The 929,584-nt window shown below is 46.2% G+C and overlaps 2 protein-coding genes and 1 long non-coding RNA gene across 4 annotated transcripts in view; 2 read left to right on the plus strand and 1 right to left on the minus strand.

The window, feature by feature from the left end:
* The first annotated feature begins 52,046 nt into the window (after positions 1 to 52,046).
* Positions 52,047 to 757,122, plus strand: ANKS6 (ankyrin repeat and sterile alpha motif domain containing 6). Its single transcript, XM_029589918.1, is given in 17 exon segments — positions 52,047 to 52,622; positions 72,403 to 72,908; positions 98,337 to 98,377; positions 99,522 to 99,730; positions 142,409 to 142,461; positions 142,464 to 142,514; positions 188,705 to 188,853; positions 302,062 to 302,272; positions 314,732 to 314,781; positions 434,616 to 434,816; positions 454,124 to 454,289; positions 455,201 to 455,370; positions 539,047 to 539,239; positions 611,500 to 611,567; positions 653,721 to 653,837; positions 728,059 to 728,152; positions 756,497 to 757,122. Coding segments are annotated over 17 exon segments (2,700 nt in total). The 5' UTR covers positions 52,047 to 52,236; the 3' UTR covers positions 756,532 to 757,122.
* A 64,022-nt stretch (positions 757,123 to 821,144) lies between these two features.
* LOC115084700 lies at positions 821,145 to 835,764 on the minus strand. The gene is made up of 3 exons (XR_003854636.1): positions 835,630 to 835,764; positions 832,453 to 832,516; positions 821,145 to 822,067 (listed from the first exon to the last, which is right to left on the minus strand). It is a non-coding gene; the product is annotated as an uncharacterized LOC115084700 (long non-coding RNA).
* Positions 835,765 to 835,835: 71 nt separating this feature from the next.
* Positions 835,836 to 929,584, plus strand: part of PDCD6 (programmed cell death 6) — a 257,393-nt gene continuing 163,644 nt past the window's right edge. Inside the window, exons 1-2 of one of the 2 annotated variants that reach the window (XM_029589920.1) lie at positions 835,836 to 836,227; positions 876,517 to 876,578. In XM_029589920.1, the coding sequence (XP_029445780.1) occupies positions 836,139 to 836,227; positions 876,517 to 876,578 (151 nt within the window). In that variant the 5' untranslated portion in view covers positions 835,836 to 836,138. The remainder of the gene's footprint in view (positions 836,228 to 876,516; positions 876,579 to 929,584) is intronic. The other variant, XM_029589921.1, reaches the window with a different exon arrangement.

The following is a 929,584-nucleotide window of genomic DNA, read 5'->3' on the forward strand; positions in this document are numbered from 1 at the left end:
GATAAAATTACTATTCAAACGCAAAGGGAAACATCTATTGAAAGGTTTTTCTTCATACAAGATATTTCAATTCCCCTGACATTCCTTATGCCTCAGGCACAAACGTAGGTCTTCATTTACTAAGACTTTTCTCCCATTCTGCATCTATGGGAAAAATGCGTAGTAATTGGTGCCGTAGATTGTAAACTCTCATAGAAGAGGAGAATACCTACAGTACCTGAATGTAACTCACTTTGGGCTTACCGCTGATAAGAAGAGAGCTAAATACAAATAAATAAATACACTACCCACAGAAAAAATTGAAGAACATATATAGACAAATGGTAACATACTGAAAAAATGGTTACATTAACAACAAGAGTCAAGGCTTCAACCTAGCTACTGATTGTACTGCCTGTGAATCAGCATACCTAGGAAAGTGAGTTCTCCACCCTGAAATTGATATAGATTAAACAGGGGGGAACATGCCAGTGTTTACTTTCTCTTCCTCTCTCTGTGGGTACTAGTGACACAGGAAGTGCAGGAGGGAGATTCAGGGAGCTAAATTTAGGCTCTTGAAATCCAGAACATCCAGGGTTGCATTCTCTGAAATGCTCTCCATTCCATGCATAGGACCCAGGCCCTGCGCAATCTGGAGTGCATTCCATACAGTTGCAGCGAGTGGAGTTGAGGCATCATCATCTTCCCAAGTTCCTGTGAACTAGTGCAGTACCAACTGGTGCAGGAACTATAGATTTGGAGAGAGCGCATGCAGCAGAAGGGAAGAAAAGTAGGAGCAGCAGTAGAAGCTCTGGTTCACACAGAAAGCCCAGTAAGAAGAGGAATGGAAACAGTGTTCGGCCAGAGTGTGTGTGTCTATGTGTGTAGAACGTTTAAGCCGCCCCCACTAATCCAGGACAAGCTCAGGGTGACTAGAAAGAAAAAGTTTTCAGGTATGGGGAGCAGGGAATTTTTCCATCCTTATTGCTTTTTGTAAAATGATTTAATTTTTTATGTGTTCTTAATTATTGAATGTTGTTCTGTTCATCAGCTCTTTGGCAATATTCCTTTTATTAGTATGGTTTATTATGATTGTAAGAAACAAATTCCTCTCTGGGAATGATTAGTTAGTGAACATACAAATAGTCAGTGAAATGTTTCTTAGTTTATTTTCACAAGCTTGCACCTTGTCATACAGGTGTAGGCACATCTTTATATCATTCTGCAGTTGATTATATATCTTTTAGTCCCTGTTTCACTTCCCCATCTCAGTTCCCCTGCAGTAAGCTCCTTACTCTATTCCCTTTTTTTTTGTTCCCTGTTTCTTGCCATCTCTGGCAGGTCTGTTTGCTTGCTGTTACTAGATTGCGGTTTTCTCTGTTTATCTGTATTTTGCAAAAAGCTTGTGCAAAAGCTGGGGAGGGGGTATGGGGAGATGAACTCTTGACACAAAGCAAGGGGAAGGGGAGAGGGGTGACTGGATTTGCAGCAAGGCCTTCTAAGGACTTTTATTTTGCAAAAGGTTTGCGTAAAAGCAGGTTGAGGAAGGGGTGAGAGGGTCTACTATCCACCTGTGCTCTGCCAGGATGAGATAAGTGACCCTTCCTCTTTGGCTCTAACAATCTATTCCTAGCAGAGGCATTCTGTGGTTTACTAAAGGAAAAAGGGAAAGGGAGGGAATGGCTCAGTCTGTCACTGTTTTATACTCTCTTTTTAGGATCGGCTTAATAGAATAGCAGCATGAATAAAATCATTAAGATTATATTTTAATCTCCCATTATATTACTGAAATAGCAGCACCTGGAGTCATTTATTTATTTAGTGCTTTTTTTATACCATCATTCATGATACCAATCATATCATATCGGTTTACAAGAAACAATGGTGCGATAACATTAACATCAACATGAACAATAGGCGAAAAGTGCAAAAGTTACAATAAAACAGGGGCACTCGAACTGGGAGGAGGAAGAGCCAGCGGCATGGGTAACACAGAAATAAATAATATCTGATCATATACTCAGGACTATAATAATAACATGAACTCAGGACTGAGTACTATCAAATATATAAATAATATCATATGCTCAGGACTGTAATAATATCGTATATTCATGACTAAATAGTATCTGGTCATAAAACTCGGAACTAACTAATATAGAGTTAGAAGCCATGTCAGGGTTGGGGTACATTGACTGGAGGACCATGGCGAGTTATTGTAGTTGGGGAGGTCATAAATCAGGGAAGGCTTGTAGAAATAGCCAAGTCTTGAGTTTCTTTCTGAATGTCAGAGTGCAAGGTTCTTGTCTAAGGTCAGGGGGCATGGCGTTCCAGATGGTTGGCGCCACTGTCGAGAAGGCTCGATCTTTGGTGGAAGAGAGGTGTGTGGATTTGGCTGGGGGGGTGTGTAGTGAGCCCTTGTTGTTGCGGAGCGCTCGGAGAGCGATCCCACTTCCTGAGAGAGGTGTGTCCTTGGGCCGCGGCTCGACCCACAGGATTCCGAAGAGGGCCGCGGGAGGCGTGGCATGCCCGAGCATGGGTAGGACGGAAGCAAGACTGGAGTGATGACCAGGCGACAGGCCCTCCTCCGAACCTGCACGCTTCGGAAGACCCAACAATGCAATGTTGGTCTTGTGAACAGTCCTCCGACCGTTCCCAGCCCTTTCAGACCTGCCGCAGGGTACGGCACAAAGCAGCAGGCCGGACGGAGGCAGGACAGCGAAGACTGGAACATAGATTCAGACGAGACTCAGAAGCAGGGTACTGGGAGTGCAGACGTAGACTCAGAAGCAAGGTACTGGACGTGCAGACGAAGACTCAGAGACAAGATACTGGGCATGCTAACGTAGACTCAGAAGCAAGGTACTGAAGGTGCAGAGGTAGATTCAGAAGCGAGGTACTGAAGGTGCAGGGGTAGACTCAGGAACAAGGGCTGAAGGAAGACATGAGCACTGTCCCTCAGGGCACCCCGCTCAGACCACTCCTGGGACTGAGTCAAGGGCCACCCTGTCCCACGCGTCCCCAACACTGCCTTGGAGGGCAGGGCACGGACCACGCTGAGAACAGGAAAATGCAGGAGAGATCCAGGCGAAGCAAACTCCGATGCTGGGATACTGACATCCGAAGCCCCGTCGGCTGGCAGGAAGGGAAGCTCCAAAGCACAGGGACGAATCCCACCTGTTGGCCACTCCAGGGCCCAACAGGCCAGAAGGCTCAGGAGCCAGACGAAGACAAAGGGCAGAACATCTGGGACTGGATTAGGAGCTGGATCAGGCACCGACATCAAGGCAACAGGGAAGAAGCAGGTTGCTGCACACCGGCAGCCAAAGCAGAATTGCTGCACACCGGCAGCCAAGGTAGGATTGCTGCACACCGGCAGCCAAGGCAGGTAACAGGGTCAGGAACAAGGACTTCTGAGAGACTTAGAAACGAGGTACATGGCTTGCATCACAGATGGCCCTAATCAGCCCACCCCGAGGGCTGGTCACGGACCATGGCGTGGCTTGCCGCGAGGTACCAGGACATTGGAAGACACAGGATCAAGGTGCTAGCTTTCAGGAGATTCAAGAGCAAGGTACTTAGCTTTCAGGCGAGTTTCAGGATCAAGGTACAATAGAATCTTATTCCATTTGAGCTCAGGTCTTTGGATGATGCAAAAAAGTTCAGACAGTTATTGAAAGAGCACCTTATCCATCGTGCATACAACATATTCTAGATGGCTACTAGCAGAATAAATACCTCTACAGATGTGAGAAGCCTGTTACATTTTGTGGGTGATTGATTATTTCCTTTGTTTATATGAGACTGGTTATTTTTGTCTATGTGAATTATATGTAATTTGTGTGGTATTGTATTTATTATTTTATATTTTATTATGTATGTTATTGTTGTAAATCGCCTAGGCCTCTCTGTGGTAGGCGATCAATAAATTTTAATAAATGAAAAAAAATGAAAAAAAGGCTTGTATATTTGGGCTGGACCATGGATACCGGATTAGAAATCAGACCTCAAGGCAGGAACAGGAACAAGCAAACATCAGGACTGGAACAACTGGAAACATCAGGACTGGAACAACTGGACAAGAAGCTCCGACGGAAAACATGGAACACTGGACCTTGCAGAAGGCTGGAACACAAGGCAGCTCCTGGAACGAGGATCTCAGGAGTGACCAACTCCTTGCGAAGGCAAAGACAGACTGAACGCTGAGCCCTTTAGTAGCGCTGAGGTGGACAACGCCCAGGGAGGGGTCAGCAGGGGGCCACACCTGGCTGACCCTTGAAGAGGAGCGGAAAGGCGCGCGCCCGCGCCTAAGGAAGCTGGAGAGCTGGTGCTGGAAGCTGGTGGCGTCCTCAGCCACGTGGAGGACCCATGGAAGCCAGGCAAGCATGGGGGCAGCCCTGCCCTGAAGCTGGAGAAGTGGCAGGCTGCTGGAGCGGCTTCCAGCCGCGAAGTCAGAAGCAGGAGAAAAGGTAAGGCTGGCTGCAGGGGCTGTAGAGCCTGAGTAGGCTGCAGGCACCGGCAGGGACGGCCTCCCTGCCGGGCGAGGACCCGGACTGCAGCACGGGCACCGGCAGGGACGCCCTCCCTGCCGGCTGAGGACCCCGGGAAGGCAGAGGCACGTCAGGGAGAGCCCGGAAGGACAGCGGGGTTCCCGGCCGCGAGGGAGAGCTCGCGGTGGGTTGGCCCCGCTGCATGGGGGAGAAGGTAGCCGGGGAGGAGCCCGGACACCACGGAGTGACCGTGGCAGTGGCAGCAGTGTCGGCGGCTCGACTAGCCGCGTGAAGGTGAGGGCCTGCCCGCGCTCCTCACGGGCAGGATCGTAACACTTGTAGGCTTCTCTCATGGGTCTAGAAGAGAAGTGCATCATGAGTGGGTAATGTATATCGATGGGTGCTCTGTTATAAATAGCTTTATGGATGATGGTGAGACATTTGTGTAGAATTCTAAAGTTTACAGGGAGCCAGTGCAGATTTTTCAGGATGGGTGTGATGTGGTCTCTTCTGTTGGAGTTTGTTAAAATTCTGGCGGCGGAATTTTGTAGCATCTGAAGCGATTTAGTGGAAGAAGCGGGAAGGCCTAGCAGAATGGAATTACAGTAGTCTAATTTGGAGAATATAATGACCAGGAGTACCGATCTGAAGTCTTGAAAGTACAGGAGCGGTTTGAGTCTTTTTAGTACCTGAAGTTTGAAGTAGCAGTCTTTGGTTGTGTTGGTGATGAACTTTTTTAGATTTAGCTGGTTATCAATTATAACTCCGAGGTCTTTTGCTTGGCTGACCAGGGTGTTGGTGTGAATTGAATGTAGGTTATCGTTGTGGTTGAGAGATATAAAGAGCATTTCTGTCTTAGACGTGTTAAGAACAAGGTTTAAGGTAGTAAGTGTTATGAACAGCGCTGCCCGTGGGTCCCCCTGCGAGCAGGCCACTTACCCCACACTGCTGACTTCGCCGACGCGGCAGGACACCGCCTTCGGCCTGCCCACGCGGCCCGGAGGCCGCCCTGGAATCTCCTCTTCGCCGCGGTCAGAGCCGCGGCCTTTGCTGCCTTCTTCGGGGCTGGGAGTGCCCCCAATGTTGTCCTCTTCTTCGCGGCATTAGGCCGCAAGCCCCAGTGCCATCCGGCGGCTGGAGCCGCCCCCGGGGCTCCCCGCAGTGGCTGGAGCTGCTGCCGACGTCAGGGCCTGCTCCTCAGGCCCTGCCCTGCATCTGACGTACAGACGCTGTGCAGGCCGCTGGCCATGGTCCTGCACAGCTTCCTGCACTTTCCTTCTAGACGCACGGCCGCGTCTTCTCTCTGCATTTAAAGGGCCAGACACAGGAAGTGTCTGGGGGCCCCCCCCTTGATGACTGTTTCCTGCTCAGCCCTATAAAGGGCTGCTCCGTCCATTGTTCCTGGCCTTGCATCTACGTCGTCTCTTCACTCTGGAGGCTCCTGCCTGCCAGAGTCCGTGTAAGGTCTTCTTCTCATGGAGCTCCTCATCATGATGTCTTCTTGTTCTTCCATGTCATGTCTTCGTGCCTGGGGTCCTCGTCCAGGTGTCTTCATCCTCTGCGTCCTGGTGTTCCTGCCTTCCTTGATGTTCCTTCCTACGCCATGCCTCGTCTTTGCTCTCGAGCCTTCTGGTACCGGTAGGCGAGGGGTCCCTCAGATGCAGTACTCCTGAGTGGACTGGCCTGCCGGTGGATGGTTGTCCTGTGCTCCTGAGCCGTCAAGTCCTGATGTGTGTTCCTGTGCTGTCCCACTCCCGTCGTGGCCCGTGACCGGTCTGCAAGGGCTGTGTGGGGCGCGTAACGGACGGGGTGGTCCGCGGCTCAGTCCCGCGGGTGGCCTGAGTGGGGCACCCTGAGAGACAGTGCCAATGTCCATGCCTCGTGTTGCCTTTGTGGATGTCAAGAGTCTCGTCTGGATGCCGTCCGCATCGATCCCAAGTGTCTACGTCATGGATGCCGTTGCATCAGCCTTGTGTCCTCGCCATGGATGCCGTTGCATCAACCCCGAGTCTTCGTGCCTTGTGATGCCGTCGCATCGATCCACAGTCATGTCTTCATGTCGGGGCCCATCTGCCCTCGGCCTCCGGCCGGGCCTGCTGCTCGCGGCGGGTCCGGGGGGGCCCGGAATGGTCGGGGGACCATTCATCTTCCAACATCTTCGGATGTTTGGCCATGGGAGCTTGCCGGCCTGGCGGAGGGCAGACCGTCAGCCATGCGGGGCCACCGTCAACCCTTGGCTCGGTTCAGAGGGTCTGGGTTGGGCTGAGGCCCACGGGCACACGAAACCACCCAAAGACAACAGAATGCAAGGCCATGTGCCCGACAGTGGTTTTCGCCGATGGATCCGCCTTATTCCTTGTCTTATCTTGTTCCTGGACTGTGATGGGACTGGAAAAACCTTTTCAGGACTTTATGTGTACGACCTACTGGAGGCGCCAGTTTTGCAATAGTCACGACCTGCTGGAGGCGCCAGCTGTCTGGATTCTTTTTTTAACGACCTGCAGGAGGCGCCTGCTCCAGACTTTTTGTCATCTTGCTGCCAGATTGGGGTTTTACGACCTGCAGGAGGCGCCTGCACCCCCACTGGTTTTGCTGGTTTTCTTTTGCCCACCCTGGGTTCCCTCCCCCAGGTCTTCTTGGTGTTTCTTGGTGCTTCTTGTCTTGGTCCTTGCTTGTTGCTCATTTATCTGTCTTGTATGGTTCGTGCTGTGTGTGTTGGTTGCTTGTGTGTTTGTTTTCCTCTTGTTTTCTTTCCTGCTTGTTGGGTTCCGCTTGTGTGTTCCCCGTTGTAAGGAATGAGGTAAGCGACAATAAGGTAAAAGTAAAATAATATGTTTATTGATATACAGTCTTAACAATTCTAAGCATTAAGATATACAGTTCTAAGCATTAAAAATACTGCTAAGCATATACATCTGTATCCGTGCACTGTATTTCAGCCAATACTCACAACACCCTTTTAATCATCCGCCTGGCAGGGAGAGAGCACATCACAGGCAAAAGGGGTCCCGTCACTTTGTACGTCTACAAAGGACAAACGCATCACTTTGCATGCCAGCAAAGTAAGAGCAAGTTTCTCGCTCTCTCAGTTTTTCAGCCATAGCTGTTTGTCTTTTATAGCCTAATGTAAACAAGTGTGCGTGCCAAACTAGACTGTGTGTATGTGGGACAGGATTACTCACTATCCTAGCAACAGTCCCAGTCTAAACTATGCATTCCAGACTCAAGGATGGATGGTCAGGTCTCTGGGCCGAATGTCAGTGCTGCAGCTGATTCTGCAGTTTCCCTTACACTCCACCCCTTGAGTAATCATGTCCTGAAATCCACAGCAGTGGAAGAGGCTATATAGTAAGAGGGTATGGTCGACTTAATTGATGAACATGATAGGTGAGATAACAGGTACAGAGGTAACACAGGATACAAATAAACATGACAAGTATGATAGGGTGTAGGAGCCAATTTAACATAGCGGAGCGACCGGTCGTCAGTGATTTTGTGACTCAAAGAATGAAGATGTTCAGCTACAAATAGAGTTTTAAGTGACACAATATCTATAGACTTATTTAAGCAGGCTAATATGTGCTGTAATTAATGAGAGGCAGTGTGCTAATCTATATTTACATTGGTCAGAACAATGTGTAAACATGCATTAAACACTGGTCCTTTTAGGACTAGCAAATATAGAAAAACAAGGGCTACTACCAGATTTGCAAGAAAAAGCTCCCTCTGTGTAATGGGTCAGAATATCCTCATCAATACCTAAGCCCCATCTAAACTGCATGGCCCTGGAGTTTAACTGTCACAGAGATCTGCCCAATTGAAAACAGTAGCAAGGCGTGCCTGTGGCCTGCCAGAAGTGTCCACAGTGATTGGTCTCAGTATCTTCTGTCATCCATTGCGATCTCCATTCTTGTTGTATGTGGTTGGCCTCTCTGATTTCTGGGGGACACCCAGCTCATCAGGATATATATATAGGCCACCTTTCATTGATTATCCAGCATCAGGCCTACTGCGCTCAGTATAGCCTGCATCCATATGTGCAGTTATTTGGGTGCCTCTCCACCCCTCGATGAAGTATCGTCTTAGGTCCTTGCTCAACAGCATCTCCCACTGGTAGCATGCAGCCTGCTAATCTCCTTATCTTTTAGGTATCTGGAACAGTTAAACTCAGGTGTAGTACATACTCTCCCACCCCCTGGTGGTGCCAAAAAAAAAAAAAAACAACAACAAAAATTCCTGTTTCAAAAATCTATTCTAGGGCTTTCTAAAAAAAAATTACTGTCTGAACCATTAACACAGAGAAGAGCAACTACAGAGCAATAAAACTGCATCAATTCAGTATCATTCAAAATAGTAATAATTGCAAGTAACAGTGTGACTAGGTATTACTGAGTGTATCACAATCATACTTCATCATGATAATCAGTTATTATATTTCAAAGAGATATACATATTACTTAAAAACATTGTCTAAGTAAGGCCACCCCCATGGAACAAGGAAATTCTGAGCACTTCAGTCCATAAAATGAAAGATTCAAGGTATCTTCTGTGGCAAAGGGTGGGATAACTTCAAGCTATGAGGTCAATGACAAATGATGTGAATATGTCTCGCAGCACAGCACTCTGGAAGCTGTCCTCGAAGTACAGCCTCTGCACTCTCATCACTAATTAAGATGAATAAAAACTGAAATTAAGTAAATAAGAAACTCTACAATAAACATCAATAACTTCTGGTATGCAATAATCCCTATATACACTATTCATATGGATATCCAATATTATTTTATCATAAGTCAAAGAAACAGCTACATAATATCTAATCCCTTCTTTGTTTCCCCACTTTCCTATAAAGTAACACAATATTCAGACAAAAGCAACCCAGATGCTTAGACATCCTTTCACTCAAACTGTCACACATCTATTCATTGCACAAAAGACAAAACAACAATTAACACATATTGTGAGCTCAAAAATTAAATCAAAAAGTGGCCAGGGTAAAACAAAAATCAGAATTCTGTTTAAAATTGAAAAAGAAAATAAAATCTAGCATACAACAAAATTATTAGAGTGAAAAATCTTTTCTTTTTAACCTTGGAGAATAAATTCCGTATCTCTGCCATCAGTGATGGGGAAAAAACCTCGTTCACTTCTGGGAAACAGCAAAACTGTTAATAAAAGCAATTGGAATTTGCAAGGAAAAGCTTGTGGGGTTGTTTTACTGGCTAGATCCACCTTCAAGCCTGCTCAGCTTCTTAAAAGTTTGTTGACAGGGTCTACGGGATGGCCCCCCTGCTTGGAGTGGAGAATTACTGACAGCATCACTTGAACCTTTACCTAAACTAATGATGGGAAAGTACTGTTATCTGGTATACTAGGTCTTGAGCTAGAGACAGCTCGCTTACACAAACTGCGGCTGCGCTGACTCAGAATTGTGTTTTCGTAGTAGGGAAGACAAATACATTCCGTTCTGTTGGGTAAAACTGTACTTGCAAGTAAACAAAAGTCACCCCTTAGCATAATATACTCTAAAACATTATTAAAACATTTTGTCCATAAAACTTTAGCAGTGACTGCTTCACTTAAATGACGTCAGAAGCTATTGTGTATTCAATGCACTTTTCTAAAGCCAGTAAACTCTGTCTTCATCTATACACAATGGAACATGTACAACACATAATGACATAGAAACAGAACACATAGGGGCGGATTTTAAGAGCCCTGCTCGCCTAAATCCGCCCTGCGCGCCTAAATCCGCCCAAATCCGGGCGGATTTAGGCGAGCAGGGCCCTGCGCGCCGGTGAGCCTATTTTACATAGGCCTACCGGCGCGCGCAGAGCCCCGGGACTCGCGTAAGTCCCGGGGTTTTCTGAGGGGGGCGGGCCCGAACCGCGCAGCGTTTTTGGGGCGTGTCGGGAGCATTCCGGGGGCGGGCCCGGGGGCATGGCTACAGCCCGGGGCGGTCCGGGGGTGTGGCCACGCCCTCCGGACCCGCCCCCAGGTCGCGTCCCGGCGCGCTAGCGGCCCGCTGGCGCGCGGGGATTTACGTCTCCCTCCGGGAGGCGTAAATCCCCAACAAAGGTAAGGGGGGGGGGTTTAGACAGGGCCGGGCGGGTAGGTTAGGTAGGGGAAGGGAGAGGAAGGTGAGGGGAGGGCAAAAGAAAGTTCCCTCCGAGGCCGCTCCGATTTCGGAGCGGCCTCGGAGGGAACGGGGGTAGGCTGCATGGCTCGGCACGCGCCGGCTATACGGAATTGATAGCCTTGTGCGCGCCGATCCAGGATTTTAACGGATACGCGCGGCTACGTGCGTATCTACTAAAATCCCACGTACTTTTGCTTGCGCCTGATGCGCCAGCAAAAGTACGCCAAATCGCGCGGTTTGAAAATCTACCCCATAATGACAGAGAACCACAGACAGAAAACAATTATCGAACATTAGAGCTCAAAAAGTAGGCCTTTTTAAAAGTAAAAACAAAAATCTTTGGATCCAAAATTAAGCAAAAATCAGAATTTTTAAAACAGATCTGTTCAGAAAAAAAAAAAATCTAGGAGAAAGAAAAATCCGCAGCTTCCTATACAGCAGCTTTTATTCTTGTAAATCTGTAAAAGAAAAATCTCACATACAAAGAGAGGTTAATTGTAATCTTTTAAATCACAGTACAAAGTATTAAATGGCGAGCTATAAGTAACTGAGCAGCACCATTAAGGTTAAAAATCACTACTTTGATTATCTTCTAACTAAAAGATTTTAATTGCTTAATCACGGAAACCAGAATTGTTTACATTCCTTCAAGTTTAGTCATGTGGGATAGATGGGAGAAAGGGGAAATGAAAAAAAGTTTATGAGACAAATCTCTCCCTGCTTCTGTAAAATCGTTTTGCTCAACCTATAGCTGCCCAATTAAAATATTACAAGCTTTTCATTAGGTTATCAGCTGAGGCCACATACCCCATTGTTTAAGTAAGTATTGGGTGTGCCACATAGTAGAAGGACTGGGGTCAGCCACCCCCAACTTAATCTGCGGGCCTGCTGGGAAGGGAAGGTAAATACTGAATGTAAAATCCAGGGGTTTGTACAATTTTTTGCTGTATGTCCTTTTCTCCTGCATCAATAACAAATGCCACGAAACTTTTAACTAAATACAGGCCTTCCCTTTAACATCCTGTCACAGATGCATGCAGTGGCGAAATTCTCACTCCCCCCTCTTCTGGATCATTTGCTCCTCTGTTCGCAGTGGTGTTTATATTACCTTCTTTTTCATTCTTATAATCAGAGGAGGATTTGGGTTTACGGTGTTCCCAAAGGATTTCTAATTCTTCTTCTTCAAGTAACTATTAGAACAGGGTAATTTCAGACTTTAAAATTTCATTCTGAGTACTAGCAATTTTTAGCTTCTCATTTAAATCAGTCTCACACTGCTCATAGCATTGTCTATCTTCTGCCAAAAAAAAAAATAATTCTCCAGTTTTAGCCATTTACAGTTTTCTTGTCTCAACCTATCTGTCAATATCTTAAGGCGTTGTGACCAAGCATTTAATAGTCATATTAAGGCTATGCTCTGCTTATTCTTATTTTCTATATCATGAAAAGAATTTAATTCTGCTAAGACATTAGAATGCTTTTTCTTAGTTTCTGCTTTTAATTCACGATTCGTTGCTACATTCCGCCAAGTGTTCGATGAACCTGGAAGACTGGCTACCGCTTCATCTGAACTACTAAATCTACGCCAAGGTTCCCGTACGTTGGCAGATTTTGCCATTGAATTTCGGACACTGGCCTCCGAGGTAGGATGGCAATCGGACTGCCTGAGGGGCATTTTTCTTGAAGGCTTATCTCCCCGCATCAAGGACGAACTTGTGGGTAGAGATCTTCCTGAGGATCTAGATTCGTTGATCGACCTGGCAGGCCGTATTGATCGACGAATCCAACAGAGGGCCAAAGAAACAAGATCCTCTCATCGAATGTTTTCCTTGGCTCCCAATTTCTCCCGTCCTTTGGTGACTCCCGGCACGGCTGAAGTTCCAACGGAGACAAAAGAAGAACCTATGCAGTTGGGAAGAAGTCGGCTGACGGTAGAGGAGAAACAACGTTGAAGGAGGCTGGGGCTGTGTCTATACTGCGGCAACCGAGGACACCTTCTTGCTCAGTGTCCCGAGCGCCCGGGAAACTACCGGTCCTAGGTGTCTCAGAGGGGCAGACCCTAGGGAGTAATCTTGCTCCTCAATTTGTAGTACCTGTGATGCTTCAATGTGATGCGGGGCCTTTCACCACCCAGGCCCTGGTTGATTCCGGAGCCGGAGGAAACTTCATTCTGGCAGAACTGGTCCATCAATTACAGATTCCGACTTGCCCTCGTAAGACACCACTATTTATTTCTTCCATCCGTAGCAAGAACCTTCCTGGACGGATTACCTCCTGCACTGCGCCTTTACTCCTCCTCACCAGAGTGTTGCACCACGAGAAAATTTCTTTTTTTGTCCTGGAAAAAGCCATCCACCCAGTGGTACTGGGTCTGCCCTGGTTACAACGACATTCCCCTACCATTGATTGGGGTACTCTCCAAATTGCGGCATGGGGTCCAGACTGCCATGGGACTTGTATCCAATGGACACATCAACCTGCAATTCCAGTAACCACCACTAAGATGGCTATACCACCTCAATACTCCGAGTTTGTGGATGTTTTTTCTAAAGAGAAGGCAGAGATCCTACCCTGTCATCGAAGGTTCGATTGTGCGATCGACTTACTCCCTGACGCCATTCCTCCTAGGGGGCGGATTTATCCACAATCGGGTACAGAGTCTCAGGCCATGTCAGATTACATTAAGGAGAACCTCGCACGAGGATTCATTCGTCCTTCCACGTCCCCGGCAGGAGCGGGGTTTTTCTTCGTACCCAAGAAAGACGGGTCGTTAAGACCATGTATAGACTACAGGGGTCTTAACACCATCACTCACAAGGACCGTTACCCCCTTCCTCTGATACCTGAATTACTAGACCAATTGCACGATGCTAAAGTCTTCTCGAAACTGGACTTGCGTGGAGCATATAACTTGGTTCGAATCAAACCTGGGGATGAGTGGAAGACCGCTTTTAATACTCGTAATGGCCACTATGAATACCTCGTTATGCCTTTTGGATTGTAACGCACCTGCGGTTTTTCAGAACCTTATGAACGAAGTTTTTCGGGACATGCTATATAAACAAGTGATCGTTTACCTTGATGATATCCTCGTTTACTCTAAGGATCTGAACACGCATCGCAAAGATGTTAAACTAGTCCTACAACGTCTAAGGGAGAATCAGCTGTTTGTAAAACTAGAGAAATGTCTCTTCGAGAAACAAGCTATACCTTTCTTAGGTTTATTATATCCACCACAGTGTTTCAGATGGACCCGGAGAAGGTGGCCAGTATTCGAGACTGGCCACAGCCCAGGGGACTTTGAGCCAGACAGCGGTTTCTTGGATTTTCCAATTTTTACCGGAACTTTATCCCACATTATTCACACATTATAGCTCCGATTACCACTTTGACCAGAAAGGGGGCTGATACCAAGAAATGGTCTCAGGAGGCAATACAAGCATTTAAGGATATCAAGATGGCCTTTTTACAAGAACCGTGTCTCCGTCATCCGAACCCCAATCGTCCGTTTATCGTTGAGGTGGACGCATCCAAGGTAGCAGTTGGTGCAATCCTCAGTCAGTATTCAGATCGAGGGGCATTAATTCCCTGTTCTTTTTTCTCTCGTAAGTTTTCACCTGCAGAGAAGAACTATGGAATCGGTGATAAGGAATTGCTGGCTATCAAGATGGCTTTGGAAGAATGGAGACAGAGGCTGGAAAGGGCGCAACACACCTTCACAGTTTTCACCGACCACAAGAATTTGGAATATCTTAACAGAGCTCAGCATCTCAACCCTCGCCAAGCCCGCTGGTCATTATTCTTCTCGCGTTTTGACTTCATCCTCCGGTATCGTCCAGCGGCTAAGAATGGGCAGGCGGATACCTTTTCCAGATCCTTCGAGGTCGAAGATTCACCAGAGACTCTTAACCACATTATTGACCCCCACCAAACTTATGCTAGCGGTCACTGAGACGGTACCCCCCGGGAAAACTGTAGTACCTCTCAAACTACGCCCCAAAGTACTTTCATGGGCACATGACTCGCTGTCTGCAGGACATCCCGGGAGAGCACGAACCTGGGAACTACTTGCCTGCTACTACTGGTGGCCCCAGATGAAGGGGGATGTACGAGTTTATGTTTCCTCTTGTCCTAAGTGTGCTCAGCAGAAGCCATTACCTGGTCGACCCTGGGGCATCCTCCAACCCCTTCCACCTCCTCAAGAGCCATGGACCCACATTTCCACGGACTTCGTAGTCGACTTGCCTACTTCTGGGGGGAATCAGGTAATTGGGTCGTTGTCGACCGTTTCTCAAAGATGGTCCACTTTATGCCCTTACCCAAATTGCCTTCTGCTCCTGAATTGGCGGACCTCTTCGCCTCGCATATTTTTTGGCTCCACGGTCTTCCTCTTCACATCACTTCTGACAGAGGACTTCAGTTCACAGCTAAATTCTGGAACGCGCTTTGTAAGAAGTTCGGCATCCAATTGGACTTTACCACTGCTTTCCATCCGCAGGGGAATGGTCAGGCAGAACGGGTCAATAGAGGGTTAAAATTATTCTTACCCCTTTTTGTGAACCATTGTCAGGATGATTGGGCCAGTCTTCTACCCTGGGCCGAATTCTCACATAACTCTCATGTACATTCTGCCACTGGGCAATCTCCTTTCCAAATTGTTTTTGGTAAACAACCTCGACCTCCACTACCTCTATCACTTACAGTAGCTTCACCAGCAGCTCAACATTTGGCTCAGCGACTCCATGAACTTTGGGAAGCCACCAACGCTCGCCTTCGCAGGGCAGTCGAGGCCGCGAAATGGATGTCAGACAAGCATTGCCGTCCCGCTCCGCAATTTCTTACGGGAGATCGGGTTTGGCTTTCCACCCGTCATCTGCGCCTCCGGGTTCCGTCCATGCGACTGGCTCCCAGATACATCGGACCCTTCCTTATCAGTAGACGTCTGGGTCCGGTAACCTATCAACTACGACTTCCTACTAGTCTTCGCATCCACAATTCTTTTCACGTTTCTCTACTTAAGCCTCTGACTTCCTCTCCTTTCCATAAGACTCCGTGTCAGACCCCTACCGTCGAGTCAGCTGAGGATGCCATCTATCAAGTACGAGAGATTCTGGACATTCGGCGCCACCATAGATGATGGGAGTACTTGATCGCTTGGGAGGGCTTTGGTCCTGAGGAAAACTCATGGGAACCAGCAGCAAATATATTGGATAAATCTTTGCTTCATCTCTTTCATCTTACGCATCCTGAGAAACCAGGCCCGTCCAGGAGGGGGCGTAAGAGGGGGGGTACTGTTGTGAACCCCGGTCGCGTGCAAACGCGATCGGGCTCCCCTACCTCCTCCAGCCAGGCCGGCTCGGGTCCCCTTCCCAGCGGTCCGCGGCGCACGGGCCTCGGCATCAAGATGGCCTCCCTCCGAGGAGCAGCGTCGTCAGGCCTGCGGTTAGCCCCGCCTCTTAAAGGGGCCGGGACACAGAGTAGGGGCCAGTCCCGGAAGAAGACGTCAGCAAGGAGGGATATTTAAGTCGCCTGCAGTGAAGGACTGATTGCCTTCACAACAGGTCTGGTGGTTGTTTTGTTCTGGTGCTGCGGTTTTCCTGTTTTGACTCCTGCTTGCCTTGACCCTGCCTTGCCTGCTGCCTGCCCGGACCTCGGATTGGACTCTGACTTTGCCTTGCCTGCCACCTGCCTAGACCTCGGATTGGACTCTGACTTTGCCTTGCCTGCCGCCTGCCTGGACCTCGGATTGGACTCTGACTTTGCCTTGCCTGCCGCCTGCCTGGACCTCGGATTGGACTCTGACTTTGCCTTGCCTGCCGCCTCCCTGGACCTCGGATTGGACTCTGACTTTGCCTTGCCTGCCACCTACCTGGACCTCGGATCGGACTCTGACTTTGCCTTGCCTGCTGCCTGCCCGGACCTCGGATTGGACTCTGACCTTGCCTTGCCTGCTGCCTGCCCGGACCTCAGATTGGACTCTGACTTTGCTTAGCCTGCCGCCTGCCTGGACCTCAGATTGGACACTGATCCCTGCCTGGAACCAGGACGCTGTATCTGGTTGTCTTTGGCCTGTACCCGGTTCACGCTGAGGCCTAGCATAGGGTACTGAGGGGTTTCGGTACCGGGACTTCCACCTTCCAGAGACGAAAGGCACCTAGTTTCCTCAGGTGGGTGACTTTTACTCTGGGTCAAGGGTCCACAAACATAACACTTATTGGTTCTACCAGAATAAGTCTAAACCTCCCTACCGGGTTATTGATTGAATATGTAAACCGTAAAGATAGATCCTTGTGTTCTGAATCACGGTATATAAGAAATGCATAAATAAATAAAATAAATAAATACCGGGTCCTTCCCTGTTACATATGCTCCCAGTCCATACGTTCTATCTACTATGATGTTAGAGTACTCGGGCCCATTCTCTTCCAGATTTCTGGTTTCACTGTTACGGAAGTGCTAGGAGAACGGTTCCACTTTCCAGGGGATTGTGTGTCCTTGGACCACGGCTCAACCCCAGAGGAACTCCGAAGAGGTGCCGAGGCAGGTGAGGAATGCCCGAGCATGGGCTGGACAGGAGTGAGGCTGGAGTGAAGACAGACAATGGAATCCGGAGCAGGGACAGGGCTGGAGCGAAGACAAGGATGACTAAAGGTACTGACCCTCCACCAGACTTGCACGCTTCAGGAAGACCAACAACGCAATGGTGATCTTTGAACAGTCCTCCGACCATTCCAAGCCCTTTCGGACCTGCCGCTGGGTAACGGCAAGAAGCGGCAGGCCGGACGGAGGTCAGGGCAAACGGAGACCAAAACATGAAGATTCAGACGAAGACTCAGGCAAAGGCGCAGGTACTTGGACGAAGACTGAAGACAAGGTACGGTAGACGAGGAGACAGGAGCGAGGTTCTGTAGACAAGGAATCAGGATCAAGAGCTGGGTTGAGACTGCGATGCAGCGCACTCTACACAGCCCACCCACGGGGCTGGTCGCAACCACGCTGGAACCAACAAAGATTCCAGACGAAATAGTGGAATAACTGAGAAGAGCATGTTGCAGAAACTGTAGTGGCCTGCACCAGAGCGTGCCCTACACAGCCGCCAGCAGCTGGCCGTGGACCATGCTGGTATGGTACAGGTTCTGGCAGAGCCTTTAATATGGACGGAGCAGGCACATGGAATCCAAGGGCCAGCAAAGTTCAAGACACAGGACCAAGACAGGACTTGGCTTCAAGCAAGGATTACCCTCTGGAGGCTTGAGCTGTGGTAGTGAGGAAGGCATTGTACCACGAAGCACCCTACTCAGTCCACCCAATGGGTTGTCGAGGACCATGACATGGCACACCAGGAAAGGTGGCGAAGAGAAACCAGGAGTTCAGGACAACTGGACTGGATCACGGACATCAAGATCAGGAGACTGATATCAGGACTGGATCACAGACATCAGGAACGGAGGACGGACATCTGAACTGGATCATGAACATCAGGAACTGGAAGACAGGCATCAGGACTGACCATGGACATCAGGAGTAGAGGTCGGACATCAGGAACGGATCACGGACTTCAGGACGAGACATGGAGCTCCAACAGGAAACAAAGAATACAGGACCTTGAAGAAGAGCTGGAACAGAGAAGACTCCTGGAGCAACAGACAGGAACATCCAGGAGCAACTAATTCCTTGTGAAGGCAAAGCTGGACTGAATGCTGAGCCCTTTTGTAGGGCTGAAGAGGACTACGCCCAGGGAGGAGCTTGCAGGGGCCACACCTGGCTGGCCCTTTAAATGCAGAGTAGAGGCGCAAGCCCACGCCTAAGGAGAACTGGAGAAGAGAGCAGGGATGTGGTGGCGTCCCCTGCCACGTGGAAGGCCCGAAGAAGAGAAGAACAAGCTGCAGGAGCGGCTCCTTGCCGTGAAGAAGGAAGGCAGGCTGCAGGCACCGACAGGGACGGCTTCCCTGCCGGCTGAAGACCCTGGAAGTGGCGAGGATGGTTCCCTGCTGTCTGAGGGCCTCAGGAGTGGCTCCAGCCACGAAGACTGAAGAGAAAACACAGGCAGGTTGCAGGCACCGGCAGGGACAACCTCCCTGCCGGGCAAGGACCTCGGGAGCGGCTCCAGCCGCGAAGACTGAAGCGTCGGGGAGCAGGAGCGGCATCGGCCGTGAAAGGAGGCTCCCGGCGGGGCTCAGCCCTGCCACGTAGGGCAGAAGATGGCCGCAGCCTCTGGGCAACGTGGGACAGCGGTGGCGGCGGACTGCCGCGCTTCGGCTGCAATCAGCTGAGAGGCAGGTAGGGGGCCTGCTCACGCTCGTCGCAGGCAGTTTCATAACATTCACTGTTAATATTAGAGGGTTGCACTTTAAGTTCTCACATTCATGACTGACTCTCCCCCTTATTAGACTTATTGCCTTTCTTAAGGGTTTGTCTCGTGCAAATCCAGGCATCCAATCATTAAATCCTGTTGCCCACCATACATTTCTCCAGCCTGGGCATGGTGCTTCCCCGAACATAAGGGTTGAGGCCCCCGAACTTGCTGATTCTGGGCACATATCTATATCAGAACTACTCATTCTCCTCTGGGCGTCTAAGGACCCACAATCCAATATCAAGCAGGCATCAAAGATTAGGGTGTATGGATCATCTGCCATGGTCCCATTGAACCACCGTTTTACTGGGTACCCACCACTCTCAAGCCACTTGTCCTGGCTCTGCAGCCAGTTGCTCTGGGCCCGTTTGGGTATCCATCAAAACAATAGAACAAGTATCCATATCATCATCATCCCCTTTTTCCTGTTTACACCACCCCTGTTTACACACACACCAGAGGACGGCTGTTAATAAAGCTAGCACCCCTATTTCCAGCCCTTCCTCCCACATAGAGCTAGAAATTGTCAGTGGATTTTCTTAAGAAAAAGGTCGCCCAATTGCCCCTATAATAGCAAACAATTTGTCCACATAATTCAGCTCAAAGAATTCAACAGCCCCCTCCCCCTTTTTCTTAGAAAATACCACAGGTGCCTTCTACCTTCTGGGTTCTCATAAGTGATGTATCAGAATGTTACCAGTTCCCCAGTGTTAGGTCTAATCAATGACACTTCCCCTTGTTCTATTCTTAATCTTTCCACTTCACAAAACTCCCCCTCCCACAATATAAATGTCCCTGGCCCAGTTGTCCATGTATCAATTAAGGGTACACACAGAATATCAAACCTCGTCACTGGGTCCCAGGCAGGATCATCTGGGCCTGGATCCCAGCCCCAAGGAACATTCGGCTGATTTGTTGCGGTCTCTGCCGCTTCCCCTTCGCGAGGTCTGAACAGTGCCTACCTCCACTGCTGGAAACGCCGCATCCCGCGGTGCTGGGACTCCGACAACTCTGCCAGTTCCACGTGGCGGCCGCCATTGCTTGCCCGTCTCCCCGCTGCCTCGCGCGCGCGTGAGGACGCCCACTTTGTGCGCACAGCTCCCGGAAGTCTGGCTCCACCTGTGCTAATGACGCCACGCCCTAAGCCTGATATAACCGGCGTCCGGACTCCTTCTCCTTGCCTTGCAACGAGGTTCACTACTGCCTAGTAGTTCTGAGTTGTGCTTCGTCTGTTCCTCGTTCCTGACTTGACCTTTGGATTACCTTTGACTTCGCTTCAGCCTGCCGCCTGCCTCCGACCTTGGTCCGTTCCCGACTTCGCTTCAGCCTGCCGCCTGCCTCAGACCTTGGTCCGTTCCTGACTTCGCTTCAGCCTGCCGCCTGCCTCAGACCTTGGTCTGTTCCTGACTTCGCTTCAGCCTGCTGCCTGCCTCAGACCTTGGTCCGTTTCCGACTTCGCTACAACCTGCTTCAGCCTACTTCCAGCTACAGACTCCGTTCCAGTCTACAGCCTGCTTCAGTCCACAGCCTGCGGCAGACTCCGTTCCAGTCTACAGCCTGTTCCAGTCCACAGTCTGCTTCCGATTCTATCTAAGTCTTCAGCCTGCTCCAGGCCCAACGTTCTACAGACCCTGCCTCACTGTCCGGTTTGCTACATGTATCGCTGCCGCCCGCTGCCCTGTCATCAGCTGGCCTTTGACCTGTACTGCCGGTACACGGACTACCTTTCACTCTGGACTTTCCATACTACACTCCCAGCCCAGGCTTTATCTCCTATTGGACTTTGAGCATATACCCCAAGTCCCAAGGTTCCAGGACCCTACGGGCTCCTCCTGGGGGGTTCCTGGTTCCCGGGTGAACACCGCCAGCCTGTGGCTCCGCCTCCCGGCCTACCCTGTCATCCTAGGTGGGCCGTCCCAAGGGTCCACTACCCTGCCTGCAGTACCCAACTGCAACAGTTTGCAAGGCCATGGACTCGGCGGACGTACCTGAAGACCAGGGCTATAGCACACTTGCCCTGCTTGGTTCCTTGCGACGGGCCGTGGACCTCATCGACACCAGTCCCTTCCCTATGGATGTTCCTGGTTCTTCCGGACCCCAGTACGATCTGGAACTACGCTTCCAGCAGCTACAGCACTGTATCGACACGCTTACTGCTACTGTGGAACAGCTGGTGTCCCGTCTAGAGGTCTCTCCTTCTGAACCGTCCCCAGCCTCTGTGACTCTGTTGCCCATGCCTACCCGGTATGCCGGAGATCCCAAGACTTGCTGTGGCTTTTTAACTCAGTGCTACGTGCACTTTGCTCTCCAGCCCGCACAGTTTCCCTCAGACGCAGTTAAAGTAGCCTTCATCATCTCGTTACTGGATGGTAAGGTCCTTGACTGGGCTTCTCCCATGTGGGAGCGTCAGGATCCGTTACTACAGAATCTACAGGAATTTGCTCTTAACTTCCGTCTTGCTTTCGATGACCCTGCGCACCTAACCACCGCTGCTTCAGAGCTCTTGCATCTCAGGCAAGGGACACGCCCGGTGGCTGACTACACCATAGACTTCCGTACGCTAGCCATGAAAGTTGGCTGGCAAGATGACTGCCTACAGGGGATTTTCCTCGAGGGGCTTGCTAGTCGCATCAAGGATGAGTTGGCAGGTCAGGACCTCCCGGAAAGCTTAAATGATCTGATCGACGTCGCTGGCCGGGTGGATCGTTGCCTTCAGCAGCGGGACAAAGAGACCCGCACCTATCGGAAGGCGTCACCACAGTCATCCTCTGCCTCCAGAACCCTGGCTCCCAAGGCTCCTTCGGCTTTTGTAGACAGTGAGGAACCCATGCAGTTGGGTAGATCTCCATTGACGCATGAAGAAAGGAGAAAACGCCGCTCGTTAGGCCTTTGTCTCTATTGCGGAGACAAAGGTCACTTCCTCGCCTCATGCCCGGAACGTCCGGGACAACGACCGTGCCTAGGCTATACCGAGGAGCGACACCTAGGTGCTATAGGATCCGCTCCTCTAAGTACTCTACCCGTGACTCTGAAATACCCCGGTGGGGAACTCCAGGTCCGTGCCTTCATTGACTCTGGCGCTGAGGGGAATTTTATTGTGGCCGATCTGGTGACTCAGCTTTCCCTTCCGACCCTACAGAAGGTCCCTCCGCTGCGGATCTCCTCAATCCGAGGCACCCTGCTTCCTGGGGTCATTACCTGCTCCATGGCCCCCTTGACACTGCAAACAGGCATGTTTCACTCGGAGGAGATCTCCCTGCTTGTCTTGGAGCGAGCCGTGCACCCGTTGGTTTTGGGACTACCCTGGTTACGTCAGCACTCGCCTGTAATACAGTGGGAGGATTTTCAACTGACCCGTTGGAGTCCCTTCTGCTTCGAGCACTGCCTACATCTCCCACGACCACCTAAACCCTTGCACCTCTGCTCCTCGCATCTGCTGCCCGAGACTACTGCCAAGTCCCAATACGTGACAGAGAACCTTGTCAAGGACTTCAGTCTCCCTTCTCACTCACCTGCCGGAGCCGGTCTTGTCTTTGGGGCCAAAGATCTCCGCGCCAATGCTCTCCCCAGAACTTTTTTTCCCGAGAGGGACCAAGAACCTCCGCACTATATTCCTAATCCCAGTAAGGTTCGCCGGTCCACCTTGACGGTCCTCTCTCGTTATCACCGTTCGCCCCCGGACCCTACTTCAACAGCCATCGACGATGACCCCACCTACCAGGTGCGTCAGGTCTTGGACGTCCGCTTCCACAACCGTAGATGGGAATATCTACTGGCGTGGGAGGGCTGCGGTGATGAAGATAACACCTGGGAACCCAGCCGCAATATCCTTGACAAGAACTTATTGCAGCAGTTCCATCAGGACCACCCAGGAAAACCGTGGCCTCTCAAGAGGGACCGTAAAGGGGGGGTACTGTTGCGGTCTCTGCTGCTTCCCCTTTGCGATGTCTGAACAGTGCCTACCTCTGCTGCTGAAAACGCCGCGTCCCGTGGTGCCGGGACTCCGACAACTCTGCCAGTTCCACGTGGCGGCCGCCATTGCTTGCCCGTCTCCCCGCTGCCTCGCGCGCGCGTGAGGACGCCCACTTTGTGCGCACAGCTCCCGGATGTCTGGCTCCACCTGTGCTAATGACGCCACGCCCTAAGCCTGATATAACCGGCGTCCGGACTCCTTCTCCTTGCCTTGCAACGAGGTTCACTACTGCCTAGTAGTTCTGAGTTGCGCTTCGTCTGTTCCTCGTTCCTGACTTGACCTTTGGATTACCTTTGACTTCGCTTCAGCCTGCCGCCTGCCTCCGACCTTGGTCCGTTCCCGACTTCGCTTCAGCCTGCTGCCTGCCTCAGACCTTGGTCCGTTCCTGACTTCGCTTCAGCCTGCCGCCTGCCTCAGACCTTGGTCAGTTCCTGACTTCGCTTCAGCCTGCCGCCTGCCTCAGACCTTGGTCTGTTCCTGACTTCGCTTCAGCCTGCTGCCTGCCTCAGACCTTGGTCCGTTTCCGACTTCGCTACAACCTGCTTCAGCCTACTTCCAGCTACAGACTCCGTTCCAGTCTACAGCCTGCTTCAGTCCACAGCCTGCTTCCGTCCATAGCCAGCGGCAGACTCCGTTCCAGTCTACAGCCTGCTTCAGTCCACAGCCTGCTTCCATCCACAGCCAGCGACAGACTCCGTTCCAGTCTACAGCCTGTTCCAGTCCACAGTCTGCTTCCGATTCTATCTAAGTCTTCAGCCTGCTCCAGGCCCAGCGTTCTACAGACCCTGCCTCACTGTCCGGTTTGCTACAGGTATCGCTGCCGCCCGCTGCCCTGTCATCAGCTGGCCCTCGACCTGTACTGCCGGTACACGGACTATCTTTCACTCTGGACTTTCCATACTACACTCCCAGCCCAGGCTTTATCTCCTATTGGACTTTGAGCATATACCCCAAGTCCCAAGGTTCCAGGACCCTACGGGCTCCTCCTGGGGGGGTTCCTGGTTCCCGGGTGAACACCGCCAGCCTGTGGCTCCACCTCCCGGCCTACCCTGTCATCCTAGGTGGGCCGGCCCAAGGGTCCACTACCCTGCCTGCAGTACCCAACTGCAACATGATTATTGTTTATGTAAAACTCTTTAGTCTTTTCTAGTAATCTTTATTTTGAGTGGATCGTCTGTATTTGTTACTGTCCACTGGGGAGGGCTTGCAGGCAGTTCCATGGGTCCCTTGACTCGAGAATGGCGGGTCCACTCTCTCTCAGCTGTCCGCACAGCAGTTTCCGTGGTCAAGAGGACCTGGTATATGAACAACGACCACCTCCTTTGGTAACATCAAATGCTCCAATAACTGGGTGACCAGTTCCTCATGTACCAATTCCTTGCCTCTGCTGTTTATTAACTCCCTTTCTTTCCAAAATTTTCCAAAAGTGTGTACCTCTCCAAAGGCATACTGTGAGTCTGTGTATATCGTTCCTTCACCCAGTCATCAGCTGTAGTGCTCGATATAAGGCATACAGCTCACAGGTTTGAGCTGACCATGCACTAGATAGTCTCCCTGATTCTACTACCTCTAAGGTCTCCCCATCTACCACGGCATACCCATTATGTCGTTTCCCTTGAAGGCACCTGGATGACCCATCTACAAACAACCTTCTTCCCTTATGTAAGAGTTTATCAGCCAGGTCCATTCTAACTCTAGTCTGATATTCAATTATATCCAGACAATCATGTCTTATGTCTGTTTCTCCCCCTTCTCCTTTTGAGAGGAAAGCTGCTGGGTTTACACACAAATCTGTAGTAAGGATTAAGTCATCTTTCTCCATCAAAATGGCCTCATACTTCAATATCCTAGAATCTTTGAGCCAACTGTGGGCCCACTGTGTTAAAATGGACCTGACTGAGTGTGGGGTAGTCACAACTAACGCTCCCCCAAAGGTCAGCTTCCTACTCTCTTCTACTAGCAAGGCCATTGCAGCCACAGCTTGCATACAAGAGGGCCACCCTCGGGATACTGGGTCCAGTAACTTAGAAAGAAATGCTACCGGATGTTTCTTCCCTCCCCAAGTCTGTGTAAGAACCCCTAGGGCTGCTCCATCATCTACTGTTACAAACAAATAAAAAGGTTTATCTAAGAAGGGCAAGGCTAATACTGGGGCAGAGATTAAATCTTTCTTTAGATTTTCTAGTATCTACTCTCCTATTAATTTAGCATAAAGGGGCTTGGTTTTCTGGGCATATGAATCTATCCACAACCTACAGTATCCTATTAGTCCTAGGAATCGTCTCAATCCTTTCTTTGTCTTTGGTACTGGATGTTCTATTATTCCCTGTATCCGTTCAGGGTTTATTCTCCTCTTTCCTGCATTGATTAAATGTCCTTATTAGGAATTGTGGACCTTTGGCCCAAGGTGGGGGTGTTGCTACCTGAAGGGTTGGTCCCACAGGTCCCCACCGTCGGGAGGCAAGGCTGGCCGGGAACAGAGGCAAGCTGGAACTTCACCTGTGCCGACCCTCGTTCCCCACAGGTTGAGCCCTTGGGTGCCGGAGCCAGAAGGACTTAGGAGTGCCCCTGTATGGTTGGTCCCGGAGAGGGTAGGCGAGTGAGTGCAGTGAGTGTCGGAAAGGTTGGGCACTGTTCGAGACAGGAGCACTCAGAGAGAGGAGGAGAAAGAGTCCCAGGGAGTGCAGGGCTACTGCAGCTCTGAAGGGAGTAGAGCAGGACCACATGGGCGTGGCTTCAAGGAGAGGAGGTGCAGATATAGAGACATGAACTGTAGTACGCTGGATAAGGGCTAGAGCGGGGAACCTGCTGTAGCCGGTGCCTGGAGAGTAGCAGCGCCGGGGTACTGCCTGGGACACGGCAAGCCAGTGACAAGACCTTCTGTAGTAGCAGCGTGAAGGGCTACCCCGAGGAGCGGGGTACCGAGACCCAGTCTGAAGGTGTGCTGCACTGAGCCAACTCCCGGAGAGAGAAGGCACTGTAGCAAAAGTCCTCAAGGAGGAGTACCATGGGGATTCCCAGGAGCAGCAGGCACTGCAGTTGGAACTCACAAGTAGACTGGCGATGAGCCTGGCCCCAAGGAGCGGGAAGTGCTGGGAGAGAGTCCAGGTTAAGTTGTGCTGTGCCAGGGCCCACAGAGCGGGAAGCGCTGAGAGAGAGAGTCTGGGTAAGGTTGCGCTGAGCCTGTCCCCGAGGAGCGGGAAGCGCTGAGAAAGAGTCCAGTTGAGTTGCACTGAGCCAGGGCCCGCGGAGCTGGAGATGCAGAGAGGGAGTCCAGGTATGGTTGTGCTGAGCCTGGCCCCGAGGAAGCTCTGAGAAAGAGTCCAGTTGGGTTGCACTGAGCCATGACCCACGGAGCAGGAAGCGCTGAGAGAGAAACCCGGAAGGAGAAGCGCAGAGGTCCAACGACAGGAACAATCGGTCCTTGGAGAGAGTATGGCACCAATAGGAACCATGGAACTCATTGCTAAATCTGTTAGTGAAGGCTACAGGTGAGGCTTAAATATCCTGGGTCAATGATGTCATCAGGCGGGGACGAACCCGGAATTCCCGCCATGGTCCCTTTAAAGGTAGGGCTGATAGCGCGCGCGCACGCCTGTAAAGGCCCAGGATTGGAGCGCTGGTCGGCGGCGTCCTGGCCGCCACATGGAGTGCAGAGAGCCGGGAGAAACGGGGCAGTGGTGTCTGGCCACTGCTGTGAGAACACCAGAGTTGGAGGGCCAGGCAAGACATGAGGTGAGTTGAGCCTGCTGCGAATGGCCGCCGCTGATGGTCATAACAGTACCTCCCCACCCAAGGCCCCCTCCCGGGGGTTTCGGTTTCGAAGGATGAGTAGCATGAAATTTCTTGATGAGAGTTTTGTGAACAATATTGGTGGCAGGTTCCCAACATTCTCTTCTGGTCCAAAGCCTTCTCAAGAGAGAAGGCACTCCCATTTTTTCCCACGTTTTCGTACATCAAGGACATCTCGCACTTGGTACACTACGTCAGCATCGGAAGATAGTGGTTGTGATTCAGACGGCTTCTTTGAGAACCTGGATAGTACCAAGGACTTTGAGAACAATACATGAAAGGCATTGTGGATCTTGAGAGAAGGTGGAAGCCGGAGCTTGTAAGTAACAGAGCCCAACCGATGGAGCACCGGAAAAGGCCTGATGTATCTGGGTGCGAAACGTGAAGATGGGAGCTTGAGGCGGATAAATTGGGAAGCCACACCTTGTCACCTGGTTTGAACAGAGGACCTGCATGATGATGGGCGTCAAAGCACTTTTTGGCCCTTTGGGCGGCCCTTTGGAGTAGTTGTTGAGTGCTCTTCCAGAGTTAGTGTAACTCTTGGGTGAAAGCCTGGGCCTCAGGAGAAGGCACGGATAATGGTAATAGTAGCGGAGGAAGAGTTAGTCATCCATAGACTACCTGAAAGGGTGAAGAACCTGTGGAAGAAGAGGAATGAGAATTCAATGCAAACTCCAGCCAGGGAAGGAGCTCTGCCCAATCGTTTTGCTGGAGGTTGACATAGGTTTGTAGGAACTGTTTGAGCATTCTATTAGTTCTCTCCGCCTGTCCATTGGCCTGAGGGTGGTAAGCAGATGTGAAGTCCAGGGAGATGTTGAATTTCTTACAGAGGGACCTCCAAAAATGGGCTGTAATCTGAACTCCGCAGTCAGACAGGATGTGCTTAGGAAGGCCATGGAGCCGTAACACATGGCGGATGAAAAGCTGAGCAAGTTGTGGAGCTGATGGAAGGCCAGGCAGAGCAACAAAGTGAGCCATTTTTGAAAAGTGGTCCACAATGACCCAGGTGGTGTTGTTGCCTACAGAGAGTGGAAGGTCAACAATAAAATCTGTCACAATGTGGATCCAAGGCTCGCTAGGAACTGGTAAAGGTTGTATGAGACCCACCGGGCGTCCTTCAGGAGGTTTATGGTGAGCGCAAGTGGGGCAGAACTCCACATAAGCTTGTACATCCCTCCTTATGGTGGGCCACCAATAAAATCACTGAAGGGTGGCCAGGGTTCTGGACTGCTCGGGGTGCCCTGCGGTGAGGGAGTCATGGCCCCAGCAAAACACTTTCTGGCGAAGCTGGCGCGGGACCACCGTTTTACCAGGTGGGACCGGATAAGTAGCAGCCAGAATGATCATAGCAGGGTCTATGATGTGGCGAGGAGGGTCTGGCACATCTTCAGGGATCGAAGGACCTGGAGAGGGCATCAGACCGGCAGTTCTTGTTAGCTGGACTGTATCGAAGCAAAAGAAAATCGGATTTAAAAGAGGGCCCAACGGGCCTGTCGGTGATTCAAGCATTGAGCCCAGTGCAAGTACTTGAGGTTCTGGTGATCAGTGTACACCGCGATCTGGTGCTGAGCTCCCTCAAGCAAGGGACGCCACTCCTCGAAGGCTAATTTGATAGCCAGAAGCTCATTATCTCCTATTGCTTAGTTGCGTTGTGCAGGGGAAAAATGTCTAGAGAAAAAGGAGCATGGGTGTAAGGTTTGATTGGCAGAGTACTGACTTAAGACCGCCCCAACTCCCTCATTGGAGGCATCAATCTCAACAATAAAGGGACGTCTGGGATCAGGATGTCGAAGGCAAAGCTCATGGAGGAAGGCAGTTTTAAGGTCTTGAAAAGCTGTAATGGCCTCGGGCGACCAACAAAAGGGATTGGAGCCCTTGCGGGTCATAGCCGTGAGAGGTGCGGTCAGTGTGGAGTAGTGGTGGATGAAGGAGCGATAATAATTGGCAAAGCCAAGGAACCTTTGTAGAGAGTGGAGACCCGTCAATCCCGAATACCTTTTAGCTTCTGAGGGTTCATACGGAAGCCTTGGCTCGAGACGCTGTATCCAAGGAAGGATATGGTCTCCTGCTCAAAGGAACATTTTTTGAGTTTGGCGTAGAGCTGGTTTTCTCGGAGATATTGGAGAAAGCAGGTGACGTCCTGACGGTGGCTTTGCAGGTCTTTGGAAAAAATTAGAATATCGTCGAGATACAATACGACACATTGGTACAGCATATCTCTGAAGATCTCGTTCATTAAATTCTGAAAGACAGCTGGGGCATTGCAAAGGCCAAATGGCATCACGAGGTATTCATAGTGACCATCTTTCATATTAAAAGCTGTCTTCCATTTGTCTCCCTCGCGGATATGAACCAGGTTATATTCTCCTCTGAGGTCATGTTTGGAGAATATCTTTATGCCTTGGAGCCTGTCGAAGAGCTCGGAAATGAGAGGAAGAGGGTAAAGGTCCTTCAGAGTGATCTCATTCAATCCCCGGTAGTCAATGCAAAGGACAGAGTGAATCGTCTTTCTTCCCAACAAAAAATCCCTGCTCCGGCGGGAGACTTGGAGGGTCGGATGAAACCTTAAGAACATAAGAACATAAGAACATAAGAAATTGCCATGCTGGGACAGACCAAGGGTCCATCAAGCCCAGCATCCTGTTTCCAACAGAGGCCAAAAACCAGGCCACAAGAACCTGAGATGCACAAACACAGAGATAGTTTTATTATACAGCTTGTAGAGACTACCAGAGGTGGCAGTAGTGAGCAGATTCCTGCAGCAGCAGTCTTGGGTCCTTGGCTGAGGAGACCCGTCCCACTATGGTGGTGTAGGGAGCTCCAATGCAGGTTTTCAATGAGGAGCTGTAGGTGAGACAGACTGGTAGATGTTAGTTTACTTACAACTCTTGTAGCTGTACTAGTAGAGTTCCCAGCAGATAGAAGTAATGGTAGCAGGCACCAAGGTAGACAACTCAGGCCCTCGAGAAGCGAGTACCTGGATACTGGATAGGCACCTGGAAAGAAGCATAGGGCCCCCGAGGAGCAGGTACCCAAGTTAGTAGAAACCTGGATGGTAGAGAGCTTCTAGCAGCAGCAAGAAGCGGCAGAGCAGCTTAGACTGGACGAATCCAATCCTTGATAACTCAGAGTCAGTCAGCAAATGGGCAGGCTAAATACCCAGATGGTGTGACGTCACTCGAGGGGCACGCCCCCGAGGTTCGCGCCAATGCTGGAATAAAGACGTGGATAGCGCGCGTGCACTCTAGGAGGCCCTCAGGTGAATCATGGCAGAATGCCTTGCCATAGCCACTCTGGGGACGCCGGGGAGTGCGGCAAGCAGACGTGGTGGTCACCATTTTCCCGAGGCTGGTGGAGAAAGCGAATATTGAGGTGAGGCATGTGGGACGAAGCCGTCTCAGTCCGATGGATGCAACAGTGCCCTCCTTCAAAGGACCTCCTCCAGGCCTCCTACCTGGTATTGGTTTCCGAGGATGCGATCGATGATACTGATACAGCATCTTTGTCCATGATATTAGCCATAGGTTCTCACGAGTTATTTTCTGGTCCATAGCCCTCCCACGACAGGAGGTATTCCCAAACTCTGCCTCTCTTCTTTATATCAAGAATTGCAACCACTTTGTATTCAATGTCCTCTTCTGTGTCAAGAGGAGGGGGATCTGGTGTCTTGGTGCTGAATTTGTTGAGAATGATCGGTTTCAACAGAGAGACGTGAAACGCGTTATGGATCTTCATTGCTGGGGGAAGTCTGAGACTGTAGGATAAGTTGCCCAGATGTTGGAGGATGGGAAAGGGGCCGACATAGTGTGGAGTGAAGCGAGCTGATGGGAGCTTGAGTCTAAGGTGTTTTGTAGACAGCCAGATTATATCACCAGGTTTGAAGTCAGGAGCCTTACAGTGATGAGCGTCATAGCCCCTTTTAGCTCAGATTCTAGCTTTAATGAGCATCTCTTTGGTCTTCTTCCAAAGTTGTTGAATCTCATTGGCAGTAGCTTGAGCTGCCGGGGACGACACTGACAGCGAAAGTGGCAAAGGTGGTGAAGGTAGTCATCCATATACCACTTTGAATGGTGTTGATCCAGTAGATGTTGCTGGATGTGAGTTGATGGCGAACTCGGCCCATGGTAACAGTTCAGCCCAGTCATTCTGACGTGAACCAACGTAGGCATGGAGGAACTGCTTGAGGGTACAGTTCATCCTCTCAGTTTGACCATTTGATTGAGGATGGTAAGATGAAATGAAGTAGAGAGTGATATCAAACTTCTTGCAGAGAGCCTTCCAGAATTTGGCTGTGAATTGTACACTTCTATCTGAGACAATGTGTTTTGGCATGCCGTGCAGGCGGAAAATGTGGCTGATGAAAAGCTTTGTAAGTTCACTAGCAGTTGGTAAGCCAGGAAGAGCCACAAAGTAAGCCATCTTTGAGAAACGATCCACTGTTACCCAGATGGTATTGTTGCCTCCAGAGAGTGGTAAGTCCACCACAAAGTCCGTGGTGATGTGAGTCCAGGGCTCGCCTGGCACTGGCAGTGGTTGAAGCTGGCCCCAAGGATGTCCGGGTGGAGGTTTCTGTCTGGCACAGTTGGCACAGGCCGCGACGTAAGCAAATGTGTCCTCTTTCATCGACGGCAACCAGTAGTATTTCTGTAGCTTCACCAGAGTTCTCCATTGACCAGGATGTCCAGCCAACTTAGAGTCATGAGCCCACGCTAGTAGTTTCTTCTGGAAGTTGTTAGGTACAATACGTTTTGCCCGAAGGCACTGGGTGAGTAGCAGAAAGAATGACTCCCTCTGGGTCAATGATGTGTTGCGGAGCATCAGGTAAGTCTTCAGAAATGAAGGAGCGAGATAGGGCATCTGCTCTGATATTTTTATCTCCAGGTCGGTATTTCAAGACAAAATCAAATCTGTTAAAGAACAGGGACCATCTTGCCTGTCTATGATTGAGGCGCTGGGCATGGCGAAGATATTCTAGGTTTTTATGGTATGTAAAAACTGTGATTTGATGTTGAGCGCCTTCAAGCCAGGGATGCCACTCCTTGAACGCCATCTTTATCACCAGTAGTTCTTTATCTCCAATACCGTAATTCCTTTCTGCCAGCGTGAAGCTTCTGGATAAAAAGGAACATGGATGCAGGATCTTGGAGTCACTGGTCTGACTTAGCACAGCCCCTACGCCAACATCTGAGGTGTCAACCTCCACGATTAAGAGGCGTGCGGGATCCAGATGATGGAGACATGGCTTCAGCTTTTGAAATGCGGTGACAGCCTCTATAGACTAATTGGCAACATTGGCACCTTTCTTTATCAGAGCTGTTAATGGCACAGTTAATGAGGAGTAATTCTTAATGAAGGTTCTGTAGTAATTAGTAAATTCCAGAAATATTCTTTTAGACCAGTGGGTTGAGTCCATTTCTGAATACTCACAAGCTTTTGAGGATCCATCTGGAACCCTTTGTTAGACACTATGTACCCTAAGAAAGGTACAGATTCCTTGTGGAATTCGCATTTGGACAGCTTTGCGTATAGATGGTTCTCCCGCAGTCTTTGTAAAACTCTCTTAATATCTTCCTTGTGGGTATTCAGATCTTGAGAGAATATCAAGATGTCTTCTAGGTATACAACGACACATTTGTAAAGTAGGTCACGCAGGAGGGGGATCTGGTGTCTTGGTTCTGAATTTGTTGAGAATGAGCGGTTTCAATAGAGAGACATGAAACACATTATAGATCTTCATTGCTGGGGCAAGTTTCAGACTGTAGGAGAGGTTGCCCAGATGTCGGAGGATGGGAAAGGGTCCAACATAGCGTGGTGCAAAGCGAGCTGATGTTTTGGAAGTCAGACGGGGCGTTGCACAAGCCAAAGGGCATCACTAAGTACTCAAAGTGTCCATCCCGGGTATTAAATGCTGTCTTCCATTTGTCGCCTGAACGAATACGAACAAGGTTATATGCTCCTTTAAGATCAAGCTTAGAGAATATCTTGGCTCCCTGTAGTCTGTCAAATAGCTCCGAGATGATTGATAAGGGATAGTGTGTTGCGGTCTCCACCGCTTCCCCCTCTTTAGCTCTGAACAGGGCTCACCTCTGCTGCTGGAAACGCCGCGTTCCGCATGCCCGGGATGCCTACGGCTCTGCTGGTTCCTCGTGGCGGCCGCCATTGCTTGCCTGTCTCCCCGCTGCCTCGCGCGCGCATGAGGACGCACAGTTCCCGGAAGTCTGGCCACGCCTGAGCTAATTACACCACGCCCGAAGCCTGATATAACCGGCGTCCGGACGCCTTCTCTTTGCCTTGCAACGAGGTTCACTACTGCCTAGTAGTTCTGAGTTGCGCTTCGTCTGTTCCTCGTTCCTGACTGACCTTTGGATTGCCTTTGACTTCGCTTCTGCCTGCTGCCTGCCTCCGACCTTGGTCCGTTCCTGACTTCGCTTCTGCCTGCCGCCTGCCTTGGTCCGTTCCTGACTTCGCTTCAGCCTGCCGCCTGCCTCCAACTTTGGAGGTAAGGTTCCATTCTTCTTCCCCACAAAGAAAAAGCCTGCCCCAGCAGGAGTCTTGGATGGCCTTATGAAACCCTTTTGAAGATTTTCTTGGATGTAGTCAGACATCGCTTTATTTTCTACCATAGAGAGGGGGGTAGACCCTTCCCTTGGGTAGTTTGGTATTCGGTTTCAAGTTGATGGCGTAGTCATAGGATCTGTGTGGAGGTAATACATCAGCGGCTTCTTGAAAAGATGCATATTGAGGTGGCAGCCCAGGCAACAACGGGGTTGTTGGCATGCAGGGTATTGGAGAGACTTCCTTCAGGCACTTGCCATGACAATCTGGACCCCAACGTGAAAGCTCCAGAGTAGTCCAGTTGAATTGAGGAACGTGCTTTTGCAGCCATGGTAATCCCAGTACTAAGGGGTGCATAGCCTTCTCTAGCACAAAGAAAGAAATAGTCTCTATATGAAGAGCGCCTGTCCTTAAACTTACTGGTTCAGTAAGTAGGGTTACTTCACCCAGTAAAGGCTCTCCATGGATAGAGGATAGAGGATAGAGGATAGCAGAAGCTGAGTAGATGTGACTCGGTTATTTACACTTTCGAATAATAGAAGGACTAGGGGGCATTCCATGAAGTTAGCAAGTAACACATTTAAGACTAATCGGAGAAAATTCTTTTTCACTCAGCGCACAATTAAACTCTGGAATTAGTTGCCAGAGAATGTGGTTAATGCAGTTAGTGTAGCTGGGTTCAAAAAAGGTTTGGATAAGTTCTTGGAGGAGAAGTCCATTAATGGCTATTAATCAATTATACTTAGGGAATAGCCACTGCTATTAATTGCATCAGTAGCATGGGTGCTTCTTAGTGTTTGGGTAATTGCCAGGTTCTTGTGGCCTGGTTTTTGGCCTCGGTTGGAAACAGGATGCTAGGCTTGATGGACCCTTGGTCTGTCCCAGCATGGCAATTTCTTATGTTCTTATGTTCTTATGACATCATGGTAGTGGTGGGGATCCGCAGATGTTCCACTAGACGTTTTAGTATAAAATTCCCTCCTGCCCTGGAGTCCACTAGGGCAAGAGTCTGGTATTCAAGCGGTCCACATATCAAGGAGACTGGAAGAGAGAGTGGAGGAGAGGGTGCAGTTAGACCTAAGAAGAGTCCTCCCACAGGACTTAGGTCTGCTAGTTTCCCGGACAGATAGGGCATGTTTGTACAGCATGGCCAGCTTGTCCACAATACATGCAGAGGCCCAATCTTTTTCGTGTTCTTCTCTCTTTGGAAGTCAAGTGACTGCGACCTAGTTGCATTGGCTCTTCTTCCTCAGCAACAGGATTGGACTGAATAGGCTTACATATGGTTTTGACTTGGTTTACTCCCTGGCTAGGTCTCCTGGAACTCTTGACCTCTTGAATCTTATCCTGAAGTTGATGGTCAATCCTTGTGGCCCACTTCATCAGGTCCTCCAAGGTCTCAGGCATTTGTCGAGCCACCAGTTTGTCTTTTAGCTAGGAGTTCAAGCTTTCAAAGAAGAATGTCTTCAGGCATCTTGAATCCTAATTTAACTCTGAACCCAAAGTCTTGAATTCTATGGCGAAGTCCAGTAAAGGTTTATTACCTTGCTTCAGATGAACCAATGTAGATCCTGTTGTCGTGTACCAGGCAGGGTCATCAAATACAGATTTGAACAGTTCCAAAAACCCGGTAAGATCCTTCAGGATGGGATCATCGCGCTCCCACAGTGGAGAAGCCCAAGCCAGTGCTCTTCCGTCTAGATAAGACAGGATGTATGTGGTCTTGGCATAAGCTGTGGGAAAATGGTTAGGTTGCAGGGCAAAATGCATGCAGCATTGTTTGATAAATCCTTTACATCTCCAAGCTTCCCCTGAGAAGCATGTAGGAGCGGAGAGAGGTACAACAGTCTTAAACATTACTTCTGGCGGTGTTTCTTCTTTACCTGTGGTAGTAGAGGCGTTCATCTGTGAGTGCAGTAGATTAAAGGCCACACGGCAGGGGAGAAGAAAAACTGATACTTCACGCATATCCAGCATAGCTCTCTGCTTCAACGGCAGGGGAGAAGAAAAACTGATACTTCACGCATATCCAGCATAGCTCTCTGCTTCAACGGCAGGGGAGAAGAAAAACTGATACTTCACGCATATCCAGCATAGCTCTCTGCTTCAACAGCAGGGGAGAAGAAAAAAGGATTCGCACTCACAAAGCGGGGAGTAGCTGGCTTGTTACGGCGGTTACTACCCCAAACCAAATAAGCCTGATACTTCACTTTCAATGCATATCCTGCTTCAACGGCAGGGGAGAAGAAAAACTGATACTTCACGCATATCCAGCATAGCTCTCTGCTTCAACGGCAGGGGAGAAGAAAAACTGATACTACACGCATATCCAGCATAGCTCCCTGCTTCAATGGCAGGGGAGAAGAAAAACAACCAATAAGGGCTGAATAACACAGTCTGGGTAAAACAAATAAGCATGGGTGTAGCTTGCTTATTGCGGCGGTTACTTCCCCTACTACCCATAACTAATCAAGCTTGATATTTCACTTGGTTGCAGCTCCATCACTGCTCTCTACATAAATGGTGGGGGTGGAAGGGAAATAGAACCAAAGAGCTAAGAGAAACAGATAAGTATGAGAAAAAAAAATGTGAAGCTTGCTGGGCAGACTGGATGGGCCGTTTGGTCTTCTTCTGCCGTCATTTCTATGTTTCTATGTTTCTATGTTTCAGTGAAGCTATCCAGCAAGTTCTGTTTGGAGATTCGCTGGGCCAGGCCTGGAATGGCCTGCAATGCGGTGAGCTGAGCCGAATTCATGGAGTTAGCAATCTGTTATGGTTTTGAGGTGTATGGTAGATTCTTAGGTGCTGCAGTGATGGCCACTCCCACGGGGAGGTGCCCCACGGAGAACTGCAGTACCAGGCTAGACTCAGATGCACAAACACAGAGATAGTTTTATTATACAGCTTGTAGAGACTACCAGAAGTGGCAGTAGTGAGCAGATTCCTGCAGCAGCAGTCTTGGGTCCTTGGCTGAGGAGACCCGTCCCACTATGGTGGTGTAGGGAGCTCCGATGCAGGTTTTCAATGAGGAGCTGAGGTGAGACAGACTGGTAGATGTTAGTTTACTCACAACTCTTGTAGCTGTACTAGTAGAGTTCCCAGCAGATAGAAGTAATGGTAGCAGGCACCAAGGTAGACAACTCAGGCCCTCGAGGAGCGAGTACCTGGATACTGGATAGGCACCTGGAAAGAAGCATAGGGACCCCGAGGAGCGGGTACCCAAGTTAGTAGAACCCCAGAGGGTAGATAGAGCTTCTAGCAGCAGCAAGAAGCAGCAGAGCAGCTTAGACCGGATGAATCCAATCCTTGCTAACTCAAAGTCAGTCAGTAAATGGGCAGGCTAAATACACAGATGGTGTGACATCACTCGAGGGGGACGCCCCCGAGGTTCGCGCCAACGCTGGAATAAAGATGTGGGTAGCACGTGCGCACGCACCCTAGGAGGCCCTCAGGTGAATCATGGCGGAATGCCTTGCCATAGCCGTTCTGGGGACGCCGGGGAGTGCAGCAAGCAGTCGTGGTGGTCACCATTTTCAGGGTTTTCAGTAACTTGTTCCCTGCTGGCTGATATGGGCTGTGGCCTTGATGTGACAGAGCCCTCCTTAATCCTTGGGTTCCCTGTAAATGGAAGTGGCTTATGTACCAGTTGTTCCCCACCCAGTTGTGGAGAAGAGACCAAGGATGCCTATTTTCTGAATTCTTCCATCAGGAGACTTGATGGAAGTAATTGTTTTAAATGTATTTTCAAAATATTTTGTCAGAGAGGGAGTGGGACCTGATTATGTATGCTTGAGAGAGAGGGAGCCAGCATATGTGTGCGTGAATGCCTCAGAGAGAGGGAGCCTGTGTGTGTGTGTGCGTGCGTGCACCTGAGAGCAAAGGAGTCAGCATGTGTGTTACGTTTAGGTTGGTCACGGGGAGGCCTGTGACCAGCCCCACTTACTCCCAACGCATCCAGACCCAGAAGATGCCACCAGCATCCCAGTGGTGGTGTCTGTATATTGACTGTGATGTGGACGCCGCCATCTTGCTCCTCCTGCAATATTTCTTGAAGTTATTAATTTTTTTTTCTATTGTTGCACTACATACAGACTCTGGCTGGTTGTGGTTTACAGTTTTTGTCTTTTTTATTTATACTTTATGATTCCTTTATGCTGTATTTAGTATGTGTCCTGTATGTGTGACTGAGGTGAGCATAGGCATCAGAATGGGAGGGCCATGCAGGGCCCATTGTCCCTCAAACTTTCAGGTATCCCTGGCATCTGCTGCCACTACTATTTTTGCGCCAATCCCCCTCACTCTTCCTCAGTGCCTGGGCGGTTTTATGATGAAGTGGTAACATTTGAGGAGCGGAAGAAACTGTTCCTCTCTCTGCCAGCAAGTGGAAGGCCCTGCAGTGGCGTAGGACAATGATGTGCTGGTGTTAGGATCCTGCCTATGGGCCTAGGCGCAAGCAGTCCCTCACCTTCTGTGGCCTAGGCTGCCGGGACTGCTGTCGCTCTTGCTCCTTCGTGGCATGAAGCCGCCACCGCTGACTCCGCCTTCGTGGCGGGAAGACACCACCAGGATCCTTTCATCCTGTGGCAGGACGCCGCTGCCGCCTCCTGCTTTGAGGCAGTAAGCCACCTCTGGCCTTGCTCCTTCGTGGCATAGAACCGCCACCGTCTTTGTCCTCCCTGTGGCCCAGTTGTAGCCGCTGACTTTCTTCTTCCCTGGACCTTCTCTAGGTATGGGCGCGTGCCTCTTCCACAGATTTAAAGGGCCAGCATCAGGAAAAGCCCCGTCGCGCCAACCGATGATGTCATCCACCCTCGCCTGGATCAGCCCTGTAAAAGGGCTCTCCTTCAGTTCCTCAGGGCCTTCAGATCCAGTCTTCACAGTGGTCTGTGGTCTTCCTTCCGGTCCAGGTCCTCCGTGGTCTTCCTGTGTCTTGATGGCTCTTCGTTCCATGTCTTCGATGTTCCTGGTCTCGTCCCTTGTCGGAGCTTCATCATCGCTTGTTACTTGTTCCTGTTGTTCCAGATGCCCTGGCGTCCGATATTCCTGTCCTGATTCCGTCATCCTCATCTCCAGCTCTTTGTCCAGCTTCCAGGTTCCTTTGTTCACCTTTCTGGGTGTGCCATCCGTGAACAGCCCATGGGGGGCTGTGTAGGGCGCCTCGTGGCACAAGGCCTACCTTCTCGTCTGCAACGCAAGCCTCCGGAAGGCTCCTGTTTTTAATGCCAAGCTTCTGAATCTTGAGTCTAGAATCCTGTCCCGGTCTTCGGAGTTCCTTGTGCTTGCTTCCATCCATGCCCAAGACTCTGCCAGAACCTGCTCCGCTTAAGCATAGTCTGCGACCAGCCACCAGCGGCTGGGTAGGCCTCTCCTGAATCTTTGTCATGTTCTGGTTTCAAGTTCCACTACTTCGTCTGGAGTCTGCTTTGCCTTCGGCGTGGACCATGACCAACCATGGGCAGCTGTGTAGGGCGCGCTGCATTGCAGCACTCACCCAGTACTTTCTCCTGAATCCTTGCCTGAGACTTCCAAGAATCCTGAATCCTTGCCTGAGTCCTCCAAGTACTCTGAAACGTTGTCTGAGTATTCTGAGTAACCTGAAACCTTGTCCGTGTCTCCGAGTATCCTGAGTCTACGTCTGAGTTTTCTGAATACCCTGAGTCTATATCTGAGTCTTCTAGTTCCTGTCTCATCTTCTTCCTGCCCTCAAACTCCATCTGGCCACATGCACTCGTCGTTCCCAAGTGGCGGGTCTGGAAGGGCTATCGAGTGGCCGGAGGGCTACTTCTGAGACCAGCATTGCATTGCTGGGTCTCATTGGTGCGTGTAGGTCCAGTGGAGGGCTGAGCCTGCCTCATTCCAGTTCCAAACATTCCTTGCCCTCTCTTCAGTCCAGTCTTGTTCCTGCTCCGCCTGTACTTGTACTCGCTCACCTCTCATGATGTGTCTTGGGACTCCTCTCTGAGCCACACCATGATCCAAGGGCTCAATTCTCCCTTGAGAAATGACCGCGCCTCCGTGTTCATAACAGGATCTGAAGGGCATGAGCTCGGTGAGCTGTGCCTGTGATGGGCTCAAGTTCCTGGACATTTTGATAGCCTTGATTTTGCCCAGAATTTTTTGCTTCAGGTTTCCTGGACTTCTGATACCTAGCTTCTAGCCGAACGTTTTTTTTTTTCACCTCTTCAGTATGTCTGGATCCCACAACCTGCAGGAGGCGCCTGCATCCAGATCCTCGCCAAGTCCAGTCTGGTCCTGGAACCTTCTCGACCTGCAGGAGGTGCCTGCCACTGTTCCAGGGACCATCTCCGTTCAATCCACAGAGATATTTGCTCTTCTTCCTGGGTTTCACACAACCTGCAGGAGGCACCTGTGCTCAGGTTTTCACATCCAGTACCAAGCTCAACTTCATCAAGTGTCTTCAAGCTTCAGTGTGTATAACCAACCAGAGTATACTCCACAGCAACTCCAGGTCCTTAGGTTTGAACAACTGGCAGGAGGCGCCTGCACCTAGGCCTGGCTCTGTCTAACCATTTCCAACTCAGACCCTGCTTGCTCTGGTGCTTGCCCTGGGACCATCTACAGCTAAGACCCTGTCTTTGCTTGTGCTAAGGAATGTTTCCAGCCCTGGATGTCACTCCAGCTCTTTTGAGATGTCACCTTGTTATTCTTCTCCTCCTTGATTTCAACATGAATCTACAGCTACGATCCTGCCCTTGCTCTATGCAAGTGGGAATTCCAGATTTCGTCACCATTCCAAGTTCCTAAGATGTCTTGTTGTTCCTTTATTTCACCGTCATGGCGTGTTGTCCTTAATCCAGAGCTCACCACCATCGTCCTCCAGTGTCCTTCACGCAGCGTTCCGAGCTGCTAGGATCAGGATTGGGAGATCCTGATTCCCTGTTCATCTGCTCCTCTTGGGCTATCCTTGCTGCCAGGCTAAGGACCACAATTGCCGTCTTCCAGCTTAAGGAAAAACAGCAAGGCTATGCAGGCTTATCCGACAAGCTGGAAGAGGACCTGGAATGACCCTGCCTTCCTTGGAAGCACATGCGAGATTCGACTTTGCTAACCTTGGATCCATGAGAGTGCTTATGGCTGTCTTCTCTAGAATTTTCTACCCTGTGAGCTTCTGGGAACTATCTTCAATCCAACACCCCAGGGAGCCTTTTCTGGATGGCTCTTCAAGAATAGCTAAGAGAACTTGCCAGCTTCTCAAGTGTCTTCCACCAGTAAGTTGCCTCTGCTAGGATGTTCTCGATTGGCTGCATTTTTAACCATCCACTATGGTGGAGAAGCGTTCTTGATTATCTACTGGAATCCTCTGCTGTCCTCAAGCCTTGTCTCTTGAGCTGAACCGCTACCTTGAAGCATCCCATTTGTTTCAAACCTGAGTGATACTATATCTGTTCAGCCATCTGGGAAATCCCTTATGATGAATTGGTACCCTGCAGAAAGGATCGCAGTGACGTCTATGGACTACCAAACTTCTCTTGGTTTTATGACCAGGTGAGATGTAAACCCTTGCACCGATGGGGAGTTGGTACTGTCAGAAAATATTTTAATATTTTGTGCTTTATTGATAATTACTTATATTTAGTGAAGTCAGTAATCAATTAGCCATAAAGAGACATGTTAGCATTAATACCCATAAGCCTTTACTTTTAAAAGCCATGACTTTAGTCAAGGTCTGTGCTGAAAAAAACTGCAGCAAACAGCCCCCTCTTTTCTACCCCCCTTACAGACCTTGAGAAACGTGTTTTCGACTTCTTGCTTATCTCTAAGTAAGAAAGCAGTCTGCATCTTATGACCTTGGGCATCCTAAAACATATGGTCACTCAGGCGTAAATCCTGGGATAGAAGGGAGTGAAAAAGATTTTCACTCAGAACTACAAAGAAAGCTAAAAAAAGACTAAAAGATTGTTAGTTTGGCAACAAATTAAAGATCGAATATGGGCAAAGCTTTAAACAGGGTAAGAATAACTCCTAATTTTTAATATTGTGATATGGAAATATTAATTGAACCTCAGTCAAGGTTTTTAGAAATTAAGTTCTTCAAAGGCTAAAAAAATAGATGTATTGATAAAAAAGAAACAGTTACCCTGGATCAAAGAAATCAACGAGTTTTAAGGGTATAAAACTTGAAGTAGTCAGAAGGAGAAAGGAGTGCTACTTTGATTTTCTTTGCACGTGATTAGAGAGACACAGAGCGGGTGCTTCAGATATTTGGTAAATATATAATCATTTATTCAAGTATGAGAACCTTTAAATTGCTATTGTTTCTAGATTGGCAGATGTATTAGAAATGCATTGATTAATTAAGCAAAAGATGACATTGATTGACATTTATCTGATTTTAATAATTTCAATTACTTTATTAATGGCTATTACATTGATTGTAGGATATACTCTGGTAAAGTTAAGATTTGAACATAAAAGTGTTTTAGTCATTTAAAGATTTTTATTCATACCTTTCTTTATCTGAAATAAAGAAAATATTTTATTACAAACTGACTGGTTTATTTTGCATGTTGTGTTGTATGAATAATTGGTGAATAAATTTCTGTGGTAGATATGAACACATACTCCTGAACATAAACTTTTTGTCTCTAGGCAGAAAGGGTATAGAAAAGAATGGAGATGGGGGTTTTTATCTAAGCAGGATTCCCTGGTTTTAAATTCTGCTAATGGTAGAAGCCTAAATACTTCCATTCAAAATTCTTTACAGTACGACCTGAGGAGATGGCTCCTCGGGTTCCCCTGTCGGGTGGCGAGGCAGAGTCAAAATAGAGCTGGCTGGATCTTCGCTGCTGGAAGCCCGCGGTCCCCCTGGGAGGAGTCCGTAGGGATCCGGGCCGCTGGGACTTAGGTGGACCTTTGAGAGGTCAAAGAGGCGTGAAGTCGATGCAAGGGCCAATTGGATCTTCGCCACTGGAAGCCCGTGGCCCCCAGGGAGGAGCCCATAGGGACCCGGGCCGCTGGGACTTAGGTGGGCCCTTGAAGAAGGACGGTCCGTTGAAGGAGTCTGAGGTTGAGTACCAGAGGGTCGCCGCTTGCCGGTTCGAAGTCACACACCAAAGAATCACTGCTTGCCAGTCCGAAGAAATTCACAGAAGAAACGTTCAAGAAAAAGCAGGAACCAGGAACCCAAGGCACCAGGAGACTCACCGAAACGAGCAGACTCATTGCCAAGTCAGTGAGTGAGTGAGGGAAGTCTCCTTAAATATTTCCCTACTTCCGGCCCCTGTGGAACAGCTGCAGCTAATTTGGAGGACGAGGCCCCTTTAAATCCTGTGAGGGGGCGCGGCCTTTCGCCTAAGAGCCGGGCAGCTTGGCTGCTACTAGGAGGTGCCTGCAAGGCCTGAGGATGTGCCCGGAAGCACAGCAGCTCGGCCCATGCCGCGAAGAGGAGACCGGGGGCGCCCCCCCCCCCGCTGGAGACACCGCCGGGGCGTGGCCCAAGACCGGCGGCCGGTGCCGCAGAGGAGGCCTGTGCTGGGGAACCCCCTGCACCCGTGCGCCCATGCTGACGGCAGCCCGGGAGCAGGCAGGAGAGGTAGGAGGAGCTAGCCGTGGCCGACCGCGGGTAGGAGCCATAACATTACCCCCCCCTTTAGGGCGCCTCTCGGGGGGGGGGGGGGAGTCGAGGTTTGGACAGATGGTCAGTGTGGAACTGAGCAAGAAGGTTCCGATCTAGGATGTTGGCTAGAGGTTGCCATGTATTTTCTTCGGGGCCGAACCCCTCCCAGGCTAGTAAATATTCCCATCTCGTCCTATGTTTCCGAACGTCCAGCACCTCTCGGACCTGGTAGGTGGTGTCATCTTCAGAAGCGATGGGTTGGGGTGCTGGAGGTGTGCTAGAAGGCCAGGACAGCACCAAGGGCTTCAAAAGAGAGGCATGGAAATTGTTATGGATTTTGAGTGACAGTGGTAGTTGAAGCTGATAGGACACTGCACCAATCTGACGGAGGATGGGAAATGGCCCAATGAACTGAGGGGCTAGTTGTGCCGAAGGTAATTTTAGCCGGATGAATTGTGTGCTTAGCCATAGCTTCTGACCGGGTCGCAGAGGGGGGGCAAGTTCTTCTTCGGCGATTAGAGTATTTCTTCACCATCTGATTGGCTTTGAGTAGGGTGTGCCGGGTGGAGATCCAGAGCCGATGTAATTCATCCGCGGAGAGTTGGGCCACTGGAGACGTCATGGTAATGGGAACAGGCAGTGGCGGATGAGGTTGCTTCCCATAGACCAACTGGAATGGAGATGAACTGGTGTCCGTGGAAGGATGCGAATTGAGGGCGAACTTGGCCCACGGGAGCAGGTTTGCCCAGTTGTCTTGTTTATTATTAACATAGATGCGAAGGAACTGCTTGATCGTTTGATTTGTTCTCTTCACCAGACCATTGGTTTGTGGGTGGTATGCAGATGTATAATCCAAGGGGACATCGAATTTCTGGCAGAGTGCCTTCCAGAACCTTGCAGTAAATTGGGGTCCTCTGTCTTGAGAGGATGCTTTTGGGTAGACCATGAAGTTTGAAAATATGCTGCACAAATAACTGGGCTAGCTGGGGTGCGGAAGGCAACCCTGGGAGTGGTACGAAGTGTGCCATTTTGTTGAATCGGTTGACGACTACCCAGATGACGGTGTTGCCACCGGATGAGGGTAGGTCGACCATGAAATCCGTCGAGATATGAGTCCAGGGTTCGGTAGGCACCAGCAGGGGCTGGAGTAAGCCCGGAGACGATCCTGGGGCTCTCTTGTGACGGGCGCACAGGTGACAGGATTCCACATAAGATCGAATGTCTCTATTGACCTTGGGCCACCAATAGTATCAGCGAAGGGCATGCAAGGTCCGATGGTGTCCTGGATGACCTGAACAGCGGGAGTCATGGGCCCACGCCAGAACCTGTTTCCTCAGATGCGATGGCACAAAGGTCTTTCCGGGAGGAATGGTCGTGGTAGCGGACAGCAGGACTCGCGATGGCTCGATGATGAATTGGGAGGAGTCAGGAGTATCCGTGGTCTCGAAGACTCGAGACAGCGCGTCGGCCTTTAGATTCTTGATAGCCGGTCGATAATGCAGGACAAAATTGAATCTAGTAAAGAATAGTGCCCATCGAGCCTGGCGGGGGTTGAGACATTGTGCCCGATGCAGGTATTCTAGATTTTTATGGTCTGTATAGACCGAGATCTGATGTTGGGCTCCCTATAACCAAGGGCGCCATTCTTCAAAGGCCATTTTGATGGCCAGCAGCTCCTTATCGCCAATGGCGTAGTTTCGTTCTGTTGGGGAGAATTGGCAAGAGAGGAAGGAGCAAGGGTGTAACATGTGGTGGGCTGAGTTCTGACTAAGAACGGCTCCTACGCCTTCGGAGGATGCATCCACCTCAATAATAAATGGACGTTGCAGGTCTGGATGATGAAGACATGGCTGGCGGAGGAACGCCTCTTTAAGTCGGATGAAGGCGGCTACAGCTCCGGGGGGCCAGTGCTTGGAGTCAGCGCCTTTCCGGGTTAAGGCTGTGAGGTGTGCGACAATAGAAGCATAGTTGGTGATGAATGAACAGTAGTAATTAGCGAAACCCAAAAATTGCTGAAGCGGTTTCAAGGCAGAGGGTTGGGGCCATTCTCGAATAGCCTTTAGTTTCTGGGGGTCCATGCAGAACCCCCAGAAACTCGAAGAGGCATTTCTCGAGCTTGGCGTAGAGTTGGTTTTCTCTTAATCGTTGTAGTACCTGGGTGACGTGTTGGCGGTGAGCAGCGAGGGATTTGGAGAATATTAAGATGTCGCTGAGGTACATGACCACACAGCGGTATAGCAAGTCTTGGAAGATTTCATTCATGGTATTTTGGAACACTGCTGGTGCGTTGCAGAGCCCAAAAGGCATCACTAGGTACTCGTAGTGGCCGTCTCTGGTATTGAAGGCCATTTTCCATTCGTCCCCCTCCTTAATACGGATCAGGTTTTAGGCTCCCCAGAGGTCTAGTTTGTTAAAGATTTTAGCGCCTTGAAGGCGATCAAAAAGCTCGGAGATTAGGAGCAGTGGATACCGGTCCTTAACAGTTATGGCATTCAGGCCCTGGGAGTTGATGAAAGGATGGAGTGTTCCGTCCTTCTTCGCTACGAAGAAGAAACCATCCCCTGCTGGGGATGTTGATTTGTGGATGAATCTCCTATCCAGATTTTCCTCAATGTAGCGAGACATGGCTTGAGTCTCCGAGGGCGAAAGGGCATAGGTGCGTCCCAAGGGGGTTCTGCGCCGGGAAGAAGTTTAATGGCACAGTCAAAAGGTCGATGAGGCGGGAGCGTCTCTGCCATCAGTGCAGGCCCTGGAGGCTCGCGAAGGCGGTCGAGCATTGCATGGGAACTACCGATTGGAGACAAGTGTCTTGACATGTCGGGCCCCATTGGGCTAGTTGAAAGGTTTTCCAGTCGAATTGGGGACAATGTTTTTGAAGCCAGGGGAGCCCCAGAACGATGGGGTGTATAGAACGTTTCAGAATGTGGAATGAAATCCGTTCGATGTGAAGAAGTCCAGTATGAACTTGGACGGCTTCCGTGAGGTGTATCACCTGTCCCGGGAGGGGCTCGCCCTGGATGAATGAAAGGACCAATGGAGCCTGGGCGCGAAAGTGTGGAATTTTTAAATGGTCCACTAAGCTCCTCATAATAAAGTTTCTCCCGGCTGCCGAGTCCACCAGGGCTAAAGTATGGAATTAGTGGTCCCCAGATGACAGTACAACTGGTAGATTTAGTGGAGGTGCAGGGTGATGTTAGGCCCAGGAAGAGTCCTCCTTCAGGTCCTAGGCCCGGGAGTTTTCCGGCCGCACCGGGCATGCGGCTAATCGGTGACCCGCAGTGCCGCAGTAGAGGCAGTGTCCATCTCTTATTCATCTTTGATGCTCCTGAGTGGAGAGCTTCCCTCGGCTCAGCTGCATGGGTTCTTCGGCCGGTGCTCGGGAGGCTCCTGGTTCACCTTTGGAGGAAGGTGAGCGTCGAGGGCATCTAGAGGAGGTCGAGGTTTTCTTGCCATCTATCTCTTGGGAGCGTTCTTGATGGCGTCTATCAATACGCCCCGCCAGGTCGATGAGGGAGTTCAAGGACCTAGATAGCTCTCGACCCGCGAGTTCGTCTTTGATCCTTGGACTGAGTCCCTGTAGGAAGATGGTTCATAAGCAGCCCGGGCCCCAACCGAGCTCTGAAGATAGGGTCCGGAACTCAATGGCATACTCAGCAAGCGTCCTCGAACCCTGGCGCAGTTGGACGAGTTTGGGCCCGGTAGATACCTCCTGAGTGGGATCACCGAAACTCATTCGGAAAAGCTCCCAGAACTCTCTCAAATTACACAGTATGGGGTCATCCCATTCCCACAGGGGGAAGCCCATTCTAGGGCCTTCCCTTCGATGAGAGAGAAATGAAGTCGGGAAAGAGGGTCGGCTGCAGGCGAAAGTGCATATTGCACTGGTTAATGAAACCCCTACAAGACCGGGGTTCTCCAGAAAAGCGTGGTGGTGTAGGCAGGCGAATCACCGAGTGGGCCCGGGGAGCCATAGACGGAGATGGCAAGGTAGGGTTCATGGGCCCTAACGCCTCGAAGCATTGGTTCAGGTTCTCCACTGCGGAGACAAGAGCATCTGGGGTTTTTTGCTGGTCCATCATATGTTGGGCCATTCCGGGGATGGCCTGGTGGGCGGATCCCTCTGCCGGGTTCATGGACTCGGCAATCTGTTATGACCAGGTGAGATGTGAACCCCTGGACCGATGGGGAGTTGGTACGACCTGAGGAGATGGCTCCTCGGGTTCCCCCGTCGGGTGGCAAGGTGGAGTCGAAATAGGAGCTGGCCGGATCTTTGCCGCTAGAAGCCCGCGGTCCCCCCGGGAGGAGCCCGTAGGGACCCGGGCCGCTGGGACTTAGGTGGATCTTTGAGAGGTTGAAGAGGCGTGAAGTCGGTGCAAGGGCCAGTTGGATCTTCACCACTGGAAGCCCGCGGCCCCCCCCGCCCCCCCCCCCCGGGAGGAGCCCGGGCCGCTGGGACTTAGGTGGGCCCTTGAAGATGCACGGTCCGTCGAAGGAGTCCGAGGTCGAGTACCAGAGGGTCGCCGCTTGCTGGTCCGAAGTCACACACCAAGAATCACCGCTTGCCAGTCCAAAGTCATACACCGAAGAATCACCGCTTGCCAGTCCGCAGTCATACACCGAAGAAATGTTCAAGAAGAAGCAGGAAGCAGGAACCCAAGGCACCAGGAGACTCACCAAAGTGAGCAGACTTGTTGCCAAGTCAGGAAGTGACTGAGGGAAGTCTCCTTAAATACTTCCCTACGTCCGGCCCCTGTGGAACAGCTGCAGCTAATTTGGAGGACGAGGCCCCTTTAATTCCTGTGAGGGGGCGCGGCCTCGCGCCTAAGAGCCGGGCAGCTTGGCTGCTACTAGGAGGTGCCTGCAAGGCCTGAGAATGTGCCCGGAAGCACAGCAGTGCGGCCCCCACCGCTGGAGACACTGCCAGGGTGCAGCCCAAGACCGGCGGCTGGTGCCGCAGAAGAGGCCAGAGGCCTGCGCCGGGGAACACCTGTACCCGCGCGCTGTCGCCGATGGCAGCCCAAGAGCAGGCAGGAGAGTTAGGAGGGGCTAGCCACGGCCGGCCGTGGGTTGGAGCCAAAACACTTGGGAACAGCTTCACCACCATTTGGGAGCCTGTATTAACATATGTATTTTCCTGAGATACGATTTTCTCCTTGACCGAGTTAAAGGGACTTCTCTTACCATCTGGTTTTGCAAAAGCCTGGAAGCAGTAAGCCTGAGCTTCCTTTCATTTGCCTACCTCAGTCATGTACCAGCCATCTTTGAAAGGTGTAAACATGCCTCCACGATCAGCTTTCCAACTTCTGTGCAATATTCATTGGATTTCCTTGTCCCACCGGGTCCTCCTTGTACCAATGCCTACCCAAGAGCATGTGGTAACCTGCAAGTTTTCCTACTCACTCTCCTGTGTACCACCCTCACATTTAAAGAATCCAGCTTGATGCCTAATCTTGATCTTCATCATTATCTATAGCAAGAAGATGCTGCCTGTGCTTCCCACTTCCGTTTTGACTAATTAAGAACCAAGAACCGGACTATACTCCTTGTTGCGTCTTGCCTCGCTACCTGGACTCCTTGTCTTCAATTTCTTCCACCTTGATTACATGAACCTGAGATGCAGCCTTGCTGTCCTGCAAATCCGTATCTTGCCTGGTCTGTGCCTTCATTGTTTGTCTGCGTCTTGTCTGAATCTTCAACCTTCTTCGTTTCATGTCTTCAGTTTCAAGTATCTTCATTGCTTCAGTCCCTCGGCATGAAATTCCAGCTTCTGTTCTTGAACCATTGATCTCCTCCTGACGGTATGGAGTGAGTCCTCCACCCTTCCAAGCAGTTGATAGGAGGCTTGAGGAGGGGGGTCTTTGAGGAGTGGGTACTGTTAGGATCCTGCCTGCGGGCTTAGCTGCAAGCAGTCCCTCACCTTCCGTGGCCTAGGCCGCCCAGACTGCTGCCACTCCTGCTCTTTTGCGGCAGGAAGACACCACCGGATCCTTTCATCCTGCGGCAGCATGCCGCTGCCGCTTCCTGCCTTTGCGGCAATAAGCTGCCTATGGCCTTGCTCCTTTGCAGGGAGGATGACGATGTCACAGCCCCATGTGACATCGTCATCCTCCCTGCAGCCCAGTTGTAGCTGTCGACTTCCTTCTTCCCTGGACCTTCTCTAGGCGCGGGTGCACGCCTCTTCCACAGATTTAAAGGGCCAGCGGCGGAAAACCCCAAAACTCTGCCAGAACCTGCTCCGCCTTCAGTGTGGTCCGTGACCAACCACCAGCGGCTGTGTAGGTCGCGCCCTGGCGCAGACCTCTCTTGAATCTTAGTCATATCCTGGCTTCAGGTTTCACTGCTTTGTCTGGAGTCTTCTTCACCTTCAGCGTGGTCCACGACCAGCCATGGGCGGTTGTGTAGGGAGCGCTACATTGCAGCACTCACCCAGTACTTTCTCCTGAATCCTTGCCTGAGACCTCCTTGTATCCTGAATCCTTGCCTGATTCCTTGCCTGATTCCTCCAAGTAACCTGAAACCTTGTCCATCTCTCTGAATATCCTGAGTCTACGTCTGAGTCTTCTAGTTCCTGCCCTCAGCCTCCGTCTGGCCACACGCACTCATTGTTCCCAAGCATCAGGTCCGGAAGGGCTATTGAGTGGCCGGAGGGCTACTTCTGAGACCAGCATTACGTTGCTGGGTCTCATTGGTGCGTGTAGGTCCCATGGAGGGCTGAGCCTGCCTCATTCCAGTTCCAGATGTTCCTTGCCCTGTCTTCATTCCAGCCTTGTTCCTGCTGCGCCCGTGCTTGTACTCACTCACCTCTCACGGTGTGTCTTGGGGTGCCTCTCTGAGCTGCGCCGTGATCCAAGGGCTCACAATCTCCCTTGAGAAACATAAGAACATAAGAAAATGCCATACTGGTTCAGACCAAGGGTTCATCAAGCCCAGCATCCTGTTCCAACAGTGGCCAATCCAGGCCATAAGAACCTGGCAAGTACCCAAAAACTAAGTCTATTCCATGTTACCATTGCTAATGGCAGTGGCTATTCTCCAATTGAACTTAATAGCAGGTAATGAACTTCTCCTCCAAGAACTTAGCCAATCCTTCTTTTAAACACAGCTATACTAACTGCACTAACCACATCCTCTGGCAACAAATTCCTGAGTTTAATTGTGCGTTGAATAAAAAAGAACTTTCTCCGATCAGTTTTAAATGTGCCCCATGCTAACTTCATGGAGTGCGCCCTAGTCTTTCTACTATCCGAAAGAGTAAATAACCGATTCACATCTACCCGTTCTAGACCTCTCATAATTTTAAACATCTCTATCATATCCCCCCTCAGCCGTCTCTTCTCCAAGCTGAAAAGTCCTAACCTCTTTAGTCTTTCCTCATAGGGGAGCTGTTCCATTCCCCTTATCATCGCAATTATATCTTTTTTGAGATGCGGCGACCAGAATTGTACACAGTATTCAAGGTGCGGTCTCACCATGGAGCGATACAGAGGCATTATGACATTTTCCGTTTTATTCACCATTCCCTTTCTAATAATTCCCAACATTCTGTTTGCTTTTTTGACTGCCGCAGCACACTGAACTGACGATTTCAATATGTTATCCACTATGACGCCTAGATCTCTTTCTTGGGTTGTAGCACCTAATATGGAACCCAACATTGTGTAATTATAGCATGGGTTATTTTTCCCTATATGCATCACCTTGCACTTATCCACATTAAATTTCATCTGCCATTTGGATGCCCAATTTTCCAGTCTCACAAGGTCTTCCTGCAATTCATCACAATCTGCTTGTGATTTAACTACTCTGAACAATTTTGTGTCATCTGCAAATTTGATTACCTCACTCGTCGTATTTCTTTCCAGATCATTTATATATATATTGAAAAGTAAGGGTCCCCGTACAGATCCCTGAGGCACTCCACTGTCCACTCCCTTCCACTGAGAAAATTGTCCATTTAATCCTACTCTCTGTTTCCTGTCTTTTAGCCAGTTTGCAATCCACGAAAGGACATCGCCACCTATCCCATGACTTTTTACTTTTCCTAGAAGCCTCTCATGAGGAACTTTTGTCAAACGCGCTCATAACAGCTGGTTGGGTTTCCACTCCCCACCAGCAACAGGAAGGTCCCACTGTAATACCAGCAGAAGAGGAGGACCCTGAAACTGGCGGATCAAAATGAGATCTTGCCATGCTGCCAGCAGTTCTCCTGCAGCTGGTGGCCAAAAAAAAGAAAGGGAGATCCAATGTGTATGAGAGACTGCCTGTGTGTGTGTGTGTGAAAGGGTACCTGTGTGTGAGAGAGTGTCGTGTGTGAAAGAGTGCCTCTGTCTGGGTAAAGTGTGGTGATGCTAAAGCAGTGCTAGCAACTCATTCAGCTCCCCTTCCTTCTTACTGAGAAGGAAGGGAAAGTAAGGGGAGCTGAGCAAGTGAAAGGGAATGGAGGGGGCTGAGTGAGAAGGGAGGGAAGGCAGGAAATGCAAATGAAAGGAGGATAATTGAGAGGAGAAGGAAGGGGGAGTGAGAGGGAAGGGAAATGAGGAGCATTGAGCATGAAGGAAAGGATTGGGGGAGTGAGAAAGGGTGGGAGGGAAAGAAAGGGAGGTGGTATGGGTGAGAGAGGAGGGGATGAGGAAAGGGAAGAGTAGAGAGTGAGAGGTAAAAGGGCAAATGGGGAGGGTAGGAAAGGAAATGGGATGAGAGGGCAGGAAAGGGGGATGTAGTGAATGAGAAAGAAGAAGGGAAAGGAAAGGGGGTTGGGTAATAGGGAAAGAGCAGGAGCAGCGTCGGCCCATGATGCTGGAGCAGCATCAGCCCAGGTCCCAAAAGGAAAGAGGATTAGGTTGTAGTTTCCTTGTAGGGATCTACAGCAGTTTGGCTTGTTGTATATTTGTCATTTTCTCCTATACCACTTAATCTGGTTTCTAACATCAAGCATGGAATTGTTCTGGGAATGAATAATTGTACATTGGCATTTCTGAAGCGAACAACCATGGTAGCAAAAGAATTTCTTCCACCAGGCCCCAAGCAGAAAGTTTGAAATCCAATACTGCTCTAAAGCCCCGTTATATACACAGCACGGTGCCCCTTGCCTGCTCTATCCCCCAATTATCTCTATTTGAACGGTTAGGGGGCGGGGACTGCCGCAAGCAGCTCCTCCCCTTTCGATGGTTAGAAACCTAGACCTCGTTCAGGACCGCAAATGCCAGCGCAACTGAAGCCATCCCCGTCCTCCTACCTCCGTCAGGCAAGCGGTGGTAGAGGGCGCATGCGTAGTCTAGTTCAGCTATGATTGCTCGCACCGGTGGCGCAGCGCTGGAGTAGTACGAACTCGCGGGCGCTGGTGGGGTGCGTCGTGCTCCCACGTTCGCACACGGGATGGAAGAATCAGTGGCTGCGCGCTGCTTGAGGTTGTTACGCGCTTGTGAAGACGGTGACTACGAGGGCGCTCGGTGGCTGCTGGAACCCGGGCCTCTGGTAGCGACTTTGGACGCTGTGGTTGCGGCAGAAAGCAGTTCGACGATCGGGGCGCGGTGCCCGGGGAATAAGAGGGAGGAGACTGAGGAAGAACTGCTGTTCTCTCTGGGTGCGGCCTCCTCCGCTTGCACCGTGCCTGTGGACTGCAGGGACGGGGAAGGTAACTCGCCACTGCAGCTGGCGGCCGGCGGCGGGCATGAGCCCCTGGTGCGAGTGCTGTTGCGCAAGGGGGCGGCGGTGGACTGCAGGAACCACTACGGCTGGACCCCGCTCATGCAGGCGGCCAGGTACCCAGGGCGGGGTGGAGGGGGTCGCGTCCCAGGCCGGGGATCTGCTAGTGCTTTTGGTTATTCTGAATGTTGTATAAATAAGATCCTAATCTATTTTGGGCATTGATCCGAATTTAGTACCTGGCAGCAAATGGCTGAAGCAGAAACTGGTTTAATCCAAAACGGTTTCAGGACACTATTTACTATCAGGCCAACAGAGAACTGTGCTCTTCGCTGAGCACACCGTTTAGACCCCGTTCGGCCGCGCATTTTAGACACGCTATTACTACCTTTTATACTCTGGCCGATCCAATAAAACGTGCCGGAGAGCCTGCGCTCCGAGTTGAGCATTCGCTCTCCCAATTCGCACCCAGGCATCTCTCCTGGGCACTTGATTTTGAATTTAAGTTAGGCTGCACGAGACAACCGATGCTTAATTTTACTGGTGTGTTTTCGAATCTGCTGACAACCACAGGTTCGGAAAACCGATGCTGGCAAAACTTGACTGTCCGTTTTCGAACCTATCTACCGGAGGGCATTTTTTTTTTTTTTTGTATTTTTAGTGCCTCCAACTTAATATTGCTATGATAGTAAGACTGAGGGTGTACAGCAAAGCAGTTTTTCCTGCTTTTCTGTACACTTTCCCCGGTGCTTTCAAGTTAACGTCTGTCTGGCCAGGTGTTAATTTCTGAGAGTAAAATGTGTGGCTTGGCTGCACATTTAACTTTCAGTATTCTGGTGAAATAACTAGTAGGCACATCAACGTGCATTTGCATGTGATGAGCGCTATTAGCTTTAGGGAGGGTTGGCAGCACCTTTCTGTGCGCTATTACCCCTTACAGTATAAGGGGTAATAATAGTGCATCTAAGACATGCAGCCCCGCTGTGATGCTCTCACTGGTCTGTATACTGCCGCTTGCGTCTGTTCCCGGGATCCAATCCCTGCATGAGCTTCCCTGGTCGCTTGGAAACTTAAAATAGCAATTTAGCCGTATTTCTTACAAGTCCCCAGGTGGCATTTGAACCCTCACCACCTGGATAGAAGGCAGATGCCTTCCCCACTGAGCCAGCAACTCACGTTCCAACCACTGGCTTAAGAAGTCCTTCTCAAAGTCCATAATTCAAAGTCCGGCCCCACTGGGCCTAACTGCTGCCTCCCTCCGTACCTCTGGGAGCTCAACACTTCCCCAGAGATACAGCCACCCACCGGCAGTTCTCCAGGCAAAGTATCCTTGTTGTATGTCCAAACAGAAGTCCCCATGCTCACCTTCCTTGTGATAGTGGTTGCAGTCCTTCACACCTTAATCACAAAAAAAGGGGATTCCCATTTTTTGTTTTGAACTGGAGGAAGAACAAAAAAATACTAACTATCATTATCATAATTTGACAAAAAATGAAATGAACGCTATCACAGATTTAAGGAATGACACAAATATTGTGATTAAAGTGGCGGACAAAGGATGGCCCATAGTCATTATGGACCATACAAAATATATAGCAGAGATTAAAAGACAATTATCTGATCAATCTTTTTATTGTAAATTACCTAGTGACCCTACACAGAAAATCAAAAAGCAGATAGATACATTACTTACAACAGCAAAAGAAGGGAATTTTATCACAAACAAGGGATTAGAATTTTTGACTGTGAATAATCCTGTTCTTCCTACAATATACTTTTTACCAAAAATCCACAAATCTTTAAGTGAACCACCAGGTAGGCCAATTATCTCAGTGATCGGCTCATTGCTTGAACCGTTGTCCACTTTTATAGATACATTTCTCAAAAAACAAGTCCCTTCCATCCCATCGTACATCAGAGATTCGTCAGATTTTATAACAATTTTAGAAAATTTTCAACAAGTTAAAGGAGATTTTTTAATGGTAACCATGGATATTGTATCTTTGTAAACAAATATCCCGCAAACATCAGCTGTAGAGATTGTGACCGAACAACTTTTGATTTATAATAAATACAGACGCATCCCGAATCAGTTAATCATAGAACTGGCGCAAATAGCTTTGCAAAATAAATTTCTTCCAATTCAACAAAGATTTTTATCTCCAAATTAAAGGTGTAGCAATGGGGTCTGCTATGGCCCCTTCCATAGCAAATTTATATGTTGCCAAATTTGAAGAAAAATGTCTGTCAATGCATAGATGGTCTGCAAATATAACCATATGGAAAAGGTACATAGATGACATTTTTTTGTTATGGAATGGTACTCAAGAAAGATTGGTAGAGTTCTATAATTGGCTTAACACATTAGACCTCAATCTCAAATTTACAATGCAGTTTCACAAAAGTTCCATCTCCTTTTTAGATATTCAAATTACTCTAAAAGATGGTAAATTTCAGACGGATATCTACAGAAAACCCACAGACTCAAACAAGCTTCTGCACTTCGACAATTGTCATAATAGGTCTCTAATGAACAATCTACCGTATTCACAATTCTTACGACTGAGAAGACTTTGTGCAGATGATGAAACATTTAAATTCAGAGCCATGGAAATGAAGCAGAGATTTCTTGATAGGAAATACCCAGAGAAATATGTAACAAGTGGTCTTAACAGAGCATTTAAACAAAAAAGATCTGATCTTCTTCAGCCAAAAACTAGGAGACAAAATGAAAAAATTGTTTCCGCTGACATATACACATGTCACACAATATAATTAAAATTTTGAAACGCCATTGGCCCATGATTCAACTTTTAGATGGATTCAAAGATAAGGAATTGTTAATAGCAAATAAAAGGTCCAAAAATATTAAATATTGTCTCTCCTTCGGCTCTACCACAGAAACAGACAATAGATACCAGACCTGCAGGGCATAGACCATGCAACGCATGTTCAGTATGCAATGTTAACATAAAGACAAACCATGTAGATATCCCAGGTACTGGTAAAAAATTTTTATTAAAACAATTTACAAATTGCAGGAGCAAAGGGGTCATTTATGCAGCTATATGTCCTTGCAACAAGATGTACATCGGCAAGACAATTAGGGAATTTAGGAAAAGGATTATGGAACACAAAAGTAATATTAATAGGAAAATTGTATCTAAACCTTTAGTTGATCATTCTTTGGAGGTAAACCACAAATGTAATGACTATAAATTTTGTGTTCTGTTACAACCATCAATGCATTGGAGAGGAGGAGATCTAGATAAAATATTATTACAGCATGAACAAAACTTGATCTATGATTTTAAAACCATGTCACCACATGGTCTTAATTTAGATATTGATTTTTCTGTTTTTTTTATAACATCTTGTTCTTAAGTATTTATTTAATCCGTGTTTTTAGGTTGCTCCCACCAAGGAGTTCATCATAGAACAATGGGTTCCTTTTTTTCAAATGTTGTTGGTTTTAATTAATTTAATTTTTTAGAATTTTCTCATAATTTCATTTATTTTTATCCCCTATGGATATATCAATATGTGTCACTATGGGCTGCTATGAAGTGCTAATGTAAGTACGTTGTTAGATGGGCTTGATACAATTGTATCTCCGTCCTCTAGCTATTGAGTGATACCCCTTGCAAAACTCTTTAGTTTTACTCTTAAAATTCCTCCAGCTATCACTTAAAATAATTTGTTTTAAGTAGTTTGTGACATATTTTGATTTTTCAAATTATTTTTCAAGCTTCAATCAGAACAAAGCATCTTAGATTCATATTTATTTAGAACTGAACAATATGCATGTTGGAGATTGTTACAAGTGCAAGTGGTAGACTGACAAGTAAGATAGTGAGACTCCACCCATCACCGATTGACATCTTCTCCATGACATTTTTTTTAAATTCATTTATTTTTACACTCATATTTATTCTGATTAATGCTATAGTTCACTTATTCATTTAGCTACTTCCATATACAAATTTTTAAAGTTTTCTTGGTTTTGTTGGTTTTTGCTCCGCCCACTAAATGCAGATTGACATCCCCTTTTTGGCGCCAAACATAGGTTTAAAAGGAACTTGATTTCACCTACCTGTTTCCTTTGCTAATCTTCTGTAGACTTCAGATGTATTGTAAGAATTGCAAGAGGGTTGTGTTTAGCTCTTCCGGAGGCTTTTTATTACAATGTTGTTGATTCATTGGTTATCTCCTTCACATTGTTTGTTCAGCTTCCCGGCACAGCACTTTATTTTTACTGCCGTTTTTGCATTCAGTTTTGGTTACATTTTGGCATTGCACTCATAATTTATATTCCCGCATTTTAGTAGTAGATTTAATTGCTTTTTAGTGTATCTACATACAATAAGAATTTCTCCTTCAAAAGGCTTTTTGCACATCTTGTTTTTCATGAATCGCTGCAGATACTGTTCTTAAAAAGACATGCTACTCATTCACAAATACTTGTCACTCACTGTACACGGCAGTAATCATTCAAATGCTTTTCTTTTATTAATGATATTATGCACTCCGATCCATAAAGTGCTTTTTTGTGGATCTTCACATAAGATTTTTAGCTTACAAAGATCATTTGCACATCCTGTCATTTGTCAGTCACTGTGAACACTGTTGAAAGTAAGATATGTAATTCATTCATAAATATTTGTTACTTACCCTACATGGTAGCAATTTATAAATTTTTTCAATATATGTGAATAGTACCGATTCTTAAATATATTTATGGGTAAGTGACTCTCATACCATCCCGCTAGCTTTTTGGCATGTGTGCTCTCAAGCCGCATTAGGGATCATCTCTAATCATTGGTCACTATTTTACCCATATATTTTCGATTTATATTTCCCTTTTTTTTGCTTTTTTTATCTTTTAAATGAAAGATATACTTCCCTTATGAAGCTCAATGTCCATGGAGGGTGATACCCTTCCACTTATTTTAAATGCAGTCCAGAGTACAGTTCGACGTGCACGTTTCGCGTCCTGTGCTGCTTCAGGAACCTGTCTGGCTGTATTCGCGTGTGCCTAGTTTCTTTCAGTTACACTTCAATATCTGAAAGAATAAACATTTGTTACCAACCCTTCTGTTGAGAATATACTTTCCTTTCTTGAGTTTCCATCCGCACTTACTGCCTCGCGAACGTGAGCATTACTTCGTCGCGGTCCGGGAGAAAGTTCTCCTGTAAAGCGGCGGCTCTAGAAGTGATGCTTTTAAACGCATGCGCTTCGTTTGTATTCAGCTGATTCTTCATCAGCTGATTTCAACTCAATTCACTCTGATTTCACTTGGCGTTTGAGTATGCCTCAAGATAATCATGATTGCCACACGTGAATCATATGCACTGCATCCATTCGATCTCGCGATTGAGACCATGCGGGTGAACTGTATTCAATTTGAAGATCCATCGTTGTTCCTGGATTCTCAGTTGTTTTACACGATTGCCTCCGTGCCAATGTGCAGGTATATATTCAAGTACTGACCATCTTAGATCAGTAAAGTTGTGCTGATGTTCCGCGAAATGAGAGACCAGCGGCGCTTCCATTTTCTCTGTTTTCAGGCAGCTCTTGTGCTCAGTTAATCTTGTCCTTAATTGGCGCTTTGTCATGCCTATGTACTTAAGCTCGCAGGGGCAGAATATTATGTAAACCACAAAGCTAGTTTGACATGAAGCTTCCCTCAATGTGACTTGACGTTCACCTTGTAAAGGGATTAGTGTTTTTGTAGATTTTAAAGCACATAGATTGCAGCTCGTACAATCAGGAAATTTCAGTGGTGTAGGTGACTGATAAATGCTAGCACGAACTATATGATTTTTTACATTAGGACCCCTACTGTATGCGAATCTAATAGGAGCTGAAAATTCTGGATGTATTTGTTGAAGAATTCTCCAATGTTGACGAATTGCTTGACTGATTTCAACTGATTTTACTGTATGTCTCAGTACCATCGTTTGGCGTTCTGGTGTGTTTGTCAATGTGTTTTTGAGAAATAAATAATCACTATTAGCATAGAGAGCACGTTTATATGCTCGAACATCGGAGACAGGATACCCTCTTTGTAAAAATCTGTCTGCCATCCTCTGGGCTTGAATCTTGAAATCTTGTCTGTCAGTACATAAGCGGCGTAGTCTTATGAATTGTCCCACTGGTAAGTTCTTCTTCAGTGCTGTTGGATGAAAGCTATCAAATTTCAAAAGATTGTTTCGTTCATTTGCTTTACGATAGATACTGGTACTCAATCTGGTGTTTTGTTTAATGATAAGAATGTCCAGGTAAGCTATCTGTTGTGGGTGATAATTTATCGTGAATTTTAGGCATGAATCCAACGCATTTAGCCATTCAAAAAATTCTAAAAGTGCCGATTCTGTGCCCTGCCATATCACTAGGACATCATCTATATACCTTCTTCCAGCAGATCATATCTTTTTCCCATGGATTGTTTGAGATATATTGGGCTTCAAATGAGGCTACAAAGATGTTTGCTATGTCTGGGGCCATGGCCGCTCCCATTGCAGTCCCGCGTATTTGGAGAAAAAATTTTCCCTCAAATGTAAAATAATTTTTCGAAAGAGCCAATGAAAGTAATGAACTAATGAATTCTGTAGGGATGCGCTGTGGCATTGGACGTATATTCAATTTTTCAACTACTGCTTTCACTGCCAGGTCTTGCGGTATGACTGTATATAAAGACTCAATGTCTAAAGTAACTAGGAAACTGTGCTCCGGGATTTCAAGTATCTCCAAATACTGTAATATTTGTGAACTATCCTTGACATACGAGGGTGCTTCTGAAACAAATGGTTGAAGAATTTTATCAAGAAATATCGAAATGGGTTCCATGACCGAATCATTGGCAGACACTATTGGGCATCCTGGTGGTTGATCTAATGTTTTATGTATTTTCGGGACCATATACAGTACAGGAATGCATGGGTGTTTTTTGATCAAAAAATCCTTCTCAGTGCGAGTTAAGAACCCTTGGTCATAACCTGATTCTATAAGATCTTGGATTTCATCCTCTATTTGGGGAGTTGGATCCGAGATTAAAGGTTTATAAAAAGAGGTGTTTGATACTTGTCGCAGTACCTCCTGTTTATAATCCTCACTACTCAAAACTACTGTCGCACCACCTTTATCCGTAGGTTTTATAATTATGTCCGTTCGTTTTTGTAGTTGAAATAATGCTAATTTTTCAGTTGTTGACATATTGAAATACATATGATTTTTTGTTTTCTCAAGTCTTTCGACTTCACGAATCACCAGCTCCTGGAATGTATTTATCGCTGGATCTCCTGGCGGTGGGGGATTCCAATTGGATTTAAGACGCACCAAAGAGTCATCTTGTGGGAACAGTGGACATTTAGATGATAAAATCTTTCTTTGCAACTGTCTTGTAAATTTGAAAAAATCACATTGGAACTGAAACGGGTTATGGAACTGTGTGGGAACAAAATTCAATCCTTTATTCAGGACGTCTTCTTCTATAGGTGATAGTGGACACCCAGAAATGTTGATGACCACTGAAGTTTGTCGATCCTCTATGATGGATGCTGACTTGTTGCATATTGATTGGACTGGGATCTCGTTCTCGGTTTGTTGCGATCGTTGCTTGGGAAATTGCGACCTCCACATCTTCTTCCACGGGTTTGTCCTCGTTGTGTCCGTGGTCCTGTGTAGTCCCCCGATCCTAATTCCTCCTCACTACCCGATGACCCATCTGATGCAAAATGTGACCTTCTTTGGTTTCTTGTAAGTGAGATCTGTGTTTAGCCATGCATACACTGTACCTTTTTTATAGTCTTCTTCGTCTCTTTGGAACTTATTAATTTTGTATGTTTTCAATTCCTGTTTAAATTTGTCCATGCTCTTATTGAAATTCTGCAAACTTGTGTCAAAGACATCTAGTGCCACATCACTTTTCAGTGTGTCCAGCATTGATTTTATCTGTATTTGTAATTCTTCTCCAATTTTGTGCGCTTGCTCAATGATTAATAACATCAAGTCCATGGAGCATTTATTAAGAATAAACGACCATTTTTCAAGGAAGTCTGAACATTCCGTATATAATTTTGATTCTTTGACCATGCGCAAGCCTTTGGGAATTCGTTGATGTTTAAGGTATTCTACGAGGGTTGCGCTGTGTAATTCTGTTCTGATCATACGTTTCTGCAATGCTATGAGTTCCGCCCAGCTTGGTGCTAGGCTCGTTGGCTCTCCTTCTGAGAATAAAGAGTGACTTCTTAGCGCAACATTTAGCTGGTCATCAGTGAAATGCAGGACTTTTTCCCAACGTGGTTGTGTCATTGTGAGAAACAATATATAATATATATCAACCAACTCAGAAGGGGAGCCACCGAGCCTAGCACCAAGCTGGGCGGAACTCATAGCATTGCAGAAACATTGCATTCCTGTACTGTATATGGTCCCGAAAATACATAAAACATTAGATCAACCACCAGGATGCCCAATAGTGTCTGCCAATGATTCGGTCATGGAACCCATTTCGATATTTCTTGATAAAATTCTTCAACCATTTGTTTCAGAAGCACCCTCGTATGTCAAGGATAGTTCACAAATATTACAGTATTTGGAGATACTTGAAATCCCGGAGCACAGTTTCCTAGTTACTTTAGACATTGAGTCTTTATATACAGTCATACCACAAGACCTGGCAGTGAAAGCAGTAGTTGAAAAATTGAATATACGTCCAATGCCACAGCGCATCCCTACAGAATTCATTAGTTCATTACTTTCATTGGCTCTTTCGAAAAATTATTTTACATTTGAGGGAAAATTTTTTCTCCAAATACGCGGGACTGCAATGGGAGCGGCCATGGCCCCAGACATAGCAAACATCTTTGTAGCCTCCTTTGAAGCCCAATATATCTCAAACAATCATAGAAACATAGAAATGACGGCAGAAGAAGACCAAATGGCCCATCCAGTCTGCCCAGCAAGCTTCACACATTTTATCTTTCATACTTATGTTTCTCTTAGCTCTTGGTTCTATTTCCCTTCCGCCCCCACCTTTAATGTAGAGAGCAGTGATGGAGCTGCATCCAAGAGAAATATCTAGCTTGATTAGTTAGGGGTAGTAGCCGCCGCAATAAGCAAGCTACACCCATGCTTATTTGTTTCACCCAGACTATGTTATACAGCCCTTATTGGTTGTTTTTCTTCTCCCCTGCCGTTGAAGCAGGGAGCTATGCTGGATATGCGTGAAGTATCAGTCTTCTCCCATGCTGTTGAAGCAGAGAGCCATGCTGGATATGCATTGAAAGTGAAGTATCAGGCTTATTTGATTTGGGGTAGTAACCGCCGTAACAAGCCAGCTACTCCCCTCTTTGTGAGTGCGAATCCTTTTTTCCACATTTCCTCTTGCTGTTGAAGCTTAGAGCGATGTTGGAGTCACAGTAAGCATGTGTATGTTTATTTAATAAGGGTATTGTCTCCAGGCAGTAGCCATCATTCTGGCGAGTCACCCACTCTTCATTGGCGGCCTCTTAACTTTATGGATCCACAGTGTTTATCCCACGCCCCTTTGAAGTCCTTCACAGTTCTGGTCTTCACCACATCCTCCGGAAGGGCATTCCAGGCATCCACCACCCTCTCCGTGAAGAAATACTTCCTGACATTGGTTCTGAATCTTCCTCCCTGGAGCTTCAAATCGTGACCCCTGGTTCTGCTGATTTTTTTCCTACGGAAAAGGTTTGTTGTTGTCTTTGGATCATTAACACCTTTCAAGTATCTGAAAGTCTGTATCATATCACCTCTGCTCCTCCTTTCCTCCAGGGTGTACATATTTAGATTCTTCAATCTCTCCTCGTACGTCATCCGATGAAGATCCTCCACCTTCCTGGTCGCCCTTCTCTGTACCGCCTCCATCTTGTCTTTGTCTTTTTGAAGATACGGTCTCCAGAACTGAACACAGTACTCCAGGTGAGGCCTCACCAAGGACCTGTACAAGGGAATAATCACTTCCCTTTTCTTACTCTATATTCCTCTCTCTATGCAGCCCAACATTCTTCTGGCTTTAGCTATCGCCTTGTCACATTGTTTCGCTGACTTCATATCATTAGACACTATCACCCCAAGGTCCCTCTCCTGCTCCGTGCACATCAGCCTTTCCCCCCCATCGAATACAGTTCATTCGGATTTCCACTCCCCATATGCATGACTTTGCACTTCTTGGCATTGAATCTCAGCTGCCATATCTTCGACCACTCTTTCAGTTTCCTTAGATCTCGTCTCATTCTCTCCACTCCTTCCGGCGTGTCCACTCTGTTGCAGATCTGTCATCCGCAAAAAGACAAACCTTACCTTCTATCCCGTCCGCAATGTCGCTCACAAAGATATTGAACAGGACCGGTCCCAACACCGATCCTTGCGGTACACCACTTAAAACCGCTCTCCCTTCAGAGAAGGTTCCATTTACCATCACACATTGTCTTCTGTCCGTCAACCAATTTGCAATCCAGGTCACCACCTCGGCACTCACTCCTAAGCTTCTCGTTTTATTCACCAGTCTCCTGTGCGGAACCGTATCAAAAGCTTTGCTGAAATCCAAGTATATGATATCGAGTGCTCTTCCTTGATCCAATTCCTTGGTTACCCAGTCAAAAAAGGCAATCAGATTTGTCTGACAGGATCTTCCTCTGGTGAATCCATGCTGCCGCTGGTCCATCAATTCTCCCGACTGTAGATAGTTCACTATTCTCTCTTTCAACAGTGACTCCATTACTTTTCCCACCACCGAAGTGAGGCTAACCGGTCTGTAGTTACCAGCCTCCTCTCTGTTCCCACTCTTGTGAAGCGGGATCACCACCGCTCTTCTCCAATCACTCGGCATCACTCCCGTTTCTAGGGATCTATTGAATAGGTCGCACAGCGGTCCCGCCAGCACATCTCTGAGCTCCCTCAGTATCCTTGGATGAATCCCATCAGGCCCCATGGCTTTGTCCACTTTCAGATTCTTTAGCTCTTCCCATACATTATCTACTGTAAATGGATTTTCCTCTGTTCCGCTTCCCTCCAGTTTCTTGTGTAGAGATGGTCCTTCTCCAGGGTCGTCTTTAGTGAACACAGAGCTGAAGTATTCGTTTAATATTTCTGCCATTTCTTCGTCTCTCTCCACACATTGATCATTTCCACCTTTCAATTTCACTATACCACTTTGGACTTTTCTCTTTTTGCTGATGTATCTGAAAAATGTTTTGTCACCATATTTTATCTCCTTGGCAATCCTCTCTTCCGCTTGACTTTTTGCCAACTTGATTAATTTCTTAGTCTCCCTCAGTTGAATCAGATATTCTTCTTTGTGCTCCTCCCTTTGGGATCTTTTGTATTTCTTGTATGCAGTTCTTTTAGTTTTAATTTTGTCAGCCACCTCCTTTGAGAACCAGATAGGTTTCATTTTCCTTTTGCTTTTCTTTACATTTCTAACATATAGAGCAGTTGCCTTGGCGATTGCTCCTTTTAGATTGGTCCACTGCTGATCCACATCTCTCTCATTTTCCCATCCATTTAGTTCTTTCTCTAGGTACTTCCCCATTTCCTCAAAGTCTGTGTTGTTGAACTGTAAAACTCTGGTCTTTGTGCTTCTTTTCCATATTCTTTTAGTGGTATTAAACCATACCGTTTGATGATCACTGGTGCTGAGGTGGGCGCCCACCTTGACATCAGAGACGATATCTCCATTATTGAGCACTAAGTCGAGAATAGTTCCTTCTCTTGTGGGTTCCAATACCATTTGTTTGAACAAAGATACTTGCATGGCATCCACTATTGCTCTACTGTTTTTAGATTCTGCAGATGGGATTTTCCAGTCTACATCTGGCATATTAAAGTCACCAACGATCACCACTTCCCCTTTCTTACCTATCTTATGGATGTCTTCAACCAGATCTCTGTCCAGCTCTTCCTTTTGGTTTGGAGGCCTGTAAACCACTCCAATATAAATGGATGCTCCATCATCTGTTTTTAGGTCGACCCATAGTGCTTCTTCCTTGCCCCAACTTCCTTGCAGCTCAGATGCTTGGATATTATTTCTGACATAAAGAGCCACACCTCCCCCTTTTCTATCCACTCTGTCCTTCCTTAACAAGTTATAGCCTGGTATTGCCGTATCCCAATCATGAGATTCTGTGAACCATGTCTCTGTGATAGCAACGATGTCCAGTTCTGCCTCTGTCATTAGGGCCTGCAGATCTGGGATTTTATTTCCCAAACTATGAGCATTTGTAGTCATAGCTTTCCAGGTAATCTCTTTACGGTTATTGCTTTTCCTGTACTCCTTATGAGACTTTAGTTGAGATTTGTTATTCACTTTACTCTTTCCTTTTGCAGTTGTGCCATTGATGACAGTTATCCCTCTCAATTAGCTTTTTCTTTTGGTTATGGATCTTGAAGTTCTGCATGCATTGGTTTTTTCTCTTTTCTGGTAACACGTCAATGTTTTTCTCTATAATTTCTTCAGTTAATATAGGGAGGGCTTTATGTTCTTGTTGCATTTGATACTGTGTGTGTCTCCTTGTTACAGGTCTAATTCTACCAGAGCCCACTGTGATCCTGTTTTTTAATGATTTACTTGATGAACTGATTGAGTGGGGGGGTATACTTGTTGGCTTCCCATCTGTCAAGAATGGGTGACTGTGGGACACATGTGTTATCCTACCTGAGTCTACTGTATTTCTTTTTCTTGACTCCTGGTTATTCTTTGGTGTTGGGGAATTATTTTCTGAGTAATGCAATGTGGGTGTAATTCTTGTAATTGAAGCTAATTGAGCTTTAACCTCAGTCAGCTCCGTTTTCAAAGAGAGCTGTGCACAGATCGGGCAAGCTCCAAGTCTCCAGATGCTTTCCCTCAGAATAAAGACCCTACAACAGTTGCATTGGATAGTTCTCATATTGGTTAAGTTTTGGATTGGTATGTCCTTAGCTGTTAACATACTAATTGATCTTGTTGCTAATGCTAATTTAGTCAGTCTATATTAGTAAACTAATCCCAGGGGTGGGAGGGAATCAAACAGTTGAACCTGGGACAAGCTGGGTAGAGCAGGACACTTTCTGGAACTTTATTAGTCCTTTAGCTATTAAATGATCCCACAGCACTTCTGTGCCAATATTAACCAGATTATTAAAGAACAGCTATACAATAATAGAAATGCAGGTATACTGGATCTTAAAATAACAGTTTGCAAGCAACAATTACAATTATTGTATAATAGACCTAGAGAAAGGTATAAAACACAGCAGTTTTACTGCTCACAGAGCCCAGATATTAGTGGAGCACAGAGCAGTTAATTAGAAGGAATAGTGAAAGAAAACCAGCAGGTTTTTTTGGGTTTTTTTTCTTTTTTCCCCCCAGAAGAGCACCACAGAAAATTAAGAGTCGTTTTTTTCCCTCAAAAAAGATATGATCTGCTGGAAGGAGGTATATAGATGATGTCCTAGTGATATGGCAGAGCACAGAATCAGCACTTTTAGAATTTTTTGAATGGCTAAATGCGTTGGATTCATGCCTAAAATTCACGATAAATTATCACCCACAACAGATAGCTTACCTGGACATTCTTATCATTAAACAAAACACCAGATTGAGTACCAGTATCTATCGTAAAGCAAATGAACGAAGCAATCTTTTGAAATTTGATAGCTTTCATCCAACAGCACTGAAGAAGAACTTACCAGTGGGACAATTCATAAGACTACGCTGCTTATGTACTGACAGACAAGATTTCAAGATTCAAGCCCAGAGGATGGCAGACAGATTTTTACAAAGAGGGTATCCTGTCTCCGATGTTCGAGCATACAAACGTGCTCTCTATGCTAATAGAGATTATTTATTTCTCAAAAACACATTGACAAACACACCAGAACGCCAAACGATGGTACTGAGACATACAGTAAAATCAGTTGAAATCAGTCAAGCAATTCGTCAACATTGGAGAATTCTTCAACAAATACATCCAGAATTTTCAGCTCCTATTATTCGCATACAGTAGGGGTCCTAATGTAAAAAATCATATAGTTCGTGCTAGCATTTATCAGTCACCTACACCATTGAAATTTCCTGATTGTACGAGCTGCAATCTATGTGCTTTAAAATCTACAAAAACACTAATCCCTTTACAAGGTGAACGTCAAGTCACATTGAGGGAAGCTTCATGTCAAACTAGCTTTGTGGTTTACATAATATTCTGCCCCTGCGAGCTTAAGTACATAGGCATGACAAAGCGCCAATTAAGGACAAGATTAACTGAGCACAAGAGCTGCCTGAAAACAGAGAAAATGGAAGCGCCGCTGGTCTCTCATTTCGCGGAACATCAGCACAACTTTACTGATCTAAGATGGTCAGTACTTGAATATATACCTGCACATTGGCACGGAGGCGATCGTGTAAAACAACTGAGAATCCAGGAACAACGATGGATCTTCAAATTGAATACAGTTCACCCGCATGGTCTCAATCGCGAGATCGAATGGATGCAGTGCATATGATTCACGTGTGGCAATCATGATTATCTTGAGGCATACTCAAACGCCAAGTGAAATCAGAGTGAATTGAGTTGAAATCAGCTGATGAAGAATCAGCTGAATACAAACGAAGCGCATGCGTTTAAAAGCAGCACTTCTAGAGCCGCCGCTTTACAGGAGAACTTTCTCCCGGACCGCGACGAAGTAATGCTCACGTTCGCGAGGCAGTAAGTGCGGATGGAAACTCAAGAAAGGAAAGTATATTCTCAACAGAAGGGTTGGTAACAAATGTTTATTCTTTCAGATATTGAAGTGTAACCGAAAGAAACTAAGCACACGCGAATACAGCCAGACAGGTTCCTGAAGCAGCACAGGACGCGAAACGTGCACGTCAAACTGTACTCTGGACTGCATTTAAAATAAGTGGAAGGGTATCACCCTCCATGGACATTGAGCTTCATAAGGGAAGTATCTCTTTTATTTTAAAAGATAAAAAAAGCAAAAAAAAGGGAAATATAAATCGAAAATATATGGGTAAAATAGTGACCAATGATTAGAGATGATCCCTAATGCGGCTTGAGAGCACACATGCCAAAAAGCTAGCGGGATGGTATGAGTCACTTACCCGTAAATATATTTAAGAATCGGTACTATTCACATATATTGAAAAAATCTTAACGTATCTAGAGTTATTTCATATTGGACTCGTTGGTTAAATGATAATTGATTGAGTTGGTTGATATATATAAGCAATTTATAAATGACATTCACTTATTAATTGTATTAATACCATGGGATCCAACTTATACTTATGTTTAAATACAATTCACATTTTGGATATACAGTAACGAAGGTCGTTTGCACATCCTGTTACTCATTAGTCACTGTGAACACTGTTGTAATTAAGATGTTATTTATCCACAAATATGTCACCCACCTTACATGGTAGGTAACTACAAATTATATTCACCTATTTATTTTATTAACACCATTGAAATCCGACTTATACTATCGTTTACATACAATTCATATGTTGGACACACAGTAGTCGTGTAATCTCAGCCAGATAAGGATTTCCTTTGATAATTATGATTTGGTTGCCATCTGTAATTTTTCATAAGTTTTTTTTTATATAACTCAAATAGCGGTATCGTTGTTTTTAAAAAAAAAAACAAAAAAAAAAAACCCAACCAATACACCATTTACGTCAAACATTAAGCTTCATGCATGGATTTTTCTATTCTGTTTAAATAAGTAAAAGATACTTTTGTAAAATTATTTTTTTAAATGTAGTCATAACACTTAGTATGCAGGCTTTTTATTAACAACGTTGGTCCCTCATTTTTACACACACGAAATCTTTTTAGTTATACTTTGAAGCTGCTTTAATTACAATTGAGAATTTTCCTACTGTTGGATGAATATATAATATCTACGCAATCCAACGAACAGCGACACCTATATGCCCAATGATGGCATCTATGTGAGGTAACTACTTTTCCTAATTTTGTTTATTTTCAACAATTTTAAATTACAACCCCCTCTCCCCTTTTCTTTTTATTACCAACAACATTTTTATATTAATGATATTTTCCAGTTAAGTCTTTGGTGGATTCCAATGGATTGAGCACACCTATGAATACACCGATTTAGATTTCATTCAGGTATGATTGTTTTATAAGTTGCACCACCGTTTGAAGGGTTTTATAGTACATGTCAGCCAATTTACATTCCAGGTTGATAGTATTGAGGATTCTGTTGCTGTAATTTTATTTTTATCATTTGTCTTCCTCTGTTTCGTTCCATATAAATTGTTTTATCATTATGCACACTGAATTTTTTATGATTACGCAACCTGAATGTTTTAGTAGATGTACTTTTGCGTCTGTTCTTAATATTAATTTTTAATTAATATTAGTTTTAATTATTTACACCATAGTCTTGTTTTTATAATCTTATAAGTAACTGATTATATTGTTGTTTGTTTATTATTATTTTTTATGTAGCCCCTGAAGCAGCCCCCTGTTGGGCAAAACTCAGGCCTAGAGTCGGGCAACCAATAAAAAGACTTTCTGAAGGACTTTCGGCTATCCCCTTCCTTTATTCCTCACGGCTATGTAGATGGATCGGACATTCTGGCAAAAAGCTTTTCCATCTTATCCAGCCGAGCACGACTGCCTTTGGGGGTCCATCTGGTCACACAGATAGCACCCTTCAGACATCGTGACACACCTCCATTCAGAGAATACAGACCTAATGCGGATCAGTACTCGACAGGGTCTGTGGGCACTGGTGGCATCAGTGAAAACTGGACACCGCCATGAAAAATAGCCAGTGAGTGGTCAAGGGCCATCGGGCACCAAGAGGACACTCACTGGAAATAGACCACACGAAGGGAAAATTTAAACACCTACTGCACGCCATCAAGATCTTCCCCAGCCACAGGAAGTATCTCTGCTATCTACTGGGCAAGGAGCATTTCTAAAACTGTGTGCTGCCCTTCGGCCTTGCTTCGGCTCCATGGGTCTTCACCAAGTGCTTGGCAGTTGTGGGGGCACACCTGTGCCGACAAGGGAGTTCACGTGCTCCCCTTTTTGGATGCATCCACCCTGGGTTGGGGGATGCGTGTGGACAGCATAGGAAGTTCGCTACCAGATCAACTTCCTGGAGCTCTGAGCAATCCACTACGTTGTCTGGGCGTTTTGGGATCATTTGTCCCACAAAGCCCTCCTGATCCAAATGGACAATTGGGTTGCGATGTGGTACATCAACAAACAGGAAGGCATGGGCTCCTTCTTCCTTTGTCAGGAGGCAGTGCAAATATGGTCCTGCGCCCTATCCCAAGGCATGCTCTTGCAAGCGATTTACCTGGCTGGGATGGAAAATGTGGTATTGGACCACTTGAGTCTGGCGTTCCAACCACATGAGTGGTCGCTGGACCCCTCAGTTGCAGACCAGATCTTCCGCCTGTGGGGAACCCCGGACGTCGATCTCTTTGCCGCCTCTTGCAACAGCAAAGTCAGCTACTTCTGCTCCATGCCCAGGAGTGATGGGAAGCCAGCCTTAGACGCCTTTGTCTGCTACTTGGGCAGTGGTCTTCTGTATGTGTATCCTCTGCTTTCGCTGATAATGAAGACTCTCTTATGAAGCTCCAGCAGGACAAGGGGACCATGATCCTGGTGGCACCGTATTGACTGAGGCAGGTCTGGTTTCCAGTCCTGCAGGACCTGTCGGTCAGAGAGCCCATTTGTCTGGGGACCTCCCCATGATCTGATCACGCAGGTTCTGGGTAGGCTGCGCCATCCAAATCTCAGGTCATTAGCTCTGACAGCCTGGATGTTGAGAGGCTAGTCCTGCAGTCCCTTGATCTCACTGATGCCGTGTCTCGGGTACTGGTAGCTTCAACAGAGCCTTCCACCAGGAAGTCTTACAGGCTAAAGTAAGAACATAAGAATAAGAACATGCCAAACTGGATCAGACAAAGGGTCCATCAAGCCCAGCATCCTGTTTCCAATAGTGGCCAGAGGGAGGTTTTCAATCTGGTGTGGCGGTCATGGCTTAGATTCGCCTGCCCCATGCTGCAGTTGCTAGACTACCTGTGGCAGTTTTCTGAGGCTGGCTTGAAGACCAACTCTTTCAGGGTCTACCTGAGTGCCATCAGCACTTACCATCAAGGTATTGGTAGTTTGCCCATCTCTGTGCAGTCCATAGTAGGGCGATAATGCGGGGTTGCTTCATATGAAGCCCCCATGCATCTTCTTTGTGTACTGGGACCTCGATGTGCTGCTAGTGCGGCTCATGTGTGACCTGTTCGAGCCTATGCGCTCCTGCATTCTGAGGTACTTAACCTGGAAGGTTCTCTTCCTCATGGCGGTCAATTTGGCTTGCAGAGTTAGTGGGCATCAGGCATTGGTGATATATCTGCCCTACATATCTATTAATCTGCCCACCCTTTTCCCGAGACCACATTCTCACCAAAGTGAACGGCCTCTACACAGTTAGGTCAGAGCCCTCTTACAGTCCAATCTTGAACGCACTGCAGGCCACAGGCAGTCCATGCAGCTCTTCATATCCTTTGACATGGTGTTATGGTGGGCAAGCAACTCTGTCCAAGTGGCTGGCGAATTGCATCTCCTTCTGCTATGCACCTTGGAGGCTGCATTAAGGCTCACTCGATGAGAGCCATGGCAGCATCAGTAACCCATTTACAAGCAGTTCCCATTGCTGAAATCGGCTTAGCTGCAACGTGGAGTTCCCTACACACATTTGCTGCCCACTACTGCTTGGACAAGGATGGTTGACATGACAGTAACTTTGGCCAATCTGTCCTTCGTAACTTTTTCCAGGCTTAAAAACCCAACTCTCCCTGCCTAGGGCCCATTGTTTGGGTTCATGCTGTCTCCCTGTGAACTAACAGCACCGTAGTTATTTTTGTGCTTGTTGGCACTTGGTTCAATGCCTGTTGGTCATAAGCCTTACCAGGCGCGGCCTGTACTTCTGGAATTCACCCATCTGTGAGGACTATCATCTTGCTTGTCCTAGGAGAAAGCAGAGTTGCTGATCTGTAATAGGTGTTTTCCTAGGACAAGAGGATATTAGTCCTCGGGAAACCTGCCCGCCACCATGCGGAGGTTTTCTCATGCGTTTTTGTTTTTTTTTTTTTGCTGTTGATTTCTATGTTAAAAGACTGAAGAAGGACCCCACATGGACACATGGATAGTTGCATGCTGGGCATACTCAGTGTGCCTGTGTAAGTTCTAGAAATTTTGACAAGCTTTCTGTGCCGGGCACCATCTGTCACCCATCTGTGAAGACTATCATCCTGCTGTCCTGTTACAGGTAAGCAACTCTGCTTTATTTATTGTTTGTAAGTGAGTAGCAGTGTATCATTTTAAGAAGCAAAGCATATCTGAATTGCTGATGTTAGAAAATTGCTGTAAAGAAGTTTGTAGCTGCTACAGATTGCTTGGAAAGCATCAGTTCAAGGATGGAAAGGGTTTCTCCTTTTATTCTCATGGAGAAATACATATAATTTTTCACACCTATGATGGTTAAAGGGAAAGATTCCACTGGTCTTTCCTTGCTTATTCTTAGTCAATTATTAAGCCCAAAGTGAACTGTTGTATAAGTACCAGAGATTTCTAGATTGTGTGGGGTTCATAATATCTCCATGCTATTCACCACAGAATTTTGAAAAGAGCACAGTAAAGATCAGAATCAGTTTTTTAAATATTAAGATTAAAATGGGGTGAATATTTTAAGTGTGACTGCTTGTTACAGTGGAAAAGCTGAAGTTACACTGTTAACTGGATGGTAAGTGTTGTAGTAAAGGCATGTGTAAAGAAAATTTTGGTAAGATTAAGCAGTGGTATATGAGTGAATCTCACTTTTATCCTCCGCCCTTTCCTTAGGTTTGGCCATCTAAATGTGGCTGTTCTCCTGCTGGAGAATGGTGCTGACGTTAATGCCCAGAATAGACTTGGAGCCAGTGTACTTATAGCAGCATCAAGAGGTGGACATGTCAACATGGTGAAGCTGCTGCTGGAGAGTGGTGCATTTGTGGACAATTATGATCACTTTGATGTTAATATGGTGGACAGTAATGGCAGCAGAGAAGGACTGCCAGACATAACAGCACTCATGACTGCTGTCCAGCATGGACATGAGGCGGTAGTATGCCTTCTATTGGAATGGGGAGCTGATATCAATTATACTGTGGGAACCACAGGCTGGAGTCCTTTGATGCTAGCTGCTGTCCAAGGCAGGGTGAGTGTGGCACAACAGCTGGTGGATAGAGGCGCAGATCCGGACCATATCAACGTAATGGGCAAAACGCCATTTGAAATTGTGCTTGCCTTCAAACACAGGGACATGAAAAACTACCTGGATGCCATAACAACCGTCAGACCAAAGACAGGTAAGGGCTATCCTGATTGTGCATTTAGCTTCTCTTGTTAGAATAGTAGGTGGACTAAATCTGGAAAAAAAAGTGAGGCACTTCTGCTCTTCATTAGTCTTAGTATTACAGCTTACATAAGTGTGAGCAAACTCTAAATCTCCCTTGCCAGGGTTACTGCATGGTCCTCATATTGCATTGACTTTTTTGTGCAATTAATTTAGCATTATATCTTTTCATTCATTTTCTATTAATGTATGCATTGTTTATACTGCACATTAATTGTAAAGTGCCCTAGGCAGGGTGACACATAAAATCTGTTAAGTTAGTTTGGCTTTGTTGTGCTGCAGTGGAGATATGGATGGAAATTTTTTTTTTTTTTTTTAAACTCTCAGCAGAACAGACATCAAAACAAGTAAATATTATTTAGCTTTGGATAGCTATTGAACTGCCATTACCAATGCGAAGAAGACCCATAGTTCTAATTCTGTTCAACTCTAAAGAATTTTTTTCATAATCACCAGGTTAACTAAGCAGTAATCATTCTATTAATAACCCATGCACTTTAGTATTCTACATCTCTCCAGATGATTTTGCCATGCATTTTGAAAAAAAAGGTCATTGACCTGAGTTTAATTTTTCTATTCTGCTATTACCAGGCGACCTCCAGACAGTTGATTTTTCTGTATCATGGCCAGAATTTGATAATAGTAGCACAGATAATATGGTCCAAATAGTTAAAAAGATGAATTTGACCATGTGCAGTGGTGAGAGACTCTTGTATTTGAACTCTTAACTTATTTAGTAAATCTTTTTCTGAAGTCCAGGATTATGCCAGGCTAATACGTTAGAGCTCAATAACTACAAGCTGATTTCTTCCATCCCATTTTGGCCAAAGTTATAGAAGCTTCTGTGCTCAAGCAATTAGTTGTATTTAGACAATCATGGACTATTAGATTATTTCCAGTTTGGGTTTAGGCCAAAACGTAGTACCGAAATCTTGCTAAGAAAGAATCTTTGATTCTTCAGGGTTTCAATAGTGGGAAAGACTCTCTCCTGGGAGAATAATAGAATAAGCAGGGTGGTAGTCTTCGCATATGGGTGACATCAGGATGGAGCCCATCACTGAACACTTTGGTCAGTTTCTAGAACCTCGACTTGGCACAATGAGCATGCCACCAACCCTGCATCCAGCAGGGGTCCCCCTTCAGTCTCTCTTTTTTTTCTTCCGTGCAACGGTAGCCACGTGGATTGAGGAGCTCTTACACATATTCCTGACAGGAATTTTCCTCATGGAACTTTGCTAAAATTTAAACAAATTTCACCCCATCTGGGGTCCCCTTATTGACAGTCGATACCCGTGACTGTAAGGTTTACCTCGTTTTTTCGGTCTGTTAGCGACGGTTCTCTTTGTGTGTTTTTTTTTTTTTAAGGCCTGACTGTCGCCGACCGCACTGCGGCTTAAATATTTGTCTACTATGATGGCGACGGGTTTTCAGAGGTGCCCCGACTGTCCTTGGACAATGTCCATCACAGACCCACATCGGGTCTGCGTGCTATGTTTCGGGCCTACCCACGACGTCGAAACGTGTACCAATTGTGCCCAAATAACCCCTAAGGGCCGCCGGGCCCGCTTAGAAAAGATTGTACTTTTTTCATACTAAACAGCTTAAGCCATCTAAAGTCTCCACATCTTCGGCACCGTTCAAACACCGATGATTCTCAGTTGGCATCGAAGACATCTACCTCTGCACCGAGAAAAGCACAGTCATAGACATCGAAAGACTCTGTCCTCCAATCCAAGCGCAGCGGTGGCCTCAACTCCAGCATCGACGAAGCCACTGAGGAAGATGGCCCGTGCAGAGGAGCCCCCCATCCTCCTCCATGCCTGGGACACAAAGGCGTTCCCTACCTTCAGTGGTGCCGGGAGCAGAGACTTCACATCTGTGGACCCTTCGGCGATGCCTGTCTAGCCTCCAACTCCGGAACTGGTCTTCAAAACACCAGCTTTTTGTGAGGAATTGAACCGGATGGTTGAAGAGGCGGTGGTGCAAGCCCTCCAAGGAGTTCAGTCTCCATCGACACAGACTCCAAGCGCAGATCCGGATCCGATGCCCACGATGCTTGCTCCATTGCTGGACAGACTGGATGTCCTTATCTGTGCACTTTCACCAGTGCCGGTGAAAACACAGATTCTTCATCCATCCATTGACACCAATCCATCTGGCATCATCAGAATCATTGACGCGAGACCCGATTCCAGGGCCATCGGGAGTCTTTCCACCAAGGTGTCCACTGATGTCACTGAGCCCATCGGTGCCTTCGATGTCTTATTTAGAAATTTTTTATATACCGCGGCACGTAATGAACATCACCTCTGTTTACAATAAACAATAATTCAGCAACAAGTTTTACAATCTAATGACCATAGAACAAAACATGTAAGATAGGCTTGCCTCAATTGTATTATGTTTTCTAACATGGGAAGTTATATAAAAGGTAATTATAAATAACTAGGTATTTTCCAACAAGTGTAGTATGGTGAGTAGAAGATTGAAATCTATTTGTAGAATGGTAAAGTATTTTAAGGGCCACAAATACGAATTACAAGGAGTTGCCATCGACCCTTGTCTGTACCTCCTCCGATACCATTGGTGCCTCTCCTTTTTCCATCTGGAGGCCTACCAGATGCTGGTGATCAAACAATACTAGCCCTGGACTGATAATATACCATCGGAACCATCTCCTCCAGAAGAAAGGAGAAGATCCCCTTCCAGAAGACCTCTTTTAATTTTATAAAGGAAATGTCAGAAACCATTCCTTTTAAACTACAAACTGAAGAGGACTCCAGACATAAGATGCTAGAAGTCCTCCAATTTGTCGATGCACCCAAGGAAGTTATATCCATCCCAGTTCATGAAGCCATCCTTGAGCTTCTCCAGCACACCTGGGAGCATCCAGGGACAGTTCCACCTGTAAACTGGAAAACTGATGCAACTTAGTGCAGTAAGCACCTGGGTTCCAGAAGACTCAGCTATCTCACCACTCTGTGGTAGTCTAATCTGCCCAGAAAAAAGCAAGAAGGCCCTGGCCTCATTCCTCCACATCTCCTGGAAAAGATCAGAAATTCCTTGATGCCTTGGGATGTAGGGTCTTCCATGGTTCCATGCTCATTTCCCGTATTGCGGCCTACCAACTACATATGACACAAAATTCAAGGAACCTCTTTAAGCAGCTACAGGATTTCTCTGAATCCCTTCCAGAGGGAATTCCAAGACCAGCTAAACTCCATTCTCAAGAAAGGCCTTGATGCTGGAAAACATGAAGTAAGGGCTGCTTATGACACATTCGACACTGCCTCCAGAGTATCAGCAGCTGGTATAAGTGCCAGGAGGTGGGCATGGCTGAAGTCCTCCGATCTATGCCCGGAAGTTCAGGAGAGGTTGGCGGACTTCCCCTGCACAGGAGATAACTAACTTTGGTGATAAGATACAGGAGACTGTTGCATAACTCAAGGATCACCATGAGACATTGCGACAGCAATCTGCTGTATCCTCTGATTTTCCCTCTACTTCTAAATGGCTGTTCAGAAGAGAGGCCAAGAGAACCATCTTTAAAACCCATAGGTATTATCCTCCTCCATCTGGGCTTGTCCAACCAGGCCATATAACTGACCCAAAACTCATAATAAACTTAGGCAAAACCAAAATAATCATCCTAGATCAAAAAAAAAAAAATCAACTCTCCCATGCAACCACTCAAAATGGAAAACCCCAAAACATTAATCTCTCCTGTCACACATGCTCAAAACCTAGGAATCACCATAGACAACGATCTATCATTCACACCCTTGCAATCCTTGCAAACACTATGCAGACTTGCTGAACTACGACGGCTCGTCATCTTCTCACCTTGTTGGGCCACATGGCGTACTTTGTCCATGTTAAACAGTGGCTCGCCTTGCCATGAGTAACAGTGGACATTATAGTCCCAATGGTCTCAGGCCCACCATCCCATGTCCAACATTGTCCATGTCTCCAGGCAGCTTCGTCTCACTGGCTTGGTGGATTCAGGAGTCCCGTCTGATAAGAGGACTAGCTTTCCAATCTCCAGAACCTCAGATAACACTGACAACAGATGCTTCCACTCTAGGTTGGGGAGCCCATGTCAACCTGCGAACTCAGGGAACCTGGTCTGCAGCAGAATCACAACATAAGATAAATTTTCTGGAGCTCAGGGCAATAAGATATGCCCTTATAGCTTTCAAAGATTGGATTAGGATTGTCTTGTTGGATAGGCAAACAGACAACCAGGTAGCGATGTGGTACATCAACAAGCAGGGAGGAACCAGCTCTTACCTGCTGTGTCAGGAAGTAGCACAAATCTGGGCTTGGGATTTCTCATACTCCACGCTATTGAGAGCGACCTACCTGGCAGGTGTGGACAGTGTGATTGTGGACAAACTCATTCGCACCTTTCATCCCCATGAGTGGTCCCTGAACCCCACTGTGGGGTTTAGGGAACCCTCATGGATACCCCTACTATGGTGGAGAAAATATTCCTACAGTGTGGGTATCCACGCATAGACCTCTTTGCATCAATTCACAACTGCAAAGTGGAAAACTTCTGCTTACTACATCGCAGTTACATGACACCACCAAGAGACTCCTTCACCTTCTCATTGTCAAGAGGTCTCCTGTATGCCTATCCGTCACTTCCACTCATAAGCAAGACTCTCTCATGATGTTATGACAGGACAAAGGGCTTCATGAGCCTCATAGCCCCTTACTGGCTGTACTAGGTGTGTTTCCCCATTCTTCGCGATCTGTCCGTCAACAAATTTGCCTGGGCGCAGATCTGTCTCTGATATCACATTGGTGCCAATGATGACCGGGTCCACAACGCCCGTGTGGTTTCCATCGGTGCCCTCTTTGTTTCTATTGATGCTGCCATAGATTCCATCGATACCTCTGTCAGTTACCATTGCTCTGCCCGGGACATCGACTGTTTCGACGATACCCTCAAGGCCGCTTTTAATGCCGCCATCGATACAGTCAATACTAACATAGCACCTAAACGCAATGCCCTCGACTAAACACAGTGCTCCATAATCCGGGTTCTTAACTAAAGCCCCGTATCATCCTACAGCACTATACAGTGCCAGGAACAGTGCAGGCATGCTGACAGTCCGTCACCACTCATCATCCAAGACAGCGAGGGCATCCACCTCAGCGCTGGGGAAAGACCGGGCCGAGTACCATGGCAATCATCTGCACGGTGACTGTCCGCCACAGACTCAATCCAGAACATCGGTGCTATCCTACTCTGTGCTGGAGAATGACTGGCTGAGCAACATCGTTACTGCCACCTCCACTGTTCCGCACAGAGGCACTCCTTGGTGCTGGAGAATGACCTGGCTGAGCTCAGAGGGATTCCGCACAGGCGTCTGGGTACATTGAGACAGTTGTGAAGCGGGCCTGGGTTCATGAGTCATGTGCTCCTCTGCACCCGACCCCACCGATACTGGTGTGGCGTTTCGAGCCACCACAAAATAATGTGGAAGCGCCAGACATGCCTAGTCTGTCTCCTCTGTACATGCGCTACCATACCAGATTACATAGTTGAGTCGGACATTTACGTCCTTCAGCCTGTCCTCGGAGCCATCGATCTTAACTGGCTCATCCTTCTACGATTCACCACGAAGGACGGTAAGTACTCTTAATCCCGCTTCAGCAACAATCCCATCAAGACCTGGTCGCTAAATCGGGCCACATGATTTCGAAAGGTTCTAGGTCGTATTATCTTCCAAGAACTGTATTAGTGTCGCATATCGCTACTGCCAGCTATGTTTGACACAATACCAAGAGAACCTCTCTTCCAATAACCTGGGATTGCATCGAGACATCCTCCCGTTTTCAGCAACGGGACTCCATACTCGATACTACTCTGGCTTCTTGTTCCTAATTAAGACCCAAAGTCCCAGATGCATTAGCTGATCTGCTGACACAAGATCCAGCAAACACTGCTTCAATTGCAAGTCCACCTCGAGACCTGGCGATAGCTCTCGACGTTTTCTTGCACAGCAGATAGAGATGCAGGTAAGACTTTTACTACTCATGCTCCCGTGGGAGATTAGCTGATATCCGGATTACATCAATCCCGCCAGTTGGACACCACCTGGTCTCTCAACTTGCTGGATATCAGAGCGGCCAACCCACTTAGTACCAAGGTTCAGGGTACAGTCCCCCGGACGCTACAAAGTGCGGGGAGGGGGGAGGGAGTTTTTAATCTCACTATTTCTTTCAAAGAAAGCAGATGCTCTTTGCCCATCTTGGACCTCAGAAATGTCAACTTTTTTCAGAAGGGACAGGTAAAATGGTGTCTCATGTCACCATGCTTTCCTTATCGCAGTAAGTGGGTTGCCTCTCTCCTCTAGTCTTTCTATGTGCTTCATAGTGAGTCGTCAATATTACAATCCCAAATTCTGCCGGGTGCTCAAGCTTCGGCAACTTGGGTATTTCATCAAATCACTAGCAGTGACTGCTGTTTCTCTATGGAGTAAATCATCATTCACGCTTTTCCTTGCATGGACAACTGCCTAACAAAAATCAATCCAAGCAAGGAGCTCTATCTTCTCCATAACTCACTATAAATCTACTGCCTGAGATTGCTGTTTAATTACCATAAATCCCATTTTCCTAGCGTGTAGCAGATGGACTCAGAACAAGTGGGTATAGTGTGCTTGTGCTAGCAGTTGGAGACGGATCTGACGTCAGCACGGGTACATATACCCCCACAGGAAGTGAAGCAACTCAGTAATTTCTGTCTCCAAAGCAGTTTGGAGCGCCTTCACGCTCGCTTAGCGTGTTTTCCAATACTACTTTCTACTTTCCAAATTTCTCAGAAGACGAGCCCCGCACTCCTGCGGTGATATTCTCGGGTGCCTCCCCCAGTTGAGTTTCCCGAGGTGATTTCCGCGATCCCTCGGAGGTCTACGCCTCGGTCCGGTGGCCGAACTGCGGCAGGGATCTAGCCCCCGGGCGAGAAGGGCTCGGGCCTGGCTGAGAGGCGCCTCGGTCCCGGTGTGGACTTAGCCCCGAGTGAGACGAGTTCGGCGGCTTAGAGGCAGCGGGTGCACTTCCTCAAGCGCGGCGGTGAAGGTATTTCCCCTCTCCCCCCGCAGCCGGAGACCGCCCGGGTTACAGCCGGGAAGCGCCGAAGATCAGGTAAGGCGTACGTCTCTTACTTTTTGGTCTCCGAGGTACGAGGATCGGCGGCGTTGCCTGCATGCGGCACGCTGTGGAGGTCGCCATTTTGTCTGCCTTGCTCAGGTATTTTGCGCCCATGGATAGGCGCACTCGGATAGGCGCATGTTGATAGGCGCACAACGCAGCATATAGATTGCTAAGCGTATGTTATTGAGCGCATATTGCTGAACGCATATTATTGAGCGCATATTGTTTATTTAGCGCATATTGCTGTACGCATATTATTGAGCGCATATTTATTATTGAGCGCATATTGCTGAGCTCCTATTATTATTGAGCGCATATCTCTGACAGCATAAGCGCCGGCGCCCTGCATTCGCAAGACGCGATGGAACACCTAAACGTCCCGGCGTCTCCAGAGGCGGCACCTCCTGATTCCGGCGTGAAAGCTCTTGGCCTGTGCTCAGCGTGCCAGCTTAGAGCCACGCAGAGCGAGGAGCCAGACTCCCTTTGTGCCCAATGTGATGAGGCCGTGGGAGCCTCGGGCCAGGACCAGTCTCAACCGAGGTTTACTGACAGTTCCCCAGGGGCCACCCCAGATCTAGCGGGCCGTCTCGAACAGCCAGGAATCCCGGGACCTGGTACCCCGACGGCTGGAGACCGCTTCCATTTCCTGGGTGGACTTATTTAAGGGGATCCACGCCTTTGTACAGATGCAGTCTGCTTCCCGTCCAGACCCTGCCCCCGGACCCTCTTGCCCTTACCGCGGGCACCCGCCTCCGGGCAGTCCGGCTCATGCGGACCCCCCGAGGAGGGGGAACTTCCCTCGGGGATAGAACCATATCGAACTATGAGGCGGTTCTTTCCCAAGGAGGATCTCTCCGACCTGGTCTCTCGGTACCTGACGGAGTTGGCTATTCCAGGCCCCAGCACCATGGAGGCATCTACGCAGAACCCCCTGCTGGAGGGTCTTCGTCCCATAGCCCGCCATTTCCCCTTCCTGCAAGCGGCTCAACAGCTGATCGATTTGGAGTGGAATGCGCCGGAGGCCTCATTCAAAGGGGGTCGGGCCCTGTCTGGTATGTACCCCCTGGACCTGGCAATCAAGGATATGCTGGCATGCCCTAAGGTGGACACCTTGGTTAGCGCTGTGGTCAAGCGCACTACCATTCCAGTGGAGGGGGGGGGGGGTGGCCCTCAAGGAGGCTCATGACAGACGCCTGGACGCCATCCTGAAACAAACCTTTGAGGTGGCAGCTCTGTCTCTGCGAATCGCAACCTGCTGCACAGTGGTAATGCGTTCCTGTTTGTCACAGGTCAGGAACAATGCTCCGGCAGCGGACATGGAGTCAGCTCTCTCGTTCCTTACGGATGCCGCCTCCGACCTAGTCCGTACGATAGCCAAGGGGGTCTCCTCCTCCGTAGCAGCCAGGAGGCAGCTCTGGATACGGAATTGGTCAGCCGATGCTTCTTCTAAGACACGTCTTACTAGAATGCTGATCAAGGGTTCTCTCCTGTTCGGCAGCAACCTAGATAAACTGGCCAGCACATGGGGCGCCTTTCCAGTACCTCGACTGCCGGAAGACAGGTCCAAGAGGAACCAGCGCATCTTTCCGAGGCCCTCCAGAGGTAGAAGCTCCCAATGCTTCACTCCCTATAGGAGTCGCTACCAGGCACCTCGTCCTCAGGCCAGGAACCAGGCCTTTCGGACCAAGCAGCGCAAGAGGGGAGCCGGCTCGGGTTCAGGTCCCGGCCGCGCCTCACAATGAGAATCAGCCGATCCATCCGGGGGACGGAGCCATAGGGGGCAGGTTAACCCTCTTCTACCCCAGATGGGTCGATTACGTCAGACCAGTGGGTCCTCTTCATCATCCGAGAGGGCTATTATCTGGACTTTCATCACACTCCTCCGGACAGGTTTGTGGAGTCTCCGTGTCCAATCCACAAGAAGAGGCGGCATTAGAAGTTACCCTGGCGAGGCTCCTGTCCTTGAAAGCCATAATCCCAGTACCTGCATGGGAAATGGATTCTGGGCACTATTCCATTTATTTCATGGTACCCAAGAAAGAGGGCACTTTCCGGCCCGTATTGGACCTCAAGTCAGTCAACCGATACTTAAGGGTCCCGAGGTTTCGCATGGAAACTCTGCGCTCAGTCAAGACCGCAGTACAGCCAGGGGAATTCCTCACAGCCTTAGACTTGTCAGAAGCCTACCTGCATATCCCGATCCATCGGGATCATCAGCGCTACCTACACTTCAAGGTTCTGGGACGACACTTCCAATTCCGGGCTTTGCCCTTCGGGTTAGCCATGGCGCCACAGACCTTCACCAAGGTGATCGTAGTGGTAGCAGCGGCGCTCAGACGGGAAGGAATCCTTGTCCATCCCTACCTAGACGATTGGCTGATCAGGGCGAAATCACGAGAGAGCCATCGGGCAACCAATAGAGTGATCTCCCTGCTGGAAAGCCTGGGATGGGTAGTCAACCTAAACAAGAGCTGCCTACAACCTTCCCAATCACTGGAATACCTGGGAGTCCAGTTAGACACCCAGGCAGACAAAGTCAGCCTCACCACCAAGAGAAGGTTAAAACTCCAGACGCGTCTACGGTCCTTGATGGGAGCCAGCCGGCCCATAGCTTGGGATTATCTGCAGGTTCTTGGTCTCATGGCATCCACCCTGGAAGTGGTACCCTGGGCGCGGGTCCATATGAGACCACTACAACGCTCCCCCCTCTCTTGATGGAGCCCACGCTTCCGGAATTACTCCGTGCATCTACCTGTACCAGCCAGAGTGCGGACCCATATACGGTGGTGGTTGCAGTCCGACCACACGAGCAGGGGGTCGAAGATGTCCTCCCCCATGTGGACTCTGCTCACCACAGATGCCAGCCTGAGTGGATGGGGAGCACACTGCGAAGAGCTCACCACCCAAGGGCGGTGGAACAGAGAAGAGTCCGCGTGGAACATCAACCGTCTAGAGGCTAGGGTAGTCCGATTGGCATGTCTCCGATTTGCTCACAGACTGAAGAACAGAGCAGTCAGTGATGTCAGACAACGCCACCATGGTGGCATACATCAACCGTCAGGGCGGAACCAGAAGCCAACAGGTGTCCTTAGAGATAGCCCCGCTGATGGCTTGGGCAGAGGCGAATCTCCAGGACATCTCCGCCGTCCACATTGCCGGAAGGGACAACACCGCGGCAGAATTCCTCAGCAGGGAAAGCCTAAATCCGGGAGAATGGCAGCTGTCCCCCACAGCCTTCCAGATGATTGTGGATCAGTGGGGGACTCCGGACATGGACCTACTAGCGGACAGGTCCAATGCTCAAGTACCCAGATACTTCAGCCGCAAGCGAGATCCGTTCTCTCACGGGATCGACGCCCTGGTTCAGCCATAGCCTCCAGGGACCCTGCTATACGCCTTTCCTCCGTGGCCCCTGCTGGGCGCCCTTATACACAAGATTCAGAGGCACAGAGGCCTAGTTCTTCTAGTGGCACCAGACTGGCTAAGAAGACCCTGGTACGCAGACATGAGAAGACTACTGACGGGGGAGCCCCTTCCCCTGCCTCCTCTCAGGGACCTGCTTCGTCAAGGTTCCATCCTCCACGTGGATCCGGCTCAATTCTCTTACGGGCTGCCCATTGAGAGGGTTACTCGAAGCCGGTGATAGATACACTCCTCCGAGCTCGCAAGTTTTCCACATCCCTCACCTACATAAGCATCTGGAGAGTATTTGAAGCCTGGTGCGACACTCATGGCACCAATCCACATGCGACCACAATCCCTATTGTTCTGGACTTCCTGCAGGATGGTCTTCAGAAGGGTCTCTCCCTCAGCTCCATCAAGGTTCAGGTGGTTGCGCTGTCTTGCTACGATCCCAGGAGGGATGGCAAGACCTTTGCCACACACCCAGATGTTTCCCGTTTCCTGAAAGGAGTCAAGCACATTCGTCCGCCACTGAAGTCGCCAGTGCCCCTGTGGAACCTCAACATAGTTTTGGATTTCCTCGCGGGATCCACCTTCAGACCCCTACGGGGCCTGTCTCTCCGTTCTCTAACTTTGAAGATGTTGTTCTTGCTGGCAGTGTGTTCAGCACGCCGCATCTCGGAGCTACAAGCGCTGTCCTGCCGTGATCCCTTTCTCAGAATCACTCCTGAGGCTATCCATCTTCGCACGGTTCCCTCCTTTCTACCTAAAGTAGTCTCACAATTTCACCTCAACCAAACCATATTCTTGCCAACCACGGCGGGTTTGAAGAAATCAGAAGAAGGGCGTTTGCTACGCCATCTCGACATCGGCAGATTGCTGCCCAGATACCTGGAAATGACAGAAGCAGTACGAAAGACGGACCATCTGTTCGTCCTTCACTGCGGGAAGAAACAAGGAGAAGCGGCCTCACGGCCCACCATCGCCCGCTGGATCAAAGAAGTTATCAGAGCGGCCTACGTAGAGGCCAGGAAGTCACCACCTCTGCAGGTCAAGGCTCATTCCACCAGAGCGCAGGCGGCCTCTTGGGCAGAATCTAGGATGCTGTCGCCCGCGGAGATATGTAAGGCGGCGACATGGTCCTCCCTCCATACCTTTTCCAGATTTTACCGTCTGGATGTCCAGGCCAGGGAGGACACAGCATTTGCGAGGGCAGTCCTACGCGGTCCTCAGGCAGCCTCCCGCCGAGTTCGGGAGTAGCTTTTGTACATCCCACTTGTTCTGAGTCCATCTGCTACACGCTAGGAAATGTTAGATTACTTACCTTATAATCTCGTTTTCCTTAGTGTATGCAGATGGACTTAGAACAAGTGGGTATATTGTGCTCGTGCTAGCAGTTGGAGACTGATCTGACGTCAGCATGGGAACATATACACCCACAGGAAGTGAAGCAACTCAGTAATCTTCCTTGCAAAAGCTGTTATGGATATATGTGTACTGACCGATCAATGAAGTAGTGAAACAGGATTCCCCTGACCGATTGATAGTAGCTGGAGACCGCCAGCGTTGACACCTGGTAGAGTTGGATGCTCTCGTGTAAGAAATGACATGCCTTACCTTGAATTGGTGAAACCCATGTATACTGGCAGCCGGGCGGGATGGTGAGTCCAGCTGCATACACTAAGGAAAAGGAGATTATCAGGTAAGTAATCTAACATTTCCTAGCGTGTAGCGGATGGACTCAGAACAAGTGGGATGTACAAAAGCTACTCCCAATCTCGGCGGGAGGCTGCCTGAGGACCGCGTAGGACTGCCCTCGCAAATGCTGTGTCCTCCCTGGCCTGGACATCCAGACGGTAAAATCTGGAAAAGGTATGGAGGGAGGACCATGTCGCCGCCTTACATATCTCCGCGGGCGACAGCATCCTAGATTCTGCCCAAGAGGCCGCCTGCGCTTTGGTGGAATGAGCCTTGACCTGCAGAGGTGGTGACTTCCTGGCCTCTACGTAGGCCGCTCTGATAACTTCTTTGATCCAGCGGGCGATGGTGGGCCGTGAGGCCGCTTCTCCTTGTTTCTTCCCGCAGTGAAGGACGAACAGATGGTCCGTCTTTCGTACTGCTTCTGTCATTTCCAGGTATCTGGGCAGCAATCTGCCGATGTCGAGATGGCGTAGCAAACGCCCTTCTGATTTCTTCAAACCCGCCGTGGTTGGCAAGGATATGGTTTGGTTGAGGTGAAATTGTGAGACTACTTTAGGTAGAAAGGAGGGAACCGTGCGAAGATGGATAGCCTCAGGAGTGATTCTGAGAAAGGGATCACGGCAGGACAGCGCTTGTAGCTCCGAGATGCGGCGTGCTGAACACACTGCCAGCAAGAACACCATCTTCAAAGTTAGAGAACGGAGAGACAGGCCCCGTAGGGGTCTGAAGGTGGATCCCGCGAGGAAATCCAAAACTATGTTGAGGTTCCACAGGGGCACTGGCGACTTCAGTGGCGGACAAATGTGCTTGACTCCTTTCAGGAAACGGGAAACATCTGGGTGTGTGGCAAAGGTCTTGCCATCCCTCCTGGGACCGTAGCAAGACAGCGCAACCACCTGAACCTTGATGGAGCTGAGGGAGAGACCCTTCTGAAGACCATCCTGCAGGAAGTCCAGAACAATAGGGATTGTGGTCGCATGTGGATTGGTGCCATGAGTGTCGCACCAGGCTTCCTTATATAGGTGAGGGATGTGGAAAACTTGCGAGCTCGGAGGAGTGTATCTATCACTGGCTCAGAGTAACCTCTTTTCTTCAGTCTAGCCCTCTCAATGGCCAGACCGTAAGAGAGAATTGAGCCGGATCCACGTGGAGGATGGGACCTTGCGAAGCAGGTCCCTGAGAGGAGGCAGGGGAAGGGGCTCCCCTGTCAGTAGTCTTCTCATGTCTGCGTACCAGGGTCTTCTTGGCCAGTCTGGTGCCACTAGAAGAACTAGGCCTCTGTGCCTCTGAATCTTGTGTATAAGGGCGCCCAGCAGGGGCCACGGAGGAAAGGTGTATAGCAGGGTCCCCGGAGGCCATGGCTGAACCAGGGTGTTGATCCCGTGAGAGAACGGATCTCGCTTGCGGCTGAAGTATCTGGGTACTTGAGCATTGGACCTGTCCGCTAGTAGGTCCATGTCCGGAGTCCCCCACTGATCCACAATCATCTGGAAGGCTGTGGGGGCAGCTGCCATTCTCCCGGATTTAGGCTTTCCCTGCTCAGGAAGTCTGCCGCGGTGTCGTCCCTTCCGGCAATGTCGACGGCGGAGATGTCCTGGAGATTCGCCTCTGCCCAAGCGATCAGCGGGGCTATCTCTAGGGACAACTGTTGGCTTCTGGTTCCACCCTGTCAGTTGATGTATGCCACCGTGGTGGCGTTGTCGGACATCACTCTGACTGCTCTGTTCCGCAGTCTGTGAGCAAATCGCAGGCAGGCTAACCGGACTGCCTGTGCCTCTAGACGGTTGATGTGCCACCCCGACTCTTCTCTGTTCACCGCCCTTGGGCTGTGAGCTCTTCGCAGAGTGCTCCCCATCCGCTCAGGCTGGCATCTGTGGGGGAGGACATCTTCGACCCCCTGCTTGTGTGGTTGGACTGCAACCACCACCGTAGCTGGGTCCGCACTCTGGTAGAGGTAGATGCACGGAGTAATTCCGGAAGTGTGGGCTCCATCGAGAGAGGAGGGAGCGTTGTAGTTGTCTCATATGGGCCCACGCCCAGGGTACCACTTCTAGGGTGGATGCCATGAGACCAAGAACCTGCAGATAATCCCAAGCTATGGGCCGGCTGGCTCCCATCAAGGACCGTAGACGCGTCTGGAGTTTTAACCTTCTCTTGGTGGTGAGGCTGACTTTGCCTGGGTGTCGAACTGGACTCCCAGGTATTCCAGTGATTGGGAAGGCTGTAGGCAGCTCTGGTTTAGGTTGACTACCCATCCCAGGCTTTCCAGCAGGGAGATCACTCTGTTGGTTGCCCGATGGCTCTCCTCTCGTGATTTTGCCCTGATCAGCCAATCGTCTAGGTAGGGAATGACAAGGATTCCTTCCCGTCTGAGCGCCGCTGCTACCACTACGATCACTTTGGTGAAGGGCCGTGGCTAACCCGAAGGGCAAAGCCCGGAACTGGAAGTGTCGTCCCAGAACCTTGAAGCGTAGGTAGCACTGATGATCCCGATGGATCCGGGATATGCAGGTAGGCTTCTGACAAGTCTAAGGCCGTGAGGAATTCCCCTGGCTGTACTGCGGTCTTGACTGAGCGCAGAGTTTCCATGCGAAACCTCGGGACCCTTAAGTATCGGTTGACTGACTTGAGGTCCAATACGGCCGGAAAGTGTCCTCTTTCTTGGGCACCATGAAATAAATGGAATAGTGCCCAGAATCCATTTCCCATGCAGGTACTGGGATTATGGCTTTCAAGGACAGGAGCTTCGCCAGGGTAACTTCTAATGCTGCCGCCTTGTGGATTAGACACGGAGACTCCACAAACCTGTGCGGAGGGGTGTGATGGAAGTCCAGATAATAGCCCTCTCGGATGATGGCTAAGACCCACTGGTCCGACGTAATCTTGACCCATGTGGGGTAGAAGAGGGTTAACCTGCCCCCTATGGCTCCGTCCCTCGGATGGATCGGCTGATTCTCATTGTGAGGCGCGGCTGGAACCTGAACCCGAGCCGGCTCCCCTCTTGCGCTGCTTGGTCCGAAAGGCCTGGTTCCTGGCCTGAGGACGAGGTGCCTGGTAGCGACTCCTATAGGGAGTGAAGCGTTGGGAGCTTCTACCTCTGGAGGGCCTCGGAAAGATGCGCTGGTTCCTCTTGGACCTGTCTTCCTGCAGTCGAGGTACTGGAAAGGCGCCCCATGTGCTGGCCAGTTTATCTAGGTCGTTGCCGAAGAGGCGAGAACCCTTGAACAGCATTCTAGTAAGACGTGTCTTAGAAGAAGCATCGGCTGACCAATTCCGTATCCAGAGCTGCCTCCTGGCTGCTACGGAGGAGACGACCCCCTTGGCTGTCGTACGGACTAGGTCTGAGGCGGCATCCGTAAGGAACGAGAGAGCTGACTCCATGTCTGCTGCCGGAGCATTGTTCTGGACCTGTGACAAACAGGAATGTGTTACCACTGTGCAGCAGGTTGCGATTCGCAGAGACAGAGCTGCCACCTCAAAGGTTTGTTTCAGGATGGCGTCCAGGCGTCGGCATACGCTTAGCAATCTATATGCTGCGTTTGTGTGCCTATCAGAGTGCGCCTATCCATGGGCGCTCAATACCTGAGCAAGGCAGACAAAATGGCGACCTCCACGGCATGCCGCATGTAGGCAACGCCGCCGATCCTAGTTACTCGGAGACCAAAAGTAAGAGATGTACGCCTTACCTGATCCTCGGCGCTTCCCGGCTGTTACCCGGGCGGTCTCCGGCTGCGGGGGGAGAGGGGAAATACCTTCACCGCCGCGCTTGAGGAAGTGCACCCGCTACCTCTAAGCCGCCGAACTCGTCTTGCTCGGGGCTAAGTCCACGCCGGGACCGAGGCGCCTCTCAGCCAGGCCGAGCCCTTCTCGCCCGGAGGCTAGATCCCTGCCGCGGTTCGGCCACCGGACCGAGGCATAGACCTCCGAGGGATCGCGGAAATCACCTCTGGAAACTCAACTGGGAGAGGGACCCGAGGGTATCATCACAGGAGTGCGGGGCTCGTCTTCTGAGAAATTTGGAAAGTAGAAAGTAGTATTGGAAAACACGCTAAGCGAGCGTGTAGGCGCTCCAAACTGCTTTGGAGACGGAAATTACTGAGTTGCTTCATTTTCTGTGGGGGTATATGTACCCGTGCTGATGTCAGATTAGTCTCCAGCTGCTAGCACGAGCACACTATACCCACTTGTTCTGAGTCCATCTGCATATACTAAGGAAAAGGAGATTATCAGGTAAGTAATCTCAACAATAGAACATTTCTTGTCGCTACAGTTGCAACGAAATTCCTGTCCAACAACTGCGCAGACATTCAGCAAATTCCTACACATCTCTGCGCGCATGCAACATAACCTCAGCTCCTCAATTCTTTCATTGTTGGGCCACGGGATTTTTTCACTATCCCCTTTACTCATATATCCAGATTCGCTGTGAGTAAGACTCAGTGGAATTTTCAATTATCAGTAGATCTAAGCTGTTCAACCGCTTTTGTCCCTGATCCATATTACTGATCTAGAACCAAATCCACGGCTGGTCCTGCTCATGTTCGCATTTACTTTAGGGGTGACAAGTTCGAATCCGCATCTTCCCAACCCAATATGAGTCTATTCCGCTCCATACAGAGTTTCATATCAACGTCCTGGAGCTTCTAGCCATGAGTTTATGCCTTTATGCCTTACAATACTGCCTCTGTAACAAACCTTTGTGCATACAGACAGTCAGCATAGTGACAATGTGGTATTTCCAACACACAAGCTCGCACAACCTCTTAGCTGCTCTGCTAGGAATCTGCGCAGCTCTAGCCTTTGGCCCTTGCACACTCCATGCATCCCCGGGCCATTTATCTAACAGACTTACTGAATGCACAAGAGGACCTTCTCCATAGATGTTTCCATCCTCTCGAATGGTCTCTGCCTAGGTGTGTAGTGAGAAAAATCTTCTAGCACTGAGGTCAACCGACCTTGCCCTCTGTCCAAATCGAACCATACAGTGGACAAATTCTACTCCCTATACATGTCTCGTAATGCGTTCCCATGGACGCCTTTGATGCAACAAAGGCCTCTTATATGTGTCTCTTTCGACGCCTCTCATAGCCAGCACTCTTATTATGCTGCACCGGGACGGGGTTCACTGTTCTAAGACCCAAATCCTGGTCAAGACCAGTATGCTTTCCCATACTTCTCAATCTATCACACCAGTAACCAATTCGCCTTCTCACAGGTCAGTCTCGTATTACGACTCACTGATGTGATGCTACCAGTATCTGAGAACAGCCTTCCACACAGGTCTTACCATTCGAAATGGTATGATGGCGCATACAAAAGGGTATTAGCCCTTTTTTCTACACCACTCCTTTTCTCTTACTCCCTCGGATTCTGCTCCTCAGATATCCTCGGCATTAGTACACCTCTGTTCCATTTCGGCGTACCACTTGGGAGTGGGGATGCCCGATTAACGGTTCAACCCCTTCTGAGTCAGCTTACCATGGGTTATCCACCGATTAAGCCACCTCTATGTTAACTGGTTACGGAATGGGGCCTACATTTAGTGCTTACAAGACTCATACATTCCCCGTTCGAGCCTTTACATTCCTATCACTTAACAGTCTAGCATGGGAACTTCTTTCCCTCGTAGTCATCACTTCTGCCAACAGGGTCAGTGAGTTACACACCTTGTTGCATACTCACCCGACCCTGCGTTCCTCCATGACAGAGTGGTCCTACGTACTCACTCTTATTCTTCTTAAAGGTAGACCCAGCCTCTTACCTTATTCAGAATATACTCTGCCCACTTTTTCCCAACACCTCTCACCAAGGCGAGAGGGTTTTCCACTTCTTGGACTGTTAAGAGTGCACGTGCATTCTGTCTAGACCGCACTACACTCCATAGGAATTACACCTAACTCTTTCCTTCTTTGACAAAAGATAAGCTGAGAGTTCCAGTGGGCAAATAGACTCTCTCCAACTGACTAGCAGACTATATCGAATTCTGCTATGGTGCACCAGGCCTTCCTCTCTATGGGTGAGTGCAGGCACATTCTATAACGGCCAAGACAACATCAGTACCACACTATCCTGTACCAATTGTCTACATCTGCTAGGCTGCGACATGGAGCTATCTTCACACATTCGCAGCCCCCTACTACTTATCAATGAAAGTCTGTCAAGACTCTGCCTTTGGCCACCCTGTCTTGAAAAGCTTTCTTCCACTATGATCCCCAACTCCTTCCACAACCACCTGCTGTGATGTTAGGCTGCTTCATCATTGCCAATAGCACCATCCGCACGAGTTGTCTGCTGTTGGCCTGTTGTAATACGAGTCAGCCTGTAGCTTGCTAATCATCCATATGTGAGGACTATCATCCTGATTGTCCTGGGATAAAGCAAAATTGCTTACCTGTAATAGGTGTTATCCTAGGACAGCAGGATGTAGTCCTCACGAAACCCACCCGCCACCCCGCGGAGTTGGGTCCGCATATGTTTTTTATTTTTCGCTCGCACTTTTTGTTACAAACGAGACTGAAGGGAGACCCCTGTGGACACAGGGATCATGGTATGCTCAGTGCACTCAGTGTGCCATTCAAAGCTTTTTAGAAACTTTGACAAAGTTTTCAGTGTTCAGGGCTCCCTCCACTGACGTCACCCGTATGTGAGGACTACATCCTACTGTCCTGGGATAACACGTATTACAGGTAAGCAATTTTGCTTAATTACTGCTTTATTCTGGTGTGGTGATTTTATCTGGTCTGTGCTGCCACAAATGAGAGGTTGTCTGGGAAGGGCACAGAGCTGTGGTATAACTGTGACCAGGACTCTGTCTCATCCCCCATTCAGGCTATGAACCCAAAGATAAATCATATTAGTAAATATAATTTTCATTTGGTACTCAGCACTCCAAGCACAAGGGTAATTCATAGTCTGCACCAAGGTGAGAAAAGTAATCCCAACTACAGATATACTTTGCTGGGTTCTGCGTTAGTTGTCATCCAGGCAAAGGATCTCAGAGTCCTTGTGGACAATACCTTGAAAGCTCCAGCTCGGTGTGTGGCTGCAATCAAAAAAGCAAACAGTGTTGTGAATTGTTTGGAAAGAAATAAAGAAGAAAACTGAGAATATCATAAATCCTTTTTTATAGATCCATGGTGTGAGTGCACTTTGAGTATTGTGTGCAGTTCTAGTCTTCCTACCTCAAAAAAGACATTGAATATAGAAAATGTACAGAGGAGGGTGACAAAGGTGATAAAACTTTATGGAGAAAGGCTAAATAGATTAGGGCTTTTTAGCTTAGAAGGGATATGACTGAGATGTATAAAATCTATAATGTAGAAGATGGCACTTATCTTGTTTTTCTTAGGATTTATGAACTTGTTTTATTGTATTTTATTATAAGATTTGTGTAAGTTTTAATTTTTATGATTTATATATTTTGTACACTGTTTTGACTAAACCTGGTTTGGAAAAGCGGTATAGAAACATTTTTAATTAAATGCATGGGATGCAATGGGTAAATGGGAAATAGTTAGTTATCCTTTCAAGCAACACTAGGATTAGGGGACACACTATGAAACTAGCAGCCAGCAGATCTGTCTGTGTATGACTGGGATGGATGACAGGAGGGATGAGTGAGGGGAGGTATATGCTTATTGGAAAATGGAGACGTATATGCAGTTGCAGCACATGCAGTGTTCTTCTTTGTTTTCTTCCAACTGTTTTTCAGTATGTCAATGTTTGGTGCCTGCTTCAGGCTATTATTGGTCTTTTTGTCTTGAGGCTGCTGTAGTTGTGTTTATGCGTTCTCAATAAAAATGATTTTTGAAAAAAAAACTAATGGTAGGAAATGCTTTTTCTCAAACTATGGACATTGTTTCCAGAGGATGTAGTCTAGACACATGTGGGATTTAAGAGGGTTGGACACGTTCTTGAAGGAAAAGTCGATTAAAAAAAAAAAAAATAAATAAAAAATATTGGCCAGGTAGATTTGCGGAAAGCCATTGCTTATCTCTGGGAGTGGATCTGCTGGGTAGTTGTGACCTGGAGTGGTTGCTGCCAAAGACAGTAACATGGTGCCCAGTATGTCAAACTTAAGATTTTATGTCATTCCTGCCCTGGTTCAGATTGAGCTGAAGGCCTAAAGGAACAGAAAGGATTCTTTTGTGCCCATCATGCCCTTAGATCTCAGTTTAGATAGAACTCTGAAATTTTTTAACATTCTATATTAGACTAGATGGACCATTTTGATCTTTATCTGCAGTCATTTATTATGTTAGTATGATAAAAACCCATTTCCTAGCGTGTAGCAGAATGGATTCAGAACCAATGGGTATAGTGTACTCGTGCCAGCAGTTGGAGACGGATCAGATTTCAATCTGACGTCAGCCCTAGTACATATACCCCTGCAGGAAGTGCCGATCCTCGGTTTTTTCTGTCTCCATAGCAGGTAGAAGCTATCTGCACGCTCTGATCAGAGCGTTGGAACCAAATTTAAAGAAGAAAATTCTACTGAAGACGAGCCCCGCTCTCCTGCGGTGATACCCTCGGGTCCCTCCCCCAGTCGAGATTCCCGAGGTGATTTCCGTGATCCCTCGGAGGTGAGCTTCGGTCCGGCGGCTGAATCGCGGCGAGGACTTACAGCCCCGAGCGAGAGCAGTTCGGGCGCGGATGAGAGGCAGTGGGTGCACCCTCAAAAGCGGCGGTGAAGGTAGTTGCCATCTCCCCCCCCCCCCCCCCCCCCCCGCAGCCGGAGACCGCCCGGGTCGAGACCGGGAAGTGCCGGTCTCCGAGGATTGAGGACGAGCGCAGGCCATCAGCCGAAGCCAGCGCCACCGGGTTTATTCGCCCTAGCAGGGCCAGACCCCGTCATTTCCAATGGCCCTCCCACGTGGAAACCCTCAGAGGTAGTCGCCATCTTGCCCGCATGGTCGCCGTCGCCATCTTGACCCTAATCTTGCCGTTCACATCGCCGCCCGGCCGAGCGCACAAAAATTTACATGTGCGCACAAACCTACTTCTGCGTGTAAGTTATATGCACAAGAACCCTTAGACGCATAAGCGGTGCGCGCAAGTCCCGATCGCACGGACTACGCGCACTCAACAACCTGGGATGTGCGCGCGGGTAAAGCGCTCAGATACGTGCGCACGCGGCCAGGCGCTCCAGAATGAAACATGTACGCGCAGGCAACCTCGACACCTCCAATAATGGAAGTAAGATCCCTAGGCCTCTGCTCAGCATGCCACCTCAGGGCCGCCCAGAGCCAGGAAGCCGATGCCTTATGCACCTAATGCGAGGAGGCCCTGGGAGATCCACCACAGGCTCAGGCTCGCCCAGGGCCGGGGACTAGCCCTTCAGGGGGCTCCCAGGGAAGCAGCGCCACTCAATGTGGACCCCTCGTCTATTTCTTGGGTGGAACTCTTCAAGGGGATTCACTCCTTTGTCCGAATGCAAACGGATTCCCGGGCGGACCAACCACATACGTCGCAGGAGGACCCCTATGCTCCAGGCCCCTCAAGACCTAAGCATAGGCCTTTACCTCCAAGTAGTCCCACCTTCGGGGGTACGGACATCTCAGAAGAAGTCTAACCCCTAGAAGGAGAACTCCCCCGGGGACAGAACCCCACCGAACCATGAGACGGTTCTTCACATGGGAGGAGCTCCCGGATCTGGTCTCCTAATGCCTGGTGGAACTGGCGATTCCGGATTCAGAAACTCAGGGTGGATCCCGAGGAGAAGCCATTTCTGGAAGGCCTTTGACAGACCTCCCGTCATGTCACCGACATGGAGGCCTCCATGTCACCGAATGTCGGTGACATGGATGCCTCCATGTCACCGACAATCGGCCTCCATGTCGGTGACTGGAGGCCGAATTGGAGGTTTAAACCACCAATTCGGCCTCCAGTCACGACATGGGACCTGAACTTGGTTTTAACAAGACTCATGCGTTCCCCTTTTGAACCCATAGATTCTTGTGATCTGAAATTTCTCACATGGAAGACTATCTTCCTCATAGCCATTACATCAGCTAGGAGAGTAAGTGAATTACAAGCACTAGTCACATACGAACCTTACACTAGATTTCTACATGACAGGGTGGTTCTCCGCACACATCCAAAATTCCTTCCCAAGGTAGTGACGGAATTTCATCTGAATCAATCCATAATTTTACCCACATTCTTTCCAAGGCCTCATTCTCATCAAGGCGAAAGAGCTTTACACACCTTAAACTGCAAGCGTGCATTGTCTTTCTATATAAACCGCACAGCAGTCTACAGGAATCTAAGCAACTCTTTGTATCTTATGATACAAACAAACCAGGTAAAGCTGTGGGTAAACAGACTTTATCAAACTGGCTAGCAGATTGCATACAGTTTTGTTATGAACAAGCAGGCCTTCCTCTCCAAGGGCGAGTAACGGCACATGCAGTCAGGGCAATGTCAACCTCAGTAGCACACTATCGTTCAGTGCCAATTCTAGACATTTGTAAAGCAGCAACATGGAGTTCTCTTCACACATTTGCAGCTCATTACTGTTTAGATAAAGAAGGAAGACAAGATTCAGCCTATGGACAATCTGTCTTAAAGAACTTGTTTCCAGTATAAACCCAATTCCTTCTACATCCAACCTGCTGTGATTTACGGCTGACTCAGTTCACCAACAATAATTAAAGTTGCTTCATTACACACTGACTCAGCCTTTAGCTTGCTAATCACCCATATGTGAGGACTAGCATCCTACTTGTCCTGGGATAAAGCAAAATTGCTTACCTTGTAATAGGTGTTATCCCAGGACAGCAGGATGTAGTCCTCACAGAACCCACCCGCCACCCTGCGGAGTTGGGCCTCAGACCTTTATTGTTTTTCTTTTTGCTAATGCTTTTTGCTACATACGAGACTGAAGAGAGACACCTGTGGCAGAGAATATCATAGCATGCTGGGCATGCTCAGTGGCCTCTCGAGGCCAGTCAAAAGTTTCTAGAAACTTTGACAGAAAGTTTTCCCGCACTAAGGCTCCGTTCATGACGTCACCCATATGTGAGGATTACATCCTGCTGTCCTGGGATAACACCTATTACAAGGTAAGCAATTTTGCTTTCTCTTTCTCTAAGTAAAACATGGTCCCTCCCCAGTGGTTGTATGTAGGAAATACCACATTCTGGCACTTACCGACAAGTGATTGCCATTTGCGGTAACTTATCTCGTTGCATAGGTAATTGCGATAAACTCCCTTTTCCCATCGCACGCGATATTTACTGTAGTTTGAGAAATCTAGGCCTTAGTTTGTTACACTCTCTACCTAGCTTGTTTGAAGTTAGGTGGAGAGTACATTCTACAAATGAACTTCTCTTGAACCTTTCATCAATTAAAATGACAATCTTCAGTGATGTGAACTTTCCTGGTCATACTGCATACTACGGTATGTATGTAAAAAGATATTGATGCCTATATAAAGGCTCTTCTCCCCCCTGCCACCCCCCCATGCCCGAACTACATATACGATAAAAACCTTTCCCAGTTTACGCGCCTGTGGTGAATTAATCAGCACATGAAGTGAAATATTTATTGCACCTTGCGGAAATTACCTATGTGATGAGGGAGCAAGAAAATTAGCTTAACCATGCCCCTTTTTTATTGCGGGCACTATTTCGGCTGTATTTATAGTACAGGGAGGCCCATGGGAAAAGTAGCCTGCCTCCAATGTACTGGTATTGGAAGCGGGCTACTTTTCCATGGGCCACCTTGTATTTTGATCAATCTAGGGGCTACTTTGGTCATTGTAGGAAGAGTTCTGAGGCTGGGGAACCATGTACTGGGGCTTCTTCCAGACCCCTGTATCAAGAGTTATCATCCTTGATGACTAAATTCTTTTCCCAAGGAGCTGTGAATGCTACCTCCATAACATTAACAGGCCCCAGTTGACAGGTTGTAGAAGGCCTTATCTGGTAATTGAAATTTCAAGACTCTCTGTATTGCAGTAAGTAGTGCTGCCACTGGGCTGGCCCTTTAAGTGAATAAAGAGTATCTGATCTAAGTAACTCTGGGGCTCCTGGAATGAGGACTCTGTCATTAGGGCACACTTATTTTAAGAACATAAGAAAATGCCATACTGGGTCAGACCAAGGGTCCATCAAGCCCAGCATCCTGTTTTCCAACAGTGGCCAATCCAGGCCATAAGAACCTGGCAAGTACCCAAAAACTAAGTCTATTCCATGTAACCATTGCTAATGGCAGTGGCTATTCTCTAAGTGAACTTAATAGCAGGTAATGGACTTCTCCTCCAAGAACTTATCCAATCCTTTTTAAACACAGCTATACTAACTGCACGAACCACATTCTCTGGCAACAAATTCCAGAGTTTAATTGTGCGTTGAGTAAAAAAGAACTTTCTCCGATTAGTTTTAAATGTGCCCCATGCTAACTTCATGGAGTGCCCCCTAGTCTTTCTACTATCCGAAAGAGTAAATAACCGATTCACATCTACCCGTTATAGACCTCTCATGATTTTAAACACCTCTATCATATCCCCCCTCAGTCGTCTCTTCTCCAAGCTGAAGAGTCCTAACCTCTTTAGTCTTTCCTCATAGGGGAGTTGTTCCATTCCCCTTATCATTTTGGTAGCCCTTCTCTGTACCTTCTCCATCGCAATTATATCTTTTTTGAGATGCGGCGACCAGAATTGTACACAGTATTCAAGGTGCGGTCTCACCATGGAGTGATACAGAGGAGAGCTGTAGTTCCAGCAGTGAGGCTTGTGTGCAGGGGTGTAGCTAGGGGTAGATAAGAAGGGCTTCTACTTGGTGCAAGCCAATTTGCCGCACAAAATGACTGTAATGTAATTGTGAGCTAGCAGCGGATGAAAAGTCAGGAAGAATGCAGCTTTTGTCCCCCTGAGAGTGAGAAAAGGAAGGGATTGTATTGGGAGATTAAAGAGAGACAAAAGGAATGGGGCGCAGAGTATAGGGGTGGAAGGAGAGAGGATCAGGAATGGGTGCTAATATAGTTGGTTAAAGATTGCAGTAATTGGTAATGATTGTTAAACCAAGGGATGTGCATAGAAAAAGAAGAAGCTAGGCTTGTTTGGTTGCTATTGTTGGCCCTGTTAACTAGTTTCATTTATTTTCCACAGATGAAGAAAAACAGCGGCCCGATGTGTTCCATGCTTTAAAAAAATGGTAAGATTGATTGTGCATTGTTACTTTAAGAGCTTGTCACCAAGAGTGTCTTGTAACTTGATTTGCAGAGAGGAAAAACATTTCAGTATACAGTTTAGTTTTATGGGACACATGAAGGATTTTTAGCTAGAAAAGATTCCTTTTTCTTGTAGTGGATTCCTACTTCTCATCACAATAAGATGACTACCAGTAGGTAAGAGATCTGGTGTGTGTGGGGGTGGGGTGGTGGTAGTAGGGGGTAGTGTTACCTATTGGATGATCTCTGGGTGATCAAATGCTGATAAATAGTTGGATGCTGGATTGCATAGAAAAGTTTAACCAGCAGCAGTTTAACAATAATGCCTCTCTCTATGATTGGTGAAACAGCTAGAGTAATGTGTCCAGTTCTTTGGGCTGAGGCTGCACCTCCATAATGCTATAGACACAGGGCAGTTCAGGAGAACACTAACAAAGTGGTGCAATCTTTACTGTGTACCCTATGTTATGAGACTTAAGAACCTAAATATACATGCTGGAGAGAAGAGGGATTATGATGAAGGTATTGAGATATTTCAAAGGTATAAATGTTGAGTCGCCCAAAAAGAAGGTTCTAGAACAGGGGTAGGCAACTCCGATCCTTGAGTCCCAAAGACAGGTCAGTTTTCAAGACACTCATAATAAATGTGCATGAGCAAGATTTGCATTCAGTGGAGGCAGTACATGCAAATATCTCATCTCATGCATATTCATTATGGGCATCCTGTTACTAGCACTCCTAAAACAGGAGTAGGCAAATTTGGTCCTGAAGGGATCATGGTAGATGGCTAGACACAGGGGCACCCTAGGGAAACATTTCTTCACAGAAAGGGTAGTGGATATATGGACAGCTTCCTTTTACGTAGATAGTAAGGACAGTCAGTATGAGAATTCAAGAAAGTGTAGGACAAGTGTAAAGTTTTTTTTTTTTTTTTCCTAGTAATACCAGAAAACAAGGTAAAAACATGTTGGCTTATCTAAATAGTTTGACTGAACGTTTAATATATTAGTGGATGAAAGTCAGTTTGGCTCTTTCTGGCAAGGCATAAGTTGTTAGGCTGGCTGTCTCTTCTAGTTATCATTCTTTAGGTGAAGATGCATGATAATATCAAGTTAATATTTCCATAGGAAACTTTCAGCTAGTTAAAGACATAGTCGATGAAGATCCAAATCAGGTCAACCTTGCTAATGTGGATGGTGCATCACCTTTAATGATAGCGGCTGTGACTGGCAAACTGGAGCTTGTGCAACTTCTTGTTGAGAGAAATGCAGACATCAACAAACAGGATAACATCCATGCCTGGACAGCACTAATGCAGGCCACATATCACGGGTAAAATTACCTTGTTTTTGTTCATTCAAATATCAAGATGTGGTGTTTTTCCTGTGTGCTTTTAAGCCACAAAGTCTTTCCTGTTACGTTCTTGTGTCTTGCTTTCTGTGGAGAGAGAAAAGTAAGGAACAGTAAAACTATAGGGAAATGAATGATACAGAAGTGAGTGGGTTTTTTTGTCTACTTGCTCTCTTGGCAGTGAGACAGTTGGTGTTGCAAGTTCATAGTATAAATACCCTCCAGCCATTCAATGATGCTGATTCTTGTTTTATTTGCAACAGCAACTCTTCATTGATGATACAGGGAAAAGATGATATGCCTTACGCTTAGTACAACTACACCTAGTCTTGCATAAATGATAAAGGGGATGGAATGGCTCCCATAAAAGGAAAGGCTAAAAGGATTAGGGTTGTTTAGCTTGGCTGAGGGAGGATATGGTAGAGGTCTAAAAATCATGAGTGGATTACAGTGGGTAAATGTAAATAAGTTATTTATTCCTTAAAAAAATACAAAGACTAGGGGACACATATGAAGTTGGTCGTAGCACATTAAAAACAAATTGGAGAAAATTATTTTTCACTCAGTGTACAAGTAAGCTGTGGAATTAATTACCAGAGGATGTTAAGGCAGTTAGTGTAGCTGGGTTTAAAAAAGGTTTGGACAAGTTCCTGGAGAAGTCCATAAAATGTTACTAACCAAATAAACTCAGGGAATAGCTACTACTTAACACTGTGTGATAGCAGCGTGGGATCTTTTTCCTCTTTGGGATCTTGCCAGGTACTTCTGACCTGGATTGGCCATGGTTGGAAAAAGGATACCTGGCTTGATGGACTCTCAATCTGATCCAATATGGCAACTCTTAAGGTCTTACATATTTAAAGCAGCAGTACTAGCCAGATGCCTTAGATTAGCCTATTTCTTAGCTTTACTGCTTTTTCTTTTGGTCTTACTTGTTTTTTATGCTTTTCTGCTTTCATGTGTAAAAGGTTTCTCTTAGAGCCGATGTAATAAGTGTGCCCAGCCTAGCATACAGGTTAATGAGGATTTTGGATGTACATCCATAACCCCTGATGCAGTAAGGAGATCACCGCTTCCAAAATTCGAGACCAAACAAAGGCGTAGTTAATAGCGCTCATCACATGTAAATGCCATGTAAATGAGGCTATTAGCTATTGCCCCACGATGCAAAAAATCGTACATTTTTTAACCTATCAGATTTTACACCTGTCCTGGAGCAGGCATAAAGTCTTGCTGTGCATCAAGTATCTACTTAAAAACAGCCCCCTAGTACATATATATACATATATATATATTTTTTTTAATCGGAGATGGGTCGAGATCACATTGGATCAGTTGGGCCTGGAGGTGATACGAGAAGGATATGCGCTGTTACCTTTGCCAATGGCGTCGGGGCTCCGTCCCCGATGTCGACTGTCCGGCCCCGTGCCGTTTCGAAGGGCCTCAGGCTCCCCTCCCCGATGGCGACACAAAGACGCATCCAATGAGGAGTTCCTCCCCTAATGACGTCGGGGGTTTTCCCCCTCGATGCGGGCAGCCAATCCTCGTGCGCCCGGGGTTGGGCCACGCCCCCTGTTTCGTCAGACGCCGACCGGGGCTCAGTTTGCGCGGGAGATTGGCTTTTTAAGCAGAGCCTTCTCCCACGCTCACTGCTTCGGCCACTACAGTGTGTGTTGTGGTTTTGCTGCTGACTTCTATTTTGTGTTTCTTGATTACCGGACCTTGGACTGCCTACGGACTCCTGCTTTGCTGCCTGCCTGGAATTTGGATTGTTTCACGGATTGCCCTGCTCTGCTGCCTGCCCTGATCTTGGACTGCCTCACGCATTACCCTGCTCTGCTGCCTGCCCGGAACTTGGACTGCCTCACGGATTACCCTGCTCTGCTGCCTGCCCGGAACTTGGACTGTTTCTCGGATTGCCCTACTCTGCTGCCTGCCCTGATCTTGGACTGCCTTACGGATTACCCTGCTCTGCTACCTGCCCGGATTTTGGACTGTCTTCATTCCATTCCAAAGAACACTCCTGCATATGAGGTAAACGCACTTCGATCTGGTTCCACTTTATCCGCGTAACATGCGCTAGAGTTTTGTAGTGTTCCTCAGATTGTGTTCATGGTGTCTCCCTGTCTACACTGATAAGGCTTCTCAGTATGGGGCTGTGACTTCAGTTCCAACATCTTAAAGTATGGGTCGATATTCCATTTACTTTTGTGCCCAAGAAGAAGGGCTCCTTTTCTCATCCTGGATCTCAAAGGGGTCAACCGTCATTTGCAGGTGACTCATTTTCGCCGTGTAGTCGGGGGAATTTCTGACCACCTTGGATCTGTCCGAGGTGTACCTCCATATTCCCATCCGATTGGAGCACCAGTGTCTTCTGCATTTAGCGATGTTGGGGTCCCATTATTAGTTTTGGGTGTTGCCTTTTGGTTTGGCCACCTTACCCAGAACCTTTTCCAAAGCTGTGATGGTGGCAGAGTTGAGAGATGATGGGATTCTAGTATTTGGACGACTGGTTAATTTGGGCCAAGTCTCTGGAAGTGAGCCAACTGGTGACCCACATGGTGATCTCCCTGTTGCAAAAGCTTGGTTCGGTGGTAAACCTAGCCAAGAGCAGTCTTCAGTCATTGGAGTATCTGGGTGCTCGATTCGATACGAGGGAGAGCAAAGTTTTCTTGCCAGAAGCTCATATTCAGAAATTGATGACACAGGTGCGTCTCTTGGTGAACCCTATATGCCCGACAGTAATGCCGTGGGCGAGGGCGCACATATGTCCTCTTCAGCGCTCCCTGCTGTCGCGCTGGATCCCGCAGTCTCGGGACTACTTGATTTATCTCTACCTGCTGATGGAAGTCTGTTCTCACCTCCAGTGGTGGTTGCAAGCAAATCATTTGAGAGAGGAAGTTTCCCTGACATGGCCTCGCCGGACTGGTTGGTACTCGCCTTTCAGAGAACTCGACCTTTCAGTAGGTTTCAATCCTTTAGTCCTAGACAGCCAGACATGGTGCGGGCTTGGGTAGAGGAACCTCCTGAGTCTCCCAATGAAGGTTTGAAAACCCACTCTCGGAACAAGAGATTGGGAACGCCTCTCTCTGTTCTATCTGAGGTAGGTCAAAATCACTTCAAACCAGTGGCTCATGGAGATAAGAGAGGTATATGCGCTGGAGTTTTTCAGTGTTCCTCTGGACATGTTCATGGTATCTCCTTGCTATTTTCCGCAGAAGAAATAGGCAGTGGAATGTACATTGTCAAGGCTCTTCAGTCTGAGGGTTGAGGTTACAGTTCCCCATCTCAAGAAAATACATGTCTACATTCCGTTTATTTCGTTGTGCCCAAGCAGGAGGGATCTTTTCGTCCCATCCTGGATCTCAAAGGGGTCATCCATCATTTGTGGGTGACTCATTTTCGCATGGAAACATTGTGCTCAGTGATAATGGCCGGGGCAGTTGGTGGAATTTCTGACCTCCTTAGATCTGTAAGAGACGTACTTGCATATTTCCATCCAACTAGAGCACCAACGTTTTCTGTGATTCGCAATTTTGGGAAGCCATTATCAGTTTCAGGCACTGCCTTTTGGTCTGGCCACCACAAACAACTTTTTCCAAGGTTTTGGTGGTGGTGGTGGCAGCAGCAGAGTTGAGAGAGGATGGGATCCTGGTACACCCATACTTGGATGACTAGCTGTTTCGGGCCAGGTCTCTGAAAGAGAGCTGCCTGGTGACCTGCAAGGAGATAATCTCCCTGTTGCAGGAACTCAGTTGGGTGGCGAATCTGGCCAAGAGCAGTCTTGAACCCAACAAAATCGTGTGTGTATATGTATGTATGTGTGTGTGTGTATATATGTGTGTGTGTGTGTGTGTATATATATGTATGTATATATACATATTCAGAAATTGGCGCAGGTGCGTCTGTTGATGAACATTATACACCTGACAGTATGGTTCTATCTGCAAGTACTGGGTTTGATAATGGCAACCCTGGAAGTGGTGCCATGGGCGCAGGAGCATATGCGTCCTCTTTAGTGCTCCCTGCTGTCTCGGAGACCACGGTCTCAGGACTATTCAGTTCTGTTCTCAACTACAAGCAGATAATCTAAGAAAGGGAGTTGCTCTAAAATCACCAGAATGGTTAGTAATCGTGACAAGTGTGAGCCTTCAGGCTTGGGGAGTTCACTGTCTGGTACTAACTGTGCAAAGGCGCTGGAGTGCAGCAGAGTCTCTCTGGGACACACATTGGCTGTTGCAGGGTCGAACAGTCTGGATGATGACAGACAATGGAACAACAGTGGTTTACATCAATAGACAGGGAGGAACCAAGAGCCAGCAAGTGTCAAAGGAAGTAGACCAACTTATGGTATGGGTGGAAGTGCATCTTTAGGAGATCTCAGCTTTGCACGTTATAGGAAACACCAATATAAAAGCAGACTATCTCAGCAGGGAGGTGCTGAACCCAAGAGAATGGGTGTTGTCAAACAAGGAGTTTCAGCTGATAGTGGATCACAGGGGTCTTCTGTTAGTAGACCTGCTGGTGACTTTTCACAGTGTGAAAGTTCCTCGATTCTTCAGTTGCAGGAGAGATCCAAAACCCTTGGGTACTGATGCTCTCATGCAAAAATGGCCGTCGAACAAGCTGCTGTATGCCTTTCCCCCATGGCCCATGTTTGGTAGAAAAGTTCAGAGAGTCACAGAGACGGTGCTTTTGGTGGCACCAGATTGGCCCAGGAGACTATGGTATATGGATTTATGAAGGCTTCTGGTAGACTTCCACTCTCCGGTTTCTGGCAGGAACCTGTTCTTTATGAAGATCCGACTTGATTTTGTCTTACGGTATGGCCCTTGAGAGGGCTCGCTTGCTGAAGCATGGATCTTCTACTGCGGTGGTTGCCACCATGCTACGAGCGAGAAAGTTCTCCACTTCCTTAGCCTACATATGGGTTTGGTTTGAGTCTTTGAGGCTTGGTGTGAGGATCAAGGTGTTCTTCCTCATTGGATTAAGATTCTGCTCATTTTGGAATTTTTGCAGTATGGATTGAATAAAGGGTTGACTAGGTGGTTCCTTGTCAGTTCATCCAGATGTGGCCCATTACTTAAAGAAGTGAAACATTTTCGTCCTCCCTTGTGGTTACTGATGCCCTTGTGGAGTCTCGAACTGGTTTTGGATTTCTTAGCGGACCCTACATTTAGATTGATGTGTACCCTTTCCTTGCGGTTACTGACCTTGAAAACCTGTTTCTTGTGGAGATTTTTTGCCCATCGAATTTCCGAGCTGCAGGGCTTGTCTTGCCAGGAGCCGTTCCTTCGAGTGACTACAGGGGTGATACAGCTGTGTACTGTTCCTTCTGTTTCGCTAAAAGTGGTCTCAGATTCTCACTTGAATTAGTCCATTTCCCTGCTGTCTCTATAAGAACATGCCATACTGGGTCAGGCCAAGCATCCTGTTTCCAACAGTAGCCAATCCAGGCCATAAGAACCTGGCAAGTACCCAAAAACTAAGTCTATTCTATGTTACCGTTGCTAGTAATAGCAATGGTTATTATCTAAGTCAACTTAATTAATAGCAGTAATGGACTTATTCTCCAAGAACTTATGCAATCCTTTTTTAAACACAGCTATACTAACTGCTCTAACCATATCTTCTGGCAACAAATTCCAGAGTTTAATTGTGCGTTGAGTAAAAAAGAACTTTCTCTGATTAGTTTTAAATGTGCCACATGCTAACTTCATGGAGTGCCCCCTAGTCTTTCTACTATCCGAAAGAGTAAATAACCGGTTCACATCTACCCGTTCTAGACCTCTCATGATTTTAAACACCTCTATCATATCCCCCCTCAGTCGTCTCTTCTCCAAGCTGAAAAGTCCTAACCTCTTTAGTCTTTCCTCATAGGGGAGCTGTTCCATTCCCCTTATTTTGGTAGTCCTTCTCTGTACCTTCTCCATCGCAATTATATCTTTTTTGAGATGCGGCGACAGACCTGCACACAGTATTCAAGGTGTAGTCTCACCATGGAGCGATACAGAGGCATTATGACATTTCCGTTTTATTCACCATTCTCTTTCTAATAATTCCCAACATTCTGTTTGCTTTTTTGGCTGCCGCAGCACACTGAACTGACGATTTCAATGTGTTATCCATTATGACGCCTAGATCTTTCTTGGGTAGTAGCACCTAATATGGAACCTAAACATTGTGTAACTGTAGCATGGGTTATTTTTCCCTATATGCATCACCCTGCACTTGTCCACATTAAATTTCATCTGCCATTTTGATGCCCAATTTTCCAGCCTCACATGTTCTTCATGCAATTTATCACAATCTGCTTGTGATTTAACTACTCTGAACAATTTTGTATCATCTGCAAATTTGATTACCTCACTTGTCGTATTTCTTTCCAGATCATTTATAAATATATTGAAAAGGTCCCAATACAGATCCCTGAGGCACTCCACTGCCCACACCCTTCCACTGAGAAAATTGTCCATTTAATCCTACTCTCTGTTTCCTGTCTTTTAGCCAGTTTGTAATCCACGAAAGGACATCACCACCTATCCCATGACTTTTTATTTTTCCTAGAAGCCTTTCATGAGGAACTTTTTTCAAATGCCTTCTGAAAATCCAAGTACACTACATCTACAGGTTCACCTTTATCCACATGTTTATTAACTCCTTCAAAAACGTGAAGCAGATTTGTGAGGCAAGACTTGCCTTGGGTAAAGCCATGCTGACTTAGTTCCAATAAACCATGTCTTTCTATATGTTCTATGATTTTGATGTTTAGAATACTTTCCACTATTTTTCCTGGCACTGAAGTCAAGCTAACCGGTCTGTAGTTTCCCGGATTGTCCCTCGAGCCCTTTTTAAATATGGGGGTTACATTAGCTATTCTCCAATCTTCAGGTACAATGGATGATTTTAATGACAGGTTACAAATTTTTACTAAAAGGTCTGAAATTTCATTTTTTTAGTTCCTTCAGAACTCTGGGGAGTATACCATCCGGTCCAGGAGATTTACTACTCTTCAGTTTGTCAATCAGGTCTACCACATCTTCTAGGTTCACCTTGATTTGGTTCAGTCCATCTGAATCATTACCCGTGTGAACCTTTTCCAGTATGGGTACCTCTCCAACATCCTCTTCAGTAAACACCGAAGAAAAGAAATCATTTAATCTTTCGGCGATGGCCTTATCTTCTCTAAGAGCCCCTTTAATCCCTCGATCATCTAACGGTCCAGCTGACTCCCTCACAGGCTTTCTGCTTCGGATATATTTAAAAACGTTTTTACTGTGAGTTTTTGCCTCTACGGCCAACTTCTTTTCAAATTCTCTCATAGCCTGTCTTATCAGTGTCTTACATTAACTTGCCAACGTTTATGTAATGTTGTGTTGGATCCTTCTTCCAATTTTTGATTGAAGATCTTTTGGCTAAAATAGCTTCTTTCACCTCCCCTTTTAACCATGCCTGTAATTGTTTTGCCTTCTTTCCACCTTTCTTAATGTGTGGAATACATTTGGATTGTGCTTCTAGGATGGCATTTTTTAACAATGACCACGCCTCTTGCACACTTTTTACTTTTGTAGCTGCTTCTTTCAGTTTTTTTTCTAACCATTTTTCTCATTTTATCAAAGTTTCCCTTTTGAAAGTTTAGCACATGAGCCGTGGATTTGCTTACTGTCCCCCTTCCAGTCATTAATTCAAATTTGATCATATTATGATCACTATTGCCAAGTGGCCCCACCACTGTCACCTCTCACCAAATCCTGTTCTCCACTGAGAATTAGATCTAAAATTGCTCCCTCTCTTGTCGGTTCCTGAACCAATTGCTCCATAAAGCTATCATTTATTCCATCCAGGAACGTTCTCTCTAGCGTGTCCCAATGATACATTTACCCAGTCAATATTGGGGTAATTGAAGTCTCCCATTATTACCGCACTACCAATTTAGTTAGCTTCCCTAATTTCTCTTAGCATTTCACTGTCCGTCTCACCATCTTGACCAGGTGGACTGTAGTATACTCCTATCAGTCTAGTCTTCCCGACACATAAGGGATTTCTATCCATAAAGATTCAATTTTGTATTTAGTCTCATGCAGGATGTTTATCCTGTTGGACTCTATGCCATCCCGGACATAAAGCGCCACACCTCCTCCCGAGTGCTCCTCTCTGTCATTGCGATATAATTTGTACCCCGGTATAGCACTGTCCCATTGGTTATCCTTTCCACCATGTCTCTGAGATGCCAATTAAGTCTGTCATCATTCACTGCTATACATTCTAATTCGCCCATCTTACTTCTTAGACTTCTGGCATTAGCATACAAACATTTCAAAGTTTGTGTTTTGTTTTGTATTTTCATTCTGCTTTTTAATTTATAGGGATAAGTTGGAAATTTTTTTAGCTCAGGTGAGTTTTTAGTTATAGGCACTTGGACTACTTTTCTTATTATTGGAACCCCACTGTCGGGATACCCTAATTCTAATGCATCATTAGTATCCTTTGAAGATACCTTTATCCGAACCATGCACTGCTGAGTGAGTGACTGCTTTCCCTTTTGTTCTAGTTTAAAAAGGAGATAGAGCAGCTTTTAAAGGTTAGCGCCAGCAGTCTGGTTCCACGCTGGTTAAGGTGGAACCCATCCCTTCAGAAGAGACTCCCCCCACCCCCCCCTTTCCCCAAAAGGTTCCCCTGTTCCTAACAAAACTGAATCCCTCTTCCTTGCACCATCGTCTCACCCACGCATTGAGACTCTGGAGCTCTGCCTGCCTCTGGTGACCTGCACTTGGAACAGGGAGCATTTCAGAGAATGCTACCATGGAGGTTCTGGATTTAAGTTGTCTACCTAAGATCCTAAATTTGGCTTCTAGAACCTCCCTCTCACATTTTCCTATGTCGTTGGTGCCCACATGTACCACGACAGCTGGCTCCTCCCCAGCACTGTCTAAAATCCTATGTAGGTGACGCGTGAGGTCCGCCACTTTCGCACCAGGTAGGCATGTTACCAGGCGATCCTCACGCCCACCAGCCACCCAGCTGTCTACATTCCTAATAATCGAATCACCACCTGACGGCAGACCTAACCCTTCCCTCCTGGGCAGTAGCTTGTGGAGATATCCTCGGTACGAAAGGACAGTGCATCACCTGGAGAGCAGGTCCTTGCTACAGGATCCTTTCCTGCTACACCAGGTTGATGCTGTCCAATCATGAGACCACCTTCCTCCAAGGCAGCACCAGGGCTGCCAGTCTGAAGTTGGAACTTGGCTACCATGTCCCTGAAGGTCTCATCTATATACCTCTCTGCTGCCTCAGCTCCTCCAGGTCTGCCACTCTAGCCTCCAGAGATCAGACTCGTTCTCTGAGAGCCAGGATCTCTTTGCATCGCATGCACATGTACAACTTCTCACCGGTGGGTAAAAAAATCATACATGTGACACTTGATGCAAAAGACTGGTAAGCTCCCCTCTTGCTGCTGGACTGCTGCCTTCAGTTTTGATCAGTTCCTAGTTAAGGTTTAGGTTGCTATGGGAGTAGGAATGTGTCTAACGTCCTTTAAATGTATTAGTGAATTTGCTATATGTCTGGTAGTAGCTTACAGGGGTTTGATCAAACTCTCAAAGTTTTTGTTGATGTTGGTTTTTTTTTTTTGTGAAAGTGGCACCTGCCTCTAAATTAAAGGATGAGCTAGGGGTGGTGGGTGGGCAAGGGGTGGGAGGGTTGGGAATTACAGTCTAACTTCAGTTAGTCAGCCAGTGACTCATTGCTCTCTTGATTAACAAATGTTGGTACCTATTCAAAGCAAATCACACTACCTCAACACCTTTCCAAGGTGAGTAACTGAACTGAACTTTTCAATCTTTTTTACTTAAGTATACACTGCTCCTAGCTCATTTCTAGCTTCTGACTACTTTTTTTTTAATACAAACACTCAGTTCTGCTTACTAGCTGCCTTACAGACTTTTAAAAAATAAACACACTACCTACTACTTACTAGCTGCCTTATTGACTATTTAAAAATACAAAGTCTAACTTGTTTATTCACTGCCTTACTGACTATTAAAAGCACAAACATACAAACACACTAAATAATATTCCCAAATAGTTAACTTTGCCTCAGTACTTTAAAAAAACCCAAAATAGACAATGTCCCAAGCAAAAACTTACTGATTCCTTTCAGCCACCAGCAAGGTGATCCTCTCCTCTCCGTGCTCCCACTGGAATGGGAATAGGGAAAGGGATGCGGAGGAATATCGCCTGTTGCGACCCTTGGATGTCAAGAGATATATCGTGAGGTACATGGAGGTTTCTAAACCTTTCTGGAAGATGGATCGCCTGTTTGTCTTCCATGGTGGTTATAAACAGGGTCAGCCGGTTTGCGGGCTAAAATAGCTCTTTGGATTAAGGAAGTAGTTATGGCTGCGTATGTGGATGCCTAGTCACGTTAGGGCTCATTCCACTAGGGTTCAGGCAGTGTCGTGGTCATAAATTAGATTATTTCCCTTTGACATTTGCCGAGCTGTGACATGATCCTCCTTGTACATGTTTTCTAGGTATTATCTGGATGTGCAGGCCTCGGAGGACGCAGCCTTTGCTTATGTTGTTTTGACTGGACTGCGGGCAGCCTCCTGTCCTATACAGGAGTAGCTCGTGTATATCCCACTGGTTCTGGATTCATCTGTCTAGATGCTAAGAAATGAGAAATTGCTACTTACCTGATAATTTGCATTTCTTTAGGATAGATAGATAACTCCAGTTTCCCGCCTTTGGCTCCTGAGTGATTGTATTATGTTCCTCTTGTGTGGCTACCTGTTCCAGGCTTACTGGTAAGTGTTAGTCCAGTTCCTAGACTAGTGTTTATATGAACTTTGACTGAGATCAATGTATCCTGTTGGCTGAGTACGGAAATGATTATCTGTTACTAATCAAGTTTTTGCTAGTCTGTTCACAGTTGGCTTTTGAAGAGAATACTGGCAGGCTGATTGTTGTCTGTTGGTCTCAGACGGCTTTGACCTCTGTGCCTCACCTTTCTTCCTTCTCTCTCCACAAACCTTGGGAAGATGGCTGCTGCTGGGTCGTCATATCGCTCTCTCCGGCGTCCCCAGAACGGCTACGCTGCCAGTGTTCGCCATGTTTCTCCTGAGGGCCTCCTAGGGTGCGCCCGTGCACGCCACCCATGTCTTTATCCACGTCAGGGCGGGAACCTCGGGGGCAGCCCCTCTGAGTGATGTCACGCCATCCAGGTATTTAGCCTGCCCTTCATTTGCTAACAAACTCAGCAAGGATTGGAATGCCTCCGGTCTAAGCTACTCTGTTGCTTCCTTGCTGCTGCTGGAAGCTCTCTCTGCCCTCCGGTGCCATTCACCTCTAACCTGGGTATCCGCTCCTCAGGGGCTCTATGCTTTCTTTCAGGTGCCTATCTGGGATACCGGGTACTCGCTACTCGAGGGCCTGCTCTCCCTGCCTTGGTGCCTGCAAACCAACTACTTTTGCCTGCCAGGATCTTCAACAACTACAGCTATCTATTCTGTGCGTAAACTAACCTTGTCAGCTTGCTTCAGCGCTGTGAGTCTACATCCAGGACTCTCTCTTCTACCTAGCGCAGCCTACCATCCTTGGAGCGTGGGACCGGTCTCCTCTGCCGAGGACCTCTGGACTACTCTACTGGGTTACCTCACTGCTGCCACCCCTGGGCAGTACCACCAAGCTGTATAATAAACACTAATTCTCTGGGTCTGCGTGTATAGCGTCTAGGCTTAGTACTGTGGTTCCTCATGGGGCTCCTCCCCTTGTGCGTGGCCATCTCCGCAGTACCCAAGAATCCACTCAAACACCTTGAAACCATAACACTGATGTCACTGCAGGAGTCTATATATAGATATAGATATATAGATATAGGTTTCATCTGTCTATCCCAAAGAAAAGGAAATTGTCAGGTAATTAGTAGTTTCTCATTAGCTAGATAAGTTATATCGGATAAGAGTGAATATAGCTACTTATCCAGTTAAGTTAACTGGATAAGTAGTGCTTCCTTAACCCAATTCACTTTTTATGTGGGGCTTCCTCATGGGGCTCCTCCCCGTGAGGAACCACAGTACTAAGGCTAGACTCTATACACGCAGACACAGAGAATTCGTGTTTATTATACAACTTGGTGGTACTGTCCAGGGGTGGCAGCAGTGAGGTAACCCAGTAGAGTAGTCCAGAGGTCCTCGGCAGAGGAGACCCGTCCCACGCTCCAAGGATGGTAGGCTGCGCTAGGTAGAAGAGAGTGTCCTGGATGTAGACTCGCAGTGCTGAAGGTGAGACAAGCTGACAAGGTTAGTTTACGCACAGAACCAGATCGGTACTTATCCAGCTATCTACTGGCTGCTGAATATACCTTACTTATCTGGCTATTGAGCGCTGATCACGCTTTGAATATGCCACCCCATGTCTTTATCTTTTTGTGGAACTTTAAATAATTGAATTCTTAGCACTGTAAACGCCAACAAAATTATCCAAATTGAAATGGACAGCCAAGTTGCTATGTTCTATGTAAACAGGTAATGAGTAACAGGATCACAGCTCTTATGTTGAAAATCTGTCATGTGGACATAAGCCATTCTCAGAATGATTCTAAGAACCATGTATCTGGCAAGTACAAACTGAGTCCTTGGATAGAGGAAAGTAGCAAATCATATAGTCTCAGTGCAGAACATCTGTGGTGCATCTAGTTGCTTCTCCTCTGAACAGCTAGATTCCTCATTTCTTGTGATGACCATGGAAGTGGCAGTGTCTTAGGAAGTCTTCATGACTATTGAGCAACTTGTATAGACTTATACCTGTGGGAAAAACAATCTACATAATCAGACTTCTTTAGAGTGAGGTACTTTGAATTGTGGTTCGGGCATGTGCTGTAGGCCTTGGGGAAACAGGCAGGGTGAAGAATACCAGCTTCCCCTTTTCTTTCAGGCTTCCATCACTTACTGGCAACTCTAGAATTCGCTATGATTTAGGCCTGCCTAACTCTTTTTTTTTCATCCCACATGTCCAGGTATGTTCTGGTGCAGGAAGATAAGACCTATTTTTCTTTAAAGTCATTCTCTTAAGAAAATATTGTTTGTAGCATTAGAACATAAAAAATACCATACTGGGTCAATCCAAGGGTCCATTAAGCCCAGTACCCTGTTTCCAACAGTGGCCAATCCAAGTCACAAGTACCTGGCAAGTACCCAAACATTAGATAGATCAGGAGCTACTATTGCTTATTAATTTCTGTCATAGCAGTTTATGATTTATCCTCTTGGAACTTATCCAAATATTTTTTAAACCCAGTTATACTAACTGCTGTACCCACATTCTCTGGCAATGAATTCCAGAGCTTAACTATATGCTGAGTCAAAAAGAATTTTCTTCGATTTGTTTTAAATGAGCTACTTGCTAACTTCATGGAGTGTCCCCGGGTCAATCCATCTGGTTACCATGTAATCTTAAGAGAAATCAACTCAGCACATAATTCATTGACTGGTGCAGTAATTAAACTATTACTGAAGTTTAGCATTAGCTTAGTTTCCAAGAACTTCAGAATGATTCAGTTCATGTATATAATATTTCCTATTCCCTGTACGTACCAGGATCAGTCCAGACGGTGGGTTATGTCCCCTGTCCGGCAGATGGAGTCAGAACTAAAACTTCCAGGAGAGGTCCTATATAATCTCCCCTCCCCTGCCTCAATCCTCAGTATCGTTCTGACTCCAGCAGATGTGAGCAGGGACACGGTGGTCCCCAGTACCATAGCTTAGTTTTCTAGGCCTAGTTTTCAGAGGGATCAAGTTTATATATATTATATATATTATATATATTTAAAAAAAAAAAAAAAAAAAGGATATTATACTTCCTATCTAGTCAATGTTGTTATAGAGCAGTCTGCAGTGAGGTGCTTCTGCCCTCCCTTTCTGCCTAGTGACTTGCTGACAGGCTGCTCTAATAGCGTCTGTCTCTTGCCTCTTTTCTTTCTCCTTCTGTGTGGTAAGTGGTGTTTTATATTTTAGCTTACCGGGCGGTCTGACAGCCGACTGCGGGCCAGGTCTCGGGGTGCACATCTGTGGTGCCGATCTCTCCTCCTTGGCCCTGTTCTTAGGCTCCCCTCCCCCCTCCCCTGCGGAGCGAGTGGACTCCCGACCTGCGGCCCCGCGACGTTTACATTCCCCGGAGCTGCCAGCCTTCGGGAGGTGAGATTCCCCGAAGGCACCTTTGGGGGGGGGTGTCAGTCCGGCTCTCGCACACCGCCTCCTTTCTTCACGATGGTCGTTGCCGCGCGCTCGAGCGCCCGCCCCTCCTCCGCCTCTCCTTCGTCCCTCGTCGAAGATGCAGCGCATGGCCCCCTGTGAGGCCGCCGGCCGTCGGGGAGAGTGCCGGCCCCGAGAGGAGCCTCGTTTGGGCTGTACCTCCGAGGGAGAGGACAGCCCCCTAGGTCGCAGGATCGAGCCGGCATGAAGTGGGAACGGCGGCCATTTTGTTTCAAGATGCAGACGCCGTTTTTTTGAGGAGGAGGCAGGAGAAACAATTGGGGACACGCGGCCGTTTTCAACGTCTGGGGTGACATCGGATTCCACTGGACAGCTGGGGAAGACCCCGGGGAGTGGCTCTCCTGCCTTTCTGGCTTTTTCACCAGAATTTGTAGTCTTAATGCACCGGGCTTTTCTACAGAGCAGGGACTCGCTGTGGGGGGGGGGGGGGGCAGGGGTCCTCCTCCCCCTAAGCTAACTCGATTGGACACCAGTTTAGGGGGCAGAGTCCCCCAAGCCGGTACCCCACGACTCGACGAGGGGCCAGGGCCCTCTCGAGACCCTCCGGGGAGTCAGTCGTCACCGCGTTCCGCCTCGGGAGGGGACGTCCCTCTGGACTTGGATGGGGAGGACTCCCTCTTGGCTACTCAGTTGCAGGGCGACGACCCGCGGGTCCTCTGCATTTTTCAGGCTGGGGAATTGGACGATCTCATTCCCCACATTCTGCAAGAGATGGATATCGACCCTCCTCCGGATCCGGTGGAGCCAGACCCGAAGGTCAAGAAGGGGGATCCTCTCCTGGCGGGCCTTCGGCCATTCGCTAAGGCTTTTCCCACACACCACACCATCTTGCAGCTCATCTCTAGAGAGTGGGATGCGCCAGAATCAACCTTAGGGTCAGCAGGGCCATGGAAAACTTGTATTCCCTTCCGTCCGACTTTCTAGAGTTGCTCAAGGTTCCCGCCGTGGATTCCGCAGTCTCGGGCGTCACCAAGCATACCACCATTCCTGTCACGGGAGGCACAGCTTTGAAGGACATTCAGGACACGAAGCTGGAGGTATACCTAAAACAGATCTTCGAAGTCTCCGCGTTGGGGATGCAGGCTGCGATCTGCAGTTCGCTAGCGCAGTGAGCGGGGCTTCGTTGGGTCCAACAGCTGCTTACTTCCCAGTCTCTGCCTGAGGCAGAGGCACAGCAGGCGGACAGGTTGGAGGCCGTTGTCGCCTACGGCGCTGATGCCCTGTACGATCTCCTGCGGGTTTTAGCTCGCTTGATGGTTGAGGCGGTATCGGCGCATCGGCTCCTGTGGTTGAGAAACTGGTCGGCTGACGCCTCTTCCAAGACTCGATTGGGTTCCTTCCCTTCAAGGGCAGGTATCTTTTTGGAGAAGACTTGGATCAGATCATCAAATCTCTCAATGAGAATGCGGTCCATAAGTTGCCGGAGGACCGTCCTCGCTCTTCCAGACCCTCCAATTCCTCCAGAAGCAGGTATCGAAATCAACGCCGGTCTTGGCCCATGAGGCAACAAACCGCCCAGGGCACCATCCTCTCGTTCGCACACCTGGAACCGGTCCTTTCGGGGACGCCGTCATGGCAAGGATGGGCAAGGATCGGGTACCTCCCCTAAGTCCTCACAATGATGCCAGGTGGACCCACGGGTCGACTCCCCGCCTGGCGGGTCAACTTGCTCTCTTCTACGAAGAGTGGGTCCAAATCATGTCGGATCAATGGGTCCTAGATATTCTAAAACACGGCTACGTCTTGGACTTTGTACGCGCTCCACGAGACAGGTTCCTGTTTTCGCCGTGCGGGTCCAGGCTCAAGCAGAGAGCCATTCGACAGACTCTAGACCGTCTTCTATCTTTGGGCGCAATAGTGCCGGTCACGGCCTCCAAGCTCGGTCGAGGTCATTATTCAGTTTTGTGGTTCCCAAGAAGGAAGGTACATTCCGGCCAATTCTGGATCTCAAGACCGTCAACAAGTCTTTCAGGGTTCCTCTGTTCCGCATGGGACGCTTCGCTCTGTGCTGGCTGCAGTGCACCCAGGGGAATTCTTGGCTTCGCTGGATCTTACAGAAGCGTATCTTCACATCCCGATCCATCAGGCCCACCAGCGCTATCTACGTTTCAAGATCCTGGGACAGCATTTTCAGTTCCAGGCCTTACCCTTCGGACTGGCCACAGCCCCTCGGGTGTTTACCAAGATCATGGTAGTCGTTGCGGCGGCTCTCCACAGGGAAGGAATCCTCGTGCATCCCCCTACCTGGACGACTGGCTCATTCGGGCGAAGTCCCGAGTGCAGGGTCTTCGAGTGGTGGACAGGGTGGTATGGCTCCTCCACTCTCTGGGGTGGATTGTCAATTTTGCAAAGAGCAAGCTGGTACCATCTCAGTCCCTGGACTTCCTGGGTGCCCATTTCGATACAAGGAAGGCGATGGTCTTTCTGCGCCCGGAGAGAGCACAGGCGCTTCGCGAGCAGATTCTCATTTTTATGAAGCTCGAAACAACCATGGTGTGGGACTATCTGCAGGTGTTGGGCACCATGGCCTCCACCATCGATCTGGTCCTGTGGGCCTTTGCTCACCTACGACCTCTCCAGAGGGTGTTACTGTCCAGATGGAAGCCAGCGTCGCGGAACTACCAGGCGGTCCTGCCGATTCCGAGGTCAACGTTACTCAGCCTCCGCTGGTGGTTGGACTCTCAGCGACTTGCCCTGGGTGTATCCCTGGAGGCTCCAGACTGGATGATAGTAACCACGGATGCCAGTTTGTCCGGCTGGGGAGCGGTCTGTCGACACAGCTCGATCCAGGGCCGATGGTCGGAAGAACAAACGCATTGGCCCATCAACCGTTTGGAGACCAGGGCGCTGCGGGGGTTCCTCCCTCTGGTACACCAGTGGGCGGTCAGAGTTCTGTCCGATATTGCGACCACTGTAGCCTACATCAATTGTCAGGGGGGCACGAGAAGCAGTCTCGTGTCCTTGGAGACCTACAGGCTGATAGAATGGGCAGAACTCCACCTAGAGCGCTTAGCGGCGTCTCACATCGCCAGCGTAGACAACGTACAGGCGGACTTTCTCAGCTGCCAACGCTTGGACCCCGGAGAGTGGGAATTCTTGGAAGAAGCCGTGGGACTGATAGTCAAGCGCTGGGGGATGCCGCGCATGGATCTGATGGCAACCGCCAGAAATACAAAGGCAGCCCGCTTTTCAGTCGCAGAAGGGAGCACGATGCGCTGGTCCTACCGTGGCCGCACCAGTGCCTTCTGTATGTGTTCCCACCGTGGCCGCTGGTGGGAAAGGTCATACGAAGAGTGGAGGCGGGGCCGGTAATCCTGATGGCGCCGGAATGGCCACGACGGCCGTGGTTTGCAGATCTGCTCCATCGGTCGCTGGAAGGACCGCTTCGCCTCAGTCACCTGCCGCATCTTCTTTGTCAGGGACCAATATTTTTCAAGGGGGCAGATCGCTTCTGTCTTGCGGCTTGGCTTTTGAGAGGCGTACGTTGAGACGTCGCGGTTATCCTGAGCCAGTCATTTCTACTCTCTTGCGGGCGCGGAAGACGTCCATTTCGGTCACATATGTTCGGGTGTGGAAGGTCTTTGAGGAGTGGTGCGTATCCCACGCTATCCAGTCGACCCAGGCCTCGGTGGCTCAGATTCTCTCGTTTCTACAGGCAGGCCTAGACTTGGGCCTAGCATATAACTCGCTCCGGGTACAGGTGGTGGTCTTGGGCGCTTTCCTTCAGGAGGGAAGGAATATTTTGCTGTCATCTCATCCGGATATCATCCATTTTTTGAAAGGGGTGAGACATTTGAAGCCTCTGATCCGTCCTCCTTGTCCGTCGTGGAACTTGAACCTGGTCCTCCGGGCTCTCTATGGTCCTCCCTTTGAGCCATTACAAACAGCTACTCTCAAAGACGTTACGTTCAAGACTCTCTTCCTGGTAGCGATCAGCTCGGCGCGGAGAATCTCCGAAATGCAGGCTCTTTCTTGTCGGGAGCCATATCTCCGGTGAACGGGGTTTCTCTCCGCACCGTACCATCCTTCCTACCCAAGGTAGTCTCGGCCTTTCACCTCAACCAATCGGTGGAACTGCCCTCGTTTCCTTCTGCTGATTCGGGGGATCTGCACAAATTGGACGTGCGCCGATGTCTTATGCACTATTTAGAGCTCACAAATGATTTCTGTCTGTCGGATCACTTGTTCGTCCTTTGGTCCGGCCCGAGGAAAGGTTGTATGGCTTCCAAACAGTCCATCGCTCGCTGGTTAAAGGGGGCGATTGTAGCGGCTTATATTGGAATGAGTAAGCCTCCTCCACTAGCTGTCAAGGCTCATTCGCTCCGGGCTCAAGCAACATCTTGGGTGGAGAGCACGTCTGTGTCTGTCCAAGAGATATGTAGGGCGGCCATTTGGAAGTCGCTCCATACTTTTGCGAGACATTATCGCCTGGATGTGCGGGCCCTGGCGGCGGGCTTTTTGGGGACAGGGTCATTCGTGCAGGGCTGTCCTCGGCCCACCCATGATGGGGAAGCTTTGGTACATCCCACCGTCTGGACTGATCCTGGTACGTACAGGGAAAAGAAAATTATTCCTTACCTTGCAAATTTTCGTTCCTGTAGTACCATGGATCAGTCCAGACCCCCCTCCCTGTGTCTGGGGTTATTAGGGTGGGACATCCCTGCTTTCCTTTCCATTTCCGATGTGTCTGTGTCTTTTCTTCTTGGGGTTCCCAAGATTTGGTTTTTGGCTGACAGTTATGTTTGCAAGTTCACTGTTCAGTTATGGTTTACCAGATTAGTTATGGCTGCTTTGCTCAGCCATTGTGATTTCAAATTCCTCACTTGATCCCTCTGTGATAGTCTCGTCTCTTCTGGGCTTTGCTAGTCTAGATACTGAGGATTGAGGCAGGGGAGGGGAGATTATATAGGACCTCCCCTGGAAGTTTTAGTTCTGACCCCATCTGCTGGATGGGGGACATAACCCACCGTCTGGACTGATCCATGGTACTACAGGAACGAAAATTAGCAAGGTAAGGAATAATTTTCTTTTACCAGGATTGCAGCTTGGTTTCTTAGGTGTGTAGTGGTCAAGCACTAAGTTTCAGTGATAATGAGAGGGAAAAAAAGAAAACCCCACAGCACGTTTATAGCCATACTCTCAGCCTCTTTATACTGGTAAGGCTTTTAGAGCAAAGATGTTCTATTTCTGATGCAGCTTCAATTCTAATGGGAAAAAAACCCCACAAATATTTAACCAGGCATTTAGCTATACTTGGTGCTTCTATAAACTGTTACGGTAATTAGAGCAAAGCTACGTTACTTCTGAAGCAGCTTCTGAATTCCAAACAAAAATACAAAAACAGCCAGGTTAGACCCCAGCTGTGCCTCAGCTGCTGCCTTGTCTTTCTAGAGATACTAGCCTATTGTAAGCATGAGTAGCTCCAGCCCACTTCCTTTATTGTTGCTAGCACTTTTTTAGAAGCTGACCGCTAAGGCTTTTGGGTCAGTTTCAATAGGCAGCCACCTTTGCCTACCAGCTTGTTTTCATAACCCCCAAAGAGCCCTTCTTAACAGAAATTCCAAAGCATCACTTTCATCTTTTAAAGTGCAGGATCTAGAAAACAGGAAACCATCACAGTTTTGTTGAGTAGAGGATAACAAAGCAAATTAGCCTCTGATGCCTTCTCCCTAAATTGGGAAAAGAATTTATGGACACACATCTTCTTTGTGATGTGGTGGGAAAAACCTTGCTAAAAGTCACAGATTGGAGGACTAGGATCCTAATAGCCCCCTATTGGCTGAGGTAGATTTGGCTCCTGCTCTTAAGGGGCTTGTCCATCAGGGAATCAGTTTGATGAATTTCCCCAATTCTTTTCATGTGCAACCAGAGAAAAGTGCTTCAGCCCAACATCAGGTCCCTAGTCTTCACAGCTTTGATGTGCTGGGATAATTCTCCATTGTTTGGTCCATAGACAAACTCCATTAGGATTCATCTCCATTGCAACTGGCACTTATTATCACCATGTAGAAGATAAACCTGTCTTTGTACTGCCTTCAGTTTTCCAATTCATCTGGGGCTGGCTTCTAATGAAGCCTCCCATCAGGTCTCACATTCTCTTGGGACCTTAGTGTTACTGAACCAGCTGATGAAAACTGCATTAGACTCCTGTAAGCTAATGAAGGTCATTTTTGGTGGCAGTCAGATTGACAGGCAGTCTGTGAGCTCTAGGCCCTAGTGATTTATACAAAACTTCTTTAATAGGATGGTTCTGCACACACATCCTAAGTTCCTACCTAAGGCAGTATTTAGCTTCCAGCGTAATAGATCAGTCACCCTTCCAGTATTGTTTCCCAAGCCACTTGTTCATTTAAAGAAGTATGTTAGACCCTCCTTTAAAAGTCCAAAACCAGGCATTTAGCCTAGTATACCCTGAGAGTTCACAAGGGAATACTGGTTGCACATTATTTCCCCATGGGGAGAGGGTTAAGGCAGGCCCAGGGAGGATAGCAGACCCTACAAATGAGAAGAAGGAAGCAAAAGCTTTGCTAAAGCTATTTGTCTGAAGACTACTACATTTTGGGCCTGATTCATCAAGGTATTTTCCCATAGACACAGAATGGGAGAACAGCCTTAGGTAGTTTGTTTCCAGAAATGCTGAGCTAAACTGGCTCTTGGTGGTTTAATTTGATCTTTAATCAATAATAGTCTGTAGAAGAATTGCAGGAATCCAGTCTGCTCTGTCCTCCAGCAAGCCCACAGACTCTCATGCTTAGTTAGAATCCAAAAGCTTTGCAGTCTAGATTGCAAAAAGAGCCTTAGCCTGTTATCTGGTATGGACTGAACTCCTTAGAAAGTGCACCTTTTTTTTTTTTCAATTTAAAGTTTATTGAAATTTCAAAAGTATAAAACACCCAGTCACAACAAGCAGACTAATCAACAACAGTATGAACATGATGAACATTTTGCAAACCAAACAGGTATACAGTATATATCCGGGTAAGTATAACCCTCTGGTCCCCCCCCTTCCCCTTCCCCTCCATGAGCCCATTCAAAAGTATAGTAACTAAAATATACTAAGATAATGAAAAGGGATACTAGTGGAGATAAATAACTAAATAAAAAAGAAATAAAAAGAGATAAATAAGGGATATCAGGAGATTAGAGTCCAGTTCGACCTTTTAGCTTCAAGGAAAAGACAGGTCAAGGTTGAGAATTCACTGCTCTGCTTGTTTTGTTTCCCACTGTAGGTAAGGAGACCACGCTTCCTGGAATTTATGCGACGAGTTATGTAATTCTGCTGTGATGGCTGCCATTTTACAGTAATGTGTTTTGTGCTGTACTATTGCTAGAGAAGGTGTCGTGTTCTGTTTCCAATAGCTGGCTAAGGTTATTCGAGTAGCAATAAAAACTTGTTGACAGAAGGCAATGTGTGATTTTTCCAGAGGAATGTGTGGATGTAGAAGTAGCATGAATCCTGGATCTAATAGACCCTGGATGCCCAAGATTTGCTACAACCATTGTGCTACAAGCCGCCATAGCGGGGATACTTTTATCGTATGACCACCAAGTATGGAAAAAGGTGTCTGCTTGACCACAGCCTCTCCAACATTGATCGCTTATATGTGGATATCGTTTGTGTAGAGTACTTGGGGTGAGGTGCCATCGAGTGATAAGCTTATAACAATTCTCCTGCAGTGTGGCAGATACTGAGCATTTGCGTGCGTAAGTGTATATTTGTGTCCAAGAATCAGAACTAATAGTATATCCTAGGTCAGTTTCCCATTTCGACATAATTAAAGGTTTGAGTTGCCGGTCTCAGAAGTAAATTATACAATTTAGATATCATCCCTCTTTTTTTGTCCACATGCTCACAAAAATGTTCAAAAAGGGTTTTGCCTAACGCCAAGTCTTTGGATATGGTAGGAGTCCTCAGAAAGTGAAGAATCTGACTACCCGCTAAAAAATCTTGCCAAGGAAGATTATACCTAGATTGTAGGTCTGCCCAGGACATAATGGTACCCCCACTAAGTAAATTATCCATCTTAACAATACCTTGCCAGTGCCAATTCTGAAAGGATCTATTACTTTGTCCTGCAGGGAAGAGAGAATTATAATAGAGGCGGGTGGAATAAAAGTACGTCCTGTTGCCTACAAGATGTACTTTCCATTTGTTCCAGATTTTAATAGTGGTACCTAAGGCCATAGGTAACGCCCGGAAAGAAGGCCAGGTATCACGAGGTTGCCAGAAAATCACTTTAAGTGGGCAGCCTCCTAGCAGAAATTCTTCAAACTTAACCCATTGCTTTACGTAGGTCGTTCTATGAATATCCGTAACGGCAGCGAGTTGCGCAGCTACATAATATTGCCCTATATTTGGAACCCCTAAGCCTCCCCTCAACCACGGTTGTTGTAATATCCGTCTGGCCACCCTAGGGGGGATGTCTCTTCCAAATGAAATCAAATAAAATCTTTTGCCATGATCTTAATATGTTGCTGCTTACGAAAATAGGTAGTGTATTAAACAGATACAAGAATTTAGGTAGAATATTCATCTTTATGATTGCTACTTGTCCCAGCCAAGAGAAAAAGTCTCTGTCCCATTTTTGTATATCAGTTTTCACTCTGTCCACTAGGGGTTTATAGTTAAGATGGAAAAGGTGTTGAATGTCAGGACCAATTTGAACTCCGAGATATTTAATTGATTTATGTGCAATCTTGAATGGGTATGTCTGTTTTTATGGTCGAGATGATAGCTGGATCCGCCGATACATTTAGGAGTTCAGTTTTATCTAAGTTAGTTTTGAAACCTGATACTGCGCTAAAGGCTGTGATCTCTTCCGTAACCCCATGTAAGGAATCTAGAGGGTTGGTAAGTGTCAAGAGTATGTCATCTGCAAATAAGGACATTTCCTGGCGTGTAGCCAGATGGACTCAGTACGAATGGGATAGTATCCGCGTGCTAGCAGTTGGAGACGGATCTGACGTCAGTACGGGGGCGTATATAGCCCCACAGGAAGCGCAGCGACTCAGTAATTTCCGTCTCCAAAGCAGTTTGGAGTGCCTGCACGCTATTTGAGCGTGCTTTCCAAGACTACTTTGATTTTTCTCTTTCTTCTCATTTCAGATTCTACTTTGTTTTTTCCTGTCTATTCGGCTTAGAGCCCCGCGCTCCTGCGGTAGATACCCAAGGGTTCCTCCCCCAGCGAGCTCCCGGGGGAGCTTGCCGTGCTCCCCCGGCGGTGGAAGTCCTCGGTCCTGCCGAAGCGCGGCAGTGACATAGCCCCCGGACGACGTTCGGGTGTAGCCTATGAGGCCCTCGGTCCCGGCGTGGACGAGGTAGCGGGTGCATATCCTCAATCGCGGTGGCGAGGTGCTCCCTTCCCCCGCAGCCGGAGACCGCTTGTGTTCCAGCCAAGAAGCGCCGATGCTGGTAAGGTGTACTGCTTTTCCTACGGGTCTCCGAAGCACAGAGGATCGGCGGCGTGGCACGCCGTGGAGGACGCCATCTTGGGCCTTGTTCAGGTACTCCGCGCCCGTAATAGGCGCGGCTTTCTTCCTCCTTTTGCGTATATGGCTTAATGAGCGCCTATTGAATGCCACTGGGCGTATAGCGCTAGCCGCCTATTACTGACAGCCTATTGCATACACATTGAGCATATATTGCCGCCTATTACTGAAAGCTTATTGAATGCACAGTGAGCGTATATTGCTGGCCGCTTGTTGATGACTGCCTATTGCATGCACATTAGGCGTATATAGCTAACTGTCTGTTGCTGAGAGTTAATTGAATGCCATTCTGTGTACATTGCTACCTGCATATTGCTGAGTGCCTATTGCATACCATTGAGCTGGTTACTTGGTCGCCTATTGCTGTGCCCTCCTTGAGCGGTATTGTGCGCCTCTTGCTGCCGCATATTATTATTGAGCGCCTGTTGTATTCACTGCCTCTTGCTGCCGCACATTATTATTGAGCGCCTGTTGTATTAAGCGCCTCTTGCTGCCGCATATTATTATTGTGCGCCTGTTGTATTCAGCGCCTCTTGCTGCCGCATATTATTATTGGGCGCCTGTCGCATTCAGCGTGTATTGTTCGATGGATCAGGGCACAGCGGAGTCTTTGGCGACGGCGCCGCCTGCTTCGGGCATTGCAGCCCTTGGCCTCTGCTCTGCATGCCAGCTTCGGGCCACGTGCAGTGATGAGCCAGACTCACTATGTGCCCAATGTGAGGAGGCCCTGCGACCCTCGGGTCAGGACCAGCCACGGTTTGTGGACAGTTCCCCAGGGGCTACCCCGGAGTTAGGGGGCAGTCTCGACCAATCTGGAATCCCGGGGGAGCTTGTACCCCGGCGATTAGAGGCTGCTTCAATTTCCTGGGTGGATCTCTAAGGGGATTCATGCCTTCGTACAGATGCAAACGGCTTCCCGTCCAGGCCCTGCGGTTCCTGCTGTTCCTGCGGTGGCTGTGCCTGCTGCTGCGGTGGGGGCTCCTGCTGATCCGGTTCCTGGGCCATCACGCCCTTATCGCGAGCAGGACTTCCCGCCGCTGGACAGTCCGGATCAGTCGGACCAGGAGGTCTCACCGGACGAATCCGAGCTCCCGGACGAGGGGGGACCTTTCTCCAGGGACTGAGCCATATAGAACCATGAGACGGTTCTTCCCTAAAGAGGATCTCTCCGACCTGGTGTCTCGGTGCCTGGCGGAATTGGATATTACAGGTCCCAGCGCTTCGGTGCCCCCTGCGCGAAGGTCTTCGTCCTACAGCCCGCCATTTTCCTTTCTTACAAGCGGCACAACAACTGATCGATTTAGAATGGGCGGCACCAGCGGCTGCCTTCAAAGGGGGTCGGGCGCTGAGGGGCATGTACCCATTGGCACCGGCTATCCAGGACCTGCTGGCATGCCCTCAGGTGGACGCCTTGATTAGCGCTGTGGTCAAGCGCACTACCATTCCCGTGGAAGGGGGGACAGCCCTCAGGGAGCCTCATGATCGGCGACTGGACGCCATTCTGCGACAGACCTTTGAGGTGGCAGCTTTATCTTTGCGGATCGCCACCTGCTGCACGGTGGTGACGCGTGCCTGTTTGTCACAGGTTCGGAACAACGCTCCAGCGGCGGACATGGAATCCGCCCTTTCATTTCTTACAGATGCGGCATCGGACCTGGTTCGCACGACAGCTAAAGGGATTTCATCTTCCGTAGCCGCCAGGAGGCAGCTCTGGATCCAAAGATGGTAGGCTGATGCGCCTTCTAAAACACGCCTCACTAGATTGCCCTTCAAGGGCTCCTTTCTCTTCGGCAGCGACCTTGACAAACTGGCCAGTACATGGGGCGCCTCTCCAGTGCCCAGATTGCCGGAAGATCGGTTCAGAAGGGGCCAGCGCGCTTTTCCACGGCCCTCCAGGGGCAGGGGTTCACAGCGCTTTGTTCCTTACAGGGGTCGCTACCAGGCGCCACGTCCTCCGGCCAGGAATCAGTCCTTTCGGACCAAGCAGCGTAGGAGGGGAGCGGGCCCGGGCTCGGGTCCCGGCCGCGGCTCCCAATGAGAATACGCCGACTCATCTGGGGGACGAAGCCATAGGGGGCAGGTTAGCCCTCTTCTACCCCAGGTGGGTCGAAATTACGTCGGACCAGTGGGTCCTCGCCGTTATCCGGGAGGGATATTACCTGGACTGTCATCATCTCCCCCCGGACAAGTTTGTGGAATCTTCTTGTACCATGCACAAGACGGCCGCGTTGGAAGCTACCCTGGCGAGGCTCCTGTCCTTGAACGCCATGGTCCCAGTACCGGCCTGGGAAGTGAATTCTGGACATTATTCCATTTATTTCATGGTGCCCAAGAAAGGGGGTACCTTTCGACCTGTCCTGGACCTCAAGTCCGTCAATCGATACTTACGTGTACCGAGGTTTCGCATGGAAACTCTGCGCTCCGTCAAAGCCGCAGTACAGCCCGGGGAATTCCTCACGGCGTTAGACCTGTCAGAGGCATACCTGCATATCCCGATCCATCCGGATCATCAGCGCTACCTACGCTTCAAGGTCCTAGGCCGCCACTTCCAGTTTCGGGCTCTGCCCTTCGGGTTGGCAACGTCGCCACGGACATTCACCAAGGTGGTGGTAGTGGTAGCGGCGGCACTCAGGCGGGAAGGGATTCTAGTCCATCCCTACCTAGACGACTGGCTGATCAGGGCGAAATCACGAGAGGAGAGCCTGCGGATAACAGACAGAGTGATCGCCCTTCTGGAAAGCTTGGGCTGGGTGATCAACCTCAGCAAGAGCTGCCTACAGCCTTCCCAGTCAATAGAGTATCTGGGAGTGCAGTTCGACACCCGGGCGGACACGGTTAGTCTTACGACCAAGAGACAGTTGAAGCTTCGGCAACGTCTCCGGTATCTGATAGGCGCCAGTCGGCCCATAGCCTGGGATTACATGCAGGTTCTGGGTCTCATGGCATCCACCCTGGAAGTGGTCCCGTGGGCACGGGCCCATATGAGACCTCTACAGCATTCCCTGCTCTCTCGCCGGAGCCCCCGTCGACGGGACTATTCCACGCACCTTCCTCTGCCGGCCGGAGTTCGGACCCAGCTGAGGTGGTGGTTGCAGTCCGCACACCTGAGCAGGGGGTCGAAGATGTCCTCGCCCACGTGGACCTTGCTCACCACGGATGCCAGCCTGAGCGGCTGGAGAGCACATTGCGAAGAACTCACCGCGCAAGGGTGATGGAACAGGGAGGAGTCCACGTGGAACATCAATCGCTTGGAGGCCCGGGCAGTCCGCTTGGCGTGCCTTCGATTTGCTTACAGACTGAAAAACAGAGTTGTCGGTGATGTCCGACAACGCCACCACGGTGGCATACATCAACCGTCAGGGCGGAACCAGAAGCCGTCAGGTATCTCTGGAGATCGCCCCTCTGATGACTTGGGCGGAGGCGAATCTTCAGGCAGTCTCCGCCGTCCACATTGCCGGGAAGGACAATACCGCGGCAGACTTCCTCAGCAGAGAAAGCCTAAATCCGGGAGAGTGGCAGCTCTCACCCACGGCCTTCCAGATGATCGTGGATCATTGGGGGTTTACTGGCGGACAAGTCCAATGCTCAAGTACCCAGATACTTCAGCCGCAAGCGCGACCCGTGCTCACACGGAATCGATGCCCTGGTTCAGCCATGGCCCACAGGGACTCTACTGTACGCCTTTCCTCTGTGGCCTCTGCTAGGCGCTGTCATCCGCAAGATTCAGAGACACCGGGGCCTAGTTCTGCTAGTGGCGCCAGACTGGCCAAGAAGACCCTGGTACGCGGACATGAGAAGACTACTTGCAGGGGAGCCTCTTCCCCTGCCTCCTCTCCGGGACCTTCTTCGTCAAGGTCCCATTCTTCACGAGGATCCGGCTCAATTCTCTCTTACGGTATGGCCCTTGAGAGGGCTAGATTGAAGAAGAGGGGTTACTCGGAGCCCGTGATTGATACCCTCCTCTGAGCTCGCAAGTTTTCCACGTCCCTCACATACATCCGGATCTGGAGAGTCTTTGAAGCATGGTGCGACACTCACGGCACCAATCCACATGCAACCAGAATCCCTATTGTGTTGGATTTCCTGCAGGATGGACTTCAGAAGGGTCTCTCCCTCAGCTCCATCAAGGTTCAGGTGGCTGCGCTGTCTTGCTATGGTCCCAGGAGGGGTGGCAAGACCATCGCCAAGCACCGGGATGTTTCTCGCTTCCTGCAGGGAGTCAAGCATATTCGTCCGCCACTGAAGTGGCCTGTACCTTTGTGGAACCTCAACCTTGTTTTGGATTTCCTCGCTGGATCCACCTTCAGACCCCTTCGGGGCCTGTCTCTTCGTTCTCTCACCTTGAAGATGGTATTCTTGCTGGCGGTGTGTTCGGCACGCCGCATCTCCGAGTTACAGGCACTGTCCTGCCGTGATCCCTTTCTCAGAATCACTCCGGAGGCTATCCATCTTCGTACGGTTCCCTCCTTTCTACCTAAGGTAGTTTCACAGTTTCATCTTAATCAGACTATATCCTTGACTACCACGGCGGGGCTGAAGAAATCTGAAGAAGGGCGTTTATTGCGCCATCTCGACATTGGCAGAGTGCTGCCCAGATATTTGGAACTTACACAAGACCTACGAAAGACGGACCATCTGTTCGTCCTGCACAGCGGGAAGAGACAAGGTGAAGCGGCCTCTCGGCCCACCATCGCCCGCTGGATTAAAGAAGTTGTCCAGGCAGCTTACGTTGCGGCTGGAAAATCCCCGCCTCTACAGGTCAAGGCTCATTCTACCAGAGCCCAAGCGGCATCTTGGGCTGAATCAAGGATGCTGTCTCCGGCAGACATCTGTAAAGCAGCGACGTGGTCCTCCCTCCATACTTTTTCCAGGTTCTACCGTCTGGACGTCCAGGCCAGGGAGGACTCAGCTTTTGCAAGGGCGGTTTTGCATGGTCCTCAGGCAGCCTCCCGCCCATGTGGGAAGTAAAGCTTTTGTACATCCCATTCGTACTGAGTCCATCTGGCTACACGCCAGGAAATGTTTAGATTACTTATCTGGTAATCTTCTTTTCCTTAGTGTAGACAGATGGACTCGGCATCCTGCCCCGCTGCCTGTGTGCATGAGTTTCACCGATTCCAGGTAAAAGCCATGCCTTTGTTTCCATAAGAGCGTACACTCTACCAGGTGTCCACGCTTTCCGGTTGGGAATGCTGGCAGTCTCCAGCCACTGTCAATCGGTCAGGGGAATCCTGTTTTCACTTTTCACTGAGCGTCAGTACACACATCCATAACAGCTTTTGCAAGGAAGATTACTGAGTCGCTGCGCTTCCTGTGGGGCTATATACGCCCCCGTACTGACGTCAAATCCGTCTCCAACTGCTAGCACGCGGATACTATCCCATTCGTACTGAGTCCATCTGTCTACACTAAGGAAAAGAAGATTACCAGGTAAGTAATCTAAACATTTTCAGACTGTTAGTGTCAACAGTAACCCCCCTCTATCTGTTTGGAGGATCAAATGCGTGTAGTAAATGGTTCCAGGAAGAGGGCAAACAGTAGAGGCGATAAGGGACATCCCTGCCTCGTACCTCTCTGCACAGGAAATATATCGCCATAATGCCAGTTTACTTTTATCCTGGCCCCTGGGTTGTGGTATAAATATTTTATCCAACCCAAAAATCTCTCCCCAAAACGCATTTTAATTAAGGTAGCAAATAAAAAATCCCAATGGACGAGATCAAAAGCCTTTTCGGCGTCAATGGCTAGTAGAATTAAGGGTGTTTGTTCGTGTTTAGCCCACCATAAGATATCAATTACTTTTCTTACGTTATCTGCTGCTGTCCTTTGAGGTATAAAACCCACCTGATCTTTATGTACCAACTGCGCAAGAATTACATTTAAATGGTTAGCTAAAACCTTAGCAAACAATTTAAGATCAATGTTCAATAAATAGATAGGTCGACAGGAAACAGAGTAGGATTAAATGGGCAATTTTCTCAGTGGAAGGGAGTGGACAGTGGAGTGCCTCAGGGTTCTGTATTGGGACCCTTACTGTTCAATATATTTATAAATGATCTGGAAAGAAATACGACAAGTGAGATAATCAAATTTGCAGATGACACAAAATTGTTCAGAGTAGTTAAATCACAAGCAGATTGTGATAAATTGCAGGAAGACCTTGTGAGACTGGAAAATTGGGCATACAAATGGCAGATGAAATTTAATGTGGTGATGCATATAGGGAAAAATAACCCATGCTATAATTACACAATGTTGGGTTCCATATTAGGTGCTACAACCCAAGAAAGAGATCTAGGTGTCATAGTGGATAACACATTGAAATCGTCGGTGCAGTGTGCTGCGGCAGTCAAAAAAGCAAACAGAATGTTGGGAATTATTAGAAAAGGAATGATGAATAAAACGGAAAATGTCATAATGCCTCTGTATCGCTCCATGGTGAGACCGCACCTTGAATACTGTGTACAATTCTGGTCACCGCATCTCAAAAAAGATATAATTGCGATGGAGAAGGTACAGAGAAGGGCTACCAAAATGATAAGGGGAATGGAACAACTCTCCTATGAGGAAAGACTAAAGAGGTTAGGACTTTTCAGCTTGGAGAAGAGACGACTGAGGGGGGATATGATAGAGGTGTTTAAAATCATGAGAGGTCTAGAATGGGTAGATGTGAATCGGTTATTTACTCTTTCGGATAGTAGAAAGACTAGGGGGCACTCCATGAAGTTAGCATGGGGCACATTTAAAACTAATCGGAGAAAGTTCTTTTTTACTCAACGCACAATTAAACTCTGGAATTTGTTGCCAGAGAATGTGGTTCGTGCAGTTAGTATAGCTGTGTTTAAAAAAGGATTGGATAAGTTCTTGGAGAAGTCCATTACCTGCTATTAAGTTCACTTAGAGAATAGCCACTGCCATTAGCAATGGTTACATGGAATAGACTTAGTTTTTGGGTACTTGCCAGGTTCTTATGGCCTGGATTGGCCACTGTTGGAAACAGGATGCTGGGCTTGATGGACCCTTGGTCTGACCCAGTATGGCATTTTCTTATGTTCTTATGTTCTTAGGAACCGCATTGAGTAGGATCTCTTCCTGGTTTCGCTATGACTATGATTCCGGCAACATTAGAATGAAGAGGTAGATGATCATCTTCTGATAGACTATTGAAGAAGTCCACTAGTGGTTCCAGTAATTGCGCTTGGCATTGTTTATAGTAGACTCCCGTGAAGCCATCGAGACCTAGTGATTTTCCACTTTTCAAATCCTTAATAGCAGTCTGAACTTCTATCATGGTGATCGGGGCGTCTAAAAAGGATTGTTGATCATCCGACATGGCTGGTAACGTGAGAGGTAAAAGGTAATTTTGAATGTCGTCCTGTGTGATGTTGGTAGCTTTGCTGTACAGCGTTGAATAAAATTTCGTAAAACATCTTCTGATGTCATTGCTGGTGGTTTGAATGTTTCCTTGTTTGTCTTTGATTTTTGCGATGTTATTTAGTAGCTGGCGTTGCTTGAGCTTTCTAGCTAATACCCGTCCCGCCTTATTGTTGCCCTCGAAGTGTTGCTGCTTAAGTTTGTCTAGATCGTGTGCGATTTGTGTAGAATCCATAATATGTAGTTCAGAACGAGCTGCCTGAATTTGGAAGGAGTGAAGGAGCCTGAGATCTGGCATGTTGGTGTGTTAAAGAGGTGATCAAATGAAGTAGGTCAGAGCGTCTACTTTCCCGTTGTTTCTTTAACGCCGCAGCCAGTGCGATAAGGCGCCCTCGAATAACCAGTTTGGAACATTCCCAAATGGAGCTGGCCTTCGTTACCGAACCTTGGTTGAGGGCAAAGTAGTCTCGTAGAGCCTCCTGTATTGTATCGAGGTGGTCCTTAGTCTTTAAGAGATCTTCTCTGAGGCGCCAGAAATGTAGACCGGAGTCGGTCAGTAATATCTAGTACAGCCCAGACCGGTGCATGATCAGACCACGTAATTATACCTATGTTTGCTTCAACTACTAAATTTTGCAGGTGTTTGTCAATTAGTAAGTAGTCCAGTCTAGAGTACATATTGTGGGGGTTTGAGTAGAAGGTGTACGTCCGTTCAGTAGGATGGCGTTGCCTCCAGATGTCTACAAGACTCCAGGTGTGCATCAAGTGAGATAATTGAGAAGAGGCTTTCCATCCCGCCGACAATTGCCTGTTAGAGGTATCCAATCTCGGATTGCGTACTAGATTATGATCCCCTCCCCAGAGGATATGTCCTTCAGCAAAAGTCGTCAATTTTTCATGTACAGACTTTAAGAAAAGGTCCTGTCCCGCATTTGGTGCATAGATGTTGACAATGGTTAGAGTTGTTTTATCACATTATTTTTAAAAACTGAAAACGTCCCAAGGGATCAGCAAAATGGTCTTTTAAGGTAAAAGTCACTTTGTTGGCTATCAGGATACCCACTCCTCCATACTTGGAGTTCTTGGTGCTAGCTGCAAGTAATACAGTCGAGAAGTTGTGAAATCGTAAAAGTTTTTCATGCCGTTTACAAATATGGGTTTCTTGAATAAGAGCAATATCGACATGATGGTTTAGCAGATCTCGGGCTAAAAATTGACGCTTTGTATGTGAGTTAAGCCCCTTAACGTTTAGGGACCATACCTTCAAATCCATGACTCATCCGATAATTTTCTCCTGGGTATCCCCGATTAGTAGTAAGGGAGCGAACATCCCCAAAAAAATTTCACATATTGATCTTAGCTCCTCAAGTAGTGGCTCATGGATTAAAATTTCCCCCTCCCAGCCCAATCCCAAATCTCTTGTATCCTTCATCAGGATACCTCCCATCTCAGGGGTCTTAGCCACCTACGGGGAAGCCGCCTTCCCTGCGACTTGCAAGTACTAAAGAAAAATATAGGCAAAGCCTCATATTGCAAAATGAAAGTCTCTAATAAACACCCAGCAGCTGATTAGCACTCATTGCATGTTGAATGTGATAAAAGATAAACAGCTACCTCTCTGGTTAGTGCACAGGTGGTGCTTGTGAAGATCTAGTAGAACTTCTCTGGCGTTCCAGCTGTTTAGAATTGCCAGCCCACTGCCATCTTAGGATGTTAGGTATTCTGCTAGTTTTGGATTGTGGAGGGACGGCAGGTGATGGTAGAGGTAGATTAGCTTTACCAAAGGCTTCAGACGCTTCGTCCATGTCTCTAACCCTGTATTGTTACGAATGGGCTCAGGCCAGGAGTGGTGAACACCACTAACAGGGGTGTCTCAGGATGGAGAGAGGCAGGGTTGCAGAAGACTCTTGATACTGGCTGGTGTAGGCAGGAATGAGTGAACCTTATGGCAAGTGGGAAGGTGGAATAGGCAAATGGAGTCTTATACTGGCTAGAAATATCAGATACCAGATGCATGGAGGTAAAGGTGAACTCAAATACTGAAATAGCATGGAGGTATGTGTGAAAGTGAATGCAGGTAAAAGTGTACAGAAAACTGGAGCTGGGTGCTGGTAAGGATGAATTCAGGAGGTGTGCAGGTAAGAGTGATAGTGGCTGGAGGTATAAGTGACTGAGGTGAGGGAATCTGGGGAAACAATACTGACCAAGAACTGGACAGACAAACTAGGACAGTACTAACACGGAACATGAAATATAAAGCCCGAAGGCAGCAGAACAAGACTGAAAACCCTAAGGCCACGCACAGACAGTAAGGCAAGGCTGAAGGCCCGTAGGCCACACACAGTAGGCAGACAACAGACCGGCTAGAGCAGGGAGCCCAAATGAGCTCGATGCCGAAGCACTGATGGAACTACTAGACAGGGTTATAAAGGAGAGTTTGGGATATAGAGTAGACAGGAAGGAAGGAGTGGGCCAGCCAGAAGATCATGCTCGTGGGGGACCTCTGGTGGTGAGGCGGCTGCATAGCAGCCATGGTCGTAACATGTATGTTGCGCCATCCACAGTAAATAACAAACTGAAAGGAAAAGTCCATCGATAGCGGATGTTATTGTCCTGTAGTACAAGAGGTAGCAGGATGCAGGTCAAACCTTTTGTGCATGGTCGAAGCTGCTAAATCATTAAGATATTCAGTTTATGATTTTCCCATAACCACTCTTTTTGTTTTCTGGATGCATTATAGATGAGAGTTTTTTCTTGAAAAGTCTGAAGGCACGTTAAGATATCTCTAGGTTTTTTCAATGTTGCGGGGGTCCCTGTACCCGATGAGCACGTTCTATATGAAAGGCCTCTGTTCTCGTTGCCGACTCTACCTCCCCTCCGTCCGCAATCAGGAGTATAGCGTGAAATATTTTAGTGACCACTTCCGTGCAGTTAAGGTATTCGAGGACTGCTCGGGACGCCTCTAATATGAATGTTATTGCGGCTGGGATCTGTTTTCGAGATCCTCAACTTGTTCATGTAAGGGTTTTAAGAGTGGCCTGGGCTTGTTTCGAGTCGTCCGCCCATTTTATGTAAATCCTCCTCGTGCTGCTCAACGCAGATGTCTAGATCATTCAACGCGGGTGCCCAACCGCCACTATCTCCTCTCTTACCTCTGATATAGAGGTCAGGCAGATCTTGTTTGTGCTGTTTGAGATCTCGCCTTAGGTCTATGAACTACTCTCTGAGTTCCGTGTGGGTAGTAAGTAGCTCTGCAAGTGACGCTGGGTGCTGGCATGGTCAAAATTGAGCTCCGGGGTCTCATTTGAGGCCTGCTCTGCCGTCGTGGACCGCGGAATTATCAGGCGTTTTAGTATAAGAAAATTGCGTGAGGTCCGGATTTTTTGCGTTTCGATGCCATCTCTTCTATTCAAGGCTGGATCCTGGGGTGTTATTAGCTTGCAGATCGAGTAATTTCATGCGTTTCAGGCTTTGTAAAAGAAACGCCGCAGGGAGCTATCGCTTCAGGCAGCCATTCCCGGTGGTGACGTCAGCGCGCCCCGCACCTTTTTTTTTTATCCCAGTAGAACTGGAATTGCTGTAACCAAATGTACTGTTTTCTTAGATAGCAGGCTGCATCTTATCTTATGCCCAGTCAGGCCTGACTCTGTAAGGATATATCAAGCCTCATGGTGTCAGATCTTTCAGTGTCAGTAACCCTCCTGAGATGAGCCTTCATCGAGATATCTGCAAAGCTGCAACATGGAATTTCATACATACATTCACATCTCCCCTAGGAGTTGCTTTCAGAAGCTTTATGCTGAAATGAGAGGGTTCTCGCATGTACTCTACTGATATGGGAAGTCCCACACACACTCACTAGAATTAATTAAAAGGATAGAGCTTGAATAAAGTTTGTACTTGGGTTCCTTTGACTGATGTGACCCATGTGTTAGGACTAGAAATATCCTGCTGTCCTGATAGAACACTTGCTACAGGAAAGCAATTTTGTTATCTACCATAATTTCCCATGCTTCCTAAGGAGATATTTCTGTGTTGACCACTGCCTGAGATGGTGTTAAGATCTCCGCATGCAGAATTATAGAAACATAGAAATGATGGCAGAAAAAGACCAAACGGCCCATCCAGTCCTGTCCAGCCAAGCTCCCACAACTTATTTTCCCATACTTATCAGTCTCACCAAACCACCAAGTTTAGGGGCCCTTGTTGGCAACTTCAGACTCGAACTTCCTGCCGCTGACAAAGAGAGGCAATGTTGGAGCTGCATCAAAGATGAATCATAAGGCTTAATAGTTAAGGGTAGTAACCACCGCATTAAGCAAGTTACCCCGCTGCTTGTTTACCCAGACTGCACAGTTCAATGCCTTGTTGGATGTTGTCTGAATGTAAATCCTCTTTTCCACATTTCCCCCTGCCATTGAAGCAGAGAGCAATGCTATATATGCATTCAAAGTGAAGTATCAGGTTTAATTTGTTTAGGGTAGTAACTGCCGCAATAAGCAAGCTACCCCCATGCTTATCTGTCTACCCAGACTATGTAGTTCAGTCCTTGTTGGTTGTTGTCTGAATGCGAATCCACTTTTCTACATTTCCCCTTGCCTTTGAAGCAGAGAGCAATGTTGGCGTTGCATTAACCGTGTGAAGGCTTATTGAGTAAGGGTAGTAATCACCAGGTAGCCACCTTTCCAGCAAGCCACCCCCATGGCTCTTCTCTTCATTCCCATCCTCTAGCCTTTATGGATCCACAGTGTTTATCCCATGCCCCTATGAAGTCTTCACCACTTCCTCCGGAAGGGCGTTCCAGGCATCCACCACTCTTTCCATGAAGAAATACTTCCTGACATTGGTTCTGAGTTTTCCTCCCTGAAGTTTTAAATCGTGACCCCTGGTTCTGCTGATTTTTTTCCAACGGAAAAGGTTTGTTGTTGACCATGGATCATTAAAACCTTTCAAGTATCTGAAAGTCTGTATCATATCACCCCTGTTCCTCCTCTTCTCCAGGATATACATATTTAGGTTCTTCAATCTCTCCTCATAAGTTATTTTATGAAGACCATCCACCTTTTTGGTCGCCCTTCTCTGGACCGTCTCCATCCTGTTTCTGTCCTTTTCGAGATATGGTCTCCAGAACTGAACACAGTACTCCAGGTGAGGCCTCACCAAGACCCTGCACAAGGGCATCATCACTTCCTTTCTCTTACTTAGATATTCCTCTCAATGCAGCCCCGCATTATTCTGGCTTTAGCTATCGCCTTGTCACATTGTTTCGCCGACTTCAGATCGTTAGACACTATCACCCCAAGGTCTCTCGCCTGCTCCGTGCACATCAGCCCTTCACCCCCCATCAAATACAGTTGTTTCGGATTTCCACACCCATATGCATGACTCTGCACTTCTTGGCATTCAATCTCAGCTGCCATATCTTCGACCACTCTTCCAGCTGCTTTAAATCCTGTCTCATTCTCTCCACGCCTTCCGGCATGTCCACTCTGTTGCAGATCTTAGTATCATCCGCAAAAAGACAAAATAAGGTCGCTGTATCCCGTCCGCAATGTCGCTCACAAAGATATTGAACAGAACCGGTCCCAACACCGATCCTTGCGGCACTCCGCTCAACACCGATCTGTCTTCAGAGTAAGTTCCATTTACCATCACACATTGTCTTCTGTCCGTCAATCAGTTTGCGATCCAGGCCACCACTTTGGCACTCATTCCTAAGCTTCTCATTTTATTCACAAGCCCCCTGTGCGGGACCGTATCAAAAGCTTTGCTGAAATCCAAGTAGATGATATCGAGTGCTCTTCCTCAAATCAATTCCCTAGTCACCCAATCAAAAAATTCAATCAGATTTGTTTGACAGGACCTTCTCCTGGTGAATCCATGCTGCCTCTGGTCCCGCTATTCTTCTGACTGTAGATAGTTCACTGTTCTTTCTTTCAGCAGTGACTCCATTACTTTTCCCACCACAGAGGTGAAGCTAACAGGCCTGTAGTTTCCAGCCTCCTCTCTGCTCCCACTCTTGTGAAATGGGACCACCGCCGCTCTTCTCCACTCAGCACCACTCCTGTTTCTAGGGATCTCTTGAACAGGTACTATAGCAGACCCGCCAGCACATCTGAGCTCCCTCAGTATCCTGGGATGAACCTCAACAAGCCTCATGGCTTTGTCCACTTTCAGTTTTCCTAGCTCTTCCCATATATTCTCTTCTGTAAATGGAGTTTCATCTACTACACTCCTATCCAGTTTCTTGTTAACTAGTGACTATCCTTCTCCAGTGTCCTCTTTAGTGAATACCAATCTGAAGTATTTGTTTAATATTTCTGCCATTACGTTTCTCTCCACACATTGATCCTTTTCACCTTTCAATTTCACTATATCACTTTGGACTTTTCTCCTTTCTCTGTATCTGAAAAATGTTTGTCACCTCACTTTACATCTTTGTTAATCCTTTCTCCTGTTGCGTTCGTACATCTTCTCGCCCCTCGCTCCACCCTCTCTACCTGGGATGCGATTCCTTTCGCCTCTGACGGACAGTGCAGCCGCGGCTTCTCTCCACCTCCATAGTACCGGTTCCCCCGGGCTGGCCTGAGGCTATGGATCCGCCATGTTCCCGATGACGTAAGGGCACACGTGCACTCCAGACTTTGTACCAGCAAGGGCGCGAACCTCGGGGGTGTCCCCCTGTAGTGATGTCATCCAATTGCACTTTAAAAGGTCTTTGTTTGCTAACCTCTAACGAGTTAGCAAGGAACTCCAACAGGACTTGTTTCGGCAGTCCACGATACTTGCACCAATGATCCGAGTCAGCCGGGGAACCCGTCCTAACTGCTCTGCCTTTTCAAACTTACCAGGAGTACCCGCTCCACGGGGTCTCCGCTCTCTCTTCTTGATTTCAGATTGCCAGAACACTCGGAAGACACCTCATTGCCTGGAGGCGATCGTGGTCCTAAACACAGTGAGTTCTATTACATAGGAATCAGTACTCTCTCCACGAGGGCCTACATTCCTATTTGCTCTGAAGACTCCCTTCCGTCCAAGACGTTATCGCAGGTATAGTGCCTATACAGTAAAATGGATTGCGCTTCATGGACGCGCGTTGGACATGGGTTGGACGCGGCTTGCATTTGCATGCCATTTGAATACAGTATCGAGCGGTAGGTGATCCGAACTGTGCGTGCGGCAAACGCGGGTGTGCCGGGCACTAATGCACCTCTTTCTACCGCCCCTTACTGTATCGGCCCATTAAGCTTTTTACTTAGCTCTTCACAAGAATCTGTATTTATGGCTGTCTCCTTGAAGTTCAAAGCAGACTAAAGACTTGATTGCCCCCTGCAATGCACCACGAGTCACCTGTGCAAAGCTGAAAAGCTCAATCCTTTTTTTTTTTTTTTTGGGTGGGTTTTTTTTGGGGAGGTTAAACACACAGCAATTTAATGCAGCAATATCAATATCTAGGAAAATATAGAAATTATAAAGCTAGCACTACATAAAAATATAACCAAGAAGCCCTTTAAAATAAGGATAAATTAAACTTTTTTCTTGGCTCTTCACAAAAATCTGTAGTTATGACTCTCTCCTTGAAGTTCAAAGGAGGAATTAATGAAGGAAGGGAACCTCCTAACAGTCACTAATCAATAGGAAAAAGCATAAGCATTGGCAAGTTAAATGGAAAACTGTGATAAGACGGGCTAAAAGAGAATTTGAAAAGTTAGCCATAGAGGCAAAAACTCAAAATAAAAACTTTAAAAAATGTATTCAAAGCAGGAAGCTTGTGAAGGAATTGGTTGGACCGTTAGAAGACACTGGTAAACAAATTTCTGGGAACATTTTGTTTCCTCCCCACCTTTTTTGTAACAAATAGATTTTAACAAGCTGATCACAGATATGCATTTATTATGTCTGTATCACGTACCGTTTACGAGAAAAGTGTGATATACATTAAGCATTGTTACGTGTCTCTAGCAGCATAAGCTATAATGGCAGTGTTGGCACCAAAAAACAAAACTAAAAATGTTTTGCCGCAGATTTTCATTTGTAATCACTGTCCGACGCTTCGTGGATGAGAGACCAACAATAGTCACCCAGAATGGAGGGGTTCCACTTGCCTTGATACTATTTCTCCATTTTGACAATGTCTTGATGAAATCTTTCACCATGTTCATCACTCACAGTGCCAAGGTTGTCTGGGAAAAAATCCAAGTGGGAATGAAGAAAATGTATCTGCAATGACATGCACAACACAGCCTGGATTTTGTGGGCCAACGAAAACACCTTCTTTTATCGTGGTGTCACTTATGCAAGTCGAGCTGGGGCTTGCCCGAGCAAGTTCTGGCATGATCAGGCAGACTTTCTTAGTGAATTAAAAAAAAAAAAAAAAAAAAAAAAGTTAGTCTGTTACATGTTACATTGTTTATGGCCGTCAAAAATACAACATGAATTTTAAAAACCATAAAAACTGTCCAGCAAGAAAATATATGAACGTGAGATTGTTTTAAAATTTCACAATTATTGTAACACAAAATTGGCCGTTTCTCAAAAACCTTACTTGATGTACAAATTTTGAAATATCTGTGATCAGCATCAAAAAATCTATTTGGGAACACCAAAAGCCTGAAGGAACAAAAGCTTTGTTTATCAGTGTGATCGAAGCGTTAAAGGGCACTTAGCAAAGAATTAATTTAATCTTTCTGCAATGGCCCTTATCTTCCCTGACGTGTTTACTGAGGAGGATGTTGTGGAGATACCTTGGAGACTGTTTTCAAGGGTGATGATTGAGATGAACTGACCCAAATCATGGTGAACCTGGAAGATGACAAACTGAAGAGTAGCAAATCACCTGGACCGGATGGTATACATCCCAGGGTTTTGAAAGAACTCAAAAATGATGTTCAGATCTATTACAATTAATTTGTAGTCTGTCATTAAATTACCCATTGTTCCTGTAGACTGGAAGGTGGCCAATGTAAATCCCGATATCTAAAAAGGCTCCAGAGGTGATCCGGGAAACTATAGACCAGTGACCCTGACGTCAGTGCCGGGAAAAATCGTGGAAGCTATTACAAAGAATAAAATCACAGAACATATAGATAGACATGATTTAATGGGCGCAGCCATTTTTTTTGAAGGGGTGAATAAGGGTAAACCAGTAGATGTGAAGTATTTGGATTTTAGAGGCTTCTAAGAAACCTAAATAGTCATGGGATAGGAGGAGATGTCCTTTTATTGGATTGCAAACTGGTTAAAAACAGGGACCAAGATTAAATGTTTTGTTTCACAGTAGAAAAGGGAAAAGTGGAGCGCTTCAGGGTCCTATATTTGGACTGGTGCTTTTAATATATTTATAAATGAGTTGGAAAGAGGTACAATGAGTGAGGTGTCAAATTTGCAGATGACACAAAATTATTCAGAGTAGTTAATCACAAGCGGATTGTGATAAATTGTAGGAGGACTTTGCAGGACTGGAAGATTGGGCATCCATATGGCAGATGAAATATAACGTGAACAAGTACAAGTTGATACATATAGGGAAAATTAACCCATGCTGTACCTATATGGTGTTAGGTTCTATTTTAGGAGTTACACCCAGGAAAAAGACCTGCGCATCATAGTTGTTAAGTTGAAATCGTCTGCTTAGTGTGATGTGGGTCAAAAAAGCAAACAATGTTAGGAATTATTACGAAGGGAATGGCAAATAAAACGAAGGATGTCATAATGCCTCTGTATTGTTCTATGGAAGACTTCACCTTGAATACTGTGTGCAATTCTGGTCTCTGTATCTTTAAAAAGATATAGTTGCACTGGAGAAAGTAAGAGTAGACTCACCAAAATGAAAAAGGGTATGGAAGGGCTCCCCCATGAGGAAAGGCTAAAGAGATTAGGACTATTCAGCTTGGAGAAGAGACGACTGAAACATACATAGAACCAACTATGTATGTTTATCCTTGTTACCGTGTATATTGTAACCTTTACTGTTTGCATCTCCAGGTAAAGCTTGTTGCTATATTATGTTAGACTGTAAGCCGAGGTGATGTTCCAAACGTGCCGCGGTATATAAAAAACCCTTAAATAAATAAACGACTAATGGAGGTCTACAAAATCATGAAAGGACTTGAATGGGGAATGTGAAATGGTTATTTACTCTTTTGGATAATACAAGGACTAGGGGGCATTCCATGAAGTTAAAAAGTAGACACGTAAAACAAATTGGAGAAAATTCTTTTTCATTTAACGCATGATTAAGCTCTGGAATTTCTTGCCAGAGGATGTGGTTAAGGCAGCCAGTGTAGCTGAGTTTAAAAAAAGGTTTGGATAAGTTCCTGGAGGAGAATTCCAGAAATTGCTATTACTCAATAGGGAATAACTGCTGGGGTAGATTTTATAAATTTGCGCACACGCGTACTTTTGTTCACGCACCAGGCGCAAACAAGAGTACACAGGATTTTAATAGATATGCGCGTAACCGCTAAAATCCGGGATCTGCGCGCGCAAGGCTGTGCAAAATCGGCAGCCTGCGTGCGCCGGGCCGCGCAGCCTGCCTCCATTCCCTCAGAGGCCACTCCGAAATAAGTAAGATATGCACGTACCCCTTTGAAAATCTGGCCCACTGCTTGTTGCTGGCATCAGTAGCATGAATTCTATTTAATGTTTGGGTACTTAGCGGGTACTTAGCAGGTACTTGTGACCTGGATTGGCCACTTGTGACCTGGATTGGCCCAAGATACTGGGCTTGATGAACCCTTGTTTTGACCCAGTATGGCATATTTTGTTTTTATGTGGTAAGGGAGGGGATATTGTCCTATAATGCTCTCCAAAAGTAATGATTTTACTGGGATGTTCCTCCATGGTTGCGTTAATACAGAGGAGAGAAAGCACTGATTGTGGTGGTGGCTGTGCAGTCATTACTCCTGCAGGGCAGAATCATCCCCAAAATCATTGCCAACTATCATAATCATAAGTGCCACATGATTACCATCCTTCTCGGCTGCCACTGCTGCTTGTATACTAGTTGTACAAGTATTTTCAAAACTCGAGGGTTAATTTGCATACAAAATTAGTGCATCTGGCCCAAGAATTCTGAGGACTATTTTTGTGGTAGCATACAGACAGAAATGGTTTGTCAGAGGCTTCTGACTTTCGATCTAGTTCCTAGATGATTGATCTGTGCCTGGAATGAGTACCACCATCTCTGCTGCTATCCTCAAGAAAACAATTAGTTTATAAATGTAATCAGACAAGCATTTTTGCACAAGCAAGTGTTTTCTTCATCTTAGGTTTTTTAGGAGTCCAACCTTAATCATGTAAATGCATGGTAATTTGGCTATAGACAAATGTTAAATGCACAGGGCAAAATAAAATTCAGAATTTTCAAGACTAGAAGATGTTTTTAGCTTTTAAATCATGAGTTAGTATTGTTAACAAGAAGAGAAGGCAAAAAAATCCATAGGTAATCCCATGTCTATCGCAGTAATGACAAAGTTTAAAAAAAAATGTTTTAGAGATCTGACATTTTTATTTTTTTTTCCAGAAATAAAGAAATAGTTTTGTATCTATTACATCAGGGAGCTGATGTCAATTTGCGTGCAAAAATGGATACACTGCATTTGACTTAGTAATGCTGCTCAATGATCCTGGTAAGTTGTTGCTGATCCTTTCTGCTGTTTAAAGTCCTTTACTGACAAAACCATTTTAGTATCTTACCACTGCTAATTCAAAGCTGCTTTGAGCATTAAACTGTATGGAAATGCCACTATTTTCTTGGGAACAATATTCTTTGAATGCAGAAATAAATTGGACATTTTATATTTGATTTTCTGTGCATATGTTTCCAGTTAGCAAATTTGTTAGAGCACACTGTCTCTATCCAGTGTTTGCTTAAGCTAGGACATTGTCTTTATGAAACCTTGTCTCTGATTAGGCATTTTGGTGATTATTGCTGTCTTCCCTTTAACTAACTCCATCTCTGCCCTAACCTTACTGTTAAACTTTTATAAATGACTAGTCCAGGGCTAGCCAACTCCAGTCCTCAAGGGCTACAAAGAGACCTGTTTTCAGGATATCCCCAGTAAATATTATATATATTATTTATATCCTTCAATCTGGGATTCAAACTTGGCGGTTGACAATGACGTTAAAAAAAACAAAATACTATCTCTAACTTCGCTCAGCTGTGCTCCTTGTATAATGGGGACCTGTAAACTATCTTTATTTGCATGATACACAGTTGTGATTTAGCTTTACATACCCCTGGCAGAATTTGTAAGTTGTATTAGTATTTTAAGAAAACATGAGTAATCAGACAAAACATGTCTGCTATTTTTATTCTGTTTCATATTTAACTTTTATGCATTAGAGAATAACACAATCATTAAACCATAGCAATAAAAGGAAATAAAATGGTTCTGTTCAATGCTAACTGTAAAGATGAACCCTGCACATAAGTTAGCCAGAAAGGTAGCTGAACCTCCAGCACTGGAGTTTTTAAAGGACTACATAAACATGTCTGAGATGTTTCATCTACAGATCCTGTTTAGAAGCAGGGAAATGTACTTGACTTTTTATGGTTTCTTTCAAACTTATATTTCTATTATACTTATGCAGCAGATTGATCTGACCCAATACGGCAGATAAAGGTCCATTAAGCACAGAATCTTGTCTTTATTAGTTACCAATCCAGGATTCCAAAAATAGAAAAGTAACATGCATATAGAGAAAAATAATTCCAAATAGATACGCAATATTAGGTTCTGTGTTAGGAGTCATAATGCAGGAAAAGGACTTTAGGAGTTCTTGTGGTCAGTACTGTGAAATCTTCAGCTCAGTGTGGGTAGTGGTCAAAAAAGGCAAATAAAACATTAGGAATTATATGAAAAGGAATATAGAAGAAAATCCATATTATCATATTACCTTTGCATAGATTCTTGGAATAATTGCATCTTGAATATTGTGTACTGTTATTGTCACCCCATCTCAAAATATACGGCGAACATAGAAAAGGTTCAGAGAAGGGAAACAAAAATGATAAAGGGGATGGAAAAGCTCCCTTATGGAGAATGGTTAAACAAATTAAGGCTAGGTTGGGTGAAATGGGTAAATAGGGAATGATAGTTTACCTTTTCAGATGTATTTTATTTTATTAAATTTAAAAATTTTTATACTTTTTCCCCATCCACAAAGTGGGTGCCCAAAGCGGTGAAAAATTGTAGATTAAAACCAGAAATACCAATAAAGCAAACAGTACAAACAAACCTCATCATCAAGAAGAAAATTAATTAGCACAATACGCCAGGGGACTCTCCATGAAACAACAACCGGTAGATTTAAAACAAATTGTAAGTAATATTTTTTCACTGAGCACACAAACTATGGAATCGATTGCCAGAGGATGTGGTCAAGGCAACTAATCTAATGGGGTTCAAAAGAGGATTGGACAGGTTCCTGAAGGAAAAGTCCATGAACAGTTATTAGCCAGGTAGACATGGAAAAGACAGTACTTATTCCTGGGAGTGACATGCAAGAAATAGATTAAATATTGGGGATCTGCCAGATAATTGTGACCCAAATTGGCCTCTGTCTGAGACAGAATAATGAGCTTGATGGATATTTATTTATTTGGAATTTTTATATACTGACATTGATGTGCAAAATTACATATCACGTCGGTTTACAGCGAAACGTTAAAAGCATTAAAAGCATATTGGTTTGATCTGTCATAGTATTTATATTCTTATGTTCTGCATTTGATCCACCTTCCAGATTTTGGAAGGATGTTCTTTGAACCTCACTTAGGAGTAGAGTTTATAAATTTGCGCGAACAAGAGTACGCGGGATTTCAATAGATATGCCGAGCCGCGCAGCCTGCCCCCGTTCCCTCCGAGGCCGCTCCGAAATCGGAGTGGCCCTAACTAACCACCCCCCACCTTTGCTCGAAGCAGGCGTAATTTGCGCGCGTTGGGCCGGCTGCCGGTGCGTCAGGGTCTGGTCTGGGGGCTGGTCCGGAGGGCCGCGGCCATGCCCCCAGAACGCCCCGATGATGCGCCGGCCGCGACACGCCTCCCCGGGATTTAGCTACTCAACATAGGCTCGGCGTGCGCAGGGGGAGTTTGGGCCAGGTTTTCGGGGGGGTACGCACGTATCCCTTTGAAAATCTGGCTCTATATATCCGTGTTGACATTCATTTGGTTCTTCAAAGGAAAGCAGGATGGTAGTCCTCACACATGGGTGACATCATCAGATGGAGCCTCGTCATGGAAAACTCAGTTTCCAGAACTTTGACTTGGCATACTGAACATGCCTAGCATGCCTGAGTTCACACAGTTTTCCTCTTCAGTCTGTTTTTTCCGTGTAGCTTTCACATCGTGGTGTGTGAGCTCCTGCTTTTTCATTAAAAACTTGTTGAGGAAAAACCTTTTTTCCCCTGGTTTTTTTTCAGGGTTTTTTCGTGTTCCATCAATGCCGGGTCCCTCTCGGTTCCTCCGGTAGCCTCCTCAGCTAGCCTTTCTCTGTGTTTCGGGTAACATTTTCTTTCACTTCAGCCTCCTCTACGGTGGTGTGTCAGTGCTGCCGGTCATCGTTACCTGCTGCCATTGTTGTCATTTTGCATCCCTCTTTGTTCACTTTGGTCATGGTTGCAGCTGGTTTTCGTTGATGCCCCCAGAGCTTGAGGGTCCATGTCCATCACTGATTACCATGGTATGTGTCTTCTGCCTGGGGTTGTTGCAAGTGCACTCAAATGACCCCAAAGGGACGTCGTTCCTGACTCGACAAGATGGAGAAAATCTTCGGGTTGACAGGAGTATGAGCCATTGACTTTGGCATTGCCTGCACCGATGGACACCATGCCATTGACCTCGGCAGGAGTGTCGGTTCCGGTGATGCCACTGGTGTATAGGGGTGCCGAGCCCTGGCCCGCTCTGTCTTCTCCAGGTTGAGGAGGTTGGGTTCCTTATTTTCGACCTCTGCTTCGCGGAATGACCGGGCCAAGCACCGAAGGAAGCTGAGACAGCATCGGCGCCAGTTGCCTTCAATGCAACCATGGCAGGCATGGGGATGCTCCGGCTTATCCCGTGATGCCCCTGAAGAGAACCCTGCAACGAGGAGCATCCATCCTCCGTCATTGCTGGGGGTCCGCAACAGTCTCCACCGGTCCTGGTGCCAGTCACCAATCCATCTTAGGGAGCTGAGGAAGATCTGGCCACTCCTCCTTCCTCCCAGTCAATGTTGGCTTTGGCAACTTTTGATGAGGCGCTGGAGCGATGAGTCCAGCTGGTGGTGGAGCGGGAAATGCAGGCCATCGGTCCTGTGGCACTGAAGGCGCCAACGCCAGTCCTGGCATGACTCAATATGCTAATCAGTGTTATGGACCCAGCTGGTATCGATTCCCTGGAGGCCATCAATGCCCAGGCAGGGCACCGAGGCTTCCTCTGACTGATACGGTTTGTCATTGCTGGTTCCTCTGAGGAGAAAGTTTCAACTAGGGCCGGCATAAAGCTGCGGCCTGCTGACCTCCTCCCCCCCCCTGTCCAGCTTTGCCAGGGCCTGTTCTGGGTTTGCTCATGACTGTGCCTCTGGACGAAGGTGGCAGTAGATCACAGTGAAGATGAGGGTCCCTATGATTCCTGGAGGGATGACACTATGGAAGCCTCTTCTTCCGAGAACTTTGGGAAGGTCTCTCTTCAGAAGGAGGTTCCAGCTGGAGGATTGATCCTTCCCAGGTTTTGTGCAGGTAATGGCTGAAGCCATTCTGTTTCAGTTGTTCGACAGAGGAAGATGCTGGAGATCCTCCTGTTGGAGTCTCCTAAGGAAATTTAGTCCTAGTGCATGATATCCTTAAGGAGCTGCTGTTGAGGATATGGGAACACCCCCTCACAGTACCTCCCATTAACAGGAAGGCGGATGGAGTCTACCTCATCCGAAATGCTACTGGATTCGATAAGTGTCAGCTCCCCCACCAGTCAATGATTGTTGAATCTGTCCTCAAGAGGGCTAAGTGCTCTCGAACTCATTCTTTGACACCCCTGGGGAAAGACCACAGAGTATTAGATGTTCTTTGGAGAAAATTTCAGGTGGCCAAGCTTACTGCTCCCATCACCTCGTATCAATTCTATATGAGCCAATACTTGTGGGACCTCTGGAAGCAGGTGCTGGAGATAGCCGAACAGCTTCCTCAGCAGCAGCAGGACTCCTAGTCGCTGGTGCAGAAGGGCAGTTCCCGTGGAGGAGACCTGCAAGGCTGCAATGTAGAGTTCTCTCCACACAGTCACATCACACTACTGTCTGGATAGGGATGGCCAACGTGACAGTTGGTTCGGTCAGTCTGTCCTTCAGTATCTCTTTGAAGTATAGAACCAAACTCTCTCGCCTAGGGCCCATTGTTTAGGTTCAGGCTGTCTGCCCCTCTGTTAGCTCCTTATCGCCAATACCATAATTTCTTTTGGTGGGGGAGAACTTCTGAGAAAAGTAGGAGCAGGGAAGTAGCGCGCCCTTGCTGGAGAGCTGGCTAAGGACCGCCCCCACGGCCAGGTCAGAGGCATTCACCTTGACGATGAAAGGTCGTGATGGCTCAGGGTGGCATAAGCAGGAGTCAAGAAGGAAGGCCTGTTTTAAGTCTTCAAATGCTTGGAGTGTCTCAGGTTGGCCAGCCCTTGGCATTGGCACCCTTCCTAGTCAGGACGGTGAGTGGAGCTACATTTTGAGAGTAGTGGGGAATGAAATGCTGGTAGAAATTTGCAAAGCTGAGGAAGCACTGGAGGGCTCGGATTCCCACTGGACATGGCCAGTCCCTAATGGCTGAGACCTTCTCAGAGTCCATGTGGAATCCAGTAGTGGACACAGTGTATCCCAGGAATAGAAGGGACTTTAGCTCAAACAAGCACTTCTTCAGTTTTGCGAAGAGACTGTGTTCTCGGAGTTGTTGCAATACGCGCCGTACTTCCTGTCGATGGGTAGAGAGATCCTTCGAGAATACTAGTACGTGTCAAAGTAGACAATTACGGATGAGTGGAGCATATCCCGAAAGACCTCGTTCATGAGGTTTTGGAAAACTGCTGGAGCATTACACAGTCCAAAAGGCATTACTAAGTACTCGTAATGCCCGTCGCGGGTGTAGAATGCGGTTTTCCATTCGTCACTTGGTTTGATTCATACTAAGTTTTATATACCCCTCTGAGATCAAGCTTGGTAAAAATCTTGGCCCCCTGCAAGTGGTCCAGGAGTTCTGGGATGAGCGGGAGAGGATATCTGTCCCGGCGGGTGATGGTGTTGAGACCACGATAATCTATACAAGGTCTGAGGGAGCAGTCTTTTTTAGCCATGAAGAAGAACCCAGCTCCTGCCGTAGAGGTCGAGGGTCGAATGAATCCTCTGTCCAAATTATCCTGAATGTATTGCGCCATAGCTTGCGTCTCCGGCAAGGACAAGGGGTAAACTCGACCCCGAAGAGGCGTAGAGCCAGGTAGTAAGTCAATAGTGCAGTCAAAGGGCCGATGCTCCGGGAGGGTCTCAGCCTTTTCCTTAGAAAAGACATCGGCGAAATCTGCGTACTGAGCTGGCAGCGTCAAGGAGGTGGTTGCCAGAGGTATGCGAGGTCGAGGCAGCTTTGGAAAGCAGGAAGTGAAGCAAGCTGGATTCCAAGCGGTGATTTGGAGAGTGTCCCAGTCTGTGTGGGGAATGCTTTTGGAGCCAGGCCTTCAAGGTAGATACTTCACAGGCTGTCCTTCCGCCAGCCCAGCTCTGAGGCCAAAGTGCGGAACTCTACTGCATAGTCTACAAAGGGCCTGGACCTCTGGCGTAGGTGGAGGAGCTCTGTGGCAGCCGTGGATTGTCAAGCTGGTTTGTCGAAGACCTGCATGAAATGCGTGGACGAACTGCTGAATATCACAGAGCAGGAATCTCCTCACTCCCACGTAAGGATAAGGATGTAGGTAGTCTTTATCTGGTAGACGGAAACTGTGGAAGGCTGAAGGGAGAAGCACATAAAGCAGTGGCTGAAAAAAACCCCGGCACTGCTTAGGATCCCCAGCATAGCGGGGTGGGTACTGGCAGATGCAGAGAAGCGGAAGGTGCTGGAGGCCAGAATGAGAGGCGGAGACAGGCTGCAGCCTGGGGAGCAGAGTCCAGATGATTGGCCAAACCTTTCGACCATGGCAGCCAAGAGGTCCAAGCAGTGGCTGCTGCAGACATTGGGCCATGCCTGGAATGGCCTGGAGACCAGAGAGATCCACCGGGTCCATGGCAAAACTGTTGGAGACGTGGACCCTTGAGCCGGCTCGAGAGTTTGAGGATTCACTGAAGGGAGGCCCTCAGTGGCACTCGTAGCCGGGAGGCGGAACAGGACCAGGAGACCTGACAGGAACTTCACCTATACCACGTTCCCCACAGGTTGAGCCTTTGGGTGCTGGGGCCAGCAGGACTTAGGCGGAGTTCTCCTAGCAGAGGAAGTCCAGTGGGTGATCCGAGTCGAGGCTGGCAGAAGTCCGGAGAGACGGTGATGGTCCAGGAGTTGTGGCGGGCAGCAGAGGTGCAGCAACGAAGAACCAGGCCAGAGGGGGCAGGCAGAAGACGAGCGGAAGCCGGAGAACACACCAAAGGTCAGGACAGGCAGAAGACAGAAGAATCCAGATATCAGGCCGAAGTCAGAACCGAAGAGACAACTGAAGGCAGGAGAAGGAATTGGACCCACTGGAACAGGCAGGAACACAGGAACGGAGACTGGAACAAGCAGGAACACCAGGAACTAGCAACTAGCCTCTCAGAAGAGCTGACCTGTTGACAAAGCCCAAGCCCTATATTTAAAGAGGCCATGGCCTCTTTAATATAGGGCTTGGGCGCGTGGTCCTGAAGAGGTCGGAGCGTCTCCCTTGTGGGGAGGACCCCGCGTCAAGGCCTGGGATGGCCTGCAATCGGAGCCGAGGAAGGGAGCGGAAGAAGCCGGCTTCCGCCGATAAGGGAAGGGGGGACACCCGCAGCCGGGTTTCCCAACAGGTGACTACCCTTTCCACTCTGATAAACTTGGACAAAAGGTTCCAGATTAGTTGGAGAGTCCCAGTGAGATGACTTTTAACGGTTCCCATGGTGAAGTTTCCACTGATGAATCAACTTGGCAGGCTTCCCAGTCTGTGTCAAATGCTTTGACACTTTGTCCTGCGTCAGACAATGTGTGTCGAAGTTGATTCCTTCTTTTGAGTCGACCAGTGTGTTTTGTTGAACTGCGTTGACCTTTCGATGTTATCAAGTGCATTGATCCTGACTCTGCATCTCGTTTCATCTGAGTTGACACCTTCACTTGCATCAGCTTGACTAATGCTTTTTTTATGCGTCAGGCTCTAGGATGCTCTCATTTACATTGATGGTGTTGATGTCTCCATGTGCATGAAGTCATCCAATGCTTTTTCCCTCGTTGATGCTTCCCATGTAGTGGTTTGTGCCAATTGGTCTGATGGCTTTGAGTGCATGAACCGCTCTGGCACCCTATCATGCGACAAATGGGGGGTGGGTTTTCCTGGGTCTTCTTGAGGCAGCTTTGCTTTTTTACATACCGTAGCTCTTAGCATCACCTGATCCCACCGACAAACGTTTTACTGGGTCTAGGTGTTAGAACTTGTGCTTTGGTGATGACTGAATGGATCTGCCTTAGTGTGGAAATGAAGTTGCGTAGGATCCGGATGCTTCCCGAAGACTCAGGATTTTAGCAGCCCTGTGCCATTGGGCTCTCGAGGACATTATTCCACAGTCCCGGCAGGCCATCTGATCATGGTCAGGACCAAGGCACAGATAATTGTGCCCTTTGGTCACCAACATTATTTTCCTGCACTGGCAGAGGTTGAATCCAGGTGTCTTCTGCATCGCAGCACTTAAAAGTTCTGTTTTTTTAACAAAATTTCAGTAAATCTCTGAGGAGTAAAAAGGAGAGCTCATCCCATGGAAGAAAAAGAACTGAGGATGCTCACACACGATGTGGGAAGAGCTACGCAGCTGCACAAGTGAATACCTCTACGAGGTTAGAGACTGCTCTGCCCCTTGACACCAAATGATGTCACCCCAGGATAGCATAGCTAAATAAGCCTGCTTATCAACTGAAAAAATGAAATTGAAGATCTATTACTAGTAATTTTGTAAACTATCATTAAAATTGTCTTTTGCACCTGAAGATTGGGGGGTGGCTATTGTAACTCTGATTTTTTAAAAAAGGGTCCAGGGTGATCAGGGAGACCATAGACTAGTGAGTCTGACTTCACTGCATGAAAAATTGTAGAAAATATTCTGAAGAACAAATTCACAGAGCATATAGAAAGACATGGTTTAATTAGCCAGCATGGATATAAACAAGAGATATCTTTCCTCACCAATCTGCTACCATTTTTTAAGGGGTTTATAAACATTGGATAATGGTGAACCAGTTGTTATAGTGTGATTGGATTTTCTGAAGGTGTTTGACAAAGTTCCCAATGAGAGACTCCTGAGAAAATTAAAAAGTCACGAGATAGGATGCAATGGCCTATTGTGGACTGCATACTGGTTAAAAGATAGGAAACAGAGTAGGATTAATAGTCAGTTTTTTCAGTGGACTGGGACTGGTGCTTTTTATTATATTTATGAATGACCTGGAACTGGGACCAAAAGGGAGTGGTGATCAAATTTGCAAATGACACAAAATTATTCAAAGTTCTTAAAACACAAGAGGATTATGAGAAATTTCAGGAGCAGCTTGCAAAACTGGGAGACTGAGCATGCAGTTGGCAAATGAAATTTAATATGGACAAGTGCAAAGTGATGCATTTAGGTGGGGAAGAATAACACAAATTATAGCTATAACAGTGCAAAGTTCACATCAGGAAGTCCCCATTCAGGAAAAGGCTCTAGGCATCATAGTTGATGATACGTTAAAATCTTCTGCTCAGTGTGCAGCAGCAGCCAAAAAAACAAATTGAATGCTAGGAATTATTAGGAAAGGAATGGAGAATAAAACATAGAATATCATAATGCCTTTGTATTGCTCCAGGATGTGACCTCATGTCTGAACACATTTTTGAATGAAGCATTGCAATATTTAAATCTGGAATGTTTATATCTTTGAGACGTATTGATGTGATTTGAGGTTTATTTCACTTATTGAATTGATAATCTGGAATTTTGACGATGCATGATTTCTGTATCTGGAGGTTTGAAGATGCATGTGTTTTGTTTGAACCTGTATAGTAAGTTTTTGATATTGTTGAAGACCTGCACTATATGAAAATGCATTTTGATTTTGTTGCATAATTTAAAAAGAGAGAAAAAGTAACAATGGTGATTGTGTGGATTAGTGATTATAACAATGTATTGGTGTCTTGATATGCCCTATGGGCACATATGACTAAGTATGTTTTTGAGAATTCAAAGTAAGGGTTAAATTGGGAGTATTTATTTTTTTTGAAAACTTCATAAACCATTATTAAGGTGGAATTGCAGAAACCCATTGCTTATCCCTGGTTTAAGCTGCATGGATTCTGTCTACCCCTTTGGATCCTGCCAGGTACATGTGGCCTGGATTGGAAACAGAGTACTGGGCTTGATGGACTTTTGGTCTGACCCAGTATGTCAAGTCTTATGTTCTTATGGAATGTAAATGAGTTTACTATTTCAAAAAATAAGACTAAGAGGCACTCCATGAAGTTTGTAAGTAGCACATTCAGAACAAATCAGAGAAAATTATTCTTCGAGCACAAGCAGGATGGTAGTCCTCACCCAAGGGTGATATCATCATCTTTTGGAGCCCATCACGGAAGTTTGATCTCAAAGAATCTATAACTTTCAGCATGTTCTCCAGCTTCACATACTCAATAGTTATTTCCCTGCTCCTTAGGTAGAGCCCTCAGACCTTTTTTTTTCCCCCCAGAGTCATGTGGCTGTGGTATTCAGCTTTGCGCTCTCCCTCACAACTACTGCTGGAGATGCAACTGTTTTTTTTCCTTTTCTTATCCTTACCTTACATTTTCTTTGTTCTATCCTTAATCTGTTTTTGTGCCTTTGTCAGCTGCTGGTGGGACTGGCAGTATGTAGTCCATGTGTAGACTGTCTAGGCCTCTAGGCCTGGGTTCTCACCTGAGTTCTTGCCCAGGCAGCAGTTTCATGTGATGATGTCCGACCGCTGGTCATCGATGGAAGTCCAGGCAGGGAAAGAATCAAGGACTAGATCGTTCCACTGGGGAGGAAAGCTCATCCTTCTCCACAATCCGAAGAACAAGTCTCCTGGGGACTCTGGTGCCCTAGACAACATAGACTCTCTTCCTGCTTGTCAGTTCTTGTGATGCACTTCTATTGAGAGAAGGGTGCATATGAACCTGGGCCATCAGAATTGCTCCTGCACCATCTGTGCCATGCATGAGACCGGTTGCCCGTGCATGTCAGTGCCAGAGCACTGATGGTCTGATGCATTGGCTGCCATGGACACCACCAAGCGCCATGGCTGCCTTCGAGAGCCATGATGGCAGGTGTTTGGTACCATAGAGCGCCATGGTCACCTTTATTAATGTTCGATGCCATGGTTGCCCTTGACGCGGTTGAGCGTCATTAGGCCATGGGACTCCATGAACGCCGTCGAGCACTATTGATGCCCTTGATGCCTTGGGCACAAGGTTCACGGGTGCTATGGACCTCAAGTGCCATGCATGCCTTTGGTGACAGGTGCCATGGCGGCCATCACATCATGGCTGCACTCGACCCCGTTGGGGGCCATGGATGCCATTGTCTGCCAGGGCCCTCGAGTGATGGGAATGGGCATTCCAGGAGCCCTATGGGTGTTGGGCGCCAAGGGCACTATTGAGCATGCCGGCACCTTCAGTGTCGAATTCCATAAGCTCTATGCACAGTTGGTCTTGCTGAGTGCCATGGGTGCTATCTATGTCATAGGCCTGTGGTGCTGTTGAGAGTTGTGGATGCAGATGCCATTAATTGCCCTTGGGTGCCATTGAGAACCATGGGTGCCGATCCTGATGAATGTCATGGGCACCATTGAGTATGATGTAAACCATTAGGCACTGTGGGTGCCATTGACAACTTTGAGCACCATGGTGCTGTCAAGCTCCAGGTGCGCTGTAAAGGCAGTCAACCACCATAGATGCTGTTGAGGTGATCGACCACCATGGTATTTTCAATGCCTGTAGGCGCCATGGACATCATGAATGCAAGTGCATTTCCAGAGCTGACAAGCAGGAAGGGAGTCTGTTGTCTGGGGCACCAGAGGCCCTTGGATACTCATTCCTAGGATTGTGGAGGAGGATGAGCTCTCCTCCCCACCAGAACGATCCAGTCCTCAATTCCTTCGCTGCCTGGACCTCTGTCGATGATGTTGGACAACATCACATGAAACTCAGGCCTGGGCAAAAACTCAGGCGAGTACCTAGGCCCAGAGGCCTAGATGGTCTACACACGGACATTCTCCACTCTTTCGAGCATTGTGGGTAGTGTTGACAGATGCCTTTAGGCAATGTGGGCACTATTAGCTGCCTGCCATCAAGACTGTTGAGCCCTGTGGTGTTGTCGAGCAGCGTGGGTGCTGTTGAGCATCTTCAGCATTGTTGTGCGCCGTCAATGCCCTGACCATGACATCGTTCAGAGCCATAGGTGTGGTTGATCACTAGTGAGTGTCGACTATACTGTTGGCACCTTCTGCTGTGGGCACTGGCTTGGTATGGAAGGATGCAGCAAGGCTCTGAAACCGCAGAGTGCCATGGATGCTGTCAGGCACCATGGGCTTTCTTGAAGCCATAGTGTGCCGGGGCGAGGGGAACACCATTGATCCCAGATGCTATGATTAACAAGCCTGCAATCAGCTGCTTTGGGAGTTCTCAGACATAGTGGGATGCTTCACAAGAGTGGGAACAGAGAGGAGGCTGGTAACTACAGACTGGTTAGTCTCACTTCGGTGGTGGGAAAAGTAATGGAGTCACTGTTGAAAGAGAGAATAGTGAACTGTCTACAGTCCGGAGAATTGCTGGACCAGAGGCAGCATGGATTCACTAGGGGAAGATCCTGTTAGACAAATCTGACTTTTTTGACTGGGTAACCAAGGAATTGGATCAAGGAAGAGCGCTCGATGTCATCTACTTAGATTTCAGCAAAGCTTTTGATATGGTTCCACACAGGAGACTGAATAAAACAAGAAGCTTAGGAGTGAGTGCCGAGTTGGTGACTTGGATTGCAAACTGGTTGACGGACAGAAGACAATGTGTGATGGTAAATGGAACTCTCTAGAGAGAGCGGTTTTAAGTGGTGTACCGCAAGGATCGGTGTTGGGACCGGTCCTATTCAATATCTTTGTGAGCGACATTGCGGACGGGATAGAAGGTAAGATTTGTTTTTTTGCGGACGACACTAAGATCTGCAACAGAGTGGACACGCCGGAAGGAGTGGAGAGAATGAGACAGAATTTAAGGAAACTGGAAGAGTGGTCGAAGATATGGCAGCTGAGATTCAATGCCAAGAAGTGCAAAGTCATGCATATGAGTGGAAATCCGAATGAACTGTATTCGATGGAGGGGGGGGGAGAAAGGCTGATGTGCACGGAGCAGGAGAGGGACCTAGGGGTTATAGTGTCTAATGATATGAAGTCTGCGAAACAATGCGACAAGGCGATAGCAAAAGCCAGAAGAATGCTGGGCTGTATAGAGAGGAATATCGAGTAAGAAAAGGGAAGTGATTATCCCCTTGTACAGGTCCTTGGTGAGGCCTCACCTGGAGTACTGTGTTCAGTTCTGGAGACTATCTACAAAGAGACAAGATGGAAGCGGTATAGAGAAGAGCGACCAAAAAGGTGGAGGGTCTTCATCGGATGTCATACGAAGAGAGATTGAAGAATCTAAATATGTACACCCTGGAGGAAAGGAGGAGCAGGGGTGATATGATTCAGACCTTCAGATACTTGAAAAACTTTAACGATCCAAAGACAATGACAAACCTTTTCTGTCAGAAAAACATCAGCAGAACCAGGGCAAGGAAGACTAAGAACCAATGTCAGGAAATATTTCTTCACGGAGAGAGTGGTGGATGCCTGGAATGCCCTTCCGGAGGAAGTGGTGAAGGTCAAAACTGTGAAGGACTTCAAAGGGGCGTGGGATAAACGCTGTGGATCCATCAGGTCTAGAGGACGCGTATAAAGAGCAGGCAGCAAAACACTGCACGGGAGCAGCAGTAGCCACAGAGGCATTCACGGAGCAGGATGCCAGTGGCCAGTGGTTGGGGTTCCACCTTCACGGAGTGGAAGGATGGAGGCCTGCCATCTCCAAATTAAAAAAAAAAAAAAAACAAAAACCAAAAAAAAACAAAAACAGGGGGTGGGCAAGAGTATGTTAATTACATGAAGAGTTCATAAGCGATAGGTATTAACCAATTATTAGGCTTATATCAATATTGGTTGATAGATAATGTGGCTTTCAATGCATACTTCACTTCTTTCAATACATATCCACATAGCTCTCTGCTTCAACGGCACAGGGGAGAAGAAAAACTAATACTTCACGCATATCCAGCATAGCTCTCTGCTTCAACAGCAGGGAGAAGAAAAACAACCAATAAGGGCTGAATAACATAGTCTGGGTAATAAATAAGTATGTGTGTGGCTTGCTTGTTGCGGCGGTCACTGCCCCTAACTAATCAAGCTTGATATTTTCACTTGGATGCAGTTCCATCACTGCTCTCTGCATTAATGGTGGGGGTGGAAAGAGAAATAGAACCAAAGGTTCTAGGAGCCAAGAGAAACAGAATAAGTATGAGAAAAAAAAGTGTGGGGCTTGCTGGGCAGACGGATGGGCCGATTGTCGTCTTCTGCCATCATTTCTATGTTTCTATAGTGGGTGATGCATTAAGGGTTGTGCCTAGTGCAGACCAGCACAGTCATGGAGCTGTGCACAAGGTTGTCACACTCAGCATGTGGACTTCATAAAATGCCATTGTAGTGTAGTGTGATAAGTGCGATTGACACCAGTGGGAGTCTACTCCTCCAGTGATATTATCACTGCTGCACTTTGGAGTGCTGGGGTACCATTGACAGCGTTTTTGCCATAATCACCTGGGGCCCCTTCATGGTCGTTTCCATCTTAGGCGCCCTTGTGTCTCTTGCCATAGGTTCTTTGGCACCAATGAGAAGGGTGCCATTACACAATTTCCTAGCGTGTAGCAGATGGACTCAAAACAAATGGGTATAGTGTGCTCGTGCTAGCAGTTGGAGACGGATCTGACGTCAGCACTGGTACATATACCCCACCGGAAGTGCAAGCAATACAGTAATTTCCGTCTCCAAAGCAGTTTGGAACTACCTCATGCTCGCTGAGCGTGTTTCCAAATTCTAACGACTAAATTCATAGAAGAAACCTACTTGAAGACGAAACCCCGCAGTCCTGCGGTGATACCAGTCTGTCCCTCCCCAGTTGAGTTTTCCCGAGCTGACTTCCGTTGGTCCCTCGGAGGTAAGAGGCCTTGGTCCGGTGGCCCGATTCGCGGCAGGGACCTAGCCCCCGAGTGAGAAGGGCTCGGGCATGGCACAGAGGCAGCCTCGGTCCCGGCGAAGACTTGGCCCCCAAGTGAGATGAGTTCGGGCGCGGCCTGAGTGGCAGCGGGTGCACTTCCTTGAGCGTGGCGGTGAAGGTACTCACCCTCTCCCCCCGCAGCGGAGACCGCCCGGGTCGCAGCCGGGGAAGCGCCGAAGACAAGGTAAGGGGTACATCTTATTGTGGTCTCCGAGGAAGTGTGGATAGCGGTGGTCTGCCTGGTGGCAAGCCCGCCCAAGGAGGTCGCCATCTTGTCTGTCTACTCGTTTCGCCACCTGGGCGCACGTTGCTGACGATAGGCGCCCGTTGCTGAGCGCACGCGGGTAGGCGCCCGTTCATTAGGCGCCTGGGGGTAGGCGCCCGTTCATTAGGCGCCTGGGGGTAGGTGCCCGGTCGGTAGGCGCCTGGGGGTAGGTGCCCGGTCGGTAGGTGCCCGGTCGGTAGGTGCCCGGTCGGTAGGCGCCCGTTCTGCACTTAGCAGCATGCGCCTAAGGTCGATAAGCGCGCATTCATAGGCGCACGTTGATGAGCAACGCATATTACAAAGCGCATACTCTGGCTGGGAGAAAATAACAGGCGAAATGGAGCATAAGAGAGCCCATGTGTCCGCAGAGCCGGCGCCTCCAGAATCAGGCATAAGAGCCCTAAGCGTCTGCTCAGCATGCAATCTCAGAGCCACACAGAGCGAGGAAGCAGACTCCCTATGTGCCCAATGTGAGGAGGCCATGGGAGTTCCAGGCCAGGGCCGTTCCCAGCTTAGCGCACTTGACAGTTCCTCAGGGAAAACTCCGGACTTAGCGGGCCGAGGAGAGCAGCCAGGGAACCCGAGAGACCTGGTGCCCCTAAGGCCAGACCCTGCTTCGCTTTCCTGGGTGGAATTATTCAAAGGGATTCACGCCTTTGTCCAGATGCAGTCTGTTCCTCGAAGGGGCCTTTCCGTTTCGGATGAGCCGGCCCCTGGACCCTCGAGACCTTGGCACGGCCATTCGCCACCCGAAAGCCCCACTTACGGGGAGTCTGATTGCTCAGAGGAAGATGAGGAACCCCCCGAGAACAGAGAACTTCCCGCAGAGATAGAGCCATATCGGACCATGAGATGCTTCTTTCGGAAAGAGGATCTTCCAGGCCTGGTCTCACATTGCCTATCAGAACTGATTATTCCGGGCCAGGACACCCCAGGGGAACCTAGAATGAACCCCCTGCTAGAGAGCCTGCGCCAAACGGCTCACCATTTTCCCCTCCTACAAGCAGCACAGCAGTTAATCGATCTGGAATGGAATGCGCCGGAGGCCTCATTCAAAGGGGGTCGGGCCTTGTCAGGCGTGTACTCTCTGGACCGGGCATCCAAGGAGCTGCTGGCGTGCCCCAAGGTAGACGCCATAGTTAACGCAATTGTGAAGCGCTCCACCATTCCGGTGGAGGGGGGAGCTGCCCTCAAGGGATATACATGACCGGCGCATGGACACCATTCTGAAACAAGCCTTCGAGGTGGCAGCCATGTCCCTACGAATCGCGACCTGCTGCACCGTGGTGACACGTTCCTGTTTATCACAAGCGAGAAACAACACCCCGGGAGAAGACATGGCATTAGCTCTCGCATTCCTCACTGACGCAGCCTCCGACCTCGTCCGTACGGCAGCCAAGGGAGTATCCTCCTCAGTGGCAGCCAGGAGGCAGCTCTGGCTAAGTAATTGGGTGGCCGATTCTTCCTCCAAGACACGCCTCACAAGAATGCCCTTTAAGGGATCCCTACTGTTCGGCAGCGATCTCGAGAAACTGGCTGATAAATGGGATGCCTCTCCATTACCCCGTCTACCAGAGGACAGGTCGAGGAGGAGCCAGCGTTCTTTTTCTAGGCCATCCAGAGGTAGAAACTCTCAGCGCTTCAACCCTTACAGGGCTCACTACCAAGCGCCTCGTTCTCAGGCCAGGAACCAGTCCTTTCGGACTAAGCACAAGAAGAGGAGAACCGGCTCGGGTTCTGGCCCTGGCCGTACACCTCAATGACAATCAGCCGACCCATCCGGGGGTAGCAGCCATACGGGGCAGGCTAACCCTCTTCTATCACAGGTGGGTCGAGATCACCTTGGACCAGTGGGTCCTCGCCATCATCCGAGAAGGGTATTACCTGGATTTTCTTCGGCTCTCGCCAGCCAAGTTTGTGGAATCTCCTTGTTCACCTCTCAAGAAGGCGGCACTAGAAGTTACCTTACAGAGGCTCCTAGCCCTAAAAGCCATAATCCCAGTGCCTGCATGGGAGGAAAATTCTGGGCATTATTCCATTTATTTCATAGTACCCAAGAAGGAGGGCACTTTCAGGCCCGTCCTGGACCTCAAGTCAGTCAACAGACACCTACGGGTCCCCAGCTTTCGCATGGAAACTCTGCGGTCTGTCAAGAATGCAGTACAGCCAGGGGAGTTTCTCACCTCCTTAGATCTGTTGGAAGCCTATTTGCATATCCCAATCCATCGGGATCACCAGCGCTATTTACGCTTCAAAGTCCTGAATCAGCACTTCCAGTTCTGAGCTTTACCCTCGGGTTAGCCACCACGCCGCGGATCTTTACCAGGTCATAGTAGTAGTGGCGGCGGCACTCAGGAAGGAAGGAATTCTCGTCCATCCCTACCTGGACGATTGGCTGATCAGGGCAAAGTCACCGGAGGAGAGCCACAGGGCAACCAACAGAGTTATAGCTCTTCTGGAAAGCCTAGGATGGGTAGTCAACACAAACAAGAGTTCCCTACAGCCGTCCCAGTCGCTGGAATACCTAGGGGTCCAATTCGACACCCAAGAAGACAAGGACAGCCTGATCTCCAAGAGAAAGTCAAAACTCCGGAATCATCTGCAGTTCCTGCTGAGCACCAGCCGGCCCACAGCTCGGGATTACCTACAGGTCCTCGACCTCATGGCATCCACTCTGGAGGTGGTACCATGGGCGTGGCTCATATGAGACCATTGCAACGCGCCCTCCTATCTCGGTGGAGCCCACGATTACAGAACTACACACACCGTACACCTACCTCTACCAGCCAGAGTGCGGAATTGGCTAAGGTGGTGGGTTGCAGCCCGGCCACATGAGCCGGGGGTCAAGAATGCCCTCCCCAACGGATGGGGAGCACACTGCGAAGAACTCACCGCCCAAGGGCGGTGGAGCAGAGAAGAGTCGAGGTGGAACATCAACCGACTAGAAGCAAGGGCAGTCAGGCTCGCATGCCTGCGATTTACCCACAGACTTCGAAACAGAGCGGTCAGTGATGTCGGACAACGCCACCACAGTGGCATATATCAACCGACAGTGCGGAACCAGAAGCCAACAGGTGTCCCTAGAAATAACTCCCCTGATGATTTGGGTGGAAGCAAATCTCCAGGATATCTCCGCCGTCCACATCGCCGGGAAGGACAACACCACGGCAGACTTCCTCAGCAGAGAAAGCCTAAACCCGGGGGAGTGGCAGCTGTCGCCCACAGCTTTCCAGATAATTGTGGATCAGTGGGGGATGCCTGGCATGGACCTACTAGCGGACAGGTCCAACGCTCAAGTACCCAGATATTTCAGCCGCAGGTGGGATCCTCTATCCCAGGGGATCGATGCCCTGGTACAGCCATGGCCTCGGGATCCTGCTATATGCCTTTCCTCCGTGGCCCCTGCTGGGCGCCATTATACACAGGATTCAGCGACACAGAGGCCTAGTTTTTCTAGTGGCCCTGGACTGGCCAAGAAGATCCTGGTACGCAGACATGAGAAGACTACTGGCAGGGAATCCACTACCCCTGCCTCCACACAGGGACCTGCTGCGGCAAGGTCCCATCCTCCACGAGGATCCAGCTCAATTCTCTCTTACAGTCTGGCCATTGAGAGGGCTAGACTGAAGAAAAGAGGATACTCGGAGCCGGTATTAGATACACTCCTCCGAGCACGCACGTTCTCCACATCTCTAACATATATAAGGATCTGGAGAGTTTTTGAAGCCTGGTGCGATGCGATACAGCACCAATCCACATGCCGCTAAGATCCGCTAAGGATTTCCTACAAGATGGACTTCAGAAGGGTCTATCCTTCAACTCCATCAAGGTACAGGTGGCAGCGCTGTCTTGCTACGGTCCCAGGAGGGACAGCAACACTATTGCCACACACCCAGACATTTCACGTTTCCTGAAAGGAGTCAAACACATTCGCCCGCCACTGAAGTGGCCAGTGCCCCTGTGGAACCTCAACCTAGTGTTGGAATTTCCAGCGGGATCCGCCTTCAGGCCCCTTCGAGGCCTGTCTCTCCGTTTGTTAACCTTGGCTGTATGCTCAGCACGCCGCATCTCAGAGCTACAAGCACTGTCCTGCCGTGATCCGTTTCTCAGAAGCACTCCAGAGGCTATCCATCTTCGCACGGTTCCTTCCTTCTTACCCAAAGTAGTCTCACACTTTCACCTCAACCAAATCATATCCTTGCCAACCACGGAAGGTTTGAAGAAGTCGGTAGAAGGTCGAATACTGTGCCGTCTCGACATCGGCAGGCTGTTGTCCAGATACCTGGAAATGTCAGAAGCGATACGAAAGACGGACCACCTGTTCGTCCTTCACAGCGGGAAGAAGCAAGGGGAAGCGGCCTCACGGCCGACCATCGCCTGCTGGATCAAAGAAATTATCAAGGCGGCCTACGTAGAGGCAGGAAAACCACTGCCTTTACAGGTCAAGGCTCATTCTACCAGAGCGCAAGCGGCCTCTTGGGCAGAAACTAGGATGCTGTCGCCTGCAGAGATATGTAAAGCGGCGACGTGGTCCTCCCTCCATACCTTCTCCAGATTCTACCGTCTGGACGTCCAGGCCAGGGAGGACACAGCATTTGCGAGGGCAATCCTACACGGTCCTCGGGCAGCCTCCCGCCCAGTCCGGGAGTAGCTTTTGTACATCCCACTTGTTTTGAGTCCATCTGCTACACGCTAGGAAATGTAGAGATTACTTACCTGGTAATCTCCTTTTCCTTAGTGTATGCAGATGGACTCAGCATCCGGCCCGGCTGCCGGTATACATGGGGATTCGCCGACTCTCGGTAAGCCATGTTTGCTTATATAGGGCATCCACCCTGCCGGGTGTCGACGCCTTCCGGTTGAGAACACTGGCGGTCTCCAGCTACCATCAAGTGGTCAGGGTAATCCTGTTCATTTAATCGATTGGTCAGTCACACATATATCCATAAAGCTTTTGCAAGGAAGATTACTGAATTGCTGCACTTCCTGTGGGGGTATATGTACCCGTGCTGACGTCAGATCAGTCTCCAACTGCTAGCACGAGCACACTATACCCATTTGTTTTGAGTCCATCTGCATACACTAAGGAAAAGGAGAGTATCAGGTAAGTAATCTCTACATTTTTTATTGTTCTTTTTGCAGTGCTGAGCCGCAAGCCCCAACATGTGGCCAGACCAGGTTGCGATGTTGAGAGCATACGAGCCTCTGATGGCAGGATATTGTACCATTGCACTTGCAGAGTGGAAATTCGGCATAGGGGCACTATTGTTCTAGTTGCCCTCTAGTGTGTGTGTCCATTTGGCGACATAATATATTATGCTCCACAGTTGCCAGTACGCTAGCATGTCTTGGTTAAGACTGTGCTCCTGGTAGCTTCACAATTGGAGTGGATACCAGGGTGAAAATGACAGGAGTCTTCTCCCTAAGGGGAAGGGTAGGCCCCTTAGGGAGAAGATTCCCTAAGGGGCCTACCCTTCCTCATTTATGGGGAAGCCTCTAGGGCACAGTCCCTTGCAAGTTTATTGCTCGGGCTGGAGCCTTGATTCTCATGAATTGGTACCCCTCCTTGCGGACCCATGTGGGGGTGGATTAGATTGTTTTTTGCAGCTATCTCTATACTTAGTTACCATGGTGATCTTTTCTGTCTGTCTAGGCTGCCACCAGTGACTGGCTTTTTTTGCCTCTTCAACCTGAGAGGTCAGTGACTCTATTCCATTCTTATTAGGAGAATATGGAGGATTTTGAGAGCAGGAAGACCAGATTACTGCTGTGCTTTCCCATCTCTTCTGGGAAGGGAGATATGGCTGGTTTTCCAAAGGAGACCCTTTTGGGTTCCTTCTCAGACTCCTTCCTTTCCACCCTGAGAAGGGGAGTTCTCTCTTCCCATTCTCGGGGGGGGGAGATGGTATTTTTTGTTTGACTAGCTGCTGTTCTCTGTTCCCTGCTGTATCCAACAGCCTGCCAGGCAGGAGTGCTCACTCTGCTGTTGTGCTACTGTACAGCAGGGCTGTTTCGTAGGGGAGTTATTCTGGGTTCGTACTACCTGTAGTGTTTGGGATTCTTTCTCTTGGCTGCTCCCTAACAATATATTCAGATTTCTCCCGCGTGAGAGTACCTGTTTTGCTACCTGCTGGGTGCAACATGCATACTTTTGTTTGGTGACTGCTCCTGCCAGTCTGTCTGGCATTTGGACCCTACTTCTGTGAGGAGGGTTTTAGCCCATCTGTATCCTGAGCGACAGATGTGCCTCCAGATGACTTGCCATATCCATAGTGTGTGAGTTAAGGGAGAAGGGATCTTGAAACAGATGTCCTACATCTTTGTTGCAATTACTTGAGAGTTCTCCTTACCTCTTTTGAGTATAGGAAGTATGAGTTCTCGTGACTCACATCTATGCTGGATTGGTGAACAGCCTGTTCTGCTGATCAGACTGAACTGTAATGAGGATGTCTTGTTTGTATAGGGGCTGGCTCTTGTTCAATCCCTGTCTTATCTTTCAGTGAAATGATGTCTGATTTCTTCCCTGTGAGGTTCACTCTGTTTGTTCCTGCCTACTAAGAGGTCAATCTCTGTGGCAACTCACTGCTGGAATCAGCAGGGGGGAGTTTTGGGATATTGCACAGAGTTGAGAATACAGCCTAGCGGCTTTTGTTTCCTGCAGCCCCGGGGTCTGCCTCCCTATATTTGTTTTTTCTGACTTAGTCATGATATCGAAGGAGTAGCTGTGGCATGGACTGAAATATCTTCCTGTTTACCTTCAGGGAACAGTAAACCATCCTTTCCCTGTTTTTTTTTTTGGCCTTATTCGGGTTAGTACATAAGAACATAAGAAATTGCTATCCTGGGTCAGACCAAGGGTCCATCAAGCCCAGCATCCTGTTTGCAACAGAGGCCAAAACCAGGCCACAAGAACCTGGCAAGTACCCAAACACTAAGAAGATCCATGCTACTGATGCAATTAATAGCAGTGGCTATTCCCTAAGTATAATTGATTAATAGCCATTAATGGACTTGTCCTCCAAGAACTTATCCAAACCTTTTTTTGAACCCAGCTACACTAACTGCACTAACCACATCCTCTGGCAACAAATTGCAGAGCTTTATTGTGCGTTGAGTGAAATAAGAATTTTCTCCGATTAGTCTTAAATGTGTTACTTGGTAACTTAATGGAATGCCCCCTAGTCCTTCTATTATTCGAAAGTGTAAATAACAGAGTCACATTTACTCGTTCAAGACCTCTCATGATCTTAAAGACCTCTATCATATCCCCCCTCAGCTGTCTCTTCTCCAAGCTGAACAGCCCTAACCTCTTCAGCCTTTCCTCATAGGGGAGCTGTTCCATCCCCTTTATCATTTTGGTTGCCCTTCTCTGTACCTTCTCCATTGCAACTATATCTTTTTTGAGATGCGGCGACCAGAATTGTACACAGTATTCAAGGTGCGGTCTCACCATGGAGCGATACAGAGGCATTATGTCATTTTCCGTTTTATTCACCATTCCCTTCCTAATAATTCTTAACATTCTATTTGCTTTTTTGACTGCTGCAGCACACTGAGCCAACGGTTTTAAAGTATTATCCACTATGATGCCTAGATCTTTTTCCTGGGTGGTAGCTCCTAATATGGAACCTAACATCGTGTAACTACAGCAAGAGTTATTTTTCCCTATATGATCTGGAAAGGAATACGACGAGTGAGGTTATCAAATTTGCGGATGATACAAAATTATTCTAAGAAGTTAAATCACAAGTAGACTGTGATACATTACAGGAGGACCTTGCAAGACTGGAAGATTGGGCATCCAAATGGCAGATGAAATTTAATGTGGACAAGTGCAAGGTGTTGCACTTGTCCACATTATATATCTATATATCTATATCTATAGAGAGAGATATCCTACTCTCTGTTTCCTGTCGTTTAAACAGTTTGTTGTCCACGAAAGGACATCGCCTCCTATCCCATGACGTTTTAGTTTTCGTAGAAGCCTCTCATGAGGGACTTTGTCAAACACCTTCTGATTCGTTAGGCAAGACTTCCCTTGGGTAAATCCATGTTGACTGTGTCCTATTAAATCATGTCTTTCTATATGCTCTACGATTTTGACCTTGAGAATAGTTTCCACTATTTTTCCTGGCACACTAGTCAGGCTCACTGGTCTATAGTTACCTGGATCGCCCCTGGAGCCTTTTTTTAAATATTGGGGTTACATTGGCCACCCTCCAGTCTTCAGGTACAATGGATGATTTTAATGATAGGTTACAAATTTTAACTAATAGATCAGAAATTTTATTTTTCAGTTCCTTCAGAACTCTAGGATGCATACCATCCGGTCCAGGTGATTTGCTACTCTTTAGTTTGCTGGGAATTATTAGAAAGGGAATGGTGAATAAAACGGAAAATGTCATAATGCCTCTGTATCGCTCCATGGTGAGACCGCACCTTGAATACTGTGTACAATTCTGGTCGCCGCATCTCAAAAAAGATATAATTTTTTTTTTTCCCCTATGAGGAAAGATTAAAGAGGTTAGGACTTTTCAGCTTGGAGAAGAGATCACTGAGGATGGATATGATAGAGGTGTTTAAAATCATGAGAGGTCTAGAACGGGTAGATGTGAATCGGTTAGTTACTCTTTCGGATAGTAGAAAGAATAGGGGGTACTCCATGAAGTTAGCATGGGGCACATTCAAAACTAATCGGAGAAAGTTCTTTTTTACTCAATGCACAATTAAACTCTGGAATTTGTTGCCAGAGGATGTGGTTAGTGCAGTTAGTATAGCTGTGTTTAAAAAAGGGATTGGATAAGTTCTTGGAGGAGAAGTCCATTACCTGCTATTAAGTTCACTTAAAGAATAGCCACTGCCATTAGCAATGGTAACATGGAATAGACTTAGTTTTTGGGTACTTGCCAGGTTCTTATGGCCTGGATTGGCCACTGTTGGAAACAGGATGCTGGGCTTGATGGACCCTTGGTCTGACTCAGTATGGCATTTTCTTATGTTCTTAATCTGGCCTACTACATCTTCCAGGTTCACAGTGATTTTGTCAGTTCGTCTGACCCATCTCCGGAACTGGTATCTCCCCCAACATCCTCGTTAGTAAACACGGAGGCAAAGAATTCATTTAGTCTTTCTGCAATGGCCTTATCTTCCCTAAGAGCCCCTTTAACCCCTCTGTCATCTAACAGTCCAACAGACTCACTCACAGGTTTCTTGCTTTGTATATATTTATTTATTTATTTATTTATTTATTTAGGTGTTTTTATATACCGGGATACGTTGGGAACATCATCTCGGTTCACAAATAACTAAAACTGCAACAGGCTTTACAGAGAACAATTTAAACAGTGGAAGTAAATAATGTTAACCATGTAAATAACCATGTAAATAATGTAAACCATGTAAACCATATATATAAAAAAGTTTGAGTTTTTGCCTCTATGGCCAACTTCATTTCAAATTCTCTCTTCGCCTGTCTTATCAATGTTTTACGCTTAACTTGACAATGTTTGTTTTATCCTATTTTCTTCAGATGGATCCTTCTTCCAATTTTTGAAGGATGTTTTTTGGCTAAAATAGCCTCTCTCACCTCACCTTTTAACCCTGACTGTAATCGTTTTGCCTTCCTTCCACCTTTCTTAATGCGTGGAATACATATGGACTGTGCCTCTAGGATTGTATTTTTAAACAATGTCCAAGCCTGTTGAACACTTTTAACCTTTGCAGCTGCACCTTTCAGTTTTTTTCTTACTATTTTCCTCATTTTATCAAAGTTTCCCTTTTGAAAGTTTAGTGTTAGAGCTGCAGATTTACTTATTGTCCCCCTTCCAGTTATTAGTTTAAATTTGATCACGTTATGATCACTGTTGCCAAGTGGCCCCACCACTGTTACTTCTCTCATCAAATCTTGCATTCCACTAAGAATTAAATTTATTTATTTATTTTTATTTTAAAGGCTTTTATATACCGGAGTTCATGCACTTGTGCATACCACTTCGGTTTACATCTAAAATAGCTCCCTCTCTTGTTGGTTCCTGAACCAATTGCTCCATGAAGCAATCATTTATTACATCCAGGAACTTTCTCTAGCAAGTCGTGATGTTACATTTACCCAGTCAATATTGGGGTAATTGAAATCTCCCATTGTTATTGCATTGCCAACTTGGTTTGATTCCCTGATTTCTCTTAGCATTTCATCATCTGTCTGATCATTTTGTCCAGGTGGACGGTAGTATACTCCTATCACTATACTCTTACCCAACACCCATGGGATTTCTACCCATATAGATTCTACTGAGCATTTACTCTCTTGTATGATCTTTATCCGTTGGACTCTATGCTCTCCCGGACATAAAGTGCCACACCCTCACCAAGTTGATCCTCCCTATCATTCGGGTCGATACTCTAAGGCCGCGGTAGAAACAGTGTGGCAGTGTCAGGCGCACCCTCGTTCCCCGCACGCACAGTTCTCTTCACCTACCGCTCAATACTCTCTTCTAATTGCAATGCAAATGCATGCCGCGGCTGCGAAGCCTTAGGCAAGCGTTAGGCCCGCCCAACCCATTTTACTGTATAGAGCGCCTATACAGTATCCTGGGTTCACGGGCCTAACGCTTCACGGCCGCGCTGGTATCTGTCATTTCAAATGTCATTTCAAATGACAATTGAAATGACAGGTACCAGGAAGTGGACAGTTATGTTCCCCGATGCTCGGCAAACTATCCCCCAGCCCCCGTTCACCTGCCCTGGCCCCGTCCGGTCTCCGGTGCAGCCCCAGTCCTGTCTCCTCCTCCCGAAGCAAAAAAAACAAAACAAAACTGAAAAAGTAGCAAGGCTCGGGCCTGCTACGATAGTCCCTTCTCCCGTCTCCCTTCTCCTCTCCTCCCGATTTCGGCGCTCAAGGCGGCCGGGTGGGCGTGCATTCATCTAGGCAGAGGGAGCCGGCGGCGAAAGCGGCCTCCGGCTCCCTCTGCCTGGATGAATGCACGGCCCCCGCTGGCAGCGAATGAATGCCCGTGCGATTTCGGTGCTCAAGGCGTGACGTCACGTCATGTGATTGCCTTGAGCGCCGAAATCGCACGGGCATTCATTCGCTGCCGGCGGGGGCCGCTGGATGAATGCACGGCCCCCGCCGGCAGTGAATGAATGCCCGTGCGATTTGAGCGCCGAAATCGCACGGGCATTCATTCACTGCCTGCGGGGGCCGCTGGATGATTGCACGGCCCCCGTCGGCAGTAAATGAATGCCCGTGCGGTTTCGGCGCTCATGCCTTGAGCGCCGAAATCGCACGGGCATTCATTCAGTGCTGGTGGGGGCCGTGCATTCATCCAGGCAGAGGGAGCCGGAGGCCACTTTCACCGCCGGCTCCCTCTGCCTGGATGAATGCACGCCCACCCGGCCCCCTTGAGTGCCGAAATCGAGAGGAGAAGGGACTACCGTAGCAGGCCCGAGCCTTGCTACTTTTACGGTTTTTTTTTTTTTTTTTTTTTTTTGCTTCGGGAGGAGGGGACAGGACTGGGGCTGCACCGGAGACCGGACGGGGCCAGGGCAGGTAAGCAATGTGTTTACACTTTTTTTACACTTTATTCCCGTTTTAATTTTCGAACACCACAGTAGCACCACACTAACACCAAGTAGAGGGTAGCGGTAAACTAACAGGTTAAGGACGCGGCAAAATAGCGGGTTACAAAGGGGATAATCTGAGCGCGCGTCACAGTATCGGAGGGGAATAGCTAATTCCTTCATTATACAGCTAATTCGTTCATTTACATATATACATGCTGCGTGCGGAAAGGGTTATGCGTCTGTTTTAAGAAGCGCTAAGGACGCGTGAAACGGGAGACTGTATCGCTGAATCGCCTTACGCGTCCGAATTGTGCGCTCCCAGCACGTTACAGACGGGAAATCTTCAACCGCACGTTACAGTATCGACCTGATTGCAATATAACTTGTACCTTGATATAGCACTGTCCCATTGGTTATCCTCCTTCCACCAAGTCTCTGTGATGCCAATTATGTCAATATCATCATTTGCTGCTATATACTGTAACTCTCCCATCTTATTTCTTAGTCTTCTGGCATTGGCATACAGACATTTTAATGTGTGGTTTTTGCTTGTTTTAACAACCTGCTTTTCAGTTGTTTGGGATAATTTGAAAATAATTAGCTTTGGTGATTTTTTACATTTAGGCATATGAACTATATTTGCTTTTATTTATTTATTTATTTAACACTTTTTTATACCGACCTTCATAGTAAAACCATATCGGATCGGTTTACAAAGAACAAGGGATAACTAAGACAAATAACTGAGGATAATAACAATAGAGGTGAATAAGGCAAAGTTACAATTAACAAGGAGTAAAAAACTTGGAAGCTTAACGCTGGAAGAAAGAACAGATAAGAAAAGACATGTAGGAAGAGATTGCTACATGGTACAATAGTGCAATACAGATTATTGTATACAGTACAGTATCAATGTGAGTTAAAGCTAAAGATGATTAAAACTGGAGGTGCCAAGGTCTGCCGTTTTTGAAGGTGCCAAGGTCTGCCGTTTTTGAAGGTGCCAAGGTCTGCCGTTTTTGAAGGTGCCAAGGTCTGCCGTTTTTGAAGGTGCCAAGGTCTGCTGTTTTGGAGGTGCCGAGGTTCATCGTTTTGAGGGAGCCAAGGTCCATCGTTTTGAAGGATAGAGGACCGAATTGGCCAAGAAAGTGTAGGCGATTAGTGATTGTCTGGGGGATCGGGGAAGGCCTGGTGAAAGAGCCACGTCTTGAGTTTTTTTCTGAAAGTTGATAGGCAGGGTTCCAGTCTGAGGTTTGAAGGGATGTTATTCCAAATGGATGGTCCAGCAGTTGAAAATGCTCGGTCTTTGGTCGAGGAAAGGCGTGTGGCTTTCATGGGGGGGAAATTTAAAGTGCCTTTATGAATATCTCTAATAGGTCTGTTGGAGGAGTATAGAGTTAAGGGAATTTCAAGGTCGAGTTGGAGTTGATGATGAATGGACTTGTGTATAAGAGTGATTGATTTGTAGAGGATTCTAAAGTTCACTGGTAACCAATGAAGTTTTCCGAGGATGGGAGAGATGTGCTCTCCGCGGCTGGTGTTTGTTAGTAGTCTCGCTGCCGCATTTTGTATCATCTGCAGAGGTTTGATAGTGGATTTAGTGGATAGTGGATTTAGTGGATAGTGGATTTTAATGGAACCTCTTTGTTGGGATGCCCTAACTCTCCTTTTTCATTAGTATCCTTCAAGAATACATTTCTCCGAACCAAGCACTGTTGAGTGACTGTCGGCTTTCCCCCTTGTTCTAGTTTAAAAGCTACTCTGTCTCCTTTTTGAAAGTTAGTGCCAGCCGCTTGGTTCCACTCTGGTTAAGGTGGAGCCCATCCTTTCGGAAAAGTCTCCCCGTTACCCAAATGTTTCCCCAGTTTCTTACAAAGCTGAATCCCTCTTCCCTGCACCATTGTCTCATCCATGCATTGAAACTCTGGAGCTCTGCCTGCCTCTGGGGACCTGCACATGGAACAGGAAGCATTTCAGAGAATTTCACCCTGGAGGTTCTAGATTTCAGCTTTCTACCTAAAATCCTAAATTTCCTGGCGTGTAGCCAGATGGACTCAGTACGAATGGGATAGTATCCGTGTGCTAGCAGTTGGAGACGGATCTGACGTCAGTACGGGGGCGTATATAGCCCCACAGGAAGCGCAGCGACTCAGTAATTTCCGTCTCCAAAGCAGTTTGGAGTGCCTGCACGCTAGTCGAGCGTGCTTTCCAAGACTACTTTGATTTTTTTCTCTTTCTTCTCATTTCAGATTCTACTTTGTTGTTTATTGCCTATTCAGGCTTAGAGCCCCGTGCTCCTGCGGTAGATACCCTCGGGTTCCTCCCCCAGCGAGCTCCCGGGGTGATTGCCGTGCTCCCCCGGTGGGAAAGTCCTCGGTCCTGCCGAGCCGCGGCAGTGACATAGCCCCCGGACGAAGTTCGGGTGTAGCCTACGAGGCCCTCGGTCCCGGCGTGGCGAGGTGCTCCCTTCCCCCGCAGCCGGAGACCGCTTGTGTTCCAGCCGAGGAGCGCCGTCGCTGGTAGGGTGCACCGCTCTTCCTACGGGTCTCCGAAGCACAGAGGATCGGCGGCGTGGCACGCTGTGGAGGACGCCATCTTGGGCCTGGTTCAGGTACTCCGCGCCCGTAATAGGCGCGGCTTTTCTTCCTCCTTTTGAGTTTCTGGCTTATTGTGTGCCTATTGCATGCCACTGTGCGTATAACGCTAGCCGCCTATTGCTGAAAGCCTATTGCATACATATTGACCGTATACTGCTGACCGCCTATTGCTGAAAGCCTATTGAATGCATATTGAGCGTATACTGCTGGCCGCCTATTGCTGAAAGCCTATTGACTGCATATTGAGCGTATACTGCTGCCCGCCTCTTGCTGACAGTCTATTGAATACATATTGAGCGTATATTGCTGGCCGCCTATTGCTGACAGCCTATTGAATGCATATTGAGCGTATATTGCTGGCCGCCTATGACTGAGAGTCTATTGCCCGCACACTGTGCGTCTAGCGCTACCCGCATAGGTTTATTGAGCGCCTGTTGTATTAAGCGCCTCTTGCTGCCGCATGTTATTATTGAGCGCCTGTTGTATTAAGCGCCTTTTGCTGCCGCATATTCTTCTTGAGCGCCTGTTGTATTTAAGCGTCTTTTGCTGCCGCATAGGATTATTGCGCGCCTGTTGTATTAAGCGCTGCTTGCTGCCGCTTTTTCTTATTGAGCGCCTATCACTCGATGGAGCGGGACGCAGCGGAGTCTGCGGCGCCGGCGCCCCCTACCTCGGGCATTGCAGCCCTTGGCCTCTGCTCTGCATGTCAGCTTCGGGCCACGCGCAGTGATGAGCCAGACTCGCTTTGTGCCCAATGTGAGGAGGCCGTGCGACCCTCGGGTCTGGACCAGCCACGGTTTGTGGACAGTTCCCCAGGGGCTACCCTGGAGTTAGGGGGCAGTCTCGACCAATCCGGAATCCCGGGGGAGCTTGTACCCCGGCGATTAGAGGCTGCTTCAATTTCCTGGGTGGATCTCTTTAGGGGAATTCATGCTTTTGTACAGATGCAAACGGCTGCCCAGCCTGGCCCGGTGGTTCCGGCTGTTCCTGTCATTCCTGCGGTGGCTGCGCCTGCAGTGCCTGCTGCGCCTGCTGCTGCGGTGGTGGTTTCTGCAGTTCCGGTTCCTGGGCCATCACGCCCGTATCACGAGCGGGACTTCCCGCCGCTGGACAGTCCGGACCAGGAGGTCTCGCCGGATGAATCCGAGCTCCCGGACGAGGGGGACCTTCCTCCAGGGACTGAGCCATATAGAACCATGAGGCAGTTCTTCCCTAAAGAGGATCTCTCCGACCTGGTGTCTCGGTGCCTGGCGGAATTGGATATTACAGGTCCCAGCGCTTCGGTGCCCCCAGCGCAGAATCCCCTGCTGGAAGGTCTTCGTCCTACAGCCCGCCATTTTCCTTTTTTTCACGCGGCACAACAACTGATCGATTTGGAATGGACGGCACCAGCGGCTGCCTTCAAAGGGGGTCGGGCGCTGAGGGGCATGTACCCATTGGCACCGGCTATACAGGAGCTGCTGGCGTGCCCTCAGGTGGACGCCTTGATTAGCGCTGTGGTCAAGCGCACTACCATTCCCGTGGAAGGGGGGACAGCCCTCAGGGAGCCTCATGATCGGCGACTGGACGCCATTCTGCGACAGACCTTTCAGGTGGCAGCTTTATCTTTGCGGATCGCCGCCTGCTGCACGGTGGTGACGCGTGCCTGTTTGTCACAGGTTCGGAACAACGCTCCAGCGGCGGACATGGAACCCGCTCTTTCGTTCCTTACAGATGCGGCATCGGACTTGGTCCGCACAACAGCTAAAGGGATTTCATCCTCCGTGGCCGCCAGGAGGCAGCTCTGGATCTGAAAATGGTCAGCGGATGCGCCTTCCAAAACACGCCTCACTAGATTGCCCTTTAAAGGCTCCTTTCTCTTTGGCAGCGACCTTGACAAACTGGCCAGTGCATGGGGCACCTCTCCAGTGCCCAGATTGCCGGAAGATCGGTTCCGAAGGGGCCAGCGCGCCTTTCCAAGGCCCTCCAGGGGCAGGGGTTCACAGCGCTTTGTTCCTTACAGGGGTCGCTACCAGGCGCCACGTCCTCCGGCCAGGAATCAGTCCTTTCGGGCCAAGCAGCGTCGGAGGGGAGCAGGCCCGGGCTCTGGTCCCGGCCGCGCCTCCCAATGAGGATGCGCCGACTCATCTGGGGGACGAAGCCATAGGGGGCAGGTTAACCCTCTTCTACCCCAGGTGGGTCGAGATTACGTCAGACCAGTGGGTCCTCGCCGTGATCCGGGAGGGATATTACCTGGATTTTCATAGTCTCTCCCCGGACAAGTTTGTGGAATCGTCCTGTCCCACGCACAAGAAGGCAGCATTGGAAGCTACACTGGCGAGGCTCCTGTCCTTGAAAGCCATCATCCCAGTACCTGCCTGGGAAGTGAATTCTGGTCATTATTCCATCTATTTCATGGTACCCAAGAAAGGGGGTACCTTTCGGCCTGTCCTGGACCTCAAGTCCGTCAATCACTACTTACGAGTCCCGCGGTTTCGCATGGAAACTCTACGCTCCGTCAAGGCCGCAGTACAACCAGGGGAATTCCTCACGGCATTGGACCTGTCGGAGGCATACCTGCATATCCCGATCCATCCGGATCATCAGCGCTACCTACGCTTCAAGGTCCTCGGCCGCCACTTCCAGTTTCGGGCTTTGCCCTTCGGGTTGGCAACGTCGCCACGGACATTCACCAAGGTGGTGGTAGTGATAGCGGCGGCACTCAGGCGGGAAGGGATTCTAGTCCATCCCTACCTAGATGACTGGCTGATCAGGGCGAAATCACGAGAGGAGAGTCTGCGGACTACCGACAGAGTGATCGCCCTTCTGGAAAGCTTGGGCTGGGTGATCAACCTCGGCAAGAGCTGTTTGCAGCCTTCCCAGTCCATAGAGTATCTGGGAGTACAGTTCGACACCCGGGCGAACACTGTCAGTCTTACGACCAAGAGACAGTTGAAGCTTCGGCAACGTCTCCAGTATCTGATGGGAGCCAGTCGGCCCATGGCTTGGGATTACATGCAGGTCCTGGGTCTCATGGCATCCACCCTGGAAGTGGTGCCCTGGGCGCGGGCCCATATGAGACCTCTACAGCATTCCCTGCTCTCTCTCTGGAGCCCCCGTCGACGGGACTATTCCACGCCCCTTCCTCTACCGGCCAGAGATCGGACCCAGCTGCGGTGGTGGTTGCAGTCCAACCACCTGAGCAGGGGGTCAAAGATGTCCTCGCCCACGTGGATCTTGCTCACCATGGATGCCAGCCTGAACGGCTGGGGAGCGCATTGCGAAGAACTCACCGCGCAAGGGCGATGGAACAGAGAGGAGTCAACGTGGAACATCAATCGCCTGGAGGCCCGGGCAGTCCGCTTGGCATGCCTTCGATTCGCTCACAGACTACGGCACAGAGCGGTCAGAGTGATGTCCGACAACGCCACCACGGTGGCCTACATCAACCGGCAGGGCGGAACCAGAAGCCGACAAGTATCTCTGGAGATCGCCCCGCTGATGGTTTGGGCAGAGGCGTATCTGCAAGACATCTCCGCCGTCCACATTGCCGGGAAGGACAATACCACAGCAGACTTCCTCAGCAGAGAAAGCCTGAATCCAGGAGAGTGGCAGCTGTCCCCCACAGCTTTCCAGATGATTGTCGATCATTGGGGGATTCCGGCCATGGATTTACTGGCGGACAAGTCCAATGCTCAAGTCCCCAGATACTTCAGCCGCAGGCGCAACCCGTTCTCGTATGGCATCGATGCCCTGGTCCAGCCATGGCCCCCAGGGACTCTACTGTACGCCTTTCCTCCGTGGCCTCTGCTAGGCGCTGTCATCCGCAAGATTGAGACACCGGGGCCTAGTTCTTCTCGTGGTGCCGGACTGGCCAAGAAGACCCTGGTATGCGGACATGAGAAGGCTACTGGCAGGGGAGCCCCTTCCCCTGCCTCCTCTCCGGGACCTTCTACGTCAAGGTCCCATTCTTCACTAGGATCCGGCTCAATTCTCTCTTACGGTATGGCCCTTGAGAGGGCTCGAGTGAATAAGAAGGGTTACTCGGGGCCCGTGATTGATACCCTCCTCCGGGCTCGCAAGTTTTCCACATCCCTCACATACATCCGGATCTGGAGAGTATTTGAAGCATGGTGCGACACTCATGGCACCAATCCACATGCCACCACAATCCCTATTGTGTTGGATTTCCTGCAGGATGGGCTTCAGAAGGGTCTGTCTCTCAGCTCCATCAAGGTTCAGGTGGCTGCATTGTCTTGCTATGGTCACAGGACGGATGGCAAGACCATCGCCAGGCACCAGGATGTTTCTCGCTTCCTGCACGGAGTCAAGCATATTCGTCCGCCACTGAAGTGGCCTGTGCCTTTGTGGAACCTCAACCTCGTTTTGGATTTCCTCGCCGGATCCGCCTTCCGACCCCTTCGGGGCCTGTCTCTTCGTTCTCTCACCTTGAAGATGGTATTCTTGCTGGCGGTGTGTTCCGCACGCCGCATCTCCAAGTTACAGGCACTGTCCTGCCATGATCCCTTTTCTTAGGATCACTCCAGAGGCTATCCACCTTCGTACGGTTCCCTCCTTTCTGCCTAAGGTAGTTTCACAGTTTCATCTTAATCAGACCATATCCTTGCCTACCACGGCGGGTTTGCAGAAATCTGAAGGTAGTTTATTACGCCATCTCGACATTGGCAGAGTGCTGCCCAGGTATCTGGAACTTACACAAGACCTACGAAAGATGGACCATCTGTTCGTCCTGTACAGCGGGAAGAAGCAAGGTGAAGCGGCCTCGCGGCCCACCATCGCCCGCTGGATTAAAGAAGTCGTTCGAGCCGCCTACGTGGAGGCTGGGAAGGCTCCCCCTCTACAGGTCAAGGCTCATTCTACCAGGGCCCAAGTGGCATCTTGGGCTGAATCACGGATGCTGTCTCCGGCAGACATCTGTAAAGCAGCGACATGGTCCTCCCTTCATACCTTGTCCAGGCCAGGGAGGACTCAGCTTTTGCGAGGGCGGTTTTGCATGGTCCTCAGGCAGCCTCCCGCCCAGGTGGGAGGTAAAGCTTTTGTACATCCCATTCGTACTGAGTCCATCTGGCTACACGCCAGGAAATGTTTAGATTACTTATCTGGTAATCTTCTTTTCCTTAGTGTAGACAGATGGACTCGGCATCCTGCCCCGCTGCCTGTGTGCATGAGTTTCACCGGTTCTAGGTAAGCCATGCCTTTGTTTACATGAGAGCATGCACTTTACCAGGTGTCGATGCTTTCCGGTTGGGAATGCTGGCGGTCTCCAGCCACTGTCAATAGGTCAGGGGAATCCTTTTTTCACTTTTCACTGAGCGTCAGTACACACATCCATAACAGCTTTTGCAAGGAAGATTACTGAGTCGCTGCGCTTCCTGTGGGGCTATATACGCCCCCGTACTGACGTCAGATCCGTCTCCAACTGCTAGCACGCGGATACTATCCCATTCGTACTGAGTCCATCTGTCTACACTAAGGAAAAGAAGATTACCAGGTAAGTAATCTAAACATTTGGCTTCCAGAACCTCTCCCCCACATTTTCCTATGTAGTTGGTGCATATGTACTACGACAGCTGGCTCCTCCCCAGCACTGTCTATAATCCTATCTAGGTGACACGTGAGGTCTGCCACCTTTGCACCAGGCAGGCAAGTTACCAGGCGGTCCTCATGTCCACCAGTCACCCTGCTATCTACATTTCTAATAATCGAATCACCAACTATGATGGCCGGCCTAACCCTTCCCTCCTGGGCAGTAGCCCTGGGAGATTTGTCCTCAGTGCGAGAGGACAATACATCACCTGGAGAGCAGGTCCTTGCTACACTTTCTGCTACACCAGGGTGATATTCTCCAACTGGGAGGCCTTTCTGATCCAATGCAGCACTGGGGCTGCCAGAATGGATTTGGGACTTGGCTACTATGTCCCTGGTCTCGTCAATGTACCTCTCTGTCTCCCTCAGCTCCTCCAAGTCTGCTACTCTAGCCTCCAGAGATTGGACTTGTTCCCTGAGAGCCAGGAGCTCTTTGCACCGAGTGCACACATACAATCTCTCACTGGCGGGTAAAAATTCATACATGTGACACTCAATGCAAAAGACTGGAAAGCCCCCCGTCTTGCTGCTGGACTGCTGCCTTCATCTTAGTTTTATTGAGTTCCTAGTTCATTTAGAATAGTAAGGGAGTTGGAATGAGAGTAATTACTAAATTCACCTGTAAATTTAAAGTAATCAGCTAGTGTCCTACAAGGGGATGATTAAACTTTCAGTAAGGTCTGGTACAATATTATGTTTTAGATAAGACCCTGATTGATTTTTAATGAGAAAGTGTCTTGTGCCTAAAAATCAGGGGTTGAGTGGGTGGGAAAGACAGACACTACAATTAACTATCTTTGGCTTGCTTATTACCTCAGACATACACAAACTCTAAAGAATATATCCCTTAATTTCACCTTTCACCAAACTTATAAGCCCAAAAATTTCTGAAAACTATACTTACCAATCCTCTTAAACCACTGTTAAATTAATCTTCACTCAGTTAAAGGAAGGATTTAATGGCGCACGCTTCCGGTCCTCCTCTACTGCAAACCGTGCGGGGCCTCTGGAAGCTGGGGCAGTGGAAGTCAATTCCTGGAACGCTTGCGGTGACCTCTGGACTCCTCTCCCGGGGGGTGCTGGGAGAAGTATGCAGATGAGCCTTCGGTCCTCCTCTACTGCAAACCGTGCGGGACCTCTGGAAGCTGGGGCTGTGGAAGTCAATCCCTGGCTTTCCATATTCCGCTTGGTTGGCCGAGATGCTTTCCTTTTTGCCTGAGCTTATCCTGCCAGGTGGAAAGATGTCTGTTAATGGAAGGGCCAGGATGGGGTGCACTTTGATTGGATCTGATCATCCAGGCTTCGGATATTAGAATGGCAATCCCGATAGATGGGTAGCCCTTTCCATTCCTTGGAACTGTTTGGTGGCACACCATCTGACTTGGGGGGGGGGGGGGGGGTGGTAGAAGTTTTGTATTCGGTGGGTACAGTCTGCCGCAAACTCTGTTTTGCCATCTATTCTTCTGAGTGTGTTCTCGTTTTTCTAGGCCTTTTTTGGCTATTGGACAATTATTGGATGTCTGTAGGCAAACACATTCTGTTCTTTTCAGATGCTTATGAAGCACAGTTTTCTTCTTGGAAGGCTTTCTCAGGCCACCTTTTTTGGTTTTCTAGCTGCAGAAGAGTACTAGAATGCTCATCTGCATATCCTACCCAGCAGCCCCTGGGAGAGGACTCCAGGGGTCATTATGAGCGAATCCAGGCTTCAAACTCCACAGCCCCATCTTTCAGAAGCCCTGCCCCTCTTGCAGCAGAAGAGGACTGTAAGGCTCATCTGCATATCCTACTCAGCACCTGCTGCTTCTAGGGGATTTTAATCTTCCAGATGTTGGTTGGGCATCCCATCTTCTGTATCTTCTAGAAACAAGGACATCCTCTATTCTTTGCAAGGAGAACTGTTCTGTCAACTGGTAAAGGAACCCATATGGGAGAGGGCGATACTATCCCTGTTGATAAGCAGCAGGTCCAGGTTTTCTGATGTTGTAGATGATCATATGGGAGCCAGCGACCACTGGATGATGAAGGTTCATTCTAAAGCGAGAGTCCTAGTCTTCAGGAAAACAAGTTTTCTCAAAATGGGGGAGTACCTCAAGTAGTTGTTAGCTGGATGGGAAAATCTAGGGGAAGTAGAAGGGCAGTGGGCAAAACTAAAAGGAGATACAAGGCCAAATCTTTTTAATGTAAATAGTGGATAAAGAGACAGTTATGGTTTTCTAAAGAAGTCACTCAAAAGGTAAGGAAGAAAAGGTTAGTATTCATAAACTGCAAGAGATTGCAGGAAGAGGAAGACAAGTGACAATATCTGGAAAAATTAAGAGAAGCTAGGAAAGTCAAGAATACGAAAATTCAAATAGAAAAAATAGCAAATAAGGTAAAACAGGGAAATTTTTTTTTTTTAAGATATATTAGTGATAAAAGGAAGTACAAAATGTGGATTCTGAAAGTCCAAGGTGAAGGAGAATATGTAAAGACTGATGAGGGAAAAGCAAAATTCCTTAACACATTTCTGTTAAGTGTTCACTGTGGAGGGGCCTGGAGCAGGACCTCGTAAAACAAACACAAATAAGATTGGAAGTGAGGTAAACCTTGATCGATTTTCAGAACAGGGTGTTCATGAGGAGCTCACCAAACATCGTAGATATATGCACCCCTGTACATAATGTATATAACAGCTTACAATTATCATGTCTCTCAGCATGATATATACCAATCACCTTATTAAGAACCTCTCGCCAGTTGCGCTGTTTTTCTATGCGTGCACCCTGCCTTACAATGTTGTACCCTTGTTAAATGTAATTTCCAAACATTTTGTTAAGATGTAAACCGATGTGATGCACACACTAACACCGGTATATAAAAGGTTTTAAATAAATAAGGCAATGGGGCTGAATGGGATACATCCAAGGGTACTAAGATATGTCCTGGCAATTCTTCTGGCTGACCTTTTCAATGTTTTTTTAAATTCTGGAGTAGTTCCAGAGAACTGGAAAAGGATGGATGTGGATCTTATTCATAAAAGTGAAAGTAAGGAGGAGGCTGGAAGCTACAGGCCAGTTAGTCTGACTCTGTGGTAAGCAAACTAATGGAATCTCTGCTAAAACAGAAGAGTGCAATTTTTGGAATTGAAAGGAATGCAAAATCAAAGGCAACATTGTTTGACCAGAGGTAAATCTTGTCAGACTAATCTGATCAATTTCCAAGATTGGGTGACCATAGAGTTGGATCAAGGGAGAGCGCTAGACATAGTGTACTTGGAATTTAGCAAGGCCTTTGACATGGTTCTGTACAGAAGACTTGTAAATAAAGTGGGTGCCCTTGGTATGGATTCTAGAGTGACTGGATTAGAAACTGGCTGAGTAGGAGGCGAGAAAGGGCAGTAGTAAATGTTTTCTCTAAGGAGAGGGTTGTTACTAGCGGTGTGTCTCAGGGATTGGTCCTTGGACCAGTAATTTTCAACATTTTTTGTGTGACATAACATAAGGGTTGGTGGACAGCCAGGAAGGAGTGGAAAACAAGAGGAGGGATCTAGTGAAGCTTGAGGAATGGTCTAAGATTTGGCAGCTAAGACTTAATGCTAAAAAATGCAGAGTAAAGCATTTAGAGTGCAAAAACCCAATATTGGAGGTGAAATTCTTCCAAGCACAAAGGAAGAGTGGGATCTGGGGGTAATTGTATCTGATGATCTTAAGATGGCCAAACAGGTGGTTAAAGCCAGAAAGATGCTTAGCTGCAAAGGGAGAGGAATGGTCAGCAGAAAAAGGGAAGTGATATTGCCACTGTATAGTCCCTGATGAGACTTAACTTGGAGTACTGTGTACAATTCTGGAGATGGCACCTTCAAAAGCATATAAACAGATGGAGTCAGTCCAGTGGGTGGCTTCTAAAATGGTCAGTGGTCTTTGTTTCTGAAGCATATGGGGATAGACAAAGATCCAAACATGTATACTCTAGATGGAAAGGTGAGATAGGGTAGATATGATAGAAACATTCAAATATTTTAAAGGTTTCCATGCACAGGAAGTGAGCCTTTTTCAATGGAAAGGAGGCTCTAGAATGAGGGGCCATGAGATTAGATTGAAAGGGGGTAGACTCAAGATTAATCTTAGGCAATATTTCTTTACAGAGTGGGTAGTGGATGTATGAACAGCCTCCCAGTAGAAGTGGTAGAGACAAAAACAGATTCTGAATTCAAGAAAGCGTTGGGATAGGGCTCTCTTAAGGAAGTAATGAGTGATAATTAATTGGGCGGATGGGCTGACTGGATGGGCCTTACAGTATTTTTCTGCCGTCCTTTTGCTATTTTTCCATAATACTGGGTGGTCTTCATCCAAGAGCTTTTCGCGTGGTTGGGTTTTTGTGCCCTTTCCTGAACCAAAGGGAGATCTAGGTCTTCTGCTTGTCAAGGTTCACTGTTGGGAACCTCTGATTGCATTAAGTTCTGTGAGGCAACGTGTGCTTCTCACCCATAGTTTGCATCACTCCCCTGTTTTCGGCATCTGTGCTCTGCATTGGGGTTTGTCTGTCTGTCCTATGAGTCTCTCTTGTGTAGAACTCTTTTCTCTCCTAGTCCTTTTTTTGGGTCAGCTGCCTCTCGTACAAAAGGGAGAAAGGTGGTACCTTCAGCAATATGGGGTTTCCCCGCTTTGTCCTGTTTTGGGCAGCCTGTAGCTAGGGATTCACCCATGTGTGAGGACTGCCGCTTGTCCTTGGAGAAAGCAGAGCTGCTAACTTGTAACAGGTGATCTCTGAGGACAGCAGTAGGTCAATCCTCGCAAAACCCACCCTCCTTCCTTGTATTAGCTATATCATGGATTGAGGGGCTTTGCCTAGCAGCAGGGACATAACTACAGCTGCTCATGATCAGTAGAGCATGATGAAAGCTCTAGATTCTTTGCAATCAAAGTTACTGGATAGGCTCTTTAGGATGTCACCCATGTGTGAGCACTAACATTCTCTGTCCTCTGAGAACAGCTGTTACAGGTAAACCATTCTGCTTTTTTCACTCAATGCAAAGTTAAGCACTGGATTTCATTGCTAGAGGATGTAGTTAAGGCAGATAAAGTAGATTATTTTAAAAAAGATTTGGAAAAATTCCTGGAGGAGAAGTCAATAAATTGCTATTACCCAAATAGACTTAGGTATAGGTTTTCTAAGGTGCACGTGTGCTTTCCGGCGCGTAGGCATGGACATGCCGGTTTTACAACGTGCGCTCGCTGAAGTACACGTTATAAAATCGTTGGGCCGCGCTCACATGTGCGCCGGATTTTATAATCCATGTGCACGCAGTGCTCGCAAGGGGGGGTTACGGTTCTGCAAATTTCACGCTTTGCATCCCGACCTTCCCCAGTTTCCTCCCAGTCCACTCCAATTAAGCGGGGCTGGGAGGGAACTTCCCTACCCCCCTATCTAACCTTCCTTCCCCTTCCCCTCCCCCTCTCCTCCCCACCCTCTAAACATAACCTACCCTACCTTACCTTTTTTCTTTTATTTTTCTTTTATTTTTCAAGTTACTGCTCCTCTGGAGCAGTAGTAACTTGCATACGCTGGCAGGCTTTCCCGGCAAAGCGGCAGATGGCCGCTGCTCTGACGCCTCCAGTTCCGCCCCTCCCCGCCCCTTTATCTGGGCCCTGCACTTTGGCATATAACAGACCCCTTGAGGATGTGCGCGGTGCACACATGGCCCAGCCATGCACATAGCCTCGATTTGATGCGCGCAGGGGAATAAAAATTCGGCCGTTAGGGAGTAGCCACTACTTAGCAGTGCATGATAGGAGCATGAGATCTATTGTTTGTTTTGGTATCTTGCTAGGTTCCTGTGACCCTGATTGGCCACTGTTGGAAATAGGATACTGGACTTGATGGACCTTCAGTCTGACCCAACATAGCAATTATGTTAATTTTGTTGAGTAAATATTTGTTGTAATAAACAATGATAAATTCTTGTGAAAAATAAAATAAACAGAAAATGAAGGTCCCTACTTCTAACTTAATCTTGATTAATTATTTTTTGCTTGGTACATTTTATATTTGTATATAGTTCAAATAGTGTTGAAAAACAAACAGTAAATTATTTTTTGCATAGTCAGAGGTGTGAGTCTTTATTTAAAATTATGCAAATTTGCTACATAATTATTGCCAAATTTTGCAAAATTGGCTGCAGAATTGGCCAACTCTTGCCACAGAATCTTGAAAAATCTGCTACAGGAAACAAGAATAGCTGCATATGAGAGTGTCTGCAATGTAACTTATGTAAAACTGCTTAACAATGCTTTGTTTATATGTTAAATAAAAAGCTAAAAGTAATAAAGGTAGAAGTTCTGTTTTCCCATTAAACTGGTATGGTCCTACACCTCCATCAGTCTTAGCTGAATCATCATAAAAAAATCATCTCCCTCCGGCGCTGCGTCTGCGTCTGACTGCTTGCCTGCTGCCCATACTATCCGAGGCTGACAGCGTTTATCTTCGGAGGGGGAGGCCTGCGCGATCGGCGCCCAGACCCGTCGGGGTAAGGCCTGTTATATTCCCTTCCCCCCGGCGGGCCTGATGGCCGACCGGACAGACTCAGAAGCAGCCCCACGGCGCTAAGACCCGCCCACCAGCCCGATCCAGCCAATCAGACAGCAGCAGAGGGAGGTTTAAAAATCATCTCCCTCCGGCGCTGCGTCTGACTGCTTGCCTGCTGCCCATACTATCCGAGGCTGACAGCGTTTATCTTCGGAGGGGGAGGCCTGCGCGATCGGCGCCCAGACCCGTCGGGGTAAGGCCTGTTATATTCCCTTCCACCCGGCGGGCCTGATCGCCGACCGGACAGACTCAGAAGCAGCCCCACGGCGCTAAGACCCGCCCACCAGCCCGATCCAGCCAATCAGACAGCAGCAGAGGGAGGTTTAAAAATCATCTCACTCCGGCGTCTCGCGCTGAAGGAGCGCGACAAAGGGGCCTGCCCCTTTGTTTCGCCCCTTCGTACAGCCCCGAGGAAGCCCCGAGCCATACCACAGAAAAATCGAAGGCTGTTGCGCTCCTTTCGACGCAGCCCCGAGGGAGCCCCAAATCTACCCTAGGGTCTTCGGTTCCTCCCCAGCCGGCTATCTATTTCAAAGCCATCAGCACAACAGCATCTCCAACAACTGTACGAAGCCTCTGATCTCAAACATCACAACACAGCCACATTAACCCTCAATCTCTATTCTACCGCTATAGAACCTATCAATCCACATCTAGATAGCTCCGCCGAAGTTCCTTACTCTACTCCTGCGCTAATCACACCAGCATTACCAGAGAGTCTGTGGAATAGTCTGAGTTATCAGCAGATCCTGCAGAGAAACTTATTAATTGATCCTACAAAAGAAAAAGGTGTATCTGCACTCACCCAGCTTTTCTTCTAACTGCTTTCAACTTGCATTCATCCAGCTGTTCTCTAACTTACAGCATTCTCTACCTCCAGTCTCTCCAACTAACCTCATGCATACCTATAATATCCCAATCATTCAATACCGAAGGAGAAACTCCATATTTATCTCCACCCACAACATACAAAAAAGAATTATTCCAATCATGACCTCACCTTTGAACCAACTACTAGGCCTCACACTTCTTTCAGTAACCCTCTTCAACGCTCAATCCTTAACTAAAAAAACACACATCCTCAACGACTACCTCCAGGATACAAATCCAGATATCTGTGCAATTACAGAAACCTGGCTAAAAAATACGGACATTGCTCTAATCAATCAATTTCCTATTCATAGATATGACATCTTCACCTTTCACAGACACAAAAAAAGAGGAGGTGGCCTTCTCTTAGCCACCAAAAAAGAACTCAAACTATCCACTCATACCATCAAGTCTGACTCCAAATTAGAATTGGGACTAGTCAAATCAAAACAACTACAAATTCTACTAGTCTACGCTCCTCCCGGAGTTTTAGAAACGGACCCTTCATCTCTCATAGAATCCATAGTGAAACATATCAATTTAGACCTCCCATCTATGATCTTAGGCGACTTCAATCTTCACACTGATGTTATACCTCGCTCCTCAAACTGCGAAGCGCTCCTCACCTCCCTCAGTGCTATGGGATTCACGCAGATCATTAATAGCCCTACGTATAAAGCAGGACACACTCTGGACTTAATTTTCATCAATTCTAATTTCTCCTGCACTTCAATTCCATCTTGCACACCAATCCCCTGGTCAGACCATTTCTTGATAGAATCCTCCTTTTCCATAAATAAACAGACTCACACTTCTCATCTCCTTTCTACTATTCAATTCAGAAAACCTTGCCCATCGGAAATACTTAGTGATCAGCTGTCTAAGGAACTCACGAATCTAGACCTTTCGAATCCTGACTCAACCCTAACTTCCTGGCACAAGATCACTGAAACAGTTGCTAACAAATGGTGTCCAACAGTCTCTAAAACAATCAATCCTACAAAAAAAGGTAATCAACCCTGGTTTACCCCTAAACTAAAACAGATGAAACAGGAGCTACGCCACAGAGAAAATATTTGGCGAAAAACACCCAACTCAACTACCTTGTCTAAATACAAAGGCTTTCTACATCATTATAGGACCTCTATTCTACTAACAAAAAGAGAATTCTACGCCAACAAAATTCATCATTTTCAATACGATGCCCAAGCCCTATTTGCATACGTCACTCAAATCACAAAATCAACTCCTCCACCCATCCCAGACGAACAAGCTCTATCTAAGGCTAATGAACTTGCTTTATTCTTTCAACAAAAGATCCTGAATACGCTCGCCCTTCTTCCACCAAATACTCTACCTCTTACCTCAGACAAGAATCCTCAATCAAGCAAGGGAGCCAAACTTGAAAGCTTCGAATCAATTTCTGTTAAAGAGATTGAATCCCTTCTAAAAAGACAAAAACCATCTAGCCATCCTGCAGATAATATTCCTTCAAATCTCCTGCTTCTCATTCCAAATACGATTGCAAAACCTTTAACAAGTATCATAAATTGCTTTTTAACCCAAGGAAGTTACCCTGACAGCCTAAAAACTGCGTCACTCAAACCCCTTCTCAAGAAACACAATCTAGACCCTAATGTACCTACCAATTTCAGACCCATCTCTAATTTGCCATTTTTAGCCAAAATAACAGAAAAGCTGGTAAACACCCAGCTTTCAGAATACCTGGAAGATCAAAATATCCTACACCCCTCACAATATGGCTTCCGCAAAGCACGCAGCACGGAAACCCTCCTTATCTCACTTACAGATCATATTATAATGGGTCTTGACAAAGGCTACTCCTTTTTATTAATCCTGTTAGACATCTCCGCGGCGTTTGACACCGTCAACCACTCCATTCTTCTGGATCGCCTAACAGACATTGGTATCTCAGGATCTGCCCATAATTGGTTCAAATCTTTCCTCTACAATAGATCCTTTAAAGTTAAAATCAACAACAAAGAATCGCCATTAACAAAATCCAATTTAGGAGTTCCACAAGGATCTTCCCTTTCCCCAACCCTTTTTAATATTTACCTCCTACCCCTTTGCCAATTGCTATCTGATCTTAATTTAATTCATTATCTGTATGCAGACGATGTACAGATTCTTATTCCTATTACAGAATCTATTTCAAAAGCACTTTCCCACTGGAATAACTGCCTTATATCTATCACTAACCTCCTCAATAGATTAAATCTGGTCTTTAACTCTTCAAAGACGGAGCTCCTCCTCATCTCAGCAAATGAAGAAAATATTCCCATACCATTCCCTCACAACATATTCATCACTCATAAGCAGGTGAGAGATCTAGGAGTAATTCTCGATAATAGACTAAACCTTAAGAAAATGGTTAATACTATATCCAAAGACTGTTTTTACAGACTCCAGGTTCTGAAACGACTCAAGCCACTTCTTTTTTTCAAAGATTTCAGAACAGTACTCCAGGCGTTGTTATTCTCCAAGATTGACTATTGCAGTGCCCTCCTCCTTGGCCTACCCAAATCGACCATTAAACCGCTTCAGATGATTCAAAATGCTGCAGCGAGATTACTGACCAACACCAGCCGCGGAAATCACATCTCACCCATCCCCAGAAACCTACATTGGCTACCGGTAAATTTCAGAATCCTTTACAAAGCAATTACCCTAATACATAAATCCATCCATCACCAACTCCATCTCAGCCTTGAAATACCCTTCAAACTTCATTCCTCCAATAGGCCAATTAGAGATAATCATAAAGGTACTTTGAATTACCCCCCAACTAAAGCCTCACGCCTTTCCTCGACCAAAGACCGAGCTTTTTCAATAGCAGGTCCTTCTATTTGGAACAACATTCCTTCAAGCCTCCGACTAGAACCCTGTCTTACTACGTTCAGAAAAAAACTTAAGACGTGGCTATTCCACCAAGCCTTCGATGATCCTCCAGACAACCCTTAGTCTTCTTTTTCCTCACTTGGACGTAGAAGATTAAAGTCCTACATCCATTCAAACGAAGAACTCTGGCACTTACTGAATAAAGCTTCTTTTGCATTAATCCAAATTCCTTTTGGACTATGCTTCTTTAATTATTTTTTGGCCTTTAACTTCCTTCCAGCTCTTAAGCTTCCCAAGTTTTTTACTCCTTGTTAAATGTAACTTTATCTTATTCTCTTTTCTTGTTAATTACTTTTATTTATTGCTTCTGTTATACCCTTGTTTTATGTAAACCGATCCGATATGGTTTATTTACTATGAAGGTCGGTATAAAAAAGTGTTAAATAAATAATATCAGTTTTTTCTCTTGAGTTACTTTACCTGTTAAATCTTTCATCTCATTCATGAGATCAGTTTTAGAGCTCATAATTTTAAAATTCTGCCACTATTTTGTGTATTCCTCTCTCTCATTTTATTCTTGCATCATCTTTAGTAGAGATGTGAATCGGAACTGAAATCCGAACCGATTCTGGTTCAGATTCACATCTCTAATCTTTAGTTCCTTCTGCCACGAAAGCTACCATTTTCATGTTGCACTGTGTGGTTTGCAAACCCCAAGCACATAGTCACCAGGCATGGTTACCTTGGAGTTTCATTATTAAAGTCCTTAATCTGGTTTTTTTTTTTTTTTTGTTTTTTTTTTTAACTTGCAACTGAAACTTTTTTTTTTCTTTTTTTAAATTTATCAGCTTAGTGTAGCATTTCTCTTGGAGAGTGGTGTTGAATAAATGTAGGCTTAATGGGTCAAAGCATCTAACTCACTGGATCTAGTGACAGAGCTGTTTAGCTCTTTCTTCTCTTGCTGTAGCCCCCATCTGCTAAGGATTTTAACTTGCACTTTGCATTATTTTCTTATGCAGACACAGAGCTTGTTCGGTTGATAGCATCAGTCTGTATGCAGGTGGAGAAAGAGAAGGGTAAGCAGAAGAGCAAATCCTCCCTACATGGTTCCAGAAGCAAGCAGTCCTTAAACATTTTTGTGCCACCAGATGACAAGGGAGGTTTGAAGGTACACTTAAATTTGATGCCTGAACTGCATTTCTGTAAGATTTTGTAAAGTTCTTATCCCAGTTTCCTTATGTTTGTTGATGATGCATAAGTTGATTGAAAATAACATACTTAATTCTCAAAAAACATAACTCATGAGTTTTATTAATTAGATTTATTATTCGCTTAATGATCAAAGCCAGTCTCAACAAAGTTCAGTAAAATCAACAGTTAACAAAGCAGACAAAAATTCAATCCACCTATTCAGAATAAGAATTTCCCTCTTCCTTTTATGTTTTGATGGCCTTAAAGTAGTTAAATCTTGTTCTGGGAATTATGGTTTATTTGTAATCTCCATTCCCTATATGTACCCACATCAGTCCATTGTTCTGGGTTTTGCATCTCTGCCAGCAGATGGAGACAGAGAAAGTTTTACTGATACTGCTACATAACCTTGAGTGTCACCTGCAGTCCCTCAGTATTTCTCTGTCTACAGCAGATGGTAGATGGACCAAAACCTGAAGTTCTTCAGTCAAAAATAAAATTATATTGATAGGGGAAGAAAGCCTTCCTCCCAGGGGGTTGTTAGGTCCTGGTGGGACCATCTCCTTTGGTTGAGGCGGATGAGCTGGGGGGGTAGGGGCTGTGAGGCCATTAAGGTAGCTTGAGGCAATGTGAAGCAGTTTGGCAGCCTTTCCCTCTTGCAGCTCTTAGTTCCTGCCTACCCAGGGAAGTATTCTATTGTTTTGGGTAAAGTTATTAAAAAAAAAAAAAAAAAAAAGTCTTTCCTGCCTTCTTGGTAGGGTGGTTGGGGTATATTTTTTTTTCCACAGTGACAGAGCATGCAAAGTGGGTGGCTGTTGGGGAAAGGTTTCTCCCACGTGCAGCATGGTACATGGCCCAGTGTGCCACGCTTGCGGGACTGCTCAGTCGCAGCTCAATCGCGTCGGGTTGTTTGCAGGCTTTTTGTCAGGCAGAAAGGGGTCTTGGGAAGGCCCTGCCATGGCGGCAAAGAAGAAACAGGCTCCTGCGTCACTTTGGGGCTTGCGCCAGGTCGGGGCTTCTCCCTCTGGTGTGGGAACAGCGGCCATTTTGAATTCTCAGGTGTGCTTTGCAGCACTAGCAGGGGGAGAGGGGGGATTCCGCTCTGAGGCTATCCCTGGCGTGTTCGAGCTCCGGTGAGGAGCATGGGGGCTCGGAAAGGGAGGGTCTTCCTTTTCTCCAGTTCCTGAGTGCTCTCCACTTGTATCTGGCTCCTTAAGGCGTTTTTCAACGGACTTTGTTCTTGGATTGCATGAAGCCTATTTAGCAAAGAAGCTTGCTGCAGAGTTGTGTTTGGGGGCCTGGGTCTAGCTCCGGGTCTCAAGCCGGGGCAGGCAAAGAGAAAACTGCCTTCTCCCATCCAGCGTGTGTTGGGCCTTTCTTCAGCTTCAGGAAACGAGGTTGACTCTGAGGATTCAGATGCTGCCCTAGATGTGATGGGGGTGCCACTGGTGGTGGAACAAGCAGTTGATGCGGGTGGCACTGATCAGGTAGGGGATCAAGAGAAGATCCTGGTTACCAAAGGAGATGACCCTGGTGTGGTCCGTCTTTTTTTGTAAGGAGGGAACGGTGGTCCTTGATTCCTCAAGTCCTGTAGGAGCTCATGGTTCTTCAGGAGGACTCCTTGGAAGGAGCTGATCCAGTCCTGGATGGGGCTGAGGGGTCCAGCAAAAGTCTTCCCTTACCATAGTCCATGAAAAAATTGGTGAATCAAGAGTGCAAAATTCCTGATGACGGTTTGAGAGTTGGGAGGGCTTCAGCAAAGCTTTATCTTCTGCCTGAGCAGATGTTTGTAGCTCCTGTCGCTTCCTGAGTTCGATGCTTTTTTGTTGACAGTCACTAAGAATATAACTATGCCGGTTGTAGGGTTCACTGCTTTGAGGGATGTTCAAGATTGGAAACTGGAGGTTCATTTCAAAAGGATTTTTGAGGTGTCAGCCCTGAGCTTATGAGCGGCCATTTGTACTAGTTTCATGTGGCAGACTTGTTTGCGCCGGAGGCGGCAGCTACAGGACACTCAACCACAGTTAGGTGAGGAGACTCAGAAGGCTGAGCGCTTAGAGGCTTCAGTGGCTTACGGAGTGGATGCTCTGTATGACCTGGTCAGAACATCATGTAGGATCACGATGTCTGTGGTATCAGCTAGGAGATAGTTACGGTTGCGTAACTGGTAGGCGGATATATGGTCCAAGTCTCAGTTGGGGTCTCTGCCTTTTAAAAGGAATTCCTTGTTTGGCAAGGACCTAGAACAGCTGATGACACACCTGGGGGAAGCCAAGATGCACAGGTTGCCAGAGGATAAGCCTAAGGGCAAAAGATTCTTTCAGGCTTAGTACCGTTTTTGGGATAAATGGTTTTGCCCAGCAAGAGGGGCTTCAGAGCCTCAGAAGCAATTCTCTCCCAGGGCCCAATTCTGGGGTCAGTCCTTTCAAGGAGGCCGAAGAACTTTCCAGGACACCACAGGGGGAAGTGCAGCTAGGATTAAGTCCTAGATTGGTCCACTCCTTAGTTCCAGTCGTCGTAGGTCACTTGGGCGGTATTTTACGGGGAGTGGACCAAAATTATCATGGACCAGTGGGTTCTTAGTGTAGTAAGAGATGACTACGCTTTAGAATTTGCTCGTCCCGTTTGAGATTTATTTCTATTTTCTTCCTGTGGTCCCCTTGACAAGCAACTAGCGGTTCAGGAAATGCTAGACTGGTTGCAGAGACTAGGTGCTATAAAAGAAAAAAAACAAACAAAACAAAACAGGGATGGGTTTATGGGCTATAGGTATTACCAATTATTAGGCTTATTCAATTACCAATTATTAGGCTTTTCAATATTTGATGATAGTTAATGTGACTTTCAAGGCATACTTCACTTTCAATGCATATCCAGCATTGCTCTCTGCTTCAATGGCAGAGAGCTATGCTGCCGCTTACCCAACTAATCAAACTTAATATTTCACTTGGAAGCAGCTCCATCACTGCTCTCTACATTAATATATGATAAAGAAGCAGACTGGCTAAACACAGCCTTACGAGTACACGTTTCACAAAGAAACCTCCGCTCAGCAAACAAAGCACTACTAACAATCCCTTCAGTAAAGTCAGTAAAATTAACCCAAGTGAGAGAAAGGGCTTTATCATTGGCTGGGCCCATACTATGGAACACGATGCCACCCGAACTCAGATTACAGAATAATCTCAAAACTTTTAAGAAAAATCTAAAAATATGGCTCTTTAAAAAAGCCTTCACTAAAGAGTGTGGAGGGTAGAGAATGAAAGTACAAGGTAATGCAGATGAGAATGAATTTAATCAATTCTACTTTTAAGAAGTAATATTTCAAAGCGATAGTAACTCAATAATATACCTGGACTTGACCATCATTACTCAAATAATGATTTTATTTATGAAATTGTAACCGAACTTTATTGGCACCTGTTAGAATGTAAGATATCCTACATTTACTTACCTTAGTCTGTGTGCCTATTTGTAAACCGTTGCGATGGTATATAACTTAGCGACGGTATAGAAATGTTTTTAAATAAATTAATAGTGGGGGTGAAAGGGAAATAGAACCTAAGGTTACTAAGAGCCAAGAGAAACAGATAAGTATGAGAAAAAAAGAAGTGTGAAGCTTGCTGGGCAGACTGGATGGACCGATTGGTCTTCTGCTGTCATTTCTATGTTTCTATGTAATTCGTTTCCTGCAAAGAACGAGGCACAGGAAGTCACCTTTCATCCAATATTTGATTTAAAAAGAGTGAATGCAGTTCTGAAAGTTCCGCATTTCCGAATGGAGACCCTGAGGTCAATCATAGCGGCGGTGCGTAAAAACTAGTTCCTTCTTCTCTAGATTTGACAGAATCGTATCTTTACATAGCCACCCAGCCAGAATATCATTGTTTTCAGCGGTTCATGTTTCTGGGTCAGCATTTTCAGTTTCATGCTCTTCTGTTTGGTCTAGTGACTGCGCCATGCACTTTCACCAAGGTTATGATGGTGGTGGTGGTGGCAGATTTACATAGGAAGGAGTTCTGGTGCACTCTTATCTTAGACGACTGGCTCATCAGGGCAAAGTCGGAGGCACTTTGTCATCAATAGCTTCAGAAGGTACTTCCGCGGTTCGAATCTCTCTGCTGGGTGTGAACCTGGCAAAAAGCCACCTGGTTCCCTCACAGTCCCTGGAGAATTTGGGGGCTCGTTTCAATATACGGAGTGGCAGAGCTAGTGCAGAAGCTACAGGGGGCAGGTTCATCTGTTGGTACTGGTGGTGCCCAAAGTCTGGCACTATTTGCAGATCCTGGGCTCTATGACTTTGACCTTCGGAGTCTGTGTCATGGGTGTTTGCGCATATGTGACCTCTGCAGAGGGCTCTGCTTTTCATGTTGGAATCTGCTGTTTGAGGAGTTTCATCTTATTTATTTATTTAAAGCTTTTATATACTGATGTTTATTTGTACATCACATCGGTTTACAGTTAACAGCAAAAATGAGGGGAGAAAGAAGGGGTAGGAGTTACATCAAACAATATAAATAGTTGCATACAACAATATAAAGAAAATGGTTAAAAATTTAGTGTCTTGGTTAGATAGGGGAGCAATGAAAACGCAAAGAAACATGAAACAATAAAAGGAACTATGTACAAGAGGGTTGTAATTGTATATTATAGTATGGGTGATGGAAGGGAATTAAGTAAAGGCCCTGCCAGAAGGGACAGTCTATCTTGGTGGTTTCTTAGTTCCAACTTGGACCATGGTGTTGGGGCTGGAGGTCCGGATTGGGTGATTCTTTCTGCCGATGCCAGTCTGTCCGGTTGGGGGCAGTATGTCAACGACAGTCAACACAACATTGATGATCCAAGAAAGAGGCTTCTTGGTCTGTCAGTCGGTTAGAGACCAGAGCGGTGCGTTTTTCACGTTACTTGCTTTTCTGCCATTGATGAGAAGTTGGTTGGTGAGGGTCCTGGCAGAGAGGAACCAAGAGTCGGGTGGTAGCCCAGGAGACTCAAGAGTTTATTCTTTGGCGGAGCAACACTTAGGATAGAAGTGTCATACATCACAGGGGTCACAAATGTGCAAGTGATTTTCTGAGTCGCAGAGTGTTAGACCCGGAGAGTGGAGCAGTTGGAGACGGCAATGCAGCTCGTCTGCGAGAAGTGGATTTGTCCTCACATGGAACTAATGGTGACTCATTAAAACACCAAGACATTTTGATTCTTCAGTCGACGGAGAGAGCATGGAGCCGAGGGCGTTGATGATCTGGTTGTCCCTTGGCTTCGACAGGTTCTACTTTAGGTTTTTCCTCCTTAGCCTCTAGTAGGCAAGATGTTGCGACAGAGAAGCATCCGGGCGATGTAATTTTGGTGGTGCCAACAGTTGGCTTTGGTTTGCAGATCTCATCAACTTGGCCGGAGAAAGACCATTACACTTTGGCTATCTAGCAGATTTTCTTCATCAGGGCCCCATATTTTTGGATCAGGTGGCACACTTTTGGCTAGTGGTGCTTGAGATACAGGGGGTATCTCGAAGCAGTTATTACTACTCTGTTCCAGGCTAGGTGAAATTCTACATCTCTTTCGTATGTGTGGGTCTGGAAGTATTTTGAGACTTGGTGTATTGCTATTGGGGTACAAGCTCTGCTGTCTCATGTTTTGTCCTTTCTTCAGAAGGATTTGGTCTAGGTTGACTCCAAGGTCTAGGTTGACTCCAAGGTAAGGTTTAGGGGTTTCCTCTGTCCACTCATCCTGATGTAATTTGTTTTTTCCAGGGGCAAAGAATTTACTTCCTCAGGTAAGGAGGGTTTGTCCGTCCTGGAACCTTAATCTTGTCCTCGGAGGTTTGAGTGAGGCTCCCTTCGAACCACTAAGGAGAGCAACTCTTAAGGATTTGACTCGTAAGGTCATGTTCCTTGTGGCCATATGTTCAGCTAAACGAATTTTGGAGCTACAGGCTTTTTTTCCAGGATCCCTTCCTGCAGATCACGGGCATGGGGGTGTCATTGCATATGGTACATTCTTTTTTGCCTAAAGTGGTCTCAGTGTTTCACGTGATTCAGTGGAGCTTCCAGTCTTTCCTGAGGTGGACTCCTTCGTACCTCACGCAAGGGAGCTTAGGCTCTTGGATGTGAGGAGAGCATAAGAACATGCCATACTGAGTTAGACCAAGGGTCCATCAAGCCCAGCATCCTGTTTCCAACAGTAGCCAATCCAGGCTTACAAGTACCTGGAAAGTACCCAAACACTAAGTAGATCCCATGCTACTAATGCCAGTAATAGCAGTGGTTATTTCCTATGTCAACTTGATTAATAGCAGTTAATGGATTTCTCCTCCAAGAACTTTTCCAAACCTTTTTTAAACCCAGCCGGTAGAAGTATGTGTGCTGTGCCATAGTACACATACTATTACCCACAGGGAAAAGGGACGGGGTTAGTTTGGGGGGAGGGAACGTACATGCAGTGATTTTGTTTTCAAATCGCCGTGCGTACTTTCTGGCACATGCTTTGCGCCTGCTGCCATGCAGGTGTGTGTGGTGCCTGAACTCCGTGGGAGGAGGTGGTGGTGGTGGATGGGTAGGGGGGGGAGGTTCCTATGAAAATCTGCTTTCAGGGGCCTGCAAGCTGCCCCACCAGTTTTGATTATTTCTCACTAAAGCATCTAACAAGTTGCATACCTCAAGCCACAGAGGTGTCGATGTGAAATACTGAGACCTTGGTGGAATGGGAGGCTGTCTGGTGGGTCCTACCAACAAGCGGTGATACTCTCAGCTAGATGAGGAGGTGCTGCTGGTGGCTGGGCAGAGGAGCTACGGCCTTTTCCCTGGGAGGGATGTGGTTAGTGCAGTTAGTATAGCTGTGTTTAAAAAAGGATTGGTTAATTTCTTGGAGGAGAAGTCCATTACCTGCTATTAATTAAGGTGACTTATATAATAACCACCGCTATTATTAGCAACGGTAACATGGAATAGACTTAGTGTTTGGGTACTTGCCAGGTTCTTATGGCCTGGATTGGCCACTGTTGGAAACAGGATGCTGGGCTTGATGGACCCTTGGTCTGAGCCAGTATGGCATTTTCTTATGTTCTTATGTTCTTATGTACTAACCACATCCCCTGGAAACAAATTCCAGAGTTTAATTGTGTGTTGAGTGAAATAGAACTTTCTCCGATTAGTTTTAAATGTGCCACATGCTAACTTCATGGAGTGCCCCCTAGTCCTTCTATTATCCAAAAGAGTAAATAACCGATTCACATTACCCATTCTAGACCTCTCATGATTTTAAACACCTCTATCATATCCCCCCTCAGTCGTCTCTCTTCCAAGCTGAACAGTCCTAACCTCTTTAGTCTTTCCTCATAGGGGAGCTGTTCCATTCCCTTTATCATTTTGGTCGCCCTTCTCTGTACCTTCTCCATCGCAATTATATCTTTTTTGAGATGCAGCGACCAGAATTGTATACAGTATTCAAGGTGTGGTCTCACCATGGAGCGATACAGAGGCATTATGACATTTTCCGTTTTATACACGATTACCTTTCTAATAATTCCCAACATTGTTTCCTTTTTTGACTGCTGCAGCACACTGAACAAACTATTTGAATGTGTTATCCACTATGATGTCTAGATCTTTCGTAGGTGGTAGCTCCTAATAAGGAACCTAACATTGTTTAACTATAGCTTTGGGTTATTTTTCCCTATATGCATCACCTTGCACTTATCCACATTAAATTTCATGTGCCATTTCAATGCCCAATTTTCCAGTCTCACAAGGTCTTCCTGCAATTTATCATAATCTGCTTCTGATTTAACTACTCTGAATAATTGTGTATCATCTGCAAATTTGATTACATCACTCGTCGTATTTCTTTCCAGATCATTTATAAATATATTGAAAAGTACGGGTCCCAATACAGATCCCTAAGGCACTGCATAGCCCACTGCTTTCCACTGAGAAAATTATCCATTTCATCCTACTCTGTTTCCTGTCTTTTAGCCAGTTTGTAATCAACGAAAGGACATTGCCACCTATCCCATAACTTTTTACTTTTCCTAGAAGCCTCTCAGGAACTTTTATCAAATGCCTTCTGAAAATCCAAATACACTGCATCTACCGGTTCACCTTTATCTACATGTTTATTAACTCCTTCAAAAAAGTGAGGCAGATTTGAGGCAAGACTTGCCTTGGGTAAAGCCATGCTGACTTTGTTCTATTAAACCATGCCTTTCTATATGTTCTGTGATTTTGATATTTAGAACACTTTCCACTATTTTTCCTGGCACTGAAGTCAGGCTAACTGATCTGTAGTTTCCCGGATCGCCCTGGAGCCCTTTTTAAATATTGGGGTTACATTAGCCACCCTCTAGTCTTCAGGTACAATGGATGATTTTTACTAATTTACTAATAGGTCTGAAATTTCATTTTTGATTTCCTTCTGAACAATGGGGTGTATACCATCCAGTCCAGGTGATTTGCTACTCTTCAGTTTGTCAATCAGGCCTACCACATCTTCTAGGTTTATCATGATTTGGTTCAGTCCATCTGAATCATTACCCATGAAAACCTTCTCTGGTATGGGTATCTCCCCAACATCCTCTTCAATAAACACTGAAGCAAAGAAATTGTTTAATCTTCACGATGGCCTTATCTTCTCTAAGTGCCCCTTTAACACCTCGATCATCTAACGGTCCAACTGACTCCCTCACAGGCTTTCTGATTCGGATATATTTTAAAAAGTTTTTTTACTGTCAGTTTTTGCCGCTATGGCCAACATCTTTTCAAATTCTCTCTTAGTCTGTCTTATCAATGTCTTACATTTAACTTGCCAATGCTTATTCATTATTCTATTTTCTTCAGTTGGATCCTTCTTCCAGTTTTTGAATGAAGATCTTTTGGCTAAAATAGCTTCTTTCACCTCCCCTTTTAACCATGCCGGTAATCATTTTGCCTTCCTTCCACCTTTCTTAATGTGTGGAATACATCTGGAATGTGCTTCCAAGATGGTATTTTTTTAACAATGACCACACCTCTTGCACACTTTTTACCTTTGTAGCTGCTCCTTTCAGTTTTTTTCTAACTATTTTTCTCATTTTCTCAGTTTCCCTTTTGTAAGTTTAGCACGAGAGATGTGGATTTGCTTTCTGTCCCCCTTCCAGTCAATTCAAATTTGATCATATTATGATCACTATTGCCAAACGGCCCTACCACTGTTACCTCTCTCACCAAATTCTGAACTCCACTGAGAATTAGATCTAAAATTGCTCATTGGTTCCTGAAGCAATTGCTCCATAAAACTGTCATTTATTTCATCCAGGAACTTTATCTCTCTAGCATGTCCCAATGATACATTTACCCAGTCAATATTGGGATAATTGAAATCTCCCATTATTACCGCACTACTAATTTCGTTAGCTTCCCTAATTTTTCTTATTTCACTGTCTAATGCACCATCTTGGCCAGGTGGACGGTAGTATACTCCTATCACTATAGTCTTCCCCAACACACAAGGGATTTCTACCCATAAAGATTTGATTGTGCATTTAGTCTAATGCAGGATGTTTATCCTGTTGGACTCTATGCCATCCCGGACATAAAGTGCTACACCGCCTCCCGGGTGCTCCTCTCTCTCATTGTGATATAGTTTCTACCCCGATATAGCACCATCCCATTGGTTATCCTACTTTCACCATGTCGCTGAGATGCCAGTTAAGACTGTCATCATTGTTTTTTGTTTGTATTTTCATTCTGCTTTTTAATTGATAGGGATAATTTAGAGTTTTTTGGTACAGGCACTTGGACTACTTTTCTTATTATTGGAACCTCACTGTCGGGACGCCCTAATTCTAATGCGTCATCAGTATCTTTTGAAGATACCTCCCTCCAAACCATGCACTTCTGAATGACTGTCTGCTTTCCCCTTTGTTCCAGTTTAAAAGGTGCTCTAGCTCCTTTATAAAGGTTAATGCCAGCAATCAGGTTCTATCGTGGTTAAAGTGGAATCCATCCAGTCTAACTTCTCTTTATTTGCTGACAGACAGAGACTTTTAAAAAAGAAAATTTCCCAAGCAAAACGTACTGATTCCTTTCAGACACCAGCAAGGTGATCCTCTCATTGGATTGTTGAGGTATCTGAAGGTGACTAATGACTTTAGAAGGTTGGATTACAGTTTATTTTGTGGAGTGGATTGGAAAGAGGTTTTCAAGCCTTTAAGGCTAATATTACGCGTTGGCTTAAGGAGTACATTAATTTGACATATATAGCTAAGGGTCGGCTGGTTTCGTTTTTTTTTTTCAGAATAATTTTTATTGAAATAAGACTTGCAATGTATACAAAAAGAACAGAATACATAGCATCATTGAGGTGGAAGACAATGATAGTATAACATATTATGGGGGAAATCCCCTGAGTGTACGAATCGGGAGAACTTCCTCCCCCGAGATACCAGGCAGTGTCATAACCTCACTGCAAGTCTCCGTGTTGTAAAAGTCAAAAAACAAACCAAGCAGACCTTCGAGGGGTCTTGTTCAACCATACCAACAGACAGTCCCTTACCTCTCACTACACAAACATACCCTGGCACATAACGCATTCATCCTACTCACTTCCACACAATCCCTACCCGTCCCACCCTACCCCTAGAGACCAAGGATACCACTTCCAGATTAAGTTAACAGAGGAACATCGGGTGCCGCTACGGAAAGAAGGCATGCACATGGAGCAGTCCCTACTCTTCGAATATATAACAGCCAACACATCTTATAATACGTCTATAAGCAGGCTGCATCCTTGCGTAGCAAAAATAAGTTATCAAGGCGCAAACGTTATGACCATTTAGTTTGATACCCAGTAGCAAGGAGATTTTGTATATCGGAAGGTAGTAGTTTAAAACAGATGGCCCAGCTTTCGCAATTTCTCTTATCTGGTTTCCTATGCCCCACAGTAAAGTCGAACCACTCCATCTGCATGGCAGACGCCAACCGGTGGTGCCACGCTGATATCGGGGGTGGTGCCATGTGTTCAATCCAATTAGAATCGTTGGACACTCTAAGAGAATAGCAAAGGATCCAAAGCGGTCCTGTGAGGTATGGCATGGCCTCAGAGCATCCTTCAAGCCTGACAGAAGAAGCCTGCTGGTCTTTTGAACTGTCGCACCAGTACATTGTGAGATAAACGTGAGTACCATAGACCAAAACACCTCGAGACTGGAGCAGGTGAAAAGCTGATGTGACATAGTACTATCCACCTGGGCACATTTTATGCACAATGAAGAAGGGAGTCGACCCAGTCGAAATCTGCGAACATCACAAATTGTATGTTGTAGGATCCGGAACTGCAGTTTTCGGAGACCCAAATCTTGAATATGGGTATACAGAGTTTTGAAACAAGACAGTAAATATGGTTCTGTGATCGGCTCGTCCAATGCTGTGGACCAGTAGGAGGTTAATGAATCCAGGTGGCCTATTTGCTTATAGCTTTTGCTCAATTTGCTCCAGCCTGTGTTAGACTTATGGGAGTATGCCATGTTGAACACAGTCTTAGCAAAAGAGGATTCTGATAGAAACGTCTCTCTTGCCCAATGGAAGGACTGCAAATAGTGGCATGCTTGTAAGTAAGAAAAAAGTGTCAGGATGGTATTTGAAAAGTTCGAGCTAATATAGAAAAAATCGAGCACGTTTGGAGCCTCAGCTTCATACAGATGGAAGATGAACGGCAGTTCATTACGAGCCCAGAAGCTGAAGATAGCATTACAGTCATGTCCAGGTAAAAAAATAAAAAAGGGAGCAGCAGAGAGGCAGTACCAGGCAAGCCCTTCAGAGTATGTAATAGCTTCTAGGCACGCTGGCATGGGTAGAGCATCACTTTTGGAATATCCAGGCTGCGCAGGGTCGTTGGGCAAGCCTGCAAGAGGAATGGGGGGACCTTGGAGCTGTCATGCTAGGAAGCAGACCAGCTTCACAATAAGAGTAACCACCAGTGAGCCACTCCCCCACAAAACGTAATTGACATGCAGCATTGTATAGTCGGGTCGACTGATTTCTGATGGTTTGAGAGCCCATTGACGTGGTCTCAGGCAGCCTCGTGGACAGAGGCTCAACAGGATTCTCCACAAGAGATTTGCAGGGCAGTGACATGGAAGTCACTGTACACTTTTGCAAGACACTATCAGTTGGATATTGGGGATCCGGCGTCCAGGACCTTTGGTGAGTGTTTAGCGAGTGGGACTCTTCAGGTCCCACCCTAGTTAGGGAGCTTAGGTTATATCCCAGGAGACTGGCTGATATGGGTATGTACAGGAAAAGGAAAATTTGGTTCTTACCTGCTAAGTTTTGTTCCTGTAGTACAACATATCAGTCCAGAACCCGTTTGATCTGTGAAGGAGGAAAGTAGTCTGCTCATTCCTTTTCTTGGCTTGGAACACAGACTTGTTTGATTTCATACTATTGTTTTTTTTATGTTAGACTTCTAAAGAGGTCACCATCCTCCGATTCTTGGAGGAAATTTTGGAATTTATTAATTAAGTGGTGTTAAGATTTGGTATACAATCTTTGTTTGACTATAATTCAATACTGAGGGACTGCAGGTGGCACTCAGGATTATGTAGCAGTGTCAAAACTTTCTCTGTCTCAATCTGCTGGCAGGGATGCAAAACCCAGGAGTCTGGCATGATCTACAGGAACAAATATTAGCAGGTAAGAACCACATTTCCTTCCTTAACTGTCCAGTAAGGATATGATTGTCATAATCCATGTTCTCATCATGCCCCATTTATGGTTTGGTTTAAGAAGCAACTGTTAGATTGCAGTTTGATCAGAATACTGCTACAGGAATGCTTTTGGGGCTAAAATGTACTGATCACATTACTCCAGTACTTGAAAGATTTTCTTGTCTTCCTGTAACCTTCAGGATTTGTTTTAAAATGCTTTCGATAACTTTTTAGGATTTTTGCTTTGGATCCATTATATCTATAGAATAGATGAAAACTCTACACACCAATTAGCATTTTGCACGCTTCTTACTGGGTCATTCATCAAAATGCATTAGGGCCCCAAAGCACGTTAAAGGACTTTAATGCATGTGATAAATAGCGCAACACACATTAGTATGTAAATTTTACATTTAGTATGCGAGTGGGAGGAGTTAATGGAAATGAGAGTCTGATAGCGTGGAATGTGATTGAGATAATGCACAGTAAAGTGGGATTTAATATCTGAAATAACTACACTTTTTTTTCTTTGCATTTTCCTTGCATTACTGGGGAGAAAGTGTTTTTATTGCATAGCCGTTATCGCGGAGAGGGGTGGGAGAGGGAGAGAGCACGAGAGCACTTTAATAGGGTTAATAAGACTCTATATAAATAGCACTGATTTGTACAATGCAGTGTTTAGCTAGCATAGACTGCATTGTACGAATCAACTCCTCATCAATTTAAATGATAGAAATTCTGCAGTGATATCAAATTTGATGTTAACTCCTCTGACTGTCTATATAACACCACCCTCCAAACCCACCCTGAGTTGAATGTGCCCATCTGCAATGCTGTTTATATATAGAGTCCTATTCACCCTATTAAAGTTCTTTCTTTCTCTTTCTCCCCCTCCCCTCCATGATAACGGCTGTGGTTGAGCAATTAAAAACAAATAATGTGTGAAATAATGTACCATGCGATGTGGCAAAGCTAACATATTCCTAGCACGCCCATTTTTTTTTTTTAGTGCAGGTGCTATTTGTTCTATATTTATAGCATTTTGATGAATGTAAGGGTTAGTGTTTCTCCTTTTATCTGAGGCAAAGTACACGGAAACTAATGAATATGGTTTCTTTTATGTAGGACCTGTCCTTTGGAACTGTTTCCAAGGATATTCAATTTTCAGGGATTATTTAACATTTAGAAAGTCATGGAATCTTTTTTTTTTTGGCAGAGCATTTAATGTGTAAACTTGAGAATCTGTTTTTTGACCTGTTTATCTGTTTGTTTAATGTTTGCGATTATTGTTAGTGTGATTCATATTAATCATTTATTTCAAATTTAATTTTACTGTCAGTTAATACATTCTATTGTATTTGCTATTACTGTATGCCTCCTAGAGCCTTAATGACAAGGCAATTTTAAAATCCAGATAAAATATGCATGCTTAATATAGAACAAACCTTTTCTAATCCCTAAATTTTGGTTCAATGGAACTGCTAACAGTTTAAAATAAAAAAAAAAAATCAATTATCTCCACAGAACATGCTTTAGAAAAAATGTGTCTTTCTGTATATTTATATAGACCTACATATCTTGTATATACATCAGCATATGTGTATATATGTGTGTGTGTATGTATGTGTGTGTGTATATATATATATATATATATATATATATATATATATATATATATATATATATATATATATATAATTATCCATCTTCTCTGAGGTTAGAGGACCCTCCTTAATTTTCCCCAATATAGGCAAGAAATCCTTAGCTCCGTCACCATGGTCAAAATGCAAATAGACTATTTGGCATTATTTGAAGAGAAATGGAGAATAAAATGGAAAATAGGCCTCAGAGTATAGCAGTTAGTATATTCTACCATCTACTTGCCTAAGATGAAGTAATGACTGAAATGCTAGGAAAAATTGGAAAGGCAAATAAATTTAGAAACATAAGAACATAAATTGCCATGCTGGGTCCGTCCAAGGGTCCATCAAGCCCAGCATCCTGCTTCCAACAGAGGCCAAACCAGGCCACAAGAACCTGTCAAGTACCAAACAAAACCTGGTAATGGGAGATTTAAATTACCCCAATATTTATTGGGTTATTGTCTTTGGGACATGCTATAGAGTTTAAGTTTCTTGATGCCATAAATGATTGTTTCATGTAGTAGCTTTTCCTAGAACTAATGAGGGAGAGCTATTTTAGGGCTAGTCCTCAGTAAAGTGCATCACTTGGTGCAATGGGTTACTGTAGTTTCGCTGCTTAGCAATAGCTTTTAGAGTGCAGTCAAATTTGACAAATTTGAGGATACTCAGTAAAACTACTACAATAACATATAACTTTTAAAAAGGAAGACTAGGATAGAATGAGTAAAATAATTAGAAAACAACTAAAAGTGGTTGCAAAGGTTAACTTTGGTGCATGGAGATGGTTTAAAAATACTGTTTTGGAAGCCCAGATGAAACACATTCCATGCATTAAAAAACGTGAAGGAAGATTATAAACTGTTACCGTGGTTTAACGGTAAGGTGAAAGAGGCAGTTAAAGCCGAAAGAGCATCTTTCAAAAAGGAGCATACCCAAATGAAGAAAATAGACAAAAGCATAACTACTGGTAATGTAGTTGTAACATAGTTGTAAGACAGGTGAAAAGAGCAGAAATGTGCCATGAAGGCAAAAAAAACTTTTTCAAGTACATTTGACACAAAAGCCTGTGAGAGAGTCAGTTGGGTTGCTAGGGTAGACAAGGAAATAATAGAAAAACTGAGTGAAATCTTTGGGGTAAATTTTCTAAATCTACGTCCACGTGTACTTTTGTTCGCGCACCAGGCGTGAACAAAAGTACGCCGGATTTTATAAGATACGTGCGTAGCCGCGTGTATCTTACAAAATCCGGGGTCGGCGCGCGCAAGGGGGTGCACATTTGTGCAACTTGCGCGTGCCGAGCCCTGCGCGCGCTGCCCGTTCCCTCAGAGGCCACTCCGAAATCGGAGCGGCCTCGGAGGGAGCTTTCCTTCCGCCTCCCCCCACCTACCCCCCCTACCTTTGTCGCAGAAGTTACGCCTGCTCGAAGCAGGCGTAACTTTGCGCGCGCCGGGCTGGCTGCCGCGCGCCATTTTCCGGTCCGGGGGCTGGTCCGGAGGCCGCAGCCACGCCCGCATCACGCCCCTCGACACGTCCACCTCAAGAAAGCCCCGGGACTTGCGCGCCGGAAGCCTATGCAATATAGGCTCGGCGCGCACAGGGCTGTTTTAGAAGGGTTACGCGCATACCTTATGCGCGTAACCCTTTTAAAATCCGGCCCTTTATCTTGTTTTTATGGAGGAGGATGCTGAACATAGCTACACTGGCAGCATTCTTTGATATTGATGATTCTAAGCAACTAAAGCAAATCTGTGATAATGGAAGATGTATTGTTGATCCTTTAAAATCAGCTTCATGGTGCTGCCCCAAGAACACACACACACAGAGGTCCAATACCAAATTTAAAAACAAATTTGAATTTGTTTAATGTCAAAAGGCAATCATGTGAGACCTCTGGGAGATAATAGAGTAGCAGTTCATCTTTACAAACTGCTCCTGTATATCTCCCTGTGCATTAGTACATTTCTCTTTTTTATAGGTAACAGTCTTGATCTCCGAAGTGCTTGATTCTATGGATCTCATACCATGTGTCTTGTGTCCCAATAAGTCAGGCTAAATCTGAGTTGTGCTGGTCCCCCCCCCCTTCCACCTTGAGATCCAATTAAGTTTAGATAAGACCCACGTGTCTGCTGAGTACTGTCAGTCTTCTATTAGTTATTTGTTCTGCTAGTCTTTCAGTCTCTTGATCAGACTCCTAATCTCAGGGGGATCTCCAGGACTCTTTGATTTCACTGGGGCCCCTCAGTCGAGACAATATTCTTGTGAGAAGTGGCCTAGTCCATATATTCTTTGTGACCTCATGACCCTCCATCATATTTGCAAAGCTCTTAATTCATTCTAGATGTTTCCTCAAAGCCTATTTAAGCTTGGGTCAGTCTGAGATCCTTCATAACCAGAGTCTGTTTCCCAGAATCCTCTTGGCTTAGGCCAAGCTGCAATCTCTGTGCTGATTTCAGACTTCAGGCACACATCTCAGTATTAGAGAAACTAAAAAAAATTTACAAATTACTAGGACCAGATGGTTATCTGCTCCAGAATCCTGAAAGATGAACTCCATGAAATTGAGATCCTGTTGCTAGTAATCTGTAACTTATCATTTAAAACATACACAATACTTGTAGACTGGGGAGTGACTAGTGTTACACCAAGTTTTAAAAACGGCTGCAGAGATGATCCAGGAAACTATAAATGGCTAAGGGTGTGCATTCGTTCCCTATGATTTGGGAATCTGCAATGTATCGTTGTATTCGTGGGGACGCGAAACGTATCGCGATTCCCCACGAATACAACGAATCTCGACGAATAATTCGGCTGCCTTAAAGGACCCAAATTAAACAAACGCCCCACCCTAACTGCCCCCAAGACTTACCAAAACTCCCTGGTGGTCCAACGGGGGGTCTGGGAACCATTCCCTGCACTCATACCCTCGGCTGCCGGTTTCAAAATGGCGCCGATAGCCTTTGACCTACAAAATCACAGGGGCTACCGGTGCCATTGGTCAGCCCCTGTCACATGGCCATCGGCGCCATCTTGTGCTCCTACCAATTGACAGGGGCTGACCAATGGCACAGATAGCCCCTGTGACATAGTAAGGGCAAAGGCTATCAGCGCCATTTTGATTACTGGCAGCCGACGGCCCGAGTGCAGGAGATTGCTCCTGGACCCCGCTGGACCACCAGGGACTTTTGGCAAGTCTTGGGGGACCCTCCTGACCCCCACAAGACTTGCCAAAAGTCCAGCGGGGGTCCAGGAGACCTCCTGCACTGCATAGCCTTTGCCAGTAATCAAAATGGTGCCAATAGCCTTTGACCTACTGTCACAGGGGTTACCGGTGCCATTGGTCAGCCCCTGTCACATGGCCATCGGCGCCATCTTGTGCTCCTACCAATTGACAGGGGCTGACCAATGGCACCGGTAGCCCCTGTGACATAGTAGGTCAAAGGCTATCGGCGCCATTTTGAAACCGGCACCGAGGGTGTGAGTGCAGGAGATGGCTCCCGGACCCCCCCGCTGGACCACCAGGGAGTTTTGGTAAGTCTTGGGGGGGGTCAGGAGGGTGGGGGGTTGTAGTTAATTTAATTTTAGCGGAGAAATGAATAGGAATCAACGTATCAACATATCGGGGTGCCATACGGCCGAATGCAACGTATCTGCCCCCCCCCCCCCCGATGAATCCGAATCCCGAATGCAATGTATGGCGCCCCTCTGCACATCCCTGTAAATGGCTACCCTATAAAGAGAGACTACACAGCTTAGGGCAGCGGTTCTCAACCGGTGTGTCACGACACACTAGTGTGTCGCCAAGCACCGGCAGGTGTGTCGCGTGCTCCCAGTCTCTCCCGCTGCCGATGCCGCCAGGCTGTCAGCACGTTCAAGCCCAGTGGGAACGGCAGCGGTGCTAGAAGAAGCTGTGGCACCCGCGGCTGGGCCTTTTCTTCTTTCCGCGCCTGCCCCCCGTGACCCGGAACAGGAAGTGATACGCGGTGCGCGGGAAGGAGAAAGAGCAGTGCCGCGTGATAAAGTAGCAGCGGCGGCTGCAGCATCGGCCCCCCGAGTAAATGAAGCAGACGGTAATCGAGAAAGGAGACAGCAGCATGAGCCTCCTGTGGCCGATGGGATTCTTCTTTCTTGGCTTGCGGAGGCTGGAGGAGGCTGCTGCAGTTAATATTTGTGCTCGGGGAGGGGCGGGAAAGAGGGAGTGAGTGAGAGAAAGAAGCAGCCAGCCTGCGTGTGATTGAGAGCATGTGTGTGAGTGAGAGAAACTGGTCAGAGCTCATGTGTGTGTATATGTGAGAGACAATGAAAGTGACTGCTCAAGGAGATGACTGATGTGTATGTGAGGGTGTGAGATATTAGTCAGGGAGGTGACTGATGTGTGTGTGTGAGAGAGAAAAAGCATTGAAGTGAGAAATCTGGGTATGTGAGAAAGCATGGGCGTAAGAAGCCTGCTGTTGGGGGGGGGGGGGGGGATGGATGTGTGTGAAAGAAAGCATGGGAGTGAGAAGCCTGATTATGTGAGAGAGAGAGAGAGAGCATGGGGGTGGGAAGCCTGTGTGTGTGTGCATGCATGAGAGCGAGAGACTGGTTGGTAAGTTGATGTGTATGAGAGAAAGAGACTGTGTGAATGAGAGAGAGAATGTGATTCAGGGAATGAGAAGCCTGTGCAGTAGAGAGCGAGCATGGAAATGAGAGAGAGACTGGTGTGTGTGTATGTATGTATGTGTGTGTAACAGAAAGTGATTATGGGAATGAGAAACCTGTGCATGTGAAGAGTGAGCATGGGAGTGAGAAGTCTGTATATCTGAAAGAGAACATGGGAGTGGGAAACCTGTGTGTATGCATGAGAGAGATCAGGTGACTGGTGTGTGTGTGTGTGAGAAAAAGTGATTATGGGAATGAGAAGCCTGTGCATGTGGAGAGAACAAGCATGGGAGTGAGAGACTGGTGAGTGTGTGTGAGACAGAGAAAGTGATTATGAGAGTGAGAAGCCCGTATATGAAAGTAGAACACGGGAGTGGGAAGCCTGTGTGTGTGTATGGCATGAGAGAAACTGTTCAGGAAGGTGACTGAGGTGTGTGTGTGTCAAAGACTGCTTGGGAGATGATTGGTGTGTGAGACAGAAACTGGTCACGGGGGCATGACTGGTATGGTGTGTGTGTGTGAGAGACATGGGCATTAAGGAAGAGGACCATTAGTATAGAGCTTAGCCTCTACTGCTGCTTCTGCTGTGTGCTACGGCCTGCATGGAAGAGGAGTAGGAGAGCTGCTGGAGGGGGTAAGTAAAGGTGGCTTTTTAAGTTTATTTTTCTTGATTGACTGCCATTTTAATTATTTAATATTATGTGATGTGTCTGCTTTTTTAAAAATATTTTATTGGTGTTTGGAGAATTTTTAATAGTTTTTATGAGTTTTTAATTGTTGGATGTTATTCTGTTCATAGCTGTTTAGAAACATTTATTCTGCTTATTAGTATAGTTTTACAATTATTTCTGTGTGGGGATCTATAGCTGCTTGCTAGTTCTGTTTTCCTAATAAGAGGTGTATTGGTTTTTAGGACCTGATTTAATATTTATAGTGTTGCCTTTTCATAGATAGGGTTGTTAATGTTTGAATGTATTCCATAATACAGGTGTAACTGTGCGGATTAGTTTATGTGCATTACTACAGATCCTGGGAGTATGTTAGGTCGGTTCTGTGTCTGTTACCGAGATGAGATATTTTACTAGCATGTAAGCGTGTGTATCAGTCTTATTTGTTGTGTTTTCTCAAGAGGACATGCATTGGTGGTAAACTGCTGTCTTTTCATAAGTAGGGCTATTGAGCCTGGAAGTAGAAGGAGTTTGAGTTGCTGTTACTGAGATTACACCAGAACCAGAATATCTTTTTTGTAGGGTGAGTTGTATGGGGAATGTCATAATTCTGCTTTACATCCATTATTGTGGGTCAGGGGGGTTCCCGTGGATGCAAACTGTACTTTTACATCTAGCCCCGTGACGATCATGGGTCAGTGTGTCACGCATGTGAGAACCATCTGTCAGGTGTGTCCCGACAGAAAAAAGGTTGAAAACCACTGGCTTAGGGTTCTTCAGCTCAGAACAGTGATAGCTGAAAGGGGACATAATAGAAGTTTATAAAAATTGTGAGTTGGGTGGAATAGGTAAATAAATAACTGTTACCCTTTCAAATAATATTAAAACAAGGGAGAAACTCCATGATGTTTTTGTCCTGATAGCAAAGTTAGCCAGATAAACTTATTTGACTAACTTTGGAGGTATATTCAAAACAAGCAAACTATTGAATATAGCCGTCTAACTTTGACAGCTCTTTGGCCCAACCAGACCAGTTAGCTGTATGACTTACCCGGCTAATGTAACTCCTTCCTGAAATCCCCTGGAATGCCCCTAAGATATCTGGCTAAATTTTAGCCAGATAGTAAGATAGCCGGCTAAGAACACAAATGCTTATTTAGCTGGATAACTTCTGAGTTATTCATCTAAATGCTTCTTTCCTGGCGTGTAGCCAGATGGACTCAGAACGAATGGGTATAGTATGCTCGTGCTAGCAGTTGGAGACGGATCTGACGTCAGCACGGGTATATATACCCCCACAGGAAGCGTAGCAACTCAGTAATTTCCATCTCCAAAGCAGTTTGGAGAGCCTGCACGCTCGCTGAGTGTGTTTTCCAAATCTACTTCCTATTTTTCTACTTTCTACTTTCTTTTCATTAAAACTTCTACAGCATCGAGCCCCGCACTCCTGCGGTGATACCCTAAGGTCCCTCCCCCAGTAGAGTTTCCCTGGGTGATTTCCGTGATCCCCCGGAGGTTTAAGTCCTCGGTCCGGTGGCCGAATCGCGACAGGGACATAGCCCCCGGGCAAGGTTCGGGTGAGGCATACGAGGCGCCTCGGTCCTGGCGTGGACGAGGCAGCGGGTGCATATCCTCAAACGTGGCGGTGAAGGTACTTGCCCTCTTCCCCCGCAGTTGGAGACTGCCCGGGTTCCAGCCGGGAAGCACAGAGGATCAGGTAAGGCGTACGTCTTTTACTTCTGGTCTCCGAGGAACCGAGGATTGGCGGCGTGGCATGCCGTGGAGGGCGCCATTTTGTGGCCTTGTTCAGGTATTGAGCGCCCATAATAGGCGCAGGTCTATGACTATGACTAAGCGCATTTTCTATTCCTCATTGTGCGTATATTGCCTTCTTACTGAGAGCATATTGCATACCGTTGAGAGTGTATTGCTAACCGCTTATTGCTGAGAGCATATTGCATACCATTGAGAGTGTATTGCTAACTGCATATTGCATACAATTGAGCGTGTATTCATGACCGCATATTGCTGAGAGCATATTGCATATCATTGAGCGTATATTGTTAGCGGCATAATGCTGAGCGCTTGTTGTCTATTGCTGCCGCATATTATTATTAAGCGCCTGTTGTATTAAGCGTATATAGCTGCCGCTTATTATTAAGCGCCTGTTGTGCTAAGCGGATATTGCTGCCGCATATTATTATTGTGCGCCTGTTCTATTAAGCGTATATTGTTGCTGCTTTTCATTCAGCGCATACTTTTCAATGGAACAGAACGCCTCGGCGTCTTCAGCGGGGGCACCGCCTGCCTCTGGCATTAAAGCCCTCGGCCTCTGCTCCGCATGCAAGCTTCGAGCCACGCACAGTGAAGAGCCAGACTCCCTATGTGCCCAATGTGAGGAGGCCGTGGGACCCTCGGGCCAGGACCAGTCTCAGCCACGATTTGCTGACAGTTCCCCAGGAGCTACCCCGGATTTAGCGGGCAGTCTCGACCAATCGGGAATCCCGGGGGATCTTGTATCCCGGCGATTGGAGGCTGCTTCAATTTCCTGGGTGGATCTCTTTAAGGGGATTCATGCCTTTGTACAGATGCAAACGGCTTCCCGTCCAGGCCCTGCGGTTCCGGTGGTTCCTGTTCCTGTTCCTGCTGTTCCTGCGGTGGCTGCGGCGGCTGCCGCTGCGGTGGCGGCTCCAGCGGATCCTGTTCCTGGACCTTCACGCCCTTATCGGAAGCGGGACCTCCCGCCGCTGGACAGTCCAGATCAGTCAGACCAGGAGGTTTCACCGGATGAATCCGAACTCCCGGACGAGGGGGAACTTCCCCCAGGGATTGAGCCATATAGAACCATGAGGCGGTTCTTCCCTAAGGAGGATCTCTCCGACCTGGTGTCTCAGTGTCTGGTGGAGTTGGATATTACAGGTCCCAGCGCTACGGTACCCTCTGCACAGAACCCCCTGCTGGAAGGTCTTCGTCCTACAGCCCGCCACTTTCCATTCTTGCAAGCAGCACAACAACTGATAGATTTAGAATGGGCTGCTCCAGCGGCTTCCTTCAAAGGGGGCCAGGCCCTGACGGGCATGTATCCACTGGCACCGGCTATCCAAGACCTGCTGGCGTGCCCTTAGGTGGACGCCTTGATTAGCGCTGTGGTCAAGTGCACTACCATTCCAGTTGAAGGGGGGACGGCCCTCAAGGAGCCTCATGACCTGCGACTGGACGCCATTCTGAAACAGACCTTTGAGGTGGCAGCTCTATCTTTGCGGATCGCAACCTGCTGCACAGTGGTGACGCATGCCTGTTTGTCACAGGTCAGGAACAACGCTCCAGCAGCAGACATGGAGTCAGCTCTTTCGTTCCTCACGGATGCTGCATCAGACCTAGTTCGAACAGCCAAGGGGATCTCATCCTCCGTAGCCGCCAGGAGGCAGCTCTGGATCCGGAAATGGTCAGCCGATGCTCCTTCAAAGACACGGCTCACCAGATTGCCCTTTAAGGGCTCTTTGCTGTTTGGCAGCGACCTTGTTAAACTGGCCAGCACATGGGGCGCTTCTCCAGTGCCTCGACTGCCGGAAGATTGGTTCAGGAGGAACCAGCGCGCCTTTCCAAGGCCCTCCAGGTGTAGAAGCTCCCAGCGCTTCGTTCCCTACAGGAGTCGCTACCAGGCACCTCGTCCTCAGGCCCGGAATCAGTCCTTTCGGTCCAAGCAGCGCAAGAGGGGAGCAGGCCCGGGCTCAGGTCCTGGCCGCACCTCACAATGAGAATCCGCCGATCCATCTGGGAGACGGAGCCATAGGGGGCAGGTTAACCCTCTTCTACCCAGATGGGTCGAGATTACATCGGACCTGTGGGTCCTCGCTGTGGGAAATATGCGCTTGCCAGCAAGCCACTTCATCAGGGTTAAACACTAACTTCCCTTCTCCCTGACATTTGCCTGAATAAAAGCATCACTTGTGCTTAAGTCTCTGCCAAGGAGAGGATACCTGACTGTCATGTATTTCTCTAGTTTATAATTATTCCTGATAGCCTGAAAGTAGGGCTGGGTGTTCCCTAGTCAGAGGCAGGACAAAGTCAGGAGGTATGGATTTCAGCAGCCAATGAAATGATCCGTGCACACCCCCTGAGCCAAAGCCAATAGTGTAAGGACTCGTCTGTTGCTATGGGAAAGTAGCCAATCATGTAATGACACATCATCTGCCTTTGTATGAATGTACAATAAAAGGAAGAGCCTCGTGAGGGCTCAGCCCTTTTTGCCCTTCTCTTCCTGCCTGCGATGAAAGTTGCCTCAAGTGTGTTCGATGCCTCCATACTCTACACCTCGCCATCATCCGAGAGGGGTATTATCTGGACTTTCATCGCCTCCCTCCGGACAAGTTTGTGGAATCTTCCTGTCCTACACACAAGAAGGCAGCATTGGAAGCTACCCTGGCGAGGCTCCTGTCCTTGAAAGCAATCATCCCAGTACCTGCCTGGGAATTGAATTCTGGACACTATTCCATTTATTTCATGGTACCCAAGAAAGGGGGCACCTTTCGGCCTGTACTGGACCTCAAGTCAGTCAATCGATACTTAAGAGTCCCGAGGTTTCGCATAGAAACTCTGCGCTCCGTCAAGAACGCAGTACAGCCAGGAGAATTCCTCACGGCATTAGACTTGTCGGAAGCCTACCTGCATATCCCAATCCATCCGGATCATCAGCGCTACCTACGCTTCAAGGTTCTAGGACGACACTTCCAATTCCGGGCTCCAAGGTGGTCGTAGTGGTAGCAGCAGCACTCAGACGGGAAGGAATTCTGGTCCATCCCTACCTAGATGACTGGCTGATGAGGGCGAAATCTCGAGAGGAGAGCCATCTGACAACCGACAGAGTGATCGCCCTTCTGGAAAGCTTGGGCTGGGTAATCAACCTCAGCAAGAGTTGCCTACAGCCTTCCCAGTCACTGTAATACCTGGGAGTACAGTTTGACACAGTCAGTCTCACTGCCAAGAGAAGGTTGAAACTTCAGACGCGTATCCGGTACTTGATGGGAGCCAGTTGGCCCATAGCTTGGGATTATCTGCAGGTTATCGGTCTCATGGCATCCACCCTGGAAGTGGTACCCTGGGCGCGGGTCCATATGAGACCTCTACAACACTCCCTGCTCTCTCGCTGGAGCCCCCGTCTATGGAACTATTCCACGCACCTACCTCTGCCGGCCAGAGTACGGTCTCAGTTACGGTGGTGGTTGCAGTCCAACCACATGCGCAGGGGGTCGAAGATGTCCTCCCCCACGTGGACTCTGCTCACCACAGATGCCAGCCTGAGCGGCTGGGGAGCACACTGCGAAGGACTCACCACACAAGGGCGGTGGAACAGAGAAGAGTCCGCGTGGAACATCAACCGTCTAGAGGCTAGGGCAGTCCGATTGGCATGTCTCCGATTTGCTCACAGACTGAAGAACAGAGCAGTCAGTGATGTCTGACAACACCACCACGGTGGCATACATCAACCGTTAGGGCGGAACCAGAAGCCGACAGGTATCTTTGGAGAACGCCCCACTGATGGCTTGGGCAGAGGCGAATCTTCAGGACATCTCCGCCGTCCACATTGCCGGGAAGGACAACACCACGGCAGACTTCCTCAGCAGAGAAAGCCTAAATCCGGGAGAGTGGCAGCTGTCACCCACAGCCTTCCAGATGATTGTGGATCACTGGGGGATTCCAGACATGGATTTACTGGCGGACAAGTCCAATGCTTAAGTACCCAGATACTTCAGCCGCAAGCGTGATCCGTTCTCACACGGAATCGATGCCCTGGTTCAGCCATGGCCTCCAGGGACTCTGCTATATGCCTTTCCTCCGTGGCCTCTGCTGGGCGCCATCATCCACAAGATTCAGAAACACCGGGGCCTAGTTCTTCTGGTGGCACCAGACTGGCCAAGAAGATCCTGGTACGCAGACATGAGAAGACTACTGGCAGGGGAGCCTCTTCCCCTGCCTCCTCTCCGGGACCTTCCAAGTCAAGGTCCCATCCTCCATGAGGATCCAGCTCAATCCTCTCTTACGGTCTGGCCATTGAGAGGGCTAGACTAAAGAAAAGAGGTTACTCGGAGCCTGTGATAGATACACTCCTCCGAGCTCGCAAGTTTTCCACATCCCTCACCTACGTAAGGATCTGGAGAGTATTCAAAGCATGGTGCGACACTCATGGCACCAATCCACATGCGCCCACAATTCCTATTGTGTTGGATTTCCTGCAAGATGGACTTCAGAAGGGTCTCTCCCTCAGCTCCATCAAGGTTCAGGTGGCTGCGCTGTCTTGCTACGGTCCCAGGAGGGATGGCAAGACCATTGCCAAGCACCCAGATGTTTCTCGCTTCCTGAAAGGAGTCAAGCATATTCGTCCGCCACTGAAGTGGCCTGTGCCCTTATGGAACCTCAACCTTGTTTTGGATTTCCTCGCGGGATCCACCTTCAGACCCCTTCGGGGCCTGTCTCTCCGTTCTCTCACTTTGAAGATGGTGTTCTTGCTGGCTGTATGTTCAGCACGCCGCATCTCAGAGCTACAAGCACTGTCCTGCCGGGATCCATTTCTCAGGATCACTCCTGAGGCTATCCATCTTCGCACGGTTCCCTCTTTTCTACCTAAAGTGGTTTCACAGTTTCATCTTAACCAAACCATATCCTTGCCTACCACGGCGGGTTTGAAGAAATCTGAAGGGCGTTTATTACGCCATCTCGACATTGGCAGATTGCTGCCCAGATATCTGGAAGTGACACAAGAACTACGAAAGACGGACCATCTGTTCGTCCTGCACAGCGGGAAGAAGCAAGGTGAAGCGGCCTCGCGGCCCACCATCGCCTGCTGGATTAAAGAAGTTATCAGAGCAGCTTACGTGGAGGCTGGGAAGTCTCCGTCTCTACAAGTCAAGGCTCATTCTACCAGAGCACAAGCGGCATCCTGGGCGGAATCCAGGTTGCTGTCGCCTGCAGAAATATGTAAAGCGGCGACATGGTCCTCCCTCCATACCTTCTCCAGGTTCTACTGTCTGAATGTCCAGGCCAGGGAGGACTCAGCATTTGCGAGGGTGGTACTACATGGTCCTCAGGCAGCCTCCCGCCCAGGCTGGGAGTAAAGCTTTTGTACATCCCATTCGTTCTGAGTCCATTTGGCTACACGCCAGGAAATGTTGAGATTAGTTACCTGATAATCTCCTTTTCCTTAGTGTAGACAGATGGACTCCGCATCCCGCCCTGCTGCCTGTGTACATGGGTTTCACCGATTTAAGGTAAGCCATGTGATTTGTTTACATAAGTGCGTACACTCTACCTGGTGTCAACGCCTTCCGGTTGTGACTGCTGGCGGTCTCCAGCTACTATCAATCAGTCAGGGGAATCCTGTTTCACTATTTCACTGAGCGTCAGTACACACATCCATAACAGTTTTTGCAAGGAAGATTACTGAGTTGCTACGCTTCCTGTGGGGGTATATATACCCGTGCTGACGTCAGATCAGTCTCCCAGCTGCTAGCACGAGCATACTATACCCATTTGTTCTGAGTCCATCTGTCTACACTAAGGAAAAGGAGATTATCAGGTAAGTAATCTCAACATTAATTTGGAACTCTTTGAAAGTAACAACTAGCAGATTTAAAACAAATTTTAGAAAGTATTTTTTCACTTGCTGCACAACCAAGCTGTGTGCTGTATTGTTGGAGGATGTGGTCAAGGTGGCCAACATTTTGAAGTTCAAATGATGTTTGGAAAAGTCCATAAAACATTATTAGCCATTGGTATCCCTAGGAGTGAGTAACAAGAGAGAGATATTTTTGTGGTACTTGTGACCCAAATTGACCACCGTGGAAGACAGAATGCTGAGCTCAATGGACCTTGGTCTGGTCCAGCATAGTACATCTTACATTTTTTAATTTTTAAATGCATGAACAGTACAAAAAAAAAGTAAAGAAAGCAGTATTGCTGTTTAAAGAAAACAAAGTAAATAATATTCAAGGAAAATACATACTCAGCATATTAACCCAATAATCTTGGGGGGAGGGGAAAGAAAGATACATGCATAATTACACATAGTACAGCTCTACTGATATATGCATATTATCCAGATTACATTAACAATAGGAGAGAGGAGTTAAATTAAAATTTTTACTGGTCTTTATTTTCAATTATCTGAACTGGATTCTCATTTATCCTGGTCTTATCGAATAAAAATGTCTCCAAATGTAATGGGTTAGAAAATATAAATTTTTTCCCCTGGAAAGTAATACAACAAGAACAAGGAAATTTCAGGAAAAAAGTGGCACCAATTGCCAAAGTTTTACACTTCAGAGACCAGAAATGCCTCAAAGTCTGTGTGGATCTGGAGACATCTGGAAACATTTGAATTTTCTGGCCACAAAATAAAGCATCTTTATTCCTAAAGAAGTTTTTAAATACCTGATCTTATCTTACTCTAATAAAAAGGAAACAAAAAGTGTTTTATTATTGATAATATCAATTGATTTCTCTAGAAAAGTAGATACCCCTAAACTAGAGGATTCATCTATATTGCTACTCTGAATCTTATCTCTTCCAACCACTCGTTTAGGAAAATAAAAATTTTTTGAAATCTTAGGAATATTGCCATCATATGACATTTCTTTTAAAAACTTAAACATTTCACAAGGTAATAACAGAGTTTGAGGAAAGTTAACCAAGTGTAGATTTTTAGAACACATATTTTTAATATTATCAATTTACTCTGTGTAGAACCAAACTGTCCTTAATATGCATATGTTCCGAATTCTGTAATAACTGAACCTTAAAGGATAATGACCTGACAGCAGTTTCTAATCCAGAAATTTTCCTAATCTGTTTATCAATTAGAAATCTATTGGTGTTAAGGAAGACAAAAATGCATTCGCTTGTGAGACAGTCCAATTTAGAAATCATCCTCCATAGAAGAATAAGCATGACGTTAATAGGGGCTTCAGCAGACTGTTGAAGCCTATCTATTTCCACAGATAATTTATCATTATTAATAGAAAAGGACTGGTTTGATGGTAAATTTTCAGTCTGAAAATGTCTAGTGGACAATCCAGATTCAACACCACCAGCAGTCGTTAAGTTATTTACCTTTGGAGTGCGTGAATTGGGTGGTGCGCCGGCAGTACCTGTGCTCTGCCAGAAGATTTAAAAACCAGCAGTCGCTTCCTGATGACGACATCCACTGCGCCTCCAAATGGTGCCAATCGAATCAACCAGATTCAGCCATCCTGTCAATCACTGCTGGTAAGAGGCTATCTGCCCCTGCAGGGAGACAGGGCGGCCCACCAACTCCTCTCACCTCCAAGTCTCCCTGGTACATCTTAGATTTTAAATGTAACATTTTTGTTTGTTTAAATTAAGCCTCTTGCTAATGAACATTATGGTTTATTGAAAGGCATACCTGCTTCTCTTCTTCCCCACCCCGCCACTTTGGAGCTGCAAGAAGGCCTACTTCTTTCTCAAAATTCCTGAGGTACCATGGGAAGTCTTATTTCAACTACAAAAGAATTCCAGTGTTGTGTTGATTCTGGGTGTAATGCTTAAAGACAAAAGTATCCTCTGTATGCACTTTTACATCATAGTAATATTTGGAAAGACAATCTCAATTGAGGCCCCATGTAAAGTGGGTAGTTAATGACTTACTACCCAACTCTTTTAGAAACACAATGAGGATGCACATACACATCTTATTATAAAATAGTTCATTGTAGATCAGTGGCTGGTTGTGTTCCTGTCTGAAATGCAGCAATATTCCCTGAATGTACTGTTATATCATGGTGAGCTTTGAAAGAATAATCTGAATAATAATAAATATCAGTTTGTCCTGTCCCTGCCACCCATTAGGGAAAGGCTATTTGAAGGGCAGTTATATCAGTCCCTCGGGAAGTCTTCCCCTGGGAAGGGAGGGTGTTTGAAGCACCACAAATATTTAAATTGCACTGGTATACAAATTTTTAGAAGTCTGCTTCAGCAATAAAATGTGCCATTTACTTTTTATGCTGATGTGCAGAATTCAAATATGACAGTTAAACCAGCTTATTGGCTACTGTTTCCATGATATTCATGTTTTCACATTTTATGCCTGTCTATTGTGTAGATAGTTTTAATCATAAATTGCAAACTTAGGTCTTTGTCTATTTATGATTGCTTAGTTTTTCACCTGTCCTGTTTATGTAACACTTTAAAAAGGATTATAGAAATAAAATTTACTAGGAAGCAAAAGGCCACTGAAGAACTAAACTATGTGTGTATGTATGTATGTGTGTGTATATGTGTGTGTGTATATATATATATACACACATACATACATACACACACTTTAGTTCTTCTTCAGTGGCTACTTGTCTCTTCTTAGCATGTCTCTTGTATTCATTAAATAGAACATCTGTCACTGTCCTGCAGTAGTCTGTAATCATTGATGAGTTCCATTGGCTCTGATACCATTTTTCCAATGCTGCAGTATCCTGGTGAAATCACTCCCCATGTTGTGCAGTTTGGAAAAAAATCTAGATGAGGGTGCAAAAAATGTCTGTTAGCTTTATGGACCCTTATGTTGGGGTGAGGTTGGCACAACCTACAGGGAAGGCCTTGTAGGTCCTCACCGCCAACTGGTTGAGCAGACGGTGCAGAGACTGAGCTGGAGCTTCGCCTTTACAAACCCTTTTCCCTTTGGATTCCAGGGGCCGGCAGGTCTTCAGTAACAGTCTGTGAGGTGTATGGTGAAGGGTGGCTTCGATGTCGAGCCGTGGTCGAGGCAGGCAGCAAGCAAGGATGATTAGTGGTTGGGCTGAGGTCGAGGCAGGTTGCAAGCAAGGATGGTCAGGTCATAGGCTAAGATCAGTTCTAAGAATCAGTCTGAGGGCAGTCAGGCAGAGGAAAGAGAGAAGAAAGGACTTGAACAGGTTAATGTAAATTGGTTGTTTATGCTCTCCGAAAATAGGACTAGGGGGCACTCCATGAAGTTAGCAAGTAGCTCATTTAAAACAAATCAAAGAAAATTTTATTCACTCTGCACAGTTAAGCTCTGGAATTCATTGTCAGAGGATGTGGTTACTGCGGTTAGTGTAACTAGATTTAAAAAAGATTTGGATAAGTTCCTAGAGGAAAAAGCCATAAACTGCTATTAATCAATAAGGAGTAGTAGCTTGAGATCTATTTAATGTTTGGGTTCTTGCCAGGTACTTGTGACTTGGATTGGCCACTGTTGGAAACAGGATGCTAGGCTTGATGGACCCCAGTATGGCATATCTTACGTTCTTATGTTCTTAAGAAGGCAAGGCTGGAGATGCAGGACACAGCAAATCTCATACTTGAGTCTACCCATTGCAGAAAGAGTCCTTGTAACCCCTTTATATGCTTAGGTAGTGATTTCATCTGAGGGTGCCACAGGTCTTTTTCTACTATGGACCTTTTAAATGTGGCCGGATTCAGGGTGTAACGAAGCAGAAGGAGCGACTGTGTAAGCCAGCTCACAGGAGCTTCACCTGAGCCGGCAAATGTAAGAACATAAGAAATTGCCATGCTGGGTCAGACCAAGGGTCCATAAAGCCCAGCATCCTGTTTCCAACAGAGGCCAAACCAGGCCACAAGAACCTGGCAGTTACCCAAACACGAAGAAGATCCCATGCCACTGATGCAATTAATAGCAGTGGCTATTCCCTAAGTAAATTTCATTAATAGCTGTTAATGGACTTCACCTCCAAGAACTTATCCAAACCTTTTTTGAACCCAGCTACATTAACTGCACTAACCACATCTTCTGGCAACAAATTCCAGAGCTTTATTGTGCGTTGAGTGAAAAATAATTTTCTCCGATTAGTCTTAAATGTGTTACTTGCTAACTTCATGGAATGCCCCCTAGTCCTTCTATTATTCGAAAGTGTAAATAACCGATTCACATCTACTCGTTCAAGACCTCTCATGATCTTAAAGACCTCTATCATATCCCTCCTCAGCCGTCTCTTCTCCAAGCTGAACAGCCCTAACCTCTTCAGCCTTTCCTCATAGTGGAGCTGTTCCAACCCCTTTATCATTTTGGTTGCTCTTCTTTGTACCTTCTCCATCACAACTATATCTTTTTTTGAGATGCGGTGACCAGAATTGTACACATTATTCCAGGTGCGGTCTCACCATGGAGCGATATAGAGGCATTATGACATTTTCCGTTTTATTAACCATTCCCTTTCTAATAATTCTTAACATTCTGTTTGCTTTTTTGACTGCTGCAGCACACTGAGCCGACAGTTTTAAAGTATTGTCCACTATGATGCCTAGATCTTTTTCCTGGGTGGTTGCTCCTAATATGGAACCTAACACAGTGTAATTACAGCAAGGGTTATTTTTCCCTATATGCAACACCTTGCACTTGTCCACATTAAATTTCATCTACCATTTGGATGCCCAATCTTCCAGTCTTGCAAGGTCCTCCTGTAATGTAAAATCACAGCATGTGATTTAACTTCTCTGAATAATTTTGTATCATCCACAAATTTGACAACCTCACTCGTATTCCTTTCCAGATCATTTATATATATATATATTGAAAAGCACCGGTCCAAGTACAGATCCCTGAGGCACTCCACTGTTTACCCTTTTCCACTGAGAAAATTGACCATTTAATCCTACTCTCTGTTTCCTGTCTTTTAACCAGTTTGTAATCCACGAAAGGACATCACCTCCTATCCCATGACTTTTTAGTTTTCGTAGAAGCCTCTCATGAGGGACTTTGTCAAACGCCTTCTGAAAAACCAAATACACTATATCTACCGGTTCACTTTTTATCCACATGTTCATTAACCCCTTCAAAAAAATGAAGCAGATTTGTGAGGCAAGACTTGCCTTGGGTAAAGCCATGCTGACTTTGTTCCATTAAATCATGTCTTTCTATATGCTCTATGATTTTGATCTTAAGTATTGTTTCCACTATTTTTTCCGTCACTGAAGTCAAGCTCACTGGTTTATAGTTACCCGGATCGCCCCTGGAGCCTTTTTTAAATTTTGGGGTTACATTGGACACCATCCAGTCTTCAGGTACAATGGATGATTTTAATGATAGGTTATAAATTTTAACTAATAGCTCAGAAATTTCATTTTTGAGTTCCCTCAGTACCCTAGGATGCATACCATCCGGTCCAGGTGGTTTGCTACTCTTTAGTTTGTCAATCTGGTCTACTTCATCTTCCAGGTTCATAGTGATTTCGTTCAGTTCGTCTGACTCATCACCCCTGAAAACCATCTCTGAAACTGGTATCTCCCCAACATCCTCATTAGTAAACACGGAAGCAAAGAATTCATGTAACACTATCTTTAGTCGTAAAACTGTTCTCAGAAAAAATCTAAGCAAGATATTTGTCGTGATAGAAATTGTGAACAAGAAAGACTGAAGTATCTCTATTTTCCAATGATATTTACCCAAAACAAAACACATTTTTTGTTTAATGACCTCATAGCGGGCTTAAAGGTGCAGATTTGCATGGTCATTCGCCACTATGTGCGGGATAGCATATATTTGTTGCTTTCACCATGCTGTATTTAATCATCGGTCATTAAATATTTTTCTTTTGCTCATCATATCAGAAATATTGGTGACGTGATATTAACACCATTCATGTGGATAAAGTCATTTGATAAACTTATTGCATTTTGCATTATTTTTTACAAATTTCCAGCTACTTAGCTTTGAAATGGAGTAACACTTTTTAGTCCCAGTGTCTAGAGGTATTGACAAACTGCCCGACACGGTCTGTGTTTCGGCTGAACACCTTCTTCATGGGGCCATCTATGAAAAAACAAATGATCACAGCATGTTATCTATATCGATAAGCAAAATTTATAACGCACAATAATCAAGATACTAACGGTTGACTACATTCAGCGTCCCTTAACTCTGTCATCCGGTAGTGTGTTTCTTCCACTGGAGAGGGGGCACATGAGCGCCATTTTTAAAGGGCTCTTAGCCAATGCAAGAACTCCACATAAGGCAATGATTCTGACGTCAGATGGTCAACATGAATGTAGTAGAAAATAATTACAGTATGGTATACCACTCAATAGATGCATTTAACTCATCCGGGTGTACACAGTTCAAACGAAAAATCCATCGTTGTTCATGAAAATTCAATAATGTTTGTGGTCACTATAGCAGTGTTCCCCAACCAGTACTTATATACACAGGCTCTTAATCATACATACACATGATCTCAATCACACACACACACACTCTTTCACACACAAAGGCTCTCAATCATTCACATATGCTATCTCACTCACACACACAGAATCTCACACATATGCTTGCTCATTTACTCACTCTCCCCTCCCCCGAACTAGTGGCAGCAGCAGCCTCCTCCCAACCCTAAAGGCAGCAGCAACCTCCTTCATTTTCAGCCTTCGCGGAGAAGGGAGTACAATCGGCTGTGAGGGTTGATGTTCCTCATTTTACTCCGAGCTGCGCTGCTCATCCTTCAGGCCCCGCCTGTCTCTTCTTTTCTTCGGGCCGATGCTGCTCTTCTTCCCGCGCACACACCTGCTCACCACTTCTCCTTCCGGGGTGCAGGAAGAAAAGAGCATGCTGGAGCCTCTGACTCCAGCTGTCTTGCTGCATTCCGCCTGGGCTATCAGCATTTTAAGCCCGGGCGGAGGACCTATTTCGCTTGGGTAGGGGGGAGCAGCTGGGTCAATGGGGGACCCGGGAAGTGTGGCAACACACTGGTTGAGAACCGCTGGGTCATTCTGTTATACGTATGCGCTCAATCACCCAGACAAGGCCCGACCCCCTTTGAATGAGGCCTCCGGCGCATTCCATTCCAGATCGATTAGCTGCTGTGCTGCTTGTAGGAGGGGAAAATGGTGAGCCGTTTGGCGCAGGCCCTCTAGCAGGGGGTTCATTCTAGGTTCCCCTGAGGTGTCCTGGCCCGGGATAGCCAGTTCCGACAGGCATTGAGAGACCAGGCCTGGGAGATCGTCTTTCAGAAAGAAGCGTCTCATGGTCCGATATGGTTCTATCCCCGAGGGAAGTTCTCCCTCCTTGGGGGGCTCGTCATCTTCCTCAGAGCAATCTGAATCCCCATAAGTGAGGCTTCTGGGTGGCGAGTGGCCGTGCCTAGGTCTTGAGGGTCCAGGGGCCGGGTCATCTGGTACGTATGGACCCATTCGGGGATCAGACTGCATTTTGACAAAGGCATGAATCCCCTTGAGTAATTCCATCCAGGAGAGCGAAGCAATATCTGGCCTTAGGGGCACCAGGTCTCTCAGGTTCCCTGGCTGCTCACTGTGGCCTGCTAAGTCCGGGGTGTTCCCTGAGGAACTGGCAAGTACGTTGGGCTGGGAACGGTCCTGGCCTGGAATTCCCAGGGCCTCCTCACATTGGGCACATAGGGAGTCTGCATCCTCGCTCAGTGTGGCTCTGAGGTTGCATGCTGAGCAGTGGCTTAGAGCTCTTATGCCTGATTCTGGAGATGCCGGCTCTGCGGACGCATGGGCTCTCTTGCGCTCCATCTCGTCTGTTATCTCCTCCCAGCTGTGCGTCTACTAATATGCGCATATCCACGTGCGCCTGTCCACTTGCGCCAATCAACGTGCGCTTAGGAGCGTGCGCTTATCAGCGAGTGCCTATGAACGTGCGCCTATGAACGGACGCTTATCAGCGTGTGCCTATCCACGGGCGCCTATCAGTGTGCGCTTAGCAACGTGCGCCCATCAGCGTGCGCTTAGCAACGTGTGCTTATCAACAGGAATTAAGGTGACTTCAATGTACGCCTCTATCGAATATGCGCCCAAGTATCTTCAGGCGCCCAACATATACGCCCGTCGCCTATGCGCTCAGTCCGTCCTGAGCACTAGAGCGAGGCGACGAACCAGGGCAGATGGCGATGGCGAGCAGGCAGGCAAAATGGTGACCTCTTTGGTGGGCTGCCACGTAGGCAGACCCCGCTAATCCTCGCTTCCTCAGAGACCAGCCAGTAAAGATGAACGCCTTACCTTGTCTTCGGCGCTTCCCGGCTGCGACACGGGCGGTCTGCAGCTGCGTGGGGAGAGGGTGATTACCGTCACGGCCGCGCTCGAAGTGCACCCGCTGCCTCTAGGCCGTGCCCGAACTAGTCTCGCTCGGGGGCCGAGTCCTCACCGGGACTGAGGCTGCCTCTATGCCGCGCCCGAACCCTTCTCACTCGGGGGCTAGGTCCCTGCCGCGAGTTGGCCACCAGACTGAGGCTCTTACCTTCGAGGGACCACGGAAATCACCTCAGGGAAACTCAACTGGGGGAGGGACCAAATGGTATCACCGCAGGAGTGCGGGGCTCATCTTCAGGTAGGCTTCTTCTATGAATTTAGTAGTTAGAATTTGGAAAAAAACGCTCAGCGAGCGCGAGGTAGCTCCAAACTGCTTTGGAGATGGAAATTACTGAGTTGCTGCACTTCCTGTGGGGGTATATGTACCCCGTGCTGACGTCAGATCTGTCTCCAACTGCTAGCACAAGCACACTATACCCACTTGTTTTGAGTCCATCTGCTACACGCTAGGAAATGATGGATTTTTTATTTTTCCCTATGTGGACTATTCCCCTTATTTTTTTGAACGTCTGCTTAATGGTCCGAGTCAGCGCAAACCTTTGTTTAAGTATAGGGAAGGGGAGTATAGTCTCAGATACCTTATCATATAGATCAGATATAAAAATAAGCCCCAGCTTGTTCCAGCAGTGGAAAACTCTCTTTCCTTTCCCTGAGGGAAATAAATCATGTCCAGTAATGGTAATGAGTGATGTTAATCGACTCGATAATTGCCCTAACTTGCATAGCATTAGTCAGGCTTTCCTACATGTACGAAGTAGCTCTTGGGACTTGATGTGATGAAGGAGCATCTGGTTGTCAAGTTGTAATAGAGCAGCTATTCTCAACCGGTGTGTCGCCAAGGACCGGCAGGTGTGTCGCGTGCTCCCGGTCTTTCCCGCTCCTCTTCCTTCCCTGCTGCCGTTGCCACTGGACTATCAGCACGTTCAAGCCCAGTGGGAACGGCAGCGGTGCTAGAAGAAGAAAAGGCCACCTTTGGCTGGCCTTTTCTTCTTCTTTATTTATTTATTTTTGGTTTTTTATATACCGGTCTTCTTGCATTAGATGCAAATCAAATCGGTTTACATTGAACAATTAAACTTGCTTGAAAGCATTACATGTAACAGAGAACATCTAACATAAAAACCTGTAGGAACAATAATAAAAACATGGAGTTTAAAGTATTCATCTTAAACAGATGCTTTGCAGAAAACCAATGAGGAATTAAAAGTTAAAAATTAAATAAAAGATGGATATATCGAGAGATATAGGGCTTGGGAGCAATGCGCCTGTCTTCCCCCCCCCCCCCCCCCCCTCCCCGTGACCCGGAACAGGAAGTGATACACAGTGCAGTGCACGGGAAGGAGAAAGAGCTGTGCCGCATGGAAAAGTAGTAGCAGTGGTAGCAGCATCGGCCCCCGAGCAATCTAAGCAGCCGGTATTCTGGAAAGGAGACAGCAGCATGAGCCTCCAATTGCCGATGGAATTCTTCTTTCTTGGGCTGCGGGGGCTGGAGGAGGCGGCTGCTGCAGCTAGCATTTGTGCTTGGGGGGCTGGTGGGGGGTGGGGAGAGGAAGTGAGAGAGAGAGAGAAGCAGCCAGCCTGTGTGTAAGTGAGAGAATGTATTTGAGAGCATTTGTGTGATTGAGAGAAACTGGTCATGGAGCTGATGTGTGTATGTGAGAGACAATGAAAGTGACTGCTCAGGGAGATGACTGTGTATGTGAGAGTGTGAGACATTAGTCAGGGAGGTGACTGATGTTTGTGTGTGTGTGTGAGAGAGAGAGAAAAAGCATGGAAGTGAGAAATCTGGGTATGTGAGAAAGCATGGTAGTAAGCCTGGTATTGTGGGGGTGTGTGTGAAAGAAAGCATGGGAGTGAATAGCCTGATTATGTGAGATAGCATGGGAGTGGGAAGCTTGTGTGTATATGTGCATGCATGAGAGAGAGACTGGTTGGTAAGGTGATGGTGTGTATGAGAGAGAATGGTGTGTGAATGTGAGAGAGAATGTGATTCAGGGAATGAGAAGCCTGTGCATGTGGAGAGAACAAGCATGGGAGTGAGAGACTGGTGAGTGTGTGTGAGACAGAGAAAGTGATTATGAGAGTGAGAAGCCTGTATATGTAAGTAGAACACGGGAGTGGAAGCCTGTGTGTATGGCATGAGAGAAACTGTTCAGGAAGGTGACTGAGGTGTGTGTGTGTCAAAGACTGTTTGGGAGATGATAGGTGTGTGAGAGACAGAAACTGGTCATGGGGGCATGACTGGTGTGGTGTGTGTGTGACACATGGGCCCTAAGGAAGAGGACCATGAGTATAGAGCTTAGCCTCTACTGCTGCTTCTGGTGTGTGCTACGGCCTGCATGGAAGAGGAGTAGGAGAGATGCTGGAGGGGGTAAGTAAAGGTGGCTTTTAAAGTTTATTTTCTTGATTGACTGCCATTTTAATTATTTAATATTATGTGATGTCTGGTTTTTTGAAATATTTTATTGGTGTTTGGAGAATGTTTAATAGTTTTTATGAGTTTTTAATTGTTGGATGTTATTCTTTTCATAGCTGTTTTGAAACATTTATTCGCTTATTAGTATGGTTTTACAATTATTTCTGTGTGGGGATCTATAGCTGCTTTCTAGTTCTGTTTTCCTAATAAGAGGTGTATTGGTTTTTAGGGCCTGATTTAATATTTGTAGTGTTGCCTTTTCATAGATAGGGTTGCTCCTGTTTGAGTGTATTCCATAATACAGGTGTAACTGTGTGCGGATTAGTTTGTGCATTACTATAGATCCTGGGAGTATGTTAGGTCGGTTCTGTGTCTGTTACCGAGATGAGGTATTTTACTAGCATGTAAGCGTGTGTATCAGTCTTATTTGTTGTGTTTTCTCAAGAGGACATGCATTGTGGTAAACTGCTGTCTTTTCATAAGTAGGGCTATTGAGCCTGGAAGTAGGAGTTTGAGTTGCTCTTACTGAGATTACACCAGAACCAGAATATCTTTTTTGTAGGGTGAGTGGTATGGGGAATGTCATAATTCTGCTTTACATCCATTATTGTGGGTCAGAGGGGTTCCCGTGGATACAAACTGTACTTTTACATCTAGCCCCGTGATGATCATGTGTCAGTGTCATGTATGTGAGAACCATTTGTCAGGTGTTTCCTGGCAGAAAAAAGGTTGAGAACCACTGTAATAGAGGATTAAGAGATCCCACCCCATACCATTCTAAAAGACATGAATACAGGGTAATCGTTGATGTGGAAAAGAGCCAATCCTTTACATGTCGTATGCTGCATACAAAATTATACATTGCTTGGTTCGGGCAACCTAGTCCCCCCCCCCCCCCCCTCCCCCGGTGGGTTAGTAAGGATTTCCATAGGTAAACAGGCTTTTTGTCCGTGCCACAAGAACAAACGGAGGGCTTGTCGCAGCCGGTTGTGATCTTTTTTTGTGATCCAGATAGGTACCATTTGCAGGGTGTATGACCACTTGAGCAACAGTTGTCATCTTAAAAAGCTGTATACATCCTACTAGAGATAAAGGTAGTGGTGTCCATTTGTGCAAAGAGGCTAATGTGTGGGTCAAAAGGGGCTGTACATTTACCTTGTATAGGTCACCCACCCGCACTGGCACACTTATACCTAAATATTTTAGAGTGTCGGACACCCACTGGAGTGGGCAGATAACTTGCCAGGTTTTGTGCAGGTGCCCCGTGACATCTATGGCCTCAGATTTATCATAATTGACCTTAAGGCCTGTGACTTTACCAAATTGGTTCTGAATGTCTAGTACTGCTGGGAGTGATTGTAGGGGTGTAGTAACAAATACCAATAAATCATCTGCAAAAGCGGCTATTTTAAATATTTGAGTTGGACCGCCAAGGCCTTTCATCTCTCTGCATGCAGAGGAGGTCTATGGAGAGTATGTATAGTAAAGGAGACAGTGGACACCCTTGACGGACACACCTCTGGATCTTGACCTCTCCTGATGGACAACAGTTGGCTAGAATACACGAGGTCGGGTTGTCGTATAATAGGGAAACGTATTTGAGAGAGTCACCTCGCATCCTAAATCTTTGCAGTACCGAAAAGATAGGGCCATGCTACATGGTCGAAAGCCTTCTCAGTCGAATCCAATAGCTAAGGTCGAGATATCTTGATGTTGGCAAATGTTCATGGCTGTGAGAAGTTTAATTATATTTGTGTTTGGCTTTCGTCCTTTGACAAAGGCCGCTTGGTGGGAAGAAATCAGGCTTGGCAGGAAGACGTTCAGCCGTTCTGCGAGACCTTTTCCTAGAATCTTTGTCGCAATTAAGGCATGAAATGGGTCTGTACAATGATGGATTCAAGGGGTCTTTGGGAAGAACCATAATATGGGCCTCTTGAAAGGAGGCAGGAAAGCGTGTCTGCATTAGCCCAGCTGTTAAATAATTTGTCAAGGGTATACCAATTTGTGGGAGAAGTATTTTATAAAAATTGTAAGGGAGCCCATCAGGGCCAGGGCGTTTACCGGTTTGGGTAGCCGTGATAACCTGCAATACTTCATAGGTCTGAATAGGCCGATTCAAAAAAGCGAGTTGGGAGGCCGTACGCATGGGGAGAGCCAGATCCTGGAAAAAAGCTTCCTCCTCCACATGATCCTCTGGTGAGTCAGAGGTATAAAGAGTATTATAAAAGTGTCTGAAGATTTCACTGATTTCAGGTTCCTTAGCTGTTAGCCCCCCTGAGTTAGTCTTCAGATTCGCAATGAAAGACTTCGGCCTCTGTACTTTCGTTAGGTTTGCCAGCAATCAGCTTGGTTTATTTCCAAATTTAAATAGGTTTTGTTGCCCTTTTTGTAAATGAGATTGGGCTCTAATATCCAATAGAGTATTCAGTCGGTCCAGTATGCTATAGAACTCTTTCCTATTACTGTCAGAATTTTGCTGTATCAGTGCCCCTTTTGCCTGGTGAAGTAAGGCCTCTAAGTGTAGGATACCCTTATTTAGTTGTTTGTTACGAAAATGGACATAGGCTATAATCTCCCCTCTGAGTACCGCTTTCCCGGAGTCCCAAAAAAGGTGAGGCGTGTCTACATGTTGGTTATTTGTAGCATATTCTTTCCATTTTTCTCTCAAGGAGTCCTCTTTGGGCAAGAGGAACGGGTTCTATAGCATTCGCTTGCAGCAGGGAGGATATCTCTTGCTGCAGTTGAAGACTGTGATCGGAAGAGGTCAACCCCGGCCGAGGTGGAGTATCCGATGGAATGGAGAGGAAATTTAGAGATGGTAGCCTTGAGCGACGACTGCTTGCATCCAGTGGCTGGTGGTGATGTTTAGCCACTTGGTGGAGCAGTGGCATCAGCGGCCGCCCACAGGTAGATTGGGCAATGGAGGATGACCTTTGCTCTGAAGTCAGGAGTGTAAATCCCGTTGTAGGAGCAGGCTGGGAAGGAGCTTGAGCTTTCTGAGCTCTAGGCTGGTGCATTGTGGACTTCTGAAAAGGCCGGAACGGGCGACCTCTAGACGCTGGTGGATAATATTTACGGGTCCTGGAAGACATCAGTTTAGTGTCGCGCTGGAAGGATTGTTTGGATGGAGTAGAAAGATCTTCCTGAGCTGACGAGGCGTTTCACTATGGTCCTTTAGCTGGGCCACCATCTCTTGCATTTTATCGCTAACAGGTTATCCCCTGTGCAGGGGAGGTCGGCCAAACGATCCTGCACTTCAGGACGGAAATCAGAGGATTTTAACCAGGCCCAGTGGCGGGCACTGATACCAGCTGCAGATAAATGAGAGGCTGTGTCGAAGACATTGTATGCCGAGCGGACCTCATGTTTTCCCGCGTTGAATCCCTTCTTTATGATGGAATTCATCAGCTGGTCTTGAAGCTGGTCTGGAAGGGACTCTCCAAACTCCTGTAGCTGTTTAAACAGGTTGCCGGTATACTGGGTCATATATAATTGATATGCATTGATAAGCATGGCCCTGTGAAATATCGTGCGGCCCAAAGCGTCGAGGAATTTCTGCTCTTTTCCAGGTGGCGCTAAATAATGGGGTTTTGGACGCTTAGCCTTCTTTTGGATGGACTCCACCACCACCGACTGAGCTAGCTGTGTCTTCTGAAATCCCAGGGAAGGCTGGTCTAGGTAAATAGCGTCCATCTTACGGTTTACAGGAGGAAGCGATCCAGGATGCTCCCAGTTGCACTGCATCAGGTTCTGCAGCACCTCATGAACTGGGATGGACATGATTTCCTTAGGGGGATCCAGGAATTGCAGGACTTCTAGCATTTTATGCCTGGAATCTTCTTCCATCTGCAGTTGGAAGGGGATAGTCTCCGCCATCTCCTTTATAAAATTAATAAGAGATCTTCCGGCGGAGACTTGCATCTTTCGTCTGGAGGAGACAGCTGACGGAACTTCTGTTGAGTCCTGGGTATCGGTGGAATCATCCGTCCAGGGATCATAGGGCTGATCCCCTGCATACCTCAGTGGTCCAAGTGGAAAACTTGGAACTTCTCCAGCCAGAGGTCGAGGTTGGACAGGTATCTGTGCTGGCATTGAGGGACCTGATCTTGGCATAGAGAACTCGAGATCCAGGATCTGTACTGGATGCCCAGGAACCGATGGCATCAGGGATTTCATCGGTGGCCTCGATGGTGGTACTCCTGACGGCCCCGGAACCGGCTCCGGCGATGTATCCTCCTCTCCCAACGAAAGCGGAATGGGCGTCGATAGAATCATTGGTAACTGTGATTTTTCTCATCGGTGCCCCTGATAGGGCACCGATGAGCAGATCCAGTTTATCCAGGAGAAGCAGCAGCACCGGAGGCGTCGGTGGTCGCGGAAGGCTTTGGATCGCCTGGACCACAGCCTCTTGCACCATCTGGTGCAATTCCTCTCGGATCGCTGGGGTGGTGAGCCCCAGGTCCGGAGTGGGAGGCACTACGGGCAGTACCAGAGGGTCCACCGATCCCGGTGGAGTCTCAGTAGCCCCTTCCACCGAAGGCGCGGGACGCTTTGGTGCACCCGGCTTCGAGGGCCCTGGACACTCCTCAGCTCGAGTCTTTTTCATCGGAGGTTCCGTTGATGGCTCCACCAATGCAGCAGAAGCAGAGGGCATCGGCCGTTGATGTTTGTGCTTTTCTCAACGTTCCGCTCTCCCCAATTCCAGCATCGATGATGTAGATGCCGAGGACTGGGACAGCGATCAGGTGTCTTCAGCCTCAGAGCGACGTTGATGCTTTGGCGAGGATCGCGTCGATGGTACCTGCGGAGACTGGTGATGGAATAAGAGTGCCATTTTTTCCAACCATGCTTTACGGCCCTTCGGGGTCATTTGGGCACAATCGGTACACGTCTCCACGTTGTGCAACGGTCCTAGGCATAAAACACAGACTAAATAAGGGTTCATGATTGACATTGTCCTTGGACAATACTTTTTAATCCCAAAAAAGACAGGAGGAATTCACCCAATATTAGCCCTAAGGGCCTTAAACATCTTCGAAAAGAGAAATTTCGAATGATAACCTTGGGCTCTTTGCTTCCACATCTCCAGCAGGGGAATTGGCTTTGCTTTCTCAACCTAAAAGACGCATACATGCACATTGCAATTACCCCGTCTCACAGAAAATATCTCCGCTTCCTTGTAGGGAACCACAATTTCCAATACAAGGTCCTCCCATTCAGCCTAACGTCAGCCCCTCGGGTGTTCACGAAGTGCCTAGCAGTAGTAGCTGCATACTTAAGAAGACTGGGCATTCATATCTATCCTTACCTGGACGACTGGTTGCTGAGAGCTCAGTCATCAGGAGGAGTACTTCACTCCCTCCACCTTACAGTGCAACTACTACTCTCATTGGGATTTCTAATCAATTATCAGAAATCTCACCTGACTCAGTCTCAGTTCCTCTCCTTTATCGGAACAGATCTCAACACAATCAAAGCAAAAGCTTTTCTTCCCAGGGACCGAGCTCACACACTGGTGTCGTTGGCGCAGAACATAAGTTCTCGTCAAACCACAACGGCTCGTCATCTACTAGTCTTGCTGGGGCATATGGCATCCTCGGTCCATGTAGTCCCAATGGTTCATCTAGCCATGCGAGTAACTCAATGGACATTAAAGTCCCAGTGGTCACAGGCACATCATCCAATGTCCAACATTGTCCACATCACCAGGCAACTTTGTCTCTCACTGGCATGGTGGATCCTGGAGTCCCATCTACTTCAAGGTCTGGCCTTTCAAGCTCCAGAACCTCAAATAATCTTGATGACAGATGCTTCCAATCTAGGTTGGGGAACACATGTCAGCAACCTGCATACTCAGGGAACCTGGTCAGCAGAGGAGTGTCAACATCAAATAAATTTTCTGGAGCTCTGAGAAATCAGATATGCTCTCTCTGCATTTCGGGACTGTTTGTCCAACAAAACAATTCTGATCCAGATGGACAACTAGGTAGCAATGTGGTACATCAACAAACAAGGAGGAACCAGATCCTACCTCCTTTGTCAGGAAGCGGTACAGATTTGGGCTTTTGCTCTATCCCAGGCTATGCTTTTCAGAGTGACCTACCTGGCAGATGTGGACAATGTTCTAGCGGACAATCTCAGTCAGGAATTTCAGCCCCACAAGTGGTCCTTCAACCCTGTAGTTGCGGACAGTTTATTCCGGAAGTGGGGGTGTCCAACCATCGACCTATTCGCGTCTCCATAGAATCGCAAGGTGGACAACTTCTGCTCTCTCCATCGAAATCACAAAGTTCCACCTCGGGATGTGTTCGCCCTGTCCTGGAGGAAAGGTCTCCTTTATGCCTACCTACCACTTCCTCTCATCAGCAAAACACTCATTAAGCTACGCATGGACAAGTGTCTAATTCTCATCGCCCCCTACTGGCCACGTCAAGCTTGGTTTCCCATCCTTCGGGATCTCTCCCTGTGTCCACAGATTCCTCTAGGCTCATACCCGTCCCTGATACCTCAGAGGAATGGCCAATTGAGCCACCCCAACCTTCAGGCCCTGTCATTGACAGCTTGTATGTTGAAAGGTTGATCCTTCAGCCTTTCAGTCTTTCGACATCTGTATCTCAGGTCCTCGTAGCTTCACGAAAGCCTTCTATGAGAAAGTCTTATCATTCAAAATGGAAAAGATTCTCGTTGTGGTGCACTTTACAAGGGTTAGATCCTTTTATCTGACCCATGAATCAGTTTTTAGACTACCTCTGGCATCTTTCAGAGTCTGGTTTACAAACCTCCTCTATCAGAGTACATGTCAGTGCGGTGGCCGCCTTCCATAAAGGTACAGGGGATGTCTCTCTCTCAACCCAGCCCCTGGTGGTGCGCTTTATGAAGAGGTTGCTTCACCTGAAGCCTCCTCTCCGTCCACTGGCCCCATCTTGGGATCTTAATGTGGTTTTGGCGCAGCTCATGAAACCTCCGTTTGAGCCTCTGCATTCCTGCGAGTTGCAGCATTTCACTTGGAAGGTCATTTTCCTTCTAGCATTAATGTCTGCTCGCAGGATCAGTGAACTGCAGGTGCTGGTTACATACCCTCCTTGGCACTCATCCTAAATTTCTACCGAAAGTGGTATCTGAGTTTCATTTAAACAATCCATAGTGCTGCCTACTTTCTTTCCAAAGCCCCACTCACTTCCTGCTGAGCAGGCTCTCTCCATTCCTTGGACTGTAAATGTGCGCTTGCCTTTAATTTGGAACGCACTGCAGGCCATAGGAAATCCACCCAGCTCTGTTTCCTTTGATAAACTTAAGCTGGGAACCCCGGTCGGAAAGCAGACCCTGTCCTCCTGGTTGTCGGACTGCATTTTCTTCTGCTATCAGCAAGCAGGCCTTCCGCTTCAGGACAAAGTTAAAGCGCACTCCATTAGGGCTATGGCAACATCAGTTACACACCTTCGTTCTGTACCTCTCATTGATATCTGCAAAGCTGCAACCTGGAGTTCTCTTCATACCTTTGCAGCTCACTATTGCATAGACAAGGCTAGTACACTAGATTCTATCTTTGGACAGTCTGTTCTACGCAATCTATTCTCAGTGTAATATCCAACTTCCTTCTACACCCGCTGGGATATTCAGGCTGCCAGTCTACCAAAGAAGCACCCTTGTTGTTGTGCCTGTTGCACGTCTTTGGGTGTTTTCGGTACATGTGCGGGCATCCTCAGCTTGTTGTTCACCCACATGTGAGGACTACCATCCTTCTTTCCTGTGAGAAAGCAGAGTTGCTTACTTGTAACAGGTGTTCTCACAGGACAGCAGGATGTTAGTCCTCACAAAACCCACCTGCTACCCCGCAGAGTTGGGTACGCTTGTGATTTGTTATTTTTCGCATGCTCTTTTTTGCTATACATAAGACTGAAGGGAAACCCCTGCTGGATGCAGGGTTATTGCCATGCTGGACATGCCCAGTTGGTGCCAGTCAAAGTTCTAGAAACTTTGACAAAAGTATTCCATAATTGGCTCCATCAGATGATGTCACCCACATGTGAGGACTAACATCCTGCTGTCCTGTGAGAACATCTCTTACAGGTACGCAACTCTGCTTTCTGAGTCTCGCCTGGCCCCCAATCTGTGAGCCCTCTCCACTGCTAGTTTTCCTTGCAGGCCCGGGATATCAAGCGCTTCAGGCAGCCATGTTTCTAATAGGGTGGCGAGGTCCCTCTCCTCCACCGACTCGGGGAAGCCCAGAAAATGGAGGTTGGAGCGTCTCGCCCGATTTTCCATGTCATCCAACTTGTCCGTCAGGTCTTTAATTGCTTTGCCATGCGTCTCCGCACAGTGGGTATACTCTGAGACCTCATCTTCAAGGGCACTAATCCGACCCTCTGCCTGGTTTAGTTGCGGGGTTAAATCGCTAATAGCACGTACTTCGGTAAGTTGGGTTAGAATACTGGCTAATTTTTCATCGAGGGCCGCCCTGATCACATCCTTGATAGTCGCTATAGTGACTCCCGCTGTGCTGTGTTTGCTGCCGGTTTCACTTCCGGCCGCCAGCTTGGGATCCGTCCCGCGGGCCTTTTCTTTCTCCTTTTTGCGGCCATGGCTGGCGGAGAGCGCTGCATATAATATGTAACTATGGACATAAGCAGTGTTGCTCCCACTCCTTTCCCTGACTGATGTTGGCTTTGGTGGTTTAAGATGCGGGTGGATGGGCAGCAGGTGCTCAGAGCCGCGGAAAAAACGTCTTCCCCGACTCACCACATCACGTGACCCCCGCAGATTACAATTTTAGGCTGCTGCTGCTGCTGTTGTCCTTTTGTTTGGAAGTATTCTACAGTGGAGAAAGAGGGCTTAGTGGTAAAATGGTCTCTCAAAGAAGCAATTTACTCTGGCGACGGACCATCAACCACTCATATAGATAAACCGGAACAGAGACCAACTCCAGGGTGATTTTATTTATTTTATTTAACATTTTTCTATACCGAACTTCATGACAAGCTTCATATCAGGCTGGTTTACATCGAACTTAGGGGTTAACTTAACAAAACCATTTAACAAGAAGGCCGAGGCGCAGATACAAATAACATGGAGAATAAACTTGGGGGCTAGAGTAGCCAGGAAACAAAGGACAGAAAAAACTGGAGAATGAACACAAATGAATATACAATGGTGGTTCCTGGCTTTGGAGCCCTTCAGTTATAAAACTCAGCCATAGGCCTGGGAAGGAAAAAGTCTGTGCTGACTTGCTGTCAAGAGAGGAGTCCCTGACACACAGGTCGATACTCTAAGGCCACAGTAGAAAGAGTGCGGCAGTCCTGGGCGCACCCTCGTTCCCCGCACGCACAGTTCTCTTCACATACAGCTCGATACTCTATGTAAATTACTTGCAAATGCAAGCCGCGTCTGCGAAGCGTTAGGTGAAGGTTAGGCACAACCCATTTTACTGTATAGGCGCTTAATACAGCGCCTATACAGTATCCTGGGTGAGCTGGTACCTGTCATTTCAAATGACATTTGAAATGACAGGCACCAGGAAGTGGATGGTCGTCCCCTGTCCCCCCCCACAATAGAGCAAGGCGCAGGGCGAAAATTAAAACAAAAGGGAATAAAGTGTTATATATATGCACACATTTACACACACATTTACACACACATATACACTCACATATACATATATATATATATATATATATATATATATATATATATATATATATATATATATATATATATATATATATATATATATATATATATATATATATATAGATATATATATATATGTTATAGCGGCGCTGGAGGCCGGCGGGCGGCCCGTTCATCCAGGCGTCGCGGGAGCCGGCGGGCGCCCGTTCATCCAGGCGTCGGCGGGAGCCGGCGGGCGCCCGTTCATCCAGGCGTCGGCGGGAGCCGGCGGGCGCCCGTTCATCCAGGCGTCGGCGGGAGCCGGCGGGCGCCCGTTCGATCCAGGCGTCGGCGGGAGCGGGCGGGCGCCCGTTCGATCCAGGCGTCGGCGGGAGCCGGCGGGCGCTGTCATCCAGGCGTCGGCGGGAGCCGGCGGGCGCCCGTTCATCCAGGCGTACGGCGGGGAGCCGGCGGGCGCCCGTTTCGATCCAGGCGTCGGAGGGAGCGGGCGGGCGCCAGTATCGATCCAGCGTCGGCGGGAGAGCGGGCGGGCGCCCGTTCGATCCCGGCGTCGGCGGGAGCCCGGCGGGCGCCCGTTCGATCCAGGCGTCGGCGGGAGCGGGCGGGCGCCCGTTCGATCCAGGCGTCGGCGGGAGCGGGCGGGCGCCCGTTCGATCCAGGCGTCGGCGGGAGCGGGCGGGCGGGCGCCCGTTCGATCCAGGCGTCGGCGGGAGCGGGCGGGCGGGCGCCTGTTTGATCCAGGCGTTGGCGGGAGCGGGCGGGTGGGCGCGCGTTTGATCCAAGCGGCGGGTGGGCGCGCGTTTGATCCAGGCGGCGGCGGCGGGAGCCGGTGGGCGTGCATTCATCCAGGCGGAGGGAGCCGGCGGCGAAAGCGGCCTCCGGCAGCCCCCGCCGGCAGTGAATGAATGCACGCCTGTGTACGCCCGTGCGATTTTGGCGCTCAAGGCGTGACGTCACGGCATGTGACTGCCTTGAGCGCCGAAATCGCACGGGCGTACACAGGCGTGCATTCATTCACTGCCGGCGGGGGCTGCCGGAGGCCGCCGGCTCCCTCCACCTGGATGAATGCACGCCCGCCAGCTCTCGCCGCTGACTGGATCAAACGCACGCCCGCCGGCTCCCGCCCGCCCGTGTGGAGATGGGGGATTCGGAAAGTGACAAGGTATGTATGTATATGTGTATGTATGTATATGTGTATGAAGAGACAAGTAGCCACTGAAGAAGAGCTAAAGTGTGTGTGTGTGTGTGTGTGTATATATATGTGTATGTATATATATATTTATGTGTGTGTGTGTGTATATATATGTGTATGTATATATATATTTATGTGTGTGTGTATATATATGTGTATGTATATATATATATGTAACAACTTTACGCTGCAAATGTTAGTATATATGGAGGTCGTCCATGGTGCAGTCCGGTACGTAGCTTTTCGAACACCACACTAACACCAGGTAGAGGGTAGGCGGTAAACTAACAGGTTAAGGACGCGGCAAAATAGCGGGTTACAAAGGAGATAATCGGAGCGCGTGTCACAGTATCGGAGGGGAATAGCTAATTCGTTCATTAAATAGCTAATTCGTTCATTTACATATATACATGCTGCGTGCGGAAAAGGTTACAGGTCGGTTTCAAGAAGTGCTAAGGACGCATGAAACTGGAGACTGTATCGCAGGATTGCCTTACGCGTCCCAATTGTGCTCCCACAGCGAGTTAATCTCCAACCGCACCTTACAGTATCGAGCTGACAGGCAGGTGCTCAACCAAGGCGGAGTGAGCTGAGGGGGTGGAGGGTATGTGAGGAAGTATACAAAGACTCCCTCAAACCTCTTTAAAACACAGGCTAGAGCCATCTGCCTCAGTTTGCCTTAAGGTGCATGGCCATAAAAGATTCTGTGTCCTGGAACGATCTCTACCTAACAGTATAAAGGATCAGGGCCCAGAAGGGTTAGGCAGGCCCCGGGCAGCTGCTTCAAGCCCATAGTATTCCCGTATGGAGTGAATCTGAATTGTTTTGGAACTTTAAAAGTGAGGTAAGCTCCTGTATGGTTTTGCTGTTTTTTTTTTAAACTCCTGTAAAAATAAAAAACTTTTGTTCCTGACCTGAACAGCCAAGTCTTGCTACGTTTCTTGGCTGTTCTAAACGTCGTGGCCGACCCTGTGCTGCACCTTGTTAAAAATTAGTGTTACATAGGCAACCCTCTAATCTTTAGGTAGGATACTGGGCTTCATGGACCCTTGGTCTGACCCAGTACGGCATATATTGGGGTAGATTTTCAAAGGGTTACGTGCATAACCCCCGAAAACCTACCCCTGCGCGCGCAAGCCCCAGGACATACGTATGTCGTGGGGCTTTCCAAAATGGGCGGTTCGGGGGCCTAGCGGCGGTCTGGGGGCAGCCTCGAGTGCTCCGGCATGGCCGTAACTCCTGAAAAAAAAGTTAGGGGTGGTTTAATTAGGACTGGGGGGTGGGTTAGATAGGGAAAGGGAGGGAAAGGGAAAGGTGGGGAGGATAAAAAAAAAAAAGTTCCCTCCAAGGTCGCTCCAATTTCGGAGCGGCCTTGGGCTCGGTTCGCGCAAGGTGCACAAGTGCACACCCCCTTGTGCGCACGTCGACCCTGGATTTTATAATATGTGCGCGGCAGCGCGTGCATGTTATAAAATCAGGTGGACATTTGTGTGCGCACAAATGTACCCCACACACGTAACATTTAAAATCTGCCCCATAATGTTCTTATTTTAATGATATTTTACAAATTTTTAATAGGTCAACAATGAGTTTTCAGTTCTTTCAGTGCTCTGGGACGTATGAAATCTGGTCCAGGTGATTTGCTACTCTTTAATTTGTTTGCCCTAGTACATCTGCAAGATTCACTGAGATTTTTCAGTTCCTCTGAATCATCAACTTTGAATATCATTTCTGGCATGGGTATGTCTTAGATCTTCCTCAGTGAAGATTGAAGAAAAAAATTCATTTAGGGGTAGATTTTAAAAGTTTGCACGCAGGCGTACGTATTCGCGCGCGCAGGTGCAGGCGCACACATGTTATAAAATCCAGGGTCAGCCCGCGCAAGGGGGTAAACAATTGTGCACCTTGTGCATGCCGAGCCCGCTCCGAGCCGCACTGCCTTCCCTCTTTTCCTCCCAGGCCGCTCCGAAATCGGAGAGGCCTCTGAGGGAAATTTCCTACCCCCCTCACCCCACCTCCCCTGCCCTTTTCCCCCTACGTTTTTTGACATTTTCTGTTTGTTTCAAAACTTACTTCAGCAGACTGCTGGCGCGCGATCCTCGGTACAGCAGCAAATATGGCTGCTGTGCCTGGAGCCTGACCCCGCCCCCGGACTGCCCCTTTTTGCAAGCCCCGGGACTTACACGCGTCACTGGACCTTTTTAAAATAGCCCCTGCACGCGTAACCCTTTTAAAATTTGGCCCTTAGTCTCTCTGCTATGGCTTTGTAATCCCTAAGTGTCCGTTTTACCTCTTGATCATCTAATGGTCCGATTGACTCCCTCGCAGGCTTTTTTCTTGATATCTACCTGTAGAGGTCTGTATTATGAATTTTTGCTTCTATGGTAATCTTTTCAAATTCTCTTTTCCTTTTTAAATTCTTTGCATTTAACTTGCCAGTGCTTATTTTGTTTCCTGTTTTCTTCATTCGGATGCCTTTTCCTTTTCTTGAAAGATGTTCTTTTAGCTCAGGGGTCGGGAACCCATGGCTCGCGAGCCAGATATGGCTCTTTTGAGGGCTGCATCTGGCTCGCAGACAAGTGTCCCCACACTTTCCCGCTGACCCAGCTGCTCCCCGGTCCTCCTCCGCCCGGGCTTAAAATGCTGTCAGCCCGGGCGGGACGCGGCAGGACAGCTGGAGTCAGCGGCACCGGCGTGCTCTCTTCTTCCCGCCCCCCCCCCCCGCGGCCCGGAAGAGGAAGTGGAGAGTATCGGGTGCGTGCGCGGCAAGAAGAGGCCACGCCAGTGCGCTCGGCATCGGCCTGAAGAAAAGAAGACTGCAGCGCGGCTCGGAGGAAAATGAAGAGCTTCAACCGCGGCCGATGGGACTCCGCCTCCGCGAGGGCTGAAAATGAAGGAGGTTAGCGTTGGGAGGAGGCTGCTGCTCCGCGAGTTCCCGGGGTGGGAGTTCACTCTCTCTCTCTCCCCCACCCCGGGAACTCGCGGCAGCAGCAGCCTCCTCCCAACGCTAACCACCTTCATTTTCAGCCCTTGCGGAGGCGGAGTCCCATCGGCCGCGGTTGAAGCTCTTCATTTTCCTCCGAGCCGCGCTGCAGTCTTCTTTTCTTTGGGCCGATGCCGAGTGCACTGGCGTGACCTCTTCTTGCCGCGCAGGCACCCGATACTCTCCACTTCCTCTTCCGGGCCGCGGGGGGGGGGGGGGGGGGGCTGTGTGTGTGTGTGTGTGTGAGTGAGTGAGAGATTGCATGTATGTGAATGATTGAGAGCCTGTACATGTGAAAGAGAGTATGTCTGTGATTGAGAGCCTGCCTGTGAGAGAGAGAGAGCATGAATGTAAGTTTACCATTGGGAACCTGTATGTGTAAGTTTGTGATTGAAAGCCTGTTTGTGTGAAAGAGTATGTGTGTATGATTGAGATCCTTTGTGTGTGAGAGAAATCATGTGTATTTATGATTAAGAGCCTGTGTGTATAAGTAAGAGAGATCATCTGTGTCTGTGTGTGATTGAGAGCTGGTTTAGGTGATGGAGCATGTGAGTATGTGATTGAGAGCCTGTGTTTAAATGAGAGAGAGAGAGACCATGTGTGTCTGTGTGTGATTGAGAGCTGGTTTAGGTGAGGGAGCATGTGAGTCTGTGATTGAGAGCCTGTGTGTAAATGAAAGAGAGGACATGTTTGTAAGCATGTGAATGAGTCTGTGTGTGTGAGAGAAAAAGACAGCATGTATTTATGTGATTGAAAGCCTGTGTGTGTAAGCGTGAAAAGATAGACAGCATGTGTGTAAATGTGTAATTAAGAGCCTATATAAGTGAGAGAGAAAAAGCATGTGTATATGTGAGTACTGAGAGCATGTGTGTATAGGTGTGCCATTGAGAGCCAGTGTGAGAGAGAGCGCTGGTATGTGACTGAGAGAGGAGAAAGTTCCAAGCAAACCACCCCACCTCCTGCTAATTCAGAACAATCTCAGGACACCTGGATATCAAACGTTCCCAGGTATGCAGAGCAAAAAAATTTTTGTATCCTTATTATTTTTCATTACTGGGTCTTTGTGTCTGCTATTTTGAAATATTTTGTTGGTATCTGGAAATGTTTTATATGAGTTTTTAATTATTGGATATTCCACTCATCAGCTGTTTCGAAATATGTTCTTTTTGTTAGTACAGTTTTACTGCTGATGATTTTATATTTCTTGATTTGTTTTATAAGGATGGGTGATGTTTCTTTTTTCCTTTGTTACACTGCATACAGAGACTCTGGCTTGTTGCAGTTTCCAATTCAGTTTTTTCTGCATGCTTCTTGTTATGCGTTTTGGTCTCTTTATTCTATGTTAGGTGAGGGACAGCACGTGATTCAGGTGAGGTTTTCTGCTGGCGTGTAGTTTCTGTGTAGGACTCTATAGCAGCCTGACTTGGTCCATTTTCCTAATAGGAGATATATTGGTGTCTTAAGGCCTGGTGTAATATTTTCAGAGACTTATTGTACTTTAAAAGTGTGATCTTACATAAAATGCACACATTTACTTGTATTTAGTTTTAAACATATTGTATGGCTCTCATGGAATTACATTTTAAAATATGTGGCGTTTATGGCTCTCTCAGCCAAAAAGGTTCCTGACCCCTGTTTTAGCTAATGTAGCCTCTCACTTCATCTTTTAACCATGCCGGTACTTATTTAGCCTTCCTTCCACCATTTCTAATGCGTGGGATAGATAGTATCTGGTCCGGGTCTTTCCGGAAGGTATTTTTTTAAAATAACATTCATGCTTGATCTGAACAATTAACCGTTGCAGTTGAACCTTTCATATTTATCCTAACTAATTCACTTGCCATTCTTTCCCTGCTCTACTCCTTCCTGTTTGCTTGCTTTTTGAGGCAAGAGTTTGATCCTGTGGTTCATAATAAACTCTTCCTCACTTGTTACTGGGCATGGAGCATTGACTCTGTTACGTCCTCATTCCATGATTTCTCATTTCAGAGACTCCTTTCTGTTGAAAGAAGCCCGCCTCCTGTGCATTTATGCCTTGGAGATACATTTTTATTGTAAGTATCTCCCTTATCCCACTTTTCCATTATGGTATACATCAGGGGTCGGGAACCTTTTTGGCTGAGAGAGCCATGAACGCCACATATTTTAAAATGGAATTCCGTGAGAGCCATACTAACTACATCCCCCCACCCTCCTGACCCCCCCCCCCCCCAAGACCTGCCAAAAGTCCCTGGTGGTCCAGCGGGGGTCCAGGAGCGGTTCGGGAGCGATCTCCTGGACTTGGGCTGTCGGCTGCCAGTAGTTAAAATGGTGCCGATGGCCCTTTGCCCTTACTATGTCACTGGGGTCGACCAATGGCGGCGGTAGCCCCTGTGACATAGTAAGGGCAAAGGGCCGTCGATGGCATTTTGATTACTGGCAGCCGACAGCCCTATGCCCTTACTATGTCACAGGGGCTACCGCCGCCATTGGTCGACCCCAGTGACATAGTAAGGGCAAAGGGCCGTCGGCGCCATTTTAACTACTGGCAGCCGACAGCCCAAGTCCAGGAGATCGCTCCCGGACTGCTCCTGGACCCTCGCTGGACCACCAGGGACTTTTGGCAGGTCTTGGGGGGGGGGGGGGGTCAGGAGGGTGGGGGGTTTTGTTAGATTTTTACTTTTTTATTAAAGATTTGTCTGTGAGCCAGATGCGGCCATCAAAAGAGCCACATCTGGCTCTCGAGCCATAGGTTCCCGACCCCTGGTATACATATTTAGATCTTTAAGTCTGTTCCCATATGCTTCACAACAAAGATCATTGACCATTTTAATAGCCATACTCTGCACTGGATCCATCTGGTTCATATTGTTTTGAAGGTATGAGTTCAGAATTGTACACTGTATTCCAAATGAGGTCTCACTGGATACTTATACAGGGTCAATATCACTTCCTTTTTCTCTGCTGACCATTCCTGTTGCTATGAATCCATTCATCTTTCTAATTTTTGCTATCACCTTATCCACCTGTTTGGCTACATTGAGATCATCTGATACAATCACCCCGGATCCCGTTCTTAAAAGAATTTATCTTCTACTGTTGCTGTTCCTTTGGGTTTATGCAGCCCAAATACATAACCCTAGATTATATCTTAGCTGCCAGATTCTAGATCATTCCTCAAGTGTTGCTAGATCCCTCCTCATGTTTACCACATCTTCCAGGATGTCTGCCCTGTTGAAGATTTTGGTATCTTCTGGAAAAACACATCTTTACAGATAATCATTTCACAAAATTGCTTATAAAAATTTTGAAAAGAACCAATCTCTCTTCGCCCAGCAGACGTTGAGGGTGTGCAGGCCTGCGTGATCGGCGCAAGGAACCCACCGGGGTATGGCCTAAACCTTAAAACACTTACCCCAGCGGGTCCGCTCAGCTGTCCACGAGGCTCCCTCCGGTGCTTGCCTGAAGCCTCCGCCATCCTGCAGCAGTGCTCCGCCCTCCCAGATCGAGCCTGCCAATCCGGGGATCGCTCACAACAGCCAATCGGGACTCCCCCTCCCCCCCCCCCCCCTCCGGGCTCTAAAGCCCAGCTGCATTTGGCGCCATGCGCCACGCGCCGAAGGAGCGCGACAAAGGGGCCCTGCCCCTTTGTGCGCCCCTTTGTGCAGCCCCGTAAGGCTTACCCAGGACTCATTCTATAAGGACTCAAATACTAAATCTTGCTCTACCGTCAACCTCTTTTTTTGCCTTCTGCCTTTCTATATTGACTAAGCCTGCCTTAGACCCTCCTTCCCCGTTCCGTCTATACAATTGGCTCTCTGCATTCTCAAGCCCTGAGCCCAGGACCTCCACAGCACTCCACCCTTGTTACCATGCAAGCTAGTGCAACGTAAGGCTCCTTGTGGAGCAGTGCATCATTCTAGGCCAGTCTAGATACAGACTATAGTGCCTCCTCAGCACTCCAGTTGTCCCCTGCTCCCAAATCCCTCCATTATGGCTACCTTTCCCATCCACAAACTCCGATATAATTTCCACAGACATTCAGCACACTACCACTCACAATCACACCGGCAACACAGCTCCCGCCTCCCAATCATGCTCACGCCTTTCACGCAACTCCTAGGCATTTCAACCATCGCCATGCTATTGATCGATTCACAATCCCTATCCAAAAATACCCTCATCCTAAATGACCTGCTCCTTGATGAAAAGCCGGATCTCTGCGCTATTACAGAGACATGGTTAAAGGACACCGACTCCGTACTTATCTATCAACTTCCAAACACTGAATATGACAGTCACTCCATTCCCAGACCTAAAAAAAGAGGTGGGGGATTACTTCTAGCTGTAAAGAAACACCTTAAGCTTAAACATATCCCGGTCTGTCTCCCTCCCAAATATGAAGTAGGCCTATTCAAGACCTCTATCCTTCAAATATGCCTTATATACACCCTACCCGGCGTCTTAGAGACAGATATCTCACCCATCATTGAATGCATTGCAGCAAATATCACCAGAGATATACCTGCCATAGTCCTTGGGGACTTCAACCTCCATATCGATTCACTCTCCCTCTCTCACAGCTGCGAAACCCTTCTCTCATCTCTTAACGCTATGGACCTCCATCAAATCATAACCAGCCCCACGCACAAAGCCGGCCACTCCCTCAACCTCATCTTCATGAACTCGCTCCTCATCCCACAACGTACCACTTACACTCCTGTTCCCTGGTCGGACCACTTTCTTATTTATTTATTTATTTAAATTCTTTTAATATACCGATGCTCAAGAACCAAGTCTTATCGTACCGGTTTACAATAAACTAGGGGGAACCAGTTAAACAATGAAAGAAAAAAAAACCAAAACGTCCTGCACTATCAAGAACACCCCCAAGCAACCTAACACAAAAACTACGATACAATTTAGGAAAGCCTGTCCCAGAGATGACCTTATTGACATCCTCACTGATAACCTAAAAAAAAATCTAGACCTCTCAGACTCCCAAACTGCCATCACCTCTTGGAACCACATCACTAAACACACAGCCAACGTACTTTGCCCTCTAATAACAAAAGAGATCCAACCCCCCACCAAAACAAAGCAACCCTGTTACACCCCTGAACTAAAACTCCAAAAACACAATCTCAGAACTCAAGAAAAAATATGGCGTAAAGATCCTTCTACCATGCAACTTGCCAAATACAAAACCCTACTGCATGACTACAGAACTAACACTCTCAAAGCCAAACGCGACCACTATGCCATCAAAATTCACAACTTTCAATTCAACCCGAAAGCTCTTTTCTCTATTATATCCAACCTCACCATGACATCTCCCAAGACACCTCCATGCGAAGACCCCAACACTAAATGCAACCAACTTGCCCAATATTTCCACAACAAAATTGCCACCATTGCCTCCTGCTTTCCCTCTACGCCTTCACCAACCAAATTCACCCCTAAAGTCATTGACTACAAAATGGATACTTCCGAAATCTCTGCATTTCTTAAGAAAATGCGACCTGCTACCCACCCCTCTGACATGATCCCCTCCAAAATGCTGTTGACAATCCCAGACAACATTTCCCAACCGCTAGCTGATATCATCATCACCTCCTTATCCTCTGGAGACGTTCCCACCCAGCTCAAATCAGCCATAGTAAAACCCATCCTTAAGAAACCGAAACTTGACCCTTCTGACTTATCCAACTACCGACCTATCTCCAACCTCCCCTTCATCGCCAAAGTACTTGAAAAATCGGTCAATACCCAACTGCCAGACTACCTAGATCAGCACCAGATACTCTATCCATCTCAACACTGCTTTAGAAATCGCTTCAGTACTGAAACTCTACTACTCTCCCTCACCGACCTTGTCATCAGAGACTTTGACAAAGGTCACTCATTCATTCTAGCCCTTTTAGACATCTCCGCGGCCTTCGACACTATTAACCACGCTATATTACTCGACAGGCTAGCTGACATTGGCATCTCTGGGACCCCATTCCGCTGGTTCAAATCATATATAAGTGACAGACAATTCAAGGTAAAAATTGAAAACCACAAATCGGAGCCAATCGATATCACAAGGGGCGTTCCCCAAGGCTCCTCCTTATCATCCACCCTCTTTAACATATACCTCCTCCCCCTCTGCCAGCTACTCTCAAATCTCGACCTCCCACACTTTGTTTACGCAGATGACGTGCAGGTCCTTATATCTATTACCGACTCCATCGACAACGCCCTAAAAAGATGGGATAGTGCCCTCTCATCCATCAACTGTCTATTCACTCAACTCAACCTAGCCCTAAATCCCAATAAAACAGAACTTATGATCATTTCACCTCAACCCATCAATCCTTAACCCACCCCCTCAGCCAACTCTCCCCTTGCTCCCCCAGTCCCCTCGCAAACTGTAAGAGACCTAGGTGTCACTATTGACCCTCAATTCAGCCTACAGAAATTTATCTCCTCCACCATCAAAGACTGTTACTATAAATTACACACCCTCAAAAAACTTAAACCTATCCTGCACCTCAACGACTTTAGAACAGCCTTAAAAGCCCTAATATTATCTAAAATAGACTACTCAAATGCTCTACTCCTAGGTCTTCAAAGAACAGCCTTGCCCCCTACAGCTGCTTCAAAATGCAGCTGCATGAGTATTAACAGGCACCCGTAGAAAAGAACATATCACACCCATTCTCAAGCAACTTCACTGGCTCCCCATCACAGCCAGAATTCAATTCAAAACCCTTACCCTTATCCACAAAGCCATCCACAATCCTGACATGCTTTGGTTCCCAGATAGTTTACACATCCATTCCTCTTCCAGACCCACCAGAACGCCCTACACCGCAAACTTTCACACACCCTCTTCCATCTCACAGCCACCAAACAACGTGCTATATCCCTAGCTGGTCCATCTTTATAGAATGCTATGCCCACCCACCTACGCCTTGAGAAGTGCTCTAAAACATTCAGACAGAATCTCAAGACCTGGTTGTTCACACGAGCCTACACATGAGCCGCACTTCTCTTCTCTCCTATTCTCCTGCACCTCCTCGCCCTCCAGGTCCTCAACTGAATTCCCCCCTCCTTAATGCTCTCCTCCTAGTACATCATTGTACATAATCTATACTTGCATTTAAGTATGTTTTTTGCGTTTAACTATTTGTACAGTTTAACCTTGGTTTCCTTATCCCTCTACCCCCTCCTCCCCATCCCCCTCTTCAAGTTCTTTTCAGTTTCGATGTAAAGCCTCTTCCCTTCGCCCCCCCCCCCCCCACTAGTTCTTTTATCAGTTGCATTGTAAAGCCCTGTTGGCCAATTTATTGTTCTATGGAAACCGATGTGATGTTTTCGTAACGAATGTTGGTATACAAAAAACTTTAAATAAAAAAATAAAAATAAATAAAATCTAAGCATAGATTCCTGTGACACGCTGCTAATAATACTTTTTCTTTGGCTTGAACTCTGTTTATCACAACATTTCTTCATCTCCCACTTAACTGTTACTAATCCTGTCAGTTACTTTAGGGTCCATATCATAGGGGCTCATTTTATAAATTACCTATGCAGAACCATGTCAAAAGCCTTAATGAAATCCAAGTACATTACATCTAACAATCCTCTGAAGCAATTCTCTGGTCAAAGAAATTGATCAAATTTTTCTGACAAGACCTACCTCTGCTAAATCTACGCTGTAATCTGATGGATTCCAGAATCTGCATTATCTTCTGTTTTAGCAGCAATTCCATTGATTTGATCATTGGAGGTTAGACTAACTGAACTGTAGTTCCCATCCTCTTCCTTACTTTCGCTTTTTGTGAAAAGTAATGACAGATGATACAAAATTGTTCAGAGTAGTTAAATCACAAGCAGATTGTGATAAATTGCAGGAAGACCTTGTGAGACTGGAAAATTGGGCATCAAAATGGCAGATGAAATTTAATATGGATAAGTGCAAGGTGATGCATATAGGGAAAAATAACCCATGCTATAGTTATACAATGTTAGGTTCCATATTAGGCGCTGCAACCCAAGAAAGAGATCTAGGCGTCATAGTGGATAACACATTGAAATCGTCTGTTCAGTGTGCTGCAGCAGTCAAAAAAGCAAACAGAATGTTGGGAATTATTAGAAAGGGAATGGTGAATAAAACGGAAAATGTCATAATGCCTCTGTGTCGCTCCATGGTGAGACTGCACCTTGAATACTGTGTACAATTCTGGTCGCCGCATCTCAAAAAAGATATAATTGCGATGGAGAAGGTACAGAGAAGGGCGACCAAAATGATAAGGGGAATGGAACCAACTCCCCTATGAGGAAAGACTAAAGAGGTTAGGACTTTTCAGCTTGGAGAAGAGACGGCTGAGGGGGGATATGATAGAGGTGTTTAAAATCATGAGAGGTCTAGAATGGGTAGGTGTGAATCGGTTATTTACTCTTTTGGATAATAGACTAGGGGGCACTCCATGAAGTTAGCATGGGGCACATTTAAAACTAATCAGAGAAAGTTCTTTTTTACTCAACGCACAATTAAACTCTGCAATTTGTTGCCAGAGGATGTGGTTAGTGCAGTTAGTATAGCTGTGTTTAAAAAAGGATTGGATAAGTTCTTGGAGGAGAAGTCCATTACCTGCTATTAATTAAGTTGACTTAAAAAATAGCCACTGCTGGGGGGAAGGAGGAGAACACCGGCTATTGCAGGAGTCCCAGGCGAGTGCTTATTGCTGCAAAGAGAAAGAGACATTCTATCTCCTCGTCGAGGGAAAGGAGGACGCGGCTGTGGATACGCCCCCAGGTGACGTCACTCGTGAGCACCCGGAACACCATAAAAACAGGCGCCTGTGGAGCAATAGTCGGGGGAAGGAGGAGAACACCGGCTATTGCAGGAGTCCCAGGCGAGTGCTTATTGCTGCAAAGAGAAAGAGACATTCTATCTCCTCGTCGAGGGAAAGGAGGACGCGGCTGTGGATACGCCCCCAGGTGACGTCACTCGTGAGCACCCGGAACACCATAAAAACAGGCGCCTGTGGAGCAATAGTCGGGGGAAGGAGGAGAACACCGGCTATTGCAGGAGTCCCAGGCGAGTGCTTATTGCTGCAAAGAGAAAGAGACATTCTATCTCCTCGTCGAGGGAAAGGAGGACGCGGCTGTGGATACGCCCCCAGGTGACGTCACTCGTGAGCACCCGGAACACCATAAAAACAGGCGCCTGTGGAGCAATAGTCGGGGGAAGGAGGAGAACACCGGCTATTGCAGGAGTCCCAGGCGAGTGCTTATTGCTGCAAAGAGAAAGAGACATTCTATCTCCTCGTCGAGGGAAAGGAGGATGCGGCTGTGGATACGCCCCCAGGTGACGTCACTCGTGAGCACCTGGAACACCATAAAAACAGGCACCTGCGGCGCACAGGCACCTGCAGCGCGCAGCCAAAGCCGCGCGCCAAAGGGGCGCGCCCCTGGTAAATTTTTTGTTCCACAGAGGTTTACCATGGGGAGGAAACGGAAATCAAAGAACTGGACCTCCTCACCAACAACTCCAGTCGTAAGAAAAGGACCAATGGACAACCATATAATTCATATGGGTGAGTCCATTGTACGGGGGGATTCTGCAGGTAGCTCCTCTTTAGGGGTTACCCTGAGCCCCCGGTCCAGTCAACCCCCCCTACAACCTTTGAGGGAAGGTATTGGAGAGACATTAACATCTGAAAACTTACGGGTGAACCCCCTAGGGAATCTAGATGGGTGCGTCACCGGAGGGAATAGGATGTATGGTTTAAATGCTGAAGGGAGAACTGAAACTGCAAGCATTGATAAGGTGCCTTGTCCAATGGTATTACCAGAATTGACTGAAGAGGTAGATGAATGTAATATAGAACCAGAAAATGTTACTCTTTCTGATGTTTGGAAATTGTCAGCAAAAATAGATAAAAAACTAACTAGATCTGTAGTACAAACACATGAATTCTCGCTTCAGGTAAAGGCAAAATTTGAAGATCTTGATAATAGGGTTATGAGAGTAGAGCAAGTGGTTGAAACGTTGGGCCCACAGGTTAATACTGTTACTGCTACCAACACCTCATTCATAAAAGACAATCTAATGCTACATAATCAAATTGAGCAATTGGAGAATGAATGTAGATCATTCAATTTAAGAATGTTAAATTTTCCCAAAACTAGATTATTGTCAGCAGGTGAATTGTTTAATAAATATGCTATGGAGATTTTATCCATTGAGAATGATAAACTACCAATATTATCAAGGTTATATTATTTACCTAGTAGAAGAATTACTCAGGTAGAAGAGGAGGGGATGGATATGTTGAATAGTCCAGGGATCTCCACTTTTTTGGAGGATTCCATGGATATTATAAATACTAGAGCTACCTTGTTAGTCTCTTTTTCCTTAAAGAGAGATAAAGATAGCTTTTTTTCTAAATATTTTCAGGTCAAGGATCTTAATTTTTGTGGGCATAAAGTCCAAATTTTCCCAGACGTCTCCCGTGCTACTCAAGCACGTAGGAAACAATTTCTAAATTTGAGGAAACAGGCACTTGATATAGGGGCCAGTTATTTTCTAAAATTTCCTTGTAAATGCCTAATAACTTTTCAGACTAATAAATTTATCTTTACTGATCCTACCCACCTGGAAAGATTCTTAAGGGATAAAACCCCACAATAGGAAAATGTTTTGTTAGGATTTAGGGTTGCATAAGGAATAGGCATGCAATAGCAATGGGAACCCCCCTTCCTACCCTTGATGTGGACTAGGAATGTTATGTAATACGATATATGTGAAATTACCTTTTTTGTTATTTAAACTTCTTTACTTTTCTTGATTATTGCATTTGTGAAAAGATGTTATAATTCAATAAAAATATTAAATTTAAAAAAAAAAAAAATAGCCACTGCTATTACTAGCAACAGTAACATGGAATAGACTTAGTGTTTGGGTACTTGCCAGGTTCTTATGGTCTGGATTGGCCACTGTTGGAACCAGGATGCTGGGCTTGATGGATCCTTGGTCTGACCCAGTATGGCATGTTCTTGTGTTCTTATCCACCTGTCTCTAGTCTTCCATAAATTCTTCTGATTCTAAAGTAGTATTGAAAAGGGCAGCAAGTAGAGCTGCTAGAACTTTAAGTTCCCTTAAAATGCTTTCATCTATTTCATCTGGCCCCATTTCAGGGTAATCCACAGTTCAGATCCTGGTGATGCTCTTGGGTAAATCACTTCACCTTTTTTTCCCTCATGTACAAACTTCAGAGCCAATGTAATAAAAACCATCCACAATATTTTAAACTGTAAAGTTGCTCTGTATTTGAGTACCTTTGGGCTTTTTGTGGGGGTTGGTTTAAAATATTAACAAAGAAAAATGGGGGTAGATTTTCAAAGGGTTGCACAATTGTGCACCCCCTGTGCGCGCCGAGCCTGGATTTTATAACAAGCGCGCGCTTGTTATAAAATTGGGCGTAGATTTGTTCGCTCCGGGTTGCGCGAACAAATCTACGCCCGCGCGCATGTTATAAAATCTGGCCCATTAAGTTGCAGAGTTTGGGGAGAAAGTATATCATTTTTTTTGGCTCTTAAGTGTAACTTCTTAGGCTTCTCTTGCCTAGGGAGTTGCAAGCTATATTGAAATCTTTGCCTTAAGTTGTTTTTTTTTGTTAAAAATAACTGCTTTTCTTATTAGTCTTCCTTGGTAAGACAGATACATAACTCGTTCAACTTGGATAACATTACTATAGAAACTTAAACAGTCATAATATTCCTTGTGAATTTATGCTTTTAGACTCTGGCTTGTTTAATTATTTTTATTTTTCTACCGTTTGAAATGCCTGTTAAAAATATTTTGCTAGATTCTAAATTTTTGTTTAATTTTAGCTTGGCTTAGTTATAGATTTTTAAGAGATTGTAAAGGGACTTGAAACTAGTGACTTTTGGTTCCCTCTCAGCCAACCTAGACTTTTTTCTTTCTTAAAAAGTGTTTCCAGGTCAGATATTGATACACTGCATTTAAAAACGAATCTAACAATTTTTGTGTCTAGTCACAATAAATCAAGTGTTCCTCATAGACTCAATATAATGACTTTTTTATTCATTGCAACTATCTGGAAGTTAAAGTCTTACCCCATTTGTCTTCAGCTGTCTGCAGTAGAAAAGGAGCTGACTTGTATGAAAGAGAAATTGTCTGGGATTGGAAAAACCTCCACAGTAATGCAACCAGAATATCTGCCCTTAATCCCACAAAAGGCTCATAAGCCCAGAAATAAATAGATTACAGTGAGCTCTGGAAGGATTAGACTAGTGGACCAGAACCACCCATTCTCTGTTGTCTCCACTCCCATAGATACAGAACCCCAGGAGAAAATGATTACAGTGGGCTCCAGTAGGGTAAGACCAGTAGACTAAAGGCACCCACTCTCCCCAATTATGCATCATTCTGAATCTGTTTCCACTCCCACAGAGGATTCAGAATTCCAGGAATAAATGGTCCTCATTTATAGAAATATCAGAACAAGAAGTTTAATCAATGATAAATATAAACCCTGCTCCACACAAAATCGATACAATACCAACAACTGAGATAAAAAAAGATTACCAATGTAGTAACCCCAACACTAATATCATAAACCTATCCCTAACTGAAGGATTAATGCCAGATACACTAAAAGGGGCAATCATTAAACCAATCATCAAAAAGAAAAACAGTGGCCCACTAGCCCTCATTAACTACCGCCCAGTCTCAAACCTCCCATTACTAGCTAAATTAATAGAGAAAACACTACAGAAACAGCTAGCTGAACACTTAGACAATAATAACATACTGTACCCTTCACAACACGGTTTCCGAAAACACTACAACACTGAGACATTACTTCTCTCACTAACAGACAACATACTAAGAGGTTTTGATAACAGTAAACATTACATCCTTATAATGCTCGACTTATCTGCAGGCTTTGATACAGTAAACCACAAAATACTACTAAAAAGACTTGAAGAAATTGGATTATGTGACAAAACAATAAACTGGTTCAGATCCTACCTAAACAGGTTCTTTCAAGTCCACATAAAAACACATTATCAGAAATATTTAAACTTGAAACAGGAGTACCTCAGGGTTCAGCGCTGTCTGCTACCCTCTTTAACATATATATGCTACCCTTATGTCATCTGCTGGCAGGCCTAGGGATAATACATTATATTTATGCAGACGACATTCAATTAATTCTACCAATAGATGACACAATTGAAAAAACATTGTCTAGCTAACATGTACCTAGACATAATTAAACTACTAAACCAAATGGAACTGGTTATCAACATTGACAAAACTGAATTCCTTCACCTTGAGAGAAAACATACTGAAATCATTCAAACACCGATAACCCTAAGAAATAACCAAAAAATTGAGCTAGCCGAAAAAGTAAGGAATCTGGGAGTAATGGACCCAGAAATCAACCTGAAGCAACACATATCTATAAAAGTAAGAGAAGGCTACGCAAAACGTATGGTCCTCAGAAGATTGAAACCATTACTCACACCTGCGCACTTCAGAACAGTATTGCAAGCACTTATCTTTTCCAGCACAGACTACTGCAATGCACTCTTACTAGGACTCCCAAGCACATCGATAAGACCACTCCAGATACTTCAAAATACTGCAGCCAGAATACTGACGGGAAAAAAGAGGGACCATATAACCAAAACTCTAGCAGACTTGCATTGGTTACCCATTGAATACAGGATAAAATACAAGGCCTTATGTACCATACACAAACTAATATATGATAAAGAAGCAGACTGGCTAAACACAGCCTTACGAGTACATGTTCCACAAAGAAACCTCCTCTCAGCAAACAAAGCACTACTAACAATCCCTTCAGTAAAGTCAACAAAATTAACCCAAGTGAGAGAAAGGGCTTTATCATTGGCTGGGCCCATACTATGGAACATGATGCCCCCTGGACTCAGATTACAGAATAATCTCAACTTTTAAGAAAAACTTAAAAACATGGCTCTTTAAAAAAGCCTTCACTAAAGAGTGTGGAGAGTAGAGAATGAAAGTACAGGGTAATGCAGATGAGAATGAATTTACTCAATCCTACATTTAAGAAGTAATATCTCAGAGATAGTAACTCAATAATATACCTGGACTTGACCAACATTACTCAAATAATGATTTTATTTATGAAATTGTAACTAACTTTATTGGCATCTGTTTTAGAATGTATGATATCCTACATTTACTTACCTTAGTCTATGTGCTTATTTGTAAACCGTTGCGATGGTATTTAACTTAACGATGGTATAGAAAAGCTTTTAAATAAATAAATACAGTGGGCTCAGGAAGGGTAAGACCAGTGTCAGAGAGGGTAAGATGCATTCTTCCAAACGATACCCATACAAAACATGTTTTCTGCACTTGAAATTGATGTTTTGGAAATGAAAACTGAAATGACATGTGAAACGAAAGATGCCCTATGCACTCAGAAATCCCTAAATACTTTCAATGAGAACAAGAAGCCCCTTTAACTGAGAGGCGATGCAAGCAAGAATGGTCTGGTAAAGGTGAAAGAGACCAAGAAAGACATCAGAATGGTGGAAGAAAGGATTGCTAAAGAGAAGAGACAATTTTTCAGATATGTCAGAGAAGGGAGGAAGACCAGAAGTGGTTTTGCAAGATTGAATGGAGACAAGGGTCGTTGTGTGAAGAAAGATAAGAAAAAATCAGAAATATTAAACACATACTTTGGTTCGATGTTAATTAAAGAAGACCTTGGAGGAGGACCATTCGTGGAGAATAAGAATATGGATGGGAATGGAGTAGATACACCCCCATTTACAGAACAGTGTGTTTGGGTGGAACTAGCAAAACTGAAAGCAGACAAGGCCATGGAGCCTGATAAAGTATATCCAAAGATACTAAGGTTGTAGAGGGTCTCTGAAAGATTTCAGTAGAAACGGGAGAGGTACCTCAAGATTGGAGGGCAGTAGTGGTCCTACTTCACAAAAGAGGAGGCTGTAAACTACAGACTGGTAAGCCTACCTTGGTGATGGAAAAATTAATGGAAACGCTGCTGAAGGAAAGGATAGACAACTATCTATAATCCAGTGGGTTGCAGGATCTGAGGCAACATGGTTTTTACCAGAGAGAGGTCATGTCAAACAAATAAAGAATTAGATCAAGGAAGAGCACTTGATGTGATTTATCTGGATTTCAGCATTTTGATCTTGTCCCACATAGAAGATTCATGAGCAAAATGAGAAGCGTGGGAGTGGGTCCCAAGCTGGTAGAATTAGTTACAAATTGACTGACTGATAGACAACAGTTGGTGGTAAATGGAACCTATTTGGAGGAGAGAATAGTAATAAGTAGAGTGCCTCAAGCATCTGTTTTGGGGCCAGTTCTGTTCAATATTTTTGTGAGTAACATAGAAGGGTTAGAAGGAAAGGTTTTTGTATTTTGTGGATGATGTTAAGATTTACAAAAGAGTGGACACGCCTGAAGGAGTCGAATGAAAAGAGTTCTAAGAAAGCTTGATGAGTGGTCAAAGGTTTTGCAGCTGATGTTCAGTGCCAAATAATGAAGTGTTATGCATCTGAGGTGCAGAAATCCAAAGAAGGCTCTACATGATTGGGGAACAGACAGATGTGCATGGACTGGGAAAGAGACCTCAGAGTGATGGCATCTGATCTAAAAATGGCAAAGCAATATGAAAAACTGGGCTGCATCAAGAGATGCATAACCAGTAGGAAAAAAAGAGGTGATAATGCCCCCTTATAGGTGATTGGTGAGGCCTCATATGAGTACTGTGTTCAGTTCTGGAGAACTATCTTAGAAAGGATAGAAACGGGATCCAGGTGGTCCAAAGAGATCACAGAGATCGAGCCTTTTTTCAATGGAAAGAAAGCTGTAGAACTAGGGATTACAATGAGGCTCCAAGGGGGGGGGGGGGGGGGGTAGACTAAATAATAGAGATGTGAATCGGAACTGAAATCCGAACAGATTCTGGTTCTGATTCACATCTCTACTAAGTAACAGGACGTATTTCTTAAGTGAAAAGGTGGTGGATGCATGGAATGCTCTCCCGGAAGAGGTAGTGAAGACAAGAACTGTAATGGAATTCAGAAGAGCTTGGGATAAACACATATGAACCCTAGTGGCTAAAGAATGGAAACAAAGATATGTGGTAACTTACATTGGAGGTAATCTGCACAGAGTGGCAGTTTCTACCCTTAACAGAAGGCATGAGTGACTTGCATGAAACGGCAGTTACTACCCTGAACAGAATTGAAAAGAAATTAATTTAATTACATTTATTTAAAAAAAAAATAAATCTTGCTGGGCAACTGGAATAGACCACTTGGGTCTTTTTTTGCCGCCATTTACTATGTTAGGATGTTATTTTGCATTACAGCAAGATAGACATGCCAAGACCACCTGGCTTTAAATTCTGCCAGTGCTGAAAGATAATGTCTGTAACAGATGGCCATGTGCTCTTACATTTGTCTGGGGCCTGACCATGACCCATCTGTTATGCCAGAGGTGGACCCTTGGCCCGAGCTGGGTTGACGCTATCCACAGAGCAAGCCCTACGGGTCCCCACCGTCTGAAGGCAAGGCTGGCTGAACAATGGAGGCCAGCAGGAGCCTCGCCAATACCAGCCCTCATTCCCCGCAGGTTGAGCCCTTGGGTGCCGGGGTCAGCTGGTCTTAGGTGGGCCTCTGTCCGAGGACTCCCAGGGTACGATGATTGATTCAGCCAGGGACCAGCAGTGGTAGCAGAAAGACTTAAGACGAGTCCAGACGAGGCAGAGATCCAGAGACCCAGGCGCCAATGGAATACGGGAGGCAGGACAGGTGGCACCCGAGTAGTAGTAGGCTGAAGCCTGTGAAGCCAAGTCCAGATTTGAACCAGTAGAGGCGACAGTGAGCAGGCTGTGGTCAGGACAGGCGGCAAACAAGGACAGGCGGTCAAACAAGCAAGGGTCAAACTAGGAGACAGTCCGAGAATGATCAGGCAAAGCAGGGGTCAAGACAGAAGTTAATCTGAGATGTGGTCAGGCAAAGTAAGGGTCAAGCCAGAAGTCAATCCGAGACGTAAAGGCGATGACTGGGTACAGGAGCAGGAACGAGGACAGGATCAGGGACAAGCAACAAGCACACAAGGAATGTGGAGACCTATTGCCAAGGCGAGCTCTGACTGTTAGGGTTCGCCTATTATAGTCCCAAGCTGACGACGTCACCGGAAAGGGCAGACAGCCTTCGCGTGCCTTGGGCCCTTTAAAGAAACCAAAGAGGCGAGCGCCTGGGGAGGCCAAATGCGAGGAGCGGACGGCGGCGGTGTGTCTGCTGCGTTTCAGGGCCTGCCGGCAGCAAGCAGGGCCACGAAGAGGAGGGCAGTGCTAGAGGCGCACCCTCTGCAACTCTGGGGAGCCGGAACCTGCCCCTGGCAGGGCAGAGGGACCGGGTGAGGAAAGCCGGTCGCAAGCTCCGTGTCTGGCCAATGCAACACCATCCTGCTGCAGAGACTGTGGCTGCATGTCCCCAAGAGTATGCAGGCAGCAGATAGCGAAGATAGAGAAGCTGAAGGAGGCAGCTGCAGGATCCTTCACTACAGAGCCAGCTCGAGGAAACAGTCCTCTCCAGAGCCCAGCCAGGAACCCCCGAGAACCAGGATAAAAAGGGCCTCAGCAGGCATCTCAGGTGACTTCAGGGCCCTGCGGAAGCAAGCCCACGCTGCCTCAACGCAGGGAGTGTCTGAGGAGCAGCAGCTTCGAAGGCCCAGGCAAGTCTTGGGTAACGCTGATGCACAGACACACTCGCCCGACGCATCAGGATACACGGTGCCACGCCAGTACACATGCATCAAAACCTAATAATCACGATGCAGGATTGAGGCACCGGAGAGCTTCAGTTGATGCATCCACGTACCGATGCAAGGGCCCATCCCCAAGGCACTAGGATGCATCGAAGCAGGGAAGACCCACAGACCATTGAGTCCCATGTACTTTTCTGGCAGATAAAGGCTTGTCACCTACAGCCCAGCTGCCAGTCTCGCATGGGGCCCCTGTTCCAGATCTGGAGTCATATTCTCAGACATGGAACCAATGTCAGTCAATGGGTCGACGGGATCTTCCCAGTCATCCAGGGTCTTTTCCTACCTGTATTCAACATCAAGACGCAAGCAAGAAGGGTCACATTTGCTGGAGCCCTTGGGGAAAAAAGACACCAGCGGGGCCCCTGTGTGTAACAGGTGCCTGTACGGCCCAGAGGCCCAGATTCGGATATTCTGCTGGTAGCATTGCCTTTCAGAGGGCCTCTAAGGGAACCCTCCCCTAGACCACAGGGAACCCTGGCCTCCCAGGCGATGACACAGTTTTTGTCATCGCTGGAACAACATCACGGGCAGGGAGAGCACTCCCCCCATAGGGCTCCACCTTCACAGAGTGAGGGCACCAATCAGCCGGTATTAAGCCCCCCTTGAGATGGACTTCATCCTCTACATCTGGAGGAACACCCTCGACCCATCTCTACAACAGAAGACCTCTCTTACTCCAAGTTTGTGGAGAAGGTGGGGAGTGTCCTCAATGTAGAAACCAGGAAGGTGCCGGACCCCCGGGCGGAGGTCCTGGGGATACTTAATATTTTTGAAACACCTGCAGAACCAACTGCGTTGCCCTTGCATGAGGTCCTGGATGAGTTAGTGACCAGAGCATGGCAGCTCCCCTTGTCAGGGTCAATGAAATCCTGCAAAACAGACCTGACGTTCAGGATGCATGCATCACCCTTTTTTATAGCACGGTCCAGCTCCCCTACGCTTCCATCGTGGAGGAGTCAGCCATGAAGAGGGCGAAGAAATCTGGGCTGCACTCTAATACCCTTCCAGGGAAGGACAACAAGTACTTGGATAGTTTCGTAAGACATACTTTCCAGGCTGCGATGCTGAATGCCAAGATTCAGCAGCACGAGTTTTACATCACTCAATACTTGTACAAGTGCCTCAAATCCCTGAAGCCCGTGGTAATGAGCGCTGACTCCGGATGGCAACCCGCCAGCCCAGCTGTACGCGATGGAGGAAGGCCTATGCCGTCTGTTCCACACCATTTACGAGGCATTTGATACCTCAGCCAGAATCTCCCTGGGAGCTATCACAGCCAGACGTTTGGCTTGGCTATGGGTGAGTGCTATCGGGAGGATGTTCATGAGAAGCTCGCTGACCTCCTTTGCGTCCTGGACAACCTCTTTGGGGACAAGTTGCGAGAGACAGTGGCCCAGCTAAAAGAACAGAACGTCATGGTACAGTCCTTGACTTCTCTGGGAGAACGATCATCCAGAAGAAGATATTATTCTGCCTCCTGTAGGACACATGCTCAATCACGTATGGGCAGATCTTACCCTTTTCGTCTCTCAGTTGTACCAACCATCCAGGGGACCACAGCAAACACAGAGCTGCGGTTGACAATACAACTCGTGTGAGCTGCGTGGGCCCAAGGACCCAACCAGCTCCGAGACTCAGCAGGAGTTTTAGGAGCACCCAAACCATCTCCACCATTAATGGTGGGAGGAAGACTCTTCCATTTTTATCAACTGTGGGAGAAAATTACGACCCACCACTGGGTACTGCAGACCATCAAGAAGGGCTACATCCTGAGTTTCAAGACAATACCGACCCTCCCGCATGTTGAACCGATGCAGGGGGACGGAGCGCACAGGGGGAATGCCATCAAAGAGGAGATCTCCAGAATACTTCATCAGGACTGCATCCACCGGCTTCCTGTCTCCTTGTGGAATCAGCGATTTTATTCCCCATTCTTCCTCATCCCCAAGAAATTGAAAAGATTTTGCCCCATCGCAAGGGAAAGTTTGACTTCCCTCAGGTACATCCGACCCCTTTTACAACCCAACGACTGGAGGAGTGCGCTCAATCCAAGAGATGTTTATGCCCACATTTTCATCCACCGTACCTGTGGGCAGTACCCCTGCTTCCAGATCAATAGGCACCATTTCCAATACAAAGTACTCCCATTTGGACTGTCGTCATCTCCGGGAGTCTTTACCAGGTGCCTAGCAGTGTTTGTGGCCCATTTCAGGAAGCGGAGAATACAACTGTTTCCTTGTCTCGTCAACTGGTGGCTGGATGTCCCAGACCCATCTCCCCTGTCATGACGGTTAAAGGTCACCTTAAGCACAGAAAGGGATTTCCAGTGGATGCGCCCTACAACTCTGTTCATGGGAAAGCCCCTCAGGCAGGCAATTCATCAAGTCATCCTGACCACAGATGCCTCGAGCAAAGGCTGGGGAGCCTGCGTAGATCAGTTTCAAACCCAAGGCCGATGGTCGGACTGGAGGATAATGCTGCAAAGAAACCCGTTGGTACCACGAATGATCAGGCATGCCTTGCCCACGTCTAGGGTTGCCCTGCAGGGGAAGACAGTTAATGGTCCAGACAACTCAAGAGCAGAAAGACTCAGCAGGATTTTCCATTCCCACAAATGGGAGCTCAACCAGGAGATGGCAAACCACTTCTTTCAAACATGGGGCCACCCTTCCATAGATCTTTTCACCACAGGAAACAAGAAAGTGCCTGCGACCCTCTCTGGCTACCCCAGCAAGCACCGCCTAGCACAGGACGCTTTCTTCATCCCATGGACAGAAGGACTGCTATGTGCCTTTCCCCCCATCCCACTCATATCGAGGTCCATCCAGAAGTGCATCATGGACAGAGCCAATCTCATTTTTACAGCTCCAACATGGCCCAGGCAACCGTGGTACGCCTACCTAGCCCATCTATCAAGCGGACAGCCAGTGCCACTTGGGCACACTCGAAACCTGCTGCCAGGGAACAGAGGGTCCCTGCGCTCCCCCCTCCTGACAGGGTGGAGATTGAAAGGACAGTAATAACATACCTAAACCTACTGCTTCCAATTCAAGATATACTAATGTCCTTCAGGAAGTACTCCACTAGGAAAAACTACCAAGCCAAGAGGATCAGATAATCGAAGTGGTGCGGAGAACACAGAGTAGGACCCCTTCTCCTGCCCTCTGGGAATGTCTGCTGGAATACCTTCACTCCCATTACCAGGCAGGACTGACACCATCATCTGTCAGAGTACTTGTCATCGCTATTGCAGCCTATCTACTCCCTCATGATGGCTCCCCGGTGTCATGCTATCCACTCGTCTCTAGATTCATGACAGGCATTCTATGGCTGCACCCATTGGTGCAAAACCCACTTGTTCCGTGGAATCTCAACCTAGTTCTAGAACAGCTGATGCTTCTGCCATTTGAACCTATGGCCAGCAGTCACAAGAGGTATCTCTCCTGGAAAGTCCTTTTCCTGGTTGCCCTCACCTCAGCAAGGAAGGTCAGTGAGCTGCAAGCATTGGTCCACTATTCACCATACTTGGAGTTCCACCACGATAAGGTGACATTAAGAACTCATCCGTCCTTCCTCCCCAAGGTGGTATCAGCATTCCACCTCAATCAGACAATCACCTTACTGACCTTCCAGAAGCTGCACAAATCCGAAACAGAAAGATGGCTTCACTCGTTGGATTGCAAACGTGCCTTAGCTTACTACAAACGGCACACACACTCGGAGTCCAGGGCCTCCCAACTCTATCTCCTTCAACCCAAATGCCCCTGGATTCCCCATCTCCAAGAGAATCCTATTGTTTTTGGATCTCCCATTGCATCCTGTGCTGTTACAACAGAAGAGCAGAAACCCTGTCTACCTCACGAAAGGCTCACCAACTCAGAGCAGTGGCGGCCTCCATCGCCACCTAAGTGAGGTGCCTATCCAGGACATATGCAAAGACACCACGTGGTTGTCACTGCATACTTTCACTTCACACTGTCTCAACCAGCAGGCGGTGGCAGATGCTGGAGTGCGCCAAGCCATCCTTCTGGCAGGAACAGAGACTATTTACAATGGTGTACCAGGTTGAGTACACCTCCTGCAAGAACCGGAATGAACTGCGCATCACTTCTAAAAACATCTGGTGGCTTGACCTTCCATCTAGGGACTTCCAGGCAGTATGGCTAATTCAGCCTGCTTATCTGTGGGGAAAAAAACAAGTTTGCTTACTTAAAATGGTGTTTTCCAGTGAATTAGCTATGCTAACCTACTCGCCTCCCTAGTCTCCTAACCATGCAGTACAAGCTTGGTGAACAGACTGAGGCAAGATGGCAGAGAGCCACATGGGAGAGGTCACACAGGGGCACACAGAGCAGAGCTCTGTGTGCTTTGAGGAGCTTCGCCACCTAGAGGACAAGAGGACCACCTCAAGGCAGTATGGCTAATTCACCCTGCTATCTACGGAAAACACCATTTACAGTAAGCAAACTTGCTTTTTTTCTACAGATGTGTTGGGACATGCTGGTGTCACAAGGTTCTGGGAGGGGTGTTATGGTGCCAGCAGGAAGCTGTCTCGTCAGCCTGGGTATGAGTTGGCCAGCTTGTCTTTTATCGGGCATGACAGGATAGTGCTGTCACTTTTTTCTTTTCTTCGTGGCCCAGGGAGTGGTTGTTCCATCCTCCTTCATCCAGATCACAGCGGGATATTGCTAACTCTTGCTCTTTTGGGCCCAGCAGAACACCAGCTTAATCTTCCTCCACTGAGTCTGCTAGTGAGGCTGCTGATGCTCTCTTTACTCCATTGGGCCCAAAAGTATCAGCAGGAGCACAAAGGACAGAGGTGTGTGCTCTGCACGCATAGATCCCCTGCTGATTTCTGTTACTGTGTCCATCTCCTCTCCCCAATCCATTTTGTCCTTATCTGCTGCTGATAAGGAGGAAGGGAGTTTTTGGACTGTACTGAAAGCTTTTCTGCTTGGCTGGGAGTTAGAAGTGGAGGAAAATTGTGCTGCTAGGTGGGCGAGGTGGAGGAGAGAGTGGGTGTGGGTGCTACTAGGCAGGGAGGGGTGAGAAAAAGGGGGATCAGGAGTTTGCTCAGTGGGGAGGGGAGAAAAGAGGGTCTTCGGGTGCTAGACATGGAGGGGTGGGGAGAGGGGTGTGTGTGCTGTTAAACATGAGGAGGAGTGGGAAAGAGAAAGTTAATAGGCAGGGAAATGGGAAGATAGGGAGTATTCAGTCTGGTAGGAAGGGATGAGGAAAGGAGGTTGAGGTTGCTGTGAAGGGGAGCTGAAGGAGAGTGAGTGTGGGGAGTTGTTGGGTAAGGGGGAGAAACAGGTGTGGGGGTTGCTGGGTGGGTTGGGGGGATGCCAGGGGGATGCTGAGCAGCATGGGGTGGGAAAGAGATGGTTGGGGGTATGCTGGGCAGAGAGAGGAGGGACAGGTTAGGGAGAGTATAGCAGGGGAGAAAGGAAGCACAGGGAGGAGGATGCCGGATGTTATTGTTTATCTATAATAGTTAAAATAACATCATTGTCTATAAAGGCAAAAAGAGCAGCATTCAAGAAGTATAAAGGATTCCAAAAAAACACAGAGAAGAATATCTGTTAAAACTGAGGGAAACAAAGAAGGAATTAAGGAAAGCAAAAGGTCAAGCGGAAGAAAGGATGACCAAAGAAGTAAAGTGAAGAGAGAACATTTTTCAGATATATCAGTGAAAGAAGGGAGGTCAAAAGTGGTATAGTGAAATTGAAAGATAACCGGGAACAATGTGTGGAAAGTAACGAAGAAATGGCAGAAATATTAAACAAATACTTCAGTTTGGTGTTCACTAAAGAAGACCCTGGAGAACCCCCGTTGATGATTTTCAAGACTGTAGATGGGGATGGAGTAGACGAAACTCCTATTTACAGAAGAGAATGTATGGGAGGAGCTAGGCAACTGAAAGTGGACAAGGCCATGGGGCCAGATGAGATAAACCCCAGGATACTAAGAGAGATCAATGATGTGCTGGCGGGTCTGAAGGATCTGGTCAACAGGAGTGGTGCCACAGGATTGGAGAAGAGCTGTGGTGATTCTGCTTCATGAGTGGTAGCAGAGAGGAGGCCAGAAACTATAGGCCTGTTAGCCTCACCTCGGTGGTGAGAAAATTGAGACTCTGTTGAAGGAAAGAATAGTGGCTTGCTGGATCCAAGGCAGCATGGCTTCACTAGAAGAAGGTCCTTTCAGACAATTCTGATTGGCTTTTTTTTATTGGGTGAATAGAGAATTGGATCAAGGAAGAGCGCTAGATGTGATCTACTTGGATTTCAGCAAATCGTTTGATACTGTCCCGCATAGGAGGCTTGTGAATAAAATGAGAAGTTTGGGAATGAGCGCCAAGGTGGTGGCATGGATTACAAACTGGCTGACTAGTAGGAGACAGCGTGTAATGGTAAATGGAACCTACTCTGAAGAAAGAGCCGTGTCAAGTGGAGTGTCACAGGGATTTGTGTTGGACCGGTTCTGCTCAATATCTTTTGGGCCGATACAGTAAAGTGCAGCCAAGCTTGTGTGCTTTTGAACGCGAATTAGACGCGCGTTTTTAGGTGCGTAAGATGGACGCGCGATTCAGTATATGCTCTAACACATCCTTTGCGCGTGCTGAAAACGACGCGTAACATTTAGCGCCCGCCGCATGTAGATGGTATGCTAATGGTATTTAATGACCGGATTAGCTATTCCCCTCGATACAGTAACGCGCGCCCAAAATAGCATGTCTTTAACATGCACATTTTCTGCGTCTTTACCCTCTATTTTTACCGCCTACCCTGACCCTGGCATTAGTGTGGCGCTGTGCTTTTGACAGTCAGTGAATATCCAACAGACTGCATCGGACAGCATCATGGACTACATGTATATATTGGCTTTGGCAATCTTTTTTCTACTGGTGAGAACGAGATTAAGAAATGCTCTGCAAGCGAATTCTAGACAGCTTATTGGAGACAACAGCCAATAGGAGAACCCGGCACAAAGACCGGAGGAGGTATGTATTGTTTTTGAATATCCAACGCTAGAATTTTTCTGTCTGGGCATGTCTGAGGCTCCGTGGGTCCAGCAGAGACACGGACACCTGTATGGATGCTGGGAGAAGGACCCTGCACCCGACCTTCCTCCGGCGTCTAGAACTAGACATCTCTGGGGCTCTGCGGGGGGGCGCCCGGAGAAGGACGCTGCACTTGACCATATTCGGGTGTTTAGAATAAGGCGTCCCTGAGGCTCCGCTTCTATATTTGTTAAATGAATAATCAAGATGTATCAGGTTATGCTGATTTTCTTGTGTTGTTTTTATGTATAAACTGTTTTTATTAAAGGAAACAGATAACTGTACATAGGGAATTGGAGACATTTGTTTCTTCTATATCCTCAATTCCTGATTCAACCCATCTGAACAAGGTCTTCATTGCTAAACATCACCCCAACCCTTCCCCCAAAACCCCGACAGAAGTCCAAGCTCCGTTTACTCCATAACTATGTGAGTCCATGAGTAGATGATCTTAGCATGCAGAAGTCATATCAACGATTGAGAATCAGGCTGCGTGCCCAATGTGGTAAGGCTTGTAGGTATCCATTCCAAATCTGAAGGAATCTTTGGCATTGTAGAAAACACGTCTTAGAGGCTATATTGTCCATCTGCATCATACGGTGTAAGTGAGTTCTCCAAAGCCAAAAGGAAGGATCATCAACCTCTTTCCAGGTAAGTAAAATAACCTTTTACCCCACTGCAAAGGCTTTTCGTAAAAACAAACGGGTCCCCAAACCTTTAACAAGGGGTTTAGGGATGCAATCAAAATCATGTAGGGTGATAGGGGAAGGTCAACTCCTAACATGTGTCCCAAATAACGCAAATTCCCCCAAAATAATTGAATTCTCGGGCACCCCCAGAAAATATGGTACAGATTCCCGAGGGAGCACAGGCATCTGGGACAAGACGCAGTTTGCGTTATCTTGGCGTGAAAAGCTATTTGTGGTGTAATATATGCCTGGTATAGCAGTTTCAATTGCATCTCTCTATAGTACATATTACTCGTAAAATGGGTCAGCGATTTCATACTGGCCTTAAAAACTCCCGTGGGGAGCTGGAACACCCCATCCCGATTCCATCTTTCTACCACACATTTAAAGTCATCCTTATTTAAACCTTGGAAAAGTCTTTGGTAATATTCAGATAGAGGGCCCATGTGACTGACCCAGCTTAAAAAAGTCTCAATGTCTAGGAAATGGGCTGGATTTTTATGGGAAGGAGGGATTGAAGTGAGATAGTGAAGAAGTTGCAGGTAACCAAAAAACTGAGACCCCGACAGCCCATATATATTTTGAAGCTCCGCAAAGGAGAAGGGCGTGCCGGAAGCGTCCATGACATGACCCAGCATATGGATACCTGCTTCCTGCCACTCCTGAAAAACTTTATATTGGGAGCCAGGAGTGAAATCAGGATTGCCCCTAATAGGTGTCAAAAATGCACTGAACTCTGGGATTCCCAGCTGCTGTGTTAAGAAACGCCACGCATGCCGAATAGGCGCTATAAGCGGGTCCAGCCTCACTTAAGTAGCAAGATCTTGTCCGGGGCACAGGAGTACAAAGTGAATATCTAACGGGGCTACTAAGGTCTGTTCTGCTAATAAAAATATAAAATTGGGATCTCCAGAAATCCAATCTCGGACAATGCGCAGGTTAGCTGCTACAGCATATCGTTGCAAATCTGGGATCCCCATCCCACCCAGTCCCCATTTCAATTTAAGCCAGTGTAGCGGGATACGAGCTTTCTTGCCTCGCCATAAAAAGGTGCGATGCATTGTGTCTTGACTCCGATCCTTGTGGAGAATCAAAAATGGAAAATTTTGCAGCACATATAACCACTTGGGCAGGATAATTAATTTAAATAAGTTAATGCGCCCTCCAAGCGACAGAGGTAGCTCGCGCCATTGAGCCAATTTGTCCGTGTTAGGTTGAGTAGATGGGTAATATTAAGGGAATAGATGGAATTTAGATCCGTCGATAGGAAAATCCCTAAATATTTGAGCACTTCGCCTGTCCATTGTAAGGGAAATGTCCCAGGCCATCTCTCCCTCAAGTTAGACGGGAATCCCAAGGCCTCTGATTTATCCCAATTAATGTTCAAACCCGAGAACTAACCAAAAATTTGAAATAATCCTAAAAGGGCCGTTAAGGAGCTCTCTGGAGAAGTAAGGAAAACAAGAATGTCATCCACAAATGCGGAATACTTGAAAATCTCCTTTTGTTTCTGGGAATAAAACTGTGCTCCTCTAATATTGGGGGGGCCACCTGTAAGGCCAGGAGCAACGGTTCTAAAGTAAGTAGAAACTAAAGGGGGGTCAAAGGGCAGCCCTGGCGAGTACCCCGCAACCCTGGGAAAGGAGATGACAAAGTACCATTAACAAATAGTCTTGCTTGGGGGGTGTTGTAAAGTAGCTCAATAGCCTGAAAAAAGAAACCTTGAAATCCCATTTCCGTAAGCATTTGAAACAAGAAGCCCCACTCAACCCGATCGAAAGCCTTTTCGGCGTCTAGACTTACCACCAAAAAGGGGATGTCCGTTCGCCTACACAAAGCCATCGCTGCAGCCACCCGCCGAATATTAGTGCTTTCTTACAAAAGCCTACTTGATCTGGTTGAATTAGTGTAGGTAAAATGGACCCCAAACGATCCACCAGAATTTTGGCCAAAAATGTGTGGTCTACGTTCAGCAGGGAAATAGGCCTATAAGCTTTCGGTTCCAACTTGTCCTTCCCCGGCTTGGGAATTAGGGTCACATGGGCAATGTTACCATATGGTGGGAATGAGCCTCTCTTAATCAATTTATGAAACACCAAGGGGAGGAGGTTCGTTAAGGGATCTATTAAACATTTATAGAACTCAGAACTGTATCCATCCGATCCCAGCTTTTTTAATTTTTTAGCATTCTGGATCACAGTCCGAACCACCTCCAGCCGGATAGGCTCATTTAACCATCGCTGTTGTGCCACAGTTATCGAGGGGATCTTAACCCGAGCAGAGAAATCATCCCAGGAATCCTTCTTCCAACCCTCAGATTGGTAAAGTTTGGTGTAATATTCCTGAAAGGTGTTTAAAACATCAGGGGTGTTGTTTACTATCTGGCCTTTAGGGGTCCGTAAAGTGATAACATGTCTAGATCCTCCGACTGATCTAGCCAGATTCTCTAACATTTTCCCTGATTTGTTCCCAAACTGATACAACTTGAATCAGTAGTATAAGACACTTTTTTTTGCCCTCTGATGTAAGAGGGAATTTATAGCGGTTTGCAATGAGATATAAGCTGAACGCCTTTGCGCTGTCGGCTGAGCTAGTAAAACCCTTTTTGCTTTTTGAAGCTGGTTGATGAGTAAAAGTTGTTTATCTATGGACTTCCTCCAGTGAGCCACGTAAGAAATGATGTCCCCCCTTAATACTGTCTTTGCCGTATGCCAAAACAAAACTGGGTCCCCACTATGTTGTGCATTGAGTGTGGCAAAAGTCTCCCACTTCTCCCTTAGGAAAGCCTGAAAGGAAACATCCTCCGCTAAAAAATAGGGATATCTCCATATTCGCTTCCCAGATTGAACTGGGGTAGCCTTCAATTCTATCCAGATGGGTGCATGGTCAGAGATTATAACATCACCAATCCCTGCGGAGGAGATATGAGAGAAATAAGAGGCGCTCGCAAAAAAATAGTCAATTCTGGATTGAGTGGCGTGCGCCCTTGCAATGTGAGAGAATTCTTTTTCAAAGGGGTGAAGTGTCCTCCATGAGTCTACCAAATGTAAATTATTCTCCAAAAGCTGGAGGTCTTTACTAGCATGTCCGAGATGTGCCCCTGTTGAAGCCCGATCCCAAGCAGGGTCCCGTAAGGCATTAAAATGCCCCCCCCCCACCACCACCAAATTCTTATCTATATATGGGAGAAGCAGTTTCTGCAAGTGTTGGTAAAAGACAGCTTGCTGCGAATTATTTATTTATTTTATTTATTTATTTAACACTTTTTTATACCGACCTTCATAGTAATAACCATATCGGATCGGTTTACATAGAACAAGGATAACTGAAGCAATAAATAAAGTGAATAACAATAGAGGTGAATAAGGCAAAGTTACATTTAACAAGGAGTAGAAACTTGGAAGCTTAAATAGCTGGAAAAAGATAAAGGCAGGAAGTATTGTAACATAATAATAAAAGGATATGGGTTAAAGCTTAAGGTGCTTTAACCTGGAGGTGCCAGAGTCCATCTTTTCGAGAGGATAGCAAACCATTCGTCCAGGTGGGGATAGATTCGTCCAGGTGAGAATAATGGTGACTAGTGATTGTCTGGAGGATCAGCGAAGGCTTGGTGAAAGAGCCACGTCTTGAGTTTTTTTCTGAACGTTAAGAGGCAGGGTTCTAATCTGAGGCTTGAGGGGATGTTATTAAGAACATAAGAAAATGCCATACTGGGTCAGACCAAGGGTCCATCAAGCCCAGCATCCTGTCTCCAACAGTGGCCAATCCAGGCCATAAGAACCTGGCAAGTACCCAAAAACTAAGTCTATTCTATGTAACCATTGCTAATGGCAGTGGCTATTCTCTAAGTGAACTTAATAGCAGGTAATGGACTTCTCCTCCAAGAACTTATCCAATCCTTTTTTAAACACAGCTATACTAACTGCACGAACCACATTCTCTGGCAACAAATTCCTGAGTTTAATTGTGCGTTGAGTAAAAAAGAACTTTCTCCGATTAGTTTTAAATGTGCCCCATGCTAACTTCATGGAGTGCCCCCTAGTCTTTCTACTATCCGAAAGAGTAAATAACCGATTCACATCTACCCGTTCTAGACCTCTCATGATTTTAAACACCTCTATCATATCCCCCCTCAGTCGTCTCTTCTCCAAGCTGAAAAGTCCTAACCTCTTTAGTCTTTCCTCATAGGGGAGTTGTTCCATTCCCCTTATCATTTTGGTAGCCCTTCTCTGTACCTTCTCCATCGCAATTATATCTTTTTTGAGATGCGGCGACCAGAATTGTATACATTATCCCAGGACAAGCAGGATGCTAGTCCTCACATATGGGTGACGTCATTGAACGGAGCACAGGCGGGAAAACTTTCTGTCAAAGTTTCTAGAAACTTTTGACTGGCCCAGTGAGGCCACTGAGCATGCCCAGCATGCTATGATATTCTCTGCCACAGGTGTGTCTCTTCAGTCTTCGTTTTTTCCGCGCTGCGGCGGAATCGGAGCCGTTGAGATTCTCTCAACCTTCTCGTGACTAGAAATAGTCTTAAAAAAGTGATATTCTCTCTCATAAAATCTCTCGGGGTATCTCCTTACCGGCCGGTAAGTAACCCAGTCTTGATTTTTGGTCGGAGACTAGGAAAAAATTTCCCTCAATTCGAATCGACGGCCGTCATTCGAGAAAATGTCGACAGGATTTAAAAAATGTCCTGTTTGTGCTAGAAAAATGTCACTCACAGATCCGCACACCGAATGTGTGATGTGTTTAGGTGACAAGCATGACGTACAAAATTGTCCGCAATGCGCAGAAATGACGCCGAAATCGAGGAAAACCAGGCTTGAAAAAATGGAACATTTGTTCAGCCTGCAGCTGATACCATCCCCGTCGCAGTCGTCGAGGTCGTCTCCGGCTGGAGCGACTAAGCGAGTGATTCTTAAAAAACCTCGCCCGGGACCGTCGGGGGATCATTCCTCTCTTTCCTCGTCTTCGACGTCACCAAAATCGTCCTAAAAATCGAAGTCAAAACATCGACATCGACACAGAAGCCCCCCGTTGTCTGACTCTGCTTCCCAGCAACCCTTGACAGCGAAGCGGCCTAGGACACAAGAAACATCGGAGTCTTTGACGCCTCGGCCTACCTCGACTCTGTTGATGACGCCAGATCCCATACTACCTACGTGTCAGGAACTGGTACCTCAGCCTGCGCCACCGCCCACAGCCGCTCTGCTTTCAACGGTTGTGCGGCCGGAATTGTCCGAGTTTATCCGGCAAGCGATTTCTCAGGCTTTCAAAGACCAGTTTACAATACCGACTTCATTGTCGATGCCGATGATTTCCACATCGATGCCGGCGAATTTGCCGATGCCGGTGGGCACACCGATGCCGGTGGGCACACCGATGCCGGGGCCGTTCTTGACCCCGACGGCACGCACAGACTCGACGTCGACGCCAAAGATCATAACGTCATCGACGTCGATATACGCGCAAATTCCATCTTCCATGTTACCATCGGCAATAGACTCGACACCAAGGGTACCACCCTCGACAGCTTCATCGAGGACACCCATCCTTCCCTCGACAATACCAGGGCAGGAACATAGTGATGAACAAGAATTGGCACTTTTTCAACGCCTTTTCAAAAAATATCACAAGGATGTCGACACAACTCCTCAAAAAGCCAAGGAAGTGACTCCACCCACAATATCTATCGATGACCCACTACCTGGACCATCGGGTATTTTTACAAAGAAAATCTCAAGACCTCCTTAACAACCTATGGAAGAAGATTCTTGGGATGACCCAGGAACAGATACTACTTCTGAGGAGTTCATGTCCGAACCATCACCTCCTGAAGAAAGGAAAAGATCACCACCTGAGGACTTATCTTTCTCAAGTTTTGTCCAAGAGATGGCGGATACAATTCCCTTTAAACTCTCATCTGAAGATGATTCAAGGCAGCATACCTTAGAGGTGCTACAATTCGTGGACCCGCCAAAACAAGTTCTGGCAATCCCCATCCATGAAGTCCTGTTGGATTTACAGCAACGAGTGTGGGAACACCCATGTACTGTCCCAGCAGTCAATAAGCGTCTAGACACTACTTACCTAGTGCAGCAGGCACCAGGTTTTCAAAAGGCACAGCTACCACATCAATCTGTGGTGGTAGAATCTGCCCAGAAAAAATCCAAAAGGATACGTCCACACTTCTCTGCTCCTCCAGGGAAGGATCATCGTTTTCTGGACTCCCTGGGAAAAAAGGTGTACCAAGGTACACTTTTATCTTCCAGAATCTCGGCCTATCAACTGTACATGACACAGTACCAAAGGGATCTCTGGAAGCAAATGGAGCACTTCACAAATTCTCTCCCAGAACAATTCCAAGAGTCTGCACAATCCATCGTTGCCAAAGGCCTCGAAGCTGGGAAACATGAGGTAAGGGCTGCTTATGACAACTTTGACACATCCTCAAGAACAGCAGCAGCTGGAATTACAGCAAGAAGATGGGCCTGGCTGAAGGCATCAGATCTCAGGCCTGAAGTACAGGACAAACTTGTAGATCTGCCATGCCGTGGAGATAACTTGTTTGGAGAGAAAGTGCAGGATGCTGTCCAACAACTTAAGGATCATACAGAGACCTTGAGACAGCTATCACAACTGCCTCCAGAACCAACCACCCAGGCCCCTGGACGTTTTCCCCGAAGGGAACCTAGACGCCCATATTACAGGCCAAGAAGGTACTATAATAAGCCTGCCAGACCTAGGCCTTCTAGACCTACCCAGCGCTCTCAGGCCAGACAACAAAGACCAGCCCGTGCTCAGCCTCCTCCACAGACTGGTCCAGCCACGGGTTTTTGAACAAGAATCCAGAGATCAGACCCACCCTCCAAAACCCCATACAACACATACCAGTGGGAGGAAGAATTTCCTATTTCCAATCAAATTGGGAAAACATAACCACAGACCAATGGGTACTTTCCATTGTAGCTCAAGGTTACAAACTAAAATTTCTCACAATTCCTCCAGAATTCCCACCAACTTCCTACCCACAACAGAATTCCCAAATAATTCAGTTACAAATAGAATTATCCACCCTTCTGACAGCCAGGGCCATTCAACCAGTGCCCAGGTCTCAGCAGGGCAGAGGATTCTACTCCAGATATTTCCTCATTCCAAAGAAAACTGGAGGCCTACGTCCCATCCTAGACCTCAGAAATCTCAACAAATTTCTAAAGAAAGAAAGGTTCAGGATGGTTTCCCTAGGCACAATGCTACCACTTCTTCAAACAGGAGATTGGCTCTGTTCTCTGGATCTTCAAGATGCTTACGCCCATATACCAATATACCCTCCTCATCGCAAATATCTACGCTTCAAGGTGGGCCTTCAACATTACCAATACAGAGTACTGCCATTCGGACTAGCTTCTGCTCCCAGAGTGTTCACCAAATGTCTGGCAGTAATAACAGCACACCTACACAAACAAGGTGTGCACGTTTTCCCATATCTGGACGATTGGCTCCTCAGAAGCCACTCTCAACAAGGAGCAATACAGTCTCTCAACAAAACTATTGCTCTGCTACACTCTATGGGATTTCTCATCAATTATCCAAAATCACATCTAACTCCAAACCATCTCCTACAATTCATAGGAGCAGATTTAAACACCAACCTATCAAGGGCATTTCTACCAGAAGATCGAGCAAACACACTATCTCTACTGTCAAGCTCGATTCACTCCAAGAAACAAGCAACAGCTCATCAGTTTCTCACATTACTAGGCCATATGGCCTCCACAGTTCATGTCACTCCCATGGCAAGATTGGCCATGAGGGTAACTCAATGGACTTTAAGATCACAATGGATCCAAGCCATTCAACCACTGCATTCTCCAATTCAAGTAACCCACCAACTACGCTCTTCTCTACTATGGTGGGTGAACAAGGACAATCTGTGCAAGGGCCTACCCTTTCAACAACCAGTCCCACAAGTAACTCTGACTACAGATGCATCCACCTTGGGTTGGGGAGCTCACATAGGGAATCTCCAAACACAAGGAACATGGACAAAGCTCGAAGCAACATTTCAAATCAATTTCCTGGAACTTCGAGCCATACGTTACGCTCTACATGCCTTCAAGGACTGCCTTACACACAAGACTGTTCTGATCCAAACGGACAACACAGTAGCCATGTGGTACATCAACAAACAGGGAGGGACAGGTTCGTACCTCCTTTGTCAAGAAGCAGCTCAGATATGGGATTGGGCCTTGAACAACTCCATGTTTCTCAAGGCCACTTACCTAGCAGGCATTCACAATGTAGTGGCGGACAGACTCAGTCGTCAGTTCAAACCACACGAATGGTCCCTAGATCCTGCAGTAGCAGCCAGGATATTTCACAATTGGTGACAACCAATAGTAGACCTCTTTGCATCACATCTGAATCACAAAGTGGACAACTACTGTTGCCTATACAACCTGAACAACAGGCCATCCAAGGACGCCTTTGCTCGCCCTTGGAACTTAGGCCTCTTATATGCGTATCCTCCGATACCACTCATAACCAAAACTCTGGTGAAGCTACAACAGGACAGGGGGACAATGATACTCATAGCCCCATATTGGCCTCGTCAAGTATGGTTTCTCACACTGTTAGACCTCTCAGTCAGGAATCATATTCGTCTGGGAACAGCTCCCACTCTCATAACTCAGGATCAGGGTCTGTTGCGCCATCCCAACCTTCAATCCCTATCCCTGACAGCTTGGATGTTGAAAGCTTGATCTTACAACCACTCAATCTTTCAACTAACATTTCCCGTTCTAATAGCTTCACGTAAACCTTCCACATGGAAGAGATACACTTTGTGGTGCAGGCAAAAGGACATCAATCCTTTCACTTGCCCCACTAATTCCTTATTGGACTACTTGTACCATCTTTCAGAATCTGGTCTACAGACTTCATCTGTAAGAGTACATTTAAGTGCAATTTCAGCTTACCATAATCAGGTATCAGATGCACCTATCTCTACACAACCTCTTATAAAAAGCTTTATGAGAGGTTTAATTCACCTAAAACCACCATTTAGACACCCAGTCACTCAGTGGGATCTAAATTTGGTTCTAACTAGACTCATGCGTTCTCCCTTTGAACCCATTGATTCCAGTGACCTAAAATTTCTTACATGGAAAACTATCTTCCTCATAGCCATTACATCAGCTAGACGGGTTAGTGAGTTACAAGCACTTGTCACGTATGAACCATACACTAAGTTCTTACATGACAGGGTGGTTCTCCGTACTCATCCTAAATTCCTCCCTAAAGTAGTTACGGAATTCCACTTAAACCAATCTATAGTTTTAACCACATTTTTTCCAAGGCCTCATGCTCACCAATGAGAAAGGGCCTTACATACCTTGGACTGTAAGCGTACTCTGTCTTTCTACTTAAACCGCACTGCAGCTCACAGGAAATCCAATCAACTCTTTGTTTCCTATGACCCAAACAAACCAGGTAAACCAGTGGGTAAACATACTCTATCAAACTGGTTAGCAGATTGCATACAGTTTTGCTATGAGAAAGCAGGCCTTCCTCTCCAAGGGCGAGTAAAAGCACATGCAGTTAGGGCAATGTCAACTTCAGTAGCACACTATCGTTCTGTGCCAATAATTGACATATGTAAAGCAGCAACATGGAGTTCTCTTCACACATTTGCAGCTCATTACTGTTTGGACAAACAAGGACGACAAGATTCGGCCTATGGACAATCTGTCTTAAAGAACTTGTTTCCAGTTTAAACCCAACTCCTACTACAACCATACTGCTGTGATCTTCGGCTGACTCATTTAACAAAATATTACACTACAAAATGACTCAGCCTCTAGCTTGCTAATCACCCATATGTGAGGACTAGCATCCTGCTTGTCCTGGGATAAAGCAAAATTGCTTACCTTGTAATAGGTGTTATCCCAGGACAGCAGGATGTAGTCCTCACAGAACCCACCCGCCACCCCGCGGAGTTGGGCCTTTTTAATTTCTTATTCTTTTGCTAAAGCTTTTGCTACATACTAGACTGAAGAGAGACACCTGTGGCAGAGAATATCATAGCATGCTGGGCATGCTCAGTGGCCTCACTGGTCCAGTCAAAAGTTTCTAGAAACTTTGACAAAGTTTTCCCGCCTGGGCTCCGTTCAATGACGTCACCCATATGTGAGGACTACATCCTGCTGTCCTGGGATAACACCTATTACAAGGTAAGCAATTTTGCTGTATTCAAGGTGCGGTCTCACCATGGAGCGATACAGAGGCATTATGACATTTTCCGTTTTATTTATCATTCCTTTTCTAATAATTCCCAACATTCTGTTTGCTTATTTATTCCAGATAGAAGGTCCTGCTATTGAAAACGCTCGGACTTTGGTCGAGGAAAGGCGTGTGGCTTTAGTTGGGGGGAAATTCAGAGTACCTTTGAGAATATCTCTAATTGGTCTGTTGGAGGAGTGTAATTTGAAGGGGATTTCGAGGTCGAGTTGGAGTTGATGATTGAATTTGTGCATTAGGGTAATTGATTTATAAAGGATTCTGAAATTCACTGGTAGCCAATGTAGAGTTCTGAGGACTTATTAGAATTAGGGGCATATACACAACAAAATACCAAGGGGACCTGATCAAGTTCAGCTTCTAATAGCAAATATCTCCCATTAGAGTCTTTAATCACATTTGATACTTGCAGGGGGAGATTTTTCCAAATTAATATGGCCACCCCAACCGATCTGGAGGATGCAGATGCAAAAGAAACTTCCCCCACCCATCCCTGGTGCAATTTAGTGTGTTCCGCATCGGTTAGATGGGTTTTTTGGAGAAACGCAAGATCCGTAGACCTGCGCTTCAAGGCCTGTAAGATTTTGTACCTCTTAATTGGAGAATGGATACCACAGATGTTCCAGGAAGTTAGAACCGGGCCGGTACTAGTCATTCTCTGGAACCATGAAAGTTATGAAAACAAAACACTCTAGACATAATAAAAGAGAAGGCCGTCCCAGCAAAGACCCACTCTTTAGCCTCAAAACCATACCCACTCGTGAAACTAGAACCAGAAATACCCAAAGTCCCAACCCTCCCCAAGGGAGAAGCCGGATTACTATAAACCCTGCTGCCCCCCCCCCCCCTCCCTCCCCCTACTAACTCCACCTCATTCCTTCAGAGTACCTCCCCCCCCCCAGAGATCACTCAATACGCCAAAGATTCCCAGTACCGTCCCCCAGCCCCAATATTGTGCAGAGGCCTCTCCCGGTAACTGTCCCCGAGTACTCATTTCCCCCCCTCTCGTCGTTGATGTTAATCTCTATGCAGTTACTCGAGGGGGGGGGGGTATGCAAACTAGGAGAGCATCCTGCTAAGGCAGAAAAAGGCCCACCCTGCCTAAAACCGGTACCCGCCGGGGACTCTATACCACTGTGCTTTAAAACATTAAAAAAAGAGATGTCCCCTGAGGCATTGAGAACAGAGATCCACTACCATATAAACATTGTAGAAAACTGTATCAAATCCTGAATATCAATGAGAACCACTGAACTGATAGAAGTATAAACTTTTCCCCCATGTATAATTACTTGCACCTTAGCCCACACCTACCCCGCAGGAGTCCGTGGTCCAAAAAGGGGTCTGAAGACCAGCTGGATACTGTCCCAAACCTGAGTGTTTCCAAATCTTGAGGTCCAGTCTCACTTATTTCCTGCAGGATAAAAGTTAAGCTCCACAACACGCTCCATTTATGAGACAGCTCGTGGGCTGAGCGGCACCGGGTGAATGGTAGCAATGTAGGTACGCAACTCCCCCGCGTCAGAAAACCAGCGCAGTCCCGCCGGCGCCACCACCCTAACTTTTGCTGGATAAACAATGACTGCCTTCTGGCCTAGGTTTTGCAGCTGGGAGCAAAGAGGTGCCAGTGCCCTGCGTTTCGCAGATAAGGCCACGGAAAAGTCCTGAAAGACTAAAATTTTCTGTCCTTCAAATTTTAAAGTCGTCCCCCTTCGCATCGCTTGCAAAATTTCAGCCTTGTGATTAAAATTCAGGACTTTAGCAATAATGATTCGTGGTTTCTGTGTCAGCCCTCGCTTACTCCCCAAGCGGTGCGCTCTTTCAATTCGCAGTGGTCCGTTGTCCGGGGATAACGACAGTTCTTTAGTAAGCCAGCGTTCCACAAAGCGTGGTAATTCCTTCTCGTCCAGAGACTCCGGCAGGCAGAGAAATCTCAAATTTGATCGGCGGGACCGGAGGCCATCTTCTGTGTCAGACACGTGGTGTTCAACCTCCGCGAATCTGCTCTCATAAGCCGCTACGGAGGAGGTAAAATCAGTGATTTGCGTGGAAAGTTTTTGAAATTCCGGCTGCAGCGCCGCTACCACAGCGGTCCTCACCTCTGCCCAGTTCACTGGCACTGGTGATTCTATCGCTCCTCCCTCCTCCTCAGGGCCGCTATCCACAGGCCGCAGTCGGTCCCTTGAGATTTCTTTTTCTTTCCTGGTGAGCCGCGTCAACATTGGTGCCAGATAAGTGTGCCCGAGGGAAGGCACTACCAGAGCGTGTCAGGTCAACTTAGTTCAGGCCCTTTTAGGTATTTAGATGGGGCTGGATGCAACGGCTGGGAGCTCCCGAAGGCAAGCTACATCCGCCTCCCTTCAAGGCGTCACGTGATTCTCTTCTTGTGTTGTTTTTCTCACAGGCACAGTGGAACAGAGTCGTCCGTGCATAGGACAGGCACATTGGTAGACCAGGCACATTGGTAGACCAGGATGGGCCATCGGCAGACCTGGACAACTATCTTTGCCATGTCCGAGTGAGATGTAGTCAGAACCTACCGGCTGAGCTCACGGGCAATCCTGTTCCTCTATAAAGATCTGCGCTGTGACCTTGAGCCCCTGGCCAATCGCCACCATGCTGTGCCAGGGTTGACGAAACTTCTTGGTGCCTTACATTTTTTTGATACCGGAAGTTTTCAAACCCCTGTGAGTGTCATTGCGGGTATGACACAGCCCTCCTTCTCATGGCATCTGGCACAGGTCTTGAAGGCCATGATGAAGTGGATGAGGAAGTACATTGTGTATCCTACGAATCCAGTGGAGCTGCAACAGATCCAAAGTGGGTTCATGGGTATTGCAGGGATGCCTAATGTGTTGGGTGCTATAGACTGCACCCATATTGCGTTTACCCCCAGGTCGGAGGAAGAGAATTCGTTCCGGAATCGCAAGCACTTCCATTAAATGTTAAAGTCGTTTGCACACCTTCGGATTCTAAATGTTGTAGCGAAGTATCCTGGGAGCTGCCATGACGCCTACATTCTGGCACATTCATCTATGGGGACCCATTTCCCAGAGGGGAAGTACGGTGAAGGCTGGCAACTTGGTAAGTGACATCGGCTACGGCCTGGGATTCTATATCTAGGATGTTCGGTATACACGATGTGACTCTGTTATTTTCACTTTCGAATAATAGAAGGACTAGGGCATTCCATGAAGTTAGCAAGTAGCACATTTAAGACTAATCGGAGAAAATTCTTTTTCACTCAACACACAATAAAAGCTCTGGAATTTGTTGCCAGAGGATGTGGTTAGGGCAGTTAGTGTAGCTGGGGTCAAAAAAGGTTTAGATAATTTCTTGGAGGAGAAGTCCATTAATGGCTATTAATCAATTTTACCAGTAGCATGGGATCTTCTTAGTGTTTGGGTAATTGCCAGGTTCTTGTGGCCTGGTTTTGGCCTCTGTTGGAAACAGGATGCTGGGCTTGATGGACCCTTGGTCTGACCCAGCATGGCAATTTCTTTTGTTCAATATGTGTGCATTTATATATGTGATGTGTTTAAGATGTTAACAACTGTAAAGTTGTTTCTGATGCATTCCTGATTATTCCCCCTATCTGTGATGGTGGCTATGGCTGTAAGCCCTGGTTGCTAACTCCACTCCAGTCTCCACGCACCGTGGCAAAAAAACGCTACAATGAGGCTCATGGAGCATCAGAAACGTTATTGAGCGGACTTTTGTAGTTCTGAAAGGACTATTCCGATGTCTGGATCACTCTGGGGTAGCCCTGCTGTACAGTGCAGAAAAGGTGGCGAACATCATTGTTGCCTGCTGCATGCTACACAACATTTGTCAGCGATTCGGTGTGCATGCAGAGGTAGCAGAAAACTTGCCGCCAGATTCGCCTGTGGAACTGGCAGCTGAAGCGGACAACACCACAAGGGGGAATGATGTCCGATGAAGGATCATCGAATCTTATTTCTCGTGTAAGTTCTTAACTGTTAGACATTCGTTTCTCCATACTGATGTGGCGCTTTTATTGTAGTACATATCTCTGCAAAATTCGAGATATAATCGTTTTATGACAGTACAGTATGTTTAATCTTGTGGTGTTTCTTTCAGGAGCTGTGATACATCCATCAAACCATTTCCCAGCAAGCAGAGAAGTTGATTTAAAATAACATATAATTGTGAAACAAATAAAATGTAGTTGGAATTTTCCCTTGTCTTCTCTGTGTTTACCATTGCATCATTTATAGTTCTTGAAGTATAACATCAATAAATTGTGTTCCCATTTAATCCTCAATAAATTGCTTCCTTTCCTTTTATTATAGCTTCTTATGTTATGTTATTTCGGCGTCCATGATGCTCCGTGAACCAGCGGAGACATGGATGCCGGGAGAAGGATGCCGCGCCAGGCCTTCTTCCGGCGTCTACAATTAGGCGTCCCTGCGGCTCCGCGGTTCCATCACCTGTACAGACGCCGGGAGTAGGTGGAGGGACGCTTGCACGTGGAATGCCATGCCCGGACGCCCATTTTGTTAAAGCTTTCTAGCCAACTGACTGCCAACATGCCGCGTGGGAGGCTTCCGAATTTTACGCAGGGGGATGTCAGGCTGCTGGCATCTCTCATAGTGGAAGATGAAGCCCACCTGTTCTTCTGCCATGGGCGCCCGTGCAACCAAGACCGGGCTGATGAGGCCTGGCGGGCGCTCAGGGCGCAATTCAATGCCTAGTCGTCGTACCCGAGGGAGGTAAGTTCATAGGCCTATGTTGTGGTTGGCCAAGGTCTGGTTTATGTTGCTTGTAAGGAATGACACAGCTCATACTTCTAGCCAGCAGGAAAAAAAAACAAGTTAAATTACATTTAGTATTTTGGTGGTGTTTTGTATTGCTGTGGGTCAGAAAAGAAAAACTGACACTTGTTTGGTTTGAATTGTTTTTTGCCTCAAAAGCAAAGTAAAAGTTAATATCAACTTGTGTTTCCTATTTCTGTTTTATTCTCGCCAGGTTGAGGCATTGAAAAAGCGGGCGAGGCGTGTCAGGCGGGAGGAGCCAGAATACCTGCAGGCCCACTGCAGAGCGGAGAAAGGTATGTGCTGTTAACAATTGAAATGTCATGGTTACCATGCAAGTGGCAAGGTCTTCTTTAATAATGGCTATAAGAAATTTAACATTTCTACCATTCTGGATCTTTGCATGCGTAGCTGTGACACTTTTTTGCTATTTCTGTTTTCAGAGAGCACCTCGGAGGGGTCATCAAGCTCAGAATCCGCTCCTCCAGAAGAACTGCAAGGTGAACCTTTAATAGCATCGGCCTCGTAAAAGTATATGGATGTTTTGTGCCTTGTGGCACGCTGCTCACATTTGCATTTTTAAATGTCATGCTTACGGTAATGCTAGAGGTTAGGGTCCTGTTTAAAAATGGCTATAAGCAAGTTCTCCTTCCTACCATTCTGCATGTTTGCATGAGCAGCAGCAGTAATGCTTTCGCTTTTTCTCTTTTCAGACACTTCAGCAGAGGAGGAATGCGACAAGCCCCCCCCTGATGTTCAGCAACCACCCGTTATTGAGGCCCCCGCCCCCGTTGTTTTGCCACCCCCCATCTCTCCTGCCCCACCAGCCATGGGAGACGAGGAGGACATTGTCATTGACGTTGTCAACCCAGTCTCTCCTGAGCTTCCAGGTGCGGGTCGATGGCCGGAGGCCAGTGCAGCAGCCAGGGAAGGGCCCTCAGCCCTTGAGGGACGCCTGGATGCTGTGCTGGCTCTCCAGGTACAGTTGATCCGCAGCCTGGAGGTCCAGGAGGGAATGGCAGTGCAGGTGGTGACCATCCTGCATGACCTGCGCCATGGCCAGCAGGAGATCATTGTGCTCCTGCGCACAATGGCAGGAGCTCAATTCCTGCTCATCATAGCGCGGGATCCTGCGGGACGGGCAGTCTGATCAGCATCAGTGACGATGATCCTCCTCTTCCCCCATGGCATGGTCCCTCCCCTTTCCTTCCCCATCCCATTATACCAATATTGTTTTTTCTTCAATAATTAATGTAAATAGTTTATAAATATATTTTTTGAATGTAAAAATTGTACAAATTTCATTTCACAATTTATTTAGAGTACTTATCGAATGAAACTATTGTGTGTTGTGAGGAATGGCATGCCACATAAAGAAACATCAGTTTATGGACAAAAAACCTTTTATTTAAAAATTATTGTTTAATGGAACTAAAAGCTGAGGCGATATCTCTAATGGCACCGATCAATTCTGTCATAGTTTCCTTCATCAAAATTGCGTGAGATGTCTGCTTATTTCCTGGAGCATTAAGTCATTGTGTTGATCCTGTCGAGAGGTGATTCCATTCATAAACTGCTCGCTTAGGCAGTCTATTCCGAATAATGCCTGTTCCAGGTCCTGTGATACTGAGGCCATTTCCTGTGCCGGTGGAGCAGCAGCCTGTAGTGGAGATGGTTCTGACACTAGAAATGGTTCCATGGCGACAGATGCCTCAGGTTGTTGGCTGTCAGGAGACACATCAGACAGATTAAGTATGACCACTTCCTCTGTGGAGACGTGTTGGCTGGGGGCGTCTGCGTTCGACATGGGGAATACAAAATCGTCAGGTGTGGAAATGGATTAGTCGTTAGTAACGTGACCATCGTTCATGCGATCTGTGGAGAAAGATGGAGAAAGAGGTTGCAGTTAGAGTTGTCAGTTTACCCCTCAGGAACACAAAAGTCAACATCCAGTGCAAACAAGATATGTTTATGCCTACCTCGACTTGCCCCTGTGTCAGCGCCGAACTGTGTGTGCACGCCTACGATGACCTCTGACCTCACAGTACTGAGAACCAGTTCCTCCACAGGTGTCAGCACTATATGACAAGGTGGCCCTCCTCCGGTCCTCTTTGCTGCCGCGTCAGTTTTGGCATCCTTTTTCTTTTACCTCTTTTCTAGTGTCTCGCCACTGGTGCTGTACCTGTTTTATATCCTGGACGTGGAAGGTAATGGGGCCACCGATCATGGACGTCCAGGTGCTCAGGGTTGCGGCCATGCCAAGGACGTGGAATGTAGCGAGGCCTGCCTGCCTCACACCATGCCATGGATGTTCCTGCCTCTTTCCGGACGTCCATGATCGGAGGCCCCGCTGCCTTCCAACGTCCATGGCCGCTGCCTTGAGCGCCTGGATGTGGAAGTAAGGGGCCTCCGATCATGGATGTCCGGGTGCTCAGGGCTGCAGCCATGGACGTTGGAAGGGAGCGGGACCTCCGATCATGGACGTCCTGGTGTCCATTCGGTGTCCATGTGGGGGTCTGTTTGAAAGAAGCATCCGTTAGTATGCCCTTACCTGCTGAAAGCATTGCCGATCTTATGAAAGATATCCAAAGGTACCATTGTAACTGCTCTGTCCTGGCCCAAACCAAACAGAAAGGGACTTTCTTGGCGATGCGACTTATATACACGTCCAAGGTAGGATTATGATGCGGCAATGATGTCACAAAGGGGGAACAATGGGATAAGTTTCTAGATCGATGAAAAGTTTGGAATGTAACATTTTCGTTACATTTTCAAAATGACATTTCCTGTTCCATTCAAATGACATGTATGGAAGCAGCGCACCCTGGATACTGTATAGGCATTCTATAATGTCCTATACAGTAAAATCAATTGCAAATGCCTACTGCTTGATAGGCGTGCCTTTGGCACCGCTTGGATTTGCGTCTAATTTGAATACTGAATTGAGCGGATTGTGAACCAAAATGTGCGTGCGTCAAATGAGCGGGCGCCGGACACTACTGCACTTTTTTTACGCGTCTGTATTGTATCGGCCCATTTGTGAGTGACATTGCGGAAAGGATAGAAGATAAAATTTTCTTATTTGCAGATGATTCTAAGATCTGTAATAGAGTGGACACGCCTGAAGGAGTAGAGAGAATGAAAAGTGATTTAAGAAAGCTGGAAGAGTGGTTGAATATTTGGTAGCTGGGATTCAATGCCAAGAAGTGCAGAGTCATGCATCTGGGATGCAGTAATCCAAAAGAGCCATGTATGATGGGGGCTGTAAGACTTATGTATACAGACCAGGAGAGGAAGATTGGAGTAATTGTGTCTGTAGATCTGAAGATGATGAAACAATGTAAAAAGTTGATAGCTAAAGGCAGAAGAATGCTGGGCTGCATAGAAAGCAGAATAACAGTAAGAAAAAGGAGGTGATAATGCCCTTGTACAGGTCCTTGGTGAGGTCTCATTTGGAGTACTGTGTTAAGTTCTGGAGTCATATCTGAAGGGTTATAAAGACAGGATGTAGGCAGTCCAGAGAAGAGCAACCAAAATGGTGTGGGGTCTGTATCAGAAGACCTATGAGGAGAGGTTGAAGGAAATAAATATGTATACCCTGGAAGAGAGAAGGTGCAGGGGAGATATGATACAGACCTTCAGATACCTGAAAGATTTTAATGATGCACAATTGTCAAACCTTTTCCCTTGGAAAGAAATCAGTAGACTAGACTAAATGAATTATTTGCTTTGGTATTCACTGAGGAAGATGCAAAAGAGATATCCATGACAGAAGTGATATTCAAAGAACTGAAACAAATCTGTGAACCTGGAAGTTATACTAGGGCAAATTGACAAACTAAAGAGTAGAAATCACCTGGACCAGATGGTATACATCCCAGAGTGCTGAAACAACTGAAAAATGAGACTGGAGAAATGCAATTGTAAATGTGTAAACTATCATTTATTTTATTTATTTATCGAGTTTTATATACCGTCATTCAGTTTCGCCATCATAATGGTTTACAAGTTTCGAAGGATAAAATGTTAAGAGGTTAGTAGATGCTTTGACATACAGCTTTTGTTTATAGCATTAATCAAGTTGAGAGTGATATTCTTAACGTATCGGGGGTTTGATTGAGTTTTTAGTTCCGTTGGTAGGCTTTGGTGAACATCCAGGTTTTAAGTTCCTTTTTGAAGGTTTTTGGGTTTGGTTGAGTTCTTAATTCCGTTGGGAGGGTGTTCCAGAGTTTGGGGATTCCGAGGGATATGGCTCTTTCACGAGTTGAGGTTAGTTGTTTGGAGCACACAGGTGGGATTTTCAGAAGGCCTTTGATGGTTGAGCGGAGGTTTCGTTGAGGTGTGTGTATTTTTATTGTTGTACTTAACCAGTTGGATTGTTCTTCGTATATTGTTTTGTGCAGTAGAGTCAGTATTTTGTAATCTATTTGAAATTCTATTGGGAGCCAATGTAGTGCTATGAGAATTGGCGTAATATGTTCGTGCTTTTTTGTTCCTGTGAGGATTCTGGCGGCTGTGTTTTGTAAGATTTGAAATGGGCGGATTGTGGATACTGGTAATCCAAATAATAGGGAGTTGCAGTATTCCAGGTTAGAAAAGATGAGTAGTTGCAGGACTGTTCTGAAGTCGTCTGGAGTGAGGAAAGATTTTAATCGCCTTAGTGTGAGTAGTTTGTAGTATCCTTCCTTAATTACTTAATAAGGGAGGAGGAATAGCCTAGTGGTTAGAGCAGTGGACTATGAACAAGGAGACCAAGGTTCAAGTCCCACTGTCGCTCCTTGTGACCTTGGGCAAGTCACTTTACCCTACATTGCCTCAGGTACAAAATCTTAGATTGTAAGCCCTCTGGGGATAGAGAAATACCTACAGTACCTGAATGTAAACCGGTGTGATATCTCAATTGAGATCGAATGTCGGTATATTAAAAAAAAAAACCAAAACAAAAAACAATAAATAAATAAATAAATAATAAAATTGTATTCATGATGTGGTTCTTGAAGGATAATTCACTGTCTATGATGACCCCTAAGTTACAAGCATGAGAGACAGGGGAAATTGTTGTCTTTTGGTTCTCTATGCTGAGCGGTGGTGGGGGTGATGGGGTGTTTTTTCTGTCCAGGAAAATTATTTCTGTCTTTTCTTTTGGGGACTAGCTAGACAGTGGACCCTTAGGCTGGCCTGCGGGAGACCTGGGGTAGTTGGGCTATGGTCTCAGGGCAGCAGGCCGGTAGGCAGACCAGGCTGATGCAGACAGTAGGCTTCACCCGGAAGCTGGTACTCCCCCGGGAGGAGCCCTCGGGAGTCCAGCCACTTGAGACTCAGGAGGTTCACCCTGGAAGCCGGCGTCCCCCCGGGAGGAGCCCGTGGGGACCCGGCTGCTGGGACTTAGGCAATCTCTGGTCCGGTTCTTGAGTAAGACTGGTGTTGAAGCGGATGAAGGAGACCTGGCAGGAGCTGGGCGGGCCGAAGACAGGCAGCGAGAAACCAGGTAAGGACTGCTGTAGGCAGGCAGAGCGGAACCAGGCAGGACCTGTAGCAGGCTGAAGACATGCAGGGCGAAACCAGGCAGGACCTGTAGCAGGCTGAAGACAGGCAGAGCGAAACCAGGCAGGGACCTGGACAGGTACTACAGCAGGCAAGAACCAAAGGTTAGTAGTGCGAGCAAGTCACGAAGTAGACCAAGCAGGCAGGCAGGAATGGCATGCAAGGGAGTCACACCGGGGCTCTGGGCAACAGGGCACCGCAAGGGACACTGTTGCAAGGCATCGTAGCGGGGTCCGCGGGGAGTTTAAGTAGGACTGGGTGTCTGACGTCAGGAACGGGGGCGGAGTGCGCTCTGGTGGGAAACGGGTTATATCAGCACGGTGACTGCGCGCGCGCCTAAGGAGCCCAGGGTAATGGATTCTCCCCCGGAGACATTCATGGAGCTGGTTTGGGCATCGAGTGGCCCAGTTGGAACCTTGAGGTAAGGGCCGGGATGCGAGGGTCACGGAGCGGACTGCAACATTTTCAATGTTTATTATGAGTTTCATGTTGGTTAATAGTTTTTATTTTGGTGAGATGTGAGGCTGTTTTTTCGTAGGTTTTTTCCAATGTATTACGGATTGGGATTAGTATTTGGATGTCATTTGCATATAGGAAATGGGTAAGCCCAAGGTCAGTTAGAAAGTGACAAAGTGGGAGAAGGTATATGTTGAAAAGGGTAGCGGATAGTGCAGAGCCTTGGAACACCAGTGTTTAGGTTTATTTTCTTTGAGAGGGTATTATTTATTAATACCTGGTATCTTCTGTGTGATAGGACAAGAACCATTGTAACGTTTTTCTCAGTTAATCCTATTTCAGTCAAACGATCCATAAGGATTGTGTGGTTTACGGTATGAAATGTGCCTGATAGGTCTAGAGGGATTAATAGGTAGCTTTGGCCATTTTCGAAGCCTCTGAGCACAGTGTCGCTTAGTGAGAGTAGTGTTTCTGTGCTCAGGAATTTCCTGTTTATAGCACCTGAATACTGGAGGATTGCCAATGTAACACCAATTTTTAAATAGGTATCAAGGGGTGATGCAGTAAACTACCTGACTAGCAAGTCGGATGTCTGTGCCAGGCAAAATGTTAGAAACTATCATAAAGAACAAAATTGCTGAACATATAGATAGGCATAGTTGAATGGAACAAAGCCAAAATAGATTCAGCCATGGGAAGTCTTGCCTCACAAATCTGAAACATTTTTTTGTGGGAGTAAATGAACATATGGATAAAGGTGAGCCAGTTTAATAATGTATCTGGATTTCCAAAAAGCATTTGACAAAGTCCCTCATGTCAGACTTCTTAGGAAATTAAAAAGTCATGGGATATGGGGTAGTGTCCTATTGTGGATTGGTTAAAAGATAGAAAACAGAGAATAGAACTAAATAGTAATCTTTTCTGGGACCATTGCTTTTTAATATATTTATAAATGATCTGGAAATGGGAACAAGTGAGGTGATCAAATTTGCTGATAATACAAAATTATTCAAAGTTAAATCACAAGAGGATTGTGAGAAATTCAAGAGGACCTTGCAAAACTTGGAAACTGGGCATGCAAATGGAAAATGAAATTTAATGTGGACAAGAGCAAAGTGATGCAGTTAGGGAAGACTAATCCAAATTATGGCTGTGCAATGCAAGGTTCCACATTAGGAGTCAAAACTCAGGAAAAGGATCTAGGCGTCATTGTTGAAAATACATGAAATGTTCTGCTCAGTGTGCAGCATCAGCCAAGAAAGCAAATAGAATGCTAGGGATTATTAGGAAAGAAATGGAGAATAAAACAGAATATAATGCCTCTGTATGGCTTCATGGCTCGACCTCATCTTGAGTATTGTGTGCAATTCTGGTCACTACATCTCAAAAAAGATATAGCAGAATTAGAAAAGGTACAGAGAAGGGTGACCAAAATAAAGGGGATGGAATAAATCCTCTTTGAAGAAATGCTAAAGAGGTTAGTGCTCTTCAGTTTGGAGAAGAGACAGCTGAGGGGGGGAGATATGATAGAGGTCTATAAAATGAGTGGAATGGAATAAGTAAATGTTAATCAGTTTACTGTTTCATAAAGTACAAAGACTAGGAGACACACAATGAAGTTTTACTATACTTTTAAAACCAATAAGAGAAAATATTTTTTTTCACTCAACGCATAATTAAACTCTGGAATTCGTTGCTAGAGGATGTGACGAAAGCTTTTAGTGTAGCTGCGTTTAAGATAGGTTTGTACAAGTTCCTGGAGGAAACATCCATTAACCATTATTGAGGTGGAGTTGCAGAAATCCATTGCTTAATTTTGGGATAAGCAGCTTGGAATCTGTGTCCCTTGGGATCTTGCTAGCACTTGTGTCCTGGATTGGCCACTGTTGGAACAAGATACTGGGTTTTATGTGTTATGAATCAGAAAGTGGACCCCTGTTCCGAGGTAGAGTCAGCGCTACAGAGAAGGAAGTCAACCCTCTTCGGTCTCTACAGTCGGATGGCAAGGCCTGTTGAAGAGGTTGAGATGAAGGCTTCACCCTGGAAGCTCGTGATCCCCCCCCCCCCCCCCCCAAGGAGGAGCCCGTAGGGACACGGCGGCTGGGACTTAGGAGACTCCCTGAAGAGTGAAGATGGTCTGGATGCAGGCGCCTCCTGCAGGTTGTGGGTTCCAGAAGGCTGGCGCCTCCAGCAGGTTGTGATCAGTCTGGGAGTACACGTCGGAAGCTAGTCCCAATCCAGTCCAAGGGTCGAAGTCCAGAGAGAGGTCGAGAGCCGGTCCAGGAGCAAAGAAGAAGGGTCCAGATCCAGTCCAAGTCAATACCAGAAGATCACCGCCGGTCTGAGGGTCAGCAGCCAAAGAGTAGATCCAACGAGGAGAAGAAACAGAAGCGGGACGAACAGCGGATCCAAGAGCATGGAACACTGGAACTGAGTACAGGACCTCAATATCAAGGCAAGGTCTAAGTGTTAGACCTTGCCTTAAATACAGGAACCAGGAGGCGGAGTTCCAGGAGGGGCGATGACTATTTCCTGTCATGGCCCTTTAAATATCTTCTTCAGCCGCGCGCGGCTCTTAGTGAAGGCAGAGGGGGAGGAGCCAGCCCGGCCGAGAGGAACCATGCGGCCGGGCTTGGCAGCGTCAGCAGCCCTGAGGAAGGCAGCAGGAACTTCGGTAAGGCCCGATGCTAGGGTGAGTGACATTGCTGCGACCGTCGGCCCGGCCCGGGTCACGACCTGCTGCGGCCAGCGCCCATGACGCTCGGCCCCGGTTGCGGGCCACCGGCGTTACTAACAGTACCCCCTCCTTTAGGCCTCCCCCTAAAAGGCTTGGGTTTTCCAGGGTGTGCAGCGTGAAAGTTTGTGAGAAGAGACTTGTCCAGTATATTCTGGTCTGACCCAGTATGGCAAGTCTTATGTTCTTATGTCTTCCTCTTTCTGTAATCTCGTATAATCTGAGTGCTAAACTTTTTTATTTATTTATTTAAATGATTTATATACCGGAGGTTCCTGTATAGTATACATATCACCCCGGTTTACAAAGAACAGTAACTTTTCTTATCTTTTTCTCTTTCTTTAGAGAACCATTGTGGCCTTTTTTTTTTCCCTAACAAAAAAATTAGTTGCCTTTAAAATATGTCCATTTCGTTTTACCCACTTTTCTACTTCCTCTTGATTTTTCCATCTAACTAACAATTCCTTGAGGTTCTCCCCCCATTTTAACAGTTTTCCTGAAGTATAGGATCCTTGCTTTAAAATGAACCATCATTTCCCCTGCTGTAATACTGAACCACACCATCTAAAGGTCACTGGATCCCAGATGATCATCCACTGTTATCAGAAACAATGTCCCCATTAGTAAGCACTGGGCTAGTATCATCCCCTCTCATGTGGCTTCTTTTACCAGTTGACCAAACTGTTATCAGTGCATTTAGATACTCCTGCGGGAATTCTGCGCAAAAACCTCTGCGCTCAAAAACAGAAAATTCTGCAAACTTTATATTGGTCAAAATAACACAATTTACATGACAATCTTTAATTACATTTTAAATTATTACAGAAAAAAGTTATTACTTAAAGTTGCAGAATTTCCCTAGAAATTCACTGTAAGTGTGTCCTTTCCACATACACATACTCTCATACAAACTCCCTCACTCTCTTGTACACACACATCCCCACATAAAGGGTCCTCTGTCTTGTACACCCACACAATCTCCCTTTCTCTCACACATACATCCTCATACAGGCTTCCTATGTCTCTCACGCAGACCTTCAAACAGGCTCTGGCTCACACATGCACAATCCCTTCACACAGGTTAGCACCCTCACATACACACAACCCCTTTTTCATACACATGAGCTCCCAATCTCTCACACACATACACACTCAGAAGGTATTCCTATCTACCATCAACCTACAGTCCCTAGATTCATGGAAAGTCTAACCCATCTAAAACCTCCAATTTAAGATGCTTCTGCCCCTTGGGATCTAAATGTAGTTCTTAATCCGCTCATGAAATTTTAGCAACCTTTCTATCATGGAAAGTATTATATATGATAGCAGTTACTTCTATTCAGAGAGCAATTGAATTGTAAGCCCTAGGCTCATATTTTTCCTATACTCAAATTTTCACAGTGCTGTAGTTATGAAAACACATCCTAAATTTCTACAAAAGGTAGTTACTGTTTTATTTAAACCAATCTGCTGTGTTAACAGTATTTTTTCCAAGACCACATGCCATAAAGGAGAACAAGCTCCTCATACATTGGACTGCATAAGAGCTTTATTCTAATTAGAAAGAACAGTGTCTTAAAGAAAATCTTCTAAATGATTTGTTTCCTTTATTTTCTATTTAGCATTTTTTTTTATATACCGAGGTATAGCAGAGTTGCCTTCACTCCGGTTTACATTTATAACAACCTGTTACATTAAAAAATTTAAAATTTAAATTTTAACAATAAACTGAGAACTGGCATATAATATTAGTATAAACAAAACAAGATATACCAAAGGATAGGTACACTGAAATATCTGAGTTCAAAACATAAAAGGAGACATCTGTAGTTTGGAAGCAGGAGAGATTGTCATAGGGGGAGATTGAATGTTAGAAGGCTATGGTATGTTTTAAGATCATTGTGCGTGCTGTCATTAAGAGATTGGCTGAGTAGCCAGCCTTTTAAGTCTTTTTAAAAAGATTTTAGGTTTTCTTGAACGGTTAGGTACTGAGGTAATGAATTCCATAACTTTGGGCCAATGATGGAGATGGCTCTGTTTCTGGTGGAAGAGAGTTTGGCATGTGGAAGTGATGGAATCACTAGTTGAAGTTAACTAGTTGTTCTTGTTGTGCGAAAACAATGGATATGTCTGCTTTATAAATTGCTTTATGAAGTATTGAGAGAACTTTGAATTCTATTCTTTTCTCAATTGGGAGCCACTGTAATTGGTTGAGAACAGGTGTAATGTGTTCAGATTTTCTTTTACCCATCAGGACTCTGGCAGCAGCATTCTGAAGTAGCTGCAAAGGTCTTAAGGACGTCTTAGGTAAGCCAATCAGGAAAGAATTGCAATAGTCCAAACCGGAGAAGATATGAGGGCTTGTAGGACGGTTTTGAAATCATGGGGGTGAAGCAGTGGTTTTAGGTGTTTGATTACTTGTAGTTTGTGAAAGCCTTCTTTTGTTCTTGTAGAGATGTATTTTTTATAGTTTAGATCATTGTCTACCCAAATGCCAAAGTCTTTTACGTTGTCTTTAAGTTGGATGAGGGTATTGTCAAATTGGAAGGGTGGTATAGTTTTTGGTCCAGAGTTTTTTCTGGCGATTAGGATACATTCAGTTTTGCTCATATTTAAACATAATTTAAGATGGATTAACATGTTTCTGATTGTATCAAGGTGTGAGGCTGCCCTTGACATTGCATCTTCTTGGAGGAGGAAATTGGAATGAGAATTTGTATATCATCGGCGTACATGTAGTACGTTATGTCAAGTCTTGATAGGAGATGGCATAAAGGAATAAGGTAGATGTTGAATAAAATGGGTGATAGTGCCGATCCTTGTGGCACACCTGTTTCGAGGGGTATGGCGTTCGATAATATGTTGTTGTAGGAGACTTTGAAATATCTATTTTTAAGGAAAGATGTAAACCAGCTTAGTTTTGCCCGCAAGCCCAATGGATTCAAGACTAGAAATAAGCATTTTGTGGTCCACTGTGTTGAAGGCTGCGGAGAGGTCCAGAAGAATCAGTAAGTATCCTTTTTTGTTGTCGAATCCTCTTAGGATGGTATTGGAAAGGTTGAGTAAGAGGGTTTCGGTACTGTGGTTTTTCCTAAAACCAAATTGGGAGGGATAAAGTATTTTGTTGTCATCTAGATGTTCGTTGAGTTGTTTCAGAACCACTTTTTCTGTCAATTTGGCAAAGAAGGGTAGGTTAGAAATTGGGCGGTAATTGTTTAGGTCATCTGGGTTGAGGTTTTTTTTTCTTTAATAAAGGTGTGATTGTAGCGATTTTTAACTTGGGAGGTAGCTCGCCTTCCTCGAGCGATTTGTTGATTGCAATTGTCGGGACTATTGGATAAGCAATTTCCTTAAGTACTCGGGTGGGAATGGAGTCTGTCATGACGTGCAGAGTTGATTTTTCTCATCATTTTTTCTGTTTCCGTAATGGAGATAGGTCTGAAGTCGAGCCAAGGAGAGCTGCTATTTGCTGATGTTTGAATTTGGAAGCTTGATGTAGTGTTGAGGGCGTCTGTTATTTTGGAGATTTTGTCCTTAAAGAAGATAGCTAAATCTTGGCTTAAGTTTTTTTTGGTGATAGTTACGTTGGAGTTGCAGTTATCTGTAATGAGGTTATCCCAGGACAAGCAGGATGCTAGTCCTCACATATGGGTGACGTCACTGAACGGAGCCCAGGCGGGAAAACTTTCTGTCAAAGTTTCTAGAAACTTTTGACTGGCCCCAGTGAGGCCACTGAGCATGCCCAGCATGCTATGATATTCTCTGCCACAGGTGTCTCTCTTCAGTCTTCGTTTTTTCCGCGCTGCAGCTAGCATCGCGGATCCGGAGCCGTTGAGTTTACCTCAACTGTTATTCGACTTAATAGTCGCAAATTTGAAATTCTCTGTCACAGAAAATCTCTCGGGGTTTGTTCTTGCTGGCCGGTAAGTAACCCAGTCAAAAAAAAAAAAAATTTTGATTCGGAGATATTTTTAAATTCTCCTCAGTCGAATCGACAGCCGTCGATTTCACAATGTCCACAGGTTTTAAAAAATGTCCTGTGTGTATGAGAAAAATGTCTCTTACAGACCCGCACACTGAATGTGTGGTATGTTTAGGAGATAAGCATGATGTCCATAACTGTCCACAGTGCGCGGAGATGACTCCAAAAACTAGGAAAATCAGGCTTGAAAAAATGGAACATTTATTCAGCCTGCAACTCATTCCTTCCCCATCGCAGTCGTCGAAGTCGTCTCTGGCTGGAGCGACTAAGCGGGTAATACTTAAAAAACCTCAACCGGGACCTTCGGGAGACCACTCGTCCCCTTCATCGTCCTCGATGTCGACGAAATCGATGGAAAAATCAAAGTCGAAACATCGACACAGTCATCGAAGCCCCTCGTTGTCCGACTCGGCTTCCCAGGAATCCTCGACAGCGAAGCGGCCTAAAAATCAAGAAACCTCGGAGTCAATAACGCCTCGGCCTACCTCCACTCCGATATCGACACCAGAGCCACCACAAGGTACATGTCAGGAACTTGTGCTTCAGCCTACGCCACCGCCCTCAACCGCTCTGCTCCCAATGGTTGTGCGGCCGGAATTGTTGGAATTAATCCGTCAAGCGATTTCAAAGGCTCTGAAGGAACAATTTACCATACCGACTTCATTGCCGATGTTCTCCACATCGATGCCGGCAAATTTGCCGATGCCGGTGACTACACCGATGCCGGGGTCAATTTTGGCTCCGGTTCAAAAAGATTCGACGTCGACACCAAAAATAATCACGTCTTCGACGTCGATATATGCCCAAATCCCGGCTGTAATGTTACCACCGTCGACGGAATCGACACCGAGAGCATTACCCTCGACAACTACTTCGAGGACACCCATCCTTCCCTCGACAATTACAGAGCAGGAAGATACTGATGCTCAGGAATTGGCACTTTTTCGACGACTTTCACAAAAATATCAAAAAGTTGTCGATAAAACTCCTCAGAAACGTATGGAGATGAATCCTCCAATAATCTCCATCGATGACCCATTACCTGGACCATCAGGTATTCCTACTAAAACAACCCCAAGAACTCCATATCAAGATCCAGATGGAGATGACTCTTGGAATGAGCAAGGAACTGATACATCTTCAGAAGAGTTCATGTCAGAACCATCACCACCTGAAGTAAGAAAAAGATCCCCACCTGAGGACTTATCCTTTTCAAGTTTTGTCCAAGAGATGGCGGATACAATTCCATTCAAACTTTCCTCAGAAGATGATTCAAGACAGCATACCTTAGAGGTACTACAATTTGTGGACCCACCAAAACAAGTTTTGGCAATTCCCATCCACGAAGTTCTGTTGGACCTACAACAACGAGTGTGGGAACACCCATGCACGGTCCCAGCAGTGAATAAACGGGTAGACACTACTTACCTAGTGCAGCAGGCACCAGGTTTTCAAAAAAACACAGTTGCCACATCAATCTGTGGTAGTGGAATCTGCCCAGAAAAAATCGAAAAGGGTACGTCCACATTCATCAGCTCCCCCAGGAAAGGATCATCGCTTTCTGGACTCTTTTGGCAAAAAAGTGTACCAAAGCGCACTTTTATCTTCCAGAATCTCTGCTTACCAACTGTACATGACACAGTACCAGAGGGATCTCTGGAAGCAGATGGAGTATTTCACGAATTCTCTTCCAGAACAGTTTCAAGAATCCGGACAATCAATCATTGCCAAGGGCCTAGAAGCTGGGAAACATGAGGTTAGGGCTGCTTATGACAATTTTGACACAGCCTCAAGAACAGCAGCAGCTGGCATCACAGCTCGAAGATGGGCCTGGTTGAAAGCATCAGATCTCAGGCCTGAAGTACAGGACAAGCTTGTAGATCTGCCATGCCGTGGAGACAATTTATTTGGGGAAAAAGTGCAAGATGCCGTCCAACAACTTAAGGATCACACAGAGACCTTAAGGCAACTGTCACAATTACCTCAAGAACCAACCACCCAGGCCCCTAGACGTTTTCCACGTAGGGAACCTAGACGTCCATACTACAGGCCAAGAAGGTATTACAATCAACCTACGAGAACTAGACCTTCTAGACCTACCCAGCGTTCTCAAGCCAGGCAACCAAGAACAGCCCATACCCAGCCTCCTCCACAGACTGGTCCAGCTACGGGTTTTTGAACACAGATCCAGAGATCAGACCCACCCTCCAAAACCCCAATCAAAACATACCAGTGGGAGGAAGAATTTCCCTTTTCCACACCAGTTGGGAAAAGATAACAGACCAATGGGTACTTTCCATTGTAGCTCACGGTTACAAACTAAATTTTCTCTCAATTCCTCCAGAATTCCCACCAACTTCCTACCCACAACACAATTCCCAAATAATTCAATTACAAACAGAATTATCCACCCTTCTGACAGCCAGGGCCATTCAACCAGTGCCCAAGGCTCAGCAGGGCAGGGGATTCTACTCCAGATATTTCCTCATTCCAAAGAAAACTGGAGGCCTATGACCCATCCTAGACCTCAGAAATCTCAACAAATTTCTAAAAAAAGAAAAGTTCAGGATGGTTTCCCTAGGCACAATGCTCCCACTTCTTCAAGCAGGAGATTGGCTCTGTTCTCTGGATCTTCAAGATGCTTACGCCCATATACCAATATACCCTCCTCATCGCAAGTATCTATGCTTCAAGGTGGGCATTCATCATTACCAATACAAAGTACTGCCATTCGGACTAGCTTCTGCACCCAGAGTGTTCACCAAATGTCTGGCAGTAATAACAGCACACCTACACAAGCAAAGTGTACATGTTTTCCCATATCTAGACGATTGGCTCATCAGAAGCCAATCTCAACAAGGAGCAATACAGTCTCTCAACAAAACTATTGCTCTGCTGCACTCCATGGGATTTCTCATCAATTATCCAAAGTCCCATCTCACTCCTTCTCACCTGCTTCAATTCATAGGAGCGGATTTAAACACCAACCTCTCAAAGGCATTTCTACCAGAAGATCGAGCAAACACACTGTCTCTACTAGCAAGCTCGATTCACTCCAAGAAACAAGCAACAGCTCATCAGTTTCTCACATTACTTGGCCACATGGCCTCCACAGTTCATGTCACTCCTATGGCAAGACTAGCCATGAGGGTAACTCAATGGACTTTAAGATCACAATGGATCCAAGCCATTCAACCACTTTATTCTCCAATTCAAGTAACCCACCAACTACGTTCTTCTCTACTGTGGTGGGTGAACAAGGACAATTTGTGCAAGGGCCTACCTTTTCAACAACCAGTCCCACAAGTAACTCTGACTACAGATGCCTCCACCTTGGGTTGGGGAGCTCACATAGGGAATCTCCAAACACAAGGAACATGGACAAAGCTCGAAGCAACATTTCAAATCAATTTCCTGGAACTTCGAGCTATACGTTATGCTCTTCATGCCTTCAAGGACTGCCTTACAAACAAGACTGTGCTGATCCAAACAGACAACACAGTAGCCATGTGGTACATCAACAAACAGGGAGGGACAGGCTCGTACCTCCTTTGTCAAGAGGCAGCTCAGATATGGGGTTGGGCCTTGAACAACTCCATGTTTCTCAAGGCCACTTACCTAGCAGGCATTCACAATGTAGTGGCGGACAGACTCAGTCGTCAATTCCAACCACACGAATGGTCACTAGATCCCCATAGTAGTGACCAAGAGATTTCATCATTGGGGACAACCAACAGTAGACCTCTTTGCAACACATCTGAATCACAAAGTGGACAACTACTGTTGCCTATACAACATAAACAGGCCATCCAAGGACGCCTTTGCTCGCCCTTGGAACTCAGGCCTATTATATGCGTATCCTCCGATACCTCTCATAACCAAAACTCTAGTGAAGCTACAACAGGACCAGGGGACAATGATACTCATAGCCCCATATTGGCCTCGACAAGTATGGTTTCCCACACTTCTAGACCTCTCAGTCAGGGATCCCATTCGCCTGGGAGTAGCTCCCACTCTCATAACTCAGGATCAGGGTCGGTTGCGACATCCCAACCTTCAATCCCTATCCCTGACAGCTTGGATGTTGAAAGCTTGATCCTACAACCACTCAATCTTCCAGCTAACATTTCCCAAGTTCTTCTAGCTTCACGTAAACTTTCCACAAGGAAGAACTACGCTTCCAAATGGAAGAGATACACTTTGTGGTGCAGGCAAAAGGACATCAATCCTTTCACTTGCCCCACAAAGTCTTTATTGGACTACCTGTACCATCTTTCAGAATCTGGTCTACAGACTTCCTCTGTAAGAGTACATTTAAGTGCAATTTCAGCTTACCATAATCAGGTATCAGATGCACCTATTTCTACACAACCTCTCATAAAAAGATTTATGAGAGTTTTAATTCTTCTAAAACCACCAATTAGACACCCAGTCACTCAATGGGATCTAAATTTGGTTTTATCTAGACTCATGCGTTCTCCCTTTGAACCCATTGATTCCAGTGACCTGAAATTTCTTACATGGAAAACTATCTTCCTCATAGCCATTACATCAGCTAGAAGGGTTAGTGAGTTACAAGCACTAGTCACATATGAACCCTACACTAAGTTCTTACATGACAGAGTGGTTCTCCGTACTCATCCTAAATTCCTCCCTAAGGTTGTTACGGAATTCCACTTAAACCAATCTATAGTTTTACCCACTTTCTTTCCAAGGCCTCACTCTCACCAAGGGGAAAGAGCCTTACACACCTTGGATTGCAAACGTACTCTGTCTTTCTACTTAAACCGCACTGCAGTTCACAGGAAATCCAATCAACTCTTTGTTTCCTATGACCCAAACAAACCAGGTAAAGCAGTGGGTAAACATACTCTATCCAACTGGTTAGCAGATTGCATACAGTTTTGCTATGAAAAAGCAGGCCTTCCTCTCCAAGGGCGAGTAAAGGCACATGCAGTTAGGGCAATGTCAACTTCAGTTGCACACTATCGTTCAGTGCCAATACTTGACATATGTAAAGCAGCAACATGGAGTTCTCTTCACACATTTGCAGCTCATTACTGTTTGGAGAAGCAAGGACGACAAGATTCTGCCTATGGACAATCTGTCTTAAAGAACTTGTTTCCAGCTTAAACCCAACTCCTACTACAACCAAACTGCTGTGATCTTCGGCTGATTCATTCAACAAAAACATTGCACTACACAATGACTCAGCCTCTGGCTTGCTATTCACTCATATGTGAGGACTAGCATCCTGCTTGTCCTGGGATAAAGCAAAATTGCTTACCTTGTAATAGGTGTTATCCCAGGACAGCAGGATGTAGTCCTCACAGAACCCACCCGCCACCCCGCGGAGTTGGGCCTTTTTATTTTTATTATTCTTTTTGCTAATAAAGCTTTTTGCTACATACTAGACTGAAGAGAGACACCTGTGGCAGAGAATATCATAGCATGCTGGGCATGCTCAGTGGCCTCACTGGGGCCAGTCAAAAGTTTCTAGAAACTTTGACAGAAAGTTTTCCCGCCTGGGCTCCGTTCAGTGACGTCACCCATATGTGAGGACTACATCCTGCTGTCCTGGGATAACACCTATTACAAGGTAAGCAATTTTGCTTTATTTACTATGTTGAACAAGGATTTGGATTTGTTAGTGGAGTTTATTATTATTATTTTTTTTTTATTGTTTATTAAATTTTCTTAAACATTTTACAATGAATAAAAAAAAAGAAATTTAAGTTACATTCATATTATCAACATACGTATGTACTTCAAGAAGAAAAATTATACATGTACTCTAAAATAAAGTCCACATCATGGGAGGCATTTAGCAATTTAACAAAAGAAATTTTTGATTCAAATATGAAATAATGTGGAGTAATTTATCTATACTACCAGGATCTTTAATCTGTTGTGATAACATCTCGTCCTTCTTGTGTAGTGATGTTTAATAAAAATAAATTTGTATTCCTTGAGCCTACACACCTAGAAACTTTCCTAAATGATAAAGAGTTTATTATTTTTTTACCGTAGTAGTCCCGTTTTGTGTTTTGGATTGATTTTTTGTAGGCGGCTAGTTGTGTGCAGTATTTCTGTTGTGTTGCGGGCTGCTTATTTTTTTGCCATTCTTTCTCAGTTTTCCTGAGGGCTGTTTTCATGTTTTTTAGAATGGTGTTAAACCAAGGGTTTTGATTTTCTTTTTTGTTCTTTAGTCATTTGACTTTCTCTGGGTTAATGATATTAGCGGTTTTTTTCAGTGATTAGAGACCAGGATTGGATAGCGTTGTTTGTTTGATAAATCTAGATTCGCTAGTTGATGTCCCAGCTCTTGAAGGAGATTAGTTTGAAAAGGAGGACGGTATTTGATGAATTTTTGTGTGTTATTATTATTTGATGGGTTGTTGTAATTTAATTGAGTCTTGCATAGTAAGAGATGGTGATCTGACCAGGGGACTGGGTTATATGAGATGGAAGTGTCCGTGGTGAAAATCAGGTCAAGTGTGTGACCTGTTTTATGTGTGGAGTTGTTCACTTGAAGGATGAAGTTTAAGCTTGAAAGCATGTCTAGTAGGGTTTCGCAGCTTGGTGAACTGGGGTTGGCATCAGTATGGAGGTTGAAGTCGCCAAGGATGATAGATGGTTTTTTCATGTTGATGATTGTAATAAGGAATTCCAGGAGTGGAGAGATGTTGCTGTCTAGCAGTTTGGGTGGACAATATACAAGGCAAACTTGTAGAAATTGAGAGTCGAAAAGAGCTACTTCATATTGTTTTGGGAGGTTATGTGGGATCATTTTCATTGAAAGGTGTTTTTTTTATAAGAAGTAGAAGGCCTCTTCCTCTTTTGTAATTGCGGGGAATTCAAAAGGTATCATAGTCATTAACAAGGTGGTTCAGAAGTACTTGATCGGTATTTTTAAGCCAGGATTCTGTTATGGCAAAGAAGTCAGGGTTTTTTTCTTGTAATATGTCAGAAATTAACATGTGTTTTTTTGATAAGGATTGAGCATTGATGAGGAGGAAGGTGAGACAGAGTAAGTTTTTGTTATTTTTCAATAGAGGGATGTTTATAAGGTGTTTGTGTCTGTTTTGGAGATGAGGGTTGGTAAAAGTCACCATCTTTGTGGCGGATGTGAACGTGGTTGAGTGAGATCCGGGTGAAGAGTACTAGAAGTTGAATAAGGCTGAATGAGGTCCGAGTGAAGAGTGCTGGAGGTTGAGTGAGGTTGAAAGAGGTCCGAGTGACGAATGCTGGAGGTTGAGTGAGGTTGAAAGAGGTCAGAGTGATGAATGCTGGAGGTTGAGTGAGGTTGAATGAGGCTGAATGAGGTCGGAGTGAAGAGTGCTGGAAGTTGAGTGAGTTCAAGTGACGAATGCTGGAGGTTGAGCGAGGTTGAGTGGGGTCCGAGTGACGGTTGGTAGTGTTATTAAGGTGAACATAGAGTTCTAAAATTTCTTTCTTCTTAATCTCAGTGGCTGCACGAAGAGGCGCACAAACTTTAAACCAGTCAAGCAGGGTTTTTCACTTCCAAAAAATCTTTCAAGTTCTATTTTTCCCCCTTATAAAAACTAGGGAAGTATGCATTCTAAACCTCTCTTTGAGTATAGGACATTAACGGTTAAGTCCTAGCTGCCAAAATCTATAATATGGAGCACAACAAGAATTAAGCTGCCACCTGTCTTTTCAAGCATTGTAAAAGGAAAAGTCATCTTACTGGGGAAGCACATAAGTCTCAGAGCAAAATAAAAAATCTTAGTAGGTTCAAAGACCTCCATTTTGCCACATTACTTCACATAACTTGTAAGGCTGCATGCTTATTCTATGTTTTTTTCTTTCCAGTCATGGTGGAACAGAATGTCCAACCGATTCCGCAAACTCAAGTTGACGCAGACCTTGCGTCATGGATTTTCTACCAATCGGCTGGTACCTTTTACAGATGAGCCAGATGTGTTTTTGGATTCCACTATGAGGGCCTCTGCCCAGTGTGAAATCACTAGTACAGGAACCTCGGACACTGCAATAGCATGGGCATTGAAAAGCAGAGATAGTGGTAAGAAATTTCCTTACTGGTAGAAAGTCTGTTGCAAACTAGAGTTAGGGTTACATTAAAATTTCCTGCAAAATATGCTTTTATAAGTATTACATGTATAAGAAAATCTATCATTCCAGGATTTCAGAAAGTAGAAAAGGAATATGCATTTTCCTTGCGTGTAGCAGATGGACTCAAAACAAGTGGGATATAGTGTGCTAGTGCTAGCAGTTGGAGACGGATCTGACATCAGCACGGGTACATATACCCCCACAGGAAGTGCAGCAACTCAGTAATTTCCATCTCCAAAGCAGTTTGGAGCTCCCTAACGCTCGCTGAGTGTTCCTCCAAATTCTAATCAACTAAATTCTTGAAGACTCCTACCTGAAGATGGAGCCCCGCACTCCTGCGGTGATACCCTCGGGTCCCTCCCCCAGTTGAGTTTCCCGAGGTGATTTCTGTGGTCCCTCGGAGGTGAGAGCCTCGGTCCGGTGGCCAAATCGCGGCAGGGACCTAGCCCCCGAGTGACAAGGGCTCGGGCGTGGCTTAGAGGCAGCGGGTGCACTTCCTCAAGCGCGGCGCTGAAGGTACTTACCCTCTCCCCCCACAGCCGGAGACCGCCCGGGTCACAACTGGGAAGCGCCGAAGATCAGGTAAGGCATACATCTTTATTTGGTCTCCGGAGTACGAGGATTAGCGGGGTCGGCCTTCGTGGCGACCCGCCATTTTGCCTGCCTGTTCACTTCCGTGTTAGGCGCACATAGTTACACGCATGCTGTTACGCGCACATTGTTATGCGCAACATTTTGTTAGGCGCATGCCGTAGAGCGCACGTTGTTCCGCGCATGTTGTTCTGCGCACGCCGCTAGGATAGACGCACGCTGACAGGCGCGCATTCATAGGCGCTCACTGATAAGTCGCACATTGATAGGCGCACAGCTTTCGCGCATAGTGATAAGATACACAATGGAGCGTATGAGAGCCCAGGCGTCCACGGAGTTGACGCCTCCAGAATCAGGCATTAGAGCTCTAGGCCTCTGCTCAGCATGCCATCTCAGAGCCACACAGAGTGAGGAAGCAGACTCCCTATGTGCCCAATGTGAGGAGGCCCTGGGAGTTCCAGGGCAGGGCCGATCCCAGCCCATATTAAGTGCCAGTTCCTCAGGGAACACCCCGGACCTAGCAGGCCGAAGTGAGCAGCCGGGGAATCCTAGAGTCCTGGTGCCCCTGAGACCAGACCCTGCTTCCCTCTCCTGGGTGGAATTATTCAAGGGGATTCATGCCTTTGTCCAAATGCAGGCTGCTCCTCGACCGGACCCATATGTACCTGCGGATCCTGCCCCTGGACCTTCGAGGCCTAGGCACAGCCACTCGCCACCCGGGAGCCCCATTTATAGGGATTCAGATTGCTCTGAGGAAGAAGGTGAGCTTCCCGAGCATGGTGAACCTCCCTCGGGGACAGAGCCGTATCGGACCATGAGACGCTTCTTCCTTAAGGAGGATCTCCCAGACCTGGTTTCTCAATACCTGTCTGAATTGGCTATCCCGGGCCAGGGCACCCCAGGGGAACCTAGCATGAACCTCCTGCTAGAGGGCCTTCGTCAGACGGCTCACCATTTCCCCCTCCTCCAAGCAGCACAGCAGTTAATCGATATGGAGTGGAATGCCCCAGAGGCCTCATTCAAAGGGGGTTGGGCCTTATCCAGCATGTACCCCCTGGACCCGGCAACCAAGGAGCTGCTGGCATGCCCTAAGGTAGACGCCATAGTCTGCGCAATTGTGAAGCGCACTACCATTCCAGTAGAGGGAGGGGCGGCCCTCAAGGATGCGTATGACCGGCACCTGGACGCCATCCTCAGACAAGCTTTTGAGGTGGCAGCTATGTCCCTACGAATCGCGACCTGCTGCACCGTAGTGACGCGTTCCTGTTTATCATAAGCCAGGAACAACACCCCGGGGGAAGAAATGGAATCAGCTCTCTCATTACTCACTGATGCTGCCTCCGACTTAGTTCGTACGGCAGCCAAGGGAGTGTCCTAATCAGTGGCAGCCAGGAGGCAGCTCTGGCTACGAAATTGGTCGCCCGACTCCTCCTCTAAGGCACGCCTTACCAGAATGCCTTTTAAGGGATCTCTTCTGTTCGGCAGCGACCTCGAGAACTGGGCTAACAAGTGGGGCGCCTCTCCATTACCCCGTCGGCCAGAAGACAGGTCAAGAAGGACCCAGCGCCCTCTGCCTAGACCATCCAGAGGCGGAGGCTCTCAACGCTTCAACCCCTACAGGACTCGCTATCAAGCACCTCGTTCTCAGACTAGGAACCAGTCCTTTCAGACCAGGCACAACAAGAGGGGAACCGGCTCGGGTTCGGGTCCCGGCCGCACCCCACAATGAGAATCAGCCGACCCATCTGGGGGACGAAGCCTTAGGGGGCAGGCTAACTCTATTCTACCGCAGATGGGTCGAGATTACTTCGGACCAGTGGGTCCTCACCATCATTCGAGAGGGGGGTACTACCTGGACTTCCTTCGTCTCCCTCCGGACAAGTTTGTGGAATCTCCTTGTTCACCCCTCAAGAGGGTGGCACTAGAAGTTACCTTGCAGAGGCTCCTGTCCTTAAACGCCATAATCCCAGTGCCTGCATGGGAGATAAATTCGGGGCATTATTCCATTTATTTCATAGTACCCAAGAAAGAGGGCACTTTCAGGCCCGTCCTGGACCTCAAGTCAGTCAACCGACATCTACGAGTCCCCAGCTTTCACATGGAAACTCTGTGGTCAGTCAAAAGTGCAATACAACCAGGGGAGTTTCTCACATCCCTGGATCTGTCAGAAGCCTACTTGCATATCCCAATCCATCGGGATCATCAGCGCTACTTACGCTTCAAAGTCCTGGGCCAACACTTCCAGTTCCGAGCTTTACCCTTCGGGTTAGCCACCGCGCCGCGGACGTTTACCACGGTCATAGTAGTAGTGGCGGCGTCACTCAGGAAGGAAGGAATTCTCGTACATCCCTACCTGGACGATTGGCTGATCAGGGCAAAGTCACCGGAGGAGAGCCACCAGGCAACCAACAGAGTTATATCTCTTCTGGAAAGCCTAGGATGGGTAGTCAACATAAAGAAGAGTTCCCTACAGCCTTCCCAGTCGCTGGAATATCTAGGGGTCCGATTCGACACCTGGGAAGACAAGGTCAGCCTGACCTCCAAGAGGAGATCAAAGCTCCAGAATCGTCTGCAGGCCCTGCTGAGTACCGAACGGCCCACAGCTCGGGATTACCTACAGGTCCTCGGCCTCATGGCATCCACTCTGGAGGTGGTACCATGGGCGCGGGCTCATATGAGACCATTACAACGCGCCCTCCTATCTCGGTGGAGCCCACGATCACAGAACTACACCATACACCTACCTCTACCAGCCAGATTGCGAAATCAGTTACGGTGGTGGCTGGAGCCGGGGGTCAAAAATGTCCTCCCCAACCTGGACCCTGCTCACTACAGATGCCAGCCTGAACGGATGGGGAGCACACTGCACTGACCTAACTGCTCAAGGGCGGTGGAACAGAGAAGAGTCGGGGTGGAACATCAACCGACTAGAAGCACGGGCAGTCGGGCTAGCCTGCCTGCGATTTGCCCACAGACTCCGAAATAGGGCGGTCAGAGTGATGTTGGACAACGCCACCACGGTGGCATACATCAACCGACAGGGCGGAACCAGAAGCCGACAGTTATCCTTAGAAATAACCCCCCTGATGGCTTGGGCGGAGGCGAATCTCCAGGACATCTCCGCCGTCCACATCGCCGGAAAGGACAACATCACGGCAGACTTCCTCAGCAGAGAAAGCCTAAATCCGGGGGAATCGCAGCTGTCGCCCACAGCTTTTCAGATGATTGTGGATCGGAGGGGGACTCCGGGCATGGTCCTACTAGCGGACAGGTCCAACGCTGAAGTACCCAGATACTTCAGTCGCAGACTAGATCCTCTCTCCCATGGGATCGACGCTCTAGTACAGCTGTGGCCGCAGGGGATCCTGCTCTATATGCTTTTCCTCCATGGCCCCTGCTGGGCGCCATTATACACAAGATTCAGCGACACAGAGGCCTAGTTCTTCTAGTGGCCCCGGACTGGCTAAGAAGACCCTTGTACGCGGACATGAGAAGACTGCTGGCAGGGAATCCACTACCTCTGCCTCCACACAGGGACCTGCTGCGGCAAGGTCCCATCCTCCACGAGGATCCAGCTCAATTGTCTCTTATGGTCTGGCCCTTGAGAGGGCTAGACTGAAGAAAAGGGGATACTCGGGGCCGGTAATAGATACACTCCTCCGAGCACGCAAGTTCTCCACATCACTAACGTGTATAAGGATTTGGAGAGTATTTGAAGCCTGGTGCTACACTCACAGCACCAATCCACATGCCGCTAAAATCCCTATTATTTTGGAATTCCTGCAAGATGGACTTCAGAAGGGTCTGTCCCTCAATTCCATCAAGGTTCAGGTGGTAGCGCTATCCTGCTACGGTCCCAGGAGTGACAGCAACACCATTGCCAAACACCCAGACGTTTCACGTTTCCTGAAAGGAGTCAAACACATTCGCCCGCCACTGAAGTGGCCAGTGCCCCTGTGGAACCTCAACCTAGTTTTGGAATTTCTAGCGGGACCTGCCTTCAGACCCCTTCGAGGCCTGTCCCTCCGTCTGTTAACCTTGAAGATGGTGTTCCTGCTGGCCGTATGCTCAGCACGCCGCATCTCTGAGCTACAAGCGCTGTCCTGCCGTGATCCGTTTCTCAGAATCACTCCAGAGGCTATCCATCTTTGCACGGTTCCTTCCTTCTTACCCAAGGTAGTCTCACACTTCCACCTCAACCAAACCATATCCTTGCCAACCACGGAAGGTTTGAAGAAGTCTGAAGAAGGTCGAATACTGCGCCATCTTGACATCGGCAGGCTGCTGTCCAGATACCTGGAAATGTCAGAAGCGCTCCGAAATACGGACCACCTGTTCGTCCTTCACAGCGGGAAGAAGCAAGGGGAAGCGGCCTCACGGTCAACCATTGCCCGCTGGATTAAAGAAGTTATCAAGGCTGCCTACGTAGAAGTGGGAAAACCACCACCTCTACAGGTCAAGGCTCACTCTACCAGAGCGCAGGCGGCCTCCTGGGCAGAAACTAGGATGTTGTCGCCGGCAGAGATATGTAAAGTGGTGACGTGGTCCTCCCTCCATACCTTCTCCGGATTCTACCGTCTGGACGTCCAGGCCAGGGAGGACACGGCATTCGCGAGGGCCGTCCTGAACGGACCTCGGGCAGCCTCCCGCCCAGTCCGGGAGTAGCTTTTGTACATCCCACTTGTTCTGAGTCCATCTGCTACACGCAAGGAAATGTGATTACTTACCTGATAATCTCGTTTTCCTTAGTGTATGCAGATGGACTCGGCATCCTGCCCGGCTGCCGGTATACATGGGGATTCACCGATTCATGGTAAGCCATGATTTCTTATATAAGGCATCCACCCTGCCGGGTGTCGACGTCTTCCGGTTGAGAACACTGGCGGTCTCCAGCTATTATCAATCGGTCAGGGTAATCCTGTTCATTTCATTGATCGGTCAGTCACACATATATCCATAAAGCTTTTGCAAGGAAGATTACTGAGTTGCTGCACTTCCTGTGGGGGTATATGTACCCGTGCTGACGTCAGATCCGTGTCCAACTGCTAGCACGAACACACTTTATCCCACTTGTTTTGAGTCCATCTGCATACACTAAGGAAAACGAGATTATCAGGTAAGTAATCTCCACAATTCTCTTGCTGCTTTTTGGAATATGTTAAGTACCACAATTTATCTCCATAAAGCTTAAGAGAAACGTCCATTACAGTCTGAGGAAAGGATTTTAGTAATCCTAAAAACCAACTTCCGGTTGATCTGCCTTCATAGGTATTCATGTGTAAGGAGCCTTCAATAAAGACAGAATACAAGCAGTAATCCTCTGCATTGCAACAACATATAGAACAGGACAAATGTGTGTTTAAAAAATCTTCATAGCTTTGTTGGTCTAATATTCATCTGTCCACTGTAAACTTTTCAGTTTATTAATTGTGTTGGTGCATTAACATGGAGTATTTTGTTTTTGTAATTAGTTTGCCATAGAGAACAGAAGACTGTTTTAAATATTGGGCTCAGAAAAAATGTAGGAGATGTCCTTAGTATGTTCTGCTTTCTCACACAATGCAGTATCATCTGATATAACATGTTGCATACATATGCTCAAATCTCTGCCACAGTAATTGGGTTACATTAAAGTACAGCTTAGAGGAAATATAATTGAATTACTAGTAAGGTTACAGAAATACCATCATAGAAAGAATTGGCTCAAAATAGATAATGTTGAGTCAGAAATTTTGGGTAGAAGAGCTTTTGGGAGGGGTTTGGAAACGGACATGTTGGTAAGACTAATGATTTCTCCAGACTTTACAGGAAAAAGAATGCTTTGCTGTCAGCAGTGAACAGGGTGTGTGACTGGTAATGAGGCATATGGTAAAGATACTGAGGGAGCAGGTAAAGGGGGCAGCAAGTTAATGGGAGTAATTTTACAGAGAAGCAGGACATTGATGCATTAATTCCTAAAAGAGCAAGGATGCAGTAAAGATCTTTGATCTGGAGAAATGTTGTTTTTGAGCTTAGCACTGTATTATACATGTGAGATATTTATCTTAACTGTTTGCATGAGTAAGAAAATGTTTTCTGAAGAGCACCGAGGAGCAGGAACTGGGCAGATGCAAACTAAATCTTTCCCTGTATGTACCAGGATCAGTCCAGGACACCTGGGTTGTGACTCCACACCAGTAGATGGAGACAGAGCAAGATCTGTCTGACTCGGCCATATATGACCATGTGCCTGCCACAGCCCCTCAGTCTTACTCTGTCTTCAGTAGATGGTGCAGGTGCAGTCACAGCCCCTGCCTGCCCTGGGTACTGATAGTTAGTCAGGGTTGAGTTTTTTTCCTGTGTTTTAGTCAGCGCTGATTAGATTTTTCTTAATTTTATAAATTTTCTGTGAGGAAGTCCCGTCCGTCCTACCTCCCTGGGGGGTTGGGAGGTTCTGAGTGGACCATCCCTCCCTGGTAGAGGCCGCTGCCAGGGTTGAGGGACTTGGCTTGTCGAGTGGCAGCGTCGGGGGTGACACCGGGGAGCCCGGTTCACTCACCCCCGCTGGACCAGGGCCCCAGGACAGAGGACAGCGGCAGGTTTGGGAAAAAAAAATTTTTTTTTCTGCTCTTTGCGTCCTGCTGGCTCTCCTTTACTTTGTGGCTCCGTCTCGGGGTCGCCGATTGCCGGGGGGGGGGGGGGGTGAGTTTTCAGTTTTAATTTTGCTTTCTTTCGCGCGAATGCCGCGGGGGTCGTCTTGGGCTTGTGGCTCGGCGTGCGCCTTTCCAGGGAGGGCCTATGCTCTGCTTGCGTCCCGGGAGGCGAGGGTCCTTCTGGGGCGCGGCGGAGCAGCCGATCTCGGCCGGTCCGATCGCTGCCGCGTGGTAGTGCAGCGTCGGTCAGGCCTCCGGATCTCTTCCCGCTCAGCGCGGGCGTGGCGGCCATTTTAGGAACCACCCGCGAAACCGCGCGGGAGCCGGTTGGGGATGCCTGCCTGTCTCCCGCGCTTTCCCCGCAGCGGGGGCCTGCGGGGGGAGCTGTTCCGGGGGGAACCGGCTCCCCCGGGGCCGCCAGTGCCGATGAGGAGGGCTCGTCGGGCTCCGGGGAGTTTTCAGAGGATTTTGCGCTGTTGTTGCGCAAACTTCTTCATTATAAAGGCCGCAAGCGCAGTCGTGCAAAAGCATCTAGAGGAGTTTCACAGTCCGATCCTCCGAAGAGGAGGCCTAAGGATCCCTCAGATTTTCCCCAAGAGCCACCCAGAGGGACGCGACCTCTCAGGGGTGCCCCGCAGGACTCTGACAGCGAGTCCATTTCAGAAGATGATGAGGATTACCCGGAAGAGCCCCCGTCGGGGACCCAAGGGGGGGACAGGGGAAGACCCCATACAGTCCGATGCGGGCAAAGGAGCGCAGGCCGTGGAAGGGGATGACCCCAAGGCGGTCCGACAGTTTCGCAGGGAAGAGCTGTCCCCGCTTATTCCGGCCATTCTCCAGGAGCTGGGGATAGACGCGCTGACGGTGGTAGCCCGACAGGAAGCCAACATGGACCCGGTACTGTTGGGTCTCACGGGCCCCGCAGTGGCTTTCCCTTTTCATTTTTCATCGACTGATATCCTGTTTCGGGAATGGGATACACCGGAGTTAGGCCTGAAGGTCAGCAAGGCCATGGATAAGCTCTATCCGCTCCCGGAGGATGCGTTGGAACTCCTCCGGCTCCCGAAGGTGGATGCGGCGGTTTCCGCGGTGACGAAGAGATCGATCCCGGTCACGGGGGCTACTGCTCTCCGAGACATACAGGACAGAAAGCTGGAGGTGCAACTCAAAAAGATTTTTGAAGTTTCAGCTTTGGGGGTCCGGGCCGTCATCTGTACCAACTTCGCAATGCGGGCCAGTCTGCGCTGGGCCCAGGTTCTTCAAGCCAACGCTGATCTGTCAGCGGAGGAGGCCTCGCAGGTGGATCGGTTGGAGGCGGGAATAGCTTATGGAGCGGATGCTCTGCACGATCTTCTTCGCACGTCAGCTCGAGCCATGGTGGCTTCCGTCTCTGCGCGCCGCCTTCTGTTGCTGCTGAATTGGGCGGCGGATGGATCCTCTAAGGCTCACGTGGGAGCGCTGCCGTTCAAGGGCAAGTTATTGTTCGGCAAGGAGTTGGATGATTTGATGCTGTCCCTTGGGGAAAACAGGGCCTTTAAGCTGCCTGAGGACAGGTCCAGAACTCGGTCCTCGTTTCCTAGTAGGTCCCGCTTTCGAGGGAACAGAAGGTTGCGTCCTCAGAGGTCTACTGGTCCTTCTTACAGGTCGTCCTCCTCTTGGTCCTCACAGTGGCTGCAGTCCTTTCGTGGGAAAAGATTTGGTAGGCAAGGGGGAACCCCGTCCGGCGCGGGGCCCAAGGCGTCGCAATGAGATGCGGCCGGCCCATCCCTCGCTTCAACACCAGGCCATTGTTCCAAATGTCGGGGCGAGGTTGACGTTGTTTTTTGAGGAATGGGCCAACGTAACTTCGGATCAGTGGGTCCTCAACGTGATAACACACGGCTGCGCGTTAGATTTTGCTCGAACCCCATCAGACAAGTTCCTGGTGTCGCCCTGCAAGTGTCCAGAGAAGAAGGCGGAGGTGATAGGCACCCTCAGGCGCTTGGAAAATTTGGGAGCAATTTCCCCCGTATTGGCCAGTCAGCAAGGAAAGGGCTGTTACTCCATTTACTTCATCGTCCAAAGAAGGACGGCACGTCAAGGCCGATTTTGGATCTGAAGGCGGTGAACAGATGTCTTCGCGTCCCTCACTTCAAAATGGAGACAATTCGTTCGGTGATTGCCTCGGTACGTCCGGGCGAGTTCCTGGCCTCTCTGGATCTTACGGAGGCGTACCTCCATGTGGGTATCCAGCAGTCGTTTCAACGGTTTCTCAGGTTCTGCATCCTGGGAAAGCATTACCAGTTCCGGGCGCTTCCGTTTGGTCTCGCAACGGCTCCTCGGACCTTCACGAAGGTGATGGTGGTGGTGGCGGCGGCGCAGCTCCGCCGGGAAGGTTTCCTGGTTCATCCCTACCTGGACGATTGGTTCATTCGGGCCAAGTCCGAGACTCAGTGTCGTCTGGCAGTGACCAGGGTCCTACAGCTATTTCAGTCACTGGGCTGGGTTGTCAACTTCAGCAAGAGTCAACTGGAGCCCACCCAGTCCTTGGAATACCTTGGAGCTTTATTCGACACAAAACAGGGCAAGGTGTTCCTTTCCCAGGACCGGGTGCACAAGCTGCAGTCTCGAGTGAGGCGGTTATTGTCTCTTCGACTACCGCGGGTCTGCGATTACCTGATGGTTCTGGGTTCTATGGCATCAACGCTCGCGTTGGTCCCCTGGGCGTTCGCTCATCTACGGCCATTGCAGTCGTCGTTGCTATCCCGCTGGAAGCCGGTATCGGAAGAGTTTCAACTGCCGCTACCACTCACGCCCCAGGCGAGGTCCAGCCTGTACTGGTGGCTGGACTCTGATCATTTGACCTACGGGGTGTCCCTGCTAGTTCCCAGCTGGACGGTGGTGACTACGGATGCCAGTCTCTCCGGCTGGGGAGCAGTTTGCCTCGGCAAGTCCGTACAAGGCCGGTGGTCGTTGACGCAAGCGCAGTGGTCCATCAACCAGCTAGAGACCAGAGCGGCTCGCCTGGCGCTGCAGTCCTTCCTGCCGTTGGTACGGGGAAAGGCGGTCCGAGTATTGTCGGACAACGCGACCACAGTGTCCTACATCAATCGCCAAGGCGGGACAAGAAGCCCACTGGTGGCGGAGGAGGCACAGCTCTTGATGGCCTGGGCCGAGCAACATCTCAGCAACATCGCAGCGTCTCACATCGCCGGAGTCTACAATGTCCAGGCGGATTTTCTCAGTTGTCATCACCTGGACCCCGGAGAGTGGGAACTGGCGGACGACGCCTTTCTTCTCATCTGTGAGAAGTTGGGGGGTGCCCCACATGGATCTGATGGCCACATGGCACAACGCGAAGGCCCCGCGGTTTTACAGCCGGCGTCGGGAGAGAGGAGCCGAGGGCGTCGACGCGTTGGTTCTCCTTGGCCGGTGGATGTGTTGCTGTATGTGTTTCCACCGTGGCCGATGATAGGCAAGATCCTTCGGCGCATAGAGTTGCACCCGTCCAATGTGATCATGGTGGCACCGGAGTGGCCGCGATGTCCGTGGTTCGCAGACCTCATCCAGTTGTCGGTGGAGGCCCCCCTTCGTCTCCAGGGGTTCGCGGGGCTCCTCCGTCAGGGCCCCGTCTGTTTGGAGGACGCGGATCACTTTTGTCTCGCGGCATGGCTTTTGAGAGGAATCGGTTGAAGAGTAAAGGTTACTCAGATGCGGTGGTAGCCACGCTGTTGAGGTCCAGGAAACATTCCACGTCATTGGCGAATGTCCGAGTCTGGGTGGTTTTTGAGGAATGGTGCGTGGAACGCGGGGTGGATCCTACCTCCGCCTCCGTTTCCGATATCCTAGCGTTTCTCCAGGCTGGTCTTGCCCAAAGGACTAGCGTGCAGTTCCCTGCGAGTCCAGGTTGCGGCGCTTGGTTGTTCGCGGGGAAAGGTTCGTGGAGCCTCCCTGGCCCTGCACCTGGCTTTCTCCCGTTTTCTTCGGGGGACAAAGCATCTTCGTCCTCCCTTACGTCATCCTTGCCCGTCTTGGAACCTCAATTGGGTACTTTCCTCACTCTGCTCGGCGCCGTTTGAGCCCTTGAAGCGGTCGACTCTTAAAGATCTCATGTTGAAGACGGTGTTCCTTGTCGCGATTACTTTGGCTCGACGAGTTTCGGAGTTGCAGGCGCTGTCCTGTCCGAGCCGTTCCTGCGCATTTCCGACTCCGGAGTCTCTTTGCGGACAGTTCCTTCCTTTTTGCCAAAAGTCGTGTCGGCGTTTCATCTAAATCAATCTATTGAGCTTCCCGCTTTCGCGGTAGGGGAGTCCTCTGACTCGAAACTGAAAGACTTACGGAAGCTGGATGTACGGAGGTCTCTCCTTCGCTATCTGGAGGTAACCAATTCCTTCCGGCTGACGGATCACCTCTTTATTCTGTTCTCCGGTCCACGGAAAGGGGCCGCGGCGTCCCGGACGACGATCGCGCGTTGGCTAAAGGAGGCCATTGGATCCGCGTATCTAGTGCGGGGAAAACCGGTTCCCGTGGGTCTCAGGGCTCACTCGACACGATCCCACGCTGCGTCTTGGGTGGAATCTTCTCAGGTGTCACCTCGAGATTTGCAGGGCGGCTACCTGGAAGTAGTTACACACCATTAGACACTACCGGTTGGATGTTCAGGCTACTGATTCCGGGGGTTTTGGAGAGAGGGTACTCCGAGTGGGACTCCCTGCTTCCCACCCTCGGTAAGTTGGCTCTGGTACATTCCAGGTGTCCTGGACTGATCCTGGTACGTACAGGGAAAGGAAAATTAGCTTCTTACCTGATAATTTTCGTTCCTGAATTACCAAGGATCAGTCCAGGATCCCGCCCGAGTTGTTGCTCTGAAGTAACGGAGAGTCCGCTCGTTCTTTTGATTACCTAATCTGTTTGCTTGTTTCGCTCCCTTGGTTGGGGGAGTTCCGTTCCAGTTGGGGGTTCTTGAATTGCTCCCCGTTAAAGTTAGGTTGTTTGGCTAGTTTCTTTGTTGGGTGTGCTACTTTGACATTACGTAAGACTGAGGGGCTGTGGCAGGCACATGGTCATATATGGCCGAGTCCAACAGATCTTGCTCTGTCTCCATCTACTGGCGCGGAGTCACAACCCAGGTGTCCTGGACTGATCCTTGGTACTACAGGAACGAAAATTATCAGGTAAGAAACTAATTTTTCTTTCTTATGCTACAGGATTTGGCAGCACAAAAACAGAAAAGGATGATGGATTGTTGACAACCATGGTATGTCTGGTTTTTACTTAAAATAAATACAAATAAAAAACAAAACAAAACTGATGCTGACATGGATAGAAAGTTGTTTTTGTTTTTTTTTTATGAGAGATAGCCAAACTCTCCTTTTGCAGGACCTGTTTTGTGAAGAAAGTACGTCCTAGATGTGTGCTGTGGGACATGGTAGGTATGTTAAATTTGAAATGATTCTGAAGACTGTACTACTCGTAATGCCAATGGGACTTTTACAGATATAGAGGATGAGATTGCCATGAATTGTTGGGCAATGATAAACTCTTAGGTTGCTTTGCATATGTTTTTTTGTTGTCACTCTCTAGGGATGTGCAGAAGGGATGTATTCGTCCAATTCGGTATTCATATTCATCAGGACACAAATATGTTGCACTCGTTCAATGGGGGAAAAACCCTGATCCGTAGATAAGTTTTAATCGTTTTCCGATTCCCATTAAAGTCAATGGGGGAAGTATTTGCAGCCTATTTTTGGCTACAGAATTGGGGTTTTCTTATCAATTCTGATAACTTCCAGGGAGCAATCATCAGAACAAGAAAAGAGCTCCAACATACTTAGACTGTGGCAAAGAATGATTTATGGCTGGGAATTGGCGAGAAAATTCAAACAAAGAACAAGATATTCTATATAAACCCACCTCACAAGACCAGCGCCTCTATACTGGCAGTACGCAAGATGTTCATGACATGCCAGTGTTCCAGCGTTTATGTCCTAAGAGTTTGGACTGCTCCACTGCAATATAAATATATATATATAGATATGTATATATTTTTTGGTTTTGATTTACATTGCAATTTTTATTAGTCCTATCTATATAAATAAAAATGTTAAATAGTTTGGACAAAATCGGTAATCTCAGAAACCACTGAACCGATTGCTTTCAAATTTGGACACAACCTTCATTTCGCATACAGAAAGGTTCTTCTGTACTTACATTACAGATATGTCACACCTGTGACAGGTAAAATAGGTTTAAAACATTTTTGGAGAAAACAGCGACATCTGCTGGTCGTAAGCGCCATCTGTTACACCTTACAGTAACACACGCTACACTAATCATTTCGCCAGTCCAGGTCCACGTTTCACTTCCATTTTAACACATTCGCACACTTTTTTCGCCGGAAGATAACTATTTCCTTTACAGATAACATACACCCCCCACACACATGCCAAATTTATTTACTTCCCAGGCCCTCACTTCACACACACAACCTGACAGAAGTCTAGGAGGCTCCAGGGGGTGCCAGGACCGATCCGGGACACATCTCCTGCACTACGGCCGTCGGCTGCCAGCAATCAACATTGCGCCGACGGCTCTTTCCCTTACTGTGCCACTCGGGGACACCAATGGCGGCAGTAGCCCATGTAACATAGTAAGGGCGAGGGCCCATCGGCACCATTTTCAGGACTGGCAGCCGACGGACCTTTGCCCTTACTATGTCAGAGGACCTACCGCAGCCATTGCTCCACCCCACTGACAAAGTAAGGGCAAAGGGCCGTCGGAACCCATTTCAGTGCTCGCAGCCGACGGACCAACGCCAATACATCGCTCCCGGACCGCTCCTGAACGCCCGCTCCACAGACTGACATTTTTATCAGGTCTCGGGGGGTCTGGAGGGTGGGGGGTGGTAATGAATTTATTGCGAACATCTTGGGGAGGGGTCACGAGGGGGGGCAGGTTTCATTCATTCAGCAACTCTGGGGGGGGGGGCAGGGGGGGGCTATTTTTTGCAGGGCTGGAGAAGGAGGGGCAGGAGAATGTGGGGTGGTTAGTTTAAGAGAACTTTTCTCATCGTGTTGTTTTTTGGGGGAAGGGGGAGGTTCACACACAAATACATACACTAAACTTGCATGATCTCGGGAACGCATCAAAATAGCCCTCCCCAGACCACAAAACAAATTTGGAAGTGCAAATTTGGTTAGGCACTCCCCTATTTGGCTACATAACGTGCACAGACGCCCAGGGACAGACCACATGTAGCACCAACAATTTTAATTTCCCAGGTCTTGGGAGGGGGCAGGAGGGTGGGGGGTTATTTGATTTAAAGGGTTGGGATTGGGTTTTTTTTTTGGGGGTGGGGGGGTTCCCACAAATAGAAAGACAAAGGTTTTCTGATCTGAAGGGTAGGCAGTAGGCGGGGGAGGTGACAGTGAGGGGAGGGAGAATGAGGGGGTGGTGAGTGTCAGGGGAGGGAGAATGAGGGGAGAGGTGAGTGTGAGGGGAGAGAGTTGGAGTGGGGACAGGGGAGGGAAGGGGGGGGGTGAGTGACCAAGGGGGAGGAGGATGAGTGACTGAGGTAAATGAGCAAGGGGAAGGGGGAGGGAGGGTAAAGAACCTGACTCTGCCACTGCAACGCATGGCTGGGTATCGCTAGTATTATATATACTCAATTTACTGGGACAATAAATGTAAACGTCAGCTAAGTACAGTGTGAAGATATTTTCTGTTTGTCTATCAACCTTATTCACTTCCAGCCCATTAGAGGGGAGACCTACTTGATTGATTACTGAATGGGTTGGGGTATTGGGTGAGGTCTGTTTTCACATGAGCAACTTGAATTTTTTTTATATTTGGGTGACAGACAGGCACAGCATTCGAGGTCAAACCCTCGTAGGAACATAAGGCCTGGACGGACAGGCACAGCATTTGAGGTCAAGCATTTTTAGGGACATAAGACCTGGACGGACAGGCACAGCATTCGAGGTCAAACCCTCGTAGAGACGTAAGACCTGGCGGATAGGCACAGCATTCGAGGTCAAACCCTCGTAGAGACGTAAAGCGTGGACGGACAGGCACAGCATTCGAGGTCAAACCCTCGTAGAGACGTAAGGCCTGGCGGATAGGCACAGCATTCGAGGTCAAACCCTCGTAGAGACGTAAAGCCTGGACGGACAGGCACAGCATTAGAGGTCAAACCCTCGTAGAGACGTAACGCCTGGTTGGACAGGCACAGCATTAGAGGATTTCCTTTGTGCAAATATGTTGTGGTTTGATCTCTCACTTCTTCTTGAACTGGTACACTGCCAGAAGAAAATGGCATCTTTTCCATTTCTGAAAGATAATTCAACAGAGGATTATTTTAGAGCAATAGAGACTGCCATTTGTGAAGCAAGAACTGAAGTCAGCTTTTTATGTTCTTACATTCCAAATGTGGACGGACCGGCACAGCATTTGAGGTCAAATCCTCGTAGGAACATAAGGCCTGGATGGACAGGCACAGCGTTCGAGGTCAAGCACTTTTAGGGACATAAGGCCTGGATGGACAGGCACAGCATTCGAGGTCAGGCCCTTGTAGGGACGTACGGCCTGGACAGTGGACGGACAGGCACAGCGTTTTATTGATCTTGCCATTTAGAGGGAAAATTTGGAAACCCAAGCAAAGGCAGGTTTATTTTCAAGAACACTAGCATTTCCATCAACTCTGCTGCCAGCCTTGAGCGGTGAGGGCTCATGATATCCTCTGTCATTGGAAAGACACGTTCACTGGGCACACTGGTTGGTGGGACATGACAAATATCGCTGAGCCACTTTGGCTAGGTGTGGCCAGACAGTGGGCTTGTGTGCCCAATATGCCAGCTGATCTGTCTGCATGTTCTCTGTGGACTCTGAGAGATACCGTGTCACTGACAGCTGTGCTGGTGTCTCCTTTGCTTGGGTGGGCTCAGTCACTCATGCCAGCTGCTTTCTCTCCAGCTCGTTCCAAAACAGATGATTTTGCATGGGCAACATGCCTTTGGCGTACTGAAGTGGAGGAAGAGGAGGTACTAGCTGTTGCTGACAGTGCTGCTCCTGCTTGGGCTAACACAACTCTTTGAAGTGCCCGCTGTTTCCTTCTCTGCTTCATGCCTAATCTGTCACTGCCTATGGTGCTCCTGTTCACGGACTTTTAGTAACAGCAGGTCCTTCACAAATGAGAGACAATTGGACTGTAGGGCGAGTTTCCCTTTCACACGGGGATCACAAACTGTGGCGAGCATATATGTGTGGTCTTCTGTTAAAGGCCTTAATCTCTCTTGCACCTGTTGCTGCAAAACATCCAGACAGTGCAGCACATCAGCTGTCATTCCCTCTTCCTGTTTAAAGGCCTCCAAATTTTCATCCAGGAAATTAACTATAGGGATGATGTCAGCCAAGGTGGCACTTCTGGTACTCAGCTCCTCCATGACATCCTTGAAGGGCTGCAGGATTTTTACCAGCTGACTCATGACTGACTAATCATGATGCCCTAGGGAATTCTGCACACCTATGTCCATTGAACCAGAAAGTTCATGAAGGGGTGTCTGCAGCTCCACTAACCTCTGCTGCATCATATTTGTGGAATTCCACCGGGTGGCAATGTCTTGAATGAGACGCTTGTGAGGCATCTCAAAATAAGTCTGCTTTTGTCAGAGAACCTGCCCCGCCTTCACACTTCTGTGGATGTGTGCTGCTCTGTTCCTGCACTTGTGTATTAACGTATGCAGGTATTCATTCTCTTGGTCATTGGACTCCAACCCCAGAACTGACTTCACTACCAGGTGCAGAGTGTGTGCAAAACATCGTATATTCTGAAAGTGCCAGTCTGTTATTGCCGTAACCATGTTTGCACCATTGTCTGTGACAAAGAAACCTGCCTGAGGATTCCTGTCTCGCTGGTGTAGTTGCCAGCCTGCCAGCATCTCTCTGATGCATGCTAGAATATTGGCTGAGGTATGGGCCTCGTCCGTCAGGTGGGTGTGCAGTAAAGCCCACCTCCATCCTGATACTTTTTCACTAATAGAGCTGCTGCCTGCCCTTGCCTCAGCCAGGTCCCACCAGTGTGCTGTCAGAGAGAGGTAAGGGTATGCAGCATTCATGATGGCCCAGATATCTCAGGTGAAATGCTCACTTGCCTCTGCCTTAGCTAGCAGTGCTTGCATGCGACTGCGACACTGCTTGTACAGGCTGGGGATGACCTTTCTGCTAAATGTGGTTCTGGAGGGGACTTTGTAATTTGGAACTACGACCTTCAGAAAATGCTTGAAACCCACATTCTCCACTAACTGCAAGGGCTGGTCATCAAGGGCAATCATTTCCCCAATGCTCCTGGTTACAATTTTTGAGGCTGCCTGCCTCCTACCCTGGGATAGCGTTAACGCACTCCATCCCATTTCCTCCATGGTGGGTTGTTCCTTCTGCCACATGTCAGGGGGTTGCTGGCCTGCCACCTGACTGCTAGAAGGGGCTGAGGGCGTGGGATGACTCTGCTCCTTTTCAACCACTTTACACTGCCTTGAAAAAGGCATCCCCTGACTGGTACTGCCACCATCCCCAGATGGCAGTACTGTTGGGTGTTGCCTCTTCATATGATGCATCATGCCAAAAGTAGATAGATGTCCCATATAAAAGTTTAAAATAATAATAATAATTTGCTTGTCTCTGCTAATAGCCCTGCCACAGTAATTACACTGAGCAAAACGCGGGTCCTCTGTCACTTTAAAGTGGCTCCAGATTGCAGGTGTCTTTCATGATCCTCCCTTCTGTATAGCCTTCGGGATGGATGCTGGCACTGGAGCTGAAGTAGTGAGTGCACCCTGAGAAGCAATGGCAGGGGCATCAGTCACCCTCTGTGCCTGCGCTGACTGCTCTTCCTCCTCATCAGTTTCATCTGTCCCCTGCTGCACTGAAGTGGAGGCTAAGACAGGACTAACGAATCATCCTAAAACTTCGTCAGCTATTACTTCTTCCGTTTCTGAGAATCCCACACAAGATGATTCTTCATCGGAATCAGAAGCAAATAGTGCCTGCGCTACATTGTCAATGCTAAGTCGAGACTGCTGTCCCACTGCTGCTTTTGGGTGTCGCCATTTTGTCATGCATGACTCAGCCTCCCCTTCCCTCACCTCCAAAACTACAGGGTCAGAAACAGGTGGTGGTGATGCACCATGTTTAAATATCATTTTTTCCGGCCCCTCCAGAGATTTTAGATTGCAACAGGTCCCTGTTTAACTTTAATGGGGGACTGGCACTCCCTTTTGAGGTGTCTCCTCTCCCAGTCCCAATCACCCGACCACGTCTAGCTTTCCCTGACATTATGGATTTAATGTCACTGCCTACTAGAGATTTCAATTAAAAGAATTATTTCCAAAAGAGGCCCACTGGGGATTTAGCTTCACAGAGCACCGCTGTCCCAATATATGTGAGTCTGCAAAACTGGCTACCTACAGGCACAGTGTCTTGATGTGCACTAATGTAATGTATGTGCACACAACAAAGTGGTAACTACAAAAGAGGCCCACTGGGGATTTGGTTTCACAGAGCACAGCTGTCCCAATATATGTGAGTCTGCAAAACTGCCCAGTGCCCACTGTCACTGATGCCCAGTGCACTGCCTTCTTGGATTAAAAGAGCACAGAGAGACAGTGAGTTCAATAAAATAAACAACAAACTGCAGTTAACAAAAACCCTTGCTTGGCACAGCAACAAAATCGATGAAATATCTTTTCCAATAGCAATTCTGTCAAACTAGCTAGAAATTGAATATATCTCCCACCCACAACACCCAAATGCTGCTTGCAACTGACCCCAGGGGGTAAAATAAGCAGCAAAATGCCAGTGCTAGCAGCTTCTCTCAGTGACACAGAGAAACCGTCTCAGATCAATAAGAAAATCTGCAGTCAAAAAACCCAGGACTAGTAGTTGGCACTGCAGCCAAATGCAGCCAATTGCAGAACAAATATGTTTTTCTATCGAAGTAGCTAGCCTAGCTAGCAATTGAATACAGATTTGAGAACTCATACTAGCTCCGAGTGCAGCCACCTTCCGCAGACCATCTCCTCAGACCACCCCTGCAAAGAAAGTGCGTGGCACGCCGCGTGCTTAAGTATATATAGTGCTGGGTCATCAGCAAAAGCGTCACCGACCACTGAGTGAGAGCACGATTGGCTGCATTGCCAAAATTCTTACCGCTGATACGTTGCATTCTGGTCTCCTTGCCAACCTGTCCGACCCACTCTATGACAGGGCTGTGAGGTCACTGATGACTCACAGGAAAGGGCTGTTTTTTGGCAATGGATACACCCAAATGGCGTTCTCCTATTTCAAACGGCCGCTTAGAAATCACTGCGAGCACGCCAAAAGAATAAAATGTATAATATGTTTTATTTGTGGGGATCGCGATACGTTTCGCGAACCCACTAATACAATGAATATGGACCTGTACGTTACAGATTGCCAATGCATTGCAAACGAATGCACGCTCTTATCACTCTTACTTTGATGTAGAAGAGATGTTTGTTTATTGTTTTAAAATCTTTTCTATACCGTCGCTAAGTTATATACCATCGCAACGGTTTACATGTAGGCAAAGTAGAGCTTTTGAGACCAATTTTTAAAGTTAAGAATATATGGTTCTTAGTCCAGCAGACTTTTGAGCATTTAAAGCACATATTTCTCTGCCTACTATTCTAGTGTGCGACATTGTCCCTGCTTTGATCCCAAGTTAGGTCTCAAGCTTTCCAGGTTAGCTGGAGCTGGGAATGCTTCAGATGCTGGATTTACAGTCCCTGGTCAATAGAGAAGTCCTCATGGTCATCACTCATAGATGACACCTAGTGACCAGATTGGGGGCCCATAATTGTAGGGTTCTGGGAGGAGCCTGGTGTATCGCCCCTACCACAGGAAAGACATGCAATGACTGTATTTAGGTACATTTGGTGGGATAAGTAGTAGTATAAAACAAGGTAAAAAATCTTCTAGTTGTGAATACAGGCTCATGGCACCAGGATCCTAGGCTTGTTCCGATTTGAGCTGGAGGCCCAAAGAAGGCAGAAGAAACGGGTAAAAAAAAAAATTTGAATAGTGATTGCTTATGCAAAGCCTTTTTTATTTTAAAGGGTTAATAAGATATATCTTAGTTTTAGCGTCTTATATATACAAAACAGTTTGTAACATTTTCTGGTTTTTATTTATTTGTTTTACTGCCTTCCACTGAGCTAGTTGATGCCTTCTTATAATTGCCTTAAATCCCTATCAGATTGAGTTGGTACCTAAGTCTTTTCTTCAATGTCAAAATATTTAGTTATGGTATTAAGGGTGGAGATTTTGTAACTTTGTTCTTTCAGCAAAGAATTATCTGAGATCTATGGAAGCTAATGTTTGTCTAATACAGACACTTCATGGAAACTGGAACATGATCAGGCCAAATTATAGGGGCCTCTCCTTGCCGAATGGACTGCTGAAACATTTTTTATTCCTGTATGTTGAATCAATAATTCTGTATATTGAATAAGCTTGCTGCTTTTTGAATTTTCATTGTACTATGGAGAGAATGAAAAGTGATTTAAGAGAGCTTGAAGAGTGGTTGAAGACTTGGCAGCTGGGATTCAATGCCAAGAAGTGCAGAGTCATGCATCTGTGGTGTGGTAATCAAAAGAGTTGTATGTGAATAAGGGGGTGAGACTAATTTGCAAGGGCTGGGAGAAAGACCTAGGGGTGATAGTATCTGATGATCTGAATGCAGTGAAGCCAGAAGAATGCTGGGCTACCTGGAGAGAGGAATAACCAGTAAGAAAAGGATGTGATAATGCCGTTGTACAGGTTCTTGGTGAGTCCTCACTTGGAGTACTGCATTCATTTCTGGAGACCGTATCTCAAAAAGGATAGAGACAGGATGAAGGTGGTCCAGATAAGGGCAACCAAAATGTGAGGTCTGTAATTGGAAGACTTGAGAAGAGACTGAAGGATATGAATATGAATACCGTGGAAGAAAGGAGTTGCAGGGGAGATAAGATTACAGACCTTCAGATAGCTGAAAGGTTTTAATGATGCACAAATTTCAAAACTTTTGTTGGAAAGCAGACAGTAGAACTAGGGGTCATGAAATGAAACTCCAGGGGGATGACTAACAACCAACATAAAGAAATATTTCTTCACACAGAGGGGCTGATGCAATACAGTACGCTCAACCGAGCGCACTGTATAACCCGCAGTTGGACGTGGGTTAAATAGGCGCTAATCCAACCCCTAATGCAATAGGGGGATTAGCACCTATTTAATGCGTGTCCAACGCAAAGTGAATGAAAGAGCGCTCATCACATGCAAATGCATGTGAATGAGCCTATTACTCATTCACTCCAATGCAAAAAAAATATCGCTCAGCTATTAATGCCTGTCTGGGGTACTGATATGCAGATATTAGGGAAAAAGCACAGGACTGCTTCTATGGCTAAGTTCAAAAGCAAAGCACATTCAAACGGCATTGTCTGAATTATAAGGATGCTCACCTCGTAACAGTAATTTCCTAGCGTGTAGCAGATGGACTCAGGACCAATGGGTATATTGTACTCCTGATAGCAGTTGGAGATGGATCAGATTTCAGTCTGTCAGCCCTAGTACATATACCCCTGCAGGAAGTGCAGCTCTTCAGTATTTTCCATCTCCATAGCAGTTAGGGACTTACCTGCATGCTCTCCCAGCGTTAGAGTAAATTTACCGGAGAAAACCCAAAATAAGAAGAAATCTTACCTCTACAGATGAGCCCCGCTCTCCTGCAGTGACACCCTGGGGTCCCTCCCCCAGTTGAGAATTCCCGAGGTGATTTCTGCGATCCCTCGGAGGTGAGCCTCGATTCGGTGGGGACTTATCCCCCGATTTCGGGCGCGGCTGAGAGGCAGCGGGTACAAACTCGAGCACGGCGGTGAAGGTATTTCCCCTCCCCCCTGCAGCTGGAGACCGCCCAGAAGGAAACCGGGAAGCGCCGAGACAAGGTAAGGTAGTAATCTTCTTTAAAGACTCCGGTCTCCGAAGCTCGAGGAGTCACACAGGTCGCCGGCTGGGACCAGTGCCACCGGGTTGATCTGCCCTAGCAGGGCTAGGCCCCGGTTAGATCCAAGGGTCTTCCCACGTGGAGACCCTCCGAGGTGGTCGCCATATTGTCCTTGTGGTCGCCGTCTCCATTTTGGCCCTGTTCGCTGCCCTGTCCACCGTCTCGGTCCATGCGCACAAAGGGCAAGCCGGGCGCACAAATTTACTTGTGTGCACAACATAGCATGCTCAAGTACCATGCGCACAAGTAACATGCGCTTACTGTGCCGGGCACATAACTGTGACTTGTGCGCACACCCATTCCACGCGCACACCCATTCCACGCGCACATATTCGACGCACCGGAGCGCATAACAGATTTTACGTGCCTACATCCATGGCACCACCGGAAAAGGAGCTCAGGGCCTCTGCCCAGCATGCCACATCAGAGCCGCAGAACACGAAGAGGCCAACGCCCTGTGTATTCAGTGTGAGGAGGCCCCGGGGGATCCAGCCCAGGGCCAGCCCCGGGGGATCCAGCCCAGGGCCAGCCCCAACCGGGACTGAGTGCTAACTCCTCAATAAGTACCCTGGACCTAGCGAATCCCAGTGGGACCCCCGCTCAAACGGGAACCCCCAGGGACACAGCGCCTCCTAGCTTGGACCCAGCGTCTAACTCCTGGGTGGAATTCTTCAAAGGCCTGCACACCTTCATTCACATGCAGACGGAGCCTCCGATAACATGGCCACAGCCTCCACCAGAGGACCTTTACGCCCCGGACCCCTCTAGTCCCAGAGAAGTGAATCCACGGCCCAGAAGCCCCACCTACTGGGACACGAACAACTCTGAGGAGGAATCAGAGCCCCTGGAGGAGGGGGAACTCCCGGAGACCGAGCCTCACTGGACCATGAGACGCTTCTTCACCAAGGAGGAGCTTCCAGACCTGGTCAACCACAGCCTGAAGGAGCTTGCTATCCTGGGCACAAGTGCCTCGGGGGAACCTAAGACGAATCCCCTGCTAGAGGGACTCAGTCAGACCTCCCGCCATTTCCCTCTGTTACATGCCGTCCAACAGCTAATTGATTGCTCCAGAGTCCACATTCAAAGGGGGATGGGCTATGGCAGCCATATATCTTCTGGACCCGGCGGCCAAAGACCTTCTGACATGCCAAAAAGTGGATGCCATGGTCTCCGCGGTCTCGAAGCGCACTACTATCCCAGTGGAGGGAGATGCAGCACTCAAAGATGCTCAAGACAGACGTTTGGAATCCATCCTTAAACAGTCCTTTGACGTCGCCACTATATTCCTACAGATAGCGGCCTGCTGCACCGTGATGACACGTGCCTGCCTATCACAGACCAGGAGCAACACTCTTGGGGAAGCCATGGAACCAGCAGTATCATTCCTTGCAGATGCTGCTTCTGATCTGGTGCGCACCGCAGCTAGAGGAGTGTCATCAGCTGTGGCAGCCAGGAGGCAACTCTGGCTCCGAAGCTGGTTGGCTGACGCGTCTTCCAAAACGAGGCTAACAAGGATGCCTTTCAAGGGATTCCTCCTGTTCGGCAGTGAACTAGAGAAACTTGCTAACAAATGGGGGGAGTCCCCACTGCCGCGGCTACCGGAGGACAGGAATAAGAGAAACCAGTGACCCTTCCCCCAATCTTCCAGGGGCAGAGGTTCACAGCACTTCAATCCATACAGAAACATTTATCAAGCGCCTCGTCCTACAGGCAGGAACCAGTCTTTTCGGAACAAGCACAACAAAAGGGGAACCAGCTCAGGACCAGGCCCCAGCCGACCCGTCCAAAGGAAGAAGCCTTAGGGGACAGACTGGCCCTATTCTACCAAAGATGGGTTGAGATAAGTTTGGACAAGTGGGTCCTAAACATCATTTGGGGGGGTACTACCTGGATTTCCTCCGAACCCCTCCGGACAAGTTCGTTGAGTCCCCCTGCCACGACCCCTCCAAGAGGGTGGCAGTGGAAGCTACACTGAACAGATTACTGGCCATAGAGGCCATAACCCCAGTGCCTCCACAACAAATAAATACTGGGCATTATTCCATTTATTTTATCGTCCCCAAGAAAGAGGGAACGTTCAGGCCCATCCTGGACTTCAAGTCTGTCAACCGTCACTCTGTAATAAGGGCGATACAACTGGGAGAGTTTCTCACATCCCTGGATCTGTCGGAAGCCTATCTTCACATTCCGATCCATCAAGAACCTCAACGCTTCCTATGCTTCAAAATCCTGGATCGTCACTACCAGTTCCGGGCATGATCCTTCAGGTTAGCCACAGCACCCCGGATGTTCACAAAGATCGTAGTGGTGGTGGCGGCGGCAACACTGAGGAAGGAAGGAATCCTCTTACACCCTTACCTAGACGATTGGCTGATCAGGGCGAAATCTCCAGAGGAGAACAGTCAAAACTCTACTGGAGAGCCTCGGATGGGTGGTCAATACAAACAAGAGCTGTCCGAAGCTCTCACAGTCTCTAGAATACTTAGGAGTCCGATTCGATACCAAAGAAGACAAGGTCAGCTTGACACCGACAAGGAGATCAAAACTGATGAACCACTTGCAAACCCTGCTGAGCGAACCTCGCCCCACAGCATGGGATTACCTTCAAGTGCTCTGTCTCATGGTACCACACTGGAAGTAGTACCATGGGCACGAGCTCACATGAGACCCCTACAGTGCTCACTTCTTTCGCGATAGAATCCACTGTCCCAGAACTACACCGTACGTCAACAGCTCCTGGGCAGAGTTTGGACTCAACTACGATGGTGGCTACAAGACGGACACCTGAGCCAGGGAACAAGACTATCCTTACCGACCTGGATCCTGCTCACCAAGGATGCCAGCCTACGAGGATGGGGCGCACACTGCAAAGAGCTAATCACCCAAGGGCAGTGGAACGCAGAAGAGTCGGGATGGAACATCAATTGCCTAGAACCCCGGGCAGTCAGACTAGCCTGCCTACAGTTCGGTCACAGACTCAGAGACAAAGCAGTCAGAGTAATGTCGGACATCGCCACAACAGTGGCCTACATCAACCGTCAGGGAGGAACCAGAAGCCAACAGGTGTCTCTGGAAATAGTCCCCCTAATTTCGTGGGCGGAAATGAATCTCCAGGAGATTTCGGCCGTCCACATAGCCGGGAAAGACAACATCACGGATTACTTCAGCAGAGAAAGTCTAGACCAGGGAGAATTGAAGCTGTCGACCGCAGAGTTCCAACTGATAGTGAACCGTAAGGGAACACCAACCATGGACCTTCTGGCAAACTGGTCCAACGCCCAAGTACCCAGTTACTTCAGCTGCAGGCGGGAACCTCAGTCCCAAGGGATCGATACCCTGGTACAGACCTGGCCACAGGACACTCTGTTGTACGCCTTCCCGCCGTGGCCCCTATTGGGCGCAATCATTCACAAGATAGAACAACACAGGGGACGAGTACTTCTTGTGTCCCCGGACTGGCCAAGAAGACCGTGGTACGCAGACATGCGAAGACTACTGACAGGGACCTCCCTGCCACTACCTCCACACAGAGACCTGCTCCAACAGGGGCCGATCCTCCGCGAGGATCCAGCTCGATTCTCTCTTATGGTCTGGCCATTGAGAGAGAGAGGATACTCAGGGGCTGTAATTGACACCCTACTCTGAGCACGTAAGTTCTCCACATCTCTAACATACATAAGGATTTGGAGAGTATTCGAAGCCTGGTGCGAGGACCACGACATCATACCATGCTTAGTCAAAATTCCTGAGTTCTTGGAATTCCTACAGAATGGCCTACAGAAGGGATTGTCCCTCAACTCCATCAAGGTGCAGGTGGCCCCCTTGTCATGCTACGGAACCAAGAGCGAGAGCGACAGCATAGCTTCTCACTCGGATGTTTCCTGCTTCCTAAAATGAGTCAAACACATCCGACCACCCCTAAAGTGGCCGGTACCCCTTTGGAACCTCAACCTGGTCCTGGATTTCTTAGCAGGAACATCTTTCAGACCTCTCCGACTATTAACATTGAAGACAGCCTTCTTGCTGGCAGTTTGTTCAGCCCGTCGTATATCCGAGCTACAAGCACTGTCCTGCCGTGAGCCATTTCTCGGGCTCACCCCGGGAACCATCCAGTTACGCACGGTTCCCTCGTTCCTCCCCAAAGTGGTGTCTCACTTCCATCTCAACCAAACCATCTCGCTACCATCACCAGATGAGCATAAGAATTCGGAAGAGGCTCGAAGTCTACGCCACCTCAACATTGGCAGACTCCTATCCAGATACCTGGAAATGTTGCAACCCGTACGAAAAACAGACCACCTATTCGTCCTTCACAGCGGGAAGAGGGAAGGGGAAGCAGCCTCGCGAGCAACCATAGCCCGCTGTATCAAAGAAGTCATCAAGGCGGCCTACATAGAAGCAGGCAAGCCGCTGCCTCTACAAGTCCAGGCCCATTCTACTAGAACCCAGGCAGTGTCATGGGCAGAAACCAAGATGCTGTCACCCGCTGAGATCTTCAGGGCGGCGACATGGTTCTCCATCCACACCTTCTCCAGGATTTACCACCTGGATGTTCAGGCTCGGGAGGACACAGCATTTGCAAGGGCAGTACTAAGTGGGTCACAGGCAGCCTCCCACCCGGTTCGGGAGTAGCTTTTATACATCCCATTGGTCCTGAGTCCATCTGCTACATGCTAGGAAATGGAGAAATTACTTACCTGATAATTTCGTTTTCCTTAGTGTAGACAGATGGACTCAGCATCCCACCCACAGCTGCCGTTACTCATGGAATTCTCGGGGGACATCCCTGGAAGCGAGTGATTCAAGGGTAAGCCATGCTTTCCTTCACCTAGGACACCCATCCTACCGGGTGTCGACGTTTCCCGGTTGAGTGCACTGGCGGTCTCCAGCTATAGCCAGTTCAACCAGTTCAAATTAATCAAGTTAACTTGATTGACTTAATTACTGGGTTATTAAAATTAGTCAGTCACACACATATCCACAATGCTTTTCGAGGAGAATACTGAAGAGCTGCACTTCCTGCAGGGGTATATGTACTAGGGCTGATGTCAGATTGAAATCTGATCCGTTTCCAACTGCTATCAGGCGTACACAATACCCATTGGTCCTGAGTCCATCTGTCTACACTAAGGAAAACAAAATTATCAGGTAAGTAATTTCTCCATTTTGTTATGGGTTTGGCAGTTGCTTAGTTTTGATTGTAGATATAAGGCTTGCGGTTAATGTGCACAGAGTTATAGTTAGTACCCTTAACAAAAACATGGGGTAACTTGCATGGAGCAGCAGTTACTACTATAAGAAACTTGTTGGGCAGACTGGATGGACCAGTTGAACCTTTTCTGCCATCATTACTATTACTGTGTATTTGTATTGCAATACTGTTGATATTTTAATATTCTGCTTTGCATTTTGACTTCAGTGCCAGGAAAATAGTGGAAAGTGTTCTAAACATCAAAATCACAGAACATATAGAAAGACATAGTTTAATGGAACAAAGTCAGCATGGCTTCACCCAAGGCAAGTCTTGCCTCACAAATCTGCTTCACTTTTTTGAAGGAGTTAATAAACATGTGGATAAAGGTGAACCGGTAGATATAGTATACTTGGATTTTCAGAAGGCATTTGACAAAGTTTCTCATGAGAGGCTTCTAGGAAAAGTAAAAAGTCATGGGATAGGTGGCTATGTCATTTCATGGATTACAAACTGGCTAAAAGAGAGGAAACAGAGTAGGATTAAATGGACAATTTTCTCAGTGGAAGGGAGTGGGCAGTGGAGTGCCTCAGGGTATTACTTTTCAATATATTTATAAATGATCTGGAAAGAAATTCGACAAGTGAGGTAATCAAATTTGCAGATACACAATTGTTTAGAGTAGTTAAATCACAAGCAGATTGTGATAAATTGCAGGAAGAACTTGTGAGACTGGAAAATTGGGCATCAAAATGGCAGATGAAATTTAATATGGATGAGTGCAAGATGATGCATATAGGGAAAAATAACACATGTTGGGTGGTAGCACCTAATATGGAACCTAATAAAGAGATCTAGGCATCATAGTGTATAACACATTGAAATCTTCGGTTCAGAGTGCTGCGGCAGTCAAAAAAGCAAACAATGTTGGGAATTATTAGAAAGGGAATGGTGAATAAAAAGGAAAATGTCATAATGCCTCTGTATCGCTCCATGGTGAGACCGCACCTTGAATACTAGGTACAATTCTGGTTGCCGCATCTCAAAAAAGATATAATTGCGATGGAGAAGGTACAGAGAAGGGCGACCAAAATAAGGGGAATGGAACAGTTTCCCTATGAGGAAAGACTAAAGAGGTTAGAACTTTTCAGCTTGGAGAAGAGATGGCTGAGGGGGGATATGATAGAGATGTTTAAAATCATCAGAGGTCTAGAACGGGTAGCTGTGAATCTGTTATTTACTCTTTTGGATAATAGACTAGGGGGCACTCCATGAAGTTAGTGTGGGGCACATTTAAAACTAATCTGAGACAGTTCTTTTTCACTGAATGCACAATTAAACTCTGGAATTTGTTGCCAGTGGATGTGGTTAGTGCAGTTAGTATAGCTGTGTTTAAAAAAGGATTGGATAAGTTCTTGGAGGAGAAGTCCATTACCTGCTATTAATTAAGTTGACTTAGAAAATAGCCACTGCTATTACTAGCAACAGTAACATGGAATAGACTTAGTTTTTGGCAATGGATTGGCCACTGTTGGAAACAGGATGCTGGGCTTGATGGACCCATGGTCTGACCCAGTATGGCATGTTCTTATTTTCTTATGTCATAACTTTAACTTTCTCTTCCAGCTATTTTATCTTAGTATTTGTAGGTTGTAGCTGTCGCAATATAGACACTTTCATTTCAATTATTGTCTCCCAGATTCTCTAAAGAAAAAACTGCTGGTCTTACCACTGACAGAGTGAAATAACTTCTGGGGAATCTCACGTGTTGCTCACAGTCTCGCCCAGTGCTGTGTTTTCTGTTGAATTTTGGCTCTCTGCTGCAGTTGCACTTCCTTCGGTCCCTGCCAGGATTCACTCTGTGACTCTTTGGTCCCGTAGTGTCCCTGCCGATTCTGAAGTGCTTCTCCCTGCAGCTGGATTCCTCGGTGTTGTTCCTTCTGCGGGACTGAGAGGAGATAGTGAGCCAAGAAGAGAGGGGAGCTCCTCTTCCCCCTCCTCCACTCTCCAGCGGCTGGGCTTCTGCTTCAAGTTCTCCGCACACGATGTGGGCATCCATGGGACCGGTGAGAGGCGGCGTCGTGGGGACCACAGGGTAAGGTTCCCCCCTCTGTTTCCGCTTTCTTCCCATCGAGGAAAGGTTTAGCAAGAAAAAATGTAGTTCAAATCGCCCATGGAGCAAATGCCCAGCTGTGCTACCATGCGGCCATCTTGGATCCACCCCCCCCCCCCAGGGCAGCTATTGCCTATTTCATCTAAATTAAGGTTGAGGTTAAATTAAAAACTTCTACCAATGGTATTACTTATGTGAGTTTTGTCATAAAATTAGATATAAATGAGATTGTGATGCTTTGAGCGGAGGAAGCTGTTTACTTGTTCTGCACCCGGCGCCCCTCATCTATCCATCTGAATCAGCAATGATTTCCACCTTCGAACAGCAAGAGTCTTGGGTGTGAGCTTCTGAGGGATTCCTTTTTTCCACTGCCTTGTGGTTGCTATGTCTATCTGGATCGCCAGGAAAGAGAAGGAAAAACTCAACTCAACTAATGACAAAATGGCAGAAAGCATGTCTGCTGCCCCTTCAGTTTTGCTCCTTGCTGATTGACTGCTTACTGAGGTAGGTATAAAAGAAATAGACTCTAAATTTGACAAAGTCTTCGACAAATTAATAGAGAAAGTGGTTTTGAATGCATTGCTTGCTGGAGCCAAGTATGGAGCAGTAAAAGGTTATATGGTGAGGATGGCGTTCATTTGTCTTTGGCAGGAAAGAGGATACATTATTGGGCATTTAAACTAGAGGGTGAGGGTGGCAAGAGAAATTGGCATGTCGCCCCCAGCAATACAGGAAGTAGGAGCAGAAAATAAAATCAATCAGCTTAAAAAAGCAAAAAGGTGACTAGAAAGAGCAACAAACCAAGGAAGAGAATCTGGAAAGCTATTACAACAAATGCTTGTCGTCTGGGCAATAAAGTTCCAGACCTGCAGGCCCTAATAATGGAGGTGGACTTAGACATTCTTGTTACAGAAACATGGTTTTCTGATTCTCATGGCTGGGATGCAGCGATCCCGGGTTATAACTTGTTAAGGAAGGAAAGAGAGTAGAAAAAAGGGGGAGGAGTAGCTTTTTATGTCAAAAAACAATATCCAAGAACTGAATTGCAGGGGACATGGGATAGGGAAGAAGTACTATGGATTGTCCAAAAAAAAAAAAAAAAGATGCTTAAATTTTTGTTAGTGAGGTCTACAGGCCTCCCACTCAGACAGATGGATTGGACAGAGATCTGGTGGAAAACATCTAAAAGGTGGGAAATAAGGGAGATTTTAATCTGCTGCATGGGGATTGGAGTATCTCTTGTGGAGAATCTACAAGTTGAGAGACAGTGAATGACTTTCACAGGGCTCTGCTCAGACAAATTGTAATGGAACCCATGAGGGAGGTTGTAATACTCAAACTAGTGCTCACTAATGAAGATAATGTCACTAATGTCCGGGTAGGTGCCACCTGAACACCAGTGATCATCAGATGGTATAGAAACATGACAGCAGAAAAAATCATATGGCCCATCCGTCCAATTAATTTATTATCACTTCCTTAGAGGTCCCCTATATTCCATGTTTTCTTGAATTCAGATACTGCTTTTTTCTCCAACTGCTCTGGGAGCCTGTTCCACCCTTTCTGTAAAGAAATATTTCCTAAGATTACTACTGAATCTTCTCCCTTTCACCCTCATTTTATGACCCCTCATTCTAGAGCTTCATTTTTATTGAAAAAAGCTCACATCCTGTGCATGGAAATCTTTGAGATATTTGAATGTCTGTATCACATCTCCTCTATCTCACCTTTCATCCAGGGTATACACGTTTAGATTTTTAAGTCTATTCCCATATGCTTTAGAACAAAGGCCATGGACCATTTTATAGCTACCATCTGGACTGACTCCATCATGTTTATATCCTTATATTATACACAATATTCCAAGTGAGGTCTCAACCAGGGACCTATATAGGGGCAGTATTGCCTCCCTTTTTCTGCTGACCATTCATCTCCCTTCATAGCCAAGCATTTTTCTGGCTTTTACCTTCAATTTATCCATCTGTTTGGTCACTTTATGAACATCAGATAAAATTAAACCCCAGATCTTGCTCCTCCATTGTGCTTAGAAAAGTTTAATCTCCAATACTGTACCTTTCCTTTGGATTTTTGTGTCCTAAATGCATTGCTCTGTATTTTTAACCATTAAATCTTAGTTGCCAGACCTCAGACCATTCATCGAGCTTCGCTGGATCCCTCCTCATATTTTCCACTCCCTCCTGGCTGTCAACTGTTACAGATTATGGTATCTTCGGCAAAAAGACAAACCTTTCCCGATAAACTCTTCCATTATGTTCACAAAAATGTTGAAAAGAAACAGTCTAAGGAAAGATCTCTGAGGCACACTGCTAGTAACAACCCTCTCCTCAGAGAAAACTCCATTTACCCCTATCCTTTGTTGCCTCCCACTCAACCAGTTTCTAATTGAGTCAGTCACTCTAGGATCCATATCGAGGGCGCACAATTTATTGTAAGTCAAAGGCCTTGCTGACATCTAAGTACACTATGTCGAGTGCTGTCCCTTGATCCAACTGTCTGGTCACTAATTCAAAGAAATTGTTCAGATTTGTCTGACATGATTTATCTCTCCAGAAAACCATGTTGCCTCCAATCTTGAAATCCATTAGATTCCAAAAATTGTACTACTACTCAATTTTAGCAGATGCCATTAGTTTACTCACCACAGTGGTCAAATAACTGGCCTGTAGTTCTCAGCCTCCTTATTCCTGGGCCTGGTGATCAAATACGAGAAATCCAGTCTCCAGCCAACCCAAGTCCTGCAATTCATAGGAGCAAGAATCGACACGCTGTCCTAGAGGGTGTTCTTGCCCACCTTTTACACAATCTAGTCAAGCGGCTGAGGGCCACCGGCAGCATGTGGGCTCTTCAAATCCTCACCCTCCTCGGCCACATGGCGGCATCTGTCTCCGTAGTTCATTACACCAGACCTTCTCATGTGCCACTTATAATTGGGACTGAAGGCTCAGTGGACTCAATATTGGCAGCCATTGTCTGACACAATCCACCTGTCTCGCTCCATGTGCAAGGACATAGCGTGATGGCTGTGCCTGCGATTGCTCATGATGGCTGCAATGTTCCGGCTGCCTCCCCACTAAGTCATCCTGACCACCAGTGCTTCACAGATGGGAAGGGGAGCCCCATTGGCCATCTGCGGATGCAGGGCCTGTGGTTGCCGTCTGAGAGGGCTCAACAGCTAACTACTTGGAGCTTCGAGCAATCTGGAACGCCTTGCTCACCTTCATGGATTAGGTTCAAGGGAAAGGAGTTATAGTCCACACGGACAATCAGGTGGCCATGTTCTACCATCAACAAAGGATCCAGTTTTTGGAAGCTCTGCAAGGAGGCGATAGCCATTCTGGAATGGGCCACTCAGCACTCCATCACTTACAGGCCACTTTCCTCCCGGGGATAATGAATGCCTGCACGGATTGCCTAAGCAGGATATTTCACCCACACGAGAGGTAGCAGACAGAGATTTCTCCCAGTGGGGTGCTCCAATCATGGATCTCTTTATCACGGAACACATCAGAAAGGTATGCAAGTTCTTTTCCCTATTTCCGAGCCCCCTCAGGTCGGTGCCGGATTCCTTCCTCATCCCGTGGTTGGGAGGGTCTCTTCTATGTAAAGATATAAAGTTCCTGGATGTAATAAATGATTGCTTCATGGAGCAGTTCAGGAACCAACGAGAGAGGGTGCTATTTTAGATTTAATTCTTAGTGGCACGCAGGATTTGGTGAGAGAGGTAACTGTGGTGGGGCCACTTGCAATAGTGATCATAACATGATCAAATGTAAACTAATAACTGGAAAGAGGACAATAAGTAAATCTACAGTTCTAACACTAAATTTTCAAAAGGGAAACTTTGATAAAATGAGGAAAATAGAAAAAAAACTGAAAGATGCAGCTGCAAAGGTTAAGTGTTCAACAGGCATGGACATTGTTTAAAAATATAATCCTAGGAGATCACATGACACCTTGACGGGAGTGGACGTGTCTTCCCGTCCTGGAGCGTAGGCTCGTCCCATCCACACACATCCCGGGGCACATTTTTTTTTTTTTGGACCATTTGGGGCGCGCGAGGTTTCTTGACTGCCCGTGGAGATTCTGAGCGGCGGAAATGGCGACACAAGCGGGGAAAAAAAGATAAAGACCGGGAAAAGGCCCGCATGCCAGACTCGAGCCCAGAAATGGCCGCGGATGCGCCGGATACGGGAGCGGGAGTATCGGGCTCCACAGCGGAGCTCACGGCGGCGGTTTTAGCAGCGCTGAATCCGGAGCTCCAGAAAATATCGGCGCAATTGCAGGAACTTACTTCAGGGATGGCAGGTATTGACTGGCGTTTTTCTGAAATGGAGGCCCGGATCTCCACGAATCAAGATGGCCTCCACGTGGTGCAGACTGAGATGGCGGCACTCAAGCGGACGGTAGAAAACCAGGCCCAGAAGTTAGAGGACCTTGAAAATCGCTCGCGCAGAGCCAATTTAAGGTTGGTGGGGCTACCGGAGTCTCTGGCCGATTACCAGCTGCCGCAATTTCTCGAAGGCTGGCTTCCGTCAGCCCTGGAGCTCTCGGGGCTGTCGGGCTCTTTTAGGGTGGAGCGTGCGCACAGGCTTGGCCCCAAACGCGATGCTTCGGCTAAACCTAGAGTAGTGATTGCGAAGATTCTCAACTACTCCCACAAGGCAGCAATCATTCGTGCCGTGCAGCAGGGGAAGAAGCCGGTGCATGAGAACACCCCTATTTTGATCTTCCAGGATTTCTCGCAAGCGGTCTCACAGCAGCGCCGGCTTATGGCGCCATATTGCTCCCAGCTGTATAAACGGGGCATTCGGGCTGCGTTGGTTTTCCCCGCACGGCTCAGAGTGCCCACACCTCAAGGAATACAATGGTTCTCCGATGTAAAAGCAGTTCAGCAATATCTTCAGTCTTTACCGGAGCCGGACGCTGGGACTGTCTAAGCCTCTGACGAGTACACACGGAGTACCAATGCAGCTACTGTTCAGTATTATGGTGGGCCTTGGACTGCAGGTTATCTCAGTTGGTTCCAGAGCGGTCCTACTTATTGGCCCAGTGGACTTTGTGCTCCTTTCCTTCCTTACTTGATGTTGAAGTGGGGCTTTGTTTGGGGCTGCGGAGGGGGGTTGCGCTATGGGTATGGTTTATTTGATGTTGCTGTGTTCTGAGCTGTCCTGGTACTTCAATGGTTCCCTGGCGTGTTAACATGTGGGGTGCAGTGCACAGGGGTTTTTTGTTTTTTTTTTTTAGTTTGAGGTCGGCACAGCTTTATAATGGATCGGCGGGGGCCAGACGGAATCCCGCCGCAGTGGACTGGTGCCGGGGGATGTTGACATAGGGGGGCAGTGGTGCACACTTATAGCCTCTGAATACCATAGTCTTTTTCTTTTCTCGCTCCCGGAGTGGGAGGTTTGGATGTGTGTGGATGGGGGAGACTGGGCTCCTGTCAAGGGGATCTCCACCTACCATTAGATGGTGGGACAGGGTGGGTGTTTTGGTCGGAGTGAATGGGGGGTGATGCATGCGGGAGGGAGGAGGGGGGGAGGGGGGGTGGGGGGCAGGGACGGGGGGGACAACAGACATTTTGCCGTAGGGAGACTAGTTCGCGGGTGGTTGCAGTCGAAGGTCGTGCTCTCGCGAGCACGTGTCTCAGAGGGGTGGGTCTGGCTGGGGGACGCACTCCTTTTGAATTGAGTCTTACTTTTGGTACCATTATTTGGCTCGGCGACCCACCATGAGTATGAATAATTTTCTCATTTACTCCTGGAATGTGGGGGGCATCAATTCGCCCATTAAAAAGGTCTAAAATTTTACAAGCCCTAAATAGGAAAAAAGCAGACTTGGCCTTTATACAGGAAACACATCTCACTGACAGTGAACACGAAAAACTGAAGCAAAAATGGGTGGGGGAGGTGTACTATGCTTCTGGGACCTCTCACTCAGCAGGTGTCGCTGTACTGGTTCGGCGGTCCTCCCCGATTCAGATTCTAAAGCAAATCAAGGATCCAGAGGGGCGGTATTTAGTATTGGTAGGGGTTTACAATCAGGCCCCCCTGATTCTCTGCAATGTATATGCGCCGAATGTGTACAGAGCTTCCTTTTATCATGAACTGCAAGCCCTCCTGTTGCCGTATATGGATGAGCTGATCATTGTGGGTGGGGACTTTAACGCAGTCAGGACCCCACCCTGGATAGGGAATCTGCGGCGCAGGGACGCGGGGTGCCTAGTAAGGGGATGAACTTTTTAGAGAATTCTTTGCACCTTGTTGAGGTATGGCGGATGTTACATCCAACTGAGAGAGAATTCACGCACATTTCTAGAGCCCACTCTAGGCTGGATTATTTTTTCTTGAGTTCACACAGTTTTTTTAGGGTGGTGGAGGCGGGGATTGAGGATGTGGTGTTGTCCGACCATGCTCCTGTTTGGTTGGCGCTTGCTGCAGCCAGGAAACATTCTGGTACCCCAGTGTGGAGATATCCGTACTATTAGCGGAAGGATTGTTCCCTTCCAGAAGCATCTGAGGGACTGCTGGGATGCCTTTGCAACATCCAATGCCCAGCATAAAGATGATCCTATACTCTTTTGGAGTACCGCAAAAGCGGTGTTAAGAGGTGAGATCATTTCATATGTCGCCCACAGAAAGAAAATATTGGACAAGCAGCTCATTCAATTGACTGGCCAAATGCGGAAGGCTAAAAGGGAGTTGATTGCGGGTCCCTCCAAGGTGCGTCGAGAACGCTATTTGGCCCTGCAAACATCCATTAACACCCTTCTTCACCAGCGTGCAAAGAAAAGTCTTTTGTTCTATCAATATAAATTATTTCAGTTTGGCCAAAAGTCTGGTAAAATGATGGCGCAATTGGTTAAATCTGCGCGGGGGTCTCTGCACATTCCGGCGATACGGAATTCGCGTCAACAGCTGGTGACGGAGGGTGATGAAATTGGCCGGGTTTTTCGACAGTACTATGCCCACTTATACAAATCCGGGGGCTGGGCTGCCTCGAAATGGTAGGATTTTGGGGATTGGAGTCGCTTTCCTGGCCTGACCATAGAGCAGTGTAGGCTTCTCAATGTCCCAATCTCCGAAGCAGAGGTCACCAGGGTGATCATGAATATGCACAAGTTAAAGGCCCCGGGGCCCGATGGGTTTAGTGCTGAGTTTTTTAAGTGTTTGCTTGGGCCATTGTCAAAAACTCTCCCCGAAGTCTACAATGTGCTGGTGGCGAAGGTGTGCGTTTTCCTCCCAAGGGAATGTAGCCTATGTCACCTTGATTCCGAAGGCGGGCAGAGATCCCCTACTCCCGGAATCATATCGGCCCATCTCCTTATTAAATGTCGATCACAAGATTTTGGCAAAAATTTTAGCAGATCGGCTGGCGAGGGTTTTACCGGGTTTGATACAGCCGGGACAGGTGGGCTTTGTCAGGCAGCGTTACGCCATCCGCAATTTGAGACAAGTAGTCCTGGCAATGGCCCTCTGTCGGCGGGTGGAGGAGCCCTATTTGGTCACTAGTCTGGATGCCGAGAAGGCGTTCGACAGAGTGGAATGGGGATTCATGTTCCACATCTTATGCACTATGGGGTTCAGTGGCTTCTTTTATCGGGCAGTGGGAACTTCTCTACAGCACCCTGAGGCCTGCCTCCAAGTCAATGGGCGATTAACGGACCCTTTTACGGTTGAACGTGGAACCAGGCAGGGGTGCCCGCTCTCTCCCATGCTTTTTTTGCTTACTTTGGAACCCTTTTTGTTGGCCATACAAGCTCATCCGGGTATTAGAGGAATACAATTTCGAGCGGGGCGGGACAGGGAAGTGTTCAAATATGCAGCTTTCGCTGATGATGTCTTATTATTCCTCACTACACCCCATCGCTCGTTGCAAAATCTCCTTGGCCTCTACGGGGAGTATGCGGAATTATCAGGCATGCGGGTTAACTGGGAGAAGTCTGAGGCGCTGGCTTTCCCCGATGCTCTTAAGGAGAGATGGGAGGGGCCCTTCCCTTTGAAATGGGCCCGTGGGACCATTAAATATTTGGGAATACATATCACTACAGATGTGCAGAACATATATTCTTTAAATATTACTCCTCTCTTGAAGGCCACACGAGAGAAGTTGTTGGCCTGGCGCAATTTGCCGCTCTCCTTGGCGGGGAGAATAGCCTTATTCAAGATGGTGATGCTCCCCAAATGGCTGTATGTGTTACAGACCTATCCCACGTGGTTACGGCCTGGGGATTTGGCTAGGGTGGACAAACTAATACGCCATTTCATTTGGAAAGGGGGGAGAGCTAGAATAGCCTTGTCTTGGCTAAAACGGCCTTGGTCGGCGGGGGGGATGGGCCTCCCTAATTTACAACATTACGGGTGGGCGGCCAATCTGCGTCTGATTAGAGGCTGGCTTCTGGGGCAGTCGTCATACATTAATCTACTGGCGGAACATACTTTCATGGGTCCAATGTCTTTAAGCTATGTACTAATGGGACGGGGGGACACACTATCTTCTTTACTGACACAGCACCCATTGGTTCTCCCGTTGCGAAAGACATGGGCCCATCTCACCAGGATTTTAGGGATTGGGAGTCAATGTACGTATTTAATTCCCTTGAGAGGCAACCCTGCTTTCACTCCTGGATCTACGACGACTCACTTTGTTGATTGGCGGGATCGGGGAGTGGAATATGTAGGGCATGTGTTTGATTCCGAGGGACGCTTTATGTCCTTTGAGACACTGCAGGAATTGTACGGCATCCCTGATAACCATCGGTTTGGGTACCTCCAACTGAGTCACTATGTCTGTTCCTTGGGGGACCCAGCTCAACATTTTGCGGCTTTCAAGGTGCTCAATGAATTTCTGCTTTTTGATGCTCCCAAAGAACCTTCCCTCTCTATGTATTATAAGGGGTATGCTAGGCGGGTTCGTTTTGACACGTATGCGCAATCAGTAGAGCGCTGGAATAAAGATGGGAGTTTTCAATTGACGTCCCGCATCTTGGCGGGCAGTGTGAGGGGGATACTACCGGTTACCACTAATATGTACCTTCGAGGAATGCATTTTAAATTCCTGTGTAGGGTACATGGCATTTAAATTTGGGGTCAGCTCCACTGATCGATGCTTGCGGTGTGGCACTGAGAAGGGCACCTTATCCCATATGTTCTGGTCTTGTTCCCATACGCAAAGGTACTGGCACAGAATTTCTGCTTACCTGGAGGGTCTGGTGGGAGGGCAGCTGCCTTTCTCTCCTTACTTGTGGTTGTTTCACTGTGTAACTAGTCACCTGATACCTAATTATGGCTCTCGGATTTTGTTAAAGAAAGCGGGGTTAGTGGGGAAAAAAATGCTTCTCTTGTATTGGCGGGATGCAAAGGGGCCTTCATTTTGGACCTGGAGAGTACATTTTCACCGGCTGATGGAATTTGACAACCTGGCATCTCGGACCTCAGCGAAAAGTCGTCAGCTATTTTTACAGACGTGGGATGTGTATATTCAACAGCTGCCCCACAGGGCCAGGAGTTTGATACTCAATAGTGGATGTTAAACCTACCGGACTGCAATATGGGACTTGTCGGTTCTATGGCACTGAACTCTTGGGACTGAACTACAGGGCGGGTGGGAGGGGTATTGGTGGCTAGGTTTGTTTGGAACAGGCTGATGGTGCCCAGTGGGGAACCTGGGTTCCATTATGGATTGCATATTGGGTTACCTGGCCACGGGGGTGGAAAATGTTAGTGGTATCTTTCTCTTTACCTGATGGAAACTTTACCCTTTGTTGATGGATGCTTTTGGTTGTATTACTAAGTTCCAGGCCTGTTGTATTTGGTGCCCTTACACCACTTAATAATAAAAATATATTGAACATAAAAATATAATCCTAGAGGCGCAGTCCAGATGTATTCCACGCATTAAGAAAGGTGGAAGGAAGGCAAAATGATTACCGGCATGGTTAAAAGGTGAGGTGAAAGAGGCTATTTTAGCAAAAAAAAAATCTTTCAAAAATTGGAAGTATCTATCTAAAGAAAATAGGATAAAACATAAGCATTGTCAAGGTAGGTGTAAAACAATGATAAGACAGGTGAAGAGAGAATTTGAAGTGAAGTTGGCCAAGGAGGCAAAAGCTCATAATAAAAACTTTTTAAAATATATCCAAAGCAAGAAATCTGTGAGGGAGTCTGTTGGACTGTTAGATGACTGAGGGGTTAAAGGGGCTCTTAGGGAAGATAAGGCCATTGCAGAAAGACTAAATGAATTCTTTGCTTCCATTTTTACAAATGAGGATGTTGGGGAGATACCAGTTCCGGAGATGGTTTTCAAGGGTGATGAGTCAGATGAACTGAACCAAATCACTGTGAACGTGGAAGAGTAGCAAATCACCTGGACTGGATGGTATGCATTCTAGGGTACTGAAGGAACTCAAAAACGAAATTTCTGATCTATTAAAATTTGTAACCTCTCATTAAAATCATCCATCGTACCTGAAGACTGGAGACTGCCAATGTAACCCCAATATTTAAAAAGGGCTCCAGGGTTGATCTGGGAAACTATAGACCCGTGAGCCTGACTTCAGTGCTGGGAAAAAGTGGAAGCTATTGTAAAGATCAAAATCATAGAGCATATAGAAAGACATGGTTTAATGGAACACAGTACATTCAACGTGGATTTACCCAAGGGAGGTCTTGCCTATCAAATCTGCTTAATTCTTTTTGAAGGGGTTGTTAACATGGATAAAGCTGAACCGATACATGTAGTGTGTTTGGATTTTCAGAAGGCGTTTGACAAAGTCCCTCATGAGGGCTTCTAAGAAAACTAAAAAGTCATGGGATAGGAGGTGAAGTCCTTCCGTGGACTACAAACTGGTTAAAAGACAAGAACAGAGAGGAGGATTAAATGCTCATTTTTCTCAGTGGAAAAGTGTAAACAGTTGCATGTCTCAGGGATCTGTACTTGGACTGGTGCTTTTCAATATATTTATAAATGATCTGGAAAGGAATACGACGAGTGAGGTTATCAAATTTGCCGATGATACAAAATTATTCAGAGTAAAAACAAGCTGATTGTGGTACATTACAGGAGGACCTTGCAAGATTGGAAGATTGGGCATCCAAATGGCAGATAAAATTTAATGTGGACAAGTGGAAAGTGTTGCTAAAAGGGAAAAATAACCCTTGCTGTAGTTACACGATGTTAGGTTCCATATTAGGAGCTACCTGTTATGCTCAGGCTTGTGAACCCTTGGCCGACAGGAGGATATGGTATACCTTTCGGAGGATCCATTGGTCCTCTCGTCTGGTGGCGAGGCAGAGCAGGAGACGGGACTGGCTGACCCTGGGCACTAGAGACTGATGCGACTGTTGAGGTGGATGAAGAGACGAGAAGAGGAGCTGCGTCTTCACCATTGGAAGTCTGTGGTCTCCCCAGGAGGAGCCCGTAGGGACCCAGACCGCTGGGACTTAGGCGGACCTTTGAGAGGTCAGGGTGATGGTGCAAGGGCTGACTGGAGCTTTGCCCTCGAAGCCCCGGTCCCCTCCGGGAGGAGCCCGTAGGAACCCGGGCCTCTGGGACTACTTAGGCAGGCCCTTGGAGACGGTAGTCTGGAAGGAGTCCTAGGTCGAGTGCCAGAGGGTCGTCGCTCACCAGTCCGAGGTCGCACACCGAAGGATCACCACTTGCTAGTCCGAAGTCACGTATCAGAGAATCACCGCTTGCCAATCCGAAGTCAGGAACCGGGAACGTCAAGACGAAGCAGGAACAAGATCCAAAGCTCAAGGAACTCGCCGAAGCAAGCAGACTAGACCATGCTGAAGGACGTTGCCAAGTCACTGGATGAGCAGAGGAAGCTGCCTTTTATACTTCCCCTGCTCTAGCTGATAGAGAACAGGTGAAGCCATTTAAAGGGATTAGGTCCCTTTAAATTTGTAGAGGAGGTGCGGCCTCGTGCCTAAGGATGGTGGCGGCCATCTTGGATTTTGCCCCGCGGAGGAGAGACGCTGCTGGACGCCGCGAGGGGGGAGCAGGACGGCTCCCCCTGCAGCGAGCAGCACCGGAGGCCTGAATCGGAGCCCTCCCCCGGGGCTCCTGCGGCGAAGGAACGCCGCGGCCAAGGTAGGGGGCCGCGGTCGAGGGGCGCCACGGCCGCGGAACACAACACTGCCACCCAGGAAAAAGATCTAGGCATTGTAGTGAATAATAGTTTGAAATCGTCGGCTCAGTGTGCTGCGGCTGTCAGAAAAGCAAACAATGTTAGGCATTATTAGGAAGGAAATGGTTAATAAACGGAAAATTTCATAATGCCTCTATATCACTCCATGGTGAGACTGCACCTTGAATATGTGTACAATTCTGGTCGCCGCATCTCAAAAAAGATATAGTTGCGATGGAGAAGGTACAAAGAAGGGCAACCAAAATGATAAAGGGGTTGGAACAGCTCCCCTATGAGGAAAGGCTGAAGAGGGTTAGGGCTGTTCAACGGCTGAGGGGGGGATATGATAGAGGTCTTTCAGATCATGAGAGGTCTTTTCCCACCTTCTTCCCAAAGCTACACGCTAATGCCAGAGAACACCTGTTCATTACCTTGGACTACAAGAGGGCGCTATAGTCTACTACAAACGTAGGACCCAGAGAACCACAGGGCTTCACTGCTGTTTGTTTCCTTCATCCCAAACGCACCAGGTCTGCTGGTGGCAAAACACACCATCGCCAGCTGGATTTCACAATGCATCCAATTCTGTTACTCCTGGCACTCCCACTTGCTCCTTGCGCATCAAGTCAGAATGGTAGCTACATTAGTTGCTCACCTACGCAATGTGCTGCTAATGGACATCTGCAAGGCTGCCAAGTGGTCATTGTTGCATACCTTCACTGCCCACTTTCTTCTGGACCAGCAGACGTCAGCAGACACAGTCCTGACTCACTTCATGCGAGAGAACCCCTCACGGCTGTCCACAGTAAGCCAGGTAGGGCTCGCAGTGGGATCCTGTATTACGGGCTGCTGTCCGTGTGCTGCGCAAGGCACAACCCGGGAGCTGAGGACTCCCAGATAGCATTGCTATTTCAGCCCTGCTATCGACAGGAAAAAGCAAGTTTGCTTACCGTAAATGATGTTTCCTTGGGATGAATTAGCCATGTGTATCCACCCCCCTCTCTGGACAGCCTGAGATGGAGAAGAGGGGTTGGGGGGGAGATTTGCATTCAAATTTTTCTATGTTATATTACAGACGGAGGAGGCAGAGGTCGCTGAACTGTGCAGGAAGATGAGCGCAGTCGTATAGAGGAAAGCTTTTATAACAGCTACAAAAAGCTCCGCCTCAAGGCTGCCTGGAGAGATGTCCTATACAGCATGGCGAATTCTTCCTGCTATCTATGGAAACACTGTTTTATGGTTAGGAAACTTGCTATTACCTACACAGAGAAAAAGGAGCATAGCTGGTTGGGGGAGGGGAAGTACATGCAGGGATTTAATTTTAAAAGCCTCGTAATGGGGGGGTGGTGGGAAGTAACTTCACTGAGCGAGATGGCCACTTGAGCACGAAGCTCCTGCCCGAATCCCAGCTTATCCTCTCTAAACAGCAATCTCTAGTGTTCTTCCTTGACACTATTGGGATAATTTTGTAAGATACCTACCCGGGATGGTATCTACGAAGAAAAAACCTGATTTAAATCAATTCTCTTTTGTCTTTGCTGCGGCGGCTGGCGCCTCGGTCTGAAGAATAAATAGCGGTGCAGCCGGAAGCCTTGCACTGCACCGTGATACGAGAGTACCGTATTTCCACGACAATAACCCGCCCACGTATATAACCCGCCCACACACATAACCCGCAGGTTTTCAAGATTATGAAAAAAGTTTTAATATACCCGCCTCCTCATATAACCCGCGGGTCCACTCAGCCGACCACGAGGCTCCCTCCGCAGCGATCCCGACGCCGCCGCCTCCTCGCCGCAGCGCTCCGCCTCCCGCTGCCGTGCTGACCAACCCGGCGAAAGCTCCCAGCAGCCCTCAGCGACTCCCCCACCGGCTTCAAAAGTTGCGACGCCTCCGGCTCCGCTTCCTCTTCGACCGCTGACCACGAAAGGGTGCAGGCCTGCGCGATCGGCGCGAGGAACCCACGGGGTAAGGCCCAAAACTTTTACACTCACCCCAGCGGGTCCACTCAGCCGACCACGAGGCTCCCCTCCGCAGCGATCCCGACGCCGCCGCCTCCTCGCCGCCGCGCTCCGCCTCCCGCTGCCGTGCTGACCCACCCGGCGAAAGCTCCCAGCAGCCCTCAGCGACTCCCCCACCGGCTTCAAAGTTGCGACGCCTCCGGCTCCGCTTCCTCTTCGACGCTGACCACGAAAGGGTGCAGGCCTGCGCGATCGGCGCGAGGAACCCACCGGGGTAAGGCCCAAAACTTTTACACTCACCCCAGCGGGTCCACTCAGCCGACCACGAGGCTCCCTCCGCAGCGATCCCGACGCCGCCGCCTCCTCGCCGCAGCGCTCCGCCTCCCGCTGCCGTGCTGACCAACCCGGCGAAAGCTCCCAGCAGCCCTCAGCGACTCCCCCACCGGCTTCAAAAGTTGCGACGCCTCCGGCGCAGGGATAGGACGGACTCCGCTGCTGTAAAATTTTTCTGGATAACCCGCCCACGTTTATACCCCGCGGGGGGCATGCGGGGTAGGTAAAACGCACATTACCCGCGGGTTATGTGCGTGGAAATACGGTAATCCCTTTTCCAGATGCACCACCTCGATCGGAATTCCAGACCTGGTTCCGTGAACTGAGAAATGATGTGGCTGAGTTCCGCAAAGAGGTGGGCGATCTTATAACTTAAATGCGTAGTGACCTTGTCGACTTGGGCCGCTTGGTAGAGGAGGCCGAGAATCGTTTGGATGGCCAAGCCTCCGCCCTAGGCAAATGGCGGGCAGAGCAGAATTGAACGAAGAACTACCCATCTGCCTAGAAGATATAGGGGCGGATTTTCAAAGGCTACGCGCGTTACCTGAAAAAGTCTGCGCGCGCCGAGCCTATTTTGCATAGGCTCGGCGGCGCGTGTATGTCCCGGGGGTTTGGGAAGGGGGTGGGTTTGGGGGGGGGGGTGGCGGGTCCGGGGGCGGGATCTGTGCTGGAGGATGTCGAGCCGGCAGGTGTAACTTTTGAAATAAAGGTAGGGGGGACGATTTAGATAGGGCTGGGGGGTGGGTTAGGTAGGGGGGGGCCGAAAAAAAGTTCCCTTTGAGGGAACGGGGAAAGCCATCGGGGCTCCCTTCAGGCTCGGCGTGTGCAAGGTGCACGTGTGCACCCCTTTGCGCATGCAGAGCCCGGATTTTATAACATGCGCTCGGAAGCATGGGCCTGTGATTTGACGGGGATTGAAAATTGAAATATTTCAAGATCTGACTGTTATAACTATAAGGAAGAGGCGTGAATTCCGGGACATTGTGAGCCTTCTGCGAAATAAGAACCTCAGATACCACTGGCTTTTCCCCTTCTGACTGAGCTTTTCAATAAGCGGTGTGATGTCAATGAGTTAAGACCATCTCAGAGGCTGAAGATATTCTACGAGCATCGGGCATGCTGGCTTCACAACCGAAAATGCCCGGAAAGGCAACTGATGGCAAGGGATCTCGTGAAACCAGCCGAGATGCAGAGAACGGGAGGTAGAAGGATGAGGGGCCAATCCGGCGGGTGGTCATCATTTAAAGACTTGGGCTGAACTTGTAGAACTTGGGTAACCTATGGGTTTGCTTCTTTTCTTTTCATGATTATCAAATTAGATTTTCCTTTGAACTGAGGGTGGTAACATTTAGGAGAAGATTTATCTTTAGCGGAGATGTTATGGGGATTGGGCGGGAAGGGTGGTTGTCTTGTACGGTGGCAACACCCCCCCCCCCCCCCCCCATGTGGGAGGGATTCCATGAGTGTGGAAGGTGGATCATTTCTGGGGAGGGGGAGGGTGGGGGGAGAGGCTTTTATAGTAAAGCAGTGGCGACATATTATATTATAGTTTGTTAGGAGATGGAGGGCCCCAAGCTTCCAAGCAACTGGCTCATAATTAAATTTCAGAGAACTGTTCCCGTGACCTGCAAAAAGGGAAAACCCATGCTTGTAAATATTGTGAGCAAGCAAACACACTTAGAAGGCAATTATCTCGAGTTTATGCCTTGTTACACAATGATTCAGCAAGCCAAGATGTCTTATCAATTGGCTTGGGGAGATGGACTTTGGGGAAAGAATAGCAGAAGGAACATGGGACCAATGCTACAGGGCTATCAGCTGAAGTTCTGTATCCTCCCTAATTAAAGAGAACAGATATAAAGTTTTGTATAGATGGTACTTAACGCCTGTCAAGTTATACAAAATTTATCTACTCTACAGAGGTCTGCTGGAAGGGATGCGGGGACAAAGGCACCTTCTAACATATGTGGTGGTCTTGCCCGAAACTGGGACAGCTCTGGGATGAAGTCTTGGCCTTTGTGGGGGAGGTGGTGGGTTTTACCGTGCCCAAGATCCCAAAATGTGCCTGTTTAATGTTGTCCAAGACGTAGCTCCTATATCCCAAACCGGTTTGATTATTCAGGTAGTGGCTGCGGCTAGATGTGAAATTGCCTCGTGGTGGAAGAGACAAGGTTCCAGCTTTGTCTGACATTATATCTAGGATTGAGAGATTGTATTATATGGGACATCTTACAGCTATATGTAATGATAGGCTGAATGCATTTCAGAAAATATGGGAGCCCTATTTATGTTGGAAAAGTACAGTTTAATTAGGATAATTTAGGGGAAGAAGGGTTGGTAGGTTTGGGGGCGGGTTGTGGGATATCAGTTTGTGTAAAAAACTACAGGTTCAAATTGTTAGAGGTAGTGGCACTCGTATTAGAGGAGGATTGCTTTCTCTGCTGTTGCTATTTTGGCATTTGGAGAATATGAAGGATGTTACTGATATTTGATTGCTACTATGTCTCCTGTTTTGTAGCAGTTCTATAAAAATTTCAGTTATAATAAAAGCCTCATGCATACTTTCACACATGTACTTTGTACCTGCTTCAAAGAAGAGTAAAAATATACAGGAACGAAAGTACTGGCTTTCCCCCACCAGTTAAAGTTTTGAAAAGGAAGCACCGTGGGCAGTTTACTTTGAAAATTAGATTGCAGGTACTGGTGCTGATTTTCTGCCAAGTCACACCTGCAACTTTTTTGAATTTGCTGCTTTTTCCCCATTGCAGCTGGAGTGGAAGGTGGAATAGCCACAAGCTTCAATCAATAGGACAATTTTAAATAGCTTTGGAAATTGTCCTCCCTATGTATTCAGTTTAGATCAACATTTTATACATCATGAATGATTCTGGAATGCATATCATGATTTCTTTTGTTTTGGTATGCAAAAATTAGAAGTGTGTGAGAGTCCGTGAATGTTTTGAAGCTGAAAGTGTCTGTTCTCTGAAAGGTTGGGAACCCCTGATCTTGGCCTTACTGTTGCTTGGAAGAGAGTACAGCTGAGTGGCTCTTGCTAGTCAGATATGCATTTTTCACTTTGTGACAAGGCCTCTGTCAGGGTCTTTGTGGGACAGAAAAGACCTAAGACTAATGTGCCTACGTCAGGAATGTATGTAGTGAGCTGCTCTGGGGAATGATAGACAAAGCATAATGAAATTCAACCTGATGAGAATGAAAACTTGCTGTCCTAATGTATACGTATTGAATGTGTGGCTAAAAGAGCTATGTAACACAATTTCACTCATGGTGGACAGCCAAAACACTGTGCATAGCATGGCATTGCAGGTGATTCATTGCTAGTCTCAGCTACACCTTAGATCCAATTTTAACTACACCTTAGATCCAATTTTAGTCCCCACATGTTCATGTAGGTAGATATTTGTGCAGAAGGCCAGCAGGACCTAGGAACAGTAGTAAAAAGATCCATTGGGACACTAAAGTACAAGGTGCTATGCTATAAGTTCCTGCTGTACCTTGTAATCATCATGCATGCCAAGTGTTACAAGCAGTGGGTGATGGCCTAAAGGCACAACAGGAAGCAAGAACCTGACACTTACAATCATCACCCTTTCATGTTGCAGCCAGATTCTGTAACTGACAACCTTATACACAAGAATACATCCACATGTCATCTGATTCATAGGCTCTGCTGGGCAGGTGTATATACTGAGTCAATGATGTTACATTTGTTTCAGAGGCAGTGATGACATCCAAGTGCACACGTAGCAGCCCTTCACTTAATAGCCACTTTTAAAGCATATCTCCTATATTGTTGCACTCCCAAACTTCTGTTAGGGCCTTCCAAGCTTGTATTTTTCAGTCAGATTGCACATGGCATGCACAGCTGAGCCCAGCTGTAGCTATGGAACCAATGGTTTATTCTCATGTAGAAATCCAGAGGGCCTTGGGCCTTTGTCATTTTGTTGCGTTAACTGCCCAGAGAGGCTATTGAAGGATGCTAGTATAACCATCTGTAGCCTAGATTGTGAATAAGATGTTGCATGCCTTCACAAGCTATATATAGCTAAGCAAAGCAAAAAATAGGCCATATTGTATTTAATGGCACTAATAACTGAAACCACCTTCACCATTAAACAGTCTTTAGCTAATAGAACAAAAATGTAAGCTATGTTAGAAGCTATAAAACTGAAATCAAAACTATATACCAAGTACACAATGGAACATTTTCTTATATCAGGGCCCTACAAGGACCTTTGCATGGCCAGCTCTAGGCTATGCATACTACCAGGGACGGATTGGCCTATCAGGTGATCAGGCATCCCCTGATGGGCCGGTCGCTCTGGTCACATGTTCTGCAGAGTGTGGCCGCGACAGAGCTGCGCTCGCCAGACCACGGGGTATCTCCTGGGCCGGTTTTGCCGAAAATTCTTGGGCCGATCTTTTCCTGGAATCCGCCCCTGCATACAACCCTGGCTTATGTAGCTACCGAGAAAAGTTGGTGAGTTGCTTGTTTGGTCTGATTGCTTTTAGCACTTCTCCTTATGTGACTACTGATAAAACACACAGGGTTGAGGACTCCAGGGGAGACAGGCTATTATCATCATCATCTTCCAATCAGAGGTCACCGCTTTAAGGCATATATACATTTCTGGCTCTTTGGGTTCCACCTGGCTGCTTTATAGGAGTAGGCAAAGGTCATGTGCTTACACAACATTTTGCCACAATAGATGAGTGGCACTCCTATAGGATATGTCTTACCTGGTCTTTGTGTATCTTAGGTGTTGTGTATACTGGGATGTTGGCAAGTATGCTTGATAGACCGTAAAGAGGCAGCTATGTATATAGCTGTAAGTTAGTAGAAGGTGTGGCTAGCTGTTTCCATCAGGTCTCTTTCCGAGGATAGGCAATGTATAAACTCTGACAAACTGCTGACATAGGTATCCTTTGGAAGCAAAGATGCCCTGTACACATTACTTGATGTTTTCTTTAAAACCTTGGCTTTTGGGCTCCCAAGGGCTGGAGGTGCCCGAGCCCATTACAAGGAAGAATCAGCTAGCCTATATACTTGCATCAGATGTATGTCAATCTGTAAGGTTTACATAATTATCTATATTTAGTCATGATTCTGATAAAAAAAAAAAAAAAAAGTTCAAGGTTGGGACAAACTTGGCCCTGACATCAAACATGCTTAATGATGAACTGTCCAGGACATGGAAATGCTAGCCTCTATACGTATCCTAAGTGCAGTAGGAAGTCTTTCTGCTGGCTCTCGCTCGTCCGCGGCTTAGCGCATTCGGCGCCTTGACCCACCGGGGTCCCTGAGCCCAAGCCTCCCGACGCCATCTCCGGGGGTCCCGAGGACGCCTATCGCGGGTCCTCCCCCACGCGGCCGAAGAGCCCGCCCCCCGACGATGTCAGAGGCAGCGACCAGCACAGATAAAGGCAAGCACAAACCTGCCTCCTTCCTCTTTCTGCCGGCTCTCGCTCGTCCGCGGCTTAGCGCATTCGGCGCCCTGACCCACCGGGGTCCCCTGAGCCCAAGCCTCCCGACGCCATCTCCGGGGGTCCCGAGGACGCCTATCGCCGGTCCTCCCCCACGCGGCCGAAGAGCCCGCCCCCCGACGACATCAGAGGCAGCGACACAGCACGCAAACGGACGCCCATACCCACCCTCGTGACGTACTTCCGGCGAGAGAAACTCCTTATAAGGAATAGATCAACCCCTGGCGTCTCGCGCCGGGCGTCTCGCGCGGAAGGAGCGTGACTAAGGGGCCTGCCCCTTAGTGTGCCCCTTCGTGTGAACCTTCATCGTCCACGCCAAAAGATCAGCCTCACAGGAATGAGGGAAATGACAGCCAACAGGACAATTACAGCTCACCTATCCCATCATCTCATCACCGAGGCCTAGGATGAGCCATTGCCCTCTCCATCCCCCACCCCTCACTTCTAGCACACATCAAATTATTTAATGCACGCATCTAGCACGAACTCGGACCTCACAATTTATGCTTCAAGACTACTATAGACTGCCTCTATGATCAATAAGTCTCTCTGAAACAGAACCTTTCACCACCCTTGCTACTTATATCCTACCTAGCGGTGACCCACATTCCTAACTCCTCTCACTAAGACCCTGAATCCTCCTCTCATCCCCCTTTATCCCATACTAAGCCACACCCTGCAGTGAACAACGCTTCCCACCCTTACATACCACAATCAAACAGAAGCAGAATCCCTCTATTCTTTGCAAAATGTATCCGCAATACATTCCCACCATTAAACACTTCTACGCCCCCTACAAAACAATCAGACACACATACCTAACTCAACAACACAGATCACTCATCCCCATTATGGCCTCCCCCCTCACGCAAATTCTGGGTATGCTGTCCTTTTCCATTCTACTACTCAATGCTCAATCCATTCTAAAAAAAACCACACTACTACACGACATCCTTACAGATGAAGCCCCCGACATATGCGCTATCACGGAATCCTGGTTAAAGGATACCGACTCCGCCTTAATTAACCAACTCACCTCAGATGCATACAGCCTCTTTTCCATACCTAGAATCAAAAAGAAAGGAGGTGGACTATTCCTTGCCGCCAAAAAGAACTTCAACCTCACTCTCCAAGATATTTCACCCCCCCCCCCCCCAAACTGGAAATCAGTATCTTCAAATCCAATTCCCTCCAACTCTGCTTAATCTATGCCCCCCCCAGCCTTCTTGAAAAAAATCCTTCCCCACTCATAGAATACATCTCCAACACATAAACAATACCAAGCCTGCCATAATTCTGGGAGACCTGAATATACATGTAGACCGCGACCCCCTTTCCCCTTCTTGTGAAGCTATTCTGACAGCTATGACTGCGCTTGGTTTCAAACAAAACATCTCAGAACCCACACACAAGGCCGGGCACACACTCGACCTCATCTTTACCAACACCTTAATCCAAACTGACCAACCTAGCTGCACACCCATCCCTTGGTCAGACCACTTCCGTATAGACACACGTTGCACAATCAAAGACCCCACCCCCCCTTCGCAACCCAAAAAAACTATAAAATTTCGCAAACAAGGCAAGACTGACGACATCTTAGAGGCCCTTTCAAAAGAACTCCCTAACATAGACCTTACTGACGTGAACACAGCCATATCTTCATGGTTTCAAATCACCACAAACATAGCAGATAAACTCTGCCCATCCCAAACCAAAGAAATCAAAACAGACAAAAATAATAGAAAACCATGGTATACAAACGAACTTAAAACCATGAAACTCTACCTTTGCAAAATTGAAAAATCCTGGCGGAGGAATCAAATCCCCACCACCCTGGCACAGTTTCACACCCATCTACACACCTACCGAAAAGCCACCGAAAAAGCAAAGAAAGACTTCTATGCCGCAAGAATCCATCAGTTCCAGTTCAACCCACAAGCCCTCTTCCAATACGTAGCCAGCCTTATCACATCACCGGACAGACATAACCCTGACAACGATGATGAAACAAAATGTGAAAAATTAGCAGCATACTTCCACACTAAAGTAGAGACCATTATGGCTCGTTTCTCACCTCACCCCAATCTTCCGAACCTAACCACACCCAATAATACTTCTACTGACCACTCCGATCCTGTCACACAATTGCATCCGCCTACACAAACCTCAAACACCACCCTCTCAAACTTCGAAACCACAACCCGCACTTGAAATTGAAACCACTATCAAAAAAATCAGACCCGCCTATCATCCCTCAGATAATCTGCCCACCAAAACACTACTTACAAACCCCACCTCAATAGCCAAACACATCGCAAACATCCTGAATAAATCTATTACACTGGGCCAGGTCCCAACGGAACTTAAGCAAGCCATTATAAAACCCATCCTCAAAAAACCAGACCTAGACACCACTGATCCAGCTAACTATCGCCCAGTGTCAAACCTCCCTTTCCTCTCCAAAATACTTGAAAAAATAATTAACAGACAACTCACAGATTATATAGAAGACCACAATATTCTCTCCTCATCCCAGTTTGGTTTCCGTAAACACCATAGCACAGAAACCCTACTCATCTCCCTCTCGGAAACCATACTCAAAGCCCTGGACAAAGGACAATCCCACATGCTCGCACTACTAGATATATCGGCGGCATTCGACACAGTCAATCACAACATACTCATTAAACGCCTCAAGGAAATTGGCATCTCGGACACTGCCCTTCTCTGGTTCCAGTCTTACCTACACGACAGGAGCTACAGGGTAAAAATCGGTCGCAATGAATCCAAACCAGTCAAGCTTTCACAAGGAGGTACCACAAGGCTCCTCCCTCTCCTCAACCCTTTTTAATATCTACCTCATACCCCCTCTGCCTACTGCCTCTCCCAAACTGGGTTTCCAGCACTTCATATATGCAGATGATGTGCAGATACTCATACCAATAACCGACTCTTTCCCAAACGCAATGAAGATTTGGAACTCTGCTTTGTCTGAAATAAACAAATTACTCACTGACAACTTTCTGGCACTCAACACCAACAAAACCGAGCTACTCATCCTCTCTCCCCCTAACATTCCCACACTCAGCCTCTCTTCCCCCTCGCCTCCATGCTGCCCTCCCACCCAATTTGTCCGCAGCCTAGGCATATGGATAGACAACCACTTTAACCTCAAAAAATTCATTTCTGCCACTATAAAGAGCGGATTCTTCAAACTCCACACCTTGAAGAGAATCAAACCACTATTACACACTTCTGACTTCCGAACAGTGCTGCAGGCCATGATCCTATCCAAACTGGACTACTGCAACGCTATCCTCATAGGCCTTCCAAAAAATACCCTTCAACCGTTACAGCTCCTACAAAATGCCGCTGCCCGCATTCTCACCAATACTCACCATCATGACCACATCACCCCAGTTCTTCAATTCCTACACTGGCTCCCAGTAACCTCTAGGATAATTTATAAATCCCTCACTCTCATACACAAAGCCGTTCACAACCAAAACATGCACTGGTTCCCTGAACATCTCCATCGCTACAACCCAACCAGACCAACTAGAAAGCAGCACCAAGCCAAACTCCTGACACCCTCCCCCAAAATCATCAAACATGCCACGATCAGAGAACGATCATTCATCATAGCAGGGACTTCCCACTGGAATAAAATGACCCCCCACCTACGCCAGGAACCTTGCCATAAAATATTCAAACAGAATCTTAAAACCTGGCTCGTCAAACTAGCATACCCCGACTGACTGACTGACTACTCCCAAAGATACATACCAGACCCCACATGCCCTACTCGACTGACACCCCCCGATCGAACTTAACAACCTTAGACCCCCCCCTCTCATCCTCACCTCCTCCTACATCCCTGCTCCCCCACCTCCCACCCTCCCCTCTGTCGTTCCTCTCCCTCTCATTCACCGCTTATATCCTTCTATCTTGTTGATAGTTAAAAAACCTCTTTCCTCTACTCACTCTAAGACTTAATTATTTATTTGCCCTTCTTGAGTTGACTTAGTTTACTTAATGTTTGCTTGATATTAAACTATTGTAAAGCTTGTTGCTATGTTACGTTACAATGTGAACCGGGGTGATGTTTTTAACGTGCCCCGGTATATAAAAAATCTTTAAATAAATAAAGTCTTTAAACAACTATTATATAACACATGTCTGTGTCCCTCTATATGATGAAAACTGTCTGCTGGTGATCCATTGCTATGTATGTGTGCCCTTAGTGTGAAAAGACTGTCTTGTTAGACGACTGCTTGGAAGCAAGTGCTACAGAGATTTTCCTGAACCACAATCATAAGTTCCGCCTCTCTATTTTTTTTATTCTGCAGTGTCTCAATAATGATTCCCCATTCCTTCTACTTGTAATTGTTTCCTTTGTGTTTTATTCTTATTACTTTTAATGTTTACATTTTATGTACGTTTTATACTGTAAACCGCTTAGATCTACTAAAGTCTTTATAGGCAGTATACAAAAAATTGTAAATAAATACATGTCACACAGCAGAAGAGTAGGCTTGAGATAGCAGTGGTAATTTTTAGGGACAAATGGTATCTGTATTGTGCCTGATACAGCAAGAAAGACTTGTAGCCCATGGAGGCCATAACAACAGGTCTTTAGCAGATCAGTGGTTATCTAGATATATTACTGAGGGGGGACCCTTATTCAGCTGTGTGACAGGAGATGAAAGGAGCCAGTATTTTGGCACCCAAGCTAGGAAGACTACTGACCCTCTTATAGAAATGACTGCAGAAGAAGACCAATGGTCCATCCAGTCTGCCCAGTAAGCTTTTTCACACTTATTTTTCATACTTATCTGTTGCTCTTGTCCCTTTTAAGTAACTTTTTGGTTCTATTTATTTATTTAGAATTCTTATATACCGACATTCTTGTACAATTGACAAATCATATCGGTTTACAATCTAACAGAACAATCGTGGTTAAGGTGTTACATTAAAACAAAGCTTCTAATAGAGTATATAGAACAACATAAACAGTGGCAGCTAAGGCATTACATTAAACATAGGGTCTAATAAAGTATAAATATAAGAATAATATAAGAACAAGTGAACAAGTATAAATGAGAACAAGTGTAAATGTGGGAACAAGTGAACAAATCAAATGGAGCGTAAAGGGGACCCTGAAGGACATAGGGAGAGATCTTAAATCCCAATTATATTCTGTTATGTCCTTTGACCTGTGTCAAAATGGTCTTGGGAATCCGGGAAGGCTTGTTTGAAAAAGCCATGTTTGAGGTGTTTCTTAAATGTTTGATGACAAGGTTCTTGACGAAGCTCTGGTGGCAGAGTTCCAAAGGGTGGGTCCAGCTGTCGAGATTGCACGCTTTCTTAGTGAGGTTTTGACCGATGGGGCATATAATGAACCTTTATATGCATTTCTGATTGGTCTGTCTGATGTATGCAGATGGAGTTGAGAGCTTAGATTGAGATGGGCGATGCCGTGAATGTCCTTGTGGATCATCATCAACGCTTTGAAGGTAATCCTAGATTTTATGGGAAGCCAGTGAAGGAAATGAAGGATGGGTGTGATATGGGCTCTTTTATTAGAGTTGGTGAGTAACCTTGCCGCGGCATTCTGGACCATCTAAAGGGGTTTGGTAGTTGTCGCTGGGAGACCTAGCAGTAGAGAATTGTAGTAGTCTAACTTTGTGAGGATAATTGACTGAACTACTAAACAGAAGTCATTGCAATGCAGGAGAGGTTTCAGATTTTTGAGTACTTGTAGTTTAAAGAAACACTCTTTGGTTGTGTTGAGGATGAAAGATTTTAAGTTGAAGTGGTTATCGAACCGAACCCCTAGGTCTTTGACGGAAGGGGAGTGGTTGATGAATGCTTTGGCGAATTGGGATGTGCTTTGAGAGTTGAGGAGAACGTGGTTTTCATCTGGTGAAATGAGGATCTCAGTCTTGTTGAGGATAAGGTTAAGGCTGGTAAGCAGACTATTGATGGATTGTAGACAACTGTTCCAGTGTGCCCACGTTTTTTGCAGGGATTCTGTGATGGTAGGAGGATCTGTACGTCGTCGGTGAATATGTAATGCTTTAGTTTGAGGTTGGAAAGTAATTGGCAAAGTGGCAGCAGATAAATGTTAGAGTGTGGGGGAGAGGGATGATCCTTGTGGGACTCCCAAGTTCGATTTGATTGGGTGGTGATTCCTTGTTATTAATCCTGACCTTGTAGAATCTGTTCTCAAGGAACGATTTGAAACCAACTAAGTGCTCTCCTTGGATACCGATATCTGATAAGCGCCTCCAGTAGGATGGAGTGATTAACCGTATCGAAAGCGGGCCGATAAGTCGAAGTGCGAGAAGGTAAGGTTGTTTTCTTTCCAGATTAAGAAGGATGGTGTCAGATAGTGAGGATAATAGGGCTTCAGTATTTTGCGATTTTCTGAATCCAAACTGGAATGGAGAGAGAATGTTGTTTTCCTCGAGGTAGTCAGACAGCTGTTTGTTTACAATTCTTTCCATGACTGGAGATCAAGGGTATGTTTGCTATTGGTCAGAAATTAGAAGGGTCAGAAGGTTAGGTTTTTTTAGTAAAGGTTTTAGAATGGCTAGTTTTAGATGGTCTGGAACCCTTCCTTGTGAGAAGGAGCAGTTAATGATGTCTGCTAACGATTTTGAGATGGTGTTTGGGATGGAGAGAAGAAGATTAGAAGGTATTGCGGCCAACGGGTGAGAAGAAGGTTTTAGCTTCTTGAGGATGGTTTCGATTTCCAGTGAGGATGGAGTCTTGAAGGATAATAATTTGACGTTCCGAGTAGTTGTTGAAGTGCTGGAGGGGAGGGTAGTCTGTTGGGAGGTGGAGAGAGGCTTAAGGAGGTTGGTTATCTTCGTATCAAAGTAGATAGCTAGTTCTGTGGCTTTATTAGATGCTTGCTTGTCAGGAATGATGGGGGGCGAGGGTTTGTGAGAGATGCAACGAAAGAGAATAAGGCTTTAGGGTCGAAAGAGAAGTTATGGATTTTTTTGGAAAAGAAGTCTTTTTTGGCTTTGAGGATGGCATTCCTGTATGCGTTAAGGTGGGCTTTGTAGCTGGATAGGGTGGAGGTGAACTGGGTCTTGCGCCATCTGAGCTCTTTACTATGAAGTTCTTGTTTGAGGGCTTTAAGTTCCGGGGTATACCAAGGTTTCCTGTTATCTTGGGGTGAGTGCAGAGATTTAGTGATGGTTGGGCAAGATTGTTCTGCGACCTCATTTGTTATCTTGATCCAAGAGTTAATAGCCAAGGAAGCGTCCGTGAGGTTAAGTCGATCTAGCTCTTTTGAGAGCAGTTTGCTAAGTTGGTCTGTGGAGCAAGGTTTCCTGTATTGTAGTTTTAGGGAAGACAGGCTGAGGATGATGTTTGATTTGAAGCTCAGATGAGATAATATGATGGTCTGACCACGGGACTGAGACACAAGTTGGGTGAGTGGCGGATGATAGACCATTGTTAAGGAAAATAAGGTCTAAAGTGTGGCCCACTTGATGCGTGGGGCCTTTAACAATTTGTCTAAAGCCCAGGTGGCTGAGTGCTGTAAGTAGGATTTCACAATTGTGGGATAACGGGGAAATGTCCACATGGAGATTAAAATCACCCATCAAGATGGCTGGTTTATCCCTCTTGACATGTTTGGCTGTAAATTTGATTAATGGAGAGGGATCAGAATCTAGGATTCCTGGTGGTGAGTAGACCAGAGCGATTTGGAGATGGTCCGAACTGAAGAGAGCTAGTTCAAGGTTGCTTATTTTGGTGGATAATTGCAGGGAGAGTTCAAGCCCCTTTCTACAGCTAACAGTAGGCCGCCTCCTCTTTTTTTGAGTCTAGGGATTGAATGGATATCATATAGATGGTTGGGGAGATGGTTTAGTAGAACTGTGTCCGTTGGTTTCAACCACGTTTCAGTAATGGCGCAAAGGTCAGGGTTAGAGTCTGTCAGGTGGTCATTAAGAAGGTGAATTTTTTTAGTAATGGGACTGAGCGTTGAATAAGGTTAGTGTGAATAGAGTGAGACCTTTCCCTTCCACCCCTCCCTTGATATAGATAGCAGTGCTGGAGCTGCATCTAAGTGTAGTATCTAGCTAATTGGTTTGGGGTAGTAACAGCCGTAATAAGCAACCTTCTCCCACGCTTGTTTACCCAGCCTGTGCAATTCAGTCCTTGTTGGTTGTTTGAATATAAATCATCTTTTCTTCATTCCCCTTGCCGCTGAAGCAGTGAGCTGCACTGGATATGTATTCCAAGTGAAGTATCAGGCTTGATTCGGAGTTGTAACCGCCGTAACAAGCAAACTACACTCATTATTATTTGTTTTATGTAATTCTATGTATTTTATGCAATTCAGTCCTTGTTGGTAGTTGTCTGAATATAAATCATCTTTTCTTCATTCCCCCTGCCGTTGAAGCAGATAGCTAAGCTGGATATTCATTGAAAGTGAAGTATCAGCCTTATTTGGTTTGGGGTAGTAACCGCCGTAACAAGCAAACTACTCCCCTGCTTTTTATGTGGATGCAAATCCTTTTTTCCACATTTCCTCTTGCCGTTGAAGCATAGAGCAATGTTGGAGTCGTATTAACCGTGTGTGTTTATTGAATAAGGACATTAATCTCCAGGTAGTAGCCGTCATTCCCGCAAGCCACCCCCATGCCTCTTATCTTCGTTCACATCCTCTAGCCTTTATAGATCCACAGTATTTATCCCATGCCCCTTTGAAATCCTTCAAAGTTTTGGTCTTCACCACTTCCTCTGGAAGGGCGTTCCAGGTATCCACCATCCTCTCTGTGAAGAAATACTTCCTGACATTGGTTCTGAGTCTTCCTCCCTGGAGTTTTAAATCGTGACCCCTGGTTCTGCTGATTTTTTTTTACAACAGAAAAAGTTTCATTGCCTTTGGATCATTAAAACCTTTCAAGTATCTGATAGTCTGTATCAGTTGGACCATTAGATGATCGAGGGGTTAAAGGGGCACTTAGAGAAGAAAAGGCCATCATGGAAAGATTAAATGATTTCTTTTCTTCGGTGTTTACTGAAGAGGATGTTGGGGAGGTACCTATACTGGAGAAGGTTTTCATGGGTAATGATTCAGATGGACTGAACCAAATCACGGTGAACCTAGAAGATGTGGTAGACCTAATTGACAAATGTATGAGTAGTATATCACCTGGACCGGATGGTATACACCCCAGAGTTCTGAATGAACTAAAAAATGAAATTTCAGACCTATTAATAAAAATTTGTAACCTATCATTAAAATCATCCATTGTACCTGAAAACTGGAGGATAGCTAATGTAACCCACATATTTAAAAAGGGCTCCAGTGGCGATCTGGGAAACTACAGACCGGTTAGCCTGACTTCAGTGCCAGGAAAAATAGTGGAAAGTGTTCTAAACATCAAAATCACAAAACATATAGAAAGACATGGTTTAATGGAACGAAGGCAGCATGGCTTTACCCAAGGCAAGTCTTGCCTCACAAATCTGCTTCACTTTTTTGAAGGAGTTAATAAACATGTGGATAAAGGTGAACCAGTAGATGTAGTGTACTTGGATTTTCAGAAGGCATTTGACAAAGTTCCTCATGAGAGGCTTCTAGGAAAAATAAGTCATGGGATAGATGGCGATGTCCTTTCGTGGATTACAAACTGGCTAAAAGACAGGAAACAGAGAGTAGGATTAAATGGACAATTTTCTCAGTGGAAGGGAGTGGGCAGTGGAGAGCCTCAGGGATCTGTATTGGGACCCTTACTTTTCAATATATTTATAAATGATCTGGAAAGAAATACAAGTGAGGTAATCAAATTTGCAGATGATACAAAATTGGTCAGAGTAGTTAAATCACAAGCAGATTGTGATAAATTGCAGGAAGACCTTGTGAGGCTGAAAAATTGGGCATCCAAGTGGCAGATGAAATTTAATGTGGACAAGTGCAAGGTGATGCATATAGGGAAAAGTAACCCATGCTATAGTTACACAATGTTAGGTTCCATATTAGGTGCTACAACCCAAGAAAGAGATCTAGGCGTCATAGTGGATAACACATTGAAATTGTCTGTTCAGTGTGCTGCGGCAATCAAAAAAGCAAACAGAATGTTGGGAATTATTAGAAAGGGAATGGTGAATAAAACGGAAAATGTCATAATGCCTCTGTATCGCTCCATGGTGAGACCGCACCTTGAATATTGTGTAAAATTCTGGTCGCCGCATCTCAAAAAAGATATAATTGCGATGGAGAAGGTACAGACAAGGGCTACCAAAATAAGGGGAATAGAACAGCTTCCCTGTGAGGAAAGACTAAAGAGGTTAGGACTTTTCAGTTTGGAGAAGAGACGACTGAGGGGGGATATGATAGAGGTGTTTAAAATCATGAGAGGTCTAGAACGGGTAGATGTGAATGGTTTTTTACTCTTTTGGATAATAGAAAGACTAATTGGAGAAAGTTCTTTTTCACTCAACGAACAATTAAACTCTGGAATTTGTTGCTAGAAGATGTGGTTAGTGCAGTTAGTATAGCTGTGTTTAAAAAAGGATTGGACAATGGATAAGTTCTTGGAGGAGAAGTCCATTACCTACTATTAATTAAGTTGACTTAGATAATAATCACCGCTATTACTAGCAACGGTAACATGGAATAGACTTAGTTTTTGTATACTTGCCAGGTTCTTATGGCCTGGATTGGCCACTGTTGGAAACAGGATGCTGGGTTTGATGGACCCTTGGTCTGACCCAGTATGACATGTTCTTATGTTCTTAGGAGTGTTGCTCCTTGTCTGTGATAGGCAGGCCCGGGTGCAGCAGGCTGCTCTCTGTAGGGACATAGTGGCAACGTCAAAGGGCTGTTTGAGGATGGATTCCAAACATCTGTCTTGAGCATCTTTGAGTGCTGTACCTCCCTCCACTGGGATAGTAGTGCGCTTCGAGACCGCGCAGATCATGGCATCCATTTTTGGGCATGTCAGAAGGTCCTTTCCTTTTCTCCTTTCCTCCAGGGTGTACATATTTAGATTTTTCACTCTCCTCAGAAGTCTTTCGATGAAGACATCCACCTTTTTAGTCCTGTTTCTGTCCCTTCAGAGATACGGTCTCCAGAACTGAACACAGTACTCCAGGTGAGGCCTCACCAAGGACCTGTACAAGGGATAATCACTTCCCTTTTTTTTTTTTACTCAATGTTCCTCTCTCTATGCAGCCCAGCATTCTTCTGGCTTTAGCTATCGCCTTGTCAAATTGTTTCGCCGACTTCAGATCATTAGACACTATCAACCCAAGGTCTCTCTTCTGCTCCGTGCACATCAGCCATTCTCCCCCCATCGAATAAAGTTCTTTCGGATGTCCACACCCCATATGCATGACTCTGCACTTCTTGGCATTGAATCTCAGCTGTCATATCTTCGACCACTCTTCCAGTTTCCTTAAATCCCGTCTCATTCTCTCATGTCTACTCTGTTGCAGATTTAGTGTCTTCTGCAAAAAGACAAACCTTACCTTCTATCCCGTGCGCAATGTCGCTCACAAAGATATTTAACAGGACCGGTCCCAACCCCGATCCTTGTGGCACTCTGCTCAACACTGCGCTCTCTTCAGAGTAAGTTCCATTTACCATCACACATTGTCTTCTGTCCGTCAACCAGTTTGCAGTCCAGGCCACCACCTCTGCACTCACTCCTAAGCTTCTCATTTTATTCACCAGTCTCCTGTGCGGAACCATATCAAAAGCTTTGCTGAAGTCCAAGTAGATGACATCGAGTGCTTTTCCTTGATCCATTTCCTTAGTTATCCAGTCAAAAAAAAGTCAATCAGATTTGTCTGACAGGATCTTCCCCTGAGCATTAAAAGTTTGTGCAAATCGGCGCACACTTTAACCACATTCAATTATGTGGTTCCTCTCATATGCAGTTAGAAAAATAGCTCACCTTTTCAAACATGACATTCCATCTTGGCTTAATGCTGTTTGTTATCTAGAGGGAAGGGGGATGAGGACATTGTTAGCATAAGAGCTCTGACATCTGGCACTAATTTGCCAGTTGAGTAGGGAGTTACCTTGATATCTGGCAGTGTTTGGCTCTCTGTAGCTAGATCATTACAACTTTCCAAAGTTGGTTGTGAACAGTGCCATGCAGGTATAGACCTATATACCTGAGGGAAAGTGGCAGCTGAGTGGGAAATGTGGTTACCTGTGGCTTTACTGCTGTGTTTGAAATGTGTCAACACCTGTCACCCTGACTTGAATTTTCCAGCATACATTGAATGTGTGTTTAGCTAGCACAACTTGCTGTATTTGAATGGGATACATAATGGCCTCATTAGTATGGAAATCACATGGTAGGGGGGAAACCTGAGCACACGTTAAAGGCATTTTTATTATGGAGAAACTCCTTGCTGCATCAGCAGTAAGATATATGATAACATGAGGGTTCAAGAGCTGGTACATCTGTGCCTTGGGTTGATGAGACATCTCTGCACTGGCCTATATGTGTGGTATGTGCAAGTCAATATGCCTGCCTACCTGCCTGTGGCGTTTCTGGTGTGCTAGGTGGTCTGAGGATTTGGGTGTTGGGTATGTTTGATTACTGTCAATGTGTGTGTATCAGTGTTAGTATGTCTGAGTTGCACTCTGTTAATCAGGGTGTAGGGATAATAGGCTCCTGATTGCTTAGTGGCAGCCTTTATGCACGTGTGTGTGAATGGATTCCTTTATTCTACGTCAATGTATTCTAAATAGGGCCTTTCTACCACTGTGAAGCTGTGTGGCTGCATTGTGTTTAGCCTAGATATATGTATGATATGCACTTATATATACATGAGGGATATTCACTAGGCAGCCACACTGCAACTCACTGCCTGTAAGGACTAGAGATGTGTATCATACTGGCAATCGTTTCCGTTTTCGTAGAGCCGTGGGAAAGTTTGTTTCCCGCGGTTCTGACCAGTATATTTTTTTCGTCTTCCTGATCCGAAAACCCCCCCCACCCGATCCTTCAGATTTAATTATTTATAGTCACCCACCCTCCCGACCCCCCCCCCCCCTCCCCAGAACTTGCCTAAAGTCCCTGGTGTTACATTGGGGGTCCCGGGAGTGATTTCCTGCTCTCGGGCCGTCGGCTGCCAGTAAACAAAATGGTGCCGGTGGCCCTTTGCCCTTACCATGTGACAGGGGCTATCGGTGCCATTGGCCAGCCCCTGTCACATGGTAGGAGCAATGGACTGCTGGCGCCATCTTAAAAAATGGCACGGGCCATCCATTGCTTCTACCATGTGACAGGGGCCGGCGAATGGCACTGATAGCCCCTGTCACATGGTAAGGGCAAAGGGCCATCTGCGCCATTTTGATTAGTGGCAGTCGCTGAACCACCAGGGACTTTAGGCAAGTTTTGGAGGGGTCGGGAGGGTGGGGGATTGTAAATAATTAGATCTGAAGGGTTGGGGTGGGTTTGGGTTTTTTTTTCTGTGTGCCTCCCCCCCCCCCCCCCCCCCTCAAACGATAAAACCGCACAAAATTTCGTGGGGTTTTCCTATCATTTTCGGGGACCCCCCGATACATGACGAATTAGGAAATATCGTACGATATTTTAATTCGTCCATCCCTAGTAAAGACCCATTTTTTTTGTCAAAATCGTTTTTATTAGTGGAAACATGCGAGTACAGACACAACAATCTCCTAGAGAGATCAACAGGGTAAACATAGAACAAATATGCAATGCCATACAAAACAAAAGACTGATGTATAAACCTTTGTGTGGCTGCTGTATCCGCAAGCACGTCTCAATTTTTACATTATCTAAGCTGCATATCTCCCCATTCACTATGATACATACAACCAACCATACCAATACAGCTCACAAGCATATCCAAACATTCACTCCCCTTACAGTTCTCTCTCCCCTCCCCCCCCAAGGATAGTACGTTGAGAATTGCCATAGATTGTCCATTTTGTGACTGTCTCAAGGCAAATATATACTCCAGTCCCGATGGGCAGTATTGCGCTAGGCAAAGCGGGGTAGCACTATCGTTTCCAGTTGGTGCAGTATCTAGTAGTCAATAGTTGATTTCCTGTCATGTAGCCTGATGGACTCAGAACAAGTGGGTATAGTGTGCTCGTGCTAGCAGTTGGAGACTGATCTGACATCAGCACGGGTACATATACCCCCACAGGAAGTGAAGCTCTTCAGTAATTTCCGTCTCCAAAGCAGTTTGGAGAGCCTGCACGCTCGCTGAGCGTGTTTCCAATCTACTTTCTATTTTCTACTTTCTATTTACTAAATTTCTACAGGAACATCGAGCCCCGCACTCCTGCGGTGATACCATTCGGTCCCTCCCCCAGTTGAGTTTCCAGGGGTGATTTCCGCGATCCCTCTGAGGTTTTGGCCTCGGTCCGGTGGCCGAATTGCGGCAGGGACCCAGCCCCCGAGCGAGGCTTGGGCGGGCTAAGAGGCGCCTCGGTCCCGGCTTGGACTTCGGAGGCAGCGGGTGCATTCCTCAAGCGCGGCGGTGAAGGTATTTCCCCTCTCCCCCCGCTGCCGGAGACCGCCCGGGTTTCAGCCGGGAAGCGCCGAGGATCAGGTAAGGCGTACATCTCTTACTTTTGGTCTCCGAGGTACGAGGATCGGCGGCGTTGCCTGTATCCGGCACGCCGCGGAGGTTGCCATTTTGTCGGCCTTGTTAAGGTATTGAGCGCCCATGATAGGCGCCTGTATCGTATTGAGCGCATATTTGGAGCGTATGTTGTCTACCATTTAGCGTATATTACTGACCGCATATTATTGAGTATATATATTGTATTGAGCGCATATTGTTGAGCGCATATTGTTGAGCGCATGTTGTGTTGAGCGCATGTTGTGTTGAGCGCGTATTGCTGCCGCATATTCTTGAGCGCATATTTTTCAGCGATGGAACATTCAGACGCTCCGGCGTCTCCAGCGGCGGCGCTTCCTGATTCCGGCGTGAAAGCCCTCGGCCTCTGCTCAGCATGCCAGCTTAGGGCCACGCACAGCGAGGAGCCAGATTCCCTTTGTGCCCAATGTGAGGAGGCACTGGGAGCCTCGGGCCAGGACCAGTCTCAACCGAGGTTTGCTGCTGTTGCTGTTGCTGCTCCAGCGGATCCTGCCCCTGGACCTTCACGCCCTTATCGTGGGCAAGCACACCCGCCTCCGGGCAGTCCGGTTCAGGCGGATCCTGATGTCTCTGAGACCGAATCAGAACCCTCCGAGGAGGGAGAACTTCCCTCGGGGATTGAGCCATATCGAACCATGAGGCGGATCTTCCCTAAGGAAGATCTCTCCGACCTAGTATCTCAGTGCCTGGCAGAGTTGGATATTACAGGCCCCAGCACTACGGTGCCATCTACTCAGAACCCTCTGCTGGAAGGTCTTCGTCCTACAGCCCGCCATTTTCCCTTCTTGCAAGCCGCACAGCAACTGATAGATCTGGAATGGGCTGCACCAGCGGCCTCATTCAAAGGGGGTCGGGGCCTGATAGACATGTGCCCCCTGGATCCGGCAATCAAGGAGATGCTAGCGTGCCCTCAGGTGGACGCCTTGGTTAGCGCTATGGTCAAGCGCACTACCATTCCAGTTGAGGGGGGGGCGGCGGCCCTCAAGGAGCCTCACGACCGGCGACTGGACGCCATCCTGAAACAGAAATTTGAGGTGGCAGCTCTGTCTTTGCGAATCGCAACCTGCTGCACAGTGGTGACGCGTTCCTGTTTGTCACAGGTCAGGAACAATGCTCCGGCAGCGGACATGGAGTCTGCTCTCTCGTTCCTCACGGATGCCGCATCCGACCTAGTCCGTACAACAGCCAAGGGGATCTAATCTTCTGTGGCTGCCAGGAGGCAGCTCTGGATACGGAATTGGTCAGCCGATGCTCCTTCTAAGACACGCCTCACCAGAATGCCCTTTAGGGGTTCTTTCCTGTTCGGCAGCGACCTCGATAAACTGGCCAGCACATGGGGTGCCTCTCCAATACCTCGACTGCTGGAAGACAGGTTCAGAAGGAACCAGCGCGCCTTTCCGAGGCCATCCAGAGGCAGAAGCTCCCAACGCTTCATTCCCTATAGGGGTCGCTACCAGGCACCTCGTCCTCAGGCCAGGAACCAGTCCTTTCGGCCCAAGCAGCACAAGAGGGTAGCCGGCTTGGGTTCAGGGCGGCATCAGGGCGGCATTAGGGTAACCTCTAATGCCGCACTTCCCAATGAGAATCAGCCGATCCATCCGGGGGACGGAGCCATAGGGGGCAGGTTAACCCTCTTCTACCCCAGATGGGTCGAGATTACGTCGGACCAGTGGGTCCTCGCCATCATCCGAGAGGGGTATTATCTGGACTTCCATCACACCCCTCCGGACAGGTTTGTGGAGTCTCCGTGTCCTAGCCACAAGAAGGCGGCATTAGAGGTTACCCTGGCGAGGCTCCTTTCCTTGAAAGCCATAATCCCAGTACCTGCATGGGAAATGGATTCTGGGCATTATTCCATTTATTTCATAGTATCCAAGAAAGAGGGCACTTTTCGACCCATACTGGACCTCAAGTCAGTCAACCGATACTTAAGGGTCCCGAGGTTTCGCATGGAAACTCTGCGCTCTGTCAAGACCGCAGTACAGCCTGGAGAATTCCTCACGGCCTTAGACTTGTCAGAAGCAGACCTGCATATCCCTATCCATCCGGATCATCAGCGCTACCTACGCTTCAAGGTTCTGGGACGACACTTCCAATTCTGGGCTTTGCCCTTCGGGCTAGCCACAGCGCCGCGGACCTTCACCAAGGTGATCGTAGTGGTAGCAGCGGCGCTCAGACGGGAAGGAATCCTGGTCCATTCCTACATAGACGATTGGCTGATCAGGGCGAAATCACGAGAGGAGAGCCATCGGGCAACCAACAGAGTGATCGCCCTTCTGGAAAGCCTGGGATGGTTAGTCAACCTAAACAAGAGTTGCCTACAGCCTTCCCAATCACTGGAATACCTAGGAGTCCAGTTCGACACCCAGGCAGACAAAGTCAGCCTCACCGCCAAGAGAAGGTTAACACTTCAGACGCGTCTCCGGTCCTTGATGGCGGCCAGCCGGTCCATCAAGGATTATCTGCAGGTCCTCGGCCTCATGGCATCCACCCTGGAAGTGGTACCCTGAGCAAGGGCCCATATGAGACCTCTACAAAACTCCCTGCTCTCTCGCTGGAGTCCCCGCTTCCGGAACTGCTCCGTGCATCTACCTCTACCAGCCAGAGTGCGGATCCAGTTACGATGGTGGTTGCAGCCCAACCACATGAGCAGGGGATCGAAGATGTCCTCCCCCACGTGGATTCTGCTCACCACAGATGCCAGCCTGAGCGGATGGGGAGCACACTGCGAAGAACTCACCGCCCAAGGGCGGTGGAACAGAGAAGAAGCGGGGTGGAACATCAATGGCCTCGAGGCACGGGCAGTCCGGTTAGCCTGCCTGCAATTTGCTCCCAGACTGCGGAACCGGGCAGTCAGTGATGTCCGACAACGCCACCACGGTGGCATACATCAACCGTCAGGGCGGAACCAGAAGCAGACAGGTGTCCCTAGAGATAGCCCCGCTGATGACTTGGGCATAGGCGAATCTTCAGGACATCTCCGCCGTCCACATTGCCGGAAGGGACAACACCAAGGCAGACTTCCTCAGCAGAGAAAGCCTAAATCCGGGGAAATGGCAGCTGTCGCCCACAGCCTTTCAGATAATTGTGGATCACTGGGGGATTCCGGACATGGACTTATAGCGGACAGGTCCAATTCTCAAGTATCCAGATATTTCAGCCGCAAGCGAGATCCGTTCTCGCACGGGATCGACGCCCTGGTTCAGCCATGGCCTCCAGGGGCCGTGCTATACGCCTTTCCTCCGTGGCCCCTGCTGGGCACTCTTATCCACAAGATTCAGAAGCACCGGGGCCTAGTTCTTCTAGTGGCACCCGATTGGCCAAGAAGACCCTGGTACGAGGACATGAGAAGACTACTGGCAGGGGAGCCTCTTCCCTTGCCTCCTCTCCGGGACCTGATACGTCAAGGTCCCATCCTTCACGAGGATCCAGCTCAATTCTCTCTTACGGTCTGGTCTGGCCCCACCCAAACTAGAAATTGCACTATTTACATCCAAATCCCTACAAATCTGCCTAGTCTACGCCCCCCCAGGCCTAATTGAACAAGATCCCTCACCCATCACTGAATATTTCACAGTCAATATCAAAACAGACCTTCCTACCATTATACTAGGGGACTTTAATCTCCATGTAGATTCCCACCCCACCACCCCTGCCTGCGAGATTCTACTGGACACCCTCAAAGCCCTGGGTTTCAATCAAATCATCACCGAACCCACACACAAAGTGGGCCACACACTTGACCTAATCTTTGTGAACTCGAAAATAACCATTGCCACCCCCCCTGTAGTCACCCCGGTACCATGGTCCGACCACTTCCTCATTAATGCTACCCTTGAAACCAAATCCCCCACACCTTCCACACAAAAACTCCACAAAACCATCTCCTTCCATAAACACTGTAGCACAGAAGAGCTTACCCTAGCTTTCGACAAAATAACCAACAACATCGACCTCACCAATCCAGACACTGCACTTCACTCCTGGAACAATCTCACAACGACCATAGCCAACGAACTATGCCCCACCATCCACAAAGAAATACCCTTGCACACTGTGAGAAAAGGAAACCATGGTTCTCCACCAAGTTAAAACCATGAAACAAGACTTAAGAGCTAAAGAACGCGCCTGGCGCAAACAACCATCCGCCACTCTTAAAGCTACCTACAGCAACACCTTGCACGCATACCGTCATGCGATTACCCAAACCAAGCGTGATTTCCACGCAGCAAAAATCCATGACTACCAATTTAATGCAAATACCTTATTCACTTATGTCGCGGAACTTACCAACCCTAATACACCCACTCTCAACGAAACCGTCTCCAACAAAAGATGTGAAGAACTAGCTCTCTATTTCAAAAACAAAATCGACAATATCCTACTCCGCTTCCCTGCCAACACCACCCCCCTCGCCCCTGTTCCCAATGACAAAAAGATCACTCTTAGAGCTTTTGACCTCACCACCAACATAGAAGTAGAAGCTATCCTAAATAAGATGAAACCCGCCACACACTCCTCTGACACCATTTCCCTCAAAAATCCTCCTCTCCATTACCCCCACCATTACCAAACCTATTAAGGACTTTATCAACTGCTCTATTACCACAGGCAGTGTCCCAGACCCACTCAAACTGGCCATAGTTAAGCCCCTCCTAAAGAAACCCACCCTCGACCCCACCGATCCTGCCAACTACCGTCCGATTTCCAATCTCCCTTTCTTATCCAAAGTCCTAGAAAGGGTTAACAAACAATTGACAGATTTTTTAGAAGACCACAATATCCTCCACACTCTACAGTTCGGTTTCCATAAAGCCCGAAGTACCGAAACCTTACTACTGGCCATGACAGATACCATACTCAAAGGTATGGACCATGGAAACTCGTACCTACTCGCCCTACTAGACATCTCAGCTGCCTACGATACAGTCAACCATCAAATATTAATGACCCGCCTAGCAGAAATAGGTATCGCCGGTACAGCCCTCTCATGGCTCTCCTCCTACCTCACACACAGAGAATACTTAGTAAAAATCACGAATACCTATCACATAAGGTGTACCTCAAGGCTCATCCCTATCCTCCACCCTCTTTAATATTTACCTCCTACCCCTATGCCACCTCCTCTCCGATCTAGGCCTAAAATTCTTCCTATATGCGGATGACGTGCAGATCCTCATACCGTTTCAAGGGTCCATAAACGAACCTTTGCAACGCTGGGAATCTTGCCTCGCCACTATAAGCGCCCCTGCTATCCAAGTACTACATCTAGCTCTAAATACTTCCAAAACAGAAGTACTCGTCATCTCGAATCAGCCAGAACGTTCATCACCCTCCCCTTGCAACAAACACTACCCACATTACTACTATAGCCCTCTCTCAGACCCAGTTTGTAAGAGACCTGGGCGTCTTCATAGATCAACACTTAAGCTTTAAACCCCACATCAAATCTCTACTAAAGGGGGGTTTCTATAAACTCAACATCTTAAAAAAACTCAAACCCCTCCTCCACACCCACGATTTCCGCACAGTCGTACAGACCACCATGCTCACGAAACTAGACTACTGTAACTCCCTGCTACTAGGACTACCTGCCTCTACCATCAAGCCCCTTCAGATTCTTCAAAACTCCATGGCTAGAATCATAACCGGTACACGTAAAAGGGACCACATCACTCCTATACTAAAGAACCTACACTGGTTGCCAATATCCTACCGCTCTCAATACAAAACCCTCACCATCCTTCACAACTCCCTTCATAAACACAACCACACCTGGCTTGATGAAATGCCCCATTTCCGCTCATCCGACCGCCCCACAAGAACAACCCATATAGGCACTCTCCACATCCCACCCCTCAAAGCAGCACATTCAACGCACACCAGAGGGAGAGCTTTCTCCATTGCTGGCCCTACCCTCTGGAACTCCCTCCCCACCCTCTTACGCCAAGAGACATCCTTTCACAATTTCAAGAAAGGCGTCAAGACATGGCTTTTCCGACAGGCCTATCCTGACACAAACCAAACCTAACATTTCCCCCCTCAGCTCCCCCTGCTCGATCTTACACCCCTGCTCCCCCCCTCTCAGTTCCCCCACTCGGCCTTCCACCTTTCACCCTCCCCTTCGCACGACTTTTCCCTCCTCTCCTCCCCCTCAGCCTCTCCCTCAATTCCTCATCACCTGGCCGACTCCCTACTCTCTACCTTTAGCATTCCCCCTCCCCGCCACTCCTCCTTTGTACCCTTGAAAAATTTATTTCCCAGTGATTCCCCAGTGTTTACCGCCTTTCATCCTTTCCGTAATTCTACGTAGTTAAGAGCTCCTTGTATATAAACCACCTATACATAGCTTCCTCTTCTCAATTTTAATTTCTTCTTTCACTTCCCTTGAACTATGCCTCTCTCCCTTCTACACCTCACCCCCCCTTTTTCCCCACCCCCCTCCTACCCCTACCCCTATCTCCCTCTCCCCTCTCCCCTCGCCCTGCCACCCGCCTTCCTTCCCCTCCTCTCCCTCCCCTACTCTCCCTTGACTCTCTGCTCCCATGGTTCATTGCTTTATAGTTTTCTGTTATAGATTTTATAGTCTTGTTCCTTTTATACCTTGTTGTGTTAGTATTATTATATTGTGTTAATGTTATTTGGTTTTACTGTATCTCCCACCTGAGTTCATTGTAAACCGGCATGATGTGCTTCACGAATGTCGGTAAATAAAAGTTAATAAATAAATAAATAAAAATAAAAAAAAATTGAGAGGGCTAGACTGAAGAAAAGAGGTTACTCTGAGCCGGTGATAGATACACTCCTCCGAGCTTGCAAGTTCTCCACATCCCTCACCTACGTAAGGATCTGGAGAGTATTTGAAGCCTGGTGCGACACTCATGGCACCAATCCACATGCGACCACAATCCCTATCGTTTTGGATTTCCTGCAGGATGGACTTCAGAAGGGTCTCTCTCTCAGCTCCATCAAGGTTCAGGTGGCTGCACTGTCTTGCTACGGTCCCAGGAGGGACGGCAAGACCATTGCCACGCACCCAGATGTTTCTCGCTTCCCGAAAGGAGTCAAGCACATTCGTCCGCCACTGAAGTGGCCAGTGCCTCTGTGGAACCTTAACATAGTTTTGGATTTCCTCGCGGGATCCACCTTCAGACCCCTGCGGGGCCCGTCTCTCCGTTCTCTCACTTTGAAGATGGTGTTCTTGCTGGCTGTATGTTCAGCACGCCGTATCTCAGAGCTGCAAGCACTGTCTTGCCGTGATCCTTTTCTCAGAATCACTCCTGAGGCTATCCATCTTCGCACGGTTCCATCCTTCTTGCATAAGGTAGTCTCACAATTTCACCTCAACCAGACCATATCCTTGCCGACTACGGCAGGTCTGAAGAAATCAGAAGAAGGGCGTTTACTACGCCATCTCGACATCGGCAGACTCCTGCCCAGATATCTGGAAATGACAGAAACAGTACGAAAGACTGACCATCTGTTCGTCCTGCACAGCGGGAAGAAACAAGGAGAATCGGCCTCTCGGCTCACCTTCGCCCGCTGGATTAAAGAAGTCATCAGAGCAGCCTAGGTAGAGGCCGGGAAGTCACCGCCTCTACAAGTGAAGGCCCATTCTACCAGAGCCCAAGCAGCATCTTGGGCAGAATCTAGGATGCTGTCGCCTGCAGACATATGTAAAGCGGCGACGTGGTCCTCCCTCCATATCTTCTCCAGGTTCTACCGTCTGGATGTCCAGGCCAGGGAGGATACAGCATTTGCGAGGGCAGTCTTACACGGTCCTCAGGCAGCCTCCCGCCCAGTCCGGGAGTAAAGCTTTTGTACATCCCACTTGTTCTGAGTCCATCTGGCTACACGGCAGGAAATGGTGAGATTATTTACCTGATAATCTCGTTTTCCTTAGTGTAGACAGATGGACTCAGCATCCCGCCCAGCTGCCTGTATACATTGGTTTCACCGATTCAAGGTAAGCCTTATCACTTCTTACATGAGTGCGTCCACTCTACCAGGTGTCGACGCCTTCCGGTTGGGAATGCTGGCGGTCTCCAGCTACTATCAATCGGTCAGGGGAATCCTGTTTTTACTATTTCATTGATCGTCAGTACACATATATCCATAACAGCTTTTGCAAGGAAGATTACTGAAGAGCTTCACTTCCTCTGGGGGTATATGTACCCGTGCTTACGTCAGATCCGTCTCCAACTGCTAGCACGAGCACACTATACCCACTTGTTCTGAGTCCATCTGTCTACACTAAGGAAAACGAGATTATCAGGTAAGTAATCTCACCATTTTGTATGTCCAAAGGCAGTAGAGCAAACAGGTAGCTCAATAGGCACAATATGGTGCGTCCAAAGTTCAGGCATTTGTAAGTGCGTTCAATCTTTCCAATTGCATAGAGGACGCAAGCCTATAATACCAGACCTTCAAGGCGGGCTGTGTCGGGGTCTCAATCCAGGAAGTCAATATTTTTTGGCAGGCTAAAACAATCGCAGTATGGCCAAATCGATCAGCAGCTGCGTTGTATTGTGACATATTGCCTCGCATTCCAGACAGGAGCAATCTGTCCGACCTGGAAATGGTGGAAGTTAAGCATTGAGCAATTAACACTAGCAGTCGCCATTCTGCTTGCTCTGTCCGAGAGACCTTCATACCTTACTCAACCTTATGTCACATATACTCTTTGTCTCAGGAAATGACACTGACACTGATGTTGGTAGAATGAGGCCGCAGCTTTTATTTACACATCATATCTTAAACTTTAATGGGTACCGAGGCCAGTAATCTGTGTCCATCACTGCCCGCCGTAGGGATCAGCAAGGCAGCATTAATCCATGGCCCCCCCGCCTTGTCTTTGAGGAAGGGGGGCCCTGCCCCTCGTCACCTTTGAGCTTCCCGCAGCGCTAATCGGCTACCCAGACATCTTGTTATCCTGGCACCACTTGCTATAGGCTCCAACTGGCCCGGGTTACCGCCAAGGCACAAGGTAGGGAGGACCCTTGCCTCGTGTCCCCCCAATTAATTAAGCTGCAGCCTCTGTATTCTGTGTCTGTCATGCCATGCTTCGATGGCCTCCTGTATTGCATTATTAAAAATGTCATAACCTATGTCTGAAAGGTGCACCCCGTCCGGCCTGAGCATTCAACGTCGGCCCATAGGTGACTGATCTGTTTGCCGCCTCTCTCCTGTAGCCATCTTCCAATCTGCCTATTGACTTTATTTCTGCCCAGAGTCCATAACTTAGTACCTTTCCACTTAGGACGTGGGATGATTTCTGACCAGAATATTGTGGTTTGCGGGTATAATTCTATGATCTGAGCCAGGGCATGCTTTGCTGTCTGTATTAGTTGTTTGCATGTTGAAGAGGATAAATCATTGCCCCCCAGATGTATTACTATTACCTCTGGGGCCGCTCTCGCATCTCTCAAGTTCCGTAACAGGGGCACTAACTGGTCCCAACGTATACCTGGTTTTCCCATCCACGAAAGGTACCATCCTCGTGATGCCAGCCCTAAGTGCTGTCCGTAAGTTCTTTCCTTTGCTCGTCTCGCCGCCCAACGCACATAAAAGTGTCCCATGATCCATGCGGAGCGCTGCGCAGCTCGCTGATCTGTAACATACAATCAAGACTTATGTTTACCCGTGTTTACCTTGTCCAAGCGGACATATGTGTTAACAGCGTTGGAGCGCCATCGTCCAATTCTTTTTATTGTGGCCGTTTGCAGCCCAGCTTGCGCTGCGCTTGTTGCCGCCCCGATTATAAATGAATGTGTAGAGAAGTTTTTGGTGTCCATTTTCATTTTTTGAATTGAAGCTTTTAATACTGCTGCAAACTATCTGGTGAGGGGAGTACCCTCCTTGTATATTAGAAAGTGTACTCCTTTTGTCGGCCTCAACTGCAGATATCGCTTTGCGTTGTTTATTGGACAAGTTTCACATTCCGTTACCCGTTTTAAGAGCAGCGTGGCTCCACTTCCTTCCTGATCCGTTTTTGATTTATGAATTGTGATGGTTAATGTCTGTTGTCAATGTCACCTCGCACTATGTCACCTCGCACTAAATTACCACCGTCCATGCTACTACCTTTAAAGAAACATAGAAACATAGAAACATTTGTATCAACTGAGGGAGACAAAGAAATTAATCAAGTTGGCAAAGAGTCAAGCGGAAGAGAGGATTGCCAAGGAGATAAAAAATGGTGACAAAACATTTTTCAGATACATCAGCGAAAAGAGAAAGGTCCAAAGTGGTATAGTGAAATTGAAAGGTGGTAATGATCAATGTGTAGAGAGAGACGAAGAAATGGCAGAAATATTAAACGAATACTTCAGCTCTGTGTTCACTAAAGAAGACCCTGGAGAAGGACCATCTCTAAACAACAAGAAACTGGAGAGAAGGGGAATAGATTGAAAATCCTTTTACAGTAGAAAATGTGTGGGAAGAACTAAAGAACCTGAAAGTGGGACAAAGCCATGGGGCCCTGATGGGATTCATCCAAGGATATTGAGGGAGCTCAGAGATGTTCTGGCGGGTCCGCTGTGTGACCTGTTCAATAGATCCCTAGAAACGGGAGTGGTGCCGAGTGATTGGAGAAGAGCGGTGGTGGTCCCGCTTCACAAGAGTGGGAACAGGGAAGAGGCAGGCAACTACAGACCGGTTAGCCTCACTTCGGTGGTGGGAAAAGTAATGGAGTCACTGCTGAAAGAGAGAATAGTCAACTATCTACAGTCTGGAGAATTGATGGACCAGAGGCAGCATGGATTCACCAGGGGAAGATCCTGTCAGACAAATTTGATTGACTTTTTTGACTGGGTAACCAAGGAATTGGATCAGGAAGAGCACTAGATGTCATCTACTTGGATTTCAGCAAAGCTTTTGATACGGTTCCGCACAGGAGACTGGTGAATAAAACGAGAAGCTTGGGAGTGAGTGCCGATGTGGTGACCTGGATTGCAAATTGGTTGACGGACAGAAAACAATGTGTGATGGTAAATGGAGCCTTCTCTGAAGAGAGAGCGGTTTTAAGTGGTGTGCCGCAAGGATCGGTGTTGGGACCGGTCCTGTTCAATATCTTTGTGAGCGACATTGCAGACGAATAGAAGGTAAGGTTTGTCTTTTTGCGGATGACACTAAGATCTGCAACAGAGTGGACACGCCGGAAGGAGTGGAGAGAATGAGACGGATCTAAGGAAACTGGAAGAGTGGTCGAAGATATGGCAGCTGAGATTCAATGCCAAGAAGTGCAAAGTCATGCATATGGGGAGTGGAAATCCGAATGAACTGTACTCGATGGGGGGGGGAAAGGCTGATGAGCACGGAGCAGGAGAGGGACCTTGGGGTGATAGTGTCTAATGATGTGAAGACAGCGAAACAATGCGACAAGGCGATAGCAAAAGCCAGAAGAATGCTGGGCTGCATAGAGAGAGGAATATCAAGTAAGAAAAGGGAAGTGATTATTCCCTTGTACAGGTCCTTGGTGAGGCCTCACCTGGAGTACTGTGTTCAGTTCTGGAGACCGTATCTACAAAAAGACAAAGACAAGATGGAAGCGGTACAGAGAAGGGCGACCAGGAAGGTGGAGGATCTTCATAGGATGACGTACGAGGAGAGATTGAAGAATCTAAATATGTACACCCTGGAGGAGAGGAGGAGCAGAGGTGATATGATACAGACTTTCAGATACTTGAAAGGTTTTAATGATCCAAAAACAACGACAAACCTCTTCCGTAGGAAAATAATCAGCAGAACCAGGGGTCACGATTTGAGGCTCCAGGGAGGAAGATTCAGAACCAATGTCAGGAAGTATTTCTTCACGGAGAGGGTGGTGGATGCCTGGAATGCCCTTCCGGAGGAAGTGGTGAAGACCAGAACTGTGAAAGACTTCAAAGGGGCGTGGGATAAACACTGCGGATCCATAAAGTCAAGAGGCCACCAATGAAGAGTGGGTGACTCGCCAGAATGATGGCTATTGACACAATACCCTTACTAAATAAACATACACATGCTTACTGTGACTCCTACATCGCTCTAAGCTTCAACAGCAAGAGGTAATGGAAAAAAGGATTTGCACTCATAAAGAGGGGAGTAGCTGGCTTGTTACGGCGGTTACTACCCCAAACCAAATATGCCTGATACTTCACTTTCAATGCATATACAGCATAGCTCTCTGCTTCAATGACAGGGGAGAAGAATAACTGATACTTCACACATCCAGCAGAGCTCTCTGCTACAACGGCAAAGGAGAAGAAAAAGGGTTCGCACTCAAAACGCGGGGAGTAGCTGGCTTGTTACGGCAGTTACTACCCCAAACCAAATGTGCCTGATACTTCACTTTCCATGCATATCCAGCATGGTTCTCTCCTGCATCGGCATGGGAGAAAGACTGATACATCACGCATTTCCAGCATAGCTCTCTGCTTCAAGGGCAGGGGGAAAAAAAAAAAAAAAAAAAAACCTGATGCTTCACGCATATCCTGCATAGCTCAACGACTGGGGTGAAGAAAAAAAAAGGATTCGCAATCACAAAGCGAGGAGTAGCTGGCTTGTTACGGCGGTTACTACCCCAACCAAATGTGCCTGATACTTCACTTTCAATGCATATCCAGCATGGCTCTCTGCTTCTACAGCAGGGGAGAAGAAAAAAAAAAAAAAAAAAAACCAACAAGAGCTGTACAACATAGTCTAGGTAAAACAAATAAGCATGGGTGTAGCTTGCTTATCGCGGCGGTTACTGCCCCTACTACCCCTAACTAATCAAGCTAGATATTTCACTTGCATGCAGCTCCATCACTGCTCTCTACATTAATGGTGGGGGTGGAAGGGGAATAGAACAAGGAGCTAAGAGTAACAGATAAGAATGAGAGAAAAAATGTGTGAGGCTTGCTGGGCAGACTGGATGGGCCATTCGGTCTTCTTCTGCCGTCATTTCTATGTTTCTATGTTTCTAACCCGGTCTGGCCAGAGTCATCCTTGTTGGAGGCTGTAAGTTCGCTCACCCTCATTGCTCCAAAGAATGCCAGTGAAAACGCCATACGAAATAGATCCCGTTCGTAGTCCGATGAACATATTGATGCTAGAATTTTCCAGAGCGATCGCAACATTTCATGCGTGATGGGATGCCTTCTGTCGCTGGTATGGCCAACAGTCCTTGCCCATCCTGTCATCATTTTCTTCACCATGAAGGACTTGGTGGGGTCTCCCCAGCCCTTTGCCTTAAAGAAGAATGCCAGTCCGGCCAGGTGTGCGATTACTGCAATCCTTGACATACCGCTTTCCTTCGAAGGGGCAACATATTTGATCATCATGTCGTCACTGACCGGTCCTTGTCTCCATCCGTTCTGTCTAAGGAATGTGATAACGTAATTGTATCCTCTGCAATATGCCTTCCATGTGGACAGTGCGACGGATCTGCGCACTAGGTCCACAGTGGTCTCGGACCAATTCTCCATAAGTGTCTGCATGACTGTCCCTGTTTCTTCCGCTGTTGGTACCTGTTTGAAAAACAAATGCCATTTAGCACGAGACGGAGCATCCGCTGCGCCATTGCTTGTCCCCGGTACATGCCTAGCTCGCAGCGTAATGTTGTTTCGCAATGCCACCAACACGACCTCCCTGAGCAGATTGACCACTTTTGGGCACTTAGCTGATTGGGAGTTCAACGTGTGCACCACGGCCTTATTGTCGCACCAGAAAATGACCTGCTTATTCCTGAGCTTGTCGCTCCATAGTACTAGGGTAACCAGTATGGGAAAGAGCTCCAAAAAGGTTGTTTTTTGTGAGTCCACTTTCGATCCACTCTGCACACCATGCTTGTTGACAGATAGCACCGAAACCCTAGCCTCCCGATGTACCTGTGTGGATGTTTAGGTCTCTGTTGGAAAGCGGTGCTTCCTGTATGACGGATACTTCATTGAAATCCTTAAGGAATTCTTTCCATATCATTAAATCTTCTCTCATTTCTTTTGATATTCTCAGGAAGTGGTGCGGGCGTCTTATCCCTGCTGTCGCCGCTGCCAGTCTTTGCATAAATGCCCACCCCATGGGAATGACTATACATGCAAAGTTCAGAGATCCAAGCATGGATTGCGCCGTCCGCAGGGTTATCTTCTTTACTGACATTGTTTGTTGAATGGATATGCGCAGGTTTTTTACTTTTTTTTCCGGGAGTTTTGTGACCATTCTGTTGGAGTCCAGCTCAATGCCCAGAAATGATAATATTGTTGTAGGACCTTCTGTTTTTGCATGCGCCAAGGGTACACCGAAATCCTTCGCGATCTTCTGTAATTCTTTCAGCAATTTGCCACATGCGTTCTTGCCTTTTGGGCCGATGAATAAGAAGTCCTTGAGAAAAAGAAGTCCTTGAGAAAAAGAAGGAAATGTTATCGGAAAAGAGAGAAAAAACCCAATGCATACAGAAATTCCAGATCAGAAACCAAAGGAAAAAGCTCACGGTGATGGATGACTCTGTCATCAGAGGCATTAATCTCTTCCCTTGCACAAATGCAAAGAGAAAAGTGGATAACAAAACTCAACTAAATAGGTCACAAAAGGAGTCCAGGAACAGCAGTAACCTGAACAAAGAAAGCTGGAAAGCTATGAGCACAGATGCTCGTAGTTTGGGTAATAAAATCCCAGAGCTGCAAGCCCTAATGGTGGAGGCGGACTTGGACGACGTTGCTGTCACGGAAACATGGTTTACGGAATCTCATGACTGGGATACGGCAATACCGGGCTATAACTTAAGGAAGGACAGAGAGGATAGGAAAGGGGGAGGAGTGGCTCTTTATGTCAGAAACAATATCCAAGCATCTGAGCTGCAAGGAAGATGGGGCAAAGAAGAAGCACTATGGGCCGACTTAAAAAAAGATGGGGCATCCATTTTTATTGGAGTGGTTTACAGGCCTCCAAACCAAAAGGAAGAGCTGGACAGAGATCTGGTTGAAGACATCCACAGGATAGCAAAGAAAGGAGAAGTGGTGATCGTTGGAGACTTTAATATGCTAGATGTAGACTGGAGAATCCCATCTGCAGAATCTAATAATAGTAGAGAAATAGTAGATGCCCTGCAAGTAGCTTTGTTCAAACAAATGGTAATGGAACCCACGAGAGAAGGAGCTATACTCGACTTAGTGCTCACTAATGGAGATAATGTCTCAGACGTCCAGGTGGGTGCCCACCTCAGCACCAGTGATCATAAAACAGTATGGTTTAATATCACAAAAAGGACACGGAAAAGAAGCACAAAAACCCCAAGTTTTGATGTTCAAAACAGACTTTGATGAAATGGGGAAGTACCTGGAGGAAGAACTAAAAGGCTGGGAAAACGAGCGAGATGTGGATCAACAGTGGACCAATCTAAAAGGAGCAATTACCAAGGCAACTAAACTATATGTTAGAAAAGTAAAGAAAAGCAAAAGAAAAATGAAACCTATCTGGTTCTCAAAGGAGGTGGCTGACAAAATAAAGGCTAAAAACAGCGTTCAAGAAATAAAAAAGATCCCAAAAGGAGGAGCACAAAGAAGAATATCTGGTAGAACTGAGGGAGACGAAGAAATTAATCAAGATGGCAAAAAGTCAAGCGGAAGAGAGGATGGCCAAAGAGGTAAAGAGTGGTAACAAAACATTTTTCAGATACATCAGTGAAAAGAGAAAAGTTCAAAGTGGTATAGTGAAATTGAAAGGTGGAAAGGATCAATGTGTGGAGAGAGATGAAGAAATGGCAGAAATATTAAATGAATACTTCAGTTCTGTGTTCACTAAAGAGGACCCTGGAGAAGGACCGTCACTAGTTAACAAGAAACTGGAGGGGAATGGAGTAGATGTAACTCCATTTACAGTAGAAAATGTATGGGAAGAGCTGGTGAAACTGAAAGTGGACAAAGCCATGGGGCCTGATGAAGTTCATCCCAGGATACTGAGGGATCTCAGAGATGTGCTGGCAGGTCCACTGTGTGACCTGTTCAATAGATCCCTAGAAACGTTTAGTGGTGCCGAATGATTGGAGGAGAGCGGTGGTGGTCCCGCTTCACAAGAGTGGGAACAGAGAAGAGGCTGGTAACTACAGACCGGTTAGCCTCACTTCGGTGGTGGGAAAAGTAATGGAGTCACTGTTGAAAGAGGGAATAGTGAACTATCTACAGTCGGGAGAATTGCTGGACCAGAGGCAGCATGGATTCACCATTGGAAGATCCTGTCAGACAAATCTGATTGACTTTTTTGACTGGGTAACCAAGGAATTGGATCAAGGAAGAGCGCTCGATGTCATCTACTTGGATTTCAGCAAAGCTTTTGACACTGTCCCGCACAGGAGACTGGTGAATAAAATGAGAAGCTTAGGAGTGAGTGCCGAGGTGGTGGCCTGGATTGCAAACTGGTTGACGGACAGAAGACAATGTGTGATGGTAAATGGAACTCTCTCTGAAGAGAGAGCGGTTTTAAGCGGTGTACCGCAGGGATCGGTGTTGGGACCGGTCCTTTTCAATATCTTTGTGAGCGACATTGCGGAAGGGATAGAAGGTAAGGTATGTCTTTTTGCGGATGACACTAAGATCTGCAACAGAGTGGACACGCCGGAAGGAGTGGAGAGAATGAGACAGGATTTAAGGAAGATGGAAGAGTGGTCGAAGATATGGCAGCTGACATTCAATGCCAAGAAGTGCAGAGTCATGCATATGGGGAGTGGAAATCCGAATGAACTGTATTCGATGGGGGGAGAAAGGCTGATGTGCACGGAGCAGGAGAGAGACCTTGGGGTGATGGTGTCTAATGATCTGAAGTCGGCGAAACAATGTGACAAGGCGATAGCTAAAGCCAGAAGAATGCTGGGCTGCATAGAGAGAGGAATATCGAGTAAGAAAAGGGAAGTGATTATCCCCTTGTACAGGTCCTTGGTGAGACCTCACCTGGAGTATTGTGTTCAGTTCTGGAGACCGTATCTCCGAAGAGACAGAGACAAGATGGAGGCGGTCCAGAGAAGGGCGACCAAAAAAAGGTGGAAGGTCTTCATCAAATGACTTATGAGTAGAGATTGAAGAATCTAAATATGTACACCCTGGAGGAAAGGAGGAGCAGAGGTGATATGATACAGACTTTCAGATACTTGAAAGGTCTTAATGATCCAAAGACAACGACAAACCTTTTCCGTAGGAAAAAAATCAGCAGAACCAGGGGTCACGATTTGAAGCTCCAGGGAGGAAGATTCAGAACCAATGTCAGGAAGTATTTCTTCACGGAGAGGGTGGTGGATGCCTGGAATGCCCTTCCGAAGGAAGTGGTGAAGACCAGAACTGTGAAGGACTTCAAAGGGGCGTGGGATAAACACTGTGGATCCATAAAATCAAGAGGCCATCAATAAAGAGTGGGTGGCTCACCAGAATGACGGCTACTGCCTGGAGATAATACCCTTATTCAATAAACATACATATGGTTACTGTGACTCCAACATCGCTCTAAGCTACAACAGCAAGAGGAAATGTGGGAAAAAAGGATTCGCACTCACAAAGCTTGTTACGGCGGTTACTACCCCAAACCAAATAAGCCTGATACTTCACTTTCAATGCATATCCAGCATAGCTCTCTGCTTCAACGACAGGGGAAAAGAAAAACTGATACTTCACGCATATCCAGCATAGCTCTCTGCTTCAACGGCAGGGGAGAAGAAAAACTGATACGTCACACATATCCAGCATAGCTCTCTGCTTCAACGGCAGGGGAGAAGAAAAACTGATACTTCACGCATATCAAGCATAGCTCCCTGCTTCAACGGCAGGGGAGAAGAAAAAAGGATTCGCACTCACAAAGCGGGGAGTAGCTGGCTTGTTACGGCGGTTACTACCCCAAACCAAATAAGCCTGATACTTCACTTTCAATGCATATCCAGCATAGCTCTCTGCTTCAACGGCAGGGGAGAAGAAAAACTGATACTTCACGCATATCCAGCATAGCTCTCTGCTTCAACGGCAGGGAAGAAGAAAAACAACCAATAAGGGCTGAATAACATAGTCTGGTAAAACAAATAAGCATGGGTGTAGCTTGCTTATTGCGGCGGTTGCTTCCTCTACTACCCCTAACTAATCAAGCTTGATATTTCACTTGGATGCAGCTCCATCACTGCTCTCTACATTAATGGTGGGGGTGGAAGGGAAATAGAACCAAAGAGCTAAGAGAAACAGATAAGTATGAGAAAAAATGTGTGAAGCTTGCTGGGCAGACTGGATGGGCCGTTTGGTCTTCTGCCGTCATTTCTATGTTTCTCTGTTAAGTCATCCAGATAATGTATAATGTTTTCCGAGTTTGTCTTCTGTATCGTAACCCAATGTAGGAACAAACTGAACAGTTCGAAGTATGCACATGAGATGGAACAGCCCATTGGCATACATTTATCGAAGAAGAATTTTCCTTTGAATGTGAACCCCAGTAAAGGAAAGCTGTCTGGATGCACTGGAAAAAGTCTGAAAGCTGATTCAATGTCAGCTTTTACCATCATGGCACCCTCTCCGCATGCTCTGAGCAGTGCCATAGCCGAATCGAATGATGCTTATTGAACAGTGCATTCTTCTTGTGGGAGCATGTCATTGACTGAAGCTCCCAGGCAGGGAGAGCTCCCAGGCAGGCAGAGCTCTCTGCTTAAACGGCAGGGGAGAAGAAAAAAGGGTTCGCACTCACAAAGCGGGGAGTAGCTGGCTTGTTACGGCGGTTACTACCCCAAACCAAATGTACCTGATACTTCACTCTCGACGCATATCCAGCATGGCTCTCTGCTTCAACGGCATGGGAGAAAGACTGATACATCACGAATTTCCAGCATAGCTCTCTGCTTCAACGGCAGGGGAAAGAAAAACTGATACTTCACGCATATCCAGCATAACTTCAACGGCAGGGGAGAAGAAAAAGGATTCACACTCACAAAGCGGGGAGTAGCTGGCTTGTTACGGCGGTTACTACCCCAAACCAAATGTGCCTGATACTTCACTTTCGATGCATATCCAGCATAGCTCCCTGCTTCAACGGCAGGGGAGAAGATAAACAACCAATAAGGGCTGTATAGCATAATCTGGGTAAAAACAAATAAGCATGGGTGTAGCTTGCTTATTGCGGCGGTTACTACCTCTACTACCTCTAACTAATCAAGCTAGATATTTCACTTGGATGCAGCTCCATCACCGCTCTCTACATTAATGGCGGGGGTGGAAGGGAATTAGAACCAAGAGCTAAGAGAAACAGATAAGTATGAGAGAAGAAATGAGGGAAGCTTGCTGGGCAGACTGGATGGGCCATTTGGTCTTCTTCTGCCGTCATGTCTATGTTTCTATGTTTCATTTCATTTCTATGATAGGTTTTGAATGAGACGGTATTTTCCTTTTTTGGGGATCACTGCTAATGGTGAGAGGCACATATACTTGAAAGGTTGTTCCTGGAATGGACTGGCCATTCTCCCGCGTGCCACTTCGTTCTCCATTTTTTCTTGTACAATGTCTGCATGTTTGTTGCTGATTGTGCATTACTGTTCTTTGAATTCTTTGTGTGCTTGTATCTGTATAATGAATCCATTGCGAAAACCCTGTGTTAACTTCTCCGCTTTCTTGCGGTTCGGGGTAACGGTCCAACCATGGCTTCATCTTCTCCAAGTTAATGGGCGAGTATGCTAGTTTGAATTGTTCCTTATCAATCTGCTTTAGCCTTACTCCCAGCTGCCGTTTTCTTGGGGCATCTGGTTAATGGATGTTGCGCTGCACACCCTGAACATACATGCTTGAATCTACAGTCTTGAAACGTACATGTTCTGTTATACCGCCAACATGTGTTGTCCTGAGATTGTGACTGCCTTCCAGAAACTTGTTGGGTGATGACCTTCTGGAGCTTCGTTGGCGCATTCCTTGGTCCGAGGGTTTTCGTGTCATCTGTTGCATCCATAAGCTGACCTCCTGGGTGCCCCATGTCATAAACGTATTTTCCTCCATTTTATCTCTGAATTTTTCGTCATAGTTGAGCCAAGCCCAGTTCTCGTGTTCTTTATATGCTTGCATGATGTTTGCATATGTCAGCATGGGCCCATATTGTGACGGGTCGTGGTGTCAGACTACGCTTATGTGTAGGAAAGCAGTCATCCAATTCACTATAGTCGGGTATTCTTGGCTCCTTTTCGGCTGTTGTCGACCCATCCTTAGATTTTTTTTCGATCGGCTGCTTTGCGTCTCCCCTGTAGGATGCTAAATATGTCGATGTACTTTATTTTCCATATTTTCTTTCTTAGACGTTTTAGGACCGCCTCCCATGGTTGGATAATGTGGTTAGCGCTGTCTGAGTTAGACGTGGAGGTGGAAGAGGTGCTGTCTGAGCTGGAACTTGACCTTTGCCTGCGCTTCGCCTTGCGCCTCTTTTCGACCACTCCAGCATCGGCCGAAGGTGTCTTGTACCCTTTTTTCCCACTCTTGTCACCACACTCACCGGTGTTTTGGACTTCTAGCTGTTGTGTTTGTTCTCTTTGTTTGGTGCTTATCGACTCATCCATACTGTTTTTCTTGTGGTGCTTCTTTGTCGCTTTGCACTTCCGTGCCAGCCGGTCCTCCCCTTGTAGCTGACGTCTCATTAGAAACAGTTTCACCCGACCCTCTTTCGTGTTCCTTGTCTTGTGCACATGTTCCCGTCACATTGTTCTGGATCGGTGCGTTCTGCGCTTGTTCGCCTTGACTATGGTAAGGGCCTTGTGGTGGAGCCATCCAGGCCCACCACGGTGGTTGGAAGAAAGGATAGCTACCCATTCCTCCATAAGGTCCGCTCTCCCACGGCCTCCCTTGGTTCCATGCCGGGTAATGACCTTGTGCACTGGGTCCCCACGGTGGTCTGGAATACCAATTGTCGCTGTCCGTGTTCTGCCAAGGGGGGTAAATCGGATTACTGCTTCCAGCTTGTGCTTCTATACTATTGGCTTGCAGCTGTTGACCTCCGGTAGTGCTCTGGTGTGCAGGATCTTGTGTCCTTGCGCTATCGGAGGCGTGCTGCTGTAGCCCTGCCGTCATGGCTCCGTCTCCTCTTGTCTCCATATCCTTGTCAGGCGCAGGCGCTGCCTGGCTCTCCTGAGTTCCTCTGGAGCCTGTGTTCTCGCCTTGTAGCTCCTCTCTTCTCTGTCTTCCTCTGGTCTCCGAACGAGTTCTCTTTCTTCCTTTAGCGCTCTCTTGCCCCGCGTCTTGCATCATCTCTCCGTCTTGCCAGACCTTTGCTGAGCGTCTTGCACGTGGTCTCAAGTTCGTCCGCTCTGCCCTCCCACTGGCTGTCTCCAGGGTAATGCTAACGGGACCGGATGACAAATTATTTATCACTGTATCCTGTGAATGATATGTAATACATTATTAACAGCCGAAGCTCATAGTGTGTGTGTGTATATATATATATATATATATATATTTTGCAAGGCCCGTTGTCCTTGCGTGTTGTTTACCAGCGCAACCTGGAAAATGCATGCCCGTTGTCCTGCACTCACCCTCTCCCAACTGCCTGGTAGGGTTGGAATGCCCCCCGAGGTTAGCATGATAGGACCTACTTTTTTTTTTTTTTTTACTCCCATCTTCCTAAGCTGCATTCAAACTCATGGACTCTGGCACTCAGGGGGCTGGGTGGATACTGTCCCTAGTATGTATGTATGTATGTATGTATTTATTTTTATATATATATATATTTTTTTCTTTTGTTAATGGTGGCTACCCTGCGCATTACAGTTTGGGGGGGGGGGGTCAGGTCGCACAATGGAGGCTGGAAGCACATGTTGTGGGATTCCCTTGGGGGGGTGGACTATGCCCCCCTTTTTTTTTGTGCCTAACCTCCACCCTGAGGGCGATAAATATGTATATATAGAACTGGCCACCAGTGTGGCAAGTATAACATGGCAGGTTAAGGCATGGGGGGGGGGAGGGCAGCAGGAAAGAATTAATATCTCCCGTATAAGTGGTCAGCAAACAATTGGCGCACATTGTAAAGCAAACAAAAATAACTCAATCATATATAATTTTTTTTTTTGTGATATTTGTATACACTGGATTCGCTGAGGTGGGGGGCTATAGAGGGTCACCCGATTAAGGAAGCACATGACTTAGCAGGCTGCCTGAATTTTTTTTTTTTTTTTTAGGGATCCAAAAGGGATCGCCTCCTGGGCGTTGCGGCCCTTTAAATGGCCTGCGACGTCATAACTATGCGCCTGTGTCCCGCTGCTCCCGCGTCACAGCCCTAGGCGGGCCTATGACGCGAGAGCGTCCTGCCTCAGTTTCGGGGAAGGGGCCTGTTGGGGGCGCCCGCACCTGGGAGGGAGTGCGTGCTGGCGCCCCCCCTTCCCCCTCTCCGTCCATCGCGTGAGGGGGCAGACGCCGTGGTTAAGGGTGGGCTCTGTGGAGGTGAGTCCCACCTATATGTGTTAGAACAACATCCCAGAACCCCTGAAGAGTGGGGCACTTAAACAGCCTATGGGCCAATGTACCAAGATCTCCTCCACATTTAATGCACAAAGCTGAGGGTAGGCACCTCATATGGTAACATTGGACATCGTCGCAAATGACATGATGCAAAATCCGGAATTGAAGTTCACGCAGCGTAAGGTCCGGCACAGATCGAGACATAGTTTTGAAACAAGTAAGTATGTCAGAGGCAGAGAGATTCCGCCCTCAAGCCTCTGTCCAATAACTCGCCAGTGAGCGAAGATGATTAGGATCCCTATATTCCTTCCCCAGAATACTCCAGCCCTTTATGGAGTTTTTGAGGAGAGCAATATCAAAGAAGCGTTGGGCAAAGTTGGACTCCTGATGGTAGATGTCCGCCGTCCACTTGAATGACTGAAGGTAGTGGCGGGTTTGTAAATATGCGAAGAAATGTTTGGACAGGAGTTGGTAGTCCTGGGCTAAAGACGTAAAGTCAATCACCGTCGGGGCATCCTTGAGATAAAAGTGGAAAATAAAAGGTAGTCCTTTTTGAAGCCAATCATTGAAAATGGCCCAGCAATCCAATAAAATCCAGGTAGGAATTTATTGCCCAGGAGCGGCATAAACAGTGAAATGATACCATTCAGGCCCCCTTGTTGGCGGAGCCATCGCCATACCTGCCTACATGGCTGAAGGAGTTCTTTAGGGATATCCAAAGTACGATAGGTGACTGTGTCGGCTTGCACTAAGTACAAAGGAGACCAGGGAGCAGTTATACTAAGAAGTAAATCATCTTTTCAGTAAGAGTATTGATCTAATATCCACTCTCCCACAAAGCGAAGTTGACAAGCTGCATTATACAGACGGAAATCAGGCGTGCCCAACCCCCCAGTTTCCCAAGAATGTAACAATACAGAGTACTGTAGCCGAGCTTTCTTTCCTGCCCACAGGAATAGTTGAAAGGAATGCTGTAGCCACAAGATATCCATGCGCGAGAGCCAGCAGGGTAGCATGGGAAGTTTGTGTAATAATTTTGGAACCAGTATCATCTTAATTAAGGCACAGCGCCCAGATAATGACAGCAGTAAGAACTGCCAGGCTGTCAGTTGAGCTCCCAGGTCAGACAGTGTGGTCTTGATGTTAAGGGCGTAAAGATCTGCCAAATTTCTAGGGATCCACACCCCCAAATATTTTATCTTACCCGGAGCCCAGGTAAAGGAAACCCAGCATGCCATGCCTGAGTAGTACGAGAGGCAAGCGCTAGGGCTTCTGATTTAGTGTAGTTAATAGTCATTCCCGCTATATCCTTAAAGCGGGAAAAATGCTGGACTATAACCGGGATGCTATGTTTGGTGGTGAAGAACACTGTCTTATTTGCATGATGGATGTGTAGTTTAGCTGGATACAGAGCTGCCACGTTTATGTAGCTCGGTACAAGTCTGGGCCATAGCCTTGCGCTGCACTGCTACCGTTGCTGAGAAATAGTTAAAAATCAATATGCGATTGCCCATATATTCAACAGCAGGTTGCTTTCGGAATTCCCACATTAGCTGGACTTTATGTAGCCAGTTGAGAATTCTCGCCATGTGGGGCGTGGCCTACCTCCCAGCTCACGCTGTTGCTCCATCCTGTGGGTCTGTTCACACCGCAGCTGCCCAACAAGATTAGAAAGACCCAGTTGTGGTAGCCACTCCTCCAAGAATTTATGTAGTTCACTATCCAGTATGGTCTCAGGCAAACCCACTGTTTTCAGATTGTTACGTCGATTTCTGTTCTCCTGGTCCTCCATGCGCTCTAGGAGCACCACATGCTGGTCTGATAGCACTTGTACCTGTCTTTCAGCTACCACGAGGCAGTCCTCCTGGTCTCCCACACATTGCTGTACTCCATTGATTCTCCTTTCTTGGCCTTCCACTGCTGCCTTGATTTCATCCATAGTAGATTGTAGTTTAAGCAGGCGATCATCGAGAGCTGCTGACACTCTACAAGAGATTTGAAGCAGCGCATCTTCAGACACAGACGCCAGCTGTCTCGGGCAGTCAGCCCCGGACGCCATCTTGGGCTTGTGGCTTCGGCGCTCCGTGATGATTTTCGGATGACGATGGCGCATACCACGCCTCCCGGTCCCTAAATTCCCAGGAGACGCAGCGATTTGGAGTGCTGGACGACAATGCCAGCAAAGGAGAAAAAAATGTTAAAAATCAGTTTCGTGGCGATGGTAGGAGATACGGAGATTGAGGAGCTAGCTGTTAGGCTTCCGCTTCGGGTGACATCACCCTGTTTTAAAGTGCTTTTTGTCTAATCAAAAAAGAAAACTACAAAGAAAGAGGAGTGATTAACAGCTATTGGCAACAGATTTAGTGCATAGCAGGAGGAAATTAACTCCTCTTCAGTCTGCTTGGACATTGAAGGAGACAGACAGAAGTCCATCTTCTTAGGGATAACCAGAAGAAAAGCTTACATTTCCTAGCGTGTAGCCAGATGGACTCAGAACAAGTGGGTATAGTGTGCTCGTGCTAGCAGTTGAAGACTGATCTGACGTCAGCACGGGTACATATACCCCCACAGGAAGTGAAGCCACTCAGTAATTTCAGTCTCCAAAGCAGTTTGAAGCGCCTGCACGCTCGCTGAGCGTGTTTTCCAAATCTACTTTCTACTTTCTACTTTTTACTTTCTAAAAAATTTCTAAGAAGATTACCAGAAAATGAGCCCCGCACTCCTGCGGTGATACCCTCGGGTCCCTTTCCCAGTTGAGTTTCCCGAGGTGATTTCCGTGGTCCCTCGGAGGTCTAGGCCTCGGTCCGGTGGCCAAACCGCGGCAGGGATCTAGCCCCCGAGCGAGAAGGGCGTGGTTGAGAGGCGCCTTGGTCCCGGTGAGGACTTAGCCCCGAGCGAGTCGAGTTCGGCGGCTTAGAGGCAGCGGGTGCACTTCCTCGAGCGCGGCGGTGAAGGTATTTCCCCTCTCCCCCCGCAGCCGGAGACCGCCCGGGTTACAGCCGGGAAGCGCCGAAGATCAGGTGAGGCGTACATCTCTTACTTTTTGGTCTCCGAGGTATGAGGATCAGCGGCGTTGCCTGCATGCGGCATGCCGTGGAGGTCGCCATTTTGTCTGCCTTGTTCAGGTATTGAGCGCCTGTGGATAGGCGTACAATGCAGCATATTGCTGAACGTATATTATTGAGCGCATATTGTTTATTATTGAGCGCATATTGCTGAACGCATACTATTGAGCGCATATTTATTATTTAGCGCATATTGCTGAACGCATATTATTGAGCGCATATTGTTTATTATTGAGCGCATATTGCTGAACGCATATTATTGAGCGCATATTTATTGTTTAGCGCATATTGCTGAACGCATATTATTGAGCGCATATTCTTATTGGGCTCATATTATTAGTGAGCGCATATCGCTGAAAGCATAGTAGGCACCGGCGCCCTGCATTCGCAAGACGCGATGGAACACTTAAACGCCCCGGCGTCTCCAGAGGCGGCACCTGATTCCGGCGTGAAAGCTCTTGGCCTGTGCTCAGCGTGCCAGCTTAGAGCCACGCAGAGCGAGGAGCTAGACTCCCTTTGTACCCAATGTGAGGAGGCCGTGGGAGCCTCGGGCCAGGACCAGTCTCAACCGAGGTTTACCGACAGTTCCCCAGGGGCCACCCCGGATCTAGCGGGCCGTCTCGAACAGCCAGGAATCCCGGGGGACCTGGTACCTCGACGGCTGGAGACCGCTTCCATTTCCTGGTTGGACTTATTTAAGGGGATCCACGCCTTCGTACAGATGTAGTCGGCTTCCCGTCCAGGGCCTGCTGCCCCGGCTGACCCTGCCCCCGACCCTCTCACCCTTACCGTGGGCACCCGCCTCCGGGCAGTCCGGCTCATACGGACCCTGATGTCTCGGAGGACAAGTCCAGACCCCCCGAGGAGGGGGAACTTCCCTCGGGGATAAAGCCATACCGAACTAAGAGGCGGTTCTTTCCCAAGGAGGATCTCTCCGACCTGGTATCTCAGTGCCTGACGGAGTTGGCTATTCCAGGCCCCAGCACCATGGAGGCATCTACGCAGAGCCCCATGCTGGAGGGTCTTCGTCCCACAGCCCGCCATTTCCCCTTCCTGCAGGCGGCACAACAGCTGATCAGTCTGGAGTGAAATGCGCCAGAGGTCTCATTCAAAGGGGGCCGGGCCCTGTCCGGCATGTACCCCCTGGACCCGGCAATCAAGGATATGCTGGCGTGCCCTAAGGTGGACGCCTTGGTTAGCGCTGTGGTCAAGCGCACTACCCTTCCAGTGGAAGGGGGTGCGGCCCTCAAGGAGGCTCATGACAGACGCCTGGACGCCATCCTGAAACAAACCTTTGAGGTGGCAGCTCTGTCTCTGCGAATCGCAACCTGCTGCACAGTGGTGACGCGTTCCTGTTTGTCACAGGTCCGGAACAATGCGCTGGCAGCGGACATGGAGTCAGCTCTCTCGTTCCTTACGGATGCCGCCTCTGACCTAGTCCGTACAACAGCCAAGGGGGTTTCATCCTCAGTAGCAGCCAGGAGGCATCTCTGGATACGGAATTGGTCAGCCGATGCTCCTAAGACACGTCTCACTAGAATGCCGTTCAAGGGTTCTCTCCTGTTCGGCAGCGACCTAGATAAACTGGCCAGCACATGGGGCGCCTGACCAGTACCTCGATTGCCGGAAGACAGGTCCAAGAGGAACCAGCGCATCTTTCAGAGGCCTTCCAGAGATAGAAGCTCCCAACGCTTCACTCCCTATAGGAGTCGCTACCAGACACCTCGTCTTCAGGCCAGGAACCAGTCCTTTCGGACCAAGCAGCGCAAGAGGGGAGCCGGCTCGGGTTCAGGTCCCGGCCGCGCCTCGCAATGAGAATCAGCCGATCCATCCGGGGGTCGGAGCCATAGGGGGCAGGTTTAACCCTCTTCTACCCCAGATGGGTCGAGATTATGTCGGACCAGTGGGTCCTCGCCATCATCCGAAAGGGCTATTAACTGGACTTCCATCACACCCCTCCGGACAGGTTTGTGCAGTCTCTGTGTCCAATTCACAAGAAGGCGGCATTAGAAGTTACCCTGGCGAGGCTCCTGTCCTTGAAAGCCATAATCCCAGTACCTGCACGGGAAATGGATTCTGGGCACTATTCCATTTATTTTATGGTACCCAAGAAAGAGGGCACTTTGCGGCCCGTATTGGACCTCAAGTCAGTCAACCGATACTTAAGGGTCCCGAGGTTTCGCATGGAAACTCTGCACGCAGTCAAGACCGCAGTACAGCCAGTGGAGTTCCTCACGGCCTTAGACTTGTCAGAAGCCTACCTGCATATCCCAATCCATCAGGATCATCAGCGTTACCTACGCTTCAAGGTTCTGGGGCGATCCGGGAAACTACAGACCGGTTAGCCTGACTTCAGTGCCAGGAAAAATAGTGGAAAGTGTTCTAAACATCAAAATCACAGAACATATAGAAAGACATGGTTTAATGGAACAAAGTCAGCATGGCTTTACCCAGGGCAAGTCTTGCCTCACAAATCTGCTTCACTTTTTTGAAGGAGTTAATAAACATGTGGATAAAGGTGAACCGGTAGATATAGTATACTTGGATTTTCAGAAGGCGTTTGACAAAGTTCCTCATGAGAGGCTTCTAGGAAAAGTAAAAAGTCATGGGATAGGTGGCGATGTCCTTTCGTGGATTGCAAACTGGCTAAAAGACAGGAAACAGAGAGTAGGATTAAATGGGCAATTTTCTCAGTGGAAGGGAGTGGACAGTGGAGTGCCTCAGGGATCTGTATTGGGACCCTTACTGTTCAATATATTTATAAATGATCTGGAAAGAAATACGACGAGTGAGATAATCAAATTTGCAGATGACACAAAATTGTGCAGAGTAGTTAAATCACAAGCAGATTGTGATAAATTGCAGGAAGACCTTGTGAGACTGGAAAATTGGGCATCCAAAAGGCAGATGAAATTTAATGTGGATAAGTGCAAGGTGATGCATATAGGGAAAAATAACCCATGCTATAATTACATGATGTTGGGTTCCATATTAGGTGCTACAACCCAAGAAAGAGATCTAGGTGTCATAGTGGATAACACATTGAAATCGTCGGTACAGTGTGCTGCGGCAGTCAAAAAAAGCAAACAGAATGTTGGGAATTATTAGAAAAGGAATGATGAATAAAACGGAAAATGTCATAATGCCTCTGTATCGCTCCATGGTGAGACCACACCTTGAATACTGTGTACAATTCTTGTCACCGCATCTCAAAAAAGATATAATTGCGATGGAGAAGGTACAGAGAAGGGCTACCAAAATGATAAGGGGAATGGAACAACTCCCCTATGAGGAAAGACTAAAGAGGTTAGGACTTTTCAGCTTGGAGAAGAGACGACTGAGGGGGGATATGATAGAGGTGTTTAAAATCATGAGAGGTCTAGAACGGGTAGATGTGAATCGGTTATTTACTCTTTCGGATAGTAGAAGGACTAGGGGACACTCCATGAAGTTAGCATGGGGCACATTTAAAACTAATCGGAGAAAGTTCTTTTTTACTCAACGCACAATTAAACTCTGGAATTTGTTGCCAGAGAATGTGGTTCGTGCAGTAAGTATAGCTGTGTTTAAAAAAGGATTGGATAAGTTCTTGGAGGAGAAGTCCATTACCTGCTATTAAGTTCACTTAGAGAATAGCCACTGCCATTAGCAATGGTTACATGGAATAGACTTAGTTTTTGGGTACTTGCCAGGTTCTTATGGCCTGGATTGGCCACTGTTGGAAACAGGATGCTGGGCTTGATGGACCCTTGGTCTGACCCAGTATGGCATTTTCTTATGTTCTTATGTTCTTACTTCCAATTCCGGGCTTTGCCCTTCGGGTTAGCCACGGCACCACGGACCTTCACCAAGGTGATCGTAGTGGTAGCAGCGGCGCTCCGATGGGAAGGAATCCTTGTCATTCCCTACCTAGACGATTGGCTGATCAGGGCGAAATCCCGAGAGGAGAGCTATCGGGCAACCCACAGAGTGATCGCCCTTCTGGAAAGCCTGGGATGGGTATTCAACCTAAGCAAGAGTTGCCTACAGCCTTCCCAATCACTGGAATACCTGGGAGTCCAGTTCGACACCCAGGCAGACAAAGTCAGCCTCACCACCAAGAGAAGATTAAAACTCCAGACGCGTCTACGGTCCTTGATGGGAGCCAGCCGGGCCCATAGCTTGGGATTAGCTGCAGGTTCTCGGTCTCATGGCATCCACCCTGGAAGTGGTACCCTGGGCGCGGGCCCATATGAGACCACTACAACGCTCTCTTGTCTCTCGATGGAGCCTACGCTTCCGGAATTACTCCGTGCATCTACCTCTACCAGCCAGCGTGCGGACCCAGCTACGGTGGTGGTTGCAGTCCGACCACACGAGCAGGGGGTCGAAGATGTCCTCCCCCACGTGGACTCTGCTCACCACAGATGCCAGCCTGAGCGGATGGGGAGCACACTGCGAAGAGGTCACCGCCCAAGGGCGGTGGAACAGAGAAGAGTCGGGGTGGAACATCAACCGTCTAGAGGCACGGGCAGTCCGGTTAGCCTGCCTGCGGAACAGAGTGCTCACAGACTGCGGAACAGAGCAGTCAGAGTGATGTCCGACAATGCCACCACGGTGGCATAATTCAACCGACAGGGTGGAACCAGAAGCCAACAGGTGTCCCTAGAGATAGCTCCGCTGATGGCTTGGGCAGAGGCGAATCTCCAGGAAATCTCCGCCGTCCACATTGCCGGAAGGGACAACAGCGCGGCAGACTTCCTCAGCCTGGAAAGCCTAAATCCGGGAGAATGGCAGCTGTCCCCCACAGCCTTCCAGATGATTGTGGATCAGTGGGGAACTCCGGACATGGACCTACTAGCGGACAGGTCCAATGCTCAAGTACCCAGCTACTTCAGCCGCAAGCGAGATCCGTTCTCTCACGGGATCGACGCCCTGGTTCAGCCATGGCCTCCAGGGACCCTGCTATACGCCTTTCCGCCGTGGCCCCTGCTGGCCGCCCTTATACACAAGATTCAGAGGCACAGAGGCCTAGTTCTTCTAGTGGCACCAGACTGGCCAAGAAGACCCTGGTACGCGGACATGAGAAGACTACTGACAGGGGAGCCTCTTCCCCTACCTCCGCTCAGGGACCTGCTACGTCAAGGTCCCATCTTCCACGAGGATCCGGCTCAATTCTCTCTTACGGTCTGGCCGTTGAGAGGGCTAGACTGAAGAAAAGAGGTTACTCGGAGCTGGTGATAGATACACTCCGAGCGCGCAAGTTTTCCACATCCCTCACCTACATAAGGATCTGGAGAGTATTTGAAACCTGGTGCGACACTCATGGCACCAATCCACATGTGACTACTATCCCTATTGTTCTGGATTTCCTGCAGGATGGGCTTCAGAAGGGTCTCTCCCTAAGCTCCATCAAGGTTCAGGTGGCTGCGCTGTCTTGCTACGGTTCCAGGAGGGACGGCAAGACCATTGCCACGCACCCAGATGTTTCTCGCTTCCTGAAAGGAGTCAAGCACATTCGTCCGCCACTGAAGTGGCCAGTGCCCCTGTGGAACCTCAACCTCGTTTTGGATTTCCTCGCGGGATCCACCTTCAGACCCCTTCGGGGCCTGTCTCTCCGTTCACTAACTTTGAAGATGGTGTTCCTGCTGGCAGTGTGTTCAGCACGCCGCATCTCAGAGCTACAAGCGCTGTCCTGCCGTGATCCCTTTCTCAGAATCACTCCTGAGGCTATCCATCTTCGCACGGTTCCCTCCTTTCTACCTAAAGTAGTCTCACAATTTCACCTCAACCAAACCATATCCTTGCCAACCACGGCGGGTTTGAAGATATCAGAAGAAGGGCGTTTGCTACGCCATCTCGACATCGGCAGATTGCTGCCCAGATACCTGGAAATGACAGAAGCAGTACGAAAGACTGACCATCTGTTCGTCCTTCACAGCGGGAAGAAACAAGGAGAAGCGGCCTCACGGCCCACCATCGCCCGCTGGATCAAAGAAGTTAGAGTGGCCTATGTAGAGGCCGGGAAGTCACTGCCTCTGCAGGTCAAGGCTCATTCTACCAGAGCGCAGGTGGCCTCTTGGGCAGAATCTAGGATGCTGTCGCCCGTGGAGATATGTAAGGCGGCGACGTGGTCCTCCCTCCATACCTTTTCCAGATTTTACCGTCTGGATATCCAGGCCAGGGAGGACACAGCATTTGCGAGGGCAGTCCTACGCGGTCCTCAGGCAGCCTCCCACCCAGTTCGGGAGTAGCCTTTGTACATCCTACTTGTTCTGAGTCCATCTGGCTACACGCTAGGAAATGTTGAGATTACTTACCTGATAATCTCCTTTTCCTTAGTGTAGACAGATGGACTCAGTATCCCACCCAGCTGCCTATATACATTGGTTTCACCGATTCAAGGTAAGCCTTATCACTTCTTACATGAGTGCGTCCACTCTACCAGGTGTCGACGTCTTCCGGTTGGGAACGCTGGCGGTCTCCAGCTACTATCAATCGGTCAGGGGAATCCTGTTTCGCTAATTAATTGATCGGACAGTTCACATATATCCATAACAGCTTTTGCAAGGAAGATTACTGAGTGGCTTCACTTTCTGTGGGGGTATATTACCCGTGCTGACGTCAGATCCGTCTCCAACTGCTAGCACGAGCACGCTATACCCACTTATTCTGAGTCCATCTGTCTACACTAAGGAAAAGGAGATTATCAGGTAAGTAATCTCAACATTGTAAAACCTAGTTGCTTTTGGCTGCCTGAGGGGCCTTTTCCACCATGTGACTTCTTGCTGGGTGTTGGTGGCAGGTCTTCTCATCTATGGCCCCTTCTGACAGATGGGGACTGCTGTGAGAAGTGGACGACTCCTGGAATTATGGTGAAGGAATGGGAGCAGGCTGTGGCATGAGCTGGATTTAATTGCATTAAAGGCGGGCTAAGAGTGTTGATGGCTGCTGCTGTTGTGTTGTATCCCTGTGTGATTGCCAAAGTCTATTGTTGGATAGCCCATGTGTGCTCTGACTGAGCCCTTCTCATTCAGATCATCTGTGCCTGTAAATTCCGCAGATGCATGACATGTCTTTTTTCAATTCTATCCAATGCTGCATGGAGATCTCTCTCTTCCACTGCTGGTGTTGTGGGGTGTGTGCAGAGGCTTCACCTCTGGTTGCAATTGTGGCATAGGTAGTTCACATGCTGTGCTTCTTTTGTCAGTGAGACTTCTTATTGCATCACAAGTGGGGTCCAGGAGCATGCTGGTGTGCATGGGAAGTCTGTGTCCTCCATAAATGTGCATAGGGTCAAGCTGGTGTCCAGTTGAAGAGACTCTTTCAGTTCTTTCTGCAGCTCCTCAAGCTGCTGCTGTTCCTGCTGTACTGCCTCTTCCGCCTCCATGTATTGTGTGTCTGCGTCCATTAGAAATGACAATGGAATGTCCTGCTGATGGCTGTGACCTATGGAAACAAAGAAGAAAACAACTGAGTAACAAGTGCAAGTGTACAGTTTTGCATAAGATGTTAACAATGATTGCATCATATGTGATCATCCTATGCAAAATGTTTAGACATCTATCACATATTCCATGTTTTGTTGTGGTGTTACCTTATTGGCCCTGGCTCAAGTTATGTCCAGGGCCTCATCCATGCCCTCAAATACATTGGGTTCCAGCCATTGGATCAGTTGCTCTCCCGTGGCCATCAGGATGATGGATCAGGGCATTCTTTCTTCAGTCTGCTGGATGTATTTCTTCCTGCTGGCAACCTTGTGCTTGTGCTGTGCCTTAACGTCACAGTAGTGGTGGGAAACTTGCTTTCCAGTCCATTTTATGCCACTTTGTCTTGATATGGCCTCTGCTATGGTCTTCTATATCTGGCTCTTTGCTGCCCTTGACATTTTTGCTGCTTGACTCTCGAACATGCTGTAGTTCTCGAGGACATATTCTATCAGCAGATCGTTCTGCTCCATACTGAATTTTAAGGCACAAAGCCGCTGTCTACCCTATGCCTGGCTGCCTGAGTACTGGGCTGCTACTTCCGAAGGGGTTGTTTCACTCCCTTCACTCTCATTCCTGCTCCCAACTACCTGCCCTTCCCCCCCAACCCTGTACCTGCTCTTACAATTGCCCCACCCTCTGTCCTCTCACTCATGCCTTAACCTTCCATCCTCCTCCCTCTGCACTCTCCTATCTAGATCCCTCCTCCTTCTATATTTTCATTTCTCTCCGTCTACTCCTTTTCCTCATCGCTCTCTTACCACTCCCCCCTTAGCACTCTTGCTCTCCTCCTCTTGCCTTTCCTCCTATCTCATCCCTATCTTCATGCATACTTTACAAAACATTAAGTATACAATCAATACCTACAGGGCATAATATTGCATGAAGAATGTAAATTCACATTACCCCTATAGTTAGAAACACTCAACAAAGTGATAACATAGCAATTCCTGCTACTCGTCTTTCCTTTTATCGTCCCTGTGCCCCCCCATCACTTCAATCAATATACTACCATGCATTCCATATCCAGCATACACCCAACATCACTTTCATCTCAGTTCCCCGGACACAACTTAGCCATCCGCCACATCCTCAGCCCTGGTATCCCCTCCCCCCCCCCCCCCCAAAGACCAGGGAATCAATGCCAAGACACAGTATAACCTATTTCCAGTAAACCGGCTTATGTTTCTTTTGGTAATAATGCAAAGAGCTCTTGCCAACAGCCCTCATAATGCTTGTCCCCTTTAAGGTTACCAGCCATGTACTCCATCTGTTACATTTGCATGAACAGAGCCATCTTGTTATACCAGGCCATTAAGGTAGGAGATGCAACTGGGTCAACCCACACTGACAGATTCGTGCAGCACGCCAACAGGACCGCCACTCTCCCAAATCTTACCTTAGAAGAAGTGCCTGGTGATGGTGCCAAAAAGGGGTGAGTCAGGGCAATACCGGAGGCTTGAATTGCAATACCGGTGCATCAAGTAATAGAGTCCAGCATTGCCGCCCAGAACTGTGTGAGCTTCTGACATTGCATAAGATGGTGCATCAAAGTGCCACACTTGATACACCTTGGGGAGTCTGTGAAGCCCATCTGGAACTGCCCCACATCTGGATTTTGAACATGAAGAGATTTGAAACAGTATGCCATATAACCACTGATCAGCCAATGGTTGTAGGAAGTTGTGTGTTCTACGAGCTTGGCCTACAGACTTCCATCCAGCTATGGAGTTGAGAGGACTGAAGCTGTAACAGAGCGGCAACCGGGGTGCCGTTATTCTGCTCACTAGCCCTTGTTTACAATAACTATCCATCAGCCACTCTCCCACAAATCTCATATGGCAGGTGACATTTTAAAGCCAAAAATTAGGCATCCCATACCCTCCCACCAGCCTGGGGTTTTCAAGAGTTGCATATTTAATACGAACTGCCTTGCCCCTCCACAAAAACTTTGAAATACTAGAGCGCAAATGGTGGAGATCACGGACAGTAAACCAACATGGGAGCATGTGAAGTACATAGAGAATTTTAGGGAAGATTACCATTTTCATCAGTGTGCACCTGCCAAACATAGAAAGTGGGAGAGAGCGCCATGTCAATAATTGCGCTTGTACCTTAGTGATAACTGCAGAGACATTCAATTCGTACATTTGGCCCGAATCCCTTGGGATCCAAACCCACATATCCAGCATAGCTCTCTGCTTTAACGGCAGGGGAGGAAATTATGACAATTCACGCATATCCAGCATAGCCCTCTGCTTCAACGGCAGGGGAGGAAATTTTGACAATTCACGCATATCCAGCATAGCCCTCTGCTTTAACGGCAGGGGAGGAAATTTTGACAATTCACGCATATCCAGCATGGCGCTCTGCTGGATAGGGGGGAATGAAGAAAGGTGGATCTATATTCAGGCAACAATCAACAAGTACTGAATTACATAGTCTGAATAAACAGATAAGCATGGGTGTAGCTTGCTTATTGTGGTGGTTAATACCCCTAACTAAATTAAGCTATTTCACTTAGATGTAGGTCCAACACTGCTCTCTTCATTAATGGCGGGGGTGGAAGGGAAATAGAATAAAAAAAGGTTTCTAAGAGCCAAGAGAGAAAAAAAAAAGTGCGAAAGCTTGCTGGGCAGACTGGATGAGCCGTTTGGCCTTCTTCTGCTGTCATTTCTATGTTTCTATAAGTATCACAGCTTACCAGGAGCCCACGCAAATGGGAAAGATTCACCCCAAGATTGTGGTAGCGCTGGGTCGAGTGCCAGGGCCTCAGATTTGGAAAAATTAATCTTGAACCTGGCAATATTTTGGAATTGTTCAAAAATATTAGTAATCATCGGGATGGTATGGTGCGGTCGCCCAACAAATAGTATTATATCATCAGCAAAAAGTGTTATTTTCAGTGGATGGCTGCCAATACCAAGTCCCCAGAATTCTCGTTCGCCCTGCAGTCGATTAGCTAAGGATTCCACAGCTAGCACAAATAAGATTGGAGATAACGGGCATCCTTGCCTTATGCCACAGTGCAAAGTAAAGGGATCTATAAGGGCACCATTCAGCAAAATACACACATTGGGGCTACAATATAAAGCCTCAAGCCAGTTCAGGAACGGTCCCGAGAGGCTATATTGCTGCAGAGCCCAGAGCATATATTCTCACGATATAGAGTCAAAGGCTTTCTCTGCATCTAGGCTCAAGATCAAAGCCTCTTTTGTCGGGTGATAGCGGAGTACTACTATGAGACGCTGCACATTCCGGACACCCTGTCACCCCTTAATAAATCCCGTTTGGTCAGGGTCAATTATTATAGCAGGTAAGCACGCATTTAACCGCTTGGCGAGGATGGTGGTCAATATCTTTACATCTACATTAATCAGGGAGATAGACCTATATGAGCCTACTTCCAAGGGGTCCTTGTCCTTTTTGGGCAAGACCACAATGATGGAATGATTGGCTTCATCAGGGAGCTTTTTATTGACTAACAACTCATTATAGTGTTGTGACAAGGGGGTCAGGAGTTAAATTTCAAAATTTTATAAAATTCAGACCCTAATCCGTCTTGACCCGCCGCCTTCCCCACCTTCAACCCTTGTATTGCTGCGTATACCTCACTATCATTGATAGGCCAATGCAGCCCCTGAAAAAAACTGTTCGGTAACGTCCAAGTTAAGTGTCTTTTTAGCATACAGCGACATATAATAGTCCAGGAACCTAGCTGATTTGTCTGCGGTTGACATCTTATGTCCGCCATCTCGTCCCCTAATACCGGTGATGGCCATCCATTGATTGCGGGGGCGAACCAGGTTAGCTAACATTCGGCTCGCTTTATTACCATATTTATATAACCGAAATTGATAATACCGCAAAGATTTAGAAGCTCTCTGATGCAGTAGAGAATTAAGGGTGGCATGCGCTTGGTCTACCAAATCTTTATCGGTTGGAGACATAGTGTGCATATGTTGATGTTGCTGTTTTTTGAGCACACCCCTAAGGCGTAAAATTTACACATTTCGCTGTTTATTAATCTTGGCAACATACGCTATAATGCAGCTGCGCATCACTGCCTTCCCTGCCTCCCAAAGAGTTCCAGGAGAGACCTCTGTGGAAGTATTAAACTTCACATATTCTGTCCACTGAGCCTGCAATTGAGTATGGAACTGTTTGTCCAAAACAGGTCAGGGCGCATGCGCCAAGAGGAGAGACCCCCGCGACCCTCACTTCCCCTTAAACGTGAGAGTCACTTGGGCATGGTCAGAGAATGGAATAGTACCAATGGTAGCATCGACAACCCCAGGGAATGAGCTTTCTGATACTAGTAGGTAATCCAGGCGAGAATATGACTGGTGTGGATTAGAATAAAAAGTTAAATCCACCTCATGAGGGTGCAAGATCCGCCATACATCTAGCATATGGAGTTCTTGACATAAAACGTTTACCCCCAGTTTAGAGTCAATGGCCTTAGCAACCTTAGGTGGGCGACAGTCCACTTGTTTATTTGCCACTGTGTTGAAATCCCGCCCCCCCCCCCCCAACCACCAGAGTGTGACTGGGAAACTGGTTAGGATGCCCACAAGCCCAGAAAAAAATTCATGTGAGTACACATTTGGAGCATAAAGGTTACAAAACACCATTCGCTGCTGATAAAGGACCCCAGTGGCTACCACATAACGGCCCTCTTTATCATGGCACATCCGAGTAAGATGAAAAGGCAATTGTTTGTGTATGAGGATGGCAACGCCTCGCTTACGAGCAGAAAATTGAATATATACACTGTCCCACCCAATCGCGTTTTAGTTTCCCATGCTCTGCATCATTAAGGTGTGTTTCTTGAAGAAACGCTACTTGAGTGTGTTGGCGTCGCAGCATGGAAAATAATTTAGACCTTTATGGGCGAATGAATGCCATCCACATTAAGAGACATGATTTTAACCAGCCTGAGCCCCTGGATCCAGCAAATCCATTACATATAGCATTATTTTGTGGTGTATGTCTCTTTCCCCCCTCTGTTCCCCCCTCCCTACGCACCACAGCCCCAACCACATCCATACCCCCATGCAACCGTTACTGCTGCTCCAGGAGGCATGGGGACCATCCCAATCCGGAACCATCGTTCAGACGAGGAGAAGTAACCCCCTCCGCCTCCCTCCTTACCTCCCCCGCTTCAAACCAACCAGCTCGCTACAAAGAAAATTACCAGTGCCCTCTTGCCAGCATCTGGGCCTTCCAGCCTGCCTCTACCGATAGTGATCACTACTTGCTGGTGTAACAGGGCATCTACCAGACCCTATTCTTTAAGAGCCCTTCCTGAATACCCCCTGACCACCAATGTGAAAGTAAGTAAAATAATTTTTTCAACTTATTCATAGGCAGAATGAATAAGTCACTGAATATGTATGAGCTCGTGTGAATTTTGAGCATGTGTGAGCCTGTGTTACTGAGCATATGTGAGTGTGCAAAAGAATGCATTTGTGAGTCAGTGAGTGCATGTGTTTGTGAGGGCGCATAAGACAGAGTATGTATTGGAATACACTTTTATTAGAGTGGGTGTATATAAGAGAGAAGAGTTTGTGTGCAACCCTATGCCTGACTGATCCTTGACAATCTCAGGGTGATAAGAATAAAGAGTGTGTGATTTTTAAGCCTTATTTTAAATTATTAGATGTTGTTAAATGTCTGCTGTTTTAAAATATTTTATTAGTTTCTGATTATTGGATGTTCTATTTGTCAAGGAGAAGGACCGACGCTAGTTAACAAGAAACTGGATGGGAGTGGAATGGATGAAACTCCATTTATGGAAGCGAATGTATGGGAAGAACTAGGAAAACTGAAAGTGGACAAAGCCATGGGGCCTGATGAGGTTCATCCCAGGATACTGAAAGAGCTCAGAGATGTGCTGGCGGTTCCGCTGAGTGACCTGTTCAATAGATCCCTGGAAACGGGAATGGTGCCGAGTGATTTGGGAAGAGCGGTGGTCCCTCTTCACAAGAGTGGGAGCAAAGAGGAGGCTGGAAACTAGGTTAGCCTCACCTCAGTGGTGGGAAAAGTATTGCAGTTGCTGCTGAAGGAAAGAATAGTGAACTATCTACAAGCAGAAGAATTGCTGGACCAGAGGCAGCATGGTTTCACCAAGGGAAGTTCCTGTCAGATGAATCTGATAGACTTTTTTGATTGGGTGACTAAAGAATTGGATCGAGGAAGAGCGCTCGATGTAATCTACGTGGATTTTAGCAAAGCTTTTGATACGGTCCCACACAGGAGGCTCATAAATAAAACAAGAAGCTTGGGAGTGAGTGCCAAGGAGGTGGCCTGGATAGCAAACTGGTTGAATGACAGAAGGACAGTGTGATGGTAAATGGAACTTACTCGGAAGAGAGAGCGGTAATGAGCGGAGTGCCGCAAGGGTCAGTGTTGGGAACGATCCTGTTCAATAACTTTGTGAGCAACATCGCTGACGGGATAGAAGTGAGATTTGTCTGTTTGCGGATGATACTAAGATCTGCAACAGAGTGGACAAGTGAGAAGGAGTGGAGAGAATGAGACGGGATTTAAGGAAGTTGGAAGATTGGTTGAAGATATGGCAGCTGAGAATTCAATGCCAAGAAGTGCAGTGTCATGCATATTTTATTTATTTGGAGCTTTTATATACAGACATTCATGTACCAAAGTGACATATCAAATCGGTTTACATTGAAACGAGAATCGCATACAAGTATGCATTATATCAAACAGGGAAACAAATAACTGGGAATTAACAATGCAGGTAAATAACAGGCTCTTCCAGCGAGCAAGCAAATGATACATTTCCAGGCATAACAAGGGAGCTAACCAAGCTTTAGGAGAGAGAAAAAGAACAACAGAAGCGAAACTGGGTATAAGTGGACAAAGGAAGATTATAGGAGGAATGGGAGGGGTGGGGAAGGAGGTCCGAGGGTGAAAAGAAATATTAACGAAATAATAATAACAGAATGAAACAAAAGCTGCCAGCAGTTATGTCTTAATCCGAGCACGCACATCTAGAGTAGATGAATAAGCTAGTCCGGTTGTGAGAGAGGGAGAGATGTTTCATAAGAGATTAGGGAAAGGCTTGACCAAACAGTCATATGGGGTGTGGAAATCCAAAAGAAATGTATTCGATGGGGGGTGAAGGGCTGATGTGCACGGAGCAGGAGAGAGACCTTGGGGTGATAGTGTCTAACGATCTGAAGTCGGTGAAACAATGTGACAAGGCGATAGCTAAAGCCAGAAAAATGCTGGGCTGCATAGAGAGAGGAATATCGAGTAAGAAAAGAGAAGTGATTATTCCCTTGTTACAGGTCCTTGGTGAGGCGTCACCTGGAGTACTATGCTAAGTTCTGGAGACCGTATCTCCAAAGGGACAGAGACAGAATGGAGGCAGTACAGAGAAGGGTAACCAAAAAGGTGTATGGTCTTCATCGAATGCTTTATGAAGAGAGATTGAAGAATCTAAATATGTACACCCTGGAGGAAAGAAGGAGCAGAGATGATATGATACAGACCTTCAGATACTTGAAAGGTTTTAATGATCCAAAGTCAACGACAAACCTTTTCCTTTTAAAACTCCAGGGAGGAAGACTCAAAACCAGTGTCAGGAAGTATTTCTTCACGGAGAGGGTGGTGGATGCCTGGCATGCCCTTCCGGAGGAAGTGGTGAAGACTAAAACTGTGAAGGACTTCAAAGGGGCGTGGGATAAACAGTGTGGATCCATAAAGTCTAGAGGATGGTGAATGAAGAGAGGGTGGCTTGTGGGAATGACGACTACTACCTGGAGATAATACCCTTATTCAATAAACATACACACGGTTAATGCGACTTCAGCATTATTCTATGCTTCAACTGCAAGAGGAAATGTGGAAAAGAGGATTTGCATTCACAAAAAAGCAGGGAGTAGCTTGCTTGTTACGGCGGTTACTACCCCAAACCAAATAAGCCTGATACTTCACTTTCAGTGCATATCCAGCGTAACTCTCTGCTTCAACGGCACGGGGGGGGGGGGGGGAGAAGAAAAGTGGATTTATATTCAGACAACAACCAACAAGGACTGAATTGCACAGGTTGGGTAAACAAATAAGCGTGGGAGTAGCTTGCTTATTGCGGAGGTTACCACCCCTAACCAATTAAGCTAGATACTTCACTTAGATGCAGTTCCAGCACTGATCTCTACATTAATGGCGGAGGTGGAAGGGAAATAGAACCAAAAGGTTACTAAGGGCCAAGAGTAACAGATAAGTATGAGGAAAAAATAAGTGTGAAAGCTTGCTGGGCAGACTGTTATGGTTAATGGTGTTTTGGTGGATCCTTGGACACTGTGGCCACACCCACGGGCAGTCCCGTGAGGGACCACCATGTCAGGCTAAACTCAGGACAGACAAACACAGATTTGAATCTTTTATTAAACAGTTTATGGAACCACCAGAGGTGGCAATAGTGAGTAGTGGTTGTAGAGCCCGGCTGGGCATGTCTCTCACAGAACGCTGGAACAGTAGATCCTCTGTAAAGCAGTGCTGTAGTGGAAAGAGACTGAGAGTTATGAGCACACAATACGATTAGCATTCAGAGTCCCAAATAGAATTAGGAGAGCTCCAAGACAGGGAGAGCAGGCCCTCGAGGAGTGATTACCTGATCTCTTAGAGCAGAGAGACTCAGTGGTGTTGTACTCACCAGCAGTAGCAGAGATTCCACTAGACGAGAGGTTTGGCACCAAAGCAGAGAGCAGGCCCTCGAGGAGTGAGTACCTGATTCCAGCGAAGCAGTACTGTGGAGAAAGATGTTTTCTGTACTCACTGATGGTGACTGTAAGTTAGTTCTTCCAAGTAGAAGGGTAGAGGTTGCAGGCAGCGTCACAGGGAACATGGGCCCTCGAGGAGCGAGTACCGGTCTCCTGATAGCACCTGAAAGAAGCAGAGAGGCTCCCGAGGAGCGGGTACCCCGTTAGCGACCCCGAAGAGTAGTAAGAGTTCCAGATAGGGCTGGAGAGGCAGAGTAACTTAGGAACGGAGAGCGAATCCCACCCGTACGAATCCTGTTGCTAACTCGACAAGCTAGCAAATACTGTAGGCAGATATACCCTGGAATTGTGATGTCAGAACAGGGGGATGCCCCTGAGGTTCACGCCAACGTGAAGATAAAGATGAGGGCGGCGTGCGCACTTGCGCCCTAGAGGTATCTTGAAGGAGAATGGCAGGAGGCAGCACCAAAGCCGGTCCAGGGATGCCGGAGAGAACGGCAAGCAGACGCCGCCACAGCCATCAGTCCAAGGTGAGCGGGAGGAACCGCAAGTAGAGAGAGGTAGGCGGGGTGAAGCCATCTAAGACCGGACGCAGCAGACTGGATGGGCCGTTAGGTCTTTTTCTGCCGTCATTTCTAATTTTCTATGTTTCAACTGTTTTGAAATATTTATTCTTTTTTTTTAGTATGGTTTTACTATTATGATTGAACTTTTTAATATTTTTTTATTTCATTGTTTGCTATTTTATGAGGAAAGATGGTGATTTTGTTTTTCTATTTTTGGCCCTGGCTTGTTGTGGTTTCCAGTTCAGTTTTTGTCTGGACATTTCTGTTTATACCTTATAGTTAGGCCTGCCGTCATAGTTGGCGATTCAATTATTAGAAATGGTGATTCAGTTATTAGAAATGTAGATAGCAGGCGATTCAATTATTAGAAATGTAGATAGGGTGGCTGGTGGACGTGAGGACCGCCTGGTAACTTGCCTGCCAGGTGCGAAGGTGGCAGACCTCACGCGCCACCTAGATAGGATTATAGACAGTGCTGGGGAGGAGCCGGCTGTCGTGGTACATGTGGGCACCAATGACATAGGAAAGTGTGGGAGAGAGGTTCTGGAAGCCAAATTTAGGATATTAGGTAGGAAGCTAAAATCCAGAGCCTCCAGGGTGGCATTCTCTGAAATGCTTCCTGTTCCACATGCAGGACCCCAGAGGCAGGCAGAGCTCCAGAGTTTCAATGCATGGATGAGACGATGGTGCAGGGAAGAGGGATTCAGCTTTGTAAGGAACTGGGGAAACTTTTGGGGAAAGGGGAGACTTTTCCGAAAGGATGGGCTCCACCTTAACCAGAGTGGAACCAAGCTGCTGGCACTAACTTTCAAAAAGGAGATAGAGCAGCTTTTAAAACTAGAACAAGGGGGAAAGCAGACAGTCACTCAGCAGTGCATGGTTCAGAGAAATGTATTCTTGAAGGATACTAATGAAACAGGAGAGTTAGGGCATCCCAACAGAGAGGTTCCATTAAAAGCAAACATAGTCCATATTCCTATATGTAAAAAATCACCAAAACTAATGATTTCCAAATTATCCCAAACAACTGAAAAGCAGGTTGTTAAAACAAACAAAAAAAACACACTTTGAAATATCTATATGCAATGCCAGAAGTCTAAGAAGTAAGATGGGAGGAGTTACAGTGTATAGCAGCAAATGGTGAGATTGACATAATTGGCATCACAGAAACTTGGTGGAAGGAGGATAACCAATGGGGACAGTGCTATATCAGGGTTACAAATTATATCACAATGATAGGATCAAACTTGGCGTGGGTGTGTGGCACTTTATGTCCGGGAGGGTATAGAGTCCAACAGGCTAAAGATCATACAAGAGACTAAATGCTCAGTAGAATCTATATGGGTAGAAATCCCATGTGTGTTGGGTAAGAGTAGTGATAGGGAGTATACTACCGTCCACCTGGACAAAATGGTCAGACAGATGATATGCTAAGAGAAATCAGGGAGCAAACCAATTTGGCAGTGCAATAATAATGGGAGATTTCAATTACCCCAATATTGACTGGGTAAATGTAACATCAGGACTTGCTAGAGACATAAAGTTCCTGGATGTAATAAATGATTGTTTCATGGAGCAATTGGTTCAGGAACCAACAAGAGAGGGAGCTATTTTAGATTTAATTCTTAGTGGAACGCAAGATTTGATGAGAGAAATAAGTGGTGGGGCCACTTGGCAACAGTGATCATAACATGATCAAATTTAAACTAATAACTGGAAGGGGGACAATAAGTAAATCTGCAGCTCTAACACTAAACTTTCAAAAGGGAAACTTTGATAAAATGAGGAAAATAGTAAGAAAAAAACTGAAAGGTGCAGCTGCAAAGGTTAAAAGTGTTCAACAGGCTTGGACATTGTTTAAAAATACAATCCTAGAGGCACAGTCCATATGTATTCTTTTGTTTACCTGAATTGTTCCTTCAGTTATACCCTCTGTTAATTGTAAACCGATCCGATATGGTTATTTACTATGAAGGTCGGTATAAAAAACTGTTAAATAAATAAATAAATAAATTAAGAAAGGTGGAAGGAAGGCAAAAGGATTACCGTCATGGTTAAAAGGTGAGGTGAAAGAGGCTATTTTAGCCAAAAAAATCATCCTTCAAAAATTGGAAGAAGGATCCATCTGAAGAAAATATGATAAAACATAAGCATATTCAAGTTAAGTGTAAAACATTGATAAAACAATCGAAGAGAGAATTTGAAATGAAGTTGGCCATAGAGGCAAAAACTAATAATAAAAGCTTTTAAAATATATCCAAAGCAGGAAACCTGTGAGGGAGTCGGTTGGACCAATAGATGACAGAGGGGTTAAAGGGGCTCTTAGGGAAGATACTGCCATTGCAGAAAGACTAAATGAATTCTTTGCTTCCGTGTTTACTAATGAGGATGTTGGGGAGATACCAGTTCCGGAGTTGGTTTTCAGGGGTGATGAGTCAGATGAACTGAATGAAATCACTGTCAACCTGGAAGATGTAGTAGGCCAAATTGACAAACTAAAGAGTAGCAAGTCACCTGGACCAGATGGTATGCAACCTAGGGTACTAAAGGAACTAAAAAATGAAATTTATGACCTATTAGTTAAAATTTGTAACCTATCATTAAAATCATCCATTGTACTGAAGACTGGAGGGTGGCCAATGTAACCCCAATATTTAAAAAGGCTCCAGGGGTGATCCGGGTAACTATAGACCAGTGAGCCTAACTTCAGTGCCGGGAATAATAGTGGAAATTATCATCAAGATCAAAATTGTAGAGCATATAGAAAGACATGATTTAATGGAACACAGTCAACATGGATTTACCCAAGGGAAGTCTTGCCTAACAAACCTGCTTCATATTTTTGCAGGGGTTAATAAACATGTGGATAAAGGTGAACCTGTAGATGTAGTGTATTTGGATTTTCAGAAGGCGTTTGACAAAGTCCCTCATGAGAGGCTTCTACGAAAACTAAAAAGTCATGGGATAGGAGGCGATGTCCTTTCGTGGATTACAAACTGGTTAAAAGACAGGAAACAGAGAGTAGGACTAAATGGTCAATTTTCTCAGTGGAAAAGGGTAAACAGTGGAGTGCCTCAGGGATATGTACTTGGACCAGTGCTTTTCAATATATCAATGATATGGAAAGGAATACGACGAGTGACGTTATCAAATTTGCGGATGATACAAAATTATTCAGAGTAGTTAAATCACAAGCAGACTGTGATACATTACAGGAGGACCTTGCAAGACTGGAAGATTGGGCATCCAAATGGCAGATGAAATTTAATGTGGACAAGTGCAAGGTGTTGCATATTAGGGATAATAAACCTTGCTGTAGTAAACGATGTTAGGTTCCATATTAGGAGCTACCACCCAAGAAAGAGATCTAGGCGTCATAGTAGATAATACATTGAAATCGTCGGCTCAGTGTGCTGCAGCAGTCAAAAAAGCAAATAGAATGTTAGGAATTATTAGGAAGGGAATGGTGAATAAAACAGAAAATGTCATAATGCCTCTATATCGCTCCATGGTGAGACCACACCTTGAATACTGTGTACAATTCTGGTCGCCGTATCTCAAAAAAGATATAGTTGCAATGGAGAAGGTACAGAGAAGGGCAACCAAATGATAAAGGGGATGGAACAGCTCCCCTATGAGGAAAGGCTGAAGAGGTTAGGGCTTTTCTGCTTGGAGAAGAGACTGCTGAGGGGGATATAATAGAGGTCTTTAAGATCATGAGAGGTCTTGAACGAGTAGATGTGACTCGGTTATTACACTTCGAATAAAAGAAGGACTAGGGGGCATTCCATGAAGTTAGCAAGTAGCACATTTAAGACTAATCGGAGAAAATTCTTTTCACTCAACTCACAATAAAGCTCTGGAATTTGTTGCCAGAGGATTGTGGTTAGTGCAGTTAGTGTAGCTGGGTTCAAAAAAGGTTTTGGTAAATTCTTGGAAGAGAAGTCCATTAACTGCTATTAATCAAGTTTACTTAGGGAATAGCCATGCTATTAATTGCATCAGTAGCATGGGATCTTCTAGGTGTTTGGGTAATTGCCAGGTTCTTGTGGCCTGGTTTGGCCTCTGTTGGAAACAGGATGCTGGGATTGATGGACCCTTGGTCTGACCCAGCATGGCAATTTCTTATGTTCTTATGTTCTTATTCTGCGTTGGAAGATCTGTTTGTGTTCTGCATGTGTAATCAAGGTGAAGTGTTCTTTTAGCATGTACTTTTAGGGATCTATAACAGTCTGACGTGTTTTCTTTTCCCAGTGGGAGGTGTATTGGTGTTTTAGAGTCTGGTGTAATATTTATCGTGTTACCTTTTTATAGGTAGCATTGTAAATCTTTGGATACTGGCAGTTAGTGTTGTTTTGGTATGGAGGTTAACTGTATTGTAACTGAAATTCAGTTTACCCAAGGCTTTCTAAGTCCAGGCCCACAGATAGCAAGCATTAAAATAGGCCTACTGCTATAAGAACAAGTGCCATTCTGACTCAGACCAAAAGTCCATCAAGCCCAGCATCTTGTCTCCAACAGTGCCCTGGCCCTAAAAGATTCAATTTCTTGCTCCTACCTCCCCGTGACAAATGGTGGGTGTCTGTGAGTCAAATGGTTAATAATTATGGACTTTTCTTCCATGAACTCGTTCAAACTCTTTTTATATTCATTTACGCTAGCAGTCGTGATCCCATCCTCAAGCAGTGAATTCCATAATTGGATTGTGCATTGAGTGAAAAAAAGAGACAATTGAGGCAGGATATGATTGAGCTCTACAGAACTGAGTGGAGTAGAACAGGTAAATAAGGAGCAGCTATTTACCCTTTCAAATAACACTAAGACTACGGGATACTTGCTGAAACTAAGAATCGTGATTATTCATAATGCAGAATTCATCATTGTTTATGTAAAATTAGGGTTATTTTTCCCTATGTGCATTGTTTTGCTTTTGTCCTTATAAAATTTCATTTGCCATTTAGATGCCCAATTCTCTAGTCTTGCAAAGTCCTTCTGTAGTTCCTTACAATCTGCCTGTGTTTTAATTATCCTGAACATTTGAGTGTAATCTGCAAATTTTTCACTTTACTTGTCGCTCCCTTTTCTAGATCATTAATAAAAAGTTGAATAGCACTGGTCCTAGGACAGATCTTTGGGCACGCCATAATTCACCTTTTCTCCACTGGAAAAACTGACCATTTAGTCCTACTCCTGTTTCCTGTCTTTTAACCAGTTAACAATCCACATCAAGACAACACCTCCTATTACATGGCTTTTTAGTTAAAACACTTATACCAGCCCTGACTGCACTGGCTCCGCGTGGGAAAGCAGGAATACATCTGGAGCTGTGTTGAGAACCACTGGTCTAAAGATAAGCTCTGCAGCTCTTATCAACAGCCATTGAGTGATAATTGTCATCTGGGAGAAGCTTTTTCTTTTCTGTGTGGCCTGAGAGCATGACTTCTCTCTGATTCTCAAGCATGAAAGGTTTTTGATCCTGGTATATTTTTAATACTCTGGAATTTGTTGCCAGAGGATGTGCTGAAAGCTATTAGTATAACTGCATTTAAAAAATGTTTGGACAAGTTTCTGGAGGAAAAGTCTATAAACAAGATGGACTTGGGGGAAATCTACTGCTTATCCCTGGGATAAGCAGCATGGACTCTATCCTTTGAGATGTTACCAGTTACTTGTGACCTGGATTGGTCACTGTTGGAAACAGGATACTGGGCTTGATGGACCTTTGTTCTGACCCACCTTAGCAAGTCTTATGTTCTTATGTTTAATACAAGGGTGGTCAACCCTGGGCATGTCTGCACAATGTGCAAGATCAGCATAGCTGGTTTACTGATTTTGAAAATACTCATGATATTGACATCTACTCTGCTTTTATAGATTTATTTATTTATTTATTTATAGTTTTTTATATACCACGAACGTAATACACATCACCTCGGTTTACAGCAAACAGTAATTCAGCCAAAGGCTTTACAATAAACATCAGAGGAATAAGTAATGTGCTAAATTAACAGCAAAACTAGAAGTATACATATCAAATATATATGAGTAATGAGAGGAATGGGAGTAGGTGGGAAAGGTAAGGCAGTATACAAGAATCAAGAGTAAGTTGAGAAGCGAAGTATGTAATTGCATAATTTACATCTTTCAGAGGAAGGCCTTTCGAAACAGCCAAGTTTTTAAGTTCTGCTTAAATTTTCGGTGGCAGGGTTCTTGGCGCAGATCAGTGGGCATACTGTTCCACATTTTGGTTCCTGCTATGAGGGAGCGTTTTTTTGTGGATGTAAGTTTGGTTAGTTTAGGAGAAGGGATCGGTAGTCTGGCCTTATGTTGAGATCTGATTGGACGGTTTGTTTTTTGGAAATACAGGTGCTCGGGAAACCATTGCATGTTTTGGTTGTAAATGGCCTTATGAATCAGAGTCATTGATTTGTAGATGATCCTGGATGCAACAGGTAGCCAGTGAAGTGATTGAAGCACAGGAGTGATGTGATCGTAGCGGTGCGTGTTGGTGATGATGCGTGCCGCTGCATTTTGAAGCATTTGTAATGGCTGCAATGTGTTTTTTGGTAGGCCTAATAGCAAAGCATTGCAGTAGTCAAGTTTTGATAGAATTGTGGCTTGTAGAACCGTGCGGAAGTCGTATGGGTGTAGTAGAGGTCTAATACGCTTTAGTGTGTTAAGCTTAAAAAATCCGTTTTTAACAGTGATAGCGATGAATTTTTTAAAGGTAAAGTTGTTGTCTAATATAACGCCAAGGCTGCGGACTTGCTGTGCCGCCGGAGGGTAGCCTTGGGGTAGGACTGTTGTGTTCAGTGTGGAGTTGTTTGCAGGTGATATGAAGAGGAGTTCAGTCTTGTTAGTATTAATAGCTAGAAAGTTGTCGGTGAGGAGTTTTTTTATTTCCGTGAGGGCTGCATTCCAAGTGTTCAGAGCATTTGAAAGAGAGTTTTTTTATAGGTATGAGAATCTGCACATCATCCGCGTAAATAAAGTGGTGACTGAAAGTTGTACTACTAAATTCCATGAGAGACTTCTCAATATATGCAAAGAACAAATAGCAGGGTCTTGTCAATTTATGACATTAAGTCCTGTGATATTTCACTTTATTATAACATTAAACACACATTTTAGTAGACTGCCTACCTCATAGCAGTGAACTCTCACCTTAGCTTACCTTAGTTCTGTTTACAGAAGATGCAGGGGCCTCCTGATTCCAGCTGGGCTCAAACCTTTATTGCTCTCTCTCCCTCCAGTGTTTCAGATAGACCAGGCCGCACTGGTTAAGGAGAGCTTTTAGGGACACTCCTTCACACAGCCTCCACCTCAGCTTGCACCCATTGGTCTGCACATTTTCACTCCGCCTGGATCACATACAGAGAAGTGCCTCAAATCCCCGCTCCCCCTCATCTGACTTCCCAGAAGCTAGGCGTGGTGTTTGGATTCTAGGGTTACACTCATCCCCACACATTAGTGTTAACCCTGATAGCACTATCACTGCCACCCACTGTGGCCTTTGCCCAGTATGTACCCCCAATCTTTAATCTAGTCCTTTGATGGCTCTGGGTGCCGTTCCTTCCCTGGCTGGATTCCCTGGACTCAACAGGGGGTGGTGTTGGGGTTGCTTCTCAGGGCTTCTCGCTGACTCTATTGCAGTGCAGCCTCCTGGCTCTACTACAGTGCCTGCTTCTATCTCAGCTGCAGGGTCTTGCACTGGCTTTATTGTAGTGCCGCTTCCTGGTTCTGATGCAGTTTCTTGCTGGCTCCTCTGCAGCACCACCTCCTGGCTCTACTGTAGTGTCTCTTACCGGTTCTTTAGCAGTGCCACCTCCTAGTTCAACTGCAATGTCTCTCACAGACTCCTCTGTAGCATTTTTCTTTGGCCCTTCTGCAGTACCTCTGTCTGGCCAGCCTGCAGCATCTCTCTCAGGCTTCTTTGCCACTCTCCTCTGTCTCCTCCATCAGCTAATTGGTGCTGTGACCCATAGGTCACTCTGATTGCCTTCTTCCAGGCAGTCTGTGAAGCCCCTCTTATGACAGGCCATGAAGCTCTACCATGAGTTTCTTAGTATCTCAAACTCAGTACCTGTAGGATCATTCCTCTGGCACTCCTCATCCTCATTTGCATTCTCTTCTTCGGGCTTTTGCCATTTAGGATCTGTTCTAACTTCAGCCGCTTTGCTGCTTTCAGTTGTCTCTGAACGGCAGAGCTACAGTCATGTGACTCAGCTGCTGTACTCTCTCTGCTTCCACTTGTACTGAATCCAGATCAGGTTGGGATTTAGGAGCACTGCTTTTGTTTCCCAGTCTTTGCAGGCACACATCCAAGCAGCCTGGTGTTTCAGGGCATTTACTTGCAGTTGCCCTGTCCTTTGAGGAGGCTTTGCAATATAGCTTTCCAGTGCTTGCTTCTAGAGCAGAGTAGCTAGCTGGCTTTCTTGTGCTCTAATGTTGAAGAAGCTGTCTTTCTGCTAGAGGGCTATTCCTTGCTGACCCACATACACACAGCCAACTATGGAAACTTCACTTCTGCAGGGACCATGCCCTATTCAAGCACAGTCTCTCTGCAATTCCTTTCCCCTCTTTCCCCCCTTCCCCCCATAGGAAAAAGGGAAAGAGAGAAAACCCTGCTTCACCAGCTTCTAGATGACTTACTTTGATTCCCTAACTTTCTTGGGCAAGTGGAGCATATCTCCTACTTGCAAACCAACATCTTAAAGCTATTCTATTTTCCTTTAAGCTCTCTGAATTAAGGAAAGGTTTTAAACTATTTTGGTTTTTATGCCTTTTCCTGCACCACCGTCCTTTAAAAGTGCTCGGTGCTCTGTGCACCACTAGTGGCACTGCTTTGCCTCCAAACTGTTTCTTTAATAGGCATATCATACAACAATTTTTTTTCTTTTCTCTTCTTTTCCTCTCCTTGGAGAACTGGGTTTTCTCTGTGCCTTGCATAGAGAAAAAAATCCCACTTCTAACACCATAGGTGGAATAGCCAAGTAACTTTTAGGCTGAAGACAGACCAGACAGGACTCCAGGCTTCCTTCTTGCAATTTTAACTTTATTATAAATTCAAACATACATTTTAATATACTGTATCTCACAGCAGTGTATTCTCAACATACCTTACCATAGAACTGTTTACAGGAGCTCCTTTCCTGAAGATGCAAGGGTCTCTTGATCCTAGCTGGGCTCAAACCTTTATTCACGTCCCAGCAGTCTTTTATCCACAGAGCTTTCTCTCCCTGCAAGATTTAAGGTGGACCAGGCATCAAGCCTGGTACCGCACTGGTTAAGGAGGGATTTTAGGGCCACTCCTTCACATTTGATTAGTGACCTTCATTTTTGGTTTTTATTTTTAAAAATTTTCCAGGAAATTTATTTGGGTTTATTATGACAAAAATAGGTGAAAATCAGTGGAAAAATGACATTATTTTTCTGGGTAATATTGGAGTTTATTTTGGTGGATAGAAGCCAGATAAAGCAATATTAAGCAGATTCTCCCACTCAGCAGCATCCCTTTCTCTATCCCCATCTCTTGCCTAGCATGTCTTTCTTGCCCCACATCTCCAATGAGAATCTTCCTCTTCCCCCTGCCCTCCCCCCCTCCATTTCAACAGCATTCATTCTCCTCTCTTCTTCAACAGCATGTTTACTGAGGCTCCCATGCTCTGCAGCACTACCTTTCTTTTTTTGTGGGTCCAGGGAGCCTATTGGGGAATGCTTCTGGTGGGGATGGCCCACTGTAATGCTGCATTGGTTGCTACCAAGCAGCAGGTACTTGAGCTACTTGGTGTGAGGGCCATTGGGACTTGAAATAGCACATCACCAACATTAGAGGGCTAGTGCTTTTGCTTGTGAGGGGTGGGACTTGAAACACTACAGTTGCTGGAGGCCTTGAAATGCTACATCTGCTCTGGAACAGCTCTTTAATCATCTAAAAATTAGGGTGAAAATTGGTTTTAAACCAATTATCACATTTGGGAAAAATCTGAGAATTTGAATGAAATTCAGTTTAAACTAAAAAGAGTCTTTAGGTTGTATCTTAAGCATATTGCCCTGTTGCCTGCTGATGTACAGCAGAGAAAAATTAGGTTTCTCTGCTGGAAAAGTAAGCTTGATTTCTTAGTTTATTTATTTATTCACTTTTGTATACCGATATTCGTGTTGGCTTCATATCGGTTTACATGTCAATTCAAACAGCAATAGAGCAAAAACAATTATTTAGTAAACAATCTTAAAACAATCAAATATTAAATTAAATCAAAGGCAGGGCAATTAATTAAAATTAAGTTCTAACCTCAAATAACTCTAAAACTCTAAATTCTAGAGCTGCCCTTAAAGTTATAAATAATAGGTAAAATAGGTAAAATACAGCAAATATGAATCTAATAAAATAGATGGGGATAAGATAATTAAAACAAAACAAAAAAGGGGGATCAGCTAGACTATGTGAATGCTTGTTCAAATAACCATGTCTTAAGTTTTTTTTGTTTTTTTTTTTTGAACGAATGTGGGAGAGAATTCGAGCCTGATGTCTAACGGTAACGTGTTCCATATTTTTGGTCCTGCTAATGATAGGGCTCTGTCTCGAATGGTATTTAAATGAGCTGATTTTGGGGATGAGATGGATAACAGTGCCTTACCCGAAGATTGTAAATTTCGCTGAGGGGTATGAATATGCAATGCTCTATTAAGCCATTTGATTTTTTGTCCGTATATGGTTTTGTAAATTAAGGTCAGACATTTGAACTGAATTCTATGATAAATGGGAAGCCAGTGGAGGTCTTTAAAAACAGAGGTAATGTGGTCGTATTTTTTTGCAGCTAGTTAAAAGCCGAGCAGCAGCATTTTGTAAGAGTTGTCAAGGGCGATTTGATGATGCAGGGAGGCCTAGTAGTGTGGCATTACAATAATCTAGTTTGGAAAGTAATAGTGCCTGAAGGACTGTTCTAAAATCATTGTCGTGTAACAAAGGTTTTAGTTTTTTTTAAATCTCTAATTTGTAGAATCCCTCTTTCACTATGGCTTTTATGGATTTCTTAAAACTAAATTCACTGTTTAAAATAATGCCTAAGTCTCTAACTTCCTGAATAATTGTATGAGTAGTTTGTAACAATTTTATTTCTGATGTTACCTTCTCGTTAACTTTGTTATAGATCTATAACATTTCTGTTTTAGAATGATTTAAAGTAAAAAAACATCCGAGTAAGTAATTGTATGTATTTGAAATATATGTTCCAAAGTTTCAAAGTATTCTCTATGGACCCTTCTATGGGGAGTAGAATTTGCACATCGTCCCCATTTATAAAATGAACAAGACCTAAGCCAGCCAAGAAGTTGCAAAGTGGAGCCATGTAGATGTTGAAAAGGGTGGGAGATGAGCCTTGAGGAACCCCAAAACTGAGATTACTTGAATCCGATTCAGCAGAGCCTAATTTGACTTTAAATGCTCTGTTACTAAGATAAGATTTAAACCATGACAGCGTGGAATCAGCTATGCCAATTTCTTGAAGTCTATTTATCATTAAGTCATGATTAATGGTATCAAAAGCTGATGATATATCTAATAGGATCAGCAAATACGAGTTTCCATTGTCTAGGCCTCTTAACACGATGTGGGAAAACGAAATAAGTAATGTTTCCTTGTTTAAAAATTTACGGAAGCCGAACTGAGAAGGGAAAAGTTAAGTGGTTGTGATCCAGATGGTCCATTAATTGCTGATTAACCAACTTTTCTAGTAATTTTGATGATAAAGGAAGTGTGGACCTGGGACGAAAGTTAGGTTATCTGAGTCTAAGTGCGCTTTCTTTAAAATAGGCTTAATTACTATGCATTTTAACAAGTCTGGGAAATTACCTTCATTTAAGGATATGTTGACGATGTCAGCTAGGGAATTTGCTATAATGTCTGAGACGGACTGCAGCGTTTTTATCGATATTGGATCCAAGCGGGTGAGAGGCGGGATTATTCATCTTTAATAAATTTGCAATTTCTGGCAATGAAACATTGTCGAAGTCAGACCATCTCTCAAATTCAGGTTAGAGGGCAGAGAAATTTGTTGCTTAGGGGGAGCTGGTTAAATTAGATTTTTTTCTTTAAAAAAGATGGCAAATTCATTGGCTTTGCTGATTAAATTTCCTGGGGGAAGTGAATGTGAATTGGTTTTGGTCAGTTCAGAAATGTAAGAAAACAAAATCTTAGGGTTAAATTAAAATTTGTGTATTTTCTCAGAATAAAAGTCCTGCTTAGAGTTAATCTTGGATCTGACTTTCTAAGGGCCAATCAAATGAGGATGAATTAGGTTGTTTGTGCCATTTTCTTTCGAGACAGCACACACCCTGTTTTAAAGATTTTAATTGAGGGGTAAACCAGTATCTTCTATGTTTTGAAAATGGAAAGATCCATTTCTTAATGGTAGGACACAGGGTGTTGGCTAACTCCAATCTAATATTTCCCCAGGAATTAATTGCACCTTTGTTGAGGTTAGCAAGGGCTTCAGGTAGGCTGGCTACAAGATCGTCCAGCTTACAAGGTTTTTAAAATTAAATTTCTATTTTGGATGGGGGTGGTTTAGATAGGAGGACCTTAAAGTTAAGGTGGATTGAATTAAGTGTGATCTGACCAAGGAAGAGGAAGACTACTAGGGGGATCATTATTATCAAAAAATTAGTTTACAAATATAGGGGCCGATTTTAAATTTTACGCGCGCGGGGTACATTTGTGCGTGCTACCCGATGTACACCTGATTTTATAACATGCGCGCGCTGCCGCACGCATGTTATGAAATCTGGGGTTGGCGCACACAAGTGGATGCACACTTGTGCACCTTGCGCGCGCCGAGCCCAAGGGGAGCCCCGATGGCTTTCCCGGTTCCCTCCGAGGCCGCTCCGAAATCGGAGCGGCCTCAGAGAGAACTTTTCAACCACTCCCTCCACCTTCCCCTCCCTTCCCCTATCTAACCCACCCCCCCAGCCCTAACTAAATCCCCCCTACCTTTGTTGCAGAAGTTCCGCCTGCCTAAGGCAGGCGTAACTTGCACGCGCCAGCCAACTGCTGGCGCGCCATCCCGGCACAGGCCACTGTGCCTGAGGACTCGAGACCACCCCGGCGCCGCCCACTGCCATGCCCCGCCCTCAGACCACCCGTTTTTGAAAGCTCCGGGATATACGCATGTCCAGGGGCTTGCGCGCGCCGCTGAGCCTATGCAAAATACTCGGCATGCGCAGGGGTAGGTTTTCGGGGGTTACACGCGTAACCCTTTGAAAATCTACCCCAAAAGGTCTAAGGTGTGACCAGCTTTGTGAGTGGGGGCCTTAATGATTTGTCTAAAACCTAATGCATCCAGGGCAGATAAAAACATTTCATAGCTTGATGATAATGGGAGCACATCTATGTGTAAATTAAAATCTCCACAAATCACAGTAGGATTTAATTATAGCAGTAAACAGTTCTATTAAAGGTGAAATATTGTGTTCTAAGAAACCTATAAAACTAAGCAAATTTGTAAAGAACTGGATCTGAAAAATCCTATTTCGTATTGAGATGTAATATTGAGATCCTGGCGGATTAATTGAAATTTCTTATGCACTAATAGCATAATACCTCCACCTTTTTTAATTGACCTGGGAATGGAAAAAATGTCATAAAGAGAATGCAGTAACTGATTAATCAGAACAGAGCCTGAAGATTTAAGCCAGGTCTCGGTGATTCCAAAGATAGGTTTGTAGTCATTAAAGTGGTCTAATAAGACTGGAACCTTTTTTGTAAGAGATTGAGCATTGACTAAAGAGAAAGATAGAACAGTTAATGCCATGAGCTTAGCATTAGAAATCTTGCGTATAGGAATTAAAGTCCGTGCTTGATTGGAGGTTCTTAAAGGTTTGTTGTGGAAATTACTAATAATACTTTGGATAGATAAATTTCCATGTTAAAATATTCACAGTTTGTGAAAGAAAGGCTAAAGAGAGCTTTAATCCTGAAAATTAGTATTGTCCCAGGACATGCAGGATGCTAGTCCTCACATATTGGTGATGTCACTGACTGAGCCCTCTCACTGAGCATGCCCAGCATGCCATAATTTCCCTGAGCCACATGGATCTCCCTTCAGTCTTCTTTTTTTCGTGCTGCTGTTAGCCTCGCGGGTAAGGAGCCCTGTGTGGTAAATTCACACTACAAAAATTTCACTAAATATTCGGAAAACGTTATCCCACCATAGGGGTCTCCCTCTTTTTCATCTCTGGTGAGTGATTTGAATTTTCTGGTTGATTCAGTTATCGATTAAATCCAATCAAAAGGTCGTCAACGGCTGTCCGGCTTTCAGTATGGTTACCGGGTTTAAAAAGTGCCCAAATTGCTCTCGCACTATGTCCATAATGGACCCGCACATTGAATATGTACTCTGTCTCGGCGAAAGACATGATGTGTCGACATGCCCAAAATGCGCTGAAATGACACCGAAGGGCAGACGAGCGCGTATGGAAAAGATGGAGCATCTTTTTCATCTTCAACTGATGCCGTCTACTTCAACTTCGACACAATCGTCTCAGGCTGGAGAGTTTAAAAAGTAGTTCTAAAAACCTGACGTCGTCCAGACGAAGCGGGTGATTGACCATCACCGAGCCCTTCCAGGTCAACGATAATGTCTACATCCATTCTCGAAACAAAGGGCATCGAGCATTGACAAAAGCACCGACATCAACATCGGAGGCCTCAAGATCTGGATTCGGACATGATGCCCAGAGTTCCCTCGATGCCTATCGAACCAACTCCTAAGAAACTTCGGAGGGAGGAGTCACTACTTTCCTCGGGGCCTCCAACTCCTAGGCGATCTCCACCGTTATCGGTGCCGGGAACCATGCCTCCACAGGGACCTGTGGAGAAGCCGGTTTCACCTTCACTACCTCCCACTATAGCTGCTCTGACTTCATCAGCTATTAGGGTGGAACTGGATGGTTATATCCGCCAGGCAGTTCGAGATGCACTCCGAGAGATGCCTTCGATACCACTGCCGACACCGATTCAACCTTCGATGCCAGTTCCATCGTCTGTGCCAATCCCTTCACTGGTGTGTATTCCATTGCCGTCACAGAGTCCATCGCAAGCTCCGACTCCATCACCAATGCCGACACCCTCGCTGACACCGATGCCGGATATGTTGTCTTGGCGACAATACTGGAAAAATTGGATACTCTCATCAGGGCCATTCCTGTGAAACCACTCGATGCCCCAATGCCATGGCCTCTAGGAGAAGAAATAACGAAAGATCTACCGATGCCTGAGCCTATACCAGGTCCATCGGGAATCTCTCGTCCAAAACCAAATTTCTCTTCATTATTTCCATCGAGACCACCGGTGATGCCCTCGATGCCATCCTTCCATCCTCCATCGACTCCTCCACGTCCACCTTCCTCGGACACTTGGGAGGATACAGATACTGATTCTTCATCGGAGGATGTCATAAGAACATGCCATACTGGGTCAATCAAGCCCAGCATCCTGTTTCCAACAGTGGCCAATCCAGGCCATAAGAACCTGGTAAGTACCCCAAAACTGTCTATTTCATGTTACCGTTGCTAGTAATAGCAGTGGCTATTTTCTAAGTCGACTTAATTAATAGCAGGTAATGGACTTCTCCTCCAAGAACTTATCCAATCCTTTTTTAAACACAGCTATACTAACTGAACTAACCACGTCCTCTGGCAACAAATTCCAGAGTTTAATTGTGCATTTAATGAAGAAGAACTTTCTCCAATTAGTTTTAAATGTGCCACATTACTTCATGGAGTGCCCCCTAGTCTTTCTATTATCTGAAAGACTAAATAACCGATTCACATTTACCTGTTTAGACCTCTCATGATTTTAAAGACCTCTATCATATCCCCCCTCAGTCGTCTCTTCTCCAAGCTGAAAAGTCCTAACCTCTTTAATCTTTCCTCATAGGGGAGTTGTTCCATTCCCCTTATCATTTTGGTAGCCCTTCTCTGTACCTTCTCCATCGCAATTATATCTTTTTTGAGATGCGGCAACCAGAACTGTACACAGTATTCAAGGTGCGGTCTCACCATGGAGCGATACAGAGGCATTATGACATTTTCCATTTTATTCACCATTCCCTTTCTAATAATTCCCATCATTCTGTTTGCTTTTTTGACTGCCGCAGCACACTGAACCGACGACTTCAATGTGTTATCCACTATGACGCCTAGATCTTTCTTGGGTGGTAGCACCTAATATGGAACCTACCATTGTGTAACTATAGCATGGGTTATTTTTCCCTATATGCATCACTTTCCACTTATCCACATTGCAATTTATCACAATCTGCTTGTGATTTAACTACTCTGAACAATTTTGTATCATCTGCAAATTTGATTACCTTACTCGTCGTATTTCTTTCCAGAACATTTATAAATATATTGAAAAGTAAGGGTCCCAATACAGATCCCTGAGGCACTCCACTGCCCACTCCCTTCCACTGAGAAAATTGTCCATTTAATCCTACTCTGTTTCCTGTCTTTTAGCCAGTTTGTGAACCACGAAAGGACATCGCCACCTATACCATGACTTTTTACTTTTCCTAGAAGCCTCTCGTGAGGAACTTTGTCAAATGCCTTCTGAAAATCCAAGTACACTACATCTACCAGTTCACCTTTATCCACATGTTTATTAACTCCTTCAAAAAAGTGAAGCAGATTTGTGAGGCAAGACTTGCCTTGGGTAAAGCCATGATGACTTTGTTCCATTAAACCATGTCTTTCTATATGTCCTGTGATTTTGATGCTTAGAACATTTTCCACTATTTTTCCTGGCACTGAAGTCAGGCTAACCGGTCTGTAGTTTCCCGGATTGCCCCTGGAGCCCTTTTTAAATATTGGGGTTACATTAGCTATCCTCCATTCTTCAGGTACAATGGATGATTTTAATGATAGGTTACAAATTTTTATTAATAGGTCTGAAATTTCATTTTTTAGTTCCTTCAGAACCCTGGGATGTATACCATCCGGTCCAGGTGATTTACTACTCTTCAGTTTATCAATCAGGCTTACCACATCTTCTATGTTCACCGTGAATTGGTTCAGTCCATCTGAATCATTACCCATGAAAACCTTCTCCGGAACGGGTATCTCCGCAACATACTCTTTAGTAAACACCGAACAAAGAAATCATTTAATCTTTTCACGATGGCCTTATCTTCTCTGTGCCCCTTTAACCCCTCAATCATCTAACGGTCCAACTGACTCCCTCACAGGCTTTCTGCTTCGGATATATTTAAAAACGTTTTTACTGTGAGCTTTTGCCTCTACAACCAACTTCTTTTCAAATTCTCTCTTAGCCTGTCTTATCAATGTCTTACATTTAACTTGCCAACTGTTATGCATTATCCTATTTTCTTCTGTTGGATCCTTCTTCCAATTTTTTAATGAAATCTTTTGGCTAAAATAGCTTCTTTCACCTCCCCTTTTAACCATGCCGGTAATCGTTTTGCCTTCTTTCCACCTTTTTTAATGTGTGGAATACATCAGGACTGTGCTTCAAGGATGGTATTTTTTTTAACAATTACCATGCCTCTTGCACACTTTTTACCTTTGTAGCTGCTCCTTTCTTTTTTTTTCTTACAACTTTTCTCATTTTCTCAGTTCCCCTTTTGAAAGTTTAGCACGAGAGCTGTGGATTTGCTTACTGTCCCCCTTCCAGTCATTAATTCAAATTTGATCATATGATCACTATTGCCAAGCAGCCCCACCACCATTACTTCTCTCACCAAATCCTGTCCTCCACTGAGAATTAGATCTAAAATTGCTCCCTCTCTTGTCGGTTCCTGGACCCAATTGCTCCAGAAAAATGTCATTTATTCCTTCCAGGAACTTTTTATCTCTAGCATGTAGCAATGATACATTTACCCAGTTAATATTGGAGTAATTGAAGTCTCCCATTATTACCACACTACCAATTTGGTTAGCTTCCCTAATTTCTCTTAGCATTTCACTGTCCGTCTCACCATCTTGACCAGGTGGACGGTAGTATACTCCTATCACTATAGTCTTCCCCGACACACAAGGGATTTCTACCCATAAAACGGTCTATCTTCAATTAGTCAGCCAGAGTGACTCACTGCTCTCTTAACAAATGTTGGTACCTAATCAAACCAAATCACACTACCAACACTTTTCCAAGGTGAGTAACTGAACTGAACTTTTCAACGTTTTTACGTAGGTATACACTGCTCCTAGCTTATTTCTAGCTTATGGCTACTTTTTTTATTTATTTTTTTAGTATACAAACACTAACTTCTGCTTATTAGCCGCCTTACAGACTGACTATTTAAAAATACAGTCTAACTTCTGATTATTTGCTGCCTTACTGACTATTAAAAGCACAAGCACACAAACACACTAAATAATATTATGAAATAGTTAACTTTGCCCCAATACTTTTAACAAAGACAATGGCCCAAGCAAAAACTTAGTGATTCCTTTCAGCCTCCAGCAAGGTGATCCTCTCCTCTCAGTGCTCCCACTATCAGATCCCTTCTCCTCCAGAGGGAAGAAGGAAGTCCCCTCCACAGGACCTCTCTTTTTCTACTTTCATTAAGGAGATGGCTGACATATCCCTTTCCAGTTAGAATCAGAAAAAGATACTAGACAGAAAACACTGGAGGTATTGCAATTCGTGGATCCACCTAAAGAAGTCCTGGCAAACCCAGTACATGAAGGGCTTGTGGAATTACAGCACAGGTTATGGGAACACCCTTGTACCATACCACCTGTGAATAAACGAACTGATGCCACCTATTTGGTACAGCACATTCCTGGCTTTCAGAAGCCCCAACTACCCCACCAATCGGTACTAGTAGAGTTGGCTCAAAAGAAATCTAAGATTATTAAATCACATTCCTCAAATCCTCCTGGAAAGGTACACTGATTTTTGGATACCATTGGCAGAAAGATGTTCCAAGGCTCAATGCTAGTTTCCTGAATTGCGTCCTACCAACTTTATATGATGCAGTACCAGCGTAATCTGTGGAAACAACTCCAAGAGTTATCTGAATCTCTTCCCCAACAGTTCCAGGATTCTTTCAACAACATTATTTATAAAGGCCTGGAAGCTGGAAAAAATGAAGTTAGAGCAGCATACGACAGCTTTGAAACTTCATCCAGGATGGCTGCTACAGGCATTAGTGCTCGCAGATGGGCCTGGCTGAAAGCCTCAGACCTAAGATCAGAAATACAAGAAAAGCTTGCTGATCTTCCTTGTACAGGAGATAATCTCTTTGGAGACAAGGTACTTGAGGCAGTCTCACAACTAATGGAGCACTCGGAAACTCTAAGTCAGCTTTCCTCTGTTCCACCAGAATCCCAGGAAGGATTCCAAAAGACCATATTATTGACCACGGAGATACTATCCTCCAGCAACACGTGGTAGGTCGTCAAGGCCAATGCAAAGAGCACAAGCCAGACAACCAAGAGCACTTAGAGCTCATTCTCCACCGCAAACAGGCCCGGCTTAGGGATTTTGAAAGCTCACCAGAGAACAGAAGCCTGCCTGACTCCAAATTTACCTGTAGGTGGTCGGATCACTTTCTTCCATCAAAATTGGTCGCACATCACTACCGACCAATGGGTACTTTCAATCATATCTCAAGTTTACCATCTGGACTTTCTAACTGTGCCAAACGATACTCCACCCAACTTATCTTGGACAGTAAAGAATCACTCCACTCTTTTACAAAAAGAATTATCCACCCTTCTGAGAGCCAGGGTCATGAAACCAGTTCCCCGACCTCAGCAGGGCAGAGGATTCTACTCCCGATATTTCCTCATTCCAAAGAAAACAGGAGGCCTACATCCCATATTAGACCTCCGGAAACTCTACAAATGCCTATGAAAGGAAAAATTCAGAATTGTATCATTGGGGCACCATGCTGCCTCTACTTCAAAAAGGAGATTGGCTCTGTTCTCTGGATCTTCAAGACGCTTACACTCACATACCAATATTCCCTCCTCATTGCAAGTATCAGCGATTCCTAGTAGGACGTCAGCATTTCAAGTACTGGGTTCTGCCATTCGGACTTGCCTCAGCACCTCGAGTGTTCACAAAGTGCCTGGCGGTGGCAGCGGCACAGTTGCACAAGGAAAGTGTACACGTTTTTCCCTACCTGGACGACTGGCTCATCAGAAGCCAGACAAGGCAAGGAACTCTCAACTCTCTCAAGCTCACAATAAATCTCCATTCATTGGGATTTCTAATCAACTACCAGAAATCCCATTTCATACCATCTCGCCTGTTGCAATTCATTGGAGCAGCATTAAACACCATAAAGTCAAAAGCTTTCCTCCCAAAAGACCGTGCGCAGACTCTCTACGCACACAGACACATGCAACAGCCCATCAATGCCTCACTCTTCTGGGTCACATGGCCTCCACAGTTCATGTCACTCCTATGGCCAGATTAGCCATGAGGGTCACTCAATGGACCCTGAGAGCGCAGTGGATACAAGCCATTCAACCACTGTCCTCTCCAATTCAAATAACTCAACAACTACATTCCTCGCTCCTCTGGTGGACGAACATAGACAACTTGCTTACAGGCCTACCTTTCCAACAACCAACTCCGCAAGTAACTTTAACTACAGATGCATCCACCTTAGGGTGGGGAGCACACATAGGACATCTTCAAACTCAAGGTACTTGGACGAAACTCGAAGCAACATTTCAAAACAATTTCCTAGAGCTTCGAGCTACGCATTATGTGCTACATGTGTTCAAGGATTGCCTTTCCCAATAGACTGTCCTGATACAGACAGAGACAACACAGTAGCCTTGTAGTACCTGAACAAACAGGGAGGTACGGGCTCGTATCTCCTTTGTCAAGAAGCAGCACAAATTTGGGAATGGGCCCTAACGCACTCAATGTTTCTCTGGGCCACTTATCTGGCAGGCATTCACAACGTAGTGGCAGACCGCCTTAGTCGTCAGTTCCAACCTCACAAGTGGTCCCTGGATCCCTCATAGGGACCAGGATATTTCAATGTTGGGGTCAACCAACAGTGGACCTCTTTGCATCAGAACTGAATCACAAAGTGGACAATTTTTGCTCCCTGCACACGCAGAGAAATCAGTTAGCCAAGGATGCCTTTGCTCGCCACTGGAATTCAGGCCTTCTATACATGTATCCCCGATACCGCTAATAACCAAGACTCTAGTGAAGCTCAACAGGATAAAGGGTCCATGATACTCATAGCCCCGTATTGGCTTCGGCAAGTATGGTTTCCCACACGCCTCGATCTCTCCATCAGGGAATCAGTTCGCCTGGGCACAGCACCCACTCTCATAACTCAGGGTCAGGGCAGGTTGCACCATCCCAACGTCAATCCCTATCCCTCACAGCATGGATGTTGAAAGCTTGATCTGCAACCATTTAATCTTTCAACTAATGTCTCTCAAGTGCTTGTAGCTTCATGCAACCTGCCACATGAAAAAACTATCGTTCGAAGTGGAAAGATTTACCATGTGGTGTACACAGGAAAGTATTGACCCTTTCTCCTGCCCCACATCATATTTATTAGACTATCTGTGGCACCTCTCAGACTCTGGTCTCCAGACCTCGACAGTAAGGGTACATTTAAGTGCAGTCTCGGCTTACCATAATACTGTAGGGGATGTGCCAATATCAGTGCAACCCCTTGTTAGTAGGTTTATGAGAGGTTTAATTCACCTTAAACCCCCAAACCGACCACCAGTCACAGAATGGGACCTTAATGTAGTGCTAACAAGACTCATGCGTTCTCCCTTTGAACCCATGGATTCCTGCGATATTAAATTTCTTACATGGAAGACTATCTTCTTAATAGCCATTACATCTGCTAGAAGGGTTTAGTGAGTTGCAAGCACTTGTCACATACTCACCCTATACAAAATTCCTACATGACCGAGTGGTACTCTGTACACATCCAAAATTCCTTCCCAAGATAGTTATGGAATTCCACTTGAATCAATCCATAGTCCTGCCAACATTCTTCCCAAGACCTCACTCTCACCAAGGTGAAAGAGCTTTACACATTTTGGACCGTAAACGTGCGCTTGCATATTACCTAGATCGCGTTGCAGTCCATAGGAAGTCCACCCAACTCTGTTTCTTTTGATCCAAATAAACCAGATAAAGCAGTGGAAAATAAACTCTCTCCAACTGGTTGGCAGATTGTATAGAGTTCTGCTATGTAAAAGCAGGCCTTCCTCTCCAAGGGCGAGTAAAGGAACATTCAGTAAGTAATGTCAATCTCAGTAGCACACTATCGTTCAGTGCCAATAGCTGACATATGTAAAGCTGCAACATGGAGTTCTCTTCACACCTTTGCAGCTCACTACTGCCTGGACAAGGAAGGAAGACAGATTCAGCCTACAGACAATCAGTCTTAAAGAACTTGTTTCCAGTATAATCCCAACTCCTCCACATCCAACCTGCTATACTTTCAGGCTGTATCATTCTTCCCAACAGTATACCAGTTGTTGTGCCTGTCGTACTAGTTGTACTCTGTTGGCCTACTATGAGGATGATTAGGCCTGTAGCTTGCTAATCATCCATATGTGAGGACTAGCATCCTGCTTGTCCTGGGATAAAGCAAAATTGCTTACCTTGTAATAGGTGTTATAGCAGGATGTAGTCCTCACAAAACCCACCCGCCACGTCCGATACGTTTTACTATTTTATTTTTGGCTAAAGCTTGTTGCTACAAACGAAACTGAAGGGAGACCTCTGTGGCTCATGGAATTATGGCATGCTGAGCATGCTCAGTGGCATCAGTGTGCCAGTCAAAAGTTTCTAGAAACTTTGACAGAAAGTTTTCCCGCAATAGGGCTCCGTCAGTGACGTCACCCATATGTGAGGACTACATCCTGCTGTCCTGGGATAACACCTATTACAAGGTAAGCAATTTTGCTTTCACTGTGGCGTCAGGTAGAGGCACAAAGGGGGGGGGCACTAAGGGGGAACTCTCCTTAGGTGCACTCCTTTGGTGCGCACCGCCGGTATGTGACGCCGACCGGTTCAAGCGCTGCTTTTCAACCCACTCCCAAGGATGACGTCAGCGGGGGAGGGGCTAGCCTCGCGGAGAGCTCTGACTCTGGGGAGCGTCAGATGAAGACAGGCAGGCAGTCGGGTGGAAGCCTCAGTATGGCAAATAGAGGCAAGTATTGATCCCCTGGGCAGTTAGAAAAGCCTCCGACCGGTTCAGCGCTGCTTTTCAACCCGCGCCCGTAGATGACGTCAGCAGGGGGAGGGGCTAGCCCTCGCGGGGAGCTCGCTCTCTGGGGAGAGTCAGATGAAGGCAAACAGGCAGTCATCTGAGACACTGACTGGGTAAAGCAGACAAAGGACCGGATTTAAAAGGGTAACACATGTAACTGGCCTTATGCGAGCTGGGCCTATTTTAAAAAGGCCTGGCCGTGCGCGTAAAGCGCCGGGCCACCTGTTAGTCCCGGGACTTTCCAAAAGGGCAGTCCGACAGAGTGGCCATTGCTGCTGTGTTGGGAGGATTGCGTGCCGGCAAGGTAAGAGAATTTTGGGGTGGGGTTAGAGTAGGGCTGGGGGGGGGGGGGAAAAGGTTAGGGGAAGGGGTGGGAAGGTTAGGTTACGGGGGAAGGGAAGTCCCCTTCCAGGCCACCTCTGATTTCGAAGCGGCCTGGGAGGGAACAGAGAAAGGCAGGCGGCTCGGCACGCGCAAGGCGCATAATTGCGCACCCCATTTCGCGCACCGAATCCCGATTTTATAACATGCTCGTGCCTGTGCACGCATGTTATAAAATTGGGCGTGCATGTGCGCATGCCGGGTAGCGAGCACACATGTAGGCTGTGCATGCTTCTTTAAAATCTACCCCAAAATATCTTGATTTGGAGATAAATTTTCAAGGGAGTTATGCCATTTGCACACACAAAGTGCACTTACACATGTAAAAAATATTGACAGTTCAATGGCATATACTGTAGCAATTTTCCAAAAGCCTATTTACATGGGTGAAGTGCATTTAAACTTGAAGTGCAAGTTGAAAGGAGTTTACATGTGTAAATGTAGCATACTATCATAACAATTTTAAAAAGCCATTTATGCACGTAACGTGCACTTAGACATAAATATCCTATGGATAATTCAATGGCATATATTGTAGCAATTTTTGAAAATCAGCTTACACCGATAAAGTGCATTTATATATGCAAAACCCAATTTCAAGCGTGTAAATGCTTTTTAAATTAGGTTGTTGTCTCTAAAATATTGCTCAAAAGAAATTTTTCTAAAATATTATTCAATTTGTATGATATACAAAACAATGAAACTGTCCATAATAAAAATGTCCTTACAGAAAGGAACTATAATATATACCTCTGTAGAATCCATATAGACTATGATAAAATAAAAAAAAAACTAAATAGCACAATTGATCTAAACTTATCTAATGAAAAACGTGGATAAAAACAAATTATATCAGAGCCGATGTAATAAGATCCGTGGCAAAACAGGCGCTAGTTATGAGTGTGGGTTTTGGTCACCGCCCACGGCTGAAGAAGCTTCCGCAGGATGTAAAAAAATAAATAAATTATGCAAATGATTGCGTGCACGAATCCATGCACATACGGAGAAATGCGCCTACTAAGCGTGGTAAAGGCCTATGTAATAAGCGGCCGCATCCATCCTCAAAACCTGAGCCGATTAATCCACATATAAAAGCAAGCGAGCGGGCGAATGCGTCTCTCTAAGTGAAAGTATGACCCTAGAAAGTATTTTTAATATTTCAAATAACTGTACTGCTGAAAACATGGCAAATAATTTCATGGATGCTAATTCACATTGGCATAGCAGCGAGATAGGTGCTCAGTTGGGCACCAATCTGGATGCTCGGGTGCCGACATAGGCACTCAGCCGGGAGCAAAAATGGATGCTCTAGTGCCCAGAAAGATGCCTAGCTAATTTTGCCACTCAGGTGCTGAGCTCGGCACTTACTTGGTTGTGAATCTATACAATTGGGCACCCAGAAAAGTGCCTAGGGAAGCACCTACCTAAGCTGGCCGCTCCAATGCCGAGAAAAGTGCTTAGTGATGCTGGTCATTTGGTTGCCCAGAAAAGTGCCTAGCTAAGCTGGCCATTTGGACGCCAAGATAGGCGCTCAACTAGGTGGTTTTTAGGATGCTCGGATGCCGACATAGGCCACCTGAGTCGGCGCTGAGACTTAACTCATTCCCTGACCATGGCGGTAAAATACCCGCGCTAGCATTAGCGCAGCTCCCTGCATTGCCTATGATTAGCCAATCACCTCCTTTGTATGCCATTAGCATGTATTCGCGCAGGAAAAATTGCGGGTTTGTAAGCACGTTCGTACATTTTTTTTTCGCATGCACAAAACCCTTATTACAACCCATACAGGGCTTTGTATGGGAAAACGCACGCACAAACCCATGGCAGCTTCAGCTCACCTTAATACATCTGCCCCATTGTTCATTCGGTATAATTAGAGTAATATACCTGAACCCAGTGTGACTAAACAACTAGCTAAGTAAAAGTTCCAGAAATAGCCAGACATAATTTCCTGAAGTCTTTAAAAAAAAAAAAAAAAAAAGGTGGGGGGGGGCTGAGTGGGAGTCTACATAACTTTCCTGCTGTGGATTTTCATAGTGTTACAAATCCAAGAGTTGAAGTTGTTTGTCTGAGATGATAGCTTGCTGTGTTTAATACCAAAGTAATTTTTCCAGCTTGCAGGATAGGGGTTTTATTGGCCACGGTAAGAGGTTTATTTGTTTTTTATTTGTTTTTTTTTTTTTAACAGCCAAATTTTGTTTGCTTGCTGACCACAGGTTTACATATTGGCTGCTGCTACCCAGGCTATTCTGTGAATAATTAACAAAGGATCTCTTATTGCAGCTGAGGAATGGAGCACCATTTACCAAGCTTCCAAGTGATAAACTGAAAGCTGTGATTCCCCCCTTTTTGCCTCCATCGAATTTTGAACTGTGGAATTCTGACCAATCCCGAAACAGAGAAGACAAGGTGGATCAAAGCAGACCTGCAAAGCCACAGCGGCCACTGAAGCCCTGTTTTTACAGCAGTGGAAACTCTGACATTGTAAGTGCTCACACTGTGTGCTTAAAATAGCCTGTTCAGCTAATTTGTCAGCACTACCTCAGATTCACAGTCTTCAGCACTTTGTTTCTTTTTTATAGAAAATTCTCCCTACAAGTATGTTAACTGTATTACTCACACATCAAGGGCTTTTGAAGTTTTGTAGTGTACCTGGAGAAAAAAACTAGTCTTTGTGGGCTATAGTATTTTATTTTTTTTAAAGCATTTTATTTCTAATGAGGACAAACGTACTTGCCATCCGAACAGCATATCAAGCACAGATCATATAGATGAATAACAAGAAAGTACAGAACAATATCCTATTGGATATTGTATAGGTACATCAAAAATCTTAGACTGTTAGATAACATCTTCAAGAATTCATATTAGTAGAATAGAAAGACAAAAATTTACCCCAAATTAAATCATATTGATTGAGTTTCCTTCAGCCTTTCAAGTCTAGCAGTTCAAAAAGTTGTAAAGTTCATTTGTCAACTATTGATGTCTGTTTCTAATAGTGGGCAATGGTGAATCTAGCTGCCAGTAACATCTGGGAAATCAGATTTTTGCTCCTTCCTGCAGCCAGTAGGGAACCTCAATACCCCAACAACATCCCAGCCAGAAGACCCCGTTGTATCTTTTGTAAAGGCCCATCAAGATCTGAAGAGGTCTGTGAAGTCTTGAAAGGTTATGGATTAAATTATTTTGTTGGTCCATTGAAATGAAGTTGTGTCTTGAGGTGCCTACAGCCATTGAGGTTGAGACCTTACCCAATCATCTGATTTGTTCTATTTCTTTGGGTTCTCTTTATGTGTATGTTTATCGAATATTAGTATAACAGCTAATGAAGATGAGTTCAATGTCTGCTACTGAAACTAAAACACACAGAACTTAAATACCACAATTTGCAGGAATATTGGTTTCCCTGTACTGTTGTAGTGTCAGTTGTTTACTGAAGATGAGCAGGTTCACATAGTCACACAAGTGGGTTACATGATTGCACTGGTGATGAATGGACAGATATGTTAAAGCTTAACTGGAAAGGCCACCAGGATTTTACCACATATATGCAGGATTTCTTGCACTGTCATGACCACTGTTTATCTCAGTTCATTTTCATTGGCTGAAGATGTTGGACATTTGGTCAGCTTAGCAACCCCTCTCTTTTTTAAGTTTTCTAATTCCTCAAGGGGGGGGGGGGAACCTAATCTCCTGGGCACTTAACTATGTTTCCTTAACTTTTTTGTCATTTAGCTAGTCGACATATGGGATTTTCTTCCCCATTGCAGGCATATAATAGTCCAGGTGATTTTTTTTTCAAGTTCTCCAGTTGTCTATCTTCAAAAAAGATTTGTTCTTCCTTTTGATTCTGTTCTGTTTTTCTCACCATGTCAGAGAAGCATTCCAGGGGTTTCAAGTTCTGGTCTTGGTGCAAGCAAAATGTCATTCACTGTTCATTGTGAGGTTTGCTACAAGCATTTGGAACAAAGTCATGATGCCTCAGATTGCAGTCTGTGTGCTTGGTTGTTGCACATGCAGTTCAGGCCAGGATGAGAAGAAAAGGGTCCAGCTCCACAAAATTGACTATGAAGGCTTGATGCACAGAGCAAGGAGCCATGCAGAGACTGTTGGATCCTCCACTTTTTCAGCTCCTTGAACAAATTATAGACCCAGGAACTAAGACAACTCTGACTCCCCCAGCTTGAATTGAGATGAAGGCTATGGAGACAAGCAAAGAGCCTGAGGGGACCAGTGTTGAGTGGAGGAATCAAATCAACACACTTCTTTGTTGCATGATTCTTAAGATGGAGAGGACATTGCAACATCTAAGCAGCAATGTCTGCAAGTAAGCTCAGCCTCCCATGCTATGGTGTCTCTGCATCAGTTTCCAGAGTTCCAGTTAATAGCCCTTGGTTTTGACCTCCAAAGAGGTCCACCTATCATTCTTATTCCAATATTGTTCTTGGTGCTCTTTGAGGCAGAGTTGGATAGAAGGATTGAAGAGATGCTCATTTCATGCATCAAATGGTTTTAAGTTTAAACATCAGGGATATCAATATCTCTTGGTGCATCAAGTGATCCATCTCCTAGAGCCATGCCTTTAGCTTTAAATATGCTGATGCAGGTTCAGTGCCAGAAATCTGCACTCCCCTCACTGAATTGAACTTAAGAGGGTTCAAAGCAGTAAGCATCCCCTGCTCCATAGTGTCAGCCAGCCCCAATGCCCAGTAAGTCGTAAAAACATAACCTAGTTTATTGTTTGTTTTCTCCTGTAATTAGATATTGTAAATACTCTATTTTATGATGTCTAAGTTTGTATTTGATTTCTATGATTTTGTTTGATTGGTCATGTCTGTTATGCTGTATATTTTAATTATGTTTTGGTTCCTTTGCTTACTTTGTATGTTTGCTGTGAGCCACCTCTGATATGGATGTCCTACAAATAAATCTATATAACTCTAATTGATCAAAGTGAGGATAAGAAAATTTTATACCAAACTGTATCGGAAAACAAAACACTATACTAGAAGCCAATACAAGTTTCTTTTCACCTCAATATTCTAACGCAGTAATGACACATCTATAGGAACTCATATTGTTATGACCTTCATAATAGGCATCATCGTAATTGCTTTTGCGTATACCAACTCTGCCTTATATTTAATCATTTGGTCATTTCAGTCCCAATTTTAACTGAATGTACTTTTGCATTTTTTTAAAGAATTTTTCTTTTGCACTTAAAAATATTAATAACTTTTCTTAAAATATAATTGATGTGCTTGAAGTTTGCACTTATCTTAGAAAGTTCATTATTCTTCACTGATGTTCATTGTGATATTGCTTTAATCCACAAGAAACAGTTGACCCAACACTGGACCGTGTTTCGGACTGCTGTGAAAAATCTTCAGTCCTTTGTCAAGGGTAATTTAATCTGCGTTTAACCACACCATATCCACATAAGAATTACTACTTTCAATTTAATACATCATGCTGATCTATTCGGACTTATAGTTATTCCGCTAGCCTACACAGTACCTTTGTGTACTCACGTTTTTTTATGTGTTTCATTCTTATTGAACTTCTTAATCACAATGGCGTCCCGGCGTTTTTTCCATGTTTGACATCCGGAACCCAACCGGAACCCTCTTAAATTCAACTCAGTACTTTCGTTCCGCCTATTATGCTAATCTCATCACCGATGTCATACTACCATTTGGTAAGATTAAATCAAAGAATACCACTCAATAGAAGCATTTAAACCTTTCGGGGTAACTGTATCAAGTCTAAATATCCACTGTTGTTCCTTCAAATTTAATGTTTTGTTAATAGAACAGTCAATCGTGATTAAAAAAGCTGACAAAGGCGGAGCTGTAGTGGTGCAAGATCAACAAAGATATATAAATGAGATTTTACATCATATACAGGATTCCACGAAGTATGAACTGTTGGATGTCGACCCTACAGTTGAATTAAGCAAAAAAATTTCGGAATTAGTGAATGATCAGTTGATTTTAGGTAGCTTGACATCAAGAGAAGCACGGTACCTTTGTGTCGAGTATCCAATGGCACCAACCATCTATTTTGTTCCAAAAGTGCACAAAAATCGTGACAATCCTCCCGGACGCCCTATCGTGACCACTATTGGATCTGTATTAGAGCCGTTATCCACTTTTGTGGATTTTTTCCTGCAGCCTTTTGTGTCGGAGAGTAGATCTTTTTGTAAAGATACTAAACAAATGTTGAAAAAGTTGGAGGATATTAATAATGCCACCGATGCATTGCTTGTGACCATGGATATACAAGCATTATATACTTCAATCCCACAGCCAGAAGCACTTCAAATTGTAGAGAATACTTTAAATCAACGAGAACGCCCACATAGAATTCCTACTGAATTTTTGATGCAACTTACAAAATTAGCATTATGTGAGAATTGTTTTCTATTTCAACATAAATGGTACAAACAAATACATGGGACAGCTATGGGGGCCTCTATGGCCCCCAGTTTAGCAAATTTGTATGTTACTGATTTTGAAAACAATTTTCTGTATAATGCTGTGGAGTTTCATAATATCTCTCATTATACTCGTTATATTGATGATATCTTCTTTTTGTGGCATGGAAGTTCGGAAGATCTATTACAATTTCACAGTTGGATTAACACACTTGATCAAAATTTAAAATTTACAATTGAATTTCATCAATCTCAGATCAATTTCCTTGATATACTTATAACAAAGGATGTGAATATAATGGTCACTTCTCTGTATCGGAAACCATGTGAAAAAAATACCCTATTGCATTTCTCCAGTTTCCATCCGTACCATTTAAAGAAAAATTTGCCTATTGGACAATTTTTGCAGCTAAAACGCCTATGTAGTGACAATAAAGATTTTCAAATTCAAGCAGGAATTTTAGCACAAAGGTTGCTTCAACGAGGATATCCCAGCCATTACATCAAAAAAGCTTGGAAACGTGCTACGAATGTAGCCCGCTGCTGGTTATTGTTAGATAAACAAGATGACAACAAGTCCTCATTAGTTTGTTCAATTCCTTTTTCAAACAAAGCTGGTGCTATTGCTGCATCCATTTTCCAACATTGGACAGTATTAAGACCTCATGCACCATTATTTGAATCTCGCCCTATTGTCGCTTATAGTCGGGGTCGAAATATAGGAGATAATATTATTCATTCATTCCTACAAGATCCATCAGTTGAAAATTCCAACTTACCAAATGGAAGCTGGCCATGCACAGGTTGTTCTGTGTGCAAACAGGTGATTGCCGGTGAATCATGGGCAGATGCTAATGGACGTAGCTTTACATTGCGGTATTATACAGATTGTAAATCTACACATGTAATAAACCTGATAGAATGTCCATGTAAATTATACTATGTGGGAAGGACAAAAAGAATGATTCGTACTCGATTGACGAAACACAGAAGTTGCATTACCACCGGAAAAATTACAGCCCCCTTAGTATTACATTGCAAAGAACGGAATCATATTTTTAATGATTTACGTTGGAGGATTTTGGAAAAAGTGTATATACATCTCCGTGGGGGCAATATTAACAAAACATTAAATTTGAAGGAACAACAGTGGATATTTAGACTTGATACAGTTACCCCGAAAGGTTTAAATGCTTCTATTGAGTGGTATTCTTTGATTTAATCTTACCAAATGGTAGTATGACGTCTGCGATGAGATTAGCATAATAGGCGGAACGAAAGTACTGAGTTGAATTTAAGAGGGTTCCGGTTGGGTTCCGGATGTCAAACATGGAAAAAACGCCGGGACGCCATTGTGATTGAGAAGTTCAATAAGAATGAAACACATAAAAAACGTGAGTACACAAAGGTACTGTGTAGGCTAGCGGAATAACTATAAGTCCGAATAGATCAGCATGATGTATTAAATTGAAAGTAGTAATTCTTATGTGGATATGGTGTGGTTAAACACAGATTAAATTACCCTTGACAAAGGACTGAAGATTTTTCACAGCAGTCCGAAACACGGTCCAGTGTTGGGTCAACTGTTTCTTGTGGATTAAAGCAAGATCACAATGAACATCAGTGAAGAATAATGAACTTTCTAAGATAAGTGCAAACTTCAAGCACATCAATTATATTTTAAGAAAAGTTATTAATATTTTTAAGTGCAAAAGAAAAATTCTTTAAAAAAATGCAAAAGTACATTCAGTTAAAATTGGGACTGAAATGACCAAATGATTAAATATAAGGCAGAGTTGGTATACGCGAAAGCAATTACGATGATGCCTATTATGAAGGTCATAACAATATGAGTTCCTATAGATGTCATTACTGCGTTAGAATATTGAGGTGAAAATAAACTTGTATTGGCTTCTAGTATAGTGCTACAAATAAATCTGCCATAACCATTTGCCATACTAGGTAGACCAACAGTCTTTCAAGCCCAGTATCCTGTACCTAACAGTGTCCAATCCAGGTCACAAGTACCTGGCAGAATCCCACAAGGTCGATAAAATTCCATGCTTATTCCAGGGAAAAGCATTGGATTTCCTCACATCCACCTTAATGTTTTATAGACTTTAATTCCAGTACCTTGTCTAAATCTTTTTTTAAACACAGCTACACTATCAGCTTTCACCTTGTCCTCAGGCAACGAATTGTAGAGTTTGTGTGTTGAGTAAAAAAACATTTCTCTCCTATTTCTTAAATGTATCACCTAGTAACTTCATTGAGTGTCCCCTTTTCTTTGTACTTTTTGAAAGAATAAACTCATGTATACCCATTCTTCTCTATTCATTTAAAAAAATCTCTATCTCCCCTCAGCCATCTCTTCTCCAAGCTGAAGAGTCCTAACCTCTTTAACCTTTTGTCATAGGGGAAACATTCCATCCCATTTATTATTTTGGTTACCCTTCTCTGTACCTTTTCTAATTCTGCTATGTCCTTTTTGAGATTCTGTGACCAGAACGGCAAATAATACTCTGCAGTCGCACCATGGGAGTGATACAGAGGTGGCATTGATATTCTTTGTTATATTCTCCATTCCTTTCCTAATAATTCCCAGCATTCTATTTTTTTTCTTGGTAACTGCAGCACACTGAGCAGAGGATTTTAACATCATATCCACAATGATGCCCTAAATTCTTTTCCTGGGTGGATTCCCTCAAAGTGGAACTTTACATTCTGTAGCCTTAATTTGTGTTGCTTTTCCCTATATGCATCACTTTGCACTTGTGAACATTAAATGTCATCTGCCAGATTTGCAATATTTAATTGCAATTTCTCACAGTCTTCTTGTGATTTAACAACTTTGCATAATTTTGTATCAGCAAATTTGATCTCCTCACTGGTCATTCCCATGTCTAGGTCATTTATGAATATGTTAAAAAGCAACGGTTCTAGTACTGATCCTTGGGGCACTCCACTTTCTCCATTGAGAACATTGACCATTTAGCCCAACTCTGTTTTCTGTCTTTTAACCAGTTCTCAATCCACAACATAACATTTCATGCTATGCTATGATTTATACATTTCCGCAAGAGTCTGTCATGAGGTATTTGTGACATGCTTTCTGAAAATCCAGATACACTATATCAACTGGCTCACCTTTATTCATGTTTATTCACGCCTTCAAAAACAGTAGCAAATTGGTGAGGCAAGACTTCACTTGGCTAAGTCCATGTTGACTTTCTCATTAAAGTATGTCTATATGTTTAGTAATTTTGTGCTTTTGAATAGGTTCATCCATTTTTCCCTGCACTCTCAGGCTTACCAGTCTGGAGTTTTCTGGATTACCCCTGGAACTCTTTATAAAAACTGGTATTACATTGGCTGCTCTCCAGTCTTCAGGCAGTTTGCAGTTTTTAATGATAGTTTACAGATTACCAACAGTAGGTCTGCATTTTCATTTATCAATTCTTTCAACACTCTGGGATGTATACCATCTGATCCGGGTGATTTGTTGTTCTTTAATTTGTCAATTTGCCCTAGTATATCTTCCAGGTTCATTGAGATTTGTTTCATTTCCTCTGAATCATCATCTTTAAATATCTTTTCTGGCATGGGTATATTCCTCAGTAAAGACCAAAGCAAAGTATTCATTCAATCTCTCTGTTATGTCCTTGTCCTCCCTTAATGCACCTTTTATCCCTCGATCATCTAATGGTCCAACTGACTCCTTTTACTTTGAATGCACCTGAAAACGTTTTTATTATTAGTTTTTGTTTCCACAGCAAGATTCTTTTCAAATTCTGTCTTTGCCTTCTTTTCAGTGCTTTGCATCTAACTTTCCAGAGCCTATGCTGTTTCCTGTTTTCTTCATTTGGATCCCTTTTCCCTTTTTTGTGTTTAAACAATTTTTATTAGATTTTTGCAACCTTAAAAATACAACATTAATAATACAACACTGAAGAGGGGTTGTTTCTGCCCCCTCCTCAGAACAAAAATTATAATGGATGCAAGTAATGAGATGTCATCTCCCCCCCCCCCCTAGTTCCACACAGTGCATAGAAAGTCAGTAGCAGTCAGGGTAGATTTCCACCCAGGTAACACCACACACAACAGCAAGAAACATATACATCACTGAAATTTCCCCTTGAACACAAAAAGAAAAACATCCAAACTCAGGGAATCAAGTAAAAGGAAGCGTATCTTATATTACAGTCAGATACTAGAATCCAGCTAGAAAATCGTCCAAAAATGAGCTAGGCACCCAAAAAGAAAAAACCTGGGGCCCCGTCATTATAACGTACATCTGTGTTTTCTAGAAACAATCCTAGAAAATTTCCCCTGCAGTTCCTGAGAACAACAAAAAAAAAACAACCCCATGAAGCAACAGAGCTTCCCTAAGTGTGATATCAAAGTCAATACCCTAGGGTATAACAATATAGGTGTCCAAAAAAAAACAAACCAGGATTTCCTCCTACCGCATGTTCCACACCTTACCCCGAAAGGCCGCTACGCAGAGCGAGCATTTTGTGAGTTCTCAGCCCCAATTCCCAATGTGAGTTCTTGTTATTACTGCAGCAAAGGCTTCCAAAAATGAAAAAAAACAAAGTCTCAGAGAGAAAATCCTGTATTACCCTAGGGATTAATCCCTTAGGTTGTAACCAGTCTATTACAGGGCTAAAGTCATCCTTGCCCCCAGCCAGCTCCTAGTGGTGGCCATATCGAGGTTACAAGTATTTGGGAGGAAAAGAAGAAAGAAAAACCAGTTTAGGAATCCAGAGAATCCACGAAAGCCCGGGCCAGTTCCACGGTATCAAAGGTATGGACCCTCTCTGCGCTCCAGATCTGCAAATGCGCTGGGAACAAAAGAGCAAAGTTGATACCTCTGTTCTGCAAAGTGGAGCAGAGAGGTGAAAATTCCCGCCTGGCCTCTGACACTGATGCTGGAAAATCCTGGAAGACTGTGATGGAATGTGACTGATATTGTAATTCCTTTTTCGAACGGGATGCCCTCCAGAGCTCAGCCTTATGAGCTGAGTTTAAAATGTTTGAGATGACCAGCTGAGGACGTCCTGGTGGTGAGGATCTCGCTCCCAGTCTATGAGCACGCTCCACCATGAGTTTCCCCTGCAAGTGAGGCAAAGCAAGCACCTCTGGGAGCCAAGTCTCCAATAGAGAACACAGGGAGCGCTTCTCCATTGTCTCTGGGAAGCCCAAGAAGCGCAAGTTATCACGGCGTGCCCTGTTTTCCAGTTCATCGACTTTAGTTGGAGGGCCTGTAAACTTTTATCCCCGGCCGCCATTTTAGCAGTCATGACCCCAGCGGTGCCCTCTAGCTTCGAGATCTGTGCCTCTGCTTTTTCTAAGCGCGGGGGATCGCCGCCAGCGAATCTCGAACCTCTCCCAACTGGTTTGTGATTTGTAATAATTTGTCTTCTAAGGCTTCGCGAACCGCTATTTTTATTTCCTCAATGGTAGGTGTCATAAGGGGGGAGGAAGACTCACTGTCCGCTGCGGCCGCCATCTTGGATTCGGGTGCTGTCGTTTTTTCTTTCTTTTTTTTGCTGGTTTTTGCCAGCATTGATGGCTGCGGTTTCCCCCGAGCCTGGATCACTGACATACGCCCTGTCCCCGATGATATTTTGTGCTTGGCTAAGAAGCAAATTCGCGGTCAGATGGGTCGCGATTGGTGGGGCGGGTCTGGAACCAGGGAGAAGCGTGACCTCTCGGCTACTACATCACGTGAACCTCCCCTTTTCCATTTTTTAAAGGATGTTCTGTTAGAATAGCCTCTGGCCTCACCTTTCACCCATGCCTGCAGTTATTTGGCTTTTTTTCTACCTTTTCTAATCTATGGAATATATCCGGCCTGGGTTTCCAAGATGCTATTTTAAAAAAACAAGCCATGCCTGATACAAACTCTTGACCTTTGCAGTTACTCCTTTCGATTTTTTCCTAACAATTTTTCTCATTTATTCTCCCCTTTGAAAGTTAAATGCTATTCTCCAGTTATCAAGTCAAATATGTTATGATCACTATAGCCAAGTGGCCCTAACTCCATTCCACTAAGGATTTAGGTCTAAAATAGTTCCCTCCCTTTTCTGTTCTTGTACTGGTTCTGCCAGGAAGTGGTCTTTTATGTCATCTAGAAACTTTACCTTCTTAGCATGTTCTGATGTAACATTTACCCAGTCAATAACTGAGGAAATTGAAATCACCCATTATTACTGTGTTGCTATTTTTGTTAGCTTCTCTAATTTCTGTTAGTATTGTATCATCTGTGTGGTTATTCTGGTCAGGTGGATGGTAGTACACCCCCACTGTTGTTCTATGCCCCTTGTCACATGGAATTGCTGTCCATAAAGATTATACAGTACATTTTATTTCTTGTAGAACTTTAATCCTGTTGACTCTATGCCCTCTTTAGCAAACAGTGCAACCCCTCAACCAATTTGATCCATCCTATTATTTCAATATAATTTGTACCCAGTTTCATTTGTTAATCTTCTTCCACCAGGTCTTTGAGATGCCAGTTATATCTACCTCTTCATTCATTGCTATACATTCAAGCTCTCTCATCTTTTTTTAAACTTCTAGTGTTTGTATACAGACATTTCAAAATATATATTTTGTTTGAATTAACAACCTGCTTATTAATTGACATGGATAATTTGTAATCTTTCTGCTTTGTTTGCTTTTTACTTAAAGGATCATGGATTTCAATAAATGGGCTGCATTTATTGCAGCTTATCAGGCTAACATTCCTTTTTTCCTAGTATTCTTCAAAGATACGTCACTCCAAGCCACGTGCTTCTAAGGGACTGTCTGTTTTCCCCTCATATAGTTTAAAAACTGCTCTATCTCCTTTTTAAAGGTTAGTGCTAGCAGCCAGGTTCCACTGAATAGGCTCCCCCTTCCCCAGAATATTCTGGGGAAGGGGGAGCCTGACATATCTAAACCCCTCTTCCTGCACCATTGTCTCATCCACACATTGAGTCTCTGGAGCTCAGCCTGCCTCTGGGGTCCTGCATTTGGAATGGAAAGCATTTCTGAGAATGTAACCTTAGTTGTTCTGGTCTTTAGTTTCCAACCTAAAATTAGCCTCCAGAACCTCTCTCCAGCTCTTTCCTATTTCATGGGTACCCACATTTATCATGATAGTCTGCTCTTTCCCAGCACTCTCTAAAATCTTACCTAGGTGGCGTGTGAGGTAGGCTACCTTTGCACCAGACAAGCAAGTTACCAAGTGTTGCTCATGCCCACCAGCCACCCAGCTATCTATATTTCTAATGATCGAATTTTCCACTCTAACGGCTGTCCTAACTCTTACCTTCTAGGCACACAGGCCTGGAGAGACATCCTCGGTGTGAAAGGATAAGACAACACCTGGAAGGGAGGTCCTAGCTACAGCATTATTTCCTGCTGCTCCAAAGTGATGATCTCCAGTCAGGTTACCTTGCTTCTCTAAAGCAGCATAAGGGCTGCTTAACTGGAGTTAGAACTGTGTCCCTGAAAAGTCTCTTCTATATATCTCTCTAGCTCAGGTCTGCCACTCTGGCCTCCAGAGATTGGACTCATTCTTTGAGAGTCAGGAGCTTTTTGCATCACGTGCTCACATACATCATCTCACCAACAGGGAGGTAATCATTATGTGGAATTTGGTGCAAAAGACTGGATACCCTCCAACTTGCTGCTGAACTACTCTTCATCTTCATTTTATTAAATTGCTAAAGTTTTAAAGATGATTAAGGAGAAGGTATGGCTCTGTTTGTTTAGTGTTAATAAAGCTAAGTGTGTAACATCCTGCTCCATTTCAAAAGCAAGTGCGAGGATGTTAATCATAATACATTGAAATTGTAAAAGTCATTAAAAATAAATAAAATAGGGTTTATCCCTTATAGACCAATTCTGGACTTCATATGGGTGAAGAAATGCTTATGTTACCTTTATTTTCAATTGGAATCTCTTCATTCATGTCATTTTGTCAATAAGGAAAGGCAGATATGACTTTGCTAGAACTATCAGAGAAATAAGTTAAAATAGTTTTCCATTAAAAGATATGGGGCCAGCAATCTTATTTCGCTCTCCTTCTAAATTCAGAATTGTTTGCATGGATTTTGCCTTTAGTTTGAATCACAAATAAAACTGATGTAGGGGCCTAATTTTCAAAAGCATTTACATGTTTAATGTTGGGCTTTACACATGTAAAAGCACTTTTCCTGTGTAAGTGGGCTTTTGAAAATTTGTTAGAACATAAGCCTTTGATGTATTCAGAAAGTTTTTGTCCACATTAGGTGCGAAAAAATACTATGATAATGTTACATTTGTAATAAACATGTGGATAAAGGTGAACCGGTAGATGTAGTATACTTGGATTTCCAGAAGGCGTTTGACAAAGTTCCTCATGAGAGGCTTCCAGGAAAAGTAAAAAGTCATGGGATAGGAGGCGATGTCCTTTCATAGAAACATAGAAATGACGGCAGAAGAAGACCAAACGGCCCATCCAGTCTGCCCAGCAAGCTACGCAGTTTATCCATTTTTTTTTTTAAATCTTCTCCCCCCCCCCCCCCCCTTTCTCCCTCCCACCCGTCACTATTGGCTTCCAGCACCCTCCGGCCCCAATTCCCTTCCACCCTTCCACCAATGCAGAGAGCAGCGCCGTATCCGCATCCCAGTGAACATCCAGCTCAATCAGGGGTAGCAACCGCTGCAACAAGCGGCCACACCCCTGCCCCATACTCTTACCCACCTCTGTTTTGTTTGTTTTTTGGTTTTTATTTGTTTTTTTTGAGATGGCAGCCCTCCATCCTTCCGCTCCGTGAAGGTGGAACACAAACCACTGGCCACTGGCATCCCGCTCCGTGAATGCCTCTGTGGCTACTACTGCCGCTCCATGCAGTGTTTTGCTGCCTGAAGGTGGAACACCAACTACTGGCCACTGGCATCCCGCTCCGTGAATGCCTCTGTGGCTACTGCCGCGCCGTGCAGTGTTTTACCGCCTCCTCTATATTTACGCTCACTAGACTTGATGGATCCACAGTGTTTATCCCACGCCCCTTTGAAGTCTTCCACAGTTTTAGACTTCACCACTTCCTCCGGAAGGGCATTCCAGGCATCCACCACCCTTTCCGTGAAGAAATACTTCCTGACATTGGTTCTTAGTCTTCCTCCCTGGAGCCTCAGCTCGTGACCTCTGGTTCTGCTGATTTTTTTTCCGACGGAAAAGGTTTGTCGTGGTCTTTGGATCATTAAAGTTTTTCAAGTATCTGAAAGTCTGATTCATATCACCCCTGTTCCTCCTTTCCTCCAGGGTGTACATATTTAGATTCTTCAATCTCTCCTCGTATGTCATCCGATGAAGATCCTCCACCTTCCTAGTCGCCCTTCTCTGTACCGCTTCCATCTTGTCTTTGTCTCTTTGTAGATACGGTCACCAGAACTGAACACAGTACTCCAGGTGAGGCCTCACCAAGGACCTGTACAAGGGAATAATCACTTCCTTTTTCTTACTCGATATTCCTCTCTCTATGCAGCCCAGCATTCTTCTGGCTTTTGCTATCGCCTTGTCGCATTGTTTCGCAGACTTCATATGATTAGACACTATCACCCAAGGTCCCTCTCCTGCTCCGTGCACATCAGCCTTTCCCCCCCCATCGAATACAGTTCATTCGGATTTCCACTCCCCATATGCATGACTTTACACTTCTTGGCATTGAATCTCAGCTGCCATATCTTCGACCACTCTTCCAGTTTCCTTAAATCCCGTCTCATTCTCTCCACTCTTTCCGTGGATTACAAACTGGCTAAAAGACAGGAAACAGAGAGTAGGATTAAATGGACAATTTTCTTAGTGGAAGGGAGTGGGCAGTGGAGTGCCTCAGGGATCTATATTGGGACCCTTACTTTTCAATATATATATAAATGATCTGGAAAGAAATACGACGAGTGAGGTAATCAAATTTGCAAAATTGTTCAGAGTAGTTAAATCACAAGCAGATTGTGATAAATTGCAGGAAGACCTTGTGAGACTGGAAAATTGGGCATCCAAATGGCAGATGAAATTTAATGTGGATAAGTGCAAGGTGATGCATATAAGGAAAAATAACCCATGCTATAATTACACAATGTTGGGTTCCATATTAGGTTGCTACAACCCAAGAAGAGATTCTAGGCGTCATAGTGGATAACACATTGAAATCGTCTGTTCAGTGTGCTGCGGCAGTTAAAAAAGCAAACAGAATGTTGGGAATTATTAGAAAGGGAATGGTGAATAAAACAGAAAATGACATAATGCCTCTGTATCGCTCCATGGTGAGACCACAACTGAATACTGTCTACAATTCTGGTCGCCGCATCTCAAAAAGATATAATTGCGATGGAGAAGGTACAGAGAAAGGGCTACCAAAATGAGAAGGGAAATGGAACAGCTCCCGTATGAGGAAAGACTAAAGAGGTTAGGACTTTTCAGCTTGGAGAAGAGACGGCTGAGGGGGGCGGGGGGGGAGATTAAAATTATGAGTGGTCTAGAACGGGTAGATGTGAATCGGTTATTTACTCTTTCGGATAATAGACTAGGGGGTACTCCATGAAGTTAGCATGGGGCACATTTAAAACTAATCGGAGAAAGTTCTTTTTTTACTCAATGCACAATTAAACTCTGGAATTTGTTGCCAGAGGATGTGGTTAGTGCAGTTAGTATAGCTGTGTTTAAAAAAGTATTGGATAAGTTCTTGGAGGAGAAGTCCATTACCTGCTATTAAGTTAAAATGGAGAATAGTCACTGCCATTAGCAATGGTAACATGGAATAGACTTAGTTTTTGGGTACTTGCCAGGTTCTTATGGCCTGGATTGGCCACTGTTGGAAACAGGATACTGGGCTTGATGGACCGTCGGTCTGACCAGGTATGGCCGTTTATTCTTTCCTATCTCTTCCTTCTTCTCCAAGTTCTGCTACCCTTGTTATTTGTAACTGCTCCTTCGGTCACCACAGTTCGAATTGATGTATTTAATGCACTCCCGTTCCATGTAAACCAGCAAGATATGTTTTCATGATTGCCAGTATATAAAAACCTTAAATAAAAATAAATAAATAAATAAATGGCATGTTTTTATGTATGCATAATTCTTTTTTAAAAAATCACCTGAAAATACTGGCAATCTTTTTTATGTTGGTGGACAAATTCTTTGAATGTGCAGAGGGATATATCTCTGATTATCCAGACTGGAAATTACGACAACAATTGCTCGTTAGAAAGAAATGGGATGCCCTTTGCCAGGATCATTACATTCAGTGTTGAGCAAAGTGATATGGGATCCATAAATCGCTTAGAGTCAAAAGTCATATGGCCATTATTGCTTCCTTTTCAGTCAATGATTATGTGAGGAGCAATAAAAATACTATGCAACTATGCAGCAGCAGTTACATACCTAAACAAAGGAGTACCTGGAGCCAAAGAACTCAGCAGAAGCTGAGCTGCTATTCGCATGGTTGAAAGAAAGTCAGGTACAGCTTTCAGTATTATACATTGCAGGTTAGGAGAATGTTCAAGCAGATTTTCTGGGCCAAAATACGATTGATCCAGAAGCTAGGCCATTGGTCGCTCAAGCAGATAAAAAAATGGGGTGAACCACAAATGGTTCTAATGTCAACCCACCAGAATGCTAAGGCAAGAAGGTTCTTCAACCAGCAAAAGGATTATGGCATCAAGGCAGTAGAAGCACTAATACAGAAGTAGCCAAGGGAAATGTTGCTTGTTTTTTTTTCCCCACCTTGGCCTTTAATAGGCTGTGAAATAAAGAAGTTTGTGAAGGAATAGGTATATGAGGTCCTAGTGGCACCAGACCTGCCATGAAGATCATGGTATTCTGATCGAAGCAGACTGATAATGGATTGACCATTGCATTGCTAGCGAGTCAGCCCTTTGGCCGCTCCAGGAGCCCTTTCAGACTACTGTTGGAGATGTGGACCCCCTGTGTGGAGAGGGTAGCAGAATGTGCTGTATGAGCGTACCCTGACCACAGGTACAGTTGTCTGGAAGGAACCAATGAGGGCTTCATCTGTACTGGCCATCGTTCCCACAGGTTGATCCTTTGGTGCAGACGTTCAGCAGGACTTCAGCGGTTCCCAGCACATGGCAGAAGAGAGAGTTTGGGTCCAAACACAGGTGGGGAACCGGTGGCAAGCATGCAGCATCCAGAAGGCCAGGGCAGGCAGCAGGTAAGCGGAATCCAGAAGACAGTCCAGGGTCAAGGCAGGCATGGAGCAAGCAGAAGACATGAATTAGCCACACGCACTGAGAAGGGAGGCTACTCAGGAGACATATTGCCAAGACGCCAGCTGGTTACAAGTGGCTTCCTTATATATCCCTGTTGAATGTGATATCAGCCGGTGCCACAGGAAGTCCCGGCTAGGGGACCTATAAAGGCCATCCAGGTTTACAGGCAATTCCATGCTGCCAAAGGCTACGTTGGAATTGCTTCGAATCGGTGTTGGGGGCTTAGCATGGGGAGGCATCTGGAGCCTAACATGCATTTTCAAGGCATAGGGGGGTCTCCTTCACTAGGGACCAGTAATAATGGGAAATCTATTTCCGTTCTCAGGAGGTTGATATTAGCCAAGAAGGTATATAAACCATCAGTTATTAGAACAAGGGTAATTTCTAAAAATAATTCTTCAAAGAAAACTTATGTGAGGATATGGAAAATGTTTGCAACATATTGTAGACAGATTAATTGTTCGCCATGGTGCCTCAGATAGGAGAGATTCTGACATTCTTACAGAAGGGTCTTGACAAGGACTTGGCCTTGAATTCTTTAAAGATACAGATTACAGTGATTTCTTGCATCACTTTACCCTCCATTGCCTCAGGTACAAACGTAGATTGTAAGCCCTCTGTGGATAGGGAAATTGTAATTTCCATCTGCTGATATACTGTAAACCGATATGATGTCGCTACTAATATCGGTATAAAAAAAGTTTATAAATAAAATAAATACCTACAGTACCTGATTGTAATCCACTTTGAAGCACTGAAAAAAGTGTGAAAAATGGAATATAAATCAAAATAAAATGTAAAAAAAATAAAGGAAAAGATTAAAGGGATATCTATATCATCTCACGAGGAGATGTTACTTTTTTCTGACAAGGAGTTAATGCCTTATTCCTATATTGAGGCCTATGATACTTTTATGGAATTTGAATTTGCTAGCGAGTGCATTAGCAAGCTCTCCTTATGAGCCTTTGGAACAAGCGTCTCTTAAGGACTTGACATTGAAAATTGCATTTTTATTGTCAATTATTTCAGCATGATGTATTTTGGAGTTGAATTTTTTTTGTCTTGCAAGGTTCCAAGGTTTAGTAAGTATTATGTAATGCTGAGAGTTATTCCATTCTTCTTAAATAAGTGGCGTCAGCATTCCATTTAAATCGGGGCATTATATTTCCATCTTTCGATGAGGATTGGAAGGGCCTGCAATCTTTACAGTTCTTAGATGTTAGGAAATGTACAAGAGAATATTTCATGATGACAAATGAATTTGTGTAGTTCAGTGGTGCATGTAAGGGTGAGACTGCCTCAAAAGCGACCATCTCAAGATGGATTAAAAAAGCCATAGCCTCTGCATATTTACTATAAGGGCTGCAAATACTGGAGGGCATCAGGGCCCATTTGACTAAAGCACAGTCTTTATCGTGGGCGGAGATAACCACAATAAATCCAGTCGATATTAGTAAGCGGCAACTTGGACAACTCTGTGCTCCATTTGTCAAGCATTATAGATGGGATGTTAATTTTGGGACAGCTGTTTTAAGAGCAAGTTTGCAATCTGTCCAGTCATTGTAATGGGGCTTTTATACATCCCACATGTTCTTGATTGCTGGAGCAAAAGGACAAGAAAGGAGAAATTTAAGATTTACCTGATAACTTCCTTTCTTGTTTATTTAATTTATATTTTTGTTTTTCTGCACTTCAAAGCGTAACACATTCAGTTACTGTAGATATTTCCCTGTCCCCAGAGGGCTCATAATCTAAGCTTGCATCTGAAGTAAAGAAGGGTAAAATGAATTGCCCAAGGCGTGGCAGTGAGATTTGAACCCTGGTTTCCCTGGTTCGTAGCCACTGCTCAAACCACTAGGTAAATCCACCACGCCTACTTCTGCTGTACCAGTCAAGAAGCCTATAATCTGAATTAATAGTCTTGTTAAATTCTGTCACTCTGCCCTGTTTGAAGCATTGCATTGATTTATTTGAATGTGTTTATAGATAGCATGACACTTTTTGTATTTTATGTTATTTGTTTTGCATTCTATCCTACATTTATGATGAATGGTTTTATCATTTTGTGATCCGCTTCAAACCTATTGTGAAGAGGGTGGAATTTACATTTTAGTAAATTCTAAATGATATAGAAGGAAATCCCATTTCTGTAGAGCCTTTATTTGTCAGATTTATATGAGGCTGACTTCATTTAAAGCTTCCTATTAAGTGCCAGTAGCATCATGGGACATCAGTGTGGTTCTAACTCAGTTGATAAAATCCCATTTAAGGCTGGAGAATCGGTGAGCTGGCCAGGTCCTAGTGTTATATTTATCTTATAACAGATTTCATCATAAAGGAGGGTGCTATCTGTGCAGCCCCATTATTATCTAAACTTGCATTGAATTTTCACCTTAGTCAGTTTATTCTAATATTTTTCCCTAGGTCACATCTTCACAAAGGGGGAACAAACCCTTCCGACTGCAAGGCTACAGTAGTTTTGTACTTTTGAGCACACTAAAGCCATAGAAAGTACACTTCTATTTTATTTCTTTTGACCTTAATAAACCAGGGAGTATGGTGACATAATGTACCATTTTCACTTTTAATAGCAGATTTTTTTTTCTTATATCCGAACAGGCCTTTACTTAAGGGGGTGTCTGACCCATAATGTCAGAGTTGTGGCAGTGTTGATTGGGCTCTTAAGTTCTACATCCACTGAGGAGATTTGCAAGGCTACAACGTAGAGTTCAATCACATGTTTTTCATATCCTTTTTGAGGACTAGAGCTCAACGCAATACCTCCTAAAGCCCATTTTAATATCTTGGGTTGTCTTACATGTTATAAAATATTGAAATAAGGCCAAATAGAAAAGATGTAGTATTGGAACTGAGAGGAGCTGTAGGCCCACAGCAGCATTGGAAAAAAACAAAAAATGCTGGAATAGATGTCCATTCAATGCTGAGCATGGTCATGTGACCCATTGTATGTATCTAATAAACTGTTTTCTAAGAATAGCTGTTACAGGTAAGCAACTTAGCTTTCTGATGGAGGCATACATTATAGTCATATTTCTCTTAAGTTGTAAGTATTAAACTGATTCTTTTTCAGACATCTGTCAGCCGAGGAGTTAGAGCTGTCAAATTTCCAAGTATGTCTCGAAGCCCTGCCTGCCCTTCAAATTCAGAGAGCTACAATCACTCTCCCCATTCTTCTGGTGGATCGAACAATGTAGCTGGAATGAACAGACAAAGTGGAGAGCCACCTAACAGATCTGGTATAGTGCTCTTCACGCATCTGTGCTTTTGAATTTGAAAAGTGTATTCAAATAGCATTTATGTTTTATTTCTGCTTCAACTTTGTGACCTGCTTGCTACCCTTCAGCTTTTATGAACTTGCATGTTCTGCCTCAGAAGATAATAAATGTATCTAGATATGGAAGGGGTTTACTGCATTAAGACACATTGTACTAGCCCTGTCAGGAGATTGCCTAAAAACCCCGAAAGCTACTATCATAGTTAATTTTAAAGTTGTGATATCACTCCAGTCCTCTTACCTGGCCATTAAGCCATACGTATGACACCCAGTGTAGCTTTATCAGCCATTTTACATCTTTAAAGATTTACCATAGACTTAGAATATATAATTTTGCTCCCAGATATTAAAATAAAAACTATAATTATGTTGCTTTGAAATGCTAAACATTTTGTGGCATCTTGTTTCTTAAAAAATTAATTTCTAAGTTGGCTCCATGGCTCAGGCTACAGCACTGTGGATCCAGGTTTGGATCTTTTGCTTTTTGAGATCAGTTGTGCCTGGACATGCCATGAAGGCAGTGCATTCAGACCCCTGGGGAGGGGGTGAGATGGAGAAGGGAAAGTGGGTGCTGTTAGAATGTCTGCCCCTCAACACTGAAACTTTTTTTTAGGGAAGGCATCTCTCCAGCACTCAGGATGTCAAGAACCTTTGGAGCCAGTCAGATATAGCCTCCTCCCCTGGTGACATAAAAAGAAACAAAGCAATTCAAACTGTGCTTTCTTGCGACAAATAATCCTATGGCAAAATAAACCTTTGTTCTTCCTAGCTTGTGATTCTAAGGATGAGGGATGTTGCTATTATTTTCATAGTCTTGTCTTTTGCCATATTAACAAAATTGGAATTTTTTTTTTTGGTTTTTCTATACTGTAGGTGGCAGTGCAGATAATGTCTTATCTCAGATTGCAGCCCAAAGAAAAAAAGCGGCAGGTTTGTCTGATTTGAAATCCAGCCATCCTCAAAGTCCCAGGCACATGTTGGCAGGATCCATTCTTCCTGAGCCACAGGAGGCTCAGATCGTTGTCATCAGGCACACTGCCAAGGTCATATATATACAGCTGACAATTTGCTAATTTTGTGTTTTACAGTATCTGGAAAGAAACTGGAGTGTGATTCATCTTTGAGTAATTTTCAAAACGTTTTACACAGGTAAAAATTGTTTGAAAATTGCCTTTCTTCTCCACTGTGTGAGTAAAAGGACACATTCTTTTACCTGTGAGGAGAAAGGGATAGGTTAAGTTGGGGAGGAAAAGCATGCACAAAGTTTTAATTTAGAAATCCCATTGTGTCCTTTCACATGTGCATTTTGTACCTGCTTCAAAGCAGCTGCAAAATATGTGGGCACTTACATTCCCCAACCACCCCAAATATTCAAAGAGAAATTGTGCATTGAGTTTCCCTTTGCAAATTGGCCTGCTGGTTTTCAAGTTCAATATACTCACAGGCCTGCAAACTCTGCAGGCAGTTTTTAAAATTGCCGCCAATAGCATTGGATTGCTACATCTACCTAAGATATTCAAGTATTTCCATTATAGGGGAAAAATTGTGTTTCATGGTCTTTAAGATAAGAAATTGCCTTAATATGGCTGTTTGCTGTTATCTTTATGCAAAGCTTCCCCCACCCCCAAAAAAAAATTGAGCCACTCCTAATGAAACCCACTTTTTCAGTACACCTTTCCCTGGTACTCCTTTTCGTTTAGTGCCTGGAGGCTCCAAGTACAACACTTTGCTCTAGTCAACTTATTATTGCTTCTGTTGATGCTTGTTACTTAAAAGTGGATTACATTCAGGTATGGTAGGTATTTCCCTGGAGAAAGCAAAGATCCTTAAGTATTAAGAGATGCAATCAGACAAAGAAAATGTGGAAGAATGATACATAAATAACCACTATTGGGTGCCAATGGTCTGATTAAGAAGAATTTCCAAGTGCACTTTGATACGCCAATACAGATTACACCCTATGAATTCTGGGAGGTACTCATTGGCACAATGCAAGTATTAAGAAGGGCATTAGCAGAAAAATATGAGAAAATATGAGACTGAGATCACTTCCAACATACACTACATAATAAATGAGGTTCATTCTTATCAAGGTATATACAAAACTGCCCCATTTGGAGGCACTGCCTCTGCAAAGAAAAATAAATACATGTGGCTGCAGCTTGGAGGAATTGGCAATGACAGAAGAAGGCCTGAGCAGGGGTGGCAGCAGAAGGCTTTCATGGGCTGCATGATTAGGATTGTGCTGGCTGGGTGATCAACAACAGTGGAAGTAGAAGCCTTATTGGTTAAGAGTTCAGGAAAAGATTTCAGTGGGAGAAAATTGGCAGTGAAAGCAGACAGTGCATACAGGCCTGGACATCAGAGGCAGCACCAGGCTTGGAGGTCAGCGGCAGCTACAACTAGTGCTGGCCAGGATGACATCTATCATCTAACTGCCTAGGTATTCTATACAGACACAATATCAGATATGAATAAACATGTGGTTTCTGCAATAAGGTAAGGAGAGAGAGTAGCAGAGTGATTTGGGGGGAGGAATGAACTGGGGGAGAGACTGGTGGGGCTTGGCTTGGATGAGACTGGTAGGGAGGGGCTGAGGTGAAGAAAGAGACTAATGGCATGGGAGTTAGTAGCAAGAGCATTGTGGATAGGAACTTGGAGAGAAGATTGGTGGGGAGTTGCTGGTAGAAGAGAGACTAGACAGAGAAACCTATTTGGGGAGGGCTGGGGAAGAGAGAGTAGTGAGGACGTTCTGGTTGGCAGTATTGGGGATGCATATTTGAATGTTGAAAAAAGGTCCGCACACTAAAAAGTTTGGTAATCCCTGGTTTAGAGCAGTGTTATATACTGCATATTGTGCTGGAAGGAAATGTGCAGAGAATCCTTGTGGCCAACATTTTGACCATCAGGGGTGTGTGTGTGTGGGGGGGGGGGCGGGGGGGACGGGTACAAATTTGTGAAGGGGGTTGCAGTGTTTTCTCAGTCATATGAAGCCTTAGAGGATCAAAGAGGGCAATATACAGTGATCATACAGTAATGGTACAACTGCATTAGGCTTTCAAGAAAACTGGGGTAACCTGTAGAGAGCAGCCATAATTACATCCCTAATAACAGTAGAATAACCTGCATGGAGTGGCTGTTAGAACATTAAATTGCAGTAGTTCAGCTTCATCAGTCTTCCAAGAAGAATCTTGCATGGAGTGACTATGGTTCAAATTCAAACATCATTGAGTAATGGGAATTCAGATGTTTAGGAGAAAGTCTTATAGGTCTATGTGCAGGGCTTAGTAGTGGAACATAGACAGGGCCTGCATGTTGGTTGGTTGGAATTGAAGAGGAAGATAAGGTCTGCGCAGTGGCAGAGTTTAAACATGTGTGGGACAGATATTGGGGGGTAGTGGGTGGGGGCAGGGTGGAGGATCATATGATAGACATGAGGCAGAGTTGGTGTTGGTTTGGGTATAGGAATTTGTGCTTATCAACTCAATATAATAGAGAATCAGAGAAGACTAATCTCTGGGCAGACTGGATGGGCCAGTTGGTCTTTATCTGAGACCCCAATGAATGGTTCTTGCTTTTCACCAGCAGAGGGCTTCAGTCGACTCCTGTGACTGTCTGGTTAGTGGTCCTGTTTCTGTGGCCTTGCTGGCAGCCATCTTGTTCCTCCCTGAACACACACACAAGTTTTCCAGTCTGCACTTTACTGGAGCTTGATCCGACATTTTGTGGTCCTATTGTGGAGTCTTGCTTCCAGTTTGTTTTGCAATCTGGTTTGGTCCTTAATTGCCCCAGTCTTTGTCTTTATTGTTCCTGATTTTCCTATAGTAATACTTGCTACTTCTACCTGTGTTTTGTGTTTCCATTCTTCCATTGTTGGTCTTATAATTGCCTTAGTGTGTGCTTTTTGTCTTTCCTGTTTTTCCTGTTGAAGTATTGTTAACCATTAGTACCTGAGGGCCAAACTGAAGGGGAAAGTGAGTAGCACAAGCAGAAAATGCTTATCTTTGCTCTTGTTGGAATTTAACAGAGACACCCTGCCTATGCTTCACCTGCTCTTGGCTTTGGGGGTCGCACCTCTGGCTGATTATGCTGTTAAATTATATGTGCCTTTTACTGTATTACCATTTTAGGAAGATAGACTGTGAGTGCCATTATATGTTAGGAAGATGAGTTTCTATCATAAGCAGATTCGGGGCTACAGCAAAAGTGAGTATAAGTACTCTTGTCAAATTTTAAAAGGGCCGCGTGCATAAATTTCGGGGGCTATGCGCGTGGTTGGGCCTTGAGTGTGCCGCATGCATTTTAGAACGGGCCCGGCCAAACGTGTATCACTGATACGCGCTGAAGTGCCAGACTGTCTGAAGGGTAGGGGGCAGGCCGGGGCAGCTCCTTAATTGGAGCGGACTGAGAGGGAACTGGGCAAAGGCCCAATCGCATCACTGTGCATACTATAGAACATTTCCCCCCCACGTGTGCGAGTCACAGCCGCCTGCACATACTTGCACTGATAAAATCTGGCGCGTATTTGCACGTGGATGTTCTATTTTATAACATGCATACGCCGATGTGCCCATATTATATAATGATCGCGTCCATGTGCACGTTCCGGGAACCGCGCGCACATAGATGCACGTACACACCTTTTAAAATCTACCCCTTTGTGTTTCAGTAGCCCTTTAAGCCTTGTTGATGCTGGTAGATGCCTTGCTAGCCAGAAGAGAATAATGTAACACATGAATTGAGTACTTGAGTCACTGTATTAACCAGATCACATGCTCACTCGGAGTGATTCTCTCCTGCAGTTTGTCCTGGTACCATTTTAAGGCTATCATTGCAGACGAGCAAACTCCCCTCAGCAAGGAAGAAGACGCCCTGAATAAGTTGCTACACTTCCTAAAGCTGGATATTTGTCTGCTATGTGAGAATGTGCGGTATGTTATTTAAAACTTTGTGATCTTGCCTATACTAATAGTAGGAGGAATGATGCAAGAAATACCAGGACCCTTGGATTTTTATGATCTTTCTGACAGACCCCTATCTCTGTAGATTGCAACAGCCTTGAACACACAGGTAAGCATCCCAAGAAAATAAGGTTTCTCAGTGGGTTTATCCAGACTGCTGTCAGTGAGAAAGGGAAGGAGACCATAGAGAGAAAGGAAGCAGGCTTCTTTTCATTCCCAAGAAGGTTCTTGTAGACATTTTAATGTCTTTGGGGGCTTTCAGACCTATTTTCCAGACTTTTTGCAGTGAGGTAGTCTGCACATAATGGCAAGTGATCAGGTATGGTAAGACTTGCATCTGCAGAAGTAGAGGAAAAGTGCAACCATGTTTCTTTTAGCATTAAAGATAGAATTTAAGATATACATCTTCCTGTTTCATGAGCTCCAGGATTACAAAAGAAATTGCCTTGCTAGATAGTGATTCATCTGCAGAGCATACTGGTCCTAGTTCCTATACCTTCAGCTGAGAGATTTCTAGGGATTTATTCAAACTATTTTCAGGTCCCAGAAATGACTGATCTTTTATCTATTTATTTACCAAGTTTTCTATTTCATCATGGATCTAAATTTGTACTGAGATTGAGCCCTATTTTAAAAAGCATTTACTCGAGTAAAACTTGGTTTTACACATGTTAAATGCACTTTATTTGAATAAGTGAGCTTTTGAAAATTGCTACAATATATTCCATTGAATTGTCCTTAGGATTTACTCACATAAGTGCACTTTATGCAAATAAATGGCTTTTGAAAATTGCTACTATAGGGGGCTCTTTCAAGATGGCCACCTGAGGAGACACGCTATCGGAGGGCTCCTGATCAGATTTCCTACCTTTGAATTTCAATGATGAATAATGCCCCATACGAAAAGAAAGGTGAGAGTGTGAGGAGCAGGGGTGAGCTCCTCTCAGTTGGAGACCACCCAGCCTCGTATTGGGAGCTTCTTCGCGGCAGCAGCATTAGAGACACCGGGAGAGCTGGTCACTGAGGGGACAGTTGTAGGGCGTGCACCATCCCCTTTGACCCTAGATGTTTTGCTGAGCTCCAGCTTTCCAAGCAGGCCTGTCCCACCGTGTTGAGAAGGAGTTGGAGAGCAGTTGGTAACCTCGGCTCCACCGGAAGATATCTGGGGAAGAGAGACCGAGGCACTGCAGAGAGCAACCTCACAGGAGATCTGTGCGAATGAAAACACAGGTATAGTCCCATGGGGATAGAAGAGGAAGGGGACACGGCTTGCTGCACTCCTTGAGATCATCAGGCACGGAGAATGGGACAGACACTACAATGGAAAGAGGTGGTGACAGTCAGGGAGAGCCTGGTTTAGGAGTTATTATACAAACTCCTGCAGAGATATCTTTAAAGACAATCTGGACAGCGTTAAATCATTAGAAACTTCTATTATAGCTCTTACTAAAGGGTCCTTGGAAACTAAGAATCAAGTTTTACTAAATGCAAATGGGATTTCTCAACAGAATGTTAAAAATTGAGACACTGGAAGTGCAAGTGACTGAAGTTGAAAAATTACAACAAAACATGATACAAGCAGAAATGGTTCACAATAAAAAGGTTGAGAACATTGAGAAACAGCTTAAGGTCACATAATCTGAGATTTTTTAATTTCCCCGTGATAAAATACCATTTCCCCAACGGAACCTTATAGAAAATATATCTCTCAGATATTGAAATTTCCAGATGCTGCCAAACCTGGGACCCGAAACGTAAGGCCGGGCCCAGCCATTGCTTCCTTGCCTTGGTAACAGGTCTCCATGCTAGTTGTGTGCTTAGTTGCTTGTTCCTGTGTTTCGTCTGTGTTCCTGATCTTGGTACCTGTTCCTGCTCCTGTGTTCCATGTCTACCCTGCTTGTTGCTACTGACTGACTCCTGGTTTTGAACACAGCTTCGTCTGACCACGCTACTGCTTGTCTCCTGGCAGCTCCCCTCATGGCTAAGACCCGCAAGGGCCAAGACACCCAGAACTGGTCCCCTGAGGTCCTCACTGCTTTTCAGTGTCTCAAAGATGCCTTCCTTGCTGGACCTTGTTTGCGACACCAGTGCCCAAACCGTCCCTTCATTGTTGAAGTAGATGCCTCTCAATAGGGGCTGGGGTGGTCTTGAGGCAGCACTCGACATCGGGAACCTTAATTCTATGTTCCTTTTTCTCCCGCAGGTTCTCCCCCGCGGCGATTGGGAGTTTCTTGCAGTCAAGCTTGCTTTAGAGGAGTGGTGCCCTTGGCTAAGGGCGCTCAACACAAGTTCACAATTTTTACTGACCACAAAAACCTTGAACACCTGAGTCATGCCCAGTGCCTTAATGCTCGCCAGGCCCACTGGGCATTATTCTTTTCCAGGTTCAACTTTGAACTCCGGTATCGCCATGCAGAGAAGAACCTCTGGGCGGATGCCCTGTCTCGCTCCTTTGAACCCGAAGATGTTCCTGAAGAGCCTAGCCACATCATTGATCCCGCATGTATGCACTTGTCAGCAGCCTGTCCAGTACCAGCTGGGAAAACTGTCATACCTTGCCGGCTCCATGAAAGAGTTCTCCATTGGGCACATGATTTGAAATTCGCCGGTCATCCAGGATGGGCACAAACTCTCACTCTTCTCCATCGATTTTTTTCTGGTGGCCCACCATGGTCAATGATACCAGAGCCTATGTCGATTCCTGCAACACGTGCGCCCAGCAGAAGCCCCTGGTCGGTCGACTCTGGGGCCTTCTCCAACCACTTCCTGCTCCGGAGGAGCCATGGAAGCACCTCTCCATGGATTTCGTTGTGGATTTGTCTCTGTCAAAAGGTAACATGGTCATTTGGGTCATTATCGATAGGTTCTCCAAAATGGCCCATTTTGTTCCACTGCCTGGCCTACCTTCAGTTCCAGAACTAGCACTTCTCTTTTTTTTCTCCATGTGTTCCATCTGCAATGCCTACCCAAGGATATAGCTTCGGACAAAGGTTCCTAGTTTGTCGCCTGTTATTGGCACGCCCTGTTACAGCAAGTTCGGCATTAACATCAGCCTCACCACAGCTTACCACCCACAGGCCAACGGTCAAGCTGAATGCATGAACTGTTCCTTGAAAGCATTCCTATGCGCCTACATCAATGATCGGCAGGACAACTGGGCAGAACTTCTCCCATGGGTTGAGTTTTCCCACAGCTCCCACATCGCCGCTGCTACCGGGATACGCCATTCACCATTGTCTATGGCAGGCAGCCACAGCCTCCGTTACCTATCCCGCTGACTGTGCCCTTGCCAGCTGCTCAGACCACTGCTGATGCCCTTAAAGCCCTTTGGAGTCAGACAAACCTCAGTTTGCGTCAGGCATCGGCTCGGGCTAAGAAGCCCACGGATGCCCATCGATGTCCTGCTCCTGAATTTCAACCTGGACAGAAGGTCTGGCTGAGTATGTGATACATTCGCCTCAAAGTGCCTTCCCAAAGATTTGCACCTAGATACATTGGACCTTTTCCGGTCACTCGTTGTATCGGACCTGTCACTTATCAGCTCTGGTTGTCACCAAGCCTTGGCATCCATAACACATTCCATGTGTCCTTGTTGAAACCGGTGATTCTCTCTTGGCCTTCCCGTAAGGCACCTGAACCATCTCATCTGGTCGCTTGAGTCCAATACTACCTACAAGGTCCAGGAAGTCCTTGACATCAGCCGTAGGGGCCGTCGGTGGGAGTACCTCCTTCCTTGGGAGGGTTATGGCCCAGAAGAAAACTCTTGGGAGCCAGCGCACAACATCTTGGACAAAAGCCGCCTCCTGCAGTTTCATCGTGCCCATCTGGGCAAACCCAGACATTCAAGAAGGGGGCATAAGGAGGTGGGGGGGTACTGTTGTGTGTGCTGGCTGCGGCAGGCCCGCGGCCAGGCCCTCTTACCCCCGTTTGCCTGCTGCAGCGCCTGGTTCTGCCTCTCTTGCGGTCGTGGGCCGCTGCCTCTGACTCCGGGTCACTCCCCATGCTCCCAACTCTGCAGCAGATGTCTCTGCTCCGCAGCGGGCCTCCCCGCGTGGTTTGCGGGGAGATGCCGCCATCTTGTGCCGTGCCCCTCCCTAGGCGTGCGCGTGTGCATCTGTTCTTCTTTTAAAGGGGCTGCGGTGGGAATCCAACCCGCAGCCCCTGATGATATCACTGGGTCCCGGTACTTAAGGCCGGGCCCAGCCAGTGCTTCCTTGCCTTGGCAACAGGTCTCCACACTAGTCATGTGCTTAGTTGCTTGTTACTGTGTTTCCTCCGTGTTCCTGGTTCCTGATTCATCTGCGTTCCTGTTCCTGATCCTGATCCTGGTACCCGTTCCTGCTCCTGTGTTCCGTGTCTACCCTGCTTGTTGCTACTGACTGACTCCTGACTTTGACTACTGCTTCGTCTGACTACGCTACTGTTTGTCTTCTGGCTTTGACCATTGCTTCTTCTAAGATCCTGCCCATCTCCTGGTTTTGACCTTTGCCTTGTCTGACCATTTTCTAGCTGACTTGTGGTTTTGATCCACGCTTGTCTTGCCACTCTTCCTTGCCTGCCCTGACTTCAGCCTGCTCTACGAAGCTCCTCTTGTATCCATTCTGGGCTTGGCCTCTCAGGCTTCAGCCTATTCTTACTCCGGCGTCCTCTGTCTTCCTCCTCATTGGTGCCCGAATCTCTGGGTCTCTGCCTCGTCCAGATCAGACCCCGAGAAGACCTCGAACAGAGGCCCTCCTAAGTCCAGCCAGCCCTGGTACCCAAGGGCTGGTATTGGCAAAGCTTCAGCCGGCCTCCATCTGTCAGCCAGCCCTGCCTGCCGACGGTGGTGACCCGTAGGGTCAACCCCCACCTCGGCTCAAGGGTTCACCTCCTACGGAACAGAATATTTAAGTTGTGGTGTTCTCCCTGCATACTTTCTTGTTTTACATCTAAAAAGGGGGTAATAGACATACTGCCATCCACCCCTCCTCGCCCCAACATAAGTGTTAATATTAACCTTTTTTTTTTTAAAGGGAAAAAACAGTATTGTAGACTAGAAAAGACCCAACGTGTTAGAAAACTATAGCATTGAAATCCATATGCCTTTTCAAACCTGCACATGTCTGAAAACTAAAAGTATTATATATTTTTTTTATCATTTCAAAAAAATGTAAAAAAAAAAGTTAAATTTAATTCATTTTTTTTCTTACCTCTGTATCAGGTCACATAGTTTTGCAGAGTTCCAGCTGGGAGCTTTTTATTACACACTCTGGATTCCTGGGAGGCTTGTAAACTTTTTTTCTTTTTTTAATCCCTTAGTAAATATTGTAAAACTTTCACATCAACTGCCTCCTCTCAGCTTTTTAGATATTTTTAGAAATACACAATTATACAGAGCAGTCTTTGAGATTCACTGTATAGTACGAAAGGGTCAGTTTGCATTTTAGGAAACATGACATTTGAACTAAAGTCTGTGTCCTATGGAATAGAATTCCAAAAGCAGTTTTTGTTTTTTTGTAGTGTATGTGTGAGTATTTTGTGGACAAACGGAAAATCTTAATTTGCTCAGAACATAGGTTTTTTACTTTAATATATCCTGTTAAGAACTTTTATTCTAATTCCTGACTTGTCCTAGAGGTCCTTGGGCATGTTACAATAAGAGAGTATCTGTTTCTAGGAGATAAGAGAGGAAAAGGGGGATGGTGACAAAGACTACATCTCCTGGCATGCTTTTCCTGACTTCCCCTGGATGTCATGAAGACAAGTCCATATTTATTAGGGATGTGAATCGTGTGATCGATCGTCTTAACGATCGATTGTGGCTGGGGGGGGAGGGAAATCTGATCGTCATGGTTTTTTTTTTTGTTAAGAAATCGCCCCGCGCGATCTCCCGCTCTTGGGCCACGGCTGCATTAATAGAAATGGCGCCGGTGGCCCTTTGCCCTTACCATATGACAGGGCAAAGGTAGCGCTGGCGCCATTTTTGTTCCTGTCACCCGACGTCACGAGTGCAGGAGATGGCTCCTGGACCTCCAGGGACTTTTGGCCAGCTTGGGGGGGCCTCCTGACCCCCACAAGACTTGCCAAAAGTCCAGCGGGGGTCCGGGAGCGACCTCCTGCACTCGCGCCGTATTGCCAATATTCAAAATGGCGCCGGCGCTACTTTTGCCCTCACTATGTCATATTTCTATTAACGCAGCCGTGGCCCGAGAGCGGGAGATCGCGCCGGGACCCCCCCACTGGACCCCAGGTAATTTAAAACATTTTGGGGGGGTTCGGGAAGTGTGGGGGATTTGTTTTAAAGGGTCGGGGTGGGTTTTAGGGTTGTTTTGGTGTGCCGGTTTTCCCGCCCTCCCCCCTTTTACGATTTTTGACGATAAATCGGGGGAATTGCTATTGTATCGCGGCTCTAACGATTTTTGACGATTTAAAATATATCTGACGATTGTTTTAAATCGTCAAACGATTCACATCCCTAATATTTATACAGACTTGTTATAGATGACTGGATGAATGGCTGCTCTATTTTCCCACAGCATGGGCTAACACCTACATCATATCTGACTGCTCTGTTTAATTGTTTATTTGTAAAAATATCTAACAAGCTGAGGAGGCAGTTGATGTGAAAGTTTTACAATATTTACTAAGGGATTTCAAACAAAAAAAGTTTACAAGCCTCTCAGGAATCCAGAGTGTAATAAAAAGTTCCCATCTGGAACTCTACAAAACTGTGATCTGGTTCCAAGGTAAGAAAAAAAATGAATTAAATTTGACTTTTTTTTTATTATTATTATTTTTTTTTTTACATTTTCTTAAAATAAAAAAAAAATATATGCTGTTAGTTTTCAAACATTCACAGGTTTGAAATTGGCATATGGGTTTCAATACTACAGTTTTCTAATACATTGGGTCATTTTATGGTCTACAATATTATTTCACTTTTTTTTTTTTTAATAAAAAAGGTTAATAAGACTTATGACAGGATGAGGGTGGATGGCAGCGTGTCTACTCCCCCCCCCCCCCCCCCTTTTTATATATAAAACAAAGTATGTAGGGTTGACACCAGAATTTGAAATGTTACGATGGGATTGCAGATTAGATTTTGAGTATCTTTTTTTGCAGGGTTTTGTGTTAGTTCACAATGTGCCTGGCAGTGGAAGGTGTTTGTGCTGCTGTTACTGTGAGGTGACACCAGAATTTGAAAATATCTTTTAGCATGATGCGCTGTAAGGAAAACATCCAAGCTCCATTGTTTTGGGCGGATTTCAGTGGATGCACAGAGTTAAAGAACTGGAGGTGCAGGATTTGTATTGACATTCTGTCCCTTCCTATATATTCCACTCTCATAGCCATATAGAATTAGTTGAATGAGGCCATCAAATAATCTTATAGTAATTTACTAGAAGTGTGAAACTGGCCAGCTTTTAAAATTAGCAGAAGACCCTTTGATGTTTTTATTAACACTTTTTTTAATATAACCAATTTTAAAGCAGGAATCCATGCTGTAGAGGTGGGTGTGATGAAGAAATGTCACTTTGGCTCCCCCCCCCCCCCCCCCAATTCTTCTGTCTAGAGATGCCACTGATTTTCTGTGACCTTAAGCATTAGTACAAGAAGGATTAAGGGGGGATGCTGGAGAGGCACACAGATGCATTGGCCCCCGGGTGCCGGAGACCCTTGGTACGCCACTGGGTGCTAGCCATATGGGGCTGCAAGCGGTGGCAAAGAGGCGTGGAGATTTGGCGGGCCGCAAGCAGTGCCCACCCTGCTCATGACCCAAAAAACCACACAGTCGGGCGTGATCGAGAATGAGGTAGGAGTCGGGGCTCAGACCGGCGGGGGGGGGGCAGGGGAGAAGGCTTGCCTAGTGTGCCAAATCCCCTTGCACCGGCCCTGGTAATATGATCAAATTTATTTCTGTTTGTGAGAATTCTAGCAGCTGTATTTTGCAGGATCTGAAGGGTCTGGTAGTGGATGCCGGTAGGCCTAGAAATAATGCATTACAGTAGTCCTAATTTTGGGAAAAGCAGTGCTTGTAAAACTGTTCTAAAATAGTTGTTATGCAAAAGTGGTCTGAGTTTAAGTACATACAGCTTAAAGAAGCCATCTTTAGGTATGGAAGAAATAAAATGTTTGAGTTCAGAATCTAAAATTACTCTAATTTTTAGCATGAAATTCTACAGATTGATTACTTTTTAATTCATTAATTTCACGGATATAGTATTTGTTTAGTTTATTACATAATAATAAAATTTCTGTTTTAGCTTCATTTAAGCATAGGTTCTTCCCTGTACGTACCTGGATCAGTCCAGACCGTGGGTTATGTCCCCAGTCCAGCAAGATGGAGTCAGCACAAGCTTCGAGGGGGCGTTCCCATATATACCACTACCCCCTCTGCAGGAATTCAGTATCTTCTGACTCCAGCAGATGCGAGTAGGGGAATCGGAGTTTCCCCAATCTGGCAGGGATTCTTTTCTTCTGCCTTCTTTCTTCTGATTTCTGTCTGATTCTAGCAATTTGGATCAAGTTAAAAAAAAAAAAAAAAAAAAGCTGTCAATTTTTGGGGAGGCGTGGCTTTGACTCTCTTCTGCTTCTGTGCTGTCTCCCGGCGTGCTTGTCTCTTGGTCCGGGGGGTAAGTTTTGTTTTGGATATCTTGTAAAGTTTCCTTTTCAGCCTCCTCGGTGTGGTGCCTCGCGGAAGCCGGTGGGGCCGGCCTCTCCACGGTGTTCTCTCTTCCCGGGCAGTTTCGAACCGCGTGGGCTGCTGGAACTGGCGATCGGGCAGCGCGGCCGAGCAGGCCCCCCCGCGGCACCTACTTGCGCTCTGGGACAGCAGGCAGCGCAGGCCGACCGGGCCCCCCCGCGACTGGTCCCCATGCTCTTGGCCCCCCCCCGAGGCTCTTAATTTTTATTTTGCCGGGAGAACCCGATGCCACGGCCGTCGCACTGTTCAGCGTGCGGCGAGCCGGGGTCCCGGATTTCTTGCGAGGGCATCTGCGCACGGTGCCTTCCCGGGGGGGAAGGCACCTCGCAGTCCCTCCGCGAATTTTCATTTTTTTCGGCGTTGCCCGGGCGGCGGGGGCCGGCCACTCCACCTGTTATGGCAGGAACGGCGGCCATTTTAAATTCTCAGCACGCTGAGGAAACGCAGGCAGCGCAGGGGGACAATGATATGGCAGACATTTTTCCCCCGATTTTGTTGCCACAGCAAGGCTCTCAGGCCCAGGGAACATCAGAACCTCCTTCCTTCCTCGGGGCCCCCCCCGGGCAGGCCGGGGTTTCCCCGGAGTTTATTTGCTTATGCACACTGCCTACCTACAAGGATTGGAAAACCCCCGCGGGGCCTCCCCCGGCGAAGAATGCCCAGGATTGCGCCTCCAACAAGATGCCCAGGATTGCGCCTCCAACCGAATCCCCCTGACCCGGTTAGTGGCGGGGCCCCTCCGGTCCCCCCCCCGTGTCCGTCTGACCCCCGCTGCTGCGGGGGCGGCTGCGGTCCCAGCCGGACACGGTCCTGTGATTACTGATTTGGGGCAAGGGGACAGAACGACTGAGGGGATGACCCCGCGTACCCTACGCCTCTTTCAGAGGGAAGAACTAGACGATCTCATTCCACAGATCATACAGGAATTGGACCTGGATCCGCCCCCGGACCCGCCCGCTCCAGTGGCTCCCGGTGTCGTAACAAAGAAGGGTGATCTGGTCTTGGCGGCCCTTCGACCGAGGGCTCGGGCTTTTCCCATTCACGAGTCGTTCTTACATCTTCTCACTAGGGAATGGGATACACCGGAGGCTTCCCTGAAGGTCAGCCGTGCCATGGAGAAGCTGTATCCACTGCCTGAGGATTTCCTGGACCTCATCAAGGTTCCGAAGGTGGACTCCGCGGTGTCGGCAGTCACGAAGAGGTCGACTATACCTGTGACGGGAGGAGCAGCCTTGCGGGACACGCAGGATCGCAAGTTGGAAGTCTTTCTCAAAAGGGTCTTCGAGGTCTCCGCCCTGGGTATGCGGGCGGTGATGTGCAGTTCGCTTGCTCAGCGAGCTAGTCTTCTCTGGGTGCAACAGCTTCTCACGTCGCAGGACCTGCCCGCCGATGAGGCCGCCCAGGTGGATAGGCTAGAAGCGGCGGTGGCATACGGGGCGGATGCCTCGTACGACCTGTTTCGGGTCCTGGCAAGATCCATGGTGTCGGTAGTGGCGGCACGGCGCCTGCTGTGGCTTCGCAACTGGGCGGCGGATACGTCCTCCAAGTCGAGTCTGGGCTCCCTTCCATTCAGAGGTAAGTTCCTCTTCGGGGAGGATCTGGATCAGATCATCAAGTCTCTGGGGGAAAACGCTGTTCATCGTCTGCCGGAGGATAGATATCGTCCTTCTAGAGCGTATGCCTCTTCCCGGACCAGAGCCAGGGCGCAGCGACGCTACAGGAGCTACAGGCCATCGGGGTCTAGACCCGCCGCCTCCAGGCCACAGACCTGGTCGCGTTCCTTTCACGGACGGAGGCCCACACGCACCAACCCCGGAGCAGGTAACCCCTCTCCTAAGCCCTCACAATAATGTGGGGCTCGCCCACTCCGCCGTTCCCGGAATTGGGGGTCGGCTGGCGTTTTTCTACAAGGAGTGGGCGCAGATCACCTCGGACCAGTGGGTCTTGGACACCATAGAACACAGCTACGCATTGGAATTTGTCCGTCCCCCGCAGACAAGGTTCATTTTCTCCCCCTGTGGCTCGGCGCTCAAGAGAAGGGCGGTGCAGTCGACGCTGGACCGACTTCAGGAGATAGGCGCTATCGCACCCGTGCCCTTCGGAGAGGTGGGCTCGGGCCACTATTCCATCTACTTCGTAGTGCCAAAGAAGGACGGTTCCTTCCGGCCCATCCTGGACCTAAAGGAAGTCAACAAGTCCCTCCGAGTGGTCCGGTTTCGCATGGAAACGGTTGCGGTCTGTGATTGCGGGCGGTACATCGGGGGGAGTTCCTCGCCTCCCTGGATCTCACGGAGGCCTACCTGCACATTCCCATCCGCCCGGACCATCACCGTCTCCTCCGGTTCATGATCCTGGACCAGCACTTCCAGTTCATAGCTCTCCCGTTCGGATTAGCAACGGCACCGCGTACCTTTACCAAGATCATGGTAGTTGTGGCGGCAGCCCTTCGAAAGGAGGGCATACTGGTCCATCCTTATCTGGACGATTGGCTCATCCGAGCGAAGTCCTTCACCCATGGACAAGCAGCAGTGACCAGGGTGGTACAGTTCCTGCAGTCCCTGGGATGGGTAGTGAACTTCTCCAAGAGCTCCCTCGTACCCTCGCAGCGCTTGGATTTTTTGGGGGCGACCTTCGACACCCAGCTGGGCAAGGTCTTTCTGCGTCAGGACAAGGCGCACTCTTTGCGGGATCATGTACAGCGGTTCTCTGCGTTACAAGATCCCACCTCCCGGGACTACCTCCAGCTCCTGGGGGTGATGGGCTCCACCATCGACATGGTCCCTTGGGCGTTTGCGCACCTCAGGCCCTTGCAGTGGGCGCTCCTCTCCCGTTGGAAACCGATCTCGCAGGACTACCAGATGATCCTCCCGCTTCCGCAGAAGGCCAGGGACAGTCTGGGCTGGTGGTTGGATCCGTCAAACCTGGCCCGCGGCGTGGCTCTCGATTTGCCAAATTGGGTGGTGGTAACAACCGATGCCAGTCTAGTGGGCTGGGGAGCAGTCTGCGATCGAAGCGCCACGCAGGGGACGTGGTCCGCGCTGGAGGCGAAGTGGTCCATCAACCGTCTGGAAACCAGGGCGGTCAGGCTAGCTCTGCGACATTTCCTACCGCTTCTTCGGAACCGGGAGGTCAGGATCCTATCGGACAACGCTACCACTGTGGCCTACATCAACCGCCAAGGCGGCACGCGCAGCCAGCAGGTCGCGCTAGAGGCGGCGCTGCTGATGCAATGGGCAGAGCGTCATCTCGTCCGGCTAGCGGCCTTGCACATCGCCGGAGTGGACAACGTTCAGGCGGACTTCCTCAGTCGCCAACTGCTGGACCCCGGAGAGTGGTCTCTGTCCGAGGACGGATGCAACTTCTCGTCCATCGGTGGGAGCCCCCCACTTGGACCTGATGGCCTCCGCTCTCAACGCCAAGGCTCCACGCTGCTTCAGTCCGCTGGAGAGAGCGCGGCGCGGAGGGAGTGGATGCTCTGGCTCTTCCGTGGCCGCCACATCTTCTACTCTACGCATTTCCGCCGTGGCCCCTGGTGGGCAGGATGCTCCGCAGAATAGAAAGCCATCAGGGAACCGTGATTTTCGTCGCTCCGGAATGGCCCAGGCGGCCCTGGTTCGCGGACCTGCTACAGCTGGTAATCGACGGGCCAATCAGACTGGGGCACCTCCCCCGTCTCTTACGTCAGGGTCCGGTATTTTTCGATCAGGCAGAACTCTTCTGTCTTGCGGCCTGGCTTTTGAGAGGCGCCGCCTCCGGCGCCGGGCTACCCGGAGGCGGTAGTATCCACGCTGCTGCGGGCACGTAAGACATCGACGTCGGTGACCTATGTTAGGGTCTGGAAGGTGTTCGAGCTGTGGTGTGCCAGCCAGGACACGAGACCCACTAAGGCTTCTGTTCCTCAGATCCTTCAGTTTTTACAGGCGGGGGTGGACAAAGGGCTCGCCTATAATTCCCTACGGGTGCAGGTGGCCGCCTTGTGTTCGCTGTTGCGCGATGGGTGCTCTCTGCTACAGCACCCGGACATTGCTCGTTTCCTCAAGGGTGTCAAGCATTTACGGCCTCCGTTACGGGACCCTTGTCCCTCCTGGAGTCTCAACCTTGTGCTTCGTTCCTGTCGGGACCACCGTTCAAGCCACTGCGCAGTGCAACGATCAAAGATCTCACCCTCAAGACGGTATTCCTGGTGGCCATCTGTTCTGCTCGCCGCATTTCGGAGCTGCAGGCTCTGTCGTGTAGAGAGCCTTATCTGCGTTTCTCCGACTCTGGAGTGTCGCTTCGCACCGTTCCTTCTTTCCTTCCGAAAGTGGTTTCTGCATTCCATGTGAACCAGATGGTGGAACTGCCATCCTTCTCTTCCTCCGAGCCGAAGGCTCTCAGACTCTTGGATGTCAGGCGTACTCTGCGTCTCTATCTGGAGGCTACCAATGAATTCCGGATTTCTGGACCATCTCTTCGTGCTTTGGTCCGGTCCAAGAAGGGGTCTCAGGCCTCGAAGGCGACCATTGCAAGATGGCTGAAGGGCGGGCATTGCCGCTTCCTACATTGGGTCGGGGCGGACTCCCCCACCCGGCATTGTAGCCCATTCTACACGTTCTCAGGCGGTTTCCTGGGCGGAGGCTCGCTCGGTCTCTACTCAAGAAATCTGTAGAGCAGCTACCTGGAAATCGTTACACACGTTCTCGAGGCACTATCGCCTGCACCTCGCCTCTTCAGTCTCGGGACATTTTGGCGAGCAGGTTCTCCGAGCAGTGCCTCGCAGGGACCCCACCCGATTTAGGGAAGCTTGGGTACATCCCACGGTCTGGACTGATCCAGGTACGTACAGGGAAAAGAAAATTATTCCTTACCTGCTAATTTTCGTTCCTGTAGTACCATGGATCAGTCCAGACGCCCACCGCGTTTGGGTCTTTTCTCCTGCTCGGCTCTACTCTACATTCCTACGTTTTCTGACAGTGTTCTGTGTTTTTCACAGTTTTTACTTTTCAATGTTTTCACAGCTCCCTACAAGTTGGTAGGATGTCTACCGTTAATTGTTGTGTTTTGCAATCGTTATTTATTGACTGTTCATACAAACTTGATCCAGAGGGGGTTTTCTACTCGGGCTTTGATATACTCGATACTGAACTCTTGCAGAGGGGGTAGTGGTATATATGGGAACGCCCCCCGCGAAGCTTGTGCTGACTCCATCTGCTGGACTGGGGACATAACCCACGGTCTGGACTGATCCATGGTACTACAGGAACGAAAATTAGCAGGTAAGGAATAATTTTCTTATATGTGTTAGGACTTGTTTGGCGGAGAGATATACGTTCCATATTTTTAATGAATTTTCAATAGAATCTTTACACCGGTCATGTGGTCTTAGTCTCAGCTCCTGATGAGAGAGGTTGCCACGGAACAAGGCCTTTGATGGAGCTGTGACAGAACCCAACCCATCGTGGCCCGAGCAAGATCTCAGCGGGACTGATGGATCCCAACCATTTGCGGCCTGAGGAAGGTCTCTGTGGTGCTGTGATGGAGCTCAGCCAGTCGTGGCCCAAGGAGGGTCTCAGTAGGGCCACGACAGAGCCTGGCCAGTCAATGCCGAGAGAGGGCTCGGCGGGGCCACGATGGAACCTATTGCGGCATGAGGGAGGTCTCAGCAGGATCGCGATGCATCCCAACCCAATGTGCCTGAGGGAGGTCTTAACGGGGCACGAAGGAGCCCAACCTGCCACGGCCAGAAGAAAGGCCTATAGCAGAAGGGTTGGCAAAAGGACGCATCTGGCAGTAGCAGGGCCACCTTCTCTCACCTCCCTTTCGACAGAGAGCGACTGTGTGTGCATGAGTGCATTGCGGCCATGGCCAAGGCCCAGAAGAAAGGACGACACCTAAGAGGGGTGTGTGTGTGTTTGTATAAGAGAAAAAGAGCTTGCATGTGTGTATGAGAGTGCCTGCATATGTATGAGAGAGAGCACCTGCATGAGGGAGTGAGAACACCTGCATGTGTGCATGAGGTAGATGACCTGCATGCATGTGTGTAAGAGAGAAGGTCTGCATGTGTGTATGAGAGCCTTCAGATGTGTAGAAAGCCTGCATGTGTAAGCCTTGCATGTATATATGAGAAACAGAGAAAGCCTGAATGTGTGTGTGAGAGCCTGCATGTTTATGAGAGAGAGAGTGCCTGTGTGTCTAAAGGAGAGAGAGAGAGGATAAACATTGTGACCCCATTCACCCAAATCCACAGGAATTTCTGGGAAATGAAGATGCCAGGTATTTATTTAATGGTATGGGAAAGCTGGAGATTTTTTAATTTAATTTAAATTATGGGGTGTTATTTCATGTGTCTGCTATTTTAAAATATTTTATGGTGTTTTTTAAATATTAGAACAAATTTATAAGACTTTTTAAATCATTAGGGGCCCAATATTGAAAGATGGCCGTTTAAGTAACTTGGCCGGATATAACTTATCCAGCTAAATTACAGAGTACATTCAGCGGTATGGCTATGTCGCTGAGTATACAGATATATATTTGTACTTAGCCATATAAGTTATAACCATCTAATGTGGTCTGTTAACTTTTGTGGCCCAGATTGAATATTGGTAATTAGTTGCATAATACGGCTAAGTTGCTCCACGCTCAAATTATGCAGCTAACCTTTTAGCCATATAAGGGACTTATGTGGCCAAGAAGCATCTGCTTAAAGAAAGTGCATATTCAGTGACTGCTACATAACTAAAAAAGTCCTGCTTGTCTAACTAGTGCTGAATGTGCTTTGAATATCGGGCCTCCTATGTATGTTGGGTATTTTGATATATTCTTTTCATGGTTTATTATTATGAATGTCATATTTCTTGATTTTATTGCTTGATGTTTTGAGGAGTCATTGTTTTTCCATTGTTACACTGCATAATACAGTTGCGCTTGTGGTTGCCAGAGCATATTTGTGAGCAAGAGAGAACGAGTGAGCCAATAAGCATATGTTTAAGGAAGAGGACTAATTAAGCCAGTGGGCCTGTGTGTGAGTGTAAGAGAGAGTGATTGAGCAGTTAGGACATGTGTGAGAAGAACGAGTCAGTGAACATGTGCATGAGTATATATATGAGAGAGCATGAGTGGGTCGATGAGTTTTTGTGTGAACAAGAGCATCAGTGTGGGTCATTGTAAGCATGTGAGCCAGTGAGCATGTACGAGAGAGAGCATGTGATCTAGTGAGCATGTGTGTGAGAGAAAATATAAGGGAGTTTGTATGAGAATGAATATGTGTGTTAAAGAAGAAATTTTGTGTAAATCGCCCACCCTTTACTAATCCATGACAATCTCAGGGTGACTGGAATCTAAAGTTCCTGTACGGAGAGGAATGGATTTATTTTAGCTTTAATTTTAAGAACATAACATAAGAAAATGCCATACTGGGTCAGACCAAGGGTCCATCAAGCCCAGCATCCTGTTTCCAACAGTGGCCAATCCAGGCCATAAGAACCTGGCAAGTACCCAAAAAATGAGAAGCAGCACGGGCTTGTCCCGCGCTGCTGAATATAACAAGGAGCAAGCAGGGAGCTGATAAGGAGTGGTGGGGGAGGTAACCCATGGCGATGGCAGCAGTTTGAATTGCTGCCTTGCTATTGGTTACTAAGGGATAACTATCCTTGGCGCCTTTTCTCGGTTAGCTCTGAGCTTCGAGGCAAAGGGCAGTGCTTGCTTTCCCTCCCACCCTCCCTTAAATGATGAATTGTGCAGATGGAGATGTTGGAGGACGGATTCTTTGTCGCAGTGGAGGCGGAAACCCGAGCCCTAAGTTATAAGTTTTGTATGTGATTATAAAGGACATTGTTTGGGGGAGGGGGGGGGAGAATCTTGTGTAGTTTGGGGCTGCTACACAAGATGGCCGATGAGCAAGGGGGGGGGGGGCCGATGCTCTGGCCACAAACTTACCCTTGCTGGAGCCGTGGCGGGGTAAGTGGGAGAGGGGTGAAGACGTGGCTTACCATTGGGACGAGGTGGTAAGCGAAGTACAATGAAGAAAGGGGGTGGGGGTTTTTTTTTTTAACTTATTGTATTAAATAGTTAAGGGCTCGGATTAAGTTGTTTAATAAACTGCTGCCCAATGTTTAAGCCCAAACTGGAGTTTGTGTTTTGTTTAGGGGTGGGGGGAGAGTGTCAGCGAGCAAATAGTCTTGCCTACCTATGTTAGTATATCCCATGCTACTGATGTTGTTTGCTTTGCTAGTTTGAAATATTTTATTGATGTTTGAGAAATTTAAAAAATGTTTTGTTTGTAATCATTGGATGTTATTTTCATCAGCTGTTTTGAAATATTTATATATATCCAAACATCTTCATTATAGGGTAACTTGCAACCCTAATGCATTCTGTTAAGGTTGTAACTGCCACTTGTTGCAGGTTACCCTAAAAAAGGATCCATAGTGTTTGGTAAACAGCAGTTACTACCATAAGCAAATTGCTGGGCAAACTGGATGAACCATTTGGTCTTCACCTGCCATCATTTTTATTTATTTATTTAGAGATTTTTATATACCGCGGTATGTAAGAAGATACATCACCGCGGTTTACAATCAACAATTAAATACATTCTAAGTTATTATGGAAAGGTTTGTTGAATTTTAATAGCTTTCACCTGCATCTAAAGGATAACCTCTTTGTGGGACAATTTTTTATATTATGCAAGGTTTGTTTTTCTTTAGAAAAGTTTAAATCTAATGCGATTCTGATGTGGGAACATTTTTTGGAGTGAGGTTATTTTCATAGAATGATTCAATTATAAGTGGATGTTCTATATCAACTGGAAACTTCTTTTCGGAAACAGCAGGTTAGTGATCCAGGATCATGTAGTGTATGGACTGCTGTCCACAGTGTTTGATCTTAAAATTGAATTTGAATTGAATATATTAAAATTTATTATTCTCACTCATCATAGCACAGAAGGATCAAGGCTGATCACATTGTAAAACATACATAAAAATAACAGTACAAAAGCCTGTTAATCCATCTTGTCTACTGGCATGACTGAGCAGTTAATAGCAAACTTTCCTAAGACTTGCTACTTTACATCAAATGAATCAGTTGATGTACCAGGATTGCTTATCAAACAGAACTTTGAACAGACAAATACATTTTCATAGCCTTTTTAAACATATTGTGACATTGAATAGTCCAGATCTGACCTGATCTGATAAGGCATTCCATAAAAGTGGACTTGCAACAGAAAAAGCTTTGGCCCTTCTAATATACAAATATGCATATTTCACAGAGGGTACTTCCTGTTACGGGAGTCAGCTGTGGAGGGCCGCAACCTGCCCCCTTCACCTATCGGCATTGCCGTGCTTCCTTTGCTGGATCTGGGAGCCTCGCGGAAAACCCCTGTCGGCACATCCCGCCATGCTACCTCGCTGCCGGGCCTCCCTCGCCAACGCCGCATCGCAGCCTGGACGTGGACGGACCATGCTTGGGTCTCCCAGCTGACCCCCGGCCTCCTATGTGCGCCACTTTCCCTATTTAAAGGGACCTCCACGGGAGGAGTCGGGGCTTTCCCTTCTGGGACTCAGACTATTTATGGCATGGCCTGCGCCTCTAGCCTTATCTTGGCTACTTGGCTCCTGTGTCCTGACTTGGAACCCCTTCCTGTTTCTGATTCCTGCCTAGACCCTTGCCTGCCTGACTACAAGATTCGCCACCTGCCTAGACCCTTGCCTGCCTGTCTACGAGGTTTGCCTGCTGTGTCTGGACCTGCGCTGATACCTGACCTCCAGCTCAACCCCTGAGACCCCACGTAAGTCCAGCTGGCCCCGGTACCCAAGGGCTCAACTTGAGGGGAACGAGGGCTGGTATTGGTGAAGCCCCAGTGGGGTCTCAGGCCTTCACCAGAATTGCCTGCCGACAGTGGGAACCCGTGGGCTCCTTCCCACTGGTGGTACCAACTCCCCCTTTGGCCCAGGGATCCACGCCCATAACAGCTGGCCAAGGCCATGGATCCGGCGAAGGCTTCTGCGCTTCAGGTAATCTCTGGACTGGCACAGAAGATTCTCGAGCAGCAGAAGGTCCTGTAATCGCTGGCAGCCTCTATGGAGGGTCTCAACACCCGCTTGGACTTGGTGGTTTCTACTACTGCCACTGTCTCTCCCATACCGGGCTCTGCAGTGGCACCCCTGGTTCCGTGCCCAACGATTCCTCTACTGGCTCCGATCCGTTATGCGGGCGATCCTCAGTTGTCGTGGGTTTCTTAACCAGTGCAATATGCACTTTTGCTTGCAATCCATGCTCTTTCCTGATGCTCTCACCAAGACTACCTTCATCCTTCCCTACTCGAGGATAAAGCTCTCTGGCATGGGCCTCACCGCTATGGGAGCGTTCGGACCCACTCCTACTGGACCTCCCAGGGTTCTTAGATTGGTTCCGGGTCGTCTTCGAGAACCCTAGCCAGTAGACTCAGGCCAGCACGGAGCTCCTGCACATTCATCAGGGAGGACTGTCTTTGGACTACACCCTTGAATTTCAGACGTTATCCACCGAACTCCATTGCCTTCGGGCTATCTTTTTGAATGGATTCTCTGCCAAAATTAATGTTGAAATGGTGCCCCATGATATTCCTACGACTTTGGATAGCTTGATCGATCTGGCAGGTCGGATCGACCATCACCTTCGTGAGAGGTCCCTCAAGGTGCCCAGTATCAGATGACGCTCCACCATTCCAGGCCCATCCTCGCCTGCAGTCTTCTGCGGAGGGCCCCACTGAAGAACCCATGCAGCTGGGACGGGAGCCACTATCCCCAGAAGTGCTTGAGGATTTATGTCAACGCTCGCCAGAATGACTGGGCTGACCTGCTCCCATGGGCTGAATTCTCACAAAATTCACACCCTTATACAGCCACGGGGGCCTCCCTGTTTCAAATCGTGTATGGGAAGCAACTGTTCCCTCTGTTCCCTTTGCCTCTATCTGCTCCCTCTCCCACCGCCCAATTGATGGCTGGAAGACTGAAAGAGGTTTGGACCCAAGTCCGTCAAATGCTCCAGGAAGCGGCCCACACGGCCAAGAAGTTCACTGATAGCCACTGCAGACTGGCTCCTCAATACTGTCCTGGTCAGAAGGTCTGGCTCATCACTCATTATATCCAACGGAGAGTCCCGTCCATGCACCTCGCTACATCGGGCCATTCCCTGTACTCAGACAGCTGGGGCTGGTAACCTACCAACTCTGCCTACCATCATCCCTAAAAATCCACAGCACCTTCCATACCTCCTTGTTAAAGCTCTTGGTGTTGTCTTGGCCCCCCAGAGAAGCACCGAGACCTCAAGTCTCCGTGGTCGAGGAGACTACCTACCAAGTCTGGGAGATCCTTGACGTGCGAAGAAGAGGACGAAGGTAGGAGTATTTACTGTCATGGGAAGGATTTGGCCCGGAAGAGAACTCCTGGGAGCCTTCCTTCCAGTATTCTTGACAAGAATCTAATCCGGCAATTTCATAAAGATCATCCCAAGAAACCCAGACCCCCTAGGAGGGGGTGCTATTATGGGAGCCGGCCCCAGAGGCTGCGACCAGCCCCCTGCACCTGCAGGCATTGCCGTGCCTCTTCGCTGGACCAAGGAGCCTCGCGGAGGCGGGAAACTGCCTCTGTCACATCCTGCCTCGCTGCCGGGCCTCCCTCGCTGACGCGTCTTGGCCTGGATGCAGCCGGACCATGCTTGGGCCTCCCAGGTGACCCCTGGCCTCCTACACGTGCGCACATGCCACATGACCCTATTTAAAGGGAACTCCGCTGGAGGAGTTGAGACCTCCCCTTTTGGGCCTCAGACTATTTAAGGCACGGCCTGCTCCTTATGCCTTGCCTTGGCTACTTGGCTCCTGAGTCCTGACTTGGAAGCCCATTCCTGCACCTCTTCCTGCTTCTGATTCCTGCTAGACCCTCTGCCTGCTAGACTACGAGATTCGCCACTTGCCAGATCCTGCCTGCCTGTGTACGAGATTTGCCTGCTGTTGGACCTGCGCTGATACCAGACCTCCAGCTTGAACCCCTGAGACCCCACGTGACCAGCCGGCCCCGGTTACCCCGAAGGGCTTAACCTGAGGGGAATGAGGACTGGTATTTGGTGAAGCCCCCAGCGGGGTCTCAGGCCTTCACCAGCTTTGCCTGCCGATAGTGGGAACCGTGGGGCTCCTCCCCACTAGTGGTACCAAGTCCCCCTTGACCCAGGGATCCACGCCTGTAACACTTCCAGCAAGCTTTTATTTTGGATTGTAATGATCAAGAAGCTGTGTAGACTCGCAGGAGGATTATGTTCACCCATAATAGGATCTTCATGTGCAAGATCATAAGTTACTATACTGGATCAGACCCAGGGTCCATTAAGCCCAGCATCCTGTTCGAACAGTGGCCAGTCTAGGTTACAAGTACTTGGCAAGTGCCCAAACATTAAATTGATCCCATGCTTAATACCAATAATAGGAGTGGCTATTCCCTTAAAAAGGCTAAACTGAGGCAACTAGAATGCTCCTGGAGAAAATATAAAATTAACAAAACGTGAAAAAAGAGCTACTTATCTGCTTAAGAAAGAACAGAAAAGAAGTCACACTAATAAAAATGAACTTTTACTTGTCAAAAAATTTAAATCTGTTAATGGTAATAATTCCATTTTATTTAACATAAAAAAAAATTTAACACCACCGTCAGCACTTTCTCCATCTGATCTTAGCAATCATTTTTACAATCAATTTGGATGCTACTTTAAAAATAAATAAGTATTTCTGGACTTCTGGCGATGACGTAAATGCGTCAGCAGCACGGAAACAGAGCTCCGGAGTCCTGCTCCCCACATCGGCAGAAAAACCTCTCAAATCATCGCACCGAGAGCTGCCGTGCCATTTTCAGCACTCGTGCTGTGCCTTGGAAGCCCTTAGCCGCGCCAGAGGAGAGCACCCAGAGGACAGTGTCTCGACAGCCCTGCTCAGCAAAGATGGCGGCGGCCTCCCTCTGGTGCGAAGGTGCTGGAGGTGATCTCCGAGGATGCCCTGCTTAGTGGCTGATTAAAATTCAATCCTCAATGGAGGAAATCAAGACTGCGGTGGAAGGTCAGTCCAGGAGACTAACGAAGCGGAGCACATCCTCTCTGACCACGGTGACTGGATGGTGGAGGTGGAACGCCACGTGGCCACACTGCAGGCACACAGCAACAGCTCCTTGATAAAATTGAGGATTTGGAAGATCGGGGGCGACGAAACAACATTAAAATAATGGGATTGCCTGAGACCGTGAAGGATGGTGAGCTACTTGAATTTGTTGAAAAATGGCTACCCACTCAGGTAGGCCTAGACCTGACCCCGGATGCTCTAAAATGTGAGCGGGCCCACCGGGTCTGGGTGTTACGGGAGGGAGCGATTAGGCCCTGGCCAGTAATGGCCAAAATCCTCAGTTGGGATCATAAAACAAAGCTGCTGAGGGCCTTCAGGCAGAAAGAGCAGGTGGAGCATCATGGTACCAAGCTTTTGGTCTTTAATGACTTTTCGGCCAGTACTGCCGCAAAGAGGAAGCTTATGACGCCAGCCTGCTCCGAACTACACAGGAGGGGGATCAAATTTGGATTATTATACCCGGCTAAACTCTGAGTCTTCCACGGGAACAAAATCCTGTTCTTCCATACCAAGGAGGAGGCGGATGGTTTTTTGGCCTCCCTCCCTGATGTCGCTGGGACCGGAGAGGCGAGAGGGATTGATCTTTTAATGGGACTGGTTTGTGACCTTAGAGCCCTGCGCCTGTCTTTTGGCGAAGAAGGGGGTCAGCGGGGCTGATGGATGCTTTCGTTTGCTTCTCTTTTTGCTGCTGGTGGCATGAGACCCTGTCTCAGTGTGGTCTCTAATCTACCTGCCCAAGGACACTTGCATTTCATAGCGAACTAATGCTGCTGGATTAAGAATCACTGTTACGTGGGCCAAGTAGATTGTGCCTGTGTGTTGTGGGGTTGGGGTGCCGATTTGGGGAGTGGGACAGAGGGTTTTTTTTCCTCTACCCATCAGTGAGTGAGATGGGGTGGGGGATAGCTCTGTGCCTCTTGGGGCGAGTGTGGGTGTGGATGGCAGTATGTGTTTGGGTATGGATGTGGTGTGTGGCTGGGGGTAGGGGAGGGAGGGAAGGAAGGGGACAAGGATGGGCAGTGGGAATGGGGACCAGGGACCAAGATCTATTCTGCCTATCTTTGCGCACTTTTGTGGCCTAGGCTGGGGGGCCACGAAGTGTGGGATAATGTGGAGACGGAGGCCCTCTCTTGGGCTCTCCTAGTAACTGCTTTTGTTAAAGAGCGACATGGTGAAGGTTAGAGTTAGCACTTTGAATGTGGATGGCATCCACTCTCCTATAAAGCGGAAGAGTCTACTATCTGTTTAGTCGCATGCATTCCCACGTTTTTCTCCAGGAGACTCATTTGTGTGATGACGAGCTTCGCAAACTCAAACGAGAGTGGGTAGGCCAGTGCATATTCTCCTCCTATACGGCGCGCAAGCGAGGGTGATGCCATCCTCATTCATAAGCAGCTGTCTTTTCGCCTTACTAAAACTTGTCATGATACATAGGGGCGTTATGTGATAGCGGCTGGAGTCTTAGCTCAACGGAAGATAGTTTTTTGTAATATTTATGGCCCCAATATCTATTCCCAAGCCTTTTTTTCCCACTTGGTGGGACTGTTAGCAGATTTTTCTGACCATGTTTTGGTGGTGGGAGGGGATTTGAATGTAGTAGCCGACAAACGAATAGATTGTAAACCCCCTAAACTTGCTATAGCTAAAGATCAGGAGGGGGGAGTGAACTTCTTGTGCAATGAACTGCAGTCTTAGATGTGTGGTGGGTCCTACACCCAGGTGAACTCGACTTCACATTTTACTCTAACCCACACCAAGTGTTTTCAAGGCTGGATTACTTGCTTGTTTCCGATAAATGGTTTGCTAGAGTGGAGGAGGCTAACATTGCTGTTTGTAGTCTTTCTGACTACTCCCCGGTTACTGTCCAGCTTCAGTGTGACCTGGGAGTCCAAGCCCCCATTTTCTTGGTGCATGCGGCCCGATCTATTTAGGGATGAAGTGTTCTGTGCTCACCCTCAGGCTTGTTGGAAGGAGTATATGTTACTCAATTCTACCCCAGCCATTTCCTTGGCGCCCCTATGGGAAGCAGGAAAAGCGGTAATGCGGGGGAAATCATCGCATACGTGACTAGGGCCAACTGTCAAAGAAATGCTGAGATTTTGCGGCTTACTCAGGTCCTTAAAACCGCGCAGCAGCATCATGTGGTTGATATGACCCCGGATGCTAAGGGTCAAGTTGATCAAGTTAGGGAAACGTTAAATTGCTTGCTCCATCAGAGGGCATCGAAATCTCTTAAGTATTATCAGTATAAACTCTATAAATATGGGAATCAGGCTAGCAAGCTCTTAGCCCATTTGATGCCCCCTCGAGGTCAGAAGACAGCTATAGCGGGCATTAAGGATCGAACTGGGGTCCATCAGATCACCCAGGCGGCTATATCCGCCAGGTTCCTTGAATATTACCAGCAACTCTATGAGAGAAAACATAGAGATCCGGTTGCTACAGAGGCTTTGTTTCTGTCAATTATTTGACCCCACCTGACCCCTGATCAGATCGGGGCCCTTAACATGCCTATCACGGAGCAGGAGATTTGTGCAGTGATACAAAAATTAAGCTGGGGAAGGCAGCGGGCCAGGACGGTTTGGGGTCCGAGTTCTATAAGATCTTGAAATTCCTCCTGCTCAAACCTCTTCAGACATTTTATAATGATTTGATTGACTCGAACGCCCTTTCAGCGGCCCTGAACCATTCAGTTATGGTTGTGCTGCCAAAGCCGGGTAAGGACCCAATGGAAATAGGCTCCTATCAACCTATTTCCTTACTTGATGTCGATATCAAGTTGCTGGCTGCTATCCTGGCTGCGCGACTTAGTGTCATTCTCCCTTCCTTAGTTCATAGTGACCAGATGGGGTTTGTCTGGGGCCGGCAAGGGGTACGTAATGTACGCCGCTTAATTGCCTCCCTTAGCTATTCTGCTAGAGTGGATGCGATGATTTTGAGTTTAGATGCCAAGAAGGCCTTTGACTCACTGTCGTGGGACTTCCTCTTTTGGGCATTGTGACGGTATAGGCTGGGCAGGGATTTTCTACGGTGGGTGGAGATTCTTTACAGTAATTCCAGTGCCAGTAAGAACAAAAGAAATTGCCATGCTGGGTCAGACCAAGGGTCCATCAAGCCCCGCATCCTGTATCCAACAGAGGCCGAACCAGGCAGTTATCCAAACACTAAGAAGATCCCATGTTACTGATGCAATTAATAGCAGTGGCAATTCCCTAAGTAAACTTGATTAATAGCCGTTAATGGACTTCTCCTCCAAGAAGGTATCCAAACCTTTTTTGAACCCAGCTACACTAACTGCACTAACCACTTCCTCTGGCAACAAATTCCAGAGCTTTATTGTGCGTTGAGTGAAAGAATTTTCTCTGATTAGTCTTAAATGTGCTACTTGCTAACTTCATGGAATGCCCCCTAGGTCCTTCTATTATTCGAAAGTGTAAGTAACCGAGTCACATCTACTCGTTCAAGACCTCTCATGATCTTAAAGACCTCTATCATATCCCCCCTCAGCCGTATTTTCTCCAAGCTGAGCAGACCTAATCTCTTCAGCCTTTCCTCATAGGGAGCTGTTCCATCCCCTTTATCATTTTCGTTGCCCTTCTCTGTACTTTTCCATCGCAACTATATCTTTTTTGAGATGCGGCGACCAGAATTGTACACAGTATTCAAAGTGTGGTCTCACCATGGAGCGATCATAGAGGGCATATGACATTTTCCGTTTATTAACCATTCCCTTCCTAATAATTCCTACATTCTGTTTGCTTTTCTGACTGCTGCAAGCACACTGAGCCGACGATTTTAAAGTATTATCCACTATGTTGCCTAGATCCTTTTCTGGGTGCTAGCTCCTAATATGGAACCTAACATTGTGAAACTACAGCAAGGGTTATTTTTCCCTATATGCAACACCTTGCACTTGTCCACATTAAATTATTTTGATTAAGGGGAGACAACCCCCCCCTTTGACTTACCATTGTGGAGTTTGCTAGGGCTGTCCACTCTCCCCACTGCTTTTCGTGCTGGCTTTGGAGCCCTTAGCTATTTGGTTATGGGAAGACCCCCAGATTTGGGGGATGCGGGTGGGCCACCAGTTTTACGGACTGCACTGTTTGCGGCTGATTATTTTTTGTGGGTAAATCTAGCATCAGTATTCCGGTGTGTAATTGATCTTTTCACACACAATTTCAAGAGGTGGCAGGTCTGAGGATTAATTTTGGAAAATCTGGAAGCGCTGGCTTTGGATCCCCAGCTGCAAAATAATTGGATAGGTTCCTTTCCCTTTAAATGGGCACCGGATAAACTAAAATACTTGGGAATTTGTGTACCTAGGGATCTGTGGCGATTGTATGAGCTTAATGTTACTAGCATATTGGAGAAGATTGGGGCTCAGCTGGAGGCTTGGGGCCCCCTACCCCTCTCCCTTTTTGGCAGATGCGCTCTTATTAAAATGATCATAGCTCCTAAGATTCTTTGTTCTCCACATGGTTCCATGCCTGCTTCGGGAGGGTGATATCAAGCGCCTGTCTACTACCTTACAACAGTTTTTGTGGAAGGGGAAACGGGCAAGTCTCAGCTATGCGACCATGACACGTGCTCGGGAGAAAGGGTATGGCGTGTCGGACTTTCGCCTTTTTAACGCAGCAAGCCAAATGAGGTTTGTGGGAGAATGGATTACAGGGGAATATAAATATTTGTGCCTGAGCTGATGAGTGGGGATGGCTACCCCTTGGTCCCCCCTAAGCTTTATACAAGCGAGTGTGTATGAGCGCGCCGTAAGCTGGACTACTTCTAGGGTATTGATGGCACCTTGTATGTCCTCTTGGCGGTGGCTCCACCGGCAAGGGGGTATGGTGGGGGCTCATTTCACTGTTGGTGCCCATAACAGGGAATGTAGGCTTTGTACCAGGTAGGGATTGTGGGGCACTGTTTCTTCTGTGGGCACGTAAAGGGGCTATATATGCCTTTCACTTTTATGATCGTGTTAACTATGTATTGCTAGATTATGCAACTCTAGTTAAAAATTATCATCTGCCAACCAACCAATTCTTTGCGTACTTACAAATACGCCACTACTTGTCATCTTTCAAATGGATGCCTGAGCGGGGTGGGGCTGGAATTGGCCTTTGCTACTCAAGTTTTTGACCACAGCTAACCTTGACAACACTGTGACTAGTTGGGCTACCCTTGGCCGGACGATGCAAAAGGATAGTCGCTTGGATTTTTTGGCCACAAAATGGACTACTACTCTCGGTGAGTCGATTACAGTCCCGCAGTTCTCCTGGTATTTTGAAGCAGTGCACTGGCAAATCCCTGATATTGGGCTCCGGGAAGTACAATTTAAAATCCTACATCGTATCTACTGCAATGATGTTCGTCAGTTTAAGATGGGAAGCGTGGATTCTCCCCTGTGCATCAAGTGTGCGCGAGATGAGAGCACATTGGTACACCGGCTGTATCAATGTCAGATTTTGCAACCTTTTTGGTCCACTGTGTTCAACGTCATTTTCCAATGTACAGGTGTGCCGCTTCCCTCCTCCGGGAAGTTTCTTTTGTCCAGCCCACAAGCCTGCTCTACGGATCCTGATCGGTCTAAAGACAAATTTAGTAGGTTGGCAGTACTGCTGGCATGCCGTACTGTCTTATCGGTATGGGCAGACCCACATATATCTCCCTCTATGACTGCATGGTACCAACGTATGGCGTCCCTTCTGCAAATGGAGCGCCTGGACTTTCTAAAAGGACATCGGAAGCCTGACAAACTGTATGGTGCTTGTTGGACTGTCTGTGTTTCGCTATTGCCAGCCAGTGTTCAAACGGGGCTTCAGGAGAGTGGATATACTTCTGACTGGATAGATTCTCAGGTCTCTGTGGGTGGGGGTGGGGGGGGGTATAGGGGGTCCGGGGTAGGATTATTGAATGGTATGAATGTAGGTTATATGGTTGGGTGCTAGGTTCGTAGGGTTGGGTTGGGAACTGTTTAACTGGTAAAAAGAAATGGGATGGAGATACTATAGCTGTCATGCAGCATATATTTGGATGTCATGGTTTTAGTCTACACTGTTGTATGGTTATTGATTGTTGTTCTGTGATGATTTCTATTTTTTGGGCCCATGGCGGCCTGGTTGTGTTTCCTTGCCAATAAAAACTATTTTGACAAAAAAAAAAAAGTATTTCTATCTGCTTTGCTCATTTACCCTGCACTAACGACTCTAATCTTCAGGTCAACTGTTAATGGTCTACATTTTCTCCTGTTGATACCGACACAATATCTCATGTTCTCAATAAAATAAAAATGTGTTTTTCCCCGTTTGATCCCTGTCATAGACAATTCCTAAAAACCTCTGTAATTTAGATAAATGATTTCCTTGTTGATCTAATAAATCAGTTGCTTAGTTCAGGCGTTTGTCCTGACTACTTCAAATTGACCTCCATATTACCAATCAAAAAAAAGAAAAATGAGGAATCACCAACTTAAACAACTTACGCCCTATAGCCTCCCACACTACTTTGGCAAAAATATTGGAATCTATCGTTCTCTGTCAACTGAATAACTATATGTATGACAGTGAGTTCCTTCATCCTAACCAACACGGTTGTAGAAAAGGCCATAGTACCGAGACTTTATTTTTATCATCCTTTGACATCATATTTAAGGCTTTGCTGCTAACGTTGATTATATACTAGTGCTCTAGTGCTCCTGGACATATCAGCGGTGTTTGACAACCTAGATCTTTCCATATTACTCTCCAGACTACATTACATTGGAATAGCAGGTTCAGTTCAAAATTGGTTCCATTCTTTTCTTACTAATCGCTTGTACCAAATAAATATTGGCTCCCATTCTTCCACTCAGTATTCTATATCCTCAGGCGTACCTTAAAGCTCTGCCCTTTCTCCCATTCTTTTTAACATCTACTTGCTACCCCTATTCTACTTTCTAGATAGTCTAAATGTACAATTAAACATTTATGCCAATGATATTCAATTTTTCATTTCTTACTCAGATTCATGATCCACTACATTTTCTATTGTCTGATTATACATCAACACCATTAAAACCTGCTTTCCCACAATTGCTTAAAACTTAATGACAAAAACTGAAATTATTCACTTATCTATCCCAAATTCTGCCTGTAGCCCCTCTTCACATTTGGATCTCGCCAGTACTTTTTTGCCTATTACATCTAAGGCTCATAATCTCAGTCATAGTTGATTCTAGTCTCTCTATGACCCATCATATATCCCTGATTGTAAAAAATTCTTTCTTTAAATTTCATATGCTGAAATGATTTCACCCTTTATTACACCTGGAAGACTTCAGAACCATTTTACAATCTTTAATTTTCAGTAGCCTCTACTATTGTAATGCTTTATTTGGCCTACATAATGCAATTCGCCCCCTACAATTAATTCAGAATGCTGCAGCTCACATTTTAACTGGCAGATCTCGCAGAGACCACATTTTTCCCGTCCTTTACTCTTTGCACTGGTTACCTGGTCGAATACAGGATAAAATACAAAATACTATTATCCATAATCTCCTATATGGCTCAGTTCACAACTTCAAATATACAAACCCAACAGAAGTCTACGCTCTGCTCAAAAAATCCTCTTACAAGTACCCACTATTGAAATTGCCCGTCTAGACATTAGTAGGTGTCTTGTTTTTTCGGTTGCTGGCCCCCAACTCTGGAACTCTATTCCAGATAATTTGAGCCACCTCGATAATTCGAAAGAGTTTAAAAAGAATCTGAAAACATTTCTTATTTAAATGCTCTTTGTCTTAACCACTCCGCCTAACTGTCCTTCCCCTTTTACCTGGCTTACGTTCCCCCTGTTACCTTTTTCCTGATTCATTCATTTTTGTTTTATAAGTTGTTTTGTAGATTTTATATCTTAATTTTTATTCAACTTTAAATTATTGATTTTATGATTTTGGTATCTTATGTATGTTTTTATTGTAAACTGCTTTGATTACATTTGCTTATTAAAAACAGTATATAAATAACTTTAAATTAAACTGCTAATAAGTTTTGATTTATTTATGGACTTCTTCAGGAACTTGTCCAAATCTTTTTTTTTTTTCAATATCTTTTTATTAATTATAAATGCATAAATTGTACAACAGTCAAATCATATGGTAGACTTACAGTTTTACCCTGAACTTACAGTAACAGAGAAACCAGGGGTATTGCCCTGTGTCATGAACAAATATTCGGGAAAACCATGGGTGAGTCAGTTCCCTCCTACCCCTCATCACTCCCCCTCCCTCGAACCTCCCTAAGACCCCCCCCCCCCGTCCTTCTGATTTGCAGTGATTGGGTGTGTATACTGCGTTTTGTACTAAACTGTCTTTGGTTTGCGCAGTAATTGAGAGGGAGCTTCTGCAATACAAACTATAATGCATACTAGTATAAGCTGTGTCTCAGCATCAGTTAAGTCAGTAAAGTCTGAAATCTGTCTCTAATGGCATCCGGTTGGTGGTGTATAAATGGAGTCCAAATCTCCTTTGTGTGCTCCAGGTGTCTTCCAGGTGCTTGTTTGGCCGTCGTGATCTCAAAGGTAGCCATCTTGAGCATTTTATTAGTCCAAAGTTGGAATTCTGGTGGCTTCTCGGATAACCACTGGATAAGTATAGTCTGGCTAACAACACGGATTTGTCAAAGAACAATGTATGAGAGTTCTGAAGCTTAAATGTACTTCCAACATACTGTCCAAACAGCCACATCTTAGGATCCACCGGTAGTGGTTGAGAATATAACACCGAACATAAGGAAATTATTTGGGTCCAAAACTTAATAATTTGGGGGCAGTACCAGAAACAGTGAAGATAGTCCCCATCTGAAAGATTACACTTTAGACAAATTGAAGATGTGCATAGTTTCATTTGAAAGGTAGTAGTGGGAGCATAATAAAGTTGCCAGATAATTTGAAGAGTAACTCCCTAAAGCTGGAGTTTACAGATACCTTACATATATTCCATAAATAATGTTTAACCTCTACTTCTGATAATGCTATCTTGAGGGTAATGTGCCCTTCTGCCCACTATCTCTGAGAATTGCCGGTTGGGAGAGACAGCCCGTAGTATTTTTGCAAGCTGAGAACAAGGTACCTTGCCTATATGCGCAGTAGAAAGTACATTAAATAAGGATTGGGTTTGGTCGCCAGGCAAGGTATGCATGTCCAAGGTGGCTATATAGTGTCTAAGTTGCAAGTAAGCATAAAAATCAGAGCTGGGCAATTGGTATCTTGTCTGTAATTCTGCACTTACCCTAATCGGGCTCCATGCTGACCACGAGGCTCACCTTGCTTAGCCTGCCGGTCCTCAGGGCCCTCCTCCAGCGCCGCGAACTCCCTGTATCCGACCAATCGGAATCTCCAGACTCCGAGCCGACGTCATCAGCGGGAGTCCCCGCCAAGATTTAAAGTGCTGATACTCCCGGCGTCGCACGCGACAAAGGGGCCTGCCCCTTTGTTCGCCCCTTCGTTAGCCTCTGCCCACGCTGAGCTGCAATATCTATGCATCACTACCTTATATTACATTTATCTCAGCTTCTACAACGCCCTGGGAACTAAAAAAAAAAAAAAAAAAAAATTTTACACCACAGCTAATCGAAGCCTATTCAGCTCTAACTAAGGAGACAGTTCCAGTGCTTCCTACCTCACTACCAGAGTCTACCTTTACCCAGCTCTGGCTACCCCGTGAGTAAAAAGTAATAGCCACGGGGTCAGACTGCTAGAGAACAAGCCAGTCTACACCTCAATTCACCACAGGCTTCCAGTTTCCCTGTAATTCCAGTAATACACAAGGACACAACTCAACTCACCAAGATGCACTCACTCCCCATACCCACAATTCCTTATACTCCCAAGTTCACGACTAACAAACACAGGATCTTAGAAATTCGACATCAGAGATTGATCCCAATCATGATCTCACCTATCTCCCAAACACTAGGCTTCACTCTATTCACACTAACCCTGTTCAACGCCCAATCGATTACAAAAAAAATTCACCTTCTCAATGACCACCTGACGGACAACAACCCCGACATTTGCGCCATCTCTGAAACGTGGCTGAAACCTACAGACACAGTCTTATTAAACCAACTCCCCAACCACCTTTACGACATACATTCAATCCCCAGAATCAAAAAAAGGGGTGGAGGTCTCCTGCTAGCTACAAAAAAGGGACTTGGACTCATGCTGCAACTATCTACCAAAATAAGCAACATCGAACTTGCCCTATTCAATTCGGACCATCTCCAAATCGCCTTGGTCTACTCACCACCAGGAACCTTAGACACAGATCCCTCACCATTAATTGAATTCACAGCTAAACATATCAAGCGGGACAAACCGGCCATTTTGATGGGAGATTTTGACCTCCATGTAAACATCCCACGTCTATCCCATAACTGTGACATCCTACTTACAGCCCTCAATCACTTAGGCTTCAACCAGACGGTCAAAGGTCCCACGCACAAAGCGGGACACACACTAGACCTGATCTTTCTCAATGGTGGTCTATCCTCGGTCACTAACCCAACCTGTGTCCCTGTCCCGTGGTCAGACCACCACATCATCTATGCTGAACTTCAAATTTCCTAGCGTGTAGCCAGATGGACTCAGAACAAGTGGGTATAGTGTGCTCGTGCTAGCAGTTGGACACGGATCTGACGTCAGCACGGGTACATATACCTCCACAGGAAGTGAAGCAACTCAGTAATTTCCGTCTCCAAAGCAGTTTGGAGCATCTGCACGCTCGCTGAGCGTGTTTTCCAATACTACTTTCTACTTTCCAAATTTCTCAGAAGACTAGCCCCGCACTCCTGCGGTGATACCCTCGGGTCCCTCCCCCAGTCGAGTTTCCAGAGGTGATTTCCGTGGTCCCTCGGAGGTAAGAGCCTCGGTCCGGTGGCCGGGTCGCGGCAGGGATCTAGCCCCCGAGCGAGAAGGGCTCGGGCCTGGCTGAGAGGCGCCTCGGTCCCGGCGTGGACTTAGCCCAGAGCGAGACAAGTTCGGCGGCTTAGAGGCAGCGGGTGCACTTCCTCGAGCGCGGCAGTGAAGGTATTTCCCCTCTCCCCCCGCAGCCGGAGACCGCCCGGGTTACAGCCGGGAAGCGCTGAGGATCAGGTAAGGCGTACATCTCTTACTTTTTGGTCTCCGAGGTACGAGGATCGGCGGCGTTGCCTGCATGCGGCACGCCGTGGAGGTCGCCATTTTGTCTGCCTGGTTCAGGTATTGAGCGCCCACAGATAGGCGCCTGTGGATAGGCGCACAACGCAGCATATATATTGCTAAGCGTATGTTATTGAGCGCATATTGCTGAACGCATATTATGGAACGCATATTGCTGAATGCATATTGTTGAGCGCATACTGTATATTATTGAGCGCATATTGCTGTACGCATATTATTGAGCGCATATTGTTTGTTTTAGCGTATATTGTTGAGCGCATATTATTGAGCGCATATTGTATATTATTGAGCGCATATTGCTGAGCGCATATTATTGAGCGCATATTATTACTGGGCTCATATTATTATTGAGCGTATATTGCTGACAGTATAAGCGCCAGCGCTTTGCATTCGCAAGATGCGATGGAACACTTAAACGCCCTGGCGTCTCTAGAGGCGGCTCCTGATTCCGGCATGAAAGCTCTTGGCCTGTGCTCAGCGTGCCAGCTTAGAGCCACGCAGAGCGAGGAGCCAGACTCCCTTTGTGCCCAATGTGAGGAGGCCGTGGGAGCCTCGGGCCAGGACCAGTCTCAACCGAGGTTTACCAACAGTTCCCCAGGGGCCACCCCGGATCTAGCGGGCCGTCTCGAACAGCCAGGAATCCCGGGGGACCTGGTACCCCGACGGCTGGAGACCGCTTCCATTTCCTGGGTGGACTTATTTAAGGGGATCCACGCCTTTGTACAGATGCAGTCGGCTTCCCGTCCTGGACCTGAGGCTGCACCAACTGACCCTGCCCCCGGACCTTTGCGCCCTTATCGCGGGCACCAGCCTCCGGGCAGTCTGGCTCATGCGGACCTTGATGTCTCGGAGGACGAGTCCGAACCCCCCAAGGAGGGGGAACTTCCCTCGGGGATAGAGCCATATCGAACTATGAGGCGGTTCTTTCCCAAGGAAGATCTCTCCGACCTGGTCTCTCAGTGCCTGACGGAGTTGGTTATTCCAGGCCCCAGCACAATGGAGGTATCTACGCAGAACCCCCTGCTGGAGGATCTTCGTCCCACAGCCCGCCATTTCCTCTTCCTGCAAGCGGCGCAACAGCTGATAGATTTGGAGTCGAATGCGCCGGAGGCCTCGTTCAAAGGGGGTCGGGCCCTGTCCGGCATGTACCCCCTGGACCCAGCAATCAAGGATATGCTGGCGTGCCCTAAGGTGGACGCCTTGGTGAGTGCTGTGGTCAAGCGCACTACCATTCCAGTGGAGGGGGGGTGGCCCTCAAGGAGGCTCATGACCGACGCCTGGACACCATCCTGAAACAAACCTTTGAGATGGCAGCTCTGTCTCTGCGAAACGCAACCTGCTGCACAGTGGTGACGCGTTCCTGTTTGTCACAGGTCCGGAACAATGCTCCGGCAGCGGACATGGAGTCAGCTCTCTCGTTCCTTACGGATGCCGCCTCCGACCGAGTCCATACGACAGCCAAGGGGGTCTCATCCTCAGTAGCAGCCAGGAGGTAGCTCTGGATACGGAATTGGTCAGCCGATGCCCCTTCTAAGACACGTCTCACTAGAATGCCGTTCAAAGGTTCTCTTCTGTTCGGCAGCGACTTAGATAAACTGGCCAGCACATGGTGCCGCCTCTCCAGTACCTTGACTGCCGGAAGACAGGTCCAAGAGGAACCAGCGCATCTTTCCGAGGCCCTCCAGATGTAGAAGCTCTCAACGCTTCACTCCCTATAGGAGTCGCTACCAGGCACCTCGTCCTCAGGCCAGGAACCAGTCCTTTCGGACCAAGCAGCGCAAGAGGGGAGCCGGCTCGGGTTCAGGTCCCGGCCGCACCTCACACTGAGAATCAGCCGATCCATCCGGGGACGGAGCCATAGGGGGCAGGTTAACCCTCTTCTACCCCAGATGGGTCGAGATTACGTCGGCCTAGTGGGTCCTCGCCATCATCCGAGAGGGCTATTATCTGGACTTCCATCACACCCCTCCGGACAGGTTTGTGGAGTCTCCGTGTCCAATCCACAAGAAGGCGGCATTAGAAGTTATCCTGGCAAGGCTCCTGTCCCTGAACGCCATAATCCCAGTACCTGCATGGGAAATGGATTCTGGGCACTATTCCATTTATTTCATGGTACCCAAGAAAGAGGGCACTTTCCGGCCCGTATTAGACCTCAAGTCAGTCAACCGATACTTAAGGGTCCCGAGGTTTCACATGGAAACTCTGCGCTCAGTCAAGACCGCAGTACAGCCAGGGGAGTTCCTTATGGCCTTAGACTTGTCAGAACCCTTACCTGCATATCCCGATCCATCAGGATCATCAGCGCTACCTACGCTTCAAGGTGCTGGGATGACACTTCCAATTCCGGGCTTTGCCCTTCGGGTTAGCCACAGCGCCATGGACCTTCACCAAGGTGATCGTAGTGGTAGCAGCGGCGCTCAGACGGGAAGGAATCCTTGTCCATCCCTACCTAGACGATTGGCTGATCAGGATGAAATCCCAAGAGGAGAGCCATCGGGCAACCAACAGAGTGATCTCCCTGCTGGATAGCCTGGGATGGGTAGTCAACCTAAACAAGAGCTGCCTACAGCCTTCCCAATCACTGGAATACCTGGGAGTCCAGTTCGACACCCAGGCAGACAAAGTCAGCCTCACCACCAAGAGAAGATTAAAATTCCAGACGTGTCTACGGTCCTTGATGGGAGCCAGCCGGCCCATAGCCTGGGATTATCTGCTGGTCCTTGGTCTCATGGCATCCACCCTGGAAGTGGTACCCTGGGTGCGGGCCCATATGAGACCACTACAACGCTCTCTTCTCTCTCGATGGAGCCCACGCTTCCGGAATTACTCCGTGCATCTACCTCTACCAGCCAGAGTGCGGTCCCAGCTAAGGTGGTTGCAGTCCGACCACATGAGCAGGGGGTCGAAGATGTCCTCCCCCAGGTGGGGAGCACACTGCGAAGAGCTCACCACCCAAGGGCGGTGGACCAGAGAAGAGTTGGGGTGGAACATCAACCGTCTAGAGGCACGGGTAGTCCGGTTAGCCTGCCTGCGATTTGCTCACAGACTGCGGAACAGAGCAGTCAGAGTGATGTCCGACAACGCCACCACGGTGGCATACATCAACCGACAGGGTGGAACCAGAAGCTAACAGGTGTCCCGAGAGATAGCCCCGCTGATGGCTTGGGCAGAGGCGAATCTCCAGGACATCTCCGCCGTCCACATTGCCGGAAGGGACAACACCGCGGCAGACTTCCTCAGCAGGGAAAGCCTAAATCCGGGAGAATGGCAGCTGTCCCCCACAGCCTTCCAGATGATTGTGGATCAGTGGGGGACTCCAGACATGGACCTACTAGCGGACAGGTCCAATGCTCAAGTACCCAGATACTTCAGCCACAAGCGAGATCCATTCTCTCACGGGATCGACGCCCTGGTTCAGCCATGGCCTCCAGGGACTCTGCTATACGCCTTTCTGCCGTGGCCCCTGCTGGGCGCCCTTATACACAAGATTCAGAGGCACAGGGGCCTAGTTCTTCTAGTGGCACCAGACTGGCCAAGAAGACCCTGGTACGCGGACATGAGAAGACTGCTGACAGGGGAACCCCTTCCCCTGCCTCCTCTCAGGGATCCGGCTCAATTCTCTCTTACGGTCTGGCCATTGAGAGAGCTAGGCTGAAGAAAAGAGGTTACTCGGACACGGTGATAGACACACTTCTCCGAGCTCGCATGTTTTCCACATCACTAACATATTATAAGGATCTGGAGAGTATTTGAAGCCTGGTGCGACACTCATGGCACCAATCCACATGCCACCACAGTCCCTATTATTCTGGATTTCCTGCAGGAGGGGCTTCAGAAGGGTCTCTCCCTCAGCTCCATCAAGGTTCAGGTGGCTGCGCTGTCCTGCTACGGTCCCAGGAGGGATGGCAAGACCATTGCCACGCTCCCAGATGTTTCCCGCTTCCTGAAAGGAGTCAAGCACATTCGTCCGCCACTGAAGTGGCCAGTGCCCCCGTGGAACCTCAACATAGTTTTGGATTTCCTCACGGGATCCACCTTCAGACCCCTCCGGGGCCTGTCTCTCCGTTCTCTAACTTTGAAGATGGTGTTCTTACTGGCTGTGTGTTCAGCACGCCGCATCTCTGAGCTACAAGCGCTGTCCTGCCGTGATCCCTTTCTCAGAATCACTCCTGAGGCTATCCATCTTCGCACGGTTCCCTCCTTTCTACCTAAAGTAGTCTCACAATTTCACCTTAACCAAACCATATCCTTGCCAGCCATGGCGGGTTTGAAGAAATCAGAAGAAGGGCGTTTGCTCCGCCATCTCGACATCGGCAGATTACTGCCCAGATACCTGGAAATGACAGAAGCAGTACGAAAGACGGACCATCTGTTCTTCCTTCACAGCGGGAAGAAACAAGGAGAAGTGGCCTCACGGCCCACCATCGCCCGCTGGATCAAAGAAGTTATCAGAGCGGCCTACGTAGAGGCCGGGAAGTCACCGCCTCTGCAGGTCAAGGCTCATTCTACCAGAGCGCAGGCAGCCTCCTGGGCAGAATCTAGGATGCTGTCGCCCGCGGAGATATGTAAGGCGGCGACATGGTCCTCCCTCCATACCTTCTCCAGATTTTACCGTCTGGATGTCCAGGCCAGGGGGGACACAGCATTTGCGAGGGCAGGCCTATGTGGTCCTCAGGCAGCCTGCCGCCCGGCTCAGGAGTAGATTTTGTACATCCCACTTGTTCTGAGTCCATCTGGCTACACGCTAGGAAATGTTGAGATTACTTACCTGATAATCTCTTTTTCCTTAATGTATACAGATGGACTCAGCATGCCGCCCGGCTGCCGGTATACGGGGGTTTCACCGATTCAAGGTAAGTCTTATCACTTCTTACATGCGTGCGTCCACTCTACCAGGTGTCGACGTCTTCCGGTTGGGAACGCTGGCGGTCTCCAGGAGATTATCAGGTAAGTAATCTCAACATTAATGACCAGCCTCGTCCCATCTACCCAGCAACCGTAATACAATACAGGAAACCTTGCCCCACAGAAGGTCTTAGCAAACTGCTCACTAAAGAGCTCGACCGACTGGATCTCACTGACGCTCCCTCAGCTATTGACTCTTGGCTCAAGATAACAAGTGAGGTCGCAGATCTATCCTGCCCCACCATTACCAAATCCTTGAAAACACCTCAAGCCAGTAGACAGCCGTGGTACACTCCGGACCTCAAAACCCTCAAACAAGAACTTTGGAAAAAAGAAATCAGCTGGCGCAAGTCTCCTTCCACCGTCATAACGTTAAACTATAAAGCCCACTTTAATACATACAGGATGGCCATCCTCAAAGCCAAAAAAGACTTTTTTGCAAAAAAAAATTCACAACTTCTCATTCGACTCCAAAGCCTTATTCTCATTTGTATCATCTCTTACAAAACCTTCGCCACCTATCATCCCTGACGAGCAAGCATACAACAAAGCCATGGAATTAGCCATCTACTTTGATAAGAAGATAACCAACCTTCTTAAGCCCATCTCTACCCTACAGCCTACCATACCATACCCTACCCTACCCTACAGCCGACAGCACTGCCTTCTAATTCCTCAACACCTACCAAGAAGGTCAACCCAACGTTCAGCTTAACATCTTTCGAGACTCCATCAATGGAAATCGAAATCATACTTAAAAAGCTCAAACCCTCTTAGAGAAGATAAGGCCATCGCGGAAAGATTAAATGATTTCTTTGCTTCGGTGTTTACTGAAGACGATGTTGTAGAGGTACCCGTAATGGAGAAGGTTTTCATGGGTAATGATTCAGATGGACTGAATCAAATCACGGTGAACCTAGATGATGTGGTAGGCCTGATTGACAAACTGAAGAGTAGTAAATCACCTGGACCGGATGGTATACACCCCAGAGTTCTGAAGGAACTCAAAAATGAAATTTGAGACCTATTAGTAAAAATTTGTAACTTATCATTAAAATCATCCATTGTACCTGAAGACTGGAGGATAGCAAATGTAACCCCAATATTTAAAAAGGGCTCCAGGGGCGATCCGGGAAACTACAGACCGGTTAGCCTGACTTCAGTGCCAGGAAAAAATAGTGGAAAGTGTTCTAAACATCAAAATCACAGAACATATAGAAAAACATGGTTTAATGGAACAAAGTCAGCATGGCTTTACCCAGGCCAAGTCTTGCCTCACAAATCTGCTTCATTTTTTTGAAGGAGTTAATAAACATGTGGATAAAGGTGAACCGGTAGATATAGTATACTTTGGATTTTCAGAAGGCGTTTGACAAAGTTCCTCATGAGAGGCTTCTAGGAAAAGTAAAAAGTCATGGGATAGGTGATGAAATTTAATGTGGATAAGTGCAAGGTGATGCATATAGGGAAAAATAACCCATGCTATAATTACACAATGTTGGGTTCCATATTAGGTGCTACAACCCAAGAAAGAGATTTAGGCGTCATAGTGGATAACACATTGAAATCGTCGGTACAGTGTGCTGCGGCAGTCAAAAAAGCAAACAGAATGTTGGGAATTATTAGAAAGGGAATGGTGAATAAAACGGAAAATGTCATAATGCCTCTGTATTGCTCCATGGTGAGACCGCACCTTGAATACTGTGTACAATTCTGGTCGCCGCATCTCAAAAAAGATATAATTGCGATGGAGAAGGTACAGAGAAGGGCTACCAAAATGATAAGGGGAATGGAACAACTCCCCTATGAGGAAAGACTAAAGAAGTTAGGACTTTTCAGCTTGGAGAAGAGACGACTGAGGGGGGATATGATAGAGGTGTTTAAAATCATGAGAGGTCTAGAACGGGTAGATGTGAATCGGTTATTTACTCTTTCGGATAGTAGAAAGACTAGTTAGCATGGGGCACATTTAAAACTAATCTGAGAAAGTTCTTTTTTACTCAATGCACAATTAAACTCGAATTTGTTGCCAGAGGATGTGGTTAGTGCAGTTAGTATAGCTGTGTTTAAAAAAGGATTGGATAAGTTCTTGGAGGAGAAGTCCCTTACCTGCTATTAAGTTCACTTAGAGAATAGGCACTGCCATTAGCAATGGTTACATGGAATAGACTTAGTTTTTGGGTACTTGCCAGGTTCTTATGGCCTGGATTGGCCACTGTTGGAAACAGGATGCTGGGCTTGATGACCCTTGGTCTGACCCAGTATGGCATTTTCTTATGTTTTTCTTATGTTCTTATGCTCTTCTCACCCATTGGACGCAATACCCCTCCAATCTTCTACTCTCAATTCCAAACACCATTTCCAAAGCGTTAGCAGACATCATCAACTGTACTTTAACTCAAGGAAAAGTTCCAGAACAACTTAAAATAGCCATTCTAAAACCCTTACTAAAAAAACCTAACCTCTCGACTACTGACCCTGCAAACTTCCGTCCAATCGCTAACCTACCCTTTATCTCAAGAGTGATGGAAAGATTCCGTAAACAAACAACTGTCTGAGTACCTGGAGGAGACAACATACTCTCCCTTTCTAGTTCGGATTCAGGAAATCACAAAATACAGAACCTTTACTATCTTCGTTATCCGACACCATCCTTCTCAATCTCGAAAGAAAACAACCTTACCTTCTCGCTCTTCTCGACCTGTCCGCTGCATTCGACACGGTTGACCATTCCATCCTACTGGAACGACTATCTGATATAGGAATTCAAGGAGAAGCACATAGCTGGTTCCAATCGTTGCTGGAGAATAGATTCTACAAGGTTAGGATCAATAACAAAGAATCACCCCTAATCAAATCAAACCGAGGAGTCCCACAAGGATCATCCCTCTCCCCCACACTTTTTAACATCTATCTGCTACCACTCTGCCATCTACTCTCCAGTCTCAAACTAAAGTTTTACATATTCGCTGACGACGTTCAAATACTTATTCCTATCACTGAATCCCTGCAAAAAAACTGGGCATACTGGAACAATTGCTTACAGTCTATCAATATTCTGCTTTCCAGCTTGAACCTTATCCTCAATTCGAATAAAACTGAAATCCTCATCATCTCGCCTGACGAAAACCACACTCTCAACTCCCAAAGCGCATCCCAATTCGCAAAATCATCCATTAACCACTCCCCCTCCGTCAGAGACTTAGGGGTGCGACTCGACAATTTATTCAACTTAAAATCCTTCGTCCTCAACACCACCAAAGAATGTTTTTCAAACTTCAAGTGCTCAAGATCTGAACCCCTCCTGCATTTCAGCGACTTCCGTCTAGTAGTCCAGTCTATCATTCTAAACAAATTAGACTACTGCAACTCTTCTCCTAGGCCTTCCTGCCATAACTATCAAACCCCTACAGATGGTCCAGAATGCAGCGGCGAGGTTACTCACTAATTCAAATAAAAGAGCCCCACATCACACACCAATTCTACGCGGTCTCCATTGGCTCCCTATTAAATCTAGGATCACCTTCAAAACACTAATGATGATCCACAAGGACATTATCAGCATTGCCCACCTCAATCTAAGCTCGCAACTCCGCCCCCACACATCACAAAGACCTATCAGACACGCTTACAAAGGATCTCTATATGTTCCTCCGGTCAAAACCTCATTAAGAAAACAAGCCATCTCTACAGCCGGGCCCACCCTCTGGAACTCACTGCCTCCGGAGCTTCGACTAGAAACATGTCATCAATCCTTTAAAAAACAACTAAAAACATGGTTATTCCGACAAGCCTTCCCGGAGTCCCAAGAACAATCTGACACACCGGTCAAAAGGGTCTAACAGTCCACTACGGGACTCATAATCATCCACACTTCCCCTAGGGCCTGCTCCACGCCTGATTTGGACAGTCCATATGTTACGAATCTTACCTTAGTAGATGCATTAATTCTTGTTACGCCCTCTAACATGTATTATTTTATTTTATATTTATTTTATTGTATTTTATTGTATTGTATTGATTTTATTTATTTTGTTACGTCTATTAATGTTCGATGATTCATTTATTACTACTTAACATCTACGTTCTAATGTTCAGTCACCTTGTTTAATGTAACGCCTAACCGCGACTGTTTTGTTATAATGGAAACTGATTTGATTTGATATTTGTATCGAGAATGTCGGTATATAAAAATTCAAAATAAATAAATAATTCCTGAAAGGAATACATACAGGCGGGGAGACTAGTAATGACCTAAGATATAGTGACCAGTCCTTTTTTTTTCCCATTGGCGAAAAACTACCGAGTCCATTCCAGGGAGAAAATGGGGGTTCCCTGTATGTACCAGGATCAGTCCAGACCGTGGGTAAAGCCCCCGTTCCAGCAGGTGGAGACAGACCAGAGTTCTGAGGCTTGCCCATAAAAGGACAGAACCCACCCAGGAACCCTCAGTATTTCTGTCTGCAGCAGGTGGAACAGCTCACCCTTTGGTTCCCTGTTTAGCTTGCCCTCTGTAGTCTTTCTTCTTCTTTCTCTTGGGCAAGCTCATGCAAGTACATTTTTAGTTTACTTCTTAATTATTATTTTAAAAAAAAACAAAAACTTTTTTTTTTTGTCAGTTTTCTCTGACTGTGTCAGGGCAGACAGTTCTGTCTCCCTCGCTCTTGGGGTTCCTAGGGGGGCTTTGCCCCTTGATATTTATCAGCCTAGCTTCCCTTCCCGGTGACCTAGTGTGGGTGAAACTGGTGGTGCCAGTCCCTCTCCCCACGTTTACTGCTGCCGTGCCCCGAGATGCACATGCCTCGGTTGAGCCTTCAGGGATGACTTTCATGCCCCTGCTTCTGTGAATTATTTATTTACAAAAAAAAACAAAAAACTCACTTTCACAGAATATATATTTTATATACTTTATTTTATCAAATAAAGTATATAAAACCCCTGAGGAGGGAGCGGGGTTCAATCTCCCGCCCAGCTCCTCAGGGGCTCCCTGCTCAGCTGTTTTTAATTACCTTAGCGGCTGCTTCCCTTCTCTATGCCGCAGCCATCTTGCTGTTATCCTGTGGAGAGTCGGCCTCCCGACTCTCCCGCGAAGGGGTATGTTCAAGGTGCATTTCAGGGGTAGGGCTCCTCTATTGAACCGCCACTTTTTAGACCTCAGGGAAAGGCTCCCTGACTAATTTCAAAGCCGTTCCCATCCCGGGAAACGCGCGTCAGCGGTGGCCATTTTGGGTATTTCAGATGAAACACTTCTGCTTCTCCGGGGGCTGGGGATCCGATTTTTTGTCCCCCGATTTAAGCCCGGGTTCGCTCTCGGAGGGGGGGGGGGGGTGGCTCGGACCCCCCTCACCTCTCCCTCCCCCCCTTCCACAAAAAAAAAAATCAGCACGGACCCGTTTTCATCGGATTTTGTGCTTTTATTACATGAGTCTTATTTAGCATAGTTTACAAAGGGAGGTAGACCCCCTCAGTGGTTTCCCTCCCCCCTGTGCGGTCTTTTGATATGGTTCCGGACCCGCAGGGTTCGGGTGGTTCCGGGTGTTCCCCCTCCCCCAGCAGACCCCCCGCCTCCCTCTGACCCGCTTGATTTAGGGGATATTAATACTACAACCCAAGCGCCCCCCCGCTGGAGGGCGACGGCCCTCCGTGTCCTTGCGCTTATTTCAGCGGGAAGAATTGGAGCCCCTTATTCCCTTTATTCTCCAAGAGTTGTTGAAATTGATGCCCCCACCAGATGACTCTGTGGCAGCTGCATGACACCAAATGCGGACTCAGTCTTGGCGGGACTCAGGGTGTTACCACGTAGTTTCCCATTTCACCCTATGCACCGCCTGCTTCTCCTCAGAGAATGGGAGTCCCCAGAGGCGGGCCTCCGAGTTGGTAGGGCTATGGATAAGCTATACCCGCTCCTGAGGACTGCCTGGACATGTTAAAAAATCCCTAAAGTAGATTCTTCTGTCACTGCTGTTACAAACATACTACCATTCCCGTGGTGGGCGCTACTTGCATTGTGAGATGTGCAAGACCATAAGCTTGAATTTTATTTGAAACGCATTTTTGAGGTCTTAGCGCTCAGAGTCCCGGGCGACTATTTGCAGCAGTCTCATGCAGCAAGGCAAGCCTTAGGTGGATGCAACAGTTACTCAGCACCCAGGATCTCCCGTCTGCGGAGGCTGAGCAGGCTGAGCATTTAGAGGGTGCTTTTAGCCTATGGTGCCAATGCCCTTTATGACTTGTTTTGGGTCCAAGCTAAGGCTATGGTTTCTGCGTTTTCAGCCAGGCGTCTTCTCTGGTTACGCATTTGGTCCGCTGATGCTTCTTCCTAGGCTCAGTTGGGCACTCTTCCTTTTAAGGGCAAGTTGCTTTTTTGGTGAGGACCTGGAACAGCTTATTAAGTCCTTGGGTGAAAACAAAGTCCATAGCTGCCAGAGGACCGTCCCAAACAGTCGAAGCTTTTTTCCCGACTCGCTCTCGCTTCAGGGGGAACAGCCATTACGCTAGCAGAGCCTGCGGCTCCTTTCTCAGGGGAGGCGTATCCAGGTCCCAGTCTTGGTCCCATTCCTTTTGTGGCCGTCGGGGTTTCAAAGATGGCCATCAGCAACTCACTACCACTAAATCAGCTCCCCAATGAAATTCAGCTGGTCCATTCCTCCGCACGAAACTTAGGTGGGCGTCTTTCTCTGTTTCTCGAGGAGTGGGCCAAAATCACTTCCGAACTCTGGGTCTTCGATGTGATAGAACACGGCTACGCATTAGAATTTGCCAGGACCTGCCGGATCTATATATCGTGTCTCCTTGCGGCCTTTCCAAATGCCTGCGGTCTGTCACAAACACACCATTTTGAGACTTCAGGATTTGGGAAGGTGATCCTTCTGGTTCCGGTGCAAGAACAAGGTGCTGGCCAGTATTCAATTTACTTCATTGTTCCCAAAAAGGACGATTCCTTTCGCCCCATTCTGGATCTCAAAAGGGTCCAATCAGGCCCTCAAGGTTCCCCGTTTTCAAGATGGAAACTCTACGGGCAGTAATTGTGGCGGTCCATCCCGGCGAGTTCCTCGCTTCCCTAGATCTCATGGAGGCTTATTTTCACATTCTCATTCATCAGGAACTTCAAATGTTTCTTAGTTTTCAGATCCTAGGCCAGCACTTCCAGTTTCGGGCTCTCCCATTCGGTCTTGCCACCAGCCCCCCACACTTTCACCCAAGACCATGGTAATCGTTGCGGCAGCTCTCTGTCGGGAAGGGATCTTAGTCCATCCTTACCTGGACGACTGGTTGATAAGGGCCAAGTCTGCCGCTCTCTGCACGCTCGCGGTAGACAGAGTTTTAGCCCTTCTCACATCTCTCGGCTGGATAGTCAACTACTCCAAAAGCACTCTTCGGCCTTCACAAGAGCTAGAATTCCTGGGCGCTCTTTTCAACACTCGTGTCGGGAAAGTTTTTCTTTCGGACTCGCGAACACTCAACTTGATCGATCAGTTGAACACTTTCGTCACTCTTCCGCTTCCCACGGTGTGGGATTACCTGTAGCTTCTAGGGACCATGGCTTCCACGATCGATCTCGTCCCCTGGGCGTTTGCTCATATGTGTCCCTTACAGAGAGCATTGTTGTCCCGTTGGAAGCCGAAGTCGGAACAGTATCAGGAGATTCTCCCTCTCTCCGACTCTACCATCGCCAATATACAATGGTGTTTCTCCCCGGCTCACCTTCTCAAGGGGATGCCTCTTTTGACTCCCTCCTGGGTCATAGTAATGACGGATGCCAGCCTCTCCGGATGGGGGGCTGTCTGCTAATCCCATGTGACTCAAGGTTTCTGGTCCCTGTCCCAGTCTCTGTGGCACATTAATTGTCTAGAAGCCCGAGCGGTTCGCCTGGCCCTCAAGTTTTTTCTTCCTCTGATTCGCCACAAAGCAGTCCGAGTGCTATCAGACAATTCCACCATGGTGGCTTACATAAATCGAGAAGGGGGGACTCTAAGTCGTCTAATGGCGCTAGAGGCCAGCAAGCTTTTTCTCTGGCAGAGAGGCACTTGGATCGCCTGGCGGCTTCCCACATAGCAGGCAAGGAGAATGTCCAAGCCGACTTCCTCAGTCGACAACATCTCGATCCCAGTGAGTGAGAGTTGTCAGAAGTACTGATGGATCTAATCGTGCGCAGGTGGGGTCCCCCTCACCTAGACCTCATGGCAACGCTAGCCAACGCCTAGGCTCCCCGGTTCTTCAGCCGGTGGAGGGAACTTTGCTCAGAGGGAGTGGATGTGCTGGTTCTTCCCTGGCCCTCCGATGTTTCTTTTTTACGTGTTCCACTGTGGCCGTTAGTGGGGAAGGTTCTTCGGAGAATAGAGCTCCATCGCGGACCATTCATTCTCGTGGCCCCGACGGCCGTGGTTTGCGGACCTAGTGAATCTCACTGCGGACGGCCCTCTTCGTCTTGGTTATCTGCCCCATCTCCTGCGTCAGGGTCCCGTATTTTCAACCAAGTGGATCGCTTTTGTCTAGCGGCATGGCTTTGAACAGAGACGTTTGAGACACAGAGGATATAAGGAAGAGGTCATTGCTACCCTCCTTAGGGCTCGTAAGCAGTCAACTTCGTTTACCTATGTCCGGGTCTGGAAGGTTTTTGAAAACGTCTGTGAGGATTTGGGCTTTTCTCCGCTCGTTCCCCTTCTGTTGCGGTGATGCTCTTTTCTTCAGCGAGGTTTTCTCCAAGGGTCTTTCGGTCAGCTCCCTGTGTGTTCAAGTCTCAGCGCTTGGTTCCCTCCTGGTTTCCATTGAAGGTCGGCCGGTAGCCTTCCCTCTGGATGTTTGTTTCTCTCAGAGGCGCTAAGCATCTAAAGCCGCCTATCCGGTCTATTTGTCCTTCGTGGAGTTTAAATTGGTTCTTCAAGCTCTTTGTACGGCTCCGTTCGAACCTCTTTGTTGTGCCACTCTCGAAGACTTGACTCTCAAGACTGTTTCCTGGTTGCTATCTGTTCAGCCAGGAGAGTGTCTGAACTTCAAGCTCTATCTTGTAGAGACCCTTTCTTGCGTTTTTCGGACTCTGGCATATCTCTCAAGACCGTACCTTCTTTCTTTCCTAAGGTTGTTTCGTCTTTTCATATTAACCAGTCCGTTGAACTTCCCGCTTTTCTCCAGAGGATATCGCAGCCTCTGGTGGTGGTGATCTTCGTCATCTAGATCTTAAGCGAGTCTTATTGCGTTATCTCAGGTCACCAATGATTTTCGTGTCTATGATCATCTTTTGTCCTGTGGAGTGGACCCAACAGGGGGAAGCAAGCTTCTAAAGCTACGATCGCTCGCTGGTTGAAGGATGCGATTTCCTCTGCTTACGTTCTGCAAGGGTCGAGCAGTTCCTGAAGGCCTAAAAGCTCATTCTTTGCGTTCTCAAGTGATCTCTTGAGCGGAGTCTCAATCTGTGTCGCCGCAGGAAATTTGTAGGGCGGCTACATGGAAATCCTTTTATACTTTTGCTTGTCACAACCGCCTCGATGTTCAGGCTCCTTTGGTTTCCTTTGGTCGGCAGGTTCTTCGAGCGGGACTATCTGGGTCCCACCCTTTGTAGGGAAGCTTTGGGACATCCCACGGTCTGGACTGATCCTGGTACGTACAGGGAAAGGAAAATTAGTTCTTACCTGATAATTTTTGTTCCTGTAGTACCAAGGATCAGTCCAGACACCCGACCGTTCTTTTCTGTCCGCTCGAATCTTTATCCAGATATTTTGTCGTCTTCCTTCTTATAGGATTTCTTTGATTCCTGCATCGTCTTCCTGGATTTTGCTTATAGGCACCGGAAGCAATCGTTACGATGATCAGGGGTAGTTATACAAGAGCGTTTAGTTACACAGTTAATTCAATTGTACTGTTTGTTGGTTTAAATTACATTTATAGTTATCCTGTTACTTGCTTGATCTTATACCTTTCTGCTTTGACAATGGTTATACTGAGGGTTCCTGTGTGGGTTCCGTCCTTATATGGGCAAGCCTCAGAACTCTGGTCTATCTCCACCTGCTGGAATGGGGGCTTTACCCATGGTCTGGACTGATCCTTGGTACTACAGGAACGAAAATTATCAGGTAAGAACTAATTTTACTTTCCCTGAATAGTCAGTAATGGTGTTACTGTGGACTTTAACCCAAAGGACTTACATAGGTAGGCCCAGGCTCTTCTTCCCGACTCGAGAATGAGATAGCACCTATATTCAGGCGGAATGAAGGAGAGTGGGATTTGAACTAGTGCTAGCTTACAACCCTGAAACCAGGTCTGCAAGTATGTATATGGTGTGCAAAAGTTTGTACCAGCTAACCAATCTTTCAGATGTCTCATCATACATATAAGAACATAAGAAATTGCCATGCTGGATCAGACCAAGGGTCCATCAAGCCCAACATCCTGTTTCCAACAGAGGCCAAAACCAGGCCACAAGAACCTGGCAATTATCCAAACACTTAGAAGAACCCATGCTACTGATGCAATTAATAGCAGTGGCTATTCCCTAAGTATAATTGATTAATAGCTATTAATGGACTTCTCCTCCAAGAACTTATCCAAACCTTTTTTGAACCCAGCTACACTACCTGCACTAACCACCTCCTCTGGCAACAAATTCCAGAGCTTTATTGTGCGTTGAGTGAAAAAGAATTTTCTCCGATTAGTTTTAAATGTGTTACTTGATAACTTCATGGAATGCCCCCTAGTCCTAGTGTTAGAGCTGCAGATTTACTTATTGTTCCCCTTCCAGTTATTAGTTTAAATTTGATCATGTGATGATCACTGTTGCCAAGTGGCCCCACCACCGTTACTTCTTTCACCAAATCTTGCATTCCACTAAGAATTAAATCTAAAATAGCTCCCTCTCTTGTTGGTTCCTGAACCAATTGCTCCATGAAGCAATCATTTATTACATTTATTACATTGTACTGCCTAAAATTTGGGCATGCCAAACCTCCCTCCAGAAAGGATATACATAACCAATGTAACGCTAGCCTAGCTCTCCTCCCATTCCATATAAAGTTCCGCAAAAGCTTGTTTATGGTCTGAATGTCGTGTTTTTCCAAGCCCTCTATATAATACTGCGTGAGAGGTGACACAATGTTGTCCCTTACTATTTTGTAAAAGTCGTAGGAGAACCCATCCGGCCCTGGGGATTTCCCAGGGTCCACGGCATTAATCGCTTGTTGTACTTCATATGTTTGGATGGGACAGTTCATAAACTGGTTATGGGACGCGGACATCTGGGGCAGTTGAATGTCTGAGAAAAAGAGATTCCCCCCCCCCCCCCCCCCCCCCAGTAGGAGGATGTGTATCCTGATTGTATAAGCCCTTGTAGAATTTCTGAAACACTTCTCCTATCTCTTCATTCGCTACAACCTGGGTACCCTGTTGAGTTTCATATTTTTAACAAGTGTGCATTGTTTAGTCGCTCTCACGAGATTGGCAAGAAGTCTTCCGATTTTATTTCTGAATTGGAAAAAATAATGCTGAGCTGCCTGTAATGATTTGTATGCCCTGACATGCAGAATAGTATTTAGCTGATGTAAGGCACTAAGATAATCCCTCCGAGCACATTCAGTAGAGTTTTTGATATGTTCCTGTCTCTTCGCCTTCAAGAGCTCCTCTAAGCACAAAACCTCCTTATCTATACGCTGCTTATGAGCACTAAGGTACTCGGTGATTTCCCTTTTTAAGACTACCTTGCCCATTTCTCAAAATAATGTAGCATTAGTTTTATATTGTGCGTTGTGGCGTTTTCTGTCCATTTATCCTGAAGATGTTTCTGAAAGTGTTTGTCTTCTCATAGAAAGCTGGGGAAGCGCCAAATTTTAGTACCCCTCGTGCATGTTACGCGCCCCGTCCGCGCTCGGCCCGCGCACCTCCTGCTCATCTTTCCAACTCCACTGCAGGTCCCGGGTCAGTCTCTCCGGCAGCAGCTGCAAGCTCCTCCAGGCCTTGGCGTCCCGTGTTGGTGGTCGCCGGGCCTTCCTCAGCACACCAGGCCTCACGACGGAGCTTGGTGTCCTCCGTGGCATTGGCCCCGCCCCTAGGCACGCACTCGCAGACCGCCCCGGTCCCTTATATATACTCCTAAAGGAAGTGGCTGTCTGCACATTCTTGCCTTGGCAATTGTGTCGACACGTGTGTGTACTGAGTTTGCCTCTGTGTCTCTTAGCCTGTTCCAGCCTTGTTCCAGCATCCTTGTGTTCCAGCGTTCTCGTGTTCCAGCGTCTGTCTGTTCCTACGTTCCCCCAGATAGTACCTCTTCGACTGACTCTCTGGTACTGACCTTTGCCTGTCTCCTTGACCATGATGATCGCTGCCCGGATACTGACGTTTGCCTGTCTCCTTGACCACGTCTGACCTTTGGAACCTGACCACTGCTTTGGCTGACTTCTCTCAGACTGATCCTTGGAACTTGACCTCGGCTATCCTTGACCACACCTCCTTGATTCTGGCCCTGCTCCTAGCCTTGTCATCGCAGACACTGTACTGGCCTTCCTTGATCCCTCAGGCCTCCAGTCAAGACATCGACCGCGCACCCTTGATCCTGGTGCGCACACCTCTATTCTTCCTTTCTGGGAGACTCTGCGAGGCCCACCTAAGTCCAAGCGGCCTGGGTCCCCAAGGGCTCCACCCAGGGGGACCTCGAGCTTGCCTCCTGTGTTCCGCCACCTGTTGACAGGTGCTTCCTGGATCTGACCAGGGAACCATTCTACACTGCACCAGGACAAGGGTCCACCTCCAAGCAGAACAGGTTGCCAAGGCCATGGACTCGGCGGAGTCCCTCGCCTCCCGGGCCCTTCCAGGGTTGGCCGCAACAATCCAAGAGCATCGACTAGCTTTGGAATTATTAGCCTCTTTGCTTGAAGAGCTCCGTTCACAGCTGCGTGATACAGCTCTGGCCAGTCCCGTGGGCCTGTCGGCTTCCTTGCTTCCCAGAGCAACATTGGCTCTCCCAGCACCTCCTCGATTCAATGGGGATCCACACCTCTGTCAAGGCTTCCTCAATCAGTGCTTCATGCAATTCGCACTGCAACCCTTCTTGTTCCTAAAGGAGGCCACAAAAGTGACCTTCGTCCTTTCCCAACTTGAGGGAAAGGCTCTCACATGGGCTTCTCCATTGTGGGAACGATCCAACCCCATGCTCTCCTAGTTGTTTGTTTGTCACTGTCTTCAAGCAGACCTTAGGAGACCCGGGCCACCAAGCGGTAGCCAGCTATAACCTCTTCCAGCTTCGTCAAGGTTCGAAAACCCTTTCCGAATGTGGAATTCAGGACCCTGGCTACTGAACTCGGGTGCAAGAAGAATGTCTTCTTGCACCACCATCCCTGAGACTCCCACGTCTCTAGAGGACCTTATCTCCCTCACTGGGAAGATTGACCATCGACTCCGGCAACGGCACCTAGATGAAAAGGCCTCGATCTCCTACTCCACGCCCAACGTGTGCCAGAAGTCCCCTATCCAAGGCTTCCTCGGCACCACCACTGTATACTGAAGAACCCATACAGGTTAACCGTGGGCGACTGTCTTTGACTGAACGTCTTTGTCGGAGAAAGGAAGGTCTCTGCCTTTACTGTGGTGCTTCCGGACATCTTCGTCAGTCTTGCCCAGTTCGGCCGGGAAACTACAACACCTGAGCCCGGCGGGGGTCCCGAGCTTGGATGCTACTGTCACCAGCCCCCAACTTCTACTTCCAGTTTCCCTTGGCATCAAGTCTCAATCATTCGCCACCACTGCCCTTGTTGATACAGGGGGAAGTGGTAGCTTCATCATGGATGACATGGTCAAGCTCCTGAACATCCCTCTACTGCCACTGGAGGTGAGTCTCTGCATTGCATCCATCCAAGGAGAACACCTTCCAGGACTCCTCACCCACTGAAGTGGCTGTCTGCTTTACCATGGGCACTCTCCATGAGGAGGAGATGTCCTATATGCTGAAGCTTCAACACACTCTGTCATCCTGGGGCTGCCCTGGCTCCAGGTCCATGGACCTCAATTTGATTGGCATTCCCTGCAATTGGTGCAATGGGGTCCCAAATGCCAGAAGACCTGTCTACGATAAGTATCCTCAGTGGTAACGGTCATGAAGTCTACCACCCTTCCTGGGTTGCCTACCTAGTATGTAGAGTTTGAAGATATCGTCTCGAAGCAGAAGGCATACACATTACCTCCACTGCGCAAACTGAATTGCCCTATAGAACATCGGCCGGGCACGGCGCCTCCCAAGGGCAGAACCTACCCATTGTCTCACCCAGAGACCCTAGAAAAAGGGTTCATCAGACCCTCCGACTCTCCCGCTGGAGCTGGCTTTTTCTTCATCAAGAAAAAAGACGGAGGACTATGTCCCTGTATTAATTATAGAGGGCTTAATGCCATCGCCCGAAAAGACAGATACCCGTTACCCTCATCAGTGAGTTGTTTGATCGCCCCCAAGGGGCTTGGATCTTTACCAAATTGGATCTGAGAGGTGCTTACAGTTTGGTACGTATCCAGCCAGAAGATATCTGGAAAACAGCTTTTAACACTAGGGATGGTCACTACGAGTACATCGTGATGCCCTTCGGCCTTTTCAAAAGATCTAGAATCATATTGTGATAATGTCAAGACCGTACTTCAATGCCTAAGAGAGAACCAACTCTACGCCAGATTGGAAAAATGCATCTACCAGCAAAACAGTCTGCCCTTCTTAGGGTATATCATCTCAGACAAGGGATTCTCCATGGATCCAGTAAAACTTCAAGGTATCCGAGACTGGCCCCAGCCAGTTGGCCTCCGTGCTTTGCAATGCTTCCTTGGCTTTACGAACTATTATAGAAGCTTTATTGCTAATTATTCTACCCTAGCCGCTCCGCTCACCGCCATGACAAAGAAAGGGGATAACACCCGTGTGTGGACTCCCAAGGCACAAGCCGCCTTTCATACGCTAACAGAAGCATTCTGCTCCGGCCCTTGCCTGCAATATCCGGACCCTAGATGCCCATTCGTCATAGAAGTCGATGCATCTGCTATTGGAGCGGGGGCGGTGCTAAGTCAGTTTTCTCCCAAGGGTACATTGATCCCATGTTCATTCTATTCACACAAGTTCTCGCCTACTGAACAGAACTATACAGTCGGAGATTGGGAACCCCTAGCGATCAAATTGGCCCTCCAAGAGTGGCACCCCTGGTTGGAAGGGGCGCAACACAAATTCACCATTTTCACCAATCATAAGAATCTTGAACATCTAAAAGAAGCACAACTCCTGAATCAAAGGCAAGCCCGATGGGCGCTGTTCTTCGAGAGATTTAATCTTGAACTGCGCTATCGACCGGCCTCGAAAAACCTTGCGCAGATGAGCTCTCCAGATCCTTCAAACCCGAAGATATTCCCGATGTCCCTAGACATATCAATTGACCCTGCTTGTGTAATCCCTCGCAGTGACCACCACAGTCCCTGCTGGAAAGAACGTCGTTCCACGTGGATTACGTGAGCGGGTTCTCCAATGGGCCCATGACTCTGGCTGGACATCCGGGCCGTGCCAGAACCCTCGATGTTGCAGAGATTGTACTGGTGACCCAGTATGGTGCAAGACTCCTGCATCTACGTAGATTCATGCCCCGTCTGTGCCCAACAGAAACCCCCTACAAGGACGTCCATGGGGTCTCATCCAACCCCTTCAGCTCCCACCGAACCTTGATCAAGTATATCCACAGATTTTTTATCACAGACCTCCACCATCACAGAATAATACCGTGATCTGGGTTATCATTGACCGTTTCTCTAAAATGGGTGACTTCATCCCCCTGCGAAGCCTTCCATAGGCCCCAGAGTTGGCTAAATTGTTTCTAAAACATGTCTTCCACCTCCATGGTCTCCTAAAAGAGATTATCTCAGACCGAGGACCACAGTTCGCTGCAAAGTATTGGTGCATTTAAGTAAAAAGTTCAACATCACCTTGAATTTTACGTCTGCCTATCACCTCCAGGCCAACAGCCAAGCAGAAAGAACCAATCGGACCCTGAAGATTTTCCTCCGCTCATATGTGAACGACCAGCAGGACAACTAGTCCGGTCTGCTGCCTTGGGTAGAATTGTCTCATAATACCCACGTTGCTGCTGCCACCGATATGTCGCCATTTTCTGTGGTGTTTGGACAACCACGCTTACTGCTGCCAGTACCCCTCTCTGTTCCCTCGCCAGCCGCTCAGTTCATGGATCACACCATTCATCAGGTGTGAAACCAAGTCAAGGAATGCCTCAATCAGGCCACCAACCACTCCAAATGGACTTCAGATACTCCACTCTTCCATCCTGGCCAGAATGTGTGGCTAAGCACTCGCCATATAAGGCTGCAACTCCCTTCACACCGCCTAGCACCGAAGTTCATTGGCCCATTCCCAGTCCTACGGAGAGTGGGAGCAGTGTCATGCCTGTTACAACTGCCATGTGCATTCATAACACTTTCCATGTTTCTCTGTTGAAACCACTAGTCTTATCCTGGCCCTCTCGAAGAGATCCGTCACCACCCCGTCTCCACTGAACCTGATACGACTCTTCAGGTAAGAGAAGTCCTCGACGTCCGCCGGCATCGAGGTAGATGGGAATACCTCTTATCCTGGGAGGGTTATGGAGCCGAGGAGAACTTGTGGGAACTTTCCTACAACATACTTGACAAAGACCTCCTTAGAGCTTTCCACAGGGCTCACCCTGAAAAACCTCGCCCGCGTAGAGGGAGGTCTAGAAGGGGGGATACTGTTGTGCGCCCCACCCACTCTCTGCCCACGCACGGGCCTGCTCACCTTTCCAACTCCACTGCAGGTCCCGGGTCGGCCTCTCTGGCAGCAGCTGCAAGCTACTGCAGGCCTAAACATCCCGTGGCGGCAGTTGCCAGGCCTTCCTCAACGCACCAGGCCTCACAACGGGGCTTGGTGTCCTCCATAGCGTCAGCCCCGCCCCTAGGCACGCGCACGCGGACCGCTCGGTCCCTTATAGGGCCGGGACGGGTCCTAGCTCCACGGCGCACTCTGATTGAACATACTACTAAGGAAGTGGATGCCTGCACTTCCTTGCCTTGGCAATTGTGTCGACACCGTGTGTACTGAGTTTGCCTCCGTGTCTCTTAGCCTGTTCCAGTCTTTGTTCCAGCCTTGTTCTAGCATCCTTGTGTTCCAGCGTCTGTCTGTTCCTGCGTTCCCCCAGGTAGTACTTCTTGGACTGACTCTCTGGTATTGACCTTTGCCTGTCTCCTTGACCACACTGATCGCTGCCCGGATTTGACCTTTGCCTGCCTCCTTAATCACGTCTGACCTCTGGAACCTGACCCCTGCCTTGGCTGACCACTCTCGGACTGCTCCTTGGAACTTGACCTCTGCTATTCTTGACCACGCCTCCTTGATTCTGGCCCTGCTCCTAGCCTTGTCATCGCAGACACTGTACTGGCCTTCCTTAATCCCTCAGGCCTCCAGTCAAGACATTGACTGCTCACCCTTGATCCTGGTGGGCACACCTCTATACTTCCTGTCTGGGAGACCCTGTGAGGCTCACCTATGTCCAGGTGGCCCGGGTCCCCAAGGGCTCCACCCGGGGGGACCTCAGGCTTCCAGTGGTGATGCTCCAGCTAGCCTCTGTCTCTTTCCCTGTGCTCCGCCACCTGGTAGCAGGTGCTTCCTGGGTCCGAACAGGGAGCCTTTCTACACTGCTCCAGGACAAGGGTCCACCTCCAAGTGCAACAGTGCCCAGCCCAGGCCAAAAGGAAATAGATACTGGAGAGTGGTCTGATATCACCGGATGATCTATAATAGCCCCTTCAAGAAAAGAAAAAGCTGCCTGCGCTACCAGTATATAGTCTATTCTGGAAAAGGACTCATGGGGATTGGAGAAAAAAGAAGAATCCCTCTGTTAGGTGGAGAACCCGCCATGCATCAATGAGCCCCAAATATTTACACACATACTCTACTCCCCCCAAGTGTCGGGTACTATGCGTCAAGCTGACTTGAGAGCAGTCTAGGGAAGAGTCATGCACACCATTAAAATCCCCAGCGACATAGTTGCCCCACTAAATTTGCTAATAACACATTTGTTAGCATCACAAAAATTGTTAGGGGGGGGGATCATTCTGCGCATACACATTAATATGGTAACATTTCTATTCTTCATTTCCCAATCACAATTACTTACTGACCCTCTGAACCAATGATGGCTTTATCTACTAAGATATCTGCATTTTGTAGAATAGTATCGCTACACCAGCCTTTCGGCCTGTGCCGCTGAGAAAATGAAAGTGCCCACCCCAGTCTCTCGCAGTTTACTACTTTCTCAGAAAGATGGGTCTCCAGTACACATGCTATATCTGCTTTAAATTTTTTTTAAATGGGTTAATACTTTCTTTCTTTTTATAGGTGAACCCAGGCCATGTACATTCCAGGAAAATGATTTTAGTAAATGTTATCCCCTGGGGTACCACCATGATAGGACAGCCATTTGAAAACCAATCCCCATGAGGAGAGATCCCAGCCCCTCTCTCCCATAAACATCTCTTTATCCTGGTATTGCAGACTGCTCAATTGCATCCCCCCTCTCCTGATCGCTGTTCCCTCCCCTCAAATCCCCCTGCCATCCACCCCCTTAGTTGCATCCCACCCCCATGCTGTAAAACTTTAACTCCCTCCAACCCGCCGCCTCTGGGCCTCCAAACCACCATAAAGAATCCCCAAAGAAAAAGGAAATCTCCATCAACTCTTCCTCCTGATTGAGAGAAGAGTAGGTGTCATGCGCTGCTCCTCTGAGTGGTCAGACACCCCGCTCCCACTTATAGAAGGGGGAAAGTAACCTTTATACCCTACATATGGTGAAATATTCACATTAAAACCGGTATTGAATTACTGATAACTCCGAAAAACTGCATAGGCCTTGCTAGAATCATCGATATAAAATAAAATGTTTATAACCCATAAAAATCGTATCAGTGAGTTCTGTCTTTAAGCTGATGTTAGACCACCTAACCCACTCCGGTTGGGTCAACGTGGCTCAACACTGTCTCTTGATGAGAGACTTCACTACTGTAAACGATAGTTATCTTATAAATCACATCAAAATCTCAATATGATGCTGAGAGGACGCAGTGTCCGCTAGCCCTTCTGCATTACAAAACATCTGGGCCGTCCTCCAGGCTGTGAAAAGTGAGTGCTTTTCCTTCGTGCCAGATTTTAGAGAGTGGCAGAGAATTGGAGACAATTTTATTTGCATTGTTGATCAATTGGGAGCAGACGGTGAGAATGGTTCCGACGCGCTGAGACCCTTTAACTTGAATAATCCTGCGTCTAATTTTGTGCCCTTGAAACAGCAGCTCTGGTTTTTTTGTGATAAGCCATCCAAATTTGCTGCTTATGATTATAATTTAAGATCTTAGCGATGGCAACCCGTGGGCGAGAGTCTGCCGACCCACACGCTCCTATTCTGTGAGCTCTCTCGACGCAGGAGCACGCCCTGCGAGGCCTCCGGCCCACAGCCTCTGGGAACCACTATTCCAAAAACTGCCCCCAGGTTACGATCCTCTACCCTCAGGTAGGCCCCAGGAAATGCAAATTCGCCCATCTAGACCTGTTCGAGGTCATCAAGTTTTTTCCAGGCAATCTCTCATAGAAGTTTCCTGTGCAGAGATCCTGGCAGCCACCCACCCACCCTATGTGTGTTTTTCTGATATAGTCTGCCTAAATACATAATTGGCAACAAGATAAATTAGTAATTTGGTATTTCCTTAGGTCTTATCTATCGAATAAATTTTACCAAAATGAAGACTATCCATGTAACTATTGTGGAGCCTTTATTCTGAGGGAAATCATCTGGAAACTTAGGGGCTTGCTGCATTTGTTCAGAACTCTTCCTTGAAAAGGAGCGGCTGAAGTTAAAGCTGGAATTAGCTGCAATAAAGAAAGTTTCACCCACTGTACATTATTCAGGAATAATTCCCCTTTACCACAGAAAAACCAAAGTCAAGGAAAAAGGGGTTTACAGTGGGCCCTGGTAGGATAAGACCTGTGACCCACAGACACCTGTTTTTGGCACCCCCCCCCCCCTCACAAAGGGCAGTAAAAACCTCAAAAAACAACAGGATTACAATGGGCTCTGGTAGAATTAGACCTGTGATGTGGAGACACACGCTGTATCAAAGTGACACAAGTAGAAAACGCCTTCTCTGTATTAGATATTGAAGAACTTCTTGCCAAGAGATTGAAGATTATCTGAAAAGAAAGAGAAACGCAATGCATAAAGAAATTCCATAATACAATCAGTAACCAAAGGAAAAGGCTCATTGTGCTGGGTGACTCTGTCATCAAAGGCACTAATCTGGGAACTCTTAGCGAGAGAAACACTACAGTTAATAGCCTTCCAGGATTGTCGGCCAGTAGAAATGCTATTCAGGTAGTCAAAGTGATCAAAGAAGAAAGCAAAGACTCTAAAGTTGATATTATCATCCATCTGAGAACCAATGACCTTGCTAAGAACAGCATTCAAGCGGTACAGAGAGATTTCTAGTCTCTAGCGAAGCAGATTAGTCCATGGGCAACAACCATTGCCTTTTCAGAAGTGTTACCTATTCATGGAAAGGGAACAGAGGCGGCTAAGAATTTATTAATAACTTCAGTGTATGGCTCAAATGCTGGGGTAAGTTTTGGATTTATTGGGGGCTGGGGCCTTGTCCTGGAACAGTAAATAGTTCTTTGTCAAGATGGCTTACATCTGTCTGTAGCAGGAAAAAAGATCCTAAGAGATAAATTCAAATCCTGTGTCATAAGGCATTTAAACTAGATTTCTGGGTGGCAGTAAGAAATTAGAATGTCACCCCCCCCAATACAAATGCAATGGAAAAGGGTGAAGTGGATAACAAAACTCAAATAATTAACAAAAGGAGTCCAAGAAAAACAGTAACCTGACGAGAATAGCTGGAAAGCATGAGCACAAATGCTCATTGTTTGGCAATAAATCCCAGATCTGCAAACCCTAATGGTAGTGGCGGACTTGGACGTTGTTGCTGCAGGAGACGTGGTTCCACGAATCTCATGATAGGATAGGGCAATACTGGGCTATAACTTGTAAGGAAGGACAAGAAAGGGGGAGGAGTGGCTCTTTATGTCAAAACAATATCCAAGCATCTGAGCTGCAAGGAAGATGACAAAGAAGAAGCACTATGGGCTGACCTAAAAAAAGATGATGGGGCATCCATTTTTATTGGAGTGGTTTACAGGCCTCCAAATCAAATGGAAGAGCTGGACACAGATCTGGTTGAAGACATCTAAAAGATGGGAAAGAAGGGAAAAGAGGGTGATGGAGATTTTAATCTTCCGGATGTAGACTGGAGAATCCCTTCTGCAGAATCTAACAATAGTAGAGAGATAGTGGATGCCCTGCAAGGGGCTCTGTTCAAACAAATGGTAATGGAACTCACAAGGGAGGGAGCTATACTCGATTTAGTGCTCACTAATGGAGATAATGTCTCTAATGTCCAGGTGGGTGCCCACCTCAGCACCAGTGATCATCATACAGTATGGTTTCATATCACAAATAGGATACGGAGAAAGAAGCACGAAGACCCAAATTTTGCAGTTCAAAACACACAGACTTTGATGAAATGGGGAAGTACCTGGAGAAAGAACTATAGAAGGCTGGGAGAACAAGAGAGATGTGGAATAACAATGGACCAAACTAAAAGGAGCAATTACCAAGGCAAACTAATTTGCCACTGCCCCCTCTCTAGCCCTTGTCGTCTCCCCTGTATGATGCCTTCTCTACCACTTACCTAAAGGAACTGTTAAGATTCGAATCACTTAAATTAGCCGCTAATTAGCTTTCCATGCTAATTAATTGTTTTGCTATTTCGCATTACGTTTAGAAGCGTTATGTTGATCTAATTCTTTTCTTTTCAATTGTCCTGGAATTATACTCCCTGTTCATTGTAACTTCTTTCTTTCTGTTAATTATGGTTTCCCCTGGTTTTGATGTAAACCGGTATGATAAGACTTTGTCTGAGCATCGGTATATTAAAAGAATTAAATAATAAAATACCTTATTTTCCGGCGTATAAGACGACTTTTTAACCCCTGAAAATCTTCTCAAAGTCGGGGGTCGTCTTTATATGCCGGGTATCGTCTTATAGGGCAGCGTTTCTCACCGGTTGTGTCGCCAAGCATTCCTGGAGAGGTCAGGGGAGGGAGGAGGGAGGAGAAACTGTGCATGCACTCTTACCTGCATTAAAAGAGAGGTGTCCGGAGAGGATGGGGGAGACAGGAGGAAAACTGCCACATGCACTTATAGCTGAGTTAAAAAAGAGAGACATTCCTGGAGAAGGCAGGAGAGAGGGCGGATAACAGTGTGTGTGTGTGTTTTGAGTTCATCAACAGCACGCGAGCTATTTTATTGCCGCCCACCAAATAGTGGGTGCAAGCAAGCGGGATTTTAAACACATGCACCTTATGTTAGTTTTGACGAGAAACTATACAGACAGTTCTCTTTGAAAATCAGCTGCTCTTCCTTCCCTGCTGCAGTTGCCGCTGGGCTATCAGCACGTTCAAGCCCAGCGGGGAACGGCAGCGGTGCCAAAAAAAAAAGCTTGTGGCATCCGTGGCTGGCCTTTACTCCTTCCCGCCCCACCCCCCCTGACCCGGAACAGGAAGTGATACACAGTGCGGTGCGCGGGAAGGAGAAAGCCGTGCCACATGAAAAAATAGCAGCGGCGACAGCAGCATCGGCCCCCGAGCAATCGAAGCAGCTGATAATAGGGAAAGGAGAGAGCAGCATGAGCCTCCCGCGGCCGATGGGATTCTTCTTTCTTGGCCTGCGGGGGCTGGAGGAGGAGGCTGCTGCAGCTACTATTTGTGCTTTGGGGGCGGGGGAGGGGAGAGGAAGTGAATGAGAGAGAGAGAAGCAGCCAGCCAGTGTGTAAGTGAGAGAATGCATTTGATTGAGAGCATGTGTGTGACTGAGAGAAACTGGTCAGAGAGCTCATGTGTGTGTATATGTGAGAGACAATGAAAGTGACTGCTCAAGGAGATGACTGATGTATATGTGAGTGTGAGAGAGAGAGAAAGCATGGAAGTGAGAAATCTGGGTATGTGAAAAAGCATGGGAGTAAGAAGCCTGATTATGTGATAGAGAGCATGGGGGTGGGAGGGCTGTGTGTGCGTGCATGAGAGAGAGACTGGTTGATAAGGTGACGGTGTGTGTGAGAGAAAGAGACTGGTGTGTGTTAATGTGAGAGAGAGAATGTGATTCAGGGAATGAGAAGCCTGTGCACGTGGAGAGCGAGCATGGAAATGAGAGAGAGACTGGTGTGTGTGTGTGTGAGACAGAGAAAGTGATTATGAGAGTGAGAAGCCTGTATATGTACGGTAAGCAGAACATGGGAGTGGGAAGCCTGTGTGTGTGTATGGCATGAGAGAAACTGTTCAGGAAGGTGTCTGGTGTGTGTGTCAAAGACTGTTTGGGAAATGATTGGTGTGTGAGAGACAGAAACTGGTCATGGGGGCATGACTGGTATGGTGTGTTTGTGTGAGAGACATGGACCCTAAGGAAGAGGACCATGAGTATAGAGCTTTGCCACTACTGCTGCTTCTGGTGTGTGCTACGGCCTGCATGGAAGAGGAGTAGGAGAGCTGCTGGAGGGGGTAAGTAAAGGTGGCTTTTTAAGTTTATTTTTCTTGATTGACTGCCATTTTAATTTAATATTATGTGATGTCTGCTTTTTTGAAATATTTATTGGTGTTTAGAGAATGTTTAATAGTTTTTATGAGTTTTTAATTGTTGGATGTTATTCTGTTCATAGCTGTTTTGAAACATTTATTCTGCTTATTAGTATAGTTTTACAATTATTTCTGTGTGGGGATCTATAGCTGCTTGCTAGTTCTGTTTTCCTAATGAGAGGTGTATTGGTTTTTAGGGCCTGATATACGGTATTTGTAGTGTTACCTTTTCATAGATAGGGTTGCTCTTGTTTGAGTGTAAAATTATTTTTTTTCTTAAAAATGTGCATAAAAAAGGGGGGGTCGTCTTATACGCCCAGTCGTCTTATACGCCGGAAAATACGGTAAATAAAAATGTTAGAAAAAAAAAGAAAAATGAAACCTATCTGGTTCTCAAAGGAGGTGGCTGGCAAAATAAAAGCTAAAAGAACAGCGTTCAAGAAATATAAAGGATCCCAAAGGGAGGAGCACAAGGAAGAATATCTGGTGGAACTGAGGGAGACGAAGAAAGTAATCAAGACAGCAAAAAGTCAAGCGGCAGAAAGGATTGCCAAAGAGGTAAAGCGAGGTGACAAAACATTTTTCAGATACATCAGAGAAAGGAGAAAAGTTCAGTGGTATAGTGAAATTGAAAGGTGAAAAGGATCAATGTGTGGAGAGAGACAAAGAAATGGCAGAAATATTTAAACGAACAGTCAGTGTTCACTAAAGAGGACCCTTGAAGAAGGACCGTCGCTAGTTTAACAAGAAACTGAGGGAGTGGAGTAGATGTAACTCCGTTTACAGAAGACAATGTATGGGAAGAGCTAGAAAACTAAGTGGATAAAGCCATGGGCCTGATGAGGTTCATCCCAGGATACTGAGGGATCTCAGAGATATGCTGGCGGGTCCGCTGCGTGGCCTGTTCAATAGATCCCTAGAAACGGGAGTGGTGCCGCGTGATTAGAGAAGAGTGATGGTGGTCCCGATTCACAAGAGTGGGGAGCAGAGGGGAGGCTGGAAACTACAGGCTGTTTAGCCTCACCTTGGGGTGGGAAAAGTATGGAGTCGCTGCTGGAAAGAGATGAATAGTGAACTAGTCAGAAGAATTGCTGGACCACAGGCAGCATGGATTCACCAGGGGAATATCCTGTCAGACAAATCTAATTGACTTTTTTGACTGGGTGACTAGGGAATTAGACCGAGGAAGAGCAAAGCTTTTGATACGGTCCCACACAGGAGGCTTGTGAATAAAATGAGAAGCTTAGGAGTGAGTGCCAAGGTGGTGGCCTGGATTGCAAACTGGTTGACTGACAGAAGACAATGTGTGATGGTAAATGGAACTTACTCTGAAGAGAGTAAGTTAAGTATTAAGTGGAGTGCCGCAAGGATCGGTGTTGGGACCGGTCATATTCATTATCTTTGTGAGCGATATTGCAGACGGGATAGAAGGTAAGGTTTGGTCTTTTTGCGGATGATACTAAGATTTGCAACAGAGTGGACACACCGGAAGGGAGAGAATGAGACGGGATTTACGGAAGCTGGAAGAGTGGTTAAAGATATGGCAGCTGAGATTCAATGCCAAGAAGTGCTGCAGAGTCATGCATATGGGGTGTGGAAATCCGAAAGAACTGTATTTGATGGGGGGGTGAAGGGCTGATGTGCACGGAGCAGGAGAGAGACCTTGGGGTGAGAGTGTCTAACGATCTGAAGTCGGCGAAACAATGTGACAAGGCGATAGTTAAAGCCAGAAGAATGCTGGGCTGCATAGAGAGAAATATCTAGTAAGAGAAAGGAAGTGATGATCCCCTGTACAGGACCTTGGAGAGGCCTCACCTGGAGTACTGTGTTCAGTTCTGGAGACCGTATCTCCAAAGGGACAGAGACAGGATGGAGGCGGGTCCGAGAAGGGCGACCAAAAAGGTGGATGCTCTACATAAACTGACTTATGAGGAGAGATTGAAGAACCTAAATATGTACACCTGGAGGAGAGGAGGAGCAGGGGTGATATGATACAGACTTTCAGATACTTGAAAGGTTTTAATGACCCATGGTCAACAACAAACTTTTACGTTGAAAAAAAATCAGTAGAACTAGGGGGCCATGATTTTCAAGCTCAGGGAGGAAGTCTCAGAACCAATGTCAGGAAGTTTCTTCTTCACGGAAAGGGTGGTGGATGCCTGGAATGCCCCTTCCGGAGAAGTGATTAAGACTAAAACTGTGGAGGATTTCAAAGTGGCATTGAGATAAACACTATAGATCCATAAAGGCTAGAGGTTTGGGAATGAACAGTAGAGCCATGGGGGTATCTTTGCTGGAATGGTGGCTACTACCCTTACTCAATAAGCCTTCGCCATGGTTAATGCAACCTCAACATTGCTCTCTGTTTCAACGGCAAGGGGGAAATTTGGAAAAGAGGATTTGCATTCAGATGACAACCAACAAGGACTGAACTTCACAATCTGGGTAAAGAAATAAGCATGGGGGCAGTTTGATTATTGCGGCAGTTTACTACTCTAAACCAGTAAGCCTGATACATTACTTTGAATGCAATATACAGCGTTGCTCTCTGCTTCTTACAGCAGGGGGAAAGGTAGAAGAAAACGGATTTACATTCAGACAACATCAACAAGGCATTGATCTGTGCGGTCTGGGTAAACAAGCTTCGTGGTAAACCTGCTTGATGCGGCGGTTACTACCCTTAACCATTAAGCCTTTTGCTCATCTTTGATGCAACGTCAACATACTCTCTGCATCAATGACAGGGGATGGAAGGAAATTTGAATCAAAAAAGTTACCAAACAAGGGCCCTGAACTGGTGGTTGATGAAATAGTTTAAGTATGGGAAAATAAATGTGTAAGCTTGCTGGGCAGACTGGATGGGCCGATTGGTCTTTTTCTGCTGTCATTTCTAAGTTTCTATGAGTGAGGTAATCAAATTTGCAGCTGATATAAAATTGTTTAGAGTAGTTAAATCACAAGCAGATTGTGATAAATTGCAAGAAGACCTTATGAGTCTGGAAAATTGGGCATCCAAATGGCAGATGAAATTTAATGTGGATAAGTGCAAGGTGATGCATATAGGGAAAAATAACGCATGCTATAGTTACACAATGTTAAGGTCCATATTAGGAGCTACCACCCACGAAAGAGATCTAGGCATCATTGTGGATAACACATAAGTACATAAGAAATTGCCATGCTGGGTCAGACCAAGGGTCCATCAAGCCCAGCATCCTGTTTCCAACAGAGGCCAAAACCAGGCCACAAGAACCTGGCAATTACCCAAACACTAAGAAGAACCCATGCTACTGATGCAATTAATAGCAGTGGCTATTCCCTAAGTATAATTGATTAATAGCCATTTATGGGCTTCTTCTCCAAGAACTTATCCAAACCTTTTTTGAACCCAGCTACACTAACTGCACTAACCACATCCTCTGGCAACAAATTCCAGAGCTTTATTGTGCGTTGAATGAAAGAATTTTCTCCGATTAGTCTTAAATGTGCTACTTGCTAACTTCATGGAATGCCTCCTAGTCCTTCTATTATTCGAAAGTGTAAATAACAGTCACATCTACTCGTTCAAGACCTCTCATTGAAATCATCTGTTCAGTGTGCTGCGGCAGTTAAAAAAAAAAGCAAACAGAATGTTGGGAATTATTAGAAAGGGAATGGTGAATAAACAGAAAATGTCGTAATGCCTCTATCGCTCCATGGTGAGACTGCACCTTGAATACTGTGTACAAGTCTGCTCACCGCATCTCAAAAAAGATATAGTTGCGATGGAGAAAGTACAGAGAAGGGCAACCAAAACGATAAAAGGGATGGATCAGCTCCCCTATGAGGAAAGACTAAAGAGGTTAGGACTTTTCAACTTGGAGAAGAGATGGCTGAGGGGGGGATATGATAGCGGTGTTTAAAATCATAAGAGGTCTAGAACAGTTAAATGTGAATTGGTTATTTATTCGTTCAGATAATAGGACTAGGGGGTACTCTATGAAGTTAGCATGTGGCACATTTAAAACTAATCAGAGAAAGTTCTTTTTTACTCAACGCACAATTAAACTCTGCAATTTGTTGCCAGGGAATGTGGTTAATACAGTTAGTATAGCTGGGTTTAAAAAAGGTTTGGATAAGTTCTTGGTGGAGATGACCATTACCTGCTGTTGTTTAAGTTGACTTTGAAAATAGCCACTGCTATTACTAGCAATAGAAACATGGAATATACTTAGTTTTTGGGTACTTGCCAGGTTCTTATGGCCTGGATTGGCCACTGTTGGAAACAGGATTGCTGGGGTTGATGGACCCTTGGTCTGACCCAGTATGGCATGTTGTTATGTTCTTATGTCCTTATCTGAATCAGCCTGCGAGGGAGTTAGACCATTAGATGATAGAAGGGTTAAAGGGGCACTTAGTGAAGATAAGGCCATTGCAGAAAGTCTAAACAAATTCTTTGCTTCTGTGTTTACTGAAGAGGATATTGGGGAGATACCTGTTCCAGAGAGTTTTCAAGAGTGATGATTCAGATGAACTGAATCAAATCAGCGTGAGCCTGGAAGATGTAATATGCCAGATTGACAAACTGAAGAGTAGAAAATCCCCTGGACCAGATGGTGTATACCCCAGGATTCTGAAAGAACTCAAAAATGAAATTTCAGACCTATTGCAATTAATTTGTAACCTATCATTAAAATCATCCATTGTACCTGAAGATTGGAAGATGGCCAATGTAACCCTGATATTTAAAAAGGGCTCCAGAGACGATCTGGGAAACTATGGACCTGACTTCAGAGCCAGGAAAAATAGTGGAAACTGTTATAAAAATAAAATCACAGAACATTTAGATAAACATAGATTAATGGGACACAGCCAGAATGGATTTACCCATGGGAAGTCTTTCCTCACAAATCTACAGTTATTTGAAGGGGCGAATGAACCTGTGAATAAAGGTGAACTGGTAGATGAGGTGTATTTTGGATTTTCTGAAGGCGTTCAGCAAAGACCTTCATTAGAGGCTTGTAAGAAAAGTAAAAAGTCATGGGATAGGAAGTGATGTCCTTTTGTGGATAACAAACTGCTTAAAAGTCAGAAAGCAGAGTAGAATTAAATAGTCTGTTTTTACAATGGAAAAATGTAAACAGTAGAGTGCCTCAGGGATCTGTGCTTGGACCAGTGCTTTTTAATATATTTATAAATGATCTGGCAAGGAGTACGATGAATGAGGTGATCAGATTTGCAGATGACACAAAATTATGTAGAGTAGTTAAATCTGAAGCAGATTGTGACAAACTGCAGGAGGACCCTTTGAGGTTGGAAGATTGGATGTCCAAATGACAGATGAAATTTATTGTGGACGAGTGCAAGGTGATGCATGTAGGGAAAAATAACCCTTGCTGTAGTTACATGTTAGGCTCCATATTAGGAGCTACCACCCAGGAAAGAGATCTAGGCATCATAGAAGATAATACATTGAAATCGTGGGCTCAGTGTGCTGTGGCGGTAAAAAAAAAAAAAGCAAATAGAATGTTAGGAATTACTAGGAAGGGCGTGGTGAAAAAAACAGTAGTTGTCATAATGCCTTTATGTCGCTCCATGGAGAGATCACACCTTGAATACTGTGTGCAAGTCTGGTTGCGGCATCTCAAAAAAGATATAGTTGCACTGGAGAAAGTACAGAGAAGGGTGACCAAAATGATAAAGGGGATGGAATGGCTCCCCTATGAGGAAAGGTTATAGAGGTTAGGGCTGTTCAGCTTTCGGAAGAGAAGGCTGAGTGGGGGATATGATAGAGGTCTACAAAATCATGAAAGGACTTGAACAGATAAATGTAAATTGGTTATTTACTCTCTGACAATAAAATGAGTAGGTGCACTCCATGAAGTTAGCAAGTAACTCATTTAAAACAAATCAGAAAAATTCATTTCACTCAATGCATGGTTCAGCTCTGGAATCCATTGCCAGAGAATGTGGTTACACTAGTTAGTGTAACTGGGTTTAAAAAAGGTTTGGATAAGTTCCTAGAGAAGATTTCCCTAAACTGCTATTAATCAATAAGGAATAGTAGTTTGGGATCCACTTAATGTTTGGGTACTTGCCAGATACTTGTGAGTTGGATTGGCCACTGTTGAAAACAGGATGCTGGGCTTGATGCAATGCTATCAGCGGAAAAGAATGGTCAGAAGTGTTGTCCTACGTTTTTTGTCCTTTACAACAAACATTTTTGATTCTTAGTTTTTCTAATTTTATTTTATTTTTAGTTTTTAGATACCTTTATCTTTAGATAACTTTTAGTTTTCATCATATGTATTTTTTACTTTCATTAAAATCTTAATTTTTACTTATTTTAACCAATTTCTATTGTATTTTCTCATTAAGTGTTTGTATTTTAACTGTACAGTCTAGATTGTTTTACAGATTGATGGTATATAAACTACATAAATAAATACATTCTGTCTGATCCAGTATGGTATGTTTTATGTTTTTATGACCTTGTGTGGCCAGATAACTTCATCTTCATCACAATTCATCTTCTTGGTCTGAGACTTTCAAACTAGTTTCTTTAAGGCCATTATTTAGTAGGCCATTGAGCCTACTAAATAATAAGGTTAGCCAGATAACTTGTCCTGGATATACCCAGTGAATATCCCTGATTAAAATTATCCAGATAACGGTAACCAGATAACTTGAAACATAACTGCATATTCTTTGGAGTATGGTTGGTTATGTATAAAGTTATTCGGATACAGTTAGCTGCATAACTTTACATATAACCCGCTATATTAACAAGAATATAGCCAGTTAAATAGCAATCCAATGAGAAAAAAAAAAAAGATTGTGTCTACAGGCCCTTACCAGACCCCCTCCTCCCTTCCCTGCAAGTTCCAAAGTCTCAGGCTTTCTGGGCAGAGCCTGCCATCCCCTTCTCCAAATTGTCCACATGTTAATTAAAAAAAAAAAATAGGACCAGAGTTGGTGCTGCATCCCCTCTCCCACCCGCTCCACATTTAAAAAAAATATGACTCATTCCAGGAACCCTCTTACCTCTCACCCAACCCTATCCCTGTTAAATAACTATCAAAAGGGAAAAAAAGATAGCTGGCCTATAGACCCAATCCAGATTCCTTCCTCTCTTTCCTGCAAGCCGCAAAGACTTGGCCCTGCCAGGTTGAGGTTGTCACCCCTTCTTCAAATTGGCTGCATTTTAATTAAAAAAAAAAAATTATGGGGCTCAGTTCAGTGAGCCAACCATACCCTCCTCTCCTCACTCCCAGTTCCCATTCCAGGGGCCCCCTTATCCCTGCTCAACTCCTTGAATCTCAAGATTTGATGTGACGCAGTAGGATGCTTCTGTGATCTTGGCTGCATCAAATTTCAGGGGAAGGGTTGGGAGGAATTTTGAATAAAATACTGTATTTCATCGGCATAGACTCGATAATTACACTGAGACAAGCAAAGATCTTAGAAATTGGAGCAGGTTGATATTAAAGATGGTTGCAAAAAGGACAGAACCTTGTGGTACTCCACTTTTCAAATCATTCAAAATTGAACTAACATTTCTAAATCTGATTTGTTGAGTTTGATTAGATAAGAAGTAAACAAACCAGTCATAAACCAGATTTTCCTAGTGATCTTAACTGTGTTTAAAGAAAGTCATGATCAAGGGTGCCAAAAGTTGTGGAAAAATTGTTGGCATTATTAAGAAGTATTGGCCTTTATGTCAAGTACATAAAGGTTTTGAGAAGTTCCCTCTGTTTGCTTTTAAGTGATCACGTAATTTGAGAGATCAGTTTGTTTCTTCCCAGGTCAAAAGATTGGTGGCTGTTCCACAGGGATATAGTCATAATAGTTGTGGCCATTGTAAATTTTGTCCATATTCATTATCTCTTTTTTTTTTTTCTTCATCTGCCAAAGGCTGTTTATTAGGATCTTTTACTATTTGCGAGACTTTACAGGTCATGTTTTAAATTATTTATCCATGTAAGTTTTTATATGTAGGTAAGACATTATGTGCAATTAAAACGTGTATCATGGAGTATTTAGTGCAATTCAGACCAATAAGTTAGAAGCTCCTTGGACTCAACACTGGTTGGACTTTGCTCATAAATTTGAAGATGTGCGGTTTTTGGTTTTGCAGCAGGCTAACACATGAGGTGCCAATGCTTTTACAAAAAGAGCAATCTTGGATTTTTGAGCTTGGCTCTTTGTTCTTAAGAACTTAATAGCAGGATTGAATGGTGCTTATTTTTGTGGAGGTAGACCTCGGGATTTGCTGTTTTGAAAATTAGGGAGTGGCAGCTTTTGTGTCATTAGCATATATAAAGGGAAGCAATTGATTCTATGCTTGACAAGATGGTGGTGAATGTGTTTGTGAGTGTTTTGTTTTTCATGAAAGTAAATCTTTGACTTTTTATTAAATGTTTTGTGGGTGGTTATGTTTTCGATATTTTTCTTTATGGTTATAGAGAGGGCATGAGTGGGGGCCAGTATTGGTGAGAAATACCCCTAAAGAAGCTTTGTGCGTAACATATTGGGTTGATGCTATCATTACCCTTGTCCCGCCTTTGGATTTCCACGAAGCTGGTTGATTTAACACTTATTCATAATGGGATATAGCTTGATGTGAAAAACTGATATTTTGTATTGTCTGTTGATAAAGTGGGGACCATTGATTGCCAAATTGTGGGAACATATTTTTTTTGTGGAATGTCATTTTTGCAGTTATATGAAGTTTTTGTGAAGTAGCATACTGTTCTGCAGTTAAGATTGGATTTGAGCTTTTATGGCCTCACTTTCAACTTTGCTATACCATGGTCTTTGGCTATTTTTATTCAAGCACTTGTGTTTTCCCCGCTTGGTGGTATCTTTAATTGGGAGTTTATTATTTGTTTTTATGGTCAGGTTTTTGAATATATTTTGTTCTGGGATTTGGTTTTTTTTTTTTTTTTTTTGTTTGCGTCTTGTCTGTGGACCATTTTGTTTATTTTGATATTTTTATTTTGTTCATTGATTTTTATGTTGAAGATTAATTTTGAAGTTTGAATTGTGGAGGAAAATTTAGATTTAGATTTATACTTTGCATTAGATTTACTTTTTGAAATAGCTTATTTCCTTGCATGTAGCAGATGGACTCAAAACAAGTGGGATACAGTGTGCTCGTGCTAGCAGTTGAAGACGGATCTGATGTCAGCACGGGTACATATACCCCCACAGGAAGTGCAGCAACTCAGTAATTTCCGTCTCCAAAGCAGTTTGGAACTCCCTAACGCTGAGCGTTCCTCCAAATTCTAATCAACTAAATTCTTGAAGACTCCTACCTGAAGATCGAGCCCCGCACTCCTGCGGTGATACCCTCGTGTCCCTCCCCCAGTTGAGTTTCCCGAGGTGATTTCCGTGGTCCCTCGGAGGTGAGAGCCTCGGTCCAGTGGCCGAATCGCGGCAGGGACCTAGCCTCCGAGTGAGAAGGGCTCGGGCATGGCTTAGAGGCAGCGGGTGCACTTTCTCGAGCGCGGCGGTGAAGGTACTTACCCTCTCCCCCTGCAGCCGGAGACCGCCCGGGTCACAACCGGGAAGCGCCGAAAATCAGGTAAGGCATACATCTTTATTTGGTCTCCGGAGTACGAGGATTAGCGGGGTTGGCCTCCGTGGCGGCCCGCCATTTTGCCTGCCTGTTAACTTCCGTGTTACGCGCGCGTTGTTACGCGAACATTGTTACGCGCAACATTTTGTTAGGCGCCATGCCGTAGAGCGCACGTTGTTGTTCCGCGCACGTTACTACGCGCACGCCGGTAGGATAGGCACGCTGACAGGCGCGCATTCATAGGCGCTCACTGATAAGTCGCACATTGATAGGCGCACAGCTTTCGCGCATAGCGATAAGATACGCAATGGAGCGTATTAGAGCCCAGGCGTCCACGGAGTTGACGCCTCCACAATCAGGCATTAGAACTCTAGGCCTCTGCTCATCATGCCATCTCAGAGCCACACAGAGCGAGGAAGCAGACTCCCTATGTGCCCAATGTGAGGAGGCCCTGGGAGTTCCAGGGCAGGGCCGATCCCAGCCCATATTAAGTGCCAGTTCCTCAGGGAACACCCCGGAACTAGCAGGCCGAAGTGAGCAGCCGGGGAATCCTAGAGACCTGGTGCCCCTGAGGCTAGACTCTGCTTCCCTCTCCTGGGTGGAATTATTCAAGGGGATTCATGCCTTTGTCTAAATGCAGGCTGCTCCTCGACCGGACCATATGTTACCTGCGGGATCCTGCCACTGGACCTTCGAGGCCTAGGCACGGCCACTCGCCACCCGGGAGCCCCATTTATAGGGATTCAGATTGCTCTGAGGAAGAAGGTGAGCTTCCCGAGCACGGTGAAACCTCCCTCGGGGACCAAGCCGTATTGGACCATGAGACGCTTCTTCCTTAAGGAGGATCTCCCAGACCTGGTTTCTCTCAATACCTGTCTGAATTGGCTATCCCGGGCCAGGGCACCCCAGGGGAACCTAGAATGGAACCCCCTGCTAGAGGGCCTCGTCAGACGGCTCACCATTTCCCCCCTCCTCCAAGCAGCACAGCAGTTAATCGATCTGGAGTGGAATGCTCCAGAGGGCCTCATTCAAAGGGGGTCGGGCCTTATCCAGCATGTACCCCCTGGACCCGGCAACCAAGGAGCTGCTGGCATGCCTTAAGGTAGACGCCATAGTCTGCGCAATTGTGAAGCGCACTACATTCCAGTAGAGGGAGGGGCGGCCCTCAAGGATGCGCACGACCGGCGCCTGGACGCCATCCTGAGACAAGCTTTTGAGGTGGCAGCTATGTCCCTACGAATCGCAACCTGCTGCACCGTAGTGACGCGTTCCTGTTTGTCACAAGCCAGGAACAACACCCCGGGGGAAGAAATGGAATCAGCTCTCTCATTTCTCACTGATGCTGTCTCCGACCCTTCGTACGGCAGCCAAGGGAGTGTCCTCATCAGTGGCAGCCAGGAGGCAGCTCTGGCTACGAAATTGGTCTGCCGACTCCTCCTCTAAGGCACGCCTTACCAGAATGCCTTTTAAGGGATCTCTTCTGTTTGGCAGCGACCCTCGAGAAACTGGGCTAACAAGTGGGGCGCCTCTCCATTACCCCGTCTGCCAGAAGACAGGTCAAGAAGGACCCCAGCACCCTCTGCCTAGGCCATCCAGAGGCGGAGGCTCTCAACGCTTCAACCCCTACAGGACTCGCTATCAAGCACCTCGTTCTCAGACCAGGAATCAGTCCTTTCGGACCAGGCACAACAAGAGGGAACCGGTTCGGGTCCCGGCCGCACCCCACAATGACGAATCAGCTGACCCATCTGGGGGACGAAGCCATAGGGGGCAGGCTAACCCTATTCTACTGCAGATGGGTCGAGATTACTTCGCACCATGGGTCCGCGCAATCATTCGAGAGAGGTACTACCTGGACTTCCTTCGTCTCCCTCCGGACAAGTTTGTGGAATCTCCTTGTTCACCCCTCAAGAGGGTGGCACTAGAAGTTACCTTGCAGAGGCTCCTGTCTTAACGCCATAATCCCAGTGCCTGCATGGGAGATAAATTCTGGAACATTATTCCATTTATTTCATAGTACCCAAGAAGAGGGCACTTTCAGGCCCGTCCTGGACCTCAAGTCAGTCAACCGGACATCTGCGGGTCCCCAGCCTTTCGATGGAAACTCTGTGGTCAGTCAAAAGTGCAATACAACCAGGGGAGTTTCTCACATCCCTGGATCTGTCAGAAGCTTACTTGCATATCCCCAACCCATCGGGATCATCAGCGCTACTTACGCTTCAAAGTCCTGGGCCAACACTTCCAGTTCCGAGCTTTACCCTTCGGGTTAGCCACCGTGCCGCGGACGTTTACCACGGTCATAGTAGTAGTGGCGGCGTCACTCAGGAAGGAAGGAATTCTCGTACATCCCTACCTGGACGATTGGATGATCAGGGCAAAGTCACCGGAGGAGAGCCACCAGGCAACCAACAGAGTTATATCTTCTTCTGGAAAGCCTAGGATGGGTAGTCAACATAAATAAGAGTTCCCCTACAGCCTTCCCAGTCGGCTGGAATATCTAGGGGTCCGATTCGACACCCGGGAAGACAAGGTCAGCCTGACCTCCAAGAGGAGATCAAAGCTCCAGAATCGTCTGCAGGCCCTACTGAGCGCCGAACGGCCCACAGCTCGGGACTACCTACAGGTCCTCGGCCTCATGGCATCCACTCTGGAGGGGTACCATGGGCGCGGGCTCATATGAGACCATTACAACGCGCCCTCCTATCCCGGTGGAGCCCACGATCACAGAACTACACCATACACCTACCTCTACCAGCCAGAGTGCGGAATCAGTTACAGTGGTGGCTGCAGCCCGGCCACACGAGCCGGGGGTCGAAAATATCCTCCCCAACCTGGACCCTGCTCACTACAGATGCGAGCCTGAACGGATGGGGAGCACACTGCGAAGACCTAACTGCTCAAGGGCGGTGGAACAGAGAAGAGTCGGGGTGGAACATCAACCGACTAGAAGTACGGGCAGTCAGGCTAGCCTGCCTGCGATTTGCCCACAGACTCCGAAACAGGGCGATCAGAGTGATGTCAGACGACGCCACCACGGTGGGCATACATCAAACCGACAGGGCGGAACCAGAAGCCGACAGGTATCCTTAGAAATAACCCCCCTGATGGCTTGGGCCTAGGCGAATCTCCGGGATATCTCCGCCGTCCACATCGCCGGAAAGGACAACATCACGGCAGACTTCCTCAGCAGAGAAAGCCTAAACCCGGGGAATGGCAGCTGTCGCCCACAGCTTTTCAGATGATTGTGGATTGGTGGGGGACTCGGGCATGGACTTACTAGCGGACAGTTCCAACGCTCAAGTACCCAGATACTTCAGTCGCAGACGAGATCCTCTCTCCCACGGGATCGATGCTCTAGTACAGCCGTGGCCGCAGGGGATCCTGCTATATGCTTTTCCTCCATGGCCCCTGCTAGGCGCCATTATACACAAGATTCTGCGACACAGAGGCCTAGTTCTTCTAGTGGCCCTGGACTGGCCAAGAAGACCCTGGAACACGGACATGAGAAGACTGCTGGCAGGGAATCCACTACCCCTGCTTCCACACAGGGACTTGCTGTGGCAAGGTCCCATCCTCTACGAGGATCCAGCTCAATTCTCTCTTACGGTCTGGCTTTTGAGAGGGCTAGACTGAAGAAAAGGGGATACTCGGGGCCAGTAATAGATACACTCCTCCGAGCACGCAAGTTCTCCACATCACTAACGTATATAAGGATTTGGAGAGTATTTGAAGCCTGGTGCGACACTCACAGCACCAATCCACATGCCGCTAAAATCCCTATCATTTTGGATTTCCTGCAAGATGGACTCCAGAAGGGTCTGTCCCTCAATTTTATCAAGGTTCAGGTGGCAGCGCTATCCTGCTACGGTCCCAGGAGTGACGGCAACAGCATTGCCACACACCCAGACGTTTCACGTTTCCTGAAAGGAGTTAAACATATTCGCCCGCCACTGAAGTGGCCAGTGCCCCTGTGGAACCTCAACCTAGTTTTGGAATTTCTAGCGGGACCCGCCTTCAGACCCTTTCGATGCCTGTCCCTCCATCTGTTAACCTTGAAGATGGTGTTCCTGCTGGCCGTATGCTCAGCACGCCGCATCTCGGAGCTACAAGCGCTGTCCTGCCGTGATCTGTTTCTCAGAATCACTCCAGAGGCTATCCATCTTTGCACGGTTCCTTCCTTCTTACCCAAGGTAGTCTCACACTTCCACCTCAACCAAACCATATCCTTGCCAACCACGGAAGGTTTGAAGAAGTCGGAAGAAGGTCGAATACTGCGCCATCTTGACATCGGCAGGCTGCTGTCCAGATACCTGGAAATGTCAGAAGCGCTACGAAAGACGGACCACCTGTTCGTCCTTCACAGCGGGAAGAAGCAAGGGGAAGCGGCCTCACGGTCAACCATCGCCCGCTGGATTAAGAAGTTATCAAGGCGGCCTACGTAGAAGCGGGGAAAACCACCACCTCTACAGGTCAAGGCTCACTCTACCAGAGCGCAGGCGGCCTCCTGGGCAGAAACTAGGATGTTGTCGCCGGCAGAGATATGTAAAGCGGCGACGTGGTCCTCCCTCCATACCTTCTCCAGATTCTACCGTCTGGACGTCCAGGCCAGGGAGGACACGGCATTCGCGAGGGCAGACCTGAACGGACCTCGGGCAGCCTCCCGCCCAGTCCGGGAGTAGCTTTTGTACATCCCACTTGTTTTGAGTCCATCTGCTACACGCAAGGAAATGTGGAGATTACTTACCTGATAATCTCCTTTTCCTTAGTGTATGCAGATGGACTCAGCATCCCGCCCGGCTGCCGGTATACATGGGGATTCACCGATTCACGGTAAGCCATGATTTCTTATATAAGGCATCCACCCTGCTGGGTGTCGACGCCTTCTGATTGAGAACACTGGCGGTCTCCAGCTACTATCAATCGGTCAGGGTAATCCTGTTCATTTCATTGATCGGTCAGTCACACATATATCGATAAAGCTTTTGCAAGGAAGATTACTGAGTTGCTGCACTTCCTGTGGGGGTATATATATACCCGTGCTGATGTCAGATCCGTCTCCAACTGCTAGCACGAGCACACTATATCCCACTTGTTTTGAGTCCATCTGCATACACTAAGGAAAACGAGATTATCAGGTAAGTAATCTCCACATTTTTCATGATTATACATGTTTGTATTTTATTAATATAAAATTTGTATGCATTAGTTCAATTTTTAGGTATGTAGATAGAGTTGGCTATGGAAAAAGCAAAATTATGGTATAGGGCAGTGATGACTAACACTAGTCCTTGAGTGCCACAAACAGGCCAGGTTTTCAGGATATCCACAATGAATATGCATGAGATAGATTTGAATACAATGGAGGCAGTGCATGCAAATCTTTCTCATGCATATTCATTGATAATATCCTGAAAACCCTGGCCTGTTTGTGGCACTCGAGGACTGGAGTTTGCCATCACTGGTATAAGGTTTCATGTAGCACCCTTTCAAGCCCAGTTTTCTGTTTTGTTTTAAATTGGCATTTACTTATTGATTCTACATCTAAAGCGTTTACTTATTGGATCTGCCCCATTTGTGGACTCAAGCGGCACAATCTTGTGTTATCAGCGCAAGCGATATGGGGGCGGAGTTGGCCTAGAAGAGGAGGAGTCAGGGCGTCACCGGGGCTGACTCTGCAAAGAAGGCATGGATGGCGAAAAGGTAAGGAGCCTTTTCGCGTCCTGTTTCGCGCCCAATAGCACCATCTTTTACGGTGGCGCTATTGGGTGCGAAACCGGCAGCAATCACACCGCGGCAGTGCAATCACTGCCGGCTAGCGCATGACCGCCTCCCCATTAGCACGATTTTCTAAAGTAGCGCAGGCCTGCAATACTTTAGAAATGAGGCCCTAAGTCTGTTTAGTAAATGCAAAAAAAAAAAAAGTAAATGGTTGGCTTAGTGGCTTAGGCTGTAGTAAATTTCAGGGTTTAAATTTTGCATTGAAGATAGTGATGACAATTTTAATCCCCCATCATGTTCTGTAAAATCAATCAATGGATTTCAGACAGTATAATACCGTGTTTCCCCGATAGTAAGACACCCCTGATAGTAAGACGTAGTGGGAATTTTAGGGGGGTCGGCTAATGTAACCACATCCCCCGAAAGTAAGATGTACCTGTCATTTAAAAAAAAAATTATTTTTAAATACCTGTCGGAGGGCCGCGTGGGTCCAGGCGGCTGGCGGCGGGAGCGGGTGGTCGCGTGTTAAATCTAGGCCGAGGGCGGGTGGGCGCTTGGTTCCAGGCGGCGGCGGGGGGGGGGGCGGGTGGATGCGCGTTAGTTCGAGGCGGGCGGCGGGTGTTCGCGTGTTAAATCTAGGCCGGGTCGCACAGGCGCGCATTCATTCACTGCCGGTGGGGGCGAGCGCCGAAAGCAGCCGGCAGCGGCGAAAGCAGCCGGCTCCTCCGCCTGGATGAATGAATTCATTCACTGCCGCAGCCCCCACCGGCAGCCCCCCAGCGCCGAATCGCAGGGGTCGCACAGGCGCTGTGGGCCTGTGCGCGCATTCATTCACTGCCGGTGGGGGCTGCCGAGGCAGCCCCCACCGGCAGTGAATGAATGCGCGCCTGTTCGACCCGGGCCTAGATTTAACACGCGACCACCCACCGCCCGCCGGCCGTCTCGAACTAAAGCATGTCCACCCGCCCCCCGCCGCCGCCGCCGCCTGGAACAAGCGCCCACCGCCCGCGGCCTAGATTTAACACGCGACCACCCGGCTCCCGCCGCCAGCCGCCTGGACCCACGCGGCCCCTCCGACAGGTATTTAAAAATAATTTTTTTTTGAACACTCAGGTTTTTTTTCCAATATAAGACATACCCTGAAAGTAAGACATAGTGGGACTTTTGGGGGTAAAAAGAAAGTAAGACGCTGTCTTATATTCGGGGAAACACGGTAGTAACTAATATCATTCAAACTGTGCTATAAAATTGCAATTTTTTTAGGTAGTGAAACAAGTAGTTAAATACCCAAAGAGATGTTTTGTTGAAAGTTTTTTTTTAAAATCTCATATTTAGTCACTCCTACCATAATGAATCTGAATAAATTATGACTTGCTATGTAGAAATTACCAGAAACACAATGTGGGTATTGCACTCATATTGCACAAATGCCTGTACTGTGATGTCAGGGAAAGAGGCTTTTAAAACTAAGGGTATATTCATAGGAGTCATATATTTTTGGGCTATGGTGCCATGAATTTGAATTTATTAAAACATATTGTCTGCACTTATTATAGGCAGCCATTTCAAGGTGGATTCCATAAAAATACATTTATAAAATACAAAATATACATTATACTTCAAGCAGGAGACAGGCACAAAACACAAAAATAACAGCTCATGGACACTGAGTCAAACCAAGGAATAGAATAAGCTGAGGTCATATAGCTTAGAGCTTATGCTTATGACTCCAAATTGTAAGCTTGTATGAATAAATGCGTTCTTAAAGCTTTTTTTTTTTTTTTTTTTTAACATATTGGTGCTATTTATTGCCGTATATGAACCAGTAAGGAGTTCCAGAAATGAACCTTCATTTGCAACTACTTAGTTTTAGGGTGCCCTTTCAACTTTCTTGGCCAATGATAGCAACAATGCTCCTTGGTGAGGAGCAACAGACTAGAGCTCTCGTTGGATTGCAATATATGAACTCTAATTCTGGACCCCAGTTGTTGCCATTGAGCGAGGGCTGGGATTTCTTGGGAAGTGTTGGCATGTTAAGGGTAGGAAAGTTCCTGGTGAAATCATGCTGTCTCATTTCTTGAATTCTTTTCAGTCTTTTGATAGCTAGGGAAATGATTGTCCCTTGGTAAAATTCTCTTCCAGGCCCTGCCTCAATATGCCACTCCCTTCCCATTGCGTTATGTTGCTTTAGCATAGTCCAGCACTGTCAAATTTCATGGGCCAACTGTGCTGATATCATGATGCATGAGATCAGCATGATTGGACTGCAAAGTTTGTAAAATCATTCATGGTGCCATGGCATACTATAGATTAGAGGAACAGTTTGCTGGCCGGAATGTACTCAGGTAGTATGAGTACTGGAGTTTGCCCATCCCTGTATTAGGTTAAGAAAGAGACATAGGAAAAACTCTGAGGAAACAATGTAGTTAAGAAAAAAAGGCAAGCTGATATTATTATGAATCTACCTGAATTAAACGAGCAGCATTACTGCTTTGTACAGTACTACTTTCCAGTAAACTGAAGGCTTGTTCCTCAGAGTACTTATGTCTTGTACCAAATTTTGCTAGCCATCTCTCGTTATAACAAATTTGTAGGTGTCCAAACCTGTTTGTTTGTCAACAACTGTCACTGCTATTATATTTGAGTGGAATCCTTGCATGTTTGAAATTTGATTTCTGTAGGTATGAAAACCTTTAACTTTTTAAAGATAATTTGATCACCCTTAATTTCATGATGTGGAGATACAGCCATGTGGAGTGGACAAAGTTGCTACATTTGGCTGTGCTCCATGCACTAATACATTTTTAGTGCTGTTCACTTGAGGCATTCATTTTCATAATTTTATATTTGATTACTGTTTGCAGCAGAAGGTGGACATGAAAAAAAGGCCTGCATCTGGAACTTCGTCTACATCTAAAAGCACATCCCCAACACTTACACCTTCCCAATCACCTACATCTAAAGGGCATCATGCGAACTCCTCATTCTCCTCCTCCTCATCCCACCAGCAGCCCAGGAGTAGCGAGGGCTCCAGCAGTGGCACCATTACAGATGAAGGTGTGTCCAGTTACTGAACAGTATTATTTATTTATTCATTCTTATATTTCGCTATTTCCATTAATGTTCAGGGCAAGATTACAAAGAACACATATTAGAATAAAATAAATTACACAGTATACAAATAAAAACACATTATGAATAAGAATGATTTTAAACATTTTCCTGTAATGTAAATAGTCATTTTCCTCACATAGTGCATTTAGTAATTTATTCTACAATTTAGGTGCAGCAATTGAAAAAGTTCAGTTTCTTGTATTGTGCAACCTATAATCATGAAAAGATGGCATCATTAACTAGGCTTTTTTCAGATTAACGCAGTGAATCAGTAGGCAGATAAGGTAAGCAATTATTACTGTCTGAATTAATTACCTTATGCACCAAAGTTAGTATCTTAAATTGTGATATGTAACTAATTGGTAACCAGAGTAGTTTATTTTTGGCATGATCCTTTCATTCCATTTAGTTCCTGTCACTACTCTAACTAGTATTCTGATCCAGCTGCAAAATGTGCAGCAGTTTTTTAGGCAGACCCAGATATAATGCAATACAATCATTCAATTTGCTTAACACAAGAACTTGAACTACTGTCGAGAAATCACTCAATGATATGTAACGTTTTAGTGATCTTATCATATGGAGCTTATAAAAAGCTACTCTAGGAACTTGTTTTGCATGTTTTTAAATCTAATTTTGGGTCCAAATATATACCTAAATTACATGACTTAGTTTTTATGCTTATTTCTAAGAAAGCTGTGTTGCGCCGGAGGTGAACCCTTAGGCCGAGGTGGGGTTTACTCTACCCATAGGAGGGGTCCTATGGATCCCCACCGTTGACAGGTGGAGTGGGCTGAAGGACGGAGGCCGACTGGCACATCACCAATACCAGCTCTCGTTCTCCGTGGTTTGAGCCTTTGGGTACTGGGGCCGGCTGGGCTTAGGTAGGCCTCCGTTGTCGATGGAAGGATCGTGAGGTCAGCCCAGAGGATGTAAGATGGAGAAGTCTGTACTGGACGAATCTGAATCCTGGAGACCCGGGCGCCAATAGAACCAAAGTCAGACAGGGGGCGCCAGAGCAAGAACAGGCCGAAGCCTGAGTAGGCCAAGTCCAGGATGTAGACAAGGAGCGTTGTGAGGCAAGCTGGGGTCAGGACCGGCGGCAATCAGGAAGTGGTGGCAAGACAGGCTGAGGTCTGGACGAGGAGAGAGTCAATGCAGTCAATGCAGGCAATGCAGAGGTCTGGGCTTGGAGAGATTCAATAGCGTAGTCAGGCAATGCAGAGGTCCAGGTTGGAGAGAGGAGGGCAATAGGGTCGGGCAAAGCAGAGGTCCGGGCTGAAGAGAGTCAGGCAATGCAGAGGTCATGTCCGAGAAGGCGGTCCAAGTGTTGATAGGAATCAGGAACTTGGGAACAATGAGAACTGGAACAGGAGTCAACGAGGGACAGGAACGTAGAGGAATCACCAGGAAGCAACAAGTACACAACCAGCGTGAAGACCTGTTGCAAAAGCAATCCTTAGGAGCGGAGCCCGGCCTTCAGTACCAGAGCTATGCTGACGTCTTCATCCGGGGCCGTGGCCAAGTTCTCGCCGCGGGCCCTTCATAAGGCTGGAGGATGCGCGCGCAATGCCTAGGGAGGGGTGTGGTGCTGGTACGGCGGCGTCTCTCTGTGGAGCACAGGATTCAGCTGCTGAGCCAGGGCACCGGGGGCAGCCCAAGGACAGAACTGGCGGCCCACCGCCGCCAGGGACGAAGAACCAGGCACTGGATTAGTCTGAGAGAGGTGAGGGGGCCGAGCCGCGGGTCTGCCACGGCTGGCGCGTATAACAAGTTGAGCTGGAATTCTATTTTTCCCTGTACATACCAGGATCATTCCAGATGGTGGGTTATGTTCCATGTCCAGCAGATGGAGTCAGAACACAAAATTCCCAGGGGAGGAACCATAGAACCACGCCTCCCCTGTAACAGCTCTCAGTAACGTTCTGACTCCAGCAGACTTGTGGTCCCCAGCTTGTTAGCTTAGGGCTACCTCCCTAGGGGGATCAAGTTTAAAAAAAAAAGGAAGTTTTAAATTTACAGTTTAGGTCACTTTGCTAAGGCTCCTCTTACAACAGGGGTAGAGCTCTCCGCTGGTGCTGGCACATCGCTCTCTTGCCTGGAGACTTGCTGACAGGCTGTTGCCTGTTTTCTTTCTTTCTTTTCTCATTTTCCTCACTGAGGGCTCAGTTGGGGTAAGTGTATTTTAGCGGTCTGTCTGGACAGCTCAATCCAGGGTCGATGGACGGAGGAACAGTCGAAGTGGCCCATCAACCGCTTGGAGACCAGGGCGGTCCGTCTGGCGTTACAGGGTTTCTTCCCCATAGTACGCCATCAAGCAGTCAGGGTGCTATCGGACAATGCGACTACAGTGAAGTACATCAATCACCAGGGAGGCACGAGAAGTCTGTTTGTTTAATTTATTTAAAACATTTATATACCGTTTCACCAAATACATGAAATGACCAAAGCGGTTTACAATACATTTCCAAAATAAAGTAAAATTGGCTATAAATTAACTCCTCAACTAATTAAAATTAAAAGAAAAGGTGAAATTATAATGGAATAAAATTACATTAAACTCAGGATCAATTTTAAAAGAAAAATTAAATAGATAACTTTAATCATTAATTTATAAACAAGATAAAGAAACAATAAATAATCCAAAAACCTATTAAAGCATAAAAATTGAGATAGATTGATCTCTATGGAAACCGACAATTGATGGAGTGGTGGGCAGAGCTTCACCTCCAACGACTAGCGGCCTCGCATATAGAGGGAGTGGACACATATCAGGGCGGACTTTCTCAGCCGATAAACTGGATCCCAGAGAGTGGGAGCTCTCGCGCAGGCGGATGCGGATAATAGTACAGCGATGGGGGAACCGCACGTAGACCTAATGGCAACCGCCGGAATGCAAAGGCCGCCCGCTTTCTTCAGCCGCAGGCGGGAGGTGCGGCGCCGAGGGCGTGGACGCGCTGGTCCTGCCCTGGCCGCGGCAACTGTCTCCTATATGTTTTCCCACCGTGGCCCTTGTGGGCAAGGTCATCCGCAGGATAGAGGGCACACCAAGGGCCGGTGATCCTGTGGCGCCAGAGTGGCCCCGACGTCCGTGGTTCGCGGATCTGCGCAGTTTGATGGTGGAGGGTCCCCTTCGCTCGGTCAGTTGCCACGTCTTATACGCCAGGGACCAATATTTGTCAAGGAGGGCAGATCGCCTTCTGTCCTTGCGGCCTGGCTTTTGAGAGGCGTCAGTTGAGGAGGCTACGGTTATCCGGAGCCGGTTATTTCAACGCTGGAAGTCGATCCATACTTTGCAAGACATTATCGCCTGGACGTCTGTGCTCCTTCGGGTGGTCAGCTGGAGACCAGGTAATACGAGCAGGGCTGTCTGCGGCCCCCACCCATGATGGGAAAGCTTTGGTGTACATCCCACCGTCTGGAATGATCCTGGTATGTACAGGGAAAAGAAAATTATTCCTTACCTGCTAATTTTCCTTCCTGTAATACCATGGATCATTCCAGACACCCTCCCTTGGTTTGGGGGTTTGCTTGTGGGACATCCCTGCCTACCTGTCTTAATAATCTTTACTCTGTATTTCGAATACTGCGCGTCTTTTTTGGTCACGCACTGTTGTTTGAAAGTTCACTGTTGAGAATTAGTTGCTGTTTATTTGGACAGCGGTTATTTCGATTCCTTCTTGATTACTTGATCCCTCTGTTTTTAGTCTCTCTCTTTTGGGGTTTGTTAGTCTAGTTACCTGAGAGCTGTTACAGGGGAGGCGTGGTTATATGGTTCCTCCCCTGGGAATGTTGTGTTCTGACTCCATCTGCTGGACATGGAACATAACCCACCGTCTGGAATGATCCATGGTATTACAGGAATGAAAAATTATTCCTTACCTGCTAATTTCTTATACCTAACCATGGGATCATAGTTTTTTCTTGATTTCTAGCCAGATTAAAAGGAGCTTTGTGAATCATAAGGAAAACTACTATAAGTATTACGTGCAAAATAGAACTGTATATCATCTGCATAAATCAGATGAAAAATTCCTAATAACATCAAAATTCCCCAACTGCTGCATATAAATTAGTCCAGGGGGAATTCTGCACTTCTGCGGAGGCGCAGAATTTCCCCCTGCACAAAATTGCCAAATTCAGCACAGCAAAATGGCAGTCGACCCTTGCATGCCACGAACGGAGCGTGCACGTTTTCGGCGAAGATGACAGCCCTGGCGTGCTGCGAATAGAGCAGCGCCACTCGTGGTGAAGATGAAGACCCGGCATGCAGCGGGATGCGCTTCTCTCGTGGCGAAGATGAAGGGTCCCTATGTGTGTGAAGGGGGAGGGTTTTGTGTGAGAGGAGGGCGATAGGGTTATTAGAAAGAGGAGTGGGATGGGAGATGGGAGGGGGTGTGTGAGAGAGAGCAAGGGGTGAGACTACAGGGGGTGAGTGGGGGGGTGAGAGTGCAGGGGGTGAGCGGGGTGGGGGGTGAGAGAGACCAGGGGAGGTAAGTAGGGGGGTGCTTGAGTGTGGGTGTCGCAGAGAGTGAGCCTATATGAAGAGATTGTGAAGGTGTGTGTGTGAGTGAAATTGGGAGCTGGTGTGTATGAAAAAGAGATCATGTGTATGTAAGGGTGCTAATCTGTATGAAGGGATTGTATATGTGTAAGAGAGAGCCTGTGTGACGGGGTATGTGAGAGAAAGACATAGGTAGCCTTTGTGAGGGTGTGTCTGTGAGAGAGAAAGGGAGCTTGTGTGGGTGTGTATGCAAGAGAGAGGACCCTGTATGGGAGGATGTGTGTGAGAGAGTGAGGGAGCCTGTCTGAGGCTGTGTATATGTGCACTAGAGAGAGGGAACGTATGTGTGAGAGGGGGACAGAGGGAGCCTGTGTGAGGGGCAGTACTGAGAACTGGTCAAACTCTGGGAGCGGCAATAGAGTGGAAGGGCTTGAGCCTAGAAGTGTAGAGGAGACATACAGGCAGGTGGAGGAGTTGGGGCCAGGGGAGTATGGAGAATTAGTGGAAGGGACACTCTTATAGCAAATTTCTAGGGAAATTCTGCTCAAAATATTTAAAATTTCCTAGCGTGTAGCAGATGGACTCAGAACAAATGTGTATAGTGTGCTCGTGCTAGCAGTTGGAGACGGATCTGACGTCAGCACGGGTACATATACCCTCACAGGAAGTGCAGCAACTCAGTAATTTCCGTCTCCAAAGCAGTTTGGAGCTACCTCACGCTCGCTGAGCGTTTTTCCAAATTCTAACGACTAAATTCATAGAAGAAGCCTTCCTGAAGACGAGCCCCGCATTCCTGCAGTGATACCATTCGGTCCCTCCCCCAGTTGAGTTTCCCGAGGTGATTTCCGTGGTCCCTCGGAGGTAAGAGCCTCGGTCCGGTGGCCGACTCGCGGCAGAGACCTAGCCCCCGAGTGAGAAGGGCTCGGGCGCGGCATAGAGGCAGCCTCGGTCCCGGTGAGGACTTGGCCCCCGAGCGAGACGAGTTCGGACGCGGCCTAGAGACAGCGGGTGCACTTCCTTGAGCGCGGCAGTGACGGTAATTACCCTCTCCCCCCGCAGCCGGAGACCGCCCGGGTCGCAGCCGGGAAGCGCCGAAGACAAGGTAAGGCGTACATCTTTACATGCTGGTCTCCGAGGAAGCGAGGATTAGCAGGGTCTGCCTACGTGGCAGCCCGCCAAGGAGGTCGCCATTTTGCCTGCTTGCTCGCCATCGCCATCTGCCCTGGTTTGTCGCCTCGCTCTAGCGCTCAGGCCAGACTGAGCGCATAGGCGACGGGCATATATGTTGGGCGCCCGAAAATTCTTGGGCGCATATTCGATAGGCGTGCATTGAAGTCACCTTGATTCATGTTGATAGGCGCACGTTGCTAACACTGATAGGCGCACGCTGATGGGCGCACGTTGCTAAGCATACGCTGCTGGGCGCACGTCCATAGGCGCCCGTCCATAGGCGCCCGTCGATAGGCGCCCGTCGATAGGCGCCCGTTCATGCTCCTAGGTGCACGTTGATTGGCGCAAGTGGACAGGCACACGTGGATAAGCGCATATTAGTAGACGCACAGCTGGGAGGAGATAACAGATGAGATGGAGCGTAAGAGAGCCCAGGCGTCTGCAGAGCCGGCACCTCCAGAATCAGGCATAAGAGCTCTAAGCCTCTGCTCAGCATGCAACCTCAGAGCCACACTGAGCGAGGATGCAGACTCCCTATGTACCCAATGTGAGGAGGCCCTGGGAGTTCCAGGACCGATCCCAGCCCAGCGTACTTGCCAGTTCCTCAGGGAACACCCTGGACTTAGGCCGCGGTGAGCAGCCAGGGAACCCGAGAGACCTGGTGCCCCTAAGGCCAGATACTGCTTCGCTCTCCTGGGTGGAATTATTCAAGGGAATTTCACGCCTTTGTCAAAATGCAGTCTGATCCCCGAATGGGTCCATACGTACCGGATGACCCGACCCCTGGACCCTCAAGACCTAGGCACGGCCACTCGCCACCCGGAAGCCTCACTTATGGGGATTCAGATTGCTCTGAGGAAGATGACGAGCCCCCCGAGGAGGGAGAACTTCCCTCGGGGATAGAACCATATCGGACCATGAGACGCTTCTTTCTGAAAGAGGATCTCCCAGGCCTGGTCTCTCAATGCCTGTCGGAACTGGCTATCCCAGGCCAGGACACCCCAGGGGAACCTAGAATGAACCCCCTTCTAGAGGGCCTGCGTCAAACGGCTCACCATTTTCCCCTCCTACAAGCAGCACAGCAGCTAATCGATCTGGAATGGAATGCGCTGGAGGCCTCGTTCAAAGGGGGTCGGGCCTTCTCTGGCATCTACCCCCTGGACCCGGCGACCAGGGAGCTGCTGGCGTGCCCCAAGGTAGACGCCATAGTTAGCGCAATTGTGAAGCGCACCACCATTCCGGTGGAGGGGGGAGCGGCCCTCAAGGATGCACATGACCGGCGCATGGACGCCATTCTGAAACAAGCCTTTGAGGTGGCAGCCATGTCCCTACGAATTGCGACCTGCTGCACCGTGGTGACGCGTTCCTGTTTATCACAAGCCAGGAACAACACCCTGGGAAAAGAAATGGAATCAGCTCTCTCGTTCCTCACTGACACAGCCTCCGACCTCGCCCGTACAGCAGCCAAGGGAGTGTCATCCTCAGTGGCAGCCAGGAGACAGCTCTGGCTACGTAATTGGTCGGCCGACTCTTCCTCCAAGACACGCCTCACAAGAATGCCCTTTAAGGGATCCCTCCTGTTCGGCAGTGATCTTGAGAAACTGGCTAATAGATGGGGCGCCTCTCCATTACCCCGTCTACCAGAAGACAGGTCAAGGAGGAGCCGGCGTCCTTTTCCTAGGCCATCCAGAGGTAGAAACTCTCAGCGCTTCAACCCTTACAGGGCTCGTCACCAAGCACCTCGTTCTCAGGCCAGGAACTAAGCACAACTTTTGGAATTTTGCTTTTGGACTAAGCACAACAAGAGGAGAACCGGCTCAGGTTCGGGTCCCGGCCGCACCCCACAATGAGAATCAGCCGACCCATCTGAGGGTAGAAGCCATAGGGGGCAGGCTAACCCTCTTCTACCGCAGGTGGGTCGAGATCACCTCGGACCAGTGGGTCCTCGCCATCATCCGAGACGGGTACTACCTGGACTTTCTTCGGCTCCCGCCGGACAAGTTTGTGGAATCTCCTTGTCCACCCCTCAAGAGGGCGGCACTGGAAGTTAGCTTGCGGAGGCTCCTGTCCCTAAAAGCCATAATCCCAGTGCCTGCATGGGAGATAAATTCTGGGCATTATTCCATTTATTTCATAGTACCCAAGAAAGAGGGCACTTTCAGGCCCGTCCTGGACCTCAAGTCAGTCAACCGACACCTACGGGTCCCCAGCTTTCGCATGGAAACTCTGCGGTCAGTCAAAAGTGCAATACAGCCAGGGGAGTTTCTCACATCCCTGGACCTGTCAGCCTACTTGCATATCCCAATCCATCGGGATCACCAGCGCTACTTACGCTTCAAAGTCCTGAGCCAACACTTCCAGTTCCGAGCTTTACCCTTTGGGTTAGCCACCACGCCGCGGACCTTTACCAAGGTCATAGTAGTAGTGGCAGCGTCACTCAGGAAGGAAGGAATTCTCATCCATCCCTACCTGGACGATTGGCTGATCAGGGCAAAATCACCGGAGGAGAGCCACCGGGCAACCAACAGAGTTATATCTCTTCTGGAAAGCCTAGGATGGGTAGTCAACACAAACAATAGTTCCCTACAGCCTTCCCAGTCGCTGGAATACCTAGGAGTCCGATTCGACACCCAGGAAGACAAGGTCAGCCTGACCTCCAAGGAAGAGTCGGGGAGGAACATCAACCGACTAGAGGCACGGGCAGTCAGGCTAGCCTGCCTGCGATTTGCCCACAGACTTCGAAACAGGGCAATCAGAGTGATGTCGGACAACGCCACCCACGGTGGCATATATTAACCGACAGGGCGGAACCAGAAGCCAGCAGGTATCCTTTGAAATAACCCCCCTGATGGCTTGGGCGGAGGCGAATCTCCAGGACATCTCCGCCGTACACATCGCTGGGAAGGACAACACCACGGCAGACTTCCTCAGCAGAGAAAGCCTAAACCCGGGGGAATGGCAGCTGTCGCCCACAGCTTTTCAGATGATTGTGGATCAGTGGGGGACTCCGGGCATGGACCTACTAGCGGACAGGTCCAACGCTCAAGAACCCAGATACTTCAGTCGCAGACGAGATCCTCTCTCCCACGGGTCGACGCTCTAGTACAGCCATGGCCTCAGGGGATTCTGCTATATGCTTTTTCCTCCATGGCCCTTGCTGGGCGCCATTATACACAAGATTCTGCGACACAGAGGCCTAGTTCTTCTAGTGGCCCTGGACTGGCTAAGAAGACCCTGGTACGCAGACATGAGAAGACTGCTGGCAGGGAATCCACTACCCCTGCCTCCACACAGGGACCTGCTGCGGCAAGGTCCCATCCTCCACTAGGATCCAGCTCAATTCCCTCTCACGGTCTGGCCATTGAGAGGGCTAGACTGAAGGGGATACTCGGGGCCGGTGATAGATACAATCCTCCGAGCACGCAAGTTCTCCACATCACTAACATATATAAGGATCTGGAGAGTATTTGAAGCCTGGTGCGACACTCACAGCACCAATCCGCATGCCGCTAAACTCCCTATCATTTTGGATTTCCTGCAAGATGGACTCCAGAAGGGTCTGTCCCTCAATTCCATCAAGGTTCAGGTGGCAGCGCTATCCTGCTGCGGTCCCAGGAGTGAAGGCAGCAGCATTGGCACACACCCAGACGTTTCACGTTTCCTGAAAGGAGTCAAACACATTCGCCAGCCACTGAAGTGGCCAGTGCCCCTGTGGAACCTCAACGTAGTTTTGGAATTTCTAGCGGGACCCGCCTTCAGACCCCTTCGAGGCTTGTCCTTCCGTTGTTAACCTTGAAGATGGTGTTCCTGCTGGCCGTATGCTCAGCACGCCGCATCTCAGAGTTACAAGCGCTGTCCTGCCGTGATCCGTTTCTCAGAATCACTCCAGAGGCTATCCATCTTCGCACGGTTCCGTCCTTCTTACCCAAAGTAGTCTCACACTTCCACCTCAACCAAACCATATCCTTGCCAACCACGGAAGGTTTGAAGAAGTCTGTAGAAGGTCGAATACTGTGCCATCTCGACATTGGCAGGCTGCTGTCCAGATACCTGGAAATGTCAGAAGCGGTACGAAAGACGGACCACCTGTTCATCCTTCACAGCGGGAAGAAGCAAGGGGAAGCGGCCTCACGGGCAACCATCGCCCGCTGGATCAAAGAAGTTATCAAGGCGGCCTACGTAGAAGCGGGAAAACCACCGCCTCTACGGGTCAAAGCTCACTCTACCAGAGCGCAGGCGGCCTCCTGGGCAGAAACTAGGTTGCTGTCACCGGCAGAGATATGTAAAGCGGCAATGTGGTCCTCCCTCCATACCTTCTCCCGATTCTACCATCTGGAAGTCCAGGCCAGGGAGGACACAGCATTTGCGAGGGCAATCCTAAACGGACCTCGGGCAGCCTTCCACCCTGTCCGGGAGTAGCTTTTGTACATCCCATTTGTTCTGAGTCCATCTGCTACTCGCTAGGAAATGTAGAGATTACTTACCTGATAATCTCGTTTTCCTTAGTGTATGCAGATGGACTCAGCATCCCGCCCCGGCTGCCGGTACACATGGGGATTCACAGACTCATGGTAAGCCATGTTTTCTTACATAGGGCATCCACTCTGCCGGGTGTCGACGCCTTCCGGTTGAGAACACTGGCGGTCTCCAGCTACTATCAATCGGTCAGGGTAATCATGTTCATTTAATCGATCGGTCAGTCACACATATATCCATAAAGCTTTTGCAAGGAAGATTACTGAGTTGCTGCACTTCCTGTGGGGGTATATGTACCTGTGCTGACGTCAGATCCGTCTCCAACTGCTAGCATGAGCGCACTATACCCATTTGTTCTGAGTCCATCTGCATACACTAAGGAAAAAGAGATTATCAGGTAATCTCTACATTCTGCATCTTTATGTAATAACTTTTTTCTGTATTCAAACTGTAATTGCTTATCATGTAAATTTTTATTTTGACCAATATAAAGTATGCCGAAGTTTGGTAGAATTTTAAGTTTTTGTGCGCAGAATTTTACATTTTTTGGCATGGAATTCACTCAGGAGTAATAAATATTAAAAGACTAGCAAATAGCGCAGTTCTTGGAGGAACTCCAGACTGAATGGATTTCCAAGATAATTTCCGTTCAGTCTGATCTGCTGTGTTCTATACAAAAAAATAAGCAAACCATGCTAAAACTACCCCACTAATACAATAGATTGCAGCCTTCCTATAAAACATCTGACATACCATATCAAATGCTGCAGACATGTCCAGCTGAACTGTTCCAGGAATCTCTTCATCTAAATTACAGTTCATTTTGTCTAATAGAACAAAAGGGTTTTTATTCCATGTTCCTTCCTAAACCCAGATTGCCAAGGGTCTAAAATGTTAGCTAAAAAAAAAATCTATGGTTTTAAATTACTGTCCAGTTTAAAGAAACACTAGAAATTGGACAGTAATTAGAAACTATAGAAGCAGATAAACTAGGATCTTTTCATATTGGCCTTATCATTGTACATTTTAAAATAGCTAGAACTTTATTATTTATTTATTTAGCATTTTATATACCGACTTTCCAATAACAGAATTACTGATCATACATACATTTATCTTGATAATGTATGAGTTATTTGCACCAATTGATCAAAAAATTATTTGGCAAACTTATTATCCAAAATGGACATGCTATATAGTACAATTTTTAAATTATTTATTTATGCAGTTTTCCAATAATTTTCAAGAAAACAATCTTGAATAGAAAAGGAAGAGAAGAAAAGGAAAATTATATAGGTAATGAGAATACAATAATTTTTCAATTCCGTAAATCCATAATAAGGATCCAATATCACAATTCCAAGGAAAAACCTCTAAATGGGGAATAAAGAAAAGAAAAGAGCAGTAAGATTAATGTGGGTTATACAATTTTGAGGGTACTCATCCTTCTAAAGGAGGAAACAGGCTGAACTACCTCATATCCCCCCAGACTGTAAGACCAGTTTGTCACTAAGAAAGAAAGCTAATTGAGAAGGTGTAAGAAAAACATAGAAGGACCATTATATTTAACAAACTTTAAAATAGGAAAACTTTAGGGAAAAAAACCCCAAATCTGAGTCACTCTAGGTGGCATCAATAGGAATTGTTGCTTCCCTCTTATGCATTTGTCTGGAGATAGGGTAAACCCTAATTTTGAAGTGAAGTGAAGATAAAGCTCAGACTTCACGATCAAATTCAAAGGCAAAGGTGACCACCCATCACAGCCGCTTCAGCAAGGACATATTGGGTCAGATCTTAAAATCTACACGCGGGCGTAGATTTGTTCGCGCAACCCGGCGCAAACAAATCTACGCCCGATTTATAACATGCGCGCACATGTTACAAAATCCAGGCTCGGCATGCACAAGGTGGTGCACACACCGAGCCCAAGGGGAGCCCCGATGACTTCCCCGTTCCCTCCAAGGCCGCTTCGATTTCGGAGCGGCCTTGGAGGGAAACTTTTTTTTCCGGCCCTCCAACCTTATCCTCCCTTCCCCTATCTTACCCACCCCCACCCCCATCCCTAACTAAATCCCCTCCCCCCCACCTTGCTCCGAAGGTTATGCCTGCCCGTAGCACCATGCCCCGGCACAGGCTGCTGTGCCGGAGCACTCGATCCCCGCTCCCGGACCCGCCCCTTTTCTGAAGTCCTGGGACATACGCGCATCCCGGGGCTTGCAGGCGCCGCCAAGCCTATGCAAATAGGGCCTCGGTGCCCGCAGGAGGTAGGTTTCCGAGGATTACGCTCGTATCTTGCGCACTTAACCCTTTAAATATCTACCCCATCTGAAGTTTCTAAGAATTGAGATTTATCCATATTTGAAATTATAGAACCCAAGCCCTGAATGCCTGTTTGATTCTCTTGCCTTTTATAAGGAGGTAGATAATATGATTTCGATAATGGTGGTATCTCCATCTCATGAAACGTGGAAGGAAGGCAAAACGATTATCGGCATGGTTAAAAGGCAAGGCAAAATAAGCTATTTTAGCCAAAAGATCTTCATTAAAAATTGGAAGAAGGATCCAATAGAAGAAAATAGGATAATGCATAAGCGTTGGCAAGTTAAATGGAAGACATTGTTAAGACAGGCTAAGAGAGAATTTGAAAAGAAGTTGGCTGTAGAGGTAAAAACTCACAGTAAAAACTTTAAAAAAATATATACGAAGCAGAAAGGCTGTGAGGGAGTCAGTTGGACTGTTAGATGATCGAGGGGTTAAAGGGGCACTTAGAGAAGATAAGGCCATCGCGGAAAGATTAAACGATTTCTTTGCTTCCGGTGATTACTGCAGAGGATGTTGGGGAGATACCCGTTCCGGAGAAGGTTTTCAAGGGTGATGAGTCAGAGGGACTGAACCAAATCATGGTGAACCTAGAAGATGTGGTAGGCCTGATTGACAAACTGAAGAGTATTAAATCACCTGGACTGGATAGTATACATCCCAGGGTTCTGAAGGAACTAAAAAATTAAATTACAGACTAATTAGTAAAAATTTGTAACCTATCAATAAAATCATCCATTGTACCTGAAGACTGAAGGGGAGGGCTAATGTAACCCCAATATTTAAAAAGGGCTCCAGGGGCGATCCGGGAAAACTACAGACTAGTTAGCCTGACTTCAGTGCCAGGAAAAATAGTGGAAAGTGTTCTAAATATCAAAATCACAGAACATATAGAAAGATATGGTTTAATGTCACAAAGTCAGCATGACTTTACCCAAGGCAAGTCTTGCCTCACAAATCTGCTTCACTTTTTTGAAGGAGTTAATAAACATGTAGATAAAGATGAACTGGTAGACGTAGTGTATTTAGATTTTCAGAAGGCATTTGACAAAGTTCCTCATGAGAGGTTTCTTGGAAAAGTAAAAAGTCATGGTTAGGTGGCGATGTCCTTCCATGGATTATAAACTGGCTAAAAGTCAGGAAACAGAGAGTAGGATTAAATGGACAATTATCTCAGTGGAAGGGATTGGGCAGTGGGCATGCCTCAGGGATCTGTATTGGGACCCGTAGTTTACAATATATTTAGAAATGATCTGGAAAGGAATACGACAATTCAGGTGAGACTAGAAAATTGGGCATCCAAATGCCAGATGAAATTTAATGTGGATAAATGCAAGGTGAAGCATATTGGGGGGAAAAATAACCCATGCTATAGTTACACAATGTTAGGTTCCATATTAGGAGCTACCACCCAAGAAAGAGATCTAGGCGACATAGTGGATAGCATATTGAAATCGTCGGTCAGTGTGCTGGGGTAGTCAAAAAAGCTTACAGAATGTTAGGAATTATTAGAAAGAGAATGATGAATAAAATGGAAAATATCATCATGCCTCTGTATCGCTCCATGGTGAGACCGCACCTTGAATACTATGTACGGTTCTGGTCGCCACATCTCAAAAAAGATATAGTTGCGATGGAGAAGGTACAGAGAAGGGCGACCAAAATGATAAAGGGGATGGAACAGCTCCTCTATGAGGAAAGTCTAAAGAGGTTAGGACTGTTAAGCTTGGAGAAGAGACAGCTGAGGTGGTGGATATGATAGATGTGTTTAAAATCATGAGAGGGTCTAGAACGGGTAAATGTGAATCGGTTATTTACTCTTTCGGATAATAGAAGGACTAAGGGGCACTCCATGAAGGTTAGCATGTGGCACATTTAAAACTAATCAGAGAAAGTTCTTTTTCACTCAACGCACAATCAAACTCTGGAATTTGTTGCAAGGGGATGTGGTTAGTGCAGTTAGTGTAGCTGTATCTAAAAAAGGATTGGATAAGTTCTTGGAGAAGAAGTCCATTACCTGCTATTAATTAAGTTGACTTAGAAATAGCCACAGCTATTACTAGCAACAGTAAGATGGGTTAGACTTAGTTTTTGGGAACTTGCCAGGGTCTTATGGCCTGGATTGGCCACTGTTGGAGGCAGGATGCTGGGCTTGATGGAGGGTTGGTCTGACCTAGTATGGCATGTTCTTATGTTCTTATGAAACTTAAGAATTTCCTTAAGGTATTTCTTGAACATGTCCTTTTGTAGACGTGTGGTGGAATTTTAGGAAAATTATAAATAGAGATTTATCCCACGTATTACATTCTTCAAATTTTCAAGCTTGTTATGCCAAAATTTGGTTTTCTTTTATAAGTGAGTCCTGGGTAGACCTCAGAACTTGCAACCTCCTGTTTTAACTTCTTCAATTCCCTTTTGGAGGGACTCTTTCAATTTTTCTAGATTAACACAATTTCAATTGCATTAATTCTGTCCACAACAGGATTTAATTGTAAGGAAATTGAGATTCCAAGTATATGTATTACCTCTCAAATGGAATCAAGCGTTATAGACCTGGGTCTTAGAGTAGATAGTGAAAATATACGTAAGGGTCCTTGTAGCTGGAGTACAGACAAATTCAGCCCAGGTGTTAGTATTTCCCTCTATTGATGAGCCAGCAGAGCCCAGGTCTGCTGGCTCCATCACCGGTTTCACCTCCATTCTCCCAACTGTCTGACCCTGAACAGGATTGCGGGGCATCAGCAGTGTCGGCACATACCCCTCCCAACATAAGAACATGGCATACTGGGTCAAACCAAGGGTTCATCAAGCCCCGCATCCTGTTTCCAACAGTGATCAATCCAGTCCCCAAAAACTAAGTCTATTCCATGTTACTGTTGCTAGTAATAGCAGTGGCTATTTTCTAAGACAACTTAATAGCAGGTAATGGACTTCTCCTCCAAGGACTTAGCCAATCCTTTTTTAAGCATAGCTATACTAACTGCACTAACCACATCCTCTGGCAACAAATTGCAGAGTTTAATTGTGCGTTGAGTGAAAAAGAACTTTCTCCGATTAGTTTTAAATGTGCCACATGCTAACTTGATGGAATGCTCCCTACTCTATCTATTATCTGAAATAGTTAACCGATTCATATCTACCCGTTCTAGACCTCTCATGGTTTTAAAAACCTTGCCATCGGAGAAAGGGAAGTCTATAGGTCTATAGGGGAAGCTGGCAAAACCTCTTCAGCCTCCACCTCCAAGGATGACTCTGCCAATCGGATCTCTTGTACAATGTGGGCATCTATCGGGCCAGAAGAGACTGCAGGATAAGTCCTCTCCCTTGCCCTGCGTTTCCAAGCAGTATGTGGCATTTGCAACAGGCAAAATTAGAGGAAAAACAGATGGCCGCTAGTGAGCAGTCTGTATGAGCTCCATTTTGGATCCTAAAAACTCCACTGTCTATGTTCTGACGACATATTTTTTTTATAAGACCTTTTTTGGTTAATTTTTCCCAGTTTTCTGTAGCAACATCATTCACTTTATTACTAGCTGTACTAGAGCATTCAGAAAATTGTTAAGCAACTGTTAGACAGAGCAGACAGTTTTTTGAAGAAGGAATTTTTCACACAGGTCATACACATGGGTGATAACCACAGTTTGTGCTGAACTGACAAATTCTTCCAGAATGTTTTGAAAGACATTAAAGCTTTTTACTGCCCATGTGTAGTGGTTCCTGCTCTTCCATGACTCTCCAGCTCCCCTCAGTTTCTTTTTAACCACTGGAACTGCTGATTATGTTTTCTACTCCGTGGCACCACATAGCTGGTGAATAGATCTGAACTATTTTTCTTTTGGTTTTGGGCAAGCCACCTTCTTTCCTATCCCTAGTTCTTTCCCTAATTAGTTTGTCATTTTTCAAAATTTTTGTATTTACTTCAATGACCCCGCTGAGCCAGCTCATGCTCTTTCCTGATGAGGCCATCCAGCCAAATTTATTCTTTTCATTGGACTATCTAAATTTGAAGGTAAAGTTTTGTTTTTTTGTTTTGTTTAATTTTGATTTCACTTTGATTTTTCACACCCTGAGGAAGAAGGTGGCCAATAAATTTCAAGTTTGGTCCCAAATGCTCACAGATTATCATGAGAATTGCTCTAAATATCTGGGACAAGGCCATGACAACATGGAATGTGTGACATCTGTTCAAGAGTATCAGCCAGAATGGTTTCAGCCTGGGATATTCTTGCCTTCTTTGCCAATTTAAGTCCAGCTCATCAAAGCTGGTGACAAAGATTTGATGTGAGGACCGCATAGTTGAACTGACCACTGGTGGCTAGGTCATGCTATTCTTCATCTCCTTGATCAGGGACAGACCTGGATTTAAGAAATCTCACTTGCCCTGTTCAAGTTGAAAAAAGGATTCAGCTACATAAGATGCTGTACTGGTCTTTAGAGGTCCAATTCCCAGAACTTTCAACATAGACTTGAGATCTGTGATGGACATCCACTCCTCTATGAAATTGACCTTGGTATTGTCATTGTCACTTTTTGAGGCGGAAATGGATATAAAAATCATTGATGTGTTTGTGCCAAGCATGTCAAGATCATTGTGTCAAGCATCTGAGTCCTCTTGTTCCTTTTATGCTGAGCATGCTGCTACTAACACTGATCTGGTGTCTCAAGTTTATCTTGATGTTTGCTTCAGTACTCTAATCACATGACTTTAGGAACAGGAACTTCCTACCCCTTTGCACCACTCAAGGAATCAAGTTTTAGGCCCAAGAGGTCTTTAGTCCAAGGTAATCCCAGAAATATTCAGCTAATGTTTTCTGATTCAGTTTACATCATCCTGGGTCTCTGGATACCTGTTGCTAATTACTGTTCTGAAGAAGAATAGCTGACATCCCATCAGGACCCTCTCCACCATAGTGAGAGAGAGGTTTCCAGCTGAAGACCTGATTTTGTCTAGAGCAGAGGTGGCTAACTGTGGTCCTCAAGAGCCAGAAATAGACTGGGGTTTCAGGATATACACAAATATGCATGAGATACAGGATAGATCCTCTCATGCATATTCATTATGGATATCCTGAAAACCTGTTTTTGGCTGTTAAGGACTGCAACACCTTATCTAGAGGAAGGCTGAGGCCATCCCTATTGAATTGTAAGTTGAGGGTGAGTCCAGAGCATCTCTTTTCAGCCACCTCAAATTCCTGGATATTTCTAAAAAGATGGTGACAATGCCTATTTTGCGTTCGTGCCTCTTCTCGCCCCTCGCTCCACCCTCTCTACCTGGGATACGACTCCCTTCGGCTCTGACAGACAGTATGGACGCGGCTTCTCTCCGCCTCCATAGTCCCGGTTCCCCGGGCTTGCCTGACGCTACAGATCCGCCATGTTCCCGATGACGTAAGGGCGCGTGCACGCGCTCCAGACTTTGTACCAGCAAGGGCGCGAACCTCGGCGCGTCCCCCCATAGTGATGTCATCCATTTGTTCTTAAAAGGTATTTGCTAACCTCTAACGGGTTAGCAAGGAACTCCAACTGGACTTACTTCGGCAGTCCTTGATACTTGCACCAATGATCCGAGTCACCGGAGAACCCGTCCCCACTGCTCAGAATTTTCAAATTTACCAGGAGTACCTGCTCCACGGGGGCTCCGCTCTCTCTTCTTGATTTCAGATTGCCAGAACACTCTGAAGACTCCTCATTGCCTGGAGGCGATCGCGGACGTGAACACAGTGAGTTCTATTACATAGGAATCGGTACTCGCTCCATGAGGGCCTACATTCCTATTTGCTCTGAAGACTCCCTTCCGTCCAAGACGTTATTGCAGGTACAGAGATCAAGAGTTACATTGGCAAGACTACAGATAGGAACCGGTACTCACTCCACGAGGGTCCATGTTCCTAGAATCTTATACAGCTATTATGAGTTCTTATTGTAGACTGTTTGTGGGAACCAGTGCTCGCCTACGCTCCTGTTCCTGCATGTACTGAAGACTCTCTGTGGCATAGAGACCTTTGCAGGCATCCTACTATTGTGAGTGTACCATCTTGTAGTCCAGTATAAACCCTATCTACTCACTACTTTATAGTCTCTTTCTACAGCTCAGCGACTCAGAAATTATATTCCAGTATCAGAAGGACTTCAGCCTTATCGGACACGACTCACTACGTACTGCCACCCCTGGTGGTCCAGCTTCCAATCTAATAAAGAACTATTGTGTTTATCTCATATTCTAGCCTAGTCCGGATTCCTCTCAGGATCTCCTCCTGGGGGTGCTGTCATCTGCCATCGACCCAGGGATTCACCATTTCCCTCCAAGTGGTCATTCCTTGACTATTGTCACCTTGTGGGAGCCAACCACTAAGACCACTCACTGAGTATTATATAGACAGCTATTCCTTTTTCTCTCTGAGACTTGCCAGCAGCTTATATATATATATATAGATTGCTACTTCATAGCGGGGGCATGATAGATTGCTATCTCAATAGCGAAGTACTATATACCTATTGCCAACTCCTCCTCTTCCTTGGAGAGTTGATCCATAACAGATTAGTAACAGCTTGCTACTTTCCTTTCTTTACAGGAGTATCTACAATAGTTCATAACAGATCTATAGATAGCTAACTCTTCCCCTCTGGAGGAGTAGGTCATGTCATAATTGCTAACTCCTCCTCCTTCAGGAGCTAGTACACAACAGATTGCTAGCTCCACCCCTCAGGAGAAGGAGAGCAGAACAGCCTATGTACCCTCATCTCTAGGATGTACAGATGAGGATATGAGAGCCTTCATATACTGTACTTCCGCAAATGTGCCTTGCAGTGGTGGAAATTTCTTCATAGCTGAGAACAAGCAAGTTGTGGAACTTATGAAAGAACCTTTGTCTACACTTCAGACCGTCTTCATGCATCCTCCAGATCATCCTCCACATCTCAGAAGTTTTATAAGAACTGATTAGGAAGCAGTCTTCCTTCGAAAGAAAAATTTGACGGGCCCTACGTGTCTCAGCCAGCAGGGCCGAAGGGCTTTGCCAGTGAGACCAGAACAGTTCTAAGTTTCAGAGCATATAGAATCCTAGTCCCTGATCCGAAGACCACTTTGTGGTGGGGTGGTTGAGGTTTTTCATAAATCATGGGTCCTTTATAATCTTAGATAGTTGGGGCCCTCCAGATCATAAGGAAGGCTACAAATTACACCTATTGGGAATTTTCCTCCATATCACTCACCCAAAAGGGCATTCGCCATCAGTGCATTGAAGAAATTCTTGAAAAAGGAAGAGTTGGTTAGACTGGGCTGTCTAATTCTCTTTCTAAACAAAGGAGGCAGTACAGAGAAGGGCACCAAAATGATAGGGGAGTTTGTTCCATCACCTCTATGAGGAAAAGCTGAAGAGGTTAGGGCTGTTCAGCTTGGAGAAGAGACGGCTGAAGGGGGATATGATAGAGGGTCTTCAAAATCATGTGGTCTTGAACGAGTAGCTGTGAATCGTTTATTTACACTTTCAGATAATAGAAGGACTAGGGGGCATTCCTTGAAGTTAGCAAGTAGCACATTTAAGACTAATTGGAGAAAATTCTTTTTCACTCAATGCACAATTAAGCTCTGGAATTTTGCCAGAGGATGTGGTTAGTGCAGTTAGTGTAGCTGGGTTCAAAAAAGGTTTGGATAAGTTCTTGGTAGAGAAGACCATTACCTGCTATTAATCAAGTTGACTTAGGGAATGGCCTCTGCTATTACTGGCATCAATAGCATGGGATCATCTTGGTGTTTAGGTACCTGCCAGGTTCTTGTGGCCTGGTTTGGCATCTGTTGGAAACAGGATGCTGGGCTTGATGGACCCTTGGTCTGACCCAGTATGGTGTTAGGGAAGCGCTAGGAGAGCGATCCCATTTCCGAGGAGATTGTGTGCCCTTGGATCTCAGCATACCCCCAGAGGACTCCAAGGCACAACCGAGGCTGGTGAGACATGTCCGAGCCTAGGAAGCCAGGCCCCTGCCGACCTGCACAGCCTGAGTGAGACAAACCACGCAAGGTTGGTCTCTGAGTGGTCCTCAGACTACTACAAGCCCTTTCGCACCTGCCGCTGGGAATGGCATAGGCAACAGGCCGGACAGGAGATGAGGGCAGATGAAGGCTCTGGAACATGAAGAGTCAAGACAAGGAACTTGGAGACATGAAGACTCAGATGAGGAACTTGAGTACGAAGACTCAGGATCAAGGTTCAGGAACAAAGTCAAGTACTGGGTTGAGGCTGCAACGCAGCACGCCCTACACAGCCCACCACAGGGCGGACCCATGGGACTGGTCGCGGACCACACTTGAGTGCGAAGCAGACTCTAGACAAACACTTAGAAGATGAAGCCGGAAAAATAGTGGAAACTATTCTCAAGATCAAAATCGTAGAGCATATAGAAAGACATGATTTAATGGAACACAGTCAACACGGATTTACCCAAGGGAAGTCTTGCCTAACAAATCTGCTTCACTTTTTTGAAGGGGTTAATAAACATGTGGATATTGGTGAACTGGTAGATGTAATGTATTTGGATTTTCAGAAGGCGTTTGACAAAGTCCCTCATGAGAGACTTCTACGAAAACTAAAAAGTCATTGGATAGGAGCGATGTCCTTTCGTGGATTACAAACTGGTTAAAATACGGGAAACAGAGTAGGACTAAATGGTCAATTTTCTCAGTGGAAAAGGGTAAACAGTGGAGTGCCTCAGGGATCTGTACTTGGACCGGTGCTTTTCAATATATATATAAATGATCTGGAAAGGAATACGACGAGTGACGTTATCAAATTTGCAGATGACACGAAATTATTCAGAGTAGTTAAATCACAAGCAGGACTGTGATACATTACAGGAGGACCCTTGTCAAGACTGGAAGATTGGGCATCCAAATGGCAGATGAAATTAATGTGGATCAAGTGCATGGTGTTGCATATAGGGAAAAATAACCCTTGCTGTGTTACACGATGTTAGGTTCCATATTAGGATGCTAGCACCAGGAAAAGGATCTAGGCATCCTAGTGGATAATACTTTAAATCGTTGGCTCAGTGTGCTGCAGCAGTCAAAAAAGCAGAGTGTTAGGAATTATTAGGAAGGGAATGGTTAATAAAACGGAAAATGTCATAATGCCTCTATATCGCTCCATGGTGAGACCACACCTTGAATACTGTGTACAATTCTGGTCGCCGCATCTCAAAAAGATATAGTTGCGATGGAAAAGGTACAGAGAAGGGCAACGAAAATGATAAAGGGGATGGAACAGCTCCCCTATGAGGAAAGGCTGAAGAGATTAGGGCTGTTCAGCTTGGAGAAGAGACGGCTGAGGGCGGATATGATAGAGGTCTTTAAGATCATGAGAGGTCTTGAACGAGTAGATGTGACTCGGTTATTTACACTTTCGAATAATAGAAGGACTAGGGGGCATTCCATGAAGTTAGCAAGTAGCACATTTAAGACTAATCGGAGAAAATTCCTTTTCACTCAATGCACAATAAAGCTCTGGAATTTGTTGCCAGAGGATGTAGTTAGTGCAGTTAGTGTAGCTGGGTTCAAAAAAGGTTTGGATAAGTTCTTGGAGGAGAAGTCCATTAACGGCTATTAATCAAGTTTACTTAGGGAATAGCCACTGCTATTAATTGCATCAGTAACATGTGATCTTCTTAGTGTTTGGATAATTGCCAGATTCTTGTGGGCCTGGCTTGGCCTCTGTTGGATACAGGATGCTGGGCTTGATGGACCCTTGGTCTGACCCAGCATCGGCAATTTCTTATGTTCTTATGGTGAAGATTCAGTAGAAGCCTGCACTGAGACGCGCCCCTACACAGCTGCCCATGGCTGGTCACCGACCACGCTGGAACGGAGCAGGTCTCAGTCAGAGTCTTAGGCAATGGACGGAGCATCCACAAGAACATCCGGAGGGCCGAGATGAGACCTTGGCTTCAGGCGAAGAGATGACCCTCTGGAGGCTGCATTGCAGACGACAGAGAGGCTCATGCCACGAGCTGATGAGACACGACATGGCACGCCCAGAAGAGGTAGCAATGAGGAACCATTGGTCCAGGAAGCAGAAGGGAGACGAAGGCCCTCAGGATAGGATCATCATACAACATCAGGAAGACCATGGAACATCAGAAACAAGATGAGATGATAATCAGAAGAGACCATGGACATGAAGAACAATGTGGGATCTCACGAAGAATCAGGAAATACCAGCAGGAGCGAAGACAAGAAGTCCTTGAGAGGACTAACTCCTTGCGAAGGCAACTAAGGATGGAAGCTGGGCCCTATATAGGGCTGAATATCTGGAAACGCCTCTGGGAGGAGTCAGGTGGGGCCCGGGGGCATATCCGGCCGCGGCGCCTTTAAATCTGTGAAGGAGGCGCGTCCCGCGCCCTAGGAGACAGAACCATGGTCAGCGGTCATGCTGCCGCTGAGCAGTGCAGGGAAGCTGAGCAGGCCACGCCCCACGCCCGACGCAGGGCCAAGCAGCGTCCCAGCGCAGAACAAGCAGCTGAACTGCGGCTTCCTGCCACAGGCGATGCCGGGGACTGCGGTCTCTGGGACACGAGGAAGGTGACATTAGCTGCGGCTCCTGCCCGCGGGAAGAAGGCAGGCTAACTGCGGCTCTGTGCGCGTTGGTAAGTGCAGGAATGTAACACTGGTATTTTCTTATGTTCCTATGTTCATGTTTTATAAGACCTAAAGGAAGCATACACCCATAAAGACAGTTACAGAAAGTATATAATAACGAAACAAAAAAGGAATATTATAAACAGAAAATTCAGAGTTTTAATCACGACCGCGAACTCCGTTTATATTAGTTAAGAATCTCACAAAATCCCCTAACTCAGATTTAACCACCTGAGTGAATCAAAGTGTAATGATATAGCCACATTTCTTTAAAAACAAGGTTGAGAATATCATTGCATCAATCCCTAATACCTTTGATCAAGAAATTAAACTGATAAAAAATGATTTACCAGAATTGTCCTGCTTTGAAGAGGTCTCTAGTCTTGAAATTGAAAATATTATAAAAAATTAAACCCGGCTTTACACCCAATTGGATCTTGTTCCGACTTCAGCACTTAAGCCACTAGCATCCACAATTGCTCCAACCATAGCCAAGATTGTTAATATATCAAAGGAAGGTTTCATTTCTGCAATGCTGAAAGCTGCCATAATTAAACCAATCTTAAAGAAATCTAATCTAGACCCTGAGTCATTATGTAATATAGGCCAATTTCTAACCTATCTTTCTTGGCAAAAATAACTGAAAAGGTCGTGCATAGACAATATCTGAACACTTAGAACAGAATAACATCTTATATCCAAATCAATTTGGTTTCAGACAACACTTGAACACAGAAAACACTGTTAATTTCACTTACAGATACTATTCTGAAAGGTTTCAACACTGGACAAAAATACTTACTTGTACTGCTTGACATATCTGCCGCGTTTGACATGGTTTTATTTTATTTATTTAGAAACTTTTATATACCGGCATTAGTGGGTACTCATACCGGTTCACATAATAACTGAAAGTTTGGAAAATACATTTCAAAGGGAGAAAGTAACTGGGCAGGGGATAAAATAAATAGGCAGTAGGAAAGATAGTTAAAAAACAAGAAAGTCATAACCAGAGAATACAGTTTATAATTTACAATGATAGTCTCCTTAATATAAGGAGAGGGCAGACCCCTGAAGGGGGAACTGTGAGGGAGATGGAGAAGGGTTTATTCTGGGTAGGCATGGTTGAAAGGAGTGTTTTAATTTCTTTTTGAATTTGATTGCACAGGGTTAATGCGCATGTGGTCAGGTAGTAGGGAGTTCCAAAGAGCCGGACCGGACAATAGAGATAGCCACGGTCGCGGGTAGTGGAGAGATGAGCCATTTTCAGGGATTGGACATGTAGGGTGCCTTTGTTGGTAGATCTGGTGGCTCGGGTGGACAGGGGGGCAGTGAAGGTAGGTCGAGCCAGTTGGAGTTGTGGGTGTGGATGGACTTGTGTATTATGGTCAACGTTTTGTAATGTATATGGGACAGGATGGGGAGCCAATGTAAGTCCTTAAGGATGGGGGTAATATGGTCGTGTTTGCGTGCGTTAGTAATGAGTCTTGCAGTAGCATTTTGCAGTAGTTGAAGGGGTTTTATTGAGGACAATGGGAGCCCTAATAGGAGAGCATTACAGTAATCTAGTTTGGAGGTGAGAGTGGCTTGAATCACTGTACGGAGGTCATGGGTGTAGAGCAGGGGTCTGAGTTTCTTTAGTACATTGAGCTTGAAGAAGCCCGCTTTAAGGATGGAATTGATGTGAGGTTTCATGCTAAGATTAGGATCAAGAAGGACTCCGAGGTCCCTAATGGATGGTTGGGCTGTGAGGAGGTTAAGTTTAGGGTCGTTAGGTGGGAGGTCGGGGGGGGGATGTGAGGAGATGTAGAGGAGTTCCGTTTTGTTCGTGTTGAGTGCAAGCTGAAGGTTGGAGAGGAGTGCGTTGATGGCTGCAAGGCACTTTTCCCAGTGCTCCAGGGCGTCAGATATAGAGTTGTGAATGGGAATGATGATCTGTACATCATCAGCATAGAGATAGAATTTGAGTTTAAGGTCGGAGAGGAGATGGCAGAGAGGGATGAGGTAGATATTGAAGAGGGTAGATGAAAGTGATGAACCTTGCGGGACTCCTTGTTGTAGGGGGTATGCGGCAGATAGGTTGTTTCCGATTTTAACAGAGAACTTTCTGTTAGAGAGATAGGATTTGAACCAGGCTAGAGCTATTCCTGAGATGCCGATGCTTTCTAGCCGTGTCAGGAGGTGGTGGTGGCTGATGGTGTCGAAGGCCGCTGAGATATCGAGAAGGGCGAGGAGGTAACTGTGACCTTGTCCCAGTCCTCTGAGAAGATAGTCAGAGAGGGAGAGCAGTAAGGATTCGGTATTAAAATGTTTTCTGAATCCAAATTGGGAAACATGGAGGATATCATGGTTTTCTAGGTAGTCCATGAGTTGTGAATTGACCACCTTTTCCATAAGTTTGGAGATAAAAGGGAGGTTGGAAATGGGGCGGAAGTTGGAAGGGTCTTTCGGATCTAGGGAGGGTTTCTTAAGGAGGGGTTTGACAACAGCGTGTTTGAGGGAATCTGGGACTACCCCATGGGTGGTGGAGCAGTTGATAATATCTGCTATGGTGTTGGATATGCTGTTGGGGATGGTTATTAGGGCTTTGGTGGGGATGGTGTCGCTGGGGTGAGAGGCTGGCTTAAGTTTTCGCAAAAGGCCTGTAATTTCTTTAGAGGAGGTGAGGTCAATTGTGGTCATTGAAGGTTGGGATGGGGAGGGGATTGAAGGTGGGTTAGTGGGGGGAGAGGGGTTGGTGGGGGAAAATCTGGAGAGCAGGTTGGCGATTTTGCTTTGGAAGTAGTTGGCGAGTTCTTCAGTTTTAGCCGCAGCCTCAGAGTCTGGAATGGTAGGAGGGATAGGGGTGGTAAGGCTAGCGACATAGGAGAAAAGAGCTTTAGGGTTGAAATTATAGTCATGGATTTTTTTTCCATAGAAGTCTCGCTTATGTTTAAGGGTGGACAGTCTATATATATGAAGGGCTGTTTTGTAGCTGGAGGATAGTTGGGGGGGGGGGGGGGGGGGGGTAGTTGGGGTAGTTGGTTAATCATGATATCCTAATAACCAGACTGAAAGAGATTGGAATTACTAATGTTACTCTCAAATGGATGACATCATTTCTCCATCAGAGATCCTTTCAGGTTAAGATAGGCAATTCAATTTCTGAGAAACTCGATCTGAATACCGGAGTACCCCAAGGCTCTGCATTATTGGCAACATTATTTAACATCTATCTTTTACCGGTGTGTCATCTTCTAGCTGGGCTTAGTTTGAATTCATATATTTACGCCGATGATATCCAGTTACTCATTCCCATAGCTGATACTCTTGAGCAGACATTTAAAGAGACCAACATCTATCTGTCCGCCATTAAGCAGTTACTAACTCATATGAAACTAGCCATTAACATGGAAAAAACAGAAATCATATTGCTAGAGCAAAAACCTAAAGCCAACAATAAAAAAAAAGTACTCTCTCTATCAAATAATGTTAAGATAGAACTAGTTGAAGCAGTTAAAGATTTAGGTATAACTATTGACTGCGAGTAAAATTTTAAAAAGTACATTACTACAAAATTAAGAGACGGATATTTTAAACTGCTGGTTCTCAGACGATTGAAACCATTACTAGATCATAACGACTTTCGATCTGTATTGCAGGCTCTCATACTTACATCCTTAGACTACTGTAATTCTATGTTATAAGGTCTGCCACAATCCTCGCTTCAACCGCTTCAGGTGTTGCAGAATGCTGCAGCTAGGCTATTTACGAACCACAACAAACAGGATCATATCACTCCAATATTGATTAGCCTCCATTGGCTCCCGATAGCTCAAAGAATTCTATATAAAACTTGTTACATCATTCATAAAGCCATCTATGGACATAAAGCTGATTGGCTAAATTTCTCTATTCGCATGCACACTCCTCATAGATCATTAAGATCCACCAATAAAGGGCTTCTTTATGTCCCTTCAATAAATACTGCACATTTGGCCTTAGTTCGAGACAGAGTAATCTCTATCGCAGGCCCAAGCAACTGGATGTTGTGATCCTGCCCACGAGGAGCGTGGGCAGGCTCTTACCTTCTCACAGCCAGTCGGGCTGCTGATACTGCTACTTCTTTCTCCCTAAATCAGCTGGGGCTGCCCCCGCAGCTGCTGCCATGCAGTCGGCTCCTCTGGTCCTGCCTTCCCCCGACGTGCTGCTGCGATCCCGGGCCCTTCAGTCAGCAGGCCGTCTCTGCTGGTGCCTGCTACAGCCCGGGTCCTTGCCTGGCTGGGAAGCCGTCCCTGCCAGTGCCTGCCGCCTGCTACAGCTCTCTACTCTGCCTGCAATCTTACCTCTCTCTGCTTCTTCCTGCTTCAGTCCTTGCAGCTGGGAGCTGCTCCAGTGACCTGCCTTCACCCAGCTCTAGCCCAGGGCTGCTGCGCTGCTTCCCTGGGTTCTCCACGTGGCTGAGGACGCCACCAGCTTCCAGCTCTTCACTCCAGCTCCCTAGGGAGCGAGCGCGCGTCTCTCGTCTGTTCTTCAAGGGCCAGCCAGGTGTGGCTCCTGCTGGCTCCTCCCTGGGCGTTGTCCACCTCAGCTCTACAAAGGGATTCTACGTTCAGTCTGTCTTTGCCTTCGCAAGGAGTTGGTCACTCCTGAGACCCTCGTTCCAGGAGCTGCCTTGAGTTCCAGCCTTCTGCAAGGTCTAAGTGTTCCATATTTCCTGATGTTCCAGTCCTGATGTTCCAGTTGTTCCAGTCCTGATGTTTGCTTGTTCCTGTTCCTGCCTTGAGGTCTGATTCCTAATCCGGTATCCATGATCCAGTCCAGATATTACAAGCCTGTACCTTGATCCTGAAACTTGCCTGAAAGCTAAGTACTTAGCTTTCAAGAGATTCAGAAACAATCACCTTGATCCAGTGTCCTCCAATGTCCTGGTACCTCGCGGCAAGCCACGCTGTGGCCTGTGACCAGCCCTCGGGGCGGGCTGATTAGGGCCATCTGTGATGCAAGCCATGTACCTCGTTTCTAAGTCCCTGAGAAGTCCTTGTTCCTGATCCTGTTTCCTGCCTTGGCTGCCGGTGTGCAGCAATCCTGCCTTGGCTGCCGGTGTACAGCAATCCTGCCTTGGCTGCCGGTGTGCAGCAACCAGCTTCTTCCCTGTTACCTTGATGTCTGTGCCAGATCCAGTTCCTGATCCAGTCCATGTGTTCTGCCCTTCGTCTTGTCTGGCTCCTGAGCCTTCTGGTCCTGTTGGGCCCTGGAGTGGCCAACAGGTGGGATTCGTCCCTGTGCTTTGGAGCTTCCCTTCCTGCCAGCCGACGGGGCTTCGGATGTCAGTATCCCAGCATCGGAGTTCGCTTCGCCTGGATCTCTCCTGCATTCTCCTGTTCTCAGCGTGGTCTGCGACCAGCCTTCTTGGGCTGAGTAGGGCGCGCATGGGACAGGGTGGTCCGTGACTCAGTTCCGCGGGTGGTCTGAGTAGGGCGCCCTGAGGGACAGTGCCCATGTCTTCCTTCAGCCCTTGTTCCTGAGTCTACATCTGCACCCTCAGTACCTCACTTCTGAACCTACCTCAGCATCTTCAGTACCTCGCCTTTGAATCTACCTCCGCACCTTCAGTACCTTGCTTCTGAGTCTACGTCAGCACGCCCAGTACCTTGCCTCTGAGTCTATGTCTGCACTCCCAGTACCTTGCTTCTGAGTCTATGTCTGCACTCCCAGTACACTGCTTCTGAGTCTACGTCTGCACTTCCAGTACCCTGTTCCTGAGTCTCGACTGAATCTATGTTCCAGCCTTCGCTGTCCTGGCCTCTGTCTGGCCTGCCGCTTCATGCCGTACCCTGCAGCAGGTCCGAAAGGGCTGGGAACGGTCGGAGGACTGTTCACAAGACCAACATTGCGTCGTTGGGTCTTCCGAAGCGTGCAGGTCCGGAGGAGGGCCTGTCGCCTGGTCATCACTCCAGTCTTGCTTCCGTCCTACCCATGCTTGGGCATGCCACGCCTCCCGCGGCCCTCTTCGGAATCCTCTGGGGTCGAGCCACGGCCCAAGGACACACCTCTCTCAGGAAGTGGAATCACTCTCCTAGCGCTCCACAACACTGGAACACCTTGCCAGCTGAGTTGCGACTTGAACCTGAGTCAAAGAAATTCAAGAAAGGGTTGAAAATATGGCTCTTTGAGCAAGCCTTTATAGATAAGCCACAAGCATAGTTTTAATTAAGAAGTAATTACCTCTGATTATTGTACTATATATTTGAAGTTTTTTAATTGTTATATTTTGTACTGTATTTGATTATTGTTCCTTGACTGAAGTATTTAAATGTTTTTAAAATCTTTGTACACCGTTGTGATGTGATTATGAATGACGGTATATAAAATCTTTTAAATAAATACATATTTCATATTTTTAGAAAGGAAAGAGCGCTTCAATTAGTGCATTCTGCCTTTTGCCTTAGCCTCAGTTTCATGGATATTAACTGTCTAGCAGTCATTCTGGCGTTTCTGTGCAAGCTGGAGTTTCATGTGCTTCCCTATTTAGACGACGGGCTGGTCAAGAGTAGCAAACAAGTCCATACATAGCACCCACTGTGTGCTACAGCCATTCTTAGAAATCCATTCTGAACCCATCTCAATTGTTCTTTAGCAGGGACTCTAAGCATGACTCAAGCCATGGCTTATCACTCCATCAACAGAGCCACTGATTTTAATGGCTCTGATGGAAGGAATAAATAGTCGGCAGACATCTTAGTCCATGTTGAGGATTTTAGATCTTAAGGCATAGATCCTTGATTTAATTCCCGTGGTGTGTCTACATGTGAGATAAGTCCAGTGTGCCTTAAAACACCAGTGGAACCAGGCCATCTGGTGATTCGGACATGGTGACTGCAGTGGAGGAAGTCGAGTGGAGTCAGCAGACAGGAGCCTGGAGTATGTTATGGCTTCAGCTGTCTACAAGATCCCCATGGCACATCTTAACATGAGACAGGCGGAGATCACGTGATGCACTGAAAGGTACAAACGTGAAAACTCGGGGACTGATCCCCCTCATCCAGCCCCATCCTTGCTAACCAAATCGACAATTAGGGCCCTGGACTTGACTAACATCCTTTATTTTGATAATGCTGCATACTTTCAGGCTGAGATGGCATCTAGAGTGGCAAAAAAGGACAAGGAGAGGGAAATACTCCGCTCAATTGACATTCCCACTGAGGAAGATGGTGGACCCATCGACCCTGCACCAGCAGCAACATTGGCCGAGTTAAAAACTGCTTTGGTGGAGGCGTTAGAACCGGAGCTCATAAATATTTCTGCCAAACTCATGGAACTTACAGCAGGATTGTGAGCTTTGAGCACAGGATTGGGGAAGTGGAGCAGTGAACATCCGACACCCAAGATGGCCTCCATACAGTTCAGACAGAGGTGGACGCTTTAAAATCTGCACTACGTAAGCAAGAGGAGTGCCTTGAAGATTTAGAAAATTGCTCCAGGCGATCAAACCTTCGTTTCGTGGGACTCCCCGAGTCCCTGGCCGACGCCCAGCTCCCATCGTTCCTCGAAGTTTGGCTTACTCGCGATCTCTCCCTGACTAACCGAGAGGGCACATAAGCTTGGGCCTAAACGGCAGGAGGGGGAGAGACTGCACATGGTAATAGCCAAAATCCATAATTTCGCGCATATAGCCACCATTCTCTAAGTCCTCAGATCGGGTAAGACTTTGCATTATGAAACCAAAAAAATTTTTGTCTTTCAAGACTATTCCTCCTCTCTCTCTGCACAACGGCAGGCCCTTGCTCCCTACTACAGCAAGTTATTTAATATGGGGCTACAAGTGATGTTAATTTATCCGGCCAGAGTACAAGTACAAACAGCTGAAGGGGTTCGCTGGTTTGCTAGTGTTTTGGAAATCAAGCACTTCATCGTTGGACAGGCAGCTGACAAGCTGGGGACTCCCCCTCGCTCCGGCGTCTATGTTCCCTGAAGCGGAGCACCATGGGCGATTTTGACAACCTGTTATTTGGATAACCTTCAGTGTTTGGCTTTTGCAGTCCCACTCAGCTTTGTTGTTTTTCTTTCTAGCTGGTTCGTGAGGCTTTACTATTGCTTTGCCCGGTTCTCATTACACACGGAGGGGCCCATCCAGACGACCCTGGAACTTGGACCTCGATGCACATAGAGAAATGTTTTTTTTTGTTGCTCTCACCTGTGTGGGTCTTTGGCTATTTTTACTCTCCTTTTTGCCTAATTTTTTATGTTATTGCTGAGAAACTCACTAATTTAACATACACTGATTCTCTATATGCTCCTATGGAACATCCGTGGCTCCTGACCTATTACTGAACCTGGACCATATACCTTCTGGTATTCTTTTCCTTTTCTGGCACCCATGTCCCACTATTGACTGCATATATCACTTGTCTGACAGGGGAGCCAGGGCTGGATGGGGGGTGGGGGGGGGATAAACCTGATGCATAGTTGTGATCTCATTATGATTGTGATGAGGGGGGGATGCGGAGGGTTGGGGGCGTTTGGGAAGGGGGGTTTACTGGGGATTTTTGGGGGCCTATTCTCACGTACTGCGTCGTCATGTTTTTTTCCTGTCTAATGACTCTGTCTGGTTGCTTATTACCACAGGGGGGGAAAGCCTTAGCTGGGAGGGCCCCCCCTTTTGTTTCCCCATCTTATTTTTGTTGTTTTGATTGTGATTTATTTATTTATTTATTTATTTGGAGCTTTTTATATACCGAGGTTTAGCGATAGCCTTCACCCCGGTTTACATAGAACATAAATTTTACATAGAACAATTTCATTGAACGTGGTTTTAACAAGAAACGTCTATAACAGATAAATGGAAAGAGGAGTAACAAAGAGGGGATATTTGTAACTAAGGACTCTATGGTCAACATGTTAAAATATATCTTAGGTAAATAATATTAAATAGTGTTAACAGATAACATATCACAGTTATGAAAGATTTAGTTAGGGAGACAAGTGGATGGGAAGGGGAATGTAAAGGGCTGCTAACATGGTTTAGGTGCTGTGATGATAGCAGAGACAAGGGGGGGGGGAGGAGGGAGAGCGGACAAGGGGAGGGTGAGGGTGGGCGACGGATGAGTAGCTAGTGGTGCCTTAAGAGATTCTGTCTGGGGGGGGGAGGGAGAGGGGAAGGGAAGAGCTGGGTATGGGGGAGGGGGTATGGTAGGGTAGGGTATGATTGAATGATGGGGTATGGTAGGGTAGGGTATGATTGAATGATGTCTGTTCCAACACGTATACTCTCCTGGAATGTCTGTGGGCTGCACTCCCCGATTAAACGCACAAAGGTGTTAACTGCCCTTAAGCGAAAAAAGAACACTTAAATATAAACATACAAAAATCTTTATTTAAGAATAACACATCTGTCTAAACAGTTAAATACTAACTAACCATTCACCCAATCACACCATTCATTCATTAATATTAAAATTAAACACAGTGCATAAAAAATGGACCTAATTGAATTGCCCAACATTTACAATATCTAAACAGTTGATTTTACACCTTTAAAATATAAACAAAACGCTGATTATAATGGGCAATAGAATTATAAATCTCATGTTTTTAACAAACTCCATCAATAATCACAATTATATAAAGTAAGATATGTTTTCAATATATTCCATTGAAATTGCTTTCACAATATCTTCCACAATGTGTACCCATTCCACTTCACCGGTCCATTAAAGATGATTTTTTGTTGCGCACTGCCTTAGCGTCCTTCACTCGGCTATTTCCTGCCAATCACTCAGCTATTCCCCGCCAATCACTCAGCTATTCCCCGACAAAGCCCAATGTCTAAACCCCCGTCAAATGTGCTGGTCCTTATTTTTTAACCTTTTCGATTTCCTGGTGAAATACAGGCCAGCCACCAAAAATGTCAGAGCAGATGCTCTCTCTCTCTCACGCTTCCGAGGCCGAAGATCTTCCAGATCCACTGAGGTTCATTATCGACCCAGCATGAATCCTGATGGCCACTACCCATGTAGTTCCACTGTCGTTCCAACCCAGTTACGACAACGCTTGTTGAAATGGGGCCATGATTCTAAAGTAGCAGGACACTCAGGTCGAGCTTGAACTTTCTCACTCCTCAGAAGATATTATTGGTGGCCTCAGATGTACCAGGATGTGAAAGCCTATGTAGACTCGTGCCCAACCTGTGCCCGGCAGAAAACTCCAGTTGGACGTCCTTGGGGCTTATTACAACCTCTGCTGGCACCCAAGGAGCCTTGGACTCATATTGCCACGGATTTTGTGGTGGAATTACCTGCTTCCAATGGTAATAGAGTAATTTGGGTGGTCATTGACTATTTTTCTAAAATGGCCCACTTTATCGCTCTCCCAACACTACCTTCTGCTCCAGAATTGGCCAAATTGTTTACAAAACACATTTTTCGATTACATGGACTACCTCGCCATATTGTGTCTGATTAGCCCAGTTCACGGCCAAATATTGGCGGTCTTTGTGCAACAAATTTGGGGTTAAACTAGATTTTACTACAGCCTATCACCCCCAGGCCAATGGACAAACCAAACGAACTAACCGCACCTTAAAAACTTTAAGAGCCTTTGTGAATGAACGACAGGATGATTGGGCCGACCTTCTCCCATGGGCATAATTCTTCCATAACAGTCATGCCAATGCAGCTACGGGATCCTCCCCCTTTGTGTCTATGGGAGACAACCACTCCCTCCCTTTCCAATACCATTATCCGTGCCATCCCCAGCTGCTCAGATGATAGCACAGGATCTCCATGTGCTATGGACTCAGATTGAAACCATGATCAGCAAAGCTGCTCAGAGAACAAAGAATACTACAGACAAGGCATGAAATGGATGAGGGATGGGGAAGGTGATGGGAAAACAAAAGAATGGAAGGCTAGGGGAGAGGAAAATGGTGTGGAGGGGTATGACAAGAGCTGAAAGATGTGGAAAAAGCTAAGGAGGGGTGAGAAGAGATTGGTAAATGAAAAGAGGTAGAAGTTGAGAAGAGAAAGATAAGAGAATGAAGGAGAAAACTTGGATTCCTAATGGTGGGCTGGTGGCCGTGGTAAGTGGTAGGGATATTATTCGTTGGCCATTCGTTTCATGGGTACATGTGTACCTTGCGGATTTGTAGTACACGTGTAAGAATGGATGATAGGTATGTACTTTATTAATGAGTTGCATGTGTGCCATAAGTCCACAAGGTACATGAGTACCCACAAAAACGAATTGCTCAACAAATGCACACCCCTAGTAGGTTGGTGGCAATATGGTAGAAACAACTTTTAGGGAATGGTTTGGGTTGCCCCCGTGGCTCACTTGAAAAATTATGTGCACAACAATAAGGCAGTCTCGCACCCTGTAAATAATTTAGCGGAAACAACTGTTTTTTGTAATTGTAATAAATGGTTTTTATGTGTGTGAATGTTCTGAGGCAAGGAAGCAATGTTTGGCACTCTTTCCCTTCACTTGTGTTGACATCACAGACCATGCATCTATCTATCTATTTATTTAAATATCATTTATGTTCCGCATAATCTAATATATTCAAATGCCAATTACAATAAAACATTCATAAAATATAAAACATACAGATCAAAAAACTACAACATAAATATTAAATCAACTATACCTTGCTGGAAGCTGTCACAACACCTCCAAGTCACCCTCTGTAAAAGCTTTGTGGAATAGTTCTGCTTTTAATAACTTTCTAAAATTTAAGTACTCGGATTCACCTCTTATTTCTATAGGTAGTGTTTTCCACATAGCTGGCGCAGCAATGGAAAAAGCCTTAGCTTTAGTTCTGTGCAGCCAATGCTTTGTTACTGAAAGAATTACTAATAATTCTTGACTAGAAGAACACTAATCTCAGCAGGGCACATAATCAGCAACCTTGCTTTTTTGTGAAACATTGCATACTACCTTATGCATGGTGGCAAATATTTTAACCTGCATTCTAAAACTAATTGGTAACCAGGAATTATTAAGAAGGGAATGGTTAATAGAACGGAAAATGTCATAATGCCTCTTTATCCCAGGACAAGCAGGATGCTAGTCCTCACATATGGGTGACGTCACTGAACGGAGCCCAGGCGGGAAAACTTTCTGTCAAAGTTTCTAGAAACTTTTGACTGGCCCCAGTGAGGCCACTGAGCATGTCCAGCATGCTATGATATTCTCTGCCACAGGTGTCTCTCTTCAGTCTTCGTTTTTTCCGCGCTGCAGCCAGCATCGTGGAACCAGAGCCGTTGAGTTGTTTCTCAACCTTCTTCTGACTCATTAGTCTAAATAAAGTGATATTCTCTCTCATAATATCTCTCGGGGTCTCTCCTTACCGGCCGGTAAGTAACCCAGTCTAGATTTATTTTTCGGAGAATAGAAAAAATTTACCTCAATCGAATCGACGGCCATCATTCGATAAAAATGTCCACAGGATTTAAAAAATGTCCTGTTTGTGCTAGGAAAATGTCACTCACAGACCCGCACACCGAATGTGTGATGTGTCTGGGTGATAAACATGACGTACAAAATTGTCCGCAATGTGCAGAAATGACGCCGAAATCGAGGAAAACCAGGCTCGAAAAGATGGAACATTTATTCAGCCTGCAACTTATACCTTCCCCGTCGCAGTCGTCGAGGTCGTCTCCGGCTGGAGCGACTAAGCGAGTGATTCTTAAAAAACCTCGCCCAGGACCGTCGGGGGATCATTCCTCACCTTCCTCGTCTTCGACGTCGACAAAGTCCTCCGAAAAATCGAAGTCAAAACATCGACATAGAAGCCCCTTGTTGTCTGACTCTGCTTCCCAGCAACCCTCGACAGCGAAGCGGCCTAGAACACAGGACACGTCGGAGTCTACAACGCCTCGGCCTACCTCGACTCCATCGATGACGCCAGATCCCATACAAACAACTTGTCAGGAACTGGTACCTCAGCCTGCACCACCGCCCTCAACCGCTCTGCTTCTAACGGTTGTGCGGCCGGAATTGTCCGATTTTATCCGACAAGCGATTTCTCAGGCTTTCAAGGAACAATTTACAATGCCGACTTCATTGTCGATGCAGATGATTTCCACATCGATGCCGGCAAATTTGCCGATGCCGGTGGGCACACCGATGCCGGGGCCATTTTTGACCCCGACGGCACACAGGGACTCGACGTCGACACCGAAGATCATCACGTCATCGACGTCCATATACGCACAGCTTCCAGCGATTTCTTCGATACCCTTACCTTCCATGGTACCACCGTCGACGGACTCGACACCAGTGGCACCACCCTCGACGACTTTATCGAGGACACCCATTCTTCCCTCGACAATAACAGAGCAAGACACTAGTGATACCCAGGAATTGGCACTTTTTCAACGCCTTTTCAAGAAATGTCACAAAGTAGTCGACACAGCTCCTCAAAAAGCCATGGAAGTACCACCTCCCACAATATCCATCGATGACCCACTACCTGGGCCATCGGGTATTTTTACAAAGAAAATCCCAAGAACCCCTTATCGACAGCCAGAGGAGGACGATTCTTGGGATGATGATGATGATCCAGGAGCAGATACTTCTTCTGAAGAGTTCATGTCCGAACCATCACCTCCTGAAGAAAGGAAAAGGTCACCACCTGAGGACTTATCTTTTTCAAGTTTTGTCCAAGAGATGGCGGATACAATTCCATTTAAGCTCTCATCAGAAGATGATTCAAGACAACATACATTAGAGGTCTTGCAATTCGTGGACCCGCCAAAACAAGTTTTAGCAATTCCCATCCATGAAGTCCTGTTAGATTTGCAGCAACGAGTGTGGGAACACCCATGCACTGTTCCAGCAGTGAATAAGCGCCTAGACACTACCTACCTAGTGCAGCAGGCACCAGGATTTCAAAAGGCACAGCTACCACATCAATCTGTGGTAGTAGAATCTGCCCAGAAAAAATCTAAAAGGGTACGTCCACATTCTTCAGCTCCTCCAGGGAAGGATCATCGTTTTCTGGACTCCTTAGGAAAAAAAGTGTACCAAGGTGCACTTTTGTCTTCCAGAATCTCTGCCTATCAACTGTACATGACACAGTACCAAAGGGATCTCTGGAAGCAAATGGAGCAATTCACAAATTCTCTCCCAGAGCAGTTTCAAGAATCTGCACAGTCCATCATCACCAAGGGCCTCGAGGCTGGGAAACATGAGGTAAGGGCTGCTTATGACAACTTTGACACAGCCTCAAGAACAGCAGCAGCTGGCATTACAGCAAGAAGATGGGCCTGGTTGAAGGCATCAGATCTCAGGCCTGAAGTACAAGACAAACTAGTAGATCTGCCATGCCGTGGTGATAACTTGTTCGGGGAAAAAGTGCAGGATGCTGTTCAACAACTAAAGGATCATACAGAGACCTTAAGACAGCTATCACAACTGCCTCAAGAACCAACCACCCAGGCTCCTAGACGTTTTCCACGAAGGGAACCTAGACGTCCATACTACAGGCCAAGAAGGTACTATAATCCACCTAACAGAACTAGACCTTCCAGGCCTACCCAGCGCTCTCAGGCCAGACAACAAAGACCAGCTCGTGCTCAGCCTCCTCCACAGACTGGTCCAGCTATGGGTTTTTGAACACAAATCCAGAGATCAGACCCACCCTCCAAAACCCCAAACAGCACATACCAGTGGGAGGAAGGATTTCTTACTTCCAATCAAATTGGGAAAACATAACCACAGACCAATGGGCACTTTCCATTGTAGCTCACGGTTACAAACTAAATTTTCTCTCAATTCCTCCAGAATTCCCACCAACTTCCTACCCACAACAAAATTCCCAAATAATTCAGTTACAAATAGAATTATCCACCCTTCTGACAGCCAGGGCCATTCAACCAGTGCCCAGGTCTCAGCAGGGCAGAGGATTCTACTCCAGGTATTTCCTCATTCCAAAGAAAACTGGAGGCCTACAACCCATCCTAGACCTCAGAAATCTCAACAAATTTCTAAAGAAAGAAAGGTTCAGGATGGTTTCACTAGGTACAATGCTACCACTTCTTCAAATAGGAGATTGGCTCTGTTCTCTGGATCTTCAAGATGCTTACGCTCACATTCCAATATACCCTCCTCATCGCAAGTATCTACGCTTCAAGGTGGGCATTCATCATTACCAATACAGAGTACTGCCATTCGGACTCGCTTCTGCTCCCAGAGTGTTCACCAAATGCCTGGTAGTAATAACAGCACACCTACACAAGCAAGGTGTACATGTTTTCCCATATCTGGACGATTGGCTCATCAGAAGCCAATCTCAACAAGGAGCAATACAGTCTCTCAACAAAACTATTGCTCTACTGCACTCCATGGGATTTCTCATCAATTATCCAAAGTCCCATCTCACTCCATCTCACCTGCTTCAATTCATAGGAGCGGATTTAAACACCAACCTCTCCAAGGCATTTCTGCCAGTGGATCGAGCAAACACACTGTCGCTACTGGCAAGCTTGATTCACTCCAAGGAACAAGCAACAGCTCATCAGTTTCTCACATTACTAGGCCACATGGCCTCCACAGTTCATGTCACTCCTATGGCAAGACTGGCCATGAGGGTAACTCAATGGACTTTAAGATCACAATGGATCCAAGCCATTCAGCCACTTTATTCTCCAATTCAAGTAACCCACCAACTACGCTCTTCTCTACGATGGTGGGTGGACAAGGACAATCTGTGCAAGGGCCTACCCTTTCAACAACCAGTCCCACAAGTAACTCTGACTACAGATGCATCCACCTTGGGTTGGGGAGCTCACATAGGGAATCTCCAAACACAAGGAACATGGACAAAGCTCGAAGCAACATTTCAAATCAATTTCCTGGAACTTCGAGCTATACGTTATGCTCTGCATGCCTTCAAGGACTGCCTCTCAAACAAGACTGTGCTGATCCAAACAGACAACACAGTAGCCATGTGGTACATCAACAAACAGGGAGGGACAGGCTCGTACCTCCTTTGTCAAGAGGCAGCTCAGATATGGGGCTGGGCCTTGAACAACTCCATATTTCTCAAGGCCACTTACCTAGCAGGCATTCACAATGTAGTGGCGGACAGACTCAGTCGTCAATTCCAACCACACGAATGGTCCCTGGATCCCTCAGTAGTGACCAGGATATTTCAACGTTGGGGACAACCAACAGTAGACCTCTTTGCATCACATCTGAATCACAAAGTGGACAACTACTGTTGCCTATACAACCTGTACAACAGGCCATCCAAGGATGCCTTTGCTCGCCCTTGGAACTCAGGCCTATTATATGCGTATCCTCCGATACCACTCATAACCAAAACTCTAGTGAAGCTACAACAGGACAGGGGGACAATGATACTCATAGCACCATATTGGCCTCGACAAGTATGGTTTCCCACACTTCTAGACCTCTCAGTCAGGGATCCCATTCGCCTGGGAGTAGCTCCCACTCTCATAACTCAGGATCAGGGTCGGTTGCGACATCCCAACCTTCAATCCCTATCACTGACAGCTTGGATGTTGAAAGCTTGATCCTACAACCACTCAATCTTCCAGCTAACATTTCCCAAGTTCTTTTAGCTTCACGTAAACCTTCCACAAGGAAGAACTACGCTTCCAAATGGAAGAGATACACTTTGTGGTGCAGGCAAAAAGACATTAATCCTTTCACTTGCCCCACAAAGTCTTTATTGGACTACCTGTACCATCTTTCAGAATCTGGTCTACAGACTTCCTCTGTAAGAGTACATTTAAGTGCAATTTCAGCTTACCATAATCAGGTATCAGATGCACCTATTTCTACACAACCTCTCATAAAAAGATTTATGAGAGGTTTAATTCTTCTAAAAACCTCCAATTAGACACCCAGTCACTCAATGGGATCTAAATTTGGTTCTATCTAGACTCATGCGTTCTCCCTTTGAACCCATTGATTCCAGTGACCTGAAATTTCTTACATGGAAAACTATCTTCCTCATAGCCATTACATCAGCTAGAAGGGTTAGTGAGTTACAAGCACTAGTCACATATGAACCCTACACTAAGTTCTTACATGACAGAGTGGTTCTCCGTACTCATCCTAAATTCCTCCCTAAGGTAGTTACGGAATTCCACTTAAACCAATCTATAGTTTTACCCACATTTTTTCCAAGGCCTCATTCTCACCAAGGAGAAAGAGCCTTACACACCTTAGATTGCAAGCACACTCTATCTTTCTACTTAAACCGCACTGCAGTTCACAGGAAATCCAATCAACTCTTTGTTTCCTATGATCCAAACAAACCAGGGAAAGCGGTGGGTAAACATACCCTATCCAACTGGTTAGCAGATTGCATACAGTTTTGCTATGAAAAAGCAGGCCTTCCTCTCCAAGGGCGAGTAAAAGCACATGCAGTTAGGGCAATGTCAACTTCAGTTGCACACTATCGTTCAGTGCCAATACTTGACATATGTAAAGCAGCAACATGGAGTTCTCTTCACACATTTGCAGCTCATTACTGTTTGGACAAGCAAGGACGACAAGATTCTGCCTATGGACAATCTGTCTTAAAGAACTTGTTTCCAGCTTAAACCCAACTCCTTCTACAACCGAACTGCTGTGATCTTCGGCTGACTCATTCAACAAAAGCATGGCACTACACAATGACTCAGCCTCTGGCTTGCTATTCACTCATATGTGAGGACTAGCATCCTGCTTGTCCTGGGATAAAGCAAAATTGCTTACCTTGTAATAGGTGTTATCCCAGGACAGCAGGATGTAGTCCTCACAGAACCCACCCGCCACCCCGCGGAGTTGGGCCTTTTTATTTTTATTATTCTTTTTGCTAAAGCTTTTTGCTACATACTAGACTGAAGAGAGACACCTGTGGCAGAGAATATCATAGCATGCTGGGCATGCTCAGTGGCCTCACTGGGGCCAGTCAAAAGTTTCTAGAAACTTTGACAGAAAGTTTTCCCGCCTGGGCTCCGTTCAGTGACGTCACCCATATGTGAGGACTACATCCTGCTGTCCTGGGATAACACCTATTACAAGGTAAGCAATTTTGCTATATCGCTCCATGGTGAGACCACACCTTGAATACTGTGTACAATTCTGGTCGCCACATCTCAAAGATATAGTTGCGATGGAGAAGGTACAGAGAAGGGCAACCAAAATGATAAAGGGGATGGGACAGCTCCCCTATGAGGAAAGGCTGAAGAGATTAGGGCTGTTCAGCTTGGAGAAGAGACGGCTGAGGGGGGATATGATAGAGGTCTTTAAGATCATGAGAGGTCTTGAATGAGTAGATGTGACTTGGTTATTTTCACTTTCGAATAATAGAAGGACTAGGGGGCATTCCATGAAGTTAGCAAGTAGCACATTTAAGACTAATCGGAGAAAATTCTTTTTCACTCAATGCACAATAAAGCTCTGGAATTTGTTGCCAGAGGATGTGGTTAGTGCAGTTAGTGTAGCTGGGTTCAAAAAAGGTTTGGATAAATTCTTGGAGGAGAAGTCCATTAATGGCTATTAATTAATTTTACTTAGGGAATAGCCCCTGCTATTAATTGCATCAGTAGCATGGGATCTTCTTAGTGTTTGGGTAATTGCCAGGTTCTTGTGACCTGGTTTTGGCCTCTGTTGGAAACAGGATGCTGGGCTTGATGGACCCTTGGTCTGACCCAGCATGGCAAGTTCTTATGTTCTTATGTTCTAAGCATCTGCGGCCAGCACCTCACCTTAAGGTTGGAGAAAAGGTTTGGCTTAGCACTCGCAACCTACGTCTGTGTGCCTTCCATGAGGCTTGCCCCTCGCAACGTGGGTCCTTTTCCAATCTTGAGACAGGTCACTCCTGTCACCTATCAACTACATCTTCCCCCATCATTTAAAATCCATAATGTTTTCCATGTTTCGCTTTTGAAACCAGTGATACTGTCATGGCCTGCATGAAAACCGCCCATTCCCCAGGAAATCTCCAAGGAGGAGGAGGAGATGTACCAAGTCAGAAAGATCCTGAATGTCCGCCGTCTTAAGAGACATTGTGAATATTTCATAGCTTGGGAGGGGTATGGCCCAGAGGAAGATTCATGGTTGCCCATGAAGAATATACTTGACAAAACTATATTTAACTATTTATCTGTTTAACGTTTAGTTTATTTTATTTTATCTTACTGTTTGTTTATTGTAATTAACTGTTTTAATGTATTTAAGCCGTAATTAATATATTTAAAGCCGTAATTAATGTATTTAAAGCCGTAATTAAGCCATGTTTATCTGTTTTATGTATAAAGCCCTGGCCAATCAAGCCCCGGGCGAGTTACCGTTATTTGTAAACCGGAGTGATTTGTATCTCATACAGGAATTTCGGTATAGAAAAATTATAAATAAATAAATAAAGCACTTCTTGTGGATTTTCATGCCAATCACTTGGAGAAACCTAGGCCTCCTGGAAAGGGTCTTAAAGAAGGGGGGGTACTGTTGCGATCGGCAGGGGCTGACCCCCATGGCCGACCGCACCTACCGGTAGTGGCAAAGGCGGGTCTCTTCAGTACTCTCTGCGCAGTCCTCATCGGTTAAGGCAGCAGGGAGTCAGCAGCATGGCTCCTGCAGGAGCAGCCTTAGTCCCAATCTGACACAGGCTCTTGGCTCCTCCTCCCACTTATAGGAGCAGCAACAGGAAGTAGTTCCAGGCTTCCAGGAACCACTTTCTCACTCAGGACTATATAAGGAGGCTTTTGAAGGATTGCCAGTGCCTTGCAAAAGGTCCAGCTTGGTGGGTCTCCTGCCTTGCTTTAATTTCTGCTTTGGATACTGGACTCTGCCTTCCCTGCCGCCTGCCTCTGACCCTGCTTTGGATACTGGACTTTGCTTTGCCTGCCGCCTGCCTCTGACCCTGCCTTGGATACTGGACTTTGTCTCTTTGCTGCCTGCCTCGACTCCAGACTGTCTATACCACTACCCTGCTGGTAACTCCGGCTGCCGGCCCTGAGGTTCATCTCCCGCCGACGAGGAACCACGGTAAGCCTTTTTACCTTGTCATTGCAGCCCAAGGGTTCACCAATTCATTGAATCGTGACACTTTGTTACCCAGATGACCTTCAGGAGCGCTGGTCGGGGCCATTTCCCTTGCGCTGGGTGGAGGGGGCGATCTGCTACTTAGGCATCCACCTTTCCAACAATCCTGCAGCCCTATATGCATTTAACATTCCGCCCTTGGTTAGTAAATCTCGGGCTAAGCTGCTGGCCTGGCAAAATCTCCCACTCTCCCTAGGAGGACTTGTTAATCTCTTCAAAATTATTATACTCCCACAGTGGCTTTATCTTTTACAGAATTTGCCCCTTTACCTTAAACAAAAGGACCTCCTCACATTAGATAAGGACCTCCGCTCCTTTTTATGGCGTGGCAAGAAACCTCGTATTCCCTTGAAGGCCCTTCTTGATCGCTGGGGACGGGGAGGTATGGGAGTCCCGGACTTTGCCTTGTATAATTTGGCCAGTAACCTACTTCTGGTTCGTGGCTGGCTTTTGGTCTCATCATCCTATACCAATTTGGATGCCGATAAGTCGCTAGTGACCCCTCCAGTTACGTTTTGTCCTCCATGCACCGACCCAAGATCTGCCTGAGGTGCTCCGTTATGATGTCATACTAGAGCCCATCCGTCAAGCGTAGCAACGATTAAGCAATTTAGGTACCCCCCATATATTTGCCCATTTTTTACTAATACAGGGAAACCTTCAATTCTCGTCTGGTTCCCAGTCTGCATGTTAAGTATATGCAGATTTTCTCTCATGCATATTCATTGTGGATATCCTGAAAACCCAACTGGCTAGTGGGCCCCCAGCATAGGGTTAGGGACCACTGCTTTATTCGACTATGATTAAGCGTTTCCCGAAACGTGGAAAGCCTGCTAATAAAAACACAGGATATAATGGTACAACTTCAGATTTTCTTCCCTTTTCTCACCTCTTCCCCCAACCCCTAGACATAGCCACCTAGATACCCCTACCCCTTCCCTGGTATCTTCAGCTACCCTCTCCCCATCCTCTCTCCTAACCTCTTTCCACTCTATTATATTTTTGACATTGCACATTACAGGTACAGCACTAGAGGCCGGTGCTGGTCATAATACTGGAGAGCCAACAAGGCAAGCATCAAATATCTAAATCTTAATTATGCTTATTATTGATTATATATTTAAAAAGATGGCTTTTATAAATTGCAGATTTTAAAGAAACTGAAACGTTTACTACATCATAACGATTTTCATACAATTCTCCAAGCCTTGCTTTTGACTATGTTGGATTATTGCAATGCCCTTCTTTTGGGCCTTCCGGCATCATCTATTTGCCCACTGCAGTTGCTGCAGAATGCAGCCGCGTGCCTGTTGACAAATGTCAAGACGTTTGACCATATTATTCCCATTTTGAAGGATCTACCTTGGCTCCCTATACAGGCCAGAATCCAGTATAAATGTTTGACTCTTATTCATAAAACCATTTATGGTGACAATACAGAATGGTTGAATGCATCTCTCCATATCCACACTCCCTCTCTTAATCTGAGATCTTTGGGCAAGGCACTACTCACAGTTCCATCACCGAAATTAGCACACCTAAATGCAGTCAGGGAAAGGGCACTTTCGCTGGCCGGGCCAAAACTGGATTACTCTCCCATCCAGTATACGATTAGAGGGTAGCATACAGGCATTTAAGAAACAGGTAAAAACATGGCTGTTTGAGCAGGCTTTCATTAAGACAGATTAACACCTTCAGCGACTCCCCCTAGGAATTCATAGCTCTAGACAAAAATACCTAGTATTTTTTAACTTTTAATTTTATATGATAGTACCATTATGTATGGGTTTATTAAATTTTAAATTGTATTTTATTATTTTGTAATTTATAGTTAAGTATGTTATTAAGAGATATAAATCCATAGGCCCTTATGGGGTTTTAATTTAATTATGTGTTAATTTTTAATCTCATAATTTTATTTTTTGGGATAAAGTATTAATGGCTCATCCAACTTTTATGTAAACCGACGTGGTGTATACGATATGTTTGGTATATAAAAATGCCCAAATAAAAAAAAACAAAACTATTTACAAATATTCAGGGTGTGGATTGGGATGGAGGGCGGCGATTGTGCATGTTTCTCGGGGGGGGGGGGGGGGGGGGGGGGAAAGGAGAAGCATAACAGGCAGGGCGGCCGGGGCCGGGACAGGATCATCAGCAATCCAGCTCCTGCCATGGTTGACAGAAGCTTGATCATCTGCTGCTGGCCTTGTACCAGCTCTGCCATATTGGCTCCCACATACACCAGGAGCCCTTGCATTGGGTCCATCCTGCGGTCCAGCCGACTGAGCTGTGCAAGCATAACATCCAGGCATGCCTCGATTGAAGAAGGTCTTCCTTCCTCACCAGGCACATCCTCAGATGCTGCCTCTTGCTCCTGCCGATCGTGGGCTGCAGATGGAGCATCAATGGAGGGCTCCTCATTGTCAATGATGACTACTTCCTTGTCCCTCCAGGACACGGGGCGGGAAATGGGTGGGGGTTGGGGTATTGGGCCATAGTGGCGGTGTTGGGGGCACGGGCCAAGCGTCTGGGGTGTTGGGGTGGTGGCCAAACATCTTGTGGTATTGGGGGAGCAGTAGTTGGGGATAGAGGTATTGGGGGTGGCGGTGGCGGGAGAGGTTCTTCTTCTGTCTCCTCTTCTGCCACAGCCTCCTCTTCTTCTGAGCTTGAGGTGTCTGAAATAGGAAATAGCAAAAAATGGGGAAAAGTAAGAAGGATGGATGTACAGAAGGAAGGATGAATTGATATAACACAACAGATATAAACAAACCTTATTTCCTGGCGTGTAGCCAGATGGACTCAGAACGAATGGGTATAGTATGCTCGTGCTAGCAGCTGGAGACTGATCTGACGTCAGCACGGGTATATATACCCCCACAGGAAGCGTAGCAACTCAGTAATTTCCTTCTCCAAAGCAGTTTGGAGAGCCTGCACGTTCGCTGAGCGTGTTTCCAATCTACTTTCTACTTTCTTCTTACTAAATTTCTACTGCAACATCGAGCCCCGCACTCCTGCGGTGATACCCTTGGGGTCCCTCCCCCAGTAGAGTTTCCCGGGGTGATTTCCGTGATCCCCCGGAGGTTTAAGACCTCGGTCCGGTGGCCGAATCGCGGCAGGGACGTAGCCCCCGGGCGAGGCTCGGGTGTGGCGAGCGAGGCGCCTCGGTCCCGGTGTGGACGAGGCAGCGGGTGCATATCCTCAAACGCGGCGGTGAAGGTACTTGCCCTCTCCCCCCGCAGCCGGAGACCGCCCGGGTTCCAGCCGGGAAGCGCTGAGGATCAGGTAAGGCGGACATCTCTTACTTTTGGTCTCCAAGGAACCGAGGATCGGCGGTGTGGCCTATAGGCGGCATGCCGTGGAGGGCGCCATTTTGTTGGCCTTGTTCAGGTATTGAGCGCCCGTGATAGGCGCCTGTCTATGACTAAGCGCATATTATATATATCATTGTGCGTATACTGCTGACCGCTTATTGACTGAGAGCATATTGAATACCAATGAGCGTGTATTGCTAACCGCTTATTGCTGAGAGCATATTGAATACCATTGAGCGTGTATTGCTAACCGCATATTGCTGAGAGCATATTGAATACCATTGAGCGTGTATTGCTAACTGTATATTGCTGAGAGCATATTGAATACCATTGAGCATGTATTGCTAACCGCATATTGCTGAGAGCATATTGAATACCATTGAGCGTATATTGATGACCGCATATTGCTGAGAGCATATTGAATACCATTGAGCGTATATTGCTGACCGCATATTATTGTGCGCCTGTTATATTAAGCGTATATTGCTGCCGCATATTATTGTGCACCTGTTGTATTAAGCGTATATTGCTGCCGCATAGTATTGTGCGCCTGTTGTATTAAGCGTATATTGCTGCCGCATATTATTGTGCGCCTGTTGTATTAAGCGTATATTGCTGCCGCATATCATTAAGCCCATACTTTTCAATGGAACAGAACGCCTCAGCGTCTTCAGCGGGGGCGCCTCCTGCCTCCGGCATTAAAGCCCTCGGCCTCTGCTCCGCATGCCAGCTTAGAGCCACGCACAGTGAAGAGCCAGACTCCCTATGTGCCCGATGTGAGGAGGCCGTGGGACCCTAGGGCCAGGACCAGTCTCAGCCACGATTTGTTGACAGTTCCCCAGGGGCTACCCCGGATTTAGCGGGCAGTCTCGACCAATCTGGAATCCCGGGGGATCTGGTACCCCGGCGATTAGAGACCGCTTCAATTTCCTGGGTGGATCTCTTTAAGGGGATTCATGCCTTTGTACAGATGCAAACTGCTTCCCGTCCAGGCCCTGCAGTTCCTGCTGTTTCTGCGGTTCCTGCTGTGGCTGCGACTGCTGCGGCTGCTGCTGCGGTTGCGGCTCCAGCGGATCCTGTTCCTGGACCCTCACGCCCTTATCGTGAGCGGGACCTCCCGCCGCTAGACAGTCCGGATCAGTCGGACCAGGAGGTTTCACCGGACGAGTCTGAACCCCCGGACGAGGGGGAGCTTCCCTCAGGGATTGAGCCATATAGAACCATGAGGCGGTTCTTCCCTAAAGAGGATCTCTCCGACCTGGTGTCTCAGTGCCTGACGGAGTTGGATATTACAGGTCCCAGCGCTACGGTACCCTCTGCGCAGAACCCCCTGCTGGAAGGTCTTCGTCCTACAGCCCGCCATTTTCCATTCTTGCAAGCAGCACAACAACTGATAGATTTAGAATGGGCTGCACCAGTGGCTTCATTCAAAGGGGGTCGGGCCCTGACAGGCATGTACCCACTGGCACCGGCTATCCAGGACCTGCTGGCGTGCCCTCAGGTGGACGCCTTGATTAGCGCTGTGGTCAAGCGCACTACCATTCCAGTTGAAGGGGGGACGGCCCTCAAGGAGCCTCATGACTGGCGACTGGACGCCATTCTGAAACAGACTTTTGAGGTGGCAGCTCTATCTTTATGGATCGCAACCTGCTGCACAGTGGTGACGCGTTCCTGTTTGTCACAGGTCAGGAACAAGGCTCCAGCAGCAGACATGGAGTCAGCTCTCTCGTTCCTCACGGATGCTGCATCAGACCTAGTCCGGACAACAGCCAAGGGGATCTCATCCTCCGTAGCCGCCAGGAGGCAGCTCTGGATCCGGAAATGGTCAGCCGATGCTCCTTCAAAGACACGCCTCACCAGATTGCCCTTTAAGGGCTCTTTCCTGTTTGGCAGCGACCTTGATAAACTGGCCAGCACATGGGGCGCCTCTCCAGTACCTCGACTGCCGGAAGATCGGTTCAGAAGGAACCAGTGCGCCTTTCCAAGGCCCTCCAGGGGTAGAAGCCCCCAGCGCTTCATTCCCTACAGGAGTCGCTACCAGGCACCTCGTTCTCAGGCCCGGAATCAGTCCTTTCGGACCAAGCAGCGCAAGAGGGGAGCAGGCCCGGGCTCAGGTCCCGGCCGCGCCTCACAATGAGAATCCGCCGGAGCCATAGGGGGCAGGTTAACCCTCTTCTACCCCAGATGGGTCGAGATTACGTCTGACCAGTGGGTCCTCGCCATCATCCGAGAGGGGTATTATCTGGATTTTCATCACCTCCCTCCGGACAAGTTTGTGGAATCTTCCTGTCCTATACACAAGAAGGCAGCATTGGAAGCTACCCTGGCGAGGCTCCTGTCCTTGAAAGCCATCATCCCAGTACCTGCCTGGGAATTGAATTCTGGACACTATTCCATTTATTTCATGGTACCCAAGAAAGGGGGCACCTTTCGGCCCGTACTGGACCTCAAGTCAGTCAATCGATACTTAAGGGTCCCGAGGTTTCGCAGGGAAACTCTGCGCTCCGTCAAGACCGCAGTACAGCCAGGAGAATTCCTCACGGCATTAGACTTGTCAGAAGCCTACCTGCATATCCCGATCCATCCGGATCATCAGCGCTACCTACGCTTCAAGGTTCTAGGATGCCACTTCCAATTCTGGGCTCTGCCCTTCAGGTTGGCCACGTCACCGCGGACCTTCACCAAGGTGGTCGTTGTGGTAGCAGCGGCACTCAGACTGGAAGGAATTCTGGTCCATCCCTACCTAGACGATTGGCTGATCAGGGCGAAATCACGAGAGGAGAGCCATCGGACAACCGACAGAGTGATCGCCCTTCTGGAGAGCTTGGGCTGGGTGATCAACCTCAGCAAGAGTTGCCTACAGCCTTCCCAGTCGCTGGAATACCTGGGAGTACAGTTCGACACCCAGGCAGACACAGTCAGTCTCACTACCAAGAGAAGGTTAAAACTTCAGACGCGTATCCGGTACTTGATGGGAGCCAGTCGGCCCATAGCTTGAGATTATCTGCAGGTTCTATGTCTCATGGCATCCACCCTGGAAGTGGTGCCTTGGGCAAGGGCCCATATGAGACCTCTGCAACGCTCCCTGCTCTCTCACTGGAGCCCCCGTTTCCGGAACTATTCCATGCACCTACCTCTGCCTGCCAGAGTACGGACCCAGTTAGGTGGTGGTTGCAGTCCAACCACACGAGCAGGGGGTCGAAGATGTCCTCCCCTACGTGGACTTTGTTCCCACAGATGCCAGCCTGAGCGGCTGGGGTGCACATTGCGAAGGACTCACCGCACAAGGGCAGTGGAACAGAGAAGAGTCAGTGTGGAAAATCAACTGTCTAGAGGCTCGGGCAGTCCGATTGGCATGCCTTCGATTTGCTCACAGACTGAAGAACAGAGCAGTCAGAGTGATGTCCGACAACGCCACCACGGTGGCATACATCAACCGTCAGGGCGGAACCAGAAGCCGACAAGTATCTCTGGAGATCGCCCCACTGATGGCTTGGGCAGAGGCGAATCTTCAGGACATCTCCGCCGTCCACATTGCCGGAAAGGACAACACCACGGCAGACTTCCTCAGCAGAGAAAGCCTAAATCCGGGAGAGTGGCAGCTGTCACCCACCGCCTTCCAGATGATTGTGGATCACTGGGGGATTCCGGACATGGATTTACTGGCGGACAAGTCCAATGCTCAAGTACCCAGATACTTCAGCCGCAAGCGCGATCCGTTCTCACGGAATCGATGCCCTGGTTCAGCCATGGCCTCCAGGGACTCTGCTATATGCCTTTCCTCCGTGGCCTCTGCTGGGCGCCATCATCCACAAGATTCAGAAACACCGGGGCCTAGTTCTTCTGGTGGCACCAGACTGGCCAAGAAGACCCTGGTACACGGACATGAGAAGACTACTGGCAGGGGAGCCCCTTCCCCTGCCTCCTCTCCGGGACTTTCTACATCAAGGTCCCATCCTTCACGAGGATCCAGCTCAATTCTCTCTTACGGTCTGGCCATTGAGAGGGCTAGCCTGAAGAAAAGAGGTTACTCGGAGCCCGTGATAGATACACTCCTCCGAGCTCGCAAGTTTTCCACATCCCTCACCTACGTAAGGATCTGGAGAGTATTTGAAGCATGGTGCGACACTCATGGCACCAATCCACATGCGACCACAATCCCTATTGTGTTGGATTTCCTGCAAGATGGACTTCAGAAGGGTCTCTCCCTCAGCTCCATCAAGGTTCAGGTGGCTGCACTGTCTTGCTACGGTCCCAGGAGGGATGGCAAGACCATTGCCAAACACCCAGATGTTTCTCGCTTTCTGAAAGGAGTCAAGCATATTCGTCCGCCACTGAAGTGGCCTGTGCCCTTATGGAACCTCAACCTTGTTTTGGATTTCCTCGTGGGATCCACCTTCAGACCCCTTCGGGGCCTGTCTCTCTCTGTTCTGTCACTTTGAAGATGGTGTTCTTGCTGGCTGTGTATGTTCAGCACGCCGCATCTCAGAGCTACAAGCACTGTCCTGCCGTGATCCATTTCTCAGAATCACTCCTGAGGCTATCCATCTTCGTACGGTTCCCTCCTTTCTACCTAAAGTGATTTCACAGTTTCATCTTAACCAAATCATATCCTTGGCTACCACGGCGGGTTTGAAGAAATCTGAAGAAGGGCGTTTATTACGCCATCTCGACATTGGCAGATTGCTGCCCAGATATCTGGAAGTGACACAAGAAGTACGAAAGACGGACCATCTGTTCGTCCTGCACAGCGGAAAGACACAAGGTGAAGCGGCCTCGCGGCCCACCATCGCCCGCTGGATTAAAGAAGTTATCCGAGCAGCTTACGTAGAGGCTGGGAAGTCTCCGCCTCTACAGGTCAAGGCTCATTCTACCAGAGCACAAGCGGCATCCTGGGCAGAATCCAGGATGCTGTCGCCTGCAGAAATATGTAAAGTGGCGACATGGTCCTCCCTCCATACCTTCTCCAGGTTCTACCGTCTGGATGTCCAGGCCAGGGAGGACACAGCATTTGCGAGGGCGGTCCTACATGGTTCTCAGGCAGCCTCCCGCCCAGGCTGGGATAAAGCTTTTGTACATCCCATTCGTGAATCCATCTGGCTACACGCCAGGAAATGTTGAGATTACTTACCTGATAATCTCCTTTTCCTTGGTGTAGACAGATGGACTCAGCATCCCGCCCAGCTGCCTGTGTACATGGGTTTCACCGATTCAAGGTAAGCCATGTCTTTTGTTTCCATAAGAGCTTCCCCTTTGCCAGGTGTCGACGCCTTCTGGTTGGGAATGCTGGCGGTCTCCAGCTACTATCAATCGGTCAGGGGAATCATGTTTCACTATTTCACTGAGCGTCAGTACACACATCCATAACATCTTTTGCAAGGAAGATTACTGAGTTGCTACGCTTCCTGTGGGGGTATATATACCCGTGCTGACGTCAGATCCATCTCCAACTGCTAGCACGAGCATACTATACCCATTTGTTCTGAGTCCATCTGTCTACACTAAGGAAAAGGAGATTATCAGGTAAGTAATCTCAACATTATTTCTACTCACAACAATAATTGCATTGATGGAAAGAGAAGTCAATGGAAATGCATGCATCAATCGCCATGTTATCAATTTAGGGGATGGAATAATCATCTGTAATTCCTAATATACTGACCATCTGGCTACCCATGTCTGGCGCGGAGAGCCAGGAGCCACTCCTTCTCCTCTCGTCACAGACGCCTGGCCCTCTTTTTCAACTCCTCCACCTGGTGGCAGGAATAAAAAAAATGCAAACATTATTATATACAGTATTTAATGCTTGGGCTGCACCTCCCACCCATTCTACAATTCAAGCTACAATTCAAGGCCTCACCCATCCTCGCTTGTTGGGTAGGAATTAAAATGCAAACATTACTATATACAGTATTTAATGCTGGGCCTGCACCTCCCACCCACTCTACAATTTAAGCTACAATTCAAGACCTCATCCATACTCACCTCTCTTTAGTAGGACGCTTGGGCAATAAAATGTTGGCTTGAGCCGCCATCTAGGCAGCATCTGCTCTTTCTTAATTCCGCCGGCACCCAGGGTGAAAGAGGTGCCTCTCATCTTGGACAATTAAGATGGCTAGCAGCCATACATCCCCTTCCAAAAAATTCAGCAAGCGGCCTCTGCCTCACGGCATGCTTTCTACTGCTAAGAGTTCCGCTTAAAATGGACGTTCCAGGCGTGGCCGCGGGGGATGGATGTCGTAAGACATGCCCAGAAAGAACCGAGTGTGATGAAGAAAAAGGACGTCCAGGTTTGGGATGTCCCTTAAAGTTGGCCCAAGTCGGGGGCCTTTAAGTGATACCCCAGACAAATGTGTCCATTCATGCGGCCCCTTGTGGATGTCAATGACTATGTTGTCCCTTAAAGGCGCCAAATTAGGGTTTCCGAAGTACCTGAGATCAGCGGCCCAAGTCGGGCGCCTTTAAAGGACACCCCGGACTAGTGTCCATTCCTGCAGCCCTTTGTGGATGTCGATGACTACAGCGTCCCTTAAAATGGTCGATTTGGGGGCCTTTCATGTGCCCCCTCATGGACATCTACAACCACAGTGACATTTCTACGGGCCAGACTTGAGCAGTTTGTGGCCCAAGTTCATTGTATTCAAGAGACGCCTTGGACATAAGCGTCCAAGTTCAGAACATCAGTAAGAATGTTAAGGAATTACATTAAACCACAGAAACACTCAGCTGCAGAAACATTATTTATTAACCATAAAGAAGTCAGAAAGCAAAGATAACATTTGAAAATCCTGGAATATCCTTCAGTGCCTCTCAGACTCCAATTACAACTCCTGAAATAGAAAACACAAAACAATGGATTATTGGAAATATCTTAGTCAGAGGAGAGTGGTTATATGTAAGACCTGTAAGAACCTACATGAGAAAATAGTCCTCAATGACCCTTTGGCGAACTTCCGAGCCTCACACTGTTGTCCACGTCTGCAGCTGGTTGTACAGGTAGATCTAGGGGAAAGTTTTCAGGGTCCTCCACTTCCAGCCAAAAGCACAACTTAAGGTTATGTAGCATGCAGCAGACCATAATAATGCATGCGACATTTTCAGGACTGTACTGGAGGGCACCACCTGACCGGTCCAAGCATCTGAATCATCCTTTCAGCATGCCAGATGTCCATTTGATGACAGGCCCAGTGCTGAAATGTGCCTCGTTGTACTGTTTTTCCGCCGCAGTGTGCAAGGCCAGGAGCGGAGTCAGCAACCACGGTTTACAGTCGCCAGCATCACCTAAAACAGAGGTAATAAATATTGCAACTTTGACTCTGACAAAACAAACAGGAAATACATATATACACAATAGTACCAAAATACTTTAGGATAAAGCAATTAACTTCTACTTGTGCATTACTCCTTGCCACCTGGCTCTCTATCAAGAATACGGTTACCTACTGTTACTTACCGAGCAACCAGCCATCTCTGTATTTCCCTTTGAGAAAATCGGTTCCAAGCGAAGAACGAGCAAGGATGTAGGAATCGTGGCAGCTCCCTGAAACCCTCGAAACTACATTCAGGATCTGTTGACGGGCATCACATACCACCTGCACATTCATCGAATGGAATGACTTCCGATTTGCGGAATGCAAATTCCGAGCTGGGGGTAAGTAGATTCCGAGCTGGGGGTAAGTGCGATATGGGTGCAATCTATTGCTCCCAATACATTGGGAATCCCAGCTATGTCAAAGAATCCGTGCTGGATTTCCTGCAGTTGCACTGGGTCCACCGGGAAATAAATATACTGTTGCATACGTTTTATCACAGCCCTCAAGGCTTGTCCATAGTGCTGCAGGACTGAGAACTAATTCATCCCGCGAACCAGTCAGATTGTATTCTGGAAACTTCCAGTCACAAAAACATGCAAGGCACAAAGAAGTTTCGCCAGCCCTGAGACAGCATGGTTGCGAGAGGTGATGGGATCTATATCATTGCGCAGGTCCTGGTTCAGGGTCTCAATTGCTCTAGAGCTGAGAAGGTATCTTCGCAGCACTTCAGACTCAGGTAATTCTAGGAGAGTTGTGCATGGCCGAATAACACACTGCCTGCAGGGTCTATGGATGGCTCCAGGATGCACCTGAAAACATAATCACTTTCCTAGCGTGAAGCCAGATGGACTCAGAACAAGTGGGTATAGTGTGCTCGTGCTAGCAGTTGGAGACGGATCTGACGTTAGCACGGGTACATATACCCCCACAGGAAGTGAGACAATTCAGTAATTTCAGTCTCCAAAGCAGTTTGGAGAGCCTGCACGCTCGCTGAGCGTGTTTTCCAATACTACTTTCTACTTTCTACTTTCTGTATTCTACTTACCAAATTTCTACGGACAAGCCCCGCACTCCTGCGGTGATACCCTCGGGTCCCTCCCCCAGTTGAGTTTCCTGGGGTGATTTCCGCGATCCCTCGGAGATCTACGCCTCGGTCCGGTGTGGATCTAGCCCCCGAGCGAGAAGGGCTTGGGCCGGGCTAAGAGGCGCCTCGGTCCCGGCGTGGACATAGAGGCAGCAGGTGCATTTCCTCAAGCGCGGCGGTGAAGGTATTTCCCCTCTCCCCCCGCAGCCGGAGACCGCCCGGGTTCCAGCCGGGAAGTGCCGAGGATCAGGTAAGGCGTACATCTCTTACTTTTGGTCTCCGAGGTACGAGGATCGGCGGCGTTGCCTGTATGCGGCATGCCGCGGAGGTCGCCATTTTGTCGGCCTTGTTCAGGTATTGAGCGCCCATGATAGGCGCCTGTATCTTATTGAGCGCATATTGCTGACCACATATTATTGAGCGCATATTGTATATCATTTAGCGTATATTGCTGACCGCATAATATTGAGCGCATATTGTATATCATTTAGCGTATATTGAATATCATTGAGTGTATATTGGTGACCGCATATTACTGAGCGCGTATGGTATATCATTGAGCGTATATTACTGCCGCATATTATTGAGCGCATATTGTATTGAGTGTATATTGCTGCCGCTTATTATTGAGCGCATATTGTATTGAGCGCATATTGCTGCCGCATATTATTGAGCGCATATTGTATTGAGCGCCTATTGCTGCCGCATATTATTGAGCGCATATTGGATTACATAGAAACATAGAAATGACGGCAGAAGAAGACCAAATGGCCCATCCAGTCTGCCCAGCAAGCTTCACACACTTTTTTCTCTCATACTTATCTGTTTCTCTTAGCTCTTGATTCTATTTCCTTTCCACCCCCACCATTAATGTAGAAAGCAGTGATGGAGCTGCATCCAAGTGAATATCTAGCTGATAAGTTAGGGGTAGTAGGGGTAGTAACCGCCGCAATAAGCAAGCTACACCCATGCTTATTTGTTTTACTCAGACTATGTTATACAGCCCTTATTGGTTGTTTATCTTCTCCCCTGCCGTTGAAGCAGGGAGCTATGCTGGATATGCTTGAGGTATCAGTTTATTCTTCTCCCATGCTGTTGAAGCAGAGAGCCATGTTGGATATGCATCGAAAGTGAAGTATCAGGCACATTTGGTTTGGGGTAGTAACCGCCGTAACAAGCCAGCTACTCCCCGCTTTGTGAGTGTGAACCCTTTTTTCTTCTCCCCTGCCGTTGAAGCAGGGAGCTATGCTGGATATGCTTGAGGTATCAGTTTATTCTTCTCCCATGCTGTTGAAGCAGAGAGCCATGTTGGATATGCATCGAAAGTGAAGTATCAGGCACATTTGGTTTGGGGTAGTAACTGCCGTAACAAGCCAGCTACTCCCCCCTTTGTGAGTGCAGATCCTTTATTCCACATTTCCTCTTGCTGTTGAAGCTAGAACGATGTTGGAGTCACAGTAAGCATGTGTACGTTTATTGAATAAGGGTATTGTCTCCAGGCAGTAGCCATCATTCTGGTGAGTCACCCACTCTTCATTGGCGGCCTCTTGACTTTATGGATCCACAGTGTTTATCCCACGCCCCTTTGAAGTCCTTCACAGTTCTGGTCTTCACCACATCCTCCGGAAGGGCATTCCAGGCATCCACCACCCTCTCCGTGAAGAAATACTTCCTAACATTGGTTCTGAATCTTCCTCCCTGGAGCTTCAAATCGTGACCCCTGGTTCTGCTGATTTTTTTCCTACGGAAAAGGTTTGTCGTTGTCTTTAGATCATTAAAACCTTTCAAGTATCTGAAAGTCTGTATCATATCGCCTCTGCTCCTCCTTTCCTCCAGGGTGTACATATTTAGATTCTTCAATCTCTCCTCGTACGTCATCCGATGAAGATCCTCCACCTTCCTGGTCGCCCTTCTCTGTACCGCTTCCATCTTGTCTTTGTCTCTTTGTAGATACGGTCTCCAGAACTGAACACAGTACTCCAGGTGAGGCCTCACCAAGGACCTGTACAAGGGAATAAACACTTCCCTTTTCTTACTCGATATTCCTCTCTCTATGCAGCCCAGCATTCTTCTGGCTTTTGCTATAGCCTTGTCGCATTGTTTCGCAGACTTCATATCATTAGACACTATCACCCCAAGGTCCCTCTCCTGTTCCGTGCACATCAGCCTTTCCCCCCCCATCGAATACAGTTCATTCGGGTTTCCACTCCCCATATGCATGACTTTGCACTTCTTGGCATTGAATCTCAGCTGCCATATCTTCGACCACTCTTCCAGTTTCCTTAGATCCCGTCTCATTCTCTCCACTCCTTCCGGCGTGTCCACTCTGTTGCAGATCTTAGTGTCATCCGCGAAAAGACAAACCTTGCCTTCTATCCCGTCCGCAATGTCGCTCACAAAGATATTGAACAGGACCGGTCCCAACACCGATCCTTGCGGTACACCACTTAAAACTGCTCTCTCTTCAGAGAAGGTTCCATTTACCATCACACATTGTCTTCTGTCCGTCAACCAATTTGCAATCCAGGTCACCACCTCGGCACTCACTCCCAAGCTTCTCGTTTTATTCACCAATCTCCTGTGCGGAACCGTGTCAAAAGCTTTGCTGAAATCCAAGTATATGATATCAAGCGCTCTTCCTCGATCCAATTCCTTGGTTACCCAGTCAAAAAAGTCAATCAGATTTGTCTGACAGGATCTTCCCCTGGTGAATCCATGTTGCCTCTGGTCCATCAATTCTCCGGACTGTAGATAGTTCACTATTCTCTCTTTCAGCAGTGACTCCATTACTTTTCCCACCACCGAAGTGAGGCTGACAGGTCTGTAGTTGCCAGCCTCCTCCCTGTTCCCACTCTTGTGAAGCGGGACCACCACCGCTCTTCTCCAATCACTCGGCACCACTCCCGTTTCTAGGGATCTATTGAACAGGTCACACAGCGGAGCCGCCAGAACATCTCTGAGCTCCCTCAATATCCTTGGATGAATCCCATCAGGCCCCATGGCTTTGTCCACTTTCAGGTTCTTTAGCTCTTCCCACACATTTTCTACTGTAAAAGGATTTTCATCTATTCCACTTCCCACCAGTTTTTTGTTGTGTAGAGATGGTCCTTCTCCAGGGTCTTCTTTAGTGAACACAGAGCTGAAGTATTCGTTTAATATTTCTGCCATTTCTTCGTCTCCCTCCACACATTGATCATTACCACCTTTCAATTTCACTATACCACTTTGGATCTTTCTCTTTTCGCTGATGTATCTGAAAAATGTTTTGTCTCCATTTTTTATCTCCTTGGCAATCCTCTCTAAGGATTGCCAAGGAGCAATTAAGCGCATATTCTTTAGCGCTGCATTCGCAAGTCGCAATGGAACACTCAAACGCCCCGGCGTCTCCTGCGGGCGGCGCCTCCAGATTCCGGCGTGAAAGCTCTCGGCCTCTGCTCAGCATGCCAGCTTAGGGCCACACACAGCGAGGAGCCAGACTCCCTTTGTGCCCAATGTGAGGAGGCCGTGGGAGCCTCAGGCCAGGACCAGTCTCAACCGAGGTTCGTCGACAGTTCCCCAGGGGCCACCCCGGATCTAGCAGGCAGTCTCTAACAACCTGGAATTCCGGGGGACCTGGTACCCCGACGACTAGAGACCACCTCCATTTCCTGGGTGGATCTGTTTAAGGGGATCCATGCCTTTGTACAGATGCAATCAGCTTCCCGTCCAGGCCCTGCTGCTGCTCCAGCTGATCCTGCCCCTGGACCTTCGCACCCTTATCGTGGGCACCCGCCTCCGGGCAGTCCCGGTTCATGCGGACCCTGATGTTTCAGAGGACGAGTCCGAACCCCCCCCCCCCCCCCGAGGAGGGGGAACTTCCCTCGGGGATTGAGCCATATCGAACCATGAGGTGGTTCTTTCCCAAGGAAGATCTCTCTGACCTGGTATCTCAGTGCCTGGCGGAGTTGGCTATTACAGGCCCCAGCACTACGGTGCCATCTACTCAGAACCCTCTGCTGGAAGGTCTTCGTCCTACAGCCTGCCATTTTCCCTTCTTGCAAGCAGCACAGCAACTGATAGATTTGGAATGGGCTGCACCAGTGGACTCATTCAAAGGGGGTCGGGTCCTGACGGGCATGTACCCCCTGGATCCGGCAATCAAGGAGATGCTGGCGTGCCCTCAGGTGGACGCCTTGGTTAGCGCTGTGGTCAAGCGCACTACCATTCCAGTTGAGGGGGGGGGGGGGGGGGTCCTCAAGGAGCCTCATGACCGGCGACTGGACGCCATCCTGAAACAGACCTTTGAGGTGGCAGTTCTATCTTTGCAGATCGCAACCTGCTGCACAGTGGTGACGCGTTCCTGTTTGTCACAGGTCAGGAACAATGCTCCGGCAGCGGACATGGAGTCAGCTCTCTCGTTCCTCACGGATGCCACATCTGACCTAGTCCGTACGACAGCCAAGGGGGTCTCATCTTCTGTAGCTGCCAGGAGGCAGCTCTGGATACGGAATTGGTCAGCCGATGCTCCTTCTATGACACGCCTCAACAGAATGCCCTTTAAGGGCTCTTTCCTGTTCGGCAGCGACCTTGATAAACTGGCCGGCACATGGGGCGCCTCTCCAGTACCTCGACTGCCGGAAGACAGGTTCAAGAGGAACCAGCGCGCCTTTCCAAGGCCATCCAGAGGCAGAAGCTCCCAACACTTCACTCCCTATAGGAGTCGTTACCAGGCACCTTGTCCTCAGGCCAGGAACCAGCCCTTTCGGACAAGCAGCATAAGAGGGGAGCCAGCTCGGGTTCAGAGCCCGGCCGCGCCTCCCAATGAGAATCAGCCGATACATCCGGGGGACGGAGCCATAGGGGGCAGGTTAACCCTCTTCTACCCCAGATGGGTCGAGATTACGTCGGATCAGTGGGTCCTCGCCAGCATCCGAGAGGGGTATTATCTGGACTTCCATCATCTCCCTCCGGACAGGTTTGTGGAATCTCTGTGTCCATTCCACAAGAAGGCAGCATTGGAAGCTACCCTGGCGAGGCTCCTGTCCTTGAAAGCCATAGTCCCAGTACCTGCATGGGAAATGGATTCTGGACATTATTCCATTTATTTCATGGTACCCAAGAAAGAGGGCACTTTCCGGCCCGTACAGGACCTCAAGTCAGTCAACCGATACTTAAGGGTCCCGAGGTTTCGCATGGAAACTCTGTGCTCAGTCAAGACCGCAGTACAGCCAGGAAAATTCCTCACGGCCTTAAACTTTTCAGAAGCCTACCTGCATATCCCGATCCATCCGGATCATCAGCGCTACTTACGCTTCAAGGTTCTGGGACGCCACTTCCAATTCCGGGCTTTGCCCTTCGGGCTAGCCACGGCACCGCGGACCTTCACCAAGGTGATCGTAGTGGTAGCAGCGGCGCTCAGACGGGAAGGAATCCTGGTCCATCCCTACCTCGACGATTGGCTGATCAGGGCGAAATCACGAGAGGAGAGCCATCGGGCAACCAACAGAGTGATCGCCCTTCTGGAAAGCCTGGGATGGGTAGTCAACCTAAACAAGAGTTGCCTACAGCCTTCCCAATCACTGGAATATCTGGGAGTCCAGTTCGACACCCAGGCAGACAAAGTCAGTCTCACCACCAAGAGAAGGTTAAAACTTCAGACGTGTCTCCGGTCCTTGATGGGAGCCAGCCGGCCCATAGCTTGGGATTATCTGCAGGTTCTCGGCCTCATGGCATCCACCCTGGAAGTGATACCCTGGGCAAGGGCCCATATGAGACCTCTGCAATGTTCCCTGCTCTCTCGCTGGAGCCCTCTCTTCCGGAATTACTCCGTGCATCTACCTCTGCCAGCCAGAGTGCGGACCCAGTTACGGTGGTGGTTGCAGTCCAACCACACGAGCAGGGGGTCGAAGATGTCCTCCCCCACGTGGATTCTGCTCACCACAGATGCCAGCCTGAGCGGATGGGGAGCACACTGCGAAGAACTCACCGCACAAGGGCGGTGGAACAGAGAAGAGTCAGGGTGGAACATCAACTGTCTAGAGGCACGGGCAGTCCGGTTAGCCTGCCTGCAATTTGCTTACAGACTGTGGAACCGGGCAGTCAGAGTGATGTCCAACAACGTCACCATGGTGGCAGATATCAACCGTCAGGGCGGAACCAGAAGCAGACAGGTGTCCCTAGAGATAGCCCCGCTGATGGCTTGGGCAGAGGCGAATCTTCAGGACATCTCTGCCGTCCACATTGCCTGGAGGGACAACACCACGGCAGACTTCCTCAGCAGAGAGAGCCTAAATCCGGGGGAATGGCAGCTGTCGCCCACAGCCTTCCAGATGATTGTGGATCACTGGGGGACTCTGGACATGGACTTACTAGCGGACAGGTCCAATGCCCAAGTACCCAGATACTTCAGCCGCAAGCGAGATCCGTTCTCTTACGGGATCGATGCCCTGATTCAGCCATGGCCTCCAGGGACCCTGCTATACGCTTTTCCTCCGTGGCCCCTGCTGGGCACCCTTATCCACAAGATTCAGAAGCACCGGGGCCTAGTTCTTCTAGTGGCACCAGACTGGCCAAGAAGACCCTGGTACGCGGACATGAGAAGACTACTGGCAGGGGAGCCACTTCCCCTGCCTCCTCTCAGGGACCTCCTACGTCAGGGTCCCATCCTCCATGAGGATCCGGCTCAATTCTCTCTTACTGGCCATTGAGAGGGCTAGGCTGAAGAAAAGAGGTTACTCGGAGCCGGTGATAGATACACTCCTCCGAGCTCGCACGTTTTCCACATCCCTCACCTACGTAAGGATCTGGAGAGTATTTGAAGCCTGGTGCGACACTCACGGCACCAATCCCTATTGTTTTGGATTTCCTGCAGGATGGGCTTCAGAAGGGTCTCTCCCTCAGCTCCATCAAGGTCCAAGTGGCTGCGCTGTCTTGCTATGGTCCCCGGAGGGATGGCAAGACTATTGCCACGCACCCAGATGTTTCCCGCTTCCTGAAAGGAGTAAAGCACATTCGTCCGCCACTGAAGTGGCCAGTGCCCCTGTGGAACCTCAACATAGTTTTGGATTTCCTCGCGGGATCCACCTTCAGACCTGTCTCTCCGTTCTCTCACTTTGAAGATGGTGTTCCTGCTGGCAGTGTGTTCAGCACGCCGCATTTCGGAACTACAAGCGCTGTCCTGCCGTGATCCCTTTCTTAGAATCACTCCAGAAGCTATCCATCTTCGCACGGTTCCATCCTTCTTGCCTAAGGAAGTCTCACAATTTCACCTCAACCAGACCATATCCTTGCCAACCACGGCGGGTTTGAAGAAATCAGAAGAAGGGCGTTTGTTACGCCATCTCGACATCGGCAGATTGCTGCCCAGATATCTGGAAATGACAGAAACAGTACAAAAGACGGACCATCTGTTCGTCCTTCACAGTGGCAAGAAACAAGGAGAAGCGGCCTCTCGGCCCACCATCGCCCACTGAATTAAAGAAGTTATCAGAGCGGCCTACGTAGAGGCTGGGAACTCACCACCTCTACAAGTCAAGGCTCATTCTACCAGAGCCCAAGCAGCATCTTGGGCAGAATCTAGGATGCTGTCACCCGCAGAAATATGTAAAGCGGCGACATGGTCCTCCCTCCATATCTTCTCCAGGTTTTATCGTCTGGATGTCCAGGCCAGGGAGGTCACAGCATTTGCGAGGGCGGTCCTCAGGCAGCCTCCCGCCCGCTTCGGGAGTAGCTTTTGTACATCCCACTTGTTCTGAGTCCATCTGGCTACACGCTAGGAAATGTTGAGATTACTTACCTGATAATCTCGTTTTCCTTAGTGTAGACAGATTGGCTCAGCATCCTGCCCGGCTGCCGGTATACATGGGTTTCACCGATTCAAGGTAAGCCATGTCATTTTCTTACATAAGAGCGTCCCCTTTGCCAGGTGTCGACGCCTTCCGGTTGGGAATGCTGGCGGTCTCCAGCTCCTATCAATCGGTCAGGGGAATCCTGTTTCACTATTTCATTGATCGTCAGTACACATATATCCATAACAGCTTTTGCAAGGAAGATTACTGAATTGTCTCACTTCCTGTAGGGGTATATGTACCCGTGCTGACGTCAGATCCGTCTCCAACTGCTAGCACGAGCACACTATACCCACTTGTTCTGAGTCCATCTGTCTACACTAAGGAAAATGAGATTATCAGGTAAGTAATCTCAACAATAAGGAACATAAGACATATTGTGTCACAGCAAGGGTCCATCAGGTGTTTTTGTAACAGACCAACCACATCCTCAGCTTTTACAAAAGAACAGTTGCAAACAGACCCAGAACTAAAGGGCTGCATCTGGATACATAATATCTAAGGAACATAAGACATGCCATACTGGGCCAGACCCAGGTGTTTTCTAAAGACCAACCACATCCTCAGCTTATAACAGCTGTGTGGCTGCTGAGTTACAAAAGAATATGTTGCAAACAGACCCGGAACTAAAGAACTGTAGGGTTATTTAAAGACGCAAAATTAATGAATATTCAACTGTAAAAGTCTGTCACTGACGTCCAATGCCAGGGTATCCTAATAGCCCAAAAATTGGACATGACTTTGACAGATTTCAATGGAAATTTAAAAGGAAAGAGTCATTTCCTAACCTCTGCCTGCTCCATGCAGTCTGCATGATCCTCCGGTCTTCTGTTGTTGGCAGGGTTATTTGCTATTGCCTGTGTAGTTGCCCTAATTCTTCCTCGCAGATGCAAGAAAAAGGTCAACATGACAAGAAAATAGTATCCATTAGAAAAACAGAAACCCTCAGGAACCGCCAGCTATCAGCACAATAATGCCAGTGTAAAGCAGGCGCAAAATTTCAAACGCAAAAAAACTCGCTAAAGACGCACAAAATTTCAGTGTGCATTACTGTATCGGGTACTAATACCTAATTGACGCATTTAAATAAGATTTTCATCCCATTGGCGCTATTCCCTATGTGCAGATTTTCCAGGTGTGTTATAGACCCGTAAAACCAGATGTTGCATATGCGTTCCCTCTGTGCTCAAAAAATGTGCATTCAACCGCGCGCTCGCCGGACCCAGAATGCCTTAAAGGACTGGCTTCCAGTTACCTGACTCAATCGTAAGGCACAGCTCAGAAGGAATCCTGGTCCCAGGGTGTTTCCCTTAGTAGGGAAATAAGAAATTAGGCCCATATAGTCCCAGGGGAGCCCCAGAGATTAGAAAAAAGCACTAGAATTGCCAATTTGATTGCTGTGACTTTTCTGTAAAGATTGCTGAGATAAGTTCTTTTATGCTTGTTTCATTTTTTTGTAAATAATAAAAGTTGCAGAAGAATGGCCAGAGTCTAGACTCCTCTGTCCTCCAGTGCATTCCCCCAATCTTTGGCTACTCCCACAGCTTTACAGGGACACTCCATGAGTTAGTAAATAGCACATTTAAAACAAATCAGAGAAAATAATTTTTTCACTCAATGTGCAATTAAACTATAGAACTCTTTACTGGAGGATGTAGTAAAGGCATTTAGCATAACCTGGTTTAAAGAAGGTTTGGACTAATTCTTGGAGGGAAAGTCCATTAACAGTTATGAATCAATAGACTTGGGGATGTCTACTACTTATCCCTAGGTGTTGGCAATATGGGATCTATGCACTATTTAGGATCTTGCCAGATACTTCTGACCTGGATTGGCCACTGTTGGAAATAGGGTAAAGTGCTCTTTGGACCCTTGGTTTGACCCAGTATGATGATAGTTATGTTTTTCCTCCAAGTTTTCTGGATTTGAGCTCATTAGCTTAATTGCATAACTTAATCATATCATGGAAATGTGGGAGCTGCCGCACATGTTCAGAGGTGTTTTTATTGGAAAGCTCTAGTAAAGAGTTGTCAGTGCTGTCAGATGAGGTCACTTTTCCAGACTTGTATATTATGCGCAATCAGCAATACTGGCCAGAGTGATTTACAACATAAAATAAATATAAAATCTTAAAACATTCATATAATATATTGCAAGTCACACTTACCTGTGTGACTTGTGACCTGCATTTGGCGAACACATAAGTAATCAACTTAGCTGGCTTTGAAGCAGAGGAAGGTGCATTCCACCATTAACACAGAGTTTCACTTCATTATTGTTTGGAGATATTTGTGTGCTGTACAGTTGTGCTCTTAAGTTTACAAACCGTGGCAGAATTTGTAAGATATGAGTGATCAGACAAAACATGTTGTTTTTAATGTGTTTAAAATTAAACTATTGTACATCACAGAACAGCACAATCATTAAAGAAACCATAGCAATAAGGGAAATAATAAAATAGTCCTGTTCAAAAGTTTGCATACCCTTAGTTCATAATATCGTGTTTTGCCCCCTTTTGCATCAATGAAGGCTTGTAGTCTGTGATAGTTTTGAATGAGACCCTTTATTTTCTCATGATAAAGCTGCCCATTCCTCTTAGGAAAAAACCTCCAGATTCTGATGTCTAACATGAATTGCATGTTTGAGTTCTCCCCAGTAGACACTGATGGCCACTCTAGAACCTTCACGTTTTTCTGCTGCAGTCACTGAAGGGTCAACTTGGCCGTAGGTTTCGGATCATTGTCATGTTGGCAAGTCCAAGGATGCCCCATGCACAGATTCTCCTCCAATATTTTCTGATAATATGCTGCATTCATCCTGCCATCAATTTTGACTAAATTCCCTGTGCTGCTGTAGCTCACACCTCCCCAAAACATCAGAGATCCACCTCCATGGGTGACGGTAGAGATGGTGTGCTTCTATTCATAGCATTTATGGTTGTGAACATAAAGATCAATTTTGGTTTCATCACTCTAAATTATTTTGTTCCAGAAGTTTTGAGGCTTCTCTAGGTGCTTTTTGGCATATTGTAAGCCGATTGTTTTGTGGCATTGGTGCAGCAATAGCTTTTTTTCTAGCAACTCTACCATGCAGCCCATTTTTGTTCAAGTATCTCCTTATTGTGCATGCTGAAATACCCACATCAGTTTGTTTCAGGGAAGCCTGTATTTCAGTAGAAAGTGCTTGTGGATTTTTCTTTGCATCCTGATAAATTTTCCTGGCAGTTTCTTACATGGTCTACCTGACCTAACAGAACTGATAATTCTCCACTTTTATAACAGAGTTTGAATGGTACTGATTGACATTTTCAAATCTTTGGATATCTTTTTATATCCTTTTCCTGATTTATAAAGTTGAACTACTTTAGCTTGCACATCCTTTGACAGTTCTTTTGCTTTCCCCTTACTACAGTAACCACAAATTCAATGCAGCCCTGGATGAAATGCACAAGATTTTCTCTAGAGCTAAGAAACTTATTGACACAGACACTAAATACAATCAAACAAGGCACAGGTGTGGATACCTACCCTTCATTGCCATCTCAACCTGTGAGTGTCAACATTCAAGGGTATGCAAATTTTTGAACAGGAATATTTTATTTCCCTTATTGCTATGGTTTGTTTAATGATTGTGCTGTTCTGTGATGCATAATAGTTTAATTTGAAACACAATAAAAATAATAGCCATGGTATTTTGTCTAATCACTCGTGTTTTCTTAAAATGCTACATACTTTACAAATTCTGCCAGGGGTATGTAAACCTATGAGCACAAGTGTATATACTGAAAGTCTGCTTTATTCAGACTTTCACTTCATCTGAAATATGTAATTTTGGATTGGCAATCATTGTACACTGCATCAATATTGAATGGTCACCTCCATTATGCAGTATACTATATTTATTTATTTATTTATTTAACAACTTTTTAATATACCGACGTTCGTATGGCACATCACGCCGGTTTACAAGTAACTCAAAAGGAGGAAATTACAATGAACAGGGGAAGGGGGGTGGGAGCAGGCGAGAAAGAGGTGAGGGGTGAGGGAGACAGGAGAGGAGGGAAAAGATAGGTAGCATGGAATGGAGAATAAAAGAACAACTGTTAAAATAGCAGGAACTTATTTACAGAAGGATCTATTTACAGTGGTTGCAACTAAAGTAAGATTGTTTACCTCAGTTTAACTGTATAATTTTGTAAATTGCAGTACGATAAAGGGAGGGGCGGAGGGGGGATGGCAATGAGATATTGCCTTAGGATAAGGGGGGAGGGGGGGAGTAGACAAGGAGAGGGGTACTAGGGGTGCATCTAGGTTTGGTTGGTTTCAGGATAGGCCTTTCTGAAAAGCCAAGTTTTTATACCTTTTTTGAAGGTGGCCAGGCAGGGTTCAAGGCGGAGAAAGGTGGGAAGGGAGTTCCAGAGTGTAGGGCCCGCTATGGTAAAGGCCCTTTCTCTCGTGGAGGTGAGGTGAGCAATTTTGAGGGAGGGGGTCTGTAGGGTACCTGCGAGGGAGGATCTGGTTGGACGGTTGGTTATGCGGAAGTGAGGCGAGTCCTTGAGCCAGGGGTTGGTTCTGTAGAGCAGATTGTGCAGGATGGTGAGGGTTTTATACTGTATACGGAAGGTGATGGGTAACCAGTGGAGGTCCTTAAGTATGGGGGTGATGTGGTCTCTTTTTCGGGTGTTAGTTAAAATTCTCGCCATGGCGTTCTGTAGGATTTGTAGGGGTTTGATGGTGGACCTATAGTTTTGGCAAGAGTTGGACCTATAGTATTTTTCTCAGGGACTAACTCTATGCTAAAAGAGTAGCTTAGTTGGGTTAGAGCAGCAGGCTCTAACCCAACCATATTCAAATCCCGTTGCCACTCCTTGTGACCTTGCTTAAGTCTTTTTTTTTTTTTTTTTTTTTTTTTTACTCACCGTTGCCTTTAATGTGGGCATGCAGGACCTCACTCGCTCGCAACCACCCCCTTACAATCAAATAATCACAGACACATTTCATTGTGGGTAAAACAAGGCCGCAGCTTTAATCATCCAGTGGTCCGAGCTTATATCATATCATTAACACAAACAACTAGGACTTTGGTATTGCCCACCCCCCACCAGACTATCCGCCACCTTCCGGCAGGATAGCCTAACCAGCCTCTCTGTTCGCTCTTTGGCCCCCACACGCCAGGTTCCGACTCCCGCCACACTCTCCTGCAAGGAGCCAACCCGGGTGGACTCCCGCCTCCAACTTGCAAGGAGTCTGGCCAAGCAGCCCCCGCCTCATCCGGCAAGGAGCCAAACCCTGACAACAGCCCTCAGTTGTCAACCACTGTCGGCTTTACCAAAATCCAAATAACTTAACCAATATAATTGAACAGTTATGGCTCGGACCAACCGCCACAGGCACAGGCATAACATGCCCTGTGACCCCCAAAGATGCGGCCTCGCTTTATAGAGGAAATAACTCCTCTAAGACCTCCTGAATGGAATTCAGGAACAAGTCTAATCCTAGAAAGGACAGGTGAACCCCATCATCTCGGAACAAACCTGTTACCTTACCCCATGACCAGTCATACTTAATATGCCGACCACCCAATCGCTCCGGCCAAGCCAGATAACCCGAACCCCCCTCCGTTGTAAGTCCAAGTGAGGGCCGTAAGGACGGCCGCAGGCATGTCTGTGACCCCAATAAGTAAACGAATGACCAATAATCCACACCATCATGGTCTCAGACGCAGCACCTGCAAAGAAACTAGAGTTAGCAGAGATCAATCATGCCCAGCATCTGGGCGAACATAACTCTTATAGGCTCCGGACCGCTATAGAACAACCCATAGGCATACACTTATCAAAGTAAAACTGCTGCTGAAAGCGGAACCCTAACAGGTGAAAACTATCCGGATGAACCGGCAACAAACGAAATGCCGCTTCTATGTCCGCCTTCGCCATCAAAGCCCCTGGCCCACACTGCCGAACTATTCGCACTGCAGAGTCAAAAGATGCGTATCGCACCGTGCATAATTCCCTCGGGATACCATCATTCACAGACCTCCCTTCGGGGAAAGACAAATTATGAATTAATCTGAACTTGCCCGGATCCTTTTTTGGAATCACAGCTAAAGGCGATAGGACCAAATCACGGAACGGAGTCACATTAAAGGGACCTGCAATACGGCCTAGCCCAATTTCCCCCAGCAATTTTTCTTTTACCACCGCTATCATACGCCGAACCGACGGGCAATTGACCCCACCCCCAACTTCCCCCTTTCCTTGAAACGGTATTTTAAAACCATAACGAAAACCCTGATCTAACAACCCCGCCACCTCTGTACGCGGGTACAGCCGTAACCATGGCAACATCGCGGTTATTCTAATAGGTGTCGGTGCTCGCTCAAAGACCCGGTCTACTCGCGCCTTTTGCAGGCTGTGCTGTGGCCGGTCCGTCCCCTTGACGCTTAGAACACTTGGACACTGGGTGACCCGCTCCACACCCGGAACAAGCGTGCCGGAACTTACAGTCCGGGAAAATACACGTGGAGCGATTAAATCTCCAACACACATCGCTGCGTCCCGCGCCCCCTTTTCCTGCACTACTGCCGGGCACATCCCTCCGAAAGGACCGCCCAGGCCCAGTCCCTGCCACTAACCCCTGCCCCATACTACCTGAGGACGATTTTGCGGCCATCTGCATTAGCCAGAGTCCAACATCCTGAGTACCCCAAGATATAAACTTATTTTCTTCCATGCGATCCCGGAATCGCTCATCATAATTAAGCCAGGACCAACCTTCGTAAGTCTTACTGGCCACTAGTATTGCATCTGCATAAGATAACAGCGCTCCATACTGTGAAGGATCCTTCTTCCCCACTACACTTGCTAGCCGCAGAAAAGCCCTTGTCCAATTATGAATATTTCGGGCAACCTTGATCGGCACCCCTACGAATCGATCTCTCTTATCCCTCTTCTTTTTATCCTTACGCTTACCACGCCTGCCCTCCAGTAACTGGAAAATATCAATGAACTGCCTACGCCTAATTCGCCTGCGAATGGAACGCGGAACCTCCTCCCACAGCTCCGTAAAAGCCACCAAAGCCGGGGCACCACGGACTGTGGCCCCCCCGACTACTCCCCCCTGAACCGCTGCTCCCGAATCCGAAGAGGTATCAGAGGATGACGAAGAGGACGACGACGACGAGGACGAATCCGATGAACTAGAGCGCCCCCTCCTTCTCTTTTTCTTAGCCTTCCCAGACTTTGAAGACCCCCGTTTCCTATCCACCCCCCCGCCTTAGCACTTGGCAACACCTCGCTGCCGCCTGCGTCCCTGCCATCCTGCTTCCTCTCCTCCCTCTCTTCTGCCCCCCTTGCCCATGCAACGCCACCTCTGTCCTGTCTAGGGAAAATAAGAAACTCACCAGACTGCTCAGGCTCCACTGGCAGCACATCATCCATGTATAACTGCTCTCGCTGACCCCTGTCTGCCGTCACTGGCGCGTCATTACGCCAAGCCTCCCATTGAGATGGACCCGGTATTTCACCATCATCCTCTGCCCAATTCCCCTGTGGAAAGACAGCAGGAGCAGGAGACGGAACAGGAGCCGGCGCAATATCCCAATTTCTCTCCACCCCCAACCCCCCAAACTCCCCCAAAGTGCTCCCAAATCCCCCGCTCACAGACCTCTCCCTTCCAAGGTCACCTCTTCCCCTCCCGATTCCCCCCCCTCCATTAACACGCCGGCGAGAACCCCCACTCAATCTACGATTTCCTCTTTGCTCCACGCAGTGCCTGCTTAACCCCCCCATCATCCCCCTTGCCCGTTCAGGAACCAATGACGTGTCACTCACCCTCTCATCTCTCACAGCCGTGCCCCTCCCCAACACGCTACGGGCCCCCCTTGCCCTGCTCTCCCCTTAACCTCCCTAAAATTGCTCCCTTACTCCCCCGAGCGCGAAACCTAGTTTTGGATAAAGCTCCTATAGGCCCCGCACCCCCACCAAATGCACCTTCCTCAGGGCCAGCAAAGCGCTCCGCATCATCAGAAATCATTTCTGCAGCTATAATAGGCTCACAGCTCTTTGAAGCTGCCTTTCCAGTCTTCCCCTTAGCCCGGGGCCTCACAGCTCTACTACCCCTCCCCCTAACCACACCACGCTCTGCAGACCTCTCAATTAACAGCAACGGTGCCTCCCTTTCAATTCCCACGCCTCCTCTATCCGCCCCCCTAGCTATCGATTGTGCTCCTCCCCTCTCAGCAACGCCAAAGTCGCTCACCCACTCTGGGATCAGCACACCATCACCTGCTGCATCTTCCCCCGGCACCCATGCGGCTTCCTCGGACTCCAGGAACGCCGCTACGCCACCGTCGAGCTCCTCCTCCTCCCAATCTGGCCTCCGGCTATCCATAATGAAGTCAGCACACGAGCAACTTGTTGTTTTCAGCTGCACGAACTGCTTGCGATCCCCGAACAATCCCAAACGAACAACCACGGTAATTAAGATCGCGTGAACCTGCTGACCCCCTCTCGCTCGCCAGCTACCAACTAAAGCCCGCGTTACCACAATTGCTTAACCAGCAGTTTGAATTTCCCTCCCAGCCTATCCCACTCCTCCACGCTTACCCCTCCTACCCCCCCCCCGCTCCCATAGCCAATCCCTGAATTCCACGATCCTATGACACGCGCCTGCTATCCCCCCCCCCTTCCCCCCCGTCACGTACTCCGAGTCGCCGACCTACTCGCGTCCCCACGTCGCTTCACCCCCGCCTCTCCCACCTCCCCCCACTCCCCAACCACACGCGCCTCTGAAGTGGGCCTGCGCCCACATTACGCCGTCCAGCCGGACACGGGGTCCGGCTGGTCTTCCAAGGTACAAAACTTAGAATGTAAATTCTCTGGGGATAGGGAAATACCTACAGTACCTGAATGTAATTCACTTTGAAGTATCAAAGAGCAGAATATAAATCAAATACATCAAATAATTAAAATATAAAATGCTTTTAAAGAACAGTATCTGATGGAAGATGACACTCCTTATATTCTGCAGTTCAGTAGGCGAGGAATAGGAGGATGGCCTTTTTCCATGAAAGTTCCTAAGCCTCTCAGCTCTATACTAACAGCTGTTCTGGTGCCAATGTACAATATCTGTAGGCCAAGCTGAAACTATTGTTTTGCTGTTGGTTGACTTTCAGAGGTTCTAGCTTTAGTATTATATTTTGATTAATGCTATATAATATGGGCACTATTTTCAATAATATTCAAGAAACCATTTATTTAGCTTGATGTTAGTTAAAATAAAAATAAAAAGAATAGACTGGCTTGAAGAAAAGTAAAAGGCCTTGTTTGGGTTCATTTTGTATCCTCCATGCCAGTCTGGGGATTGATCCTGTGAAGAATCCTAATGATCAGTCCCATCTTTTATCTCTAGGTCACTAACTTCTTGCATCAGATACCTGGATATCATTTGATTTCTCAGTTTATTTAAACATTTATTTACTGGTGTAATTATAGAGATTGACTTGTGGTATCTATTTCTTTATTGAAGATGAGTTGTCTGGCATCCTTAAGAAATTGTCACTTGAGAAATACCAGCCTATTTTTGAGGAGCAGGAGGTAAGTGTTTCAGCATTTCTGTTATGATCCAGCCTGCTATGCAGCTTTCCTGCTACTAGACGGTCCCCATGTACATCTGTTCTTGCTCCTGTCATAGTCTCCATGGGCTCATGAGTCAATAGGGTTTGCACTATTTAACCCGCCTCTTGCTATACCTGATACCTTGTCATCGAGTCTAATCAGCTCCCTGCATGGCCCTGTTCTACCTTGTGCAGATCTATGGCCTCTGGTCCTTCCAGCTCTGCCTTTCTTAGCCTGTGAACTCTGGGCCTCCTAGTATTTCCCTTCCAGGTCTTTGGGTCTTAAGCTTAGTGGCCTGTGGGCCTTCTGAATTGCTGCCTTCAGGCCTCTGTGTTTTGTTCTGTTCTGTCTTGTCCTGTCTTTGGTATGGTCCTACCCTGCCTAGCCCTGTCCCTGATATGTGCTCCCTGTATTGCCAGTGCCTTGCTCTGTTACACTCTGGTTCCATGTGTGTCCATCCCTTGTCTCCAGTCCTGCCATGCCTCAGTATCCAGTTCTTGTCTCTAGTCTGTCTCCATGTTCCAGCTTGCACCTTGATTCCAGCCTCAGCCTAAGTCCTGCTGGCCGCCAGAATCCAAGGGCTCAACCGGTGGGGGCTAGTCCATGCTAAGATCTGCTCTGCCTTACCTTGAAGTCCTGAGCTGCCCCTGTGGGAGTTCCCCAGCCCTAGCTGGACCCTCAGTTGTGACAAATTCTTTGCGTGAAACTTATAAATGACTTCAGAATGGAGTCATGTAACAATTAGCAATGTCCCCAATGCCCCCCCCCCCCAAATATGGGTTAATATGCTGGATGTTGATGGCAAAATTGACTTACTATTCTGGAATATTACTGAAATCTATTCAGGGGACCCTAAAAAGCCTGCATCATTGATGCCAATAGAAGCAAAATTGTGCTGTTTTTTTAAATGTGTATATATAAGTATAGCTCTGAATTGTAATAACCTTGGGATTATTTTAAACTAATAACATGAATCAGAATAATGCTTTTCTTCCATACAGGATTCCAAGCATTGTACAATTTAACATTTTGGAAATGTGTCATTTTATAGGGATCAAGTATGGCAATACAGACATGGATCCTGTACAGACTGGATATAGGAATCAACCTTAGTATAAGTGGGTTAGATTGCTGACGATAACCATAAATGGCTGAATCTTGTTATAATAATTTGTAGTTATATAGAACTTTTCATCCTGGCAGCTTTGCAAAACACTTCGTGATGATAAATTCTACAGAAATATACATTCCAGCTGAAAGGGTGAGAGAAAGAGTGCGGTCTCACCATGGAACAATACAGAGGCATTATGACATTTTCTGTTTTATTCACCATTCCCTTTCTAATAATTCCCAACATTCTGTTTGTTTTTTTGACTGCCGCAGCACACTGAACCAATGATTTCAATGTGTTATCCACACGCCTAGATCTTTCTTGGGTGGTAGCTCCTAATATGGAACCTAACATTGTGTAACTATAGCATGGGTTTTTTTTCCCTATATGCATCACCTTGCACTTATCCACATCTGCCATTTGGTTGCCCAATTTTCTAGTGTCACGAGGTCTTCCTGTAATTTATCACAATCTGCTTGTGATTTAACTACTCTGAACAATTTTGTACCGTCTGCAAATTTGATTACCTCACTCGTATTTCTTTCTAGATCATTTATAAAATATATTGAAAAGTACTGGTCCCAGTACAGATCCCTGAGGCACTCCACTGCCCACTCCCTTCCACTGAGAAAATTGTCCATTTAATCCTACTTTCTGTTTCCTGTCTTTTAGCCAGTTTGTAATCCATGAAAGGACATCGCCACCTATCCCATGACTTTTTATTTTTCCTAGAAGCTTCTCATGAGGAACTTTGCCAAATGCCTTCTGAAAATCCAAATACACTACATCTACTGGTTCACCTTTATCCACATGTTTATTAACTCCTTCAGAAAAGTGAAGCAGATTTTGTGAGGCAAGACTTGCCTTGGGTAAAGCCATGCTAACTTTGTTCCATTAAACCATGTCTTTCTATATGTTCTGTGATTTTGATATTTAGAACACTTTCCACTATTTTTCCTGGCACTGAAGTCAGGCTAACTGGTCTGTAGTTTCCCAGATTGCCCCTGGAGCCCTTTATAAATATTGGATGATTTTAATGATAGGTTACAAATTTTTAGTAATAGATCTGAAATTTCATTTTTGAGTTCCTTCAGAACCCTGGGGTGTATACCATCCGGTCCAGGTGATTTACTAGTTTTCAGTTTGTCAATCAGGCCTTCCACATCTTCTAGGTTCACCGTGATTTGGTTAAGTCCATCTAAATCATTACCCATGAAAACCTTCTCCGGTACGGGTATCTCCCCAACATCCTCTCAGTAAACACCGAAGCAAAGAAATCATTTAATCTTTCCGCGATGGCCTTATCTTCTCTAAGTGCCCCTTTAACCCATCGATCATCTAACGGTCCAACTGACTCCCTCACAGCCTTTCTGCTTCAGATATATTTGTGAGTTTCTCCTCTTCGGCCAACTTCTTTTCAAATTCTCTATTAGCCTGTCTTATCAATGTCTTACATTTAACTTGCCAACGCTTATGCATTATCCTATTTTCTTCTGTTGGATCCTTCTTCCAATTTTTGAATGAAGATCTTTTGCCTAAAATTGCTTCTTTTACCTCCCCTTTTAATCATGCCGGTAATCGTTTTGCCTTCCTTCCACCTTTCTTAATGTGTGGAATACATCAGAACTGTGCTTCTCTGAGAACGCTCTGGAAATTGTTAGCTCCTGGAAGGCAGGGCCTTGCTTGGTTGTGGCAGGCCCCGGGCCGGTGGTGGCATGCTGCCTGCACCGAAAGGGAGTGCTCTGACAGGTTATCTTTGTTATGGCTCAGGTACATAGTTGTGGTTGTGTATTGCTATTGTTGTGATAAAACTGCGGCCAATTTACTCCACATCTAGGCTCTATGGTACTCCGTCTCCATGTGTGCTGCTGTCTCTTCCCCTCCTTCCACTGGTGACAGATGGTTGCAGCTGCCCAGGTTATAATTTACACAGTGGTAATAAGTACAGATTGAATAAAATGGGTTTCAGGGATGAACCCTATGGAACACCAGTCGTTATCATTTTTTGGTCAGATAAAGTATCATCTATTTTGACTCCAAAGGAATGGTCTTTTAAGAAGGAGATGAACTATTCTAGCACCTTATCAGTAATTCCTATTTCCATCCGTCTATTAATTAATATGATGTGATCTACGGTATCAAAGGCTGCAGATGTCCAATCAAACAACCAGATATGAGCAAACTGCATCAAATCCTCTCAAAACTGTGTTGGAGAGAGAAAGTAAAAGCGATTCTGTGTTATAGTTCCTTCTGAATCCAGATTGACTTGGATAAAAGGATATTATTATCAGTGTATTCTATCAGTTGTATGTATACTGTTTTTTCTATTATTTTTGCTAAAAAGGTAAGGTAGAAATTGGTCTATATAATTATTCAGAATTGTCGGATCAACTTAAGATTTTAACAAGTTTTATAGATGCACATTTTAAATCCGATGGCAATGCTCCATTATCCAGGGACAAATTAACCAATTTTATTATACTTCATGAGATAGTCTCAACAACCAATTTTATCATAGAACATAAGTATTTAAGTGATGACATCCTACAATAGTTGAAGAATGATGCTGAAAGAGAGATTGCTGGAGAAGATAATACCAAAAGAAACCTCAGGTGAGAGTTGTCTGAGTAATAAAATAACACTACAGTAAAGGTACTGGAGAAGCTAAAGACCACCAGGACAAAAATGTCTGAACATTCAAGGACTACCAAAACAAATTTGCCAAAACATCTAGAAGAACTAGAAGTAGCAAGTATTAACATTTAAGCAAAGGGAAAGGGTGCAATGCTGGAGGATGAGAACAATGCAAAACAGGCTAGGAAGAAGAAGAAAAGGAATGAGGCACCCAAGTAGTAAAGGACCATCAGAACAAAGATACCCAAGCAGCCAGAAGACGTGGAAGAGACAACTGATGAGATATCCGTAAAAGGGATGCATCACAGGAGAGTAAGATATGCCAGGAAGCAGAATGAAGAGGAAAAGTATCAGGAGATTGAAAAATTGGTGGTTGAGCTCTAGGTTTATATGGCTTGGTATGCTGAGATCTTGGAAAGGGTAAATATGACACTCAAAATTAAAAGCATAATTGATGTGAACAAGGCCATAATTCATATTAAGGAGCCATACATATATTGATAACATGGACATATATCATATACACTATTGTGCAGTGAAAATTATTACTGAGAGAATCTTACCAAAAAGTACACAAGGTCAAAAGAAGAGGAGAAAGATAACTCCTCTTTGGAAAAAAAATGTGTAGAAGAGATGTCACTCTGACACAATTATTTATTTTTATTTATACAGCTTTTTTATACCGTTATGCAGAAAACATGTTTATCTCCACTGTTAACAAAATAAAAGCAACTCAAAAAATAAAAGCATTAAATAGGAATAAAATTACATTAACATGTCCAATATAAGAAAAAATATTAATAACAAAAATCCACAACATAAAGCTAAGATATGCTGCCTAACAAAAGAAGATCTTAAATTAAAACCCTTCAAAAATAAATAGAAAATAACAAAAGCACAAAAGCTGCTAAGATATGAATAGAACCCCAGACAGAGGCACCAAAATAAAACATTTAGAGTGAATCGAAAGCAATTCTACAGGGAATTTGAGAAGAGCATATTAAAGCAATTCTACAGGGAATTTGAGAAGAGCATATTAAAACACCTCCAACTAAAAAAGGAACAGAATAGCTTTGAAGAAATTTGTATGAAGCTCCTGTAGAGCATAACAGAGAAAAAAATGGTTGCCCAGCATACAGGGGAATATAGAAATGATAAACATCAAAACTATGGAATGGCCTGAAGTTACAACAATTGAGGTTGGAAGCCAGGTTAAAAAGAGCCTCAAATTGGAAGTGCCCTAACCCTAACAGATTACCAAACTTTTGGCTCAAATATTTGACCTCTCCACCAAGAACTGGCTTACTGCAAGAACCAAATTATTAGACAGCTAGAATTTACTCTACATTGGCTAATAATAGAAGGAAACTTCCAAAGGGAGAGCCAAATAATGCCCCCAAAAGTTATCGACCAATAACTTGCTTGCCTAAAATCTATAAATTGTTCATTGCAGTCAGTGCAGATAGAATATTGATTCCAATTAAATCTTGGCAGCAGAGCAGAAAGGTAACAAAAGAGGAGTATATGGAACCAAAGACCAGTTGATGCTGAACCAAAGCCATTATGATCAGGTGTAGAAATAGTCAAAGCCTCAGTATAGCATGGATAAACTATAAGAGAGCCTTTGATGGCATCCTACATTCATGGACAGTAAATTGTCTTGAACCCTATATAGATGGAAAATATTATAGTCACCATGAAAATGTGACAGACTGCACTTTACCTGAATTATAAAGATGATCAATACATCATTCCTAACATTAAGATCTAGTGAGGAATATTTCAGAGATTCACTTTTGTTTTGTCTGGCATTAAATCTGTTGCTTGCTCTTAACTCCTTGGGGTATGGAATTAGCTTTAATCCTAGCATGACCAATTCTCAACCAATGACAGCTTATCTACTGTGTATAGAGGTTTTGAAACTCTACAATATCCTGTAATGCTCATTCCCTGTACGTACCCGGATCAGTCCAGACAGCTGGGTTATGCCTCCCGTCCATCATGTGGAGTCAGAGAACAAACTGAAAAGGCGCACCCCCCTGATAAGCCAGTGTGCCACCTGTGGTCCCTCAGTATTTCTCTGACTCCAGCAGGTGGAAGACAGCATACCCTGCGGTCCTGGTCTTATTCAGTTTATTTCTTTTGTGGTTAAATCTTTGTTTTAACTTTTGGCCAATGATTAGGACAACAATTTAGTGAGTATATTTAAAAAAAAAAAAAAAAAAAAAATTAAAAAGGAGTTTGGATTGTTTTGCTTATTTAGTTTCTCTAGACATATTTTGAAACAGCAGGCTTAGCTGAGCTGTAAGGCTTCCAGCTCACTTACCTGGAGAGCCAGTGGCAGCCCAGTGGGTATGGGAGATTTTCCGGTGGGCCGGTCTCTTTCCCCTACGAGGCAGAGAAGTCTCCATCCCTTTGCAGCAGAGACGCTTCATTCCTCTGCAAGTAGGGACATTTCTTTCCCCTGCTCGTTTGAAAAAAAAAAAAAAGATTAAATATATTTGATCATAGCCTGCACGTCCCTGGGCCTCCAGAAGGGGTGAAATTTCACCTGGCTGCTTTGTTTGTAATTTGTAGGGCTCAGGACTGTCAGCCATGCCGCGGGGAGTTCAGTGCTCCGCGTGTGGAGAGTTGGCAGCACGACTCTCCCGCGACAGCCTGTGTTCCCGGTGCTTACCGGGGGGCTAGGGGACCTCACAACTGCCTCTTCCAGGCAGCAGATTGACCCCGCGGTCGTGGGGAGCAAATGCCCGGGCATTAGATGGATCTAGTCAGTTGGTCCCGTTCCCGCGGAGCGCAGGAACGGCAGCCATCTTGAATGTTTCCCCTACAGTGGAAGAACAGAGCTCTGGAGGAGGGAACTTCCCTCCCCTACCGCGTTTAAGCCCGGTCCCGCCCCCCCATGACGTTTCCCAACCTCTGCTGCCTTCTCCTCCTCTCTAGGCCCCAAAGGAGGGGGCCTTAAGGAGACAGCACCCGTTTTCTTCGCAGTTTGTGCTGCTATTACACAAAGCTTATTTAAAGGCAGAGGCTGATGATTTTCAGTTGCTGCAGCTGTCCAAAAGGCCCAGGCCTGATCCTCCAGCGCTTACATCGCTGCGGCCGGCCATAGAATTTCCTTCAATGGTGGATTGTTCAATTGACCCCGCACCTCTAGACCCCAATCCAGATCTGGGAGATCACATGGGCGACGATGTGGATTCTGCAGCGCCGGCGGAGGGGGATGATCCGAGGCTGCTTCGTTTGTTCCGAAGGGAGGAGTTGGATCCTCTCATCCCGCATGTGTTGGCGGAGCTGGATTTACCGGTCCCACAGGCGAGGACGGACAAACACCCGGGGGATCCAGTCCTGTCCATTCTTCGTGCTCTCCCTTGAGCCTTTCCGTTCCATCCTAGCCTTTTACAGCTCATGACTTGCGAATGGGATGTGCCGGAGGCTACTCTTCGCATTAGTAGAGCAATGGGAAAGCTCTATCCGCTCCCGGACGAGTATCTGGAACTTCTTAAGACTCCTAAAATGGATTCCATGGTTTCGGCTGTCGCCAAGCACACTACTATTCCAGTGACAGGCGGCACGGCCCTTAAGATCTTCAGGACAGAAAGCTAGAAATACTGCTTAAAAGGATATTTGAGGTGTCCAGCCTCGGGGTGAGAGCGGCGGTTTGCAGTAGTTTTATGCAGAGAGCCACTCTTCAATGGGTTCAGCAGCTCCTTATTGCTCAGGAGTTGCCACCGGATGAGGCCGAACAGGCAGACCGCCTGGAGGCGGCCGTTTCCTAAACTGTGGATGCCCTATACGATCTGCTGCGAACTTCTTCTCAGGCAATGTCCTCTGCGGTGGCGGCAAGGAGGCTGCTGTGGCTGCGCCATTAGTCTGTGGATTCCTCATTCAAGTCTCAGTTGGGTTCCTTTCCCTTTAAGGGGAAGCTTCTCTTCGGTGATAACCTGGAACAGCTTATCAAGGACTTGGGAGACAATAAGGTGTATAAGTTGCCAGAGGACAAGCCTAGGTCTATTCGCCCTTTCTCGGGCGTTTTCGAGGCCAGAGGCATTTTCGTTCGGCTAGAGCGCTGCCCTTCCCGTCTCGGCAAGCTCCGTCTAGGTCCCAGGTTTGGGCCCGTTCCTTTCGGGGTAGACTGCTTTCCCAAGATGGTGCCTCCCAGGGCTTCAACAAGGTGGCTCAATGAAGGTGCGCAGGCCCATTCCTCCGTTCCGGTGATCGGGGGCCGTCTCTCTCTCTTTCAGGAGGAATGGCTCAAGATCACGTCGGATCAATGGGTCTTAGACATTATAAGTCACGGTTACGCTTTAGATTTTGCTTTCCCTCTAAGAGATCTCTTCATGGTGTCCCCTTGCGGGTCGCGGATGAAACGGCAAGTGGTGCTACAAACCTTGGATCGTTTGAAGGCCCTGGGAGCGATCATCCCGGTCCCACCGGGGGAGTATCGGATAGGCAGGTATTCCATTTACTTTGTAGTTCCCAAAAAGGACTCCTCCTTCCGTCCCATCCTGGACTTGAAACAGGTCAACAGAGCCCTGCGGGTTCCGCGTTTTCGCATGGAAACCTTGAGATCAGTCATTGCGGCAGTCCACAAAGGAGAGTTTTTGGCCTCTTTGGATCTGACAGAGGCTTATCTACACATAGGGATTCAGGAGAATCAGCGGTTTCTCAGATTCATGATATTAGGGGAGCATTATCAGTTTCAAGCGCTGCCATTCAGTCTGGCAACGGCACCCTGTGTGTTCACCAAGGTCATGGTGGTAGTAGCGGCATCGCTGAGAAAAGAAGGGATTTTGGTGCATCCTTACCTGGACGACTGGCTCATACGCGGGAAGACGCGGAGCCAGTGCGAGCAGGCGGTTCACTCGGTGGTGCTTCGGCTGCAGTCTCTGGGCTGGGTGATGAACCTTCCCAAAAGCCAGCTGATTCCCTCACAGGTCTTGGAATTCCTGGGTGCCTGGTTCGATACGAGTGTGGGCAAGGTGTTTCTACCTGTGAAGCTCATGGACAAGTTGATGTCTCATGTTCGTCGACTCCTGACTACCCCGTTACCCATCGCCTGGGATTATTTACAGGTTCTTGTTTCTATGGCTTCTACTCTGGAAATGGGCCCATGGGCGTTTGCTCATTTGAGGCCTTTACAGAGGGCGTTGCTCTCCCGTTAGGACCCCAAATCCGAGGATTTTCATCTTCAGTTGCCTCTTCTGGATCCGGCGCGAAGCAGTCTACAGTGGTGGCTAATCCCGGAGCACTTACAGCAAGGGATGGATTTGGAGAGCCCTCAGTGGTTGATCGTGACGACAGACGCCAGCCTCTCTGGTTGGGGGGCGGTTTGCCAATCACACTCTGCTCAGGGCCTGTGGTCACTTCCAGAGTCCAGATGGTCCATAAATCGCTTGGAAACCAGAGCGGTTCATCTGGCTTTACGCAGCTTCTTTCCTTTGGTATGGAATCGGTCGGTGAGGATCCTCTGACAATGCCACCACGGTAGCGTACATCAACCGTCAGGGCGGAACGCGAAGTCGACTGGTGGCTGCAGAAGCCGACTAGCTGATGGCGTGGGCGGAACGCAATCTGCAGCATCTAGCAGCGTCTTATATAGCTGGAGTAGACAATGTCCAGGCAGATTTTCTCAGTTGACAACAGCTAGACCCAGGAGAGTGGGAACTATCCGAGGAGGCGATGCAGCTCTTGATTCGGAGGTGGGGGATCCCTCACCTCGATCTAATGGCAACTCGAGCAAATGCAAAAGCGGGCCAATTTTTCAGCCGCAGAAGGGAGCACGGAGCGGAAGGAGTGGATGCCCTGGTCCTTCCTTGGCCCAGCAAGGTACTCCTCTATATGTTTCCTCCTTGGCCTCTCGTGGGCAAAGTGCTCCGAAGAATAGAGTCCCACCGGGGCCCGGTAATCCTGGTGGCTCATGAGTGGCCGCGAAGACCCTGGTTCGCAGACCTAATCAACCTGGCGATCTAGGGTCCCTTGCATCTCGGCCACATTCCGAACCTACTCCATCAAGGTCCGGTATTTTTCGATCAGGCGGATCTCTTCTGTCTAGCGGCCTGGCTTATGAGAGGCGCCAGCTGAGGAAAAAGGGGTACGCTAAGTCGGTGATTTCTACTTTGCTTCGTGCGCACAAGGCTTCCACATCGCTTACTTATGCTCGGGTTTGGAAAGTCTTCGATTCCTGGTGTACCGGTTTTCAGGTTTCCCCAAGGAGGGCTACGGTAGTCCACATCCTAGGATTTTTACAAGAAGGTCTAAGGAAGGGGTTGGCGTACGGTTCCCTTTGGGTTCATGTGGTGGCCTTGGGCTGTCTGCGAGGCCCTGTGGATGGTACTTCCCTCGCGGGCCATCCAGATGTGGCACATTTTTTGAGAGGCGCTAAGAATCTAAAACCTGGGGGAGGTAAACTTAGAGCAGGAGAGCCATTGTGGTCCAGTGCACATGCTGGAGGGATTTCTCTTGGTGGAAGTGAATTTTGCATTGTGAAATCTGCATTGTGGCTAAGTATTTTTGCTTATTAATTTCAAGTTTTGTAGAAAGCTTCTGTGAATAATTCCTGTCTGTGTTTTAATTTTCTTTATAGTCTGTTTCATTTATTTATAGTAAGATAATATTCTAGTAAGTTAATTTGCTGTTTGGTTGCTGCTATAAAGTTAAAAAAAAAAAAACAAAACCTCAAAAGAAAGCACTCCAGCTTTTAATCTGTTAAAATCTCTTTCTCTTTTGGAGTTAGCTGGCACTAATAACCTGTTCAAATCTTAATATTGGGGCATAAAGACTGTTTTTTAAAACAATTGACCAAAAAGGACAGGCAACCTTCCAGAAGTGACGTAATCTAACTGGTTGGGTGTGTCTCAGACCTTGGGGGAGGTAAACTTAGAGCAGGAGAGCCATTGTGGTCCAGTGCACATGCTGGAGGGATTTCTCTTGGTGGAAGTGAATTTTGCATTGTGAAATCTGCATTGTGGCTAAGTATTTTTGCTTATTAATTTCAAGTTTTGTAGAAAGCTTCTGTGAATAATTCCTGTCTGTGTTTTAATTTTCTTTATAGTCTGTTTCATTTATTTATAGTAAGATAATATTCTAGTAAGTTAATTTGCTGTTTGGTTGCTGCTATAAAGTTAAAAAAAAAAAACAAAACCTCAAAAGAAAGCACTCCAGCTTTTAATCTGTTAAAATCTCTTTCTCTTTTGGAGTTAGCTGGCACTAATAACCTGTTCAAATCTTAATATTGGGGCATAAAGACTGTTTTTTAAAACAATTGACCAAAAAGGACAGGCAACCTTCCAGAAGTGACGTAATCTAACTGGTTGGGTGTGTCTCAGACCTTGGGGGAGGTAAACTTAGAGCAGGAGAGCCATTGTGGTCCAGTGCACAGGCTGGAGTATATTATTGGTCTAGTTCTTTGCTAATTCGTTTGCTTTAAGATTCAGTATACCTGCATTTCTCTTATTGTAGAGCTATCTTTATAATCTGTTTAATATTGGCACATAAGTACTGAGAGATCATTTAATAGATAAAGGACTATTAATGTTCCAGGAAGTGCCCTGCTTTACCCAGCTTGTCCCAGGTTAAACTGTTTGACTCCCTCCCACCCTACCCCTCTACCCACCCACCCACCCCTGGGGCTTGTTTTCTAATAAAGACTGCCTAACTTAATATTGGCAGCGAGATAAATTAGTACATTGGTAACAGTCAAGGAAATACAAATCACAAATTACCAAGATGAGGACTATCCAATGTAACTGCTGTGGAGCCTTTATTCTGAGGGAAAGCATCTGGAAACTTAGAGCTTGCCCAATTTGTGCACAACTCTCTTCCTTGAAAAAGGAGCTGACTGAGGTTAAAGATCAATTAGCTTCAATTACAAGTATTACACCCACATTGCATTACTCAGAAAATAATTCCCCAATATCACAGAAAAACCAGGAGTCAAGAAAAGGAGATTCATTAGGCTCAGGTAGGACCCACAGTCACCCATTCTTGACAGATGGGCAGCCAACAGGTATACCCCCCCACTCAAACAGGTCATTAAGAAATTCTTTAAAATCCAGGAATACAGTGGGCTCTGGTAGAATTAGACCTGTGATGAGGAGACACACAATGTACCAAATGCAAAAAGAACATAAAAGCCTTCTCTATATTAAAAACTGAAGAAGTTCTTGAGAAAAACATTGAAGTGTTACCAGAAAAGAGAAAAAAAAACAATGCATGCAGAATTTCAAGATCCGTAACCAAAAGAAAAATCTAATTGAGATGGATATCTCTGTCAACAGTGGCACAACTGCAAAAAGAAAGAGTGAAGTGAATAACAAATCTCAACTAAACTCTCATAAGGAGTCCAGGAAAAGCAATAACCTTAAAGAGAGTACCTGGAAGGCTATGACCACAAATGCTCATAGTTTGGGAAATAAAATCCCAGATCTGCAGGCCCTAATGACTGAGGCAGAATTGGACATTGTTGCTATCACAGAAACATGGTTCACAGAATCTCATGAATGGGATACAACAATACCAGGCTACAACTTGTTAAGGAAGGACAGAGAGGATAGAAAAGGGGGAGGTGTGGCTCTTTGTCAGAAACAACATCCAAGCATCTGAGCTGCAAGGAAGTTGGGGTAAGGAAGAAGCTCTATGGGTCGACCTAAAAAAAGATGACGGAGCATCCATTTATATTGGAGTGGTTTACAGGCCTCCAAACCAAAAGGAAGAGCTGGACAGAGATCTGGTTGAAGACATCCATAAGATAGGTAAGAAGGGAGAAGTGGTGATCGTTGGTGACTTTAATATGCCAGATGTAGATTGGAAAATCCCATCTGCAGAAACTAAAAATAGTAGAGCAATAGTGGATGCCATGCAAGTATCTTTGTTCAAACAAATGGTGTTGGAACCCACGAGAGAAGGAACTATACTCGACTTAGTGCTCACTAATGCAGATAATGTCTCTGATGTCCAGGTGGGCGCCCACCTCAGCACCAGTGATCATCAAACGGTATGGTTTAATTTCACTAAAAGAATATGGAAAAGAATCACAAAGACCCGAGTTTTACAGTTCAAAAACACGGACTTTGAGGAAATGGGGAAGTACCTGGAGGAAGAACTAAAAGGATGGGAGAACGAGAGAGATGTGGATCAGCAGTGGACCAATCGAAAAGGAGCAATCACCAAGGCAACTGCTCTATATGTTAGAAATGTAAAGAAAAGCAAAAGAAAATTGAAACCTATCTGGTTCTCAAAGGAGGTGGCTGACAAAATTAAAGCTAAAAGAACAGCATTCAAGAAATATAAAAGATCCCAAAGGGAGGAGCACAAAGAAGAATATTTGTTTCAACTGAGGGAGACGAAGAAATTAATCAAGTTGGCAAAAAGTCAAGTGGAAGAGAGGTTTGCCAAGGAGATAAAAAATGGTGACAAAACATTTTTCAGATACATCAGCGAAAAGAGAAAGGTCCAAAGTGGTATAGTGAAATTGAAAGGTGGTAATGATCAATGTGTGGAGAGGGACGAAGAAATGGCAGAAATATTAAACGAATACTTCAGCTCTATGTTCACTAAAGAAGACCCTGGAGAAGGACCATCTCTACACAACAAGAAACTGGAGGGAACTGGAATAGATGAAAATCCTTTTACAGTAGAAAATGTATGGGAAGAGCTAAAGAATCTGAAAGTGGACAAAGCCATGGGGCCTGATGGGATTCATCCAAGGATACTGAGGGAGCTCAGAGATGTTCTGGCGGGTCCACTGTGTGACCTGTTTAATAGATCCCTAGAAACGGGAGTGGTACCAAGAGATTGGAGAAGAGCAGTGGTGGTCCCGCTTCACAAGAGTGGGAACAGGGAGGAGGCTGGCAACTACAGACCGGTTAGCCTCACTTCGGTGGTGGGAAAAGTAATGGAGTCACTGCTGAAAGAGAGAATAGTGAACTATCTACAGTCCGAAGAATTGATGGACCAGAGGCAACATGGATTCACCAGGGGAAGATCCTGTCAGATAAATCTGATTGACTTTTTTGACTGGGTAACCAAGGAATTGGATCAAGGAAGAGCGCTCGATGTCATATACTTGGATTTCAGCAAAGCTTTTGATACGGTTCCACACAGGAGACTGGTGAATAAAACGAGAAGCTTAGGAGTGAGTGCCGAGGTGGTGATCTGGATTGCAAATTGGTTGACGGACAGAAGACAATGTGTGATGGTAAATGGAACTTTCTCTGAAGAGAGAGCGGTTTTTTTTTTTTATATTAAATCTTTATTAGTAATGTAAAGGTACACAAACCAGAACAAGGGTAGATGAACATCATAAAGCTAACACAAACAGTTGTCCGGTTACATAAAAGTACATAATCATCAGAAACTTTGTTCAACTTTTTCAAACAAACAGTTGTCATCCAGCAAGGGATCATTGGAAAGAAGCCGCCTTAGTACATTCTAAGTGCTAAAGTACATGGTAATAATACAACAGGCCCTGGAAGAAAACACCCGTTGAGTCCCCGCTGTCTGACATTAAGAACATCCTGAGTTGTTATCTCCCCCCCATCCCCATCCAACCCCTTTCCCACCCACCCCCACTTCACAGTGCCAGGTGATAATAATAATAATAATAATAATAATGCGGGATGAATTCCAAAAATCGCGAGGAGAGCAATAACAGTAATGAAAGGCTCAGTACGTCTCCGACACTAGAGAGTATCATGAGACCTTGGAAAAATAGTAGGAAAACAATACGAAGGCCAAGTGCTTACTCGGAAGTAATATCCATGAAGGACCCCTGGGCATGATATTCGAGAGAGGGTTTCCAAAGGGCTAATGTGGATTGCTTCCGTCCTGCGTTTTGTGTATGTGCCGTCATTTGCTAGAAAGTCGCCAACCTAATCATTTTTTGAACCCACTGATTGTACTGAGGAGGGGAGGTAGAGGTCCAATTTGCCAAAATAGTTTGTTTAGCTATGAGGCCGGCTTTATCCATCAATCTCGCCACCAACGGATCGAGGTCTAAAGTCTGGAACACTTCACTGCCCAGCAACCAGAATATGGGATGTAAAGGGAGTGAACAGTCAGCGAGTCTCGAGCAATGATTATGGATGGTCGACCAAAATGATTGAATCTTAATACAGGACCAAAAACTATGGAAATAAGTCCCAACATCAGGCGCACATTTCAGTCATTGAGGGTTGGGACTAATCCCCATCCGATATGCCAGATCAGTAGGACAATAAAATTTCCAAATAAATTTAAATTTCATTTCTCTCAGGTTAACATTTTCAGAAACTGTCTTAATACTTAGTAGATAACATTGTACGACCTCGGGCGTGAGGGCTGTATCTGAAACGTCATTCCACCTGTCACATATAGTTTGGTAAGAAGTAGATGGTAAGTAGCCCTTCAACAGCTTGGAGAAAAATGAACAAGAAAACCGGATGGGCGTGTCTAGGCCTAGGATTTTATGGATATGATCCCTATAAGCAATTTCCATGGAAAGGAATTTAGTGGGGTGGATGTAGTGTCTGAGTTGTAGATATGCATAGAAATCATGCTGAGGGAGGTCATATTTGGTTTGGAGTTCAGAAAAACTATAGTGGTGTGTTGTGGAGGGCTGGAGCAGCTGAGATACTAATATCAAACCCTTAGTAGCCCACATGTGAAAGACTGTGTTACCCTGTCCCGGGGGAAAGGTTGGGTTGTTACAGATCGGTATGAATAAAGTTTCTGGCCGAAGGAGCCCTAGGGTCTTGTAAAAATAAGCCCAAGCCTTCCTGCCCGAGGTGACCATCAGAAATTTACTACAATCAGGAGAGAAGTTATGTGCGGGACATTGCAACAACCCAGCAGGGGAAATGCCCTTTAAGCTACCCTGCAAAAAGTGTGGGGGAAAAATATTCAGTACCCAACATCCAGTCCCTTATGTGACGTAGCATACAGACTAAATTATAGCTGCGGAAATCTGGGCAAGCTAGGCCTCCCTGACCCCAGGAGTGTGTAAGGTGTTTGAGGGATAACCGGGACCTCTTCCCCCTCCAAAGAAACCGTCTAATGTCTCCATGCAATTGAAAAAGGTCTTTTCGTGCTAGCCAAATTGGAAGCATTTGTAGCAGGTATAGCCATTTTGGCAATTCCATCATTTTTAGTAATTGAACTCGGCCAATCAGAGAAAGCGGTAAATCTTGCCATTGCTGAAGCCGTCTTTTAGTTTTTTGTAGCAGGGGTTGGATATTGATGTCATAGATAGTTTCCAGTCTTTGAGGTACCAACACCCCTAAATATTTTATAGGTCCATGAGCCCACTTTAACGGAAAAGATGTACCCCAAATTCTTTGTAAATTTCGATAGATTTCCAGAGCTTCGGATTTATCAGTGTTTATTTTAAGACCAGAGAAACTGCCATAACAGAGTTGATGCGCCAGCACTTTTTGATAAAGCATGTTGTGGGCTAGTGATAAAAATTAGTATATCATCAGCAAATGCTGCGTTCTTGAAAACCTGTCCGTTGCAATTGAGACCTGGGATCTTAGCATCCAATGCAATGCGCCGGAGTAACGGATCAATTGCCAGGATATAAAGGAGAGGCGACAATGGGCAACCCTGTCGCACCCCGCGCTGTGGAGTAAACGCCTTTGAGAGGAGACCGTTTACTAATATGTGTGACGTCGGTTGATTATATAGTAAGGAAATATATGATAGCAAAGGGCCTTGAAAAACCAAACCTTTGCAAGACAGAAAATAAATAACCCCACGAGACCCTGTCAAAGGCTTTTTCGGAGTCAAAACTCACAGCCATAGCAGGAATTCGGTGTAGCTGGCAATACTGAATAGCAGTGAGCAATTTAGCTATATGGGAACTGGAGGAGCGTCCTTTAACAAAGCCTACTTGATGAGAAGAAATAAGGGCGGGTAGTATGAAACTCATGCGATTAGCCAAAACATTCGCCAAAAGTTTAAGATCACAATTCAAGAGGGAGATTGGGCGATAGGATGCCGGTAACCCTGGGTCTTTGCCCGGTTTGGGCAGCACCGTAATAAACGCTTTATTAAAGTCCGAAGGAAATGTGCCCTTAGACAGAGCATTGAGATAGAACGGGTGGAGAGAATTGATTATTTTATCCCCTAGTATTTTGTAATAATCATAGGTGAACCCATCTGGCCCAGGCGCCTTCCCCGATTTGCTTTTATGTATAGCTGCCAGTATTTCTAATTTGGAAATAGGGGCATTTAGTTTCTCTCGAGAGTCCGTTAAGCTAGGGAGAGGTAGGTCTTGAAAAAAATAGTCTTCCTCGGTAGGTCCACCCACTCGATCCTCCGTATATAAGTGGGTATAAAACAGACGCATAATTTCAGCTATTTCATCTCCCCCATGTACCCAAGTACCTTGGGTGGACCGAAGTCGCTCTACATATGTTTTTGAATGCCGAAGATGAACCATATTAGCTAATGTCTTCCCAGATTTATTACCGTAGCGGAAGAAGGAGTGCTCCTTATAATGTAAAGTTTTAATAGCTCTCTGTTGTAGTAGGGCTTGAAGTTTCCCTAAGGTTTCGTGGTATTGAGTCCAATGGGCTTGAGATGGTAGATGTATGAGGTTTGATTTATCCCTTTTGAGCTGTTGATCATGGGATAGGATTTCGGCATTTAATTTTTTATTTCTATGACGTAAGAAGGATATTATCTCCCCTCTCATCACCGCTTTCCCCGATTGCCAGAGCAGTTCAGGATTATCTTGATGGATATGATTAGATTCTAGAAACTGCCCCCATTTAGTTTTGAGGTAGTTATGGAAATTTTTGTCATCCTTCGTGTAAGATGGGAATTTCCACCAGCTATTTCTAGGCACTTCACCATCCCAATTGATATCCACCCAGATTAAGGCATGATCAGACACCCCTGGGGCAGCAATATTTGTGGTAGTAATGAAGGGAAACAGATTCGCTGAACCCAATATATAATTGATACGAGAGAGCGTTCCATGGGCTTTAGACACATGAGTGTAATCGCGTTCCTCAAGATGGAGGACCCTCCAGTAATCCAGGAAGTTGAGTTCTTGGCAGACACGTTGTATAGGTGTTTTATGTTTTTGCTTATTTAGAGTGGATTTGTGACTGGAGCGATCTAGGGAAGGGTCATGCACAGAGTTAAAATCCCCCGCTAAAATTTGTGCCCCCTCGCCATTAACAGTGAGAAGATTAATGATTTTCGTGAAAAAGGCTAGGGAAGGGGAATTAGGTCCATAAATATTACTAATAGTAATATCTTTCCCGTTTAATTTCCCTATAATGACAATGAATCGTCCCTCTGGGTCTACAATTTCTTTCCTCAATTGAAAGGAAAGACTTTTATGTATCAGCATAGCCACACCTGCTTTTTTCCCTACTGCGGCTGAAAAATAGCAGGAGCTCACCCAGTCCCTTCTAAGTTTCATACTCTCTGCAGCTGTGAGGTGCGTTTCTTGAATGCATGCAATTTGAACTTTCGATCTCTTGAGAAATTGCAATACCTTGGCTCTTTTAATAGGGTGGCCAAGACCATTGACATTTAAGCTGGCCAGTTTCAAAGATGACTTACCCAGTGTCTCGGAAAGAAAGTACCCTGTACAGTAATAGTGTGGGAAAATAGTGGGTTTCCCAGCCTAAACCCACCATCCAACTGAAAGCTAAAGCGAATTCTGTCTCAATCTGCAGCCTCCCACTTAGCAATCCTGAAAAAACATCCTGAAAAGGAACCCGGAAAGTAGGCAAATCCCATGCACTATGAAGTATAACCCTCCCCAAACTCCCTCCCCCCCCCCTGAACCTTAACCCATCGAGTGTTAAGACATCCCATTTTATTCCCTGACAATCAAGGAACAAAATGAGCGAGGGTACGTGTAGATGCGTCGTGCCCTCGCCCCCCATGTAATAATATATAACAGTCCAGCCCGAAAAAACCATTTATAGATTATAGAACGTATATAGTAGCCTGAGTGAGCAAAATAGAAGCAAATTATAAAACAAAAAGGGAACTCATGCCAGCAATAACACATTTTTACAGCATTTACTTAATGACTCACCCCCACCATCAATGACCGTTTGTCCTTAGAAGAAGCAATAACATAAAAGAAATCGGTAACCCGAGTGCTATATAGCAAATTATGCTCCCATCTCCCCAAATGTGAAGTCTTTGATTCCGCCTCTCAAGACAGGTTCGTAGCCCCCGGCGGAAGGCTTCAGGTCCGTGCCGGTATAACCCCGCAGCAGGTGACCATGGCTGCACCTGATGGTAGCAATCTTTATATCCGTCTATGATAACGAATAAAGTCTTTCCCATCCCAAATACCGGTGGATCTGTACTTCCGCACGGAGGAGTAGAAAAAAAAGAAAAGTGCGCAACGGCATCCGGCCAAGTCCCTGGCCTGAGATATTGAGAAATATCCCCTTAGGAATAGCGAAAAAGAGAGAGAAAAAAATTTTTTTTGAGGAGCTCCGAAAAGAAAGCTCAGTATGGCAGGTGACAATTCCAGCCTCCAAATATAAATCTTAGAACTTGCTTCGCAAACGGTCACCCAGCCCCTGGCGTAAGGCTCCTGTACCATGGTACTAGTGTTCTGCCATGTGGGTCCGGTGCTGCACTCGGAATTAGAAGTCCTAACTGTCGTCCATGTCAGAGGAGTAGAGCCTGTCGGGTTCATAAACAAGAGGACCGATTCCAACGAAGTTTGAAGTAGACAACAAAAAAGAACTTACACCAGCTGGTATAGATCCCGTCTCACTTCACGGAGATCAGCACACGCCAATGGTGGTAATATATTGCTTCGCCGGGTCCACTTCAGTGAAGGAATGCTCTTTCCCACCATGCCGGAATCTCAAAATAGCCGGGTAAGCCAGTTGAAATCGAATATTCTTATTATATAGATCCATACATACGGGACTGAACAGCTTCCTCTTCTGGGCTAGTGCAGCCGAGAAATCTTGGAATAATCGTATATTCGCACCTTTGTACTGCAACGTTGCTTGCGCTCGGTAAGCTCTTAATATTTTTTGCTTCTGGGCCCAGTTTAAAATTTTTGCAATTATGAGCAGAGTTCTCTGATCTCCTTCCTTGCGTCTTCCAAGACGGTGCGCGCTCTCTATATGGAAGGACGGCCGCATGTCTGGTAAATTCAAGGCCTCTAGGAGCCACGTTTCCAGCAGTTCTTCTAAGTTCGAATCTCCTACGTCCTCTGGGAAACCTGCCAGGCGAATGTTATTGCAGCGTGCCCGGTTCTCTAAATCATCTATTTTATCTGATTGATTGAGAACTACTTGTTCTAGCTCTTTTACTTTAGCGTGCATCGTGGAATGTTCATCCTCTATGGTGGATACCCGGTCCTCCACCGCGGATAACCTCGGAGGTAATTCAGCAAAGGCATCCTTGAGCTCTTTAAATTGGGTGGACAGTTCATTAAATCTACCATCCAGAGCTGCTACAATGGCATTTGTAACGTTAATGGTAAGATCATTTACATTAGAGCCGCTCGCCGGGGAGCTAGGTGCTGAGGGCCGCGCTGGGGCGTCCGCCATTTTAGGCCCCGTCGTGGAAGGTTTATCTTTTTTTCCACCCCTCAAGGCCATGGTGTTAGCTCCTTTTAACATGAAATGATCAATAGACGTTTGTTCTTTGTTACCTGAGTGAAAATTTCACCGTTGGTTGTGCAGATGGATGGGATTATTAGCGATATTAGGAGGGCGAGGCACAGAGCCCGGGCTCAAGCGTCCGCTCGGCGTCACCGCATCACGTGACCCCGAGAGAGAGCGGTTTTAAGTGGTGTACCGCAAGGATCGGTGTTGGGGCCGGTCCTGTTCAATATCTTTGTGAGCGACATTGCGGACGGGATAGAAGGTAAGGTTTGTCTTTTTGCGGATGACACTAAGATCTGCAACAGAGTGGACACGCCGGAAGGAGTGGAGAGAATGAGATGGGATCTAAGGAAACTGGAAGAGTGGTCGAAGATATGGCAGCTGAGATTCAATGCCAAGAAGTGCAAAGTCATGCATATGGGGAGTGGAAATCCGAATGAACAGTATTCGATGGGGGGGAAAGGCTGATGTGCACGGAGCAGGAGAGGGACCTTGGGGTGATAGTGTCTAATGATATGAAGTCTGCGAAACAATGCGACAAGGCGATAGCAAAAGCCAGAAGAATGCTGGGCTGCATAGAGAGAGGAATATCGAGTAAGAAATGGGAAGTGATTATTCCCTTGTACAGGTCCTTGGTGAGGCCTCACCTGGAGTACTGTGTTCAGTTCTGGAGACCGTATCTACAAAGAGACAAAGACAAGATGGAAGCGGTACAGAGAAGGGCAACCAGGAAGGTGGAGGATCTACATCGGATGACATACGAGGCGAGATTGAAGAATCTAAATATGTACACCCTGGAGGAAAGGAGGAGCAGGAGTGATATGATTCAGACTTTCAGATACTTAAAAAACTTTAATGATCCAAAGACAACGACAAACCTTTTCCGTCGGAAAAAAATCAGCAGAACCAGAGGTCATGAGCTGAGGCTCCAGGGAGGAAGACTAAGAACCAATGTCAGGAAGTATTTCTTCACGGAAAGGGTGGTGGATGCCTGGAATGCCCTTCCGGAGGAAGTGGTGAAGTCTAAAACTGTGAAGGACTTCAAAGGGGCATGGGATAAACACTGTGGATCCATCAAGTCTAGTGGGCATAAATAAAGAGGAGGCAGCAAAACACTGCACGGAGCGGCAGTAGCCACAGAGGCATTCATGGAGCGGGATGCCAGTGGCCAGTAGTCGGTGTTCCACCTTCAGGCAGCAAAACACTGCACGGAGCGGCAGTAGCCACAGAGGCATTCACGGAGCGGGATGCCAGTGGCCAGTAGTTGGGGTTCCACCTTCAGGCAGCAAAGCACTGCACGGAGCGGCAGTAGCCACAGAGGCATTCACGGAGTGGGATGCCAGTGGCCAGTGGTTGGTGTTCCGCCTTCACGGAGGGCTGCCATCTCCAAAAAAACCAAAAACAAGAAACAAACAAACAAAGCAGGGGTGGGTAAGAGTATGGGGCAGGGGTGTGGCCTGCTTGTTGCGGCAGTTGCTACCCCTGATTGAGCTAGATGTTCACTGGGATGCGGATACGGCGCTGCTCTCTGCATGGTGGAGGGGTGGAAGGGAGTTGGGGCCGGAGGGTGCTGGAAGCCAATAGTGATGGATGGGAGGGAGAAAAAGGGTGGGGGGAAATAAATAAATAAATGGATGAACTGCGTGGCTTGCTGGGCAGACTGGATGGGCCGTTTGGTCGTCTTCTGCCGTCATTTCTATGTTTCTATGAATCTGGTCCTACGAGCTCTATGCACCCTGCATTTTGAGCCCCTCAAACGGGCCACGTTGAAAGATTTGACACTAAAGACCATGTTTATCGTGGCTATTTGTTCGGCGAGACGGATATCAGAGCTCCAAGCGTTGTCGTGTTCGTCTTCGGGAGTCTCGCTTCGGACGGTGCCATCCTTCCTCCTGAAGGTGGTGTTCGCCTTTCATGTCAACCAGTCGGTCGAGTTGCTGGCTTTCTCAGCTTTGGATCTTGATTTCCCTCAGGCTCAGGAGTTGCGAAAGTTGGACGCTCGTCGAGTCCTTCTCCAGTACCTGGAAAGTGACTAATGCGTTTAGGTTGTCGAACCATCTCTTCGTGCTCTGGAGTGGTCCTAAGAAGGGGCAGTATGCGTCTAAGGCTACTATTGCCCGATGGTTGAAGGAGGCCATCGCTTCGGCATATATATGTAAGGGCCGCCCAGTACCTGAGGGTCTTAAGGCTCATTCTCTTAGATCTCAGGCAGCGTCTTGGGCAGAGAGTCAAAATGTTTCTCCTCAGGAAATTTGTCGGGCGGCGACTTGGAAATCTCTGCACAATTTTGCTAGGCATTATCGCTTGGACGTCCGGGCTCCAGATGCGGATTGTTTTGGTAGCGCGGTTCTTCGAGCGGGACTTACTGGGTCCCACCCCAGTTTGAGCGGCTTGGGTACATCCCAGCTGTCTGGACTGATCCGGGTACGTACAGGGAAAGGAAAATTAGTTCTTACCTGATAATTTTCGTTCCTGTAGTACCACAGATCAGTCCAGATGCCCACCCAGGTGTTTAGGTAAGTCCGTCGTTTGCCTTTTCTTTCTCTTGCAGAGTATACAGAAGATTTTTTCAGAGGCATTTCAGAAGATGAGCAATTCATTGATCTGTAAGGGGGGAACAATCTACACTCCTTGAACCTTTGTAATTAGTTCGGTCCTCGGACCATGTTGGAGCCATTTGTTACTAGTTTTTTGCTCCAGTCATTGGCCATTGGTTTCTTCGGCAGTTGTATTGGGTTTTTTCTTTCTGCTTTGTTATTCATTATACTGAGGGACCACAGGTTGCACACTGGCTTATCAGGGGGTGCCTTTTCATTTTGTTCTCTGACTCCACCTGCTGGAAGGGAGGCATTACCCAGCTGTCTGGACTGATCCGTGGTACTACAGGAACGAAAATTATCAGGTAAGAATTTTCCTTTTAGCAGATAAACTTTGAGTAGTGAAAAGTTTCTCAGATGACAGGATGATATTTGGCCTGGACAAATATGCTTATGTGCCTTTCCATAAAGGAAAACTTAAGCAAAACTGAAAATATCTTCCTGACTGAAAGTTGCAATATAAAAGAACTGGAGCAGTAAGATATAAATATCTAGGAACAGAGGAAGGTGGAAAATTTTGATATAAAGTATTGAGAGAAAAGATCAATTCAAAATACTATAGGAGACTGAAACTGATATTGAAAAATGCCTTAATAGCACAAAATAATATACAATCTATAAATCAGGTTACAATTCTTGCAATATCATACAGTTTTGGAATAGTAGACTACCCCATAAATATCTTAAAGAATTGGATGTAAAAACAAGAAAGCTCCTTAACACCCTTGTATAAAACCCACTGCATGCTGGGATTATACATCCCTAGAGGTCTTATAAAAATTGATTACATATGTAGAGCTATAATAAGCATTCATGCATATTTAATAGTATCAACAAACCCAATTGCTCAAATATTTATTTATTTAGCCATTTTAGATACCGTCGTTCCAAATAAAGATCACAACAGTTTACATCATGACATACATAATGGGCCGGGTTTTCAAAAGGATACGCGCGCTGGGCCTATTTTCAAAAGGCCCGGCGATGCGCGTAAAGCCCCAGGAGGGGGCGGTCCGGGGGTGGGGCGGGATCAGAGGCTCCCTGCACAGTGGCCATTTGCCGCTGTGCTGGGAATCGCGCGCCGGAAGTCGGCCGGCTCATGCAACTTACTTCAGCCCCAGGGCTGAAGTAAGTTTTTAAACAAAAGAAAAGGAAGAAAAAGGTAGGGGGGAAAGGGCGGGGGAGTTAAGGGAAGGGGAGTTGGGGTGGGGGGAAGGAGGAAACGGGGGGGATGGCAGAGCCGACCCCTGATTTTATAACATGTACGCCCGTGTGCAGGTTTAAAAATCTAGCCCAATATAAATCGACAAATATATTCACTTAAGGTGTTAATATAACATACAATGTAAAGATAGGCACATATGTTGGCTAAAGTTCTCATGGACACATACGTTGACTAATGTTAGCAGGGGTGAGGAAATATGCAGGGAAGAGCTCATATTTGGGGTGGATTGGAATGAGATAAAATAGAGAGGGTTGGGAAGTGAAGTGTTATTGAGTTCGCTAGTTAGGTTCTTCAAGAAATTTGTCCATGTAGGAGTAAATACTAATATCATAACGGTTTATGTAATAGGCATTTTGGAATAACCATGTTTTGAGGTCCTGTTTTAATTTCTTTTTCTTTTTTTTTTCTTTATACTTTATTACATTTCTTGATACATTTTACAATGAAAAAGAAACTAAGAAAACTTTGGATTACATTGCAATTCTTAGGAAAACTAACATTCGTAAGAAAAAAAAGAAAAATAACCAAATGTAATACCAATATTTAAGTCTACATTCTTGGGAAGCCAATCATTAGAAAAATTTGAAGCAAAGATCATATCAATATGAACTATAAGGAGATATTACTTTTTAACCAGTAACTTTATCCAATTAGAAGCTGTTACACATCCCTCATCCACCTTTTTCAGCAAGAAATATTTCCAAATGTGCAGGGTCAAGAAAAACAAACTTGTTCTTTTCAAATGTAATCAGACATTTACAAGGGAATTTGAGAAAGAAAGTGGTTTCTAAGGCCAACATCCTCTGTCTCAAAGATAAAAACTGCTTCCTCCTTAATTGCGTATTCCTAGAGACATCTGGGAAAACCTGGACTATTTGACCACAGAAACAAAACCCGTTGGGGTAGATTTTATAAAAAAATCCGGGGTCAGTGCACGCCAGGCTGCCTAAAATCGGCAGCCTGCGCACGCCGAGCCACGCAGCCTGCCTCCGTTCCCACCGAAGCCGCTCCAAAATTGGAGCGGCCTTGGAGGGAACTTTCCTTCCAACCCCCCCAGCCGTATCTAAACCCCCCCCCCCCCCCCCCCCTCACCTTTGTTTTAAAAGTTATGCCTGCCAGAGATTCCCCGGCCCGGGAGCTGTTTCAGAGGCCTCGGCCACACCCCTGAAATGCCCCCAGGCCAGAACCACACCTGCGGCCCCGCCCCCGAATGACGTGCTGCCGTGACACGCCCTCCCCCCCCCGGAAAGCCCCTGGACTTACGCGCGTCCCGGGGCTTGCTCGCGCTGCCGAGCCTATTAAACATTTGGTCTCTTATTTTTGTTAGTGATGAAATATGAAAGCAAGGAAGCATCATTGGTCTCAGAACTTAAGCTTAGACAATCATACTGAAAATCCACCAGCACGTGAGAGGAAAGAAGCTATAGAACTAGCAACACAATAGAAAAAAATTATTTAAGAATCGGATCAGCAAACAAGGAAGCACAAATACGCTGTATTTTTCGCTCCACACGACACACTTTATTTTCCCCAAAAGTGGGGGGAAATGTCTGTGCGTCTTATGGAGCGAATATAAAATTTTTTTAAATTAACTACACCCCCCCCCACCCTCCTGACCCTCCCAAGACTTGCCACAAGTCCCTGGTGGTCCAGCGGGGGTCCGGGAGTGATCTCCTCCTCTCGGGCATTCGGCTGCCAGTAATCAAAATGGCCCGGTGGCCCTTTGCCCTTACCATGTGACAAGGGCTATGATGCCATTGGTCGGCCCCTGTCACATGGTAGGAGCAATGGATAGTCTTGGGGGGGGGCAGGAGAGTGGGGGGTTGTAAATTAAATTTGAAGGGTTGGGGTGGGGTTTTTTTTTTTCATGAGATAGCACGATAAAATTTTTCTGATCCCGGGGAGTGAACCGAAATGGCCCTCCCCAGACCCGAAAATGAAACGGGGTCGAAAAAAAATTGCATACCCCTAATTTTAAAGCCGGAAACAGATGCTCCATAAGATGCACAGACACCCGGGAATGGAGCCGGTTTAGCACACCATTTTTTTTTTATTTTCCCCCTCTGAACCCTAGGTGTGTCTTATGGTCAGTTGCGTCTTATTGAGCGAAAAATACGGTACTTTAGAAACTGCACTTGGATCAAAATTTGACACAGCAGTGGTTAAGTAGACGTGAACTAAAACCTACTGATAATTGCAAAACAGGATAGTGGACTACAGATAAGATGGTTCACAGCCAGCATAGAAAAGACGGGTAAAATTTACAAATGCCAATTCTGTGGAACAGAACTAAAAACAGTTAGACATTTTATCACTGGATGTGACATACTGATGTCAGAAGGCTTGTATACAGAAAGGCACAACAAAGTGGTATGGCTTATTCATTGGAATCTGTGTAAACATTATACCGCTTTACCAAACAGTGGGAACATAACCCTAAAAAAATATAGAAGAGAAAAAAGAAATTGCCATCACCTGGGACATCCTATTCCCATCAAGACGATCAATACTTGAAAGCCAGATATTGTGGTGAAGGAGAAAAACACAAGAAAATGTGACAAAGATACAGAAATAGTTCCAGTTATATTGGGTGTTACCGGCCTGATTAATAATTTCCAAGAGCACCTTGATATAAAAATTAGTCTATGAACTCAAGAAGGAGGCTCTCTTTGGCACAATAAAAAGTATTAAGAGATTTAGCTGTAAATTTGAGAAATTGAGGTAATTTCCAACATACCCTGGCTTACAAATGAGGTTCATTCCTACCAAGATATACACAAAACAAACCCACATGGAGAAAATTGCCCCAAGAAAATCTCGCTACCGATATGCATGTCTGATTTTCTGATGGCTTCCTATGTTAAATGAATTTTATGGTTTGGGGAAATTAAGCAACTTGCCCAAGGTTGCACACAGAACCAGTAGGGGAGCAGTCATTGAAGTCCTATGTCCCCAGAGTTCTCTGGACTCAGTTCACTACAGCAAGCATTTAGGTTATCAGATTTAAAGATGATACAAAATTATTCAGAGTAGTTAAATCACAAGCATATTGTGATATGTTACAGGAGGACCTTGTGAGACTGGAAGATTGGGCATCCAAATGGCTGATGAAATTTAATGTGGACGAGTGCAAGGTGTTGCATATAGGGAAAAATATCCCTTGCTGTAGTTACACGATATTAGGTTCCATACTAGGAGCTACCACCCAGGAAAAAGATCTAGGCATCATAGTGGATATTACTTTGAAATGGTCGGCTCAGTGTACTGCAGCAGTCAAAAAAGCAAACAGAATGTTAGGAATTATTAAGAAGGGAATGGTTAACATAGAAACATATAGAAACATAGAAATGACGGCAGAAGAAGACCAAATGGCCCATCCAGTCTGCCCAGCAAGCTTTCACACTTATTTTTTCATACTTAGCTGTTACTCTTGGCCCTTATAAGTAACTTTTTGGTTCTATTTCCCTTCCACCCCCACCATCAATATAGAAAGCAGTGCTGCTACTGCATCTAAGTGAAGTATCTTGCTAATTGTTTAGGGGTAGTAACTGCCGTAATAAGCTACTTCCACGTGCCTCTCTCTGTGCAATTCAGTCCTTATTGGTTGTTGTCTGAATATAAATCCTCTTTTCTTCATTCCCCCTGCTGTCAAGCAGTGAGCTGCACTGGATATGTATTCCAAGTTAAGTATCAGGCTTAATTGATTCTGGGTAGTAACTGCCATAGCAAGCTAGCTACCTCCCTGCTTTTTTGTGGACAAAACAGAAAATGTCATAATGCCTCTGTATTGCTCCATGGTGAGACCGTACCTTGAATACTGTGTACAATTCTGGTTACCACACCTCAAAAAAGATATAGTTGCGATGGAGAAGGTATGGAGAAGGTTGACCAAAATGATAAAAGGGATGAAACAGCTCTCCTATGAGGAAAGGCTGAAGAGGTTAGGGCTATTCAGCTTAAAGAAGAGATGGCTGAGGTCTTGAACGAGTAGATGTGAATAGGTATTTACACTTTCGGATAATAGGACTAGGGGGCACTCCATGAAGTTAGTAAGTAGCACATTTAAGACTAATCAGAGAAAATTCTTTTTCACTCAATGCACAATTAAGTTCTGGAATTTGTTGCCAGAGGATGGGGTTAGTGCACTTAGCGTAGCTGGGGTTTAAAAAAGGTTTGGATAAGTTCTTGGAGGAGAAGTCCATTAAATGCTATTAATCAAGTTGACTTAGGGAATGCCTCTGCTATTACTGGCAGGTTCTTGTGGGCCTGGTTTGGCCTCTGTTGGAAACAGGATGCTGGGCTTAATGGACCCTTGGTCTGACCCAGCATTGCAATTTATTATGTTCTTAGGTTACAGCTTCTCCTGCCAGTTTTGCTAATGTTCTAGCTTGATTGTTGTTGTCGTTTTGTTAAATGATTTTTGTATACTTTGTATCAATCTCAGTTAATGTTAAAATGTAAAATAGTAGGACCCTAGTCATACTATTCCAGTTGTTGTAATGTGAACCGATGTGATGTACGCCAACGTGTTTACTAATGAGGATGTTGGGGAGATACCAGTTCCGGAGATGGTTTTCAAGGGTGATGAGTCAGAGGAACTGAACCAAATCACTGTGAACCCGGAAGATGTAGTAGGCAAGATTGACAAACTAAAGAGTAGCAAATCACCTGGACCGGATGGTATGCATCCTAGGGTACTGAAGGAACTCAACAATGAAATTTCTGATCTATTAGTTAAAATTTGTAACCTATCATTAAAATCATCCATTGTACCTGAAGACTGGAGGGTGGCCATTGTAACCCCAATATTTAAAAAGGGCTCCAGGGGCGATCCGGATAACTACAGATCAGTGAGCCTGACTTTAGTGCCAGGAAAAATAGTGGAAACTATTCTAAAGATCAAAATCGTAGAGCATATAGAAAGACATGGTTTAATGGAACACAGTCAACATGGATTTACCAAAGGGAAGTCTTTCCTAACAAATCTGCTTCATTTTTGTGGATAAAGGTGAACCAGTAGATGTAATGTATTTGGATTTTCAGAAGGCGTTTGACAAAGTCCCTCATGAGAGGCTTCTAAGAAAACTAAAAAGTCATGGGATAGGAGGCAATGTCCTTTCGTTGATTACAAACTGGTTAAAAGACAGGAAACAGAGAGTAGGATTAAATGGTCAGTTTTCTCAGTGGAAAAGGGTAAACAGTGGAGTGCCTCAGGGATCTGTACTTGGACCGATGCTTTTCAATATATATATAAATGATCTGGAAAGGAATACGAGTGAGGTTATCAAATTTGCAGACGATACAAAATTATTCAGAGTAGTTAAATCACAAGCAGATTGTGATAAATTGCAGGAACACCTTTTGAGACTGGAAAATTGGGCATCGAAATGGCAGATGCAAGGTGATACATGTAGGGAAAAATAACCCATGCTATAGCCACACATTAGCTGCTACCACCCAAGAAAGAGATCTAGGCTTCATAGTGGATAACACATTGAAATCGGTTCAGTGTGCTGCTGCAGTCAAAAAAAGCAAATAGAATGTTGGGAATTATTAGGAAGGGAATGGTGAATAAAATGGAAAATGTCATAATGCCTCTGTATCGCTCCATGGTGAGACCTCACCTTGAATACTGTGTACAATTCTGGTCACCACATCTCAAAAAAGATGGAGAAGGTACAGAGAAGGGCGACCAAAATAAGGGGAATGGAACAGCTCCCCTATGAGGAAAGACTAAAGAGGTTAGGACTTTTCAGCTTGGAGAAGAGAAGGCTGAGGGGGGGATATGATTGAGGTGTTTAAAATCATGAGAGGTCTAGAACAGGTAGATGTGAATCTGTTATTTACTCTTTCAGATAATAGACTAGGGGACACTCCATGAAGTTAGCATGTGGCACATTTAAAACTAATCAGAGAAAGTTCTTTCACTCAATGCACAATTAAACTCTGGAATTTGTTGCCAGAAGATGTGGTTAGTGCAATTAGTATAGCTGTGTTTAAAAAAGGATTGGATAAGTTCTTGGAGGAGAAGTTGACTTAGAAAATAGCCACTGCTATTACTATAAACAGTAATATGAAATAGACTTAGTTTTTGGGTACTTGCCAGGTTCTTGTGGCCTGGTTTGGCCACTGTTGGAAACAGGATGCTGGGCTTGATGGACCCTTGGTCTGACCCAGTATGGCATGTTTTTATGTTATTAAGTTGCTATGGGAAGAACAGTTTCATCTATAGATTAAATATTGTAGATCAAATTTTATTTAAAGTTTTCTTTCACTAAACCAGGTACACCAGTGATAAAATAGTAAACATTCGTGTTATGTGATCCCAGATGTACTTTAAGACTATTAATTTACAAATTGTGATGAAATGGGTTTTGCATGCTCTGTGGGTTGTTCTGTCCTGTGACTCTCTTCTACAGAGAACTTATTTCCTCTGGGCTGGCCTGCAGGTGGTGTTTGACCTCTTCAAAGTAATTCAAGTAGTATCTTTGGAGACTTGAACAGCATTTGCATTCCAGCACCAGAGGAAATATAAGACAAACATCATGCAGTTCCATTAGCCAGAATACTATTACTAATCAGAAGCATAGGCATATCATCCATAGTACACAGCCACCATTAGTTGAGAAGCAACATTTGTCACGTACCATCAATTTCGATTGGGGATATTCTGTGGCTGGCACTGGCCGTAGCATTTCTTCCTTCCTGCTTGCGTGGGCCCAGAAGTGGAAGTAGGTGTAGCATGGGCCTGCACTGGTGGGAAGAAGGAAATGCTATGCTCACTGCTGCTGCTGTCAAGAACTGTAGCACAAGCACACTGCAATAAGGAGGATGAGCAGCAAAAAAGTGAGCCATGGGGCCCACCAAGAATTAAGAGCAGTAGGAGGAAAGGCCACTGAGACACCTAATGTTATGAGAATAAGGAAGAAGAACTGGGAGTCCAGCCTGCGGCCTCGAGAGCAGCAAAAGGAAGAGTCACTGGACCCACCTGTGGTTTCACAAGCAGCTAAAGGAAGAGCTGCAGGGCCTGCCCACGGTGTGGGGAGCAGCAGAAGGAAGAGCTGCAGAGCCTGTGTATGGCCAGGAGCAGGAGGAAGAATAGCATTGTGGTGCCCTCGGTCAGAAGAAATAGGAAGCTCCCATTAGCTGTGGGAGCTTAAAAAGTAGGAGGCTGCAGCTGTTGTGTGCACTTCTCATGGGAGGAAAAGTGAATGAGCAAGAGAGTTTGCATGTGCATGGGTGTATATGAGCAAGAGAGCATGTGTGTGCATGTGTGAGCGAGACAATGTGTATTTTTGTTTGCATATTTATATTTGTTTTATGGTGTTTTTATTCTGTATTAAGCAATTAGGTCTGTCATTGTTCTACATGTATGATTGAGGTGAGTTATTCTGCTAGCAAGCAGGTATTCTGTACAAATCTTGGTATTAAGTTATATTGATTAATGCAATACTGTTTAAATAGGAATGCCAGCTAATTTGATTAGAGTTTTCCAATTGATTCAAAATGCAGTGGTAAGGGTAATTTTGAATTTGCCATGAGGGATATCTGTGAAGCCCTATTTGGAGAAACTGCATTGGCTTTCCATGATTTACCGGATCTAGTTTAAATTGTACACTATGTTATATAAAACTATAAGGCAGGAGTCTTATGGTTTGTCCTGTAAATTGGAATGTTTATTAAAGTCAGCTTAAAAATTGATAAACATACCCTCTGTTAAGGAATGCTGGTTAGTTAGAAGGGCATATTCATTTATAGTAATGTGAAATAGGTTGACACTGTAGTTATGTCAGGAAAACGACTATTTACAATTTAGGAAATAAGTTACAGCTGAGCTTTTTAGAAAGGTGTATGAGGAAGAAGATCTTTGAAGTTGCTAGGAATTGCAGGAAATTTGATTTAATGAGTTTTAATGTGTTTTAATTCTCTGTTTTTATATTTTGCATTACGTTTTTATCATGTTATTTTGTAATCCACACTGAACGGAATGGAATTTGTGGAACAGAAGCTGTATTAATAAATAAATAAAGAGCATATAGTTTATCTGTAGGGATCTCTAGCAGCCTAGCTTATTGTGCTGTTCCTAATAGGAGATGTATTGGTGGTAGGGCCTAGTGTAATATTTGCAGTGCTGATGATTAGTACTGTTTTGGCATGGGAGACTTATTATATTGTAATTGTAATTCAGTTTACTCATGGCTTTCTGAGGCCAAGACCATGCCCACACCTAACAAACACACATTACAATAGGCCTAATACTCTGAGTTCTAAGTGTTTTTTTTCAGGGTCTTCTGATTGGCACTACTACAGTGCATGTAAATATATGTAATATTTTTGCCTCAGAAGATTGTCCTTTTTCTTGTTAAATCTGTTGTTATAAATACTTAATATATTAATTATGTGCAAGGAGGGTGTGACTGAGGGGGCGAGGGGTGATGTGCAAGGCCTAGGACACATAACACCCTTGTATTGACCATGGGATGAACCTGATGCCTCTACGGGTTTTCTCTGGGGTCAAAAGTGTGCTGGTCTCTAGGTTGGCTGACACCAGTTTCTTGTATGGCCATACAACAAAATGGTGCTGGCCAGCTCTGAGACTGGTGCCATTTTGATGTCAATATGGCACCAGTCTCACAGTCAACTGGTGACATTTATTTATTTATTTATTTATTTATTTATTTAACGGCTTTTATATACCGACGAACGTTGGGAACATCTCATCGGTTTACATGGAACAAAATTAGCAACAGGCTTTACAGGTAACGCATGATTTCCTGGCGTGTAGCCAGATGGACTCAGAACGAATGGGTATAGTATGCTCGTGCTAGCAGTTGGAGACGGATCTGACGTCAGCACGGGTATATATACCCCGACAGGAAGCATAGCAACTCAGTAATTTCCGTCTCCAAAGCAGTTTGGAGAGCCTGCACGCTCGCTGAGCGTTTCCAATCTACTTTCTACTTTCTTCTTACTAAATTTCTACTGCAATATAGAGCCCCGCACTCCTGCGGTGATACCCTTGGGGTCCCTTCCCCAGTAGAGTTTCCCGGAGTGATTTCCGCGATCCCCCGGAGGTTTAAGACCTCGGTCCGGTGCCCAATGTGAGGAGGCCATGGGACCCTCGGGCCAGGACCAGTCTCAGCCACGATTTGCTGACAGTTCCCCAGGGGCTACCCCGGATTTAGCGGGCAGTCTCGACCAATCTGGAATCCCAGGGGATCTCGTACCCCGGCGATTAGAGACGGCTTCCATTTCCTGGGTGGATCTCTTTAAGGGGATTCATGCCTTTGTACAGATGCAAACAGCTTCCCGTCCAGGCCCTGCTGTTCCTGCCATGGCTGCGACTGCTGCGGCTGCTGCTGCGGTTGCGGCTCCAGCGGATCCTGTTCCTGGACCCTCACGCCCTTATCGTGAGCAGGTCCTCCCGCCGCTAGACAGTCCGGATCAGTCGGACCAGGAGGTTTCACTGGACGAGTCCGAACTCCCGGACGAGGGGGAACTTCCCTCAGGGATTGAGCCATATAGAACCATGAGGCGGTTCTTCCCTAAAGAGGATCTCTCCGACCTGGTGTCTCAGTGCCTGGCAGAGTTGGATATTACAGGTCCCAGCACTACAGTACCCTCTGCGCAGAACCCCCTGCTGGAAGGTCTTCGTCCTACAGCCCGCCATTTTCCATTCTTGCAAGCGGCACGACAACTGATAGATTTAGAATGGGCTGCACCAGCGGCCTCATTCAAAGGGGGTCAGGCCCTGTCAGGCATGTACCCCCTGGCACCGGCTATCCAGGAGCTGCTGGCGTGCCCTCAGGTGGACGCCTTGATTAGCGCTGTGGTCAAGCGCACTACCATTCCAGTTGGGGGGGGGCGGTCCTCAGGGAGCCTCATGACCGGCGACTGGACGCCATTCTGAAACAGACTTTTGAGGTGGCGGCTCTATCTTTGCGGATCGCAACCTGCTGCACAGTGGTGACGCGTTCCTGTTTGTCACAGGTCAGGAACAAGGCTCCAGCAGCAGACATGGAGTCAGCCCTCTCGTTCCTCACGGATGCTGCATCAGATCTAGTCCGGACAACAGCCAAGGGGATCTCATCCTCCGTAGCCGCCAGGAGGCAGCTCTGGATCCGGAAATGGTCAGCCGATGCTCCTTCGAAGACACGCCTCACCAGATTGCCCTTTATGGCCTATTTCCTGTTCGGCAGCGACCTTGATAAACTGGCCAGCACATGGGGCGCCTCTCCAGTACCTCGCCTGCTGGAAGATCGGTTCAGAAGGAACCAGTGCGCCTTTCCAAGGCCCTCCAGGGGTAGAAGCTCCCAGCGCTTCATTCCCTACAGGAGTCGCTACCAGGCATCACGTCCTCAGGCCCGGAATCAGTCCTTTCTGACCAAGCAGCTCAAGAGGGGAGCAGGCCCAGGCTCAGGTCCCGGCCGCGCCTCACAACGAGAATCCGCCGATTCATCTGGAGGACGGAGCCATAGGGGGCAGGTTAACTCTCTTCCACCCCAGATGGGTCGAGATTACTTCGGACCAGTGGGTCCTCTCCATCATCCGAGAGGGGTATTATCTGGACTTTCATCACCTCCCTCCGGACAAGTTTGTGGAATCTTCATGTCCCATACACAAGAAGGCAGCATTGGAAGCTACCCTGGCGAGGCTCCTGTCCTTGAAAGCCATCATCTCAGTACCTGCATGGGAAGTGAATTCTGGACACTATTCCATTTATTTCATGGTACCCAAGAAAGGGGGCACCTTTCGGCCCGTACTAGACCTCAAGTCAGTCAATCGATACTTAAGGGTCCCGAGGTTTCGCATGGAAACTTTGCGCTCCGTCAAGACCGCAGTACAGCCAGGAGAATTCCTCACGGCCTTAGACTTGTCGGAAGCCTACCTGCATATCCCGATCCATCCGGATCATCAGCGCTACCTACGCTTCAAGGTTCTAGGACGCCACTTCCAATTCCGGGCTCTGCCCTTCGGGTTGGCCACGTCACCGCGGACCTTCACCAAGGTGGTCGTAGTGGTAGCAGCGGCACTCAGACGGAAAGGAATCCTGGTCCATCCCTACCTAGACGATTGGCTGATCAGGGCAAAATCACGAGAGGAGAGCCATCGGACAACCGACAGAGTGATCGCCCTTCTGGAGAGCTTGGGCTGGGTGATCAACCTCAGCAAGAGTTGCCTACAGCCTTCCCAGTCGCTGGAATACCTGGGAGTACAGTTCGACACCTAGGCAGACACAGTCAGTCTCACTACCAAGAGAAGGCTAAAATTTCAGACGCGTATCCGGTACTTGATGGGAGCCAGTCGGCCCATAGCTTGGGATTATCTGCAGGTTCTCGGTCTCATGACATCCACCCTGGAAGTGGTGCCTTGGGCAAGGGCCCATATGAGACCTCTGAAACCCTCCCAGCTCTCTCACTGGAGCCCCCGTTTCCGGAACTATTCCACGCACCTACCTCTGCCTGCCAGAGTACGGACCCAGTTACGGTGGTGGTTGCAGTCCAACCACACGAGCAGGGGGTCGAAGATGTCCTCCCCTACGTGGACTCTGCTCACCACAGATGCCAGCCTGAGCGGCTGGGGTGCGCACTGCAAAGGACTCACCGCACAAGGGCAGTGAACAGAGAAGAGTCAGCGTGGAACATCAACTGTCTAGAGGCTCGGGCAGTCCGATTGGCATGCCTTCGATTTGCTCACAGACTAAAGAACAGAGCAGTCAGAGTGATGTCCGACAACGCCACCACGGTGGCATACATCAACCATCAGGGCGGAAGCAGAAGCCGACAAGTATCTCTGGAGATCGTTCCACTGATGGCTTGGGCAGAGGCGAATCTTCAGGACATCTCCGCCGTCCACATTGCCGGGAAGGACAACACCACGGCAGACTTCCTCAGCAGAGAGAGCCTAAATCCGGGAGAGTGGCAGCTGTCACCCACAGCCTTCCAGATGATTGTGGATCACTGGGGGATTCCGGACATGGATTTACTGGCGGACAAGTCCAATGTTCAAGTACCCAGATACTTCAGCCGCAAGCGAGATCCGTTCTCACACGGAATCGATGCCCTGGTTCAGCCATGGCCTCCAGGGACTCTGCTATATGCCTTTCCTCCGTGGCCTCTGCTGGGCGCCATCATCCACAAGATTCAGAAACACCGGGGCCTAGTTCTTCTAGTGGCACCAGACTGGCCAAGAAGACCCTGGTACGCGGACATGAGAAGACTGCTGGCCGGGGAGCCCCTTCCCCTGCCTCCTCTCCGGGACCTTCTATGTCAAGGTCCCATCCTTCACGAGGATCCAGCTCAATTCTCTCAGTCTAGCCCATTGAGAGGGCTAGACTGAAGAAAAGAGGTTACTCGGAGCCCGTGATAGATACACTCCTCCGAGCTCGCAAGTTTTCCACATCCCTCACCTATGTAAGGATCTGGAGAGTATTCGAAGCATGGTGCGACACTCATGGCACCAATCCACATGCAACTACAATCCCTATTGTGTTGGATTTCCTGCAAGATGGACTTCAGAAGGGTCTCTCACTCAGCTCCATCAAGGTTCAGGTGGCTGCGCTGTCTTGCTATGGTCCCCGGAGGGATGGCAAGACCATTGCCACGCATTCAGATGTTTCTCGCTTCCTGAAAGGAGTCAAGCACATTCGTCCGCCACTGAAGTGGCCAGTGCCTTTGTGGAACCTCAACATAGTTTTGGATTTCCTCGCGGGATCCACCTTCGGGGCCTGTCTCTCTGTTCTCTCACTTTGAAGATGGTGTTCTTGCTGGCTGTATGTTCAGCACGCCGCATCTCAGAGCTACAAGCACTGTCCTGCCGTGATCCATTTCTCAGAATCACTCCTGAGGCTATCCATCTTCGTACGGTTCCCTCCTTTCTACCTAAAGTGGTTTCACAGTTTCATCTTAACCAAACCATATCCTTGCCTACCACGGCGGGTTTGAAGAAATCTGAAGAAGGGCGTTTATTACGCCATCTCGTCATTGGCAGATTGCTGCCCAGATATCTGGAAGTGACACAAATACGAAAGACGGACCATCTGTTCGTCCTGCACAGTGGTAAGAAACAAGGTGAAGCGGCCTCGCGGCCCACCATCGCCCGCTGGATTAAAGAAGTTATCCGAGCAGCTTACGTAGAGGCTGGGAAGTCTCCACCTCTACAGGTCAAGGCTCACTCTACCAGAGCACAAGCGGCATCCTGGGCAGAATCCAGGATGCTGTCGCCTGCAGAAATATGTAAAGCGGCGACATGGTCCTCCCTCCATACCTTCTCCAGGTTCTACCGTCTGGATGTCCAGGCCAGGGAGGACACAGCATTTGTGAGGGCAGTCCTACATGGTCCTCAGGCAGCCTCCTGCCCAAGCTGGGAGTAAAGCTTTTGTACATCCCATTCGTTCTGAGTCCATCTGGCTACACGCCAGGAAATGTTGAGATTACTTACCTGATAATCTCCTTTTCCTTAGTGTAGACAGATGGACTCAGCATCCCGCCCAGCTGCCTGTGTACATGGGTTTCACTGATTCAAGGTAAGCCATGTCATCTGTTTCCATAAGAGCGTCCCGTTTTGCCAGGTGTCGACGCCATCCGGTTGGGAATGCTGACGGTCTCCAGCTACTATCAATCGGTCAGGGGAATCATGTTTCACTATTTCACTGAGCGTCAGTACACACATCCATAACAGCTTTTGCAAGGAAGATTACTGAGTTGCTACGCTTCCTGTGGGGGTATATATACCCGTGCTGACGTCAGATCCGTCTCCAACTGCTAGCACGAGCATACTATACCCATTCGTTCTGAGTCCATCTGTCTACACTAAGGAAAAGGAGATTATCAGGTAAGTAATCTCAACATTAAAAGAGGAACAAGCTTTACAGGTAACACATAACTAAGGAGGAACAAAAAATTATCAATAGGCTTTACAGGGAAAACTTAAATAAACTTAGTGGAGCACTAAATTCGTAAACGTTGAGAGAGCATATATACACAGGATTGCATGTAGGATACAAAGATAATGCTATATATAAGTGATGTACAGGGATAAGATCGCAAGGACGGTGAGAGACTGGGGTAGCCGTGGAGAGAAATATACAATGTGTGGTAGGTTTAGGAGTGCTTGAAGAACCAGGTCTTGAGGTTTTGCCTGAATATTTTTGGGCAAGTTTCCTGGCGGAGAGAGGTTGGTAGTTTGTTCCAGAGGAAAGGGCCTGCTAGGGAGTGAGCCCTTTCATTTGTGGCGCGTAGCTTAGTCAGCTTGGGTGAGGGGGTATGTAGTGTGGGCAGGTATTGTTTTCTAGTGGGTTTATTATTGTTGTCAAAGGTGTAATGCTCTTTAAACCAGTGCATGTTCTGGTTGTGAAGGGATTTGTGAATTAGAGTGAGAGCTTTGAAGGTAATTCTCGATGCTACGGGTAACCAATGCAGATGTTTGAGTACAGGGGTTATGTGATCATTTTTGTGGGTGTTGGTGAGTATCCGGGCAGCTGCATGTTGGAGTAGTTGCAGCGGTTGTATGGTGCTTTTAGGTAAGCCCAGCAGCATGGAGTTGCAGTAATCTATTTTCGATAGGACGAGGGCTTATAATATAGTACGAAAATCATTGAGATGTAACAGAGGTTTGAGTTTTTTTTTTAGTGTGTGCAATTTGAAGAAGCAGTCTTTCAGGGTATTATTGATGAATTTTTTGCAGTTAAGGTGACTATCAAGGGAGACGCCAAGGCTGCATACGTGAGGAGGGAAGGTGATATTAGTGGAGGGATCATTGTTCATTGGTAGAGAAGGAGAAATGTTGGGGGGTGAATTGAGGATGAGTTCCATTTTAGCGGCGTTGAGGGCGAGAAAGTTGTTGGATAGCAGGCTGCTGTTAACAGAGAGGGCGGATTTCCAGGTTTCTATAGCTTTATGTATTGAGTCTGTAACCGGAATCAGTATCTGCACATCATCCGCATATATAAAGTGCGGAAGGCCAAGTTTAGCAAGGAGATGGCAGAGGGGGAGGAGGTATATATTGAAAAGTGTAGAGGATAGAGATGAACCTTGCGGTACTCCTTGAGCTAGGGCATGAGGTTTGGATATCAGTGGGGCAGGAGGTGAGTGGGCATCCCTCTTGATCCTTTTTCTATTCAGGACTCCCATGGAATAAGTAAGTGGGGGCCACTATGTTTCTGGCCCGGGCATTTGGGGCAGGCCTATGCTGGTGGACCACCAGCTTGGTCTGTCACATTACACTTCTGATCAGGGCGTGATTGCTAATATCATGATTGGCCTTGCAGAGAACTAGAACCTGAAGGTTCTAGAATTTTCTAGTTTCGGCTGGGAGTACAGAAGGAGCAGATTTCTGTGCCGAAGCCCTGTTCAGCTTATGTGGACAGCCTTTTTCCTGACCTCCTCAGGCACTAAGAAGTGGAGTGTTCAGTTTATTTATGCTGTTTAATCCTTATTGTTTTACCTGTTACTGTTTGCAGATTAAATCTTTTTTTCGTTCACTGTTCTTACATTTTCTTAATAAACTTATTTGTTTATTAGCTCTGCCTGTCTTGGACTGATTAACGATCCCGGTATTGTATGTACATGGTCTGTGGGTGTATTTCTAGGAACTGTGTGACCCTTAGGTTGTGTGGGGTCCTAGTGTCCCTAGAAACCACAAGGGGATAGCTTGTGGGCAGGGTAATACAGAATCCAGCTGGTGGGTGGGAGAATGCCAGGGTAGGAGCGCATGCGCAGGTGCAGATGATCTTGGGCACTACACTCCAAGTGCCCTCAGGGTTAACCCTTAGTGCTGAGGTGTTACGTAAAACACAAAAGAAATAACTTTCTTGTAGAGAAACTAATAAACAGTAAAAAAAAAATTTCAGAAAATAGTTCTGTCCATGCTAAGTTTTAAAGAATAGTGGTTTTATCTGCTAATACTGAGAAATAGTAGTTTGTCTAATTCTCATGAGTAATGAATTAGCCAAGAGGGGAGATGGAGGGCTTCAGAAAAACATAATGGGATAAAACATGGAAGGAGTGCAAGAGAGAATGAAAAGACCATAAATATTAAAAAAAAAAAAAAAAAGGGGAAGCGTGCAGGCAGTTACTAAACACGAAAGCCAAATTAGGAAGATAGAGCACCTGAGGAACACTGAAGCCCTAGATAAAGAATGGAAAATTATTGTTGGGTTATATTGTTTTACTATATATTGCTATATAAAATAAAACTATATCTTAATATTTAAAATTATCGTAGCACTGTGCACAGGGATGGTAACTATCAAACCGCAGTATGGACACACATTGGTGCACGTGCCTAGGGATTGGCAATTTTATAACGTTTGCGCATAAATGCACACGTTATAAAATAACCTGGCCATATGCACATCTGCGCCAAATTTTAAGTGAGCACACATGGGCGCACAAATCCTGCTTCTACATAAGTCAGGGGACATTAAAAAGGGCACATGCCATTCCCAATTTACCAATTCAGCAAGTTCACCCAGTTAACAGCTAAGTCCTCCAACTCCTCTGGTTTGATAGCCCTCACTGAGTTACCTCATACCCTTTAAACCCATCAGAAATGGTTTGATCCTTTTATTTTATCACTTCCATGCCATCCATAGCAGAAGTAAAATTACGCGGCAGGGGACTTTGGCGCACACCAGGGAGTGTAAGTATTTATGCCTGCATTTCTTGGCCAGGTCCCAAAATGCCCATTCACACCCAGACCACACCCATGCCCTGCCATTTTTTGGAAACTTTTGAGATGTATACGCCACGGCATTTATGTATGTGTACGGGCACTTTTTAAAATATGGTTGATATGCATGAGCCTGACTTTTTCGCACATCCCCAATTGATGCACACATCGAGCTTTTAAAATTCTCCTTTAAAGGCACAAAAAGCATAGCCAACAATGATAACTTGTCATGCTTTGAATTCAGACCACCTAGCATCAGCCCCACCACCTGTCTCCTACCTTCCACACTCTACTCTTCCCTTTTATTACTTGATCGTTTTACAGAAAGCTGTTTCGGTCATATTTCTATCTTTATTTTCTAATGCTTTTCTTCCTCTGTGGGGAATGTAGAGAAAACCAGATGTATATGACCGAAAAGTTTAATATAGCTAGAAAAAACAATTCACCATTATCCTATGTTTCTTGAATCTAAAGCCCAGATATTTTGCAGGCCAGAGGCTGTCTAGGTTAAGAACTAGTGGCTACAAGGATTGTGAAGAGCCCTGTATATCTATTTTTTTCTTTCCATTGTTACTTTTCTGTTAAACAATATACATACACTTCTACACTTTCTTTATTTCTGCTGTTTTAAATTCATATTCTATCTTCCTACAGTCTGCATCTTTAACACTCTTGTCTTCCTTGGGGATAATTGGGTAAGTAGTCTGAAGCCAACAAATAAATTTAGGTACCCAGGTGAGACTGTGGAATAAGAATGGGAAAATCACTAGAATCCATATTCTATTTAATGAAAGAAGATTTTGGGTTAGATGTAAAATGGTTTGTGTCAATATTTTACAATGCTAGGGTGGGGCAAACTTGCTGACCACTGTAGAAAATCATGTGACATTATCTAGGGAATACTATTTTTGATTATCGAGGGGAAATAGCTTTTGATTTCATTGCATCAAAATAGCTTCAAATGCTCTGTAATTATTACCACCTTCTATATTATAGTGTAAAGAGAGCTGTCACCAAATTTGAAGAAATTTGGTCTCTTACCCTAACAAACTGCAGTGCACAGAAGTTATAACGTGTTCTTATATGGAAGAGGGGAGATAAGTTATGTTGCACATATTAAATCTCTCAGCGATTGTTTATTTAATACAATATGTACCAGCCTCCTGAGGAATAAAATGATTATTACTGCTAGCTCCAGAAATCCTACCTGCTGAAAATTTACAGTACTATATATGTTGTGCATGATTAACTTGTTTTGTATATTTATACTTGGAAGGTGACTGATCTATTTTATTGTGTTTTAAATAGGTGGATATGGAAGCTTTTCTCACACTTACAGATGGGGACCTGAAGGAACTTGGTATTAAAACAGATGGGTCCAGACAACAAATCCTGGCAGCTATTTCAGAACTGAATGCAGGGAAGGTATGACACAAGAGATTGTCATTGCTATCAAGATTTTAACCTTGCATTTAGGCTTGATGTTATAGTTAAGCAAGAACAACATCTTGTGTATGTTAATATCGTGGAGCTAAATGGTCAAATGTACAGTGATATTGGCTATAATAGGTAATACTGAGAGGGACTTTGAGTTCTCTGAAGAACGGTTGAATCAATGAGTTGCACAACTGTGTGATATGATCTGATAGTGTACTTCTCCAAAGGTTTCTAGGATAAACCTTGACAGATCCTTTGGGCATACTCTCTGGCTTCCGCATACCCGTGCTCATACAGCATATCTGTCTGTAGTTTTCTTCACCTTTTTGGGTTAAAAGAATGCCTTAGGGTTTTTGTTCCTTTCCCTTAGTGTTATAGTTTAAGATTTCTCTATTTTTCACTGTTCTTCTCATATTGTTGGTGGTTTCTGGCTGCAGGACCAACCACTTTTTTTCTATTTATGCTGGTTTTTCAAAATGACTTCTCCATCTGATTTCACGCCTTCAGTTTTTCTGATAGTGGCAGAAAAGAAGGCTAGCTATTTCAAGAAGTGTCCAGACTGTGGGCAGATGTTCATAACTGAACATTACAATACTTGCTATTGATGTCTGGATGAGGACTATGATGTGTCCCTTTGCAGCAACTGCTCTAGGATATCGCTAAAGCCAATCACTTGCTACCAGATAAGGCTACAGTTTAATCTGCTATACATAAAGCAATACAAGTATAGCCAGGGGTAATAAAGCATTGTAAAAGTTTAAGGATCATAGAGTCACACAAACAGTGGAGGCTAGAGGTAATGAAGGAAGTTAATGTAAATTGGTTATTTACTCTGTCAGATAATAGAAGGACCAAGGGGCACTCCATAAAGTTAACAAGTAGCTCATTTAAAACAAAACGAAGAAATTGTTTTTCACTCAGCGCATAGTTAAACTCTGTAATTCATTGCCAGAGGATGAAGTTTCAGCAGTTAGTGTTACTGGGTTTAAAAAAGGTTTGGATAAGTTCCTAGAGGCTAAATTCTTAAACTGCTATTACTGTAATTAATAAGCAATAGTAGCTTGTAATCTCACCTGAGCTAAAAAATTCTAACTTATCCCTATCAATTAAAAAGCAGAATAAAAATACAAACAAAAAACAAACTTTGAAATGTTTGTATGCTAATGCCAGAAGTCTAAGAAGTAAGATGGGAGAATTAGAATGTATAGCAGTAAATGATACACAATAGACCTCTAATGTCGTCCTCTAACTTTCGATTTGAGAAGGGAACCAATCTACCTATGTGAATAACACTCAATTCCCACACCTCTTAATATAAACCATTATCTGCGCATTCCTAATAGACCATCATAATAGGCGTCATTGTGTGGCAATCCATGCCAGTCAATCACTCTGCCTTATATTTAATCATAGGTCAGTCCATAATACTTTTTTAAGGATTTTTTAGTGCTGTAGTGCTTCGTGTATTTAAATTACTTAAAATGTCCACTCTGCTATTAACACCTTTAACCAAGCATTTATATCTTCTTAGTACTTGATACTTTGGTACTTAGCTTTTAGTTGCATGATCACAACTCCTGCCCACGTTTCTCCAATCGGATCATCCAGTAATGTGAACAGTACCACATTAGAGGTCTATTGTGTACACCATAACGTCTAGTGATCGACCTCAATAATGTGGACCAACGTGTACAGCTACTCAGACCAGCAAATTACACAAGCTCTCCAGGGACATACATTGTTGGAAGACAATGAAGTTGCCAGTGAAATACAGACTTGGGATCAGTTTCTCGCGGAGAAAAAGCGACAAACCAGGTTAGAATTACATTCCGCGACATTGCTGCAATATGTCAAAACCGAAATGATTCCACGGGGTTTGAGAATGAGCATATCTCCCTCGATTTATGCAGAAGACACAGAATTTGTTAATCGGTGGATACAAATTCTAAACAAATGCTCATTGGATATCATGTTACTGTTAGTGGAAACTACAGATAAAATTGCCGCGACAGTACGCAGTGACGTGGAAGTTATTCAACAAGGTTTACAACGAGCTGAATCCTTAGAGATATACGAACAACATTTGCATGAGACGAATCAAGCATTAGATAAATTCCGTTCAGAATTAAAGCTGAGTAAGATTGAAAAGTTTAAACGAGACGAAAAAGATTATGCTACAGGCCAAATATATATTTGGCAACGTAAAAAGAATGTTCCATCTAGAAAAGTAGCCTTTGCGGGTTCTTCGGAAGATACTTCTTCATCTTCATCTGACGAGAGCACATATCACACTGCTAATACATCTTCAGCCGGTTATCAACATCCACAACGAGGCAGAAGCAATTACCGTTCAGCTTATCGTTCTAATAATAGACGGTTTTTTCGGACAACACGTCAACCAACGGCACCGGACATAGAATCACGTCCGTGGACGAGGTCTCAAACCAGGAATCCAACGTCCTGAATTTGTCGGACATTAGTTTATCTGATAATCAATTACAAGTGTTAGCCAAAGGTTTATCTTTTGTGCCATATCAATTTTACGATCCGTTCACTTGCCGCAGATTTTTGTACAAATTTTTTAGAAAATTACAACTTCGGTTGTTTTTTTCGAAAATCGAATTCAAAATGGATTGTTCATTGGTTTTTCCAAAATCAACATGGTTACCTTCGGGCACCATGGATCCGGCAATAAAAACTTATATAGATCTTGTGTTGTGGGATTTAGATCAATTAGAAAGAGTGAAGTTTGCTCCGTATTATAATTTAACTCGGGAGCAATCTGCTGCTTTACATGTATTACAAAATGATGACAGGATTATTATCAAAAAAGCAGACAAAGGTGGGGCAGTGGTGATTATGAACCGTGTGAAATATGAGACTATGGTTTTAGAACATATACAGGATTTACAGATCTATGAACCACTCGCACAAGATCCCACGCAACCACTTCAAACACAGATCGATATATTAATAGAAGATGCGTTCGCTGAAGGTTTTTTGACGACGAAAGAAGTGAAATTTCTACGGGTGAAATATCCACGTTTTCCAACATTGTATATGGTGCCAAAAGTGCACAAAAATTTGTATAATCCACCAGGCCGTCCAATCGTCACAACTATTGGTTCCCTCCTAGAGCCACTGTCTTCATTCATCGATGTAATTATTAATCCCATGGTGAAGAGCGCGACATCTTATTGCAAAGACACTAAACATATGTTGTCCAAATTACAAGACCTTCAGGTAGAAGATTCAGTGCTTCTAGTAACTATGGACATTAAATCCTTGTATACTTCAATACCCCAAGAAGACACCTTAAAGATCTTGGAGAAGTATTTGGATGGTAGAGAACGTCCGCATCGCATTCCGACATCCTTTCTAATGGCCATAGCGCGATTAGCCCTATGTGAAAATTATTTTGTGTTTCAGAATCGGTGGTATAAACAAATCAGTGGGACCGCTATGGGCGCCACCATGGCTCCAAGTTTGGCCAATCTTTATGTGCGCCAATTTGAGGAAGACAAATTGTATCATCAATCAGAGTTCAGTCCTTGGACAAGATACATCGACGATGTATTTTGTATTTGGCATGCAGATGAAACGTGTCTCCAGGAGTTCTTCCGGTGGCTAAATACATTGGACGAGCACTTACAGTTCACCATGACTTTCGACCGTGCTGATATTAGTTTTTTGGACATTGCTATTAAGCATGAGAATGGTAGTTTTATCACCACACTATATCGCAAGGAATGTGAGAGAAACACTCTCCTCCATTATTCCAGCTTTCATCCGCATCATTTGCGGCAAAATCTACCGATGGGCCAATTTTTGAGGCTTCGTAGGATTTGCAGCACTAAAACTGAATATGTATCACAAGCTGCAGCGCTCAAGTTACGATTGTTGGAACGGGGGTATCCAGTGAAATACATCAAGAAAGCTTATAAGAGAGCATACAATGCGGAACGGCAGTGGTTGTTACTTGATACCCCGAAGGATAGCTAGGATAATCGCATAGTGTGCACATTACCGTATTCGAATCAGAGTAGTGCAATTTCCAAAATTTTATATCAACATTGGCCTGTGTTGAAAACACATAGTATTTTCAGAAGGTCCCCCCTGATCACATACAGCAGAGGTAAAAACGTGGGAGATCTGGTCATGCATTCATTTATGTCACCAGTTACATTGAGTAATACCACCCAACAGAAAGGACACTGGGCTTGTAAACATTGCTCCATGTGCAGTCAGGCCATTGAAGGTGATAAATGGGTAGATAAAGATGGATTAGTGCACAAAGCACGATATTATTCGTCATGTGACACTTCGAGGGTAATATACATTGTAGTGTGCCCTTGTAACTTGTATTATATCGGACGCACGAAGCGGCAAATACGAGTTAGATTAATCGAACACCGCAGTTGCATTAACACGGGCAAAATGTTAGCCCCGATGGTGGCTCATTGCTCTGAACAACATCACACTTTTCAACAACTTAAGTGGCGAGTATTAGATGTGATTGCAGATAATATGCGAGGGGGTGATCCTAACTTTGTATTAAACTTAAGGGAACAACAATGGATCTTTCGCATGAGCACTGTCACGCCTTTAGGACTTAATGGCATTATCGATTGGTATTCGTTGTAATTCCAGTTAACACGCTAGGTATCGACAGGGGGTTTTGAGAATGCGATGGTAAGTTACCAGTGAATGGGGATTCCGACACCAGAAGTGACGTAGACGGTACGCAATGCACAGGGGCTTTAAAATGGAGGCGGGAAATTCAAACCGGAAGAGAAGTACGAAAATAACGCTGAGAGCCATGTTAAAGCAGTAACGAGTGAGTAGCTGATATACTGTTGTGTTTGAGAGATAATAGTAGTTTACCGCATTGACTGATATTTTTTTTGCGGCGCAGACTTTGCCCTTGAGGAAGGACGATACCGTCCGAAACCTGTACAGCGTTGGGCTTTGACGCAGTAATGTGGTACTGTTCACATTACTGGATGATCCGATTGGAGAAACGTGGGCAGGAGTTGTGATCATGCAACTAAAAGCTAAGTACCAAAGTATCAAGTACTAAGAAGATATAAATGCTTGGTTAAAGGTGTTAATAGCAGAGTGGACATTTTAAGTAATTTAAATACACGAAGCACTACAGCACTAAAAAATCCTTAAAAAAGTATTATGGACTGACCTATGATTAAATATAAGGCAGAGTGATTGACTGGCATGGATTGCCACACAATGACGCCTATTATGATGGTCTATTAGGAATGCGCAGATAATGGTTTATATTAAGAGGTGTGGGAATTGAGTGTTATTCACATAGCAGTAAATGATGACATAGACTTAATTGGCATCTCAGAGACATGGTGGAAAGAGGACAGTGCTATACCGGGGTACAAATTATATCGCAATGACAGAGAGGAGCACTCGGTAGGAGGTGTGGCACTTTATGTCCGGGATGGCATAGAGTCCAACAGGATAAACATCCTGCATGACACTAAATACAAAATTGAATCTTTATGGGTAGAAATCCCTTGTGTGTCAGGGAAGACTACAGTGATTGGGGTATACTACCGTCCACCTGGTCAAGATGGTGAGATGGACAGTGAAATGCTAAGAGAAATTAGGGAAGCCAACCAAATTGGTAGTGCAGTAATAATGGGAGACTTCGATTACCCCAATATAGACTGGGTAAATGTATCATCGGGTCACGCTAGAGAGATAACGTTCCTGGATGGAATAAATGATAGCTTTATGGAGCAATTGGTTCAGGAACCGACGAGAGAAGGAGCAATTTTAGATCTAATTCTCAGTGGAGCACAGGACTTGGTGAGAGAGGTAACGGTGGTGGGGCCGCTTGGCAATAGTGATCATAATATGATCAAATTTGATTTAATGACTGGAAAAGGAACAGTGTGCAAATCCAAGGCTCTCGTGCTAAACTTTCAAAAGGGAAACTTTGATAAAATGAGAAAAATTGTTAGAAAAAAACTGAAAAGAGCAGCTTCAAAAGTAAAAAAAAATGTCCAAGAGGCGTGGTCATTGTTAAAAAATACCATTCTAGAAGCACAGTCCAGATGTATTCCACACATTAAGAAAGGTGGAAAGAAGGCAAAACGATTACCGGCATGGTTAAAAGGGGAGGTGAAAGAAGCTATTTTAGCCAAAAGATCTTCATTCAAAAATTGGAAGAAGGATCCAACAGAAGAAAATAGGATAAAGCATAAACATCGGCAAGTTAAATGTAAGACATTGATAAGACAGGCTAAGAGAGAATTTGAAAAGAAGTTGGCTGTAGAGGCAAAAACTCACAGTAAAAACTTTTTTAAATATATCCGAAGCAGAAAGCCTGTGAGGGAGTCAGTTGGACCATTAGATGATCGAGGGGTTAAAGGGGCAATTAGAGAAGATAAGGCCATCGCGGAAAGATTAAATGATTTCTTTGCTTCGGTGTTTACTGAAGATGATGTTGGGGAGGTACCCGTAATGGAGAAGGTTTTCATGGGTAATGATTCAGATGGACTGAATCAAATCACGGTGAACCTAGAAGATGTGGTAGGTCTGATTGACAAACTGAAGAGTAGTAAATCACCTGGACCGGATGGTATACACCCCAGAGTTCTGAAGGAACTAAAAAATGAAATTTCAGACCTATTAGTTAAGATTTGTAACTTATCATTAAAATCATCCATTGTACCTGAAGACTGGAGGATAGCAAATGTAACCCCAATATTTAAAAAGGGCTCTAGGGGCGATCCGGGAAACTACAGACCGGTTAGCCTGACTTCAGTGCCAGGAAAAATAGTGGAAAGTGTTCTAAACATCAAAATCACAGAACATATAGAAAGACATGGTTTAATGGAACAAAGTCAGCATGGCTTTACCCAGGGCAAGTCTTGCCTCACAAATCTGCTTCACTTTTTTGAAGGAGTTAATAAACATGTGGATAAAGGTGAACCGGTAGATATCATATACTTGGATTTTCAGAAGGCGTTTGACAAAGTTCCTCATGAGAGGCTTCTAGGAAAAGTAAAAAGTCATGGGATAGGTGGCGATGTCCTTTAGTGGATTGCAAACTGGCTAAAAGACAGGAAACAGAGAGTAGGATTAAATGGGCAATTTTCTCAGTGGGAGTGGACAGTGGAGTGCCTCAGGGATCTGTATTGGGACCCTTACTGTTCAATATATTTATAAATGATCTGGAAAGAAATACGACGAGTGAGATAATCAAATTTGCAGATGACACAAAATTGTTCAGAGTAGTTAAATCACAAGCAGATTGTGATAAATTGCAGGAAGACCTTGTGAGACTGGAAAATTGGGCATCCAAATGGCAGATGAAATTTAATGTGGATAAGTGCAAGGTGATGTATATAGGGAAAAATAACCCATGCTATAATTACAGAATGTTGGGTTCCATATTAGGTGCTACAACCCAAGAAAGAGATCTAGGTGTCATAGTGGATAACACATTGAAATCATCGGTGCAGTGTGCTGCGGCAGTCAAAAAAGCAAACAGAATGTTGGGAATTATTAGAAAAGGAATGGTGAATAAAACGGAAAATGTCATAATGCCTCTGTATCGCTCCATGGTGAGACCGCACCTTGAATACTGTGTACAATTCTGGTCGCCGCATCTCAAAAAAGATATAATTGCGATGGAGAAGGTACAGAGAAGGGCTACCAAAATGATAAGGGGAATGGAGCAACTCCCCTATGAGGAAAGACTAAAGAGGTTAGGACTTTTCAGCTTGGAGAAGAGACGACTGAGGGGGGATATGATAGAGGTGTTTAAAATCATGAGAGGTCTAGAACGGGTAGATGTGAATCGGTTATTTACTCTTTCGGATAGTAGAAAGACTAGGGGGCACTCCATGAAGTTAGCATGGGGCACATTTAAAACTAATCGGAGAAAGTTCTTTTTTACTCAACGCACAATTAAACTCTGGAATTTGTTGCCAGAGAATGTGGTTAGTGCAGTTAGTATAGCTGTGTTTAAAAAAGGATTGGATAAGTTCTTGGAGGAGAAGTCCATTACCTGCTATTAAGTTCACTTAGAGAATAGCCACTGCCATTAGCAATGGTTACATGGAATAGACTTAGTTTTTGGGTACTTGCCAGGCTCTTATGGCCTGGATTGGCCACTGTTGGAAACAGGATGCTGGGTTTGCTGGACCCTTGGTCTGACCCAGTATGGCATTTTCTTATGTTCTTATGTTCTTATCTAATGTTTGGGTTCTTGCCAGGAACTTGTGACTTGGCTTGGCCACTGATGGAAACAGGGATACTGGGCTTGATGGACCCTTGGTCTGACCCAGATTGGCATTTCTTATGTTCTTATTTATTCCTTTGATGCCAGAGCCTAGAGACAGGCCAAAGGAATGCAATGGGTTTCATTCTCCACCTTGGCTCTGAGTGCTAGAATACAGAATTGAGGAAAAATTGCATTGGATGCCATTCTCTCTGAAGTGGACTGAAGGCTTTATAAACACTGTCCAGCTTTTTGTTTGTTTTGTTTTTGGCTCACCAATAAGCCTAGAACACTAATTGGATAGCAAACTGCATATCCTTTACTTCTGCCCAAGTTGGTTTAACTTCAGTTAATTACCTAAAGAAATTATCCACCTGTATTCAGTGATCCTTAAAATTCAAAAAGTAATAATTTTGAGGATCTTTATATACCATACAATTTGATATGAGTGCTATCATATCAGATACTAAGTCCTGTTCTTTTCCAATACTTACCTTTTTTTAAATAAAATTTTTGTTTGAATGAAAATCAAATGCCCAATACTTATCATGGATTGATGTAACTCTCAGAAAAGTGAATCATGATTCATATAATGTTCATGCTTGTCCAGACACAGATCTATGTTTCAAAGGAATCTCCCTCTGCCATTAAGGATCTCCAGTAGTCCTCAGTTAATGCATTTATATCTAATTATTGTTAAGATACAGACTCCCAGCACAACAGCATTTTAAAACAGTCTATGGGCATATTCTTTGGCTTAAGTCTTCCCATTCTTTCCCTTTTTTGTTCCTGTTGAGAGCATGAGCCCCTCTTACCGTGGCACAGTTGATGAGGCTTCAGGGGCAGGGCCCTAAGGTTCACATTGATGGCAAGCGAATGAGTCTTTGCATGGGCCAGACTAGGAGAAAGTCTAGAAATCTGTAATTATGGACAAAGGCTGGAGCTGAGACAAGCATGGAGCTGAAGACTGTGGCAGAGGCTGAAGCGGAAGATGAGGATGCAGCTGAAGACAGGCTTGGATGATCTTTACTGAGGTGTTAGAAGGACATCTGAGGCAGCTTAATCTAGGAGAGTATCCATTATGACAGGGCACTGCAGGGGCTTTCCTGCCGAGAGCCCTTTAAATCTGGCAGTTTCAGCATGCCCACATGCTAGGGAGGCCTGTCACTTTGGAGTTGGTAGAGGCATCCTGCCACATGGGCGTCTCTGACTGCGCATGGGTGAGTGCAGCCGCTCGCAGGGCTGTCCAATTAGTTGACTCTAAGATGACCTCCATTTTTTTCTTTTCAACAGCTTAATGATCATTGATCCATTCCATCTAGTGACTATTTTGCCTGTTGACAGGTCTGATATTATTGCTTATACCAGGGCAAGCAATGTATTGACCATCTTGCTTTTATGGAGGAGGAAAAGTCCTTTTTTTGATACCACTCCTAAATACAACCATGTGTCTACTTGGGTTGCAGTGCTTAAGCAGAATATGAAAGCACCTTATTTGAACTCCTTTGCTTTTAAATGGGGTAATGATTTGGGATTACCTCTGGTAGAATCGGATATCTCTCAAGCCTTTTCATTAATTTATAAGTGTCTATTATAAGCTGATATGAGAGAAATTCAGTTTAAGATACTTCATCGGAGGTATATAACAAGAGTGGCAGGAGAAGATGAAGCTTTGGGATAATGACACCTATTTAAAGTGTAATGCACATGTCGTACCTTGTTCCATGTTCACTGAATGTCATAAGCTGCAGTTGTTTTGGAGGCAAGTTTGTCCTGGAATTCATTATTGATTGGTCTGGCAAATTAACATACATTTGTATGATAAGAGTTTTAAGATTGCCAAGTGAGGTGACCAAAGATTTTACCAATATCTGTTCTGTTAGCCAAGAAGATTATCCTTATTTTATTTGTTATTTATTTGGAATTTTTTATATACCGACAACAGTTTGCACATCGTATCTGTTTACAGTTAACTTAAGAACATAAGAACATAAGAAAATGCCATACTGGGTCAGACCAAGGGTCCATCGAGCCCAGCATCCTGTTTCCAACAGTGGCCAATCCAGGCCATAAGAACCTGGCAAGTACCCAAAAACTAAGTCTATTCCATGTTACCATTACTAATGGCAGTGGCTATTCTCTAAGTGAACTTAATAGCAGGTAATGGACTTCTCCTCCAAGAACTTATCCAATCCTTTTTTAAACACAGCTATACTAACTGCACTAACCACATCCTCTGGCAACAAATTCCAAAGTTTAATTGTGCGTTGAGTAAAAAAGAACTTTCTCCGATTAGTTTTAAATGTGCCCCATGCTAACTTCATGGAGTGCCCCCTAGTCTTTCTACTATCCGAAAGAGTAAATAACCGATTCACATCTACCCGTTCTAGACCTCTCATGATTTTATACAGCTCTATCATATCCCCCCTCAGTCGTCTCTTCTCCAAGCTGAAAAGTCCTAACCTCTTTAGTCTTTCCTCATAGGGGAGTTGCTCCATTCCCCTTATCATTTTGGTAGCCCTTCTCTGTACCTTCTCCATCGCAATTATATCTTTTTTGAGATGCGGCGACCAGAATTGTACACAGTATTCAAGGTGCGGTCTCACCATGGAGCGATACAGAGGCATTATGACATTTTCCGTTTTATTCACCATTCCCTTTCTAATAATTCCCAACATTCTGTTTGCTTTTTTGACTGCCGCAGCACACTGTACTGACTATTTCAATGTGTTACCCACTAATACACCTAGATCTCTTTCTTGGGTTGTAGCACCTAATATGGAACCTAACATTGTGTAACTATAGCATGGGTTATTTTTCCCTATATGCATCACCTTGCACTTATCCACATTAAATTTCATCTGCCATTTGGATGCCCAATTTTCCAGTCTCACAAGGTCTTCCTACAATTTAACACAATCTGCTTGTGATTTAACTACTCTGAACAATTTTGTGTCATCTGCAAATTTGATTATCTCACTCATCGTATTTCTTTCCAGATCATTTATAAATATATTGAAAAGTAAGGGTCCCAATACAGATCCCTGAGGCACTCCACTGTCCACTCCCTTCCACTGAGAAAATTGCCCATTTAATCCTACTCTCTGTTTCCTGTCTTTTAGCCAGTTTGCAATCCACGAAAGGACATCCCAATACAGATCCCTGAGGCACTCCACAGTCCAATCCCTTCCATTGAGAAAATTGCCCATTTAGTACCCGATGACCAAGCTGGGTTCATGCCTGGGAGATCCTCCGCTGATAATGTCCGGAAAATTTTGGACATCATAACTGTGGTACAACGGACGGATATTCCGGCTATCCTATTAACTATTGATGCAGAAAAGGCATTCGATAGAGTACATTGGCCTTTTCTATTATCAGTAATGGAAAGGATGGGCTTGGGGGGCCATTATTTAACTTGGGTGAAAGAACTGTATCGGGACCCCAGGGCGTGTATAAATGTAAATGGGGGGTATACAGACACGTTTCCTATACACCGAGGTATGAGACAGGGTTGCCCGCTTTCACCATTACTTTTTGCGTTGAGTGTGGAACCGCTGGCGGAAATGGTACGGGTTCATAGAGATATATGTGGAGTGCGGATGGCTGGTAAACATTACAAAGTGTCTATGTATGCTGATGACATTATATTTACTTTTACCAATCCCGAAGGCTCTTTACCGGCGGTCATGATGATTCTGCAACAGTTTGGGGAGGTATTGGGCTTTAAGGTGAATATGGAAAAATCCGAAATTATGTCCTTGGGTATTTCTGCAAGTCAACAAACTGTTTTAGCTCACAATTTCCCTTTTCGCTGGACCAAAGGGCCAATTAGATATTTAGGGGTCAACATAGTGGAGGACCATGGGAAACTATTTAAGGCAAATTATGATCCCTTAATTCGTATTCTATATCAGGACATGCAGAAGTGGGACAGATATAACATCTCATGGTTGGGGAGGATTTCCGTGGTAAAGATGAACTTATTTCCGAGATTGAACTATCTTTTTCAAGTTCTCCCGTGCTTGATACCTGATGACTGGTTTCATACATTGCAGTGGAAACTTTTCTCCTATATCTGGAAAAGGCATCCGCCCAGGATTGCTCGCAGTGTTCTATATAGGGTGCGGCAGAAAGGCGGATTTGGGGGTCCCTAATATTAAAAAATACTATATTGCTTCGCAATTACAAGCGGTGGTGGAGTATCATATCGCCAGTTGCAGAAAACAATGGATGAATATTGAGCAAACATCCTGTGGGAGGGGTCCCGTAGAGCAGCTATTTTGGGAAAGACAAAGGCCAGATATGAGAAGGTTGCATATCTTACCTTCATTGCAGTGTACATTGACTCTATGGTATAATTGGAGGGAGAAGATGACTGGGAAGACACGGGGCTTTTACCCTGTTCAGTTCCGTGTATTGAAGGAGTTCCCAGCTGGTAGTACATCGCGAACGTTCACAGCTTGGGCTGAGAACGGATTGTGCAGGGTCTCCCAGGTTTGGGTGGCAGGGGCTATGAAATCTTTTCTGACCCTACAACAAGAGTATGGGGTACCGCAGGCGGATTTTCTAGCCTATGCTCAATTGCGCCATTATTTAAATAGCAGAGAGATTAGACGAGATTTAGAGAAAGGGGTTTCGTTAATAGAAGGATTTTGTGCTTTGTCTAAGAAACCATCCAAATTAATGTCCAAAATCTATAAATTCCTGGAGGAGGATGGGAGTTATTCGGCTGCTCATCTTAAGGAGTGGATGGAGGATATTGGGGGAACTTGGGATTCCGAGAGATGGGACAAGTGTTTTATGGGATTGGGGAGGCACTCTGTCGGCTGCAATGATTGAAAATGAATATAAATTATTGTATAGATGGCACCTTTGCCCGCTGAAATTGGCAAAATGGTATAGTCAACTCCCCAGCAAATGTTGGCGCTGTGGTGCAATTGAAGGTTAGTTCTTCCATGTCTGGTGGACCTGTTCAGTAATTCAGGATTATTGGGGTCATATTCAGAGTTTGGCCAGGGAAATCCTGGGGGTGGCTCCACCACTAAGGCCGGAATTATGGCTTTTAGGATTATGGATAGAGGAAGAGGGACTGGAACTGGGACATGAGCGGTTCCTTCGATATTTAGCTATTGCTGCCAGATTGGGAGTGGCACAATGGTGGAAAAAAACGGATGCCCCACCTATATCATTAGTAGTCTCGAAGCTTATCAATATTAGAAATATGGAAAAAATAACTGCTTACCGGAAAGATATGCTAGTCAAATTTGGGAAAATATGGGATCCTTTCAATCTATGGTCTCAAGTTAGCAGACCCTGAGTGGACCAGGGAGCGGTGTACTAGAAGTGGGTTACTTGCTCCTATCTTGTTAGAGGGGGATGATTGATGATGATTTTATTAAGTGATATTACTTTGTGATATGAATGCTTATTCAGTTACCCGGGACTTAGCAGAGATGTTATAGATTATTGTGTATAGTATGTTCAATTGAATTGTATTGAGTTAAACCACTGTTGTATGGTATGTAATAGTAGCTGACCTGTAGGGGGGAGGTGGAGGGGAGGGGAAATGTGGGAAAAATTTGGATAACTGGAGCGTCTCTTGAGAGGCGGAGCTGTAAGTAACCTTGTTGGCTTTTTGTAAATGATATCCAAATAAACATTAAAGTATAAAAAAAAAAAAGAAAATTGCCCATTTAGTCCTACTCTCTGTTTCCTGTCTTTTAGCCAGTTTGCAATCCACTAAAGGACATCGCCACCTATCCATTGACTTTTTACTTTTCCTAGAAGCCTCTCATGAGGAACTTTGTCAAACGCCTTCTATCTACCGGTTCACCTTTATCCACATGTTTATTAACTCCTTCAAAAAAGTGAAGCAGATTTGTGAGGCAAGACTTGCCCTGGGTAAAGCCATACTGACTTTGTTCCATTAAACCATGTCTTTCTATATGTTCTGTGATTTTGATGTTTAGAACACTTTCCACTATTTTTCCTGGCACTGAAGTCAGGCTAACCGGTCTGTAGTTTCCCGGATCACCCCTGGAGCCTTTTTTAAATATTGGGGTTACATTTGCTATCCTCCAGTCTTCAGGTACAATGGATGATTTTAATGATAAGTTACAAAGTTTTACTAATAGGTCTGAAATTTCATTTTTTAGTTCCTTCAGAACTCTGGGGTGTATACCATCCGGTCCAGGTGATTTACTACTCTTCAGTTTGTCAATCAGGCCTACCACATCGTCTAGGTTCACCGTGATTTGATTCAGTCCATCTGAATCATTACCCATGAAAACCTTCTCCATTACTGGTACCTCCCCATCATCCTCTTTAGTAAACACTGAAGTAAAGAAATCATTTATTTCCTAGAGTGTAGCCAGATGGACTCAGAACAAGTGGGTATAGTGTGCTCGTGCTAGCAGTTGGAGACGGATCTGACGTCAGCACGGGTTCATATACCCCCCACAGGAAGTGAGACAATTCAGTAATTTCAGTCTCCAAAGCAGTTTGGAGAGCCTGCACGCTCGCTGAGCGTGTCTTCCAATACTACTTTCTACTTTCTGCTTCTATATTCTACTTACTAAACTTCTACAGACAAGCCCCGCACTCCTGCGGTGATACCCTCGGGTCCCTCCCCCAGTTGAGTTTCCCGGGGTGATTTCCATGATCCCTCGAAGGTCTATGCTTCGGTCCGGTGGCCGAATCGCGGCAGGGATCTAGCCCCCGAGCGAGAAGGCTCGGGCATGGCGGAGAGGCACCTTGGTCCCGGCGTGGACTTAGAGGCAGCGGTGGTGAAGGTATTTCCCCTCTCCCCCGCAGCTGGAGACCGCCCGGGTTTCAGCCGGGAAGTGCCGAGGACCAGGTAAGGCGTATATCTCTTACTGTTTGGTCTCCGAGGTACGAGGATCGGCGGCGTTGCCTGCATGCGGCACGCCGTGGAGGTCGCCATTTTGTTGGCCCTGTTCAGGTATTGAGCGCCCGTTGATGAGCGCATGTTGTATACAGGGATTCTGTTATACATAGTATTAAGCGCATATTATTGAGCGTGTATTGCTGACCGCATATTATTAAGTGGTGTATATTGCTGATCGCATATTATTAAGCGCATATTGTCTATTATTGAGCGTATATTGCTGACCGCATATTATTGAGTGCATATTGTATACTATTGAGCGTATATTGCTGACTGCATATTATTAAGCGCATATTGTCTATTAGTGAGCGTATATTGCTGACCGCATATTATTGAGCGCATATTGTATACTATTGAGCGTATATTGCTGACTGCATATTATTAAGCGCATATTGTCTATTAGTGAGCGTATATTGCTGACCGCATATTATTGAGCGCATATTGTATACTATTGAGCGTATATTGCTGACCGCATATTATTAAGCGCATATTGTATTCTATTGAGCGTATATTGCTGACCGCATATTCTTGAGGGCATATTCTTGAGGGCATATTATTATTAAGCGCCGTCGTCCTGCATTCACCTGCCGCGATGGAACATTTAAACGCCCCGGCGTCTCCCGCGGCGGCGCTGCCTGAATCCGGCGTGCCTCTGCTCAGCATGCCAGCTTAGAGCCACGCACAGCGAGGAGCCAGACTCCCTATGTGCCCAATGTGAGGAGGCAGTGGGAGCCTCGGGCCAGGACCAGTCTCAACCAAGGTATGCTCCCTATGTGCCCAATGTGAGAAGGCAGTGGGAGCCTCGGGCCAGGACCAGTCTCAACCAAGGTATGCTGATAGTTCCCCAGGGGCTACCCCGTATCTAGCGGGCAGTCTCGAACAACCTTGGATCCCGGGGGACCTGGTACCCCGATGACTAGAGACCACTTCCATTTCCTGGGTGGATCTCTTTAAGGGGATCCATGCCTTTGTACAGATGCAATCAGCTTCCCGTCCAGGCCCTGCTGCTGCTCCAGCTGATCCTGTCCCTGGACCTTCGCGCCCTTATCGTGGGCACCCGCCTCCGGGCAGTCCGGTTCAGGCGGACCCTGATGTCTCGGAGGACGAGTCCGAACCCCCCGAGGAGGGGGAACTTCCCTCGGGGATTGAGCCATATCGAACCATGAGGCGGTTCTTTCCCAAGGAAGATCTCTCCAACCTGGCATCTCAGTGCCTGGCGGAGTTGGCTATTACAGGCCCTAGCACTACGGTGCCATCTATGCAGAACCCTCTGCTGGAAGGTCTTCGTACTACAGCCTGCCATTTTCCCTTCTTGCAAGCAGCACAGCGGCTGATAGATTTGGAATGGGCTGCACCAGCGGCCTCATTCAAAGGGGGTCGGACCCTGACGGGTATGTACCCCCTGGACCTGGCAATCAAGGAGATGCTGGCGTGCTCTCAGGTGGACGCCTTGGTTAGCGCTGTGGTCAAGTGCACTACTATTCCAGTTGAGGGGGGGGGGGGGGCGGCCCTCAAGGAGGCTCACGATCGGTGACTGGACGCCATCTTGAAACAGACCTTTGAGGTGGCAGCTCTATCCTTGCAGATCGCAACCTGCTGCACAGTGGTGACGCGTTCCTGTTTGTCACAGGTCAGGAACAATGCTCCGGCAGTGGACATGGAGTCAGCTCTCTCGTTCCTCACGGATGCCACATCTGACCTAGTCCATACGACAGCCAAAGGGGTCTCATCCTCTGTAGCTGCCAGGAGGCAGCTCTGGATACGGAAGTGGTCAGCCGATGCTCCTTCAAAGACACGCCTCACCAGAATGCACTTTAGGGGTTCTCTCCTGTTCGGCAGCGACCTTGATAAACTGGCCAGCACATGGGGCGCCTCTCCAGTACCTCGACTGCCGGAAGATAGGTTCAAAAGGAACCAGCGCGCCTTTCCGAGGCCTTCCAGAGGTAGATGCTCCCAACGCTTCATTCCCTATAGGAGTCGCTACCAGGCACCTCGTCCTCAGGTCAGGAAGCAGTCCTTTCGGACCAAGCAGCAGAAGAGGGGAGCCGGCCCGGGTTCAGGGCCCGGCCACGCCTCCCAATTAGAGACTCAGCCGATCCATCCGGGGGACGGAGCCGTAGGGGGCAGGTTAACCCTCTTCTACCCCAGATGGGTCGAGATTACGTCGGATCAGTGGGTCCTCGCCATCATCCAAGAAGGGTATTATCTGGACTTCCATCACCTCCCTCCGGACAGGTTTGTGGAATCTCCATGTCCAAGCCACAAGAAGGCAGCATTAGAAGTTACCCTGGCGAGGCTCCTGTCCTTGAAAGCCATAATCCCAGTACCTGCATGGGAAATGGATTCTGGACATTATTCCATTTATTTCATGGTACCCAAGAAAGAGGGCACTTTCCGGCCCGTACTGGACCTCAAGTCAGTCAACCGATACTTAAGGGTCCCGAGGTTTCGCATGGAAACTCTGCGCTCAGTCAAGACTGCAGTACAGCCAGGAGAATTCCTCACGGCCTTAGACTTGTCAGAAGCCTACCTGCATATCCCGATCCATCCGATCATCAGCGCTACCTACGCTTCAAGGTCCTGGGACGCCACTTCCAATTCCGGGCTCTGCCCTTCGGGCTAGCCACGGCGCCGCAGACCTTCACCAAGGTGATCGTAGTGGTAGCAGCGGCGCTCAGACGGGAAGGAATCCTGGTCCATCCCTACCTAGACGATTGGCTGATCAGGGCGAAATCACGAGAGGAGAGCCATCGGGCAACCAACAGAGTGCTCGCCCTTCTGGAAAGCCTGGGATGGGTAGTCAAGCTAAACAAGAGTTGCCTACAGCCTTCCCAATCACTGGAATACCTGGCACTCCAGTTCGACACCCAGGCAGACAAAGTCAGTCTCACCACCAAGAGAAGGTTAAAACTCCAGACGTGTCTACGGTCCTTAATGGGAGCCAGCCGGCCCATAGCTTGGGATTATCTGCAGGTTCTCGGTCGCATGGCATCCACCCTGGAAGTGGTACCCTGGGCAAGGGCCCATATGAGACTTCTACAACGCTCCCTGCTCTCTCGATGGAGCCCTCGTTTCCGGAATTACTCCGTGCATCTACTTCTGCCAGCCAGAGTGCGGACCCAGTTATGGTGGTGGTTGCAGTCCAACCACACAAGCAGGGGGTCGAAGATGTCCTCCCCCACGTGGACTCTGCTCACCACAGATGCCAGCCTGAGCGGATGGGGAGCACACTGCGAAGAACTCACTCCACAAGGACAGTGGAACAGAGAAGAGTCAGGGTGGAACATCAATCATCTGGAGGCACGGGCAGTCCGGTTAGCCTGCCTGCAATTTGCTCACAGACTGCGGAACCGGGCAGTCAGAGTGGTGTCCGACAACGCCACCACGGTGGCATACATCAACAGTCAGGGCAGAACTAGAAGCCGACGGGTGTCCCTAGAGATAGCCCCACTTATGGCTTGGGCAGAGGCGAATCTTCAGGACATCTCCGCCGTCCACATTGCCGGGAGGGACAACACCAAGGCAGACTTCCTCAGCAGAGAAAGCCTAAATCCGGGGGAGTGGCAGCTGTCGCCCACAGCCTTTCAGACAATTGTGGATCACTGGGGGACGCCAGCCATGGACCTATTAGCGGACAGGTCCAACGCTCAAGTTCCCAGATATTTCAGCCGCAGGCGGGATCCTCGAGCCCAGGGGATTGATGCCCTGGTACAGCCGTGACCTCAGGGGATCCTGCTATACGCCTTTCCTCCATGGCCCCTGCTGGGCGCCATTTTACACAGGATTCAGCGACACAGAAGCCTAGTTCTTCTAGTGGCCTCGGACTGGCCAAGAAGACCGTGGTACGCAGACATGAGAAGACTACTGGCAGGGAATACTCTACCTCTGCCTCCATACAGGGACCTGCTACGGCAAGGCCCCATTCTCCACGAGGATCCAGCTCAATTCTCTCTTACGGTCTGGCCATTGAGAGGGCTAGACTGAAGAAAAGAGGATACTCGGAGCCGGTAATAGATACACTCCTCCGAGCATGCAAGTTCTCCACATCACTAACATATATCAGGATCTGGAGAGTTTTTGAAGCCTGGTGCGACTCTCACAGCACCAATTCGCATGCCACTGATTCCTATCATTTTGGACTTCCTACAAGATGGACTTCAGAAGGGTCTGTCCCTCAGCTCCATCAAGGTTCAGGTAGCAGCGCTGTCTTGCTACGGTCCCAGGAGTGACGGCAACACCATTGCCAAACACCCAGACGTTTCACGTTTCCTGAAAGGAGTCAAACACATTCGCCCGCCACTGAAGTGGCCAGTGCCCCTGTGGAACCTCAACCTAGTATTGGAATTTCTAGCGGGATCCGCCTTCAGGCCCCTTCGAGGCCTGTCTCTCCATTTGTTAACCTTGAAGATGGTGTTCTTGCTGGCCGTGTGTTCAGCACGCCGCATCTCAGAGCTACAGGCACTGTCCTGCCGTGATCCATTTCTCAGAATCACTCCAGAAGCTATCCATCTTCGCACAGTTCCCTCCTTTTTACCCAAAGTGGTCTCCCACTTTCACCTCAACCAAACCATATCCTTGCCTACCACGGAAGGTTTGAAGAAGTCGGAAGAAGGTCGAATGCTACGTCATCTCAACATCGGCAGACTGCTGTCCAGATACCTGGAAATGTCTGAAGCAGTACGAAAGACGGACCACCTGTTCGTCCTGCACAGTGGGCAGAAGCAAGGGGAAGCAGCCTCACGGCCAACCATCGCCCGCTGGATCAAAGAAGTTATCAAGGCAGCCTACGTAGAGGCAGGAAAACCACCACCTCTACAGGTCAAGGCTCATTCTACCAGAGCGCAATCGGCCTCTTGGGCAGAAACTAAGATGCTGTCGCCTGCAGAGATTTGTAAAGCGGCGACGTGGTCCTCCCTCCATACCTTCTCTAGATTCTATCGTCTGGACATCAAGGCCAGGGAGGACACAGCATTTGCGAGGGCAATCCTTACTCGGTCCTCGGGCAGCCTCCCGCCCAGTCTGGGAGTAGCTTTTGTACATCCCATTTGTTTTGAGTCCATGTGCTACACGCTAGGAAATGTTGAGTTTACTTACCCGATAATCTCCTTTTCCTTAGTGTATGTAGATGGACTCAGCATTCCGCCCGGCTGCCAGTATACATAGGGATTCGCCGACTCACGGTAAGACATGTTCTCTTATATAGGGCATCCACCCTGCCGGGTGTCGATGCCTTCCGGCTGAGTACACTGGCGGTCTCCAGCTACCATCAATTGGTCAGGGTAATCCTGTTCATTTAATCGATCGGTCAGTCACACATATATCCATAAAAGCTTTTGCAAGGAAGATTACTGAATTGCTGCACTTCCTGTGGGGGTATATGTACCCGTGCTGACGTCAGATCCGTCTCCAACTGCTTGCACGAGCACACTATACCCATTTGTTCTGAGTCCATCTGCATACACTAAGGAAAACGAGATTATCAGGTAAGTAATCTCAACATTTTCAATTATGGTTAAAAGTCCGTAATCTGGTCTGAGTGGAAATTCTATACTGGATTGTTAGGGATTTTCTATTATAGTTTGTTAAATTTTCTTCATTATTTTGAATATGCTGATATAAGACAGACAAACATGGTTAGGTGTGTTAGTGCATGAGTGTGTTTGGGGGGTATTCACTTATGAAAACTAACTTTGAGTCTATATGCATCACTTTCTTCATGGTTGCTGTATTGGTATTAAGTTTTATTATGTTTGGTTTGTATGTGACTCAAATAGATAAAAAAAAAAAAAAGATTGTCTTCCAAAAAAACAGAAAAAGGGTTCCAACATCCTTGGAGAGTGTTTGTTTTTCTTTTTTGTTAAAAGGAACTGTTAGCTAGGGAGTCCCAATTTTGTGACTTGTGATTCTATTATTCAAACAAAATCTTCAAGTGGATAATTGATTATATCACAAAAATACAAAAATCCACCCACAATTATTGGAAATAATACCTGCCCAACTTATTAAAAATTGTTAATAGACAACTTATTATGCAAATAAAATAAAAAAAACTGCTCATGTTCTGTAATCCAATCATCTGGTCTGTTGTAGTTTTCTAAAGCTTAGTGTTATCCATATTCACCTCATGTAACAATGCAGTTCAAAAAATGTTTGAACAACAAACTTATTTATTTATTTGTCAAGTTTTATATACTGTCATTCGGTTTCGCCATCCAAACGGTTTACAAAGTTTCGATGTTTAACAGAGAGTTCAAAAAGGTTCATTCTAATGGTTGTCAACATAGAAATACAATCTACAAAGATATTAAAGTTTTATGAACTTAGTTCGTAGGATAGGTTATACATGTTTCAGATAAATTGTTATGTCAATTTTTACATTGGTGCAAAATATTTTAGCTTAGTGTTAATGGGGTGGAGTGGTGATTTAGTCATTGGGTGAGTTATCTTATCTTGTGTAGTTCATTTAACTTATCTTGTGTAGTCCATTTACTGTCCCATTGTAAAATCAAAATCTTTTAATGTTCAGTGAAACTGTCCCAACATGGTACAGTGTTTGTAATGTGCTCTGCTTCAAGGTTCTTCAGTGTGGTTCAGCTACTCAGTCTGCACTAACATAAAATGCCAAACATATATGATGTGAAAAATTTTCAAAAGAGCCAATTTGTACACCCAGATCATTAATCAATTGTGCAAGAACAATGATTGGATTTAAACAAAAAGTGAAGCTGTAACACAGTATTGTATCATGAACTGCAAATTTAAAAATTGCTGTATCGAAAAATCTAATCAATGCAAGGAATTCCATTTGATAACATCCAGTCCATATAGTTTCACTGTATTTATGGTATATATCTATTATTGTTAATAGAAATTTAAAAGGTTTTAACCAGCCACCACTATGGGAGTGATCAGGAATATGTTCTGTTACTGTCCACGTGAAATGACTAAACTTGTGTCCAAACTCACTGTGCTTATTTTCTTGATATTTCCAAATTTCTTGTGCTTGATGAGTCTATCTTAATGGATCTTTTGGTCCATCCCACATATACCAGTGGGTACAAACATTGTAGGACATATATCACAAAAGATGATTGACGTGGTAAAGAGTGTTTCAAAATGATCCTATACATGGATATAGGATGTTGTCATGTGGCATACCTGCTCTCCTCCTCCTCCTCCTGAAAGTAGGCTTATTAACTTAACAGTCGAGCTGAGGCATGCTGTGTAAGCACATGGATATGGGAATCTATCATACTTGCCTGAATGGACTTCAGATTTTTCCTAGAAAACTCCAGAAGGTGTTATCTGTTGGCACCATTGGATCATGTCATCCAGTTGTGTAAGTGGTGATTTCATAGTCTTCAGGGAATACTTGTTAAGAGTAAGCAACTTCATTGTCTTGTATTTTATTCATTAGTTATTCATGGCTTAATGACAAAACCTAATGTTTCGATTACTGTATAAGACTGTGTTGGAAAAACAGAAAAGTCTTTTTGACTTCTTTGTATTATGAATGGATGTGTGAAGAGATTTAACTATCAGATTATGTAGGTATGATCATTTGATATTTTTATATATCTGTGGTCAGGGCTTAATTTGTAGACAAAAAGGAAGTAGAATTGTGGAAGGTGGTGGGATGGGATGGGAAGGAGCAGAGCTAGGTATGACCTATGCCAAAGGTCTAACACCCACATACCTGAACAATTCTTAACACTCTTAATATGCTCACTAAGCACTGTAGACAAAGGACAGCTGGGGGTTGGAGATGTAGAATCACTGGGGTAAGGAGGAGAAAGCAGATAAAGAGAATGGGGCACTCTCTAACCCCCGTTTACTCTCAGCCCTGGTGATCTTGGTTCACTTCTGCTTTAGGGGGTGGGAGCAGACTGTGTGTACTGTCTTCTGTTTTTAGTCTCCTTGGGGCTCGGAATTCAAAAGCATGGCCTGCTTTGTCTCCTTGGGGATGGAAAGAAGGGAGCAATGCCACATGTATTCCTTACTTGTTCTGTTCTCTCTCACTCCTCCCACCACACTCAATCTTTTCTCCACCCTCCACCCTCTCTAATCATCTTGGTACATTCACACTTGCAGCACCTTTGATCCTCTCAGTCACTCTTTCCCCCATCTCCCCCACACAACCCACACACAGTCTTTCCCTCCCACGTCACTCACTTCCCCATCTCCTCATTCACTCTCTTGACCCTTTTCGCCCTCACCAAGAGAGGTGGCATGGCTTGGCATAAGCAGGAAGCCAATACACTCAGGAGTTGCGAGAGCAGGCTGTTGTCCCTCACATCCAAAACAAAAAAAAATCCAAATTAAAAAAAAAAAAAATCAAAGCTATGTGGCTACCCTTGTCTCAGGATAAGCAACCCCTATACTCTCTGTTCTTCTCTGCTTCCTGCAAGGGCTGGGGGGTGGGGGCATAAATCATGCAAAATTGGTTTTGCTCTGTTTCCTTAGAGGGAGCCAGAATTTGCAGTATATTGCTGGCTCTGCTCCACTTTCTTGGGTCCTAGAATAAAGATTGACACAACGCTGTTCTGGGTTATTCTGCCAGAAATTAAGCCCTTGTAATGGACATAAAAAAAGGGTTGAGTTAGTACAAGTTTGAAAGATATGAGCAGTAGTGCCATTTATCAAGACCAGGGTTATAGATTTCAAACTTGTGCTAATTAAAACCCCTCATGCCTTCTCTTCTCTAACCTGCAGGCTGCCTGGGAGAGAAGGGCTGGAGAATAAGACCCCTGCTGCTCTGCCTGTTAAGCCAGAAAAGAAGAGCCAGAACTGCATTCCTGGCTGTTCCCTTACATATTAAGCCCTGTCCTTGGTTCACTGTTATTGGCCAAGATGTTTTTGTGTGGATGTGTATATATGTAGCAAGGTGTCTGTTGGATAAGTAAAAACGAGTGCATCCAGCTGAGAAAGGACAGCAAATGACTTATAGATGCTACCTTTTTATAGGGCTAACCTAGTATGTTTGGACTGAATTTCAAACATTATATTCCAAAATGAGTTATAAGTGATGTCTGAATATTCCCTTAAAATGTTAGATAACAATGGTTTATGTTTTAAACGTTGTTCATTTCTGGACCAGTCCTGTGACTTGGGCTAAAGCTCTGCTTCACATGAATTCAGGTTCAGTCCTGCCATCTCTCTGCATCAATTAGGCTTGAGCAAACCAGGAAGATGGTGTGCTCAGGCCCAGAAAGTGAATGTGGTGGCCTCTGAAGGCCTCCAAGTAAATGCTTCTCCACCTTCAGGCTAGTGGGAGGCATCAGTGCCATTCAAGCAGACCATTTGGGGAGAAGGAGCAGCAGCAGAAACTGCAGACTAGGAAGTATAAAGATAAAAAAAAAAAAAAAAAATTAAATAGACTTAGGGGCAGATTTTAAAAGTTACGCGTGCGGCCTACATTTGTGCGCGCTACCCGGCGCACACAAATGTACGCCCGATTTTATAACATGCAGACGCAGCCGCACGCATGTTATAAAATCATGGGTCGGCGCGCGCAAGAGGGTGCACACTAGTGTACCTTGCGCACACCAAGCCCTCGGGGAGACCAGCTGGCTTTCCCCGTTCCCTCCGAGGCCGCTCCGAAATTGGAGCGGCCTCGGAGGGAACTTTCCTTTCCTTCCCCCACCCCCACATTCACCTCCCTTCCCCTACCTGTCCCGCCCCCAGCCCGAAAAAGAAAATTACCCCGTACCTTTATTTCAGAGTTACGCCTGCCAGAGTGCTGTGCCGGCGCGCAATCCCCCAGCCGCTGTGCCCGAGTCCTCGGCCACACCTCCCGGACTGCCCCCGGACTGCCCAGCCATGCCCCCCGCACCGTCTGCCCCGCCACGTCCTGTCCCGTCCCCTGCTCGCCCATTCAGAAAAGACCCTGGAGCTTTATGCTCGCCACCGGGCCTTTTGAAAATAGGCCCAGCGTGTGTAACCCCTCCTGGATTTATGTGCATAGGGCTTTTAAAATCTGCCCCTTAGGGAATGGTTTGCCAAGGCTTTTCACCCACTCTGTCTATTAAGCTTATTGAATTAGGCATTTAGTGGAAAAAATGGAGAGAGATTAATCTGTGCTTGATGTTTGAGTTCTTGTCATTTATTTGTTTACGTGTAAGGAGTTGCGAAGCGTGCCAAAGAAGGCGATAAACAGAATGTGTAGCTTTAAGAAACGTTTGCCTGGTGATTGGTAGAGCATTATGCAAGAATTGAAAATGTATGAGGAAAGCAGTGTCTTCAAGTCCTTTTGTGATTTGTTTCAAATACTACTTTTTCTTGTATAGTTTTAGAAACTTTTTTTTAAGAATGCTGATCATTGATGGAATGGTCTAACATGGAGAAATGTTCCCCCATGGTTGTATCTCCTTGTTTTCCATGGCAGTTTTTCCCAGCCTTTTCAAGCCCAGGGCACACCTGCTTTAACTAAAATGTTATGTGGTACACCAGCCTCCATGGGGCAGGCAATAAGGACATGGAAAGGACTGAGGAAGAGCTAGGGAAGCACTGAAAACCCTACCAGTCTCTTTTCCAAATCTAAAAACAAAGGGGCAGAGGGGGCAGAGATGCACATGAACCCATTGCAATAGAGCTGTTCTCACAGGACAAGCAGGATGGTTGTCCTCACAAATGGGTGACATCGAGGATGGAGCCCAACCATGGAAAACTTCTGTCAAAGTTTCAGGAACTTTGACTGGCCCCTACTGGGCATGCCCAGCACGGCACTAACCCTGCAGCCAGCAGGGGTCTCCCTTCAGTCTTCTTTTTTTCCGCGCAGCAGTAGCCACGCAGTCAAAGAGCTCTTAACCACGTTCCTGACAGGAATTCTTCAATTAAATTTCTGAAGAAAATTTGCCCCTCAGGGGTCTCCCTTCTTAAAATGTTTCACTCCGCGGAACTTCGGTAAGTTTTTTGCCATCGTTTGGTCGACTACGGTCGAGTTTGGCCCTCGAGGCCCGTTGGCAGTCGACAGTCCCGCGGCTAAATTTTTGGCCTATGGCCATGGCGTCGGGGTTCCGTCGGTGTCCGGATTGTACCCGAACTATGTCAATCACAGACCCACATAGAGTCTGTGTTTTGTGCTTAGGAAGCGAGCATGATGTCCTGACTTGCACCAAATGTGCCCTAATGACACCAAAAGGTCGCAAAGCCAGAATGGAGAAGATGGGACTCCTTTTCCATGCTCGTACCCCAACGCCATCAATTGCATCGACGTCATCGGAACCGGCACGTCTAAGTCTCATCATCATCGACAGCCCTCCGGTGACCGTCAGCCATCGACGACTTCACGGCCATCGACTCCTGTCCCTTCCCCTGATCATCAAGGGGATCGGAAGGAGAAACATCGCCATCGACGTCATAAGTCTCGGCCCGTCAAGGAACCGATGTCATCGGCCTCCGCACTGTCAGAGCCTCCGCCAAAGAAGTCTCGACCAGAAGTGGCACCGTCCACTCCTGTCTCGCAGACACCGAGGCAACCCTCACCCCTCCGGGGTTTGGGAGCCGCGATTCCACCGGTGACGGTGGTCCCTCCGGCTCAGCCTCCCTCTCCCATCGATCCGGGTCTCGTTACCCCAGGTCTCCGGGCAGAACTGGACCGGCTGGTCCAGGAGGCCATCGACAAGGCGATACTACGGTTCCAGACTCCTCCGGCACCGACTCCGGCACCGAGAGTGGAACCGGTCATCGATCCGATTCCAGCAGCACTGGCACTGCTGCTTGCCCGGATGGAAGCGCTTATGAATGCCCTTCCACCGGCAATGCCCGGATCACCGACAGCCTTCTCATCAGGTGGAGAAACACCGTACCGAATTCCCCCTTTGGGGGTAGTTCCATCGGTGCCTTGTCGTCCCTCGCCGCCGATACATTCCTCGGGGGCGTTACGCACATCAGCTCCACCGAGGATTCCGATGCCGACACCGATTCCCTCGATGCCGACACCGCTTCCTTCGATGCCGGCACAGATTCCATCGAGGACATTCTCGATACCCCCGGTGATTCCTTCCAATTTCTCGGAGCCTCAACCGGGGCCTTCAGGTATTCAGCCCCCTCATGGTCCTACAGGTCAGCATCCTGATCCTTATGACACCTGGGGTGATGATACCTCTACTGACACCGATGATTTGCCTTCACCACCCTCTCCTGCGGGGAGTAGAAAGCGTTCTCCCCCTGAGGACCTCTCTTTCATAAATTTTGTGAAGGAAATGTCGGAGTTGGTCCCTTTCCAACTTCAATTTGAACAAGATGACAGGCACCAGATGATGGAATTGCTCCAATTCCTGGATGCCCCTAAGGCCATCACCTCTATTCCAATTCATCAGGTTTTTCTAGACCTTCTCAAAAAGAATTGGGAATCTCCTGGATCTATTGCTCCGGTAAACAAAAAAGCTGACTCTACCTATCTCGTACAGTCAGCACCTGGCTTTCAGAAACCACAATTGGACCATCATTCTGTTGTGGTAGAGTCAGCTCAAAAGAATGCTAAACGACTAAAGCCACATTCTTCCATACCTCCTACTAAGGAAAATAAATTCCTAGATAGTATAGGTAGAAAGGTGTACCAAGGAGCCATGCTGATCTCTAGAATAGCTTCTTATCAGCTGTATATGACTCAATATAATAGTCATCCTGAAACAGATGCAGGAATACTCAGATGCCTTACCAGAACAGTTTCAACCACAGCTTCAATCCCTACTAAATAAAGGATTTGAAGCTGGGAAGCATGAAATAAGAACGGCTTATGACATCTTTGACGCTTCCACTAGACTTTCTGCTACGGCCATCTCTGCCAGACGCTGGGCTTGGCTCAAGTCATCTGACCTTCGTCCAGAAGTTCAGGACAGGCTCTCTGACTTGCCCTGTCTAGGGGATAATTTGTTTGGTGAGCAGATTCAGCAAATTGTTGCTGAACTCTAAAGGATCATCATGAGACACTTAAACAGCTCTCATCCATTCCTCCTGACTTGCCTTCTAAACAGCCGTTTAGGAAGGACTCTAAAAAGTCTTTCTTCTGGCCACGGAAGTATTATCCCCCACTAGCCAAGGCTAGGCCTGCGAGGTCTTACCATAAAACTCAACCTCGCCAGTCTCGTAAACAAAAGCCCACAGCAGCTCCACCACCTGGCCCTGCAGCGGGTTTTTTACTCTCTCTTAGAGAGCACTTGCCAAAACCCCTCTTCCAGCCATACCATATCACCACAGATCAGTGGATGATAGCGATAATTGCACAGGGTTACCATCTCAACTTCATGACTCTCCCTTCCGACTCCCCACCCCTGCAGGCGTGGAGACTCACCGATCACTCTGTTCTTTTAGAGCAGGAAGTTTCTCTTCTCCTACAGTCAAACGCTATTAACCCGTTCCTCCCTTACAACAAGGACTAGGGTTCTACTCCAGGTACTTCCTGATCCCAAAAAAGTCAGGGGGACTTCGTCCAATCCTAGACCTACGGGCCCTCAACAAGTACCTTCACAAGGAGAAGTTCAAGATGGTAACCCTGGTCTCGCTTCTCCCTCTGCTGCAAAGAGGGGATTGGCTATGCTCTCTAGACCTGAAAGACGCATATACCCACATTGCGATTACGCAATCTCATCGCAAATACCTGCGTTTTCTAGTAGGCCGAAATCACTACCAATACCGAGTGCTACCTTTCGGCCTGGCATCCGCACCACGAGTTTTCACCAAATGCCTCGTGGTAGTTGCAGCTTTTTTGAGGAGGGCAGGTGTCCACGTCTACCCCTATCTGGACGATTGGTTAATCAGGGTCCCAACCCAGCAGATTGCTCGGTCCTCCCTGACCCTAACAACTCAAACTTTGCTTTCTCTAGGGTTTCTTGTCAATTACAACAAATCCTACTTAGTCCCATCTCAGACCTTATCCTTCATTGGGGCAGACTTGGACACCTTACAGGCAAAAGCCTTCCTTCCTCATCAACGGGTTCAAACCCTTGTGTCCCTAGCTCGCCAGCTGCAGTCTCAACACACAGCATCAGCTCGCCAATTCCTCGTTCTACTGGGACACATGGCCTCCTCAGTTCATGTGACTCCCATGGCCCGTTTAGCCATGAGAGTCACGCAATGGACTCTGAGATTACAATGGACACAAGCTGTTCAGCCTCTGTCCTCCATTGTTCGCATCACCGATGCACTCCGTCTGTCTCTTGCCTGGTGGACAAATCAATCCAACCTCCTACAGGGCTTGCCTTTTTCTTCTACCAGATCCCCAGGTAATCCTCACCACCGACGCTTCCAACATCGGTTGGGGAGCCCATGTAAACAATCTACAAACTCAAGGATTCTGGTCACTAGAGGAAGTCAAACACCAGATAAATTTCCTGGAGCTGCGAGCAATTCGCTATGCTCTCAGGACTTTTCAAGATTGCCTATCGAACCACGCAATCTTAATTCAGACAGACAACCAGGTGGCCATGTGGTACATAAACAAGCAGGGAGGCACAGGTTCCTTCCTTCTGTGTCAGGAAGCTGCGCAGATTTGGGCAGAAGCCCTCTCCCGCTCCATGTACCTCAGGGCCACCTACCTGCCGGGAGTAGACAATGTATTGGCAGACCAGCTGAGCCGTGTCTTCCAACCACACGAGTGGTCACTAAATCCTTTGGTAGCGACCTCTCTGTTTCACAAATGGGGTTATCCCCACATAGACCTCTTTGCGTCCCCTCAGAACCACAAAGTGGATAATTACTGCTCTCTCTCATTCGGAGCCAGCACTCTCGGCCGAGGGATGCATTCTCCCTCACGTGGACAACCGGTCTGCTCTATGCATTCCCTCCACTTCTTCTTCTGTCGAAGACTCTCGTGAAACTGAGGGGAACTATGATCCTGATAGCACCGCACTGGCCACGCCAAGTGTGGTTTCCCATACTCCAGGATCTCTCCATCCGCAGGCACATTCCTCTGGGAAAGGACCTGCATCTGCTCACTCAAAACGACAGATGCCTCCTCCATCCCAACCTCCAAGCCTTGTCCCTGACGGCATGGATGTTGAAAGGTTAGTCCTTCAGCCATTTAACCTTTCGGATTCAGTTTCTCGTGTCCTGATCGCTTCACGAAAGCCTTCCACAAGAAAATCTTATTCCTACAAATGGAAAAGGTATACTTCATGGTGCACTTCTCAGTCCCTTGATCCCCTTTCCTGTCCAATCTCTAAATTCTTGGACTATCTCTGGCATCTATCAGAATCAGGTCTAAAGACCTCTTCCATTAGAATGCATGTCAGTGCGGTAGCCGCCTTCCATAAAGGTATCGGGGGTGTCCCTATTTCAGTACAACCCCTTGTAACACGTTTTCTTAAAGGATTGCTCCATTTGAAGCCACCTTTACATCCTCCGGCCCCATCTTGGGACCTTAACCTGGTTCTTGGTCGTCTTATGAAACCTCCTTTCGAACCTCTTCACTCCTGTGACCTAAAATATCTCACATGGAAAGTGTTATTCCTTTTGGCTATCACTTCAGCTCGCAGGGTTAGTGAATTACAGGCCCTAGTTACCTATCCGCCTTACACTAAACTCCTGCAGGACCGGGCGGTACTCCGCACTCACCCTAAATTTTTACCTAAGGTAGTTTCGGAGTTTCATATTAATCAATCCATCATACTACCTATCTTCTTTCCCAGGCCCCACTCCAACTCCGGGGAACAGACTCTGCATACCCTAGACTGTAAACGGGCTCTAGCTTTTTATCTAGACCGTACAGTTGCCCACAGGAAGAGCACTCAATTATTTGTCTCTTTCCATCCTAATAAGTTAGGGCAACCTGTGGGTAAGCAAGCTCTTTCCTCCTGGTTGGCGGATTGCATCATCTCCTGCTATCAGCAAGCTGGCATTCCTTTTCAAGACCGTGTTAAAGCACACTCTGTGAGGGCCATGGCGACTTCAGTAGCACACCTTCGATCGGTGCCGCTTCCTGACATCTGCAAGGCTGCAACCTGGAGTTCCCTCCATACATTTGCAGCTCACTATTGTTTGGACAAAGCTGGAAGACAGGATTCCATCTTCGGCCAATCTGTCTTGCGTAACCTTTTTCCAACATGATGTACCAACACCTTTCCACCTTCCCGGTAGGGTGCGGATGCCCTCTCCCAAATTCCACCCCAGTTGTTGTGCCTGTTGCACGCCGTTGGGTACATTTGGTGCATGTTAGGACATCCTCAGCTCGGTACTCACCCATTTGTGAGGACAACCATCCTGCTTGTCCTGTGAGAAAGCAAATGTTGCTTACCTGATATAACAGGTGTTCTCACAGGACAGCAGGATGTTAGTCCTCACGAAACCCGCCCGCCACCCCGCGGTGTTGGGTTCGTTTTTATTTTATTTTTCGGCACTGCCTGTAGCTTTGAAACAAGACTGAAGGGAGACCCCTGCTGGCTGCAGGGTTAGCATGCCCAGTAGGGGCCAGTCAAAGTTCCTGAAACTTTGACAGAAGTTTTCCGTGGTTGGGCTCCATCCTCGATGTCACCCATTTGTGAGGACTAACATCCTGCTGTCCTGTGAGAACACCTGTTACATCAGGTAAGCAACATTTGCTTTCTCTCTATATTCAAGAGATAAGTCAGTTTGATGTGGGCAGCTGGCCCAGTTAATTACTTTGGCTACCACATGTGGCTGCCAGACCTTCTCCAAAACACTACCTGAATGTAATCCGCATTGAAGTGTCTGAAAGGTGAACTGTAAATCAAATAAAAAATACAATAAATCAGTGTTTAGCTTGAACCCCAAGAAAGACACATTCTTTGAAATTTTTAAGAGAATAAGTAGGGGGGACAGGATTGGTGAGAAATTTCAAAAGATCATCTGCAAAGGCTGCCACCTTAAAACAACTGGAGCCTAGTTGCATGCCTTCTATTCTTCCATCTCCCTGAATATATCTTAGCAAGGGATCCAAGGAGTGCAGAATCATCAGAAGTGGTAAAGGGCATTCTTATGTCCATCTGGATAGAGGGAGCACCTCAGAGAGCTTGCCATTGGTAGTGAACGCCACTTTGGTTATGCATATAGTATCTGTAGTATCTTAAGAAAATTCCCCTCTAACCCCATTACAGCATGAATACAAACTAGATAATTCCAGTGTACTCAGTCAAATACATTTTCAGCATCCAAACTAATTGCTAGTGAAGGAATCTTAGAGGCAGTTCTACAGATGCCAAGACCATAAGCATGTTGGTAGTAGCAGCCATCTTTGTTGGCCAAAATTAAGTCTGCAAGTATTAAAGACAGTCTGCCATTATTTTAGCCAATAGCTTTGACCAATGGAATCAAAATTTAACAAAGAAATAGTACAATACGATTCAGAAAGAGTGAGATCCTTCCCAGATTTAGGATTTTACAGCACTTGATAAGAGGAAAGAGAGAAATGTCTCTCTTGGGTTAGGGCAAGAAATATAGAATGCAAGAGATCCTCTATTTTAACAGTCAGGATTTTATAAAATTCAGCATTAAAACCATCTGACCCCAGAGACTTGTATAGCTCTGCTTTCTGGATCCTTAAAGTTATTTCTGCTTTATTCAAGGGAACATTCAACTGGTCCAATTTGGGCCTGTGAGAACTTGGGGGTAATTTGTTCAAAAAAGAAAGACATGGAATCACTAAAAACCTGTCAGAATATTTGATGCCCTTGTTTGAATTATGAAGCTCTCTTGTTTTGCTCTGTAAAATGGTAATATGTTTAGCATTTGCAATACTGGCATTCTGCTAACATCCTTCCTGCCTTATCACCATGCTGAAACAACTTGAATTTAAAAATAAACTCTTTTGGGCTCTCTGGTGTATCAGTGAATTAATCTCAGCTTGTGTTATCTTTATTCTCTTCAGTTTTGTGCTTGGAAATAATGGGAGGTTTCAATTACCCCAATATTGACTGGGTAAATGTATCATCGGTACATGCTAGAGATATAAAGTTCCTGGATGGAATAAATGACATTTTTATGGAGCAATTGGTTCAGGAACTGATAAGAGAGCGAGCAATTTTAGATTTAATTCTCAGTGGAGCACAGGAGTTGGTGAGAGAGGTAATGGTGGTGGGGCCGCTTGGCAATAGTGATCATAATATGATCAAATTTGAGTTAATGACTGGAAGGGGGTCAGTAAGCAAATCCACGACTCTCGTGCTAAACTTTGAAAAGGGAAACTTTGATAAAATGAGAAAAATAGTTAGAAAAAAACTGAAAGGAGAAGCTATAAAGGTAAAAAGTGTGCAAGAGGCGTGGTCATTCTTAAAAAATACCATCCTAGAAGCACAGTCCAGGTGGAAAGAAGGCAAAATGATTACCGGCATGGTTAAAAGGGGAGGTGAAAGAAGCAATTTTAGCCAAAAGATCTTCATTCAAAAATGGAAGAAGGATCCAACAGAAGAAAATAGGATAATGCATAAGCGATGGCAAGTTAAATGTAAGACATTGATAAGACAGGGTAAGAGAGAATTTAAAAAGAAGTTGGCCGTAGAGACAAAAACTCACAGTAAAAACTTTTAAAAATATATTCGAAGCAGAAAGCCTGTGAGGGAGTCAGTTGGACCATAAGATGATCAAGGGGTTAAAGGGGCACTTAGAGAAGATAAAGCCATCGCGGAAAGATTAAATGATTTCTTTGCTTTGGTGTTTACTGAAGAGGATGTTGGAGAGGAAACCATACTGGAGAAGGTTTTCATGGGTAATGATTCAGATGGACTGAACCAAATCACGGTAAACCTAGAAGATATGGTAGGCCTGATAGACAAACTGAAGAGTGGTATACACCTCAGAGTTCTGAAGGAACTCAAAAATGAAATTTCAGACCTATTAGTAAAAATGTGTAACCTGTCATTAAAATCATCCATTGTACCTGAAGAATGGAGGATAGCTAATGTAACGCCAATATTTAAAAAGGGCTCCGGGGCGATTCAGGAAACTACAGACCAGTTAGCCTGACTTCAGTGCCAGGAAAAATAGTGGAAATTGTTCTAAATATCAAAATCACAGAACATATAGAAAGACATGGTTTAATGGAACAAAGTCAGCATGGCTTTATCCAAGGCAAGTCTTGCCTCACAAATCTGCTTCACTTTTTGTAGGAGTTAAAGAGCATGTGGACAAAGGTGAACCGTTAGATGTAGTGTACTTGGATTTTCAGAAGGCATTTGACAAATTCCTCATGAGAGGCTTCTAGGAAAAGTAAAAAGTCATGGGATAGGTGGCGATGTTCTTTCATGCATTACAAACTGGCTAAAAGACAGGAAACAGAGAGAGTAGGATTAAATGGACAATTTTCTTAGTGGAAGGGAGTGGGCAGTGGTGTGCCTCAGGGATCTGTATCGGGACCCTTACTTTTCAATATATGTATAAATAGTCTGTGTGTTGGATCAGTTGTTGACAGAGAGCACGATCCCTTACTTCAGTGAAATGTGCCAGCTTAGATGATGGAACTTCTAAAAAAAAGTCTGTTGGCTGTCCTTAAGGCTCTTGAAGTAAATGTGAAGAATTGAATTGAGACAAATAGGAACCATCATGTAAAGTAGTTTATATATTAATAAAACTTTATATTTCCTAGCGTGTAGCCAGATGGACTCAGAACAAGTGGGTATAGTGTGCTGTGCTAGCAGTTGGAGACTGATCTGACGTCAGCACGGGTACATATACCCCCACAGGAAGTGTAGCAAATCAGTAATTTCCGTCTCCAAAGCAGTTTGGAGCTACCTCACACTCGCTGAGCGTGTTTCCAAATTCTAACGACTAAATTCATAGAAGAAACCTACTGAAGACGAGCTCGCACTCCTGCGATACCAGTTGGTCACTCCCCCAGTTGAGTTTCCCAAGCTGACTTCCATGGTCCCTCGGAGGTAAGAGCCTCGGTCTGGTGGCCGGTTCGCGGCAGTGACCTAGCCCCATAGTGAGAAGGGCTCGGGCGCGCCTTGGCCCCGAGCGAGATGAGTTCGGGCGCGGCCTAGAGGCAGCCTAGGTCCTGGCGTGGACTTGGCCTCCGAGCGAGACGAGCTTGGGCGCGGCCTAGAGGCAGCGGGTGCACTTCCTCAAGCGCGGCGGTGAAGGTAATCACCCTCTCCCCCCGCAGCCGGAGACGGCCCGGGTCGCAGCCGGGAAGCGCCGAAGACAAGGTAAGGCGTACATCTTTATTTGGTCTCCGAGGAAGTGTGGACTAACTGGGCCTGCCTACGAGGCAGCCCACCAAGGAGGTCGCCGTTTTTCCTGCCTAATCGCCTTCGCCAACTAGGTGCACATTACTAAGTGCACACGATAGGCGCACGTTGTTAGTGCACGCGATAAGCGCACGTTGTTACGCACGCGATAGGCGCACGTTGACTAGGCGCACACTACTGGGATACGCGCACGTTTATAAGACGCCCATTCATAGGCGCACATTATAAGACGCCGTTCATAGGCGCACATTTATAAGACGCCCGTTCTAGGCGCATGCTGTTAAGCGCACTTGATAGGTGCACATCATTAGGCGACACAGATTTCCAGGCGAATGGAGCGGATGCATGGGCTCTCTTATAGAGCCCATGCATCCGCAGAGCCGGCACCTCCAGAATCAGGCATGAGAGCTCTAAGCCTCTGCTCAGTATGCAACCTCAGGGCCACACAGAGCGAGGAAGCAGACTCACTATGTGCCCAATGTGAGGAGGCCATGGGAGTTCCAGGACAGGACCGGTCCCAGCCCAGCGGTTCCTCAGAGAACACTCCGGACTTAGCAGGGCGCAGCGAGCAGCCAGGGAACCCGAGAGACCTGGTGCCCCTACGGCCAGATCCGGCTTCGCTTTCCTGGGTGGAATTATTCAAGGGGATTCACGCCTTTGTCCAGATGCAGTCTGCTCCTCGAATGGGTCTTTCCGTTCCGGTTGATCCGGCCCCTGGACCCTCGAGACCTAGGTGCAGCCACTCGCCACCCGACAGCCCCAATTATGGGGATTTGGATTGCTCCGAGGAAGATGAGGAGCCCCCCGAGGAGGGAGAACTTCCCTCGGAGATAGAAACATATCGGACCATGAGACGCTTCTTTCGGAAAGAGGATCTTCCAGGCCTGGTCTCACAATGCCTATTGGAACTGGCCATTCCGGGCCAGCACACCCCAGGGACCCCAAAATGAACCCCCTGTTAGAGGGCCTGTGCCAAACGGCTCACCATTTTCCCCTCCTACAAGCAGCACAGCAGCTAATTGATCTGGAATGGAATGCACCGGAGGCCTCATTCAAAGGGGGTCGGGCCTTGTCAGGCATGTACCCTCTGGATCCGGCGTCCAAGGAGCTGCTGGCGTGCCCCAAGGTAGACGCCATAGTTAACGCAATAGTGAAGCACACCACCATTCCGGTGGAGGGGGGGGGCGGCCCTCAAGGATACGCATGACCAGTGCATGGACACCATTCTCAAACAAGCCTTTGAGGTAGCAGCAGCCATGTCCCTACGAATCGCGACCTGCTGCACCTTGGTGACGCGTTCTTGTTTATCGCAAGCTAGAAACAACACCCCGGGAGAAGACATGGAATCAGCTCTCGCATTTCTCACTGACGCAGCCTTCGACCTCGTCCGTATGGCAGCCAAGGGAGTGTCATCCTCAGTGGCAGCCAGGAGACAACTTTGGCTACGTAATTGGGCAGCCAATTCGTCCTCCAAGACACGTCTCACAAGAATGCCCTTTAAGGGTTCCCTATTGTTCAGCAGCGATCTCGAGAACTGGGCTACTAAATGGGGTGCCTCTCCATTACCCCGTCTACCAGAAGACAGGTCGAGGAGGAGCCAGCGTTCTTTTTCTAGACCATCCAGAGGTAGAAACTCTCAGCGCTTCAACCCTTACAGGACTCGCTATCAAGCACCTCGTTCTCAGGCCAGGAACCAGCCCTTTCGGACTAAGCACAACAAGAAGAGAACTGGCTCGGGATCTGGCCCCGGCCGCAACCCACAATGACAATCAGCCGACCCATCCGGGGGTAGCAGCCATAGGGGGCAGGCTAACCCTCTTCTACCGCAGGTGGGTCGAGATCACTTCGGACCAGTGAGTCCTCGCCATCATCCGAGAAGGATATTACCTGGATTTTCTTCGGCTTCCGCCGGACAAGTTTGTGGAATCTCCTTGTTCACCGCTCAAGAAAGCGGGACTAGAAGTGACCTTACAGAGGCTCCTGGCCTTAAAAGCCATAATCCCGAGCCTGGAAGTGACGTCACTTCCCCATGTAAGCAGCACTTCGGTACTGCTCCTCGAGCTCCCGTGGCTCTTTAGCTTTTTGCCGGTTTCAGCGCAGCTTTTTCGCAACAAGAACCCCCCGTCTGTTCCACCTAAACACAGGGAATGGCATCCAAACAGAAAAAACCGGACCTGCGAAAGTTTTCATACGCCCGCGGCGATGACGATCCCGACCCGGGTAAATCCAAAATGGTGGCGGCGGATCCCCTCGCGGACCGGGAGGATGAGCAAGACGAAACGACTGCAGCAGATGACTCTCCACCGTCCCGGACTGAGATGAGGAGGTGGTTTGGGGAGCTGCGGCAGGATTTGAAATCCTATAAGAGGGAGATCGCCGACATGCTTGCGGGCATGAAAGAGGAGACAGCAGAATTGGGGCGCCGCGTGGATGAAAACGAGCTGCGGCTGGACACTCAGGGGGAAGGCTGGGACGCTCTGAGGAAGGAACACGCTCAATTACAGCAATCCTACCTATCCCTGTCAGACAAAATGGAGGATATAGAGAACCGCAGCAGGAGATGTAACATAAGGATCCGGGGCGTGCCTGAATCTGAGGACTATTCAGACTGCGTGGATGTGGTGAGGAAAATCTCTCTATTTTTCTTAGCCCAAGCTGAAGTGCCAAATACAGAGATGGCTACTGAGACACCCCCTGTGCCGGATACCATTATAAATGTGGAGCGAGCGCACCGAACACTGGGGCCTCGGCTAGCTAATAAGCCCAGGGACATTGTGGTATGTTACCACTCGTTCCAGCAGAAAGACAAAATTTTTGGCATAGCTAGGAAACAGAGATCCTGGCGATGGGAAGGCCACGATCTGGCTATCTATGCTGATCTTTCATCTGCTACTTTAAAGAAAAGGCAGGAGTTTCGCTGTGTCACCGCAAAGCTGAACGAAGCCCACATCAGATATCGTTGGTTATACCCGGGCGGGCTGGCTTTCACGGTACAAGGCCAGACTCACAGCATTAAATCAGTAAAAGAGGCAGTTGAGATTCTGAAACAGGAAGGCATCGCGGTTGAAATACCTCCAGGGGTACTAAAAGACTCAGGAGGACTTGTTTCCAGGAATGCTCCTCAACCCAAATGGCAAAGAGTGACTAAAGGACGGCGCAGATTGCAACGGAATGCGGCTGAAGAGAGTGCTGAGGAGGCCCCAGCTTGACTTTACTTTTGAGATTCACTCTTTCTTTACAGGTTCCAGTTGTGGAGCTGATACCGGGGGTTCACTGCTTATCCCTTTACTGGCAGTCTTACTGTCTCTCTGTGAGTTTTTGCTGTATTGGGATGTTCCTATTCTATTTTAGTTACTATGCTGTGTTGATTGGTAATTTTGAAGCTTTTTTTTAGGCAAGCCTGGGAGCGGGGCATCGGGGGGGATGGTTTATACTTCCTCCATGGGTGGCTGGCACAAGGGGGATGTGCCATGGTGTGCTCTGGCAGGGGGTGGGGGAGGGGGAAGGGGGAGGGGGGTTGGGGTGGGGGTATGTTATGGACATGTACGAATGGAGTGGGTATTTTCTGTTGAGTGTGGGGGCAGTCATCATGGGTTGGAGTGCTACATATGCGGTAAGGGAAGTCTAGGTTACATTGCGGATGGCTAGTTTCAACTTCCTTGCCCTCAATGTGAAAGGGCTCAATACCCCCAGAAAGAGGAAATTATTATTTAAAGAACTAGACCGTTTGAAGGTAGACATAGCATTGTTGCAAGAGACCCACCTGAGGAGGAGGCACCAGAGTTTGATGAGTAATCCCAAGTATCCATATCAATACTGGGCGGCTGCCTCAGTAGCTTCTAAATATTCGGGAGTGGGAATCTTGATTCAAAAGGACTGTCATTTTGAGTTAAAAGACACTTACGAGGATCCGCTTGGTAGGTTTATTATTTTAAAAATTAATATTGGGTCTGAGGTATATACCTTAGTGTCTATTTACGGTCCCACCTCACAAAAGCAGGATTTTTACCAAACTCTACATCAGATCCTGCTCTCCCGGGTGGAGGGGTCTTTAGTTCTCGGTGGTGATTTCAATTTAACTCTGAACCCTAGGATTGATACATCAGTTGGTTCTAGCTCAGATCCCCGAAAAGCAAGAGACGCATTAAAAGCCCTAATGCATAGCTTTGGGCTTCAGGACGTGTGGAGGTCCAGAAATCCTACGTCGAGGAATTATACCTTTTTCTCCACGCCGCACCATAGCTATTCCAGAATAGATATGTTTTTGGGCAGCGCTAGCTTATTACCTAGAATTTCACGGATTGATATAGAGCCTATACTGTGGTCCGACCATGCTCCTATATGGTTCGTACTACAGGTGCGGGACTATGATCAAGGGACTAAGTTTTGGAGGCTCAATGACTCGTTACTGGACGACCCTGATTTTGTTTCTCAGGTAGACTCAGCCATACAGGAATATTTACAATTTAATGACAATAGTGACGTACACCCGGTGGTTGTCTGGGAATGCCTTAAGGTAGTGATTAGGGGTAGACTTATTGCCAGGGGGGCGCTATTAAAAAAACTTAGGGAACGGAACCGTGAACAATTATTAGCCCAGCTCAAAACTTTAGAACGCTTGCATAAACAGTCTAGTTCGTCTCTGTCCCTTTCCTCCAAATTACAGGAGCTCAGGAATCAAATAGCGGCACTAGACTCCACGTATATTGCGCATCAATTGCAACTCACTCAGCAAAAATATTTTGAAGGGGGGAACAGAGCAGGTAGGGTACTGGCCAATGTTTTAAAACGGAGGCAGGCTCAGACCTCCATTACTAAGATCAAAAGCAAAGCAGGGGAGGTCCTGACGGACAATAGGTCTATCCGAGGGCGTTTTCATCAATTTTATTCTGAGTTATATGCGATGGATGCGGATATTAGTCTAGGGGAGATTGACAAATATTTAGAGGCTTCCCAGGTTAGAGGGCTGGAGGATTCCCACCAACGTCTCTTGAATAAGGATATTACTGAGCAAGAAATCTTGACTGCGATTCGATCGCTTAAACCCGGAAAATCGCCGGGTATCGACGGATACACAGGCAGGTTTTACCAAACTTTTGCTACTCGGTTGACTCCTGTCCTGGCCAAAGTGTTTTTAGCGCTAAAAGAAGGGACGCCCCTCTCAGATGCGGCTAATACAGCTGGAATCACGATACTTGCCAAACCAGGTAGGGACCCTACAGTCTGTGGTTCGTATAGACCCATCTCCCTCATAAATATTGACCTTAAAATCTTAGCAAAAATTTTGGCGACACGTTTGAACACTTTCATAGCCCAATTCATACACCCTGATCAAGCCGGGTTTATTCCCGGTAGACAAACCAGTGATAATGTGCGCAAGATCATTGACTTATTCTGGTGGGTAAAAAAGCACAACATTCCGACAGTGGCCTTGGCGATTGACGCCGAGAAGGCCTTTGATATGGTGCACTGGCCATATCTCTTTGCACTGTTACGAAAAATGAAATTTGGTGATAACTTCATCCAATGGCTCCAGCAGTTGTATTCAAATCCTCTAGCCTGTATAAAAATTAATGGGGGATACTCTCCTACCTTTCCGGTACGGCGAGGCACCAGACAGGGTTGCCCGCTGTCCCCTTTGCTTTTTGCAATTTTTTTGGAACCCTTTGCTAATATGGTAAGGAATCATACTGAGATACAGGGAGTGCAGGAGGGGGAGTTCTCCTCCAAATTGTCGCTGTTTGCAGACGACATTTTGTTACTGGTAACCCACCCTGAGACTTCTCTCCCTCACTTGACGAGGGCGTTGGAGGAGTTCAGTAGTGTCTCGGGCTTTCGGCTCAATTGGGAAAAGTCGGAGATTTTAAATATTAACATCCCTAGTTCCTCTGAACTGCTTCTTAAGCAGCAATTTCACTTTAGATGGGCTCATGACAAATTAAAATACCTGGGAGTGTATATTAGTGCTTCCCAGGATTTATTTTCCATTAACTATGGTAAGCTGTGGTCCACGATACTTAGGGAGTTGGAGGAATGGAACAGATATAGCATTTCCTGGCTGGGCAGAATAGCCGCAGTCAAAATGACCGTGCTTCCTAAACTACTATATCTGTTCCAAACATTGCCGATTGCCATCCCCCGCCATAGTTTAGCCCAATGGCAAAAGCGGCTCTTGGTGTATATTTGGGGGGGCAAACGTCCTCGTATTGCTCGTACCATTCTGTATCGACATAGAAAACGGGGAGGTCTGGGAGTGCCCAATTTAGAGCGATATTATATGGCGGCACGTTTTAAGTCCCTAGCAGACTGGCATAAACAAGCTAATCCTAAGCAGTGGTTCCGTTTTGGGCAACAATTAATAGGGGAGATACCTCTGTGTAGTTTTTTATGGCAACCCCGAGGTACTTGGCTGATGAATCCTGAGACTTTAGTGCCCCCGACTATGATCTTGGATCTACAGTTTTGGTGTTCTCGGAAGGGACTGGTCCTGGGGACCCGCGAATATCATGCCTCAACCTATATCTATGCCAATACGGCTTTCATGCCTGGATATGGGAGTCGGGCTGCCTTCCAATGGCAAACTAGAGGTATTCGCTACTGGGGACAGCTGATGGGATCCAAGGGTATGCTTTCCTTTCGGGACTTACAACTGAGGTTCGGTCTTGGGGAGGGGGATGTATATTTTTACTTACAGCTTTGTCACTTCGCCCGTACCTCGCAGTTGTCTCCACATGTGCAAATGGGGAAATCGGAGTATGAGAAGCTTTGTCAGAAGGCTGATTTTGGGCTTAAATTGCTGTCCGGGTTGTATAATCTGCTGGGTCTGGCACCATGGGCGAAAACGAAGGCCATGCTGGCTTGGGAATGTGATTTACACTGTACCTTTTCAATCTCTGATTGGGAGGGGATAATTATGGGCCTGGGTAAGGGACTAATTGCGTCATCGTTACTAGAAAATACACTAAAAATGTTTTATAGATGGTACTATTATCCAGTTAGATTGCACTGTATGTCTTCTCATGTATCAGATCTGTGTTGGAGAGGCTGTCAGGGGGTGGGCAGCTATTTTCATATGTGGTGGACTTGTCCTGCACTGCGTCCGGTGTGGCAAGCGGTGGACGCCTGGATCCAACACCTGTGTGGAGTCACAGTGGAGCTATTGCCGCAACACGCCTTGCTAGGAGTACCATTGTCCTCGTTGCGGGAGGGTCACAAACGTTTGGTGACCTTTATCTGTACCGCCACCAGAACTGAAATAGCCAGGAAGTGGAAAACTACCACTACTCCCACTCTAGCGGAAATACAAGCCAAATTGGACCACATTTATCATATGGCAGAGATTACAGCGACCCTTCGGAGGACTCTTCGACGGTTTCACGATACGTGGTCCCCCTATCGTCTCTGGAGGGAGAAGCGCGCATGTCCTGATGCTACCTGAGTATGTTCTCTTTCTGACATCTAGAGACCTTATTCTTTGAGCCATGGACTCTTATGACTGTTCCGGGATATTTCTGATCTTCAGCTGGCAGACTACCCACTCGAGTGAGACTTGCGGGGGGGGGGGGGGGGGGGGGGGGCGATGGTCAATAAACAGAGACTCAGACATGTGGTTTTGTTATGGATAAGCATTTAATAATTTTATTCCTCCATGTTCTATAAACGATCAGGTACACATTGATCAGGGGTTTATGTTTTCTACTTGTTTTATTGCTTGTAACTCCTTTCAATTTGTATAGACCACTTTGTTCTGTTACGTTGAGGATATGTACGTGGGCTTTATCCATGCTGTTTTCTGTTTTGTTGTCTCTTTAATAAAACAACTCATTTACAAAAAAAAAAAAAAGCCATAATCCCAGTACCTGCAGGAGAGATAAATTCTGGGCATTATTCCATTTATTTCATAGTACCCAAGAAGGAGGGCACTTTCAGGCTCGTCCTGGGCCTCAAGTCAGTCAATCGACACCTACAGGTCCCCAGCTTTCGCATGGAAACTCTGCGGTCTGTCAAAAATTCAGTACAGCCAGGGGAGTTTCTCACCTCCCTAGATCTGTCGGAAGCCTATTTACATATCCCAATCCATCGGGATCACCAGCGCTATTTACGCTTCAAAGTCCTGAATCAACACTTCCAGTTCCGAGCTTTACCCTTCGGGTTAGCCACCGCGCCGCGGATCTTTACCAAGGTCATAATAGTAGTGGCGGCGGCACTCAGGAAGGAAGGAATTCTCGTCCACCCCTACCTGGACGATTGGCTGATCAGGGCGAAGTCACCGGAGGAGAGCCACCGGGCAACCAACAGAGTTATATCTCTTCTGGAAAGCCTAGGATGGGTAGTCAACATAAACAAGAGCTCCCTACAGCCGTCCCAGTCGCTGGAATACCTAGGGGTCCAATTCGACACCCAAGAAGACAAGGTCAGCCTGATCTCCAAGAGAAAGTCAAAACTCCGGAATCATCTGCAGGTCCTGCTGAGCGCCAGCCGGCCCACAGCTCGGGATTACCTACAGGTCCTCGTCCTCATGGCATCCACTCTGGAGGTGGTGCCATGGGCGCGGGCTCATATGAGACCATTGCAACGCGCCCTTCTATCTCGATGGAGCCCACAATCACAGAACTACACCATACACCTACCTCTACCGGCCAGAGTGCGGAATCAGCTACGGTGGTGGTTGCAGCCCGGCTACATGAGCCGGGGGTCAAGAATGTCCTCCCCAACCTGGATCCTGCTCACTACAGATGCCAGCCTGAACGGATGGGGAGCACACTGCGAAGAACTCACCACCCAAGGGCAGTGGAACAGAGAAGAGTCAAGGTGGAACATCAACCGACTAGAGCAGGGGTCCCCAACCACCGGTCCGCGGACCGGGACCGGGCCGTGGAAGTTTTTTGCCGGTCCGCGGCGCCACTCCCGGTCCCTCCCGCTGCTCGTTCTTCCCTGCTGCCGTTGCCGCTGGGCTATCAGCACATTCAAGCCCAGCGGGAACGGCAGCGGTGCAAAAAAAAAACCTGTGGCATCCGCGGCTGGCCTTTTCTTCTCCCCCCCCCCCCCCCCCCCCCGTTCCTTTGACCCGGAACAGGAAGTGAATCGCGGTGCGCGGGAAGGAGAAAGAGCCGTGCTGCATGACAAAATAGCAGCAGCGGCAGCAGCATCGGCTCCCGAGCAATCGAAGCAGGAGACAGCAACGTGAGCCTCCCGCGGCCGATGGGATTTTTCTTTCTTGGCCTGCGGGGGCTGGAGGAGGAGGTGGTGCAGCTACCGTTTGTGCTCGGGGGGGGAGAGAGGAAGTAAGTGAGAGAGAGAGAGAGAGAAGCAGCCAGCCTGTGTGTGATTGACTGGTCAGAGAGCTGATGTGTGTGTGTGTGTGTGTGTGTGTGTGTGAGAGACAATGAAAGTGATTGCTCAGGGAGATGACTGATGTGTATGTGAGAGTGTGAGACATTAGTCAGAGAGGTGACTGATGTGTGTGTGTGAGAGAGAAAAAGCATGGAAGTGAGAAGTCTGGATATGTGAGAAAGCATGGGCGTAAGAAGCCTGCTGTTGGGGGGGGGGGGAGGTGGATGTGTGTGAAAGAAAGCATGGGAGTGAGAAGCCTGATTATGTGAGAGAGAGAGCTTGGGAGTGGGAAGCCTGTGTGTGTGTGCATGCATGAAAGCGAGAGAATGGTTGGTAAGGTGACGGTGTGTGTGAGAGAAAGAGACTGGTGTGTGTGAATATATGAGAGAGAATGTGATTCAGGGAATGAGAAGCCCGTGCAGTGGAGAGCGAGCATGGAAATGAGAGAGAGACTGGTGTGTGTATGTATGTGTGTGTAACAGAGAGAAAGTGATTATGGGAATGAGAAGCCTGTGCATGTGAAGAGAGTGAACATGGGAGTGAGAAACCTGGGTGTGTGTGAGACACAGCATGTGAGGGAGAAGCCTGTATATCTGAAAGAGAACATGGGAGTGAGAGACTGGTGAGTGTGTGTGTGTGAGAGAGAGACAGAGAAAGTGATTATGAGAGTGAGAAGCCCATATATGTAAGTAGAACACGGGAGTGGGAAGCCTGTGTGTGTGTGTATGGCAGGGGAAAAACTGTTCAGGAAGGTGTCTGGTGTGTTTGTCAAAGACTGTTTGGGAGATGATTGGTGTGTGAGAGACAGAAACTGGTCATGGGGGCATGACTGGTATGGTGTGTGTGTGAGTCATGGGCACTAAGGAAGAGGACCATAAGTATAGAGCTTAGCTTCTACTGCTGCTTCTGGTGTGTGCCACGGCCTGCAGGGAAGGGGAGTAGGACAGCTGCTGGAGGGGGTAAGTAAAAGTGGCTTTTTAAGTTTATTTTTCTTGACTGCCATTTTAATTGTGTGATGTCTGCTTTTTTGAAATATTTTATTGGTGTTTGGAGAATGTTTAATAGTTTTTATGAGTTTTTAATTGTTGGATGTTATTCTGTTCATAGCTGTTTTGAAACATTTATTCTGCTTATTAGTATAGTTTTACAATTATTTCTGTGTGGGGATCTATAGCTGCTTGTTAGTTCTGTTTTCCTAATAAGAGGTGTATTGGTGTTTAGGGTCTGATGTAATATTTGTAGTGTTGCCTTTTCATAGATAGGGTTGCTCCTGTTTGAGTGTATTCCATAATACAGGTGTAACTGAGTGCAGATTAGTTTATGTGCATTACTACAGATCCTGGGAGTATGTTAGGTCGGTTCTGTGTCTGTTACCGAGATGAAATATTTTGCTAGCATGTAAGCGTTTGTATCGGCCTTATTTGTTGTGTTTTCTCAAGAGGACATGCATTGGTGGTAAACTGCTGTCTTTTCATAAGTAGGGCTATTGAGCTTGGAAGTAGAAGGAGTTTGAGTTACTGTTACTGAGATGTCACCAAAACCAGAATATCTTTTTTGTAGGGTGAGTTGTATGGGGAATGTCATAATTCTGCTTTACATCCATTATTGTGGGTCAGGGGAGTTCCCGTGGATACAAACTGTACTTTTATATCTAGCCCCATGACGATCATGGGTCAGTGTGCCATGCATATGAGAACCTATGGTGAGTTGAGTCACATTCACATTATAAATGTCATAATTAAATGATAAGTGTGCACTAAAATCCAACTCCCTCCATAACCCCGCCCTCATATGACCAAAGCCCCGCCCTGCCGGGCCATGGAAAAATGGTCTTGCTTGAAGCCGGTCCCTGGTGCAAAAAAGGTTGGGGACCACTGGACTAGAGGCACGGGCAGTCAGGCTAGTGTGCCTGCGATTTGCCCACAGACTTCGCAACAGAGCGGTCAGAGTGATGTCAGACAACGCCATCACGGCATACATCAACCGACAGGGCGGAACCAGAAGCCAACAAGTGTCCCTAGAAATAACTCCCCTGATGATTTGGGCAGATGCAAATCTCCAGGACATCTCCGCTGTCCACATCGCCGGGAAGGACAACACCACGGCAGACTTCCTCAGCAGAGAAAGCCACCGGGGGAGTGGCAGCTGTCGCCCACAGCCTTTCATATAATTGTGGATCAGTGGGGGACGCCGGCCATGGACCTATTAGCGGACAGGTCCAACACTCAAGTACCCAGATTTTTCAGCCGCAGGCGGGATCCTCGAGCCTAGGGGATCGATGCCCTGGTACAGCCATGGCCTCAGGGGATCCTACTATATGCTTTTCCTCTATGGCCCCTGCTGGGCGCCATTGTACACAGGATTCAGCGGCACAGAGACCTAGTCCTACTAGTGGCCCCGGACTGGCCAAGAAAGCCTGGTACGCAGACATGAGAAGACTACTGGCAGGGAACCCTCTACCTTTGCCTCTATACAGAGACCTGCTACAGCAAGGCCCCATCCTCCACGAGGATCCGGCTCCATTCTCTCTTACGATCTGGCCATTGAGAGGGCTAGACTGAAGAAAAGAGGATACTCTGAGCCGGTAATAGATACACTCCTCCGAGCACGCAAGTTCTCCACATCACTAATATATATCAGGATCTGGAGAGTTTTTGAAGCCTGGTGCGACTCTCACAGCACCAATTTGCATGGCGCTAAGATTCCTATCATTTTGGACTTCCTACAAGATGGACTTCAGAAGGGTCTGTCCCTCAGCTCCATCAAGGTTCAGGTAGCAGCGCTGTCTTGCTACGGTCCCAGGAGTGACGGCAACACCATTGCCCAAACACCCAGACGTTTCACGTTTCCTGAAAGGAGTCAAACACATTCGCCCGCCACTGAAGTGGCCAGTGCCCCTGTGGAACCTCAACCTAGTATTGGAATTTCTAGCGGGATCCGCCTTCATGCCCCTTCGAGGCCTGCCTCTCCATTTGTTAACCTTGAAGATGGTGTTCTTGCTGGCCGTGTGTTCAGCACGCCGCATCTCAGAGCTACAAGCACTGTCCTGCCGTGATCCGTTTCTCAGGGTCACTCCAGAGGCTATCCATCTTCGCACGGTTCCTTCCTTTTTACCCAAAGTGGTCTCCCACTTTCACCTCAACCAAACCATATCCTTGCCTACCACGGAAGGTTCGAAGAAGTCGGAAGAAGGTCGAATGCTACGCCATCTCGACATCGGCAGACTGCTGTCCAGATACCTGGAAATGTCAGAAGCAGTACGAAAGACGGACCTCCTGTTCATCCTGCACAGCGGGAAGAAGCAAGGTGAAGCAGCCTCACGGCCAACCATCGCCCGCTGGATTAAAGAAGTTAAAGGCAGCCTAAGTAGAGGCAGGAAAACCACCAACCTCTACAGGTCAAGGCTCATTCTACCAGAGTGCAATCTGCCTCTTGGGCAGAAACTAGGATGCTGTCGCCTGCAGAGATATGTAAAGCGGCGACGTAGTCCTCCCTTCATACCTTCTCCAGATTCTACAGTCTGGACGTCCAGGCTAGGGAGGATACAGCATTTGCGAAGGCAACCCTAAACGGTCCTCGGGCAGCCTCCTGCCCAGTCCGGGAGTAGCTTTTGTACATCCCACTTGTTTTGAGTCCATCTGCTACACGCTAGGAAATGTAGAGATTACTTACCTGATAATCTCCTTTTCTTTAGTGTATGCAGATGGACTCAGCATCCCGCCCGGCTGCCGGTATACATGGGGATTCGCCGACTCGCAGTAAGCCATGTTTTCTTATATTGGGCATCCACCCTGCCGGGTGTCGACGCCTTCCGGCTGAGTACACTGGCGGTCTCCAGCTACCATCAATTGGTCAGGGTAATCCTGTTCATTTAATCGATCGGTCAGTCACACATATAATCCATAAAAGCTTTTGCAAGGAAGATTACTGATTTGCTACACTTCCTGTGGGGGGGTATATGTACCCGTGCTGACGTCAGATCCGTTTCCAACTGCTAGCACGAGCACACTATACCCACTTGTTTTGAGTCCATCTGCATACACTAAGGAAAAGGAGATTATCAGGTAAGTAATCTCTACATTTTACTCACCAAATAAATGGAAGCCAATGAAAATCTGCCAGTACAGGTGAGAGATACACAAGAAGATGAGTTCGAGTTAACAGCTGAACTGCCCTATTCTGGATAATCTGTAGTGGTCTCAATCTTGAAGCTGGGATTCCCAATAACAGAGAATTATAATAGTCTATCAAAGCGAATAACAATGCCTGGACTATAGAAAGAAAATTAGAGGGATTATGCAAAGGTTTTTATTTTCATAACAGATGCAGCTTCCAAAAGGATGCCTTTACTAGTGATCTTATATGTGGCTGCATTGAGAGATTGCTGTCAATTATCCTAAGATTACGAACCTCAGTTTTAATAGGAAGTTGACAACCCTCATACTCAAATATTGAGGGATGGTCTACAGAGAATGCAAAGTATAAACATTTGTTTTTTTTATATTAAGAATTAATCTGTTATTGAATAACCATACTTTGATGACAGATGAACAAATGGTCAGAAATTTAAAAGTAGAGGGCCAAGAAGCTGACAAAGGAGTGCCAAATAAATATTAAAAAGCACAGCTGAAAGGGCCAATCCCTGAGGGACTCCTGCAGAAAGATTGCCAGGTAGAATAACTTGATGCAATTCTCTCATGTTGCCTGTCTGATAAATATGAAGTAAACCAAGAAAGCATGATACCTCCGATGACAATATCATTCAATCTCAAAATTATAATATTATGAAGGCAACACTGATATCTTATGATGAGTGCAGTGGCGTTGTCTGACAATGCTGGCAATACTTAGTGCTAGATAAATTGGAGGAAGATACCTATCGCTGCGATTGGGAAGCAAATGCATAAAGTGGAGCAGATGGTGTTGGGCTTGAATGATGATTTGCGCGGCGCGCAGCTTTGTCCAGCTTATTAGTACAGCGAAGTTAGGGGAATAGGGTTTGGACACTATTCCCAATGGGTAAGAAAAGAAGGCAAAAATATCTTCTCCTGCAGTAGGAAGCATATGGGGGCCAATGGACAATCACGTGCAGAAGGTGATTGAATCGCCATTAGAGGACAGTGAGGGGGCTATATCTGTAGCATCCCTAAGTCCTAGTGGGGGTCCGCCTTCTCCTCCTCAACCACCTATTACATCATTGGTGGGAGGTAATAAGGTAACTGATGTACCATATGATAATAATTTGTGTTCTGCTAAATATGGTGACTCTATACAGATAGAGAAATTAACATCTAGTCCAAAGAAAAAGTTTGGTAAAGTGGATACACCTTTGGAGCTGGGTACTCAACAACATTCTGTAGTACCGAATAATGTTACTCTTATTGACCTTTGAAGGATGATATCCAAGTTGGATTCAAATGTTTCTTTGATGAATGTATCATTGTCTTCTGTAGTTAATAGAATATTAATTGAAGAGCAGGATAAGAAAATTTCTAGTATAGAGAAAGATATGGGTATAATGTCTTCAAAAATACAATTATTATAGAATTCGGAGTGCATGCATATTAAGGATAATATAGTTATACATAATGAGATTGAAAATTTGGAAAATATGCTGCGGTCAAAAAACTTGCGGTTGGTTAACTTTCCTGTAACGCGACTATTATCTCCATTTTTGATGGAAACATTACTTTTTAAGGAAGATATGTTACCTGAGATATCTAAGATATATTCTATTTTCCCAAAAGATCAATGAGAATGGAAGTGAGTAAAAATGATGATGGTTGAAGATGCAAATGTAAGTGTAGGTATATTCATCTTCCTTGAGGAATCAGTAGATATTAAAAACAGAGCTATGCTTTTCATTTCATTTTTGTGTGAACAAAACAAAGATAATGTGTTTAAAAGTTTTTTAAGGAAGAAAGATATCTTATTTTGTGGTCGGGGATCCAAATTTTCCCTGACGTTTCCAGAGCTACACAATCTCATCGGAAACATTTTTTGTCTTTAAAAGAAAGGACTGTAGCTCTGGGGGCTTCTTATTTTTTAAAATCATGAGAAACTTTTCTTTCTGATAAAGCATCCAACCTGAATAATACAGAATGATGGCCAGTAAAATGTAATGGACCCAAAAAGCAAAGCGGAAGCCGATCCAGTTGGCTGTACAGCAGTAAAAACAAAGAGAATCGGTAATTGAAACGCCCTTTATTTAATGATGCCCGACTCTGGCCGAGTTTCGCTCTCTTTCGTAGAGCTGCCTCAGGGGCAACTGAAACCAGATATAAGACAATTAAAATCTCACAAACGATTAAAATCAATAAACATATATAAGTGTACAAACATAAAACTAAAATTAAAACATACAAATGTAAATGGAAACAATGGTACACAGACATATGTGGAATCATACATATGAAATCATAAATGGAAACACTGTGCTAATACATAAACAATGTAGTGTTGGAAAAAACTTAGTGTTGGTAATACAATTTGCTGATCATGTAAAAAAATGAAAGCTCTCTCAATTGGAACAGGACTGATATCTGTAGGGCAATTGCCACAAAGAATTGTAGACTCATGAAATACCTGTATAAAGCAAATCAATAATATCAGCAAACTCTGTGCTACAATTTAAGAGACAAAAATTCCCTCAAAAATTGAATATTAGCTAGTCAAATATCAATATGCATCTGACCAACATCTAAAATGAAAAAACTTATGATTAAAGACTTCCTGCAAAAATTAATAAAATGAAGATCTTGTTTCCTAAAAAAAAACTAATTTAAATATCCTCAAAACATCAGTGCAGTGTCAACATCATATCTATACAATGATATTATCAATATAAAACCTAACCAATAATAGACAGAAATAACCACAACTTCAACCATAAAATATTATCATAAAAAGCAATTAAAATCAAAAGAAACCCAAAATGGCATAAAATATATATAAAAAAAATGTGTAAAAGACATTGGCATCGATCGTGCACATAGTAGATGAATATTTGTTGATTAGGCGATCTTATATTAAAGTAGTGAGCAAACAATATCATTGGAGAAATGAATTATATGCTGCATTAATTATATCAGATGTATGCCTCTAAAAAAAACAAACAATTGTGCAACGGTGGTGTGACAATGTTGACCTTAAATATTAATTATAAAACCAAATTTGCAAATACCCACAATTAAAAATATATATAAAAAGAAAAGAATAAAATGGCTGATTATGGCGCTAATATTTAAATATTATTATTAAACAAATGTCACAGCCATAGCATGCCTTAGCATATTTATAAACCCAAACTTAATATATATAAAATCGCTATTGTAAAGGTACCCAAAGATTCAGTTGAACATTGTCAAAATTATCCCGTTGTTACCAACCCAATTCAAAGTTTTCTGTACCTGCAGCATCTAAGTTAGATTGTATTAGCAGCCGTCAATGGTGATCCGATCGCGGTCTGATGGTTCGATTCCCGCGAGAGTTCTATAAATATCGTGGTTGACGGCGTTCTCCTTTAATTTCTATGAATGCTGCTGGTGGACGGTGCTGTTTCAGATCGCGATCGGATCACCATTGACGGCTGCTGATACAATCTAACAAATCCTCCTTGAACTTCTCCAGCGTATCTGGGAACATCCAGGTACCGTACCACCGGTGAACCGGAAAACAGATGATACCTACTTGGTTCATACAGCTCCTGCTTCTGGGTTTTGACTCCCAGCTAGAGAACATCTGTCAATTTTCACTACCATCTCTGCCAGTGGGTGGCCTCTTGTGCCACTTCACCAAGACCTGACTCAAAATCACTACAGATCAATGGGTCCTCTCTGTAGTGGCTCAAGGTTACCATCTCAACTTCCTTTCAGTGCCATCAGACTCCCCACCTCAGCCAGGGTGGGATTTATCTGACCATTCACCGCTTCTGGAGGAGGAACTAATGACCCTCCTCCGATCACGGGCGATAGAGCCAGTGCCCTCTCCACAGCGGGGACAAGGGTTCTATTCTCGATATTTCCTAATACCCAAAAAGTCAGGCTGCTTTCGTCCAATCTTGGATCTACGTGCCTTAAACATCTACAGAAGGAAAAGTTCAGGATGATAACCTTGGGCTCGCTCTTCTTCAAAAGGGAGATTGGCTTTGCTCTCTAGACCTACAAGATGCATACACGCATATAGCGATAACACCGTCTCATCGAAAATACCTCTGTTTCCTAGTCAGACACCGACACTTCCAGTATCAAGTTCTCCCATTCGGCCTAGCATCAGTGCCTGGCAATAGTTGCAGTCTACCTCAGACAACAGGGCGCTCATGTCTACCCTTACCTCGACGATTAGTTGCTAAGGGCCCCATCCAAGAAGGAGGTTCTGTCCTCCTTACATCTAACCCTATAGCTACTACTATCACTCAATTTTCTAGTAAACTATCCAAACTCCAGTCTAGTTCCATCGCAGATCCTCTCCTTCATTGGAGCGGACTTAGACACCATATAGGCAAAAGCTTTTTTCCAAAAGGATCGTATGCACACTATTATGACCCTTGCGCAGCTGATGCAGACTCGTCGACCCACAATAGCTCATCATTTACTAATCTGGCATCCTCAGTTCATGTTACTCCAATAGCCCATCTGGCCATGAGAGTAATGCAATGGACCCTGAAGTTCCAGTGGGCTCAGGCCTAACATCCAATGTTCAGCATTGTCCACGTCACCAGACAGCTCCATCTCGCGCTGACTCGGTGGATTCAAGAGTCCAATCTTCTCAAGGGACTACCCTTTCAAGCTCCAGAACCTCAAATAACATTGACAACAGACGCTTCCAACCTCTGGGTGCCCATGTCAATGTCCTACAAACTCAGGGAACCTGGTCTGCAGCAGAATCATAGCACCAGATAAATTTTCTGGAGCTCAGAGCAATCAGGTATGCCCTGATAGCTTTTTGGGATTGCCTATCCAACAAGACAATCCTGATTCAAACAGACAACCAGGTAGCAATGTGATACATCAACAAACAAGGAGGAACAGGCTCGTACCCGCTATGTTAAGAAGTAGCACAAATATAGGCCTGGGCTCTATCCCAATCTATGTTCCTGAGAGCGACCTACCTGGCACGTGTGGACAATGTTCTTGCGGACAAGTTGAGTCAGACTTTCCATCCCCACAAGTGGTCCCTAAACCCCACAGTAGCAGAGAAAATCTTCCAGCGGTGGGGTTCACAACCGCAAAGTAGAGAACTTCTGCTCACTACATCGCAGCTACAGGACACCACCAAGGGATGATTTCACCTTTTCGTGGTCAAAGGCTCTCCTATATGCATACCCTCCACTTCCACTCATCAGCAAGACTCTCGTGAAGTAACAGCAGGACAAGGGCTTAATGATTCTCATAGCCCCTCACTGGCCACGACAGGCTTGATTTCTCATCCTTTGTGACCTCTCAATCCATCAACAAATTCGCCTGGGTGCAGAGACCCATTGCTGATAACTCAGACCAGCAGATGTTGACAGCCTGGATGTTGAAAGGCTAATTCTACAACCTCTCAACCTCTTGGACTCGGTATCCCAAGTCCTGGTAGCTTCACGAAAGCCTTCTACTAGGAAATCTTACCATTCCAAATGGAAAAGGTTTTCCTTATGGTGTACATCAATGGACATAGATGCCTTACCTGCCCCACAGTGAAATTCCTAGACTACCTCTGGCACTTGTCAGAGTCTGGTCTACAAATTTCCTCCATTAGGGTTCATGTCAGTGTGGTGGCCACTTTCCGTAAAGGTATAGGGGATGTCTCGATATCGACACAACCCTTAGTGGCGCGCTTTATGTGGGGCTTACTACATCTAAAGCCCCCACTATGCTCTCCGGCCCCTGCTTGGGACCTTAATGTGGTATTAGCACAACTCATGAAAACTCCGTTTGAACATCTCCACTCATATGAGCTACGTTATCTTACATGGAAAATGCTATTTCTCCTAGCTGTAACGTCGGCTTGCAGAGTTAGTGAGCTACAGGCGCTGGTAACATACACACCTTACACAAAATTTCTCCATGATCGAGTGGTGCTTCGCACTCACCCTAAATTTTTACCAAAGGTAGTATCTGAATTTCACTTAAATCAATCCATTATACTGCCTACTTTCTTTCCAAGACCCTACTCACACCCAGGTGAGTGAGCGCTGCATTCCTTGGACTGCAAACATGCCCTAGCCTTTTATTTGGAGCGCACTGCAATCCATAGGGGAAGTCCACCCAGCTGTTTGTCTCCGATAAAAACAAAATAGGAATTCTGGTGGGCAAACAGACCCTCTCCTTCTGGCTAGCGGACTGTATTTCTTTCTGCTACCAGCAAGCAGGCCTTCCGCTACAGGAACGAGTAAAAGCACACTCTATAAGGGCCTTGGGAACATCAGTAGCGCACCTCCGTTCGATGCCTCTTACTGACATCTGTAGGGCTGCTACATGGAGTTCTCTCCATACCTTTGCAGCTCATTATTGCCTGGGCAAGGCTGGCAGGCAATATTCCATTTTTGGACAGTCTGTTCTGCGCAATCTGTTCTCAGCTTAAAATCCCAACTTCCTTCCAGCAACCCACTGGGGTTTTCAGGATACCCTCCTAACCAACTCCCCCCAGTTGTTGTGCCTGTTGCACGTCTTTGGGTGCTTTTGGTACATTTACTCGGACATCCTCAGCTCGCTATTCACCCATATGTGAGGACTACCATGCTGCTTGTCGTATGAGAAAGTAGAGTTGCTTACCTGTAACAGATGTTTTCACAGGACAGCAGGATGTTAGTCCTCACGAAACCCACCTGCCACTCCGCGGAGTTGGGTTCGCTTACGATTTATTATTTTATTTTTTTCGCTCGTGCTTTTATTATAAACGAGACTGAAGGGGGACCCCTACTGGATGCAGGGTTAGGGGCATGCTGGGCATGCCCAGTGTGCCAAGTCAAAGTTCTAGAAACTTTGAAAAAAGTGTTCTGTGATAGGGCTCCATCCTGATGATGTCACCCATATGTGAGGACTAACATCCAGCTGTCCTGTGAGAACACCTGTTACAGGAAAGCAACTCTGGTTTACACCATCTCCAAACAAATGCCAGCCAAATCCGAGAGCTAAGAGAGGTATCTTTGTGGGGAATAAATAATGGGGCCATCTGCAGCATAAATAGCTTGGGAAGCAGCATCATTTTTATTAGGGCGTGAGGAGGGAGGAGTGTGACACTGAGAATACGATTCAATGTTTGAACAATGCTGCCTTCCCAGCCTTAACACACAAACAGGTGGAAGCCCTAAATACGCCTTTCCATGCGAAGGAAATTCAGCTAGCAATAAAGGAACTCTCATTGATAAAATCTCCTGGCCCGGGTGGGCTGACAGCTCAGTTTTATAAGGCCCTTAACACGAAGTTACCTCTGGCTCTTAAGGGACTGTTTGATACTATGGTGAGTCAAGGTAAAATGCCTGATTCTTTTAGGAGTGTGTATATAATAGTCTTACCGAAACCTGGGAAGGATGAGTCCTTGGTAACCTCCTATCGTCCAAACTCATTACTCAATTCAGATATTAAATTCTATGCCAAACTGATTGCTAACAGACTTAAAATGCTCCTCCCCTCACTTATTTCCAAGAGCCAAGTGGCTTTGTCCATGGTAGACGAGCAAGATTGAACGTTAGACGGGTTTTAATGTTATTAGAAAACTGGAGGAGATTGGGATCTCAGGAGCCGGTGCTCATTAGTTTTGACACCGAAAGACATTTGATAGGATCTCCTGGAAATTTTTACACGGACTTCTCCCTCATTTTGGGTTGAAAGGATTCATTTTTTATGCTATTCATGTCTTGTACTCCAATCCTGAGGCCAGGGTCCATGCAAATAGTTGTTTTTCAGTGCCCTTCCCTTTGTCGAGAGGGACAAGGCAAGGATGCCCGTTATCCCCAGTGCTATTTAACTTGACCCTGGAGAGCCCCTGGTTACAATGCTGACTAAGTTCGTGATGGAAGCTAGTGGTTTAGCGCACTTCCCCTTCACCAATGTCCTCTTCGCAGTTGACATCTTACTTTTCCTTCCTAAGGCGAGGGAGTTCTTACCAAAGATTCTAGAATTATTTACATGGTATGACAATTTCTTGGGGCTAAAATTAAATCTGGACAAATCAGAGGTATTAGATCTTTCTGGTGCACTACAAACCTCATGGGTTAACTTTCCCCTGAGATGGGCGATAAACTGAAATATCTTAATATTTACATCCATAAAACTCTAAACAGTGGCATGCAGTTAATGTCCCTCCTCTTATCACGGGTTTTCAGAAAGCGTGTAAGAGGTGGATGTATTTCCAAGTCTCATTTTATGTCCCATAAATGAGACTTGGAAATACATCCACCTCTTACACGCTTTCTGAAAAAAGCATGCAGTTAATGTCCCTCCTCTTATCACGGGTTTTCAGAAAGCGTGTAAGAGGTGGATGTATTTCCAAGTCTCATTTTATGTCCCATATGTCCCATAAATGAGAAATATTTTTAAATAAATAAATAAATATTAAGATATTTCAGTTTATCGCCCATCTCAGGGGAAAGTTAACCCATGAGGTTTGTAGCTGAATTTCCTTCGCATGGAAAGGCGTATTTAGGGCTTCCACCTGTTTGTGTGTTAAGGCTGGGAAGGCAGCATTGTTCAAACATTGAATCGTATTCTCAGTGTCACACTCCTCCGCAGTATAGAGTTTTGGTAGTAGTCTTGAAATGCCTTGCAGATTTCTGTAGACGAAGTGAGCTGCCTACCACTACCATCCTTGACATGAGTAACACAGGCCAACTGCTGATTTGATCTCATTCTGCCCGTCTTTATTACCATAAACAAAAATTGTATGCTGCAGATGGGAAAGTGATGCGTGGGCTCTTTGATGCAATTTATCATTCAGTAGTTTAGTAGTCATCCATTACTCTTTCCTTAGATTAGAAGAGCGATCCCCAGCCATGTCTGTGCATTCTCTGGAGGGTATCTGTAAGACTCATGATTTCCCTGTCCAACTCTTTCTTTCTGTGTGCAGTATAAGTAATTATCTCCCCCCTCAAGACAGCGTTCGCTGTCTCCCAGAATAAAACGGGGTTCTGCATGTGGTTGCAGTTAATATCCTCATAGTCTGTCCATTTCTCCACCAAATAGGACTCAAAATGCTTATCTTGGATCAGTCATCTGAGCATCCTCCATTCTGGCCTTTCCCCTAAATTGGAAAAACTAATCACCTCACATGATCTGAAATTACTTTCGGATTAATATTCGTTCATATCAACTTGGGGAACCAGAGATTTGAAAATAAGGATATGGTCGATCCTCTTTTGGGTGTCATGAGCCCTAACTATATGAGAGAATCCAATTTCCCCTGGGTGCAATGTCTGCCAAGCATCTTATCTGCTGCAGTTGCTTAATGAGGAATGGAATTCCCTTATGTGACCCCAACACAGGGGCAGAGGAGGCTGCTTGTCTATCCAGTCTCCCATTCACTATACAATTAAGATCTCCCCCATTAGTATCTTGTCTGACCCCAAAGAGGTTAGAACAAAGAACACCTTGGTAAAAATAAACGTGGTGAGGTGAAGCCGCCCCCCCAGAATCTGGCTGGCCTATTGGAAGCAAGCAGGGGCGCCAAGAAAGGCCCTTTAAATTCCGGTGCTTCTCGGCAGCCTTCCTCTTTCTCGGCGGCAACCCCCTCAACCCGCGATCCTGTCTCTCACCATCTCTCTGCCGGGGCTCGCGCGGTCAGCGCAGCCCAATCGGGGCAAGAGCTCGCTCACCCGAGCTGTGTGGAGACCAGAAACAACATGGTGAGGTGAAGCCGCACTTCCCAGAATCCGGCTGGCCTATCTGAAGCAAGCAGGGGCGCCAAGAAAGGCCCTTTAAATTCCAGCGCTTCTCGGTTGCGCCGGGCTTCTCACACACAAAGGAGCGCAACCTAAGGGGCCTGCCCCTTAGTGCGCCCCTTCGTGCGTCCCAGGACCCAGAAATTTGGGCCCTCACCCTTGCATCCATTTTCCAACTCTCCAGCAAACGAACTCTCTCCCAGCACTCATCAACTTCCAGCTCCCCAGCAGACGGACACTCTCCCAGCATTCATCCACTTCCAGCTCACTAGCAGATGGACTTGCTCCCAGCATTCATCCACTTCCAGCTCCCCAGCAGATGGACTCTCTCCCAGCATTCCTCCTCTCCCAGCTCCCCAGCAGACGGACTCTCTCCCAGCATTCTTCCATTCCAGCTCCCTAGCAAACGGACTGTCACTCAACTTTCATCCTCTTCCCACACAACAAGAGAAGCATGACACAAGGCTTCCCAATCCCCATCCTACACCACAGTCCCCTCACCATTGAAAAACCACCCACGCAATCACGCAACCACGGACACGCTCTACCAGGACCCTCATCCCAATCATGATCTCCCCCTTTACTCAACTCCTAGGTCTTGCACTATTCTCCCTGACACTATTCAATGCACAATCTCTCACAAAGAAATCGCATATTCTCAATGACTATCTCCTTGACTCAAAGCTGGACATCTGTGCTATAACGGAAACCTGGCTCAAACCTACAGATATAGCCTTGATAAATCAACTACCTACACATCTCTACGATTTCTTCACTTCCTAGACAAAAAAAGAGGTGGCGGTCTTTTAGCTGCAAAAAAAGAGCTGAGGCTAACCCTACAGCCAACCAAGTCTGCGTCTAAACTAGAATTAGGTCTATTCAAATCCTTCTCATATACGCTCCGCCAGGACTTCTAGACACAGATGCCTCCCCTATTGTTGAAACCATTGCTAAGTATATAAACTTGGATTCCCCAGCTATGATTTTAGGGGATTTCAACCTCCACGTTGATTCAACCCCACTCTTGATTAACTGTGACACATTTCTCACCTCCCTCATGGCCATGGGCTTCAAACAAATTATCAACAAGCCCACCCACAAAGCTGGCCACACCCTAGACCTTATTTTCAAAAACACTGGCTTCACGCACTCCACCCCTCCCAAATGCATCCCAGTCCACTGGTCTGACCATTCACTGATCTCCACCACCCTCACGATGAAAGAAAGCACCACTTCTCACCCCCTCCAATCCACATTTCACTACAGGAAGTCGTGCACCCCTGATGTCCTCAGCAATCAACTGGCCAAAGAACTTCTTCACCTAGATATCTCAAACCCCAACTCGGCCCTACTCTCATGGCACAGCAATCCAGAAGCGGTAGCTAACAAATTATGCCCACTGTCGGCCAAAAAAATCAGTCCGGCCTTGCACAGAAAACAACAGTGGTTCTCCATTGAGTTCCGGAAACTTAAGCAAAACCTTAGACAAAACCTTAGATAGAAAGAAAACAAATGGCGCAAGGCCCCCTGCCCCAGCATGTTAGCTGCCTACAAATCCGCCCTCCACCTCTACGGGAACTCCACCCAATGAACAAAAAGAGATTTTTACGCTCACAGAATTCACGACCTAGTATTTGATGCCAAGGCCCTATTCTCCTATGTATCTGAACTCACAAAAAAACATTACCCCGTCCATCCCGGACAACCAAGCACAATCCAAGGCCAACGAACTTGCAACCTTCTTCCAGAGCAAAATCTCCAACCTCTTAGCACTCCTGCCCCCCAGCTCTACCTCATCTCCTATTTCCTACTCTTTTTCAAATACGGGAACCTCACTTGAATCATTTGAACCTACTTCCACCCTGGAGATTGAATCCCTAATAAAGAGAATGAAACCATCTACCCATCCTTACGACCAAATCCCGCGTAAACTTCTCCTATCTGTGCCGGACACTATCTCCAAGTCTCTGGCCGATATTATAAACTCTCTGTCACAAGGAATCTACCCTGACGCTCTAAAGCTCGCCACTCTCAAACCCCTTCTTAAGAAATCGAACCTAGATCCCAAGGAACCCAACAATTTCCGCCCTATCTCCAATCTGCCTTTTTTCGCCAAGATTATGGAAAACCTAGTCAATACCCAACTGTCAGATTATCTTGAAGACCATAAAATACTGCACCCAACTCAATACGGATTCCGCAAATCGCTAAGCACCGAAACCCTCCTTATCTCTCTCACACTCCTTCCTACTAGTACTTCTCGACATCTCAGCGGCTTTCGACACGGTAAACCACTTCATCCTCCTCAATCGACTATCTGACATTGGGATAACAGGAACGGCTTTTAGATGGTATGAATCGTTTCTCAGTAATAGTCAAAATCAACGACAGAGTCCCCACGCATCAATTCTTCATTAGGAGTACCTCAGGGCTCCTCCCTGTCCCCACTCTCTTCAATATATACCTCCTTCCCCTCTGCCAGCTGCTAACAAGCCTAAAACTAAAACACTATCTTTACGCCGACGAAGTACAAATCCTGATCCCTATAACTGAATCACTTGCGAAAACACTCAAGTTCTGGGACAATTGCCTCCAAGCTATCAACCACCTCCTCACCAACCTAAACCTTGTACTTAACTCAGCCAAGATTGAACTCATCTTCATATCTCCTGACGACAGTGATATCCCTCAGCTGACCCACCCCAACACCCTGGTCTCCCAAGCAAGAGATCTGGGAGTAATAATTGACAACCATCTGAATTTAAAAAAATTCATCAATCACACAACCAAGGACTGCTTCTATAAACTACAGGTAGAAAAAGACTTAAATCTCTTCTGCATTTTCACGACTTCAGATCTGTCTTCCAAGCCATTCTTTTCTCCAAGATAGACTATTGCAACTCTATTCTGCTAGGTCTACCCGCCTCCTCCACCAAACCTCTTCAGATGCTTCAAAGCGCGGCTGCTAGAATCCTAACAAATACCAACAGAAGAGATCACATCACGCCCATCCTCAGAAATCTGCACTGGCTACCAATAAGTTTTAGAATTCTACACAAGTCCCTCACCATCATTCATAAAACCATTCACAACCGGGTCCCCATCGACCTTCAATTCCCACTCAGACTCCACACCTCTTCAAGACCTATCAGAGAAGCTTACTAAGGATCTCTGCACACCCCTCCAACCAAATCCACCCATCATTCAACCACTAGAGAACGTGTCTTCTCGACAGCAGGACCAACCATCTGGAATGCCATTCCCCCTGTTCTCAGACAGGAACCCTGCCTGTTGACATTCAGAAAAAAACTCAAGACCTGGCTGTTCCAACAAGCCTTCCCCTAACTCAGGTCCGCCTCAGCTTCTAATGCCTTATATTCAGTGCACTCCATTTCAGACATTGTAAATGATTTGTTATAGTTACAGAGTTACCTTCCGCTACTGGCTGCTTCTTCCCCCAGTTCCATTACCCTTGTTTTATTGTAACTTTTGCCTTTCTCCGATATGTTAATGTTAACGTTATAACCCCATGTTTCTTGTAAACCAACATGATATGATCTGTATCATGAATGTCGGTATAAAAAAAGCACTAAATAAATAATTATTCAGGGCATATATCGAGGCCAGTCTCACTGGTTTTCCAAAAAAGAGTCCGCTTATGGCAATATAATGTCTCTGGGGGTCTATACACGTGTGTGTTTCCTGGAAAGAGACTGTCCTACGTAACAGTTTAGCCACACCGCATTTTTTAGTTGTTCCCTGTGGTGAGAACACGTGGGAAACCCAATGCCATGTTCCCTTGCTGTCAGATGTGTCTCTTGCAGAAATGCTACTTGGCACCTCACACTGTTCAAGTGAGAGAGCACTTTATCTCTTTTAATGGGAGAGCCCAACCCAGCTACATTCCAAGTTACAGTTTTGTGTGTCTCCCCCCCCCCCCCCCTCCCATGAAGACGAAGAAGAATTGAGATGGAAAAAGGGGATATCACCTTCTCTGTCTGCCCCAGCTCCCAAGATATAGTTAATGAACAACTCCTCTGCCAACCCTATATGTCAACATATCAGTCTATTCCATCATAGGTTAAATTAGTATCTACCCAGCCACCATAGTACAAGAGACGGAGCCCCTTCCATCCCCCCCCACCCCCTCCTCCACAGCTTCCAGTACATACAAAACCATTGCCTATTGCTAGGCTAGGAGTCAGACATGTTTGGGTGCTGCTCCCCCCCCAAATGTATTGTTATATTTCCGCACACTCTTCCAAAGTCTCGTACAATCCATGAGGTACCCAGTACTGGATCAAAAAAGAATATGTTGTCTTTCACACTTAGTGCATATCAAATAAACCACAAGAGTTAGGGCGGGCATCCACAACAAGATCATGTCGCTGTATGATCAAACACAGAGTAATAACCCATCTGGATAGCAAGCAGTGCCACATTGTCAGAATTACAAGTATTGGGTGCTTTGCATACCCCACTAAATAGTTCCATCGATGCATTCTGCACAGTTTATCCACATCGTTACATTGTGGTAGCCTCGGCTTGCTTTGTATATGTGGTCACCACGCCCTGTAATGAATCCCAAAAATGGGCGAGTACACATCGGATAAGGCTCTGGGATCTTTCTGTACACCATCCAAAAGTTTTTGCAGTCCAAAAGTCACCAGCTTCGGCGTTCCCCCTATACAGCATCCGTATCCTGTAATCACTTCGTGTGCACGGTGCAGGAAGTTATTCTAAAAGGTTGAAGCATTCCTAGGCCTTGTTATTTAGTTCAGCAAGCATTGCAAGCCGATCATTTCCCCTATCAATGCATCAGGTCAATGCATCAGGGAAACAAATTCGCCACTCTGGCCTTCAAAGCTCTTGCCCCACTGTGCAGTAAGCTACCACCAACCACTTGTGTATTGCTGCTTCAATATGTGGATCACAAATGGAGATCATTTACAGTTGATCGAAAAAGGTACGAAATGCTGAAACTTTAAATATTAATACCATGGGCCAGTATTCCAAATAATGGGAGAAAGAACAGTTACCTAATATAATATAGCCGTCATGTCTCTTTGTGACGTTTTTTATTTTTTATTTTTCAGAGCCGATCCCGGATCATGTCATATGTCCTTTTTCAGTCCGGGGTCACCAGTTGTATGTATTTATTGGCTTCATCTGCCACCAGGAAGTCATGCCGGGAGCCTTGGTGCTAAATGAGCAATTGCGCAGGGAATTGTAGAGCAAATCTGATGTTATGTTGCGCCAATTTCTTACAAATAGAAGAGAACGCTCTCCATTGCATCATCACATGGTTAGAAAAGTCTTGAAAGATAAATACTTTATTTCCTAGCGTGTAGCCAGATGGACTCAGACCAAGTGGGTATAGTGTGCTCGTGCTAGCAGTTGGAGACGGATCTGACGTCAGCACGGGTACATATACCCCCACAGGAAGTGAGACAATTCAGTAATTTCCGTCTCCAACGCAGTTTGGAGTGCCTGCACGCTCGCTGAGCGTGTTTTCCAATACTACTTTCTACTTTCTACTTCTATATTCTACTTACTAAACTTGTACAGACAACGAGCCCCGCACTCCTGCGGTGATACCCTCGGGTCCCTCCCCCAGTTGAGTTTCCCGGGGTGATTTCCGTGATCCCTTGGAGGTCTACGCCTCGGTCCGGTGGCCGAATCGCGGCAGGGATCTAGCCCCCGAGCGAGAAGGGCTCGGGCGTGGCGGAGAGGCGCCTCGGTCCCGGCGTGGACTTAGAGGCAGCAGGTGCATTTCCTCAAGCGCAGTGGTGAAGGTATTTCCCCTCTCCCCAGCAGCTGGACACCGCCTGGGTTCCAGCCGGGAAGCGCCGAGGATCAGGTAAGGCGTATATCTCTTACTTTGTGGTCTCCGAGGTACGAGGATCGGCGGCGTTGCCTGCATGCGGCACGCCGTGGAGGTCGCCATTTTGTTGGCCTTGTTCAGGTTTGAGCGCCCATGATAGGCGTCTGTTGATGAGCGCATATTGTATACAGGGATTCTGTTATACATAGTATTAAGCGCATATTATTGAGCGTATATTGCTGACTGCATATTATTAAGCGGCGTATATTGCTGATCGCATATTATTGAGCGCATATTGTCTATTATTGAGCGTAAATGCTGACCACATATTATTGAGTGCATATTGTATACTATTGAGCGTATATTGCTGACCGCATATTATTAAGTGCATATTGTATATTAGTGAGTGTCTATTGCTGACCGCATATTATTGAGAGCATATTGTGTATTATTGAGCGTATATTGCTGACCGCATATTATTGAGCGCATATTGTATATTAGTGAGCGTATATTGCTGACCGCATATTATTGAGAGCATATTGTGTATTATTGAGCGCATATTATTATTAAGCGCTGGCGTCCTGCATTCGCCAGCCGCGATGGAACATTTAAACGCCCCGGCGTCTCCCACGGCAGCGCTGCCTGTTTCCGGCGTGAAAGCTCTCTGCTTCTGCTCAGCATGCCAGCTTAGAGCCACGCACAGCGAGGAGCCAGACTCCCTTTGTGCCCAATGTGAGGAGGCAGTGAGAGCCTCGGGCCAGGACCAGTCTCAGCCGAGGTTTGCTGACAGTTCCCCAGGGGCTACCCCGGATCTAGCGGGCAGTCTCGAACAAACTGGGATCCCGGGGGACTTGGTACCCCGACGACTAGAGACCACTTCCATTTCCTGGGTGGATCTCTTTAAGGGGATCCATGCCTTTGTACAGATGTAATCAGCTTCCCGTCCAGGCCCTGCTGCTGCTCCAGCTGATCCTGCCCCTGGTCCTTCGCGCCCTTATCGTGGGCACCCGCCTCCGGGCAGTCCGGTTCAGGCGGACCCTGATGTCTCGGAGGACGAGTCCGAACCCCCCGAGGACGGGGAACTTCCCTCGGGGATTGAGCCATATCGAACCATGAGGCGGTTCTTTCCCAAGGAAGATCTCGCCGACCTGGCATCTCAGTGCCTGGCTGAGTTGGCTATTACAGGCCCTAGCACTACGGTGCCATCTACGCAGAATCCTCTGCTGGAAGGTCTTCGTCCTACAGCCTGCCATTTTCCCTTCTTGCAAGCAGCACAGCAGCTGATAGATTTGGAATGGGCTGCACCAGCGGCCTCATTCAAAGGGGGTCGGGCCCTGACGGGCATGTACCCCCTGGACCCGGCAATCAAGGAGATGCTGGCGTGCCCTCAGGTGGACGCCTTGGTTAACGCTGTGGTCAAGCGCACTACCATTCCAGTTGAGGGGGGGGGGCGGCCCTCAAGGAGCCTCATGACCGGCGACTGGACGCCATCCTGAAACAGACCTTTGAGGTGGCAGCTCTATCGTTGCGGATCGCAACCTGCTGCACAGTGGTGACGCGTTCCTGTTTGTCACAGGTCAGGAACAATGCTCCGGCAGCGGACATGGAGTCAGCTCTCTCGTTCCTCACGGATGCCACATCTGACCTAGTCCGTACGACAGCCAAGGGGGTCTCATCTTCTGTAGCTGCCAGGAGGCAGCTCTGGATACGGAATTGGTCAGCCGATGCTCCTTCTAAGACACGCCTCACCAGGATGCCCTTTAAGGGCGCTCTCCTGTTCGGCAGCGACCTTGATAAACTGGCCAGTACATGGGGCGCCTCTCCAGTACCTCGACTGCCGGAAGACAGGTTCAAGAGGAACCAGCGCGCCTTTCCAAGGCCATCCAGAGGCAGAAGCTCTCAACGCTTCACTCCCTATAGGAGTCGCAACCAGGCACCTCGTCCTCAGGCCAGGAACCAGCCCTTTCGGACCAAGCAGCATAAGAGGGGAGCCGGCTCGGGTTCAGGGCCCGGCTGCACCTCCCAATGAGAATCAGCCGATCCATCCGGGGGACGGAGCCATAGGGGGCAGGTTAACCTTCTTCTACCCCAGATGGGTCGAGATTACGTCAGATCAGTGGGTCCTCGCCATCATCCGAGAGGGGTATTATCTGGACTTCCATCACCTCCCTCCGGACAGGTTTGTGGAATCTCCGTGTCCAATCCACAAGAAGGCAGCATTGGAAGCTACCCTGGCGAGGCTCCTGTCCTTGAAAGCCATAATCCCAGTACCTGCATGGGAAATGGATTCTGGACATTATTCCATTTATTTCATGGTACCCAAGAAAGAGGGCACTTTCCGGCCCGTACTGGACCTAAAGTCAGTCAACCGATACTTAAGGGTCCCGAGGTTTCACATGGAAACTCTGCGCTCCGTCAAGACCGCAGTACGGCCGGAAGAATTCCTCACGGCCTTAGACTTGTCAGAAGCCTACCTGCATATCCCGATCCATCCGGATCATCAGCGCTACCTACGCTTCAAGGTTATGGGACGCCACTTCCAATTCCGGGCTTTGCCCTTCGGGCTAGCCACGGCGCCGCGGACCTTCACCAAGGTGATCGTAGTGGTAGCAGCGGTGCTCAGACGGGAAGGAATTCTGGTCCATCCCTTCCTAGACGATTGGCTGATCAGGGCGAAATCACGAGAGGAGAGCCATCGGGCAACCAACAGAGTGATCGCCCTTCTGGAAAGCCTGGGATGGGTAGTCAACCTAAACAAGAGTTGCCTACAGCCTTCCCAATCACTGGAATACCTGGGAGTCCAGTTCGACACCCAGGCAGACAAAGTCAGTCTCACCACCAAGAGAAGGTTAAAACTTCAGACGCGTCTCCGGTCCTTGATGGGAGCCAGCCGGCCCATAGCTTGGGACTATCTGCAGGTTCTCAGCCTCATGGCATCCACCCTGGAAGTGGTAGCCTGGGCAAGGGCCCATATGAGATCTTTTACACTGCTCCCTGCTCTCTCGCTGGAGCCCCCGCTTCCGGAATTACTCCGTGCATCTACCTCTGCCAGCCAGAGTGCGGACCCAGTTATGGTGGTGGTTGCAGGCCAACCACACGAGCAGGGGGTCGAAGATGTCCTCCCCCAAGTGGATTCTGCTTACCACAGATGCCAGCCTGTGCGGATGGGGAGCACACTGCGAAGAACTCACCGCACAAGGGCGGTGGAACAGAGAAGAATCAGGATGGAACATCAACCGTCTAGAGGCACGGGCAGTCCGGTTAGCCTGCCTGCAATTTGCTCACGACTGAGGAACAGAGCAGTCAGAGTGATGTCCGACAACGCCACCACGGTGGCATACATCAACTGTCAGGGCGGAACCAGAACCCGACAGGTGTCACTAGAGATAGCCCCGTTGATGGCTTGGGCAGAGGCGAATCTTCAGGACATCTCCGCCGTCCACATTGCCAGAAGGGACAACACCACGGCAGACTTCCTCAGCAGAGAAAGCCTAAATCTGGGGGAATGGCAGCTGTCGCCCACAGCCTTCCAGATGATTGTGGATCACTGGTGGATTCCGGACATGGACTTACTAGCGGACAGGTCCAATGCTCAAGTACCCAGATACTTCAGCCGCAGGCGAGATCCGTTCTCTCACGGGATCGACGCCCTGGTTCAACCATGGCCTCCAGGGACCCTGCTGTACGCTTTTCCTCCGTGGCCCCTGCTGGGCACCCTTATCCACAAGATTCAGAAGCACCGGGGCCTAGTTCTTCCACTGGCACCAGACTGGCCAAGAAGACCCTGGTACGCGGACATGAGAAGACTACTGGCAGGGGAGCCCCTTCCCCTGCCTCCTCTCAGGGACCTGCTACGTCAGGGTCCCATCCTCCACGAGGATCCGGCTCAATTTTCTCTTATGGTCTGGCCATTGAGAGGGCTAGGCTGAAGAAAAGAGGTTACTCGGAGCCAGTGACAGATACACTCCTCCGAGCTCGCAAGTTTTCCACATCCCTCACCTACGTAAGGATCTGGAGAGTATTTGAAGCCTGGTGCGACACTCACGGCACCAATCCACATGCGACCACAATCCCTATTGTTCTGGATTTCCTGCAGGATGGGCTTCAGAAGGGTCTCTCCCTAAGCTCCAGAAAGTTTCAGGTGGCTGCGCTGTCTTGCTATGGTACCAGGAGGGATGGCAAGACCATTGCCACGCACCCAGATGTTTCTCGCTTCCTGAAAGGAATCAAGCACATTCGTCCACCACTGAAGTGGCCGGTGCCTTTGTGGAACCTCAACATAGTTTTGGATTTCCTCGCGGGATCCACCTTCAGGCCCCTTTGGGGCCTGTCTCTCCGTTCTCTCACTTTGAAGATGGTGTTCTTGCTGGCTGTATGTTCAGCACGCCGCATTTCGGAACTACAAGCGCTGTCCTGCCGTGATCCTTTTCTTAGCATCACTCCAGAGGCTATCCATTTTCGCACAGTTCCATCCTTCTTGCCTAAGGTAGTCTCACAATTTCACCTCAACCAGACCATATCCTTGCCAACCACGGCGGGCTTGAAGAAATCAGAAGAAGGGCGTTTGTTACGCCATCTCGACATCGGGCAGATTGCTGCCCAGATATCTTTAAATGACAGAGACAGTCCGAAAGACGGACCATCTGTTCGTCCTTCACAGCGGGAAGAAACAAGGAGAAGCGGCCTCTTGGCCCACCATCGCCCGCTGGATTAAAGAAGTTATCAGAGCGGCCTACGTAGAGGCCGGGAAGTCACCGCCTCTACAAGTCAAGGCTCATTCTACCAGAGCCCATCGCCTGCAGAAATATGTAAAGCGGCAACATGGTCCTCCCTCCATACTTTCTCCAGGTTCTACCGTCTGGATGTCCAGGCCAGGGAGGACACAGTATTTGCAAGAGCGGTCCTACGTGGCCCTCAGGCAGCCTCCCACCCAGTCCGGGAGTAAAGCTTTTGTACATCCCACTTGTTCTGAGTCCATCTGGCTACACGCTAGGAAATGTTGAGATTACTTACCTGATAATCTCGTTTTCCTTAGTGTAGACAGATGGACTCAGCATCCCGCCCGGCTGCCGGTATACAGGGGTTTCACCGATTCAAGGTAAGCCTTATCACTTCTTACATGAGTGCGTCCACTCTACCAGGTGTCGACGCCTTCCGGTTGGGAATGCTGGCGGTCTCCAGCTACTATCAATCGGTCAGGGGAATCCTGGTTTCACTATTTCATTGATCGTCAGTACACATGTATCCATAACAGCTTTTGCAAGGAAGATTTTACTGAATTGTCTCACTTCCTGTGGGGGTATATGTACCCGTGCTGACGTCAGATCCGTTTCCAACTGCTAGCACGAGCACACTATACCCACTTGTTCTGAGTTCATCTGTCTACACTAAGGAAAACGAGTTTATCAGGTAAGTAATCTCAACATTCTCTTTGTACAGCAATTGCTTTTTCTTGTAGAAGGCTCTTAAAATCATGTGCTTGTATGAATAGTGAGATACTTTAGCGATCACTGTCCTAGGTTGGGCCCGCTCCTGTGTCTTAGGCCCCAGGCGGTGGGTGTGCTCGAAGATCATTTTCCCTTGTAGATCCTGTAGGCCCAGCTCCTCCAACAACCATCCATCCAAATATTTGCTGACATCCACCATGGCATCATCCTCCGCAAGTCCCACAAATCTTAAGTTGGATCGCCTTTCATGATTTTCCAAATCGTCTATCTTTGTTTTCTCCTGCATTTCTTTTTCCAGTGCATGCACACACTTCTCTAATTGTAGTATGTCATCTTCCATGGTTGATAGCTGGCCTCCGGCCTGGTCCAAGCACAAAGATATTTCAACAGTGAGGATTTCAGCTCTTCTGTTTGCATGGAAATATGCAAAAAGCGGCCATCCAGACCGGATACCACCTCATATATAAGCTGAACAATTAAGGGTTCATCAGAGTCCTCTGCAGCATATGCTCCCGTACCATCAGCCATCTTGGGTGAAACTGGCTTTGCTTTCTCTTTCTCTGTCTTCATTGCCTGGAACGCCATAATTATGTGGTTTGACTAATAATTAGATCATCAAGCACTTTCCGAATTTCTCTTCTCTGGACCCCAAATCGGGAGGCACTTTTCCCTGCAAAAAGTAAGAAAAATCAAAAAGGGGGGTGGTGGCACATGGAGCTCAACGCAGTGCGACATGTTAAGCCCACCACATCACGTGACTCCCCTTTTTAGGGTTTAATGTCAGTTTAAGTTGAGAGAGTTCTTGTATTGCTTTCATATATAGAGTATCAAAGCTGTGTTTTCAAAAGATCTAGAGAATGGTATATAAAATTGTAAGTCGTCAGCATATAAGAAGAAAGTTATTCCTAGATTTGGTAGTAATTTACACAGTGGGAGCATGTAGATGTTGAATAGTGTTGCTGAAAGGGCTAGAGCCTTGAGGGACATCTGTTTCACACTGGAAGGTTCACAAATAATATACCCGTGTTTACAATTAAATATTTCAATTTTATTCCTTAATTATTTAAAACACATGAAACATGCCCTATTATATCAAAAACCTTCATACCTCACTCATTCATCTAAACATCATACAATGTTAAAATTTGACAATACAATATTGTTACACTTTAACATCCAATACATAAATATTGCAACAATCCCTAATTACAATGTAAACAATTATTTCACAAACTTTTTACTATTCTTTAATGTGCTTACAATTGACTACTTATTTAACAGGTATCCCTTTCTAACCTAATTTGACAAATATCCCTTTAAACTGATATTCCTTATTAATTTTAATTTTATTTTAATTTTATTTTTGTTAAATAAAATTAATAAGGAATATCAGTTTAAAGGGATATTTGTCAAATTAGGTTAGAAAGGGATACCTGTTAAATAAGTAGTCAATTGTAAGCACATTAAAGAATAGTAAAAAGTTTGTGAAATAATTGTTTACATTGTAATTAGGGATTGTTGCAATATTTATGTATTGGATGTTAAAGTGTAACAATATTGTATTGTCAAATTTTAACATTGTATGATGTTTAGATGAATGAGTGAGGTATGAATGTTTTTGATATAATAGGGCATGTTTCATGTGTTTTAAATACTTAAGGAATAAAATTGAAATATTTAATTGTAAACACGGGTATATTATTTGTGAACTTACTAGTGGAAATACCTGTGGTAAACCCAGTATAGTTTAACATCACACTGGAAGGTGTCAGATGTGTGGTTGCCCAGTTCGACTTGGAATGTTCTGTTAGATAGGAATGAAGTGACTCATCTGAGAACCATGCCGTCAATCCCTATGTTTCTTATGTGATGGCATAACAGGTTATGGTCTACAGTGTCAAAGGTGGCTGTTAAGTCAATTATCACAAGGCAATACGATTCATCTGTTTCAAGCCCTCTTAAAACCGAGTCTTTTAATAGGAGAAGTAATGTTTCAGTTGAGTGATGTTTCCTAAATCCAAATTGGTGTGGGTAGAGAATATTTTGATCTTCCAGGTGATTTACAAGCTGTGATAACACTGCTTTCTCAAGAACTTTTTCTAGAATCAAGAAGTTGGATATTGGATGATAGTTATAAGTGATAAGTTATATTAAATTCTTTACCAGAAAATTATTTGCTAACTGTAGTAAATGCCATGGTAATTTCAATTATGGACCGCTGTAACACACTTTACTTAGGACTAATGCAAAGTACAGTTAATTCTCTGCAGTTGACACAGAATGCTGGAGTTCAACTGATGCTGGATCCAAAATTTGTGATCATATTTCTCCAGTATGCCAGAATCTTCTTTGGCATCCAATAACATGGAGAATAAACTTTAAAACAGCTTTACTCCTGTGTAAAATGATGAACAATCTAGCTCCTTTGTGTTTTAGTTCCCTCTTAAAGATTTACTACCCTTCTTGCACACTAAGATCATCTTCTCAGAATGATGAGCTGTTAACTATTCCAATAGCTCATCAGGTTCGTCTTGGTGAAAGTACAGAGATTGTTTTGTCGCAGGACCATGTATGTGGAGCTATTTACCATAACCAGTTAAAAATGCTGTAACATTGATGACTTTTCGCAAGATGCTAAAAGTTTACTTTTTCAAACAAGCATTTTAAGAAGTGTTTGAATCTAATGTACAGTGTGTGATGTTGAGTATATATATTGATTATAATGAGCCATACTTTACTGTTGACCATTGAGCAAAAGTAATAAATTTGCGTTCAATAATGCATTTATCATTATGAGAAATATATTAACCATTGATATGATGTTCTCTCATAGTTTTTAAGTAATGAGGAATAGTACTAGCCTGCTTTTTTACTTTTTAAGAGGTGTACATTTTAGTTATTTAAGGATACTTTTATGGTTCTTATGTAGTGATTTGTTATATATGTTTGTTTATTGTATTGCTTTTATGTTTTTATATTTTATATTCTAAAATGTTTTTACACTTGTAATCCGCTTAGTATTTAAGATAAGTGGGATATAAATTTGTAAATAATATCACTTCAGATTATACATTAGTAATTAGTATCTTATTATCTATCTATATCTGTCTAAGTCTATATAAAAAGCTTGTCTGTCAGTCACACTGTCTGCGAAGCACTCTCTCTAACACTCCTACACAGCCTACACTCATGGAGAGGTAGGCGTAGGACAGACACATAGGTGTATACATGCGTGCAGAAGCTTGCAAAAGCACGCACAATCTCCCATACGAACATACGTTGCACATATATGCATACACCTGCACAGACCCCACAGACACACACAGACTCCCATAAACACACCCACAGGCCAAGTCCTCCTCCTCCCCACAAACATGCAGGTTCCCCCAAACACACAGAGGCCCAGGCGCCCCCTCCCCACAAACAAATAGGGTTTTTTAGACCAGGCTACCCGAGCAGTGCCGGCACTTTCCACTAATATACAATAGTTTATTTGCTATTACTTCTAAGAAATATAGTAATTATTGCTATGCCACTAACAGTTTTTACCGCAAGCCATTACTTTCTAAGATGAAAACTTCTAGTTTAGACTGGCTAAAGCTAGTTTGTTCATAACCCTAACTTCCTTTATGGGTTACTATAGTACAGAGCATGAAGACAATTTCTAGCTAAATTTGAGTCCTGCGCACTTCTGTCTAGCAAGACAGAGGAAAGTACAATACAGGTCAGGCTGGGCCTACTAAATTTCTACACTATTGTGTAGGAGGTTATAGATTTAATGTGGGAGTATTTGTTGACCGGTTTTTAATAATTTATTTTGCAATTTTGCTATGTTTTTTTCTTATAAAATTTCACTGTGTATTTTTTTTCATACTGCTATTTTATTGTACCACGACTTGCGTGCTTTTGTGGGAGAGGGAATAATTATATTTTAGTCTAGATAAAAGGGGAGAACAGCTATCAAAAGCTATTACATTGGTAAATAGCTAGTAACCCAGGTAAAAGAGTTTGTTTTTTTTAAAATTCGCCCACCCTCGCTGTGGGGAGAAAGGACAGACATTGTTGCACAGCATACACACATTTAACCACATTGAGTGGAACATTCTTGGGGGTTGGGGAATACAACACACACAGTTTTGCATGGAACAATTACCTTTAGAAAAAGCAGGTGCAAATCTTTGCAATTACTTTTTCCATAGTCAGTTTTCAAAGGGAATGTATGTGTGTACTTTCCCTTTAAGAAATGCAAAATATGCAAAGTCTATGGGGAAAAGTTCCTGCATCAATCACCTGCAAACATTAGAAAATTGCTCCCTTGATGTTTTGAGCTATTTCTTTTGGGTCAAAAGGTATATGGTGATATTTTATGGATTGGCTATATATTATAAATGCTTTGTATGTAGACAAATATACACAAAATATTTTTTCTTTTATAGGGACGTGAAAGACAAATTCTTCAGGAAACCATACACAACTTTCATTCCTCCTTTGAAAGCAGTGCCAGCAACACTAGAACTGCTAATTCTCAGAGTAAGTTTTTTATGAGCATTCTGTCTCCAAAACAAAGTGAAGCATGATTTATTCTTTGCTAAGTGCTTCTGTTCTTCTATTCCCCCTTCAATAAGATCAGGTTTATAAACTTCAATCTCAGATGTCTCTATCCAGCCAGAACCCTGCAATGTATCTGCTTTATCTTGCTGGGGCGGGACAAGGAGGATGAGTAGAGTGTAGTGTTATTTCGGATCAGGAGGGGAGTACTTGTGTTGAAGCCCCTTGGGGCCTCATCTTACATTCTCGTATTTTTTGAAAGATAAGTAGGATTGCAGTCCTCATACATGGTGTGCTTTCAGATGGAGCCCTGCAAGGAAATTTGATTTCAAAGTTTCTAGAAACTTTGAGCATGTCCTGGACTAGGCATTTAGCCCAGTCTACCTTAAGACAGCCACAAGGAAATCCTCTCTAGGGAGAGTGATAAGACACTAGGGTCCAGAGGGAAAGAGAAGCCTCAGACGAAAGAAGAAGAAAGCCAGAACTTTGCTGAAATTATGTATCTATAAACTGCTATATTTCTGTTGCCAGCACTGCAGAGATAAGTAGGCTTTTGGTGGTTAATTTGCTTGTAAATAATAGTCTGTTGAAGAATAGCTGGAGTCCAGCCTACTCTGTCCTCTGGAAAGCTGAAGCTGGCTGTAAGGAATGAAAGACATTTCTTTTTCTCTGTCACTGCTCTAGCTGTTTTGCACAGAGCAGGGACTTATGCTAAGAGTTCTGCTCTAAAGAAGCAGCACAGAGCAACGAGCCTTATTAAACTTTCCTTCTGCCGAGAGGTAAAATACAACAGCCAAGTGGGGTAGCCCTGTCTGAATTTAGTCAGAGCTGGACAGGCTAGTATTTTTCTTTTGAATAAGGCAAGGAACTGCTGCAAAAGTGTTGCGTCCATCGGTCTCAGACGGCTTCGACCTCTGTGCCTCACCTTTCTTCCTACTCTCTCAAGCCTTGGGAAGATGGCTGCTGCCGCATCTTCATGCCACTCTCTCCGGTGTCCCCGAATTGGCAACTGTGATGGTGTTTGCCATGATTTTCCTGAGGGTCTCTTATGGTGCGCGCGCACACGCCTTTATCCATGTCATGGCAGGAACCTCGGGGGCGTTCCCTCCGAATGACGTCATCACATACTGGTATTTAGCATGCCCTTCATTTGCTAACAAACTGAGTTAGCAAGGATTGGATTGCCTCCAGTCTAAGCTACTCTGCCGCTTCCCAGCTACCGCAAGAAGCTCTTTCTACCCTTCGGGGTATTTCTCCATTAACCTGGGTACCTGCTCCTCGGGGGCCCTTTTGCTCTATTTCAGGTACCTATCTTGGGATACTGGGTACTCGCTCCTCGAGGGCCTGATCTCCCTAATCTGGTGCCTGCCACTGAACTACTTCTGCCTGCCAGGACCTTCAACAGTACAGCTTTCTGCATCAGTGAGTACTAACCCTTTCAGTCTATCTCATCTTCAGCTTCAGCGCTCGATGTCCACATCCGGGACCTGTTCCTGCTACGCCGCGCTGCCTATCACCTACTTGAGTGTGAGACTGGTCTCCTCTGCTGAGGACTCCTGGACTACTTCACTGGGTTACCTTCACTGCTGCCCACTCCCCGGGCAGTACCATTGAGCTGTACAATAAATACAACTTCTCTGTGTCTGCGTGTATAGAGTCTAGCCTAGTACTGCGGTTCCTCACAGGGCTCCTCCCTGTGGGAGTGGCCATCTCCTCAGTACGCAAGAAATCCACTCCAACATCTCCAACCCTAACAAAAAGTAGCCCCTGAGGGCCAAGGCTTATTAGTTGACTTGGAGCAATCATTACAGGCCTTAGCAGAGGGGAAAAAACAATTATAAAGGATGGTTATAAGCACAGTGTGCCCAAAACAAACCATACAAAATTATCTGAATAAGCACCTAGTTGCTTCAGAAAAGATTATAAAGGGCTTGCAAGCACAACTACAAGTGCAATAGGCTTTTTTTTTTTTATACAAAAGATTACCTAACAGTAAGTCCTACATGAACAAATTACCCAGCAGCAAAGAGTATTGAGACACAGGTCTATTCAGTAAAGTGCGGCCGCATTTACCCCGCTCCTAACCCACATTCTACTCACTTTCCGGCCGCGTTAGCCCTTCCTGCGATCCCGAATCCCCTTTAACCTACTTCTACCGCGTCCTAAAATCCCCGGGCAACCCCTTCCGCACGCGGCATGTATATTGCATGCAAACGAGCGAATTAGCTATTCCCTAGCATCCCGTAACCCGCGCCCCGACTATCGCTATTTTTCCCTGCCATTTTGTCGCGCGTTTAACCTGCTAACTTACCGCCTACCCTTACCCCTGCGGTAGAGGCAGGGGTAAGGGTAGGCGGCAAGCTTTCCCCCAGCCCCCGCTCACCTGCCCCGGCCGCGATCATGGGTGCCGGTCTCCGAGGCAGCCCCAGTCCTCTCCCCTCCTCCCAAAGCAAAAAAAAAAAAAAAGCGAAAAAAACGTTGCAGCCCCCTCCGATGTCCGGAGGGGGCTGCTAAAAGTAAGTAGCTTCACTGCTTCGTACTGCCAGCCCCTTCTTTCCTCCTCCCGGAGCAAGGCTGCTTTTCGCGCCCTGCTTCGGGAGGAGGGAAGAAGAGACACTGACAGTGTGAAGCGGCGAAGCAACTTACTTTTTGCAGCCCCCTCCGGACATCGGACCTCTCCTGCCTCCCGCTGCGCGACTTACTTCTTTTTGCAGCCCTCCGGCCATCAGCAGGAACGGATCGTGGCTCCCCTGCCTCCCGGCGAAGATGGACGCCTGCACGGGGGAAAGCGGCCCCTGTGCGTGCAATTGGCCGCTCAAGACGTGACGTCACATGCCGTGACGCCAAACGTCGTGACGTCACGTCTTGAGCGGCCAATTGCACGCACAGGGGCCGCTTTCCCCCTTGCAGGCGTCCATCTTCGCCGGGAGGCAGGGGAGCCACTATCCGTTCCTGCTGATGGCCGGAGGGCTGCAAAAAGAAGTAAGTCGCGCAGCGGGAGGCAGGAGAGGTCCGATGTCCAGAGGGGGCTGCAAAAAGTAAGTTGCTTCGCCGCTTCACACTGTCAGTATCTCTTCTTCTCTCCTTCCGAAGCAGGGCTCGAAAAGCAGCCTTGCTCCGGGAGGAGGGAAGAAGGGGCTGGCAGTACGAAGCGGCGAAGCGACTTACTTTTTGCAGCCCCCTCCGGACATCGGACGACCTCTCCTGCCTCCAGCTGCTCGCGAAGATGGACGCAAAAAGTAAGTCGCTTCGCTGCGTCACACTGTCAGTGTCTCTTCTTCCCTCCTCCCGAAGCAGGGCGCGAAAAGCAGCCTTGCTCCGGGAGGAGGGAGAAGAGACACTGACAGTGTGAAGCGGCGAAGCGACTTACTTTTTGCAGGCGTCCATCTTCGCGAGCAGCTGGAGGCAGGAGAGGTCGTCCGATGTCCGGAGGGGGCTGCAAAAGGTAAGTCGCTTGGCAGCTTCGTACTGCCAGTCCCTTCTCCCCCTCCTCCCGGAGCAAGGCTGCTTTTCGCGCCCTGCTTCGGGAGGAGGGGAGGGGGGACTGGCAGTCCCGACTTCCTGGCATCTGTCATTTCAAATGACATTTGAAATGACAGATACCAGCGTGGCGTGAAGCGTTAGGCCCGTGCATCCAGGATACTGTATAGGCGCTCTATCCAGTAAAATGGGTTGCGCGGGCCTAACTCTTCACGGACCCTTCTTAGACGCGGTTTACATTTGCATGAAATTATAGTTCAGGATCGAGCAGTAGGTGAGCAGCACTGTGTGTGCGGCAACCGCGGGTGCGCCGGGCACTAACGCAGCTCTTCCTATCGCTCAGTACTGGATAGACCTGACAGATAGCACACGCAATGCAAGCCACCACACCCCAAATGAAACTATTGCCTCTGGTCTTGGTTAAAGTGAAGACATGAGAAGATCTGAATGTTCTCTCAAAGGAATTTTGAGACAACCACTCGAAGCACCTGGACCATATACCTGGTGACTCTACTTACAGGCAGACGCCAAGTGGCTTTTCTGTCTGCTAATCCAAGTGGGAGAGCCATCTATTCAGAAGTTAAAACTGTTATCCTGGTTACAGTAGGGAAACATACCAGCAACAGTTCTGGCGAAATACCTCCAGTACCTGAAAATAATCCACTTTGAAGCACTGAAAAAAAGTGTGAAAAGCGGTATATAAATCTAAAAGGATTTCTAAAGGATGCTAGATGCAAGTGGATGCAGCTAGGGCAAAATAAGCTTCAAAGTAGCCAACCAGCTCCTCCTGGAGCAGTTTTTGGACAGGCTGGACTGACTCATGTGGAACTGGGTATATCGACACCCAGAGCTTAACTTGAAGAGAGCATTAGAAGTGATAGATGTGTTCCATTAGGCTTAGTTGATTCCAGAACTAATATAGATGCTAGAAGAGGTATATATAATTAGCACATCAGAGATCAGGTGAAAGGAGATTAAGTAATGGGGCATTCAAATACCAGAGTACAAATTATGTTGCAATGATAGGATGAATCAAATTGTTAGAGGGATGGCACTATTCAAATAGAATAAAAATACTACAGGAACAAAATATATTGTGGAAGCTTTATGGAGAGAAATTCCATGTGAGAAGGGGAATGAAATTAACACTGGGGGTTGTATTACTGTCTACCTGGCCAGCGTGAACAGAAATATGATGAAATGCTAACAGAAATTAGGGAAACTAACAAAAAATAGCAACAAAGTAATAATGGGAGATTTCAATTACCCCAGTATTGAGTAAATGTCCCATCAGGTCATGCTAAGGAGGTAAAGTTTCTAGATGAAATAAATGACTGCTTCATGGAGCAACCGATACAAGAATCAACATGCGGGAGCTGTTTAAGACCTAATTCTTAGTGGAACACATGATTTAATGAAAGAGGGCAATTTGGCAATAGTGATCATAACATTCTCACAGGACAAGCAGGATGGTAGTCCTCACATATGGGTGACATCACAGGATGGAGCCCAATCATGGAACACTTTTGTCAAAGTTTCTAGAACTTTGACTGTCACCTACTGGGCATGCCCAGCATGGCACTAAACCTGCGGCCAGGTCATGGCACTAAACCTGCAACCTGTCCGATCTGCAGTAGCCTCGCGGTTTAAGGAGCTCCACAGAGATTCCTGACAGGAATTTTCCTCACTGAATTACTAAAAACTTTCATACCCTATAGGGGTCCCCCTTTCCAATTTTGATTCCGCGGTACTCCGGTAATTTTTTTTTTGTACCTGTTTTTGGTCGATTCCCATCGAGTTTGGCCCTTGCGGCCTACTGGCCGTCGACCGCACCGCGGTTCAATTTTTCAAAGGCCATGGCATCGGGGTTCCGTCGGTGCCCTGATTGTACTCGCACCATGTCCATAACAGACCCTCATAACGTCTGTGCAATGTGCCTCGGGTGTGAGCATGATATCCTGACTTGCACCAAATGTGCCTTAATGACACCAAAAGGTCACAAAACCAGAATGGAGAAAATGGAACTTCTCTTCCATTCTCAAACTCCGACATTGTTTCTTGCATCTATGTCGTCTGCACTGGCACCGTCCACTTTGCGCCAGCATCAGACACCGGCTGGTGACTGTCCGGCGTCGACGACTTCCCGGCCTTCGACTACCTCTACTCTCCCTCAGGACGGAGGGGATCGTAGAGAGAAACATCGGCATCGACACCGGAAGCCTCGGACTATCGATGAAGGAAAATCATAGACTTCGCCATCGTCCGAGCTGCCATCAAAGAAACCCATCCAGAAGAGGCATCGAGCCTTTCTGGCACCGGGTCACCGAGGCAAACCTCACCCGGACGGGTATTGGGAGCCACGACTCTGCCTTTAATGGTGGTCCCTCCGGCTATGCCTCTGCCTCATTCTCCCCTTCCGGAGCCGGGGCTGATTGCTCCAGGTCTCCATGAAGAACTGGACTGGATGGTTCAGGAGGCCGTCGATAAGGCGATGCACAGATTCCAAGCTCCCCTGAAGCTGAAACCGGTGCCAGTTGTGGAACCGACCATCGATCCCATTCCGGCAGCATTGGCACCGCTGCTTTCGAAGATGGAAACGCTTATAGCCGCCTTTCCACTGATGGATCCTGGATCACCAATGGCTCCGGTGCCTTCTCCACTTACTTTCATTGGGAGGAGAAAACCGTTCCGTCTTCTTCCATCGAGAGTTCTGCTGATGCCTCAGCCATCGATGCCGATGCGGCCATCGGCGCCACTGATCCATCCATCGATGCCCTCGATGCCTTCATCGGTGCTTCCAGTACTTCCCTTGATGCCTTCAGAGCCTAGACCAGGACCTTCAGGAATACCATCGTCCTGTCCTTCTCAGGTTCCTAAAGGGACAGGTGCTCCCAAGGAAATAACCTCCAACCCTATTCATCAGGTTCTTTTGGATCTTCTCAAAAAGAATTGGGAACACTCTGGTTCGGTAGCTCCAGTCAACCGAAAGGCAGATACCACTTATTTAGTCCAGTCAGCCCCAGGGTTCCAGAAACCTCAACTGGATCACCAATCTGTGGTTGTAGAGTATGCCCAAAAGAGGGCATGATGCTCAAAACCCCACTCTTCGTTCCCCCCAGGTAAGAAGCAGAAATTCCTGGATGCTATTGGCCGGCGTGTCTTTCAGGGATCAGTGCTCATCTCCCGGATCGCCTCTTATCAGCTGTATATGACCTAGTATAACAGGGTCTTATTCAAGCAGATACAGGACTTTGCAGAGTCCCTGCCTCAGCAATTCCAGTAACAGCTACAAACCTGGTTCACAAGGGTTTTGAAGCAGGGAAACATGAAATAAGGTCCTCTTATGATATCTTCGACACCACTTCCAGGGTATTTGCAGCTGCTATTTCTGCAAGAAGATGGGCCTGGCTTAAATCTTCGGACTTGTGCTCTGAAGTACAAGAGAGATTGTCCGATCTGCCTTGCATAGGAGAATTTGTTTGGCGAACAGATCCAGCGGACGGTGGCAGAACGCAAGGAGCATCATGAGACCCTTCGCCAACTCTCTCTGATGCCTTCTGAGTATTCCTCCAAACAGCCATTAAGGAAGGACACTAAAAAGTCGTTCTTCCGTCCAAAGAAGTCCTATCCACCGCCATCTAGAGGTCGTTCCAAGAGACCTTTCCAGAAGGCCCAGTCTCGTCAACCTCGGAAACAAAAGCCGCAAGCAGCTCCTCAGCCGGGTCCTGCTTCCGGTTTTTGACTTCTGCATAGAGAGCAGCAGCCAGCTTCCAGTGCCACAAATACCAGTAGGAGGTTGATTGTGCCATTTCACCAACATGTGGCACACAATCACCTCAGACCAGTGGGTCCTTGCCAAAATCTCTCAAGGCTATCACCTGAACTTTCTCTCCATCCCACCAGATTCCCCATCTTGGCTGACGTGGGGAACAACCGATCACTCATCACTCCTGGAACAGGAGGTCTCCCTCCTCCTCAAGTCCAGAGCAACAGAACCAGTGCCCTACCCCCAACAGGGCCTAGGATTCTATTCCCGGTACTTTCTAATCCCCAAAAAATCAGGAGGCATTCGTCCAATTCTGGACCTACGTGCCCTCAACAAGTATCTCCAATGAGAGAAGTTCAAGATGGTAACCTTGGGTTCCTTCCTTCCTCTTCTGCAAAGAGGAGACTGGCTCTGCTCTCTAGACCTCCGGGACACGTACACAAATATTGCGATAATGCCATCTCATCGCAGATTTCTGAGGTTTCTGGTAGGCCCCAAACACTGTCAGTACAGAGTGCTACCATTTGGCCTGGCATCTGCACCACGAGACTTCACCAAGTGCCTCGTAGTAGAAGCAGCCTTCCTCAGGATTCAAGGTGTCCACATCTACCCCTATCTCGACGAATGGTTGATCAGGGCCCCCACTCAGCAAGCTGCTCTGTCGCCCCTACATCTCACCTTACACACTCTGATCACGCTAGGATTTCTCGTCAACTACGCGAAATCCTGTTTAGTCCCATCTCAAACTTTGTCCTTCATAGGGGCAGACTTGGACACCTTTCAAGCAAAGGCATTTCTGCCTCGACAGCAAGTTCTCACTCTCATTTCTCTCGCACACCAGCTACAGTCTCAGCACTGCTCGACTGCATGCCACTTCCTCATCCTGCTGGGACACATGGCGTCATCAGTACAGGTTACCCCAATGACCCGCTTGGCCATGAGAGTCATGTAGTGGACTTTAAGGTCACAATGGACTCAATTCATCTAAGCACTAGCGACCATTGTCCACATCACCAACCCACTTCGTCAGTCTCTAGCCTGGTGGAAAAATCAGATCAATCTCCACCAAAGCCTACCCTTCCAGGCTCCAGACCCTCAAATAATTCTCACCACCGATGCTTCCAACCTCTGCTGGGGAGCACATGTTGCCAATTTGCAGACCCAAGGAGCTTGGTCTTCAGAGGAAGCCAAACACCAAATCAATTTCCTGGAGCTACGAGCAATCAGACATGTTCTCAGGGTATTTCGGGATTGCTTGTCCAACCAAGTCATCCTAATTCAGACGGACAACCAGGTGGCCATGTGGTACATCAACAAACGGAGGGACGGGCTCCTAACTACTGTGTCAGGAAGCGGCACAGATATGGGCGGAGGCCCTCTCCCACTCGATGTACCTCAGGGCCACCTACTTGCCGGGAGTGGACAATGTGTTGTTGGACAAGCTGAGTCGCGCCTTTCAACCACACGAGTGGTCCCTCGACCCCACAGTAGCAGACTCAATATTCCAACGTTGGGGTTATCCCCACATAGACCTCTTTGCGTCTCCTCAAAACCAGAAAGTAGAGAACTTTTGCTCTTGCACTTGCAGCCAACACTGACAGCCAAGAGATGCATTCTCCCTCTCATGGGAAACCTGTCTCCTTTATGCATTCCCTCCATTTTCTCTTCTCTCAAAGACTCTCGTGAAACTACGTCAGGAAAAGGGAACCATGATCCTGATAGCACCTCACTGGCCATGCCAAGTGTGGTTTCCGATCCTTTAGGACCTCTCCATTCGCAGGCACATTCCCTTGGGAAAGGACCCACTTCTGATCTCTCAGAACGACAGGTGCCTACGCCACCCCAATCTTCAGGCCTTGTCCCTGACTGCCTGGATGTTGAAAGGTTAATTCTTCAGCCACTCAACCTTTCGGAGCCTGTTTCCCGTGTCCTGATTGCTTCACAGAAGCCTTCCACGAGAAAATCTTATTTTTACAAATGGAACAGGTCTGCTCAATCCCTTGATCCTTTTAGTTGTTCCACCACGAAGTTTCTGGACTATCTCTGGCACTTGTCAGAATCAGGTCTTAAAACTTCTTCCATCAGAATGCATGTCAGTGCGGTAGCTGCCTTCCATAAAGGTGTCGGGGATGTTCCTATTTCAGTACAACCCCTTGTAACACGATTTCTGAAGGGCTTGCTCCACCTCAAGCCTCCACTGCGTCCTCCGTCCCCTTCTTGGGACCTCAGTCTGGTTTTGGGTCGACTCATGAAACCAACATTCGAGCCTCTCCATTCCTGTGATCTTCATTATCTCACATGGAAAGTGATTTTTCTTCTGGCAATCACATCCGATCGCAGAATTATTGAATTACAGGCCCTAATTACCTATCTGCCTTACACTAAACTTCTGCACAACCGGGCAGTACTCCGCACTCACCCTAAGTTCTTGCCTAAGGTAGTATCGGAATTTCACATTAATCAATCCATTATACTACTCACCTTCTTTCCCAGGCCCCATTCCAATTCAGGAGAACAGGCTCTGCATACCCTTGACTGTAAACGGGCTCTAGCGTTCTATCTAGATCATACAGCTGCCCATTGGAAAAGCACTCAATTGTTTGTCTCTTTCCATTCCATCAAACTGGGGCAGCCTGTGGGTAAGCAGATTCTCTCCTCCTGGTTAGCGGACTGCATATCCTTTTGCTATCAGCAAGCAGCATTCCACCTCTGTCAGGGCCCTGGCAACTTCAGTAGCACACCTACTCTTGGTGCCGCTTCCTGATATTTGTAGGGCTGCTACCTAGAGTTCTCTCTCCATACCTTCACAGCCCACTATTGTTTGGATAAGGCTGGAAGACAAGATTCCATCTTCGGCCAATCTGTCTTGTGCAACCTTTTTGCAACTTGATGTACCAACACCCTTCCGCCTGTCCGTTAGGGTTCAAGATGCCTTCTGCCAAATTCCACCCCAGTTGTTGTGCCTGTTGCACGTCTTTGGGTACATTTGGTGCATATTCGGACATCCTCAGCTCGGTACTCACCCATATGTGAGGACTACCATCCTGCTTGTCCTGTGAAAAAGCAAATGTTGATTACCTGTAACAGCTGTTCTCACAGGACAGCAGGATGTTAGTCCTCACGAAACCCACCCGCCACCCTGCGGTGTTGGGTTCGTTACGTTTTATTTTTTTTTGGCACTTTCTATAGCTATAAACAAGACTGAAGGGGGATCCCTGCTGGCTGCAGGTTTAGTGCCATGCTGTGCATGCCCAGTAGGTGCCAGTCAAAGTTCTAGAAACTTTCACAAAAGTGTTCCGTGATTGGGCTCCATCCTGTGATGTCACCCATATGTGAGGACTAACATCCTGCTGTCCTGTGAGAACACCTGTTACAGGTAAGCAACATTTGCTTTATCAAATTTGACTTGATAAATGAGGGAGGGACTACATAAGAAATTTTCATACTGGGTCAGACCAAGGGTCCATCAAGCCCATCATCCTTTTTCCAACAATGGCCAATCCAGGCTAAAAGTACCTGACAAGTACCCAAACACTAAGTAGATCCCATGCTACTGATGCCAGTAATGGCAGTGGCTATTCCCTAAGACAACTTAATAGCAGTTCATGGACTTCTCTTCCAAGAACTTCTTCAATCCTTTTTTAAACACAGCTACACTAACTGCACTAACCACATCCTCTGGCAGCTAATTCCAGAGCTTAATTGTGCATTGAGTGCAAAATAATTTTCTCCGATTAGTTTTAAATGTGCTATTTGCTAACTTTATGGAGTGCCCTCTAGTCATTGTATTATCCAAAAGAGTAACCAATTCACATTTACCCATTCTACCCCCTCAGCTTCCTCTTCTCAGCTTTACCCATTCTACCCCCCTCAGCTTCCTCTTCTCAGCTTTACCCATTCTACCCCCCTCAGCTTCCTCTTCTCCAAGTTGAACAGCCCTAACCTCTTTAGCCTTTCCTCTTAGGGGAGCTGTTTCATCCCCTTTATCATTTTGGTCGCCCTTCTCTGTACTTCTCCAGTGCAAATGTGCCTTTTTTCAGATGTGGCGACTTGAATTGTACACAATTCTCAAGGTACCGTCTCTCCATGGAGCGATACAGAGGCATTATGACATTTTCTGTTTTATTCACCATTCCTTTCCCAACAATTCCTAATATTCTGTTTTATTTTTGACTGCGGCAGCACACTGAGCTGATGATTTCATTATATTATCCACTCCACGCCTAGATCTTTTTCCTAAGTGGTAGCTCCTAGTATGGAACCTAACATCATGTAACTATAGCAAGTTTATTTTTCCCTATATACATTACCTTGTCCACATTAAATTTCATCTGCCAATTGGATGCCCAATCTTACAGTCCCGCAAGGTCCTCCTGAAATTTATCACAATCTACTTGTGATTTAACTACTCTGAATAATTTTGTATCATCTGCAAATTTGATAACCTCACTTGTATTCCTTTCCAGATCATTTATAAATATATTGAAAAGTCCAAGTACAGATTGCTGAGGCACTCCACTATTTACCCTTTTCCACTGAGAAAATTGACCATTTAATCCTACTCTTTGTTTTCTGTCTTTTAACCAGTTTGAAATCCATGAAAGGACATCGCCTCCTATCCCATGACATTTTAGTTTTCTTAGAAGCATCCTGTTTCCAACAGTGGCCAATCCAGGCCAAAGAACCTGACAAGTACCCAAAAACTGTTGCTAGTAATAGCAGTGGCTATTTTCTAAGTCAACTTAATAACAGGTAATAGACTTCTCCTCCAAGAACTAATCCAATCCTTTTTTAAACATAGCTACACTAACTGCACTAACCACATCCTCTGGCAACAAATTCCAGAGTTTAATTGTGTGTTGAGTAAAAAAGAACTTTCTCCAATTAGTTTTTAATGTGCCACATGCTAACTTCATGGAGTGCCCCCCCCCCCCCCCCCCGTCTTTCTATTATCCGAAAAAGTAAATAACCAATTCCCATTAACCCGTTCTAGACATCTCATGATTTTAAACACCTCTATCATATCCCCCCTCAGCCATCTCTTCTCCAAGCTGAAAAGTCCTAACCTCTTTAGTCTTTCCTCATAGGGGAGCTGTTCCATTTCCTTTATCATTTTGGTCGCCCTTCTCTGTACATTCTCCATCGCAACTATATCTTTTTTGAGATGCGGCGACCAGAATTATATACAGTATTCATACATACTAGGTGTCATCAATTTTATCATGCCATGTGTCAGTTGCAAAGTCTGATGCAACATTGCATAATCCATCCTTCAAGCCAGTATGTAGCCCGCTCCATAATTTGACTATGAAATGTCCAAACAAAATCTAACAGTACATTCACTACTTGAGATAACAGCAACTCAGAACACAACATGCTTGCTAAGGTCTAAAAAATCTGGAAAATATATTTTACTTTTTATAAATATCCACTATACTCTCCATATAATCAATCCATCAAAGATAGAGAACTTTAGGAACCCAGAAAAAGGTATTTTTTACACAAATTCCACTGTTTCTCTCTTTTTCTTAGGTCTCTATATTTAGAGTTGCTATATTCCATAATGAGCTTAAAGCTCAATTAACCCAATAGAGGCATGCAACAATCTGAACACGGAGCCTCTTCATTTCTTTTATCCCTATGTGTCCTGATCTCTCTGTCAGTGTCTTCATTTATTTTGAGCCAATCAGTATTACTGTCATAAGTTTTCATTTCATGATGTGAGACACAGAGATCAGTCTTTGTACACATAATAAAAAAAATAAAAAAAACATTGGCAACATACGCAAAATAATAGGAATCCAACTACAATAATCAATATCCATCAAACTGTCCTTTTCCATTCATCCCTTCCCCCCAAAACCACTCTTTTATTTGCAAAGAGTTGAAAAATTTTTTTTCACACATCAGATATTCTTGTTTATGAACATAATCAGGTCCTTGTCCTACAGGGAGGGCTCAAACACCCTTCAACTGAAGTTGGCCTGCAGGCAAAATTAATCAATGTCATAGGTGCAGGTGAAATTACTGCATTTGGTTCTTGTATCTCTTGTTTCCACCCATCTGTGATTTTTACTGGCATTGCCTGAAAAATAGAAGTTGCATGAAAAGAAAAGCAGAAGTTTGTATAATAAAGCAGATTCAACAGTCTATTAGTTTATAAACTTTTTGATAGGCCTTAGTAAGACACACATAGCCATTATCTTCTGGAATCATCAATAGGTCGGAAGTGATATTTAAAGTTTTGATGATTCATAGGAGTTGAAATAAATCTCTGTTAACATGGAAGATGTACTAGGGCAAATTGACAAAGAATTGCAAATCACCTGGACCAGATGATATAAATCCCAGAGTGCTGAAAGAACTGAAAAATTAAATTGCAGATATACTGTTGGTAATCTGTAGACTATCGTTAATATCAGCTATGATACTTTAAGATTGGAGAGTTGCCAATGTAATGCTGGTTTTTAAAAAAGGGTTCCAGAGGTGATCCAGTAAACTACAGGCACATGAACCAGACATCAATGTTGGGGAAAAATGGTTGAAAATATTCTAAAGAAAAAAATTACTTAACATATAAATGGAACTTTCTCTGAAGAGAGAGCGGTTTTAAGAGGTGTATCGCAAGGATCCGTGTTGGGACCGGTCCTGTTCAATATCTTTGTGAGCGACATTACGGACAAGATAGAAGGTAAGGTTTGTCTTTTTGCGGATGACACTAAGATCTGCAACAGAGTGGACACGCCGGAAGGAGTGGAGAGAATGAGATGGGGTTTAAGGAAGCTGGAAGAGTGGTCGAAGATATGGCAGCTGAGATTCAATGCCAAGAAGTGCAGAGTCATGCATATGGGGAGTGGAAATCCGAATGAACTGTATTTGATGGGGGGAGAAAGGCTGATGTGCACGGAGCAGGAGAGAGACCTTGGGGTGATAGTATCTAATGATCTGAAGTCGGCGAAACAATGTGACAAGGCGATAGCTAAAGCCAGAAGAATGCTGGGCTTGCATAGAGAGAGGGATATCGAGTAAGAAAAGGGAAGTGATTATCCCCTTGTACAGGTCCTTGGTGAGGCCTCACCTGGAGTACTGTGTTCAGTTCTGGAGACTGTATCTCCGAAGAGACAGAGACAAGATGGAGGCGGTCCAGAGAAGGGCAACCAAAAGGGTGAATGGTCTTCATCGAATGACTTATGAGGAGAGATTGAAGAATCTAAATATGTACACCCTGGAGCAGGGGTGGGCAAGTCCGGTCCTCGAGGGCTGCAAACCAGTCGGGTTTTCAGGATACAACTAATGAATATGCATGAAATAGATTTGCATACAACTGAGGCAGTGTGTATGCAGGTCTCTCATATGCATATTCATTAAGGATATCCTGAAAACCCGACTGGTTTGCAGCCCTCGAGGGCCGGAATTGCCCACCCCTGCCCTGGAGGAAAGGAGGAGCAGAGGTGACATGATACAGACTTTCAGATACTTGAAAGGTTTTAATGATCCAAAGACAACGACAAACCTTTTCCGTCGGAAAAAAATCAGCAGAACCAGAGGTAACGATTTGTAGCTCCAGGGAGGAAGACTCAGAACCAATGTCAGGAAGTATTTCTTCATGGAGAGGGTGGTGGATGCCTGGAATGCCCTTCCGGAAGAAGTGGTGAAGACCAGATCTGTGAAGGACTTCAAAGAGGCGTGGGATAAACATTGTGGATCCATAAAGTCAAGGACGTGAATGAAGAGTGGGTGGCTCACGAGAATGACGGCTACTGCCTGGAGATAATACCTTTATTCAATAAACATACACACGGTTAATGCGACTCCAACATTGCTCTAAGCTTCAACGGCAAGAGGAAACGTGGAAAAAGATTTGCATTCGCAAAAAAAGTGGGGAGTAGCTTGCTTGTTACGGCGGTTACTACCCCAAACCAAATAAGCCTGGTACTTCACTTTCAATGCATATCCAGCATAGCTCTCTGCTTCAACGGCAGGGGAGTAAGACTGATACATCACGCATATCCAGCATAACTCTCTGCTTCAACGGCAGGGGGAATGAAGAAAATTAGATCTATATACAGACAACAACCAACAAGGTCTGAATTATTTAGTCTGGGTAAACAAATAAGCATGGGTATAGCTTGCTTATTGCGGCGGTTACTACCCCTAACTAATTAAGCTAGATATTTCACTTAGAGGCAGTTCCAACACTGCTCTCTACATTAATGGTGGGGGTGGAAGGGAAATAGAATCAAAAGGTTACTAAGAGCCAAGAGTAACAGATAAGAATGAGAAAAAAAAAGTGCAAAACTTGCTGGGCAGACTGGATGGGCCGTTTGGTCTTCTGCCGTCATTTCTATGTTTCTATATTAGGCATAATTTAAGGAGAGAAAGTCAACATTGGTGAGCCAGGGGATGTCTTTCCTCACCAATTTGCTACATATTTTTGAAGGTATGAATTAACATGTGGATAAAGGTGAACCAGTTGATACAGTGTATCTAGATTTTCAGTAAGCATTTGATAAAGTACCTCATGCGAGACTCTTCAGGAAATTAGAAAGTCATGGGATCGGAGACAGTGTTCTATTGTGGATTGAGAACTAGTTAAGCTAGAAAACAGAGTAAAGCTAAATGGTCAATTTTCTAAATGTAGAATGGTAAATAGAGGAGAGCCCTAGGAACACTGCTTTTTAATATATTCATAAATGACCTAGAGATGAGAACGACGAGTGAGGTGATCAATTTGGTGATGATACAAAATTATTCAAAGTTGTTAAATCAAGAGGATTGTGAGAAATCACAAGAGGACCTTGCAAGACTGGGAGACTGGGCATCCAAATGGCTGATTTAAATTTTGATTCTCAGTATGAACTAATGCTATTGTCATCTAAAGCTGTAAATATTTGTCTAGTGTCCCCAGGTTTGATGGAACAGTATTCTTCCTCTGTTTTTCAGCAACTATTGAAAGCCAAAGCTTTATTTATTTATTTAAAAACTTTTCTGTACCATCGTTAAATTAGATAACCATCACAACGGTTTACAGCAAGGCACGCTAATGAAAATGTGAGTGGTATAGATTACAAATTAATCATGTGCCATCATAGTGTGGTAACAATTCATTTCAAAAAAACTGTGTGTGTAAATTAGGCTTGTCTGTTGGGATTATATTAGGCGGTTTGAATTTAACATTAATGTGCATTTGTAGCTTACAAGTAACTACTTTTAGTTTGGTGCATCCTTATCAGTCAACTGTTTTTTTTTCCTTCTCTTTATCTTTATAAAAAGCTTGTTTAAAAAGCCAGGTTTTCAGATTGGTTTTGAATATTTTGAAATTACTCTGCAGCCTTAGTTCGAGTGGCATGGTGTTCCATAGCACGGGGCCTACCAGTGAAAGTGGTCTTTCCCTAACTTGCATGACTTGCGTTATTTAAGCTGACTTAAATAACACAATTGTCTTAGGTGATTTAATCTCCATTTAAAAAGCTTCCACTATCACCTAACTGTGACTTTTTTTTTTTTTTTTTAGACATTATGATCTCAGGTGTCAGTTGATTCCACTTATACATGCATGTAACCCCCGAAAAGCTGCCCCTGCGCGTATGTCCCGGGGCTTCGAAAAAGGGGCGGGCCGGGGTGGGGCCACAGTCCGGGGCGTGAAGGCAGTCCGGAGACGGGGCAGAGTGCTCTGACACAGCGGCCTGTGCCGGGGCATGGCGCACCGGCAGCTTGGAACAAATGGAAGGGGTGTTTTAATTAGGGCTGGGGGGGCGGGTTAGGGAGGGGAAGGTGGGGGGAGGTGGAAGGAAAGTTCGCTCCGAGGCCGCTCCGATTTTGGAGCGGCCTCGGAGGGAACGGAGGCAGCCTGTGCGGCTTGGCGCATGCAAGTTGCACAATTGTGCACCCACTTGCGCGCGCCGACCCTGGATTTTATAACATGTGCGCGGCAGCGCATGCATGTTATAAAATTGGGCGTAGATTTGTTTGCGCCTGGTTGCGCAAACAAATCTGCGCCCACGCGCAGGTTTTAAATTCTGCCCCTTTAGATTTAGTTTTTATTGTCATTATTATTACCACAGTCCTTCACATGCTCTTCTACCCTGATCCCATGGTCAGAACATTTATTTAATTGATCTATATGTGTAAAAAAAAATGAAATTGCTTTAACATTTCAGGAAGAAAGTTATATGTCAGAGAGGCTCCATCGATACAGATGCTTTTAATTGTAAACAGCAGAATCCAGATCTTTCTACTTGCATGTATAGTGAATCTATCTCTTTATGGAATGAAATGTTGTGTAATGTTCTTTTTGCATTTGCCCCTATTCGTATGATTAAACGGAATTCAAAAAAATCTACTTGATGCTGCTGATCTTTGCTCTATAAGGCATAATCTTAGATTTTATGAAAGAAAATGGCAAAAAAAATAGATCTGCTGAAAACCAAGCTGTCTTTAGAGCACTGTTATTGGCCTTTCAGCAACATATTAATGAAGCTAAAAAATTATACTATTCCACACAGATCCAAGGTACAAGAAATAACCCCAGGATGTTATTCACCATTGTAAAACAATTGACCACTACTCCAGCAGTTGTTCCTGGTGTAAGCCTCGCCTTTATGTTTAACAATTTTTATTGCATTTTCCACAAAATAACAGAAACAGAATAGTCGGACACAGGTACACTTCAGTATCCGACAACATGCAAAACCGTTAGAATGCAATTACATGTCAGAGAACAAATGATTAGAACCGCCCTCCTCAACACCCCCCCCCCCCCCCACCCAAATCTAATAAAACCTAGCAATCATACTGTGATGTGGAGGTTGAAAGGTCACCAACCAAGCCACCAGAGTCCACGATACTATAGGTCAGTTATTCAGGATCAGGCTGCGCGCTCTGTGGTAGCGCCTGAATGTTCGGTTCCCAAATTTTCAAGAAAGTACGATGATGGTGGGGAGATGTACGAGCCGTCAAGTGTTCCATCTGTATAAGCCGGTGTAAGTGATTCCGCCACGCCCAGAAAGAGGATGCCGCTTCTTCTTTCCAGTGAAGGAGTATGTCGTTTACCTACAAAGCAAGCTTTCATAAAGAACATACGATGCCTCGCTTCTCAGATGCGTGCCAGGGGGATACATTCAAAGAGAATCATAAGAGGGGAGACTTGTAAAGATACACCCAACAACCCAGCCAAATAGGAGATAATGTGCCTCCAAAATTGCTGAACAGTACAGCCCAAAACAAGTGTGAAAGAGTACCTCTCTCCCTATTGCACTTCCCACAGGTGGCCGTCCTGACTAATCAAGAATGGACAAGTACGCCCTCCAGAGAAATTTAAATTGCATTTCGCGATAGTATGAGTTTGAAGACACTTTCGCGATGTGCTTAAAGCTGGCTCCCAATTGAGTGTCCAAGACCTAAAATTCCCCTTCTCTATTCCAGCGTTCCGCCAGGTTAGAGCATGGGTTTTTATAAGTGAGCTTCCTCAGATGGTTGTAATAATGAGAGAGAGAAGGCACTATAGCTCGCTCTAATAGGAAGCAAGCTGCAATAGCCTTAAATCCACCTGGCAGTAAACCAGCTTCTGGCAAGGAATGTACATAATGAGAAAGTTGTAAATAGGAAAACACTGAAATATTGCCAAAACCATAAAGTGTGGACAATTTGGCGGGCTTGGTAAGTGTCCTGTGTCTTCCAAAACATGCCCCAACAGTGTTACGCCTCGGGCAGCCCATCGCCTAAACACTATGGAGGTCAACTCAGGAGAAAGGTCAGGGTTTCCCTGCAACGGAATGAAGTAGGCACATCCCCTGGGGAGCTGCAGTAATTTCAATAAACTGAACCAGGCGTGCCGTGTCGGGCGTATCAAGCCAGCCAGCAACTCAGGTATTGTCAGTTTATCCCAGTTAGCCTGTAAGATATAGCGCAAATCACGAGCATCACATATTTCCCGATCAGCAGCTAAATGAATGTAAAATCCTTCCCCAAGTAACCACTCCCGTACCACCCTTAAATTGCTAGCCCAATTATACATGCCAAGGTCAGGTATGTTGAGACCACCCATTCCCCATCGGCTCTGCAAACGTCTTAAGGCAATTCTAGATTTTTTCCCTCGCCAAAAAAACCCCTCATACCACCTTCTAACTTGTGGATGTCTCGGACTTTAAGTCCAAGTACTAGATTCTGAAAGACATAAAGCCACTTGGGCAAAATATTCATTTTAAACAACTGTATTCGGCCTGCAAGTGACAGTGGTAGAGACCCCCAACGCTGCATGCATTCCAAAGTGTAAGTAACCAAGGGGTGTATATTCAAGGCATAAAGCTGAGGGAGGTCAATAGATAAATACCCAGATATCGTATACGTCCCGCAGCCCAAAGCAAGGGAAAAGGACCCCCTCAATTATCCTGCAGGGTAGTTGGAAACGCCAACGCTTCAGACTTGTCACGATTTAAACGAAAGCCTGAAAAAGAGCCAAACTCAATAAGAAGGGACAACAGCGGTGGGAGGGATGCAACAGGATTGGTTAGAAAAAAAAGCCACATATTTGAAAGTCTGGGCTTGAAAGTGAACCCCCTTCACCATCCGGGCGGCTTGTATAGCCAGGAGAAGCGGTTCAAATTGTAATAAGAACAATAGGGGGGGACAAGGGGCACCCCTGACGGGTCCCACGTTGAATGGAAAACATGTCCGAGTGAGATTGGTTCACCACTGTCCGTGCCACCGGGTCTCGGTAGAGAAGGTGAATCGCATTCTGGAACCAACCAGTGATATTCATGGCATCCAAGATGTAAAATAAATATTCCCACTCCACCGTATCAAAGGCTTTTTCCGCATCGAAACTTATGGCCAGGTAGGGTTCTTGGAACTGCGTGCATAATGCCATAGCAGTCAACTCTTCGAATATTCGTAGAGGCGTACTGCTTCCAAACAAAGCCCACCTGGTCCGATCCAATTAGAGATGGCAGTAACAAAGCCAATCTATCAGCTAAGATTTTGGCTAGGAGCTTCTGATCCACGTTTAAGAGGGATATGGGATGGTATGCCGAAGGTGATTGTGGGTCCTTCCCCGGCTTAGGAATCAGGGTGATGAGCGCTTCATTGCTTTGGGCTGGGTACGTACCATTGGCAACCAGGGCATTAAAAGTACAGGTCAGGGTGCTTATCAGAGCATCCATTAAAACCTTGTAATAATTGGTAGAGAACCCATCGGGCCCAGGGGCCTTAAAGCCCTTAGCCTGCCAAATTACCCTCCTGCTTTCTGCCTCCGAGATCGATTGATTAAGTTGACCTTGCTGTTCTAGAGTAAGTTGAGGTATCGCTATACTATCACAAAAATGTCGACACTTATCGGTGTCCCTGGGTTCGGCAGAGTATAGAGTGGCATAGTAGTCCCTAAAGACCTGCAAGACCCGGGGAGTGTCAGTGACCAACTGTCCCGTAGGGGATTTTAGAGCTGCCACAAAAGCCGAGGTTCGCCGGGCTCGAATTAAATTGGCCATTAGTTTGCCCGGCTTATTCCCCATTTGGAAAAGCTTATGCTGGTAGTATGACACTCTTCTTTGCCCTCTGGTGTAACAGAGTTAAGTGCGCTTTGCACCGAGATATACTGGGTTCTATGGGCCGGAGTGTTATCAGAAATCAGGGTTTGTTTAGCCCCTTGCAGTTGCGTGCTTAACGCAAGAATCCTTTTATCTAGCGTTTTCTTCCGATGTGCCACATAGGATATAATCTCCCCCCTCATGACTGCCTTCGAAGCGTACCAATATAACACTGGGTCCCCTGTATGCTGCAGATTATGAGGCATATTCCTTCCAGCGAGTCTGAATATACGCCTGGAACTCAGCGTCACCATGCAAATAATAGGGATATCTCCAATGAAACGTTGTGGGACTGCCCCCTGACCAGGTAAGTTCCACCCAAATAGGGCCATGGTCTGAGAGAATGATATCATCGATGCCCGCATTAGTGAGTTGGTAGAATAGATTGCTACCCAGCAAAATGTAGTCTAGGCGAGAATATGTGGCGTGTGCCCTGGACAGATGTGTAAAATCAGTGGCTGTAGGATTCAAGGTACGCCAGGCATCCAACAAGTCCAATTCTGTTCAAGCAGGGAAAAGGGTTTACCCCAATGACCTCTCCCTTTCCCAACATCTCCTCCCTTATCCATCTGAGGGTCCCTGATGGTGTTGAAATCCCCCCCCCCCCCCCCCGACAAGAAGTGATCATGGTTGGTCTGAAAAAAGGACAAGGGCGGATTGTTGGGTGCATATAAGTTACACAGCACCAACGGGCATTGAAAAAGCTCTGCTATTAATATATCGATCCGGAGGATCTTTAATTTCAAGTTTAACAGAAAGAGGCAAACGCTTCGCTATAAGGATAGCGACTCCAGCAGATTTAGTAGTGGCTGATGCAAAATGGACTGACCCCACCCAGTCGCGGCATAATTTCTGGTGCTCCACATCCGTGAGGTGTGTCTCCTGAAGAAACACCACATCCGCGGATTTTTTCTTTAATAGCGAGAGAATTTTCGACCGTTTAATTGGTGAGTTAATACCACAAATATTCCAAGAAATCAAACTGACATGTTGCTTAGCCAGCATCTAGTACCACAGAGAAAAAAATGAGAAAGATGTAATGGTCTTGAGAAACAGGGAACCTCCCAGCTCAGATCCCTGTACAGCCCACCTCCGTCACCTGGGCCACAAATGGAATAACAGCATAAGTATCTAAACCCACATCACAGTATATGAACCTGTCTATACAAACAATTAAACCCCAACCCTCCTCCCCCCCCCCCCCCCCCCCCGAAAGTGAAAAACACATCCCAACAACCTAAGTGAGATCACCCGAATGCATACCGCTCCCTGCCCCCCAGCCCAACCAGGCCCCCTGATATTCGAACAGTATAATCCGTGAGCCATACCAGCCACATGCAACAGTAGCCTTGCCTTTGATGGCAATGCTTTTATGCAGTTTTTAACTTTGAAATTAGCAAAGATTTCTACTTCTTTTAATAATGCTGTACATCAAGTGCCTACGGAATCTATAGAATACGAGACTAAATGGGATCTGTTTGAGCCCATTACAGCTAGGGAATTCTTAAACTTTATCAGTTAAATGAATAATTCTTCCTACCCATTAAATATGTGTAAAGTTGTATCTTTGAAAATGGTAAAAGACACTATTTCTGCATCGATTAGTCAATTAATCTTTCACTTTCAGTGGGTTATGTTCCTAATGTGCTGAAATCAGCAGCTGTTACACTATTAAAAAAAAAAAAAAAAGCAAGGCTAGATCAAAAAGATTTTGCTAACTACAGACCCATTTCCTGTCTGCCATTTATGGCAAACATTTTGTAATTGGAGTTCTGGTACAGCTAGAAGACTTTGTAATAATGTTCTTCATGATTTTCAGTTTGGTTTCAGGAAGCTGCTAAACATGGGATTGCTCTTAATCTCCTTGTCTGATGCAATTAAAAGAGGCTTTGACAAGGTTCGTAGCTTTATCTTGATTGTTAATATGTCTCAGCCATGTTTGACATGGTAGATCATTCCATTTTGTTGCTCTTTTTAAAGGAGCGCGGAATATCAAATTTAGTTATCATTTGGTTCCACTCTTATCTCCATGTTGGAAGGCAACAGGCATGGATCAGTGCTGCTGCTTGTAACTAGTACCCGATGACATCAGGAGTCCCACATGTGTTGGCTTTGTCAACCGTATTGTTTAACATCTACTTGGCACCTATCTGTCAACTCTTGGCCAGACTCTGTGAGGGTGTCCATATCTACGCAGACAATATCATTATCGTATCATTATCGTATACAGTGAGTAATACCTTGCACTCACTTCGACTTGCACTCATCTAGACTCAGACTTTTACCGCAAGACGGCAAGATAAGGCACCAAGGGCCTACTTAGCTCAGAGCACTCAACCAATTTGATAGTCCTACATACTATCCTCCACAGCACTCTTCCTTATAACTACTATACCATACTACTACCACTACCATACTACACTCCATCAATCATGCACACATACGATATCCCAATCATCTACAACCGAAGGAGAATCACCACAATCCCTCTCAACACACCACACGTCTCGCAAAAGAGATATATTCCAATCATGACATCACCCCTAAACCAACTTCTGGGCCTCACTCTGTTCTCCTTAACATTAATCAATGCACAATCCATCTCAAAAAAATCCCACCTTCTACACGACTACCTATCAGAAGACAAACCAGACTGCTGCGCTATCACCGAATCGTGGTTGAAACCTCAGGATACTGCACTAATTAACCAACTCCCTACACAAGACTATGATATATTCTCCATACCCAGACCTAACAAACGAGGTGGCGGACTGCTTTTAGCAGCCAAAAAAGAATTATGCCTTTCCCTTCAGACATCTAACTCATCAACATCACTCGAAGTTGCTATCTTCAAATCAAAACACCTACAAATTTGCCTAACATATGCCCCCCCTGGAAGCCTTGAATTAGATCCATCCCCTATAATTGAACTCATAGCCAAACACATTAACACAGACGCCCCCGCCATAATAATGGGAGATTTTAATCTCCACGTGGACCAATCACCACAATCTTCCAGCTGTGCAACATTTCTTAACACACTTAAATATATGGGCTTCAACCAAATCATCAAAGAACCAACACACAGAGCGGGTCACACCCTGGACTTAATTTTCATTAACGAATACTTCACCCCCGCATCCTCCATGATCTACACACCGGTTCCATGGTCAGACCACAAGATGATATCAGTTACTTTGAAGAACCTCCAACCATCCCTCAAAACCACTCAAAGATCCGCGATTCAATACAGGAAGCTATGCAACCCTGACACCATCAACAATCACCTATCATCAGCATTAAATAAACTGGACCTTACTGACGCTGACTCTGCCACATTCTCATGGTTCAAGATAACAAAGAACATAGCAGACCTGACTTGCCCTTTAATCACAAAAAGCTCTACTACCAATCAGAACAACAGAAAACCTTGGTACTCGCCACAACTGAAATCCATTAAGCAAGAACTGAGAAATAAAGAACTTCTATGGCGAAAAAACCCAACACAATCTAACAGGGACTCATACAAGTCGCTCATGCACCGCTACCGGACATCCATTCTACAAACTAAAAGGGATTTCTACGCCCAGAAAATTCACCACTTCACCTTCGATCCCAAAGCTCTTTTCTCTCTTGTCTCGTCGCTCACTAAACCCACCCCCCCATCCATCCCAGACGATCAAGCTGCCAAAAAAGCCACTGAATTAGCATCTTACTTCAAGAAAAAAATCACAGACCTTATATCACCTTTAAAAGACAACAAAAGCCCACATGTGACCAACCTCTACTCAATTCACCCCCAACAGAACTCAACTCTGAATAAATTTGATCTTATATCCTCCTTAGAGATCGAATCAATTCTAAAAAAACTTAAACCCTCCTCCCACCCCACAGATGCGATCCCGGCTAATTTACTCATAGCTATCCCCAAAACAGTTGCTAAAGCCATCGCAGACATTATCAATTGTTCGCTACTTCAAGGATATGTTCCAGACCCGCTGAAACTTGCAATACTCAAACCACTCCTAAAAAAACCCAACCTTTCCTCAGACAACCCAGCCAATTTCCGACCCATTGTGAATCTCCCATTCATCTCTAAAATCTTGGAAAAGATAGTGAACAGACAGCTTACGGAATACCTTGATGACTACAATATTCTAGCACCATCTCAATATGGTTTTCGAAAAGAACGGAGCACCGAAACTCTCTTAATCTCTTTATCTGACACAATACTCCTGAATCTTGAAAAAAAACAATCCTGCTTACTCATACTCCTCGATCTATCAGCCGCATTTGACACGGTGAATCACTCCCTACTCTTGGAACGTCTGACAGACATTGGAATCAAAGACACTGCACTAAACTGGTTTAAGTCTTTTCTACAAAACAGATTTTACAAAGTTAGAATCAACAACAATGAATCACACCCCGTCGATTCTTCTATGGGAGTCCCTCAAGGCTCTTCTCTATCGCCGACTCTTTTTAACATATACATGTTACCGTTATGCCAGCTTTTATCCAACCTCAATCTTAAACATTTCATATACGCAGACGACGTACAAATTCTTATACCAATTAAAGAATCCCTCCAAAAAACACTTGAATTCTGGAACTCCTGCCTGTTGTCCATTAACAATTTACTCTCAAGTCTTAATCTAATTCTCAATTCCAACAAAACGGAAATTCTCCTTGTCTCTCAAGACAATAACCATACAAGGCCAAATTTAAACCAAACAAATCAACCTTCCTTCTCTGCACAAGTGAGAAACCTAGGAGTCATTATGGACGACCAACTAAACCTAAAGAGATTCGTAAACAACACTGCCAAGGAGGGCTTTTATAAATTACAAGTCCTTAAACGCCTCAGACCACTACTGCACTTCCAAGACTCCAGATCAGTACTCCAAGCAATCATTTTCTCGAAAATCGATTATTGCAATTCCTTGCTAATCGGCATTCCAGCTAACACCCTTAAACCCCTTCAAATGCTGCAGAACGCCGCAGCCAGGATACTAACCAAGACCAACAGGAGAGATCATATCACCCCCATTTTGAGGGACCTACATTGGCTCCCAATTAAGTACAGAATACTTTACAAGACATTAACTATCATTCAAAAAACCATATACAAGGGCAGTCCGCTTGAACTCAACTTTCCTCTTCTACTTCATCTACCATCCAGACCAACGAGATCAGCTTATAAAAACACTCTCCAAACAACACACGTAAAAACTTCGCTTAGCAAACGAGCCTTGTCCTCAGCAGGTCCATCCTTCTGGAACTCGCTACCTTCTTCTCTCCGGACAGAACATTGCCCAATCAATTTCAAAAAAAGACTTAAAACCTGGCTTTTCGAGCAAGCGTTCAAATCATGATAATAAATCACATCAACTTCCACACACCGGCAAATAATCCATCCAAAGACTCTCAATCAAGCCCGAAACATAACACTTCACATTCAAAGATAATTTTAAGTTTCCCATTCTTCCTTTATGTTTAAGTTATTTTACCCATGTATTCTGTTCCAAGTTTTAAGTCCCTGTTCTATGTAACTTGCATTCTACATGCATGTCTTGTTCAGTTATAATGTAAACCGAGCTGATATGCAATCCTGCATGAAGCCCGGTATATAAAAATGTTAAATAAATAATAAATAAATATATATCTATCAAAAAGTCCTGGAATGAAACCTCTGAAAGGATTCTCTTTTGTATGACTAAAAGACTTGGATGACCCAAAACAAGCTAGCATTACATTTGGAAAAATTGAGATGGTAGTAATGCAATATCACGAAGCTCTCCCTAATCTCACCTTTCTTTTAATCAATAGAGAACATATCAAACTTGCTGTTCAAGCGAGAAATCTTGGTTGCATTATTGATTCTAAACTTTCATTCATTTCACAGATCAAGTTTCTATAGGCTGTGACTTTTGTGTCCGCTTAGTCCTTTCTATCCCCTGAAGACTTTTGATCAGTGGTTCAGTTACTGATAATGCCGTTACTTTACTTGATTAATGTAATGCATTATATTTAGCATTACCTGTCAGTGTTTTGAAATCATTACAGCTGATTCAGAAAGTGGCAGAAAGATTGATTTCTGGACGTTCAATTCAGGAATATAAAACCCCTGTTCTGTCAGGCCTTCATTGACTACCGATTCAGTCTCTAATTATGTACAAAACATCGTTGCTTGTCCAAAACCTACTAAAGTATCAACTTCTCCTTGGATTACATCATTGTCCTACTAGAGCACTGCGCTTTTCACAAATGGCATCACTTGAGGTCCCCCTCCTTTCATTAAATTCACCTATTCAGTATTCGCAGGTCAACTTTTTCTGTAGCGGCCCCTAACTTTTGGAACTAATTGCCTCTAGATCTATGGGCTTTGCAATACACTAAAACTTTCAAAAAAGTTGAAACTGTTTTATTTAAACAAACCTACTACAATAATATATTGTTTTCAGTGCCTTTTTATTAAGGTTTGATTGATGCCTTATTTTATATATTTTAATGATTTTATATTTGTATGTCTTTATTGTTTCATTTATTTTAATTATGTATGTTTTATTGTTAGTCGCCTAGGGCCTTGTGCGGCATATAAATAAATAAACTCTAACTATAATATTTAATGTGGACAAGTGCAAAGTGATGTGTGTAAGGAAGATCAACCAAATTATAGCTACACAATGCAAGGTTCCACATTGGGAGTTGCTACCCAGAAAAAGGATTTAGGCAACATAGTGGATATGTTGAAATCCTCTGCGCACTGTGCAGCAGCAGCCAAGAAAACAAATAGAATGCTAGGAATTTAGGAAAGGAATGGAAAATAAAACATAGAATATAATAATGCCTCTGTATCACTCCATGGTGCAGCCGCACCTTGAGTATTGGGTGCAGTTCTGGTCATTGCATCTGAAAAAGGTCATAGTAGAATTGGAAAAGGTACAGAGAAGGGCAAGCAAAATAATGACGGGGATGAAACAACTCCCTTATGAGGAAAGACTAAAGAGATTTGGGCTCTTTAGTTTGCAGATGAGATGGCTGAGGGGGAGTTGTGTTAGAGGTTTATAAAATAATGAATGGAGTAGAATGGATAAAAGTGAATTGGTTGTTTACTCTTTCAAAAAGTACAAAGACTAAAGGACATTAATGAAGTTACTAAGTGATACATATAAGACAAATAGAAAATAGTTTTTTACTCAGCACATAATTAAACTCTGGAATTTGTCGCCAGAGGATGTGGTGAAAGATGTTAGTGTAGTTGGGTTTTAAAAAGATTGACAAGTTCCTGGAAGAAAAGTCCATAAACTATTAATAAAGTGGACTTGTGGAAATCTATTGCTTATCCTTGGAACAGGCAGCATGGAATCTATCAACCTTTTGGGATTCTGCCAGGTACTTGTGACCTGGATTGGCCACTGTTGGAAACAAGATACTGGGCTTGAAGGACCTTTGGTTTGATTCAGTAGGGCAAAACTTATGTTCTTATATTTTCAGGGCAAACCTGCACAGGGTCCCCGATATGGCAGTGAGAGTGCAAGATCCCAGCAATGGTCCGCGGAGCAGGATAGCTGCCGGTCACAGACCCCAGGTCCACCAGCCTATTTTAACTTTGTGAAGAGAACTCATTTGGCCAAGACTGTCACTATGAAGTGAATGAACCTGTGAACATCAGCTTAGTGGCACAGCCAGCAACAGATATCACACAGGTGGGGATGACTGCTGAGTCTGAGAAGAAGTCCCTGAGATACCTGCACAACCTAATAGCAAACGTACAGATATTTTCTTCTTTTCCTCACTGTATGCAGAGAATGGCATGAGGATAAGTTGTGCCCTTATGGTAAAGAAGGGAATGATGAACATTTGGTAGGAAGTATTAATAGAATGGAACCCAGCATCTCAACATTCAAGAAAAGACTCAAGACGTGGCTGTTCACGCAGGCCTTTCCTAACTCCAACACTATGTAACTCCCATCAATCATCACGCTCCGCTAGTAATAGCGTTAATAGCCACCTCTTACAATGTTATTTATACATATATATAATTATCTGATCTTCATTTTCCTTCTCACTCCAAGTTATTGATTTCCTTGTTATATGTAACTGCTTTTCTGCACTATTGTTCAAATTGTAAAGTTTGTTATAATTGCACCCCTGTTTCTTGTGAACCAGCATGATGGGAATACCGTCTTGAATGTTGGTATATAAAAAAACTTAAATAAATAAATAAAATAATAAGAACAGGTCCTGCAGGCATGCTCCTGTTACGGAGGGAAAGAGCACATTGTGAAAGACTGCCCCTGGTGGGAGGATAAAGAAGGGGAGTGGAAATGGGTATGCGCTCTAGTAAAGCTTCAGTGCTGTAACTTCATGGATATTCCTAGTTTGGGACTTGAGACTTTGTAATCCCAATTGAGCTGGATGAGATCCCTGCCCAAGCTCTGGTAGATTCAGGATGTGAGAGGTTTTATCAGTAAGGAACTAGCCCAGGAAAGATATATCAATTACAAGAAGAAAGTGACATTCACCTGAATGTTTTGAGTCCATCTGCGTGTAGCAGATGGACTCAAAACAAGTGGGTATAGTGTGCTCGTGCGAGCAGTTGGAGACGGATCTGACGTCAGCACGGGTACATATACCCCCACAGGAAGTGCAGCAATTCAGTAATTTCCGTCTCCAAAGCAGTTTGGAGCTACCTAACGCTCGCTGAGCGTTCCTCCAAATTCTAACGACTAAATTCTTAGAAGAATCCTACCTGAAGCTCGAGCCCCACACTCCTGCGGTGATACCCTTGGGTCCCTCCCCCAGTTGAGTTTCCCGAGGTGATTTAGGTCCCTGCCTCGGACCGGTGGCCGAATCGCGGCAGGGACCTAGCCCCCGAGTGAGAAGGGCTCGGGCGCGGCTTAGAGGCAGCGGGTGCACTTCCTCGAGCGCGGCGGTGAAGGTAATCACCCTCTCCCCCTGCAGCCGGAGACTGCCCGGGTCACAACCGGGAAGCGCCGAAGATCAGGTAAGGCGTGCATCTTTGTTTGGTCTCCGGAGAACGAGGATTAGCGGGGCCGGCGTCCGTGGCAGCCCGCCATTTTGCCTGCCTGCTCACTGTGCTAGGCGCATATGGTTACGCGCACATTGTTACGCGCACGTTGTTACGCACACGCCAATAGGTGCACGCTGCTAAGCGCACATTCCATATTCAGGGGCGCACCCTGACAGGCGCACATTTATTTATTTAGTGATTTTTTTATATACCGCGGCACGTATAGATATACATCACCTCGGTTTACAGTAAACAATAAATTAGCAACAGGCTTTACATACAACAGGTTTTACAGGAAGTAAACAAATGACAGCAACAGGCTTTACATAAATAACAGATTTCAGGAGTACATAAAATAACTCCATTAACTATAAAGAACAAATGCAAATTCTATTTCAATAACGAAGCAGGAGAGAGAATATGCAATTAACATATTAAAGGCCTATTCCAATGTTGAGTTAATGTCAAGTCACAAAATATTGCACATAGGGGCGAAGGCGTAAAGGGAGAACAGAGAAATTAGCAGATTGAAACAAACGTAGGGGAGAGAAAAGGCACAGGGAGCTAGAGAAAAGTAATCAAGAATACGGCATTTAAGCGTAATCGAAGATCATTGCGTGAAAGCTTGTTCGAACAACCAGGTTTTGAGGTTTTGTTTGAAAGTTTTATGGCAGGATTCAAGTCGCAAGTCCAAGGGCATTTTGTTCCAGATGTTGATACCAGCTATGGAGAAGGTACGGTCTCTTGTGGACACGTGTTTGATGTGTTTAAGAGGAGGAGAGGCAAGTTTAGCTTGGTGGATATTTCTTATTGGTCTATTAGATGTACGGAATATAAACTGATCGGAGAACCATTGCATCTCTTGGTTATGTATTAATTTATGGATGAGGGAGAGTACTTTAAATGTAATCCTGTAAGCTACAGGAAGCCAGTGCAGGAACATGAGAGCAGGAGTGATGTGTTCGTGTCGGCGAGTATTGGTGAGAAAGCGAGCGGCAGAGTTTTGAAGCATCTGTAATGGTTGAATTGTGTTTTTCGGGAGACCTAGTAGTAATGCATTACAGTAGTCTAGTTTCGGCAGAATTGTAGCTTGTAACAAAGTCCGGAAGTCCTGTGAATGTAAGAGAGGTTTAATTATTTTTAGCGTATGTAGCTTGAAGAAACCATTTTTTTGATTGTGGCCGAGATGAAATTCTTTAAGGAAAAGTGATTGTCAATCATAACGCCAAGGCTGCGGACTTGCTGCAAATGGGGTTGGTCTGATGTTGAGATATGTGTGGTGTTAGCGGCGAAGTTCTTGTGTGGCGTGATGATGAGAAGTTCTGTCTTGTTAGTGTTTATTGCAAGAAAGTTTTCTGTGAGTAGATTTTTTATTTCAGCAAGGGCCAAATCCCAAGTTTTCAGGGCATTAGTAAGTGAATCCTTGATGGGGATGAGGATCTGTACGTCATCAACGTATATGAAATGACGGAGATCCAGTTTCACCAGAAGTCGACAAAAAGGAGATAGATAGACGTTGAATAGAGTTGATGATAGAGAGGACCCTTGTGGGACACCTTGTGATAGATTTCTGGGTTTCGATGTTTGTTGTCCCATCTTGACACTGTATGTCCTGTCTTTCAGGAAAGATTGGATCCAGCATAATACAGTGCCAGTGATGCCAATTTGTGAGAGGAGAGAAAGCAGGGTATTGTGGTTGACAGTGTCAAACGCAGAAGAAATATCAAGTAGCGCCAGTAAATAAGAGTGACCAGTATCAAGGGTTTTTAGTATAAAGTCTGAGAGTGACACAAGCAGAGTTTCAGTGCTATGGTTCTTGCGGAAACCATACTGTGAAGGGAAGAGTAATCGATTTTCGTCTAGAAAGTCTGTGAGTTGTTTGTTAATGACTTTCTCTAAGATTTTCGACAGTAACGGGAGGTTCGAGACTGGCCGAAAGTTGGCAGGATCAGAGGAATCTAGGTCAGATTTTTTGAGAGTGGGCTTTATTATTGCGTGTTTGAGTTGCGTAGGAAAAACACCATCCGTTATGGATTTGTTGATGATGTTAGAAATAGAGGGGGCAATCCTAGTAGGAATGGCAAGAAGTGTTTTAGTTGGCATGATATCAATGGGGTGCAATGCAGGTTTGATTTTTTTTAGAATTGCTTCAATTTCAGATGCTGTTGAGGTTTCAAAATTTGAGAGGGTGGGTGAAGAGCTCATAGTGCTTGTGGGCAATAGGGATACCGGCAGAGCAGGCGAGGTAAAGCAAGCCATGATATTATTAATCTTGTCGTGGAAGTAGGAGGCTAGTTTCTCACATTTATTTTTATCCTCATTTTCAGGGTTGATGTTTATTAATGGGGAAATTATGTTAGAAACATATTGGAAGAGGGCACGCGGATTGAACTGGTATTGATGACATTCATAGGCGCTCATTGATAGACGCATATTGATAGGCGCACAGCTTTCGCGCATAGTGATACGATACGCAATGGAGCGTATGAGAGCCCAGGCGTCCACGGAGTTGGCGCCTCCAGAATCGGGCATCAGAGCTCTAGGCCTCTGCTCAGCATGCCATATCAAAGCCACACACAGCGAGGAAGCAGACTCCTTATGTGCCCAATGTGACGAGGCCCTGGGAGTTCCAGGTCAGGGCCGATCCCAGCCCATATTAAGTGCCAGTTCCTCAGGGAACACCCCGGAACTAGCAGGCCGAAGTGAGCAGCCGGGGAATCCTAGAGACCTGGTGCCCCTGAGGCTAGACTCTGCTTCCCTCTCCTGGGTGGAATTATTCAAGGGGATTCATGCCTTTGTCCAAATGCAGTCTGCTCCTCGAACGGACCCATACGTACCAGATAACCCTGTCTCTGGTCCCTCTAGGCCTAAGCACGGCCACTCGCCACCCGGAAGACCCACTTACAGGGATTCAGATGGCTCTGAGGAAGAAGGTGAGCTTCCCGAGCATGGTGAACCTCCCTCGGGGACAGAGCCATATCGAACCATGAGACACTTCTTCCTTAAGGAGGATCTCCCAGACCTTGTCTCTCAATGCCTGTCGGAATTGGATATCCCGGGCCAGGGCACCCCAGGGGAACCTAAAATGAACCCCCTGCTAGAGGGCCTTCGTCAAACGGCCCACCATTTTCCCCTCCTCCAAGCAGCACAGCAGTTAATCAAACTGGAGTGGAATGCGCCGGAGGCCTCATTCAAAGGGGGTCGGGCCCTGTCCAGCATGTACCCCCTGGACCCGGCAACTAAGGAGCTGCTGGCGTGCCCCAAGGTAGACGCCATAGTCTGCGCAATTGTGAAGCGCACTACCATTCCAGTGGAGGGAGAGGCGGCCCTCAAGGATGCGCATGACCGGCGCCTGGACTCCATCCTGAGACAAGCCTTTGAGGTGGCAGCTATGTCCCTACGAATCGCGACCTGCTGCACATAGTGACGCGTTCCTGTTTGTCACAAACCAGGAACAACACCCCGGGAGAAGAAATGGAATCAGCTCTCTCGTTTCTCACTGATGCTGCCTCCGACTTAGTTCGTACGGCAGCCAAGGGAGTGTCCTCATCAGTGGCAGCCAGGAGACAGCTCTGGCTACAAAATTGGTCGGCCAACGACTCCTCCAAGGCACGCCTTACAAGAATGCCTTTTAAGGGATCTCTCCTGTTCGGCAGCGACCTCGAGAACTTGGCTAACAAGTGGGGCGTCTCTCCATTACCCCGTCTGCCAGAAGACAGATCAAGGAGGACCCAGCGCCCTCTTCCTAGGCCATCCAGAGGTAGAGGCTCTCAACACTTCAACCCCTACAGGACTCGCTACCAAGCTCCTCGTTCTCAGGCCAGAAACCAGTCCTTTCAGACCAGACACAAAAAGAAGGGAACCGGCTCGGGTTTGGGTCCCGGCCGCACCCCACAATGAGAATCAGCTGACCTATCTGGGGGACGAAGCCATAGGGGGCAGGCTAACCCTATTCTACCACAGATGGGTCGAGATTATTTCGGACCAGTGGGTCCTCGCCATCATTCGAGATGGGTACTACCTGGACTTCCTTCGTCTCCCTCCGGACAAGTTTGTGGAATCTCCTTGTTCATCCCTCAAGAGGGTGGCACTGGAAGTTACCTTGCAGAGGCTCCTGTCCTTAAAAGCCATAATCCCAGTGCCTGCATGGGAGATAAATTCTGGACATTATTCCATTTATTTTATCGTCCCCAAGAAGGGGGGCACCTTCAGACCTGTCCTGGACCTCAAGTCAGTCAACCGGCACTTACGGGTCCCAAGATCTGGCATGGAAACTCTGCGATCAGTCTGAAGCACAATACAGCCAGGGGAGTACCTCACATCCCTGGACCTATCAGAGGCCTACCTGCATATCCCAATCCATCGGGTTCACCAGCGCTACTTGCGCTTCAAAGTCCTGAACCAACACTTTCAGTTCCGAGCGTTACCCTTCGGGTTAGCCACCGCACCGCGAACTTTTACCAAAGTAATAGTAGTGGTGGCGGCGTCCCTCAGGAAAGAGGCAATTCTCTTCCATCCCTACCTAGACGATTGGCTGATCAGGGCAAGGTCACTGGAGGAGAGCCACCGGGCAACCAACAGAGTCATATCTCTTCTGGAAAGCCTAGGATGGGTAGTCAACATGAACAAGAGTTCCCTACAGCCTTCACAGTTGCTGGAATACCTAGGAGTCCGATTCGACACCCAGGAAGACAGTCAGCCTAACCTCCAAGAGGAGATTAAAACTCCGGAATCGTTTGCAGGCCCTGCTGAGCACCTCCAGGCCCACAGCTTGGGATTATCTACAGGTCCTCGGCCTCATGGCATCCACTCTGGAGGTGATACCATGGGCACGGGCTCATATGAGACCATTACAATGTGCCCTCCTATCCCACGATCCTCCTATCCCACGACCATTACAATGTGCCCTCCTATCCCACGATCACAGAACTACACCATACACTTACCTCTACCAGAGTGCGGAATCAGCTACGGTGGTGGTTGCAGCCCGGCCACACGAGCTGGGGGTCAAAAATGTCCTCCCCAACCTGGACTCTGCTCACTACAGATGCCAGCCTGAATGGATGGGGAGCACACTGCGAAGAACTAACCGCCCAAGGACGGTGGAACATCAACAGACTAGAAGCACGGGCAGTCAAGCTAGCCTGCCTGCGATTTGCCCACAGACTTCGCAACAGGGCGATCAGAGTGATGTCGGGCAAAGCCACCACGGTGGCATACATCAACCGACAGCGCGGAACCAGAAGCAGACAGGTATCCTTAGAAATAACCCCCCTGATGGCTTGGGCAGAGGTGAATCTCCAGGACATCTCCGCTGTCCACATCGCCGGGAAGGACAACACCACGGCAGACTTCCTCAGCAGAGAAAGCCTAAACCCAGGGGAATGGCAGCTGTCTCCCACAGCTTTCCAGATGATTGTGGATCAGTGGGGGACTCCGGGCATGGACCTACTAGCGGACAGGTCCAACGCTCAAGTACCCAGATACTTCAGTCGCAGACGGGATCCTCTTTCCCACGGGATCGACGCTCTGGTACAGCCATGGCCTCAGGGGATCCTGCTATACGCCTTTCCTCCTTGGCCCCTGCTGGGCGCCATTATACACAAGATTCAGCGGCACAGAGGCCTAGTTCTTCTAGTGGCCCCGGACTGGCCAAGAAGACCCTGGTACGCAGACATGAGAAGATTGCTGGCAGGGAATCCACTACCCCTGCCTCCACGCAGGGACCTGCTGCGGCAAGGTCCCATCCTCCACGAGGATCCAGCTCAATTCTCTCTTATGGTCTGGCCCTTGAGAGGACTAGACTGAAGAAAAGGGGATACTCGGGGCCGGTAATAGATACACTCCTCCGAGCACGCAAGTTCTCCACATCACTAACGTATATAAGGATCTGGAGGGTATTTGAAGCCTGGTGCGACACTCACAGCACCAATCCACATGCCGCTAAAATCCCTATCATTTTGGATTTCCTGCAAGATGGACTTCAGAAGGGTCTGTCCCTCAATTCAATCAAGGTTCAGGTGGCAGCGCTATCCTGCTACGGTCCCAGGAGTGACGGCAACAGCATTGCCACACACCCAGACGTTTCACGTTTCCTGAAAGGAGTCAAACACATTCGCCCGCCACTGAAGTGGCCAGTGCCCCTGTGGAACCTCAACCTAGTTTTGGAATTTCTAGCGGGACCCGCCTTCAGACCCCTTCGAGGCCTGCCCCTCTGTTTGTTAACCTTGAAGATGGTGTTCCTGCTGGCCGTATGCTCAGCACGCCGCATCTCAGAGCTACAGGCGCTGTCCTGCCGTGATCCGTTTCTCAGAATCACTCCAGAGGCTATCCATCTTCGCACGGTTCCTTCCTTCTTACCCAAAGTAGTCTCACACTTCCACCTCAACCAAACCATATCCTTGCCTACCACGGAAGGTTTGAAGAAGTCGGAAGAAGGTCGAATACTGCGCCATCTTGACATAGGCAGGCTGCTGTCCAGATACCTGGAAATGTCAGAAGCAGTACAAAAGACGGACCACCTGTTCGTCCTTCACAGCGGGAAGAAGCAAGGGGAAGCGGCCTCACGGGCAACCATCTCCCGCTGGATCAAAGAAGTTATCAAGGCGGCCTACGTAGAAGTGGGAAAATCACCACCTCTACGGGTCAAGGCTCACTCTACCAGAACGCAGGCGGCCTCTTGGGCAGAAACCAGGATGTTGTCGCCGGCAGAGATATGTAAAGCGGCGACGTGGTCCTCCCTCCATACCTTCTCCAGATTCTACCGTTTGGACGTCCAGGCCAGGGAGGACACAGCATTCGCAAGGGCAGTCCTAAATGGACCTCGGGCAGCCTCCCGCCCAGTCCGGGAGTAGCTTTTGTACATCCCACATTTTGAGTCCATCTGCTACACACAAGGAAATGTAGAGATTATTTACCTGATAATCTCGTTTTCCTTAGTGTATACAGATGGACTCAGCATCCCGCCCGGCTGCCGGTATACATGGGGATTCACGGTAAGCCATTTTTTCTTATACAGGGCATCCACCCTGTCGGGTGTCGACGCCTTCCGGTTGAGAACACTGGTGGTCTCCAGCTACTATCAAATCGGTCAGGGTAATCCTGTTCATTTCATTGATCGGTCAGTCACACATATATCCATAAAGCTTTTGCAAGGAAGATTACTGAGTTGCTGCACTTCCTGTGGGGGTGTATGTACCCGTGCTGACGTCAGATCCGTCTCCAACTGCTAGCACGAGCACACTATACCCACTTGTTTTGAGTCCATCTGCATACACTAAGGAAAACGAGATTATCAGGTAAGTAATCTCCACATTAATCTCCATTGGTGCACATTGCCAGGAGCAGGGACATTCTCTTTTATTTTTTAAACATTTTTTTAAACAGCAGACACCTGAAAATACATCCAATGGTGTAGCAATAATTAACATCTCTAGACATGTACACAGATCAGTAAATTACATACCCAGAGCCCCATTAAGGCTATCATGCTCCCCTCCCCTCATAAAATACACCAGCAGGACATTATCCCATTGAGCCCTGTCCTCTGGCAGTAAGGCCCCCAAACTTTGCCATATAAAAACATTTTACGGAGAGAAAGAATCATCTTTTTGATAACATGAATCTGTTTATACCAGTGGGAGACTAGTGACTGCAACTTCCAATATGTTGCAATTGTAAATCTTGCAGCATTTATGAGATGGTCACATAAGTTTGCCTTTCTGATTTCAAGCCATGTGCCTGTCCTTGCACTTCCGAGTTCTCTGTTATCCTGTTTTTTTGTAACTGCTCTCTTCCTGCTTTGTTTTTACCCCTGTTGCATGTAAACCGGCATGATATCTCTGATGGTCGGTCAAGAAAAAAACATAAATAAATAATTTGCATTGGGAACTTGCTAAAGGCATGTTGGCGCAGAGCCCAAGAAGGCATGTTACCAGTGTGAGATTCACAGGATAATCCAGAATATCTGCAATTTTGAATTCTACCCCTTTCTAGAAATTCTGTACACCCACCAAACCTGAAAAAGAAACCCTACCTCTGCACATCCTCTCCAGCATAATTGAGAAGCGAGTGGGAGAATTTAGCAAAGTATAAACTATATCTAGAAGTTCTCTTCACCAATTTATACATTCAGTTCATCGACTACATATAGAAATTCTGTGTACTCTCCTCCCAATACCCACTGTTGTGGTCACTGAAATAAGAATGCTTAAAACCAACAGCTTTAGAGAAAACAAATGTATTTTATTAAAATTCCACAAAATAATGTTATAGCTTGGTGAGAGAGGCAACATGCTACGCAAAGCATCAATATAACTCTCTCTCTAGTGATTTTGCTGATATATATATATATAGCAAGGCTATATATAGGATTTCTAAACTTTTCATCCACTCGTAAGCTAGATTACATACTTGCCACAATTTTGATGATTGGTTTTCTATTATAAACAAATATGAATATACATATGGTAATTTATTCTCACTGTCTATGCTAATTATTCTCGCATGTAGATGAGGTTATCTGTTGCTCGCTGTTAGATGGAATGTAAACTGTCTTTTTTTCTGTTAAAAATGTTCTGTTCTTAGACTGTCAACTCGCCTTGTATCTATTCAAAAATGTTCTATAAGCTTGTAGTTTAGTATCTTTTATCTAGCTTAGAGTCTTTTTGTCTAGGAAGTACAAGGTTGAGACTATAATGTTAATACTTGCAAAACTACTTCTGATCAAATATCAAAAACTTAGGAGAATAAGAATAATGACTTCATGTGTGACATGTTAAAAAATGTTTCACTGCTTCACTGCTTTCATGTCTGAGATGGGGCTTGTAAACACCATAACAATCCCCCCTTTTTGTCATTTTCATGATGACATATAATAAGCTGCAATCATGGTCTCCCCTCCATGGCTAGGTTGGTCCCAGGGCGTTTCTATCCTAGAAGCTATAGATAGACTGAGCCTTACCTGTCTTAAAACAGAGGAGGCAGCATATATTTTGAGGCTTTTAGTTTACTGAAAGACTAGAGGCCTAATATATATGAATTCATTTCCTGGAGAAAGTGGAAGGGTAAAAAGCAGGCATTCGTTGAATCAAAGTTAAAAGCAGATTTATGGCAGAGATTAAATGCACATACTTTTTATTTTTATACCTGATTACTATGTATCATAAGTAGCTTTTCTAATAAAATTTCTAATCTATGCGTAAATTGCTAGAAAAGGTATCAGAGTAAAAATCCTTTTGTATTTTTCTAGATTTATGAATAAATATAAAAATATATTAGTAAAATATACAATTTCTGTATGCTGTACTTCTTATAAACGTTGCATTCTAAAAGTGTTTTTTGTTAACTAATGGTTGTTGAAATGATAAATGTGAATTCTAAAAATTATAACTAATAAAATAAGGGATTGAAAGCTGAGAGTATATATTTGCAAACTAGAAATGGGAATATTTAAATTGATCTTTGTGTTGTATACATACATATTAATTAATTTATCTTTTAACAATTAAATCAGTTTCACCCCCCCCCCCCCCACCCTTTCATTCATTGACTTGTAAATATAGGGAACAACATTAGACAAGAAATAAAGGAACATGAGCATAATAGAATTATTTAAACAGTTTGAGCAATGTCAAATCTTGTAAATAGCTTGTTAGCTTTGAAGTATATGTTAACAGTTTATTATTATTTCTACATTCAGGAGGACATCTTTGCCTGTGGTCTTGTTTCTTGTACATTTTGGTTGATAATACAGTCAGAGTTGCAGCAAGAAATAATTTACTGAGTCTTATGTTTATATAAAATCTATTTGCAATATGTAATTTTCTTTTTCAGGGGAATAGGGCAGTCAAATTCCATAAGACAAATGTCCACAGAGGAAAGGTCAGAACTGTCAGGTAATGTAGTTATAATTTCAGGAGCAATCCGTTTGGAAGTGAATTTATGCAGAGGTTCAACCTGCATTGGCAAATGAGGCATCAAAAGAGATTAACATGATAAGAATAAATATTATTAGATACATTAAATTCTTTCCCAGACTTCCAACCAGGCCCCTATACCTAGAAAATCCCAAGAATTATGCAGAGGTATGAGAGCTTGGTGGGCAAGGTCTTATAAGACAGTGCAGGCTTTTCTTTTTTCTCCAGATTTATCAATAAAGGTACAAGAAGAGGCATTGATGAATTGGCAAATTCCTCCTTTCTCAGCTAACAACATATCAAGGGCCTGTTGGTTTTGTAAGACTACTCAAGATAAAAGTTGTATTTCTGTTTGCACATTTTCTATTCCATGAATAGTTTCGATAGCTAGTGATTCTACTGTAGCTGAAATATTGCAGATGGCAGGTTCTAATTCTGCAACTGCTAACTGAGCAAATAAAGCTCTGACAAAACTGTGAAAGCCAGTGGATCTTACAATTAAGGGGTTGGTATGATGGTGTTAATGTGTGGGATAAGAAGGATAAGTTAGGTTAAAACAAGACCAATTATTAGGGATGTGAATCGTGTGCCCTATCATTTTAACGATCGATTTCAGCTGGGGGGGTTTTGGAGTTAGTGCGCACTAAAAGGAAGTTAGTGCGGACTAACAAAATGATACAATTTGACACTTTTCAGGTCAGTTTAGGAATGAATATGTATTCCTATTGGCTGCCCTCTATTTATTCATGTTACCAAGGTTTCCACTGACGTGATGGTTAAATATATGGGGGATGGGAAATGGAAACGGTTGGTAGCTTGACAAAAAAAGTAATGTGATCAGTCAATGTGACTAAAATTGTGCCCTATCCCTGATACCGGGAGTGTTGTGTTCTTCCTGCACGCAGTGCCCTATCCCTGATACCGGGAGTGTTGTGATCTTCCTGCACGCAGTGCCCTATCCCTGATATCGGGGGTGTTGTGATCTTCCTGCACACATCCCAGTATCCAGGGATAGGGCACTGCGTGCAGGAAGATCACAACACTCCCGGTATCAGGGACATAGACTGGTCAGGAAGGTGACTGGTGTGTGTGGGACAGAGGCTGGTCAGGGGGTGACTTGTGTGTGTATGTGTGAGGGACAAAGACTGGACAGGGAGTTGACTATAGGTGTGTGTGTTTGTGGAACATTGACGGCTCAGGAAGGTGAATGTTGGTGCTTGTGTGTGAGGAACAGAGACTGGTCAGGAAGGTGACTGGTTTGTGTGGGACAGAGGCTGGTCAGGGGGTGACTGGTGTGTGAGTGTGTGTTAGGGACAGAGTGGTCAGGGACGTAAATGGTGTGTGTGTGTGTGTCTGAGAGGGACAGAGACTGGTCAAGCAGGTGTGTGTGTAAGGGACAGAGGCTAGTCAAGCAGGTGACTGGTGTGTGTGTGTGTTTGTGAGGAACAGAGACTAGTCAGGGATGTGACTGATATGAGTGTGTGTGTGAGGGAGAGAGGCTGGTCAGGGAGGTGACTGTGTGTGTGAGAGAGATACTTTTCAGGGAGGTGACTGTGAGAGAGAGACAGAGACTGGTCAGGGAGATGACTAGTGTTTGTGAGGGAGAGACAGAGACTGGTCAGGGTGGTGACTATTGTGTTTGTGTGACAGATTGGTCAGAGTGTTGAATGTTTTATGTGTGTGTGTGTGAGAGACAGAGACTGGTCAGGGCAGTGATGGTTTGTGTGAGGTACAGAGACTGGTCAGGGTGGTGACTGTGTGTGTGAGGGACAAAGACTGGACAGGGAGTTGACTGTAGGTGTGTGTGTGTGTGTGTGTGGAACAGAGACTGATCAGGGAAGTGACTGGTGTTTGTGAGGTACAGAGACTGGTCAGGGAGGTGACTTCTGTGTGGGACAGAGGCTGGTCATGGGGGTGACTGGTATGTGTGTGTGTGTGTGTGCGTGCATGTGTGTGAGGGACAGAGACTGTTCAGGGAAGTAACTGGTGTGTGTGTGTGTGAGGGACAGACTGGTCAAGCAGGTGACTGTGTGTGTGTGAGGGAGAGAGGCTGGTCAGGGAGGTGACTGCTGTGACTGTGTGTGCATGAGGGACAGAGTCTGGTCAGAGAGGTGACTGGTGTGTGTGTGTGTAAAGGACAGAGACAGGTCAGGGAAGTGACGTGTGAGGTACGGAGACTGGTCAGGTAGGTGACTGTGTGTGTCAGGGACAGAGACTGGTCAGGGAGGTGACTGTTTTGTGTGTTTGTGAGGGACAGAGACTGGTCAGAAAAGTGACGTGTGTGTGTGAGAGACAGACTGGTCAGGGAAGTGACTGGTGTGTGTGAGGTACAGAGACTGGTCAGGTAGATGACTGGTGTGTGTGTGTGAGGGACAGAGACTGGTCAGGGAGGTGATGGTGTGTGTGTGTGTGAGAGAGACAGACTAGTCATGGTGGTGACTGCATGTGTGTGTGTGTATGTGTGAGAAAGAGAGACAGACTGGTCAGGGGCACTGACTGTGTGTGTCTGTGAGGAACAGAGTGTGGTCAAGGGGTGACTTGTGTTTGTGTGTGTAGTACAGAGACTGGTCATGGAGTTGACTCTGTGTGTGTTTGTGGAACAGAGACTGGTCAGGAAGGTGACTTGGTGCTTGTGGGAGGAGACTGTCGTGTGTGTGTGTTTGAGAGAGAGACAGACTGGTCAGGGTGGTGACTGTTGTGTGTGAGAGACAGAGACTGGTCAGGGTGGTGACTGGTCAGAGTGTTGAATGTTTTGTGTGTGAGAGAGAGAGACAGAGACTGGTCACAGGGGTGACTTGTGTTTGTGTGTGTAGTACAGAGACTGGTCATGGAGTTGACTCTGTGTGTTTGTGGAACAGAGACTGGTCAGGAAGGTGACTTGGTGCTTGTGGGAGGAGACTGTCGTGTGTGTGTGTTTGAGAGAGAGACAGACTGGTCACAGTGGTGACTGGTATGTGTGAGAGACAGACTGGTCACAGTGGTGACTGGTATGTGTGAGAGACAGAGACTGGTCAGGGCAGTGATGGTGTGTGTGAGGTACAGAGACTGGTCAGGGTGGTGACTGTGTGAGGGACAAAGACTGGACAGGGAGTTGACTGTAGGTGTGTGGGTGTGTGTGTGGAACAGAGACTGGTCAGGGAAGTGACTGGTGTTTGTGAGGTACAGAGACTGGTCAGGGGTGACTGTTGTGTGTGTGGGACATAGACTGGTCAGGGAGGTGACTTCTGTGTGGGACAGAGGCTGGTCATAGGGTGACTGGTATGTGTGTGTGTGTGTGCATGTGTGTGAGGGACAGAGACTGTTCAGGGAAGTAACTGGTGTGTGTGTGTGAGGGACAGAGACTGGTCAAGCAGGTGACTGTGTGTGTGTGGGAGAGAGGCTGTCAGGGAGGTGACTGTGTGTGTGTTTGTGCATGAGGGACAGAATCTGGTCAGAGAGGTGACTGGTGTGTGTGTGTAAAGGACAGAGACAGGTCAGGGAGGTGACTGTGTGCATGTGTTTGATGGACAGAGACTGGTCAGGGAGGTGACTGGTGTGTGTTTGTGAGGGACAGAGACTGGTCAGGGAAGTGACGTGTGAGGTACGGAGACTGGTCAGGTAGGTGACTGTGTGTGTGTGTGTCAGGGACAGAGACTGGTCAGGGAGGTGACTGTTTTGTGTGTATATGAGGGACAGAGACTGGTCAGGGAAGTGACTGATGTGTGTGAGGTACAGAGACTGGTCAGGTAGGTGACTGGTGGGTGTGTGTGAGGGACAGAGACTGGTCAGGGAGGTGATGGTGTGTGTGAGAGAGAGACAGAGACTAGTCATGGTGGTGACTGCATGTGTGTGTGTGTATGTGTGAGAAAGAGAGAGACTGGTCAGGGCACTGACTGTTGTGTGTGTGTCTGAGGAACAGAGTGTGGTCAAGGGGTGACTGTTGTGTTTGTGTAGTACAGAGACTGGTCATGGAGTTGACTCTGTGTGTTTGTGGAACAGACTGGTCAGGAAGGTGACTTGGTGCTTGTGGGAGGAGACTGTCGTGTGTGTGTTTGAGAGAGAGACAGAGACTGGTCAGGGTGGTGACTGTTGTGTGTGAGAGACAGAGACTGGTCAGGGCAGTGATGCTGTATGTGAGGTACAGAGACTGGTCAGGGCAGTGACTGTGTGTGGGAGAGGGACAGAGACTGGACAGGGAGTTGACTGTAGGTGTGTGTGTGTGTGCGCGCGTGTGGAACAGAGACTGGTCAGGTAGGTGACTGGTGTGTGTGAGGGACAGAGACTGGTCAGGGAGGTGACTGTGCGTAGGTTTGATGGACAGAGACTGGTCAGGGAGGTGATGGTGTGTTTGTGAGGGACAGAGACTGGTCAGGAAAATGACGTGTGTGTGTGTGAGAGAGAGACAGAGACTAGTCACGGTGGTGACTGTTGTGTGTGTGTGACAGACTGGTCAGAGTGTTGAATGTTTTGTGTGTGTGTGAGAGACAGAGACTGGTCAGGGAAGTGACGGAGTGTGTGTGAGGGACGGAGACTGGACAGGGAATTGGCTGTAGGTGTGTGTGTGCGTGTGTGGAAAAGAGGCTGGTCAGGTAGGTGACTGATGTGTGTGTGTGAGGGCCAGAGACTGGACAGGGAGTTGTCTATAGGTGTGTGTGTTTGTGGAACAGAGACTGCTCAGGAAGGTGGCTGTTGGTGCTTGTGTGTGAGGAACAGAGACTGGTCAGGGAGGAGACTGTCGTGTGTGTGTGTGAGAGAGAGACAGAGACTGGTCAGGGTGGTGACTGTTGTGTGTGTGAGACAGAGACTAGTCAGGGTGGTGACTGTTCTGTGTGTGAGACAGAGACTAGTCAGAGTGTTGAATGTTTTGTGTGTGTGTGTGAGAGAGAGACTGGTCAGGGCGGTGACTGCATGTGTGTGTGTGTATGTGTGAGAAAAAGAGACAGAGACTGGTCAGGGCACTGACTGTTGTGTGTGTGTCTGTGTGAGGAACAGAGTGTGGTCAAGGGGTGACTGTTGTGTGTGTGTGAAGTACAGAGACTGGTCAGGAAAGTGACTGGTGTGTGTGTGTGAGAGGGACAGAGACTGGTCATGGAGTTGACTCTGTGTGTGTGTGTGTGAGGGACAGACTGGACAGGGAGTTGACTGTAGGTGTGTGTGTTTGTGGAACAGAGACTGCTCAGGAAGGTGACTGTTGGTGCTTGTGTGTGAGGAACAGAGACTGGTCAGGGAGGAGACTGTCGTGTGTGAGAGACAGACTGGTCAGGGTGGTGACTGTTGTGTGTGTGAGACAGACTAGTCAAGGTGGTGACTGTTGTGTGTGTGCGACAGAATGGTCAGAGTGTTGAATGTTTTGTGTGTGTGTGTGAGACAGACTGGTCAGGGTGGTGACTGGTGTGTGTGAGGTACAGAGCTGGTCAGGGTGGTGACTGTTGTGTGTGTGCGACAGAATGGTCAGAGTGTTGACTGTTGTGTGTGTGTGTGTGTGATAGAGAGAGAGACAGAGACTGGTCAGAGCAGTGTCTGTTATGTGTGTGCTTGAGGGACAGAGACTGGTCATGCTGGTGACTGCTTTGTGTGTGTGTGCACGAGGGACAGAGTCTGGTCAAGGGGGTGACTGTTGTGTGTGTGTGTGTGAGAGAGACAGAGACTGGTCAGGGCTGTGATGGTGTGTGTGAGGTACAGAGACTGGTCAGGGAGGTGACTGGTGTGTGTGTGTGTGTGTGCGTGCATGTTTGTGAGGGACAGAGACTGTTCAGGGAAGTAACTAGTGTGTGTGTGTGAGGGAAAGAGACTGGTCAAGTAGGTGTCTGGTGGGTGTGTATGTGCAAGGGACAGACTGCTCAGGGAGGTGACTGATATGAGTGTGTGAGGGAGAGAGGCTGGTCAGGGAGGTGACTGGTGTGTGTGTGTGTTTGTGCATGAGGGACAGAATCTGGTCAGAGAGGTGACTGGTGTGTGTGTAAAGGACAGAGACAGGTCAGGGAGGTGACTGAGTGCGTGGGTTTGATGGACAGAGACTGGTCAGGGAGGTGATGGTGTGTGTGTGTTTGTGAGGGACAGAAACTGTCAGGAAAGTGACTGTTGTGTGTGAGGTACAGAGACTGGTCAGGTAGGTGACTGGTGTGCGTATGTTTGGACAGACTGGTCAGGGAGGTGACTGTGCATAGGTTTGATGGACAGAGACTGGTCAGGGAGGTGATGGTGTGTTTGTGAGGGACAGAGACTGTCAGGAAAGTGACTGGTGTGTGTGGGACAGAGACAGGTCAGGGCAGTGACTGGTGTGTGTGGGACAGAATGGTCAGAGTGTTGACTGTGTGTGTGTGAGAGAGAGAGACAGAGACTGGTCAGAGCGGTGTCTGTTTTGTGTGTGTGCTTGAAGGACAGAGACTGGTCATGCTGGTGACTGCTGTTTGTGTGTGTGTGAGAGAGAGAGACTGGTCAGGGCAGTGACAGTGTGTGTGAGGTACAGAGACTGGTCAGGTAGGTGACTGGTGTGTATGAGGGACAAAGACTGGACAGGGAGTTGACTGTAGGTGTGTGTGTGTGTGGAACAGAGACTGGTCAGGGGTTGACTGGTGTGTGTGTGTGTGTGTGTGTGTGAGGGACATAGACTGGTCAGGAAGGTGACTGGTGTGTGTGGGACAGAGGCTGGTCAGGGGGTGACGTGTGTGTGAGGGACAGAGACTGGACAGGGATTTGACTATAGGTGTGTGTGTTTGTGGAACATTGACTGCTCAGGAAGGTGACTGTTGGTGCTTGTGTGTGAGGAACAGAGACTGGTCAGGAAGGTGACTGGTGTGTGTAGGACAGAGACTGGTCAGGGGGTGACTGGTGTGTGTGTTAGGGACAGAGTGGTCTGGGAAGTAACTGGTGTGTGTGTTTGTGAGAGGGACAGAGACTGGTCAAGCAGGTGTCTGGGTGTGTGTGAGAGGGACAGAGACTGGTCACGCAGGTGTCTGGGTGTGTGTGTAAGGGACAGAGACTAGTCAAGCAGGTGACTGGTGTGTGTGTGAGACAGAGACGGGTCAGGGCAGTGACGGTGTGTGTGCGACAATGGTCAGAGTGTTGACTGTTGTGTGTGAGGGACAGAGACTGGACAGGGAGTTGACTGTAGGTGTGTGTGTTTGTGGAACAGAGACTGGTCAGGGAGGAGACTGTCGTGTGTGAGAGACAGACTGGTCAGGGTGGTGACTGTTGTGTATGTGTGACAGACTGGTCAGAGTGTTGAATGTTTTGTGTGTGTGAGAGAGAGACAGACTGGTCAGGGTGGGACTGGTGTGTGTGTGTGTGTGTGTGACAGAGACTGGTCAGAGCGGTGTCAGTTTTATGTGTGTGCTTGAGGGACAGAGACTGGTCATGTGTGTGTGCACGAGGGATAGAGTCTGGTCAAGGGGGTGACTGTTGTGTGTGTGTGAGAGACACAGAGACTGGTCAGGGCAGTGATGGTGTGTGTGAGGTAGAGAGACTGGTCAGGTAGGTGAGTGGTGTGTGTGAGGGACAAAGACTGGACAGGGAGTTGACTGTAGATGTGTGTGTGTGGAACAGAGACTGGTCAGGGAAGTGACTGGTGTTTGTGAGATACAGAGACTGGTCAGGGGCTGACTGTTGTGTGTGTTGTGTGTGTGAGGGACATAGACTGGTCAGGGAGGTTACAGGTGTGTGTGGGACAGAGGCTGATCATGGGGTGATGTGTGTGTGTGTGTGCACGTGCATATGTGTGAGGGACAGAGACTGTTCAGGGAAGTAACTGGTGTGTGTGTGTGTGTGTGAGGGACAGAGACTGGTCAAGCAGGTGTCTGGTGTGTGTGTGTGTGTGTGTAAGGGACAGAGAATAGTCAAGCAGTTGACTGGTGTGTGTGTGTGAGGAACAGAGACTGGTCAGGGAGGTGACTGATATGAGTGTGTGTGTGTTTGTGCATGAGGGACAGAGACTGGTCAGAGAGGTGACTGGTGTGTGTGTGTTGTGTAAAGGACAGAGACAGGTCAGGGAGATGACTGATGTGTGCTTATGTTTGATGGACAGAGACTGGTCTCGGAAGTGAGTGGTGTGTGTGAGGTACAGAGACTGGTCAGGTAGGTGACTGGTGTGTGTATGTGAGGGACAGAGACTGGACAGGGAGTTGACTGTAGGTGTGTGTGTGTGAGTGGAACAGAGACTGGTCAGGTAGGTGACTGGTGTGTGTGTGTGTGAGGGACAGAGACTGGACAGGGAGTTGACTGTAGGTGTGTGTGTGTGTGTGGAACAGAGACTGGTCAGGAAGGTGCCTGTTGGTGTTTGTGTGTGGAACAGAGACTGGTCAGGAAAGTGACTTGTGTGTGTGTGAGAGAGAGAGAGTTACAGACTGGTCAGGGTGGTGATTGGTGTGTGTGTGAGGGACAGAGACTGGACAGGGAGTTCTCAATAGGTGTGTGTTTATAGAACAGAGACTGCTCAGGAAGGTGACTGTTGGTGCTTGTGTGTGAGGAACAGAGACTGGTCAGGGAGGAGACTGTCATGTGTGTGTGTGAGAGAGACAGAGACTGGTCAGGGTTGTGACTTTTGTGTGTGTGAGACAGACTAGTCAGGGTGGTGACTGTTGTGTGTGTGTGTGAAGTACAGAGGCTGGTCAGGAAAGTGACTGATGTGTGTGTGAGAGGGACAGAGACTGGTCATGGAATTGACTCTGTGTGTGTGTGAGGGACAGAGACTGGACAGGGAATTGACTCTGTGTGTGTGTGTGTGTGTGTTTGTGGAACAGAGACTGGTCAGGAAGGTGACTGTTGGTGCTTGTGTGTGAGGAAAAGAGACTGGTCAGGGAGGAGACTGTCGTGTTTGTGTGTGAGAGACAGAGACTTGTCCGGGTGGTGACTGTGTGTGACACAGACTGGTCAGGGTGGTGACTGTTTTGTGTGTGAGATAGAGACTGGTGTTAAGAGGGGCTTCCCCTCTATCTAATACAGAATGAATACCAGCTTCAGACGGTAATAAAGAAAGGGGTTTATTAATAAAAGTAATTAATAGAGGAATGCGGAAAGTTTCCCCTATGGAGCAGAGAAAGATACAGAAAGAAAATAGTACAAACAAAGGTGTACAAAGGCTGTTCAAAATCTGCTCAGAGTTCTTAACGTGTGCATCAGCTTATAAAGGGTCTGGGGTCTGCTATTATCAGTCATCTGCATAATCCACACCCATTACCTTTAATAACCAATCAATATATGGTTTAACATGTGGACTTTAGCTTGCTCTTACTTATAGGCCACAGGCCTCTTCTTATCAGTTAGAATAACAAACTTAGTTCCATCCTTCCAGGAATGATGTCATCTGTGCTGGATAATTCTCTGGCAAGTTCAATGATCATAGTGCTTCACAGTGCTATAACTACATATGTGCAGGATATATGCAGTACACTATTCTACATATCCCCCTGTGAAGGGTGTTTGACTAAGAACCCTTCATACCTATCTGAGTCGCATATCGCCATGTCTTAGGCTGCCCAGCCTAGTTAAGGCTACTCCTTACTGGCGAGAGACATTACCCGTCTTCGTACCGATATGCTCATTTTTCACAGATAGTCATCACAGGTGGTGGGGAATGGTACAGTGTCAGCATGAGGATCCAGAAGCATCAGGTTCAAGGTTTCAGCTTGATTAAGCATGATCCGAGTGCTAGTCTGTGTTACCAGCATTGCAGAAACTTGATCACGGCATCTTCGTAGGCAGATACAGAGACATGGTAAGCAGAGACAGACAATTAGCCCAAGTAAGGCAATTGTACACATGGAGCCAATTAGAATTTTGAATCCTGAACCTAAACTAGAAAACCTTGAGCCAAGGGATCCAAATGGATCACTGACATCAAGTCCTTTCCAGGTTTGCACCGGTACATGTGCTATAGACATCATGTTCCGAGTAATTTCCTCAATCACTTCACCCTTGTCGTCTATTTGAAGACAACAGTTACTGAGGTTAAATTTACCACATAATCCTCTTTCTACAGCTAGTATGTAATCTAATGTAGATGATTCTGATAAATAGCATTCCGAAAACCCTTTTGCTGAGTGGCTAATATTCTCAGTGCTTTAGCAGTTTCATTAGTAATTATTTCAACAACAGCTTGCAATCTTATAATACGATTCAACATATAAATTGGAGTTCCATAACCCCAAGAGCCATCCTAATAGGTTACAATATTGAGCCAATAAGAATTTACCATTTGAGCTTACATGGTATAGTTGAGAAAAGATTGAGATAAACAAGAAGAATTGCCTATAGATATAGTGTGTAATACTGTGTAAGGGCTATGAATGCACTTTGTTGCAACAATGGAGTGGGCCAATATCCACTGCGCTTTACATGAGATAGGATCGGTGCTTTTACACATGGGGGTCACAAATATAGCAATCAAGAGGGATAACCTATCAGAGCAGTTAGATATCATTCTCAAAAGGTACAGAGAAAACATGAAGAGGTAGTCCATTGGAATGGACAAGGAGGAGAAGGAAAAACAACAAAAACATAAGGCATGTTCTGGTCATAGGTAGGAGTAGGTACAGTTGCATATCCTTGTGAGAGGAAGCCTCAGAATGGGTAAATTTCTACAAGGAGATCAATCTCAGAATAAGCACAAAGGCCATAAAACTACCAGGAAATATTTGTGAGAGGGTGTAAACAAACTCCAGGTAAAATCTGAGAGGAAGTGTTACAGGAAGAAATGTTCAAAAAGGTTACAGAGAAATCAGAGTATAAAGGGAATAGGATATTGGAATATAAAAAGCCAGCAAAATAATTACTATAGGTACAGGCTGCAGAAGAAAGAATAAGTCAAAGAGATGCAGAGGTACCACCAGTAAGACGAGTGGGAAAATGCTAGAAATAGCTTACAGCAAATAGGACAGCATGAATGTAACGTACTCTGATGTAGCAGAAATATATATGCACATAAGAAAAGGGGAGATCCAGAGAAAAACCTGATAGTTAAAGGATAAGGGTGTGTATGGCCAAGCCAAATCATTACCACATCTATAGGTCACATCCCAGGATGCGGGTAGCGAATATACTTAAAAATGAGGGAAGGAGAGCGTAAGGACAGCCAGCTGGAGACTCACCTTCCGAGCGGAACATACTGAGGGAATCCGGGACTCGTGAAGCTTGCCTTTCCCGAATCCGACGGTGCCCGAGAGCTGAGACCCCGCTGACGTCAGGAGGCGGGACCAGAAAACTGGAAGCCCTATAAGATCGGGCAGAGAGCGTTCCTTACTTCGAGAGCGTAAGGACAGCCAGCTGGAGACTCACCTTCCGAGCGGAACATACTGAGGGAATCCGGGACTCGTGAAGCTTGCCTTTCCCGAATCCGACGGTGCCCGAGAGCTGAGACCCCCGCTGACGTCAGGAGGCGGGACCAGAAAACCGGAAGCAGGAAGCCCTATAAGATCGGGCAGAGAGCGTTCCTTACTTCGAGAGCGTAAGGACAGCCAGCTGGAGACTCACCTTCCGAGCGGAACATACTGAGTGAATCCGGGACTCGTGAAGCTTGCCTTTCCCGAATCCGACGGTGCCCGAGAGCTGAGACCCCGCTGACGTCAGGAGGCGGGACCAGAAAACCGGAAGCAGGAAGCCCTATAAGATCCGGCAGAGTGCGGCGTGCAGCAGACGCCGGCGCGCGCCATTAAGGCTTTGCCTGGCTTCGCCTGGTTCGTTTGGTCTTGCCCGGAAGTATGCTCCAGCGAGAAGGTAAAATAAATTAACATCTGTTTCTCAGCTGATGCCTACGGGTACATCTATGCGAATAACAAGGCTATTCAGTAAGACTGAGACTGTTTAAAGCTTGATAGACATTTCTATATTAGCATGCCTCCGAAAAGAAAGGGGAAGGTGAGGATTTTTCCTCCCCTATCTCTCCCCTCGCCAATACAAGCGGAGATCAGTCGTTTTATGATCTCGCCTGCAATAATAAAGGCAGGACACGATGATTCTGGTGCGTCAATCAGTCAGGGAGGACTGGTTGTACCTGCAGAGGAGACCTCCCTCAGTCCAAACACCGGACTTCCACCGGCAATAAGGGAGGGAAATGGGACTATAGGAGAAGCTGAAGGGGATTTAAATTTGTCCAATCTTGATGCGGGGGAAGAAGACACCCGCATTCAAGGACAAATTGCCCAATCAGCTCTGGATGTCGAAGGAGCAGAAGGAGGGATAGAATTGATGCCTCCCCCTACGGGGTTAGAGTCATCACTGACCAACAGGATATCCCCTATCCCATTGACACGACCGGCGGTGGTAACATTGGAAAACCTTTGGGAGATGATGGCTGGGATGATAGAAAACATCAAAGGCTTGGAAAATAAAGTTGATTCGCTAAGTAAAGGTCATCAACAGGAAGTTTTTCAAACCCAGAAACAAATTAAAGAATCTTCTGAAAGAATTAAAAAACTTGAACTAAACGAGAAAAAACATCAAGAATTCCATATAACTTTAATTAAGGAAAGAGAAAGTATTGTTAAGAGAATTGAAGCCATCGAAAACAACTCCAAGCGCCTCAATTTAAGAATCTTAAACTTCCCCAGAATAATTGGGGAAGCTCCTTTGGTTTCCTTGAAAAAATTTCTAAATGAGTGCCTTGGTTTTGTTGAAGATGATTCGGTAACGGTATTAAACTCTTATTTTTTGCCTAGACCAAAGAATCCGCCATCACAAGAAATAAACCAAATGTTTCAGGGGAACCTGACAAACTTCCTAGAGGATTCTCAGGCACAAGTAATTGAAAGGGGGACTTTACTGGCAAGTTTTTCCACGATTAATGACGTAAATATATTAATGAAAAGATATTTTGCCAAATTCCCCATCAACTACTTTGGCCAGAATATTAAAATTTTCCCTGACTTAGCTGCATCAACACAGGTGAGACGGAAAGCCTTTTTAGGCTACCGCCAGGATGTAATTGCACTAGGATTTTCGTTTAAGTTGCGATTTCCATGTAAATGTTTAATTGCTAAACAAAATGAAGTTTTTATTTTTTCCATGCCGCAGCATTTGAAACATTTCCTAGAAACACGTCAAGTAGCCACTTCATCTCCCTTGTCCAATGTTAATTAGAATATAAGAGATGCAGGCTTCTGTAATAGCCCTGTTACGTTGATAATATATTGTATATTTCTCCCAAAATTATGTGTTATTCTGCATTCCTCTCAAGACTGAATTGAGTTTAATGGTTTAGATTGTTTTTAAATATTATTGCCTGATTAATTTCCTCTGTTAATTTCAACACTAAACTATTTTATTTTTGTGTCTTTCTGTAAATCATGATTGTGATTTATTAGAAAATTAATAAATAAAGAATTAAAAAAAAAAAAAAAAAAGAGGGAAACCGACCTTTCGGTAGGGAGTCAAAGGGCAAATGTCATAACTAGATCCTGAGGAGTGTCTCATTTATGGACTTGTATCCATTGTTGGGCAGGGACTTCAGTAGGATCAAAACAGGTAATAGTTGTCTGCACATACACTGTATTGTGTGGAATTATGGGAAAAATATGTAACTGTCCCTTCACAATCATAAGGGGATTTGTATAGCAGAGTAGAAGTTCTAGTCGTACCATCTGTAGTTACTGTGATGCAAGCATTACAATTCGGGTCAGTGGTGCATACAGGGAGTATGCCATTCCAAAAGGATAATACACAAAAAAGAATAAACATGTTAATGCAAAAAGTGAATGCCAAACTGAAAATACAAAAGCAAACTAATAGTAACAAAGAAAAGAAGGCAAAGAAAAAGGGCTGTTGAAACATCAGGCAAGTGCAGTCATGTGACAAAGCATCTGTAGGCCCAATAGTGGATAAAACATTGTCCAGGGATAAGGGATTCAAGAAAACATTTGACCATACTGGGGCATATCTCGCTCTAAGAGAGCAATCAGTGGGATATAGTATGTGGGTAATGTGATCAAGGCAGCTTTCATAGACAAGGGTAATGGGTGAAGAAAAGCATATTACATAATCATATAAGGATATAAGAGGATGGGGTTAGACTGAGAAAATACTACAAAACTTAGAAAAAACCAGCATTAATACTGTCCAAATAATGGCAATTTGCAAATAGGTCCAAACAGCATCTGTGCAAGACAAAAACAATGAATACGATGTATGATGGCAGTCTTTGAAAACAGTTCACAGTCCAAGTCAGGATAATCTTTGAATTCAATGATGCAGATGGGGGAAACAGGTCATTCAGCTTAGTGCACGTCAGGCACAGGAGACAGAGCCGTGCAGTTCAACAGTAGGTAGGTTACTTGATCAGAATCTACCATAAGGGCAAAACAAAGTCAGATTAATCAGGGAAAAGAGTCCACCACAGACATCACATCACAAAGAACATTAAACTTTGACATACGTCGTCACTCATTCAGCAGGTGCAAAGACATATGACACAGAAAACAAACAAGAAACATATGGGTTACGTCTGATGAGCTCAAACCCCTAATCAAAAATAAAGGTAGGCCACAACAAAGTGTGAAAAAGTACTGAGAAAATGTCTAGATCGATCTAGAATAAAAACAAAAGAAAAAGCAAAAAACAATCTGTTGAAAAATGAAAAAAATAAAAAACTGAGAAAAAGGAGAAAATGTAATCTTCAAATGGTCCAACGACTATTGACCTGGGGAAACACAAAATCTGAGAACAGATAAAGGTTAGAGGAATTACAGCGCAATTGAAACTAAATATCCTGATATGAATTCAGCAAACTGCAGTCATAAAGCTACTGTTGGTTCTTTAATATGGCTGCGCCACTAGGAGGCGCTGTGCTCATTAATATCCAGCTTCCACTCTTTTTTTTTTCCTGAAAAACAGACCTGTGACAAAATCATGGTTACCGGGATAACTCTTGCGCTGCTGGGGAAAACCTTCACCTCTATGAAATGAGGAAACATCATTAATGAGAACATGTAATTGATACATAAGGGCAAGTTTCCAGTTTGCAAGAAAAGACTTAGGGCTGTACTGTAAGTGTGCCAGCGCAATGACCAAAGCACTGTATACCGTGAAAGAGACAGAATCCTGACTGCTAAAGAATTCAAATTTTACTCAATGTCCCAAGAACTATGAATTGTCGTAGTAAGTCAATTCCTGGCTAATCCATGTTTAAACTAAACACACGTGTACAGCCTTTATCACCTTCCTGTGAGAAACCCTATCTCCGTCACCGCACAGCGAGACAAGCGGTGAGCTTGAAACATGAAGGCAGATCCCTGCAAACTGCAGCAGATAATGCCCTCAATGCCAACTGATCACGGACTCCTGTAGGAAGGAGTAATATACAAACATTGGTCAGGGATGAATAGAGAAAGGAGAAAACTAAAAGTGCAGGGGAGGGTACGCTTTCCAGTAAACTAAACAGGGCACACTATTAAAATGGAGTCTCTTTTTATTGTGTATGTGAATGTTGGTTTGGCCATAGGCAAATGAAAGGTAAGAATTTAATTAAACCTAAAAACAGTAAATGTCCAGTAATTATAGTGCAAGGAAGATGAAAGGAAATGCTGCAAATCTGCAGCACCCTGTAAATTGTCCCACCAGAGAGGGAGACTAGGGATGGCCTCAGCACTGGCCAAAGCCCTGCGGGGGCGAAACTTAAAAAATATAGCTGTTGCAAATAAAATGTAAGAACTATATAATACCAAAGACCAAAAAATGACCTGCATGTAGTATCCTGAAAATATGTCCTAGCAGATGATGCCTTAAAAGTCAGCTGTGCAGGCAGAGCTGGGAGCAATGGAAAGGATAGCACAGGACAGAGGACAATGTTAAACAGAAAAAGAGAGAGAGAGCTCACAAGGTTCAAGAGTTTTTTATTTGTGTATTTTCATTTTCAGGTAAAAACAGAGCACGGGCCAGAGCAAGGCATGCAGATAATAATAAGCAGGGAACACAGGAATAAAGGGAATGGCAGAGGGAGGAGGTGTCATGACGTCAGCCTCCAGAGGACTCAGCATGAGCCATGACAGACAGGCACCACAGACAAGCACCAAGAGGCACTAAGATAAGGAGCAAGGAATCTGTAAGCAAAACTACACTTCCCACCAAGCACCGGGGAAGGGGGCAAGGGGATGGGAGGAGACACAAGAAAATGACTACCAATCCCAGGAGGCAAGGCCAGTACCTGGGGCTCTCAATTCACAACTTAACACTACAGGAAGAGGAGGGGGAGAATAGGGGCTAAGCAGACTGATGGTGTCTGCCCTCCTCCTGATACAGGAATGTGTGAGGGAGGGGCTGGGGGGATGGGAATGGCGAGAGTTTCCCTGCGTCTCTCATCTGAAACAAAGAACAAAGAAAAAAACCAAAACGGTTAACTAGAAAAAGGGACAGCAGTGTAGATGTCCAAAACCAGAGTACGGAAACAAAACAAATAAAACTGTCAAGGTGCGATAAATGCATGTGATTGAGTCCGTCTCCTGAGAGAGAAAAAAGAAGGCAGGGCTCAGTAACTTATGCTAAAAGTAGGCAAGTCAACTTCCATGCAAAAACTGCAATTCCCATTATGCACCAAAAAATCCCAGAGGAGCAAAAGGGTAAGAAATCAAACAGATAATTAAAGGAAAGTAACTGTAAATCACAAAAGTGGTTCAGAAACTAACGGGAGCTAAAAAAAGGAACAGAACATTTGCAGGCAGGAAGGCATAAAAACTGTTATATAAAGGAAAGTAAGCAATTCAGTGGCAGGAGAAGGGGGGGCTGAAGCTCCCCCTGCGTTCTGTGTCTGCGTGCTAACAAGCCAGAACATTACAGCAAGCAGAAAAAGGGGAGGGGGGGGATCACCTCCGTTCTCTGAGCAAAGAAAGAAATTCCAAAGGGTGGGGCAGGAGCACTATCGTCCAAATAACCCAGGCACTTAACTCAGCAGCAAGAAAGGCCGAGCGTGAACTACGTAAGGGAGGGGAAGTACGGAACATTGAAAACATATTTAATATCAGTTAAAATAGTCTTTGAAGTAACTTCTCCCAGTTTTTTTTGTTTTTATTTGAGGGCAGGGTTAGCATGTCCTGTCCTGCGATGTAAAGACAGCACAAAGCAGTGGGCTGAATGGAAGTTTAAAAAAAACAGGGAAAGAAAAAGCCCGCCCTTTTGAAATGCAAAAGGAACAGCAATGAACACAGCAGGCGTTCTCTCAGCTGCTCGGAAACCAGAAACCTGGAATTGGAAACCCCAAAGGTGGGGGCAGATGAAGTCAGCCAGCAGTAAAGGCAATAGACAGGCACAAAAAAGCACAGAGAGAAAAAAACTAAGAAGACCAGAATGCAATACGGTTACAGGGGATACACGGAGGTGGGGGCCAACTCCAACCCTTACACTCTCTCCTAGCGCTCCGTGAGCATTGAACAAAGAGGGGGAAGGGAGCAGGCAAGAAAAGAAGAACTCGGAAACGGCAAGGAACAGACGCATGAGCAGTGAAGCCATAAAACTTTAATAGCTGCAGTTAAACTAACAAGGGAAGCCAGTCACACACAGAGAATGAAAGTGAAAGAAAGTCAACACAGCAGAAAATAGGAGAAGACAAACAGGCAGAGAAAGACACAGAGAAAAAAAACTAACAAAACCAGAATGCAATGCGGTTACAGAGGACGAAGCATGGCAGGGAGGGGGGGGGGGGGGTGTGGGGCCAACGCCCAAAGTGCTGAGAGACAAAGAAAGCCAGACACGAGCAGGCTCTGACGAAGCACTGAGGGATGTGCAGGGGGGGGAATGGGTGTGACAATGGACACCACCGAAAAAGTAGGAAACTAAAGGGTGGGGAAGCCAAACTCAAGTACCCAACATGCACAGAGAAGAGACAAGGGAGGGGTGAGTTGGGAGGGGCGAGGAGGGAGAGTGAGGTGGCAGACAAAGAAAACGTCGCCCCTTGGCACAAGAATGCAAAGGTGGGGGGGGGGTGTGGGGGGGGGGGGGGGGGGGGGGGGGGGGGGGGAGTAGAAAATCTACACTATAAGACCAAACCGCAATGAAAGGCTTACTGTTAAAAATAAAAAAAAAAAGACAGAACAAAACCTGCGAAATTAACTCGTTGATATACACACAGAGGGCTGGAAAAAAAAAGTACTCGAAAGCAGATTCCACAGACAGTAAGGAATGTCATTCAAAAGAAGCAGGAACTACAAGTAAACTAGGTCTTGCAGACTAACAAACTATAGTAAAAAATAAAAGAGAAGACATAGATAACTGAAACATTAATCAAATCAATCACTTGTTCTTAAAAAAATTTAAAATTAAATCCCATACATACCCACTCATGAACTGAAGAACTTCTCCCTGGGGATCAACGTCTTGAATCCGAAGGTGAGAAGAGAGGTTAATCTTGACCTCCGAGGCAACTACCAGACTCACTTCATGATCCTGCCGTGTACTTAAGTACGCTAATTGACTATCAGGTCACCCGAAGTGGAGCTGATCAATTTGTCAAAAAGCCTTAAGCAGTTTCCGCACTGCTGTAGCCAGTGAGACGCAGGAAAGGGTGCAAATCCTTTCCTCTGAATCCCAGGCGGCGCCGCCAGATGTTAAAAGAGGGGCTTCCCCTCTATCTAATTACAGAATGAATACCAGCTTCAGACGGTAATAAAGGGGTTTATTAATAAAAGTAATTAATAGAGGAATGCGGAAAGTTTCCTCTATGGAGCAGAGAAAGATACAGAAAGAAAATAGTACAAACAAAGGTGTACAAAGGCTGTTCAAAATCTGCTCAGAGTTCTTAACATGTGCATCAGCTTATAAAGGGTCTGGGGTCTGCTATTATCAGTCATCTGCATAATCCACACCCATTACCTTTAATAACCAATCAATATATGTTTTAACATGTGTACTTTAGCTTGCTCTTACTTATAGGCCACAGGCCTCTTCTTATCAGTTAGAATAACAAACTTAGTTCCATCCTTCCAGGAATGATGTCATCTGTGCTGGATAATTCTCTGGCAAGTTCAATGATCATAGTGCTTCACAGTGCTATAACTACATATGTGCAGGATATATGCAGTACACTATTCTACACTGGTCAGGGTGGTGACTGTGTGTGTGAGACAAAGACTGGTCAGGGTGGTGACTGTTGTGGGTGTGAGACAGACTAGTCAGGGTGGTGACTGTTGTGGGTGTGAGACAGACTAGTCAGGGCACTGACTGTTGTGTGTGTGTCTGTGTGAGGAACAGAGTGTGGTCAAGGGGTGACTGGTGTGTGTGCGTGTGTGTGAGAAGTACAGAGACTGGTCAGAAAAGTGGTGTGTGTGTGAGAGGGACAGAGACTGGTCATGGAGTTGACTGTGTGTGTGAGGGACAGAGACTGGACAGGGAATTGACTGTAGGTGTGTGTGTTGGTGGAATAGAGACTGGTCAGGAAGGTGACTGTTGGTGCTTGTGTGTGAGGAACAGAGACTGGTCAGGGAGGAGACTGTCGTGTGTGTGTTTGAGAGAGAGACAGAGACTGGTCAGGGTGGTGACTGTTGTGTGTGAGAGACAGACTGGTCAGGGTGGTGACTGTTGTGTGTGTGAGACAGAGACTAGTCATGGTGGTGACTGTTGTGTGTGTGTGACAGACTGGTCAGAGTGTTGAATGTTTTGTGTGTGTGTGTGTGTGAGCCAGACAGAGACTGGTCAGGGTGGTGACAGACTGGTCAGAGTGTTGAATGTTTTGTGTGTGTGTATGTGTGGGTGTGTTTGAGAGAGAGACAGAGACTGGTCAGGGTGGTGACTAGTGTGTGTGTGTGAGAGACAGAGACTGGTCAGGGCAGTGACTGTTGTGTGTGAGAGACAGAGACTGGTCAAGGCAGTGACTGTTGTGTGTGAGAGACAGGGCAAGGCAGTTACTGTGTGTGTGAGACAGAGACTGGTCAGGGTGGTGACTGTTGTGTGTATGTGAGAGGGACAGAGACTGGTCATGGAATTGACTCTGTGTGTGTGTGAGGGACAGAGACTGGACAGGGAGTTGACTGTAGGTGGGTGTGTTTGTGAAAAACAGAGACTGGTCAGGAAGGTGACTGTTGTTGCTTGTGTGTGAGGAACAGAGACTGGTCAGGGTGGTGACTATTGTGTGTGAGAGACAGAGACTGGTCAGGGTTGGTTACTATTGTGTGTGAGAGACAGAGACTGGTCAGGGTTGGTGACTGTTGTGTGTGTGTGACAGACTGGTCAGAGTGTTGAATGTTTTGTGTGTGTGTGTGTGTGTGTGTGTGAGAGAGAGAGACAGACTGGTCAGGGTGGTGACTGGTGTGTGTGAGGTACAGAGACTGGTCAGGGTGGTGACTGTTTTTTGTGTGAGACAGACTGGTCAAGGCGGTTACTGTTGTGTGTCTGAGACAGAGACTGGTCAGGGTGGTGACTGTTGTGTGTGTGCGTGACAGAATGGTCAGATTGTTGACTGTTGTGTATGTGTGTGTGTGATAGAGAGAGAGACAGAGACTGGTCAGAGCAGTGTCTGTTTTGTGTGTGTGTGTGTGTGTGAGAGAGAGACAGAGACTGTTCAGGGCAGTGATGGTGTGTGTGAGGTACAGAGACTGGTCAGGGAAGTAACTGGTGTGTGTGTGAGTGCATGTGTGTGAGGGACAGAGAATGTTCAGGGAAGTAACTAGTGTGTGTGTGAGGGAACGAGACTGGTCAAGCAGGTGTCTGGTGGGTGTGTATGTGTAAGGGACAGAGACTGCTCAAGGAGGTGATTGATATGAGTGTGTGAGGGAGAGAGGCTGGTCAGAGAGGTGATTGGTGTGTGTGTAAAGGACAGAGACAGGTCAGGGAGGTGACTGATGTGTGCGTGGGTTTGATGGACAGAGCCTGGTCAGGAAAGTGACTGGTGTGTGTGTGTGTGAGTGAGAGAGAGAGAGAGAGACAGAGACTGGTCAGGGCAGTGATGGTGTGTGTGAGGTACAGAGACTGGTCAGGTAGGTGAGTGGTGTGTGTGAGGGACAAAGACTGGACAGGGAGTTGACTGTAGATGTGTGTGTGTGTGGAACAGAGACTGGTCATGGGGTGACATGTGTGTGCACGTGCATGTGTGTGAGGGACAGAGACTGTTCAGGGAAGTAACTGGTGTGTGTGTGTGTGTGTGTAAAGGACAGACACAGGTCAGGGAGGTGACTGATGTGTGCGTGTGTTTGGACAGAGACTGGTCAGGGAGGTGACTGGTGTGTGTTTGTGAGGGACAGAGACTGGTCAGGGAAGTGACTGGTGTGTGTTTGTGAGGGACAGAGACTGGTCAGGGAAGTGAATGGTGTGTGTTTGTGAGGGACAGAGACTGGTCAGGGAAGTGACTGGTGTGTGTGAGGTACAGAGACTGGTCAGGTAGTTGACTGGTGTGTATGTGTTTGTGAGGGACAGAGACTGGTCAGGGAGGTGACTGTGCATATGTTTGATGGGCAGAGACTGGTCAGGGAGGTGACTGGTGTGTGTGTTTGTGAGGGACAGAGACTGGTCTCGGAAGTGACTGGTGTGTGTGAGGTACAGAGACTGGTCAGGTAGGTGACGTGTGTGTATGTGAGGGACAGAGACTGGACAGGGAGTTGACTGTAGGTGTGTGTGTGTGTGGAACAGAGACTGGTCAGGAAGGTGCCTGTTGGTGTTTGTGTGTGGAACAGAGACTGGTCAGGGAGGTGACTGATGTGTGCGTAGGTTTGATGGACAGAGACTGGTCAGGGAGGTGATAGTGTGTGTGTGTGTGTGTGTGTGTGTGTTTGTGAGGGACAGACTGGTCAGGGTGGTGACTGGTGTGTGTGTGTGAGAGAGACAGAGACTGGTCAGGGTGGTGACTGGTGTGTGTGTGAGACAGACTGGTCAGGGTGGTGACTTTGTGTGTGAGACAGACTGGTCAGGGTGGTGACTGTTGTGTGTGTGTGAGACAGACTGGTCAGGGCGGTGACTGTTGTGTGTGAGAGACAGAGACTGGTCATGGAGGTGACTGAGTGTGAGGTACAGAGACTGGTCATGGAGGTGACTGGTGTGTGTGTGTGAGAGTGGTCAGGGTGGTGATTGTTGTGTGTGTGCGACAGAATGGTCAGAGTGACTGGTGTGTCTGTATGTGGTGTGAGGGACAGAGACTTGACTGTAGGTGTGTGTGTGTGTGGAACAGAGACTGGTCAGGTAGATGACTGATGTGTGTGTGTTTGTGTGTGTGTGTGAAGGACAGAGACTGGACAGGGAGTTGACTGTAGGTGTGTGTGTGTGGAACAGAGACTGGTCAGGTAGGTGACTGATGTGTGTGTGTGTGAGGAACAGAGACTGGACAGGAAGGTGACTGTTGGTGCTTGTGTGTGAGGAACAGAGACTGGTCAGGTAGGTGACGTGTGTGTATGTGAGGGACAGAGTCTGGACAGGGAGTTGACTGTAGGTGTGTGTTTTTGTGGAACAGAGACTGCTCAGGAAGGTGACTTGGTGCTTGTGTGTGAGACAGAGACTTGTCAGGGTGGTGACTGTGTGTGAGAGACAGAGACTGGTCAGGGTGATGACTGTTGTGTGTGTGTGACAGACTGGTCAGAGTGTTGAATGTTTTGTGTGTGTGTGAGAGAGAGAGAGAGAGACTGGTCAGGGTGGTGACTGGTGTGTGTGTGAGAGAGACAGACTGGTCAGGGCAGTGACGGGGTGTGTGAGGTACAGAGACTGGTCAGGGTGGTGACTGTTTTGTGTGTGAGACAGAGACTGGTCACGGCAGTGACTGTTGTGTGTGAGAGACAGGGCAAGGCAGTTACTGTGTGTGTGAGACAGAGACTGGTCAGGGTGGTGATTGTTGTGTGTGTGCGACAGAATGGTCAGAGTGTTGACTGTTGTGTGTGTGTGTGTGTCTGAGAGAGAGAGACAGAGACTGGTCAGAGCAGTGTCGGTTTTATGTGTGTGCACGAGGGACAGAGTCTGGTCAAGGGGGTGACTGTTGTATGTGTGTGTGAGAGAGACAGAGACTGGTCAGGGAAGTGACTGGTGTTTGTGAGGTACAGAGACTGGTCAAGGGGGTGACTGTTGTATGTGTGTGTGTGAGGGACAGAGACTGGTCAAGCAGGTGTCTGGTGGGTGTGTGTGTGTGTTTGTGTGAGAGAGGAACAGAGGCTGGTCAGGGAGGTGACTGGTGTGTGTGTGCATGAGGGACAGTCTGGTCAGAGAGGTAACTGGTGTGTGTGTGTGTGTGTGTAAAGGACAGAGACAGGTCAGGGAGGTGACTGAGTGCGTGAGTTTGGACAGAGACTGGTCAGGGAGGTAACTGGTGTGTGTTTGTGAGGGACAGAGACTGGTCAGGGAGCTGACTGTGTGCGTATGTTTGGACAGAGACTGGTCAGGGAAGTGACTGGTGTGTGTATGTGAGGGACAGAGACTGGACAGGGAGTTGACTGTAGGTGTGTGTATATTTGTGGAACAGAGACTGGTCAGGAAGGTGCCTGTTGGTGTTTGTGTGTGTGGAACAGAGACTGGTCAGGGAGGTGACTGTGTGTAGGTTTGATGGACAGAGACTGGTCAGGGAAGTGACTGGTGTGTGTGTGTGTGTGTGTAGGACAGAGACTGGACAGGGAGTTGACTGTAGGTGTGTGTGTGTGGAACAGAGACTGGTCAGGTAGGTGACTGATGTGTGTGTGTGTGTGTGAGGAACAGAGACTGGACAGGAAGGTGACTGTTGGTGCTTGTGTGTGAGGAACAGAGACTGGTCAGGGAGGAGAGTGTCGTGTGTGTGTGTGTGAGAGAGAGACAGACTGGTCAGGGTGGTGAATGTGTGTGAGAGACAGAGACTGGTCAGGGTTGTGACTGTTGTGTTTATGAGACAAAGACTGGTCAGGGTGGTGACTGTTGTGTTTTTGTGTGACAGACTGGTCAGAGTGTTGAATGTTTTGTGTGTGTATGTGAGAGAGAGAGAGAGAGAGAGACAGAGACTTGTCAGGGAGTTGACTGTGTGTGTATGTGTGTGTGTGTGAGGAACAGAGACTGGTCAGGTAGTTGACTGTGTGTGTGTGTGTGTGAGGGACAGAGACTGGTCAGGTAGTTGACTGTGTGTGTGAGGGACAGAGACTGGTTAGGGAGGTGACTGTGCATGTGTGTGTGTGTATGTGTGAGTAAAAGAGCGACAGAGACTGGTCAGGGCACTGACTGTTGTGTGTGTGTCTGTGTGAGGAACAGAGTGTGGTCAAGGGGTGACTGTTGTGTGTGTGTGTGTGTGTGAAGGACAGAGACTGGTCAGGAAAGTGACTGGTGTGTGTGTTTGGGTGTGAGAGACAGAAACTGGTCAGGGAGGTGACTTGTGTGAGAGGGACAGAGACTGGTCAGGGAGGTGACTGGTGTGTGTGTGTGTAATAGAGACTGGCTAGGGAGGTGACTGGTGTGTGTGTGTGTGTGAGGGACAGAGACTGGCCAGGGAGGTGTGTGTTTGTGTTTGTGTGATGGACAGAGGCTGGTCAGGGAGGTGACTGTTGTGTGTGTGTTTGTGTGTGAGGGACAGAGACTGGTCAGGGAGGTGACTGGTGTGTATGGGACAGAGACTGGTCAGGGAGGTGACCTTTGTGTGTGTGTGTGTGTGTGTGTGTGTGTGTGAGGGGGACAGAGATTGGTGAGGGAGGTGACTTTTGTGTGTGTATGTGAGGGATAGAGACTGGTCATGGAGGTGATTAGTGTGTGTGGGACAGAGACTGGTCAGGGAGGTGACCTTTGTGTGTGTGTCTCAGGGACAGAGGCTGGTCAGGGAGGTGACTGTTGTGTATGTGTGAGGGACAGAGGCTGGTCAGGGAGGTAACTAGTGTGTGTGAGGGACAGAGACTGGTCAGGGAGGTGACTGGTGTATGTGTGAGAGACAGAGACTGGTCAGGGAGGTGACTGGTGTGTGTGTGAGAGAGAGACAGACAGGTCAGGGAACTCACTGTGTGCTTGTGAGGGACAGAGACTGGTCATGGAGGTGACTGGTGTGTATGTGTAAGGGACAGAGGCTGGTCAGGGAGGTGACTGGTGTGTGTGTGTGTGTGAGAGAGACAGAAACTGGTCAGGGAGGTGACTGGTGTATGTGTGAGAGACAGAGACTGGTCAGGGAGGTGACTGGTGTGTGTGTGTGTGTGTGTGTGTGAGAGAGACAGAGACTAGTCAGGGAGGTGACTGGTGTGTGTGTAGGCAGAGACTGGTCAGGGAGGTGACTGGTGTGTGTTTGTGTGTGTGAGGAAGAGAAACTAGTTAGGGAGGTTACTGGTCTGTGTAAGACAGTGTGTGAGTGACTGGTTGTGGGCACTAAGGAAGAGGACTGTGAGGACAGAGCTTCAGCAGCCACTGCTGCTTTTGGTGAGGGCTATTTGCCTGAAAGGGAAAGGAGTAGGAGAGTTGCTGGAGAGGGTAAGTAACTTGTTTTTAAAGTTTATTTTTCTTGACTGCTATTTTAGTTATTGGGTATTATGTGATGTCTGCTGTTTTGAAATATTTTATTGATATTTGGATAATTTTTAATAATTTTTATGAGTTTTTAATTGTTGGATGATATTCTGTTCATCAGCTGTTTTGTAACATTTATTAGTATAGTTTTACAATTATTTCTGAGTGCTGATCTATTGCAGCTTGGCTTACTCGGTTTTCCTAATAGGAAGTGTATTAATGTTTAGGGCCTAGTTAAATATTTGTAGTGTTGCCTTTTCTTAGATAGGGTTGTTACTGTTTGAATGTGTTCCATGATACAGGTTTAACTTAGTGCAGGTGAGTTTGGGTGCGTTATTATGTTAGGTACTATATTTCTTTTTCCATTTCTCCCGGTTTGCACTGAATGCAGAGTGGCTGTTTTGATTTTTCATTCCAGTTTGTCTCCATATTTATTTATTTTCTGTACTTGATGAAGGTCAGCTCTGGGTGTGTGACCAAGGTGGTGTATTTTACTAGCATGTAGGCATTTGTATCAATCTTATTTGTTGTGTTTTCTAAATAGGACATGCATTAGTAGTAAACTACTATCTTTTCATAAGGAGGGGTATTGTGCCTGCCAGTAAAGAGAGTTTGTTTTGCTTTTACTTAGATGTCATCAGAACCAGATTATCCTTTTTTGTACAGTGAGTTTTATGGGTAATGCCCTAGTTCTGCTCTGCATAGAGAGAGGAATAATGAGTAAGAAAAGGGAAGTGATTATCCCCTTGTACAGGTCCTTGGTGGGGCCTCACCTGGAGTACTGTGTTCAGTATCTCAGAAGGGGTAGAGACAGGATGGAGGCGGTCCAGAGAAGGGTAACTAAAAAAGTGGAGGGTCTTCATCGAATGACTTATGAGGAGAGATTGAAGAATCTAAATATGTATACCCTGGAGGAAAGGAGGAGCAGGGGTGATATGATACAGACTTTCAGATACTTGAAAGGTTTTAATGATCCAAGAACATAAGAACATGCCATACTGGGTCAGACCAAGGGTCCATCAAGCCCAGCATCCTGTTTCCAACAGTGGCCAATCTAGGCCATAAGAACCTGGCAAGTACCCAAAAACTAAGTCTATTCCATGTTACCGTTGCTAGTAATAGCAGTGGTTATTATCTAAGTCAACTTAATTAATAGCAGGTAATGGACTTCTCATCCAAGAAATTATCCAATCCTTTTTTAAACACAGCTGTACTAACTGCACTAACCACATCCTCTGGCAACAAATTCCAGAGTTTAATTGTGCGATGAGTGAAAAAGAACTTTCTCCGATTAGTTTTAAATGTGCCACATGCTAACTTCATGGAGTGCCCCCTAGTCTTTCTATTATCCGAAAAGTAAAAAAACGATTCACATCTACCGGTTCTAGAGCTCTCATGATTTTAAACACCTCTATCATATCCCCCCTCAGCCGTCTCTTCTCCAAGCTGAAAAGTCCTAACCTCTTTAGTCTTTCCTCATAGGGGAGCTGTTCCATTCCCCTTATCATTTTGGTTGCCCTTCTCTGTACCTTCTCCATCACAATTATATCTTTTTTGAGATGCGGCGACCAGAATTGTACACAATATTCAAGGTGCGGTCTCAACATGGAGCGATACAGAGGCATTATGACATTTTCCGTTTTATTCACCATTCCCTTTCCAATAATTCCTAACATTCTGTTTGCTTTCTTGACTGCCACAGCACACTGAACTGACAATTTCAATGTGTTTCTTTCCAGGTCATTTATAAATATACTAGCGGTACCCTGCCATGCGTTGCAGCGGCAGAGTCAGGTTCTTTTCCCTCCCTTCCCCTTGCTCATTTACCTCAGTCACTCACCCTCCTCCCCCTTGGTCACTCACCCCCCCTTCCCTCCCCTGTCCCCACTCCAACTCTCTCCCCTCACACTCACCTCTCCCCTCATTCTTCCTCCCCTGACACTCACCTCCCCCCTCATTCTCCCTCCCCTCACTGTCACCTCCCCCTGCCTACTGCCTATCCTTCAGATCAGAAAACTTTTGTCTTTCTATTTCTGTGGGAACCCCCCCAAAAAGAAAACCAATCCCAATCCTTTAAATCAAATAATAACCCCCCACCCTCCTGCCCCCCCCCAAGACCTGGGAAATTAATTAAATACAACCCCCCCCCCCATCCTCCTGCCCCCCAAGACCTGCCAAAATAATGAAATATAACCCCCCACCCTCCTCCCGCCCCAAGACCTGCCAAAATAATTAAATACAACCCCCCACCCTCGTGACCCCTTCTCAAGATCAGCCAAATGAATTTAGTACAACACCCCACCGCCTCAAAACCTGCCAAAAGTCAACCAATGGCAGCAATAGCTCCTGTGACATAGTAAGGGCAAAGGGCCGTCGGCTGTCAGTAATCAAAATGGCACCGACGGCCCTTTGCCCTTACTATGTCACAGGGGCTACCGCCGCCATTGTTAGACCCTAGTGACATAGTAAGGGCAAAGGGCCATCTGCACCATTTTAATTGCTGGCATCTGATGGCCCAGGTCCAGGAGATCGCTCCCAGACTGCTCCTGGACCCCCGCTGGATCATCAGGGACTTTAGGCAGGTCTTGGGGGGGGGGGGTCGGGGGTTGTAGTAAATTAATTTGGCATGTCTGGGGGGGGGCAGGAGGAGGGGGTGTGTGTTATATTTTTAGATTTTTTTTCCTAATCGCTCCATAAGACGCACAGACATTTCCCCCCCACTTTTGTCGGAAAAAACTGCATGTTATGGAGCGAAAAACACTGTAAATGTAAATGTGTGAAAATGGAATGTAACAATGCAATGGGAAACGTAGATATGGAGTGGTGAAATCATGAGTGTACTGTGTGTTGCGTTAACGTGGAACACATGGCGCTTACGTCCAACCGATGGCACTGTTTTCCGGACAAAAATGTTTAAACCTTTTTTTACCTGTCACAGGTGTGACATGTATGTAATATAGAAACATAGAAACATAGAAATGACGGCAGAAGAAGACCAACCGGTCCATCCAGTCTGCCCAGCAAGCTTCACACATTTGTTCTCATACTTAACTGTTTCTCTTGGCTCTTAGTAACCTTATGTTCTAATTCCCTTTTCACCCCCACCATTAATGTAGAGAGCAGTGCTGGAGCTGCTTCCAAGTGAAATATTAAGTTTGATTAGTTGGGTAAGCGGCAGCATAGCTCTCTGCCATGAAGCAGAGGGCAATGCTGGAAATGTGTGAAGTATCAGTTTTTCTTTTCCCCTGTCATTGAAGCAAGGAGTCATGCCGGACATGCACCGAAAGTGAAGAATGCCTTGAAAGTCACATTAACTATCATCAAATATTGAAAAGCCTAATAATAGGTATACCTATAAGCCCATGAACCCATCCCTGTTTTTTTTTCTTTTTTTTTTCTTTTCTTTTTTTAATTGGGAGATGGATGCCCTTCATCCTTCTACTCTGTGAAGGTGGACACCTACCACCGGCCACTGGCATCCCGCTCCGTTAATGCCTCTGTGGCTACTGCCGCTCCATGCAGTGTTTTACTACCTGCTCTTTATATGCGTCCTCTAGAACTGATGGATCCCATCCCTGGGTTTTTTTATTATTTATTTCATTGGGAGATGACAGCCCTCCATCCTTCCGCTCCGTGAAGGTGGACACCTACCACTGGCCACTGGCATCCCGCTCCGTGAATGCCTCTGTGGCTACTGCCGCTCTGTGCAGTATTTTACTACCTGCTCTTTTTATGGACACCTACCACTGGCCACTGGCATCCCGCTCCGTGAATGCCTCTGTGGCTACTGCCGCTCCGTGCAGTATTTTACTACCTGCTCTTTGTATGTGTCCTCTAGACCTGATGGATCCCATCCCTGTTTTGTTTTTTGTTTTTGTTTTTTATTTAATTGGGAGATGACAGCCCTACATCCTTCCGCTCCATGAAGGTGGACACCTACCACTGGCCACTGGCATCCCGCTCCGTGAATGCCTCTGTGGCTACTGCCGCTCTGTGCAGTATTTTACTACCTGCTCTTTTTATGGACACCTACCACCGGCCACTGGCATCCCGCTCCGTTAATGCCTCTGTGGCTACTGCCGCTCCATGCAGTGTTTTACTACCTGCTCTTTATATGCGTCCTCTAGAACTGATGGATCCCATCCCTGGGTTTTTTTATTATTTATTTCATTGGGAGATGACAGCCCTCCATCCTTCCGCTCCGTGAAGGTGGACACCTACCACTGGCCACTGGCATCCCGCTCCGTGAATGCCTCTGTGGCTACTGCCGCTCTGTGCAGTATTTTACTACCTGCTCTTTTTATGGACACCTACCACTGGCCACTGGCATCCCGCTCCGTGAATGCCTCTGTGGCTACTGCCGCTCCGTGCAGTATTTTACTACCTGCTCTTTATATGTGTCCTCTAGACCTGATGGATCCCATCCCTGTTTTGTTTTTTGTTTTTGTTTTTTATTTAATTGGGAGATGACAGCCCTACATCCTTCCGCTCCATGAAGGTGGACACCTACCACTGGCCACTGGCATCCCGCTCCGTGAATGTCTCTGTGGCTACTGCCGCTCTGTGCAGTATTTTACTACCTGCTCTTTTTATGGACACCTACCACTGGCCACTGGCATCCCGCTCCGTGAATGCCTCTGTGGCTACTGCCGCTCCGTGCAGTATTTTACTACCTGCTCTTTATATGTGTCCTCTAGACCTGATGGATCCCATCCCTGTTTTGTTTTTTGTTTTTGTTTTTTATTTAATTGGGAGATGACAGCCCTACATCCTTCCGCTCCATGAAGGTGGACACCTACCACTGGCCACTGGCATCCCGCTCCGTGAATGCCTCTGTGGCTACTGCCGCTCCGTGCAGTATTTTACTACCTGCTCTTTATATGCAATGTAATGTAAGTATAGAGGAACCTTCCCGTATGTGAAAGGAAGGTTGTGTCCAAATTTGAAAGCAATCGGTGCAGTAGTTTCTGAGATTAGCGATTTTGTACAAACTATTTTACATTTTTATTTATATAGATTGAAAAGTAAGGGTCCCAGTACGGATCCCTGAGGCAGTCCACTGCCCACACCCTTCCACTGAGAAAATTGTCCATTTAATCCTACTCTCTGTTTCCTGTCTTTTAGCCAGTTTGTAATCCACGAAAGGACATCGCCACCTATCCCATGACTTTTTACTTTTCCTAGAAGCCTCTCATGAGGAACTTTGTCAAATGCCTTCTGAAAATCCAAGTACACTACATCTACCAGTTCACCTTTATCCAAAGTCAACGACAAACATTTTCCGTTGGAAAAAAATCAGCAGAACCAGGGGTCATGACTTAAAACTCCAGGGAGGAAGACTCAGAACCAATGTCAGGAAGTATTTCTTCACTGAGAGGGTTGTGGATGCCTGGAACGCCCTTCCGGAGGAAGTGGTGAGGACCAAATCTGTGAAGGATTTCAAAATGGCATGGGATAAACGCTGTGGATCCATAAAGTCTTGAGGATGTGAATGAAATGAAATGAAATGAAGAGAAGAGGCATGGAGGTGGCTTGCGGGAATGAATGCTACTACCCTTATTCAATAAACATACACAAGGTTAATATGACTCCAACATTGCTCTATGCTTCAAACGCAAGAGGAAATGTGGGAAAAAAGCTCTGCATTCACAAATAAGCGTGGAAGTAGCTTGCTTGCTGCGGTGGTTACTACCCCAAACCAAATTAGCATGATGCTTCACTTTCATTGCATATCCAAGCAGCTCTCTGCTTTAATGGCAGGGGGGGGAGACGAAGAAAAGAGGATTTATATTCAAACAACCAACATGGACTAAATCGCACAGGCTGGAAAAACAAATAAACATGGGAGTAGCTTGCTTGTTGCAGCGGTTACTACCCTGAACCAATCAAGCCTGATAAATCACTTTGAATACATATACAGTGCAGCTCATTGCTTCAATGGCAGGAGGGAATAAAGAAAAGAGGATTTATATTCAGACAACAACCAGCAAGGACTAAATTGCACAGGCTGGGTAAACAAATAGGCTTGGGAGTAGCTTGCTTATTGCGGTGGTTACTACCCCATACCATTTAGGCTTGATACTTCACATTGATGCAGCTCCAGCACTGCTCTCTTCATCAATGGCGGGGTTGGAAGGAAATTAGAACCAAAAAGTTACCAATAAGGGCCCTGACCTCAGCGGTCAGAGTAAGGGATAAGTATGAGAAAAATAAGTACGAAAGTTTGCTGGGCAGACTGGATGGGCCATTTGGTCTTCTTCTGCCGTCATTTCTATGTTTCATTTCTATGTTTATATTGTTGGGAGTTGAGGGGGTTCCTGAGGATGCAGAATGTATATTTATATTTTGCCCCATGACTGTCACATGTTCAGTTTGTCACGCATGTGAGAACCATCTGCCAGGTGTGTCCCAGCCGAAAAAAGGTTGAGAACCACTGCAATACACAATATTTTTGAGGATTGCTGTGGGTTATGCCCTTATTGGGGGGGGGGGGGGGGGAAATAAAAGTATATGCAGTGACTGAAAGGTCTAAAGATGCTGAAACAGAAATGGATTCTTCAAACAATGAGAGGCAGAAAGTGAAGTTTATAAATAAAATAATACTTACATAATGGCGGCAACAAAGAAAATTAAAACGTAAGTAATGGCTTTGTTGTAGTTTTTATTTTTAGATGTGATTTTAAAACTATTGTAAAAGAAAAAGTGTGGCTGTTTTTATTATCAGACCAAGAAAATATATCAAAACTGGATACATCATTGAGTACAGACCAACTGCCAGTATATACGGGGACACCTAAAGAAAAAACGAAAAGGCCACACAGCTTTTTTGAGAGCAAACCAAATGAAGGTAAGTAAACATGTTTACATCTCTACGAGCAAACCTCCATATAGTTCTCAGGTGTGTAAATAAAAAAAAGATATTGCCTTGTGTTTTTACATGTCAGACCAAGAACTGAATACGCCAACAAAACCTTAAGAACCATACAAGAAAGCTAAACAACATTTCATTTGGCATCAGAAGTGCACTTTACTTCTTAAGCATTTGTGAGCATCTTATGCCAAATGATGTGTACACCGTTACAACATGCACATTTACAGTTGAGGTGAACTTACTGGCTGTGGCTCGTGTGGTGTTCAGCCACTCATCTATGCCCTCGAAGACATCTGGTCCCACCCTTTGCACAAGGCTCTCCTCCATGGGGTGAGGATGATGGGACAAGGGGCTCCCCCTTATATATTTATTTCTGGCCGCCACCTTGGCTTTCAACCGCACCTCAGTGTCCCGGTACCTGTGGGCCACCTGCTCCCCGCTTCATTGGATTCCGCTGCGCCTGGAGGTGCCCTGGGCTATGTTGTGCCAGATATGGCCCTAGGATGCCTTTGAAGTCTTGGCCGCCCGGTTGCCAAACAGCATGGCATTATGCTCCAGGATCCCTGCAATGACCATCTCATTATCCTGCACACTGAACTCGATAGCCCTGAGATGAGGGCATCATGGTGCTTGCTTGCCAGAAAGAGGTGCCACTTCCACTTCCGGAGAAGTGTCCTCCCTTTTCTCACTCTCCCTCCTACTCCCCTCTCCCCTCTCCCTGCCCTGCCAACTCCCTTCCCCTCTGCCCTCTCTGGCCCTAGCCTGCCATCCTCCTCCCTCAATCCTTGTCTGCCTATCCCCTTCCCCCTCCTGCCTCCTCCTGTACCTTCCCTCTTGCCTATCTCTTCTCCTGTCCCTCCTCTCTTCACACCTCTCATGCTCCACCCTCCTCACTTCTCCACCAACACAACTCACACCACTCCTGCTCACTCCGCCAAAAGACGGACAAACTGGACAAACAAAAACTTTCACTCCAACAAAGAAGACAAAAGACCAAGGTAAAGGGAAACAAATGGCAACAGAAGACCAGACAATGCACTCAGAAAAAGCTCCTACTCCCACTAAACCACTCACCAACTCTCCTCTCCTTTTTCTTTCACGCCTGACACTCCCTCAAAGAGGCAGCTGCAGGAAGCTGGGATATATAAACTGAAAAAATAACTCACCACGCACTAATTTATACTACCCTGTTTCCCCGAAAATAAGACAGTGTCTTATATTAATTTTTGCTACCAAAGATGCACTAGGCCTTATTTTCAGGAGATGTCTAATAGAGCTGCTGGCTGCCCCTGCCTCAGCCATGCCCCACCAGTGTGCTGTCAGAGAGAGGTAAGAGTGTGCAGCATTCATGGTAGTCAGCTTGGACTGACTCTGCTGCTTTTAAACCTCTGCACACTGCTTGGAAGGGGTCCTCCGATTAGTACTGCCACCATCCCCAATGTCAGTAATCTTGCTGCCACTGTCACTGCTGCCACATAGCTATTGGGGAGGCACTGATTGCTGCTACTGAAGCCCATTCTGCTGCCTCCTCTGTGCAGGCCCCGTGGGCTTCCACTTTCTCCATGCTGATCTTGTACATTGTGAGATCCGCATAGAGAGAGTGCTATTCTTGCACATTCCCAAAGATTGCATGTGCCAAACACTAAAAAGTAATTTATTTATTTTTTTACCTTTGCTGGCTGATGTTAGTTTTCTAATCGGTTGGTCACAAGCTTTTTTTTTTTTTTTCCACCTTCCCTTTCTTATTTTTTTGCCAATTCCTTTTATATTGTCCTTTTTTCTTCCGTATTTCTTTTCTCGCTATCTTCTTCCCTTAAACACAGGAAAATTAGTTTCTTACCTGATAATTTTCGTTCCTGTAGTACCAAGGATCAGTCCAGACTGCTGGGTTATGCCTCCCCTCCAGCAGATGGAGTCAGAGAGAAATCTGAAAGCACCCCCCATATATACTGGTGTGACACCTACGATCCCTCAGTATAATTGATATCAAAGCAGAAGGAAATGGGAGACCACCCCTCTGCCAAAGGAGCCAAGCCTTAAATAAGGCCCCTGACTAGAAAAAACTGACTAGATCAAATAGTAAAATTCTTTAAAACCAAGTATTAACATTCTGCAAATACTGAACCAAACTCAACCGTAAACAAGATGGGTAAGTACTTACCAGATCAACATGACAGGAAGAAGTTCGAGCGGACTCTCAGGAACACAGTCTCGGGCGGGCGTCTGGACTGATCCTTGGTACTTCAGGAACGAAAATTATCAAGTAAGAAACTAATTTTCCTTTCCCTGTACGTACCAGGATCAGTCCAGACTGCTGGGATGTACCCGAGCCGACTTAACAGGGGTGGGACCCAGAGAGACCCGCTCGAATCACACTGCTTCCAAAGGAGTCAGCAGACGGCCCTCGAACATCGAGCCGATAATGTCGAGCAAAGGTATACAACGACTTCCACGTGGCCGCCCTGCAAATCTCTTGGCTAGAAACCAGGTGACTCTCAGCCCACGAAGTTGCCTGAGAACGCAGGGAATGGGCCTCGAGTCCCTCAGGAACAGATTTACCGCAACCAATGTATGTGGACGCGATAGCGTTCTTCAACCACCGGGCAATAGTTGCTTTGGACGCCTGTAGGCCCTTCTTGGGGCCCTGCCAGAGAACAAACAAGTGATCCGACCGTCGAAAGTCATTGGTGACCTCCAAATAACGCAGGAGTACTCGACGGACATCTAAATGCCTCAAATCAGGACCTTGTGGAGACTGCAGGTCTGTTGCCGAGAAGGAAGGCAATTCCACCGTCTGATTAACATGAAAGGCCGATACCACCTTGGGTAAGAAGGAAGGGACCGTTCGCAAGGACACGCCGGAATCCGAAATACGCAAGAACGGTTCTCTGCATGAAAGAGCTTGTAGCTCCGATACACGACGTGCCGACGCGATGGCTACCAGAAACACTGTCTTTAGCGTTAAATCCTTTAAGGAAGTTCGCCGTAGAGGTTCAAAGGGGGCCGCATTGAGGCCCTTGAGGACTAAGTTCAAATTCCAGGAAGGACAAGGAACCCTCAGAGGAGGACGCAAGTTCCTAACGCCTCGTAGAAATCGGGCCACATCTGGGTGACACGCGAGAGAGGACCCTTCAACCTTACCCCTCAAACAACCCAAAGCCGCCACCTGCACTCTAAGAGAACTGTAGGCCAAACCCTTCTTCAAACCTTCCTGCAAAAAGGTAAGGATATGGGCTACCGAAGCCTGACGTGGCGATACTTTGGAGACACCGCACCAGGAGTCAAACACTTTCCACACTCTAGCATAAGTAAGTGTAGTAGAAGGCCTAAGCGCACGAAGAAGCGTGGAAATTACAGCTTCCGGATAACCTTTCTTTCTCAGCTGCCTCCTCTCATGAGCCAAGCCGCCAGATCGAAAAATACCGGCCCCTGTCGAAGGAGGTGCGGAAGATGGCCCAGACGCAAAGGGCCGTCCACTGCGAGATTGACGAGGTCCGCGAACCAAGGGCGCCTCGGCCACTCTGGAGCCACCAGAATCACCCGACCGCGATGGGATTCGATGCGCCTTAAACCTTGCCGACGAGGGGCCACGGAGGAAACACATAGAGGAGGATGTGACGAGGCCATGAAAGCACGAGTGCATCCACTCCTTCCGACCCATGCTCCCATCTTCTGCTGAAGAAACGTGCCGCCTTTGCATTGTGCCGAGTCGCCATCAGGTCGAGACGCGGAATTCCCCAACGCAGGGTGATGAGAGCCATTGCTTCGGCCGACAGCTCCCATTCTCCTGGATCCAATTGTTGTCGACTGAGAAAATCCGCTTGAATGTTGTCTACGCCTGCAATGTGTGTGGCCGCAATGCGGGACAGATGACTCTCCGCCCAAGCCATTAACAATGACGCTTCGGCCGCTACCAGCCGACTTTTTGTGCCTCCCTGGCGATTTATATATGCTACCGTGGTCGCGTTGTCCGATAGAACTCGTACCGCCCGACCCTGTACCATCGGGAGAAGATGGTGTAAGGCTAGACGTACCGCTCTGGTCTCCAGATGTTTGATGGACCAAGTGGCTTGGCGAGGAGACCACATCCCCTGCACCGCTCTGGATTGACAGACCGCTCCCCAGCCTGATAGACTGGCATCCGTTGTGACGACAATCCACGGAGGAGGATCTAGGTCCACTCCCTGCAAGAGATGTTCCGGGACCAACCACCAGGCCAGGCTGGACCTGGCCAGCTCCAACAGTGGCAACTGGACGCCGTAATCCTCGGACCTCTGGTCCCAGCGCGAAAGCAGAGCCCATTGCAAAGGACGCATATGCGCGAAAGCCCAAGGCACCATCTCCAGAGTCGAAACCATATGCTCAATGACCTGTAAATAATCCCAGGCCGTAGGTAATGGGAGCTCCAGTAGGTTCTGCACCTGAACCATCAGATTTACCATTCTCTGCTGAGTCAGGAATACCTTGCCCACCAGGGTATCGAATCGAGCCCCAAAAAACTCCAATTGCTGGCTCTTTGCGAAGTTGACTACCCAACCTAACGACTGAAGCTGCTTCACTACCAACTGAACCGCTCGCTTGCACGAGTCCTCCGACTTTGCTCGTATGAGCCAATCGTCGAGGTAGGGATGCACCAGTATTCCTTGCCGTCGTAGAAAGGCCGCGACCACTACGAGAACCTTGGTAAACACTCTCGGAGCCGTGGCTAGCCCGAACGGAAGGGCACAAAACTGGAAGTGTTCTCCCAACACCATGAATCTCAGGTACCTCTGATGACGTTCCCTGATACCGATGTGGAGATACGCCTCGGCTAGATCAAAAGAAGCCAAAAATTCTCCTTTGTGGACGGCCGCAATAACAGACCGTAGTGTCTCCATGCGAAACCGAGGAACGCGCAAGACCTTGTTTACTTGTTTCAAATCTAAAATTGACCGGAACGTTCCTTCCTTCTTTGGGACCACGAAGTAAATGGAATACCGGCCCATCCTGGTCTCGGCCGGTGGAACGGGAATCACCGCCCCCAGAGTCCGCAACCGGTTCACAGTTTGGGTGATAACAAGTTGTTTTTCCAGAGGACTGCAAGGCGAAATCATAAAATGATCCCGGAGGGGCCGAGCAAACTCCAACTCGTAACCGTAGCACACAACGTCGAGGACCCATTGGTCTGAAGTGACTGTGACCCATTCCTCCCAAAACCGGGACAAACGACCCCTGATGAATGGAATGGAGGAAAGGGCCTGCGCATCTTCATTGTGCGGGTTTACCGGCGGCAAACGTTTGAGAGGATCCCAATCGCTGAGGCCGCCTGCCCCGAAAGGAAGGAGTCCAAGGCTGAGACCTAGGTCCCTGCTGCTTTTGAGGAAAGGGGCCTCCCCTTCCCATACGAAATCGGCACTGCCCCCGAAAGCGAGTCCGAGTATTTCCGTAGGAACGAAACTGACGTGGTTTGTCTTCCGGCAACTTATATACCTTATTCTCTCCCAAGTCCTTGATGAGTTGGTCCAACTCCTCACCAAACAACAACTTCCCCTTAAAGGGAAAAGACCCAAGACGCGACTTGGAAGAGGCATCTGCCGACCAACGACGGAGCCAAAGCAGACGCCTAGCTGCAACCGCCGATGACATAGTGCGTGCCGAGGTTCGAAGCAAATCATACAATGCGTCTGCAGTGTAAGCGACCGCGGCTTCCACACAGTTGGCCTGCTCTGCTTCGTCCGGTGGAAGCTCCTGTGTTGTGAGCAATTGCTGTATCCAACGGAGGGTGGCCCTCTGGACCATACTACTACAAGCCGCTGCTCGAACCCCCAACGCTGCCACCTCAAAGATGCGCTTCAACAAGATTTCCAACTTCCGGTCCTGGGTATTCTTCAAGGCTACCCCTCCAGTGACGGGGATGGTAGTATGCTTAACCACAGCGGTGACTGTGGAGTCCACCGAAGGGACCTTGAGGACCTCCAAGGACTCCAATGGCAAGGGATATAATTTATTCATTGCCCTGCCAACGCGCAAGGATGCTTCCGGGGCGTCCCATTCTTTAGAAATAATCTGTAACATTTTGGGATGAAAAGGAAAGGTTTGTGGAGGGGCCCTCAGACCCGCCATCGCTACATCTCCTGTGGAAGTATCCATCTCCTGCTGCGGCGCTGGGATTTCTAACTCCTTCAAAACATGAAGGATCAAAAAATTGAGTTCATCTTTGCCAAACAGGCGTAAAATCATGGGGTCGTCCCCCTCTAGAGACCCCTGAGCGTCGGAGACTTCCGTCCTCGCGCCCTCAGGCGAGTCGTAGGTGAAATCCGGGACCCCCGGAACACCTGTGCCCCCTGGCATGCGCACTCCAGCTTTTTCCTGAGCCCCTGCCTTTTCCTGAGCCCCTGCTTTTTCCTGAGCCCCTGCCTTCTCTTGAACCTGCATCCCCTTAGGAATCTTTGCAGGGGGGTCCTCTGGCTCCCAACCTGCCTCAGCTTCTAAAAAAAGCTTTGTGCATCAAAAGCACAAATTTTGAAGAAAAAGGCACTGGCCATTTCCGCGTGGCCGCCATGGGTTTGGTCGGGGGGGGGGGGGGGGGGGGGCGAGGAGCTTCCATATCAGAGCCAGAGCGCGGGCTTAAAGGAGGCGGGGAGAGAAGAGGGGATTCCTGCTCCTCTGACAATGCATCGGGCGACTGCTGCGTGTCCAAGATGGCCGCCGCCTCACTTTCGATCGGAGGCGGGGCCGAAGATCAAGCACCAGACACTCTCCCTAGCCACGCTGGAGCGGACACGGTCGGCCCGGTGCGGGCAGCGCTCGGCCCCCGAGAGGGTCCCTCGCCCCCGGGAATGCAACGGGAGCAGAGACCCTCTCGGGAGAGTCGCGCTCCCGCAGGCCGAAGAACGCGGCATCCGGAGGTTGTGAGGAAAAAGCGTGCCAAAAGTAAGTACTGTAATGCAAAGCAAAAAACGCTGGGTGGAATCGCCACCCCCTCCGGAGTCCCTGGTCAGGCAATAAAGCGCGGCAGGCTGGGGCTGTCAATCAGGGCACTGCCTGTCACCAACAGGACTTAATATTTTGAAATTGTCGTCTTTTTATTTTATTTTATTTTTTTCTTAAAACAGTAAGAAAGCCCCCTTCAGCGTAGTACTCCGGCAAGACTGGAATGGGGGGGGGGGGGGAGGGTGACCGGCCCACCGGTAATCTCTCCCCAGGGACCAAAAAGGGACACAGTAATCCGGGAAACCTTAGTGACCGCAGTGCTCTCACTGCCTGCCTTCACGCTGCGCCAACGGAACAGAAAGAAGTACAACCAAACTAAAAAATATACCTGTTAGTGTCTTTAGCTTTTTTTTTTTTTTTTTTTTAAACCAAGAAAGAAAGAAACTAGTTGATCTAGTCAGTACAAATATAATAAATCAATAAAGTACACCTGTAGGATGAATTGAAAGCTAGACAGCACAGACAGGACCGTAGGTTATGCCTCTCAATCTGCTGGAGTCAGAGAAAATACTGAGGGATCGTAGGTGGCACACCAGTATATATGGGGGGTGCTTTCAGTTTTCTCTCTGACTCCATCTGCTGGAGGGGAGGCATAACCCAGCAGTCTGGACTGATCCTGGTACGTACAGGGAAAGTCAGGTTCTCATTCTCACATGCATTTCTCTCTCTCACACACACACACACACAGGCTCTCACTGTCACATGCTGTCTGACTCTCACACACCCAGGTTCTCTCTCACTCCCACATGCTGTCTTGCTCAAGCATAGGCTCTCACCGTCACACGCTGTCTCTTTCACACACACAGAGGCTCTCACATGCTGCCTCTGCAAACAGTCAGATCCTCACTCCCACACACAATCTCTCAACTCATCTCATACACACACACCCTCAGCCTCTCTCTCACCTCTGGGCCTCCTCTTCGCGGGTCGCCGCAAGATGGGCTCTGCAGCGGCCCTGCTACCGGGCCTCTTCCTCTTCTTGGGCCGCTGCTACTTGGAATTCGCAGCAGCCCGCGGCGGCTCCTCCTCTTCTGCACGCGCTGATGCTCTTCCTCCTTCCTGCCCACGCGGCTCCGGCAATGTTTACTTCCGGGGCGCACAGGCAGGAAGGAGGAAGAGCATCAGCGCATTTGAACGTGATCTTTTTCTTCGGGCAAGGAGGCTCAGCAGCCGCATGAGCCTCCTTGCGCCCGGGGGCATTGGCTCCCCTCGGGATACCACTGCTCACGTCTGCCCTAATACCTTGGAAACTTTATTTTAAAAAAAAAAATGACGTCACAGGATTGACCGGCCCACCGGGGGAAGCCCGATCCCCCAATAGGTCAATCCACCCCTGTTTACGAGGGATGGCTTACTTTCAGGAATTCCGCAAAATCTCTACTAGGTCTTATTTTTGGGGGATGTCTTATTTTCGGGGAAACACGGTAGGTGTGCACTATCGCAGCCACCGATACCCAGCGATGTCCTTTTTGGTGGCAGAACCAATGCTGTTTGTTTGTACTATAAAAGTAGGCCTGGAGAAAAAAAAAAATTACTACGATTTTACCAGTCTATATCCATTTGTCAATAAATCCAAGGAATATCCAATTGGTCACCCACAAATCATTTGACATTTTTGGCCCCCTCTCAGACTATTTTTGATTTGTTAAAGCTAAAGTGTACCCTCCACAAAAGCTTTTTTTCCCCTGTGTTACCTGTTCATGTGGATTTTTTCCCCTGTGTTACCTGTCCATGTGGATTTCAGAAGGCGTTTGACAAAGTCCCTCATGAGAGGCTTCTATGAAAACTAAAAAGTCATGGGATAGGTGGTGATGTCCTTTCGTGGATTACAAACTGGTTAAAAGACAGGAAACAGAGAGTAGGATTAAATGGTCAATTTTCTCAGTGGAAAAGGGTAAACAGTGGAGTGCTTCAGGGATCTGTACTTGGACCGGTGCTTTTCAATATATATATAAATGATCTGGAAAGGAATACGATGAGTGAGGTTATCAAATTTGCGGATGATACAAAATTATTCAGAGTAGTTAAATCACAAGCAGACTGTGATACATTACAGGAGGATCTTGCGAGACTGGAAGATTGGGCATCCAAATGGCAGATGAAATTTAATGTGGACAAGTGCAAGGTGTTGCATATAGGGAAAAATAACACTTGCTGTAGTTACACGATGTTAGGTTCCATATTAGGAGCTACCACCCAGGAAAAAGATCTAGGCATCATAGTGGATAATACTTTAAAATCGTCGGCTCAGTGTGCTGCAGCAGTCAAAAAAGCTAATAGAATGTTAGGAATTATTAGGAAGGGAATGGTTAATAGAACGGAAAATGTCATAATGCCTCTGTATCGCTCCATGGTGAGACCGCACCTTGAATACTGTGTACAATTCTGGTCGCCGCATCTCAAAAAAGATATAGTTGCGATGGAGAAGGTACAGAGAAGGGCAACCAAAATGATAAAGGGGCTGAAACAGCTCCCCTATGAGGAAAGGCTGAAGAGGTTAGGGCTGTTCAGCTTGGAGAAGAGACGGCTGAGGGGGAGATATGATAGAGGTCTTTAAGATCATGAGAGGTCTTGAATGAGTAGATGTGACTCGGTTATTTACACTTTCGAATAATAGAAGGACTAGGGGGCATTCCATGAAGTTAGCAAGTAACACATTTAAGACTAATTGGAGAAAATTTTTTCACTCAACGCACAATAAAGCTCTGGAATTTGTTGCCAGAGGAGGTGGTTAGTGCAGTTAGTGTAGCTGGGTTTAAAAAAGGTTTGGGTAAGTTCTTGGAGGAGAAGTCCATTAATGGCTATTAATCAATTTTACTAGTAGCATGGATCTTCTTAGTGTTTGGGTAATTGCCAGGTTCTTGTGGCCTGGTTTTGGCCTCTGTTGGAAACAGGATGCTGGGCTTGATGGACCCTTGGTCTGACCCAGCATGGCAATTTCTTATGTTCTTATGGTAATCTCATACTCCCCCTGTGTCATACATGTGCTGACAACCAGCAGCAGGAAACGTACACCCATACAGATAAGGAGAGAACCCTTGAAAGGGACTTGGTGCACTGTGGAGATGAATGTGGCTGTTGCAAAAGTGTATGTGGTTGCAAAAATATGTGAAATATGACACTTTGATCGTAAATTTGAGTCTGTTTTCTGAATACATAAAAATGAATCTGTCAAAAACAGGAAGCCTCTGGTTACCCTCAATGGTGTCTCGATAGAGAAAAAGCATAACCTGTATATATCTGATTTTTACAAAAAAGGTGTGGTTTTATGTCTAGACCAGGTTAGCATGAACCCCACAAAGCACTAAATTGCTAAGCTTTTCTTAAACTCTTTGTAGGGGAAGTTTAGCCAAAACCAGATCTACGTGATACAAGTATTGTGAGAGATCCTGATGATCTCTATAAATATTTTTCTTCTGAATTAGAAGTTTCGTCACATGATTTTATTGATGATGTAACAGCATGTGTAAGATGGAGGTACTCAAAAGACTGCAGCATGTTGCCAGGTAATACAAACATCTTCATTACCTCCTTTACAATAGTTAACGCTTGTCTAGAACTGTATAATCTATTTGACAGTTTGCAAGAACATTGTATATTGATACAGATTCTGTGATATTTGTGATATTGTGCAGATGAGCATCTCACAGAGTTTGTATCGGCAGGGCCCAAATCATACGGCTACAACCTGTCAAGTGGAAAGATCTGTATGAAAGTGAAAGGGAATACACTAAATGTAGAAAACTGTAAAAAGATCAATTTCATTAGCTTGAAAGATTGCGTCTTTAACTATAAACATGAGGCTGTGAACAAGAGTCCAAAAAATATACAGGTACAACCAACAGATATCATAAGAAACAAAAAGACCTGGACAATAGAGGCTGGCTTATTTAAGAAAACACAAATGGCTGTATATGATAAAAGGGTGATTGAAAAATTGCTTTAACACACTGCCCTATGGATACTGAAGTTGTGAAAGTGCGCTAGAGGCATCCATTTTTATGTATTTTAGCCGGACTATCAAATAGCTGCAAAATTTTCTTTGTTAAAAAACTATTAGAACATGCTGGTCGTATGTTGACTGACATGCCTAACAATATTGTGTGATGCTATAGTTGCTGCCAGCCTTTGTATAAAGAAAGGTTATGTAAATATCCTTTTATTACATTTATGGATTATTTACATGATACTTTTAATGTCGATCAATTGTTTCCATTGAACATGGTTATTGTAGAAGATATGATGGACTGCGCTTGGAAAAGTGGTGAAATCGAGACAGATTTCTGTGATGTACATACTGACTAAAAGCTGAGTATTAAATATATTGTACAAAATGTTTTCTGTCAAGGCAAATCATGCAGAACCTTAGCTATAAATACAAAATATATGGTGCTCTTTAAGAATCCTAGAGATAAGTTGAAAATGGAGACATTACTTACCTGATAATTTCATTTTCCTTAGTGTAGACAGATGGACTCAGGACCAATGGGTATAGTGTACTCTGATAGCAGTTGGAGATGGATCAGATTTCAATCTGACGTCAGTCCTAGTACATATACCCCAGCAGGAAGTGCTGCTCTTTAGTATTCTCCTTGAAAAGCAATTGTGGATATATGTGTGACTGAATAACTTGTATAACTTGATTTACTTGAACTGGTTGAATTGATTATAGCTGGAGACCGCCAGTGCCCTCAACCAAGAAACGTCGACACCCGGTAGGATGAGTGTCCTAATTGGAGGGAAAGCTTGGCTTACCCATGAATAACTCGCTCTCGGGGATGTCGCCCGAGAATTCCATGAATGACGGCAGCCGTGGGTGGGATGCTGAGTCCATCTGTCTACACTAAGGAAAACGAAATTATCAGGTAAGTAATGTCTCCATTTCCTAGCGTGTAGCAGATGGACTCAGGACCAATGGGATGTATAAAAGCTACTCCCGAACTGGGTGGGAGGCTGCCCGAAGCCCACTTAGTACTGACCTTGCAAATGCTGTGTCCTCTCGAGCCTGAACATCCAGGCGGTAGAACCTGCCCGACAGATCTCGGCGGGTGACAGCATCTTGGTTTCCACCCAGGACACTGCCTGGGCTCTAGTGGAATGGGCCTTGACTTGCAAAGGTGGCGGCTTGCCTGCTTCTATGTAGGCCGCCTTGATAACTTCTTTGATCCAGTGGACTATGGTTGCTCGCAAGTCTGCTTCCACTTGCTGCTTCCCGCTGTGAAGAACGAATAGATGGTCCGTCTTTTGTATGGATCCCAACCTTTCCAGGTATCGGACTAGGAGTCTGCCGACATTGAGGTGGCGCAGGTGGCAAGATTCTTCCGAATCCTTATGCTCATCTGGCAATGGTAGCGAGATGGTTTGGTTGAGATGGAAGTGAGAGACCACTTTGGGGAGGAAGAACAGGACTGTGCGTAGCTGGATGGTTCCCGGGGTGAGTCTGAGGAATGGCTCTCGGCATGACAGTGCTTGTAGCTCGGAGATATGACGGGCCGAACAGACTGCCACCAGGAAGTCTGTTTTCAATGTTAATAGTCGGAAGGACAGGCCGCAGAGAGGTCTGATGGAGGTTCCTGCTAAGAAGTCTAGGACCAGGTTGAGGTTCCATAGAGGCACCAGCCACGTTAGGGATGGTCAGATCTGCTTGACTCCCTTCATGAAGCAGGAAACATCCGGGTGAGATGCTAGGCTACTGTCCTCACTCTTGGTTCCGTAGCATGACAATGTGGCCACCTGTACCTTGATGGAGTTGAGAGACAATCCCTTCTGTGGGCCATTCTGGAGGAATTCCAAAATTGTGGGAATTTTGACTAAGCGTGGGATGATGTCGCGGTCCTCACACCAGGCTTCGAATTTTCTCCAAATTCTTATGTATGTTAGGGATGTGGAAAACTTGCGTGCTCGAAGCAGGGTGTCAATTACTGCCCCCGAATGTCCACTCTTCCTCAGGAGAGACCTCTCAATGGCCAGGCCATAAGAGAGAATCGAGCTTGGGTCCTCGTGGAGGATCGGCCCTTGTTGGAGAAGATCCCTGTGTGGCAGTAGTGGGAGAGGGCTCCCTGTCAGTAGCCGTCGCATGTCTGCGTACCACAGCCTTCTTGGCCAGTCCGGGGCCACTAGAAGTACTGGTCCCTTGTGGTGTTCTATCTTGTGGATGATTGCGCCCGATAGGGGCCATGGTGGGAATGCGTATAATAGAGTTTCCTGTGGCCAGGTCTCTACCAGGGCATCAATTCCCTGGGACTGAGGTTCTCGTCTGCAGTTGAAGAAGCTGGGCACTTGGGCATTGGACCGGTTTGCCAGGAGGGCCATGGTTGGTGTTCCCTAACGGCTTACTATCAACTGGAATGCTGTGGTCGACAGTCTCCATTCTCCTGGGTCTAGACTTTCTCTGCTGAGGTAATCCACAGCGACGTTGTCTTTCCCCGCTATGTGGACGGCCGAGATCTCTCGAAGGTTCGCTTCCGCCCACGTCATTAGGGGGTCTATTTCCAGAGACACCTCTTGGCTTCTGGTTTCTCCCTGACGGTTGATGTAGGCCACTGTTGTGGCGTTGTCTGACATGACTCTGACTGATTTGTCTCGGAGTCTATGACTGAACCGTAGGCAGGCTAGTCTGACTGCCCGTGCTTCTAGGTGATTGATGTTCCATCCCGACTCTTCTTTGCCCCTGGGCGGTTAGCTCCTGGCAGTGTGCTCCCAATCCCCGTAGGCTGGCGTCTGTGGTGAGCAGGATCCAGGTCAGTGAGGACAGCCTCACTCCATGGCTCAGATGGCTTTCTTGTAGCCACCATTGTAGTTGGGGCCGAACCTTGTCCGGGAGCTGGAGGCGAATGGTGTAGTTCTGGGACAGTAGGTTCCATCGTGACAGTAGAGATCGCTCTAGGGGTCTCATGTGAGCTCTTGCCCATGGCACTACTTCCAGTGTGGATGCCATGAGGCTGAGGACTTGGAGGTAGTCCCATGCTGTGGGATGAAGCTCACTCAACAGGGTTCACAACTGGGTCATCAGTTTTGATCTCCTTGTTGGTATCAGGATGAACTTGTCTTGTTTGTTGTCGAACCGAACTCCCAGGTATTCTAGGGATTGGGAGAGCTGCAAACAGCTCTTGTTTGTATTGACCACCCACCCAAGGCTCTCCAGTAGAGTTTTGACTCTGTTGGTCACCTGGTGACTTTCCTCTGGGGATTTCACCCTGATCAGTCAATCGTCCAGATAAGGGTGTACGAGGATTCCTTCCTTCCTCAGTGTTGCTGCCACTACCACCATGATCTTGGTGAATGTCTGGGGTGCTGTGGCTAACCAGAATGGTAGTGCCCGGAACTGGTAGTGATGGTCCAGGATCTTGAAGCATAGAAAACGCTGATGCTCTTGATGGACCGGAATGTGCAGGTAGGCTTCCAACAGATCCAGGGATGTAAGGAATTCTCCTGGATGTATCGCCCTTATGACCGAGCGTAGGGTTTCCATGTGGAAGCGAGGAATCTTCAGGTGGTGGTTGACCGACTTGAGGTCCAGGATGGGCTGGAACGTCCCTTCTTTCTTGGGAACGATAAAATAAATACTGGACATTATTCCATCTATTTGTTGTGAGGGTACCAGTATTATAGACTCTAAGGTGAGTTACCTGGTCAGTGTAGCATCCACTGCCATCCTCTTGGAGGGGTTGTGGCAGGGGGATTCCACAAACTTGTCCAGAGGGATGTGGTGGAAATCCAGATAATATCCCTCTCGCATGATGGCTAGGACCCACTTGTCCGAAGTTCTCTCGACCCATCTTTGGTAGAATAGGGCAAGTCTGCCCCCTATGGCTTCTTCCCTTGGATGGGTCTGCTGATTTTCATTGTGGGGTGCGGCTGGGACCTGGCCCCGAGCTGGCTCCTCTTTTGTTGTGCTTGTTCCAAAAGGACCGGCTCCTGCCTGTGGGGCGAGCCTCTTGATACCTGCTTCTGTATGGGTTGAAGCACTGTGATCCTCTGCCCTAGAAGTTCGGGGGAAGGGTCGCTGGTTTCTCTTATTCCTGTCCTCCAGTAGCCGCAGTCGTGGGGATTCACCCCATTTGTTGGCTAGCTTCTCTAGTTCGCTTCTGAGCAGGAGGGTTCCCTTAAAGGGCATCCTTGTGAGTCTCGCTTTGGACGATGCGTCGGCTGACCAGCTTTGGAGCCAGAGTTGTCTTTTGGCCGCCATGGCGGATGACACGCCTCTAGCCGCAGTGTGCACCAGATCAGAAGCAGCATCTGTGGGAATGATACTGCTGGTTCCAGGACTTCCCCGGGAGTGTTGTTCCTGGTCTGTGATAAGCAGGCGTGTGTCACCATGACACAGCAGGCCGCGATCTGTAGAGACATAGCGGAGATGTCAAAAGACTGAGGATGGATTCCAGACGTCTGTCTTGGGCATCCTTGAGCGCTGCTCCTCCCTCGACTGTGATAGTAGTGTGCTTCCAGACCGCGCAGACCATAGCATCCACTTTCGGACCTGCCAGATCTTTGGCAGCGGGGTCCAGAGGGTACATGGCTGCTAGGGCACGACCCCCTTTGAATGTGGTTTCTGGGGCTTCCCATTCCAGGTCAATTAGCTACTGGATGGCTTGTAACAGTGGGAAATGACGGGAGGTCTGACGGAGTCCCACGAGGAGGGGGTTCGTCTTAGGTTCCTCCAAGGCATTTGTGCCCGGGATAGTGAGCTCTTTCAAGCTGTGTGTGACTAGGTCTGGAAGCTCGTCCTTGGTGAAGAAACACCTCATGGTTCGGTGGGGTTCAGTCCTGGGAGAGTTCCCCTTCCTCCAGGGGTTCTGAATTGTCGTCTGAGTTGTGTGTCCCCAAAGGTGGGGCTTCTGGGCGGTAGAGGTACTTCTCTGGGCATAGAGGGTCCCGGTATGTTGAGGTCCTCTGGCGGAGGCTGTGGCCGTGATATAGGAGGCCCCGGCTGCATGTGGACGAAGGTATGCAGGCCTTTGAAGAATTCCACCCAGGAGATAGATGCTGGGTCTAAATTAAGAGGCGCTGTGTCCCTGGGGAGTCCCGTTTGAGGGAGATGCCTGCTGGGGAACGTGAAGTCCGGCGTACTGTTTGAGAAGCTGGATCCCGGCACCGGCTCGGGAGAGCCATGGGCTAAATCCCCCAGGGCCTCCTCGCACTGTATACACAGGGCCGTGGCCTCCTCATGTTGCGCAGCTCTGATGTGGCATGCTGGGCAAAGACCCTGAGCTTTTTCTCTGGTGGTGCCATGGCTTGTGCGAGTAAAAAAATACAGGGACCGGCTGCCCTAGTTATGCGCTCTGGTGCATCGAGGTTGTGCGCGAAAGTCGGGTGCACATGGGCCAAACTTATGCGCCCGGCACTGTAGGCGTGTGGTTGTGCGCGTCACTATGCGCACGGCCTTTATGCGCATGCCGATGTGCGCACTTCTCACCTCTGTGCGCACGGATTGGGATGGCGGACAGGGCAGCGAACAGGTCAAGATGGCGACAGCGACCACGCGGCCAGTATGGTGACCACCTCGGAGGGTCTCCATGTGGGAGGACCCCCGAATCTGACCGGGGCCTAGCCCTGCTAGGGCTGATCAACCCGGTGGCACTGGCGCCAGTTGGCGACCTGTGCGACTCTTCGAACTTCGGAGACCAGAAACTTTAAAGAAGTTTTCTACCTTACCTTGTCTTGGCATTTCCCGGTCTTGTTCCGGGCAGTCTCCAGCTGTGGGGGGAGAGGGAAAATACCTTCATCGCCGCGCTCGAACTTGCACCCGCTGCCTCTCAGCCTCACCCGCTGCCATGGGCTAAGTCCACGCCGAGGGTTGGCTGTCGGACCGAGGCCAACCTCTGACAGATCGTGGAAATCACCTTGGGAATTCTCAAGTGGGGAAGGGACTCAAGGGGTGTCACCACAGGTGAGCGGGGCTCGTCTGTAGAGGGTAAGATTTCTTCTTGTTTTGGGTTTCTTTGGTAGCAATTACTCTAACGCTGTGCGAGCGTGCATAGAGTCCCTAACGCTATGGAGACGGAAAATACTGAAGAGCAGCACTTCCTGCTGGGGTATATGTACTAGGACTGACGTCAGATTGAAATCTGATCCGTCTCCAACAGCTATCAGGAGTACACTATAACCATTGGTCCTGAGTCCATCTGCTACACACTAGGAAATCACTGTTTAGCCAGACAGATGTACCCAGTATGTCACGCTTATTTTTAGAAGCCTTTGAGGATGCCACCAGAAAAACATATGGATATCTCACTGTGGATTTAAATGCTATGACACCAGACAGTTACAGACTGAGGACAAACATCTTTCCACCAGACTGGATCACTGTATACTGTGAAAAAACACATGTCCCCTATAAAAAGAAGTTAATATGTATTCTCTCCCCTATTTGTTTTGTGTGTCTCAGACATCATGTCTGCTCGTGTAAAGTGGAACCTGGCCCTTTTAAAACTTTCAGTTCAAGCCTCTCCGCAACGGAGAAAAGCTATCCTAAACATGGCTTCTAATGATTTAGTGGGTGCGCTAAACACTCTGAAAGGTAATATTCCTTTATCACAACAGCAGATAAGCATCTTGAAAAGGAACCGTCAAGCCATAAGGAATTTGGGCGATAAAAGGGTGCCACTCAAAAAGAAAATGAATCTGGTGAAAGATGATTTTTTTTTTTTTTTTAATCTGGCCCATGTTAGGTTTTGCATTATTGCTCATCACAGGCCTTTTGAGCTAAGCACTAATGCAGAATACAGAAAAAATGTATTTAGTGCCAAGTCAACAACTTGATCATTTGAGAAATCCTTCAGTTCTAGAGGAAAATATTAGAACCACTACAGCTCAAAAGCTAGATGAAGAAATTAAAGGTATACTTCAAAGTTCTGGTATTTCAGAATATGAAAAGGCCAAGTGTTATTCACAAGTGCTACAGTGCTATCTGGTGCTTAGACATGGAGACATGGAAAGAGAGAAAATAAATCTGTATCTATCAGTGCAGGATGATACAGCAACCGCAGCATTTCTAGAGCACACTAGCCCCCCAGAACCCAGCAGGTGCTATAGAAAAAATGCAGAGGTACTGCTCAATAAACTGTCAAAGAATTAGGGCACTGCATCCTGGGAGGGTAATGGAACTTTTGTATACAAGGGAAAGCATATAAGTGGATCTAATCTATTAGACCTAGTTCATAGTGCTACAGACCCAAGCTCTTTCACAGCGGAAGATACCCGCTGTTCATGAAAATCCTGGCAGAACTAAACTTGCCCTCCATGGTCATGGGTAACCCGACCAACAAGCATCTGTTGGCACGATTCAAGGTAAATCCTTATGGGAGAATTGCTAAAATGTTCACAAAGATTGTAAACCGCAAAGACCTCATTCCCTATAAAAAGCATAAACTGCTTTGCACATACAAATGATTGAATGTGTAATATCTTTTCAATAAAAATACTTAAAAAAAATACTGGACATTTGGTTCATTTTCGCAAAAAACCCTCGAGAGGGATGCTTTTATTTAGGATTAGCATAATATTCTTGGTATAGAACACACATCTGGGGTTGTGAAACAAAGCAAGAAGATCTAAATATGCATTGCTTTCTCTGTTGTTATTTAAAATTGTAATACCATTTTGTCAATTTGCAATGGTTCTTCAGAATACAATTTTAGAATACTGTCAAAAGACAACCCTTTACAGCACTGATGTAACGAAAATACACAGTGGTAACCATAGGCTGTGGATAGCGGATGCGCAATTGCCTGTTGTGGTATAAAACATCCTTACAATGTTTATTGAAAAAGTTCATAATACTGTTAAGGAAGAAGGTTGTTACTCACAGGAATGAAAAAAATTCCCCTATGCCATTTCAGTCATATAGATTGCTAATCAGTGCTCTCCAAGTAAGTTTGGGGGAGTGGGTATTCACTACTAAGCATGCAGGTTTTCTTTCTATTTGTACATATGGCAGTCAGTTGCTGGGCAGTACATCTAAAAAAGATTTTGTAACATATGGGTCCTCCTTTAAAATACGGAAGATTGTTAAAATCCTTGAAACTTACCCAGCCTGGTTTCCTCCCCAGAGATAGCCAGTGATGAAACAGACTTTCAGTTTCAAAACATAACATTTATTAAATAGCTTAGAGATCTATAAGAGCTGGCAGGATTTGTTTATTTCATGCATGCATACAAAGTTAAGATAGCGGAAACTATAAGGAAAGTCAAGAGGTTGTGATTCCTTATGGGAGTAGAGGAGCTAAGTATCACAGAATTTAACTGTTCACCCAGCCATGCCAATCTACTCATCATTGTAAATTTGTTTCTCTTTTAAGCACTGGTAACAAGGCTTGCACGCCCCTCCCTTTTCTCATCTCTACATTTGCTGCACTGGTAATTTTCCTTCATGTGCCCCTCAGATATTACATATCAGGCTTATTCAGTAGTTCATTGTTCTTGTAGGTTCTCAGGTACTTTGGACACTTCTTTATCTCACATTCATTTTGCAGACTCATTCTTTTCCACACTATTTATTTATTTTTATTTGGGGTTTTTTTATATACCGAAGTATAGCGTTTTGCCTTCACTCCGGTTTACAGGATAACAACGTAATACATACAAATATCTTATAACTATCTTTAACATTCAAAGAGTAGAACCTTATTTAACATATTAAATGGGAAAATTATATACAGGAGATAATCTATACGAAGATATAATATATGATATTCATTAGCTATTATGTGGAACAAATAGCAATCTGAGCAGGGGAGGGATAATGTATGAAATGGGTCTGGGAAGGAGCTCGGGGTATGTAAGCTATTGCATAGCTTCTGCTTTTCTGGCTCTGGGCTGGCCATGACCTTGAATTTCAATTACTAGTCAACATGGGGCAGTTTTTCTTAAAACAGCAATTAACAGCTAACTTAAATCCTCATTTCCCTCTTGATGATTGTGGCAATCATCACTCTCAGGGCCATGCGACTGTCTTAGGTTGTCAGAGGGCATACTCTGATCTTACCCATCCTTGCCAACATGACTCATCCCGAGAAGGTCCCTTTCCAGGGAAGCTGCTGTATCAAGGGAAGCACAAAGGTTCTGTGTCATGCTTGACCTCTGAATGTTGACTGTATTCAAGGTGAGAGAAGATGTTGTTTAGGCCCAAAAACAAACAGGTAGGCAAACACATTCAAACTGCTATCACACCTATGAGAAGAACCAGAGCAAACCATAAGATACCCCTGCAATCTCACCTAGGGATGGGAGCCAGTGTATCAGTTGTTCCCACCAATTAGACCAAATCCATGTCCCTTTACAATAGAACATACTTCGTTTTGGGATAATAACAAATAATCATTTGGTCCTGCATATGGCTGAGATAATTCATTCATAGGTTTGATAAATACTCATTAACTATAACTTCTAAAATTGGCTTGTAAGCACTGTATTTTTGTACCATAAACTGAAAAAAAAAGAATCCCTGTAACTAATGGAATGACACACATAGGGGCGGATTTTCATACTCCGCGAATAGGCCTACTTTTGTTTGCGCTCCAGGCGCAAACAAAAGTACGCTGGATTTTAGTAGATACGCGCGGAGCCGCGCATATCTGCTAAAAACCTGGATCGGCGCGCGCAAGGCTATCGATTTTGTATAGCAGGCGCGCACCGAGCCGCGCAGCCTACCCCCGTTCCCTCAGAGGCCGCTCCGAAATCGGAGCGGCCTCGGAGGGATCTTCCTTTTGCCCTCCCCTCACCTTCCCCTCCCTTCCCCTACCTAACCCACCCACCCGGCCCTGTCTAAGCCCCCACCTTACCTTTGTCGGGGGATTTACGCCTCCCGGAGGGAGGCGTAAATCCCCGCGCGTCAGCGGGCCTCCTGCGCGCCGGGCCGCGACCTGCGGGCGGGTCCGGAGGGCGCGGCCACGCCCCCGGGCTGCCCGGGCCGTAGCCACGCCCCCAGGCCCGCCCCGGAACGCTCCCGACACGCCCCGAAAAACGCTGCGCGGTTCGGGCCTGCCCCCCCGACACGCCCCGACACGCCCCCTCCGAAAACCCCGGGACTTACGCGAGTCCCGGGGCTCTGCGCGCGCCGGTAGGCCTATGTAAAATAGGCTTACCGGCGCGCAGGGCCCTGCTCGCCTAAACCCGCCCGGTTTTGGGCGGATTTAGGCGAGCAGGGCTCTGAAAATCCTCCCCATAATGGATAATAGGGAGATTTTGTTAGAATTAAGGAAATCTAACTGTTGCAATTCTCTCTTCAATCGGGAATAATTAGAGTAAACATTTAGAATTACAGACAAATTTGAATAATGTGTGTGGGATAAAACACTTTCACTGAAACAAGTGCTCAGTATGCTTTGTGTCCTTATACAAAATAATGTCCTTGTAGGGCTAACAAACCACCTGGGCGAGTCCCTGCACAGGAAAGTGAAGAAAAATCAGTAAAAAATAAAACAAGAAATAAGGGAGAGAGAATTATATACCCCTCTTGATCCCTCTATGTGGTCAGATTAAAGATAGAGGAGAGCTGACTCAGTAAGTAAATGCATATACATATTAAAAGTTATAGGATTGGAAAATGCTGCAAAACATTTGGAATGTAGGGATTAATAAAACTGCATAAACTCAAACTGTATCATCAACTTGAAAATCCAAACAATGGCATCTGCAAAAAGGCATATTGACTAGGTAAATATGACAATCAATTATCACATGTCAGATAAAAGTACATTGATTCATACAATCAAGAAAAACTGCATCTGGGCAAAGCATAACAAAATAATTACAAAGTGAAAATCAGGTAAATAGAGTAAATATGTCAGTTCAGATAATTAAGGGGTCAAATTGACTTTTGTGATGATGGCATGATGTCTGTGGCAAAGGCACGAAAAAGGCGTGATGGGATGATTTCTGGAATCAATAACGTATGGTGTGTACAGTTCTTTCAGTATGGTGTTGTCATCGAGGCATAAGTGAGATGTGTGTTTTATGGATTCAAATACCTAATGTAATAGAGCAATACAAATTCAAATTAATCAATTAGAAGACTTCATTTGTAAACAACTCAGGTACTTCAGACATTAAATAGAACATTCACTGAACTGTCACACATCCAGTCATTGCACAAATATTCATTCATTACCTTCTTAACATCAAGACAGACAACAGTTAACACACATTTTGAGCTCAAAAGTTAAACCAAAAAGTAAAATTAGACAAAAAAAGTTTGAAAAATATTTGGAAAATGTTTGGATTGGCCAGGGTAAAACAAAAATCAGAATTCTGTTTAAAATTGGAAAAGAAAATTAACTGGAAAAATTTGGAAAAATAAAAATATCAGCCTCACTTCTTTCATGGCAGGAAGGCCATCGACCTGGAAAATAAAATCTGGCATACAACAAAATTATGATAAGAATGATTAAAGTAAAATTTTTCTCTTATTTCGTATTTCTATTAAGCCTCAAGGAGGCGCTATCACAAGTTGCTCTGTGGAATAATACCAGTTTTAGTTTTTAACCTTGGAGAATAAATTCAGACAGCAGAACTCTGAGCTACAAAGATATCTCTACCATCAGTGCAGGGAAAAACCTTGTGAAACAGCAAAACATTGTTAGGGCAATTCATATACTATTTAATAAAATCAGTTTGGATTTGCAAGGAAACAAACCTGGGAAGTGCTTTAAATGTACTGGTGTAAGTACTAAACCTTTGAATGCTTATACTAACCCCCACTAGTGATTGCACGCCAAAGAATCTTAACTATTTCAATGTCTCTCTGTACTTTCAAAACAATATCCTTCCTTTTAATTAACATGCCACAACTCCATCTTTATTCACATACGCACACCTTCAAACAATTTAATAATGCTCTGATAAACAAAACAATTTTTTTCTTTCCGTTCGTTTTCTCTGAAAAAAAAAAAAAGCACTCTCTCTTCATTCACCCACGCTGGCTCAACCTTTTTTTTTTTCTTTCCTCTCACTGGCTCGACCCCCTCCTCTCTCCAGTAATTATCTCTGCTGTTAACCCTTAATTACCAGTGTCCTTTCAATTCTAAACTTCAACACCAGTAAGTGCATTGTCCAGCAATCAAATTAGTATTTTAACTTAACACTATAAATTAATTTGTTGTATAGTAACTATGCTAGAGTCCAGTCAAACATGTTATAATAATTCCAGAAAACAATCAACCATTAACTCTCCTGGGAATTCTTTTTGAGTATGGAACAAGGAAAGCAATGTCTTACAATTCCATAGTGCAGGGCAGAAAACAGGAACAATAAACAAACAAAGACAAATGACCGCAGAAGTAACTAGAATTTCTCATCTATTTACTGGCATAACTCTTTCCTAATATAAACTCAGAAAGCTGAGAAAGTAGAAAAAGTAAAAAGAAATCACTATCTCATCTCAGAACTCTGTCAAACATCTGCTCTGTTCAAAGAGAAAGGCACACAATTATTAACTACATGTTTCACCTCATCTTCTTGGAATAAACAGTATTTATGTAATAGGGATCGAATTTAACTTTATACAGGCAAGTATTATTTCTGAACAAGCTTTCATTAAGTATGCTGGACAATCTGGAAAAGAAAACCTTTTAAGAAGACAGGCTTCCCTGTGTTATAGCCTATCCAGGGTTAAATTCTGATTCTTGACGCTTGGGACTGGGAGCATAAAATTGATACTGCCGCTTGGGAATCTAATCCTGTGCTCATCTAATGCTTTCATGTAATCATGAACATTTAAATGAATGCGAATATCGTGTTAAGACTTCCCTGTCTTTTTATGCTTAATGAATTGTAGCAATTGTTGCAGAACTAGGGCAGAGAAACTACTGTCCTCAGGCCAGCTATAAAGCATCCTGTTTCGCCCAAACAGCCCACTTCTTACAATGCTTAGTAATGATTTTTAACTTCATGTGGAAATAATTCACACACTAATGCAAGGGGGCAGGGAGATCCCGTACCCTGTGACATAATGAATTGTAAGAAGAAGAAGAAGAAAATGCCATACTGGGTCAGACCAAGGGTCCATCAAGCCCAGCATCCTGTTTCCAACAGTGGGCCAATCCAGGCCATAAGAACCTGGCAAAGTACCCAAAAACTAGTCTATTCCATGTAACCATTGCTAATGGCAGTGGCTATTCTCTAAGTGAATTTAATAGCAGGTAATGGACTTCCTCCTCCAAGAACTTATCCAATCCTTTTTTAAACACAGCTATACTAACTGCACGAACCACATTCTCTGGCAACAAATTCCAGAGTTTAATTGTGCGTTGAGTAAAAAAGAACTTTCTCCGATTAGTTTTAAAATGTGCCCCATGCTAACTTCATGGAGTGTCCCCTAGTCCTTCTACTATCCGAAAGAGTAAATAACAGATTCACATCTACCCGTTCTAGACCTCTCATGATTTTAAACACCTCTATCATATCCCCCCTCAGTCGTCTCTTCTCTTCTCCAAGCTGAAAAGTCCTAACCTCTTTAGTCTTTCCTCATAGGGGAGTTGTTCCATTCCCCTTATCATTTTGGTAGCCCTTCTCTGTACCTTCTCCATCGCAATTATATCTTTTTTGAGATGCGGCGACCAGAATTGTACACAGTATTCAAGGTGCGGTCTCACCATGGAGCGATACAGAGGCATTATGACATTTCCGTTTTATTCATCATTCCTTTTCTAATAATTCCCAACATTCTGTTTGCTTTTTGACTGCCGCAGCACACTGAACCGACGATTTCAATGTGTTATCCACTATGACACCTAGATCTCTTTCTTGGGTTGTAGCACCTAATATGGAACCCAACATCGTGTAATTATAGCATGGGTTATTTTTCCCTATATGCATCACCTTGCACTTATCCACATTAAATTCATCTGCCATTTGGATGCCCAATTTTCCAGTCTCACAAGGTCTTCCTGCAATTTATCACAATCTGCTTGTGATTTAACTACTCTGCACAATTTTGTGTCATCTGCAAATTTGATTATCTCACTCGTCGTATTTCTTCCAGATCATTTATAAATATATTGAACAGTAAGGGGTCCCAATTACAGATCCCTGAGGCACTCCACTGTCCACTCCCTTCCACTGAGAAAATTGCCCATTTAATCCTACTCTCTGTTTCCTGTCTTTTAGCCAGTTTGCAATCCACGAAAGGACATCGCCACCTATCCCATGACTTTTTACTTTTCCTAGAAGCCTCTCATGAGGAACTTTGTCAAACGCCTTCTGAAAATCCAAGTATACTATATCTACCGGTTCACCTTTATCCACATGTTTATTAACTCCTTCAAAAAAGTGAAGCAGATTTGTGAGGCAAGACTTGCCCTGGGTAAAGCCATGCTGACTTTGTTCCATTAAACCATGTCTTTCTATATGTTCTGTGATTTTGATGTTTAGAACACTTTCCACTATTTTTCCTGGCACTGAAGTCAGGCTAACCGGTCTGTAGTTTCCCGGATCGCCCCTGGAGCCCTTTTTAAATATTGGGGTTACATTTGCTATCCTCCAGTCTTCAGGTACAATGGATGATTTTAATGAAAAGTTTCAAATTTTTACTAATAGGTCTGAAATTTCATTTTTTAGTTCCTTCAGAACTCTGGGGTGTATACCATCCGGTCCAGGTGATTTACTACTCTTCAGTTTGTCAATCAGGCCTACCACATCTTCTAGGTTCACCGTGATTTGATTCAGTCCATCTGAATCATTACCCATGAAAACCTTCTCCATTACGGGTACCCTCCCCAACATCCTCTTCAGTAAACACCGAAGCAAAGAAATCATTTAATCTTTCCGCGATGGCCTTATCTTCTCTAAGTGCCCCTTTAAACCCCTCGATCATCTAATGGTCCCACTGACTCCCCACAGGCTTTCTGCTTCGGATATATTTAAAAAAGTTTTTACTGTGAGTTTTTGCCTCTACAGCCAACTTCTTTTCAAATTCTCTCTTAGCCTGTCTTATAAATGTCTTACATTTAACTTGCCAATGTTTATGCTTTATCCTATTTTCTTCTGTTGGATCCTTCTTCCAATTTTGAATGAAGATCTTTTGGCTAAAATAGCTTCTTTCACCTCCCCTTTTAAACCATGCCGGTAATCGTTTTGCCTTCTTTCCACCTTTCTTAATGTGTGGAATACATCTGGACTGTGCTTCTAGAATGGTATTTTTAACAATGACCACGCCTCTTGGACATTTTTACTTTTGTAGCTGCTCCTTTCAGTTTTTTTCTAACAATTTTTCTCATTTTATCAAAGTTTCCCTTTTGAAAGTTTAGCACGAGAGCCTTGGATTTGCACACTGTTCCTTTCCAGTCATTAAATCAAATTTGATCATATTATGATCACTATTGCCAAGCGGCCCCACCACCGTTACCTCTCTCACCAAGTCCTGTGCTCCACTGAGAATTAGATCTAAAATTGCTCCCTCTCTCGTCGGTTCCTGAACCAATTGCTCCATAAAGCTATCATTTATTCCATCCAGGAACGTTATCTCTCTAGCGTGACCCGATGATACATTTACCCAGTCTATATTGGGGTAATTGAAGTCTCCCATTATTACTGCACTACCAATTTGGTTAGCTTCCCTAATTTCTCTTAGCATTTCACTGTCCATCTCACCATCTTGACCAGGTGGACGGTAGTATACCCCTATCACTGTAGTCTTCCCTGATACACAAGGGATTTCTACCCATAAAGATTCAATTTTGTATTTAGTCTCATGCAGGATGTTTATCCTGTTGGACTCTATGCCATCCCGGACATAAAGCGCCACACCTCCTCCCGACTGGTCCTCTCTGTCATTGCGATATAATTTGTACCCCGGTATAGCACTGTCCCATTGGTTATCCTCTTTCCACCATGTCTCTGAGATGCCAATTAAGTCTATGTCATCATTTACTGCTATACATTCTAATTCTCCCATCTTAATTCTTAGACTTCTGGCATTAGCATACAAACATTTCAAAGTTTGTTTTTTGATTGTATTTTTATTCTGCTTTTTAATTGATAGGGATAAGTTAGAATTTTTTAGCTCAGGTGAGTTTTTAGTTACAGGCACTTGGACTACTTTTCTAATTATTGGAACCTCACTGTCGGGATGCCCTAATTCTAATGCATCATTAGTATCCTTTAAAGATACATCTCTCCGAACCATGCGCTGCTGAGCGACTGTCGGCTTTCCCCTTTGTTCTAGTTTAAAAGCTGCTCTATCTCCTTTTTAAAGGTTAGCGCCAGCAGTCTGGTTCCACCCTGGTTAAGGTGGAGCCCATCCCTTCGGAAGAGACTCCCCCTTCCCCAAAAGGTTCCCCAGTTCCTAACAAAACTGAATCCCTCTTCCTTGCACCATCGTCTCATCCACGCATTGAGACTCCGGAGCTCTGCCTGCCTCTGGTGACCTGCGCGTGGAACAGGGAGCATTTCAGAGAATGCTACCCTGGAGGTTCTGGATTTAAGCTTTCTACCTAAGAGCCTAAATTTGGCTTCCAGAACCTCCCTCCCACATTTTCCTATGTCGTTGGTGCCCACGTGTACCACGACAGCCGGCTCTTCCCCAGCACTGTCTAAAATCCTATCTAGGTGACGCGTGAGGTCCGCCACCTTCGCACCAGGTAGGCATGTTACCAGGCGATCCTCACGCCCACCCGCCACCCAGCTATCTACATTCCTAATAATCGAATCACCAACTATGACGGCCGACCTAACCCTTCCCTCCTGGGCAGTAGGCCTTGGGGAGATATCCTCAGTGCGAAAGGACAATGCATCACCTAGAGAGCAGGTCCTTGCTACAGGATCCTTTCCTGCTACATCTGGTTGGTGCTCTCCCATTATGAGACCTTCTTCCTCCAAGGCAGCACCAGGGCTGCCAGTCTGAAGTTGGGACTGGACTACTATGTCCCTGAAGGTCTCATCTATATACCTCTCTGTCTCCCTCAGCTCCTCCAGGTCTGCCACTCTAGCCTCCAGAGATCGGACTCGTTCTCTGAGAGCCAGGAGCTCTTTGCATCGCATGCACATGTACAACTTCTCACCGGTGGGTAAAAAAATCATACATGTGACATACATGTAAACTTAGAATGCTTTAGAAAAAACAAATTGCCAACTTTAAGCTATTATGTAACAGTCAGTAATGAAACCAAATCTTAGCAAAAATGTAAATGTAAATGCTCACATATAGGAATGAAAAATATACTCACATGGTCCCTAATCGTGCCTGTGGCTCCATTAGGTCCTAATTTGTCGTACCCCACGGTCCCAACCAGTTCTGGCCGTACATCCACGGTCCTGACCAGTTCTTCCAGCCAGACATCCATGCCCATACCATCCTCTGCTACCAAAATGTTAAAAACCTTGAAACTTACTCTGCCTGGTTTCCTCCCCAGAGATAGCCAGTGATGAAACAGACTTTCAGTTTCAAAACTTAACATTTATTAAATAGCTTAGAGATCTGTAAGAGCTGGCAGGATTTGTTTATTTCATGCATGCATACAAAGTTATGATAGCGGAAACTATAAGGAAAGTCAAGAGGTTGTGATTCCTTATGGGAGTAGAGGAGCTAAGTATCACAGAATTTAACTGTTCACCCAGCCATGCCAATCTACTCGTCATTGTAAATTTGTTTCTCTCTTTTAAGCACTGGTAACAAGGCTTGCACACCCCTCCCCTTTCTCATCTCTACATTTGCTGCGCTGGTAATTTTCCTTCATGTGCCCCTCAGATGTTACATAACATGCTTATTCAGTAGTTCATTGTTCTTGTAGGTTGTCAGGTACTTTGGACACTTCTTTATCTCACATTCATTTTGCAAACTCATTCTTTTCCACACTATTGCATAGCTTCTTCTTTTCTGGATCTGGGCTGGCCATGACCTTGAATTTCAATTACTAGTCAACATGGGACAGTTTTTCTTAAAACAGCAATTAACAAAACTTAGATATGTACAGTGTTTATCATAGATCATCAAAAAGAACATTCCTTCTGTGGTTAATTTCTATCATGTCAAAGACACCATACACAATCATATTTATCGTGTGGGGCAAAGCTTTGGTAAAACAGTTCTCAGCCTGCAGCTTACCAGTTTTAATCAATGGTCGGGTGATAGGTCAAAGACCAGTAAGGTATAGCCTTTGTAAAATTCATGACGATCAATCAATAACATACTATCGTTCTAATGTTTACCTGTCGCTTGAACCAGCTGCATGTATTCTCTGACCTAGCATCCATTCTCAAAATCAATCTGATTGGAGAGGCTTCCCAGGACTCACTCACCATCCACATACAGCACAGCAAAATGAATATCGTAATGGTTAAAATTGAAAGGGTTGTTAGAGTAATTACCGCTGAAAGCATCATTATCCACAAACCCCAATACAATAAGTTTGGGTAACTGACCAAAAAACAAAGTTTTTCTGGTTAGTCACAAGGGCTCCACAGCAGGTATGCTAAAGACTTTCAACCCTAGATGATCCACCACTTATTTGGCATTAGCTTTCAGTAAAGCTTCTGCATGCCCCAAATGCACTCACAGGGACACATTCACTCTCCTTACAAAGAGGGCTGTGGATAAAATAAGGAGTTTGTAGTGCTCGTCGGCATCACCACTCATTAAACAGAATGTATCTTTGTACTGCGTTAGTTTAATTTTCACATCCACTCCTTTTATTAGCAACTTTTCCTGAAACAACAGATCACTATGTAGATCTGTTGTTTCAGATCTACTTTATGGCCAGCTGCTGTAAAATAAGCTCTTTCTGTAAAACTGACATTACAGGTCCCCGGCTGGTCTTTATAAAACAGACCATTTGTAAATTGTGTTTTGAGAGGTCCTTCACCATAATTGAGAAGCAACTCTATGAGGGCTCTTTAAGGATAGCAGGTGTTGCTCTGACTAAAAGGTTGGTCTCCGAGAATGACATCCAGCTGGCTAAAAATAGAGACCACCGGATAGCTCACGAGCTCTACTTTGGCCTCTATGTGAAAATCTGCCCCATCTTCTTTCAGAATTTTACAGGTCAGGTACAGCAATGTGCTGTTTAAATCCAGAAAATCCTTGACATGTCCAGCTATATAAAAATCTAAAGGGGCTGTTTCTAACAAGGCACATAATGGTGGAATTTCCATATAAATACTTTTTATGATGCTGGTTTTAGTGGAGCTAGGTGAAACAGATCCAACTGTGATTCAAGCATTCTTCAGACTTCTGATGTACAAATGCCATAGTACTTTAGAATATATCTTGCTTCCTCGAGGACAGGTTTCTCTTCTTATACTTGCAGTTAAGGCTTCTGAGACTTGGCACATTTGGTTTTTTCTTTTAAAAGGTTCAGGATGCCCCTGTTGATTGGTTCTGTTTCTTTCAACAGCTCTTCTAATCACCACTAATCCTGACCCTGACTGCGCAATGGTGTCAATTTTATTCAGAACGGCAGGTGTGACACGACCAATAACATTTTTTCAATGTTATTTATTGCACTTTGTACATGAGGTTTAACAATCTCAAAATCAATTCTCAAAAGCGATATTGCTTTTCTAAAGAGACTAAGAAACACACCACCTATCCCTTCACCATACAGGACCAGAGCCCCATAATACCCTAAAGGCTCGTGCCCAGCCTGTGCTGCATAATAATTTCTGTATGCACTGGGATCACCATAGTCTTTAACCACAACCATTTTAAAAAACAGCTTTCTGGGATCGCAGGTGTAGCTTAATGATCACCTTCCTGTAAGAAAATGACATGTGTTGGTTCTGGTCTGTCTTTATTTCAAACCCACCCCTGATATCTGTTGGAAATAGTGAGAGCAGTGAATTCGTTTTAGCTTCTACCCCCAAAATGGTCACTAAATCATCCTCTGTGGAAATTGCTTGATTGTCCTCTGATTTTAATTTGATTCTTTGGGTACTGGGGTCATACATGATCCACGGTGGTATGGGCTTAAAGAAACTATTCATATCAAGGTTCATTTGGGCCACTAAACTTTGAACAGTTGCATAATGCCCTTTTTGTACAACAAATTGATGCTCCATGCTTCCTTCTACCGAGGTAACAATGTACTTATGATCTTCTTTAATTACTTTATTTAGATTTTTATATTCCACTTTTCAAACTTTTTTCAGCATTTCAAAGAAGATTACATTCAGATATTGTAGGTATTTCCTTATCCTGAGGCAATGGAGGGTAAAGTGACTTGCCCAAGGTCACAAGGAGGAACAGTGGGACTTGAACCCTGGTCTCCTGACTCATAGCCCACTGCTCTAATCAGGCTGCTACTCCTCCATCTGTGAGGGTATTTCCACCAGCCCCACTTCCCATGGTTCCTGTAGGTCCATTGGCCTAGTTAACTGTATCGTGAAATTAGAACTAGTATTTTGTGGAAATATCCTCACAGAGGCGTTACTAGCAAGCGTTACGTAAAATCCTCCTTCATTCATTTTTCTTTTTTATGATACAAGGCCTTTTCAAATAAAACATCTTGCATCTCTGATGCCTTTATCCAACTATTAAATTTTTCAGACCACCCCCGCCACTTCACAAAACTCTTTGTTCTTTCCTCTCCTTTTTACCTTTAGAACCTTATCAATGCAGAATATTCTATCATTTCAAGAACTGACTTTCAGCAATTCTTCAGAACAAAAAGAACCTTGAATGACTTCCTAACCATAACCTTGTTTCTTGTACACTATTTTCTGTCCCCTGTTTAAAACATTCATTATTATAAATATCTCATTGGTCTATGTTTGTTAGTAACCTCACTCAAATTCCCCTTTACTTTTTGACAGTCTAACATGACCCCCTTTTTAAAAGAGAGCTTAGTAGGTTCATGATTTCTGTTATCGCCGTAGATTACTTTCCTGAACCGCAGAGAGTTTGAAGCTATTACATCGATGGGGCTAGCTTGTATTTTTCTGTGCAAGCTGTGGTTATAACTGTTCACAAAAGCCTGCTGCACATCTTCATATCGAAAAGTGTTGTGTGATGTAAAGCATTGCCACATTTTGGATTTTAAGGTCCTGTTAAATCTCTCCACAACCACTGCCTTAACATCATTGTTGGCCACAAAATAATGAACACCTCAGTGTTTTAACAAATTCTACACAGTGCTATTTAAAAACTCTTTATCCTCGTCTGTTAGCATTTTATTGGGAATACGGCCACAGTTAAATATATTTTCAAATGCACTGGCCACTTCACGGCCTGTCTTTGTTTTTAGGCTCACCACCCATGCATATTTTGACAAGATATCTATCACCATCAATATGTATTTGTAGCCGCAGTTAAAACCGGATAAGGCAGTCAGGTCAACCAGATCAGCTTGCCATTGTGCATTCATATCTGACATGAAAGTTCTTTTTAAATGCATGCTAGCAGGTTTGTGTAAAGAATAAGTACCTTGATCTGTAAGCCATTCAGTTACTTGTTTTCTGGTCACTGTTTCATTACATGTTTCAGCAGCCTGAAAAAGAGGATTTATTACACCAAAACTTCCTATAGAACATAAAAACATAAGATATGCCATACTGGATCAGACCGAGGGTCCATCAAGCCCAGTATCCTAAATCCAACAGTGGCCAACCCAAGTCACAAGTATCTGGTAAGTACCCAAACATTAAATAAATCACAAGCTACTATTACTTATTAATTAATAGCAGTTTAAGGATTTTTCCTCTAGGAACTTATCTAAACCTTTTTTAAACCCTGTTACACTAACTGCTATAACCACATCCTCCGGCAATGATTTCCATAGCTTAATTATACGCTCAGTAAAAAATAAATTTTTTCGATTTGTTTTAAATGAGTTACTTGGTAACTTCATGGAGTGCCCCCTGGTCTTTCTATTAACTGAGAGAGTAAACAACTGATTTACATTAACTTGTTCAAGTCCTTTCATGATTTTGTAGACCTCTATCATATCCCCTCTCTGTCGTCTCTTCTCCAAACTGAACAGTCTTAACTTCTTTAGCCTTTCCTCATAGAGCAGCCGTTCCATGACCCTTATCATTCTGGTTGCCCTTCTCTGCACTTTCTCCAGTGCAACTGTATCTTTTTTGAGATGTGGCAACCAGAACTGCACACAGTATTCAAGATGTGGTCTACCATGGAGTGATACAGAGGCTTTATGACATCCATCCTTTTATTTTCCATTCCCTTCATAATAATTCCTAACATTGTTTACTTTTTTGATCACCACAGCACACTGAGCCAACGATGTCAAGGTATTATCCATTATTTCCTGGGTGGTAACTCCTAAGTTAGAACCTAGCATTGAGTAACTATAGCAAAGGTTACTTTTTCCCTATATGCATCACTTTGCCCTTGTCCATGTTAAATTTCATCTGCCATTTGGAAGCCCAATCTTCCAGTCTCGCAAGGTCCTCTTGCAATTCATCACAATCCGCTTGATATTTAACTACTCTGCATAATTTTGTGCCATCTGCAAATTTGATCACCTCGCTCATCGTACCCCTTTCCAGATCATTTATAAATATATTAAAAAGCACCGGTCCAAGTACAAATCCCTGAGGCACTCCACTGTTTACCTTTTTCCACTGTGAAAACAGACCATTTAATCCTACTCTCTTTTTCCTGTCTTTTAACCAGCTTGCAATCCACTAAAGGACATTACCTGGGTCATATATTTTATTTAGTAGCTGCTCGTGCATGGTTGCAGTGGTCTGTATTTAAAACAAAAACTCAAGCCTTATTTTATTCACTTTTACATGCCTGAGTTTCTAGTATCCCAACCCCCACACCCTGCTATTAATCATCCTTTTTGTATACTACAAAAGGATCTGCTCACATTTCACTCTGCATGTTCGCCAGGCAGGGTCATTGGGCATGCATATTTATACTGAGGCGGAGGCTGGAAGGGGGGAGGAGAAAGAGAGAGAGTTTCCTGCTAGGTCACAGATAGTAACATTTAACTCTGTATGCCAGCCAGGCAGGCTATTTTGGCATTCGTATTTATACTGAGGGGAGGCAGGGAGGGGGAAAGAGAGAGAGCTTGCTACATCACAGCTAGTAACTTTTAAATCCAGTGTCAGAAAGTTCTGTTTCCGGCTCTGTCACCACCCCCAGTAGCAATTATTTGGACTTCCGGTGACATCATCAAAATGCAGACAGGGTCCATTAATTTTGTCATCATTAAAAGCGACAGGACATTTCTGATGATATTCTAGGGGGCATATTTTTGGGAGGTAGGTTGGACTACCAGTGATGTCATCAAAAAGTAGTCAAGGGTCATTTCGGGTGACATCATAGGGGATGTGGCAGGGTCGGGGATGGAAGGGGCTACTTCATTCACTGCTATAGGGTGGGAGGGGCATGATTAGAGTTATGGGCATGGTTTGAGGAGAGCAGGGGTAGGGTCAGGGGCAGGCTGGAGGTGTGGTTTGGGGCATGAGGGGTGTGGTCTGGGGCAGGTCTTGGTCATGGCCACATCCATTCTCTTCTATGGGGAGGGAGGGACATGTGCAGAGTTTGGGGCAGGAGTGGGCGGGGCTTAGACCACACATGAACACTGCTTGACTGGTGTCAATTCTGAGTGACAGTGAACCCATTATACTACTCACCACTGTGCAACAACTTGGTTTTAGCTACTTTTTACCCAGTCTGGAAACTTTTCACACTGGATAACATGTTGAAATCTGCTCAGTGTGCAGCAGCAGTCAAGAAAGCAAAGAGAATGCCAGAATATTAAGAAAAGAATGGAGAATAAAACAGAATATCATAATGCCTCTATTGATCCATTGTCTGATCTCATTTTGAGCACTGTGTGCAGGTTTGGTCACCACATCTCTAAAATAATATAGCAGAATTAGAAATGGTACAGAGAAGGCCAACCGAAACGATTCCCCTATGATTAAAGGTTAAAGAGGTTAGGACTCTTCAACTTGGAGAGGAGATGGCTGAAGGAAGATATAACAGAGGTCTATAAAATGAGTGGAGTGGAATGGAATGAGTAATTGGTTGTTTACTGTTTCAAAAAATGCAATTATTAGGGGACACACTATAAAGTTAAAGTTAAACATTTAAAACTAATAAGAGAAAATATTTTTTAATCAATGCATAATTAAGCACTGGAATTTGTTGCCAGAGGATATGGTAAAAGCTGTTAGTGTACCTGGGTTTAAAAATGGTTTGAACAAGTTCCAGGAAGTTAAGTCCTTAAAGGTAAACCTGAGAAAATCCACTGCTTATCCCTGGATATGCAGCATGGAAGCTATCTACCTCTTGGGGTAGACAGCTTGCCAGGTCCATGACATGGATTGGCAGCTGTTGGAAAGAGAATATTGGGCTTGATGGACCCTTGGTCTGACCCAGTACGGCAAATCTTATGTTCTTATTATCTAGTGATTTTCTTCAAGGAGGAGTTAGTAACACTGCCCCGGAATCAAAAGATATAGAAAGACAAAGGAGCGAATAAGAACGCACAGGCTCAGATGGTGCTCATACAATAAATAAAACGGACAGTGCAGTTTTTCGCACTGAGTTCCTCTGTTGTTTGCTCTCATTAATCCCGATAAAGTCGCGCCTACGTTAGGAACAACAAAACCTTTGCTTTCTTACCTTATCGCGAAAGAGGGAAAATAGCGCCCGCCCTGGTGTTGTAGAAAACGTGACAATCCGGAAGTGTGAGCTGAGTCTCTAGTAACACGTGACTGAACGTTGTACGCAGGGAAGTCGGAGGCGCTAGGGAAGAGGCATCGAACCAGAGCAGCGCCTGCAGATTTTACAGTTCCCTGGTACTCACTTCCCGCATCTTTCCGCTTTCAGCCCGGAGGCCTCCTTGTTGGGCGCAGCGGATGAGAGGACTGCGAGAGATGCCAAATTTTGTGGAATAAATTCTTGCTGCCCCATCTGGTGCTTCCTCAGTTCCCTTTTCTCAGCTTTGTCGAGTCGGGCTAAAGCATTCGGACTCCAAGGCAGTAGTAACTTCCTGTTCCGCAGGGAGGACCCGGAAATGAGCAGCTAGTGATAGAAGCAGCGAGGAGGTGTTTGCATGAGAGTGCTAGACTCGAAGGACGGAGTCTTGGCTTAATTGATAAAAGAACTGTCAGCCTTTCTCCCGATCCGCTATGGCTTATCATGGGCAACAGCAACATTACCGACCCGGTGGAGGTGGTTTGGTGCCAGACCAGAGCTTCCTCTGGAACGTCTTCCAGCGGTGAGTGCGGGGCACATGAGAGCCTCACCCGGGAGAAGAGAGGGTGACTCCCCGCGGGGTTTCTGCTGAATGTCTTTTGCTTCTTTGGGTGGTTTGGTTAGGGTTGGTGGGGTGGTGCGATGTCGTAGCTCAGAGTTGTCATTGCCCGTTCTTAACCCTAAACCCGAATCGGCTGTCATGTTTGAAGGGAGCGTGGGAATGGCGAAATCGAGAGATCTGGTTTGTTGAGACTCGTTCTGTTAAAGCTGGTTTTGCCTTTGGCGCAGAGAGGCAGCAACTCCGGCTTTGAACTTGTCTGCTGCCGGGCTCGGGCTGGCGTGTAACTTGTTTTCGGAGGAGGTGAGAAATGTTTCGGGTGGGACTCGCAGTGGGGCCAGTAACCGCCTTTAGTTTATTTTCGGGGGTTAGAGGAAGAAATGTTAATTAGCAGTTTGGAACCTAGTGGGTAGCTGGAGAGGAGAGAGTATGGAGGGATAAAAAAAAAAAAGTTTTAGTCTACCGAGAACAAAACATCTTTTATGGTTTTAAGGGACGTGAAAGACTTGGCAAAAAATAGTTTATTATCAGTATTTTTCAGCCCCCACCCTGTGAAAAACAGAGAGCTGATCTGATTTTTAGGTCGTGGTTCACGATATTTTATTGACTTTGCTAAAACGTGGGAAGAATTAATTGGGGCCTTCACCTGAGTAAATGGGTTGCTTGCAGTACTAATCCTCATCGGGACACGAGCACGCGAATGTTTTTGATAGAGGTAAAACTGGACAATGTAGAATACATCTGGTACTACCCTAGACAACCATGCTGTCACCCTGTTGCTGTTTGTAGTCTCACGTTTTTGTATTGGGTTGGTTATTCAACGGTTTAGCAGCTTTTCCTTGTTTACCATTTACTGTATGTATGAAATGTGTAAATGGCTATTCATATTCGTACCACAGAGGAATTTTGGTCAGTGGACAAGATTGCTTTTGTTCCCCTTTTTTTGCCTCCTTTCCGAAGAAAAGATGGCTTATGAGATCCCCATATCTGTATGTGGTCTCTGTAACCCCCCCCCAATACACACACACACACACACTATCAAGCTGATGCTGTAAAGTGCGCTTGGCCATGTACACTGTTTAACATGCGGTTGGCCACGTGTTTTCGACACACCTCTATTACCCCTTATACTGCAAGGGGTTTAGCGTGTTGAAAATGCGTAGCCAAACCCTCTGGAAACTAATAGCGCTCATCATATGCAAATGCATGTTGATGAGGCTATTAGTCACTTGGGATACTGAAAGTATTCAAGTGCCATTCCGCACATTTTATGCTCAGAAATTAACAGCCCAAAAAAGTGTACAGCCAAGCCAATTAACAGCCCAAAAAAGTGTACAGAAAAGCAGAAAATGTTGCTTTTATGTGCATACTCTGACTTAAGATCCTAGCAATATTAAGCCTGAGGAACTAAAAATGTCACAAAAATAAATTAATAAATAAAAATTAAAAAATGTGAACGCTCAGTTTTAACAGCGTCCGTTTTCCTAACCGATGGCTGTCAGCAGGTTTGGAAAATTGAGTGTCAGTTTCCTGAACCTGCTGATAGAGGCACCTCTCCTGGGCCAAGGAGGTGCTAGGGGTGCGTAATTATCCCTAGCGCCTCCTTTTAGTGCAATCCCATATTTAAATACAGGATCGTGCACCCAGGGGAGGTGGCTGGGCGGGCATTGTGAGAGCAGGCGCTCAACATGGAGCACCTGTTCTCCCATGTTTCTTATTGAATCGGCCTGAATAAATTTTAGTGACCTATTCACACCTCATTTTTGGTGCACACCAGGGAAATTCAAGGGTGTTTTTGGTGTTTACTTGCCAGTTTACTGCTGCTCCTTTATACATCCAGCTCGTTCCTAACAAACAGGCTGATACAGAACGGTGCGCTCGGTCAAGCGCACCATTTAACATGCGATTGACCGTGCATTTCCCACCAGCGTTTATTACCCCTTATATTGTAAGGGGTAATAGTGCTTGGAAAATGCGCGGCCACCCACCCCCCCCCCCCCAAAAAAAAACTAATTGCGCTCATCATGTGCAAATGCATGTTGATGAGCTTATTAGTTACTCGGAATATAGAAAGTAATGCCTGCTTTTCTGTACACCCTCCGACTTAATATCCTAGCGATATTACGTCAGAGGAACCAAAAATTAAAAAAAAATAAAAATAAAAAAAATGCAGGTCAGAAAACGGACACTCGGTTTTGCCGGTGTCCGTTTTCCGAACCCGTGACTGTCAGTGGATTCGAAAACGGACACCAGTAAAATTGAGCAGCGGTTGTTGGATCCGCTGACAGCCATCCCTAACACTAATAAGGAGGCGCTAGGGACGCGCTATTGTCCCTAGCACCTCCTTATTAGCGTGCAGCCTCATTTCAATAGAGAGCCTGGGCGCGCATCAGAAGAGCGGGCGCTCAACACGGAGCGCCGGCTCTTCCCACTTTTTAATGAATTGGCCTGAAAGGCTGCAATCTGGTGGTACAAGCCTTCATTAGCAACTAACCAGGGATTTTTTTTTCTCTATTTAAAATCCCTTCCCCCTTTCCTCCCCACATGGCCTTTTGATTACAGTGATGGTCCTGGCCTGGAGGCCATACATCAGGCCTCTTTTTGGAACCCTGCAATCATTGGCCCTGAATCTGGCAGGAATACAACCAAAACATTTCACCCTCTCTATCAGTCTTAGGGCTGTTTGTCTTAGATAAGGATCTTTAGATTTATTACCATGATTAAGCACAATAACTTGGCAATTGTCAGGGAAACAGTTTCTTACTAGAAAATCTTCAGAGGGATAGCGTGTTAGAAAATGGTACAAAGGAATATACTTATTTATTTATTTATTTTATTTAGAAACTTTTATATACCGGTATTTGTGGGGACATCATACCGGTTCACATAGTAACTGAAAGATTGGAAAATACATTGCAACAGGGGAATGTAACTGGGTGGGGGGTAGAACAGAGAGGCAGTAGGAAGGATAGGGGAACAAGAAGGTAATAACCAAAACAATTTACAATGAAAGTCTCCTTAATATAAGGATAATATATATTTTATTTATTTATTTAAAAGTTTTTATATACCGCACGATAATATTAGAAAATTTGCTATACAATAACATATTGCATTAGCCTGAATGTGCATCTAAAAGTAGCTAAAAAGCCTATCTGACTTGCTTATGGATAAGAGTTAGGAGAAAACCCCAAATCTCACCACTGTATGGGCAGAAGGTCCCTGTTATGTGCAAGGAGTCTTTGGCTGTTATGGAAGCGGTCTCTGCTGCTAGAACCTATATGCTGTTTGTCTCACAGCATCTTGCCTAGTCAGATGGAGACTCAGCTTATCCCATGAGGGGAACAAAGCAGGTTCAGCCCTTACGCTAAGGTGGCGCAGGGAAGGGAGACTTCAGTTCTATGCCGTGTGATGCTGGGTCAAGACGAGGGAGCCCTGGTGCTGAGAGGTGCTGAGGACATTTCCTAGAGTGTGCCAATGGGGATTGTGCTCTTCTGCTAGCAGATGGGAGCGGAGTCAGATTTCAAAGCTGACATCACTCTACATATACCCGTGCAGTAAGCTTAGCTCTTCAGTATTCTCCATCTCCCAGCAGATGTAGACACTATCCCACACACTAGAATAGTGTTAACAATTACATCAAGAAAGAAGAAAGAGAGAAATTTACCTTAAAAAAGATAAAGCCCCGCTCTCCTGCGGTGAAACCTAAGGGTCCCTCCCCCAGTTGAGAATTCCTGAGGTGATCTCCGATATCCCGCAGAGGTGCCTTGGTCCCGGTGTGGACTTAGCCCCCAGAGTGGCTGAAAGCCAGCGGGTACAAATTCGAGCGCGGCTGGACACCGCCCGGCACACGGCTGGTAAACGCCGAGACCAGGTAAGGTAAAAAATCTTTAAGTTGAGGTCTCCGGTCTCCAGGGCTTGAATAGCAGTACCGACCTTTTCTTCCGACGAGGTTGTTTAAAGGAGCACCGATCGGATTGAGCAGCCCTGCTTGGGTTAGGTCCCGATTCGGTACAAGGGTCCACCCACGTGGAGACCCTCGGGGGGGCGCCATTTTGCGAATGGGGTCGTCTGCGCCATATTCCCTCCTCGTCCGGCGGTACGCACGGGGCAGGCCGGGCAGGCGATGCGCCTAACTTGCGCGCGTCCATAGAGACACATGCACAGCAACGCACACAACTAAGACGTGCACACAATTTTTTGCACTCCGTGTGCATAACCGAGCGCACCCAGCGCGCACAACTAGGTGCACCCGTGCGCATAGCTGCACGCACAGCCACATTTTGAGGTCTACCACGCTCACAAACAATGGCACCACCACCCAAGAAGGCCAAGGGACATTCCCTTTGCATAGTCTGCCACATAAGAGCTGTGCAGCCTGAATTGGAGTCCTGCCTGTGCCAGCATTGCGAAGAGGCCCGGGGGGGACCAAAGCCCGGACCCATACTGTCGGAGGGGTCCGGAACTACTGATAATTGTTCCCCGGACCTATGTATCTCTGACACGGCCTCCCCACAGGAGGGCACCACTGGGGCCCCTACTCCAACCCCTCCTGGGATCAACATGGACCCAGGGACTTTTTCCTGGGTGGAATTTTTCAAAGGGCTGCAAACCTTCGTTCAGGCGCAACCAGCCCCGACTGCACACCAGGCTCAACCCCTGCTGGAAGCACAAGATCTTCCCGGCACTGCTCGCATGCCTCGAGACATGCCTAACCAAGAACTTCTCTAATGGGGATCCAGATACCTCAGATGATGAGTGACTCCCTGGAAGAAGGAGAAATCCCTCCAGGGATAGAACCATACAGAACCATGCTTTGCTTCTTCCACAAGGATGAATTACCAGCCCTTGTTTCCCAGACCCTGAAGACGCTGGGTATTCCTGGCACTGACCCTATGGCGGAACCAAAGAAGAACTCCATCTTTGTGTCTCTTCATAAGGCCTCATGCTACTTTCCAATGAATGAAGCCATCCAGGAACTGATTGACCTGGAATGAAATACCCTGGAGGCCAGTTTCAAAGGGAGGTGGGCCTTGGAAGCCCTATAACCCTCTGGAACCTGCGGCCAAGGAACGCCTGCGTTTCCCTAAAGTGGACGCTATGGTCTGTGCCGTCTCAAAGTGAACAATGATTCCCTTTTGAGGGAGGAGCGGCACTGAAGGACATGCAGGACAGACGATTGGAATCCATCCTTAAGCAGGCCTTCGACGCAACAGCATTGACACTGCAAATTGCTTCCTGCTGTGCACTAGTGGCACGTTCCTGTTTGCTCCTCTCGAGAGATGCAAATACCTCCAGAGAGACGATGGAACCTGCGGCGTCCTTCCTTACCGATGCAATCTCAGATGTAGTGTGCACCTCAGCCAGGGGCATTGTCTTCTGGCTGCCACTACCGAGGCAACTATGGCTACGGACTTGGTCTGCGGACACAACATCTAAAGCGAATCTCATGAGAATACCCTTTAAAGGATCTCTTTTTTGTTCGGAAGCGAATTGGAGAAGTTAGCCAACAAATGGGGCGAATCTCCAATACCTTGACTACCGGAAGATAAGAATAAAAGACCCCTGCGTCCCTCTCCCAGAAGAAACAAGGGCAGAGATCCCAGCGCTTTAGACCCTACAGGAACACACAGTTCCAGGCATCTCGCCCCTCTGGAAGGTCTCAGTCCTTTTGGAACAGACAGACCGAGAGGGGAGCAGGACCAGGGGCAGGCCCCAGCCGTGCTCCACAATGAGAAGAAGCCGACCTATCCACAGTAAGAAGACATAGGGGGTCGACTTGCCCTCTTCTACCAAAGATGGGTCAAAATAACGTCGGACAAATGGATCCTAAACATCATTCAAAAAGGGTACTCTCTGGAATTCCGCAGCATCCCTCGAGACAAATTTATGAGGTCACCCTGCCACTCCTATTCCAAGAGACTGGCAGTGGAAACCACACTAACAAGACTACTCAGTCTGAAGGGAGTAACCCCGGTGCCCACACCCCAGCAAAATACAGGGCGCTATATCTTCTATTTTATCGTTCCCAAGAAGGAAGGGTCATTCCGGCCCATCTTGGATCTCAAGAACGTCAACAGTCACCTGCAAGTGCCACACTTCCACTTGGAAACCCAACGCTCTGTTATAATGGCAGTACAACCGGGAAAGTTCCTAACCTCCCTGGACCTATCCGAAGCCTACCTTCACATCCCAGTCAATCAAGATCACCAGCGCTTCCTGCGTTTTGCGATTCTGGGCCACCATTACCAGTTCCGAGCGCTACCCTTTGGGCTAGCAACTGCCCCAGGATCTTCAGCAAAATTATGGTGGTCGTGGTGGCAGCACTGAGAAAGGAAGGGATCCTGGTTCATCCTTACCTGGACGATTGGTTGATCAGGGCAAAGTCTTCGGAGGAGAGCTGGTAGGTGACCAGCAGAGCTCGGGTGAGTCGTGAACACGGGCAAGAGCTGTCTACAGCCCTCTCAGTCACTAGAGTACCTGGGAGTCTGGTTCGACACCAAACAGAACACGGTCTTCCTCCCCCTCCGAGGAGAAGGAAACTGATGGAGCAATTGCGAAGATTGATGACCAATGCTCGCCCCAAGGTATGGGACTACCTTCAAGTCCTCGGCCTCATGGCCTCAACCCTGGAAGTTATTCTGTTGGCAAGGGCCCATATGCGACCACTCCAGCACTCCCTACTGCAGTGATGGCTAACCTATGACACGCGTGTCAGAGGTGACACGCCGAGACTTTTTGCTGACACGCGCAGCGTTTCGTGGACGATCGGGAATTTTTTTATCAGCTGCGAGGACCCTTTAAAACTGTCACAAGCACCTAATTAACATCCCACTTATGAAAAATAACAAGAATTTACTCTGCCTCACCTTTCTTCTCATTAATGCGCAATCATTAACCAAAAAATTCATGCTAATATCTGACTTACTACAAGAAAAAAACCCGGACTTTATCGCCATAACTGAATCCTGGCTCAAAAACACCGATCAAGTCATTTTGAACCAACTTGACAACAATGCCTATGACACTTTCTCAATCCCTCGCAATTACCGAAGAGGAGGCGGCCTTCTCCTACTTATCAAAAAATATTTCTCAATGAAAATGATCCCACATAACCTCCCAAAACAATTCGAAGTTGCACTCTTCGACTCACCAAATCTACAAATCTGCCTTGTCTATTGCCCACCCAAGCTTCTCGAAAGTAACATCTCTCCTCTGCTCGAGTTCCTTATTACCTACATTAATTTGAAAAAACCTACAATCATTCTTGGTGACTTCAACCTTCATATAGATGTCATCCCAAGATCTCTAAATTGCCAAACACTCATTGACATGCTTTCAAGCTTAAACTGCTTCCTTCAAGTAAATGACCCCACTCACAAAGCAGGTCATACTTTAGACCTAATCTTCACTAATAACTACTTCTCCAATACCACAATTATCCATAGCCCAGTTCCATGGTCTGACCACCATCTTCTACTATGCAAGACTCAAATTTCAACAATCCAACCTACACTAAGGATACACAAAATTTCTTCAAATACCGACCACCATTTCAATCTGATCTTCTCCCACAAGAACTGGGTCACCAGCTTTCTAATCTCGACCTTTCTAACATAAATAACGCTATCCAATCCTGGTTTCATATTACTGAAGAAACTGCTAACAACATTAACCCAGAGAAAATCAAACGTCTAAGGAACAAAAAAGAACTCCAAAACCCCTGGTATAACACCACTCTTAAAAATATGAAAATGGCTCTCAGGAAAATCGAAAAAGAGTGGCAAAAAAACAAACAGCCATCATTACAGCAGAAATACCGCACTCATCTAGCTGCCTACAAAAAAACCATCCAGAACACAAAACGTGATTACTACAGTAAAAAAATAAATAACGCTACCAACAAAGCTAAATCACTGTTCAACATAGTCAACAACCTCATCGTCGAAAACAACAATCCCACTACCACTGAAACAATAAATTTGAGCCAAGACTTAGCCATCTTCTTTAAGAACAAAATTTCAAAAATCACGGATGCCTTCAACTCCCCATCAATCATAGAAAAGCAACCTTTATCAAACATAAGTCCCTGGCGTGAATTCAATCCTATCTCCAACTTGGAAACAGAGAAAATGTTGAAAAAAATAAACCCTGCACGTCATGTCATGGACACCATCCCAACCCGAGCTTTAAAGGAAATCGCTCATCCCTTAGCCCCAACAATAGCAGCAATCATCAACAAATCGCTTACTGAGGGCGAGCTTCCTACCAAATTAAAAATCGCTACAATCACTCCACTACTGAAGAAAAAAAACCTCAACCCAAAAGATTTAAACAACTACCGCCCAATATCAAACCTTCCCCTTTTTGCTAAATTGACAGAAAAGGCGGTTCTGAAACAACTAAACGAACACCTTGACGACCACAAAATTCTATTTCCCACACAACACGGTTTTAGAAAAAACCTCAGCACAGAAACCCTACTACTCAATCTCTCTGACACCTTATTAAGAGGCTTTGATAACAAACTAGATCACCTTCTGATCCTCCTCGATTTGTCAGCAGCCTTTGACACTGTGGACCACAAAAGGCTTATTTTTAGCCTGGAATCCATCGGGCTCACTGGAAAAACCCTCAACTGGTTTTCCTCTTTCCTTAATAACAGATTTTTCAAAGTTTTCTACAACAACTTTTCATCTGAGGCCATCCCTCTAGATACTGGAGTTCCTCAAGGGTCGGCTTTATCACCTATTCTCTTTAATATCTACCTTCTTCCTTTATGCCATCTTTTAACAAGCCTTAACATCATTTTCTACATGTATGCTGATGAAATACAACTTCTCATTCCCATTACTTCATCATTAGAAGAAACAATGTCAAAAGCAGCCTCACACCTGAAAGAAATACAAAATCTGCTGAACAATCTAAAATTATGCTTAAATATGAGCAAAACAGAATGTATATTAATTACAAGAAAAAACTTTGGTATAACTTCCACTCCACCCTTCCAATTTGATAACATTCAAATTCAACTCAGAGACAACGTTAAAGACCTGGGTTTCTGGCTAGATAATGAGCTAAATTTTAAAAAGCACATCACAACAAAAACAAGAGAAGGCTTTTACAAAATTCAAATACTCAAACACCTAAAACCGCTGCTTCATCCCCAGGATTTCAGAACCGTTCTTCAAGCCCTCATCTTCTCCAGTTTGGACTACTGCAACTCCCTTCTGATAGGCCTCCCTAATTCAAGTTTAAGACCTCTGCAGTTACTCCAAAACGCAGCTGCCAGAATCCTGTCTGGTAAAAGAAAATCTGACCATATATCCCCAGTACTATACAACTTACAATGGCTACCAGTTAAAAAAAGAATAGAGTACAAAGTACTCACAATCCTACACAAATCAATTCACAAAGTTGACTTGTCTGCCCTGGACAATATTATACATCTACATAAATCTTCACGTACAACAAGATCTACATATAAAGTTCAGCTGGATGTCCCTTCTTTACCTCAAGCCAAATTATCCTCCACTAGAAATAGAGCCATCTCCATCATCGGCCCAAAATTATGGAACGCACTACCTCAACACCTCAATTCGCAAGAAAACTTTAAATCTTTTAAAAAAGATCTCAAAGATTGGTTACTCTCAGAGTCGTACAATGGCTGCTCACCTAATGACAATTGAACATAATCTGTTTCATATCCACCTTCACGTTCCTTTTTATGCCTGCAATCCCCTCCTTCTGTATTCCGTCCTGTCTTGCAGAAACCTTTTTCTCTTTAACGGTGTCAACCGTCTACTTCAAGTGTTGCTTACACTAATAACTATTGTTCAATGTATGGTCAATGTATTTATTGACTTTTTAAGTTAATGTTCTGATTCATTCTCTTTACACTGTTATGAATTTAAATGTAACTGGTTTGGTTATAATGTAAACCGGAGTGAAGGCTATGTCAGCTGTACCTCGGTATATAAACAAATGCTAAATAAATAAATAAATAGTTTTTTAGTATCCCCCCCCCCCCCCCCACAATGCCCCCGGGCGCAGCGACAGGCAGATAGGCAGGGCCGTGGTGAGGCTCACGTCACCACGGCCCGAAGAAAAAGATCACGTTTAAATGCGCTGATGCTCCTCCTCCTTCCTGCCTGTGCGGCCCCGAAACTAAATGTTGCCGGAGCCACCTGGGCTGGAAGGAGGTGAAGCATCAGCGTGTGCAGAAGAGGAGCAGCGCTTGCGTTTACGGGCCACCGCGAATCCCAAGTCGCAGCAGCCCGAGAAGAGGAAGAGGCCCGGTAGCAGGGCCGCCGCAGAGCCCATCCTGCGGCGACCCGCTAAGAGGAGGCCCAGAGGTGAGAGAGAGGCTGAGGGTCTGTAGAGGGTGTGTGTGTGTGTGCGTGTATGAGATGAGTTGAGATATTGTGTGTGAGAGTGAGGACCTGAATGTTTGCAGAGACAGCATGTGCTTAAGCAAGACAGCATGTGAGAGTGAGAGAGAGCCTGTGTGTGTGAGTCAGACAGCATGTGCCAGTGAGAGACTGTGTGTATGAATGATTGTATGAGAGAGAGCATGTGACAGTGAGAGCCTGTGTGTGTGTGTGTGAGAGAGAAATGCATGTGAGAATGAGAACCTGTGTGTTTGAGGGAAGAAGATGGAGAGAAAAGAAACAGAAAAAAAGATAATATAAAAGGAACTGGCAAAAAAATAAGAAAGGGAAGGTGGGAAAAAAAAGCCTGTGACCAACCAATTAGAAAACGAAGATCAGACAGCAAAGGTAAAAAACAAAATAAATTACTTTTTAGTGATTGGCACATGTAATCTTTGGGAATGTGCAAGAATAGCACTTTCTCTATGCGGATCTCACAATGTACGAGATCAGCATGGAGAAAGTGGAAGCCCACGGGGCCTGCACAGAGGAGGCAGCAGAATGGGCTTCAGTGTCAGTAGCAGCAATCAGCGCCTCCCCAATAGCCATGTGGCAGCAGTGACAGTGGCAGCAGAGGAATAAGAGAGGTTCTGAGGTTGCTGGCAAAAGAGAGGGGGGTCTGCCTTTAGTGTGTGCATGTGAATGAATGGGTCTCTGCATGGGGGTGTATGTGTGTGAATGCATGGGTGCCTGCGTGAGAATGAATTGGTGCCTGCCTGGAGGATGGAGCGGGAGTGGTATGAAAATGAATGGGAGCCTGCCTGGGGTTCAGTGTGTGTGTGTGTGAGAATGACTGGGAGCCTGCCTGGGTGTGTGTGTATGTGAGGGAGCCAGTGAGTGTGAGAGCATGAGTGTGTATGAGAAATTCCAGGGGAGTAAGAGTTTGGGGGGGGGGGGGGTGGAGGGGGAGAGAGTGTTTTAATTGAAGATTTAGCCAATGAAATTCAGCAACAAAAAAGTCACTAAGCAGGTAAGGTAAAGAATTATTTGTTTTTGCTTTATTAATAAATAAATAAATATATTAAAATTAACTTTTTGTTACTAATATTAGAGCTACAAATATCACAAAATTATGGATTTTTCTAGAAGTGACACACCACCCGAGTTATGCTCGGTTTTTTTTTAATGAATTTTGACACACTGAGCGCAAAAGGTTGGTCATCACTGCCCTACTGTCACGGTGGAATCCATTGTCCCAAAACTACTCAATTCACCTCCAACTACCAGCAGATGTTCAGGCTCAGCTCCAATGATGGCTACAGGAAAAACACCTAAGCAGAGGAGTAAGCCTATCCCCACCAAACTGGATCTTACACTCCACGGATTCCAGCCTGTGAGGGTGGGGAGCACACTGTCAAGAAATGACGGCCCAGGGACAATGGACCAAGAAAGAGGCGGAATGAACATAAACCGCCTGGAAGCTCGGGCAATCAGACTTGTGTGCCTGTGATTTGGCCACAGACTCCAGGGCGAATCAATCAGAATAATGTTGGACAATGCGACAACAGTTGCTTACATCAACCGCCAGGGAGGAACCAAAAGCCAGCAGGTTTCTCTGGAGATAGACCCCCTCATGGCATGGGCGGAGATAAAACTACAAAGGATCTCTGCCTCCCATATTGCGGGAAAGGACAACGTCTTAGCAGACTACCTCCCAGCCATGGATCTACTGGCAACTCGTCTCAATGCCCAAGTTCCCAGGTTCTTCAGCTGCAGACGAGAACCACCATCCCAGGGAATCGAGGCCCTCGTCCAGACCTGGCCAGAGGAAGACCTACTGTATGCATTCCCCCATGGCCTCTACTGGGCAGGATTATCCACAAGATAGAACATCACAGAGGGTTAGTTCTACTAGTCGCCCCCGGATTGGCCAAGACGACCGTGGTACGCAGACATGCAAAGACTACTTGCGGGAAACCCTCTGTGCCTACCTCCACATAGGGACCTTCTTTGGCAGGGACTGATCCTCCACGAAGGCCCATCTCGATTCTCTCTTATGGTCTGGCCCTTGAGAGGGCTAGCCTGAAGACGCGTGGGTACTCAAAGGCTGCTCCAAGCGTGCAAGTTCTCCACATCCCTGTCTTATATACAGATCTGGAGAGTATTCGAAGCCTGGTGTGAGGACCGTGGAATTCTCCCGAGGACAGCCAAAATTACCATGATCCTGGAATTTCTGCAGGACAGCATGAAGAAGGGGTTGTCGCTCAACTCCCTCAAAGTCCAAATTGCATTGCTGGCCTGTTTCAGGGACGAAGTGGGCGGTATCAGACTATCAACCCATCCAGATATGTCCCGCTTCCTGAAAGGGGTTAAACAACTCTGACCACCCCAAAGATGGCCAGTGCCTCTATGGAATCTCAATCTAGTATTAGACTTCCTAGCTGGGGCTTCCTTCAGACCAACACGCGGTCTGTCGCTACGCCTCATAACATTGAAGAAAGCATTCTTGGTGGCATCTCCAAACTACAGGCACTATCCTGTCGGGAACCGTTCCTTAGGTTCACGCCTGGAACCATACAATTGCGCACTGTCCCCTCCTTTTTACCAAAAGTGGTCTCCCAGTTTCACGTGAACCAAACCATCTTGCTACCATATCCAGATGAGCATAAGGACTCGGAAGACTCACGCCTTCTTCGCCATCTAAACGTCGGCAGACTCCTAGTCCGATACCCGGAAAGATCGGAACCAGTGTGCAAAATGGATCACCTGTTCGTCAAGTTATTTAAGCAAAGATATATCCACAATGGCTTTTCAAAGAGAATACTGAAGAGCTGAGCTTACTGTAGGGATATATCTAGAGTGACGTCAGATTTGAAATCTGACTGTCTCCCATCTGCTAGCAGAAGAGCACAATACCCATTGGTCCTGAGTCCATCTGTCTACACTAAGGAAAACGAAATTATTAGGTAAGTAATTTCTCCATTTGCATGCCCAGTCTCCCAGTTTACAATATCCTCTTGCAGTGTCTCCCAATCCTCTTGTGATGTGACAACTTTGAGTAGTTTTGTGTCATCGGCAAATTTGATTACCTCACTTGTTCACATTTCCAGGTCATTTTAAAATATATTAAAAAGCATCAGTCCCAGAACAGATCTCTGGGGCATTCCACTATGATAAAATCAATTCTAAAAAATAAAACTGGTAGTTGTCCCAATCATCAATTCTATCGCCCAATATCCAATTTATCTTTTCTTGCAAAAGTTCTTGAAAGCAGTGTTATCCCAACTGGTAAACCATTTGCAAGACCATGTTATTCTATACCAAAACCAATTTGGATTTAGAAAAAAATCGCTCAGTTGAGACTTTACTCATTTCTTTAATCAACACTGTGGACTATACCAGGTTATGCCAGCAGCTGAGCAAAATTGGAATTGGCGGGAATGTTATCATGGTTCTCTTCCTTTTTATCTAATAGGACATTCCAAGTCAAACTGGGCAACCACATATCTGATACCTTTCAGATTGATATAGGTGTCACACAAGGATCAGCACTATCATCAACACTGCAATTTGTATATGCTCCCGCTGTGTAAATTACTGGCAGATTTAGGAATTTCCTCCTCCTTATACGCTGATGACATAGTTTTACATCCCATTCGCTAAATCATTTGAAAATGAAAAAGCACATACAATAATTAATGCAGGCTACACCAAGCTGTGCATAGTACATCGGTTGAAACGTTTACTAACTTTTGAGGACTTCCATACCGTTTTACAAACACTAATTTTTTGAAACATAGACTACTGTAACTCCCTATTTTTAGGCCTTCCTACAGGTATATTAGAACCATTTCAGTTATTACAAACTGCCACAGCAAGACTTTTATTAGGAACAAGGTAATTTGATCACATCAGACCCTCGCTGATATCACTGCACTGGCTGCCAGTAAAATCCAGAATCTATTATAAAGTATTTGCACTAATATTTAAAATCATCCACTCCTGTAATCCCTGTCTGATAGGCATGACAGTACAACCATACACACCACAGCGAGCACTAAAATCTCAAAATAAAGGACTATTGGCTGTCCTTATAATACGGAGTACACATCTGATGCAAATAAGATATCATATGTTTTCCATAGCGGGCCCAAAGCTATGGAATTCTCTACCTGAGATGTTGTTTGATACCAGAAAAAAAAAAGATTTAAATGTGAGCTGAAAACATGGCTATTCAAAAATACTTATATCCTAACTTTAAAATATCAGAATGCAGAAAACCATAAAATCAAGGACAAAGATAATTGAAAAATGAGTAATAAGTAATGAGCGATATTAAATTTAAGACAACTCACTGACTTCTATGTTGAAAAATGTGGAAATAGAACTTCTGTAGAACAAACCTGCTGTCCTAGACCTTTAGTTAATATTTATTAGAAAATCACAGTTTTATATTAATCCCTGTTGTGTTGATCTATAGTATGAATGTTACTTTTGTAAACTGTTATGATCTTCATTTGGAACGGTAGTATATAAAATGTCTAAATAAATAAAATTTACGCATTAAATGTTGGGCCCCTTATCACCCTTACTGAGGAACGGCTATTCAGGTGGGGATCTCTTCCGCTATCGCTAGGGGGGAGAATTCATGTTTTTAAGATGATCATATTGCCCAAGTGGCTTTACGTTTTCCGGAATTTGGTGGTTATTTTCAAGATTAAAGATCTCAAAAGAGTGGAAAGGGAGATGCGGAAATTTTTTTGGCGTGGGGAAAAATCCGGAATCGCTCTATATCACCTACAGGGCAGGTGGGGGGCGGGAGGTCTTAGCGTCCCCAACTTACGGTTATATAATTGGGCAAGTAACTTACGGGTGATCAGGGAATAGCTACTAGGAGAGGGGTTCTATACTTACTTAGAGGCGGACCACACGACTTTAGGGGACCGGGACCCCCGCTATGTGCTACAGGCCACGAGTGCGCAATTGGATCTGCCCCAACAGTTGGCGGGCTTGATAATTCCGATCAGGCAGACTTGGGCCCGGTTGCTTTCACTACTGCAGATCCCTAAGGGATGTGCGGCTTTTTTGCCGGTACAGGGTAACCCAGATTTTTCACCTGGCTCCTCCACGGCGGTTTTTCAGAGATGGGCAGCCCTTGGTATAACCCTGCTGGGTCACGTTCTGGATGATGCGGGCCGCCTGCTAAGTTATCAACAAACGTCGACCCTATATGGGGGAAGACAACTGTCCGTATTTGCCTACTTGCAGATCACACATTACGTAAAATCCCTATCGCCTGATAGCCGGGAACCTAGGGGGTGTCTGTTACTTATAGATTGCTTTTTGCTGGGGAAGTCACAGGTACCCTCTCTTTCATATTACTATCATAAATTACGGGGCTTGGTTTCTCAGCCCCCCCCCCCCCCATACAGTTATAGCGGACTGTTGGAATACAGAGGGAGTGTTTAACGTCACGCCTGCCCAAGTGGGTACTAGTTTTAGATGCATAGCAAAAATCTCTTTTAATTCTTACTATCGAGAAATGCAGTTTAAATTTCTTTGGCGGGCTTATGTGTCTACACACCTAGCGTTTCGTTCGGATTTAACGCCCAATGACAGATGTGGGAAGTGCCACAAGGAGAGGGGTACTCTATCTCACCTGTTTTGGGGCTGTCCTATAGTTCAAAAATTTTGGAGGCAAATTGTATCCTACTTGGCTGGGTTGCTGGGGACCCCTATATCCGCCTCTCCTTTAATGATACTCTTTGAATGTATTCCCCCATTGCGTATACGTTCAGCTGGGAACCGTATGTTATTCATGAAGGCATGTTTTGTTGGGAAGAAGTTGATTCTTTTGCAGTGGAAAGAGACAGTGGCGCCTTCTTTCTGGGCTTGGAGGAATCATTGGCATCGTTTAATGCAAATCCATTTGGCTGACAGCACGGAGTTCCCCGCATCATCGGCGTAAATTTCTACAGATCTGGGATCCCTACATCCAGGCATTGCCACACAGAGTGAGGAGTTTGATCCTAAATGATTAAATGTTTGGCGTTTTAAACTGTTGGGCATGGTCTTCGGGTCGCAAGGATAATAGCCTTTGCTTGGCGGTATATTCAGCCCTCACTGGTGGGGGAAGGGCAGAGGGGGGAAGGGGACAGTTAATGTATTCTTTTTGTTTTGAAAATTGCATTCTGTGTTATTTTCTCTGTAACATGTTGGACGCTGAAGAGTGCCTGTGTTCAACATGTGATATGTTTCTAGTTGATGTGTACTAAATGCAATAAAAAATTGTTAAACAAATAAAATTTAAAAATTCACCTTTTTCTATTGGGAAAATTTACCATTTAGCCCTACTGTTTTCTGTCTTTTAACTAGTTGGCAATTCACAATAGGACACTATCCCATGGCTTTCTAATTTCTTGAGGAGTCTCTCATGAGGGACTTTGTCAAATGCTTTCTGGAAATATAGATTCACTATATCAGTGGTCCCCAACCTTTTTTGCACCAGGGACCGGCTTCAAGCAAGACCATTTTTCCATGGCGGGGCGGGGCAGGGGCGGGGCTTTGGTCATATGGGGGCAGGGTTATGGAGGGGGTTGGATTTTAGTGCACACTTATCATTTAATTATGACATTTATAATGTGAATGTGACTCAACTCCATAGGTTCTCACATGCATGACACACTGACCCATGATCGTCACGGGGCTAGATATAAAAGTACAGTTTGCATCCACGGAAACCCCCCTGACCCACAATAATGGATGTAAAGCAGAATTATGACATGCCCCATACAACTCACCCTACAAAAAAGATATTCTGGTTCTGGTGTCATCTCAGTAACAGCAACTCAAACTCCTTCTACTTCCAGGCTCAATAGCCTTACTTATGAAAAGACAGCAGTTTACCACCAATACATGTCCTCTTGAGAAAACACAAAAATAAGACCGATACAAACACTTACATGCTAGTAAAATATCTCATCTCTGTAACAGACACAGAACCGACCTAACATACTCCCAGTATCTGTAGTAATGCACATAACTAATCCATACACAGTTACACCTGTATTATGGAATACACTCAAACAGGAGCAACCCTATCTATGAAAAGGCAACACTACAAATATTAAATCAGGTCCTAAAAACCAATACACCTCTTATTAGGAAAACGGAACTAGCAAGCAGCTATAGATCCCCACACAGAAATAATTGTAAAACTATACTAATAAGCAGAATAAATGTTTCAAAACAGCTATGAACAGAATAACATCCAACAATTAAAAACTCATAAAAACTATTAAACATTCTCCAAACACCAATAAAATATTTCAAAAAAGCAGACATCACACAATTAAAATGGCAGTCAATCAAGAAAAATAAACTTAAAAAGCCACCTTTACTTACCCCCTCCAGCAGCTCTCCTACTCCCCTTCCATGCAGGCCGTGGCACACACCAGAAGCAGCAGTAGAAGCTAAGCCCTATACTTATGGTCCTCTTCCTTAGTGCCCATGTCTCTCACACACACACACCATACCAGTCATGCCCCCATGACCAGTTTCTGTCTCTCACACACCAATCATCTCCCAAACAGTCTTTGGCGCACACACACACCAGTCACCTTCCTGAACAGTTTCTCTCGTGCCATACACACACACACACAGGCTTCCCACTCCCGTGTTCTACTTACATATATGGGCTTCTCACTCTCATAATCACTTTCTCTGTCTCTCTCCCTCACACACACACACACACTCACCAGTCTCTCACTCCCATGCTTGTTCTCTCCACATGCACAGGCTTCTCATTCCCATAATCACACTCTCTCTCTCACACGCACACACCCCAGTCACCTGACCTCTCTCATGTATACGAACACACACGCAGGCTTCCCACTCCCATGTTCTCTTTCAGATATACAGGCTTCTCCCTCCCATGCTGTGTCTCACACACACCCAGGTTTCTCACTCCCATGCTCACTCTTCACATGCACAGGCTTCTCATTCCCATAATCACTTTCTCTCTCTCTCTCTCACACACACACGCGCACACCAGTCACCTGATCTCGCTCATGCATACACACACACACAGAGGCTTCCCACTCCCATGTTCTCTTTCAGATATACAGGATTCTCCCTCCCATGCTGTGTCTCACACACACCAGTCTCTCTCATTTCCATGCTCGCTCTCCACGTGCACAGGCTTCTCATTCCCTGAATCACATTCTCTCACATTCACACACATCAGTCTTTTTCTCTCGCACACACCGTCACCTTACCAACCAGTCTCTCTCTCTCTCTCATGCATGCACACTCACCCAGGTTTCTCACTCCCATGCTTTCTTTCACACACACCCCCCCCCCCCCCCCCACACACACACACACACACACAACACCAGGCTTCTTATGCCCATGCTTTCTCACATACCCAGACTTTTCACTTCCATGTTTTTTCTCTCTCTCACACACACAAACACACACACACATCAGTCACCTCCCTGACTAATGTCTCACAATCTCACATACACATCAGTCATCTCCCTGAGCAGTCGCTTTCATTGTCTCTCACATACACACAAACATACACACACACACATCAGCTCTCTGACCAGTTTCTCTCAATCACACACTGGCTGGCTGCTGCTTCTCTCTCTTTCTCTCGCTCACTTCCTCTCCCCCCCCCCCCCCCCACCCCCCCGAGCACAAATGGTAGCTGCAGCAGCCCCCGCAGGCCAAGAAAGAAGAATCCCATCGGCCGCGGGAGGCTCATGCTGCTGACTCCTTTCTCGATTACTGGCTGCTTCAATTGCTCGGGGGCCGATGCTGCAGCCGCCGCCGCTGCTACTTTATCACGCGGCATGGCTCTTTCTCCTTCCCGCGCACCGCGTATCACTTCCTGTTCCAGGTCACGGGGGGGGGGGGGCAGGCACGGGAAGAAGAAAAGGCCAGCCGCGGGTGCCACAGCTTCTAGCACCGCTGCCGTTCCCACTGGGCTTGAACGTGCTGATAGCCCGGCGGCAACGGCAGCGGGAGAGACCGGGAGCGCGCGACACACCCGCAAAAAACCCCCAATGGCCCGGTCCCGGTTCACGGACTGGTGGTTGGGGACCACTGCACTATATCAACTGGCTCACCTTTTATTCATATGCCTTCAAAAAAAATCTAGCAAATTTGTGAGGCAAAACTTCCCTTGGCTAAACCCATGTTGGTGTTTCCCCATTAAGCTATGCTTATCTATATGTTCAGCATTTTTGTTCTTTATGATGGTTTCTACCATTTTGCCTGGCACAGTCAGACTTACTGGTCTGCAATTTCCTGGATCCACCCATTCAGCCTTTTTTAAAAATTGGCATTACATTCGCACCTTTCCAGTCTTCAGATACTATAGATGATGTTATTGATAGTTTACAAATTTCCAATAGCAGGACTGCAATTTCATGGGTATGTGTGATGTGATGTATTTTAAAGTGTAAAGCTTCTTTTCAAATTCTCTTTGCCTTCCTAATCACTGCTTTGCATCTGATTTGCCAGTGCTTATGCTGTTTCCTGTTTTCTTCATTTGGATCCCTTTTCCATTTCTTGAAAGATGTTCTTTTAGATATATAGCCTCTCTCATCTCACCTTTTAACCATGCCAGTAATCATTTAGCCCTCTTTCCACCTTTTCTAATGCATGGAATTCATCTGTCCTGGACTTTCAACATGGTATTTTCAAACAAAGTCCATGCCTGAGCTAAACTCTTAATCTTTGCAGTTGCTCCTTTCAGTTTTTTGCCTAACCGTTTTCCTCATTTTATCAGTCACCTTTTTAAAAATGAAATGCTGTTGTAGTGGATTTCTTTTTTGCGCTTCCTCCATTTAAGTCAAATTTGATGATAATGTGAACACTTTGCCAAGTGGCTCCAACACTGTTAACTCTTATGCCAAATCCTGTGTTCCACTCAGGACTAGGTCTAAAATAGTTTCCCCTTTTGTTGGTTCTTGTACCAGCCACTCCATGAGCAGTCATTTATTTCATTTAGCAAATTTACTTCTCTAGAATGTCCTGATGTAATGCTCACCCAGTCAATACTGGGGTAATTGAAATCACCCATTATTACTGTGCTGCTGATTTTGTTAGCTTCCCTAATTTCTTTTAGCAGTTCATTGTCTGTTAGTTCATTCTGGCTAGGATGGACAGTAATACTCCCCAGTTACTATTTTAGTACCTTTTATTTCAACTGGAATTTGTATCCATAAAGATTCAACACTGAATTTTGTTTCCTGTTTGACTCAATGCTCTCTCTAATGTCTGGTGCTGCCTCTCCACCAATTTGACCCATCCTATCTTTTTGATATAATTTGAACCCTGATATCACAGTGTCCCATTGGTTATCCTCCTTCCACCAGGTCTCTGAGATTCCAATTATATCTATCTCTTCATCCAGTGCAATACACTATAATTCTCCCATCTTATTTTTTAGACTTCTAGCATTTGTATATAGGTATTTCAAAGTATATTTCTTGTTTGTATTAATAATCTGCTCATCAGTTGACAGGGGTAATTTGGAATCTTTTTGTGCTTTACTTAAAGCTACCTGGTCCACTTTTGGCATTTATTGCAACCTCTCTACTGGGATGCCAGATATTCCTTGTTGTCTTAGTATCCTTCATAGATGCATCATTCCGAACCATGCGCTACTGAGTGACTATCTGCTTTCCCCCATCTAGTTTAAAAGTTGTGCTATCTCCTTTTTAACGGTTAGTGCCAGAAGCCTGGTTCTACTCTGGTTTAAGGTGTAGCCTATCCTTTTGAAAAAAGCACCCCCCCCCCACCCTTTCCCCTAAAGTGCAGCCCTGTTCCTAACAAATCTAAAACCCTTTTCCCTGTACAATTGTCTCATCCACGCATTGAGACTCTGGAGCTCTGCCTGCCTCTGGTCCTGCACATGGAACGGGAGCATTTCTGAGAATCCTTCCTTGGAGGTTCTGGATTTCAGCTTTCTACCTAAAATCCTAAATTTGTCTTCCAGAACCTCCCTCCTGCACTTTCCTATGTCATTGGTACCCATATGTACCAAGATGGTCTGCTCCTCCCCAGCACTATCTAAAATCCTATCTATTTAATGCCTGCTTTTATGTATATGTGCTTATTGTTCTGTTTGTTTTTACTTATGATTGTTAATTATGTGGACCGCCATGATTGTATCCCAGAAAGGTGGCCTATAAATAAATAAATGTGATTTATTTATTTATCTTAAGCTTTTTTTTTATACCGATATTCGTGGGTACATCATAACGGTTTACATAGAACTTGAAACATTGAACCAGAAACATTGTACAAAGAACAGGGTGCGATAACTTGGGAAGGGTAACATAACAGTTTACAGAGAACTTGATTTAGGTGCTGTACAGCGGAATATTTGAGCCTATTCATAGCATTGTAGGAGCAAGAGGAGAAGGAAGAGGGAATAGGGAGAGTTGTGGGAAGGATTAATTGGGCATATACATGACATTGTTTGATCTAGAGGAGATGAGAGAGTAGGGAAGGAGCATATACATAACCTTATTGGGCATATAAATAACATTGTTGGGGGGGAGGGGGGAGCATATAAAAATTGAGCATATACATAACATTATTGGAGCAGGAGTATAACTTCTTTGAGAATATATAAAACGTTATTGGAGCAGGAGGAATTGGCGGGAGGGGAGGAGGCAGGTATCAAGCATTGAATGGGAATATCGAATTGGGGGGGGAGGCGAGGAAGAACTGAGGCGTGATAATGGATGGAGTTATTCTGGAAAAGCTTGTTTAAAGAGTTTCCAGAATAACTCCATTATAAATGTGATGCCTGAAGTCTGCCACCTTTGCACCAGACAGGCAACTTACCAAGCAATCCTCATGTCTACCAGCCACCCAGCTATCAACCTTCCTAATAATTGAATCACCAACTGTAATGGCCATCCTAATCCTTCCCTTCTCAGCACGTGCCCCTGGAGATCCTCTGTGCAAAAGGATACTAAATCACCTGGGAGCAGATCCTAGCTATAGGATTGCTTCCTGTTTGCCTCATCAAGCTGATGCTCTCCTTCCAGTTGACCTTTCTCCTCCAAGGCAGCACAGGGGTACCAGATTGGAGATGGTACTTCTCTACTATGTCCCTGAAGGTCTCCTCTATATTCCTCTCTGTCTCTTTAGCTTCTCCAGGTCTGCCACTCTAGCCTCCAGAGATTGGACTCATTCTGAGGGCTTGGAGCTCTTTGCTCTTAGTGCACACATATGACCTCTTGCCAGCTGGACTACTTCCTGCATCAAAATTTGTTGATTTGTCTTAGAGTTAAAATTTCTAAGGGAGCAGGGATGTAAAGCTAACCTAAAGTTTTTTGTTTTTTTTTTAAATCTTTATTTCTAAATTTTCACATTTCAAATATACAGAAACAAATCTATAATTAAAAAATACTTTATATATGAAAATACAGAAATATAAAGTATTTTTTAATTATAGATTTGTTTTATATTTGTCTGGCAGTAACCCTCACACACTACAGTTAAACTACGTATATCTTCCTAATTTACCCACCTTATTGACTCTTGTTTTGCATTAAATTCCTTTTGTATAAAATCTGTAGCAAATTACTCCTACCAAACACAATTACCATGTAAAATCTAAACACAAATAAAAACCTATATGGATTGGTAAACAGATAAGCTCTATCTGCTCAAATATCAGAAAATGCCGGGTTAAAAAGATGTTTTAAACATTTTCCTAAAGTCTTGACACAGGTACATAGTTGCAAGTATCCAGGTAGTGACTTCCATTAAGAAGGATTTCTCCCTTGTCATGCAAAGTCGGGCAGAACATAATGACAGTACATTGAGAAGGCCTCTTTGAGAGGATCTGAGAGACTTGGATTGATTGTGAATACGCAACATATCCATGTTAAAGCATCTGAGCTGGTCATTTTCTGTATAAGACAAGCAATTTTGTATTGAATTTTGTAGTACACAGGGAGCCATGAGTGAAATATAGTCTCTTGCCTATACCAGCTATCAGGCGAGCTATGGGGATTTTTTTTTTTTAATTATTGAATTTTTAAATTTCTAAGATACATTTCACAGATTATTAGAAATAAGGATACAACCACATGCCAATAAATCAAACATCCTAACTGAAACTTCTGTGAGTTTATCTTTGAATTACAATCCTAGGATAATTGAGAAAATGGAGAGAGAAATAACACAGGAAGCAGACTCCAACAAATTAAATCAAATATTAGTAATAATGTCAACACTCACCATTAACTACTACTCTACCAGCCAATGGAGAGTCTTAGGACTAGCCTTCCAAGTATGATCGTAACTGATTAGGTTGATTAAAGACATATTTCATTCCCTGATAGATAATAATACATTGACAGGGAAATCTTAAAACAAATTTAGCCCCTTTTTGTAGGGCTACTCCTTTCATTGATAAGAATTCCTTTCTTCTGATTTGTGTATTACGAGAGAGATCAGGAAAAATTCTTACACTCTGGCCATAAAACTTTACTTTCTGATATCTGAAATATAGTTTCAGTAAAGTATCTTTCGGATAAAAAGGAAAATTGTACAATGAGAGTAGCTCTAGTTCCTATATTTGTTTCAAATGATTTTTCAAATACTTCTGATAAATTCAAATTATCCATTTGATTATCCTGTTTTTGATTTAAAGAATTTTCAGCTTCCTGGTATTGAGGTATATAAAAATTCTAGCAATTGCAGGAATTGTTTCATTAGTATACTTCAATACATTTACAAGATAACTTCTAAATAGATCTAATGAAGATATCAAATGAGTTTTAGGAAAATTTAATATCCTCAAATTGTTCTTTCTAATTTGATTTTCTAAGACTTCTAATTTATCAAAATGGATTTTCTCAGATCTAATTAAATTTGCTTGTACCTTGTCCAAATCATTCACTTAGTTCAGTAATTTCTTTGGAAAACAATCTAATTTATCAACCTTAGTCTGTAAAATCACATTCTTATTTAATATTTCCTGAAGCATATTAGCAATATTATTTATTGATCTTTGCATTGAAACAAGCATAGTCCCAATTTCTTCAAGGGTAAAATTTCTTGGTGTAATTAGAGAAAACTCAGTCAGAGATCCAACTTGGTTATCACCACTTCCTCCCTCCATGGGAGCCTTCCCGGGTGTCTTATGTTGTGTAGGGAAAACACCATTTTGTTCCCTGGAGCCCTGTTGGGGACTCTTCGATGAGCAGATTTCACCTTCCGCTCCTCTCTGGTCAAGCAAAGGTGTAAAAACCATTTTTTGTTTCGGGTCCTCAAAAGGAAAGACCCCATCTCTCTTCCTGGATGGTGGCTCTGGTGTCGCTGGTGCACCCCAAGGGTAAGTGATGTTTCATGAGTCTGAAGGATCATCCCCTGCTCCCGGTTTGATCCTCCTGCGACTCCACTTCATAGAAAATCCATGGAGTTTTTGCAAAGCAGTCCGCAAATTTAGGTTGGTTATTGATAGAATTAGGTGTAGAGGATAAATCTCTCAACTTTGCCTTCCTCTTTGTGTGTGGCATTACAAAGAGGAAGCTATACCCAACCAGAATGCAAATAGATAATATAAAAAGAAATCATTACCTAGGGCTCCTTATGCTGTGATATCAATAAGTTCCTTTATTTCTTCTCCATTATCTCTTGGCCACAGAAAAATGGATCAAAATTCTCTCCAAAGCCAAACACGCCAAGCAAAGCCGCGCGCCCGCGGCAGCGGTGCGCTGCTAAGACGCCGCTTTTACTGGCGTCTTGCTCGGCTCCGCCCCCTGATTTCCAGGCCTTACAGAAGTTTAAAGGCAATAAAGATTTCACCTCCGGGCGAATGTAGGAAATATCCGTGGCAAGTAGGGGACCTCTGGGACGCCGCTTTTATTGGCGTCTCGCTCAGCTCCACCCCCTGATGTCCAGGCCTTGCAGAAGTTTAAAGGCAATAAAGATTTCACCTCCAGGCGAATGTAGGAAATATCTGTGGCCGAGCTATGGGGATTTGAAGTATTGTGTATACTTGTGTGTATGCCTCGAATTTTATGCTCCAAAATATGCCTGAAAACCTGAGTTAGCCTAATCTGCAGATCACAGCCAAATTTTAGACCAAAGTTTGGTTGCTACACATTGAGGCCAATGTGGGTAAAATATTAGTATATTTGCTAAAATATAAACTAGGTATTATGTTGATTATTTAAAATGGTTGATTTTTAATGTTATATTTATGCACTGTGTTCTGTTTCAAATGTTTTAAATAATTTTGTGAATCATGAATTATTGTGTCTTGTTCCTCTAAATTTGAGAAAACACGTTCAACATCCAATTTGTGCATGTTAGGAATAGAACATCATAAAACATTGCTTCGGTCAGTAAGTAAACTGATAGAACATGCCAGCTTTATTTTAAAATTAAATTTACCTTACTACAATAGGGCATCAAGATGTTTGCAAAGCGAGTAAGCTGCATCTGAATGTTCTGAAAATTAAGATAAATGTATACCTACATCATTAGGGTAATGTCAAGAATCAAAGATACATACCTGGCCTATTTCTGACAGTTTGTTGCAAGCACCACTGTAGGCTATCAAATTTTGAACATTTTCCTATACACAGGTTTTGCATTTTCCTGGTTTTGTAATTAAAAAATGATGGCTTATATGTGGATAAGCTTTTATGCGAGTATATACAGTAATTGTAGTGAACATAGCACAAGCTGGTAGGCCAGTGTATAGAGCAATAGTCAGTACTCAAAATGATCATGAATTGTTCAACAGTTCGAAAATCTTCATTGCAGAGAACAATTCTAAGAAGCTTTAAGAGCCTAAGTTTGACGTAACCAGCTTTAATAACCATAGAAATTTGCACTGACATAGACAACTCCTTGTCAAGACGAAACATACTTTTTGCCTTAGTAACAATATGTGTGTTAATGTCATTCAAATGAAAAACAATCGAAACATCAGAATGCAAGTTATTTTCTGTTTACATACACTATGCCATTGTGAAATTCAATTCTTCCCATCTCCTACCCAAAACATATTTATTTATTTTATTTATTTAAAAACTTTTCTATACCGTCACTAAGTTATATACCATCGCAATGGTTTACAAATAGGCACATAGACTAAGGTTAGTAAATCTAGGGTATCGTACATTCTAACAGGTGCCAATAAAGTTCGGTTACAATTTCATAAATAAAATCATTATTTGAGTAATGTTGGTCAAGTCCAGGTATATTATTGAGTTACTATCTCTTTGAGATATTACTTCTTAAATGTAGGATCGAGTAAATTCATTCTCATCTGCGTTTCCGTGTACTTTCATTCTCTACCCTCCACACTCTTTAGTGAAGGCTTTTTTTAAAGAGCCATGTTTTTAAATTTTTCTTAAAAGTTTTGAGATTATTCTGTAATCTGAGTTCAGGGGGCATCATGTTCCATAGTATGGGCCCAGCCAATGATAAAGCCCTTTCTCTCACTTGGGTTAATTTTGCTGACTTTACTGAAGGGATTGTTAGTAGTGCTTTGTTTGCTGAGTGGAGGTTTCTTTGTGGAATGTGTACTCGTAAGGCTGTGTTTAGCCAGTCTGCTTCTTTATCATATATTAGTTTGTGTATGGTACATAAGGCCTTGTATTTTATCCTGTATTCGATGGGTAACCAATGTAAGTCTGCTAGAGTTTCGGTTATATGGTCCCTCCTCTTTTTTTCCCATCAGTATTCTGGCTGCAGTATTTTGAAGTATCTGGAGTGGTCTTATCGATGTGCTTGGGAGTCCTAGTAAGAGTGCATTGCAGTAGTAAGTGCTGGAAAATATAAGTGTTTGCAATACTGTTCTGAAGTGGGCGGGTGTGAGTAATGGTTTCAATCTTCTGAGGACCATAAGTTTTGCGTAGCCTTCTCTTACTTTTATAGATATGTGTTGCTTCAGGTTGATTTCTGGGTCCATTATTACTCCCAGATTCCTTACTTTTTCGGCTAGCTCAATTTTTTGGTTATTTCTTAGGGTTATTGGAGTTTGAATGATTTCAGTATGTTTTCTCTCTAGGTGAAGGAATTTAGTTTTGTCAATGTTGATGACCAGTTCCATTTGGTTTAGTAGTTTAATTATGTCTAGGTACATGTTGGCTAGACTTAATATCTTCAAAAAATTGTTCTCCCATTTAATACATTCCTCTGTCTATTTCAGAAAGGTCAGATAGTGTCTAGATTGCTGAAAATGTTTAACTACACTATTCCCTATTTCAAAGAATTCTGTTATGTGCTTTAATCCTTTTAGTATAGCACATATGAAATATTCCTTGTTCCAAACCAGGCATAAAATTTTGATTACCCACCAAAGGTAATAGCATAGAGAACCACTATCCAAACCCCACTAATTTCTAAACCATCTCCATGCCAGCCCTACTGTCTGGAATAATACATTTTCTTTTGCTGTCTGGGTAACTTGATCATTTTAAAATGTATAAGATACAATGGGGAGCAAGGTTCCAACATCTCTGCCATCATGCCCTCAGTGCAAGATAAGTATTCTTCCAACCACCATTCCCAAATGAAACAAAACTGAAAGGCAGCATTGTAATTTCTAAAATCTAGGAGCTTCAGCCCCCACAATTCTTTATCCTTAATCATTTTTCTTAACTTATCATGCCCTTTTGCCCCTCCAAATAAAATCCAAGAAAAGAGAGTGGAAAGAACTCAAGTCTTGCCTGCACAGCCATCAAGCAAGCATCTGAAACTTATACAAAACGTTTGTCATACTTATCTTCAAAAAGGCACATCTTCCCATCAAGAACAGCAGAAGATTTTTTTTCAAATGGCTAAAGCTTCTGACTTATCAAAGTTTATCTTTAGACCTGCGAAAGTTTGAAAATGAATGAAGAAATGTCTAATTTCTGGTGTTTCGTTAGGTGTATTTCAAGGAATCGGAGAATATCATCTGCCAACATAGCTATTTTTAGGACTTCAGAACCCACCTCCAGACCCTGAAAATGTGTAGTCTAATGCAATTTAATGGCCAGGGGTTTCATAGCCAAAATCAATAAAATTGGGGAAAGTGCATAATCCATGCTGAATACCACCTTTCAGCTCTAAACTATGTGATACTAGGCCATTAACAAGCACTCTTGCTCTAGGGTTACAGTAAAGAACATAGATTTAATCTACAATAAAGCCTTGGAAATCAAATGTTCTTAATGCCTTGAACATATAGCTCCATAATACAGAGTCAAACGTTTGTTTTTCTGCATCTAACGCCAATATCATATCCTTCTGGGCCTTCTTTATGGATAATTCTGCAATTTCCTAACATTTTGTACTCTAAGGTGCCCTTTAACAAAATGTGTTTGATCTGAGGAAATCAAATGAGGAACCACAGCATTAATTCTCGTGGCTAGTATAGTGGCTAGTAGTTTTATATCTACATTGATAAGCAAAATTGGTTGATATGACCTTGCTTCTTGCAAATCTTTTTTTTTGGGAGCATAACTGTCAATGCCTGATTCATTTCTGAAGGAGGATAACCAATAGACAGTGCTATATCAGGGTACAAATTATATCGCAATGATAGGGAGGATCAACTTGGTGGTGGTGTGGCACTTTATGTCCGGGAGGGTATAGAGTCCAACAGGATAAAGATCATACAAGAGACTAAATGCTCAGTAGAAATCCCATGTGTGTTAGGTAAGAGTATAGTGATAGGAGTATACTACCATCCACCTGGACAAAATGGTCAGACATGATGAAATGCTAAGAGAAATAAGGGAACCTAACCAATTTGGCAGTGCAATAATAATGGGAGATCTCAATTATCCCAGTATTGACTGGGTAAATGTAACATCAGGATTTGCTAGAGACATAAAGTTCCTGGATGCAATAAATGACTGCAGGAACCAACAAGAGAGGGAGCTATTTTAGATTTAATTCTTAGTGGAACACAGGATTTGGTGAGAGAGGAAAAGGTGATAGGGCAACTTGGCAATAGTGACCATAACATGATCAAATTTAAACTAATAACTGGAAGGGAGACAATAAGTAAATTTACAGCTCTAACACTAAATTTTCAAAAGGGAAACTTTGATAAAATGAGGAAAATAGAAAAAAACCTGAAAGGTGCAGCTGCAAAGGTTAAGTGTTCAATAGGCATGGACCTTGTTTAAAAATACAATCCTAAAGGCGCAAGTCCATATGTATTCCACACATTAAGAAAGATGGAAGGAAGGCAAAATGATTACCGGAGCTCTGCCTGCCTCTGGTGATCTGCGCGTGGAATAGGGAGCATTTCAGAGAATGCTACCCTGGAGGTTCTGGATTTAAGCTTTCTACCTAAGAGCCTAAATTTGGCTTCCAGAACCTCCCTCCCACATTTTCCTATGTCGTTGGTGCCCACATGTACCACGACAGCCGGCTCCTCCCCAGCACTGTCTAAAATCCTATCTAGGTGATGCGTGAGGTCCGCCACCTTCGTACCAGGTAGGCATGTTACCAGGCGATCCTCACGCCCACCAGCCACCCAGCTATCTACATTCCTAATAATCGAATCACCAACTACGACGGCCGACCTAACCCTTCCCTCCTGGGCAGTAGGCCTTGGGGAGATATCCTCAGTGCGAAAGGACAATGCATCACCTGGAGAGCAGGTCCTTGCTACAGGATCCTTTCCTGCTGCACCTGGTTGATGCTCTCCTATCATGAGACCTTCTTCCTCCAAGGCAGCACCAGGGCTGTCAGTCTGAAGTTGGGACTTGGCTACTATGTCTCTGAAGGTCTCATCTATATACCTCTCTGTCTGCCTCAGCTCCTCCAGGTCTGCCACTCTAGCCTCCAGAGATCGGACTCGTTCTCTGAGAGCCAGGAGCTCTTTGCATCGCATGCACATGTACAACTTCTCACTGGTGGGTAAAAAATCATACATGTGACACTCTATGCAAAAGACTGGGAAGCCCCCCTCTTGCTGCTGGACTGCTGCCTTCATCTCAATTTTGATCAGTTCCTAGTTAAGTTTTAGGTTGCTAAGGGAGTAGGAATGTGTCTAACGTCCTTTAAATGTATTAGTGAATTCACTATGTGTCTGATCGAATTCTCAATACAGTTTTTGTTGATGTTTTTTTTTTTTTGTGTGAAAGTGGCACCTGCCTATAAATTAAGGGATGAGCGAGGGGTGGGAGGGTTTGGAAATACAAACAGTTTAAGTTCAGTTCGTCAGCCAGAGTGACTCACTGCTCTCTTGATTAACAAATGTTGGTCCCTATTCAAACCCAATCACACTACCTCAACACCTTTCCAAGGTGAGTAACTGAGTTGAACTAGTCAACTTTTTTACTTAGGTATACACTGCTCCTAGCTTATTTCTAGCTTCTGGCTACTTTTTGTGGCGTTTTTTTTTTGTTTGTTTTTTCCCCAATACAAACACTCAGTTTGTATTAAATACACTCAGTTCTGCAGACTTATAAAATAAACACACTACCTACTGCTTACTACCTTATTGACTGACTATTTAAAAATACAAACAGTCTAACTTGTTTATTCACTGCCTTTCTGACTATTAAAGGCACTAACACACTAAATAATATTCCCAAATAGTTAACTTTGCCCCAATACTTTTAAAAAAAGACAATGTCCCAAGCAAAAACTTACTGATTCCTTTCAGCCACCAGCAAGGTGATCCTCTCCTCTCAGTGTCCTTTCATGGATTACAAACTGGTTAAAAGACAGGAAACAGAGAGTAGGATTAAATGGCCAATTTTCTCAGTGGAAAAGGGTAAACAGTGGAGTGCCTCAGAGATCTGTACTTGGACCGGTGATCTGGAAAGGAATACGACGAGTGAGGTCATCAAATTTGCAGATGATAAAAAATTATTCAGAGTAGTTAAATCACAGCAGATTGTCATACGTTACAGGAGGACCTTGTGAGACTGGAAGATTGGGCATCAAAATGGCAGATGAAATTTAATGTGGACAAGTTCAATTTGTTTTATATAGGGAGAAATAACCCTTGCTGTTGTTACACAATGTTAGGATCCATATTAGGAGCTACCACCCAGGAAAAAGATGTAGGCGTCATAGTGGATAATACTTTAAAATCGTCGGCTCAGTGTGCTGCAGCAGTCAAAAAAGCAAACAGAATATATAGAAACATAGAAATGACAGCAGAAGAAATGGTTAATAAAACAGAAAATGTAATAATGCCTCTATATCGCTCCATGGTGAGACTGCACCTTAAAATCTGTGTAGAATTCTGGTCGTCGTATCTCAAAAAAAGATATAGTTGCAATGAAGAAGGTACAGAGAAGGGCAACCAAAATGATAAAGGGGATGGAACAGCTCCCCTATGAGGAAAGGCTGAAGAGGTTAGGGCTGTTCATCTTGGAGAAGAGATGGCTGAGGGGGAATATGATAGAGGTCTTTAAGATCATGAGAGGTCTTGAATGAGTAGATGTGAATTGGTTATTTACACTTTCGAATAATAGAAGGACTAGGGGGCATTCCATGAAGTTAGCAAGTAGCATATTTAAGACTAATCGGAGAAAATTCTTTTTCACTCAACGCACAATAAAGCTCTGGAATTTGTTGCCAGAGGATGTGATAAGTGCAGTTAGTGTAGCTGGGTTCAAAAAAGCTATTAATCAGGTTTACTTAGGGAATAGCCACTGCTATTAATTGCATCAGTAGCATGGGATCTTCTTAGTATTTGGGTAATTGCCAGGTTCTTGTGGCCTAGTTTGGCCTCTGTTAGAAACAGGATGCTGGGCTTGATGGACCCTTGGTCTGACCCAGCATGGTAATTTCTTATGTTCATATGCTACAAAATATCATTGTATATTGCTGTCTGTTGTGGTAACAATTAACATTTTAATATTTTATAGAATTGTGTCCTAAACCATCCTGCCCAGAGGCTTTCACTTATTTGAGTCATTGTATAGCACTATATACCTCCAAATCTTTTATAGGCTGATTCATCTTCTTAGTCTGGGCCAAAGCAAGACATTTTTCTGGATCACACTTCTCTATATTTTCCAATGTTTGAACATATTCTATAAAGCACTATGTCTCCAGTGGCACTCTTAAGATGCCTCTGTTTAGTCCAGTAATAAAAGGAACGTGACCCTTTGCGTTTTACTAGATTTGCTAACAATTATCTGCTTTTATAAAGCTGCAACACATTCACTGCCTTCTGATGTTGGTTTAGTGCATTCTATGCTGATCCAGGATCACTTTTTGTTCATCAACATATCTCTATGGTGTGCTTACTGTGCCCTTTTAAACAAGTTGGACAATTTCAATTTTTGCATTTCATAGTCTATTTTATTTAATAACATATACAATTATGTTCACCCACATCACTACTTTGTCTGCTTCCCATAAGAGGGAGGAAGATATTTGCAGTGTCTTATTAAAGAGGATATATTCTTCCCACCATTCTTTCTAATATTTAGCAAAGCATTCATTATGATTAAAACTGGATTAAGCCTCTACCCTAGGCCTCTCAATTTCATTTCCAGAATAACTAGTACATAATCAGAAATAGAGATGACTCCATTTCTAGTCAACTAGTCCATAGGGAACAAGACTTCTGATATTAACAAGTAATCGGTCCTAAAACAGCATTTATGAGGATTAGAATAAAATGTAAAATCTAATCCCCCAATGTGCAACGTCCTCCAGATATCCACTATAGCCAGTTCTGCACATAGTAGATTTGCCCCTATTTTGGACTCCCCTTTCCTAGAAATCTTAGGTGGTTTACTGCTGTCCACTGCCATGTTGAGATTACTTCCCATAATTAGTTGATGATCAGGAAAATTCAATAACTGGATAGAAAAATATTTAAAAAATTGAGTACACATTTGATGCATACAAATTACATAATGCTAATTTATACCTATGCAGAGTGCCCAACACAATAATGTATCTTCCTTCCTTATCTTCAGTCTGCTTCTTCACTAAAAATGGGATTTGTTTATGAATAAGAATTGCCACCCCTCTCTGACTTTGCAAGAAAGATGAGAAGTAACACTGAGCTAAACCATTCTCTCTTCAGTTTGGCATGACCTGCATCCGTTCAGTGGATTTCTTGTAAAATAAATTACAATATGTGAATTAAGACATTTGAACAACCTCAACTTTTTCCGCTTAATTGGAGAGGAGTGTATACCATCCTCATTTAGAGCAGGCACAACTTGAAGAACAAAGGTATGGGGGGGGGGTTTGGTAGGGCTGGGGGGTGGGTTAGGGAGGGGAAGGTGGTGGGGGGGGGGGCAGAGGGAACAGGGAAAGCCATCGGGGCTCCCCTGGGGCTCAGCACGCGCAAGGTGCACAAGTATGCACCCCTTGCACGCGCGCGCGCCGACCCTGGATTTTATAACAAGCACGCGGCTGCGCACGCATGTTATAAAATCGGGCGTAGATTTGTGCGCGCCGGGTTGCACGCAGAAATCTAGGCACGCGCTTAATTCTTAAAATCCGGCCCATAGAGTGCCTCTCAGCTTAGACACCTCAAACTCATGTGACTCCCACATCTCAAAGCCTTGTTGCATTTTGGTTCTTGTATAGTTGACATTTCGGTTACCTATGTCATCAGTCTTTATTGCATTCTGCAACCCATCCCTCCCAATCAAAGAGAAACATTTCCCCCTGTTTTGTGCCAAGGGACCACTATCCCCCACCACCAACACCTCTAACAATGAGGGTGTGCCCCGTAAATACCCCCCCCACAGCCCCTAAATAAGCAATATGACCAAAACAGTGCAATAACATATAAGAACATAAGAAAATGCCATACTGGGTCAGACCAAGGGTCCATCAAGCCCAGCATCCTGTTTCCAACAGTGGCCAATCCAGGCCATAAGAACCTGGCAAGTACCCAAAAACTAAGTCTATTCCATGTAACCATTGCTAATGGCAGTGGCTATTCTCTAAGGGGTAGATTTTCAGACGAGCGCGAACAGCCTACTTTTGTTTGCGCTCCAGGCGCAAACAAAAGTACGCTGGATTTTAGTAGATACGCGCGTAGTCGCGCGTATCGGCTAAAATCCTGGATCGGCGCGCGCAAGGCTATCGATTTCGTATAACCTGCGCGCGCCGAGCCGCGCTGCCTACCCCCGTTCCCTCCTAGGCCGCTCCGAAATCGGAGCGGCCTAGAAGGGAACTTTCCTTTGCCCTCCCCTCACCTTCCCCTCCCTTCCCCTACCTAACCCACCTGCCCGGCCCTGTCTAAACCCCCATCCTACCTTTGTCGGGGGATTTACGCCTCCCGGAGGGAGGCGTAAATCCCCGCGCGCCAGCGGGCCTCCTGCGCGCCGGGCCGCGACCTGGGGGCGGCCACGGAGGGCGCGGCCACGCCCCCGGGCCGTAGCCACGCCCCCGTACCCGCCCCCAAAACGCTGCCGACACGCCCCCGCAATGCCGCGCGCTCCGGCCCCGCCCCCCGACACGCCTCCCGACACGCCCACTCCGAAAACCCCGGGACTTACGCGAGTCCCGGGGTTCTGCGCGCGCCGGTGAGCCTATGTAAAATAGGCTCACCGGCGCGCAGGGCCCTGCTCGCGTAAATCCGCCCGGTTTTGGGCGGATTTACGCGAGCAGGGCTCTGAAAATCCGCCCCTAAGTGAACTTAATAGCAGGTAATGGACTTCTCCTCCAAGAACTTATCCAATCCTTTTTTAAACACAGCTATACTAACTGCACGAACCACATTCTCTGGCAACAAATTCCAGAGTTTAATTGTGCGTTGAGTAAAAAAGAACTTTCTCCGATTAGTTTTAAATGTGCCCCATGCTAACTTCATGGAGTGTCCCCTAGTCCTTCTACTATCCGAAAGAGTAAATAACCGATTCACATCTACCCGTTCTAGACCTCTCATGATTTTAAACACCTCTATCATATCCCCCCTCAGTCGTCTCTTCTCCAAGCTGAAAAGTCCTAACCTCTTTAGTCTTTCCTCATAGGGGAGTTGTTCCATTCCCCTTATCATTTTGGTAGCCCTTCTCTGTACCTTCTCCATCGCAATTATATCTTTTTTGAGATGCGGCGACCAGAATTGTACACAGTATTCAAGGTGTGGTCTCATTCCTTTTCTAATAATTCCCAACATTCTGTTTGCTTTTTTGACTGCCGCAGCACACTGAACCGACGATTTCAATGTGTTATCCACTATGACACCTAGATCTCTTTCTTGGGTTGTAGCACCTAATATGGAACCCAACATCGTGTAATTATAGCATGGGTTATTTTTCCCTATATGCATCACCTTGCACTTATCCACATTAAATTTCATCTGCCATTTGGATGCCCAATTTTCCAGTCTCACAAGGTCTTCCTGCAATTTATCACAATCTGCTTGTGATTTAACTACTCTGCACAATTTTGTGTCATCTGCAAATTTGATTATCTCACTCGTCGTATTTCTTTCCAGATCATTTATAAATATATTGAACAGTAAGGGTCCCAACACAGAACCCTGAGGTACTCCACTGTCCACTCCCTTCCACTGAGAAAATTGCCCATTTAATCCTACTCTCTGTTTCCTGTCTTTTAGCCAGTTTGCAATCCACGAAAGGACATCGCCACCTATCCCATGACTTTTTACTTTTCCTAGAAGCCTCTCATGAGGAACTTTGTCAAACGCCTTCTGAAAATCCAAGTATACTATATCTACCGGTTCACCTTTATCCACATGTTTATTAACTCCTTCAAAAAAGTGAAGCAGATTTGTGAGGCAAGACTTGCCCTGGGTAAAGCCATGCTGACTTTGTTCCATTAAACCATGTCTTTCTATATGTTCTGTGATTTTGATGTTTATAACACTTTCCACTATTTTTCCTGGCACTGAAGTCAGGCTAACCGGTCTGTAGTTTCCCGGATCGCCCCTGGAGCCCTTTTTAAATATTGGGGTTACATTTGCTATCCTCCAGTCTTCAGGTACAATGGATGATTTTAATGATAAGTTACAAATTTTTACTACTAGGTCTGAATTTCATTTTTTAGTTCCTTCAGAACTCTGGGGTGTATACCATCCGGTCCAGGTGATTTACTACTCTTCAGTTTGTCAATCAGGCCTACCACATCTTCTAGGTTCACCGTGATTTGATTCAGTCCATCTGAATCATTACCCATGAAAACCTTCTCCATTACGGGTACCTCCCCAACATCCTCTTCAGTAAACACTGAAGCAAAGAAATCATTTAATCTTTCCGCGATGGCCTTATCTTCTCTAAGTGCCCCTTTAACCCCTCGATCATCTAACGGTCCAACTGACTCCCTCACAGGCTTTCTGCTTCGGATATATTTAAAAAAGTTTTTACTGTGAGTTTTTGCCTCTACAGCCAACTTCTTTTCAAATTCTCTCTTAGCCTGTCTTATCAATGTCTTACATTTAACTTGCCAATGTTTATGCTTTATCCTATTTTCTTCTGTTGGATCCTTCTTCCAATTTTTGAATGAAGATCTTTTGGCTAAAATAGCTTCTTTCACCTCCCCTTTTAACCATGCCGGTAATCGTTTTGCCTTCTTTCCACCTTTCTTAATGTGTGGAATACATCTGGACTGTGCTTCTAGAATGGTATTTTTTAACAATGACCACGCCTCTTGGACATTTTTTACTTTTGTAGCTGCTCCTTTCAGTTTTTTTCTAACAATTTTTCTCATTTTATCAAAGTTTCCCTTTTGAAAGTTTAGCACGAGAGCCTTGGATTTGCACACTGTTCCTTTTCCAGTCATTAAATCAAATTTGATCATATTATGATCACTATTGCCAAGTGGCCCCACCACCGTTACCTCTCTCACCAAGTCCTGTGCTCCACTGAGAATTAGATCTAAAATTGCTCCCTCTCTCGTCGGTTCCTGAACCAATTGCTCCATAAAGCTATCATTTATTCCATCCAGGAACGTTATCTCTCTAGCGTGACCCGATGATACATTTACCCAGTCTATATTGGGGTAATTGAAGTCTCCCATTATTACTGCACTACCAATTTGGTTAGCTTCCCTAATTTTTCTTAGCATTTCACTGTCCATCTCACCATCTTGACCAGGTGGACGGTAGTATACCCCTATCACTGTAGTCTTCCCTGAAACACAAGGGATTTCTACCCATAAAGATTCAATTTTGTATTTAGTCTCATGCAGGATGTTTATCCTGTTGGACTCTATGCCATCCCGGACATAAAGCGCCACACCTCCTCCCGACTGCTCCTCTCTGTCATTGCGATATAATTTGTACCCCGGTATAGCACTGTCCCATTGGTTATCCTCTTTCCACCATGTCTCTGAGATGCCAATTAAGTCTATGTCATCATTTACTGCTATACATTCTAGTTCTCCCATCTTACTTCTTAGACTTCTGGCATTAGCATACAAACATTTCAAAGTTTGTTTTTTGATTGTATTTTTATTCTGCTTTTTAATTGATAGGGATAAGTTAGAATTCTTTAGCTCAGGTGAGTTTTTAGTTACAGGCACTTGGACTACTTTTCTAATTATTGGAACCTCACTGTCGGGATGCCCTATACCATATTTGCAGCTAGTAATGCAGTTACAGCTGTCAAATTAGAGAAAAACAAAGACATGGAAAGAGTGTCTTCCAAGTCATAACCCGTCCAGTAACTACTTCTTTGTGTTTAAACTTCAGCACACAAAAAGAAGCCATTTAGAGGAGGGAAAATAAAAGCTACAAATGTTCCTCACCAACTAAAATTATGACTTACAGTTCCTGTCCTTTGCAGTCATATATTCTAAATGCAGAGTTTATACATCATAAAGTAAAATACCACTGCATGACTCAAATACAAAGAATCAGACTGAAATGTACCACAGCAACTGCAACTGGATAAATGCACTCTGTCCCTAATCTTCATGCATCCTCACTGCTCAAATACACAAATACTGCATCTTTCCATATCCCCACGTTTTCAAAACCATCTTTATTGACATGCAGTGTGACTCAGAAAAAAATCAAGGTGTGACAGCAATTCCCTATTACTTTGCCTCATTTTCATACAAAATAAAGCTTGAATCAAAAAGAAAAATTAGATGAACCTCCAAATGCAAGTAGAGTAATAGTTTAAAAATATAAAACCGCATGGCAAAGTATTCATTCTAGCTATGTTTAAACTTTTCCTAGTAGTAACAAAAAAGGTCTGAGTTGCCAGCTCGTTTTCAAGTATGTGGCATTCCCATGCCTTTTCCTCAACTACATTGTTCAGAATCTTCTTCAGCCTTATATCGTCCCTGTCAGTTTTATTTGGAAATCCATTTGCCACTTCCTTCAAGGCAAGGAATAGAATTTTCCTCTGATAAATTTGGCTAGGAAGAGCAGGACATGCCCTCATTCCCCTCTGGATTAGCTCAGAACAGAAAAAGGCCGTAATTTTCTGCTGGGCTGCAACACTTGCTGACTAATCACTAAATGGCAAGCTCTTACTACTGAGATATTCAACAGTTTATGGTACTCTCTCAACAACTTAAGGTTATGAGGCCAGTTCAGAATCCTGGCTATAACAATAATAATCCTGGCTCCTTCTTGCAGCACTCTGACTCTGTGCACTCTCTCATATCACAATGGATCTTCCTGCTGCTGCAGGCTCAAGTGTTTCAGTAGTAATTGCTCAACAAGATCAGTAAGTTCCTGATCTTTTACTGTAACCGGGAGATCAGTGATTAAGTTGCTCTTACAGCCTCAGTTTTCTTGGTCCTGTAGCTTTTCCAACAGTGAGGCTTTGTTATCTGCAAAGCGAGTATCATCTGATTCACTCTTTTTGCTTTATGTTATTGGGCTGCTATTCTCTGCTCTGCCAAAACACTTCTTGATATCAACTGTACAAATTTCATCAGAAATGACTGCCATGACTTGATCCTTATATTTACCAGAGGTTAACAAGCCATCTTTTGCTTGCCCACCTTCTGCTTATCATGCACACCATGCGAAGGTTTGCTGGACATATGTCTTTGCTCCATTAGCTGTAATAAGTCTCTTCGAAGAACTAGACAAGATTCGTAAACACTCTTCTCCAGTTTTAGGTACTTTAAATTTCCTCAAACATCAAATCAATAAACAATCAGTCGATAAACTGGTTCAACACCTCCCTCCATTTTGAACTCCCCCGAAGACCCACAAGATCTGCCATTACCTGTAATCTCCCCCAAACTCACTAACCTAGCAGCCACACGAGAATGTGCTCTCTCCTTGGCCGGACTGTCCATTTGGAACACAATGCCCATTGACTTAAGACTTGAATCAAGCACACACAAGTTCAAAAAGAAACTTAAAAACATGGCTCTTTGAGCAAGCCTACCTTGAGTTAGCCTACCAATAACCCTTATTCTCCCCCCTTAGCCCCCTCTCCCTGCACCCCCCTAACATACTACAAAGCTTATGCTTCCCACCCAACTCCCAAGCCCCTTCTTATTCAAGAATTGTCATTACCTGTTCCCCTCAGCCTTTTGTTCTCCTTTTAGTTCCTTTTATGCTCTCACCCCCCCTTTTTTATTATTACACATCTGTTACACGTTAATATTCCCATAGTCACTTAAACTGTTCATTGTATTTTCCTCTCATTACCAAACTGTTGATATGTAAACAGAGGTGATGTGAAAATGAACATCGGTATAGAAAACAAAGTTAAATAAATAAATCTGTGGGCAAACACTAGGGACACCACAGGAGCTCCCAGTCCTGCGTCCAGTAAGATTTAGCATATCACTGTAAGTCCATACAAAGTGTTTTATTGATTACAATGGTATAAATTGATATAGCAGAACTTGAATAACACATTTGAGTTACTTGCAGTAATGGTTACTATAAATATTTATTTGTATGGAAAATGTTGACTTTTTCCTTTCCCACTAAACACTTTTTTTTTTTTTTTTGTGTAGCGTTGACAAGGACAGAAGTGGAGTGATCTCTGAAAGTGAGCTGCAGCAGGCTTTGTCCAATGGTAAGAAAAATGCACAGTTTTTACTCAGGCTGATGCAATATTAGTGTGCGAAAAATGGGCACTCATGATTGAGCGCCTGCTTTCCTAATGCATGCCCATCCACTTCTCCTGGGCATGCGATGCAGTAAGCTGAGTTGCTGTGTTAAAAAAGGAAGCACTAGGGGAAACTGTGCATCCCTAGCGCCTCCTCAGCATCAGATGTCCAGGACACGTGGCTATCAGTGTGGGTTAGGAAGACACTCAATAGGAGTATCCGTTTTCTCCCATTACCGGCACAATATACACGGCCCAGAACATATATATTGTACATGTATATTGGGCTCCCAGAATTTTTATTTATTTTTTTAACAAAGCTGCTTTTTGTGGTTCCACCTACTTTATCGCAATGATACTAATAGGAACCACAGAAAGCAGGATTTTTGTTTTTTTGTTTGAACCCTTGAGTGCAGCATTCCTTAATGCCAGCTCCCGGGGCTGCTGTTAAATTTGCTGCGTTACAATGGGCGCATTAGCCGTGAGGGACTGTTTTGAATCTCAGGGTAATAGCTGGTTTGGATACACATTTTTGACACACTAATCCCAGTATTACTTCAGGTGTAAGTCTATTGCGTTCAAAATGCAAGTCCAGCGGTGTGCTGACTCGAGTGCCCAATATTGCATCAGCCTGATTGTGTATAAAGTGAAAACATAGCTTTGTTTAAAAAAAAATAAAAATTTGGGTGTGTCACATGGTAAATGTTAAGCCTTCAATGTAATATTAAAAATATACTTGTGCAGCACTGTCCACATGGGCTCAAGTGGTCATGAAAATCTTGGTGTCAACAGTTAACATCCTTTTTTTTTTATTAGCACTGGTGCAAGAAATTTAAACATTTCTAACATTTTTACAGCCAAAATGTGCAGTAGCAGAAAGATATGAATCGAAGTAACATCGTGCTTCATCTTTTTGAACCAGTTTTGTATAGTTGATGCTTAGTCAGTTACAGAAATGTATATATTATTGCTGTTGTATTGTAGGTACTGCCATAATCCAGAAATAGGAAGTAGTTTTACATAATTTTCTGTCAAAATGTCAGTTATCACATGCTGCGTAGTCTTTTGTTTGGGTTCAGACGGGAAAAAAACCTGTGGTAACACAGCTCTGGCAGTGAGAATTTTTGGAGGCATTAAATGGTTTTATTATTTTTTGAGTCTTGCAAAATTCCCTGGCATTGATTATAAGCAGTTCCAGTATGTAACATGGATTTAGTCCTACAGAAGAGACCAGACTAGATGGGATTCCCTCACACACAACAGATGCACACGCACTCCTGCTTAAAGCGGAATATGGTAGACTGGTTGAATTAAACTGTTCAGCAAGATTTTATTTTTTTTTAAAGAAAACAGTCCCAAAATAGTGAAGGTTGTTCAGGGGTATCTTGAGATTGCAAATGCTATAGCTCTCTTAAATGCCCATTTTTGAGACTTTTCAGACAGAGAGCATTGTTGAGTCACTATGGATTCGTTTCCTGGGTCCTATATGAACTTGATTAGGGAAGAGTCTACACACACCTTTCAGCTTAAAGGCATGGAAGCTCAAGAAGAATGACCCCTTTGAGCCTCAGTGCAAAGCTCACAGACTGTATGGTGTGTGGTGATGTATCTGAATGACCTTTTTTCATAAGGACAGAAACCTATTGGGTTTGTTGCCAGGCTAATAATGGGGAATATGTATTGTAGTGATGCAGATGGTTAAGTCATGCTCCTTGGGTTTGTCTCAAGACCTAAATTACCTGTGAGTGTAGTATTTTAGTGTTAGATTTGTTGACCCTTGCCTCTTTGGAAGGACCAGGTCCTGAGCAAATCCCCTGTCCAAGTGGGAAACACAGAACACAGTCGGTCATTTGAGTATAGTTCTTTATCATCTGGGGAATCCACTTGTATATACAAGGAGATAGGCAGATGCTAATCACAAGAACATAAGTTGCCAAACTGGGTCAGACCGAGGCTCCGTCAAGCCCAGCATCCTGTTTCCAACAGTGGCCTGGCAAGATCCCAGGCTACTTATGCCAGTAATAACAGTGGCCATTCCAGGGGTGGGCAAGTCCGGTCCTCGAGGACTGCAAACAAGTCGGGTTTTCAGGATACCCCTAATGAATATGCATTAAATAGATTTGCATACAACTGAGGCAGTGTGTATGCAGGTTTCTCTCATGCATATTCATTAAGGATATCCTGAAAACCCGACTGGTTTGCAGCCCTCGAGGACCGGAATTGCCCACCCCTGGGCTATTCCCTAAGTCAACTTGGTTAATAGCAGTTTATGGACCTCTCCAGGAACTTATCGAAACCTTTTTAAAACCTAGCTGCACATCCTCTGGCAATGAATTCCAGAGTTTAATTGTGCGTTGAGTGAAAAAAGACATTTTCTCTGATTTGTTTTAAAATGTTCTACTTGCTAACTTCATGGAGTGCCCCCTAGTTTTTCTATTATCTTTTTTTTTTTTTAATTTAAAAGTTTTTATTAGTAAATTTGCAATAGCACAAGATTACAATAATAACAGAAAATGAGGACCCGGTACATAATATATACATCACGGATGACCATCATTATAGTGTGTATAAATTTATTTATTTATAGGTTTTTTTTATACCGACCATCATCAGAGAGATCATGCCGGTTCACAATTAACTAGGGAAAAAGAAGTGGGAAGATATCAGTTACAAAAAACAGGGGTCTTAAAACTGGGGGTGTGAGAGAAGAGGCGCACGGGAGGGATTGTAGAAGGCACGAGGATAGATAAACTTAATACTTGGGTACAGACCGACATAGTTACACAACAGCTGAAACTAGCTGCTGTGTGGTTACGTGCGGTAAACGTAACAAATGTTGTTAACAGATAGTAGACCTATTTACAGGAGAACAATTCTGTATTTAACATGGGAGGAAACTTGCAAGTTAATAAAGCAGCAGCAGTTTAAAAACGGTGTAACGTCATAAAGCATTATAAGGAGTACAAAGTACAAGGATAGATTTACAGCAAGATTTGCGATTGCAGTATTTGAGCTTCCAGAAATTGAGAATCTGGAATTGAGAATCTAGTATCTGCATATGTGTTCTGCATTAGGAATTGAACGTGTCAAAGGTTAATTATGTGACATAGCATCTACATGTGAGTTCCGCAGCAGAGTGGTACATGGGAAGGTTATGGGAAGGCTTGTTTGAATAGCCAAGTTTTGAGCCTAGTCCTAAATTTTTGCGCACAATGCTAGAGTCTGATTTCGGGTGGCAGAGTATTCCAGGCATAAGGGCCTGCAATGGAGAATGCTCGTTCCTTGGTGGACTTGAGGTGGTGAAGTTTATAAGTTGGGATGTGGGTCTGTTGGTTTCTTGGAAGTATATTTTGTCTTTCATCCAATGCATGTCTTGGTTGTAGAGGGTTTTGTGTACTAAGGTGAGTGTCTTGAAGGTTATGCGTTGATGGCTAGGGAGCCAGTGTAGGCTTTTGAGTATGGGGGTGATGTATTCGAATTTGCGAGAGTTAGTGAGGATTCTCGCTGCAGAGTTTTGCAGTAGTTGGAGAGATTTAAGTGTGGCTTTGGGAAGGCCCAGAAGGAGGGAGTTACAGTAGTCTATTTTGGACATAACTGTAGCTTGCATGACTGTCCGAAGGTCACTGAGATGGAGGAGGGGGGGGGGGGGGGGTCTAAGTTTTTTTTTAAAGTGTTGAGTTTAAAGAAGCAATCTTTCATGATTGCACCAATTAATTTTTGTAAGTTAAGGTGATAGTCTATTATGACACCTAGATCCTGGGCTGAAGGTGAGAAATTTGTGTTGGCGTAGGGGGTGGTCTTGGGAAGGTTAGGAGGAGTGATTAGGATAAGTTCGGTTTTAGCTGTATTAAGGGCGAGGTGTAGCGATGTCAGGAGACTGATGGATGAAAGTGCGCTTTCCCATCTTTGAATAGTGGAGGTTAGGGAGTCTGAGATGGGGATGAGAATTTGAACATCGTCAGCATATATGTAGTGAGTGAGGTTCAGGTCTGAGAGGAGTTGGCAGAGGGGAAGTAGATAGATGTTGAATAAGGTGGATGGCAGTGATGATCCTTGTGGAATGCTTCTAGAGAGGTGGATAGGTTTGGATTCATAGTTGTCAATTCTTATTTTGTAGATTCTGTTGTTGAGGTAGGATTTGAACCATTGGAGGGGGGTGCCAGCAATTCCAATCTCGCTGAGGTGTGCTAGGAGTATGTTATGGTTCACCGTGTCAAAGGCTGCTGAGATGTCTAGAAGTGCCAATAAGTAGGAGTGACCTTTGTCAAATCCTCTTAGGATGGTGTCGGAGAGTGACAGTAGGAGGGTTTCAGTGTTGTATAGCTTTCGGGATCAGAATTGGGATGGGAATAGGATATTGTGTTTTTCAAGGTGGTCAGAGAGTTGAGAGTTCACGTTTTTTTCGAGTACTTTTGCTAGAAAAGGGAGATTGGAGATGGGACAGAAGTTGGCGAGGTTATTGGGATTGAGGGTGGGTTCCTTGAGGAGGGGTTTGACAGTGGCTTGCTTGAGAGGGTCGGGGATGATTCCTGTTGAGAGTGAGGAGTTTGTGAAATTAGCAATGTGCTTTGCAATGCATTTGGGGATCATTAGTAAGGCTTTGGTGGGAAGTGTGTCAGATGGGTGTCTGGTGGGTCTCATTTTTTTTTGAGTATATTTTCTATTTCTGTTGATGTCATTTCGAAGGAACTGAGCGTGGTCAGTGTAGGGGAAGGAAGAGAATTGTGTGGTGGAGATGATATGGGAAAGAGTTGTACGAGTTTTGAGACTTTATCATTGAAGTGATGGGCAAGTTTGTCACATTTGTTTTGAGTGTCAGTCAGTCGGATTGGTACAAGGAGGCTTGGTAAGTTCGGCCATGTAGGAAAAAAGTGCTTTAGGATTGAATTGTAGGTCGTCATTCTTTTGGCATAGAAGTCTTTTTTGGCTGCAAGGATGTTGGTCCGATATTTGTGAAGGGCTGTTTTGTATTTGGCCAGGAGGGAGGGGGATGGGTCTTGTCGCCATTTCTTTTCAAGGTGTCTGAGGGAATGCTTGAGGGTTTTGAGATTGGTGTTGTACCATGGTTTTTTTGTGTTTGTGGAGGGGATATTGTTTTGGAGATGAGGGGCCATAGGGAATCTGCCACAGCGGAGGTGATGTCATTCCATGATGCGAGGGCCGTGTTTGTATCTGTGTAGTTGAGTTTGTCAAGGTTGCTGGACAGGGATGAGCTGAGATCTTCACTGCTACATGATTTCCTGAAGTGAAAAGTTTTGGGTTTTTTTTGGGAGGGGGGTTGGGGTGACTGCAGTTCATCATGAAGGGGGGTTGTGAGAAGTGAGTGGTCAGACCAAGGTAGGCATGTGCAAGTTGGGGGAGTGCTGTGTTGGATGTGTGAGTTGATGAAAATTAAATCAAGGGTGTGACCAGCTTTGTGTGTGGGAGCATTCACTATTTGGGAGAATCCCATGGCAGTGAGGGCGGAGAGGAAGGCCTTGCATGAGGGTGTGCAGGTGCTGGCATCTACGTGCAGATTGAAGTCCCCAAGAATGATAGCAGGGGTATCCAGGTTAATGGATTGCATTAGAAATTCAGTGAGGGGAGACGGGTTGTTGTCGAGGACGCCAGGGGGAGCATAGATGAGACAGATTTGAAAGAAGGAGGACCTGAATAGTCCGACTTCGATTTTAGGTAAGTTGCTGGTAGAAAGTGATGAAAATTTCAGTTCTTTTTTAGTTGCTAGGAGGAGGCCTCCTCCTTTTCTTTTAGGACGGGGTAGTGAGAAGATGTCGTAGGTGTGTGTCGGTAGTTGATTAAGAAAGACAGTGTCCGTTTCTTTTAGCCATGTTTCGGTGAGGGCGAGTATGTCAGGATTAGAGTCGAGTAGTATGTCATTGATAATGGGCATCTTTTTGGTGATTGATTGTGAGTTGCATAATAATAGAGTGAAGGTTGTGAGGCCAAGAAGTTGTGTGAGGGGAGAAAGTATGATGCGGTGTTGGGGGTAGGGAGGGTTGCTTGGTGGTTTCTTGTGGCTGTGGTGCCATTTGTGGAGGGTGGGAATGGGTTGGCCTGGCATCATGGTGGTGGTGATGAAGCCGGGGTGGAAGAGAGGAGGGGGTGGGGTGAATTGGATAGTATGGTGAAGAGGGTAGTGCAGAGGTGGGGCGGAGGCCTGGGAGAGTTGGGGTCGCTAATTGAGGTGTGGTCAGATAGCAATGCGAGGATCAGGTAATGCAGTGGTGAAACGACTGATCTGGTAGCCTATGTGGGAGGGGAAGAGAGAGCAGAGCAGGTTTTAGTGAGATGGAGGGAGGTGAAGTGTGCGCACAGTGCGTATGAGTTTCTAAAGGGTGAGGGGAGGGGAAGATGTGTAGTGCTCGGTCGGTGAAGACTTTTACCCCGATGGGTATGCGCCAATCGTGCGAGCCTTGGGATGTCAGTTCGTAGGGTGTGTGATCAGTTGAGTGTTGGGGTGGTAGAGTCTTTGTCCTGAGGGGTGGCCAGAAACAGGAGAGCATCCGGGGGGGGGAGCCGCAGCAGGCGTCTGTTGTGTTGGCAGGTCTGTGTTTTGATGGTGTTGTAGGTTGCAGCGGTCACGGGCCTCCACTGACCCCGATGGGTCTCCGCCGGCCGCGGTGGAGGGGAAGAGGCAAGGGCCGAAGACGACGTAGGTCACAGCAGTTGATGAGGGATGCAAGGGGCGCACTAAGGGACCTGGCCCTTAGTCGCGCTCCTTCTGCGAGTGACGCGCGGCGCCTAGAGGTAGGGTTGCCGATTTTAATGCCTACCCGGCCGCTTGGTGACGTCAGGGGGATGGTCCGCGTCTCAGGCCTCGATTTGGCTTCGGTCTGCGTCTCAGGCCGGGGTCCGGGAAGGTGGTTGCAGGCCTCCACTGACCCCCGATGGGTCTCCACCGGCCGCGGTGGAGGGGACGAGGGCCAATCAAGCTGCGCCGGAGAAAGAGGGCGCCTGGAGATAGGGTCGGCGATTTTAATGCCTACCCGGCCACTTGCGCTTGGTGACGTCGGGGGGGGGCACGTCTCAGGCCTTGATTTGGCTTTGGGCTGCGTCTCAGGCCTCGGTCCAGCATCGAGGAGGGGTCCGGGAAGGCAGTCGCGGTGGTTGCAGGCCTCCACTGACCCCAATGGGTCTCTGCCAACCTCGGTGGAGGGGACGAGGGCCGATCAAGCTGTGCCGGAGAAAGAGCAAAAAAGAAATAACACCAATAATCCTGTGTCCTTGTCTTGTTATGGCGAAATATGTACATAAATAACTCAGAGTAACCCACCCCTCCCTACCCTTGCCCCTAGCAAGAAATACAAAGGTGAAGTTTTATACCGTATCCATCAAAAACAGATATATGGAAAGGCAAGATACATAGCATAGACATTATAATCGTGTAAAGCACTACAGGGATAGATTATAGGGCTTAATCTAGCAATGCAGAACAGAAAACAACCTCGTGGTTTCATGTAAAACCACCTAGACTCTCCTTATAGAGAGAGTACGTCTTCCAGATATCCTGAAATCTCCCTAGGTTTTTCCTAAGATGGGCCGAAATTTCTGCCAATTGAAAGATTATCTCTACTTTAGATTGAATTGCAGCTAAGGAAGGAGCTTGGGGAGATTTCCATCTTCTCGCAATTTCAATTCTGGTTGCTGTAAAGATGAAGTTTACCAAGGTATTGGAATTGTCTTTTCCCTGGAAAAGTGGTAGGCCTAACAGGGCCTGCTGCGGTAGTATTCTCATTTCAGTCTTGCATAACTGATTTATCCAGTCTTCTAACTCTGTCCATAACGGACGCAACACGGGGCAATCCCACCACATGTGGAGGAAGCTACTAATAGTGAGGCATCCTCTCCAACAATGAGCTGAGACACTCGCTGACATATGGTGTAATTGTACTGGAGAATAATGCCATCTCAACAATAATTTCCAAGAATTCTCAATCATGTGTGTCGCTATCAAGCCCTTGCCAGTGTGTGAGAATATCTTTTCCCAGTCCCGCTGAGAAAAGGATACATTCAGATCCGCTTCCCAGGCCACTTCATAATTGGGCTTCTCCTTTCCCATCAAAGCGTATAATCGAAAGTAATTTGGATGTTTGATTTGCATTTTGACAGAGAAGCTCGAACTCAGATTTCCCTTGTTGGAAATGCCCTAGGAGCTGGTTAGTCTGAGCAAAGTAGCATAATTGTATAAACAAAAAAATATCTGAGCTCTGTACGTCACATTTCAATTGTAGATCTGGGGATCACAGGGACTCCTAAGCTTCTCCGATCTGACCCAAAGATCGAATTCCAGGTGTAGCCCATCTTTGGAAAGCAGGGCTCTCATACCCCGGTGTGAAATGGCTGTCAGCATATAAATAAGTGCTATGATGGTATTCTTGGGATCCCACAAACACAAGTTTCCTGGTTTAACAAAGCTTTAAAGGTAGTAGCATGGACGGTGGTAATTTAGTGCGAGGTTGAACAATCAAGGTCTTTTTGGGCTGCCAGAGGAGACTAGACAACGGGACGTGGTTCATGAGCTTCTGTAAATTGCTCCTATGCCATTCCACAAGCATTTTGAATCTGGCTGCCAGGAAATATCTCTCCAATTTAGGGACTCCCAATCTCCCTTGTATTTTGGATTTGTAGAGGATTTTGCGCGCTATTCTGTGTCCTCCCCAAATGTATAGCAGTAGCCCCTTTTGCCAATGCAGTAATCTCTGCTTGGGGACATCAATTGGGAGTGTTTGAAATTAGATAGGGCTGACAGCATTTTAAGCCCGGGCGGAGGAGGACCGGGCAGCACCTGGGTCAGCGGGAAAGTGTGGCGAAACTTGTCTGCGAGCCAGATACAGCCCTCAAAAGAGCCATATCTGGCTCGCGAGCCATGGGTTCCCGACCCCTGGTCTAACTGGTACTGACCTCAGCTTGTTCCTCGACCTGCAGCCTGCCTCTAGACCTCAGCTTGTTCCTTGACCTGCCTGCCTCCCGACTTCAGCCTGCCTGTGACCTCCGGTATCTGACCTCTGCCTTGTTGACCATCTCACGGACTGACCTCTGGACTCTAACCTTTGCTCGCCTGACCTCGTCCCTAGATTCTGGCTCTGTTCCTCGCCTTGTCATCACCTACGCTATTCTGGTCCTCCTTGCTCTATCAGACCTCTAGTCCCGAACCCGATCGCGCTCTCACTGTGTCTGTGGGGATGCTGGACTTCTACTCTCCCAGGAGACCCTGCGAGGCCCACCTAAGTCCAAGTGGCCAGAGTCCCTACTGGCTCCTCCCAGGGGGACCTCTGGCTTCCAGTGGTGAAGCTCATCCGAGCCTCTGTCTCCTCCAGTGCTCCACCCCCTGGGGGCAGTTGCCTTCTGTTCCCTATCAGGAGGTGTCTCTCCACTGCCCCAGGACAAGGGTCCACCTCCGAGTGCAACAACTTCCATCTTTCTTAATGCATGGAATACACCTGGACTGTGTGTCTAGGATTGTATTTTTAAACAAAGTTCATGCCTGTTATACACTTTTAACCTTTGCAGCTGCACCTTTCAGTTTTTTCTATTTTTCCTCATTTTATCAAAGTTTCCCTTTTGAAAATTTAGTGTTTAGAGCCATAGATTTACATATTATCTCCCTTCCAGTCAGTTCAAATTTGATCATGTTATGATCACTATTGCCAAATGACCCCACCACCATTACCTCTCTCAGCAAATCCTGCCTTCCACTAAGAATTAAATCTAAACTAGCTCCTGCTCTCGTTCGTTTCTGAACAAATTGCTCCATGAAGTAGTCATTTAGTCCATCCAGGAACTTTATGTCTCTAGCAAGTCCTGATGTTACATTTACCCAGTCAATAATGGGGTTATTGAAATCTCCCATCATTATTGTACTGCAAAATTGCTTAGCTTCCCTGATTTATCTTAGCATTTCATCATTTGTCTGATCAATGTGGCCAGGTGGATGGTAGTATATTGTTACCCAACACACATGGGATTTCTACCCATATAGATTCTACTGAGCATTTTGTCTCTTGTATGATCTTTATCACGTTGGACTCTATATCCTCCTGGACATAAAATGCCACACCCCCACCAAGCTGATCCTCCCTATCATTGCGATATAATTTGTACTTTGATATAGCAGGGTCTCTGAGATGTCAATTACTTTACCCTCCATTGCCTCAGGTACATACATAGATTGTAAGCTCTCTGGGGATAGGGAAATACCTACAGTACCTGAATGTAAACCACTTTGAAGTGCTGAAAAAGTGTGAAAAGCTGAATATAAATATAAATTTAAAAAAATTGTCTATCTCATTATTCACTGCTATGCACTCTTTCCCATCTTTTTAGACTTCTGCCATTGGCATTCAGACATTTCAAAGTGCGTTTTTTGTTTGTATTAACAACCTAACTTTCAGTTGAGGATAATTTTGGAATTCTTTAGCCAAGGTGATTCTTTACTCATAGGCACAAGGATTGCTTCTGCTTTTATTGGAACCTCTCTGTTAGGATGGTCTAACTCTCCTGTTTCATTAGAATCTCTCAAAGATACATGCCTCTGCACCATGCACTGCTGAGTGAATGCTTTCCCCCTTGTTCTAGTTTAAAAAGGAAATAAAACCTCTTTTAAGTTAGCACCAGCAGCCTGATTCCACTCTGGTTAAGGTGGAGCCCGTCCTTTCAGAAAAGTCTCCGCCCTTCCCCAAAGGGTTGTCCAGTTACTTACAAAACTGAATCCCTCTTCCCTGCACCATTGTCTTATCCATGTATTGAGACTCCAGAGCTATGACTGCCTCTAGGACCCTGCAAGTGGAACAGGAAGCATTTCAGAGAATGCTACCTTGGAGTTTCTGGATATCAGCTTTCTACCTAAAATCCTAAATCTGGATTCTAGAACTTCCCTCCCACATTTTCCTATGTCATTGGTGCTCACATGTACCACGACAGCCAGGTCCTCCCCAGCACTGTCTAATCCTATCTAGGTGATGCGTGAGATCAGACCTTTGCACCAGGCAGGCAAGTTACCAGGCGGCCCTCACATCCATCAGGCACCCAGCTATCTACATTTCTAATAATCTAATCACCAACTATGATGGCCGACCTAATCCTTCCCTCCTGGGCAATAGTCCCAGAGACTTGTCCTAAGAGCGAGAGGACAACGCATTACCTGGAGAGCAGGTCCTTGCTATAAGATCACTTCCTGCTACACCAGGGTGGTATTCTCCAACTGGGAGACCTTTCTGATCAAAGGCAGCACCAGGGCTGCCAGACTGGATTTGGGCCTTGGCTAATATGTCCATAAAGGTCTCATCAATGTACCTCACTGTCTGTCTCATCTCCTCCAGGTCAGCCACTCTAGCCTCCAGAGATCGGACTCGTCTGAGAGCCAGGAGCTCTTTGCACCAGGTGCACACATACAGTCTCTCACCGGTGGGTAAAGAAAATCATACATGTGATACTTGCTGCTGGACTGCTGCCTTCATCTTAATTATGTTGAGTTCCTAGTTAAGTTTAGGTTGCTAAGGGAGTTAGGATTAGAGTACTTTAAATGTATAGGTGTATTCGCTAATTAATCTGCTAGTGACCTACAAGAGGATGAATAAACTCTCAATAAGGGCTGGTGCAATAGTATGATTTAGATAAGAGTCTGTTTGATTTTTAATGAGAGTGTGTCTCTTGCCTAAGAATGAAGGGTTGAGCTAGAGGTTGGTGGGAGGGAAAGACAGACACTAGAATTAGCTCTCTCTGGCTTGCTTATTATCTCAGACCCACACAAACTCGAAAGAATATATCCCACTATTTCACCTCTCTCCAAAATTTAAGTCCTAAGATTTTCCAAAGCTATACTTACCAGTCTTCTTCTACCACTAATAAGTTGATCTTGACTCAAAGGATTGAGAGGTCCTCTTCTACTGCAAAGGGTGTGGGGCCTCTGAAAGCTGGGGCTGTGGAGTTTGAAGCCTGAATCGCTCTCTGTGACCTCTCCCCAGGGATACTGGGAACAGTGTACAGATGAGCCCTTCCGGTCCTCTTCTACTGTTCTCTGAGCAGACAGTCCGCCCACGAGACTCATTCGTCTCCCTGCAGAGTTGGGTCTCCACTTCATGGGATTTTTCATCGAATTCCATGTCATTACACTGAAGGGATCCCGTGTGGATGTGTGGTATAATGCATGTCATGGCCATGCTCAGTGAGGCTCAATCAAAATTCTAGAAACTTTGATACATTTTCTGTGCCAGCCTCCATCAGATGTCACCCATATGCGAGGACTGACCTCCTGCTGTCCTTGGAGATCATCTGTTAGAGGTAAGCAACTCTGATTCAATCTTGGTGGGACCTGGAGGAAGTTCAATCACAGGGACATAGCCTTGCTTCTTTACTGTGTTGTTTCCTGGCAAGTCCATTCCAAGGGAAGTCTAATTTCGACTCAAGAAACATCCCTGCACTTTTTCTCCTTTATCCCCTCTCTTTAATAATTTACAGCTTTCTTACTGGGCACCACAGATTGGGGAAAACATGAACTTGAGTATCTGGACCAGATATGGGAAGGAGCTGAATTTTAAATTCTTGCGAGATCTAGTGTCAGAATTTTGGATATATCCTATCTATTTTCTGTATGTGCAGCTTCAGAGAGATATTTTTAGAGCATGAGGTACAATACTGGTTCTTAAAGAGAGAGATAGCATTGAGAAAATCCTGATGAAAAATTTCTTATTACTCAAATTTATCGCTTTTTGCATTCTGAGTTGCAGGCTACACAAACATTGATTGACCGATGGAATGCGGACTTACCTCTCAACCTGAAAGAGGACTGGCATGTTTTTAGGTGTTCTTTACAGAAGCTCTCAATTTGTAACAAAAATAGAGTTGATGTATAAATTGCTACATAGGAAATACAGATATCCCTTATACTTTTTTAAAGTCAGTAGTAATAGTCTTCCCTGCTGGAGGAGTTGTGGGATGATAGCCTCCGATTGTCATACGTGGGGTTTTTTTTTTTTTTTTACCAGTTCAGTTCTTTTGGACTGAGATCTAGAGAGAGATGTAGGCTGTTTTTCAGAAGTCCTTTATTTTGTCTGCACCTTTGTGTTTAATGGGATGCAGGGTTTCCTTTGCTAATGAGAGAAAATTGGTCTCTCGATTTTTTTACATACAGCTAGAATAAGTATTAGTTTATAAGAACATAAGAAAATGCCATACTGGGTCAGACCAAGGGTCCATCAAGCCCAGCATCCTGTTTCCAACAGTGGCCAATCCAGGCCATAAGAACCTGGCAAGTACCCAAAAACTAAGTCTATTCCATGTAACCATTGCTAATGGCAGTGGCTATTCTCTAAGTGAACTTAATAGCAGGTAATGGACTTCTCCTCCAAGAACTTATCCAATCCTTTTTTAAACACAGCTATACTAACTGCACGAACCACATTCTCTGGCAACAAATTCCAGAGTTTAATTGTGCGTTGAGTAAAAAAGAACTTTCTCCGATTAGTTTTAAATGTGCCCCATGCTAACTTCATGGAGTGTCCCCTAGTCCTTCTACTATCCGAAAGAGTAAATAACCGATTCACATCTACCCGTTCTAGACCTCTCATGATTTTAAACACCTCTATCATATCCCCACTCAGTCGTCTCTTCTCCAAGCTGAAAAGTCCTAACCTCTTTAGTCTTTCCTCATAGGGGAGTTGTTCCATTCCCCTTATCATTTTGGTAGCCCTTCTCTGTACCTTCTCCATCGCAATTATATCTTTTTTGAGATGCGGCGACCAGAATTGTACACAGTATTCAAGGTGCGGTCTCACCATGGAGCGATACAGAGGCATTATGACATTTTTCCGTTTTATTCATCATTCCTTTTCTAATAATTCCCAACATTCTGTTTGCTTTTTTGACTGCCGCAGCACACTGAACTGACGATTTCAATGTGTTATCCACTATGATACCTAGATCTCTTTCTTGGGTTGTAGCACCTAATATGGAACCCAACATCGTGTAATTATAGCATGGGTTATTTTTCCCTATATGCATCACCTTGCACTTATCCACATTAAATTTCATCTGCCATTTTGATGCCCAATTTTCCAGTCTCACAAGGTCTTCCTGCAATTTATCACAATCTGCTTGTGATTTAACTACTCTGCACAATTTTGTGTCATCTGCAAATTTGATTATCTCACTCGTCGTATTTCTTTCTAGATCATTTATAAATATATTGAACAGTAAGGGTCCCAATACAGATCCCTGAGGCACTCCACTGTCCACTCCCTTCCACTGAGAAAATTGCCCATTTAATCCTACTCTCTGTTTCCTGTCTTTTAGCCAGTCTTTTAGCCAGTCTTTTAGCAAGTCTGCTCCCTCTCAGCATCATTGGGGGTGTACTGTGGCTGAGATTGCTTCTATGGAAAAATTATAGATGCTTAAAGACAGATAAGAGAGTTATGAACAGATTTGGGACCCCTGTTGATGTTGGTATAGATGAACCATGGATTGCTGAGTTTCTCTATTTCTTTGGTACCTTCTGTATGGTAATTTTGTTCTTTCATTTACTGACTTCTATACGGTATGTTTGCCTCTATTTACTGATTTTGTATTCATCAATTTTTTTGTCATTCAGAATTTTTGTGATTGTGCCTCAGAGAGATGGTTTTTTCTATTTGTTCTGTTCTGTGTTATAAATAGTTTTAAAGTAGATGAGGGGAGGGGATGCGCCTGGAATATTTTAAGTTTTTTAGAGAGTTTTTGGCCCAGTAGTCTGAAACTTGTATGAAGAGAGACGTGACTGGGGGTGTCCTCCGTGACCACAGTAAGATACATGAAACAGTCATGGAGGGGAGTATAACTGAAATTTTAATACTTTTAGCTTCCATTGCTAGAATTGGTGTAATTTGTTATGAGCTCTAATTTCTAAGCTCTTTGTATTGAAGGTCAGTTCAGTTCTCTTTCTGCAGCAGAATTGCTGGGAACAACTGTACTGTGTTGCATATAGAGCAGCTGTGTTCTGAACCCTTGGAAAAAGTTAGGATGGAGTCTGTTCTGCTAAGCATGCAAGGAAAAACTTCCCCCACCCCACTCCGACCCTTACCCTTGGAAACTCACAGCCATTGTGTGTTTCACAGTTTATTTTAAAGAGGCTGGAGCAATGAGAACTTTACTTCTTTTTCTGTACAGGTCTTGTGTTAAATCAATCATTTTAATAATCTGTAACCCAAGTGTGTTTTTTCTAAATTAAGTGTTCCATAGTACAGTCATAAAAAGGCTGTTGCGCAATTGGTGCTAGCTCATTGTCACACAGCACATTCCTTCTCCTTCCTAATAGGATTTTATTGATTTATATTCTGCCTTTCAGCCACTTCAAAGCAGATTTTATTCATAGAAACATAGAAGTGATGGCAGAAGAAGACCAAACGGCCCATCCAGTCTGCCCAGCAAGCTTTCACACCTATTTGTTTTCATTCTTATCTGTTACTCTGACTGCTGAGGTCAGGGCCCTTATTAGTTCCAATTCCCTTCCACCCCCACCATCGATGCAGACAGCAGAGCTGGAGCTGCATCTAAGTGAAGTATCTAGCTAATTGGTTTGGGGTAGTAACCGCCATAATAAGCAAGCTACTCGTTTGTTTACCCTGCCTGTGCAGTTCAGTCCTTGTTGGTTGTCTGAATATAAATCCTCTTTACTTCATTCCCCCCTGTCGTTGAAGCAGTGAGCTGCGCTGGATATGTATTCCAAGTGAAGTATCATGCTTAATTGATTCGGGGTAGTAACCGCCGTAACAAGCAAGCTACACCCATACTTATTTGTTTACCCACACTATGTAATTAATTCCTTGTTGGTTGATGCTAAATATAAATCATCTTTTCTTCATTCTCCCTGCCGTTGAAGCAGAGAGCTATGCTGGATGTGCATTGAAAGTGAAGTATCAGGCTTATTTGGTTTGGGGTGGTAACCGCCGTAACAAGCAAATGTAACCCCAATATTTAAAAAGGGCTCCAGGGGCGATCCAGGAAACTACAGACCGGTTAGCCTGACTTCAGTGCCAGGAAAAATAGTGGAAAGTGTTCTAAACATCAAAATCACAGAACATATAGAAAGACATGGTTTAATGGAACAAAGTCAGCATGGCTTTACCCAGGGCAAGTCTTGCCTCACAAATCTGCTTCACTTTTTTGAAGGAGTTAATAAACATGTGGATAAAGGTGAACCGGTAGATATAGTATACTTGGATTTTCAGAAGGTGTTTGACAAAGTTCCTCATGAGAGGCTTCTAGGAAAAGTAAAAAGTCATGGGATAGGTGGCGATGTCCTTTCGTGGATTGCAAACTGGCTAAAAGACAGGAAACAGACTAGGATTAAATGGGCAATTTTCTCAGTGGAAGGGAGTGGACAGTGGAGTGCCTCAGGGATCTGTATTGGGACCCTTACTTTTCAATATATTTATAAATGATCTGGAAAGAAATACGACGAGTGAGATAATCAAATTTGCAGATGACACAAAATCGTTCAGAGTAGTTAAATCACAAGCAGATTGTGATAAATTGCAGGAAGATCTTGTGAGACTGGAAAATTGGGCATCCAAATGGCAGATGAAATTTAATGTGGATAAGTGCAAGGTGATGCATATAGTGAAAAATAACCCATGCTATAATTACACAATGTTGGGTTCCATATTAGGTGCTACAACCCAAGAAAGAGATTTAGGTGTCATAGTGGATAACACATTGAAATCGTCGGTACAGTGTGCTGCGGCAGTCAAAAAAGCAAACAGAATGTTGGGAATTATTAGAAAGGGAATGGTGAATAAAACGGAAAATGTCATAATGCCTCTGTATCGCTCCATGGTGAGACAGCACCTTGAATACTGCATACAATTCTGGTCGCCGCATCTCAAAAAAGATATAATTGCGATGGAGAAGGTACAGAGAAGGGCTACCAAAATGACAAGGGGAATGGAGCAACTTCCCTATGAGGAAAGACTAAAGAGATTAGGACTTTTCAGCTTGGAGAAGAGACGACTGAGGGGGGATATGATAGAGGTGTTTAAAATCATGAGAGGTCTAGAATGGGTAGATGTGAATCGGTTATTTACTCTTTCGGATAGTAGAAAGACTAGGGGGGCACTCCATGAAGTTAGCATGGGGCACATTTAAAACTAATCGGAGAAAGTTCTTTTTTACTCAGCGCACAATTAAACTCTGGAATTTGTTGCCAGAGGATGTGGTTAGTGCAGTTAGTATAGCTGTGTTTAAAAAAGGATTGGATAAGTTCTTGGAGGAGAAGTCTATTACCTGCTATTAAGTTCACTTAGAGAATAACCACTGCCATTAGCAATGGTAACATGGAATAGACTTAGTTTTTGGGTACTTGCCAGGTTCTTATGGCCTGGATTGGCCACTGTTGGAAACAGGATGCTGGGCTTGATGGACCCTTGGTCTGACCCAGTATGGCATTTTCTTATGTTCTTATGTTCTAAGCAAGCTACTCCCCTGCTTTTTTGTGGATGCAAATCCTTTTTTTCCACATTTCCTTTTGCCGTTGAAGCATAGAGCAATGTTGGAGTCGCATTAACTGAGTGTATGATTATTGAATAAGGATATTAATCTCCAGGTAGTAGCCATCATTCCCACAAGCAAGCCACCCCGCTTGCCTCTTCTCTTCATTCACATCCTCTAGACTTTATGGATCCACAGTGTTTATCCCATGCCCCTTTGAAATCTTTCACAGTTTTAGTCTTCACCACTTCCTCCAGAAGGGCATTCTAGGCATCCACCACCCTTTTCGTGAAGAAATACTTGCTGACATTGGTTCTGAGTCTTCCTCCCTGGAGTTTTAAATCGTGACCCCTGGTTCTGCTGATTTATTTGCAATGGAAAAGGTTTGTCATTGTCTTTGGATCATTAAAATGTTTCAAGTATCTGAAAGTTTGAATCATATCACCCCTGCTCCTCCTTTCCTCCAAGGTGTACATACTTAGATTCTTCAGTCTCTCCTCATAAGTCATTCGATGAAGATCCTCCACATTTTTGGTCACCCTTCTCTGGACCACCTCCATCCTGTCTCTGTCCCTTTGGAGATACGGTCTCCAGAACTGAACACAGTACTCCAGGTGAGGCCTCACCAAGGACCTGTACAAGGGGATTATCACTTCCCTTTTCTTACTCGATATTCCTCTCTCTATGCAGCCCAGCATTCTTCTGGCTTTAGCTATCGCCTTGTCACATTGTTTCGCCGACTTCAGATCATTAGAGACTATCACCCCAAGGAGTCTCTCCTGCTCTGTACATATCAGCCCTTCTCCCCCCATCGAATACAGTTCTTTCGGATTTCCACACTCCATTTTATTTATTTATTTATTTTTCAAATTTAATATATTTCTATACCGGACTTCATGAATGGGATTCATATCAGGCCGGTTTACATGGAACTTGGGGGATTAACAAGTGTAACCAAACAAGAAGGTCGAAATAAGCAAAGTTACATATAACAAGGGGATTGAACTTGGGGGCTAAGGTAGCCAGGAAGTAGACAGAGAGGAATTAACTACATATAAATAATATATAACTGGTTCAGAGATTAGTAAATAATCCATTCTTTGGGCTGAGTCTGACGTGACATTTTTGAATTAGGGGAAGGCTTGGTGGAAAAGCCACGTCTTAAGTTTTCTTTGAAAGGTGAGAAGACAGGGTTCCAGTCTTAGGTCAGTCGGTAGCCTGTTCCAAATGACTGGGCCTGCTGTGGAGAAGGAACGTTCTTTGGTGGATGTTAGACGGGTGGATTTAGCAGGTGGGACTTGAAGGGTTCCTTTATATGCTTCTCTGATGGGTCTTTCCGAAGAGCGGTGTTTGAAAGGGGTCTGAAGGTCTAGTGTGAGCTGTTTGTGGATGGTTTTGTGGATTATAGTGAGTGCTTTATGTAGAATTCTGTATTTTATTGGCAGCCAGTGTAGGTTTCGGAGGATGGGGGTGATGTGAGCACGTCTTTTGGTGTTGGTTAAGACTCTGGCTGCTGCGTTCTGGAGCAATTGTAGAGGTTTTGTGGCTGAGATGGGGAGCCCCAGGAGTAAAGCATTACAGTAGTCAGTTTTCGAGAATAACATAGATTGAAGAATGGTTCTGAAGTCCCGGAAGTGGAGAAGGGGTTTGATTCTTTTTAGAACTTGAAGCTTATAGAAACAGTCCTTGGTGATATTATTAATTGATTTCTTTAAATTCAGATGATTATCTAGTATAACTCCTAAATCTCTTGTTTGAGAAATCTGTGGGTCAAGAGCTGTAATATCGGTGTTGGTCGAGTGTTCAGGGGAGATAAGAAGGATTTCCATCTTGGATGCGTTGAGAACCAGGTTCAGGCTGGAGAGGAGGCTTTTTATGGACTTCAGGCAATTTTCCCAGTAGTCAAGCGTTTTTTGTAGGGATTCTTTTATGGGGATCAATATCTGAACATCATCTGCATAGAGGTAGTGTGTTAATTTTAGGTTTGTGAGCAGATGGCAGAGGGGCAGTAAGTAGATATTGAAGAGGGTCGGGGATAACGAAGAGCCTTGTGGGATGCCTAGCATTGATTTATAAATTGGTGATTCTTTGTTGTTGACTCTAACCTTGTAACTTCTATTATTGAGGAAGGAGTTGAACCATCTGAGGGCGTGTCCAGCGATTCCAATATCTGATAGACGATTTAGCAAAATGGAATGGTTTATCGTATCAAAAGCCGCTGAGATATCTAGGAGGACCATGTGCATGACTCTGCACTTCTTGGCATTGAATCTCAGCTGCCATATCTTCGACCATTCTTCCAGCTTCCTTAAATCCCGTCTCATTCTCTCCACTCCACTCCTTCTGTTGCAGATCTTAGTGTCAACCGCAAAAAAGACAAACCTTACCTTCAATCTCATCCGCAATGTCGCTCACAAAGATATTGAAGAGGACCGGTCCCAACACCGATCCCTGCGGCACTCCACTTAACACTGCTCTCTCTTCCGAGTAAGTTCCATTTACCATCACACATTGTTTTCTGTACATTAAACAGTTTGCAATCCAGGTCACCACCTTGGCACTCACTCCTAAGCTTCTCATTTTATTCAACAGTCTCCTGTGCAGGACCGTATTAAAAGCCTTGCTGAAATCCAAGTAGATGACATCGAGTGCTCTTCCTTCATCCAATTCCTTGGTTACCCAGTCAAAAAAGCCAATCAGATTTGTCTGACAGGATCTTCCCCTGGTGAATCCATGCTGCCTCTGGTCCAGCAATTCTTGCGACTGTAGATAGTTCACTGTTCTTTCTTTCAACAGTGATTCCATTACTTTTCCCACCACTGAGGGTGAGGCTGACCGGTCTGTAGTTACCAGCCTCTTCTCTGTTCCCACTCTTGTGAAGCGGGACCACCACCGCTCTTTTCCAATCACTTGGCACCACTCCTGTTTCTAAGGATCTATTGAACAGGTCACACAGCAGACCCGCCAGTACATCTCTAAGCTCCCTCAGTATCCTGGGATGAACCTCATCAGGCCTCATGGCTTTGTCCACTTTCAGTTTCCCCAGCTCTTCTCATACATTCTCTACCGTAAATGGTGTTACATCTACTCCATTCCCCTTCAGCGTATGCTCCACACGCTGGACTGCAAGTGGGTGTTGGCATACTACAAGGACAGAACACATTCCAAATCCCGTACCTCTCAACTATTTGTCTCATTTAACCCAAATGCACCAGGACTTCCAGTAAGTAAACGCACGATCTCCAGCTTGATAGCACAGTGCATCCAATTTTGCTATGATAAGAGAAATTTCTCTCTCGCATCCTTACCAAATGCTCACCAAGTCAGCAACCTCCATAGCGCATCTCCACCATGTTCAGCCCGTGGACATCTGCAAAGCAGCTACATGGTCTTCTCTTCATACAGTCACATCACATTACTTCTAGATCAGCAGTCAATGACTGATGCGAAACTAGGACAAGCTGTACTACAGTCTCTCTCAACTTAACAAAGTCGACTGCCACTGTATATATGATCACGCAAGAATAGGAGACAGAAATCAGATTGCGTGATCCGGAGCTTGGGACTCCCATGAAAGCATGGCTAATTCAGCCCTGCTATCAAAGGGGAAAAAGCAAGTTTGCTTACTGTAAACAGTGTTTCCGTAGATAGCAGGATGAATTAGCCATGCTGACCCTCCCTGGCAGTCGACCACTCTATTCTGCTATGCCTAAGCTTAATTACAGACTGAGGAGAATCTGTTACATTCCTGCGCAGGAACACACGTACAGCCACAGAGGGCACAAAACTCTAACCTCTGCTTGGAAAAGCTCCGCCTCCCGGGCCCTGATTGACAGTTCCCATGACAGCATGGCTAATTCATCCTGATATCTACGGAAACACCGTTTACGGTAAGCAAACTTACTTATATCCCCCCTCAGTCATCTCTTTTCCAAAATTAACAGCTCTAACGTCTTTAGCCTTACCTCATAGGACAACCGTTCCATGCCCCATATCATTTTGGTGGCCCTTCTCTGCACTTTCTCCAGTGCAGCTATATCCTTTTTGAGATGTGGTGACCAGAATTGCACACAGTATTCAAGGTGCGGTCTCACCATGGAGCGATTTCAGAGGCATTATGACATCCTCTATTTTATTTTCCATTCCCTTCCTAATAATTCCTAACATTCTGTTTGCTTTTTTGATCGCCACAGCACTCTGGGCCAACTATTCAATGTATTATCCACTATGACGCCTAGATCTCTTTCCTGGATGGTAACTCCTAAGCTTGAACCTAACAGTATAACTACAGCAAGGGTTATTTTTCCCTATATGCATCATTTACAGTTGTCCATGTTAAATTTCATCTGCCATTTGGAAGCCAAATCTTCCAGTCTAACAAGGTCCTTCTGCAATTCATCACAATCCACTTGAGATTCAACTAATCTGCATAATTTTGTATCGTCCACAAATTTGATCACCTCACTCATCGTACCCCTTTCCAGATCATTTATAAATATATTAAAAAAAACACCGGTCCAAGTATAGATCCCTGAGGCACTCCATTGTTTACCGTTTTCCACTGTGAAAACTGACCATTTAATCCTACTCTGTTTCCTGTCTATTAACCAACTTGCAATCCACAAAAGGACTTCGCCTCCTATCCCATAACTTTTTAGTTTTCTTAGAAACCTCTCATGTAGGACTTTGTCGAATGCCTTCTGGAAATCTAAATATACCACATCTACTGATTCACCTTTGTCCACATGTTTATTCACCCCTTCAAAAAATCTAGGAGATTCGTGCGGCAAGTCTTCCCTTGGGTAAATGTTGCCTGTGTCTCATCAAACCATGTCAATCTAAATGTTTTGTGATTTTATTCTTTAACAGTTTCTACAATTTTTCCCAGCACTGAAGTCAGGCTCACTGGTCTGTAGTTTTCCAGATCACCCCTGGACCCCTTTTTAAATATAGGGGTTACATTGGTCATCTCCCAATCCTCAGGTACATCGGATGATTTTAATGATAGGGTACAACTTTTTACTAATAGTTCTGATATTTCATGTTTTAGTTCTTTCAGAACCCTGGGGTGTATTCCATCCGGTCCAGGTGATTTACTACTCTTCAGTTTGTCAGTCAGGCCTACCACATCTTTAAGATTCACCATGATTTGGTTGTTCATCAGAATCATCACTCATGAAAACATTCTCTGGAATGGGTATCTCCCCAACATCCTCTTCAGTAAACACTGAAGCAAAGAAATCATTTAATCTTTCCACGATGGCCTTATCTTCTCTAAGTGCCCCTTTTACCCCTTGATCATCCAATGGTCCAACAGACTCCCTTGCAGGCTTTCTGCTTCAGATATATTTTTTTAAAGTTTTTGTTGTGAGTTTTTGCCTCTATGGCCAACTTCTTTTCAAATGTTCTCTTAGTCTGTCTTATCAATGTCTTACATTTAACTTGCCAATGCTTATGCTTTATCCTATTTTCTTCTGAAGGATCCTTCTTCCAATTTTTGAATGAAGATCTTTTGGCTAAAATAGCCTCTCTCACCTCACCTTTGAACCATGCTGGTAATCGTTTTGTCTTCCTTCCACCTTTCTTAATGTATCGAATACATCTGGACTGTGCTTCTAGGGTGGTATTTTTTTTAACAATTTCCATGCCTCTTGCATACTTTATCTTTGTAGCTGCTCCTTTCAGTTTTTTCTAAATATTTTTCTCATTTTCTCAGTTTTCCTTTTGAAAGTTTAGCCCTTCCAGTCATTAATTCAAATTTGACCATATTATGATACCTATTGCCAAGCGGCCCCACCACCGTTACCTCTCTCACCATTGAGTATTAGATCTAGACTTGCTCCCTCTCTAGTCTTTGAATTAGTTGCTCTATAAAACTGTCTCATTCTATCCAGGAACTTTATCTCTCTAGCATGCCCTGATGTTTAACTTACCCAAACAATATTGGGGTATTTAGGTTCCCTAATTTCTCTTAGCATTACACTGTCCGTCTCACCGTTTTGGCCAGGTGGACGGTAGTATACTCCTATCACTATTCTCTTCCCCAACACAAAAGAGATTTCTACCCATAAAGATTTGATCATGTAGTCTCTTGCAGGATCCTTATCCTGTTGTACTCTATGCCATCCTGGACATAACGCACCACTCCGCCTCCAAGATGCTCCTGTCAGTGCAATATAATTTGTACCCTGATATAGCACTATCCCATTGATTATCCTCTGATATGTCTCTGATATGCTAATTAAGTCTGTCATCATTCACTGCTATACACTCTAATTCTCCTATCTTACTACTTAAGACTTTTTGGTGTTAGCAGACAAACATTTGAAAGTGTGTTTTTTGTTTGCATTAACATTCTGCTTTTCAGTTGTTAGGGATAAATTGGAATCTTACCTCAGGTGAGTTTTTAGTTACAGGCACTTGGACTACTTTTGTTATTAGTGGAACCTTTCTTTTGGGATCCCTAACTCTAATGCTTCATTAGTGTCTTTTAAAGATTCTTCCCTCTGAACCATGCGCTGCTGAGTGACTGTCTGCTTTTCCCCTTTGTTCTAGTTTAAAAGCTGCTCTATCTCCTTTTTAAAGGTTAGTGCCAGCAGCCTGGTTCCACCCTGGTTAAGGTGGAGCTCATCCCTTTGGAAAAGACTCCCCATTCCCCAAAAGGTTCCCCAGTTCCTTACAAAACTGAATCACTCTTCCTTGCACCATTGTCTAATTCACGCATTGAGACTCTGGAGCTCTGCCTGCCTCTGGGGACCTGCACATGGAACAGGGAGCATTTCAGAGAATGAGGTTCTGGATTTCAGCTTTCTACCTAAGAGCCCAAACTTGGCCTCTTAGGTAGTAAATGCTTTAAATACTTTTTGATTATTTAAGTTAAAAGGCAAGAACTATTCTTGAACTGGCAATGTGGCATCCTTCTGCCTGGGTATAACAGGCTGGTCTGGATCCGCAGGGGGTTCTGACTTCGCTTGTGGCTGTGGCTGCTCCTGCCCTTGTGGGATTGCTACGACCGGCACGCCGAGAGTATCTCGCAAGTTGTCTTCATTAGTAGGTTCGAGCGGCAAGGGTCCCTCTTGTCCATCCCTCTCCTTCGTTGCGTGGTCTGTCTTACACCGCCTCGATCCCTTCTGAGTCCTGCCCTTCACCCTGCTTTGCAAAGTCTGTGACCGGTCCCAATGGCCCTCGGATCGATAGTGACAACCACGCTCCATCAGACAGCCCTCTCCCTACATGTGGGAAACCTCCCTCTCATGTCCCTTTCGGAACCCTGTTACTCACTGTGGATCACAATCCTCTCTACCGTCCCCTCCATGTGTCTCCAAGATGGCTGACCACTCCTTGTGGCAGCTGGACTCCTTCCTGCTTGCTTTCCTCATCTCTTCTCTTTCTCCTTTTCTCTTTTTTTATTTTAATTAGATAAGATCAGCACCGGGAACAGCACAAATAGCCTCCCCCCCCCCCCTCCTGTCGATGACTGGGGAGGAAAGCCCTGCAAAAGGAAAAACTGTTGACCATTTTAGTAGCTGCTCTCTGGACCTTTTTGCATTGTACAAAATCTTCTAGTAAATGAAGAGTTTTCAAGACCACATAGGTCCCTTCCCAGGTAGTTCTTGCCTTTTAACTTAAATGAATAATCAAAAAGTATTTTAAAACATTTACTAATTATTAATGTATTATGTATTAGCATCTCTTATATTCCGTTATCTTCATATTATGTTCTCCATGGACAAGCAGTACTCATAAGTGAGTGATATATGAAGGAGCCCAGTCTGGAAATTTTATATCAAAGTTTCTAGAATATTGACTGTGCCTCACTGAACATGCTCAGCATGCCTACTTACCATGTATCCATTCAGAGGCCCATTCAATCTCTTTTCTGTGGAGCCCATTGGTCGTTGTTGCTCACTCTCCTGCTCCTAGGCTTGTTTTTGGATCACAGGATCATTTGTTGTAGGTCCTGTGTTTTGTAACTGACTCCTGGTAGTGCCCTTAAGTAGGTTTTTCTGTATATATTGGTAAGTTTTATTTTGGTCCTTGTGCTGTTCTGGAGTGCCATCAGTGCTTGTCGTGTGTCAAATCCTGTGCTGCCAAGTTTGAATTTGATTCCTTTCTTTTTTGATTGACCAAGTCTAGTGGGTTCCAGCAGTGTTTATCTCTGATCCTTGTGATAGATGTATCCTGTACCTGGGTGTATTGCATGATGTCTGGAAGTGTATCCTCTGCACGACCATGACCATGAAGGGATGACTATTGACTGGAACTGATGGAGAAGAACGTAGGGACCAGCAGTCAGATCCATTGTCATAGACATCGAATGACCCCAGAGCTACACCATGTGAAGAGAATGCACTGGCATCAGGGAAGCACTCTGTTCACTCAGGATTGAGCATTGATAGAGACCCAAGGAGCAGGCCCTCTCCTGGTTCTTCCCGAATGAAGAAAGCAATAGGTTCTGGTTCTTCCACATCAGCATCAAGTGATTTTAATGCCAGATATCAGGTGATGTCTCTGAAGCATGATGCTGGGAAAGGTTGTCCAGCTGTGGCTGTGAACCCCTCAAAGTAGTCCAATGGCAAAGAGAGTTCATCCTAACTTATGGCATGGTTGTTGCCAGTCTCCAAGAGTCCAGATGTCTGCCACAGATACACCTTTCGATCCCAAAAAGACATGCCAACATTGACTCGGAGGCAGAAGAGATGGCCATCACCTATCTTCGAGGAGGAGTTGGATAAGAAGATCCAGCAGGAAATGGCTCTGTAAGGCCTCTGTGATATGGCATCAAGACAGCTGTGGGTCAAAGTCAAGCTGCTGTTCTCGTCCCTTCAGCTGCCAGGTGGCTATGCACAGGCATCAGTGTCTTTGCCAATGCCATTCCCAGAGGGGAATTGTGATTGATATCTTCCATCTCAATGGTGATCTGCACCCTCATCAGCAGAGGATACTTCCCTGGGGTGCTGGAACTCCCTCAGATCCAGGCAAATGCACTCTGTCTGGGGACTTGGCTGAGGACAAGTCACTGTGGATGTCATTACCACCAGCCTATCAGATAGGTCTGAGACTGAGTTCTCATGGGGGTATCACTATAAAATTAATGATGCCTCTGAAGAAGAGTTGATGAGTTTCTCCTTCAATCTCTCTCCTCTCCTGAGAGAAGAAAGTCCCCTCCTGAGGACCTCTTCTTCACTGGATTTTTTCAGAGAATGGATGATGAAACCACAGAACCAAGATGCTGAGCATCCTTCATTTGTGGAGCCTTCTAAGAAGGTTATGGCAATCCCAGTTCACAAAATTCTTTAGGAGGTACAGATGAGAATATGTGCGAGAATCCCCTCTCTGTGGCTCCTATAAACAAGAAAGCGGACTCAAGTTTTGTCCAGAAGGTTCCATGATTTGAAAAGAAATAGCTACTGCACTAATCTGTGGTGGTAAAATGCATTCTCAAGAGTGCCAAGAGGCAGAGGACTCATTACTCAGTGCCCCTGGGGAAGGAGTCTCGGATCCTGGACACTCGAAAGAAAAGTCTTTCAGGGAGCTATACTAAATACCCAGATAGCTTCTTACCAGCTCTTTATGGGCTGTATATGCGGGACCTGCTGAAACAGATGATGTGGATAGCAAAGCAGCTTCTTCAAAAGAAGCAAGACATCCTCTAGTCACTGGTGAATAAGAGAATGGAGTTTCCCACTACAAACCTGAGATTTCCTATGATGGTGGACAGTGGTACTGTTGTCATGGTACCCTTTTGGCCTGGCATCAGCCCTGCATGTTTTTACCAAATGCCTTGCCATGGTGGTGGCATATCTACACAAGCTAGAGGTGCATGTATATCCTTAACTGGTCCCTTTGATCAAGAGCATATGGCAGGTGGGTGCCACATCAATGTTGTCAACTACCCCAAGTCCCTCTTGAGTCTGTGATGTCAATTAGTTTATCGAGCTCTACTAGACATGACTCAAGCAAGATGGCTATCTCTTTGAAATTTGCAATGGAAAGGATTCTTATGAGTCAGTAGACATCAGCTTGGGGATGTTGGGCCTTATAGTGTTCACTGCACATGCCACTCCTTTGGCATGTTTCCACATGATGACAACCCAGTGGACCCTCAGATCTCAGTGGCTGCAGGAACCTAGGATCTACAGGATGGCATTCATGTCCCACAGCCACTCAGGGACTCTATATCCTCATGGTGGGACAATTCTAATCTGACCAGGCTGATACCCGTACAAATTTATCCAGTCCAAATTGTCTCCACAGTGTATGCATCCCACCTGGAATAGGGAGCTCATATAGAGGGGCTCTGCTTGCAGGGTCTTTGGTCTGTTCAGGAAAAGTTTCATTGGATAAACGTCTGGAGCTAAGGGTGATCCGGTATGCAGTAAGGGCTTTCAGAGATCCATTGGTCAATAAAGTAGTCCTAGTTCAAATAGACAGCCAGGTTGTAATGTATTACATCAAAAAGCAGGGAAGCATGGCATCAAGTCTCCTGTGTCAGGAGACCTCCAGCTGTGAAACTGGGACAGCTTTCAGGGCCACATATGTCAGGCATACAGAATGTCCTTGCAAGACAGATTGAGTCAGATCCTGGAACCACACAAATGGTCCCTGGGCTGGGGGAGTAGCAAGTTAAACGTTCCATCAGTGGGGCCCTCCTGCAATGGATCTGTTTATGTCCACTTCAAACATGAAGGTACCACTCTTCCATTTAGAGAACGGGCACAGGGCAAACTAGGTTCGGACACCTTTGCCCCATAATGTGGAACAAAGGTATCCGAGCCTAGTTTGTATATGTGTATCCTTTATATGTATCCTCAGATACTGCTAATTGAAGATGCTGTTGAAGCTGAGAGAAGACCGGGGGACCATGATTCTTATAGACCCTTTTGGCCAAGAAAGATCTAGTTCCCACTCTTCAGGGAGATGCCCATTAGGCTGGGAACGTCCCCAGACTTCATCGCTCAAGATGAGGGCAGGTTGTGCCATCACAGCGTCAGGTCCCTGGCTCTCACGACCTGGATGTTGACAGATTGACGTTGCAACCCCTTGATTATCTGATGTGTCTCAAGTGCTGATAGCTTCAAGAAAGGTTTCCGGTAGGAAGTTCTATGGACTTAGAGGAGTTTTGCCTTGTGGTATGAATAAAAGGTCCTGGATCCATTTCATTGCTCCACACAAAAACTGTGTGACTATCTTCTACATTTGTCCTAGTCTGATCTTAAGACCAACTCAGTAAGAGTTCACCTTAGTACAGCTGGCACTTTTTACCAGCAAGTAGAAGGTAGACCTATCTCTGTACAGCCTTTGGTTGTCTGGTTTACATGGGGCCTACTTCATTTAAAGCCTCCCATTAGGCCTCTAGCTGTGTCAGACTTGATGACAACTCCCTTTCACCTGGTTTATCTGACATTTAAATCTGATAAAATAAAGTCCAGGTTTGTGTAAAATTAGCAAAATGTCTACACTTTTCTTGATGTGGATGATGATTTTTATTGCAGCTTAAAATATACAGTGGTTTTATATACAGTAGATATTGTTGGTGGTTTTAGCAGAATAAATCATGCTTTTGTGAAAACACCTGTCTAGCCGAAAGCTAACTTACACATCTCAGCACATTGCCAATTAATTACCCCACTTAAAGTAATCTAGCCAGTTATTCTTACACTGATTAGGAGTGTATGAAGACACCTCTCTTATTCTCCACTGTAATTCGGTTATCCTTCTGGTGAGTCTGGGATAGGGTGCTATTTTTGGCACAGAGACAGTCAGCTGGACCTTCAGCAGGCAAATGACAAGAGAACACCCCATCTCAGGCTGGCAGACCCAGCAATTACTGAAGGTTCGTAAGGTATGCAAGTAAGAAACAGGAGGAAAGATTGGCTTAACCTACAAAGACTTGTGCAAGGAGGAAATTAGCAGGTATTCCAAAGTTAATGGAGGAAGAATGGACTAAACTGAAAGCTCAGTCTCAAAGCTTAGGCTTTAGCTTCATTAAGTCTCTGGTACAAAATGCCACATGAAGTGTGTAGTTTGCATGTGTCAAGTCCAAAACCTGTAAGTCCAAAGTCTTTTCTTCATCAGGACTTCATGCATAGGATTTAAAAGTCGATACTGATTGGAGATTACCATAATTCACTGGCATAGGATTGGTGGATTTTAAGTATGACTTCTTTTTAGCTGATACATATATACAAATTCTCATGTGAGCTGGAAGACATCTGGTGATCAGTACTGGGCCTCAGGACTGTATACAAAGTTTGTCAGGACCACAAGCTCAGCAAGTTTATGTTCACTGATACCAGCTAAATTGTAAGGCGAAGACACATTGCTTAAGTATGGCAAACAATAGCAGCTTCTTCTCTGTGCAGTTTGCACAGGCATTCAAATTTAAAACAGCATGGCTTAAATTCTATCTTGTGTTGCCTAGCTTGCACATAGTTTGGGTCAGTTGCATACTTCTTTTTAGTGTGAATGATTCAACCTCAACAAGAAATCTGCAAAGCTACGACTTTGCATTCTCTCCACACATTCACATCTCACTATTGCTTATACAGAGATGGTTGATGTAACAGATTTAGCCAGTCTGGCCGGTGGAATTTGTTTGAGCTGTAGAACTCAACTCTTCTCCCTTCTAGGGCCCAATGATTTTGTTCCAGGCTGCCCATCATAGATAATGGAAAAAGGCTTATTGTCAACAAAAAAAATATTTTATTGTGCCTGTTGGCACTTGTTGGGTTTTCCCCTTTTTTCGTTCGGGGCGATTCTAGCTAGGGATTCCCTGCTTATTAGGACTGCCATCTTGCTTGTCCTCGGGGGAAAAAGAGTTGCCTACCTGTAACAGGTGTTTTCCGAGGTCAGCAGGATGTTGGTTCTCATTAAACCTGCCCACCTCCACTTGGATTTGGGTTAAACGTATATGATAAGGTACAAAACTGAGGCATAGTCAAAGTTCTAGAAACTTTGACAAACATTTGAACTGGGCTCCATCAGACGATTTCACCCACTTGTGTTGACTGTCATCCTGCTGTCCTTGGAAAACCTGTTACAGGTAAGAGAGAGTCTGCTTTATTTCAGTGAGCTGATGAATCCAAACTTGAAGAAGAATCAATGTTTAGACTGTTGTTCAAAAAGTTAGAGCTTTATATGGGAATTCTTTGGGGTCAGTTTCTTTTTTGTATGTGTTTTTCCTCTTTGACCACAGCACCCTCTTGTTCCTCTTCCCTAGCATATACCCCAGGGGCAGGTCAGGAAACCTTCAGCTTTCCTAGTGCTGGAGGGACACTGCTTATTTTCTGGTTGGGGCTCTCCCATGCCATGTGTTGTGTTGATATCCCACCTTATTCAACACTTAGGATTTCCCAAAGGAGCTTACAACAGATTTAAAGTACAATTCATACACAATTCAAATTCAATAATTAAGCGGTATAAAATATCAAATGCAATATAATAAAAACCTAATATACATCCTTATTCCCACTCACAAAGACTAAGGAGGAAAATGAAAAAAAACTATTCCCATTCCAAAAAAGATTCAAACACAGCCCTCAAAGAATGTTTTTTCAGGCTTACTAAAGTGTATACTCTTTTTGGCTTGCTCCTTTGGAATCAATCTTCTGCTATCCACAGACCTCTTTTTCAAGCTCCAAGTCTCTTCTGATGTCAGTAGTGAGGTGGTGCTAACTACTGTCAAGAACAGCAGCGGAATGTAAAAACCAAAGTTGAGGCATATATGGAAAGGAGGATAGAACTGCAGGTGAAAAAGAAAATGTGTGGTGATCTCAGCTTGATTCACTTAGCTCCTTCACTACCTGCATTGTTCGCTTGGGTCCAGTTGGTCCCAAGGGGAGGACTGGGGGGTCCAAATATGGATCTCCCATGCTGCAGTGCTCTGGCCTGAGCAATGGCACATTATCCTGTATTGCAAGAAATACACTACTTTCCACTCTCCAGTTTAAAAGATATTTTCTTCAAAGTTCAAGACCAGATATAGCAGGCATGTATCTGAATTCTTCTGGTAATTCCTGTCAGAAAGGACTAGACTCTTACCTTACCTGTTTACTAGAACCAGTGGGAGTACTGCGAAGAGAGGATAACCTTGCGGGTGGCTGAAAGGAATTAGTAAGTTTTGCTTGGAAAATTTTTTTTAAGTATTGGGGAGAAGTAAACTATTGGAGTATATTATTTAGTGTGTTTGTGCTTTAGTGAATAAGGCAGATAATAAACAGAAGTTAGTGTGTATTTCCCAACCCTCTCACCCCTCTCCCACCCACCGCTAGTTCATCCTTTAATTTATAGGCAGGTGCCACTTTCACACTAAAAAAAAAAAAAAATCAGCCTTTTAACTTCACGAATTCCCCACACCTTATTGAGAGTTTAATCATTCCCTTGTTGGCCATTACCAGATATATAGTGAATATACTAATACATTTAAAGGACCCTAATTAGACACATTCCTACTCCCTTAGCAACCTGAAACTTAAGTAGGAACTGAACAAATTTGAGATGAAGGCAGCTGACTAGCAACAAGAAGGGGGCCTCCCAATCTTTTTCATAGAGTGTCACTTGTATGATTTTTTACCTGGTGAGAAGTTGTACATGTGCACCCGATGCAAAGAGCTCCTGGCTGTCAGAGAACGAGTCCAATCTCTGGAGGCTAGCGTAGCAGACCTGTAGGAGCTGAGCAGACAGAGAGGTATATAGATGAGACATTCAGGGACATAGTAGCCAAGTTCCAACTTCAGAGTGGCAACCTTGCTCTCATGATTGGACAGCATCAACCTGGTACAGCAGGAAAGAAACCTCTAGCAAGGACCTGCTCTCCAGGTGGTGCATTGTCCTCTCGCACCAAGGATGTCTCTCCCAGGGCTCCTACCCAGGAAGGAAGGATTAGATTGGCCGTCACAGTTGGTGATTTGACTGTTAGGGATGTAGGCAGCGAGGTGGCTGGTGGGCGTGAGGATCGCCTGGTAACATGCCTACCTGATGCGAAGGTGGCGGACCTCACGTGTCACCTAGATAGGATTTTAGACAGTGCTGGGGAGGAGCCAGCTGTCGTGGTACATGTGGGCACCAACAATATAAGAAAATGTTGGAGGGGAGGTTCTGGATGCCAAATTTAGGCTCTTAGGTAGAAAGCTGAAATCCTGAACATCCAAGGTAACATTCTCTGAAATGCTCCCTGTGCCACGCGCAGGTCCCCAGAGGCAGTCAGAGCTCCAGAGTTTCAATGCGTGGATGAGACAATAGTGCAAGGAAGAGAGATTCCGTTTTGTAAGGAACTGTGGAACCTTTTGGGGAAGGGGGGGAGTCTTTTCCGACGGGATGGACTCCAGCTTAATCAGGGTGGAACCAGGCTGCTGGATCTAACCTTTAAAAAGGAGATAGAGCAGCTTTTAAACTAGAACAAAGGGGAAAGCAGACAGTTGCTTAGCAGAGCATGCTTCAGAGGGAGATATTTTCAAAGGATATTAATGACGCATTAGAATTAGGGCAGCCCAACAGTGAGGTTCCAATAATAAGAGAAGTAGTCAAAGTGCCTGTAATTAAAAACTCACCTGAGCTAAAAGATTCCAATTTATCCCTATCAATTAAAAAAACAGAATGAAAATGCAACCAAAAAACACACTTTGAAATGTTTGTATGCTAATGCCAGAAGTCTAAGAAGGAAGATGGGAAAATTAGAATGTATAACTGTGAATGGTGACATAGACTTAATTGGCATATCAGAGACATGGTGGAAAGAGGATTACCAATGGGATAGTGCTATACTGGGTTGCAAATTATATCGCAATGACAGAGAGGAGCATCTTGGTGGCAGGGTGGTGCTTTATGTCCAGGATGGCATAGAATCCAACATAAAGATCCTGCATGAAACTAAATGCACAATCGAATCCTTATGGGTAGAAATCCCTTGTGTGTTGGGGAAGAGTATAGTGATAGGAGTATACTACCGTCCACCTGGCCAAGATGGTGAGACGGACAGTGAAATTCTAAGAGAAACTAGGAAGCTAACCAAATTGGTAGTGCAGTAATAATAGATAAGTTCTTGGAGGAGATGTCCATTAACTGCTATTAATCATGTTTACTTAGGGAATAGCCACTGCTATTAATTGCATCAGTAGCTTGGGATCTTCTTAGTGTTTGGGTAATTGCCAGATTGTTGTGGCCTGCTTTGGCCTCTGTTGGAAACAGGATGCTGGGCTTGATGGACCCTTGGTCTGACCCAGCATGGCAATTTCTTATGTTCTTATGATATGCTAGAGAGAGAAATTTCCTGGATGGAATAAATGACTGTTATGAAGCAATTGGTTCTGGAACAGACGAGAGAGGGAGCAATTTAAGATCTAATTCTCAGTGGAGCACAGGATTTGGTGAGATGGATAACTGTGGTGGGGCCGCTTGGCCATAGTGATCATAATATGATCAAATTTGAATTAGACTGGAAGGGGAGACAGTAAGCAAATCCACAGCTCTAGTGTTAAAAGTTCAAAGGGGAAACTTTAATAAAATGAGAAAAATAGTTAGAAAAAAACTGAAAGGAGCAGCTACAAAGGTAAAAAGTGTGCAAGAGGTGTGGACATTGTTAAAAAATACCATCCTGGAAGCACAGTCCAGATGTATTCCACACATTAAGAAAGGTGGAAGGAAGGCAAAACGATTACCGGCATGGTTAAAAGGTGAGATGAGAGGCTATTTTAGCCAAAAGATCTTCATTCAAAAATTGGAAGAAAGGATCCAACAGAAGAAAATAAAGCATAAGCATTGGCAAGTTAAATGTAAGACATTGGTAAGTCAGGCTAAGATAGAATTTGAAAAGAAGTTGGCTATAGAGGCAAAAACTCACAGTAAAAGCGTTTAAAAATATATCTGAAGCAGAAAGCCTGCAAGGGAGTCAGTTGGACTGTTAAAGGGGCACCGCGATAAGGCTATCGCGGAAAAATAGACTATTTCTTTGATTCGGTGTTTACTGAAGAGGATATTGGGGAGATACCCGTTCCGGAAAAGGTTTTCATGAGTAATGATTCATATGGACTGAACCAAATCTCGGTGAACATAGAAGATGTGGTAGGCATGATTGACAAACTGAAGAGTAGTGAATCATATGGACTGTATGGTATACACCCCAGGGTTCTGAAGGAATTAAAAAATGAAACTTCAGGTCTATTAGTTAAAATTTGTAACCTATCATTAAAATCATCCATTGTACCTGAAGATTGAAGGCTGGCTAATGTAACCCCAATATTTAAAAAGGGCTCCAGGTGTGATCTGGGAAAGTAAAGGCCAGTTAGCCTGACTTCAGTGCCTGGAAAAATAGTGGAAAGTGTTCTAAAGATCAAAATCACAGAACATATAGCAAGACATGGTTTAATGGAACAAAGTCAGCATGGCTTTACCCAAGGCAAGACTTACCTCACAAATCTGCTTCACTTTTTTGAAGGGGGTTAATAAACATGTAGATAAAGGTGAACAGGTAGATGTAGTGTATTTGGGTTTTCAGAAGGCATTCGACAAAGTTCCTCATGAGAGGCTTTTAAGAAAAATAAAAAGTCATGGAATAGGTGGCGATGTCCTTTCGTGGATTACAAATTGGTTAAAAGATAGGAAACAGGGAGACAACATGCGCCTTCCGGTCAAGATGGCGGCACAAGCCAGATGCTCGTAAGATCGGCACTAAAATTTCTAAAAATTTCTCCTTTTAAAAATTGAACTATGCCACCTAAACGCAAAGGTAAGGTGAGGGTATACCCTACGGAGCCATTACCCTCACCTATCCAATTAGAAATTACGCGCTTTGTCTGTACCTGCTGAAGATCCAGGAGCCGAGGAGCCAGATGGGCAGAGCGGTGGGGTAGAGCCTTTCGTGACCCTGAGAAGGCGTCGCTAAGTCCCGAACTGAGAAGGCTGCCGGCATAGAGATGGGGACCACCTCCGCTTGCCCGGTGTGCAGTGCGATCCCTCTTTGATTGTACATTTACAAATGCACTTATCTTTGAGTTGTTCAATTACCGCCGCTGTTATCATGGGACCACCTCCGCTTGCCCGACACTGGCCATGTTTCGGCAGTTGTCTGCCTGCTTCAGGGGCCTCGGGAAGGAATTTCTGGTCGCGGAAACTCCGTCAGGAATGCACTGGCGTCTATTTTTCGAGTTGTTTCCGCGACCAGAAATTCCTTCCCGAGACCCCTGAAGCAGGCAGACAACTGCCGAAACATGGCCAGTGTCGGGCAAGCGGAGGTGGTCCCATGATAACAGCGGCGGTAATTGAACAACTCAAAGATAAGTGCATTTGTAAATGTACAATCAAAGAGGGATCGCACCGCACACCGGGAAACTAATGCACAAACGATTGAATAGTAATTGAGCTACAAAAACAAGAAAAATTATCAAAAAATAGTTGTTTATTAATAAAACTTAAGAATAAAACACGGAAGCCATCTAAGTGACCAGTCAAAATAAAGGGCTGGACCACGGAAGGCAACCGCACAAAAACCACAAAATCTAGAGGTTTCCTGTATTGTTCTGGAGGTTGCAGAATTATATATTTAAGGAAACGAGGGTGGTTATTGTATAAAGAAAGTAAATAAAGCAAAGAGGATAAAGAGGCTACTATAGCATTCTAAAAAAAAGTACCTGAAAAGGTAAGGGAGAATATTTTTTTCCGCAGATAAGCAGGTTGAATTAGCCATGTAATCTGGGGATCGTCCTCCGGTCCTCTAGGTGGCGGAGCTCCTCCAAGCACACAGAGCTGAGCTCTGTGACTGCCTGTGTTTATGACCACATGGTTCCCCTCTCCACTTCATTCTTGTTTTTCTGCCTGTATGGTGCATGTGGAGCCTCCTCTTGCTATCGTTTTCACTCCTTTTTTTTTTTCCTTTGTTTTCCCCTTACAAGTCCAAGGAAGACAGCGGGCTGTCTTCCTTCTGTCCATTTTAGGCAGCTACAGCCTTCTCAAGATTTTCAACCTGTTTTCTCTGCTGCAACTCTAAAAGGCAGCCCAGGATCTTTCCTCGGCCTGGAGGTAATTTACAAAGACAGAAGCCCTTCACAGCCACACTGGTGCTTTCTTGCCTTTTACTGCACAAAAGTGATGATCAGAAGGAAGGAGTGTGCAGGGATCCCTGATCGGCCCTGGGTTCACTCCAGGCCTGGATGCAAGCCCCATATAAGGGGAAGTTGCGGCCTGCCTTTCCTAAGCCTGCTATGATCCTCAGCGGAGGGAATGTGGCAGAAGGAACAACCCTCCTCCAGGCCCCTGACCAGGCTACTCAAGAGCAGGGTCTGGAAGACCCTCCCCAGAGGAGCTTCCCCGTGCCGGGGGATGGCCCCGAACCCAATGATCAGTGCATCGTGATCACTGAAGCGGACGCCATCAAAGCATTGGAGGAGGCTTGGGCATGCGGGGCCGACGCATTGGTGCAGGGGCACGCCAAGGCCAACACGATAACGTCAGCGTATCGACGCTGGAGGGTCAGCTGCCTCTATAGATCTGTAGCAGGTTCACAGCCTGTAACTTTCAGGGCTACAGGTTTAAGCCCTGTTGATCTGGATGACCAGGGAGCCAGTGTGCCGATGTTGCCGCACTGGAGTCAGCACGCCTAAGTCGGCTCATAGATACGGGCACGCAAAGGTGGGCGCATCAAAGCGATACCCGAGTATTGTAGCCAGTGTACCGAGACCGGCGCAGCAGGATGGGGCAGTGAGGCCAAAACATCAAAGCCGGCACGCTTAGCTGACATATATTAACACAGAGGCATCAACGCTGGCGTATCAAACTCCCAGCAGGGCAGGGACTTATCAACTATACAGGTGTCGGCAGCTGTTTGCACTGCTGCGGCTTTGTTGGGAACAGCCTGGAACATGCCCAAGGGATCTGTTAAACCACCCAGGGAGGTCAAGTTCAGTGGTCATGCACAAGACCTGGTACTTCCACTAGTGGACAGCTATGAGCTCTTCGCCAACATTGCCGATGCTGGGACATCTAACTTGCAAGAGATGCCGGCTTATCAGGCAGTTTTCTCAGCAAGCAGGGCAGACCGCCCCCAGCCCAGCTCCCACAGGGCATAGTGCCAGTTCCAGCAGGAAACCTGGGGGAAGATGGCACACGTGGACTCCCGGGTTGGGGAGAATGCTCAACTCTATCACCGAGTGGGAATTCTACTGCTTAGGGAATCCAAGTAGGAAATCCCTTCTCTTATTTTATCGGAATAACACTTCCCTGCCTCAGGGCCCTCTGGGGGTCATAGGCAATGGCCACGGGCCACCTGACCATGCAAGAAAAGGCAGTTGTGCCCCTGAAGCTGCGCAGCGGCAACTCCTATGTTTATTAACTACATATGCCCCTAAGGGAGGTGACATTAAGTATCGGAAGACTCTTCATGGCGTACACTCTGGGTGATGAGTGCCTTTAGCCCTCTGCCCAGATACAACCCCCCCCCCCCCCAAAGCAATGGCATGCTAGGAGGGGGAAAGGCCTGTACCATTCGTTGGGCACTGGACTGTGCTGTTTGTGGGGCATAGGACATGTCAGCAAATGGGCAGTACAGCATCAGATGAGTTTCACTCAACTTCGGGGAATAAGCTCCAGAGGACAGCAGCACAAGGCCCAGGCTGACAGATCAGTTGACTCCCTGCAGTTAGTGTAGCTGGGTTCAAAAAAGGTTTGGATACGTTCTTGGAAGAGAAGTCCATTAATCAAGTTTTCCTGGCGTGTAGCCAGATGGACTCAGGACAAATGGGTATAGTATGCTCGTGCTAGCAGTTGGAGACGGATCTGATGTCAACACGGGTATATATACCCCCACAGGAAGCGTAGCAACTTAGTAATTTCCGTCTCCAAAGCAGTTTAGAGAGCCTGCACGCTCGCTGAGCGTGTTTCCAATCTACTTTCTATTTTCTACTTTCTTCTTACTAAACTTCTACAGCACCATCGAGCCCTGCACTCCTGCGGTGATACCCTTGGGATCCCTTCCCCAGTTGAGTTTCCCGGGGTGATTTCCGTGATCCCCCGGAGGTTTAAGTCCTCGGTCCGGTGGCCGAATCGCGGCAGGGACGTAGCCCCCAGGCGAGGCTCGGGCGGGGCGAACGAGGCGCCTCGGTCCCAGCGTGGACGAGGCAGCGGGTGCATTTCCTCAAAGCGCGGCGGGGAAGGTACTTGCCCTCTCCCCCCGCAGCCGGAGACCGCCCGGGTTCCAGCCGGGAAGCGCCGAGGATCAGGTAAGGCGTACATCTCTTATTATTTGGTCTCCGAGGAACGAGGATCGGCGGCGTGGCCTGTAGGAGGCACGCCGTGGAAGGGCGCCATTTTGTTGGCCTTGCTCAGGTATTGAGCGCCCATGATAGGCGCCTGTCTCTGTCTACGCGCATATTGTGTATCGCTGAGAGCATATTGCATATTATTAAGCGTACATTGCAAAGCCGCATATTGCTGAGAGCATATTGGATTACCATGAGCGTATATTGCTAGCCGCATATTGCTGAGAGCATATTGGATATCATTGAGCGTATATTGCTAGCTGCATATTGCTGAGAGCATATGGGATATCTTTGAGCATATATTGCTAGCCGCATATTGCTGAGAAGCATTTTGGATAACCATGAGCGTATATTGCTAGCCGCATATTGCTGAGAGCATATTGGATATCATTGAGCGTATAAGGGCTGCCGCATATTATTGAGCGCCTGTTGTATTAAGCGTATATTACTGCCGTATATTATTATTGAGCACCTGTTATATTAAGCGTATATTGCTGCCGCATATTATTATTAAGCGCCTGTTATATTAAGCGTACATTGCTGCCGCATATTATTATTATGCGCCTGTTATATTAAGCGTATATTGCTGCCGCATATTATTATTAAGCGCCTGTTATATTAAGCGTACATTGCTGCCGCATATTATTATTAAGCGCCTGTTATATTGAGCGCATATTGCTGCCGCTTATTACGCGCCTGTTATATTAAGCGCATATTTTTCAATGGAACAGAACGCCTCAGCGTCTGCAGCAGGGGCGCCTCCTGCCTCCGGCATTAAAGCCCTCGGCCTCTGCTCTACATGCCAGCTTAGAGCCACGCACAGTGAAGAGCCGGACTCCCTATGTGCCCAATGTGAGGAGGCCATGGGACCCTCGGGCCAGGACCAGTCTCAGCCACGATTTGCTGACAGTTCCCCAGGGGCTACCCCGGATTTAACGGGCAGTCTCGACCAACCTGGAATCCCGGGGGATCTCGTACCCCGGCGATTAGAGACCGCCTCCTTTTCCTGGGTGGATCTCTTTAAGGGGATTCATGCCTTTGTACAGATGCAAACAGCTTCCCGCCCAGGCCCTACACTTCCTGCTGTTCCTATGGTTCCTGCTCCTGCTGCTGCTACCGCGGTTGCGGCTCCAGCTGATCCTGTTCCGGGACCCTCACGCCCTTATCGTGAGCAGGACCTCCCGCCTCCAGACAGTCCGGGTCAGACGGACCCTGATGTTTCACCGGACGAGTCCGAACTCCCGGACGAGGGGGAACTTCCCTCAGGGATTGAGCCATATAGAACCATGCGGCGGTTCTTCCCTAAAGAGGATCTCTCCGACCTGGTATCTCAGTGCCTGGCGGGAGTTGGATATTACAGGTCCCAGCGCTACAGTACCCTCTGCGCAGAACCCCCTGCTGGAAGGTTTTCGTCCGACAGCCCGCCATTTTCCATTCTTGCAAGCTGCACAACAACTGATAGATTTAGAATGGGCTGCACCGGCGGCCTCATTCAAAGGGGGTCGGGCCCTGACAGGCATGTACCCCCTGGCACCGGCTATTCAGGACCTGCTGGCGTGCCCTCAGGTGGACGCCTTGATTAGCGCTGTGGTCAAGTGCAGTACTATTCCAGTTGAGGGGGGGGTGGCCCTCAAGGAGCCACATGACCGGCGACTGGACGCCATTCTGAAACAGACTTTTGAGGTGGCAGCTCTATCTTTGCGGATCGCAACCTGCTGCACAGTGGTGATGCGTTCCTGTTTGTCACAGGTCAGGAACAATGCTCCGGCAGCAGACATGGAGTCAGCTCTCTCGTTTCTCACGGATGCTGCATCAGACCTAGTCCGGACAACAGCCAAGGGGATCTCATCCTCCGTAGCCGCTAGGAGGCAGCTCTGGATCCGGAATTGGTCAGCCGATGCTCCTTCAAAGACACGCCTCACCAGATTGCCCTTTAAGGGCTCTTTCCTGTTTGGCAGTGACCTTGATAGACTGGCCAGCACCTGGGGCGCCTCTCCAGTACCTTGACTGCCGGAAGATTGGTTCAGAAGGAACCAGCGCGCCTTTCCAAGGCCCTCCAGGGGTAGAGGCTCCCAGCGCTTCACTCCCTACAGGAGTCGCTACCAGGCACCTCGTCCTCAGGCCCGGAATCAGTCCTTTCGGACCAAGCAGCGCAAGAGGGGAGCCGGCCCGGGCTCAGGTCCCGGCCGCGCCTCACAATGAGAATCCGCCGACTCATCCGGGGGACAGAGCCATAGGGGGCAGGTTAACCCCCTTCTACCCCATATGGGTCGAGATTACGTCGGACCAGTGGGTCCTCGCCATCATCCGAGAGGGGTATTATCTGGACTTCCATCATCTCCCTCCGGACAGGTTTGTGGAGTCTTCGTGTCCAATACACAAGAAGGCGGCTTTGGAAGCTACCCTGGCGAGGCTCCTGTCCTTGAAAGCCATAATCCCAGTACCTGCATGGGAAATGGATTCTGGGCACTATTCCATTTATTTCATGGTACCCAAGAAAGAGGGCACTTTCCGGCCCATACTGGACCTCAAGTCAGTCAATCGATACTTAAGGGTCCCGAGGTTTCGCATGGAAACTCTGTGCTCAGTCAAGACCGCAGTACAGCCAGGAGAGTTCCTCACGGCCTTAGACTTGTCAGAAGCCTATCTGCATATCCCGATCCATCCGGATCATCAGCACTACCTACGCTTCAAAGTTCTGGGATGCCACTTTCAATTCCGGGCTCTGCCCTTCGGGTTAGCCACGGCGCCGCGGACCTTCACCAAGGTGATCGTAGTGGTAGCAGCGGCGCTCAGACGGGAAGGAATCCTTGTCCATCCCCTACCTAGACGATTGGCTGATCAGGGCGAAATCACGAGAGGAGAGCCATCGGGCAACCAACAGAGTGATCGCCCTTCTGGAAAGCCTAGGATGGGTAGTCAACCTCAGCAAGAGTTGCCTACATCCTTCCCAATCACTGGAATACCTGGAGTCCAGTTCGACACCCAGGCAGACAAAGTCAGTCTCACCACCAAGAGAAGTTTAAAACTTCAGACGCGTCTCCGGTCCTTGATGGGAGCCAGCCAGCCCATAGCTTGGGATTATCTGCAGGTTCTCGGCCTCATGGCATCCACCCTGGAAGTGGTACCCTGGGCAAGGGCCCATGTGAGACCTCTACAACGCTCCCTGCTCTCTCGCTGGAGCCCCCGCTTCCGGAATTATTCCGTGCATCTACCTCTGCCAGCCAGAGTGCGGACCCAGTTACGGTGGTGGTTGCACTCCAACCACACGAGCAGGGGGTCGAAGATGTCCTCCCCCACGTGGATTCTGCTCACCACAGATGCCAGCCTGAGCGGATGGGGAGCACACTGCGAAGAACTCACCGCACAAGGGCGGTGGAACAGAGAAGAGTCAGGGTGGAACATCAACCGTCTAGAGGCACTCTAGACCGGTTAGCCTGCCTGCAATTTGCTCACAGATTGAAGAACAGAGCAGTCAGAGTGATGGCGACAACGCCACCACGGTGGCATACATCAACCGTCAGGGCGGAACCAGAAGCCGACAGATGTCCCTAGAGAGAGCCCGGCTGATGGCTTGGGCAGAGGCGAAACTTCAGGACACTTCCGCCGTCCACATTGCCGGGAAGGACAACACCACGGCAGCCTTCCTCAGCAGAGAAAGCCTAAATCCGGGGGAATGGCAGCTGTCGCCCACAGCCTTCCAGATGATTGTGGATCAGTGGGGGATTCCGGACATGGACCTATTAGCGGACAGGTCCAATGCTCAAGTAGCCAGATACTTCAGCCGCAAACGAGATCCGTTCGCTCACGGGATCGATGCCCTGGTTCAGTCATGGCCTCCCGGGAGCCTGCTATACGCTTTTCCTCCGTGGCCTCTGCTGGGCACCCTTATCCACAAGATTCAGAAGCACCGGGGCCTAGTTCTTCTTGTGGCGCCAGACTGGCCAAGAAGACCCTGGTACGCGGACCTGAGAAGACTACTGGCAGGGGAGCCCCTTCCCCTGCCTCCTCTCAGGGACCTGCTACGTCAAGGTCCCATCCTCCACGAGGATCCGGCTCAATTCTCTCTTACGGTCTGGCCATTGAGAGGGCTAGGCTGAAGAAAAGAGGTTACTCGGAGCCGGTGATAGATACTCTCCTCCGAGCTCGCAAGTTTTTCACATCCCTCACCTACGTAAGGATCTGGAGAGTATTTGAAGCCTGGTGCAACACTCATGGCACCAATCCACATGCGACCACAATCCCTATTGTTTTGGATTTTCTGCAGGATGGACTTCAGAAGGGTCTCTCCCTCAGCTCCATCAAGGTTCAGGTGGCGGCGCTGTCTTGCTACGGTCCCAGGAGGGATGGCAAGACCATTGCCACGCACCCAGATGTTTCTCGCTTCCTGAAAGGAGTCAAGCACATTCATAAGAACATAAGAAAATGCCATACTGGGTCAGACCAAGGGTCCATCAAGCCCAGCATCCTGTTTCCAACAGTGGCCAATCCAGGCCATAAGAACCTGGCAAGTACCCAAAAACTAAGTCTATTCCATGTAACCATTGCTAATGCCAGTGGCTATTCTCTAAGTGAACTTAATGGCAGGTAATGGACTTCTCCTCCAAGAACTTATCCAATCCTTTTTTAAACACAGCTATACTAACTGCACTAACCACATTCTCTGGCAACAAATTCCAGAGTTTAATTGTGCGTTGAGTAAAAAAGAACTTTCTCCGATTAGTTTTAAATGTGCCCCATGCTAACTTCATGGAGTGCCCCCTAGTCTTTCTACTATCCGAAAGAGTAAATAACAGATTCACATCTACCTGTTCTAGACCTCTCATGATTTTAAACACCTCTATCATATCCCCCCTCAGTCGTCTCTTCTCCAAGCTGAAAAGTCCTAACCTCTTTAGTCTTTCCTCATAGGGGAGTTGTTCCATTCCCCTTATCATTTTGATAGCCCTTCTCTGTACCTTCTCCATCGCAATTATATCTTTTTTGAGATGCGGCGACCAGAACTGTACACAGTATTCAAGGTGTGGTCTCACCATGAGCCACTGAAGTGGCCAGTGCCCCTGTGGAACCTCAACCTTGTTTAGGATTTCCTCGCGGGATCCACTTCAGACCCCTTCGGGGCCTGACTCTCCATTCGCTAACTTTGAAGATGGTGTTCTTGCTGGCAGTGTGTTCAGCATGCCGCATCTCAGAGCTACAAGCGCTGTCCTGCCATGATCCCTTTCTCAGAATCACTCCTGAGGCTATCCATCTTCGCACGGTTCCCTCCTTTCTACCTAAAGTGGTTTCACAATTTCACCTCAACCAAACCATATCCTTGCCTACCACAGCGGATTTGAAGAAATCAGAAGAAGGGCGTTTACTATGCCATCTCGACATCGGCAGATTGCTGCCCAGATATCTGGAAATGACAGAAGAAGTACGAAAGACGGACCATCTGTTCGTCCTGCACAGCGGGAAGAAACAAGGAGAAGCGGCCTCTCGGCCCACCATCGCCCGCTGGATTAAAGAAGTTATCAGAGCGGCTTATGTAGAGGCCGGGAAGTCACCGCCTCTACAAGTCAAGGCTCATTCTACCAGAGCCCAAGCAGCATCTTGGGCAGAATCTAGGATGCTGTCGCCTGCAGAAATATGTAGAGCGGCGACATGGTCCTCCCGCCATACCTTCTCCAGGTTCTACCGTCTGGATGTCCAGGCCAGGGAGGACACAGCATTTGAGAGGGCAGTCCTACGCGGTCCTTAGGCAGCCTCCCACCCAGTCCGGGAGTAGCTTTTGTACATCCCATTTGTTCTGAGTCCATCTGGCTACACGCTAGGAAATGTTGAGATTACTTACCTGATAATCTCCTTTTCCTTAGTGTAGACAGATGGACTCAGCATCCCGCCCGGCTGCCGGTATACATGGGTTTCACCGATTCAAGGTAGGCCATGTCATTTTCCTACATAAGAGCGTCCCCTTTGCCAGGTGTCGACGCCTTCCGGTTGTGAATACTGGTGGTCTCCAGCTTCTGTCAATCGGTCAGGGGAATCCTGTTTCACTAATTCATTTGATCGGTCAGTACACATATATCCATAACAGCTTTTGCAAGGAAGATTACTGAGTTGCTTCACTTCCTTTGGGGGTATATGTACCCGTGCTGACGTCAGATCCGTCTCCAACTGCTAGCACGAGCACACTATACCCATTTGTTCTGAGTCCATCTGTCTACACTAAGGAAAAGGAGATTATCAGGTAAGTAATCTCAACATTTCTGAATATGTGCAGAAAAATGTAAGTGTGAGTTAATTGTGTTTAACCAAGATAAAAAATGATCAAATTCATTCTTAGTGCCAACCCATTGCAAAAAGACGTAGTCTATGTAGCGCTTCGAAACCAATAGGAACGCTGTATAAGGATTATTACAATAGATCCATTGTTGTTCAAAACGCTCCCATCGCGGTGCCACAAATCTGCTGAAAAAATTGGCCTTCAAAGGCAAAAAAATTCTTTGTCAGGGCAAATTTTAATAAAGAATATAAGAAGGAAGATGGGATTCTAAGAGGTCTAGGGCACAATTCAAAGAAGTCATTAGCAATTTGTGCTGCTTCATCCTGAGGGATATTTGTATAAAGCACTTCGACGTGTAGAGTAACCAAAAAGAGATTAGAAGTGTCTAAATGCTGGCCTTCGAGGTATTTGATCATATCCTGTGAATCTCTGATGTATGATGGTAATAATTTCACAAAAGGGGCTAAAATATAGTCTACAAATTTAGATAGTGGTTCTAAAAGCGAAGCTCTACTGGATACAATCGGCCGCCCAGGTGGATTGGTGGTGTTTTTGTGTATCTTAGGTAATATATAGAACACAGGTATTGTAGCTGTTTTGTTTAATAAAAATGCTGCTGCTTGGGATGTTAAAAAAACCGAAGTCTAAATCTTTTTTTTTTTTTTAATTTTATTTTTATTCACTTTTAAACATTACAGCAAATCAAATATATCCGCTTATTGAAAAGGAAATGCAATTATACATACATTAAAGAAAAAAAAATCTAAATCCAATGCATATAATCTCTAGTACAATCCACTTCCCCTTAAAGAAACTAGAGCAGGGGGCAGAATTTTGAAAGAGTTTAAACAAAGAAAACATTTTACAAAGAATTGGCTTTAACGTAATTCAAGGACTGTTACTTGTTTACTGATCCTTCATTAGGCTTTACACCGGAGGTAACCACTAACCTCCTTGCATTAAGGAACGATTTTAGTTGTTCCGGGTAGAAAAAAATATAACAATCTTTAGAGGATTTTATGACACATTTGCAAGGATATTTTAATACATAGGAAAATCCTAAGGCCAAAACCTGTGTTCTCATAGTAAGAAATTCCCGTCTTCTTTCCTGAGTTACAGGAGCAAAATCTGGGAAAGCTCGGATCTGCGTTCCTCTAAAAGTCATCTCAACATTACGGAAATATCTCTTCATTATCTCCGTTATGTCCTTCTCAATTATAAAGGATACCATGAGAGTGGCACATTCATAATATTCTCTAGTTGAATCTTCAAGAAATTGTGTCAAATTTCCTTTATTCACATCCAGCTGCTGCTGCTGCTCTCTATTTCTTGTAGACACCGGCATATAATATACTTTATTCACAGAGGGCAAATTTTCTTCTTGATATTTCAAAACTTCTTTAAAGTATTTCTTGAGAGTGATGTAAGGGAGTTCTCCTATTATTTTGGGGAAATTCAAAAATCTCAAGTTCAAATGGCGGGAGTAATTTTCTAAATGTTCCAGTCTTCTAGAGACCACATTATAGTCCTTTATCAACTTTATATTGCATTCATCAATTTTCTTAATATTAGCCTCTGTTGTTTCCAACCTAGGCTCCAACACAGAAATCTTAGTGTCTAAAACCTCAATTTTATTTTCAACAACCTCCAAATTATCTTGGTACTGCCCTATCGATTCCACTAATGCTGCCATAATGTCCCAAATCGCATCCAATGTTATTTTCTCGGGCCTACCTGGCATCCGAAATCGGGGTTTGCAAATTACCTCACCCCTCTTCGTTACCGGAGATATTCCTGCCGGGGTAGCTTCCTGTCCGGACATGTCGACCTCTCCGTCGTTTCTCTCCACTGCCTCCCCCAAAGTCGGAGTCGACGTGGACGGCTGCCCTCGATGTTCAGTGCCTGAAATATCCAGGCGTTCTCCAGGCCACGACGGGGATTCGGCATGTTCAGCGCCCTGGCCTCCCTCAGCTCCAGTCTCTCCTGCCACGTCACGGGCATGCGACAACGCGGCCAGGGGGCTCTCGGGAAACAGAGTCATCTCAGGTCTACGAGGATCCGGGGGAGTGAGAGATATTTCTCCTGGCGGAGCCACCGCTTCCTCGGATAGCCCCGCAGCGGAGTTACCACCTCCCTGTTCTTCAGTCCTTCCAGGTACATACGAAGTTATCAACCGCTGAGTAGCCATAACTTCAGAGTCCGAGGGAAAGATTCTGAGTTTTCCCTTCCTTTTCGCGGGCATTATTCAAACGAAACTTTGGCAGAGATTCGGAGCTCAGCGCTTTTGTGTCTGGTTACGCCGCCATCTTGCCCCCCTGTGAACCCGAAGTCTAAATCTTGATTAGGAATCTCAATTTCACCATTGAATTCTTCAGTAGGATCTTTTGAAAGAGGCCGGTAGAATCTTTGATCTTGGAGCTGACGTTGAATCTCTGAGATGTATTGGGCCCGATTAAGCAGAACAATCTTACCACCTTTATCTGCTGGTTTAATAATCAAGTCATGATTTTGCCGCAGGTCTTTGAAAGCACTAGCTTCTTGTTTGGTAATATTAGAAAAAGGACGTTTAATAGTGAAACATTGACGCAAATCTTGCAATGAAATTTGATGAAATGTAGAGATCATGGCATCAGGAGGACCTGATGGAAACCATGTTGATTTATTTCTGAGTATTGATTTCTCAGGTCCGCTTGGTTGATTTGCAAAAAAAATGTTTCACATAGAGTTTCCGAACAAATTTGAATAATGCTACTTCAAGTTGAAAAAGATCTGCTTTGGGGGTGGGTATGAACGTAAGACCTTTATTCAAAATTTGTAGTTGTGTAGGAGTTAGATTGTGGGAAGATAAATTGAGTATCAAAGATTCCGATATGTTTGAGATCTCGTTTGCCGTATATAATTGGGATTCTCGTCTTGCCAACTGACTCCTCGCAATCGCGGGGTCCGCCAATTGCCCCGACCTCGGCCGAAAAAACGATTATCAGAGGTAAAAAACGATTATCAGAGGTAAAGTCTCTTATGGATCCTGTGTTGGAAGTTTTAGAAGTGAGTTCTTCACCTGAAGAGTCATCACTACTAGAATCAAAAGTAATTTTATTAGGTGTGAGTTTCTTTTTATCACTCATCCATGGGTACACATATCCCTGCGTGTAATCGCATTTGTCACGCTGAAATTCATCATATTTCATTTTTTTCAAGTCAGACCTAAATTTGTCAATTGATTCGGTGAGTGTGTTGAGTTGTTCAGTGTACCGATCAAACTCAAGTGTAGAAAATAGGTGTTCTTTAACTGTAGAAATTTCCAAATGAATTTCCCCATCTTTCTTCTGTGCTGTTTTAATAATTAAAATCATTAAATCTAAACTACACTTGTTGAGAATGGCATTCCAATCTTGAATAAAATCAGTGTCTTCCTTGTACAAACAAGGTTCTTTTAGAACCCGGAGGCCACGTGGGATCCTCTGTTGACGGCAATACTCAAGTAGAGTGTCAGCATGAAGTGATGTACGTACTGACCGGTGAAGTAATTTATTTAATGAGGACCATTGATCGATGTCAGACTGTCCTTTGTTTATCGCAAAAATAGAGGGTTTAGTCAAAAGGGACTGTAAGTCAGCCTCAGAAAAGCTTAATGTCTTTAAAGGATCTGGACCTGCCATAGCTCGTTAGATATAACTAACACTGACATATAGGATTGACTCTAGCTCCTTGTGGTGTTTGTATGTTTTATTACCACCCATGATACAGAACTTTATTTGGAGAAAATTGATTAGTAGCCAATATGTTAAAGATAGGAATTATTGTTATTTTCTAAATGCTATGTCCTGCCAATCTGATAAATAAGTCTTTTAGCAGAGGAGCATACACTTTTGTCTTTTGCCTGACTTAGGATGGCAAGAAAGGTGGGAGGGTAGCTGGCAGTGTCTTGGAGCAGACAGACCCCTGCACCCCCCAACCTGCCTACAGACCCACTGGGGTTTCTTACCAGTAGTGTGCTTAGTTTAACTCTTTTAGCTAGGGGCAGTGAGAATAGTAGGGGAGGAACTATTCGGTACAGCCCCTCCCTTTGAGGTGGCTGAGATGGCCGTTCCCCTGGGTAAGTAATAAAAGCAGCTCTCTACTGAGAGACTGCAGGCAGTGCCTTTTGGTTTGGAGTTAGGGGCAGTGCAGGAGCGTTTCTCTTGTGTGGACTTTTGTCCTAGTTGGAAAAGCCAGGCAAGCCCTGCCTGATGATCCTGAACAAGTTTGGGAAGCTGCCCTACCAGTCTCTTGACTGGCTGGCTGGGTTTGCTTCCGGGTAGTTTTTGGATTTTCAACATTTTTTGTGGCAGGAAGCCTGTGAGTCCCCTGGATGTTGCTTGGGGAGAAGTCTGGGGTAAACCTTTCCTTGGGAGGCCCAGGATAAGGACCACCTACCCCTCTGCAACCACCTGGAGGACAGGGAAAGGGCGGTGACCTGCAGCAGATGCCTTCTAGTGTTTGCATCAGTTTATTTTTGAGGAAAAAAATTTGGTTAGAGGCGCCAGGAGGAAATTTTGCTGTCCCCTTTCTTCCTGCTCTGAGGAATTGAGAGCTGTGTATTTGAGAGATTATCCCTTCCAACATGGGATTCAAGAAAGAATGAAAGAAGCATTTGGAGAGAAGAACTTATGACCATGACCAAACTGAGATCTATCGAGGACCCCGGTGGAGTCTTCACCCCCTGGGAAGAGAGAGGATTCAGGACTCTCTGTGCATAGACTGTTACCTATTTTTACATGTTTTGGGAAGGTTTTTTCCTGCCTATACAAAGATACCTTGTCCACCTCGAGCCTCATTTTATCCAATCCCTGGAGGGTGAGTGTTTTCTTGCCCTGGTATTAGAAGACCCATGCGCAAATAGAGGACAGACTGTAACTGGGAAAAAGAAAATCTGTGGTGCTGAGGATTGTTAATTGTGCCATTACTTCATCTGATTCACATTCAGTAAAGTATTTTAGTTTGGACACTCAAATTGAGTCTTCTTCTGTGTGTTATTGGCACTTACAGCACTCGCAGTAATATGTTATACCTCTCCCGGGGAAAAAAAAGTAAAAAATTACCCCTGTCACTCTGGGCTCTGAAAGGATGTTTCCTTCCTCCATGCCCCCCCCCCCCCCCACCACCACCACCATCAAAGGGGGATAGAGACTTGTGCAAAGAGCTAGCTTGTGTGATCTAGCCACAAAGAGAGACAAATTGTTTTATGTTCCCATTGGGGTAGATTTTCAAAGGGTTACGCGTGTAACCCCCGAAAACCTACCCCTATGCACGCCGAGCCTATTTTGCATAGGCTCGGCGTGCATGCACAAGCCCTGGGACACGCTTATGTCCCGAGGCTTTCAAAATGGGCGGGCCAGGGGCGTGGTGGCGGTCCGGGGCGGTCCCAAGTTCTCTGGCACAGTGGCCTGTGCCAGGGGTTGGCGCAACAGCAGCTGGCCGGCACGCGCATGTTAGAGCAGAGTAACTCAAAGAAATAAGGTGGGGGGGGATTTAGGTAGGGCTGGGAGGTGGGTTAGATAGGGAAAGGTGGGGGGGGGAGCTAAAAAAAAAAAAAAAAGTTCCTCCAATGCCGTTCCGATTTCGGAGCATCCTTGGAGGGAACAGGGAAAGCCATTGGGGCTCGGCGCGCGCGAGGTGTGCACTCTCTTGCGCGTGCCAACCCCGGATTTCATAACATGCGCGCGACAGCGCGTGCATGTTATAAAATTGGGTGTACGTTTGTGCGCGCCAGGTAGCGCGCACAAATGTACCCCACGCGTGTTAGAATTAAAATCAGCCCCATTGTGTGTAGCCTGCTCCCAGAGATGAGGTTACTTACAATTTTTTCTGTGTTTTTCTTTGAGATATCACTAGTGTGCTGCCTGTCACATAACACATGCTGAATTTTTATTCATAGAATTTGTTGCTTAGTGCAGCATTTCCCAACCAGTGTGCCATGGCATTCTGGTGTGCCTTCAATCCTGATCAGGTGTTCCATGAAAAAGTCACCACTGCCTGATACTCAGATCCAGACCGGCATCTGGGATCTGCTCTCAGCACCTTGCAGCAAAAAGAGACACCAACAATGGCTCTTAGATATATAGGGGCTTCTTTCTGAGAACACGTGTAATCATGGATGCTGCCTCTTCCTAGCTAGACCATGAGCTTCAGAGTGTGGTAATGGGCAACATGCAGGGCATTGATAGCTGGGCCACACTTTATGGAATGTGGCGCACACAGCACCACCTCCATCTTCTCCACCCTGAGCCTTCTCTTCAGAGTCCTTCAAGCCACTATCTTACCACCCACCCACCCCTGGAGGCATGAGATTGGGAGTGAATATACTGAGCACTGGATGTAACTCGCATTGAGGGACCGATGCAATATAGTGCATGCGTTCAGCCTAGCGCACAGCTGGACATGCGTTTTGGATGCGCTAGAATAACTTCTGATGCAGTATGGGATTAGCACGTCCAAAACACGTGTCCAAACAAGCATGCAGCTAATAGCGCTCATCAACATTAAATGCCATGTTAGCGTGTTAGCTACTACCCTGATTCAAATCACCGTGCACCTAACGTGCACTTTTTAACACTGAAAACGTTATGCCTCCCTGGAGTAGGTGTAAAGGTCTTGCCATGCATGAAGGGCTCAGCTTAAAAACAAAACATACTGCTTTTCTGTGGTTCCTCCTCCTACTTAGTATTGTCGCAATACTAAGTAGGAGGAACTGCAGAAAGCAGCACCATACAAAATTTAAAAACGTCTGAAAAAAAAAAATTTCTGGGCACACAAGTAGTATAATGGGTACACGATCAATCAAACTGATTGACAGGTGAGATAAGGATGACAGCAGCCAATCAGCGTTCACTTCCGGTCTAAGCCCCGCCCACGCCCCGCCCACGCCCCATAGAAGTGAATGGGGGCGTAGCCACGCCCCCTCCTGCCCTCTACCACGCCCCCAACCACACCCCTTCTGCCACAGGCCCCACCCCTTCCGCAGCAATCAGCGTTCACTTCCGGTCTAAGCCCCGCCCACTCCCCATAGAAGTGAATGGGGGCGTAGCCATGCCCCCAGGCCCCACCCCTTCCGCCACAGGCCCCACCCCTTCCGCCCCGGCCCCACCCCTTCCGCCCCTGGCCCCCCTCCCCAGACCCCGCCCAGACCCCATCGATGCTCCCCCCCCCCCCAAAGAAGTGAATGGGGGAGCCCCTCCCACCACCCCCCCCCAAAGACCGCCCCCCATGATGTCACGGATGACCCCGCCACATACCCCAACCCAAGCCACACACCCCCTGTGACATAGCGTATGACATCACCGGAAGTCCACCCCACAACCGCCCCCCAAAAACACACCCCCTAAAACGTCATCAGAAAGGGTCCTGTCGCTTTTTAATGATGTCAGTATTAATGGACTCTGTTTTTTTGGATGATTTTCACCGAAGTACAATACAAAAAGTCCCGAAATATGCGCCTCCTAGAACCTCCTGATGCTTTTAATGATGTCGGAGCCGGTAGTATGCTTTTAGGAGGCAGGAAAACTGCAGGGAAATATGCTTTTTTTCTAGCCACTCTGTTTTAAAAAACCAAACAAAATACAAGCTGATAGGAGGCAGAAAAACAGTGGCTCGTTCTGTTGACAAGGATTTGGTTTTTTTTTTTAAAACAAGTGATTGAAGCTACCGGTGGTGAATTGCATGAACTGCAGGATCAAACTTTGCAAAAGACAGGTTTTTTTTTTCCAAAAGACTAGGGACCGGGTAGTATAAAGGGTACGCTGTCACTCAAACCCCCAAGCCAAACCCCCCAGTGATGTCACCAGAAGCCCAAGCCCACCCCTCCAAGCCCTTGCTGTAGATAGGCATGCCCCAATAAAAAAAAGTTACCAGAGAGCAGGCAGGAAACTGTGACTCATTCTGTACACAGAGACAGGGAGAATCCAACACCCCTTCCCTCCGCCCCCTCTGCCTCAAGCCGGCCTTCCCCCAGACCTAAATCT

The sequence above is a fragment of the Rhinatrema bivittatum genome, chromosome 2, assembly GCF_901001135.1.
Source record: "Rhinatrema bivittatum chromosome 2, aRhiBiv1.1, whole genome shotgun sequence".
Lineage (NCBI taxonomy): Eukaryota > Metazoa > Chordata > Amphibia > Gymnophiona > Rhinatrematidae > Rhinatrema > Rhinatrema bivittatum.